Source organism: Ambystoma mexicanum, chromosome 1p (genome assembly GCF_040938575.1).
Source record: "Ambystoma mexicanum isolate Mex_15411 chromosome 1p, UKY_AmexF1_1, whole genome shotgun sequence".
NCBI lineage: Eukaryota > Metazoa > Chordata > Amphibia > Caudata > Ambystomatidae > Ambystoma > Ambystoma mexicanum.
Window position 1 is genome coordinate 596937087 of NC_090921.1, and position 1153433 is coordinate 598090519.

At 46.5% G+C, this 1153433-nt stretch overlaps 1 protein-coding gene across 2 annotated transcripts; it reads left to right on the forward strand.

Moving 5' to 3' along the window:
• Positions 1–90366: 90366 nt before the first annotated feature.
• On the forward strand, positions 90367–960452 carry MLLT1 (MLLT1 super elongation complex subunit). Of its 2 annotated transcripts, none has more exons than XM_069649554.1 (12): positions 90367–90648; positions 248873–249053; positions 339552–339634; positions 483847–483990; positions 573401–573526; positions 648606–649148; positions 723721–723811; positions 820237–820348; positions 861544–861643; positions 927986–928057; positions 956484–956555; positions 956739–960452. In XM_069649554.1, exons 1-12 carry the CDS (start codon positions 90637–90639, stop codon positions 956862–956864), a joined length of 1662 nt encoding a protein of 553 aa, XP_069505655.1. In that variant the 5' UTR covers positions 90367–90636; the 3' UTR covers positions 956865–960452. The 2 variants fall into 2 exon arrangements, with proteins under 2 accessions (XP_069505655.1, XP_069505654.1); XM_069649553.1 differs by having other exon boundaries at positions 648606–649147; positions 723711–723811.
• The last annotated feature ends 192981 nt before the right edge of the window (positions 960453–1153433 follow it).

Genomic DNA, 1153433 nt, shown 5'->3' on the forward strand with positions numbered 1-1153433 from the left:
GCTTTTTCTCCCCCTCTCCCCTGCTAAATTCCTGGCTGAAACTGCACTGGCTACCTGGCCACCCTTTGTGACCTTGGGCCCAGGCCCCGCCATTTGCACACCTGCACTGCCTCCCTGGCAACCCTTGCACCTGGGGACTGTATTCTGTATCCCTACAGTCCACCACCAGCACTTATGTCTGCTCTTACCTTGCACTTGCCACCATCCGGCCGTTTTTATCCTAATATTCTACTATCCCATGGTCTGCCTTTTCCCCCTCCTTCCCCCCTCACACTTTTCCCCTTCCCCTTTCCCATGCACTTGCGCGATCTGAATGACACCTGGCCTAGTAAGATCGTTATCTGTCATCCCTCTGTTCCCCCTCCCTTGCCACATTGCGCCTCAAAACACTTGTGTATAGGCGCGTTATAAATATCATATCATATCATATGTTGTTTGAGAACCATTCGCGTAGGACCCGTGGTTGGGATGCTTTGTAGTATTTAGCTAAGTTAGGCAGCCCTAGTCCCCCCTTCAGCGCTATTCTAGGGTGTTTGTTTTGCCATACGAAGTGTGATACCAGTTTGTTGAGTTCCTTGAAAAAGGATTGCAGAACATTAACGTGAAGAGCCAGAAAGTGGTATAGCAGTTTAGGAAGCATAGTCATTTTTATTGTAGCTATCCTCCCAAGCCATGATATACGCATGGGGGTCCATCTAGTTAGGTCTGCTTTAACTTTGGAGAGCAGTTCCAGGTAGGTTGCCCTATATAAACCTGAGATAGATTCCGTCAGATTCACTCCCAGATAAGCAGTTTGCCCTTAGCCATTTTGAACAAGGAGAAAGTTGGCAGAGAACCCTCTTGGCGATTGGTAACACCCAGGCCCAGCAGCTCGGACTTAGCCATGTTAATATTTAATCCTGGGGCCTTCTCCATCTTGTAAAGTTCATTAAGTAGTGCCGGAATATAAGTTTCGGGGTCAGGCATAGACAACATCATATCATCGGTGAAGGCCGCTATCGTATGTTCCTCCTCTCCGAACCATATCCCCTTAATGGTTGGATTATGCCTAATAGATGTTAGGAGTGGCTCTAGATAGACAGCGTATTATGTTATTGGCCTTAACCATATTTCTAAAGATAGGGCGCATCCCCATTTGCTCCATTGTCGCGAAGAGGAAGGGCCATTCGACCCGATCAAAGGCCTTCTCAGTGTCAAGTGAAATCAATACAGCCGGAACTCTACTGTGTTCCACCATCTTTATCAGGTGGGCCAGCATCCTGGTGTTATCCCATGTTTGCCTTCCCTTTATAAACCCAGCTTGATCTGTTCCCACTAGATCTGGCAGATGGGGTGACACTCTTGCCGCCAGGATCCCTGTATAGATTTGTAGATCTAGGTTTAGAAGTTCTATGAGGCGATAGGACTGGCAAATCATCGGGTCTTTATTCGGTTTGCTAAGTAACACCGCCTTTGCTTCCGTCATTGACTAGGTCACTGAGCCCTTCTGGCTCATTGAGTTAAAGAGGCGGGCCAACCTTGGGTTCAGTTGTTTATGGAATTTTTGTTAAGAGCAAGCTGGAAGCCCGTCTGACCCGGCGTTTTGTGTTTCGGCAGGCCTTTGATTACACCTTCCACCTCTTCCCTAGTGATTTCTTCTTCTAATCTTTCCCTATCCGCGTTCGCCATCTTACGCAGTTGGGATTTCCCTAGATATTGCTGTATTGCTTGCTGGCCCGGATTATCGGACTTATATAATAACCCATAGAATTTTTCAAAGGAGCTTATTATCGTTTCCGTAGCTGTAGTTATTGACCAATATGATTGTTTCATAGCCGTTATAGTACGTCTTGCTTCGGCCCATCTCAGCTGTCTCGCTAAGAGTCTATTTGCCCTGTTTGCGTTTATATAGTAGTGCTGTCTCGTGTTTAGTAGGGACCTTTCTGCCCTGCGTGATTCTAATTGACCCCTGAGTTCCTTCATTTTTTTTTTATAAGTAGCTTTACACTTTTTCCTACTTAAGGTCAGCATGGTCGCCTTTAGTTGGGCTTCTAATTCGATTTCCATAGCTGTTCTTTGTTTCTGCCTTTGGGCTTGGAGGGCTATGATCTCCCCCCTCATTACAGCTTTAAATGCCTCGCAGATCCCTTCTTGTGCCGTTTCTTGGTTATCGTTGTCTTGCGAAATACCCATTTATCTTATCTCCCAAGCGTTCCACCACCACCTCATCTTTCGGAATCTCCCGGGGAAATGACCAGGTCCACAGCCCTCTAAGTGGTTCCCATCCTTTTATAGTAACTATCAGCGGTGCATGATCAGAAAGTGATATGGATCTCAACTTTACCTCTCCTACCTCTCCCTGGAGGGCTACGGACACCCATACATAATCAATCCTAGAAAGGGTCGGGTATACATACGAGAAACAAGTGAATCCATCTTCTCCCGCTTTCTTCTCTCGCCAAACATCTTTGAGGGCTATGTTGTGAAAAGCTTCTTTTAACAGTTTGGATGGAGGGCTTCTTCCATGGCTACTCCCTGAGCTCCCGTCCTTAATGAGATCCCATGCCAAGTTGAAGTCACCAGAGAGGATAACTTCCCCTATTGTGAACTTTTCAAAATTCCAGGACCACTTCACAAAGAAACCTTTCTTGCCCTGTATTCGGTGCGTATAGTGTTCCTAGCGTCAACTTCTTGAGACCCAATTGCACCTGTTGAAATAGGAACGTCCCCTGTTTGTCTGCTAATGTTGGTAGTACCCTCACCTAGAGTGAGCTTCTAAGGCCTATCAAGACCCCTGACGTTTTCCCCTGTGAGTTTGCCTGATAGAGCTGTGTGAAGTGTTGAAGTCGGGGAATAGCTGTCAGATTTCTTAATGTGGGTCTCCTGGAGCATTATTATGTCTGTTTGTCAGCGGGTCAACTGCCCCTCCACTTTCTTACGTTTAATAGGGGAGTTTAATCCCATTATGTTATGTGATATAATTGCGAGAGACATTTTTATGGTTACTGGTTTTCCCCTTCTTCCCACCCTTTTTCCGAAGCTACCGGTAATTTCTCCTTTTCCTCCCATCCAGGCACTTTCCCCTCTCCCCAACTTCCCCAAATCCCAACACCCCCCTCCTTAACCCCCAAGACTTTAACTCCCCCCTCCCCTTCCCCGGTCAGGGCCAGTATTCCCATGAAGTACCCCAGATACTATAATGGGGCCGCGGTCCTTTTAAACCCCGGGGAACTCCTCTGCAGGGGCGAACTACGCCTCCTTTTGGATTCTGTGATAGACTCTGAAATCCTTCCCTCCATTTGGCCCATTACATTTAGGGTTCCCCCGCCCTTTCGACAGCAACTTGTTTTTAGAATTTTTGTACCCCAACATGCCATAGACTTGTCATTTTCCATCCACGGGATGTGCTCCTCCCATCTTGGTTTGCACCTCTGTTGCCCCTCCTTCCTCCAACCCCCAACCATTCCCAAGGTTTGGTGCCCTCGCTAGGAGACAATGACCTGGATACTCGCGAAGAGTGCCTTTCTTCCTTCTCCAAGTTCATTACCGACAGGCCCTCTTCACATGTCGTCACTCTCTGTTGCCTGCGTTTCCACGAGAAGAGAAGCCCAAATGGGAATATCCATTTGAAAGGAATATTTTTAGCATTTAGGACCTTGGTCACCGGGTTCATAACTTTCCTTTATGGAGAGTGGATAGTCCCACGTCCTGGTAAAGCTGGATTTGACTTCCGTTAATTGATACTCCTGGGTGGGCCATTGCTACGCAGAATATGTCTTCTTTCATTGTGTAAAATGATAGGGCCACTAGGATGTCACTTGGCCTCGCTCCTGGGTTTTGTCTCTTTGGTCCTACTCTATGAACCCGGCCTATTTTCACATCCTCCATTTGCGTCCCTGTCAGCAGGCTTCCAAAGCATTGTTGTACGGTGCCTCTCAGGTCTGCGTCAGGGATCTCCTCGCTCATGCCTTTCACCTGAATATTTGACCTGCAAGAACGGTTCTCCCGGTCTTCTGACTGCAGCTCGAGGTTGTGGTGGCTCTGGCTACCTGTTGCAAATGGTCACTGTTCTACCCTCACTTCTTCCGCCAGGTCCCTTTCAGTAAAGTCCACTCTGGTGCCCAGATCAGTGACTTCCTTCTTGACTTCCTGTAGTGAGCACCGCAGTCGGTCACTCATTTTAGTGACCTGATCTTGGAAGGAACTCATCATTCTGTCTTCCATACTTCTAGGACAGTCCTGTAAATCCTCTTTGTTCAGTGGCATCATGTGTGGTTCACCCTACTTGAGCTCACTTTTCGGCTGATTCCCAGAGCTCGCTGTCAAGGCCTCTTTTGACTGCTGATGCCAACAACATTCCAGCTGGCCCCCTTGTGGGTCAGACGACCCCTTAATATAGCAGGGAAGCTTTTCCTCCTAGCTCCTGGAATCTGGGGGACACTCAGGGGATTCTTTTCAGTTGCACCTTCTTCGCTACTATGCAGAGCTCGGCGTATCTCTTCAGCATTTACCCGCCTCTCTCCTCTGAGCTCCTAACCTATTGAATGGCGGCCACGGTCTGGCAATGCTTCTGGGCCAGGGAGTGAGGAACTGGAGTCGCTGGTTTACCCACTGGTACTCCCACACTGTTCACCAAGACTCTTAGCATAGCGTAAATCCATGGGCCCAACTAGCTATGTTAGTATACCTGCTTCCTTTCTTTTGCAGTCTATCCCTGGGTCACGTATCGTGGCTGGGCTTAATGCATGCTGTGTTCTCCCTAGGGTGCAGTTGAGAGGGCCTCCCCAATGCGGTTCTCTGTCTCCTATTGAAAAGCTGTTCCCTCGAACCCCTATAAGCCATCTTCCTTGTGGTGCCGCCCCACCACAGGGGCTGTGCCGTTACGGTGCTCCTTCGGCGGGTTGCCGGGCTCTTGTTTGTGCCCCGGCTGATTGTCTATGTCTTGTGGCTCACCCCATCTACCCCGAGAGTATGATTGCACCACGAGGAGGGAGAGTCTACACCAGCCTCCTCCATGCATTTTATGCTTCCGAGTGGGGCAGCGGGGGAAGAGCCACAGCAAGAGCCAGGTTCAAGAGGCCCTGTGGGCAGCTTTCGGGGGGGGAGCTAGTACACCCACCCTTATGGTGCTCCTTCAGCGGGTTGCCAGGCTCTTGTTTGTGCCCCTGCTGATTGTGTATGTCTTGTCGCTCACCCGCTCTACCCTGAGGGTGTGATTACACTCTGAGGTGGGAGAGGCTCCACCAGCCTCCTCCGTGCTTTTTGTGCTTCTGAGTGAGGGAGCGGGGGAAGGGTCACAGCAACAGCCTACCTCAAGAGGCCATGCAGACAGCTTTCAGGGGGGGGTGAACCCACCCTACTTCTACCCCCACTCACTGCTTCACTCCACTGGGAGTCTGGCCACCTCCTCGTGTTGTTGGGAGAGCGGTATCCCTCAACGGGCAACTCCTTTTCTTGTTCTGCTCCGGGGCCGGCTGGTCTCAGTGGAGCAACGCCCACCTCCAATGCTCTGATCTGCACACCTTCAGCTGTGCAGCTGCGGCCTTTCCGCCGTTACGGATGACACACTGCAGGACAGAGGGATCGGAATCTACTCCACCATGAGGCTCCTTAGTTACGAGACACGAGGTATCAATTTGCAATGCCCGGTCTGCGTTTGTCCTCTCGCTGCTCGTCAGCTGCTCTGCATTGGAAGTCTCGCGGGGGTGAGGGTTACTTCTTTCTTGACATTCTGAATTCCTGCTTCTGTGGGCCCCGACGGAGGATAGCAAAACACGTCCTCACACGTTGGTGGCCATCTTGGATCGAAACATTGATTTTAAAAAGACTAACCTATGCATTATTTGAAGCAGGCGGAGAACTCATTGCACTAATTGAAGCATTGCAATCATCCCAGGGGTGCTACATCACAATTTATTCAGACTTGGCATACATCACTACAACAACGCATACCGGTCTTCCAAGGTGGAAAAGGAGGGCCTTCAGGAGCGCGCATAGGCCCCCAGTACAACATACCGTGTTATTAGACAAGTTAATATTTGCGCTGTTCCAGCCTTCTGTAGTGGTGGTTGTTAAATGCGCCGCCCATACAAACAAAACAGAAGAAGTTTTTCCTGGGCAACGCAGCTGCAGACACCGCAGACAAAATAGCAGCATATCTCCTAGTGCCAACCGTGGCAGAATATATTGTCACAACGCCCGCTGCTGACCAGCCACCAGTTCCATGCAGTGCCCTGCCCCGAGTGCAGATCATTGAGTTACAAGGAAGGGCCCCCGAAGAAGAAAAACAGCTGTGGGTAAACGGAGGATGCACACAGTCCCCTACTGACTTGTTGTAGAGGCAGGAATGTACAGGAAAAGCAGTGATGCCACATAAATTGTTGATAATAACATTCAATCAGCTCCATCACCCCTCCTGCATCTCCAAACAACACACTGCTGCTGACATACAAGAGGACTGGTTCATTCGAAACACCCAGGAACATTCAACAAGCATGGTTATTAGATGCTCCATGTGTCAGAGCTTCAGTACAGGCGTAACATTGAGAACACTCAGGGGCACTTTGACCCACCCTACTGGACCATAATGCGAGTTGCATATCGACTACGCGGATATGGGTGAGGGGTGCAGCGGGTCCTGGTATCTGATCGTTGTTGTCTACCCCTTCTCATGTTGGGTGGAGCCTGGTCCTTGTGCACATCCGGATGCCAAATGCACGGTCAGATTTCTGCTCCACGAAGTGTTCCCCTGATGGGGCGTGCGCGATGTGTTAAGGACAGATAGTGGCACATACTTTTTCAATTAATTGTTTAAGGAGATTACTGCACTGCTTGGCATTAAACACTGGATGTGTACGATTGATCACCCCCAGGCCAACAGGGTTGTGGAGAGGATCAACAGACTTCTCAAAAGTAAACTGTCTAAGCTTTGCACCACGTTGAAGAAAAACTAGGTGCATTGCTTGCCCTTGGCACTATTTGGTTTGCAAACACAGCCCAGCAAAGACCACCACTTGTCTCCCAATGAGGTGGTAACTGGTTGCCACATTCACACCCCAATATCACCCGTCAGGAGAGCGTCAGATGCACATAGGGCAGCAGCTGTTTTAGGAGACGAATTCAGAGACTACTTAACAACACTAACAAATGCACTCAAATCTATTTCCACACATATTGCACCACCCAACCAGAAGACGTGCCAGGCACCACAACTGACTCCACGACTGATTCCTCACCCACCCAACTGCTGCTGCCAGGAGAATTTGTCTGTGTGCAGTCTTTTGTCCACAGGTGGAATAGCCCCAGATTCAATGGACCTTTCGAGGTAATCTACACCACTCCCCTTGCAGTTAATGTAAAGGTTCTCTGCTATTGGATTCACCTATCAGATGCTCAAAAAGCACCTTCTAACGTTGCACCAGCACTTTAAAAAACTGGTAGTGTGCATCTATCTCATTTACTTTTCCACTACCAGTAGACAATTGAATTATCCCCAACCCCACGAACAGTGCAAGAGCACAGCTGCTACAAACCCTAAATTTACAAAGGGAGGCGATATCTTGCATGCTCTCTCTCTCCATCTCTCTCTGTCTCTCGCCTTGCAGGTTGTCAAGAAGATTTAACAGGCGCTCTGAAATCACTCATTATATGTTAAAAAAGATAATAGTTATAGTATTGTGTCTAGATGTTCGTATCCTTATATGTGTGCAATGCATTATATAGTGCGGGTATATTTGCTACGTCAATGTTTGGTCTAGAAATTTATTTAGGGGCGTCTTTTATATTAATAAAAGAGGGGGGGGGGTTGAGAAGGCCATTTTAATATCACTGTAAAAAATATGCCAAATGTCCACTTGAACAAAACTAAAAACCACTCAAATGAAACTGAATATGGATTGTCCACAAGGCCCATCTTAATGCATCAACAGGTCAACAATTCTGAGCACAGTAAGACCCCACCCCCTCGCACTGGAATGTTAGAATATGTTGCTAGGACCTTCCTATTTCCCAAAGTTCACGCTTCTTTTTATAAAATTACCACTATTGCTATAAATAATAATGCTGATGTTATCAATGGATAAGTAGGTACCCCCAAATGTACACACAGACCAGCACGAAGGGCAGAGTACGATGCCTATCACAGGCTTGGCCTTGACGCCATAGAAGATGCGCGTCACCTAGAAATGTCCAACAGTTGGTATACGGACATGAGCTCGTGGGGAGAAACAAAGTGAATGGAAGGTGTTATGTGTGTTCATTGATACCGCATGCATCAGGGGCACCCAAGGTCCTAGTGCCACACTAGTACATCTTGCCTTGCTCTATCTTGGCTCAGGGGCACTTTACAGCCACACAATGTATGGCTCAAACATGTTGATCCAGAAAGCCTGCAATGCAGCACAAATACGAAAGGTGGCAAATAGATAGAGACCCTACCTGGTTGTACAAGGACTGAAATACACAAATAACAAATGGCAATAAACTACTGTAAGCTTCATGGCAGAGGGTCTAATAGGATACGAAGAAGGGGTTCTAGCAATATTGGAAGCAGTGTGTGCACCATCCTGGACTGAACATATCACAAAGCTAACATGGATTGAGGCAATGGAGAAACCAGTGAAAGTACACAGAGAAGAATCATATGAACTTTGTTTTTACAGTGCTGGAACGGTATCTGAAGGCACCAATGAACATTGCAACAGGACTTTGCTCATTCCTGATCTCAAGAAAGGCATGGCGACAGTGATGGATTACTACTGGGTGTGCAGCCAACAAGCGTACTTGCACCTCCCACCATCATGGAGGTGCTGTTGTTCGCTGGCCACTCTGCACTTAGCCCTATTTGTAATCCCAGAGGTACATTTGCAAGAGGGGGTCAACAGACACTTTTGCCCCTACTTCCTTTCTGACCCCTAAAAAAGAAACCCATTGCCAGCACCAGAGTTCCACACCCTCTCTGGGAAAGAAAAAGCTATAACCCTGCGAAGAAGAAAAATATTGAACTATCTGTCTACGGACTCATCAAGTTTGCTCGAGGAAATACCAGATGAATGCTGTCTCTTCACCAAAGCAGGGACTTTCTTTGCCTTGTTGTTACTGTCTGGTGTGCATGCTGTAGCTATTGCCAAATGGCTGCAAATTGTCTGCTGGGAACTAATACAGCTGGCTAACGACACCGAGCAAGGGTTCAACATCATAAAGGTGGAACTCCATGCTCTGAGGCTGATGACGATGCAGAACCGCTATGTCCTCGATATGCTGACCGCCATGGAGGGAGTTACGTGCAAAACAATCAGGGGCTCATGTTGCACATTCGTGCCTCCCGAAGATGCTGAGGATGGCTCCCTGTCACACATAATCGAAGCTGTGCACAGCCTGGTAGTGCACATGAAGAAAGAATCTGGAATACAAGAGCAGGACTGGTTCAATCTGACTTTTTCTTGGCTCCATCCTGACTGGGGCCCATTGTGAAGATGCTGGTAGCTGCCATTGTCTTTATTTTGGTCATTTTTTGCACATGCCTATGGGACTCCGATATTGTGCCAAAGCCGTGCTCAGTAGCGCAATGATGATGGTCTCAATTGGGGGTCGCCTAAAGCACTTTGCTATACCACAGAACAAGGTACTCCAACAGACCCAAATAAACCCTGCATGGTAGAAATTTACCACCCCTTAAACCCCTTTGGCACTGTAACCACACCCGAGAAGTATACAGAGTGCTGGGTGGATTTAGCAGGGGATGGGGGCTGTATTTATATGACATGTACCCCAGAAGAATATGCTCCAGAGTCTGGAGCAAGTTTCAAGATGTCTGCAGAGCATGAGTTCCTAAGGACGGGTCACCACCATTCCTGGAAGCTGAAAGGTAAGAGAGGGTGCGAAGGGGAGAGGAAAATATATATTGGAATTTAGTTGCCAGTGACACTGCAAGGGGGTTTGTTAATGTAGAATTAACGAAAGGGAGGAATGTTGGGAAGGAGAGAGGGTCTTCACCTTTAAGCAATACCGAACAAGAACTAGATGCTAATAGAGCACATCCAGGGAGCATGGGATGGGGTGCACATATAGGGGCGTGTGCGATCTCCTTAGTGGATGCATTACTAGCTATAAGTTAAGCCAAACACGGCGAACAGTATCTGTGCATTAGTATTAGGCCCCTTGCATGAGCACGAACACCACCTCCACCCCGGCCATGTCTGAGAGATCCACAACCTCCTCTATTGTCCAGAAAGCTACAGGTCCTCGCGCCCTGGGAAGAATGCACCCTGCAAAGTCATGAGAAGGAAGCTAAGTGCCTCTTGGCAGTACCATCCCACAGAGCAGATAGCAAGGCCCTTCTGACCCCAACGATCCCCACATGAGAAATACAGCGTTGCCATACATTCATCCCATGAAACCCACATGCCACAGCACCATCCAAACCCAGAACATCGACCATGAAACTTTTACACCCCTCGATCGATCACTAAGATCAGAAAGCATGGCCATTGCGGCTTCAGGAATGTGTCATGTGATTTGTGCAGCAAGGTGCAGGGTGGCATCAGAATAGCATCCAAATTATAGCTTAAAACTAAGAAAGAGGACCTTGTGGGTTGCTGATCTCTCTAGGAGTGAATGGGTGACTGGTGTGTGAGTTAGTGTGACCCCGGCGCTCCCCCAAGCCCATCCCTGTATCTGCCTGGTGCATTGTTACAATCATAGGAATAACATTGGGTGTCAGAGTAGCTAATGAATTGTTAGGTCAGCTCACTGCAGATGACAAGCCCAGCAGCACCCACTTGAACAGAGATGGACAGATGAAGATGGACCAATGGCCTGGCATCCCATATGGAGCAGGCCCTACATCTATAGGCCTCCGTCAATCAGTATTGTAGATTTGTACTATATGTGATAACGTCATTAATGACGCCGTTTGCGCTTATAATGTACGCACATGCCAACGGACCTCAGATAGTTTCGCGGCAGCAGAGTTCTTTGCTGATGCTTCCTATTTTTGTGTTAATAAACACTTGTTATCCTTGCAAGACTGTCCTGGGCCTTTTTCCCTAGTGGGCTGTATTTTCTCAGGTGTAAGCGTGCAGGGGCGTGCCTTCAGTCTTTCAGATGTTTCTTCTAAGAATGCCATCATGATAGCTGACAGTCGCAGCAGTGAGAGGACATTTGGGTTAATGGGACATAAATAAAGGACTAACACTACCGCTCTACAACCAATGCCACATGCCCAGCCAATGCATCCTAGCACCATGGGCACACAAGTATCCCCTCCATGCTCTAAACACAAAAGCAGGCAGAGATCTGAGTACTTCCAGTCTGCACATATCAACACAACAGCAAAGCTATCTTGCATTTTCCCCCCTCCCCCCACTAACCTTACCCATCTCTCTCTCTTTCAGATCCATGTATCCTACAACTATTGTGTAACTGCACTCTCCATCACTACTTCGGTCCCTTGCCATTATCCGACCAGTTTGTCTTCTGGTCCACTTTCTCTTCCTCTAAGAGCTGTGACAAATCTGGAGGTTTTGTCCCTTTTTCCATGTGGGAACTTACCCCTTTAAGCCTAGGGAAGTGAGCCTGCTAAGCAAAACCCTCCTTAGGGGTTTGGGAAAGCGGGTCTTCACTGAAAGTGACTCCCCACCAAGGGACAGGGACTCCCATTTCCGGTAAGGTACTCCCTACAACTGAGACATTGTTGGCATATATGTGAATACCAGAAATGGATCTGATTGTTAGCTGTGGAACTCCAAATAATGTAGAAAGTGCATTTAAACAGTTGGCACAAGGCAAGGTTGGCCTCTCAATGGGCTTGACAGTTAAACACACCCCTTGCATATCTGGTAACAAGTATGAAAGGACTTTCCCCCTTCAATGAAAGAGGACAAGCGATACGCAGAAGCAAGCCTCCGACGTACAGCCGTCATTGGGTAGCAGAGTAGTGCTACTGCAGAGAATGACCCGGAAGGAGGTTCAGAAGGTGGTCTGCAGAGAAGCCGGGGTAGACGCCAGGGAGAACGAGAAATGTGGCCGCTGAGGCACAGGGCTGTGCTGAGTCAATGAGGCGAAGCGGAGACGGCCCAGAGGGAAGGCGTGACCACGCAGAGGACATGGTGGGCCCAGAGCCCAGGAAACAACCCGAACCCGGTGAGTGAGAGAGAAATAAGTCCCCCGCTCACAATATGCAAACCAGAGAGCGCAACATAGCGGCAAGTGAAGAAAAATTTCTGCTTGCATTCAGGAGAGGATGCCTCAGAGCTGGGGAGAATGCCAGCATCACTGGGTCGAAGTCAAATTGTTGGAGCAGGACCTGCTATGGGGAAAGTGCACAGGGGGCACAGAGACTAGACCGTAAGAACGAGAGAAGGAATGAAGAGAATAGATCCCTAGGAGGGGCAACTAGGTCCAGAGAGGGAGATAGACATAAATAATAAGAGTAGTTACAGGAGCCCTAAAAACGGTATGCTTGGATCCAGCCAAATGGTTCAAAGTTGAAAGAGGGGGGTACAAATCAGGTAAGAAAATGGGAACAAGAAAACCAAGTTGAAATTAGCCAGGAGAGCCCTATAAAATAAAGTAAGGAAACATCCCAAGGGGAACCCAGAATCAAGCAAGACTGGAATCTCGTAGGGAGAGACCCACGTAGTTGGTGGAGGAGGCTTAAGGAAATATCCCTGCATATACGATTCTTGAGAGAATTGATTTTTTCGGGAACTTGAGAGTTTATGTTATATACTTGAGGAAAACTTTTCTTTATTTGGAACTCTGACAAGATGAACACGAACTGATAGTCAGGAGACCTGTATCATATTGAATACAACTGGGAACTTAAACTAGGAGAGATTCCTAGAAATACTGAAGGGCAACCTAAGGGCAAACTGTATTGCCCGCTTTCCCTTTTAAGGTATTTTTCTAAGTGCTTTCCCTTTTAAGGTATTTTTCTAAGTGGTAGGGACAGTTTAATTAGAATTTGGACAGAGGACCCAATTTATTATTTTGATGAGCACCCTTAGTTTTATTTTGTTAGGTAGGGAACTTCAAGTTAAGTGAAAGCCCTGTAGTAAAAGTTTGTCCTCTGATCCGAGTCTTTGTTCTGGTACGCCACAGAGCCGTGAAACTTGTTACTGTCAGCTTTATAAAATACCAGTAAAATAACCACAAAAAAATCCTTCTTAGGTCAAATTGATTGCCGTTAAATTGGGTTGTAAAAACAAGGATTATTACAGCGTGAATCTGGCATGAAGTACTATATAAAGGTCTGAGCTTGATAATTCGTTTGGTATGTTATCTGCATTACTCACTTTTGCCCTCAGAAAAAGCAAAGTCCTGTTTGCTGAAATGTGAACCTGCAACCAGCAAGCTAGGCACACATCTCTGCGTCAGCTGCAGTAACCAACAGAGCTGACGTGTATTGATTATTACAATCTTTAGATTGTTCTTAAATAGGCCCTTTCGAGAAGCAAGTTTAACTAACTCTAACTGAGATATTTTGTTTCTCAGCCACATCGGTTTGAAGCCAGAGTCCTAAATGATTAGATAATAGTTACATGTTTTATTTTTGTGCTTCACGCTGGATGCCCCCAGCATCTAAGCGCTGCAGTAAAATGTGTTAGTATTTCACAATTGATACCGCTTAACTCGCTGAACTATCTTTCCAGTACAAGACCTTTGGGAAACCTGCCTATGTGCCCAAAAGGCCAAGTATCTCCAGTGGCTAGAAATAATACTCTGGTAGGAACTCACTACACTTTTGTAAAAAGTGTGCAGTTTAAAACAAAAATCAAAGGGACTGTACACTTTTTCGTGCGTTTGTTCTTAAAACGTTATAGCTGCTGCATGAGAAACACATTAGGCTTAGGCTTGACTTGTCAGTGGCTTGAAGGCAGCTCGAGATGTGACTGACCCTCTCCCAATAATACCAGCCATTCAGAGACACGCCCTGCGAGCCTCACAGTTGACTGACTCTTCTCAGCCCTACCAGTTTTCCATATGCAGATCAGGAAATATTCTAATCCCCATATGGCTCCCAGCTTCATCTGTGGTTGCGCTGCTGTCCCCTCCAGTCTCTTCTCTGGTCCCTTCTCCTCATCATTCTCCACGCCACTGAACTTGTCACACCAATACACATCAATAACACTTATTACATTTAGCAGTCAGATTGCAGACCATTTTAGGCCCTCCTCCCCTTGACTCCAATGCAGCTCGTCGCCATCATGCCCACACCCCCTGCTGGTTTTCATTCCAAGAGCAAGTTCAAAAGTGCAGTCATGGTCCACCTCTGGGAAAGGGGGAGGCAGGGGCTGTCCCAACAATGGCCCAGTTGCCAAGCAACCAGATAGATAAAGGAGGCATAAAATACATCAACGTCTTCCACGACCTGATGACGTTCCTTCCCGGACCACAAGCACCGTAGTAATGCACACATTCCTCTTCCACTGTTAACTCTACCCAACAGGAGTGGGCAGCTAAATACTCCGTTTCGAATCCTGACCTTGGACTGTGAATATTCAAAGTGTGAAATAAGGTTGGTGGGCTCAGCTTGGTTCTCACTTGGCGAATCATTATGAGTTTTGCTCAGGGATCAAGTCCTAAAAATTAAAGAGGGGGGACTCATTAACAAATGCAATGGGATGTGACGTTGCCAGAAATTAGCATATCAAGGTGAAATATGCACATTTCATTAAACTGGCTTTGCAACCACCCAAATTGCACAGGACGAATGGCATTTACCTTTTCATAAAATCAACACACACAAAACCAAGAGAGAATATTTTCTTCTAATAGTGTTTTTGAAAACGTTAAAAGGTGTGCATGTTTTAAACTCTAAGAACCAATACAAATGTTTTCCCTGGAATTTGAAGTACCGAAATGGGACATTTCACCTTTAGCTGTTTCTTATTTTTCATCAGGTTATATAGTGCTGAAGTGTCCAGTCTACAAACCTGATGACTGTGGTTCGATCCCCACAGTCGGCTTTGATGCATACATTCAAAGAGGACATTCAATGTTTCTCATTTGAGCTGGTGGGGACTGAGTCTGCCCTCTGAGAAAAGTGGGTGGACTTCGTCCCCCCACGTGTACCCTCGACTTCAGCCCTTGTTTTGCTGTACTCCCATAAGGAAAACTGTGGTATGCTGAGGGCTTCACATGTATTCTTATTTCACTGCTGTAAAGGTGGCAAAGACAGACTAACAGCTCAAATATATAAAGCACTCTGAGCCGTCCAGGAATTCGAACATGCTCGGGTCCTTATTACGTATGCAACCTGTTTATTGGACAATTATATTTTCATATCACTGCACCTAAAGACGAGCGCCCTGCTTCTCCCAGCCCCCACCCCTTCTCTTTTCCCTTTTATATTAAAACCAACCCCTATGTGTTCCTACCTATAAACTATCTCCAATAGGGCTAACAAACCAATTGTGTTCGCCTGCTAAAATGGGGATGGGTTCTGACGGCTTTATAGGCAAGCTCGGATTGATCTATAGGGCAGTGACAGAAGATATAACAGAACATACCAGGGCAGGACCGTTTTTTGGTCCAAAGTTAGCCATTTTGATGAATTACTCAACGTTGCAGCCGGTAGTTTTGACCAATGTTGCTGACCTCGTGTGCTTCTTAAGGAACAATTTGAACTATTTATATAGAGAAAATTGAAAACGTATGTGTTTGTTTGTGGCATGGCAAAGTGTTTTTCCTTATACAATTGCCGATTGTTTCACCAAATTGCACCAAATTCTGCACGGTTACCTCTTATGACTCTAAATTTGTTTGTGGGTTAGTGGCTTGGCAAAGCGTTCCTTATACAATTCCACAGTTTCACCAATCTGCACCAAATTTCGTTAGTTACATGTTAGGACCCTCCGGACATTATTGGTGACATAACATTTGGACATCCCACCACTTTCCCCGGATTTCAGCACCTTCGCACATGAGACGATTGCCTGAAATCGGCGAAACATCAATGTGGTCGTAGAAGGACCAGTCCTCAAACCTAGAATGCACGTTTTCTGGGACATTTGCACCGCAATGAACTGCACCATGCCAGGGTGAGGCAACAGGTGGGGAGAGAGTACAGTAGGTCCCAATATGCAACATCACACCAATTCTGCCTCCCCCCAACGTCTGCTTCAGGGTATGTCAGCCAGCCACACACGCCCATTTTCAGTGCAGTTTATTTCAGAGTGCAGAGCACATCAAGCGATAATCAATTCGGAACAGCGATCTACATGATCATTGATTTTCAACAATTGATGAGAGTGTTGTCATGCATGTCCACAGAAACCATTCTGTGGTAATGGTGTTCCCGCCGCATTTAAGGGCTGGCCCTATCACGAGTCTGGCGTGTTTACCCCATTTTAGAGCTGGGGATAAACATGCCAAATAAATGCCAATTTTCAGAGCAATTACCGCCGGCAGTATTACTGCACAGTAATAGCACTGAACATTCCACATTGGGTCCAGATGGGCAATGGAGACTTACAGTTAGTGCCTAACCCGTGATACGGCAGTAATACCGCCGACCAGTGGGTGCTAACACTAATAAAGTTGAGCGGTATTACAGCCCAGATACCGCCCAACTCATGCTGAGGCCCTCCATCTGCATTTGTAGGCAACTTTTCTATTGGCGTCCATGCATGTTTTATGTCCCAGTTGGACCCTGCCTTAGAAGTTGGTTTCTGGAAAAAGTATTGAGACTTTCCTCCTTACCAGGGTTCCAAAAACATTTACCTACCTGGCAGGGTCAGGGCTTACCATGGCTTATGGCCCTGAACCTCCCTATTGATCGGGTCACTAAAAACATAGTTTTCTGTTCAGAGAGATGTAATGCCTTTTGCTGTCCCAGGTCACCAGAGGTGTCTGCTTTTTTGAGAATGCAGGAAACTCCTCCTACTGGATCAATGCCAGTCAAGTTTGCGCCCTAAGTATGCAAACTATCAGGAATTATTGTCGGAGCCAGATAAAATACCCTTACCTCCCAACCATGTCTTTGATTGTGAGACCCATTTACAATCGGACCATCTGCTTCCCAACAGTCAGATCTATTCCTTTACGGCCAAAGAATCTGAAAAATTGAAGACAAATTAGAGGTATTGTTTGCAGCGTGGTTACATTGTTCCCTCAAGCTCCCCGATGGAGGCATCCAAGAAAGAGGGTACCCCTCGACCCTTGTCACAAATGGCCTTAATAACACACCCAAGGACTGTTCAAAGGTTTTTATAAAAATGTCTTGAAAGGGGCTATAAAGGCTATCCCTCTCTCTCATCTAGGCAAAGCAAGTGCCCCCCTAACCAAGGCATCTCTTTTCCCCGGTTTAGTATCTAATGCTTGTTTAACCCCACGTTCTGCCTCCCTATCCGTAAGGGCCTAAAGGCAATTGCCTTATCTATCTAACCTTCCTCTGGGACTTCTCTAGGTGTGATCTACAGTATCCAGGGGTTCTTTCCAAAGGGTTGTGGGGTTGTGCCTTCCAGACAATTAAGCCCCAAACTACCGCCTTCCTTCCACACCCTGATGTTCCTTTTCCTCTATGTCTCAATATATTCCTACTCCCTTGCCTCTACTCTTCCACCTTCCGCCTCCATCAACTTTCTCTGTCTCATCCTATGTCTTGCTCCTCTGTCCCACTGATAATTATCTCAAACTACCTCCACCCTTTGATGGTATTACTTCCTATTCTCTCTTGCTACTTTTCCCTCTCCACTCCACTACTGCGCTTCCCTCTCCACTACTACTCTCACCTTTCCACTCCACCATGTAGGGAAATCTATACCGAAGAGAAGGATACAAAGAAGGAAAAGCGCCCGTTTAAAAAGAACACGTGAGCTGCAACCTGGACGCCGCATCTTAAAAATGGCACATGCAAGGAAAAGGTGCGATGCCAGGAGCCCATCTATAACAAGAGCATAAGTCCAATATTATATGACAATGCACAAAAAGAAATATACCCAGCTAACCGAAAAGTAGATAGCAATCTTTTGTTAAATGGAAAAACAGCCCAAGCTAGGGTGAAATCACAACAGTTTATAGGAAAATGGAAAACCTAATTGGGCATTGCATTGTGTCTATTTGCCTTTATAGGACTAAAAATCAACTTTCTATCAAGAAACATACAGATAAAAAACAGATTGTTAAAAGAGTTTGATTGCCAGGAAAATGTTATAATGGCATTCTGTTTTAGGTGGCAATTAAGACATGGAAAAAGTATTTTAAAGGCTACATTTGTGAATGAAACCCAAACAAGACCTGAACTGCCAAATGGTATTCTTTAACATCCCCCTACAACAACAAAGGAGGTTGGTTTGCCTTCCCGTGAAAGCAGTGTGAATACTAAAGTATTTGTTGGGCTTTGAGGCAGACCATAAAATGTTATAGCTGCTTGGAGTTGATGCTCAGGAAGCCCTGTCCTGCAGAGCAAAATAAATTGTATTCATGTACAACTGCATCCATCTGCCACAGGGTTTGTGGTAAAGTCCTTAAATATGCAAGAAATAGCAGTGTTCCCCTCACAATAAATTAAATCCCCCATCTTTCAGGGGAAAGGAACTTAACACTTTTAGAGACTGGATGTCTAGCACAGGGACAGGCAGATGCTGTAATTACTCAAGGTGCAGGGGAGCTGGGTCAACAAATAGCTGAGCAACGGGTATCAAAGGAATATTGGCATAACAACCAGGCATTCTCACGGTTCGCAAATGCCCAGCCCTAAGTACAGCGGATCTGACAAGTATGGACACCATATGTTCTGTAACCACCCAGAGGAACTGAAGATGCCATTTTTTTTGTTTTTTGTTTTATTGGTTAATTATTACATTTAAACCTTAAACATTACATCAGTATTAATTCCTTCAACAGATGACTTCAAAATTTCAATTGTCCATTCCGACAAGCATCCTTCCTCTTAGCTCTCTGACTTCTGAGTCAATTCTAATGACTCCACTAATTGGAGTGCCACCAATCTGGCTCCCATTTTTTCAACCGGCATTAGCCCTTCCCAGCACTCATCGTCCGTTTTCTGATCAAAGATTCTTCTGTATTTGTCCAAAAAAAACGTTCTGCTTACGATCAAGCTCTTGCAGTTTAGCACCAGGTGTTTTAATGTCTCCAAATCATCATGGTTGTCACAAAAGCGGCAGAAGGCATTTTCCAGTGAAATCTGTTTTCTCAGAAGTTGAACTTCCCTCGTGGGCAAGATGTTCAGTCTGCATCTCAACAAAAGATCACAATAGAAGCGGGATGGAAATTTGGCCAAGTACCCAGATATTTGGTTCAATGCCTTCCATTCCCACAGTGGAGCAAAGCCGATGTTAGACTGGTTCCGCTTCGCTAGTGTCTCAATCCAATCCCTCCTTTGTAAATTCACTTTTACTTTGGTCGGGTTCTCAATCAGCATTTTCGTATCCATTCCATTCGCTACCAAATATTCAGTGCAAGGTAATCCCCAAGATTGTAGAAGTTTGTCCTTTGGAATTCAATTATTGCTTAGTATCTCAAAAGGGATTGCTTGCTGGTATAGGGGTTATGCGCTTCTCAAACAAGCTGATGGTCCTCCACATAATTATAGATCTTAACGATGCCAGACGCAGTTCGTATCTAATCATATACATCGGTAGAGAATTAGGCAGCCTCAGGATCTTTTTCCAGAAATAGGCTTCTAAAGTTTCCCACACCTTCCATGAAAAGATTCAGAATGTGAAATATGGCATAGGGGCAATAATTCTTAACGCAATTTGGCATAAGCAGACCAGACATGTAGCAGACTTGCAGTGGCCGAACGAGGGGACTTTTGAATTAGCACGTATAGACCACTTAGAATCAGTATTGTTACGCGAGAAGGCACGTCCCGCGGCATTTGATGTCGTGAGAGACTGGATGAAGGAAGCTAATCTCTGTTTAAGAAGTAGGGAGAAACATGCACAAAGACATAAATCAAACACAGAGAAAGCGCTAGAACTAGATGAGCTTAAAGTGACATAGGATATCAGAAGACAGGACAGGAGCTTTCAATTAGGCATACAAAAAATCTATCCACAACAAGATTTGCATACATCAGATGAATTGATTAATAAAATTCTGAATGAACGAAGAAATGAACGTCCTCAAGGTAGTACTACTGACCCTATTGTACCTCGACCCATTGCTCCTCCACCTCCGCTACCACCCCCCATTCCTGTTGTTCCGTCTGCACCAGCTCCCCCTGTACACGTGACACAATTCCCTCCATTGCCAACAGAGCGTGAGTTAGCAGTTGCTACAGGGGGCAGTTCTGCAGAGGTGGGGCCGGTGCTGAAAGGAAGCACCAGAGTAACACGTAGTACGGTTAGTAGGGAGAGGAAAGAACAGCTGAAAGAGTGGGCAGAGATGTTTATTGAAGGCAACGATGAGGGATCCTTGCAGAGTTCCATGTATGACTATAAGAAGCTCGGCGAACAACAGGTATTGTTAGCATGCATGGGGAGTATCTTGTAGAGTAATGGAAAAAATTGACTGGTACATTGGCACCGCAGGAGTTGCGAGATTTAAATGTTTTCTCTCGAATGCGGGATGGTGCGTCGGGAATACAAGAACACGTAGGCCGGCTATTTGTGTTCAAAAGTGAGCTTGACCAATTGACTAACGAGATGAGAAGTGGAAAACAACAAGGGGAGTCATATGTCCAGCAGCAATTTTTGCCACTGTTAAAACCTGTTAGTGAAGAGATGAAAATTTGTACGGGAGAGGCGCTTAGATGGATTACAGATATCCGCATTACCCCGATAGAAGTACATGATACGTTTAGTCAGTATACCCTAGAGATGCAGAGAAAGGTATTGCAGGTGATGGCTGAATATTTGCAAGATGAGTGTTTGAAAAAGAATTCTTGTTGTTCCCCTGATTTGATGACAATATACAAAAGAGCATTTTTGTCTGAAACTGGGAAGGCAGCTCTCTCTCTCGATTTAGCTTTATTGCTTGGCAAGCGAACGGATGAGGAAGCACCTAGTTTACAATTGCCCATGAGAGAAGTGCCCCCCACATTTGTTCTGAAAGTAGAGATTGCTCGTACAGATGGAAATGCAGCGCAGGTTATAGAAGCCCATTACACTGCACAGTTCGTGCATGTCCCTTTTTCGAGACAGGAGGTAAACAATATTAAACAAACGTTCACCAATCTTAGAAAGAATCCGGCGGGATTTTACAAGGAAATTGAGTCCGTTTTAAATTCGTCTGTTTTCACAATGAGTGATATTGATCTGTTATTTCCTGTGATTCTCCCTATAGACATATGGAAACAAATTAGAAATGTAGATGACATTAGTATTTTGGGTGATACATGGGAACATTTGATTAAAGATGATGCAGACAGAAAAGCTGGCGAGAAGCCGCCCCCGGTCATGTTAGCCTTACCAGCACGAAATGTACAGAAATTGAAAATTGTAATAACTGAAAAACGCATTATCTGGGATAAATTAACGGCTTGCGTACAGAGTAAAGATGAACCGGCCACTGACTATTTCAATCGATTTGAAGACGTATTTGCAGATTTTAGTGGCCAAGATTTGAGTACTGAACCCGGGAAGAGGCTGTTTGTTGATAAGTATGTACAAGGGTTGTTACCGAAAATTCAAAATTTAATAATGACATTTGAGAGTGCATGGCAGGCAAAATCGCAGAGTGAAGTGCTTGTCATGATGCCTACCCCCGGAGCACCAGGCCAGGCCCAGCACCCCCGGGAGCAGGCATCACGCCCCCGGGTAAAAGCCCAACGGCCCTTTATAGGGGCTCTTTGGACTCTGTCCTGGCGCCGTTGGCGCCAGGCTCATGTTGGACATCAGTCCTGGCGCCAGGCTCATAAGGGGAAGTGTTTGGGGCACTTACCTGAAGCAGACCATGCTGCACACTCACCTAATGCAGACCATGCAGCATGAAGAACCAAGCCAAATGAGGCTTAGGAGGGACTATTTTTCTGAAGGAACTATTTTGTTACTTGGGTGGGGCTGTGGAAGAATACTCACCTGGAACCTCTTCCAAGGCTATTTAAGCCACACCCGGACAGCCACACGTGCTTCGCGTTGTTCTGCATCCCAGCAGCTGAACGCTCACCGTGTCTGCTCCTGCACCTGGACTCCAGCCACGCCCGCCTTGAACCTGGAACACCTGTACGGGAATAAGAGAAGAGAAAGGTGAAAACCAAGAACTATTTCAACCTTCTTACCTGCATCCGGAATCTTCACGCCAGCATTCCTGAAGGAAGACTTCCATTTAAAAGCACTGCATTGCCCGCTGCAGCACCGCGCTTCACTCACCTGTTCCCGAGACGCCGCCCGGCTCCATCGCGGCTCTCAGTGCCGGTCGCCACATCTCTGCACAGCACCTAAGGGAGAGAAGAAGAGACAAAAGGTGAGCAAGGGAACACAAGAGGAAAGCCGAATTGTCAGCCATATTACTTACCGGCTATTCTTGGTGAACCATTCCACATCTCGGGTCGGCGCCACATCTCTGGCAGGTACCGCACCCCGGCCCCTATGGGGAAAGGACAAAAGACATTACTGGGGAATTATAAAGACATTTAGAGGGGTCGCCCTCATCACTAACTCACCTGATTTTACCCCCGGCAATTTAACCCCTCAACGCATAGCCTTTGTTCTGCACCTGAAATAAAGGACAGAAAAAGACAACATAAAAGGAGGCTCACACTTGAACTTTTGCATCTTCATACTTACGGCGTATCGCTCAGTAAAGTCAAGTGGATTTGCCAGCGCCATTCTGAAAACCAGTGAAGTAACTGGACGAACGCGCGCCCCTGCACCAGAAGCAGGATGGAGAGTTCATCCTTCCAAACCATAAGGTGAGCTTAAACCGGGGGTTTTGGAGGAAGTCAGAGAAGGACGAAGGGGAAAAGGGGGGAGCAAGCACATTATTCAGCAGACAGTTAATCCCCTTTCTCATCTGCAGAAGGATATTCCTATGGGCCAGACAAGCAAGATTTGGGGGTCCTGTCCAATCAGTGGTCCGAATTCTGCGCATCACGCTTGAAGAGGCCACAGCAACCCAGACCAGACCAGCGCCTCCGTGGGAGCCAGGTGAGCGTTACAGTGCTACACATGGCCCAATATTATGAGAATAGAGTGAATGCAGAGAAGGAGAAAGAATTAAGGGACAAAGGGAATTTGAAAACAAGGGTATTGATGCAACAAGTAGCAAACAATAATAGAGGTGGCGGGAACGCACAAACAAGAGGGAACTTTTCCAACATGCACGGGGATCCGATTGGACTTAATCAATGTGCATATTGTAGACAAGAAGGTCATTGGCAAGCACAGTGCCCACAGATACAAAATAGGGGTGGGGGTTTCCCGAGAAGACAGAATAGAGGTCGCCAGGGAACACAAGGACAGAATAGAAACATGAGAGCGCCACAAAGCCAAAATAACCAGAATCAGAACCAGAATCAACAGCAGCAGAATAGTACGGGAGATGGAAATTTTTTGATAATCAGGCCAATGCATACTATTCTGGCGACTTTACATCTGATGATGTATTATTTTACTAGGACAGCCCAAGACAGGGGTTGGAACCAGTGTCTATTCCCGTAGACTAGAAAGGGCCCTACGTAGAAATGAAGGTTGGGAATAGGGAGCACACTTTTCTAGTGGACACAGGTGCACAGAAATGTTCAATTGACCATCACCTGGTTCCAGATATACCCCTGTCAGGGCAAAATAATGTTTCATTAGGGTTCGCAGGTACACCAGTAATTAGTCCTGTGTCACAGTCAGTACCCATAACACTAAGAAGGTGTTGCTTTGCCCTTGCCATTCACTGAGTCTTGCCAATTTCTTTTGACCCAAAATTGCAGGGAAAATTTATTGGGCTTACATTTGTTGAAAAAATTGAGTGTGGTCATTTATTGTTCTCCTGATGGTGTGTATTTAACTATATCACCACAAAAAGCTCCAGTATCACAATTTTTGTCCAGACCATTACCGACTGAATTAAGTAGTGTACCAACTTGCATTTGGGCAATTAATGATAATGATGTTGGCTGTTTGAAGAAAGAGCCAGTGAAAATTGTTTTGAAGGAAGGAATTACATTGCCACGCATTCCACAGTATAACATTTCAGTGGAAGGAGAAAAAGCATTGAAATGCATTGTGTCTGATGTGATTAAACGAGATGTGATAAAAGAAATTACTGATAGCACTTGCAATAGTCCAATTCTTCCGGTTTACAAGAAAGGGGGTATTGAAATACCGTATTGTTTCATAATTGATTTGCGCAGATTGAATAAAGTAGTTGATCCCCAATTTCCATTGGTACCAGATGGGACTACCATTTTGACTATGATTCCAGCATCTGCATCATATTTTAGAGTTGTAGATTTGAAGAATGCATTTTTTAGCATTCCGGTACATTTAGACAGCATATATTTATTTGCTTTTACTCTAGGAGGACGTTCATTCACAATCACACGGATTCCACAAGGGTACACTGAAAGCCCAAGTAATTATAGTAGAGCATTGAAGGAACAGCTAGACATGCTAGAGCTACCAATAGGTTGTGTCCTATTGCAATACATTGATGACCTATTAATTGCAGCAGACACAGAAGACATTTGTAAAAAAAAAAGCACAGCTGCATTGCTGACACATTTAGCAGCACATGGACACAAAGCATTGTTAAAAGAATTCCAGTATTGTCAAAAGGGTGGATTGCGAATTTCGCCATGATTGTGAAACCAATGCTGGCATTGACAAAGAAGGTGTTACTTTGCCCTTGTCATGGAGTATGGAATGTCAAGAAGCATTTGATTTGCTCAAAGCTGGATGGTGCTCATAGGGAGAAATAGACCATGCGGTTATTTTTCTTCCGCGCTGGATCCTGTTGTATGCGCTTTGCCGCGCTGTTTGCGAGCTGTTGCTGCGGCTGCCGCGTCAGTAAAACAAACCGAGGGAATGGTTTTGGGTCACGCCTTAACCATAATGGTGCCTCCCGCAGTAGACGTTCTTTTAAATAGAATGCAGACGCAACATCTTACATCAGCCAGGCTGACAAGATATGAAATAGTTCTATTTGCACCGCATATTCAAATTATGAGGTGTTGCGCTTTGAATCCGGCTGAGTTAATGCCCCCTCCCAATGAAAGAACGGGTGAAAAAGAACTCCCCCACGATTGTTTGATGGTTACTGAGCAAGAAACGAAAGGAAGAATTGACCTAACAGATATCACACAGAAAGAGCCAGATGGAGAACTGTTTTGTGACGGTGCTTGTTTTAAATTACCTGATGGTACAACAACTGCTGCATATGCCATCACGACACTAAAGAGTATTGCTGATACCAAAAGAATCCCATACAATTCAGCACAGGCTGCGGAGATAATAGCATTAACAAAAGCATGTGAAATTTCTGAAAACCTAAATGTAAACATATATACAGACAGTCAGTACGCATTTGGGGTGGTACACAATTTTGGTCCACTATGGGCTGAGAGGGGTTTCCTGACATCACATGGAACCAAGATCCAATATTGCACTTTGATAGTAAGATTGTTGTCTGCCCTTGCGCTTCCTAAATGACTAGCAATAATGAAATGCGAAGCGCATAAAAAAATAACATGTAATGTTGAAAAAGGAAACGCATTTGCAGACAAAATTGCAAAACAAACTGCCACCGATTTACATACAAAAATGTGTACAGAGAGATCAAATGAGGTACCCTGCATGGTAGAGAATGGAATTGCAACAGCTAAAGAGATGCAAACAGAAGCAACTGCAGACAAAATAAAAACTTGGTCTGAGGGTACAGCAGAATTAGACATAGAGGGTTGCTGGGTGGACAAAAGAAGTAAGAAATGCCTATGCCAAATGCCTATGTAACAGCTATGGTGATTATGGCCCACAGCCCCACGCACATATGTGCTAGGAAAATGATTCAGCATCTAGACACAGTATGGCAGAATCCACACATTAGAAAAACTGCCGACAGACTAGACCAGAACTGCATGACCTGTTTGCAACATAACATTGGAAAAGGAACAGCTACAGCAGTAGGTAGTTTTGGCCCCCCTCTATGCCATTTGAAGTCATCCATTTTGATTTCATAGAAATGGAAAGGTGTCAGAATCTCAAGTATGTCCTTGAAGTGGTCTGTGCGTTTAGCAATTGGGTGGCGGCCTATCCACTCAAGGATTGCACAGCAATGAGCACAGCAAAAGTGATGCTAAAAGAGTTCTTCTCCCGATTTGGCCTGCCACAAGTCATATGTCAGACAACGGCCTGGATTTTGTTGCCGCCGTAATATTACAGATTTGTGCAGGCCTCAAGATTGACAAGAGATTCCACTCGGCCAGACACCCGATGAGTGCCGGTCCTGTGGAACGCCAGAACAGTATTTTAAAAAATGAAATTAGCAAAATATGTTCAGCGAGTCAGCTGAAGTGGCCTGATGCGCTTCCATTAGCTTTGCTGTGCATGCAAACGTCTGTACAGGCAAGAATTGGTCTCTCCCCATGCAAAATCGTAATGGGGAGACCTGCAAATGTTTGGAGCGCCCCACTGCCTAAACGTTTAAACGAAATTGAATACCTTTTGCTCAGCACTTATTGTAACGTGTTAACTCAGAAAGTGTGTTTGATTCATCAGCAGGTGCAAGAGGCTCTTCCTGTCAAATACACCGGCCTGGGCATTGTCTGCAGCCAGGAGACTGGGTGCTGACGAAGAATTTCAAGCAAAAATCTTCACTTGCAACGAGGTGGAAGGGCCCCTACCAGGTCCTCCTTGCAACACAGACTGAAGTCCGAGTGGGTGGTTGCAAGGCATGGAACCATGCGTCGCACAGGAAAAGAATTCCATTCCCTTTGAAAGAGCTGCCTGATCCGAACGCCGAGAAAGAAACAGCTGCACTCGATCGAAAAGACACGATCGCCAGTTCTCTTCCAGACGTGCTTCCTAAGCCCGAGAACGGGCCTGGGGAAATTAGAACAAGGATCAAAGGGCCAAAGGTGCATCAGCCTTGCCCGACCACTGTTGCATCATCACCCATTGCATCGCAGGCTGACACAAAGCCTGTTACTGGAAATGGAAATGCATTATTCATTGATCACACAGTACCTGGAGCAATAAGGTACTACCTACGTTCTTAAAATCAGAAGTGATCTGACCTGCATGTTTGTTTTGCCTCTATTCCCAACACGGATGAATTGGGAATCGGAGGCCTAGGGAAGTGGAGCGTGGGGGCTGAATCAATCTGCATCAAATTGAAAGCTCCGGAACGCGTCTTCCTCGTGTTACCTTTGAAAAGTGAATGACCAATGTGATCGCCCTGTGGGGACAAGCGGGGTGCATATGGTACCAACACAACTGATTCTTGCTCCAATGCTTTGGAACACTTTGTAGATTCCCAATAAGCTTGCTACTCCTTTATTAAGCAGGCTAATGAGAACTGGCCTAGACGCTTTACTGTTTTTTGGACGATTTGCTGTTTAAACGGGTGCTGCTATGAAGAAAGTATTTGCGACGAACATTGCCAAGATAAGGAATGCAGACAATGCATATACTTACTCCTGTTCCCTCCTGCACCAACACTGATGATATTACAGAAATAGAGACTAAAAGGATACATAGAAGGATTTGCTGTAGGAAATATATGTTGATAATTATAACACTATTTTGCATTCTGATTACACTGTTCCCGATACTATGGTATCTGGAAACTGAGCATCCGTTAAACTCTCTTTTGCCTGCTACCAATATTCCTGCCACAGACAGTCCGGTCCATGTGCTCTCTTATACTCTCCCTCCATTAGAAGAAAGACACAGAAGAGGGTATGATAATAAGACATTGCTTTTGATCATAAATATGACTCACACTATCCTGAATAGAATGAATTGTTGGGTCTGCTCCCATCTACCCCAGCATGGCGAGAAAGGAATGCGTTGGTATGTACAGCCATTGCCCCTTAATACGACATGTTATGCATCATTGAGTGCACTATTTTATGGGAAATGGAATACGAGTGATACGGGTCAATTAGATGGAACAAATATAGATGAGTTCAAAAGAGTGATAATGGAACGGGTGGGTTGTTCCATATTTAACAGGGCAAGGATAATTAAACCGGTGGTAAGACCAGTAGATATACTTTATGGGCCTTATAAATCATCTGTAATCACTTTCCACATGAATCCAGTAGGGAACAAAGACGTTGTGCCCCCCTCCTATACTATTAATTACAGCCCGTGTACTGTCCCATTTTGCATACGAAAGAAGGGTTCTTACTCAGTAGGGACATTCACTAGATGCATGAATATTGCAGTACTTGAGAAAGACGAAGAACCAATATATGTAGGTGATCCCATTTATTTCATATGTGGAGAACAAGCTTATCCCTGGTTGCCTAGAAATTGGGGAGGGGTGTCAGGAATAAGGGCCTGTGGTGCAGGAGGAAGCAGGTACGGCATATCTAAAAACTACAATTCCCAGCAGGCATAGGGAAATGTGTAGTTCCTTGGGCCTGTCAGTACTCAGCTGCCGGCACTTTGCAATTAGGGATTGGGCTCTTAACGGCCGCCCGCCCGTACTCATGTGCTGTTGATTAATGTTGGAGAGCATGGGCGACGGCGGCAGGAGCGAAGCAGGAACGCTGAAGGTGTAAGCGAGTGGCGGGAAGGAATCTCGCCGGTTATGTCGCAAGGCATCTTTTCCTGGGGTGCGGCGGCACACGCTCCTTAATCTGCTCCAGAGCTACAGGTCCGGGTCAGCCGCAGTAGGCTCCCGGACCATCAGTTAAGTGTTTCTATGTATGTTTACTTAGCCGGTTTACGGCATTAACATGGAGTAAATCAAAAGCTTCAAGTATTTATGTCCGGACGTCTGAGGAAAACGTCCGGACCAAAAGTTAAGTGGTGGCACATAAATCCTTGGTTTTTGGGCAAGATAAACCCCAGTCTGGTAGCCGGCACATTGTTTACCTCACGTTCTGAGCACCAGGGAAAATTCAACTCTTCTAATCCGCATTTCCAGTTATTAAGTTTTTTCTATGTGCAGTGTATTATGTTAATCCATGTGTTGTGAGGCATGTGAACGTCTCAATGTTCTCTGTTCATTATCAGTGTATTATGGTTTTAAGTAATTTCCAGTTATTCGCTTTTCCAAATGGAGAAAATCGCCTTTCTATGTGCATTATGTTGTGCTAATCCATGTTTGCTCACGATTTGTGTAGGGTGGCGTGTTATGTGTTAACTAATTACTGAAGATAGAGTCAGGTGAGGTTGCAGGAGTATTAAGCTATCTAGTCAGCAATTGTAGGGGTCTTTTGTCGTTTTATGTCTTGTCTTCCCTTCCTTCCCTTTATTTGTCCATCCCCTTTCCCTAACTCCTTCCTCCCCCCATTGGCTGCCACGTGGCTACCTGTAATTCGAACATCCAGGCGCCCGTGCCAACCACGGTGGGAGGGGTCGATCCATTCGGCTTCTGTGGTTCGGGAGAGGGGATTGAAATCCTCCTCCCTTAAGTTCAGTTTGTGACAGAATCAACAGCCCCCGATTTCGGGATTACTGAACCACCCAGGCCAAATGGATAACCCTCCCTCGTTAGCGGAAGTGCTAAAGGCACTTCAGGATATTCAGGTGGAATTGATACATGTCAAACAGGAATCTAGTACTCTGAAGAATCAAGTACAAGGATTGGTAGCACAAGGGACTCCTTTGGAGGAAGCAGGTTCTTCTACCAGTAGAGCAGGAACAAGAACGCCCACTGTGGTGGTTCAAGCTCCCAGTAGTGTACCATTGGCTGCGCCTGAAAGATTTTCTGGGGATCCAAAAAAATACATGACGTTCTTGACCCAGTGTAGGTTACATTTCCTGTGTAAACCATTGGCCTTTGAGACTATTCAAGCAAGAACTGCCTTTGCGATTTCATATCTAACAGGAGATGCGGCCGCTTGGGCAATGCCATTGGTACAGAAAGATGATCCATTATTGTATAATTGGGATCATTTTCTGACAGAATTTGGTCGATTATTTGACTGAAGGGAAGTGTCATTGGCACAAGACAAGGAGTTATTGGCACTAAAACAGGGTACCAGGGATTTGGTTTCTTATGTGACACACTTCAATAGACTGGTAATTGAAACAGATTGGCCAGAAAATAACAGACAGTTTTATTCTATCAGGGATTGAAAGAAGAATTAAAAGACGCTATGATTGATTTGGCATTAAGGTTGGACCATAGGATGAATGAACGAAAAGGAGATAGGAAAAAAACAGAGGTGGTACCTTTTGTACGATTGGATAGAGGAAGGGTAAACAGAAACCGTGAAGGGGAACCTATGCAGATTGGAGGGGTGAGGGGACCTTTATCGGCTATAGAAAAGGAGCAGAGGAAGGTTAATAATTTGTGTTTGTACTGTGGTCAACCTGGACATTATATTCGTACTTGTCCAAATACCCCCAAGAAGATAGGTGGTGGAGATAAGAGCAAAAGTGAGTCGGGAAAAGGATTGGGCCGGCCTTAGGGGGAACACAGGTGTCAGGCTCAGTGGTTGAAAAGTTCCCCACTTGGGTAGCAAATACTTCACGAAAAGGTAATTCTCATTTGTATATCTTGGTAACTTTATTTTTTGCTTGTACAAAACAAATGGTGTCAGCCATGATAGATTCAGGGGCAACTGGAAATTTTATTGACATTGATTTGGCCAAAAGACTGGGGTTGCCATTGCGAGAAAAGACTCAGGTGAAAGGGGTGCAGTCGTGGATGGGTCGCCTTTAATTTCAGGACCCATTTGTCAACAAACTCAACCCATAGAAATGAGGTGTCAGTCTGGACATGTGGAGGACATTGTACTGGATCTAATTGCAGCTCCCCAATTTGGTCTTATTTTAGGAATTCCTTGCTTGACTCAGCATAATCCAAGAATTGATTGGGTAGCTAGAGAAATATTTTTTGAGAATCCAGAATGTATTGGTCACATTGAGGAGGAGGTGAGTCCTGCATTGTTTTTGGCAGATCAGCCACGGGCAGTGCAAGTGGTGGGGGCTGTGGGGTTACATGTTCCGGCTCAATATCAAGAGTTTGCAAATGTGTTTGACAAAGGAGGAGCGGAACAATTGCCTCCCCATAGACCATATGACTGTGTTATAGAGTTAGAACCCGGGGCTAAACTGCCATGTAGCAGAATCTATGCATTGACAGAAACCGAAAACCAACATCTGAGAGAGTATTTGGATGATATGTTAAAGAAAGGATTCATTCGACATTCCACATCACTAGTGTCATCTCCATTGTTTTTTGTGCCTAAAAAAGAAGGTACGTTGAGGACATGTATTGATTATCGTGCCTTGAACAAAGTGACAGTAAAAAACAGATATCGACTCCCTTTATTTCTGGATTGCTGGATCAAGTGAAAACAGCAGTGGTATACACAAAACTTGATTTACGTGGAGCTTATCATTTGATTCGTGTCAACAAAGGTGATGAGTGGAAAACTGCATTTAGAACTAAGTTTGGACTATTTGAATATGTGGTTATGCCTTTTGGTTTGTGTAATTCTCCTGCAGCATTTCAATTTTTTATGCAGGAGGTTTTGAGTGAGTTTTTGGACATTTTTGTTATTGTATATATTGATGACATTCTAATTTATTCTAATTCACAAGAACAGCATGTGAACCATGTAAGGGCAGTGTTAAAGAAATTGCAAGAACATCAGTTATATGTGAAATTGGAAAAATGTGCCTTTCATGTGAAAAGAGTGGAGTTTTTGGGTTTCATTTTGACCCCGGAAGGGATAATTATGGACAAAAGTAAGGTGCAAGCAGTCCTGGACTGGCCCAAACCCCAGTGTGTCAAAGATATTCAATCTTTTTTGGGGTTCGCCAATTTCTATAGACGATTCATTACTAATTTTTCTCAGATTGTGGCACTGATAACGAGGTTATTAAGAAAAGCAACAAGTTTTTGTTGGGATGTGGGGGCGGAAAAGGCTTTTCAAGAACTAACAATGGCATTTACCAAAGCTCCAGTATTACGACATCCAGATTTGGATAGGATGTTTCAAGTAGAAACTGATGCGTCCAATGTGGCCATAGGAGCAGTATTATCTCAGAAGGATCCAGAAGGGAGTTGGCATCCAGTAGCCTATTATTCACGAAAGCTCACTCAATGTGAACAAAATGAATCCATCACTGATAAAGAATTGTTAGCTATCAGGGCAGCTTTCTTGGAATGGAGACATTATTTACTGGGGGCTAAACATCAGGTGTTGGTAGTGACAGACCATAAAAACCTACAGTACTTTAAGACGGCTCACACATTGAGTCCTAGACAACTACGGTGGTCTCAATTTTTCAACAAATTTGATTTTGTGGTGACTTTCCGCCCGGGGAAAAGAAATGGAAAAGCAGATGCCTTATCACGCCAACAAAACATGGACAACATGGTATCTGAAACTAAATCTATAATTCCGGCAGAGAAGGTGGTAGGGGCCGTAGTCTCTAAGTTGATGAAGCAGGTGAAACAGGCAATGAGGAATCAAAAGAATCAGAGTTGGGGAGTGAATAACCCTTTGGAAACATTTAAAGAGAATCTCCCTTATTATGATGGCAGATTATATTTGCCTACTTTGGAACTCCAAACGTAGGCTATGCATTGGTGCCATAATTCCCCTCTGGCTGGACATTGAGGGAGTCAAAAGACACAGACTTTAGTGGAAAGATACTTTTGGTGGCCCAATTTGAAACAAGAGGTAATCAAGTACGTGCAGGAATGTGAAACATGCGTACGAAGTAAAGCTGATCACACCAAGAAGTCAGGGTTACTTAAACCCTTGCCCACTCCCACCAAAATATGGACACACATATCAATGGACTTTATCACAGACTTGCCACCGGATGATCAGTATGATACGATTTGGGTGGTAGTAGATTACTTATCTAAACAGGCTCACTTTGTGCCTTGTAGAGACATTCCAGGAGCAGGGGAATTGGCAGAATTGTTTTTGCAGCATGTGGTTCGCCTGCACGGACTACCACGTACTATTGTGTCTGATAGGGGACCGCAGTTTACATCAAGGTTTTGGCGCGCTTTCTGTCAGATGTTAGGAATCAATTGTGCCCTGTCTACTAGTTACCATCCCCAGACGGATGGACAAACTGAAAGAGTTAACCAGACGCTGGAGCAATATTTGCGCTGTTATTTACATGAAGGAATGGAGTCATGGGTTCAAGCCTTATGGTTAGCGGAATTCACTTATAATAACGCGGAACATGCTTCCCTGGGAATGGCTTCCAATGAGTGCTTGTATGGGCAGGTACAGGAAATGTTACCAGAACAGCTACCAAATGTTGAGAATTTTCCAACACTCCAAAACAGAAAACAATTGCTTCTAACCATCAGACAGAAGGCGCGAGATCATTTGGAATATGCAAAAACTCAATATAAGTTGTACGCAGACAGAAAGAGAAGGGAGGCTCCGCAGTACAAGGTGGGGGATAAGGTATGGCTATCCACACGCAATTTGCCTCTAATTGGATCTCGAAAATTTGCTCCCAAATTTATTGGACCCTATGAAATAGTAAAAATTGTGTCAGAAGTTGTGTGAAATTGTGTTTGCCTAAATCCCTGAGAATCCACCCGGTATTCCATGTGTGTCTGCTTAAACCTGCAGCGCCTGGAACATGCGTGCAGAGACCTCCAGCTATCCACAAAGAGGGTCATGCGGAATATGAAGTAAAGCAGATCTTGGACTCAAAAAGGAGGAGACAAGTGTTATGGTATTTGATCCGGTGGGCTGGTTATGGACTGGAAGATTGCTCCTGGGAACCTGCTAATGCAGTGCATGCACCTCGTCTGGTAAGAATGTTTCATGCAAAGTACCCGGAAAAGGCAGGTCCTGGGAAGAGCCCTGGAAGGGGAGGTAATGTCAGGAATAAGGGCCTGTGGTGCAGGAGGAAGCAGGTACGGCATATCTAAAAACTACAATTCCCAGCCGGCATGGGGAAATGTGTAGTTCCTTGGGCCTGTCGGTACTCAGCTGCCGGCACTTTGCAATTAGGGATTGGGCTCTTAACGGCCGCCCGCCCGTGCTCATGTGCTGTTGATTAATGTTGGAGAGCATGGGCGGCGGCGGCAGGAGCGAAGCAGGAACGCTGAAGGTGTAAGTGAGTGACGGGAAGGAATCTCGCCGGTTATGTCGCAAGGCATCCTTTCCAGGGGTGCAGCGGCACACGCTCCTTAATCTGCTCCAGAGCTACAGGTCCGGGTCAGCCGCAGTAGGCTCCTGGACCATCAGTTAAGTGTTTCTATGTTTGTTTACTTGGCCGGTTTACGGCATTAACATGGAGTAAATCAAAAGCTTCAAGTATTTATGTCCGGACGTCTGAGGAAAACGTCCGGACCAAAAGTTAAGTGAAGGCACATAAATCCTTGGTTTTTGGGCAAGATAAACGCCAGTCTGGTAGCCGGCACATTGTTTACCTCACGTTCTGAGCACCAGGGAAAATTCAACTCTTCTAATCCGCATTTCCAGTTATTAAGTTTTTTCTATGTGCAGTGTATTATGTTAATCCATGTTTTGTGAACGTCTCAATGTTCTCTGTTCATTATCAGTGTATTATGGTTTTAAGTCATTTCCAGTTATTCGCTTTTCCAAATGGAGAAAAGCGCCTTTCTATGTGCATTATGTTGTGCTAATCCATGTTTGCTCACGATTTGTGTAGGGTGGCGTGTTATGTGTTAACTAATTACTGAAGATAGAGTCAGGTCAGGTTGCAGGAGTATTAAACTATCTAGTCAGGAATTGTAGGGGTCTTTTGTCGTTTTATGTCTTGTTGTCTTCCCTTCCTTCCCTTTATTTGTCCATCCCCTTTCCCTAACTCCTTCTTCCCCCCATTGGCTGCCACGTGGCTAGCTGTAATTCGAACATCCAGGCGCCCGTGCCAACCACGGTGGGAGGGGTCAATCCATTCGGCTTCTGTGGTTCGGGAGAGGGGATTGAAATCCTCCTCCCTTAAGTTCAGTTTGTGACAAGGGACCTTTTACTTAGGGATACTTTTTCCTGGGGTATTCCTTTCCAAAACGTCAAACATATCCAAATTATCCAGATCTAGGCCATGGCGGGATGACACAGGATTAATTGCAGAGGACATAGCAAAATCATTTATCCCATTCTGGGGGCAAGCCATAAACTCTTGGAATATAAGAAAACTGTCCAGGGTATTAGAAAAAACGATAAATGGAACAACCAATATATTATATAACATAACATTAGAAGAAAAGGCAGTTAGATTAATGACACTTCAAAATAGAATGGCTCTTGATATAATCTTGGCCGATCGTGGAGGTGTGTGTAAAATCATGGGGTCAGGGTGCTGTGTATTTGTAAGCGACTCCTCCCCTACGATTTTTGAAGCGATCAAGAATTTGCACATTCTGAGCTCTGACATTCATACCCCGACAGGCGGTTGGGAGCTGAATATAAGTTCATGGTTTTGGGAGCTACTGCGCTCATGGGGATGGAAGCTAATTACAATCTTAGTAACCTTACCTGGAATCCTCATGGCCTGTTGTTGTTGCATACACTGCCTATCAATCTTTTGCTCTGAAATAACAAATGAATGTGCACACATGATAACCAAAAAAAGAACTCCCAGGTTGAATAAGAATATAAACAACGAAATGGAAACAATGAAAGAAAAAATGTAAATTAATATTGAAGATGACGATTACAGTAGTATGTGTAGTTCAGAATTATATACATGGTCAGATGAAGATGAGGTGTATGGATGATACTCTAGGCCTACGGCCAAAAGGAGGGTTTGCAAATCTAGAAAACGACCCTAACCAAACCTACAAGGTATATTCTGTTGGCCGTAAACCAATCGCATCACATAACCAACATCGCAAGCACAGACTCGTCAGTATAACCATAGGGCGTCTATCTTGTGTAACATTCGCCATTTGCGTTTTTCCTTTCTGTTAAAATGCTTTGCAAAACATATTATATTCTGAAAGCTCATACACGGTACGAGGCCGCAGCTTGCATGTTGAAAGAATAGCACAGACAGGAATGCCAAACAATACAGAAATACATTGTTTTCCTCCCTCACTGAGCCCTTGAAAGCAAGCAGAAACAGCATTTAATCAACGGCCCACGTGCCGGCCTGTCTCCCTGCAGCTATAGAAACAGGCAGTTAAAACATGATTTGGACTTTTCTAGCTGTCCTCCTTCGCGGATCTTCCTTAGAACAGGCTGACCCTTAGCTCACAAATAGAAACTGGTAGATAACGTGCTTTGGAATGTGTCTCTCTCGCGAACATAATATCTTAAAAGAACAAGTGCTTTGTGTTCTTAATAAAATGAAATATGTCTGCAACTGTTGCTAACTATAAGAAACTTGCCATAATGTGCCATAATTGTCATAATTGTCAATCATTGAACCCTAGCTCGAGAAGATACATTATGGGCAGTTCTGATGTGCCTTGAAGGCTGTTATTTTGCATATATGTAACTGTTTATATGATGTTCGCTCTCTTGCGTCTCAGGAGGTCTGGGTGACACACGTTGCAAGACGTTAGACCCCAGTCGGCCGAATGAGCATACCTTTTTGAAATAAACCATACTATTTGGGAAATCGAACCTTGTATCTGTCGTATCACTAGTATATGGTTATTGTGCCTTGGTTTCCATATGCGAGGGTCTTCAGGGCCTAGCAATGAGGTCTTTGAGATGGGGATCCTTCCGGAATCTATGAGGGAATCGATAATAATTATCTTATTAAAGGACCATAAGGACCCCTTTGAATGCTCTTCTTATCTGCCTATTTCGTCATTAAATGTTGACGCAAATATTCTGGGGAAGGTGTTAGCCACTAGATTGTTCGGGGTGGCCCTGGGTCTAATTCACTCGGATCAATGTGGGTTTGTAGGGGGGAGTACTACAATGAACCTCCTCCGGTTGCACCACATGATGGATCAGGTCAGGGGTTGACGGGAAGATGGGGTGGTGGCCAATTGATGCCCTGAAGGCTTTTGATTCAGTGGAGTGGGAATGGCTGTTTCAGGTGCTGGAGGCCTATGGGTTCAGGGACAACATATGTAGATGGTTGCGTCTTTTATATAATGAGCCAATGGCCAGAGTGAAAACTAACAGCTGGGTGTCACAGCGATGGACGCTGGGTAGCGGAACGAGGCAAGGGTGTATGGTCTCCCCAATACTGTTTGGGATGGTAGCGCTACCCTTGGAGAGATCTCAGGAAGGTGATGGAGGACGCAGGTATCTTGGTGGGAGGGGTGCGACATGTGGTCTCATTATATGCCGACGATCTGTTGTTATATGTGTGTAACACGGTGGATAATCTTCTAATTCTCCTAGAGGTGCTAAGTAATTTCCGGAAATCGTATCAATGTTGAGTTGGTTTTATTCCCATTGGGGGGCCTTATAGATCGAAACCCGGTGACCCTGCCAGATTAGGGACTCAGATAGGAGGGGGCCTCCTTCCGATATCTGGGCATCCAGATTTTTCACAGTATTGAGGAAACATTTATGCACAATACGGGCAGAGCTTTCTCTGGGATAGGGGATTCTGTCCAATTTTGGAAGGGATTTCCATTGTCATTGATGGGTAGAGTAGCCCTATGTAAAATGGTCACCCTCCTGAGGCTTCTCTACTACTTTACTAATATAAGATACGCAATTAAGAAGATCTTCTTTAAAATGTTGGATGAGAGAGTGGGGAAACTACTGCGCAATTCAGGAAGGAGGAGGGTTTGTATGGCGACGTTGCAGCACCTACGCCAAGACGGGGGATCGAACTTGCCTAACTACGAGCAATACTTTATGGCAGCTCAGCTGCAGGCAGTGCTGCTGTGGACCGACCCTGAGGAGGAGCTATTGAAGGGGATATTGGGAGAACGTCCGACCCATCGAAGGGCAGTGGAGCTATTGTGGGGAGCGGTGGGGGGATGGGGACCACCAATGTTTTCCAGGTGGTCCAGGAGATCTGGAAGAAACTCCTGAGGAGTAAGCAGGTATTGGGGCTTTTTAGCACAGACCTACCATGGAGCGTGGACCAGGGGCTTTGCGCAGCGGTTCGGAGGTGCGGTTCTCAGGATTGATGGATAGTGGGTGTGCTTTGGTGGGGGCTCTATTTGAAGGAGGTTAGGTGCAGCCGTTTGATGAATGGAGGCAGTGGTATGGGATTCACAGGGGGCTATTTCTGCCCTATGGGACAATGGTGGCACATTGGCGAAATTGTGGTTAGACCTCCCAGAAGAGCCAGCAACGGTCCCATTAATACATGTGTTATGTACACCTTACGTCCTGCAAGCGCAGTGATGTAAGGCGCATCCAAATAAAGCACCCGTCCTGCCGGAAGGCAGGTCACTTCCGGGCACGAGACACGACGCGTGTTGTGCCTTTTGTTCGGCTCCTTATCCTGGCCCCATGCAGGCCCTGACTCATTCTCCCTCCTCTGGCGCACCTGCAGGGAGAGACTCAACACTGGTGACGAAGGACGGATGAAGTGAACACCGGCTTCCTAAGCCTTAACTCGGCCCACAAGCCCTCGGCAAGGGCAATTTTTTGGAGATGCGGTGGGGGATCCACCCCCACCCAAAAAAAGAGAAAATTTAAAAAAATGATTTTCTTCTCTTCTCCTACAATGCTCCAACATCCACAGAGCACAGAAAAAGAAAACAGTGGAGGTAGCTGAGATAGTTTTTGGCTCGCCTGCTCCTCAACTTTCAAGCCAGGTGACACAAGAAGTACCACTGCACCACCTTCTACAACGAAGAGCAACTGCTTGGTGCCTCAGTGCCCCATCAACACAAAGGTGACGAAGGTGAGGAGAGACCCTTCGGCCACACACAGCGACCGTGGTAACTCCATCTCCGGACCATCATGGCGACTGGCCTTTCCAAACCCAGGAGTGGTACAAGTCGTTGACGCCCACGGCACCATCCCCTCGACACCATGGTGGGACCACAGCTGCGCTGGGGCCATTCGACCCGTACACCGAAACATCATCAGTGGGGCCCCGCTAGATGCTGTGGATCCAGAAGTTTGAGATGGCGATGGACTGCAAGGACATCACAACGCCCAGGAAGATGAAGTCACACCTTCTGCTCAACGTGGGTGACGAATACCAGGGAAATACCCGGGTATCCTCAAGGGCATCGGATGCTTAAAAGGAAAACTCATAAAGCTCCACATCGACCAGACAGTACATCCCCGGGCAGTACGCCACAGAAGGACCCCATTTCATATGAGGGACCTGTTTGAAAAGGAACTGCGAGAACCCAAAAAGGCCAGAATTGTCGAAGAGGTCACAGGGCCGAGGCCTTGGGTGTCACCCATGGTGGTGACAAAGAAGCCAGGGAAAGTAAGAATCTGCATTGACATGCGCCTACCAAATGCGGCAATCAGGCAATCAAAAGAGAACGGCACAACACCCCTACGCTGGATGAAATCATTACGGACCTTACAGGGTCGAAAGTGTTTTTGAAAATTGACTTATACGCTGGATACCATCAGTTAAAACTACATCGAGACTCAAGATACTACCTTCTCCACGCACCTGGGCCTATGCCGATACAAGAGACTGAGTTTCAGCATCTCCTCAGCAGCAGAGGTTTTCCAGCAGGCCATTCAGGGGGTAATACAGGGCATCCCAGGAGTGCTGAATGTCAGTGATGACATCCTCATCCACGCCAGCGACAGGAAGGAACACATGCGTCGCCTCGAGATTGGTGCTCATCAGGTTAGAGACCGCAGGTTTGACCATCCACCGGGAAAAGTGTGAGCTCCTGAAAGAGGAAATTACATACTTCAGGTACTTGTTCAACAGCGCAGGAGTGTCGTCTGACCCACAAAAAGTTGCGGACATAAAGGAGGCCTCCCCCAACAACACCCACAGAGATACGCAGCTTTTTGGGAATAGCGACATACTGCGGGAGGTTCATCCCCAACCTGGCAATGATGTCCGAGCCACTCGGGGAATTCACCAGCTCGAACACCAAATGGGACTGGAGCCCCGACTGCCAGGAGGCGTTCGAGTGGATCAAAACATCCCTCTCATCCGAGACAACAATGGCATACTATGACCCAACACTAACAACGGAACTGTATGTCGACGCCAGCCCTGTCGGCCTTGGGCCATCCTCGTTCGAGTATCTCGAACAGGGGAAACGAAGCCCATCACTTACGCATCCCGCGCCCTCACACCGACAGAACAACCATACTCATACGTCGAGAAGGAGGCCATAGCAGTGTTGTGGGGATGCTGCCACTTCCACATCTACCTCTACGGACGAAAGTTGAGGGCTTACACAGATCATAAGCATCTCATCCCGATATTCATGGGGTCATCATCACACCTCCCAGTCAGAATAGGGAAGTGGTTACTTCACCTGCAACAATATGAGTTCGAGTTGGCCTAGCAAGTGGGCACAGATAACCCGGTGGACTTCCTATCCAGGCACCTGAGGGCAGCCACCCTAGGTGAAGTAAGTGAGGCAGAGGAGACAGAAGAGCACATATGCCAGATCATCCACACTATGAAACCTAAGGCAGTCAGCATCAATGACATTCTGGAAGCCACCCACATTGACCCCTGTTGCGACCTGATCAAGAACACCATCATATCGGGCGATTGGAAATCGTTCCTCTGCAATGTGCACAACCGCACGCCGGCGGCCAGAGACTTCCTCATGGGTATGTTCCCAGTACGACAGGATCTGTTGGTCACCAGCAAAGGGTTGATCCTGAGAGGAGCCCGCATCGTGATCACCAGCAGTCTGCAGGACAAAATCGTGGCCCGGGCACACGAAGGCCACCAAGGAATGGTCAGGACAAAAGCCAGGATCCGACACCTAGTGTGGTTCCCGCACATTGACACCAAGGTGGAGCAACTCATAGCAGCACCGCCAAACCCTGAACCCATGCAGTCGGCAGATCGTGGGTCATCAAGATGGGACGCGATCAGCATCAATTTTTGCACGGTTTAGGAAGGGATATATCGACTGGTGGCCATCAATGACCATTCAAGAGACCCGGAGGTGGAGATTGTATCCGCGACAGCAGCAGAAATGGTGATACCGGCACTCGAAAAGATGTTTGCCACACATGGCCTGCCACGCCGCATCAAGAGTGACAACAGAGCGTCATTCCACGGTACGGAGCTCCAGAAATACCTGGATGATCTGCACATCAAATACCACCACATCACGCCGAGGTGGCCACAAGCATACAGTGATCTGGAGAGGTTCATGCGGACCATCAACAAGGTGCTACGAATATCCAGGGCCCATTCCAGCCCCTGGAGAGTGCATCTGTACAGACTCCTACGGAACTATCGAGTGACGCCCCACAGCTCCACAGGTCTACCACCGGCAGACCTCATGTACGGGACATTGGTAAATTCGTCAATTCACTCAAGCAGAGGCATAGACACCTATGACAGTGATTGTACCCAATGAAGGAGAGTGGCAGCAAATGAACACATGAGCGTCAGGAGGCATGCAAGGAAGTCGGGACAACATTGTCGGAGATCATGTGTTGGTGGCGGTTCAAGAGGGTGCCCCCGACAAATGTGGACTGATGGGGACAGGCAGCCCCCGGCGGAAGCGGAGCCGCCGCCAGACGGTTCAAGCCATCAAAACGAAGGAGAGGCGACCCCGAGGTATAAGTTTGACGAACTACCCGAAGAACCTGATGAGGCGTCTCCAGATGAAGAAGGTGAGCCTGAAAGGGGAAATGGCCCAGGGATGGCACCTCGGCCGAGGCCTGCCCGTTACGCATTAAGGACAGCACTGAGGGCTCCAGAGAAGTTAAGAGACTCTGGGCCTCATTACAAGTCTGCTGGTCCAGATTTAATGTTGCCGTTAAAACCGTACCAGCAACTTTTACTGGACCGGCTCATTCTGACCTGCGATTCCAGAAACACCACCACCCCGAATCCGCCCCCGCACAGACAATGCACCCGGAAAAAGCGTCAGGGGACACACCGTGTCGACACCCCCATTAGCGGCAACATGAAACACTGTACACATTACGAGTAGCATGGACACAAACACTGCCACCGATGTTGAAGAAACACTGTGAACACTGTGGAGGTACCGCCACCACCGCAGACATGGCGGTAAACAGTGGCAGGTGAGCTGAATCAGGCCACAGGAGCACCAAATGAGCCCAGCTGCACCCAGCAGGCCACTGGGAGCCTACAAAAGGGCCACACCCACAACCAGACACAACCATGCAGGCAGCTGCTGTAGCAGCATTGGGCCTGGGGCTAATGAACCTACAGGCTGCAGCGCACATAGTGGCAGTAATGCAGCAGAGGAGGAGGAGGCGGAGGAGGTGCAGGCAGCAGATAGCAAACCCGACACCCATACCAAATCCCAATGTGCAGCTGGCACAACCCCGCATCAGGGCCTCACCCTGCAACCTGACCCCAGGGCAGATCCACACATTATATTGGCTTGACCGTCCAACAATCATGTCTATCGTCACCATGATTGAGGATGACATCAGCAGCCACATTGAAATTCGGATGGCAATTCCACCCCTGCTGAAGGTGGTCTCTGTGCTGCATTTCCTAGGGACTGGAACATATTAGCACACTGTTGGTGAGCTGCACGGGCTGTCATAACCCTGTTTTTCAAGGACACTCGACCAGGCACTGGATGCCCTGCTGTGCCATGAGTCGGAACACATTGCCCCCCCATGCCCCTCCCCAGGTTTTTGCCACCAAGATGGCCTTCCATGCCATTGCTGGCATTCCAAATTGCATCGGTGCATTAGATTGCACCCATGTAGAGGTCACAGTACCATGTGCAATGGAGTTGGTGTACCGCAATAGGAAACTATACCACTCACTAAATGTACAGATGGTATGTGACGTTGCACTAGTTATAACCCATTGCTGTGCACGTTTCTCAGGGTCGACACATGACTCAATGGTCCTGCGGAATTCCACATTGCCACGGTACATGGAACGCTATGCTGGACAGAGCACATGGCTATTGGGTGAATACAACTGCCAATGCATGACCCCCTGACCTATGCAACGGACAGTCTCTACACACCACACATTGCAACGCTTCACAATACAGATGGCCACAGTGTGCCTGTACAAACCCTGCCAAAGGAGATGCACAACCAAGACATGTCGTAGCACCACAACCAAACACGTAATGAGGGGGTGAGTCCCCCACCCATCCAATGCACCTGTGCCCCCACAATGCACATGATGAGTGCATATCTGACATTGTGCATCAATCCACGTTAACACAGTGCCATTGACAGACTTCTCTGCGTGTGTACATCGCTGCACAATGCCATACTTACCTAACACAAATGAGCATAAGGCCATCATCTAATGCACGGCGAGTCATTGACCACTGTCAAAGCAATATGGAAAACAATGACCCAAGAATGGGATTCACCCACTAGTCACATCAGCGCAATGCCCCATATAAATGAATCCCTAATGGTACGCTTGCTGGGCCACCAACATGGACTCAGCAATGGTGGACATTATGCTATTGCCCTCCCTGACATGGCGTGACAAGGTCACAATTGGTGTGGCAAAAGGGCTGATGGCCCTGGAGAGGTGACGTACTGACATGGCAGTGCTTTCGCATTGCAGCCTCGCCTCCTCCCGCTGCAGTATCGCCTCCTCCAGCTGCAGGCTAGCCTCGTCCAACTGCCTTTCCACCAGCTGTGCAAGGCTGGCCTTCTGCTCCTCCATGCACTGCATGCGTGCACTTAACTCAGCCATTGAGGGTGTTGGTGACCTAATGGGGCTATGCAGGTCTGGGGGGCTAAACTGCAGGTTGTGGAGGGATGAGAGGTCACACATGTCACCCACCTCCTCCTGTCCTGCATCTTCAAACTGCACGACTGGTGCACTGTCGCCCCAGGATGCTGCATCCTGCTCAGTGCAAACTGCCAGATCGATGGATTTGGTGGCCACAGTGGTGATGGGTGCTACTTGTGTGGCAGCTGGCTGTACGGGGTTGGCCATGTGGGTTGGGGCATCCGTGCCAGATCTTGCTGGTGCAGATCTTGCTGGTGCAGGTGGCTGTACAGGGTTGGCCACGTGGGTTGGGGCATCTGTGCCAGATCTTGCTGGTGCAGATCTTGCTGGTGCAGGTGCCTATACAGGGTTGGCCACGTGAGTTGGGGCATCCGTGCCAGATCTTGCTGGTTCAGGTGCCTGTGTCCCAGAGGTGCTGGCATTGGCATCCCAGGCAGGACGGCTGCGTCGGTCATGTGCAGGTGGATGTGGCATTACCTTTTGTGCCGTGTTGCTGTTAGTTGTGTGGTGGAGTTTGATGGGTCCATCATCACATGCATCACAGTGAACGTTGTCTGCCAACTTGCATGTACACACATCCGACAGGTGAAGCAATCAGGGTTGTGTGTCTCAGCCTCTACTCAGTCACGCACTGTGTGCATGTCCAGGGGGCATGTCTCAAATGCGTGTTGCTTGTCGTCTGGGTCATTGGTAGATATATTGGGTCACTCCTGCCCTGGCTGGGTTGGGGGGGGGTTCATTGGTAGTTGCATTGAGTCACTCCTGCCCTGGCTGGGGGAGGGGGGGTTCATTGGTAGATGCATTGGGTCACTCCTGCCCTGGCTGGGGGTGGGGGGTTCATTGGTAGATGCATTGGGTCACTCCTGCCCTGGCTGGGGGGGGCCTGACAACTATAGCTTTGTACTCTGTGCACTTATCAGCATCAGCAAGTGGGCATACTCCAACCTCTGCCTCGCCTACGCCCTGTATCCCCTCGAGGTGCAGGATACTGCTGCACCGCTCCTCCCACGACTGGAGTTTCAATGGGGATGCTGGGCCTCCACCGGTGTCAGTGCTGTGCTGGCGGTGTGCAGCAATAAGATGCTGCACTCGCAGCCGTAGGTCATCCCTCCTTTTGTGTCAGTCCTTTCCGGTATGTATGCTCACCCCAACGGCTGTGCACCTGCGTGCAGCTTCTGCCCAGACCTATTTAAGGCGTTGCTGGGTGCTTCGCCGCTGGTCTGCGCTGAAAAGCATGTCTGCATTCCCTACAATGTGCTCCACAAGCACTGTGAGCTCCACCTCACTGAACCTCTGCTTGCGCTGTCTTGTAGCAGGGATACGGGATGCCATTGTGGTGGTTGGTTTTTCCAACTGAAGGGGGTGATGTGGCCTGTGGTCTGTGAGGATGGCAGTGGGTTGTGGTTTAAATAATGGCCGCCTCTCATTTTCCGGTTTTTGCGATCACGCTGTTTCTGCTTCTGGTAATTCCATGCCCGTGTCAGCGGGTGCGGTCGCAGTATTTCCACTGCTATTATTGGCGTTATGTCCATGTCCGTGGGTGTTTCTGTGCCGGCGGTGACACCGTTTCCGCGTTGTTCTGGTGCGTGCGACCGACAAGCCGTAATCGCTGTTGATTCCACAAGCTTGCGGTCGCGGAAACTGTGTCACCGTCGTCACGGAATCAATGGATTGATTACCGTGGTATCCATTCTTTCAATAGACACCTGAGATAATGGCCCTCATTAGGACCCAGGCGTTAAGGGGTTTACGGCGCCGTAAACGGCGCCGACCCTTAACGCCTGATTCCAAGGTCCCTTTGCGGGATGGTGGTTTTAACGCCTGCTTTTTGCAGGCGTTAAAACCCATGCCGCAAAGGGACCTTGGTGCTAATTACGCCACCGTAATTTACGGTGGCGTAATTAGCGCCTTTCCCCATTCACATTATGCCCTATGGGGCAAGAATGGGAAAGGGTAAAATGGGAAATGGGGATTTACCGTCCCACTCACCTTGGAATGGGGCGGTAAATCCGCCAACCACGATGGCGTAAACATAGTTTACGCCATGGTGGTAAGGGTACGACCCAGGCGGTAACTTACCGCCTGGGTCGTAATGAGGGCCAATGTCTAATTTGACATATGGCCGAAACATGTCGACACATCATCTCTAAAAAGACTACCAATTATATTTGTCTTATGAATTAATTTTCTGTGAATAGTATGGTTCACTGAGTGATGTATACCCCATTTGATTCTGAGTTTTTAGCTTCAAGTGTGCCTACATTAAGGTTTTTCTATGTTTAAAATCTTTGCAAGCACTGCTTTTTTAATTTTGTATGAATATAAATAAGTTTCTCTATTTATCAGTTCACATGTTTTTGAGTTAATTTAGCTGGTTTTGCTATATATCTGACACCGTAGTATGTTATGTTAACGTCAAACATTGTGTGACAACCACTCCAATCTCTTCACTCACAGGTTTGTGTAGAAAGGGGTAATCAATTCTCTGTGTTTTTCTTCACTCACTTCTGTTTGTATACTCCTATTTGAGAATTGATCCCCCGGTAACAGAAAATCAGGGAGTTTACCTTTATATTTTCGATATCATACCTGTGAAACTACATGCAGTGAATGACTCCATATGCGCAGACTGCCCAAGATGTGGGACGGGACAGGCAGGGATCTGGCACATGTTGTGGGAATGTGTGGTGATTAGGGACTACTGGCATGCAGTGGTAGTAAAAATAAATGGGCTACTGGGCTCTAGTTTTGAGTGCAATCCAAGAGTGTGTCTATGGGAACTTTTGCCAGGTGGGAAACGCTACAAAGCATGGAGACGGTTGGCCCGGTGTATGCTAGTACTGGCCAAAAGAAGGGTAGACATAGCGTTGAAAAAAAAACAAGGGCCATGCTTGAGACAGTGGATGGAAGATATCCGTAGATGGGGGCTGGCGAAATGGGAAGTCCGGAAGAGGACCCGGGACCCCGGGTTGGAGGAAGGGGTGGAGGTAGATTGGAGCCAACTGTTAAATGAGCTGTGTTCTTCAGCAGATTTGAAGCTCCCATGAGGGTGGAAAAGGGAGGGTTGGGGGAAAAGGGAGGTATCAGAAGGGAGGAAGGAGGTAGGTACAATAGTAATTTGAGGACACATAGGTCAAGGTGGAGGTAAGGGGACTTGAACCCACATTATCGTGCCTCTGGCGCACTTGCAGGCCCTGGAACCTACAAAACGAGTAGATAGTGGTGTAGATCTGTTTAGGACTGTTGAAAACTTTCACCAAGGAATATTGGGGAAGGGGTCGGGTGGAAAACAGTATACACTTGTCAATGCTATATGAGGTGATTGCCTAAGATATGTTCTATGCTTGTTTGCTTCATGTTATAAAAATATTTTAATAAAAAGAGTTTTAAGGGGGCGCTGTTGGGCAGCCGACAAAATGGCTGCCTAGCCTTTCAGCTCCGTGTGCCGCTGCTGCGAATCTGCCTCCATCTGCGGTTTGCTGTTCTTCCCCGATCTGAGACCTGGCCCCCACCCTGCTGATACCCTGAGCCACCTACCTGTGAAATTTGGCCCGGATTCGGACCTTCTGACTCTGGATTCAGCCGCGGGCTCTGCCCTCCGCGCTGGGCCGCTCTTGGCGCTCGCACTTCCGACCGGCGGGGTGTGTGGCGGCGCCGAGATACCCCTGCTGTTACTGGCGGCTCCGCGGCTCGTTGCCTGACTGGCCCTCTATCTGGACCGCCGCGGCCGGCTGTCCCGGGCTGATGCGAGGGGGCTGTATGTGTAGCCCACGCCGGCCGCGCTGATCCGACGTGGGGGGTCGGCGCCTGCTGCCTGGATCTCCCTGCCCGCTGCCTTGCGCTCTGGCAGTGCCTCTGCCTCGCCTCGCCTCGCTCTACGCCGCGGCCGCTGGGGCGCCGCGGCCCACCTGGAGGATATCACTCGGCAGCCCGGAGGCCTCGCTGGACGTCGCTGGGGCTGGGTCGTCGGCCGCGTGTGACGGCCGCGGGGGCCCTGCGTGGTCTCGCTGGACTCCGCCATCCTGTTCCTGCGCGCAGCCGGGCGGCCGCTCATGAGGTGAGGAGTTGCAATTCCCTGGCCCGACCCGGCTGCAGGCCCCCGTTTCCTCGCTAGGACTGGGCCCCGCGGCCCGGCGTATGCCCACTACACCTCCTGAGACCCACAGGAGCCAACTGCCTGGTCATTCCCAGCTCTGCCCGCCGACAAGATAGCGGCCCTCCACCACGTCCCTGTGACCACGCGGAGCTACTGCACCCACACTCTCAGGCTTCGCGCCACACGATGTCCAGCAGGTCCAGAAACACCAGCAAGACCGGGGCCATGGACAAATTCGCAAAAGCCACCCCGAGGTCTGAATCGCCCCATGCATCATGCGTCCAGGACGAACCACTACCCCCTGCGGAAGGGCCCCCTGCAGACCTGACGATCATGATGGAGTCAATGGCTAGAAATTTTGCAGCCTTTCATGAAAAACTGGACGACATTAATGCGAATGTGGCGTCCCTGAAGGCTAAACTAGATCAACAGGGGGTGCGAATCACCGAAACTGAACACAGGATCAGCTCTAATGAGGACAATATAGTCACACTGCAGAGTACGGTATCTACCCTTGTCGCAGACATGAAGTCGGTAAAGGCCAAATGTGATGACCTCGAATCCAGATCTCGTAGGAATAATATACGCATTATTGGTATCCCGGAAAATGCACTGAAGGGCCGACTTGAACTGGCTGTTGAGATCCTCTTGAAGGAACTTTTAGACAATCCTGATTTGTCCCCCTTCTTCACTGTTGAAAGGGCTCATAGAGCACTGGCCCCGTGCCCCAAGCCTGGGGACTTCCCGAGGCCCATTATTGCGAAAATTCTGAGCTTCAGAGACCGTGACCAGATCCTCCGCCTTGCACGTGAAAAAGGCGAGCTCAGATTGGACTCACAAGTGATTCGAATTTTCCCTGATTTCTCGATCGGAGTTCAGCAGGAGCGTCGCCAATTCATTGGCGTTAAAAAGCTGCTCAGGGAAAGAAGTGTTCCCTATGCCATCCTATTTCCTGCGCGTCTAAAGTTCACATTTAACAATAAACTTTACTTCTTCACCGTGCCCTCGGAAGCAGTGAAATTCATAGAAGCACATATTCCCCCTCTTCCGCCCGCTGACATGATGGGGAATGTCTAGATTTTGCTTATGGCTTGCTCTTGTCGATCGGCCTCTGGTCGGGCGCTTTACACTACACATTAGCCTTTTTCACAACTACTCTGCTGTTACGTTTATGCTTTTCACATGTTCTGGGCTACACTCGCTGCACCTACTTTCTCAAATAAGCTCCTGTAAGTTAATATGCTGAACTACTCATTCTGCCCATGTTGACTTCCAATTATTGCTGAGTGGCATGCTTCTTGGATTCACATGCAGGCTCGACACGGCCACCTATAGTTGCAGCATCCTACATTACCAAACCGCACACACTGCTTGTTTTCTCTCGAATTCCTTTGGTTCCAAGCACGCTGGCACACGGCAATGGCATACCCCACTGCGATTGCACTGTTCTTCATAATTTTGTTTTGGGTTAGCCCCTGTTGGGCTCTTGCACAGATTGGATCATGTTGGGGTCGACCCGACTGTGCACTGGTTGGGAGGGGTTGGGTTCACACTGCTAAACTTGGGTTGGTGGTGAGGGTGGGGGGAGGGAACGGGGTGTTATTTACAAAAGGCACACGAGGTTGCATGAGGCGCGCACTAAAAGACCACGGCTGCAAGATTGATTCCGAATTTTGGAGAACACACTATTGGTGGGTCCGTGATGTCCATTGAGAATATTTGTCATGTAATGGAATATCCATCACCGCAATGTCTACTGTCATAATGTCATGGAATACCCGGGGGTTAAGTAACCATACTAAGGCCCGTAAAATAATGGCCTATGCCAACAGGCATGGGTGTAGAGTAGTGTTCCTACAGGAGACCCACTCCGATGGCCACATCCCTAGATCCATGGCTCCGACCTGGGGGCCAGCAAGATTCTTCACCTCCTATTCCACTCAATCCAGGGGGGTTCTAACTAGGATTCATAAGTCCATTAAGTTTACACTGAACAAAAGTTACATTGACCCTGAGGGACGCTATGTTATACTGCACTGCACTCTAGTTAACAGAGAATATTTACTTGTCAACACCTATTGCCCCAATGTGGACTCTCCTGGATTTTTCGATACTATTGCCTCCATCCTGTTGGGATATGTGGGCATACCGATCCTCTGGGGTGGGGATTTGAATCTTATTCTGGATACGGTCCTGGACAGAACTGGTGCTGCCCCCCGTCCCCTGTCTAGTGCCGCACGCAGACTGCACTCCCACACCAAGAACCTAGACATCTGTGACGCCTGGAGATCGCTACACCCCCAATCTAGGGACTATACTTACTACTCATCAGTGCATGATAGCTCCTCCAGGATAGATCTATTTCTTGTGTCAAGGGGAATCATGGGTGGAGTGGTGGACTCCCAGATCCTACCCCGCACACTGTCTGATCATTCCCCTATTACACTCTCGGTGAGGCTGGGTATGCCTGCCCCGACATTTAGCACCTGGCGTTTCAAATCGGATGCCCTTAGGGACGTGGTGTTTAAGGCTGAAATACTTGCTGATATCCAGTCCTTCTTTGAACACAACAATCTCCGAGATACCTCGGCTGCAGTCAGATGGGACGCCTTCAAAGTGTATATTAGGGGTATGTCGATCTCCCGTGAGGCTGGAGTGCTGAAAACGATCAGAACCGCACTGGGTCGATCTGAAGCCAAACTGAAACAGCTGGAACTGCAGAGTGCCACCAGGGCTGACCCTGTCACGCTTGCCCAAGTCTCCGATGAACTCCGGGTGTTCAACACGCTTGCCGTCAGCGAAATACAATACCTTGGCCGCCCTCAAGCAGCCAGGAAATATGGGGAGGGGGACAGGCCCGGGAGAACGTTGGCGTCACTGATTAAATGGGAATCTGGCCGAAAGCAAATCACCTCCATTAAAGACAGTCTGGGCAATGCTCAATGGGCTGACCAACAAATCCTGGACACATTCACTGATTTCTATAGGTCCCTCTACTCCCAACCCGCTGAACACACTGAACAATATATGCGAGAACTTCTCAACCAGATCCCCACCACAGAGATTTCCTCCACTACTCGGGACGGGTTGGACTCCCCTATTGCACTTGAGGAGATAGTGACAGCCATTTCCGACTTGCCCAAAGGCAAAGCCCCGGGACCTGACGGCCTAACTGCCGCCTTCTACCAAGAACACGTCGCCATAATAGCCCCCAGGCTGCTTGAGGTCTGGAATGAATCGCTCCGATTATCTATCCTCCCTCCCTCCATGCGCGAGGCAGCTATCACTGTGCTGCTCAAGCCCGGTAAACCGGAGGATGAGTGTGGGTCCTACCGACCCCTCTCCCTTATGAATATAGACACGAAGATCTTTGCGAAAATCATTGCGAATCGTTTTTTGCCCATTATGACGTATTTGGTCCATGAAGATCAGGCCGGCTTTGTACCTGGTAGGTCTACCTCCCATAATATTAGGAGACTCTTTAATGTGATGTCCCGCATCGATCAGAATACACAAGCGGTGGCGGTCACACTGGACGCCCAGAAGGCCTTCGACATGGTCTCCTGGAAATACACATGGCTTGTTCTGGAGACTATGGGTATTGGCCCAAACATGATCAGGTTCATTAAATTGCTATACACCTCTCCCGTGGCGAGGGTGAGGACCAATGCGTTGACGTCCGACCTTTTCACACTCTTTAGGGGTACCCGACAGGGTTGCCCCTTTTCCCCAATACTGTTCGCTCTAGCAATTGAACCAATGGCGGACTATGTCCGTGCTCATCATGCCCGCAAGGGGATAAGACTGAAAGACAGCCCCGAGATTATATCTCTATATGCGGATGATGTTTTGCTATACATCCGAGACCCCACGTTACATCTTGACCCAATATTGAGAGATATCACCCGTATTGGCACCCACTCCGGCTTCACCATCAACTATTCAAAATCTGAGATCTTTCCGCTCACTCAATCCACCCAACAATCCACCACTGAATACCCCCTCCGTTGGTCACCGAAGGGTGTTAGATATCTGGGTGTGCAAATATCCTTAACTAAATCCACCCTCCTTGCTGATAATTACGCTGCGGTAGCACAGATAGTCGAGACTAAAGTCCAACGGTGGCGCGCCCTTCCGTTATCCATCGCGGGTCGGCTTTCCCTCATTAAAATGATCCTTCTCCCTAAACTTCTTTACACTTTTGGTAATATACCTGTGTGGCCCGGGAAGGACTACTTTGCTAGACTGCACACAGTTTGTGCACAGTTCCTCTGGCACTCTGGCGCAGTGTGCAAAAAGTGGACGGACATGACACTCCCATATAGATTAGGGGGACTCACGGCTCCGGAGCTATCACTCTACTGGTACGCGGCCCAGGCACAGTTTGCCACTCACTGGTACCCCGGTACCCCAGTGCGTCCCCATGTCAAACTGGAACGGCTGGCGGCGACTGGCACTGACCTAATGTCCATCATACTAAATCGGCAATACACACCCGACTCTCCCATTGACCCACTCAACACGACCCTATTAGCCTGGGCTCGCCTTCTGTTTCAGACACCGGAGGCCTCCCCGTACTACAAATGGCTTCCTGTTTGGGACTTTCCCGGCCTGGAACCTACTCATGATGCGTCATTGGCTCGTCACTGGGGGGAGCTGGGATACCGGGCACTGACGGACTTCTACCCCGATGGCAGGTTTATTGACCCCCAAACTTGGAAATCGGGCCACACAGGGTCCGCCTTGGAGACCCTTCAATACTTTAGATTAAGGGCTGCGTTCCGTACCAAATGGTCCTCATTTCCTGAAGAGCCCCCTGACAACTCGGCCATTGCATACATCGCTAACTCTGGTGGTGCCCGTGGAATAGTCTCAGCACTTTACAAGATCCTTCAGGCCACTACCCCTACACCCACCCTCAAGGCACGAGTTGAATGGGCCGGCGAACTAGGCCTGGAGATATCAGACGGGACCTGGTGGGCTATGTGCCTACACACCCAAAAAGTCTCTCTCAATTTCCGTTTCCGCGCCATGCAGTATAAACTCCTAAATAGACTGTACTACACTCCGCACAGGACCTCGAGATTCGCCCGGGCTGTGGTGCACCCCTGCCCCCGCTGCGGGGCTATAGAGGCTGATCACTTACACATGTTCTGGTCCTGTGACAAATTGCTTAGATTTTGGGAAAGTATTTTAGAAACACTCACGGCCATCACTGACACTGTAATTGACCCCGACCCGCTGGCTGTCCTATTTGGTGCCTGGAAAACAGAAGACACCAGGGGCTCGGCTAGATTCCTTAATATTGGTTGTATGATGGCCAAGAAATGCATTCTTCAGAGCTGGAAAAGTCCCTTCCCCCCGACCCACCAGAAATGGCTTCACATGCTAACTTGGTCGCGCAACTGTGAGGAGGAATTTATATCTATGCTCCCTGCCACCTCTCGCCCCAGAAACATCTGGACGGAGTTCAACTCATACCTGAACCGTCAAGGGGAGGGCACCTCTAGCTCTGTTTCGTCCCCCACTCCTTCAGTGACCATCCTTACTACATGAACCCATACCTACATGATTCCCTTATGTCTGTTGTCTGACGCTATTACCACCAATGTACTATGCTTCATGTATTGCTTCACCTTATACTGTCTAAATTGTGATTGTTGCCTTGATGTGTGTACCATGCTACCTCTGCCGCCAAAAATAAAAGTTTAAAAAAAAAAAAATAAAAAGAGTTTTAAGAAGAAAATAAACTTGCAACGTACCTGTCAGAACCGCAACTGACAGACTGTTGCCAGTTACTGGGACAGTTTGCTGGTCTGTTTTTCGCTGACCCCAGGTCGTGCAGATTGGTGCACCCATGATGTGGACACTGGAGACAGTAAGCCGGTGAAGAGTAGGATTCACTGGATGCCCGATAAGGTCAGGGACACCCTCAAAGAGGAAGTTTCCAAGATGTTGTCCCTAGGAGTGATATAGTCATCCCACAGCCCCTGGGCTAGCCCAGTGGTACTGATCCCTAAAAAGACCAGTGGTCGGAAGACTGAAGTTCGCTTTTGTGTGGACTACAGGGGGCTCAATTCTGTCACGGAGACAGATGCTCACCCTGTTCCTCAGGCAGATGAGTACATTGACAAACTCAGAGCTGCCAAGTACATGATTACTTTTTTACCTCACGGCGGGTTACTGCAAGGTCGGCTTGACGGTTGTATACTAATTGACCTTTTCACAATTGACCTCGGGAGAATTGACCTAATTTAGAAGGTCAATTAGGCATATATGAGGGGGGATACCCCCCACAACCTCCCACCCAATCCAAAACCCCCAGCAACCCCCCACCCAATCCCCTTACATTATTTATAATCCAAAACCAACCCAATACATATATAAAATAACTAAAATAATATAAAGGTCAATTGTGCAGAAGGTCAATTAGGACCACTATAATTAGGTCAATTGTGCAAAAGGTCAATTGTAATAGGTCAATTTGGGTAATACCGGCTTGACAGATGGAGTGGGAGAGAGGTCAGCATTCTCAATCCCAGAAGGACATTATCAGTTCACTGTGATGCCCTTCAGATTGAAGAATGCCCCTGCAACTTTTCAGAGGATGGTTAACCAGGTTTTGTCTGGGCTGGAAAACTTCAGTGTCGCCTATTTAGATGACATTGCTGTTTTCAATCACACCTGGGAGGATCACTTATCCCACCTGAATCAAGTGCTTAAGGCATTGCAGGATGCAGGTCTGACTATCAAGGCCATGAAGTGCCAGATAGTGCACAGTACTGGGTCTTACCTAGGCCACATGGTCGGTGGAGGTAAGAAGCAACCTCTTGAAGTGAAGGTACAGGCTGTGAAGGATTGGGACATCCCCTTTCTAGGTCTCACTGGATACTACTGGTCATTCATCAAGGGGTATGGAATTTGAATTTAGAAAGTGTTCCCAACAACATTGAGGTGACCAAATTGTTTCACTGTGTTGAGTTTCTCATCCAAATAGTGTGCCCAGTTATCATTGAGCGTGCCCTAATAGCCTCACTGTGTTGAATCCTACATCTAGACTGTGTTACAATTGAACTTAGAAAGTGCGCCCAAGATCATTGAGTGTGCCTAAATTGTTTTACTGTGGTGAGTTTCTCATCGAGATAGTGTGCCCAACCTAATAGCGTCACTGTACTGAATCTTGCATCTAGACTGTGTGACAATTTGAATTTAGAAAGTGTTCCCAACAACATTGAGTGTGACAAATAGCGTCACTGCGTTAAAAGTTTGAATTTAGATACCTGTTAGAAACACTTCATTGAGTGTGACCTAATAGCCTCATTGTGTTGAATCCTAAATCTAGACTGTGTTACAATTGAACTTAGTAAGTGCGCCCAAGATCAGTGAGTCTGCCCAATAGCGCCACTGTATTGAACCATGCACCTGTGCACCTACACTGTGTTACAATTTGAATTTAGAAAGTGTTCCCAACAACATTGAGTATGACCTTATTATTTCACTGTAGTGAGCTTCTCATTTAGATAGTGTGCCCAAATTGTTTCACTGTGGCGAGTTTCTCATCCAGATAGTATGCCCAAGTATCATTGAGTGTGCCCTAATAGCCTCACTGTGTTGAATCCTACATCTAGAGTGTGGGCCTCATTATGAGTCAACCGGTATGGAAATAACGGTGGCAGTAAACCCGCTGCCACCCTTGTTTCCATACCGGGTCATCTCGAGTTCTGCAGCGGGAGGTGTCATTCCCGCCAGGTCTGACCTGGCGGGTTTAACACCACCTGCCTGCAGGCGGACGTGGAAACACCGGCACCATCACAAGATGGTGCCGGTGTTTCCACTTCCCCATTCCCATTGAGTCCTATCGGACTGAATGGGAATGGGGATTTACCAAATTCCTGGGTCACCGGGGTCGTAATGCCCCGGTACTACCGGGAATCATGGAGGCGGAATGGTAATGCGAGTCTGGCGGTAACCTGCGGAATTTCAGGCACGGTTACCCCCAGACTCTTAATGAGGCCCAGTGACTGTGTTACCATTTGAATTTAGAAAGTGTTCCCAACAACATTGAGTATGACCTTATTATTTCACTGTGGTGAGCTTCACATCTAGATAGTGTGCCCAAATTGTTTCACTGTGGCGAGTTTCTCATCCAGATAGTGTGCCCAAGTATCATTGAGTGTGCCCTAATAGCCTCACTGTGTTGAATCCTACATCTAGACTGTGTTACAAATTAACTTAGAAAGCGCGGACAAGATCATCGAGTGTGCCCAAATTGTTTCACTGTGGCGAGTTTCTCATCCAGATAGTGTGCCCAGGTATCATTGAGTGTGTCCTAATAGCCTCACTGTCTTGAATCCTACATCTAGACTGTGTTACAATTGAACTTAGAAAGCGCACCCAAGATCATTGAGTGTGCCCTAATAGCGTCACTGTACTGAATCTTGCATCTAGACTGTGTGACAATTTGAATTTAGAAAGTGTTCCCAACAACATTGAGTGTGCCCTATTAGCGTCACTGAGTTAAAGCTTAAGAAAGTGTGACAAATAGCGCCACTGCATTAAACGTTTGAATTTAGAAACTTTCAGAAACACATCATTGAGTGTGCCCTAATAGCTTCACTGTTTGAATCTTGCATCTAGTAGCCCTAATAGCGTCACTGTATTTTATCTTGCATCTAGATTGTGTTAAGAATTTCAATTTAGAAAGTGCACCCAACAACACTGAGTGTACCCTAGTAACACTACTGTGTTATACTCGAATAGCACCACTATGTTGAAACTCGCATTTGGGAGGCGTGCCCAACAACATTAGGTGTAACCTGATTGCACTAAAGTTTACTGTATTGAATTGTGCAGCTATTTATAGGAGTCAAGCGATAACGAGTACACCCCATTAACTTCACTGTACAGTGAACCCACTGTGTCGAACCCCAGCTCTTGATATTAAAACCACGCCACGCCATGAGTCCATCCTGCCCAGCTAGGTCTAGGGTAAGAGCTTCACTCCTCTGGCGCACATCCCTCCCCCCACCTTAATTTCTTCCCCCTCCCATCCTGTCATGCATCAGCCCTGGAAATGTGCTTATCGTTGGAAGTACTACTAAGATGGCCACCCATTTCGTATTACTGGTCTATTGTATTCCAAGATGGCCAACGAAAGCTATACCCAGCAAGCCGTACCAACGAACGGTGCGTTGTATCGTTTTCGTTACGTGCCTGTTGGTCGCTTTCAGCATCCAGCTTTCCAACTTTTGCTATTTGCTTTCAGCGTCCAGCCTTCCAAACTACTGCGGATCGCTCCCGCCTCCCGCCTTCCTACTTTCCTTACCCCGAGTCTAGGTCCCTTTACTTTCTTACCCTTGCGGTGCGCTGAGGTTTTCAGGTAAGGTGGTCGGGATCTTTTCTTCTATTCTTACTTCACAACGCGTGCTACCAGGCGTCTTCCGTGTATGTGTTATTCTTTCCTTGTTTCCTATTTCAGCCGGAATTTTCAGCGTACTCTTCGCTGTTCGTGGTTTTGGCTGATCCCTCGCTCCTGTCCTTTTTTCTACCTCTTCCATTATTTTCCTTTCCACTTACCCGCTTTTATGGTGCAGAATGTCTTTCCTTTGTTCTTTTTCCACCGAGGCTCCGCTCGGAAGTCAACTAGACCACACGATACTAGAGGCTGGATCCTTGCCTCATTGCAGTTCACTGTGAATGAGCGGAGCCAGGAGTATGCGTTCCTCTAACGTCTTCGGAGTGCAGCGGCGGTAGCATCTGCCATCCAACTACAGCAGGACTTGCAGTATTCCACGGATTCCTATGCCAAAGACGAAGGGAATACTGATTGGTTTTTTTTTGCCGGGAGGCTTTTTTCCCCATTTCTAGGGCGTGCTCCTCGTTTATCCCTTAGATCTGTACTAGTCGGATCACGGAGACTACCGAGGGAGCGCGTCCCTACCTTCGACAAAAAAAAAGAGAAGAAGTCTGCTGAAGGGGAAAGAGGCAAGAAGAAGAAGACCGCAGCCAGGGTGGAAGAGATACCGGTGGAGACAGGTGAGGAGGAGTCGGGGGAAGCAGAGACTAGGAGTGACAGTATACGCCCAGAAGAGATAATGGCGTCACCAGAACAAATCCAGGAGATGTGGAATGCCATACAGAGCCTCAGAGTGGATATGCAGTCGCTTCACACCGAAAACCTTCTTCTTCGCCAACAAGCCGCCACCAGGGAAGCTAGTCGGGATGATCTACCACCGATGCCATTCACATTTGGCAAATACGATGGTAATCCTAGGTCAATCAAGGAGTTCCTTGATGCTTGTGCAGTCTATTTTTCCTTTCGGCCTTGAGCCTTTGAATCAGGAAGAGCCCGAGTTGGGTTCCTCATAGCCAACTTGATGGGAAGTGCCCTGGCGTGGGCTACCCCTTTGGTGACCAACCAGGACCCTCTGGTAAATGATTATGCTCTGTTTCTACAGGATTTCAAGAACAGATTCGAACGCTCGGACATACAGTATTCAAAATATGATGCCTTTCTCGATGTCCGACAAGGTAACCAGGATCTGCAGGGTTATATTGCGCAATTCCAAGCACTGACAGTGTCCGTGGGATGGCCCGATACGGCGCAACAAACCATTTGCCGAAGAGGGTTAATTGAGGATTTGAAGGATGATCTGGCCAGAGTAGTTCATCCCAACAACTTCCAAGAACTGGTTACGCTAGTTCTTCAGATCGACTACCGATTACAAGAAATAAGGGCTGAGAAGAGAAGAGGAAGAAGTTCGGTGCCTCGCTATAGCCCACCTCAAGGGAGAAGGGAAAGACCCACACCAGAGGAACCGATGCAAATAGGGTCAGCCAGGGGACCTCTAACAAGGACTGAACTGAGAAGAAGGCAAGAATTAAACCTGTGTATGTACTGCGGTTCGTCCAAAAACACCCTAAGTGATTGTCCAGACATTCCCTCTAAGAGGCAGGGAAACGCCAGACCCCAGGTGTTTGTAAGGGAGACCATGGGGACAACTGCTCAAACCCTTGCAACCTTACCAGACCCACTCATGAAGGAATAGAAGACAATCGTCTGATGGTGTTCCAGATATCCTTTTCTTACCGACTGAAGCAGGACCTCTCGGTACTGGCTATGCTTGACTGCGGAGCAGCAGGCAATTTTATTGATGTTACTTGGGCTAAGGAAAATCAGATCCCATTGAGGGAGAAAGACAGACCAGTACCGGTAGAGGGCATGGATGGCCGCCCTCTCTCATCCAGACCCATTACAATGGAAACGGAACCGATGACGGTAAGGATGGGCCATCATGTTGAGACACTGTGCTTAGACATTATCAGAGCAGCTCATTTTCCATTAATATTAGGTGTTTCATGGTTAAGAAGACACAACCCCAAGATCAACTGGACTAACAACAAGTTAAGTTTCGATTCCGAATACTGCCAAAAACACTGCATGAGTACCAGGGAACTTCCAAGCGAGGTACATTCCATTCTAACCAAGACTCAGCACAACCTCTCCATATCCTCCATACCTGGGCAGTATCAGGCTTATGCAAGAGTGTTTGAAGACATAAACCCTAGACTCCTCCCACCTCACCGCCACGAGGACTGTAGCACAGATCTCAGGGAAGAAACCTCTCTACCATTTGGACAAATGTATCCGTTATCTCTAACTGAAAAGGAAGCGTTGAAAGAGTACCTCACAGCTAACTTGGAGAATGGGCTCATTTGACCATCAAAGTCCTCAGGAGGGGCATCAATGTTTTTTATATCCAAAAAAGACTCCAAGGAACTACGCCCGTGTATAGATTACAGGAGCCTGAACAGCATTACCATCAGAGACAGGTATCACATGCCACTTATCAGCGATATCCTGGAAGCCGTCAGAGATTCCAAGGTGTTCACCAAACTTGATTTCCGTGGTGCATATCATCTGTTAAGGATCAAGAAAGGGGATGAATGGAAGACCGCATTTAGGACACCGCTGGGGTTGTTAGAGTATTGCGTCATGGCATTCGGACTGGTAAACGCCCCAGCGGTGTTTCAGAGATTCGTGGATAAGATCTTCACTGATATGTTGTACATATCAATAGTCGTATATCTTGATGATATACTAATCTTCTCCCCTTCCTTAGAGACACACCGGACACACGTGTGCGAAGTTCTTCGTAGATTAAAGGAAAATCAACTCTTTGCCAAACCAGAGAAATGTCTTTTTGAGACCACGGAGATACCTTATCTAGGATTCATATTGTCAGAGAAAGGAATTCGTATGGATCCTAACAAGATGGTAGCCATAGACAGATGGCCAGAACCCTCTTCAGTCAAGGAGATCCAACGTTTCCTAGAACTGGCGAACTTTTATCACCAGTTTATACCCAATTTTTTAGATCTGGTATTGCCCATCACCGCACGCCTCAAGAAGGGTACAGTATTCCATTGGGGTTCAGCAGCTCAAGAGGTATTCGATACATTAAAAGAACGTTTCACGACAGCCCCGGTTCTGGTTTAGCCGAATCAGGATAAGCCGTTTGTTTTGGAGACCGATGCTTCAGGAGGCGCCCTAGGGGCGGTGTTATTGCAAGAAGGCAGCAATGGAGAAGAATGACCCATCGCCTACTACTCTCGCACCTTGACGGGAAGCGAAAGAAACTACTCAGTACTAGAGAGAGAACTGTTAGCTATTCGAGCAGCCTGTCAAGAGTGGAGACATCTGCTTCAAGGTGCCTCCCATCAGTTTGTCATCCGTACAGATCATAGGAATCTTAAGGTTCTCCAACAGATGGAGTGCAGAAATTCAAGACATGCACGTTGGGCCTATTATTTCTCAAATTTTGATTTTCAGATCACATACATACCGGGTTCCCAAAACAGTGTGGCGGATGCCCTATCTCGGAGCTGGTTGGAGACAGATCTATCAGAAGTTAAGAAGGAGAAGATTCTACTCAAGGACTGTTTCCACACTATTGCGAACATATTCCTTAAGAAGGTGCAAGGTGAACTCGATCATCGTTCTCAGGAAGAAAGACAGTCCTGCCAACTGCAGGAACGCGACGGATTGTGGTTTCACCGTTCAGCGTTATTTGTACCCACAAATTACCTTCGTCGACAGGCCATCAGTTTTTGTCATGATCTCCCATTGGCAGGACACAAGGGGGAGAAGGCAACTTTCGAACTGGTATCTAGGAGTTTCTGGTGGCCATCGATGCGTAGAGACATCACTTCTTATGTGTCAGTCTGTCCAGTCTGTGCAGTCAACAAGACGCCTCGTCATAAACCACTCGGGCTTCTACATCAAGCCAAGACGCCCACAGGTCCCTGGGAGGACCTCTCATTGGACTTTATTGTAGAACTCCCAGTTTCTCAGGAGAGAAGGGTGATTCTAGTGACAATTGATTCTTTCACCAAGTTAGCCCACTTCATAGCCCTCTCAAGGGTTCCTTCGGCTTCGGAGATCACTACGGTCTTCCTCCATGAGATAGTAAGATCACATGGATTACCAAGGTCTATCATTTCCGACAGGGGCACGCAATTCACTTCCAAGTTTTGGGATTCACTATGCTGCCAATTGGGTATACAGAAAGCGCTGTCCTCAGGATATCACCCCCAATCTAACGGACAAACAGAAAGACTGAATTCAAATTTGGAACAATACCTTCGCTGTTTTTGCAACAGGGAACAAGACAACTGGTCTATCTTGTTACCAATGGCAGAGTTCGCCTATAATAACACCTATCACACGGCTATCAATATGAGTCCTTTCATGTGCACCTATGGTTACAACCCCCATCATTTAAGAGCATTATCTTTCAGAAGCCAAACCACGACTCCTGCTTTGGAGAAGATGCTGATGGATCTCAAACGTACACACAAGGAGGCCTTACAAACCTTGGAAGATAGCCGCAAGAAGTATAAGGCCTATGCGGATACTAGACGAAGCCCTGCTCCTCTTTGGAGACCCGGGGATCTAGTTTGGTTGTTCACATGATATCTACCGCGCTGGACTCATATGGGGAAATTTGCAGCAAGGTACATTGGTCCATACTCAATCGTATCTCAGATCGACCCTGTCGCCTTCAAGCTCAGGCTACCTCACACCTTGCGGCGAGTACATCCTGTGTTTCACTCCTCATTAGTCAAGACCCATCAAGAAGACCGGTACAAGAGATCCCGGCGAAGAATAGCGATTACCCCGCCTAAAGAGCCTGAGGAATATGAAGTTGCCAGAATTGTAGATTCCCGTAGAAAAGGAACTCTGCAATATCCAGTCCATTGGAAAGGATACCCTGTAACCGAAAGAACGTGGGAACCAAGATCCCATATGCATGCTCCCCAACTTATACAGCGTTTTCATAGACTGTATCCAGGAAGGCCAGGAGGGTGCAAGTATCGAAGGGGGCATACTGTCAAGCATCAGCCCTGGAAATGTGCTTATCTTTGGAAGTACTACTAAAATGGCCACCCATTTCGTATTACTGGTCTAGTGTATTCCAAGATGGCCGATGAAAGCTATAACCAGCAAGCTGTAGCAACGCACGGTGCGTTGTATCGTTTTCGTTACGTGCCTGTTGGTCGCTTTCAGCATCCGAGCGCTTCAATTCAGGATAGAGACGCAAACTAACCAACCCCTACTAACAATTTCCCTTTCTGCATACACCTCTCAAACTCCAAACCAAACACAACCAAACCTACAGCACAACAAACTGCACAAACTTCACTACACTACAACAACAAAACAAAAACTCACATAGCCTTGCACAACAGTACACGACGACTACCGGTCGCAAACACCCCAGGCCCAGCCAACGGACCCACCGGGCTGAGGCCGCCAACAGCACATCACTGCTCTTGTGCACTTTTCTTGCTTCCTCCCACTAACTCAACCTTCCCTCCTGTTTCAGAGCCGCCAGAGCGCCAAGGGACCACTCTGGCGGTGATAGTGTGCGGTACAAATGTCCTTTAACATTAACATTAACATCCAACTTTCCAAGTTTTGCTATTCGCTTTCAGCGTCCAGCCTTCCAAACTACTGCGGGTCGCTCCCGCGTCCCGCCTTCCTACTTTCTTTACCCCCGAGTCCAGGTCCCTTTACTTTCTTACCCTTGCGGTGCGCTGAGGTTTTCAGGTAAGGTGGTTGGGATCTTTTCTTCTATTCTTACTTCATGACGCGTGCTACCAGGCGTCTTCCGTGTATGTGTTATTCTTTCCTTGTTTCCTATTTCAGCCGGAATTTTCAGCGTACTCTTCGCTGTTCGTAGTTTTGGCTGATCCCTCGCTCCTGTCCTTTTTTCTACCTCTTCCATTATTTTCCTTTCCACTTACCCGCTTTTATGGTGCAGAACGTCTTTCCTTTGTTCTTTTAAACCGATGCTCCGCTCGGAAGTCAACTAGTCCACACGATACTAGAGGCTGGATCCTTGCCTCATTGCAGTTCACTGTGAACGAGCGGAGCCAGGGGTAGGCGTTCCTCTAATGTCTTCGGAGTGCGGCGGCGGTAGCATCTGCCTTTCAACTACAGCAGGACTTGCAGTATTCCACGGATTCCTATCCCAAAGACGAACAGAATACTGATTGGGGTTTTTTTTGCCGGGAGGCTTTTTTCCCCATTTCTAGGGCGTGCTCCTCGTTATCCCTTAGATCTGTACTAGTCGGATCACGGAGACTACCGAGGGAGTGCGTCCCTACCTTCGACAAAAAAAAGAGAAGAAGTCTGCTGAAGGGGAAAGAGGCAAGAAGAAGAAGACCGCAGCCAGGGTGGAAGAGATAACGGAGGAGACAGGTGAGGAGGAGTCGGGGGAAGCGGAGACTAGGCGTGACACATCCCAAACCACCCCATTCTCCATCACGCTCCCACCCCACCCCATATCCCAAACCATCCCACCCTCCACCACGCTCTCACCCCACCCCATATCCCAAACCATCCCACCCTCCACCATGCTCTCACCCCACCCCCTATCCAACTCTCAAGCCAGAGGAGCCCTCCCACCACCTCCTGCCCTTTCCTCCCGTCAACTCCCACTAACATCCCCCACCGATCACATCCCTTCCCCTCCCTAGAAACTGCACGTCTCGCCCTGGCAGGAACAGTGGCCGCATCTCCATCACCCTCCGACCCCCCTACCCTCTCACACACACCAAATGATATTAAAAACCCTGGAAAAAAGAAATCGGGCGTGTCGCCTTCAATCTCCCACTACTCCTTGCCCCTCCTGCCTTGACCCACCCCCTTAATCTCTCACCCTCCACCATCACCACCCTCCCCTCACTTCCAACCCCTCTCCCTTGACTTCTCGCCAACCACACCTAGAACCCCTAACGCCATGCACTTCACCCTTGAATCCACAGCCTCAAATCCGACTGCCCAACTGACCACCCTCACACACCCGTCCATCCCCATTCTGTTATGTTATGTTTATTTGCATTTATATAGCGCCTTATGTACCAATGGTATGATTCTCCCCACATCCACCCTCTCCTCCACCCGCCTTGTTCGAGAGAACGCGCCCTGATCAGCCAAACAATCCAGAGGCCCAGAAGAAGGCACCTTACCTGGAAGCCGAAACGTCCCAGAATCAGGCCCCATCACCAGCCTGCTGGCAGCTAAATCTGGGAAGCTTTTTCCAACATAGACCAAGGATTGGTCATTACTAAACTACTGTGAAACACCCCTCTCTCTTTTTAAAAAGGAATCAATCCTATAGGACAACAACTTTCTTGACTGTTCCTCTGTACTTTGAACGTCCTCCTTTCTAGAACTACTAACAGATGGAAGTTGTTCATCATTATATTATTACGTTGTTTGTTTGTTGCTTCTTTCTTTCTCCATTGCTTTTGAAAAATTGCTGTTACTGAGTTTCACCAATGCACCTCAACAGCCCTATTTTAATTAGTTTTCTCTGATTTGTTTGAACTCAATGGATGGTTCTTTTGACTGTAAAGTAATGTGCTTTCTGTTTGTATATAAATAATTTATGTCACACAATGTTGAGACTAATGCTCAACTTTGATGTAGGTCTTCAGACATATATGCACACTCCCTTTGTCTTTCTTTTTCTTAGCAAAATGATATGTATCACCTTAATTGTCCTAGTATCATTTTACTTTATAACATGTAATTAAATTCATGCACTTTTTGATACCTATGAGTCTATGAATAGGACTGTGATTTATTCCAAACTAGCCTCAGCACTTTATTGCATGTGAGTGCTATAAAAAAAACCTCTCATTTTGGGTCATTGGCGATTCCTTAGAACACCGATCAAGTTATATCAGAAAAATATAACATAAAACATTAAAGGTATGTTCTTATCCAAAACGGGCGGCTACCTCAACCCCTAGTTATACACTGTTGTACACAGCCCAAGATTCTGCCATCAGGGCTCCCCCTTCTGTTAAAATACCTCTTTGATACAGCAACTGCTGGAATAGGGTCTATCTGTTTTTTTTTAGCCCTTGTTCGCTCACTATTTCTAATTATTTGCACAACTCAGCACCCAAGTGTTCCTCTTCCACCTTCTCCCTTTTGCATCCGTCTCTCCCTCTTCCTTCTACCACCACTCAGTGAATATCTCTCTTTGACCATAATGGTGCAAACATTGAGCTTTACAGAAGACCAAACAAATGAAATTATACAAGGAACGTCATTATTCAACATACCGGGAGCATTACAAATGACCACCTCAACAGCTTCCGGAGATGAATTACTAAAACTTTTTAAAAAGTGCTTCCACACTGATGTGCATGGCCATTTACTCAGAGAATACCTGAAAGCAAACCTGGTACCACTGGGTCTTACGATCCGGAACGAACCTGCCCTATTCTTAGAAGATCAAGAATAGATGATCGGATTTAGCCAGATCGCTACCAAATGTAGCAGAGACCTTATGGTCTTAACAATTACTATGGCTCAACGGATACACCTTAAAATCCAAGTAGACCTGGAGAAAGAAGAAAGACAATTCCAAATAACACCGCATTGGATAATGCCAAGGAGAAATCAAAGGAAATCAACAAAATCATGGACCAGTTCATGTCAGACACACTGGAAAAAAAAACATTAAAAATTAGTAATAGACATGAGCATGTTTAAAATAGAAAAAGTCTATCCGTACCTAGCACCTGAATTTAAGGAGAATAAGGAGAAAGAGAGAGCCCAGAACACAGCAGGAGCAGCGAGACAAACAAACGGTGGGTAACCTTCTCAGACACCTCCAGCTCTGACTCCGTCCAACTGGACCCTTTATGTAGCAGAGCTTGTGGTCCTTGCCCTGTGGCCATGACACCAATAGGGTCATAACCATCATCTTGTATTGGGTGATGCTCTGGATCACGATACCTCCACCTTTATCTGCTGTCTCTGGCGACCAGAACCAACAATATGGAATGTATCCACAACAAAGGCCAATTTTCCAACAACATCCGCCTTTTTTAGGATGAGGGGGCCCCAGAAATATGTTTTGGGGCCCCCACCTATGCAAATGTACCCACAATGGCGTCAACCAGGAGGACGCTGCTGCAATTGACGCAGACAATCAACACAGGAGAACTGCCCATTTTCAATCTTTCTGATCACATTCTTACTGTTGAAGAAACAGCAGTACTAGCGAAAGACCTTTCCTACGTTCCAACCAACCCCACAGACTGGTCCACATTAGAAAATAAACTCCAGAATTTCTTTCACACAATCCGACTGAAAGTATATTTTCAAGACATCAACCCCCTTCCAACTGGGGAAGACACAGGTTTCAAACCCAAATCGAATTTCTGTCCTAATGACAATGAAACAAAACCTGCGCTCATCACATTTGAAAAATGTGTGAGACAAGAAATTAGGAACTTACAGAAAAAACAAAAAAACCTGAGACATAACCTTACCAACGGTGAACAGCAGGCACTCAGACAACTATCATCCAATAACAATATTGTGATCAAGACAGCGGATAAAGGTGGAGGTATAGTGATCCAGAGTATCACCCAATACAAGATGATGGTTATGACCCTATTGGTGTCATGGCCACAGGGCAAGGACCACAAGCTCTGCTACATAAAGGGTCCAGTTGGACCAGTCCTAGCGCCTTTGGCACCATTCTCATGAAAAAGTGTGATCTGCACACTCTATTTCTGGTGCACATGCTATTTTCTCCCCAGCAGGGCCTCCACGTGCCTACAGGTCAGGTGTGGCCATAGGAATGCATTGGGCTGCATGTGTAGCATCTTCTGGGAGTGGCAGGGTGGGGTCACAAGTCAGAGCAAAGGGGCGTGGCCGGGACAAGGCTATTTAAGCCTGACCCCACCCGCATGCAAGCGCTTTGCATTAGTCTGCTTGTAGCAGCGGAACGCTCAGCGCCGCCTGAAGCGCATTGTACCTGATTCCAGCAATAACATCGCCTGAAGCGCATCTTACCTGATTCCAGCAATAACCGCCGCATGAAGTGCATTTTACCTGATTCCAGCAGTAACCATCGCCTGAAGCGCATCTTACCTGATTCCAGCAGCAACCGCAATCGGAGCGCATCCATACCTGATTCCAGCAGCAACAGCAGTCGGAGCGCATCCTTACCTGATTCCAGCAGCAATCGCAGTCGGAGCTCATCCTTACCTGATCCTGACTTCCAGCCTCAATTCTGCCAACATCTTCACGGATCCAGGCATTCTTCACCCACCGGCAGGTCTTCGGATAACGGCATCCCAGTCTGACTTCACTGGGCCATACCTGCAAAAGAAAAGGACAAACAAGGTTAGAAAAACCATAAACAGATTACGCTAAGGTTGCGCTAGAACCAAACCTCGCGCTTGACCTAAGGACCAAACGTAGCACCCATTTGGGCATCGTGAACTCTCTTCCTCTCCATTGGGGCTCGCTTCTTGCACCGCAATTCCGCTGGGCCTCATATCACCTATTGGGGAAAAAGGAAAGACATTACAAGAGATACGGACAGTAATCAAGGAAAAAGACATTACAAAAGAATACGGACAATAATCATTAACGAAGAACACTTACCTTTGAAGTGGGTCAGCCACAGCTGGTCTGGGCTGCCACGCACATGGACCAGTGAAGAAACTCGGTCTATCTAAAAGCGCCCCTGCAGTGAGAGCCATCATAATTAAACAGTTGAGACTATATGGGTAGGCGCATGCTCACCACTTTCTGGGAAGAAGGGTTTGAGTGAAACCACAGCCATATCACAGCATTCCCACGGCCTCTCGTATTCTCGCAGGGGCAGTAGCAACAACCAGCGCAGTCCACAACACGGGAGCAGGGGAAGAAGCCTGACCAAGGGGAGTCGGTTTTTGGGAGGGCTGCAACCGTGCCCCAATGTCTCAGCAGAGACCAGGTGAGCGTAACAGAACACAAAGCCTCTCTGAATCTCTGCCTGGGCGTTATGGAAACCTTGGAAACAGACCAATTGGCCCAACTACTGGGCGAACTACGGGCGGAAGTTCATGCCTCCAGACAAGAAACCAATGCCTTAAGAAGGGACCTTATCGTAGCTCGAAAACGAACTGACGACTTGGCAAGACAGATGCTTCAGACCCACAGGGGTCAGGTTCCATTACATGAGCTTGCACAGCGTCCTATGCCGCAGCCATCGCCACCAGTTCAAGTGGTGCTTCCAGGTGCAGTGCCACTGGCCCCGCCCGAGCGCTTTACCGGCGACCCCAATAAGTACGCTATATTCATGAACCAATGTCGTCTCCACTTTCTGGGCCGGCCTGGGGCTTTCCCTAACGATAGTGCAAGAGTCGCTTTTGTTCTTTCATATTTAGGAGGCAGCGCAGCGGACTAGTCAATACCATTAGTCAACCAGGATGATCCTCTACTCCAAAACTTTGGGGAATTCCAATCGGAGATGGAAAAATGGTTTGCTAGACACACCCAAGTACAAGCCCTGGATAACGAACTATTGTCATTCAGGCAGGGAAACCAAGATCTGCTGACTTACATCGCTACTTTTAATTGTCTCATAGCACAGACAAATTGGCCAGAAGAGAAGAGGACCACACTCTTTTATTGGGGATTGCGTGGAGAACTAAAGGATGTTCTAGCCCGAGTGGTCAATCCTCCTGAAGGTTGTGTGGAATACATTAATCTGACGGTGCAGCTTGATCACAGGTTGCAGAATCGGAAAATGGATCGCACTAGGACTGAAGGGAGGTCGGTCTATATGCAACCCCGGGACAACCAAACTAAAACCCACGAACAAACCGAACCTAAGCAGATCGGGGGATTACGGGCTCCTGTCTCCAAGGCTGAGAGAGAAAAGAGAAGGCACACAACTCTGTTTCTACTGCGGAGGAGCAGGGCACTTCCTCCGGGAATGCCCGGTAAAACCCCCTAAGAAGATAGTTGGTACAATGGACAATGGCAACGACGAAAAGGAACAAAGCCCGGAAAACGCCAACGCCCGACAAACGTAGGGGTCCACTTCTGGAGCGAAAAGAATGAATCTGTACAGACCTCACATCTGGTCATCCCGGTACTTTTGGTCAACCACCAACAACCATCAAAGTTACATGCCTTGGAGGCATATAGTGATAGCAGAGCGGTGGGAAATTATATTCATCAAGATCTGGCTGCACGAACAGGCCTTCCTGTCCAGCAAAAACAAAAATCGGAAAACGTCAGAGCAGTTGATGGTTCTCAGTTATCATCCGGCCCAGTGACGCAACATACCGAAAAAGTCATGCTGATGTGTCAGGATGGTCATTGGGAAGACATCTCTTTTGATCTTATTGGAGCTCCCCAGTTCCAGATGATCTTAGGAATGCCTTGGCTGGAAACCCACAACCCTAGGATCGACTGGCGAAAACGAGTGCTGACCTTCCCTCAAGAATGCGCTGACATCTCTTACTACAAAAGGGTGAAGAGTCGGGAACTCAAGACAAAATCTATCCTGGGGCTCTCTGGTTCCCTACCCCCTGAATATTTAGATTACCAGGATGTACTACAGAGGGAGCAAGCAAACACCCTGCCTCCACACAGACTGTACGACTGCCAGATCGATCTGGTGTCTGGAGCACAAATTCCCTGCAGTCGAATTTACACTCTAACAGAGCAAGAAAACCAGCATCTGAAATCTTACCTGGATCAGTACTTAGCTAATGGCTTCATTCGCCCGTCGAAATCCCCTGCTCCTCGGCTCTCTTTTTCACACCAAAGAAAGAGGGCGACTTAAGAACTTGCATAGATTATAGAGCGCTGAACCAAATCACGGTGAAGAACAGATATCCCCCGTCACTCATCCCAGAGCGTTTAGATCAGGTGAAGAATACTCAAATCTACACAAAACTGGACTTACAAGGAGCCTATCACCTTGTGAGAGTTAAAAAGGGAGACGAGTGGAAGACTGCATTCAAACCAAATATGGGCTTTTCGAGTATCAGGTCATGCCTTTTGGATTATTCCCTGGCAGCGTTCCAATTCTTTAGGAACGATGTACTTCATGAATTATTGGACGTTTGCGCCTCGTCTACATAGACGACATTCTTATTTATCCAACGCCCAAGGAGGATCATGTCGGCCATGTAAGAGCAGTTCTGGAAAAGCTTTGACAGAATCAGCTGTTTGCCAAATTAGAAAAGTGTTTCTTCCATGTTACGGAAGTTGCATTTTTTGGTTTCATGCTCACACCACGAAGAGTAGACATGGACACACGCAAGGTGGATGTTATTCTTCAATGGCCATCACCAACATCCACAAAAGGAGTACAGAGTGTGCTCGGATTTGCTAATTTTTATCGTCGGTTTATCCCAAGATTTTCACAAATAGTTCATCCAATTACCTCCTTACTGAGAAAAAATAAGAAATTCTTCTGGTCTCCCGAAGCAGAAAACGCCTTCCAGGAGCTAAAACTTGCTTTCACCACAGCACCAGTTCCTCGACATCCGCGACCAGACCTGCCATATGTGGTCGAAACAGATGCCTCCAACGTAGCCATGGGAGCGGTATTATCGCAAAAGGACCCGGACATGGGGCAATTACATCCCATAGCATTTTGGTCCCGTAAGTTTTCCGCAACAGAATTGAACTATGCAATCACTGACAAGGAACTGCTAGCGATCAAAGGAGCCTTCAAAACACTGAGACCCAATCTTCTGGGAGCAAGACACACGGTCACAGTTCTCACAGATCACCGTAATCTACAATACTTGAAGACTGCCAGCGCCCAATCCTCACGCCAGCTTTGCTGGGCCCTCTTCTTTGCAGAATACAATTTTGTCATTACTTACAGACCAGGAGTGCGCAATGGTAAAGCTGACGCTCTGTCACGCATGGGTGAGGACAAAGAAGCTTTCACCACATCTGAGCCTGTGGCCATCATTCCCGAAGAGCGGATCCAAAACCAACCACCTGTTTGGATGACTTGAAAACCGATCTCTGAACTCGGATGAACCAAACAGCAGAGCAGGAGTGGTTAGCCAGAGGAGACCGATACACCATCGAAAATGATCTACCCTATTTTCAAGGGGGATTATATATTCAGGATAAGAAATTACAAGACCAGATAATAGCAAACTACAATGAATCATTAGTGGAAGGACATCCAGGGATTGTCAAGACTCGAGCTAATATTCAAAAGGGCTATTGGTGGCCAACGTGGAGAAAAGACATTGCCCAATTAATTGCAACCTGTGGTGTCTGCGCGCAACACAAATCTCAGAAGTTAAGTCCTGCAGGGTTGCCACATCCCTTGACTGTACCAACAGCACCATGGCATACGCTGTTGATGGACTTTATCACCGATCTTCCTCCCTGTAACGGGTTCAGCACAATCCTGGTCATTGTAGACTTATTCTCGAAGATGGCCCATTTTATTCCATTGAAGGGACTTCCCACTGCTTCCACCCTTGCCACCGTGTTTTTGGACCAGGTTGTCGAATTACACAGTTTCCCATCAGATTTGATCTCAAAACACAGAGCACAATTCGTCTCAGCACTCTGGAGGAGGTGCTGCAAAATAGCCAAAATTGACCTCCGGTTATCCACGAGTCATCATCCCCAAACCGATGGCCTGACCGAACGAACCAACCAGACCTTGGAGTAATACCTGAGGTGTATGTTACAACAAACTGAGGAATTCTGGAAAAACATCCTCTGGTTAACCGAATTCGCCTACAATAATTTCATCCACACTAGCACCGGACAGACCCCATTCTACACAGTGCATGGTCTGCATCCTCGAACGTCCACTTTTGATTCACTTGATGAATTGGAAATGCCAGCAGTTACCACCTTGCACAAGACTATCACTCAAACCCTTAAAGAAGCAACTGAAAACCTGACCAGAGCCAAAGAACAATAGAAAAGATTTGCAGATCGACACCGAAGAGAGGCTCTGCATTATCAAGTCGGGGATAAGGTTTGGTTGGCGTCCAAGAACATTCCCTTGAAAGGACCATGAGCCTTCAGTCCCAGGTATCTGGGACCTTACCTCATCAAAGCCATCATTAACCCTGCTGCCATGAAATTGGATTTACCGTCTAATATACGGATCCATCCGGTGTTCCATGTTTCTCTCTTGAAACCAATGAAACCAGATACTCGAATTGAAACACCACCCGAGCCCGACATCATAGAAGGAGAACCAGAATACAAAGTCAAAACCATTCTGGATTCCAAGATAGTGCGATCTAAACTGTACTACCTTACAGACTGGAAAGGTTATGGACCTCAAGAACGTACATGGGAACCTAGTGAATTCGTCCATGCCTCACGACTAATCAGACAATTCCATCGTAACCAAGCCAGGATCAGGAGGAAGAGCACCCGTGAGAGGGGCCTTGAGGGGGAGTGCTGTCATGGCCACAGGGCATGGACCACAAGCTTTGCTACATAATGGGTCCAGTTGGACCCGGTCCTGGCACGTTCATGAGAAAGTGTGCTCTGCACACTTTATTTCTGGTGCACGTGCTATTTTCTCCCCAGCAGGGCCTCCACGTGCCTCCAGGTCGGGCGTGGCCATAAGAATGCATTGGGCTGCACGTGCAGCATCTTCTGGGAGTGGCAGGGTGGGGCCACAAGTCAGAGCAAAGGTGCGTGGCCGGGACCAGGCTATTTAAGCCCGACCCCACCCACATGCAAGCGCTTCACGTTAGCCTGCTTGAAGCAGCGTAACGCTTACCGCTGCCTGAAGCGCATCTTACCTGATTCCAGCAATAACCATCGCCTGAAGCGCATCTTACCTGATTCCAGCAATAACCGCTGCCTGAAGCGCATTTTACCTGATTCCAGCAGTAACCATCGCCTGAAGCGCATCTTACCTGATTCCAGCAGCAACCGCAGTCGGAGCACATCCTTACCTGATTCCAGCAGCAACTGCAGTCGGAGCGCATCCTTACCTGATTCCAGCAGCAATGGCAGTCGGAGCTCATCCTTACCTGATCCTGACTTCCAGCCCCAATTTGGCCAGCATCATCATGGATCCAGGCATCCTTCACCCGCCGGCAGGTCTTTGGATAATGCATCCCAGTCTGACTTGGCCGGGCAATCCCTGCAAAAGAAAAGGACAAACAAGGTTAGAAAAACCATAAAGACATTCCGCTAAGGTCGCGCTAGAACCAAACCTTGCGCTTGACCTAAGGAGCAAACTTACCATCTATTGGGGCATCGTAAACTCTCTTCCTCTCCATTAGGGCTCGCTTCTTGCACCGCAATTCCGCTGGGCCTCATATCACCTGTTGGGGAAAAAGGAAAGACATTACAAGAGATACGGACAATAATCAAGGAAAAAGACATTACAAAAGAATACCGACAATAATCATTAACAAAGAACACTTACCTTTGAAGTGGGTCAGCCATAGCCGGTCTTGGCTGCCACGCACGTGGACCAGTGAAGAAACTCGGTCTATCTAAAAGCACCCCTGCAGTGAGAAGCAGGACGGAGAGCTTGCCATCATAATTGAACAGGTGAGACTATATGGGTAGGCGCATGCTCACCACTTTCTCGGAAGAAAGGTTTGAGGAAACCACAGCCATATCGCAGCATTCTCACGGCCTCTCGTATTCTCGCAGGGGCAGTACCAACAACCAGCGCAGTCCACAACACGGGAGCAGGGGAAGAAGCCTGACCAAGGGGAGTCGGTTCCTGGAAGATCTGCAACCGTGCCCCAACATCCCCGCAGAGACCAGGTGAGCGTAACAATTGGATGACAAAAATAATTACAAGAAGCTAAGTCAAGACCCTACTAAGACTATCAAACAGGAAATTGCAGAAAGTACAAGGTATGCGCTGGAACAGAAATGGATTACAGATGGCGAAGAAACATTCTTGAATACCGCTGAAGGAAGAACACCAGCATTTTACGCACTCCCGAAGGTACATAAGGATGCCATAAATCCACCAGGCATACCAATTATCTCGGGTTGTGGCTCGATTTTGGAGCCCCTATGTAAATGTATCGATTTCTTCCTAAAGCCATTATGTCAACTCACACCTACATACTTGAAAGACACAATGTTGACAATTAACATCTACGAAAACCTTCCCTTTGACAACACCCGGGAAACTCTAGTCACAATGGACATTAAGGCACTATACACAAGTATTCCCCAAACAGCGGCTATGGAGTGCATACACAACTATCTCACCCACCACATGGAGCAAAGAAGAGTGCCTATCAACTGCATTATCGAGCTCTTAGAAATAGCTTTGACTAAGAACTTTTTCACCTTCGATGAGACGTTCTATCTCCAAACAAGTGGCACTGCCATGGGGGCAGCCTTCGCCCCAAGTCTTGCTATCATATACATGGCAGAATTTGAAGCCTCATTTGTACTCAACACACACAACACATTCTTAGCCGAAATAAGCCATTGGTACAGATACCTAGATGATATTCTGTTTATCTGGAAAGGCCCACCACTTGAACTGTCTACCTTTCATGCTTGGCTCAACACACAATCGGCAGAAATACAGTTCACCCTGTGCAGTAGCCAATCGTCTATCAACTTCCTGGACTTGACTATCACCATACAGGAGCGAGAGGCTCCTGTGCACCCTATACAGAAAAGAAACTGATATAAACACACTACTTCATTTCAGAAGCAGCCACCCACAGAGTTTAAAGACCAACCTACCGTTTGGCCAATTTTTGCGAGTACGCAGAAATTGTTCGGAAATCCAGCAATACCGACATCATGCAGAACACCTGGAATCTAAACTTATGGCTCGCGGATACCCCAGAAAGCTGCTAAAAAAACACACAGAAAAGAGTACTATGTATACCGAGAGAAACATTACTGCAGCCCAGGACTAGAGGTACTACAAACGACGGCATCACTTGTGTAACCACATTTGTGCCAAACACAAACAAAATTAAGAGCATTATCAAACAATTCTGGCCACTTGTACATCAAAAACTACCCAATGAACCAATAGCGAGAATGGCACTCAAAAGATCGAAAAATCTTAGTGAATGGCTAACACATGCCTGTCTCCCCAAAAAAGACACCAGAACGGGCCTTTGGAAATTGAGAGAAATGACAGACCACCATCCATGTGGCAACTGCTCGGCCTGCAGATACACAAGCAAAATGAAATTGTTTCAGATTCCAGGCAATGATTGGACTGTCCGACAATTCACGAATTGCAAAACACCTAACGTGATCTACGCTATCGAATGCCCATGTGGGCTTCGCTATGTAGGGCAGACTAGCAGACCTGTGCATAAACGCATTGGAGAACATTGTTCGAGAATAAGATGCCGCTCTGTACGGCACCCATGGACACCCATTATCTTGAATTTCAACATACACAAGACCAGATTAAATTGTGGGTCCTAGACAAAATACAAAATACTTCTAACATCAAGAATGCTCTCAACTACAAAGAGGCATGGTGGATCTTTAAGTTGCGCACAATCAAATTTGGCCTGAATGAAGCCTCCCCCTCTGAAAATTACCACCATAATTGAAATGGCATGACTCCACCATGTCGCTGATACAGTGGTACGTCACCCTGAGATGTACTATAGAATATAGAAGCACATATACACAGCTCCATCGACTCACAAAATGTGAGGTTTCCAACATGGCCCTCTCTCCCCCCATACCTGGCTTTCCACTCTGTACGCCATGCAGGTTTCCACATACAGCCAGGCATTCTCTGACACCAGCTGCTTTCCTGGTACCATCTCCAGGACAACACACTAGCCAGTCCCCCCACCCCTATACAGAGTCTAGGAGGGGTCTAGGACATTGATTTTATGTGTGCCCACTTTAGCAGCTTAGGACAGCTTGTGCAGAAATCAATGACTGTTAGGGAGCTGGTCAACCTTAAGTCCCAGGTTATAATACATACCTGATCGGTTAACCATCTCTTGTAGTAATGATATCAGGCATACAATGTTGGTAGACGCACCTTGAGTTACCATGCCTCAATGCCATTTTGCCTTCAAAAGCCAGTTGGCCCCCTTTTTTGCATGACGATCACCGCCCGCATGGCACTCCCCTTCCCTTTTCCCGGTCTTGTCTGCCAATGCCCTCTACAGTTCTGAGTGACCAGGCCTGCAGCAACACTACATTAACAACTGGGAGTTGCCATAACAACAGAATCATGCCACACTATTCCCTTGTGCATGCGCACTACTAGGGCTGCGCACAGACTTGCACAGCCCTATGAGACGTACCTCTAGTGACATCATACTCTGCATACACTGATCGTCTGCGCACGCGTCTCCCGATCCTTCTTGCAACTCTGGGACGGTGCGCGGATCGCTTACAACAAAACATGGTCGCAGCTCACCAAACGCCAAGCTGTTTGTGCTGACTTAGCGCCCCTGATGCTGCAGGTATGCTTTCCATTGCCACCAATACATGCGCCCACCAGGACTCCATTTTGGAATATAATTCACCTCTATTCTATATTAGACTATCTTTTCAGGATTGGATTGAGACCCGCACATTATGCCTACAATATAAGCACTTTTCCAGTCAATTGTATGCGGACAAGAAAATGGGGAGTGTGGAACTTTATCTATCAAAATCCCCGTCTTCCCAAGTTCGCATGGCAATCCTGAGAAAGCGCTTTAATCTTTGGCCTAGTCGTGATGTCCTAGCACAACGTAAACAAATTGCCATGACAGAGAACTTTTGTAGATTTTGCAGTGACTTATCACAAAAAGAAACTCTGGAACATATTATAATTGAATGTGTAGCCTTATGCCCCTTAAGAAATAAGAAATAAGTTATATGTGAAGCACATGACTGCAATTGCAAATGTCCTCCCAAATTTGAGATGGGCGTTTCTGTTAAATTCTATAAACATGAGCATACTTATTGCCTCAGTGAATTTCTTTAATGCCCTTCATTTGCATGATTAATGGACTTTATAAAAAAAATTATGATAAATTGTGTATAATAACAATTTGTTGGAGATCCTCTTATTGCATGAATTGTATAACTACACTTAGAGCACTTCTTTTCTGCTGATTGTTTTACTTTCAAAGTTTGATTTTTACACTCATGTAAATATTGTTGAATTTTCCTAGTTTGTGTATTTAACAGTGTTTAAAATGTTTCTGATAAATTGAAAAAAAAGTTGATTGATTTCAGCTAAAATTTCAATATAAATAAAATATATATTAGACTATCACAGTCTAATCACTTTGTTTTTTCTTTTCTGAACTTCCTACCCCCTTTTCTTTACAACTAATAGGGAGATTTACACGCCCTCCAGCCAATTTCTCTTCAACACTGGGCCACGCTCTGAGAGCACTTACGCCAATCACAGACTAAGCCATCAGAACACACTTGCCAACAACCAGAATAGCGGCCAAACTTGTTAAGCCCTCCGGCCTACCGGCACACAGATACTCTCTCCACTGAGGGTCACGTGGACCTCGGATGAGGTAAGAACTACACCACCTTTAAGCTTAAACTGACCACCTACCGAGCATGAAATACACAGTGCTCATGTTCTTCATTCACAGCTTGCACTGAGGTTCACCTATGCAGAGACTCCCCACGGATACTATCAGAAGCATTGTGAATTAAGAACACCTGCTGCTGCCCTTTATTGGGGAGACTGACAACCCCAACTGCTGCACGTCCTTTCCCCTTCTCCACTCACAGTCCGGATCCAAAAGCACAAGGTCAGAGGAACTAATTTTTTTAAAGACAAACAATTTTCTGTTCTGTCTATGTCCCTTTATTGTTCCTGACCCAACATCTATTATTATATTACTTCTTAGGCAAAACCTACACTAAGTAGACTTTGAGTCATTTTATGTTCACATTGTGTAGGGTGACACAATCCAGAGGCCCAGAAGAAGGCACCTTACCTGGAAGCCGAAATGTCCCTGAATCAGGCCCCATCACCAGCCTACTGGCAGCTAAATCTGGGAAGCTTTTTCCCGACGTAGACCAAGGATTGGTCATTACTAAACTACTGTGAAACACCCCTCTCTCTTTTTAAAAAGGAATCAATCATATAGGACAACAACTTTGTTGACTGTTCCTCTCTACTTTGAACGTCCTGCTTTCTAGACCTACGAACAGTTGTACATCATTATATTATTACGTTGTTTGTTTGTTGCTTCTTTCTTTCTCCATTGCTTTTGAAAAATTGCTTGCTGTTACTGAGTTTCACCAATGCACCTCAACAGCCCTATTTTAATTTATTTTCTCTGATTTGTTTGAACTCAATGGATGGTTCTTTTGACTGTAAAGTAATGTGCTTTCTGTTCGTATGTAAATGATTTATGTCAAACAATTTTGAGACCAATGCTCAACTTTGATGTAGGTCTTCAGACATATGCATACTACCTTTGTCTTTCTTTTTCTTAGCAAAATGATATGTATCACCTTAATTGTCCTAGTATCATTTTACTTTATAACATGTCATTAAATTCATGCACTTTTGGATACCTATGAGACTATGAATAGGACTGTGATTTATTCCAAACTAGCCTCAGCACTTTATTGCATGTGAGTACTATAAAAAACTCATTTTGGGTCATTGGCGACATTAAACATTAAAGATATGTTCTAATCCAAAACTGGTGGCTACCACACCCCCTAGTTATACATTCTCGCCAACCACACCTAGAACCCCTAACCCCATGCACTTCACCCTTGAATCCCCAGCCTCAAATCCGACTGCCCAACTGACCACCCTCATACACCCGTCCATCCCCATCCTCCCCACATCCACCCCCTCCTCCACCCGCCTACTCTTCCCAATCACCTTCGACCGGTCCGCCTCCTTCACCTCCCAGAACCCGCTCACTCCCCACCACCCCCGCCCCTCCTACTCCTGATCCACCCCTGCCTCCCTCCCCATCCACACACCCACTCCACCCTACCACCACCCCTTTAGCCTCCACATCATCCCCTGTTCCGAAGTAAGAGGCATCCTTTTTAATGCCCGCTCTGGAGCAAAAAACAGACATAGCATCTTTGACCTCCTCGCCTCTGAAAATCCTGACCAAGCCTTTATCATGGAAATCTGGTTCTCTGACGACTTTGCCCCTATTGCCCATGAAGCCTTCCCCCCGGACTATTCCCTCATTCCACTCAACCGACGCTCTAGAGGAGGAGGAGGAGGAGGAGTAGCAATCATTTTCAAATCACACTTCTCCGCCTCAATCATTGACTGCCAGACAATCAACCCCTCCTGCGAATCGCTTCTCGTCAAACTATCCCTTCCCCCAACGTTCTCCCACAGCTTCCTAATCATCTACAGACCCCTGGCTATGACAATTCTCAAGCAACCTCTGTCACTCGATAGCCACCATCCAAATAAAGCATCCCACCCTCACTCTTCTAGGGGACTTCAATATCTGGCTTGACATTCCCACTAACCTCATGACCCACTCACTGGTCGAGTGCCTAGATGTGCTAAACCTTCGCCTTCACATGAACGGCCCAACTCACTCTAAAGGACACACCCTTGATGCCATCTTTAGCTCCCACAACCAGATACATCTAAGTTCCCCTGTACCTATCATCTGGTCTGATCACTTCATTGTGCCTTTCACCATTCGCTCGCCCGCCTCAATCCCAATACTTGAACCAGAACCTCTGACTCACCGCAAATGCTGGAAGAAACTAAAGATCTTCCCTGACCTAGCCGAAGCCTTGCTTCAAACTCCTCCCTCAACCATCCCACGTAATGAACCCTTAACCATCGACTCCTTTGACTCTTGGCTCAATATCTCACTAATCCCGCTCACCCCCACTTGCCAATCCTCTGCTCGCCATGGTCCTTATCCCAGATGATTTACACCAGAACTGAAGACTGCAAAACAACTGTATAAATCCCTGGAATGCAAATGGCGGAAAGATAAAAACAACCTGAGTAGATCCACCCTAGATCCACCATCACTTCTACAAAGCCGAAATCCGAAAAGCAAAAAAAGTCCACTACAATTCCCCAATTCTCAACTGTGAAAACCCCAGCAAGGAACTCCACAATATAATTTCCAAATTCACCAAACCAACCTGTACCTCCACCCAATCCACCCCATCTCAGTCACTCTGCGACTCGCTCTCTCTCCACTTCTACACCACTGCTCTCCACAGAACAACCTCTCTTAACAACAAATTGGCCCTCCTGCCCCCGCCACGTAATCCATCCACCCTACCAGTCACCCACCCCGCCTTCCACGACAATAACAACCCAACCCACCTTCGACTCGTTCACACCAATATCAAGAGACGAATTTCTCAACCTTCTCTCTGCTCGGAAAACATCTGGCTCCCCCTTAACCACTGCCCCGCCTCAATCCTCAAAGAAATATTCTCATCCACCTGCGCAGGAGAGTACGCAAGAACCATCCTAAATGACTCCCTCACCTCTGGAATCTTCCCCGATGCCTTCAAAACTGCACATGTCAAGCCTCTTCTAAAATAAACCTTCTCTCGACCCCCTCGACCCCAAAAATTACCGTCCATTCCCAAACACAAGGTTCCTTGCTAAATTCATCGATCGAACCGCATACTCCCAACTAAATGCCTTTGTCGAATCAAAGAACCTCCTAGGCCCTGCACAATCAGGCTTCAGACCACGACACGGAACCGAAACCACTCTGACCTCAATCTGGGACGATCTTAAGATCACCGTGGACTCTGCCGGATGCACTGCACTTATCCTTCTAGACCTCTCTGCCGCCTTTGACATAATCAACCACTCAATCCTCCTTGACCGCCTCCACTCCCTAGGAATCCGTGGAAACGCTCTCAAGTGGATAGCATCCTTTCTCAACAATAGGAAACAAATGACCCTCCTCTCCACCTTTGCTTCCGCCGCCCGACCAGTCAATACCTGAGTTCCACAAGGAGCATGCCAATCAGCCCTCCTGTTCAGCGTCTATATGTCCACCCTCCCGGGAATAATCCACCCGCACAATCTCCTGTGCTATAACTACACCGATGATACCCAAATAATCCTACAACTCCTCACCTCAAACTCCAACTGTCATCCCGACCTTGCAGCCTACCTCCTTGACATTGATCGTTGGATGACTACTAACCACCTCCTCCTAAACCCCACTAAAACCGAAATCATGGTCTGCAGCAACAACAAGCTTCTCCCCCAACCTCTACCATGGACCACATACATGGACAATCCACCCACCACCTCGAACACAGTAAAAACCCTTGGATGCATTCTCAACTCTGACCTAACCCTCTCTCGCCAAATCAACAACATCTAAGTCCTGCCATTACCACCTGAAAATTCTTAGGCGCATTTTTCCATACCTCTCCTTTCCCAACAGACTCGCCGCTGTCCAATCTATTGTAATGTCGAGACTGGACTATGCCAACTCACTCTACCTCGGAGTCCGAGCATACCATCTCATCAAATTACAAAGAGCACAAAATGCTGCAGCCAAAATGCTTCCAGCACTTGGCCCAAGAGACCACACCTCTCCAGCTCTCAGAACTCTCCATTGGCTTCCGGTTGCACGAAGTGCTACTTCCAAAACCTTATGCATCTCCCACTGAGCAGTGTATAAAACCGGCCCTTTATACCTACAGGACAAGCTTAAACCCTACCACCCACCGTGCACTCTAAGATCAAGCTCTGCCCTCCTTTTAGTGATACCTAACACCAACTCAGTCAGGTTAGGAGGATCCTCATTCTCAGCCTTGGCCTCCACTCTATGGAACTCGCTTCCACCCCACATTCGACTCACCGAAGACTACCTGTCTTTCTGCAAATTACTGAAAACGTGGCTCTTCCCATAAGGAATCAAAGCTTAGAGCAAATGGAATGAATAGTCACAATAAACAGAAATCCAAGGTTGTCTGAACAAAGAAAATAAAAGAGCTAAGGGAATCGATGGAACGGATAAAAAGGCGAAAATGGATAGTGTAACTAAAATGGATAGAACGAGTGAAACGGAGAGAGTAAGTGGAACGGAATGGATGGAACAGATAGAGTAGATAGAACGGATCGAGTAGATGAAACAGATGGAGTGGATAGAATGGATAGAGAGGATAGAACGGATAGAGTGGATGGAACAAATAGAGTGGATGGAACGGATGAGGGGATAGAACAGATTAAATGAATTGAGCAGATAGACCGGATAGAACGGATGGAATAGATGGAGCGGATAGAGTGGATGGAACAGATGAAGTGAAATGAACGGATGGAGTAGATTAAATCGATGAAGTGAATGGAACGGATAGAATGGATGGAGTGGATGGAGTGGATGGAACAGATGGAATCGGGTGGAGTGGATGGAGCGGATAGAGTGGATGGCCGGATGGAGTGGATGGAATGGATAGAACTGATGGAATGGATAGAACTGATGGAGTGGATGGAACCGATGGAGCGGAAGGAACGGATGAGTGGATGGAACAGATGGAGTGGATGGAACTGATGGAGTGGATGAAACGGATGGAGTCTACGGAACAAATGGATGGGATGGTGCAGATAGATCGGATGGTGTGGATAGATCGCATGGCGTGGATAGATCGGATGGTGTGGATGGAACAGATGGAGTGGATAGAACCAATGAAGTAGATGGAATGGATAGAGTGGATGGTACAGATTGAACGAATGGAGTAGATGGAACACATGGAAAGGAAGAAACACATGGAAGGATGAAACGGATGGAGTGGATGGAACATATGGAGTGGATGGAAATAATGGAACGCATGGAGCAAATGGAACAGATAGAGTGGATGGAACGGATAGAGTGGACGAAACGGATGAGTGGACAGAACGGATGAGTGGACGGAACGGATAGAATGGATGGAGTGCATGGAACGGATGGAGTGGACGGAACGGATAGAATGGATCGTAAGGATGGAGTAGATAGAACCCATAGAACTGATGGAACGCACGCAAGGACGAAAATGGATGGGTGGATGGGACATATCGAGTGGATGGAACTAATAGAACGTTGGGAACAGATGGAATGGATTGAGTGGATGGAACAGAGAGAGTAGATGGAACAGATAGAGTGGATGAAACAGATAGAGTGTATGGAATAGATGGATTGGATGGTGAGGATGGAACGGATGAGAGGGATGGAACGGATGGTGAGGATGGAACAGATGGAATGGATAGAACGGATGGAGTGAATAGGACCGATGGAGTGGAAAGAACGAATGGAATGCATGGAGTCCATGAATGGATGGAATAGATGGAACGTATGGAACAGATGGAACAAACTGAATGGATGGAACGAATGTAGTGGATAGGACCGATGGAGTGGATGGAACCGATGGCACGCATGGAATCGATGAACGGATGGAATGGATGGAACGTATCAAACGCATGAAGCAGATGGAACAAACTGAATTGGTTGGAACAAACAGAGTGGATTGAACAGATAGAATAATTGGAGCGGATGGAGTGATAGAACAGATGAGTGAGATGGAACAGACAAAACGGATGGAACGGTTGTAATAGATAGAATGGATAAAATAGATGGAACGGATGGAGTGGATGGAACGGATCGAGTGGATGGAACAAATGCGTTGAACGGACGGATCGATGGAATGGATGGAGTGATGGAGTGGATAGAACCGATGGAGTTGATGGAGTAGATGGAGTTGACAAAACGGAAGAAGTGGATGGAAAGGATGAAATGGATGGAACTGACTGAGTGGAGGGAACTGACGGAGTGGATGGAACGGACGGAGCAGATGGATCGGACGGAGCAGATGGATCGGACGGAGCAGATGGATCGGACGGAGCGGATGGAACGGATGGGGTGATGGAACAGATGGGGTGATGGAACGGATGGGGTGATGGAACGGATGGGGTGATGGAATGGACGGTGTAATGGAACAGTTGGAACGGATGGAGTGATGGAACAGATGGAGTGATGGAACGGATGGAATGCATGAAACGGATGGAACGCATGAAACATATGGAACACATGGAACGGATGGAATGCATGGAACGGATGGAACACATGGAACTGATGGAACGCATGGAATCGATGAACGGATGGAATGGGTGGAACGTATCAAACGCATGAAGCAGATGGAAAAAACTGAATTGGGGGCACAAACCGAATGGATTGAACAGATAGAATAATTGGAGCGGATGGAGTGATAGAACAGATGAGTGAGATGGAATGGGAGAAATGGATGGAACGGATATAATAGATAGAATGGATAAAATAGATGGAACGGATGGAGTGGATAGAACGGACGGAGTGGATGGAACAAATGCGTTGATGGAACGGACGGATCGATGGAATGGATGGAGTGATGGAGTGGATAGAACTGATGGAGTTGATGGAGTTGACAAAATGGAAGAAGTGGATGGAAAGGTTGAAATGGATGGAACTGACTGAGTGGATGGAACTGACGGAGTGGATGGAACTGACGAGTACATGGATCGGACGGAGCGGATGGAATGGAACGAACGGAGCAGAGGAACGGATGGGGGGATGGAATGGATGGGGTGTTAGAACGGATGGGGTGATGGAATGGACGGTGTGATGGAACGGATGGAGTGATGGAATGGATGGAGTGATGGAACGGATTGAACGCATGAAACGGATGGAACGCATGGAACGTATGTAACGCGTGGAACGGATGGAATGCATGGAACAGACGGAATGGATGGACCAGACGGAATGGCCGGAGTAGATGGACCAGTTTGAGTGGATGGACCGGACCGAGTGGATGGAACTGATGGAACGGATGGATCAGATGAAACGGATGGAACAGATGAAAGGATGGAGTGGATAGAATGGATGGAGCAAAGGGAATGGATGGAACGGATAGAGTACATGGTACGGAAGGAGTACAAGGAACGGATGGAGTGCATGCAACGGACGGAGTGCATGTTATTGATTGTACGGTTGGCTCAGAGGCCACGTCTCCACACTTGCAGGCGCTTTACTGATAACCACCATATATATCACACTACTACGCTTACTGGCCCCAGAAGGCCCCAGAAGGCCTTGTGGACAATGCAGAGGGTTTTGAACTTAATCCTCGCAGCCACAGGGAGCCAGTGTAGAGATTTCAGTCCTGGAGAGATACGGTCCCTGGGCTTGAGGCCAAGGACAAGTCTCGCAGTCCTGTTCTGGATGAGTTGCAGAGGGCGGAGAGTAGAGGCAGGCAGATTAAGATAGAGGCTGTTACAGTAGTCCAGCTTCGAGAGAACCAGGGCTCTGGAGACCGTGAGCTTCTGGGGGAAGGAGAGGAAGGGAAGAATACCTCTGAGGAGGTGCAGCTGGTAGTGAGACTTCTTAGAGACGTCAGTTATATGAGGAGAGAAGGAGAGTGTGGAGTCGAAGATGACCCCGAGGTTTTTTGCCTTGCAAGTAGGAGCAGGAAGCGGGCCAAGAGAGGCTGGCCAGAGCGCTGCAGGGAAGGAGGAAGTGGGTGTGCCGATGAGTAGAATCTCAGTCTTACTGGCATTAAGGCAGAGGTCATTGGCGGCACACCAGTCCTGGATAGCAGACAGACAGTCGGAGATGAGGGAAGGAGAGGAGGAGGCCGAGGGTAGCCTGAAAATGAGCTGGGTATCATCCGCATAGCACTGAAAGTTGGGGCAGAGAGTGGCGATGCGGTGGGCAAGGAGTGCCAGATACTGGTTGAACAGCCAGGGAGAGAGATTAGATCCCTGGGGGACACCACAGGTAGAGAAGAAGATGTCAGAGAGGAAGAACCCCAGTTGGACCTGGGAGGGTCGGTTGGAAAGGAAAGAGGTCAGCCACGCCAGAACCTGACCAGTGATACCCAGGTTATCATGGAGACGGTTGAGCAGGATGGCATGGTTGACAGTGTCAAAGGCAGAAGAGAGATCGAGCAGAATGAGAACACACAGAGTGTTGGAGTCGAGGTTCGAGAGCAGGTCCTCATGGATGTTCAGGAGAGCAGTTTCCCTGCTTCTGGCAGCTCTGAGGCCAGATTGATGGTCATGAAGACTACCAACAGATTCAGCATGGAGGTTGAGCTGGGAGATGGCCTGTTTCTCCAGGAGCTTGCCCAGGAAGGGGGTGATGGAGATTGGGCGATAGTTAGCTGGGCAGGCGGGGTCGGAAGAGGGTTTCTTAAGAAGAGGATGCACAAGGGAGTGCTTAAGGGGGGATGGGAAGACTCCAGAGGCGAAGGGGTGGTTGCAAAAGTCAGCCAGGGCAGGAGCCAGGGAGTCGATGTGGTCCTTGATAGTTTTGGAGGAGCAGGGGTAAACCTGTTTAGACGAGACTTTCATAGATCGGACTTGTCTGGAAACCTCGTCAGCAGAAAAAAGGGGAAAGGCAGAGAAGGAGGGAGGAGGGGTGGCTGCAGAAGGGCCAGAGGGAGAGCCAGGAAGAGATGGAGGGAGGTGATAGGAGGAGAGTGTGGACAGGATGTCCTGAGTTTTAGAGACGAAGTGAGAGGCCAGTGCAGTGCAGAGGGCCTGGGAGGGGACAGGAGAGGTAGAGACTGCAAACTGGTTTATCTACATCCAGCGATCTATATATTATATCAGATTCCTTCCAAACAACATGCAAGGAAGACACACACACAAACCTGCTTTATCACTGAATATAATCAGCTTATTCTGGTTGTTATTTTTACCTGCAGGGGCAAATTGACAAATGCACTACTGAAGATAAATGGACCTCCCCTGTACTTTATACTTTATAGGTATATGAATAAATTCACAGGTGAAAGATGACACTAAACTATTTGTTTTTATATATTGTCATTATATTATATACAAATACAATTCACAATTATTAGTTCTTACCATAAATACATTGCTGGTAATGACAGTGGGAGTCAGTGGGCTTCCACTAGCTGTCTCTGCCCTAGCTATTTTAACACAATATAGGCAGTATTTGGGGACTGAGACCCAGGAATAAATTAATGTAAATTAATAACTACTGTCCATAAATACATTGCATCATCATCTGGAAAACAAAAGAAAGAGAATACAGAACAAGCAAGCCTTTTAAAACATGAGGTAATTCTCCCACATTCCGAACATGACGAAGTAAAAATGCAGGGGATTTCCTATCCTGTCTACACTGTATTATAATTCAGTCATCCATGCGACCATACACAGTGACCTCACTTATGCTTATCTCCTTACCAAAAGTGTTTCTTTGAAGTTCCCCCACATGACCTTGTTTCACTCGCCTCGCAAAGACAGGCCTAGTCAGCACGAACTGCTCCTGTAATCTTGTGTGTCTGGGAAGTACGGCGAGAAACTCTCAAGCCAGCACTCTGTGACACCCTGAACTTCTGTCTTCACAGCCCAGTCAGCACAAACTAATCTCTCTCTCTACGTTTTGCCATTAACAGAACTCGGAACCTTCCTACTTTGTCTATGTGGTATGTCTGCAGACACTTTCCTCCAATCAGGTTAAAAGCATGTTTTCAAAATCACCCTTCACTTTTATACAATGGGATCCTTGCTCACAGAGCAACTGTTTCAATTTTATTTCCTGCCGCGCATACTTTCTGCTTTATGCAACCCAACACAGAAAGAGAAAAAAAATGCCAGTGTACATTTAAAAACGAATTATAGCAGTGCGACCAAAATATGTATTTTCACCTCATTTTGCACATGAGACTACATTATAATGTTAGGGAGTTAGAATTAGTGTTTAGTAAATGTTAATTAAGTTAGTCAGTTATATGATTAATGTAATCTCATATATAAGGCATCACAGAAAAATTGGTGCACTTTATTCTCTGCAGTTTTATTGGGCTTTTGCTGTGTTATGAATTCTGTACCTTGCATGCCACCAGCAACATATTCACGTTATACTGGCAAAACAAAAAAAATATATGTGTGTGCCATATTACTGCTGGCAACAACAAAAATGCCATCACATTTAGTAAAGCGCTATATATTCTTATAAAGCGCTATACAAATTATTACAGGACCGTCCGCCTTAAAGGGTGACACGAGCCCAGTGAAGAAGCTAGGAGCATTGCATCGACAAGCAGCAACCAGCATCCGCCTTAAAGGACATTTTCAAACCAGTCGAGCCCCTTGAGCTGCAATCGACTGCACCGCTGACTGTTGTCATTTTGCAGTCGCTAACGTTGTTTGAGACGCCTCGACCAGTGCTTCAGACCCACCAACCAGCACTGAGGCGATTCCTGACCCTGACCCACCCTGTAGGCCAGCCTGCAGTCGTCCCTCAAGCCTCGCTCGCCGAACAGCCTGCCGCATGATACCTGGAGCTGTCTCCCATCTTGAACTCAGTTGCAGGAGCTGCAAAGTGGCCTGAAACCGACTCGACCCTGTCAAGCACTCAAAACTTCTACAAGCACAAGGTACATTGTGCTTCTGTCCCCCTGGTCCATCTTCGAAGGCCCTTAGTGACATTGTATGACCCATTGCTCCCTTCGTGTTCAAACCAAGTATCCTTGAACTATTGTGATTAATTACTTTACCGGCTACCATCCTATCAGTATCCAGAGTGCATACCTTTTCCTTCTTTGGAACTGTCTATCCTCTACATTCCTTTGCAGGGTGGGTTGTATTTTGTAGTGCATACATGCCAACATTCTGACCTACCTCAGAGGGAGATTTCACCTAAAAATTGGGAGACAAAACTGTTGCCATAGGATTGCATTGGGCAAAGATTTATTTTAGGTGGGAGAACGCATACATACCAACATTCTGAGGCACCAGGGAGGGAGATTTCACGAGAATTCAGGAGAAATTAATTTCCCTATAGGAATGCATTTGGGATAGAATTATTTTAGGCGGGAGAATGTGAAAAATAGCAATATTTCGTAATATTTTTCATTTCGGAATAGGGAGTCTCCAGCCTAAATCGGGAGGGTTGGCAAGTCTGAGAATGTGAAAAATAGCTGACATGCCAACATTTCAGCACACCTGGGAGGGAGATTTGGTCAGAAATGCTCCCATAGGAATGCATTGGGGCTAGAATTATTTCAGGTATGAGAAGTGAAAAATAGCATTATTTTTCAGTGAGAAAATGTATATTTTGCTGTGCTGCAACTAACAAAGGATCCACGACCTTGCAGAGAAACGCCTGCCGTTCTGCCACGTTACCAAAATTGGACAAGGAGGTTTATAATTTGCTTGCGTTTCCAATCTGTTAGGAGCCCCTCTGGTGTACTAGAGGTGTCTCTGGTGTACTAGAGGTGTGGGGATGAATGATGGTTTAGAAACTGATATTCATCCCTGGACCACTGGTGGTCTGGGAGTTGATTCATCACAAGGACCATCAAATGTGTTTGGGACTGAACTACCCCCCCCCCCCAAAGACATTTTGAGAAATACAGTTTAGTTGTTTCTTTGTTTATTAATTTGATTAATTTGTAAGGCACACCGAAACGGAGGTAACTGGGCACAAAGAATACAAGAATACTTTAAGCTAAGTTACACAATTGTGATTGATTGTTCATGGTTTTTACAGTTACTTAAAAGTAAGAGAAGCATAATAACAGAACTCCCGATCTTGTAGTACAATTAACCCTATGTACACCAATTGAGTATTTCGGAACAGCTCCCTTGACTAGAATATATGTTTAATTGTTCAATCCAAGATGGCTGCCGTATTCCGACATGATCCAATAGGCTGCAGCTAAAGATCGTGCCCCACAAATAGTAAACAGACAAGAGGCGAACGTTCCATTGAAGCCTAAACAACGTCTGTCGCATGTAAGAGGAGCCAAGATCTTACGATGAAAAGATTTCCTAGAATTCCGTTTAAGAAAACATGGCCTCGGAAAGGAACCAAGGCATGACTGTTAGTAAAACAAGCTAAGTATTTCATAATATACACTGGGAATAACGTAGTAGATCAAATAGCCTTAATTTAACAGATAATTAACAGCCTGTTTTTTAATTTAAAAAAAGTCTATGAATGAACTACAATTGTTTTAAAATAATCATTACACTTAATATAATAAATGTTAATACTTCGGTTAATACGAACTCTATAAAGCCAGTAAGGCAGTTCATGGCACGTCCTGCACTCTGCCTGCGTACACTCCAGTAGGACCTTTTCTAGCATTCTCTCATGCTAAGCGCTCAGGTGTTGTGTCCTACGTTTATGTCTGCGGTCCTGAGGCTAATCTTGTGAGAAGGAAGTACCTCCCTGTGCAGTCTGTGATAGGTCTGATTTGAGCCCGGGTCCTTGGCTCCATAGCAGCGGATTGGCCGCGCGCTGGCTGTGGTGGCTGCGTGCTGGGGGTGGGAGCAGAGGCCTAGATTGGGGCAAGAGCCTGGCTTGATTTGTTTTGTCTACCGTTATCGCTCGGACCCCGACGGGCATTGCGTGGCCGACCGACGTGCCCGTTTGGGCAAAGGATGCTGCAACCGGCGCAGCGCTGAAGGGAGCCCGGGGGAGCGGAGCTGAGCAGCCCTGGGAGGAGGAGGGGCTCCAGCAATGGACAATCAGGTGAGGGCTGGAATGGGATGGCATTTGAGGGTGGACTGTAGGCAGGAGTTGAGTGAAGCCTAGAGCGATGGGGCAGTTTTAGGCAAGTTAGTGAATTGTTAAAGAGAAGCTACAGTTATGCACAGCAGGCAGTTTAGATGGCAGATGCAAGACTGGGGGTAGGTGTGTGCTCCCAGGTAAGTATGTGCAGAGGGCGAGTCGTAACAGCGAGTAATGGGGAGGATGAACATTCCGGTGGATTGGAGCAACCATTGATGGTGTCCGAGAGTAAACTTGCAGACAGAGGTTCCAAAAGTCTATGCAGGTGTTACTACTTCAGCAGTATTTCTGTTGCCAACCAAAGACAAGCAGTCTTGTGTGTGTTGTAGGTGGCAAAGCCTCAAATCATATACAATTAGGAATGCTGGGCGGGCGTTAATAGCTGCAGATGTTCACAGGATAGGCAGCCAGCAGCAAACTCCATGCCCACTGAAAAGCTATTAAGCTCCCCTTGTCAGCCAGGTAATAATGTAGTTGAAACTGAAGTAAAAAGGCATCCAGGTGATAACACCGTTGGATACTGCAAGACCTGGCGGAGGTGATGGCCTGAGGGTGCCAGCTAAGGCAGCATGTCATATGTATGCTGTAAAGTGCACATTTAATGTACTGAATTAAATAAGAATTTTGCTTTGTTGTAAGACTGGAGGCTGGTTTCACCTATCCCTGGTGGTGATGTGTATAACGGGGACTCTGGTGTGCTGCTCGCTCTGTGTAAGGGTTGGTTGTGTTTTTTCAGCTCTCAGGAATTGCATAAGAATAGTTATGTTCCACAGCTTACGTTATGAGCAACGGAGGGGTCACCAACCATGATGATAGATTACTTTTGTAATGTGGTCTTGTATATTTTGACTTGCAATTTTGGTGATGTATTGGCACTACTTATATATAGCTTGCTCTAATTATGGAGAAACCAGTATATTTGTGGCAGGTGTTCTGGAAAATCAGTTGTGCACTTGGAAATGTGAATATTGGCTTGTGTCACATCTGGGCAGAAATGTGCATATTGGCCATTTGTGTTGGTCAGCCATCTGTCACATCCAGGTGAACTGTGTTAGTTAGCCATTTGTCATCTCTGGGCAAACTGTTGCTTAGCCATCACTCGGGGTGAACTAATACTCAACCCATCGCATACACCTCTCACATACTGCACTAAATACAACCAGAACACCTAAGTGCAGCAAACTGCACATATTTCATAACACTGTAACAAGACATAGCACACATAACCTGGCACCACATGAAGGCTGCCTCTGAATCTCGCACCAGCCTCAGTGAACGGTCCATCCGAATTGAAGCTGGTGAACAGCACATCACAGCTTTGTTCTTTTCCGCTACCCCCTCTAACTGTACCCTATCCTCTCCTTATTTTTTCACAGAACCGTAAGAGCGCTGAGAGACCACCCAAGTGGCACCTTTGCGCGGTATAAAAACCTTTAACATTAACTCTGCAATCTAGCTATGAGGAATTCTGTTTGCAACTGGGCTAACGAGTGGGGCATTTCAGCTGTGCAACATAGGATACAAGGCAGGGGTCTGCAACCTTTGGCTTGTCAGATGTTTTGAACTACAAATTCATTCAGCACCAGCTAGCATAGTTCATGGTGAGGACTCATGGCAGCTGTAGTCCAAAGAATTTGGTATGTTGCTCACCGCTGGTATAAGGGATTGGTGGTTGGAACCTGGGAAGCGCAATGTGGGTGACATCCACCTATTGTGGAACGGGTAGGATGTCACATCTGGACCAAGACAAAAGGTGTGATGTATGCATTAGTTATGGAATGGGATCTGTTGAAAGTGTTTTAGACTTGTGCTTTTTGGCATTTGTATTTTTGTTTTTATTGATTTTGTCTTTAGGCAAGTGTTTCAAGTAGATATACTGTGCAAAAGGAAGAGATGTGTATAGTATGCATGGGTTAAGGAATTGGTCACATTGAGGGTTTTAGTCGGGCTTTATGGTATGGGCAGTATTGTTTTTATTTTTTTTTCTCTTTAGCTGATCTAGTGTTTCAAGAAGAAATGCTGTACAAAAGTAAGAGGTTTTGGAGAAACTTGCGCTATACAATAGTAAAGTTATGGAACATATGTGAGATATGATCTTGGGGACAAGTAAGACGTTTACATGAATTGAGTAATGTCACTGACATGCAGACCTCCCTAAGGAGATGGGACATTTTTTATTTTTTTTTTGTTTTAGAGGTAAAGCCAAGGAAAGTGGCTAGAGATAAATGCTTCCAGCTTTCGGCTGTTGGTTAGGTAGGTGTCGGCCCTGGGAAGTGGAAGTATCCATTGTGTGAGGACTACAAAGTAAAGGAAGCAGAGAGTGTAGTCTTTAGGGGAGGGGGAAGGCTTTAGGCATGAAGGTGGGCATGCAGGCATACCCTGGGAGTGGTGGTTGTCCGAAGTGAATATTAAGCAAAGACCAATTGCCATTGGGGGTACTCGCAGGGTTTGGTATTAAGATTGGATGAGCAGGAGCTAAAACCAGCTCCTGGCTATCTGGTATCACCCTGTAGGCAGGAGCTACATTAACTTTTTTCCCATTCTGTATGATGAATTACTAGAAGTGTTCTAACTCTTTATTAGCATACTCAAAGTTAATGTCACTGACACATGTTTGTAAGGCAAAAGAAGCAAAAAGTAGCTCTTGGTTTCAAGCTAACCAGGTTCTCCTATGCTAGAAGCGGAAGCTAAATGACTCCCAGCAATTTCGAACCATGTACTCGGCAGGGACGTGGAGTCCAAATATCGGCTTCCTTCTAGGAGCTGGACTTCATGCACAGCACACACCATATGCATGCACACCACAAGAGATTCTCCTTGGTAGAACAGGAATGAGACGGTTTGTAGATACCCATGTGCTGTGAACATTCTTACATGGGGTGTCCAGGGAGCTCTGCATGTGTGTGTGGAAGTAGTCCAGTTTTTCGCCAAGAAGGCTGTTCTTTGTGAAGAGCTTGGACTAACTGTGGCAGGGCAATGCTAAGTAACGAAGGGCGATTAGGTGAAGTGGGTGGCGTGTTCTATATACAGTGGGGGGGGGGGGCTGCCTGGCTCACGCCAAAGAGAATTCAGCAAGGTGGGGGCTAGGAGCAGAAGATCTTTCATTAGAAAGAATAGGAAGTTATCAAGGGGGAGGTAAAGGACTACGTTTCGGGAACATCACGCCAGTACGTTATGCGTGCGCAAAAGGGGGAGACGGAGCAACATATTCATAATGTAGCAATTTGTATTTTTTCAGCTCTAGGGTAGGGCTACATTTTCCAGAGTTCTATTGTAGGAGCAGATCATGGCAGATTCGATTTCCCTAGTGTGGTCACATTACTTATGCTTCTGAGGTTTTATACTGGTGGTAGTAAATATAAAAGAGGAATCGCATTCAAGCCACCCTCGGGGGAATGTGTTTCAAACATTGTTTATTCAGGCTCGGCAACACGATAGATAAAATATGCATTTGGCTAATGCGGGATTCAAGTATTCAGGCAATTGTGTCTTTAGGCACTTAGCGAAAGGAGCAGAGAGGTACGTGCGGAAGCAGTGGGGTTGGAGTCAGCCCCTTTTATAGAAGGGGGCGGGTATTCAAACAATAGACGGGCACTTAATTCTACTGTAGATCTGGGTTTTGAAATTCAAGCAATAGGTGGCAGATGTGCTTTTTCAAAGTCTTCCGAATTTAAACGATGGGTTAAGGCGCTTGCGCGTGCTTAGACAAAAGAAGGTCTTAGTGGTTCGGTGTTCATTTGTGAGAGGTAGATCGGCCACACATGCAAAGGGGATCCGTATTGGGCGAACCCCCTTACGGAGAGGGACTGAACACAATATTGGCGAACGTATTTATACAAAGGGACACACGGGACCGGTATTAAATAGTCGAAGCCAGAGCCATTAAACTAATAGGCACGTATTGGAACAATGGGGGGAGAAGGCATTTAGGCACTGATATTTGAACAGTATAGAGCAGATGCACTGAAACACGGGGGATGGTGTTGGAGCAAGAGATGGCGAAGAAATGTCAACATGAGAACAAGTAGTTAATTACTAGATGGGGTCATTCTGCCTGGGGAATGTGCACACACAATAGCAGGTGGAGGACTTGGTACACACGAACGGGGTTTCGAACAATGGAGAGTGCAGACATGTATGGAATGACATTACTAGGGGGAGAGGGTGTTTAGTACCTGCCTATTTTGGTTCCGCGACAGCTGTACCGCAAAATGTAGCTAGTGGTAATTTATACGGAATACATTTTTTAAAATTATAATTGTTTCGGCTGTTTTGCAATTCTTACGTAAATGCTGCGCTGCCATATGCGAAATAAAGGTTCGGCCTGGAACACAAATCGTTTTGCAGAACATACTTTGGTTTGTGTGCCTGTATGCTTTTCTGCTTAATTCATCTAGGTTTGTCTGTGGAACGTATATTCATTCACTGTTATGTATCATTTTAATAACTTCACTAAATGGTACCACACAAACGTTCATGTTCATAAAACTATCAAGGAAGCGGAATGTGCTTTCATCCTTTATATGATTAATGAAGGCAAGATGCTTACACTCGGGGGAGCCGCGATTATATTTTCACGCGAGGGAGGTGAGTTTTCCACGTTTGCGTGGTGTCTTGGCCCAGAGATTACGAAAACCTAGTGGCTCGCTAGGTACTGCATCGGGTTATATAGTGTGCGTTGGCGGCTTGCACCTAGGTGTGCCATCTGCTCGCAGAAGCATTTCAGGTCATGTTTGCATGCGTTTGTGGAGTGGTATACATGCATACATTCAGGTGTTTTGGTAGGCTCGTTTTTACTGCACAGATGGAGTGACGGGAATTGGCCGTGCACAGTTGGGTGTCATCACACGGATTTCTCAAAACGGCATATGAAGGACTTGCAACGTGTAGTGTTATTGTTCCCATCATTTGTTTATGGGAGTTTTACCGTGCGACGCTGACCTCTTGGAGGTGGGTGTAGTAGGTGAACGATTTTCTGAAGAAAAAATCCCTGGCACTATTCATCAAATGGACAGGAACCTATTTTTACGTTTTAGAGTGAAGGTGGTGTAGATATTTGCAAGTACAGTAAGGCTTTGTTACCATTTCGGAGAATGAAAACCACAGATCTACTCACTGCATCATAGCTGGGGTTTTCCTTACTGTTATCACTTACACTGTGTTTAAAAGAAAGTTGCAGCAACTACTTATTCATTTTTTTAATTTTTTATATACTCCTCAACTAATGATGTGGAAATTACCCAGATGTTAACCTTCTGTTGTCTGAAGATGCTCCTCTGTCGTAATTCACCTAAGTTCAGAATGTTGCAATTTGAAATTTGGCATCCATTGGAACAAATTTATTTCTGCTGCAATTTGGACAGGAACGGTATAATTGGCAGTCTCCTCTCCGTGGCGTACGCTGCCTCATTGTCCCGCTGTCCCCTCTTCTGCACGTTGTCTCTCTCCATTTGTTTTGTTGCCACCCCCCACTCTTTACTCCCCTTCACCTCTGGTCTGCTGGTTGTATTTATCCCTGGGTTGGGGTCCGGTGTTCCCTCCTGCCCTTTTCCCTTTTTCGCCTGTTGCCTCTTTCCGCTTGTCTTGCCACCCCCCACCCCTTTGCTCCCCTTCACCTCTCTCACTGTTTCTGCTGGTGCCTATTAACTGGACTTGGGTCCTGTGCTCCCTTCACCTCTAGACTGGCCTTTCTCCTGTCCTGCGCCCTCTTTAGCTCAACTTGTCCTTTCTGTGGCGATCGCCGTTTCTCCTGCGTCCACTTTTCTCGTTAACATTTTCTTTCTTTAACCTCCTTTTCGTGCTTCTCTCCTTATCTGCCCTTAGTGTTGACTCTGTTCAGTTGTCGCCTGCAACCTCTTAGCCGCACTGCTCCTACCCTTCAGTTCTGCCTTTTTGCTGTTCTTTCACTCTCAATCCTTTCTCCGTGCAGCCTGAGCTGCTTCTTGCTATTACCCTACACTCGCCCCCCCCCTCCTATCCTCAGCTCTCCCTTTACCTTGTTGGGTTCTTCCTACCTCGCCCCTTTTTTTCTTCATCAGCCATTTTGGCCTGTTCTGCTTCTCCTACCTGCACCCTGGAATCCTTGCTCTGTTAACTTACATGCAACCGCTGATTCACTTGCAAACATTTCAATGTTTTGCTTCGATAATCCGCAACCATTGGTGGACTTTGAAAACTTGTGATGTCTTACTGCCTGCATGCCTGATGTAGCCCCTCATTTTATGAGGCAAGGCTTTTCCAGTCTGTAGTGTTTTACCTGTCTCATAATTGCATGTCTGGTCTCCCTGTAAGAGGATTCAATTCAGCACTACAGCCAAGTCAACGCCTAGTCTAGAATACTGAATGAAAACCCTTATTGATATATCTTTATGTCCAGTTCATGCGTTCTGGATGACTACCCCTATATAACACCCCTCTCTTGGAATCCTCCTGACCCCACTGAGCCAAGAAGTAGTTCTGTTTTGCAAGTTAAAAGGTTTATTTGATAATTTAAACAATAGATATAGATATCAGACTTTATGATAAATTAATAATTGAATATCACACTTAATCTGGTATGATAAAGATTAACAACGGAGAATCTGGCACTAGCACACTTCTTGATAATCACTAAGGAGTTGACATGAAATGGATAAGATAGCAACAATGCTTTTATGGTTTCCAATGGATGCAATGTGGAATGAAATGCAGTACAGAAAATAACTTGATAGGATTTCAGCAAAACAATCACTTTCTTGTACAATTCACCACCCCCCTTTTATGCAATGCAAGGAAATGGAAGGAAGCACACAGTTCTCTGAAATGCAATTCAAATGTAATTCAGTTCACCCCAGCAACTTAGACTACAGAAGTTGAAAACACAGGCCCAAATGCTTTTAAATGTGCTGGAAATGAAGAAAAAATATGCTAAAATGCTTTTAATTCCCTCTAGAGGTTCAGGGTGAGTGGTATCTAGTTAATATTAGTCCAGGCTCACACTAGCAATGATGCAGGGATGGTTTTTATGAGGCAAACGAATTTCTTTCAGAGGAAAGCAAAAGCAGCTATCTTTTTGCAAGTGGAGAAATTTGCAAATCGCGGTAAAATTCGCGAATGCGTCTGGCGCGATTACAGAGGAATTACAAGGACTATCACTATCGTTTTGGGGTCCTAGGAAAGCCTAGGATCTCAGCTTCCAGATGAAAGTTACTGCAAGTCTCTAGCACAAACGGTCACGGAGATATGAGCGATTAAATAAAGGTTGTTTTTCAGATTTGAAATTTTAAAGTTCAAAAAGACAAGTGCAGCTTGCAACTAGAAAATGACAAGTGACAGCTTTACAAATGACAGGTGACAGTTAGGAGACAGTTCTACTTAGATTAAACTAGATTGAATTATATGATTTTAACTAGGAGATTGGTTCTGCACAGTTTTCTAGGTACTCGCACTATATTCTTGAGTGAAATGGGCCTCGCCATGGATCTGGTCAGGTTTTAGACGGGACTCTGGTCTCTGCACTTCACAGTGATCTGGGTCTGCTCTCTCTCTGGATTCTGAAGATTGGCCTGGGTCTCTAGTTCTGGATAGATTGAAGTCTCTAGGTTGGCTCTCTGAAGGTTGATGGAGGTAAAGTATGGATTTTCCCGGCAGAGCTTCCAGCTGCAAATGGATTTGAAGGTCCCTATCTGTCCTGTCTCTCTACTTTTATGTGTTTAGAATGTGGGTGTGTTCTTGCATCACTAGACCCTACCTCTCCCTCAGCTTCTAATTGGTCAAACTTCCATTTCTCATTTGATTGGGGAAGGAAGTGTGTGTCAGAGTGCTGTCATTTTATGGCTTGCAGAGAGGACACTCCCCAGTCAAATTGCACACATTCTATATTTGATAACAAAAGACATATTTGCACAGGTAAACATTGGTTTAAAATTACATGCACACATCACATATCACAGGAGGTATCTCCTGTTCAAACTCTGCTCTTCCTGGGAGCTTGCATTCAGAAATGGCAATATTTTGCACTTTTTAACTGGTTTGCAATTCCGGACATTACCCCAAATTTACACACATGTGCGCAAGGAGTATGGACATTAATTGATGAAGTGTCAGATTTTTCACATGCACACATTTTGAGTAATATCCTCTTTTCCGCTAAAACCCCCCTGAACATGCCACCGGTTCTAAAAACCTCTTAAAATGTGGGCAGAAAAATCACAAGAATTATGGTATCATTTATAAAATTTTCACATGTCCGTACTATGAGTTATTCATCTTTTTCTAAAACCATATTCTGGCTATAGAGGTGTGTCTTTTCAGGTCACATGGTACAGAAACCAGTCTTTCCAGTTTCTGCCAAGCTCAGAGACCCTGCCACTCCCAGCTTCTGCCAAGAGGAAGCTCCATTTACGACTCCCGCCAATAAAACATTTGCCTGAGTCAGGACAGGGCTTTGTTCAATTTCCTGCAGAGCCCAGGTAATTCAATCAGGGAAGTGTCATATCCCTTTTGGTGTGAGCAGCAAAAGGGCAGCTAGGCCTGGGAACACAGCTGTGACTCAAGTTTCACTCCTGATGGGGGTAGTTGCCAGGCAGAATTCAGTTCCTTAAGCCAGGTTTCAGATAAAATGTCACTTTTTGTTTCCCAGTTTAAGTCAAGACAATTTTTTTACATATGCAGCTAGAATGCTGATTCTAAGTTTAAAACTATGACATTTAAACAATTTCAACCTATGTGACACTCAGAAGTAGGTCACTCAGTCAATTTAAACACTTAGATTTATTAGTGTCTTTCAGTCCACATTTACTTAAACTGCTGAAATCCACAGCGCAGCCAGTCTTGTTATAAACCTTCAAGTCACTTCAGAATATAACTTTACATTGTATCCACCTCTCAGTAAGTCTTTCTTTGGCCTGTTTTGGGTTCATTTATTCAGTTTTCTACAAAAAGAGTAAAATCTGGTGGTTTTAAAACGCCGGCTTTTGGATAGTGGTGAGTACTGGTACTGCACCCCTTTTTGGGATTTAAGAAAATGAATTCTCCACAGTTATGGGTTTGCTTTTGGCAATCAGCATTGCCATTCCCAATGGTTTCAGACTACTGTGTGGGTAGTCCAATGGTGGTTTTAGGCAGTGTCCTTCTGTGCCCATAACATCGGCAAAAATGAGTGGCAGCCTATTCTTCATGCATTTCCCTGTGCATTTTCTGGGAAGCTCTGGCCATCATGATGTTTTCCATGTCAGTACTGCACAGTTTTGAGGTAGGGCTCGGATGCATGGGTAAATACATCCCACAAGCCCCCCTCTTGCGATGGCCATTCGGTTTCACTGATGGGACTCGCAAGACCTGGGATGTTTCTTCATCTTCTTCCAATAGATGGCACAGTTCAGCATCTTTTCTCCATCCCGTCGGATCGATCGGTTCTCCTCGCCGGTCCTGATGGGAATATTGGGCGGTACCCCGGGCCCCCTTGCGTCATCCTCCCAGTCTCCGGATCATCCTCCTTGGCCCGTCTCCAGGTTTTCTTTCTCCTAGGACGACAAAGGAAGAGCGGCAATACCTATTCATAGACGTTTTTCCACCACTGTTGAGATAGTGGGGCAGCATATGCATTTCATCATAACAAAACATTACATTCTTATTTTGGAAAAAAAAAACAGTATAACTAAGAGACAGTTTCATGCAAATCACAATATTTTAGAGACTAGATGTGGTATGTTTTATGGTTGGAACTGAATTAGTCTGAGACAGTGCCCGCTAGGATTCCAGAGGATTCCTCCAGTTGTTGCAGAGTGTGCCTGGGATGGCAACATTTCAACTGGTTTATGTGGACCCACTTGTCTTCCCCCGCTGCCAAAGGACCTTTGGGGATGTGGATTTTGTAGGCCACAGGAGAGATCTTGTCGATGATCTCAAAGGGTCCCTTCCATGTAGGCAAATATTTGCGCTGCTTGGCCTGGTTCCTTTGGAAGTTGTATAGATAGACCCGGTCTCCCACCTGATATTCCTTCCTGGAAGTTTTCAGGTCATAATGGGTCTTCATGCTATCAGCTGATCTTTCTAGATTCCGCTGAGCATAAGCAAAAGCATGTTGGAGGTGTTTCCTTAAATTCTCTACATACTCATGAGTAGTGGAGGCATTTATTAGTGTCTGCTCTTGGGTCCTGTAGAGCAAATGCTGCGGAAGCACCATCTTGCGCCCAGTCATTAACTCAAATGGTGACATTTTGGTTGCAGATGAAGGGGTAGATCTGATGGCCATTAGGACCAGAGGTAATCGGATATCCCAACTTGGCCCAGAATCTGCCACAAACTTTTTTAAGATGCTCACAATGGTTCGGTTATATCTCTCTACTGCCCCAGAAGAAGCTGGTCTATAAGCAATATGCAGCTTTCTCTTGACCCCCAGTATCTCCCACATCTTTGTCATTACTTCACTGGTGAAGTGGCTACCCCTGTCTGACTCAATCCTTTGAGGTAGACCAAACCGGGAAAAGATGTGGTTAATCATCAAGGCAGCTGCAGTTTCTGCCTTGCAATTTGGGGCTGGGAGACATTCCACCCACTTGGTAAACAAGCATGTCACAGTCAACATGTACTTATTCCCCCTAGCCGAGCGAATCACAGGGCCTACAAAGTCTATTTGTAAATCTGACCATGGCAGTGTCATCCCCCTCTTTTGGAGAGGCGCGCGGTGCGTGAGGGATGATGGCTGAAATTGTGCACACACAAGACACCCCTTCAAGTATTGGTCGAGGTCCTGCCCCATGTGTGGCCAGTATGCAACCTCTCTTAAGATTTCCAATGTTGTGTGAAACCCCCTATGACCGGCAGTGGCCGCATCATGGGCGTGACTTAACATCAGGCTTCGGAATGAGGTAGGAACCACCCACTGATCGTGGCCAGCTTTGGATTTCCTTACCAACAAACCGTCTTGAATCCGGAACATTTTTGGACATTTCATCAACACTCTTAGGTCCTCTTTCCCAATGTAATCGGTATCCGTCAGGGGAAAGTTCTCAGGGTCCTCAAGGTGCTGGTAAAATTTACCAATAATTGGATCCCCCTTCTGAGCGGTAATCAAATCAGCATCAGGGGTCTCCTTACTCCATTGTGCAATTGAAAGGTCGTTGTGAGCATTTGTCTGGGACCTAGTGATAGCAGTGACCTGGATTTCCCCCAACAGGGACTCAATCTCAATTAGATCCCCTTGGATGGCCCCGGTTTTGGCCAGCTGATCAGCTAAGTCATTTCCAGTTTTGTCTGGTCCCTCTACTTTGGAATGACCCTTGATCTTTTTCCAATAGATGGTCATCTCATTCGAGGTGACCAGATCATCAATGTTTTGGATCAACTTCCCATGTTTCAAGGGTTTGTTGTTAGCACATAACATGCCTCTGGTTTTCCAATTAACCAGGTGCTCCACGAACCCGTTCCGTACATAATCTGAATCTGTGATTATGACCAGTTCGTGGAGTTGATGCTGGACAGCAGTGAGGATGGCCTGATGCACAGCCATCAATTCTGCCACCTGACTACTTCGGGGACCAATTTTGTATCCAGCGGAGGGTTCTGGGAACTCATTCACCCATGCATTCCCTACGCCGGCCACCAGTTCTTTCTCCCCGTTGTTGTCAACATGGTAAGAGCATCCATCCACATAGACAGTGGGCATTCCCTCACACTTGTCCTCTTCAAAGACTTTGTGTGGGGAATTAAGGTATGCCTCCGTGTTGTCCTTTATTTTTAGACTCTCGTCCTCGAGACAGTTTTCTCTGGCACAATCATGCAAGTCAGCCAGACCTTGCGCGAGGTGACTCTTCTTGTTTTGGCCATATCTGACCTCCACAGGAAAGCCTTGCATTGACAGAATCCAGGAAGTAATTCGGGAATTACTCACATTTCCGGCCCGGATTCTGTCACTTTGGAGATATTGCAGAGGCTGGTGTGGAGTCTCCACTATGATATGTTCCCCCTGGATAAACGGGCGGTAATTCTTCAATGCCCACACCGTTGCCAGGAGTGCCTTCTCACAATCGTTGAATTTTTCCTCCACAGAGGATAAAGTTTTGCTCGCATAGGAGATTACTTTATTGACCTTGTCATGCTTTTGGTATAATACTGCCGTCAAGCACGTATTAGAGAACCCCGTCTCCAGGAAGAACTCCTTGTTTCTGACAGGGTAAGCTAGGCAAGGCGCTTGTGAGAGGCTTCTTTTGAGTTGTCTTACTGCCTCGGATTGTTCTGGACCCCATTCCCACTTGACCCCCCCCCTTCAGGAGATGAATCAGGGGTCTGGTGATCTCTGCGTAGCCCTCAATGAACTTTCTGCTGTAATTAGTCAGTCCAAGGAGGCTCCTTAGTTCCCGCAGAGTTGTGGGGTCTTTCAGTTTCTGAAGTGCTTCCACTTTCTTTTCCTGGGGACAGAGACCCTGAGGAGTAATCTCATGCCCCAAGAAATTAACACGGGTTCTACACCACTGTGCTTTCTGAAAGGAAAGTTTTGCTCCGGCGGCTCTCAACTGGGTCAGAACATAACGGATCTCCGCTATGTGTTCCTCCACAGATGAACTTTTGATGAGGACATCATCTACATAAGCCAGGTTACCCCTCGCACCCAGGTCGGGCATGGCCTTATGTAGGAAAATGTTGAATTCATTGCCGGAGTTGAGGTATCCGAAGGGAGTCCGGGTCCATGTGTACTGCTGGCCCCAAAGGTAAAAGCCAGTTTGTATTGGTCCTCCCTGCTGACAGGCACGGTCCAGTATCCATTGGTCAGGTCTATTGCAGTGAATACCTGTGACCCCTGAATCTGGGCCAGCCCTTGGTCAATGTAGGGCAGAGGCCATCGGGAAGTATGGACCCGTTTGTTGAGCTCCCTGAGGTCAGCACAGAGTCTCCACTGGCCGTTTGGCTTCAATATTCCCAGCACCGGATTATTGAAGGTGCTGTGGACTGGACGGATTATTCCCCTGGACTCAAGGTCCTTAATTATTTCAGTAAGGGACTCCATTGATGCGAGAGGCAAGCGATATTGCTTCACAAACACAGGAGTCATGCCAGGGTCCGTGGGGATTGTTGTTGTGTGGATGTCAGTGCGACCACAGTCATATGAGTCTACCGCAAAGAGATCTTGGAAATCCAAGAAAACTTGTTTCAACTTTTGCTTTTGTTCCAGAGTCACACAGGCATCAGCTAGGTTGACTCTCTCTTCCACCATCTCCCTGAAGCCTGGAAAGACTTCTGGTTTGGCTATTTCAGCGGCCTCCTCCAGCTGGGTGGAGAAGTCCCTGGTCAGAGTGCTGATTTGGACTGGAGGCTTCAGGTGGGAAAGGCAGCCCTCATGGACCTGGAAAATCACCTCATCCCTCCTGAAGTCACAAGTCACATCTTCCTTACCATAGGGGCAGGAAGTGTACACCAGGAAGTTCCCCCCCATGCCGGGTAAAAATCCTGTCTGGTGTTGTGTTGTCATCACTGTCACTGTCAAAGCAGTCCTTGGGGATTGGCCCTAACAGTTCATTTCCAAGATCAATGGAGAAATGTCGGTCATCAACCGCCATTCCAATAATGGTGCCTGCGGCTAGAGTAATACTCTTTAAGTCGCTGTTATCCACCTCTATTGGAATGGTGTCATGTTCTATGTTGACTAATGGTGTTGGGTTTACCCCTAACCCTTGCTGTTGGAGAGAAGCATTTAGATGTATGTAAGCATCAGGGTTTTTCAACTCTTGTCCCCTTTTAACTTTCACTTCCAGGGAGAATTGTCGGGTCCTTTCTGGGATGGTGACTTCCTCTTTAATCTGAATTTCAACTGCATAAGGTAGCAATTGAGCTGACCTAAATGCTTTTTCTGGATCATCAAAGCCCATGGGATTATCCGCTAATCGGGACCAAGCTTTGAAGTTTATTAGGTCCAAACTAATGGCAAAGCGATTGAGAATGTCACTGCCTAAGTAAAAGGCGGCAGGGACGTCTCGCACGACCCAACAATTGTGGACTATGCTCTTGTTGCCAATGGAGATTTTGAGCATACACCTGCTTGGCAGGAGATGTTTGGAATCAGGTGCTTCCAGGTCCATTTCCCATTTGTCTATCAGTTTGAAGGTGGGAATGGCTGGATCTTTTGGGAGTTGGCGAAACATGGCTTCGCTGATGAAGCTCTTACCGTTGTTCACACACACTCGAGCGAGAACAGAGTCCTTCCCATCATTTAATTGGACAGGGATGAACAACTGCTCTCCAATTTGCTGAATATCAGCCAGGCTCTGAGCTGATTTCACATCTTTCTGGACTATAGGAGTGGGAGTTTCTGATTGTGGATTAGTATAGAATTTCAGAGTGTTTCCTTCCAGCGTGGAATACCACCTTAAACTGGAAGGAAGGTTGATTTTCAGAAATAGAGAGGACCCCCCATCACCAGTCTGTTGTCCTACTGCTATTACTGTCACTTCTGGAATCTGGTTGTTCTGGAAGTGAAATTCTACTTGGTCAGATTTTTGTTCAACCATGTGGCAGGTGCCGTTTAAACTAACATGGTTGACACTCTGTTTTAATTTTATTGGTCGGCTAGTCTGGGTCCAGAGGACCTTGTTTACACAATCTATTAGGGGTGACAACCTTCTCAGGAGGTCATTCCCCAGTAAACAAGGGGTGCCCTCTGGAGTCACAACTATGACCGGGTGTTTCAACTTGTGTTGCCCAATTTTAATGTCCAAGTCTGCTGTCCCCTCGACGGGAATTTCCTTCCCGTCAAAGTTCTGCAGTTGTCCAGGAAGGGAGGTGAGAGGAATTTGGTAATTCTCTCCCCTTCCTGCATTCAGTTCGTCAAAGGCCCTTCTGGACAGAAGGGTAGCTTGAGATCCCGTGTCCACCAGCGCTGAAATTGTACCCTGCCCCTGTACTTGTACCGGGGCATAGTATCTTCCCTCCTTCTCCTCAAGGGGGCACAGATAATGCACATTTTTGGACAACTGGTGGGCTAACTTTCTGGTTTTGGACATCGCTAGCGAAGAGATTTGGGCAGAATTCTGTGGAGAGCCTTGGGAATCTGAAAGAAAAAGTTGGCAACTGGAGATCAGAGCCATTTTGGGTTCCCCTGGCTCCGGTTCTGGGCCGCCCCCCCCCTTTTTGGAGCCAGTCACCAGGATGGGTTTGAACCAGGGGATTTTCTTGCTGTTGGTTCTGGGATGAGATGGTGGGCGGCGGTAGCTCAGTCTCCACATCTCCCCAGTCTGGATTTGCATCCCTAGGGACCCATTTTTCTTTGGGAGGAGTTCCCCCCTCTCTGAAGGAGAAGATCCTTTTCCCAGGATCCTCCGAGGATCCCTCTCCCTCAAATTGGAAGACCTGTACCTCCTCCTCAAACTGAGTCTGTTTGGGTCTTTTGTTTCTCCTACCCCCCCTCTGCTCCTTAGGAGGCAGACTTTCAGGGGCAAGAGATTTTGTTTCCGGTTCCTGGGTTTCGGGGCTGTTTACAAGTGAGGAAGGAAGCTTCCTCCAAGGCTTTACACCCCCCTTCCCCTTGTGCCTCCTCCCTGGGAACCGGTGAGTTATCGGGGTGCTGCCCCCGTCATTGTTCTGGAGCACCAGGTCCAGAGTTGGGTGCGTTCTGCGCCGGCATGCCGATCTGAGGGTTCTGCTGAGCCCTCAGTATGTGACCCAGATCCCGCGCCATGTTTTGAACCTGGCGCTCTAACTGGGAAACCCGCTCAGGCTGATACGGGGCCCTGTTTTCTCCCCTGGGCTGATCCCGGGAAGGGTAGCTGTCCCTCCTCTGGTAATACCCCGGGTTGGGAAGATTTGGGTACCCCTCCACCCTTGGCCTCCCCTCTCCCGGATTCAGTGGTCTGGGCTCAGGGAATTGGGGAAAGAAGGATGGATGGTTTTGGGGCTGAAAGTCGGGTGGATATCTGGGGAAAAAGTTCTGCCCAGGGTTTGGTAAATTTCTGCCCTCCTGTGGGAAGTTTGGAGGGAAGTTCCCTGGGTTAGGTGCTTGGCTGGATCCCCCCCCCCCCTTGGGCTGGAGGAGTCCACACATAACCCAGGATGGGTCGATTTCCCTTGTAACGGGGACTTACATAATCAGGAGAGCGAGGGACCCCATTTGTGGGGCTGCCTCCTTGGCTCCCTGTCTGTGACTGACCCGAGGACCTCCTGGGCCTAGCATTATTAGGTGCAGGTAGGTTTTTAGGCCCCCCCATCTCCAAATCCAAAACGGGGGTGACCTTTACCTCTGCCACCTTGGCAGCAGCAGGGGTGCTGTTGGCTTTGGGGTTTTTCTGGGCATTACTTTTGCTATCTATCGGTTTCTGCACCTCATAGATCCGGGTAGCCTGTTCAAGGACCCAGTCTAAAGATCTTTTCTCGTGAAAATCCCTCACGGGCTGGGTCATTATGTATTTGGGCAAGGCATGAAAAAATGTATTGATGAATTCTCTACTGTCTGTGCGCACCCTTCTGGTGGTCTGCGCAAAAGCACGCTTTAACTCCTGCACAAATTCTTGTGGGGCCTGATCCTCCCCACATTGCAAATTGTAGGCTGCCTTGCGAGCCTCTTGAGGATTTCTGTGAACAGAAAAATGTTTCAAGATGGCCGCCTTATAGGTGGACCATCTTAAATGATTTTGGTCCTCCAGCCCCGCAAAGAAACTGGAGTATTCCAGGGAGAAGGTCCACTTTACATATTGAATACAGCTTTGGCTGTCCTTCAAATGGAAAGTCTCCATCATTTGCTCAAACAGCTCTAAGTGCTCCCAAACAGAATACTTAGCGTTCTTATGGTAAGGCGTGATGACGCTCCTGATTGCCTTAATCTGTTTTAAGGGGTCCTTAAGCAAGGCCCTTTTTGCCTTATTGGCCTTTTTGGTTCGGGTAACCCTTGTCCATTCGTCCTCGGACTCAGAGGCACTGCTCCCAGAGGTTCCCGTCTGTTCTTCCAGGTTTTCCCGGATTCTGCGAGCCTGGGAATGGCTGGCAGAATGTGGGGACCTGGTCTCCTGTGTCCTGCGCAGTTCAGAGGAGTCTTCAGATTCCTCCTTGCTGCCAGGATTTGATGGGTACCCCCTCCACTGACCTAACTGGGCAGAGGTTTTCAGGATGCCCTTAATGGGCCTACTCTCCTGGGGTTCCCCATTGAACTGTACTGTACTTGGGTGCCCATACCCGGATGCCCACCCCTCCATTCCTGAGTGGTACTGGCCTATGAGCCCCATACTTTTGTCTGGATAGTAGTCTGCCATCCCTGTGGCCCGGTGCTCATGTGCGCCAGGGAACATGGGGGTGGCAGAGTCCAGGGACTGAGAGGTATGAGGGCCTCTGGTACTAGGGCTCCTGAGGTTATGCTCCGGAGCTTCCCTTTCCCAGTGAACCTCATCTCTATCCGCCCCTTCTCCCTGTTGCAATGCAAGAGCCCGCATTTGTGCCTTTAGTTCCTCAGTTAAGGCCTTACTGGACTCTATCAGTCTCTCCTGCATCGCTACCTGTTGTTGGAGCCTATCATTGTGTTGACAGAGGGCCTCATTTTCCCTCTGTGCTTCCTGGTTGGTCCTGGAGAACTGGGCCAGTCTTTGCTGCAGGAGGGTTACCTCCTGAGCTGTGTCCCTATTGGCCTGCTCCTTTCTTGCTAGAGCATCCTCCACCCTTCTGGTGTGCTCTACCAAGTTCTGTTTTTTTTTTTGGAGATCACCCAGCCCCTGGAGGGCCAGGTGATTTTCTTCAATTTCCTTTTTTAAGTGGCAGACTTCCTGGCCTAAAGTGTCTCTTTCCTGACTGAGAGCCTGCATCTGTGCTGCCAGGTCATCCCTCTGCCTTTGAATGGCACCAGCTTTCCGGCGCTCTTCATCAAACTCTGCCTGGGTATCCAGGTCTTTCAGAATCAATTTATTGCTTTCTGCCTTTTCCCTATCTAGGTGGCCTTGCAGGGTGACTACCTGCTCAGCACATACCCTGTTGAAGTCCAGTTGTTGCTCCAGCTTTTTCTGGCTTTGCAGTAGGGAGTCCAAACCTTCTTGGTGTTCCTTCTGCAAGGCCAGAAATCTGGTATCCTGTTCTGACTTTTCCTTTTGCAGCACATCCATATCCTCCTTTATTTTAGTGATGTACTGTCTGGTCTCATTTTCTGACTCCTGGCTTCTGTGCAGCCTTTGCTCAGAAGAGTCCAGATCAGATTGGGCCTTCTCTAACGCCATCTGTTGCCTTTTTGCCAGATCATGGCCTTCAGCACATTTATTCTGTATGGCTCCCATATATAAATATAAATATGCCGCTATCCTAACAATCTTGTCGTGTTCATCTTTGGCCTTAGGAGCCATATATAGTTCACTCAGGGCCACATGTAATGGACCCTGATCTCTCCATAAGTCTGACCCTGTTTCAGTGGCCTGTCGCGTGATGGCCTGCAACCAGGCCTCCTGGCCCTGCTCAGCCCATTCACCTCTCACAAATAACTTATGTAAGAAGTGCTCTCTGGCTATTTTCATGTCTACTAAGGTCGTCATTCTAGAGATTGGTCTCTGTCCTGACTTACAGAAGTTTGTATTTTATTTTTGCAGAACAGAACTTTTCTTGGAGTGTCCCTTTTGAGGAATGCTTCACAGCGTAATGCAGCGTGGTGATCCGACTGGATATGTGTATCTGGTCAGCTGGCACGCTGTATTAAGCTGCACAAGTGGTATTCTAACCCAAATGTCCGGCCCGAGCCCCCAATTTGTAAGAGGATTCAATTCAGCACTACAGCCAAGTCAACGCCTAGTCTAGAATACTGAATGAAAACCCTTATTGATACATCTTTATGTCCAGTTCATGCGTTCTGGATGACTACCCCTATATAACACCCCTCTCTTGGAATCCTCCTGACCCCACTGAACCAAGAAGTAGTTCTGTTTTGCAAGTTAAAAGGTTTATTTGATAATTTAAACAATAGATATAGATATCAGACTTTATAATAAATTAATAATTGAATATCACACTTAATCTGGTATGATAAAGATTAACAACGGAGAATCTGGCACTAGCACACTTCTTGATAATCACTAAGGAGTTGACATGAAATGGATAAGATAGCAACAATGCTTTTATGGTTTCCAATGGATGCAATGTGGAATGAAATGCAGTACAGAAAATAACTTGATAGGATTTCAGCAAAACAATGTAATCACTTTCTTGTACAATTCACCACCCCCCTTGTATGCAATGCAAGGAAATGGAAGGAAGCACACAGTTCTCAGAAATGCAATTCAAATGTAATTCAGTTCACCCCAGCAACTTAGACTACAGAAGTTGAAAACACAGGCCCAAATGCTTTTAAATGTGCTGGAAATGAAGAAAAAATATGCTAAAATGCTTTTAATTCCCTCTAGAGGTTCAGGGTGAGTGGTATCTAGTTAATATTAGTCCAGGCTCACACTAGCAATGATGCAGGGATGGTTTTTATGAGGCAAACGAATTTCTTTCAGAGGAAAGCAAAAGCAGCTATCTTTTTGCAAGTGGAGAAATTTGCAAATCGCGGTAAAATTCGCGAATGCGTCTGGCGCGATTACAGAGGAACTACAAGAACTACAAGGACTATCACTATCGTGAAAAGCCTAGGATCTCAGCTTCCAGATGAAAGTTACTGCAAGTCTCTAGCACAAACGGTCACAGAGATATGAGCGATTAAATAAAGGTCGTTTTTCAGATTTGAAATTTTAAAGTTCAAAAAGACAAGTGCAGCTTGCAACTAGAAAATGACAAGTGACAGCTTTACAAATGACAGGTGACAGTTAGGAGACAGTTCTACTTAGATTAAACTAGATTGAATTATATGATTTTAACTAGGAGATTGGTTCTGCACAGTTTTCTAGGTACTCGCACTATATTCTTGAGTGAAATGGGCCTCGCCATGGATCTGGTCAGGTTTTAGACGGGACTCTGGTCTCTGCACTTCACAGTGATCTGGGTCTGCTCTCTCTCTGGATTCTGAAGATTGGCCTGGGTCTCTAGTTCTGGATAGATTGAAGTCTCTAGGTTGGCTCTCTGAAGGTTGATGGAGGTAAAGTATGGATTTTCCCGGCAGAGCTTCCAGCTGCAAATGGATTTGAAGGTCCCTATCTGTCCTGTCTCTCTACTTTTATGTGTTTAGAATGTGGGTGTGTTCTTGCATCACTAGACCCTACCTCTCTCTCAGCTTCTAATTGGTCAAACTTCCATTTCTCATTTGATTGGGGAAGGAAGTGTGTGTCAGCGTGATGTCATTTTATGGCTTGCAGAGAGGACACTCCCCAGTCAAATTGCACACATTCTATATTTGATAACAAAAGACATATTTGCACAGGTAAACATTGGTTTAAAATTACATGCACACATCACATATCACAGGAGGTATCTCCTGTTCAAACTCTGCTCTTCCTGGGAGCTTGCATTCAGAAATGGCAATATTTTGCACTTTTTAACTGGTTTGCAATTCCGGGCATTACCCCAAATTTACACACATGTGCGCAAGGAGTATGGACATTAATTGACGAAGTGTCAGATTTTTCACATGCACACATTTTGAGTAATATCCTCTTTTCCGCTAAAACCCCCCTGAACATGCCACCGGTTCTAAAAACCTCTTAAAATGTGGGCAGAAAAATCACAAGAATTATGGTATCATTTATAAAATTTTCACATGTCCGTACTATGAGTTATTCATCTTTTTCTAAAACCATATTCTGGCTATAGAGGTGTGTCTTTTCAGGTCACATGGTACAGAAACCAGTCTTTCCAGTTTCTGCCAAGCTCAGAGACCCTGCCACTCCCAGCTTCTGCCAAGAGGAAGCTCCATTTACGACTCCCGCCAATAAAACATTTGCCTGAGTCAGGACAGGGCTTTGTTCAATTTCCTGCAGAGCCCAGGTAATTCAATCAGGGAAGTGTCATATCCCTTTTGGTGTGAGCAGCAAAAGGGCAGCTAGGCCTGGGAACACAGCTGTGACTCAAGTTTCACTCCTGATGGGGGTAGTTGCCAGGCAGAATTCAGTTCCTTAAGCCAGGTTTCAGATAAAATGTCACTTTTTGTTTCCCAGTTTAAGTCAAGACAATTTGTTTACATATGCAGCTAGAATGCTGATTCTAAGTTTAAAACTATGACATTTAAACAATTTCAACCTATGTGACACTCAGAAGTAGGTCACTCAGTCAATTTAAACACTTAGATTTATTAGTGTCTTTCAGTCCACATTTACTTAAACTGCTGAAATCCACAGCGCAGCCAGTCTTGTTATAAACCTTCAAGTCACTTCAGAATATAACTTTACATTGTATCCACCTCTCAGTAAGTCTTTCTTTGGCCTGTTTTGGGTTCATTTATTCAGTTTTCTACAAAAAGAGTAAAATCTGGTGGTTTTAAAACGCCGGCTTTTGGATAGTGGTGAGTACTGGTACTGCACCCCTTTTTGGGATTTAAGAAAATTAATTCTCCACAGTTATGGGTTTGCTTTTGGCAATCAGCATTGCCATTCCCAATGGTTTCAGACTACTGTGTGGGTAGTCCAATGGTGGTTTTAGGCAGTGTCCTTCTGTGCCCATAACATCGGCAAAAATGAGTGGCAGCCTATTCTTCATGCATTTCCCTGTGCATTTTCTGGGAAACTCTGGCCATCATGATGTTTTCCATGTCAGTACTGCACAGTTTTGAGGTAGGGCTCGGATGCATGGGTAAATACATCCCACACCCTTAATGCGGTTTACCTACTTTTCCTTCACTTTTAATTATTTAGTATTTATTATTATTTTTTTACCTCACCCTGGCCTCCTGCACTCCCTTCCTCTCCCTTTACCCCCGCCCCTTTCATGTCCCAGCACTTGTACGTTCTAAATTGCCTCACGACCTAGTTAGAGCAGTGTCTGTCTCCCATTTGTTTCTACCCCCTCCATGCACCTCCACCTCTTCGCCCTCCCTGCTCTCACTTCCAATGTTCTAAGATCTTTTTAAGAACTTCTTTGTTTTTATACCTTTCTCCTTCATCCCTACCCCTGTTGTCTTGATGCACCTAGAAACAAAATTGTTGCTGTACAGTGCGCATTACAAATAACCAATAAATAAATTGAAAGCAAAGAATCTTATGTTTTATACCGCGCACATTGCTACCAGCCAGTGGCAGTCTACAGGCGCTCACGCAGTTCTGCGAGAGAGGGGTGTGGGGAGGTTAATGAGGATAGGTTCATAACCAGGAGGAACTGTCGTCTGAGTGTTTTGCATGTGGAAGTTCGTCCTCGTGTGTTGTAACTGTATTGGTAAAATGCCTCGGGTGTGTGGTAGTGTTTGGTGTTGGTGTTAGTGTTGTGTGGGATTGTGGTGGGTTTGGTTGTGCTTACTGGTTAGATCGTGTCCATAAGGGGTCCAGAGTCACAGGTGGCCATGACTGTAAGATTATCTGATATCTTGATCTGTAAATGCGTTATTGAAGGCTTATGAACTATGTGGGTGGTTGACTCTAGGTGTGCCTCGGCATCTAGAAGTTCTAGGGTGTTAACCTAGCATGTATTCTTGGTTTGTTTTATGTGTAGTCGGACTAGCCCAAGGAGTGGTATGGCGTCAGTTCTGTTTGCGGAGCAGGTAGGGGTGGTGGGTTAGCAAGTTGGTTAGTTTGATGGAGCCTCTGGCGTGGCTCTTTGGTTGCCGCTTGACGGTATCTAGCTTAGTTCTTGAGGTTGTAAGATAAAGACCACCACCTGAGCTCCATATTTCAGTCTGCTAAAGCCTTGATCAGCACTTAGTTCTTGGTGAGCTTCACTGCTTGAAACCATTTCTTTATTGGTCTCTCACTTCTGCTTATGCCTCCGGGATAAAGTGCTCAACCTTGCCACCTGGTCCAATGAAATCTTTCAAATCTTGGCGCTGTTATCTTGTCAGATCTGGGGCTTTCTCATTCAGAAAAATAAAGATATACTCATAAGTTTCACAGCCAAACACAAAATCGGACTGGCACACAGGAAACTGGTACTTCTTACTGGAACACATCAACAATACAGGCTTCACATCTGCCTCCATCCCACTAAAAACCCACTCCTTTTCTAACAGGACCAAACGCAGCAAAGCCACCACAAATGGCAGAAGGGCACTATACAAGACCTCTTTGTGTTTGTGAAAGGCAGGCTATTTCCACCTCCCTCGCTCCACCCACCACTTCAGTGATGTGGTCCAAGCTATGTAACTCTTTACAGGTGGCACGAAATGTTGGTGGTGAAACACATTAAAGTCTATGCTCCAGAAATCCACAAATCCAAATTGTACTCCACTAGATTCGCCAAAGCCATATTAACCTTCAGATAAAAATTACTAAGAGTTCAGGAATCAATGGGGCTTGTCATCTAACAAACCTAGCTTCAGAGGAGCTCTGCAAAACCCTAAATTATCACAACTAGCTTCCCACCTGCTTCTCATGATGGTACTCCGGAACTACATTCGGGCTCCTGTTCTCTTTTGCTTCTTTATCCCCAGAGTTATTTCAGACACACATTATGCATAGCTTCTTGATGGGGGCACCCGCCAACCCTTGCCTTCCAGCCATCTTTCTAACCCTTTTGGAATACCCACCTAATGCAAAATCGGTTAGGCCAATAATCCATGCTTCCCCTTATTTTAAAGGATGCCTTCTGTAAACCATTACTGGAAAAAAACAGGGCTAAACCAAATAGCTTCTGTGCCTTTCCAACTGTAAATAAATTGCCAAAGTAGCTGATAAAGCAGCATATGCCCAGATGCTAAAATTTACTGAAGCGTGTAAGCTTCTAGATAAAGAACAAGCCGACCTCCCGCTTGGTCACAGCACAGAAGCTGTACTCTTATCAATATGGGATGACCTTCAATCAATTGCGGAACAAGACACTCCAGATGCCCTGAACCTCCTGGACTTACCAACAGCATTTTACTGAGTCTACCACAACATTTTAAAGAAGCGCTTATACAATCACGGGTCAAGGGTAGTGCTCTGTTTCCTTCTTTACCAACCAATGCACAACAATCAAACCATGCCACTCTTTTTCTTTAAAAGATGTTTCCTGCCAAGGGAGCTCTTTATTTCCCTTTTTTAAACTCTACTTTCCCCTCTCCTGACCTTCTTAAGGAAGCTCAATTAGTTGGTCCATAACTCTGCAGATCACACCCAGTTTATCTTAAATAATTGCAATAAGTAATTTCCTTCATTTAACATCTAAGACTGCATCCACAAAATATATACGAATATGAAAGGCACAAAATCACATACTATCAAACCCAGAATAAACGCAAATGCTCTAGACTTAAAAACCTTTTATTTTTTTCCTTGTATAAACAATTCAAACCCTATGCTCTATATGTGCCATTTACAGAATTTTTGAGGGTCTTGTTTTAAAAGCTTTATATGGCTGTGTTTGATTTAAACTCAACTCTGAACGTAAATTATCCATGACATGATTCAATCTCCTCTTCTCTTGACTCTCTTGGATGGTTTTCTTTTCACTCAAATTCAACTTCCTCTGTTAGTATTCAAATCTCTTTATGGTCTTGCCCCTGATTACCTTGCTTCTCTTCTCTCATTCTTTTCTCCTCCTCGGCCTCTCTGCTCTGCCGGACTCTTCCTACTTACTGTTCCATCTTGCTTTCGATCTTTCCAACTGCTTGCTCCTCTCACTGGAATCTCCTTCCTCTATCTCTCTGTTCTATAACCTCCTATTCTGTTTCGCTCCTCCTTTTTATAAAAAAAAAGTCACTTCCATCAGTCACTTCTCTGATTGTTACTGGCTGATCTTGAACACAATTTCCTATGCTGATTTTATTGTACTGCTGATTGTTCTTTGTGAAGCGCTTTGGTAAAAAGCGCTATATAAAATATAAATAACAGACCATAAATTGTACTTCCCTGAAAATCCAGACAATTTATGTAAATTATGCTTAGTTATATTGTCCCTAATATTGCATCTCGCTGATATTTTTTACCCAACCCATGAATTCATTTTATAGGTTCCACTAGTGACATCACTAATCTCATATCGCATGCCACAATTCCCGTCAAGAAAACACCGTTCTCAAAACTTAAATTTATATTAGTCTTGGTCCAAACAGATGTAGCGTTATTTCGTAACGAGGAAATCAACACCGTTATAGGCAAAAGAACAATTTGTTAGCAAATCGAAATTTTACTTGCCTTACTTGCTACATGAATCGCTCTGTTTTACACACACACATATAGCAAAAAGTACCCATTATTCGAAAGGGGTTCTGTCGACAGACCTGATAAGACTCACCAATTATTGAAAATCAATGATTATGTAAGTCGCTGTTCAGGATTCGCTTATCGCTTAATCTGAAGTAACTGCACTGTGAATGGGTGTGTGTGTGTCTGGGTGGCATACCCCGGAGCAGACTGGGGTGGGACGGAGGCGAGAGTTGGTGTGTTGCTACATACTGGGATCTTCTGTGCGCTCCCCCCCCCCCCCACCCCCTGTCGCCTCACCCTGGCGTGGTGCAGTTCATTGCAGTGCAAATATCTCGGAAACAATGCGTCCTAGGGCCTTGAAAAACGTGTTTTTGAGGTCCCATAGGCACTGCAAGTTTTGTTCCTCGTGTGGAGACGGGTCCTTCTATGACAACATTGATGTTTTGACGATTTCAGGGAACCGTCTCATGTGTGAATCTGCTGAAATCCGAGAAAAGGGGTGAGTTGTCCAAATGTCATGTATCCAGTAATGTCCAGAGGGTACAAACGGGTAACTGCAACATTTGGTGCAGATTAGTGAAAGGGTGTGGAATTGTAAAAGGAACAAGGCTTTGCCAAGCCACAAACAAATGTTGACTTTTATTAATATAGATTCTGAAAAGTATTAAGCATCCTTTATACACTCTTGGTTCCTTCTATCTTAAGTAAACCAATATACATCAATGATGGCATTGCTGCTTATCGGCCAGTGTGTTCACATTTATCTACAACCATTGCAAAATTGTTCAAAAACACGTGACTTTCTCCAGTATCAAAACAAGTATGGTAACAGAGAAACAGTACTTGCAAAAGTGACATTTACATGCACATATTCACTTCATTTTGTTCCCATATTTGAGTGTGGGGTTGTGAATGAATAACCTGTGTGAAACTTGTGATATAATTGTAGTGTGACGAATCGCAGGATTCTGTCACTTCTCCCCAAAGGGGAGCCTTTCCTTGTGAGGCTAGGGAGGCGAGACTTTCTACACAGCACCCTCCCTAAGGGTGCAAGCAGGATCTCATAGGGAGTGACCCGGGCCCCCTCACTCCCCACATATTTGAATTTCCTATTGAACTGAACTTGGGGAAACCCCCATATAACAGAAGAAGGGAGTTTTTTCTCCTGTGCCTTTTAGGTTCTTATAATGGTGGTAGGGTCAGAGTAGACTAGTTTTGGACAGTGGACGGAAAGACCTGCACCGACGACTGACTAGCACCGTAGTTGTGTTTTTATAATTTTTTTTGTTAACATTTTTGTTCTTTTTTGGTGGGTAAGGGAACACCCATAGATAAGGAAGAGTTAGGCATTTGCACCTTTTTGGTAAACAAAAACTGCAACAAAATGGGACATGAGACTGTTCTTCTGATCCGCCACAGTAGGCAAACACAAACTCCATCTGACACTTGGTTTTCCCTGAACACACGTTTTCAGTCCTCTCAGAATATGTAAATATAACTTTCACTAAACATGTGTGGGCAGCATTCATAATCGACAGCTATTTCCCTGGAGATATATCCCCTATTAAAGGGGGACCATGTTAGCACCTTTGCTCTTTCACATTACACATAGGCCTTCCTGTGCATTTCAGGATAAGGGATCGCGTATACTTGGCATGATTTTTTTTGTTGTTGGTGAATAGAACAAACTCACTGAGCTACTTTCCCCCTGCACAAGCATCTTTTTACTGACTAAGCTCCCACTGGCTGCAATTTTAAATGCTACTCCGTCAAACAATAGTTTTTCATGACAATACGGTTCACATGATTCTATGCTGGCATGATGTACGGATTCTATTGTATTTTGGTATATTTCTGCAGTTGCAGAAAATGCTGTCAGTTTTAAGCTGCGCCACCCAATACAAAAGTGCATTGGTCTTTAAGAAAATTACGTCTTGCATTCAATTTTAAAAGACACTATTCTCGTACACTCCCTTGTGTGCCTGTTAAAACTAGTATTTCCCCTTGTGCTCCCTGCAGCTCTTATTCCCGGGATTTACATTGGACAGCACTATAGGACTATCTGGACTTGTATACAAATCACACATTCCACAATGTAGCCATAGCTGTAAATTCACCTCCAGTTCTGAGCCACCCACCATAAATGTCTTGGTGTTGTGAAAACATGGGCAAACGCTCCAACCACAAGGCTGTCGGGACTATACTACACTGATGATCCTTATCTGGGTGAAACCAGGTATGTAGTTGTCCTGACAGCTTTGCAAAATGTCAGTCTTGGGTTGATTTAAGCTGTGTATAAAATAGCACTGCCTTCATAGACGAAGACTATTTCCCGGAGAAAAATATTTGCATTTGAAATTTTCAAACCCACAATGCCTTGCTGTTGTGGCTCAGAACTGGAGGCAAACTTCCAGTGATGGCTACTAGGTGGTGTTGTGGAATGTGTGACTTGTCTCAAATGAACTTATATATAATACATACACGCGCTTGGGTATGTATGCACTCGGCTGATGAATTTTTCAGTGTTGGGTTGGCCAAATGGCAAGGTGCACCCACTTCAACGGCTAACATTTCAACAAACCGAATGGGCACGGTTCTACACGGTCACCTTCCACTATTGCAAACATTCGGATGTTACTTCTTTCCACCCCAGCTTCTTTTCATGCAGGGAATGACGGTTCTACTGCCATTGAGCAGTTAATTACCGGCTCAACGTGTGTCCCTAAAGAGCGAAACTAAGTAGAACGAATGCCTCCTCACGAGCTGAAACAAAGTAGGTGCTGTAATTATGCTACTACGCAATCTTATGCCATCACAGGGACTCTGGAATGGGACATGGTTGACAATTACGCGTCTACAAAGACGCATCATAGAGGCCCGTGCCATCGATGGAACTTGGATGCTTTCCTTCTACCATGCATACCGCAGTTTTCTATCTGATACGTTTAGCCTTTTCAATGACCATTAATAAGTCATGGGGACCTACGCCCAATTCCTGGAATCGATCGGTGGTAAATACAATATTTAAGAAGGCGTAAATAAGTGACCCTATGAATTACCAGCCCATATTAACCTTTAAGATATGCTAGAATGGCGTATTTTACTCCACGAACAGCTACTTCTTTAATATTAATCCTCTGTGTTGAAGCTTGTTTATCATCCAAAACTTCTCCCCCCTCATCCAAGATCCATGCAGGAGGAAGGCAGCTGCGTTCTTCCGCTTATCCTACATTTATTCAGCCCGGATACAAGTTGGCACGCTTCCGAGGGACCTCCTTCGATCCTCGGGCTCCCCTACAATGGAATTTACTTCCCGGGCACAGACGCCTGGCCGATGACCTGTCACTCTTCAAGGAGATAAAACCCCACTTTTCAACCTCTTCCCAGACTGAATTTAGTTCCTTCTCCCACTTCGGCTGCCTGCCCTGACTCCTGTTTGTCTTTGTCCGTTTTGTGTGTGCACTGAGGCCCATGGGCGAGTGGCGCTTTATAAAAATTTAAATAAATATAATTCATCGGTCTTATGAAGAGGCTTAGCTTGTTGTTGGTTAACTTTGGAAGTAAATGTGCTAGCTTTAATAACATTTTAAATAATTATGTAGAGAACTCGATGCAAAATTAAAGACATTGCATGACCCCGTTGAAAGTATAATTAACAGACAACATTTTTCCTATTTTATTATCATTATACACTAGTCATATTTTTATATGGGCTGCAAAATATAATTATGCATAAATTACTGTTTGTCCGAAGTCGGTAGGCTCTTCCATGATCGAGATATATTAAAATGCAACATGTGCAATGTCTCTTCAGCTCGAAGTAAAAATGCTGATTGCAGCCTGCAGGCGTCACTGGGGCTGCACCACACATGAATAACATGATATAAATACATTTCCACGCCAGTTTCAATTTCCTTTGCTGCTGTCCCATGAATTTTGGAGGGGCCTGAAATTGATGGATGTCGGCTCCCATTGTACTTCTATACTATATAGCAACTGGCAATATTTATCGGGCCTAGCTTTTAAAACTAGTTTGAACATAATCACTCAATCACTCAAATAAATTATCATTTCTAATGATTGTGGCTAGTTGCTCCCAGCTGAAATAAGGACTTGCACAGGCAGATCTCATTTTTAAGAAATGGAGGCAGTTTGTCTGTAGGCTGCATATAGCCAAGGCATAAAATAAGCGGTGTCGTAAAGCAATTTGCTATGCAATTCTGTATATTTGTTAATTAAATTGACACTTGTGTAGCAAAGATAGCTATTTGTTACACTGTTCAATGAAAGCACAGCTCACCATGCATTCCTCTCTTGCCTTCAGGCCTCTCTCCACCCTTTATTCCTCTGTTCACTGCAGTAATCATCATCTCCTCCACTCTTAAGTGCCAAAGGTCTGTGTGGGAGTGAGGGTCAAGCATTTGCTTGCTTCAAATAATTGCAAGCAAGAAATAATCGGGGTGACACTTTTATTAAGCTAAATGTATCCTGTATGGCAAGGATCAGTATTCGTTAATTTTATCTTTTTAAGACAGCCATGCAATTCTGTTCTTTACATAGTGCATACTTAGTGTTCCTACTGTAGAACACTGCAGTGTCTCCATGCTTTACAGCAAAGTTTAGGTTCGTGTATCTAAATCTCAGAGCCAACTAGATTTCATTTTATTGGGGAAGATGCATCATATTGACGAGGAACACTTGTACATGATTACACGGCCAATAGTTTGATGGCAAACCATGTTCTGTGACCTAATGGTTGCATACATCTGCAACTGGTGTTCAATGCATGAGCTGAACCCATTCTATCTTATCGCCATGCTTTATACCAGCTACCAGAAAGTGAGATGGCCGCAAACTACACATTTCTACCTAGTTTGTCCTCTTCTCTACCTGCTACGCCATCCACACTGCTTAGTCTCTTACTTTTCTTTCTCTTACATAATGATTACCCAAGACTAAAAAAGATATGTATGAAAAGCAGTGATCAATAACTCCATCCAGTCTGTACATCTGCTGCATACCATCCTCCCTAGTGGGCCTCTAGAGTTCACCTTTCTCTATGATTATGATTGCTTTGTATAATGGCACCAAAAAGTTGGCCAAACTGTTTTCATAGCCTTTTCATCGTATCCATTTTTGTCCATTAATGCAGCTGCAGCTATCCTTTCACAGTAGTAGCTCATCCAGGGCATGCAAGTGTACTCGCCCCCTCACATACGCGAGTATATTTTATGAATGGCGAGTACCATTTGCAGGGGACGTTTGAAACTTTTATTTAATGTGTAATTTGCAGTAAATGTCAAAAGTTTCACTGTGCATGGCTGTCCTTTGGGTGGCAGCAGCGTACCAAACATAATGTGGGTTTTTGGTGAGGTACACCATTTTACAGAAAGCGCATTTACATTTGTCACCTGTTGCCAAGGGTAGAGTGCATTTATCTTGGGTCGAGCGAGTTAAGTAAGTTACTAGTCCTGCAGGTTTAGGGGAATTGTAAAGAATTAGCAAGGCCTGACTCTTTTTCACTAATGTTTTACTTCAGCAGTACACAAAAATGCTGTATTGCTGCTTGTGGTAGGTCTTGGTACAAACAACGTCTAGTGACCTTAACCCTATGAATATAGCAAGCAAACCCATTTGGTTAGCAATGGTATCAAGACATTTTTATTTAGCAAGCTCTGCCAATCAATTTTTGAAAACAAATTAATGCCTTGCAGTGATTTATAACTTGCAAATGCACCCTTTTTATCACGGCAGCGAGTAAGAGACAAAAGCCAAGAAGAAGCATCGTTTTTTTTTGCAAATGGCACTGCACTCTCGCTTTATAGAAACAGTTTCTGTTCTCGGTTTGTTCCAGAGGGGTGGCACTCTGTTCCACAACTCCCCACACCCATATGTTACTATTGATTTAACCTCAAAATAATGTTTTGCATAATCATTATTTGCACTCGCACCTGGCCATTGACTGGCGTTGGTTGGCTTTAGGTGGGTAGGAGGTGGTGTGCTGGCAGGTGATATATGTAGTATTCTTCTTTTTTTGTTGTCGATGGCTAGCCACTTTTACCCCTATCAATGGTATCCCAAACATGGTTATCCCTTCATTTTAACCTGCACCTAGAGCCACGCTCGCTCATGCAATTATCACTAATGGACCTATGGAAATTAGACTTCACAACATTGGAGCTACTGAAATAGGGTGACTAAAATTCCATGTTCAATCTCCTTCCTTCATCTGGTTCTAGACCGACCTTTCCACCCTCTTGCAATCCTACCCAAGGTTTAGATGGCTACCATGCATACATTCCATGCACAATGGATTTCAGGCAGGCAATCACTCATAGAGCCTCATTTAGTAGGATACATAATTCCATTACCTCTACTTCCACGGCTTACCCAATGTTTACACCATGCACACTTAAAACACCCAAATCTTGGCACTGACGCATCTAGTCAGCTGGTTCGGCAAAACACTTCTTAGTACAGGGATTGTTTCTTATCAACTTTATAATTGAAAGTCTCCAAACTACAAAGTCCATTTGAGCACATCTCTAGCCCATCGTGCAACTAAGCAATGCATATTTTGAAGTCTATGCAACCCCATGCTTCGTTACTGTTGTCCAATTCAGGGTGCGAAATTAAGGGGAGCTTTTTCGCTCCTGCTTATAGTCTTGAAGTGCCTGGTTAGCTTGATGCCAACCGCTTCCAGGAGCTAATTTGGGCAACCCATGCCAACGGATATGTTACATTTAACTTTGCATTTTGAACAATCTACAAACGAGCATTAGTACTTGTCTCTGCGGCATTGAAAGCATAAGGGGTTATTCGGAATGGACAAAATATTAAGTTAGATTTGTCCAACCCTTCTCGTTCCCCTTGGTAGCTCATGCTCACTGGTTGATGGCATGAACCCAGGAACTGCTTTTAGCTCCCGCTTATCCAATCTTAATTTCGATCCAGGCACTTTAACACTGGTTAAACCATCTACAGATGCATTTGTGTGCACTCCTGCTGTTCTACAAGTAAGCACAGATTAAAGACTTGCATCCATGCTACCAGAACCCTTACTTACCATCATTCCCACTAAATGTGATTGCGTCATTTAACTGTGCTGCACCCATGATGCTGGCGCGCCTTTCACCCCAGATCGAATGCTGGTAATCCCTCCATTACACTTAAAAATCCTAACTCAGCCTTGGTATCCTTCTCTTGCAGTTGGTAGACGGCTGTTAGGAGTGTGCAGGAAGATATCTAGTAAGACCGTAATGGTGGCCTGTCCATTGTGCCTAGCGAATACTACGATCCTATGGTAGCAGCCTAGTAGATATACCAGGTCAGCCAGTCTATTGCGCTAAGAAGACTTAAGGATAGCCCGCCCGTTCCTCCCATGGTGCTTGAAGAGTTTATGGGGGTAGGTCAAAGATGCGCTCCATTTAGTGCTTTTGGTACGTATAAATGCACCATTTGGTAGACATCTGCAGGCACAGCTATCCATCCACTCACGGTAGAATGCAGCTATGACCAATTCCTGAACCCTCTCAGCACCCAGCCACTTGCTTTATCTTAATGGGTTGATTCTACCGGGGCATGGCCAGCCCTGCCTATCCTCATCGTGGCCAAATGCACACACTCATTCTAATCCTCATTTGTAATCTCCAACACTCTGGATTTAGGTCCACCAAGGGCGTTCACACTACAAAAGTGCTTTGAGACTATTAAATGCAGTACAATACAGCTAATCCCCTCTCTCGCTTACTTTTTATCACTAGTTCTATTTCTATCCTTTCACACACCCCCCTCCCTCTTCACTCCCCCCACCGGCCCCCCCCTATTCTTCTCACTAACAGACTATGGTCCAGAGCTTCCCTTGCAGGGTCACAACATGTTGCCGCCTAGACACAACATGTGGGAAAATCAGGGCACTGTCAAACCATAAGATGTTACAGTGAGGTTGCATGGTGGAGGGTACACCATTATTAAGCTAGGAATCCATGCAGACTGTCGAGGTAATACAGTGACTTTGGCTGTGGTGTTAGACTATGGGCTGACACTGTAGATGGTACTATGAGTAACTAAACTGTTTGTAGGTTCGGGTCCTGGCACTTTGTCTTGCTCGTCTGTAATAGGGTAGAAGGTAAGCCCGCTCCTGTCATTATGCATACTTCAGAATCCTTTAATTCTCGGATGCTTACTGGTGTAATTCTTTGGAAGAGAATGTAAATCTTGCTGAGCGTGTTTTTACGTGAAGCTCAAACTAAGCAACTCGATGTCTGTCGTTTTTTGTTTTTTTTTTAGCATGGGAAATACTATGCTGCATAATAGAATAGGGAAGTAACCTGGTCTCGACTTATTTTTATGAAGGGGTGGTAATTCAGGTTGATAAGTGAAACTGAAGACAGTGACGCACACCTTATTCTACAATGGGTAATGATGATTCAGACAGTCTCTATATTGTGTATAAAGGTGCACGGGTGAAAAAGAGGCTCTGGCACAAAAGTCAAACTAATCACAAAACATAAAGTGGCCTCAACTGGCGAGCACTCCCGTCCCCTGTCTCCCCTGCAGCTGGTAATACCCGTCAGGATTTGTTACATTAATAATCGATTGTATATGACAAATTCAATCATCTGTAGGATGAGATATTTCCAGCATAGACATTCATTCAGTTGGATTTTTTTTGTTGTTGATGCAATAGCACTCATCATTAAACTCATCACATTGAATGACACTTTGTTTTGTGATTAGTTTGGCGACTCTTTCTCCCTTGGACCTTAAATTAGTAGAGGCTGTTTGAATCATCATTACCTATTGTAGAATAAGGTATTTTCAGTTTTACTTTATTCTTGTTAGCCACACCTTCGCGGAGTGGCACTCTCAATGGTACGCACCCTATACATTAAATCCCATTGACATCCAACCATGTCATTTTCAAAAATCAATCTACTCGCAACTAAACTTGCCACAACATTAGCCTTCAGCGAAGCGTCAGTTTCTAGATTTAATCAAAGATACAGAAAGAACAACCCCCAATATAAAGAGCCCCGATTATATCATTAATAATCTGGAAAGATTAATCCGGAGAGAAATCTCCCAAAAGCTCCATGCTTCTACCTTTGCCCAGTGCTATAAAGCAAAACGGATACCGAAGGGACTCTGAATATATTCGTCCAGCCCTATGCAAAGTGACCAGTGACTTGGTCAATTGCTCTCGAATACTATCACCAGAACCAACCTTTTCAACCAAATAGACACCCCAACCAACCAAGACTGACATGGTTGACGGCTCCAAGGGGCAGGAGTGGCACGAACCAACCTACCCCACAACGGTTTTGGAACCTGCAAGTCTAAGCTTCCAGAGGGCCTCCCCAAGCCCAGGAGGGTTAGGTTCTCAGTGATTGGATGGGTAAGGATTTTAAAGGAAACTGGAAAGAGGTGTAGAGAGAATGAATGGGCAGGTAGGGGGATTTGGGAAAGGGCTATGCAGTGCATACTTCAGCATAAATCCTTACACACACACACACACACACACACACACACACACACACACACACTCTCCCCCATATTGAGCACACATTGAACATAACGTAATGATGCATTCATGAAACAAATCACATGACAGTAGAACGCTTGGCTCTGGATTCTGCTGCTTGGTGTCCCTTGTTGCTCCTGCAGCTCCCAGACTTGGGTTGTCTTGTGGTAGCAGAATAGCGCTGCAAAAAAGCACCACGATTTGTGCCCAAGAAAACAATCGCTGAACATGGCTTCATATATGACTACTTGATGAGTAGTCAAAAGTATTCGAGCGCGCGCGTGCTGCTGGGAAATACAGTCCTATAGTCTGCAAAAGAAGGCCGAAAAGTCTATGAAATGACTTTCATGTTGCCTGATTGCCCAGTCTGCTTCTTCCACCATTACAAGACCGTCTGCCTTAACCCCTTCCTGACCCTGATGATGAAATCCCAGAAACACTGGTGCAGAGACACAACAGGAAACAGCAGCCCCACACCACCTACCATTCCAACTACGGAGAACAGATGTGAATCACTTATTGACCACACTGCCAACATGGGGGGGGAAAAACGACATCTTCATGTGCGCTTTTATTTTTTCATGTATTTTTGTTTTGGGACAGAAATCAAGGAGAGGACATTAAAAAACTAAGGGGAAAGAAATTAGTTGTAACCTGAAATGCAGCTACTCCATTTGGGGCTATCCTTCGTACCATCATACAATACCTCTTTTTGAAGAACACATCAATATACCTAATTTCACAAGGAAGATGAGACTGAAGGTTTTCTTCGATTCAGCACCTCCCATCGAGGAAAGATCAAGAGCATTTGATTATTTTGAAATGAAATCCAAAAGTACATTTAACCGCAGTATTTAAAATTCAGCTCTTGATCTATTTGAAAATTCCATGATCTGAAGACCATAAAATACTGCGACATAACACAACATAAGGAGACCTCAACACAGGGTACTCCCACAACTAGCCAATGATGCATCCATAAAGATCAAACCAGCCGATATGGATGGTGCAATTGTAATCCTGGATAGTGACTTTTATAACCAAAGCTGTGCATCACTCCTGAATGTCGGACACCTACCGGCTGCTAGCTCATGACCTCACAAATACTATTCAACCAATCATAGAAAAAGTATTCCTTGATGCTCTGGAAGAGGAATGGATAATGGAAACAATTGGGTATTCTATGGACTCCTTAAGATCTACAAAAAATGTTAGAATACTGTCCCCGAGACCAATGGTAGCTGTCACTGACAGCATCTTTGACAAATTGCTTCAACCTCTAGTTCATAAGACCACAACGTATTTAAGAGACACCACCCATTATCTTATGACATTGGAACAAGTCACATTCAGTCAAGATTGGACATTATTCACCTTAGATGTGCAGAGTTTGTAAACATCCATTCCACACAGCAATGGCTTGGTTGCCTTTGAATGGGCTCTTGTACGTGATTTTTCCATCTGATAAAATCATTCTGTACAGTAATTATTTGTACGCTTAAAAAAAAATCCAAATATTGGGCACTTCAATGGGGTCATAAATGGCACCAGCGTAGACTCATTTATTTATGTATGTATTCGAGACGCAACACATACTAGAACACCAAGTCGGGAAGACCATATTGAGTATGTGGAAAAGATAACATTGATGATCGCTTTGGCACCTGGAAGGGTCCCAAAGATTAATTTGAAACATTCTTCAAGTATCTTAATGAACAACATCCACAAATTCAATTTACGTTGAAAATTGGAACACCAAGCATTCACTTCTTAGACGTCCTTATAACCCCAAGTGGGAATAAATTTGCAACCTCTGTTTACCAGAAACCTACTGATGTGAACAACACATTACACTTCAGATGTTCAGGATGTCAACTTGCATAATGTAATTTACAGTTGAGTCAGTATATGAGAATGCAAAGAATTATCTTCCAAGATCAAATGTACTACATAGCCACAGAAAATGTGTCAGATTTAGGCCACTGATGATAGCTTATAATGGAGGTAGCAACCTTGGAGATCGCTTGAACACCAAAAAAACAGACCAGGACAAACATTCATGGGAAAACCAAAATATGGCACTTATCCATGCTTAAACTTTAGCCATAGTAATAACATCCAAAAAGGCGACCAAGTAAGATATCCAAAGACTGGACAAAATATGTATCTCAAACAGTTTGCCACCTGTGACTCTAAATTTCTGATATATGGCCTAATTTGTCCTTTTGGTATATGCTATGTATGCCACAACCCAGAAAAAAAATAAAGAATAACAGAGCACAAATCTAACATCAGAACGGGAAACTGGAAATCTCTAGTAACCAGGCATTTTACAGAAAAACGCTCTATAGCACAGCTTAGATATGTGGTATTGGAGACTGTAAGAGCCCCACCAAGAGGTGGTGACATGAATACCCTGCTAGTCGAAAGAGAAATGTTCAGGATTCACAGACTGGACTCCATGGCACCCATAGGACTCCATGAAGGATTCTCTTTAACATTGTTCCTTTGAGTTTGCAACATAAAACTTCATAGTACTGATACATCTCTGATGTTTTCCATAGTTTTTACAGTGCTTTCCAGTGTCATGTGCTCCATGATACCGATACAATGAATATGCTCCTATTGTGTATGGGAATTTTGTTCATTCACTTTTTATTACTATACATATGAACATGTATGTGTACATTTTATTTGTGGTTTGCATCCACTTGCATATTATATATTGTAACCTACATGGCAGATATACTTGGAAAGAGCTAATCCATCACCCATCTTTAGGGATCTCATAGAACAAGTCCTTTTGTCCTCGGAGTCAAATATTAGGAATTCTAATTACATGACATGTTCTAGCAACCAACATTCCCTGTATTTTATAAAGGGCCATTAGGTAAAGTGAGCTATCCAGTACCACCATAGTAGGTGTGCCACCATGTGCAGAGGAACTCCGATGCTTTATCTAGAACAGGAATCGTCTAGTACATTCATACTACGAGTGCTACCTTAGGCTGATGAACTCGCACACTACAATGAAACAAGCACTCATCGTGCTCCTTTCGAATAAACACCAATTTACACTCTGGAGTGCATTTTTAGAGAGGCTGTTTAGATATTCAACACAGTATTTTCATGTTTATACTTACATACTTGACTTGTATATTTAAACCTACAATTGATCTGTCTTTGCACAGATTCAGGCAGCTGTTTCGCATACACAAACGCGAAACCCGTGTTTGTTGACTTATGACGTCAGTGTGCCCGTTTGAATGCACTGGATGTCATATGTATGAGCTACTATTGTGGAAGGCTGAGACTTTTTTCCATTTCCTATACCCAACGCAAGTGTTCTTTACTGGTAAGCTTTCCACACATAATTGCCACAGGTTGAAGTATTTTTCCTCGATCTTCTTGCATGACACAGAATCCTAATCACCGTTCTTTACCACCACATCACGTTGGCTGTCACGCGGCACCTCGCGTAGCAGAGACCTTAAACCTCATCTACTCAGCATTTGTTTTGGTATCGGATACGTTTTGACCTTCTATATTCACATCTGAGCCTTATCTAATAAACAGTGCACAGGGGACTTGCCATGATGCGACCTTCCATCCATATCTCATAGATTTTTTTCGGGAACTAGGCATTTCAAGATTCTGACCGCAGTGACGTAAGAATGTCACTTATTGCAACACTCAAGCATCCTTTGTATGCGTTCTTAGGACAAATGAGGTAGGCTTACTGCTTGTTCCCGTTATCTTGAGTGTATATATTTATAGAAGGCAGACAACTATTTGAATCAGGCAGAGAATGGTAAGACATTTACACTATCTGATTTGACAGACCCTGTTGTACTTGCTACAAGAAGCCAGAACCATACTCAGAAAATAGACCAAATCTCACCGCGCTCTCCAATCTTTGGACGTACTCCTCCAGAGAGCCTCCCAAGGTAATATATTCCATTCACAAAATGGCTGGTTGCCTTATGCTAGACAGATACTTGACTAGGAAACAAACATACTGAATTACTATGCACTGACACTAGTCTTTAATTTCCTTTGTAGATGTAATTGTACACTGAATAAATCATTAAAGTTGAATTGCTTTTTCCCCTGATGAAGGGATAGTCGTTCCCGAAACACATCGAGCTCTTTTTAATATATGTACTTTGTATTTTTTATGGAATTGTTTCATAAAATAGCACTGTGTGCAAATATTTTTGCTTAAATTCATCACATTCAGTTGACTGACTGAATCCCTGTACTGGAAATCTCATCCTACAGATGATTGAATTTTTCATATCATGAAATGTTAATGTCATGAAATCGTGAATGTTAGCAAGGGCCACATTTAGCTAGAATTGTGAACATTAGCCTGCGTCGCATCCAGACAGAATTGTGAATGTTAGCAAGGGCCACATTTAGTTAGAATTGCAAACAGTAGCCCGCGTCACACCCACCCTGCCGGACTCTCAATTCTAGTTGTATCCTCCACCTTTGTCTGTTGTATGGTGAAACGCAGTGTGTTCTGGGGCCTGGGCTTCCGTCACACTTTGCAGAACTCGCAAATCTAGGTATAGCTTCCGTCTCGGTCTGTCGTATGATGGAACGCAGTATATTGTGAAGCCTAGGCCTCCCTCCCACTGTGCAGAACTCTCAAGCTGGGTGTGGCCTCATCTCTGTATACTGTATGGTTAAATGCAGGCCTCTGCGACTTTGTAGGACACTCCAATCTAGGTGTGGCCTACATCTCGGCCAATTGTGTGATGGAAATGTGGTGAACAGAGACCTAGGCCCCTCCCCACCATACGGCATGCACAATCTCTGCATTTAGCCATACTGCAAAGGTTACCTGCAAGACATAAACCCCCCTAACCAAAAAAACCTCACATTTCTGCATACTCTCACAACCACCTCTCGCACAGCAAGCCGCACGCACTTAACCACACCAACAAACGAACAACACATAAGCCGCACCAACAGCACACAAGGACTGACATCGATCCAAAGCTCAGAGCTCAGCACACGGTGTATACCGAACTGATGCTGCCAACAGTACACCACATCCCTCACTATCCTACTCCCTCTTCTCCTCACTAACCCACCCCACCTTCTCATTTGCAGATCCGCCTGGGAACCCATTCCGTTGCGCAGTACAAATACCTTTTAACATTAACATATACAATGGATTATTAACTTAACAAATCCTTACTGGTATTACCAGCTGAGAGCGTATGCAGGGGACGGGAGTGTCCACCAATTGAGGACACTTTTTTGTTTTGTAATTAATTCAGGGTGTCCGGCCCTTCATCGCGGCGACTCAATGGAACTCTCTTCCACCGAACGTAAGGCACATTGAATCACGCACAGCCTTTAGGAAAGCCATCAAAACATTGTTTTGTATAAAGAGGCATCTTAGATTGCTTGTCTCCACCTTGCCTCTGTTATTACCTACCCTTGCACTGTAACATCGCTGATATGCTTTGAGTTTTGATTTTGCAACATTAATTTGCCATGTACCTGTTCATAGTCATGATGCCAAGGTTTTGCTCTCTGTAACCCATGACCTTTGTACCTGTAACTAAGGCTCTTATTCCAACAGCGCCTCGATGCCCTTGGGCTGTAGGGCGCTTTACAAATGATAAAATAAAGATCAAATGTTAAGTATCGTCCTTTGAAATCAATTGTATATGAAGTGGCTCTAATTAATGAAGCCAATATGTCAAAAATGGTTGGTGGTCGATGGTTAAAGAAACTTAATTGAAGACTAATTCCCACACCAGGGTATACTTTCACTGAAGGTTGCATTATAGAAATGAACTTCCTCTATAAATGCAATCTTTTTTTTTTTTTTTTAGGGCACTATTCATCCTTTGAAGAAATTATTAAATTGGATATTGTTTACATCTGATGGACGAAATGGTGCGTGTATTTTATTGTGATATCTAATGTGTGCTACGTGTTTTATCTATTTGTCAATTGGTGTGTTAGAATGCATACACTTCTCAAACTCTAACCAAACACAACCACAAGCCTAAAATGCAACAATGCGCACAAACTTCACACTACAACAACAAAACAAATCGCAAAAGCACACAACGACTTCCGACCGTGAAACACCCCAAGCCCAGCCAATGGACCCACCGGGCTGAGGCTGCCACCAGCACATCACTGCTCTCTTGCACTTTTCCAGCTTATCCCCACTAACTCACCCCCCCTTTCCCTTTTTCAGAGCGCCAGGGGACCACTCTGGTGGTGATAGTGCGCAGTATAAATATCCTTTAACATTAACTATAACTTCACATGTGTGAGTGTTTTTTTGGTCCTATGCATTGAAGTTCATTTTGCTTACCTACAGCTCACATGCTCCAGCCTGGCTGCTCTGCAGTTCGATATTTTAAAATGTACTAGTTTCGACGACAAGCCAACAGCCTCTTCCTCTGGGCAGAGAAGTAGTAGCATAGTTCTAAAAAAGCCAAAAAACATCACTAAGCCCAATACTTCTCTCGCTAAATGCTTCAAACCATGACATGGTAATAGGATAGATGGATCCATGATAAAGGAGTATTCAACCTCGACATCTTATGGCTGGGTATACTACAATATTGATATGTAGGGCATTAATAGAAGTAATTGTGCAAAGTACTAGTGCCATAATTTTCAGTCACTTCCATTACCTTATTGTTCTTTCCTCGTTATAAATAATTTTTAGTCAGTCTGGGGCGAAAAAAGGTAACAAATGCTACTATAGTATACACTTTGAAACTACGTGCTAACCTAACAACGTTTGTACAGGCAGATGGTTGTCCTACCCTCGCCATTACAGAAGATCAGAACATCTAAAACGCCATGTTCAAATCATTACGGTGCAAGTAAAGGTAACTGCACAAAGTCTCATAATTGACATGGACTGGCCCAGTTCGCTGTGATCGTAACAAAAAAATGAATTGACAAACATTTTTAACAAACCCTAAATACTGAAAGAATATATATTTTTTAAAAAGTACAAAATTGGGGGGGGGGGCAGTTTCCCTAGGTTTGTAACCCTGACCCCCCCTCCTCACGCGTTTTAATGCAGTTTTTATTTCCTATTCATGAGTATCACTGACTACCAACTGGTTCACGTACGATGAACGACTAGAGTTCTGACCGCCTGGTCCCATTGTGGCGATACATGCACGTGACCAATGCAAGTATCGAAATGCACGTGCTCTCTCTCCCATAGGTAAATTACATAGTTCCACCATTTGTGCCTCTCGTACTTCGTAATGCGATAGAAGAAGCAAAATTAGCTGGTGCATACATATCCCGTATAGTTTCAAGCACATCACTAAACCTGAAAGGTCCACGCCAAATCAAAATGATACTGCCCAAGCTAGTTGCTTGTTCAGCCCTTCAGTATGTGCCCGTAAACCATAAATCAAAATTTACTCACGTAGGGATCGTTTTTGATCAATTGAGCATCCTCTTGTATCAAGTGATGCGTTTGTGAGAACATACCATATTATATTGTCCCGATTGTGTTAAAATTGGGATGCAAGTTCAGCTGATTATCAGGTTCGAATCTTTGATCTATGTTCATGAATTCTTAAAGGATAGTTCCGGGACTTTTTTTTTATTGTCCCTACGGTTCGGCCATGTGTTTTTAAGCATAAATCGGTAGATCGTATAAAACTTTCCTATGGACCTTACCCGACTTTTCGTCCATTAACGCACTCGAAATCAGCTGCCATTTTGTGATAATCCTATCACTTTCCGCATCGCCCTGGCTGACCTGCTTTTGCGGCACTAAATCAAATCCCCCGCCCCTGAAACAGACTTTATCAAAACATTCATATTCCCCGCCTCTCTCCGTGACGTGACTGTGCTGCGTAGGCAAACGCGCCCAGGCGTCTTCTACGCGACTCCACACAGAACCCAGAAACCAACACAGATCAGCTCACAACACAGCGCGCCACAATTCGGAATATGAAACTGTACTTTCAAATCAAACCGCAAGATTGTAAATTTGGTGAAGTACATTTATTTGACATCAAATGTTTAGAGAATATTCAGCGATTTGAATTTTTATTTGCTCTCGATCCAAAATAGTTCGTCTTGAGGCACGCGATGTTCCTTTGCTGTACACAGGGTCTTTGATCATCTCACAATACAGCGGCACAATTCGAAATATGAAACTGTGGTTTAAAAGCAAACGGCAAGATTGTACATTTGGCAAAGTACATTTATTGGACATCAAATGTTTATAGAATATTCAGAGATTTGCATTTTTATTTGCTCTCGATCCAAAATAGTTCGTCTTGAGGCAAGCGATGTTCGTGTGCAGTACACAGGGTGTTGGTTTACGATAAAATAAGCTCTTCGGTCGCACTGATAATCGCATGGCTGTTCCAACAACGAGGCACTAGGCCACCACAACGGTCTGTATGTTGCATCTGGCCGTTAGTACCGCGTAAGGGCATACTTGTACTTGGCGATCGTCCCATAAAATAGTCAGGGCGGTAACGTTGTACATGCTGAGAAGCAACTGGCGGCTATAAAAGCCATCCGCCGGTGTCTGGTATTGGTGACACGGACAGTAAAGCAGGATGTACCTGTTTTAAAAACATAAAAAATGAAATTAGTCTCACCATCAGATCTTTATTAAAATTATTCATTTTATATATTAGGTCGGGAAATTGTTTCATAGCTAGGACAGTGCAACTGGGTATTATACGTCATTTCCAGTAACCCACCCCCTCTCCTCCGCCTTTTTCAGAGCCGCCTGAGCGCCAGTGGACCACTTCGTCACTGATATGATATAATATGGCATTTGCAACGCACCTATACACAAGTGTTTCAAGGCGTGGTGAGGCAGGGAGGGGGGGGGACAAGGAGAAGACAGACAACGACCCTACTAGGCCAGGTGTAATTCAGATTGCGCAAGTGCAGGGGTAGGGGGAAGGTAAAAGGGGAAGGGGAGGGGGGAAGTGGAGTACAAGGTAAGTAGCATAAAATAATAAATACATAGGGCCAGCTGGTGGCGAGTGCAAGGTAAGTGCAGAACAAGTGCTGGGAAGGGGGGGGCTGTAGGATACTGAGACAATCCCCCAGTGCAGGGGTTGACAGGGAGGCAGTGCAGGTGGAGAGTGGAAAGGCCCAGGACCGAGGTCGCAGACAGTGGACCAGTTGTAGCAGGGGAGAGGGAGAGAGAAAGCAGAAGCAAAGAGGAAGGTTTTGAGGTGCTTCCGTAAAAGGAGATGGTTCTCCTCAAGATAGTGCGCGGTACAAAACAATATGCCACATAGATAGAACGAACAAGTACACCTTAACCCGTCTTTAAAGCTACTGTATAGTAATTAAATTGCAGTATAAACTCATCTAAAGAGTTACTTACATTATATTTGCAATTTCCATTGTATCTGTGTGTCGGGCAGCCACGAAATAACACTCCTTCTATGCCGACGTGATTTCTTCTAATGAACGAACGAACATTAAATGGCTTTCGTTTCGGAAATTATATTCATTATCTTTCACGTTACTGCACCACACCCCCAAAAAGAAGTCTTTCGGGATGGTCCCGGCCTGTCAAGGTCAAATAACAATAGACACACAACAACCTTATAGAGACGTGGAGCCTATTTAACGACGTGATGACCAGGCCCCTCACACAACAATGGAGGACAATCCTACAACAAGAGATCACTTCACGTCACTGGTTACCCCTTCGGGTGCCCCCCAGGCCAGAATTACCTAGTACTTGTAACAAATAGGTACTAAGTCAACACATCATTTATATATCACAATTTTATTTAGATAAACATCACATATTTTTATCACAATTTATAAAACACATTTTCTAAAAATACAAAAATTCCTAAAAAACCTAATACAAAAATGTCTCATAAAAACCATTACCATACATAAAACAGCCTGTGTTGTGCTTAACCCCGTGACATCCTACCTATACAAAGCTGAATCCTGTATAGTATTTTGAAGGAGAACACTCTGTCTCTAGACACACAATGGTCGGTAGCTTACTGGTTCCTGATTATTAAAGGAGACCACTCATCACATCTAACATTGATTCAATATAATTCTACCCCAACAAGTGCTACCCGGGGGTGAAGTCAAACTAAATTTCTATTATTTATACTATATCATCACAAAATCACAATACTATAATTGCCCAACATGTTTCGTTCAACAATACTGTTCAACACAATGTTAAAGAATCAGGGGGACCATCTGTACCCTTCAACCATCTCACTTCTTTTTTAGTTGGTTCGATCCTGCCCAACTCATCACTCTAAAAGATGTTCACAAGCTATAACTGACGCTACAATATCTGATTCTTGACCGTATTGTGCTTTCACAAAGTCACTCGACAACGGTTACTTAAGGGGAGAGCCCCAACAATTATGCCGGACTACTCAATTCCTGATGTCTGTACGGAACAGCTCTCCTTAGAAACTGATTCCTATGTGCACGAAACCAGCTCTCTTAATGCCGCATATGGGATCAAACTTCCGCAAAGCACCAATAACGCTCCACTCATGTCGTCCTGTGTTACGCCACAAGAAGAGTCGTTCTCTGTAGCCTGTATCAATCCTGTCGTTGTCCCGCTTCAATGTAGCATCATAACAATAGAACCTTATACTGAGTCGTGGGCCATTCCGGCACCCGAGCAAAAAATCAAAGCAGCTGACCTTCACTTTGAACGAGCACACATTCCTAGTTAGCTACATTCAGTGTAAGGCCATCTCACAGGAATTGAAATTTACACTGCATCTTTGCATTTTGTCTGCGTGCTTTGCAGCCCCAGAAAACCATAAATACGGAGACATTCTATATTTTTTGAAAAATTATTTATATTACTGTTTGGTTTAATTCAATGCGCAAATGAACAAGGGTGGAGAGACACATTGCATGTACGCTGAGCAATCACTTTTATTTACACAATACATAGCATTCAATGGGCCTGCGACATGAGCAGACTCGAGAGCAAAGTCACAGGTGACACCCGGGTAGTTCGCACTACTGCACGGTGAAGGGAGGGGCAAGGGTGGAGAGACACATTGCATGTACGCTGAGCAATCACTTTTATTTACACAATACATAGCATTCAATGGGCCTGCGACATGAGCAGACTCGAGAGAACAGACAATCAAATTACAATCATTTAAACCGCGATGTGTATTTCTCAATGAGCTCTGCTTTAGGTGGACATGGAACAGAGGCAATGTTGGGTGGCAATGCAGTTGTCCCCTGCACAGGTTCGTTCACAACTCCATGTATGTGCCTATCTATGACATCGACAATAAGTCTCTCAATAAACTCATATTGCATATCCTCAAACACTGGTTTGATCACCCATTGTTTACTTCTTTTAGTGAAGGCCTTATTGTAGCGAAGCGTCCCTAAAGTTCCGGTCGTCCTACTTTGTTGACGGCCAACATTATGGTTATGTGCCAAGACCGCTAGAAGAGTCCGATTTATCATGCCCTCCATGCCAAAATGCAATCGTTTTGGCCTGTACTTTAGGCACATATTGTGGAACACCTCCAAATCTCCTGTGTGGCAGAATTCCGTGAGTCCCCTCAAATCTTTTGTTATAGTTTTATCAAATACAATCTTTTCAATGGCTTTGTGAGTGGCTGATGAAGGAATCAACCACTTCTTCTTCCGTGCCTCCTCTGTGGACAAAAGGCCATGTTCACAATTGTGGAAATGTTGGTTCGTGTTCCAACGGTGAACGTTAGTACAGTGTAACATTACTGACCGCCATTTTTCCAGTAGAATTTCCAACGACCCTCCACATGTTTTTGAGCTCCACCAAAGATGGTTGCTGATTGACTTGGACCACTGTGTAATATCTTTCGTATCTTTTTTTTTACCTGCAGCCGACATTTTTTTTATTGATTGATTTTGCAAGATGCCATACGTCAAATTGGTGATTTATATTTTTGTACTCTTCTCTCATTGTCTTGGCAATTGAAACGTGTCTGTCCGTGGCTATCAGGTCGATCACCATTCCCCGCGATTGTAGTTCTTGCAATGATGCTACAAAGCCAACTTTCTCCATGGCCACTGAGGATGTACTTTGTGACACCTGCACGACCACCGAACTCACAATTTTCTTACTTTCCATGTCCTGAAAGTGGTAGGTGCAGTACTTGGCTGAAAATCCTGGGCTGTCGCACTGTCCATCACCGGCTAGCCTGAACCGTTTGCCCGCGAATGTACTTTCAATAGACATTTTTTCCATTCTCCAAGCTTCGCTAATGGCTGGAAATAGATAATCAGTTTGGTATTTGTAGAACTGAGTTTTCGCAATGAAATGGATTCCCACAAACTGAAAGAAATACTGTAACTTTTTAAAACTTGAACCACTAAAAAGTGCGGCCGCTGCACAAAGTAGATTGCCTGCTGGCAGTTGCCCCAGCACGGGTTGTGCAGACCATGAGAACGGATGATATTGTGTACAGGTGGCATGTATTTTTAGGTTAGTGCCTCGAATTGCACGAGTCACATTAATCAATGGCTCCCCACATACTTCCCCACCAACCAAATGCCCACATTTCAGCATAATAATAATATCAATCAAACAACTATCGAATACAATGAATTTGGCCTCTTTCCTTATATTGTCACTCTGCATTCCAGCTGGTTCGGCCTGTAACGTTGAGGACATGTCACTCACATGAAAGGTAGAATCTCTGATATCATCTTCCGCTATGTTCAGTGATATTGATGGTGTTTCATTGTCGTCCATTACATTCTCTTCCATTGAAACATCTGTTCCTTCACCGGCGATGGGAGAAAAAAACAATTTCTTCAACTTTCTCGCGGTCTTAGTTTTTGCGGGTGTGGATTCTGTGAATTTATCTCCGACTGCATCCGAACTACCAGGAGGACATTCACTATCAATGATTTGTGGTGGTATAGCTCCGTTGTCAATCACTTCATATTCTTCCCATTGGCACGATGCATCTCCAGTCTCAAGTCCCTGCCAAAAGGTTTGACAAGCAACATCTCTCGTTCGCTTCACTGTCTGTTTACATCTAGTTTGTACACCCACTCGCAACTAGAGGACAGATTGGAAAAGGGATGTTCAGTTTAAACACAACTTACAGTATTGAACTATTAACAGTGAAAAACAACATAATATATTGACCGGGACACTAACCTTCTTTTGCTTTCTTTTCTTTGAAACTTTCTTGCCTCGAACTTCAACATCTGGACGCTGTTGCTCAGACTCGTGTGTGCATGTCTCCACTTGCTCTTGCGCTGCAACGACTATATTTTCACGATTAGCACATCCATCACTCACTGACGCTCCATCGACTCCCTGAAACATAGAACTTTCATTAGTATGTATAATAATATTGAAAACACAAAATGTACTTGGGGACCAATACCCACGTATATCTCATTAGCAATACACGAATCAACGCATTGTGTAGAACATTCTAACGAAGATTATTCAGGCATTGTTGATCTAGTTAGATGGAACTGTCGAGATCCATACCTCGGGCTCCGCATAGACTTCCATTGATGATATTATTGAAGATGACGCTTCAGCAACTCCCTGAAACACAGTAATTACATTAGTATGGAAAGAACATAAACTTTGTGCAGGCGTCAACGGTTCATCTGAATAGACATGCACAAATGATCAGTTGTCAAAAATAAATAATGGACCTTTAAATATGATTCGATTTGCTCGATCGTTGGAAGTGTCACCACCCAGAGATCTGCATCGACTACTAGGGGTGATGTTCTTGTAGAAGAAGCTCCGTCATCTCCCTGAAACATAGTACTTGCGATAATAAAGAAGGAAGTATAGCGGATGTAATCACGTCATATGATCTCGCTTGATCGAACTGTCAGTATCCATACCTCGAAATGCATAAGAACATCAAGGGACGATGTAACTGCGGTGCACACTTCTGCTAGCTGTTGCGCCGACCCGTAACTGCATGCCCCCCCTTCTTCTTGGACTAATGCTCCATCGACTCCCTGAAACATAGGACTTTAATTAGTAATGAACACAATATTGAAAAAAGAAGACACATAGGAGGGCGACGACAGAAGGACATATCAATGGCTAAAAACGAAAGAAACATTGTGTTTAACAATCACGCTACAAGAGTGCAAGCTCTGATGATCTCCATCGATGTACCTGTCCGGAAACGTACCTCGAGCATCTGAGTGACATCAACGGTTGTCGTCAATGCGTTGGACTCCTCAGCATCTCCCTGAAAGACAGTACTTGCATTATTTTGGATAACAATAATTATAACTGAAAACAGAGACTAGAGGACGAGTACTAGGGTGTACCATTAGGTAAAATAATTACACGATAAATTAAAACTATTGATTTCCATGCCTAAAACAAGTCAGTGGCAGAATAGCTAAGTAAGATTACCCGATAGGCGCTTGAAGTGGCTGATGACTGCAAAAACGACACGGATGGAGAATCTTCTGCCTTCATATTGAGTGGATACATAAATGTGGAAATTATTGTTAGCTAATGCTACACACTACCGCAAGGCCGAGAGCTAGATCCGTAAACTTGACTCACCAGTGGAGGGATGTGGACGAATAGAGTGGGAATAGCGGTTGGGAGCAATTTTCGCCTCGCTCGCGGTGTGTTCTTCTTTATTAGCAATGATGTGGAGTACATGTCTGAGCTAAAGTGCCTGCTGCAGATGCGGTATCGATCACCCCTCTTGTCCGCAAAGACTTCTTGGACTCTACTTTCAAGCTCAGACGGTGGATACCCGCAATATCTAACCCATTCTCTTATCTGATCTATTGTCTTAGGGAAAACATGCATTATAGTACCTTCAGATTTATTATGGGTCTTAGAAGGGCAACCGCCAATGGAACAGGCAGGCATTGTGGAAAGTTCTGAAAAGTAAAGATCAACAATTCTCAATGAATACCAATGTGTTAAAAAATTAAATGACACATTAGAGGTCGAATGCAAGGTTGGTTTAGGTTCTTGGAACTATACACGTTATTAACACGCGGATAAGTATTTGAATAAATTAAAAAAAATAGAAAAATAATTTGACTAAAGTCAGAACATGTGACTAGTTCCTTGCATGTACTGTCTTGAACGATAAGAAAACATGGATGCAATTTGATGACTACTAGCAAATAGATATACATTTAAAAATTGGACGCAAAATGATTATGGTACATGGCCTTACCTTGACGAACAAACAGTTAGATGCAGGGATCAGAGTAGTTTCTTGTCGTAGAACAGGGAGCAGTTCACAGGTTGCAAACTGGCGAGTTTGCTCGAAGTGGTCACGGAAGTTCACAGAGACGAAGAGCAGATAACCAGCACCTTCACGGGTTGACTAGCAAAGCGCAAAGAAGTTCTCATTCGAAATCTGAAGTGGGTTACAAAGAATTCGAAACAGGGGTGTGTTTGTGAATGAATGACGTGTATATGTCGTGGCATTATGTGGATTGCAGGGGGGTGTCCAGCGTGAGGGGGGATGCTTGGCAGGAGACACGGGGTCTGGAGGTAGACATGGGAACAACAACCCATGCTCTATAGACCACTTTGAAGTGTACATGGTCTTTGGCACCTCTTGGCCTTTATCGCTCCCTGACAGCTCCACTTGCCAGCGCAAGTACCCCGGTGCGAACTGCCTTTGATAGGGCGGGGGGGGGTGGATTGGGGCGGCGGTCGTGCAGACAAGACACAGGAAGACTTGTGAATGGAGACACACTTATGTGGATTGCAGGGGGGCGTCCAGCGTGAGGGGGGATGCTTGGCAGGAGACACGGGGTCTGGAGGTAGACATGGGAACAACCCATGCTCTATAGACCACTTTGAAGTGTACATGGTCTTTGGCACCTCTTGGCCTTTATCGCTCCCTGACAGGTTTGGGGCGGTGGTCGTGCAGACAAGACTCGTTTGCAGCAGGGCCTCATCAAGGAGAGGCCATCTAACTGCATGTAAGAGGCAGGCTGCAGGATCTAGTACATGGAAGGCAGGGGGGTGAGTTTATAAATACCTCACCCTCCCAGGAGAATATATGGCTGCAGTTCACCCTGGAGACCCTGGATGCCTAGGCAGTTAGTCGCAGGCTGGCCTGTGGTGGCAAGGCGGCACGGGCCAGAGGGGGTCATCTCTGTACCCGGTGTCCAAAAGGATGATTTATTATGATCAACCATATGGATTATCGACCTATAACCATGTTTTGTATCAATAAAATCCAACGGCCTTCCTTTTATTGCCAACGCTTGAACAAAGTGGTGTGGTAAGTATTTTTGGGAGAGGAGGCAAGGCCGGGAGGCTTGATGCCAACCCGCAAAATAACATATGTATGTCTGCTGCATATGGGTTCAACGGTTATGTGGATTGAAGGTGGGCGGCCAGCGTGAGGGAGGATGCTGGCCGGAGACATGTGGTGTGACAAGACAAGGCACAGGAAGACTATTCAATGGAGACACACTAGATTGATTTAAAAAATCAAAACAACCATTTTTAAAATATATGCTGGGTTTTATTTTAGATCTTAATTTCAATTGAACATAAATAATAAACATTACACATTGTGAAGTTCCGGTTGCAGCACATACAGGGAAAATCCGCGGTATTGTCCACTGTCGCTGGGGAAATGTTGTCTAATGGCAAGTACCGCACAGGCAGGTATTACTCTCCGAACGCGGTGTCCGAGCCTCCCGTGAAGCCACCAAGTGAAGCAACGATAGGCCACCAGCCTGTACCACCTGTGAAAATGAAAGATGCAAACTGTATTAAAATGACAAAACTTTCTCATCACTGTCGATTCAGGTAAAAAATGTCATTCTGCTTTGAAAAAAATTCTATCTAGAAAATGCACAATATGGAACCAATTTACATGCATTCGAATGATATGTATATGTAATTTTTTATGTGGGAGACGACCATGACATAGTAGTGGCATCACTGACATCACAACCAGAGTATACTTACTCGTTACTCGGATTACGCGGACGAACAGTGCCGCGAAGTTCGTGCATAAGCACCATCATCATCCTCAACACGGTCCGTGAGAGGCAGGCTTCCCTGAACTCTGGCAGCTCGGTGATGCATTGCGGACTTGGATCGCCTTCCGAAATGTAGGCCAAGCACCCGGAATTTTCACGGCAGCAGCAGTTCTCCTCCTCAGTTGGCATTAGCTCGCACCGATTGCACGTGCACCAGGTGGAGACGCCGTCCATGCGACATGGTCCAGGCTCTTCATCCGTTGACTGGTCCTCCCAACTGCCGTCCGAATCCCCATCGTTTTCGCGTGCTTGCCTTTCCAGTAGTTCCTCCTCGGTGTACTCGGGCTCGTACATATACGGCATTATTGTAGCCATTGTGTGGTAAAGAAAGTAAAATAATTTACAGAGATGGTACAGGTGTTCACAAGGCCTAGAAGCAGCGAAGGTAGCTGACCAGAGCACAGAAACGAGTCACAGAATACTCAAAGTAACACAGAGAGAGGAATGGAATCGAAAATCTGCTGCTGCGTGTTGTGAAACGGTGTGCTTATACTTATTGAGGAAAGAGGCGTCCTGCCATTTCCATGGCGACACTCCATTAGCTGAGGCGCAGCGATTGTTGACACGAGACGTGCTTTGGCGTTGGGAAATGGGCGGTGCGCGTCTGCTGATGTCAGGCTCAGGGGCGGGGGATTTGATTTAGTGCCGCAAAAGCAGGTCAGCCAGGGCGATGCGGAAAGTGATAGGATTATCACAAAATGGCAGCTGATTTCGAGTGCGTTAATGGACGAAAAGTCGGGTAAGGTCCATAGGAAAGTTTTATACGATCTACCGATTTATGCTTAAAAACACATGGCCGAACCGTAGGGACAATAAAAAAAAAAGTCCCGGAACTATCCTTTAAGGGCACTTGTCCCCCTCCCCCTTTTTTTTTTTTAACACCATTGTAGCACTTGTTACAGCATACAATTATAATTCTGTGATTTAAAAGTTTGTGTGGCCTTCATGTGCTGCCTGACGTTTGCAAAATTACATTTTTCATTGACAATTGGCATACTGAACAATTGCTGCACGCATTGACCTAAAATGGGGGTCCAGACCTAATTGGCTGTGTATATCCTGCTTCTTTACATATTTGCGTAAAGTACGTACTAAAGATTGGCAGGGATTAATTCCCATTTTAATGGCAATTGGCACTCTGGCGGGGTGAGCCAGCAAATCCATCCCGCCTGATGGGACGGATCCCCTCGCCTCTAGATTACCACCCACACCCTCTGCGCGTCTGGTTGAACGAAGGAAATGTGTGGAGTTTTTCTTATTTTTTTTATTTTATTATTATTAATTTTTTATAGCACCCGGGTTACTGTTTTGGTAGCCCAGGGTGCTAATGGCCTTAAACCCTGGTTCCAAGTGCTTGAACAGGGGGGGTTGAGGGGGTGGGACGGCCCAGAGCCCTTGTTGATGGCTATTGCTTCGCTCGGGCCATTAACTTGGGCTGCCAGGCCGTTAACCACTGTTTCAGCCCTTGGGACGGTGGCTTAGCGCTGCAATGTTTTTTGTAACTGCACTGTTCATGTTTGCAAAATGTGGCAATTGCACAAAACTAAATCGCGTATCAAATTACTATTAGGATAAAAAGTTGTGGCGAGCACTAGTTTGTCAACTTTAGCATGTTTTTATGCTGTAACCTATTCTCTCGTTCATAAAAGAGCCCTCTTCAGGGACCATTTAAGGAGATTACAATAATCTGTGTTAAATCTGCCTGGAAAGAAACCGTTATTGGAGTTGTAGAATTTCTTTGAGCACTCAAACTATTTTTGTACGTAGAATGACGTGGTGTTGGCTGTCCATAATGCATTATTGTATTCCTGACTCTAGGTTTTCGATATAATGTAACCTGAAGTTGGCCCATAATCATGGTAAAGAAATACGATTTCTTTTTGGTAAAAGTAGTATTAGCAGTAAATCTAAAGTTCTCATCTAAATGTATTGAGCCACACAAGCAATAATAACTGTGACCAATCATTTTGCCATCTACTTGTCATCTGTATATCGACAATACATGTTTAATGCCAAAAATATTATTTTTCCAAATGTATGTAGATTCAAACGTGTACAGGGAAGAAAATAGACAGCACAGTAATTGCTAGAGTACGTATAGTCTTCAGAATATACATTCTCCACTTGCAGGTGATCATTTTACTCTTGGAAAATAAGAAATGCTATACGTTGCATGTGGAGACTTGGAGATGAGTGACTTTACACCTGGCTAGTAGCTTGCAACTTGCCATTTTTATCCATGAAGGGGAGGAATAGGAACATTCACTGGAAAGTAGATGTAACTATTGCAGATCTAGGGAAAACTTTAGCTGTTAAGCTCTATTATGAACATGACGTCTGTTGTTCAGGCACCTTTCTTCCTTGGTGGGAGTTCCTCCTTACTCTCCTACCATTCTCAACTACTCCTCTGCAAATGGTACCCAAAGTTTCTTATTAACCTTTGGATCATGAAAGTTATTGCTGTGGGCAGGCTTGGGACTCTGGGCCCTCCACACTGGGCAGAGGCAGCTTGCTGTCACCTAATCTGTCTTGCTCTCAGTCTGCGTGGCTCGCAAAATCTAGTAGCCCACTAGCATTGGCCAGTCGTTTTTTATGAAGGGTCGAGCACTATTTGCATGATACGCAACCTTGCTGGCGAGTATCTACATGTTAAACGCGTTTTTCATTTACTGCGAACACACTTTGTTTGCAGTAAATGGCAAAAACAAGTTTGTGCATGCTTGAAAGCATAGCAACAAATAGGATGTGTGCTTATGACGACATGCACCATTTTGCAAAAAGCAGTGGTAACATTTTATCACCAGTCACCTTGGGTCAAGTGCATTTCTCTTAGGTCGCTTATGTAAACTACGGAACTCTTTCCATAGCAGTTTATGTTGACTTCAGGGCACAACTACTCTAGTGTAATCTACTTGTAGAGCTACAAAATCAACCTTGATTATTGTTTTTGCAAGCTTAAAAAGGTTTCCACAGCAATGGTCCTACTAGACTCCCCCTGGACCTTCTGGTCTGCCATAGACTGCTTGTAAACTACATTGGAACTGCTGGAGAAAAAAAAACTTGGCAGCCTCTGGTTTCATTTTATCCATGTAGCTTTACAAAGGTCCCTGGATGGGTGGAAAGGAGAGGTGAGGAACACCATTTCTGAAGCGTTTTTCCCGTCATATTGGACTGAACAAGTAGAAGTAATTGGTGGGCACTATTTCTGAAAGGTATCACTTAGGGTGACCATGTTTATGCTCCTAACATTGGCCTTCCTTTCGACCCATTGATATCCATCAGTTGTGGAAACATAGCCTGATTTACAGGAAGAAGGCCGCAGTGAACTGCTTATTTCTAGTGCTTGTGTAAATAGGTGATGGTCGGACAAATTGAAACCCAAATACTGCAATAGTAAGTGTAGCATTCTGGCAGATGGTATGAAATGAAGCTTTAGGAACTGCAGTAAAAGGGCAAACTTATTGGCAATGCCAATGGCTCTGGTTTAACAAATGCAAATAAGCCTTTTTTGTTTGTCCTTGCATGGCTTAAATAATTCTTACCCACAACATTTACAAATCCAGACCCACATACTTTGCTGATGGCTGTTCTAGTGTGATCAATCAACTGCCGTGCTGAAGCAAAATGTGCCTTCTGCTTTCAAGATATAACAACTTGCATCAATGACATGGATCTTCTCTAAAAAAAATTAAAAAAATGCAAGTGATGAATAAGAATTTGTTTGAATTATCCTCCTAAGTTTCCTGGACAAGGTGTTTTTTCTTGAAGACCATGGTCTTTAAAAAATAAAAAAAACATGCCTTTTGTAATTTGTATGTTACCTTCGTGGGTGGGGAAGGGTCCCTTTCATAGATTTCACTCAAATGATGGGGGAGAGTTTGAACGCCGCCCTTTCACACTATTCTGATTTTAATGAATTAATCTTGTGTCCAAGGACTGTTTCTCAAAATAACACAACGGATGCGTGCCAGTTCATAGCAGTGTAACACTTTATGGCCAGTCGCCGTGGGCAGAAACAATGTCTCATAACAAATGTAGGAATTCTCAGTGCATATCCCTATAACCGTTTTGGGTTCACAGGGTAACTGTCCCTAGTACTTTGTTAGTTTATTATAGCATGCAGTCCAGAAACGGTGAGTTTGTGGACAGTCCCAGAGAATGTGGAAAAAAGTGCTGTCCTCCACCCACATCTTAGTCGAAATCTAAAGGAGATTGTAACTTCTCTGGGTTAAAAACAGGACTTCATCCATTCTTCCGGTTCAATGAGTCCCACCTATCTGGTTTTAAGATTGGATAACCAATGTCGCAAAAAGAGGATAACACTTCATATAGTGTAGAGGTGACTTTGGTTGTTATACGCTGCGGTAGAACATTCCTTTCTAGCGTGGCGCACTGTGGGATCTCTGGGAGGTCTGTTATTTGTGCGTGCAGTGCACCTGCCACTTTGTTTATGGTGATATTGTTCAGTAATGGGTAATCGGTGTGTTCGCTGTAGCTCTGCGAATGGTGCAATACTCCCCTCTTTGACCACATCATTGAGTGTCGGGGATATTGGTGTCAATCCATACTGCAAATACTTGCAGATTATTCACTTTCGGAAACTGTGTTCTCCCAAAGCTGTTGTGCGAGTGTCCACCTATTGCCTCAGCCAATATGTTTTTTGAACTTTCTTCCAGATCTGCCTCGTTGGGTCATTAGTGGGAAGGAAGCCTGCCCCGACCACCGATATGACGCGTATTGGATTAACTCATTCCACTCACATAGTTTCAACCCTGATGTGAGGCAGACGGGCGTGCGGGGGGGTGGGGGGGGGGATGTCCTCATGGGGCCAATCGTTTGCTGCCAGTTTACTCACCCAGTAATAGCATAAAGATGTGGCAGCCTGATTCCACCCTCCCAAACCAGACGGTGTAGTGTGGTATAGGCAATCTGTAGTTGTGTACCACCCCACAATAGTTCCTGAATATCTGTATAAATCATATTTAAGTCCCATCTGTGGGGGGGGGGTGGGGGGCATTTTGCAGAATATGAAGTACCTGCAACGTCGGCATATTAAAAAAGGCAGCCTGCCTCAACAAGGTTAGTGGAAGAGATTTCCAATGCTTGACATACCTCAGAAAGCATTCTTTGATGGGTTAAAGATTGCGAGAGTCGAACCCTGTGTGCTCTAAGCCTTTGTGCATGCCCAGATATTGAAAACCCTCTTCCTGTGCTTGAAATGGGTCGTCTGAAGGGATCACCTTGTCACACCATAAATTGTGAAAAGTATAGATTTATTCCAATTTACCCATAGCCCGCTAAATGTTTCATAGTCCCTTATCTAGCATAAGTGAGCCGTTGTATATCAGCAGGTGGAAGTATAACGAGACCTTGTCTTCTCATCCCGATGGCCAATGGAAACCAGCCCAAGTTGGATCCATTTGCAGTTGCGAGAGGGAACAATAGGGGGCCAGTGGAACGTGCCTAGAGGTCTTCCCATTTACCTGGATATTACCCACTGTTGACTCATAAAGTAAGTGGACCCAGTTGGTGAAGTTATTTCCGAATCCCATTTTGTCCATGATTTCCCAAATGCTATTCCACGATAGTCGATTTGCTTTTTCAAAATCAACTGAGAGAAATGCCAGCAGCTACCGCATGGCAGGGACTCGTTTAATTGCTAAATACATCCACCGGATATTCATGGGGGGTGTGTTCATATGGCATATCAAGGTGACTTAAAGAGGAGATAACCAGTAATGAGCAGTTTGTGAGCACCTTAGTAAGTATCTTGGCCTACCCATTAATTAGTGAGGTTGGTTGATAAGACGCACAGAGCACAGGATCTTTTTGGGAGGTTGGGGGGAGACCACTAAACTAGCTCTGCAGAGTTCCGGGGCAGAACGCCCACGTCTCTACTTTGTTAGTGCGTGGTACAAATGTCCCTTAACATTATCACCACCGAAGTGGTCCCCTGGCGCTCTGGCGGCTCTGAAAAAGGGGAGGAGAGGGGGTGGGTTAGTGGGAATAAGCTGGAAACTTGCAAGAGAGCAGTGATGTGCTGTTGGCAGCCTCAGCCCGGTGGGTCAGTTGGCTGGGCTTGGGGTGTTTTACAGTCCGTAGTCGTCGTGTGCTGTTGTGCAAGTCTGTGTGGTTTGTTTTGTTGTTGCATTGTTGTGAAGTTTGTTTTGATTGCTGCGTTTTAGGCTTGTGGTTGTGTTGGTTAGAGTTTGAGAGGTATATGCAGAGGGATGGAATTGTTAGTTGGTTGGTTAGTTGGCATTGCTGTCCATTGCAATTATGGGATTCCATCTAGGTGCGGTACATGCTGACAAATTCTAAGTGTGGTGCATGTTAAGAATAACATTTCTATCTAGATGCGGTGCAAGCTAATGTTAAGAATCCTGAGTGTGGCACATGCTAACAATCACATTTCTTTCTAGATGTGACGCGAGCTAAAGTTTAGTTCCCTACATGTGTGGCACTAGCATATGCATCACAAGGCAATATTTACAATCCATTTACAGTGGTCACGTCTTCCTAAGTATGTATTATTGAAGTCTATGTCAGTCTATGCTATGGAAGGTAAGGTAGAGTGACAGGGGCTGGCGATGTTGACGGTAAGCCCATCTCAGGAATCGAGATCGGTATACACTAACCCCGAGAGCCCTTCACCCGTGATACGCTGGCACCCAGGGAAAGGTTCTCTCAAGGCATGAGCACAACTGGCCACCCTCCATATGCGAGGACTCTCAGTCAGATCCATATAAGTGTGGTACATACTAACGTTAACAATCCTGTCTAGATGCGGAGCAGACTAAAGTCAAGAATTCCATCTAGGTGTGGTATATGCTTACATTGGCAAGTAGTTGCGTTAGTATGTAATGCAGGCAACATGTACAGTTCCGTCAGCCTTGAGTAGATTTAGGCTGGTGGTCATAAATCTCTGTAAGTATGCATGATGTGAGGCTATGGCAATCCACAAAATTGAGAGGTAAGATAGAGTGGCAGGGGCTTTGGAGTAGAGTAATTGCTCTACACCCCACCCATGCCACACTTAGTTTTTGTTAATGTCTGTTGACTTCTGGCTTTATTGGTTTCCCCTGCTGACACCTGCAGACACATCTTGAGGCCGTCCTTTGCCTCGGGGTCCTTTGCCGCAGGGCTGCCGGGCAGAGGGCTACCCTTGGATGTCCTTGATGTGGGGTATGGGGATCAATCTGGATGGAGTGGGCGTGTTGGGAGGTGGGCAGAGGCAAACCAGGAAGCGGTAGGCTGGGGGAGAGGGACCACGCGCTGAGTGCGCGATGGTGCTTTTAAGCGCCTTTGCAATATTAAATTGCATGTTTTGGGGAGGTGGGGGTCAGGAGACTCCTTACCTCTGGCCTGGGCTCACTGCAAAATCTGTAGTGAACTTTCTAAGGTTTTCCTTCATATCACCTTTCCCCGTTAAAGTCACTTACTAGATCTATAATTTGGGGGGAGGTCTTTGGTGGCTCACTCATTTCCATCTATGTACCTTCCTGATGCCAACTCATTATCCCTAATTCACTGAGAGCCTCAAAGCAAGGGATTTCGGGGGTCGGTCTGCGTATGACCAACTACATTAATGGGTTGACTAGGTCTGTGCTCTTTTTCTTGCACACCTCTACGGGAAGCCGTTTGGGCCAAAACATTTTTTTCCTGGAGTGAAGTTGGGTAGTAGTAGCACCAGAGATTTCCTCCTCCGTAACATTGGCCTCCATTTCTAAATATGTGTGATCTGACAAGTGGGTTAGAGCAAGGTAGGAGTATGGTGGTGTCTTGTGGCTTAGGGGAGCTGCTCAGGTTCCGATACAGCTCTTCATAATCAGCTAAAGCCTCTGCTATAACTGCGTTCTTGTGGATGCAGTTCTCTCCAAATGGTCACTGAGGCCCAGTGCTGTCGAGAAGGCTAATAGTTTTGTGGGTATGTCGGTATTTCTACCCCGTGAATGTGTACATTCCATGGTTACGGCCATCACGCCATTTAAGTCCCAACCCCTCTGATCCATAGGTCTGACTGATATTTCCAAAGCATGTTTTGTTTGTCATCTAGTAGTTTAATCGATCATGGTGGAGGGGCGTAAAGTGACAATGTGCTGATGGTGGCGCTCCCATAATTCGCCAACCAATAGGCCAAATCTATCCATTTGGACATTTTTGCCCTGACTGCAATATAAGGAGGGGACTTTCCTTTCAGGCCCCCATAGAGAAGCCGGAGTGTAGTGAGGTCCTGTAGTTTGATCTGTGAAAGAGTGTACATTGTGACTCACCATGTGTGCTTCTGTAAGAAGGGCTATGTCAGGGGATTATCTGTTGAGAAACTGCGTTACCAGTCGTCTCTTAATACTGGAGCCCAGACATTTACATTCCATGTAAGGACCTTTAGGAGTCTGGTGTTGGAATACAATCTGAGTATGTATTCCGAGAGTCGATGTCGGACTGTTAGTGGTTCCCAGGGGGACAACGCAGGCCTTGTTTTGTATTCTGGTGAATGCGATGTCCTAATCGAAACATGATAGTGGTATATACTAGTGACATTGATGTACAAATCAAAACATAAAAAAAACCTTAACTTCCCAAACATCCCCCACCCAATACTCCGTCCCAACCTGATGTAACTGTCGCCTGAACAGTCAATCTAAATAGTTACTATTAACAGTATTTGGGGGGTGGTATTTTGACAGGGAGCCAAAAAGCCATCCTCTGCCCCCGACCCTGGAGCTTAGCCATAGTATGAGAAGAGTAAACCAAACAATGTCGTGTCCCATGGTGAAATGGGTATGGAGCTTCCATCAAAATATAGGTCCATCAGCCATAGTCCAAGGATGCTAGGACCCTCTCCTCTGCACTGCTAAGAGCTGGCGCTCATGGCTTCACTGGTTGTGCAGTCTTCCTCTGTTGCAGTGGCAGCAGAGTGTTGCCCGGTGCCCCACAGAGTTTGTGTCTGTTTAATGTATGTTTCAAACAAGTGTCAGGCTTCACGCGGGTCCACGAAGTGGTGGGAGACTCACTTATGATAAATCTTAACTTCAGCCGAGAAGAGCAGTGCATATTTAATACCTTGGGTCTGTAGCCTTTTCTTGATCGAGTCGAAGGACTGTGTAGCACGCTGTAGTTCTCGTATAGTCTGGGGGGGCAATTTTGGAGGCAATTTAAGTGATTGGACTGCTCGCACAATCCATCTGGAGTAATGCATCACAGTCTCGGTAGTTGAATAGTTTTGCGATCACTGTGTGTGGTGTTGCACCTGGCACTGACCGGCCGAGCAGGTATTCGATGTGCCCTGATAGAAAAGGTTTTGGAGAGTTTCTTTGGGGCCGCTAGGTCTGTAGACCATTGTTCGAGAGAGCTACATACTGGGACCTTCCACTTTCTACGGGAGCCCCAGAATGTGAATATTATTGCACCGGGACCAGCCTTCGCTTTAATCCACTCGACTTTCCATTACCTTGAGTTGTTGTGACAGTCGTCATTTCGACATTCCAGCGTCTTGATGGCATCTTCTGAATTTGATGTGCACTGTTTGACCTCACCTGCTCATGAGGATAGTTTATAAAAATCATGACGTAACAAAGACATTTCAGATTTTGGGCCATCAAGCTTCCCTTCCATGGATGTCCTAGACCCCGCAATGGTGCTCATTGTGGCTTTAAGAGAAAGGGAATCCCCTAATTCTTCATTACTTAACTGGATGTGGGCACCCCGGCAAGAAGAGCCGCTTAACAGTGGCTGGCGTATCCTGCAATGTGGGCGATCTCAAGTGGCAGCCCATGAGTCTTTTGTTGGGGGAATGCGCCAGCCCCCAATCCCGGGCAGTGCACAGGGAACAGCCTTTGTCTCAGTAAAATGGTAGCTGCAGTTGTCAGCCAAGTGATGTGTAGAGAGGGAAAGCTGCCTGGGTTGTCACTGAGAATACTTCTGGCAGGAGGACCACAGGGCTAGCCCCCCTGCCCCCTCGCTGATCTGCAGGGGCCGCCTTGTCTCCTAATACTCCGGCTCACTCGTATTGGTGTCTGGTGGCCAGGAGACGTATCGCAGGTTCACTGCGCCGCGGTTCACACAGGCATTCCCGTCCCACTTCTTTCGGGGTCGGAGAGCTCCAGCCAGGTTGATCAGCGTAAACACAACTGACCTTGATGGGGAAAGCGCGGCCTCTCTGTCGTCCGATGTTCCACAGGGTCCCCTGGACACCAGATGCGGCATACCAGGCGGACCCCTTGCCAATGTTTCTGTGCCATTGCATCGCTCAGACAATAGTGTAGGCGTATTGGGATGTAACGGCATGCCGAACACTGCACCTTAATATGGTGCCTGTTCACCATAGCGCCCAAAAGCACTTTTCCGTTTCCAAGCTTCTCCAGCACCGTTGATCATCGGGACGGAAGCAGGATATTCAGTGGTCATTCCGCCACACGCAGAGTCTCGGGAATTTACCAGGCTAAATCCTGAAGGAATGTGTGGTCTCGACGGCGAGCCGGTGGGGCACACGTCTACATGCTCCAGTAGTTGCCACCCAACCCACACCACGGCGTGTGTGCATTTTAGTCAATACGAAGGAAGAGGTGGCTGGATTATTGCAATTCTTTATTTTGATGCTGAAGCGGGTTACGTTCATCGGTTGCAGAGACTGCAAAACCTTGCAGTTCGTGTTGCCGCTGTAAGGAAGGCATGGTATCAAAAAGTGAAGACATACAAGTGATCACAGTTCAAGGGTGTTTATTGACCTTCAATAGGTTAGTAAACCGCCTATCTAAACCTAAATCTAAAGATGGGAGTAAGCTACGACCATCAAATAACGCAGTCCTAATGGAGTCTGTCAAAATTAAAGGAGCTATACTAATAAACCGATTGCCAATCCTTACTTCCAAATACAAAATGGTGTGGGATAACAAAGCATGCAAAAGAAAGTGTTCAAGAAATATGTCAGGATAGTTGAGCAGTTACCTTCCCCTGCCCACATTTTCAGCACCGGGCAAGGTGGCACATGCAAGCCGCACGCACACTTGCGCGCACACACACACACACTTACACACACACTTACACACACACACACACTTACACACACACTTACACACACTTTCTCTCTCTCTCCTCTCTCTCACACTCACACACACGCACACGCACGCACACACGCACACACGCACGCACGCGGGCCTTCCACCAAAGTCTCTCTCGCAATGACTGTCACTTATTGCAGACGGCCTGATTTAGCAAGCAAAACACAAGTTCCTTTTGCTTTGTCAGGGTTTGTCTTTCACAAATTCATGACTGGTCTCCCTCCTTCAGGTTCAGACCACAGGTCCCCCCTTGTCCGGGCTCGGACCCCTTTTCTACAATGTTCACAATTGGGTCTCCCTTGTGTGGGCTCGAACCATGGCTTCCACTTGTTTGGGCTCAGATCCCCTTTTTGATACCAGAATCGAAGACATTCCAATGTGCAATGGGTTTTGCTTAATCAGTCGTAGGACCATTTTGATTTACTTCACACAGTTTACACTTCATCGATCTTCTCCTTTCGTTTCCTTTTGTCAGAATACCGTACAGACACCTTTGGGGAACATTCACAGTGCTGGACAACTGTCAATGGTACCGTATCTTTTCTAATGTTAAAATATGCACCAGCAATTTAGCTTCACTTGCGTCTTTCATCACACGTGTTTACAATGTTCGTTCCAGCACTCATCGCTTGCAACCTTGTCTTCAACACAGAACGGTCTGGCATCAGTCTCACCAACTCACCGGCTGTATTCTGTCTCTTCTTCATTCTTGGAACCAAGGATAATACCACAGCGTCTGCTGCTCCTCCCCACCTTGGTCAGTTACGCGGGAGGACCCTCAGTATCTGCGACATACAATGCAGGATTCGTCAGCTTTGTTTCCTGGTTTTATGTTTTCTGCCTTGAAGTTTCTTGGAAAGTAACTGCTTCCTGTCAAAAAGGTCAAGGGTGTTGCCCCTCTCACCAAACCTCTCGTGCCTGGCCATCTTTCTACCCTTGTTCAGCTGCCAACTCAAAACTGCAGTACTTTTGTGTTTTGCCTCGCTCAGTGTGCTCTCATGCCCCACCTTTTATCCGTGTGGGGAAGTGTATTAGAAGTCGTGTTTGAGTGATTGTTGATAATTGCCTGACCATATTATTGGGGAAATGTCATGTGCACACCTTGGATGCAAGTGTTTTCTCCCAGAGCGGGCTGTCCGTGTCTAATTGTTTGTGCAGAAAAAGGGGACGGAGGTTGAGTTTCTGGATATCCCATCTGGTAGGATGGGATAGAGGTGTTACATGGAAGAGGACACCACGTCTCACCATCCGGTGTCCTACTCATCGAAGACCCCTCACCTGGGTGATCCTCCCGCACTGGTCCACCCCCACAGTCTGGTTCCAAATGCAAAGCCTGTGCCCTGGCCACCTGAGGGAGAGATCCGCGGGGACTAGCGGTTGAGACACTTTGTTTTCTCACACCACCAACACCTCACTCCATGGGCTACCGATCCAGAAGCGGATCTCCTTTAAATCCCTCTGTATTGTTCATTGGGCCTTATAATGGCATGCAGGCAAAATTTCTGGAGGAGACCTTTCAGCCATATCGACCTGGCGGTGCGCCTTCGGTCATGTGATGCCGGGCTTCTTGTCATCCCTCAGTTTCAATGACTTTGGATGGGTGGTCGCTCGTTCTCAGTAGCAGCGGCCAAACTGGAATGCTCTGCCTCTGTCACTCCGGCCCGCAGTGGACCACTTTAGCTTTCGCCGACTCATAAAATCTCTTTGAATGGATTGTCCTCCCACCGATTACTTATCTTTAATATTTTCTAATATCCAACTTGCTGTCTCTGAATTTTTTTTCTCCAGTAGATGGTGCTGTGCATCGATACCTGGCTGAGTTCCTTCAGAGGCCTCCGCCTTGACGTCAACGTCATCACAGGTATAAGTAACTTGCGCCCGTTATGTTTTGTTTTTCCACGCTTCACAGCTTCGGTAACGTAATGATTGGTTGTGTGTGATTATTCGATTTTCATGAGAAAGTTCTTAGTTTCCGATGAGATGGCTTCCTCATCGGCTCCGTCGACTAAAAAAGTGCTGCAACTGCTGTGCTAAAGTGTCCATGATGGTCCCGCACTGGAACTACCTGTGGTGTCAAGGGGCTGAACATCCGTGTTCGGAATGTGATGAATGCATGCCGATGATGGCCACGGCCTTGAGGGAGCGCAGAGGGAAGTTGAGAGAAGTAGGCCTCAAATCTATTACCGCTTCTAAACGTAAATCATCTGACGAGTCAAGGCCTCTGTCTCCTCATCATAAAAAGCCTAAACGCTCCCGTTCGCAAAGTGGGTCACATCATTTCTAGTCTTCGAGGCATGGCAAAAAGAGGCACCATAGATCGCCGTCCACTTCCTCATCTAGTTCACCGGAAAGGGTTGTTTGTCCCTCAAAACACAGTACCCGGGCTCAATGGGAGGAATTCAGAGTATGATAGTGGACAAGAACGCGGCGTTGTACCCCTCAAACACCTAGAGGTGATACCCCAGACAGAACACATGGGAAGCACAGAACCCGTGAGTCCTCGAACCCGGCCGTGGGAGCGATCTAATCCTTTGAGTCGAGAGAGAGCCTCCATGAAATGCAAAAGATCGTCATCCTCTACACCGAAAGAAACACATCCTGCAAGACCAAAAGGCTTGTCGATGCCCTCGGCGCCAAAATTGAGGGAGAAGCCATTGACGCCACGAGCGTCGACCTCCTCGACGCTGTATATCCCAATTCCTCCGACACTGTCGTCAAGGACCTCAACGTTAATGTAACCATCAGCGGCTTCTGAGAAACCTTCCATGGACCATTTTGTCGAAGCCATCGATGTCAACATCGATTTCAACACTGTCATCTCCCATTATGACATCTATAACGCCTTCATCTTCTTTTGAGAAGATTTATACACCACAACCTCGCTCAGACTATTTTAAAACTCTTTCTTCAATCTATGAAGATGCTGAAGAGTCATCTGAGAAGGAAAGACAATTTGGTCTCGAATATGGGACACCTACTGTACCAGAGGAACTCTTATCGAAGAGTCCCGTATATAGAACCTGCAGGACTCTCTGCATGAGGCAAGTGGTATTGCCTTGCCCCCTCCACCCCCCACACCCCCTAAATCGAATTTGGTAAGGCCGATGCTATTTCAGAAAGCTTTGCAGAGGAGGTTAACTTCCAACTGGGAAACACCTGAGGTTGTCCCAGCAGTGAATAAGAGGCTAACAGCCAAATACAGAGCTGCAACTTCTGACCCTCTATATCTTTAGAAACATCCAACACCAGAAAGCCTAGTAGTACAGGCAGCTACCTCTTCCGGCAAACAAAATGCCTATCCCACAATTCCACAAGATGGGATGAAAAAAAAAATACGATGCCATGGCCAAGAAGGTTTTCTCAGCTGGTAGTATGGCGTTAAAATATGCTAATACCACGTGCACGCTGATTTACCCACACCCTTTGGGACTGTGTTTTGATGGCGGCTGACCACATCCCCGAAGGGGAGGAGCAAGACAGTTTCTTGAAAATTGTCAAGGATGGGAAGGACGCTATGTGCAAATCCCTCCAGACTGGTCTCGACTCTTGACAGAGCCTTGGCGGCTAGTACGGTAATCGCAGATTTGCTTGTTTGCTGAAGTCAGGATTTGCCCCAGACGTTCAGTCCAGGCTTCTCAACATGCCCTTTGATGGCACACATCTATTTGGGAATAAGGCTGATGAGAGCTTGGAGAAGCTGCAAACGTCGAAGGCGGTGGTCAAATCCTTTGGCGCTGAAGAAGGCAACTCTAAACCGCTCCACAGGTTCGCCCTGGAGGGGTAGGTCCATTCGCTATTCAGCATTCATAAAAGGAAGAGGACAGCCAGCTCAGAGGTCCAAGACCATTGCCCCGTGGTGGACTGGGTAGAGGTACTAAGACTGCAACAGCAGGGGCTGCCTTACCTTCAGCCACTGCGCCAGCTGCTCCAAAACCTCTGAGGTCTTCGTCACAAGACTGCAGTAGGAGGCCGGTTGTCACAGCATCTGACAGAATGGCAGGCTAGTACGTCAGATGCTTGGGCGTTGGAAACAGTTGCCCAGGGTTACTGCCTACCTTTCCTGCAAAAACCTGTCATCCACCGTGGAACAACTCTTTGAGGGTTCCAGATCCGCTCCTTGTGCAGGAAATTTTAACCCTGCTGTAGAAACGTGCTATAGAACCTGTACCTGTAACGGAGAGGAACAGGGTTGGTACTCCCCTTATTTTCTAATTACAAAGGAGGACGGAGGATTGAGACCCATCTTGGACTTGAGAGACTTGAAGTTCCTCAGGAAGGACAATTTCAAGATGGTAACCCTTTCTCAGATCCTCCAGGCCCTCCAGCTTCAGGATTGGATGGTATCATTGGACCTCCAGGATGCTTACTTTCATGTGCTGATCCATCACAAGCACAGACAGTACCTGTGGTTCGCCGTTGGCAACTCTCACTAAGAGTTTCGGGTTCTGCCATTTGGGCTAACCTCAGCCCTGAGGGTTTTCACCAACCTAATGGCGGTTTGTGGCAGCAAGTCTCTGGAGGGGGAGGGGGAGATTCACATCTACCCCTATTTGGACGATTGGCTGATCAGGGCCAGTTCCCCAGAACAAGCCCTAGATCATCTCAGCTATACATGCCACTCCCTCCACAGGCTGGGCTTCTCCCTCAACTTCAAGAAGTCCCACATGATACCATCACAAAGACTCCAATTCACTTCATTAGTCCTGGATGCATCCTTGGGGGTGGGGGAGGGGAGCTTCGCCACCAGAGGTGTGCTCAAGACATTCTGCAGATGGTGACAAAATTCCAGAATGCCCAGCATCTTCCGGCTTTCGACTTTATATTGTTGCTTGGTCTCATGGCATCCTAAATTTTTCTGGTGCCAGAGGCTTGCCTGAGAATGAGATCTCTCCAGTGGGCTCTCAGAACGCAGTGGTCACAGTTCTCAGAAAGGATGTCGGATATTCTACTAATTCCAAACAGAGTCTCACTGGATCTAAAGTGGTGGGCTTGTCGGGAGAACATCTTGAAAGGAGAATCGTTTTGGCAACCATGGCTGGAGGTAACCGTAGTGACGGACGCCTCACTGTGGGGGGGCTGTATCAACAATTTGACCATCAGCGGTCGTTGGTTTCCATCAGAGTCCCAACTACACATCAACCTTTAAGAGCTGAGGGTAATCGGACTAGCGCTAAAGGCCTTTCTGCCCTCTGTACCGGAAAATAACATCCTGATGATGACGGACGACACAGTGGCCATGTACTACCTCAACAAGCAAGGTGTAGGGTTACTGCAGCTCTGGTTCTGGGCAATACAAGAAGGAATCTCTCTATCAGCAGTTCACCTAGCCGGAGAGAAGAAAACAACGGCAGACGCTCTAAGCAGGCAGAACGCAGTCTCCCACAAGTGGGAACTAGCTCAGGAAGTCCTTCAAGAGATCTTCACCCTGTGGCAACCCCTCAAGTGGATCTGTTCAGGACCGGTGCCAACCTGAAGTGTGAGCTGTTCTGCTCAAGGTAATTTCCCCCGAAAGGAGCTCTACGAGATGCGTTTGTGGTGGACTGGGAGTTTCCACTTATCTATGCGTTTCCACCAGTCCCCGTCATTCCTCACTTAATAAGGAGTTTGAGGAAATTAATGATCCTAATTGCCCCGGATTGGGCCAGGTCGATGTTGTACCCAGGCCTTTTGGACATGTCCATTTGCCCTCTGATTTGTTTTAACAAAGAGAGGACCTCTCGAGAGGAGGATCAGGTTCTCCATCTGGATAGCAGGACTCTCAGCCTTCACACATGGTTTCTGAGAGACTGAGATACAAGGATTGGGACCTCCCGGACGATGTAATGGAGATTTTGCTTGCGGTCAGAAGTCCAGCAACAATATCTTTATGCCGCTGCCTTTGGAATAAGTTCTGCAGCTGGTGTAGAGATAAGAATGTTGGCCATTTCTCGATGGTGTTATCTTTCCTTTTGCACTTGGCAAATCTGGGACTCTAGATTGGTACGATCAAAGGTGATCTAGCAGCGCTTCCATCTTCAAGCGCACTGTAGAGGAAGTCTTCTATTTTAAGATTTCTCTATTAATGAAATTCTTAAAAGGATTAACTGTTTATCCTCCGACTCCCCTTCCTGTCCCACAGTGGGATCTCAATTTGGTTTTAAACTTCGAAATGGTTGCTCCTTTTGAGCCTCTTCATTCTTGCCTGTTAAGACTTCTTAACTTGAAGACAGTTTTCTTGGTGGCTACAACATCTGCCTGAAGGGTGATATGAGCTACAGGCTTTATCCTGCAAGCCTCCTCATACTGTTTTTTGATGAAGGCAGAGTGGTATTGAAAGTGACCCCTAACTTTCTCCCTAAGGTCATTTCTGAATTTCACATCACTCAGAAAATAACCTTACCATCCTTTTAGCCTCTGCCACATTCGGGGAAAGGGGAAGAAAGGCTTCAGACTCGACCCTAGACATGCACTAAGTTTTGATATTACCAGATCAGCAAAACTGAGACCGAATGATCAGTTTGTGGGCTTTACAGGGCATAAACTGGGTCTAGCCATCACCAAACAAACCATCTCTAGATGGATTATTTTAACAGTTTCAGAATGCTACAAACTGCTGGTAAAGACCCCCCAGATCATCTAAGGGCTCACTCGACCAGTGGTATTGCAACTTCGTCTGCTTTGCAGAGGGAAGTTCCAATAAAGGATATTTGTGCAGCTGCCACATGGTCATCTGCACACCTTTACAAAATACTACAGTCAGGATTCCTCCACTAACCAATAGTTTTTTTTTTTTTGGAAAGGCGGTACTGCACTCTGTGCATTCTTGATCACTTTAATTGTACTCCCTCCTCCGAATAATGTAACTGCTTTGGGAGTGTATCGGAGATAAGGAATACATGGGAGGACACAATCCATTCGAAGAAATAGTTACTTAACCATGGTAACGTTCTTTCCACTGGATGTTTCTCCCACATATTCCTTATCTCCCCTCCCATCATACCCCGCAGAAAAACTTCCCTTGTGGTTAGTGTGTGCTCTCTCAAGGGCAGTAACCGTCTAACTCAAAACAGAACTGAGCAACCGGCGCTGCGCTAGCTACTTATACCTGTGATGATGTCAAGACTGGGGCCTACGAGGGACATCGACTCGACCAGGTGTCGACACACAGCGCCCTCTACTGAAAAATGTTTCCAGGGCAGCAAGCTGGATATTAAAAAATATCAAAGATAAGGAATACGTGGGAGGACCACCCAGTTGAAAGAACGTTACCATGGATAGTAACTTGTTCTTCTGTCCCAGGCCCCTCCGTCACTGGTGTTTCCCATGGCACCATGACGACTCTGGCGAATGCCGCTTCATTAAAGTTGTTAAAAGTCCCTGCTTGCTACCCATGTCGACCTGGCATGTGATTGGGTCCTGTGAGTCTGGAGAGTATGCGAGTACAGGAGACTCGTGTCCAGCTAGATCGAATTTTAGTCATGGGGAATGGCTGCATTTATTTGGGAGAGGTGGTGTTCTATGTGGCTTAAACTAGTGTATGATAGCAGATGCTTGAAGGTGGGTGGCAGTATCTTCGGTCATCTTCCATAAGCCTGGAGTGTGATATGTCCCTGTGTCCTGGATGGCTTCTTGGTTTTGTAGATAAGCTGAATTTAGAAGGGGGGTGCGGGAGGGGTGCAGATTCAAAGCACTGCTCAATTCTACAGTAGTCCTACTCAAAATGCAGCTGAATTTTAAAATGCAGCTATGATCACAATGTAGCTAGATTTAGAAGAGGTCAAGTTCAAAGAGCGGTTAAGTTCTATACAGCGGCTATACTAAAAATGCAGCTAAATTCTACACATAAGCTACACTCAAAGGGAAGCTGAACATCAAATGTAGCTAAATATAACACTGGTTCTACTAAAAAGCTGCTGATTTTAACAGAGGCTGTATTAAAAAATGCAGCTAAATGTAACACATTGGCTAGACTCGTGCAGATACATTCAGCTCTGTGGCTATACTCAAGAATGCAGCTAAATTTAACAGTGGCAAAATTCAAAATGCTGCAAGATTTAACATTGTAGCTATGCTCGAAAGGCAGCTGAATTTTACAGACAATACTCAAAGGTCAGCTAGATTTAAAAGGGTAGGATTTCTAATTGGGGCTAAATTCTATGATATGGCATTCATAACGGGCCTATACACAAGTGCTTCAAGGCGTGAAAAGTATAGTCTACACAGTGACTATACTCAAAAAGACAGCTAACAACACAGTGGCTAGATTCAAAATGCTGGTAAATTTAACACAGTGGCTATACTCGAAGCTAAAATCACACTGACTACTAAAAAATGCAGCTAAAATTAACAGTGGATATTCGAAAAAATGCAGTCAAATTTAACACACTGGCTAAACTCACAAGGCAGCTGAATGTATCACAGTGGCTGTACTAAATAAAATGCAGCTTTATTTAACACTGTGGCTAGGTACGAAGCAGCTGAATTTAATCCAGTGACGATTCTAAACGCTGCTAGATTCTACACAGTGGCTATTCTCAAAAAAGGCAACTAACATCAACACTGTGGTTATATTAAAAATGCCACTAAATTGAACACTGGCTATACTCAAGGCAGCTGTATTTAACACAGTGGCAAACTGATAAGTGAAGCTAAATTCAACATGGTGGCTATGCTCCAAGTGCAGCGGAGTATAACGGACTCTACACAAAAAGCAGCTGGTGTCGGAACAGTGGCAAAATAAAGTGCAGCAAGAGTGAAAACCGTAGTGAAATTAGATCAGGTAAATATAAGCCAGTGTCATGAAATTACCAAAACCGCACTGGCTGTGCAATCAAGTAGTCATTTTTTTACTTGAAGTATGTTCAGGCAGCTTTACAGGCCTGGCTGCGGTGCCTAGGTTGAACAGGCGAAGGAGGTACACTTGCCTTGGCCGGCTGCCTGTGCAAGGATGCCCTAGGAGCGGTAGGTAAGAAATGAGTGGGAGGAGAGTGGAAAAGAGCAAACTAAGGACTAGACCACAAAAGCAGTACCCTCCAGAAGCAATTAAGGTAAACAAAACTGATTGGAAATCACACTAAAAACACACCATCCCTCCACAAGGACACCAAAAAGGCTGTAAACTCTTTACCAGGTGCTTTCTGTACAGGATGGCTATCCAAGGAAATGGGCGGGATTAACTTGCACTGAGCAGGTTTCCACCCAAGCCACACACCTGTCGATCATCTACAGCCAGGCCATTCGATACCAACGCATATGCTCCAACAGGAAGACAAAAAGGTCCTTCAGCCAGACAAACTGGCAGAGAATTTGATTGTACCTTGAAAATACCCAGACAACCTGCTGCAATACAGACTGCAAAGATACAGAATGAATACCTTGTTGGTTGTCGCCTACCATCCAGTACTGACGCAACTGAATAGGAGGGTTGTTCAGGACCTAAAACCAATATTTAGCAGGGATGATGAGTTGAGGGACGTCTTGAAATAAAATCCCCTTGTTGCATACAAGCCACCGTGAAATCTAGCAGTCTCTTACAACGAGTACATTTCCACCGGGTCAAGAACAAAGACCTGCAACGTACCCATGCGAAGTCGGAAGAAGCTAAACCTGCCGTTACAGATGGATGGATCTGTCATAAACGGTTGTAGATCAAAGGATCGACACCAAAGGACCGAAAACCAAAGGATCGAATTATTATTTTTTTTTTTACATTTTTCTGGGGGTTGGGGGTCCCCCAACCCCTGTTTTTGTGGTAAAAACCACTTTTTTCACTAAACGAACACCCCAAAAAAATATATAATAAAATAAAAAATTCGATCCTTTGGCTTTCGATCCATTGACCAGACACCGTCATAAACCAGTAGAACCAAACAATACAGATGCAAGGGAGATGAAACTGCATTGGATGAGGTATATAACGTTGGATGATCAGCAACCAGTGTACACAAGGTAAGTATGTAGGCGAGAACTGCAAGGTGCTGTGTGAAATTATGAAACTACATACACACCATCTCAAATCACAAAAACAAATGCCACTGCGTACACACTTCAAACAGGGTGGGTGCACATTGTAGGATCGTTCTGTTATGGTTTTATGAGGTGAACTCTCGAATACCACACAGACAGGGACATAAAAGCTCAAGTAGCTTAACCTAAAACAATGGTCCGAACAGAGACATTGGGTTTATGAAACACTATGGCCAACTTTGAGCCCAGGGTTCAGCAATGAAATCATATCAACAAAGTCGGAAGACAACCCTCCAATACCATCTTTCACCAACAGCTATTGGACACTACTGTTCAGGAACTCTAATGGGTACAGGGCACAGGACACCGACGATGGAAATCTCATGCATCTAAAATCAAATGGGTGGCACTCATTAATATATGCAGAGATACCCATTTCTGTGCAGTGCAGTGTGCGCGGTTAACTGATGTTGCATTTGCCATACTGTATGCAAGCCAGAAAACGATTGTGACGCTTTGAGGCAACGTTGGAGACGGCACCAATTAAATCTTGACCACATATTTGCAGTGCCACATTGTAAAGCCAAGAACCCTTAGCATCTGCTTCTCAAATCACTACAATGGCCTGACAATACATAAACCCTGCAGACTCTAAATTAAATGTTGACCCTGTTGTCTAGTTATGTGTTTTTTACATCGCTCACTTCAATAAACTTTACACGGGCCCGTTTTAAGACTACACGGGCCTTGCTTAACACAGGGTAACAAAATAGCTGGGAGCCAAATTTGGCTCCACATGCCAACTGGTGCCATGCAAATATATCCATATAACATTCAGGCAGTACTTTTAGGAATGTGTATAAATGAGCATTAGGATACATAAAGACATTTAAAGCACAATGGGCAATATATAATTGATAGTTCTAGTTTGCATCTCATGTGGAAATTTAATTTACGGCTAGCTATATAGTAGCACCTGGTTCCCTGGGGTAGCTCCTGCTTGAAGGCGGATATCCAGGAGCTGCATTTAGCTTGTGCTAATGAAATCCTTATTTCGAATCCTGTTAACAATTAATTACATGTGAAAAGTTTTGTTTGCCCCAACTAACTGCAGGAATGAAACCCTAGCAGCTGCACTGGAATCACTGCCCTGACACTACATATGGGCTGCAACACACATTTTTAGACTGAAGCAAAATCAATATTGACCCTGGTTTTAAATTATTTTTTTATTCTGTGCTTTTATTTATGTTTGGATTCATAGCAGCACACCAAACACTCTAGCATCAGGGCGCTAGTTACAGAAAGTGTGGAGACCATCTTCAAAGTGCAAGATTACATTTACATGTTACAACATGAAGGTGGTTCTAGAAAAGCATAATCTGGCAGAGCCATGCCACATAGTACGGGGTGCTACATCAGGTATGCAGAGGCAAAATTGGGTGTGTGCACATACTGGGAAAGCCACGCATCGTGGCACGGGGTGCTACATCAGGTATGCAAACGGGCATGATGGGTAATAGCAATGAGTGTCCGCAGTCTCCCTTCTACATCAGGTCATCTAGATATTCTAGATGAAACATCAGTTACAGAAGAATCTCATGGCAGGCCAGCCTAGGTCATGTGGGGCTGCTCCTGGGGTGGCAAGTGCTGCTGCCACACGGGTAAGTATCATTGGTGAAGTACAGTGAATGTTGATAGGGTAGCATGGTGGGCATGATGTAGGCAAGAATAAAATTACAGGATACATTAGTACATGATGGTGGGAGAGAGGACAACTCGGCGAAGGCATATGAGGCAAGGACATTAGCCATAACACTGCGCGTTCTTCACTCGGCACAGTATGAGTGGGAGAGACCCAGTGAGCGTAAGGGAGCAAAGGAGTATAGAGTCATCTTTTACATTTGCGGTGCCGATTAGGAGGCACGTTTGAAGGATGCATAAACCGGGCAAGCAAATAAACGTGATTAAAAGTATGCAAGCATAAGTGGGAAGGTTATTTCAGTAGAGTCCCGGAGCACCGCAACACGGGGCTGGGGACAGCCGTTGGGCAATGGAGACAAGGTTGAACAAAGTTCAGCGGCACAGTATGTAGTGTGCATTCAACGTATATAATGAATAGTAGTAGGCATGTCGGAAGGGTGCATAGTAAGGCAAAGGAGTATGCAAGTGTGTTAACATGTTAGAAAGGTTATTTAAACATAATCCAGAAAAGCCAGCTGGGGGTAACGTCAGATGAGGGGCAGATCTAATATTTAAGGTTGGTGGTAGGCAATGGGAGCTTTAACTTTCGTAGGCCGAATTAGACAAAGCATTACAGCGGCTACTGCGATCGATTCTCATGAAGGTCCAGGGACAAAAGACAGAGCTTCGGGCCAGCCAGGTCTGGACAGGAGATGTAGTACACCCCGGCCTTAAGTCTGCTTTTGAAGGCCAACTTCCAGGGGCAGGCTTATTTGGTTCTGCAGACATCCAATCACGTCTGGTTGGAGGCAGGAGAGCAGCCAGAGGCTCTTCTGTAGTAGACAAGAGATATAGCGGCCATCTTTAAAGGGCACGCATACTAAAACATTCACTTCAATATGCCTTTTAAAGATAACACCAGGTATAGGCCCTAACTTAAGTTGCATGCGAAAGCATCTTTTTTTGTTTTTTTAAACAGTTATGTGAACCCTGCTTCTGGGCTTTTGTGGTCTTTTAGAGAAGACCGTAATTCCCAACCCACATTCCATACATACTGTTACTTCACCCACAGACAACTTAACACACAAGGCACAGCATCTATCGACATACCACGATATACATCCCTACGCATTATGGAAATATTAACTAACCGCCTGCCATTGTACCCCTTCCTGAGCAATGTAACCGCTTCCACGTGCCCCTCTCTCAAGGGGATTACGGTGGCCAGGTAATCAAACCAATCTGCCTCCAAGCCTTGGTCCGCCACGAACTAATTCTCATGACAGCCCCTACCACCCGAACTGCATCAATAAGGCAGCTGGCTCCTGCACTCTCCCATAACAAAATCTCACAAGATTGATTAGGCGCTGCACTATAAATAAAAGCAACTCACAATCAGATGTTGTGATAGAACTACAGCCCTGCTGCACTTGGATAAATTGTGGTGTCATGCAATGCGCTGCCCTTTAAGAAATTGTGTGCCAGGACTATGTCTCGTGCCTGAAGGGCAGGTGGGTTTCTCATGTATTGCACCTGAATCGAACTGACGTGAGGGATGGCCGGGTATCGCACTTTGTTGAACTGTTTGGGTTGGTCATCCATGGTACTTGTAGCAATTGTGGAGGTTTAGCGTGTACACACTATTTGTGAAGATCCACCATGTTCTCCACCTGGAAGAGATTGGAAGTATAACCCATGCTCTAGTCGCTATCCGTTTGTCGCAGCCTCAAGAATTTACGGACGACACTACCTGATAAAATGGGTGCATCTGCAACAAATCTCCATCCGAGTTTCTAGGTACATATAAACGCACCACTGTGGTGGACACCGGCTGCAGGCAAGGCTACCCACACACATTATAATACAAAAACGACTACGACAAATTTGGTCGTGCTGGTCACATAATTATTTGGCCTGTTTTATGCCTCAACTCCTCTACCCTCAGTTTTCAGCGAAGAACTATGACCATTTCGGGCCAAATGGACACATAACTAGTCTGTGGGACTTCGAAAGCTAATGCTTTGTTCCGGTATACACGGATTATAGCTAATCCTAAACAACTAATGAAAAAATAAATAATTTCAAAATATCTCATTTTGCAAAAAAACAAAAAAATAGGGTTGTGAAAGTGAATAGTAGTTTTGGCAGTGGGCGAAAAGTATTATTTTTAAAAAGGGGGTCGTTGAGGAATGGGGGGGCAAAAATAATGCAGAAATGAATTCATTATTTTGTATTATTATTATTTAGTTATAATTACATGTAACCCTTTGTTCCATGCATAGTGTTAAGGATTTCAATCGGGTGTCACACACCGGACCAGGACCTCAGCCTTAGATGTAGCGCGCAATTAGAATGCTTTCTTTTTTTAACGAATTCAAATTGAGCCGATATCCGATTTTCCCCCCCTCCTCCCCCTCCACCCACAACCCCGCTTTTTTTTTTTACAAATACCCCATGTCACAATGGACCATGAACCAGGCTGGTGGGCGGTAACACAATATTTATTTTAATTTCAAAGAAAATCACACCATTTTTTTTATATGGGGCAGCAATCACCAATGGGGTGATAATTACAATGAAAACCATTGAAATACACATGGGTAACTTTCTACAAGCACATGTCCAAAGCACAGATGAATAGGTGCACTTTTTGAATTAATATAAATAGCACCCAAGTTAAGGTTTCCCCCTGCAATGTTCCCTCAAACCACAATGAATCTAATTCTGAGTGGATAGAAGGAAGCAGCAGGTAGTCGGGGATATGAGGCAGCAAACAGAATCAAAATCCTTCCCTCACAAATTAAGAGGCAAAAACGGATTTTAAACCCTTTGCAATGGCCTAAAATGACACTCCAATTTTAACAAATAATTGTATTAAATGATATACACGTTTTATCACAGTCTCAGAGCCATCATATCACTAGCAACTATAAGGCAAGATATCACACAAGGCATACAGTTCACAAAGCAGGTTGAAATGTAAAACACAGTGCAGTCAATCGCACATGGAAAAGTTGCATTTTTTTAATTTTTAATTTTGCAGTTTTTTTATAACTGTTTATTTGAGTTTAAACAACAAAACATCATAAACATAGGCATTCATCAGAAAAGAAAATATGGCAGTATTGACAATGGCGGTAAACAAAGACCTAGGGGTGTCTTGCGTACCCCTGAGAGTCAGAAAACAGGTTATAGTTCTGGCAACGTGACATGTCCCCTGGTGAGTAGAAGAAAGAGAAAGGGGGGGAAGAAGGGGAGCGAGTGGCGTGGGGGCGAGTGGGGTGGGCTAGGGGAGGGGAGGGAATCTCTCGGTATACGTCTAGCCATTTTCCCTATATCTTCACAAATTTTCGGGGGCAGCCCTGCGCGTTGTAGATGCGGCGTTCCATGGATGCGCACCTGCTTAGTTCATTGATCCAGTGGTTCAAGCATAGTCTGGCGAGCCCCAGGTTGCAGCGGTCAGTCGTTTTCCTGCACCCATTGCCACCGCTAGGAATGATTTTTCATGTTTGGTGAGGTCGACTTCCCCCCAGATTCCCAAGAGTATCATTTTGGGATCCTTTGGAATTGGTGCTCCCTAGTATGTTGGACACTATATTGATGCATTCCTCCCAAAAGGTTTGTAGCACCTTGCAGTCCCATATCATGTGAAAAAAAGGTACCCGTCTCTCGTTTGCATCGGAGACTTGTCGCATCTCTGGTCCCCCCTGCCCGCCCGCAATCTGGCAAGGGCTGTGCGAGGGTAGTAGGAGCGGTGCAGTATTGAGTTTTATCAGTCTGAAGTTTGGCTTTGATACCTATCTCTCGAGGGAACATCAGTGCGTCCACCCAGTCTTCCAGTTCTAGGTCGCCTAGATCCCTTTCCCACCTCTCCTTCAGCTTAGTGAGTTCTTTAGTTCCGAAAGAGTTAAGGGCTTGGTAAAGCATAGATGTGACTTTGGACGTGCTACGTTGCGGAAGCGTGTTGGTCTCTAGAGGGGAGCAGGGGGTATGGTGGATATGTCTGGGAACTGGGTGTGTATGGCGTGAGCCAGTTGTGTGTCGGAACCGATCCATCAGTGTCAGACCAAATCTGCCGTGAAGAGTATTGAATTCTAGCATGTGTCCCTCTTGGATCACGTGTGCAAGTGTGGTTATCCCTCGCTTTTCCCAGTTTTCGAAACCGCCCATTCTCTGTATTTCTGGGAGGGGTATGTTATACCATATGGGTTGGGCTAGTGTTGGTTTTGCTCCCCAGCCAATATGTTTATGCGCTTCCCTCCAGGCATGGTGGATTTGGAGTTACATTCTTGGCATTTTCGAAGTTCGGTCACTGGTGGCGTATAGGGCTTGAAGGGGTGTTAAGGGGAGCACAGCTTCGGTTTTAATGCAGATGTGGTAATGTGGTGTCGGCATGTAGCCATTCGTTTACCACCCCCGTCAGTGTTGCTAAATAGTATGTGCATATACACGGTAATCAGGTAATCAATGCCTCCCTCCCATACAGAGAGTTGGAGTGTAGTAAGAGCGATTCTGGGTTGTTTCCCGTCCCAGAGCAGCGTACGTTGGCCCCTGTCTATGCATGTAAAGGTTTCGCGGGGATGGGGATTGGAGCATTTTGTAGAACATAAAGGAGTCTGGGGAGTGTCATCTTTTTAAACGGAGCTGCCCTGCCCATTAGTGATAGGGGGGGCGTTTGCCAGTGGGAAATATCTTTGATAAATCTGTCTAGTAAAGGTTGCAGGTTAAGATGGAGGTATCCGTCTAGGGTCGGGCCGATGCGTATGCCTAGGTATGTGAATTCTCAAATGGAAATGTGGTAGGGGCAAGTCTCGGGGATTGCCGTGTCGCCACCCTGGATCAGGAAGTAGATGGTTTTTTGCTTGTTCACCTTTAGGCTGGCAACATTTTGGTATTCCTTGAGGGTGTGGGACACTGTCGGGCATGAGGTGAGAGGGTTGCTAAGGTATATGAGGAGATCGTTTGCATAGAGCGAGAGCCGATCTTCTCCTCTTCCTGGCCAGGTGAATCCGGACCAGTTTTTATCCGATCGAAGTTTCATTGCTAGTGGCTCAATGGCTAGAAGGAATAGGAGGGGAGAAAAGGGGCAGCCCTGTCTGATCCCGTTGCCCAGTGAAAACAGTTTGGAAGTCCTGCCATTTACCCTTACGGTTGCCTCTGGGGATGCGTATAGGAGTCTAACCCAGGAGATAAAGGCTCGCCCAAAGTTCATCCGGGCCATGATGTCCCATAAGGCCTCCCACCCGACTGAGTCGAATGCTTTCTCAAAATCGACCGCCAGGAGGGCCAGCGGGCATGGTATCTCCGGGACCCTGTCAAGGGCAAGTTGCACTCTACGTAGGTTCATGCAGGTGGACTTATTGGGCATAAATCCGCATTGATCTGGATGAGCAAGGGACTCCATTACCGTGAGCAGTCTATTTGCCAGTACCTTGGCTAGGACTTTGGCCTCCCCATTGATCAGCGAGATGGGGCGGTAGGAGGCGCAGTCTTCCGGAGGCTTCCCGGCTTTGGATATGACCACTATGCACGCTCTTCTGAGGTCTAGGGGGAGTGCGCCTTGTTCTTTACGTCGAAGAAACATGCGGTGCATGTGTCCAGGTAGCGCAGTGCCAAAGTATTTCCAGGTCTCCACTGGGAAACCATTGGGGCACAGGGTCTTTCGGGTTTGGAGCTGTGCCATCGCCTCTTACACTTCATTTTCAGTGATATCCGCATCTAGGAGGTCTGCTTGTTGTGCTGAGGCTCGGTATCTCGATCTGGTCAAGAAATTTAGAGGGAGCGGATGTGGGGTTCCCTACGGGTGGGGTGTAGAGTTTTTCATAAAAGGTGCCGACTGCTTCCGCTATGTCAGAATCTGTGTTAGTAGTTCCCCCTCAGGCGATCGGATAGTCTGCACGTGCCCTTTTGTTTGTTCGCGTCTTTCCAGCCAGGCTAGTGCTTTATTTGCTATGGCCCCTTTCTCGTAGATTTGGCTTCGAACAAGTCGGTGGGCTGTTTGTGCATTATCCAGGGCTATGTTGCTAAGGGCTTCTTGAGCTGTTATCAGGGCCTCCTTTGTGGTTTGGGTTCCTTGCGCGAGGAATTGTTCCTCCCATTCAGATATTCGTTTTTAGGCATCCACGATCTTTTGGGTGTGTCGTTTGCGATGTGACACCGCCGAGATGGCTTCTCCACGGAGGACTGTTTCATACGTTTCTCATATCGAGATTGGACATTCTACTGAGCCTTCATTTATTTCAAAGTATTCTGTGGTCTTTTTTTTCTAGTTCTTCAGCAATTTCGGGAAGCCTCGGGTGGTAAGTGTTCAGGTGCCAGTTGATGTCTGAGCGATGGCGAGCAGTCTTCATAGTTATAAGGAGCGGGGAGTGATCCAAGATTCCTCTTGCCGGAAACTCAGAAGATTTGAGCCTGTGGGACATGTTGCGGGGGATGAAGGTATAGTCAATTCTCAAATGTTTTGTGTGCACTGGAGAAGAATGAGAATCTGGCATCGGTGTCATGTAGTGATCGCCAAGTGTCGGACATTCCCAGTGTCTCGGCAAAAGTGTATAGAGCGGTCAGGGCGTGTCGGGTACCAGCTCTTCTGTGATATCTATCCGCGGTGACCCCCATCACTTCGTTGATGTCCCCCCTATCCTCCTCAGAGGGCCCATAGGTCTGCCTCTTCTAAGAGTATGTTCTGTAGTTCACCAAGGAGTTCCTTCGTGAGTGTGGGGGAGCGAATACCGCAATTAGGCCCCATCGTACTCCCCAGATGTCGGCGAGTAGCACTACAAATCGGCCACTGGGGTCGGTCCGTACTTTCTTGACCTGCAGGGGTACCTGTTTGTGGATGAGTATCATCGTACCCCTGGCTCCTTTCGTGAACCCCGCTTGGTATGTATGTGGGTAGTTGGACCTTCTGAAGAAGCCGTTGCCGGTTCCAATCAAGTGGGTTTCCGTGAGGAGGGCTATATCTGGTGAGTATCGATTAAGGTATTGGAGCACCAGCCGACGTTTTATGGAGGAGCCAAGGCCGTTGACGTTCTAGGTCAATAGGGACAGTTTATCGGTGCTTGTCCTGGATGCGTGGGTCTCGTTTTGAGGCATCTAATAGCATCTCTCGTCTTGGTAGTCTTAGTCCGTGTGTTGCGAGTTCTCGGTTTTTGTGTAGTGTTTCCCGTATCGGGCACAAAGTTGCCATTGGGTATGCGGTATATGCCTGGAGTAGTCAATTGTATCTCTCAAGGGGATGTCTGAAGGTTGCCCTGTAGCTTTTTGACTGGAAGCTGGGTGTTGTGGGGGTCTCGGACCCAACGGGTGGTGTGTTTGTGTTTCCTGTGTCGGAAGGTCTGTATATCCTGCCATCTTGTTCTGTGGTTCTGGTTGCCAACGCCCGTAGTACTCCGCCCCCCACTCCCTGAACTCCCCCCACCACCCCCCCAAACTGGAAGCACCTGTCGCCCAAACATTGAACTCAAACTATAAAACTTCTTCGGAAGTCGTTGGTGTTACGAAGTATTCACTTCGTCTGTTTGTGAGACTTACTGTCTTTCCTCGGCAGCCGTAGAGTCTTTGTCCTCCGGAGTCGTAAGCCGCGTTTCACTGTCTGTATCTCTGCCGTATGCCCTCATCCTTTCTCCGCACCCTTCTCGCCTTCCCGTGGGTCTAGGTGAGTTTTGGTCCGGCGTGTCGAGATGAAGTGGTGCGTGATCCGCCCTAGTTTTTGAGACCGGGTCCCCATTGGGGAGCGTTGCTGTCCCGGTTCATTCAGGACTTGTCTCCAGCCAATCCCAGGCTCAGTTTGCAGTTTTAAATGTCAAAACGGTTTTTCAGAAAAACGAGTGAAATACTCTGAATTGGAATGCGGTTGGGCTGGGGAATAGATGCACATCAGAGACAATATAGAAGTGAAAGGATGGCTATAGCTGAAGAACTGGATGAGATTTTCAAGGTGAAAGGAGGTTCTGTTTTTGGTAAAATGAAGCAATTAAGAAAAGAAAATCGGTTTTAAAAAGGAAAGGCCAGTTTCACTTACACTAGATTTAATGGCTAGAAAAAGGAACGCCACACGTGAATATAAGTTACGCTGCAGTTGTTACCCTTCATGCAGCCTCTTTTCTTTTAGGGAAAATTAATTTAATCAAAATATTGCTGAGGAGTTACAAGATGGGGTGAATGAAAGAATGGCGCTAACGCTAGGAAACGCGGACAAGATGCACAGAGAATTCTGACAGTAGGACAAATTACCAAGGCATGGATAGGGTTGCTTAGAGAGTGAAACAAAGACGCAAGGATCAGGATGGGGTGGGCTATGTGTTTCTATGGGATTGGGGTAAATACTCAGTCCACACTTGAGTTTTTGATATTGGGACAGTCAACCGTGTCTGGGTCACTGCATAGCTCTGGTCACCAGGTAGCTGCGGACTCTCCTAGCAGAACAGTGGGTCCTGTCTGGTCGCTGGATAGCAGTACAGCTGGATGGCAGAGGTACAGCGGGCATGCAGCTAGCGGGAAACAGGTGGTCTGGTCACAGGATGCTCCCCAAAAGGGTACCACAGCATTTCCTCTAGTTGGTGAGCTTTTTAGTGGGATTTTCTGGATAAAGGCCTTGCTGGGATAGGGTCAGCTATGCTTTGGCATTGTAGTGGAATCTGGGTTCTGGCAAGATGAATGTAGAATATCAGGAAAGCAGGCGCTGGAAATTCAGGAGAGAGTGTGTCTAGAGTTATGTCGGCCACACTTATTTATAATGCATGGTGACATCATAGAATTTATGGTGATCAGGCTTAGCTGGGCATGCCTCTAAACAACTGGATTGGTCAGGGGTGATTGTTACCGCCTTGCTGTCAGCTGGTTGCATTCTTAAGGACATGACTTCAGCTTTATGGTGTGGGTCTACTATGTCCCGAACCTCCCACAGGTAATTTTGCCACAACCCAGTTTTGACATAAATGGCACATTTTTACAGTTGTGGCATTTGAACAAATTACATAGGCAGCTTACATATTTTACGCACAGCATGTCAGTCCAATTCTCACGGTTGTAGGACTTTGTTTCACCTGTCTAACAGTTTTTCGGGATTTTCAGTGATAAATATTCGACCTAAAATCCTATAACTTTATACATGTGTAGAGACTATCATAAGGCATTTAAGTATTGTATTTCACAGTGGCATAATGTTCACTTTTCTCAACATGTCCAATTATCTTCCCTTTCTGTTCCTCATATGGCAGTGAAGGCTATCGGGTCTTGTTTGAAAACCCTAAAAATTACATTTAAATGTAACTTTTTACATTCCTGCAAAGTCCTGTTGCAAAGATAAGTCTCAAAAGTTTATTAATAAAATAGCCTTTTGAAACAAATGGTCTGCCTTTGTCCTCCAAATATGGTCCTGTACTTCCAGGCTACTCTTTGAGTTGGCTTTGAAGCTCCCAGTAGAAGTTGCGGGGACGTGTGATTTGCTTTTTCACATGTCTGTGTCCCAGAATCCTATTGTATGAGGCCTCCGCCCAGACAAAAGTCTAATGAGCCTAGGCTGTTGAGTGCTTTTGGTCCATTCAAAGTTTTCCAAGGTAGCAATTGGCACGTGTCCTTGAATCTATTGTTGCTGCTTCCTTTGGGGGGTGGGTTATGCCACTCCTTTGGTCAGCCAAATGTCCCTTGAGGCATGACAGAAACCTGTTTGGGCTGATTTCCAAGTACAGCCAAAAACATGTATTTCTTTAGTTTATTTTGTTTTGAATCAGAAGCAATCCTGTTGAATAAAACACCCCATTTGTTTCCCACACAAAATCCCTTTACATTTGCTAGGCCAGGACAAGTTTTTATTCAACATTGTACTTTTAAAACAGGCTTTTTTTTTTTTTTTTTTTTGGTTTGCGAAAGCTCATTTTGACACTTGGTGACTGCTGCTGGGATTTCTCTTGCTCTTCCATCTGACTTCCCAGTATTGTTCTGCAGCCATAATCAGTTTCTTTTATACAGCCATTTGTTTAAAATACAGATCCACTGAAATTGACATGGGCCCAGAGTGCCAGGGCCTTTGAAGCATTGATTTCTGACATTTTGTAGCCCAAAAAGTAAAGTGTTTTCCTGTGTAGCTGAAAGTAAAGCTTCTTTTGATTTCTCAGATTTGGCTGACACAGCCTGTCATTCCGGGGTAATGTTCTATTTTGCTGGAGCACAATCTGGATATGGGTGGGGGCATGTCAGGGTCTCGCTGATAAAAGTAGTGTGATGATGAACAGATGAAAATGGCATTGGGGCAGCAACCTTTTCAATGTAAAATATTCACTTTTCTATGGGATCTTTTTGTAAGCAGCAGAGCAGCGCTGTTTTTTTCCAATTTGCTTCTTTAGGTGCACACAAGAACACACACTAGCACCTTTCTCAGTGTGCTCCCATTTCCAACTCGCCCAATAGGTGGTTGGCAAGATGGTGCAGCCATCATTTTGCAGCTGCAAAACGCAGTTTTGAAGTGGGGCAATGGTGCTCCAAGGAGCCAGCGCAGCCATTTTGTTGACTGCAGAAGCGCAGCTTGATTATGGACGGGAATTCTCATGAGTGGGTCAGTGTAGCCCACAATAGTACCTTCTCTTAGTCTAATAAATGGCATCACAACCTGCATCTTCTGATGCCACAATTTTAGAATCATAGGATCAGTGTTCCCGAACAGTTTAAAAAAATCGCATTTTTATGCATTTCACTGTGTAAATTATGTAGGGAATTTAATTTGTTCGAGCTATGTCTGGAAGGTGCAGTTGCAAACTTTAGTTGCAACACTTTGCTCAACTAAAAAATCTATGTTCTAAGGCAATAACAAGCGCAAACTCTCAGTAAGGGGGACTTGTGCTTGATTACTGCCGGCAGAGCATTGAGTTAAAGAAACAGATAACACTGTTTATAGATGCAAAATGGATTCTTCCAAGTTCTTTAAAAGCCGGACTTAAGAACATATTTGCTTTTCATTTCACATAGGAACTTTTTTTAATGTGAATATAATTGTTTTCATGGGCAATATTTTAAAACATTGTGAGCAACTTCTTGACTGCATATAAAGCACCAATAAGATTGACCCAATGCCGTTGAGCACCCAAAGACGAGACTAAGGTACTCTGACGAGGCACTAGCACCCGCGTCCACCTTTGGGACCATAGTGACTTTTAAGCCCTCGCCCCTACCCTACATTTTTTTTTCTCAGAACATTGACATTGTTGCCCAATTTTATGGCCTGAACACCCATATCATCTGACTTAAGTGCACTTTCACTAAAGTCTGCATTCTATTTTTACAACTGTGTTTTTCCTGTTTTCTAGTTGCTTGGTTGCATTTTCAGTTTGGGCTATTAAGTGTAAATTGTGCCGCCTATAAGCTGAAACTATTGCATTGGAGTACAGAAACTGAGATGTGGTATATGAGGGGCTACACAAAGCTTGTAGGTGTTCTTTAGTTATTTGCCCCCCCCCACCCTCTTTACTGCCCATGGCTGTGCTAATACCATGGGCATTCACACCCAGCCCCTGCCCCATACACCTCCTCGTGGGAACTCTTTGCGCTCCCTTTAGTAAAACCTTACCATCAAACTTTGCCCTCTAAGTGCTTGCCAGTGCCTTTGCAAAGCAGTCTTCTCAGATGTAATGACTTAATTGCAGTTGTTGTAAACCCGCTGCTGCTGTAATGATGTCTTGACCAGGTGTGGCTTCAGATACTCTAATTTATAAGCACAATGTGTGTCCCTCACTGAAGTCCTGTTAAAAAACAGCATTGGCAAAGTTGACACTTTTGACTTGTGTACAAGTATTAGGCATCTGCTGGGCATTGCTATCAGATGCCGAGGTACTGCACCATTTTGCTCCTGCTACCATCAATGGCCAATTAATACTACATCAGGGCCTGGCAAATTCCTTTCCCATGCCTATACAGAAGCCCAAACTGTTGGCATTGCCAATGCTTGTTCTATTTTTATAGAATCTTTATAGGACATTCTTCTATTTTGGAACCATTGTATATATGTTTGGGTTGCAACTGTTATCAACTCTCATCTCTCCTGAAGATCTAGCATGCCTTCAACCCACGTTACCAAATGAGTTATACCTTTCTGACTGGACATGTTATATCTTTGTTTGGGAACACTTTGGATGTAGTAGTAGTAGTAGTAGTAGTGTAGGGCTGAGTAGGAGGTTTAGCACTACCCCGTGTATCCCTGCAAATCAGTAGTTATTTCGTCAGAGAATAAATAAACAAGACCGTTGTTTTTCGTGCCTAGAAGTCGAATATTGCAATATGTTCTCGCAAGCCTTCCTTGGCAGTTTATATGGAGAAGAACGACTGGTGAGCTTCATTTTTACTTTAACATTGTATTGAACTAGCAAAGATTATTCCTCCTGTGGATTTTGTCAGCGAAGAGCTGGATATGCAAAGTGATTGTATCGACTGGGGGCTGGTGTACTGATTGCAGGTTTGGGTTTGCCGAGTCCCCGTGCTTCTCCTCAATTGCCAGTCTTGCCGCAGAGACTTGTTTATCACTTCAGACTAGGAGATTGGCTGTTTTGGCATCTGTGCGTTCAGTGCGGATTTCGTTTTTGCCTACTGTTAATACATGCCATGCATTATCTTTCATTTGGTGCATAGGCCGCATGGGTCACTTCATGGGTGAACACAGACGCCTTTCCGAGAGATGTAACATTTGAAAAGGAGTTTACTGCCACTATTACGAAGGTGCAAATACAGATGTTTAGAAAGAATTCCCACCAGGGGGAATTGTAGGAAATCTCCGAGCTTACACCTTCTTTAAAGGCATTCGCTCCCGAGTGGTTCGGCATTGCAGCAGGTGGTGTTTACATACTGTTCGAATGCCAGATGGGATTATTTGTACTGGATTAAAAATAGTGCCTTTGTATGGCAATTTTGTCTGGCTCGCATCACTATTGTCACTTCAGAACAGGAGGATTTGTGTGCCGAGACGGCGTCTGAGCTCCGTTTGCCCACATGGTATGTGTATGTTCCTGTGTTTTGTGTTGCCTACTTGTGACATATTGTTGTATATGATGTTAGGCAAGATGTCCTGGTTACCTTGCAGGGAAAATATTCTGACCCTTCTATTTGAAAGGATCTCACTCGTTTCTGCTGTGGTTATTACATGTGTATTTTTATTTGCATTGCAACATAGTTTAGACAAATTGTCTATTTAGGTGTAGGTCAGCCGACACGTGTTTCTACCCCTAAGGGTCTTTATCAGGGCAATTGAGTGATAGTCTTGGGGCATAGTTACCTGTGGTTCATAAAAGCCATTGGCTGAGAAGAATTCCAATTTGCCTTAGGATTTGTTAGGCTGATGCCTGTATCCGATCGCTTCGTCCGTATGTTCCTGTGTTTTGTATTGCCTACTTGTGACATAGTGTTGTATATGATGTTAGGCAAGATGTCCTGGTTACCTTGCAGGGAACATATTCTGACCCTTCCATTTGAAAGGATCTCACTCGTTTCTGCTGTGGTTATTACATGTGTATTTTTATTTGCATTGCAACATAGTTTAGACAAATTGTCTATTTAGGTGTAGGTCAGCCGACACGTGTTTCTACCCCTAAGGGTCTTTATCAGGGCAATTGAGTGATGGTCTTGGGGCATAGTTACCTGTGGTTCATAAAAGCCATTGGCTGAGAAGAATTCCAATTTGCCTTAGGATTTGTTAGGCTGATGCCTGTATCCGATCGCTTCGTCCGTATGTTCCTGTGTTTTGTGTTGCCTGCTTGTGACATATTGTTTTATATGATGCACTGAGATCGGTTGGTTTGTCAGCTGTGATTTTTATTTTGTTCTGATGACACCAAGACACCTTGTGGTTAATGCTCCGTGTCTTTATTTGAAATTGTCTAGTTGGATTTTATTTTCATCTCCGCCCCCTCTTCAGCGAAGTCTGGGGATTGAAGTCGATTTCTAGTAACTCCGGGAGAGAAGTTTTGGGAGGGTAAGGTGAATGCTAGAGGAAAGTGAACTTAAGTTGTGAGTATCTTGGAGGATGTCTGTCTTTTATTTTTATTTTATTTTTCTTTCGGTTTAGTTGGTTGGAACAATTTATTTTTATCCCATGCCTGCTGACATGGTGAGTACCTGAACTTGGTGTTTGCTTGTATTTTAGTTTAATGATTGTTGTCAGTACAGCTGCACCAAAAGCTTTTGGGAAGAGGGTGGGTTAACTCTCCACATCGTGGCTGGAGTGGACCTTCTGAGGGGGACGGGAGTAAACCTAGTTGTGAGGGGGGGAGGTGGGTGTGTTCTCTGCCAAGAAATGATTTTGGGAGCTAGTTTCAGGTTAGCAGCAAATAATGCAATGTAAAAGCACTTGAAACCATTAACGCTGCCTGGAAAGATGATTGGGTTGAAGAACAAAATGAACGTTTCTATTGTTACTTGTCAACATGGTGATGCTGTGCCTGTGATGTGGTATGTTATTGGCTTTGTTCGCTACTAGTTATTTGTGCATGTCAAGCTTCATTACACCATAATACTATTCAAGCTGGTGTGTTGCTACTGTTTGCAGATGCCTTAAGGTAGGCCCTGTGCAACTGCTACAAATTGTGCGCCCTGTAGTTGTGCCATGGCAATGGTGTAGTGTTACATGACCTAACGTAACCTGGCCTAACCTCACACAATCTAGCATAGCAAGACCTGAAGGATGGAGAAAGAATAGTTTGCATGGTTATGAACAAATGAATGTTAATTGATTCCCAAAAAAAGGTTGTCTTTGGTGGGAGATCTGCTGAGCAAAATATTATAAGAACCACCACCTCAGTCAACCCATCTTGACACACAACTCCAGCATAGAAGCACAGGTTAGCATTGTAGAACATATACCACCTGAATACCCCTGTCTGCAATAAATGTCCCTAAACCCACCACAGAAGCATTAACACAACTCTCCACCCACTCCTTAATCACCACCCTACCAGACCAGACAACCGCACAAATCTAATTTTTCTGTCTGGAGCGCGCAGCAATCGTTGCTCCTGACAACTCGAATATTGAAAACCTACAACCCCGTGGAGAGCCCTATCTTGTCCGATGTGCATGCGAAGCTGAAATAAATCAACCTTGCCCTGCTCACTCTGCTCCTACCCTTCCTCCAGAAGATCAAGAAGTACAAAGAAACCATGAAAATGCATACGTTGTTCTGTACAGCACTTGGTATCCTAATGTAACAAGGCATTGCAAATACTTTCGTTCATTTCCTGTGCGACTGAACTCTGGCTGGCACAACCCAAGTGTGTGAATCTGTTCTAAGGCCTCCAACATTTGCAGTTAAGACAGTGAGATTAAAGTGTTGGCGCAGGAGCATACAATTTGGTCAGGTACTGAAGTATGTTCAACCCACCTCTGTGCTTGAGGCACTTGACCACATGCCTTCTGGGCTAGAGTTAGTGAAAATATTTGTTTTGGGTTTCAAGAACTAGGATAATACGGTTTTAGATTTGCAATATACACATCACCTTAAGCAACCTGACAAAATGGAAAGCCTTACATAAACGTTAATCCAAAAGAGGATCATTGTAGTTTTACCACAGAGCCTTTCAACCTTTTCAAATGAAAGGGGCCTCTGGGCGGCCCCAAGCAACTGCGCCTTTGTTTCAAGTCGGAAGTCTTAAAATACGGCAATAGATTACTTTCTATATTTTCGTTCTGTGACTTTAAATGTGTGCTTTGCATCGCTCGCGTTACAAGCTTCATTACCTGAAGGGCTCCAGCCAATTAAGTTTTTAATGTGAGCGCAGCCAAGCGCATATTTAAAGCAAAGAAATACACCCGAGCGTTCATAGCCTCTGTTTATCATGAGACGGCCAGCCAGCAGGGAGCTGAAACACTAAATGCCCAACTCAACCACCCCACTGACACCCCCCACCCCCCTCCCTCACTTCTTCAGCCGGGTCTGTGGATATAAACTCTGCTTTAAAAAAAAGAGCTTTACTTTGTGACTCATTCTTCCCCTGGCCATCCTTGACTCAATTGGGTGTTAGGGCTTCCAACTACTTCACAAGCTTTGTAGTGAGACTCTTCAGCTGAAGCTTTTATGTTAAACGCCACCATAACACTGCCTTCACGTCTGAAACGAGACACTTGGAAGCGGATTTGAAGATGAGTGGTCGGTCACCTGCCCAACCGAACCCTCGAAAACATTGTTCTGCCATGCAAGTGCTGACATTCTACTTACTCAATGAACCGCGGTCTTCATGTCGTTTTTGTGTGCATATAGTTTTATCTTCTTCACTCCAAGGTTTGTGTTGTTTCTTTACGCATATACTAGCTATGAACCACTGCGATTGTCTTGAAATCAGCCACAGATTTAGGGACTTTCAATGTAAACTGACATGGTTTCATAAGAAAAGTGCTTCTGCGAACTACCAACTGTGTTGCTGATGCAATTGCCAGACCTTAGCTAACAGCGCAGTTCTTGACACCTTTTATCAGCTGTGCTGGACCTGCTCTGTAGGCGAGCAAGGTCTTGCCAGCAAAAGCCAGTATTTCCGGGGGCGTGGGCGTGCGGGGGAACTCGCATTGGCCAATTGGTCGTTACGCGCCTGGTTGTGGTCTACTTGAATTATTTTTTGAGACATTTAAAGGCTCCGTGGTGTTCAAGAACTGCGTAGATATTTGATAATTTTGTAGAATGCATATCCCAAAATGCTTTTGACTTTTTTGGCAGTTACATGCGACTGCCGAAAGCTATTCCTTAAATGGGACCAATGTATACATTGATGAGAAGTTGCTGTTTTTATCGTGATTTGTTATGGCATTAACTGGAAAAATCTATTCAAATGTAGTTTGATTCTTCATTGTGCGTTTTCCCATTTACGTTTGTTAAACTGCTATGGGGTATTGAAGGAAATGCTTCCTATTGTGAGCTTTTGCACACAGCATTTGGGTGTATAGCAACCATTCTTCTCCTAGCACGTGAACGAACATCTTATGGCTAATGCATATTAAGAATAGCATAGTCTTATTTGAATTTCTACTTGGATTTGATTAAATTGCTCTCATCAAGCTTTCTTCATATACCAGCTGATGTCCACCCCCCATGTTTGTGCCAATTATCTTTAATGGTGATAGAAATAACCACGTCTCAAACTTACCTTTAAACTGCTGCCTTGTGTCGCATAAGCTTCTAGTTCACATTCAGCTGTGAGGGCTTTGTTTTTCCTAATTCCGTGGAAGCACTAGCCTAAGAAAACGAGCCTAGTTTAGTCAATGTTTAATAACATTGGCGGACCTGAGAGCCCTTTGTCCGACCCTCCTCGGTCCCATAATGTCTCCCAAATGTCTTGATTATGCGTCACTGGTCAGAAGGAAGTGGCCTGCATGCAAAGAACTGACATTCCTACCAAGGCGAGTACCTTTTATGCTTGTAACATGAGATTTTTCAATTTCACTTAACGAAATCAGAAACTGCATATCGGGCATCTGCAAAACCCAGTTTCTGATATGCCTAGGCAACTGCATTCTCAAACACGGACCTGAGGAGGGAAGACGTATAGAGAAAAGTTTGCTTCAGACGCCACCAGTAATGCGAGTCAAGTTTGACTCTGCCCAGATGCAAATTCGGGCATTTTGGATAGTTATGTAAAGACTGGAAGAATGAGACGTGCATCAGGCCTTCTTTTCTGGTATTTAACATTGGAGTGATTCAATGTTCGTTGCAGTTTGATTTTTAAAATCGGGTACTTGGATTCACACGATCCAGTCTGATCCGACTCCAGAATTTTTCGCTGTCACCCATCCAAGGACAGACCCTCAATCCAGGTTTGTGCCTCAATGAACCAACCGCCACCTTTGGCAGTCCCAGTAGCATGCCGCACAACAAGCAAAAAAACTGCTTTGAGAAAAGGATAGTCTGCCGAGTATGAGTTGAGATCTAGTTGAGCAGCCTGGACTGTCAAAGTGCACTGGTGGGGACTGCGGGGTATAAGGGATAAAGCAGGCGACTGTGGCTGATGCACCGCTTACCCTGGACGTGGGCCTAGAAGAGACATGTAATAAATGGAGAAGAGGCTGTAACAACCACCAGACTGCCAGTATCTATAAAAGCACAAAGGCACATGTGAAGCAAATTGGTGACCAATTTGGTACTGTTTTTGTGACCATAATCAACTTCAGGGCGATCAGTGGTCCAGGGGTGAATATCTGTTTCTAAACCATCAATCAGCCCCACACCCCTAATACGGTGGTTGGTCATTTTTTCGAAAAAGTGTCAGGAAAAAAATTAGAATTCCGTTTTTTAAAAAATGGGTAAAACAAAAATAAAATAAAGGGGTTGGGGGAAACCCCCATTTCGAAAAAAATGCATTAAAAAAAATTTGACTTTTTTTTTCTTCGACTTTTTTTCTCGAAAAAATGACTTTCGACATTATGACTATAAACCTTCTAATACACCAGAAGGGATCCAAACAGATTGGAATAACCATCAAATTATAAACCTTGCCCCCACCACTATCCCAGAGCTCCAGCCCATCCTGCTCCCACCACAGTTCCTGAGCTCCCCCCACCCCATTCCGACACGGTCCGAGGGCCAGTGGCATCTGGTGAATTTTTTTTAAGTGGAGGGGCATAAATATTTCCCATAAAAATGCCATAGTGACCGAGCGCAGGAAGGGAGCCTGAACCAATCGAGGGAGCTTCGGGGGGGTGGGGGGGGGGGTGGGGGGGGGGGTTTCCCCCGTGAATTTTGTTTCAAATAATTGGTTGAAATGTTGCATTTTAGAGCATAGTTTAAAAAAAAATGGGTAAAAAGCCAAAGAGTTTGCCATTGGCGCTGGGGGGAGGGGGGGGGTTGGCGGGGCAAGAGGGAAAGAATGGTATTTTTGACTGGACTTCTCTCATAGATATCCAGTAAAATAAATACCATCCCTGTCCCATGGGCTCCACAGCACCTCAGAAGGAGAGCTGATTTTGGCAGGTGGGTAGGGGGATTATGCAACAACACTCCCCCCCCCCCCCCCCCACTGTACCCCCAATCCCCAAAATCAGCTCAACGGTCCAAAACGAATGCACACAGGTTAGCCAGCCCAGGAGCACTCCCTCAGCTGGAAAAAGTAGCTGAGGGAGTGCTCAGTGTTTCACTGGGCTGGCTCCTCCATAATAGGTGAGGGGGGCCACTGGGTGGATGCCCCCTCGGTCATTATGGTTGAGCCGCTAGGCTCGGACTGGCCTATAGGGCAAGAGGACAATGCCCACACTAAAAATGCAAGTGTAGGCCAGTCCAAAATGGGCCACTTTTTTGGCCAATGTGGGCCAGTTTGATGAGTGACTTCACTATGCAGCAAGTAGTTTTGACCGTTGTTGCTAAATAAATATTATTTAAATATCACCATTTGCTTACATTTTAACACAAAACACCCCCTTGGGTACTATTCAAACGGTCTGTGGCTAAAGGAATGAATATCCATTTGCATGCAACTTAGGGCCACTTTTTTATTGGTGTCCGAGTCAGTTTTATGGTCCAGTCCGACCATGTGAGCCACCCCTGGCCATTTCCCCCCCAGCCTTTAAATAAAAAATAAATAAAAAAAATTATATATTTTTTGTGATCTTGCGCCCCTTCCCCCCCACCAGTTCACAGTTTGAAGAAGACCTCTGCTGTAAAGGAATGCTGCAGAGGACAGTTTGAAAGAAGTAAAAGGGATGCACTCTGGATACTGACAGGAGGGGAGTTGGTATGGTTAACACAATAGCGTGCCGTCACCACACCCTACTCCCAGTATAGTCCCTGGGCTCCCCCAAATGGCTTGTTATGGTTTCTTGGCTTGAGCACAAAGGGAGAAAGGACCAGGGGGGCACAACCACAATGTACCTTGTGCTGTAGATGTTCTTGGTGCTTGACAGGGTCGAGTTGGCTTAAGTGTGCGTTGCAGGTTTCTGTGACGGAGTTTGAGACGGGAGTCAGCTGCGGGTATAAAGCGACAAGGCAGTTTGGCGAGCAAAGCTGGACTAAAGGCTGCATGCTGGCCTAAACGGTGGGTCTGGGGGTCAGGAATCGTGGTCTCAGTGCTGAGCTTATGTTCCAAAACACGGGTCGAGGCATTGCCAATGTCAAGCCGTCCCTTAAAGACAATGGTCCGCGTTGCCGTCTGTTGCAGCTCGAGGAACTCAACTGTCTTTTTTAAGGTGGATGTCAGTAGATGCTCGTCGAGGCACTTCTCCCAGCTTCTTCAATGGGCTTGTTCCGTCCTTTAAGGTGGATGGCCCACAGCTATGCAGTTTGTTGCAGGCTGCTACCTTGTCCTCGTCACTTGTCCTTCAGCAACCTACTACTGCAGAGCTTAGCAGGACACTGTGATGTCTGGGTACCAGTTCTGGAGCGGTTGAAGGGTCCTCTGAGTTCTGGATCTCGCTCTGTTCCCTGGGAGATGTTTAGGGGAGGGTTCTTGCTTTCTTCTTGGGATGCCATGGCCTCCCTTCACTGGTGGAAGATGTAAGGCAGACTATCTTTTAAAGCCAAGTATGGAACAGTGATTGGTGTAGGCTGAGCCTACATTAATGAACCAATCCTGGGGTCCCTACCAAAAATCTCCTGTATGTATGAGGTCATAACTTGAGTGATTTGCAACAGGAAAGGTAAGGGGCTGAAAAATAGGCACAAGGTGTGCCCCAGAACAATGTCAGAAACCTTCTCTCAGCAGAAAGATCTCTGGCCACACTCCCTTGTGACACTAAGTCCCACCCATCTTCCTGTGTGTTGCTCAAGAGTCTCTCTGGTTAATGGTCTTTTAAAGTGGTCCCTGTTAAAGCAACAGGTCTCTTTTGAGCAGGGTGGATCCATGGATCCTTTGTTAGTTAATCAGGCTGACCATGGCAGGGGGAAGCTGGTACAGTGTACACCTGGCTGTCACTTTCCAACTAAATGACAGGGCGGACTGTGCCTGTAGGCTGTCCACCCAGAGTGCACAGGTCTATGCGCTTGTCGTGGTGTGAACATGGGAAAATGTTTGGATTAACCCCACACATTTCCCTGCGGTTGGTCATCCCATTTAATTAAATGTTTCAAAAAGCCCCGTTGGGGAGAATTCTCAAAAATGTGTTAATTCCCTCCACCTTAGAGACCCCCAGCAACTTTGCTGGATTTTGAGGACTTGATTTTTTTTTACCTGGGGAGAGTGCGACCCTTTTTTTCCCCCACACACGTGTATTTTAATGTGATTTTATACACTTTTCTTTTTTTTGTTTTTTTTTTCTTGTGGAGTCTAACCAACTCCATTGGAATCATCTTTTACAACTGTCACAAAGCACCTTCAGTGCAGTGCCACAAGGAAGTCTTCCAGATTTCCCAAGGTTTAAATACCTTCTCTGGGTTCAACTGTTTCCCAGAGCAGTGGAATGAAATTGACTTCACCTAGTACTGTAAAATTCTAGAACCGGCACACCCTATCTTACAATAGAGTGCTGGAGAGGTTACTTGGTATCCCCAGTGTTTAGTTACTCATGTAGCATTTATGTTACCCTTTCCTCTCAGAATGGCTGGTGGCAGTGGTTTTGTAATGAACTACTATGATTTACCCCGACCGCAAAATGTTTGCAGCTCTGGTAACGTTAAATTGCGGTGCCATGTTTTTCAAAATGTCGCCGAGCCTCCTTTGTTAAAATGGTCTCCGGTCTTCTTTTTTCGCCATTTCTTTGTGGAAAGGTCATTCTCTAGTTTTTCTCTGCACACCAAACCAGGTTTGGTCTTTGTTCATTTGCCTTTGGCGGGCTTCAGAAGTGAAAACTGTCTGGCTCCAGAGTGTCTGGGGTAGGCAGGAAGTGAGGGAGGTGCCCGAAACTCCCTGTGCTTAGTCTCCTAGGAGACCCAAATGCACTCTGGTGAGTGGCTGGCTGGCTGACTGGCAAGGACAGCCACCCTGCTGAGCGAGCGACGGCTACGCTGGAATGACTTGGAGAGAACTGATTAAAAGGCGAGTCGTTTGGCTTGGAAGGCAGTCGACCACTGGACGAAGGAACCAAAGAAGAGCCTGAAGAGGACGCCTGCTGCAACTCCTTGACTATTGGTTTGCCCGGTGAAGCCCTGCTGCAGTGACTACTTGCCAAGTTCGCATCAACAGAGAAGCCCTGCAAGGACGACTTCTCCCTTTGAGTTGGTGGGACCAATCAACTCCGAAGTAAGCCACCTGGACACCCATCTCTGAGCTGGTTGAATAGCCTCAGAGTTGCTGCAGGAAACCGTAGAGCCAGGGCGAGGGACACCAGAATGTGCGTTGCTTTTAAACTGGCCTAAAGCTTTTGGAAGATCCTCCGGACACCCGCGGAGCAGGACTGACCAAGCCTGACCCCCCCCTCAGTCGAATGCAGGACCTCGGATGTGAGGAAAGTCAACCTTGAAAGCCAGGAACTGCGCTTATTGCCATTTGCTGTACCACAAGGAGCTGAAAAGCGAAACAGCCACTGAAAGTAAAGTTTGCCGGTTGCCAGTTTTGAAAGTGCCAGTGCAGTACAGGAATCCCCCGAAGTCCTCCCTCTTGACCCCACGACTGAGGCCCAGGAACAGTAAGACTTGCAGAGCTGCACAGGAACAGAAGTCTTCAGCTGCATCTTTTCTTCTTTACCAAGGTACTGTAAAACCAGTCTAAGAACTTACCTCTTAATGTAGAAGTGCTTGTAACTTCCACAACTCACAAGCCTCATCAGCTTGTAGCCCTACAATTGATTCTCATTTTCTTCAAAGACTCCTAAGAACTTGTGTAAATACTTTTCCATTACTTACCAGAGGTGCTTTATCCTATCCAAGACTTTTGCCCTTTGACTTTGACTTAGCAATTATAAGTCATTCAATTCAAATAGGCTATCTGAAAGTATTTGTCCTGCTTATGAATATTTGTAATTTCTTGTGTTCTAATAACCTTTACCTTTTACCAACGTTTTAAGAGTGTTCAGAATGCCAGCAGTAAGATATTATGTCCCCAGCACCCTTGTTACTGAGGTCACCTGTGGGTGCAGGTTGTGTCTGTGGGCCATCCCAAAAGGGTCTTGTCTGATTCAGAAACTGAGTGTACAGTATTGAAGTATATTTGTGTGATACTATTCTATTGCTCCCCTCTGAAGAAGGCTTTATAACTGACTGATAAATTATTCATTGTTTATGCAAGAAACCTTGGATGTAAGAGTTTATTTGAATACATGTAACTGTGAATCTTTGTAACTCCACTACAGCTCACAATGACCCCTATTGAGATAAGCCTGGCTGCTCAAGACGCTACCAAAACTGTGTAGTACAAGCTTATACCAAAGGTTGGGTTGCCTATACCTGTAGTCATAGTTGCTTGTAGAGTTCCCAGAGGGTACTGCATTCATAATTTGCCGAACAAGCCCAGATGAGTGCACATCCACCATGCGGGTGGTCAAATTGTTCTTGTTTCAAACATATTCTTCTGCTTTGTAATGACCCTCTTATCCCAACACTCTTTTAGAGACCCTACACCACACTTAAAAATTCAGTGTAAAGGAGGTCACAACTAAACCTACATTTCTTAATGCTTTATAAAAACCAAGTTCTAAATGATCCCACTACACAACAGTAACAACCGCATCAAAGTGGTTTGCAGCAAACTTATTCCCCATCCTATTGCTGCTCCTAGAAGTCACTAATAAGCATTGTCCATTACTCTGGATTCGGGACGAGAATGAGTGTACTAGAAATCTCCTATTGGCGCCCAATCTGGTTCAGCTAATCATGGGCAAGTGATCACCGCCGGATATCAAACACACGGATGGGTCCCGGTGGGACCTATTCCTGGGACTAGGTAACCTTCCTTTCTCAGCAAGGAAAAACCACCGAACAAGATCAAGTAAGACATTAGGGCATCAGCAGAGTGCTGCAAGAACTGATTTACAGGAAATGCTCAATTGCCACAGTCCACAAAGGAATGCAAAACCTCAAAGATGAACTTTGGGAAAGGCAAGTGGAGATTATGCCCTATTCCAAACTAGAGATTTTGTCGTCTGCTTCAGATGGTCTATTTGGGCAAGATTTGAGGGCCTAGCGAACTTGTAAATCAAACATTGGCAAAGCCAACGGTTTGGCTTTTATGTTGGTATGGATTATGCATTTACCAGGTACTACCATATTGGTATTACCTGACCATAAAATGGCAACGGCTGGAAAATGTTGAGTACCCGGCATATCATGGCAGTGTCTGGCAAATGTATATCTAATATCTGTACGCAAGCAAAAACTGTTGCCTTTGCTTAACAGTACTTCAGTTCAATGAACAGTTTCAAGCATACACATACGGTTCATAAGTTAAGTGGATGAAAGGCACATTTGTTTTGGACCTTTTATTATGCCAGTAGCTTGTTTATATTTGCAGTTAAGCCATTATCTATCTATCAGGAGATCCCTTTTTAAGTATCAGACACTGTACAGTACAAAGTTGTTACTGCTTTATACAGTTGGTTCAGAGATTCTAGGAGGATGCATTTTGGGATGGGAGGGAGGTAGTGGGTGGTAATGTCCATGGGGATTTATTAGCATAGCCATGGGCAGTGAATGGGTAGGGTAGGTAAATAAACACTCGCAAGATGTCCCCCTTCTCACATCCCATCTCCCACCTATCTGTGCTCCAATGCAGTAGCTGCTGTGTGTGTGTGTGTGTGTGTGTGTGTGTGTGTGTGTGTGTGTGTGTGTGTGTGTGTGTGTGTGTGTGTGTGTGTGTGTAAAACGCTGTTAAAGGGATGTTATGGTTACAAGTAAAACCGAAAAACCTCAAATTCGCGAGTTATGGTAAGCTAAGCAACCATAACTCGTCCCACCTCCGTGCACTGGTAAGACCCAGGACATCACTTGTGAAATTAATTTTGATGAAAAGTACCTACAAGGGGTTGTTTATAATGTTGGTAACAAGAGGGCGGGGGTGATCGGGAGACCTATCGTGAACTACTTAATTGATGAACGAATGTACTCCTCTAAACCACATTGTATTTGAGGGTTGTTATTACAGGAACTTAATCGTGTATAAACATAGGCAATGGCTGCAGCATGCATCATAGAAGTACAATAATGAATGCTACCTTATGCGAGTTGATTAATGTTAAACATGTAATAACTAGCTAACAATTCAAGACTTACTACACTTTTGGTAGTACAAACAATACATATGAAGAACCACAATGCATACAAATCAAAGGCACATGCAGGGAAACTTAAAAAAGGAAGAAACAGCATCATCAGAAAATGTTGATAACTTTAGTTTCTTCATGTATACCAATGAAATGTGTGAGCCCTGCTTATTTCCCCATGTATGTGCACCATCAGCTGAGACTAAACCTATGGACCGTACTTTTAAGAACATAGGACAAGGTTAACGTCTAGATACAAAACCACCTGCCCTAGATATGTCGGTGAACAAAAACAAGTGGCCCAGATATGTGATATCAGTGATGCCTGGGTATTAGTCTTAGCAGTGCAGGGTGGTGGCCGCGAGTTATGGTAAGCTAAGCAACCATAACTCCCAAATTTCTGAGGTTTTTCGGTTTTACTTGTAACCATAATGTCCCTTTAACAAAGCTTATTTTCACTGTATTTCATGGGTTTTTACCAGTGCATGCCATTTTCCTACAACTTAGTAATATCATATTTACCCTAATATAGTAACACTTCTGTCCAATTTACAATGTTTCACCTTGAAACTCTGCCATTTCCCACCTTCTAGCATCATTTTTAACTCTTCTATACACTTTTTGCACTTTTCTCCACTGTTTTTGCATCTGTCGATGTCTGCAAACGTCTCATCAGACCTTCCGGACAGTGCCACGTGACCATGCACTGGCACACAGCATGACGACGTGTCTGCGAAGGCGTCCGCACTTCGGAATCTGGTCCATGCTTGGAAGCCTGTTTGGAATTGCATTTTTCGGCTGATCTAGGAAGTTTCAAGCTCAAAATGTACCCTTGCACAGCCCCTACACCTATACTTAATCATTATCCATTAACAATCTAGTGCAAAACACATTTGGAAGAATATTAGTAAAACTGCTATTTCTCTTAAAAATGGCATCAGATATTGCCCTCCCTCCCCTAGAGCCGCCACCACCACCAGATGGAGGACCTACACAACAGAAAAAGTGCAGTAATTCAAAAGACAATGAAGAGGACCAAGAAGATGAGGTAGAGGACGTGCCTACCCTTAGCACCCAGAGAGAATCATGGGTGTGGCAGTTCTTTACCAAAGGCTTAAGATACCAAAGTGAAATGCATAAAGCGGGAACCCGGGGTGCTAAAAAATAGATTTATCTTCCTACAGTAGGAATGAAGGATGTTCCTTCCTACTGTCGGAAGGACAATCCTTTTCCAAGATGGTCACCATGGAAAGAGAAAGCGGGGCTCCGTACAGAGCCCCTCCTCCATTTCTATGGCAGCCTGCAGAACCCTATGACCATATTACCACGAGCACATTTGTTTTCCCTTTCAAACCTATCCTACTTTCAAATAACATTACCACACAGCCGGTCCCAGGTGGACATGGCCACTTTAACACCATTTTACGTCCCTTGCGGTCATGGCCATTAGCCAGGTTGTCCGCATCATGACCTTATGCCATGACCCAGACAATCTGGCTATTGCCCACGGCCACAGGCTATACCTCAGTACCAAAGGTATGACTATTTTTTTTGTACCTACATAATGACACTTGTCCAAAAAAAAAACATGGGCACATTTACAAAACCATGCTTTAATGTCTTTGCCAATGCTCCTCATGAGTTTGCTCGAAATCCGCACATGTTTTATTTTTTCAAGAGTCAATTTATGTACATACACTAGTCTTATAACTTGACATAATCCATTCAGTCTTTACACAAACATTGAAGGTTGGGTCTATAATCTTTCAACTTTTGTCCACATTCGTCAAATAGCAACAAAGTTATAACCCATCTAAAAATGTTGACACCCCCTCCCTTCTAATTTCGCCCCCCTCTTGAGAAAATCCCACCAAACTTTAGAAAACTATTTATATCTAGATCCAAAATCGTTTTGCCAAATGTTGTGCAGATTCGTCAAATGACACCACATTTATGCCTTTACAATATTTTGGGACCACCCTCTAATTTTGCCCATTCTTGACAGAATCCCACAAACTTTGCAAAACCATTCAGGATTAGGTCTAGAATAAAATTGCAAAATTACATGCAGTTTCATTGAATGGCGCTAAATTTATAAGCCATCCAAAAACTGCTTTTCCCCAACCCTGTAATGCAGCAATAGGTACAGATGTACTAGGACATCTGAAGTGTCCGCGGACACCACAGGACCTGCCCCAGGACATCTGGAGTGTTCGTGGACTGTCGGGGGTGACATCCTCATCCCCCCCCCCACATCCCCAGAGATTGTTTGAGTTTGAAAAGTGCAATGTCGCTTTTTTTTTAATGTTTTCACTGCGCTGTTCACGGACCCCAAAAGTCAGCAAATCCAACATGGCGGGTGTTTCGTGGGAACCTGCGCATTTCACGTTTTCTCACCGCCCAATCAACGGCTGCGTCCAGATGTCCGCGGACCACGCAAAAGTCTGCAAATGCATTTTTCTGGGTCAATCAGAGGCGAGTCCGCGGACCGGACATAGATCTCATTATTTTTTTGCCTTACGTTTTGGTCATCTTAAAAAAAAAAAAAACGACTGGGCGGATTTACACCAAATTAGCAAAAGCACGATTCCGGGACCAAGCTGCCGCAAATTTGGTGAAAATCCATCCAGCGGTTTGGGCTGTAGGCGTGAGTTTTTTTTTTTTTGTTTTTTTTTTTTTTGTTTTTCTCCCATTATGTCTATGGGGACAATTTTGGGATCCCGCCTATAATTTTGCCCCCCTTTGACCAAACTTTGCAAAACAATTCAGAGTGGGAATACTTTTTTTCGCAAAGTTTGGTGAGCATTCGTCCAGGGGGAGGGAAGTTATAAGCCGCCAAAAAAGTGCTCTTCCTATGGGTTTTAGCAATGCAACCATAACTACATGCCCGCTACCGCAGGTGTATGTATGTATGTATGTATGTATGTATGTATGTATGTATGTGTATTTTATTGTAAAAAAAGTTGTTAAAGGGACATTATGGTTCAGTTGCCCTAAGAAAAACCTAGCACATTCAGTGCACAAACTTTGGCAAAGGGGCGTTATACTTAGTTTGCAGTAACCACAACCTATCCATGTTATGGGTACACGAAAAACCCCAGAAATTCGCCAGTTATGGTAAGCTAAGCAACCATAACTCGCGCCACTACTGTGCTCTGCTAAGACTAACACCATGACTCCAAAGATTACATCACAAATGTCATTGATGACATCACATCTCTGGCTCCCTCTTTTTTTGTTCACCGACATACCTAGGTGTTTTTCTTCACTGCCAGTCAGGAAGTAAAACATTCAAAAGGTACTAAATTTGCTGACTTTACCCTTCACATATGTTCTTACACTACATTCCTTATGGTTTAGTCACATATGATACATGTATGTAGGGGACAAAGCAAGAGTGAAACACAGCAATCCCTTCTCTGCATGAAGATAAGCAGTTAGGTTATGAAACTTTCTGGTGATGCTGCTTTTTTTAACTTTACTTTCCCTATATATGCTCATATTTGTATGGGTTGTGGTCTGCTTGTTTTCTTATGTTTTCTGTGTAGTGGTATAGTAGTAAGTGAGGCATTGTTAGCCACTTATTACATGTTTCACAGTACGCAAAACTCTGAAATGAAAGCATTCATAATTTTACCATCAAACATGGCAAGATTTTGAATATTGCACCTCAATAGTGCATGCTGCAGAGAATGCCAACGTTTCTACAGGAGTAGGGTCATCTACTGGAAAGAACTCTGATAGTTTTCAGACAACATTATGACAATCTCTTGTGGAGGCGTTTCATGAACACTAAATGCACATGTGATGTCATGACATTTGTGATGTCATCTTTGATGTCATGGGTGTTAGTCTTAGCAGAGCACAATAGTGGTGCGAGTTATGGTTGCTTAGCTTACCATAACTGGCAAATTTCTTGGGTTTTTTGGTTTTACGTGTACCCATAATATGGATAGGTTGTTGTTTCTGTAAGTATAACATTATTTTACCAAAGTGTTTGCACTGAATGTGCTAGGTTTTTCTTAGGGCAACTGAACCATGTCTTAACAACTTTTTTTCACTGAATTTCATAGGTTTTTACCAGGATACCCTTAGTTTGTATAGATGTACCTTACAGTATACCAAATGGATGTCTGCATGCCAATGGGCACAGTAACCGCGGACACTGTATGTTTGCGGATAGGGGCTAGCATTCAAACTGCTGAAAGGCAGGAGTTCTCTTACATAGTGGTACCATTCAGCAAAGAGAAGGAACATTTACAAAGAGCACCATGTGTGTGCATTGCAAGGAAAAGAGTAGGTCTGCAAACTCTGTACCTGTGAAACAAACCGAGCAAACGCATAGAGTATACACCATAATGGAATGCACCAATAGGTGAAGTAACGTCTGCGTCCAACAAAATTACTGCTTTACATGGAAACGAAAAAGGAAATGGCAGAGTAAGGACTGTAAAGTATTGCGAGCAGAACGTCACTACAACGAGGCAAGTACACTGAAGTTTCTCCTATAATTGCACAGCTTCTGCAGTGTTTTTTGTACACAGCAATGCGAAGCACCCTAGAATGGCTGGAAGGGAATTTCCCTCTTAACGAAATGAGTAACGATAGTAACTCCATTGGTACGCAGCACAGTGTAAAAACTAAGACAGTTAATATGTATTGCTTCATATACACCTAACAGTTATTTTTATCTTTAACAAGACATACTGCAAATGAAAGTAATGCATCAGAAGCAGCACCTCTTCCACAACAGCATATGGCCACGGGAAATTAAGGAAACGCTGCAAAATGCAACCTAGACGTCAAAATGGAACAATTGCTAAACAATATAGCCGCCGTAAAAGATAATGTACAAGGACATATTATTGGAAACATGAAATACCATTGGCCCACCTTCACGTGTACCCCTTCTCCATTTCCCAGCCCACCATCCCTGTGAGCAGAGAGGTTACAATGCGACCTCAATCCTTGACTCCCTTCATGACAAATTTGTTCAAATCCCAAATTCCCCTGTGTGTGTATTTATTATTTGCATTTTTAAAGCGCTCACACAGCCCGGGGGCATCGAGGCGCTGTTACAGGAATTTGTTTCTTAGTTGCTATTTATAACACGCTTAATACCCAGAGGTTTCGGACCCGGGGATCGAACCTGTGCTGCTAAATGTGGTCTTGTTTCCAAGGTGAGTATGTTGCCGATGAGCTATCCTCACGGGATTATCCATTTGTGCTACCCCTTCCCTTTCCTAATAGTTTCGATGTTTCTTAGAAATTAAGGGCCTGATTCATGGAATGTTTTCCTATGGGATTGCGCCATTATAAAACACTTCCATGAATCTGGCCCTAAACGTGTACATGTAAAGTGTTGGTGAGTGTGTGAGTGGCTTTTCCTTTTGTGTTAAAATTGCATGGCGAGACTGTGGTGCACATTACTGTCCAAGAGGGCTGCCGTTAAGCAAAATTGAGGTTTTCTAGGGAGACTGCACCTGCCTGGCGTATGTGCAATCACAATGCAGGTATCCGTAGGACTGAAGTACTGGTCGCATTTCCGTATCTTCAAATGCACTTTTAAATGGTTGTGGGAGTGCACCTCTGTCCATTCCACTGCTATGCGCGTGCGTATATCATCCTCTGTGTCCTGGTAACACTGCCCCTGTCGCCAACCCTACCGATTCATGTGGTAGGCTACGGCTTTCTAGCAGTCCTACCGCCTACGGATTTTGGTGTCCAAATCTACCGATTTATGGCTGCAGCAGGCCTGGCTGCCTGATGCCCGATGTGAGCAAGGAACAGCATCCTCCAGTGTACGGTGGGCATGTTAAATGTCCCATTCATTTGATGTGCTGCTTGCCCTTGAATGACCCGTGAAACAGACACTGAGCAAGTGTGGCAGTCTCTAGTCAGTCTGGAAAATGGCATCCCTGTTGCTGGTTGGATACTCCCAGACAACTAAATAAACATCAGACTCTTCGGATCACAAAGTATCAGTGGTTGTTTCAAAGGTACTGGTGCCGCGTGGGGCTGCCTGATGAATAATCTTCTTGCTCCACGTAATGAAGCTGCTTTTCTCCTTGTTGAAAGCATTCTTATATTTCAGAATGTACTCCTCTCCGTGAATGCTGGTGCTGCGTCTAATGCCGTGCCATCAAGTGACCATACTTTGCCTTCGATCCACATATTGCTATATTTGAAGACTTGCAATTACCAGATTTTTGGCGTGCCTGATGTCCTAAATTTTGCTGCAGTTCAATATCTGCGAGAACCTGTTGCCTGCGTTCAGCGACTCAGACATATGGCAGCACCACTGCACAACTTCTTTGTGCTTAGTGCATCAGACGTTGGATATATACATTCAATTTAGTATTGTACTGTTAATAGTGAGCTTGTTTCGGTCGCTTTGTTGACAGGCAAGAAGGAGGCAACACAGGTTATTGGGGGAAAGTTAAACTAATGGGCATTCATTCCCAATACGTGTCCAAATCCCTGCCCACGCTTTGTAATAGCTATTGTAATGACCTTCTACCAATAATATATCCACTGTTATAATGTTGGATTTTTGACGAAGTTTACATTCACGGTTGAATTTGTGAAGTAGCAAGTTATGTTTTGGGACAGATTGGTTTACATGACAGAGCGGTCTAAAATGCATTTGAGGGCGTCATCAACCCTCTGGGGAAGACTATCTTTGAAAGTCCTACATCAGCGATCCACCAAGAAGGAAGTCCCAACAGGGCTCCCAAACACCATGCACTGAACTCCCAGTGGAGAGGCCCAAGGCATCGACAGCTCCTGGATCCAAGGGGAGGGGGGGATAGGGGGTGGGGGGGAGAGGGTTGTCTTAGTTTCGTTCATTTGTTTATGTAAAGTTAAATGCAAATAAAAACTTATTGAAAAAGAAAATGCAGTTGAAAAGTAGATTTTGTTTCAGACCTGGAAAGCGATAGAATGCTAGTACCACATAAACAAATTTTTAAACAAGTCACAGTATTGTTCTTTCAACTCCTGTTACTTTTTAATTGGAACTTGGAGGCCGATTCATTCACATTTTGCATGGTTCAAAGTGAGTTTGCACTGCTTAAAAGTAACTTTGTACTGCTGACACATACCCTGATTCATGGAACTGTGCAGTGTTTTTTTTGCATTGTAAGGTCAGTGCAAAGTCATTTAGTACTGCAAAAAGAACCATGTGCACTGACTTTGAACTGTGCAAATATTCAATGAATTGGGCCCTTTCTGTCTTGTGGTGTTTCTTCAGTGTCACTCTCTCTATTTTGAAGCTTTCTCTGACACGTTTCCCCTGCTCTCCTTTTCACTAGCTCAGCAGGTAAGGGTTTGTACATGAGGTGGACATGACAGTGCACATGTGTTTTTTTCCCTTTAAAGAAAACCTAGACAAGAAAAGTAAAATGCCAACGACAAACCAGAAAAGCACACGTTTCTATTTGGTTTTCAACAATTTTCTAATGCAATGGCTCCCAGCTGCAGTGCACAGTAACCAAGATTCCGTCTTTTAAACCAACTTCTTAAAATTGTTTCATATAGAATACAATAGTGTAGAAGTCTGCAAACTTTGGCACTCCAAATGTTCGGGTGTACAGCACCCATATGCCCTAGCTATCGCTGTCGCTGCAGAGTGATATTGGGATTCCTTTGTTTATTGATTTGTATGACGCACGAAACCCTAGGGTATCTGGGCGCAATTTACAGGACATTACATGTGTACTTTCAGCATGAGGTTACAATAATAGCAAGAAATACAAAACAGTTTCAATGGTTATATACATAAAATGACAGCAGGTGTACAAAATATTACAGGAGTTATACATTAAGGTGCAGAGGAAGAGGATCGTACAATGTGGTACAGGAATTGTCCAACATTTAGGGTGTCAGTGGTCCTTGGCTATGAGCCAGTTTAAGGGGTTGTGCCTAAAGTTAGGGTAGTATTGGTCTATCATCAAGGACGGAGGGAGGGCGTTCCAGTACTGCACTGCCTTAACAGGGAAGCTATAGCCCCAACCTCCCTTGGCCCCCCCCCCTGGTCCCCCCTCGGTCCCCCCTCCCCCTGTCCCCCCACCCCTGTCCACCCACCCCTGTCCACCCCCATCCCCTCACACCAGCTTTTTTTAGTTTAAATCTAGCAACAACCAGACAGAAGGAGTTGGCTATCATGGTCGGCGTGTTGTGGCTTTTTGGATAATTCTCTCCGAGGTACAGTGGGGCGGCTTTGTTGAGACATTTATGGGTAAGAGACAACATGATTTTGTCATTGATGGATAGCCATTTGTTCTGTCGTCTTATTCTGAGAGCATTATTCTGGAGGATTTGGATTCTATTGACGATGTGCTTGCTTGCGCCCAAGTACAAGGCATTTCAAAGTCCATAAGAGCTCTGGTTAGGTTATTGCCGCTGTCCTTGGAGAGAAGGTTTGCAGGCTATGATCAGCTTACAAGTATATGCTGTGGTCGACGCCTTGGCATTGAGCGATTTGTCTAATGTGAGAGTAGAGCCTAGTTAGAAGCCTAAGGTCTTTACCTCTTTTACCACTTTGATAAGATTTCCATCGATATTGAATGAAGTGTATTTGGAAGGGAGTTTGTTCAGGTTGCCTGCAGTGCCGCGTATAAGGAGCTCAGTTTTATCCTCATTCAGGCAGAGACCGTGGGCAGTCCTCCATGGCTGGATGATTAGATACATTTCATTTACAAGGACTGTGTACTTGTCATAGTCCCTGGTAAGCGGTATGAGAATCTAGGTGTCATCAGCATAATTTAGTGTAGGTGACACCCAGATGGTCCAGATCCTCGAACAGTGGCTTCGTAAATATGTTGTACATGGTTGGTGAGAGGCAGAAACCCTGCGGCACACCACATGTAATTGGGATCGGGTCTGCAGCCGCTGATGGTGAGAATACTGTCATGGTCTTGTTCAGAAAGGATTGGATCCATGCTATAGCGTCCTGGGAAAAGAGGGCGGCTGAGTCAAGGTGTTTACATAGCACTTGTGGTCATTGAGCATTGGGCACAAGTCAACCATTAGCAAAGGGCACAACACAAATCTAATGCAGATTCAAATATTGGCATTGGGTGTGACACAAGCAGGAACAAGAGCAAAAACAGATGTTAGCATAAGGTAATCTCAGCAATTGGCATTGGGTACAACAGATCAAATGGAGATGTTAGCGTTGGGCGGATTTAGTTATTGGAAGTGGACGCACCACAAGTCAGATGCATATATTCGCAAAGGGCATGCCACAGGTCAAAATCATACATGAGCATTAGGCGAATCAACGATTGGGTAAGTGTACAGCACAAATCAAATGCAGATACGGATGTTAGCGTTGGGGAGAATAAGTGCATTGGGCACAGCACAGGCCGGGCACAACACGAATCAAATGCAGACTCAAGTATTGGTAAATGGGCACGCCACAAGCAAGATCAAGGGCAAAACCAGATATTAGCATGGGGCAGAATCGGCAGTTAGCAGTAGGCACAACACCAATCAATGTAGATGCAGATATCTTGGGGTAGGTCAGAGACATATATTCGCGTTAGGCAAGAACTAGATGAAATGCAAGTGCATATAATTTGTAGCATATTGTACGTAAATCAGTATAATGCCTGTATATGGAATACACCGTATATGTTAGGACATAGAATATGGTCGAGAGAACTAAGATGGCACTAATCCTGAACGCACATATAAACCGTAGTGATCTGTGTAATCAATTATATGGTGATAAGGACTACACAGTATATGTTGGACAACAGAGCATCGGCAGCTAGTGATTAGTCAGATTCACTTATAGGTAATTGCAAACAATGATTGAGCATTTGAACACTACAGACATGCATAGGTTTATCATAGGATACGCAGAACGCTAAAGGTTCCCTTTGCCATGTGCACAATGTCGGACAAAGTAGGAGGCGTACTCCATAGATGAGCATATCGGCAAATACAAGGGTCACAGCTGTCTTGTCTCGTGGTAATGTCAGTTGAATGTATTACCTTAATCTCCTCTGTGGGCTAGGCGGTAGTCGCTTAGTCACGGATTGGGAGACTGCCGATTGATGTAGCAGATGACTGATATTGTAGAGTCCTCGCCTCAGTAGGCTCTCACCTCCTAGTACGATTGTTGGCGGTGATGGGGAAGTGGAACAGGTCTGGCAGGGGCGCTGCACACTCAGTCCGAAGTGTTATGATGGTGGCCACGGCACGGACTCCCACAGACTGGCGAGTGGCCTTAAGTACGAGGCCTTTAGTGATCCAGGCCAGCTATTGCCATCTGGTAATACTGGAACAACCAAGTAGAGCGCAGGGGCCAATCGAAGACTGCAATTAGAGGCGTTGCTAGGCAATGGATAAACAATCCAATGCGGCGGCCATCTTATCTGCAGTAACTCGGCAGAAATGGCAAAATGGAGGATAAGCAGCTCGCTGGAAGTTGCTGCTGCGATGAGCGTCTGGATAATGGTGAATGAAAGGAGGATTCTGATAAAGCGATCAGTGCTTCCACTACGCACTCCAGCCTTGCTCTGTCATCTGTCGAAGTTGGCCTCTTGGTGTGCCGTGGGGGAGGCTGGTGTCGGTAGGGACAGGCTCCAGCCCTCCTCCCTGGATGAGGACGAAGAAAACTTTTTTTGCAAAGAATTTGTAGTCCAAAACATCTGGAGATGCTAAAGTTGAAGACTGCCATAGCAGCTCCGGCCACAAACCTCCTATGCATCTGAGCTGCCTGTCTGAGCTCTTCCATGCATACTGTTTGTTCACAGCTCCGAGCCAATGCTTTGTCTCACTACAACATCAGGGCCTTTCCACTCTTTCAGTCGAAAGGACCCCTGAGCCCGAGTAGGGTGGGGGGCAGCAACTGTCACATGTTTTCAGCCAGCAGTCTCCTAACACAGCAATATATGTTTCTCTTACTTTCGTTGTGGGGCTTTAAATGTGTGCTTTGCAGTGCTCGTTTTACAAGCTGCATTTACTGGAGCCTTTGCGGCTTTCACTTCACTTTGGGGATACAGAAGTATCACCTCATTGCCTTTTCGCACTGCCATACGTTCAAAACAAATATTTGGCAATTCATGTGTCAAAAGTACTGACGACATCGGGGACTTTCCACTCTTTTAGTGGAAAGTGGCCATGAGGCACAGGTAGGCCCTCAGCAACTAACTCATGTTGCAAGTCGGCAGTCTAACAAAACAATACATTTCTCTCCATATTACTTTTGTTCTGAGGCTTTAAACGTGCGCTTTGCAGTGCTCCCTTTACAATCTACATTTGCCTGTGTGGCCGCCACTTAACTTGGGGTATACAGATTTATCACCCAATTGTATGTTTGAAAAGAAAAATGTCTTGAGGACAAAGCTGGTCACGGTGCTCACACATTTGGTACATTTCTTTCTCATGTTGGGTTAGAGGACAGGCAGTCCTTTCCTGCAATCTCTTCAAGGCCATAAGGCAAGTTAAGGCATTTCCTCTGATGTTGTAAATTCAATGTTCTCGTGACCTAATTTCCTGGGATCTTATCATAATGTGAATAACTATTCTTTTTTTTTTACGTTAAGATTCCTACACATTTATGGTCACAAAATGTTGGCATGTATGTGAGCACCATGGTAGGAAAAAGTTGTAACTTACTTTCAGTAGGTGAAGGCATCCACCCACATCCTATGGACAACTGTGCACATGAACATTGCACTTGCTGTAGCCTACAAACACCCAGCTTGTGCGAAAATGAGCACCGCACATGTCACACCTTAAATGATTCGGGGGAGGCCAACCCCATTCGTAGCACACCTATGCACAAGTGCACAAAGTATTCTGCCCAATACGTGCCCTATAGACAGCCGTCCCATTTGAGAGCATTCGCAACATCACTGACTGCATTCACACTGCGCATGGGCCCTTATTTCCCAGACACGATCCAGCCCCTCGCACATCGGAAAAGTACTGTTCTGCAATGTACGGAGTGCTATTGTGAAAGTACACGCTTACAAACATCCCACAGTGTGCCACTGCACATGTATTTGTTTGAACGATTTAGGTCTCTTTTGTGGTTGCAAGGCCTCCGCAGCATCCCTGCAAAAGGCAACACCACAGAGCTGCTATGCAATCTGTTTTTGGCTTTTCAGAGCAGATTAGCGGGCGACCATGCCTTGAGCTGGAATTTCTTTCGGAGCAATTCTGCCTGGACAAGGGAGCAGGCGTGCTGATGTAGATAGGGATCCAGAGGAGAACAAGGATGAAGTTGAGCAAATCCCCAATGTCTGCAGCCAATGTGACTGCTGGGTGTGGAAACTGTTTACCAGCATAGGAGACGTGCCAGAATGCAGTGCTAACTCAGGCGCAGAAAATCGGCTTGTACAGCTACGGCACCACCTCCATACGATGACACCTCAAATTCAAACACAAAGTAGCAGTGTGCAGGGTACTGCCCTTCCAACAATGCAGTAGGGTACCTTCCTCTACAGCATTCTCCTTATCTGCTCCTGCCAACACCAGGGACACTGTAGGGCAGCTGATCCCTAAAGCATCCTTGCAGACCATATGCTGCAAAGCAGACCCTGTTAAAGGTCATTGTATTGTGCATGTACTGCGACACAGTACTCTGCAGGGGGTGAAAAACTTCGAAGTGCTTGTGAAGGTTCGGTCCGTGAGCATGACAATGACTGCCGCCTACTTAAATGAGGGCAACCCAACATCTTCCTCTCTCTGCACTTGCCCTATCTTATCCTTGTGGGTGGTGCCCCTTCTGTACCCTCCCTTCCCTTCTGTGTCGTGTTACAAGACCAAGAAAGATATAAAACAGACAAAGGAAAAAAGTTTAAAAAAAGGCTCCTTTCAGAGATCAAAAATGAAATTGCCAATGAAAGGATGCAGACCGCTGCGCAGCTTATACGTTCCACAGATTGCGAGGTAAATAATGGGAGGCGTGGCTCTGTGAAAAACATTGCAGTCGGTTTGGGTAGAAAGGGCTAGCTGTAAAAAGAGGCTTTTTTTCGTGTTTGCGTTTCGAAGGGTTGAAGTGCACAACACCTACTGGAAAAATGCTTGTGAAGATGAATGCCATTTGTGGGAAAAATGTTTGTGCTATTACACATTTCCATTGTGGAAGTAGGACATGACCACATGTCAGAAAAACGCACAAATAGCCTTACTGACAATGTTATGTGCTAAACTTTTCCCTCCACAATGAAGAATAATGATGTCTGGATGATCGCGCATCACCAAAGTGGCACAAAGTGGAACCAAAATCAGCCACTTCATTGCACGTACTCCATACCAGTGCTCATCCACATGATAGAATCCAAAATAAGCAGCCACTGCACATTGTTTTGCATTCACTTTCAACCAATGTATCTAGCACTCCCCCAAATTCCATACACTCTGCCTCCTGAAACATATAGCCATAATCATACGCTTCTGCATTCCTCTACAAATACACCTTCTACCACAGTCTCTGCGTACACACCACACTCGGACCTTATTGGCCTCCACAGTACCATTTCCATGCCTGGCATCCTCAAAAGCTCCGGATGTGGCACGTGCGATCCTGCAAATATCGCAATATCCACAGACACATTGTGCTGTGTATGGGAGTGGGTGAACACATTTCAACCACGGTAGCGGATTTCGTCTTTAGTGGTGGCTCTGAAAAGAGCCTTTGTTTACAAGCACCAACAAAAAAACCAACTTTTTTTTGGTTATTATAGGGGTTTGTATTTTCTTCTCCTCACATTCTTACAATAACCTCTTAAACACATCCTGTAGATGGTGAAACAAAATATCATTTCCAAAATGCCATTTGCATCAAAGATTCACTTTGATGAAGATTGATCATTGTTAAAGAAGAAAATCCCAGCTGCGCACAAAAAATCACACATGCTTCTGTTAAGACACCTGCCGACCTCTGATAGTCCCATACTCTTCTCGGTGGCATGGATGAGAAAAGCACCTTGGCAGCGGGAAAAAGCTGCTTCACTGCTTTCATCAACCTCTTTAATTGATTAAACAAACATGAACAAGCCACGTAACCCAAATGCAGGGTGTCAATAGCGCACCACGACAACATCAACAGTTGCGAAAGTGGCCACTTCTCTGCAAAGTGCTAGCACAACGCCAAAACTGCACACATCGGCACTGCACCACAAAGCCTCCACTCCATCCAAATCAAAATTGCCATCAGTCTCTTTCCAGGGCATACCTGTTCAAATCTAGCACAAAGGCATCCCCCACGATCAACACTGTGCGTCGCTCCATGTCTGCCAGTTTCACTACACCGAGTAATAAAAAAATGTATTACTGCCCCTTTCTCTAAAGCACACCTCGGCACCTGATTGGATAATCCCCACAGTCCCGTTCCCATAGCCAGCATGCTTAGAAGGGCAGGATGTGGCACGTACGCTTCCCCAAGTACCGTGAGGGTTGCGGCCCAGTAAAGCGGGAGCAGTCCTTCCATTTCCACTATCTTTTTTCCAGCACTCCCTCATTGGATACTGTTAAATAGTCGCACACATCCACATCCAAGACCTCTGCATGTAACACTAGCAGTTCTGTACAACACTCCATATGTACCGATAAACATTCAGAGTGCAAGTTTTGTGTCATCCCAGTAGAAAGTTCTGCGACTCTATCCAATATTTCTGCATCCAGATTCATCCACATCTGCACCCATCACCACAAAGCAGTTATAAATATTGTGTCTACAGTATTTTTACAACCTGAGGCACTTATAACAGAGTTATCTGCCACTGAACCTCAATGTTCTCAAAAAGCATAGTGTCATTTCTCCCATCGCTTGCCATCAACTGCCACTTCATTGGTATGTGCTTTGAAAGTTTTCATTTACCGATAACAGCCATTGCAATATCCAAATAGGAACTCTTATTTCTTTCCGACAATGGTACACATTCTTTTCTGCATTAACGCATCTCTTACGGAATTCGTAAAATGGTCGCTGAAAACCAGCACTGAATGTATCCTACCAACCTAAACCAAGTACATACATTGCATGCATAAAAACAGGGTGCCCTGCCACTTATGTTGCACACTTCACAGAATGTAACATTAGTTAGGCAAAATAAATGTGTGTGCATTGACAACCATACCAAGCGTACATAAATCCAAGACGTGTAATAATTGCTGTAATCATGTAGGAAGCATATAGGTGCAGAAAAGTTAATGGAATTTCACACACAAACACATTGTCCTTTCCAAGCTGTACACCTTTCCCAACCTTTTTCTCACCCTTCCACAACTAGGACAATCCATTTGCAAAGTAAATAGCCCTACTACAATGCACACACTTGCTAAACGATCGTATATAGTCCCGACATAAATGAGAGAGATGTCTAAAAAGTGATTGCTACCAAAGGTGATGAAAAAGCAAACCTATTTCAAGAACAAAAAATGGAAAATGGAAGTGTGGAACTTACTCAAAAAGCTAATGTACGACACTGCTGGCAGTCAAGTACAGCTTGTATGTAGAGCAGGAAAACCCGTACTGTAAAAAATAAATAAAAGTAAGACAACACGTAGTGTGGAGAGAAAGTGGAGCCCAAATGGGGTAGTGTATGGAGCTAGTACTTACAGAAGAAACAGATATCCTTGTAGTGGTTGGTGCCGGGGAGACTCCTACCGCTGTTATGAGTGAGAGCAATGGGGATCTAGTTTTTATACTCGCGATGACGTCATCCGTGCATGCGCGTGATGACGTCACCTCGCGGCCACAGTCACCGATTGGTTTAAAAGATGTATGTTGACGTCTGTGACGTCATTTGCGCATGTGCGAAATGTCGACATCGCAGGTGTTTACTAAATTAATGTGGTTTACGCTATTCGCCATGTATGTTTTCCAGCCTAGATACCAAGGCTGAGTACCTCTCCCCTGCACCTCAAAGTTTTTTGATACCTTTGAACAAATTACTTAGAATTACCTCTCATATTTAATACAATACAAATGAAAATAGGTGTGCATGGTGATTCTTTCCTTGCTTAACTTCAAAATTCAACCCATAGGAAGCCTACTGTCGACAACCAACAAAGCAAGTGCAATGGTGTCGTGGAGGTGCACCTCTTTCTAAGACAGTGCAGTGTTCTTGTATATTAAGGTACACAATAGCATGAACCCACTGGTATTTGCTTCATGATTATTAAGTGTACCTCAGCAGTTGCTCACTGTGTTATCGTGTCGCTGGCATGATTGTAGCTCCCAAATAGCAATATAGCGTTCCCACCAAACACTAACACACCATTACACAATCCCACACCTCTCTCTGTATTCCTACCCTCATATTCATCCACAGATCCACACATATACATCACAAAATGTGCAGACCTACAGGTTTCTTTTTTTCTCCTATCAAAAAGGGAACTCAGTAGAAAACCACACAAAAATAGTCCAGCTGTACCTAAAAGCATAGAAAGTAGCCATGCACCCCTAGCAGATTGTGTATATAAAGTTGAAAGAGAACCGCTAATACAGGCACAAAGGAAAACGAAAGCACCTACCAATAAGGAGAATGTAATGCTTCTATCAAAATGTAAAATGAAAATAAAGGTACTGAAAAGAGTGCAACTGTCACTACTGGTAATGGAGTATGTGCACCATAAGGAAGCATTCCAAAAGTATTTTTTACAAAAAATGTTCCACCACAGAGTCCTTCAGACCCGTATAAGTAGAGAGGTGAAATTGCGCTCAATCCTTAAACCTTACTGCACAAAAGTAATCCTGGAAACTGTTGTAGACAGTGCAATGCTCTTAAAACAAAAATCTTTCAATTAAATGTAATGATAATGAAGGCACTAACAATTACTCTGTAAACTACCACCACCAGTTGGAAGCAAATGCAATATCAGCATAGATACCTTCACATCAATACAGGTCAGTGGAGGCACACCACCAGCACAGAGGCATACTTCAATGAGAAATCATACAAACAAGAGCAAAGAAAGGAAATTGCCATGCATAGCACTGTACTAGGGTATGAAAAGTACACAGGGTATGAAAAGTACAAAATGGCACAATGGAAGAAGAAACACTGCTTTCAGAAATATCCCGAGCAAAGTTAGATGCCACTGTCTATGGTACCGAACCAATGTGGTGCAGCTTCAAGTCACCTTGCACATCAATTTGTAACGGTCGCCACAACTCTATAAAGTCGTTGCAGCTGTTCCTCAAGCGCCATGTAAAAGTCAGCAACAACGGAAAAAGTTAAATACTACAAACTGTGACTCCTGTTCAGTGCGCAAATACACGAGAATAAGGACATTCGTTAGCCTCCATTCCTGGACCTGCTTGCAAAAGCACCTTCCACCATGTCCAAATGTTAGCAACACACCTTTGTACTATAAGAAATTTTGTTTACAAAGTGTAGTAAGCAAATAGTACTTGCACACAAAATTACCCGGTCCATTCAAATTTTCCTACACAAGTGGTGTAAATTAGTATGCAAATGTAGCAAGCAATGGTGTATTGCAAATGGCACACATTGTTTAAAACATTTTTTTAAACGACTCACATCAGTTATGTTTACAAATAGGGCTGCACAGAAATGCTGCACACAATCTTAGAAACAATTACATGGACTCAGAAATAAGGCAGGAATTGAACTATTGTGCTTGAAAATGCATGTTAAATAGACGAGTAAATCCACAGGAGGTGGTAATGAACTTACTGCAGGTATTGAAAATCAGAAACCTACCCATGAATGAAATCTTTGCGATTTCCTACTTGTGGAAGCATACATGCACTCTGCAATCATGTAATTCAGCAAGAAGTCCCCAACAAACGCTTTCTCTGTATGTATAACTAACTGTGATTCCATTTCAACAGGTGGTACAAATTGCAAACCATAGCATATTGTGTAGGCCTTCCAATTCCGATAATCGTTCGACTTTACATATACAATCGCATAGGCAATACATAATATGAATGCTTTCAACGTACAATGTAGCTGAGGGGGGGTGGGAGGAGAGTAACTGCAACCTTACTACCTTCACACATGGACGGGTGTCATTTGGCGTTCACACCAATAGCCGTAATGTACCATACAGGCGACACAACCAGGGCAGGTCACTATGCTTTGTACATTAGAAAGCACGTACAATCTTGGAAGAAGTTGTAAAGGAATTTGTTTCCTTTCATGAAGGAGAGGCCCAAAAATGTCCTTCCACAAAGGCACTAAAGTGCGTAAAATGGCCCTGACACCCACGTATGTGCAGCCATTGCACACAGTCTGTGAACATACAGGAAGATTCGTAACTCACTGTATTGATAAATAGTAGATAGTGGCCGTAAATGTATATGTAAATATTGTTTGCTGTACATTCATTGCACCATGTATAAAATACCAACATGTCTCCATGTATGTAAAAGGAAGTTCTACATAACTGGAGTACTTGGCATTGGAAATGCACAATGAAATGGTAACGCGTTGCCGCCTGATTTTGTTTTTGTAGCTGCATGGTGGCCGGAAATGGAAACCCGTCCTACCTCTCTATCAACAGGGGAGAAGTCCATTGTAAAATAGGCTTCAGTGGTACGCATGAATTGCGCCAAATGTAGCGGTTCTATACAACTGAAAAACAAAATCCATGTATCAGTGTTGGCATGCATGGCTGCATAACGTTGTGGTGGGTGTGGCCTACGCATACCGTCTTCGGTGCATGGGCTACGGCCTTTGGCCATGCACCCAAGAGCCTAGGCCGTGGCCACTCCCACCGCAATGTTATGCAGCCATGCATGCAAACATGTGGCCATGTACCAGAACCCACAAATGTAATACAGCCACCAGCACTCGTACCCAACCACCGCACCATAATGCAGCCTTGCATGCAAACATGTAGGTAGTTGGGGAAACTCCACAAACATAACACAGCTTCCGGCACCTCTACCCACTTTCACTCGCTTAGTATTTTTGTACTGCCAACCAAACCACAAAATCTGCACAACATTGCCCTTCCTCCCAGTAGTCTATTAAGTACATAGAACCAATACATCAAAGTAAAGTACAGTAATCAATATTCTGATGTTTGTTAATCTGCTTAGAATCACATGCTGTGCATAGTCCGACATCCAGTGGTCACTGCGGAGTATTGCATTTTGTTTTTCGTAGTCGAAAAGGGGACGTCGACAAGGCGTGTCTGTAACACTATCCCTATAGTGGCGTGCAGTGTACCCACAACCCCTCACGCGTCGAGGTCCCTCAGATTGTTTTTTTCCGCCCAGTTATTGGTCGCTTTTATGCGGAGCTCCTAGAGAGACATTGCGAAATCCTTTCCTCGACCCTTGGTCGTTTATTATTATTAACTATCACATAGATCCCTCCCTCGACGTAGCTGCCAAGCTGTTCTAAGATCTTCGACGGAGGGACAAGCGGAGGAGATCCTTCGGCGCTGCCGAACATGTGGCCTGGCCTCGCCGGCCTAACACAGTAGGGAGGGTGGGGTTGTTGGTCATTTCTTTGTTTAACACTCTGAGAATGCCTTTCTCTTTCCCCACCCTCTCTTTCGAGGTCGTAATCACATTTCATGCCCTCAGCTATGGAGAGGACGCCCTTTAGGTTTTGCCCGTGTTGCAAAGGCATGTTTACCTGGAAGGACCAGCATAAACGGTGTAACCGTTGCTTGCCCCTCGATCACAAAGAGGATGGCTGTGCGGCCTGTAAGTTATTTAAACCCAAAACTTTAAAGGACCGCAGGGTCAAAAGGTGGGCAGCCTATGCGATGTCTAGGTCTGACTCCTCGCCAGCTGCCGCCGCCGAATGTGATGAGGACAGAGATTACACGGCCTCCGCAACGGAGGTTGTAGACCTCTCGAAGGAGCGTTCCCGCTCCTCGTCGTCCGTCCCCGGCCCCGACAAGCCCGGCTCACGCCCCGCTTATGGGGATGAACACCCCGGCGACAAGGACGAACACAGAAAAACACATAAGCACATACCCCACGGCACGCATTCGTCGAAGACTAAGGCAGCCATAGCGTCAACGGAGGCGTCGGGTCCACCGGCATCTTCCGCCGACCGTAAGGGTCGCAAGCCCTCCCCGCCACCGTTTCCGCAACTGGGTTTTCTGTAAATAAGGGCGCTAACCCCAAATCCTCAGGCGGCGTGCCTCGCAACAGTGCGCACGTTGCCAGTAAGGACTCGGCACTGCCTAGTGCGACGGCGAGCAATCCCTCGACGGAGAAGCTGATTGCCAAAAGCCTCGCGCATATAGCTTCTAAAGGCGGCCAGAGACGGACGGCGGGTGACACGTCGAAAACCGCTCACAAGGCCAAAGAAACGCTGAGGACGCTGGAGGGTAGGCTGGGACAGCTCCCACCGTCGACAGAAGACCCTAGCCAGCGAGAAGGTTTCTTCGACGCTATGGGACAGAACTAAGCAACTACAGGGAGAGGAAACTCCCTTTTCACTCCCAGAAAGCTCTGGCCTACCTTACTAGACTGTAGAGAGGTTCCAGTCATGAACAAGCTAGACAGGTTCATGGCCATCCCAGAAAATAGGACACCCAAGAGGCCAAGGGAGGTACTCCAGGAGGGGCCATGGGCTAAATACCCGAAGCTCTTTAACCCCCTACAGGAAGACATGAACTCTTACGACCTCACTGAAGAGGACTCACTTCCAGGAAGAGGATGAGTTTGTGAATAATGAAGACCAACAAGAGGGAGAAGGTTTTCATGATGACACTAACATAGGCGAGGAGGACTACGAGGAGGACCCAGGTGAAGGTAGCTCACAGACCTGGCAGTCGCCATCAGGGTCTACAGACCCTGACATTATAGACATTTCTTCTCCTCAGACCACACCGGTCAGGAACCCATCTCCAGTAGACGATCAGCTCACCTTCAATGCGCTACTGAGGAAGACAGAAGCGCATTTTGAAGTTGAAACTGGGGAGGTCACCCCAGATACTGATTTCGTCGAAAGGATTATTAAAGAAAAACCTCCCACTAGTCAAACTATTCCTATCCTCGCCTCGGTTAAGAGACGACTCACCCCATCGCTGTCCACCCCCGCGCTGGTAAGAGGGGTCAATCCAAGAATCGAGAAATTGTTCTCACCCTCTGTCAGACCCATTATATATCAGGGGTCACTCCGTCCCGGATTCCTTAGTGGTGACTAACGCAAGCAAGAGGGCTGGGGTTCCACTGTCAACCAGCGAGGCACCCCCAGATAAAGAAGGGAAAAAGCTTTATGCCTTGGGCAAAAGAATTTCCGCCTCGGCAGCGTTTTCAATTAGGATTGCCAATAATGATACATTGTTGGCAAGCTATGCTGATGCTCAATGGGGAAAGCTTAAGCAGGACATCGAAGAAGCCCCTGAACCTCTAAGAACTCGCTTATTGGCTACAGTTACAGAAGGAGCTCTGGTCAACCAAAGCATCATTAAGAACACTCTTGATGCGGCAGAAACTGCTGGCCGTTCTTTGGTGCAGGGAATTCTGCTGAAGCGTCACGTCTGGCTTCGCAATTCCGGTTTCAAGGCAGAAACGCAGGCGTCCCTCATTAATAAGCCAATAGAAGAGTCCAATCTCTTTGGAAGGGCAGTGGACGACGCACTGGAAAATGTGAAGACAGAATTCAACACCATAAAGACATTAGACCAAATCTCAAAATCTCCAAACAGGCGGGGATTTGGTAACGAGCGCTTTTTTCGTGGCCAACTCCAACAGCAGCAGCAACAGCATTACACTGCGGGCAACTGGCCCTCTAATCAGGGTACCAGTAACCAGTATAACCAAAGAGGACAACGGCGTGGCAAAGGCAGAGGCCGGGGCTCCAGCTCCAGAGGCACCCCGGCAAGTAACACCAAATGACCCGAAGGTTCGGATCCCCTCCCATGCGTCTCCGGTTGGCAGCCGGATAACATTGTTCCAATCAGCATGGGAGGGAATAACATCAGACCGGTGGGTATTGTCAACCGTAGCCCACGGGTACTGTATAGATTTCAATCGGTTCCCCACCTACAGACCTCCAAGGGGACGACGCCTGACACCAGAGCACCTCGTCATCCTCCTGCAAGAAGTAGAACAGCTGCTACAGAAAGGAGCAATAGAGGTCGTGCCCCTATCTCAGGTAATGGAAGGTATTTATTCAGTGTACTTCCTTGTACCCAAAAAGGACCTAACCATGCACCCTGTACTAGATCTGCGCCCAGCGAACAAATTTGTAAAGCCACAGAAATTTTGTATGGTAACATTACAGGAGGCAATTCCCCTGCTATCTCAGGGGGACTACATGACAACACTAGACATGAAAGATGCATACTTTCATATTTTGTTGCCAGCGCACAGAAAATACCTCAGGTTCATGATCGAGGGCAAACACTACCAGTTCAGAGTGCTACCCTTCGGCATAGCGTTTGCACCGAGGGTATTCACAAAGGTACTGGCAGTGGCAGCGGCCCACCTGCGCAGGTTGTCCATACCGGTATACCCTTACCTCGACGATTGGCTCATAACAGCGGAGTCCTACGAGACATGCTTCTCAAACACCCAGAAGACAGTAGACCTTTTGTTCCAACTGGGCTTCTCCATCAACGAGAAGAAATCCAGCCTAGACCCCAGCCAAATCAAACAATTCCTAGGGGCTCTAATTCGAACAAAGGACGGCCTCGTCTTCCCCCTCCAACGAGAGGGTCCAAAATATGCTGTTTCAGATCCCTCAATATGTGGCCGGTCGAGAGGTGACGGTACGCAAAGCAATACGCTTGCTAGGAATGATGGCGTCCTGTATTTATTTGGTACCTCACGCGCGCCTGGGCATGCGCCCAATGCAAGAGTGGCTCAACAGCCAGTGGTGTCAGGCCAGCGGACAATGGGACGATCTAGTGGTGGTCTCGCAGGCCTTGGTTCTCTCGCTACGGTGGTGGTCGAAGGAAAACCTGGTAATAGGGAAACCATTCGCCACCCCCGCAGTGGAAGCCACTCTAACCACAGACGCATCCCTCACAGGATGGGGGGGCTCACCTATCCCATCAGACTGCTCACGGAGTTTGGACTCAGAGCGTAGCTTCCAAGCACATAAACTTATTAGAGCTACTTGCGGTGTTCAAGGCACTAAAAGACTTCCAGACACACCTACAAGGGAAGACAGTGATGGTCCTCACGGACAGGAGCAAAGCCATGTACTACTTCAACAAGCAAGGGGGCACTCCCTCTCCAGGACTGTCCAAGCTGTCCCAGAACATCTGGAAGTGGGCTCTCAGACACATGTTCCTATTGTCACAACCTGTACCAGGGGAACTCAATCTGCTAGCAGACGAACTCAGCAGAGACTTCCCTCTGCCCTCAGAGTACGAATGGCGGTTAAACGAAGACATCGTCTTCGACTTCTTCACACAATGGGGCTTCTCAGAAATAGATCTGTTCGCAACTCTGGAGAACTCGCAATGCCTAGATTACGCCTCCAGATACCCACAGAACCCCTCCAAGGGGAACGGTCTCTGGATACCATGGTAAGGGAAATTTGTTTACACTTTTCCTCCGACTGCTCTGCTGAACAAGATAGTGCACAAGATGAACCAGTCACCATGATACTGATAGCCCCGATGTGGGCCCGCCAACCATGGTTTGCGCATTTGATGGAGATGTCCCTGTCCCCAACAGTGAAACTGCCCTGCCGTACAACTTGTTGTCACAGGACAAGGGCAAGACACTACACCCATGCCCACAGAACATGAACTTAGCAGCCTGGCTCCTGAGGTCATAGAATTTGGCCATTTACAACTCCCTCAGAGGTGCATGGACATTCTCAGAGAAGCTAGACAACCCAACACTCGTCACTGCTATTCCAGCAAGTGGAAGGGATTTGTCATCTGGTGTAGAGGTAAGAGCATCAACCCAGTCCACTGCTCTCCCACACAAATTGTCCTTTACCTGACCCATTTACTGGACTCGGGTCTAGTGTTCAATTCTATTAAAGTCCATCTAGCGGCACTTTCTGCATACACCACCTCTCAACTTAAGGTGTCATGGTGGAAAGTCCCAGTTATCAAAGCCTTCATGGAGGGGGTAAAGAGAATACACCCTCCGATGGCAAACCCAGCTCCCGGCTGGGACCTTAATGTGGTACTTACCAGGCTCATGGGCTCACCCTTTGAACCCATGCACAAGGCAACTCTTAAGGACCTCACTCTTAAGACTGCTTTCCTAATAGTATCACCTTTCTATTCTAGACCCCTTCGTAACAGTTCACAAAGATAAGGTGATTCTACGCACACACCCAAGGTTTGCACCGAAATTCATATCAAAATTCCATGTCAACCAGTCAATAGAACTACCCATGTTCTTTCAAAACCCTTCCAATTTGGGAGAAAAGAGCCTGCATACACTCGATGTGCGCAGAGCTGTCATGTTTTATATGGAAAGAACTAGGCCACTGAGAAAGACTAATCAGTTCTTTGTCTCGGTGGCAGCAGGAAGAGAAGGAGGTGCAGTCTCAAGCCCACTATATCTAGATAGATTGTTCAATGCATCACACTCTATTACACTCTTGCTAAGAGAGAACTACCCTTCAAGCCAAGAGCACACTCTACTCGAGGCACTGGGGCATCCATAGCATTCATTGCAAACGTTCCCCTGGAGTCCATTTGCAAAGCGGCAACCTGGAGTTCTGTACACACATTTACAAAACACTACTGTCTAGATGCTCACTCTAGATCTGATTCCCAGGTGGGGCAAGCAGTATTAAGACATCTTTTCTCTACTGTTCCTTCTCACAACCCACCTCCAACTCCGGGTACTGCTCGCTAGTCTATGCACAGCATGTGATTCTAAGCAGATTAACAAACATCAGAAGACAATGCATTACTTACCGTAAAAGCATTTCTGATGGTTGTATCTGCTTAGATTCACATGCGCCCACCCTTCCTCCCCGCTCGGATGGAAGGAACATAGACATCTTTCTACATCTCGCTCTCTTTTCTGTACTCACTCACGTATAGAAGGCTCCCTCAGGGCAGAAAAAATACAAACCGAGGGACCTCGACGCGTTAGGGGTTGTGGGTACACTGCACGTCACTATAGGGATAGTGTTACAGACACGCCTTGTCGCCGTCCCCTTTTCGACTACGAAAAACAAAATGCAATACTCCGCAGTGACCACTGGATGTCGGACTATGCACAGCATGTGAATCTAAGCAGATACAACCATCAGAAATGCTTTTACGGTAAGTAATGCATTGTCATCTGTGCAATGGCCACAACCCAACCACATAAAACATCCACTGGAACCCTAGGCACTTTCTACACACAGTATTCCAACACATCACCCAGTGAACACATTGTAGGACTGTTGACTCCATCTCCAGGCATGGACCAAAAACTGTAAGATGGAACAATCACCACACCCATTCAACCAACAATATGTACAATGCTGACAAACTACACCCACAAGGCAACAATGTGAAACCTACTTACAACTAGTGCACAAGGAAGTTGTACGTAACTAGTGTACTTTGCATCGGAAATGCACAAGGACATGTCCAGCCGTACATCGAAGGCACTAGTGGCTTACCACTCACAAGCCTAGCGCACCCTATGCAAAAATGCTCATGTCATGTGCAATCCACTCCCCACTTGCAATTGAGCCTGGCCGGCACTCGCCACAAAAAACAAGTTGCCTCAGGATGTATCGTGCTGTAACGAAGGCTACCTGCAGTCACCATACAAGCTAGTTTCCTGAGGAGGTAGCCGCAAATGCACAGATACACTCCCCCACCCTTTCCATCCCCTCTTCCCAGCAACATATGCCGGAACACATGTTTTCCAGCCCCTTTCAGCGCCACACTATCCTCGGCTACATCATGGCAGCGTTACTTAAACTTATGACGCTCATCACTCTTCCCTCCAGCCAACCATGCTTCCATCCAGCCAACCACCGGGCGCACCCTATGTCCGCCGATGCCACACTCCAGCCCAATCAGAATTTTGACCGTGGAGCGAACAGGGAAATGGTACTGCGGAGCAGAGCCAGATAGCAAATATTTTTAGATGTACATTTTATCTGCTTTTTAAAAAAGTATAGGACTGATAATCGCAAAATTTACAAAAGCACGCTTTCAGGACCAAGCCGCCGCTCCTGGCGCAAATTTCATGAAAATCCGTCCAACGGTTTGGCCTGTACGCGTGCGAGTTTTTGTCCATTTAAACTTTGGAAAAGTGTTTGGAACCCCACCTGTAATTTTGGCCTCCCCCCCCCCCACCCCCCCCTGGACGAAACCTCACCAAAATTCCCCAAAAAATTCAGAGCAGCCCATATACTTTTTCTGCAAAGTGAGGATTCGTCCACGGGGAGCAAAGTTATAAGCTGCCGAAAAAGTGCTATTCCTATGAGTTGAACAACCATAACTACACGGCCGCTACCGCAGGCTGTGTAAAATATATATATATCAGTGAAAAAACATTGTTAAAGGGACGTTATGGTTCAGTTGCCCTAAAAAAAAATGCATATCAATTCCATAAAAATGTTTTTGAAGGGACATTGCAATTACTCGGTAGTAATACCAACCTATCCATATTATGGTTACATGTAAAACCCCAGAAAAACGCTATTTTTGGTAAGCGAAGCAACCATAATTGTGCCACCACTGTATTGTGCAGATATACCACAAAGGCATCACCAAAATGCATTTCTCTGTGTCAGCCTGCCTCACTACACAGAGGAATGGAAAATAGTATTACTGCCCCTTCCTGTGAAACACACCCTCATTACCTGATTGGATAATTCCCAGAGTCCCATTTCCATTGGCCAGCATGGTGAGAAGTGCAGACTGTGGCTTGTGCGCTTCCTCAAGTACCGTGAGGACCACGCCCCAGTAAAGTAGGAGCAGTCGTTCTTCCCTTTCCACAATTTTCTTTGTCCAGCACTACCTCATTGGGTACTGTTAAATAGTCACACACGCCTCCACCAATCACAGGCAAGACCTCTGCACCCAACACTATCATTTCTATACAGCACTCCATATGTACTGTTAAACATTCAGAGTGCAAGTCTCTGGTGATTCGCAAGCACCTCCAGTAGAAAGTTCTGTGAAACTATCCAAGACTTCTGCATCCAGATTCATCCACATCGCCAGGAGTGGGGGAATAAATTTCAACCAGGGTAGGCGATTTAGTCTGTAGTGGTGGCTCTGAAAAGAGCCGTTTTTATTTTTTATTCTTCGTATATTTTTTGTTTTTTACGTGCTTGCGCTGAACCTTTTGTTTTTGCTCTTTATTTCAGTTGGTTTCCTTTTCCTCCTTACATTTTTACAGGATTCTCTTCAACGCTATTAGCACAGTGTAAAACACAGCATTGCCAATGGCGGTCAAAGAAATGCCATTTGCATGGAACCAGTGCACATTTCGCTCATTAATGATTTCCTAGTCGGTGGAGAACATCCCAGCAGTGCACATAAAGTGACACATGCTTCTGTTTATAAGACACCTTCCGACCTCTGGCTGGGGACAAATTACACCAGCATCGTCCTATGCTCCTCTTTGTGGTATGCTTGAGAACCACCTTGGCAGTGGGAAAAATCTGCATCACTGCTTTCATCAACTTCTTTAGGTGACGGAGCAAACGGCCACATAACATGTACCCAAATGTTCACCTCCATAATGCCCACGACAACATCAACAGTACTGGCAGAGGCCACACATCTTCAAAGGTCAACCATACCACCGAAACGGCACTCCTAGAGAGTGCCTGAGAAAGCCTCTCCTTCCAACTCAAAATTAACAGCAATGCCTCTTTGCCCAGCATACCTGTGCAGATCTTGCACAAAGGTATCGCCCATGATCAGCACTCAGTCTCTCCATCTCTGCCAACCTCATACAGAGTATTTGGGAAAGAATAGTACTGCTCCTTCCTGTGAAGCACACCCTGACACCTGATTGGATAATCCCCACAGTTCCATTTCCATGCCCACCATGCTGAGGACAGAATGTGGCACGTGCGCTTTCCCAGCTACAGCGAGGGCCACGCCCTAGTAAAGCAGAGACAGTCTGTATTCCCTTTCCAGTATTGTTTTTGCAGCACTCCCTGATTCGGTACTATCAAATAGTCACACAGGCATGCAGCAATCCCATCCAAGATCTCTGCATCGAACACTATCATTTCTGTACAGAACTCCATATGTACCATTACACACTCAGAGTACACGTCTCGTGCGATTTGAAAGCACTTTCAGTTAAAAGTTCTCCAAAAGTATCCATGCTATCTGCATCAAGATTCACCCAGAGCGGCACCCATCACCACCAAGTAGTGGTAGCAATATTTGTTTTCCTCCCAGCACTCCAGTAAGTGCAAAGAACCAATTCTTCAAAGTGCAGTAGTCCATAATCTGTGCAATGCGCACACTACCCAAGCACATAAAATATCCAGTTCAACCCTATCCACTTTTCTACATACAGTATTTCAACACAGCACTCAGTGGACACACTGCAGGAGTGTTCACGCCATAAGCTCCAGCCATGGCTAAAAACTGTAGGATGTGCTAACAATCACCACACCCATGGAACCAACAATGTATGCAATGCTCACAAACCACACACAGAATGCAACAATGTCAAGCCTACTTGCAAGCAGGCCACATAGTTGTCGATGCAAGGGCTCCAGCCATGCATCCAAGAAGCTAGGGCCTCGCCACAAACACACCCTAGTACACCCCATGTTTAAATGTGCACGTCATGTGCAATGCACCCCCCACCTGCATTTGAACCTGCCAACTTTCACCCTGGCCACATATTTACATGACGTTGCGTTGGGTGTGGTGAACGGTATGTGGGTGGCTGTGTACATTGTCCATATTTTAAATGTGTGGTGCTGAGGACTTCCTTTCATGGCGCAATATCTTAAAGCACTTCCTACAGCAGGGGTCTTATAAGGGGCAAACCATAGCAAATGCGTGCAGTGACCTACACCGTGTGGTAATGTATGCATATCACCTCCCTTCGGGTGTTCTACGAAGTCTAAAATGTCCTCCACCACCCTCGGAGAGATGCATACTTAAAACCACATGGCTGCATTATGTTGTGGTGGCTAGGGTGAAGGCCTAAGCTCTTGGGTGCATGCCCTATGGCCTTTTGCCAGGCACTCAACAGTGTAGGCCTTGCTCACACCCAGCACAACATGACAGAGCCATGCAGGCGAGCATGTGGCCAGGTACCACAAACTTAACCTAGTCGGCAACACTTCTACCCAAACCATAATACAGCGATGCATGCACACATTTGTTACCAGAATCATTGTATTACTGCCAACCCAACCACAACATCTTCACAACAGTGGCCCTGCTCCCAGCACTCTAAGTGCACAAAACCAATACTTCATGGACAGTACACAAGCCGATTAAAATATGCAGTTCAACCCTATCCACACAGTACTTCAACACTGGACACACTGCAGAACGGTTCACTCCATCAGGTTCAGCCATGGACTACACACTGTAGGATGTGCTAACAATCCCCACACCCATGGAACCAACAGTGTATGCAATGCTGACAAAACACACACAAGGCAACAATGTGAAACCTATTTGCAACCAGGCGACATAGTTGTTGGTGCAAGGCCTCCACCCATGCATCGAAGGGGCTACAGCCTTACCACACACAAACCATAGTACACTGTATGTTAAAATGTTCATGTAATGTGCAATGCACTCCCCTTCTGCCATTGATCTGCCATCAGTCACCACAGAAAGAGGTTGCTGCACCAGCTATCATGCCATAGCGCAGGCTGCCTGCATTCACCACACAAGGTAGTCTCCTGTGGAGGTACCCGCGAATTGGCGCAATACGCACGGATACTGCAGGCACACCACTGTCGTCTTCCACCTAATGAGATATAGCAGATGAACCACTTGTCATTCCCCCACCCTTCCCATCCCTTCTTCCCACCACCACATGGCGTAAAGTATGTTTTCCAGGCCCTTCCAGCGCTTCACTGGCCTCCGATAGACCATGGCAGCGTTTCCCAAAATTGTGATGCACAGCACGCTTCCCTCCAGCCAACCACCGGCCGCGTCCAATGTTCGCAGACATCATGGCGTACTACAAGCCAGTGAGACTTGTCCGCAGAGCGAACAGGGAAATGGGTCCGTGAAGCGGAGCCAGATATCACTAATTTTTTGAGTCAAACATTTCAGTTCTTTGCAACTAAAGTACTGGTCAGATTTCCACCAAACACAGAAGCACGCTTTTGGAACCAATCCCCGGCTCCTGCCGCAAATTTGGTTAAAATCCCTCCAGCTGTTTGGCCTGTAGGCATGTACAGTTTTTGCCTATTCAATCTATGGAAAAAAAGAATATTTCGGGACCCTATAATTTTGACCTCCCCCTCGCAAAACCTCCCAACTTAACTAAAAATAATTCAGAGCGGGCCATATACTTTTTTGTAAAGTTTGGTAAGGATTGTTCCAGGGGGAGCAAAGTTATACGCTGGCCAAAAAGTGGTCCTCCTATGCAACGTTAAGACATTTACTTCTGTCTTGCACCAGAACCGCGTTTTTGCGGGATGCCTACTTGCTGCCTCTGATGCACGATGTATCCCTCCGAGAGGAAAACACATGGTGGTGCCGTCTGATCGCAGGAGATAGAACCAAGTGGTCAACAGCGGCAGTAAAGATTTTAGAAGCAGCATTGAGTTTAAACCAGAACTTGTAAATTAACCGAGTGTTATTGTTATTGTTATTTTGCATTTATATAGCGCCTTATATACCATTGGTATGGTCTGAAGGCGCTGGTAGGTTGAACGCCCTTGGGGAACCGAAGTTCAGATCAGTAGAGGGAGTAGAGAGTCAAAGGTGCGTGTGGGCACCATGTATGTGTGCAGCTTGTGCGGTATTCGTGTAATAGCTGCTTCTTAGCGGTAGGTGTGGTGGTTGAGGGGTTAGGGGTATGTGTTCGTTCTGGCAGGATTAATCCAGACCGGATGTGGCTGCGTTAGGCCTGAGGAGAACGCCTGGCTGGGGGTGTGTAACCAGCAGTGTTTACATAGAGTGATGTGGAGTATGAGACGGAATGTTGGTATGAGAACAGTTATACCGAATGGTGTCATAGTATCTCTGTGTTCTAGTTGAGTGGTGGTGTAAAGGAGAGAGTAAGCATATGGTGGGTTATATGGTCATTCAAGTGTTTTCTAAAATGTTCTAAGGAGGCTATTGGGAACACTTCTAAATTCAACTTTCACTATGAGGCTATTGGGCACACTTCTATAGTCAGTTTTCACAAAAGGCTATTGGGGACACTTCTAGGTTCAACTTTCCACAGAGGCTATTGGGCACATTTCTAAATTCTACTTACACAGAGAAGCTATTGGGGACACTTCTAAAATCGACTTTTCACAGCGGCTATTGAGGACACTTCTAAATTCAACTTTCACAGAGGCTATTGGGCACACTTCCAAATTCAACTTTCACAGAGACTATTGGGGACACTTCTAAATTCTACTTTCACAGGGGGTATTGGGCACACTTCTAAATTCAACTTTCTCAGAGAGGCTATTGGGCGCACTTCTAAATTCTACTTTTCACAGACGCTATTGGGCACACTTCTGTGCATTTTGTTTCCTGTAAATTTGGACACTATGTGTTTTTCGAACATCATGCTTTCTGGTTTTGCTTTATCTTTTCTTTTTCTTCTGCTTCTTCTTTTTCTTTTATACTGATATTATTCATTTTGTGAAATGTGTTCCATTACGAAACGTCTTGTAAAAATCAAATTGTTTTTGATTGCAAACAAGTAAATAAAATAAAAAATTAAAAAAATATATTTCTTTGCACCTATTTATTCATATACACTAAAAGATAAATGTTTACTACTTCCAATCAGGCAGTTATAACAGTAGTTTCTTCCTGTGATACTACGTGCACTACTGGTCCAAACATATCCATATAGCTGTGTGAGCGAAAGCAGAGGCACAAGGTCCTGCGTGTCTGTCTCCTATTTTTTGTTGAGAGTATTTTTACTCGCTATTTTATTTTTTGGGAGTATTTCACTATTTTTAGTGAGTAAAAGTAGATGATACATCACTTATTTGTAGGGTTGGGTACTGCCTTCTCAATCCCCATAGTAAAACTGTTGCACTCCATCCAAAAGAAATCCGGACAACAGAAGACCCTCTGTCATTTTGGAAATAGTTAAACACCTGGCTATTCAACACACAAGGCTAGAGACTCTGTACAGCCCTAAAACAAACATCTGACTACAACAGACTGCCACAAAGCTGTCACGTCTGCACAAATTACTTATATAAGACAATTCCGAAAACAAATGCCCCCTTTTGTACAACACTATACGTACAGACACCTTCCTCAACGAATGTCACCTCAAAATTAACACAAGGACCTAAACACTGTGTAAGCAACAACACCACAAACCATCGAAAACAAAGGAACATCATCAAACAGTGCTAGCTTCCCCAGACTTTTTCTTCCTCCTGTACATCCAGAATTCCAACACTGATTGAAGGTCAACAAGAAACTAACGCAGCAACAAAACCTAGTCTGGTAGATCTGTCCAAAAGATCGAACAGACAAAAAACAAATCTTCACTCTGTACGCTAGACTAGCCGGTACAAGATATGGCTAAAACAAATCCTCGGCCCATCACAACGTGATCAAAACTCTATACCTTTCCACTCGACTATTAAAACCCACACACAAATGCTGAACAACCCCCCTTCCCCGCCCTCAGTTCTCCCATCTGGAAACAGACCCCAGTGGAAACACCACAAACCACCCAGAGAACTCTCCCACACATCCACCAGTCCTTTACTTCTAACCACTCCCTCCTCCCTTTTTTTTCTTTCAGATCCCACCAGAGTCCCTGGAGACCATGAAATAGTGATGCGATATAACATTTAGCCCAATAGGAATTGGGAATTCCAAATCCGATGTGACTGCTATTCTTTAACAGACCCATACAATCAAATTCTGTTAACTTTTCATGACGGGAATAAAGGGGACAATTATTTTTTTTTTGTGTCCATGTTCCCAATATAACTTTAACACACTAGTGTTGGAAGAACAATACAAGGTGCCATTTATGAAGTAGCCGGTTTAGATCTTCACTGACAGTGGCTAACTGGGGATTCCCAGCCATATAGTGCCTGGAATCCTATAACTCTCAATTGCTACCTTTTTCTAAATTGATGACCCATAAAATAAATGGCAATTTAGGGGAACATGTATAGCCTATTTCAGTTTGGATCATATTCGCGTAAAAACATTTCTGAAAATGTCCACTGGATGGCATCACTTAATTTTCACTATAACAAAGGCATCCATCCGAGGGACATTTTGGGATAAATCCTTAGAGGGCAGAGATTGGATTAAATAAGATTGGATTGAAATACAAAGACTAATTCTATTAAGCAGAAAACAATACGCCACTACTTTTACATTTTTATTTTTTTATATCGCGCACCTAATACTGTACCTGAGTTTGCTTTCTAAGCACGGATCCCGGATTCGAACCTCTGTTGCTCTGCGTGGTCTTGCTTCCAAGACCAGTGCTTTGGCCTTGTGCTATCCTCCCGCAAACCACACATTTCATTAATACAAAAAACCCACTTCTAGACAAGGCAGAGCATTGAAAAGGGGACTTGACATGGAGAAACTATCATAGTTTACTTCTGGCAAAGATGTGGGTTAGCTGTAAATCACCCGTGATGTGACGTTATTAGGTGTCTAGTGTGGAAAGGCTGGGAGGTTAGGGGCCTCCTGATCATTATTATGGGATTACATCAGTCACTAAGGTCAGGTCATGTCTCGATAATGTAAAATGATCAAGCATGTCTGCTTGATGGCCTGCTTTTCCTTCTTTACAACAGTTTGCGTAAGCATGCTGTGCAGCGGCGGGAGAGATCTTTCCCAAAGACCGCTGCCACTTTTAACATTTAGACTGGGGCCTACCCTGTGCCTACCTTACCACCACCACCCAGCCCCAATCTATGCATCGGCATTGGTCGCCTCCCAGTACATGTAATTTTTTTTTCACTCTGCCTTTTTGGTTAGAGTCCAAGCTTTTTATGATCTGTTTTGTATTTTTTGTAGTAACTTTATTTTTTTTTAAGGGGCGTATTATATTGAATATTGCCTCAGTCTTCACACATGCCATGATATCAATTTGTGTATAGGATGCAGTAAGCAGTTCTTAGCAGCTAACCTTTACTGAGCCTGTCAACTTGGGTACATTCATCCCATAAGCACTTATACATTTTGTCTGTGGAATTAAGCTGAGGTCCTTGAAAATGTGTTTAACCATCCTATACTACAGGCCACATAGGATTTTGTGGAAGGACTGATTGCTATGCATCATAGCGATGAGCGAATTTGAACTGGGTGCAGTAGATCTGCCCTACATATCTGTATTGTGAGCCGTTTTTTCAAGGAACGTCCCCTGCCCCTTTTCCGCAGCATACTCCATTCATACGTATCCCAGGGTAGCTCTCGGAGGAAAAGTGTGTAGTCCGGCTTGGTCTGTGGTACTGGATGGTCTTTTCACCCGTGATCGGGTACAGAGTGTACAAACATGCTTTGTACGATCAGAGTAGGAAAAGACACTAGAGTTTAAAAATCTCCAAAAAAGGTTGTCTTGTCTTCCCATGGGGTGTCGGCACCGGCGACCAGTATCAGACCTATTTATCTCCTGTACAAAGCAGCTCATGGACAACTAATGACCTAGTGTGCCTGAGAAGACCTGCATAACTTGGTTGCGTTCAGACCTATTGGACATATTGGTCAATCAACTTTCCAATTGGTGGAAAACCCTTTTTTCTCGCCCTGGACGAATGTGGTTCTTCAGTCATGTAAGACTGGGATAGTAACTTTCAAATCCTGTTACTTCTCTCTACAACAGGTTCTCAACTGTGCCCTCTTGTTAAAACATTTAAATCCAGGCAATCTGCAGAAAATAGTCAGTCTTCCTTTTCTTCTGGAAGATTTGAAAAGAGGAAAATGGTGCACTTACTACAGCTAGGGTGAAACCACAATCTACTTGCCTTGATAGAGGGCGAACACTGCTCCTATTGGCATGCCTTCCCTGTGGAAGGAAGAGTTTACCCCCAAGTTTGCAATATTTCAAAATATTGCGAGGGAGGGTCTTGCCTTAAAGATTCCATGAACCCCTCATCCCCAATGATGTTTCAATAGTCTTCTCCAGAGCTGTTGCGAGAGTTGCTAGTCTTCTGTTAAGTGCATTAGTTTGTTTGAGAAAAATTAAGGTGGATTGGGGGGGGGAAGGGGACATTCTCCTTCTACATGCGCTCTATTTAATCAGCCTCATATCTGGGCGACTCTAATAAAACATTTTATGAGGTCTTTTGATCTAAACTAGCTTTTTGTAACTTTTGCATGACCACACTTTCTATAAATCTGAGGCCCTTCAACTGGAAGATTGGATAACATCAGTGGATCCCTGGGACCCTTTTTCCCATATTTAGGTTTAAAGCAAACTAGCCAGTAGATGTTTGTTGGACCCAAAAGGGTACAGAGGGTGCTAAAGCCCCAAGAGTAGTGTCAGCTTATCTTTCACAAAATTCACATTTACCCTTTACTTGAATGTCTGGTTAATAAAAATCTCGCCATGCAAAAATATTGCCGAAAAATGGCAGTTTTTTGTGGCGACTTTATTGCATGACATGCGGGGGACACCCCCGCAACCCCCAAACTTTTTTTTTTACATTTTTTTTTTGCCCCTGTCCCCATATATATGGTCACCCAAATAATATCGTCACAACATTTTCCCAGCGATATTATTTACGGCGACCATATATATGGCGATATTATTACCTGATACCTAAACGCTCCTACTCCAGAAGAGAAGTGGTGTAGTATTTAATTGGTTTGTGAAAGTCTCCACACCTCTGCGTATCTCATCAACCTGTTCATATATTATTTGTAAGACTTTTGGCATGACTGAGAATGTTTAGTCCTTTAGAGGATTGCATGTTTTGAATTGAACAGTGGCATTTTTGAACCAGGAGACACATCTGGCAGTTTCCTGAACTTGTGTGGTTCATGGCTTCTTCTTGCATTCCGATTGCACTCTGGCTAAGCCTTATTTTGTTGACTTACTGGAAATCAGTTCAAGGCATAAATTGGGTTTCAAAAATTGATTCGCAGGATTTGCTAATTAAAATTGCCTTGATTAGCAATCAAGCCCATTTGATTAGCAATGTTGTATTCATATTTTAATGTCAGCTGATTTGTACCCAGCTCATAAAATGAGCAACAATGCAGCAGTTTTGTATACCACAGAACTAGGACATTAATGGAAGGAGTCGGACCTTGCAAATTCTTTAAAATGCCACTAGACCTGCACTCGACCCATGGCAACAAATGACAAATTAAAATGTTCTGTTTTGTAAAATGGTGCATGTCACCACAAACCACCTTGGCACACTGCTGCCAGCCATGCACAGTGAAACATTTTTATTTGACATTTAATGCAAACATCCCCTGAAAATGGTACTTGCCCTTCATATAACCTACTAAACAATGCAAGTGGGCGAAAAGACTTTGCAAGACCTGGTTTAGTGTCTATAAAATGTAAAGGGTTAGCTGCACCAATGGACACGCATGATAAAAAGGAACTGAAAACAGTTTGGCAAGCTCTCCCGCAGATGCTAATATATACAAATCATAATCCTAGTGCAAATCGTGCTGAGGGCTAACTACAGTGTATGGCAGTGCAGTAGATCTACAGACTGGATGGCACTAGTGATCATTACTTTGTGTAAACATCTAGTTAGTTATGTGCATTCATTATGAAAGAGGAAGCAGGAAAGAAAGTAAGGATCTATGCAGAGTGGATGACGTAGCGGGCAGAGAACTGGGCAAACTAGGTGGAATATTGTAGTTTGCAGGTCATCTCACTTTCAGGATAGCTCGTAAAAAGCAACAGGGCGATGAGATGGAATGCAAGAAGTATGGGGTCAGCTCATGGGTTTAGCACCAGTTGCACATATGAGTGCAACCAGCAGGTTACAGTAATGGCTTTGCCATCAAAAGCATTTGGCTGAGTGATCATGTACATTGTCAAGTGTTCACTCGTTGATATGATCTTCCCCTAACAAAGTGAAGTATTAGTTGACACTGAGATTTAGATACGCTAACTTATCCTGTAAAGCATGGCGACAATGCAGTGTTTTACAGTAGCAATAATGTAATTATACATAATGTAACAACTTGCATTTTTAAGAATGGAATCACTTGACTATCTTTAAAAATAAAGTTAACGCATGCATGTCCTTGCCAGACAGGATATAGTTTGTTTAATAAAAGTATTGTCTGATTACTTCGGGTTTGCAATTATTTGAAAAAGAAATTGTTCCAAGCACTCCCAAACATGCTTTTTGGCACTTAAGAGTGGAGTATTACTGCTTCACACTCTCTCCATTAACCCATTTGGGCTTTCAGAGAAAAGGGGCTGAGAGTCCTGAAGCAAAGACGAATGCAGAGCGAGAATCGCTTCATTGAACCAGGTCACTTTAAATGGCTATCTTTTCTACACCGGACCCTATTTAATTAGCAAACCTACATAATTGCATAGGAAATTGCTATGCAACACTGCTTATGTTATGCCTTGCAGTTAATGGTAATCTATCTACCTTAGAAATTATACACTTTTTGAAATGGATGGTGGTCACAGCAGGAGGTGCTCCCAGGAGCTCTCCTTTCCATCCTTTGATTCAAATCTGGTTTACTACTGACCCATCCCAGTTCGAATTGTGGGCTGGTGGTGTAGCCTCTTGGGGACCTCGGCACATGATTCAATAGATCAATTGGAGTAAAAGGCAATCTCCCTGTATCGCAAATCTTTCCATCCTTCTCTTGGGAAATGCTGATCACGTTTTCAATGTTAAAACTCCAATGTTTTATTTAAACAAGTGGGGTGGAGGGGACAAAAACACTACCTTTCTACAAAATGTAGGATTGGGTTCTTCGGGGGCACCTATTTAGGAGTAGCAAATGTGAAAGTGGAAGCCTCATTCTTTCCCCACGTGAATGGGAAATGAACCGAAATAAGATTGGTCTAGGTTTCTTTTTTTTAAACGGTGTGGCGTTTCCACGAAATGTAGTGGCTTGCGACAGAACAGTTGGTGTCAGGACTGCATTTCATATCGGAATGGTGACCGTCTCTAGTCGGCGCTCCATCTGAACTATATAAAAGTTCCATTGACGTCCCTCCTTTTCCTATGCGTTGGACCTTGCTGTGATTTTCAGAGATGTAAAAATTGCAGAATGATCCTTCTTTCCCTTCGGACTCTGGCAGAACTGGTTGGTCCTAACTAATCGACCCAACCACACATTTGAACTCCGTTGAGTGCTCAGGATGTCCTCGTCCAGCAACTGGTGAGATACCGCCCCTTGCTGAGCTTGAGCGACTGTTTCATGAGAAATTAGGTTATACACATCTTATTTCAGGGGAAACTATCTCCTTTTGTTTTTGAAGCCAGAAAAGCCTCTCATTAGCAAGGAACACAATATGATATTGCTAGGAATCCAAGAACTTTCCTCGGATGTCCTTGCTTTCATCTCTTTACTGTTTGGCTAGTAAAGGTATTCTTGTTCTGCTTTACACTATATCTATAGATATATAGATATATTTCAGATGAGTGTTTAAAAAAAGAAATTAAGCAATGAAAAGACACTTCAATTGTCTACTTCATTTATAACCTTGCTTTAAAATGACCCAGTCCCTTAAGTCTTACTGTTCCATCTGCTTTTATGCATAATCTATTTCCTCTTTCAACTTCTTTTCATGGAAGACTGCTTTCCTGGGGGTGTTCACTTCAGCCAGGAAAATAGATCGAAGAATATTCGGTTACCAAAACGATAGAAAGTGACCACAACCTTCTGGCGATAGCATGGAAATTGCCATGTCCTACATTTAACAACTATAACAACTTGATTGAGGTGAACAACCAACAAACCCGCTTACGCCTCACTGCCGTGAACATAGACAGCTTCACAGAGAAATACAAAACGGGAATCCAGCCACAAGAACAAAAGACATAATCCCCGGACTACCTGCCCTTCCTCTTACAATACAGGATGAACACGAAAAAAGAAAATCGAAAGGCTCCTCAAAATATCCACGTACATGACAAATCAGTCGCGGAAAGAAAAAAAGCACTGAGAAAAATGAAAAGACAAATCTTAAAAGCCAGCTCGCCGACGGTGTGGAACACATGGCTACAGGAAAATAGAAAATATAAATCGTGGCTGCTAGGTCATAGACATGAAATGTTCCAAAAAGATGCAGAGGATATGCTCCGGTCACTGAGCACTGAAAAATAACAGCGACTTTTGGGCACTTATCAAAAGAAATAGAAAAGAAGATGGAAAACCAAATCGCAAACTCAGTAAGCGAAAACGAATGGGTAAACTTCTTTGAAGTCTTGTTTAGGGCTCCACCATTTCACAAGTCGCTACCGGTAAGAGGAGCCGAAACACCATGGATCAACATCTCCTCGAAAGACGACCTACAAAATGTCAGAATGAAACTCAAATTCACAAGCCCCTGGACCAGACGGGCAAAGCAATATAGATCTTAAACAGAACACTGAAGAATGGATTAACTTTATCAGTATCATCTTTGACCAGTGCAGACAGACAAGATCCCTCCCTGCATCTTGGTCTAAAGCAGTGGTGGTACAGATTTTCAAATGAGGAAACAGAGAAGACTCGAGTAATTACCGTCCCATCGCCCTGCTGGACATAATAGGCAAAATCTTTGCAACTCTCCTCCTGGCACCCTTTCAAAATTGGGCAAGAACGTAATCGGCCAACGACCCATTCCAAACGGGCTTTCTAAAGAAAGGGAGCACAACAGTCAGCATCCTAATCTTAAACCTTATTAAATCAAAGGTTAAGCAAGGCGCCCCCACGGTCTTCTCGGCATTTGTAGACCTGTCACAGGCCTTCGATAGAGTGGGCAGGCAAATTGTGTGGAACAAACTGGAACAATGGAAGTGCCCGAGGGAAGTGCTTGATCCCGTGATGGCCCTACACACAAACACAATGTTAAGAGTACGTCTAAACAAACAAGGTCTCTTATCGAGAGATACCTTCAGAGCGGGGACTGAAGCAAGGCTGCCCTGTTTATCGCTTTCTTGGGAGATCTCAAAGAAACAGAAGCTTCAGGCAGCGCCTTCCCACCCAAGCTGGGAAATGTAAATATATCGCGCCTACTGTACGCCGATGATCTGATACTCTTAGATCAAACCCAAATCGGCTTACAACGCCAACTTACCAACCTGGCTCAATATATGGATCTAAACAACCTAAAAATAAACAAATTGAAAACAAAAATAGTGACCATGGGAAAAAGCACTATGAAGACCAAGACAGGCTACAAGTGGGCTCTGGACAAAGTCGAAATCGAAGTAGCTCCAAGCTTTAAATATCTAGGAGTGTTCATCGACCACTCGCCGAAAGAATCAGCAATACAAAAATCACTACGGGAAAAACGAAAAACCTTGCAGCCCAAATGAAAACTATTGACAGAAAATATGGCAAGTTCTCACTGGTACCAGCGATAGAGTACTACAAAGGGAAGGTAGTCCCAACCCTTACCTATGGAATGGGCGCAACCCTGACTATGCCAAACGAAATCTGGCAGAAATTGGAGGGTTACATATGGAAAACAGTACTAGGACTACCAAATGCCACCTCAGTGGAGATCATCAGAGAGCTCGGTCTACTCTCCCTGGAAGCGACAGTGCGGCAATGCGCAATGCAACTGTTGAGGAACACCCTCCTATCTGACAGCCTGCCAATCTACAAAATCATTGCTACCGAAATAGCAAATCGACACCTAACTGGCCTAAACCGGTGGGCAGATAAGCTCATAGAGAAGCTTACTGAGATTGCATGCACTGAAGATGATCTAAAAGATAACCCAGTAAGAGTAAAATCCAAAAAGCCCAAGCAAATAAACTAACCAAGCATCTCCTTCCAAATTTCAAGACTGAAAGAGCCTATGGCATATTGCATCAAATTTCCAAATAAACGAAGGAAATTTTATGAGCGCTCTCCTAAACCTCCGTCCAACACGTGAAATTCAGGCAATCAGGCTACAAGCGATCACCAAAGAATGTAGACTATGTGCCCAGCCAAATAAACCGGAAACAATAAAACATCTCCTGCTACAATGCCCAGAGTTGAGGGAGATAAGAGCCACATACCTGAATAGCCTGTACATAGATCTTCAGGGAATGACAGATGAAGAAGAAATCACATGGTGGAATAGGTTGATGTCTGGGCAGAAAACAAAATGGACAATAGCCACAGTAAAAACAACTTTGAAAAGATCGCTCTACAGACGGCCACTGTGATAAACAGTCCAGTCGGCGAGGCCGGATGAAAGTCCGCTATGTGAACTAAACGCCTGTCCTTGGACTATGCACGCCAGCTTCGGCTCGACTAGTCACTGCCTCGGTCCCGTCTGCCATGAACCTTCCGCCTCATCTTAGTTTTCCTCTTCTTTTTTTGTTCTTTTTCGTTCTTCTTCCTCGTATCTTTCTCCATTGTGTGGCTCTTTTAACACGACCAGCAACATTCTTGTAAAAATTGCAAATGCAATTATATACATAGTAAATAGAAATAAAAAAATAGATCTATGAACTCTATCATCTGAAGGTCCTTCCTTCTATTATTTTTCACATGGATGGTTCCAGAAGAGTTCCATTTTATATCCCAAAGGTAATTGGTGGAGTTAGATCTTAACAGAGCATTTATTTTCGTCTTAAGGCCTAAATCTCACTTTTCAGTAGCCCATACTTAAAAGCCAATATGTTAAGGCAGTCAAAAACTTTAGAACATTAGTTTTCCATTCCTGACCATGAGACGGGCTTACCAAAATGTATTTTGAAGAAGCAAAAACAAAGCCTTAGACTGTCGTCCTCGGAGAGAGGGGGGGGGAGGGGATTATGGGCTGAGAATACAGTTGTCATGTGGGAATACTATTTAGGCTACGTCAATCGAATCGCACCCAACGCCTCCCTACTTTGACCTCTGATACAGGAACAGATTTGATCACTAACGACAATTCATTACATTAAGAATGGCTGTGGACATAGACCATAACATACTGGAATGTACATGGGAAGTCTGCTTTAACCTGGCAGATGAGCAGAACGAAAACTGTCATGGCGCAAATAGAAATTACAAACGCCAAAAATTAAATTCTACAAATCACTTTAAAAATGTGAATTTGATACCACAAAACAATCATCCAATGCCAGATGATGTGGATCGAGGAAGATTAAAACGACACATTCCCAATCAGACATGCCTACCGGGAAATAACCTGGAAAAGACTGCTTACTAATAGAATTCTATAAGATCCTCAACAGCACGAACACTGCATTGCAAGATCCTTAAATACGGAAGTATTAAATGAGCGCACAGCCAATCCTTGATCACTATTCTCTGTTTGCTCGGATCGTCTGCTTTGCTTTGCCAACTGGTAAAAGCAGATGTTGAAAGCTTGTGCCCTTATTTCCTTGGGCCATCCTTCACTTGCGCACTCCCCTCTCTCCCGCATGAAATTCAGTCGTAAGTGAAACTCAAATACCTAGCTTTCCTGCATCCACAAATGCAGTCGTCTTGCATGCCCCTCTGAAACGGAGCCCCACTTTTTTACAACTCCATTAACTGCAATTAACTAGCACTTATGCTAACATTATCCATTCCATTCGGGAGACACTAGTCCAGTTCTGATTTTAACTTTGCATTCAGGGACTAGTTGCCTTGGATTTCACAATTCTACATCCAGGACTATTAGTTGTAGAATGCAAAAGTAAAACCATGACTGGACTTGTTTCCCCGAATGGAATGGATAGTTCTGGAATGTAGGAGAGGCTCGGCCCAGAGCATTTACATGGTGTCTATTTGTAGTTCGGTAACCTTTTGTGGGCTAAAGGTTTAACCTTCAAATAACATCTATAGCACCCCGGGATGCTAATGCCAATAAAGCCCAAACGAACAGGCCTTAATCCCCAACAATGCAGCCAGGCTTGAATCTAAGGTGATTGAAGAATACAGCCAGTTTATTATTCTGAGTACTTGTGTAAACTAGCCTTCACTTTATTCCATGTCCTTGCGGAATGCAGCCACTCAACTAATTACTTCCATGTGGGCTTAGAATGTAGCCATTGCATTGAGTTAGCCATCATATTCATCCTGGGTCACTGTTTAGAATGTAGACCATGCTTTTAACATCAGAATCATAGGAAAACTAGCCAAAGGCACGTCCGCAGACCCTCACACACCTGCCATCACACATCACTTGAAGAAACTTCGCAAAACACCTATGCCATAGGAATGCAGACACCATTCACGAAAGAAATTCAATAAGTGACTGCACACATTTCTCTACCGCTCTTGCATACCCCTCTAGATCACTATCACCACCCGTCCACATGCCAGCTCGACAGGAGTGGCTTGCAGGGACTTGGCCACCCCTCATCTAGTTTCCAATATGCACACACGCATACTAGCACCCTTCAAATTTCTTGCCATACCACTGGTGGTGGTTGTCAGTTTAAAGCTCTCATCTTCCCTTTGACTTTGTACCTCCCTAAATGTGAGTTTGTAAAAGCACATCTCTTAGTTTCAGTATTCTTTGGGCTGGATTGTTGAGCGAGATGGAATGTGTTCTAGAATGCAAGTGTTGTGTGCAATGGGCTGCCTTATGTTGTTGCCTATGGTGATAAGGCAACATTTAATGCACGCCTATTTGCAGAATGAGCCAGCTAGTAAATTAATCATGTAGTACTACTGTAATTCTAGTCCTTCGTCTCCCTTCAGCCATACTCCGACATGTGTCTATAAACTTGCACCAGCACCCGCTAAGCATGTCCTCAGTCCTCTTCTGTTGCCTTGGCCATACCTGACTGATGCCTAATTTTGCTGAGAAGGTAAGCAGGCAAATGGAGAAAGGGGGACTATGGATAGGCATACAGTAGTCACTACGGTGAGTAATGTTTACTTACTCCTTCTAGTCCGCCTTTCTACCTACTTGTGACCAATTTTACAGCATACACGCACTGAGAGGGCTGTAGACCTAACATAGGCTAACATTCTGCAAAATTGCTTGGCTGACCCAGCTTCACGCGGGGAACTGAATCCAAGAGGAACTGATGCCGGAGAAGGCAATTCCCAAGTGGCGACCCTGCAGTGACCACACGTAAGGATGTCCTCAGAAGGCTACTGAGGTTGGCTTGACCTAAATTGTAAGCACCTCAGGAGGATCCAATCCTTTGCACTTGTAACCTTCCCTGATGGATGTAACTACCCACTGAGTGATCGTAGACCTAGTCGCCAATTCACTTGCCCCTGTATGGAAGAAAGTCTGAGGACCTGAACTCGTGGCTCCTTTCTAGATAAAAAGCTCAGAGCTCGACAGATGTCCAGCTTGTACAGCCCCTCCCCCCTCCTCCCTGTAAGAGGACTGATTCGGGGCGGGTGGGGCATGGAAGGGGAATCATGATTTATTTGAAAATCTGACATTGCCTTTGGCAAAAAGAGGGGCGTGTGCAAAGCACCACCTTGTCTTTGTGGAAAGTAGTAAAAGGCCCTGCAGCGAATGGAGCCTGCAGCCTCCTGACCCTGCGTGCCGAGGTGATTGCCACTGGAAAGGCATTTTCTCAAGGCACCTGGCAGATATCTACTGTGGCCATGGACTCAAATGGTTTGTGCTAGAGCAGTGACCATGACATTGGGGTCCTAGCTAGGATGCACATTCTTAACTGGTGCAAACAGGCCCTACAGTACCTTGATATGCTGCTTTACCACATTGGAGAGTGAGAAGGCCTGTTCTTGTAAGCTGCCATTGGCAAGAGGTAGGCATGACAGGATTCCATGAAAATCCCTGAAGAAGTGAATTCGGAAATGAATGACAGAACGGAGTTCAAGCTGCACAAAAAGGAATTTAATTTGCATGTCGAGATACAAGTGGCAGAACTGTCCATTTTCTCTTATACTTAACCCTTGTTGAAGGGTGTCCTGCTGCTATGACTTTCAGATTTGCTTTACACCTCCCCAAACCCCCCACCCCGGGTGACCAAACGTCACATTTTGAGTAACAAGGCTGGCCCCTGAAGTGATAGATGGGAGAGGTGCCAGATCAAAACCCTATGGCCCTTGCAATACAAGGTCTGGCTTCCAGACCTTGTATTCCTCACCTTGCAGGAATGGGCTAGCCGCCTGTGGTCTCGGAACCAGACTGGCTAGGGCGGCACCACCAGGAATTTCCTGAGCACTCTGCGAATGAGTTTGTGTGGCCATGGACCAGATCTACCCGCTGAGGCAACCTGGTCTCGCCCTGCTTGTTCAGGTAGAACATTAGTTGTATTGTCCATTAGTACTTGAACGCATGAACCCCTAATGATGAGGAGGAAAGCCCTCGGGGCATTGAAGATAGCCTGTAGTTGGAGCATGTTGATATGGAGCCGCTTATTACTCTTTATTTCACAAGTTGTGCACTTGTAAGTTGCCCAGGTTCACTTCCCTACCCAACAGCGACAAGCCTGTACTGATTGTGCAGTAGTGAAGAGGGTCCACAAACCCCACTGCTCTCAATAGGTTGGAGCAGTTGGTCTCCCACCTCTAAATGGAACTAAAAAAGAAGGGATCTGCACAAATTCACACAGAGGCAGGAGATCAGAATGCATCATTCTGGACCACCCTCTTGAGACTGGCATGAGGCACAGACAGAACGGTTGAAGGCAGGAACCTCTGAAACCACTAGGTTGTGAACTCTGTTGATTAGGACATGTATGTATTTATGATCGCGTATTAGACACTCCTCTAGAAAAGACCTTGGCCAGGTGAGTGTCCCAAGCAAGGCCAATAAATTCCAACCCCTGAGCAGTATCAATGGCTACTTCTCTGGGTTCACCCAAAGTGGAAGAGCAGGTCAAATAGAACTCTGCCAATGGCAGAGGGGAGTGTGGTCGGACTAGCCAGTTGTCAAGGTAGGGATAAAAGTGGCACCAGTCTGAGCAAGTTTGCCACTGATGACATTTTGTAAAGCCAGGCAGGGGCGTCCCATTGAGCTCAAATGGAAGCCTTCTTTATTGCAACTGCTCCTTCCCCAGTGAGAGAGAACATTGGATCTGTGCCAGTTTTCATCTTGAACTGTTCCATGGGTAGGGAAGTGTGGCAGGAAGACGATTCTCATTTGGTGCGCAGACCCGCCAGGCTGTTTTTTTAGCAATGGGAAGAGGCTGGAAAAATAGCCTGTCCCTCTGGGAGTGTGGAACCTCCTTGCCTGGATGTCCAGCAGTAAATGAACCTCGGAAGCAGAAGCGTTCTCACGGGTTCTCAGCTGTAGCAGTGGATGCCTGGAGGTGGAAACTGAAGGAAGGGGATGGAGCTACCCTGACCTTGCAATGGACCGATCTGAAGGGTCTAAGGACACGGCCCTCCATTCCTCCAGGTGGAATGGAATCCTCCCTCCGGGGATTAATGAGGGTGACCAAATTAGTAATTGCTTGGGCTTTGGATTTGAAGAGGTGGTGGGGAGAGGGCTTTGGAAGTTGCCCTTTGGTGCAGTGCATTGCTGTTTCTGTCTCTGAAAGCGGTAGCAGACGACTTGTCTTGTAGCAGAGTGAAGAGGACTTTAGGACCGGTTTAGCCCAAAAAAATTGTAACGTAGTCATTTTAGTGCTGGTTTTCTTTTTTTTTCTTAAACATTTTTTTTTTAAGCTCCTTGTCGGTTTAATAGTGAGAGGTCCTAGCCCTCAAAAGAGAGGTACATGATTTTGTCCAGAACCTCTGAGACAAACCTTGTGGCCCGCAAGTAGTCCTACATCCTCCTGTTAACTCTTACAGCCAGCGCTGAGTCTGATATACCCACGTGGTCGGCTGCAGTCTGCAAATGTTTCTGAGCAAACCCGCCTTTTCTCTGCAAGTCTTGCATGAAAGTCTTCTTGCTTATCTGCTGGCAAAGAACTGTACAAATTGGTAAGCTCCTGCCACAATATCTAGTTTTTAGCCACCTGGAGGGCCCAACTATTGGCCTGCTGGAATGGCAATGCAGTGTTGTACTGCGACTTGCGACCTCGACTGGACGTATTCTGCCCCCATCACTGAGACTGAAGGTGGAAGTCTCCTTTTAGCTACTGATCCAGAATGAAGTTGTAGCCAAATCTTGAAAGCCTCTGCATGATGTCCTTGGGCAAGTGAATGCCTGCTTGTGAAGAAAGGACACTTGCCATTACTCCTGTCCCAATTTCATTGCCTGCTCATTAAAAGCGCTTGCCAATAAAGTAAATTCCTGCTCCTGTGTATAACCCTTACCTGATACATCTGCAGGCTCAGAAGAGTGAAGAGCTTGAACCCAAGGGGTCTGCCCTATAGCACCTGACATGGGTACCAATGGTGGAGGGTCCGTAGGGCCAGAGGGGAGACGCTTGTTCCTGGTGTGGCCTTATATTTGCAAGAACGAGTCACTGGGACTTTGTCTGAAAAGATAATGTCCTTTAAAGTAGGCTCATGAGGATCTGGACTGGAATTTTGCACACAGAAAACTGTCCTCTGTAGGAGCCTGCAGTGAATGGGCAGGGTGCGGTGGGCCCAAGATGACTGGCACACCAAACCCAAGCATGTCTCCTCTGCACCTACCTCCCCATTGCCCTCTGACACCCATGTGTCCGAGTTCTTCAGTGAGGATTGCAAGGTGCCACCATAGGAAGGGGAACTGCATGGGGCTGACCATTGAACCCTCAGAGCAAAATGTTGGAATGCCTGATTCAATGTTGTTGAAGTGCTTGTGGGTCCAGGAGCTTCCTACTTCACAGGCATTTCATATGTGGTAGTTGCCATTTCAGGACCATTGGCGCCCTCCGTCATCTTAGGAGTGTTTTTGGCATGCATTGCCCTATGAGCCTTGTGGGGAGCCTCACATTTGGTAGTCCTCCGATGTGACACCCTTGGAGCCGGTGAATCTAGCACGTCTAGCGTCTGTCCTGGAAATGGCCCCGGACTGGGGAATCCTCTGGATTCCCCAGACTGAGCCCCTGAACGAGAAACCTCAGGGGAACCTCCAGTAGCTGACCGCTGATATAAAACCCCTGCAGGGAAATGAGACCCAGCAGCCGGGGCACCATAAAGTGGGGAGAGAGAAGAATCACTTGGCCCATAATGCTTCTTCACAATCCAGGAAGTCATGACAGTGATGCAGAGGTCGTCACGAGGCAGGGAGCCTCTGCCACCCATAAGCATGGTGGGTTCCCACTATAGCTCGGTCTTTGCTCATTCCCGGTCACCCCAAACTGTTTCTCTCGTGCTGTGGCCATACTTTGTTGGCTAGCAGCCCATTCTGCTTCTTGAGCTGCTCAGATTTCCTTGCTCTGGTTCCTACATCTTGGACCTTCCTCATTGCGGATTTGACTATTGGTCAGCGGGTTGTCAGCCTGGCTACATGGTCAGCTTTTTTTCTTTATCTGGGTAAATGCCCATCTAGGGTTCAAGGCCCTGAGCACTGGAACCTACCTCCCACCCACTGCTCAACGACTGACTCCATGAGTACATGTACCCCAGTCCTGAGATACTTTACATAATGCTTTTCAGGAGTCGCCTGGGTCCTGGAGTAGTGGGGTTTGTCAGGCTCATGTCTGCTTCTGAATTCTGTTCTGTTTCTTTCCTTCTCTGGTTTTCTGGGTCTCGAACCTGCGACTGGGGTTTTTCAAGGACTCTCCTCTGGTATCTCTTGGGGTTGTTGCTCCTTTGTCAACACCTGTGGAGTAGAAAAAGTACTTGCTTACTATTATCATACTGACTGGCTTTATTCTAGAACTGTGGCTCAGCCTATGGGCTTTGTTCTGTTGATTACTAAGGGATCTTTTGCAAACTTTAAAACCTGCATTGTGGAGTGCTCTGAGTGCTGTCACGCTGGAGAACTGGCTACATTTGCTACTGCATGATGGTGTATTTGAACTGTGAAACATATTTTCAAGGGAAGCGCTAATAGTATTGTAAACCCTGTTCAGCCACTCCTCTCCTCCCCCCCACCTCAGCTTCTGCTATAAATCCAGGAAGCGCAAGCATTTTCGCACATTGCGGAGTGCTCTGCTGAGTGCTGTTTTGCGGTTTGACTGGTGAGTGTTACACCCACGTTTCATCTGTATCCCCCTGTTCTTGTTTACAAACTCTCATTACTGTATGACATTAACTTTTATACTGTGTGTTTTCATGTCTGGCGCACATTCTTTAACATCAGCCATGCCCCACCACTAAGGAGATTGGTAAACTCCTGAATCAACCAAAACGCACCCCTCCACGGACTGCACAAATTCCAACTCTTACCTGAGCTAGTGGCTCTTCCCAACTCCGCTCGCTGTCACTAACTGCTGACATTCGAGGATTCTGCACCACTGATTCTACTATTAAAGTAACTAATAAGCCTGCGGCTTGCATTTCCAACCTTAAAGCAGCAGCATAAAATCCTATTGAGCACCCCGTGCTAATTCACCATTAATTGGCTTGTCCACTCCACCCGACTCCATAATAGCTGTAGGCTTCAGCATGGCTGTTGCGAACTTGACTCAAACTTCCGCTTTATCTTGCCAACAAGTAATGCAATCCCAACCCCTGCACAATCAAAATGTAATGAGCAATGACTCTTGCATCCAAACTGTAGCCCTAGCCCAAGTGCGGAAATGCCAGTTGAAACCATCCATTTCTATGGAACATGAAATTAATGCAAGCAACTAGACTAGACAAGACTTGGACATTGCCTCAACTGCCCGCCATCCTCCCACTGATTTAACTGATGACGTCTTCTCTTAACACACGGCTGTCTCTGTTCAGCCTCCTCTTTCTTCCCCTTCTAATCCTTGTCCCAATCTCCCATCATGTTTGTTAACTCTACCCATAATTCGCCTGTCCTTTCACTCTCCTTTGCCAATCCCACACTGTGCAGGCCAATTTTCACATCAGCCTATCTTCCCCTCAAGCTTCCACCACACCATTAATAGAATTGACACTTGGCGCCATGAACACAGCCCTTTTGTCACTAACTAAGCTGTTTGAAAGCTTAGATGTTAAAGTCAATACACATACCTCCTTAATGCTGCAGCTTCTGGGACGTGCGGCACATATACCTCCCGCTATCCTTCCTGGGGGTAGCCTGACAAGGACTTGTCTCCTGAATGCAACCTTATTGCGATGCGGGTCGAAACAGGGGGCACAACCTCGGAGGCAACATCAATCTCTCTGCTAATCACGATTGACTCGGTCATCGTAGTCCCTGACACTTTACCCCATGCCGAGACTCCAACTCCAGGCTAAGCCAACATTTACTATTTTTGCTAAATCAAATAAAGCTGTGAAGCCTCACAACACCTTGAAAAAAACGGAAAACATGAAACCTCCTACAAGTACAGCTTGAACAGGCTCCCGGCACTTTATTCACTCCCTAACCTTGCAATGCAAACGGCCCCAATTAGCTAAGACTGCCATCACCCAAAAATATGCAACGTTAGCACCGGTAAAAAGAGACTCACAAAAGAAACTGGTCAATCCTGTGTGTGTCTGCTCCAGCTTCGAATGACAACTTACAATATAAGCCTCTTGATGATCTATTGCAAGAAGTAGAACTACTTGACACAAAGTCTCCGGAGCCCATGTTGTGCTCGCGTTCAGCGCTGCCCTGTGTGTCATTAGACACGTTCTCCGAACCTTTCCACTCTTGAATAATGAATTTCTGATGCTGGAGCAAAGGCTTGATGAAATCGCCAAATCAGTTATTTGCAGCTTTGCTGCGAATACAGACTGGCCATACTAAACCAGCATTGAGCACTTGCAGCTTGTAAAATTCTGACCAGAAGTATGCCTTGCCAGATCATTTAAGACCTTTGATGCTGTTTACTGAGTCCGTACTGCGGTCCCAGTCCTCTTTAACAGCCAATGCTACTTCCACCCGGTCACAGAGGACATTGCAGGAACTAGCACATAATCATAAAGAAGCCCAACATGCAACCACATCCCATCATCACTTAATTCTTCAGTGTAGAGGTGGCGCTTTCTCTACTTATGATTTAAACAGAACCAGTATATTGAACATCTTCAGTGCTGTTCAAATACTAGAGGATCTCGGCTCTTTTGGTATAGCGCAGGTAGAATTCCTAACAATGACGATTTGTCAGTTGCAGGACTCTGGATTCAATCGAGCATAGTGCTAAACACTATATGGCAAGCTTGAGCTCATCTATTCCAACTAGGCTTTATTCTTACTCCGGAACAATCACTGACTAAACTCAGGATGCCTGGATTACCAAGCGATGGTCTTCATGAACAATGATGACTTGCCTTCTCTACCTTTTGTAGGAGCTTTAGAGACTCTTTGGCAATTAGAAATTGCAACCAAATCAAGCTTTTCCCCACAACCATGTCACTTAAGCCATAATTAACAACTCCAGATTCGTGACCCTCATATTTGCAAGAAGGAACAACAGGGGTTTCAAACACCTTTTTAACCACCATTTCTAATCTGTTGAATGCCTACGATATCATTGCCTTTCAGGAAATCTGGTTAACTGAGACCTGTATTTGGGACAACTATGCTATCGGGCGATTTCCTGCCAAGGGTTCAGCTAGAGGAACACCCATGGCTGGTCTATTGATTGCGGTGAAAACTGCTTTAGGCCTTCAGCTAGAACCATGAGCATCTCTGAATATGTTTACTCAATTAATAAAAATCAAGACGCCATCTGAAGTGTTAGCCCTTACTAACTTATATTGGAACCATTCTAGCATAGATGCTGATATATTTCTACAAGACCTAGAGTATATATTAGACCTGATCACCAATGAACCTTCAATAAAACATGTCCTCTTAGCTGCTGATCTCAGCAAACACTCTTTGACCAAAAACATCCTTCAAAAGGCATCTCTTGTGCAGCGCTGGTCCTCGTTAATGGAGGCGAGACAATGAATTATGCTCAATGGAGCAATACAGGGTGACATTCCCCCACCCCCAGAACACATGGAAAAGAGATCACCAGACAGCAATCATTGACTACATCTACACAGATTGGGATATGTTTGCAATTATTGACCATTTTCAAGTCAGCCCTAAAAAAAATACTGATCATGAACTTTTGTCATTGACCTGGATCCTTCATCCTCCTCAATCGCATTTCTATAGATCTACCCTTGCACTCTTGGGTGGCAGAAACTGATTCAGATGGTCCTCAGATTCACTGAGTCACTTAAACACACTTCTACTGAACCAACAAGGTACATTAAATCCAGAATCTATACACTGTGATGGTCTTTATGTAGCTGCTTTGCAAATATTGAAACTACAACCGTCCGCTTTCTTCAAAGTGATTCATAGACACAAACATGTATATGGCCGCGAGTTACATGAGCGAAAAATTGCATTTCGCCTGTGCAAAATAAATCTTGCTAGCCTGCCCCTAGTAACCATACTCTCAAGGCTGAGACAAGTGAAAACAATATACAAACTGGATCAAATAGCATAATGCTCGAATTATGCAGAAGTATGTTGAACAGATGCTACAAGCATTAGCTTCCAAAATTTCAGCTTTATTTTTGGGCCTACTAAATTGGGCGAATCGTATCGCCCAAGTTACGATGCAAATCAATGCAGTGCCAGAAGTCTGGGAGCGCTACTACCGTATCTTGCAGGCCTCAGCCCCACACGGTCTACAAACTCTAGTCCAAACATCCTCAAATGACACTACCATTGCTTTCAGTTTAGAAGGCATTAGCTACTATATCTCAAAACTAAGACCCTGGGCCAAACGGGCTCACTAATGCCAGGTTGAAATTGCATCCCGATGCCTGGGCAACAATTCTCTTTAGCATTATCACCCGTAATGTGAGACCACAACAAATTCCACCCTCCTTGCATAAATCAATCATTGTTCCGGTCTTAAAACTAAATGATCGTCAAGTACCAGATCACTATTGCCTTATTGTATTAGCTGCACCGGAAAAACCTGTTGCACGATTAATCCTAAGATTTTAATCATCGGATGTTCTCCCATCATTTACATGAAACTTTTCAGATGGTTTTTGTTCCGGGGTTAGGCACAGCGGTTGACTTATTAACCAACAATGCAATAAAAATGCATGAACAGGCGAAGGAGTCCGTTTACATGGCCTTGATTGATTTCAAGACCTCCTTTGACTCTTTCTCTAGAGATTTATTAAGGATCAAACTGTCCAATGCAGCTTGTCCGGCTCATATCCAGGCTCTGGTTATTTAACTACTCCGATACAACAACCCAAATTCGTCTAACTTTAGATGGTAGACTCTCGGTCCCTATTCCTAATTTTAGAGGCCTCAAACAAGGCTGTATCTTAGCCTGCGCCTTATTTAACTTTTTTTATATCTGATATGAGACACCATTTTTACAAAGTCATTTCTGATTCTCTGAAGTTTGGTCAGTGAGTTGTGACTTGGCTACTGTACGCATATGATTTAGTCCTCCTATCTAGTCCCCAAAGGGCTTGCAAAATCTTCTTACTGCATTGGAAAATTATGCCGTTTTGAACCAACTCACAACTAACCTAGAAAAAAACAGAAATCGTGATTTGTGCACCTAATTAATAAATGCTTATATCTGGTGCCTTTATGATACTCGCTTTGACGTGGTCCATGAATATCGCTGTCTAGGTATAAATAACGGTATCCGGTCATTCGATCGAATCATAAACCATAGAATTTTTTTCCATCGAAAATACCATTCCATAGAATGGCCATTTCGTTGAACAAAAAATTCGATGGTTCCATGGACATGTAATGGTAAGTATTAGGGGTTGGGGTTAGGGTTTAAGGGTTAAAATGGGGTTAGGGTTAGCGTTGGGGCCAGGGTTAGGGGGGGTAGGCGTGGGTGCTGGAGGGCATGGGGAGAACCCCCCCAATATAGAAGAAAATTAAAAAGTTACAAGCGGCTGACTAGTGCTGAAATTTCAGCACTGGACGGCGCCATGTAACGCTTTAAAGTAACACACAAATGCTTGAAAATGTTGCTTTTCACATGTAAAAGTGCATTTCCATTGAAACCAGTCCATGTATATTGTCGATGGACTGGTTTCGATGGAATTGCACTTTTATATGTAAAATATAGGATTTCGAGGGTTTGTATTCGATACTTTAGTAATTCGACCCTTTGTTTTCAAGGCTATCACTATAAACCATAAATAACCACTTCTCTGACTACCTTACTTTCTTAAGCTGAGGAGAAAAGTACAAGCCTGTGTCATTCACTCGAAGTATGGTAAATACTCAGTTGAACCATTACTTAAGTTCTATAATCGGAAGGTAGTACCCATAATTATTTATGGTGCTGAAACTAGAGCCTGGAGGACTGAACTATTCTAGTTGCGATCGGAGGGTTTGTCTTGGAAACTGGTCTTGTCTCTCCCCATGAGTAAACCAGTGTGAACTGGGCCTACTCTCACTTGGAGACAACAGCTTACTGATGTCATGGCAGCGGCTGACGTTTCAATTGCCCTCCTATTGACCAATCCAACACAGGCTAAACTGAAACTATGGTGCTACGACTGGATCCTCACTCAACAACAATGTAGGACTCCTCAACAATTTGAACTTGGATAATTCAATCTTAAAAGTCTGCACACACCGGAATCTTATCTTGTGAAGTTCCATGTCCACTGTATAGAAATGTATTCTTACGGTTTCGACTAAACCTATTGGCTACGAAGGATGCTCTAGTCAACCGAAGAGCAATTCCCAGAACCGACATCCATGCAGATTTTGCCAGATTCCAGAGGAAAAAGAAACCTTACTGCATCTGCTTGCATTTTGTGCGTTGTTGTCGGAGAGTAGAATTTTATTTTTTTTGATTTGCAATCATTCTTTCAAGACTATTTTAACCTTCCCTGTGAGTCATTACGGTACAGAATCTTCAATAGTCAACGCACATGTGTTAGAATTACAACTATGAAATTTGTATCACCTTTAGACCTGGGCTAAGTTATCTTAACTTATCTTGCTTGCATCTTCACTCTTCTGGCAAGAATTTAATGAGGAGACTTAGCCTGAACGTATGTATTAAGCACATTTTATTGTCAAACATGTCCCAAGTTTTATTAAACGTTTTGATGACAAACTTTTTATATATTCTTATCCAAGTAATCATATGAATTCTATTTAGATTCACTTCTTTCTTTATTAATGATGATCTTAATTCAATCTTTTGTATATCGAAAGGTTGATTTTCCTTTAACCATAACAATAAAATAAGAAATACCTTTCAAAAGGGACAAAAAGGGCTACTTCCCTGAACTTGTACATTTTCCGTGGATCCCTGGAGTCTTGCACCAAAGACTAGAATGTTAGTTCTCACTTCCAATTTGTAACAGAATACATGTATTAAATTGTTCACTGCTCCCTGCCATACAAATGTCCCAGGGTACTTAGTCTCACTACACTCCTAGAAATGGATAGATCCAATTTAACTCAGTTCGACAATGTAGGCCTGGTAATGCTATATTCTTATTTGTGGTGACCATTTGGGGCATGGCTTAAAAGTGTTAACCCTTTAACTCCCTCCAGATAATCAGTCTGTGGTTTACCGGTGTGTAACATGTTTCTATTGTATACCTGAGGTTGCAATGAGTATTTGTATTCTTAATATATTTGCAATGTGGATTCTGAACAGAACTCTGAAGAGAGTTGCCTGTGTTTTTCTCCCCAAAGGACGGATTGAGTAGCACTGGTTTTTCCATATGGTTCCTTTTTGTCAGTGCATACATCACACATTCAAAGTGCAAGGTTGCAATGACCAAAAATGATACTGAAATTTACAACTGCCATTGCAAATCACAAACATTGCAATCTCTTGCAAGTTAGTTTATGCAGAAAGTGAATTGTAAACCTTCCTAGCAGCCCACACAGAAATGTATAAATGGTTTATGTGGGCTCATGCAGGACAACAAGGCGAGTACATCTGAGGATAGTGACGCCTTCTCCATACCATTTCTAAAAAGGGGACTCCTCCCTATGCCAAACATGAGGCGGATGGGATTGGAGCAGGTGTAGTCTCAAGTAGGAAAGTATGACGTAAATGCATCTACCAAAAGTCACTTGGCTTTTGGGCAGCCACTCAATTCCACCAAATCTCAGTCCACGTCTTTTTATGTATCCCACTTACCACCACACTAGAGGTTGAAATGTTATATGGCTTTTTCTATGTCTCAACCCTCCATCCAACACCACCAGTAAATGCAATGCTCTTATAAATATCTGCACTTTCTCACAGGTTTCCTGTTGGGATAGACTAGCAAATAATGTTTGAGAAAGGCCCGAATACGGACATTCTCTCAAACAATATGGGGACATGTCAACTGCTTCCTGTCCTGTAACTCTGCGTTTGGGGGGCTCGGGGGATGGTGGGTTCAAAAATTTAAGTTGCAAGCTACTAGCCTGTCATTAAAAAGTCACTTGCCACCTCAATGCTATACATATACACAACACACAATTCCGTACTTCCCAAGAGTCAAATTTGCACCCTGATGTAAGTGGGCCATCCACGGTCCTTATTGACATAAGAGGCAGCCCATCAGTTGGGAAGTGTTTGGATTTCCAAACACCCTCTCCTCTTGCCAATGTCACCAACCGAGCATAGCTGGCATAGTCCCATACAAAGTCCTCACACCTTTCTCTATAGTGCCCCTGGTAGACCGACCCACAGTGATTCCCCAACATGACATTCCCCAGAGGTCTCTTGAGCAGGGGGCATGTCCTTCCGCTGGACATATAATTAACTACCTCAGCCCTAGGAACTAAACTGTGCTCCACTTTCGTAGTCTCCGTTGCATTGCACAAACATATGCATCTTTGTCTTTTATTTCATTTAATGATTTCAGACCTTGCTGTAGCCTTTAAAAGTAGTGTTTTTATTTTTTTTGCGTCCGCAGCCGATCATCTGTTCTGTTCAGCTGGAATATTTGCACAAAGCCAAAGTTTGGCACACCCCTAGTACCAATCCACCAGCCTTCAACCTTTAAGTGAAGCCTGACATCTCTGCCATAGCTACTGTTGGCACAATGGAGGAAAATCTGGAAAAATAAAATCGATCCTAAGTGTACAGCGGCCAAGCAATAGCAAAAGGTGGGTGGGGGGGTTAGGAGGGGGCATTCCAGACTTTTGAAGGTAGGCATTGTTAGTTTTACTTGCTTCACTAACTCTTTTGGGGGGCACATGTTACCATTGCAGGGAACCCTGCCCCTTTGCAAGTTTCCTTAGTTTTTTTTACTGTAGCACGTCGCCTTCCCGTGAAGTACTGCCTGGGTGCCATCTGTTTCTTCTTTATTTTTTATTTCTTTTACTTTTTTGATAAGTCTGGGATAGGCTGGTAGCAGCACATCTATTTTAAGCACCATATACCGAAAAGGGCTGTACCATGCTTTTCGCACAGTTATTTTGTCCGTCTTGTCCTTCTTCCTGACTTTTGGGTCAGGAAATGTCATGCATATTAAGCCCTTTACTGTACTTCTGGCTTGAGTTTTCTAGCTGAAGTGGAGGAGGGTGCATCCTCACAGGATGTGAACTGTCTTATCCAATTCCACATTCCAGTCACTGGATGTCTGTTGCTGGGTAGATGTGGGTCAAGGGGCTGTCCATGATTCAACTGCCCTGGCCAGTTTGAATGGTGCAGATCCTTGCGATTGGTGATCTAGAGTAGCCCCCAGCTCAAAAGCATGATCAATGTATTACTGGCTGCAGCTGTGTCACCCTTTGCCCCCTTAAATATATACTGGAGATGAGACAGTGAAAAAGAGGAACAGCCTGCTGAAGACTCAAACACAATGAACTTGAAGTCTACGAGCATTGCCTCCAGCCACATGCAAGTGAAGCAGCCCTACCTCTCTGCAATGATCCATAGAAGGCCCTTCATGGTGCTTTTACCCTTGGGTTGGTGGGACCAATAGTCCAGGCCACTTCTTAACCCTGCCCCAGGGCTTGTTCTGAAATTCTATCTAAACTGCTAGCAATAAAGTTGGCTTCATCCTTTGGTTGGAACACTGTACTCTTTGGATCAATTGTTTCACAGCCCTCACCAGATGGCTGCAGATTAAGCTCACAAAAGCTCCCTAACAACCATATATTTGTATCCCTGTTTTGTATATGCAGCTCATGCTGCTGGTGGTGGAGGCTGTACACTCTACCATTCTGACTGCATGGGGGGGGGCGTACTATTTATGCACAAGGGAAATGTCTTTCTAGACATTTGTCTAGTGTTTGCTGTACCTACTCACTAGGCAAGGGGGCTGGGTTTCATTTAAGGCAATAGTATGCGTCTCTGTGGGATGCTGAGGTTTTGGGAAGGTGTATTTTCCTACTTCCCGACTGGGGAGGGTTTGGTAATGCCTCATAAGGGCACCCTGATCTAACACTTCCTCTGAATAGTAGGTAGGCAGGGCAGCATCAGAAGACTGTCCGAATATCGCACTATGAAAGGAACATGATGAAGGACTGTTGTGCATTACATGTTTACTACTGCCAGGTCACTAGGTCTTAGCAAGTGGAGTTCTATGGTACACAGAGCTTCGCTGGTTGCATCATAAAAGGTCCCGTACATGTGAGCGTTGTGGCATTCTTCTCCTGTAGGTGATTTTTGTTATGATCTTGAAAGGGTATTTTTAGCTAGGTGGTTCTCCTCATCCTAGTGAATATTTGGTCTACTTTGTTGGGCAGCAGGTCCCCCATCAGCCTGGTAAATTATGTTCCCTTTTTCTCACAGTGCACGGTACAAGTGAAGCTGGAGCTGGGACACCGAGCCCAGTTACGGAAGAAAGTTACCACTGAGGGGTTTACCCATGATTGGATGGTATTTGTACGCGGTCCAGAGCAATGTGATATCCAGCACTTTGTGGAGAAGGTAGTCTTTCGGCTGCATGAGAGTTTCCCGAAACCCAAACGAGGCAAGTACTGAACATATTTATTGCTGTAATTCAGGATTTAACTTTGTGTTGCCTGGGAAGGGGGGGGGGGATAGCTGTCATTTTGTTTGTAATAAGATCTTTTTATTGAAAATTTTATACAAGATAACATTTGCATAGTAATGTCAAAAAACAATGGTGATTATTGGAGTATAGCAATAAGTAGGGTACGAACGGAAATAAGGATCCTAACTCCAACAAAAATATTCTCCTGCCGTATAGTCACTGACGAATACCACAACTCATGCCAATTTGTGTCTGTGTATATAATATTGGGAGTGGGTGGGGTGCATGTCCTCCTGGGAGTCTCCCATGATATCACAGATTTCAATAGTCGAACCTAATTAACCCTGATGGCATGAGCAATATTTAGTAGGTCTAGAGTTCTTAGAGGTTTGGTGCTGCTGTAGTCTATGTTGAATGATTTTGCATATTCTAAGAAGCAGTTCAATTTTCTGAAGGAAAAAAAAAACTGGCTAATCTTATTGTTTATGGTACATCTTTTTCACAAATCAGGAGGGTCCACATTCTAACCACCCACCCAGCTAGGCTCAAGTGAGAGTTGGGCCTTGGTAGCTAGGTTGAGTACCGAATTGAACCCAAACGTGGAAACCTCTGTTGAATTGAGGTATCCTTTTGTAGATTTGAAAACCCTTTGACTTGGATTTTGAACTTTTTGTTTGATTTCTTCTTTTTGGCAGTTGATGTGGTGACCCATGCTAGAAACCGTGCCCTTGGGACACACATTTGACTTTGAAGAGTCTTTGCAGGAGAGGGGTGAGCTATGAGGCATTGACGTCATCTAGTGTGTAAAAAAAATAAAATTATTAAAAAAATATATATATATAAAAATTTAAAAAAAATCTTTGTTTTTTTATCAGTTGGACAGGTTAGTACGGAGGGCTGTATCGAGTTGTTTCACATCCTGGTGAGCACCTTAGTTTTAGTTGGTAGGAAGGGAAACTCCCTTTTAGCAGGAGGGCTAGTGAGGCATTTTATTTTAAATAAAAGTTCACTGTTGAACCGTGTCCATTTGTCTGAGTCTTGCTTCTGGTTTGCCAAAAGGCTTAAAGGTCCGTCACTACGGGCTAACCAGGGCATTCATCTAAGAGATCTGCTTGTGACTAGCTCTTGTAGATGTCAGTATTTGTTTGAGTTGGGATCTGTCCAACCTCTAAAGACCCTCTGCTCAGAAGCTGGATTGTATCTCAAAATGTTCGATACAGTTAGGCCCCAATTTTCTTGTGTATAGGATTGAGGTTGCGATTCTGTGTCAGCGATATTTGCTGTATGAATACCAACATGTTCTGTCTCAGCTTCCCTAGGGTAGTACCTGATAGAAATATAGCAATCTAGGTTAGAATGTTCATTTTGATGGCAGCAGTTCTTCCAAACCAAGATATGGCCTGTAGATATTGTTAATGGGCTGAGAGGGGCAACATGTTTTTCTTGGAAGCCAGTCAGTTCAAAGCGCCACTGGTTCGAGTCCTGATCCTGCGCTTAGACTAGTCTCTGGTGTTAAGTGCATTATAAAAGATTGATTAATGCCAACATTGTTTGTAGCAGATCGGGGAAGTTGGCCTCAAACAAGGCAGAGGGGTGATTTGCATACCCATGATTTTAATACTATGTGTGGCCGATTAGAAAGGAATGAGGTCCTTCACCTGCACTGCCATCTGCAAGGATGTGCAGATTGAGGACCTTGCACATGCATAGATTAATTTTAATTCCGGAGACGACCTTGGAATTCTTAAGTAAACGAAACACTGGAGGGAGGATGGATCGGCTTAGTGTTAGATTTCCTAATTTGCCCTAATGCTAGAAGTTCCACTGCTATGGCAAACAGCAAGGGAAGAGGGTGCAGCCTTGTTTGGCACCCTTTGACATGGAAAACCTTTTGAGATGTAATGGTTCATTGAGGCCTTTGCTGTAAGAGAGTAGTACAAGGAGGAGATGAAATTCTCCAGCATGGGGTCTGACATGGATTCACATGCTCATGAATATTAGTCATCCGGCCGGGAAGCCTGGGTAAAGGAAAAAACAGTTTAACTTTTTGTTTCAAAACTGTCTTTCTCCTATATTGTCTTTCTCCTATAAAGCAATCGCTGAGCTCTGGGTCATACTGCCCCCAGCCAATGACTGCCCTCTCCCTAAGCCCCTCTGGCAGCCATCTTCACATTTTTACTGCACGTCCAAGTGTTGGGAGTCCTCGCTTTGTGTGCTTTTTGCCAGGAAAATCCTATTTTTGATCGATAGTTCGTGTTCTTAATCGTTTCGTCATCCGACTAACGGGGATCCATTTTCAGCATCTTTCATTGCCCCTCAAGGGTGGAATTGTCAAGTGTTTCTTCTTCAAAGTTTTCAGAAGGCCATCAGGCCTACACCACATGCCGGATCATGTCGGAGATGGACAGGGGGGGTGTGGGGTGGGGGAGCTGTCCCTCTTCAAGCTCTGCAACAGCTGCAGTTTGCATAAAGTTTTCGTGGAGCACAAGCATTTCCAGTGCCTTTTTATTATCTTCACCCGACGCACAGGGAGGAAGACTGCAAGATCTGCCGTGGCTTTACCAAGCGCACGATGAAGGATCGGCACAGCAGGCTGGCGGCATGGCTCAAATCCCAGGCCCCTGCCCCATGTGTTTCAAAGGGGCATGTCTCATCCGGATCCAGCCAGAGCTGGTTTTAAGTCCTTTTGTGGGCGCTCAATCCATGAGGGGGTGAGGGGAATATGCAAGACGAGGCCAAGCACAGAGTCTGCTTTCGTCGGTCGCCACGCAAGCGGATCCCGCGACGACCGGGGTGCGTTCGTCTCCAGCGGCCTCAGTCTCCAGCCATTGCTCCAGTAATTTGTTGAAGAGAAAGTCAGCTACGCTGGGGAAGCTACGGGAGAAACCGGAGATGGCCAAGCAACAGGTAAAGGTGGCCGACCTGCCTGTGAAGGCCTAGGTGATACATGCTAAATCTTCTGCCTCTATTGAGCTGGTGGCGGCAGCCCTTTCGAAGGCGAAAGGGACTGACCTGGCCCAGGGTACCCCTATGGCAGCCAAGGTTGCTCTTCTTCCCAGGTGGGAGGCTTTGGTCAAGCCAGTGGAAAAGACCTCGGAAAAGAGGATACTGTCCCATTAGCCCAGAGCCGACCCCCTCAGGAACCAAGAGGGGAGGGACGGGGAGGGTGAGTGGAAGAACTCCAAGGCACGGCTATTTCTTCTTCCGATGTAGAGAACGAGGGTTCCATCCATACCATCCCGGGAGACGTTGGGATGACGGGAACGTGGAGGAGGTACCCGCCGGAGGCGGCAATGACTACATCTGCTGGGACGACGACGTAGGTGCTACTCCCCAGGCACCTCCCAGAGATCTGTCACATGATATTCTTTCAACCCGCCACACACTGGTGTTGGAGATTCAGAAGAGGATGCCTACGGCACCGCCACCCGCTCCACCGGGGCCACCACCGCCGAAGAACAGGCACCCTACGCCACTGCTTCAACCGCCGGTATCCCCCTACCCCCCTTAGAGATACAGGGACGGACACGGTGACGACTGACACAGTTGACGACGGCAGCATCTCTCCGCCGGCAAGGGCTTCTCCCCTGGACAAAGTGGGTTCCTTCCACTCGATCGCCCGCACTTCGGAACTCTTCCAGCTCACACCGGAGGAGACAAAGGAGGGCTTCCTGTATCAAAGCCGGGAGGCGAAAAGGAAGACAATTTTGGCAGTGCCTCTCCTGGACGATGTCTGGGAAGAGGGGCTGGCACTGCTGAAGAAGGGGACTGGCTTGAAAAATACCAGGTGTTGGAGTCTGCATCCAAGAGTTTGCGGTCACAGCCATCACTGGACTCTGGTCTCGGCTGCTGCATGGAAGTGGTCGTCCAGCCAGTCTTCAGCCTCCATTCCCCCGTACAGCAGCCAACGCTTTAGCTATCCTGGCCAGGTATGAAAGGGAGCTTTGGTACACAATGGCTCTGATCCTGGATTTCCTCGAGGACAGGCGGGTCGAGGCGATGGAGATCCTTAAGGAATCGAAGGGGGCGTCGGACCATGCCATTACCATGACCCTGAACATTGCGGACACAGGATTCCGCCAGATGGGGAAACGGGGTTTTCCTCCATCGTTGTGGCTGTCTGAAGGCCACCAACTTTAGGCAGGAGGTCCAGACTAGGGTCTTGGACATGCCGTTCGACTCAGACAATCTCTTTGGAAAAGCCCTCAAAAAATCTATTCGGGAAATCAAGACAGACAGACTGCCTGTGCCCTGGGCATGCTACAGCAATACCATCCTTCCGTTCGTTCCTCAGGAGGGAAGTCTGCAGACCTTCAAAGGGTTTTGGCGGCGTATCGTCCTTACCATCAGCCATCCGGTACCGCGACCCAGGAAGCCTACAGGGGTCGCTCCAAGGCCTTTAGAGGTTCCGTCGTCATCAAGGCTCCTGAGGCAGCGTGCCAGCCTCCAAGCAGGCCTGAACCGGCAAACCTGCACCCCACTGGCTGGCCCTTCGTCAGCGTGTGGGTAAAATTCTCCACTGATCGATGGGTGCTGGATGCTCTCGCCCACACACACTTTGGCGTTTCAGCGAAGTGTCCGCCGATGCCTCCGGTAGCCCAGCAGGAACAACGCATCCCTCAGCTGTTGTGGAGGTTCGGGCCATGTTAAAAAAATGTTTTTTTTAAAAAAAAATGGCCGCTAGACCAGGTTTCGAATCGACTCCGGGGCTCCAGAGTTTACTCCAAGATACATTTCTGGTAAGAAAGTGGATCGGGGGCTGGAGATCCATTCTCGATTTTAAGACGACTCAAGAAGTACAGCAAGTCCCAAAAATTCAGGATGGTCACTTTGCAGCATGTGCTAGGCCAACTGGTGGAGGGAGACTTCCTATTGTCGTTGGATCTAGAGGACACGTACTTCCACATCCCCATTCACAAAAACCATTGCAAGTTCTTGTGCTTCGTCGTACAAGGGAAGCACGACCAGTTCAAGGTTCTCCCCTTCTGGCTGAAGTCGTTGCAGTCTCTACAAAGTGCCTGGCTCCAGTGGCGGCCCATCTGTGCCTACAGGGGATACATGTGTACCTTTACTTCAATGACTGGCTCATCCGGGCAAGGGACGTCGCTGTCGATCACACGAAGAGGACCATCTGGCTGCTGACGGATCTGGGGTTCTTGGTGAACTATGCAAAGTCCTGCTTCACTCCATCGCATGACGCGCTATTCCTGGGGGCCAGGCTCAACAGGGTGTCCTGCCTGGTGGCCCCCTCGGAGGAGAGGATAGGGGCCATTTTATGCAAGGTGCAGCAGCTGTTGGCACTGGCGATCGCCACGTGAGGACCATCAAGTTGCTGCTCGGCATGATGTTGTTGTGTATCTACCTGATCAGGCTTTGCAGGTTGCGGATGCAACCATTCCAGGAATGCCTGGACTCCTGTTGGATCCAGGTGTCCGGAAGCTTGAAAGACAGGATTGTTCTTGACTAGGTCAGTCGAGCAATAAGGTGGTGGGGGTGTGCGTACACCAACATTGCGGGGGCACAGACTCCCAGAGCCCCTGTACCAGGAGATGGTCACAGACACTTCCCAGGAGGACTGGGGAGCCCACATTGGACATCTACACGCCAGAGGCCTGTGGCTGCCGGAGGAGAAGGAGCTACACATCAATGTCCTGGAGCTTCAGGCAGTATTTTGGGCCCTGGAGTAACTTCTTCCGTCTCTCAAGGGCAAGGTGGTGATTGTCTTCACGGACAATACCACCACAATGTTTTACATCAGGAAGCACGGAAGCACCAGGTCACCAGCACTCGGGAAGTGCTGGAGCTGTGGCACTGGGCCATTGCCCAGTGGATGTTTCTCGTTCCTTTTCACCTTGTGTGAGTAAAAAACACTGCTGCCGACTCTCTCAGCAGGGAGCTGCGCTCTTGCCATGAGTGTGAGCTTCGACAGGATCAAGTGGACAGCCTCTTCCTTAGGTGGGGCAGACCCAGATCGATTTATTTGTGACAGCGACCACCACCAAGTGCCAGAGGTTTGCCAGCAGGGTCCCCCAGCCGGGGAGCATTGGGGGGGGGGTGCATTCTCCTTCCCGTGGGAAGACTTGATCCTGTACGCGTTCCCTCCATTGCCTCTCTACTACGAGTCATCAGTCAACTCAGATGGTCTTGGTGCAGGATGATCTTTGTCGCACCTGCGTGGCTGAGGCAGATCTGGTACCCGGACCTTCTCGGCATGTCAGCGGCCCCTCGACCCAGGATAGCTGAACCTGAAGGCCTGACTCCTGCAGCATTAGTGTTCGGTGGGTACGAGCTGCAGGTGGACTGCAGGGAGGTCCTTGCCAGGGCATCATCGACTTAGTGCTACGGGCACAAATGGAAGCATTTTGCGATTTGGTGCAAGTCGCAGGACTTTAACCCTCTTAGGGTCACGGCCCCCAAGTCATTACATACTTGTTGTCGTTAGCTAAGTCGGGGCTGGCTCACTCCTCCATCAAAGTGCATCTTGCGGCTCTCTAGCTATACTAGCTCTCCGGGACGGTCTTCTCTTTGGTCACATCATCTAGTGAAGGAGTTGCTTAAAGGATCGTTCCGATCGTTCTCGCCGGTGAAGGCGCCTGCCCTGGCATGGGATCTCAACGTGGTGCTGACTAGGCTCATGCGGGTGGTGGGGTGGGAACCCTTGGAGCCCATGCATAAGCTCCTCTCAAGTTCCTTTCTTGGAAGACAGCTTTCCTCGTGGCCATCACCTCTGCCAGGAGTTTGGGTGAGATCCAGGCCCTGTCTTGTAAGCGGCGCTACTTGACTTTCCACGAGACAAGGGTGTTGATGTGGACGCACCCCACCTTCACACCCAAGGTTCTGTCCGAATTTTGTCTCCACCAGCCCTTGGTGTTGCCGGTATTTTTTCCGACTACTTCGTTGCCGGCTGAAAGGACTTTGCACTTTCTGGATGTAGCTCGAGCGTTGAAGTTTTATGTGGCCAGCACAAAGAGTTTCCGGAAGACTTCTCAGCTTTTTGTGAACTTTGGTCCTTTGAACCATGGGAAGGCCTTGTCCAAGGATTCCATCACCAGGTGGCTCTCTGGCTGCATCACTCATTGTCACTGGTTGGCTAACCGACCGCTGCCTGGCCGTCCGAGCTCATTCTACCAGAGTGATCGCTGCTACAACAGCCTTCCTGTCTAGTGAGCCGCTGCTTGACATCTGCAGGGCTGCTACGTGGAGGTCTACACACACCTTTTTGAAATTCTACTGCGTCGACAGGGATTCCAGGGAGGAGTCAAGAGTCTGCCAAGCAGTGCTACGAACCTGTTCGCTAGAAGTTGAGCCTGGTGAGTAGGTAAGCGGAATTGCTTCTGTTGAGCCTTGCTACCGCCTGTGGTTGTGTATGTATGTATTGCTATGTATTCTTTATTCATGAGCATGTGAATCCATGCCAGACCCCATGCTGGAGAAGGAACAAGTAACTTACCTGTAACTGTTGTTCTCCAGCATGGTTCTGGCAGGGATCCACATGCAAATCCTCCCTCCTGCCCCTCTGCGGCAGCTCTTGGTCATACTGCCACTTTACGTGCTACCAAATCTGAAAATGGCTGCCAGAGGAGGGGCTTAGGGAGAGGATAGTCATTGGCTGGGGCAGCATGACCCAGAGCTCAGTGATTAGTTTATAAACTATCTTACTCCTATAAACCAAAGTGAAGCTGTTTTTCTTTTACTGAGGATTCCCGACCGGTCGACGGAATATTCATGAGCGTGTGAATCCGTGCCAGACCCATGCTGGAGAGCAAAAGTTACAGGTAACTAACTTGTCCCTTATCACCCAAATTGATTCTAAGAGCCAAGTGTAGGAAGGACCACTTGACATGATCTGAGGCCTTCTCTGTATCTGAGCTAGGATCATTGACTGCTCCCTGATCTTGTGTGCAGTATCTATTAGACTAAGTATCTTTTGAACACTGTCTGGGGCTTGCCTCCCGGCTACGAAGCCGGATTGTTCCACCCTGATGAGGTCCGGTAGCAGTCTCGGGAGGATAGCTCAGGGGCAACATGCTCCCTTGGAAGCAAGACGACACGGAGCAACACAGGTTCGATCCCTGCGTCTGCTCTTAGAAACCTCTGGGTATTAAGCACGTTATAAATAACCTATCATATCACTTGTTAAAGGTGGTTAGCCAATATATTAGCGTACATTTTTGTGTCCATGTTAAGGGCTGCTATCGGGCAGTCGGACTAGCAGTTTTTAGGGTCTTTCCTCACCTTATGAATCAGGCAGAGTTTTGCCTCACCTATGGCGCATGCAGACTTACCCTGGTGCCACATCTGACGGGCCCGGTGTCCTAATTTCCTGGGTGCGACCCTGAGTGGCTCCAACTTTTAGTTTCCGTGTCAAGAGCCTGCCTGCTTTATTCCCATGTTCGTAATATCGCTTATTTGTTTTCAACATAGAGAGCTCCACCCTCGACCGATTAATGATATGAATATATTCCTGTATGGTTTGAGCGCACAGAAGATTTTGAGTGTCTGAGGAACGTTCTCCCTTCTCATGCTCCCCGAGAGTGAGTAGTTTTCCATGTCAGACTTTGTTCATTCTTGCTCTTTTTGCTCTCACTATGCCCTCAAATGCTTTAAAGGTGTCCCACCTAATTTCCTCATCAGTGGCTCCCAGTTTTGTTTTTCCAAAATAATTTTTCATGTCCAAACTATTTTCCTTGACCAGTGCTGTCTCAAATGAGGCTAAGATTAATTTTCAAACTTTTGGGTCTAGGTTTCTGTGATGCTCGGGGCATGGTCCGAACACATAATACTCCCTATTGTCACATGGGTCATATAAGTTAGTAGATCAGCGCTCGCCAGTAAATAATCGGAGAGCAGGTTCTGTGAATGTGTGAAAAGGTGCATTATCTTCTGGGATCTGCATGCCGCCAGGGGTGTGTCAAATTTGCCTCTAAAATTAGGTTTTTAAGGTCTAGTGCGAGTTGGGCTACTCCCTAGTAGGTACCCTCTGAGATATCTAGAAAGCTAGTTTTAAATCTCTTGCCAGAATTAAGTGATCACTGGGAAAGGCAAATCATTCCCTCAGGATGGCACATCAGATTTAATTCTGGCCTGTGCTTGGGCCATAAACAGATGCAAAGCAAAGGTCTTCCGGACCCCGTTCAACATTCATGTCCAGAAGATCTCTCCCGTCTATATCTGCCTTACTTTCCATGCTAAATTAGACATTGCGTCCAAACAGGGACCCTCTGCTGCTTTTCCTCCTTTTAGCTGTTGAAAATAATTGAAGGGGGACGTACTTGGAATGAAGCATGAAGATATCCTACCTCGGACGTTCTCTGCTGGAGGCATGCAACATCTACCTGATTGCCTCTCCGCTCTGATAACAATTGGATTCACTTTTGGTGTGACCTCGGACCCATTGCATTATAGGAAAGTATCTTAAATGATTAGGCTGGATGGTGTTTGTGCTTTGCACAGTCTTTATTTGTAGGCTCAGCTATGCAAGCTTTATAAAGCTATTCGAGTATTCGATAGTGACTGAGTACAAGGTATCAAATGAAGAACCGCAAACTAGTGTCCATGAAATCTGAAATAGAGTTCCAAATCTAGGGTATGTTACTATTCGGCAATTGGCTCTAGAGTCACAGCATGAGACGGATGGGGCGAAATTCCTCCACTGGGTTGTTATATCAGTGTAAGTCGGACTGACGAAATCGAAGGCAGGCCAAAATGGGTGCTGGCCGTGTGGGAGACCCCTGTTGGAGCCACAGTTTTGGATCAAGGAGTCAACCAACCTGGTGCATTGTGCATGCAGACTGAGGCGGTCCTCCCTCCCTCCCTCCCTCCCTCCGGCAAGACAGGCTGCACTGAAAAGTGGGAACACAATGGAGGCACAAAAGTCTTTGTAGAAACCAGGAACAGATTTATTACAGGTAGGGGAGTGAACTCTTTCCCAGCAGGATAAATTAGACACACTGGACTAGCTAGGCACACCCACTAGCATGGAACTTGGGGCCTGGGGGAGTACCCTTTGATGCACTGGAGGTGGGAGAAAGGGATGCCAAGGGATGGTGGGGGGAGGAAGAGAGGCAGGCGCACAGAGGCCGAGAGAGATTTGAACAGGGAGACTCTCACAGGGAGAGGGACAGGGGCACTGGGAGAGGGACAGGGGCACTGGGAGAGGGACAGGGGCACTGGGAGACAGGCACAGATACAAGGAGGGGCGGGGGCAGGCACAGAGACACAGGGAGAGACCAGGGGGAGGCAGACCGGTCAGGAGCCCCCTGCTGGTGGGAATATAGAGCAGGTTGAGGAGGAAAGGAGGGGAAGGATGTTAAGGTGGAAGACCAGGGGTACCTGTGGAAAGGGCCTCCTGAGCTCTGCTGCACCCCCCGTCGGCACACAGCTGCCAGCAACCAAGAGAAGAGGCCTGTTCCCCCCCCCCCCCCGCCACAGCTGTTATATTAGGCTGTCGCTGCCACCCTGGAACACATGTGGTTGCCAGGGATACATTTTTGTGTGGTGTCCAGGGAAGGGGAGACCAGGTTGGTTTGTTGGCAGGGACAAGTTTGCTGGGAGAGGAAATGGGTACATAGTTTCAGGCAATTACAAGGTGGAGGACAAGTGTACTTCTAGAACCCAACAATTCAAGTAGCAATACCAGTCAGTCCACTGCGCTTGCAATCAGTTAGAAAAGGTAACACAGGCTGCAGGTAACAGGCAGAGATGGGTACATTGCCTGTCTACACCACAGACGTGACAAATATTGACCAGAATTCCAGTCACACAACGCCAATAGTTAGATTTTGGAATGCTTGAGTTGCTGCAGTGTTAAACACGTGCAGCCTGACACGTGTTTCGAGCGTAACCGTGCTCTTCTTCTGAGGTTGATAGAATGTAGATACAATTAGAAAAACCAAATTATGTATTACAAAAGCCACAGACAAAAAAATGGGAAGGGCAGGCAGAGAAGTCAAATAAATTCAACCTTGTCCATAACATTCAATTGTGAAGGATCAAAATATGATCATATTGCCAAAATACAAAGACAAACCAAAATGAATAAACACTGTTGTAACCGTCACGATGTACATTCAAAATACATAAAGACCATAAAAAAACACAAAGATTTCAGGACTGTGTGTGTGTGTGTGTGCCCCCCCCTGAGGGGAGAATAATGGCAGGACTGGGGAAGGAAGGAGGTTCCCAGAAAAGGTATGAGGTCAGGCGCTATCTTGGTGGTTTGCAGAGGGCAGGATAATTGCAGGTTATGGAGAAGCGGCATTTCAGAGCCCCCTACCCTTGATGTGCACAAGTGGAACTCGTTTTGCAGGGTTCAGAGGGGCCTCATGCTAAGACAAAGGGGAGATAGAAATTATAGGTTGGGCTGAGTGGGAGGACCCTTCAAGCTGCGGCTGAGCAACAGGTAGAACTGGTTCTTGGAGGGATTGTGGCTTGGAGCCACAACCCCCCCACACAGTGCAGGGGGACAGAGGAAAATGCATTGGGCAAAAATAAGTTACCCAATACTTTGGATAATGAAGTTGTGAAATACATTGAACACAGTGTTCAAATGAAGTCGTGCACTACATTGCAAATGAAAAGGGACATATAAACTCCCATGTTCACAGGGCCATGGCCCACCTATTGTTACTCAGGATGTTGCCCCCTGCCCCACACCCTCCTTGAGGATGCATAGATTGTGTGAGTCTAGACCCCTCCCCATCCCGGGGTTGTGCGCTCAGGTGGCAGGTACCGTCTGCTAAGGTGTGGAGGGCTGACCCAGTCTCTTCTGGTCTTGAGGGCAGCTCCAGGCCAATGATTTTAGCACTCTCCTCGGGTCTGCATCGTAGTGATCTTTCCTCCCAGTTGAGTAAGAGACCAAACAAGAAGGTCTGTTTGTACTTTATTTTCACACTGTAGCCTATCCGTTATTGGTGTGTAAGGATTGTGATGTCTTGAAAATTAGAAGTGTCGTTCTCATTTGTGGTAGAAGCATGACATTTCATAATTCTGTCCCGCGGCTGTGCTTTGGAACCTTTGCGCAGGGGGCCCCACTCTGTGTACCCCTTCTAGTATAGTGCCACCTTTTGCTATTTCCGGGAATGTATAATTGAACATTTGAAGAACCCACTTTCTGCAGTGTGAGCCCTCTGCTGATCCTCTGATCCATAGTGTCGGCAAGCTCGCCTTTGGAAATTAATGGTCCTCCTTGAGGTATTGTACCGAAGTTTCAGCTTCCCTATCCTTTAGTTAATTTGCTTCATGTCTCTCAAGAGATTCCTATAGTGTTTTCCAAACACAGCTGGGAACTTGCCACACCATCACTCATAACAACTAGACGGACCGGAATGAAAAAGAAAGAATATGCCTACCCATAGGAAAACCGGATACATGTAACCAGAATTATAAGGACTAAGACATTAACCCACTTACCCAAAGCTCAAGTTTCTGCATACTTAACTTGCACAAAAATCCACACAACCATCGTCTCGCTCAGCAAACCGCATGCACTTCACCACACTGCAACAAATAACGAACAACACATAAATCGCACCAACAGCCCACAAGATCTTGCATCGATCCAATATTCACACCCAAGCTCCGTGCATGGTGAAAACCGAACTGAAGTTGCCAACAGCACACCACTTTCCTTACTTTCCTATTCCCTCTTAAACCCTACTAACTCGCCCCTTCATGTTTGCAGATTTCCTTGAGCGCCTGGGGACCAATTCCGTTGGTGATGGTGCGCAGTACAAATACCTTTTATCATTAACATGTGCCTAGGTGACCCCATCGAACTACCAAAATAAACTGTGGCGTCCCACAGGGCTCCTGTGTCTCCCCCACCATGTACATCATCTTCACCAAGCCTCTGTTTGACAAGTTGGATAGACGGGGTATCATCTACACTAACTATGCAGATGACACCCAGATCCTCATACCCCTTTCGGGCAACTTTGTGGCCAACTCAGCCTTGGTGAACAAGATTTACACCATCATTCAGGCATGAATGGCATCACATGGCCTCTGCCTGAATGAAGATAAAACGGAGATACTAATACTAGGTTCTGAAGCCAACATCAAAAAACTAAGCCCAAACTACACATCCTTCAACATTGATAACCACCCTATCGAGGTGATGCCTGTGGCTAAAACATTAGGATTCTATCTGGACTCCTCTCTCAATCTCAAAAGGCAAGTCCACTCCCTTTCCTCTTCTACAACCTATACCTGCAAACTAATCCGAGCATCTAAACCGTACCTCTCTAGTGCCAGCCGTATCACCCTAGCCAATGCTCTTATGTCGATTAGATTACTGCAATGCCCTGTACTCAGGAGCTAACAAATATATCACAAACAAAATTCAAAGATTGCAGAACAACGCACTAAGAGCAGCGTTGGACGTTCCCTATAGAGAGCACATTACCAAATTCAAAAGAGGTCAACTGGCTGAAAATAACAGAATCCTCCTCAAAACATCTTCTTACTTCCAAATGTTTGAACAACCTAGCACCCCCTTACTTAGCGGAAATAATCGCTAGGAAAACTACTACCTGCCCTACGAGAGCTGCCAATACATTCATGCTAGAGATACCCAGGTTCAAACGATCAACTGCTAGGAACCAGCTTCCCGGTTAAAGCTGCGCAATGTTGGAATAAGCTACCACTTGACCTCAGACTAGAACAACCTTACCCTAAATTTAGACACAAGGTACTTAAATGGCTGCGCACCAACGACACATAACCTGATTCACCCTACTCCTACCGGCTCACCTGATCCTTGTACCTGCTGAGTCATACTGTACTATAGGCGAGTATGTATATACTATTCTATAGGTCTGTCTCTTTGGCCAAGTTTACGCTCTATATTATATGTACTTATGCACTTGTTGTACTTACCGTATGCACCTTTTTTTGCATTGTAACCAAGCTATAAGACTTCTTGTACTACTGCGCCCGGCTACCCAAGGGTTTGGCGTGCAATACCAAATAAACAAACTAGTGGCATTTTGCATTTCTAGTTTGACTGTGCCCGCTCCTCTTAATGAGCGAAAATTGTCTCTGTGAGCATATTAGCCTGCGCACTAGCTGTTCCGCAGTCTCCAAGGGTCCTGTGGATTTGGATTCCCCTGTTCCATTTTTCTCATCTGCTGGTTATTTGGGTCCAGAAGGTGTTTAAGGTCTTGTTCCTGTGGGTAGATCTTCAAGAGGACATTTGCTTCTAATTCGGGCTCCCTGTTCTGATCATCTTGTGCCTTATTGCAGTGTAGGCTTAGTGAAGGGGGTCCACTTCAGTATCTCGTTGGGCTAGGGCTAGTTCTATGACCCTGCACCCACCTTAGCTGTGGAGCGATAGTGGAGTTTATGCAAATAAGTGTCTGCCACATCAATTCCCTGGGCTTGGGGCAGGACGCAAGGTGACTTGGCGGCCCCCAGTGTTGCACGTGGCCTTCCAGTGGGATGGAATCTGGGCCCCGGCACAAGTAGCAAGAGAGACAGTCCAGATCACCATGCGTCTGACTCCAGTGAATTACACCACAGGTCCTTCTGTGGTGTGTATCAGAATCTGCAGGCGGCTAGCCTGGGAGAAGCCCAGCCACACCCTCCCTGCAGGCCACATTGTTGTCCCCCCTTTCGTTCTGCCTCGTTGATCTGCTGCCTCTGGTTCAGCAGTGGGCTACACCTCATGTGGAGCAGAGTACCCTCTTTGGTGTAACGTGTGGTGCTGCAGGAGCCATTTCTATGTCTGGCGACATCACCAATTAGCCCCGCAGCACCCACCAGGGCCTGTCGAAGAGCGTTTCTGATGAAACCTCCCCCTAAGCCCCCCATGCATCTCTGCTCGCCGCCCGAGTGGATGTCCTGAGACATCACTCTAGCACCAGCAGCTGGCCCCACCTACCGATGCCAATGCTTCAGCTGGAAGAGTGGATCTAGTGTTATATTGGGGGGCCCTGATGACACAATCGTGTGGCAAGCTTCAGGCTCCTGTTTCTTCTCTCTGGATGTGTGGACCATGTTTCCGTACAGGGGAAGGGTGAGGTCATGTTTTCCCAAGGGCAGCCGGAGAAAAGCTAGAAGGTGACCATTCTGGATGCAGTTGACCATGTCACCCCTCACCCCAATGTCATTTTTTTTAAATATATCTGATGAACCAACTTGTTTCTTAATCTCTCGCTACCATGTTTAATAAGTTGTGATGTGGTCTTGTAAAATTCCATTTTAGTGGCCTGCAGGTAAAAGTATGCGTTTGTGGCCGGGAAGGAGTGGCAGAGGTGAAACCTGAGGTATTGAGGTGTGGAAGCCAAAAGTATCTAAATGCAGAATTTGTTTTGGTCTATGGGCATACTGAAAAATCTTAAGCAAGGCACAAAAGGTGCACTTGCTACTAACCATTGGCTAGTGATAAATGACTATTTTGCGGGTATGAAATGGTGTGCTCTGTGCATGTGTTGAATTGAGGCATGGCGTTAATTTCTATGGCTGGCTAGTAGCTTGCAACCTGAACGTTTTCTCCTGTTTCTTGGGTCTGTTTATCTAGATGTGGTAGCCCAAGAACTAAGTTGCAGCACTGCAAAACTAGGCCACTCACTAATGTGGAGATTTGTGTTAATTGAAGCTAAATAAGTAAGACTTGTCATAGTTTCATACATTAATGATGTGATTATTGGTAGGCATGAGATTTCTGCATACAGGGAATTTTGTTTGCAGTCACTTAAGAACGAATTTTCTTTTTTGCAACTTCTGCTCCATAGTTTTCTATGGAACCCCCATTGTTTTTGATCCTGGCCTGACATTTTGAAGGGACTTAGTCTTCAGCTTCACTTCCCTTTTGCTGACCTTTTTGGGGAAACTGGTCAGTCTTTCAGACTATCAGCACTGGGAAACTGTTTCCCTTTTGAATTCGTGTACTTTTAACATTGCACACAGCGTCTTGCAATACAGTGCCGGGCGATATGTTTGCATCTCCCTATCTTTTTACACTGATTTTAGGCACATTTAAAAGTAACGAAAAATCCTCAAACAGGTGGCAGTAGTTACATTTTAAATATTTTTGCATTGTTTTTGGTGTGCATATTCATGTTTACATCATATGCCCACTAAAAGTGAATGCTCTAAAATGGCCATGCCATAAGATTTTTGCTTGTTCTTTGGCCATATTGTAGTTCGGCCTTCTTCCTGCCTTCTCAGGCCAAGAAAGTCATAAGGTCATGCACTTGCCCGGCAAAGATGTGGCTTTCATGGGATACTGAGCCTTTGTGTGTCTTTGGTACAAATCCTTGGCACCATAAATTCTGCTTCTGAGGTGGTTGTGAAACCAGATGTTTTCACCTATTGGACCACTACTGGCTGTTTGAATGGTGCAGATCCTTACCATTGGTGGGCTTGGACTTGCTGCCAGCTCGAATTCTGAATAAAAGGAGGACCTCTGCAGCTATTCAGATCTACGTTGGAGCCAAGAATCCCTCTAAGAAGAGCAGCCTGCTGAAGATACCCGAAGACGACTCCTGTAATGGCTCAGCATCCCTTCCTGTGTCCAGCCCGGTGAAGCCCTGCTCCTCTTCCTGGTCTTCGAAGACCCTGAGCGGTGTGCCAACCTTTGCACTAGTGGTGTGCCAACCTTTGCACTAGTGGGACCAACTCGTGGATCCAACCCTTCAGAGCCTTCGGTAGTGTATCTGGACTGCCATGCTTTCTCGTGGGCTACCTTGCCTGTACCGTGGCTGTTCCGAATTTAAGTTTGGCACTTTGAATGTCGCTAGCTTGTGCCACAAGTCTCCTTCTCGCTCAATTCCTGCTTCCCACCCTCAAGGCAACCTGTCCTGAGCAGCTGCTGCGACAGCTTTTGGAAGGACGCCAGTAGGAGTCGCCTGCAAACTGATCATTCCTGAACCTTTCCTTCCTCCATCTGGCGAACTATCCAATGGAGGCCTGCTTCGTTATATCCTGCATTTCTTCACTGATGGGGGTTGCAATTGGTGTTTCCGCTCACCCCGGAAGAATCCCTGAACCTGCGAACAAATGCCAGAAGAACAAGCCCTCAGTGACCCCCAGGCGATCCACAAATACATCTGAGAAAATCGGAGTTGCAGGGGGTGAGCATCTGTGTGCCTGTCTTCTCTCCCCCTTTCCTCCTGTCCTCCATAGAATGACATTGGGAACACGTCCCTGTTGCTCCTGTCTCCGCTCACTTTTGGCTGTTTGAACCTGGGTCTGGTATCCTGCCCGAGGGGTATCCCTGGGTCTGAAAGAGGACAATACTTTTCTGTTATTTGGTAAATTGTTGAATAACTTTGAAATAGTTTGAAGCTAATCAAAACTACAAGCCCGTTGCACCCTTTCTAAAGAGCACTCGTACTGGTGAGAAACATTGGTTGGACTCAGTGACTTTTAGGCACAGGTCCCCATTAATCTTGGGGTTTGGCCTTCTCAGTGCTCCAAATAAGATTTGGAGTGGGAGTTTTATTCCCTATTTTTTAAATTTGGGAGTAAAATGACTTTTTGAAGAGTACAAATGTAGTTCGATTTCCCAATGAGTATTTTTTTTATGTGGGGGAGGGGGGGTGTTTTAACTGGAAAATGGAATTTCTTTGGGTAATAATTTCTTTGCACCTAGTTATTCATGCACATTAAAAGCTACAGCTTTACTTCTGATCAGGCGGTTGTAACAGTTTCTTCCAGTGGTACTACATGCATTACTGATCCAAACATCACCATGGAGCTGTGTGGGTGAAAGCGGGGGCACAAGGTGTGTTTCCTATTTTTTGTTGGGAGTGTTTTTACTCCCTATTTTTTTTTTGAGTATTTGCCTTTTTTTAGGGAGTGCAAGTGGCTGTTACACTATCTGTTGGGCTGGGCTATCTCAAGTTAAGATATTATTCTTTTGGTGACCCATAATTTTACTGATTCTAACTTACCTGCTTTGCTTGATTAAGTCATCTGATGTTATTTAAGTGAACCCGTGTTGATTGTAAATATTTGTATTATAGTGTTATGTGACACCAGCTGTTAGATTCATTTTTCAGTGTATTCATAAGGCCTACATTAAAGAACTATTTTTTTTATAACTGTCTACATTGAATTCTTGTGGGCTATAATGTGGACTCATTGGGGGTCCCTGATACAACTTGCTATAATGTGGACCCATTGGGGGTCCCTGATACAACTTGCACTCTCCCGAGACTAAGCATTGCAGGGTTTGAAATTGAGGGGAGCTATTTAGCTCTTGCTTCTAGCATAGTAGAGCCTGGTTAGTTTGAAACCTACAGCTACCATTGGCTCCTGGGGTCAACTGGTGTCTTACAAACATGTAAATGGGGCATTAACTTTGAGTATTTGAGAATGTTAATAAAGAATTAGAACACATTTAAACATGGTTTATACAAAATGAACACAAAGTTACAGGGGCATCTCTGGTAGCTCCTGGTTCCCTTGGGGGGGCGTGGGGAGGAAGGCAGGGAGCGGGGGGGAGGTCGTGCCTACAGGTTGATGTCCGACACCCAGCAGCTGGTTTAAGCTCCTGCTCATCGACTCTCAATTTTGAACCCTGCATGGACTGTTAGTCCACGTACCTTGATTGGGTTTTGGTTAACCCCTCGCAGCTCCCTATTCATCATAACTAGGGTGGCTCCCTAAAATGTGTCGATCAAGCCAGATTTTTAAAATCCACCTTAACACAGTCGAAGGTGTTCCACTTTTAGAGGGGAGTCTAGCATGGGGGAGAAGAGTTGATTACACATAGTAGGGGTACAACTAGGAGAGATTGATCAATGCATTGTTCTATCATAGTTGTGCGCAGCCTGACCCAAGTAAATCTGTTATCTAATAGTTCTTTATGTTGTCGGTTTTCAGTGCGTTTGACTATAGAGGGGGACGCTTCCTCCTGTTGGAATTGCTTTGAGTGGTAATCTTTGCTTCATGTTTTTGTACTGGTCTCATACTGGTATTAGTTGAATAGCGACGTTAATAGCGGTTTCTGAAGGACAGTTGGTCCTCTTCTGTGCAAAGGTGTTGGACAGTTTGGTTAGGGGGGTAAAAAGAAGATCCGATTTGACCTGTATGGTCAAAGCTTGGGACAGTTACGAAGGCATTATTGCTGTATTTGAGTATGTTCTATGATTTGTTGGTTTTGGGTGAATTTCCTTACAATGGATTCTGTGCCACAGCCTTACAAAGCGCGGTAGGATGTGGATTCTCCGTTTGATCAGGAGCCAGTGGTCTGATTGAAGATCTGTGTTAATGTTTGTTTCCTTTAAGTCTCAGAGGTAGGCCGACTGCTGCATTTTGAAATGTGTCTAGCTTGTTGAGTAGGAATATTTCTGAGCACAAGGTGGAAAGCTTCCTGACATAACCTAGAGTTGAGGGTATTAGTGTGATCATGAGTGTGAGGTTTGGGGGCGTGGGTCTTTTGATTATCCTGTTGGGTTGCTAACATTTCTGAGTTACTAATGATGACTCCTTCACTCCTTTCTTCTCTTGCTACTCCTTTCGCTCTCTGGCATCCTCCTCTGCCCACCTTCGGACCCTCTACCATCTCCACAGGGAGTTCTCAAGCCTGTACCCCTCCATGGAAGTCTTTCAAATGTGGCAACCTGCTCCACGTCGCTACTCTCAACTCTCGTTCTGCTGTCAAACACTCATCTGACATGTCGCCTCCTCAAAGAACTCGACCTAGATGTCCTTGCGCTCACCGAGACATGGATCCTGGCCAGTTCTGGCCTGACGCGCTCTTCCCCGAGGGCTGCAAAATCCTCTCAAAACCAACAGTCCTGGAGGTGGAGAAGCCCCGATCTTTCCAGAGTTGGCCAGGCCTCTCTCATCCCTATGCAGGCCTACTCCTCCTTTTGAACGTCTGGTCTGCAGGTGCTCTGTCTCTCCTGGACTCTCTAACTGTGGCCACCATTTTCAGGCTGCCTGGCCAGGTCGCCCTCTTCCTCTGAATAGGCTAACCTCTCATCTTCCATCCTTTACTCTACCTCTCAACTTCTCCTGATTGGAGACATCAACATCCATCTGGATGCTTCCAATCCCTCCTTGGGGCTCTTCCGCAATCTCGCTCCCCCCCCCCATATTGCCCCTACTTCCTCGCCACACTTGAACCCCCCCCCCCCAACACGCCTCTCTCCTCCACCACCCTCCCACTCTCCTCTGGAGAGTGCAGGGCATATGGCACATCCTCTAACAAACTGGCCTGTTGCCTGCTCCAAAGGCAATACAGATGATCTGAACTATCCAAGAAGAGAGCCTACAGCCACGCCCGCGTCTCAGCGGCCTCTAACAATAAGGCCGAAATCTTCAAAATCTGCAAGGAGCTTGCCAATACTGCTGCAGTCTCCCCCTCTCCTGTTCCCTCTGCATGGCCCTGGCCTCTCACTTCTCTATTAAACCCAGGACATCCTGTTCACTCCCCTCCTCTTTCCTCTCCCTCTCCTGGCCCTCTTCTGGCTGCCTCTCCCTCTACCTCTCCTTTCTCCTCTCTTTCTGTGATCACTCCTGATGACATTTCTAGACAATTCCGATCTTTGAAAGTGGGGAAACCCTTGGAAAAGCTGGCCATCTGCCAGCTTACCCTTCACACTGAATCTGTTGGTTGTATCCATGACCATCAGTCTGGCTTCAGAGCAGCCAGAAGCACAAACTGCTCTCCTGAACACCTCTGAAGACCTGCTCACTAATCTTCACACTAGCCTTCGTTCTTTCCTCATCCTCTATGTTCCATCTGCTTTCGATGCGGTCAACCATGGCATCCTGATCAATAGTCTCTGTGAGAACCTGGGCATCACTGAACAGGCCCTCGCCTGGTTGACTTCCTTCCTCCTGGACCGTCACTCTCGGGTCCTACTGGGGTCCTTTCTCTCCACCACCTCTCTCTCCACATGTGATGGTCCCCAGGGCTCCAACCTCTCTTCCTGGCTTTTCAACCTCTATGTGGCCCCCTTGGACAACCTCATCGCCACGAACTTTCACTGTTATGTGGATGACACTCGGCTCTTTCAGGCTCCCCTCTCTCCTCTCGCTCATTCCTAACTGTCTATCCGTGATTCAGGACTGATGCGCCTGCAACAATCTCTGCCTCAATGCCAGCAAGACCGAGATCCTCCTCATTGATACCCCTGCTCCTGTTTTCTCTCTCTCTCTCACTCTGGCCCCTCTCTGCTACTTCCTGTGAGGCAAAAAACCTTGGTCATCTTAGACTCCATGCTCGCCTTCTCCCCTCACATCACGGACCTCAAAGTCCCACTATCAGCTAGACCTCCTCTGAGGTATTCTTCCTTTGCTCACTTTCCCCCAGAAGCTCAACGTCTCCAGAGCCCTGGTTCTTTTGAGGCTAGACTACTGCAACCGCCTTGATCTCAACCTGCCTGCCTCTATTCTATACCTATGCCTCAAGCCCAGGTATCGTATCTCTCCAGCCCTGAAGTCTCTCCACTGGCATCCAGTGGCTGCAAGGATCCAGTTCAAGACCCTCTGCAATGTCCACAAGGCTGACTGGGGCCTTGGCCCGCATTACATCCAACTCTCTCTTCTAAATATCTTCCTTCTGGAGCCCTTCGCTCAGCTACTGCTAGCTCTGACGGTCAAACTCTTCTCTAGACAGAGAGTTGAATGTAGATCTCTCTCCTCTGTAGGGGCCTCCCTCTGGAATGGCCTCCCTGCCCCTCTCAAACTCGAGCAGGACCACCTCCGGTTTGGGAAGCAGCTCAAGTCCTTCCTTTTCGCTTCTGCTATCTTGCTTTCCCTTGTTGACCACCTGTCTGCTGCGCGGGCTGGTCTCCTGGCTACCTACTATACTCACCGGGCACCCGGCTTCTGCCATGATTTGCATGCACCTGCACGTCCTCTGCAATTGGGGGCTGTATCTGTAACCCTTCAGCCTCACCCTCCTGTTTGCACTTCGTGTAGCTGGCTTCCCTGGCTCAGAGCAATTGCTGTCAGGGCTGCACTTCCTTTTCTTCCTCTCCCTTGCACTCCCTCTCCCCCCTCTTGCACTTGCACCATCTGAATGACACAAGGCCTATTGTTTGTTTTTTCGTCTTCCCTATGCCTCCCTACCTTGTCTTGTTGTGCCTAGAAACACTTTTGTACAGGCAGATTTTATTTATAATGCGCCTATACACCAGTGTTTCAAGGCACAACAGGGCAAGGGGGAACAAGACCACGATCTTAATAGGCCCAGTGACATTGAGATCACGCAAGTGCAGGGGAGAGGAAAGGGGAGAAGTGCCAGGGGAAGGGGAGGAGGAGCAAGTGCAAGACATAGGATCAAATATTGCAAAACAAGAAATGCGGGCAGGTGGCAGTGCAGGGGTTAAATGCAGAAAAACAGGTGATAAGTGCAAGTAAGGGAGGTTGTAGGGTTGCAGATACAGCCCCAGGGGGGCAGTGCAGGTGTGCAACTGGGAGGGCAGGAACTTGTGCCTCTGCTACAGAGGGTAGCCAGGTAACCAGTGCAGTATCAGACAGGAGATCAGCAAGGTAGCGGAAGAGAGAAGGCAGAAGCAAAGAGGAAAGTGTTGAGCTGCTTCCAGAACTGGAGATGTTTCTGCTCAAGTTTAAGAGATGCAGGGAGGCTGTTGCAGAGGGAGGCGCGAGCCAAAGAGGGAGATCTGCCCCAACTCGTCGCCGGAAAACCGACTGACCCTCAAGGAGTTGGGAGGAGCGAAGGGCTCTAGTCGGACGATATCAGAAGAATAATCTGGAGATATTTTGGTCCCAGGCCCCAGTAGGTCTTGTGGACAATGTGGAGGGTGATCCTTGCCGCCACTGGGAGCCAATGGAGAGATGTCAGTGCTGGAGAGATAAGATCCCTGCGCTTGAGGCTAAGGACAGGTCTCACAATCCTGTTCTGGATGAGTTACAGAGGACGGAGAGTAGAGGCAGGCAGATTTAAAAGGAGACCGTTAGTTATCAACCCTGGAGAGTACCAGAGCTCTAGATTCAGTGATCTTCTGAGGGAAGGAGAGGAAAGGAAGAATACCTCCTGAAGAAAGTGCAGTTGGCAGGTCGACCTCTTGGGAGACATCAGAAATATGAGGCGAGAGGGAGGAGTCAAGGATAATCCGAGGTGCTTAGCCTCTGAGGTGGGAGCAGGAGGAGGGTCAAGGGAGGCCAGCCAGAGAGTGACAGGAAAGAGGGGTGCGGGTGAATGTTTGATGCAGAGCAGGTTAGGAGGAGTGATTTGCAGTCTGGAGTGTGGTAGGTGGGTGGGGATTTTTAACATTGATTGTCTTTATGAACAAGTACATTTCCTCCTCCTCTTGGCTGCTCTGTTGGCAAATTTGAATGGTACCCTCTGGGATGACTTTTGTGCCGAACCGCTAAACATTCCTCTTTTAGCCAGGTTTTTGTGATGAATGTTAGGTCTGTAATTACCTTCAGAGTAGGTCATAGATGTCAGAGGAATGTTTGGAAAAGGCACGAGCTTTGGTGAGGAAGCATCTTTATCCAACGTTTCCTTTGAGCATCCTTTCTATTGAGAAATTGCTTAGGTTGTTCCCGTCTAAGGGTGGGGAGTTCAGAGGACTCTGGAAAGGCTGAGCAGGTTCCTCTTTGTGTCTGGTTGGCTGTCTTGGTTCCAGTGAAGATTAGTTGGTAGGGCACTGTTTAATGATGAAGCGTTGTAATCTGTGTTGATGCCTGGATGGGTGTTTAGCAGTGGGAATCTTGTGCTCTTGGGTGAGGATAGTTGGTCAGTGCTTCTACAAAACGATGATTTGCGCTGAGGCAAGGTTACCAGTGTAGGAAGACGTTTTGCAAGGTTTCTGGAGGTGAAAAAGGCATGATGTCTTTGGGCTGGGGGTGCTGGGGGATTTGGGGGGATAATTTGGATTGCTATCGTTTCTCGTTTATTGATTTGGTTTAATGGCCTCTCAAGACATCTCATTAGCTTTCATATCTATCTTCTGCCCAAAACCTGATGGCTTTCCGTCCATTGGGCATAATGTAATCTGACTGTTGGGCAGGCGGCTATGCATATGCGCAGCAAGGTCAACATTATTGGCAGAAGATCGCTATATAAGACTGCTTACATTAAATGTGTGTTCTGTAAAGCAAATGTGTACGATGCTGGGGTCAGGAGCGGTTTACCTTTTGGTGGCTGTGTTCATGAGGTTCTATGTCCCTTTATTGCACATTTTTCAAAGTAATTTTTTACAAAACAATTACTTTGATAAAATCAGTGTCGGCAAATTAATGTTATGCCGTTCACAGTGGTTGACGGTGGGGTGGTAAATGATCTAGTTTCCCCAACCCCCACCCAACAAGGGTTTGCCCATCCTGGGGGGACACCAAGGGGGCTGGCCCACAGGCACAGGGCCAGCCCCACCTGATACCCCCAAGCGTTCCACTATATGTGGAGTGTAATGTTTTTTTTCTTTCCTAGGGGGAAAATCGGTGCAAAACTGCATTCTCCCCCAAAAAGAAGGCAAAACGCTATACCATCTGGTTGGCATTGTCTGGGGTTGGGGCCAGATTGGCCTGCATCTCCTGCCCCCGCCCGCTCATCCCCTCCCCAAGATCATGTTCCTGGTGGCCTTGCTGCTTCCCTGGAGTGGCAACGTGGTGTAATTCTGCCTCCTCCCTGGGAAGCAGAGCAAATCTGCCCCTCCCTGCGGGGGGCTGGCCCACAGGCATAGGGCCAGTGTTATGTATTGATGTAGGGCTCTGACATAACATACACAGACGAGCTGTGACCCATGACGTTTTATCCAGGAAGGCTATATTGTACATATTTACGTTTGTACAGGATCCAGTTTATGTAGTCATAGTGGACATCACCGGTACATAGACGGGTAGAAACCCAGACAGAGAGGCACCGGCTATCCTGCACACCCAGCTCAGGTCCCCAACTGACATTCATGGAACACTCACTCACAGACCCACTCAACATTCTCCTGAGCTGCCTTTCATGCATACATCAACATTCCAAAAGCATGCACTCCTGGCCAGTGACAATACAAGACCTACATCACAACATCTCCTTTCCAAAACAATCACGCATCACATCTCCCTTCCATGCAATGGCACTCCCAACATTCCAAGACCACAGCCAACACCCTTTCTTCTGAATCTGCCACACCCAGAAACAGTCTGCCACACTCTGGCACTAACACCCAAAGGTAACCAACAATACCCCAATCGCACATCCAGGGTGTGGAAAAAGAAAGGGGTGGGGGGGCCGTGAATTGTTTCACACCGGACCCGGATGCAACACACAGCGATGAAGCGGAGCCAAGCGCAGCATAGCCGCATGAGTCCATAAATTAGCATGCTGGGAGAGTGGTGTTGCCCATGCCACTGCCAACAAACGGAGAAGGGGCAATTCGTCCACCAACTTCCACTCTAACATTCACGACACAAACATCTACAATCTGCTCCCACTTATCACCCGTATCAAACATCCCACCAGAATATCAACCAAAATTTTCCTAACCAATCTTTCAATCGAAATTTCATCTCTGTGCATACCTATCACTACATCACCACAACCGATACTCTAACACCTCCCAATCAAAACCTATACTTGGACTCGATCATACCGGAGGGATGGTGGAACCAGGCAGCATAACACATGCATGCAACCTCACAACAGGTGGGCATGTAACATCCATACTCGCCCGCGCCACGTACATCCATATTAATCAACCGCATGCATACACCAAACATACCACACGCTCTGCCATAATCACAACATAAAACAAATTCAATAAATGCAGTGCTCCAGGTAGCACTAAATAACCAACTATAAACAACTCCTTTCCCTTTTTCTATTCTTTTTTTTGTTTTAACAACGTGAGAAACTAAATGGGGAAAACATGGCCAACATTTATACAATGTAATTAAACATTCCAATATGTGTACACTCTTTAATAACTCTATACCAGCTGGGTGCTCTAACAACTTTTCATTTAACTCATATGGCTGCTTCACTCCTAAAGTCCGTATTTCGAATGGATTGTGTCCTCCAACGTATTCCACTTCTTTGACATGTAATGGCCACAGCTGTGCTACTTCGGAAATGTGTTGGCAGACGGCGTCCTGCGTCGGGTCGATGTCCCTCGAAGGCCTCCGTCGAGGGCAACGTCACTGGATGTTATAAATAGGATGCACAGCGCCCGTAACCTCAGTTCTGTTTTTCCGCAAACGTGTTTGCTTCGAGAACTCTGCGCACCTTGTGTATTCTTCATGAATATGTCTGTTTCCTCTACCCCTCCGACTCCGCGGTCTGGCTTTAAGACTTCCTGGGACTGTAAATCTAAGATGTCGATTACGGACCTGCACCGCATTTGTTTGGTGTCTGGGTGAGTCTCATGACACCGACTACTGTTCGAAATGCCAGTCGCTGACTGCTAAGGCCTTGCGGCAGCGTAAGGGAAAGTTGCAGGTAGGTCGGGGTACTAAAGCCAGTAAGTCCCGTAAATCTGCGAAAGGGATGTCCACCGACGATTCGAGAGGTGTCTCCTCGTTGGAAGGAGTCCCAGGGATCTCGATCCCGGAGTGGGTCCTACCACTCGTCCTCTTCTACGCACTCCCGGAAGCAGCGTCACTGGTCCCCTTCCTCGTTGGATGATGGTGCTGCAAGGAAAGTGGCTTCTCCCACCAAGTCCTCGACTCCGGAGGAATGGGAGGCCTTCAAGGAGCAGATGCTGGCGATTTTTCAATCCCAGGGCACAGTTCTGTTCACGCTCTAGGAAGAAGCTGGTAGGGAATGGTCTCGGTCCGATGCTCGTGCGCCTTCCAGCTCGGGTCCTCGGCGCAATACTCATCGGGAACCGTCGCAGTGCCGTTCGGACAAGGTTCAGGTTGATCGCCAGAGACGTGCTAGATCCAGGTCTCGGTCTTCGTCCCCCGAGAAATCTGGTAAGGGCTTGAGGTTGGCGCTGACTTAGTTGGCGCTGTGTCTGTCAGATACAGATGTCGAAGCTTTGCCTTCACACCAGCCCTCAGTGCCATTGTCAACGACTAAGCAGTCAGCGCCCTCAACGCCTTCAGGGCCTTTTGGCCGAAATCTGCCGATGGAGGTCCCTGGTACTTCCTCCAAGGAAGGCTAATTCCAAGTCTGTGAAGCCTGTTAAGGAATCCAGACCCACGTCTGTCCCTAGGCAGGAGTTCTTCCTTCCTCCTGGATGATATCTGAGGATGAGGAGAGGTCGGATTTGGAATTTGACCCTGTTGAGCCTGATGTGGCTCATGTTTTTTCTGGGGACAGTCGGTTGAAAGAGTTGCGTCAATCACTCCATGATGCCAGTGGCTTGGACACATCTCCTGAGGTGGAGTTTGGCAGGCCTGAGCCTGGGGCTCATGCTGAGTCCTCTTATAGTAGACTGATGGCTAGGGTTACTGAGTATTTTGGTTGGTCTAGCCTACGGATGCATTTATTCAGGATGACTTGATTGATTTGGATCATGGTCCGTCCACTGACCCAGTGTTGCCTTTTCATTTGACTTTGCAAAAAAGGGTGGCAGCTGCTTTGCAGACCCCGGAGTCTCTTCCGGCGGTTAACAAGTTAACTAAAACATACCACCCTTCCAGTAGCGACCCCAGCTACCTATCCACTCACCCCACTCCCGAGGGTTTGGTGGTTTAGGCGGCTATGGCCACCTCGAGGCAGGCAGCATACCCTACCATCCCTCCTGATGTGGACGACAAGCGCTTCGATGGTTGGGCACGCAAGGTGTTTTCTGCTGGGAGTATGGCGCTAAAGTCGGCCAACTCCACTTGTGCCTTGGCAAGATTTTCACACACTCTGTGGAATTGTCTCTCTGGCGGCTGAGAACATTCCCGAGGGGGGAAGAAAGGGAGGGGTTACTTGCGCACGTGCAGGATGGCAAGGATGTCATGTGTGAATCCCTTCAGTCTGGGTTGGACACGGCCGACTGTTAGCCGGTCCATGGCTGCGAGCACCGCTATACGCAGGTTTGCGTGGTTGCGGAAGTCGGGGTTTAGCTCCAGATGTACAGAGCAGTCTTCTGAATATGCCCTTTGATGCTTTCATTTGTTTGGCAGCAAGGCTGACGAGAGCTTTGAGAGGTGGCAGACCTCCGAAGCTGCTGCTGAATCTTTGAGTGCAGCAGTGTGTCAACCTCTGCCTTTTCGTGCTACGGGACAACAGTGGAGGGGAAGTTCCTTTCTTTACTACTCCTCCTCTTTTGGTAGGACAAGAGGAGCCGGCAATAAAAGGGGTCAACTAAGTGCCTGTGGTGGTCGGGGGCGGGGGGAATAGAGGTGCCAAAGCCGCTGAAGCCGCAGCCTCTTTGCCTTCAGGCGCTGCCACAGCGGCTCCAAAACAACTGAGGCCATGTTCCATTGTTCGCTGGTTGGGGGCAGACTGTCTCAGCATCTCGAAGAATGGCGAGCTATTACTTCGGATGCGTGGGTTCTTGAGACAATGGCCCACGGCTACTGCCTGCCCTTCCTAAAGCAGCCTCACGACAATCCACCAGGGAGTCTCTTTGAAGCTTCCGGATCCGCTCCTTGTGCAGGAAATCTTAACCCTGCTGGAGAAAAGCGCTATAGAACTTGTGCCTGTAGCGGAGAGGAACCAGGGATGGTATTCCCTATATTTTTTGATTCCAAAGAAAGACTGTGGACTGAGACCCATCTTGGACTTGCGTTGGTTGAACAAGTTCCTCCGGAAGGACAAGTTCAAGGTGGTTGCTCTTTCTCGGGTCCTTCAGGCCCTTCAACGTCAAGATTGGTTGGTGTCTCTGGACCTACAGGATGCTTACTTTCATGTGCCGATTCATCCAAAGCACAGAAAGTACCGGAGGTTTGCGGCTGGCAGCTCACACTTTCAGTTTTGGGTCCTGCTATTCGGATTGACTTCCGCCCGAGGGTCTTTACCAACCTAATGGTGGTGGTGGCAGCGTATCTCAGGCGGGGGGGGATTCAAGTCTACCCCTACCTGGACGACTGGCTGATCTGAGCACGTTCTCCCAAGCAAGCTCGATCTCTCACCTGCCGTTCCCTCCACAAGCTGGGCTTCTCCCTCAACTTCAAGAAGTCGCATCGGACACCTCAACGGCTCCAGTACAACAGGGCTGTGTTTGGACAGGTGTTTGGACAGGTGCTTGGGGAAGTGTTCGCCTCCCAAGGTGAGGGCTCATCACATTGTACAGATGGTGGACAAATTTCAACATGTCCAGAGTCTTCCGGCTTTCGTATTCTTAAGGTTGCACGGCCTCATGGCATGCTGCATTTTTCTGGTGCCAGAGGCCAGACTGCGCATGAGATCCTTGTAATCGGTCCCCAAGTTTTCAGGCAAGATGTCGTATCCTGTTCCGGTTCCACTCTCGGTCTCGCGGGATCTTGTGTGGTGGGCCAGCGAAGGGAATCTGATGAAGGTGGAGCCATTTTGGCAACCTTGGCCGGAGGTGAAGCTGGTGACGACGCACAGGATGGGAAGCTCATGCCGACGATCTGACCGCCGGCGGTCATTGGTCTCCGGAGTCCAAACTCCACATCAACCTGTTGGAGCTGAGAGCTATCAGGCTGGCCATGAAGGCTTTTCTGCCGTCTGTGCAAAAAAAAGGGTGGTGGGTAGGGTCACTCCCGTTGTGCAGAGAGGCAATGAAGCTCTGGTTCTGGACAATCCAGCAAGGAATTTCACTATCGGCGATTCATCTGGTCGGAGAGGAGAATGCTGTGAATATTTACTGTCGCCAGGCTGGGAAACCTCAGTAACTTTAATATAGCAGTTTTCGTATGGAAATCTTCGACACCGATTGTCCTATCGATGTCTTTATGGGTGCTTTAGGCTGCACCAGTAGGATGTACAGTTCTTTACTTTACTCTATGCTTGTTACGCGCCGAAAGCCCGCAGGCATCAGGGCGCGGTGGAGCGCGAAGATGACCACTTACATTTAGTATTTCTCAAGTAGTTGGCTGGGGGAATGACTACGCTGGGGTGAAAATAGCCAAGGTTACCCTCAATTATTGGAAAAGTCTGGTTTTCAATGCTTTTCTAAAACTGGCGTAGTTTTCTTGTTGTCTTAGATGTGCAGGGAGCTCATTCCAGTGTTTGGTTGCCTTGAAGGGGAAGGACTTGCCCCTTCCCAATGCTCGCTTGGCTACTGGGATGTTTAAGAGGCCAGTATCTGCCGATCTTAAGCCTCTTCGGGGGACATACCAAGAGAAATGCTTCTTCAAATAGGCTGGCGCCTTTCCGAATAGGCGTCTGTGGACAATCGTCAGTGCTTTAAACTTGACTCTGTCCTCTATTCTAAGCCAATGTAGTTCCTTCCTGCTATCTGATATGTGGTCCCTTTATTTTTTCTTTTTAATGATGCACACTGCATCGTTTTGCATAACTTGGCATTTAGCTAACTCCTTTTTTGAGGATCCTAATAACAGTGCATTTCCATAGTCCAGGCGTGATAACAGGATAGCTCTGGCTACCGAGGCTGCATTGATCTCGTTAATGTATGGTCTAATAGCTCTCAGGAGACGCAGGTAGTACAAGTTGTTTTTATATAGGTAACGAACCTGTGCTCCTGATCCTAATGAGGCTTCAACCATCATACCCAAGGTTTTTACCTTGGGTACCACTGGTATGACAGCGTCTTTGATACAGAATGTCTTATATTGGGGCTCCAACTTGGACCTGGCCTGATTGGATCCGAATATCATTAATTCCGTCTTTGTGTTTAAGCACATCCAGTGCCTCTGCATCTAGTTGTCAATGATATTATATATTTTCTCGATCATGGCACTGTCCACTGCATGGTCTCCAGTTAACCCAAAAATTAGCTGCGTATCGTCAGTGTAATTGGTGAAGATCACGCCAATGTTTTCTAACAGCGAGCATAGACTTCTTATGTAAAGGTTAAAAAGGAGAGGGGACAGATTAGCACCTTGGGGATGTAACGCTCACCTGACTCCCACGGAGGCGTTGGCCTGGTTCGCGCTGCTGTGACCTCTTCTAAGGTGATGCGCAGGGTTCGGAAGACGGACTGGACCGGGCCCCCAAATCTGGCTTGTCTGGCTCGCAGAAGTATCCTTCTGTAGGCGAAAATAGGGGATTAACTGTCTGTGGGGTAATGCAATCGGCCTCCCACTTTCCCCTCTCACCCTCCTCGAAACCTTTCTGTGATTCCCCGTAGCATCTCACCTTAGGGTCTGGAAGGACGAGCTCTCCATCCGGCTTCTGATGCAGGGGCACGTTGGTATGCAGTTACTTCACTGGATTTTCGGATTGGTGAGAACCAAACTTGCTTGGCTTCCAGGTAAGTTTTTTGATAAGAGGTTCCCCTTGTGTCCATGCATTAATGTACTAATGCTAGTGTCTTTTTCCCCATAGGGGCCGGGGTACGGAATGCCGGGGAACAGGCACCGAGATGAGAGGTGAAATCCTTGTAGAAATCAGTTAAGTCTTTAATGAGCGTTTTTTGGTAATGTCTTTTCATTCGCTCATTAACGCTGATGTGTTTTTTTTTTTTTTTTTCCCCCTTAGGGGCCGGGGTCCGGAAATGCCAGGATGCGGCGCGGACCCGAAATGAAGAGGGAACGAATCAACAGGTAAGTTTTAACATGGGGGTTTAGCTTTCCTTATTCCCTTCTCTCTCTCACCTTTTGTTCTTGTCTTTTTCTCCCTACGCGCTGGGGCGTGACTGCGAATCCGGATGATCGCTGCTGAACATGGAGGCGCCCTGTAAAGGTGAGTGGAATGCGGCGCTGCAGCGATCGACGCGATGAGCTTTTAAATAAGTCTTCCTTTTCAGGATTGTCGGCGAGATGTCTCCGGAATGCGGATTTTGCAGGTAAGGACTTTTCCTTCTTCTGTTCTATTCTTCTCTTCCTTTGCAGGTGATCCAGGATGCTGGCAGGCGTGGCAGAAGTCAGGATGCAGGAGCAGACACGGTGAGCGTCCAGCTGCTAGATGCAGAACAACGCGAAGCACGTGTGGTTGTTCGGGTGGGGTTTAAATAGCCTTGGAAGAAGTTCCAGGTATGTATCCTTCCCCGACCACGCCCGGATGGTAAATTAGTCCCACTAAAGTAGTTCCTTTCAGGCCTCAAGGAGGCCGGGATCCTGCAGCATGGTCTGCATCAGGTAAGTGCACCCAAGCACTCCCATAATGAGCCTGGCGCCTATGGCGCCAGGACTGATGTCTCTTATGAGCCTGGCGCCATAGGCGCCAGGACACTGTCCAAAGGGCCCCTATATTGGATTGCTGGGTCCTTCCTTGGGGACTGGATGTCCGCTTTCGGGGGCGCAGGGCTTGAACCGGCTCCCCGGGAGCGGGCATCATGACAGGGGAACTCCAAATAAAATCGGGGTTGCTTCGGAGAAATTTTCGCCCCAATGTATTCTTCCCATCCTGTCTTTCAAGAAAGAGGCCAACCAGGCCTGTGCTTTTGTTGAGCACCCTACAAGTTTATCCAGTGCTGATTGTAGCAGTTGATGGTCTACTAAGTCGAAGGCAGCGCTGAGGTCCAGCAGCATAAGTAACCCCGTCTTAGCTTTCTCTGTCAGTTCTAACATGTGCGTCTGTAGGTCTAGCATGGCAGATTCAGTGCTGTGCGCCGGTCTGAAGCCAGATTGTTGGTCATGTAACACGTCTGCCGATTCCACATGTTTCTGCAGCTGATTAGTGGCAATTTTATCAAGAATTTTTAGGATAAAATTGGAGTTTGTGATCAGACGGAGGTTATTGGGGTCCTTAGGATCCAAGCCTGCCTTTTTAACAAGCGGCATGTGGCAGGAAGGGCTTCGCACGATGCACCATCCTTTCAAGGAACATGCAGTCAAGGGCTGCACGATGCACCATCTTTTCAAGGTGTATGCAGTCAAGGGCTGATTGCAGAAAGTTGAAGGTGTCTGAGTCCACGCCGAAGTGCCTCACGTCGCAGCCCATGCTGTAGTCGGTGGTGTCGGCAGCTGCCAGTAGGGAGGTGTGTAGCCAGCATAAGTGTTCGACGACTCTCGGACGTAAACTGGATGCTTTTGCCAAGAAGGTGCTGACGGTGGGGCGACGACTGTGAAGGCGGCCAACTCGTTGGCCATTATGGCACGCTACGACAGGGAAATGTGGCACAGGTTGGCGCTGCTTCTGGGCCATCTGCCGGAGCAGCAGCGTAAGGAGGTGATGCTTCTGGTTCGTGAGGGGGATGAAACCTCCAATCGTAGCATCAATATTGCAATGGACCTGGCGGAGTACGGGTTTCAACAGTTAAATAATGGGGTCGTCCTCCGGCGACAAGCATAGTTGCGCTGTACCGATTTCTGACCTGGAGTGTAGCATAAAGTAGTGGACATGCCCTGCGAGGGGGAGCAGCTGTTTGGAGAGAGAATGGACAAGGCTCTAAAGAATACGAAGCAGGATTCGGATACAGCGAGGTCCCTGGCAACGCTGTTGGGTAAGCTGTCGTTGCAGCCCTTTTGCTCATTTCGGGAAGCCTCTGGGAACGCCAGGTTTGCGGGATCGTGCGACAAAGGCTACAGTCGCTCCGGCTATTCCTCTCAGGGGTTTTGTCGATTTTACCAGTCAGCTCAGCGAACCAAGGACTATCAAAGTCAGCGGACGAGGTTCTGCTTCCTCTAATGGAGGCCGCCAGCTCAAGCCTCAACAATGACAGCCACAAGGACAGTCGACCTGGAGGGAGAGTGGCGCAACATGTCGACAAGTGGCGTTTGATTACGACAGACCGATGGGTGCTGGATGCAGTACAATACGGCCACTCGTTAAGAGTTCTGGTGTCTACCACTCCCTATTCCACCAGTGAAGTTCCACAGCCGCATCTGCAGGTCTTGCGGCAGGAGGGTCGCCTGATGCTGGAGAAAGGGGCTATAGAAAAGGTCCCGAAGTCGGAAAGAGGACAAGGAACCTACTCCCCGTTTTTCGGCATCAAAAAACCGAACGGAAAGTGGCGCCCCATTCTGGACCTGAGGCCGCTAAACAAACATGTAAAACGCCAAAGGTTCAGGATGCTAACGTGGCATGAGGTTATCCGGCGGTGCAGCCCGGTGAGTTCCTGGCATCCTTCGCTCTAGAAGATGTTTATTTCCATATCCCGATGCACCCCAAACATTGCCAGTTTCTACGGTTTGTGGTCGGCAACGAGAATTACGAGTTTCGGATCCTCCCCTTTGGCCTCAAGTCAGCTCCCAGGATATTCACCAAGTGCCTGGTTTCGGAGGCGGCTTACCTTTGTGGGGAAGGTGACCGTGTTTATCTGTACCTAGATGACTGGTTGGTCAGGGGGGCAACTTGTCAGCGGGCGTCAGTCTCTCCAGGTGGCTATGATCCTATTGCAGCGTCTTGGCTTTACGGTCAACTTTGCCAAATCTTGTCTGACACCCTCCAGGGACTTGATTTTTCTGGGGGCTCATTTTCATACGCATCTCAATCTGGTGAAGCCATCTGTGGAAAGGATAGAGAAGCTGTTGTCCATGGCAGGTTCCTTGGTGCCGGGAAAGTCGCTCACGGTCCGGGTATGCATGTCTCTCCTAGGCTCGAGGGCATCTTGCAACTCTCATTCCGAATTGTCGGCTTTTCATGCGGCCGGTTCAGGAGTTTCTCTCTCCAAGATGGTCACAGGTTCTCGGTTCCTGGTCCGACAAGATTCTCATCTCCCAGGCGCTGGCAGACACCCTGCAATGGCAGACTTGCTCCGGCAACATATTACGGGGTATGCCCCCTGGTGGAGCCAGACTTTCAGTATACAATCGTAACAGACCTTTCCAAGGTGGGTTTGGGAGCTCACCTCGACAAGTTTCAGATCCAAGGCCTATGGTTCCTCAAGGAGGCTTTGTTGCACACAACGTTCTGGATTTGAGGGCTGTACACTGGGCACCAAAGAGTTCTTCTCTTTTTTTTTTCTTTTTTTTTTTTTTTCTTTTGTTTGCCCCTCATTCAGGGCTCAGTGCTCCAGGTTCTGACGGACAACACCACAACTATGTTTCATCTCTGCAAACACCGGGTCACATATTCACAGCCCCTATCCAAGGAGGCTCAGGCGGTCGGGCACTGGGCCATAGCTCACAAGATTCAACTGATGGCTTACTATTTGCAAGTGGTTCAGAATGCCAGGTGGATTCTCTCAGCAGAGACTCATTTCAGATGCACAAATGGCGACTGAAAGACGGCTAGGTGGCGAGGATATTCAGGAAATGGCGGACTTATTCGCCAGCCCAGAAAACAGGCAGTGCAGTCGCTTCGTCAGCAGGGTGGCTCATCCGGACTCAAGGGGGGGACACATTCTCATTCCTGTGTACGGTCCTGTACGCGTTCTGTTTCCTCTGATCCGGAAAATGATCCAGGTGGTGCACAAGGTTCCGTGCAAGGTGACCTGGCAGCCTGTTCTGGCCCTGACGGACCTGGTTCTCGGACCTTCACCTAGCAGTGGACGACCCTCTTCATCTGGGGTCAGAGCCAGATCTTCTGTCACAGAACGAAGGAAAGGCGTGGCATCACAACCCCAGCTCCCTCAGCCTTGCAGCGTGGCTCATGACAACTCCGAATTTGGACACCTAAACATTCAACAGGACTGTCGCTGCATCTTGGGGGCCGCAAGGGCGCCGTCTACCAACGTGCCTTACTGCTGAAAGTGGAAAAGGTTATGCGTCTGGGGCGCGTGGCAGCTGAACGTGCAGCCATTGCAGGTTTCACCTCCACAAATCCTGTCTTATCGTCTGCTGTTGGAGAAAGGGGGGGGGGGCGTCTGGCGTTGTCCTCGATCAAGGTCCACTTGGCTGCCATCTCCAGGTTCACGAGGCAGTGCAACTACACTGCTATTCAGTGACAGGCTGATTAAATATTTCCTCAAAGGCCTTTTCAGGACGTACCACCCGACCCCCCAAGGGTCGGTCCCCCCCCGGGTCTCCCCGCAAGAAGTTTTCTCTGATCTGGCTTCTCAACTTGGTACTCTCATCCCTCATGAAACCACCATTTTAATCCATGTCCACGACAGCGGTGAAGTTTCTCATGTGGAAGATGGCTTTTCTGGTGGCCATCACGTCTACCAGGAGGGTTTCTGAACTTCAGGCTCTGGTTATCGACCCAACGTACTTGCGTTTCAAGCTTCTCCTATCTATGAATCCTCACTTTATTCTGAAGATTCCATCGGAGTTTCATAAGAACGCTACGTTAGCCTTGCCCACCTTTTTTCCAAAGGCGTCCACTCCAGCAGAGAAAGTGCTACATTCCCTGGATGTGAAGAGGGCATTGATGTTTTACCTGGACAGGACTCAGTCCTTCAGAACGTCGAGACAGCCATTTGTGGCTTTTGGCCCCTCAAACAAGGGGAAGCCTATTTCGAAGCAGGGCCTTTCCCTTGGGTATCGGCTACGATTTCCAAATACCACGACAAGGCCGGCAAGCCATTGCAGTCGACTCCCAGGGCCCTTTCTAGGACGTCCACGGCATCGTCGGCAGCGCTGTGGGCCGGCATACCGCTCAGTGACGTTTGCCAAGCAGCAACATGGGCGGTGCCACACACCTTTTCCAGACACTCTGGGTCGTCAACATGCGGAGGATGTGCAGCTCAACACCTGTTCCAATAAGGCAAGCCCTGCAGCTTCCGGGGTTTGGTTTTGCTGAGGTTCAGTCTTTGTAACTGAAAATGTATGCTCGTCTATTGCTGGCTCATAATTGCCTGGGGCATGGGTCTTGTTCCATCCATGAAAGATACCAATGCTGGAGAAATGGAGTTACAGGTAAAAAACTACTCCCTTCATCCCACCCCCCCACCCCAATACCAAATCAATTCTTATTTGATTGTTGGACTTCTCTTATTTCACCCTGTGATTACTTAATTTTTCATATTTAGTAATGCCTGTCTCCCCTGCACGCTTCTGAAATGCATGTTTATTATTCCACATCACTTGAGTGTTGCTGGAAATGTCATTTGGATTGTTGCATGTTGGACCACACCGAAAATGTAAAACCTGTGGCCTGAAAAGTTGTTCAATGATTCATAAGAATGTCACCTTTTACACTATAACTCAAAGCTCATTACTCTTTTTTTTTTCCCCACATGGAATTGTTACTACTTTTCTTGCTGAATATATCGTATCAAGATTTCAATAATAGTCTGGCCTCTCTGGTTCTCATATATGTTAGTCTGCGAAAAAAGTTTATCCTTTTTCAACTAAGGCTAGAAGTGATGGTGCTTGCTAGCTGCTAATTCATATTGTGACATTATCGCAGAGCCTTCAGATATCTGTTTCTCTACTCCCTCACCCAAAGGAGATTCACCCTCTTCATTTCCTGCAGTCTTGTTCCGGGCTTGGTTAATCACCAAAGTTTGAAAAATGTATTTTGAAATGTGTTTATATGAAGGACTTTGCCAAATTGGTTTACCCTTGTCAACGTGTATGTTCTGGTTTTCTCTGGGCCTGCTCCTATCTTTTTGTTTAACATGAAAATCCCTTTTGTATATCGCATTATACCTGGACCTTGGTGACATACTGCCAATTTCCCACCGAATCCAAAGGATTCTGACCCCAAAGGTTGTGAAGTATAACGTTTTGGACTTGATCAGAGATGCTGCATTCTCTGCCACCATTTTCAGGGCAGACTAAAGGGACACTATGACCCGTGATGGTCCTGAAGCTTTCCCTGGAGGTCCCCCTGTTACTGCTAGACTACTTTCAATGTTAATTTGGTAAAACAATGTAGTTAAAAATTGAGCACTCGGGGCTCAAAATGTGCACTCTCCGCTAGCCATTGGGTTGTGATAATTCTTTCGAGTATGAAATGGTGTGCTGTCTGTGGAGATTTGAGATGGGAAGTGACTTTTTATGCCTGGCTAGTAGCTTGCAACTAGAAATGTGTACCATTGCAGCCAGTGTAGTTGGTGATGGATAGGCCACCTAGCGGTCTAGCATGTTTGATTAGTCTTGGGACTGGATTTCTATGCTCTGGCCTGTTGGACAGATGTATAGGAGACCAACCTAGTTTAGTGATGCAACTCTGGGAGCTGTAGCCAAACCAGTTCAAGGTAGCTGGACGAGTGCTCAAGGCTGAGTCTCAGGACGGGTGAGCCTAGTAAGGGGCCATCAATGAGTACATAGAGTGAAAAGTCAAGGACAACACTTCTTTATTTATGGTCATATAACACCATGGAAAAATTACTACTAGCATGTAATATCAGACAAACAAAATAAATGATGCATATATACAATCACTGCAGATGGGGAAAAGCATAACAAACCCCTGCAGGGTCCCTCTTGCCACCAGTCAGGATGCAGGAAAGTAGTTTTGGATGGCGGCTACTGATGCACAGTGACGCAGGGGGGGACACTTGCCGCGGTCAGACTTTGTCTAGCATCTTGGGTCCCCTTGATGCTGGAACCGCGAAATATGGCAGAAACGATCTCCAAAGTTCCGGCACTCAATGTGTAACAGTGAGATCTGCAGCATGGTAGCCCAAACTCTGAGCTGGGCAGCCACTGGGTGATCCAGGGACACTTCCCAGGGCTTTTCTTCGCAGGACTCTTAACTGACATCGAGAATGGATGTGCCCTCCACTCCAAGGGTCAAAGCGCCTTTGCAGGCCTTCTGGAGATCACCATCAAGACTGGGCTATTCCAGGACCTCAGCAAAAGTTGGTTGCCTGGCCTTCTTACAATGGGTCTACGGTCTCCTTGCACGTCTTGCAGCTGGACAGGATACTTGGCTCTTTCAGGTTTCTTCCAGGATCTCTCTGGAGCAGGTGCAGAAGTCCTATTATCTAAATGTCAGGTAAGAGCCAAAACTCCCACTAGCCAATCAAATATTTGTCCCACACACACACACACACCACAGCAGTGGTCCAGTCAAAACCACTTGTAGCACAGCTAATGCATACCATTCAGACACACATGACCCTGCAGTAGCCCGCAAAACGACTCTGATTTCCTGGGCACCCTGAAGTCCATATAAGTCGGGAAGAAGGGTTAGTGACATGGTGGCCAAGGGACCAACGAAAAACCTTGTGGCACAGCTATGTTTGGACACAAGCCACAGTAGGTAGCCAAACGCGGTACACATGGTAAGGCTAAACCAAAATACACAAATCGCAAAAAGTAACTGCTGCCACCAGCTTGTCTCTTGGGCAAACCTAAATAACCAAAAATCCTCTGTGAATGTTAGTCTAGGGCAAAACAAAAAGTGTACCCCTTGTACTGCATTATAAGATGCATTATACAATGAAAAGTTGCATGAAAGTGGCAACAATGCTATGGGATACAATGTTTCCCAGTACTGACAACCTGAAGGACATGTTAGTTTCTCCATGATAAATGAGCAAAAGCCAGTGTAGTGAAGCGGACTATCAGTTTGTGTCCATCTTGTCAGAGTTCCAAATAAAGAAAAGGTTTTCCTCTGGCATATAGCATAAACTTGCAATTTTCAAAAAAGTAAATACTCAGTGATAGTATATGAAGGGATAGTTCCTTAAACCCCCCTCTGCCAGCTACGCAGCTCTCTTCCCCACAAGATTCCAGTCTTTCTTGATTCTGGTTTCCCCTTTTTTCCAACCGTTATTACTTCGAAAACACTTAGATTTATATAGGGAGTGTGGGTAAAGCGGTGGGGTGGGACTTGGGGTAGGGGTACTACTTTATGGGACGTGGCTGTGAGAGGACTCACATTTTTTAATACATTTTCTAAGTGATTTTCCGAAGTAAATTACTTCAAATTAATTAATGTTGGCAAAATGACGTGAAATCTTTGGTATTCCTTACTTGCTTTTATAGGACCCTGTGGGATCCCTTGGTTCTCTTGTTCCCAGTTTCTCGTTTGATTCGTAGGGGTATGCGTGTCACCTCCTAGCATATCTTTCTCTTGGTTTGTGTGGCTTTGAACCGTTTGGCTGTTTCCAAACATTGGGGTTTTTAGGACATTATTTATGTCCATCTCCCTTTGGACCTGGTTGCCCCTCATAGGGATCTAGACTCTTCGTTCCTTCTCCTGGTTTCAGTCTGCTCTCTGTGCCTCCCTCTACTGTGAGCAACCCATGTAACTTCTCAGAAACAGATGCTGCTCCAGCAAGGTGACTTCAACCCAGTGACGCTGGTGTTCTCCCCAGCTCTTGGGCGTCCTCTACTGAATGCAAGTCGGAGTGTTTCTTCGCTCAAAACTGTTGCTCTCTATGGTTTCACATAGTGTGAATGGGGAACTTGTTCCTCTCTCGCTTGCTGGGTTTGGCATGGTTTCCTGGACTCCAGGCCCACCACGTCCTCTACGCTTTCCCTCTGGGCCGACTTTGCCGACTCCACACAGCCCTGTGCCTCGTCAGCCATGTTTCTCATTCTCTGCCTTCTCTGGATCTCCCTCCGGACCTCCTTCCAGATCATTCTCTGCACCACAGCCGGCTCGGTCTCCCAATGACCAATTCCTCCATTCAAGGGGGAAACGTCCTTCTCAAGCATGGGGTCTGGATTCACATGCTCATGAATATTCCCTGTCGGGCTTGGAATCCTCGACAAAAGAAAACTGTTTCACTTTCGATTTACAAACTGCCTTTCTCCTATAAACCAATCACTGAGCTCTGGGTAATACTGCCCAGCCAATGACTGACCGCTCCCTAAGCCCCTTCTCTGGCAGCCATCTTCAGATTTTTACCACACGTTCAAGTGTTGGGAGTCCTTGTGTTTCGCTCTTAGAGCATTCTGCGTTTTTCATACTTTTTTGTCTAGGAAAACCCTATTTTTGTTCAATCGAGCCTGTGTGCTCCATCGTCTTCATCCGATTGATTAACAGGGATTTGTTTTTCGGCATCGTTCATCGCCCCTCAAGGGCAAAATCGTCAAGTGTTTTCTTCGTGGAAGTTTCCAGAAGGCCTTCAGGCCTACACCGTACCCGACCATGTCTGAGAAGATCAGGGCTTCCATCTTCAAGCTCTGTACCAGCTGCAGTTTGCGGAATGTTTTCACGGACTACAAGTATTCCCAGTGCCTGTAGTGTCTTCTCCTGAGGCACAAGGAAGAAGATTGAGAGGTCTGCCGTGCCTTCCCCAAGCGCACACTGAAGCATCAGCACGTCCGACTGGCGACGTGGCTCAAGGCAAGGGCCTCTACCCCGTGTGGTCCACAGGGGCATGCCTCATCCGGATCCAGCCAGAGCGGGCTTTTAAGTCCTTTGAGGGCACTCCATCTGTGGGGGCCCAAGACGAAGCCAAGCACAGCGAGTCGGCTTCCATCGGGGTCACCTCACAAGCGGGTCCCGCAACGTTCAGGTTGCGTTCATAGTCGCGAACAGCCTCAATCTCCAGCCATCGCTCCAGCTCTTCGTCAAAGAGAAAGTCAGTTACCCCGGTGAAGCTGCGAGAGAAGCCGGAGAAGGCGAGGCAGGAAAAAGGTGCCTAACCTTCCAGTTAAGACCCAGGTGATCCAGGCCAAATAGTCCTCTTCAATCGAGCTTGTTGCTGCCGTCCTCTCGAAGGGCTGAACCAGTCCAGGGGAACCCGGTGGCTGTCGGGGTGGCTTTTCCTCCCAAATGGGAGGCTTCGGCCAAACCAGTGGAGAAGACTCTGGAAAAGAGGATGCCAGATCTCAGCCTGAAGCCAACCCCTCAGGACCCAAAGAAGGGGCCGGGGGGTGGAAGAGCTCCAGGGCACGGATATTTCTTCATCCAACAAGGAAGAGTTTCCTTCCACACCATCCTGGCGGAGGGTGGTGACTGACGACGTCGGCAGGGACGACCTAGGTGCTGGGCCCAGCGACCCTAGGCACCTCCCAGAGATCTGTCGCATGATATTCTCTTGACCCTCGACACACTGGTGTCAGAGATTCAGAAGAGAATGCCAACAGCACCACTAGCGACGCCACCAGCGATGACAGCAGGGCCACCACCACCACCGCAGAAAAGGAGACGACACCCTACGCCTCCACTCCAACTGTCATTGCTCCCCCCCCCCCCTTAGGGACACAGAGACGGACACCGCAGAATCTTTCCGCCACCAAGGGCTTCCCTGCCAGATGAATTGGGATCCTTCCACTCCATGATTGCCTGTGTCAAACCCTTCCAGCTCACTCCAGAAGAGGAGGAGGGTTTCCTGTATCAGCGCTGGGAGGCGAAAAGGAAAACCATTCTGTTGGTACTGCTCCTGGACAACGTCTGTGATGAGGGGCTGGCACTGCTGAAGAACCCCGCCTCAACCCTGGCGAAGGACCGGCTAGAAAAGAAATACTGGGTGCCATAATCTGCACCCAAATGTCTGGTCGCAACCATCACTAGACTCGCTGTAGGCTGCGACTAGGAAGAAGTCATCCAACCCTTTGTCAACCTCTGTCCCCGGACAGCACGCAGAAGAAATCGGACGCTGTGGGATGGAAGGTCATTTACTTGGCAGTGACGACGGTCAAAGCAGCCAACGCCTTTGCGATCTTGGCCAGGTATGACCGGGATCTATGGTACAAGATGGCTCTTTTTCTGGATTTCCTCCCAGAGGATAAGCTGGTAGAGGCAATGGAGATCCTTCAGGAAGGCGAGGTGGCGTGTGACCACACCATCACAGGTGGCCCTGGACATTGTGGACACAGGGTTCCGCCAGATGGGAAACAGAGTTTGCCTCCGTCGTTGTGGCTGGCTCAAGGCCACCAACTTCGGACAATGGGTCCAAACGAGGGTCCTGGACATGCCGTTTGATAGACAATGGTTGCAGCCAAGGCCGTTGATGAATCTCTTCAGACCAAGACGGCCTGTCCACTGGGCACGCTGCAACTGCACTGTCCGTCCTTTCGTCCCTCAGTAGGGAAGTTGGGTAGGTCTTTGAGTTTCGGCGGTGGATCATCCTCTTACCGTAAAGACTCCCGTTCCATGATGCAGGAAGTCTACACGCGTCGTTCCAAGGCCTTCGGAGGTGGCCGCTGTCGTCAAGGCCCCCAGGGCAGAGCGCCGGCGTCCAAGCAGGACTGAACCAGCCAGGACGTCTGGCCCCTGGGCCCAGTGGGACGCAGGCTGTCGAACTTCGTCAACGTGTGGGAAAACATCTCCACCGATATATGGGTGCTGGACGTTCTCGCCCACGGACACACTTGGAGTTTCAGCGAGCTGCTGCTGGAGGCTCAGGCCATGTTAAAAAAAAAAAAAAAGGGCGATAGAGGTGGTTCTGGAGTTTGCTCAAGATACTTTCTAGTCCAAAAGAAGACCAGGGCTTGGGGCCCATTCTCGATCTGACTACTCAACAAGTCCATCAAGTCCCAGAAATTCAGGATGGTCCTGTTGCAGCACATGATCGGCCAACTGGAGGAAGAAGACTATTTTGCCATTGAATCTGGAGGTCGTGTACTTCCACATCCCCATTCATGTAAAACATTGCAAGTTCCTGCGCTTCATCATGCAAGGGAAGTACTTACCAGTTCAAGGCTCTCCCCTTCGGACTGAAGTCGCCGCCCAGAGTCTTTACGAAGTGCCTGGCTCCGCTGGCGTACCCACTTGCGACTACAGGTAATTAATGTTTACCCATACCTCGATGACTGGCCCATCCAGGCCAAGTCAAAGTACATCACTGTCAATCACACAGAGGACCATCCGGCTTCTGACGGATCTGGGGTTCTCTGTGAACTATGCAAAATCCTGCTCGACTCCATCTCGGAACCGCTGCTCCTGGGGTCCAGGTTCAACACGGTATCCTGCCTGGCGGCTCTGTCGGAGGAGAGGCTAGCGGCCATTCTGGGCAAGGTGCAACAGCTGTTATCACTGAAGATCGCCACGGTGAGGACCATCAAGTCGCTGTCGTCGTCGTGTATCTACCCGATAGGGCTCTGCAGGTTGCGGATGCAAACGCTCCAGGAATTCCTGGGCTCCTGTTGGATCAAGGTGTCTGGAAGCTTCAAAGACAGGATCGTGCTCGACGAGGCGTTCCATCGAGCGATAAGGTGGTGTGGCGTGTGCTCCAACATCGCCAGGGGCACAGATTTGTACCAGGAGACTGTTGCGACAGAAACGTCCCTGGAAGGGTGGGGAGCACACACCAGACGTCTTCACGCCAGAGGCCTGTGGCTGTCGGAGAAGGTGCTACAACATCAATGTCCTGGAACTACGGGCTGTGTTTTGGGCCCTCGAGTAATTTCTTCCCTCCCTCCAGGGCAAAGTGGTGAGGGTCTTCATGGACAATACCACCACCATTTTTTACATCCGGAAGCAGGGGGGGGGGGAACCAGATCCCTGGTGCTCTCCAGAGAGGTGCAGGAGTTGTGGCACTGGGCTGTCGCCCAGGGGATGTTCCTCATTCCTTTCCACCTGGTGGGAGTCAAAAACAGTTGCCGACTCCCTCGGCAGGGAGCGGCGCTCTTGCCACGAGTGGGGGCATCAGCAGGATCAAGTGGACAACCTCTTCCTTAGGTGGGGCAGTCCCGAGATCGATCAGTTTGCGACGGCGACGAACACCAAGTGTCGGAGGTTCGCCAGCACGTTTCCCCAGGCGGGGTAGAATGGGGGACTAATTTGCCTTCCCTTGGGAAGGCCTTTTCCTGTCTGTGCTCCCGCTGCTGCTGCTGCTACAGTCATCAGTCAACTCAGCCGTTGCAGGATGATCCTCGTCATGCCAGGGTGGCCGAGGCAGCTACCAGTGCTCGCAGATCATCGCCACAGGGAAGGAGGTGCAATCCTGCACCACGACCCAGGATCACTGAACCTGAAGGCCTGGCTCCTGCAGCATTAGAGTTTGGTTACGAGCTGCCTGCGGACTGCAGGGAGTTTCTCTCCAAGGCCAGGGCGTTGTCGACTTTGAAGTGCCACAGACACAAATGGAAGCGTTTTGCGACTTGGTGCCGGTCTCAGAAGATTAACCCTCTGAGGGTCACTGCTCCCCAGGGCCTTCCGTACTTGTTGTCATTGGCTAAATCAGGACTGGCGCAGGCCTCCATGAAGATGACTCTGGTGGCTATCTCCTGCTACACCAGGTCTCCGGGACGGTCTTCTTTGGTTGAACCGTCTAGCGAAGGAGTTAATCACCGGTGGGAACGAATGGAACAGTCCTTTTGAAGGTGCCTTCCCCGGCATGGGAACTGGACGTGGTGCTGACTAAGCTCATGGCGGTGGGGGGAGGGGGAAGCCCCATTTGAGCTGATGCATCAAGCTCTGCTCAAGTTCCTGTCTTGGAAGACTGCTTTCCTTGTTGACATCACCTCTGCCCAGGAGAGTAGGTGAGATCCAGGCCCTGTTCTGCGAGCGGCTTTACATGATTTTCTACAAAACGAGGGTGGTGCTGCCGACAGACCCCTCCTTCATGCCAAGGTTCCATCGGAATTTTTATCTCAACAAGCCCTTGGTGTTACCTGTTTTTTTTCCAACGCCTTAGTCGTGGGCTGAAACGACTTTGCACTCGCTGGTTGTGGTTAGAACGCTGAGGTTTTATGTGGCCAGCACGAGTTTCCGGAAGACTTCTCAGCTTTTTGTGAACTTTGGTCCTGTGAACCATGGGAAGGCCTTGTCCAAGGCTTCCATGTCCATGTGCATCACTCATTGTCACCGGTTGGCAAACCGACTGCTGCCTGGCCCTCTGAGAGCCCATTCTTCCAGAGCGATTGCTGCTACGACGCGTTCCTATCTGGTGTGTCCCTGCTGGACATCTGCAGGGCTGCTTCGTGGACACCTACGCACACCTTCATGAGATTCTACTAAGTTGACAGGGATTCCAGGGAGGAGTCCTGAGTCCTTCGAGCAGTGCTATGCAACAGGTTTGCTTGAAGGTGAGCCTGGTGAGGAGGTAAGAGTAATTGCTTCTGTTGAGCCTTGCCACCTCACGTGGTTGTGTATGAATGTCCTGCTATGTGAATCCATGCCAGACCCTATGCTGTAGAAGGAACACGTTGCTTACATGTAACTATTGTTCTCCAGCATGGGTCTGGCATCGATTCACATGCAAACCCTCCCTCCTGCTTGGTAATACTGACACTTTACATGCTACCAAATCTGAAGATGGCTGCCAGAGTAGGGGTTTAGGGAGAGGGCAGTCATAATTGCAAGCGTTAGCATTGCCACGTTCCAAAGGGGGTGGAAGTGGTAACCTGAATGAGCAACTGAATAAGATGATGAATGCCGAGCAGCCCCAAAACTTTGAGGGTGTAAACCCGGGCTTAGGATGCCGCCCTCCTCTAGATTGGGAATGCTGTCTGGACTAGATTGCAAGGGACGCACAAACGCCTGCCCGCCCCGCATACAATCAGGGAGTCACGTAGGCGGCCGGTGCCCAACTAGGGCAAGGTTATGCATGTGAACAGATGCCATATGCTAAAGGGATAGTGAGTGTCGTACAGACCCTGATCTGGACGTAGACAGACGCCCACACACCCCATCAGATTAGAAACACAGAAATTTAGCGCCTCACTTCAAGACAGCAATGCAAATTTACCAACCCACTAACAACTTCACCCTCTGCATACACCTATCAAATTCTAACCAGACAGAACCACAAACCTACAACACAACAATCCGCACAAACTTCACTACACTGCAACAACAAAACAAAGCACACGTAGACCCGCGCAACAGCACACAACGTCTTCTGACAGTTTAACATCCCAAGCCCAGCCAACGGAATTCCGGGCTGAGGCCGCCAACAGCAAATCGCTGCTCTCTTGCACTTCTCCAGCTCATCCCCACTAACTCCCCACCCCGCTCCCCTTTTTTTCAGAGCCGCCAGGGCACCACTCCGGTGGTGATAGTGCGCGGTACAAATATCCTTTAACATTTGGCTGGGGCAGTATGACCCAGAGTTCAGTGATTGTTTTTTAGGATAAAGACAGTTTATAAATGAAAGTGAAAATGTTTTTTTTTTTTACCGAGGATTCCTGGCCTGACGGGGGGTTTGGGGGGAATATTCATGAGCATGTGAATCCATGTCAGACCCATGCTGGAGAACAGTTTCAGGTAAGTAACTTGTTCCTTATTCTTGCTACCAAATGCCAAAGGGGTTCGTTTATCTGTCAAGCCCATTGAGAGGCCAGCATTGCCTTGAGCCAACTGTTCAAAAGCACTTTCTACATTTTATTTGCTGTCCCAGAGCTGAAGGTCAGGTCCACTCCCAGGGAGGTCCCGCCTTCCCAAGCTCCTAGTGAAGATTTTGCTTAGCTGGCTCACCTTCCTAGCCTCGAAGGTGGTCTCCCCCACAAGAAAGAAGGGACAAAACCTCCGGATTCATCAGTTGCCATTCCAGTACTGTCAGATGTGGGGAACTTTAGGGTCAAATGGAAATCCTTCCCTGCTGAAGCTATTCCACTTCCATATTTATAATCTATATTATGGTGAAGACGAGGCATCTGATCTCTAAACTATCATTTAATTCAACATTCTATTAGACCTCCATCTGCCCCACATTTGAAATGGGAAGCAGACCTTTTGAAAAGCTTACCAGCCAAACAATGGAGTACATACGTAGGTTAACTAAGGAAGTATCTATGAATTTGTAACACCGAGCGTGACCGGTCCCCTCTCAACAGGGAGTAGGATGATTATTTGCCAAAGCCAGTCCTGCCCCAGACCTGAGGTGTGGCGTTTGAGAGTGCCCCAGTCTATAATTTCTACTTGTGCTTGGCCACAGATGTCCAGTATCACTTGTTCACTTGTTGTCACTGCAGACTTGTAGTGACCTGTTCGGGGAAGTGTTTTTTCATTTTCCTTTTTGGGATTTTTCTTTTTTTAGGACTACATACCCCAAAAGTCTATGGCTCAGGAGGGAACCGCAGGGCCAGTGTGGTGTGCGTTGCTGGGCACACAAAGATTTTGGATGTTTGTTACATGCCACCATTGCTGAACTCTGGACCTGTGCTTGAGAAGGGAGTGAGGCTTCAATAGCTTTTTAAAACCACACGCCTTTACAACACTACACTAGGAGAGAAGCAAGGTAGAAATTGCCTGGGGAACCAGGTCCAATGTGAGGGAGAGGAGGAGCATAACAGGGTACACTGTGTACAAGGCAGTGTGGGTTGTTCGGATGAGGTCGGAGGAGGCGGTGATGCTAGGAGGAAGAACAGTTCAGTATAGTGTGGCTGAGGAATGCAAAGAACATGTGGTATTGCTTGGTGAGAGAAAGTGGTACTTGGTGGTGAGAATGCATCGATGGCAATGAAGAGACTGAGATGAAGTATAAGAGTAGGGGATGTATATGGGTGAGTGAACCAGGTGACCGAGAGTGAAAGAAGAGTGACTGTAGGACAAGTTGAGGCAGAGGGGAGTAGCAGCAGGGAAAGCAGAGAGCAGGTAGAGAGCGCAGGGCAGTCGTTGGACGTAGGGTGCATGAAGGGTAAAAAGGAGAAAAAATCACAGGGAATGGTAAAGGGGCAAGGCAAAGTGAGACCAGGGTAATTAAATGGCACCCCTTTTTAAGAGCTCTTGGTTTTTGTGGGACCCTAGCTAGGATACAGCTAGAACTTGCCAGAGGGAGCCAGATTGAGAAGGTTATCTAACACGTAGCTAGCCAGGTCATAAGACAGTAGGGATTATGGCTCTCTGGTAACCATTTTGGGATTTAGGGGTGCCTGGGAGATTGGACCACATTTAGTGGGACTTGCTGCAAACATTACAATAAACACCCTTGCACCGTCTTTGAGAGTGTGTACTTGAGGCAATCTGTGACATGAGTCCTTAAAGGCAAGCTCTTGAACCAGCTAGATAATACTGCTGCCAGGGTCAAGTCCTTCATTCCATATTGTGAGTGCAGAAGACAGAGATGCAATGCACCAGACACAGATTTAGGTGGGCTATGGTCCCGTCGCGTGCTGTACTTACTAGTATTTGGGAGAGTATTTGGAGGAAGCTCTCTGAAATCTCTAGTGCTCAACTGAAGGGGTCCTTTTTATGGTGTAGGTTTAGTTTCCTAGGCAAGTTATTAATTGTAAGCACAGGTTTATTAACTTGGAATTGTTCTCGCCAAGATACTCCTTTTTCAATTGTGGAAGCAGCATGTTGCTTGGAGCATGACTGTATGGTTGAAGGACTTTGCACTGGTTAATAAAGATGAAGAGACCTATTCCACATTAATACTGGTGACTTGCCACACTAGGGACATTTGGGAGGAATATAGAAACTATTTAATGTATGAAGAAAGTGTGTTATGGTTCATCTTGGTCATATGCCATATGATCTTTCCCATAGCCTAGTATTTTCATTGTGTTCGACTATTTATTCAATCACTTTGTAAAAAAAAGACGTTTAAAAAAAAAAGTACTTGCATGATCATAAAATGTTAAATTCCTAATAATGTTAAGTCTCTGGGACCATATGTAACAATGCAATGCTATCATTCTGTGAAGGCAAGCAGTCTAGACACCAGTTCCTGAAATCAGTTCGAACCCAAAGACCTCCAGAAGGATCAGTAGATTTGCCTGAAGGAATAGTTGAGTTTCGCTCACTAGTCCGAAGGACGGGGGAGTGCAGAGATGAGAGGTGACACCAGCAGGGACTGTCTTTTCAGTTCTGAAAGTACTAGCCCTTCACAGCAGCCAGCCACGCACAAGAGAACACACCACCAAAGGTGAGTAAGGGGGTCCCCAAAAAAGGATCCCAGAGAAGAAAGGAAGACTGAGTAATTTCAGTGATGGAGTCTGAAGAGTGGAGCCCTTCAAGCAGCAGGGATGGCCGTAATGGAGTCTGATGGCAAGATCAACCGTAGACCCTGAAGAACTGGCCTAGAGAGTCCAGCTGAGGAAGGTGTATGCCTTGAAATGCAGGCGAAGAAGAGTTGCCTTAGTGATTGTAGAACGGTGGCCCAGCAAAGGTGACCCTAGACAAGATGTCACGGAAAGGACAGCAGGACACTCAATTTGCAATTTCCGCAGCTAGGAGCACTGTACCAGGATATCAAACGATATTTAGAGGATGTAGTACTTCACATTCAGAAGTCAAACGGGGCAGGCAAATCATACATTAAAACAAAGCTCTCTAAGTCGATACCTGGTATTTATTGATACTCGTATACTGTTCTAAAAACCTGTATAACACAAGTTCTAACACCCTTTCTTCAGTACAAGTGCTACTATTCTGTGAATGCCACAGATAGTGTACAAAAAAGTTGACATAGTCACAGGCTTTACAACTCTAGCCCTTTTGTTGATGCAACCTTTGTCAGGACAGAAGCTCAACGCCAAATATGCCTTGCTTCAACAGTGGATGGGGTGAGAACCACCATCTCCAGTATGAAACTCATGGAGTAAGTACAACCGGTTTGGGCGTTGTCCCATGCAAACTCAACCAATTGACAGAAACTTTAAACTGCGAGCTACCAAGTCTACCAACAGCTTGTGTAGCCTGGAATTGCCTGCATCAAATATTCTCCAGTGCCCAATTGGTGTACTGGTATCTCGACTCAGAGGGACAGGCGCGTCGTCCTCATCGGCTTCCTTTTTCAGGTTTTGGTGTATCGAAAATAAGTCATTCTCCACGGCCCTCGCCGTCGGTGTGCGTCACAATACGTATAAAATGATGTTGTATGCGCGGTACCATCGAGACTTGCGGGTCTATCTGTTTGTTAGACCCGCAGGCGTCACCGTATGCATGGAATGTATGAATGCGTATGCTGTGGGGTAAATGATTGTGAGATTGTCTTTATATACATTAAAATGGATTTTTTAATTTTGTGATTAAATATTTATTTAAATTTGATGAAAAATAAAATGATCTTAATGAATTAGTTGAAGAATACTGTCCTCATTGGTCTATTGTTCCACATCTTTAACTGTATCTTTATCTGGAGGACCATAGATTATTTCCAGGCACCCTTTATATTTTTGATTCCAGGCACCACAAGACAAAATGTAGGGAGGGGGAATCAAAGGAGGAAAGTAAAAAAAAAAAAAAAAAAAAAACTTTATATTGGCCATGTGACAATCCTACTGTGCTGCACGACAAGGTGGTAAGTGCAGAGGGGGCTGGTGGGGTGGGGGGCGTTTCGGGGAGGTTGTGTAGAGGGAGAAGTGCAAGAGTGGGGTGCCCAAAGGGAGGGGTTGGGCAAGTGCTGGTGGTGCCAGGCTGGAAAGTGCCTGGGGAAAGAGGGGGGAGGGAGGATGAGGCAGTGGACCAGGTTTAGGGCTAGTCCAGGGAAGGGGCCAGAGGACAAGTGCTGGCGAAGGATGTTGGGGGACATGTAGGAGGGTGGTCTGGTCTCTGAGTCGGGACCAGGCCTCAGTTGCAGCAGCAGAGGAAACATTAGCACGGGAGGCAGAGGGAAGGAAGAGGAGAAAAGGAACATTTTGAGAAGTTTCCTGAACTCAAGTCTGAGGGGGGGGTCAGACTGGGAGGCCTTTCCAGAGTGAGAAACCAGCTGATGAAAGGTACCTACCTCCTACTCTGGAGAAACGTTTGTCCTGCAGAGAGGAGGAAAAGGCCCAGGGCATCATGGAGACGGTTTGAGGATGGAGTGATTGACTGTCAAAGGCGAAAGCAAGGATCAGAACAGAGTGAGTGTTTGAGTCCAGGTTAGAGAACAGGCCATCATGGGTGTTCAGGAGAGCAGTTTCCATGCCTCTGGATGCCCTGACACCAGACTGGTGGCCATGTAGGAAGCCAGCCATTTCCGTGTGGATGGTCAGTTGGGGGATGCCCAGCTTCTCTGAGTTTGCCCAAGAAAGGAGTGATAGAGATGGCACAATAGTTAGCTGGGCAAGAAGGGTCCTCAGACCAGCCTTTTTAAGAGAGGGTGCACAAGCGAGTGCTTATGGGGTTGTGGAAAGGAGCCAGTAGCAAAGGCGTGATTAGAGCTAAGCCAAGGCTGGGGCAAGAGAAGCAATGTTGTCCTTGATGGTTTTGGAGGAGCAGGGGAGCACCTGTTTAGAGGACTTTCATAGAGCAGACAACTCTAGAGAACTGGTCTGGTGCAATGGGAGAGAAGGAGGAGAGTATGGGGAGGTAGAGGAGGGCCAAGCGAGGCTAGAGAATAGGGTGGGGTGGTGGCATTTGACTGAGGGGACAGGATGTCCAGAGTTTTGGAAAAGTGGGTGACCACTGAAGTGCAGAGGGCCTGGGAGGGAGGAGGCGAGTGCAGTAGGATTGGCAAGTTCCTCGCAAATTTAAAAATGTTCAGCAGTGTTATTGGTAGCTTCAGAGATGCCGGCTTGGACATGAGCCATCTTCTTGGAGCAGATGCTGAGACTGTATTGCCTTTGGAGTAGGCGGCAGGCCAGTTTGAAAGAGGATGAGCCAGATGTCTGCTGTTTCCTCTCTACAGCTTTGCAATTGCGTTTCAACGCTGCCAAGTCGGAGTCATGCCAAAAGTTGCATTTGGAAGCATACTTCATGCGGATCCTCATGTACAGTGGCAAGGATGTCCAGGGTGTTTGAGATGGAGAGATAGAGAGATGGATATTAGCTAGGACAGAGTCGGAAGGAGAGTCAGAAAAAGGGGGGGTGAATGGAGAGGCAAGTACATTGACTGACGCATGCTACATCAGTAGAGTGATGGAGGAGGAGGCTGGCAGTGCGGGCAAAGGCATCAGTGGACAGGGGAGGTCAAGATTGGAAGACCAGGAGAGAGGGGTAGTACGAGAGTTGGAGCCAGAGTGAAGGATAGTGAGGGAAAGAGGTGCAGCGGTCGCGAAAGAGTACAGTGGCTACATTACAGTAGACACATCAGGAGAGTCGAGGTGGATGTTAAAACCCCTGAGGAAGATGAGTTTGGGGGAGGAGGCAAGAAGAGAAGACCGGTCTGTCCATTCTGAGAGGAAGTGGAAGGTCGGTCCAGGGGAGGGCGGGCCTGTAGATGGTAGCCAGAGTAAGAGAAGGTAGGTGAGACAGCCTGCAGACAAGGCTTTCAAAGGATGAGTAGGTTTGAGTGGGGATGATGGAGGCAGGAACCAACTCGGGAAAGATCAAAGCCACTCTGCCACCAGGCGGGGAGGACCTTAGACTTGACAGGATCTCGTACCCCTTAGGGAGAAGAGTGTCAAAAGTAGTGACTGAGCTGCCCTTGAACCACTTCTCAGTGACGGCATGGACGTGCAGGTCACTGTCTTTGAGGAGACAGATGTCAGATGAGTGTTTGAAAGCAGAGCGAGAATTGAGGTTAGCTAAGTGAAGCTGGTTGCCCCCTTTAAATGATTTGCGAGGGGGGGGGGATGTGCAGGGGTGGGCTGCCACCACTGGGGGTGAGAGGGCGGCTTGACGAGAGATGGGAGGCACCTGCCAAGAAGGAGGTTGGGTTGAAAGCCTTGGGCCATGATAGTACCATTGTGATTGACATTAAGGGTGCACTGGAGAATGCAAAGTGAGGCAAGAGCACTTCCCATCTGGTGCCACCAGTAATGAGTGAAAAAGAAAGTGGAGAGGACAAACCATATGGGGAGGCCCCAAGTCAGAAGAAGGAACAGCAAAGATAATGTCAGTGATAGTTTGTCTGAAGGAAGCATTGATGTAGGTGTCTGCAATGGGCAGACCAGGGTTGGAACTCGGAAGTGCCTTTTTACATTTCTTTCTTCCAGACTTCGTGAGAGAAGGAAGGATAGGTGATTGAGTAGCAGTTAGAATAGATGGGGGGGGGGGGGGAGATGGAGTACACAATGGGGCAGAGACAAAAAAGGAGGGCGAATCGGAGGATAGCAGTGGAGTGGTGAGCACTATGCACAATAGAATCTCACCAGGCGGCCAAGCAAACAAAATGATGAGCACCCTAGAAATGCCCAAGAATCAGAAAATAATTGACAAGTTGTAAAGCACACCTAAATTCGAATTTTCCAGAAAGCACTGAAAAGTACTTGTGGAAAGAACTGGTATGAAGCTTTCTTGAGAAGGGGGTGAAGCCCCGGGTGGCTGCTCTGTAGAACCCTGATTGCTTGATGAGACACGTGAAGCAAGGGAGACGGGAAGTACCGGCTCCCTTCTGTCTTCAGAGGCCTCTCCCATACTCTTTACCAGACTGCGGCTTCTCCCAGTCTCCACCAACCGGACTTTCCACAGGAGCTGAGGTTTGTCAGCACTCATGGATTGCGGTAAGTGATTAAAATCCCTTACCCCAGGCCACATCGAACTGCTCCCATTTATTTTATTGTTTAAAGCGTGAACCTAGTTCGAGATCAGCTGAGCGCTGTAGTGTGTGGGTAGCTAGCATTTGGGCTGGCATCTTTTAACAGCGCGCAGTACTATGAGGTCTGTGCGTCGGAATGTGTGTCTATTGCACAAAGTCCTTGGTCAGGTGGTGTTGAAAGAGCCATGTTTTGAGAGATTGCGAAATTGAATAATTGTGGGGGCATTCCGAGACGACACTGGGATAGAGTTCCACAGGGTGGGTGCACGACAAGAGCAGGATTGTTTTCAGGTCCTCTTTGCGGCGAGTTGTGATTCAAGCCAGTTGGTCGATTTTTCTACGTGAGCAGCAAGTGCCACCAGAAATGTGCAGCTTGGCCGCCAGGAACGGTAGTGTGCTACTCGCGACTGCTTTGTAGATGTTGCAGTCTGGAACAGTATCCTGGCTTTGAGTGGAATCCAGTGTAGTTTGCGTAGGATCGGTGGGGGGGTAATAAGGTCACATTTCTGTGCTCCTGTAATAAAACGTGCTGCAGTATAGTGGACTGCTTTTAGTGGAGCCAAGTGAGCAGGAACCTTGTCGGGAGAGCATTTCCCCGCAATCGATGTGCAAGACCTCAAGGCCCGGCACTACGGTATGGAAGTCCTGTGGTGGGATGAAGGGTGTTTGATTTCTCAAAGAGTAGAGATTCTGAGCTAGGCTATTTGGGGCTTCTTGGCTATGTGTTTCTGGAATGACAGATTACTGTCAATGGTGAAGCCTAAAGTTGTGAGGCAGAATGTGAGGGCATTAAGGTTTAGTCATTTGAACTCACTGCTGGTTCCATGGTACGAATTGGAGAGAGCGGGGAAGATGTCTTTTAATTTCCTCGCTCCCGACCTATGGAACTGCTTGCCACCCCATTAGCGGTCAGAGTTCATTGGATGTGTTTAAGAGGGCACTTAAAACCTTCTTTTTTACTTGGCCATTGGTTTGTGGTCCGATCACTTATGTTTAACATACCCTCTTTTGGGTCAATTTGTTTTTGTTTTACATGCCTCTTTTATTGAATTTTTTGTGGTTCTTAACATGTTTTTGTTCTGGCTAAGGAATTAGTGAAGAATGTAAGTCTCCTCCCAGGTGACCAGGAAAAGAGACTTTCTGATCCTTGACCTTGGGGTAGTGGTCTGCTGAAGGATCACCTAGTAGGGGAAAAGTCCCAGGGGAATGAGCCGGCATGGTATGTGTCCTCCTCCTAGGGAGAATAACTGCACAATGTATGTAAGGGCTTGTTGTAAGAACCATTTTATTTTTTCCACAAGAGCCGTCTGTAAATAAGGGTGTAAACAATTATGAACTCCTATACCTTGTGAGGAATAGAACTCCTTACAAAAATCACGAAACTTGGAAAGCTAAAGACCTCTGACTCCCAAAGGTACAGTGAAAGAAAGTCTATGTTTAATAGCTTAAAGTAATTGCCTGTTAATTGTCAATCAAGGTTGTTGACTAATTCTTATGAAAAGCCTTTAAAAAGATAGGCAGGAACAAAGGTGTTTAAAAATGCAAATCAAGCTCAGAAAACTTTGTCATTAGGGACGTCAAGTCCCAGAATTCCTTAGGTACTGGGGTGAGGAAGAGGGTTGAGGTGTAATGTGGGAGTAGTCCAATTATTTATCCCACTAACCTACGCCAGACAGAGGCTGGGAGGCTTAAAAAGCCCCCTCAGGTGCAGGAGAAGAGCAGTAGGAGCAGCAACGTGACTCGTGCAAGCAGCCCGTACCGAAGCTGGAGAGAGGAGATGCGGTATCCCTGTGCGGCAGATTGCAGCTGCTGGTCCTGAGAGGTTCTGTGCCTCCAGGTGTTGGACGGGCAGAAGTTGCACAAAAGGAAGCGTGCAGAAAAGAAACTTGCCCTTTGGAGACCTGTGTTGCCAAGATTGTGCAGCAGGATGCAAAGGCTGTTCAACCTATGGATGTCTTTTCCACGGACGACGAGCAGGAGTCGGTGCATACGGTCCCCAAGGACGATGACTGCGGCGAAGGGCCTAGTTTTCCTCCTTACCTGCTCAGCCTAGGGACATTTCCTTGGACATTCTATCGACTCTCCACACCTAGTTGACTGAGATCCAGACGAGGATGCCTTCGGCGCCCAGACTACCCCAGGCTCTTGATCAGCTGCCACCAAAAAGAGGAAGCAACATCTGATGCCCCCGTATCAACCTCCTCCACCACATTGGCCCCAGCAGACCTGGAGACAGGTACTGGGATGGATATGGACACAAGTACGGACGAGTATGAAGACTTTGTCCCAGCAGACAATCTCCACATTTGGATGCTCTTCATAGATTCCCCACTGGACGAGGTGGGATCTTTCGACTCCATGATCTCCAGGGCCTCTGAGCAATTCCAGCTAGTTCCAGAGGAAACCAAGAAGGGCTTCTTGTATCAAAGGCAAGATGCCAAAAGGGAGACTATCATGGCAGTGCCTTTTCTGGACGATATTTGGGAAGAGAGCCTGTCCCACAAGAAGAACCCTTGCACGGCTCCAGCCAAGCGGGATACGCTGGAGAAGTATAGAGTGCCGGACTCCGCATCCAAGTGCCCGAGGTCGCAAACATCAGTGGACTCTGTGTCTGCGGCCGTGAGAAAATGGTCAGCTAACCTGCCTCATCGTAGTCGGCCCCTCCGGACAGCGAGGGAAAAGGGATGGACCCCATGGGGAAGAAAGTGATCAAGACTGCACCGTTCACAATCAAAGCGGCCAATGCCTCGGCAATCCTAACCAGGTATGGCGGGGAATTGTGGTACAAGCTATGACCGATCCTGGAATTCCTCCCAGACAAGAAGATGGAAGCCCTCGCCCCAGCGGAGTGACATCGGACCATGCCATCACGGTGGCAGTGGGCTTTGCCGACACGGGTTTCCGGCAAATGGGGAACAGTGTCTGCCTTCGTAGGCAGGGATGGATGAAGGCCACTAAATTCTGTCCGGAGGGCAAAGCAATGGTGGTGAGCATGCCCTTCGATGGCGAAAATCTGATTGGGAAGGCGGTCGGCGAGTCTCTCCAGGCGATCAAAACGGACACCGTGCGTTCCCTTGGCACGCTCAGCAGTACCACTCGTCTTTTGGCTCCTCTAGGGGAAAATTGAGCAGGTCATCGAAGGGTTTCTCCATGTCCTACAGACAGCCTTCCTGCTCCAGCGCAAGGAGCCTACTGGGACCGCTCCTAGGCCTACGGTAGTGGTCTGTGTCGTCAGCAGGGCAAGACGCTGGTGCCCAAGCAAGTTTGAACTGGCCAAGACATCGGGCCCCCACCTGTGCACCCCTGCTGACTAGGTCCATCAGCAAGTGGTGAAAGATCACCACTGACAGATGGGTGCTGAACCCGCTCTTGCAGGGGCACACCTTGGAGTTGCATCGCAGGTGTCCTCGTTTTCCGCTGGTTCCTCGTCAGGAGCATCCCCCAGCTAGCGGAAGAGGTGCAAGCCTTGCTACGGAAAGGGGCGAAAGTTAGTTTCCCAGCTGCTCTGGGGTATCAGAGTCTATTCCAGATACGTAGAGAAGACCAGGGGTTGGAGACCCATCCTGGATTTGCGACGTCTGAACAAGAACCTAAAATCCCCCAAATTCTGGATAGTCGCATTGCTGCACGTGCTCGGCCAGCTGGCAAAGGCGCATTTCTGGATTACGGCTATTTCCACGTCCCCATTCACCGAAAACATCGGTAATGTCTGTTTCGTGGTGCTGCAGTACCAGTTCAAGGCCCTACTGTTCCGCTTAAAGTCTGCCCCAAGATTGTTCACAAAATGGCTGGCGCTGGTGACGGCCCATCTACGTCTACAGGGCATACATGTATACCCTGTACCTTGACGATTGGCTGATATCCGCCTGTTCGCGGGAGCTGGCTGGCGAGCACACAACGGCGACCATAAGGCTGCCAACGTATCTGGGATTCTGTCAACTATGCAAAGGCCTGCTAAACACCATCGCAGAACACGCTGTTCCTCCGCGCCAGACTCCACAAGGTGGCTTGCCTGGCATTGCCCTTGGAGGAGAGGGTAGCAGCCATTCAAGGAAATGTGCAGTGCATGTTGTCCGTGAAGACGGCTATGGTGCGAGCCATCAAGTTGTTACTGGGGCATGATGATATCCTGCATCTACCTCATCCTTCTCTGCAGGTTGCAGATGCGACCCCTTCAGGAATTCTTGGATTGCCTTTGGATACAGGTGTCAGGAAGTTTCAGGGACAAGATCCCTCTCTGTCTGCGCCCACATCGCCCAAGGCACAGGATTTCAACACCCCCATACCAGGAGACGGTCACCACGGAATCCTCTGGCTGCTGGAGGAGAAGGATCTGCACATCCACATCCTGGAGTTACGGGCAGTGTTCTGGGCCCTAAAGTTGTTTATACTGTCTGTGGCGAGGATCTTCATGGACCACACAATCACCATGTTCTACATCATGAAGCAAGGGGGCACTCTATCCCTGGTGAAAGTGCAGAATTTGTGGCACTGGGTGGCCGGATAGGGGAAGATCCTAGTGTCTCTCCACCTGGCGGGAGTCAAGAACACAATCTCGGATGCTCTCAGCAGGGAACAGAGCTGCTGCCATGAGTGGGAACTTTGTCAGGATCAGGTGGAGCCTAGGGGACGCGTTCTCCTTCCCCTGGGAAGGGTGGTTTCTGTACTACGTGTCATCAACACATTAGATGGTGTTGATGCAGGATGATTCTCATTGCCCGGGGTGGCCGAGCCAGATTTGGTATGCAGATTTTCTCATCCTGTCAGCGTCGCCCCCATTCAAGGAGGCGCAATACTGCCTCACGACCCAGAATCGCAGAACTTGAAGGCTTAGCTTCAGCAGCCTTCGAGTTTGGAGGTTGAGTTGCCAGCAGATTGTAGGTCCGTCCTCGCCAAGGCCAGGGCATCGTCGACTTTGAAATGCTACAACCATAAGTGGAAGCGTTTTGCTACGTGGTGCCAGTCGCAGAAGATTACTCCACAGATCCTTCAGTACTTGCCATCCTTGGCAAAATCTGGACTGGCTCACGCTTCCATCAAAGTACACCTGGCGGCCATCTCACGCTACACCAGATCCCCATGGAAATCCTCTCTGGTCCCACAGACTCAACAAGGACTTCCTCCAAAGGACTTTTCTGATCATTCCCGCCGGTGAAGGCTCCTGCCCCGGCGTGGAAGCTCAATGTGGTTCTGACAAGTCTCATGGGGTAGGAGGGGACCTTCCAGCCTATGTATCGATTCCCCACTCTTTCTCTCGTGGAAAAGGGCTTTCCTTGTGGACATCACTTCTGACAGATGTGTGGGTGAGATCCAGGCCCTATTCTGCAAGTCACTGTATTGGACTTTCCACGATCAAGGGTGGTACTGCATACACACCCCATTCATGCCAAAGGTTCCTTCGGAATTCCACCTCAACTAGCCTTTGGTGTTGCCAGTTTTCCTCCCAAAGCCTTTGTTTCCGGCGGAAAGGGCCTCCACTCACTGGATGTTGCTCGTGCCCTTTAGTTCTTCATGGCTCGCAAAAAGAGGTTTCCGAAGAATTCTCAGTTATTTGTGAACTTTAGTCCTGTAAGCCATGGAAAGTCCAAGGCTTCCAACTCGAGGTCGGTCTCTGGCTGCATCATGCACTGTCATCTGTTGGCTGACTGAGAGCTGCCAGGCCGTCTGAGCGCCCACTCCACCAGAGCGATCAATGCGACAACTGCTTTTTTTCTGGTGTGCCCCTGCTGGACATCTGCAGGGCTGCTCTGTGGAGGTAGGCCTCAGGTGCTTTGGCGCCGGCGTGTTGGGGGCAAGCCAGTTAGTGCCGGTATATTAAGGCCCTTTCGCTGCCTCTCCCATTGTTGCTATTTTTGTTTTTGATGCCTGGCACTGCTCTGCACTTTAGCCTGATCTTATAGGCGCAGCCTTTTATGTATTTTAGGAATCCGTGTTGATCGATTCTATTTTAATTTGTCTAGCCTACCTGTCTTAACTGTGTATGCTGCTCCTCCTGTTCTAAACGCATTTTCTTGCCCGCAATACCATGCAAAACGCTTAACTGCTTGTTTGCATTAGGACAAGTCCCGTCTGCACTGTATTTATACACGCATTTTCATAGTGCTCAGGCGCATTAGTGCTGGCGCGTTGGGGGCAAGCCGGTTAGTGCTGGTTTGTGTCGAAGTGTCATTGACTATGTTCCTCTACAGATCGTCGGGTACAAGCTCCTGTCCATTCTTAAAATCATGCAGGCGCTTGCAGAGATTGTACATCCCAACCCCTCTGAGACCATTGTTAATCCACAGCACAACAGTCATGCGTTTCTCCCTGCTTAATACCCGCTCATTACTAAAGCATGGGGTCGAAATACATGATGATCTCACCAAGACACCTTGTGACAACCTGGCCAATACCGAATCCTGGCTCACGCACACGACTCCTATAGCTGCTACCTTTGCCATTCCTCTTGAAATTTGCATCTTTAGAGCGGACCGCCCTGATCGTAGGGGTAGAGGGGTTGCCATTATCGCCAAAAAGCATTTGGATATTCATGTTAATACACACTCCTCCCTTGAAGGTTGTGAAGGTTTGGCAGCTAAAATAAAGCTTCATGCTAATAGTTCCCTCACTATTGTGGTAATTTATCGGCCACCATTTGTTACCCACCTTTTGAAGAGCAATTTATTAATCTACTTAACAACATCACTAAAGTAAGTACTCCTGTTATTGTCCTTGGAGATTTTAATCTTTGGGCCAAAGATCCCCACGATAAATGGGCAGCATCGATGCTCTCAGCACTGAATACCATTGGCTTCACTCAGAAGCTGCTTGCTCCAACCCACGTAGATGTACATACAATAGACTGGGTGGTGTTTCGCCACCTAGCTACGATGAACATCACCACTGAGCTTTGTCCATGGTCAGATCACTTTTTAGTGCATGGTTCATTTTCACTGGCAGCCTATCCCCTGTCCTCTGAGTTTCACCCAAAACACTCAGTCATTGCCAGGAACTTAAAAAGGTCACCCCTTCGATTTTAGCCCCACAGCTCTTGGCAAAATAAGCTCCAGTTGACACTTTTGTCAGTGCTGATGATCTCGCTAACCATATCACTGACACTATTAATGACGTTATAGATGTCTTAGCACCTTGAGAAAGGAAACTTACTAAGAATAAAGCTAATAAGTGACTGGTTTGAGGACTCCATCACCGTTCTTCATTGTGCCAAGCGAAGAGCAGAGAGCCTGTCTGCTAGGCCTTTATAAAGACCCAGTAAAAACCCTGAAACTAGCTATTAATGCAGCTAAATCACAAAGCTACAATGACAGGATCCCTTCGGCACAATCGAATTCACAAGCGCTTTTCTCGATCTTCAGAGTTTGAGGGTAACTTACCTAATGCCACAACATTACTCAAGGACTCTACCGGGTGTCAATCCATCCATGACGAGTTTAATAACAAAATCCCTGTTCACCAACACTCTATTGCTGCTCAGCAAAAGAAAAGTATGGAGAAGAGTATCTATTCCCCCTGCCCCTCTGATCCCGCTGCTTCTCTCCTCCATCGTAAGACGTCCCATGATAATTCAGTTTCAGCCATGTACAGAGGCCCAGATTTGTAAAATCATAGCTGGCATGACAATTTGGGAACTTGGCATCAGGACAAAGACTCAAAACTGTCTCCTGACTACAATTGTTTTCTTATAGCAGGAAACAAAATCAGTTTCCAAGAAGGTGAAAACATTGGGTTTTGTGCTGGACGCAGAGCTGTCCATGAAACCCCATGTTGCCTCTGTTCGGGCCTCTTGTGGGTATGTGACCAAATTATTGAACTAAATTTGCCCATACATCTCAATAAAAAATAGATCCCTTCTAGATACGGCCTTGATTAACTCACGCCTTGATTATTGTAACAGCTTGCTGGTAGGGACAACAAAGGGGACTCGTCGGGCAATGCAAGTTGTTCAAGACGGGGTAGTCCGAGCTGTTTATGGTCTCACCAGGAGGGAACATGTCACAAATGCCAGACAGTCTTCACTGGCTCCCTATCAAACATGTCGCGCACAAGTTACTCTCCTTGAAGTGCTGTCATAGTGAAGGCCCGCAATACCTGACCAACTGCCTAACCACCCTTCCACCTGGTCGCTGTATGCACTCCTATAACCCCTAAAATCTACCCAACCCAGGTATCTTGGCTGCTCCACATTTGATGTTCACGTTCGATTGTATTGGCACAAACTCCTCCGTGAACTAGGCAGGCCAACTCCATGAGTTCAAGAAGTATCTAAAAACTCACCTTTTTTTGTTTATGACATGGTTTATTACAAACCTTTCAAAAGAGAAGAAAACCAATCAACTGTATCCATCAAAATTATTATCCAATCAGAAACACATACATCCAAGGAGAAAAGATCGGGAAGAAAAAAAGTAAAAATAAAAACACAGGCAAAAAAAACCCTCAATTTCCTTACATCATTGAAACATTTTCCATAAATTTCAAGACGGCAAACCTCATTGACATGTTTTCCCATATTAACAGCATAGTCCACCATTCTTCCGTTAATGTTTTAAATTGGGCCCCAGAATCAGAAAGCTGATTCATTCTGAAAGTGGTTAACTCGGGACATTCTACGATGTTTTTTCGATTCTCCCTTGGACCTTACAGTACCTACATGTCAGCATTGTCGGCATTAGTTTGCTTCCTATAATTCAATACCTCCTTAGTTGGCAGGATGTTTAGCCTTAATATCATGAAGTCCACATACTTGGGGATGGGGAATTTCACGAGGTAAGGTGGGGCTTGATTAGCCGGCCTCTTGTCCCCCTCAATCTGCAAGGCAATTTTGTATGTAAATTATTTCGCTTGGGTCCTAATCCAATGTACCTTCATAACCTGTTTTTTTAATCTCTCAGGATTAGTCACCCGCGTATCCCCAGTGACGTCAAGATTATTCAGTTCTTCCCTGCATTCTTGTTTCCAAGCGTCACAGGTGGGCTCCCTGCCCATTTGATCTCCATTCTTTAGAATTTCGCAAGGCCAAAACCTATCTGGTTCGGTACATTTCCGATCTAGTTTCAGAGGTTTCCATAAAATGGTCTACTCGATGGATTGTAACCCCAGTTCATATCTAATGAACGCGATCTGGAGACAGTTCGGAAGTCTACTTTTCTCCAGAAGAAGCCTTCCATTCTCTCCCAGAATCTCGCAGAAAGGGAAATCACTACCTCATCTCTGTATGTGAGAATGGGAATCGCATTCTGCTTATGGAAGGTTAGCGTTGGTGCCAATGAAAACCTCCCATAGCGCTTGTGAAAAATATGTACTTGTGAGGCCAGACGCTTACATTTAAGAGTTGTTACTTCTGCCCATTGCTTTTCGATTCTACTTGAGTTAATGACGACTCCCAAATATTTTATTAATTTTACCCACTCCAGCTTTTCGGCTCTCCCACCCCATCAACTTAGGTCTTTGCTGTCCTTGCCTGCTCAACAATGTCATTATCTTAGTTTTTTGGACATTTATCTTGAGTCCATTTTCCTCCAGGAATAGCATTATATGGTTCAGACGACGGCGCAAGCCACTGTTTGGTCAATGAGCAAAAGATTGTTTGCATACATTATCCATGGGATCTCTTGTGCGTAAATCTTTGGAAATGCCTTGATCCCTTCCTGAGAGTCTTTCAGATCGGATAAATAGAGGTTAAATAGGGTGGGAGCCAACAGGCATCCCTGCGTCAGACCTCTTGAAGATGGAATTTTCTCTGACAGGGCGCCCTCACTTGATAATCACACGTGGATTGTGGTATTAGAGTATAAGGCCCCACGGCCTCCAGAAGGTCACTAGGGCAATCCCAAGAGATATGTCTGTCCCATAGTCGTTCTCTGGAGACACTGTCAAAGGCCTTTTCTAGCTCTATGAATGCAAGGCACAATTATGTTTTGCCCTTAGTTTAAGAATGTTTAACTGGAAGAGATTCAAATTGGTGTCCATTGCCTTAATAAACCCTGCTTGCGCCTCATGAATATGCCCTGTTGTTTTTGCCCACTCATTTAGGTGGCACAGCAAAATTGATGCAAAGATTTTCCCTAGCGAATCCAGAAGGTCAATCGGGGGATATTTGTTAGGATCGCTTCTATCGCCCTTTTTGAAAATCTGGACTATCAAAGCCTCTGCCATGAGGATGGGATTTCCCCCGTCATCAAGATGCGGTTAAAGAGAATACAGCATAAATCCACTCATTCTTCTGGGTTTTGCCGAATAATATTGTGACCATCTTGTCCAGCCGCTCATGAAACATTTAGTTTTTAATCCAAATCACTGTCATCCTGGTCAAATTGATAGCCCACTTTCTAGGTACCAGTGAGTTTTTCCTTGCTTGCCTTCTCTACCTCAGAAAACAGAGGGGAAATGTGCACCCACTTTGCCTCTTTTACCATTGGCACCATAGTTGCCGCCTGGTAAGCATTGTTTTTATTGAGGAGTGCCCATAAGTCCCTTGTATTTCTGTTGGCAAGTACTTTCAATAGAGCTTCCGCATCCCCTGTTGTCACGATGCCCTAGTTGAAAGGGGACAATTGTTATATTTTTGTCGCCATTTTATTTATAAGAGGAAGTCTGTCGGCCGGCCGACTCCAGATGTTTTAATTTCCTTAGGTGTGCGCTATAGACTCTCTTCATCTCCTTTACTTTATCGTAACAATACATTTTGTGTACTGGATATCTAGGATCCTTATTTGGTTGGGAGCAGAACCCCATTAGCAGGCCACCATACTCCAGGCTTGAATGTTGTGTTTTCTCCTTGTCTATATCGACCCACAATTTCCGCTACTACTCTAGGAGAATTCTTAAGCGGGTCCCTGCATAATTTATCTCCACCTGTTAGCTCATTTTATTCTTGGATCGAAAAGGCCTATCCAGCCAAGCCAAGGTTTGGAGGTGATGATCACTATTTGGTAGCAGTGTTCTCTTTAGTGAGGTATTAGATGTAAATACATTCCCTGAATCAAGAAGTAATCATGCCCCTCCTCCTGGTCCCCTCTCCTCCATGTAGGTATAGCCGTAGTATCCCCCTCTATTTGACCATTCATCATATAGATGTTTCTCTCGTGTAATTCTGTATCCCAGATTTTAGCCTTCTAGTTGGTGTCCAATGTCAACGGCAGTCCCTCTTTATCAGGACACTTGATATTAAGGTCCCAACATATCAAAATGTTAGGATTATTTATATCCAGGAATACCTCATCTACCAGCAAAATCACACATTTTACAAGTAGCTTGTCCCCAATTCTAGTGGGGTTCCAGTATACATTGATCACCACATAGAAGCTTGCACTCGCATGCTCTGCCATATTTCTTTTTACGATTGTCATTTGCACATTAAGGATGGGTTTACCAAACCTTGTCCCAGTTTAATCAAGGGTAAGAGTCCCGCTGAAGGTCTCCCCGCCTTCCCCTTCATGGCATAATTGCTATAGACCTCATATCCGTCACATATTGGATCCGTAGTAAGACTTGTCTCCTGGAAACAAAGGATATTACATTGCCTTAGTATGGATATGTCTTGGTTAAAAAGGTGCATGAAACCTCTAGTGTTCCAGGAGCCAATCCTAAAGCAATGCTGATATTATTCTTTTGGCTGTTACTTGATGTGTGCAGAAGCTAGAGATCCAGCAAGCTATGACCAATCATGAATTGGATCGAGGAATGTCACACTTTTACCCTCTGCTATGATCTTCCTCAGGCTAACACACCGTTGCTTAAAAGTGATTTTAAGGATTGGTATTTTGGCGACCTTAGTGTGTAACACTTATGATTTCCTTTTAGGGGTTGCTAGTTTAAGCGTAAGGGGCCCCGGAATGCCCTGGATCAGGACTCCACCTGTTTAACCTTGACCCAGGCTAGGCCGCCCTTCTCACAGATCTGATCAGATTAGACCAGTTTCCTCTGCTTCCCCCTCTTCATAGCAATCTGTTCTGTATGTCTGGTTTTGTCTTTTTTGCGCTTAGAGGCCCATGGGCGAGTAGTGCTTTATAAAAATTGCAAATAAAGGTCTACGCACACCTTGAAGTTCTACTGCGTCGATGGGGATTCCAGGGAGGAGTCCAGAGTCGGCCAAGCAGTGCTACGCGACCTGTTCCAGAGGTAAGTTAATTGCGTCTGTTGATCCTTGCCACCTCCCGTGGTTGTTTTATGTTGTACTGCTGTGTATTTGTTATTCATGAGCAAGAGCATGTGAATCCATGACGGTCCCCATGCTGGAGAAGGTTTGAGTTACCTGTAACTATTGTTCTCCAGCATGGGTCTGCCATGGAGTCACATGCAAACCCTCCCTCTGGCCCCTCTGTGGCTCTTCATGGTCATACAGCCCCTTTACGTGCTTACCAAATCTGAAGATTGCTGCCATAGGCAGGGCTTAGGGAGAGGGCTGTCATTGGGTGGGGGCAGTATGACCCAGAAGACAGTGATTGGTTTAGAGGAGAAATACAGTTTTAAAGTGAGTTTTTTTCTTTTACCGAGGATTCCCAGCCTGACTGGGAATATTCATGAGCATGTGAATCCATGCCAGACCCATGCTGGAGAACAATAGTTACATGTAAGTAACTTACACCTTCCTGAGAAGCCGTCTCGGGTGGCTGGCGTGCACCAGAGGGCCTCAGATTTCTGGTGGCTGGCATGCATCAGGAGATCTCTGAAGCAAGGGAAGCTCCAAATACAGGTGACTCGGGTGAAGGCGAAGTGAAGGAAGCAGTTTGCAGAGAAGCAAGAATTCACCAAAGCAAGAGGTCCTGAGAGCTGGCGAGGGAAATGGAGGCGCTTAGCTTACCTGAAGTTCACATTCTCCCTCGCAGGCATCGGGCGAGCGCTTGCGTAGGAGTGACAGAAGGTCAGAACTCAAATTTGAATACCGAAATATTGAGCAGACGTGGTATTCGTGTAGAGGTGAAAGTGTTTCCCAAGGTGAATTCAACACTCTAATGAAAAGCTACATTTTGTAACCAAGGTGAATGATTCTAATGCTAAAGGTGCGAGTATGTGGAAAACCCAGCAAAATGCTAAAGGTGCAAGTCTGTGGAAAACCCAGCAAACCAAGGGTGCATTATTGTTGAAAGTTGAGACCTACAAGTATTGCCCAAGTCTAGAGGGACTGAAACTTGGGTAAGAGCAATTCAGTCAACATTCCCAACAGCAGAAGGGGTGGAGGGGTGCTAATGAAGTTCCACACAGGGAGAATGATCACTGATACTTTGCCCAACATTTACTGTAAGCTGGTAGAAGCTCACATTGCCAAAAACTGGGGAGAAGCAGAACAATGCTTATCCTTGGCATTCATTGGATTCTGGTGTGGTGGGAAAACGAGAGTGGCAAAAAGGCTGCCCTTTTTTAACACTGTAATATTTTGGGAACCTCTTGTCAGTTGAGCTAAACCAAAGGTACTGTTTTGAAAGGTTGTTTGGGCAGGGTAGAATACCCGCATGACAAACCTTTGGAGAAGTGAGCCTGGCATGGAAATAAACCCAGTGGAAGTTGGTGAAGTGCAATGGATTGGTTCTGACAGACCATTTGTGGTGTATAGTCCTGAAAGAAAAGCTGAGTAAAGCGGTTGCTGAGAGACTATATTTCTTTGCAATTTATTTGTTGTGGTAAAAATCATCTCGAACAGGACAATTATTGCTGCTTTTTAGGAACTAAACTTGTTCGAGGAGGGAAAAGCCTTATACTTTTGTGTTGGAACTTTACGTTGACAAGTTGAAGTGACATATGACTGTGGTGGAACTTTCATTGAAATCCAGAATGTCCTTGTTCTTTACTTGAACTTTTAAATCTGTGGAATGGGAATTTGCCCAGGTAGTGAAGAGAGACTGTGGTTGCATTGTGAATTCAATTATCTGTTATTTTGAACTGTAATGTATTTCCTTATTCATTTTGTTATATGTATAAGTGTGAGGAACAGGCATAGTGTTTTAGTTTGTTAGGCAGGGAAATCCTTGTCTAGGTAGGGATACTTTGGCGTTCATCCAACCTTTAATAAGAAGTCATTTTTTGACAACTTTACGTGGTCCGCCTCGCATTTCTGACAACTCACAGTACATAGTCCTTGTATTTTGGTGTTTCTGCGATGTTGCTGTGCCTCGTCTTTTATGTTACCGCCTGTATGCTGACGGTCGTAAGGCGCTTTACAGATGTATCAATGTAAATGCGTGTTAGCATCAACCTTGCACTATTCTCACTAGTGTTGCGCCTTTTTGGTATGTTTTCCAATTAGTATTGGACTCTACAAGACTTATCCCTTAGTTTTAGGGCCCCAACCTCTAATATAGGTCTGTACTACCCAAGGTTGGCCGAGCAGCCAGGCTTATCTTGGGAGGAGGAATATGAGCTGTAAATCAGTACAAAGAAATCAGAACATACATAGTTCCAAAGTTCTATAAATAATTCTGATTTATTTTCTATATACATAAGGCAATTAGAAGCTAAAGGAAGTTTTTCAAATAGCAACATCAAACATAAGTTTAGAATAGGAAGAGGAATAAAGCAGGTTAGTCAATTGTTATATACTTTTCTTATCCACACACAGTGACTTCAGGTCAGTAAAAGTACTTATTTTTAATTAACTCCATTATTCAAGTTTAGGTGAGTTCCAGAATGTAAAGAGTAACAATCACAGGTAAGCAATACCAGTAGCAACTCTTATAAGGTTTAGGCAGTTGGTTCCCTAACTAGGAGTTCTTCAGTTCAGGTTTCAGAGGGAAACGAGCATTACCCAAGTCAAGAAGTTCAGAGGATTTACTGTTAGGACACCAGCAATGCCCAAGTCAATAGGAATGCGATAGTTGTGATGCAAATCATCTTAGCGTAAGTAACAAGTTAGTTGGTGTTTGTAAAAGTTTAGGGGCTTAGGAGAAGCCTTGCTGGAGGGACACAGGCTGTTAGGCCTGGGGGGGACTGAAAGTGGGTGAACAGCCAAACAGTAGAAACAGTGCTAATAAAGAAAAGTTTGTGTGAGGGGAAGGAAGTAGAGCGAGAGTTCCGAAAGATGTTCTTTATAAGTCAGTGAAGCTAGGCGGCTTTGGTTTTCCCGACATAAAGCGCTATCACTCTGCATTTACGCTGCGCGCGTTGCATCATTGGTTGATGTCTGATCGCAGTACTTATGCAGGTTGGATTAAAATAGAGGAATCGGTTTCTCCGGTCCCACCGGATGTTCTTTTCTTCATGGATAAGAGACTGTCTGTTGGTACCACTCCGCCTTTTGTAAAGCACTTTGTGAAGGAATGGCGTAAAAGTAATGAGAGTCGTGAGGAGAAATACTTATTGTGTGCAGATTCTAGTTTATGGAGAAACCAGGCTGTGAAACAGAATAACCGTGTCTTGTCATGGGTCTCGTGACAGAGAGCTGGTATATGGAAGATTGGACAGGTTTATGATGGTCAGAATATGGTTGATTTTGAGTTTCTGCGCTTTAAGTATAAGGTGAAAGCGTCTGAAATTTTTCAATATAATGTTCTGCGGGACCTTTTTGTTGTACTATTCTTGCTGTTGAATGCTACAACGCCTACAACTTTTGTTCTCTCAAAGACTGTGCCCTTGTCTGCATCTACTCTGTATGAATTGATTGCACCCTCTGCATCTAAGTTACCATCGCAGTGTGGTAGAGGGAATTGGGATTCAGATTTAGGTTGCACATTGTTGGATATTGATTGGAGCCACATATGTGCAGGTCACGATAATTACAAAGTGGATTTAGATTTGAGATATACACAACAGAGAATTAATCATTATTTATATTGGTCCCCATGGAAGATGAGAATGAGTAAATTGAGTAATGTGGACTGTTGTTGGAACTGTAATAGGGAGGTGGGCACTGCACTCCACATGTTGTGGTTATGTGGTAAAATACAATTATTCTGGGATGGTGTTTTCCAGAGGATGGAGTTGGTTCTGGATCTCTCTATACCCAGAGATCCACTTGTTGCTGTTAGGTTTACGGCCTTCAAATATTGGTTTAACTACAAGTAAACTGTTTTGGATATACAGAGCTCTTTTGCTACCCAAGAAGCAGATTTTGAAATTTTTGAAAAGTGATACCTCTCCTAACATTGATGACTGGCTGCAGAGTTTGCCCCTTTTGTCCAAGAAAAATATCCTTTAAAGCAAAAGATCAGCTTGATAAATATGAGAGGATATGGGGTGCATTTAATGATCTCTACGCTTAAAATATTTGATCGTGTTCTAGGTTTATTATTTTGCTTTGTTTTTTCATTTTATTTCTTTCCTTTACCTTCTGTCACCTTACTCCCTGTATTCAGTTCCCCTCTGTTACTACTTAAAGATTTATTTAGGAAATTATGGGTGAATAAGTATCACCTTGTGCATTTGAGATATTGTATTATCTTCTATTGCTTCTGTAAAGTTCTAAATGTATAAATAAAGTTTAGAAAAAAAGAAAAGGAGCGACACAAACGGCTTCAGGTAAGTTTACCAAGAGCCTTGCAGTACCTTGAGCGTTAAGAAGCTGATGCACTGCTGCAAAACCCGGTCTCCAAGTTCTTTGTTGTGATGGCGGAAGAGGATGGACTCCTGCAGCAGTAGTCGAGAGAGGGACTCTCCAGCAAAGAATTCTTCTTACTCATACATCGCTTTGTGGTTTTGGTGCCTTTTGCTCAGCACCAGTAGCTCACGATCACTGCTGGTTGGATCCTTCTTTGTTTCTCGGTCTTGCCCTCTGGTGAGGGGACACTGAGGAGAGGATTTGTGCTTCTGGATGTCCACATGGATGCCTCCAAAGTTCAGTGAGATTTGTCAACGGCAAGGCAATAGGTCACAGGATGTTGGGACAGCTCAAATGAAATGGCTTGAGGCTGGTTATGCCCACCAGCCCAGAGGAGGAAGTCGTTGTCGGTGGAGCTTTCATGTCAATTCAAAATCATGGTCACGGCAGCTGCAGTACTTCAGCGGTGCTTCTGCGGTTACTGGAGGTGCAGGCGTCTCTGGTCTTCTTTTTTGGAGCTTCCAGTCCAATGGTCGACTTGGCCTTCTGTCCCAAAAGCCTCTCCTTTTATGCAGGAACCCATCCAGTCCTTTGACCTGTCAATCACCTGGGGTTGGCTGTCCTCGAAGGACAGCTAGCCTTTCTAGTTCAAACTGATTTCAGCCGGGCATACCCGAAGACAAAGGACCTGGAAGTTTCAGGCTCCTCCCACACTTCCTGCCTCAGCGGACACACTGGAGCCTTGGCGGGCTTCACAAAGGGATCCCGCCAAAGGCAAAACTCAAAGAAGGAATACACAAATGAAAAATGGCGATAAAAGACTGGGGACATTTTGGGAAAATGGTAACCGATGGCTGCTGTACTGTAGCTACAGAAACAACCTGCGAGTAACACAAAACATGGTAAAACGGGATCCACTGCCACCAGTCATTTAGGTTTGTCTGTTACTGTAACTATAAAAGTTACAGGAGCAGTGGAAAATGAGTTACAATGTTGCCCCGACACACTCCACATAAGACGGTGTGTGCTGATCCCACAAAAAGAAAGGTATCCTTAAGAACTGACGTTCTAAGGAAAAAGTAATAAAGAATAGGAGGGAAAGCCCAAGGGATTTACCAGCAACACTGCACATAGCATGTTGTCTGCTGCAACAATTTATTACAGATGCCTGTAGTGAAATACATGAAGGAAAGCATGATTCCATTAAAAGCAAAAATAGAGTGGTAAACAGGCCTACTCACTCAGGACAGTGAAGGAAGACCAAGAATCCTAGAAGTCCTGCAAAAGTGCTTGGGTGTCAAGGGGGTTCAGATTGGGGGGCATTGGCACGAGAAAGGAAAATTATCCCTAACCGCGCCCCCTCTGCCTAACAGAGTTATCTCCCGGCAGGGTTTATGCTGATTCAGTGGAACCCTCATTAGACACTGTATGGGTTTTTGTCGGCGATCCAGCCAGGAGTCTGGTGTTTCTGCGGCCCCACTAGTGTGGTTTGCGCAAGTGTCTCCACAGCCCCGGATGCCGGTGAAGATTTTGCGACCATCTTGCTTGGGTACTCGAGCTCCCCCCCCTACTCAGTTTTTGTAGCAGCTTGAGTCAGAATTCGCAGCTGCAATTGTGTATCAGTTTTCAAAGGTGTTCGAAGTGGGCATTGGCTATTCCGGTGAACCGCCTACCTTCCAGCTACTGGAACCCTCATCTCTCATGATGGATCCCTTCCAATTTTAGTCGGGAGCAACCCTGACTGACCAGTGAATGTATGACCTCTGGGATGTCGATGATCAACCATCTTCCTTTGTTTTGGGAGTTCAAAGCAATTTACCACCACCACCCCATTAATTTCTTTCAGGCATTTCTGCTTTCTCTTAAGGGGGACCAACGTGCTCCTGTTCAAATAACATGACCTGTTTTTTATCAAGCTGGTAGTTACAAAATCTTTCCAGTGATGTTTCCATCATGATAAATCTCTTGGCATGGTTCTAAAATGGAATGTAGGAAACATGAGCAAGCTTGGTTGCTCTACCATGAATGAGAACTAAAACGGGGACCAGTTCAAAGTAAGCTATTTAAAAGTAATCGGTCATATTTGGTTTTAACCACAAGTAGAACAGCAGTCCATCTGCTAAGACTGAAAAAGCAATGTGGCATATTCAAATGGATTGTCCTCCGACGTATTCCTCATCTTATGATAATTATCTCGCTAGCACCAACTGCTAAGGACTTTTTTTTTTTTCTGACAGGGTTCGCTGTGCCGTTCTCGTCAATGTCCCTCGATGGCCTCCGTTCGACTGTCTACGTCATCAATATATGTTGCGCACCTAGCACCCGTTGGCGTCAGTTCCGTTTTTCTGAGCTAACGCTTTGAGAGATTTACTGCACGCTTCGGTTCCTCTGTGAAATCGAGTTCGAAAATGTGTTTTTCTGCACCATCAGCGCCAAAGTCGGGCTTCAAAAAATGCCAAGACTGTGGATCAAAGAGGTCTTTCACCAACCCCCCCACCGTACGTCTGTGGTGTCTTGATTTCCGGGCGCCGTACTGCAACTATGGCTCTTGTCAGGGGATGACCAAAAAGGCTCTCCGGGAGCGTAAAGGTAAATTGGCGGTGGGGAGGTTGCCTTCAAAGAGTTAAGACAGACTTTTTTTACATCGAAGAATCCCTACACTCAAAGCAGTCTCGATCAAAGTCGATCACACTAAATAGGATGCATTTCATAGTGAGATAATTAAAATCTTCGTGAATGCAGCCTCAAACCCCTCCTCCCTCCCCCCCTTTCAAGGACAAGCAGAAACCCCATGCCCTTGTCAATCTGCAAAAAGACAATAGGGAAAAACCGAGCCTTATGCCGGTTCTGCATCTAGAAACCATTGAGGGCTTCGAATCAGGAACCCAGCCCATCGAAGGTATGGTCGAAGAAGCACAAGAAGTCGACAAAGTCGATGCCTTCGCTGACTCTGGCAACGGAGCCTTCGACCCCGGTATCGAAGTAGACGCTGACTAAAGCAATCCCGATTTTGAAGTCCTTGTCTACAATTACTTTGAAATTGTCAGAGCCAGTGGTGGTACAGGAACAGGTTTTCAAATGTTTGCCTAAAAAAGACTAAGGGCCTCATTACGACCCTGGCGTTACGGAGTGAACGGCGCCGTAAAAGGTGCCAGCGCCGTTCACTCCGTACCATCGCATTACAAGTTCTCCTCGCGGGACACGGTAAGCACGCCTGGGAAAACCAGGTGTGCTTACCGGGTCCTGCGAGGGGAAGAGGGAGCAGACAACGGGCCATCTCGTAATGGCCCGTTGTTTGCTCCCTCTCCCATTCCCATTCAGCCCTATGGGGGCTGAAATTGGAATGGGGAAGGACCGTGTCCGGGTCCTCGGAGGGAGGAATTACTGGGCCTTCCAAACTCGGAATGGCCCGGTAAGTCCTCATTCCGGGGACCCGGACCCCGACGCGACTTCGGCGGCAGCCATGCCGCCAATAGCGCCATGGTTACCGCTGAACTTGTAATGAGGGCCGAAGTCTTTATCAGCCATCTTTGAGGAAGGTCAACCTTCTGATAACACACCACCTTTTGGGCTACAATTCAGCACCCCTAATGCATCAGCAGAGCTAATTTCTGATGAGTCAAGATTAAGGCACTTATAGGAAAGCCTTCGGTCAGCCTACCTCTCCCGACTTAGTTTGGCAAACCAGATCCAACTGAACATGCTGACTCCTCATATAGAAAACCAATGGGTAAGGTTATAGTTTTTAGGCTGGAGCAGGCCTACTCTCTTTTGAACAAGGTAACATGACAAGACATCTTGGACCAGGGTCCTCGGAAAGATCCAATTTTGCCTTTTCACACTGCATTACAGAAAAGGGTCTCTGCAAATTGGGGGGACACCAGAAATTGCAGCTGCAGTAGATAAAAATGGTGCCATAAAATAGATCAAACCGTGACCCAGAGTATCTGAATAAACATCCAACACCAGAAAGTTTGGTTGTTCAGGCTGCTATATCTACCAAGCAGTCGGCATACCCTGCCATCCCTCCTGTTGGGGATAAGGGTGGATGCCTGGGCGAGAGGATTTTATGGATGGCTGTATGGCATTAAAATAAACAAATGTGACATGGCAGCTGACCACAACCCGGAAGGAGAGGAAAGAGACAGCTTCCTGGCAATCCTCAAGGATGGTAAGAATGTCTCCAGTCAGGTCTGGATACTGCAGACCGCATCAGCAGATCCATGGCAGCTAGCATAGGGTTACACAGATTTGCGTTGTTGAGGATGTCCGGGTTTGCACCCGATGTGCAAGCTAGACTACTCAACATGCTCTTTGATGGCTCAAGCCTGTTTGGGTGCAAGGCGGATGAGTTTAGAAAAGCTGGAGCCCAAAGGAGGCAGCTAAATCCCTTAGCGCTGCCATTGGACAACCTCAACACCCCTACTCTGGCTCATCTTCCTGAAGGTGCAAGTCCTTTCGATTCTACTCATTTAGAAGAGGAAGAGGACACACCGGTCAGAGAAGATTCCCTCTAGGTGGACGAGGAGCTAAGCCAACCCAAGCAGCGGCAGCTTTACCAACAGCCGCTGATTCAGCTGCCTTAAAAACCACTCTGAGACCTTGACTCACAAGACCCCGGTGGGAGGCAGACTTACTCAGCATCTGAACAAATGGTGAGGCATTACTTCAGATGCTTGGGCACTGGAAACTGTGGCCCAAGGTTACTGCCTTCCTTTCCAAAAAAGGTCTTCTGATCATCCACCGGGGAACAAGTCTTTCAAAATTCCAGATCTGCTCCTTGTCCAGGTCATTTTGACCCTGTTAGAGAAAGGTGCAATAGAACATGTACATGAAAGTACCAAGGGTTGGTATTCCCCATACTTTCTGATCCCCAAAAAAGGACAGAGGTTTGAGACCCATCTTGGACTTAAGAAACTTGAACAAGTTGCTCAGGAAGGACAAGTTCAAGATGGTTACCCTTTCCCAAATCCTTCAGGCTCTCCAACTCAACACTGGATGGTATCATTGGACCTTCAGGATGCTTACTTTCATGTGCCTTTACATCTGGAGCACAGAGTACCAGAGGTTCGCAGTTGGCTTTCTCATCAGTTTCAAGTTCTGCCATTCGGGCTGAACTTCGGCACAAGGGTTTTCACCAAGTTGATGGCGTTGGTGGCAGCGAGTATCAGGAGTGGGGGGGTCACGTCTACCCCCACCTGGATGATTGGCTGATCAGTGCTCATTCACCCGAACAAACCCAGGAACATCTCAGCGTAACCTGCCACTCACTCCACAAACTGGGCTTCTCCCTTGATTACAAGAAGTCTCACATGATACCATCTGAAAGACTCCAATACATTGGAGCAGACCTGGATGCTTCTTCTGGGAAAGCCTCGTCACCCGAAGTGAGAGCTCAACACATTCTGCAGATGGTTACCAAATTCTAGAGTGCCCAGCATCTTCAGGCCTTCGATTTTCATTTTTTAATTTTTTTTTAGGTTGATTGGTCTCATGGCATCCTGCATTTTCCTGGTGCCAGAGGCTCGCCTGAGAATTGGATCCCTCTAATGGGCTCTCAGGACTCAATGGTCCCAGTTTTCAGGCAGAATGTCAGACCACCTGAAAGTTCAGAGCAGAGTCTCTAAGGACCTTCTGTGGTGGGCTTGCAAGAATCTTTTTGGCAGCCATGGCCGGAGGCAACGGTAGTGACGGATGCCTCACTCATGGGGTGGGGAGCCCACACCAATGATCCGACAGTCAGCGTTTGTTGGTCTCCATTGTAGTCCAAACTACACATCAACCTTTTGGAGATGAGGGCATTCAGACTTGCCCTGAAGGCCTTTCTGCCCTCCTGTACAGGGAAAGAATGTCCTGATAATGACTGGCAACACAGTGGCCATGTACTACCTCAACAAGAGAGGGGGTGTAGGGTTACTACCACTCTGCAGTGAGGCAATGCAGCTCTGGGTTTGGGCATTTCAAGAAGGAATCTCCCTGTGAGCAGTTCACCTAGCCACGGAGAACACAGGGGCGGACACTCGGAGCAGACAGAGCAGTTTCCCACGAGTGAGAACCAGCTCAGGAAGTCCTTCAAGAGATCTTCACCCTTTGGCGAACCCCTCAAGTGGATCTGTTTGCAACCAGTGTCAACTGGAAGTGCAAACTGTTTTGCTCCAGGGAATTTCCTCCAAGAGGAGCTCTAGGGTATGTGTTCATGGTGGACTGGTAATTTCCACACCTGTACACGTTTCCTCCAGTCCCTGTCATTCCTCATGTGATCAGGAGGTTGAGAAAGTTTGGGAAATCCGTGATCCTAATTGCTCTGGATTGGGCCAGGAGGTCCTCTTAGCCGGACCTTCTGGACATGTCCATCTGCCCTCCAATGCGTCTTCCACGGAGAGGATCTTCTCTCGCAAGAGGAAGACAGAGTTCTCCATCCAGAGGTCAAGACACTCAGCCTTCACGCATGGTTTCTGAAAGGTTGAGATACAAGGATTCGGACCTCCCGCATGACGTAATGGAGATTTTGCATTCAAACAGAAGGCCAGCAACACAATCTTTGTACCGCTGTTGGAACAAGTTCAGCAGCTGGCGCAGAGATAAGAATGTGGACCCCTTTCTATGTGACATACCTATGGTGCTTTCCATTTTGTTGCATTTGGCAAATCTGGGCCTCCAGATTTGAAATATTAAAGGTTACCTGGCGACGCAATCTATTTTAAAGTGCTCTTCAGAGGAGGATTCCTATTTTAAGATCCCTCTGATTGTTCAATTCCTAAAAGGGCTTACTAATGTATTTCCACCAGTTCCATTCAATGTCCCTGTATGGGATCTAAAGATGTTTGACATGCATTTGTCAGCCTTTACCCTCATGCCCATTAAGACTTTTGACATTTAAAAACTGTTTTGCTTATTGCTATAACGTCAGCCTGCAGGGTAAGCAAGTTGCAGGCCCTTTCCTGTAAACCTCCTCGTACAGCTTTCCGTAAAGACAAGGTTATTCTTAAAGTGATACCCTCTTTCTTGCTGAAGGCAGTGCCCAACTACCACTTGTGGCAAAAAATTACTTCACCAACTTTCTATCCACCACCCCATCTGGGAAAGGAGGAGGAAAGATTACATAAACTGGACCCAAAAAGGTCTCTGTTTTTACAGATCCAGAATGGCAAAATTTCACCAAAATTACCTATCATTCACTGGCTATACCGGCCCCAATTTGGGTCTAGCTGTTACTAAGCAAACCATATCCATATGGATCTTCCTGGTTATTGGTGAATGCTACAGATTAGCGGTTAAGGACCCGCCGTAAGGCCTAAGCGCACATTCCACAAGGGGCATTGCAACGTCTGCTGTTCAAAGAGGTGTCCTAATCGAAGACATTTGTTCAGCGACCACTTGGTTGTCTATTCATACTTTTGTGAGGCATTACTGCCTGGATTCGTCCTTTCGTCCTCCTGCCTGGGAGGACAATTTGCAAAAGCAATCCTTCATTCCGTCCATTATTAGAACAAAATGTAATTGGTAGTCCCCCACCAAATGATTACTACTTTGTGAGTCTATCATAGGATGAGGAATACGTGGGAGGACACAATCCATTTGAATAACAAGTTACTTACCCCGTGGTAACCTTCTTTCGGTTGGATGTTCCTCCCACGTATTCCTCATCGCCCCTCCCAGCCTACCCCACCGTACAATTTACGTGTTCTTACACTTTACGTTTTCTGTGAGCCTACAGTCTTTAGTATGCTGCATAATTCCTCTTCATGAGGTTGGTAAAAACAGAACTGAAGTCAACGGGCGCCGCTTGTGCTATTTACACTGATGTCGACAGTCGAACGGAGGCCCTCTAGGAACATCAACTCAACGAGAACGGCACACACCGCCCCCTGTCGAAAAAGAGCGTTCTGTGTTCCGTGGCGGCAGTGGGGCGACTCCACAGCTGTTGGGACCAATATAAACTCAGAGACCTCCTCACTCTTGCAGCTGTGCTTTTTTCGCCTACAATTGTAAAGTAAGTGACTATTCGTTTGCATCATACCGCTCACCTTCAGATTGAGTATTGTCGTCTTAAGTAGGAGTTCAAAGCGGAGCCTAGTGGGACAAAAGCAGTTATTGTTAACTGTCACTTCTAACCAGTTTCTGTGGAAACCAATTATACCGGGGCAAAGTACCCCCCAAAGCCCGAAATTACAAGTTAAGGAAGCAAAAATGAATGGATAAAGCGCATTCCGATGCAGGGGGCGGGCTGTTCAACTGAAGAGATTCCTGAAATTGCGCAGCAAAATATATCCCCCGATTTACCCAACATGCCTTCGCTTAAAACAAAATAAATCTCCATGTTCTTCACCAAAAAACAGGAAGCTAATCAGCATCTGAAAAATACAGAGACTGAACATACTAGTGCACAAGTTCTGCATGAGGAGCAGAATTGTGCAGGCGTATCCAAGAGGAAGTGATGACACAGGGGTAAATCCTCTGCTCGAAGGATTGCATCCCAAGAGTAATATGGAGCCCATGAATTTACCTGTGGATGTGAGATGAGACAAAAGAGAGGCAGAGCTCATAACAATTGAATCTCAGGAGGTGGGTGCTCCCGCCAATGCTGTAGATGACTGTTTTATTTTCCCCTCAATTATCCTTCTCGTAAGGAAAGGCACTTAAAGAGTCAGTTATTACGCACAGTCAAAGCTTCTAATAATTGACTAGTTCTGCCAATTTGCTTAGCTACCCAACCTTTAAATTCCACAATTGTTTCCACTACGGATGTTCGTCCCAGTCAAAAAAAGCCAGAAGAAAGGCAGTCGAAAAAACGCCTTCATCAAAGTGTGGGAACTCTAACCAGCTGGCTTCTAAAAGACTAACAATTGTCAAGCCATTTTGTTAAAGAAGCTCCTACTAGCGCCACAGATGAATGCAGAGCCTGGCTGTCATTAGCAATATATCACCTGGCCAAATAAATCTGCCTACTAATGTGCAATTGCAGGATATGGCGCAGGAGAGAACGGCTGAGCAAGCGAACCTCCCCCCCCCCCCCCTTCGTTTCCCTATTCTGTACTAGACTGCTGGGTAGTAACCATCACCCAGGCGTCGCTTGAAGTCAACAGGAAAATCATAAATAGTTCTGTTTTGCTGAAGCTATTTGTTAAGGTCCCTTCGCTTTGTATTCTTAATGCACACGATACTGACTTTGTACAACCTTTGGGCTTGAAGTACGATGACAGGACAAAAATCAATTGTTCTTTGCCATCTACTGCATCATTGTTATGGGCCCAGTTTGATTGGAATTTCTTAGGTACAAGTTGGATGTTCCCTCTGGTGTTAAGGGTATTCATAAAGTTTGTGTTCTAAAGTGGTTAAGCAGTCGCCTGGGTTGCCATCGAAAGAATGTGGGGGTTCCAAGCTTTGACAATATTCAAGGTTGAAATTGGCTAAAGAGTGCTATACCAGGTGCTCTTACCCCACGATTGAACTTAATTTTGTGGAACACGCAAGGCCAGTCCCATTTTGCATCTGGTAGTGGCTCCTTGGACCTCCTTGTAAATTCTAGTATTTTCCTAGTACAGGAAACATAGTTATGAAACCCTTTCCACATTGATGGCATTACGATACATCAGGCCCCTGCGAAAAAAGGGACCAATAGGATGCCCCTTTGGTGGGCTGTTAATAGGGGGGAGTCAGACGAGAGTCATGCCGTTGGATGTAGAGGGGAATGTCTTGGCTGTTGAAGTAGGGTTGGTTTGGGAGGGCATCCTGAAAAGAAAGTTAATTGTGTGTATATACAACCCGCCAGGTGTGGATAAAACGGAGTAAATGTTTGATTATAGATGAGCTAATTGTGTCTTGGGTGGACGATCCAGATTCCGATGTTCTTTTGGGAGGCGACCTGTATGCAAGATGCGGTCATGCCCCCTCTGTCAAATTTCCCCCACATACTTATTAAGAATAACTTGTCATTAAAAAACTGTCAATGGCCGTGAGTGGCTTCATTTCGTAAGAGTGGGAACTTACGCCCTTGAATGGTCACCTACCGAATATTATTACTGGCATGTCGACTTGGACTATGGTTGCGAAACGAGGAACATTGGACTATATTTGTTAGAATAGTCCATTTTTATTTTTAGTGTGCTACCTCCTTTTAAGTGTTATTTCAACAGTGACCACTCTCTTCTGAAAATCTATCTAGAAGGAATAGGGTGGGGAGGCCGGGATAGGGGCCCAGGGGACCTTGAAGTAAATCGGGGAGGAAACGGTTTCTGCTGGAATGCAGGCAGTATAAGGAAGGCATGCAATGAGCTTGTTGATATAATTGATACAAATTACCTGTACTGCTGAGGATAGCGAAACATGGATTTTGGAGACGAATAGGGTGGGCTTGTTAAAGGGAATGGTAGGATCTTTGTTTGAGAGTAAAAGGGCACTACAATTTCATAATAGAGGTCCAATTGGGCAAGCTTAAGTTACGCAGAGATTTGTAGTACTTAAACCTGCAGCCAAATTCTGATCACTGTGCCCCAGCTAATATTAAGAAAGCTAGGAATGCTCATCGTAACTGGCAGAAAAAGCGTACAGCAGATGGCTTAACAATTAAATGTCAACAGCTACTTAGTGCAATACTGAGTCGAAACCCAAGAACAATATGGTGTACCCTTTCATTGGCTAAGGATCCCAAGGATGGGGGAAAAAATAAATCCAATTCCTGAACAAACATGGCAGGAATTTATTGAAGCTAAAATGCATAGCCTGGGGTACCCTGGGAGAAATATGGTGGGTAGCAAGTACTTGTGGCCGGTGCACTTTAACGAGGAGAGTAACTGACATCATAGCAAAGGCAAAAAAACTTGACCCCAGGACCGAATGGTTTGGCGATGGCTGTCCTAAAGGCTGATCCAGAAAAATTGGCAGTTTTGCTATGCACTCTGTTTGTAAAAGTATGTCAGACGGGGGCTGATAACCCAATCCTGGACTTGGTCTACTACCTGAGAATTATCAGTTTATCATTGCTCGATCTACGGGAAAGGTGTTTGCCACCTGTGTCCTCAGACATTTGCAATCATGGATAGATGAAAATAAACTTACACCCATTACAAATGGGTTTCCGAGCAGGGGCCAGTACAAGTCTTAATATTAGAATTCTGGATAGGCCGATCTCTGATGTAAAGAGAAAACCGAGACCACTATATTTTGCCTATGTGGACGTAAAGTCAGCATTTGGCTTGGTAAACCGAGACCTACTGTGGGCAGAAATTGCTAAATTGGCTGCCCCCCTTAACTACTACAGGTAGTGCCCTTCATAATAATAATACTTCTGCCAAGATACGGCTAGGAAATGGGAGCTTCCTATCTGGTGAAATCAGTATGAATGGAGGGGTTAAAGAAGGCTGTACTATGGCTCCACTTCTCTTTAATGTATACTGTGCATACTGGTTACCTGGCCAGCCGTTGAACTTTCGGGACCAAGCTCCTGCCTGACCGGTTGTCCTTGCACTGCCTCTGGGCCTCCCAACCACTTAAGGGACTGTATCTGCAACCCTACAGTCCCGACTCTCTGCACTTATGACCCCCCTCCTGGCTGTACTTACTAGTTACTTTGCACTCTCCCCTCCCCCACTGGCAGTTCTTCCTCTCCCTCGCACTTGCGCGATCTGAATGAGGCATGGCTTAGTAAGATCGTTGTTTTGTCCTCCCTTGTCTTGGCGCGCCTACAAAAACCTGTACAGGCGAGTTATAAATTACCTATCATACATCATACCTCGCTGATTTAATTCATAGACTAGAGGTTGTTGCTAATTGGACACCTAGGATAAATTTGGAAAGGATTATAGCAATATTGTATGCAGATTATCGTATATTATTCTATCATACACTTGCTGGTATCAAAGGTTTACTTGGTGAACTGGATAACCATGCCAAAGAAAATGAATTGTTAAATGTTAAAGACGCTCTGGCGGATATGCAAACAAGAAGGCGGGATGGGTTAGCTTGGTCTAGAGGGAATAGGATAGTGAGAGGAGTGGTGCTCTGTTGGCAGTTTCATCTCGATATACACCATGCGCTGAGCTTTGGTGCGAGTGTCAGGGCGATGTCAGACGTCATGTGCTGTTGGTGCAGCTTGTGTTGCGGTGAAGTGCTTGCGGTGCGAGAGGTGGTTGTGAGTTTTTTTTGTGTGATTTAAGTATGCAGAAAGTTTGAGCTTTTTGGTTAGTGGGTTATGTTTTGCAGCTGAACTTCACAGTATGGCTGAATGCCTAGATTTTGGGAATCCTGCGTGGGGCTGCAACAGCTAGATTTGAGAGTCCTGCACAGTGGAGCGAGAGGCCCACGCCTAACAGAACTGAGGTTTTAGCGCGGCACACTCCCTGTTGTATTCTAATGGACTATGTACAGTGTTGTATTATAACGAACTATGTACAGTGTAGTTGGAGTGTCTATTCTCCTCCTTGGGGTGTCGGAGCAGGAGTTGTGTCCTCTTCCCCTACTATACTACCCCGTATTCATCATAAAACTGATCCTCAAGGTTTCAGAGGTAACATAGTCCTGCAGATAACGAGAAAGAATAACAATGTAAGGAGGTATGATAATGACATTAGGATAATTGTATTATTGTATTTCCGACAAAATCCTGCGACTGAACAAGAGAACATTGGCAATAACTCCAGCATGAGGAAACAAGTGCATGCTGGGAAGTTTGGAAGTGAAGCACAAAGAGTAAAGTGAACTGCATCTTGGGCCTTTCAGTCCCACGAAAAGCCTGTACATTATAAAAAGAAGTGGCAACTGAGGTTACGGGTGCAGACCAGTGCTTGCAATCAGATCATTTGTGCTGGGCAGGGAGTGCTTTGTGGTTGCCTTTGCGGTATGCATTCATTTTTGCAGCGTGTGGATTTTTAGCAAGTCGGAGCCCATCGCCAGACAGCCGAGGTCAGGAGTGGCCAGCTTCTCACCAGTCTCATGATGACTTGGGCAGATGGGAGTAGTATGGCAAGGCATCTGGAGGGTGCCAGCTTTCACAACTTGTATTCGATGAAGAAACACCTTCAGTAAAAATGTTGATCGGGCCATAAATGCCAGAACATATATTCCATCAAAGCATTTGCGCCTCCCCCTCTCCGATGACGACCTCTCTGCCCCCCGGAGCAGGTGGAGGGCAGCCCCACAGTTTGAATACAATTGTTCTGGGCTCTGTGAGGACAAGAGAGTGAATGATCTTTTCGGGAAGCTTGGTGCGCGTGATTGGTGGTATCCTCATTGTCGGGTGCCATTATGGCGAGCAGGGGCCCCGTCGGTATCCTCGACGATGTCGTCGTCACCCGCGTCGGGGTCCATTCCGACGGGCTGGCCTTGTTCCACGCCTAGGCCGTGGCTTAAGACCTCGATCAGCTCCTCTTCTGAGGTTGAGGCCGAATCTACGACGACGCCCTGCCCCCCCTTCTTCCCCACGGAGGGTTTCACGGGGGTCCTATCGATGGGCACAAAAGAAGACTCCCTCCGAGGAGGCAGGGAGATTCTGGGCCCTGATGTCGCCACCACTGGCGCAGCCTCCACAGGCTGAGCCAGGGCCGCCGCGACCGTTTCGATAGAGGGCTTGGTCGGATGGATCAAGGCCTTCACCACCTTAGGTGCGCTCACCGCCTTATCCTTGAGGGAGGGGGCACTGCCACGCTCCTCCTCTGCCTTAGAGCTCGACCGGGGCCTCTCCAGGAGCTTCGCCGGGTGCTCGGCCTTCCTCTTACCCGACCCAGAGCGTTGGCTCGTGGTTGATGGTGCCGGGGAGGGTGCGCCCTGCCTGGCGCCCGTAGAGCCCGACCGTTCGGCGCTCCCGGTGCCAGCGGACTCGCGGTGCTTGGCCTTATGTTGGGCCCCCGTCGCCGGGGCGCCCTCAAAGGTCTTAGAAGACCGCTCGGGTTTCTTCTTCTTCTCGCCAGACGGGCTCTTACCCTCCAGCCAGTTGGCGAGACGTTGATGACGGTCCTTCATGGTCCGTTCCGACATGTTGCCGCAAAACGCACAATCCTTCTCCACGTGCGTTTTGTCCTCATGAAGGCAGTAAAGGCAGAAAGAGTGTTCGTCTTCCTTAAAGACGTTCTGCAGCTGGCATCCAAGGCAGACCCTGAACAGCTTTCCGGGCGTCGAGCTTCCCTTCTCCTGGGCCATCTCCGAGACCGGGCCTGAGAAGCTTCTGGAGTCCTCCGAAGTGTAGCTCGACGAAATCTTCACCCTTGAGGGGCACAGACGAATCCGACACGGGTCCCCGTTGATCGGATGTAGGATCGGTGGAGCTTGAGGCTCTTTTGACCGAAAGAATTGAAGTTTTTTGTGAAAAAAGCGCGAAAAAAAGCACTAACGCTCGAGAGCAATAGCACGAGGATCCCAACACATGAACGTGCGGTAAAAATCTGAAGATGGCTGCCAGAGGCGGTGCTTAGGTAGAGGGCAGTCATTGGCTGTGGTCAGTATGACGCAGAGACCAGTGATTGGTTATTACTACGAAAGACAGATCAGAAACAAAACTGATACTGGTTTTTTCTTTACCGAGGATTCCCAGCCTGACGACGGGGAATATTCATGAGCATATGAATCCATGCCAGACCCATGCTGGAGAACAACAGTTACAGGTAAGTAACTTGTTCCTCCTGAATCCAGTCTTCAGCAACACCTATAAAGACAAGAAACAGGTTAGCATTACGGTCTTCGGTGACAGCTCTTCACTTACCTGGTCCATCGGCTGTCAACAACGCCTCGCGCTGCATTCCGGCATCTGAAAGATAAAGGCTTACCTACTCTTCGTGCGCTCCGGAGGCCTTCGGCGCTGCATCCCGCATCTGAAAGGCAAAACAAGGTGCGTTTAAAGACATTGGGGAACTTTAATACTCACGTGCCATTACTCCTTTCCACATCTAACCCAGTGGGTATTCCGGCACCCTGCAGCCGCCCTGAACTTGTACCTGCAAAATAAAAAGACAGTTTGAGCGCATCGTGAAGCAGGCAACAAGCGCTTACTTACGTGCTTCCAGGCGCTTCTATTCATCACACGGGCTCCATCTTCAACTCACTTCAGCCCGCCATCCGCCATCGCCGGAACCCTGCAAAACAAGAGACATCATTACTAAAGACTTTAAAGACATTAGAATTACTCGAAAATTACCGTTCGTGCAGTAAACGACGGACAGCAGTCCTCTGAAGTCAAGAGGCCTGCTCCCCTTATCCAGTGAAGAAACTGGTTACAGCACCCTGCCTCGAGGCAGATCGAGAGCACGGCGTTCACTTACCTAAGGTGAGAGCGTTAACCTTTGGGGTTCTACAGGAGAAGAGAAAGTGGAGAAGAGGGAGACATTCAATAACCCAGTTCATTAATCCCACATTTTCTATCTGCAGACATCTTACCCTTCGAGCCAGACATACAGTGCACAGAGGTCCAGCCCACAGAGCCAGCCGTGTGTTACACATCACCTTTGAAGATATGGTATACGCCCAGTCAAGACCGGCGCCTCTACGGGAATCAGGTGAGCGTTACAGTTGGTCAGACAAAAAGTTAGATGTTGGTTTAGGGAAGGACAAACCTTCAAAGTCGAAAGTTTCACAAACTTTCATCGCGGCCGAACTGAGTTCTGAACCGCACTTGCATAGTACCTTTAAAATGAAGTAGAGCTGCAGCTGAGGCAGTTGTTCCTGGCATTTCCTGCAGATCTCGTTGTTCCTGAGCTTGTCGTGGGGACAAGGACGACGTCTGGAGGTTCCTGCACTACCCAGGGAAGAGGCCACAAGCTTGTCAAAACGTCGGTTTAAGTTTGAGTGCCTTAAAGACCACGATCTGGTATCCTTCCCACTGGCTATACAGTTTCAACAGCACTCTGAAGAAAATTCGACCAATATGGGGACGGTGTCCAGGCGGTTTACGAGTTGGTTGTTCCCACCAAACTCAAGGAAAGAAGTTAACCTTGAAGTGCTTCTGTCAATGGAGTTTCAGGCAATTCGGATCTGCAGCAGGGCTTCACTGTTGGACCAGGAGTTGCAGCAGTAGTATTCCTTCAGCTCATCTTCGGTTCTTTCGTTCCAGTGGTCGACTCTGCTTTCCAAGTCCCAGAGGCCTGCTTTTAAACAGTTTTTTTCCTCCATTCATTCCATCCTGGCTGTCACTCACACAGCAGGATGGCTGTCCTTGCCGGACAGCCAGCCGGCCAATCGTGCCAGAGTGCATTGATGTCTCCTAGGAGACTAAGCACAGGGAGTTTCGGGCACCTCCCCTCACATCCTGTCCACCCCAGACACTCAGGTGCCAGGTGAGGGCTTCACCACTGAAGCCCGCCAAAGGCCAACGAACAAAGGGACCAAACCTGGTTTGGCGCGCAGAGTTAAACACAAGGACCTTTTCTAATTGAAACAACGAAAAAAGTCTGAAAAAGACCGCAGTCTGTTTTTACAGATAGGTCTTGGGCGCCATATTTGAAAACATGGCTGACTCGATTTTTAGCTATCTGTGTTCGCGGTCGGGAAAAATCATGGTAGTTTGTTAAAAACCACTGCCACCAGCCATTTCAAGTACAAAAGGATAAAATGTGACTGTTACATGAGTGTTTAGACTCGGGGGTGGGGTGGGGGGCGGGACGCTAGGCAACCCCTCCAGCGCTCTATAGGAAGATGGTGTGTGCTGGGTCTGTAAATTTAAAGACTAGTAAAGTCAATTTAATTTTACATGCTCTGGGAGACAGTAGTAGGTCCCAGAGAAGGTATTTAAACCTTGGGGAGTCTGAAAGACACCCCTGTGCCACTGCACTGAAGGTGCTGTGTGACACGAAAAAGATGATGCCTATGGAGTTGTCTTAAAACTCAATATCCAAAGAACACAAAAGTCACACATATCAAAATGCATGAAAGAGTGGGGAAAAAAGGCTCACACTCTTTCCAGGTAAAAATTTAAATCCTAGAAATCCAGCAAAGTTGCTGTAGGTCTCAAAACGTAAGGGAAATTGGCACATTCTTGAGAATTCTTCTCAACAGTCCTTGCCTTCAACCCGGCCCCTTTCAGCCCTTTCTCATGTGCTCACAAGCCCTTTCCCTAGAGTATCCCTGCTTTGTCCTCTTCTACCAATCATCTTGTTTGGAATCGGACCATCCGCACGTGGGAGTGAGCGCTTGCCTGGGCTCCCTGACCTAAAATAAAAAAATGAAACTGAATGAACCCCTGAAAATGTGTGGGCCATTCCGCACACATTTACCTTGCTCACTGCACAACATGCATAGCCACGTGCAGTCTGGGAGGACACAGTCCACAGACGCCAATCTCTCCTACCTCCCCCTCACCCCCCCACCACCCGCCACGCTCGGCTGCAATGCGACAGCCACGCCAAAGCATCTCAAGAAAGGGGAAGGCACCCCCTCCTCCAGCCATGGGCAGCCCAATCAAAATATCAAAAGCCCTACCAATCTGCCTCCCCACTATCTAGTTCGGCTGGCGGCAGTGCACACCAGTAAGAAACAATCGAGGCAAGCCTGCGAAAGGGGCCCGGTCGCAGGACACAACAGAAGGCAGGGCCAACACCCATCCGGTTGCAATGTGTCAACCCGAAGCCAGCCCCCGCCCCCCTGCACGACGGACAGCGAATGGCCCAACCGGGCCCATCACCGACTGCAGGCAACGCCTGCAGAGCCGATTTAACACCCCCACACCGCCCCAAGAGTGGAGAAGCATGATCTAATGGAGACAGGAAGTCCACCCCATCACAAAACCCAAGGGAGACCTGCACTCCGAAAAAGAGCCACAGAGTGCCCAGTCAACCAGGCAGACACCCCGATCCACAACATACAGGATGATGGGCGGGACCCACCCAGGAGCATACCCGGTCACCCATTACCCCCCCCCCCACCACAGAGAACCCTAGCTTTGACCCCATGCACAGCACAAGATTGTTGGTGGGACCCAGGACCGACCCACCAAGGCAGGCCTTACCCCACACCAATCACCCCAAAAGAGGGATGAACCCCCACACCCCCAGCCAACAGCCCATCCAATGACTTCAAAAGGAGTAAGGAGGACTCATCTGGACCCCCGCCGAAGATCCAGTCTATCCCACATCTTATGCCAGTGAAGGAAGGCCAGGACCCCCAAGAGGGAAGCAAGATAACCCCCCCCCCCCCCCAACATCCCACAGGGAACAGAGGGAGACACCGGACCCAGAGGACCCGTCCAGCAGCTCCAGACCAGGCACCCAGCCAGCACACCGTGCGCCCCGCCAGCAAGCCCCCCAGGCGGGAAGCACCAGAGAGCGTCTGAACAAAGGAAAAGGCCACCGCCCGCAAACACCCCTTCAGCCCTGGGCCATCCACCCTGAAAGGACGCCACAAGCCCCAAGAAGATGCTAGAGGGGAGCGCCGCGCAGGAATCGACCAGTATCCATCTTTCAAGGACATCTTTGAGGAAGCAGAACCCTCAAACCACGACCAGCTGCACCGCTGACCGCGCCACGCTGCAGTCACCCAAAAAAGCAACGTTATGCTGGTTTCCACTAAGAAAATTAATAGGCTAACTATGGAAACACCTTTGGGACACATCCAATATACTGTCATACAAATACCTCAGACTTGAGTCGATGCTCTCCGCTAGCTATGACAATTTAATAAAATCGAAGATCCGGAAAGCGAGGCTGTTAACATTCTTGGTAAGCAGATTTGCAAGAAAACATGCTAGCTTCACCATGAGCGGGATTCTACTGCTATATAAACAGTGGCTCTGTCCCTCCTTACTGTATTGTTTGGAAGCTCTGGAGATGGCCAACCTGGACTGGCTTAACCGTATTGAAGGGTACTTTTGGCGCAGTGTTATGTTTACTGCAGTCAACCACGATGGTTTATCTGCTTTTAGAGTTGGGTCTCTTGTCAATGAAAGCAATGATGTTAAGACGAAGGGGAGAGTTGTTTTTGCGAATTCAAGCTATCGGCAAGAACAACTTGTTGGCCCGTATGGTCTTACAAAGTCCTGTTGGGACCTGGAAAGGTGATGGTTAGCTTCAGCAGATGATATATTGCTTTGTGAATTGGTTCCCTGACTTCAACTGTAGGACACCATTTGTGGTCCTGAAGAGATTTGCGAAAAAGTTGGCCCGTTGGGATTGGATTCATAATTATTTGGCTTCACTTCATGGTTATGCTGCAGACTCAACGGTAATACACAGGTTTGAGACGCCAACCTCCAGAAGTTCACAGGTTTAGGCTACTGATTTGTACCAACCATGTGCCAGTGCTTGCTAATACAGGTGCACGTCTGAAGCTGCAAGCAGACCGTAGGTATTGTCGAATTTGTTGGATTCCTGAGAATAAAGAAACTGTTAGACATATCTTTATGGAATGTCAAAGGTTGGGCCCATTTTATATTATGTCTGGCATCTGGTCCATAGGTATTTAGCAATTTTAGATCACGAATTTTGGACATACTGTCTTAACACCTATTCCGCTTCTCTAGACATTGCCATGTATTAAATATGGCTTTATATTAAGAAGTATGTTTGAAAGGAAAATTCTTATAGATTTTATAGATTTCAAAATGCTGAAAAAATTCTAATCTTCTCTTAGAGTTTTGACTCTTTTAGGACTTGTGCATATGGTTTATTAAGTAAATAAGGAATTGATTGAAATGACGGATGAATTACAAAGTATGTGTAATGTTGGTTAATTTTACATGTAAAGTTCTATTGAACTAAATGTGATGAATACAAAGGAGGACAATGGATCAATTTGCAGAATCATTGTCATTTTGGAATGTTTTCTTTTTATCTGTCCCTCAGGTATCAAATATCCTTGAAGGCTAACATGCTGATCGTTTTAGGAGAGTTTTGAGGGCTGGATAGGCTTATTGTGCCTAACTTCACACTGAATCGAGGCATCTTGTTACAACATCTAGTAGACAGCCAGAGGGTTAGTTGTATGGTGTGGCCATGAGTAGTTGGGTTTAACATTATTCATAATATCTGAAAGCAGGGTGCCTTTTGGAGAGTTTGTATTGTGATGGGTACATTAATTAAGTTGACAGGATTCTTAAAGCTAAGAGCAACTGACTGGTAATTACCCTCCTCTGGTCTTTTGCTGCCCAAAAGCATTTCTTTCTATTGATAATTCTTACATCACCCTGCATTATTCTAGACATTGCAATAACTGCTTTCTGCTTTTCTTTTGCAGTGTGTAAAGAGCCGCCCTACAAAGTGGAGGAGTCCGGGTACGCCGGCTTCATTATGCCCATTGAGGTCTACTTTAAGAACAAGGTAAAATTTCACTTATTTCACAGACTGATTTTATTAGCTTGCTTACAAGGGTCTCCTTTGTTTTGTAGCCCCAAGCCCCTACTAGATCTAGGAACCCTTTTACCACGTCCATGTGATCAATGGGTGAAATTATTTTCGAAAGGTAGCAATGTGTTGGACCTGGATTAGTCGCAGTATGCGTAGCTCACTGGAGTAGGTTTCTTTTGCTGTATTTGTTTTCGGTCATAGCCCCTTTTCACACATCCACATTTTATTGTCTTGGTATTGCTGCATGAATATTTATTGGAACAGAATAAAGTACAGAATGCACACTTGTGCGTCCTAGGTAAATCATCCACTGTTTCATTAAAGGGAGTGGATGCTTTAATTGTATCCGATTCAATTGCTATCTGTTGGTGACAGATAATGGCTGCAGCAGAAACTGGACCAATTGCTTTCTGTTCCCTTCTGGTTCTTTGTGCTTTATCTCTTGCCTGCATAACCTGGTTGGGCCATTCCTCATCACCAGGCAGCACAGACTTTGTACTCTAGATTTATAGCATTCATTTGTCACCCTTTGTTACATTTTTCCCTCATACCATTGCCGGTTGGATCACTGCCTTTGCTGGTGCGAACGGACTGCTGGTGGCGTGAAGGAAGCTGAGCAATGAACAGGAATTACCATGAGGTGGTTTTCTGGTGCCTTGCTCCCCCTCCTTCCTAAACTGGTTGGGAACCAGGTTAACCAGGTTGCAGGCTCTGGTTGGGCAGACTGCGTATGCTGATCAGGTTCAAGCAAATTGGTTTTGTGGATCTTGGCCGTGGGATGGCTCTTTCTGCATGTATAATTTTGATGCTTCATCCAGAAAGTACAAGGGAGTCCCAAATTGCTGTCCTCCCAATTTCTGAGACTGTGAAAGGCCACCAATGCTGCCTTGTCTCCAATACATGTGTCTTTGAGGCACAGGAATACCTTGCAGCTGGTAGAAAGAAGAGATGTAGGAGACAAGTTGTGTAGTTATGGTTGCCTTGGGTCGATTTGCACAAGGTAAGCCGGCAAGCTTGATAAGAAAAGCTGACAAGTCGTGCAACTCGCTATTGGGCAAATTAGGACCTTTGTACTAACGAGGCCTTCCCATGGAAATAAAATGTCTGCCACAAACAAATCTTCTGTGATCTGCTAAATATCAGTCAGATGTGCTCGTACATCAATTTGTGGTTTATGAAGGACTAGCGTACCTAGGTGCATTCGAAACTCAATTCCAGACGTGCTCATACCATGCACGACTATTCCATACCAAAATGCACATGCAATTCAAATCTGGCGCGCTTTCATTGCTACCTGCCAAGTTTGACAAATATCAATGCAATATGTGAGTGTATTTCAAATCTAGACTCACTACTCCCGTGCCTTGTGAGTGACTATTGAACCCTAGAGTTCGCTGTACCCACAATTCAAATTTAGAATTTTCACTGCAGTCCGTGTCTCCTGATTTCTCATACCTAGATGACTTTGTACCATAATTACAAACTCGCTCCTACTGTGCTTGACCATTGTATCTCATCGGTAGAAATGTTTTGTGTACTAAATGTGGACGTGCCCTCGCCGACATCTATTAGATGCGCCTGTACTGTAATTCAAAACGCATTTTATAGTGCTCTGCTTCTGCCTACTGATTTCCACCGATGGACATGTTTGTAATTTAATATTAGACTTGCCTTTTCTGCAATTTATGCCTCACATCTGAATCTCTCATTTTGATATCTTTGTGCTGGAATTCCAACGCACGTGCACCGTGCCCCATGCCTGACCACCAAATTCCATAGCTATATGTATCGAACTGCAAAGTACGCGATCGCACCTTTCTACCTTTTTACCACAGTATCCCACAGTATGACGCATTTGTAAAATCAAATCCAGGCATGCTCTCATTGTAAATCTGTGTCTCTTGACTGAACCTATATCTAGATGGGTTTGTGACTCCAAATTAGACGCGCTCTCTCCAAGCTCCCCATCCAAATATTGAAAAACTCAGGCAAACCAGCCCATGGTGACACTTGCCCCACCAATGGTACACTGTTGTTAGCTAGGCTTACTACAAACGCTACTAGCAACCTCAAGTATTACCATCCTCCAGCAAATGGATATCAGTGAGCCACTCAACTAGGGCTTATATAGATCACCATGACACATTCAGGAGGACCATACATTTTCCTCCCAACCTAACCTGCAAACCAAAAACCACTCCTTTTGCAAATGGCGCTGGCGCTCCCTGAATAACGAGATCTCTCCTTCCCAAGACACAGCCCTTCACAGCCCTATAGACCCACACACCACTCCTATGACCACCTTTGACCAGAAAACTTCAGACTTCAAAGAGCACCAAAACGAACCCCTAAACCGCAGGACACACACAATTCCATGTTCCCTCGAACTCTGGAAACAAACGCCTAGCCTCCCGCCATATCCCAACTACAAAATACACTGTGGCTAAGCAAAAACTAGGAAAACCCATATCCAACCTGCAGGATAGTGGACAAACACCACAGTTCTCCAACATCGAGGGCACCCTAATCAATGCTAGATCCCTCGACATAGCTGGCCTCATCACCACCCATGACGAGACTTCCTAGCAATAAACGAAACCTGACTCCACGCAGCAGCTTGGCCTACCCTTTCCATGGCCATCCCTGAAGGTTATATTATCCTTAGGAAAGATAGAATAGGAGTAGCAGCGCTCATTGCGAAAAACCACCTCTAGTTGAGAGCAATCGCCAACCATACCTTCCCATCAGGGGAACTAATCTCATTCAAAATCTCAACCTCTACTACATCCACTCTCACTATTCACCTTACCTAACGACTGACTAGTCCCCTGACTACCTTTGAGGAAGGCCTAGCATCCCTCCTCACCGCCAACACCTTACTCCTGTCAAAAACGATCATGGGACACTTCATTCTTGGACTAAACAACCCATCTGACTCCCAGGCTACCGCTATCGCCAATACCATTGACGCTCGAGGCTTTACCTTCCGAATCATGGGCCCTACACACAATAAAGGACAGTCACTGGTTAGCAGACATGAACTGTTTTACCAACATTTTAGCTAACACAACTTGCCCATGGTCAGACCACAACATCATTCAATTTGATATTGGTTTTGCAACCAAGCCTAGACTCCCACCTCAACTCACATCAGCGGCTCCTTCAAGAAACCACAGGAACATCACCCCTGACAACATGCCCCCCTACTCCCCCAATACCTCGAAGTACTACCTACCCAACCCTGGTAACACTCTACAACCAAACCTTACAAGAAGCCACCAACAAAGTGCCCCCCTTAGCTAATCGCAGAGCTAAACCTATCGCCCATACCAACTCCTGGTTCACTGCCAGCCTAAAATACCTTTGAAATGCTAAAGGAACAGCGGAGAGCACCTGGAGAAAAAAATTCTTCCACCGTAAACAGATGTCTAACTCCCTAGCTACTGAATACAAGACAGCCACTATCCACTGAAAGGGCAACACCAGAATTGAGAATGCTATTTCAGCCAACAAATAACTCTTTACCATACTAAGGGAGCTCAAATCTCCAGCCCCCACCCACAGACCACTGCATCAAGGATCTCTCCTGGTGCACCAACATCCAAAATGCCCTATCTGACAAAGTAGTGCCACTCAACATACAAAATCCAAGCCAAATCATCCAGGCTTGCCCCAGCAAACCCACCACTGCCCCTCCCCCCCTACCCCAACCCCCTCCCCTGGCCTCCCACAACAACCCCACTCCCAGATTTGAATTCGCTCCGATCACCGCTTCTGAAACAGCAAAAATGATCAAGGGATTAAAATCATCCAGATGCTAAGGCGACATTTGCCCAGCAACTCTCATCAAAGATTGCGCTGAGAAGCTGGCCACTTTTATCACCACTCTGATTAAAAACTCCTTCACCACCAGTAACGTACCTGAAGGAAGCCTGGGTGCTTCCCTAGCTAAAAAAAATATACCCTAGACCCAAACATCTCGACCTATTACCGCCCAATAACTAGGGTGCCATTTCTTCTGAAAATCCTAGACCGAGTTGCATACCTACAAATCCCAAAATATCACGAAAACCGTAACCTCCTAGGTCTCCGCCAATCAGGCTTCCGCCCAGGTCGTGGGGCAGGAACTGCCCTATTGGACCTTTTTAAAATCCAAATGGATCAAAGATAAAGGTGAACTGGCAATTCTCCTCCTCCCAGATCTCTCCGCTGGATTTGACCTAGTCAATCACAATATCCTATGCCATCATCTAGCACATGCATCCCACTTCTCAACTAAGCAGAAAATAGTTGGGTTGCTGTCAGGCGGCGCTCTGACCCTAAATTACTACAATGAATAATTTATTTTCGAAGTACTATACTATCCCAAACAATTTCCAAAGTGTTTCTTCAGTATGCTAACATTCGGGGAAACCTATCCTAAATCTATTGTCAGCACACTTAAGAAGAACCACTTAGGAGCCAGATTTTCTGGCATTGGGACCTTGTTCACGCATTTGTGAAACAATTGGAGCATTTGCTACTAATAATGACGAGGAGAAACAAATGGGAGCCAGCAAATCTGGTACTATTGGACATAAGAGACACCGGCACTTATTGCAAGGATTTTCAAGATTCAGCAAATGAAACACAGATCACGCAAATGCATCTGAGGTCTTTTCTGAAGAAGCTGCCTTGAGAACGACTGCATAGGTCGAAACACGCGTAGGCTGTTTCAGATCTTTGAAATTAAAGCATACTGAAGAAACACTTTGGAAATTGTTTTGGATATTATAGTACAACTTACTCACTGTAGTAACTTAGGGTCAGAGCGCCGCTTGACAGCAGTCCCATTTTTTTCTGTATTGTACATTTTGGGAGTTTTAGGGGTAGCTCCTTTTTGCTGTCACTGCTGCAAGTGACCAACCACATACTTTTGTAAAACTGCGTGCTCATCCTTGGTTACACCCCAACATTTACTTCCTCTCTTTGACCCCCCCCCCCATGGACAAATTGGGGGGGTCACATACACCTACTATGCTGACAATACCCGAATACTCTTACCAGTCTCTGGAAAACTTGACACCAAACTTCTGGGCAAAATCTACCTCACCATCTAAGCCTGGATGGCACTACATGAGCTCTGTTTGAATGATGAAAAAACAAAATTACGCCTCATCGGCAACCTTCCTAAACTAAATTCCTTACCGATGGCAGCATCATTAGAGTGGCCAGGGAGGTAAAATCTGGACTCGTCACTCTCTCTATATAAGTCAATGGGTTTATAGTGACTTTTTTCGAATGTCACATTTTTGAATGCCTTTTTCTCAACACAAATATGCCGGGGGATGGGGGGTTAATTCTGATGTTTTTTATTTTATTTTTTTATTTGGGGAGGTTTCACCCCAACCCGTTTTTTTTAATCACACTTTTTATTTTTACTAACTAAACCGAAAAAAAACATAAAATAAAAAATAACATTTGGAATTTTTTTTTCGGCAAATTTTGTTTTCGACAAAATGGCATTATACCAAGTCAATGCCATTGCCTCAGTAGCAGCATACACTGCCAAACTGATTAAAGCTAGCAGACCATTCCTAACAGACAACTGCATCACCCTAGCTAGAGCACTAAATCTACTACTGCAACTCCCTCTTTGCAAGCTCAAACACCCGAAACATCAGCAAGCTGCAAATCCAAAATAACGCAATCAGTGCCACCCTCAACATTCCCAAAAAAGATCCCATTTCCTCTGGCAGGCGCAACCATCACTGGCTCCAGGTACGCGACCATATCAAATTTAAAGTCCTCCCGCTAATGCATAAATGCCTGTGCAGAAGTGCCCGAGCTTACCTTGCCATCCAAATCACAAAAAAACAGACGAACAGACTCACCAGATCTACTTACTCCCACCTCCTCACTATCCCTAGATTCAAACTGAAAAAAGCAGGAGGCTGCAGCTTAACAATGATCGTGGCGAAACTCTGGAACTCTATGCCATTAGCCCTCAGAGCAGATGTTCCGTTCTGCACTTTTCCGAAAAGTCGTAACCTTGCTATTCACCCAATACGACTAATACACCCCTTAACCTGACCATGTCTAACTTGGTACGCAGGAAAAATGTATTTGGAACAATGTACCTGTTCCATGACTAAGTGAAAAACGTACTACTATGACAACCTATAATTGTAAAACCACAGTTATGTAAGCCTGTGGTACAACTCTAACCTATTACCACAACAAACCAACTTGCAACCCTTTTCGTAAGTTAAGCGCCCAGATGCCCCTGGGCGTGGTGCGCTATATAATTGTACAAATAAATATTGTGTGCTATGAAAGACTGCTTCATTTGTGGAAACGCAGGAGGAGGTGGTTTAACCAGAGTATTTTTCAAAGATCAATTAATGTGTTTTGTGGCAACAACCCTATTTCTGTTATCCCCCTTCCCATTCTTCTCATCTCCACAGTGGTGAAGGAGGTGACCAATCTACCACGCTGGTACAACATGTGAGGTGGTTCCTACGAAATGCCTCCTGACCTGTTGGATAGGTGGCAAGAACATGAGCAATGGATGATGATTGGATGTCTTATAGGGGTGTCCAACAATCTTGAAGACATAACATACAGAGTGTTGCATAACAATTCTGTAGGTTTGCTAAATAAATTGACATTTGTGTAGCAACGTTGGCTATTTTGTTATCCTGTTAAATAAAACGACTGCTCACCCTGAATTTCTCTCGGGCTCTCAATGCTCTCGCCACCCTCTTCTCTGTTCACTGCAAGTTCAAAGGGGCTAATAGAGAGTGCAATAATCATCTTCTTCACTCTTAAGTGCTAATAAACGCATGTGTGGGAATTCTAGGTAAGATTTGTAATTCTTTTTCAAAAAATTGAAAACCAGAAGTAATCTTTGATACTTTTATTAAGCTAACTATATCCTATTTCGCAAAGATATATTCTCTTTGGCAAAGACCAGTATGTGTAACTTTTATTAAAAAGTAATGCAATTCCATTCCTAACATTTTAAGTTGTTGCATAATGCAGAAAGAGTATTACTTCTGTAATACACTGCATTGTCTCCATGGTCAACAGTAAAGTTTAGGTTAGTGTATCTAAATCTAGGTTACCTAGATCTTTTTATTGGGGAAGATGCATCACATTGAGTGAACACTTTTGAAAATGTACATGATGCACACGGTCAACTGCTTTTAATGGCTGATCTAGTTCTGTGACCTGCTGGTTGCATTTATCTGTGTAACTCGTGCTCGACGCCCAGGTGGTTTTGTACCAGTTACCTTTAAAGTGAGATGGCAGCAAACGACAATATTCCACCATGACCAGTTCTCTGCCTGCTACGCCATCTAATCTGCTTCGTCTTACTTTCTTCCCTATTACATAATGCATACACAGTGTGCTGCTGTGTGTTCCGTGGATCCGTGGTTCCGAGTGAGATATACAGAACTGCTAAAACTCAAAAAATTGCTAAACATTGCTGCTGTAGCCCACGAGCAGCAAGAGGAAAGACACGGAAGAGTGTCTAAACAACGTGTGACCAGCAACTAGTGGCCCCGCCCACCAGGAAGTGGAGCTTCAAAATCGTCCCCAGCCGCCCTTGAGCCCACGCGGGTAGAGGGCGCCGTTGTTCGGCTGTTCGGTTGGACCTGGGCTGGTGCTGGCTGGAGCTGGCTCCTGCACATAATCGAAATTATCACCTGCCGACAGTTCAGTAAAGCAGCAATTCAGGTGAGGCTCCTCCACATAATTATTTAAATCCACAAAGTACACTGATCATACAGATCTTCACTTACAACACCGGCCGCGCGGGGACTGTGGGAGAAATCATTTGACCTGCCTGGCCTGATAACAACGTCCGTACTAACCCGTGCGTATTAACTGAGAGGGATCTAACACGGAGCAGAATTGAAAGGAAAAGAACAGACCAACCCCAACCTCCGAAAACTGTATGGCCTTGTACTACATTTATCTTGTTTCCACTGCACTTGGACTCCGCTGCGCCCGCTTTACAATAATCGAGTGGCCCAGCGGGTGGTCCTCAATTACCAATCATGGCGGACTAGCACACCGTCAAACGCAACACTGCGCCACATATGCCCCTTACTCTATTATGAAACGACGCCATTCTCCCCCCCAGGCGAAATGCCTATTTCAGAGACATTATGGGCTGATTCAGCCCCTGCAATGGATAAAGAATAAAATTTGGCTGACAAAAAAACACAGTACAGCTAACGACTCTGCAGGGAAGACCACAAAGGTCTTAAACACAGAGTTTGACAAAGACCACAACTTAATCCCACCAGTCTCAATCACCGGAGACCCAAAAAAACATAGATCAGCTTCGTACCTCAACAACTAGCCCCAGTAATACGCAAACACCAGAAATGGTTGCATATGAAATGCGGAATTCCTTGGACACACTGGGGACAATGATACCCTACGAAGCAGGAGACCTAGATCGTCGAAAAAGATCAATCTCTAATGTATCGAATAGGGAAGAACACGACAAAATGGGGCTTCCAAGCACCTCATTAACCAATATTCCACAAAAGGCAGGTTATAACAAGCAAAAGGCAACTATAAATGACAAAACCATCTATGATAAAAATCAAGACACCAATGATAAGGAAATGCGAGAAGCCACGACACATTTCAACAAACCAAATCTAACACTTGACATGGCCACGTGCCCTACAAAACGCCACATAGCTAAAGGCTGCGTCCAATCTCTTGAAAACACACAAATGGGCAACAAACAAATGCAACAACAATCTGCCAGCAGAGGAAGGACCAAATTGCAACCGATTACCTACATCGGAAGGGAGAAAAACACCTGGAAACACCAAAAACTGTCATTTGTACAGGGCGGGGGCCCCTCAAGTGCCTTTTTTGGACAGAAAGCGACCCTAAGTAACAAGGAAGCGAAAAACCTGCTCGAGCCCCATGATAAACTAAGAGAAGGGAGACGGAACATGGAGATCTCAGATGCACTACTACTGGAGAACTCCTTGACGATGGAAGAACCCACTCTAAAAATAGATGTAACAACACAAACAATTGACCCGGGGACCCCAGTGAGAGAGACCCAGCACCAAGTCGCAAATAAACCAATCAACCAAAGCACAGTAAAAGGCTGGTAGGGAACCTACGGACGTGGCACCATCTTCACCGCTAAGATCCTTGGACAAATCCTCAATAGACAACGAAGGCTGTGCCAATGTGGCCGTGGACCCAATATCGCCCCAAAAAGACAACTTCTTAATGATTTCAACACTGATAGCAATTTTAGCACCCTTCATGAAGCTACATGAGGATGCCACGGACACTTTAAAAGACCATACAACGCTATTGGCAATGGTCCACTCAAAGGTGATCTTCATAGAAGGCTTCATTACGACCTAACAAACTAACATGAATAACGAGTTACGTATCTCTCAAATACTACAGTCCACACTTGAACCTATAGTGAAGGAAAAGAGAAACGGGTGGAAGTGATCGAGAATAGAAGAACTAGGGAGTTATGACAACCCTCCAGATGCATACCCAGGGACAGCAGGGGAGTGCGCTGTAGATATGATCACGACAACCCAACCACCTAAAGACAAGAGGTCTCTGAGGGTAGGTTTGGGTATTTTAACTGAAGGCCACTACCACGTGCCACCAACAAATCCCACGCCTAATGCACCATCTAAAGAACTCAGCCAGACACTAGGGATACCAACGAAAATGCCTGCGACCAGAAGCACTTCTAATTTAATAGACAACACCCAAGTACTATCAATCGAAGAAGAATCCCTCAAACAACTCTCCATTAAACAAAGAGAGTGGGACAGAGGCTGGCCCGGAAGTTAACAGTCAACCAAATTCACCAGCAAATGGCAGTCAAACACCGAGAGATAACAATCTAGTCCATGGCCGAGACCAACTAGAAAATGAGAAACGCACAACACACTCACGATTGAGAGCGGATCATGAGACGAACAAATCTCTAGACCTACCAGAACCTAAGGTGTGCAAAATATTCCTGAAGAAACAAAGGCCGATCGAGAACAAACTGGTTCCAAGAAAATTGAACATGAGGACCACATAACAAGAAAGAAGGCACTGTAGTACAACGCAGACCGAGAAAAAAATAAAAAAATCAGATGCCTCAGAACGACAAACGAACAAAAGCAAATCCTTTATTAGAAACTTAACAGCACCCAAAGAAACCGTAGCAACACAAGCTAGCAAATTGGCAGACCAAGAAAGAAAAAAATCCAACCACCGCAAGAAATTATTAGCGAGCAGGAAGGAGTGGCAGAGAAAGACCAATCAGACACAGACCTGATGAATCTCTCTACATACTCAAACCCAGAAGAAGATAAATCGACACTAGAAGAGGAAATTGTCGGAGACGAATCGGCCGACAACGAAACCGACCAAGTGGAAATTGATGAATCATGTACTGAAGACCCCACACCTGCACAATCACTAAGGAAAACAAAGGCACCCACTCCCAATTTAAAAAAGCAAAAAACGATTGAGCCCAAACCAAAAAGAGGGAGAAACCACAGCTTAACACCACCCAGTAAGGAGAACAAGGTAAACTTAACATCACAACCCAAGCAAGACAGAGAAGATGGTCCTTGCAAACAGCAAGGCACCTTCAGTTTCACCGAAAGGAAACCGAGGAAGAGGCCTTGCTTTTGAGAGAACCTTACACCTCAGCAACGGTCTGATACTGAATCAGGCCAACGTGATGCGTTTATTGCTTCGTATTCTGCTCTGCACTTAAGTCAAACGATCCGACTTTGAATTTCCTGACAGATATACGGACAGGGTCTAAGTTCACGTTGCTTCCGACATTGTCTACCAATTACTCTTGGAGGAAGTAACAACTCTGCGAGCAATGGGATTTGACTTATGCGAATAAACTCAATCGGCTAATATGGAAATGGGGGGAAAAAGCCTGCAGACCAGAAAACCAAAACCAAATTCCAAGAGGCATACGACAACCACAAGAAATCAGTCTTTCAGCACAACCACAAGGGGGGAGCAGACGAAGATCAAGCAAAATGGAAATGGTTGGCTAATCTAGCGGCGGAAAGAATGCAAGAGAAATAACTCCTACAAGAACCTGACGAAAAAGAGTGGTCAGTGATAACCTGGAACACAAGAGGATTCACTCATCTGCTAAAACAAAACAAAGTGGGAAACAGACCTGAAATAATGTGTTTGCAAGAAACATGGATAAAACACTCAGTATTGATAGAAGATTATCAAGTCCTTATCAATCCTGCAGTAAAAGGCACCAAAAGAAGACCTATGGCAGGGTTAATTACATAATTACAGCTATCAAAAATGATCTCAACTGGACCATACTGACTTGCGTGAAACCCTCCCTATATCTTGATGGTGGTGATACAAACGCCAATAACACCAGAGGTCAAAAGCCCTCAAATCCTAATTCTAATCAACATCTTCTGGCCGCCGGGCAAAGGTAAGGAAAGCTCCCTCCCGGCAAACATGGCTGACCTCAATTGCACATGCATAGACAAAAGAAACAACAAACGTATAAGGGACGAAACCTATTAATCAATTACAGAAATCAACAAAGGCCAGCAATCACAATCCGGTGAGGCTAACTTGCTCGGATTTTACATCTAAAAGTATAACCCTCCGAGCTTACTACGTGCATGACATTGCAATCAATCAGGGAAGAAACAGGTTAAAAATTCAAAGCTCAAAAATGCCAGTCCTATACAGTGACCTATTGAACACAATAACTGAATTACATCAGCAAACACCCCATGTAACAATCGATTAGACCCCACTACTGAAGATATTTGAAACTTTTCAAAAAGCCGGTTCTAACAAACCAGTAATGTCTCACAGACATGTCTACGATAGAACAATCATACTGAAAAAAAGAGCTACGAAAAAATCTTAGACAACTCAGGAAAAAAAAAACAACAGCTGCAAATGAGGAGTGACGTAAAATCAAACAAAAATATCACAACTGGTTGTCAAGACACAAAAAAAGAAGCTTAAACCAAGACTTCCAACGAATGCTAGCAACGATGGCAAACAAACACGGCTGGTATATGGAGGCTGATAAACGAGACCCACTCCTCAGCACGCCCTATTGAGTAACCCAATCTCAGGAGACCAATGGCAAACCTATTACACCTAGTTGCAGGACAAAGCACCGAACCCCGTGAATTGCCAGCGAGGCGTGGAAACCAAGGGCCCTTAGACATCAGCAATGATACCATCGAAATTCTTATCAGAAAATTCAAAAAAACTCCAGAGGCACTGGCCCGGACGGGCTGACGAACGAAGCCCTAAAAAGCGACCCAGAACAGTGGTCAAAATATTTGCATGAACTATTCAAATACATCCTGCTCTCAGGAAGTGTCCCAAAATCCTGGAAAGAGAGCGTAGTGGTCTCAATCTTCAAGAAAGGTTTGATAACCATCCCAGAAAATCTATAGGCCTATAACCTTATTAGACGTGGCAGGCAAGATCTTTGCCTCTATACTGCTAAAAGCCCTAACATGGAGTGAAACCAACGGCCATAGAGATCAATGGCAATCTGGCTTTGTAAAAAGGAGAGGACCAACAATCTATTTAAAACGCGAACGGTGAGAAATAGCGACCTACGATTCTATGTGACGTTTATAGACCTATCCAAGGCTTTTGACACAGTCAAAAGGGCAGATCTCTGGAAAAAAAACTAGACTGGAATTGGCCCGAAGTGGTCCTAGAAAACATCAAGGACATCCACGAAAACACCATGATTAAAGTAAGATTAAACAAACCGGGTTTGTTGTCGGAGAATATAGCCACGAACATCGGTTTAAAACAAGTATGCACGTTAGCACCGGAACTATATACCGGAACTATATAACCTGTTCATATCCGACATCGATGAAGCATTCACAGAAATAAGATTCTTCCCTCCTAAGATAGCAAGAATTACAGTCTGAAGACTAATATAAGCAGACGATATAGTTCTGATTGACCAGACACCCATAGGCCAACAACATCAATTGACTGCTCTCCAGAGAGATGTGGATAGCAACAACATGAGAATTAACCCGAACAAATCGAGAATTTTGCAACTGGGTAAATCTGAGAGAACGAAAGAAAACAAAAAATTCAGCTGGATGTTAAAAAACAGTAACAGAAATTACATCAGTGACCTACCCGGGAGTCTGCACTAACAATGATAGAAACAAAGTTTCACGAATGCTAGATCTGAGAAACAAAACGAAAAACCTAGCAAATCAAGCAGAAATCCTCAAAACACGATTTTGCAGGTTCTCAATTGCTCCACTGGTGGAATTCTATAGAGCCAAGCTAGTGGCAATTCTGACGTATGGAGCAGAAACCTCGTTCCTATTACCGGCCAAAACATGGCCCCTTTTGGAAGGAATCTTTTGGAGAACGGCACTCCAACTACCTAAAAGCTATCTCATCCAAATAATTTGCAAAGAACTGACACGAACATCGTCAAAAGCAATTGCAGACTCGAAGGTCATCTCCTTTTACCGTAAATGTCGAGAAAAACCATCACCGGGAGGGCGGAAAGTGCTGAGAAAGGCCCTCAAAGAAAACCTTGATTCTTTCAGAATGGGAAAAAATATGCAGGGCAATTCTACCAAACTTGAACGAAACGGAGGAATCGTTATTGAACAATCCAGACCTGGTAAAGAAAAAGATGTTCACATATGACTGGCTAGAGACCCAGGAGGAAATTGTGAAATACCATGGATACGATTTCTGGGCAGCCACCTACAATGAACAGACTGTCAAAATACCTGACCCTTTTCCCGAACTGGTTTCTGAGGAATACTTACCTACGATTTTGTTTAAATCTCCTGCCATGTAGAGACAATCCGTACCGGAGAAGAGATATGAACGAACCAAAGTACTGTCGTCTTTGTAAAAACTTTAACACAATTGAATCAATGAAACATTTAACCTTTTGAATGGCCGGACCTCCCAAACGAAAGTCACCTATACTTGGGTGAAATCTGGAAAGAATACCAACTGAGAGAGACACACTTGGTGGAACATACTTCTTCAAGGGGTGAAAACAAGAATCAATTTAGCAGTGACAACATTTATACTGGTACTAATCAAGAAACTTTAAACCTCTACTGCGAAAGACACAACGATTCTTGGAGTCCTAAAAAGGAAGCACAAGCCTGACATCCAGTAGTTCTATCGGGTTTGTTTTAGAAACGTCACAAAGGACTATAAACGACAACTATTACACCAAAGTTGGCATTGTGACCGATTTTATTACCTTATTCAACGTACTTTACTTCTCGTTTCTTTTACTTCAATGTTCAACTGTTCTTGCTCATCTTCCACGTCTGTTACCTTTTTCTTTGTATTTTGCTTTTCTTTTCTTTCCCTACTTGATTTCTTTGAAACTGTACAGATATGAGATGTAGACTAGAAGAAAATAGCCAAAGGTTTTCAAATTTTGTAAACCAAAGTGCTAATAAAATAGAAAAAAAAATAATGCATACACACGGCTAACAAGAAGTTTACGCAAAAGAATGATTAATAGTTCTATCCAGACTGTACATCGATAGATCTACTGCAAAACCACACACTGTAGTTGGCCTCCAGTGCTCACTTGGCTATGATTATGATTGCATTATATTTCAACACCTGCGGGAGAGAGCTGGCCAAACTGTTCTATTCATGCAGCTAACCTTTTACAGACACTCGGAGCTCGCAAAGTCCACTTACCCACTCGCATAGTCCAGTACATTTTGGGAAGGGTGAGTCCCATCTGCAGGGGATGTTTGAAACTTTTATGTAACATTTACTTTTTTTTGCAGTAAATGTCAAATACATTTCACTGTGCATAGCTGGCTGCTGGTTTGCAGCACTGTGCCAAACAAAGTGGCTTTGTGGTGACATTCACTATTTTACAGAAAACGATGGTGACTTCTTACCATTGTGTTGAACGTTATATTAGTGCCACATAGTGCCATTATCCTGTTTATTTTTCTCTTTTTGTATCTACATGTACGTGCTTGTCTATACGACTGGGTATATATTTACTTTATCTCCCTGTTATTTTGCATTGATGGGTGACATTGAATAATTTTCTTAATGGATTTGATTTTGGCCTACACAAACTGTAATGCTAAAATGGTTTCTCTGACTGTATGAAGTAGGACTCGGCCCTGATGGAGGCATACTCCGAAATGCATTGGCTAATGGGCTCTTTCTGATGAGGCAACAGCTGGCCTCACATGTTTTATTAAAACTCATGTCTGTTATGCAAGAGGATCCTGTAATTGATTAATAGGTTTCCAATTGAGAGCATATCAGATGTAATGAAGTTCTCCTAGAACCATTATTTTCTCTGAACACTCTCCGACCTACAAGCAGCTCCTTATGGAGAGCAGACTGAGAGCGACTGGCTGACTGTGTGGTTTCCACTCAGTTTTCGCATACTATAGACGTTTGGATCCTGGTGTCCCTGGATGGAACACATGTTATCCAACTAACATTGTTACTACAAATGAAGAATACAAACTTGATAAGTTAATCAGTGGTGCCCACCTTTTCCCTTCCTCCTATATTAGTACAACATTGCTAATGAAATTAGTTTTTTGCTAATCAAAAACATTTTGATTACTAAACTCTGCATAATCCATTTTTGACAACTAATTTATGCTTTCCATTGTATATGGGGGCAAGGTCTGGCACACATGTTGCATGCAGAGTCCTTTCTTAAAGGTTTAAAACAATTAATCTTTTCGAAATGCTTCCTGGCCTGCTTGGTGGTGCAGTCATATGCCAACCAGGTTGGGAACTCGACCGTGCAGGACAACGGAACATCATCCTTTGTATATTGCAACATTAATTTATGATAAATCACTGAATACATCATAGGCCTAACTAAGCATCTTTCTTGGCTGCTGAGGCAATCCTTTAATTGATATATAAATTGGGTGGTCTGTCAGAGCCAAAGATCACTTTACTTGCGCAAATACCATCTATCCATTTGCCTAATTAGACCTTTGAGACCTTGCATATTCCAAAACGTGCCACAGACAGACATTTAAAAATGACCATGCCTTATATGTTAATGCCAAATGAGGTTTGTGTTCCACCTATTAATTGCCTCCACTTAACCTCATGCAAATATAAAATGACAGCTGTGATGAATCGAGGGAATTGTTCATCTCATTGGGGAGCCCCTTCCTGTGATGCTAGGGAGCCAAGCCCTACTCTGCATTATGCTCTCTATGGTTGGAGGCAAGTGGGACCTCACCGGTAGATGGTCCTGTTCCCATGAGGAACTCCCTCAAGCTGGACATACCATGGCCTACATGGGATCTTTGAAACCCAAGAAAATTTGACCTATGCAGACTTGGATGAAGAATCTCCTAAGGGATAACATTACCTTAAAAGAAAAGGTAGTTTCACTTTAAATCAAGACGTCCTCTTTACTAGGACAAATACGTTAAAGGACATGCATCCAAAGAGGGATGAGAGGTACGTAGGAGAAGAGATGATCACCGACGCGCCCCAAGCCTCAACACCAAACGAGAACCATGGAACCTGCATGTTTCTAACTCTCAAGCAGACACTATTTGAGGTGACAAAGTTGTGGTGGACCTGAGAGCACTACAGGGCAGAAAGCCAAAGCCGCATGAAGGTGGTGGCGAGACCAGAGTCTGTTGGTCTGACAGACGTCACCACGACTGCCAACAGCAGAGGATCGCAGGGTGTCTGATTGCAGCCAGGTACAGCAATGCCACAAGAAGTATAGAATGAGGATGCGATCGCTGGGGAGAAGACTGTGAGAAACCCTGAATCAGAAACCCTCAGACAACATTCCCTGTAAGGACAGAAGGTAACCAGGAGGTCAATGGGAATTGATATTGTGAACAGTTAACTCGTCACAGTAGAAGACCTCAAACAAAGTTAGCTTTAAACCCAAATGGATACAGAGATTGTGAAACAGGAGAAAATCATTATAATATACAGATAACTCGACACAGGAGAAGATATGAAAATAAGTTGGCTTTGAACCCAAATGACTATAACGATTGAGAATCGAGAGTTCTAAAACAGTTGACTCAACAGTAGAAGGAATTAAACAGAGTTAACTTGGAAAAGAAATAGATATGAAGGTGGCAAACTAAGAGACAAGGCAGAGGAAAACTTGGCAACAAGAAAGAACCCGTGTGAGAAAATACTCTATGAAGAAGGAGAAAACGGGTTGCTAAAAAGAAAAAAAGGCTATGACCCTGCAAGTATAAATCTGAGACAAAATCCAGTGAGTCAAGAAAGGTGGAATGATATTCCTTTAAAAGGATCCAAGCAGGCCTATTATCAACATCATTAACCAGCTAAGAAAGCACCAAAGTGGATTCAAGGTGAAGGGCAAAACGTGCAAGAACCCAATTGGGGAATTGAAGGAATTAATCCAGGAGGTCACAAGAGACTATTTGCGGATTGTGCATTAAAGACTGGTACTAGCAGTACCCTAGTCTTTCTCCTCATTTAAGCTAGTTTTCTCTGTGGTACAGTCAGGGTAGTTTGGGCAGCAGACTTATTTTGAACATTCACAACTGACAAACGAGCACCTTGGGCAGGAGTTGCCCATAGTCGGAGGGAAAGTTTTTTTTATTATTATTATTATTATTTATTTTTATTATTTTAAACAAACAAAACCAACAAACACTACAACTTTTCGGGACGTACATAATCAATATCAAACCGTCACATTATACAGTGTTATTCTCCGTCCTCTCCCCACCCACCCCATAAACTTGAGCCGGCTCATCCGTGTCATCTACAGGAGCGTTTTCAAGAATCGCAGTGCTTGTAGACTCGTCTGAGTCTTCTGTTTCATAGTTAACCTGGTGGGGGTTTACCATAGAGGTCACTAATTGTTGCCAGGCTATCGGGGGGCTCACTTCCTCCTCAACCCCCCCTGGTAACGGCTTCAAACCATACTACTGATTCTGCTTCCGCCCATCTCAGGAGGTCCGCCCACCATGGCTCCACCCTGGTGGACCGCAGTGGGCCGCCTTCCAGACCATTGCAATCCTACGCTTGGCCAGGATGTAAGCCAGGTCCTTCATCTTGCTTATGTGCTTTAGATTGCGTGGCCTGGGAAAAATCCCGAGCATGCATGCCCAAGCCGACCCCACATCCAGCACCACTCCCGCACCAGCCATCTTAGCCTTTATTTCGTTCCAGAATCTGTGCACCTCGGGACAGGCCCAGAACATGTGTAGCAACCCTGCTTCCACCTCCCCACACCTGGAGCATTTCTGTGTGGCCGAGCCTCCAAACCTGGCTATTTTCCCGGGGGTCAGATGAGCCCTATGGGTGACATACAACTGGTTCTGTTGGAGTCTCGCATTTCGGGACACCTTTTTATGGTACCTTTTGAGCTCTCTCCCATTGCCCCTCTGTCATGGGTCCTCCTACCTCCTCCTCCCAGTCCTGCCTCAGTTGTAGCAGCTCCTTCCCAGCCTTTGCTCTCAGGAGCTCGTCTACCCTGGATATTTTGTGCCCGCCCTCTGTGACATCGTACATCGTTTCGAGGGCGGCATCAGGTTCTTCCGCCAACACCGTCTCAGGCCACCGCTCCCTCACCCGTTTCGTGAGTCTGGTGTAAGTTATATATTGGCCTCTATGCACCCATGTCTCCTCCTGCAAACTCTGGAATTCCAATACCTCCCCTTCCTGACATATATTCCCGAGGGTGGCCAAGCCCATCGGTTCCCAGTATCTATGGACTAGCTCAAGCAATTGGGAGTCGTTTCCACACAGCGCCACCAGCGGTACCTGCTGGGAGAGCGGATCCGGATCACCCACCGTTCTCCACGTCCTGCGCCAGACCTCCCAACCCAGCTCCAATAGTCTCCCTCTTCCCACCAGTTTACTCTTTTGTAGCCACACCATCTCTCTCAAAGTATGGAGCCAAGTCGCCCTGCAAAAGTCTAGCTTCTGCCGAGTACTCTGACGACAACCACCTGGACACAAACAATAGCTGCCCCGCCAGATAATAAAGCTCAAAGTTCGGCAAGTTTATGCCCCCCCTGTCACACAAGTTCTGTAGTTTCCACAGGGATACTCTGTTCCTGGAGTTGGCCCATATGAAGCTCTTGCACATACCTTGAAGTCTCTTGAAAAAGCTTCTGGGAATCAAATACGGGACATTTACAAAAAAATTTAAGAGTCTGGGCAAAACCACCATTTTGAGCAGAGCTGCTCTCCCCATCATAGATGGGGGTAACCTAGACCAGAACACCATACTATTCTTAACTCCCTCGATCGCTTTCTCTGCGTTATGTTCGTGCTCTGTTTCTATCTTGTGATAAATATTTACTCCCAGATACCTAAATGTCTCAGGTTGTCAGGGTATTTTCAGGATAGGCAGCCTCTCCAACGGGACACTCTTATACCTTCCCAAGGGGAACAAACTAGACTTCCCGGGGTTCACTGATATGCCCAAGAGGGTGGCATAACGATCCATCACATATTGCAGGTTTTCCTCCGGGTAGTGCAAATAGAGGAGCATGTCATCTGCATACAGCGATATCAGGTGCATGCCACTTATCGTACGAATCCCCACCTCCCCGTATTGTTGTCGCAGGCATATTGCCAGCGGCTCTAGTGTCAGTATGTATAACATGGGTGACCAGGGACATCCCTGTCTGGTCCCTCTGAGTTGCCATTTGTCTGAAATTGTGGATCCCATTTTAACTCTCGCTACCGGGGTGCTATATAACATCTGAACCCACCTGGTGTATCCAGGTCCCATTCCGTATCCTTTCAGGGTCGCTTTCAACCATGGCTCCGCACAGAGTCAAAGGCTTTAACCGCGTCTAGCGGCACGATGGCCAACTCGCCCGTGTCCTCCCTGGTGTAATCCATGATATGGTGCAGCCTCCTATGGTTGTATGTGATATTCCTACCAGGGACATAGCCTGTCTGATCTGGGTGTATCAATTTACCAATCACCCTCTTTAGCCTATTGGCTAGCACTGCCGTGAGTATTTTACTGTCCTGATTGAGCATGGACAAGGGTCTATAGGACCCTCACTCAATGGCCGGCTTGCCTGGTTTCAGAAGTGGGATGATCACTGCCTCGCGGAGGGACGGTGGCAGTCCCCCTCCCCCCCGCCGTAGGCTTCATTAAACATGTCAAGCAACAGCTGGAGTAGCTCCTGCTTATGTCTTGTAAAACTCTCTAGGCAACCCATCTGACCCAGGTGCTTTACATGTGGGCAGATGTTGGATCACCATTTCCAGTTCGTCCGAGGTAACGGGGGCATCCAGATCCGCACTTTCTAAGTCATCCAGGGTGGGCAGCCCTATATCCTCTATTGTTCCCAGTATGTCTTGGTTCGTATCCTCCCCTGTGTCCTCATATAGTTGTCTATAATACTTGAACTCCTCATTTACTCCCTCCTGGGTGTTACGGGTTCGGCCTTCCGCATCCCTGATCTCTCTAATCACTGAGCGGGGGGTCTCGCTCTTGTACAGCCAGGCCAGCAATCTACCCGGCTTATCCCCCCTGCATGTAGCCTCTCTGTGTATTTCTTGTAATTTAATTTGCATAATCTATCCCAGAGTCCACTGCAGATTAACTGTAAGTCTTTTATCTTGGCACTGTTCTCCCGGGTAGTCTCCTCATTTTGCATAAGACCCTCCAGCTCTCTTTCTGATTCCTGAAGTTCCCGTTCAATGCCCCCTTGGAGCACTTTAGATTTTGATATGGCGACCCCCCCCGCACCACCACCTAAACGCCACCCATACTGTACCCACAGAGCGTACACTGCCCGTGTTAGTTTCAAAATATTCCTCGATTGCCTCCCTCGGGTCCTCTTGAAACCCTGCATCTTGTAACGCCTCAGTTCTGAGTCTCCATGTCGGGATGCGCGCCCTGGGGGGGTTGATATCGCCACTCTACGACCAAAGGCGAGTGATCGGATAATACCCTTATATTCCGCTCCCATCATTTCTCCCAATATCTCGGCAGCTGCAAACACATAGTCTAGCCTCGTGTGCAAATCATGTGGTGCTGCGTAGTGCGAGTATTGTCTTTCCAATGGATGCAGTTTCCTCCACACATCCACTAGGCCTAGGTCTTCCAACATTGTCCCCAGCGCTTTAGCCGCTGGCACTGGCTTCCCTCATTTGTCATCTGTCCTGTCTATTCTGGGATTCAGGGTACAATTAAAGTCCCCTCCCTACACTATCGCGCCACCCACCAGGTGGCTAATCTTACTGTATAGGGACCTAAAGTAAGCCGCCGTATCATGGTTAGGGGCGTACAAATTGGTGATGTGCACCTCTGTTCTCCAGGAGTCTCGTTACCACCAGCATTCTGCCCTCTGGGTCTATTGACGAAATGAGCACCTCGAACGGCACGTGCGGTGCCACCCATGTGACCACCCCTCTTGCATATGTCGAATACGTGGCCCCCATGACACTACCCCTTCGATTTCTCCTTCATGAGGTGGGTCTCTTGTAGCAAGGCTATATCAATAAGCATCCTTTTTAGATACAGCATCACTTTGTTGCATTTTAATTAACCATGGCAGAGGTTCAAGTTGGTCCAAGCAACCTCCTAACATGCCAAATTGAACAAGGGTACAGGGAAGACTATCTTCCTTGTATCCTCAGAGGAAATTAAAGACTGTACACGTGAGATCAGGAACATTAGAATTGTGCCCAAATCCAAACTACCCTGGGGTTGTTTGGCCTGCACCCCATTTTTGGAAATGCTGCTCTCCAAAAGGGACATGCAGCCTTTGTTAAGCTGGTACAGGCCTTCTTGCTCAAACTAGAGCAGGCTGTCCAAAAGATCTCGAACCAGGAAAACTAATGGAGGCAGAGCAACGTTCGCATTTCAGGGATACTAGGGGGAGCAGAGAAGGATGAGCTGGTCAATTCCCTCCCAAAAAAATGCTACCTTCCTAAGATTATTCACCTACCTTGGTTGAAAAGCCTGTAAATTGAGAGGGTGCACTGCACCTCTGCTTCCTGGGGAAGGGTGGCAAGATGGTCAAATCTCGGTGCTTCCTAGTTAAATATGTGGTCATCAGAAAATTGAGAGAGCTCAAATGTTTACTTAAAAGAAACCAGACTTTAATGACTCTATGCAAAATCATTCCGTTTTTGATTATCCATGCCTGGTTACATCGCATCTTTCTAAAGTTCTGGAATATATTAGCAATATTATGCCAATTACAGTAGAAACCAATGTTGCCCAAGGGGGGAGCAGTTGGGCTAGAGAGGGCTGAACTGTAGCTGCTTCGAACAGTCTCCCTTGTACGTTTAGACTCTGTGTAAAGGTAATCCTCTAGGTTTATGCTTTGTTGGATTACATAAGGCCACTGTTGGCTTTATGCTCGTTGGTTATAATTTTACTTGTTTTTTTGGGGAGTACAGATTACTTTTTGTGGCCTAGTGCAGGTGAGGTAGGTTCAGTTGGGGGAAGCATTTACTTTTGAGAAAGCAGTTTGTTTTAACCTTTTCTCTTTCCATATTTCACATGGTGAATCTCTGACACTGATGCTGCCTCTAATTGAAGGAGCATTACTGTATCCCCTCTGGTTTTTCCCTCTGTTTTGTCTGGGGTTGTTTGCCTGGTTGCGATGGCAGAAATGTCTGCGGAAACGCATGTCCCTAATCAGCATCTCTAAGAACTTTTTCTTTAGTCGTGTGTTTTGGTGTGTGGGGAGTCCATCAACCAAGTTTACTTTGCAGCCTTCTACTTCGCCTGTCAACTTTATTTTGTTTTGTGTGTGCATATATGGTAGTGGTCTCCACTACGGGGCTGGCTGTCACTACTCTGAATTCAGAAAGTAAGCGGTTATTGCTTCTGGGGTGCACGGGAACAATATTTTTACTCAACGAGGGCTCGGTATAGAAAAATGTCAAATAAAATATTCAGTCTTTTGTTATATGGGACGCTCTTAAGGGGAATCTACAGGGGAAAATCATAAGTTACTATTCGAACATAAAGAAGGCAAAGCAGTGCCCACTTCTTTGCCTTCTTCCCGTTAGAAAAATGGCCTATAGTGAGCCCTTCTGACAGTTCAGCTGGGCTACCTGCAAGCCTGGCCAGGTGAACATTTGATAACACTTAAGGCCAGATCACCCTATTAGGGAGACCTGGACAGGCAATCTGAGGCAAGTATATTACAAATGACTGAACCGGCAAAGGGTGGATCACCTACTAAATAAATACGTTTAAAAAGCTGCCATGTTGAAGAACTGTGAATTTGGGCATAATGCGTACTGCCTCCAGGGATTATCAGTGACTTGTGAATACAAAATTATTGCATGCAGACTTGGAGTTCTCATCTGAAGTCAGTCTCCCTAAACCAAGGACGTCATGTCACCAAAATGCCAGGGAAGTGACATCACACAACCCTGGACCTCTGACATCACAGGAAGTGAAGCAATTTGCCCGGCCCCAACTGACACCACAGGAAGTGATGGCACATGACCTTTCACGCCATGACAAAACGGGAAGTGGCATAAATTAGCGTTGTTCCTCCGTACACTAAGAAAAATATGGTTACTATAAGCCTGCGGGCGTGTTGTGCATCCTGTGAAGGAAGCTTCAAGCCTCTGCCTGATCCTGCTCTTTGCTCTAATCAGGCCACACCCCCTTGGACTTAAAAGCACCCAGCGCCTCCCTCAGGGGGAGAAGAGTGCAGGGGTGTTTTGCATCATGCTGGGTATTATGCAGTTGAGGGAAATTTCATTGGGGGTGAAGGCTGCTACTGGTTCCGAGGTTGTATAATGGCCCAATGCGACCCCCGAAGAGCTCCTTCTGATGTAGGTAATCTTTTTCTGGTGTCTATGCACTTAGAATCATTGGGCTGGGGACTGGATGGAAAAGCCTGGAGCAGGCTGTTGGGATTGGGAGCTAGGACACCAGGTGAGGGCAATCTGGGTGAATAGCAGATTACTGCATCAACAAACTGCCCTGTGCCTAACTGTAATTATCGACTGCTGCACTAACTCTCCCTTAGTAAGCAGGGTTGGGCAGGTGGCAGATCGAATTTAAATGGAGCAAGCAACAAGTCTGATAGTTGTTATGCAATCCCCTCCATGAACCCTATGACATATGTGCCATGCCAGTAAGGCCCCCCGTAGTGTGTCTGCCCATCTCACAAAGAAGAATCATGATGGTTAAAAGTAAAAATCCACCAGCAGACACATGGCCTCCTACATGCGACAAAGAGGTTAAGCTAGTGAACACGGTCTTTAGGTGAGGCTTTTACACTAATCAGCAAAATAAATACCTTTTTGGGATCTTTTGGTCCCCCGATTAGCATGGATCCATGAAGGGGGCGGGGGGCATGCTGTCCACGGTTCTGCTGCCAATAATAAGCCTGAAAACATTGCACGCTCATTGGAGGAAGACTCTGGAACTGTGCCACGACCAATGCCACAACCAAGGACCTCAGATTCATCCCAAAAGTTGTTTGTAGGGGAGGGGTCTCGGCCAAGACTGCGGCATCTCCATCCCTTGTTTTACATCTTTGGCAGTCACTCCCTCGCCTGGTCACTTGCAGTTGGAGCACAATAGTAATCCACTCCTGATTCCCATCGGTGCCCGTAGTAGGAGGGGAAATTCAATGCAACTTGATGCCTACCCCTGCTGATATCCCGGCTCCACTGGGCTTATTTTTTGCTTTCAGTGGTCATCTAACAGGCCACCGGATGGCCAAAGTAACTGACAAGATGGGTGAAAAAGTCAAGTGGGTCTGTGAAACCAAGTGTATGGGCTCCATTACCGGAGGGGAACTTTCCGCCCCTCCTGTTAGACCAGGGTCCTCTGGCCTCCAGCTCTGTAAAAGTGTCAAATTGTACTCCATCCCAGGTAGTTGTGGAAGGTGCTGTGCACAGTACCTGCGAAAAAAAGTACTGTGCTGGCCGAAATACTGTCCCTTAAAAATGTAGTGCGATCCTTGACCGAATTCTTTGGTAAGAGTCTTAAGAAGGAGTGCACGATCGAACAGGAGGATGCAACTGCGACCTTAGACCTGCAAGCAAAGTCCAATCTACACTGTCCTGACATGAGCCCCAACTATACAAGTGACACCCAGGCAGGCAGTGGTTCCGATCATTGGGCCTGAAGCAAACACTTGCCCACTGTCTTTACTAGTGGGAGCTGAGCCACTGTTTAAAGTACCTCCAGTTGAACTTGTTCACAGCAGGTCCATCAATCAGCCTATCCCCACAGACGCATGTAAATCCCTCTGACACCGATCTAGCCATAGGTCTTAGGCTTAATATGTCAACCAGTAAAAAGAGCACCTTTATGGCTAACAGAGGAGGAGGGGCATTTTTATCTCCACAAAGTCGCAAACCTGGCGCACAATTGCTATGAGCCTAGTTAAGTACTTCTCCACGAGTGCATCCACTGGATAAGGGTGGTGAGGGGCTGTTTATTCATTACATGGGAGCAAATCCTGTGTTGCACCAGGATTCATTGCCATGGAAGTAACGCATTTGACTCAGAATTGACCTCCGAGACTCGGGCCTTGTGGTGAGCCTACAGAACTTTAATAGGAGATGTCAGGCACGGCCAAATTGAACAGGTCATATACAAACATGACTCAAAGAACTGTGCTTTCGGGCGCGAACCTTGTTACTTTGGCAAACTGGCCGCTAGGGGACACACTCTAGCATAGATCGTCAATGTTTAGGGTCCATTAAGTGTTCTGCCAACACCATGCTCTACAGTAGGCCATTCCATCGCCTGAACCCAGCCATCGATATGCCTTATCGATGCTTTACTTAGATTGTGGCCTTCCCAGTGCTGTTTGCTATTTTTTGCATAGACCTTTTTATGGCTTTACGCCAAACATGGTTACGATATCACTGTAATATGATATACGTTGTATATAAGAATGGATCACCATATGTGGCGTTAATCAGTGTGTAAAGGCCCATAATACCAAATCACTGTGAATGTAAGCATTTGCACTTAATTTGCCTGCAGTTACGGTCCTCACGAGTTTCTGGTCAAGGCAATACAAGCTGCTCCTGCTTGGTGTGCTATGACCGTCCTGCTCCCAGTCCTCTGCCACAGGATGCAGAAACCTGGCATAGAAGAAAATGGCAATGCGTGGTCAGGGTGCACATTTACACTTAAACTAATGCAGCATGCACCTAACGCAAAAAGAGGCAGAGCAGCATGCAGCAAAAGTGACAGCAAAGCTTGACTATCTGTAATTTCCTTGAATTTGGTAGGGAATTCTGTGAAAACTGTCAAGAAAATATTAAGGTCCAGTTTGTAGAGGCAATATAATGACCAAAAAAAAAAAACCTAATTGTAGGTGCCTTTGTGGAGGGATTCGTGTTTATTGCAATCGGTTTCTGCCTAGCTTGTTGGTTTCTGTGGGGTTTATTTTGTTTTTGTTGACTCCCACCCCGTTTTCTGAGCTGGTATGCAGCTTCGGCGGTGTAGTCCTTTGTTTGTTTCTGTATTTTTTTGTTTATCTTCATCATCCTACCCCTTGAAATCGGCTGAAACCGTAGGGTGTCTCTTTGCCCATTGATTCTCAATGGTCCGTGCCACACCTGTGCTGGAACAGTTGTATTTTAGAGGCCCTTTCGAGGGCAACCCCTGTAGCCCCTTCAGCTAAGGGCCCAAGGCAAAGGACATCGCCTGAAGAAGCAGCTCCAGGCCAGTGGGTCTTGCAGGATCACCACGCAGATTACACTGCCTTCCGCCTGCACTGCCCTCATCCTCCTCGATCTATCTGCTGCTTTTGACACCATTGATCACGTAATACTCATGGAACGGCTCTACACATTGGGCATCAGAGACCCCGCTCTAAAATGGATCTTGTCATTCCTGTCTAATCTATCGCAAATCATGCTCTTGCCACCTATCCCCTCCGCCGCAACCTTGTTCCGAAAGGAGTCCCACAGGGAGCCTCCCCGTCGCCCCTTCTCTTCAATCTCGACCTTGGCCCACTGCCGGCTCTCATACGCTCTCATAACTTTGCATGCTAGAACTATGCAGATGACACCCAGATAATTGTCACGATCCCCAAGGCACCAGCCTCCCCTCGACCTCTCCTCCTGCCTCTCGGCACTCGACAACTGGATGACGGCTAACCACCTTGTCCTCAACGCAGGAAAAACTGCAATCATAATATGTGGCAAAATTGCTCTTATTCCCCAACCAATACCCTTGCCACACTCCCTAGGAGCCCCACCTGCAGCTTTCACTTCTGGAAGAAATCTTGGATGCACACTGGACTCAGACCTATCACTTTCCCAACAGATGAACTTCTTGTCCAGAACTTGCCACTTCTAGTTGCGCATCCTAAGGAGCACTCTTCCCTTATCTCTCCTACCCGCACAGAGTATCTGCAATACTTGCCATCCTTCTCTCCCACCTAGACTATGCCAACTCCCTCTATCTAGGGCCCCCAGCACATCAGCTCAGGAAATTCCCAGGGATCCAAAACTCCTCGCCGTCTTACCCAGAGAACAGATCACTGCCGCCCTCCGAGTACTACATTGGCTCCCTATCAGCCGATGTGCGACTGTTAAAGCCACGTGCATCGCACACCGTGCCCCCCTAATATTGGAACAGAGTTCCACACACCAGTCATACACAAATTACGGACATTTCTACAAGCCATTTAGGACCTGGTAAGGCCTAATTCAATGCCCCATTCAGGAACATGGTCGCGCTCCACTATGCGACTGCCGTAATCACAGCAGCCCCACCAAGGGATACCAGCATCCCACTAAATACACAACATCCATATACAGACTTTAAATTGCTATGTCACCAAGTAAATGGACGTATAAACAAACCCACTGCTATCACACACTCTGCCTCTTTAGCACCCTCCACATGGATAGCGGCTTAGTGTAGCACAGCCAGCCCGCCTAACTGCGTATCTTGGTCCCAAGCTCACACGCATTTAAAGCCTTAAGACAACCCCTTTACGTTGAACCTGGCATTAGGATAGCCTGTCCTACGTGCTTTGCTCATTACACCTAGAAGACCCATTATTTTAGCCAGTCTACTGTGCTTATATGTATGAGGATTGCCGGTGAATTGCAATTAAAGATAAGCTAGTAGCACCGATATCGCACCTAGAAGACAGTAGGGCAACCAGTCTATCATGCTTGGAAGATGATGCTAGCCTGTTCATGACACTTAGAAGACCTATTATTATGGCAACCAAATGCACACACACGTTCTAAGCATGTTCTGATAATGTTCCCATACTCTAGACTTCTGTTCCCAAGGGCGTTACCACCACAAGCGTGTTGATACCAAATTAATGGAAAAAGGTGCTTTATACATGACTGCTATTACTACTATCTTGTATGCATTAATGAGAGGAAACGAGAATTTGAACTGCTTCTTCTGTTCATACATAAAGAAGTTTATTTGTGTTAAATGTGTCCATGAGTAGGCACCCAACTCACAGGGAAAAGTCAATCGGGCATGCAGGCTGAATCGGCAGTACACACGTGCCCTGTTCAGCTGTGTTCCTGTCTGCCATTGTATCTGCTGGTTTAGGGGCTCTACCCTCATTTCCTCCATATCCCTTGCCTTTGTTGTGACTTTCTTTGCTGTCATGTCTGTATGTGCTTGGGCTGAATGTCAGTATGGCACCTTTTACGTTTGATTACTGTTAATCCTGGAATCATGTTGGTGTGCTCTTAAACGTACTGTCTCCCTCCCCAGCGCATCTCTGGTAGTCCTAGTCTTTATTTTATTTTCATTCCTTTCTTCCCACTGCTGTGCCATGCTGCTGAGTCCTGCCGAGCGCTAATGGCTCATTTCGCGTGCCATAGCACCTAGTAATAACTGTCCTTAGCCCTTGAGTTAAAATGTTAATCGTAGTGATCTTTACATTCTCAAAGTGCAAATGTAACATGAGGAACCAATCCTTCAGTCCGGGCTAGACTGCCTAGCACGCCTATGGAGAAGGGAACGGACAAACTGATTCTATGCACGTGAAATACAACATGAATTCCTGGTTAGCGTCAGGCCTTAAAATTTGCATGAGGCATTTGTGAGTGATAATTGGTACTTGGTGATTAAGAAATGTGTCAATGTGGAGCTGTGAGAAGGCGAGTCACTTTTATATGCCTGGCTGGTAAGTCTCAACTTGGAATGTTTGCCCCTTGTGAGCGTCCTTAATGCATTGGACTTCCTTGAAGAGCTCCCTTGTAGCTCTGGGTTAGGTGTGATCGCCACTATATGCAGAGTGTTGTATAGTTTGGCCTGAAGGGCAACACTCCGTGCTGGCCCGGCCTGTATTGCGTTTGTAAGTTTTGTGAGAGGTCCGAGTACCCTTAATAACCTATCAAGTGGTCTGCTTTTCCTGCACATGTAGGCTGGGATTGGGCGTTGTGGGGTGCATTTCTAGATCATTGTGCCTTATTCGAGACAAGATTTGCTTGAGGAGTAAGCAGTGGTGGCATTCTTCTGAATCTTTATGCATTTTATTTTTATTTAATGCACTGTAACCAGGGTATTTAGATTGCAATGCAGAAATGATGTAATTAAGTTGCTTTGTGGACTCAAAACATGGCAATTCACTTGTGCCCCATTACGGCAAGGAGGTGCTACAGCCATGTTCACATGGAGAAATACTGTGGTCCATTTTGACAGTAAAGAAGTTGAGCTCTGAGCATATTCAAGTTCCCCTGAGGCTAAAGTGTAAAGTAACTGAGGCACAAAGTCTTGCCAGGCAAAATTGATTTCTATGAGCCATTACCACTTTAATTCCACACTTTGTTACTAAACATGTTTCTCCCCCATTCCCTCGGAGAAAAAGGTAATTTGTACTCTGCATCACCTCATTACAATAGTCCTTTCACATTTCCTTACTAACCAGAGATGGTGTTTTTTTTTTTCATCCCCGTTTGTCGCAGGAAGCCTTTGCATTATGGATGCAATTGGAGCTCTGAGAATCGCTATTGATTAGGTTGGCAGGGTTTAAGGCTTTGCTCCTTCAGGAATTGATGGGGCTAACCTATTTGTCCTTCCTCATTGGATTCTAAGTTTCCATTTTCAATGTTATCCCTACTTATACAGGGCTTGCAAAATCTACTAGATCAATAGCATTGGCAGGTAGTTTTTATGAAGGGCGAGTACCATTTGTATAATACTTGAATTCACTTCGAGCATGGGAATGTTGGACACTTATTTTTCATTTACTGCAAACCCACTTTGTTTGCAATAAATGGCAAATGCAAGTTTCACTGTGCAGGCTGGACAGCATTGCACCAAATATGAAGTGTGCTTATGGCGGCATGCACATTTTTACAAAAAGGACTGGTAAATATATTGTCACCAGTCACCTTGGGGCAAGTGCACCCTTAGGTCGAGTATGTTGACTAAGGAACTCGCCTTGCAGGTTTACTGGTATTAAGAATTTGCACGGCCTGTTATAAAGGGATCAGCGTGGGCATTTGCAGACCACTCTGGATGGTGTGATTTATATCCCCAGGTTGACAGATTGTTGCCTCCTGAGCCTGCTGTGAGGTTAACTGAAAGATGGAGGATACCCAAAATGGAAGTAGGGTGCATCTGCGAGTGAAGGGAAGCTGTGCTGGTTTGATTATTTAGCATGTGTGCCTTCTTAACTTAACTGACAAAGAAGCTCGGTACTAGGGAACCTAAAATGGGAGCATGAAAAGGTGATAAAGGGAGGATTTGATATATGTTTGGGTATTTATAAATTGCTTAATACCCAGAGGTTTCTAAGCGCAGACCCGGTGATCGAACCTGTGTTGGTCCATGTCGTCCTGCTTGCAAAGCAAGCACGTTGCCCCTAAACTATCCTCCCGAGACTTAAGCACGGACCAAACCTGATCAAATTTCAGAGAATCGAGCATATAGGAGAGGGAGGTATGGCTGATGTGTGTTGGGTATATACTTGGGCTGCTTCAGAGCCCTGTGGAGAAACTGGAAGGAGTGGGGGAAGCAGGAATTGGATAGCGACCGGTGGTCTGCAGACTGCTGATGGGAAATCTACTCTGCTTTATATTTTCAAAAGTTGATATGGCATCACAAATGCTGGAACTCTTAATACTAATCTTTAAGGCAACTCAAATTCTTCTTTCTGAATGACTCTTCACTGTCCTCCTATTTCCTTGATCTTCCCACTTCTCTCCTGATGGTGGAGAAGTAGCCCTGCAGTTTGAATACTTCTGGTATAGCAGGGAAGCAATACTGTCGACGATAGGTTACAGATTGGTCGACTTGCTAATTATTACATATAAAGGCATAGAATTGTCGCTCAAGGTGACAGTTTGAACAGTACAGGAGAACAGTAATACGAAAGTACAGTAATACAAAAGTACATGGTGATATGATTTGTGGTGCATATGTTTCAGTGGAGGAGAGTTGTGATTTACCTGAGGCCTATTAGTGTTTCTTGTCAAAGAGCCAGCTTTTCACTTTAGCTCTGAAAAACCAGAAGGAAGGCTCAGCTCTGATTGTGAGGGGGAGAGAATTCCAGCTTTTGAAGGCCAAAACTGGGAAGCTAGCTCCTCCTGCCATTTTTTGTTTGAACCTCAGGATTTGGGGGCAGTGAGAGTAGAAAGATCTGGTGGGTCTGGCAGGTTCCATGTAATGTCGCCACAAAAATCTCGCCATGCAAAAATATCGCCGAAAAATGGCCGTTTTTTGTAGTGACATTATTGCATGGAGCATGCAGGGGACACCCCCGCAACCCCCAAACTTTTTTTGTCTTTTTTTTTTTCAATGGTTTTTTTTTTTGCCCCTGTTTCCATATATATGGTCACCCATATAATATTGCTGCTACCTTTTCCCGGCGATATTAAACACGGCGACCATATATATGGGGATAATATTACCTGATACCGTCTGGCAGGATGGTTTTTAGAGAATTTGTCAGCCAAATATTTAGGGGCGGTGTTTGACACACTTATCAGTGATAACTAGAGTGCGGAGTGACATCCTGTCGTGCACAGTGAGCCAGTGGGCGTCCCATCTAATGGTGAGATATGGTTGGACCGGGTTATGTTTAACGCTGATCCCAGGGCATTATTCTGTAGGACCTGCAGTCTGTTGAGGTTATGCTCTGAGGAGCCTAGGAAGAGAGTATTGCAGTAGTCCAGCTTTGATAAGACTAATGCCCTGGCTAACATGATGCAACTGTTGGGGGACCAGTATGGTTTGCAGGCATTAATCAATTTATTGGTATCGGCTGTTGTAGAGGCAGTGGCATTTACTTGTTAAGTGAGAGTGCGGAGTCCAGATAGACGCCTAAGGTTTTGACCTCCTTGGCAACTTTGATGGTGTGCCCGTCAATGTTGATGGTCGTGTACCGTGTGTCGAGTTTTAGATGTGCTTGCGAACCAGTTATCAAAAGCTCAGTCTTCTCATTCAGACATAAGCTGTGTGCAGCCATCCATGCCTGGATTTCAAGCTAGATTTAGTTTATCAATTTGGATTTATTTTCATGACATCCAGTCAGCGTAATGAGAACTTGGGCGTTGTCTGGGTAATTCGTATGTGACACCTATGTTGTCAAGACGATCAAAGAGGAGCTTTGAGTACATCTTGTAGAATGTCGGAGAGACGCACAAACCCTGTGGTACTCCGCAGTGGATGGGGACTGGATCAGCTGACGCTGAAGGTGCAAAGTCCTGGTTTGAGAGAAATGATTGTATCCGTTAAGAAGCGTTTGTGGGAAAGGCAGCAGCTGTGGTCAGATGTTCTGTAAGGATTTGTTGATCGACAAGATCAAATGCTGCATATAGGTCCAGTAGCAAAAGGATGGCCAAGTAGCCGTTATCTTTGGCTTCATCCATTTGGATTTTTAACTCCAAGAGGGCCATTTCTATACCGTGTCTCGGTCGGACGCCAGATTGGCGGAGACCTAGTAGGTTGTTATCCTCCAGATGTTTTTGAATTTTTAGGAGAAAAGGGGCGGTTGTAATGGGCCTATAATTGGTCGGTATGTTAGGGTCCAAGTTCTTTATTTTTTATTATTTTTTTATTTTTTTAAGGACTGTAATGACCGAGCCGGTATTGAAAGAGGAGTTCATCACAGCAGCAATGAAGGGGGCCAAGTCTTTGGCGCCTTCCTTAATGACTGGGGCAGGTCAGATATCATCCTAGGCCTAAAACCATCAAGGTGCCAGGTACATATTTTCCACTTCCTTCCGCGTGACTGAGGAGAAGAACGAAGGAGGGCTGGATGGGGGGGGGGGGGGTCATCCAATGGGGTGTTAAAGTTGGAGCTATTGGCCAGGCTTTTTTTTTTCTTCTCTATTTTAGTTTGTAACATTGTTATTTTGTCAGCACCTTTTTTATTTTCGCACACCAATCTGCATCCTTGACGCATGCTTCTGTTGGTGGAGCTGGGGTCTCCAATTTCCTCAAAATGCTGGAGAGCTCCTTGGTGCCAGATTTTGCATTTAGTATTCTGTTATTGTATGTCTCGTGAGGATGGCCGATTTGTATTTGGAAGCAGCTGAGGCGAACACGGCCTTGTTAGGAGTGGTGGGCGATTTTTCTCCACGTGACTTCGGTAGCTCTTTTGGCATTGCGGAGGGTTTTTAGTTCAGTAGTGAATTTATTAAGCTGGGCTGCAGACTTAGCTTTATATTGTTTGTTTGATGGGGTGATGTTATTTAAGGCCAGTTCTAGGGTGCCATTGTATAGGTCAACCAGTTTATCTGAGTCTAGGTTGTTGTAGTTGGTGGGTCTAAGATAGCGTGGAGCAAGGGTCGTAGGTTCTGTAGTGTTATATTCCGGTTGTTCCTGGAAAGAATTTGTGGGACAATGGTGGAGCTGGGATTGGGGCACCCACTCTCCTGAATGGAGAAGGAGATTCAGTGATGGTCTGACCATGCAATTGGCTCATTCTGGAGTATTGTGGGTGTGCAGTTAAAATCAGCCAACCAATCCAGTGTTCTGCCCTTGTTGTGTGTGGGCCTCTGTATTTGTATTTTGTATTTTATTTATTTGTATAGCGCACTAGGCCTGAGGGCAACCAGGTGCATATCTTAAGGCACAAAGGTACAAAAAGTGGCATTGATACAGATAGAGGCAAAACATTTTAAATTCTCAAGCAGAAAAGTGGCAGTAGTACGGGAGTAGTGGAGCAGGTGGCTTAGGCTGGTAGTAGGTGGGGTGTAGAGGATAGCCAGAGCTTGGCTTTGTGTTTGAAAAGCGTGGCGGATGGGAGGGTTCTGATGGACAATGGCATGGAATTCCAGAGTTTGGACGCGAGGACTCGGAAGCTGAGACCTCCGGCAGTCTGTAGGTTGTATTTAGGAATAGTAAGCGATTGTGCTTGGGCAGATCTTAGAGTCCGTGAGGGAATGTACTGAGAGAAGCGGGAGGTTAAGTAGATAGGGGCCTGGTTGTTCACACATTTATGAGTAAGAGTCAGTGATTTAGCGAAATTCTTTGGGCAACAGAGAGCCAATGTAAGCTCTTCCTAGTTTCAGAGATGTGCGCTGATCTAGGAATATTGAGGGCTGCTCTGATAGCATTGTTTTGGGAGATCTGCAGTTTGTTGAGGTTGCGTTGGTTGGTGCCTTGATAAAGTGCGTTGCAGTAATCAAGTTTCCCTGGATGCGATGTTTGAAACCCAGCTGGGAAATGGTTTTCCACAGAGGTAGCGTTGGTGGTGTTAGGGTCGTGGAGGCCCAGGATGAGGTCACCCATCAAGATAATTTGCAAGCCTGGTTTGGTATTTTGAGTTAGTAGGTCCGTTATGTCTTCCTCGAAGGAAGAGATGGGACCCGCGGGTCGGTAAATTAGATGTAGCAGTATCGTTCGGGTAGCTGAGAGAGGGAGTTTAGCTGACAGTTCTGCTGAGGGGAGGGAGACCTGGGAAGTGGCTCGAAGACCAATGTGGGTTTTGGCAATGAAAGCCACTCCCCCCTCCTTTGCCGGTGTCTGTCTGGTCTGATGATGGTGTAGCCCTCAGGGAGAGCTAGCGAGAGGGCTGGACCTGTTGCCTGGTGCAGCCAGGTTTCGGTGATGGCGAAGAAGTCTAGGTGGTTACTTGAAATGAGATCAGTGATATTGAGTGCATGCACAACTAGTGACCGTGCATTGAGGGCTCCTTTGATGGCAGGAGTGTTTAAGTGAGGAGCTTCCTTACGCTGGGGTGTAGGTAATGGTAGGCTGGTGTTATCGTTAGGTGGAGTAGTCTCTGCAGGTACTGAAGCGGGCAATGTGGTGATGATTTTGAGTGAGGACGGCCGACCAGTAGGCCTGGTGAGGGGCATACTGATAGGGAAGCGGGTCCTCAGTCTCTCATTTCTAGAAATTACAGGATAAGGTATCAGTGGAGTGGGTAGTGAAGTGTTGGATCCATTCCGCAGGGCTGGGTGCCAGTATTTTAGTTCTGCTGTGCAATAGTGATGGCTTTGTGAGAAGTGGGACGAGAGGGGTTAGGAAGTTGGTGGGATCGATGGTATGGAATAGCGGCAGAATTTTGGCCATGGTGAGAGTGACTCTGCGTAGGGTGGCCATGTGGGCAAAATAGACTATCCTAGATTAGGTACAGAGTGTATGCTGGAGTGGTAATACAGAGTGCAATAAAGTGGGTACAGGGAGCAGCAAGCTGGATTCAAATAACTTCTGCAAGGTTCATACCACCTGTACAGGATAGGCTAAGAGCACATGTAGGGCAGGTTAATATCAGACTAAATATCACTGTTGGCTAAATGACACAATATGCTCAAGACTACTGAATATCACAGTGGGCTAAGCATTACAGTATGGATCACGAAATATCACATTGGGCTAGATGTAGAGCTCAAGGACACAGAATCACAGTGGGCTAAGCATTACATTATGGAGCACTGAATATCACATTAGGCTGGATGTCACAGTAGGCCAAGTAATAGTCGGTAAATGCGATGAGTCGGGAATATCGAAGTAAGTTCAGGATCACAATAAGCTACGAGTTACGGTAAACATGTATGGTGGGTCACAATGTGGCTTTGGGCCGCAAAATAGGGTAAAGCGGCGGGTGTGTAGAGCTCACAGAGTGTTAATTGACATCCTATGTCGAAGTCAGGCATAGCTGTGGTTGGACTGCCTCAGGGTTCTTGCGACCAACGAAACAGGTAGCCTGATACAATAGTCAGTGGTGCTGTGCAGTATGGTGGCAGGGAGTTGCACGGATAGTGTGCGAACTGCGTGTACGATGCCGGGGTACTAGAGTTTTCGTCCCGGTGGACTCTGCGCTAGTCGGGAGGGTAGAGGACTGTGAATTGGTGTGGGAGGCAAGTGCATTGGAGATTAGTAGGCCAGGTGCGGCATTAAGGGCAAGTATAGGATCGTGGTGAGAGGACGAGTGAGCTCACCTGGGCAGATTAGGCCCGTAGCTCACCGTGGCGAACAGGGCCACACAGGGCCTTTTTCTTGGCTGCCTTCTGTAAAGTCATACATTTATTTTAAGATGAATGGTTTGATCCTTTGCAAAGCATTAAATGGGTTCGAGACCATCACTGCCAAGCACAAGTAAGTAATGAAGATCTCCTTTACCATCACCCTACCATGCCTGCCACTTCCTTTCAGTGACATTAATTTGCAAGAGTTACATGAAAAATCATTTTCAAGTCTGCTTTCGTTCAACTGGTCGATAAACGGCTTAAGTACTAAGACAGATTTGCAGACCACTTCAGTGGGTCCAGCATCATGGACATCTCCTCATGGCCACCGAGAGTATCTGCCCTGTTGGCATTAGTGTTGCGCATATACAATGCAGCACTACAGCTTAGTACCAGCCCTCCGTAATACATGTTTAGAATTTGGTGCATAGAGGTCTAAATAGACAAAAAGGCGGAGTTGTGTCGGAGGCGGCCTTGATGCAACGCTAACCAATACGCGCTGCATTCAGAGGTGCGGCTTGACATGGCTGAAAGGCTGGATGCACGTATGCACGCCGTAGAGTCCTTTCCTTGACCCTTTCTTCCATCACGGTGTGTCGGCTTGAGCAGCTCGTGAGCCAGCACCAGAATACCAGCGTGCAAGGGAGATCGAGGAAGATCCCTGCAGCCGCCGGGTGCGAGAACCAGGTCCCTGCTGGGGGTGTGGGGCACATACACAGCATTTTTGAGGCGGTGGTGTCCTGAAGAGCGGCTCAATAAACAGAGCCCAGGTAGAAGGATCCCCTGTGACTTGGCGTCCCCATCTCACACTCTGGCAAGTAAGGAACAGGAAAAGTGGGAGGTTAAGATATATACCCTAAGAGAGATTAAAGGGCCCGCCAGTGGCCTCCCGGGTTTTGTTCCTTGGGTTGGTGATCTGAGTGGCAACAGGTGCGGAAATAGCCGGTTTCTCCCCCCTCCTCCCGTCTTACCCTGTGTATTTCTTTCTAAACATACCTCCCTGGCCCCCCCCCTCTCCCTACCAAGCTCTTTCTCCGCCCACCCCCAATATCAAGTGATTAGAGGTGGTCACGGAAGCGGTCAGCATGACTAGGAGGGGGCATCAGGTTTGAGACTATACATCTGTGGAACTAGCAGGTATTATAAAAACATTAGGAGACTACGGGCTTGTGCCTTTGATCCTGACGTGGAACAATAACGGTGTGTAGTAAAGTGAGCACTGCCGATAGAATCCTGCAAATCGAGATTTGTTTGGGAAATCAGATCGTCAGGGGTACTTTTAGCGGTCCCCCCAATCAGGAAAGGACCAGAATCACTCCGTATACAATTTAAGGAAAACCAAGTCAAGGGCAATCACCTGGGGCCTTGCTAACAAGAAGGTTGAAATGGAAAAATCAAAATCTGAAATAAAAGCAAAGAAAACTTAGGTCAATCAAGGTGCGATCACTAAATTTTTTCCTCGTCGGGAAATAAATTCCACCACGATTGAAGAAGACATAACTGTTCAACGTGAAAACGCCTTATTGAGTGTGTCAAACTTTGAAGACATTGATAACTCACTATTAAACCTAGGTTTAAATATTCAAAGAAGCATGACGCTGCAAACTGAAGCAAGGCTGAGTAACAGTGGAATAAAGGCAGACAGTCGACCACACCTCCAGGGACATTTACGGCAGGAGGAGGTTTGGATAGATTATCTATCTCACCAAACCTAGCAATAGTCTCAATGGAAGACGACCCCGACGTCAAAATAGAGCGTTTAGATAAATCATACACAGGGGCAGCCGAGATTGCTGAGATCCAGTCATCAGTAGCTTCGCTACAATTTGCGCTCAAGATCTTGCTTAAAATGTCGGGGGCGAATCCTGGCCAACACGGACGTTCTAATTATGGAAAATAAGGGGAGATTGATATCTGCAGAAGACGCAGAAGCAAACATCTCTGAATCTATCCATATAGTAAGTGAAACCGAAGAGCAACAAAATTTGGAGATCAATCAGGAGGTGAGCTGTCCTGATCCAAAAACAGAAGAGGCTAGCAAGAAAAGCAAGCAAGGGCAAAAGAGCCAGCGCCATACTACCAACAACGTCCAAGCACAGTGCGACGGGAATGCCCACCAAGAAGAGTAGGAAAAGATTAGCGAGAGCTAAGAAAAGGAAGGCAGCCAGCGATGGCTATCTCACCAGCTGCCTGCTACCTGAACAAGCCGCTGAACACGAACTGGAAGAGGAAGCAGTGATCGTGGAGGTGGAAGAGGTGTGCAACAGTGTTGCCACTGACATGGCTATGGCATTAAGTCAACCTATAGTGCTGGAAGACTCGGCAACTAAAGCAGCGGCCACCACGGTCAATAAAAGCGAGACGAAAGGCAGCCGTATATGTCTGATCAAGAATCTATATCAGATTAAGGACAATAAATGGATATCACGCTCTGAACTTTTGACAAGACTTTACTCTGTTCCACAACTGCAGGTGCTAAAATCAGATGACTTTCAATTTGTGGAACCCCTGAAAGGCCCTAATCCTAATGTCTCTGCGTTACACTGTAAGTTTTTAGCTACTGCTGAACTATTAAGAAGCTGTAAAGGGGAATTAAAAACAGTGGACGTTGAAGTGTATGCCGACCTAAATGAAATAGATCTAAGTTGCCCGGAGGAAGAGGTAGCTATTCCCCTGGAAACAGTAGTCTGTCAAAATATATCTAAGGACAAGAAGATGGATGCATCTGATGTCCAACAAGTACTGAAATGGTATGTCGATGCTCTTCTTGAGATTCTATTGAAACAATGAGATCTATCTATTCTATCTTGGAATTGTCGGGGCTTCTCGCACCTACTCTCATCGGAGGGCTCCACGAAATTGCTTGACAAATGCAGCTGTTTCTGTTTACAGGAGACATGGGCCATAGACCCCCTAATTTTAGACGGTTACATGTTGTACCACTCGTCTGCCAAAAGAGGTGGCAAAGGCAGGCCTTTTGGTGGATTGGCTATAGGCGTGACCAATACTTTGGGCTTGAGGCAGATTGACTGCAATCTTGAAAGCAATATGCTTGCAGTCTAAGTGATCCTCGATGTTAAGGACTCCATGGGCTCATTCCTGCTGGTGAGCCTTTATAATCCACCTGGGACAATGTTAAATGAACAATTGCAAGACTCGCGGGAGTGTAAAATGTTGAATCCTAAACTGAAAGAAAAGGGAATTATGGTTCACAGCAAAAAGGTCCTTGAGCGCGGTGCATGGGAATACCTGTTCGAATCTTGGGATATGGTAATGCTTAACGGCAGAACTATCAGTGACCATCCTGGGCAACATACATGGTCAAATGGTACCTCTTGTAGTACGCTGGATTATGTATTTGTATGCCCTAGGTTCCAAGAGCAGATTGAAGACATGAGTTATTCCCAACAAATGGAGTGACCATGCAGTTCTAAAATGTGCAATGGGTATTCCCAGAAAACAGTCTCAATCCAGTAACGTAGGTATGGTAAAAACCAATAAAGCGGGTACCAGGATTTCCTGGTCGGACAAAAATATATTACTCGCTGCTGAAGCTCTGCGGACAGTAGAATCCAAGTTGCCCAATTTTAATGTGATGTCCATCAACTCCATAGAGGATTGGATCTATGCTTTTGTAGGTAAACATGCAGTAGCACCTATGGAGTTGATGTTGGGCCGTGATGGGAAAAAATTGCCATTTGATAAAACGATCAGAGACATGAAACGTAACTACAGAGCTGAGCTACGAAAGGCCAAGAAAATTATGGCCCATGGAGAAGCATATTTCCAAAAAATCAGGGAGATCAAAAATAGGTACACGTCGGCCATTAAGGCAAAAAAAAGGTGGACACGGTACTTTCCTGGCAAAGATTGGTTAAGACCATATGCGAAGGAAAGACCTCGTAATATTTGGTCCCTCTTGGCCGAGGCACTGGGTGTGCAGAGGGGGGCTTTGGTCAACCCCATTGAAGCTAGAGTGTGGGTAAAATTCCTGGAAAATAGAAACACAGAGGACGAGGAAGTAACAATATTGGGTAGTCCCCCATTAGAGGACCCATTTCTCATATCACATGAGCTCATTCTGAATAAAATTAAAGGGACAAAATCCTCACGATCACCGGGACCCAACGGACTGGCCAATATTGTTATGGAATTGTACCCTGAGTTCTGGCCGAGTTTGTTGGGCATACTATTTGAGAAAGTTCTAAAATCATGTAAAATACCCTGCTCTTGGCAAACGGCAATATTAATCCCCGTGTTCAAAAAGGGAAACGGACTCGATCCAAGCAACTATAGGTTGATTTCAATGCTAGACATCGCAGGAAAGATATTTGCCTCATTTCTGCTCAATGAGTTAGTCATGGGCTGAGGGCTCAGGGGTACTGTCTAAATTTCAAATTGGGTTTAGACAGGGCTATTCTACCTCTCATAATATCATGGTAATGGACATTCTACGAACCAGAGCACTAAGAGGAGGGGCGGCTTCCCTTTACGCCCTGTATATAGATTTCGAGGGGATTGGGTCCTCCGACGTATTCCATATCTATGACAGGTAATGTCCACAGCTGTGCTGCTTCGGAAAATCTTTGGCGTCTGCGTCCTGCGTCGATGCGCTGTCCCCGAGGACCTCCTCCGACGGCCGACGTCACCCGATGTGATAAGTAGGACGCACGACGCCCATAGCCTCAGTTCCGTTTTTTTCCGCGAACGTGTTCGCTTCGTGAATCTCGGTACGCCTCGACTCGTTGGAGTTTGCGGTTTTCAATTCTCGGTTCGTTGAACCTGTTCGGTTTGTTGTGAAGACCTGTTCGTGGCGATGTCTTTCTCATCTTCAACCCCGCGTCCGGGCTTCAAGAACTGCGGGGACTGTGGGTCCAAGATGTCGGTCACGGACTTGCACGACGCCTGCCTCTGGTGCCTCGGGGAGGCCCACGATACGGACGACTGTCAGCTGCTAGTCGCTCATGGCAAAGGCCTTGCGGGAACGCAAGAAGCTGCTGTCGGTAGGCCGGGTGTCTAAGCCCCGGAAGTCGAGGTCTGCGGGGCTTTCGACGGATGACTCGAGGGGTGACTCTCTGCGTCATCGCCGGAAGTCCAGTGGGTCTCCTTCCAGGAGTCGGTCTCGCCACTCCTCCGCCTCTAAGAGGCATTCCCGGTAGCGCCAGCATAGGTCGCCTTCCCCGCCCGTCTCCCTCCATGCAAGCGACACCGGAGGAATGGGCTTCCTTCGGGAAGCAGATGCTAGCGATTCTTGAATCGCAAGGCACCGGTCCGTCTGCGCCTCCGAGTGGGGTCGGTCGGCACCGGTTGAGAGACACCGCCCGTACGCCTTCAGGCTCGGGTGGTCGGCACGGCTCGCGGGAGAGGTCCCGCTCGGACAAGGGTAGCAGTTCTCGCCCGTGCCAGGTCCCGGTCCTCGACGCGCTCGAGACCGCGTGATCCTGTGCCGTCTTCGAAGAAGACGTCGACGCCTGTGGCGGCGAGGTCGTCAACGATTTCTCTTGAGGCTCCGCCTCCGATGGGGTCGTCGGCGCCTAGGTTGTCGAGAGACACGCTCGGATCTCCGGCTTCGAGGGCTGTGTCGATGCTGCCGGCGCTGCAGCTGACGGCGACGCCTTTTCTGCCGGCGCCGACTCGTTCGGCGCCCTCGACGCCTTTCGAGGCGGTGGTGTCAGAGGGGCCCCGTGGCACGGGGTTTGCCCCTAGAAAGGCTATGGATAAGGTCAGGCACTGCTTTGGTCCGCAGAGGTCTTCCTCTCCCCGCCTGGAGTACATTTCAGAGGGTGATGAAGGCTCTGATGGGGGCTTGGTTCCGTTTCCAGATGAACTTATCTCGGGCCATAGCCAGTTTGATGATCTGCGGCAGTCGCTGCATGATGCCAGTGGACTGGACTCCTCTCCGGAGGTGGAGTTTTGTAGGCCGGAGCCTGGCACTCATGCCGATTCTTCATATCGGCGCCTTGTCTCGGGTCACCGAGTACTTGGGTTGGTCAGCTCCCCCAGGGGAGTTCGTTCAGGATGATCTCACGGACATCCTTGATCTCGGCCACCCCACTGACCCGGTTTTGCCTTTTCATATGTCGCTGCAGAGAAGGGTGGCGGCAGCTTGGACTGCTCCGGAGAGTCTCCCGGCATTGGGCAAGTCTTTGTCGCGAAAATACCGTCCAGCCAGTAGCGACCCCTGCTACTTGTCTAGGCACCCCACTCCGGAGAGTTTGGTGGTGCAGGCGGCTATGACCCCGGCAAAGCAGGTGTCGTATCCTATCATCCCTCCGGATAGGGACGACAAACGTTTTGACGGCTGGGCGAAGAAAGTGTTTTCTTCAGGGGATATGGCGCTTCAGGCGGCCAACTCCATATGTGCCTTGTCTCGTTTCACACACACTCTGTGGAACTGTGTTGCATTAGCGGCTGAACATATTCCCGAAGGGGACGAACGGGATGGTTTCCTTGCTATGGTTCAGGATGGCAAGGATGCTGTGTGAGGCCGTTCAGTCGGATTTGGACTTGACAGATTGTGTCAGCCGTTTCATGGTGGCGAGCACCGTAATGCGCAGGTTCGCGTGGTTGTGGAAGTCTGGGTTCGCTCCTGTTGTGCAGTCCCGGCTCCTCAACATGCCCTTTGACGGTGAACACCTTTTTGGCAGCAAGGCTGACGAGAGCCTTGAGAGGTTGCAGACCTCCAAAGCTGCAGCGAAGTCGTTGGTTGCTGCAGTTCGCCAACCTCCGCCTTTTCGTCCTAGGGGACAGCAATGGAAGGGAGGTTCCTTTCGCTATTCCTCGTCCTTCAGTAAAGCGAGGGGAGCTAGCAGTCAGAGGCCATCGTAAGAGTGCCAGAGGTGGAAACAAAGGTACTCGAGGTGCCAAGGCCGCTCGGCAGTTGCCTCTTTACCCTCAGGCAACGCCGCAGCCGCTACCACTCAGTCATGAGGCCAGGTCCCATGGTTCGCCGGTTGGGGGGGGGAGGCTGGCGCAGCATCTTGTAGAGTGGCAAGCCATTACTTCGGATGTGTGGGTTCTGGAGATCATAACCCACGGCTACTGGCTTCCTTTTCGGCAGAGGCCTCACGACAATCCACCAGGGAACCTCTCTTTGAAGTGTCCGGATCCGTCCCTTGCGCAGGAAATTCAAGCCCTGCTGGAGAAAGGCGCCATAGAACTGGTGCCTGTAGCGGAGATGAACAAGGGATGGTATTCCCCTTATTTTTTGATTTCAAAGAAAGACGGGGGAATGAGACCCATGATGGACTTACGCGGTTTGAACAAACTCCTCAGGAAGGACAAGTTCAAGATGGTTACTCTTTCTCAAGTCCTCCAGGCCCTTCAACTTCAGGACTGGTTGGTGTCTCTCGACCTCAAGGATGCTTACTTCCATGTGCCGATCCATCCCAAGCACATGAAGTACCTGAGGTTCGCGGTTGGCGACTCGCACTTTCAGTTTCGGGTCCTGCCGTTCGGATTGACCTCCGCCCCGAGGGTTTTCACCAAGCTCATGATGGTGGTGGCAGCACATCTCAGGAAAGGGGGGGATTCACGTCTACCCGTACCTGGACGATTGGTTGATCAGGGGGAGCTCTCCCGAGCAAGTCCTGGATCATCTGTCCGTCACCTGCCACTCCCTTCACAGGCTGGGCTTCTCCCTCAATTTAAAGAAGTCCCATTTGACACCAACGCAGCGGCTCTAGTACATCGGAGCAGTGCTCGACACGTCCCTGGGGCAGTGTTTTCCTCCCCAGGTGAGGGCTCTTCACATTCAGCAGATGGTGCATAAGTTTCAGTTTGCCCAGGATCTCCCAGCGTCCGAGTTCTTGAGACTGCTCGGCCTCATGGCATCCTGCATTCTTCTGGTGCCAGAGGCTCGTCTGCGGATGAGATCTTTGCAGTGGGCGCTCAAGCTTCAGTGGTCTCAGTCCTCCGGCAGGCTGTCGGACCCTGTTCAGGTGCCGCCCTCGGTGGCCCGGGACCTTCTGTGGTGGGCTGTCGAGGGCAATCTGATGAAGGGGGCCCCATTTTGGCTGCCCTGGCCGGAGGTGACGATCGTGACGGACGCACCCCTCACAGGATGGGGAGCTCATGCCAACGTGTTGACAGTCAGCGGTCGTTGGTCTCCGTCGGAATCCAGACTCCATATCAATCTGTTAGAGCTGAGGGCCGTCAGGCTAGCCCTGAAGACTTTTCTGCCGACTGTGCGCGGAAAGAGTGTCCTGATTCTAACGGACAACACGGTGGCCATACACTACCTCAACAAAAAGGGGGGGGGGGGCAGGGCACTTCCGCTGTGCAGGGAGGTGATGCAGCTCGAATTCTGGGCCATCCAGCAGGAAGTGTCGATCTCGGCTGTTCATCTGGCCGGAGACGACAACGAGACGGCGGACGCTCTGAGCAGGCAGAGCAGGCAGAGCTTGATCTCTCACGAGTGGGAGCTGGCTCAGGAGATTCTCCTGGAGATCTTCGCCCTTTGGGGGACCCCTCAAGTGGATCTCTTCGCCTCCAGTGTCAACCGGAAGTGCGAAAGGTTTTGCTCGCGGGAATTTCCTCCAAAAGGAGCCTTAGGAGACGCGTTCGTGGTGGAGTGGTCATTCCCACTGCTGTACGCGTTTCCTCCAGTCCCCGTCATCCCGCAAGTGCTGCGGAGGTTACGGAGGTTCGGTTCCCGGATGATCCTCATTCCTCCGGCGTGGGCCCGGAGGACGTGGTACCCGGACCTTCTAGACTTGTCCATATGCCCTCCACGTCGTCTTCCCTACCGAGATGATCTGCTCTCACGGGAGGGGGGGGTCAGGTTCTCCATCCATAGGTCAGATCCCTCAATCTTCACGCTTGGCTTCTGAAAGGTTGAGGTATAAGGATTGGGACCTCCCTGAAGACGTGATGGAAGTGTTGCTCTCGGCCAGGCAGCTGGCAACAAAGTCTCTGTACCGTTGCCGTTGGAGAAAGTTCTGCAACTGGTGCAGAGTTCAGAATGTGGATCCTTTTGAATGTGACATTCCCATGGTTCTGTTTTTTTGCTTTCTTTGGCCCACAGGGGCTTGCAAGTGGGGACCATTAAAGGTTACCTGGCGGCGCTGTCCATATTTAAGCACGCATCTGAAGAGTGTTCCTATTTTAAGATTCCTTTAATTTTGCAGTTTATGAAAGGGCTCACTAATGTGTTCCCTCTGTCACCTTTTTTGGTGCCAGGTTGGGATTGGAACCATGTTCTTAAGTTTCTTATGGGTGCTCCGTTTGAGCCTTTACATTCTTGCCCTTTGAGGCGGTTGACTCTGAAAACAGCGTCTTTGGTTGCGGTTACTTCCGCTCGCAGAGTGAGTGAGTTGCAGGCACTTTCAGTTAAGCCACCCTTCACTGTTTCAGAAGGACAGGGTTGTCCTTAGAGTTTGTCCTCCTTTTCTTCCGAAGGTGGTTTCGGAATTTCATTTGAGCCAGAAGGTTGTTCTTCCGGCGTTCTATCCTCCTCCACATCCTGGTAAGGAAGAGGAGAGGCTCCATAGGCTTGATCCTAGGAGAGCGTTGAGCTTTTATATTTCGCGCACGTCCCGGGTCAGAGTGGACAATCAACTTTTCATTGGTTACGCTGGAAAGCGTTTGGGACAAGCTGTGACGAAACAGACTTTGTCTCGTTGGATTATTTTAGCGATCTCTGAGTGTTACCGCTTGGCGGGTAAGGACCCTCCGGCTGGCTTGCGGGCCCATTCTACCAGGGGAGTGGCTGCTTCTACTGCCCTGCAGAGGGGAGTTCCTATTCGTCACATCTGTGATGCAGCCACCTGGGCTTCAGTACATACTTTTGTACGTCACTACTCCCTCGATTCCATCAGAGGGCAAGATCTGGCCTTTGGCAAGGCAGTTATCTCTTCCGCAATTTGATTGGGCATGCTAAATTTGTATTCTAAATTCTTTCCCACCTCCTTGCTTGGTACTGCTTTGGGAGTCTGTCATAGATATGGAATACGTCAGAGGACCCAATCCCCTCAAAGAACAAGTTACTTTCTTACCTGGTAACGTTCTTTCGATGGGATGGTCCGACGACGTATTCCATATCGCTCCCTCCCTGCCTTCCCCGCTGCAGAATTTCTTTTGCGATTGCAGCTTGCGTTCCGCAAGGCCTTGTGTGTCTGACTGGCAGAAAACTGGTGGCACACGTTCTGTGAAAAAACTATCACTGAGGCTATGGGCGTCGTGAGTCCTACTTATCACATCGGGTGACGTCGGCCGTCGGAGGAGGTCATCGGGGACGGCTCATCGACTCATACGCCAAAGATTTTCCCAAGCAGCACAGCTGTGGACATTACCTGTCATAGATATGGAATACGTCGTCGGACCATCCCATCGAAACAACGTTCCCAGGTAAGAAAGAAACTTGTTCTTCTCTGCGGCATTTGGTTCCATACCTAGAAGCCGTCTGTGGAGAAAATTAAAACTAATGGGATGTCCGGAAGGTTTAATATATTACCTAAGACTTTTACACCTAAATAACTCGGTCAAATTGAAGTTAGATCAGGAAGGTCACACTACTGACAGCGTTGCCCAAAATAGGGGAGTTAACAAGGTTGCGTAACAACACCTCTTATTTATAATCTGTATGTCAATGACATTCCGATGCAATAACTGCTGCTAGCAACTGTCCTCCTAAAATCGGTAAAGCCAGTTGTCCAGTATTAGCGTACGCAGACGACTTGGTGATATTTGATTATACCATCAGTGGGATGCGTAGATCGGCGGTTGCATTGTGGGAGTATGCAGAGGAGAATGGCCTTAGTACCAACCTAGAAAAAACAAAGATCATGAGATGCACTAAAAAGAAGGTATCTCGTGTGCATCTTACAGCAGGTTTAGTGAACATCTCCTACGTCCCCCAGTACCGTTATTTGGGCATAGACTTTGAAGTCTCCGGAGATTATGTGGCCTGTAAACAATCACGCTGCATTGAAGTGGCTCAATTGACTGCCTTGTTCTATAGGTTTACTGTTAAACAGGGCGGCTTTACTTTGTGGGGTACTCGCCAACTCTGTCCAAGCTTTTGCCCTGGCCGTAATTTATGGACTGGAAGCCCTTCTTGAGTCTGATCTAAAGTGGTTACAGGTGATAGAAGGTAAATTCTGGCATTATATTCTTGGCTTACCTCCCTGTGTTCCTATGGCCATTATTAGATTAGAACTTGGCCGGACTTCTTTAAAGGCCTTAGTATTGAAGAAGCGGCCTTCGTTAGATCTAAGAATGACCCGTGACGCAAGCAATGGATTACTAACAGCGGTCCATCAGGTATGCTCTATAACTATTGATCAGATGATCAATCTGTTTCGTGAAATAGGTTGGCAATCCAGAGATGGCTGCTACTCAGAGGAAGTAAATAGAGCGCTGAGCAAACGTATAGACCTCTGGGACTGGTTAGAGAATTTTGAACATCTTAAGAGTCTGAGAAGTTATCAATTTGTGCAATACAGATTGTTTGAGTTTAGGAAACTCCAGAGATATCTGAACATCTGCCCATCAGCCAGACTCAGACGGTTTATCCTATTGCTCAGATTGGAGCAACTACCCACAATCATGATCACGGGGAGAAAAGACAAGATTGCTGTTGAGCTGCGAATATGTTGCCTATGTAAAATTGAAGAGCAGCTGGAGACGGCAAAGCATCTGTTGACCGAATGCCCTGAGATGGCGAGTACATTTTTCCCCCTCCTTGGCAGCTATGTTCATGAAACCACGTATGCCCTGTTCTGGCACCATTGTTTGAATTCTAACAGTATACGCTTGTTGACAGCACTATATACCATCTGGCTGAGAGTTGAAGTTAGATTGGATATAACTCTTTAGGTGATTACTCCAATTTTGTATAAGGCAACTATTAAGTTGATTGTATGAAATGTATGTGTATAGATTTGACATGTTCTGTTCTTTTTTGCTTTTCCTTATTTCGTAGGATATGCATTCTCTGTATTTGTATCTAAATTTATACTTGTATTATGTATTAACTTTATATGTTATTTTAAAATTTGTGCAAAGTTTATAATCTAAGCTATAACAATAAATATTATTATTAAATGGACAAACGGCAATGACCATTCTTTTCCAAAGGATTTGTACCATGAAATATTGCTCTATAGGTCCAAACCATGAATGCTTTTGTCGAACATCCATGTTTCCAGTATTTCTTGCTGCCCTGGGTCCGGCAAAATCTTTAAAAGCAAAGTCTGCTGTGTCGTGCCAGCACGGATCGTTGTGATTAAGTGAAGTGTTACAGCTCCCTTTGCTCCCTTCTCTCACCTTAACGGCCAAACAGCGTGGATTCTAATGTTTTAGCGGTTCTACGAGTACTTGCTGTGATATTGGCAGACGTTTTGAGTGTCAAGCCCATATAATTGTAATTTTAAATACTAGGGTAAATGCAGCAGAAACCAGGTATCATTTCTTGGCTGCCAATCTGCACTTCAAGCAGCAACTCCTCTAAGGGTGCTTTCAAAATCCATAGTCCCAGAGTAGGCACCCATCTGTTCAGTGCCTGCCAGCCGCGATTTTGCTGACAGATGAGGAATTAAGCCTGGTACATTTCATTTATCCCCTCTTTCTCTGTACACTGCCTGCTGCTGTTAGGGCAAACTACTGTATTAGCAGAGTAAGCATTATCTCCCGGGCTAGCCGTGGTGGGAGACCAGTATGTTTTGCTGGGGCAGTCGTGCACTATTCAGTGACCGATCCATCCACTTGGTAGCACAGCCAACAGCCAACAGCCACGGAGCAAGAAGGGACGTGCATACAGGTAAACGTGTTGTGCACTTTTGGTCTCCAGCAAGTGTTCCTAATGGCAGTTCAGTCGGCCAACTGTGCACTTTATAAATGGTGTATCTCCCGTGTTTATGGCAATACACATTTGTGCCTGTGTATGGGGATCCTGCCAGATCTGTCGTATTCATAGACTTAGTTTTCTCGCTGGTTGTTTATCTATTTTTGTAGAGCAGTATATCCATCATTTAAAAAAGTGCGAATAAGATTATAATTCCCCGGGTTTCTGTTGCGTTAACTCTTGACTCTGCTCCAGATCGCTTGATTTTGCGTTTTGAAACGTGCTGTGGTAACTGCACAATTTAGGATATTGAAGAGCACGGTTAATGGGTTTGAATGATGGCTGATAAACTGATAACCACTAGCAATTAGGTAGTTGAAGTCTGCAGGAATGTATCGGGATGCACTACATAAACTGTTGTTAAAATGTTGCAGATCCCACTTTAGGTTTAAATATTGTCTTTTGTTAGAAATGATGCCACGAACGTTCACTGTGATCCTTTCAGTGACCACCCCAGGGGATGGTAGCTAGAAAAATGCATTTATTGCATCATAACTACGTTATGCTTAATTAAGAATTGCAATTTAGCTGCTAAGCCTATAGAATTCCAGTGGCGAGGGTCCATATTGTACCCCCGTTATTGAAAATCATTTCTACCAAAATTAGTTATTTCATATACATCTTGCCATTGGGATACTGATGGAGTTTACGTCAGATTTTGGATAGTGGCATTGTTTTTTGCTTTGGGCTAATTGAAATAAATATGAAATTAACAGCATGATGACATTTCGGCTGTTAAATGGATTTGTAATTTGAAACTCTTTTGGCACCCCTTAGTACGTTTGAAAAACGTACCGTTTTTCCTTTTTACCACGGAAAATTGTTCTAGGTTGGAGGGGACTGCACTGTTAAATCGCCACTGCTTTCCTCAGGGGAGGGAGGCAGGGAGGGAGAGACACACTAAATACAAAGCTACACAATGAAACCCATACCCGTTTGAATGGTTACTGGAATTCTGATTCTTAAATGGTCCTTTCAAACTGTTAGATTCGTATTTTTGCTGCTGATGCAGTGCTTCGCTGCTTTGTTACCCACCTCTTTTGGGCCGACGAAACATTGCAAATGTCAGGAGCTGGGAGAACACAGGAGGGTTCAGTAAATTACTTTCAACCCCTGCTAATGAACGGGTCTTCCAGAGTAATCTGCCATGTCGGAGGCTGTACTCCATTTTACTCTGCAGGCCTGCAAATAGCTGCTCACCTGTAATGACTGTCCTCTGCGGTCTTCACGTAGTACATTGAAAAGCCTGGTGTACTTCACGTTTGAATGATAAGGTAGAGAATATTACACCACTCTTTTAAATAACGTTAACTTGGCTTTATCGTTCAGAGTTTTTGAAAATTATGCTATATCTACAGTTTTTATGTTGTGAATCTGTCCAAAGTTTTTGCCACCGGTTCAAGCTCCATTACATGCATAACAAATTTAGAAAAATTGGGGAGAAAAGTCCACAATAGGTACTTGATCTTTCGGTGCCTGCCCTTGTAATGAGTTTGATCGTAGAATTAGAAGTTGCCCAGTTGGTTCGTATTGCACGCACCATTTCAAAGTCCTAAATTCTTATTACCCTAAATCCCTGCTGCCTTCAACAGTTACCTTCCCATTTCATCTCCTTACTCTCTCCAACATTGGTAACTGATTCTGCCAGTGACTGAATTAGCTTTTATCTATTTGACCTATGCTTTTCCACCTTATGAAATACTGTCATTTCGGCTCCCACCCACCTCCCAGTGGGTGTTGCTCAAAGGACTGTTTAGGCTGCCTTTTTTTCTCCGATGCTTCTGTTCTTGACCGGTTTCCCTGATTACCCATTTGCTGACTGAACGCTTGTGTTGGGAGTCCTCTTGTTGCTCTCCAAACTATTTTCATATTTCACGTACATTTTGAGCGATTTCTGTCTCAACGTTTGACCAGAGGTCGACTACCGACAGCGAGGATCCGCTATCAACGAAGATCCTACTACATCGCTGATCTTTCCAGAGTTTCAAGAAGGCCCGGGCTTGGGCCTGCATTGCGCCTCTTCGCCATAACCCGAAGAAAAGAGATTTCTCTTCGAACTGTGTGCAAAGTTTGGATTGAGGAATGTGTATGTCGAACATCGACAACATAAGCGCCTGAATTGCCGGCATCCTGGACCATGATGAGGGATGCAAGGTCTGCTGGGTATTTTTTGAAAAAGACGAAGAAAGACTGCTACGGCATGCTGGCGACTTGGTTGAAGTCAGGTGAAGCCCCTGACTCTGTTTCAGGGCAGGGCCATGCTTCACCCAGAAATAAACTCCCTCAGAAAAGAGGTTGATGCCCTATGATGATGCCCCACTCCCAGGGGTCCAAAAGAATGCCATGCTGCAGGTCGTTGCTCCCACTGTGTTTGCGGCTGTTGCTGTTCCCAGCGCAGGAAGGACAAGGTCGCTGTCACCAACTACTTCTACCGCAAGCCTTCCATTGAGGGGTGCTGACTCATATCAAACTCTGCTTACCGTCAGTGAATCGATCATCGAAGGAGAGATCAAAAGATGGCCCCTCTCTACCCCCGTCGGCGACGCCATCATCATCATCATCTCAGCCGGCCAGAACAACTTGGTCACAGCGCCAACGGCCATGTCAACGAAGGCTCCAACCATCCCGTTGACTGTCTCTTTGGCTACCTCGTCGGCGGTCATCACTTCTTAATCGAAGGGGGGGCTGGCCACACAGTGGTGTCCACGGTCACAACAGCTACTCCTAGTGTCACTACCACCAAGACGTGAGGCAGCTACTGTGATGCTTTTGAAGGACCCTGGAATGGGGACAGCTCCCCTGGCCACTCCGGCCCAAAGGTCTCTGGAGAGGGTAAGGGATAAGGCTCCTGCAGACCCTAAGGATACATGCCCGCAGCTGCCCCAGAGAAGTTGGTGCAGCTTTATACCAGCTGGGTGAGGATGATCTGCCCGAAGACTATTTAGACCACGAAGGGTTAATGGACCTGTCTCAGTGGGGGGGTCCCCATGGAGGGAGTCTGGTTCACTGCTTCGCTGAAGACTCATCAGTCTTGAACCTCCACAACTCGTTCCTTTCAAGCCTCAACCGATGGATATGTCCTTGGACATACTGCGAACGCTGCACGCGCTGGTCTTGGAAATCCAGCAGAGACTGCCTCCTACACCGGGCCCGGCAATGTCTTGGAGCCCTAATGAAGACAAAGAGCACTGCTCCTCCATAGCGGGATCAACTCTAGCAAATACAGGATCCCAGCCTTCACCCGACTGTGGTCTCAGTCGCAGCCAGAAAACCATCGGCGAACCGCTATCTTCATCCATGGCACCCCCAGACGAGGAGGGGAAGAAGCTGGACGCGATGGGATGGTGAGGGGGGCGGATCAAATACACTGCTGCCAGTACCATTAAAGCCGCTAACGCCCTGGCCATTTTGTCCCGCTATGACCAGCAACTATGGTATAAACTGGGCCCTATTCTGGACTTCTTACCCGACAATAAGAAAGTGGAAGCTCTGGCACTGTTCCAGGCAGGGGAAGTGACCTCAAACCACACCATTACAGTGGCCATAGACCTTGCAGACACACGTTTCCGGCAAATGGGCTACAGAGTGTCTCTTCGGCAGCAGCGATGACTCAAAGCCACCATCTTCAGACCGGACGTTCAATCCTAAGTCTTGGACATGCTATTTGATAGTGAGAACCTTTTTGGCAAGACTGTCAACGAGTCCCTGCTAGTGATCAAGACTGACGCAGACTGCACGTTCACTGGGTAGCCTGCAGCAACATAGGTCGTCCTTTTGTTCCTCGAGCGGAAAAGTCTGGCGGGTCCTCCAAGGGAATCTAACACTGCTTAGCGACAGCCTTACCGCTCCACGACGTAAGAGGTCTACAGAGGTCGTTCACAAGCATGTGGTAGCAGAGGACAGCGTCGGCACTGCCTGCAGGGCAGGGCCCCAAACACACAGGCCTGAACCGGCCGTGGACTCTGGCCTCCCCTTGTGCACACCAGTGGGAGGCCGGCTGGCCAGGTTCGTCAGCACATGGAAGACCATCACCACCTACAGATGAATGGTGGATGCTCTGACAGGGGCACACCTTGGAGTTCCAACGCAGGTGTCCTCTTATTACCCCCTGTGGCTCGAAAAGAACAGCACGTGGCGTAGCTGCTGCAGGAGGTCCACGCCATGTTAAAGAAGGGGGCGATGGAGCCCGTCCCTGAGGGCCTCTGGGGCTCTGGAGTGTAATCCAGATACTTTCTGGTCCGAAAGAAGACAGGAAGGTGGAGGCTGTTTCCTGGACCGGAGAAGCCTCAAGTACTGGAAGTCCCAGAAGTTCATGATGGCCACATCGCAGCACGTGCTCGGCCAGCTGGAACAAGCCCACTTTCTGGCGTTGCTGGATCTGGAGGACGCCTACATCCACATCCACCGGAAACACTGCAAATTCATGCGGTTTGTGCTACAGGGACAACACCATCAGTTTGAGGTGCTCCCCTTCAGCCTGAAGTCAGCCCCAATGGTCTTTACAAAGTGTCTGGCTCCGGTGGCGGCGCACCTTCATCTCAACGCCTACTCTTATTTAGACTATTGGCTCGTCTGATCCCGCTCCCATGTGTTGGCGAGTGAACAGATCTTGGATTTCCCATAAATTATCCAAAGTCCTCATTGGAGCCATCGCAGAATGCTCTTTCTGGAGGCCCAACTCAACACAGCGTGTCAGGCATCGCCCTCGGAAGAGGGGGTGGTAGCCATCCTGGGGAAGGTACAGCGCCCATCGGTGGCACGGTCGGCTACAGTGCAAGCTCTTCCTTTATGCCTTCCCTCCGTTCCCACTTCTGCTATGAGGGATCAACATACTCAGTGTCACCTCAGGATGATATTTGTTGCTCCGACATGGCCGAGACAAATACACCACCCTTCAGGCGCCTGCTGCTTCCTGAACGTCTCGCTAGAGAAGGGGTAGCCGTTCTACATCACGACCCAACATCACTGAACCTTGGGGCCTGGCTCCTGCCGCCCTAGAATTTGGACATTGTTCTTTGCCAACGGACTGCAAGGACATCCTCGCCAGAGCCTCTTCCACAGTAAAGTGCTACAGCCATAAATGGAAGCTATTCTCCGGATGGTGCAGGATGCAGAGGATCACTCCCCTTCGTGTCATGGCCCTGCAGCTCTTGCCATGCCTGCTTTCTTTGGCTAAGGCTGGACTGGTTCACACCTCTATGAAGCTGACTTGGCCGCCATATCCCGTTACACCAGGACACCGGGTAGGCCATCCCTGTAGTCTCACCGGCTCATCAAGGAGTTCATCATGGGCCTCTTCAGAACTTTTACATCGGCTCCGGCTCCAGCTTGGGAACTCAATGTGGTATTGACTATACTCCTACGTCCCGTCTCCTTTCCTCCATACTTATGGGACATCTCTCCGTCCTGTGGGACGGGACCGGAGCACTTTGTAAAAAGCATCCAAAACAAATTTTTTTCTAAAATGTGTCCTTCCTCTATCTTGCGTGGGGCCCAGCACGCGGCCGTAACCCCGCCCACCTTGTCTCCACCGCACACATCGCCCATCAGTCCTTTACTCTGCTTGTTCGGGACTGGACGCACTTGCATCCTCGGAAGATTGTCTTCCCTTTTTTCCTCTGGCTCTCGCTAGCGATCGTGTACTAGTCTGTCTGTCGTTCAAACTAGACTTTCCATATTGTTCATCGTGCCACCGTCGCTTCGCGAGGGTGGATCACCATCCTCTTGGTTTAGAGTGTTTGGGTCCGGATCACCGTTGGGACTCTTGTTTTTACTGCGACTCCCTTTCGGTCCGGGCACTTCAACGTCGGTTGGAGCGGTGGGAGGTGTTGTTCGACAAACTCCTCCCTTACATTTTCAGGCGTTCATTGATGAGAAGAAAAAACGCCCGGTAAGTTCTTTACTTTTCAGAGCACCCTGGCCTGCCGGCCCGCAGTTTCCTCTCGGGCCGGGAGGAGCGTTGATAGCTCTGTCACCGGGGTTCGCCCCGAGGTGCCTGTTGGGCCTAATAATTGTACCAGAATTTTCTCCGAGGGTCTCCGTAAGGGGCCTGTGGATACCGGAGCACGCTCCGAGGCCCCTCCTGTGGGGGCTGTTTGTAGACCCAGTTCTACTGAATCGTGGGATACCAGAGCTCGCTCTGAGGCGTCTGTCGGCTTCCCTCAAAAATAAGACCGGGGTGCGCCCGTGGCCCTGGTGGGCTTGCTGTCACCATACTGATGTTCGAGGCCCGCGCGGATAAGGCTGTCACCGGACGTGGGTCCGAGGTCCCTCTTTCAGAGGCTAAAGCTACCAACATTTCTGAGAGGCCTGACAGCCTTAACGGTGACGGCTGTTTCTCACTGTTCCCACTCTTGCGGCGACACCAGATCTGTTGAGGGGGCAAAGAAGGAAAGTTCTTCTTTTACCGGCAGTGCTGAGGTCCTTCCCGGGAAGGCTAATTTGGCGGTTGGTATGTCGCAGGAACATTCCAGGCCTCATAGTAGTGGCTCTGCCGAGGTTCCTTATGTTAAGGCTAAAGTTAAGACCCCTGATCCATCGACGGGGACCCCTGCCTCACTTCCTCACGTGCCGCAGTTCCCCTCAGGCGATGACAAAATGGCGCCTGTTCCCGCCACGACCGCAGCGGCAATTTTGGGTGCGACCCCCTACAACTACGCCATCGGCCTCTGGTGTAGGGCTTGGTTCCTTGGGTGAACATAGTCCCTTGTGCACATCCTTATCGGCCAGTTTACGATTGGAACACCCGGATGCCTCTTCCGCACAATGTTTCGTTGCCTGCAGGGTCGTCCCTTTGATTTGTGTGGATACGTCGGTGGAGGGGCCAGTGTGGCACCCTTCCCCGTTACGTCCATGGATTTGTCAACCTCATGAGAGGCCTCCTCAGGTTCCAAAACAGTCCCCAGAGGATGCCTTCTTTGGTAAATTTCAAACGCTCGTGCGTACCGATCCCATGAGGGAGAATTTCAAAGGGCTTTTTAGGGAGATATGTCGGCCTGCGCCTCCGGCTCCACCCGTTCCTCCGGTGGTTCCGCCGGCACCTCCCTTGCCTACGGTGCCTTCCCAGACTCTTCCGCCTTTGCCCCCATTGTCCCCTGTGGACAAGGCAGCGCCTGACACGGCTCAGCAGGATCCTGACCTGTCGGATGACGCGCAAGGCGATCAGGACAACAAGGTCCTGCCCCGCTCTATTAGAGCTTTTCATGACCGGGTACTGGACATGAGCTTCTTGGATGTTCCAGTGCCCGAGGCACTCGCTCTGCAGGAGGGCGTGCTTTCTGGGGTGTTCACCCTTTCAACCTTTGGAGCGTACCGGCCTGTTCTTGCAGAAGGACGTTCTGGCCGAGGTCTGCAGGGTCTGGGAAAAGCCACACTCTGGACCTTTTGTCAATAAGAAAATTGACGCGAGATGCAGGCTGCATTCTTCAGAAGAGGTAGCCCTGGCTTTTGCCCGCCCCCCTCCTCCACAGAGGTGGCTGCGGCCATTTTGCAGTCTAGGCCTGCAGCCTCCTTTTCCACAACTGCTACTCAGGTTCTGGGAAAGGAGGACAAGCTCCTCGACTCCCTCGGGAGGAAAATCTTCACCAACTTGGCCTTGCAGCTCCGGCATGCCAATGCTGAACTGTTAGCACGGGCTAATATGCGGATGTTGAAAGGTCTGTCAGAGTTTGAGGAGTTCATCCCGGTCGAGAAGTTGGAGGACTTTAAGTGGGGTTTATCTGACGCCAGGGTCTTGGGCCAGGATCTCCTGGAGGCTGCGGCTCATCACATAGACACCTGGGCTCGGGGCCTTATGCTGGGGGCTGATACCTCACGGCACTAAATTCTAAAAAGTGCAGGACAAGGTGTTGGACCTTCCGTTCGATGGTAAGGAGCTCTTTCAGAGACGAAGGATAGCACTCAGACAGCTAAGTCTTTGTCGGTCCTTGTCAAGACCCCTTTCAAAACAGACCGTTGTCCCAAAGCCGTCCCTCCTTTGGCATTAGGGGCTTCCTGTCATGATCTCTGCTTCCAAAAGGTCAGGGTTTTCCCAACTCCCTTGGAAGCAGATCCATAACCCAGGTTCCGAGGGCCAACCAGTCCCAATTGGGACCTTTTGGACCCAGTCCTGGCGCCAGTGGCACCAGGCTCATAAATATGCCCAGTCCCAGCGCTGGAAGCTCCGGGCTCATAATGCTTGGGTGGACTTACCTGCAGCAGACCATGCTGCTTACTTGCCTGCCAGTTGAGCCTCTGATCCTCTTCTGTTTGGAACTACTTTTCCTGTTGGGTGGGGCAGGAGCCACTCCCTAGGTTCAGAACACTGGAACTCTTCTGGAAAGCAGGAACTCTTTTCTCACCTAGGCGTGGCTGTGGAAGGAGACACCTAAGCACTACAGGAGGCTATTTAAACCACACCCGATGGATGAATCTTGCTTTGCGTTATTCTGCATCCTCTGCAGCAGAACGCTCATCGTGTCTTCTGCATCTGATCCTGGGCCTAAGGAAAAAGGCTTACCATCCTGAATCCAGTCTTCAGCAACACCTATAAAGACAAGAAAGAACAGGTTAGCATTACGGTCTTCAGTGACAGCGCTTCACTTACCTGGTCCATCGGCTGTCACCAACGCCTCGCGCTGCATTCCGGCATCTGAAAGACAAAGGCTTACCTACTCTTCGTGCGCTCTGGAGGTCTTCGCACTGCATCCCGCATCTGAAAGACAAAACAAGGTGCGTTTAAAGACATTGGGGAACTTTAATACTCACGTGCCATTACTCCTTTCCACATCTAACCCAGTGGGTATTCCGGCACCCTGCAGCCGCTCCGAACTTGTACCTGCAAAATAAAAAGAGCGCATCGTGAAACAGGCAACAAGCGCTTACTTACGTGCTTCCAGGCGCTTCTATTCATCACACGGGCTCCATCTTCAACTCACTTCAGCCCGTCATCCGCCATCGCCGGAACCCTGCCAAAACAAGAGACATCATTACTAAAGACTTTTAAAGACACTAGAATTACTTGAAACTTACCGTTCGTGCAGTAAACGACGGACAGCAGTCCTCTGAAGTCAAGAGGCCTGCTCCCCTTATCCAGTGAAGAAACTGGTTACAGCACCCTGCCCCGAGGCAGATGGAGAGCACGGCGTTCACTTACCTAAGGTGAGAGCGTTAACCTTTGGGGTTCTACAGGAGAAGAGAAAGGGAAGAAGAGAGACATTCAATAACCCAGTTCATTAATCCCATATTTTCTATCTGCAGACATCTTACCCTTCGAGTCAGACATACAGTGCACAGAGGTCTAGCCCAAAGAGCCAGCCGTGTGTTACACATCACCTTTGAAGATACGGTATACGCCCAGTCAAGACCGGCGCCTCTACGGGAATCAGGTGAGCGTTACACTTCCTCGACCGGAAATCTCAGAGTGGATACCCCTTTGGGGAATAACCGCCGTAGGCAACAGACTCAGTTTTTCTCCCGCTCCTCAGCCTCCTCCTCAGGTTCAGGTGGCAACACCACCGAAAAACCTGCTAAATGAGGGTTCTCCGCGCTCGCACGAGACCCCGGTGGGAGGACGCATTGCGTCTCATTGGGAGGCGTGGCAGATCATCACCGAAGACAGATGGGTCTTGTCAGTCGCTCAGGCGGGCTTCCGCTTACCCCTAGCCCCTACCCCACCCTTCAACCCTCCTTTTAAGCTGTCATGCTCGCCCTCCCTCAAAGCCGAGATTCAGAAGCTTCTGGACCTCAGAGCTGTGGAACCCCGTTCCCCGAGGGGAACGAGGGGAGGGCTTCTACTTCCGGCTGTTTACGGTGCCCAAACCCAACCAGGCTGGGCTGCACACCATCCTAGACCTTTCCCAGTTCAAGCTTTTCCTACCCCAAGAGAAATTCAAGATGATCACGCACAGCCAGATATGGACCTCCTTGCAGATGGGTGATTGGCTCAGCGTGGTGGATCTTCAGGATGCGTACATGCATATTCTGATTTGGAATCCACACAGGAGCTATCTCTGTTTTACTTTGGGAGAGGAGCACTTCCAGTTTCGAGTGCTTCCCTTTGGCCTCAGCTCAGCGCTGCGTGTCTTCACGAAGATGATGTTGGTGATTGCGGCCTATCTTAGTCTGCAGGGTATCCATGTGTATCCGTATTTGGACGACTGGCTCTTACGCAGCTCTTGTCCGTTGGAAGCAGCGGGCAATCTTCAGTCTCTCCTTCAGCTGCTGTTCCATCTTGGGCTGTCGGTGAACTGGCGGAAATCTTCCATGACGGTCTCGCAGGACTTGATTTTCCTGGGTGTTCGCTGGAACACGATCGACTGCAGAGTGTACCTGACTGGGGACAGGATGGCGGATCTGTTAGCCACGTGTCAGATGTTTGCCTAGTCGGAGGCGTCCAGAGGCTTCTGGGCCTCATGGCCTCGTGCGTGTTGGCTCTTCCTCTTGCTCGTCTCAAGATGAGACGAACCCAAATGGCTCTTCGGAGTTCTTGGCATCAGGCTGTGGACCCAGATTCCAAGCTGATAATGATTCCAGCTTCCATGAGAGTGGACCTGGAATGGTGGTCATCTCTGAGCAACCTGTCGGTGGGCTTCAGGACCCAGCCCCTACAGTGACTATCACGACGGACTCCTCCCTCCTGGGGTGGGGTGCGACGTTGGATCTTCTTCAGGTCTCGGATCTCTGGTCGCCTCAGGACAAGCTCCTGCACATAAATCATTTAGAGCTTCTGGCGATCTTCCTTGCGCTCAGGGCGTTCAGACCGATCATAGCCAACAAGGTGGTCCGCATACGTACGGACAATGTCGTATCGATGTATTAAATCAACAAGCAAGGGGGAACCAAGTCTCCCCCTCCCCCCAAATCCCCCCCCGTGGACCAGTCCATCCAGATTTGGGAGTGGGCCGTGCTTCATGGTGTTTGGCTACTTGCAGTGCACATCCGGGGCCAGCTGAATGTCACAGCGGATCCCCTCAGCTGACGGACAGTGGTCAGCTACGAGTGGGAGTTGAAGGCGGAGGTCCTCTCATGGATTTTCTTGTGTTGGGGCACACCGGAGGTGGACTTCTTCGCTACGGCGGTAAACAAGAAGCTTCCTCAGTATGCCTCCTGAGGGGGGCTGGGAGCCTCCTCTCTGGGGGATGCTCTCAAGATTCCATGGCAGAACATGAGAGCTTACGCCTCCCCCCCCCCCACCCCCCCCCCCCCCTCTGCCTCTAGTCCATCGAGCAATTTGGAAACTGAAGAACTCTGTGAACTGTTCCCTTCTACTCATAGCCCCGTGGTGGCCGGCCAGGTTTTGGTTCTCAGAACTTCAGCACCTGTCGATGTGTCTGCCGATCAGGTTACCAGTGACCCCCGATCTTCTTCATCAGGGGGAACAGCAGATGTGGCACCCCTCCCCACAATTGCTCCGCTTGGTGGCATGCTGCCTGAGTTCAAGTCTTTAGAACATCTTAACTTGTCGGCGGATAACATGCGTATTATCCAGGCGGCCAGGAAACCCTCGACTAGATCCCAATACAGAAGTAAATGGTTCAGGTTCTGTCATTGGTGTTTGGAAAAGCAGTTGGACCCAAGGGAGGCTACGATTGACATGGTGCTGTCCTTCGTATCCTTCTATCAGATTCGGGTGTTCACATTCTGTCATGCATCTTTCTACGGACAAATGTTCTTACTCTGTGTAATCCAGTGGTTAAGAGGCATTTGGCAGGCTTGACACGCCTCTACCCTCCAGTTCGTAGTCCGCACCCGCCGTGGGATCTAAATGTAATCCTGACGGCCTTGTACCTTAAGCCTTTCGAACCTATAGCCACGGTGGACCTAAAGTACCGTGTCCTTTTTGGTCGCTGTTACGTCAGCAAGGCGGGTGAGTGAGCTCCAGACTTTGTCGGTGGAGCATCCCTTCTTGGTCTTTCACAGGGAGGAAAGGGGACTATGGACTAGGAGTAAGGTGGTCACTACAGTGAGTAACCTGGTTAAACTCATGGGGGCACCCTTCGAACCAATGTATCAGGTTCCCCTAGAGTTCCTTTTTTGGAAGACTGCTTTTCTCGTGGCGATCACCTCGGCCAGGTGGGTTGGGGAGATCCAGGCCCTGTGCTGCAAACAGCCGTACTTCTCCTTCCACGCTACAAGGGTTGTACTACGTACACACCCCACCTTTATGCTGAAGTGCCTTCTGAGTTCCACTTTAATGAGCCTTTGGGGTTGCCTGCCTTCTTCCTGAATCCGTCATCACCAGCAGAGAGGGCGTTGCATTTGTTGGACATTGCTCGTGCCTTGAACTTTTACGTGGCACACAGTTTTCGGAAGACTTCTCAGTTGTTCGTCAATTTTGGACCTGTGAATTATGGGATGGCTTTGTTGCTTCCCTCTCAAGGTGGCTCTCCAGCTGCATCTGCCCGCCTGGCAACCCCCGCACTTGGGGACTGGTCTCTGTATCCCTACAATCCCACCACAAGCACTTGACACCTGATGCCTGCACTTACCCTTGCCACCTGCTGGCCGTACTTTACTGTTGTTTATTTTATTATTTTATTAGGCGTGTTATAAATGCCATATCATATATCATCATGCACAGCCATCAGTTGGCTAACCGGCCTCTTCCAGGCTGGCTGAGAGCCCACTGCACCAGAACCATCGCCGCAAAGACAGTGTTTCTCTCTGGTGTGACCCTGATCGACATCTGCAGAGTTGCTACATGGAGGTCCACGAAGTTCTGCTGCATCAACAGGGATTCCAGGGAGAAGTCCCGGGTCGGCCAAGCGGTGCTACACAAGCTGTTCACCTGAGGGGGGAGTCTGGTCCAAGGGCAAGTATTTATTGCTTCTGTTGAGCCTTGCCACCTCCTGTGGTTGTGTATATGTACTGCACTGTAATCGTTAGTCATGAGCATGTGAATCCATGCCAGACCGCATGGTGGAGAAGGTTTAAGTTACTTACCTGTAACTCTTGTTCTCCAGCATGGGTCTGGCTAGGATTCCCATGCAAACCCTCCCTCCTTCCCCTCTGTGGCTCTTCTTGGTTCATACTGCCACCTTACATGCTTGCCAAATCTGAAGATGGCCACCAGTGGTGGAGCTTAGGGAGAGGACTGTCATTGGATGCGGGAAGTATGACCCAGAGGACAGTGATTTATTTAGAGGAGAATGGTTTTAAAGCTTTAATGAAATTGTTTTTTATTTTACCGGGCATTCCCAGCTTAGCCACTGTGAAAATTCATGAGCATGTGAATCCATGCCAGACATATGCTGGAGAACAAGAGTTACAGGTAAGCAACTTGAACCATCTCTCAACACAACCTCCTTACTTACCTATCCTGTTATCCGTCTACCCCTCACCCCCAAGGGTTCATTCCCTCCACTGCCACAGTGGCCGTGTTAAACTCCTCAATATTTGCAAAATTTCGTCCACACCTCCTTTACCACTATAATAAAACCTTGATTTTTCACTCTTGATACTTATAAGTCTAGATTACTGCTGTAGCCTACTCGTTCTCCTTCTTCCCCCCCCCCGTCCCCCTACTCTTTTCTTCACCCTGCACTCCTCTGGTAAACCATTTCTGATCAAACAGCACAACCTCTTCCTCAATATATACAAAATATGAATAAATACTTGGTCCTGCCCAGTGGGAAGTGATTTGGGAATCTCATTTCTCATGAGCCTCTTACCATGATTCGAAATGAATGTTGGTCACTAACAAGATAGAGGAAGATCCATCTGTGAAGAGTGAAGATTTGTTTTTTCAATCAGATATTTATTGAATTTTACAACTTGCCATAAAGCAGAACATCTCAGACCTCCCCCCCCCCCCCCTTTCCGGAAGGGACCCTGTAGATGTCTTTAGTCTCCTGGCTCGTGTCCTTGGTACAGTTGAACACGTCAAGGATGCTGACTCTGTGTGGGCACCATTGTCTCATATAATAACTCTGCAGGTAAGTGAGGGCTGTTCCCCAATCTGTCCTGAACCTGTGTTCCCCTTGGATATTATGTGATCCGGGGGTAGAGAGTGGGTTCAAGATATTGAACACTACTGTGCTGAGCTCGGTTAGGTTTTACTGTTTTCAGTTGTTCTCTGCAAGTTCACAGGTTGGAAGAGGTTAACCCAAAGCCTCTTTTGGGAAATAAATTGCAGAAAACCCTGGTTACCATGCAACTAGAGGTTATATGTTGACCGTTATGAATAAAAGGATCTCATGCAGGTTGCTGTGTCTTATTGTGTGCGTCCCACAGCATACCTGAATGAGGACGGCAGCAGCTTTACACCTTTACAAACACCTACCGCAATCGTACTAGCAGTGCTCCATATAAGATTTTGAGGTGGGAGTATTTTATTCTCCATTTTTAAACTTTGTGAGTAACTGTGATTTTTAAGAGTAAAAATAACTTTTCTCCTTCGCAAGAGTAAAATGTATGCGACATCCAGCCAACGTGTGTAGAATCTGTATGGAAATCATTACCAAGCGGTAGCTTTCTGCATTGTGACAGAATACTCCTTTCATTATTTCTGGCCATTTGATCTCTCCTGTATATATTTAAATGTTGAAATCACAGAAACCTAGCCAATTATATAGTAAAGCATACACACATTTGCATTGTGTGTTTTGAGATTCATTAAATATCCAAAGGCAATTCTGCTATCGAAAGTCCTAATTTCCTGGAGCTATGACTACCTAATGGTATGGCAATGTTATGATACAACAGTGCAGAGAGGCAAGGACTCCATGCTAAATTTTATATCTATTCTCGTGGTCAAATGGTTATAGCTCTTTTGGCAAAGCGCTGTACATAGAACATATTTATCACAATTACCACCAAACCAAAGTCTGTACTCCTTTATCGACCTCGAAAGGATGAAAGGCTGAGTTGGACTTGCCGGGATTCGAACCCACAACCCACAGATCACGCAGAGATTGCAGCAACGAGTGCTCAACCGGCTAATCTATCTTATTGGCTAACATCCTTCAGAGGTTGGTTAACTGAGTATCGACTGAGGTATAATGATCACAGTACCTGGATGTATGATGGACCATTCATGAAGCGCTACATAAAGTTAAATACCTATCTGGATTATCACAGGGACAGGTTTTGCTGAGTTTCTATTTCAATTACCAATGTAACTTTCATTTGTTTGTTTTTGAACAGAGCTTGCACTTTCTTGGAAGTCAGGTTTTGGATGTTTCATTTGTAGTCTTGAAGATTTGAGAGGCTAGAACAACTGTGATCAGTTTAATGACAATTACCCTTGAGCAAAGACTCTGCTGCCATTGACCATTTATAGTAATGTACCCCATTGACTGCAAGGTTCAATGGATGTAAACTAGACTGTGCATAGTCCTCATTTTACACACTTTTTTTTATAATTAGACTGTAAATTAAATTAGAAGTGTAAAAATGATCTGCCTCTTCATGATTATGCACACAGCATCGGAACTCTGAAAAATAACAATTGTGCAATACTGGTTTGCTTTCACTGGAAAAAAAGCATAACTTGTTTAAAAAAAATTAATAATAATAATTCTCAATTGCAACTTAGTTTTCCATCTTATTAATTATACAATCCTAACATTCTAGGAAAACATGCACAATGCTTCCGAAGCTGAATGGAAAGAAACCATTCCTTTTATCACATTGTGCAGTTTGTATTTCTCTGAAGCCTTTCAAAGAAAAGATTGTTTCAGAGGTGGCTTGCAATTACATCCATGTAGATAAAAATCACAAGAAGCTTTCTGGTTTCTGTCAAGTAACCTGACTTTTGCACTGCCCTCTGCTCTAAACCTGTGTGCAAATGTACCCAGGAAAATAATAAAGCTGTCGTATTTTCATGTGTAAAAAGGCCTAGTACTCGCCTTATCTGGAGCCCTGCCTACTAGAACCTTCTGCCATCCTTGACTTTTCTGGGGCAACTTCCCTTAGATGTGCTTAGCTACACTTGCCTTGAGAAAGACCCTCTGGGGTCGAAATGCCTCAGCTGATCTCTTTTTAGACCATGTGTCTACACTATGGATAATCGAAGCACACAATAAGACACAGCAACCTGTGTGAGATCCTTTTATTCATAAGGGTGAACATGTAACCTCTACTTGCAAGGTAACCCGGATTTTCAGCAATTATGTGATCCGTTCCATTGCTAAGGACCATACTCTCTGCATCCATTCATAAATTGTCAGTGGGGATTTCAGTTTCCATTTCTGGGCTAATGCTAGCCATGCCGCTATTAAGAGTCCCATGAAATTACGCTTCTGAGACTTCGTAATACACTTCGCTCCGGGGTCCCAGAGGCAGCACAAGCACACCTCCTCCCCCAGCCCTTCCGTTTCTGCGTATATCTCCTTCAGCTGTGTCTTTCCTCCCCAGACCTGTTGGATTACCAGACAGTCCCACCATATATGCCTCCAGTCTCCCCCCCGCACTTGTTTGATGTTCTTGGGTACATTGCGTGGAGTCTTTCTTGGGTGTTATGCCATTGGCGTAAGATCTTAGTCCACATCTCCCTGGTCCAAATAGCTCTAGTGAGCTTAGGAGTTTCCCCCATATATGTTCCCAATGTTCCTTTGTGAGTGTGACCTTGAGGGTTTTTTCCCACCTCTTCATATATAGACATGTGACCTCTTCGGTTTGCGTAATCAGAAACTTGTAGGTGACAGACTAATGTTTTTGTGCCCGTGTGTGTCGTGGTCTGTCTTGAACGGGGTTAGTTCCCTTGCTGCGGCATCTTATCTGCGGGGACTGCAGCCAATGGTGTAGCTGTTTGTATTTGTATCTTATCTTTTGTTGTCCGGCCCAGCAGAGCCTCACATTCTTGGAAAGATCTGATGTCTTGCGCTTGGTACATGTCCCTTACCTTTGTGCACACCGCCTCTTCCCAATGCCCGTACGCCTTTTTCCATCCCGGGGGGGGAACTCTGGGTTGCCAAACATTGCCAAGAAGGGGGCCGGGTCTTTAGTTGGTGTTTCCTACTTTGTGGCTTTGTCCCAGACGTCTAACGTCGCTTTCATAACCCCAGGTTTGGGTCTGTGCTGTTTCCCTTTCCAAAGGAGGTCGCCTAGGTGCAAGGTCCAGATTTTGTGAGAGGTCCCAGGGATCCATTCTTTCAGTACCCGTAATTGGGGGGCCTCATAGTATTTGCGGAAGTGTGGGAGGGCACAGCCTCCTTTGTATCGGCGCTGTGAGGACTGCTTTTGCCACTATTACTTTTATTACTTTGGTTAGGGCTTTGAAGTAGGATGAAGGTATTCTAATTGGGATTGCCTGAAATAAGTAGAGGACAGTGGGAAGGATGGTCATTATTACCGCTGCTATCCGGCCCCACCATGAGACAGACATGGGATTCCAGCGCTCTACATCCCTCTTAATCTTCTGTTGGGGGTACTTCACCCCTTTGTCACCTTCAGCTGGAGCGCTGAGGCCTGTTGTATGACTGCTCCCCTATTTCCTGCTAATATAAGTATTTCTGTCTATTGATCTTGAGTCCCGACAGTGCCCTGTATGCTTCTATCTCATGTAGGAGGCGCGGCAGTGACCTTTCCGGGTCTTGAAGTGCCACTAACATGTCATCTGCATATGCCGCCACCTTATGCAAATAGCCTGCTATGTCTATGCCCTTTAGGCCCGAGGTGTCCCTAATCAGTGCCATGAGGTTCCAGAAAAATTGCATATAGGAGCGGGCACAGGGGACACCCCTGCTTTGTTCCTCTCCACACGTTAACGTTCCCTGTGATTTACCCTTTTACTGCTATGCATATACTGGGGGAGACATAATTGGCCTGTATCATATTGATGAAAGATTCCCCCATTGCCATCTTTTCCAGAATGCGGAACAGGAGAGACCATTCGACTCGGTCAAAGGCCTTCTCTGCATCGATGGCAAGTAGGATGGCTGGAGTGTGGGTAATCCCTATTTTTTCTACTAGGTGGATTATTCTCCTTATATTATCGTGTCTCTTGGGAACAAATCCTGACTGATCTTGGCGTATTAGTTTCGGGAGGACCAGTGATAGTCTATTGGCCTATATTTTCGTGTATAGCTTGGCGTCAATATTTATCACTGCAATCGAGCGATATGAGCCGGGGCTGTTCAGGGTTTTTCCTTGGTTTGTGGAAGACCAATACTTTTGCCTCGTTCATTGACTGGGTTATGTTCCCCTTTTCCTTAAAGGAGTTGAACAGTTCCGCTAGTATTGGGGTTAAGATATCTGAGTATGTTTTATAGAATAGTGCTGGGTAACCGTCCGGCCTGGGGGCTTTGTTCTTGGGGAGTTCCCAAATTGCTTTCCTAACCTCTTCTGTAATAGCCCCGTCTAGGAATTGCTTTTCATCTGTTGAGATGGTCGGGAGGGAAATGGTGTTTAGGTATGTTTCTTGGTCCTGCCCGTTGGGACGCTCTGAGGAGTATAGATTCGGGTAGAATTCTTTGAATGTTTCCCCTATGTCTTCTGACCTGGTCAGAGTTTGCCCTTTGCTGTCTACCAACCCTTTAATTGTTTGCCTTCTTTGTTTTGCTTTCAGCTGACTTGCCAGGAGTTAGTCTGCTCTGTTCGCCTTAACATAATACCTATGCTTCAGTTGTTAGATGTCTCTCCGTTCTTTTGGAGTGGATGGTTTCTAGCTGGCCCTGGACATGTCTCAGTGCTTTCTTCAATTTGGACGATGGGTTCTGTGCGATCTCCCTTTGTATTTCTGTCAGCTTCCCTTCCAGCTTTGATTCCCATTGACGGTTCTGCTTGTGCCTGGTTGCTTTGAGTGCTATGAGTTGCCCCCTTGTTACTGCCTTAAAGGCTTCCCAGTGGGTCTCCCTTGACATCGCCGTGTGGTTATTTTGGGAGAAATATTTTTTTATGTTTTTCCTAGCCATAATCCCCAGGACCGGGTCCTGGATGATCTCCGCTGGGAGCTTCCATCTACAGAGGCCAGTCCATTTTTGGGAGAGGGAGTGTTTGACCCATAACGGGGCATGATCAGAGAAAGATCGCCCCAGTTTCTGCATGTTGCATTTTCCCCAGGAGCCCGGTTGAGGCCCATATATAATCTATTTGGGACATTGAGTTGTGGATATATGGAAAGTGCATTTCCCTGTTGCCCATTTGTGCCCCTCCAGACGGTGTCTCAATTTTCACGCACAGGATTTTTGATGGTGATCCCTGTCCCTGTGGTCCGGCGCCTGACCCGTCTGTTTGGGTCCCATGCGAGTTTGAGATCCCCTCCCATTATCTCGCTTGTGGCGAATCTTTCGAGTTTATCTAGGGTGTCCCTGAGGAACCCATCCTGACCCGTATTTGGGCTGTAAATAGCCGCCAGTGTCAGGGGCTATCCATCTATTACGCGCGTTTGCAAACCAATCTCTCCTGCGTTTATCTGTGAGTGTATTTTGTATTCGAAGGTTCAATGTTTGATGAAAGGCTAGCAAAACCCCTACTCTTTTCTCTTGCTCGTTTACCTGAATTATTTGGTTGTATCCTTTCAGGCGAAGTTTCCCTTTGTCCTGTTCTTTTATGTGGGTTTCTTGGAGCATTATGACATCGTATTTCCCCTTATGGAGGAAGTGTTCTAGCTCTTTCCTTTTTACCGGTGTGTTCAGCCCTCTAACATTGTATGTTAACACCCCCTCATTTTGTAGATTGTAAGGTCTCTCCTGTAGCCTCATATCCCCGTTCTGCCTGTTGGTGCTCCCTTTCGGATTATTCCCCCCCTCCTCCAATCTTGCAACCCCCAACTTGCAAATTCCCCATCCACCCAAAACTGCCCTGAGGAGGGCTCTGGAACCTATGGTTGCTTGGGCGTACAGCCCTCCGCACCAGACCCTGTGATCACTCGGGGAGAAATTTGTGGGGACTCCTAAACCCCATGTGGATTCCATCTGGTAGCACTAGGAGATCCCTCCCCCCTGCCATCACCTGTTATTTGTATTATCGCTCCTCGCCCCCGTTTCGGGAATCATTTGGTGTTTCTTTCTCCGGCCGGCTTCTACGTAACTTCGCTTGGTTGACCTACTGGTTGTTTAGAGGACTGAAGCTTTTTTTGGCCTGGTTGCCAGGCTTTCCTATGGATAGTCTTCCATTCCCAGGGATTTTTCTTCGGATTAGGGTTTTCAACCCGAATGCCTTCATCTCCCTCTTGATCCTGAATGTTTGTTATCTGAAGGCCCTCTTCACATGTGTTTATCCTTCGCTGTTTCCCTTCCCCGTGAATAGGAGCCCAAAGGGAAATGTCCATTTGTACCTGATCTGCTGTTCCGGTAGTTATTTAATTACCGGGCCCATCTCTCTCCTTTTTTATAGCGTTGACTGCGCTAGGTATTGAAATAGCTGTATTTCCACCCCATTCATTCTTATGTGGTCCATTGTCTTTGCTCTACGGAGGATCTGCTCTTTCTGGGTGTATGAGCTTAGTGCAATTAGGATGTCCTGGTTGCGTGCTCCTGGTTCCCCTGTTCGTCGCGGGCCCTCCCTGTGTATACAGTCAATTTTGAGGTCTGCTTCTTCTTCGGCGCAGAGGATGTCTTTGAAAACTTGTTGGACTGCTTCCTTGAGGTCTTTATCCTCTACCGATTCTACCATGTTCTTGATTCAATGTTCGATCGGCTGGAGCAGTTTTCTAAGACCTTGCACTGAAATTCCAGATTGTAGGTCAGTTGGGCCAGGCGTTCGTGTACTTCTCCATGTTGTTGGGCTTCTTCTTCCAGGTTTTGTACGATTCTCCCCAGTGTGTCCGTCCTCTCCCCAATGTCCGCCATTGTTTGTTTCATCTCTACTTTCATGGTATCGAATTGGGCCTGAACCGAGGTCATGAATTGGGGCTGGAACTCCTTAAACCAGGATTGCTTGTTCTCCTTAGTGGCCATCCCCGTTTGTGTCGTGTCCTTGACTGCTTTGAGACTTTGGTCGTGTTGGCCCTTTCCTTTTCGGCTGAGTGACGGTGTCCGTCCCCCAAAGTTTGTCCAAGTTTGTCTTTGCGTCTGGGTCTTCGCCTGGGCTTGTGAGTGTTTCCCCCTTGATTTTGACATGTGCCGCTTTCCGGCTTGGGTCTCCTTTCTGGTGTGTGCTCAGGCTGATTCTCTGACTGAGTTGTCGGTTGGGGTGGTGGTTCCTTTCCTTGAGTGGCTCTAGGCCCGACCATGGAAAGTGCTTCCCATTCCGTGCCTGTGAGATCCGTGCTCTTTACAGCATGCTGTGCTGAGGGCCCCCTTTGTCTTGCGCCCCTAATGTGTATAGCTTCCTTTGCTTGTCCCCGCTCTGTTGTGTTATGCGGGTTAGCCCATGGGCTTGCGTCGCCTTATTTTGGCTCTGCCCCCAAGAGATCCTTCAGGCTGTATGCTGTGCCAGTGTGCTTCCAGTTTATTTATTTATTTATTTATTTATGTATGTATGTATGTATGTATGTATGTATGTATATGTATTTTTTGGGCGGCTCCACTGGTGGCTTAGTTTTTTTTTTTTTTTATTTTTCTTTTTTTTTATTTGTAACATCTAGTTTTTTTTTTTACAAACTTTTATTAAAATTCATACCAGTTCATGAGTCCCATTTTATCTTTACAATTACATTCTATGCTTTCAGTTTAGGACCTTATCTAGAAAATGTATCACTGAGCAGGTTAAATGTACCGAACTTCCACTCAGTATCCGGATCCACAGATCTTCCATCGAGTCATTTGCAGGCTTGAATTCACTCAAGTGGATGGATCTCAGCCCATTTAAGGCCACACATTCAATTGTTAGGTGTTTTATTGTCTCTACGTGGATTTCACCATGCCGACAAGCTTCATCGGTAGCTGGCTTTATTTTTCTCAGCACCAACATTTGGTTTGTTTTCAGTAGGTTCAATCTAAGTCTGAGAAATCGATCTCTATGATATCGTGAGGGAAATTGGCATTGCTATTTCGGCATATTGTCCACTTTATTCTTTGTCGGACCCAGGTCTAAAGCTGTCGGCATCTTTGCGTACCTATCCAAGTTGTCTATCCATAGCCACTCTTTCAATTTAATTCTCTCAATTTGTGGGCAATTCAACAATGTATCCATTGAGATATTTGCATCTAACATGATGGCTTTCACTTTATCTGACCATCTCAAAAGCAAGCCTGTATGTTGGTGTTTTCCCTCTGATCTTAGTATTTTAAAGGCTGGTTCACAATGTATTATCTCCATCTTGCGTAGCAATGCTAAGGATTTCCAGAGTACTGTTCCATAGAGACTTTCCAGTGCCAGTTCGTGGCGTATGATCGTCATTGAGAGATATTTAGGCAGTCTCAGAACTTGCCGCCAGAATAAGCTTTCCAATTTGGTCCAGATCTTATGGTCCAAATTCCAGCCGGCTTCTGCTCCAAAAGTTATTGTAGGCACTACTTTTTGAAGGTAGAACATACGGAGCGGTATTGCCGAAAACTTTCCATACAAGATGTGTAGTCTCGCTCCTTGTAGGGAGAGCATTCTGGTCCGATTGAACAGGTCTCGGACCCAGCTCCACTCCCGTATTGAGATGTTCGTCAATATTCCAAGATAGCGAATTTCTTTGACTTCTTCAATGACTTTGTCAATTCGCCATTTAAAGTTCTTATTTTGAGCGTTCCGATCACTGCCAAACTTCATGATTTTGGTTTTGTTCACATTGATTGATCGTTTTCAATCATATAAGTTTCCAGTTTCGACAGCAGCCGTTGTAGGCCTATCCGAGTTTTATCAAACAGTACTATGTCGTCAGCATAGATTACGTAACTTATGATGTCTGTTGATTTTCGGAGGAAAACAATTCACATTTGCTAGGGCCATGGGAATGTCAGCAATATAAAGCTTAAACGGAGTGGCAGCAAGTGGACAGCCCTGTTTCACTCCTCTGGTAGTAATGATTGATTTAGACAGGTCTCCACTTGCATTTAATCTTACTTTATATGAAGTGTTGGAGTGCAATGCCTTAATTATTGACAGCAACGAGTTTGGACAGTTTCTTTTTTCTAACTTCACCCATAGCTTATTTCGACTTATTGAATCGAAAGCCTGTTGCAAATCGATAAAGGCCATGAATAACTGGGCCTTATTGTTCAGTGCTTCAAGCTTCAATAGGTTCACCCAAGGTTAAGTTTTTCTCTATACCCACGCCCTTTGTAAATCCTGTTTGTCTGATATCTGGTATATCTATTTCCTTTGCCCATGAGGTTAACTTTTTTTGCAAAAATGTCGCCAGCACTTTGCCGATAGTATCTAGGAGGGCAATCGGGCGGTAGTTGGCAGGATCGTCCCGACTGCCCTTCTTGTATATTGGTACTATTATTGCTTCAGTCCATGATCTCGGCATCTGCTTTCTGTCTGCTATCGCCACAAATAGCGTTCTGATGAAAGTTGACCACGCATATCTATGTTCTTTTAACTGTGTATTGCTGATCCCATCCGGTCCAGCAGCTCTCGATGTCTTTAGTTTGTCTATAGCCAGAAGAATATCTTCTTTGGACTCAATTATGTTCCAGGCTATATCAGTGGTACCACTTTCAGCGCGCTGTATCATCTCCATTCCTGTAAAGACCTTTTGATAGTGCGTCACCCAGTCGTTTTCCGTCACTCCATTTATCATTAGGGCGTCCTGGTTTGCTGTTCCTTTATTCAGGATTCCCCAGATTTCTCTTGAGGTGTTTTTTTTTATCAGTGCCAACATTTCTTCACCTCGTTCTTGGTCTCTCAAATAGGAAAAGGATTTCAGCCAATTCCGATATTGTTGGTTTCTCTGTTCTAAGACGCTCGTAGCATTCATTCCATACTCTTCTTTTTTTCAGTTTGATCAGGTCTTTCCTTAGCTGCTTTTTTTGGTTTTTCACAATGAAACTCCATTTATGCCTGTGCTCATTAAGATTTTGAAACCATGTTTTTCAAAGAGAAATTGTCAAACTAGGGAGCAGCGGTATATAGTCAAATGACTCCACATTGTCATGGTATGTTTCCTGGATTTCATTTGATATTTTAATGATTTGACGGTCATTTATACGTAGACGGTTTCTCCCATGATTTACTTCTAGTACTTGACTATTATTGCCAGATTGCTTTTTGCACATTAGCTTGCAGGACATTACTAGTATATAGTGGTCTCTGTTTGTGGTTGATGTAATTTGTAAATTATTGATTGTTACAAAGACATTTCTCGATGTCCAGAAATAATCTAAGGTTTTTTTATAGCCCATGTTTTCCCAGGTGAAATTTGGTGGTATGTCGCCTTTCACATGGCCGTTTACCATCATACAATCACGGGCTTCCAGATTTCCACGCCATTGCGATCTTCTTGCATTACCTTGGCATCCGACAATCGATTTGTCTTCTACAAGCTTCTTGTGTTCATCAAACCATGATATGTTCAAATCTCCACACAAAATATTTGCAATGTCCAAGCAAGACCTCTGATATCAATTATTTTCATTACAGCAGCTATGAATGCATCAGCAGAGATTTTTAGTGGATTCCAGTACACGTTCAACAATAAAAGATGTTTTTTATTATTGTGAGCGTTCGTGGTCTGCAGTAATGTTCCTTGGACACAACTGTTGGGGTTGATTTTTTTCAATTATTTCCCAGTTAGTGCCTGATTTTATCATGGTGAGTAGTCCCGAAAATGGCCGTCCCTTGTTGTTTTTTATGGCTGGATTTAGCAGTATCTCATAGCCATCTTTAACCGGGGGCTCACGCATCCAGGTTTCTTGGAGACAAATTGCAAAATTGTCGGTTAGCTCAACCGGAAAGTCATTATATAAATGACTAAAGCCTCTTGTGTTCCACGAAATCACTGTCACAGGCGCATCATTTACATCTTTCGTGAGCTACTTCGTTGACTTGACTCCAGCGCTCCCGTTCTTTAAGTTTAACAGTGGTGCAGTATTAAACTGTCTCCGTAGGTCTTCACGTCGCTGATCCATGGATACTTTTACGCTTTTGGGATCTGGTGTCTCGATTGTGCTTTGTGTACTTGTTGGATCATAAGACGAGATCTCAAACCCCAAACATAGAAGATCTTGTTTCGTGGTTAATAACATATTACGTACCGCTTGGGAATTAATGTGCAGTAATACAACATCCACTCGATCTTCCGATAAGTATTCAACAATGCTGATGTCATCGGACGTTATGGTCCGCCGCACTGGTACTGCATGCAGTAGGCGCATAGTGTTAGCACGATTCAGATTGACATCTAGTTCATTTCTAAATATATTTTCAATCATTATTTTTTGAGACGCAACCTTAAAGGCACTGCGAGGGGCTTCATGTGATTTCGAAGGAGAATGTCGTCTCTGCGTTGTTGTGTGTTTTGGATTCAATACAGATCGACAGTTATTTGATGGCTTGGAACTAGAATCTGTCTTTTTTTCCATTCGAATTGAGTTTTATAGGAGGCTCTTTCTTTCGCCCATAACTCTCCATTTTTATTTTTGTGGCAACTTGTCTTAATTAAGTGATGTTTCTCTTGTTGTATTCGGCTTAAAGAGTTAGAGCTACTTGTGGACGTATTCCCACCGTCCACCACAGATCCTCCAGAACAATCTTCAGCTTCGCCATCAGAATATATGGACATGTTACATAACACTTCCATTAGAACCGCAGAGGAAGATGAACTCGCATCGGATTCAATTCTCCTCCGCTTTTTTGGATTTGCAATCACTTTATTTGCAGGTGCTGCGTTTTTCTCTTCGTGTCTATCTTTGTTAATTGTGTCCGGTTTGCCAAGTATTTTATTTTCATGTAGCTCAGATTTTACAGGTTTGGTCAGGTTTCTTATAAATTGCTTTATATTACTTCTATGTTTTGTAGAAGTCTGCATGTTCTTTTTTTTCCAGCTATTTCTTGGCGTTGCCATTTTTCTGTGAGATTAGTTTTTCTTTACTTGCCGTGATCTCAAGATTTTTAGCCGGACCACTGAATATGCCATATGATACCTTTGCAGAAGAACACGAAGGAATCTCCAAACGCACCTCCGGTGTCGTATTTGCCTCGCAGGCCTGGTTGCTGGATTCAACCATCACGTCTTTGGTACCTATTACAGATAGTTGTTTTACGCTGGCCGTGGTTTTGTTTGGTTCGTTGTTAGTTCCATTCGACGTTGACGTAGCTGTTACACTTTTTCCTGTTAGGTCAATAAGAACGTGTAATTTAAGCTCATTGGCTGCTGTATTTTCGTCATTTGAGTTTCCTGCTACTGCTGTGTCCACTTCTATTTTGCATTGAATCCCTACATCTGTGCCACCATGGGTGATGTTTGCAATAGAAGCTTGTTTCTCCAGTGGTTGAGATTACATTTGTTTTGTGTTGCCAGATATTCCATCTAGAAGCAATTTAATTCCTTTATGTTCTAACAACTTCTGCTCAAAGTGTCTGCTTGTATGTTCGGCAGATTGAATATTTTCAGCTTCTTGTCTTAATTGAAAAGCCACAAATTGCGTTTCAATTTTATTGATTTTGTCATCCAGTTGCTTCATTATAGCTCCATTATTTTGTGAAGATTCATTTAAGCTTTCATGCAGCTTTATAAATGGTATCAAGGCTAGTGAAGTGGCAGCCAAAACATTGTGAATCTGTATGGCAGCAGCAACTGACAAGTTCGATTTTAAGTCAGGGTCTTTACTTTGCGGGCTGCCGCTATTCTCCTTACTTGGTGAACTCAGGTCGCTCCTGTTATTCGCTGGGGATGGATTTCGGCCGTTGCTGCATATGCTTATCTGACACTTGATCGCTCTGACTTTTCGATTTGGAGCTGGGATTATCCTTAGAGCAAAGGTTCTTTCCTTTACTTTTAAAGCACTCCATTTTTACATTCGCCAGGTTTAAGCCCAGATTAGCAGTGTCGTTTTCCAGCTCGATAGATTTTTGGTTCGAGCCTGTCGCTTTGCCACTGGTAGTGCGCTCGTGTTCGCCTTCTTTATTATGTCCCATGGCTAATTCCATAGTAGTGATATCACTTGAGGTGCCTAAAGAAAAGCTTTGTTAATCTCTCCTTCATTACCTCAGTCGGCTAGGAGTCTCTTGGTCAGACGTGCTTCTCTCGCTGCCAAGTCGATCTCCTTCAAAGGTAAATCATTGCGGGAACCCTGTTGTATTCCATTGATTAAGTTCCCTATTTCAGCTCGTGAAGAATTGTCACCACTGTTTAATCCGGTTGAGGCATTGTTTTTACTGCTATTGCTATTACATGCAAGTGTTAACTTCATGTTTTGGTTGATGTTCTTAGGACCAATTGCAGTTTTCTGTATTGGGGTACTTTCCTTTACGTAAGTTCACATGCTGTTTAGCAGACACTGGGAAAGTAAATTTCAGCAAGATTTGATCTAATGCTATATTCGGCACCTCAAGCGCAAGTAATTCATTATCAGTCACATCAAAAGGAGATTGGAATGCTTCAGCATTTATTTCGATCACTTCTGCAGCATCGTGCTCAGTCGTTTACCCCATTGTTCAGCCTAGCACTTGGCAAAATGCTGCCCCATGTATTCATAACATTTGTATTATGCAGGTTCGTGGGATCCATACGATGTTCACCAACGACATTGTGCTTGCTAACCATTCCATTTTGCAAGGCTACAGTACGCGCGCTGACTGCCTGTGCAATTTCGCGGTTCGTATATAGTTGTTGTGGTATGGAAAGTACTTCATCAAGGTTCTCCATGGGTTTTACCTCAGTGTCTGCCACCGAAGCCTGAGCAGGGGCTGGGGCGTTTAGTGAATTATCCGAGGTCGTCTCGAACACTGCAGACACCGGCTCGAGCTCTGCTTGAGTCCGAGTTTCTAGAGTGCTCGGTGCTGCTTTTGTTCAACTCCGAGACATCCCCTCTCGCACATCCAAAACTGTGTCCATAGTGCAATGGACCTTACGAGGAGCAGAAGTAACAGCGGGTGCCAGTCCGCTCCCACTTCTTTCTTCGCCCCCTTCATTTGTATCGTCAGAATGACGCGGCCATAGTACACTCCCACTTTCGTTTCCACTTTCCACATCACTCCCCGCGACACTATCTACATGTAAGTCCATATCTGCAGTGGTACCGGGGAGGGGTACTATTGAATTCTGGGCTTGTTTTAGCTTAAGCCGCGTCAATGGCCCATTGTCACCCATGAGTGCCTCTTACCTCTTGATTTCAGGCAGGCGCCGCTGCTTTCCGCCGGCCGCTGCGGACTGCTGCAGACTGGACTCTGCGCACGGACTCCGCGCTTTGCTGGTCTTTTTAAGGCCAGTTGTGCTTTTTTAAAGGCACATAGAATGCTCAAAATCACTGGAAACAACGTTCGTGCACCGTAGCTGCAGCTCCTCTCTCCTTCACACACTGCTGCAGACTGGACTCTGCGTACAGACTCAGTGTTAGTGGAGTGTAGGGGAAAGGTCCCTGTTCATGTTCCGATTCCTCAATCCACTTATTCTGGGGTCCCCACCGTGATTCGCCCCTTCTCCAAGGCCGATGGGGAGGCTACGGGGCTCTGCGTAGAGTTGGTGGCTACAGGGACCTTGCACTGTCCGGAGTAGACGGTCCGTGGGGTTAGGGGGAGGGTCTGTGGTATAAGGGCTCGCCTTACCTGATGTGGGTTGCCGTCTCCCTGACGGTTGTCTGTGGCTTCACTTGTCTGTGGGACGCTGGTGGTTTTCCTCCTGCTTCTGCCGACGAGCAATGGGGAAGGGCCACTCCCGCTCCGGGCTTCCATCTGTGCCTGCGGGTGTCGTCGTCCTCTGCTGCAAACATTCTGACCGGTTTGGAACCGCTTTGTTAGCCCTCCGCCGGTTCTCTCCTTACTGCAGGGTGCGTGGGTGCAGCCTTCTCCACAATTGCATCCTGGTGACCCCTTCAGCTGGTTGACGGATCAGCTCCGGTACGTCCGGGCAGAGGTGCCACACCTACCGTCTCTACGGCTTTTCTTTGTGCTGGTTGAGTGATTCGACTCCCCCGCTGCGTTTAGTACCCTGGGGTGGTGTATCACGGGGTGAGCGGATCTGTGCTTGTTCTGGGAGTGTCTTGCAGTGTTGTCTTCCCCTTGGTTGTTTTTTGCGGTGGTTTTGCCGGCTTTCTCGTGCGGAGGTACTCTGCTCCTCCTTCACTGCTGCTCCGAATTGCTGGTGTTCCGCTGGGGTGATATCTGCAGTGCGGGAGTGCTCCCTCGGAGGCGAGCTGTTTTCTCGTTTTAATTGCCTGCTGGGGGGGTGCACTTTAGGGGCTCTAATCCGCTTTTAAGCCAATCTTCTTTTTGGTGCGGTCCAGGGGGAGAGACGGAGCAACGCTCGCACACGTCTTCCACTCGCGGCCGCCATCTTGGAATCCAGTGAAGATTTTTACAGGACATCCTGCAATGTGTCTTTGTGCTCTTCAAAGTCGAACAACTGTGGGTTGAATTTAACTGACTTGTGGTTCAGAAGCTATGGCAATGTTCCACGAATGTGAACCTTTATCAGTTTTTACATGGTGAAGTTTAAGCAAGCATGATTGGACCTGGTCATTGTACCTGTGCACACTCATTGTCCTTTAAGCAATCTATGAATATTGATCAACTTTATAAAAGGGGAACTTGTACCATATCTCAGTCAAATGGAAGCTGTTGCAATATCTTGTTGAACAACAAACCAATCCTGTGATCCCATTAATAGCTTTCAACCCAAAACAAACCAGGCACCTGCCAATTCCTTTTTTTACCCACTTAAAACCTCCCTCTCAACTGCCATTTTCCCAGCTTGCTACATTATAGCCAGTTACACCCATACTGACAACCTACAGTTGACTCCAGTCCTACCCATGCTGAAAACAAATCTTCAGCTGACCCAAACAAACTCCTTCTATAGACCGGTCTTGCTGTAACACATCACCCAAAAATCCTTGCGTTGTCTTCAACCACATATTCAACTATTTCAAGCTACATACATTGCAATCGCATCCCATTCAAATTCTGATCCACACCCTAAACCGGACCTGCGCTCACCCATGTCTTTAGCTTCCTAACCAAAGCCCACCATCTCACCCATCCTCCCACTTGATCACTCTGCTTCCTTCAACAATGGGTCCAGCCCTCCCGTTTCCAAGCAAATTCCTCTCTTGACTGAGTGCTTTCCGATTTCCCTGACTACCTGACTACTTCTTAGTCTTAACGCTTACTCCTTCAGCCCCCCCCCCTCTCCTCCCCAAGTGGTTGTCTCATAAGGATTAGTCCTGGTCCACCACTCGCCATCTGCACCCACTATATATAAACTAATTTCTTCTGTTGGCTTCTACTCTCAACGCTTCAATGAGGAAACCTAGATCACTCCCCCCCCCCCACACCATAGCCAACTGGCTCATCGACATCCTCCACTTCTGGCGGATGTTGCCCTATGATTAGCTCTTCCATGACAGAAGTCCTCTTTCTCCTAGCCTCCAATGCTAACCCTCCTCTGCCTTCTCCCATCTCCTTCCCCTGACCTCTGGTGTTTAGTAAACTGAACTACTGCTCGACAGCACTTCTTGATCTTCACATTTTTTTTTCATCCTCTCAGCAGAGTTCTGAACTTTGGCACACCCCCCATCTTCTACCTACCTAGATACTCAACCTACCATCACCACCCTGGATGACTCACCATGGCAAATTGCACTTTAAATTCCTCTTTCTTGTTTTTAAATGCATCTGTACTCTTGCCCTAACCCAATACGTTGCTTTAATTTTTATAACACGCTAGATCACCCAAAGGTCTCAAGGCGCACAAGAAGGACACAACAAGACGGATATCCACAAAGCAGGAGGCTAATAAACCATCTCTAATCTACACCTCGATTGGAAAAGGAATGTCTTTATTGCCTTCATGAAAGAAGTCGGGCTGGAAATTGCTCTAAACGACAAGCTTGCTGACTGGATCTCTCTTTTCTCCCTCTTGAATACTCTGCTGCACACTCCTTAATCTATCACCGTCTTGGATTCCTATTAATGGCTGGCCCCTCTACAATAGAACGGTCCCCTGTGTCATCAAAGGCATTCCATTAGTGGAAAAGTTGCAGACCTGGCTCAAGCTCCACCACAAGACCTGACCACATTGATTCTCAACTGACCAGCTAGCACGCCCATTCTGACCGAAGTCTCACAGGTGTCAACACATGTTAATTCGTACTTCTGTCAATATTGTCATTCTAGTAGTCTTGTCGCCTAGCCCCCTGGTCTATGGTCCTCTAGTTTGCTCCTTCATCGCCATCCTTCATCTAGTTAATCAATTTTACCTAATATTGTAAAGGTACCATACCCCGGGATTGCCAGCCCTTTTTGTAATGTGTACTAATTATGGAGTTTTTAGTTACAGCTCCTTGTCTTAATAAATGCAGATGCGTATTAAAAGAAGTCTTCTGTACTCATCCACTGTGTAAACTGGCATGTAGAAGAGCCTGCAAACTGCTTATGTTATGTTACTTGGCATTTATATAGCAATATATATATATATATATATATATATATATATATATTTCTGAGGCTTGTGGAATCTGCTTAGATCACATGCTGTGCATAGGCCGACATCTAGTGGAAGCTGCGGAGTATTAGTTTGTTTTTCGAAACTCTAAAATGGGCGTCGACACAGGGCGTGCCAGTAATACTATCCCTAGTGTGACGTCCACTGTACCCAAGATCCCTCACGCGTCTAGGATCCTCATATTGTTTTTTTCCGCCATACTGGTCGGAAGCATTTTGCGGAGTCCCCTGGCCTTAGCCTTACTTTTGCTAAAATATTAATTTATTTACATCCTTCCCCATCCCAACGTCTAACTTCGACACTCGACGCCGGCTGGAGAAGAAATCGACTGTCGGCTGCTGCACGACGGATTTGGGCCTCGGAAGGCCTCTGGCCTCGGCCCTGCAAGTAGGGAGTTGTACATACTCTACACTCTTGGTATATAGGTACACCTTATACATTTCCTACATTTAATAGCCCGCTGCCTCAAGGTGCGTATGGAGGGTACCCCTTTTCAATTCTGCCCCAAGTGCAATCGCAAATACCCTTGGGTCGACAGGCACGCCACGTGCAATCTCTGCTTGCCGAGGGACCACCCCGAAGCGAACTGCAGAGCGTGTAGTAGGTTTAAACCTAAGACACTTAAGGACCGTTCGACGAAGCGTTGGGCCCACAACGCCAGGCAGGCGGCCATGGCAGCGGAGGGCGCCTTCAGCGACGGCAGCGAAGCCGTACTTTCGGACGGCAGTGGCATTATGGCGTCGAAAGACAGCTGAGCGCAAGTCCCCGACCTCGGAAGGTCGTCCGGCAGGGCGGCTATGGGGGAAGACCCCCGGCAACACAAGCGCTTCACACACCACACACACCACACACACTAAACACACGAAGTCCAACTGAGATTCGACGACGTCGAGTTCCCGGAAAGAGGCACAAACAGAACGGTCCGATTCGGTGTCCTCTGGGCGTTCTCGATCGAGATCACCGCATGACTCCAGGCAATCATCCACTCTTGCCAAGAGTGCCTCGCTCCCTAGGCTAACAGAAGTTCGATCGTCGGAGGACGAAGACGACTTCCACCCCCAGGCCGCGCTCCAGGAGTCGGAGCCCGCAGTTAAAATCAGCGAGGTCCCACGCTCGAAGGACAGGGACTCTACCCCCGATGCCCGGCGTCGAAAACCTCCGGAGCCACAAAAGGACAGGGAAAACACTTTTCCACTCACGGGGAGGGGGGAAAATGGCAGAAGAAGCAGCCTTGCACTCTTCCACACCTGTAAAACACGCCACTCCCCCTAAACAGACAGACAAGACCAGGTCTGCTGATATGTCTAAAACCAGCAAATCTACTCAAGATACATCTCCGAGACTTGTTGAGAGAGTCATTCCCAGTTCCAAAAAGTGGTCGAGTGAAGACAGATAGGGTCATGTCAAGGATGTCTTCTTTGGCTGACTTTTACGATAAAAATCCAGACCATTTCCTTTCGTATGATCCACAAGGGGCGACACCCTCAGGCTCTAACGATCTTATCCCCCCGAGTAAGAAGCCCTGGTTTGAGACACCGATGAGGTCTATAGACCCCTTCGAGGTACAACCATACTCAAGACCATACTCGCTGTATCAGGGAGAAGCTTCCTTTGGTGAGGACCAAGAATTTAGCATGGTAGAAGAGCAAACCGGGACGGGCTACTATGGGGATGATGAGGACCAAGAAGAGGAAGAGGAAGACCCTGAAACCTACAGAGTAGATTCCCCGGTAGAAAACGAAGCCCCGGTTACCGACTCCCCTGTCGATAACCAACCCCTCCTAAACGAGGTTCTCGCACGTGCAGCAGAACATTTCCATATTGACACCCACGGTGTCCAGGAGGAGAGGGACTTCGCCGAGGAGTTGGTGGGAGAAAGGAGGCCTGTTGCCCAGACCATCCCTATCCTTAAGTCCATTCAGCGAAGAATAGACCCGTCCCTGGTGAACCCGAACCTCACCAGAGCAGTCAATCCCAGGGTTGAAAAACTTTTCAGGGCAGCCCAGTCTGACCCTCTCTATATAAGAGGACATCTGAAGCCAGACTCCCTAGTTGTCACTAACACTCGTAAAAGAGCTGGAACACCCTTGTCATCGTCCGAAGCTCCTCCAGACAAGGAGAGCAAAAAACTATATGGTTTCGGCAGGAAAGTAGCCTCAATGTCCGCCTGTCAGGCAAGGATTGCAAACTCCACCACCCTGTTGGCCAGCTACAACTGCCATCAGTGGGAAGAAGTCGCAGCACTTATAGCCTCTGCTCCGGAACCTTTAAAGGGCCAGTTAGCTCGGATTTCCGCTGAGGGTAGAGCCATGTCTGGTTGCATTTTGAAAGCAACCTTTGACGCCGCCGACAACAGGCAGATTCATAGCAGAAGGCACTGTTATCAAGAGACATGCGTGGTTACGGCAGTCTGGTTTTAAGGCAGAAACCCAGGCATCATTGTTGGACAAACCGGTGGAAGCCGATCTGTTTGGTAAGGCGGTCGAGGACGCACTGAAGAATGCCAAGGACGAATACGAGACACTCAAGTCCCTTGGCCAGTTAACCAATAAACCCCCTAACCAGAGAGGGAATAGTAATTTTCATCGCCCACGCGGCCAAAATTCCCAGAGAGGATCGAACTATTCCCAGGGGCAGGGTACACAGTGGAACAACAGCCAACAGTCTACCCAGGGTTACGGCAGGGGTAATAGGAGAGGTCGTGGTAAAGGCAGAGGCAGCCCCAGCAAAGGAAGCGGCACGCCTCCACCAAAGCAGTGACGCTCAGTTCAGGGTCCCTTCTCACGCAACCCCAGTAGGGGGACGCATTTCCAACTTCACCCAGGCTTGGGAAGGGATCGCATCAGACAGATGGGTGCTGTCAACTGTATCCACAGGTTACTATATAGAATAGGGGTGTCACAGTATTAGTTTTATGACGGTACGATAACCTTCTTGCCAAATGACGGTATATCATGGTTATCGCGGTATAGCAGGTGGAGTTAACTAATCTTAACAAATATTTTCTAAAAGGTCATAAATTGACAGATTTATCATCTCAAACAAAACCATGCACCCAGGGCCAGAATTGGGCTTTTCAACATACTTTCCACTGAAATGACTTGCTTCCACCAAACACAAACACACGTGTGGAGAGGGGGAGGCGGCCCTGCTATAACTGGCAAAGCAAACTAAATAGCTTTTCTTAAGTGGTCATTTAGACTTTTTGTTCCCCTACTGGCTACTGGTGAAGATGAACATGTTGCCATCTTGATAACCTGCATGCCACAGATCAATGGAGGCTGATGGTAGTATACGCTTGTGTACACACACACACGCGCACGCGCATACGCACTCTCTTTACGTTACAGCCTTTAGTTTACTTGCGGGCCAAAAGGTTTTCAGAAATCACAGACATGTTACCCTTTGGTATGGCAGCAGGGAATACCGACAAATGTGACTTATTATATGTAAATTCAATGATAGAACCAGGGAAATCCCCCATTGCCATATGTTTAGAGAACATTATCCATTATAAATCCCAAAGCCGCCACCCCAAAGTAAACCCTTTTCCTTCTTGGCACTGTATCTATTCTTCCTATTGCTAACATATTGATTTTGTGTCAGGCACGTGTGGTTTATGGAATGGCATTAAAAACTGCTCCAACTGAAACTACTTGGCAGACGGCAGATCCAACAGTGTAAGACCAAGTCTGCGCAGCACTTGCTTACTGCAGCCTTTACAAATCAGATTGAAAAGCACACTTAACGTTATGAACGGTATAACGGTATAAACAATGTGACGGTTATTATTGTTCAATTAAGTGGTGCACGGTATATTTAACGGTATACCGTTATACCGTTACATCCCTAATATAGAACTGCTGCAGCGTCCCCGGAACCATCCTCCACGACAAAAAGTACACTCTTTAGAACATCAGAAGATTCTCCTCGAGGAGATCGCCATTCTGCTAGAAAAGGACGCGATAGAACTCGTCCCGGGACACCAGGTAAACAAGGGTATTTATTCATCTTACTTCCTTGTGCCAAAGAAAGATTTGACAATGCGCCCAGTATTGGACTTACGGCCTGCCAACAAGTATGTCAAGCCCCAAAAGTTTCATATGACTACGGTATCAACGAGAAAGTCAAGCCTGGTGCCAAGCACCTCCAAACAGTTCCTAGGAGCAATCCTAGATAGTCAAGAGGGGTTGACCTTTCCTTCAGAGGAAAGAATTCGGAATATACTACTGCAAATTCCGCATTATCAGTCTGGTCGCCAAATAACGGTACGCAAAGCAATGCGTTTACTGGGCATGATGGCGTCATGTATTTACCTGGTCCCCCGCCTGCGCATGCGTCCCATGCAGGAATGGTTGGCGAAACAGTGGTCTCGGGCAAGTGGTCAGTGGGACGATCTAGTGGTCGTTTCGCCAACACTAGTACAAAGCCTTCACTGGTGGACAAGAGAATCTCGCACAGGGGAAACCCTTTTACGATCCCGAAGTACAGGCAGTAGTCACTACCGATGCATGTCTGACGGGGTGGGGAGCTCACCATCTCCACCACACAGCTCAGCGTCTCTGGTCTCCCTCAGTGGCCAAGAACCACATCAACCTGCTAGAGCTTCTGGCAGTATTCAGAGCGCTTCAAGCGTTCGAGCCCCACCTACTAAGCCTGTCAGTGCAAATCCGGACGGACAGCACAACAGCCATGTTCTACCTGAACAAGCAAGGAGGGACTCGTTCGCCAAATCTGTCCAAGCTTACCCAGAAAATCTGGAGATGGGCACTCAGGCGGAACATCTTCCTGTCATCACAACATGTTCCAGGGGAGCTCAATTCCCTAGCAGATGCTCTGAGCAGGGACTCCCTCCCAGAGGAACACGAATGGGTTCTACACAGAGAGGTCGTAGAAGATATCTTCTCTCAGTGGGGTTTCCCCACTATAGACTTATTCGCCATAAGCGAAAACAGACAATGCCCAGGATTTGCATCCAGGTTCCCCCAACAGGGAACGCCCTGTGGATGAACTGGTCAGGGATGTTTGCGTACGCTTTTCCACCAACTCCTCATCAGGAAAGTGGTGAACAAGATGAACAGAGAGTCGATGACGCTCGTCCTAGTTGCTCCCATGTGGGCAAGACAACCGTGGTTCCCACACCTACGCAGGATGGCGGTGTGCGAGCCCATCAAACTTCCAGCCTGGTACAACCTACTGTCCCAGCACCAAGGTCAAACAGTGCACCAGCAACCCAACTCAATGAACCTGGCAGCATGGCTCCTGAGGTCATAGAGTTTGGACATCTCAATTTACCTCAGAGGTGTATGGACACCCTAAAGTAATCTAGGAAACCAAACACAAGGCACTGTTACTTTGACAAGTGGAAGAGGTTCGTTATCTGGTGCCAGAGTAGACAAATCAACCCTGTTGATTGCACTCCTTCTACTATTGTTACATACATGCTCCACCTGCTGGATGCAGGATTGGTTTTTAACTCACTGAAAGTACACCTGGCAGCCCTGTCGGCATACACTACTTCCCATAGCAAGGTCTTGTGGTGGAAAGTACCAGTAGTTAAAGCCTTCATGGAAGGAGTAAAGAGACTTCACCCTCCTATTTCAAACCCACCACCAGGGTGGGACCTTAATGTGGTGCTAGCCAAGCTCATGGGACCCCCTTTCGAGCCCATGCATAAAAGCAGTCTCAAACACCTGACTTATAAAACGGCCTTCTTAGTAGCTATTAGTTCTATAAGAAGGGTCAGTGAAATTCAGGCTCTGTCAGTGCAGGATCCCTTCTTTACTGTCCATAAAGACAAACTGGTTTTACGCACACACCCTAGGTTCTCACCTAAGTTTATATCAAAATTCCATGTAAACCAGTCCATCGGGCTTCCGGCTTTCTTCCGGGACTCTCAAAGCTCGGCTGAGGTGAAACTACACACCCTAGATGTGCGTAGGGCGGTCCTCTACTATGTAAATAAAACCAGACCGCTAAGAAAAACAGATCAACTGTTTGTCTCTGTAGCTACAGGTAGAGAGGGGGGGGTCGCGTCTCTAAAGGTGCCATCTCAAAGTGGATTATTAACTGTATCCAGCTGTGTTACTCACTCTCTGAAAGAACTCTGCCTTTCACGCCAAGAGCCCACTCTACTAGAGACATTGGGGCCACTCTGGCTTTCATTGCAAATGTACCCCTTGACACCATTTGCAAAGCAGCTACTTGGAGCTCTATTCACACTTTTACTCAGCATTACTGCATTGACACCCATTCCAAGGCAGATACACAAGTGGGACAAGCGGTTCTAAGACACTTATTTGCTCATGACCCTTCTCACATCCCACCTCCTTCAGGTACTGCTCGCTAATCAATGCACAGCATGTGATCTAAGCAGATTCCACAAGCCTCAGAAGGGATACATTACTCACCGTAATCGTATTTCTGATGCTTGTATCTGCTTAGATTCACAGGCCTTACCTTTCTATCTATCTGCTTGGATTATCTGTACTCACGCTACTCCTCATGCTATCTCATGTCAGAAAAAATACAATCTGAGGATCCTACAGTGGACGTCACACAGTGGACGTCACACTAGGGATATTACTACTGGCACGCCCTGTGTCAACGCCCATTTTCGAGTTTCGAAAAACAAACTGTAATACTCCGCAGCTTCCACTAGATGTCGGCCTATGCACAGCATGTGAATCTAAGCAGATACAAGCATCAGAAATATGATTACGGTGAGTAAAGTATCATATATATAATCTCACTTGTATGACCTCAAAGCGCTCGTAGGTTAAACGCCCTCGGGAACCGTAGTTCTGGTCATTAGAGAGAGATTGTATTGTAGGGTGCGTGGGTGCACCAGATGATGTAATTGCTGGGTGGTAGCTGAATCCTAGCGTTAGGTGTGGTGCTGGAGATATAATTTGGATGTGTGCAGTCTGGTGGGTGGATACCCAGACTAGGCTTTGGCTGTGTTAGGCCTGAAGGACGTGTATGTGAGCGAGTAGGCCAGAATGGGCTCGGGTAGCTGCGTTTTATTAGGTTGATAAGGTTTTCATGGGGTAGTATTTGTATGTGAACAGCTAGACCGAATTAATCAGGGGTATAGCTGTGTTCAAGTTGAATGTAAGCATAGTGATGTGATATGATTATCTTTAAAGGGCCCGAGAGCAGGCATGTGAACAGGATGGCAGGAAACAGCGACACACGGACACAGAGACAGGGGGCTGGGCTTACAGCGACGGGGGAGGGGGGAATGCAGATATATAGCAACAGCATGGGGAACAGGAAGGCAGGGTACACAGTGATACACATGCTAACAATTGCATTCATATTTCTATCCAGATGCGATTCAGGCCAACATTCACAACTCCACCCAAGTGTGGGAAATGCCAACATTTGCACTTCATCCAGAAGCGACTCAGGCTAACGTTCACAATCCTGTCGGGGTCCGGCGCTGACTAATGTTCACAGTTCTGAGTACTCCATTAATTCCATCCATTTGATCCACTCTATCCATTTGATCCACTCCATTTGATCCACTCTATCCATCATTTGATCCACTCTATCCAATTCCATCCATTCTGTCTTTTCCATCTGCTCTAACCATCTCATCCACTCCACCCACTCCATTGACTTCATTTATTCCATCTATTTCCCCATTCCATCCATTCAATCAACTCCACTCTGTCCACTCTGTCCACTCTGTCCACTCTGTCCACTCTGTCCACTCTGTCCACTCTGTCCACTCTGTCCACTCTGTCCACTCTGTCCACTCTGTCCACTCTGTCCACTCTGTCCACTCCGTCCATTCCCTTCATTCCATCTATCAGTTCGATCCATTCGCCACTCAATCCACTCTGTCTACTCCATCCATCCGTCGATCGATCCCATATCCATATATTCCGTCCATTCCATCCACCCCATCCTTTTCATTCATCTGTTCAATCCATTCCATCTGTTTCATCCGTACATTCCATCATCTCTATCCGTTCCATCCATTGATTAGGTTCCATCCGTTCCATTAATTCCATCTATCCCCTTTATCCAACCGTAACCGTTCTCCTCATCCATCCATTAAATTCCACAGACGACATCCAATTCCATCTATAAATTCCATATACACATATTCAGACTATTCCATCCATTGCATTCATTCCATCTAATGTATCCGTTCCATCCAATCTATCCACTCAATCCACTCGGTCTACTCCATCCGTTCCATCCGTCGATTGATTCCATATACTCCGTCCATTCCATCCACCCCATCCGTTTCACTCATCTGTTCAATCCATTCCATCTACTCCATCTGTTTCATCCGTACATTCTATCCACTCCATCTGTTCCGTCTGCTCAGTCTGTTACATACATTTCATCCGTTCCATCCATCCATTTTATCCAACCGTAACCATTCTCATTATCCATCCATCCATTCAATTCCACACACATCATCCAATTCCATATACACATATTCTGACCATTCCATCTATTGCATTAGTCAGTTCTCTTTACATACATTCCAATCATTCCACATGCATCTACGCCATCCATTCCATCCACTTGCGCCACATGCACTACATTCATGTCATCCACCCCTTCCGTCGATCTTTACCCCTTGGGTCCAACCATTCCATCCAGCATCCATTCCATCGATCCATTCCATCGATCCCCTCCCTCCATCCATCCATCCGTCCAGTCCTCTCCATCCATTCCATTTATTCATCCACCGTTCCACTCGTCAGATCCATCCACTCCATTCATTAGTTCTATTAGTTTCATCTTTTCTCTCTAGTTCATCTTTTATATCCACTCTATATACATATCTTCCATTTATTCCACATGCATCTGTGCCATACAATCGATACCTCCATTTCATGCGCGTCGATGTGTTCCATTCATTCCGTCTTCTCCATCCACTCCATCTGCTTCATCCGTCACTCCATACATGCATCCACTCCATCCACCCATTTCGTCAATCCATTCCCTTCATCCACTCCATCCTATCCTGTCGGTAGGATCCATGGTCATTGAACCCCTGGTAGTGTCTCATTGTGTATTTAGTCATTGGGTTGTTGGAGTTCAGATACATTTTAGGTTGGTGTTATGGAAAGAGCCATGTATTTAGTAATTTGTGGAATGTCAGTTTTAGGTGTGTCGGATGTGAGGTGGAAACGAGTTCCACAGAGTAGAGGCCAGTGCTGAGAAAGCGGATCCTCCGATCCTGACGGAGCTGGTGGTTGGGATTACTAAAAGGAGGGCAGAGGTATCTTAGGGTATGGGGTGGGAGGTAAGGTTTTAGCTTATCTTGCAGGTATTTAGGGCCGGTTTTGTGCACTGTACAGTGAGTGATGCTCAGGGACTTGAAAGTGGCCCTTCGTCCACCTGGGAGCCAGTGGAGGTTTCTGAGAGCTGAGAGGTGTGGTCTCTTGTACCCAGGGCTAGTGGCATTTTAACAGTAGAGTGTTTCACTCTTTGGAGTTTATTAAGGTGGTATGCAGGGACTTCTAGGTAAAGGGAGTTGACATAGTCCAGTTTCGACATTACAATAGACATAACAGCAGCAACTCTGTTTGGGAAGGAGAGATGGGGGGAAAAATGTGCCTGAGAATTTTGAGATGGTAGTGACAAGATTTAGATACATTGTTGATCTATCGGGACAGGGTTAGTCCAGAGTCCATAATGCATCCAATGTTTTTTACTGTGACGGTGGGACTGGGCGGTTGGCCCATGGAAGGGGGAGGGCAAGGGGGTGGACTAGGTAGAAGCCCAGTGTTGCTGCATACCATGATTTCAGTTTTAGGTGGGTTTTAGGTGGGTTTAAGAGGAGGTTTATAGTCATCCAACGGTCTGTCTAGGAGGCAGTCTGACTTGTGGCGTTTAAGGATGATTTGGGTATCGTCGGTGTCGTTTTTTCTCCATAAAGGAGAAAAAATCAAGTCTGGTGCCCAGCACCTCCAAGCTGTTCTAAATACTAAAGAGGGGTTGGCTTTTCCTTCAGAGGAAAGAATTCGTAATATACTACTGCAAATTCCGCAATATCAAACCGGTCGCCAGATAACTACGCAAAGCAATGCGTTTTCTGGGCATGATGGCGTCATGTATTTACCTGGTCCCCCACGCGCGCCTGCGCATGCGTCCCATGCAAGAATGGTTGGCGAAACTGTGGTCTCAGGCAGGTGATCAGTGGGACGATCTAGTGGTCGTTTCGCCAACACTTGTACAAAGCCTCCACTGGTGGACAAGAGACAATCTATCCAAGGGGAAACCCTTTTACGATCCCGAGATACAGGCGGTAGTCACGAGGGACGCATGCCTGACAGGATGGGGAGCTCACCATCTCCACCACACAGCTCCGGGTCTCTGGTCTCACACAGTGGCCAAGAATCACATCAACCTGCTAGAGCTTCTGGCAGTTTTCAGAGCACTTCAAGCGTTAGAGCCCCACCTACTGAACCTGTCGGTGCAGATCCGGACGGACAGCACGACAGCCATGTTCTACCTGAACAAGCAAGGAGGGACTCGTTCGACAAATCTGTCCAGACTTGCCCAGAAAATTTGGATATGGGCACTCAGACGGAACATCTTTCTGTCATCTCAACATGTTCCAGGGGATCTCAATTCTCTAGCGGATGCTTTGAGCAGAGATCCCCTTCCGGAGGAACACGAATGGTGTCTACACAGAGAAATCGTAGAAGATCTCTTCTCTGTGGGGTTTCCCCACTATAGACCTATTCGCCACAAGCGAAAACAGACAGTGCCCAGGATTCACATCCAGGTTTCCCCAACCAGACTCCCTGGGGAACGCCCTGTGGATGAACTGGTCAGGGATGTTTGCGTACGCTTTTCCACCAACTCCTCTCATCAGGAAGGTGGTGAACAAGATGAACAGAGTCGATGACGCTCATCCTAGTTGCTGTCATGTGGGCGAGACAACCGTGGTTTCCGCACCTACGCAGACTTTCGGTGTGCGATCCCATCAAACTCCCGGGCTGGTACAATCTTTTGTCCCAGCACCAAGGTCAGAAGGTGCATCCTCTACCCAACTCCATGAACCTAGCAGCATGGCTCCTGAAGTCATAGTTTGGACATCTCAATTTACCACAGAGGTATATGGACATCCTAAAAGAATCGAGGAAACCGAACACGAGGCATTGCTACTTCGACAAATGGAAGGAGATTCGATATCTGGTGCCAGAATAAACAAATCAACCCAGTTGATTGCACTCCTTCCACAATCGTAACATACATGCTCCACCTGATGGACGCAGGGTTGGTTTTCAACTCACTAAAGGTACACCTGGCAGCACTGTCAGCGTACACCACCTCACATAGCAAAAGGTGTCGTGGTGGAAGGTACCCGTGGTTAAAGCCTTCATGGAGGGAGTAAAGAGACTTCATCCCCCTATATCTAACCCACCACCAGGATGGGACCTGAACGTGGTGCTATCTAAACTCATGGGCCCCCCATTCGAGCCCATGCATAAAACAAGTCTCAAACACCTGACCTATAAGACTGCCTTCTTAGTAGCCATTACATCCATAAGAAGGGTCAGTGAAATTCAGGCTCTGTCAGTGCTAGATCCTTTCTTTACTATTCATAAGGATAAGCTGGTTTTACGGACACACCCTAGGTTCTCACCTAAGTTTATTTCTAAATTCCATGTAAACCAGTCCATCGAGCTTCCGGCTTTCTTCCAAAACCCACAAAGCTCGGCTGAGGTTAAACTACACACCCTAGATGTGCGTAGGGCGGTCCTTTACTACGTAAACAAGACCAGGCCGCTTAGGAAAACAGATCAACTGTTTGTCTCCGTAGCCACAGGCAAAGAGGGAGATCGCATCTCTAAGAGTGCCATCTTCAAGTGGATTGTCAACTGTATCCAGTTGTGTTACTCTCTTTCTGACAAGACTTTGCCTTTTACACCCAGAGCCCACTCGACTATAGGCATTGGGACCACTCTGGCTTTCATTGCAAATGTTCCCCTTGACACCATTTGCAAAGCAGCTACTTGGAGATCTATGCACACTTTTACTCAGCACTACTGCATTGACACCCATTCCAAGACAGATACTCAAGTGGGACAAGCGGTTCTAAGACATTTATTTGCTCATGATCCTTCTCAAATCCCACCTCCTAACACTGCTCGCTAATCTATGCACAGCATGTGATCTAAGCAGATTCCACAAGCCTCAGAAGGGATACATTACTCACCGTAATCGTATTTCTGATGCTTGTATCTGCTTAGATTCACACGCGACCCACCCTTCCTCCCCTCTGAGAGAAGGCGCATGGATGCTTGTAGTCTTATCTTATCTATCTTCTAGCTGCTTGGATCATCTGTACTCGCGCTACTCCTCATGCTACCTCATGTCAGAAAAAATACAATCTGAGGATCCTCGACGCGTGAGGGATCATGGGTACAGTGGACGTCACACTAGGGATAGTATTACTGGCACGCCCTGTGTCGACGCCCATTTTCGAGTTTCGAAAAACAAACTGTAATACTCCGCAGCTTCCACTAGATGTCGGCCTATGCACAGCATGTGAATCTAAGCAGTTACAAGCATCAGAAATAAGATTACGGTGAGTAATGTATCCCATGTTTAAATAGGGAGTCCTCAAGAGATGCTTGCGATTTGGTGGATAGGGGGTTTTCCTGGTACACACTTGAGCACATCGCAGTGAATATTAAAGGTTGACATATCACTAGTAACAAGGTCAGAGGGGTGAGATTAGGTAATTGTCCTTAACCCCTGCCAAATATGAGGCAAACTTAATTTTGAGTTCCATGTGGCAAGTCCAGCAAGTGGGAGTTTAGTCAAATAATCATCCAAAGTAGAACTGACCAGTGAACCTATAACCACATGGTGCCATGGGGGATGATCCTTTGCAGTTGCTGAAGTTTAAGATGAGCTGATGTGGTACCCAAATTAACCTGTAAGGTATTTATCTGATTCCCACAGGATGCCCAACTTCTTTACCTGCGATAGAATGAGCCCAAACAGTATAGGAGGGAATGGTTTCTGGGTGTTTGTGTTGAGCTTAAGACTGCTTTGTCCCAACCAGTGTCATATCTTCGAAGCCTCAAACTGGAAAGGTTGTCTTGTTGGTCAGGTAAATCTGCATATCTCAAGAGTGAAATGTGAGGTCCTGGTTCCTGAGTGTTAGGGAGAATTCTCTGTTCAGGCTGAATTTCCTAACCTAGTGAGTCCCCCAGCAGCTTTGCTGGATTTTTGGGGTTTATTTTTTTCTCCTGCCAAGAGTGAGACTCTTTTACCCTCACTCTTGGGCATGATTTGAGTGTGTTTCTTTGACTCTAGATGTGTTTAATGGGCTATGGGGTCTTTTACTCCATAGGGCTTCATGTGTTTTTGTGATGTGTGTTACACCGCACCCTCAGTGCAGTAACACACTGGTTTCATAGTGACCCCCCAAGATAGACTCCATACCCTGGGACTGACTACTGTCTCCCAGGGCATGTAAGGTCACCATTGACTTTACTAGTCTCAAATTCTGAACAGAACCAGTACAAACCATCATATTGTGGACATACTGGCCGGGGAATTCAATTGCCCCAGGGTCTGTTAGTCGAGGGGGCACGTCTCCGTCCCCCCTGATCGAGTTTTGGCTGGTGGCAGTGGATACTACTTTTTATATTCGACCGCGAATATATCTCTGTGGGATTCCCATTGTTCGAGGCTACCAACTTTAATTATTTAATTCTTATAGCCTCGAACATACCGCCGGTTTATTTAATATTAATTCTCCGGTTGGTATTTTTTGCCAGAACTCGATTGTAAAATGGTGTTTTTGTTCGCTTCTGTAACTCCAACCCAAGGTGAGCCCTTTGTTGCACTTTTTTGGCGGGCTTCTCCACAGAAGCCCTCCAAAGTGGTGCCACTCTGTCTGGGGTACTTAGGAGGGGTGGAGGTGGATTTAGGCACCCTGGACTGAAATGCGTAGGCAACTCAAGTCGCACTCCGTCCTGATTGGCCCAAGTGGTGAGCCGGCTGGCTCACCACTTAGCATGTTTGAGTGACAGCTAGGCTGAGTGAATAGGGGTTTTCTGCATAAAAGCAGGGCTTTGAGGACTGGAACTTTAGAAGTCGCCACAGGACCTAAGAATCAGACGAGGGAGAAGCTGAGCCGACCCGCTATGACGACACCACCAGTGGAGCCCTGCAGAACCGTCTCACCACTTTTCCCAACGACGGAGATCTCCAGCCCGGAGAGTCTTCTTCCTTCGACTGGTGGGGATAACCAGTCTGCTTCCTTTTTCGCTTCCTGGAGCATCTCGTGGCCGCCTTGCCTGTGCCAAGCACCCCGGCAACCGGGATACCACGTTTTACCACTACCGCGAATCAAAGGGTAGTACCTTTAACCGGAAAACTCTTCCCTTGCAGTGCAACAACCTTCATCTTTCCTCCACGTCGAGATCTTCTCTTCCTCTGGACGAAGCCGCGAATTGCACCGCTGCCAGGAACAACTGCCGCCGCTGGAGGATCCTTTCCACATAAGGTACCGTGTTCCGCCTGACTTCCCTTGCAACCGACTGGGGGGTAGATTTAGCCCCCGGCTTTCGACCCTGGGTTAGCCTGGGACACCCTGGCTAAACTTTTCTGAGCCTAACTAAAACCTTTCTGAACTCCCTGCAAGACTTTTTAAGCCTGTTGTCATTGTGTGATCTTGGGTGCATTTGTGCCCTGCTCTCCAAGAGTGGGCCCGGCCTATGGACTTTGGCTCACAAGGAACTTTTGACTTTCCTGCCTTGCTTAAGAGTTCCTAAGTATTAGTGTGGTGTACTTACCTACATTCTGCCTTTCCCCCCCCCTTTTCCGTTAACTTATTGGAGTGCCATCTATAGTTAAGCACTCGCCTATGTCTGGAAATAAGTGGTGTTAACTAAGACTTGTCTGATAAGGAATAAGGGATGTCTATATATAATAATAGTAACTGTGTTTAGAGTGATTTACTATAATAGTGCTGGAGTGTTTCAATAAGTGTGTTTTTAAATAAATAATTATATACCTTGATACCAAAGCTCTGGTCAGTGTTTGCTTGTGCTATTGTGTGTGAGTGCCTATTGTGTATACTTTACATACTGCCTAACTCTTCTTGAGGGAAGTCTGACTGCTCAGCCACAGCTACCAGGTAAATCTGGGTGGTGCAGACTGCTACCAAGTGGGTTTACTGCCAACACCTGTAGTCCTAAATCTTTTGCAGTGGTCCCCAAGGGAACTGCACAGGTTTCTGCCTAACACTGAGTGGGACTAGAAGCGGACAAAGTTAAATGTTAGGAGGTGTGAGTCCATGTGAATAACGCATTCCACCTGAACAGGGCTTAAGAAAAAGCAAGTTCGAATGGATCGTGTCCTCCCACTGCCCCCCACTCACCAAACATTACTCTCACACAGACTTGCACGAAAACAAAACCCTTAACTGGGCCACAGCAACTTCCCTCTTCTGGCTCGACGTGCCTGTCAGACCCTGCGCGCACCCATTGTGTGTCGCAGGGGCTGACAGTTCGGTTTGGAAAGATTGCGCCGAGCAGTCTCCAAGTGGTCTTTCTTAATCGGTCTTTCTTAATCGGTCTTTGAAGAAAACAGTTTATAAAAATGGTAACATTACTACCTAATGGTATTTTTAAATGTTAATTTATATAGTGGGTTTGGCAAAGCACTGTACATATTTATCTCAATTATCACCAAACCGAAGTCGGTACTCCTTTATCGTCCTCGAAGGATAAAAGGCTGAGTTGGCCTTGCCAGGATTCAAACCTGCAACCTACAAATCACAGCAACGAGTGCTCAACCGGCTGACTATCTTATTGACGAACATCCTTCAGAGGTCGGTAAACTGAGTATCGACTGAGGTATAATAATCCCAGTGCTTAGATGTTGGACAAACCATCTATAAAGTGCTACATAAAGATAGACCGATCTGGATTATCACAGCGGCATGTTTTGCTGCATTTCTATTTCAATTAGAAATGTAAATTTCATTTGTTTGTTTTTTGAACAGCGCTTGTACTTCCTGGAGAGGCAGGTTTTGGATGTTTTAATTGTAGTCTTGAAGATTTTAGAGGTTAGAACATCTGTGATTGTTGTAATGACAATCACTCGCCCTTGAGCAAAGACTGCTGGCACTGACAATTTATAGTCATGTAAACTAGACTGTGTGCATATTCATTTTACACTTTTTATAATAGTGTAAGTTAAATTAGAAGTGTAAAAATGATCTGCCTCTGCATGATTATGCACACAAACTCTGAAAAATACATTTGTGAAATACTGATTTGCTTTCACTGGAAAAAATGATAATTTGTTACTAATGATTAATCCTCAATTGCAACTTGATTTTACATGTTTTTAATTATGCAATCCTAAATGCCAGGAAAACAAATAGGCAGAGTGCTTCTGTTTGCTCCATGAGCATCTACACACAATACAGCAGAAGCTGAATGGAAATAAAACCATTCCTTTTATCAGTGTGCAATTTCTTTTTTTGAAAGTCTTCAGAGAAATGCAATCTGTTTCAGAGGCTTTTCTCCATGGCTTGAATTACATCCATGTAGATAAAAAATCAAACTAAGCGTTCTGGTTTCTGTCAAGTAACCAGACTTTTGCACTGTCCTCTGCTGGAGCCCCATCACCCCTGAAGCCGCTGGAGCGGTCCTGCTGAGGTGCCTACTCCGTAAGAAGCCTTGGCTCTTGCGAGTCCCACGCTGCAACTTTCGAATAGTCCATGGCATTCGCGCGTAGAATAACCTATTTGCACCAGAATTGTGCTGCCATAGCACCTTGGTGCTTGTAGTCCACGTGAAGCGCCCTGACTCTGTGGTTTATAATGCCTGCTCCCTTCCCCTAACCTCCTCCCGCTTCTGTGTTTCCTCGGCCCCTCTCCTGCCAGCCCGGATTGGTTGTGTGACTGAAAACACTGGCTCGGATTGGCCCCTCCACCGATACAGCTGGCCCCACAGCTCCCACCTCCTAGCCCCACCCACCATCTCTGATTGGATCACCAGATGACCATTAGCGGGCCTTCCAGGGCTTCCCTCTGCCCGGCAGCCCCTGCGGCTAAGGATCCCTAGGCAAAGGGCGGCTCCAACAGAGGCGGCTCCAGACGGTGTCTGCGGGTGTCAGCGGGGGAAGCCGGTGTCCAGCTGTCAACTGCTAGGACCAGCATGGTAGGAGTGGCCTGGGCGGAGAGTGGAGCAATTACTCTACGCCAGAAGCCTAACCGCTTAGCAAACCTATGTAAAACCCTGATTATTTTCCACTGCCTCCCTCCCACACTGCCAAATCTACTTGTGTTCAGGATTGTACCCGATTGTTCAATTAACCATCAAATCTAGCTGTGTTTAGGATCGTACCCTGTTCTGTTAGGCATAGGCCCCTCTCCCTCCTCTATCTCCTATAGTTACCAAGGGGGTCCCGAAACCTAAGGACGTGAACTACCACAAGAGACCTCTGAAACAGCACCCCCCCCGCCCGCCAATTAAGCACCAAGCACAACCTGCCATTATAGATCACCCACTCCGGTGAAACCAGCCCTAACCGCCTGCCTATCAGTATTCACCTCAACAGAGTCCTAATCCACGCGACAGATAAACGCCCACATCCCTAAACCTCTGACAGTCCACCCATAGGATACACACCTGACCCTTCGACAGGAATGACAGACTGAACATGACAGCATCCAAGCCTATCAAGCCTAATGAAACATCAATATTGTGCTTGCACAATACAACACAGAAGACCACCTACCCTGCTACCTCTGCACCGTCTACCAAAATGCCCCGGGCCAGAAAGGGACGCAGAGAAAGGGAGCAAGATCGTGCAAACATGGCCACGGACACACAAATCCAACAGCACCCAGAAGAAGCAACCTCAAACTCGGCTAACACCCCGATCAACATGATCACCATCTGAACAAACCATCTAAGAGAAAAATCCTTATCTCACACCCTACCTCGCGGCAACCATGGAGCGTCGATACCTCAACAACACTGAAATATCGACACATACAAAGATACCCCTATTACACCCGGAAAAAAGAAGGGAACACCAAACCAGAGAGGGGGATGATTATGATATGGCATTTATAACGCGCCTATACACAAGTGTTTCAAAGTGCAAAGAGGCAAGGGAGGGGGAACAAAGGGAGGACAGACAGCGATCCTACTAGGCCAGGTGTCATTCAGATCGCGCAAGTGAAGGGGAAGGGACAGTGCAGTACATGGGAGTAGATAATAACAAATACAAGTAACGGCCAGCGGGTGGTAAGTGTAAGGGTAAGTGCAGACATCAGGTGTCAAGTGCTGGTAGGGAGACTGTAGGGATACAGAAACAGTCCGCAAGTGTGGGGGTTGCCAGGTGGGCAGTGCAGGTATGTGTGACTGGCGGAAGGAGGGACCAGGGCCTGCGTTGAGCGGGTGTCCAGGTAATCAGTGCAGTTCCAGTTACAGCCAGGAGGTCAGCAGGGGAGAGGAGGAGAGAAAACTGAAGCAAAGAAGTTTTGAGGTGCCTCTGGAACCAGAGATGGTTCTCCTCCAGTTTAAGGGAGGCTGGGAGGCTGTTCCAGAGGGCGGCTCCAGCTGAAGAAAGAGATCTACCACCAACTCTTTGCTTGGGGAAGCACTGACCCTGAGGGAGTTGGAGGCGGATGAGCGAGGAGCTCGAGAAGGTAGATATTTAGGAAAATAGTTGAAGGTATTGAGGCCCCGTGCCCCAGAAGGCCCTGTGGACAGTGCATAGGGTTTTGAACTTAATCCTCGCAGTTACTGGGAGCCAGTGCATAGATTTCAGTCCTGGGGAGATACGATCCCTGGGCTTGAGGCCAAAGACGTGTCTCGCAGTCCTGTTCTGGATTAGTTGCAAAGGGTGGAGAGTAGAGGCGGGCAGATTTAGAAAGAGGCTGTTGCAATCATCCAGCCTGGAGAGAACCAGAGCTCTGGAGACAGTGAGCTTCTTGGGGAAGGAGAGGAAAGGAAGAATACCTCCTGAGCAGGCGCAGCTGGTAGTGACTTCTTAGAGACGCCAGAGATGTGAGGAGAGGAGGCGAGTGTGAAGTCGAAGATGACCCCAAGGTTTTTAGCCATGCAGGTGGGAGCAGGAAGAGGGCCAAGAGAGGCCAGCTGAGAGCGACCGGAAAGCAGGGAGCCTGTATGTCGATGAGCAGACTGTCTTACTGGCATTAAGGCAGAGGTCCTTGGCGGCACACCACTCCTGGATAGCAGACAGTCAGAGATGAGGGACGGAGAAGAGGTGGCCGAAGGTAGCCTGAAAATGAGCGGATTGTCATCCGCATAGCACTGAAAGTTGGGGCAGAGAGCGGCAATGTGGTGGGCAAGGAGTGCCAGATATTAGTTGAACAGCCAGGGAGAGAGTTTAGACCCCTGGGGGACACCACAGGTAGAGATAAAGATAGCAGAGAGGAAGGACCCAAGTTGCGCTTGGGAGGGCTGGTCAGAGGAAAAGTCAGCCACGCTAGGGCCTGACCGGTGATACCCAGGTTATCACAGCGACAACTGAGCAGGATGGCATGGTTGACGGTGTCAAAGGCAGAAGAGCGATCAAGCAAGATGCAGAAACGGGGGGTGTTGTAGTCCAGGTTGGAGAGCAGGTCTTCACGGTTGTTCAGGAGAGGAGTTCCGTGCTTCTGGCAGCTCTGAAGCCAGACTGATGGTCATGAAGACAACCAACCGATTCAGTGTGGAGATTAAGCTGGGCGATGGCCAATTTCTCCAACATGGGGTCTGGCATGGATTCACATGCTCATGAATATTCTGTCGTCAGGCTGGGAATCCTCGGTAAAGAAGAAATCGGTTTCGTTTCTTAACTGTCTTTCTACTACTAGCCAATCACTGGTCTCTGGGTCATGCTGCCCCCAGCCAGTGACTGCCCTCTACCCAAGCCCCTCCTCTGACACCCATTTTTCCCGCACGTTCAAGTGTTGGGAGTCCTCGTGCTATAGCTCTCGAGCTTTTACTGCGTTTTGTTTTCTCCTTATTTTTCGGTTAATTCGAGCCTCAAGCTCCACTGATTCTTCTTCCGATCAACCGGGACCCGTTTCAGAATTTTTGTACGCCACCTCAAGGGCGAATTTTCATAGAGTTTTTCTTCTTGGAGGATTCTGGAAGATCTTTGAGGCCTACCCCGCGTGGACATGGCCCAGGACAAAGGAGACACGACGCCTACTGGATCCAAGCTGTCAAGGAACTGCCCTGGATGTGGATTGCAGAATGTCTTTAAGGAGGATGAGCACTCCCGGTGCCTCTACTGTCTTCACGCTGACAAGTCACACATGGAGGAGGACTGGCGTTCTGCAAGAACATGTTCGTCTGTACCATGAAGGACCGTCGTAAACAACTCGCTGACTGGGTGGAGGCGAAGAGCCCAGCAACAAATGGGAAGAAGTCCGAGCGATCTTCTAAGACCTTTGAGGGCGCTCCGGTGACGGGGGCACAACAAACGGCAAAGCATCGCAAGTCCGCGGGCAACAGGAGCGCCGTTGGTTCGGGCTCCTTGGCTGCCAGGCAGGGTGCGATGCCCCCAACGCCATCAACCACGAGCCAACCCTCTGGCTTGGGGGAAAAGGAAGTCCGAGAACCTGGATAAGCTTCGGGAGAATCCCCGGTCTATCCCGACGGAGAACGACAAGGGGGGGGGGCAAGGCGGTGACCATCCCCCTAAGGTCAAGACCCCAGACGCGGCCAAGACCGTGAAGGCCCTGATTCACTCGGCGAAGGCCTCAATTGAAGGAGTCGCGGCTGCCCTGGCGAAGCCTGTGGAGGCTTCCCCAGTGGAATCGGCTTCTGTGCCACCCCAGAGGGAATCAGCTTTTCAACCTATCGAAAAGACCCCCGTAAAACCCCAGGACAGGAAAGAGGAGGGGCACGGTAGCCATAAACGACACAGATTCCACCTCAGAAGATGAGCTGGCTGGCGTCAAAAAGATCCTGGACAAGAAGTTCGAGGAAGTCTGGTCCTTCCGGAGGGATCCCGACGAGGCAGACATAGAGAGCAACGGTGGAGCCGATGAGGAGCCGCGGGCCGTGGAGGAGACAGAGGATCCGACGCCCCAGTCGTCGCTCCAGTCACAACCGATGCCTATGCCACAGGACAACACAGGAGCGATCTTGATGGCTATCCAGACCCTGTGTACGCAGATGAGGACGAGGTTGCCCCTATCCCCAGCGGACGGTCCAGCGGTGTCGGGACCGTCGGGGAGCCCACTGAACAAGCTGAGGCGAATCCATCCTCCCCCCTCCTTTCCAGCCTTCCCCCTCAAGAGAGGGATGAGACGGGAACAGAGACTGTGACGATGGGGACTGACAACGACGATGGGGGTGACGACGGGACAGATCTCCCATCACCCCCTGCCCGAGCCTCCCCTCCTGACGAAATTGGCTCCTTTCACGCCATGATCGCCAGGGCATCAGAGCTTTTCCAGCTTTATTCCCGAAGAGCAGAAGGAGGGTTTCCTCTAACGACGGGAGGCCAAGAGGAAGAGTCCTCTCAGTCCCGTTACTAGACATCTGGGACGAGGGACTATTGCTGCTCAAGAACCCGTCCACGGCTCCTGCGAAGTGGGACCGGTATGAGAAATAGTACCGGGTCCCAGATTCCGCCCCGATGTGCCTCAGAGCTCAGCCATCCCTGGATTGAGTGGTGTCCCCTGCGGCCAAGAAGCAATTGGCCCGGGCGACGGCATCAACTTCCACTTCCCCACCGGACAGCGAGGGGAAGAAGCTGGACGCCATGGGACGACGAGTCATCTCGGCGCTGGCGACGACCATCAAGGCGGCCAACACCCTCGCAATCGCTACGACAGGGAGCTGTGGTTTAAGATCGCTCCCCTCCTGGATTTCCTGCCAGACAAGAGGGCGGAGGCCCTTGAAATCCTATAGGAAGGCGAGGTGGTGTCGGACTACGGCATCATGGTGGCCACGGACATCGCCAACACCGGTTTTTGCCAGATGGGAAACAGTGTTTGCCTCCGCCGGCACGGGTGGCTCAAGGCCACAGACTTCTGTCAGGATGTTCAGACCAGGGTACTGGACATGCCCTTCGATGGGAACAACCTGTTTGGCAAGGGTGTAGACTAGTCACTGCAGGCCATCAAGGCGGACACCGAGACGTCCCGGGCCTTGGTTTCTGTCCATCGACGGCTGTCCTTTCAGACCCCCAGAGGCAGGTCTCAAGATGCCTCCAAAGGATTTGGTGGCGGTTCCGCGTCATACCGCCAATCGGGCCGCTCGTCATCGCAGGAGGCCTACAGAGGCCGCAACAAGGCCAGAGGACACCCTTGGCAAGGCCTCGGCGAAGCAAGATTGAACCGGCCGTTGCGTCTGGCCCCCACCCAAGCACCCTGGTGGGAGGCCAGCTGGCGAATTTCGTCAGCATGTGGGAGTCCATCTCCACCAACCGTTGGGTGCTGGATGCTCTGGCCAACAGGCACACTCTGGAATTCCAAAGAAAATGTCCCCGTCTACCACCCGTGGCCAGGAAGGAAAACCATGTGCCACAGCTACTTCTGGAGGTACGAGCAATGCTAAAAAAGGGCGCGATAGATCTCGTCCCGAAGAGGCTCCGGAGTATACTCACGGTACTTCCTCATCCGAAAGAAGACCGGCGGTTGGCAACCCATCCTGGACCTTCACCGCCTCGACAAATATATCAAGTCCCAGAAGTTCCGGATGGTCACCCTTCAGCACGTGCCGGGATAGCTGGAGGAGGGCGACTTCTGTTATCGCTGGACTTGGAGGATGCCTACTTCCACATCCCTATACACAAAGGACACCGAGGTTCCTACGATTCGTAGTCCAAGGGTGACACCAACAGTTCAAGAGCTCTACCCTTCGGTTTGAAGCAGAGTGTCTTCACCAAGTGCCTGGCACCGTTGGCGGCACGGCTGCGCCTGCCGAGGATCCACGTATACCCCTACCTGGACGATTGGCTCATCCGAACAAAGTCAAGAGAACTTGCCGTCGGTCACACAGTGAAGACCGCCCGACTACTCACGGATCTGGGATTCTCCATCAACTTCGCGAAATCCCACTTAATACCATTGCAAGATGCCCTGTTCCTCGGAGCCAGACACGACACAGTGGCGCGATTGGCTTCACAGTCGGAGGAAATGACGAAGGCCATCCTGAGAAAGGTACAACAGCTGTTGACCATGGTCAGGGCCAGGGTGAGGTCCATCAAGTCCCTACTCGGCATGATTTAATCGTGCATCTACCTCGTACGCCTATGCAGGTAGCAGATGTGACCACTGCAGGAGGTCGACGGCCGTTGGATGCAAGCAGCGGGCAGTTTCGAAGACCAGATCTCCCTCAACGAGACGTTCCGCCAAGCGATCCGGTGCTAGGGCAACAGCGCACATCTAGCGGTGGGTATGGACTTCCAGACCCCGGCACATCAGGAAACCGTGACAGACGCCTCCCTTGAAGGACGAGGAGCGCACACTGGAGATGTCCACGCAAGAGACCTTTGGCTCCCGGAGGAGAGGTCACTACACATCAACATCCTGGAGGTCCGAGCCGTGTTCTGGGCCCTCGGGTTGTTCCTCCCATCCCTCAAGGGCAAGGTGGTGAAGGTCTTCACCAACAACACCACCACGATGTTCTACATCCGGAAGCAAAGGGGCACCAGATCCCCCAGCCCTATCCAAGGAAGCGCAGGATGTGTGGCACTGGGCTGTTGCCCAGGGGATGTTCATGGTACCCTTCCACCTGGCAGGAGTAAAGAACACTGTCACCGACTCACTCAGCAGGGAGCTGCGCTTGTGCCACGAGTGGGAACTCCAGCAGGATCAAGTGGATCTGCTATTCAGACGATGGGGCAATCCCCAGATAGATTGACCGCGACGAACACCAAGTGCCGGAGGTTCGCCAGTAGGTTTCCCCAGCCGGGGAGCATGGGCGATGCATTCTCCTTCCCCTGGGACGGCCCAGTCCTGTATGCGTTCCCGCTGTTGCTTCTGCGACTCTGGTCTGGTGCCGCGCAGAGAAGATTAACGCTCGACGATTACGGCCCCTCAAGTGCTGCCGTACTTGCTGTCGCTGGCCAAGGCGGGGTTGGCACATGCCTCCAAGATCCATCTGGCGGATATTTGCCGCTACTCCGGGACGGTCGTCACTGTGGTCTCACCGCCTGGTGAAGGAGTTCATGAAAGGACTGTTCCGCTCGGTCCCGGCCCCGGAGTGAGAGCTGAAAGTGGTGCTGACCTGGCTCATGGGCCCACCATTCGAGCCTCTGCATTCGGCACTGTTGAAGTTCCTATCGTGGAAAACAGCGTTTCTTGTGGCCATCACCTCCGCACGACGAGTGGGAGAGATCAGGCCCTCTCCTGTAAACCTCCATATCTGACATTCCACGAGACAAGGGTAGTGCTGAGGACACACCCCTGCTTCATGCCCAAGGTGCCATCGGACTTCCACCTAAACGAGCCCTTGGTGTTACCTATTTTCGTCCCGTCGCCTTCGTCGCCAGCCGAGAGGACTTTGCACTCGCTGGATGTGGCTAGAGCGCTGAAGTTCTACGTGGAACGCACAAAGTTTTCGGAAGACATCATAGCTGTTTGTGAACTTTGGACCTGTGAACCAAGGGAAGGACCTCTCGTAGGCTTCCATTTTGTGATGGCTCTCCGGCTGCATTATGCACTGTCACCGGTTGGCAAACCGACCGTTGCCTGGCCGCCCGAGAGCCCATTCGACCAGAGCGATCGCTGCTACTATGGCGTTCCTGTCTGGTGTGCCCCTGCTGGGCATCTGCAGGGCAGCTATGTGGAGGTCGACACACACCAGAGAGGTGTCCAGAGTCGGCCAGGCAGTACTGCGTAACCTGTTCGCTTGAAGGTGAGCCTGGTGAGGAGGTAAGCGATGCTTAATGTTTTGCCTTGCCACCTCCCGTGGTTGTGCATGTGTGTACTGCTATGTATTCTTGTATTCATGAGCATGTGAATCCATGCCAGACCCCATGCTGGAGAAGGAACAAGATACTTACCTGTAACTGTTGTTCTCCAGCATGGGTCTGGCATGGATTCACATGCCAACCCTCCCTCCAACCCCTCTGCGGCTCTACTCTTGGTCCTACTGCCACTTTACTTGCTACCAAATCTGAAGATGGCTGCCAGAGGAGTGGCTTGGGTAGAGGGCAGTCATTGGCTGTGGGCAGTATGACCCAGAGACCAATGATTGGTTAGTAGACAGTTCAGAAATGAAACTGATTTTTTTCTTTACCGAGGATTCCCACCCTGACGACAGGGAATATTCATGAGCATGTGAATCCATGCCAGACCCATGCTGGAGAACAACAGTTACAGATAAGTAACTTGTTCCTTCTCCAGGAGTTTGCCCAGGAAGGGAGTGATGGAGATAAAGCGATAGCCAGGCTGCAGGGATCAGCAGAAAGTTTCATAAGAGGGTGCACAGGGGAGTGCTTCAGGGGGGATGGGAAGACTCCAATGGCGAAGGAGTGGTTGCAGAAGTCAGCCAGGGCAGGAGCCAGGGAGTCGATGTGGTCTTTGATGGTTTTGGAGGAACAGGGATGAACCTGTTTTTACAAGACTTTCATAGATCGGACTTGTCTAGAAACCTTGTCTGCAGAGAACAGGGAAAAGGCAGAGGGGGAGGGAGGAGTGGAGGCTGCAGAAGGACCTGAGGAAGAGGGGGGGGGAGTGGGGGTAGGAGAGAGGAGGAGGAGGAGGGGGGGTAGGAGAGAGGAGGAGGAGGAGGAGGGGGGGTAGGAGAGAGGAGGAGGAGGAGGAGGAGGAGGGGGGGTAGGAGAGAGGAGGAGGAGGAGGAGGAGGAGGAGGAGGGGGGGTAGGAGAGAAGAGGAGGAAGAGGAGGAGGAGGAGGGGGGGTAGGAGAGAGGAGGAGGGGGGTAGGAGAGAGGAGGAGGAGGAGGGGGGGTAGGAGAGGAGGAGGAGGAGGGGGGTAGGAGAGAGGAGGAGGAGGGGGGTAGGAGAGGAGGAGGAGGGGGGTAGGAGAGAGGAGGAGGAGGGGGGTAGGAGGAGGAGGGGGGGTAGGAGAGAGGAGGGGGAGGGGGGGTAGGAGAGAGGAGGGGGAGGGGGGGTAGGAGAGAGGAGGGGGAGGGGGGGTAGGAGAGGAGGAGGAGGGGGGCTAGGAGGAGGAGGAGGGGGGGTAGGAGAGAAGAGGAGGAGGGGGGGTAGGAGAGAAGAGGAGGAGGGGGAGGGGGGTAGGAGAGAGGAGGAGGAGGGGGGGTAGGAGAGAGGAGGAGGAGGAGGAGGGGGGTAGGAGAGAGGAGGAGGAGGAGGGGGGTAGGAGAGAGGAGGAAGAGGAGGAGGAGGGGGGTAGGAGAGAGGAGGAGGAGGAGGAGGGGGGGTAGGGGAGAGGAGGAGGAGGGGGGGTAGGAGAGAGGAGGAGGGGGGTAGGAGAGAGGAGGGGGGGTAGGAGAGAGGAGGAGGAGGAGGGGGGGGTAGGAGAGAGGAGGAGGAAGGGTGGGTAGGAGGAGGGGGGTAGGAGAGAGGAGGAGGAGGTGGGGGGTAGGAGAGAGGAGGAGGCGGGGGGTAGGAGAGAGGAGGAGGCGGGGGGTAGGAGAGAGGAGGAGGCGGGGGGTAGGAGAGAGGAGGAGGCGGGGGTAGGAGAGAGGAGGAGGAGGGGGGGTAGGAGAGAGGAGGAGGAGGGGGGTAGGGGGAGGGAGAAGGAAGGAGGAGGGGGGGTAGGAGAGAGGAGGAGGAGGGGGGGTAGGAGAGAGGAGGAGGAGGGGGGGTAGGGGGAGGGAGAGAGGAGGGAGGAGGGGGGGTAGGGGGAGGGGGAAGGAGGGAGGAGGGGGGGTAGGGGAGAGGAGGAGGGGAGGTAGGAGAGAGGAGGAGGGGAGGTAGGAGAGAGGAGGAGGGGGAGAGGAGGAGGGGGATAGGGGAGGAGGGAGGAGGGAGGAGGAGGGGGATAGGGGGGAGGGGAGAGGAGGAGGAGGAGGGGGGGATAGGGGAGAGGAGGGGTAGACTGCATCAGGATTCGCCAGTTCCTTGCAGATTTTATAGAGTTCAGCCGAGTTCTTGGATGCCGCTGAGACGCGGGCTTGGATGCGGGTTCTCTTCTTGGTGAGGACAGGGAGCCGGTTTTGCCTTTGGAGCAGGCGGCAGGCCAGTTTCAGACAGTTTGTCAGAGTATGTACATGAAGCGCGCCATTTCCTCCCGGCCACCCTGCACTTGCGTTTAAGGATGACCCCCTTACCCCTTATATCACAAGAACAGAGGGTCCCCATCGACGCCTTCAACACACTAGACAAGACGACAAAGCCTTGGTGACCAACAATCCTATCATTAACCTAACAGACCGATTCAATGAAGGTATTGCTGATCTTCAACCAATCGTCATAACTAGTAAAGCGCCACAACTGAACAGCCATGGTATCAACCGAGTGGACTGCTTCAATGAAGAAGTAGCTGTTGCCGTTCTTCATCCAAACAGCAATACAGAAACACCACAACGGCACAACCACAATCCAGAACAAGGAATATCCAATAAACAAAACCACACCAAGAAAATCCACTAATTTAATAAACGCGAGTACAATGTCCAAGCACTACACCGAAATGTACGACCTTTCCGACGGGGCATCGACATCCTATTTGTAACTGAAACGTGACTAGATGACAACTACAAGATCACCCTCAACTGCCTGCCTGAAAACTTCAAATGCATCCAAGCAAATAGGAAAACTAAAAGATGGGAGCTGGCAGTCCTCCATGAGGAGCACCTGAGACCCACTAAACATCGATAAATGTGAATCCTTAATACTACTCCTATCAGTAAACCCCAAAACAAACCTGAAATTCATACTGATATACAGATTACAAACCTATGATTCCAACTTCGTAGACTTCTTCACGGAAGTAATCACCATCCTAGCTGTCAAGCACAATCATCTGATCATCCTCGGAGACTTCAACATCTGGTTCGATGAAGAGACCTCAACCACACAAATATATTTAACCACCCAACTAGCAGCAATGAATCTACATCAACTAGTGAAAGGAGCTACACACTCGGCATGGCATACACTTGATGCAATCTTCGCCAATAAAGACCTCATTACCACGGCACCACCAATTCAAATACTCTGGAGCCACCACCTCATCATCCCATTAATAATCACAATGGCCTTTCCAATCAACAAGTAACAAGACAAACCACCGATCATCATGAAAAGAAACTGGAGAACCATCAAAAACCTAACCGGACTGCTGGAACTCAGCCAACCAAAAGCAACAATTATGGAAGAAGCTGACCTGGAAAAAAAGTAGCATTACTCCACACGTGGATCACAACAACCCTAAATGACATTGCCAAAGAAAAACCTTTCACCCACTCATGTAAAAAAAAATGGCAAAATGGTTCACCCCACTACGGAGCACCATGAAAATAAAAAACTGAAAACTAGAATCAAAATGGAGGATCGACAACGATTCACACAAACTGAAATTTCTGCAACAGATACGCTCTTACAAAAAAGAAATACAAAAAGCAAAGAGGAAACAATACGATAACCGATTTTTCAAGGCACCAAACACCCAAAAAGAACTCTTCAAAATCATAAATGAAATTAAAAAAACCACTAGGGTGCAACAACACACCAACCCCATTGAGTAAACTATGCAACGATCTAGGCGACCACTTCAAAAATAAAATCATCAACATCCAACAAACAATACAAAGCAGACCACGCAACCACACCACAGAACCGACCTATCCTCACAAGGAACACCCAAACAAACTACGAAGCTTTCCTGAAATATCAGTGGAGACTTTCGTCAAACTAGTAAAGCAACAATTCATACTCTCCTGAAGACCCCTGCCCCCTGGACATATCCAAATCTATCCTCAAACAAGGACCTCCCATGGAATACCATAGGAATGTCCTCAACCTTTTCAATCTCAACAGGAAAAGTACCACAGGCCTTCAAATCGGCATACATCAGGCCGCTACTTGAAGACACAGCAGGAAATGTAGAGGACTTTTTCCAACTGCAGACCCATCTCCAATATCCTGTACATAGCCAAACTGCTAGAAACTTGCATCTACTAAACAACCCAAGAATGTATAGAAGAGCACTGCCTACTAGACCAGGCACAAGTTGGCTTCAGACCAATGAGAGGAACGGAATCCGCTCTCCTCTCAATATGGGACGACCTAAAAGCAAACGCAGACTCGGACAACAGTACCGCCTTGATACTTCTAGACCTCTCCGCAGCATTCGACAGTCCACCAAGACATCCTCGTAGCGAGATTAGAAGGGCTGGGAATAACAGACACAGCTCCACTATGGATCAAATCCTTCCTAACAGAACGGAAACCGTATGGATGAAACCTTTTAAGTCCAACCCAAGAGATTCCACATGCGGAGTAACCCAAGGATCATCTTTCTCCCCGCTTTTATTCATCATCTACCTAGATCTATTAATCAAAATCATTAGAAGACAGGGCCTCACATGCTACAACTATGCCGACGACACTCAAATCTTCAAAATACAAGACACCAGAGAAGGAAACACAACACTAGAGAACTGCCTTTTATGATATATTCAATTGGATGAACCTAAACCACCTCAAATTACTTCAATTACTTCTGCCTGCGCCCTGATACCTTTTGGGTCTGGCGCGCATAATCAATATCAAACAAACAACTAGGCTCTCTTGCGCTTGTCCCTCTCATCCCCACTAACCTTCCCAACCCCTTTCCTTTTCAGGTCCACCTGAGCGCCTGGAGACCATGAAAAATGGCAGCGGTGCTGCGCTGTACACGTCCCCAATAACATAACGTATCTAGTAAAGTTGAGGCATTTGCAGCTGTTCTATTAATCAAGGCCGAAACTGTCAACTTTGGCAGTGCCTGCCTTGTGTGTAGAGAGGCTCTTTAGGATTAAAGCCCGATTTGCTCCATTTTCTTTTTCAATGTTTGAAAAGTTGATTGGCAGAAAATGGAGGACGTCGAGATTAGTTATGGGATGGAATGGTAAACTATTTTATAATTAATTGGTGCAGAAGGAACCATAGCCATATTCAAAGGGAATTTTATTTACCTCAATATGTGAAGATTTATACCAAAATGTCCGCCATCTTAATTTGTCGTTTCTCGGAATTACACCCACACCACAGCATTTTTTCACTCCCATGCGCGCTCAATGCAGTGTGCCGTGCGCTGATAAGCTGTCAGCTTCTGCACACACTGGGTGGTGCAGGGTGTTGCAAAATTCCAGTAAGTATTCATTCTGCCTGGTGTAGACCTGGCCCTCTGACCTAGCTCGAATCCCTGCTTGGTATCGGTTTGTAAGGTGAGATACCATTCTGGAGCTGACAGCATAACGCGACTTGGGTACGTTTCCAGACATTACTAACTTGCAATTTAAGAATGTTAAATTATTACATTGACGGAAGATGAAGCTGATGTTTGGGACAGTGCCACGAACATTGTTCTTGATCCATGCTTTATAACCACGGTCCTTGCCGTGCACACACCGCTTTAAGCATTGTCCCTAGCCTGCAAAGGGGGCCTGACCCTGGGTGCCATGGCGAATGCTGCTGTTCACACCTCTCAGCCCAGAGAAGCCAAGGTAGATGAGACTACTCTCCTCGTTAGCGGATTTGACACCCGTTTTGTCTAGCCTTTTAGCTTTGTGTGTTAAGAGAAACCGCGACGTTTCAGTTCTTCGTAGTAGCAAATGAATTCATGCAGTTATTTTCTGAATCAATTGTTATGCGTTGGAGTATCTGCTTGATTTTTCTGCATCGTTTGCGGTTCTCCCTACAGATAATACGTTTTGAGTAGTAACATTATAGTTTAAGCCAGTAATTAAAGCCCTTCATTCACCAAATACTACCGTGACATCGAACCATCTAGTAGTCGTTTGGGGGCACACGCGAAGCTGCAAAGAAGTTCGCTTTCTGACGTTTTCAGAGCAGAGAATTGTCCGAGGATGGTCTTACTTTTAAAACAAACACTATGTACTTTTTACATCCTTTTCTTTACATTCAGTATATTTTTGGTGTGATTGGGGCATTTCAGTTACGGTTTAATTTCGTCTAGATGAAAGAAAAGAGGATTGATGTGACCATGTTGTCTGTATGCATGCACGAGTCAAACGGCACTAATACTGTACTCCCTGTTCCAGTTAAGATATGGAAGTGGGAGTATTTTACTCCCTATATTTGTCGGGAGTAACATTCTTTTTTTAGGGAGTAAAAATGTAAGTCCAAATTCCCAAGGCGAGTATTTTATAAGTGAGTAAACATGTTTTAACTGAAATGTTTCTGTAATATTTATTTGCACCTAATTATTGAAGCACAATAAGATGCACGTTTACTTCTTCGAATTGGGCAGTTCAAATGGTTTATTCCTGTGATACTACGTGCACTACTGGTCCAAACATATCTATGTAGCTGTTGGGGTGAAAGCAGGGGTGCAAAATTCTACATGCCTTTTTTCCTATTTTTTTTTATTGGGAGTATGTTTACTCCCCATTTTAATATTTTTGTGAGTATTTGCCAATTTTTAGGGAGTAAAAGTGGCCGATACACCTATTATCTCTCTAGTGCTGGCTGTACTAAAGGACTTGACTATTTATTTAAACCAGGAAACGTTAAACCTTGAAATGTCTTTGTGGGAGCATTGAACATTCTACAAGTAATTTGTGTACAAGCACACTGACGCGGTCTGACTAAGCTTAATGATATCCATTATTATCTCACTACTTCAGGCTTTAGTACTGTCGGGTATACAATGTGCAAGCTTGTAAAAGATAAACTGGGATAGTTGTATAAGGAGCTGGAGAGTACTCCATGCATGGAGAAATGTGTGTAGAATTACATAACTGTGCGAAATAGGAGTAACACCATTCCAAGATGGCAGACGGTTGACAGAAAGCAGGCATAGAAGCTGCCAGGTGTGTGTGTGGGTGCAGAGTGTTTAAGGACAGTAGTACCGGCAGCAGGATCCTTCGAAATGTCAATGAGAAGATCCTACAGGTTATGCTGTGTCTAGCACACTCTTGGTTAGAGGGAAAGGTTAACGAGCGGGGACCTAGCAAAGATGCATACTGCCTACTGTCTTCTATTTCAGCTCCTCTTCTGTATCCTTTTGCTGTTCTTGCACCACAGTTCAATATTGGTGCTTATGGCCTCCTGGGACATGGTTGCCTTTCCTTCCCTTCCATGTACTTTGGCTCCTCCTCAGGTTCTGCACGTCTGTTCCTCGTGCTCAGCGACACCAGCTATTTCTCTGGGGTTTGTCCACACTCCTGATGTGTCCCAAATGGAGCGTTCCTCACCCAACCCAAAGGCACGGTCTAGCTTGGCATCTGCTACGCGGTCCGCATGTACTCATTGTTTTTTACTTCCAAACTTTGAGTAATGGTTCTCATTTTTTTAGCCTCTGAACTGGTAACTACAGTGATCTCTTCGGTGCAGGGTGCAGCCTACCCGTCTGTTTTTTTTTCACATTTGACTAGACCAACTAAGGTTAAGCCTCCTTTAGCCCCCATACTGGGCAAGGCTTTGAGTAATTCAGTTGAATATGTGGGAACAAATGGTTATTCCGTCTCATGACTTGTAGGTGTTAAGAAACAGTGACTTAGTGAGCCATTGTTTGCTCTCCTTATTTCCCTGACTAGCTGTTTCACCTTTCTAAATCGTGAAGGGAAGGGGACGGTTTGATGCCATAAGATCCTAATTGGGGGTAGAACCTGACTGGTTCGAACATATGGACCGTACTATGTCCTTGTTGCAATCCATTTTCTTTTGGTTAAGGACACTCACTGCCTTGCATTTGTAGAGCAGGAGAGTGTTAGAATGGGGATCTAGAAAAGTGATCGATTGAGATCTATGTAACTGGCAGTCATAGTTTTGAATTCTTGCACAACCACCTCAGTCCTTCATTCTGAGGTTGATATAATGAGTACTATTGATGGCTAAGGGCTAATACTGCATCTTGTAACACTTAAAAGTAAGAGTAATCATGCATGACGCAGTCCATAAAAATAAATGTGATTTTGTGTATGCCAACACTGTGTAGCAGAACAAGTTTCTTTGAACATATTGATAGGTCTCGTGGTTTTAATTTCTAAACTTCAGCAAATTCTAGTTCCCGTTCTCTAAACTTTCAGCTCCTAGAGTCTCAAATTCTGCTGTAAACTCAAACCTTTTTGTTGGCACTAGTGTTTTCACAATAATGTGGTACTTCATAGAAGCATTGTGCAATAGTTGCTCAGAGGAACTTAATTTTGGTTCAGGAATGCAGCTATGTACTGATTCTGCAAAAATGTGGGTGCCCATCCACTCGGAAAAAGCACAACCAAAAAACCATCCTGTGGGATGGCTCCCATTCAGGAGGGTCTAGAGCTACTTTTTTTTGCCAATGGTGTACTGATTCTTACGTTTCTTTTCACAGGTGTTCTGCCCGGTTTAGTTTCCCATGGGTCACTTATCATGGAGGGGCGCCTATAGTTCTTGAGTATGCGAACACTGGTGCAAACTCCGCAGGCCAACCTCAAGCTGGGACTTGCTCTGATGTATTGTTGGCGAAGACTGCCCAAATGGTGAAGGTGTCTCGGGACTGCACTGAAAAGTTCAGAGTTTCAACCGGACTAAATCTGGAAGTCTTTCCAGGCCCTCAAAGTAACTCTTTGGTCTGTCTGTAACGCACTGGGAGCTAGCAGGGCCTACAAGTACAGCATTAAACGGTCCAGTGTCCATTTGATCCCACAAGAGTCTTCACAGAACCACCGTACTATCTTTTTTTTTTTTTTAATGTATTTTATTGAAGGTTTTTGAACATTCATACAACATTCCAACTGTTTCCCCCCACCTTCCCTCTCCCTTTGCCGGGTCGATCGTCGATCTGTTCGTCTCTTGCCACTCTGTACATCACCTTTCCAGTAATATGTTCTTTGCCGTGTCCATGTTGTGCTCCTGCGCTTCCCGCTCTCCCACCCCCTCAGACCGATCTCAGGTCACACGTTCTTCCCACTTTCCCCAGATTTTTGTGGCCTTTGCTGGGCATCCCCGTGCTGTGTAAATTCTGAGTTCTTTCGCCATGCAGATGTCAATTTCGTTGGACCACTGAGTCGCTGCCGGGCACTCCGGGGCTCCCTATTTCTGTGCAATCTCACGTTTTACGTTTTATCAGGCCCATTGCTGTGTAGAGAAGAATGCCCTCCCATTTGTTCGAGATGTTCTCATCTGGGACCCCCAGTAACATTATTGCGGGTCGCAATTATATCGTGTGACCCAGAGCTCTTGCCAAAATTTTTAAGCATTGTGTCCAGAAGGTCTTGATTTTAGGGCAGGCCCAGAGGCGATGGATGAAGGTGCCCTCTTCCCCCCGGCATTTCAAACAGTTTGGATCCATTGCCCTTCCCCAACCAAAAAGGGCCACTCAGGGGTAGTATACCCTGTGAAGTATCTTTAGCTGTATCAGTCTTATTCTGGAGCCTAGAGATTTCACGTGGGTGCATGAGAACCTGGATCCAGTCCTCCGGCTCAATGTCCCCGACATCCCGTTCCCATCTGGCTTTGAGGCTGGTCAGCTCTGGAGTGGCGAATGCATTAATGGCTTTATATAGAGTGGTAGTTACCTTGGTGGGGATGTGTTGTGGAAGTAAGTTGCGTTCCAGGGGCGTGTAATCTAGGGCGTCAGCAAGTGCTTGCCTGTGGCCACTGAGTGCATGTGATAATTGTCTGTGGTGATAGTGTTCTGCTGCCGAAATACCATATTCCTGCTGGAGCATTTCAAATGAAAGAATAGAGCCCTCGGTTAAGATATTTCCTATCGTGGTTACTCCGGCCCTCACCCATCGGGTCCAGGCTGGGCAGCTGCCACACTTCCGTCCGCATGTAGTTATTCCATAGTAGTTGTGCCATGGTAATCGTGTTCCCCCAGCCTATGTGCTTGTGTGCCTGCCTCCAGACGATCGTGATGTGAGAGGACATTGTCTGTGCGGGGGGTCTGGATAGGCATTGATACATTGTTGCAAGTGGTGGAGTGTCTTGCCTGAAGGGTAGTTCTGCTCTAATGTGTGGTAGGTCGCGGTCCCCATGGAGGTCATCGACTATGTTTAGTTGACTGGCCCAGTAGTAGGACTTCAGGTGTGGGACTCCAATGCCCCCTCCCAGATCGATCGTTGCAACGTGGTCAGCGCAATTCGAGGTTGCCCCCCTTATATCAATTCCCTGAGGAGGCGTTCCACCCGGACACATTCCGAGTTTAGTATGGCCAGTGGGGAGTTCTGCAGTACATAACTATCTTCTCTTTGAGGCGCACCAGTCATGCCAGACTGCAAAGCTTACACATGTGCGTGAAATCTGCAGAAAAGAGGGACAAATTAGACCCTAGAGTCAGAAGAAAGTTACAGAACCTTCAGCCCTAATGAGCCAAGCTCGGTCTGCCTAACTTGGGGGGGGGGGGGGGGAGAAGGGCAGCAGTGGAGTCCTTTTATCCAACCATTGGTAATTAGTAAGGCAGTGCACCTACTGGCGCTGAACAGTCCTTACGCCAGATGTCCTCAAGGAAGATCCTTGACGGCAGCTTTGTTTTTTCTTCACCTCACAAATTTGGAGCACTTATTTGGCACTATCCAGTTCAGGCTCGTTGTTCCACTTGCACCATACTCCGGTTATCTGATCCACAGAAATCCTCAGCTATCCATGCAGGCACTTCTGGTGCATCTCATACCTTTTAACCATACCATATTGCCACAGTGTTCTCCATTGCACTATTTATTAACTTCTGCAACTTTGACGTTTCCAACTATTAGCTGTTTCTTTAAAGAAACTTATGAAAATTCTACATCACTCCACTTTTCCTGCCGTGTACCACCAGCGGATGAGCAATCCCCTCCGAAGGTGATGGCAGCGGGAAAGAGTTATATAAGAGTTCTTCAACATCCCCATGCCAGAAACATCACTTTTTGAGTCTGGTATTCTAGCAGAAGTGCCTATGCGTAAAGCTTAAAAACAGTAATTCACTTGTAACCAGCTAAAAAACGAAGACGGACCGAATTAAGTCCATCTCCTGAAATCATTAGCTCCCAAAAAAGATGCCACAAAAAAACTAAACATGGATTCACACAATTCCAACCAAAAAATGGGACAACTCAGAAATAAAATAGCAGATAAACATCTGAGTCTTCATCTGATGAGTCAACGGACTAGTCAATAGCAGAAAGGGCATACCCAAAAATAAGATCTATATCTGTAAAAGCAAGACATGAGAGCAAGCAAACGAGAGAGATAATGGCAACTGTTTGCTATGAACTAAGACCAAACATAGCTTCGGCAATATCAATAGCAGAAGTTCCATTTACAAAAATCTACAAACAATTAAACGAAAACTAGAAGGACCAGAACACATTGATAGCATTAATGAACACCAAAATGATGAGCTTGGAGTCAGAACTAAACGAAATGAAAATGCGATCACATATGGATTTACAAAAACTCTCTGCTAAAGATCACCTAAAAAACAACATAGATGAGAAGCAATTGCTGGCAGAGGTGGCCTGAGAAGCCCTTCTGATTCTAAAAGGAGTACACAACAAGAGAAGTAAGAGATTCGATTTGCATTCAAAGTCCAGTAAAGGAAAGAGTAAATGCAACCACAGCATTATTGCAGAAACGTCAAACAAAAGTTGATAACTTGACAAATACTGATCAAATTACACTAGAACAAAACAACGCTGATGAAGAAAACAGCTGTTCTACAAAGTCGATTAACAATGTGATTAATGAAAATGACTCAACAAAAGAGTCAAACGGTACTACGAACAATCAAAAGACCAAAAATGATCCATGTCAACCTCAGGGAACCGAGCTAAAAGAGCCATCAAAACCTGCCAACGCTCCAGGGCAAACTCTGAATCCAGAAACTGAGAAAATGGCAGGGAAAAGGTAATGAGCAGGGTCATGAAGCCGTCCAACAGCAGGAAAGTGAAATTCATAAAAAAAACATTGATACATATGCAAATTTTGATAAACAAAAAAACGACACAAGGAAAAATCGAGGACCAAATGCAAAAAAAAGTTAATGCAAGAGAAAAACAAAGAACATTCCAGCAACTAAACACAAGAACTCTAATAGCTCAAGGAAATTTCTGAGGAACCTGAAGTGGCAATGTAATTGTGCATACAACATCACACAACAAAAAGATAACGACACAAAAGAATTGCATGAGCTACCTAAAAAGAATGGGGAGCAAGATAAATTGAACATGATGGCGACAGAAAAAAGTGGATTAGGATGATGGAATAAAGGAGATATTGATAAACCTCTCCACATACAAAACTGATGATGCAAACGACTGGGAAGATGACGACCCGGAAAGGATAAAGATGACCATCAGCAGTGACTGAGATTCCGAGCAAGAGCCACCAAAACAAGTAGCAATGCCAGCGAAAACAGAACATCAATCTAAAAGGACATGTGTAATAATTGCCTCCCAAGAACCAAACGAGTCAGCAAATGGAGGACGATCTCCCCACAAAAGGGATACCGATTTCAGACAATTTAAGAAAAAAAGAGGCGATTACTATAAATGAACGAGAGAGAAGTGCTCTCCGGTCAAATCAAAACAACCGATTCTAGCAGAAACATCTGACTCAAAGAAGATAATTATGACCCACTTGCAAAGTCGGAACAAGAGGCACCGGTTGAGTCACCATGAAAAAGATGTGTGAAAAAATGGAAAGAAAAACTATGTTGACAAAACGTAGTATCCAATTACTGTATATTACTAGAAAGAATTGACAAAGGGAATGATGGTCTAACACTCAACAGAAATAATGTAATTCACCTATTTCAACACATCCCTGCTCTAAGAGTAACTCAAGATACATCAAAACTGTCGAATTTCCTAGAGTGTCTCAACTAGACAGAGTGAAACTTCACATTTACTCAAAACACACAAAGGAAAACATTCTAGATGGATGGGATGACCTAAACCACTAGGGATTCGACGTGTCTGAAGTGAGTTCAGATAAAAACATTGAAACTCCAAGATACACTCCCCTACAAAGATCTACAGAAATAGCACCAATGCCAAAACAAGACGAAACTCCTAAAACTCAACAGCAGACATTGAAAAGGAAATGGAACTTAACTTCAGAAGTGAAAACACAGAATGATTTGATAGGAGAGGACAAACTGTGTTCAATCACACAAATGAAAAAAATAAAAACAATACCAGGTGGCAAGGAAGCGGAAACAAACATCCAGAGTATGGAAATAGTGGAGGATAAACAAACCAGCAATTGGAGTTGGATTGCGGGCGTCCTAAACATGAGCAAAACAAGTTAATGTCCAACATTAATGGGTTACAAACCCATACAAATTGGATGTTGGAATACAAGAGGACACACCCATCTATTTCAAAACCCGGCGAAAGAACTTAAGGATGTAGATATACGAAGTATGCAAGAAACATGGCTGACGTGCCTGCCGTGTGTTACAAACTACGAAGTGGCATTCATTCCGGCAATAAAAATGCCCAAGGTACGGCCGGTATCCGGGCTAATTATTCTAGTCCAAAAGAAGAGCGGCCTCCAAATAACAAAAACCTGTAACCCAACTCCATATATGCAAACAGCAGTAATTGAAACAACTGAGAATGTGAATAAAAACAAAGGTTGAATACCGTGAACATATATTGGCAACACAAAGCCACATGAACCAGGAGTTTTCTTCATGGACTGTGTGAAATAATTGATAAAATAATAATCAATGAAAAAAAATCCTAATATAATAATTAGTGGCGATTTAAACTTGGAACTCCTAGAAGTACAAAATTAAACCAGAAGGAAAAACTCCTTGAGGTAACATCAAGACACAATGGCTTGACGAGATAAGTGCGTGTGAATTGGTAATGCTGAACGGCAATACACAGGGGGACATCCCAGCAAAAGCAACGTGGACACGTAACACCCAACAACCGGTGGTAGACTATTTCTTTTGTCAACGAAGGACTTGCTAAAAAAACATACCTGGGCGTCGTAGAAATGAATCGGGGCGACATAACGTAATAAAAAATGGTTATCAAACTTAAACCAACATTAGATAAAGAAATGTGGGTATGTAAGTTTGAAGTGGAACCAGATCAAACTGTGACTTAACAACAACAAAATAAATAAACTAACCTCTGAGCTGAGGAAGAATGAATCAGCCAACGCACATGAACAGGTGGACCAGAGACGACATTTCACCAAAATGCCAGGGGTAGTGAAAGTGAGATCACATGACCTTTGACGACATCACAGGAAGTTGTCATTTGACCCCCCTCGCCTCGCCTCCCCTCACCTCAGCACCCCTCCCCCCACCTCAGTCACATCATGAGAAGCAATGGAACACAACCTTTCACCCCTTGACAAAACAGGAAGGGACATCACATATTGTTCCTAAGTACACTACAAGAAATATGGTTGCGATATCACTGTTACATACATTTCATAGAAGAATGGATCACCATATGTATCGTTAATATCTGTGTGTATAGGACCATATTACCAAATTACTGTGAATGCAAGCAGATGTTCAAGGCCTAATGATATGTTATTCTATAGCACTTACGCTTAAGCGCTTATACATACAATATCACCCAACCTGTGTTGGTTCTCATTTATTGACCTCAGATGGGTGAAAGGCTGAGTTGAGGTGTTTACGAACAGGCTAAATCAGTGACTCACCACCTGAGGTGTGCCTGGAAATAAACCTTTGAGTCTGGCAATTATTGGATAGAATTCCAGAAAGACAATGTGTTATTCCTATTCTTTATTGTCACTGCTCAAAGTGATACCCTTGTGGATCCCCGTTTTTCTTTTTGAAGCCTGAACGAGAAAGTCAGCCACTCCAACAATAAAGAGCCACATGACACTAGCCACAGCCCAGGAGCTTACATAAAAAAAGTAAAACAAAAAAAACGTTTTTAAAAAAAAAACTTTTTTTTTCTAGGGGTAGCAAGGGAGACTACAGGGGTAGCAATGGAGACCTCGGGGGTCACAACTGCGACTCCTGGCGACCCCCAAATGACATCCCTATGCTAGAACGATACAAGGAATTAAGACATACCAAGAAACGGGAAACATAAAAACACGCATAGCTTTGATATCCAAGTACTACGTAAAAAAAAATAACTTCGACAGAACATCAGAAAGCTCAAGAGTATGCCGCCGATGGAAATGATCAAATGCAGAAAAAAATGCAGATGCAATATAAGAACTGGATCAAAAGTCATAAAGCGATAATGGAGCAAAGAGGTCATGCTAAAAAGCTGACGGGGCAATAACTCACAACTTTTGGTCGCTGATGAACAAAACAGAAGCTACACAGGGAGCTTTATGTTGCAACATGGTAACTGAAACCCAGTGGAAAGATCATTACATGAATTTGTTTAGAAGTAAAAACGTAAGAACACAACCAAAACAAGAAACCTTAAACTCCAGGAACATCGAAATAACAAGAGAGGGCATTCGTGAGACCATAAAACGTATTAACTCCTTAATAGCCCCAGGCCCCAATGGGTTGGCAAGCATTGTTAAAACAAAACCCGTAAGAATGGATTGAGTTTTGCGACATCTTGTTTCAAGCCATCTTGAATGGAAAAAAACATACATACCTCATGGAAAAGCCCAATAATAGCACCTATTTTCAAAAAAGGTATAGGGTCTATACCAAACTACAGAGCAATTGCGCTTTTGGATGTAGTCGTAATTTTTTTTGCATCCCAACTCCAACAAAGGCTAACGGCCTGGATCAACACGTCGGGCTCTTTTGACATCAGGCAAACCGGCTTCGTAAAGGGAGTTGGCTGCGGGTTGAATCTTTTGATGCTAAATGTATTAAAAATGGTAGCTATAAAGAAAAAGACGGAGATCTACTTAGCATGATGTAGTCGATTGGGACGCTTATGGCAAAAACTGACAGCGGAAATGCCCAACGGGTCTACTACAGGCGATAAAAGAACTGTACTCCAATACCGAGGTCAAAAAAACGCCTAGATCAACATGGAATAATGTCTGCATCCATCAAAACCGAGAGGAGTCCTGTAGGGATGCCCTTTAGAAGCTATTCTGTTTAACTTTTTCATTGCAGACATTGGTGACGCACTGACACGAGACCTATTCTTTTCCCCAAAAAATACATGGAAATGAGCTGCATTGGATGCTATATGCAGACAACCTCGTACTGCTCGATCAAACACCAATTGGCTTGCAGAGAAAAAAAACAGCATTGCAAAATTACATCACAAGGAATGGGCTCAAAATAAACACTAACAAAACTGAAATACTAGAATTTAAAGAACCTACAAGGATGTAGAAAACAGCGGAAACAAAAATGTGTGGAAACTGGGACAAGAACGCCTAAGAATTGTTACTCAAACGAAATACCTTGGAACGCTAGTGAACTCGAACATCAATGATGATCCTTTGACAAGGCTGAAAAAACATTCCAAGGACACGTAATAAACATTCTCATTAAGCCCGATCATTGACTTTTACAGTTCAAAAGTTGTGCCAGCATTGATACATGGTGCAGAAGCTACATTGGGTTGTCCACACGCAATTGGGAGTCGTGTGAAAACCTTTTATGGCAAAAAATCTTAAAACTTCCAAATGGTACATCAACAGCATGCATCAGATATGAGTTGAATCTGATATCAATAAATGCAAGAGTCATATGGAGTACACTAGGCCTCTACAGGAAAGTGATGGAGCCTATAACTTGCTCCAGTTTAAGATACTGAACCCTGGACCAATAGACAAAAAAAAACACTATTAGGAGAATGGTGAAAAAGCGTGCAAGGATATTCTTGAAGAGCTTAACACCAACAAAGAAACGCTACTTAAAAATCCGAATGCAGTAAAACGTAAACTCTAGAGACTAGACTGGATAAGAACTTCTATGATTCTGTCTTTTCTTAGAAGTATGATCCTTGTACCACCGGAAGCCAGGGCATATAATAAGTTACCAAAATACCTCAAATTCCCTTTGAAGCAAAGAAGGCACCAGTTTTTAAAGTTCAGACTAAACTTATTCGAGACAAACGAGATTGAAATACGAAGAAGGAGGAAACAAATAACAGAGGAGAGGTGTCGACTGTGCGAAAAAGAAATCGAAAATCTGAAGTACTTGGTAATATATTGCCCCGGACTACAAACGGAAAGAACTAAATATTTTGGGATCGAGAAAAGACCAACTTGGAATGGTGAAGATTGGTGGCGTGCGATTTTTGAAGGACGAAACAAGCAGCTGATATTCGCTCTTGTATTTTCTGGAATAGATGGCTAAAGAGTTGAAAAATGATTAATACGAGAGATGAAAAATAAGTCAATTGAAACTGAGGAAGGAATTTGTGAATACATCAAAGAAATTGTAATATTTTAAAAGTTTGTAATAAACTAATAAAATAATAATAAAAAAGGCATTCACTCCGAAGCTGCTCTTTTCTCCTACGGTACTGTGCTGGCGTGGGTAATGCTTACCTTGAGTCCTGTGTGCATCCTGTGAGGCTGAGGGGGTTATTAATGTGGTTGGGAGTTTGCCCATACCACTTGCCCATGCTGGAACACATCTATGGAGTTTTCACGGAAGTCCCTGAGCACCATCTCTGAAGCCAATACCTGTTTAAGGAGATATCCCCTGGAACTTTGACTTTCCTGCAACTGATCCCCGTCTCAACCTGCCTACAGCTGGCACCTAGACCCCTAGGTCCCACTTCTGCCTCTGAGCGAACTCCTGCAATAGACTAGGGAAGGACTGCATAAGAAAAGTGTTCTGCCATGAATGTATAACAAGAGTAAAAGCACTTACTTGCTAAAGAAGTTAGTGTGGTAACTATCTGTGTGAAAGAAGTTACAAAGTGTCATTACGTTTGTTTACCTTTTAGTTGCCTTAACCTAGAATGGTGTTTTCCCCCCTTCTAAAAAGTAACAGTATTGCTACTGTTTTATTATTCTTAACTGGAGTGTAAAAGCTTACCAATAGGGTTTACCTGCCTTGAATAACTTTGTGCCATTCTTAAGTGTATCATAGAGTTTTGCTTTCCCTGGTCTGCTTTATACCAATATAAAACCGTCAGGAAGTTAATACTTGTGTTATGAGTTGGTTGTGGCCCCTCTTAAAAGTATATGGTTCTTTACTTACCTTGAATAGCTGCTGCTCTTCTAAACTTCTAACACTGGGTTGTCGTTCCCTGAAACTGCTTAGAGCATTCCTAGAATAATCATACGGTCCATTACTTGTCTTGAAATACGTTGTCTTTCAGCGTAATATGGTTTTGCTTTCCCCAATTCGCTTAGTGCATTCTAAAATAGTTGAGTGTTCATACTTATTCAGTAGCTTAATTCCCCTCCAGAAAATGAGCTACTTTATTAGCTGTGAACTGTGTTCTTAAAAGTAATACTAGTGGTGTAACTGTACCCATTTAGAAGAGAAGAAAGTTACACAGGTTGCAAGGTATATTTGTAACTGGGTCGGTTTATTCAGTGATTTCTGTAACTGCATGGCTGGGTATGTCTACTACCCCTGAAATTGTGATTGTATTCTAAAAGTATATCTAACTGGTTTTATTCCCCAAGAATAGTATATTAATATCCGTAATGTCTAATCTTAGGTGTGACTCACCTTGACTTGCTTCATACTCCTCTAAATAAGTTGGGTATTTTGTTGGTTTTTAGAATAAAGATTTTCCATAATAACTTTCTAGAAAGTCTTAATTCTATTAAAGACACAGAGGCGAGCATTATGCTTCCCTTTCTTTATGTATTTAAAGAAAGCGCTCAGCAGCAAGATATTTTCTCATATACAGCAAATATAAACATAAATTTAACAGTGAAATGACAAAATATGGCTTATAAGTCCTGTAGACAACATAAAACTAAATTTCCCAGAGGCCTGAGGAAAAGTCCAGTTTAGGGTCAGCAAACATGTGACCAGCATCCACCAACGAGGCATCAAGTCCCCACATAAACAGTCTTGAATATGATGCACTTCCTCTTTTGAAGCTGCAAACTTGGCCGATAGAAGATTCGGAACTGTAGTCAACTCGTAGTAGTAAGTAAAGAAGGAGCCTTGGATTAGGCGGATTTGTCGGTAGGCGCTGTCAAGAGAGAGATAACTGGAGTTAGGTCATGTATATTACAACCCTAGTTCCCATAAAGGGGAGGGAGAGAAATACGTTGTTTTATTTCAAAGAAAACAGTCATGCATTTGAAATCGTATAACAATTATCAACGCAGATAAATGGTCATTAGATGTGGTGCAAATCCGATTTCTCGCCGGGTGGGATAATGCTCGCCTCTGTGTCTTTAATAGAATTAAGTTAAATTACGGCGCATGGCGGGGTCCTGATGTACCCAGGTGGGCACAAGTGTAAATATCAAAAATAATCAGGATGAGAGATCCTATAAGCGGGTGTGTGGTTCTGAACATATACATTTATTTCAAACAACACAAAAAATTCTTGGTGATTTTGAAATTACTTTACAACACACTCGATAAGCACGAGAGTCATAGACAACGGACAAGAGTGATTCTAATCTGTGATAATACAAGGTAAGTATCCACCTCTGTGATGAGGCAGAAACACTACACATAAGAGCACAATCACGAATGATGGTAGGAAAAACCTATGGTTGAACAAAGTGCACCCGGGACGGAGCGTAGTCCAGGGCGTGGTTAACACAGGGTGTACACAACATTTTCTACATAACATAGACGAAAGGAGGGTTTAACAGTTGTGTCACAGGGGATAGACACGGGTGTGTTTCGGCCAATTCGGGCTTGATTGGAGCCTGTCTGTTTGTTGGCCTTCGTCAGGATGAACACCAGTAGCGGTGTTGTCTGTCGTATCTGTGGGTGAGATAAGGGCTGTAAGGATCTCGCGAAGTTGTTGAATTAGTAATGGCAATTAATAAAGCTTACTGGTGCCATACTGATACATCCCATGGTGTATCAATGTACAGCTTACCTGCTGCATTAGCAGTGGGGTTCTGTATGCGGTCCTCAATTGAGGCTGGACTGCAGGTGCATAAAGCACTTAGAATGGGCCATGGTTTCCTGAGGGCTGGAGTAATCTCTGGGTCCCGCGTGCCGGAGGTGGGCCCATTGGGGTCCCATATCTAAGAGAGACAGGTAAGGACCATAAGGTGTAAAGGCGGTCCGATACATAGGTGAGCTCTATTGGTACTTGTTCCAGTTGTCTAATGGAAGAAACCCATGGGGGTCAGTATGTCCATTGGACGAGCGGACTTGTTCGTGCGTGCTCGTGCTAGTCAATGGTGGTGAAAAAATGGCAGGTATCAATACTCAGCACGGTCCGTTTGTGACACCGGTGGCTCCCAAGGCTGTAAGTGTCTGTGGATCAGAGAGACCAGTGTGGGTGCCCATGGTGTCAGGGAGTAGACGCCCACCCCATTGCCTGATGTGGTCCAAGTCTGGTCCGTGCGTTGAGGTCGTAAGGAGAGGCGCCCAGTGACGTGGTGTCTACATGCATTGTAGTGCAGTTGGCAGGGCAATGCTAATGCTGTGCAAGGTCTATTAACAAGGTCGACTTCGGTGGTGGTGCCTGGCCGATGGTATTAGGATATTGGGATCTAGTGCATACTCTAGAGCCCAGTAGGAGTGCGTTTTTGTGGCCAATCATGCCACTAGGTGTGCCTCAGCAAAATGCCTGCAGGACATGGGTTCTGCAAAGTGATTCTGCAAAATGACACATTAATGGCATCTACGAGTGAGCATTTGGGTGCCCAGAACAAGTGCTGTCATTTATGCAAGAGAGTAGTGCAAGCCAGCATACGATGTTGCATTATCGTGCTTGCACCCCCGTATAAGTATTAATGCCGAGCGTCGCACACTCATGATTGCTAATGGGGCATGGCGCCAAAGGGGTGCTGCGGTTGAGGGGCATCGCGGTGAGGCGGTCTACGGGATGTAAACAGAGTGCCTCATATATGGTTGTCCGCTGTGTGATGGTGCCTGGAGGTTAAATTAAACGGGCATCTTGTGCGACTAAACGCGTCAGCGAGCCGCGTGGTGCATGAGGATCATAGGCGCAGAACATGCTGCTCAAAAGGGAAACGTTCGTGTGGCAGTCAACAGGGGAAAAACTTACCGCTAAAAAAGGCTGGTGCAAGCGTCACCGCAGGGTCCTCAGCAGAAAGTGGTTGCTGTGAACTGAGGCCGTGCTTCCTGGTGTGAAGTACAACCATTGGGTCTCGCTGGGCCAATGAGTGCGCGTGGTTGATTGTGGAGGCAAGTGGCTCAGCCAATTACCACGGACTAACGCGGTAGTCCAATCACGTACCAACCAGCTGATTGTGGGAAGGCAGGGACTCCAGTTATGCCAAAGGCCTAATGGGAAATGTAGCCCAGTGTGTGCATAACCCTCCATTGGGTCAAGTGTTTGTAAGTGGGGCTACCTAGAATGGCTGCTGTTGTGTGGAATGTACAGCCCAGATGGAATTGGTCTGAGAGCGTGCAAGCACAATACAGTAAAAGAGCACAATAAAAGATGTGATTCGCGAGTGCGATTTTTGGCCACAAATGCCAATAGGTGTGCCACAGGTTAATGTCTGCAGAACATGGCTCTGTAACGTGACTCGGCACCGTGACATATTGAAGGCATATGTAAGTTGGCCTATGTGTGGCCAGCCAACCCGTGCAGAACAAAATGCATACATGTATCAACAGATCAAAGGCGTTAGCATGGGCGCAACTTTTGCACCGGACCTGGCCAACCTCTACATGGCCCAGTATGAGGACGACAACATCTACCACAACAACAACAACCCTTACAAGGCTCACATCAAGACCTGGCGTTGGTACATCGACAACAACGTCCTGATCTGGGAGGGCAGCAAGGAGCTACTACTGGATTTTCACAGCTGGCGTAACGCACAAAATATCCACATCAAGTTCACCATAGAGTGGGATTTCCAAGCCATCAACTTTCTTGACCTACATATCTACCGCTCCGGAGATCATCTGAAAACCGAACTTTTCAGAAAACCAACCGACAAACAGCTTACTGCATTTTTCCAGCTACCATCCCCAAGGGTTGAAATACAATCTCCCCCATGGACAATTCCTCCGTATTCGCAGGAATTGTACGGACAAAGATAAATTCGAACTGCATGCGAAACAACTCCAGACACGGCTTGGACAGAGAGGCTACCCCAAAAAATCCATCAGGATGGCCAAGAAAAGAGCGGCAAACACCGACCGCGCCATCTGTCTCACCACGAAAGAAAAAGATCCAATCGACAGAACAGTCTGTGTAACCACATACAACCCAGCGAGCAACCTGATCAAAACCACAATTAACAAACACTGGCACCTGATCAAAAATGAGGGTAGCCTAACTAAGAAACCTTTTTTTGCCTTCAGAAAAAACAAAAACCTCAGACACTCTGGTCCATACCTTCCAGGAACCCACAAAGACACCAGCGACTCTGTGGGACCTCCCACCTGTAGTGGGACACTTTAGCTGCGGCCGCTGTGTTGCATGTCGATACACCACCAACAGCAAAACCTTTACTCAAGGATTTCACCTGGAATATGAACAATCATACCAATTGTGAGAGCAAATGTGTCATCTACACCATCAAGTGCCCATGCAACCTGGTATACATCTGCAAAACCATCCGACCCGTGAAACAAAGGATAAATGAACACAGATTCTGCATCAAAAATGAAGTACAAGATAAACCTTTGGTGGAACACTACAGCAAGAAAGGACACACGCATGAACAATTGACTTGGACTGTTCTACAACAACTGCAGCCACAACGACGCAGAGGCGACATCAATTTGGCCCTAACAAAATTAGAACAAAAATGGGTCCACAACTCGATTCAGTCCGCAACGGTCTCAACATCACCGTGGAGTGGAAACACTTCTGGGAATAACCAACCATCCGCATACTAATAGACGCTATCCACCACTACCAGGGGACAACAGCTCTCCCCATGTCTCTACACAGACAAACGTGCATTGTTTCTACCAAGCATACACACAAGAGCAACCATCACCAGCTTGGACCCCAACTGGGCCATCGTCACTGTGGTGGTACTGCTGTTATCCTCCGAGGCCGATGCATTCTCCTCAGAAGTAACTCCACACTCATGCACTTGGGAGCCACATGTCTGTGATAGACACATCACCTGCTCCTCTGACATTCGTCCGGGCTTTAAGCACAATAATTATAGCATATCTGCTTGTTCGCACATTACTCTCTTGTAAAAATGTATGCATTTTGTTCTGCACGGGTTGGCTGGCCACACATAGGCCAACTTACATATGCCTTCAATATGTCACAGTGCCGAGTCACGTTACAGAGCCATGTCCTGCAGACATTAACCTGTGGCACACCTATTTGCATGTTTGGCCAAAAATCGCACTTGTGAATCACATCTTTTATTGTGCTCTTTTACTGTATTGTGCTTGCACGCTCTCAGACCAATTCTATCTGGGCTGTACATTCCACACAACAGCCATTCTAGATAGCCCCACTTACAAACACTTGTCCCAATGGAGGGTTATGCACTCACTGGATTACATTTCCCATTAGGCACTTGGCATAACTGGAGTCCCTGCCTTCCCACAATCAGCTGGTTGGTATGTGATTGGACTACCGCGTTATTCCGTGGTAATTGGCTGAGCTACTTGCCTCCACAATCAACCACGCGCACTCATTGGTCCAGCGAGACCCAATGGTTGTACTTCACACCAGCAGCACGGCCTCAGTTCACAGCGACCACTTTCTGCTGAGGACCCCGCGGTGACGCTTGCACCAGCCTTTTTTCGCGGTAAGTTTTTTTTACCTGTTGACTGCCACACAAACGTTTCACCTTTTGAGCAGCATGTTCTGCGCCTATGATCCTCATGCACCACGCGGCTCGCCGCCGCGTTTAGTCGCACAAGATGTCCATTTAATTTAACCTCCAGGCACCATCACACAGCAGACAACCATATATGAGGCACTTGGTTTACATCCCGTAGACCGCCTCACCGCGATGCCCCTCAACCGCGGCACCCCTTTGGCGCCATGCCCCATTAGCAATCATGAGTGTGCAAAGCTCGGCAGTAATATTTATACGGGGGTGCAAGCACGATAATGCAACATCGTATGCTGGCTCGCACTACTCTCTTGCAAAAATGACAGCACTCGTTCTGCACAGGTCGTTTTGGGCACCCAAATGCTCACTCGTAGATGCCATTAATGTGTAATTTCTCAGAATCACTTTGCAGAACCCATGTCCTGCAGGCATTTTGCTGAGGCACGCCTAGTGGCATGATTGGCCACAAAAACGCACTCCTACTGGGCTCTAGAGTTTGCACTAGATCCCAATATACTAATACCATCGGCCAGGCACCACCACCGAAGTCAACCGTGTTAATAGACCTCGCACAGCATTAGCATTGCACTGCCAACTGCACTACAATGCATGTAGCCACCACGTCACTGGGCGCCTCTCCTTACGACCTCACCGCACGGACCAGACTTGGACCACATCAGGCAATGGGGTGGGCGTCTACTCCCTGACACCATGGGCACCCACACTGGTCCCTCTGATCCACAGGCACTTATAGCCTTGGGAGCCACCGGTGTCACATAAACACACTGTGCTGAGTATTGATACCTGCCATTTTTTCGCCACCATTGACGAGCACGCACTAACAAGTCCGCTCGTCCAATGGACATACTGACCCCTGCGGGTTTCCTCCATTAGACAACTGGAACAAGCACCAATAGAGCTCACCTATTTATCGGACCGCCTTTACACCTTCTGGTCCTTACCTGTCTCTCTTAGATTTTGGACCCCAATGGGCTCACCCCCGGGACGCGGGACCCAGAGACTACTCTGGCCCTCAGGAAACCACGGCCCATTTTAAGTGCTTTACGCACCTGCAGTCCAGTAACCAATTGAGGACCGTATACAGCACCCCACTGCTAATGCAGCAGCAGGTAAACTGTACATTGATACACCATGGGATGTATCATTATGGCACCAGTAAGCCTTATTAAGTAATTGCCTTTACTAATTCAACAACTTCCCGAGATCCTTACAGCCCTTATCTCACCCACAGATACGACGGACAGCACTGCTACTGGTGTTCATCCTGACGAAGGCCAACAAACAGACAGGCTCCAATCAATCCCGAATTGGCCAAAACACACCCATGTCGATCCCCTGTGACACACCTGTTAAACCCCCCTTTCGTGTGTGTTATGTAGAAAATGTTGTGTACACCCTGTGTTAACCACGCCCTGGACTAATCTCCGTCCTGGGTGCACTTTGTTCAACCATAGGTTTTTCCTTCCATCATTTGTGATTGTGCTCTTAAGTGTAGTGTTTTGCCTCATCATTACAGAGGTGGATACTTACCTTGTATTATCACTGAATAGAATCACTCGTCCATTGTCTGACTCTCGTGCTTATCGAGAGTGTTGTAAAGTAATTGCAAAATCACCAAGAATTTTTTGTGTTTGAAATAAATGTATATGTTCAGAACCACACAACCGCTTATAGGATCTCTCATCCTGATTATTTTTTGATATTTAATAGAATTAAGACTTTCTAGTAAGTTATTATGGAAAATCTTTATTCTATGTCAAGACCGCAGTTCCCATTATGCTAGTTTAAAGCTTACTTACCACAATAGATGCCGGCTGTTCTATCGGTTTCAGATAGAATTGCTTGAATACCGATTCACTTGCCCAATCTGCCATCCTCATGATATCTTCCAGCCGGATCCCGACTTGAAAGGCGTTAGAAGCCATGGCTCCTCTCACGGAGTGGGCTCCGAAGTGCAAGGTATCTATTCCTGCCTGGGTTAAAGTCCACCACACCCAGCGCGCTAGGGTCAGAGGGGGAAACTGCTTTATGAGGTTTACGTAAGGCTATTAACAACTGCCCATCTGGGGATGTTCTGAGGGGAGCCGTGACATCCTCATAAGCCTTGAGGCATCTGACTAAGCAAAGCTTGGGCTCATCTCTAAAGGCAGGGTAGGAAATCGCTCTGTAGTTGCACTTCGTCGTTCTATGTATGTAGAATATTATGCTGTCGGGGGAGAAGGTTCTGCCCGCCAGATCGAGGACTCTGACATCAGAAACTCTCCTACAGGAGACAAGGCAGAGGAGTGTAGTGAGCTTACTGGATATGGCCGTGCAAGATAACTCCTTATTATCTGGCCAAGATAGGAAAAGGTTCAACACTTTGTTGACGTCCCAAAGTTTACCGTAACGAGACGGAGACGGAGACGGAGACGGAGGCGGAGCAGTAAGCCTGATACCCTTCAGTAGCCTGCAGACTAAATGGTGTTCACCAGCTGGAATTCCTTTTATGGGGTCGTGGCCTGCTGAAATAGCAGAGCGATATGCGTTAATCGTTCTGTAGGCCAGACCCTTTTCTACTAAGGATGCTAGAAAATTGAGAATTTCCTCTACAGGTGCCGAAACTGGATGTAAGCCTTTGTCCTGACACCAGCTTCTCCAGGCGTTCCATGAGTTAGAGTATCTTTTGAAAGTGGCCGGGGCCCAACTATCTTCGATGAGGCTGACTGCCATGTGAGACATGCCTGGAACTCTCCACCTAGACCTGAAATCCTCCAGGCTGCTAGGACCAGAGACCCTTGGAGGAGGAGAGGGTGATGCTGTGCTGCAGGATTCAGTAGGAGATCTGGAAATTGTGGTAGAAGAACTGGATACCAGATCTGAGGGGTCCAGACAGGGGCTATAAGAACCAACACTGTTCCTGACGGGCCTTCGCCAGGGTCCGCGTTATGTTGAAGGTGGGGGGGAGGCGTAATGCACCCCTTCGGTCCAATGTTGGAGAAAAGCATCCGTCGCGGTTGCTGCTGGATCTGGATTCCATCTGAAAAACACTGGTAGCTGAGTGTTCAGGCGTGAGGCAAATAGATCTTTGGACATGGGACCCCAAATCTGAAGTCGAAGAAGACTTCTCTGTCGAGCCTCCAGTCGCTGTAATCGACTGCATTCCGGGAATACCAATCCGCCACTACATTCGTCAGGCCTGGTAGATATTCTGCTGTGACTGAAATTGAGTGCTCTAGGCAGTAATGCCAAAAGTCTTTGGCTAGTTCCGCTAGAGGCCGAGATTTGGTGCCACCCAGATAATTGATGTATCTCACCGCTGAAATGTTGTCCATCTTCAGTAAGATGCAACAGCTCATACGCTCCAGTAAAGGAGCGTACCGCGAAGGAACCCGCTAGGAGTTCCAGGCAGTTTATATGCATACCGAGTTCCTGGGGTGACCATGTCCTTCCTGTGGCTACTGGACCGCATCTCGCTCCCCAGCCGGAACGACTGGCGTCTGACTCTATCACTATGTCTGGAGCGGATCCAAAGATCGCCCGGCCGTTCCAGGCCTCCATGTTTATGAGCCACCAGTTGAGCTCCGTTCTCGCCTCTAGTGATAGTCAGCCGTTGCGAGTAAGAAAGACTGTGTCTTAGATGCTGTCCCTTCAACCTCTGTAACTCCCGATAGTGTAGGGGTCCTGGAAAAATAGCTTGGATAGAGGAGGAGAGAAGACCTATCACTCTCGCTAGGTCTCGAAGAGATATATCGTCCCTCTGCAGGAGTCTGTGGATCTCCGTTTTGTAGAGTGAATCTTAGACACCGGAAGGCGGAGTTGAGACGTTTCGGTGTCGATGACGAATCCTAAAAACTCTAGGTTTTTAGATGCATGGAGGAAAGATTTCTCCCAATGTATAAGGAATACGAGACTGTGTAGCAGATCTATGGCCCACTTGGTCTGCTGCTCTACCAGAGCTTGAGATTGCGCCATGAAGATATCGTCTAAATATATTATCAGTCTGACACCTTATTCTCTCAAATGTGCCACTGCTGGCCTCAGGAGCTTGGAGAAAGCCCACAGAGCTGAAGGAAGACCGAATGGAAGGCTTGTGAATTCCCAGTCTGTGTCCCCAGGAACATCTCGGGTAGCTTGCGTGGTCCTGATGTATGGGCACCGCGAGGTACGCATCTGTCAGGTCCAGCCGCATGAGCCAGTCGTTGGGTCTCAGAAGGTCCCTGAGCATGTGAATACCCTCCATCTTGAAGTGACGGTAAACTATAAAATCGTTGAGGGCCCTCAGGTTTATCACTGGATGTACTTTCTGTTTCCTGCGTACCAGAAATATGGGGCTGAAGAAACCACCTAAACTCGTGCAGGGGCGAATCGCCTGCTTCAATGCTAAACTGTGAATTTCCTTGTCTAGTTCTACCTCGTCCTGCTTGGACATTGTGATTGGAATGGGTCGGCCTGCCTGAAAAGGTTGTGTGAAGAATTCTAGGCGCATGCCGCGAACTGTGTCTCTGACCCCAGCGTCCCCTGATGAGGAATCCCATGCACGCGCAAAAAGAGCCAGACTCCCTCCTATAGGCGTTAATGGCGTGGGCGCTGCAATAGGTAGACTGACCTGTGGTCTGTTGCTGTGCAGGGTATCGAGCGGCTCTCCTCCAACCGCGACCTCTTCCTCGCCTTCTCGATGGGAAGAAGGTGTTTGAGCGATCCTGCCAGGCTTGATGGTCCCTGGATTGCTGAGGTCTTTGGTCAAAGAAGTATCGGCCGGAGAAGACTCTTTTGATGGAGGATTGTGTCTTGTCTAGCACAGTAAATGTGCCCACAAATGTAGCCATCTCCTTGACGAAGGAGTCGCCGAAGAGCAGACCCTGGGCAGCGGGGTCCGGACTCGGTGTCTGCCAACTAGGATAGCTTGGCGTCTATTTTGTGAAGGATACCCTTGCGGCGCTCGGCTGAAATGGCACAGCTGTCGTTGCCCAGCAGACAGATGGCTCGTTGAGCCCATCCCGATAGAATCACTGGATCAATAGGATCCCTGTGGCTATGGCTGCTTCAGCCAGGTCCATCATTTTTGCTAATGGACCTGAGACGTCCAACACCCTGTCCTGGCAGGATTTCCAGGCATGATCTATGCCCTTTCTTGGATCCTTAGCATTCTTTCCCAGGAAAGTGATCATTTTGGAGTCTAACTCCAGTGTCAGGGCGACTTTGTCCGGGATTACCGGGTGTGGACACTCTGCTTTAAGTCTTGCTTGGACTTCTTTATCTAATGGCTTACGCAGCCTGTCTTTGATGTATTCCAATGTTTTTGGAGACGGCCCCCAGTCGGAAGATCTGGGATGCACTAGATCCTCTGGGGAAAACATCCCCTTAGAGGAAGAATGCTCCTTAGCTGACTTCTTAGGGACGGGGGATGCCACAATCCCTGAGGTAGAGCGTTGCGACCCTATTGTTTGCGTGTCCTCGTTGGACGAAACGGGAGACACACTGTTATCATCATAACCTTCTTTATCATAGCCCTGTTGGTATCCCTCCGGGCTCGAGGGTCTGGTACCCCTGTTTCTTCCTCGGGGCAAGAGGGTCCATCAGCGGAAGGGTTTTCCTTCCTTTCCAAAAAAGGCCTTTTTCAGTCTTGAGAAGGCGTCTGAAAGGGCAGCTGTGGTTGGTTCTTGCTGGCTCGGGGGGGATCGTAGAGTCTTTACTCAGGTGAGCCGGGATACATCCCCCATCCGAAAGGTGCTTCCTTTTCTGAGTTCTTTTTCTTGGTAGGGAGTTCTCCTCCACATTGTCCAGGCGCTGCTGGATAGGTAGGAGCATGTCTGAAATTGCTCTCTTGATGCTAGTCTCCACGGTGGAACCTAGCACCTTTTCTAAGCTGCTTGCCATCGCCACTTCATCAATTTCATACGGATTTTCCTCATATTCAGGCCAATCCTGGTCCTCTTGAGTGAAGTACTGAGCTGCCATGTTGTAAATTGCACCTTTCTTACTCCCTGATCTTTTTTCTTATAAAATATATATACTTCTCAGTGTATATATAAATATTCATATATATATATATATTTCTGAGGCTTGTGGAATCTGCTTAGATCACATGCTGTGCATAGGCCGACATCTAGTGGAAGCTGCGGAGTATTACAGTTTGTTTTTCGAAAGTCGAAAATGGGCGTCGACACAGGCGTGCCAGTAATACTATCCCTAGTGTGACGTCCACTGTACCCAAGATCCCTCACGCGTGTAGGATCCTCAGATTGTTTTTTTCCGCCATACTGGTCGGAAGCATCTTGCGGAGTTCCCTGGCCTTAGCCATACTTTTGCTGTTATTATAATTTTAATTCTTATTCATTCCCTTCCCCACCCCAACGTCGACCCTCAACCTCGACGACGGCTGGAGAAGTCATCGACCGTCGACTGCTGCACGACGGATCTGGGCCTCGGTAGGCCGCTGGCCTCGGCCCGGGCCTAGTAGGCCGCTGGCCTCGGCCCTTACAAGTAGGGAGAGTGGGGGGTGGTACATACTCTTCACTCTTGATATATAGTTACATTTATATATATATTCCTACACTTAGCAGCCCGCTGCCTAAGGTGCGTATGGAGGGTACCCCTTTTCAATTCTGCCCCAAGTGCAATCGCAAATACCCTTGGGTCGACAGGCACGCCACGTGCAATCTCTGCTTGCCGAGGGATCACCCCGAAGCGAACTGCAGAGCGTGTAGTAGGTTTAAACCTAAAACACTTAAGGACCGTTCGACAAAGCGTTGGGCCCACCACGCCAGGCAGGAGGCCATGGCAGCGGAGGGCGCCTTCAGCGATGGCAGCGACGCCGTACTTTCGGACGGCGAGGGCATTACGGCGTCGAAAGACAGCCGACGAGCGCAGGTCCCCGACCTCGGAAGGTCGTCCGGCAAGGCGGCTATGGGGAAGACCCCCGGCGACGCAAGCGCTACACACCTAACACACACTAAACACACTAAGACCAACCGGACCTCGACGACGTCGACTTCCCGGAAAGAGGCACAAAAAGAACGGTCCGACTCGGTGTCCTCTGGGCGCTCTCGATCGAGATCGCCTCACGACGCAAGGCAATCATCCACTCTTGCCAAGAGTGCCTCGCTACACACACTAACGGAAGTTCGATCGTCGGGAGACGAAGACGACTTCCACCCCCAGGCCGCGCTCCAAGATACCGAGACCGCGGTTAACATCAGTGAGGCCCCACGCCCGAAGCACACAGATACCTTTCCAGACCCTCGACGCCAGGCGTCGAAAGTCTCTGGGGCCCCCAAGGGACAGGGAAAACATTTTTCCACGCACGGAGAAGGGGGGAAACAGCGGAAAGCACAGCCTTCCACCCCTGTAAAGCCTAAGCAGACAAGCAAACACAAGTCTACCCTTGAAAATAAATCACCTGCTAAAGTAATACCCTGTTCCAGGGAATGGTCCAGTGAAGACATAGACAGGGTTATGTCTAGGATGTCTTCCTTGGCTGATTTTTATGATAAGAACCCAGAACACTTTCTTTCATATAACCCTCAAGGGGCCACACCCTCAGGCTCCTCCGATCCTATCCCGCTAAGTAAAAAGCCCCGGGTCGAAAGACCTGAACCCTTCAAGGTTCAGCCTTACTCCACTCCATATTCTACTCCACTCCCCAGTTATCAGGGACAAGTTTTCCCTGAAGAGGACCAGGAGTTTGCAATTATGGAAGAACAAACCGGGACAGATTACTATGCAGAGGATGAGGACCTGGAGGAGGGAGAAGATGAGCAGGAAATTTACAGAGTAGATTCCCCAGTACAAAGCGAAGCCCCAGTTACTGACTCTCCAGTTGATAACCAGCCCCTCCTTAACGAGGTTCTCGCTCGAGCAGCGGAACACTTCCACATCGACACCCACGGTGTACAGGAGGAAAGGGACTTCGCGGAGGAGTTTGTAGGAGAGAGAAGACCGGTCGCTCAGACCATCCCTATCCTCAAATCCATCCAACGAAGAATAGATCCTTCCCTGGTGAATCCTAACCTCACCAGAGCTGTCAACCCCAGAATTGAAAAGATTTTCCGGGCAGCCCAGTCTGACCCTCTGTATATAAAGGGACATCTTAAACCAGATTCCCTAGTGGTGACCAACACTAGAAAGAGGGCTGGCACGCCCTTATCTTCATCAGAAGCTCCTCCCGACAAGGAGAGCAAAAAACTTTACGGGTTTGGCAGAAAGGTAGCCTCAACGTCCGCCTACCAAGCAAGGATTGCGAATTCCACCACCCTGTTGGCTAGTTACAATTGCCATCAATGGGAAGAAGTCGCGGCGCTCATTGCCTCTGCTCCAGAACCGTTAAAGGGCCAGCTGGCTCGGATCTCGGCAGAGGGGAGAGCCGTGTCTGGTTGCATTTTAAAAGCAACTTTCGACGCCGCTGACAACGCAGGGAGATTGATAGCAGAAGGTACTGTTATCAAGAGACATGCGTGGTTACGGCAGTCGGGATTCAAGACAGAAACCCAGGCTTCTTTAATAGACAAGCCAGTGGAACCCGACCTATTGTTTGGGAAAGCGGTCGAAGACGCACTTAAAAATGCCAAAGATGAATATGAGACTCTCAAATCCCTTGGCCAGCTTACCAACAAACCCCCTAACCAGAGGGGGAACAATAATTTTCGTCGCCCACGCGGCCAAAATTCACAAAGAGGCAACTATGCCCAGGGACAAGGTACACAATGGAATAACAACCAGCAGTCTACCCAGAGTTACGGCAGGGGTAACAAGAGAGGTCGTGGAAGAGGCAGAGGCAGCCCCAACAAGGGCGGTGGCACGCCTCCACCAAAACAGTGACGCTCAGTTCAGGGTCCCTTGCCACGCAACCCCAGTAGGGGGACGCATTTCCACCTTCACCCAGGCTTGGGAAGGGATCACCTCAGACAGATGGGTGCTGTCAACAGTATCCGCAGGATATTGTATAGAACTACTGCAGCGTCCCCGGAATCATCCTCCACGACAAAGAGTGCACTCCCTAGAGCATCAAAGGATCCTTCTCGAGGAGATCGCCATTCTGCTAGAAAAGGACGCGATAGAACTCGTCCCAGGACACCAGGTAAACAAGGGTATCTATTCAACTTACTTCCTTGTGCCAAAGAAAGATTTGACAATGCGCCCAGTATTGGACTTACGGCCTGCCAACAAATATGTCAAGCCCCAAAAATTCCGTATGACCACGCTACAAGAGGTAATCCCCCTCCTAAAAAAGGGGGATTACATGGCAACCTTGGATATGAAAGATGCTTATTTTCATATTTCCATGCTCCCAGCGCACAAAAAGTACTTGCGCTTCAAGGTGGACAGTCGCCACTACCAATTCAAGGTACTGCCCTTCGGGATAGCTTCAGCACCAAGGGTATTCACCAAGGTACTGGCGGTAGCGGCTGCACACCTACGCAGGGAAGCAATCCCGGTGTACCCTTATCTGGACGACTGGCTCATAACGGGGGAAACCCCAGGAATTTGCAGGTCAAACATTCAGAGGACTATCGACCTCCTCCACGAATTAGGCTTCTCCATCAACGAGAAAAAGTCAAGTCTGGTGCCAAGCACCTCAAAACAGTTTCTAGGAGCTATCCTAGATACTCAGAAAGGATTGACCTTCCCTTCGGAAGAGAGAATTCGGAATATACTTCTGCAAATTCCGCATTATCAGTCAGGTCAACAGATAACAGTACGCAAAGCTATGCGGTTACTGGGCATGATGGCGTCATGCATTTACCTGGTCCCCCACGCGCGTCTGCGCATGCGTCCCATGCAGGAATGGTTGGCGAAACAGTGGTCTCAGGCAAGTGGTCATTGGGACGATCTAGTGGTCGTTTCGCCAACACTCGTACAGAGCCTACACTGGTGGACAAGAGAGAATCTCGCAAAGGGGAAACCCTTTTACGATCCCGAAGTACAAGCCGTGGTGACTACAGATGCATGCCTGACTGGGTGGGGAGCTCACCATCTCCACCACACAGCTCAGGGTCTCTGGTCTCACTCAGTAGCCAAGAACCACATCAATCTGCTAGAGCTTCTGGCAGTATTCCGAGCGCTAAAGGCGTTCGAGCCCCATCTACTGAACTTGTCGGTGCAGATCAGGACGGACAGCACGACAGCCATGTTCTATCTGAACAAGCAAGGGGGGACTCGTTCGCCAAATCTGTCCAAGCTTGCCCAGAAAATATGGATATGGGCACTCAGACGGAACATCTTCCTGTCATCGCAACATGTTCCAGGGGAGCTCAATTCCCTAGCGGATGCTCTAAGCAGAAACTCCCTCCCAGAAGAACACGAATGGGTCCTTCACAGAGACGTAGTAGAAGATCTCTTCTCTCAGTGGGGTTTCCCCACTATAGACCTATTCGCCACAAGCGAAAACAAACAATGCCCAGGATTTGCATCCAGGTTCCCCCAGCCGGACTCCCAAGGGAATGCCCTGTGGATGAACTGGTCAGGGATGTTTGCGTACGCTTTTCCACCAACTCCTCTCATCAGGAAGGTGGTGTACAAGATGAACAAGGAATCTATGACGCTCATCCTAGTTGCTCCCATGTGGGCGAGACAACCATGGTTTCCACACCTACGCAGGATGGCGGTGTGCGAACCCATCAGACTCCCAGCCTGGTACAACCTACTGTCCCAGCAACAGGGTCAAACAGTGCATCAGGAACCCAACTCTATGAACCTAGCAGCATGGCTCCTGAAGTCATAGAGTTTGGACATCTCAAATTACCACAGAGGTGTATGGACATTCTAAAGGAGTCCAGGAAACCAAATACAAGGCACTGTTACTTTGATAAGTGGAAAAGATTCGTTATCTGGTGCCAGAATAAACAAATCAACCCGGTTGATTGCACTCCTTCCAACGTTGTGACATACATGCTCCACCTGCTGGATGCAGGGTTGGTTTTTAACTCGCTGAAAGTACACCTGGCAGCCCTCTCGGCTTACACCACATCCCATAACAAGGTCTCGTGGTGGAAAGTACCAGTGGTTAAAGCCTTCATGGAAGGAGTAAAGAGACTTCACCCTCCTATTTCGAACCCACCGCCAGGATGGGACCTCAACGTGGTGCTAGCTAAGCTCATGGGACCCCCATTCGAACCCATGCATAAAAGTAGTCTCAAACACCTGACTTATAAAACGGCCTTCTTAGTAGCCATTACCTCCATAAGAAGGGTCAGTGAAATTCAGGCTCTGTCAGTGCAGGATCCTTTCTTTACTATCCACAAGGACAAACTGGTTTTACGCACACACCCTAGATTCTCACCTAAATTCATATCCAAGTTCCATGTAAACCAGTCCATCGAGCTTCCGGCTTTCTTCCAGAACCCGCAAAGCTCGGCTGAGGTGAAACTACACACCCTAGATGTGCGTAGGGCGGTCCTATACTATGTAAATAAAACCAGACCGCTAAGGAAAACAGATCAACTGTTTGTCTCCGTAGCTACAGGCAGAGAGGGGGATCGCGTCTCTAAGGGCGCTATCTCGAAGTGGATTATCAACTGTATACAGCTGTGTTACTCTCTTTCTGACAAGACTCTGCCTTTTACGCCAAGGGCCCACTCTACTAGAGGCATTGGTGCCACTCTGGCTTTCATTGCAAATGTTCCCCTCGACACCATTTGCAAAGCGGCTACTTGGAGCTCTATTCACACTTTTACTCAGCATTACTGCATTGACACTCATTCCAAGACAGATACACAAGTGGGACAAGCGGTTCTAAGACACCTGTTTGCTCATGACCCTTCTCACATCCCACCTCCTTCTTCTGGTACTGCTCGCTAATCTATGCACAGCATGTGATCTAAGCAGATTCCACAAGCCTCAGAAGGGATACATTACTCACCGTAATCGTATTTCTGATGCTTGTATCTGCTTAGATTCACATGCGACCCACCCTTCCTCCCCTCCGAGAGAAGGCGCATGATTGCTTGTAGTCTTACCTTTTCTGTCTATCTGCTTGGATTATCTGTACTCACGCTACTCCTCATGCTTCCTCATGTCAGAAAAAATACAATCTGAGGATCCTACACGCGTGAGGGATCTTGGGTACAGTGGACGTCACACTAGGGATAGTATTACTGGCACGCCTGTGTCGACGCCCATTTTCGACTTTCGAAAAACAAACTGTAATACTCCGCAGCTTCCACTAGATGTCGGCCTATGCACAGCATGTGAATCTAAGCAGATACAAGCATCAGAAATACGATTACGGTGAGTAATGTATCCCATATATATATATATATATATATATATATATATATATATATATATTTTTTTTTTTTTTTTTTTTGTTATATTTTATGTGGTCACAGACCGCCTTCTCTCAAGCCCACACAGTATGGGGATTCTCTATATATAGCCCTGTGAGAATGGGCTTTGTCAGCTTGAACTGTCCCCAATTCTCTTCTTCCTTTTTTTATTTTTTTTTAAAAAAATATGTGCTTCCCGTGAAGCAGATCCCTGAAAACAAGCAAGTGAGGATGAAACAGCTTCTGGCGCCCACGATCGTAAATTCGTTATGAAAACTTAACGAAAATACGATCGATAGCGCCAGAAAACTGAAGAAGGCACCTGCAGAAGCAGGCATGCCCTCTGGTGACCGCGGGCAGGACTGCGGTCACACGAAGGTTGGAGCTGCTGCTTCCCCGGCCTGTTTATCACAGTGCGGGTCGGGGAAACGGGCGGAGAGAGCGGGCTAGGGCTCGCGAAGGCGGGTCCTCGCTGGTGTAACAAACGCGGCTTATTAAAGCCGACAAAGCAAATTCTACTGCCGCGCCGTGCTCTCCGACGCCAGCAGGAAGTAGCTGGCGTCGTAGGGAACAGGTCCTTCAGCTGACGACGCGTAGTGCGTCGATAAGGCAAATCAACTCTTTCAGGGCAAGTTAGATACGACGCGTGGCGAACTTTAGGTATTAAAAATCCCTATGTAAATAATCATGCAACTACATGCAGGAAATACAGATTGACAATCAATAAAACAGGTTGAATATGATGTACTTCTCTCTTGCTGTGAGCAGCAAAGAAAGAGGAAGTGCATCATATTCAAGACTGTTTATGTGGGGTCTTGATGCCTCGTTGGTGGATACTGGTCACATGTTTGCTGACCCTAAACTGGATTTTCCTCAGGCCTCTGGGAAATGTAGTTTTATGTTGTCTACAGGACTTATAAGCCATATTTTGTCATTTCACTGTTAAATTTATGTTTATATTTTCTGTATATGAGAAAATATCTTGCTGCTGAGCGCTTTCTTTAAATATATAAATAAAGAAAGGGAAGCATAATGGGAGCCTCCGGTCTTGACATAGAATTGGGTTTATATATGATGTTACAGTACTTACTTGCCCAAGAATTATCTTAGTCTACTTTTATTTAAATAAAACCTTTATGTTTACATTACATGATGTTTCATTGGACCATATGTATGTCTTGTACCAAGCAACAGCCCTCTCTCCCTTTTAAGATAAGTTTGGCTGCTCTTTCCATGCTACCGCATTCTCGGGTGGTACAGCCTCGTACTAAGAGTGGAGCCTATGTACTGCCTCAGATGTATGGTTTTATGAAGCCCTTAGATGAACTTCAGAAAAACTGTCCTAATAAGTTTCCAAACCAACATTCAATGCAATGCCTAACCTGAAAAAACATGGCCCGTATGTTGGCCTTGGGTCCTGAACTCTACCTCTTCCCAGTCAATCTACAGTTGGTAAAGGCCATTGACCTGCAGTTGCTGAGCAGGAAGAGATTGTGTGTCCTTTGCATACATTAATACACAGTGCATGGCTTTGCACACCCTTTGTGAGGTGGATTACAGGGGTTCACTTAACGGTACAAGATATATTGGCATATTTGGAGTTTTTAAAACCACCTTTGCACAAAACAGTAATCCTGTATAAGTTAGTCACATATGCTTTTTAAACTGTCTTGTATGTGTACTTGGCATCTAGATAGTTTAGAATTGGAAGTATTTGACTTTTTTATTTTTTTGAAGGTAGTACATTTTCTATAGGGCTGGGGGGGGGGTAATCAAACCTAGTAATTAATGCAAATGAAAGCATGCATAATTTTTAACTTAAAAATCCTGATCCATTTAGCCAGGAATAGATCTCCTGCCTGTGTATGGCTCTGTACTAATTATCCGAACATATCCGTGAGCTAAGAGGGTCCAAGCACAGGGGGATCAAGGTGCATCTTCACCGTTCCTTTGTGGGGTGGGAGATATTTTAATTCCCAATTTTATTTTGTTGGGAAGTACAAGTCCTACAGATAACTTTTTTGTTTGAATTTCTTTTTCTTTTCTTTTTTTTTTTTTTTTTTTTTTTTTTTGCAAGCCTCTTTAAACTCCCTATTAACAGGCAACGTGTACTTACGTGGCTATATATATGTACACCAAACAAAAGATGTTTTTGGTCTGAGATTAGAATGGAGTGTATATTTCTACCTTTCAGAACTCAGAACAGCTTGTGACTTGCAATGAAAGCTATTACTTTGACATGATTGGCTAGGTCTCAACATTCCTTTATGGAGGCCTTTAGTAGTCTTCTACAGAAAGACGAAAATCCATCTAACCTTTGCCTGTAGATAACCAACTAGATAAATTGTTAGCTCGTTCAAGAGATGCAATACTTACAGAGGCTAAAACAATTTTTTTTACTGTCTCTCATTGCTGCCACGTTCTTTGGATAATTTTCCCCAATTCTCTTTATAGGAGGAGCCTAAGAAAGTTTGCTTTACCTACGACCTTTTCCTTAACTTGGAAGGAAACCCACCAGTCAATCACCTTCGCTGTGAGAAGCTGACATTCAATAACCCAACCAAGGAATTCAGACGGAAACTCCTGAAGGCTGGAGGGGTGAGTTACCAGCAAGTTTTCTAGATTTTTGTAACCATGGCTGTTATTTACTATACTGGTCTAACAATGTTTATTTCCAGGGCACTGCCTCCAGCCATGGTTGGGAGTATGCCAGGACAGGTTGGCGTAATCTGAAATGTTGGTCGTTTAGGGGTAAATGTGTATTTTTATTTTAACATGCCGACTTTCTCATTCACACCCACACCTCTAACAAAATCACACCTCCAACAAAATCAATGAAACCCACTTTTAATGATGGTGGGTTGTCCAGCAAATATTGTCATGTCGCCACCAAGACAGTTTGATCGGTTTCGGTATTAGAAATGTGTGTGCCAGTTAATGCCTAAAAGGTTAGGTTTTTAGTTTGCGCCCGAATGTGTTTCATAATCAGTTGAAGGTCTGCTGTCAGGGAATTCCAGAGAGCCGGTATCTGGACTGAAAAAAACATGGGCATCTGTATGGCGAAATGGAGGGTGGGAGGGCAGGCAGAGCAGTCTTCGCAGCCCTACAGATAAGGGGCTATATCTGCCATTTTTACTACCTAAATAATTTGCAAATACTACCCACACATATAAATGGGGAGTAAAAATACTCCCAACAAATAGGAAAACGACATGTAGAATCTTGGGACCTTGCTTTCACCAGCACAGCTCTGTGGCTATGTTTGGACCATAAGTGCACGTAGTACCACAGGAAGAAGTTGGTATTTTAGCTGCCTGCGTGTAAGAAGTAAGCATCTATCTTTTAATGTACATGAATAACTAGGTACAAAGAAATGTTAGAAAAGATTTCTGATTTTCAGTTGCAACAGATTTTTACTCGCTTATAAAATACTTTGATTGGGAATTAGACTTACATTTTTATTCCCTGATAAAAATCATTTTACTCCCAACTTTAAAAAATAGGGAGTAAACTACTCCCACTTCCAAATCTTATCTGGAGCACGGAGTCTTGGGAAAGAGCAAGTGTCTAGTCTGTAAGTATGGTCTAAATTTGCTAATGGGGGATGGTGGCCAGGAGCCAGGAAGAGATAAATGCTACCTGTATGCATTTTGTGATTGGAAAAAGCCCCACCTCAACACACACCTGCAGTAGTATGTCCAGAAATAACCAAAAGGTGGGTATGAGGGATCCTAGGGGCTCGAGTCCTGGCTTGTAACTCTTAAGCAGACGCTGGCAAAATCCTGGTCTCAGCCATTCAAGTCAGTCGGAGACGCACACAGGTTTAGAACACGGTAACTGGGGCATGGAAAAACTTTAAGTGTAAGGAATCATTGTTTAATATTGAGGAAAAACTACCATTAGAAGTTCTTTCTGGAAGGGGTATGGCCTGAATTAGTAAAGACTAGGGCATAATCGGGGTTATTGGATGGTAATGTAACAATCCACTGCACGTCCGCAAGGTCAACCCATCATAAGGGGCCAAGCAAGTAATGTGTTTTTAAAATATTCGTGGTTGATTGCAAACCACACTAATGTATATTGGGCTGTAAAATTAGTTTAAAAAATCTTTGGTGGTTTTCACAAGGATCTTTGAGAAAAATAAACATGCCAAATGAATAATTGAGCCAAATGGTTACTTTTGAAAGGGCATTGTGCTAGTAAAATTGGTTACCAAAAAAAAATCAACGGACTTCAAATACTGTTACTTGGTGGTTCTTCATCCTGGGTATGCATCTTCATTGAGTTCATAAACACAGAATATCTGAGCCCTTGTGTGGAATCCCGAAACAGTTTTTATCATTAGAGGCGCACAAATTAAATATATAAACATACATAGTCTGCCATTTGTTTTGGACAGTTTGTGTTTCATAAAAAGAAAAGTGGTGGATTAAAATAGCATTTCCGAGCACCTTTCCGTAGGTACTAAAGAGGACTGACAATGGAATTGCAACCTTAACTAAACCTACAAAGAAAACACTGAACTTTGAATGTCTGAGTGCTGTCTCCCATTATGCAAATTGAAGTCTGCTCTTTGATCTAGTCTATGTAAGAGAATCCAGTAATATCTTCTCCTGCAGTTAGCAGTTTTCCAGTGTTTTGAGAGTTTAGTAAGAATTTCAATTTCGTTAGAAGATTTTTAATCTTTTTCTACCTCTCGAGTGCAGTTTCCTGAAAGTAGGATGTTTTCAGCATTTTCTCCTTTCGGCTAAAGGTCTCATTGATCAGCTGCCCACTATTGTCTTCATTTGAAGTGTTTTGCAAGTGGGGGGAAAAAGTGATGAGTCAAGGCCTTTTTTTAATCAAGTCTGCCATACAGCCACAGTACCAAATTTGTTCCAAGATGTCCCACAAGTGTCTTAGGCTGAACAGGAGGATGGGATCAACCTATTGAAAGAATAAGGCTCCTTTATTCTCCACGCCCCCCTGCTGAAAAACCTATGAAAGGGGGCTCCCAGGGCTTCTGGGTTATCTGAGGTTTGTCCTGATGGCCCTTGTGGTCTCCCAGGGCATCACCACTGTCACAGCAGTTAATGGCTTGCTTTCAACTATCACAGCATCTAGGGCTTCACCAGTGGCTTGCTCCCCTCTGAGGGATGTTGAGCCCTTCAGTGCCAAGCTGGCCAGTCATTCTCTCAACACAGATCTTGAGAACTTGTCTTGTGAAACGGCTGGATAACCCATCAAACCTTAAAAACCTAGTAAACCAGAGTCTATTAGTAAAAAGGCCAAGTCTCCTTCCAGGGACCCCATACACTCAATGGACACTTCACCTCTTACAGCTCCATCCAGCTCATACTGGTCAGACTAATCGACGGCTTCTGTGGCATCTCCTACCGGCTTGTTGAATACGGATTGTTAGGTAAGAATGAGTTCAGTCCAACTGGTGTGGGATTGTACAACACTTATCTCTTGGTATTGGGTAACCAACCTTTTAATATTGGCCTGTAGTATGCAAGTTGGTAGTGTGACTGATCAGCCAAGCTTATCTTAAGAGGGGTAATGTGAGCTTTAGAGCTGTACAATGAAATCAGTTGATACAGGTATCCAAGTAAACACTTACACACTTAGTTATATAATAAATATTTATACACAAAGCTATTTAATTTATTCTTTAAAAACCAGTAACATTAATCCCAAGTTAGGATTCAATTCAAAAGGTGAACAATAATGCAGGTGAGTAATTCATTCATGTTACATTTTCCAGCACCAATGGTGGCATCGTTTGAAGCGAGTTCAACACTTATTTTTGTATCACCTTTGCAGTATTGAGTTATAAAGGAGGGAAAGGTTAGGGTTAGCTCGGAACAGACTGTTATTCTATAAAACAGTTAATTAGCCCAATGGGATGCAGGCATCAATTTTTCCCAGCAATAAGTGTTCAACAATTACAACCTGTAAGGGAACAAGCACCGCCAAAGCCAATAGTTTCCGAAGGGGGCCTTTAGGGAGCCAGGACAGCCAGAGTCAATTGGCAAAGTCAGAAAACGTCTTTAAATAGACAGTTCAAATAAAAAAAATCACAACAACTCAAGAGAAGTCACCTTGAAGAAGCACAAGCTGAAAGGCCTGTGCAAGTGAATTGAAGTCACCTCGAGATAGGGTAAAATAGCACTCCCCAAGGTAAGAAGCACCACAAATGGCAAACGGATAATGTACCTCAAGTCCCACAGTACCTTTGAATTTAAGTTGTTCCGGCTAGATGCCTTCTGGTTGCAGTGCAGGACCCCAGCAGAACTGTAAGAAACGACTGGCAAGTGTGAACTCATGCATCAATCCCCACTAGCCATCTACCGCCCAATCCCTAAAAGGAATAATAACTGGAAACTCTTTTTTTTTTTTGGCACCCTTGAAATATATACTTGTGGACTTCCATAATTGAAGTAGGGTGAAAACTGAGCAATCTAATAATATCCCTTTGGATAGGAGAGTAATTTAACCTCAGTGATACTCAGTGAATTTGTATATCTAATGGAAAGTTTTTCCCTTTTTCTTTTTTTCTTCTTTCTAAATTTGCAGTTTTTCCTTATTTCTGCCTTATTTGTTTTCAATCATCATTGTGATTTATGTTTCAGGATTTATTCAGATGTTTGCTTTTTTGTGATGTGTTACATACTTGAAATTGAGCCCACTTTAAAAAGAACATTGCCAAATATTTTTTGCAAAATATCATTGAGGCTCATGTACAAAAGATTGTTTTATGTTTTATATTGAACAGTGAAAAACATTTTTGAAGTCTCTGGTTAGAGCTTATGTCCAGTCAAGTGACAAAATTGAAGGATATGACTTTTGACAATGGCATGATGTACATGTAAGATGTTACTTTTGAACAGATAGATATAATCAGGACACCATCTGGAACTACGGATAAGTCCACTCAAAGCAGTGATCCTTTGGTCTGAAACAATTTTTTTGCAAAAGCTTTTTGCTTTTTTCGCTCAGAGAAAATGAGGTGTGCAAAGGTAATAGATATACCGTATCACCGACAGATTACAACCTGTGGGGACATACTTTGTTAGGTTTCTGGTTGGAGTGCAGCAGACCCTTGTTCCTGGTCCTTGGTTCTGTCGACTAAATGGAGGATGTCTGGCGGGCTCCTGCGGCAGCACTTGTGAGAGGGACTCTGCAGCAATGGATTCCTCAGGAATCTGCAGCTCTTTGTGGTTTTGTCACCTTTTTGTTTTTTCTTCTGTGCCAAAGAACAAACCGCTCCGGTTAGAAGTTCCTTGATCCTTCGGTCCTGGACTCTAGTGAGGGGGCTCTGGACATGGATTTCCTGCTTCTGTAGGGTCCTCTGGATGCTCTCAAAGTTTTGGCTGGATTTGCACTTCGAAAGACAATGCACTCACAGATGGTTCACGTGCCCTTGGTATTGGGATTCTGCAGCCTTGGAAAGTCACAGCAAGTCTGGGATTGTGTCAAACTAGTTTGTCTTGAGGCTAGTTGGTCCCACCAGCCTAAGGGAGGAAGTCGTCCTGTACGGGTCTTCACAGTTGATTCGAAAACAGGGCCAGCATAGCTGCAGGGCTTCACCACGCACTTCGCGGTCCAGGAGAGTGCTGCTGGCGTCTCTTCTCGTCTTTTTCGGATGTTGTTCTCCAGTGGTAGACTCTACATCTAGTCCCAAAAACCTAGCTTTTTATGCAAGTTTCCATTCGCAGCCCTAGGCTGTCAATCACATAGCAGGGTGCCTGTCCTTCAGGACAGCCAGCCGGTCTATTAGAACTGGTTTCACTCAGGGACACCTATAGACAAAGGACAGGGATGTTTCGGGTCCCCTATCACTTCCTGTCTTTCCAGACACACTGGAGCCTGGGCGGGCTTCAGGGTTGAAGCCCACCAAAGGCAAAACACACAAAGGACTCAAACTAGATTCAAACAGAGTAAAATCCTAGAAGGAACTGACCATAAATGGCCAAAAAAGAAGAATTAGGGATGGGTTGGGGGAGGGAGAACAGGGCCTTTTTGGGAAAATTATCACCCTTGGGTGCTTTTACTGCAGCTCAGGTATCCGCCTGCAGATACACGGCACAAGATAGCAAAAAAGAAACTGCCACCAGCCATTCAAGTGAGTTACTGTGACAAAATGTTACATGAGAAATGGGTTAAAGGAGGTACTATGTAACCCCCAGCACACCACATAGGGTGGTGTGCTGGACTCGCAAAGGAAAAGGTAAGTAAGACAGGGTGTCATCTTAAATATTCTTGGGAACAGAAGTTCACTCAAGAAAATGTAGTTAAACATTAAGAAAAGTCCAAGGGACTTCTCAGTGGCACTGCACAAAGGTGCTGTGTGTCACAATGCAAAATGAAGATGCCTATGGAGTTTACCAGACTCCATGAAACGGTGAGAAACGCAGAAAATCCTAGTCCGAAAAACACGAGTGAGAAAAAAGTCCCACTCACTCGGATTTCAAATTAAAAAGCCCTGAGTCCAGCAAAAGAGCTTGGGATCTCTAAAGTTAAAAGGAATTGGCACAGAAATGAACATTCTTCCCAACACTCATGTCAACCTGAAGTGCTCTGAAGTTCAAAAGAGAGCTGCATTGAAGTTTTATGTTTCAGCCTCTCAGTGTATAGTAGGTGGTTCCATGCTCTGGCAAAAAACGGTTTCCTGTGACTGAACAACTGGATGACCCTGGCACAATAAAAGGGCTACCACATTGTCTACTTCCTCAGAGGAACGCCAGGACATGATGCAGGTGGAGAGCAGCAATCGCCACATGAAGAAAATGGCTGAAGATGACAAAGAAGCTGGTCCTGCAAAGCCCTTCTTTGTGCTGGAGAGCTGCAACTGTACGGGGAGGCTACTTGTTTTGCAAGTCGAGGATCTGCACAATCCCAAGACTGAACTCAGGATGACTGATGCAGCTACGTAGCCAAGGCGGAAGCTGATCATCCCAAACGGTAGTTCTAGGATACTTCTGAAGTCATCCAAGGGCAGGACCCTCAAGCTGGGATCGCGACTGGTAGTTCCCACCTACCCAGGAGTTGAAGCACAGATTAAGGCGGACTGGTGATGGCAAAGGAGCCAGGCTTCTGCAGGATTTGTTAAGAAGAAAATGTTGGTTGGCTGCAACAAAACTTTCTGGGTCTTCAGCACAAAGCTTTCCTTTGTAGCAGTCTTGTTTCTTACAATGATCTCCTGAATGGCTGTATGAGCCCCCCTTTTGTCCAGAGTTCGAGCTGGAGTCTGTTGCAAATCGACTAGAGGTAAGGATCTGCACCATTTGAACTGGCAGAGCTTGTCCCATCACAGCCTCTGCCCACCACATCTGCTCTGCAACAGACACACTTTGGCACGGATGTCGACTGGGACCAGATAGTCCCCGCCCCCTCGTCCGAACATGCACACACGGTGCCACTTTATTGGGGGAAGCTCAAGCTTTCCCTGGGAAAGGGTTTAACATATTTGGCAGCTCCAGCCTGGGAAAGGGCAGAAAGAAGTCAAAAATACAGGATGGCACAAAGATGGGCGGAAATCGACACAGTAGAAAAAGATTGGCTGCCACCAACCCGTTGCCAGCAACCCGTTAGGACACATTCTGTAAGTAACCACAAAGTTATGAATAGCCAAGTTATAGGAACACTATCCCCACCGGTCCTCACCGTAGGGTGGCTAGTGCAGTGTAAAATGAAAATAAGAATTCCACAATCGAGAACAGAGTTATCCTTCACTGATGGCCATAAGGACTGATCAGTGTCCCCAAAACAGATGAGTTTATTAAGGCAAGTGATCAAAACCGGCTCAAAACCAACGATTGAGAGGCGGGTCCATAGATGTCAGTGGAGAGAAGGCAGAACAGTTGTATAGTACAAACCACATTGTCAACCAGTGGTACAGGATCAGCTAATCAAACACATGTTTGAATAGTTTAGAATAGCTTTTATAGATGTTTATTTGGATAGCTGTGACCAACTGTAGGTTGTAGGCAGTCCAACTAGAAAGTGTCTGGACGTGTCGGCACTGTGTTTTAAGGGATTAACTATGGCAACACTGATCTACCCATCGATTCCCTAACCGTCTCAATTCTAGGGTTGTACCGCCCTCCTTGCTCCTTAGCAATCAGTGTTTGGAATGCAGTGCTCTGCTTGCTGCTTGGGTCTCCTAGCAGCAAGTATTTCTTCCTTTTTACTTGGTTTTTGTCACGCTATGATATTCTCATGCTCCAGCTGCTGGTTGCCATCCTGGGCCAATTGATTCTCAATACACAGTAGCCTGATCTTCTCACCCTCCTGGGCATGTGGTGGAGCTTCTTTTTGGTTTGCTTCCACGACTTGGTCAAAACCTGCTGTAGCCACTAATATAAGAGGCAAAAGCGTCTGGGCTTTCTTGGTAAGAGCCTGTGCGGTCATTGTTTCCTTCTTTGCTCCTGCACTCCAGCTCATCCTTCTCTCCCTGGCCCAACTACTTCAGAGCTCTAAGCTCATCTTTCAAACTCTTGAATAGTTTGATCATTCAATAAAGGTTTTGATGGCTAGTTGCTTGATCTCTCCTTAGGTGTTTGGTTATACCCACTTTCTTTTTCTCTTGCTCTTACTTTCCCGTTTCTATTGATAATTGACCGCTTCAGCTGATCAAGGTTTCTGTCGGTGCAACTTAGAACAAATCTGGTGCAGCAGTACCTTTCCCTATATTTTGAAGTCAGTTAGAAGAGGAGGGTTGACCTTGTGGCTTTGCAGAGCCAGGTACGGCAGCTCCATGATGACTCCAGTTATTGTGTTGGTTCCTGAACTCTGTGCAAAAAAGAAATGCTGAATGGAACATTACCTTGATGACACCAGCTGCGGTCTAGGAATGATGCTGTTTGGTTGTGTAATGGATCATGGAGAATGGCACATCCGCATAAGCAGGTGGAAAAATGGCAACCTTTCTGGATCTGGTGACTGTTCATGCTGTACCCTAGCACCCACGTGTCTACGTGGGATGTCATGAAGCAAGGACCTGGGTAGAAGGGAGCTGCTAGGGTAAACCCATCATTCGCTTCATTATGCACATGACATAAAATAAGCAGTGCCGCATAGCAATTTGATATATAATTCTGTAGTTTTGATAATTTGACACTTGTGAGAAACAGAATAAACACCCACTTACACCATGCTCGTCAAGACATAGCCGGAAGGACAACGCACCATCACACACAAACTACAACTAAATAGCCCTAAGGAAGTCAACCCACGGAAACCAAAGAACTAACTGAAAGATAGTCATGATAGCAGGAAACTGACGACGGAATACACAGGCTTTACAAGACGGACACACTAGGATGCCTGATCAACAGCATTCTGACCCTGAACCATTCAAACCTTCAACTGACCAGCATGACATCAGATAACAAGGGAATAGATGGTACCAACCCAGTTCCCACCCGAAGAAATGATTCCGACACACCTTCCACCCCATACAAGACTCACTAGGATACAACTGGATAGGCGCAGCACCACCACAGCGAGACGGCCCATAAGGGACCAGCAACAACCCCACCCACAGGGATACAGCTGAAACAGAACCAGAAGTACCTGAACCAAGATACAGACCCCACTAACCCAACCCTCAATTTTCTGCATACTCGACCCACACAAAAACTCACACAACCACCTCTCCCAGCAATCCACATGCCCTTTACCAGACTGCATCAACAGACAGCACCTACAGCACACAAGGCCTTACCCTGTCCGATACTTGCACCAAAGCCCAGCACTCGGTGTATACCGAGCTGAAGCTGCCAACAGCACACCACCTCTCCCACTCTCCTCCTCTCCTCCTCCCGACTAACCCTACCCTCCCTCCTCCTCTTTACAGATCTGCCAGAGCGCCTGGGGTCCAATTCCGTTGATGACGGTGCACTATATAAGTACCTTTAACATAACAGAACTTGTATAGGAGAGCTGGCTTGTTTGTTGTTGTAGAACAGTCACACGTTTTACATTTACAACAACCAGTCGACAAGGGAAAATGAAATGGAAGAAAAGAAAATCATTCTACATCACAAAACCATAAAATGGCATTCCAGAAATGCATGAAATAAGAAAGCGTATATACAGACCAAACTAGTTGGACTAAAGTTCCTCAATTCCGAGATAAGCTCCCTTAGCTCCGTCACATGGTACATTTAAGGGGTCATTTACTGACAAATATCTATCCCAAAGCTCCTTGCAGCAGATGGCATTAATGTTCCTATTCTCATAAGCCAACCTTTCTGCGCAGGTAGCTAAGGCTTTCACATACCGTTATCAAGGGTTTGGCATTTTCCAATGTTTCCTTGCCACAGAATCTACAGACACACCAGTCCAGGTATTCTCAAACGAGAGCCAGTAACTTTCCACCAGTTAACCAGATTAAATTTCACTTTTAGATGAGACCAGGGAAGTTTATGATTAGGAAGAGATAATATATGACGGTGTAGATGTGCGCTGAGACAAATGAGGGACATCTTCCCTACTAAGAGACTTATAGTCTAAGTCAACCAATATTTGCTCTTGGCTTACACCTGGAAAAGAATTTGTAATGTACTTTTTGTGAAGATGACCTATGTTAGCAAGAATGTCCCTCAACCTGGGAGTCCGAGAGGAATACATTCGGCATTACACAACCTTTCATAAAAGTGGGCAAGGACTCGTAACCATTAATGATCGTGGCAGGAGTGTGGAGACGGGTGCAGTCAGACATTTTTGAAGATCGTCTGGTGTTCGAGATACAGCAAGTTACTCAAGTGTACACAAATTAAGTTCAGTCAACAAGCATTCCCCCAGTGCTCCAGATAAGATTTTGAGGTAGACGTATTTTACTCCCTATTTTTAAACCTTCGGAGTAAATGTGATTTTAAGAGTAAAATTGACTTCTTCTTTACAAGAGAGTAAAATGCATGTGACATCCAGCCGACATGTGGAAAAACTGTATGGAAATCATTACGATGCAGCAGCTTTCTGCATTGTGACAGAATACACCTATCATTATTTCTCTACGGTCTGGCCATTTGATCTCCCCTATATATATATTTAAATGTTGAAAACGCAAAAACCTAGCCAATTACATAGTGAAGCGAGCATGATTTGTATTGTGTTTTGAGGTTCGATAGCAGAGTTGTCTTTTGATGCAAGTCCTCGTTTCCTGGCGCTATTACTACTGAATGGTATGTCAATGTTATAGTACAATAGTGCAGAGAGGCAAGGACTCCATGCTAAATTCTAGATCTAATCTAGTGATCAATTGGTTATTTTTATTGTGCTTTTGGCAAAGCGCTGTACATAGAACATATTGATCACAATCATCATCAAACCGAAGTTGGTACTCCTTCATCAAACTTTAAAGGATGAAAGGCTGAGTTGGCCTTGCCGGGATTTGAACCTGCAGCCTACGGCTCACGCACAGATCGCAGCAACGAGTGCTCAACTGGGTGAGCTATCTTATTGGCTAACATCCTTCAGAGGTTGGTTAACTGAGCATCGACTGAGTTATAATAATCACATTGCCTAGATTTTGGACGAACCATGTATGAAGCGCTACACAAAGTTAAATACCTATCTGGATTATCACAAGGACAGGTTTCGCTGAGTTTCTATTTCATTACAAATGTAACTGCATTTGTTCATTTTTGAACAGCATGTGTACTTCCTGGAGAGTCAGGTTTTGGATGTTTTAATTGTAGTCTTGAAGATTTGAGAGGCTAGAACACCTGTGATTGGTGTAATGACACTCATACCTTGAGCAAAGACTCTGCTGCCACTGACAATTTTTATATTCATGTACCCCATTGACTGCAAGGTTGAATGGATGTAAATTAGACCGTGCATAGTCATCATTTTCCTCACTGTTTTTATAATTGGAGTGTAAATACAATTTTAAGTGTGAACATTATTGCCTCTGCATGATTATGCACACAGCAGAGGAACTCTGATACCATTGCGCAATACTGGTTTGCTTTCACTGGGGAAAGAAAGAATAATTTGTTACAAATTATTAATTCTCAATTGCAGATTAGTTTTGCAACTTAGTTTTCCATCTCATTAATATTACAATCCTAAAATGCTAGGAAAATAAATATGCACAGTGCTTCTGTTTGCTCCATGAGCAGTAACACAGCAGAAGCTGAATGAAAATAAACCATTCCTTTTATCACACTGTGCCTTTTTTTAAAAAAATTTTTAAAGGCTTCTGAGAAATACATTCTGTTCAGAGGTGTTTATCCATGACATGCAATTACAGCCATGTAGATAAAAATGAAAAGAAACCTTCTGGTTTCTGTCAAGTAACCAGACCTTTGCACTGCCCTCTGCTCTAAACGTGTGTAAATGTACACAGGAAAATTAATAAATCCGTCGTATTTTAAAAGCTTTTCATGCATAAAAAAGCATGGTACGCACCTTATCTGGAGCTCTAAGTGGTAGCCTAAAAAGTATTTTACGCGTTCTGCATTCGAGTAGGCCGAACCTGCGGCCAAACAAAAGGCCCACATTTCTGCCCCATAAGTGAACATTGGACTACATTTACTTTCTAGACTTCCAATATCGAGAGGAGAGAAAAGCTGCCATGTTTACAGAAAAAGGCTCTTAGAGCGCCAACCTGCTTCAAGATAGCAAGTTTAACTGTGTTGAATTGCATCATCCAGTTGAGGTATTGGTAAATCTGCAAATCTAAATACTTGAAGCATGAAACAGTTCAAACCATCTTGCAGTTCAGCAATCGTGTGCTGGCGATTTTAAATTGCCCCGTTCAGTGAAATCACAGCTCGCCCTGCATTCCTCTCTTGCCCTCAGGGTTCTCCTACCCTTCTTTTCACTGTAAGTACAAAGGGGCAATGGAGAGAGTCCAGCAGTATTCAAGTGCCAAAAGCTTGTGTGGGAGCCAACCAGTTATTTCTAGTTCAAATAATTGCAAAGCAGAAAGATGATCCTTTTATTAATCTAACTATAATCTGTTTGATAGAGAAGGAAACGTTTTCACTTTTTTTTAAAAAAAAGTCCTGCAATTTAATTTCTAAAATGAAAGTTGTTACATAATGAATTACTTTTCGAGGGGATTGTGTCCTCCGACGTATTCCATATCTATGACCGTAATCACCACAGCTGTGCTGCTTCTGAAAATCTTTCGGCGTCGTTGACGTCGATATGCTGTCCTCGAGGGCTTCTGTTAAGCCGAAATCACCGGATGTTACAAGTAGGATGCACGACTCCCGTAGCCTAAGTTTCGTTTTTTCTGTGAACGTGTTCGCTTCGGAGATCTCGGCACACCTCGGTTCTTCGGAGTTGTTCTCTGTTTGTTTGTGAAGTTTCTTGCGATGTCTTCTTCGACCCCACAATCGGGATTCAAGAAGTGTCGGAACTGCGGTTCCAAGATGTCGCTGACGGGCCCGCACAACGCCTGCCTCTGGTGCCTCGGCGAGGACCATGCCACGGACAATTGTGACGAGTGCCAGTCGTGAGCATCGAAGGCATTGCGGGAGCGTAAGAAGAAGCTTTCTGTCGGTAAGGTGTCCAAGCCCCGGAAGTCGAAATCCACTAGGCTTTCGACTGACTATTCGAGGGGCAACTCTCTGCATCGTCAGCATAAGTCCAGGGGGTCTCGGTCCCGGAGTGGGTCCCGCCATTCCTCTGCCTCTTTGAGGCACTCATGGAAGCGCTGTCATCGGTTGCCTTCCTCGTCCGAGGACTCAGCCCGTCGGCGGGTTGCTTGTCCCAACAAGCATTCCACTCCTGCGGACTGGGATTCGTTTCCGTCAGGGGATGTTGCTGATTTTTCAGTCGCAGGGTTCCGTTCCGTCTGCGCCGTCGAAAGACGCCGGCATGGAATGTGCTAGAGACATCGTTTGCACGCCTTCTGGTCATCGTCGCGATCACCAGGCGCCTTCGAAGTCCCGGTCGGACAAGGTGGATTGCTCTACACATGCCCGCTCCAGGTCCCGGTCCTCGACGCCCTCGGCCGTCGGAGCCTGTGAGGTCTTCGAAGAAGGCATCGACGCCTCCGGCGCAATGTCCGTTGAGGGACTCTCTCGAGGCTCCGCCTCCGAGGAAGTCATCGGCGCCGAGGCCGTCTAAGGACACGCTCAGGGCTCCGCCTTCGAGGCCTGTGTCGAAGCCGTCAACGCCGATTCTGTCGACGCCTTCAATGCCTTTTGAGGAGGCTTTATCGGAGGTGCCCAGGAGACTGGTGGAAACTCAGAGAAAGGCCCTGCAGAAGTCAGTTGGCCTGTTTTTGTGCCTTTTTCTGTGCCCTCATCCAGGAATTTGTTCCAGCCTCTGGATTACATCTCTGAGGTGGATGAAGGATCCGAGGAAGGTACGGATCCTGCTGAGGTTCCTGATGACCTGTTATCTGATCATCGCCAGCTTGAAGACCTGAGTCAGTTTCTGCACGACGCCAGTGGTCTGGATACCTTCCTGGAGGTTGAGTTTGGCAGGTCTGAGCCTGGCACACACGCTGAGTCCTCGTACCGGCGCCTTATGTCGAGGATGACGGAATACTTGGGGTGGTCGGCACCACCTGTGGATTTTCTGCAGGATGACGACGGATAACCTTGACCAAGGTCCACCAACTGACCCGGTACTGCCTTTCCATATGGCGTTGCAAAGAAGGGTGGCAGCGGCTTGGACTGCTCCGGAGAGTCTCCCGGCAGGGAGCAAGTCTTTGTCAAAGAAATACCGTCCAGCCAGTAGCGACCCCAGTACTCGACGACGCCCCCCACTCTGGAGAGTCTGGTGGTGCAGGCGGATTCAGCCCCGGCAAAACAGGCGTCGTACCCTACCATCCCTCCTGATAGGGACGACAAACGTTTTGAGGGCTGGGCGAAGATAGTGTTTTCTTCAGGGGGTATGGCTTTACAGGCAGCCAACTCTGTGTGCGCCTTAGCACGTTTCACTCGTACTCTGTGGAATTGTCTCTTTGGGGGCTGAACACATTCCCGAAGGGGAGGAACGGGATGGCTTTCATGCTGTAATTCAGGATGGCAAGGATGCAATGTGTGAATCCGTTCAGTCGGGATCTGGACATGGCAGATTGCGTCAGCCGGTCCATGGCGGCGAGCACCGTGATGCGCAGATTTGCGTGGTTGCGGAAGTCGAGGTTTGCTCCTGATGTACAAGCACGGCTCCTCAACATGCCCTTTGGTGGTGAACATCTTTTTGGCAGCAAGGCTGACGAGAACCTTGAGAGGTTGCAGACCTCCAAAGCTGCAGCAAAGTCGTTGAGCGCTGCAGTTCGCCAGCAATGGGGGGGAGGTTCCTTTCGATATTACTCCTCTTTTGGTAGATCGAGGGGAGCTGCAAGTCAAAGGGGCAACCGTAGGAGTACCAGAGGTGGAAAACAAGGTACTTTAGGTGCCAAGGCCGCTCAGGCAGCTGCCTCTTTACCCTCAGGCAATGCTGCTTCAGCTCTGTCATGAGGCCATGTCCCATGGTTCGCCGGTTAGGGGAAGGCTGGCGCAGCATCTTGTAGAATGGCGTGCCATTACTTCAGATGTGTGGGTTCTGGCGATCATAGCCCACGGCTACGGTCTTCCTTTCCGGCAGAGGCCTCACGACAATCCACCAGGGAATCTCTCTTTAAAGAGTCCGGATCCGCGCCTTGTGCAGGAAATTCAATCCCTGCTGGAGAAAGGCGCCATAGAACTGGTGCCTGTAGCGGAGAGGAACAAGGGATGGTATTCCCCTTATTTTTTGATTTCGAAGAAAGACGGGGGATTGAGATCCATCATGGACTTGCGTGGTTTGAACAAGCTCCTCAGGAAGGACAAGTTCAAGATGGTTACTCTTAAGTCCTCCAGGCCCTTTGACTTCAGGACTGGTTGGTGTCTCTCGACCTCAAGGACACTTACTTTCATGTGCCGATCCATCCCAAGTACAAGAAGTACCTGAGGTTCGCGGTTGGCGACTCACACTTTCAGTTTCGGGTCCTGCTGTTCGGATTGACCTCCGCCCCGAGGGTTTTCACCAAGCTCATGGTGGTGGTGGCAGCGTATCTCAGGAAAGGGGGGGATTCACGTCTACACCTACCTGGCCGATTGGTTGATCAGGGCGCGCTCTTCTGAGCAAGTCCGAGATCTGTCCGTCACCTGCCACTCCCTTGACGAACTGGGCTTCTCCCTCAACTTAAATAAGTCCCACTTGACGCCAACTCAGCGGCTCCAGTACATCGGAGCAGTGTTCAACACATCCCTGGGGCAATGTTTCCCTCCCCAGGTGAGCGCTCCTCCCATTCAGCAGATGGTGCACAAGTTTCAACATGTCCAGAGTCTCCCAGTGTTAAAGTTCTTGAGGTTGCTCGGCCTTGTGGCATCCTGCATTCTTCTGGTGCCGGAGGCCAGGTTGCGGATGAGATATCTGCAATGGGCTCTCAAGATGCAGTGGTCAGTCCTCCGGCAGGATGTCGGACCCCATTCAGGTGCCGTCCTCGGTCACCCAGGACCTTCTGTGGTGGGCCGTCTAATGCAATCTGATGAGGGGGGGCTCCATTTTGGCTACCCTGGCCAGAGGTGATGATCGTGATGGACGCATCCCTCATGGGATGGGGAGCTCATGCCAGAGGTGATGATCGTGATGGACGCATCCCTCATGGGATGGGGAGCTCATGCCAACGAGTTGAGTCAGTGGTCGTTGGTCTCAGTCAGAGTCCAGACTCCATATCAATCTGTTGGAGCTTAGGGCCATCAGGCTAGCCCTGAAGTCTTTCTGCCGACTGTGCGAGGAAAGAATGTCCTGATTCTGACGGACAACACATTAGCCATGCACTACCTCAACAAAAAGGTGGGGGCAGGGTCACTTCCTCTGTGCAGGGCGGCGATGCAGCTCTGGTTCTGGGCCATGCAGCTGGAAATTTCGATCTCGGCAGTTCATCTGGCCGGAGACGAAAACTAGACGGCAGACGCTCTGAGCAGGCAGAGCGCGATCTCTCACGAGTTGGAGCTGGCTCGGGAGATTCTCCTGGAGATCTTTGCCCTTTGGGGGACCCCTCAAGTGGATCTCTTCGGCTCCAGTGTCAACCGGAAGTGCGAAAGGTTCTGCTCGCGGAGATTTCCTCCATGAGGAGCCTTAGGAGACGCGTTCGTGGTGGAGTGGTCCTTCCCACTGCTGAACGCGTTTCCTCCAGTCCCCGTCATCCTGCAAGTGCTGCAGAGGTTCGGTTCCCGGATGATCCTCATTGCTCCGGCATGGGCGGAGAACGTGGTACCCAGACCTTTTCGACTTGTCCATCTGCCCTCCACGTCGTCTTCCCTACCGAGACAATCTGCTCTCACGGGAGAGGGGGCGGGGTGAGGGTTAGGTTCTCCATCCAGAGGTCAGATCCATCAACCTTCACGCTTGGCTTCTGAAAGGTTGAGCTATCAGGATTTTCCTGAAGACGTGATGGAGGTGTTGCTTTCGGCCAGACGGCCTGCAACAAAGTCCCTGTACGGTTGCCGTTGGTGAAAGTTCTGCGACTGGTGCAGGGTTAAGAATATGGATCCTTTTGCATGTGACATTCCTGTGGTTCTGTCTTTTTTGCTTTCGTTAGCCCACAAGGACCTGCAAGTGGGTACCATTAAAGGTTACCTGGCGGCGCTGTCCATATTTAAGCGCTCGTCTGAGTGTAGTGTTCTTATTTCAAAATTCCTTTAATTTCTCAGTTTCTGAAAGGGCTCACTAATGTGTTTCCACTGCTTTCCAGGTGCCCGGTTGGAATTTGAATCTTGTTCTAAAATTCCTAATGGGTGCTCCATTTGACCCTTTACATTCTTGTCCTTTGAGACTGTTAACCCTTAAAACTGTGTTTTTAGTTGAGTTTACTTCTGTTCGCAGAGTGAGTGAGTTGCAGGCACTTTCTGTTAAGCCACCCTTCACTGTGTTTCATAAGGACAGGGTTGTCCTTAGAGTTCGTCCTTCTTTTCTTCCGAAAGTTGTATCGCAATTTCATTTAAACCAGAAGGTCATTCTTCCGGCATTTTATCCTCCTCCGCATCCTGGTAAGGAAGAGGAGAGGCTCCATAGGTTGGATCCTAGGAGAGCTTTAAGTTTCTACACTTCATGCATGTCCTGGGTCAGAGTGGACGATCGGCTCTTTATAGGTTACGCTGGAAGTGTTTGGGACAAGCTGTTACTAAGCAGACTGTCTAGATGGATTATCCTGGCAATTTCTGAATGTTACCGCTTGGCGGGTAAGGACCCTCCGGTAGGCTTACAGGCCCATTCTACTAGGGGTATGGCTGCCTCTTCTGCCCTCCAGAAGGGTGTTCCTATTCGTAACATCTGTGAAGCAGCTACTTGGGCTTCGGTCCATACTTTTGTAAGACACTACTCCCTAGATTCTTTCCATTGGCAGGATCTGGCCTTTGGCAAGACGCTCCTTTACTCTGCAATTTGATTGGGCATTCTAAATTTCTATATTCTAAATTCTTTTCCCTCCTCCATATGTTGGTACTGCTTTGGGAGTCTGTCATAGATATGGATTGCGTCGGAGGACACAATCCCCTCGAAGAACAAGTTACTTTATTACCTGGTAACGTTCTTTCGATGGGATGGTCCGACGACTTATTCCATATCGCTCCCTCCCTCCCTACCTGCCCTGCTGCAGAATTTCTTATGCGATTGCAGCTTACGTTTCCGCAAGGCTTTCTGTGGTCATATTGGCAGAAGATTGGTGCCACATGTTCTGAGGAAAAACTACAACTGAGGCTACGGGCGTCCTGCGTCCTACTTAGACCGTCCGGTGACGTCAGCTGGACGGAGGCCCTCAAGGACAGCGTATCGACTTCATCGACGCAGACGCCGAAAGATTTTCTGAAGCAGCACAGCTGTGGTGATTACTGTCATAGATATGGAATACGTCGTCGGACCATCACATCGAAAGAACGTTACCAGGTAAGAGAGTAACTTGTTCTACTCTTGCGTCCTGTCCCCCCTACTCCATACTGCATGGGCATACCTCGCTCGGGACGGGAGATGGAACCTTTTACACCAGAAAAAACCTTCTTCCCCTTTAAATTTAGAGGCGTAGTCCTGAGAGCATTGGCTCCCTTGACTCCGCCCACCTGTGCCACTCCTCTTTTCCGCATCGACAGATACGAACCGCTTTCACCAGCGCTCCTGGGTTGTAATTCCACATGCTCTTCCCTGGAGAAGTGCTTTCCTTTTGTTTTCTATCAGATACCGGTCTTCTGGTGCGATGCTCCTCCCTGGCACAGTTCGACATCAGCAGGCTCCAGCAAGTGTTCAGCCTGTAAGGGACTCTTCCCTACGTTTGACCCCCACGCTCTTCGCCTCTGCTGCCTTGGTCCTCACCATGGCTGGGAGTCCTGTACCGCGTGCAACGCACTTACACTGCGCTCTGAAGAATAGGTTAACCCTGGGGGTGGGGTGGGCTGAGAGCTCTTCGGAAGTTTGCCTCCAGAGGATTCAAAGGAATTTGTCAAGACAAGTCCAGACCCAAGGTAGGGGCACTGTTTTCATCCGCACCTAGAGCGGGAAGGACCTTTCAAGTTTGTTTGTGTACCAGTGCAGGTACTGAGGCTACTACAGCTACCAGCCAAGGGGTCGCAGGATCCTACCGGACACTGCGCTGAGGGGCTGCAAGGCTCTATTAATGGGTCTAACCCGAGGGGCTATGCCCTAGTACCGGACAGATGTCCTAGGGGAGGGCACCGGTACCCACAACGTACCCCACAGAGGCAACTCCTCCCCCAGAAAGCGTAGGAGCAGGAGGGACCGTTCAGGTTCCTGGTACCAGGTGTTGGGAAGAAGCCTAGTGCTTTCCTTCATTTCCAAACATTCGAAGTACTTTATAATTAGGCAAGACTTATGTTAATTGTTTTTTGGGCAAGATTCTGTTACTATTTCTAGGCACTACAAAAGACCAAGGGGTGGGGGGCATTAATAGAATGCAGTTATTTAAATATAAGGTGCATTAGCTAAATAAATTTGTTAAATGTTAACAAGATGTTAAAGCTTATGCAGTTCTTAGCACATGGCTCAAATACTCCTCCTCCCTTCCCGGAAAGAATGCAACCTGTACTAAAAATGGACTATAAGCCATTTGCGTGGGGCCCGGCAAGCTCTAGCAGAAAGCACAAGGTAACTCAGCAGCTGTTTCTGTCCATTACAAGCAAATGGAGACTAAAGATTCATGGCACAACAGAATACTATGGGAAAACAGGTTTTTTTTGTACAAATTACTGGATCAAATCAAATATAATTTTATTGAGTGAAGTGGTGAGAGAATGGTGGGAAGGTGTGTTTATCTATGAATGTTTAACCTAGCAAATGATGCGAAGAGCTTAAACGTATTCCTGCAGAGGCAGCAGTATGTTACATAGGTTTGTCTAAATGTAAAACTGGCCATGCAACACTGGAGACTACAGTATCCCTTGTAAGGCAAGAAGAACAGTTTTTGATGAGCTCTGCCGGTATCCAGTAACCAAGTCAAGAGAATTTAAGCCCCAGGCCCAGCACCAGTCTTCGGGTCCTGGGAGCCAACCACGGACAACAGAATGCTGGTCGGAAATGGCAGAGTCCTCTCCCATTCCCCCCAATCCTCGTGACCTGTAAAGATAAAAATTAGTTATCTCTTGCAAGATAGACTCATGGCCTTAATTCCCTAGAGGGGTGCATTTAATCTGGTGTGAGCGTGATCAGGGGTACCCCAAGATATTGAAGGGGTGCCCCTGTGAGTTGGGGTTCACTTTCACATGGCAGGGTACCAAGGCTGCTTGCTACAGCTACCAGCCATAAGGCAGAGGGGGTCGCGAGATCCTACCAGGGACTGCACAGAGGATCTGCAAGGTTCAATTACTGGGTCTACACCCTTGTACCGGAAAGATGTCTGAGGGGGGGGCTCCTGTACACACCACCCACCCCGCAAAGTTGCCTCTGTCTAGGAGGCAGAAGCACGGGAGGGACCTTCCAGGTTCTTGTACCTGTGCACGTACCAAGGCTGCTTCTACAGCTACGGCAGCCAGGCCAAAGGGTCGCCAGATCCTACCAGTGACTGAGCGAAGGGGATGCAAGGTTCTATTACAAGGGTTAGGCCCGGAGGGCTATGCCCTAGTACCAGACGGACGTCTGAGGGGGCTCCTGTACACAGCGCTGCCGGCGGCATCGCAGAGGGCATTCCACCTACCGGACCCTGACCTGAGGTGCAGGGTAGGCCTCAGTGTCCACCTATAGGAGTCTTGGAAGAGGCGGGGCCCAACCCAGCAAGCGCCACGACACAGGCACGCGGCATGCAGCCTGACAAAATGGCTGCCTGACCAGATAAAATGGTGGCTCTTCACTATGTACGTGGCCCACGACATGCCCTTCATCGTCGCAGGGCTGATGCACCCTGCAGACAGGCAGAGTGGGTTCAGGCCGCAGCACCCTGAAGGGCCCGTGGCCATGCCTGCGCCTCGCAACGCTCCACTGGCCTGTGAAGACGGGTTTTCGTGAAAAGCCATGACCCTCGGGGGACTTACTGCCTCCGGTTCTGTCGCTAGCACCCACGGCCACTCTGCCCTTGGTTTCAGCACCTCCGGCTCCTGTGCAGCCCCAGCTGCACATGCCAGTACCCACATCACCAGCTCCATGCCTCCAACAGTCTTGGCTTCCCCACAGCCTCCTTTTCAGCACCCGGCTCGGGTCAGCAGGTCATAGCTTGAACTCCATTCGGCGCAAAACATAATGGAGTCCGCCATGCCGCACATTGACGCTACTGGCAGGAGGACTGCCTGGCTACGGGTGACCAAATTCAACCCGGACCCCCAACAACCCACTCTGGACCATTCTACAATGGATTTGATAAGAGGAGGAACAGTCCCCAGACTGCTGAATCCTTATCCATCCTTGCTAAAGCCACCCCTAAGGCATATAGCCAGACGCACACCGATGCTGGCAAACTCCCTGCAGTGTCCTTGGGCTACTGATCCCTCCTTTGCCTCTCTTCCCCTCCGCTCCCACAGATTGGGACAATAACTCTGTGGGCAGAAATTTGCTCGCACGTAGAGAGGCAGGCAGTGGAAGAAGTCCCAGCCTCCCAGCGGGGGTCTGGGCTCCTATTCACGGATTTTCACCATACAATGTTTACCCCAGCGCTTATTGCAGCGAAAGTGTGCACGGGAGACTTGATGTGCTCCCTGGATCTGAAGGATGCTTACCTTCACGTACCGATCTGCAGCCCCATCAGTCCTTTCATAGGGTCAGGATAATGGGCCTCCATTTCCTGTGCAAGTTTCTACCCTTTGGCCTCAATCCGGCCCTCAGGGTCTGTACAGGGCGGATGAACGTGTGGCGGCCCTACTTGGGGCCCAGGGTCACCACACCTATCCATAACTAGACTGGCTCATTGGGCAAGGCTTCCGGAGGCAGTCCTCCACACCGCCTCCGCTTTATGCTTCGACTACACGAGTTGGGATTTTCCATCAATCTCAAGAAGTCACAGCTGGAGCCCAGGCAGACTAGATCACAGCCATCAGAGGCCCATGGGGCATTTTCTCGGCAGAACAGTGACCTTGGCATGGTGGTACCAATGCCTAAATTGCAGTTACACTTCGCAGCCTCGTGGAGTCAGGAGAGGGGTTCCCGGGCGGAGTCGGGCAGTATTCCACTGCATCTCCGTCACAACCTAGTCTGGTGACACACAGGCAGCAACTCACGGATAGGCAGGCCCTTTCGTCAGCCAGCTCCGCAGGTTACTATCCCCATGCAGGATGGAAAGCTACCTTGGACAGCCACAGTATCCATGGTGAGGCTTCTGTCAGGAGCAGATGGCCTTCACCAACTTGCTCGAGTTGATGTCCATCTGGCTTGCCCTCAAAGCCCATCTAGAGGCAATCGGAACCTACCGGAACTCGGGTGAGGACGTTTTTTCTCATCTAACAATCCGGTTGTTCAGACATTTGACAGGCCTCTCCAGGCTCGACCCACCCACCAAGAAGTCACACCTCGTGTGGGACCTCCACATTGTGTTGGGCGCCTTGGTGCATAAACCCTTTGGGTCAATGGCGTCTGCAGACATCAGGCTAGTCACCATTAAGAGATCCCTCTTGGTGGGTCTTACATCTGCATGCTGTCAGTGACATCCAAGTTATGATGGCACCCGAGGCATACACTCTTTCACAGGGACAGGGTGGTCCTGAGAACGCATCCCGCGTACTTAACTGAGGTAGTCTCTGCGTTCAATCTAAATGAGGAGATAGTAGTCCCTACTGTGTTCGCTGACCCCAAGGACCATGCTCGGAGGTTTCTGCACTGTCTTCATGCTAGACGAGCACCAAAGTTCGATCTGGACAGGACCAAGAGTTTCAGCAAGTCTGAGGCTCTATCACCCCCAGAGAGTCAGAGCCTGGATATCAGGCTTCCAAGTCCTCAGTAGCAAGCTGGATGGTGGCCTCCTTAAGGAGGCCTAGGAGGGGCAACTCAACCCAAACCGAACTGCTTCCGGCAGACATGCATAACTCACGCATTCAGAGCCAAGGCTACAGCAATAGTTTTCCAGAGACATGTACCATGGCAGGACATCAGCAGGGCGGCCACTTATGCCACTCCCTTGGCTTTTTGCAAGCACTATTGTTGGGATGGCAGCTCTAGGTCAGAGGTGGCGTTCTGGCAGGCAGTATTAAGGAACTTGGTTTCTTAAGGAGGGTCACCTCTCCACCCTGGGGCTAAATTTAGTTGTAATCGCCCATGCAGTATGGAGGAAAGGGGACGGGACATAAGAGTAATTACAAGTTACTCACCGTAGTGACTAACGTACTCTCAGTCCATAGTCCCCTTTCCTCCATACATCCCACCATCCTCCCCCCTAATAAAACTGGTGTCACTTAAGCAATTGTAATATTGTTGACACCTCAAGGGGGACTGAGGAGTGGTGCCAGTGGGTAGAGTCAGGGGAGCCAATGCTCCCAGGGCTGTGCCCCCGCGTGTGCCTCTAAATTTAAAGGGGAGAAGGGTTTTTCTGGTGAAAAAGGTTCTGTCTCCCGTCCCTAGCGTGGGACTCCCATGCCGTATGGAGGAAAGGGGACTATGGACTAAGAGTTTTAGTCACTACGGTGAGTAACTTGTAATTACTTCTACTGTATAAAATACAGCATTGTCTCCATTTATTTCAGTAAAGGCTAGGTTGCTGTATTCAAATATCAGTGTCAACTATATTTCATAGGGTAAGGGACATCATATTGATGCGTAAACACTTTTGACAATGTACATGATCACATGGCTAAAATCATTTGGTGGAAAACCTAGGAATTTGAGCCGTTTGCATACATCTGTACAACAGGTGGTCAACCCATGAGGTGTTCCTCCCAAACGCCTTCACATTCTTTTTCATCACCCAGTTGCTTTATGCCTGCTACTCTGAAAGTGAGATGTCCACAAACTACAATATTCCATCTATTCTGCAGTTCTGACTGCAACGCCATCCTCTTTGCTTAGTCTTTATTTCCTCTTGCATAATGGAATACACAGATAACTAAATGCACTGTAGTTGATCTCCAGAGGTCACCATGCCCTGCAATTTATATATATATATATATATATATATATATATATATATATAATGCAATTATGATTGCATTATATATTAAAAAAGGAAAAGGGCGGCTCCTGCACTGGCAGCTCTGAGACGTGACTCCGGGTGTCCGCAAAGGAAGCCAACAGACACCAACAAAACTGTGTGTGGCATGGGTGGGGTGTAGAGCCATTATTCTACACCAGAAAGCCCTCGCCACTCTACCTTACCTTCCATAATGTAGACTGCCATAGACTTACATCATGCATACTTGGAGAGATTTGTGACCACCAATCCAAATCCACTCTTGGACGAACCGTAAAGGTTGCATTCCATCACACATTAACATACTAGCCACACCTATAGAGAATGATCAAGATTAGCCTGCATCACTTTTAGACAGCTGTAACAATGTTAGCATGGGCCACACTTAGATGTCATCCTAACTTTAGCTTCCGTCACTTCTAGATAGAAATGTGAATGTTGGCATGTGCCACACTTAGATGTCATCCTTAACTTTAGCCCTTCTCGCATCTAGATAGAATATGAATGTTAGCAGCTGCCACACTTAGATGTCATCCTTAATTCTAGCTTCCGTCACTTCTAGACGAAGTTGTGAATGTTAGCATGTGCTACACTTGAACGAAACTGTGAGGGATGACAAATTCCACACCTGGATGGAATAGCGAATTATAGCGGGCATCACACCTTGACACAATTGCAAGGACAGCAATGCCAACTAAATAATGTACTAACAACTTCAGCTGTCCGCATACTCCTCTCAAACTCTAACAAACACAACCACAAGCCTAAATACAGCAATCCGCACAAACTTTACTACATTGCAACAACAAAACAAACCACACATAGACTTGCACAACAGCACACGACGACTACAGACCGTAAAACACCCCACACCCAGCCAACGGACCCACCGAGCTGAGGCTGCCAACAGCACATCACTGCTCTCTTGCACTTTTCCAGCTTATTCCAACTAACTACCCCCCCTTTCTCTCTTTTCAGAGCCCCAGGGGACCACTCCGGTGGCGATAGTGTGCAGAACAAATATCCTTTAACATTATCATTAGAACCTGGGGAGAGAGCTGACCAATCGGGAGGCCCAGAACACAAGCCAAACCTGCAAGTAGCCTCCCGCCTTTCACGCCAGCCGCCTGCGCCACTGCCCAGCCTTCAGCTTGTCCTTGGAGGTAGTGGCACAGCTGTAGTCGCTATTGGAGGGCCTCAGCTGACCAGAGTCCCCCAGTCAGCTCCCCTGCCCACTCACCTGGGTACCCCTTGGCCCGCTTTTATTTTCAATTGTTCACGTGTGAAATTTGTTTCTAAGGTAAGCATGAATTGTGCAAAGCCTGGTTCCCTTGAAAACCAACAAAAAAAGATCAGCACCTCACATAGCTGCTCAAATTGCTAATAGTGAAAAATACTGCTTTTGTTGGTGTGCAGGGCTGGAATTATTTGCTTTGGGTCGACCTGGAACGAGTTTGAGGGCTGTAACCAGCCATCTCCTCCCCCAAAGTGGTTTTTAATGCTATATCGGAAACAGTTGATATCAATAACGTGCAAGAGCCATCTTGTCTACCTGAAGTTTACAATTATCCTGCCTGCTGCAACACCGTACTATGTACTTCAAAGGTACCAACAAATGCAGTATTTTTGCCCATTTTATGGGTTGGGTACAAATCATCTCTGATGACAAAAAATATTAGTTCAACATTTCTCCCGGGAGGATAGCTCAACGGCAGCGTGCGCGTCTTGGAAGCAAGACGACACGAAGCAACAACAGGTTCGATCCCCGGGTCCGCGCTTAGAAACCTCTGGGTGTTTAAGCGCGTTATAAATACGTAACTAAGACAAAAAAAAAAAAACACAATTACACAACTAAGAAAAACAAACAATTCCTGTAACAGCGCCTCGATGCCTGTGGGCTGTGTGAGCGCTTTATAAATGTTAAATAAATTAAATGAAATTAAATTTCTAATCAAATACGTCGGCTAATCAATACATATTTAATTAGCGAGCTCTGCTTATCAATTTTTTAAAACAAATGTATACCTTCCTTCCATGCATTCTTTGTTCTCTCAGCACCTCCATTTCCTCAATGGGAATTTGTCAATCTAAGGAATGGTTAATGGAAAAACAAAATTTTGAGGCGGTTGTACATGTCTTCAAGTTACATAGCATCATACTCTAATGCTTTGTTTGGATATTTCCCATAAACCAGACACAATTCACAAAATAAGATCTCCTTATTTCAGAAAGCAATAACTAATTGTAATACATTAATGATCGACCAGCTAGCAAGGGGTACAAAAAGGAAGCTTATCAGCCTTAAGTGTGGTTCATAATGGCTATAATGCCAGTTAGCACAGTTGCTCTTGCACAAGATGAGGCAGAAGGCTTTTCCCTGAGGAAGAACAACATTTGCAAGATGAAGTTGAAAGCCTATGGGATGACCGTGTCGTGGACTTTGGCGCAGACGCAGAACCACCACTATCGCCCACTGATGACCAGAGGAGATATCCTGCCATTGTTGGGACAGCAAATATATCTAATCTGAAGTTGCTGGAAGAGGACCAATGATCTAAAAATACTGCCATAAACCGATCTTGTAATGGAACAGGTGAAAAACAATTTGGACACACCATGATGCATCTTTCCACATCAAGGAAGAACACGTTTACGGTTTAAAAGATGCAGAACTCTTCACTACAGGACCCAATCATGATCCAGGTAATCCTACAGTGGACTATAGCACACCTCAGGGTCACCAACTGGCAGAGTGCAAATAAATGTATTCTCTTGGCAGTGAAAGATCCACTCTTGTTGCATGAAATGTAAGGTTTACAGGTTCAGCAACTCCGCTGGTAAAATAAGCCCTCTCTAAATGGGATGAAGTGGAATCCTTTCTCAAAAAGCAGCTCACATGACCAGTTACGTAACGGCCAAATTGAATGTATTACAATCAGACCAATTAAGTTAAAAAAATATTCCGTCACAGGATGCTTGTTTTTTTTTAACCCATAAATTCAAGCAAGTATTAACATATTATTTGGGTTTGCATGACCGGCCGATGGGATTGGAATTATCAGAGAAGAATGACATTGTTAAATTCGTCTCGGACTTCAGTGAGCCAACTGCACCTTCGTCTTTGTCAGCAAATCCTCTGACTGTACCAAGTGCATTGATCCAGTGGTAGAAACAGACAAGGCAAACAACCATAAAGCGTGCACCCTTTCAGCGACTGCTTCATGACTGTGTCCTCCAATAGTTCCCTAGAAGAGGGACGAATAACCTTTTTTCTGATGCTTGTTAATCTGCTTAGAATCGCATGCTGTGCATATAGTCCGACATCTAGTGGTAACCGCTGTTGGGATACATTTATCCACCCAGCAGAACTCCCCTACATAACCAAACTGCATTTTTTCAGCAGTACCAGCAGAATGGCTGCGGTGGCTCTGTTGAGCACCATTGCATTGCACCAAAACACTGTTTTGCAGTCACCGAAATAATGGCTGCGCTGTCTTTGCTAAGCACATATGGGGTGAGATGGAACACTTAACACCCCGAGAAAGGTTGCCAGTGTTTTCCTTATGTGCGCCAAAGAAAATAATTGAAAAGCAGCGCTGGTATGCTGCTAGCTCAACATTTCCTATTGAAAAGAAATATTTTGCATTTAAAATGACTGTGCCCTGATGCTCTTTTCCACCGTTTCAACAGTACAAAGTTCTGTTCCAGTGAGACCCAGCTATGTCCATCCATATTCAGGTTGTGCTCCAACATAAGGGGGGCATTTCTCACTGAATGACCGGCTGTGTCAGGCAAGATCTGTGAAATAACAAAGAACTTCACTCTAAGCCATATGGAAAAACACTTGACTTTTTGTAACAAACTATCACAGCTAAACTCTTCACAATAAGCCTTATCTCTGTGCTTATGTCGGTTTCAGTGGACCCTTGCCTCGAACAGATTTCTGTGTATGAGAAATTGACTAGGGCTACAAATAATGTTTAGAATCTAGATGTTAAGAGAAAACCGCATTGTGAAGTGACAGCAAAGGAAAATTAACCACCTGAAAAATTGTGCTTTTTACAAACAAAGCAATGTCTGTTTAAAAGTAAATTGTTGAATTAAGGCCCTGTCCTTGCATAGAAAGGTGAGGGGGGTTTGTTTTAAAACGTATACCACCAAGAAGCAGCTATCATGCAACAACCACAGCAGCTGCACACACATCCGGTGCGCCCACGCACCATACAACACTCTCTCTACTGAGGTCATACAAATGATACATAAGGCGCTATATAAATGCCAAGTAACATAACATATGTAGGATATTTAATTCCAACAGTTTTGCTTTCTGGTTCAGGAAAGAAAAGAAATGTGCTGAAGACACAACAGGTTTTTCCTGGCCTGGCTTCAAAGGACCTGGATCTGCCTCCCTTCAAGTGGACCAGCCCCTGCGGCATATGAGTAGGCAAGGGTGGTGGATCTCGTACCCTCGTTGGACTCTGTGGCAGTGCTCCAGCCTTGTAAGGCAACTCCAGAGCACCATTGGATTCAGGCTGGCTAAGGCCTGACATTTAGCTGGGGGTTGGGACGTATGCCCTTATTTGGAAGACAATGATGGCCCATTTGGGGCAAAAGATTGTTCTGAATTAAAAAACGTTAAGACTTTTATTTCTGCAACCGGAAAACGCAGTAATACGACAGTTTAAATGTAATTTTGGTGACATTAAAACAAGACATTGTAGCTTCCCCTAACATGTGGGGGACGTAAACGGCAGAAAAATGTAAATCATGGGAAAAGTATACATGGTATAACTTTTAAATTTAATGCAAACATGCTTTGTGATAAGAGGTACACATCTAAAATTGTAGAATTTTAGTTGAAGTGGTTCCCACTAGAAATGGCGAAATATTAGAACAGCGAAACGATATCGTACAAATGTGGGAATGGGAATGACATGTTCAGTGTAAAATCTGGAATCTGCCTATGTGATTTTCTAAAGTGCCATAACTGTAAAAATGTGCAATTTGTCATTCCTGATTTTGGCTAAAAACTGTTGGAGGGTCATGGGCCTTGTAAGCACACCCCATAAAACAGATGTCATATTCCTGAAGGCCAACCGGCTGACAGGAAGGCGGTAACATTAACCCCTGACCAATCCAGTTGTTGAAGGCATGTCAAGCCAAAGGTCTGCCCCATAGTAAATCCTGTGACGTCACCTGCCTTCTAAAAGGTGGAAGCTCATAGAGACAAAGGACACTCTCTTGTGAATTTTCCAGCTCCTGCGTATCCAGATATTCCATATTCATCCTGCAAGATTCCAGATTCCACTGCCAGGCCAGAGCATAGCTGGACCCTATCGAGGCAGGAACATTGATCCAGAAAACCCCCACTAAAAATCCCAACAACTCGGGGAGAAGGGGGAATGGTGACTGAATCCTCATTGGGATTATCCAGTACTACCTGCTTGCCCTGCTACCCGCTCTAACCAGCTGAGGTGCCGCTGTTCTGTGACCAGACCTTTGCCCAGCTGTTTTCTTCTAGGAGAGCATGCCGCTGTGACCAGTGACTAGATATTGCCTCACTGTCCAGAAACTCGGTCCGCTGTCCAATATACCCCATTAAAGTGCTTTTTGTGAGTATTTCTGTTCCCCAACAATCACAAACTGCATCATTTGCCCTGTTACCTTGTATTGGGTCCAATCCCATAGAAATCCCCTAACTGCCTTAGTAGAAATCCTTAAAATTTTCAGAATTCTCTATGTATCCTGTTCATTGATTTCCAAGTGGTAGTGCCATTCATCCACTAATTTCTGTCCTGGTGTAAGTCATTAGTATTATTTTGATTAAATACATTAATTCTCCCTAAAAGAGGCACACAGCATGAAGGGGTTAAAACTGCAGCTTAACCTTTCTATTCACAGGTGGTTTCTCTTTTCTAGCCACTAAAATATAGTTTAAGTGAAATATGTCCTTTCCAAACAGATTTTCTGTCATCTGCTGTTATTTTTAAAACCGAATTTCCTTTCCCATTGAGAATCTCATCCCGTCAGTAATTGAGTCACTCTTTCACTTTCATATTATCCCTGTGATGTGCATCTGTCATTCAGCATAAAAAACACATTTTCGATTTTGTCTATTCAACCCGTTTTTCAAACCGTTTTGACATTTAAACCTGTGTAAATTAGAAAATGCAATTTCTACGCGTGTGATTTGACGGCACTGTGTTTTCACTTCCAAGCCTTATTTTCTGAACTGTATGCCCGTTGTTGGTACATTGCCTTGTAGTTTGCTAGTGTTCTTACATCCCAGATACTGCTATAACTCATCTATACCTCCTTCATTCAACTGCACACGTAAAACAAATCTTTACTAATTCTGAGTGCTATTTTGTTTAATTGCAAAGGGTTTTGCCTCTCATTTCGTGGGGGAAGGTCAGATTTTAATTCTGTCTAGTATACCGGACTCCTTGCTACCCACACACAATTCGGTTAATAGGTGTTTGAGGGAGCATTGCAAGGGGAAATTGTTACGCTAACCTGGCTCCCACAGGGGCGTCGATCTGAACTGGACAGCTGCAGTCTCCACCAATGTGACGCGTAGTGCCAAGATGACAGACTGGACTGGCCCACCTAGCTTCGTTTGCTTGGCCCGTAGGAGTATTCTTCTGAAAATGGAGAAAGGGAATTAACCACCCGTGGAGTTGAGTGTTAACCCCCACCCCCGCTGTTCTCCCCACTGATCACCTTTAATGTCCCCTCTTGTAGTCTTATAGTCTCACCTGATGGTTTTGAAAGATGAGCTCTCCATCCTGAATTGAGCGCAGGGGTGCGTAGATAACCAGTTGCTTTACTGGTTCGAAGGAATTGGTGAGTTCCAGAACAATATTGACTCTGAGATTTCCGGCGAGACGCCGTAAGTATGTAGTTCGTAAGTTCGTAAGAGTTCAAATGTCTGACTTTCACTCTTGTCCGATTCCTTGCAGGTTGCAGCTTGACCCTAGCGAAGAGTTCCTCGTGGCAACCGGTAACATTCGGGTAAGGATTTGTATTGTCCAACACAGTTCGATAAAATTTCAGTATCTCCCTTATTCATGTGCTGAGAGAAATTATGAAGTCTCGGGGGAATAATGCCTCCGGCGGTAAAATTAGGTAAGTCTATTGTGGTGAGAAGGATTCCCCTTGTTTGTCACTTGTTTCACCTTGCTGTCCTTTTGTTCCCCTTAGGGGCCGGAGTGCGGCGAAGATACGGTGGAGGCTGCGCCGACCCGTGAAGAGGAATAGTACCCCTGGCGGTAAAATCAGTTAAGTCTATGGGGGTGTAACTAATATTGCCTCTGTTTATTCCCTTGGCTCATCTTGCTGTTCTAGTTTTCCCCTTAGGTGCCGGAGTGTGGCGGGAACATGCAGAAGGATGCAGTGGATTGTGAAGATGCTGCGAAGGCCTGTGAATTCAGCGCGGCGCTGCAGAAGGCGAGGCGACGCGCATAAAATAACTTTTCTTCCAGCTCGAAGGCGCGGTGGATCGGGGTTTCAGGTAAGGATCAAAAGGTATTGCTCTTGTTCTAACCTTTTCTCCTTTCTCCCTCTTTCTAGGAGCTCCAGACTCGAGGCGGGCGTGGCAGAAGAATGGATGCAGACTTGCAGGCATGGTGAGCGTTACGCTGCTGGATGTAGAATAACACGAAGCGTGTGCTGCTCTTCGGGCGTGGTTTAAATAGCCTCCAAAGTAGTCCCAGGTAAGTATTCCTCCTCGACCCCACCCGAGTAAAAAATAGTCCCTAGGTAAAGTAGTCCCTTCCAAGCCTCTTTTGGCTTGGAGCTCTTGCATCATGGTCTGCATCAGGTAAGTTTGCAGGATGGTCTGCATCAGGTAAATTTTAATCTGAGCCTGGCGTCTATGGCGCCTGGACTGACTCTCCATATGAGCCTGGCGCCATAGACGCCAGGACTGCATCCAAATAGCCCCTAGCAGGGGTTGTTGGGCTTGCTTGGAATAACTTGATGCCTGCTTCCGGGGTTGCTGGATTGATCTGGATCCCCGGGGGGAGGCATCATGACAGAAATATTAACTTGGGTACCATCTCCATCTGAATTCTAAGAAAATAAAGAAAGTGTTTTAATTGTGCGCTGCATCCTAGGCCAGTGGGAAGAGTCCTGGGCTGGTGTGACGCCCGATTAGAATCCTTAACACCGCAGAGTATTGCATCTTGTCTTTCGAGGATCTAAAGGGGACGTCAGCATAGACGTGTCTGTAACACTATCCCTAACATGATGTGTAGTGTACCCAGAAAGCCTCTCACGTCGAGGTCCCTTAGATTTTTTTTTCCGCCCAGCTAGCTGGTCGCTTTATGCGGAGCTCTACCTAAATTGCAAATTTGTTAAAATCCCGACCTTTGGTCATTTATACAACATTCATCCCCTCTTCGATTACTGAACCGCTGCTGAAGACAGAACAGACTTCGATGGCTGGCGTTCCGGTCGACCCTGTCGACGGGCCTTCTGGCCGGCCTACACAGTAGAGAGAGTGAGGTCTGGGGGATTCTTTTCTTTTAAGAATGTCTTTCCTTCTCCCCTCGCTTTGCCCCTTTGGTATGGTCATTGGTTTTGTTTACCTGCGCTATGGACAGGACTCCCTTTAAATTTTGCCTTTCCTATAAGGGAGAATTTCCCTGGAAAGACGAGCACCCTCTGTGCAATAAGTGTCTCCTCCTCAATTACGCTGAGGCGTCCTGTCGCCACTGTAAACTGCTACGTCCTTAAACCATAAAGGAGCGTTGTCTAAAGCGGTGGGTGTCCTATGTGATATTTCAGGCCGAGGGTAGCTCTACTTCCGCCACACCCGCCGAAAGGATGTGGCCTATAGCGACAACCATGGCTCTGATATGGACGCCATTGACCTTAGAACGGAGCAGACTCGCTCCAACACTTCCGGCCGTGATATGCACGCTACAAGTCCTGCTATGGGGATCTTACACCACGGCGACGAGGAAACACCCACATCACATGGGACCAAATACACAACCCCCGGTACCGCCGCAACCTCTCAGTCGAAGCGGTCCAAGGCACCAACGGTGCGTCTGGTTCCTCGACCACACCCGTCGATTCGCAGTATCTGCAGCCCTCCCCACAACTGAGTCAGCGGGCACTTTGTAACTAAGGGCCCCAGCACCAAATCCCTGAAAGCTGTCAACGCGTCTTCCAAGAGCGTGCCAACGTTTAAAGCTCTGGTTGTGCCGAAAGTTTCGATGCAGCTGCCTTCCCAGCCTAAACACCTTCCTGTAACGAGTATCAGCGAGAGACACGCAAAGATTGTCTCAGAGGCTGGTAAACCTAAAGATACGTCGAAAGACTTCTGAACGCCCGAAAGAGCAACAGGGCTTTAAAGAGTCCGCAGCCTTTGTCTAAGACTCTGCAAAAATCTTGACGTTCTAGGCTACAAGATCCTCTAGAGGAGTCTTTTCCCCCTTTAGACACCTCTGGGTCATCTAAATGGACTAGGGAGACATTTGAGGATTGTATGAACAGGCTAGATAAATGTGTAGTTTTTTCAGAGGTTCACTCCAAAAAGGCCTCCTGAAGACATCCCTTATGATGTACCCACAATAACTAAATAACAAAGGACCTCAGACCCTCGCCATGAGGAGTTCTTTGACCTTTCAGACCCTGAAGAGGTTCCTCTTGACCCTTATGCACAGGGGGATGATCTTTTCGATGATCCTCATGATCACAACCCAGATTGGTGAGAACCCAGCTTGGCTATTCCCTTACCCCGGAACCGGATGCCATTGGCCTTGACTCTCCATCGTCTCCACATCAGGCGGGTTCAAACCCGACAGTCAAGTGTCATTGATTAACAAACCTGTGGAAGATTCCAATCTGTTAGGAAAGACGGTGGACGAGGCGCTAGAGACCGCCAGAATGAACATGAGATCCTCAAATCCTTGAACCAGATTACTCAGATCTTTTCAACAAAGAGGGGCAAGTTCTCGCCAGTCCTTTCACGGGCAATCCTATCAACGTTTCCCACATAATCAGTATGGCCCAGGGGACAATTGGACCTCGGGACAATGTTCTAACACCCCCAGTACTTACCCACCCAGAGGACATGTCGGGGAAAGGGAAGGGGTCGTAATGCCACCGCTAGAGGCTCCCCGGCCTGTGGTCAAAAATGACTCTCTAGTCCGAGTCTCCTCCCATGCCTTTCCGGTTAACATCATTCCTGCATGCATGGGAGATCAACACATCGGACCAGTGGGTGCTCAAGACAGTCACCCACAGGTACTGTATAGAGTTCAGCCGGCCACCACGGTACAGACCTCCAAGATCCAGGCGCCTAAAGCTGGAACACCTTAAGATCCTGCTACAAGAGGTCAAAATCCTGCAGGAAAAGGGTGCTATCAAAGTCGTCCCCGTTCTACAGGTAAACAAGGGTATTTATTCATTGTACTTCCTTGTACCCAAACAGGATCTAACCATGCGCCCTGTTCTAGACTTGCGCCCAGCGAACAAGTTTGTCAAACCCCAAACGTTTCGTATGGTGACGCTGCAAGAAGTAAATCCTCTTCTCATGACGGGGGGATTACATGGCAACATTGGACATGAAAGATGCATATTTTCATATTTCAATGTTGCCGGCACACAAAGTACCTAAGGTTCATGATGGAGGGCAAGCACCATCAGTTCAAGGTCCTTCCCTTTGGCATTGCCCTAGCCCCAAGGATATTTTCAAAGGTAGTGGCAGCAGCGCACCTGCGCAGTTTATCCATACCTCGACGACTGGTTCATAACGGGGGACTCCAACTAAACATGCCTAGCAAAGACTTCAATGTCAGTCGACCTTTTATTCAGTCTGGGCTGCTCCATAAATGAGAAGAAATCCATACTCGACCCCAGCCAAGTCAAGCAGTTTCTAGGGTTCTTATTCGGTCTCGTCTTCCCCTTAAACAAGAGGGTTCAAAACATGCTGTTTCAGATCCCTCAGTATGTAGCCGGTCGCGAGTTGACGGTACGCAAGGCCATGCAACTGTTGGGTATGATGGCGTCCTGCATTTACTTGGTTCCTCACGCGCTTTTGCGCATGTGCCCCATGCAAGAGTGGCTGAACAGCCACTAGTGTCAGTCCAGCGAACGATGGGACGATCTAGTGGTTGTCTCAGTAGCCCTCATTCTCTCTCAAGTCGTGGTCGAGTCAAACACCTTGAAGGGGAAAACCTTCTCCACCCCCGCAGTAGAAGCCACTCTCACGATGGACGCATCCCTCACAGGGTTGGGACTCGCCTTCAACAGACAGCGCATTGGGTTTGGCCCCCACCGGTAGCTTCCAACCACATAAACCTGTTAGAGCTGCCAGCGGTGTTAAAAGCACTGTAAGCCTTTCAGACGCAGCTAGAGGGAAAGACAGTACTGGTCCTCACGGACAGCACCACAGTCATGTACTACCTGAACAAGCAGGGGGTCACTCCTTCTCCAGGGCTGTCCAAACTATCTAAGAACATTTGGAATTGGGCTATCAAACACAAGATTGTCTCAACACGTTCCAGGTGAACTCAATCTTCTGGCAGACGTGCTCAGCTGAGGCTTCCCACTGCCCTTAGAGTGCGAATGGCGACTACACGAAGACCTCGTCTCCATTTTCGCAGAATGGGGTTTCCCAGAGATCGACATGTTCGCAAATCTGGAGAACTCACAATGCCCAGATTACGCCTCCAGGTAACCTCAGAACCAATCCAAGGGAAACGGTCTCTGGATTACATGGTCAGGGAGATTTGTTTACGCTTTCCCACCCTCTCCACCCCCTGACTCCCCTACTTAACAAGATTGTGCACAAGCTGCACCAGGACCAGTTACCATGATTTTTGTGGCCCCATTACGTGCACGCCAACCATGGTTCTCCCATCTGATGGAAATGTCTCCTTCTTCCGATGAAACTGCCTTGCCCTTCCAACATGTTTTCTCAGGACAGGGGGGGGAACTCTCCATCCATGCCCGCAAACTCAATTTAGCGGCCTGGCTCCTGAAATCGTAGAGTTTGGACATCTCCAGCTTCCTCAGATGCATGCATAAACTCAAAGAAGCAAGGAAACCTAACACAAGACATTGCTACTCCAATAAATGGAAATGCTTTGTCATTTGGTGTAATACCAAGGGCATCAATCCCATTGTGAAGGGGCCCCTGAGGGACCCCTTAGGGACCCTCGGATGTGGAAACAAGGCACAATCACCACACACGAACTGATAGGCCAGACACGAGGTTGTATTCCCAAAATCTAGGGTTTATTGCAAAACAAATAGTCCCAGTTGGCCAAATGGTACCACGCCCCGCGACGTGTCTAACAGACCTCGGGGGACGCAAGAGCGAAAATTATACCTCAGTTACATATATACAAAATGAGCATCTAACAATCGGTAATGACACATTCGATGCCGCCCCTAATTCATTCCCTTTGAATTGGAGGCGATGATTGACCATGGTGACGAATATGACACCTAGACCACCTTATTTATTAACAGCTTACAATCTCAAATTTACAGACACCATTCTTTATTTGAGAGAACACAGCGCTTCTGTTTTCATGGGCAAGCTGTGCGTAGGGGACTGCCACATTCCAGGCCTCACTATCTCCTGGTTTCGATTCACGCTCTAGAGGTCCGCTTGCTCTCTGGGGCCTCACAGTGCTCACAGAGAGGGGGGCCGTGAAGAACAACATGATTCAAACCTTTTTAATATTAGTTTTGTACATTGCTATTCTTTTTAGGAGACTCGCTGGCATCCGTGTACTGATTAAAATGCCTTGCTCCCTGCCTTCAAGGATATGTGAGGGAGGGGACCGGGCATTTCTGTCTGGCTCTTCAGCGTAATGTTTCAACATGTTTTTAGTAACCTTGGACCATTGAAGCAAAATAATATCTACAGCAAAGCAGTTTTACATGAGGCAGAGTGGCAATGTTAGAGAGAGCAGAGAAAAAACAAAATGGCGATTCTGGTCATCTTAAAATGGCCGCACTGTAGTTGAGCTAATAGCTACGTAATGACTAATGAGCATTTATTCGTAACACTTTAAATGAGGCGATTTGGTCTTCGGCCAACCAATTATCCTGTATTACCTTCCGTCCGAGGAGTGTCCAGTTTTTCTAGACTGACAAACCATCCTCTTGGCCTTATGCCAAACGGCTTATCCATACATTGCATCTTCTTTCGACCAAGTGTTTAGATTAGATTCTGAATTCTAGATTCTAGTGTTCGATTTAGATTCTGACTCATACACTCGTCTCATCCTTTTTATCAATGTCAATCGCCATGAATTCTTTAATCGTTTTGGATTCATTACTGTTGTGAGTGTTTGATTTAGTAATGTTTTTTCGTTCTACCATTTGTACACATTCCTCACTAATTTCAGTGCATACAATGGGGAGACAATGTATGCAACAACATGTCATGAATATTCCTAGATTTGCTATTAAGATTGCAAATAGCTTCCATCGCCAGGACCGCAACACTTACCAGAACCAGGAGCTTATGTTCAATTCCCAACCTCCTTCAGGGGGGTGAAGATCAGAGCTTAATGCATGCATTTTTCTTATAGCTTTAAAAATCGTGGGGGAGGAGTCACTTACAAATACGCAACACGCTGATCCCACAATTTTGCAAACACCGCCGCGATCAACTAAGATTATATCAAGGGCCATCCTATTTTGTAGTGACATCAATCTAATTCCTTTTTCCTCAAGAGTCATGTTATATAATGTCGGTTGTTCCATTTATTGTTTCTTCTAATATTCTGGACAGTCGTCTATTATAAGAGTTTATTGCTTGGCCCCAAAATGTTATAAATGATTTTGTCATATCTCCTACAATCAACCCGTCTACAATATTCGGCGAGGTCGTGACCTGGTCAATTTGGTTATGTCTGATGTTTCTAAAAGAAACACCCCAGGAAACAGCCTAAATAACAAGTGCCTCCCCAGTTTCTAGGTAACCAAGGATATGCTTTTTCTCCACATATAAAGTACACAGCATCTCCCACATATATTGGTTCCACTTCTTTATCAACGAATGCTATATTTTTGCATCTAGTGAATGTCCCCACCTGAAAAGAGCCCTTTTTTTGTAAACAAAAGGGGATAGAGCGTGGATTATAATTCACTGTATAGGAAGGGGGCTCCGCATCCTTGTTCCCTTCTGGGTTCATATGAAACTTAATCATGGATGATTTATAGGGCACAGACCATCTATCCTGTGGCATTATTGCTGGTGTAATTGTGTTTTATGGAATATGGAGCAACCCACCGGTTTCATGATCACTTCCTCAAATTCATTCATGTTTGTTTTGTCTAGTTAACCCGTTTCACTTTCGTTCCATTTCCCATAATATAAGGCACTCAGAGAGGCATAGCATGCAGAGGTCAATGGCAGGGGCTGTACATACCATCCTATTCCTTTACCCCCATGCTGGGGCAAGTGGGCACAAACACAACAGTTGTTTTTTCTTAGTATTGAGTGTCATGTTCATAATCCATAGCAATGTGGTGTTCCCATACCCTTCTCTGTCTTTCTTCCATTGGGGACAAGGTATAGGAAATCGCATGAACTGGGCTTTCCGTTGTGGAAATGTTCACAATAGGTAAGAGTACCTCTAAAGGGTGCATTTCTTCCAGGTACCATAATACTGATAGTCAATATTGGGGCTAGTATACTCATTATACACATTATTATTGTTAGACCCAGCATACAATTCTTCCGACCATGTCCTTTTTTCACCTTTCTTTGTACTGCATTTAACTCATTATCAGCATTGGTGCAGGAGGGGACGTTTGCTGGTTCCGGCATCTTCTCTCGTCCTTCTGCCGTGCACATCGTGAATATCTCCCGTCGATGCGCTTCATGCAATGTTAGAGAGTTCAATAAATGTCTACAGTCTTTCCATGCCAGTTCTTATCAGCCTGGATTGCTTAGTCGCTTGGCAAAACCTCTGTGCATTTGCACATTGCTCTAGAGTTTCATAGCAGCTGCCTTTGTACCATGTGCGCCCCGCTTGTCCGCTCGGGTTCCGGACACATGGATTTAGCACTGAGGAGTTGCGTTTGTTGAGCTGTCTGGCTTGCACAACTCTCACGCCACTCTCCTCTAGGCCTCCGGTTCCTATTTCATCTGAGAATAGGAAACAGAAGCAATAAAATCACAAAAAGATGAAGATGAAGATGTGATCACTCCTTTTTTCTGCTCCGCAGGTTATACCGATTTGCTCCCGGTATTGTGTGTTCGACAAATAGTGCGGGTGCACTTCCAGTTTCAAGCTTGGAGTTAGCCTGGGGCACAATGGCAGATGATGGGTACCCAGGCGACGATGCAGGCTGTGGCGCAACGGAAGATGGTGGGCGACACAGCGGTATGCGCTTGATGTCAGTCAGCAGTGATGCAGAATCTGCTGGACAACGTTGGGGCACTCTTTGCCCCTTCCTCCTTTATGGCAATCTCATCAGGCTTTGTTTCAGGATCAGGCAGTTTCTGTGGCAAAGAACTGGCAATTGTATTTTTCGTTTCTGGAACCGCTGTCTTTTTGGTCGTTTTCTCCATCAGTGAAAGTGTCAAGTGGTGGTGGAACTTTCTTGGCGTGCGTGGCATGTATCCACGCCTTACGACCATCCACTCGTATTGCCGTCTGCGTAGTCAGGAGGATTGGGGAGGGCCCACGCCACCTGGGTGCTAGCAATGTTTTCCTTTCGAAATGTCTCACTAGCACCCAGTTTCCTGGCTCCAATGCATGTCCTGGGCCAGTGTATCTGATAGGCAGCGCCTCCCGCACCTGCTGATGAATCAAACAGTTTTTGCATTAACAGCCTACAATAAATGCTGAGTACAAGATATTCCACTTAGCTAAGCCTTTTCGGCTGAGGTGGACACCAAACATTCACCGGTCTCCCCATTATTTCGTACGGGGAGAGCCCAGTTTCCGCTTGTACAGATGTTCGCAAACACAGTAACGCTATTGGTAATGCATCTACCCAACTTAGCTTGCTACCTGCACAGATCTTGCTAATCTTGGACTTCAAGATTCCGTTGTGGCGCTCAATAAGACCGGGCGACATTGGATGTCTCGAACAATGGAATTGCTTATCAATCTGTAAACCTGCGCAAATCTGCAGTATTACTGCACCTCCAAAATGCAGACCATTGTCCGACCATATGACACTGGGCAGACCAAAGCGAGAGAAATGCTCCATCAGCATTACTTTCGCTGTGCTCATGGAAGTGCAGTCTTTCGATGGATACGCTTCCACCCACTTGCTGAACGCACATATGACCACCAGAAAGTACTTCAAGTTTTGGATTCTCTCCATTTCTATGAAATCAAAATGGATCACCTCAAATGGCATAGAGGGAGGGCCAAAACTGCATGTTGGAGTCACTGTTCCCTTCCCCACATTATGTTGTAGGCATGTGATACAATTCTGTACCAACCTCTCGGCATTCTTTTTTATGAGTGGATTTTCCCAGACTACGGCTGGATGTTGCACTATTTTCTGTGCACAAATATGGGTGGGACTGTGAGCCATTGTAACCATTGCATTTACATAGGCATTTTCCAACATCCAATTCCCGCTCCTCTTGTCCACCCAACAACCCTCCAAATCCAGTTCTGCAGAGCCCTCAGCCCACCCTTGTATTTCATCGACCGTGGCTTCCGCCTGCATCTCTTTGACAGTGACAATTCCATTCTCTATCATACAGGGTACTTCCTCCGATTGTACTGTTAACATTCTTGTGTTCAAATCAGTGGCAGTTTTTCGCAATTCTGTCTGCAAATGCGTTTCCCTCTCCCACCTTGCTTGTCACCTTTTTATGTGCTTCACACTTTCCTATTGCCAAGTGCTTTGGACACGTAAGTGCAGAAAGCAATCGTACAATCAAAGGGCCATGTTGAATTCTAGCCCCATGTGATGTTAGGAAACCCACAGTCGGGCAAAATTATGAACCACGCCAAAGGCGTACTGGCTATCAGTATGCCTTTCACGCTTAGATTTTCAGAAATTTCACAAGCTCTCGTTAAGGCAAGCATTTCCGCGGCTTGGGCGGGGTTGTAAGGAATTCTTTTATTCTCTACAATGCTTTTTAACGTGGTGATGGCATATGCGGCAGTTGATGTGCCGTCAGGTAATTTAAAGCAGGAACCGTCACAAAACAGTTCTCCATCTGGTTCTTTTAGTGTAATATCACTTAAATCAATTCTCCCTTTTGTTTCTTTCTCAGTAACCATTAAACAATCATAGGGGGGGTGATGCATTTCCACCAATGTCTTCCTCTGGCATTGACATCAATTCTGCTGGATTCAAAGCGCTACACCTCATAATTTGAATGTGGGGTGCGAACAACACTATTTCATATCTAGTTAATCTAGCAGAGGTGAGGTTTTGCGTTCTATTGAGTAGAACGTCTATGGCATGTGGCACCATCAAAATTAAAGTGTGCCCCAATACCATCCCTTTTGTTTGTTTCACTGATGCAGCAGCCGCTGCAACAGCTCGCAAACATCGTGGTAGTGCGCGCGCTACAGGGTACAGTCCTGGCGTCTATGGCGCCAGGCTCATATGGTGCATTGCTTCCCTCCTCCAGTCCCTAAGGATGTCAAGTGCCGCAGGGCGTGCTTTCTTACTTCTTAAAAACCTTTCCAGGTTATCGATCTGATCCATCTCAAAGCTACCATTTCTTGGCCACTGAAGCTCTTCCTGCTTTCTGCTTTGCTTATGCCAAATTTCACAAAACATTATTGCTCCCATACCATTCTTCACATACCTATCAGCCAGCGTTCCCCCCCCCCCCCCGGAGGCGCGACCTGGCCAGTTTCCAAAGATTGTTCGCCGCAGCGGAAAAACCCTGCTAAGGTGGACAATACCCCAGGCATATTTTAACCTTACCCTTGGCTAATCAAACTTACTCTGGGTGTTTGATTTTGCAAAATCAACTCTCAACCAATATCAGGATCACTTACGAATCAGGACACGACTCACCTGATTAGTCAATTTGTCTTTTCAAGACACAATTCGTCCATATACTGACGCAACCAATGACGACGTGTCTGCGTATCTCGCCTCCTTGTTCGCTGGCCGGGGACGTCGAACAGGGATCAGCTGTGTGCAGATCTGCAGCAAGGAATCTCATTTACGCAGGGTGCCCTGAACACCTCTTGATCCCGGCTCGATCGCTCCCGTCCTCGCCGTTCTTACCGTCTTCTTTATTTTGCAACGTACACGATGGAACAAGTGGGGGAGGATCCCTATTCGGGCGCCATCTTGAAGGGTCCCCTGAGGGACCCTCGGATGTGGAAACAAGGCACAATCACCACACACAAACTAATACGCCAGACACAAGGTTGTATTCCCAAAATCTAGGGTTTATTGCAAAACAAATAGTCCGAGTTGGCCAAATGGTCCCGCACCCCGCGATGTCTAACAGACCTCGGGGGACGCAAGAGGGCGAAAATTATACCTCAGTTACATATATACAAAATGAGCATCTTACAATCAGTAATGACACTTTCGGTGCCGCCCCTAATTCATTCCCTTTGAATTGGAGGCGATGATTGACCATGGTGACGAATATGACACCTAGACCACCTTATTTAGTAACAGCTTGCAATCTCAAATTTACAGACGCCATTCTTTATTTGAGAGAACACAACGCTTCTGTTTTCATGGGCAAGCTGTGCATAGGGGACTGGCACATTCCAGGCCTCACTATCTCCAGGTTTCGATTCACGCTCTAGAGGTCCGCTTGCTCTCTGGGGCCCTCACAGTGCTCACAGAGAGGGGGGCTGTGAAGAACATGATTCAAACCTTTTTAATATTAGTTTTGTACATTGGAGACTCGCTGGCATCCGTGTACTGATTAAAATGCCTTGCTCCCTGCCTTCAAGGATATGTGAGGGAGGGAACCGGGCATTTCTGTCTGGCTCTTCAGCGTAATGTTTCAACATGTTTTTAGTAACCTTGGACCATTGAAGCAAAATAATATCTACAGCAAAGCAGTTTTACATGAGGCAAAGTGGCAATGTTAGAGAGAGCAGAGAGAAAACAAAATGGCGATTCTGGTCATCTTAAAATGGCCGCACTCTAGTTGAGCTAATAGCTACGTAATCACTAATGAGCATTTATTCGTAACACTTTAAATGAGGCGATTGGTCTTTGGCCAACCAATTATCATGTATTACCTTCCGTCCAAGGGGTGTCCAGTTTTTCTAGACTGACAATTGAATGCTCCCCTACACATATTGTTATACCGGACTCATCTGCTGGACTCAGGTCTTGTATTCAATTCCCTGAAGGTTCACTTAGCTGCACTTTCAGCCTACACTATTTCCCAGCAGAAACTGTCCTGGTGGAAGATCCCAGTAATTAAAACTTTTATGGAAGGGGTTAAGAGAATGTATCCCCCCATTTCCAACCCAGCTCCCGGATGGGACCTAAATGTGGTGTTAACCAGACTTCTGGGGTCTCCCTTTGAACCTATGCACAAAGCAAGCCTAAAAGCACTCCCTTACAAGACAGCCTCCCTAGTGGCAGTCACTTCCATACAAAGAATTGGTGAACTACAGGACCTTTCTATTCTAGACCCTTTTGTCACAATTCAGAGATGGTAGTTCTGCGCACTCAACCAAGGTTTGCGCCTAAATTCATTTCAAAGTTCCATTTGAACCAGTCTATAGAACTGCCTACATTTTTCCAGATCCCTACCAACGTGGCAGAAGCCTACACACACTAGATGTGCGCAGGGCAGTCATGTACTATCTGGAAAACTAAAACACTAAGGAAAAGCCAGTTTTTCGTGCAGCTAGTAGCGAGGGAGACCCTGTCACTAAATCAACCATCTCTAAATGGATTGTCAACTGCATCACACTCTGCTACACTCTTGCCAAGAGAGAACTGCCATTCAAGCCTAGAGCACACTACTCTGGGCACGGGGGCTTCCATGGCATTCTTTGCAAATGTCCCTCAAGTCCATTTGTAAAGCGGCAACCTGGAGTTATGTTCATACCTTTACAAAACACTATTGCCTAGACAATCACTCTAGGTCTGATTCTCGGGTAGGACAAGCAGTACTAAGACATCTTTTCACTACTGTTCCTTCTCACATCCCACCGCCAACTCCGGGTACTGCTTGCTAGTTTGTGCACATCATGTGATTCTAAGCAGATTAACAAGCATCAGAAGACATGCATTACTTACCGTAATAGCATTTCTGATGATTGTATCTGCTTAGATTCACATGGGCCCACCTTCTCTTTTTGTACTCGCTCACGATGGTTATAAGGCTCCCTTACAGCAGAAAAAATACAATCAGAGGGACCTTGACGCGTGAGAATTTCTGGGTAGACTACACTTCTCATTAGGGATAGTGTTACAGACACGTCTATGCCGACGTCCCCTTTCAATCCTCGGAAGACAAGATGCAATGCTCTGCGGTTACCGATAGATGTCGGACTATATGCACAGCATGTGACTCTAAGCAGATACCGTAATAGCATTTCTAATGTTAAGTAATGCATGTCATGTCCACACCTGGGAGGAAATTGCCACAGACAAGTGTCTTCAACACATGGTACACCATTTTAAATTGTATTTTAATTTAAAAAAAAAAACATGCCCTATTTCATCAATACCAAACCTCTTCCTCTAGTATATGCAGCGATCAAAACCCTCTTGGAAGGAGTCAGAGAGGAGGTACCAGTAAGGGAAAATATTCTTGGTACTGATTTCGCATACTTCAGTGTTCCCAAATCAAGGAATACATTTGTTTTGAAAAATTGATTAGCAGAGTTTGCTAATTAGCATACTAAACTATTTGACTATTTCACCAAATGTTATTTGTGCCCAAGACCTGTGCAACAATACAGGATTTTTGTGTACCTTTTGAAATAAGATATTAGTGAGGTGAGTGTCTGTAAAATCTAAAGTTTGTCTGCATGAATGGACAGAAAGGAATTGATCTAATAAAAGGCTGTTTGCAGTGCAAGGCTCTGGGCAGCTGTGTTCAGATGTTGCACAGGGCAGTGACCCATACAGTATACTGCATGCCTGCCCCATCATTTGTTGTGCAAGGAGAAGTTCAGAGGTTTCAGTACTCAAAAAGTTCACAATATTAAAGGGGTCGTAGCTGGAGACTAAGTACGTACTATGGTGTTGCAGCCTGCAGTGTAATTGTCAACTTCAGGGGGACAAGATGGTCTTCGATATCACCTGTTGTCAATATAGCATTAAATACCACTTTCACAGGAGTGCATGCGCAGTAACGGTTCTAAAGCTTGAGCCAGGTAGGCACAAGTGCAGCATTCCACCCCTGCGCACCCATGAAAGCAGACATTCTTCCTCTTAGCACTTTAAGCTGCCGTTTGGGGAGCCAATCCCTTTTCCGTTTGTTTTTAAGGAATCACACATTGTCCGCGATGGGTAATACCCATTTCCAAGACTTGGAGGTGCACAGGTGGGGAGTAGGCAGAGGGGCTGTCTGGGGGGGCTTGGGTAGGGTCGGGGATGTCAAGCTGATGCATCCCAGTGGAGATGGCTTGGGGGGACTGCCTCTGTTGACAAGGTGAAGACTGAGCAGAGGCGCAATGGGATAGCATCAAATGCAGGCTGCTACTTGTGGATTGCTCCTGATGGGCCACCTCCCTCCCGCAGGTGTGCACATATAATATAATTGCATCAATGTAGCATAGCAAGCTCTGGAGACTAACTACAGTGTGTGGTAATGCAGTAGGTCTCTAGATGTACGGAACTCTATGGAACTATTGAGATCTACTGTGCATAAACATCTAGTGAGCAGAGTTTGGTATCCGCTCAGAGGTTGAGAACCAGTTGCACAGATGAATGCAACCAGCAGGTGTCAGAACTAGGTTTTCCATCGAAAGCATTTGGTCGTGTGATCATGTATATTTTCCAAAGTGCTCACTCATCAATATGATGCCCTTCACCTACAAAATGAAATTTACTTACCATGAGAATTAGAACTTTACTGAAAAACATGGAGACAATGCAATGTTTTGCATCATAAATACTGTGATTATTCATTATGTAACTTATATTTTGAGAAATGGAATTGCTGGACTGTCTTTTAAAAACAATATATAGTTAACAAGAACTGGTTGTTGCCAAACCGAATATAGTTGCTTTAATAAAAGTATCATCCCAATTTAATACTCATTTGCAATTCATTGACAAAGACCTTTGTTTGGCTAGCCCTGCCTCACCGAAATGTCATGTTTAAGAGTTGAAGAGATGATTATGGCTGTACTCTTTCCCCATTATCCACTTTGATCTTGTAGTGAACAGAGAAAACAGGGTAGGGAGAGCCCAGAGGGCAAGGAAGGAATGCAGGGTGTGCTGTGTTTTCAATGAAAAGGGTAATGTAAATCTGCAGCTGTTCTACACGAGTCAATTTAATTGGCAAACCTACAGAATTAAATAGCAAATTGCTGTGCAACACTGCTTATTTTATGCCCTGCAAAAATAAAATTGAAAGTTGATGTGAAATAATTTGCGCACAGCCTACAATTCTGACAATGCAATCTTGATAGGTATGGTGATCAACAAAGTACATGTTCAAAGTTAATTCCAAGTTATGCATGTTGGTTTAATCTTGGGTTTAGCTGACACGTGTTTCGACACAGGGGTTGTTCTCAAGGCTTTTATTAAGTACTAGCCGTATCCTGATGCGGTGTAATCTCACCTTATCTGGGTGGCTCTTCAAAGAGTCTCTTGGTAATGTTCATGTGCGGATAGTTATCCGGAAATCTGCAGTCGTCCCTGGGTTAGCAACACCAGTACTTAACGTCTTGTACGACCCCCGTGTCGAATCCCGTGTCGGCCAAACCTAAGAATAAACCAACATGCATAAGTTGGAATGAACTTTGAACATTTACTTTTGATCACTGAACATATCAAGATTGCATTATTAGAATTGTTGGCTCTGCGTGAATTACTTAACATCAAATTTCAACTCAATATTTAGGTTTGGTTGGGGTTTTACCACCCAGTGGAAGTAATGCTGCCAGCCTACTAGCAGATTTTAGGGCTTAAGCGCAACCATCCTATGGTGATACCCTTTTCTATGGTTTACTGCAAAAAAAGATGAATGGATACACATTCTAAATTTTGAGACATATGAACTGATTTGTCCTAAGCCAGTCTATGGCAACCGGTCCACAATAGACCTAAAGATGCTTATCTTCATACTTCCTTTCTTTGTTAGATATATTTAAAGTTTCGTTCTATATCTATTAACAGCCAAAATCCAACAGACTAACATCATTGTGACATGTTAGTTACCTAGACTCTTCCAAAATAATCCCCCTTCCATCCTGGAGGCTCTTGGTTTACATTCTAGACAAGCCTATGGGCACATACATTCACTATTGGGGGTAGACAAGTTAAGATTGAATGAGGGGATAGGGTGCAGATGAGGACCACATGCAATAACCGGTTGAGCGAGACATTAGTTATCGAATCAATACGTCACACACATACTTTATTAAACTGACCCCAAATTGGCACATTAGTCCACAAATATGTTTTTCTCAAAGGACAATACTTTTTTCACTAATAGTTATCGTTCAGTGAATCCATTCATCGCATCATTTTTTCGCAGGGTTTCCATTTCTTTAGGATTCTCTTTTTCGACATTATCAACACTTGTTTATCCAGTTCCTAATCTCATAAGGGAGATGCAAGTCTGGTGGCAAAAGATCTACCTTGCAAAGTAATGGTGTACATGACATTACATAGTTTACAAGTGCAATCTGTTGAACATCATCCCAGTATTGATCTTATTGGACTTCCAAAACATCTACAGGTTTGTGCCGTTATCATATCCAGCCAAGGTCAGGCTGCAGGATTTTGCTTTTCTACATTCTTTATGGTGTTAGTCTGGTGTCTTGGCAGTCAGAACAGCCAGCGATAGATTGGTGCTGAGAGATTGTATAGCTCTGGGGGCCCATATGTTCTTTTTTCAGTAGTGCGAGAATAGATGTGAACGTGGTTCAGATCACAAAGTATTTGGGAAATTCAGAGGCTTTTAACTTGCATTTGAAATGCAGGAAGTCAAAGGCTTTAAGTGAGTCTCTTTCCAGAACATGTTTAAGCTTCCAGGTGCCAATTGAACTATTGAATTTCCTGTTATAATTGCAGGGTTTCTACATGAGCATAATTCCCTGGGCAATGAGGTATTTCTCGCTCGGTGCATTGTTTGCATTTTTGCATTCAGTAAGGGTATGTCGTATAGGTGGCACAGCCGTGCTGCTCTGTAGGTTCTTGTCCATAGTCTGTATGCATTCTAATGAAATGGGTACCCAGATTCTTTTTAAATGGTCACCTATGTGAGTGTGGTTATTGAATTTGTGTTAATCCAGTGATGTAACCACTCAGTGAAAATGCAGCATGAGATTTGTGTACATCGGGGAAAGCTAAACCCTTGTACAAAGCAATGGTAATGTAAAACTCTTGTCTCACTTAAGACCTTTTATCTCGCAGGCAAACGCCGAGACCATCGCAAGATCCATAGTTGGGGCGAAGATAGATTACTGTGGCAGCCTCCTGGCTGGATTGGGAAAAACCGACTCTAACAGACTTCAAGTAGTCCAGAACGGAGCTGTTTGGGTCGTCATGGGCCTGGCACGGCGAGACCATGTTTCAGTTGCCCGCCGTTCCTTACACTGGCTGCCGATCGAAGCCCGCGTTAAATTCGGAATTTTCACGATTGTCTTTAAATGCAGACTTGGCATAATGCCCAAATACCTGCTAGATCAAATCCAAGACCAATCGAACTCCAGGGTCCTTAGGTCCAGCAACCAGAATTTGTTCTCTTCCACGTTGCAAACTTAAGAAGGTGGAGAATGCGGCCTTTTTATATTGCAGCTCCCAAACTCTGGAACTTGCTTCCCCCCATGCTCCGTCAGCAATCTTCAGGCACTTCTATTAAGAAGACCCTCAAGACTCATCTCTTCTACTAATCCATCATTCTCTCACTTATCTATGCTGACCGGATGCTATTACATCCTGATGTACTGATCTCCTTTTCCCTTTTGCTCCATCTTTGCTTGCTTCTGTGTATGTTTTTTTTGTCATGTCTCGCGCCCTCGCGCCCCCACGCCCCATGGTCCACGGCTGCGCGTTATAAATTGAATAAAGTAAAGTAAGATTGAAGTTGGCATGCAGGGCATAGCTTTGAAACCTCTGTTCTCTCCCCCCACTTGAAGTCCTCGATGGGCATTGTAAATTCCTTAAAATCCTGCTAGACCTGCAACTCGATCTTAGTTTACCTACTTGACCTAAAATGAGTGCACTCGACCAATGGTGGCAGATGACAAAAATGTTTCCCACACTGTCAAATGGTGCTTGTCAATATAAGTCCACTGTTTGGTGTAATTTATTTATATTTTACATTTATACAGCGCGCCTAGCCCATAGGCATCTGGGCGCTAGCATGGTACTTTTCAATAAACTTAAGCATATGGTTGCAGGTTGTGATTTTTCATAGTTAACACAATAGATGTAGGTTTACAGTTTGTACATGGCATTCATTACACAAATTATAACAATTTTACCTTTGTGTTGTTAGTGGTCTATCTTGCGGTAGGTGCATGGGTACGTTAGGTAATTGCAGAAGGTCACCTCGAAAGAGGAGAGTTTTTAGCTTTTTTCTAAATGACCAGAATGATGTGGTCATTTCTCAGGTGGTGTGGGAGGGCATTCCATAGTTTAGGTGATACTACTGAGAAGCTAGAACCTCCTGCTTTCGGTCTCTTGAATCTAGGTATGGTAAGCATGTTAGTGAATGCGGTACGGGTTGGTCTAGTGTTGCTAGCTTTACAGATGAGGTCGCGGAGGTATTTGGGTGCCTTCTTCGCTATACATTTGTGAGTCATTGTGAGGATTTTGAAGTTAATTCTGTCCTGGATGGGAAGCCAATGAAGGTTTCTTCTAGTAGCAGAGATGTGGTTGTGTCTTGTAATGCTGCGCCCAGGAAGCCTTCCGCGCACAGTGAAACATATTTGACATTTACTGCAAACTGTTTGTAGGAAATGGCAAAAAAAAGTTTCTAAATCCCAGAATTTAATTGTATGTGTAAGTAAAGCTAGTCCATGCAAATGGTACTTGTACTTCATAAAATTGTATAACGAATGCGAGTGTCTAGCAGCTTTTGCAAGGCCTTATTAAAGGTTTTCTATTTCCTTTAGCAGCTTGTTGGGGTGAGGCAGTCGGGGACTGATAATTGTATAAAAGCAGTTTGATAGTAGGCTCATTTTGATCGTTCTGATCTTGCCCTGTAAGGTGAGGTTTCATTTTAACCATCTCCTGCAGTCAAAGCAATTTCTCGGTTGTATTCATAAATTATACTCTACATGGGAAGGAGATTCCAAAGTTCTTAAATCCATGTGATCCTTGTGTATCAAGTTGGTGATTAATTGGCACAGCCAAGCAACTAAAAGCTTTGCCGGGGTCTTAACAGCTACATTCAGTCAGTAAAACTTTATTCGGCAGGTTTGCCTTTAGCACACATGCAAATACATTGTTATAAGGTACTTTCATTACATGCAAAGGTTAAATAACAGTTTGTAGTGGATCTAAATATAAAAAGATAAAACCCAGAAGAAGGTAATCAAATGACCTCAAGCAACATTCTACGAAGCCAAGCACGGTAAATACATTTGGCTACAAAATATACATTGTTCGTCACAGCCGTAGATTTGCAGAAGTTAATGGCTTCTTGCATGGTTTTAACAGATGCTTTTCTAAACAGTGGCAACAGGTATATCTTCCTCAAGTCACAATAGCACACACAATAAAGCAAGAAATGATAAAACAGATTCAGTCTGTAGATCAGACTTTGGACATGTTTCAGTATTGCTGTGCATCTGTTAGGGAGAATTCTCTGTTTAGGCTGAATTTCCCTCCCTAGTGAGTCCCCCAGCAGCTTTGCTGGATTTCTGGGGTTTATTTTTTTCTCCTGCCAAGAGTGAGACTCTTTTTACCCTCACTCTTGGACATGTTGAACTGTGTTATCTTGGACAAACCTTGTGTTGAATGGGCTATGGGGTCTTTTACTCCATAGGGCCTCATGTATTTTTGTGATGTGGGTTACACAGCACCCTCTGTGCCGTGACCCAGGGGTGTCCTAGGGACTCCCCAACATAGACTCCATACCCTGGGACTGACTACTGTCTCCCAGGGCATGTAAAGTCACCAAAGACTTTGCTAGTCTTGAATCCTGAACAGAACCAGTACAAACCATCATATTGTGGACGTACTGGCTGGGGCAATTCGATTGCCCCAGGGTCTGTTAGTCGAGGGGGCACGTCTCCGTCCCCCCTGATCGAGTTTTGGCTGGTGGCAGTGGAAACTACGTTTTATATTCGACCGCGAATATTTTCCTATGGGATTTCCCATTGTTTTAGGCTAACACATTTAATTATTTATTTACGGTAGCCTTAAACATACCACCGGTTTATATATTTATTTTTATAACTCCGGTTGGGACTTTTTGCCAAAACTTGATTCTAAAATGGCGTTGGTGTTCGCCTCTGTAACTCTGACCCAAAGTGGAGCCCTTTGTTCCACTTTTGGCGGGCTTCTCCACAGAAGCCCTCCAAAGTGGTGCCACTCTGTCTGGGGTACTTAGGAGGGGTGGAGGGGGATTTAGGCACCCTGGACTGAGTTACCTTGGTAACTCAAGTCGCACTCCGTCCTGATTGGCCCAAGTGGTGAGCCGCCCGGCTCACCACTTAGCATGTTTGAGTGACAGCTAGGCTGGGTGAATGGGGGTTTGCTGCATAAAAGCAGGGCTTTGGGGACTGGAACTTCAGAAGTCGCCACAGGACCAAGAATCCGACGAGGGAAGAGCTGAGCCGACCTGCTTCGACGACACCACCCGGTGGAGCCCTGCTGAACCGTCTCACCACTTTTCCCGACGACCGAGGAGAACTCCTAACAGAGTGGCTCCTTCCCTTGACTGGTGGGGACAACCAGTTTTCGCCTTCTTTTCGCTTCTCGAGGTATCTCGTGGCCGCCTTGCCAGTGCCAAGCACCCCGGCAACCGGAACCCCACCACTTTTACTCCAAACCACGAAAGTCGGTACAACCCTTCAACCGGAGGACTCCGCGGCTGGTTTCTTCCCGGGCAGTGCAACGACCCTCTTCTTCTGCTCTTCAGCGAGAACTTCTTCTCCCCTGACCGACGTCGAGCCCTGCTGCCACTGCCTGGAACAACTGCCACCGCTGGAGGATCCTTTCCGCTTAAGGTACCGTGTTCCGCCTGGCTTCCCTTGCTACCGACTGTACGGGGTAGATTTAGCCCCCGGCTTTCGAACCTGGGAGTGCCTGGGACACCCTGGCTAAACTTTCTAAGCCACTCTACACTCTTTCTAACTCTTTGCAAGACTTTTGAATCCCTAATAACAGTGTGATCTTGGGCACATTTTCGCTCCGGCTACTCTAAGAGTGGGCCCTGCCTAGTGACTTTTGCTCACCTGTGCTTCTTTGAGCCTATTGCAAGTGTTCTGGATCTTAGAGTGGTGTGTTTAACCCATTTCTGTTTCTTTTTACCCCTTTCCTTAACCTACTAGAATGTCATCTAACGTTAAGCGCTCACCTCTGTTTTAATTATGTGGTGTTAACTTAGAGTTGTCTAGATAGGAGTAAGGGTTGAAACTGCTTTCATCATAACTGTGTTTGAAGTATTTTTACCATACTTTGCTAGAGTGTTTTCAACTTATGTGTATTTTATAAATAAATAACTATATACTATTGAAACCAAGCTCTGGTCAGTGTTTGCTTGTGCTATTGTGTCTGAGGACATATTGTGTATACTTTGCATACTGCCTAACTCTTCTTGAGGGAAGTCTGACTGCTCAGCCACAGCTACCAGGTAAATCTGGGTGGTACAGACTGCCACCAAGTGGGTTTACTGCTATACCTGTAGTCTTAAATCTTTTGCAGTGTTCCCCAAGGGAACTGCACAGGTTTCTGCCTAACACTGGTGTACAGCGGTGGGATTTGTATTGAGTATACATTTTATTGTGCTTTAGATACCTTAGTGCAACTAACCACAAAGCTTAGCACTGTAAAAGTAATCCTCTAACATGTCAGTTATAGAAAGCTATAGTCAAGAGTCCCTTGCAGCCAAAACTGCTGATTGTTTAAGAGTGCTCTGTAAACATAAGGATCTCCTGACTAAGGGCAAGAAAATGGAGCTGATTGAAAGATTGTTGGCTAACCAAAGTCTGGGTGATGGTTCAGAGGAACCTACCACTCCAGCAACTGTAGATGACAGTATTGAAGTTAACATGGAGCAAAATGTTGATGATTCTGAGGTAGAGTCAGAAGAGGAGGGTGAGGCTGTTGTAACTGTCCCCCCTAGGCCTCTGCCTGCTCTACCTGCTGTGCCTACTGGACCTTTACCAGGTCCCACATTTAGTCCTCAGTACTTTGAACTGGAGAAAATGAAGCTAGAATTGGAGTATAAGAAACTTAATGCTCAAACTGACAAAGAACTAAGGCTAAGGGAAATGGAGCTCAAGTATGACTTAGAAATGAAGAAATTATCTGTTGAGAACGTTTCTCTCTCTGGCTCCTCTAGAAGTTCCAGTCCTAAAAGACCCCGGATGCCTAAAGAATTGGTTGGTATGTATGAGCCTAAGTTGGATGTGTTGGATTGGTTGTCTCTGTTTGAATATAATCATGGGCTCCAGAACATCACAGGAAATGACTTACTCACCTGGTTGTTCTCTAGGCTCCCCCCTGTTGCAACTGATGTGGTAATGGAGATGGGGGAGGAGGATAGGAAGGACTATGAATGTGTGAAACTAGCTTTGATAGCTAGGTTTGGGAAGACCCCTTCCCAGTATCTTAAGAGGCTTAGGAACCTCAAAAAGCATGATGGTACCCCTTGGGCTACCTGGGTGAGTGAATGTTTGAAAAACTTAGAGGGATGGATTAAGGGTTACAAGGTGAACACTTATGAAGGTATGAAGAATTTGTTTATGTTGGAGACTATTTATGATGCCTGCTCTCCTGAGCTCAGACAACACTTGGCTGATTCCAGGGAATTGGATTCCCGGAAACTAGCTAAGGCTGCTGACTTGTGGGTTGCCAACAGGGCCACTCACAAGGATTCTGGGGTAACTCAGAAGAAGGATGGGGAGAAACAGTCTAAAAAGGACTCCAAAGAGAATTCTAATACTACAAATTCCAAAGAGGGCCCCAAACAAAACTATAAGGGTAAGCCACAAGGGAAACCAAATCAGGCTAGTGTACCTTCTGGTCCCAGACCAGAAGGAGGTCAGAACAAGCCTCCATTCCAGCGAGCCTTTGGCTCATGCTTTGTTTGTAAGGCTACTGACCATGTGAAAGGAGATCCCAGATGTAAGGGTAAACCTTCAGGGGTCCAGCTTGCCTCCTTAGCCTTCGCTCCAGAAGAGGAAGTACATATGGCAAGTGGAAACTTTCTATTACTAGCTGATGAACCCACTGGAGTCTCAGCTAGTGTTTCTTTAGTCTCTCTGGGGTTGTGGGAACAACAGAATTTAGATGTCTATAACTCTATCCCAGATAATACTAAAGAGTATTATAAGGACAGTGTCCAGGTGAATGGTCAGGAGACTCCTGCCATTAGGGACACTGGAGCCAGCATAACTGTGGTGGATGAATCATTTTTCAAGGCAGAGGATGTTGCTAAGGCACCCAAATGCCTCACCAAGTTAGCTGGTGGGCCTGTGCAGATGTGTCCCCAGTTACCAGTTCTCATCCAATGTAATGATATGGCTGTAAAAATACCTGTCAGTGTACAATGTGAAGTGCCAGGTAGGGTTCTGTTGGGTAATGACCTCAACGCTCTTGGAGTTGTATCTCATACCCCCAGACCTCCTAGCAAAAGGTTCCAGGAACTCACAAAACCTGCAAGGGAGAAAACCCTGAGAGGGTTATCTCAGGAGATGATGACAGAAATCACTCCTCTACCACTGGAGCAACTTACTGCAGTAACTACCAGATCAGGAGCAAAGGGGCAACCCAAGACTCCTAGGAAAAAGCCAGCAGCAAGCACTCCAGTGCTTCCAACAAGGACTTCCCCTAGGTTGTCCGAAGTTACACCTGTAACTCCACCTCCAGCTGAGGCTGAGAGGGAGGTACAACCCTGTGTGGTTGAGCTAGACTCTGAGGAAGAGCTAGAAGGAGGCCCCAACCTTATTGGAGATTTGGACCCTGAGGACCATCCTGAGCTGCAGTCTTTACTGGCAGAAGGTGGGCCTAGCAGGGCAGCTTTTCGTAAGGGGCAAAGAGAATGTCCAACTCTGGAAGGTCTCCGCCACCAGGCAGCTTCTCAAGCTGATGGGCAAGAGCCTGGGAAGTATAGGTTGCACTGGGAAGATGGCCTCTTCTACAGTGAACCCACTGAGTCTGAACCTGGAGACTACAAACGCCTTGTAGTCCCACAAGAGAACAGACAACAGTTCTTACAACTAGCCCATGAGATACCTTTGGCTGGTCACTTGAGTTTCAAGAAGACCAAGGAAAGGCTCTCACTCTACTTTTATTGGCCAAAGATGGGGGCTGAAGTAGATAGATATTGTAAGAGCTGCCATACCTGCCAGACTTCTGGTAAGGTTGGTTCCAAGAATGTGGCACCTTTAGTGCCTCTCCCAGTTGTGGGAGTCCCATTTGAGAGGGTAGGGATTGACATTGTTGGTCCCCTTGATCCTCCAACCTCCTCAGGCAACAGGTTTATCCTTGTTGTAGTAGACCATGCTACTAGGTACCCTGAGGCAATTCCTATGAGGACTGTTACAGCTCCGGCTGTGGCTAAGGCCCTCCTTGGTATTTTTACCAGGGTTGGGTTTCCTAAGGAGGTAATCTCTGACAGGGGGTCAAACTTTATGTCCCACTACATGAAGGCCATGTGGAAAACCTGTGGAGTTACCTACAAGTTCTCAACCGCCTACCACCCTCAGACAAACGGGTTGGTTGAAAGGTTTAACAGAACCATGAAGAGCATGATAGGTGCTTTGGAAGAACCCCTTAAGAAAAAGTGGGACCTTCTACTGCCATGCCTTCTCTTTGCTTATAGGGAAGTCCCTCAGGAGGGAGTAGGTTATTCTCCCTTTGAGCTTCTCTATGGCCATCCAGTCAGAGGTCCATTGGCCCTGATTAAGGAGGGGTTGGAAGGTGCTCCTCCCCTCAAGCCAGTCAGAGTGACTGACTATGTGATAGGTCTCCGGAGGAGAATGTCACACATGATGGCAGAAGCAAGTGACAACTTGAAAGCTGGTCAAGCCCTGGTCAAACATTGGCACGACCAGAAGGCTAACATGGTTGAGTTTACTCAAGACCAGCTAGTTCTAGTTATGCTCCCAACAAGGCAGAGGGCCTTGCAAGACAAATGGATGGGACCCTTCAAGGTTGTGGGAAAACTTGGAGAGGTCAACTATCTGGTGGATCTGGGCAGACCCAGGGAAGCTCCTAGAGTCTTCCACACCAACCGACTAAAAGCATACATCTCCAGACCTGATGTAGGAGCCTTGCTTCTAGCTTCGGCTGCAGAGGAGGAAGAGAGTGAATCTCTCCCTGATCTCCTCAGAGGTGTACCTTTAGATGAGAAAGTTGAAGGAGTCAATCTCTCTTCAGACCTGACACCTGAGCAACAAGAGGAGTGCAAATCTATGTTAAATCAGTTTGCCTCCCTGTTCTCACTATCACCAGGCTTGACCCCTTGGGGCCAGCATGAGATACTCACTGGTGACTGTCTGCCAGTCAAAAGCAGAGGATACAGAATGTCAGAACATATCAGAGCCCACATCAAAGGAGAGGTCAAGAAGATGCTTGATCTCGGGGTAATAGAGCCCTCTACTAGTCCATGGTCTAGCCCAGTTGTGTTAGTACCAAAGGCAGGATCCAAAGACTTGAGATTCTGTGTAGACTATAGAGCTCTAAATGCAGTCACCAAGACTGATGCCCACCCTTTGCCCAGGACAGATGAGTTGGTGGATAAACTTGGTGCAGCCAAGTACCTCAGCACATTTGACCTGACGTCAGGCTATTGGCAAATAGCCCTGACAGACCATGCCAAGGAGAAAACTGCATTTTCAACCCCAGTTGGCTTGTACCAGTTTAAGGTCATGCCTTTTGGACTAAAAAATGCACCTGCCACATTCCAAAGGATGGTGAACCAGGTTCTGGCTGGGATGGAAGATTTCTGCATGGCATACTTGGATGACATTGCAGTCTTCAGCCACTCCTGGGAAGAACATGTGAACCACCTAGGACATGTGTTGCAGGCTCTGGAACAGGCCCATTTGACAATCAAAGCCAGTAAGTGCCAGATTGGTCAAAGTAAAGTGGTCTACCTTGGACATGAGGTAGGAGGTGGAGAAATAAGGCCTTTGCCCAGCAAGATTGAAGCTGTGCAAAATTGGACAACACCAACTACTCAAACCCAAGTGAGAGCTTTTCTAGGCCTCACTGGATATTACAGGAATTTCATTGAGAACTATGGGACCATAGCTTCTCCACTGAATGTAATCTCCTCTCCCAAATTCCCTAAAAAGGTAAAATGGAATGAGGAGTGCAATCAGGCCTTTGAAAAACTGAAGAGAGCTCTTTGCCAAGCTCCAGTATTGAGAGCTCCTGACTACCACCAACCTTTCATTGTACAAACTGATGCTTCCAATGTAGGTATAGGTGCAGTTCTAAGCCAACTGGATGAGAAGGGTAGGGAGCACCCCATTTGCTTCATCAGTAGGAAACTGAAGGATCCTGAGACAAGGTGGGCAACTATCGAAAGAGAATGCTTTGCTATTGTATGGGCACTGAAGAAGTTTAGGCCATACTTGTATGGTTCTACTTTTGTTATTCAGACTGACCACCAACCCTTGAGATGGTTAATGCAAATGAAAGGGGAAAATCCAAAACTATTGAGATGGTCAATCTGCCTGCAAGGGTTTGATTTCACCATTGAGCACAGGTCAGGGTGTCACCATCAAAATGCTGATGGACTCTCTAGGATGTATATCATCGACTAGAGGTATGAGGTTCATCCGGGAGTGGATTAAATCCTCCTGTCCCTTAGTCTGGGGGGGGCGAGTGTTAGGGAGAATTCTCTGTTTAGGCTGAATTTCCCTCCCTAGTGAGTCCCCCAGCAGCTTTGCTGGATTTCTGGGGTTTATTTTTTTCTCCTGCCAAGAGTGAGACTCTTTTTACCCTCACTCTTGGACATGTTGAACTGTGTTATCTTGGACAAACCTTGTGTTGAATGGGCTATGGGGTCTTTTACTCCATAGGGCCTCATGTATTTTTGTGATGTGGGTTACACAGCACCCTCTGTGCCGTGACCCAGGGGTGTCCTAGGGACTCCCCAACATAGACTCCATACCCTGGGACTGACTACTGTCTCCCAGGGCATGTAAAGTCACCAAAGACTTTGCTAGTCTTGAATCCTGAACAGAACCAGTACAAACCATCATATTGTGGACGTACTGGCTGGGGCAATTCGATTGCCCCAGGGTCTGTTAGTCGAGGGGGCACGTCTCCGTCCCCCCTGATCGAGTTTTGGCTGGTGGCAGTGGAAACTACGTTTTATATTCGACCGCGAATATTTTCCTATGGGATTTCCCATTGTTTTAGGCTAACACATTTAATTATTTATTTACGGTAGCCTTAAACATACCACCGGTTTATATATTTATTTTTATAACTCCGGTTGGGACTTTTTGCCAAAACTTGATTCTAAAATGGCGTTGGTGTTCGCCTCTGTAACTCTGACCCAAAGTGGAGCCCTTTGTTCCACTTTTGGCGGGCTTCTCCACAGAAGCCCTCCAAAGTGGTGCCACTCTGTCTGGGGTACTTAGGAGGGGTGGAGGGGGATTTAGGCACCCTGGACTGAGTTACCTTGGTAACTCAAGTCGCACTCCGTCCTGATTGGCCCAAGTGGTGAGCCGCCCGGCTCACCACTTAGCATGTTTGAGTGACAGCTGGGCTGGGTGAATGGGGGTTTGCTGCATAAAAGCAGGGCTTTGGGGACTGGAACTTCAGAAGTCGCCACAGGACCAAGAATCCGACGAGGGAAGAGCTGAGCCGACCTGCTTCGACGACACCACCCGGTGGAGCCCTGCTGAACCGTCTCACCACTTTTCCCGACGACCGAGGAGAACTCCTAACAGAGTGGCTCCTTCCCTTGACTGGTGGGGACAACCAGTTTTCGCCTTCTTTTCGCTTCTCGAGGTATCTCGTGGCCGCCTTGCCAGTGCCAAGCACCCCGGCAACCGGAACCCCACCACTTTTACCCCAAACCACGAAAGTCGGTACAACCCTTCAACCGGAGGACTCCGCGGCTGGTTTCTTCCCGGGCAGTGCAACGACCCTCTTCTTCTGCTCTTCAGCGAGAACTTCTTCTCCCCTGACCGACGTCGAGCCCTGCTGCCACTGCCTGGAACAACTGCCACCGCTGGAGGATCCTTTCCGCTTAAGGTACCGTGTTCCGCCTGGCTTCCCTTGCTACCGACTGTACGGGGTAGATTTAGCCCCCGGCTTTCGAACCTGGGAGTGCCTGGGACACCCTGGCTAAACTTTCTAAGCCACTCTACACTCTTTCTAACTCTTTGCAAGACTTTTGAATCCCTAATAACAGTGTGATCTTGGGCACATTTTCGCTCCGGCTACTCTAAGAGTGGGCCCTGCCTAGTGACTTTTGCTCACCTGTGCTTCTTTGAGCCTATTGCAAGTGTTCTGGATCTTAGAGTGGTGTGTTTAACCCATTTCTGTTTCTTTTTACCCCTTTCCTTAACCTACTAGAATGTCATCTAACGTTAAGCGCTCACCTCTGTTTTAATTATGTGGTGTTAACTTAGAGTTGTCTAGATAGGAGTAAGGGTTGAAACTGCTTTCATCATAACTGTGTTTGAAGTATTTTTACCATACTTTGCTAGAGTGTTTTCAACTTATGTGTATTTTATAAATAAATAACTATATACTATTGAAACCAAGCTCTGGTCAGTGTTTGCTTGTGCTATTGTGTCTGAGGACATATTGTGTATACTTTGCATACTGCCTAACTCTTCTTGAGGGAAGTCTGACTGCTCAGCCACAGCTACCAGGTAAATCTGGGTGGTACAGACTGCCACCAAGTGGGTTTACTGCTATACCTGTAGTCTTAAATCTTTTGCAGTGTTCCCCAAGGGAACTGCACAGGTTTCTGCCTAACAGCATCCATCCACAAGTAAAGGTTGCAACCTGCAGTGTGCAAGATCTAAACTCCAAAAATAGAGGACAGTCGCGTGAAAGTGATATCAGATCCACATATCTCTCTTCACACAAGACTAGTTTCGTAGAGGGATAGGCCAGCCCTACTTTCAGGTTCAGGCATGAAATAATGAGGCTTTCTTGGATCTTGCATTTACCGAACTGCATAGTATCACCTTTGGCTCCACAATGCAGGTTGTGCAGATTATACCATGATTCTTCCATGCCTGCCAGTTTGAATTGTTCCCTGACGTGGGCCAAACATCGGATTGAACGTCCACTAGGGTGATTCAACAAATTACATATGCTGTTTTATACTTTTCTTGACCCCCAAAGTCTGACCCAATAGACAACCGGTTTCCATGCAAGCTGTTATGTAATGGGGTCGAGCCCACATTCCATTGAGGGGCACTTGTGAAGCTGTACGGCTGTCTAAGCTTTTCAGAAATGTATTCTCTGCTACTCTCGAATTCAGGAAGTTAGTGTGGCCCCATAGAGTACTGCTGGTGCAGTCTGGATTGAATAGATAGATATTGCGGGTGGCACAGCTCGCTCTCAGTGGGAGACGAATGTCTTAAGGCCACCACTATTTCTTTCAAGGATAGACTGGCCTGCTGGACTGGGCTGCCCATAAACCTGGGCTCCACCTCACTACCACTGTGTAGTTGGAATAGAGCTTGGTGTTCAGGGATAGCAGTTCAGCTGGAACCCCACGCCTCAGGAGAGCCTGCCATAGCTACGCCCTGGGTACCCTGTCGAAGGCCGTCTGCAGGTCTATAAACACAGTGTAGATCTGCATACTTTTAAATGCAGTAAATTTCTGAATGATGGTGGACAGACTGAAAACACTGACCTACTGTATTTGGCCCTTGTTTGAATCCGGCCTATAGTTGGGAGATCAACCCATTAGTTGTCACCCACTCCTGCAGATGTTGTAAAACCACCCTGCCAAATAGTTTTCGCAAGTCGTCAAACAATGAGATGGGCCTATAACTGCCTGGGTTTTGTCCCCTCCCCACCCCTCTTTTTGTATATGGGTAGTATCTCTGCTCGACGCCATGATTCTGGGATGCCAATGCAGCTAACCACTGCTTGAAATAGCCTTGCTAGGATTGGTGACCAAATTTCGGGCTAGTCCTTCAGAATATCGACCAGGATTTTTTCAGGGCCTTCCTCCCCTTGGAATTTGCAAAGACCTTTTGACTGCTGCCGTGGAAATAGTAGGCGGCCTGGTGCAGTCAGTCAACAACTGTCCTACCTCGGCTGATCCCTCTGAAACCGGACCTTCCAGGGGAACCTCTTCATGGTATAATCCACGGGAATTGGAAAACCATTCTGCTTCAGTGATCATGCCTATTATAGTTGCACTCCTTGCGGTCTTCTACAAGCGCCCAGAAGCTCTTGCTGTCCTTATTAAGGGCAGCTTCGCTAAGCGCTTCCCATTCAGTTATGAAGAATTCAGTTTTCCTGGACTTCACTGCATTTTTGTAGGCACTCCTTTTAGTTTGCAGGACCTCCTTGTTTACCTTTCCTCTCATTTCAAGGTATAGCATGAGATAATTTCTGCCCGGCTGCAGAAGTTGTCAAACCACACAGGTTTCTGTCCCTTTCTCTGTTTAGGAAAAGTTGCTGGACTAGAGAACCAGGGACCAAGCTCCTACGTCAAATGGTTGTTTTCTTCCAATACTAATTTTACCCCCCTACTATGATCACATAAGTGTTCAATGAAGGGGATGATTGAGTGGTAAATAGTGTTTGTCCTTCTGTCAGAATGTTGTCCCATTTAGCAGCCCTTCTGCTGTTTCAGTTCTCTATTGGCACCAAGACCACTGTAAGGAAGGCATGGTATCAAAGTAAGACAGAGACAAGTGATCACAGCTAAAGGGTGTTTATTGAACTTTATCAGGGGTGTGAAAACCGCCTTTCTAAACCTAAATCTAAGATAGGAGCAAGCTACGATCATCAAATAATCCCTTCCCCATGTTTTTAGCACGGCACAAGGCAGGTCACTTGAGCACAGCACACTCATGGGCTTCTTCGGCATGAGGTCACAGTTCCTTTTACCAGCATCAGGGCCTTCTGTGCCCAAGTCTTTCAAAGTATCTTGCTTCAGATGGCGTGATGCACCAAAAGAACAAAGAAAAGTTCCATTTGGGCTATTTACTTGTCTCCCGGGTACCCCCTCAACCGGGTTCAGATCCTTCTTTTCAATTAGCCTCTCTAAGTCGGGTTCGGACCAACTTTAATTCGCAGGCATCCCTCAGTTGGGTTCACATTTGCCACAACAATATCTTCACGGGTGAGTTTTACTGTTCACCCTGAATCCTCCTCTTCCAGGCTCAGATCAATTTTACTTCGTAGGCAATCAAAGACTTTACAATGTGCACAGGATTCATCTTAACCCGCTGCAGGACCACTTTAATATCACTGTTCAATATTTACATGCTCTTTACCAAAAGACTTTCTAGTGGGTCGTCAATAGGAGTCAATGGCCAAGGGATTCGTATGGGTAATCCTCATTGTTCCCGGTTTGTTCTTCCTCGTCTGTTGTGTCAGTAGGGTAGCAAGGGTGAGGATTAAGGGAGTTGTAGTGGTTTGTATAATGGGGCGGAAAATGAGCTTGACATGGTTCCCAATAGAATGAACCTTTCGTATAATGATTCTTAGGATTTTGACTTGGAGTGGGGGACTTCGTATGGATAGGTGTCGGAGCGGTTCTGCATCGAGAAGGACATGGTTGGGTTGAGGTAGAATGACAAACTCCTGCAAAAGCTGATGGGATAGCGGGTGAGGGCATTGGAAGTGGGGAGGGGGAATACCATGTCTCACCTAATGGTGTTCTCCCCAATGTCCCCAGATGTCCTCCACCCAGGAGATCCTCCCTTGCTTGTCCTCCCTAGGGTTCGAATCCAACAGCAATGGTCTGCCCCTTGCCACTTGGGTGTTGAATACCTGGGGTTTCATAGGGAGAAGAGCCCTAGGTTTCTCGCACCACACTACCAGTAACCGGCTTACCCTGGCAACTTAGTTTTATTACAGTGTTACTCTCACGTCTGGTCCCCTTTCCCCCATACAAGGGACGGGAGACGGAACCGTTTTCACCAGGAAAAAACCTTCTCCCTTAAATTTTGAGGCGTGCGGGAGCGTGGCCCAGGGAGCATGCGCTGCCCTGACTCCGCCCTCTGGTGCCACACCTCAGTCCCTTTTTCCGCGTCAACGGGAATGGGCCGAATTCACCAGCGCTCCTGGGTTGGCTTCAGCCATGTAATTCCATGCGCGGATACTTTTTCTTTGTCTTTTGTCTTTTCTATCATTCAGGTACCCGGTCCTCAGGCGTCACGCTCCTCCCCGGCGCATGCCGACTTCTACAGGGTTCAGCAGGTGTCCATCCTGCAACAGGCTCTTCCCATCTTCAGACCCCCATGCCCTCTGCATATGTTGCCTTGGCCCAGACCACGGTTAGCAATCATGTTCGGCGTGTGACTCGCTGTCCATGAAGGTACTGAAGTACAGACTAGCCAGGTGGAGGGAGCTCTTCCAGAAGTCACCTCCAGAGGATCTCAAGAACTTTGAAGCATCGTCCCAGGACCAAGATAGGGCCGATATTATCCCGCGCACCCCTCAAGCAAGGGCGACTCCTTCCCAGGGACTCTCCCGCGCAGGACGGACCGGCTAAGTCCTTCCACCGGCACGTGCACCGAGGCTGCTACAGCTACCGGCCCTCGGCTTGAGGGGTCCTCGGATCCTCCCGGACACAGTGTCGAGGGACCGGAAGGTTCTTGTACCAGGCTTACACCCTAGGGGATTTGTCCTTTTACCGGTGCAATGGCCGAAGGTCTCCGCCCTAACACCGGCAATACGTCCGAGGGGCTACGCCCTAATACCGGCAGTAACATCCGAGGGGGCGCCTATTAGCTCAACTGACCCCCGGGTCGAGGGTGTCACACCTACCAGGCTGAGACCAGAGGAGCAGCGTAGGCCCAGTGATCTACACGTGAGAGTCTTGGATGAGGCCAGACCCAGCGGGCTGGGCATCACGTGGCAGGCAGCTCAACAAAATGGCCATTGTGCCAAACGGGAATACCCGGCCAACGCCATTCCACAAATTTGGCAAAGAACGAGTGTCAAGGTGGGACTGGTCACAACCAAGTATGTGGCCTACAGTCTACCCTTCATATGCGCAGGGCAACTTTCCCATGCGTCCATATCGACTGGATACGCAGCGGCTCCAGCAATCCCCCGCTACCCTGTCGGTACCCCCTACCACCTCTTCGGCCTGTGAGGGGGTGCTCTTTAACAAATTCCTCAGCCTCATGAGGTCTCCGCAGATGGCGGGCTATCATCAAGGGCGCAGTCGGGGAAGTCCTCCTCGCCATGCTAACAGCACCACAGATGCCTCCATTGGGCTCCCTGACCACAGTGCAGCCACCTCCTCCAGCTCCACAACCAACTCTGCAACCTCCGGCTCCATCTACCCCTCCTCCTCCTCCTCCACAAGATCCTCCGCATCAGCAGGACGAGGAGGTGGATCCGGGCACGCCATCCTCAGCTAGGGCCTTCCATGAACATCTTGCTGGCCTGGCCTCCCTCAGCCCGAGGTCGAACAACCGGCAGTGGGGGGTTCTGGCTGAAGTCCCTGCAAGACGCCCCTCTGCCAACATGGGAATGCCACTGCAAACCGATGTAGTCTCCCTGGCTAAGAAGGGTTGGCTCAAGCCCCACTCAGTCCAGCTGGTCAACCAACGCCTGGACGACAAGTACAGGCAGATGGAGGGGAACAAACTCTTGCTCTCTACCCACTCACTTTATTCCAAGCCTCAGTCATCCTCGGCCTCCTCCTCTGCGGCGCTGCTAGGCAAGGAGAAGATCTTGTAGGCTTACGACAAGAAGATCTACGCCGTCTCCCTACACCTGCGTCAGGCCAACGCAGATGCCATGCTGGCTGCCAACCAACGGTTATGGTGGGAAATTGCGGACCTCCTCCTGGAACTCCCCTCCCAAAGCCAGTCATGCTTTAAGGCGGAGCTAGCAGAGGCCAAGCTCGTGGCGCACAACCTTATGGAACCCACAGTAGCGCATATCGATACATCGGGCCGTGCCATTTGCATTACCACAGACATGAGGTGCATAGCCTGGCTCCGGGCGACGAGTTCAACCCCGGACTTCCAGGAGCGCATCCTAGATCTACTGTTCGAGGGGAGTGGGGGGGACCTCTTCCACTCCTCTACGGAGGAGGAGCTGGACAAAAAACAGCTCACAAAGGGCAAAGTCCTTGTCCATTCTTACAAAGACTACGCCCAAATCTTACACCCAATCTCAGCAGCGCTCAGAGAAGGGTTGTACATATGGATGGTTCTGTGGCTTCCAGGATTGCAGATCCAGGCAGCCGTACCGCTCGCCGTCTCAGAGCCAGCGCAAACAACTAAAAGGGGTCAGGGTGGGGGGTGTTGGGCAGAGTAAGGGCTTTTTCCAGTCCCCCGCCTCAGCCTCCGAGGGAAAGAAGGCATGACACGCCCCTTCAGGTCCACGTGTCTCTGGTGGGGGGGCAGGCTTGCTCTCCATGCACATTTCTGGCAACATAATTTCGGAATCCCTGGATCCTCTCCGTAGGGCCTCCACGTCTACCCTTACCTCGACGGCTGACTCATCAGGGCTACATCTCCGGAGGCGGCTCACCACTCGTCCCATGTCCTTATGAACACACTGCACGACCTGGGCTTCTTGCTCAACATCAAGAAGTCCCAGCTGCTCCCTTTTGCAGATTCTGACATTCCTGGGACTCATTCGGGACTCGTGCTCCGAGAGTGTTTTCCCGTCAGAAGACAAGATCTCGGCCATCAAGAGGGCCTCTGTCCACTTCCTCAGCAGAGAAGTGACCTCAGCATGGTTGTACCAATATCTCCTCGGTCTACTAGCGGTGGTTCTGTTAGCCGTGCCGCGCACGAGACTAAGGATGAGAAGGATTCAGCTGCACTTCGCGGCCTCATGGAATCAGGAGTGGGGCTCACAATCTGAGATGATCAACATTCCTCCATCTTTCCACCCTGACCCAACTTGGTGGTCCATGGACTGCAACTTGTGGACGGGCAAGCCCTTTCGGCCACCCCCTCCGCAGGCCACTATCACCACAGACTCCTCGCTCGAGGGCTGGGGTGGCACCCTGGACAATCTCTCTGTCCACGGCACCTGGACGCGACAGGAGCAGGAATACCACATCAATTGGTTGGAGCTGAAGGCCATCTGGCTAGCGCTCGGAGCATTCCTCCCACTTCGTGGACAATTACGAGTGGCAGCTAAACAACCTTGTTACTCAGGAGATCTTCAACAGGTGGGGTCATCCCCACATGGATCTCTTTGCCACCTGGCACAACAAGAAGTGTCCCCAGTTCATATCCTGGCAAGGGCAGGGCCCTGGCTTGCTTGGCGACGCATTTCACCTACAGTGGACCGGCATGAAAGCTTACGCCTTTCCGCCCACTCCTGACAGAGTAATTTGCCAGATCAAGTAGTCGCTCCAACTCACATCATTCTGATAGCTCCATGCTGACCGGCCAGGCCATGGTTTTCGGAGCTCCTCAGCCTCTTGGAGGTGCCACCTATACACCTTCTGACGGGCCCAGCACATCTTCTAGCACCGCAGGGGGGCAGAATTATCCACCCGGCGCCAGGGAAACTAGCCCTAACAGCGTGGTACCTAAGCAGGTAACGCTTCGGCACCTTAGCCTCTCACAGGCCAATCTGGAGATCATTCAGGGCACCAGGAACAAAGCCACCAGGGCCCAGTACAAGAGCAAATGGACCAGGTTCTGCCACTGGGCAGACTCTAAGGGAATTGACCCCTTGGCCTGCAATTTGGACTACGTGCTCTCCTTTTTGGCGCACCTCGCTTATTCTGGAGTACAGGTCGACACCTGCCGTATATACCTTGCAGCCATTGGGGCTTACAGGAACTCGGAGGAAGGCATGTTTTCCTCCTCCAACCCTATTGTCAAACATCTGACAGGTCTCACTAGGCTCTACCTGCCTGTGAAGAAACCGCACCCTGTGTGGGACCTTAATATAGTCTTGGGGGCCCTGGCACACAAACCATTTGAGCCAATGGCGTCTGTGGACATTAGGCTGGTCACCATCAAGACGGCCTCACTAGTTGGTCTTACCTCGGCTCCCAGAGTCAGCGAGATTCAGTCGCTGGTTGCCTCTGAACCATATACCACCTTTCACAAGGACAAGGTAGTCATGCAGACGCACCTGGCATTTCTGCACAAGGTTCCGTTGGCATTTCTGTCAGGTTCTCACATTCTGTACCTCACATTGGCAAAATTCCTAGGAGAATAGAGTGTTGCAAATACTATTTCAGGAAAGTTGGAAAGGGAAGGTGGTTTAAATAGTAAATGGATTCTATTTAGAGAGTAGAACAATTCCTGTAGTTAGTTCTATTTCATTGTTATATTTTTTTTTCCCTTAACTAACTTTCATTTAGAAAGATGAAAATTCCCCAAGCCAAGATGGTGGAACACTTTACCAGCAGTGATTGGTGTAGTTTATAGCAGGCAGCATTGTGATTTCATTTAGAATGTTACCAATAACTATCAACTGCCTTTCATTAAAGTTTTCACCAGAATAGGTCATATTTTAGTTCTCTCCAGTGATTAAAGTTATAGTTTCCACTACACTATAGTAGAGTACTTATCTTTTAGTATAAATATATATCAGGATTTAAGTAGTAGTTCCAGTTATAGTGAGTGAAGATCTACAGAAGATAGAAGATTCCAAGAAACTTTGGTTGGCTGAGTGGCAGATTTTTCAAGTCAAGACGAAGCAAAGTTTTCAGTGTTGTTTCTTTAAATTCCAAAGAACTCTTTATTTTTGTCATGAGAACTATATCTGAACATTTGGATCAGTTTATTGTATATATTTTTTATCTTTAAGATCCAGCTTAGCTCTTTTACTCGAGAAAATGTGGATTGTTCAATTAATGTGAGCGTTTTTGTTTTCGCTAGTTTTTGTGTTAACATATATAGTAACAATACTAACCTTTTAATTACGAGCGCGAGACTGTTATTGCGCGCGTATTGTTTATTTTTTGACTGCGCGCTTAGAGAAAAGGACCCTATTGCGTCGCTTGAGCGTCGTGGCCATTTTGGATTTGCGTCGAGCGTCGTGGCCATTTTGGATTTGCGTCGAGCGTCGTGGCCATTTTGGATTTGCGTCGAGCGTCGCGGCCATTTTGAATTTGCGTCGAGCGTCGCAGCCATTTTGGAATTGCGTCGTACGTCGCGGCCATTTTGGGATTTTCTTCGTGCTTGCGTCGCGGCTATCTTTTGGATTGCTGAACTTTGTGAATCTTCGTTACGCTTCGCACATGTGAATTGAAAAACTTTACAGAATTTTTATAATTGAATGATTATTCCACAAACTAAATTCCTGAAGACTTCATGGTTAAATTAATCTTCAGCAAAACCCACACCAGGTATTTTATATTAAACATTTTCTATATGAGGAAGTTGTTAACAGAAAAGATAAGATAGTAATATTTTGGGTATTTATTTCCAGGACAATATTAGTAAGCAAGGAATAAGAATTCAGTGAAGAAACTAAGTTTATAAGAAGTTCTTCCTTGGAAATACATTTAAAGTTTGGTCAAGAAAAGACAATTACAGAAGTCTCCTGTTTATGAGAAAAAGACAGAAGAAAGTAGCCTATTAGCTATATAAGCATAGGCTTCAGGTATGAGAACAGAGCTATAAGTTGTTTAGAATAGATATTGAGATTAGCATAATATTTAAAAAGATTGCCTTTTTATTTTTAGGTTCTCTATTGCTTAATACCAGAGACATTCCTGTGAAGACAAACAGAAGTGCCAGAAGCAAGAGTTCCTGTGTTTGTTTGTTTATCCATTCCCCTTTGCCCTTGGGTTTGCCTGGCCAATAGTTTTACGTAATAGGATTGTTGAGCAGGCAGGCTTTGGGGGCTAGGTGGGCCAGCTTCACTCCTGCAGGATTCAACTCTTCAGATCTTTGACAATTTCACTTGAACAAGGAAATTGCCCTTCCTTTGTTCTTTCCCGATCCCAAGGACGAAGCACAGAGTGCTGGACTGCCTGGATGTTAGGCCGGCTCTAAAATCTACTTGGACAGGACCAAGGGCTTCCGCAAGTCGGATGCCCTTTTTGTCACGCTCGGCGGCTTGAGGCCAGGCTATCTGGCCTCTAACGGGCCTCTAAGGCTTCCATATCCCGTTGAATGGTCTCTGCCATCAAAGAAGCATGTGAGGGTCATCACAGGCCGCTTCCAGCCAACATGCACACCCACGCAGTCAGGGCAAAGGCAATGGCCATCGCATTCCAGCGCCATGTCCCTTGGTAAGTCATAAACAGGGAGGCCACTTTGGCCACTCCCTCTGCTTTCTGCAAGCATTACTGTTTGGATGCCGGCTCTACATCTGATGCGGCTTTCGGACAGGCAGTTCTCGGGAACCTATTTGCTTAAGGAGGTCTCCTCTCCACCCTGAGGCTACATTCAGTTGTAATCGCCCATGCAGTATGGAGGAAAGGGGACGGAATGTTAGAGTAATTTTAAGTTACTCACCGTAGTGACTAACATACTCTTAGTCCCCTTTACTCCATACGTCCACCAACCTCCCCCTCTAATACTGGTGTCATTAGGCAGTGTTAAATCGATTGTCGACTCGTCAATGGTGACTGAGGTGTGGCACCGGAGGGCATAGTCAGGGCAGCGCATGCTCCCTGGGCTGCATCCCCGCGCTCCTTTAAATTGAAATGTCAAAGGTATTTATACCACGCACCGTCACCAACAGAGTTGGTCCCCAGGCGCTCTGGTGGATCTGTAAATGAGAAGGTGGGATGGGTTAGTAAGGTGAAGAGGGAGTAGAATAGTGAGAAGAGTGGTGTTGTGCTGGCAGCTTCAACTCGGTATACACCGGGTGCTGAGCTTTGGTGCGAGTATCGGATCGATGTCCTTGTGTCCTGTTGGTGCAGCTTATGTGTTGCGGTGTGAAGTGCGTGCGGGTTGTGCGAGAGACAGGTGAGTTGTTTGAGTGAGATAAGTATGCAGAGATGTAGAGTTTTTTTTTTTTTTTGGTTAGTGGGTTATGACATTTAGCATGCTAACATTCACCAATCGGTCCAAGTGCGGCACCTGCCATCCCCCACAATACCACCCAGAGGCGACTCTGGCCAGTGTCAATAATTCCATCCAAGTGTGGGAAATGTTAGGGGTATTGGTACCTCGCCCCGTCACTAACGGAGTGAGAGTGGTGGTGGTGGTGGTGGTGGTCTGTTGGCAGCTTCATCTCGGTATACACCATGTGACGAGCTTTGGTGCGAGTGTCAGAGCGATGTCAGTCCTCGTCTGCTGTAGGGGTAGTTTGTGTTGCAGTGTTTTGAGGTGCATGCTGCTTGTGGTGCAAGAGGTGGTTGTGTGATTTTAAGTGAGTGAAGTATGCAGACGTTTGAGCTTTTGGTTAGTGGGTTATATGTTGGCATCTAATCTTTGCAGTATGGCTAGTTGCCTAGGTTTCGGGAATCTTGCATGGTGCGAAAACAGCTAGATTTGGGTCCTGTACAATGGGAAAGGCCCATGCCCAACAGACCAATTGAGTATAGTACCACACACAGCTGGATTTGAGAGACAGTTTGAATGATTCAGTAGCCTCTTAAAGCCCTGCTGGAATTGTCGTCCTGCACCCCAGCCCCACACGCAGGAAGGGGAAGAAGGAAGATTTTTTTCTGGTGAAAATGGTTACATCTCCCGTTCCTTGGAAGGGACGCCCATGCAGTATGGAGGAAAAGGGACTCGGGACTAAGAGTACGTTAGTCACTACAGTGAGTAACTTATGTTTTCCTCAAGGCCCCTTGAAAGTCGCGGTTCTTTTCTGAAAAGGTAAAGGGTAGTTCCCTCCTTGCAGCCCTCTCTGGTTTTGCTGCCTTTCTCCTTGGTTTAAACTGCCATCTCGGAATTGCTGCTTCCTCATGTGTTTTGCCTTGCTCAGAGTGCACTTTCGTGTTCCACCTTTTATCAGTGTGGGGAAGTGTGATGGAAGTCAGGAGTTTGTAATTGTCAGTAATTGCCTGACTCTGCCTGACCCTTGTGGTGTCCCACTTACACTCCCTGATGACCCCTCATCCAGGTGTGCAATCCCCCCCCCCCGCACTGGTCCACCCCCAGGAACTAGATCCAATAGTGATGGCTGTGTCCTGGCCACCTAGATGACAGATCCCCGGGGTCTTGCGGGTAAGACACCTTCAGGTGTCTCATAGATGGCAAACGATTCTCATCTTCACCATTAATCAAAGTTCATGTCCATTTGACGACGTTGTAGATGGGGGTTCCAGTCACTTGTTAACTCAGATCTCCTAGTTATGATAGTACTTCTTAAACTTCGAGTCCAAACTAACCTCAAAGGGTATAAACTGATCTTTAATTGTCTAACCTGCATTTTCTCTAAGTTCTCTATGCCTCTTCACTAAACCAAGATTGTAGTTCTTCGTCCTTTCCTTGGACTTTTTAAATCATTGGCGGATGATTTCAGCCTTTTCCACCATTTGTTTTGCAATCTGATTCCTAATCTTTAGTTAGATGGCAGTCCCACTGTTTTTAAAAAAGTCAACATTGCTGTTTATTAAAATCATGTCCAGTTCCAACATTCGTTTCCATCACATGCTATTCTTGCTTGAATTAATCTTACACTACACATCATAGGGGGTGTTTCATAACCTCCTGGCTGCATAGAAAAAGTGTATGATCACCAACTTCAGAAAGCAGAATATTCTGGAGCTGTTGCTCTCCATATCTTGGTCTAGTATGAATATGTAATCCATAGAGATGCTATTTTCTCTTTAGTTTGTGTATAATTATCTGGCCTATCTCTAATGACTCGACCATTTAACATTCGCCTGTGGAGATTGGAGTATTCATCAAAACGGAACCCTTCCTTTTAATTGACTTTGTAAGGAAATGGGGCCTTGTACATTGGATTTAACAAAAAAACAAAAAGAAAATAGCTGTCTGCCAAATCTTGCTTTGCAAGTAGCATTAAAATCTCACATAATTTTATGATCTTAAAATGTCCTCCAAAATAGAGTGGTTCATAAAGTGTTTTATATAACGGCAAAATGTAGAGTTTTAGTAGTGTAGATGTTGATTATCAAGGTGCACACTATTTCAGCATGGAAGGATTGCAGTTAAACCTCCCAGCATGTAAGCAGATCTTTTTAATTATGACCGGGCTCACAGATTTCATTGCTAGCTCCTTGATGCATTGAAAGCCTTAAACTTAGAACAATTTAGTGGCCCATACCTTTTGTAATGTAATATCATGTCACAGTATTGTCATGTGAATTAACATAATGTGTGTGCGCGCCTGCAATTTCAAAAGAGGATGGACAGTTCAGAGACGCTTATCAGTTTGAAATTATCCTACTTTCTTGGTCTTTGTAACCTGTACCAGTACAGTTTGCTCAACTTTGGATGTTTCAGTAAACATTAGATGGTCATGGTCTTATTCTGGACCATCTTTTTCGATTCTGGGTCCTGTTGGGACAGCCAATAAAGTTATCTTGGGCAAGTGTGTATGATTCAAATGACCTTTTATGTTTAACCGCGTTCTGACCACACCATCACAATGTTTAAATCATTATTTATTTTGACATTTGTATAGCGAACCTAGCCCTGAGGTAACCGAGCGGTAGATTACATAAGAACAATTGTTACAGTAGTTTCATATTGCAGTTGGTTGCAAGCTGTACGGTTGTGGCAAAATTGATGCAGTAGGAACATTGCAAACATTGCGGTCTTATATACCGTTGGTAACAGATGATAAAAGGTAGGTTGCTATTACATAGTTGTGATGAAGTTAGAAGGTTGTCGTTCTAAGAATCTTGCGGAAAGAGCCAGGTCTTAAAGCCTTTGCGGAAGGACCAGAGGGAGGGGTCTGATATAAGCAATAGTGTGTTCCATTGTTTGCTCGCAATCGCAGGGAAGATACAACCTACTGCTTTTTAGCACCTGTATCTTGGGATGGTTAGGCGGTGAGTGTAGGACAAGCAGGTCGGTCTGTTAGTTTGGGCCTTAGAGATTTTTCTGGCTAGATAGATGGAGGTACTGTACTATAGGCATTTGTGGGTGAGAGATGGTTTTGAAAGTGATGCGTTCCCGGACATTTTATTCAGATTTCCCCATTAACATGATAAATACAGTAAACACATTACACAGTAAAATACAATTTAAATATCAATAAAATATAATTTAATCCATCTACAACAGCATCCTTTATGGTAATGTTAAAGAATATTTGTACCGCGCACTATCACCACTAGAGTGGTCCTCTGGCGGATCTGAAAGGGGGTGAAGGGTTAGTGGGAATGAGCAGGAAAAGTGCAAGAGAGCAGTGATGTGTTGTTGGCAGCTTCAGTTCGGTTAACACCATTCTGAGCTTGGAGGTGCTTTCCAGTCGGTAGCCGTCGTGTGCTGTTGTGCAAAGCTACGTGTAGTTTGTTTTGTTGTTGCGGTGTAGTTAAGTTTGTGCGGTTTGTTGTACTTTAGGGTTGTGGTTGTCTGGTTAGAGTTTAAGAGGTGTATGCAGAGGGGTAAAATTATTAGTGGGTTGGTTATTCATCTCATCTATAAGTGATACGGGCTAAATTTCCACGTTCTGTCTAGAGGTGGCGAGTGAATATCTGCATTTCGATCTAGATCTGGCACTGGCTAACATTCAGTCTTGTCTATATGTGATGCACGCCAATATTCACAATTATATCCAAATGTGGCACTGGCCCACCATCACAATCCTGTCTAGATGCGAAGCAAGCTAGCATTCAAAATTCTATCTAAATGTGGCATTGGTAATATTCCCCATGCAGTCTAGATTTGGCAATGGCTAATATTTGCTAGTCTATCTAAATGTGGCACTGGCGGACATTCACGATCCTGTCTAGATGTGACGCTGGCTAATATTCACAATTCTATCCAGTGTGGCACTTGCCAACTTTCACTCTCTTATCTAGATGCAACATAGGCTAGGGTTCACTATTGTAACTAAATGTGGCCATTGTTATCATTCCCCATTCTCTATACATGCAACGCAGGCTAATGTTCACAATTCTATCTGAATGTGGCACGTGCTAATATTTACATTTCTAAGTGTGGGACTTACTAACATTCACAATCCTAGCTAGATGTTCACAATTCTATCTAAATGTGGCACAGAGGTGGGAAAGTCTGCTTTCAGAATGGTTGAAGCTTTTTATGATGAGCAATGTCATGTTTAATGATTAATTCTGTTTTAATGCTCTTTTGTAGGATGCATTAAGTGGTCTTGTTTGTGTGTAAAAGGTTTACATTGTAAACCATATCTCCATAATTAAAATGTATTTCTGAGGCTTGTGTAATCTGCTTAGATCACGTTATGCATAGGCTGACATCTAGTGGAAGCTACAGAGTATTACAGTTGTTTTCGAAACTCGAAAATGGACATCGAAACGGGGCGAGCCATTAATACTATGCCTACTAGTGTGACGTCCCCTGTACCCATGATCCCTCAAGCGTGTAGGTCCCTCAGATTGTATATTTCCGCCATCGTGAGCAGTCACATATAAGCGGAGTGCATTTTCAGCTTACATCACTGAAATTATTTTAATCTAGAAATGTTTTATTTAGGCTACATGTGGTATTGACTGCAAATTTACTAAACCTCTTTTGCATCTCAATATGGAAAAATCACACCTACTGGTGACTTGTTAGCATTTATATTGATCGGTTTCTAAATGCAAGACTTTGGGCAAGAATCCTAGAAATAGCATTGTGTTTTCATGTGTAATGCGCTATACGCTACTCCAAGGTGTGTTCGTAACTTACTACTGGACGCAGTGCTCACAAAGAACCACCTCGAAGGCATTAGACTCCAACCAAAAACACACTTGGGGTTCGATTCATGGAACACTTGCCCGGCTCAAAGTGAATCCGCACTGCCAACACAAACCCTGACCCATGGAACCGTGTAAAGTGTATTCTTACTGGGCAAAGTCATTTTGTACTACATGACTATGCGCTGGCTTTGCTTGGACTTTGCACTGCAAAAAAACACCCCACACGGCTCCACGAATCAGGGCCTGCACAGACGGTGCAAAGCCACCCCTCAACAGTGCAGTGACCCCGAACCGGGCAAACATTCCATGAATCGGGTTCCTAGATCTGAAAATGTGGGCTGCTTTGCGCATATTTTATGCACAAACCAGATACACAATTGTGTGTAACTTACTCGTTTTACAAATGTAAAACAAATTAAAAAATGCTTGCACTATTGAATTAATTTCTTTTGATTCTAAATAAGTCTACCACTACTATCGCTTCCTACGCACACATTTTAACTGAAATTGCTGCTCTTTTTCGCACCTGTTGCTCATTTTGAACCTCGATCACTGGGGTATAATTTGGACACACCGAAAAGTGGGGCAAATGCCTTTGCCAATTTTCGAGAAGACCCATGTTCGGTGTTCAGCGGCACCTCCACCCTTGCTCCCTTTGGCATGCCCAGTATTGCAACTCTACAATATCCATATTTATACTACACAGTTGTACATAGCATAGGTGATGTTATGTCACTCTGTTTTTGTACTTCACCAAATCAGCACCGCAGTAGTTTAAGCCAAAATGGACACAGAACCTCATAAAGTGAGCTTAAGTCTTTTTGTGAATTAGTTGCAACTTTTCCATTTGTAAGTTATTCCTTTTTCTACAAGTAAGACACATTCTCCTGGAAGAACATTTGATAATTGGGCCCAATTTGATTTTCTTTGATGAGGCTGCCACTTTACTTCAGGGAATTGACAGAATCCTGCCACTTACTTTAAAGGCATGATTTTAGTTTAAAATAAAATGAACAATGTAAATGGACATTAAGGGAAGTTGACAGTCGTAATTCTTACTTACTCTTCACTTTCCAGGAGTAAGCAACTTCTTTGTGAGTCATATAGTCTCTCTCCTAGAGTAAGAGGATTAAGTCAAGTTACTCCTGGAGACTTCACTGTGGATCAGTTAGTCTCTCTCCTGGAGTAAGAGGATTGTCAAGTTACTCCTAGAGACTTTTTAGTCTCTGTCCTGGAATAATTAAGGTGTGCGTCAGAATTACCATCAGTAACTTCCTTATTAATCAGCCTCTTGGGCATTCTAGGGGTTGTCAGATGAGAGCTTGCCAAATGGAGGAGAAATTCCAGAAATGTTTGTGGATGCGTTTTTTTTCAAAGTAAGTTTATGAACCTTGCCCATTTTGTAAGTCAGAGGTGGCAACTAGAGTGTTAGTTTTACTAAAATAGTTTATTTCTTTAAAATTCCAAGGGTCAGGAAGCAGTACAATTCCCGCTCCCCATCTGGGCATGTTGGTCACCTCGCTTGTCTCCCTCCTCCCAGGAAACAGTGACTTTGGTTCTTTACTGTCATATGAAATACGACAAAAACCTAAAAAAATGGGTTGAATGTCACCTTCACACTTTGCCTCATAAACCAATTCTAGAATTTACTATGCAGTTCCTCTTCTTTAAAGACTGACCTAGGTAAGTTCATTGGAACGTAAAGAAATTGTGAATTAATACAGTTGAAAATTAAAACCATTGCATCCTTACAGGATCTATTTGATCCGAGAAAATGAGGTCTCAGCCGTCTCATCCGTCTCATCCTCTCCGTTTCGTTTAATAAAATGGGTGTAAAAAAATAAAGTGCACTAGATCTTCATCCGCCCCCATGTCACAGTTCCATTTAGTTTGGGACATTAACCAGGTAGTTATTTTCGCCAGTGGGAGCAGGTTTAGCCAGGGTTTGAGTAGGAGTCTTCGTCCCTCCAGGGAATCTAAATCTGATATTGGACCGGGGGGGAGGGGCATAGGATCCTCTTATGATATGAGAAAGTATTTATAACGCGCCTGTACACAAGTGTTTCTAGGCTGCACAAGACAAGGGAGGGGAGACTGGGAGATGAGCCAAACAATCCTAGGCCTTGTGGCATTGGGATCGTGGCAGTGCGGCAACCAGAAGTGCAAGGGGAGCGGGAAGGGTGCAGGGGAAAGGTAGGGGGGGGGGGGAGTGCAACCAAAGCTGTGCGGCTCTGGTTTAGTGCAATGGAGGCAGGGGGGCTGTACAGGGTTTCAGTAACAGACCCTAAGTGCATGGTACACCAGGAGGCAGTGCCAGGAAGACTGGTTATCGGGGAGTCTGTTACCAAGTGAGACTCTGAAGGTACCAAGTCGCGCCTTGAAACACTTGTGTATAGGCGCGTTACAAATACCATATCATATCATATCATATACCAAGCAACCAGTCCGTTCCACAGACAGGTAAGTTGGCAAGAAAGTGAGAGATGGAGAAGACGGGGGAGAAAAGGAAGGTCTTGAGCCGCTTCCGGAACTTCACGTGGCCGGCTCAAGTTTGAGAGGAGCAGGGATGCTGTTCCAGAGGGAGGCACCTGCAGAGGAGAGGGATCTACCCTCCCCTCCCACCCCCCAACTCTCTGCTTGGAGAAGCGTCCGACTCTGAGTTGGAGGTAGCTGAGAGAAGGGCTCTAGAAGGAAGGTATTTCTATACTGTACATAGGCTGCAACAATGTCAAAAAGCAAAGTCCAGGGTCTGCCATTTGTAAAACAAAAAAAAAGTAGGATTGTGTAAAGTATACTTTTTATCCCAACAAATGCAACACTTCTAAGACCGCTTTATGACACTTTGGTGTATTGTCATTTGGAAAAACATGTTGGTCAGATTTTGTATTTTTGACATATCGAGATATCTTGGTTCCCTTCCCATTATTTCAAATTTTGTTAGGTGTAGGATTCTTCTAGGCAGTTATCATATTGTTTGTGTAGCTTATAGATATCTGGGTTTGTGTTGACCTCCCCGGGATCGGGCACCACTAACCTATCCTGTTTGGAATCCTTGCCCCCTTGACTCTCTACGCGATCCCAAGTCAAAATATTTATTACATAATTACAGGTTTTACAAGGTGTTAACTGATGCATGTATCACCTTGCCCTGATTTACTAGGAGCATCTTTAGGATGGAGGCTTTCTGGCTTAAATCACCGGTATTACGAGCATCACAGTGACGTTCCCCTAAACTCCTTGATACTGATGATCGACCAATATCAGAGTTCCACACCCATGCTGCCATTTGAATTGGGGTATGCTTATCTGAGTTCCTGGTTAAGCCTACATCGTTCACTAGCTTCTAGCATGTTAATCAGTTATCCAAGTACCAGTGGTACAAAGTGCAAAAGTCACCCTGGTTTTGGGAGACCCTCTCTTCACTCCCTTCCATTGAAATCTGAATCATGTTTATTAAGAGTGGAGATGTTAATATGATGGTTTGTTAAATGAATGGCCACCATCCGTGATGTAATAGCCTCCCTGTGAAAGTTGAATTTAGAAGTGCATTTAGAAGTTGAATTTAGAAGTGTACCCAATAGCCTCTCTGTGAAAAGTGCATTCAGAAATGTGCCCAATAGCATCTCTGTAAAAAGTGCATTTAGAAGTGTGCCCAATAGCCTCTCTATGTGGAGGGGCTGAGTGCGTGGAGGGGCTGAATGCATAGTGCGTGTGAGGACATAAAACGGACGAGTGCGTAGAGCGGGTGAGTGAGAAAAACAGATGAATGCATGGTGCGTGATGTACATAGTATGGTTTGGAATGCAGAGAACGTTTGAAAGAGCATATAACCCATCATATCTCACCATCATGCTTACTCTCTTCTTTACACCACCACTCAACTAGAACACAGAGATACTATGACACCATTCGGTATAACTGTTCTCATACCAACATCCGCCGCTCACTGCACATCATTCTAAGTAAACACTGCTGGTTACAACCCCTCCTCCCCCAGCCAGGCGTTCTCCTCGGGCATAACGCAGCCACATTCGGTCTGGATAAATCCTGCCAGAACGAACACATACTACTGATCTCTCAACCACCACACCTACCACTAAAAAGCAGCTATTACACGAATACCGCACCAGCTGCACACATACCCGGTGCCCACATGCAACATGACTCTCTACTGACCTGAACTTCGGTTCCCAAGGGCGTACCAGCGCCTTCAGACCATACCAATGGTATATAAGGCGCTATATAAATGCAAAATAACAATAACAATATATACTCAGTTCTTTTATTAAATGTATCGGATCACCCCATAAGGCAGAATGTTTTTTTGTTATTCAAACATTTTGAATGAGCCTATAAAAGCACACTGCTGGTATCCTCACAGGCTCCTTTGTGTATGCAAAACCAAAATAGGAAAGCAGTGACTAATACCATGTAGTATGGCAATGTTACCTTTTAAATTGGAAAATCATTTAGTCAATGCATACAATCTAGTTATACATATAAACACTTGAAGACAGCCTAAAACATAAATGCCATACTACTAAACCTCAAAACAACACTACACTATTTTATTTTTGAATTTTTATTTGTTTAGGAAGTTTACTTCATAAGTAGACAACATACAACACCTATGTGCCGTATTATTCTCGCATCACAAATTGGCCCCCTTTTAAGAATGTTCTGGTTGGCTCAGCCAATCGGGAGCAAGGATTCTGAGAAAATTCCAGGCACGATTACCCAGTATTTGCTTGGAATTATCTCCCTGGCTCAGCCAGACGTAAACCTCCTGGGTGCACTCCCCATTATCCCATCCTTCAGGATGACATATGTGTCCACTGCACCTCCCTCGGCAGCCCTACCCACTTTCTCCAGCATGGTGTCTGGCATGGATTCACATGCTCATGAATATTCCCCGTCAGGCTGGGAATCCTCGGTAAAGACAAAATCAGTTTGTTTAGTTTCTGAACTGTCTTTCTCCTAATAACCAATCACTGGTCTCTGGGTCATACTGCCCCCAGCCAATGACTGCCCTCTACCTAAGCCCCTCCTCTGGCAGCCATCCTCAGATTTTTACCGCACGTTCAAGTGTTGGGAGTCCTTGTGCTACAGCTCTTGAGCTTTAACTGCGTTTTGTGATTTTTTTTTTTCTTTTTTTTCAAAGAGTTTAATCTCATTTTTCCGAGCCTCAAGCTCCACTGTTTCTACTCCGATCAAATGGGACCCGTTCTGGAATTTTCTACACTCCTCGTGTGAAGTTTTCGTCAAGTTTCGCTTCTTGGAGGATTCCAGAAGATCTTTGAGGCCTACCCCGCGTGGACATGGCCCAGGACAAAGGAAACGCAACACCCGGATCCAAGCTGTTCAGGAGCTGCCCTGGATGCGGTTTGCAGAATGTCTGCAAGGAGGACGAGCATTCCAGATGCCTCTACTGCCTTCACGAAGACAAACGCACGTGGAGAAGGACTGTGCGTTTTGCAAGAACATGTCGCAGCGGACTATGAGGGATCGGCATATCTTCCTCACCAACTGGCTGGAAGGGAAGAGCCCAGCGGTAGGTGAGAAGAAGTCCGAGCGGTCTTCTAAGTCCTTTGAGGGTGCTCTGGCGACGGGCGCCCAACGAAAAGCAAAGCACTGCGAGTCCGCGGGCACTGGGAGCATCGATCGGTCGAGCTTCTTGGCTGCCAGGCAGGGCGCACTCTCACCGATGCCATCAACCACGATCCGGGGAATCCGGCTCGGGGAAGAGGAAATCTGAGACTAAGGGTAAGCTTAGGGAGTCGTGGCGGCCCTGGTGAAGCCTGTGGAGCCTACCCCAGTGGTGGTGACCTCGGGGCCCAGAGTTTCCCTACCATCGCAGAGGGAATCCTCTTTTAAACCCATCAATAAGACCCCAGTGGAAAAAGAAGGGGGGGCGGTGGCCATCACGAACACAGATACAGCCTCTGAGGAGGAGCTGGCTGTAGTCGTGAAGATCTTGAACAGAAAGTTTGAAGAGGTCCGGTCCCACGGGAGGGATCCCGACGAGGCGGATGAAGAGAGCGACGCTGGGGCCGACGAGGGGCCTGTGGAGGAGGAGGATTCCACGCCCCAGCCGTCGCGTCCGTCGCAGCCGACACCTGGGCCGCAGGACAACTCGGGAGCAATCTTGATTGCGATCCAGGCCTTGTGTACGGAGATAAGGACAAGGTTGCCCTTACCTCCAACGGGCGATCCAGCGGAGCCTGGACAGTTGGGAAGTCCTCCAAGCAAGTGGAGGAGAACTCATCCCCCCCTGCCCTTCCTGCCTTTGCAACCTTCATTTCCTTCCCCTGACCCGAGGGAGGACACGGGAACAGAACAGACGGCCACGACGGGGACGGATGACGGTGGTGACGGGATGGGCCTTCCATCACCACCTCCTCGGGCCTCCCCGCCCGATGAAATTGGCTCCTTCCACGCCATGATCGCCAGGGCATCCAAGCTCTTCCAGCTCTGCCCCGAAGAACAGAAGAAGGAAGATTTCCTCTATCAACGGCATGAGGCCAAGAGGAAGACAGTCCTCTCGGTCCCATTACTTGACGACATCTGGGACGAGGGGCTTTCGCTCCTGTGAACCCGTCTACGACTCCTGCCAAGAGAGACTGGTACGAGAAGAAGTACTGAGTCCTGGATTCCGCCCCCATGTGCCTTAGGGTGCAGCCGACCCCGGGTTCGGTCATCACGGCGGCGGCCAAGAAGAAAGCGGCAGGGGTGACTGCTTCAACTTCGACCTCCCCGCCGAACGGCAAGGGGAAGAAACTGGACGCCATGGGACGACGGGTCATCTCGTCGTCGGCGGCGGCGGTGACGACTATCAAAGCGGCCAACGCCCTTGCGATTGTGGCCCGCTACGTCAGGGAGCTGTGTTTTAAGATCGCTCCTCTGCTGGGCTGCCTCCCGGACAACAAGAGGGCTGAGGCCCTGGAGATCTTGCAGGTGGCCATAACGGTGGCCACGGACATTGCTGACACCAGTTTCTGCCAGATGGGCAACGGTGTGTGCCTTCGCCGGAGTGGTTGGCTTAAGGCAACCGATTTCCGCCAGGACGTGAAAACCAGAGTTTTGGACATGCCTTTCGACGGGAACAACCTGTTTGGCAAGACAGTGGACGAATCGCTGCAGGCCATCACGGCGACACAGAGGTGGCCCAGGCCTTGGGAGTTTTGCAGCAACCTACAGGAGGCCTACAGAGGACGCGGCCGTAGCGTCGGGCCCCCACCTGAGCACCCCGGTGGGAGGCCGGCTGTCGAATTTCGTCAGTGTGTGGGAGTCTATCTCCACCGACCGATTTGTGCTGGATGCCCTGGCCCGCAGACACTCTTGTTCCTAAAGAAGTGCCCCCGCATTCCACCCGTGGCCAGGAAGGAAAACAACGTCCCTCAACTGCTGCTGGAAGTAAGGGCGATGCTGAAGAAAGGGGCCATCGAGCTCGTCCCAAAGAGGCTCTGGGGCTCCGGAATTTACTCTCAATACTTCCTCGTAAGAAAGAAAACTGGCGGGTGGCGACCCATTCTGGACCTTTGTCGTTTAAACAAGTACATCAAGTCCCAGAAGTTCCGGATGGTCACCCTCCAGCACGTGTTGGGGCAGCTGGAGGAAGGAGACTTCCTATCATAGCTGGACTTAGAGGATGCATACTTCCACATCCCCATTCTAAAAGGACACCGAAAGTTTCTCAGATTCGTGGTCCAAGGGCAGCACTACCAGTTCGGATTGAAGTCGGCGCCCAGGGTATTCACCAAGTGCCTAGCACCGGAGGCGGCGCGGCTGCGCCTGCAGGGGATCCACGTCTACCCCTATCTGGACTGGCTCATCCGAGCAAGGACAAGGGAACTCGCCGTCGAGCACACAGCGAAGACCGTCCAACTGCTCAGGAATCTGGGATTCTCCATCTTTGCGAAATCCCACCTGGTTCTGTCACAGGCCGCCCAGTTTGTGGGGAGCTAGGCTCGACACAGTGGCACAAGTGGCCTCTCCGTCGGAAGAAAGGACAAAGGCCATTCTGGGCAATGTGCAGCGGCTGTCGACCATGGATGTGGCCAAGGTGAGGTCCATCAATTCCCTTCTCGGCATGATGTCCTCGTGCATCTACCTTGTGAGCCTGTGCAGGCTACGGGTGCGTCCACTACAAGAGTACGACGCCCGTTGGATGCAAGCGGCGGGCAGCTTCGAAGACAGGATCTCGCTCAACGAAACCTTCCGCCAAGCGATGCGCGCGGGTGCCCCACCACCGGATCTGGCGGCGGGTATGGACTTCCAGACCCCGGCACATCAGGAGTCTGTCACGACGGACGCCTCCCTGGAGTAATGGGGAGCACACACCGGAGATCTCCACGCAAGAGGCCTGCCGGAGGAGAGGTCACTCCACATCAACGTACTGGAGCTCTGGGCCGTGTTCTGGGCCCTCAGGTCGTTCCTTCCGTCCATCAAGGGCAAGGTGGTGAGGATTTTCAACGACAACACCACCACGATGTTCTACATCCGGAAGCAGGGAGATACCAGATCCCGAGCCCTATCAAATGAGGCGCAGGATCTGTGGCACTGGGCTGTCGCCCAGGGGAAGTTTCTGGTGCCCTTCCACCGGGCAGGAATAAAGAACACCATCGCCGACTCACAGCAGGGAGCTGCGCTCGTGCCACGAGTGGGAACTGCGGCAGGATCAAGTGGATCTGCTATTCCAATGATGGGGCACTACCCAGATCGATCTATTCGCGACGGCGACAAACCATAAATGTTGGAGGTTCGCCAGCAGGTTTCCCCAGCCGGGGAGCTTGGGTGATGCCTTCTCATTCCCCTGGGATAGCCTGTTCCTGTATGCGTTCCCACCGTTGCCGTTGTTGCTGCGACTCATCAATCATCTCAGACGGTCCTGGTGCAGGATGATCCTCGTCGCACCGGCGTGGCAGAGACAGATCTGGTTCCCGGACCTTCTGGACATGTTGGCGTCCCCCGCAGTCAAACTGCTGACAGACGCGGATCATCCTCCACCACGACCAGGGGTCGCTGAGCTTGCAGGCCTGGCTCCTGCAGCACTAGAGTCTGGAGGGTACGATATCCCGGCGGACTGCAAGGAGGTGCTTGCAAAGGCCAGGGCGTCCTGGACTCTGAAGTGCTATGGACATAAGTGGAAGAGGTTCCGAAGATTAACCCTCTGCGGATTACGGCCCCCCCAGGTGCTGCCATACCTATAGTCGCTGGCCAAGGCGTGGCTGGCGCACGCCTCCATCAAGATGCACCTAGCGGCGATCTCCCGCTACACCAGAACTCGGGGACGATCATCTCTGTGATCCCATCGCCTAGTGAAGGCTCCAGCCCCGGCGTGGGAACTCAACGTGGTGCTGAGCAGACTCATGGGGCCGCCATTCGAGCCTCTGCATTCAGCGCCGTTGAGGTTCGTCGTGGAAGACGGCGTTTCTTGTGGCCATCTCCTCCGCACGATGAGTGGGAAAGATCCAGGCCCTCTCCTGTAAACCTCCATACCTGACTTTCCACAAGACGAGGGTGGTGCTGAGGACGCACCCCTCCTTCATGGCCAAGGTGCCGTCCGGCTTCCATCTCAACGAGCCCTTGGTGTTACCTGTGTTCTTCCCGTCGCCTTCGTCGCCGGCCGAGAGGACTTTGCACTTGCTGGATGTAGATAGAGCGCTGAAGTTCTACGTGGACCGCACGAAGAGTTTTCGGAAGACACCACAGCTGTTTGTGAACTTTGGACCTGTAAACCAAGGGAAGGCCCTCTCGAAGGCTTCCATTTCCAGATGGCTCTCCGGCTGCATCATGCACTGTCACCAGTTGGTAAAGCGACCGTTGCCCAGCCGTCCGAGAGCCCATTCGACCAGAGCTATCGCTGCTACCACGGCGTTATTGTCTGGTGTGCCCCTGCTGGACCTCTGTAGGGCTGCTACGTGGAGGTCGACGCACACCTTCACGAGATTCTACTGCGTCGACCGGGATTCCAGGGAGGAGTCCAGAGTCGCAGTGCTGCGCAACCTGTTCGCCTGAAGGTGGGCCTAGTGAAGGGGTAAGAGATGCTTAATGTTGAGTTGATGTAATTGCTCAATGTTGAGCCTTGCCCCCTCCCGTGGTTGTGCATGTGTGTACTGCTATTTATTCTTGTATTCATGAGCATGTGAATCCATGCCAGACCCCATGCTGGAGAAGGAACAAGTTACTTACCTGTAACTGTTGCTCCCTCCCTCTTGCCCCTCTACAGCTCTTCACTTTGTGCTACTGCCACTTTACGTGCTACCAAATCTGAGGATGGCTTCCAGAGGAGGGGCTTAGGTAGAGGGCAGTCATTGGCTGGGGGGCAGTATGACCCAGACCCAGTGATTGCTTATTAGGAGAAAGACCGTTCAGAAACGAAACTGAAACTGATTTTTTCTTTACCAAGGATTCCCAGCCTGACGACGGGGGAATATTCATGAGCATGTGAATCTATGCCAGACCCATGCTGGAGAACAACAGTTACAGGTAAGTAACTTGTTCCTTGTCCTCCAGGGCAGTCTCCTCTCTGTGTGCAGTGGCCCACCTCATGCTGTAGCACGCCAACACAGCAGCCCTGGCAACTCAGAAGTTTGCATGCCGTGGTTGGCCCCATTGTAACCCTTGTTTTTTTGTTGTTTGTCTCTCGGCACGGGGGCTAAAGCCTTAGCAAAAGCCTGACTTATCGTCCCAAGTGATTATTGTTGTTACTAAATTAAATAAATGTCAAATAGGGTACACAATGCCTTTGTGGTCTCCACTGGCCAGTTACTTTATAACCTTGTTTTTATTAAGTTATAAATTACCAAGGTGTTGGCCACCAGTTTTATCTCTTACATGATCAGAAGGAAGGAGGATCACCTGGGCGAAGGTTCTTTGGGGAGTGGAAGTGGAACACTGAGGGTTGAGACTCGGTATCCGCTTCCCTGTAATACCTTTTCCCCATCCTACCCGTTAGGATATTTAGAAGCTCTACATCAACCCCCCACCCCCTCTTCCCCACGCCAACACTTTCCTATACTGTAACAGACAATGGACTAACACCAGAGCCATTTACCTAACATGTCCCAACACACGGGTCAGGCAGAGTCAGGCAATTGGCAATAACCACACACACCTGCCTGACAGCCGTTTACCTTCTCGACAGGGATAAAAGGCGGAGCACGAAAGTGCACTTTGAGCACAGCTGAATGCACGAGGAGACAGCTACACCAAACCGGCAGGTCAAATGAAGAAGAAAGACGGTGATATCCAGAAGGACGAAGGGAGAATTGCCCTTGCCCTTTTCAACTCAGACCTGCAAAGCCTCCAAAAGGGAAAGCATAAGACCGGGAGTTACAGCTGGTGTGCAGAGCAGCAGATGTCAATGGTACATAGGACCTCCCGCTTTGATAACGCTGGCAGAGAGACAAGCTGGCTACTGTGGTGCTATGCTTGACTCCAGAGAACAAAGAAGCCAACTGGTTCAGCACAGCCGTTGAGTCGGAGGTAGCTGATGGTAAACCGAACTGTGTTGAGCCCAAGGTTGCAAGTGGCAAAAATTGTTGAACGCAAGGATTCCGAAAGAGAAAGGACTTGTGTATGTATTTGAACTTTAAAGAAAGCCCAATTGAGGTCCAGATGCAGAGGGGTCCGGCGCCACGTGGGCACTCATTCGAAAGACTTTGACCGGGACCTGTTCTTTGAAACTACAAGAAAGAGAAGCCCTAGGAAAGGGTGTCGTAAGGCGTCAGTGATCCTACAAGGGTTACGTCAAATCCCTTGTAGCTAGGGGAAGGGAACCCCGCCTTCCAATGAAGTTGTGAACTGTGAAATATGGCTAGTGTGAACCTGATGGAGAGATGCCGAAAGAAAGCTATGAAGAGGAAAACCTTGCTTTCTGATGAAAATGAGCAATGCATGAATGTGTTAGAAATATAGGACTGTGTTAAAGAAAGGCCATGGTGAACCCTACAGAGAGGCCCAAACTGCGAGAAGGATCCGAACCCAACTGAGGTAGATCCTGTGGCCGAAGGCGCAAGTTAACAGAACTTTTGGTTTGTCATTGTGAAACGCCACAGGCCTTCTGGGCCGAGAGATTTTTGCAAGAAGGAGACTTAGCCTCCTGAAAGTTTTGATATTACCGAACTGAACCTCCTGCTGACGAGGCCAAGGATTGTGCTGTGATCGAGAATCCCGCCTTGTCCCGTGCTTCAAACGTGGGTAAGAGACACAGCCATACCATTCTGAATTAACATTTGGTGAGCACTTCTTTTGCTGGTGAACATTATCCCACAGTATTTTGTAACTTAGTTGTAAGGATTGGCAATCGTTTTTTTAATATAGGCCCTTTTTGTTTGACAAGACGCCACTAGGACTGCCTTATTATTATTTGATGGTTGTTGCTTGTTCCATCTTAATTTAGCTTTACATTAGGTTTATCACCCATTATTAAGTTCAATAAAAACCCTTGAACTGTGATCAATTGTGGCTCTTTCCTGTTGCCACCACGAGTTCCTTGAAAGCCTGAGAAACTGTTAGCCTACTGTTACAAGGTATGAACATTGTGATTAACAGTTTGGAAAGCGGTCAAGATTATGGTAGCCTGAGAAACCAGAGTGTGCAACTACCCCATGAAAGGGGGATTGAGAAAGAGCTGAACATTTTGAGAAAGAAACAGAAGGTGCCTAACTCTGACGAGGTGGGCATCCGCTTTGTGTGAAACAACTTTGGTAAAAGAAAATAACCTGTATAAGGATCACAGGACTTTGGTAAAAGACGATGGCCTCAAAGGAGGAAGTATTCCCTTTTTTCACAAAAAATCTTGGAGGAATGGAGCCGTTTACAAGAGACCGTTCTGTTTGTTAACAGGAGAAAGTTGAACTCTAACTTGATACAAAGACTGGGAAGCATATCCTGTGGTGAAAAAAATAACTTTGAAACCCAAGAACACACCAAATACAAATTGAGCCAGGATGTTGCCTTGCTGAGGCCATTGTTCAAAGCCTTCCATTTCCTTTTAGTAAAAGAATTTTCTGAAGAGGTAGGCCCAATAAATTGGATAGGATTTGGACGGAAGAACTTTATTTTGGACTTTAAAGCACACCTATGGCTTTTTTCTTAGATAGGGTGCTTCCCTCATAGGTATTTGGATTCTTTTATATCAATACAAATGTTGAGAATGATCTCTAATTGTCTGAGCCCTTCTGGTTCACCACAGCCCACATTAAAGAAAATGCTGTTCCAGGCACAGCAAGGACGTGGTTTATTCAACTTGTATGTTTTGTCATTCCAGTTTTAAACACTTCGTATTCGAAGTGTACTGTAGTAGTACATGGACATGCAGTGCGATAATTATTAGTGCAATGTTAACCTACTGTCAGACCTACATCTGTTGCAATACTAGTTGTTTGTGGGCACATAGTAAAAGACCCAAGGGGAAAATCATCCACTTCCTTTGGTAATCCCCGCTGTTGCAGTAAAGTCAATAGTCTTGCTTTTATAGTTGGATTTTTTTCACACTGGTTCACATTGCTTTATCTGCTGTTCGGGCACCTTGAGAAGGTATTTTAAGGCTTCCCTCAGTGTTCTTACCCCTAGAATTGTAAAACAATCTGCTGCTTCCTAAGCTAAATCCACGCTCAATAAATACCCTAATAATTTGTTTGTAGCTCCCATTACCATTTATTTAGAATATCCCAATTCAGTGTAATAATGGTCTTTATCCTATATTAGAGAAAGTAGATGTTTCTGTAATGCAGCAAGCATGCCAAAGTGGGGACTAGTTGAACGATGCATTTTGTTGTTCGCCCCACTTCTAGATCTCTAGCTGGGCTGATCATGTGAGCAATCATCTGCCAATAAACTGTGTTGCTGATCAGTTTTATGCCAATATTATGGGGATAAGCATGGCCAGTGCAAAGGCATTTGGGAATGTTGAGAGACCAGGAAGGGGCCAGGGACTCACCTCAGAAGTGGCAAGCGCACCAGGAGGGCATAGTAGGGATTTAAGCCCTCACAGTCCCAATCATTTGTTACCTCTCCCAATGGTGAAATGAGCGGTTAATACTCTTTGCCACCAAGAGTAATTTTGCTGCCTTCTGTGACCGGATTCAAGTAAATGTTAGCTGCACTTTGTCTGAACAGCCATTGAGGGGAAAGGTTATTGGATTGTGCAGAGTGTCCACGCCGTAGTGTGATTTGTTATTCTGTTCTTGGGCTCTTCAAATCCACTGTTTAGCATTTTAAACTTTCTTCCTACTACATTAAGTGTACCAAAATAAGTTTTATTTCATTGTCTGCCCTATTAGACATTGTCAATTTGCCACAGCTCTGTGAGTTGATTTTCTGTTCTCTTGAATAAGGTGATGGTAATGCCAGAAGGAGCTGAAACCGTATCGAGGCCGAGCCCGGATTATCCCATGTTACCCACAATCCCACTCTCTGCATTCTCGGATCCGAAAAAGACCAAGCCATCTCATGGATCAAAGGTCAGTCAAATACACCCTCGCATGGGTACATTTACATAAATCAAGACGCATAACATATAGTTGTTGACTCCAAAGTGAACTGAATAGTTTCATATGTACACCACTGCTTGCCCTTCAACAGTAATCTGGGTCCTTGACTGCTGGTTGAGAGTGGACAATCAACTTGGGTTTTTCCTCATCCACTGCCTTTGAGGGGCAACCTAGTTATACCTTATTCTATGACTCCTACTTTTTTCTTGCCCACAATCAGCTTTAAGATGACTCTTAGGCAAGATTGTGTGCAGTACCCTTTGAGAGACTACAGCAACCTTGACCTCCTGGCAATAGGGACCCGACCTTTGGTAGAAGTCTGTACTGCACAGGTTGGTAGTGTGGCTGAGCAGCCAGGCTTATCTCAAGAGGGGTCAATGTGAGCAGTAGGGTTTTAACAGTTTCACAGTGACAGTTATTCAAATAAACACTTACACTCAAGGTTTCCTGTTTAAACAATTATTAATTTAACAGTCAGTTCAATAAGCCTTCTTCAGAAGGGAGCAAAACCTGTAACAATTATAATGCACTTCAAAACACTGTTGCTCTAAATCAGATGATACCCATTGGGGATGGCATACACACGTCTTACACTTTCTGGTGACTTAAATATCTAGGACACTATGGACATTGATTTATCACTGGTACATTTGGAGCAATACTGAGTTTGGTGTGCAAAAGATTAGATAGAGGAATAAAACGAAGTTTAACAAATAATTCATAAACTGGTAAGCACTTTTTTAAACCCTCCAATGCAAAGTAAATTAACCCTTTTTTGGAGGAAAGGCAAATGCACAAAGTCAGAGGTAAGAAGAGTCTCTCAGGGAGCCAGGACAGTCAATTATTCATTGATCAAAGTCTATGGGAGCTGAAGATCTTCTTTGCAGGTAAGTAAGTCTTGCACAATGTTTTTAGGAAGGTTTGTAGAAATAATCACAGAAGGGCCACAAGCTGCGAGGCTTGTGAAAAGCATAGCTGCAAGCAACTCTGCAAAAGCAACCAAAACAAGTCTCAACTGAGAACACGCAAGTCCACACCACAAGAGGCAAGTCCCCTTAGTGGTACAATACCTTTGGTTTGAAGAAATGGTTCCAGCTGGTTTCTGTTCCTGTACAGTTCTGCAGATCTTGTTCCTGGGCCTCAGTCGTGGGGACAAGAGGGAGGACGTCTGGGGATTCCTGCACTGCAATGGGTAGGTCAGCGGCAGCAATGGGCATACTTCAATTTAGCCTCACTTCGCGGTTTCAGTTCTTTGCATCTATAGCAAATGGCAACACTGCTGTTCTCGGATACCACTTAAGAATTTCCTCGCATCCTGGGTCCAGTTCTCTGAGGTGGCTCAGGCTTGGTCAGTCCTGCTTCAGGGAATTCCGGACGATCTTCCTGGTGCTCGGGTCCAACTTAAAAGCGATGCACTAGGTCTGGTGTTCCTCTCACTGGCACTTCAGTTCCAGCAGTGGAAGTACAGCCAGCTCCGAGAGGCAGTCCAGAAGAGGTCACTTTGTGGTTGATTGGTCCCACCGACCCAAGGGGAGACGTCGTCCTTGCAGGGCTTCTGTAGTCGAGGCGAATTCAGAGCTTCAGCACAGCAGCAGGGCTTCACTGGGCAAACCAACGGCGCAAGAGTTGCAGCAGGCATCTCTTCCAAGATCATCTTCGGATTCCTTTCTCCAGTCCTTTCTCCAGTGGTCGACTCTGCCTTCTAAGCCAAAAAGCATTGCCTTTTTATGCAGGTTTCTGCCCTTCAATCCAGTCTAGCTGTCAATCACCCAGCAGGGTGACTGTCCTCCAAGGAAAGCCAACCGGCCAATCACCTTTTGGTGCATTCCTGTAACCAAGGGGATTAAGCACAGGGAGTTTCGTGCACTTCCTCCCCTGCCAGACATGCTATATCCTCAGGTGGGCTTCACTTGTGAATCCCACCAAAGAACAAACAAACAAAGGGACCAAACCTGGTTTGGCGCGCAGAGTAATTCTCAAGAAGGACCTTTCCAACAAGAAATGGCGAACGCAGGTTGCGGTAAAAACACACAATGGTAGTAAACAGTAAACCACTACCACCAGCCATTAATTATAGAATGGGTAACATAAAAATGTTGCATGAGAAACTAGACAAAGGGGATATCAAGTAACCCCTCCAGCACCTTATTGTAAGATAGTATGTACTGGATCTCGAAAGTTATAAAATGGAAGTAAAGTCCATTTCACTTCACTGCTCTTGGCAACAGTAGTTTTACCAAGAGAAGGTATTAAAACCTTTGGGAAATCTAAGACTTCCCTGTGCCACTGCACTGAAGGTGCTGTGTGTCTCAATGCAAAGATGATGCCTATGGAGTGTGTCAGACTCCAAAGTCTAAAGAATCAGAGTCCAAATCACAGAAGAATACATGAGTGGGGAAAACGGTCTGGCTCTCTCCAGGTTAGAAATTAAATGTCCTAAAGTCCAGCAAAAGAACTGGGGGCCTCTAAGGTAGAAGGGAATTAGCACATTTCTGAGAATTCTCCCTAACTAACATCTGTAAGCGGTCCGAAGCATGAAATGGACATAAAGGTGGCATATTGATTGCTACACACTTTTATTGAAAGTAAAGAGCGGTTGGGGAAACTCCTAGCTTGCCCTAAAGCTAAGGGGAGGGGGGGGGGGATCCCTACCTAAACCAAAATTACTATCTGTCAGGATGTCCAAATCAAAATGTCTCCATCGTCTGTTAGGAGAGTTTTCCTAAAGTCCACTTCAGGTAAGTATTTCTAAAACTATCCCTAGGCATGCAGATCCCAAATCTTAGAAGTCTGTACTACCCAAAGGATCTTGGTAGAATGGCAGAGCAGCCAGGCTTGTCATAGGAGGAAGAGGCGAGCTGTACACTGAACCCTGTAAATACAATAGTCCAAGGAAACACTTGCACAGTAAATGATTTCTTAAAAATGTGTATGTATTCTTATTACACACAGTAATTCTTAATACTTTTAGGAGGTTATCACTCCAATAGTAGTTGCTCGCGGTTACAATTATTTTACCCTAATGACAGTTCTACCATATCATCGGTACTACTGCGCTCTCGTGTTAGTTTACAAATAAACGATAATGGTCTTTAGTTAGCAAAACAACATCAGATTAAGTCTTGTGGAAGGAAAAAGGCTGATTATTCACACAGCAGCAAATCTTAACTTTTTCGAGAGACTTTTCAGGGGGACTTCTAATGTTTTCAAAGTCCAATCCCTAACTATACAAAGTCAGTGTGGGAGTGGAGCAAAATTCTTACGAAGTAGCAGAATAAGCAAAGTTCCTCAGTATACTTTCAGTCACTAGATAAAAGATGCTCAGCAGTATAACACAAGTTAGGGGGAAGCTGCAAAGGACGCCAGCTGACCAGCCTGGACCGAAGGCAAGGGTGGACACCCAAGTACCAAGTCACAGGTAAGTTCTACCTTTAGGCTCACAGTACTTTAGGTTAGAAGAAGCGAATAGCTGGATTCCTCCTGTGCAGCAGCGAAGGACTCGAACTACTGATGCCTCGGTCTGGTGACGAAAGAAAGGACTATGAATGGTATGTCGCAGCAGCAGTCTCGAGAAAGGACCCTTGGCTCGGATTTCTTTGGTCTCGTTGGCCGGTCTACGGTTTGGTGCCTTTTTATCCGCTCCAACAAAAAACGGCTATCGCCTGGTTGATCTTCTATTCTGAAATCCTGCACTCTGGTGAGGGGACTTAGATGAGTGGGATCGTGCCTCTGTAGGTCCCACTGGGGCTCACCAAAGTTCTGGACGGATTCGGCCCTGTCAAGCCGTTGCACCTCAAATGTGTTGGAGGTCTCTTGGTATTCGCAGTCTGCAGCTCTGGAGAGTCACAGCACCTGGGTAGATTTGTAGTTCATCTTGAGGCTAGTGGATCCCACCAGCCAAAGGGAAGGATTCCTCTTCAGAGCTCCTGTTGATAAGAAAACGTTGTTAGGACAGCAGTGGTTGCTTCACGATTTGCATGCGTCTGTGGTGGCCTTCAGCTGGTCCAGTGGTCGACTTTTCTCCTACCTCAGAAACCTCTTTATTTGGTTTTTCCACTCCCCTGCAAACTCTCAATATTTTACAGAAAGGGGCGTGTGGCTGTCCAATCAGGACACCCAGCCCCCCAGTAGGAACTGGTTCCATTCAGGCATTCTGGCAGACAATAGGGCAGGTGGTGTATTAAACTCCTCCCCACTTCCTGCCTTCAGACACACTGGAGCCTAAATGGGCGACCAAAGGCAAAACACATATTGAGACCTCCCCCTCCCGGAATGATAGAAAAGCTAACAACCACAGTGGTGATAATGGCAAAAAAGAAAGGAGCCAGCATGTTAGAACATAGGTGACCCTATTGTGCATAACCGAGACTGAATACAGTGTGCAGTAGAAAATGTTGGTAGAACACTGCCACCAGCCAGAACTATAGGTTTGTGTGTGACTTAAGTCACAGGAGCAGAGAGAAGGGGGATACTAGGTATTCCCTTAGCACTCCACATAAGGTGATGTGTGCTAATCTCTCATAGTATAAAGTTTTAGGAAAGACAGAACGTCTCCCTCTATCCTGGAGAACTGTAGTTCTCAAGGATAGTGAAAGAATCTCAAAGGAGAATACTGGCAACACTCCACATAGGGTGCTGCAAAAGTTACACAGATGCCTTTAAAGAGATATGGAGGAAAGCAGGCTCCATTGAAAAGGTATAACAGGGAATAGAGTTCCAAAAGTCAGAGCAAATGAGAAAGAATGAGGGAGGAAAAAGGCTCCCCTCTTTAAGGATAGAAAGAAAAAAAAATCCAGAAGTATGTGCTGGGGTCGCGCTATGAGAGGGGATGAAGCATAAAAATGATAATTCTCCAGCATGGGGTCTGGCATGGATGCACATGCTCATGAATATTCCCTGTCCGGCTGGGAATTCTGGGTTAAAGAAAAAACATGTTCACTTATAAACTGTCTTTCTCCTTTAAACCAATCACTGTCCATGGTCATACTGCCGCCCCCACCCCCATCCAATGACAGTCATCTCTCTAATCTGTTATGATGCCTACCCCCAGGCATCTGGACCAAGCCCATCAGCCTCGGGAGCAGGCATCAAGACATTTATTAAAACCTCAGCAGCCCCGGCTAGGGGCTATCTGGGTTCAGTCCTGGCGCCTTAGGCGCCAGGCTCATAGTAGAAATCAGTCCTCAGGCTCATAGTCATTACTTACCTCAGGCAGACTATGCTGCAAATGACTCCAATCCAATGTGAAGCCTGGAAGGGACTATTTTACTACAGGGACTATTTTTTTACTCTGGTGTGGTTCTAGGGACTTCTTACCTGGGACTACTTTTGAAGCTATTTAAACCGTGCCCGACCAGCAACACACGCTTCGCGTTAATCTGCATCCAGCAGCGTAACGCTCACCGTGCCTGAAAGTTAGCATCCAGACCTCTGCCACGCCCGTCCTGAATCAGGAGCTCCTAGAGAAGAAGGAAAGCAGAAGGCAAGGTTAGAAAATGAACTTTATTCCAGTTTCTCACCTGATTCCGTAACCATCACGTCTCAGCACCTGGAAAGGACATTCTTTCTACACGCGTTGCATCGCCAGCTGCAGCGCCGCGCCATACTCACCAGTCCTCACAGCACCTTACGATTCGGCGCTGCCTCCATCATTTCTTTGCCGAGCTCCTGCATCTGGGAACAAAAAGAAATAACCAGGTGAGCCGAGAGAGCCAACAAATACAATCTCTCTTACCACCATAGACTTACCTGATTTACCACCGGAGGCATTATTATTTAACTCTCCACTTCTTCAAACACCGCATCTGAAAACGGAGCGAAAACAACACGTTAAATACATGCATTATTTACCGGACAGCATCGGGTAATACAGACTCTTACCTGAATGTCATCTACCGCCACAAGACCATCTTTTCTCGAACTCCACTGCAAGATAAGAAAGGAATGGGACAAGAGTGAACATCGGACATATTGAACTCTATGAACTCTATACTTGCTGGTCTTCGCCAAGAACCTCAGAGTCAACTCTTGTCCGGAACTCCCCCAACACCTTCCAACCAGTGAAGCAACTGGTATCTACGCGCCCCTGCAATCCACGTAGGATAGAGAGCTCATCACTCAAGAATATAAGGTGAGAGTACTGGTGTAACGATCACCTGATTCCCGCAGAGGCGCCAGTCTTGACTGGGTGAATGCCGTATCTTCAAAGGTGATGTGTAACACACGGTTGGCTCTTTGGGCTGGACCTCTGTGCACTGTATGTCTGACTCGAAGAGTAAGATGTCTGCAGATAGAAAATATGGGATTAATGAACTGGGGTTATTGGGTGCCTTTCTCCTCTTCCCTTTCTCTTCTCCTGTAGAACCCCAAAGGTTAACACCCTCACCTTAGGTAAGTGAACGCCGAGCTCTCCATCTGCCTCGGGGCAGGGTGCCGTAACCAGTTTCTTCACTGGATAAGGGTGCAGGCCTCTTGACCTCAGAGGACTGCTGTCCGTTGTTAACTGCACGAACGGTAAGTTCTGGGCACTTCAAATGTCTTGAGTCTTTTGTAATGATATCTCTTGTTTTGCAGGGTTCCGGCGATGGCGGATGGCGGGCTGATGAGAGTTGAGGATCGAACCCGCGTGAGGAATAGAAGCGCCTGGAAGCACGTAAGTAAGCGCTTGTAGCCTGCTTCACGATGCGCACTAACTGTCCCTTTTATCTTGCAGGTACAAGTTCGGAGCTTTAGAGAAGCTGAAGGGTGCTGGAATACCCACTGGATTCGGCGTGGGGAGGAGTAATGGCACGTGAGTAATAAAGTTGCCCAATGTCTTTAAACGCACCTTCTTTTGTCTTTCAGATGCGGGATGCAGCGCCGAAGGCCTCCGGAGCGTGCGAAGAGCTGGTAAGCTTTTGTCTTTCAGATGCCGGAATGCAGTGCGAAGACCTCCGGAGCATGCGAAGAGTAGGTAAGCCTTTGTCTTTCAGATGCCGGAATGCAGCGCGAGGCGTTGGTGACAGCCGATGGACCAGGTAAGAGATGCGCTGCCACTGAAGACCGTAGTGCTAACCTGTTCTTTCTTTGTCTTTACAGGTGCTGCTGAAGACTGGATTCCAGGATGGTAAGCCTTTGTTCCCTTAGGCCCAGGATCAGAAGCAGAAGACACGATGAGCGTTCTGCTGCAGAGAATGCAGAATAACGCAAAGCAAGATTCATCCATCGGGTGTGGTTTAAATAGCCTCCTGTAGTGCTTCGGTGTCTCCTTCCACAGCCACGCCTAAGAAAAGAGTTCCTGCTTTCCAGAAGAGTTCCAGTGTTCTGAACCTAGGGAGTGGCTCCTGCCCCACCCAACAGGAAAAGTAGTCCCAAACAGAAGAGGATCAGGGGTTCAACTGGCAGGTAAGTAAGCAGCATGGTCTGCTGCAGATAAGTCCACCCAAGCATTATGAGCCCGGCGCTTCCAGCGCTGGGACTGGGCATCTTTATGAGCCTGGTGCCACTGGCGCCAGGACAGGGTCCAAAAGGTCCCAATTGGGACTGGCTGGCACTCGGAACCGGGGTTATGGGTCTGCTTCCAAGGGAGTCGGGCAAGTCCTGATCTTTTGGAAGCAGAGATCATGACAACTGGAAGGAGTTTTCGGAGGTGATTAGTGGGGAGAGCAGGGAGGTGCCATCACTAGAATCACGGGTGGCTAAATTCCTCTCTCCACTTGAAGGAGAATTCTTCTACCGGTCAAGCACATGAGATTAGGAGGGCCAGTCCAGTCTGTCATCTCTGGACTACGCATCACGTTGGAGACCTCAGCAGTCTGGGTCCGGCCGACGCCCCTGTGGGAGCCAGGTGAGCGCAACACTAATCCTCTCCTTTGGTAGCCATCTTCAGATTTCTACCGCACGCTTCAGTGTTGGGAGCCCTCGCGTTTGCTCTGCGAGCTACTCCTAAGTTTGTATCTGTTTTCGATGTTAAAAGGTTCTATTTTTGTTCTGAAAGAGCCTTTGTGCTCTTCTCGCCGACAGCAGGGATCCATTGTCGGTGAAGTTCAGCGACCCTCAAGGACGAATATCATCAAAGATTCCAGAAGGCCATCGGGCCTACTTCGCGCCCTTTGACCATGATGATGGAAGATCTCTCCAAGTCCTGCACCAAATGCGGGCTACGGAATGTGTTTGTTGAAAACAAGCACCTGTAATGACTCTACTGCCTGCAATCTGACCACAAGGAAGTGGAGTGCGAGATATGCCTCGGTTTCTCCAAGAAAACGACCAAGGATAGGCACAGTAGACTAGCGACGTGGCTGAATGCCAAGGCCTCTGCCCCTTGCTCCGAGCAAGGTAATGCCTCATCCAGGATTGCCCCGTCCGATGAATGGTCTTAGTCCTTTGAGGACGTCTCATCCGCGGGGGCCCAAGACAAGACCAAGAACCGCCTCGATGCCTGCGGGCTGTGTGAGCGCTTTATAAATGTAAAAAATAAAATAAAACCGCAAGTCCACCGGATCGCAGTGGGCGCGGGTCCCAAGGTGGACAGGGCGCCATCAACATGACCCTCAGCCTCCATTGCCAGCTGGCAATTGAGCTCCTCGAAAAGGAAATCGTCCAACCTGGACTAAACTGCGGGAGAAGCCAGAGATGCCTCGACTGAGGAGAAGGCTGAACTGCCCACGAAGGCCCAATCGGCACAGAATAAGACTTAGTCAACAATAGAGTTGGTGGCGGCTGCTCTCATGACTGCTAAGGAGGCTTACTCTGTGAAGGTAGCCCCCGCAGCGCAAAAGGTATTCCTGCCCTGAGGTGCAAAACTGCCGCAATGACTTTTGCAAAGTCTGCTGGCACGCCGGAAAAGGGAAAACCGTCTCAGAACCCAGTTCCAGCCCCTCTGGGTGGAAAGGGAGGGGGAGTAGGCCTGGATCCACCCTCCCAGGCCGTGGCCCAAGCCATGGAGGTCTCGTCCATGAAGGAGGACCTGGAGTCCTTAAGCATGGTCGAAGAGGACGGCAACAAAGGCGCAGGGCCTAGTGTTCTGATAAAGCCAGCTCAGCCGAGGGATGTGTCTCTGGACATTGTCTACCCTCCACACCTTGTTGTCGGAGATCCGGAAGAGGATGCCTCAGGGCTCGGTTCCAGTGGTCCCCTTGGCCCCTGATCAGCCACCAGCAAAGAAGTATCATCCGATGCCCCTATTTCACCCTCCACCTCTGCGTCGGGCCCCTTCTCCCCGAGGGGACCCAGACATGGGTACTGGAACGGATACGGCCACAACAAAGACGGACAAGGATATTCTCACTGCGGGCAGCGGGTCTCTGCAGCCTAGGACGTCCCCACCGGATGAGGTGTGATCGTTCCATTCCATGATCGTCAGAGCCTCATCTATTCCAGATTGTGCCCGAAGAAACCAGGAAGGAGAGTTTCATGTACAACAGACGCAAAAGGCCAAGAGGAAGACGATCATGGCAGTGCCCCTTCTGGACGACGTGTGGGAGGAGAGCCTGGCCCTCATGAATAACCCAAACGGGATCAGCTGGAGAAGTACTGGGTGCCGAAATCCGCATCCAAGTGCCTGAGGTCTCAACCATTGCCGGATTTGGTGGTATTGGAGGCCTTGAGGAAACGGACGGCTAAACCTGTCCTTGTCATCTTCGGGCCCTCGGGACAGCGAGGGAAAGAAGATGGACGCCATAGGAAGGAAGGTGATTTACACCACAGTGTCCACCATCAAGGAGGCCAAGGCACTGGTGATCCTAGCCAGGTATGACAGGGAGCTGTTACAAGCTGGGCAAGATTTTGGAGTTCTTCCCCGATGATAAAAAGGAGGCAATCGCTCTCTTCCAGGAAGGGGAGGTAGCGTCGGATCACGCCATCACAACGGCGTTGGACGCTGCCGACACGGGATGCCGGCAGATGCCGAACGGTATCTGCCTTCATCGCCAAGGCTGGATGAAGGCCACAAATTTCCACCAGGAGGTCCAAGCGAAGGTACGGGACGTGCTCAGAGATGACCTGTTTGGAAAGTCGTCAAGTCCCTGCAGACAATCAAGGCGGATATGGCCTATTCCCTGTGCACCCTCCAGCAGCACCGCTCTTCCTTTCAATCCTCCATGTCGAGCTTGTCTTCTAAAGGTTTCTCCTCATCGTACCGTCAGCTTTCCAGATCCACAACTCAGGAAGCCTACCAAGGCTGTTCACAAGCCTATGGTGGCAGAGGACCGCGTCGCCAGCACTGAAGCAAGCATGAACCGACCAGGACCTCGGGGGGGGGGGGGGGGGGTGGGCGCCCCAACCCATGCACCCCGGTGGGAGTCCAGCTGGGGAAGTTAGTCAGAGTGGGAAAAGATCACTACCAACAGATTGGTGCTGGATGCTCTCACTCAGTGACATACACTGGAGTTTCAGCGCAGGTGTCCGCGGATCCCTCAGGTGGCACGTCAGGAGCAGCACATGCCTCAGCACCTGGAGGAGCTGGCGGAGGTACGGTCTGTACTGCGAAAAGGGGTGATTGCGCTAGTTACCCAGTGACCCCAGGGCTCCCGCAGGTTCCACCAGCCGAGAAGCCTGGGGGGCCGCTTTCTCCTTTCTGTGGGAAGGACTGTTCCTGTATGCATCACCGCCCCGTTCCCTCTCCTGCTACGTGTCATCAGTGCACTCGGTGTCCATGCAAGATGATACTCATCACCCCGGAGTGACCAAGGCAGATTTGGTACCTGGACCTGCTCAGTCTTTCGGCGTCGCCCGTGGTCAAGCTGCCGGTAGTTCCGGATCTTCTCATCTGGGAAGGAGGCGCGCAATCCATCACGACCCAGGATCGCTGAACCACAGGGCTTGGCTTCTGCAGCCCTAGAGTTTGGATACCAATTGCCTCTGGGCTGCAGAGAGGTCCTAGCAAAGGCCAGGGCGTGACTTTGAAGTGCTATGGTCACAATTGGAAGCCTGGCACACGCTTCTATCAAGGTGCATCTGACGGCCATCTCCCGCTACACCAGGTCTCCATGAAGATGTTCTGTGGTCTCATCTACCCCCACCGGTGTGGGAACTCAACATGGTTCTGAAGAGGTTTATGGCGGGCCCTTTCGAGCCTATGCATCAGGTCCTGCTCAAGTTCCTCTCGTGGAAAACGGCTTTCCTTGTGGCCATCATCTCTGCCAGGAGGGTGGGTGAGATCCAGGCCCTACCCTGCAAGCAACCATACCCAACTGTCCTGCGAACCATGGGAAGGCCTTGTCCAAGGCTTCCATCTCAAGGTGGCTCTCTGGCTGCATCATGCATTGTCATCGGTTGGTGAACTGACTGCTGCCCGGCTGTCCGAGAGCACTCTCCACCAGAGCGATCGATTCGACGACAGTGGCGTTCCTGTCTGGTGTACCCCTGCTAAACATCTGCAGGGCTGCTACGTGGAGATCCACGAACACATTCACAAAGGTCTACTGCATCGACAGGGATTCCAGGGAGGAGTCCAGAGTCGACCAACTTCTATTCTTCCTCGTCTCAGTAATTTCTATGGAATGCAGGGGCGACAATTCATGACCACATTAGGGAAAAAATAGTTGTAGGAAGGCGGGCCTAGAGTCAGATGATGGTGGGGATACTGCTTCCTTCCCCGGGTGGTATGAAAAGGGTTCCTACACCTTTCAAAGTGACGACGCCTTGCGCTTTTCAGACATCTCACATTGTAACTCAAACCGAATGTGCGGTTGAAGGATTGATTCGTTGAACCAAAATACATTTCATTGCCATTATGGAGAGTACACACAACTCTGGTCAAGTAGTTGTTGAGTTTTTAGATTCGTAATACAGTACTTATTTATCATTTTTTGGGGGGTAAAAAACTAAGAATGGTGACCACTCTCATCTGGCTGAAAAGTTGAATTGGTACACAGAGGAATTTGTGGCCAAAAGTCTTTCTGGCCATCTCAAAATGACTTTTGATGCTAGGATTTACATAACGTTTTATTTCAAATCTATCCTCTGGGAGAGAGTTGAACTGTAGAATGATAAGTATTCTCACAAAAAGATAATTTGTGTTCTCCATTACCCCGTCCTATTGCAATTTTGAGTGGATTGAACTGCTTCAAAGTTGTCTAACCTTTCAATCTCAGCTTTGCTAAGATAATGCGAAGATGTTCAAGTGATGTTACAAATTAAAGGGTTCATAGTGACTGTTTCAACAGTCACATTTTCGAATGACAAAAGTTCCGATACAAGTGTCAAAAAAAAGTTTCAAATTTTTTTTTTTTTTTTTTTTATGGGGGTTGGGGGTCCCCCCAAACCCCTGTTTTATTTTTTTTTTATTCTTTTGGAAACACTTTTTTTTAAAATCCTTTAACATTAAAAAAATACATTCAACACTTTATTTTTTTACTTTTGTTTCGAAAATGTTGTTTCGGAACTTTGCCTGGACACCTAATTAAAGTATGTAATCAATGTATGGTTAAAAATGAACATTGAAGACTGCCCTGGGTAAAATTGTGCAGTTCTACTTGCAAAATAACTTTGAGCAAAGAAAATAAAGGCATGGCCTTTAAGCGATTGTACCAATAACCTTAAATGTTTTTTAGGAAGTCTAGTTTTTCCTTGTCCATATGGGCCATACTTGCTCCTGCATTACTACTCTACATTACTTTAAAAGATGTCTGTTTAGTACCAGGTAACAGCAACTTTTCATCAACCACATGTTTTTTTTGTAGTACCATGTGTTAGTTTTATTTAAATGTAGCAAATAGTTCTACTGCCTTTTTAGACTATTATTTTTTTAAATCTGTACTGTGTTCAACAGCCTTTCCCCTTTATGCATATGTTTGGGATGCCCTCCTGGAACGGGTGCGAACTGGAGCATTTGAAGTAAAAAATATAATGATAAAATGTTGGGGCATATGTGGAAGACATGCCAGTGTGGTGTACACCTTCCTCTTTACCAGCTGCCAGTACTTTTCTTCATCTTGACAGGACTGAAGAGCTCTTCGCATACTGCACACCTCAGTTTACGTTTTATATTTTAGAATTTTAGAGTTGTCTTCAGGGTTCCCTCCTTTCTCAGAGCACCAGAAAATCTGAGCTGTTTAGGCCTAGCCTAAAGGAAATGCTGCAAAGGCCCAGTGATGCAGCATCTAATAACTTGGTGCATTTTGACTGCAGTCTTCAAGTCTCTGCGCCTTCGCAAAACATTCAAGCCCACGTCATATGAAAGATGGGAGATTGTAAAGCGTCTTCCAGAACTGTATATTTGTAACTCAATTGTGCCACAACACCACAGTGCAGCTATTGTGGCCCTTCACTGCTGCATTCAGAGCCGCAAGCCCACATGCTTTCAAGTACATTTTGACCCGTCCACTCCCTCCAATTCAGATATCTGTATTTTTAGTTCGAACCTCTGGCACACTCCTGATTTGCGACCCTAATGCTGAAATATCCTCTAGAAACATTAACAGAGGAATGTCATGTTTTACTCTGTCCTCCCCTCCCCCAACCTACAGAAGACTATAAGCCAGAGTGCATTGTTCTTCAGGGACTACTCTATTTCTGCTACTCCAAACTTATTAATTATATTGTACCATCAACAGCAGTCTGGTGGCACCGGAAAGATCACCTTCTAAAACAAACACTATTTCTACCCATGCATCCACTCCCTACACCACTGGCTAAACCATAAGGTGCCCCTTTTTAAAAAAAAGTTTTAACAAATGAATTGCGACTTCAGCTATCTCTGGTTACTTTACAGGCTTTTTGGCTCGACAACCACATCTATCTCCCACAGTACCTGTCAAGCAAACAAATTATCTTTAGCGTCTGTGCCTGCCTCGCCTCTCTGCATCCTTAGGCATTTGCATTACCTACTGTGCCACTTGAACCTGTAAGCTGACATCAGTGCTCCAATACCTACAGGAGCGACACCTTGTCCTCCTTTTAAAGATCAGTTTCTTCCCCAGTCATGGATTCTGATGCTGAAGAATGGCTGCCTTCAGCAAAGGCCTTGCATGAACGTATCGTTGGAGTCATTAAAGGTCACACACAGACGCCAGCTTCTCCTGGTTCTGCGTGCAACACTTGTGTACAGGCGTTAGGAATGACTTGTCATATCAACAGATCAGCACAACCTTCACTTTACTATTCTTGGGAACTGTAGTTAACACAAGAAAAGATAGTTGAACCATACGAGAAATCAAAAGGATTTCTCTTTGACACTGCACTGAAGGTGCTATTTGTCACCATACAAAAAGTAGATGCCTATGGAGTTTGTCAGACTGCAAAAACAGTAAAACACATAGTCCATATCGGGTCAAAATACACAAGAGAGTGAGAAAAAGGTCTCCCTCAAAGGTTAAAATGAAAAAGTCCTAAAGTCCAGCAAACGAGCTGGGGGGGATTCTGAGGTTGAAGGGAATTAGCACAGAAATGAGAATTCTCCCTAACAGATGTGAACAGCAGACCCGGTGAGGAGGGAATGCCAGGAAACCGATTAAGTGTTGCAGCAAATGCACCCTGGTCAAGGGTCAGCAGGCACAGTTTGTGGTGGCGCAAAAGCAGGCTTCAGAAAGGCCCCTATTCATGCACAAGTAGTGATGTTTGGTCCCAAGTCAAGGCTCTGCAGAGGCTCGACCTTGAAAAAGCAGCTGTAGCATCATAGAGGCCTTGACGGTGGATGGGGCAGCCCACAGGATGAAGTCAAGCTTCTGGTGCAAGATTGGTTGATCCCACTAGTCCAGGAGAAGGGCACGGTCAAGGGTCTTCTCTGGTTGCAGGAATTAAAACAGAGCTTCACGGTTAAATAGATTTTTCAATGTTGGTTGTCCATAGCAGTGATCTGCTGGGTCTTCACTGCAGGCTCCTCCTTTAAATTATTGGCTCCAAGAGGACCTTCAGAACAGCGTCAGGGTTCTTACAAAAAAATGAGGCTGGGGGTTGCTGCAGCCCACAAATGGCAAGAATCTGCACCATTCAAACAGTAAGGGCTATCCAATAGTGAACAGCCACCTAACTGAAGCAGCCCAGCAAGAGACATCCTCTGGATGACATGGTGATTGTGACTAGCCAGTCCAGATTCCAATTTCCACGAATTCACACACACAAAGCAATTTTCACTGGAGTCTATGCACAACTTGCAGAAGTGTATGTCGTCGAATGGATGTTTCCTGCCTTGGGAAGTAGGAAGACTGCCAAAAAGCAAGATGGCCGAAGGATGGCAGTGGAAGCCATTTTGAGTATATGGTTGTCAAATCAGCATTATGTGGTCAAAATAAATGGTGCACTGTAGTACTTTGCAGCAATTAGTAAAACATGTTTCACTTCCACCAATCCATCCTAGGCACATCAAAAAGGCATATCATGGTGCCAGACAAGAGAAAATGACTACAAAGTACTCCTGCCACATCCCCCCCTTTAAGGTAATGTCTGCTACTGTAAAACACAAACATACAATTGGTTCACAGTCCCCTTAAACTGGTATACCAGTGCCCTCAAAATAATTAGTTGAACAAGTATTTGAAGCAAAAAGGCTTTACCTCGAGAGTCAGCCACAGTTCAGACTTAGACAAAAAACTGGCTGTTCTATTGATATCATTGGAAGGAAAGTTACCAAAAACGTAAACAGACTATCCTTGATAGGTTGGCCGCCAAAATAGAGTGCTGCAGTGTACTCTGAGAATCTGAATGTGTGTTTCCATCCCCCAAGAGTGTTATAAGAATGCATACCATCGTCCTGTCCCTTTTCCTTCATACTGCATGGGCGTCCCTTCTAGGGACAGGAGACGGAACCTTTTTCACCAAAAAAAAGTCTTCCCCTTTAAATATAGAGGGGTGCGACCCTGGGAGCATGTGCTACCCCAGCCCCGCCCACCGGCGCTACTCCTCAATCCCCATAGACACGTCGACAATATTACCATAGCCTAATGACACCAGTTTTATTAGGGTGGAGGATGGTGGGACGTATGGAGGAGTTAGTCAATACGGTGAGTAACTTATTACTCTTACGGTCTGTGCCCTTTCCTCCATACTGCATGGGCGATTACAACTGAATGTAGCCCCAGGGTGGAGAGTGTCATGATCCCAGCAAAGGAGCACCGGTCCCATTCAGAAATACCAGGGAAGCAAGGAACTTCATATCAGTCAGTGGGTCAACATTGGCTCCAAGCTTGGCACAAAAGGCATTTGTCTCATTCATAGCATTGCACCCATAGGCTCACATAGCGCTTGCATTGGTTTTTCCTACACTCAACATGGCTGCCGCCTAGTCCATTGTAAATTCACAGCACATACTACACCTATTGCAGAGGAAGCTACTTAAGCCCTGCCTCCGCTGGAGCGCTCGCTTTGCGTCTTCTCCGCTGACAGCGGGTAACGCTACCAGCGATCTCCTGACAGAACCTGTCAAAGGAAAAAAGAAGTTGAGAGATTAGTTTCCACAGAAAATCTACAGAATTCCATAGTTTACTGAAAAGACTTACCGAAATGAAGTATTTCCGAAGTGTTTCTTCAGTCAGCTGTTTATTTCGTAGTCTCAGCATCTTCTGTTAGAAGTTCCGTCGCAGCCACAGCATCTTCCTCACAGCAGTCTTTGTTCGCGGTCGCAGTGCCTTCATTCTGAAGTTTTCCTCAACAGTCTCTGCATCGCCTGAAGGTACTTCATCTACAGTTTTCCGAAAACCTGTAAAACAAAAGGTATTTTCGTTAATGAAAGAACTTTGTGAATAAGAAAAGTTTTACATATGTTGCTTACCTGAAGTCCCAGCAAGTTATTCTTCACTTAGTTATTACAATGCTTGTCTCGGAATGCTGCAATTACTCAGTTGAGACGAACTCGCGTTTATTTAACGTTTCCTCAAACCGAGTACAGTCACAGCCATAGCGCAGCATCTAACCTTTTCTGAGAACCAAGAACCTGCAAAATAAAAAAGGAAAATTTAGAAAGAGATCTCTCCAACGTAGTGACTGCTCAGAATCTGAAGAACTATATATATTTTTCCACTAAAACCACTCAAGGTAACTCTAAAAAGAGGCAAGGACATTATTCTGACAAGAATCTTTGAACACTGCAGCCTCTCAAGTTAAAAGTTTCAAGCCAACACGTCCCTTTAGAATACAGGAAGGAGAGCTCCACAAAACAAGCACAGGTGAGGAGGGAGGGATTTATTAAAGGCACACTGCAATAGTTTTTTCCCGCCAATAGAAATTACAGTAGTTCTGTTATTATAGTTTTCACAGAATAAGAGCCCAGATAATAGATCCTCTAGCTGAGAAGGTATTATGTTCCAGCAGAGTCCGAGGTAAATATTACAGGGGTGACCCTTCTTAAGAAAACAAGTTCCTTAATACTGCCTGCCCAAATGCTGCGTCTGACCTGGAGCCGGCATCCAAACAGTAGTGCTTGCAAAAGGCGGAGGGAGTCGGCCACGTGGCCACCCTGCTGACGACCTGCCACGGGATGTGTCTCTGGAATGCGACCACAGTGGCTTTGGCCCTGATAGCGTGGGCATGCACGTTTGCCGGAAGTGACTTGTGTTGCCCCTCATAGGCCTCCTTAATGGCTGCAACCATCCATCTTGCTATGGAGGCCTTGGAATCCTGATACCTTGGCCTTGACCCACTGAAGGTGATAAATAGAGCCTCAGATTTGTGAAAGCGCTTGGTTCTGTCCAGATAGAATCTTAGCACTCGGCTAACATCTAAACAGTGCAGGACCCTCTGGGCATCATCCTTTGGGTCTGCAAAGAAAGTGGGGAGTACTATCTCTTCATTTAGGGGAAAACACTGACTACTTTGGGTAAGAACGTGGGATGCGTTCTGAAGACCACATTGTCCCTGTGAAAGGTAGTGTATGGCTCGGAAGCCACCAGAGTTTGGATCTCGCCGACATGACGTATAGACGTAAGACCCCACCAAAAGTCTTCATGGTGACCAGCCTGATGTCCGCGGACGCCATTGGCTCAAAGGGTTTATGCGGCAAGGCGCTAACACTATGTTGAGCTCCCACACTGGGTGTGGCTTCTTGATGGGCAAGTAGAGCCTAGTGAGGCCTGTCGGATGTCTTAACGTTCGGTTTGGTGGACGAGAAAACATCCTCCTCTGAGTTCCGGTAGGCTCTGATGGCCTCCAGATAGGTGCGGCATATGTCCATCTGCACTCCAGAGTGTGCGAGGTGTGCTGAGAATTAAAGCACATCGTCCAGTGCGCAAATGTGAGGGTCGACTTCCTTAGGTTCAGCCCAGTGGCAAAACCTAGCCCACTTGCTTTTGTACTGGCTTCTAGTAGCATGGCTCCTAGCCCCCTGAATGATGTAGAGGTTAGCCTGTGTTAGAAAAGATTGTATGCAGTACCTTTTGGGTGCACTACAACAACCCTGACCACCTGGCAATAGAAACCCAACCTTTGGTATAAGTCTGCACTACACAGGTTGGTAGCATGTGGAGCAGCAAGGCTTATCTCAAGAGCGGTCAATGTGAGCTGTAGGGGAGTTACACAGAGATTCAGTGACAAGTATTCAAATAAACTTACACACAAGGTTTCTTGATAAAACAATTATTAATTTATCAGTCAGTTTCAATAAGCCTTCAGAAGGGAGCAATATAAAACACCACAGAGTTGTACTTCAAAAATACACACTCTTAATTATCTAAATCAGCAAATAGCCATTTGGGATGACACACAGGCACTACCTGCACCCTCAGGTGACTTCAATAGCTAGGGTGCTGTTGACAATATATCACTGTTGCATTTACAATATTCTTATGAGTAGTGTTAATGAGAAGAGCGTTCAGAATTAGACAAGTAGATGAGATGAGCTGGGCTCTGTGGAAGGAGCATCGGAGGCTGGTCCGACAGGCTGAGTAGCTCAGAGAACCATGGCCTCACCGGCCACCACGGAACTATCAAAATGATGCAGAGGTGCTGGGACTCTTATCTTGCAGATCACCCTGTGTACCAGTGGAGCGGGAGGAAAGGCATAGGCGTTCATGCCGTTCCACTGTATCTGTAGTGCATCACCCAGAGAGCCTAGACCCTGACCCTGCTGGGATGCGAACTGGGGGCACTTCCTGTTGAACCAGGTGGCAAAGAGTTTCACCTGAGGATGACACCATCTGTTGAAGATGTCCTGAAGGACCTGATTGTTCAATTGCCATTCGTAACAGTCTACCCCCAGCCCACCTCCAGGTTTGACTCCCCCGGGAGGTTGATCGCTGTCAGGTGAATGTCATTCGCCAGGGCCCGTTGTTGATGTTGACCGCCAGGGTGCATAGAGGTGGGGACCTGGTGCTACCCTGCTTGTTGAGCTATTACATGCTCGTGGAATTGTCTGTCTGAATGAGGATCGTCTTGCCACTGAACAGAAGCAAGGCCTTGAGAGCCAACCAGATGGCCTTCATCTCTAGCCAATTTACATTGGCTTCCTGGTCCTGAAGGGACCAAACTCTGGACGCTGTCCAGCCTTTCAAGGACAAATCCGTGGTGATGGTAACCTGCACTGCTGGCTGTCGGAAGGGCCTGCCTATCCTCTGGTTGCAGTCTGTGCTCCACCAGACCAGACTAGGTCCTGGTGTAGGAAGGGAGGAATGCTGACGAGTTCTGCATGTGATCCCCACTCCTGATTCCATGAGGCTCCGAAGTGCAACTGTAATCTCCTCATTTTGAGTCCATTGTAAGGTGCTGCCAGAGGACATGCCGCCATAATACCCAAAAGGTGCTGGTGCCACCATGCTGAGGTCACTTCTGCTGAGAAAATGATTCGTGGCCCTCTTGATGGCTGCGATCTTGTCCTCCGAGGGTAAAACACTCTCGGATGTTGTATCCCAGATAAGGCCCAGGAACGTTCAACTCTGCGTCGGTTCCAGTCGGTACAAGTCATGTAGCGTGTTCATGAGGGCGGAGGAGGTATGATGGACCGCCTCCGGGGGATCTCATTGGGGGGTAACCATCTTGAACAAGGCGGGAGGGAAAGGTTCAGGGTGGAAAGGTCCATCACAACTCTCAGGCCAGGCTGGTGGTTCTTGTGTATGGCGGAAATCTTGTAGTCGAAGCCCATGCCCCACTGGAAGGCTGGGACTTCATCCACTGTCTGGCTCTCTACGAGCCATCGAATTTCTTCCAACCTAGGGAAGGAGTCTCCTTTGTGGGGTGCGATGGAAAAAGAGTGGGCCTGCCCTGGGCCTTGACCTGTGCTTGACTAAGTTCAAGTCCTCGGGAGGCGACTTCTCAAAGTGCTCCCTCCACCTTGCTAACCTGTTCTTCAAAGCTCGCTGTGTAAGCGCGTCACACTCAGTGCAGCCCTCCCAGCCATGGATGGGGCCAAGGCAGCGGAGGCAGAGGGCGTGGGGGGTCAGACGTGGGGAAGAGCCCCTTGCAGGCTGAAGACCTGCTGAATCCCAAGGACGTCGACATGCTCAGGGGAGGAGCATGGCGCCAGAGGACAGAGTACCCTTTCAAAGATTTGAAGAAAAAGACAAACAGTATATGGGGAAGAGCGCGTGGAATTACAAGGCCGAAGCCAAACCCAGGCATCATGAGGTTGGTGCATACCAGCTTCCCAGAGACTCCTGGGCCTGGGAATGATCTTTAAAATATTTCTTTGTTCCCCCGGCATGCTTCTTGCAGCACCGCGCCCCTAAAGTGTTCCTCTCCCCTTCCGCGTCCACCTCCCACTGATAGCCCCCTTCTCCTGATGGGCTGCTTCTATCCGGCCCTGCTGGCCTAGTCGCAGCACATGACCCGATCACCTCGTTTGCCTAGGCATCATGAGGTGAGTGCATACCAGCTTCCCAGACCCTCCTGGGCTTGGGAACGAGCTTTAAAATATTTGTGTGCCCTGGCGTGCTTCTTGCAGTACCAAGCCCCTGGTGTGCTCCCCTCCCGCATCTGCCTCCCGTTTGCCTCTCATGATAGGCTGCTTTCATCCGGCCCTGCTGGCCTAGTCGCTGCACACACTCCTGATTGGGCAGTCTGCTGCTCTTAACCGATCTTCCATGGGCAGCCCTCCCCCCGAGCAGCCCCTGCGGCTAAGGGCCCCGAGGCAAAGGGCGGCGCCTACAATGGCGACTCCAAACTGTGTAGGCAGGTGTCAGCAGGGGAACTCGGTGAAGCCAGCGATCAGCCCTAAACCAGCATCAACCACCAATGTAAGTGTGGCATAAGTGGGGAGTAGAGCAATTACTCTACTCCAGAAAACCCAGAGACACTGCATTACCCTACATCGGAACTGTGATTACTAGCGTGTGCCACATTTAGATACAAATTGTGAATGTTAGCCCCTAATGTCTAATGACTTATAATTGTGAACACTATCCTTCGTCGCCCCTAGATGGGACTGTGAATTTTAGCAAGTCCCACACTCAAAACTGTGAATATCGGTATGTGCCGCATTGGGTCAGATTTGTGAACTGACAGCATCGCATCCACTCTGCAGGACCCTCATATCTAGGTGTAGCCTCCATCTTTTTCTACTATGTGTTTAGTCTTGTATTCAAATTGCATTGTCTGGTGTAGGCCTTTCTCCGACTATGCAGGATTCTCAAATCTAGCGTCTTGTACTCGTATTTCATTTTCAGGTATAGCCCTTTCCCCCCACTATGCAGAACTCTCAAATCTAGCTGCCTCTAGTCTTGTACTCAAACTGCACTGTTAGGTGTAGGCCTCTCTCCCACTAAACAGGACTCTCAAAGCTAGCTGCGTTTAGTCTTGTACTCAAATTGCATTGTCAGGTGTAGACCTTTATCCCATTATGCAGGACTCTCAAATCTAGCCGTGTTAAAACCTATACTCAAATTGCACTGTTGGGTATAGGCTTCTCTCCCACTATACAGGACTCTCGAATCTGGGTGTAGCCTCCATCTCTGCTAGGTATATGCGGATACCTCCTACATTATGAAAGTTAGGCCCACTGGTATAAGCCTCTCTATTCTAGAACTGGACATATATTTCCCCAAGCAAGCTCACAGCCTACGGTACGTATATCTCACACCATTAGCGTGGACACAGGCCGCAGGCACGGCCAAGCATCCATGCACAATAGAATACGACGAAGCACATCCAGCATAGTGCACCCATAGCTGTCCAGACTGAAACACCCGACGTACCTCAACACCTCTGCCACTAGCATACAGCGAACACCAGCCAAAAGGAATCTGGTATAGCTGGCATCACATAGACTCTCTCAACAATGGCAATCTATCGCTAACCATCAACAGCACCGGCCCATGTGTCTGACCTCTCTTGGGCTGGTTAAGTCGAGCCTTGCCAGCCACCCAAGTCCTAGAACGGCAACATGCACCCACGCATCCCCTAAGCTAAACCCCCTAGAATTTTCCATCTACATTGACTACGGTCACCAAGGGCATTCAATCAAGGAAAAAGCGCATTGAGGCCACACAAGTGGGGAAAGAACGCTATACAAATAACTAAATACAATACTACAGTGAGTAACCTATCATTTTGTCAATCGCTGAAATTCGTTATGAAGCAGTTGGAAGACGTTACCCAAAGAAGATTAAGCCATTCCTGAAGGATCTGCTCCGGCTCTGAAATCAAAAAGCATAGTAGTGCTGGTATCTGTGCAATCCAGAATTCTTTCTACATAACCATAGGGCGCCTCATCTGTGCTCACTTCCTCTGACCCAGCAGGCAAAGATGGGTTTCCTACCAACTGATATGGTAGCATCTGTGGACCCTGCATTGCTCTCACCTCGGGCCTAGAATCTTTTGCAAAGGTATGAGAGTAGGTTGAATCTGCAACCCATGATTGAACAAGACACTGACTTTTATCTCTTGCACCACTGCCTGCACCATTTTTACTAGACTACAATCCCAACTATCAAGACATCGGCTTCATACGCTACCATCCGGTTCATTGCTCAGCACTGCCAACACTGTTCTTGACAGTCGCTCATCGGCTGCATGTCCTACACTGATGTTGCTGAATCGCAACTCAAAGCGCTCTTCCCTAGAACAGCAATGCTCTCTGCCTCCATTTGGCCCACAAAGAAACCTTGCCCCATAGAAAAGTATTGAACACCCAGTCGGAACTTTTTCCCTTCCTTTAATCATGTTGGATTACCTTGTGATTTGCCTCCGTTCTAAACTCCATCTACAGGCTTGCATTTGGACTAAAATAACAGATGCTTAAACGACTTCTGTGCAATTCACTGTCCTAAAACTCTATTCATAAAAAGGCATCTCCCTGTAAAACACAGCACTTTTCCTTCTAGAAATATCCATTTAAATATATTTCACTAATTAATTTGATTGGCAGTACCTTATGGTATGCCCTACTACACCTTTTTTACAACCCTCCTAACTTTACTGTAAGCTAAGGCTGCTCCACCACATTTGCCTCTGGTTAGAGTCGAGCATTTAAGTAGAAGCCATGCAGTTTGTGTTGATCTTCTGAACCTTCCACACAGAGATCAGGAAAACACTTCTAATATGTAAGTAACTAGCTAGAGCAGGACAGGAGAAGGGCAAGAGCGAGGAATCTTGCCACAGCATAAAATGCATCAAACTATTTAGGTGAGAAATTCTTGTTCCCAATACATTCTCAAATATGAGATGGGGTAGTTCTCAGTGGAGGAGATGCGGCATGCTGATTAATGAAAGTGTATGAATGCGTGTAAACCCCTGCCTAATGGCAGTTACAACAACTATGCCTTTCACGCGTTTCAAATGTTTAATCTTTTCATGCCTTTATATTTATGCCCTGTATCATATTGTGTATTTTAGTCAATAGAGTGCATACCAATATGATTCAACATTCTTTTTATTAAAAAAAATAAGACGTGTTATTTATCAGAAGGTCAGCGTTCTAGTCAAAACCTAACTTGACTTTTAAATATGGGTGCTGAAGTCCTGGCCGCCATCAATACCATTCATCTCTGAAGTACTGTAAAGATTTTAGAATCAGCCTTGTGGACAAATTGTGAGAGGCCAACCTGTTCTGATGATCCGGGAAAAACGCCAGTATCTAGCCAAACTCTTTCTGGGTAGTGTCGCAGAATGGCAAGGCTTAGACTTAGGAGAGTGGTGGAGAGTTGAATTAAACACACACACAGAACACACTTAATACATTTTGGGCAGAATGTTTAAAATAGTTATTTAGATAGATCTCATCCAGTAATAACATTATGTAAATAACTGTCATGATGCCTACCCCCGGGGACCCAGACCAAGTCCAGCAACCCCGGAAGCAGGCATCAAGTTATTCCAAGCAAGCCCAACAACCCCTGCTAGGGGCTATTTGGGTGCAGTCCTGGCGTCTATGGCGCCAGGCTCATATGGAGAGTCAGTCCTGGCGCCATAGGCGCCAGGCTCATAGATTAAAACTTACCTGATGCAGACCATACTGCAAGAGCTCCAAGCCAAAAGAGGCTTGGAAGGGACTGCTTTACCTAGGGACTATTTTTTACTCGGGTGGGGCTGGGGAGGAATACTTACCTGGGATAACTTTGGAGGCTATTTAAACCACGCCCGAAGAGCAGCACACGCTTCGCATTATTCTGCATCCAGCAGCGTAACGCTCACCGTGCCTGCAAGTCTGCATCCAGTCTTCTGCCACGCCCGCCTCGAGTCTGGAGCCCCTAGAAAAAGGGAGAAAGAAGGAGAAAAGGTTAGAACAAGAGCAATACCTTTGATCCTTACCTGAATTCCCGATCCATCGCGCCTTCGAGCTGGAAGAAAGAAGTCATTTTATGCGCGTCGCCTCGCCTGCTGCAGCGCCGCGCTGAACTCACCGGCCTTCGCAGCATCTTCATATTCCACCGCATCCTTCTGCATGTTCCCGCCGCACTCCGGCACCTAAGGGGAAGACAAGAACAGCAAGGTGAGCCAAGGGAATACACAGAGGCAATATTAGTTACCCCCCATAGACTTACCTGATTTTACCACCGGGGGTACTATTCCTCTTCACGGGTCGGCGCAGCTTCCACTGTATCCTCGCCGATTCCCGGCCCCTAAGGGGAAACAAAAGGACAGCAAGGTGAAACAAAGGAACAAACAAGGGGAAATCTCCTCACCACAATGGACTTAGCTGATTTTACCGCTGTAGGCATTATTCCCCGAGACTTCATACTTTCTCTCAGCGTCTGAATAAGGGAGAAAGCAACAGGTTACATATTGACATTATTTTATCGAACTGTGTTGGATAATACAAATCCTTACCTGAATATTAACGGTTGCCACGAGGAACTCTTCGGTAGGGTCAAGCTGCAACCTGCAAGGAATCGGACAAGAGTGAAAGTCAGACATTTGAACTCTTACGAACTACATACTTGCGGCGTCTTGCCGGGAATCTCAGGATTGTTCTGGAACTCACCAATTCCTTCGAGCCAGTGAAGCAACTGGTTATCTACGCGCCCCTACGCTCAATGCAGGATGGAGAGCTCATCTTTCCAAACCATCATGTGAGACTATAAGAGGGGACATCAAAGGTGATCAGTGGGGAGAACAGCGGGAGTGGGGGGGGGGGGGTTAACGCACAACTCCACGGGTGGTTAATTCCCTTTCTCCATTTGCAGAAGAATATTCCTACGGGCCAAGCAAACGAAGCTAGGTGGGCCAGTCCAGTCCGTCATCTCAGCACTACGCGTCACATTGGTGGAGTTCGCAGCTGTCCAGTTCAGATCGACGCCCCTGTGGGAGCCAGGTGAGCGTAACAATAACACATTAAAACATTCACTTCCAATTTATATACATTCACCTTGGAGGAGGAACACTTTATTAAACAGTTTGCAATGTAGTAAAGCCAATGAATAAAGAAATAGAACTGGTTAAGTGACCAAGACTTTGAGAGCTAATCGGGTGAGAAGAAAGGTTCTAACCTTTTTAAAAAGTGTTTCCTATCTAGAAAAGGATGAGGCTAGTGCCCTTACAGTCACAGGTCCCAATAAGTATTTTCAGGACGCTAGGAGTTTTTTAGGAAGTTGAACAAGTGTTGGTTTGAGTCAAAAAGCAGTTGTAAGTATTTCAATGTTCAGTAAAAACAGGAAAGAATCTAGCCACCTTAGGGGAGACCCAGGCTCGGAGTGCCAGGCCAGAACACCACCATTCAATTCTAGGCAAGAGATCAGGCTAGGACTTTTCACCCATACAATCCTTTGGAGATCCGAAGATGGGGCTAGAGGGTCGTCTATACAAGCGGGAGGACGTCGGGGGGAGGGGGTGGCACTCCTGCACGGGATCATTGAAGAAAGCAAACAAAATGGAGTCCCTTCAGTTCCAGTAGCTGTAGATTCAAGAGCACAGACTGGTGTCCCTCTCCCTGGTTAATCCTAACCAGCCTTGAGAAATGGCGTCCAGGTGTCTTATGAGTTGATTGGTCCCACCAAGTCAAAGGAAGAAGCTGTCCTTGAAGGAGCTTCTGTCGAATGGAGTTTGGCAATTCGGACCTGCAGCAGGGCTTCACCAGGCAAACCAATGGTCCAGGAGTTACAGCAGCTGTCCTCTTCCAGCTAGCCTTCGGTTCTTTCGTTCCAGTGGTCGACTTTGCCTTCCAGTCCACAGTTCTCTCCCTTTCATTCCAGCCTAGCTGTCACTCACCCAGCAGGGTGGCTGTCCTTACCGGACAGTCAGCCAATCACGCCAGAGTGCATTTGGGTCTCCTAGGAGATGAAGCACAGGGAGTTTCTGGCACATCCCTCACTTCCTGCCCACCCCAGCCACTCAGACGTTAAGGGCGTACTTCAGTCCTGAAGCCTGTCAAAGGCACACGAACAAAGGGACCAAGCCTGGTTTGGCGCGCAGAGACAAACACTAGAAGGACCTTTCCAAAAAGAAATGGCGAAAAAAGACCGGACCCCGTTTAACCAAAGGGGCTTAAGGTGCCATCTTGAAAAACATGGCTCCCATGATTTTTAGCTACTGGTGTTCGCGGTCGGGAAAAATCATGGTAGTTTGTTGTAAAACCACTGCCACCAGCCTTTTCAATAGGATTGGGTAGCATTTGACTGAGTTTAGACACAGGGGATACTATGTAACCCGTCCAGCACTCCATTGTAAGATGGTGTGTGCTGGAACTAGGAATTTGGACAAGACTATTAAAGTCAATTTCACTTTACATTCTCTGGGAAACAGTAGTTGATCCCAGAGAAGGTATTTAAACCTTGGGGAAGTCTAAATGACATCCCTGTGTGACTGCACTGAGGGTGCTGTGTAACACACATGAAGAGATGCTGATGGAGTTATCTAAAACTCCATAATCAAAGAACACGAGTGAAAAACATACATCAAAATACGAGAGTGGGGGAAAAAAAAGGCTCATTCTATCCAGGTAAAAAAATCAAGTCCTCAAAATCCAGCAAAGTTGCTGGGGTCTCTAAGGTGAAGGGAAGTAGCAAATTTATGAGAATTCTCCCTAACACACAGGTAGCGGCCATCAGTTTTTAGAGCGATGCCAGAGCGAGATGGAGGATACACAAATCGTTTTCTCACAGCTGTCCCCCAGCTCCGTAGGGCCAACATCGGGTTGTGCTGTGTAGACTCCCCCTGGTGTCCAAAAGGCACAAGACCCAAAGGCTAAAAGGTTAAATAGACCAAGAACAAACGAAACACTTGTCCAACCGCTCAGTTACCACACCAAAAATGCATGCTGTTTCGGCACCTACTGTACCAAAAACACACTCCGTTTCTAAGATGCTGATGGAACAGGGCTGGGGGAGGAGCAGGGGGTGCACTCAAACCCAGGGCCACATTGGAGCACTTGACAGCACCTAAAACGCATGATACCCGAACAAAACTCCAAGACATATCGACGTCTAAATGGCAGGAAACCAGTTTCCATACATTCAGAGGTTAAGGGAACAACGGCCATCGAAAGGAAAGGCACATCTGCTATACAGCACAAGGGTAGTATTGTTTCTTCCAAGTCCTATTTAGAAGACTAAGACGACTTGCTCATAGATCTAAATCAATCTCAACATAAGAGGATCAATTTCCCTATGGGAAAGATGGAATCCTTAATGTAATTTTGAATTAAAAAAGGAAAAGGGGGTTTGTTTGTGGCCTAAACTATAGCCCAAAGACATGCAATAGCACCAGCTCATGCAGAGCAGGCACACTAGAAGGAAGAACTAGTCGACGAGGACATGAGATGGAGGAAATTGCGGAGGATGAAGAGAAAATGGAAATGGACCCAGAGGACTCTACTCTTCCATCCGCAGACCTAGCTGAATCTTCTACCTAATACTCTACCACAGAGGGGGCCAGGTTTTGTATGCAGATCTCGTAAGGAGAGCGGCTATAAGATTCTTTTTATTTGAAATATGTTTATTAACATTTTGCAATAAGTGACAAACTCAACGCTCAACTCAACCCGCACTCACAACTGGAGCTGTGACTTTCCAAGGCTGCAGAATCCCAATGCCCGGGGACCCCTGACCATCGAGTGCATTGTCTTCGGAAGTGTGAAGCCGGCCAACTTTGTAGGCATCCAAAGGACCCTACAGAAGCAGAAAATCTTCATCAGGAGTCCAGGACAAAGGAACCTCTAACCAGAGCTGTTGGTTCTTCTTTGGCGCTGAGAAAAAAGGCACCGAAACCACAAAAGGCTGCTGAATCAAGGAGAATCCATTGCTGCAGAGCCCCCCCCCCCCCTCTCGAGTGCTGCTGCAAACACCCATCAGACATCCTCCCTTTCGTCACCAGGACTAAGGACCGGGAATAAGGGTCTGCTACACTGCAACAGGACGTCATCCAGCTGGAACAAATTCTTCAGTTCACAGGTACTGTGGGGTTTGGGGGTCATCTACCTTTTGCCAATTGTTGTGCTTCCTATCTTGGCGAGTACTATTTTACCCTCTTTTGAGTTGACCTCAACTCACTTGCACTGGCCCTCCAGCTCGAGCTTCTTCAAGTTGGCTATTCTTGATCTTCTGTGATTTTCTGCTTGAACTGATTTTTTTTAAAAAACATTTTCTAAGAAGAGAGCATCAGCACTTTGAGCAAACCACCCCATTGTCTTTAGCTCCCCTCCTCCCCCGTCTGAACCTATTGGCTTTGGCAGTGCTTGTTTCCTTACAGGTTTTAATTGTTGGACACTATTATTGCAGTGTTTAAGTATTTCGATCAGGCAATACACCCTGGTCTCAGCCTAGTATGCAGCGCACAGCTGAAATGCTTATTTTATTATGTCTATAGGTTCAATATTATGAGTGATATACCACTTATATCACACCCCTCTCAAAATATCCCAGGTCGCAATGAACCGGGAATCAAGCTGGTTGGTAAAGGTAATATTTATATATTTAAAATTCAAATCAAACATATTTTTGAATAGGGAGCAGCAATCCCCATTATGGTGACAATAACAGATAATAAGGTATGTAAGGCAGTTAAATTCACTTTTAGCAACACAGAAGGAAAACACCAGAGAAAAGAACAAAAGAACACTGTTGGCTTGTTTGAAAAGATAGCACTTACGTTAGGCTTCCCCCCTGCAATATTCCTCAACCCACAAATAAGCAATTCTAAACCAATGTAGGGAAGCCGCAGATATTCAGGAATATAGAACAGTGAACAGAATTTGAATACAACCTTCCCTCCCCAAACATGAGAAAAACGGGTTTGAAATCTTTCACTTTTAAAATGACATTCGAAAATGGCTATGTAAAACAATGAATGTGTGCAAAAGTTCTTAAATCAGTATAAATTTCTATGGGAGCAACATTGAAAAGATGCTAACAATCATGAGCTATATTTTGAGCAAAAGTAAACATTTTAAATCCAAATGGAATTGAAAATAATTTAAAATAAAAATCACACGTGTAATTTGGATTCCCGCCTAAAATTAACCAAACTGTTTTTAAGAAAAACGGGTGAGTGTGGTTTTTAGGTTGGGATGTAGCTATGGGTCGTGGGTATAATCGAGTTGAAATGAAGTCTCTAGCTATTAAACTGAATGGGTTATGTAATGTTGAATGAGAGGCGTTTTTGGAAAATAAAGGCACGAAAAAGAAAACAGAAATCAATTTTTACAAGGATAGTTATACTTCACACTACGGCATTCAGGCTAGGTTACCAGATTGAAACGCAATAAGCTCTGCAGGACCAACCCCAGCACCTCCATGCCTGCCCTGGCAGACACAGTCCGATTACCCGAAGGAAGATTTAGGCTTTAGGATTTCACAAGACAAATTATTTCAAGAAGTTGGCACTAGCGCATGGAATCAAATGCAGGGTTTCAAGAATGGTTTTGACAATGTTACAAGTTCTTAAGATATGGATAGGATGGTTTAGAGATTGTGGATGGAACAAAGCAAGGCAAGTCATGCTATGATTTTCTGTGCTTCCTATGAATACTTACAGCCCACTTTAATTTAGGATTTTGGACCGTCCAGGGTTCTGGTCATCACACGGATCGGGTCTAACCAAGGACAGCGGGGTACATTGGGACGGGATAGGGTCAGCTGGGCGGTTCTGCTTACCTGGAGGGCACAGGACTGGCCCTTCTGGTTTACTGGAGACTGGAGATCAGTGGGGTGGCGAGTTTGCAGCAGGCAAGCATTTAGTAGCAGCAAGCCAGACTGGATCAAAATGCTTCCCTCGGGTTTTTGGGATTTGTTTAGAATGTGAGGCCTAGCTGAAAAGGAGTTAAGCAATGCATAGGCCTTGGTTTTGCAATGAACATCAGGAATCGGGATCAATGATGAAGAAATCGGTAACCAGATGCCACACAGAAAATCAGGAAGCAGTCAGGGATCGGGTGTGTCTGTGTGCTGTCAGGTTCCCTTATTTATCATGCCAAATGACATCACTAAAGTATATGGCAGGGGCAGTCTTACTGTCCACACCCATAATGCTAGGATTGGGCGAGAGCACAGTCTCTGCCTTACTTTTCGCTGATTGGATCACAGAAAGGGATGTCATGTTTATGGTGTTACTTTTAGAATGTCTAGAAACCTCCCCTAGCTATTGGGAGCAAAATCTAACTTTCCCACAAATACATATTTGTACAGTTATCACCTCCTGTGAAAATCAGATGCACAGGTTACATATTTTGTGGGTCACATTTCAATCCAAACCTCAAGTCTGTGGGACTTGGTTTTGCCTTTCTACTACATTTTGGCAATTTTAACCATGAAAGATTTGGCCTAAAATTTCCCATCTTTGTACATAGATGCACATTTACCCCTGGGATATGTGTACAAAATGTTAAATTCGCAACATTAATACATTCTGCACAATCAGTCATTATTTATAACTTCTGTTCCTTATGCAGAAATAAGCTCTACCAAGTTTTCAAATGAATAGCATTAAATAATATTTAGAATTATGTACTTTCATATTTTTCCCCATTCTTGTTGCAAAGTTAAATGTCTTGAAAGTTCAGTTCTCAAGGCTAGTAACTTGCATAGCAGGTTTTTTTTATATAGTTTACCAACTCAGCCTGGGTTTTAGCTTTAATTTTCACATATTAAATCTTGACTGTAAACCTATAGAATTAAGTTCATAGGTGTATTTCTAACAATAGCAAATCCTTTTACATTTTTAAATAATCAAGCCTTTACACAATAATATCCTTTAAAATAGGCTATTTTGCTCTTCATTCAGGAAAAAGTACATTTAACTTATTTCTTTAAATTCGGTTTTCCTCTGCAGCAAATACACACTTTTGGCAGCTCTAGTCCTTTCCTTCAGTGCTGGAGTTGTGTGCAGCATGGGTACATGTATCGTGCATCTGTTTAGAGTCTTTCTCCGGACAGCTGATTCTTGATACTTTTTGCAAAGACATAGCTGTGTTTCCCATGTAAAATGAAAACAGTCCCTGTGTTGCTTTTCCAAAGATACTTTTGATAGGAGCTGTCATTCAAATGAGGCCTGGTTCGTCTGAGACTCAAGACTGATTCTGGGCATTCCAGGGCCTTTTTGATCATAGTGGTTCAGGAGGAATTTATGAATTTAGCGCCAAACAGCACTTTGAAGGTTGAAAAGATGATATTTTAAAGAGGCATTTTGAGTTTCAGCACAATGATGCTGCCTTTCACTTTGCTCCATGTAAAATGTTGCAGAGCACACTGGCATATTCCTGCAGTGAGTACTCTGTTCCACCACACCTAAAATGTGTGCAGCCATTTTCTGGTTATTACAAAACGCAGTTTCAAGATCTTGGCGCGCACAGGGGTCAGCGCAGCCATTCTGTGCTGTTTCATGCAACAACATGATGTAGTAAGCATAGCTGAGTGGGTCAAAATATCCCACAGCTGGGATAAGACTGCTCACATCCTTCTGGGAGAATAGGTTTTTCAAAGTACAAAGTATGTTCTGATCTGACTAACTTTTCCCTCCTTTTAACTCAATATTGCAAAGGTGATCACAAATGTGCTATTACTGACCTCTGTTGAAACCACCGCTGAGGATCTTGACTCGGCGGGGAAATTGCTTTGCCGTCGAAAGAGGGCTGCAGGCGTTTGGACGCACATGAAAAAGTAAAGACTAAACACACAACCCACGGTCCTTCATCGACTAAGTCGAAGAAGGACCCAGCGCCAACGGAGACATCGAACCTACCGGCAGCCACCACCGACCGTAAGGGTCGCCAGCCCTCGCTGCATGCGCGACTAGCGACTGGGCCATCCGCAACTAAGGTCGCCTTCACCAAAATGTCCGACGAGATGCCTTGTAAGAGCGACCGCTGGCGAAAAGGTTCCGGCAATGCCAAAAACCGTTCAAGACCAGCCCTCGACAGACCGACTAGTCGTCGAAAGCTTAGCTTGTATAGTCTCTACTGACGCTCGCAGACGGATGACGAAAGAGTCGCCGAAACCCGCTCACAAGGCCAGGGAGATGCCGAAATCGACGGAAGGTACGCCAGAACATCCCCCCCAAGGACCCCCCCAGTCGAGGGGAAGACCTAATGTCAGATCCCCAGTGTCTGGCCCACGAGAAGGTTTCTCAGAAGGCGTAGGGGGTATATCCTCCACGCCATGGGACAGATCTCGACGCCTAGAGGCGGAGGAGAACACCTTACCCCCACTAGACCGTTCAGGGGTACCCCAATGGACTATGGAAAGATTTCAACTGTGTATGTCCACCCCTGAACACGTTACACCCAAGAGGGCAAGAGGGATACTTCATGAAGACCCGAGGGCCAAATATCCAAGACGCTTTGACCCACTTCAAGAGGATATTGATACATATGACCTCACTGAAGAGGACCCACATTTTCACAAGATTGAAGACTTCATAAACACAGAGGATCTACAAGACCCTGTAGAGGGCTTCGAAGAAGACCCAGACATAGGTGGATCACAGCCCTGGCAGTCTCCAGGGGTATCAACAGACCCTGATGCTATAGATCTGTCCTCTCCTCAGACCACACCGCTCAGAAACCCTTCACCAGTGGATGGTCAGCCCACTTTCAATGCACTGCTACGTAAAGCAGCAGCACATTTTGAAATTGACACAGGGGAAGTTTCTCCAGAAGTAGACTTTGTGGAGAAAATAATGGAGAAACCACCTACTAAGTCAGGCCGTTCCCCTTCTTGCCTCAGTCAAGAGACGCCTTATTCCGTCTTTATCCACACCTGCATTGGTTAGAGGGGTCAACCCAAGAATTGAGAAGCTTTTTAGCCTCTCACCGTCAGATCCCTTATATATAAGGGGTCACTCCATACCTGATTCCTTGGTAGTAACCACCACAAGGAAGAGGGTGGGGGTTCCGCTGTCTACTAGCGAAGCACCCCCAGAAAAGGAGGGAAAGAAGCTTTATGCCTTGGGAAAATAATTAAATCCTCAGCAGTTTCCTGCACGCGAATTGCCAATAACAATACTTTGCTGGCAAGCTATGCTGATGCCCAATGGGGAAAGTTGCGTGAAGGCCTGGAAGAAGCTCCTGAGACATTACGAACCTGTTTGTTAGCCATTGTGACCGAAGGTACTCGGGTCAACCAGAGCATTGTTAAAAACACGCTAGATGCTGCGGAGACGGCTGGCCGGACATTAGCCCAGGGGGTACTTCTTAAGCATCATGTTTGGCTCAGGAACTCAGGTTTTAAGCCAGAAACCCAGGTGTCCCTCATCAACAAACCAATTGAGGACTCAAACCTCTTTGGTAAGGCGGTGGACGACGCACTGGAGACAGCTAAGAAGGAATTTGATACCCTAAAAACTATGGACCAGATCACAAGACCTCCTAATAAGCGAGGTTACGGCAACAGGTGCTTTTTTCATGGCCAACGACAAAAGCAACAGCAGCAAGACTCCTCAGCAGGCAACTGGTCCTCCACTCAAGGAACCAGTGGGCAATATGCTCAGAAGGGACAAAGTTGTGGCAAGGGAAGAGGTCGGGCCCCGCTCACAGAGGCTCCCCGGCTACCAACACCAAATGACCCGAAGGTATGGGTCCCCTCCCATGTATCTCCGGTCGGGGCGGGTTAACATAATTTCTAAAGGCATGGGAGGGAATTGCCACAAACCGCTGGGTACGGTCAACTATAGCCCGCGGTTACTGCAGCGAATTCAGTCTGTCCCCTACATTCAGAACCCCAAGGGGAAGACGCCTATCACCGGAGCACCTCGCCATCCTTCTTCAAGAAGTCGAACTACTACTAGAAAAAGGAGCAATAGAGGTTGTGCCTCTATCACAGGTAAAGGAGGGTATTTATTCAGTGTACTTCCTTGTATGGTATGATATGGCATTTATAACGCGCCGACACACAAGTGTTTGTACCCAAAAAGGATTTAACCATCCGCCCTGTACTAGATATTCGCCCAGCGAACAAATTCGTAAAGCCTCCGACATTTCGTATGGTGACTTTGCAGGAAATAATTCCCCTGCTCACACAGGGGGTTTACATGGCAACACTGGACATGAAAGATGCATACTTTCATATTTCAATGTTGCCAGCGCACAGAAAATACCTCAGGTTCATGATAAAAGGCAAACACTATCAGTTCAAAGTGCTACCCTTCGGCATAGCTTCAGCGCCAAGGGTATTCAGAAAGGTACTGGCAGTGGCAGCGGCCCACCTGCGCAGGTTGTCCATCCCGGTCTACCCTTACCTCGACGACTGGCTCGTAACAGGGGATTCTTACGAAACATGCTTCTCAAATACCCAAAAGACTGTAGACCTTTTGTTCAGCCTGGGCGTCTCCATCAACGAGAAGAAATCCAGTCTAGACCCCAGCCAGGTCAAGCAATTCCTAGGGGCTCTAATTCGAACAAAGGATGGCCTCGTCTTCCCCTCTAACGAGGGGGTCCAAAATATGCTGTTTCAGATCCCTCAATATGTAAGCGGTCGGGAGGTGAAGGTACGCAAAGACATGCAGTTGCTAGGAATGATGGCGTCATGCATTTATTTGGTAACTAACTCACGCGCGCATGCGAACAATACAAGAGTGGCTCAACAGTCTGTGGTGTCAGGCCATCAGACTGCACACGGAGTTTGGACTCCGAGTGTGGCGTCCAAACACATGAACTTGCTGGAACTACTGGCAGTCTTCAAAGCAGTGAAGGCTTTCCAGACACACCTACAAGGGAAGACAGTGCTGGTCCTCACAGACAGCACCACAGCCATGTACTACCTGAACAAGCAAGGGGGCATTCACTCTCCAGGACTGTCCAAGCTGTCCCAGAACATCTGGAAGTGGGCTCTCAAACACATATTCCTGTTATCTCAAAATGTACCAGGGGAACTCAATCTTATGGCAGACGAACTCAGCAGAGATTTCCCTCTGCCCGCAGAGTATGAATGGTGATTGCAAGGAGACATCGTCTCCAACGTCTTTGCGGAATGGGGCTTCCCAGAGATAGATCTTTTCGCAACCCTGGAGAACATCCAATGCCAAGATTACACCTCCAGGTACCCCCAGAACTGCTCTAAGGGGAACGGTCTATGGATAACATGGTCAGGGAAATTTGTCTACCCTTTTCCCCCAACTGCCCTTCTCAACCCAACAAGATAGTGCACAAGATGCACCAGGAACCAGTTACCATGATACTGGTGGCCCCCATTTGGGCCCAGCAACCATGGTTCGCTCACCTGATGGAGATGTCACTGTCTTCTCCGGTGAAACTACCCTGTCTGTACAACATGCTGTCACAGGACAGGGGCACCCATGCCCACAGACCCTGAATTTAGCAGCCTGGCTCCTGGGGTCATAGAATTTGGACATTTGCAGCTCCCACAGAGATGCATGGACATTCTCAGAGAGGCAAGGAAACCGAACACTCGTTACTGCTACTCTAGCAAGTGGAAACGGTTTGTCATCTGGTGTAGGGCTAAAAGCATCAACCCCATTGACTGCTCTCCCACTTAAATTGTTTTATACTTGACTCACTTGTTGGACTCCGGATTAGTCTTTAATTCTATTAAAGTTCACTTAGCTGCACTATCCGCATACACTACGTCTCAACATAAGGTGTCATGGTGGAAAGTTCCAGTTATTAAAGCCTTCATGGAGGGAGTGAAAAGAATTCACCCTCCTATATCTAACCCGGCTCCCGGATGGGACCTCAATGTTGTACTAACCAGGCTAATGGGCTCCCCCTTCGAACCCATGCATAAATCCACCCTTAAGGATCTCTCCCTTAAGACTGCTTTTTTGATAGCGATCACCTCCATTCAGAGAGCGAGTGAACTACAAGCGCTCTCTATACTAGATCCCTTTGAAACCGTTCACAAAGATATGGTGGTTCTACGCGCGCACCCTAAGTTTGCACCAAAGTTCATTTCTAAAATCCATGTCAACCAGTCTATAGAACTACCAACGTTCTTTCAAAACCCGTCAAACTTAGGAGAGAAAAGCCTACACACACTTGATGTGCGCAGAACGGTCATGTTTTATATGGAAAGAACTAGACCACTGAGAAAGACTAATCAGTTCTTTGTCTCGGTGGCGGCAGGAAGAGAAGGAGATGCCGTTTCCAAATCCACTATATCTAGATGGATTGTCCAATGCATCACTCTGTTACACTCTTGCTAAGAGAGAGCTGCCCTTCAAGCCGAGAGCACATTCTACTCGAGGCACTGGAGCATCCATAGCATTCATTGCTTATGTTCCCCTTGAGTCCATTTGCAAAGCAGCAACCTGGAGTACTGTACACACCTTTACCAAACACTATTGTCTAAATGCCCATTCTAGATCTGATTTCCAGGTGGGACAAGCAGTATTAAGACATCTTTTCTCGACTATTCCTTCTCACAACCCACCTCCAACTCCGGGTACTGCTCGCTAGTCTATGCACAGCTTGTGACGTCAGAAGACGTTGTTGTTCTTTTGCATTTATATAGCGCCTTATATACCATTGGTATCATCTGAAGGCGCTGGTAGGTTGAACGCCCTTGGGAACCGAAGTTCAGATCAGTAGAGGGTAGAGAGAGTTAAAGGTGTGTGTGAGCACCGAGTATGTGTGCAGCTCGTGCGGGATCCATGTAATAGCTGCTTCTTAGCGGTAGGTGTGGTGGTTGAGAGATCAGGAGTATGTGTTCGTTCTGGCAGGATTTATCCAGACCGGATGTGGCTGCGTTGGGCCTGAGGAGAACGCCTGGCTGGGGGGGTGTGTAACCAGCAGTGTTTACTGTCTTTGAATGATGTGGAGTGAGCGTTAGATGTTGGTATGAGAACAGTTATACCGAATGGTGTCATAGTATCTCTGTGTTCTAGTTGAGTGTAAGCATGGTGGTGGGATATGTGCTCTTTCAAATGTCTACGCGCTCACTCCCTCTACGCGCTCACCCCCTCTACTCACTCATGTGCTCCCAGCACTCATCTTTAAGCACTCGCGTTTTTCACGCATTCTGCAGCAATATCAAGTTCTATATATTCATCTCTTCACTCATCCGTTCTATACACTCATCCGTTCTATACACTCATCCGTTTTATACAATTATCCACTCCTCAACTCTGTCCACTCGGCCGCTCTGTTCTGTCCACTCGGCCGCTCTGTTCTGTCCACTCGGCCGCTCTGTTCTGTCCACTCGGCCGCTCTGTTCTGTCCTCTCGGCCGCTCTGTTCTGTCCTCTCGGCCGCTCTGTTCTGTCCTCTCGGCCGCTCTGTTCTGTCCACTCGGCCGCTCTGTTCTGTCCACTCGGCCGCTCGGTCCATATTCACCGGCTCTACATACTCCTCCGCTCCACACATTTATTCGGTTTACGCTCATCCGTTCTGGACATTCCTCTGTTTTATGTACTCTTGCGTTCTACACGCTTCTCTGTATTTGGGCACTCATCCGCGCTACACGGTCGGCCGTTCTACACAACCAGCCGCTCTACACACTCATCCACTCAACATGTTCATCCATTCCATACACTCATCCGATCTACATATTCACTCGATTTCCATACTCATTCGAACTATATAGGTATTTGTTCTTCCACTCATGCATTCTTCAACTCGGCGCATTCATTTGTTCCACCTGTTTTATCCATTCTAACTAATTTCGTTCATTCCGCATGCATTCTGTCCACTTCTGGAGTTTAAATCTCTTTACTGTTTCCGTATGATTTACTCTTATTAGCCATTTCATTGCTTTGATCTACTTCATTTGTTTAATTCAGTTTGTCCTTCAAGTTTGTTAGGGGTTATTAGCTGTCAGTTTCTCACATCAGGTGGTTTGATGGATTGGAGTCATTGTTGGTTTGTTTGGGTTAGTTTGGTACGGGTTGGTTTTAGGGGAAGAGCCAGGTTTTCAGCAGTTTGCAGAAAGATGTTGAATCCACAGTTAGGCGGATGTGGGGTGGGAGTGAGTTCCATAGCGTGGGGGCCAAAGCTGAGAATGATGATCCGCCTAACCTGCTTGAGTTTGTCTTCGGTATGACTAGGAGGCCGGCTGAGCTTGATCTTGGGGTGCGTGGGGGGTGGTAGGGTTTTAGCTTGTCTTGAAGATATTGAGGTCCGGTTTTGTGCAGAGCTCGATGGGAGATGCACAAGGTTTTGAAAGACACCCGTCATACTACTGGAAGCCAGTGCAGCGTCTTGGGGGCTGGGGAGATGTGGTCTCTTGGGGCGAGCGCAAGTAACAATTTGGCTGCAGCGTTTTGTGCCCTTTGGAGTTTATTCAGTTGGTACGCATGGATTCCGAGGTATAGGGGGTTTCCGTAGTCCAGTCTTGATATAACGATTGATTGGACCGCAGAGTGTCTGTTGGGAAAGGAGAAATATGGAAAGATGCGCCTAAGGGTTTTAAGGTGGTAGTGGCAGGACTTTGAGACTTGGCGCGAGAGTGTTAGTTCGGAGTCAAGGGTGCATCCAAGATTTTTCACTGAGTTGGATGGCGGTCGGTGAGCTGCCCGTGGCGGATGGCCAGGGTAGTGGGTGCGGAAGAAGTTCGGAGTTGCCACATACCATGATTTCCGTTTTGGAGGGGTTTAACAGGAGGTGGCTTTGGGTCATCCAGAGTTCTATGTCAACGAGGCAGGAGGCCAGGTCGGGAGTTGGGTTTTGAGTTCAGGAGTTTTAGAATTAGTTGAGTGTCGTCGGCGTAGTTGTAGCACAGGATGTTGTGCAAACGAATTATTGGTGGGAGGGTGATCAAGTAGAGATTGAACAGGAGGGCAGATAGGAATGCTCCTTGTGGGACTCCCGTGTCGACTGGTCGGGCTTGGGAGGTATAGGTGAAGAGTATTGTGATATTGGCCTAAAGGATTCGAACGATGGTTGCGTAGTGGTCGCAGCTGGTGAGCTGGCCGGTATGGGGGGAGAATTGCTTGGTAGATGTAAGAGCCAATTTGGTGGCTAGAGTATTTGTTCTTTCGAGAGCCGTGGTGTAAAAGTGGAGGGAGAGTGAGTCGCACAGTGATTGTGAGGGAGTTGGAACAGTCGTGTTGCAAGCCAGATTGGTGAATTCGGAGAGGATTTTGTGGAGTTCCTTGCTTGGGTTTTTGCAGTTTAGGTTTCGGGAGTTGTAGCAAGCTTTTTTTTCTTTCCGGATTTCGGCCTTGTACTGGTAGGTGTCTGGCCAAGAGGGCCCTGCTCTCCTGGGTTTTGTCCTTCTGCTATTTGCGTTCTAGGTATTTATATAGTTGTTTAGTGATCTTCAACTCAGGAGTGAACCATCTAGGGAAGAGGCCATGGCGGATTGATGGTTTGCAAGAGGGTGTGAGCCGCATCAGAGATGCGTTGAGCCATGAGTCAAAGGCGTCAGTTGATTGTTGAGTTGGCAGGTGGCGATTGTAGGAGTGCGTCGGCTAGGTCTGGGACGATTATTAGTTTTTTCCAGCATTTGCGTAGATTCAGAGGTTCAGATTCGAGTACGGGAAGGGGGTCGGGTGAGTGAATGGCGAACGAAAGAATGAAATGATCGGACCAGAGGATAGGGGTGGGGGGCTTTAAGTGAATCGGGGTGTTGGAGCTAAAGATGGCATCAAGAGTGTGTCCTTTATAGTGAGTCGGGCCGTTTATGTGGGGTTGGAGGTTAATTGCGTCCAAACTGTCAACCAGAGAGTGAGTCATAGGGTTGGTGGGGATGTCGGACCATATGTTGAAGTCTCTAAGAAGGGTGAGGTTGTGATGGTTTAGTTGAAGGGTGGCAATTGAGTCGCAGAGGCTGTTTGCGAATTGTCTATTGTAGCCACGGAGAGGCTATTGGGCACACTTCTAGATTCGCAGAGAGGCAATTGGGCACACTTCTAAATGCAACTTTTACAGAGAGGCTATTGGCACACATCTAAATTCAACAGAGAGGCTATTGGGAACAATTCTAGATGCAACTTTCACAGAGAGGCTATTGGGCACACTTCTAAAAGCAATTTTCACATGTATAGAATGGAGTTTCCAAATGCAAATATACTACAGATATAATGAATTTACACTGGTGATGCTTTGTTAGATGAGTGGTAGGGTAGTATGGAGTGAAGTAATTGCTTCAGTCCACTCCCTTGCCACACGTATTATTGGTTTCTTGCTTTTCCTGCGGATACCTGCAGATACGTCCCGGCGCCGTCTCTATAGGAGCCGTCCTTTGCCTCGGGTCCTTCGCCTCGGGTCCTTAGCCGCAGGGGCTGCCGGGCAGAGGGCTGCCCAGGGGGGGATTAGCAATGAAAGGGGGACCCTCTAGACGGGACCAATCAAGGCGGGGGTGGGCGAGGCGGGAGGCAGGAAAACACGGAAGAGGGAGCGGGGAGGGAACGGGTGGCGACCAAGGCTCAGAGGGGCCTGAAACAGCAATGGAAGGCCCAGAATGGGCTTTGGGCAGCTGAAAAGGGCACACACACACACACACACACACACACACACACACACACACCCACCGGGCTTCCTTGCAGTAAATGGGGCCTGGTGAGGTTGCATTACTTACCATAAAAGCATTTCTGATGGTTGTATCTGCTTAGATACACATGCGCTCACCCTTCCTCCCCTGCTCGGATGGAAGGAACATAGACGTCTTATTACTTTCTCTTTTCTGTACTCACTCACGTGATATAAGGCTCCCTCATGGCAGAATAAATACAAACAGAGGGACTTCGACACGTGAGGGATTTTGGGTACACTACACGCCACTATAGGGATAGTATTACAGACACGCCTATGTCGACGTTCACTTTTCGACTACGAAAAGCAAAATGCAGTACTCCGCAGTGACCACTGGATGTCGGACTATGCACAGCATGTAACTCTACGCAGATGCAACCATCGGAAATGCTTTTATGGTAAGTAATGCACGTCATATTTTATAACTTTCTAGACCCAGCACACACTATCTTACAATAGGGTGCTGGAGGGGTTACTTAGTATCCCCTTTGTCTACTTTCTCATGTAACATTTTTGTTACCCTTTCTACAATTAATGGCTGGTGGCAGTGGTTTACTTTTTACTACCATTGTGAGTTTTTACAGCGGGCTGCGTTCGCAGCTGCAGTAAAGCACCCATGGGTGCCCATTTCGTCAAAATGGCCCCGGTCTTCTTTTTTTGCCATTTCTTGTTGGAAAGGTCCTTCTTGAGATTTACTCTGTGCGCCAAACCAGGATTGGTCCCTTTGTTTTTGTCTTTGGTTGGATTCACGAGTGAAGCCCACCTGTGGCTCCTGTATGTCTGGCAGGGGTAAGGAAATCAGGGAGATGCCCGAAACTCCCTGTGCTTAATCCCCTTGGTTACAGGAATGCACCCAAACGTGATGGCCCGCTGGCTGTCCGGCAAGGACAAGCCACCCTGCTTTGTGATTGACAGCTAGGCTGGTATGAATGGGAGAAACCTGCATAAAAGGTGAGACTTTTTGGCTTTGAAGGCAGAGTCAACCACTGGACGAAGGAATCCGAAGAAGAGATGCCTGCTGCAATTCCTGGACTGTTGGATTGCCCGGTGAAGCCCTGCTGCTGTGCTGAAGCTCCGAATACGCACAACTACGGAAGCCCTGCAAGGGCGACTTCTCCCTTTGAGTTTGTGGGACCAATTTACTCCAAAGTAAGCCCGTCTGGAACTCCTCTCAAAGCTGGTTGCATTTCCACTGCAGTTGCTGCTGGAACCGAAGAGCCAGGGAGAGGAACACCAGATTGTGTGCGTTGCTTTAAGTCTGACCCGAGCGCTAGGAAGATCCTCCAGACTTTCCTGATGCAGGACCGACCAACCCTGAGCCACCTCAACAGAGTGCTGGACTCCAGAAGCAAGGAAAGTCTGAAGTGTTATCCGAGAACTGCAGTGTTGCTATTTGCTGTCGGACGCAATGAGCTGAAACACTGAAGGACAGCTGAATTGAAGTTTGCCCATTGCTGCTGCCGACTGTCCAATTGCAGAGGAGTCCCCAGACGTCCTCCCTCTTGTTCCCACGACTGAGGCTCAGGAACCGGATCTACAGAGCTGTACAGGACCAGAAACCAGCTGGAACTATTTCTTCTAACCAGAGGTACTGTAAAGGCTAAGAACTTACCTCTTGTTGTGTAGCCTTGCTTGCTCTCAGTTGAGACCTGTCTTGGTTACCTTGCAGAGTTGCTAAAGCTTTGCCCCTCACAAGCCTCTCAGCTAGTGACCCCTCAAGTGTTCTATTTTCTACAAACATTGCGCAAGACATTTTACCTATCTGCAAAGAAAACCTCTAGCTCCCCTTGACATTGTGCAATTAACATTGGCTGTCCTGACTCCCTGACAGACTAGACTCCTCTTTACCTGTGACATTGTGCTTTGGCCTTTCCCACAGGAAAGGATTCATTTACTCTGCCTTGGAATGTTTTAAAAGTACTTATCTGTTTATGAATTATTTGTTAACCTTTGTTTTATTCCTCTATTCTATCCTTTACTCCAAACTCAGTATTGCTTTAAACGCACCAGTGATAAATCAATGTGCAGTGTCCTAGCTATTTAAGTCACCTCAGGGTGTAGGAATTGTCTGTGTGCCATCCCCAATGGGTGTTTTGAAGTGTATTTTAATTGTTACCTATATATTGCTTCCTTCTGAAGAAGGCTGACTGAAATAAATTAATCATTGTTTTATCAGGAAACCTTGAGTATAAGTGTTTATTTGAATAACTGTACTGTGAAACTGTGTCACATTACTGCCCACATTGACCCTCTTGAGATAAACCTGGCTGCTCAGCTACACTAACAACCTGTATAGTTAAGACTTATACCAAAGGTCTGGTCCCTATTGCCAGGAGGCCAAGGTTATTGTAGTGCACCCAAAGGGTACTGCATACAATCTTGCCTAACAGGATACGAGAGCTGTCCATTAATACACAGACGCTGGGTAAGTGCTTGATAGTTGGCCTCTACACACTGGAGAAACCGCTCCTCAAACCCCATGCGTGCCATGGTAGGTAAGAAAAAAGGATCGAACGCCTTTTCGGCATCCAGTGCAAGCAGTACCACTGGAATCCCCCATTTCGTGACCTTCTCCACCAGGTGCATTATCAAATGTCTGACTGGTCCTTATACATCCTGACTGATCTGGGTGAATAAGGACTGGCTGCCGGCCGTCAAGTCTAGTTGCCAAGATCTTAGTATAGATCTTGGCGTCAGTATTTATCAGAGCTATTGGTCGGTATGAGCTACAGTTAGTCAGATCCTTTCCTGGCTTCTGGACTACCACTAATTTAGCTTGATCCATGAACTCTGTGATGCCCCCAACCACCTCAAAGGAATTATATAATTGCATTAAGTGCCGGTGAGAGTAGATCGATATTTTTTGTAAAAGGCAGCCGTTAAGCAATCTGGGCCTGGGCCTTATTTGGGGTCTGGCATCTATTGACATGCTCATGAATATTCCCTATCTTCAGGCTGGGAATCCTCGGTAAAAGAAGAAATCCGTTTGTTTCATTTCTGAACTGTCTTTCTCCTATAAACCAATCACTGAGCTCTGGGTCATACTACCCCCAGCCAATAATTGTCCCCTACCGAAACCCCTCCTCTGGCAGCCATCTTCAGTTTTTTACTGCACGTTCAAGTGTTGGGAGTCGTTGTGCTTAGCGCTCGAGCGTTTACTGGGTTTTTTTGCTTTTTGGAAGAGTTTTATACAATCTTTCGGTCAGTCGAGCCTCACACTCCATCGATCATCCTTCGATTAACAAGGACCTCAAGGGCGGATTTCAGCGAGTTTGTTCGTGGAAGCTTCCACAAGACTCTTCAAGGCCTACAACGCGTGGATGTCGTCGGCCGAGAAGGAGTCCCCTTCCCTTTTCGAACTTTTCTCCGACTGCGTTTTGCAGAACATTTACATGGACAACAAACTTTTCCAGTGCCTGTACTGCCTGTACCCAACGCATAAGAAGGAAGACTGTATTGTTCAACAATATTCCGAAAGGTGAATATACAAGAGCGAGAAGGAATGGTAAGAATGAGACGGCATTTGCAGCGAAGTGTGAACTACTCAGAGAGCGCTTCACGCAAAGAGGTTACCGGCAAGAGCCCTTAACAGCCATCAAGCAAGCTGAACACACATCAAGGAAGAATTTACTCAAGCCAAAAGATTGGATCAAGAGCATTGACAACAAATTGATATGTCACGCAATATCAACAAGAGAGCCATAAAATCCAGAAGATTCTAGCCAAACACTGGCACCTACTCCAAATCGATGAGGACTTAGGAACATGGTTAACGGACAAACCACTGATGGCTTACACCAGAGCACCAACATTAAAGACAATATTGAGCCCATCATATATGAAACCGGAGGAACCAAGAAGGGATAACTGACTATCGGCAGCAAAACCAAAAGGTTTTTTCAAATGTGGCACATGCTCTGTGCAGTTTTGCTTAGGACAACAAAACATTAATCTTTCGAGACAACCTCAAACATAATTTGTGAATTGCAAAACCAAGTATGTTATATATGTAATATGTGTATGCAAACTCGTGTATATAGGCCGTACCATCAGGGAACTGCGAATAAGGATATGTGAACATCTAGGATCACTGAAGTCACAGGATGCCAAATTCGTCCTGGCACAACACGGGCAGGGACACCACCAACTGGAGGGAAAGGAGTACGTCAGATTTGTGGGTCTGGAAATCATCAGGACAGAGCCCAGAGGAGGGGACCGTGAACTAAGACTACGCCAAAGGGAGGCTAAACTCATTTGTAAATATAGAAATGTACTGCTTGGCCTAAACACAGAAAATGAACTAAATGGGTTTCTTTGATAAGTTATTAATACTGTGGACTGAGTCGATGGTCACTAAGATGACTACAGTGATTTGAAAGTTTTTAACTAGAATGAGGGATGTTCTTTAACCTATATATTAACATCCTTGAGAACACCATAAGCCTTCTCTGGCTGGTTATACCAGTGGAGAGGACATGTCATATGTGCCCCCATTACCAATGTAAACCTTTCTTCAGGGGCCACCTAACGAGCAGCGATCACTAGAGATGTTGACCCACCATCTAATGTGGCCACAGACATAAATAACTGACCCATTCAATTACGGAGAGTTCGGTTTCACCATGGGCCTATGGAACACCTTTCTTTGTGGGACTAATGGAACACCCAAACACCCGTTTGGTGACGCAAATCATGTTCACAATTTTATTGCAAATATTTTGAAACAAGGAACCGGAGGAGCCGTGTTTGAAACTAAGGAGTATTCCCAACAGAACACACTCCGCCCCCCCCACCCTCTCCACCTTTTCTAATACCATAAGGGGCTTTGCCAAAACTGTAACTTCCTTGCACCAATGGGCCCCAAATACTACCCAATGCAATGAGGGGAGCAATCGAGCTGCGTCATTGGCTCATCCCAAACAGCTGGCCAGGGACCAATAGGAACGCTTTTTGGCTGGGACCAATGGATTGGCAGCTTACACTTTAATGGTGCATTCTTGCAGTCTCGCAATGTCGCTTACTGAAGCAGATCACCGCGAGACCAGACTACTACACGGACAATTACCCAAGAATAAGAGGTAAGACTGCCAACAATTCTGGGCCCCACATGTTTATTTAAAAGCGCTATTTTGGTCACAACTAGTGATCCTCCTTAGGATAGAGACCTAACCTAATGGAAGTTTGTGTCCATTACAACCCCTTCTGTCCTTCCACTTTTTAAAAAGTCATGTTGCACTCACGACAACATGCACTTGGAAATGGGCACTAATATAGGCACTTTGTCATTTATGCAAAGCTAAGGATTACAGCGCTTACAGGCAAGCGAAAAATTGAAAACCACACTCTTTAAAACCAAGTGTGTTGTTTTTTGTAACCTACGTAAAGCTGAACCAACACAGCACTTATGCCATAATCACTGGGGCTACATTCAACTATTTGGGCAAGATAATGGGGCTACTTCTACAGTATAGAGGCGCACACAACAATTTAAATATTTACTGAAACTGACACGTACTAACGGGAGTGGGCAACACACTTGCCTCAGCACAGGACCAATTAATCTAACGCGCAAAAAACGCCATGAAGGAACTTCCGCACATTGTTAATATTGATTGCTGGTTACATAGTATTCACTGCACATGAGCAATAGGTTAACGCACCATGGAACCCCATTAACGCGATGGAGGACTCTCCTACTGTATGTACTGAGCACTGGATATGTAGTTATCACTTTATTATGTTGGCACGCTACTAATCTAGCTAACTAACCCACCAGTACAGCCAACACTGATCGGTGGCATGACCAGGCCTTGTGACCCCTTTCTCTTAAATCTGGTAAATTGCACCTAATGGAGGCACTAAGAAACCCAAGCCAACCTTGGAATTATTAGCATTAGGACCAAGATGGAATTCATTGCTAACTCAATCTCTTTCCACATAGGTGTCACCCTCTACCATTGCTGAGCATAAGAATTTCAATTCCAACCATCCGGGAACACGCTAAACATACATTTGGTGAACTTTACTCAACCAACCTCATAAGCTTACGCAAATCTTAATTAGACCAACAAACAAGGCAACTAAAGAGCAATTTCTCTTTTTCTCTCTCATTTTACCTCTCCAAACTAATCAAATATTTTTCCCCATTGTATTTTGCTAATAATACAATGAAACAATAACAGTTGTTTAATATGTCTATAACTGACTGACAATGGTAAAATGCTATGGCAATTTAACCCATGTGACCAATTAACATACACACAAATGCATTGCTAATATGTGAATGTCACACCTGACAAATGTCATAGGACTATTAACGTTGTTTATGAACTTGTCAACTATGGTCTCACTGTCAAATACTGGCAACCAACTATGGGCTTTAATGTAATAATTATGAATGCTCCTCTTTCACCACTCACCATGCACACTGTCCCTCATGTCACTAATATGCAGCCTTGAGAAAGACCTCAAAGGTTGAAACACGTGTCGGCACTAATGGAATAAAAGTATATCACATATGAAGTTTTAGCAAAGAATATGTTGGTCACAACCAGTGTGTGAATTACTGAAGGAAAAATAAATCGACAAATGTTGCAAACACCTAATGTGTGTGGAAATTGATACTCATTGGATACTAAGGAACCACTGTCCAGCGCCTAATTTCAAGTTTTTGGATCTCAGTAACCCAGAGCAACCCTTGCAAACATTGGGACCTTAGGAGCTTGGTCCCTCTGAGATCCACCTGATAGGCGACAGGCAACGTAAAGAAGATGGCAACGCACAAACTAGCGCAAGACCCACAGTTCTAACAAGCTCTCAAACCACTTTAACCTGCATGCCAAGGCCTCCGCACCGGGTGGTTCCCAGGAGCATGCCTGTCCCAGATCCGGGAAAGCTGAGCGGGCTTCTAAGTCCTTTGAGGGCGCCCCTCCAACGGGGGTGGAACAAAAGGCCAAGCACTGCAAGTCCGCTACTGTCGGGAGCTCCATTGCGGCGGGCTCCTCGGCGGCCAGTGCTCGTTCAACATCCCCAGCTGCATCGGTCTCCAGTCAACGCTCTATCGTCGTCCAAGAGGAAGTCTGCTCGCCTGGGCAAGCTGAATGTGGCCCCGGAGACAACCAAGGAGAAGGCCAAACCGGGTACGGCGTCCGGACTGCCCTCGGCGGAGAAGGCCAAAGGGGACCAGGCCTCTGAACTGTCACCTAAGGAGAAGGCCAAACAGGACACGGTGTCTGGGGTGACCACGAAGGCCAAGCGGGACAAGGGGCCTGGCCTGACCGTGAAAGCCCAAGTGCACCAGACTAAGGCGGCTCCTTCCATCAAGGTGGCGGTAGCGTCCCTTTTCGAAGGCCGCGGGGGTGGACCCACAGGGTGCCCTTCCGAATGCCAGAGTGCCCCTCCCTCCCAGGATGGAGACTACGTTCCAGCCCTTTGAGAAGACCCCAGAGAAGATGCCAGTTATCTCCCAGAGACCATCCCCTCTGGACACGAAGAAAGGGGGGGGGCCTTTAAGTACTCCATGGCACGGATATCTCCTCTGCTGAGTATGAGGAACTAGTCTACCTCCATACCATCCAGGAAGAGGGTGGCGACGAGCGAACGCCGGTCCCGCCCTACGACGAAGGCACCGACGAGTGTGACAAAGGTGATGAAGACGGTGGTGATACAGTCGAGGCAGGTGACGGAGGGCCTTAGAACGACGAGGGCCCTGAACCTGATCCTACGCCCTAGCTGCCTGTCTCTGCACCACAGCTGCCACCCAGAGATCTTTCAATAGACATTCTCTCCACCCTTCATACACTTGTATCTGAGATATAGAAGAGGATGCCGCCGCCCGCTCCGGTGCCTACTACCCCGTTGACGATGTGGGAATCGCCATCCAAGAAGAGGCACCCGTCGCCTCCTTTTCTGCCACCCCCGACGACGGGCACGGACGAAGACTACGGCGGGATAGGGGACCTCCCCATCGCCTCTGCCCAGATCCTCTACGCCGGACAAGATGGGATCGTTCCACACATTGATCTCCAGAGCATCTGAGTTCTTCCAGCTCGCGCCGGAGAAGGAAGGCTTCTTATACCAGCGCCACAAGGCGAAGATTAAGACATCCTTTCAGTGCCGCTCTTGGATGACATTTGGGATGAGGGACTGGTGCTCATGAGGAGCCCTTCTGCGGCCCCAGCGAAGAGGGACCGTTTAGAGACTAGGTACAGAGTGCCGGACTCCGCTCGCAAGTGCTTGTGAGCCCAGCCGTCGCCGGGGTCTGTTTCTGCAGCGGCTAAGAAGTCTGTCGTCGGGCTCGACGTTTTCAGCAGTGTCCACCCCTCCTGATCATAAGGGGAAGAAGTTGGACGCGATGGGAAGGCGAGTTATCTACTCTGCAGCGACGACCATCAAGGCTGCCAACGCCCTCCCTATCCCTAGCGTGCTACGACCGTAGCTGTGGTTAAAGCTTGCGCCTCTGCTGGACTGCCTCCCCGATGATAAGAGGTTGGAGCCGTTGGAGATTCTACATGAGGGCGAGGTGTCATCGGACCATGCCATCACAGTGGCCATGGACATCGGATGCAGGTTTCTGCCAGATGGGCAATGGTGTTTGCCTTTGCTGCAGCGGCTGGCTCACAGCCACCAACTTTCGTCAGGAGGTCCTGACAAGGGTTTTGGACATGCCCTTTGACTGAGACCATCTTTTCTGCAAGGCTGTGGAAGAGTCTCTACAGACCATCAGGGCAGACACAGAGACTGCATATGCCCTGGGCACGCAACAGCAGCGACAGCTGTCCTTTCGGTCCTCAGGAGGCAAGTCTCCCCAATCTTCGAAAAGTTACGGCAGGGGCTCCTCTTCTTACCGCAAACCCTCCCGTTCCTCGGCCCAAGAGGCCAACAGAGTCCACTCCAAGGCCTTTGTAGGAGGATGCTGTTGTCGCCAGCGACCCCCAAAATTGGCCCGTTGACCTCAAGCAAGAATGAACCGGTTGGGACGTCGGGCCCCCACCCGTGCACCCGGTGGGAGGCCGGCAGGCAAACTTCGTCAGTGTGTGGAAGACCAACTCCACTGACTGTAGGGTGCTGGACGCTCTCCCCCACGGACACACTTTACAATTCCAATGGAAGTGTCCCCACATACCACTAGTGACCCAGCAGGAAAACCACATCCCTCAGCTGCTGCTGGAGGATCGGGCCATGCTAAAGAAAGGGACAATAGAGCTAGTTCCAAGGCGACTCCAGGGCTCCGGAGTGTATTCCAGGTACTTCCTTGTGCGAAAGAAGACCCGGGGGCTGGAAGCCCATTCTCAACCTGCGACGACTGAACAAATACATAAAGTCCCAGAAGTTCTGAATGGTCACTCTTGATCTGGAGGATGCGTACTTCCACATCCCCATTCACAAAGGACACTGCAAGTTTCTGCGCTTTGTCGTTCAGGGGAAGCATTACCCATTCAAGGCCCTTACCTTTGGGCTGAAGTCGGCGCCCAGAGTCTTCACCAAGTGCCTGGCGCCGGTGGTGGCTCATCTACTACTACAGAGATCCACGTTTACCCGTACTTGGACTGGCTCATCCGGGCCAGCTCAAGGAAAATAGCTGTCGACCATCCGCCTACTGATGGATCTGGGTTTCTCAGAGAATTCTGCAAAGTCCTGCTTGACTCCGTCGCAGTATGCTCTGTTCCTGGGATCCCGGCTCAACACTGTCATGTCTGGCGTCACCGTCGGAGGAGAGAGTAGGGGCCATCCTGGGCAAAGTGCAACGGCTGCTAGCTCTGAATATCGCCACAGTAAGGGTCATCAAATCTCTGCTCGGCATGATGTCATGCAGTATCTCATCCGACTCTGCAGGTTACGGATGCACCCACTGCAGGAGTTCCTCGATGCCCATTGGATCCAGGTGTCCGGAAGCTTCCAGGATGGTATCGTGCTCGATGAGGGGTTCCGTTGGGCGGTAAGGTAGTGGGGCGTGCGCCTGCATCTGACCGGAGGCATGGATTTCCAGACCCCACTGCATCAGGAGACTGTTATGACGGATGCTTCCCTGGATGGATGGGGAGCCCAAACCAGAGGTTTTCACGCAACAGGCCTGTGGCTGCCAGAGGACAAGAACTGGAGCTATGGGCAGTGTTTTGAACCCTCAAATTGTTGCTGCCGTCCCTCATGGTCAAGTTGGTGCGGGTTTTCGCAGACAATACCACTACAATGTTCTCGTGTCCATCACCTCTGCATGGCGAGGGGGTGAGATCCAGGCCCTCTCCTATAAACAACCTTATTTGAGTTTCCACAATACGAGGGTGGTGCTGCAGAAGCACCCCTCTTTCATGCCCAAGGTGCAGTCGGACTTCAATCTAAATGAGCCCTTGGTGTTGTTTTTTCCAGCCCCTCCGTCGCCAGCTGAAAGGACTTTGCACTCGCTGGATGTGGCTAGAGCACTGAAATTTTGTGGCCCGCACGAAGAGTTTCTGCAAATCTTCTCAGCTCTTTGTGAACTTTGGTCCTGTGAACCATGGGAAGGCCCCGTCTAAGGCTTCCATTTCCAGATGGCTCTCCGGCTGTATCATCCACTGTCACCAGTTGGTAAACCGACTGCTGCCTGGCCGTCCTAGAGCCCATTCCACCAGGCTGATTGCTGCTACAACGGCATTCCTGTCTGGTGTGCCCCTGCTGGGCATCTGCAGGGCTGCTACGTGGAGGTTAACTTATAACTTCACGAAATTCTACTGCGTCCACAGGGATTCCAGGGAGGAGTCCAGAGTCTGTAAGAGATGCTTATGTTGAGCCTTGCCACCTCCCGTGGTTGTGTATGTGTGTACTGCTATGTAATCTTTATTCATGAGCATGTGAATCCATGCCAGACCACATGCTGGAGAAGGAACTAGTTAGTTACCTGTAACTGTTGTTCTCCAGCATGGGTCTGGCATGGATTCACATGCGAACCCTCCTGCCTGCCCCTCTGCTGCTTTTCATTTGGTCCTGCTGCCACTTTACGTGCTACCAAATCTGAAGATTGCTGTTGGAGGAGGGGCTTGGGTAGAGGGCAGTCATTGGCTGGCGGCAGTATGACCCAGAGCTCAGTGATTGGTTGTTAGGAGAAAGACAGTTCAGAAATTAAACTGATTTTTTTCTTTTACCAAGGATTCCCAGCCTGACGGGGAATGTTCATGAGCCTGACCTTTCTGGGCCTCATCTGGGACACAAGCTCCGAGATAGTTTTCCCCTTGGAGGACAAGATCACGACCATCAAGAGGCCCCCTACTCACTTCCTCATCCGAGAAGTGACCTCGGCCTAGTGGTACCAACACTTATTAAGCATCATTGCAGCAGTCCTACTTGCTGTACCCTACACAGGACTCAAAATGAGGAGATTGCAGCTGCACTTCGCAGCCTCATGGAATCCGCTGCGGGGCTCCCAAGCGGAGCTGGTCAGCATTCCGCCCTCTCACCACCTGGACCTCACATGGTGGTCCAGGGACTGCAACCTGTGGACAGGCAAGCCCTTCCGGCAGCCGGCCCTGCTGGTCTCCATTACTATGGATTCCTCCCTGGAAGGCTGGGTCGTCACTTTGGACAACCAGTGTCCATAGAGTCTGGACCCAGCAGGAGTCTCGTATCAACTGGCTGGAGCTTTGTGCTAGCTCTCAAAGCTTTCCTTCCGCTCATTGTGGGCAAGGTCGTCCTCATTGACAAGTCCACCTGCATGTATTATGTCAACAACCAAGGTTGTACCAGGTCCCCTCCACTGAGTATCGTAGCGGTCAGCATGTGGGACTAGGCCCTGGAGAAAAACCTCTACCTGAGGGCCATCCACCTTCCGGAGGGGTCCAACCTGGAAGCGGACAGACTTGGCAGACTGGGAGCGGACAGTTACGAGTGGCAATTGAACGATCAGGTGCTGCTGGAGATCTTCAGCAGATGGAGGCATTCCCAGGTGGATCTTTTTGTCTGCTGGGACAACAAGAAGTGCCAGCAGTTTGCGTCCTGGCAGGGGCAGGGCCCCGGCTCCCTGGCCGATGCCTTCCAGATTCAGCGGAGCGGCATTGCAGTGTATGCCTTCCTTTCTACACCCCTGATTCACAGGGTGATGTGCAAGATAAAGGGATTGTCAACTCGGCATCATTCTGATAGCTCTGTGGTTCTCTGTGCTTCTCATCCTCTCGGACAGGCCTTCCATTCACCTGCTGCTGGGCTCAGCTCATTTCCTGGCGCAACAGGGGGGGCAGTGTCATCCACCCTGCCCCACAGAAGTTAGCCCTTGCAGCGTGTTTCCTGAGCAGGTCACGCTGAAACACCTGGGTCTGTCACAGGCCAACCTAGAAATCATTCAGGGCGCTACGAGCAAGGCTACTAGGAGCCAGTACAAGAGTAAATGGTCTAGGTTCCGTCACTGGGCTGACTCTAAGGAGATCGACCCCCTAACCCCCTTACGTGCACATTGGATGACGTACTCTCCTTCTCTGCACACCTTGCTCACTCAGGTGTGCAGGTGGATACATGCTGCACCTATTTGACAGCTATAAGGGCCTACAGAAATTCGGAGGAGGAGGTCTTTTCCTATTCCTACCCGGTGGACAAGCAACATTTGGCAGGCCTTGCCAGGCTCTTCCCTCCCATCAAGAAACCACACCCCGTTTGGGACCTCAATCTAGTGTTGGCTGCCTTGGCGCACAAACCATTTGAGCCAATGGCGTCCACCGACATCATACTCGTCACCATTAAAACAGCTCTCTTGGTGGGCCTCTGCTCGCAGAGTCAGCGAGATCCGGGCACTAGTGGCTTCAGAACCCTATACTACTTTTCACAAGGATAAGGTGGTCCTGATAATACACCCTGCGTTCCTACCTAAGGTAGCCTCCGCTTTCCATCTGAACAAGGATTAATAGTCCTACCTACGTTTTTTGCCAACCCTAAGGATGATGCTCAGAGGGTCTTGCACTATCTGGATGTCAGACGCGCTCTGTTATCTGGACAGGACTAAGAGCTTCTCCAAGTTGGGCGCTCCCTCCCTTTCGGGGAGGGTCAAGGCCCGGTTATCAGCCATCCAAGGCCTCTAGCAAGGTTGATGGTTTTGGCCATCAAGGAGGCCTATGAGGAGCAGCACAATCTGCTTCCAGGTAACATGCATGCCCACACTGTCAGAGCCAAGACCACGGCCATCGCATTAGAGGGGAAGGTGCCGTGGCAGGTCATCAGCAGGGCTGCCACCTGGGCCACCCCTTCGTCTTTCTGTAAGCACTACTGATTGGACGCTGGCTCTAGGTCAGACGCGGCTTTTGGACAGTTCGTTTTAAGGAACCTGTTTTTTTAAGGAGGGTCTCCTCTCCACCCTGGGGCTACATTCAGTTGTAATCGCCCATGCAGTATTGAGGTAAGAGTATGCGACGTAAGAGTAATTAATAGTTACTCACCATAGTGACTAACATACTTGGTCCCCTTTCCTCCATAAATCTCACTATCCACCCCCCTAATAATACTGGTGTCGTTAGGCAATGTTAAACATTGTTGACGCGTCAATGTGGACTGAGTGGCGCTGGTGGGTGGTCAGGGGAAGCACATGCTCCCAGGGCCGCGAGGGACGCCTATGCAGTATGGACGAAAGGGGACTTGTTGGTCACTACAGTGAGTATGAATTTGTCCTCTCCCCTTACCGCCCCCCAGGGGCCGCCTCATTGCTCCTCACTGCTCCTTTCTACAGATGGGGGTTGACACTGCCCCCCACACCTCTTCCCCGCCATCTCCCCCACTGTGCTAGTGCACGGCCTGGGTCCTTTGCCACCAACACTAATGGAGGCCGCTGCGCCCTGTGAGCATTCGTTTGCAAGGAGATCCCTTTCCACGCTGCTCTGCATCTCAGGCTGCTGTTGGGGTCTGTGACATCAGCGGCTCACCTGCTGCCCCTCCACTCTGGAGCCGGCCCCCACCTCCTTGGAACCCTGCAGGGGTCTCCACACACAGGCTGATCCCTCCTCCTCAATGACTGCAGTGAGGCCTGCCTCGTTGAAGGGCCGCCCTTGCTAGCCTAGCTTCTCCCCACTCCTTCCCGCACCGCCGCACAGAGCTATCGCCTGATTGCAATAGATGGGGATGCTCTTCTAAGAGTACCTGCACTCCCTGTGCACTTATCCGCCTCGGCGGGCAGGACGATCATGCTAGTTTCTTTGCTGTTGTTGCGGGTCGGGGACAAGTCGTGATCAACACATCCCTCGGAGAGCAGCCACCTTGGAGCGCAACTACAAGATTTAATATACAAACAGTGGGATCTGATTTTGAGGATGTCCTCACAGAAAGGAAGTTCCGTCTTCCAATCCATTGCAATGCTTAAGATTGTGCTTAAGACTCCTTCTATCCTTTGTAACCCGGTAGAAACAAAACCGGTTAACCCAAGGATTGAAAAGAAACACAGGCCAGCACTTAGCGATCTCTTATATATAAGGAGCCAGCAGAGGGTAGACTCATTGGTAGCAACTGCAAGAAAGAGGGGGCAGAGCACCCCATCAACCAGGAAGTACCCCCTAAAAGGAAAGTAAAAATAAATACACTTTCGGAAGGAGGATTCTCTCTTTCATATCCCATGTGGTTAGAATTGCCAATGCTACTGCACTCATGGCAGGATGTACCAGGGACAAATGAGACCAGATCAAACAGCTCACCAATCACATTGCTGAGCCCACCAAATCAGCATTGCATAAAATCATAGCTGAGTGGAACAAATGTAACCAATGTGGTAATAAAAAATATGCTAGACGCAGAAACGGCAGGAAGAATGATTGCAGGCTCTAGCATAATAAGGGGTTTCAGACCTGAAACTCCAGCAAATCTAACTGACAAACCCGTCTGAGAACTGCCTGTTTGGATCATCCATAGATGAGGCATTAGAGAAAGCTAAAAAAAAAAGAATGCGACACTCTAAAAACCATAAACCAAATATTGGGGGCAAAAGGGGATATTTCGGAGGCAGTCAGCCCTATCTAGCCCAGCCAAACACCAGGCCGTTCAAACATGCAACAATGCACTTCTAGTTCGCAATGCACTTACACCCAGGGAACTAGTGGGGTATTTGGCCATGCAACATCCCTGCACAGGACAAGCACATGGTAGAGGGCAAGCCTCAAGAGGACTCAGCCCCCACCACAAAATGACTGCCCAGTAGTGGTCCCTTCCCATGCAACTGCAGTGGGAAGTTGCATAGCATCTTCTTCCCACACATGGGAGGGGATAACTTCAGACAAGTGGATAGCAAGCACAGTGTAGGAGGGGTTAATGCATGAAGCTTCTAACAAAATCCTGCGATCAACAATCAAGGTCAAGAACAATACCCCAAGAAAATGTAAACTTCGTACAAGAGGAAATCAAGGCACTCATCCTAAAGGGAGCAATCGATGTGCCAAGTAAACATAGGAATATACAATTTATTTTCTAGTACCCAAAAACGACAAAACTGAGACCATTACTAGATCTAAAATCCGCAAACAAGAATGTAAAATAAAATTCATTATGACACCCTACAGTAGGTCATATCCCTTGTGAAAAAGAGAAATGTTCATGACATTAGATCTGAAAGATGCATATTTTCATATTTCATTGTTCCGAGGTCATCGAAAGTACCTCTGGCTCAAAATACTAAACGGCCATTACCAATTCACGTTTCTTCCTTTTTGGCATTTCATTGGCACTTTGTGTATTCACAAAGTTGCTAGCAGTTGGACAGCTGCGCCACAAGGCAATCCCAGTGTACCCCTACCTAGACAATTGGCGATTATTATTATAATTGTTTTTTTAGAACTCACTTAATCCCGAAGAGGTTTCTAACCGCGGACCCTGGATTCAAACCTCTGTTGCTCTGTCCCATCTTGCTTACAAGACGAATTGCCACTGAGCTATACTACCCATGTCAGGTTAATAACAAGGGACACTCAACAAACCGTAAACCTACCTCACAACCTAGGCTTCTCAATCAATGAGAAAGTCAAGTCTCAATCCAAGCAGAGTAAAGGTGTTTTAAAAGCAGCCCTAAATCTGAAATGGTTACAGCATACCCAACACCAGAAAGAGTGCAGGTCTAATCACTCATTCCTTTAGTCAAAGCGGGTCAAATGCTAAAATTCAGGAAAGTTATGAGGATCCTCGGTTTAATGGCGTCCTGCATATTCATAATATTGCATACAAATCTCGATGCGGATAATACAGCAGTGAACAACTGTGCAATGGTGGCAAAAAACAGGCCAATGGGACGATAAACTGGTAATCTCAAACAGTTAACCGAAGTCGACTTTGGTGGATCAGTAACACATTTTTTTAATTACAAGTTTATACAGAAATGATATCATAGCAACAGACAAACTACAGAAGGAAAAGTATATAAACAAAAACTTAAAAGAAATCATTAAACACATTCCAGATCTTCTCATATAAAGGCAACTTACATTTCAATTTGAAAATCAACTTTTCTGTTCTAGACAGGCAGTGCATTTCCTGGACCCATTCCTCAAACGAAGGCGGGATCTGACCTTTCCATCCTCGAAGAATTAATCGCTTAGCCACAATGAAAGCCCTAAAAATCCATTTTTTAAGGGCGGAATTGACTTCAGCCAACCCCAAATCATCACCTAGAATTACAGACCTAAAATCTAGGATAGACCCTCCACCCGAAATCCTGTCACACACATCACTGACCTGATTCCAGAAATCTCTGACTCGCACACAGCTCCATAGTATGTGCTCCAACGACCCGACTTCCTGAACACAACCCCAACAATTAGCACTGTCGATCATGCCACTTTTATGCAGTGTTTCAGGAGACCAATACACTCGATTCAGGATCTTAATCTGTCGAGCCCTCTCACTCAGATTCAACGAACACAAGGAGACATTACCACACACATTCTGCCAGACACCGACATCCATCTCAGACCCAATTCTCTCCAAACTCTCCGGAAATTGTCATTACTTTGATAATGTGACACGATTAGCTTGTATAGCCTACTTCCTTACCACTAGAATCGGCTAGAAAAATATTCACCTCCAGAGACTCTGACCAGTCCACCTCACCCACAGAATTTTTCAGGCGTCTATAAGCAGAGTCCGATAAACCTCCAAAATTCCATCTCTCCCTCAACTCAGCCGCAGTCAACCACCGATCATCAGTTCCCAAATCAGAGATCTGCTTAATACCCATCATGAACCATTCAGGCCAAAAAAACGTCCTGGAATTGTCCCTATTCATAGGATTCAGCCATATAGATGCGTACCTGCATTTAAATGCGGCACAACCTAGCAATGACAAGACTCGATCCATGAGGAGCACAAAAATGACGTCGCCAACAAACCACCCCCAGAAATCTTTGTATTGGTGGACAAGGCTTTGGGGCCCAGCGGCCCATAGGTACTCGACTCTGCTACCGCCCAGCTGTTCAATTCACCACTCAAAAACGGAACAAAAGAATGTGCAGAAAACGCTGAATGATAGGCCCTAAAATTCGGAACCCCTAAACCACCTAAATGGACAGCTGCAACTTCCAAAGACTAAGTCTTGGTGGTTTTCTGTCCCATAAAAATTCTTGAACTAGACGGTCTATATCTCTCCAATAACACATTTAATTTTCAACGGAAGCATGCTAGATACAAAGTTAATTCTGGGTGCCAGAGTCATTTTCAGGGCATTGACTTTACCCCACTACGAAAGATTTAACAGCGACCATCTTTCCAAATTCAATTTACAATCCTGCACAACCACACATGTTCTCATCAACCATAAGGGAGACGGGATATGTTAGCCATACCCCCAAATAGCGCAAGCGCACATCACACCAAGTAAACTCCAGCCCCGTAACCAGAGTCTTATCACACCTGTTGGAAAGGGGCAACACTTCTGATTTCAAGCGGTTAATCTTATATCCTGAACAATCATGATAATCGGACAAAATCCTCATCAGACAGGGCAGGAAAACTTCCAAATTCTGTACACCAACAAAAGATCATCCGCATAAAGCCATGCCTTTTGCACCACACCCCAACACTTAACACTTTGCAAATCTGGTTCATTTTTGATGCAAATGGCTAGCGGCTCAATCACTAAAATGAACAGCAGAGGAGAAAAAGGACAACCTTGGCGCGTACCCCGCATCAAACTGAAAGGCTCCGAAACCACCCCGTTAGACTTAACGTCAGCCGTTGGACTGGTATACAGAAGAGTAACCTAAGAAATAAAATCTTCACCCAGATTCATCCTCCACAAAACCGAATACAAGTAATCCCAACTAACCCTGTCGAAAGCTTTCTCCGCATCAAGGGAAAGGACAGCGGCTTCATAGTCCATTCTATCCGCAACCTCCATGGTAAGTATCAATCTCGCCGATTTTTCATGAATCCAGATTGTTCCTCATCAATTAAAGCAGGCAGCAACTTTACAAGACGCATAGCAAGGATCTTGGCAAGAATCTTATCAGTATTGATAAGGCTAATTGGACGATAACTTTCAGGAAGATTACAATCTTTTCCCTTTTTCAAAAAGACAGAGATGGATGCATGTCTTGTACTTTTAGGCAATATCCCATCCAACCTGCTAGAAACAAACCTATCTCTCAAGAGCTCTAAGGTCGAGTTTGGGAGGATCCTATAGAACTCACAAGGGAGGCCGCCCGGGCCCGGGGATTTACCCACATTCAGCTCCGAGATTGCACCTTTGATCTCATCAATCGACACCAGACCACCAAGTAGACCACATTCTGCATCCTGAATCTTAGGCAAAGTTAAGTCGCCAAAGAAGTCCTCACCCTTACCAGTAATACCAGCCTCGTTGGTATACAATTTCTGGTAAAAGTCACGAAAAATGTAGTTAATTTTCTTAGGATCAAATGTGATTCTACCCTCTGTGTCAATCATAGAGGCAATTGCCGACTCCAACCTCTTTATCTTTAACGTGTATGCCAACCATCTGTCACAACGCTCACCCTTTTCAAAATAAGTACACAGAGTAGAACAAACTACGCTCAGCCCTTAGCGACAGTCATCCATTTCTTTTTAAAGTTTTTTCAAAGTCGCCAATTTCACTGAGTCAGTCGGATCGAGCATCAAATCCCTAGAAATCTCACCAATATGTAATTCAAGATCCTGCCTTTTCCTCTCCTCCTTTTTCCTTTTACCACTAGACTGCCCCAAACAGACACCATGCAAACAACATTTAAAGGCTTCCCACGTGTTCGCCACACTGACCTCATCTGAGCGGTTCTCCGTAACAAAATGGTTTGCTTCCAAAACAATTAGTTCCACTATATCGTCATCCATTAATATACAGGTGTTCAGTTTCCATGAGAAAGTCCTCCTATCACACCGAAATGTAAGTCTCAAATGCATTACAACCGGGGCAACTGTATTGACGCTTGTCAAGGTTCTCCAGACGCCACGGATCTTTCAAATTGTGTTCCTCCAAGAGCGATCTAAGTGCCCGTTGATGATCACAACGTGGCACCTGCCTTACCTGACTTCTGTCCAGTATAGGATCAACCACAGTATTAAAGTCCCCCCCTCCCCCCCAGTAGAATATTGGAGTTATTCAAGTATAAAAGGGTCTATGCAACCATTCTAAAAAAGGAGCCATCGTCCACTGTAGTTGCATACACATTTAGAGTGTTAACAATTCCCCCTGAATCTCAACCAACAAGGCGATCAACCTACCATCCTCATCCGCACACTCTTTTAAAACCTTAATAGGTAGTTTCTTCTGAAACAAAAATGGCCACGCCCCTTGACCTTGATGAAAAGGAAGAGCCATAAACTGAACCAACCCACTCCTTTTCTAACTTAAAAATGTCATCCGCCAAAATGAGTCTCCTGTAAGAAACAGATGTCAGCATGCATGTCCTGTAACATTTGAAACACTTTCTTTTTCTTTAGAAAATTATTGACCCCATTCACATTCCAAGAAACAATAGAGATCATTGACCGCCCCACCATTCCGTGAAGTCATCATTACACCAGGAAGATCAAAAGCATGAAAAGCAGAAACAGATCAACAAAACACAGAAAAATGACACGCATACAAATATGAACAAAAAACAAAGAGTAAAAAACAAAGAACAGATAAGACAAAGTCTATTCAGCCCAAAAAACAAATGAAACAACATTCAGAACCATCCCCAGGACCCTCCCAAGGCACAATAGAAAAACAATCAATTATGCATCAAAGTTACCCATTCCAAAAAAATAAACAAGAAAAAGTGCATAAGTAAAACCCAAGACCAATAAAGACCCACAAAAGCCTGCAACCCCCAATAAAACCATGAGAACGTTCAGCAGATAACTAGGCATCAAACTAAAACAACAAAGCTGCAGTATGTCATAACTGAACTGTTATGCAACCATCACATTACCTAAATACCTAAAGAAAGTATAAGGTGAGCCTCAGTTCCGCAACCAAAAATAGACCACCTCCCAAAGCAGAGTTGAAAACCTGTGAAAAGAATAAAATGAATGTAGTGTAAATCCACGTTCATGAGGGACAAAGATGTGTGTATAAATTCCCGGCACCTTCCAGCCAAAAAGGACAAATCCAATAATATCCAAATGCAGCAAATGCAGAATGTGTGTCGGTCCAGATCCAGTTATTCAGTTATTTGCTCCGGCCAGTGAAACAGTCAGACAAGGCTGAGCTGGGGATCCAAATCTAAATAACCAATATGAGTATTTCCACATCTATTGCCAATAAGTACTCAGCAAAACACTCAAGGCCTCTGAAGCTGACATCGCCTCCAATGTGCACTTTAATATAAGTCAGCATTAGGTGAGGGCCCCACATGCAGCAATCGCCAGCATGCTAAAATCATCCAGTGCTCAGCCCCACAGTATGTCCCCTGCCGTCAGTTGCAACCCCCAGCCGGCCCCCTCAAACCCCCCCCCCAGCCGTAGGACATACCTCACAGCGTCGGCGCACCGACCAGGGGCACATTGGAGATGGCTCCATTCCACGAACCAAGCAGGGCACAAGCCGACCGCTTCCACCACCGTAAAAACTGCTGCAACATAAAACAAATATGTAGATTGGGTTGTACACACACCTTTAGCGCCGTAGTGCCACGTACGTAGAGTGGGCGCTGACGGGGGTGCAGACATGTAGAAAGGCATAAAGAGACAGCCGGAGACACAGGCGGCCAGCAACTCCATATGCGGGCTCCATCGGAGGCACGTCCGGCCCGCACCCATCCCGGGAACGAAACTGCCGGAGAGATCAGCTGACGGGGGCGTCGTGCGTGCGTCGCGCATCACAGCAGAATGGGCCCCTCCTCCAATCAAGTCAGAGGCATCACGGAGTGCAGACAGAGGCCGTGAATAAGAATCTTCAGTAAGTCACAAAGCACAATATAACTTAACGAAAGGCTCATAGCAAGATGAAGTTCCAGAGCATTTTTTAAAAATGCAGCAACATTAACTGCCATTCGAGGGGATTGGGTCCTCCGACGTATTCCATATCTGACAGGTAATGTGCACAGCTGTGCTGCTTTGGAAAATCTTTGGCGTCTGTGTCATGCGTTGATGACGTTGATGCGCCGTCCCCGAGGACGACCTCTGACGGCCGACGTCACCCGATGTGATAAGTAGGACGCACGACGCCCATAGCCTCAGTTCTGTTTTTTCCGCGAACATGTTCGCTTCGTGAATCTCAGTACGCCTCGACTCGTTGGAGTTTGCGGTTTTCAATTCTCGGTTCGTTGAACCTGTTCGGTTTGGTGTGAAGACACCTGGCGATGTCTTTCTCATCTTCAACCCCGCGTCCGGGCTTCAAGAGCTGCGGGGACTGTGGGTCCAAGATGTCGGTCACAGACTCGCACGACGCCTGCCTCTGGTGCCTCGGGGAGGCCCACGATACGGACGACTGTGTCGACTGCCAGTCGCTCACGGCAAAGGCCTTGTGGGAACGCAAGAAGAAGCTGTCGGTAGGCCGGGTGTCTAAGCCCCGGAAGTCGAGGTCTGCTGGGCTTTCGACAGATGACTCGAGGGGTGACTCTCCGCGTCATCAGCGGAAGTCCAGTGGGTCTCCTTCCAGGAGTTGGTCTCGCCACTCCTCCGCCTCTTCGAGGCATTCCCGGAAGCGCCAGCATAGGTCGCCTTTCCCGTCCTCTTCCGAGGTCTCCGCCAGTCGGCGGGTCGCTTATCCCTCCATGCAAGCGACACCGGAGGAATGGGCTTCCTTCGGGAAGCAGATGCTAGCGATTCTTGAATCGCAGGGCACCGGTCCGTCCGCGCCTCCGAGTGGGGTCGGTCGGCACCAGTCGAGAGACACCGCTCGTACGCCTTCGGGCTCGAGTGGTCAGGAGAGGTCCCGCTCGGACAAGGGTAGTCGTTCTCGCCATGCCCGTGCCGACGCGCTCGAGACCGTGTGATCCTGTGCCGTCTTCAAAGAAGACGTCGACGCCTGTGGCGCTGAGGTCGTCGACGATTTCTCTCGAGGCTCCGCCTCCGAGGGGGTCGTTCACGCCGTCGGCACCTAGGTTGTCGAGAGACATACTCGGAGCTCCGGCTTCGAGGACTGTGTCGATGCCTTTCGAGGCGGTGGTGTCGGAGGGGCCCCGTGGCACGGGGTTTGCCCCTTGAAAGGCTCTGGCTAAGGCCAGGCACTGCTTTGGTCCCCAGAGGTCTTCCTCTCCCCGCCTGGAGTACATTTCAGTGGGTGATAAAGGCTCTGATGGCGGCTTGGTTCCGGTTACGGTTCCAGATGACCTTATCTCAGGCCATAGCCAGTATGATGATCTGCGGCTTTCGCTGCATGATGCCAGTGGACTGGACACCTCTCCAGAGGTGGAGTTTTGTAGGCCGGAGCCTGGCACTCATGCTGATTCTTCATATCGGCGCCTTATGTCTCGGTTCACTGGGGAGTTCGTACAGGATGATCTCACCGACATCCTTGATCTCGGTCCCCCCACTGACCCGGTTTTGCCTTTTCATATGGCTCTGCAGAGAAGGGTGGCGGCGGCTTGGACTGCTCCGGAGAGTCTGCCGGCAGTGGGCAAGTCTGTCGCGAAAATACCATCCAGCCAGTAGCGACCCCTGCTACTTGTCTAGGCACCCCCACTCCAGAGAGTTTGGTGGTGCAGGCGGCTACAGCCCCGGCAAAGCAGGCGTCGTATCCTACCATCCCTCCGGATAGGGACGACCAACGTTTTGACGGCTGGGCGAAGAAAGTGTTTTCTTCCGGGGGTATGGCGCTTCAGGCGGCCAACTCTATATGTGCCTTGTCTCGTTTCACACACACTCTGTGGAACTGTGTTGCATTAGCGGCTGAACATGTTCCCGAAGGGGAGGAACGGGATGGTTTCCTTGCTCAGGATGGTAAGGATGCCATGTGTGAGGCCGTTCAGTCGGGTTTGGACTTGGCGGATTGTGTCAGCCGGTCCATGGCGGCGAGCACCCTAATGCGCAGGTTTGCGTGGTTGCGGAAGTCTGGTTTCACTCCTGATGTGCAGTCCCGGCTCCTCAACATGCCCTTTGACTGTGAACACCTTTTTGGCAGCAAGGCTGACTAGAGCCTTGAGAGGTTGCAGACCTCCAAAGCTGCAGGGAAGTCGTTGGGCGCTGCAGTTCGCCAACCTCTGCCTTTTCGTCCTAGGGGACAGCAATGGAGGGGAGGTTCCTTTCGCGATTACTCTTCCTTCAGTAAAGCGAGGGGAGCTAGCAGTCAGAGGCCATCGTAAGAGTGCCAGAGGTGGAAACAAAGGTACTCGAGGTGCCAAGGCCGCTCGGGCAGTTGCCTCTTTACCCTCAGGCAACGCCGCAGCCGCTTCCACTCAGTCATGAGGCCAGGTCCCATGGTTCGCCGGTTGGGGGAAGGCTGGCGCAGCATCTTGTAGAGTGGCAAGCCATTACTTCGGATGTGTGGGTTCTGGAGATCATAACCCACGGCTACTGTCTTCCTTTTCGGCAGAGGCCACACGACAATCCACCAGCGAACCTCTTTGAAGTGTCCGGATCCGCTCCTTGCGCCGAAATTCAAGCCCTGCTGGAGAAAGGCGCCATAGAACTGGTGCCTGTAGCGGAGAGGAACAAGGGATGGTATTCCCCTTATTTTTTGATTTCAAAGAGAGACGGGGGATTGAGACCCATCATGGACTTGCGCGGGTTGAACAAACTCCTCAGGAAGGACAAGTTCAAGATGGTGACTCTTTCTCAAGTTCTCCAGGCCCTTCGACTTCAGGACTGGTTGGTGTCTCTCGACCTCAAGGATGCTTACTTCCATGTGCCGATCCATCCCAAGCACAAGAAGTACCCGAGGTTCGCGGTTGGCGACTCGCACTTTCAGTTTCGGGTCCTGCCGTTCGGATTGACCTCCGCCCCGAGGGTTTTCACCAAGCTCACGGTGGTGGTGGCAGCGTATCTCAGGAAAGGGGGGATTCACGTCTACCCCTACCTGGACGATTGGTTGATCAGGGGGAGCTCTCCCGAGCAAGTCCTGGATCATCTGTCCGTCACCTGCCACTTCCTTCACAGGCTGGGCTTCTCCCTCAATTTAAAGAAGTCCCATTTGACACCAACGCAGCGGCTCCAGTACATCGGAGCAGTGCTCGACACATCCATGGGGCAGTGTTTTCCTCCTCAGGTGAGGGCTCTTCACATTCAGCAGATGGTGCACAAGTTTCAGTTTGCCCAGGATCTCCCAGCGTCCGAGTTCTTGAGACTGCTCGGCCTCATGGCATCCTGCATGCTTCTGGTGCCAGAGGCTCGTCTGCGGATGACATCTTTGCAGTGGGCACTCAAGCTCCAGTGGTCTCAGTCCTCCGGCAGGCTGTTGGACCCTGTTCAGGTGCTGCCCTCGGTGGCCCGGGACCTTCTGTGGTGGGCCGTCGAGGGCAATCTGATGAAGGGGGCCCCATTTTGGCTGCCCTGGCCGGAGGTGACGATCGTGACGGACGCATCCCTCACGGGATGGGGAGCTCATGCCAACGAGTTGACAGTCAGCGGTCGTTGGTCTCCGTCGGAGTTCAGACTCCATATCAATCTGTTGGAGCTGAGGGCCGTCAGGCTAGCCCTGAAGGCTTTTCTGCCGACTGTGCGTGGAAAGAGTGTCCTGATTCTAATGGACAACACGGTGGCCATGCACTACCTTAACAAAAGGGGGGGGGGGGCAGGGTCACTTCCACTGTGCAGGGAGGCTATGCAGCTCGAATTCTGGGCCATCCAGCAGGAAGTTTTGATCTCGGCTGTTCATCTGGCCGGGGACGACAACGAGACGGCGGACGCTCTGTGCAGGCAGAGCTCGATCTCTCACAAGTGGGAGCTGGCTCAGGAGATTCTCCTGGAGATCTTCGCCCTTTGGGGGACCCCTCAAGTGGATCTCTTTGCCTCCAGTGTCAACCGGAAGTGCGAAAGGTTTTGCTCGCGGGAATTTCCTCCAAAAGGAGCCTTAGGGGACGTGTTCGTGGTGGAGTGGTCATTCCCACTGCTGTACGCGTTTCCTCCAGTCCCCGTCAACCCGCAAGTGCTGCAGAGGTTACGGAGGTTCGGTTCCCGGATGATCCTCATTGCTCCGGCGTGGGCCCGGAGGACGTGGTACCCGGACCTTCTAGACTTGTCCATCTGCCCTCCACCTCGTCTTCCCTACCGAGGCAATCTGCTCTCACGGGAGGGGGGGGGTCAGGTTCTCCATCCAGAGGTCAGATCCCTCATTATTCATGCTTGGCTTCTGAAAGGTTGAGGTATAAGGATTGGGACCTCCCTGAAGACGTGATGGAGGTGTTGCTCTCGGCCATGCGGCCGGCAACAAAGTCTCTGTACCGTTGCCGTTGGAGAAAGTTCTGCGACTGGTGCAGAGTTCAGAATGTGGATCCTTTTGAATGTGACATTCCCATGGTTGTCTTTTTTGCTTTCTTTGGCCCACAGGGGCTTGCAAGTGGGGACCATTAAAGGTTACCTGGCGGCGCTTTTCATATTTAAGCGCTCGTCTGAAGAGTGTTCCTATTTTAAAATTCCTATAATTTCGCAGTTTTTGAAAGGGCTCACTAATGTGTTCCCTCCGTCACCTATTCTGGTGCCAGGTTGGGATTTGAACCATGTTCTTAAGTTTCTTATGGGTGCTCCGTTTGAGCCTTTACATTCTTGCCCTTTGAGGCTGTTAACTCTGAAAACTGTGTTTTTGGTTGAGGTTACTTCCGCTCGCATAGTGAGTTACAGGCACTTTCAGTTAAGCCACCCTTCACTGTGTTTCATAAGGACAGGGTTGTCCTTAGAGTTCGTCCTTCTTTTCTTCCGAAGGTGGTTTTGGAATTTCATTTGAGCCAAAAGGTTGTTCTTCCGGCCTTCTATCCTCCTCCACAGCCTGGTAAGGAAGAGGAGAGGCTCCATAGGCTTGATCCTAGGAGAGCGTTGAGCTTTTATATTTCGCGCATGTCCCGGGTCAGAGTGGACGATCAACTTTTCATTGGTTATGCTGGAAAGCGTTTGGGACAAGCTGTGACAAAACAGACTGTCTCGTTGGATTATTTTAGCCATCTCTGAGTGTTACCGCTTGGCGGGTAAGGACCCTACGGCTGGCTTGCGGGCCCATTCTACCAGGGGAGTGGCTGCGTCTACTGCCCTGCAGAGGGGAGTTCCTATTCGTCACATCTGTGATGCAGCCACCATGGCTTCAGTACATACTTTTGTAGGTCACTACTCCCTCGATTCCATCAGAGGGCAAGATCTGGCCTTTGGCAAGGCAGTTCTCTATTTCGCAATTTGATTGGGCATGCTAAATTTGTATACTAAATTCTTTCCCACCTCCTTCCTTGGTACTGCTTTGGGAGTCTGTCATAGATATGGAATACGTCGGAGGACCCAATCCCCTCAAAGAACAAGTTACTTTCTTACCTGGTAACGTTCTTTCGATGGGATGGTCCGACGACGTATTCCATATTGCTCCTTCACTACCTTCCCCGCTGCAGAATTTCTTTTGCGATTGCAGCTTGCGTTCCGCAAGGCCTTGTGTGTCTGACTGGCAGAAAACTGGTGGCACACATTCTGGGAAAAAACTATAACTGAGGCTATGGGCGTCGTGCGTCCTACTTATCACATCGGGTGACGTCGGCCGTCGGAGGAGGTCCTCGGGGACGGCGCATGGACGTCATCGACGCAGACTCCAAAGATTTTCCGAAGCAGCACAGCTGTGGACATTACCTGTCATAGATATGGAATACGTCGTCGGACCATCCCATCGAAAGAACGTTACCAGGTAAGAAAGTAACTTGTTCTTCTCAATCGGCGCCTTTTTAAATATGTCTAAACATACAGCAAATATTGTCCAAAAAGATGAAAAAGATATAAAAAACCCAAGAGCCATGGAGGGGGATGGGTGGACAGGGGGAGGCACAAGCTAATCCAAGGTCATTCATTGGTAAGAGAAGGCACAAGAAGACCCCTCTTATGTTTCCAACCAATCGAGTGCTTGCGCAGGATCTGATGAGCTCTTATCACCATCAGGAAATACAATAGTAAGGACATTATTTCTGCTGAGAAAGGCCCTTTGAGCAAGCTGTCTAGCCAAGTCTTTAGCACCCCGAAATGATCTTCTCAGGAGCAAGATTTCCTTAGGATAGTCTGGGTAAATAAAAACAGATTTACCTTTGAAAGAGGCATTCCCAACCAGTCTGGCAGCTTTCATCAAGCGTTCTTTTGACCTTAGATTAAAAAAGGAAACCAAAACATGCCTCGCTTTGTCCCCCAGGTGTTTACCAATCCTAAAAATATTACCAATGTCTTACATCTTGATTGTAGTACAATGAAAACTTTCCTTAAAAAAATACCAAGGAAGGCAAGTCCTCATCACCAACAGAATCCTCAACTCCAACCAATCTGATGTTCCTTGCCCTGATCCTTAACTCCAAATCCAAGCGTTGTTCTTTTTCTTTCTTCAAGTCGGACCTCAGATTATTGTAAGCCTGGAAGCTGCCAGCAATCTCAGAGCTCATAGTCAAAGAAGATTTTTCCTATTCCGTGACCCTGCCATCCAGTTGTCCGGTTTGCAAATTAAACTCAGCCACAGTCCTCTTAATATCACTAACATCCTGGGACACCTGAAAAATGATTTTGTAAACATGCAGGCAGGGCGCAACTTCCCCGGCACGTTCAACCACGAGCCAGCACTCTGGTTTGGGGAAGAGGAAGTCCGAGAACCCGGGTAAGCTGCTGGAGCGGCCCCGGTCGATCTCGAAGGGGGAGCGAGGCGCTGACCCTCCCCCCAAGGCGAAGTCCCAGGACGCACTTAAGGTGGTGAGGGCTTTGATCCAGCCGGTAAAAACCTCTATCGACATGGTCGCTGCGACCCTGGCAAAGCCGGCTGAGACTCCGCCAGTGGAAACGGCCTCTGGGCCCAGAGTATCCCTGCCACCACGGAGGGAATCCTCTTTCCAGCACATCGTTAAGACCCCTGTGAAGTCCCCAGCGGAAAAAGAGGGGGGGTGGGCGGTGGCCATTACAGACTCAGAATCAGACTCTGAGGAGGAGCTGGTGGAAACCGAGAAGGGCCTCAACGAGAGGTTCGAGAAGGTTCGATCCCAGGGGACGGTCCCCGCTGACGTGATTCGAAGATAGCGACGAAGAGGGCCCAGTGGAGCAGCCACCCCTTCCGTCGCAGCCATTACCCGAGCCCCAGGATAGCTCAGCGGCCATTTTGTTGGTGATCCAATCCTTATGTACCAAGATAAGGACGAGATTACCACGGACCCCGACGGAGGATCCAGAACCAGGCCCGTCAGGAAACCCTCCGAACAAGCGGAGGAGAGTCCACCCCTCTCCGCCCTTCGTGCCCGCGAGGCCTGTGGACCCCTCATCCCCCTCGCCGTACCCTAGAGAGGATACGGCGACGGGGACGGACGACGACAGCGGCAATGACGCAGCAGACATCCTGTCATCCCCCCCCCTCGGGCTTCTCCAGCTGACGAAATTGGCTCCTTTCACGCCATGATAACCAGGGCATCCGAGCTCTTCCAGCTCTGCCCTGAAGAACAAAAAAAGGAGGGGTTTCTTTACCAACGACGAGAGGCCAAGAGGAAGACTGTCCTCGCGGTGCCTTTGCTCGACGACATCTGGGACGAGGGGCTTGCTGTCCTCAAGAACCCTTCCACGACACCCGCCAAGAGGGACCGGTACGAGAAGTACCGAGTCCCCGATGCCGCCCCCTTGTGCCTCAGGGCCCAGCCCACGCCGGACTGTCTCGGCACCGGCTAAGAAGAAAGCAGCGGGTGCGGCCGCTTCCACTTCCCCACCGGACAGCGAGGGCAAGAAGTTGGACTCCATGGGACGAGTCATCTCGTCGGTGGCGACGATGATTAAGGCGGCCAATGCCTTAGCGATCGTGGCCCGCTACGACAGGGAGCTCTGGTTCAAGATAGCTCCCCTGCTAGACTTCCTACCTGACAACAAGAGGGCGGAGGCCCTACAAATTCTGCAGGAAGGCGAGGTTGTGTCGGATCACACCATAACCGTGGCAACGGACATTGCTGATACCGGATTTCGCCAATTGGGCAACGGAAATTGCTGATACCGGATTTCGCCAATTGGGCAACTGAGTTTGCCTCCGACGACGAGGATGGATCAAGGCGACAGACTTTCGCCAGGACATCCAGACCAGAGTGTTGGATATGCCGTTCGACGGCAACAACCTTTTTGGTAAGGCGGTGGACGAGTCTCTCCAGGCCATCCAGACCGACTCAGAGACAGCCCGGGCCCTAGGGAGTACTTCAACAACGACGGCCCTTTCGGAGCTCTGGAGGCAGACAGGATGCCTCCAAAGGATCCAGCGGTGGCTCTTCCACTTAACGCCAGGTGGCCTGCTCCTCTGCTCAGGAGGCCTGTTCCTCTGCTCAGGAGGCTTAGAGGTCGCGGCAAGCAAGGGGGGATCCCGCCGTCGTCGCCAGGGAGGCCAAGGCAGCAAGGCCGCCTCCAAGCAAGACTGACCCGGCCATGTCGTCGGGCCCCCACGAAGCACCCCGGTGGGAGGCCAGCTGACGAAGTTCTTCAGCGTGTGGGAGTCCATCTCCACTGACCGTTGGGTGCTGGACACCCTGGCCAACGGGCACTCGTTGGAATTCCAAAAGAAGTGCCCTCGCATTCCTCCCGTGGCCAGGAAGGTGAATCACGTCCCTCAACTGCTGTTGGAGGTAAGGGCGATGCTCAAGAAAGGTGCCATCGAGCTCATCCCCAGGAGGCCCCGGGGCTCGAATTGTACTCAAGGTACTTCCTCGTCAGAAAGAAGACAGGCGGTTGGCGCCCCATCCTGGACCTGCGTCAGTTAAACAAATACATCAGGGCGCAGACAGCTGTAGGAGGGCGACTTCCTATCGTCGTTGGACCTGGAGGATGCTTACTTCCACATCCCCATTCTAAAAGGGCACAGGAAGTTTCTCAGGTTCATGGTTCAGGGACTCCACTACCAATTCAGAGCTCTACCCTTCGGATTAAAGTCGGCACCCAGGGTATTCACCAAGTGCCTGGCACCAGTGGCGGTGCGGCTGCGCCTGCAGGGGATCCACGTCTTTCTCTACCTGGACGACTGGCTAATCCGGGCAAGGACAAGAGAACTCGCCGGCGAACACACAGCGAGGACCGTCCGGCTGCTCACAGAACTGGGGTTCGCCATCAACTACCCCAAATCCCACCTGGTTCCGTCGCAAGTAGCACTGTTTCTGGGAGCGAAGCTCGATCCAGTGGGGCAATTGGCCTCCCCGTCAGAGGAGAGGACGAAGACCATCCTGGGCAAGGTGCAGCGCCTGCTAGCCACGGACGTGGCCGTGAGGTCCATCAAGTCCCTCCTCGGGATGATGTCCTCATGCATCTATCTGGTACCCCTTTGCAGACTTCGGATGCGTCCGCTACAGGAGTTCCTCGATGCCCGCTGGTTTCAGGTGACGGACTGCTTCGAGGACAGGATCCCTCTCGACGAGGAGTTCCGTCGAGCGATCCTATGGTGGGGTACCCGTGCTCACCTCGCTACATGCACGGACTTTCAAACTCCGGCGTTTCAGGAGACGGTGACGACGGATGCCTCTCTGGAGGGTTGGGGGGCCCACACCGGAGATCTCCACGCAAGAGGCCTTTGGCTCCCGGAGGAGAGGTCTCTCCACATCAACATTCTGGAGCTCCGAGCAGTGTTCTGGGCGCTCAAGTCGTTCCTTCCGTCCCTCAAGGACAAAGTGGTGAGGATCTTCACCGACAACACCACCACAATGTTCTACATACAGAAGCATGGGGGCACCAGATCCCCAGCCCTATCCAAGGAGGCCCAGGATCTGTGGCACTGGGCCGTCGCCCAGGGGATGTTTCTGGTCCTCTTCCACTTGGCAGGAATAAAAAACACCATCGCTGACTCACTCAGCAGGGAGCTGCGCTCGTGCCACGAGTGGGAACTACGCCAGGATCAAGTGGATCACTCTTCCAATGATGGGGCAAACCCCAGATCGACCTGTTCGCGACGGCGACGAACTCCAAGTGCCAGAGGTTTGCCAGCAGGTTCCCACAGCCGAGGAGCATGGGCGATGCTTTCTCGTTCCCCTGGGACGGCCTGTTTCTATACGCGTTCCCTCCGTTGCCGTTGCTGCTCCGCCTCATCAACCAGCTCAGAAGTCCAGGTGCAGAATGATCCTCGTCGCACCGGCATGGCCGAGGCAGATCTGGTTCCCGGACCTTCTGGACTTGTCAACGTCCCCACCAGTCAAGCTGCCGGCGGACGCGGATCTGCTCTCCAGAGAAGGAGGCGCCATTCTCCTTGACGACCCATAGTCGCTGAACTTGCAGGCCTGGCTCCTGCAGCACTAGAGTTTGGAGGGTACGATATCCCGGCTGACTGCAGAGAGGTTCTTGCAAAAGCCAGGGAGTCCTCAACTCTTAAGTGTTACGGTCATAAGTGGAAGAGGTTCTCTGTCTGGTGCCGTGCACAGATTAACCCTCTGCGGATTACGCCCCCTCAAGTATTGCCGTACCTACTGTCGCTGGCCAAAGCTGGTCTGGCTCACGCCTCCATCAAAATACATCTGGCTGCCATCTCCCGATACACCAGGACTACGGGACGGGCGTCCTTGTGGTCTCATCGCCTGGTGAAGGAATTTATGAAGGGACTATTCCGATCGTTCCCGCCGGTGAAGGCTCCTGCCCCGGCATGGGAGCTTAATGTGGTGCTGACCAGGCTCATGAGGGGCCCCATTCGAGCCTATGCATTCAGCGCCTTTGAAGTTCATGTCATGGAAGACAGCGTTCCTTGTGGCCATCACCTCCGCACGACGAGTGGGAGATATCCAGGCCCTATCTTGCAAGCCCCCATACTTGACTTTTCATGACACGAGGGTGGTGCTGAGGACGCACTCCTCCTTCATGCCCAAGGTGCCGTCGGACTTCCACCTCAACAAGCCCTTGGTGTTACCAGTTTTCTTCCCGTCGCCTTCGACGCCGGCCGAGAGGACTTTGCACTCGCTGGATGTAGCTAGAGTGCTGAAGTTCTACGTGGACCGCATAAAGAGTTTTCGGAAGACGTCACAACTGTTTGTGAACTTTGGGTCTGTGAATCAAGGGAAGGCTCTCTCGAAGACTTCCATTTCCAGATGGCTCTCTGGCTAAATCATGCACTGTCACTGGTTGGCAAACCGACCGCTGCCCGGCCGTCCGAGAGCCCATTTGACCAGAGCGATCACTGCTACCACAGCGTTCCTGTCTGGTGTGCTCCTGCTGTACATCTGCAGGGCTGCTACGTGGAGGTCGACGCACACCTTCACAAGATTCTACTGCGTCGATCGGGACTCCAGGGTCGAGTCCAGGGTCAGCCAAGCAGTGCTGCGCAACCTATTCGCCTAAGGTGAGCCTGGTGAGGAGGTAAGAATTGCTTAATGTTGAGTTTTGGATGTAATGCTTAATGTTGAGCCTTTGCCACCTCCCGTGGTTGTGCATGTGTTTACTGCTATGTATTCTTTTATTCATGAACATGTGAATCCATGCCAGACCCCATGCTGGAGAAGGAACAAGTTACTTACCTGTAACTGTTGTGCTCCAGCATGGGTCTGGCATGGATTCACATGTGTACCCTCCCACCTACCAGTCTGCGGCTCTTCACTTGGTCATACTGCCACTTTGCGTGCTACCAAATCTGAGGATGGCTGCCAGAAGCGGGGCTTAGGGTGAGGGCAGTCATTGGCTGGGGGCAGTATGACCCAGCGATCAGTGATTGGTTACTACTAAGAAAGACAGATCAGAAACAAAACTGATACTGATTTTTCCTTTACCGAGGATTCCCAGCCTGACGACAGGGAATATTCATGAGCATGTGAATCCATGCCAGACCCATGCTGGAGAACAGTTACAGGTAAGTAACTTGTTCCTTCTGATGATTGCATCTGCTTAGATTCACATGCGCCCACCCTTCCTCCCCTTGTGTAGTAGAACGAACATAGACCTCTTACACCTTCTCTCTTCTGTACTCTCACATGGACGTTAAGGCTCCCTCACTGCAGAAAAAACACAACCAGAGGGATCTAGATGCATGAGGGATTTTGGGTACACTACACGTCACGTTAGGGATAGTGTTAGTCACGGCCATGTCGACGTCCCCTTTCGATCTTCGAAAGAAAAATGCATTAGTCTGCAATTTCCACTAGATGTTGTACTATATGCATAGCATGTGAATCTAAGCAGATACATTCATCAGAAATGCTGTTACGGTGACTGCCATGTTTCCATTTAAGGCCAGATTACCAAGAAAATTGGTTTTTAAAACCTCATTTTTATTTTTAAAATAAACCATAAGATACCAAAGTTTTTGGCCCCAAAACCTGTGGTACACTTGGTTTTCTTTTCTAATGCTTTGAAATGTAGGCTATTCATGTGAGGTGACTAGATTTTCAGTGTTTTGGAACAAACTCCCAAAGACTAGTATGTTAATAATCTTGTGGATTGTGTATATGCTAACATTTTTTCTATGTTACATTATATTTAGGATGTAAAGCCAGACAGTGGAAAGGTATCGAAACCCCATAAAGTAACAAAGGAACACAGGGAGAGGCCACGGAAAGACTCAGAGAGCAAAAGCTTCTCCAAAGACAGTGAGCGGGAACAAAGCAAGCCTTCTAAAGATTTGTCTCGGAAACCTGTTGAACATAAACCTCCCAAAGAGGAAAAGGCCCCTTCCAAAACTGCATTCAAGGAACCAAAACTTGCCTTGAAAGAGACCAAGCTAGAGAGCCTCTCTCCAAAGGGAGGCCTGCCTACACCACAGGAGTCAAAGTCTTCCAGCAAAAGGCCACCCAATGTTGAATCGCCAAAGTCTAGCGCCAAAAAACTGAAAAAGAGCAGCTCCAAAGGAGTGAAGACATTTTCTGCTACCTCCCCCCGCACCGCTTCATCCTCCTACCCAGAGAAGAAGCCCCCAAAGGAGAAAGTGATTGCCAAACCAGAGAAGATCAAACCGGAGGCAGAGATTGAGCTCAAGAAACCTGTGGATGAGTCTAACTCTGAGGACGAGGCCTCTTCCAAATCTGAGGTGAGTTTCATGAGGTCTAGCGATCGGTTTTTTATTATGTGTATAAAAATAGACTTGCTGCTACTTATCTGAGTGAATTTTTTCAATGTGATCCATATGTTGTCCTATCCAGTCCTCTTGTGTTTTCTGCAACAGGTATTCAAACTTGGTGTTCTAAGTTGGCAGTGCTCCATTTCATTGGGGCCATATTGACTGAAACTGGTCCAGCTTTAAACTGACTCCCTCAGAAAATAGTTTCAAACAAATGTTTTTTTAAACTTGTGCAAAATATGAATTTCTCCCCAAAATTGTTTTCTTTTACACAATGCTTCTCCTGCATTGCAGCTTTCATGGATTCACATACTCGTGAATATTCCACATAGTCAGGCTGGGAATACTCAGTAATATTAAAGCAGTCTAGCTTTAAAGTTTAAAAGGCTTGACATATAGCCTATTGCTGTCACTTTGGGGGTCATACTGGTCCAGCCAATGGCGTAAATCCTCCATAGCTCCACCCCTGGTGGCCATCTTCAGATGTTTACCTCCCGTTTAGGTGCTGGCAGTCTGTCTTTTCGCTCCTCAAAATGTTTTTTTAATCTGTCACAGTTGTGACTGCCAGTGGTGGGAATCGGTTGCTGGTGAAGATCTGAACCTCCAGCGATCTTCTGAACATTAATCTTCAGAGAGGCACTTGTCTCGATTTTCAGGCCCCCTCCACGCAGGCATGGCAGACGCCAGTAAGAATAGCCTCTTCATGCCCTGCTTTAGAACATTTTTGTGAACTTCGACACGCGAAATGCATCTATTGCCTGCACCCGCATGATGGGGACGGCTACGCCATTTGCCAACCCTTCGCACGCAGACTAGGATCGCCATAGAAGGTTGGTGGCTTGGCTGGAAGAGGGTTCATGGGCTTCTGACTCTGCCTCAGTCCAGAGTCATGCCTCTGCCACGGTTGGCAGACGCATAGATCGGACTCCTTCTACAAAGAGGTTGAGATCCCATGATGACACTTCCTGGGGGAAGAAACCGGAAAGGGGACATAAGTCTGACCCCCTCAGCGACATCGGCAGCGGCCCGATCTCCAGTCCTATCTGCGACTGCATTGTCTAAAATCACGAGTACCTTGACTGCTAAACACTCAACCCACTCTTCAGAGACGAGAGTTCAGTCAACGACCACGACTACCCCATCGGCGAGCCAGATGAAAATCTACCACCCCGTCGACTGCTTTGTCCATGACCGCTTTGACTAAGAAGGCACCCAGGATTGCTCTACCTCCAAGGCCAACATCAAGCACCATTGTCTACTGCACCACCATCGACTTCACAAGTACCAGTGCTCGGTTCCTTCCCTAGAAGCGCAAGTGTGCACAAGGAGATGCCCCCACCTCTCTTCCCTACCACGGCAAACTAAAGTCAAATCTGGTGCAAGCAAAACAACCTGCCCAGTTGATGCAAGAGAGCGTGTTCTCAGGCGACAGAGCCTCTGGAGGCTTCATTCTCGTCGCATGAGGAAATGGAGAAGAACCATACCCAATTCTGCTGGCACCTTGCCCACCAGTGGCTGTTCCACCAGTTCCTGTGGAACAGCAGTGGCATCCAGAGACCTGTCTGTGGACATTCTATTTACTATAATAGCTTTGCTCACTGAATTGCAGCAGCGCCTTCCTCCTCCAGTCCCGCAAGGTGCACAAGGTGGCCGAAGTAGGCCAAGTGGGAGTCCACCGCCCCCCTTCCCCCTCCCAGGCCTTTGCGTGAAGCAGTGGCTCCACCACCACAACCTCAAAGACCAATTCCTCAGTTTGCTACCCCCACTTAGACAGATACTGGCTCGAATACAGATGCATCTCCAGACACACATACTACTGAAAAGTATAACATGCTCGTACTGGCTGATGGTGAGCCGCCAGACATGCCTTCCAGAGATTTGTCTCCGGACATGCTCTGCTCGTACAAGCTCTGAGGCTTTTTGACCTTGTTCCGGAGGAACAACGAAAGGAGGGGTTCCTTTTTCAGAGGCAGCAGGCCGCCAGAAAATCTGTAGTTGCCGACATCTGGGAGGATGGGCTGGTGATTGATTATGAAGAATCTTTCCACCTCCAAAGAAAGACCGACTGGAAAAAGAGTATAAAGTTACGAATTCCGCTCTAAAATGTCTTCCCATTCAGCCAGGCCCCCAACTCCATGGTATCCGCTACCGCAAGAAAGCGGTCGCCAACTTGTCTTCTCCTTGCATGGTGCCCCCCGAACAAGGAAGGCAAGCGACAAGACATTTTTTGGAAAGTAGGTACTTAACAAGTCTGCGACCACCATTAAGGCAACCAATTCCTTGGGCGTTCTCTCCAGGTATGACGGGCTTATGGTACGAGATGGGCCCCATCTTTGACTTCCTGCCTGATAATAAACGGGATGAGTCTCTTGCTTTGCTGCACAAGGGGGAAGCAGTCCAAGAGCATGCCATCACTGTGGCCCTAGACATTACTGACACAGGCTTCTGCCAGTCCTAAGGTTCGAGGTTATGGAAATGCCTTTTGATGGGGTGGACCTCTTTGGGGGGGGGGGGGGAGAAGGTCGACGAGACACTATTAGCCATCAAGATGACACCGCTTTGTCCCTTGGTAGCCTGCAGCAGAGAAGACCGTCCTTTCAGTCCTGGAAGGGCAGATTCGCACTGAATGCCAGATATCATCGGCCTACCTATCGTCGCCCATCCCGCACCATTTCGCAGGAGGCATACGGAGGAATGTTGCAGGTGTATAGGGGAATGCCGAGGCAACAGTTCTTCCACCCGCATGCAAATCCCAAAAAAAGGCTGACCACTGTCTGGTCTCACGCACCACTTCAGCACCCCACTGGGCGGCCAGCTATTGCAGTTTGTTGAGCAATGGCGGAACATCACCATCGACAAATGGGTGCTCAACATCGTCCAGCACGGTCCCACGCTTGAATTTCTAGACCAATGCCCCTCCATTCCTCCACTACGAAGGCAGGAACATCATCTGCCACTCCTCCTAAAAGAGGTCCAGTACCTGCTGCAAAAAGGGGCCATAGAAACAGTTTCATCACACCTATGGGGATCCGGACTGTACTCCGGATACTTTCTGGTGAGGAAAGACTGGTGGGTCGAGACCCATCCTGGACCTCTGGGAACTCGGGTTTCTAAAATCGCTTAAGTTCTGCATGGTCCTGCATCAGCATGTGCTGGAACAAGGGACTTCCTCTCCTCCTTGGACTTGGAGGACACATACTTCCACATACCCATCCATCGGAAGCACAGGTGTTTCCTTTGCTTTGTAGTGCAGGGATGAAGCACTACCAATTAAAATCCCTGCTGTTCCGGCTGAAGTCTCCTCCCAGGGTATTCACCAAGTGCCTAGCACCAGTAGTTGCCTATCTGGGCCGCACAGCTGTCTAAATGTACCCTTACATGGACGACTGACTAATCGGCACCCAGTCTCTCCCACTAGCCCTCCAACACACTGATCAAACCATCCAATGCCTGACTTTGCTGGGATTCTCGTTAAATGTTCCACAGTAATGCATGTCACCATCTCGGAACGCACTGTTCTTGGGCTCACACCTCAACACGCTGCAGTGCCTAGCTACCTTCTCGGAGGAGAGAGAGGATCAAGGCCATACTTGACAAAATTCAGCAGCAGTCATCCCTCCGACAATGGTTCACTCAATCAAGTCATTACTCTGGATGATGTCCTCATGCATCCCTTTAGTACCTCCAGATGCCAGGTGGAAACCGGTGTCAGGCTCCTGGAATGACACAAGCGCACTCAATACAGCGCTTCGCTAGACTCTGCATTGGTGAACTCATCGACAGCACCTTGCGCAAAGCACCCTCTTTCGCCCAATGGCACATCAGGTCATGGTATCAACTGATGCCGCTTCGGAAGATCTGGGGGGCACACACTGGAAGGTTCCAAGCCAGAAGATTCTGGCAGCCAGAAGAGCAGCTAATTCATATCGATGTGTTAGGGCTGCGAGCTGTATTCTGTGTTCTCGAGTCCTTCCAATCCCAGCTCCAAGGCAAGGTGGTTTGCATTTTAACAGACCCCACCACCACAATGTTCTACATCAGGAGTAAGGGAGGGACCTTCTCTCCCGTTCTGACCAACAAGGCACTGGCACTGGGCGCTATCCCAGGACATGTTCCTCATTCCCTTTCACCTAGCATGGATCCACAATACTATCACAGATTACCTTGTTAATGTTAAAGGACATTTGTACCGCGCACTATCACCACCGGAGTGGTCCCCTGGCGCTCTGGCGGCTCTGAAAGAGGGAGGGAGAGGTGGGTAAGAGGGCGGAGGCTGGAAAAGTGCAAGATTGCAGTGATGTGCTGTTGGCAGCCCGGTGGTTCCGTCGGCTGGGCCTGGGGTGTATGCGGCACTAGTCGTATGCTGATGTGCGAGTCTGTGTGTTTTTGTTTTGTTGTTGCAGTGTAATGAAGTTTGTGCGGTTTGTTGTGCTGGAGGTTTGTGGTTGTGTTTGGAGTTTGAGAGGTGTATGCAGAGAAGGAAATTGTTAGTGGTATTGGCTCGTTGGTATCTCTACCCTAGATTGACCAGTGCCGCAGAAGGTACGTGACCGTTTGCATTCGAGGCCCCTTGAGCATTTAGCTGTCCCCTCCATCAGCTCCCTCAGTAACTTTGCATGCTCCTCGCCCCCACCCACATGACCAGCGCACCTGCTAGTGTTCATACTTCAGATTGTGTGGTGATTGGTGGTATCTCGTCCGTTCCACAGCCCTGTGGTACCTAGCTGTAGCTGTACAGGCGTTGGGGGGTGGTAGGGATTGGCTGGGGTTGTTGCCTCCGTCTCCCTGGGTCTCGCAGGTGGACCCCTGTGTTCAGCGTCAGCCATACTAGTGCTCAGAGTACTTCTGTCGGTTCTAGGGGCTTGTAAATGTCCTTTCCTGTTGAGTCATGTGTGTTACTGTTTCGGTTTTTAGTCTCTGGTGTTGAAGAGCCAGGTTTTTAGTAATTTTCTGAATTTAAGGTGATCTTTGGTGTTCCTTATTACTTTTGGGATGTTGTTCCAGGCTTTCGCGGCTAAGTGGTAGAAGGCGGTGCCTCCGAGTTTTTTCTTGATGTAAGGTTTTAGTTCCAGTCGGGTTTCGTTGGTTGATCTGAGCGGTCTCTTTGGCTTGTAGATTATTTTCTTTTGTAGGAATTCTGCTCCTTGTCCGCAGATTTCCCTGTGCGTTATGCACATTGTTTTGAAGGTGATAGTGTTTTACTGGGAGCCAGTATAGTGTTTTTAGGGCCGGGGTGATGTGGTCTCTTCTGGATAGTTTGAGGAGTAGTCTGGCTGCTGTGTTTTAGATCCGTTGTAGGTTCTTCAGTAGGTATACCGAGGTAGAGGCTGTTTGCATAGTCGATACTTGACATGATGAGGCCGACGATAGTGAGTGTTTTGTGTGTGAAGGAGAGGAAAGGTAGTATTTTTCTTGCCGTGTGGAGGAGGAAGAAGCATTTCTTGACTGTTGGGTTTATTTGCGGTTCTAAGGTTAGGGTGTTGTCCATCAGGACTCCCAGATTTTTTACTACCTTAGATGGTGATGGTGCAGATCCCATTTCCGTTGGCCACGGGATGGCGGTTTCCTTCTCTTGGTCTTTGGATATGATCATGATTTCTGTTTTTCCTGGGTTGATTTTCAGGTTGTTGCCATTCATCCAGTTGAAGACTTCTTTTAGACAGTCGGTTAAGTTTCAATGATCGGCTTGGGTGTCTTCGATCTTGTAGATGATTTGAGTGTCGTCTGCGTAGTTGTAGCATTTGATGTTGTTTCTTGAAGATTCTGCTAACTGGGGTTTGGTAGATGTTGAAGTACAGTGGTGATAGTGAGGATCCTTGTGGTACTCCACAGTCGTTGACTCGTGGGGTGGCTTTGAAGGGTTTGATCCAAACGGTTTCAGTTCTGTCTGCTAGGAATGATTTAGTCCAGGGTAGCGCTGTGTCTGTTATGCCTATGTCTTCTAGTCTTTTGGTTAGGGTGTCATGGCTAACTGTGTCGAAGGCTTGCCAAGAGGTGGAGCAGAATAAGGGCGTATGTTGTGTTGGAGTCTACGTTTGTTTTTAGGTCATCCCAGATGGATAGTAATGCTGTTTCTGTACCTCTTGTGGGTCTGAAGCCGACTTGAGCTGAGTCTAGCAGGTGGTGTTCTTCAACGTATTCTTGGGTTAGTTTGTATACGTAGGTTTCGAGGAGTTTGGCCGGGTAGGGGATGTTGGAGATTGGTCTGTAGTTGGAGAGATCTACGTCCCCGCTTGTGTTTTTCAGAAGTGGTTTGATGTAAGCCGATTTGAAGATCCTTGGTACGGTTCCTGTTGCTAGTGATAGATTTAGAAGGTTTCTGAAGTATTCTGCTGGCGTTCCTTGTGTGAGGATTGATTTGTAGATGTCCGGGGGACAGGGATCCATCGGTGAGCCTGCTTTCTTGCTGTGTTTTACCAGCACTGCGAATGCCTCTGCTGATATTTCAGGAAAGTTATTGAGTTTGTGCTGCGGTTCTGAGTTAGGTTTGTTTGGTTGTATGTCGCTGCTGGTTGGCCTCTGTTGGATGGTTTGTCGGATGTCATTGATTTTTTTTTTTAAGTGGTCTGAAAGGTTGTTGCATAGTTTTTCCGAGGGGTTTGGGGTGTTGTCACAGCCTGGTGGATTTCTCATTTCTTTAATGATGCGGAACATTTCTTTTTGTGAGTTGGTGGCATTTGTGATTCTGTCATCATAATGCCTTATCTTTGCCTTTTGAATTTCCTTCTTGTATGTGCAAATTTGCTTCTGGAACAGTGTTTTTTTGTCTGGGTTGTAATCTTTCCTCCATTACATTTCCATCTTTTTGTTTTCTTTTTTCATGGTGCTTAGTAGTGGGGTAAACTATTTTGCCATTGCTCTCTTTTTTGATGGTGTGACTGGTTTTTCTGGGGCCATCTTGTCAATTGTATCTGCAATCCATTTGTGTATTATCTCAACTTTCCCGTCTAGGTCAGCTAGGTCTAGTTCTGTTGCTGAGGGCTTGGTTAACTCCAGTTGTTCGAATATGTTGCCTTTTTTGACATCTTTCCAATGTCTTTTGGTGGTGGTTGTGAGTTTAGGAGGTTGGATGCAGACTTGAGTAGGCAGAGTGATTACGAATGGGATGATGAGATGGTCGCTCCACAGTATTTGTATTGGGGGTGTCGTGGTGATGAGTTTTTCCTCGGCGAAAATTGCGTCCAGGGTGTGTCCTGCCGAGTGAGTTGCCCCTTTTACTAGTTGTCATAGTTTCATGGTGGCGAGTTGTTCAATCAGTGAGTTTTGGGAGTTGGCATGCCTGTCTTCGAACCAGATGTTTTAAGTCCCCCAGTATGATTAGGTGTTCGTGGTTGATGGCTATGTTGGTTATGACTTCTATGAAGTTGTCGACGAAGGATACATCATAAATTGGGGGTCTGTACACCAGGATGAATGTGATGTTGGTTTTTGGGCTAGCTGTTAGGTGTATGACCATGGACTTGCAGTTGAGGATGTTGAGTAGTTCATCTGTTCTTATTTTTAGCTGTTCTTTAAATGCTATTGCGATGCCGCCTCCTTTTTTGTTTTTCCTGTTTATTTGAAGGCATTTAAAGTTTGCTGGAAGGCAGCTTTGGAGTGTGATTTTGTAGTTGTCGTCCAGCCAAGTTTCTGTGATGAAGAGGAGGTCAATGCCATTGTCGTCGAGTAGGTCGAAGATCTCTGTAGAGTGTTTTGACATGGATCTTGCATTTATTAGATTGCAGTGGAGTTTAGAGGTGTAGTTTGGTTTGGCTTTTTTTGTTAGGGTCGTTTTCTGATCTTGTTCAGGAGCAGGCTTCAGGTTGTCGGCGTCCTCGAATAGTTCTTCCAGGTTTAGTCTAGGGGTTTTGTTTTCATCTGGTTCGTCTTCCAGGGGTTGTGGTTGTGGGTTGGGGGTTCTTCTTGCTTTGGTGATATAAGGTGTTATTGCTTCAGTTGTGTGCTTGTTGTATCTGGTGGGGTTCGTCCTTCGTGATTTTGTTAGGTTGTTTAATGTAGTTGGTTTTGGCTTTGCGTTGGTTCGATCTGGTGAGCAGGTCTCAGCGAGGTATGGAGTTAGGTAGAGGGATTTGTCTCTTTCAGTGTTGATCCGATTTTTGAACCTGTCTGTGGGGGTGTGTTCTGTTGTTGCGGTTCTTAGATGCAGTTTCGGAATGTTTGTTCTTTCTTCTCTTCTTTCCCTCTGGATGGGTCGTTTGCGCGGCATTGTACGATTCCGAGTTGTTTGGTGTGGATGTTGTCCGCTACCGGTTTTAGTCTTTGTGGGTCCTATTTTCAGCTGATAGTGTTGAATATTTGTTTAGTTGTTGTCTCGGTCGGGGTATAAGGGTGGAGTTAAGGGTTGTATAGATATATAATTGGGTTTTAACTGTGGCTCTCTTTAGTCTCCGTCTCCCTGAGCGTGGTTCACTGTGGTGAGCTAGCCATGTATGTTTAGGGGGGGGCACGCGCTGGCCCTGGAATGACTTTGAGGGGCGCAGCTAGGGCTTACTTCCCTGATGTAGTCAGGGCATCGAAGCCCTGCTAGACTTGAGAGACATGTCTATTATTGCAGTCTGAGTATGATACAATGTAATATGGAGACGGAACCCTACTACACGAGAGACCTGTATAGTGGGAGAGAGGCCCACCAATGCAATCTGCGCGTCACACCATGCAATGGCGAACCCCAGCTGAACTTGATAGACCCGTGCAGTGGGAGAAAGGCCTATCAATCCGGTTTGGAGAACAGACAATGCAATTTGGGCACAGCGGCCCTGCTAAGTTTGAGACACCTGTATAAAGGGAGAGAAGCCTATCAATGCAGTTTGGAGAACAGACAGTGCAATTTTGGCACGGCGGCCCTGCTATCAATGCAGTTTGGAGGATAGGCAATGCAATTTGGGCACGGCGGCCCTGCTAAGTTTGAGACACCTGTATAGAGGGAGAGAAGCCTATCAATGCAGTTTGGAGAACAGACAATGCAATTTGGGCACGGCGGCCCTGCTAAGTTTGAGACACCTGTATAGAGGGAGAGAAGCCTATCAATACAGTTTGGAGAACAGACAATGCAATTTGGGCACGGCGGCCCTGCTATCAATGCCTTTTGGGGCGACGAGGGGTGATCACATTGGTAGATGTTGGTTTAGCCCAATGGCCATGTTTCTAGGGTAGAGCTGTACCTCTCCCGACCCAGCCCCCCTACCTTACTGGTCCTTGTAGTTGCTGGTTGACGGCTGGCCACTGGCTTGGCTTCCCCTGCGGACACCTGCTGACACTTCCTGGAGTCGCCTCTGTTTGAGTCGCCCTTGGCCTTGGGGGCCCTTAGCCGCAGGGCTGCACGGCTCGAGGGCTGCCCTGGGAGGACCGGTGATGAAGTGTGGATGCACCAATGGGAGGGAGGGCTGGGGAACCAGGAAGGGGTGCGGGGAGGGAGGGGATGCAAGGGCCTGCTCCCGGGCACGGGCCCACAGGTTACAGGGCGAAAACCAAACACCAGGTGGGTGTTCCTACAGGGCACACACTCGCCGCGCTCCGAGGGTCTGCAAAGGAGCCGGTGGGGGCCTCGCGAGTCGGTAGACTCAGCGTGGAAGCTGGATGCACGAATGGGAAGGAGGGAGGGCGGGTTGGGAGGCAGGCGGGCTGGAGAACCAGGAAGGGGTGCGGGGAGGGAGGGGATGCAAGGGCCTGCATAGCAGGGAACTGCGATCCTGCCACAAATCGGAACTCCATCAGGATCAAGTTTGTCTTTTCTCAAGGTGAGGTCGCCCACAGAATGACTTTTTCACCACAGCAGCCAAGTGCGACCGGTTTGCGAGCAAGTACCTGCAAGGGAGGAGTATTGGGGGGGGGGGTACGTTTCTGTGCCCTGGAAGTTCCTACACCCATTCCCTCCAATCCCTCTTCTACTAATACTCGGTACACTCAAACAGAGCTGATGCAAGATGATCCTAATTGTTCCGGTGTGCTTCTGTGAGCACCTTGCATCAAACTTACTTCTTCTCCGGTCCTGCTCTCCAGAGAAGGAGGGTCTCTTCTGCACCACAACCCAGTATCCCTGAAGTTGACAGCTTGGCTTCCGCAGCCCTTCAATTTGGACACATCACATTTCCTTTAGACTGCAGAAAAATTCTGGCAAAGGCTAGTGCTCCATCCACTCTCTCCTGCTAAAAATCACAAGTGGAAGCGTTTTACTATATGGTGTCATTCACAAGGGCAGACCCTCATCGAATTAAAGCGGATGAAATAATGCCCTGTATTCTATTGTTGGCAAAGTCAGGGCTGGCACATGGATTCATAAAGGTCCATTCGCAGCTATCTCTCGCATAGCAGGTAAGCCTTCCCTATGGTCTCATAGGCTGATTAAGGAGTTCCTCAACGGTCTGTTACAGACTTTCCCTCCAGTAAAAGCACCAGCTCCAGAGTGGGAACTCAATGTGGTACTTGCAAAGCTCATGGGCCCATCTATTGAGCCTCTACATCGTGCCCCTCCTAAAGTTCCTCTCGTGGAATACTGTTTATTCTGGTGGCTATTTCATCTGCCAGATGTGTTGGGGGCTCTCTCCTGCAGGCTTCAGTATTTGACTTTCCATCAATCCAGGGTAGTGCTGCACACTTATCCCTCATTTATGCCAAAGGTTCCATCAACTTTTCACCTGAACGAACTGCTGATCCTACCTGTGTTGTTTGGCTCTCCCACATTTATGTCTGAGAGGGCAATGCATTCACTGGACATTGCCTGTGCGTTAAAGTTTTATATCGCACGCACAAAAGACCTTCCCAAAACTTCACCATTTTTTTTACGTTTAGAGCTGTTGAACAAGGGAGGTCCCTATAAAAGGCTTCCATTTCCAGGTGGCTATCTTGCTGCATCTCCTACTGTCATCGACTGCCGAACAGACTATTACCAGGCAGACCAAATGAGCATTCCACCAGAGCTGGGGCTTCTACTGCGCTCCTGTCTGGTGTTCCCCCTGCACAACATCTGCAGGGCTGTTACATAGTCGTCTGCCCACACCTTCATGAAGTTCTACTGCATTGACAAGGATTCCAGGGTGGAGCAACCAGTTTGCTTGAGGCAAATGCTCCAGAGGTGACTTTCCATTGTTTCTGTTGAGACCTGTACCGCCTCCCATTAGGGGTTGTGTATGTAAAGCTATATAATCGTATTCAAGAGCATTTCAATACATGAAATATCCAATGTTGGAGAGCGAACAAGTTACTGGATGACAATCAACCACCTCTTCCTCGACCCAGGCAAAATGGAAATCCTATTATGCCGCAGATTCACTCTCCTTCCCCAAACTCTGCCCTGGCCACACTTCCTAGGACCCACCCCTGCAACATCCACTTCTGTAATACAATCTTGGATACATGCTGGACTCGATTCTTTCACTCTCCAACCACATAAACTCTGTGTCCTGAACCTGCTTCTTCCACCTATGCATCCTCAGGTGAATCTCCCTGTACATCACTAACCTACACCGAATACTTCCCATCATCCTCTCCCCCATAGACTATGCAAACTTCCTTTACTTGGGCACTCTTGCATACCAACTCCAGAAACTCTAAAGAATCCACTTCCTTGGTCTCTCAACAAGAGAACACATCACTGGCGTAACAGAAGCCCCTGCAGCCCTGCGTGCGGTGGGCCGCGTTTGTCCCAAGCGCCGGTGCAATTCAAGGAAACCTAAAGCGCAAGCTCTGCGCTGTCTTAAAAAAAAATTGAAATGCTTTTCATTTTCTTTTTCAAACGTGGAGCTCGCACCGTTCATTCGCTTACCAGTGTCGGCAAGCATGTTCTTTTTGTTGTGAGGCAACCTTGAGCCAGCCCATGCGCTGGTCGACTGGAGCAGAGCATGCCGGATGTTGACAGCGTTATTCCATGCCCTGGACCCAGACCCGAGACTGGAGGCAACGTTTCTGCAGTTGAAGGGCCAAGGACTGATACGTTTAAAAACATGTTGTGCTCGAAGTGGGTGGTAGCAGTTGTGAGCGGTACTCTACTTTTAATTAAGGTTTACTACACCTACTATACTTTTATTTTAAAAAGAAACAATTCCGGAATGGTTTCGAAGTTGAACATGCACTTTCAGTGCACCGCACTGAACGTTCCCTTAAACAGTGCATGTGTTTGGGGGTGGGGGAGCGTTGTATTGTGTGTGGGAGGTGGTGTGGCAATGGGGTTTGTGGGGACCAGGTGTAGGCCATATATGGGAACATAGTTCCACTACTTCGTTTCGTACACTTCGACCACTGCATGCTTGCATTGTCTGTGTTTGAATGTCATATGTTTCAGGTTGTGTGTGTGTGTGTGTGTGTGTGTGTGTGTGTGTGTGTGCGTGCGCACTATTTGGAATGTGTGGTGGCACGGTGACACCATTGAGCTCTAACCCCCTGCATCCTTCCAGAAATTCTGTGACATTGCTAAAAGGCCTCTGACCCTCAGCTGTCGTGAGTAGGACACAATGCAGACTATGAACATCATTCTTGTCTGCATTTCAACACTGCAGTGCAGGCAGCATTTATGATCGGTTTTGTATAAATTCTGAACATTGTACAGAGTGGGCTGCTTACATGTATGTGGTCCTCTCTATGAAATTTCAGGGCACAATCAAAATGTACCCATGTGAGATTTTGGCCACTTGGGATAGCTGGTATTTTAAAGTACGTTTTTAGTGAGGCATAATCCTGGGGGTGTGGGGGAGAGGGGGGATCTGAGGGGAGGAACGAGGGTAGCCTCTACTGAGACTTTTTCCACCTACCAGTGCACCCAAACACTGCCCGCCTGGCTCTGCCTGTTTCAACTGCCTGGAAGCACTGCGCAGACTTGGGTTTAAGTAAGTTTGCAAATACAGTGAGGCATAGACCTCTGGAAAGGAGGTTTATCTACCACACAGCTTTCTGAAATATGTTTGTATTGTATTCAATGTGCAGTTGGTGCCATTGCCATGCCTGCAATCTGGGACCAGCACTGCTTTGCAGATGACAGTGTGAGAACTTCACACTGCGCCAGGGCTGTTTCCATATTTTAACACCCAAGCCTCCAGATTTTCTCTTTGTGCCTGTGCAAGCTAATTGAGAGGGGCATTGGCATAAGCAAGGTGAGTAGGAAGCCAGGGACACAATGTTTGTAGCGTGGGTGCAGCCTGGTGAGATGAGAATTTGGAAGCATCTTTAACATGTTTTAAGCCTCCTTCCTTCCTCCCCCATATGGGTTGCACATCTGATGTATAGCCCCAACTTGCTGGTAGCAGGTGTACTTACAGGGGCGATCATGAAGAGGAGTCTGGAACATTGGGGGGTGGGGGGTTTATGTGTAGGGAAGGTGTGTGTGTGTGTTTGACAGCAGCAGGGGGATGCACGGACAACATGAACGTGCTTAACAGCGGCATGCTATATTTTGTAAACACCACCACAAACGTTTTTTACTGGCAATACATGCCTATGTTTGAAAGCAGGCAGAATGCAAAAGTGTTATTCAAGGTAATTCTAGATACTCCTACGTCCCGTCCCCTTTCCTCCATACTTATGGGACATCTCTCCGTCCTGTGGGACGGGACCGGAGCACTTTTGTAAAAAGCATCCACATTTTTTTCAAACATTTGTCCCTCCTCTCTTTCCTGCGCGGGGCCCGGCACGCGGCCGTAACCCCGCCCACCTTGGCTCCGCCCCGCGCATCGCCCATCAGTCCTTTTCTCCGCACAATCGGGGCCGGGCGCACTTGCATCCTCGGAAGATTTTCTTCCCTTTTTTCCCCTCTCTGGCTCTCGCTAGCCTTCGTTTACTAGTCTGTCTTTTAAACTAGATTTTCCAGACTGTTCAGAGTGTCACCGTCACTTCACGAGGGCGGATCCCCATCCTCTTTGTTTAGAATGTTTGGGTCCGGAACACTGTTGGGACTCCTGTTTTTACTGCGACTCCCTTTCGGTCCGGGCACTTCAACGTCGGTGGGAGGAGGTGTTTGGACAGACTCCTCCTTCTCATTTTCAGGCGTTCATCGATGAGAAGAAAAAACGCCTGGTAAGTTCTTTAATTTTCAAAGCACCCCGGCTGGGGGATACCTTCCTGGGTTCCTCTTTAGCCGGGAGGGGCGTTGATCGCTCTGTTACCGGGGTTCGCCCTGAGGTGCCTGTCGGGCCTAATAATTCTACCAGAGTTTTCTCCGAGGGTCTCTGTAAGGGGCCTGTGATCACCGGAGTACACTCAGAGGCCCCTCCTGTGGGGGCTGTATGTAGACCCAGTTCTACTGAGTCGTGGGGTACCGGAGCTTGCTCTGAGGCTGCTCTTTCGGCTTCCCTCAAAAACAAAACCGGGGTACGCCCCGAGGTCTTGGCTGGGCTTGAGGTTACCGAACGTATGTTCAAGGTCCCTCGTACAGAGGCTAAGGCTACCAACAGTTCTGAGGGACCGGGCAAGGCCCTGTCGGTGACAACGCACCGTTCCAGCTCTTGTGGTGACACCAGATCTGTTGAGGGGGCAAAGAAGAAAGTTTCTTCTTTTACCGGCAGTGGCGAGGCTCTTCCTTCGAAGGCTCAGTTGGCGGTTGGTATGTCGCAGAAACATTCCAGGCCTCATAGTACCGACTCTGCCGAGGTTCCTTACGTTAAGGCTAAAATTAAGACCCCTGATCCATCGACGGGGACCCCTTCCTCACGTTCCGCAGTTCCCCTCAGATGAGGACAAAATGGCGCCCGTTCCCGTCACGACCACGGCGACCATTTTAGGTACTACCCCTACAACTACGCCATCGGCCCCTGGTGTAGGGTTCGGTCCTTTGGATGAACCTAAGGTCCCTTGTGCGCATCCTTACTGGCTGGTTTAGGATTGGAACGCCCGGATGCCTCTTCTGCAGAATGTTTCGTTGCCCGCGGGGGCGCTCTCTTGATTTATGTGGATACATCGGCGGAGGGGCCGGTGTGGCACCCTTCCCCGTTGCGTCCCTGGATTTGTCCACCTCATGAGAGACCTCCTCAGGTTCCGAAACAATCTCCTGAGGACGCCTTTTTCGGTAAATTTCAAGTGCTTATGCGCACCGACTCCATGAGGGAATATTTCAAGGGGCTTTTCAAGGAGATATGTCCACCCGCGCCTCTGGCTCCACCCGTCCCGTCAGTGGTTCCGCCGGTGCCTCCCTTGCCCCTGGTGCCTCCCCCTGCACTTCCGGCTGTGCCAACATTGTCCCCAGTGGACAAGGCAGTTCCTGACTTGGCTCAGCAGGAGCCGGACCTGTCAGATGACCCTCAAGGCGATCAGGACACCGAGGACCTGCCCCGCTCTACCAGAGCTTTCCATGACCGGGTACTGGACATGATGAGCTTCTTAGATGTTCCGGTGCTTGAGGCACCTGCTCAGCAGGAGGGCGTGCTTTCTGGGGCGTTCACCTTGTCTCCTTTGGAGCGTACCGGCCTGTTCTTGCAGAAGGACGTTCTGGCCGAGGTCCGAAGAGTTTGGGAAAAGCCACACTCGAGACTTTTTGTAAATAAAAAGATTGACGCGAAATACAGGCTACATTCCTCGGAAGAAGTGGCCTTGTCGTCTTGTCCACCTCCCTCCTCCACAGTGGTGGCTGCGGCCACGTTGCAATCCAGACCTGCAGCTTCCTCCTCCGCGACGGCGACTCAGGTCTTGGGAAAGGAGGACAAGCTCCTGGACTCCCTAGGGAGGAACATCTTTGCCAATTCGGCCTTGCAGCTCAGGCAGGCCAATGCAGAATTGATTTTGGCGGGAGCTAACATGCGGATGTGGAGAGGTCTGTCGGAGTTTGAGGAGCACATTCCGGTCGAGATGCTGGAGGATTTCAGAGGAGGCCTTTCCGATGCCAGGGTCTTGGCCCAGGATCTCCTGGAGGCTGCAGCTAATCACATAGACACCTCGGCTCGGGATCTGATGCTAGGGGTTGATACCTCGCGGCAAGCATGGCTGCATGCCACTAAGTTCTCGAAGGAGGTGCAAGACAAGGTTCTGGACCTTCAATTTGATGGTAAGGAGCTTTTTCACTCTTCTACTGATGTAGAGCTCACCAAAACCAAAGACAGCACTCAGACGGCCAAATCATTGTCTGTTCTGGTAAACCTCCCTTCAAGACTCAAAGGCCGTTGTCACAAGGTCGACCTTCCTCGACCGCAAAAATCGCAGAGTGGATACTCCTGCGGGGAATAACCGCCGTAGACAACAGCGTATGCGGTATTTCTCCCGCTCCTCAGCCTCCTCATCAAGTTCAGGTGGCACCGCCACGATAAACCTGCCAAATGAGGGTTTTCCGCGCTCGCACGAGACCCCGGTGGGAGGGCGCATTGCGTCTCATTGGGAGGCGTGGCAGACCATTACAGAAGACAGATGGGTCTCGTCAGTCGCTCGAGCGGGCTTCTGCTCACCTTTACCCCCTACCCCATCCCTCAACCCTCCTTTTCAGCTGTCGGGCTCGCCCTCCTTCAAGGCCGAGGTTCAGAAACTTCTGCTCCTCAGAGCTGTGGAACCCGTTCCCCTTGGGGAACGAGGGGAGGGCTTCTACTCCCGGCTGTTTACGGTGCCCAAACCCAACCAGGCTCGCCTGCGCACCATCCTAGACCTTTCCCAGTTCAATCTTTCCCTACCCCAAGAGAAATTCAAGATGGAATGGCGTGGTGGATCTTCAGGATGCGTACATGCATATCCTGATTTGGAACCCACACAGAAGATGCCTGTTTCTCTTTGGGAGAGGAGCACTTCCAGTTTCGGGTGCTTCCTTTTGGCCTCAGTTCGGGGCCGCGTGTCTTCACAAAGATGATGTCGGTGATCGCGGCCCATCTTCGTCTCCAGGGTATCCATGTGTATCCCTATTTGGATGACTGGCTCCTACGCAGCCCTTGCCCGTTGACAGAAGCGGGCAACCTCCAGTCTCCCCTTCAGCTCCTGTTCCATCTTAGGCTGTCGGTGAACTGGCGGAAATCCTCCATGACAGTCTCACAGGACCTGACTTTCCTGGGTTTTCGTTGGAGCACGATAGACTGCCGAGTGGATCTGACCGGGGACAGAATGGCAGATCTGTTGGCCACGTGTCAGATGTTTACACAGTCGGAGAGCATGTCGGCCTGGTGGTCCCAGAGGCTTCTGGGCCTCATGGCCTCGTGTGTGTTGGCTCTTCCTCTTGCTCGTCTCAAAATGAGACGGACCCAGATGGCTCTTCGGAGTTCCTGGCGTCAGGCTCTGGACCCGGATTCCAAACGGATAATGATTCCGGATTCCATGAGAGTGGACCTGGACTGGTGGTCTTCTCTCAGCAACCTGTCAGTGGGTGTCGGGTTCCAGGACCCAAGCCCCATGGTGACGATCACGACAGACGACTCCCTTTTCGGGTGGGGTGAGACGTTAGATCTTCTTCAGGTCTCGGACCTCTGGTCACCTCAGGACAAGCTCCTGCACATAAATCAATTGGAGCTTCTGGCGATTTTTCTGGCGCTCAAGGCGTTCAGACCTCTCATTATCAACAAGGTGGTCCGCATAAGAATGGACAATGCGGTGTCATTGTACTATATAAACAAGCAAGGGGGAACGAAGTCTCCCCCTCTCGTGGATCTGTCCATCCAGATTTGGGAGCGGGCCTTGCTTCATGGGGTCTGGCTGCTTGCAGTGCATATCCCGGGCCGGCTGAATGTCACTGCAGATGCCCTCAGCCGTCACAGTGGTCAGCTACGAGTGGGAGTTGAAGACGGAGATCCTATCATTGATTTTCTCGCGTTGGGGCACACCGGAGGTGGACCTCTTCGCCACAATGGTAAACAAGAAGCTTCCTCCGTACGCCTCCAGAAGGCGGCTGGGAGCCTCCTCTCTGGGGGACGCACTCGAGATACCATAGCACAACATGAGAGCTTACGCCTTCCCGCCTCTTCCTCTGGTTTATCGAGCAATTTGGAAGTTGAAGAGTTCTGTCAACTGTTCTCTTCTACTGATAGCTCTGTGGTGGCCGGCAAGGTTTTGGTTCTCAGAACTTCAACACCTTTCGGTGTGTCCACCGATCAGGTTACCAGTAACTCCCGATCTTCTTCACCAAGGGGAACAGCAGATGTGGCACCCCTCCCCACAATCTCTCGGTTTGGCGGCATGGTGCCTGAGTTCACGGCTCTAGAGCCTTTGGGTTTGTCTGCGGATAACATGGGCATTATCCAGGCAGCCAGGAAACCCTCGACCAGATCCCAATACAAGAGTAAATGGCTCAGGTTCTGTCATTGGTGTTTGGAGAAAGAATTGGACCCAAGGGTGGCGACGATTGACACGGTGCTGTCCTGTGTCTCCTCCCTAGCAGAGTCAGGGGTTCATGTCTTGTCCTGCAGGACTTATCTCTCGGCGATTTCCGCCTACCTCTCTACAGACCGGTGTTCTTATTGATTAACTAACCCGGTGGTGAAGAGACATTTTGCTGGTTTGAAACAACTCTACCCTCCGGTTCGTAGTCTGCACCCGCCTTGGGACCTAAATGTAGTCCTGACGGCGCTGAGCCATAAACCTTTTGAGCCAATGGCTACGGTTGACCTCAAGTTCGTGTCCTGGAAAGTTTCCTTTCTGGTAGCCGTTACGTCAGCGAGGAGAATGAGTGAGCTCCAGGCATTGTCGGTGGAGCATCCTTACTTGGTCTTTCACAAGGACAAGGTAGCCCTTCGGACGAACCCAGCTTTCCTACCAAAGGTAGTGACTGAATTCCATCTGAATCAGTCAATTTCCCTTCCGGTCTTTTTTCCGAACCCTGCCTCAGAGGCGGAAAGGGTTCTACACTGCCTGGATGTCCGAAGAGCTCTTAAGTTCTACCTGTACAGGACTGCCGAGCTTCGGAGTTCTTCCCAACTGTTTGTGACCTTCGGTAAACCCCAGAGCAGGCCGGCGTCTAAGGCATCCATTTCCAGATGGATTGCTGCCTGTATCACAGAATCTTTCACTGTCCAAAAGCTGAAACCTCTTAAGGGTATCCATGCACATCAGGTGCGAGCCAAGGCAGCTGCGTTTGCTTTTCAGAAGTATGTTCCCTGGGAGTCCATTGCTAGAGTGGTTACTTGGGCCTCCCCATCTGCTTTCTGTAAACATTACTGCCTCGATATGAGCTCTAGGGCTGACGCTCAGTTCGGCCAGGCTGTGCTGAAGAACCTGTTTCAGTAAGGGGTATTTCCATACACCCATAATTCCTGTAAGGAGTGCTTGGGAATCTCCCATAAGTATGGAGGAAAGGGGACGGGAAGTAGGAGTATTACCAGGTTACTCACTGTAGTGACCACCTTACTCCTAGTCCATAGTCCCCTTTCCTCCATACGCCCGCTCGCCGTCCCCTCTAATAAGGTTCCTCTGTTATTGCTAATGGGTCTTGGACCCTGCGATCGAAATGACTGATGGGCGATGCGCGGGGCGGAGCCAAGGTGGGCGGGGTTACGGCCGCGTGCCGGGCCCCGCGCAGGAAAGAGAGGAGGGACACATTTTTGAAAAAAATGTGGATGCTTTTTACAAAAGTGCTCCGGTCCATTCTCCCAGGACGGAGAGATGTCACATAATTACGGAGGAAATGGGACTATGGACTAGAAGTAAGGTGGTCACTACGGTGAGTAACCTGGTAATTATCAGAAATGCCTGTCTTAGAAGACCTTCCTACTACTCTTCATTAGCAAACCGTGTCTGCTTCCAAGACTGTGTGAGAAAAACAGCAAAGCCACCTTCTAAAGATTAGCTTATCCCATGATGTCCACTACCCTGACATACGGAAAGTGGGTTTGCTTTTATTTGGATATTAAATGTTTCTAACATCGTGCATTAAATTACAGCTAGAAATGCATCATGAACTGGCAACTGACAAACGCAACCGTGCACATCTTAATCATGGCAGTACCATGCTGGCAGGTACCTTCAAAATGTGCATTTCATCTTTTAAACCCGTAATGTTTTTGGCCAATGCTACTTTCCCAATCTGCATTAAATTGTGCAATTGGTTGCTAATTTAACACTCATTTCCCAAAGTATTCCTTTGGGACAACGGAAATGGAGCACTATACAAGTAAATCTGCCCTCCCCTTGCAGAGTCTTCTACCACTTAACGCGTTAGTCCCCCACCCCGGTATGTGTGTTTGTGTGCAAGCGTACAGTGGGCCGGCTGAAGTTGTCATGGATCATTGGGGCCAGTGCTTTCAGTGGGATATGAAATCGAGCAGGGCCCTGCGAAGGGGTTGTGACAAATTTGTGCTGAGCTTGGTAAATGAGGGGAGAGGGAACTTCGGCATGGCCACAAGGAGCCCCCATGCATATTCAACTGGCTATTGAATCGTAAATGGGTGTTGCACACAATCAAAAGGTATTTTGGGAACACAAGAATAAGCACAGCACTTTAAATAGCATATATCCATGACATGTATTCAAACCTGCAACTCTCTTCTGAGCTTATAACGCACACTGGCCTTTCTGCTTATTTTATCTTTAACAACATCCCTAATAGTAAAATTACTACAAATCTGGAGTGATATATAAATATTTGGACACACGACCTTTCGGAGTGAAGTGCTTCTAGGCATGGATTTCTGTCACAGCCTGTTTGTCAGCGCCTAACTCGAATCGCCTGTCCCCATGCTCGGGTGCTGGGTGCCTTTTCACAGGAGAGCTAGGGGCTGGGGGAGCCCCGGCTAATGGGTGGCTTTTGGAGACTGCTGGGCTGTGTCCTGCCTAGACCCGGCCTAATTTAAGCCCTCGTGTGGGCCCCATTTCAACATGAGGTTTCGGGGTACGTGAACATTTGCCTAGATTGGGGAAAAGCAGTCTAAGGCACCAGTGGCATGCATACATTGTAACAGATACAGCCAGGGGCCAGTGGTTGATAGCCGCAGATTATCACAGCACAGGAAGCCAGCGGAGAGCTGAAACACCAAATGTCCACTCAAAGCTATTAACCAGTCTGTCATCAAGGGGCTAATGTAGAAGAAGCCAAAGTAAAAAGGCACCCACGTGATAAGAGTGTTGCTGGATACCACAGATGTCAGTGGCGGGTCACGTCCCTGAATGGCTGCAGCAAATGCAGCTTGTAACCTGTACACTCAAGGTGCACATTTAATGTGCCCAATGAAAGAAAAATCTTGTAGTTTCATAGGACTTTTGTCTGCCAACATACGGGCAGCGGCTTGGCACCCATTTCAAATGGAAGGGTTGAAGGCCCCTAAACTGCGTACTCGTGCAGGCAGGGCCGGCAGCTGATGCATGCTCTAAATAATAACACAAAAGGAAAGTGCATCTGTAATACTGACACAACGCCTTTATTTACTCAGTTTCTGTGTAGCATTTTAATTTGGGTAATAAATATAGGGAACAGATTTAGCATTTTTTAATGTTATCCCAGAGCACCAATTTTACCAATTTTACAATTTTACCGCCTACATTCCTAGTGCTGCCTTACTACGTTCAGTCTCTCACTAATTCATGGGAGATGGTAATGCTCCTCCAATTCAAATTATTCAGCTGCTACCACTGACCTAAAATTGTTTACAAAGCCAGTTACTGCTCCGGATACACCAACCCTCTTGGCACCAAAAAGCTGCCTGTAACATTAGCATGTGCATCATAATTATACTGGTTCGCACACGGTGCAGGCTGGTACCTTTTGGGCACCAGAGAACTGACGCTGCCACCTACTTGTTGTTGCACTAGGTGAAACATGTAATATAGAAAACGTACATCTTTCATCTTGTGCACTGCTCAGCTCCTCCAGTTGGTAGCATGGTTATCTGTGCTTTGCCCCTGCCTTGTGGCCCAGGTCTTCCTGAAGAGTCTGGCTCAGCCTGTGCTCCCTTGAGAGGTTTTGGGGGGGGGGGGAGGGGCGGCCCCCCACCCCCTGCCCGGCAGGGGGTTCCCCACATTCATTGTTGCACCACTTCTGGGTTTATGATTTCGATATGTAGGCAGGTCTGGTGCCATGTCTGAAGGAGATGTCTTGGCTTATTTCTTAATGTCCTGCCACAGATGCGCAGATTGCTCAGTCCCAAATTAGACACATTACAGCACAATGAGAAATGGCAGTTGCACTATGTCTGCTCTGCCTTTGAACAGTGGTTTCACTGCATGATGCTGTATTTCCCAGTTTTGATGTGGTCTCAAATGAAAAGGCCAGCACCTGTGAAAAACATGCAAGGCAAGACTGAAGCTGGGCAAAAAGTCCTGCTTTTAATCAGTGGTAGAAGTGTACCTAGCAAAGTAGAGCAACTGTGACCTTAGAGGAGGACTGGGTAGGTAGGAGCATAGTGCAACATGTGACAAGATATTGCGATCAGGCAGGTTGATGGCCAAGTGGGTGGAACAGGCGAAAGAAGGTGGTGCCCCAGTATTATATTTTTCTTTTTCTTTCTTCATCGGGCACATTTAGTGGAATCATTTATATATTGCCTAGACTCGCTGAAAGTATCTCCATGAGAACATTTACCTAACATCTATCTGAACAGATGCCACTTCAGCAGGGGCATATAAATAGAAATAGCTTGCGTTGTCATTAAGAGATTTTGGTAATTTACTCAACCCTGTGTCCCAAGAATGAAAGTCTTAGCACCTCTGGTCCGACGGAGCTTTTGGGATGAATAGTCTGATCTTCCATAGGGCAAAGTTTCCACAGGAGAGGAAAAGGAAACCCTACCACAACCAGTGATTTAGATGAGCATGGTAAGGATAGCGGGTGAACCATGCCCTCCACAACACTGGACCTGAATTCCTGCAGGATAAACTTGCACGCGATTAACCCACCTGGAACCTTAGATCTGGTTTGGCTCTTCTCCTCCCCATCTGCCATTACAACTCCAACAGATTGGGTGGATCTTCGTTCTCTAACCCAGCCTCACTTGCATACCTCAGCCTCTCTCATATCTAAATGCCAACAAGTCACGTGTGCACACTCTTACAGGCGGAAGCCGGCTGTTGCGGAGGCTCACCCTGCACAATCAACCCACAGCCCACTCAGTGTACACAAACACACATCAGCCCACCTGTCATCCTTTGCTCTGACTGGTGTGTTCAGACTAATTGTATACAGCTCTTGACAGTTTGATGGTAGCCAGTATTTTACCAAAGAAATGTATTGGGATAGCCACCCATGGCACGAAATATACACTGTTCCCATCAATTACACCCCGCCTTGGCTGCACACCTAGAGGACCCATACTGGTAGCTCATCCCCTGTAAAAGATTTAAGGGGATTGCTGATAAAGCGCTCAGAATGTTCTTGAAACTGGAATCACAAGTTCAAGGACGACAACCAGTCGATTACAATTGCAAGATGTATTAGGCCAGCATGTCCAGTTCCAATCTAGAAATAACACAGCCTTTACATATGATCCAAGCACCAACCTCTTCTAAGAGCATTGCACAAGAACTGTGAAGACTAGCACATGTAAGGCTCTGAAGAGATTGTAATGGTTAGCACATGTATTTCATTTAGAAGATATGTTAAGGTTAGACAGATTGAAGTGTGGGCAATGTGCTGCACTTGAATAGATCTGGGAGTGGACACTTTGAGCAGCACCTTGGATTGTTCATCTGTCTATTGCGCGCAAAGGTGTATGATGGTGACCTATCCGTTGCAATGAGAAGATCTGTAAATTAGCCATTGTAACACATAATGATATATGTAGGTATCCTTGATATTCCGCTAGATTATGCCTCATGAGAGCCTATAATGGAACTTGGAAGATCTAGAGTAAGACTATAAGGGTAGCCTGTCTATTGTCCTAGAAATTCCTATGACCCTAGATCTTCAGGCAGCCCGCCTGCCACGCCTAGAAGACTGTATAATATATCCGGTCTGTTTGCGCTTAGAGGACTTTGAGGGAAGCCGGTCTATAGTGTCTAGAAGAACATTTGAGAGTAGCTTGTCTTTTTCACACAGACTATCGAATCACACCGTGAGATCAACGATAAGTTCCATCTGAGCTTAATGTACGTATAAACGCACCACTTCTGTGGACATCTGCTGCAGGCACGGCTATCCATCCACACGCTTTAGAATGCAGCTATGACTACAGCAAATTCAGTCTAGCTGGACATGTAACGGCTTCGCTCCTTACACTAGACAGGTCTCCACACCTATGCCATGAGAATACTGCAACAACTACCGCAATTTGCGGTCTAGTTGGTCACATATCTAGTCTCTTGCACTAGCACTCTGTTGTGACCACCCTCAGCAACCATCCACATACCTGATCTCTTGGGTTGCTTACTGGAGCCTAGCCAGCCCACCTAATTCCTAATCGTGGCCAAATGCACAATCTCTAAGCCTTTTCTGAGCATTTTCTCATACCTGGACTTCAGTCCCTGAGGGCTTTCCTACCACAAAACGCATTGAGGCCATACAAATGGGAAAAGGTGCTGTATAAATGACAACTGCTATTACTACATGTAACTCTTGTTCTCCAGCATTGGTATCTCTCATGGATTCAGATGAGACCCTCCCGTCTACCCCTCTATGGCTCTTCATTGGTTCCTACTACCACGTTACGTGCGCTTACAAATGGCCACCAGGTGTGGAGCTAAGGAGGACTAATGCCATTGGCTGGGGTAGTATGACCCAAAGTGGCAGCAATAGGCTATATGAGTGACAAGCAGTTCTTTAGCTTGAAAGAGGGACTGCGTTAATATTAGAGGATTCCCAGTCTGACAGGGAATATTCGCGAGCATGTGAATCCACGATAGATGCCAATGCTGGAGAACAAGAGTTACAGGTTAGTACCTTGTGCCATGTTCATGTTGAACATTTATTCATGCGTTTCACGCAAGTGAATAGTCTCAATTGGTACTAATTAGAATTTAGATGAGTCTATATTTTACCATTTTTAAGAATTAACACATTTTACTTGTTGGCCACTGATCCAAATAAATACTCATTTTCTTATACACTTTTTGTGTGCCTACATGTGTTTTATGTATCCACATCTGCTGCAATCAACAGGACATGGTTTTATTATTGGCTTCACAGTTCCCTCCCCTTCTGATAGCCCTATGGATGGCCACTGATGAGACTGATTTGCGCTCTGTTATGAAGAATTGTCAGTTCTTTGTGAATTCCCTTCAAACTTAGAGACCCCCAGCTCTTCTGCTAAACTTTAGGACTTTTTTTTTCCAATCAATCTTTTTATTTGATTTTGTCAATAAACAAGAGCATAAATTAGATCATCGAAAGACTAATGCAGAGATGAAACAAAACAAACCAAATACATAAGAGTGGGGACGGAGGGGACAGTGGGAGCAATGGGTCAGTCCGGGAGGGGATGCTCTAGGTCATGGGGGATTCTGTTTTGGACGGTTGATGTCCGCAGAAGGTCCGGGCCAGTCAGCGGCTGGGGCTGATGTGTTTCGGGATGTGTACATTGATCACCAATGCTCCTGTCTCGGTGACACCAGCCTGGGGTGTGTTCAAAAGGGGTCTCTGGCCAGGCTTCGGGCTTCACTAATCATATTTGGTCAGCCAGCGGAGGGACTGGTTTCCTCGCCATTCCTGGGAACTGCTCCGCATAGTCCAAAAAGGGGGCCCAGGTGTCGAAGAACTTACTCCCATTTCCCAGGCGGTCAGGAGTTATTGTTTCCGCCACTGCAATGTCCCCACATTTAGCCCACCACAAACTAACTGCAGGACCCTCTGGATGTTTCCACAGTCTCGCTATAGAAATCTTTGCTGCTGTGAGAAGTTGGGTGCATAGGTTTGCCGGTCAACAGAAATTGGCAGTCTCCTGTGCTGCCAAGTAGGATTATCCCTGGGTCCCACGGAATCGTTATGCCGGTGATCTGCTTGATGAGTTCCAGGATCTCTTGCCAGAACCTCGTGGACATCTGGCATGCCCATAGCAAGTGGAACAATGTGCCAGTGTCTGCACAGCCTCGCCAACACAGCAGAGAGATCGCTGGGTTGCTCTAACTTTAGGACTTTTCATTTTAACCCTGCAGTGAGTGAGACCTTTTTCCTCACTCATGTGTTTGACCTAATTTGGATTTGGTGTTTTAACTGGTTTTTAGTCTGACAAACTCCATAGGCATCTACTTTTTGTATGGTTACACACTGCACCTTCAGTGCAGTGTCAGAGAAATTCTTTTAGATTTCTCATAAGGTTTAACTACCTTTTCTTGTATGAACTACCGTTCCCAAGAGTAGTAAAGGAAAATTGAGGTCCAGCACACACCATCTTATGTGGAGTGCCGGGGGGAGGACGGGGTTACCTAGTAGCCCCTAATCCTACATTCTCATGTAATATTTTTGTTACCCTCACTACTTAAATTAGCTGGTGGCAGTGGTTAATTGTTCTTACCATTGTGCTTTTCTAACGCAAGCTGAACCCACAGCTGCGGTACAGCACCAATGGGTGACCATTTTGTCAAAATTTCCCCAGACTTCTTTTTTCGACATTTGCTGTTTGTGCTGTCTTTCATGGGTTTTACTCCATGCAGCGTTGGGGGGAATTCTCAAAAATGTGCTAATTCCCTTTACCTTAGAGACCCCCAGCAACTTTGCTGGATTTTGAGGACTTGATTTTTTTACCTGGGGAGAATGTTACCCTTTTTCCCCCCCCACTCTCGCATGTATTTTGATGTGTTTTACTCTTGTGTTTGATTATGGATTTTTAGACAACTCCATAGGCATCATCGTTTCATGTGTCACACAGCACCCTCATTGCAGAGGCACCGGGAAGCCTTTCAAGCTTTCCCAAGGTTTAAATACCTTCTCTGGGATAAACTACTGTTTCCCAGAGAAAGTAAAGTGAAATTGACTTTACTAGTCTTTTCAAATTCCTAGACCCAGCACACCCTATCTTACTATAGAGTGCTGGAGGGGTTACCTAGTATCCCCTGTGTCTAGAAACTCATGTAGCAGTCAAATGCTATCCTTTCCTCTCGAAATGGCTGGTGGCAGTGGTTTTACAACAAACTACCATGATTTTTCCAGACCGCGAACACAGGTAGCATTAAATTGTTGGAGTCATATTTTTTCAAGATGGGGTCTGAGCCCCCTCTGTAAAAACAGGTTCCGATCAACTGTTTTCTCCATTTCTTTTTGGAAAGGTCCTTCTAGTGTTTGTCTCTGCGCGCCAAACCAGGTTTGGTACCTTTGTTTGCCTTTGGCGGGCTTCTGTACTGAAGCCCCCTTCTGGCGCCTGAGTGTCTCGGGTGGACAGGATGTGAGGGAGGTGCCCAAAACTCCCTGTGCTCAGTCTCCTAGGAGACCTGAATGCACGCTGGTGTGATTGGCTGGCTGACTGTCCGGCAAGGACAGCCACCCTGCTGGGTGAATGACAGCTAGGCTGGAATGAATGGGAGAAAACTGCTTAAAAGCAGGTCTCTGGGACTTGGAAGGCAGAGTCGACCACTGGAATGAAAGAACCGAAGACAAGCTGAAGGAAGACTGCTGCAACTCCTGGATCGTTGGTTTGTCCGGTGAAGCCCTGCTGCAGGTCTGAATTGCCTGAAACTCCCTCGACCGAGAAGCCCCTTCAAGGACGACGACTTCCATTGAGCTTGTGGGAACAACCAACTTGCAAGCCTCCTGGAAACCATCTCCATACTGGTCGAATTTTCTTCAGAGAGCTGTTGAATACCGGATAGCCAATGAGAAGGATACCAGTTTGTGGACTTTAAGGCACTGACACCTTATACCAACGTTTTGCCAAGCTTGTGGATCCGTCCCCGTGCAGTGCAGGAACCTCCCGACGTCCTCCCTCTTGTCCCCACGACTGAGGCTCAGGAACAGCGAGATCTGCAGGAACGGCTAGGAACAACTGCCTCAGCTATAGATTTTCTTCGTTCAAAAGGTACTGTGCAAATGCGGTAGATAAATCTTCTTTGCCGTGGTGAAAGTTTGTCAACCTTTCCCAACTTTGGAGTATTGTTCGCTCCTAATCCGACATATAACTCTTTTTCGTGCAAACTGCTTCTAAGAACATTGGCAAAGACTTAACTGTTTACTATCAGAACTGTGCTATCTTATCCAAGACACTGACCCATTGACTTTGGCCCAGGCCTATTGAATTGAACTGCCTCTTGTAGTGAACTGAAACTATTTCCCCTGCCTATGAAAGTAATTGTGTTCGATTCTTATAACCTTTGTCTTTTTACCCCTTTTGAAAGTTACTGAAGTGCCATTTTGCTCCCACTTCAGGGGAGCCTAACTTGTTCAGAAACGTATTGGTTTGGTACTGTAGTGTATTATAGTGCGATATTGAGCTGCTTATTACTAGTGGAATGTTTTCTAACTGTGTAAATAAATTAATATTGTTTTACCAAGAAAACTTGAGTAAGTGTTTGTCTGAACCACTGTGATTGCAAGTCCTATGTGTAACACCTTGTACTGCTCACATCCCTCTTCAGATGAGCCTGGCTGCTCAACCCTGCTACCACAAAACTGTGTAGTACAGACTTATACCAAAGGTGAGATTCTGCTTACACCTGTATTCTTAATTGTGTGTAGTGTTCCCAAAGGTACTGCATGTAATTCTGCCTAACGGTGTAGTCTCACACAGTGTGACTGCACCAATTAACGAACACTGGTGGCAGGCGGTGGGATTGGCGTAGAGTGGTTACATTGATTATTTGTTGTACTTGTGCCCACCTAAACCAGCCACAAGGCTAAGCTCTACCAAAAGGTTAAGCAATTGTAACATGCCAAAAATGGATAACTTTATTGAGTCAGCCCTGACTTGCCTCACAGTAGAACTGAAAAATGTGTAAAATTAGGGGTCTAACTCTGAAAGGAAATAAAATGTGAATTGATTGTAAGGTTGTTAAATCGCCAAAGGTTGGTTAGTAGTTTATCACCTACTAAACAAAATAATGTGGAGGATAATGATGAGGATTCTAGTTTAGAGTGAAACTTGAATCTGCAAGAGGAGTCGGACTAGGGAGAGGAGTCTCCAGAAGGCAGCCACCCTCTTCCACATCCTGCCCCTGTACCTCAGCCACTTCCCATTGTGACCTCAAAAGGTCCAACTCTAAACCCAGAATATGTTTCATTTAGAGAATAAGAGTAGAGTTGGAATTCAAGAAACTAGATGGTGTACTTTTTGTGCAAGTGCTTTGTACAATTGCTGTTGGCTGTCAGCTGGACGCTGGGTGCGTGTGAGAGAGTACTTCTACGTTTATTGGATGTGCCTTATGGTGTTCATTCGATAATCACCGCGTATTGTTTTGTTGGCGACCCGTAGAGGCGAAATCTTGTGTTTGCGTTTGTTAATATCTGTGTATACCGAGGCTGTACACCCTTACTTCTGACATGCCTCCCGCTAAAGAAATTACCTGTGTTTCTGATTCTGTGATTACCCCGAAGAGTACAACAAGTACTATCAATCTGTGACGCAACAGTAATGCACAATCTCTTATAACTGCGGACATTCAAAAGTTTTGTGCTTCCGAAAATAGACCCAACGAGGCTCTGATTGGCCCGATGTCGGTTTCTACTGTGCCGATTGACGATCAGCAGGCAGTAGTTCGAATCACACGAGTCGATCTAACAAACACACCGACCGACTCGTTGGAGCAAGTGGGCGCATTGCTAATCTCGCTCTTCCATCAAGACTTCTTGGTAACGCTGCCACTGAAGTGTATTTCGGCCCAAATTCACTCATTACTTGTTGCCCCATTACTTGCAAATAATCCTACTTCACCCCTTTCCGTGGCCAATGTAGCTACATCCGGTGACTACGTGATTGTGAAAACCCTGATCAATGTAGCTTTAGGAACGCACAAGAATACGCATGCCGATCCTTTTCAAGACCTTAATAAAGCGCCCATGGTAAGATCTTTCTCAATCTCCAACCATGTTCCCTCCCCTCAGCGCATAATTCTTCAATGCTATCAATATCATACACACAACCAACTCCCAGACAGAAGATATCCTCTCCTTCTGGCATAGCCAATATTGCAGCAATGGATTACAAAGTGGGTATTGATATAGCCTTAAGAGTGATGAACACTGCCTTGTTCTCGCTCACAAAATTATACGAGACCTAGGATATTAAACTTAATATGCAACATACCTTACGGTTGCAATTGACGGATGGAAAGCAGCGGGCTAGCACCTCTACTCACCATGACGTAGATACCCATTCAAAGACCGGGTAGACACAACATCTGATACTCGGATATTAAAAAATATACCAATACCTAGCACCTCTATTCATTCCATAGTAATATCAAATACTCCACCAGCAGAAATTGTACAAATAACAAATTCTTCAACCTCCATACAATTAACATCTCTGAACCAGTATGTCACCAAGATGGACCTTGTCTGAAAAAGAAAGAGGAAATGGAAAACGTTTACAAATACCCTTGGATAATCAACCGGACACAACCATAATTACAATTGAAGGTGAAACTGCCCAAGATGGTACAGCAGTATTACCGCCCGTCAAATCAAATTATGATCTGTTTAAAAATACGAAGTTGTCTGCTTCAATCAGTGTTGTTAAGAAAACCAAAAATATGAAAAAGACAGCCCTAGACAAATGCTCCAGTTCCTTTCACTTTATCCACAATCTGACCCTACCCAAGACCACGACAAGGCCAGCTAGATTAGCAATCGCTAAGAAATAATGTAAAGTGGCCCAACAAAAAAACATAGAGCCTTAGGCAAAAGTCGCAGGACCAAGCCCCAACATATGAACTTTTAGATATGCTAGTACAATTAAGTGAACAGCAAATTAATGATCAATCCTTTCCCTCGATCATAGAAAAAACGACAACCACTTTAAGATATGACATATCTACATTGTCTGCGAATTTTACAGCTAATCCTGTACTCAAACAGTATGACAAGAAAATAGAATCCACAGATGGAGATGTTTCTGGCCATAATAGCTTCATGACACTTAAAGATAGGAGAGAACAAATGGCTAAATCTTCTTTTCCCAACATTATCAGTCACAATTTAAGAATAATAATTACTAGAGGTGATCAAACATTCGTCCACATGTGATGCTGGCTACTACGGCTAACAAAGAAATCCCCACAGACCTTATCTGTAAACAACAACCTATCACAACGAGCGTTGTTACAAGAGCTCTTGTATGTTTCAACTAATCTTACAATGCAGCAGTCACCCCTTTACAGTGTATGATTTAAACAGGACCTGTGTTGTGAATATATTAGGAGACCTACTTGCCTTAGAAGATCTAGGCTCTATTGACATTGATCAAATTCAATTTTTACACGATCATGACCTCTGTGGTTAAATTGTGGATGAGATCAAGCTTAGTGAGAAATGAGATATGGCAAGCTCGAGCAGAGCTATATAACTTGGGCTTCCTTGTGATCAATCAATCCTCCTTTGATCATCATGTACCCAATCTTGAGAAACAATATATATATCCAATCAAGACATCCATCAAAATAACACCTCGATAACTCCAAGATATGGACAAGAAGGATCTAAAATAGATTGTGTTAGAAGAACAATTCAGAATTTGCATTAACAATCCACCCAACCTTACTCCTGCTCTCTGGCGTCCTAGAATACTAGAGGTCATATACATCTCTAATACAAAACTGAATCCTCTAGTGGAATATGATATAATAGCCTTACAGGAGATCTGGCTTACTAAACCCCCCCCCCCATTTGGGAACAGCATATAATATTCTTAATTCCATCTAAGATACTAAGATACCAGTCAGAGGATGTCCAATGGCAGGCCTAATGGTCGCTGTAAAAACAGCAACCAATGTGACATTAGAACAGTGGGCTTCCCCAAACAGTTTTCTGCAACTGGTAAAAATGTAAACCGCTGGCCAATCTGTTGCCTTGATAAATGCATATTGGAATCATGCAGGGATTCAGGATGATGATGATTTCATCAAAGATCTAGAATCCCTGCTAGATCTGATAACTGAACATCCCTCCATCGATTATACCATATTGGTAGGTGATTTCACTATCACATGAATTAAACTCTCCAAAACCCCTCGCCCTATGTTGGAATGCACTCATAAAAGAACAACAACTTTTTGTTAAATGGGTGCATTCGAGGGGACATTCCTCTGGCTCATACTTGGCACGGACGGCCGTTGGGTGGCATGTATAGATTACATATATACAGATGGAAACCTTTTGAATTGCATATTCCATTTTCGTCAAACCCCAAAGTGCCAGTGGCCACTACCTACTCTGTCACATGCAACTGGATAAACTCCCAAAAAGTTCTGCTACCATCAGCAGCCCGTGATATGATGCTGTCAGATGGTAGGAACAGATTTCGATGGGCAGCTAACTCGCTTGATTGATATTAGTGAGATTGTCAAATATCCACCAGTCCTATAATAACTCGGATCCGAAATTGTATGTACCAGCCATGCACATTTTTAAAATCAAAATGCATCAGACCTCTTAAATCATTATGAATAAGTTACATAACTATGATCCTGAACTAGGTAGTAGAAAGGCTGCATATCGAGCTGAAAAAAAGAGTTTATCCTTACCTCTTCATTTCATAGCAGCAAGACTAAGGACCCTTAACTGCCAATTTAAAAATTGGTTAAAAGCAACAAGAGCCTTAACATATCAACGAGATGCCGAAAAGATGTTGGAATCAATAGCTTCTAAAAACTGAGCCCGAATATGGGGGCTGCTGAATATAGCAAACAGCTCTTCGCAACTATCTCTAAAGTAAATGCAGTCCCCGAGGAGATGTGGTTGAAACTTTATAAGACCTTATATGCAACCGCTGCTCCGATATCGGGCAAAGCTGTTGACCTATCTTGTAGTAATCATCTCACACTGCAATTTGACATTGATATATTCTATCACAAAATTAAGCTCATCCAGGGCCTTTGCCCCGATGGCCTCTCCAACCAGATAAAGCACATCCGGAAGCATGGGCAAGAATATTAATGGTGACATCTATTCAGACTGTGAGAACTCAGCAACTACCCCCTTTGTGGAGAAAATCTATTGTGCTCCCTATCTACAAAAAGGATGACCACAGCGACCCAGGAAATTATAGGCTGATCACCTTACTCTATATCCCTGCAAAGTTATTTGCCAGACTGATTCTGAGAGAATTCAATCGGTGGATAGTAAAAACCGAGCTGTATGACCCGAATCACAGGGTTTGTGCTCGGCCTCAGAACAGCTATCAATCTTCACACTATACAGGCCATAAAACTCCAAGAGTATCAAAAAAGCAGCCTTTTTATATATGTCTATTGATTTTCAGGCGGCTTTCAACTCTGTTTCTAGAGAATTACTAATAGAAACATTATCTAGAGCAGCCTGCCCAGCCCATCTGGTATATTGGATCAATTAATTACATTCACACACTACCATACAAATACGTCTCTTCCTAGATGGTAACTGTTTGGAACCCATTACAACTTCTACGGGTCTTAAACAGGGGTGTCTTCTACTGTCCACACTTCAACTTTTTCATCACAGATATGCAACATCAGTTCATGGAGATCACCTCTGACTCACCCAAGCTGGGGGAGTTAGCGATCCCCAGGTTGTTTTATGCCGACGACATAGTGTTGGCTAAAACTCCCAGGGAGTGCTCCTCTCTCAGCTGGGTGAATATGTTAACAGCTCCCTCAAGGTTAACCAGTCCAAATGTAAGATCATAATCGTTGATTATACGAACAGTAGGAGAAAGACAATAGCTACATGGATGCTTCAAGGAACTCAGTGGCAGGTGGTCCAGGAATATAAATATCTGGGTCTCACTATTAGTAATCACCCCTCCGATAAACCATACTACCTTCATTTGCAGTATAAACTGAAAACTGGCAAATCACAAGGCCTGTATAATACAGGCCAGATATGGTAAATTCTCATTATCACCAGTTATCGCTTTTTAAACTAAGTCAACCCTATTCTTATGGTGCAGAAACGAGAGCCTGGCAAACAGAGGCATACTGGCAAAGGATGGAGGGTCTCTTTTGGAAATCAGTTCTATCTCTACCCTAATCCACTTCTATGTCCACCATTCGGCATGAATTAGGAACAGTTTCTCTTCATACAGTATATAAATGGAAGCTTTTCTCACCATATAGAAAATATCTGCTGTCTGCCAAAATTAACTGTCTTTTATAAATACTCTCTCAAGCTACGCAATGACGATTAATCATTTAAGGATGCAGTCTCGGCGTACAAAAATTCAAGAATATCTTGAAGCCGTGGGGATCTCAGATTTCCTACTAACCACCAACTCGTGTAGAGCCAAAAAAAACTATGGCTCAGATTTGATTAAAACGAGTGAACATTGCACTAAACTCCACCTATTTGACGAACATGCATTCTTGACCAGACCGAACAATATATGATCAGGTTCCCTGACCCGATAACAAGAAGGCAGTTTATGAGATTTAGAATTAACCTGTGTTATATCTATGATGTGCTCTATACACGCAAAAAAATCTCTGTGCAAAATAATGTTTGTAGATTGTCTAAATGAATCTCAATGCGAGACCATTAAACATCTAATGTCCGAATGTCCAACGTTATGTGAACTCGGGACAAAATACTTTCATAATTTGTTCTTGGACCATTGCATAACAACCCCATAAATCTTGTCGAGCTTATTTGATTCCCATAGAATTTCAATCAATATAGCCAGTTAAATGTATGCAATCGTTAAATCTATCAGAAGAAGCTCCATGGAACAACAAGATAAAAAAATGTAGACTTATGCATTATCTATAAACTAGAATGATGGTTACCATCAAACTATGAGCTGTGGAAAGATGTTATATTTTGATTTCTGTTCTGCAATTGAGATAAGCTAAGAGGTAAAGCATAAAATGAGGTGTGGAAATTTGCAAAAAAAAGTCAAATCAAACATCACAAAATATAGATATGTGAATTTACAATTGTAAATCTTTCTCCAGCATGGGGTCCGGCATGGATTCACATGCTCATGAATATTGCCCGTCGTCAATCCTCGGTAAAAGCAGAAAACGGTTTGAGTTTCTAAACGCTTTCTCCTATAAACCAATCACCGAGCTCTGGGTCATACTGCCCCCAGCCAATGACTGCCCTCTACCTAAGCCCCTCCTCTGGCAGTCATCTTCAGATTGTTCCTGCACGTTCAAATGTTGGGAGTCCTCGTGCTTTGCTCTTCAAGTGTTTTGCTGCGTTTTTCACTTTTTGAGAGTTAATCGAGCCACTGTGCTCCCCTATCATCTTTCCGACTAACAGGGGATCCGTTTCTTCTGCTTTTTCAGCGCCCCACAAGGGCCGTTTTCGCAGAGTGTTCTTCTTGGAGGCTTCCAGAAGATTGTTCAGGCCTACACTGCGTGGATCATATCGGACGAGAAGACGACGCTTCCCTCTTCAAGCTTTGCTCCGACTGCAGTTTGCAGAATGTGTACCTGGACGACAAGCATTCCCAGTGCCTGTACTGCTTGCACCCGATGCAGGAGGAGGATTGGGAGTTTTGCAGAGGCTAAAGCGCACATTGAAGGATCGACACCAAGGGCTGGAAGTGTGGCTGCAGTCCAAGGCCTCTACCCCGGGTTGCCACCCAGGGGCATGCAGCTCCCGGATCCGGCAAACCTTTGCGGGCTTCTTAGTCCTTTGAGGGCGCCCCACCCGTGGGGGCCCAACACAAGGCCAAGCACTGCGAGTCTGCTTCGGTCGGGGTTGCTGCTGCTGCTGCGGGTCCCGCAACGGTCAGGTCTTGATTGTCCTCTCCATCAGCATAGGTCTCCAGCCACCACTCTGGATCGTCGTCCAAGAGGAAGTCAACTACCCCAGGGAAGTTGACGGAGAATCTGGAGTAGGCCAGGTAGGGTAGGGTAGGGTGTGGTGTCCGACCCACCTGTGACAGAGAAGGCCAAGGTAGACAAGGGGGTCAGACAAGGCCCTGAAGGAGAAAGGCCAAGCAGGACAAGGTGTCCGACACGGTCAGGAAGGAAAAGCCAAAACGGACAATGGAACCAGCCTCGCTGTGAAGGCCCAAGTGCCCCAAGCAAAACTGTCCTACCTCGAGGTGGTGGTGACTTCGCTTTCGAAGGCCATAGGGGCGGACCCGCAGGGTAACCAGACAGCCAGGGTGTCTCTTCCTCCCAGGAGGGAGGCTTCGAGCAAGCCAACTGAGAAAACCCTGGACAATAGGATCCCGGACCTCAGACGGACCCCTCTGGACCCGAGGAGTGGGAGTGGAGGTGGTGGGGCGTTGATGGCCTCAAAGGTACAGACATTTCTTAGGCTGGTGAGGATGAGATCATTTCCGTCCACACCGTCCAGGAGGGCGATGACGAGGGAAACGCCAGAGACTCACCCTGCGACTGGGGTAAAGACAACGACGGGGTTACCATCGATGGAGGCGACGAAGAGGAGCTCCAGGATGATTAGGTCCTGGACCCTAGCATGCTTATACCCCAGATAACACTGAGACCTTTCACTGGACATCCTCTCGACACTACACATGCTGGTGTCTGAGATACAAAGGAGCATGCCGGCGACGCCTCCACCAGCTCCAACCCGCCACCCCCCACCCACCCCGGAGACTAACACGGCAACATCGGGCATGGATGACGACAGCAGGATGGGGGACCTCCCTCCGCCCAGAGCCTCATCGCCGTTTGAGGTAGGATCGTTCCATGCGATCATTGCCCGAGCATCAGAACTTTTCCAGCTCATGCCGGAAGAAAATAAGGAAGGCTTCTTATATCGGCGCCGGGAGGCGAAGAGGAAGACCATCCTTTCGGTCCCACTCCTGGACGATGTGCCTGACTCTGCACCCAGGTGCTTACAGTCTCGGCCTTTACCGGACTCTGTGGTCTCGGCGGCCGCCAGGAAGAAGTCATCTAGCTTGGCTTCCTCCTCTTCCTCCACCCCTCCAGACAACGAGGGAAAGAAGTTGGATTTGATGGGTAGGAAGGTTATCTATTCTGCAGCAACGACTGGCAAGGCTGCCAACGCCCTTGTGATCGTGGCCAGGTACGACCGGGAGTTGTGGTTTAAGCTGGGTTCGCTGCTGGACTTCCTCCCCAATGACACGTGGGTTGAGGCTTTGGAGATCCCTCAAGAAGGCGAGATGGCGTCGGACCACACCATCACAGTGGCCTTGGACCCGGGAAGCCAACAGGGGTCGCACCAAAGGCCTTGCCCACGGACAAACCTTGGAATTCCAATGAAGGTGTCCGCGAATACCAGGGGTGGCCCGGCAGGAAAACCATGTCCCTCAACTGCTGCTGGCGGTTTGGGCCATGTTACTTAAGGGGGTGTGGGGTTGGGTGTAGAACTGGTTCCACAGCAACTCCGGTTTATCCTCAAGGTACTTCCTCGTAAGAAAGAAGACCGGGGGCTGGAGGCCCATTCTCAACCTACGAAGACTCAACAAATACAAGTCCCAGAAGCTCCGGATTGGTCACGCTGCAGCACGTGCACGGCCAGTTGGAGGAGGAAGACTTTCTGTCGTCGTCGTATCTGGAGGATGCGTACTTCTACGTCCCCATACATAAAGGACACCGCAGGTTTCTGCTATTCATCGTTCAGGGTAAGCATTATCAGCTCAAGGCCCTACCATTCGGGTTGAAGTTGGCGCCCAAAGTCTTCACCAAGTGCTTGGCGCCGGTGGCGGCCCATCTGTGACTGCAAGGGATCCATGTTTACCCCTACCTGGACGACTGGCTCATCCGGTCCAAGTCAAGGAACACCGCAGTTGAACACAGTGGACCATCCGTCTTCTGATGGATCTGGGGTTCTTGGTGAAATATGCAAAGTCCTGCTTAACTCCATTGCAGGACGCTCTGTTCCTGGGATCCAAGCTCAACACAGTCATGCCTGGCGTCACCGTTGGAGGAGAGGATATCGGCCATCTTGGGCACTGAAGATAGCCACGGTGAGAACCATCCAGTCTCTGCTCAGCATGATGTTATGCATTTACCTTATTCGGCTCTGCGGGTTACGGATGCAGCCTCTACAGGAGTTCCTGGACGCCCGTTGGGTTCAGGTGTCCGGAAGCTTCCAGGACAGAATCGCACTCAAGGAGTTCCGACGAGCGTACAGATGGTGGGGTGTTTGCTCCAATATTGCTGGTGGCACGGATTGCCAGATTCCGCCCCACCTCCCGACGTACCAGGAGACTGTCACGACTGATGCGTCTCTGGAAGGATGGGGAGCCCACACTAGCCGCCTTCACACCAGAGGCCTGTGGCTGCAGGGAGAGAAGACTCTACACATAAAAGTACTGGAACTACAGGCAGTGTTTTGGGCCCTCAAGTCATTTCTGCCGTCCCTCAAGGGGAAGGTGGTGAGGGTCTTCACGTACAATACCACAACAAACCACCACGTTTTACATCTGGAAGCAGGGGAGCACCAGATCCCCGGCACTCTCAGGGAGACGCAGACCTTGTGGCACTGGGCCGTCGCCCAGGGGATTTTCCTCATTCCATTCCACCTGGCAGGAGTAAAGAACACTTCCGCCGACTCCCTCAGCATGGAGCTACGGTCTTGCCACAAGTGGGAGCTTTGGCAGGAGCAAGTGGACAACCTGTTCAACAGATGGGGCAATGCATAGATCGATCTGTTTGCGACAGCGACGAACACCAAGTGCTGGAGGTTGCCAGCAGGTTTCCCCACCCGGGGAGCATGGGGGACGCATTCTCATTCCCCTGGAACGGCCTGTTTCTGTATGCGTTCCCTCCTTTGCTGTTGCTTCTTCGAGTCATCAATCAAGTCAGATGGTGCCGTTGCAGGATGATTCTCATCGCGCCAGCGTGACCGAGGCAGATACCTTCTCAGCATGTCAGCACCCCCTCAGTGAAGCTGCCAGTTGTCGTGGATCTTCTAGCCTGGGAAGGAGGCGCAATTCTGCACCATGACCCAGGATCACTGAACCTTAAGGTCTGGCTCCTGCAGCGTTAGATTTCAGGGGGTTAAGATCTTCCAGCGGACTGCAAGGAGGTTCTCGCCAAGGTCGGGGCGTTGTCTACTTTCAAATGCTACAGACTGAAATGGAAGAGGTTCGCAATTTGGTGCTGTTCCCAGAAGATCGATCCTCTGAGGGTCACGGTCCCTCACGTACTTCCATATTTGCTGTTGGCTTAATCGAGGCTGGCTCACGCCTCCATCAAGGTTCATCTGGCGGCTATCTCCCGCTAGACCAGATGCCAAGCACGACCCTCCCACAGGAATTCATCAAGGGACTGTTCCGCTCGTTCCCACTTGTGAAGGCTCCGGCCCTGGTGTGGGAGCTCAATGTGGTACTTACTAGGCTCATGGTAGCCCCGTTCCATCTTATGCATTCTGTTCCACTCCAGTTCTCGTGGCCATCACCTCTGCACAACGACTGGGTGAGATACAGGCCCCTATCCTGTAAGCCACCTTATTTGGGTTTTCACAATACAAGGGTGGTGCTGCGGATGCACCCCTCCTTAATGCCCAAAGTGCAGTCGGACTTTCATCTAAACAAGCCCTTGATGTTACCTGTGTTTTTTTTCTGACACCTTAATCGCCGGCGGAAAGAACTTTGCACTCGCTGGGTGTGGCTAAAGCGCTGAAGTTTTATGTGGCCTGCACGAGGAGTTTCCGGAAAACTTGTCAACTTTTTATGAACTTTGGTCCTGTGAACCATGGGAAGGCCCTATCCAGGTGGCTCTCCGGCTGTATCACACGGTCAACGTTTGGCAAACCGACAGTTGCTTGGCCATCCGAGAGCCAATTCTACCAGAGCGATCGCTGCTACTACGACGTTCTTGTCTGATGTGCCCCTGCTGGATATCTGCAGGCCTGCTACATGGAGGTCGACGCACACCTTCACGAGATTCTACTGTGTCAAAAGGGATTCTAGGGAGGAGTCCAGAGTCATCCAAGCAGTGCTGCGCAACCTGTTCGTTTGAAGGTGAGCCTGGTGAGGATGTAAGGGATTGCTTCTGTTGAGCCTTACCCCTCCTGTGGTTGTGCATGTGTGTACTGCTATGTATTCTTTATTCATGAGCATGTGAATCCATGCCAGACCCCATGCTGGAGAAGGAACAAGTTACTTACCTGTAACTGTTGTTCTCTGCAGCTCTGCTCTTGGGCCTACTGCCACTTTACGTGCTACAAAATGTGAAGATGGCTATTTTAGGACGGGCTTGGGTAGAGGAAAGTCATTGGCTGGGGGCAGTATAACCCACAGCTCAGTGATTGGTTTATTGGAGAAAGACAGTTTGGAAACAAAACTGAAACAGTCTTTTCTATTACCAAGGATTGACGACGGGCTATATTCATGAGCATGTGAATCCATGCCAGACCCCATGCTGGAGAACAGTTACAGGTAAGTAACTTGTTCCATACCAAAAGGTGGGTTACCTAATACCAAGCAGATAAGTGTTGTGTAGTCTTGCACAGTGTGACTGCATCAATTCCTACCTAACGGGACGCGGGGGGGGCAGAGGGCCTGGTAACAAATATATCTCCTGCTACAAGCCCAAAAATACCAAACAACAATGCAGTTACAAAAACCACTCTGGCCCTAGGGTAGATATGCCATCAAATATGGTGGAAAACAATGCTTTATGAAAGCCTAAAAACAAAAATCAAACGCGCCCCCCACCACCACCCCCAATCGAGGGCAAAGTGGTTTGCGTAGTTTCATGAGGAACCTGTGGCGGAGTGAGCCTTGCTCCTACAATTGAGGAGGCCCCGAGTGATAACCCTAAAAATTCAAAAACCAAAAGGCAGTCCTGCAATGAACTTTCAAGTCCTTCAAGAAGGGAAACAAATCTAAAAAGCGGGTGAAGAACCCATTGGAAGATCAGAAGGGGCCAATAGATACATTAGTAAAGCCCGTACCGAATCTAGTTGGAGCTCTGGATCAAACTATTATGGAAGTATACTCTGATATGGAGAGTGTGGGCGAACCAGCGGACCCAAGCTTGGCGTGTATGGGGGAATTTTCGCCAACCTTTGCAAAGGTAAATGTTTTGATCTAGATAGAGAGGCAAATGCTGGAAAACCCTGAGGACGATCTTGATTTTCAAAAGAGGGCCTATAAACCACCAATATCATAATAGTGAGGTTTAGGGCCAAAATTACCATTACAAAGAAGCCCTGGAATAGTGATTCAGTTAACATGAGGTTCTGCCCACTAAATTAAAGGGTGCTGAAGTGCAGCACGAGGATGCTGGACGGCCATGCTTTCCTTGATGCACTCTTGTGCAAAAACGATTAGGTGAACAAAGAGACCTACGGCACCGATCTTTCCTCACCAAAACTGAGTGAGGTGCACAAGGCGACTTTAAACAGGGGAGAATCTCCTACTAAAGGGTCTGATGTTCTCAAACTAACTCCATGTGGGGATTCAGCTCTAGCAGCAAAGTGTGCACGACCAGCAGAACGACAGAATTATCCAGACAAGGGAAACCCATCTCACAACGGAGCCAAACAACCTATGGAAGATACAAGCCTGCAGACATGTTCTGGGCAAAATCAAAAATTAAATTACCCAGAAAATAAAATTAAATACAAAAATAAAGAAGAAAGGAGTAGTACAATTGTGTTGGAAGAGCATAGATTGACTTTAAATGAGGTGTTTCGTAAAAGGGATTCACTCCCGCCGAATCACCCCCAAATCCTGGCACTATTCCGGGAGATGCCAAGTTTGAGACAGATATCTTCTGCAGATATAGCATTGGTGGAATTTCCAGTGAAAGGCAGACTGATCCTGGCCAAACTTAATTTCTCCTCTCGAGTGATTAGTGCCCTGATCTCATCGGAGTCCTTTTTAGCTTTGGGGTGTGATGTGGTGCAGTTCCTAACAGACCCAAAGTTAGTACCGAGCGAGAGTTCAACGCTTCAGCTTCAGTCTTCCTGAGTCCCCTTGTCCTTCCAAGAACAAATGGCTCTAAACCCTTTGTCACTCAAGTGCAAGCTAAGCGCAGAATTGTTGAGACAAATTTATCAAAATATCCAACTAACTATGATTGGACCACGGTCCTCTCAGCACTGCATATAGGCGACAATTATCAAATCCATAGTAGATCGATGGCCATCTGCCTGGCATCATGGAACTGCAGTGGTTACACATTTCTAGAGACAGATTTTGCTTCAATGCCCAAATGTGACCCTTTATGTCTGCAGGAGAAATGGTTAACGGTATGCTCATCGATCGATGGTTATGTGGTCTTAGCAATGGATGCAATCATCCCTTTGAGGAGTCTTTTGTGTGTCGTGAAATATGGTCTGTGTTTAATAATGTCGAATATTGAGACAAACTGGAGAGACATCCAAATAGTAAAGGTTGAGAGTGAGCAGGGATCATCGCAAACACTTTGTAACCTATACTACAACCTTAAATTTGTTGAGATTGAAATATTTATAGAAGCATTTTCTGCTCTTGTGGCAAACATTTTAGAGAGAGGGTGCAGAAATAGTAGTATTGGGTGACTTTAACAGTGAATGTCTAGACTCTGAATGGTATAGTAAAAGAAATGGTTGTGGGGCTTCTTTGAGGGGGTGGGGGAAGGGCACATTGGGAAAATCAGAAATGCAAGCCTGGGATTTACTGTTAATGGAAATTTGAAGGAGGAACCTGCCTGGATTTACTTGGTCAACCAGTGTCTCGAGATCCAATTTGGAGTATATATTTTTGTCATCTTAAGAGTGACTCCACTTAAATCTAGTGATCATCATATGCTTATTTTGACAACTAAATAAACCCTAAATATCTCACAAGGCATAATCCCTCGGGTGATGGTGGAAGCAAACCAGAGTAATCACGCATTGCTTTGGAAAAAAGCCCTATCGCATTGATTAATCGATTGGATTTTCCATATGGCACATTCAACATCTACATGTACCTACTAATCAAACTCATCAAAAAACACGGCCTCACATGCTACAACTACGCCGACGATACTCAAATAATCGTCAACATACAAGACACCCGAGAAGAAAACACCACACTAGAGAATTGCCTTTGTGACATATTCAACTGGATGAACCTCAACCATCTCAAAATCAACCCAGGCAAAACAGAGATAATGATTGTTTCAAAAAAGGCAGGAGACCTCAACTACATCCCCTGGCCAAGAGCTCAGCACCACACCAGAACCATCATCAACTGTAAAAAACCTAGGGGTCCTGATGGATAACAACCTCACTCTGGAGCCACAAGTAAACTTGGTAATCAAGAAATGTTTCTTCCTCCTGCGAGCAGCAAAAAGGATCCTACCGTTCCTGTCATTCAGCCAACAAAACACTTACCATCATCGCTCTGATCATGTCCAGGGTAGACTATGCCAATAGCCTATACCTGGGCATACCCGAACAACTTCTAAAAAAAACTGCAGCGCATACAAAATGCAGCAGCCAGACTCCTCCTCAAGCTAACAGGAGGGAACACATCACACCCGCGCTAAAAATACTACACTGGCAACCAATGAAACAACGAATAAAGTTCAAGGCCATGTGCATCACGCACAGAGCAATACACAAACAAGGTGCAGAATTCCTAAGCGACAAACTACGCCTTCACCAACCGACAAGAACACTAAGATCAAGCACCGACATACGCCTGGAACCAAAACCCTACAACAGAAAAAAACTTGGAGGATCATCGTTCTCTCACCAGGCACCCAAAACCTGGAATGACCTACCTAAGAATATACGGAATACAACAAACCGCCTAGCATTCAGGAAACTCCTCGAATCATGGCTCTTCAAAACGTAACCACAACGGAGACGCACTAGAATGCCCAGACATTAAAACAATGACGAAAATAACTCCAACCTCGACCGGTCTCAAATCGGACAAACACTCAAAACAAAGAACCAACCATTCGACATAGCATAAGACATCATGGAAAATAGCCACAAAGGAAGGCTGCAGAGACTGACCACATACCTAGACCCAGACGAAAGCCCCAAGTGACACTCCCACTCGTACGTACCGGACAAACATATCCAGACCGGCAGACGCATCTAGATAGACGTTGGCCAGCGTCGCACCTGGATAGGATCGATTGAAGGATAACATGCCCGCGCCTAGAAAAAACGTGAATGCTAACATGTGCCACATCTAGAGTTTTGAACACCAGCCTGCGTGGCGCTCAGATGGAGTTGTGAATGTTAGCATGCCCACACCTGGATGGGTCGTTAGACACTAGCCTGCGCCGCATCTGGATGGGGGTTTGAGGGTTGGCATGACCACACCTGGATGGAGTCCTAAACATTGGCCTGCGCCGCGTCTAGATGGGAATGTGAGGGCCGACAGGTGCCACACTGACAGAACTATAAATGTTAGCATGGTAAAGGTCAGGTAACCCACTAACCAATATAAGCTCAAACTCTGCATACTTATCTCACTCAAAAAACTCACACAACCATCTCTCACACAACAAGCCGCACGCACTTCACAACACTGCAACAACACATAAACCGGAACAGCACACGCAGACTGACTCCGATCCGATACCCGCACCAAAGCTCAGCACCCGGTGTATACGGAGTTGAAGCTGCCAACAGAACACCACTCCTCTCACTATCCTACTCCCTTCTTCACCTTACTAACCCATCCCACCTTTATCGTTTACAGATCCGCCTGGGGACCAATTCCGTTGGTGACGGTGCGCGGTACAAATACCTTTAACATTTAACAAATGCAGAGGGAGATCTTCTAAACCATGCCATTTACGACAAGGCGATGAAATTGGCCTTGGGGAATTTATACAAGCCAAGTGAGAAAGGAGGTGGGTCTGGTAAAAAGAAGCTAAATTATAGAACCTCCTTGGTATCTTTACCAGGGTAGGTTTTCCTAAGGAGGTCATATCTGACAGGGGGTCACATTTTATGTCCCACTACATGCATACCATGTGGAAAAACTGTGGAGTGACCTACAATTTCTCAACAGCCTAGCATGCCCAAACCAATGGGTTGGTTGAGAGTTTTAACAGGACTATGAAAAGCATGATAGGTGCTTTGGCAGAACCCCTTAGAAGAAAGTGGAACCTTCTACTGCCATGCCTTCTCTTTGCTTATAGGGAGGTCCCTTAAGCAGTGGTTGGGTACAGCTCCTTTGAACTACTCTATGGTCATCCGGTCAGAGGTCCATTGGCCCTGATGAAGAAGGGGTTAGAGAGTGTTCCTTTCCTACAGCCAGTGAGAGTCACTGACTATGTGCTAGGCCTCAGGAAGAAGATGGCACTCATGATGACAGAAGCTTCAGATAACCTGAAAGCAGGTCAGGCCCTGGTGAAGCATTGGCATGACCAGAAGACCAACATGGTGGAGTTTACTCCAGACCAGCTTGTCTTGGTTGTGGTACCTACAAGGCAGAGGGCCTTACTGGACAAATGGATTGGACCTTTCAAGGTTGTGGCTAAACCTGGATAGGTCAATTATTTAGTGTACTTGGGGTAATCCCAAGGAGGCCCCTAGGGTCTATCACACTAAAGGTCTGAAGGCTTATGGTTCCAGACCAGAGCTACGAGCTTTGCTTCTAGTCTCTGATCAATAGGAGGAGAGTGAGCCTCTCCCTGATCTCCTTAGGGGACAACCCTCAGATGAGACAATTGGAGGAGTAAAACTCTCTTCAGATCTGACTCTGTAACAGGAGGAGTGCAAGGCTCTGCTAAATCAGTTTGCCTCCCTGTTCTCACTGACACCAGGCTTGACCCCGTGGGGCCAGCATGATATTCTCGCTGGTGATCGTCTACCTGTCAAAATCAAGCGTTATAGAATGTCAGACCATGTACTGAAATTAGTCCATTGTGTTACTATCACAGTTGGATACTAAGTTAAGGATAATCTCACAATTACTGTTATTCTTGGGCCTCCTTAGAGTATTGAATATGCCAACTTTATCTGACCTTATCTTGAACCCCTCTTGCGCAAGAATACTATACACCTAGTAATGTCAACAAACATACCATTACCAAATGACATGCAACCATCTGCATTCCTCAAATCTTGCATCAACACACATCATGCTCCTCAAAGGCTCCCGCCTTCTTTTCCTCTAAAAGATAATCCAACCTCAACAGTTAAGATTGTGCCCTTTGCCAGAAAACTTGACCCTCACTGCACCTTTGTTCACCCTGCCTTCGGACATAAAACACCTAGTCAGCCACGAAGAAACTACACAACACTACTGTGCCCCATTACATTGAGAAACTTTAGACTTTGCTCCAGACTTCTCCAAAAACACAGATGAAAAACAAACTTCAATAACACAATTACCAGAAGTAAAAACATGGGCACCTCTGAATCTACTGAAATTGACAACTGTATCAAAACACAACCAGCCTTACCCAGTAACACCACTAACACTTTAAAAGTAGCGCTCATCAATGCTTGATCAATTGAGGCACACGCGTTGGACATACTGGACATTATATCCATCAATGACTTCGATAGCATCGCTATCACTGAAACCTGGTTGAACCTATCCTCCGGTCTCTCACTAGCTTTAGCCCTCCCAGAGAACTACTCCATCTTACGTTTAGACAGAATGTCAGCTAAAGGAGGACGAGTTGCATTTATCTACAAAACTGTATTAGAGTTGAGAATGACTAATAATCAGCACCTACCATCGACTGACTTACTCAGTTAAACTAGCTACATCTGCCACATCTACCGTTACCATGCATTTGATCTACTGACCTCCTGGGAATACTACTACCTTTGAAGTGGACATCTCACATCTACTTTTGTCCAATACTAAATGTAAGTCACATATCATAATCTTAGGTAACTTTAACCTTGGTCTTGATGACCCTAAAGATGCTAAAGCATCTACCCTTAAGGACACCATTTCTGAGTTGGGGTTTACACATCGTATCACCAGCCCAACCCACAACAAAGACTGTACGCTTGATTGTTTAGCAGACTTTAATTGTAATATCGAGGTGCTGGCTAATACACCACTTGCATGGACAGACCACCGCATGGACAGAATCACCTTCACCATAGACATAGCTACACCACAATGTACACCTAGCTAAGCATCTATGACGAGATGTAAACGTAATCTCACATTCGAAAGCCTGCTACCGCTATTACGTCCTATTACGCACCCTAATACTTCATCTGACACATCGGATCTAGTGAATCTCTACAATGACACCATCCTTAACGCTATTAATAAAATAGCTCCATCCAAACTACAGAAGTCGAAAGCTTGTGCCCATATCAGCAAATGGTATACATCACAACTAAAGACTCTTAGGAAAGATAAACGCTCAGCTGAAACCACCTGGAAAAAGTCCCCTTCAAAACAAAATAAAGACCTATTCATTGCAGCATCATATAACTATAAAATAGCCATTGTCCAGGCAAAAAAAGATGACTATAATGACCGAATAGCTAAGGCTAACTCCTGTACTAAGGAACTGTTCAATATACTGAAAGAGTTGGAATCACCTGCACCTATACCAGACTCCTGTACTAAGGACACCTTATGGTGCGCTAATATTCAGAATGCCTTACAAGACAAATCACTCTGCTACTTAACAAAATATCTATTAAGAGAAATCTTATTGAAAATGCCACTCCACAAGACACGTCATCCACCTCTAACTTTTATCTCCCACAATTTAGCTTCAAACCTTTATCCACCAAAGAAGTAGAGAATATAATAACTAAACTCAAACCGTCCAACTGCAAGGGAGACATCTGCCCAGCTAGGCTCATAAAGGAGGCGGCCACTGCACTTGCCCCCTTTATCACTGCATTCATTAATGCTTCATTTGACACCAGCTCTGTTCCCACAAACCTGAAAGATGCTTGGGTACTCCCTCTACTGAAGAAACCCACTTTGGACCCCAACAATCCGTCTAATTATAGACCTATTACTACAGTACCGTTCCTGCTGAAAATACTAGATAGCGCAGCATAAATACAGATCCAGCAGTATCTCGAAACCAATAACCTTCTAGGACTAAAAGACAGTCAGGTTTCAGACCAAGACACGGGACTGAAACTGCACTCATTGATTTAAAGACACAAATCCAGACACTAAAAGACAACGGAAAATCCTCTCTCCTTTTACTACTTGACTTGTGTGCGGCATTTGATTTAGTGAACCACGAAATCCTCTGCAAACATTTGTTTTGTCAACGGCTGCACACTTCTCCGACCAAGCAAATTCATGGATTAAATACTTCATCTCTAACCGATCCATGAGGATCTTTGCACCAAACGTGTCAGCCCCCCCACACATCAGTCTCCTGCGGTGTCCCACAGGGATCTTGTGTGTCACCCACGCTCTAAGGTTTTCACCAAGCCTTTGCTTGATATACTTGATCATCTGGGTGTCACATATACGAACTATGCGGATGACACCCAGATACTCATTCCCATCACAGGTGACTACGCTATAGATAGCAAAAAATTGAATGACATATATAGTACCATACAAACTTGGATGGCGAACCACGGTTTGTCTAAACAACGATAAAACCAAACTACTTTTACTAGGTTCTATAGCCAAACTTAACAAACTAGGAACCTCCTTCAAAGGTTTCAATATCGACAGTAATATTGAAGTAGCAGGCAATGTGAAAACTCTCGGTATTTATATTGCCTCCACTTTATCTCTTACGAGACACGCTAACGCCCTAGCATCTACAACATCATACATCTGCAAACTTATCACAGCCTACCGCCCATACCTCTCCACCACAAACTGTATCAAAGTAGCAGGAGCACTAGTATTATCTAAGCTTGACTATTGTAATGCTGTCTACTTGGGTACATCAGCACAGATCATCAATAAAATGCAAGTTTTCCAAAATAATGCAGTTAGATCAGCTTGCAATATAACTAGAAGACCGCATATCACAACAGCCAGACATAATTTAAAAGGCTGAATATTAAGCAAAGGATCGATCTCAAATCACTCACTATCACACAAGTACCTTTATAATCAGGCACCCCTATACCTCTGTGTTAGGGAGAATTCGCTGTAAAGGCTAATTTCCCAAACCTAGTGAGTCCCCCAGCAGCTTTGCTGGATTTTTGGGGTTTATTTCTTTCTCCTGCTAAGAGTGAGACTCTCTTACTCCCACTCTTAGACATGATTTGAGGTGTTCCTTTGTCTTTCCATGTGTTTTATGGGCTATTGGGTCTTTTACTCCATAGGGTCTCATCTGTTTTTGATGTGGGTTAAACAGCACCCTCTGTGCCGTAACCCAGGGGTGTCGTAGCGACCCCCAAACATAGACTCCATACCCTGGGACTGACTACCGTCTCCCAGGGCATGTAAAGTCCCAAATTATGAACAGAAACCAGTACAAACCATCATATTGTGGACGTACTGGTCGGGGCAATTCGATTGCCCCGGGGTCTGTTGTTCGAGGGGGCACGTCTCCGTCCCCCCTGATCGAGTTTTGGCTGGTGGTAGTGGATACTACTTTTTATATTCGACCGCAAATATATCTCTATGGGATTTTCCCATTGTTCGAGGCTACCAACTTTAATTATTTAATTCCTGTAGCCTCGAACATACCGCCGGTTTATTTATTTAATATTAATTCACCGGTTGGTATTTTTTGCCAGAACTCGAGTCTAAAATGGCGTTTGTGTTCTCTTCTGTGACTCCAACCCAAGTCGAGCCCTTTGTTCCACTTTTTGCCCGGCTCCTCCACAGAAGCCTGCAAAAGTGGTGCCACTCTGTCTGGGTGCCACAGGGGGTGTGGGAGGGGGTTTAGGCACCCCGGACTGAGTTGCCTTGGCAACTCAAGTCGCACTCTTGTGTGATTGGCCCAAGTGGTGAGCCGGCCGGCTCACGACTTAGCATGTTTGATTGACAGCTAGGCTGAATGAATGGGGGTTTGCTGCATAAAAGCAGGGCTTTGGGGACTGGAACTTCAGAAGTCGCCACAGGACCTAAGAATCCGAGGAGGGAGAAGCTGAGCCGACCTGCAACGACAACACCACCGTCTCACCACTTTTTCCCCGACAGAGGAGATCTTCAGTCCGGAGAGTCTTCTTCCTTTGACTGGTGGGGATAACCAGTTTTGCCTTCTTTTCACCTTCCTGAAGCATCTAGTGGCCGCCTTGCCCGTGCCAAGCACACCGGCAACCGGAATACCACGGTTTACCACTACCGCAAATAGAAGGGTAGTACCTTTTAACTGAAGAACTCCGCGGCAGGTTTCTTCCCTGGCAGTGCAACGACCTTCATCTTTCCTCCACGGCGAGACCTCCTCTTCCTCTGGACGAAACACCGACTTGCACCCGCTGCCAGGAAAAACTGCCCCCGCTGGAGCTTCCTTCCCACTTAAAGTACTGTGTCTCGCCTGGCTTCCCTTGTGACAGATCGTTCGGGGTGACAGTAAAGCCTCGACTTTCTAACCTGGGCTGGCCTGGGACAACCTAGCTAACTTTTCCTGACTTTAATTTCATTCTTTGTGTGCGAACTATCTACAAGACTCTTTGGGCATAACCCCACTGTGTGAACCTGGACCCCCTTCTGCTTGCTCTCCAAGAGTGGGCCTTGCAATTGACTTCCTTGCTCTCCAGTAGAACTCTGCCTATCCTGCCTTACTATGGTTCTTTTAAAAGTATTGAAATTTGTGTGCTTCCATAACTCTGCCTTTTTCCCCTCCCTTTTAGAGTGCCATATTATGTTAAGCGCTCACCTCTGTCTGAAAATAAGTGGTGTTTCTCATTAAGACTTGTCTAATAAGTAATTAGGGTTGTGTGTGTATATATATATATATATATATATATATATATATATATATATATATATATTTCTGAGGCTTGTGGAATCTGCTTAGATCACATGCTGTGCATAGGCCGACATCTAGTGGAAGCTGCGGGGTATTAGTTTGTTTTGCGAAACTCGAAAATGGGCGTCGACACAGGCCGTGCCAGTAATACTATCCCTAGTGTGACGTCCACTGTACCCAAGATCCCTCACGCGTCTAGGATCCTCAGATTGTTTTTTTCCGCCATACTGTTCGGAAGCATTTTGCGGAGTCCCCTGGCCTTATCCATACTTATGCTAAAAATTTTAAAATAATAATCTATTGACATCCTTCCCCACCCCAACATCGAACTTCGACACTCAACGCCGGCTGGAGAAGAAATCGACCGTCGGCTGCTGCACGACGGATTTGGGCCTCGGAAGGCCGCTGGCCTCGGCCCGGGCCTTGGAAGGCCTATGGCCTCGGCCCTGCAAGTAGGGAGAGTGGGGGGTGGTACATACTCTACAGTCTTGGTATATAGGTACACCTTATAAATTTCCTACACTTAACAGCCCGCTGCCTCAAGGTGCGTATGGAGGGTACCCCTTTTCAATTCTGCCCCAAGTGCAATCGCAAATACCCTTGGGTCGACAGGCACGCCACGTGCAATCTCTGCTTGCCGAGGGACTACCCCGAAGCGAACTGCAGAGCGTGTAGTAGGTTTAAACCTAAGACACTTAAGGACCGTTCGAAGCGTTGGGCCCACTACGCCAGGCAGGCGGCCATGGCAGCGGAGGGCACCTTCAGCGACGGCAGCGACGCCGTACTTTCGGACGGCGAGGGCATTACGGCGTTGAAAGACAGCCGAGCGCAGGTCCCCGACCTCGGAAGGTCGTCCGGCAGGGCGGCTATGGGGAAGACCCCCGGCGACACAAGCGCTTCACATACTACACACACTAAGTCCAACCGAGACTCGACGACGTCGAGTTCTCGGAAAGAGGCACAAACAGAACGGTCCGATTCGGTGTCCTCTGGGCGCTCTCGATCAAAATCGCCGCATGACTCCAGGCAATCATCCACTCTTGCCAAGAGTGCCTCGCTCACTAGGCTAACAGAAGTTCGATCGTCGGGAGACGAAGACGACTTCCACCCCCAGGCCGCGCTCCAGGAGTCGGAGCCCGCAATTAAAGCCAGCGAGGCCCCACGCTCGAAGGACAGGGACACCACCCTCGATGCCAGGCGTCGAAAACCTCCGGAGCCACTAAAGGACAGGGAAAACATTTTTCCCCGCACTGGGAGGGAGGAAAACAGCAGAAGAAACAACCTTTGCACGCTTCCACACCTGTAAAACACACCTCTCCCCCTAAACAGACAGACAAAGCCAGGTCTGCTGATATGTCTAACACCAGCAAAGCTACTCAGGTTAAATCCCATAGACTTGCTGAGAGAGTCATTCCCAGTTCCAAGAAATGGTCCAGTGAAGACATAGATAGGGTCATGTCAAGAATGTCGTCTTTGGCTGGTTTTTATGATAAAAATCCTGAACATTTCCTCTCGTATGATCCACAAGGGGCGACTCCCTCAGGCTCTACTGATCCTATTCCCCCCCCCCGCCCCCCCCCGAGTAAAAAGCCTAGGTTTGAAACTCCGATGAGGTCCGAACCCTTCGAGGTTCAACCATACGCAAGACCATACTCACTGTATCAAGGAGAGGCTTCCTTTGGTGAGGACCAAGAATTTGGTATGGTAGAGGAGCAAACCGGGACTGGCTACTATGGAGATGAGGACCAGGAAGAAGAGGAGGACCCGGAAACATACAGAGTAGATTCCCCGGTAGAGAACGAAGCCCTGTTTACCGACTCCCCGGTCGATAACCAACCCCTCCTAAACGAGGTTCTCGCACGTGCAGCAGAACATTTCCACATTGACACCCACGGTGTCCAGGAGGAGAGGGACTTTGCAGAAGAGTTAGTGGGAGAAAGGAGGCCTGTTGCCAGACCATCCCTATCCTTAAGTCCATTCAGCGGAGAATAGATCCGTCCCTGGTGAACCCGAACCTCACCAGAGCAGTCAATCCCAGGGTTGAAAAACTTTTCAGGGCGGCCCAGTCTGACCCTCTCTATATAAGAGGACATCTGAAGCCAGACTCCCTAGTTGTCACCAACACTCGTAAGAGGGCTGAAACACCCTTGTCATCGTCCGAAGCTCCTCCTGACAAGGAGAGCAAAAAACTATCAACGTCCGCCTATCAAGCAAGGATTGCAAACTCCACCACCCTGTTGGCCAGCTACAACTGCCATCGGTGGGAAGAAGTCGCGGCACTCATAGCCTCTGCTCCTGAACCTTTAAAGGGCCAGTTAGCTCGGATTTCCGCAGAGGGTAGAGCCGTGTCTGGTTGTATTTTGAAAGCAAACTTCGACGCCGCGGACAACGCAGGCAGATTGATAGCAGAAGGTACTGTTATCAAGAGACATGCGTGGTTACGGCAGTCTGGTTTTAAGGCAGAAATCCAGGCTTCATTATTGGACAAACCGGTGGAAACCGATCTGTTGTTCGGTAAGGCGGTCGAAGACGCACTGAAGAATGCCAAGGATGAATACGAAACTCTCGTCCCTTGGCCAATTAACCAATAAACCCATTACCCGGAGAGGGACTAGTAATTTTCGTCACCTACGCGGCCAATATTCCCAGAGAGGATCTACCTATTCCCAGGGGCAGGGTACACAGTGGAACAGTAACCAACAGTCTACCCAGGGTTACGGCAGGGGTAATAAGAGAGGTCGTGGTAGAGGCAGAGGCAGCCCCAACAAGGGAGGCGGCACGCCTCCACCAAAGCAGTGACGCTCAGTTCAGGGTCCATTCTCACGCAACCCCAGTAGGGGGACGCATTTCCAACTTCACCCAGGCTTGGGAAGGGATCACATCAGACAGATGGGTGCTGTCAACAGTATCCACAGTATATTGTATAGAACTACTGCAGCGTCCCTGGAACCATCCTCCACGACAGAGTACATTCTTTAGAACATCAGAAGATTCTCCTCGAGGAGATCGCCATTCTGCTAGAAAAGGACGCGATAGAACTCGTCCCGGGACACCAGGTAAACAAGGGTATTTATTCAACTTACTTCCTTGTGCCAAAGAAAGATTTGACAATGCGCCCAGTATTGGACTTACGGCCTGCCAAGAAGTATGTCAAGCCCCAAAAATTTTATATGACCACGCTACAAGAGGTAATCCCCCTCCTAAAAAAGGGGGATTACATGGCTACCTTGGATATGAAAGATGCTTATTTTCATATTTCCATGTTCCCAGCGCACAAAGTATTTGCGCTTCAAGGTGGACAGTCGACACTACCAATTCAAGGTACTGCCCTTCGGGATAGCTTCGGCACCAAGGGTATTCACCAAGGTACTGGCGGTGGTGGCTGCACACCTACGCAGGGAGGCAATACCAGTGTACCCTTATCTGGACGACTGGCTCATAACTGGGGAAACCCCAGGAATTTGCAGGACAAACATTCAAAGGACTATCGACCTCCTTCACGAGTTAGGCTTCTCAATCATCGAGAAAAAGTCAAGCCTGGTGCCAAGCACCTCAAAACAATTCCTAGGAGCAATCCTAGATACCCAAGAGGGGTTGACCTTTCCTTCAGAAGAAAGAATTCGGAATATACTACTGCAAATTCCGCATTATCAGTCAGGTCAACAAATAACGGTACGCAAAGCAGTGCGTCTACTGGGCATGATGGCGTCATGTATTTACCTGGTCTCCCACGCGCGCCTGCGCATGCGTCCCATGCAGGAATGGTTGGCGAAACAGTGGTCTCGGGCAAGTGGTCAGTGGGACGATCTAGTGGTCGTTTCACCAACACTGGTACAAAGCCTTCACTGGTGGACAAGAGAGAATCTCGCACAGGGGAAACCCTTTTACGATCCCGAGGTACAGGCAATAGTCACTACAGATGCATGCCTGACGGGGTGGGGAGCTCACCATCTCCACCACACAGCTCATGGTCTCTGGTCTCACTCAGTGGCCAAGAACCACATCAACCTGCTAGAGCTTCTGGCAGTATTCAGAGCGCTTCAGGCGTTCGAGCCCCACCTACTAAACCTGTCAGTGCAAATACACACGGACAGCACAACAGCCATGTTCTACCTGAACAAGCAAGGAGGGACTCGCTCGCCAAATCTGTCCAAGCTTGCCCAGAAAATCTGGATATGGGCACTCAGACGGAACATCTTCCTGTCATCACAACATGTTCCAGGGGAGCTCAATTCCCTAGCGGATGCTCTGAGCAGAGGAACACGAATGGGTTCTACACAGAGAGGTCGTAGAAAATATCGTCTCTCAGTGGGGTTTCCCCACTATAGACTTATTCGCCACAAGCGAAAACAGACCATGCCCAGGATTTGCATCCAGGTTCCCCCAACCAGACTCCCAGGGGAACGCCCTGTGGATGAACTGGTCAGGGATGTTTGCGTACGCTTTTCCACCAACTCCTCATCGGGAAAGTGGTGAACACGATGAACAGAGTCGATGACGCTCGTACTAGTTGCTCCCATGTGGGCAAGACAACCGTGGTTTCCACACCTACGCAGGATGGCGGTGTGCAAGCCCATCAAACTTCCAGCCTGGTACAACCTACTGTCCCAACACCAAGGTCAAACAGTGCACCAGCAACCCAACTCAATGAACCTGGCAGCATGGCTCCTGAGGTCATAGAGTTTGGACATCTCAATTTGCCACAGAGGTGTATGGACATCTTAAAGGAATCTAGGAAACCCAACACAAGGCACTGTTACTTTGACAAGTGGAAGAGGTTCTTTATCTGGTGCCAGAGTAGATCAATCAACCGGGTTGATTGCACTCCTTCCACTATTGTTACATACATGCTCCACCTGCTGGATGCAGGATTGGTTTTTAACTCACTGAAAGTACACCTGGCAGCCCTGTCAGCTTCCACCACTTCCCATAGCAAAGTTTTGTGGTGGAAAGTACCAGTAGTTAAAGCCTTCATGGAAGGAGTAAAGAGACTTCACCCTCCTATTTCAAACCCACCACCAGGGTGGGACCTTAATGTGGTGCTAGCCAAGCTCATGGGCCCCCCTTTCGAACCCATGCATAAAAGCAGTCTCAAACACCTGACTTATAAAACGGCCTTCTTAGTAGCTATTACTTCTATAAGAAGGGGCCGTGAAATTCAGGCTCTGTCAGTGCAGGGTCCCTTCTTTACTGTCCATAAAGACAAACTGGTTTTACGCACACACCCTAGGTTCTCACCTAAGTTTATATCTAAATTCCATGTAAACCAGTCAATTGAGCTTCCGGCTTTCTTCCAGGACCCACAAAGCTCGGCTGAGGTGAAACTACACACCCTAGATGTGCGTAGGGTGGTCCTCTACTATGTAAATAAAACCAGACCGCTAAGAAAAACAGATCAACTGTTTGTCTCCGTAGCTACAGGCAGAGAGGGAGATCGCGTCTCTAAAGGTGCCATCTCGAAGTGGATTATTAACTGTATCCAGCTGTGTTACTCACAATCTGAAAGAACTCTGCCTTTCACGCCAAGAGCCCACTCTACTAGAGGCATTGGGGCCACTCTGGCTTTCATTGCAAATGTACCCCTTGACACCACTTGCAAAGCAGCTACTTGGAGCTCTATTCACACTTTTATTCAGCATTACTGCATTGACACCCATTCCAAGGCAGATACACAAGTGGGACAAGCGGTTCTAAGACACTTATTTGCTCATGACCCTTCTCACATCCCACCTCCTTCTTCAGGTACTGCTCGCTAATCTATGCACAGCATGTGATCTAAGCAGATTCCACAAGCCTCAGAAGGGATACATTACTCACCGTAATCGTATTTCTGATGCTTGTATCTGCTTAGATTCACATGCAACCCACCCTTCCTCCCCTCTGAGAGAAGGCGCATGATTGCTTGTAGTCTTACCTTTCTGTCTATCTGCTTGGATTATCAGTACTCACGCTACTCCTCATGCTACCTCGTGGCAGAAAAAATACAATCTGAGGATCCTAGACGCGTGAGGGATCTTGGGTACAGTGGACGTCACACTAGGGATAGTATTACTGGCACGCCCTGTGTCGACGCCCATTTTCGAGTTTCGAAAAACAAACTGTAATACTCTGCAGCTTCTACTAGATGTCGGCCTATGCACAGCATGTGAGTAGGCCGGTGAGTAATGTATCCCATATAATAGTGACTATGTGCTGAATTTACTTACCTCTTTGTGCTAGTGTAATCTACAAGTGTCTTTAAATAATTATATACTTTTACACCAAAGCTCTGGTCAGTGTTTGCTTGTGCTACTGTGTCTCTGTACCTATTGTGTATACTCTATATACTGCCTAACTCTTCTTGAGGGAAGTCTGACTGCTCAGCCACAGCTACCAAGTGAATCTGTGTGGTACAGACTGCTACCAAGTGGGTTTACTGCCAAACACCTGTAGTCTTAAATCTTTTGCAGTGGTCCCTAAGGGAACTGCATAGGTGTCTGCCTAACACTCTCACACCTTGGTACGCCACACATCAATACGTCCCAGCAGATCTGCCCAATCACACTGCATCAACATACCTCGCTATAAGCAACAACGGGCTGGCGGTGTCCGCTTTCCAGTCATTGCTGCCAAAAAATGGAACACACTTCCTATTTACATTAGAGCTGAACCGTCCTTCATGGTCTTCCGTAACAAGCTAAAAACCTGGTTACAGGATCAAGAACACAACTGACCATCCTATAATCCTAGCAATGTTACTCCACTCCTATTACGGTATAAATTGTATAATCTGTTTATCTTCATGTTACTGTATATAAATATCTGTCTATTGTAAAATATGTATATTGTATACATTGTAAGAACACCGCTCAGTTGCCTCAGGGCTGGAGGCGCTATACAAATAAACAAAATACAAATACGATCTCACTTAAATGAAGAGATCAAGAAGATGCTTGATCTTGGGGTAATAGAGCCATCTACAAGTCCATATGCTAATCCAGTCGTACTAGTGCCAAAAGCAGGAACCAAGGAATTTAGATTCTGTGTGGACTATTGAGCTCTTAACGCAATCACCACGCCTGATGTCCATCCTTTACCCAGGACAGATGAGCTGGTGGACAAACTTTGTTCAGCCAAGTTGCTCAGTTCATTTAACCAGAACGCAGACTATTGGCAATTAGCTTTGACAGACCATGCAAAGGAGAAAACTGCATTTTCTACCCCAGGAGGCCTCTACCAGTTTAAGGTTATGCCTTCTGGACTCAAAAATGCACCTGCTACATTCCAGAGGATGGTGAATCAAGTTCTGAATGGGATGGAGGACTTCTGCATGGCATACTTGGATGATTGTTTATTTGTATAGCACCTATACACAATGTGTTTCCAAGCGCTTCAAGGCGGGAGGGAACATGGGAGAATAAAGTTACATTCTTACAGGTCCTTGAAACTAATCAGAATGTTAGAATAACTATCATATCATAACCGATAGTACAAGTGCATGGAACAATAATAGGGAGGAGAGGAAGGAAAAAAATAAGGCAATACTAACAGTAACCTTAACATGCCTGATGGCAATTGTTGCAGTGCAAGAGTGACAAGGGGAGGAGATGACATGTGGGGAAGGGGAGAGAAGGGGAGAGGAACAAAACAAGTCACTATCTTAAAGGGTCAACGACTGATCAAGGTAGTGCTGGGGGGTAGTGGGAGGAGAAGACAAGGAGGGAAAGAGGGGACAGACAACCTTTTATCAAAAGTCCTGGGACAAATGATCAGAGTAAGTGCTAAGATAATTGAAAGGTGAAGGGGGTGAGCGGGAGGGCAAAGATGGCTGACTGACTCGGTGGGCCTGGGGGGGCACACAGAAGGACACAGGGGGCCAGTGGGGCCCATCAGGAGGACGCAGGGGGCCAGTGGGGCCCCACAGGAGGACAAAGGGGCCAGTGGGGGCACACTGAAGGACACTGGGGCACACTGAAGGACACGGGGGGCCAGTGGGGCCACACGGAAGGACACGGGAGGCCAGTGGGGCCACGTAGAAGGACATGGGGGGGCCAGTGGGGCCACGTAGAAGGACAGGGGGGGCAGTGGGGCCACATAGAAGGACACGGGGGCCAGTGAGGCCACGCAGGTGGACACGGGGGCCAGCGGGTGCACACAGGACAGAGGGGCCAGTGGGTACACACCGAAGGACACAGGGTCACACCGAAGGACACGGGGGCCAGTGGGGACATACAGAAGGACACAAGGATGACATTGCATTATTCAGCCTCACTTGGGAAGAGCATCTTCTCCACCTAGGTTATCTTGTGCAGGCTCTTGAACAGGCCCATCTGACCAGAACGGCTAGTAAATGTCAAATTGGTCAGAGTAAAATGGTGTACCTTGGACATGAGGTAGGTGGAGGTGAAATAAGGCCATTGCCTAGCAAAGTACAAGCTGTACAAGACTGGGCCACCCCTACTACCTAGACCCAAGTGAGATCCTTTCTAAGTCTTACTGGGTACTGTAGGAACTTCTTGGGGAATTCGGGAGAGATCATCACATTCTCTATGAAGTTCAGGTGGAATGAGTGCACTAAGGCTTTTGAAGGACTAAAGAAAGCCATTTGTCAAGCTCCAGTTTTGAGAGCTCCGGACTACAACCAATCCTTCATTGTACAGACAGATGCTTCTAACACAGGGATAGGTGCAGTTTTGAGTCAACTGGATGAGAAAGGCAGGGAACACCCTATCTGCTTCACCAGTTGGAAACTGAAGGTCCGTGAGACAAGGTGGGCAACTATAGAACGTGAGTGTTTTAACATTGTGTGGTCTCTGAAGAAGTTTAGACCGTACTTGTTAAGGTGGTCAATCAGTCTCCAAGGGTTTGATTTCACCATAGAACACAGGTCAGGGTGTAATCGTCAAAATGCCGATGGCCTCTTCAGAAAGTATGACCGACTGGATTAGGAGATTCATCTGTAAAAGATTAAATCCTCCTGTCCCTTAGTCTGGTGGTGGGTGGGGGGTCGAGTGTTAAGGAGAATTCTCATTTTTGTGCGAATTCCCTTGAACCTTAGAGCCCCCCAGCTCTTTTGCTGGTCTTTAGGACTTTTTAATTTGAACTTTGAAGAGAGTGTGCCCTTTTTCTCACTCATGTATTTTTTTATCTGATTTGGATTGTGTTTCCTTTGTTATTGGAGTTGGACAAACTCCATATGCATCTATCCTTTGTATGGTGATACACAGCACCTTCAGTGCAGTGTCACAGAGAAATCCTTTACCTTTCTCATAAGTTTTAAATACCTTTTCTTGTGTGAACTACTATTCCCAAGACTTTAGATCACTGGGGGGTTACTTAGTAGCCCCCATTCCAACTTACTCATGTACACATTTTTATGTTGCCCTCATTAAGTTAAATGGCTGGTGGCAGTGGTTTAAATGTCCTACCATTGTGCTTTTCGACCGCAGGATGAATCCTCAGCGGCAGTATACCACCCATTGGTGACCATTGTGTAAAAATGTCCTGGTCTTCATTTTTCGCCATTTCTTGTTTGTGAAGTCTTTCTTGAGTTTTAATCTGCGTGCCAAACCAGGTTTGAGCCCTTAGTTCGTTTTAGTCTTCAGTGTGTCTGGAAGGGCAGGAAGTGAGGGAGGTGCCCGAAACTCCCCTCTCCTTTGTCTACTTGGTAACCTGAATGCACCCAGTCCTGATTGGCTGGCTGTCCTTGCGGGACAGCCACCCTGCTGTGAGTGAAGGCTAAGCTGTGCATGAATGGGAGAAATCTGCTTAAAATGCAAGGCTTCTTGGATTGAAGACAGTCGACCTCTGGGCAGAACACCCTGACGAAGAAACCATGAACTAAGCTTGCTGCATCCTCCTGGACCGTTGAACTGTCTGGTGATGCCCTGCTGCTGTGCTGAGCTGAAACTCCTGTTTAGGCTTGGTGTGCTTACCTCACTGCCTGTAGCTGTGCTTTTCTCACTTGGAAATTACCTTCTTTTCGAGTTGATTCCAACTCCCGTCTCAGCGTTTACAGCTGGTGACCCTGCAGTGATTTTTTCTGAACCTCTAACTTTGTGCAAGTCTTTGATCCAAGAAGGTCATCCGATCCATAGACGGTGTCCCAAATGACTGGCTGTCCTGGCTCCCTGAAGACTCTTCTAGTCCATTGACTTTGATACTGTTTGACCCTCATAGGTGGTGACTTGGTGTATACGGGTATTGTTGGGAAAGGCTCATCTACACTTAATTGGATGATTTAGTTGTCCTCACATTTGTTGAGAAACAATTCTAACCTTTTTATTTCCCTTAATTTTTCCTTTCTACAACCTCAGAATCTGCAACGTTTACTGGTGTGATATATAAATGCCATTACTGTCCTTGTGATTGATGTCCCCTCAGGGTGTAGGAATTGTGTAAGAAGCATATCCAAAGATTATCCACCAACATGTTTTGATTCCAAAAAGTAATTTTAAAGTATTTACATTGTTACAACAAATTGCCTTTTTAAAGAATGTTTATTTAAAAAAATGTATGTAAATTAAATAAATAACTATTTATAACTGAAACCTTGAGTGTAAGTGTTACTTACCAAAGGTGGGTTACCCAATACAAAGCGGATACGTGTTGTATAGTCTCACACAGTGAGACTACACTGATTCTTACCTAACAATGGGGCAACAGATGTTACCCTCCATGGGGGAGGATTGTCCATATAATCTGCCCATCTGCTCCTAGGAAGGTGGACTTTACAGTGTTTTTACTGGGGGAGGGTGGTGGGTGTATTTTCTTAATTATGTATGAGTGTGCGACTGTGTGGAAGGATGCTGGCTGCTTTGCATAAAAAGAAAGTGCGTTGCTAGGTGTGGATCACTCAATCTGCACCCAGCAAGGCCACTAGACCAGCAGGGGTGCCTTTTCTGAGGGCACGCTTAGTATAAAAAGTGGCCCTCTCCCCTCTGTTTTTGTTGAGCTGACCACAGATAACTTTTTTTGTTTGCTTCATTTATAGATGTGGCAGTATGGTTGCAGCTGAATCTTTCGCTGTTTTATATGGGTAGTACAAAATGTGCTCCTTTCCTTATTATATATTATAAAGGGGGTGAGGGGGATTATCAGTGGGCTGGGCAGGAACGGGTGATGCAGAGGTAATTGTAGAATGATGTGCATGCCCTGAATAGAGGATGCTGGCTGCTTAGCATAAAAATCAAACTGCATTTTGGGAACATAAGAATGACCACCACTTCTTCAAACATGTCTGTGCTAGTAATGCAGACCTACTTTTTTTTTCCTGAATGTTCGGCAAGAATTGATGTAGTAACCCTGTGGGACACTACACAAACCCTTGTCCTCTTGGTATTAGGTAACCACCCATTCGTAGTGTGAATGAGTAGCCAGACTTACCACAAGAGGGGTAAATGTGAGCTGTAGCAATGAAATCCACCAATACAAGTAGCCAAATAACACTTACTCAAGGTTTTTAAAAACACTTTTTTTTACAATTATTTTTAAATAACCATTCTTTAAAAAGGGCAGGTGTGCAACAACCAAAATACACTTCAAAAAGTAGGTACACTAGAGGCTTCGGACACTTCCTACACCCCGAGATGACTTCACTAACTAGTACAGTAATAGCATTTATATATCACTTTTGCACTGGATAAATTCCGAGGTTGGTTGAAAGGAAAGATTAAAAGGAAGGAAAAAGGTTGAACAGGTTCTCAGAGTATGTAAACACTTTAAATCTCCCAATGAAGTCTAGATAAAATCCTTTCCCAGCAATATTAGTTAAAAAACCAATGTGTCACCTATGAGGGTCAGTAATAATCAAAGTCAATGGAATAGAAGAGTCTGCAGGGAGCTAGGAGAACCAAAATCAATTGGAGCAAAGTCTATGGGGCCGAGGCACTTAGATAGTAAAAGTCTTGCACAAGTTAGGGAGTTTATTTAAAGAAAAATCACTGTAGGGTCACAAGCTGTTACAATTGTGAAAGTTAGAGCTACATCAACTCTACAAAGCAGCCACTGCAAGTCTCAACTGAGAAGAGCAGAACTACAGACAAAGAGGTAAGTACCCCAAAGTCAGAACAGTACCTCTGGTTAGAAGATGATCCAGCTGGCATCTGTCTGGTTGCAGTGATTCAGATCCTGTGTTCATGGGCCTCAGTCATGGGGACAAGAGGGAGGACGTCTGGAGGACTGCTGAACAGCAATTCAAAGCTCGGCGGCAGCTACGGGCGTTCCTTGGATCAGGGGCACTTTGCGGTTCCAGCGCTCGGTAAACAGCACCACTGTGATTCTCGGACACCGGTTGGGCTTCCTTCACTCCTTGAGTCCAGCACTGTGGTGTGGTGACTCGAGATTGGGTCGTCCTGCTTCGGGAGGGTCCACAGGAGACTCCTGGAGCTTTTGGCAGTCTTACAGACGTTGCACTCTACTACGGATTTTCTGACCCCTGGCACTCGGTTCCAGCAGCAGCAAAGGAGTACAGCCAGTTGGGGAATGTCTTCCAGCAAAGGGTTAGTTTGTCCAACTAACCCCATGGGAGAGGTTGTCCTCTCCATACAAGGCATACATTAGATTAAAAAAATCTGCAGAGTTTGCCAATTTAAAGTATTTTGATTAGCAAACAGACCCATTTGATTAGCAATTGTGTACTAACAATGTTAATGTCACCAGAAGTTATTTGTACCCAAGATATGAACTGAGCAACAATGCAGCAGTTTTGCGTACCACTGAAATTAGACATTTAGAGGTTTCAGGCCTTGCAGTTTCTTTAAACTTCAGCTAGACTGCAGGTCGGGTAAATTAGTTTACCTATTCAACCTAAGAGGAGTGCACTCGACCCATAACAACGAACAACAAAATAAAAGTGCAGTTTCTGAAAATGGTGCATGTCACTACATACCCACTTTACGTTTGTCACACTGCTGCCACCCAGAGGCCAGCCATGCACAGTGAAACATTTGACATTTTCTGCAAAGTAAATGTTAAGTAAAACTTTCAAACCTCTCTTGCAAATGCTACTCGCTCTTCATAAAATCTACTCGACTACGAGGGTGGGTGAAAACACTTTGCGAGCCATACATGGGTGTCTGTAAAATGTAAAAGGTTAGCTGCATGAATGGACACAAATATATATGATAAAAAGGCTCTGAAAACAGTTTGGCCAGTTGTCTCCTGCAGGTTGTAATATATAATACAATCATAATCACAAAGTAAAGCGAGCTCTGGAGGCTAACAACAGTGTTTGGTATTGCAGTAGATCTGTAGATGTACAGACTGGATGGAACTATTGATCACTACTTCGCGTGAGCATCTAGTTTGCTTTGTGTTGATTATGTAAGAGGAAAGGAAGACTAAGCAGAGTAGATTGCGTAGCAGGCAGAGAACTGGGCAAACCGGGTGGAATATTGTAGTTTGTGATCATCTCACTTTCAGTGTGCCCGGTATAAAGCAACAAGGTGATAATATAGAATGTCAATGAGTATAGGTTTGTTCATAGGTTGAGCACCAGTTGCAAGATGTATGCAACCTGCAGGTTACAGTACTGGGTTTGCCATCAAATGAATTTGATCATGTTCATTTTCAAAAGAGTTAACTCGTCAATATGATGCATCTTCCCCAAAAACACGAATATAGCTGACACAGCTCTTCAGAAGAAGAGTGGTCCAGCTGGATTATGTCTTGCTACAGCGGTGCAGACCTTTGTTCCTGAGCCTAAGTTATGGGGACAAGAGGGAGGACGGTTGGAGGGTTCCTGCGGCGGTACTTGGGAGGCCGTCGGCAGCTACAGGCTCTTTTCAGTTCAGCAGCACTTTGTTGTTTCAGCGCTTAGCAAACAGCACCGATGCAGATCACGTATACTGGTTGGACTTAATTAACTCCGATCTGGAGGGTCTTTAGGAGGCGCCTGGAGCTTCTGGCCAAATGAGTTACAGCTGCAGACTACGGACATTCGACCCCTGGCACTGGGCTTCCGAAGCAACGGAGAGGCACAGCAAGTCAGGGATAGTGGTCCAGTGGATTTCGTCTCGGGGTTAGTTGGTCCCATGAACCCAAGGGGAGAAGTCGTTCCATCCGGAGCTTCTCCGTCGAAGTGAAAAAAGGAGTTCAGCACAGCAGCAGGACTTCACCAGGCAATTAAAAGGTCCAGGAGGTTGCAGCAAGCTTCGTTCATGGTTTCTTAGTCTGGTGTTTCTCCCAGTAGTCGACTCTGCCTGTAGTCCCAAAACTCTAGACTTTTAAGGAGGTTTCTCCCATTCATGCACAGCATAGGCTGTCAATCACAAAGCCAGCCAGCCAGTCATGACTAGTTGCATTCAAGCATTCCTAGAGACAAAGGACAGGGGAGTTTCTGGACCCTCACCTCACCTCACATCCTGTCCTTCCAGACACACTGGAGCCAGGGGCGTGCTTCAGAGCTGAAGCCTGCCAAAGGCAAGACAAAGGGCTCAAATCTCTCAACGCACAGCATAAAACCCAAGAAAGACCTCCCAAACAGAAAATTACAAAAAAAGAAGACTGGGGCCCTTTTGACAAAATGGCCACCCATGTGTGCTGTATTGCAGCTGAGGGTTCAGCCTGCGGTAGAAAAGCACAATGGTAGGAAAAAGTAAACAACTGCCACCAGCCATTTAAAGTAGGGCGGGGAACCGAAAAATGTTACTTGAGAGAGTAGGATAAGGGGCTACTAGGTAACCCCCCCATCACTTCAAATAAGATGGTGTGTGCTGGACCTACAAAGAGAAAAGGTAAGTAAAGTAGATTTCTCTTTACTATTCGTGGGTACTATAGTTCACACATGAAAAGGTATTTCAAGTTTAAGAGAAATCTAAATGATGTCTCTGACACTGCACTGAAGGTGCTGGGTGTCACCATACAAAAAGAAAATGCCTATGGAGTTTGTCAGACTCCAAAAACAAAAGATTTTAGAGGCTATAACACCTGTCATTGGTGTAATGAACAAGGACTCTGCTGCCACTGACCATTTATGGTAATGTACCCCATTGACTGCAATGTTGAATGGATGTAAACTAGACAGTGGATACTAATTTTACAAACTGTTTTTATAATTCGTGTAGTATAGTATAGTTAACTTATACATGTAAATATGATCTGCCTATGCATTATTATGCACACATCAGTGGAACTCTGAAAAATACAATTGTGCAATACTGGTTTGCTCTCACTGGGGAGGGGAGGGGGGAGCCAAATTTATTACAAAAGATTCTCAATTGCAACTTTGTTATCCATCTTGTTAATTACGCAGTCCTGAAATCCTGGGAAAATATGCACAGTGCTATTTTCTCAATGAGCATCTACACACAACACGGCAGAAACTGAATAGAAATAAACCATTCCTTTTATCAGTGTGCAGTTTCTTTTTTTGAAAGACTTCAGGGAAATTCAGTTTCAGAGGCTTTTCTCCATGGCTTGCAATTGCATCCATGTAGATAAAAACCAAAAGAAGCGTTCTGGTTTCTGTCAAGTAACCTGACTTTTGCACTGCCCTAAACTTGTGCGTAATTGTACACATGAAAATAGTAAAGCTGTCGTACTTAAAAGATTTTCATGAGTAAAAGGGTCTGGTACGAACCTTATATGAATGCCTGTGTATGTAAGGTTATTTTATTCACCTGTGAATTGGGCCCCCCTCTTCCCAAATGTAATGCTGTTTGCTTCGCCTAACTATTTCTTTCAGTATATAATTGTATATGTTTGCCAACTGGGTCTTGCTTACCCTAACTTTCTGTATAGCCTGTTTAGAATAAGTCTGCCTTGGGGTTTACCTACCTGGAATAGCTGTGTGCCTTTCTGAATAAGTGTACTGTGGGTTTAGCTGAACTTGGTCTGCCTGCTGCAATCCTAAAATAGTGTAGAGTTCTTGCTTACCTTAGTCTGTGTTACATTGATCTGAAAAGCAACTGTAATAGTTTTACAACATTAGGTTTTACCTCACCTGGTATAACTGAGGGTTATCCTAAATGTACTTATAGGTTTATACTGTAAACATATTTGCCCAACAGGGTTGGTTTACAAAGTGATTCCTTAACTGAGTCTCACTGCTTGACCGACGGTGTCTACTCTCCTTGAATTACTGTAGTTATTCAAAAAGTATACATTACTTGATTTTACTCCCCAAGAACAGCTGATTGCATTCTGAATGTGTTACAGGTTTGACTCCCTTTGTACTGCTGATTCTATTTGTTAGCTAAGAATTTATGCAATAACACTGTGAGATTACCAAACCCATATCTGCTTGGTATTAGGTAATCCACCTTTTGTAGGTCTGTACTACACAAGTTGGTAGTGTGACTCAGCAGCCAGGCCTATCTCAAGAGGGGTAAATGTGAGCTGTAGAGCTCTACAAATGAAATCTGTACATAAAAGTATCCAAGTAACACTTACACTCAAGGTTTCTGTTATAGTTAATTATTGAACATCAATTTTTAAATAAGCATTCTTAAAGGCAATTCGTGTAACAATAATTTAAAATTACTTTTCAGAATCAAAACAAGTTGGTGGATGATCTTTGCATATGTTTCTTACACAATTCCTACTCACTGAGGTGACTTCAATCAAAAGGACAGTCATCGCATTTATATATCACACTAGTTAAACTTTGCAGATTCTGAGGTTGCAGAAAGGAAAGGTTTAGGGAAGGAAAAAGGTTAAACAGTTTCTCAGTATATGTGAGGACAACTAAATCTTCCAATGAAATCTAGATAAGCCTTTCCCAGCCGTGACAGTATACACTAAGCTACCAACCATGAGGGACAAACCGTATCAAAGTCAATGGACTACAGTAATGCAACAGATCCATATACTAAGTCTTGCACAATGTTAGAGAGTTTGTAGAAAATCGCTTGTAGGGACACAAGCTGTGAGAAGAGAGTTGAGATCAACTCTACAATGTAAGCCAATGCAATTCCCAACTGAGAAGAGCACATTAAAACAATCCAATAGGCTAAGTACCCCAAGCCTAAACAGTACCTCTGGTTTGAAGAAGAGTGGTCCAGCTGGATTGTGTCTTGCTACAGCAGTGCAGATCCTTGTTCCTGAACCTCAGTCGTGGGGACAAGGGGGTGGATGTCCGGAGGGCTCCTGCAGCGGTACTTGCAAGGTCGGCGGCAGCTACGGGCTCTTTTCGATTAGCAGCATTCTGCAGTTTCAGCACCTGGCAAACAGCACAGTGGCGGATCTTGGATACTGGTTGGACTCTTTGCTCCCTCAGTCCTGCACTCTGTTGAGGGGACTCTTGAACTGGAGTTCCTGCTTCGGCATGGTCCTTAGGAGTCTCCTGGAGCTTCTAGCTGGATTAGTTCAGCGGCAGACGTTGCACTCTACTATGGACACACAACCCCTGGCATCGGGTTGTTACAGCAACGAAGAAGCACAGCCAGTCGGGGATGGTGATCCAGTGGAGTTTGTCTCTGGGTTAGTTGGTCCCACTAACCCAAGGGGAGAAGTTGTTCCATCCAGAGCTCGTCTGTCGAGGTGAAAAAAGGTGAGCGGACTTCACTGAGCAATTCAAAGGTCCAGGAGGTTGCAGCAAGCATCCTTCACGCTTTCTTGGTCTGGTTTATCGCAGTGATCGACTCTGCCTCTAGTCCCAAAAACCTCGCCTTTTTAAGCAGCTTTCTTCCATTCATGCACAGGGTAGACTGTGAATCCCACAGCAGGGTGGCTGTCCTGAATGGACAGTCAGTCAGCCAATCAGGACTAGTTGCATTCAGGCATTCCTAGAGACAAAGGAGAGGGCGTTTTGGGACCCTCCCTTATATCCTGTCCTTCCAGACACACTGGAGCCAGGGGAGGGCTTCAGCGCTGAAGCCCGCCAAAGGCAAGACAAAGGGCTCAAATCTGTCTCAACGCAGATAGTAAAACCCAAGAAAGACCTCACAAAAGAAAATGGTGTAAAAAGACGACAGGAGGGCCATTTTGACAAAATGGTCACCCATGGGTGCTGTACTGCAGCTGAGGGTTCAGCCTGTGGTAGAAAAGCACAATGGTAGCAAAAGTAAAACTGCCACCAGCCATTTAAAGTAGTGAGGGTAACCTAAAAATGTTACATGAGAGAGTAGGATAAGGGACTACCAGGTAGCCCCATCACTCCAAATAAGATGGTGTGTACTGGACCTACAAAGAGAAAAGGTAAGTAAAGTCAATTTCACTTTACTATTCTTGGGAACTGTAGTTCACACAAGAAAAGGTATTTAAACCTTATGGGAAATCTAAAGGATTTCTCTGGGACACTGCACTGAAGGTGCTGTGCGTCACCATACAAAAAGCAGATGCCTATGGAGTTAGACTCCACAAACAGTAAAAACACAGAAATCCAAATTGGGTAAAAACACGAGAGTGAGAAAAAGGTCTCCTGGGTTAAAATCGAAGTCCAGCAAAAGAGCTGGGGGCACTCTGAGGTTGAAGGGAATTGGCACAGAAATGAGTATTCTCCCCAAAGCTATTCTTAATAAGGTTTTACTTTGGGTTGTATCCCTGAAGTATTGAGTTGGTATTTATAATTCTTTATATATAATGTGACAGTGCTTATTTACCTGAGATTCATCTTGTCCTACTTGAATTTAAATAAACGATTTATTTTTACAATACATAGTGCTTCTTTGGACCATATGTACGCTACAATTTCTTTGTACCAAGCTACAGCCCTTTCTCCCTTTTACGATAAACCTTCTACGCTACCAAATACATAGGTGGTACAGCCTTATACTAAGTGGAGTTTTGTAATGTCTCAATTGTATGGTTTTACTAAGCCCTTAGTTGGCCTTCAAGAAAACTGTCCTAACAATTCCAGCCGAAGAACAAACTTGCACTGTTACTGCCTACAATGGCAGGGCAGGGCATGACCTCAGAAACCACAAGCACACACGAAATTGCGATAGGAGGAGCCCACGATTTTAGCAAAGCTGTGGTACTTCTGTGCATTAGAGGCTGAATTAACAGTAACAGATTAAAAGTCATAAAGGTAAAACCACTTCCACCAGGCATTCATTTAAACGCTCAATTATAACAAAATGTTACCAGATAAGTAAGAAAGGGCATATATTGTATCCCCCAGCACTCCACATATGTTGGGGTGTACTGGCTATACTTATACAAAATGTAAAGGGGATGAAAATCCCTCTTTACTACTTGGTAACAGTAGTTCACCCAAGTATATGAAAGAGAAATTAACAGGGGTCCAAAAGGGCAACCCAGCCTAAGCCCAAAAGTTATAGGAAACTATAACTCCAGTACACTATGGAGACATAAAAAGGTCACCCTTGAAAAGATTTCCCTTCACCTAGGGACAAAGTAAAATAGTTACCTAGTCCAAGCAAAAGGTTCTGGGGTTCACACAGATCAGGAAGGTTTATCATAAATATGAAAATCTTACCTACCCTCCTGGGCAAGTCAAATGGAATTAGGGCTATAGAGATGCAAAAATAACCCTCCTTTAGACTCAACCTGCTAGTGGACCCCAATAGATAAAATATTAGCATTCAAAGAAAATGAGGCCACCATTTTAAGAGCAAAGGGAAATTGATTAATTCAGTCATAATGGTGAATTTTGGAGACTATGGTCAAATAGACACGTCACTTCATATCGTGGCATCTTGAAGGGTATGTTCCTGCTTAAATGGTTTGTGTATTTTAGCACAGGGTCATGGTGACGACACCGACAACAAGGTAAACCTTCTTTCTACCTTGTTCTCATTTGAGGAACTGACACCAGTAGTGAATGAAGAATATGTATCTGAACCGGCTTACAAGCCCACAGGACACATTTGTGTCACTGTAGCACTGCACTCAAGGTGGCTTGATCTTCTACGTTGTGAAAATGAAGGCGAGCAACAAAGGGAGATATATTCCCTGCACTGGAAGCCATAGGTGCTCGCCAGTATACCCCAAACAAAATGAATGAAGCGGGTGAGTAAGGCAAAAAGGCCTTACCCTAAGTCAACATGGATCCAGAGAAAAAACAAAAATGCTTAGGGACTCCTTTGAAGTGAATGGAGGAAGGTTTGATGAAGAAAGATCTTCCTAAGAATGGCCACCTTAGTCATTGCTGCAGAAAGGTCCTTCTTTGTTGTGAATTCTCAAGTCCAGCTCCTGTTGGTGTCCCGCACTGAGTCTGCAAGTATTAGGCAAGATAGTATGCAGTACCCTTTGGGTGCACTACAACAACCCTGACCTCCTGGCAATAGGAACTCAACCTTTGGTATAAGTCTGTACTACACAGGTTGGTAGCGTGTTCAGCAGCCAGGCATATCTCAAGGTGGGTCAATGTGAGCTGTAGGGGTGTTGCAGAGATTCACACTGACACGTATTCAAATAAACTCTTACATACAAGATTTCTTGATTAGTAAATAAATTAATAATTGTTTAGTCAGTTTGAGTAAGTCTTCAGAAGGGGCAATATAATAGCAACACCCAAATACACTTCAAAATACACACTGTTAGTTTCTCTAAATCTGCAAGTACCCATTTGGGATGGCACACAGACACTTCCTACACCCTCAGGTGACTTAAATAGCTAGGACACTGTGGACATTAATATATCACTGTTACATGTAGAACAATACTTAGGAGTTTGTCAAAGAAAAAGGTTATCAGGATAAAACAAGAGATCTCACAAATATTCTGAAATGGGTAAGTACTTTTGGTAACCCCCCAATGCAAAGTTAGTTAACACCTTCCTGGAAGGAAGACACAACACAATGTCAGAGGGAAGAAGAGTCATTCAGGGAGCCAGGCCAGGCCAGGCCAAAGTCAATTGGGCAAAGGTCTAGGTGAGCTGAAGCAATTCTTGCAGGTAAGTAAGTCTTACACAATGTTGTAGATGTCTTTGTAGAAAAGAAGAAATCAAAGCAGGGCCACAAGCTGATTAGGCTTGTGAGGTAAAGAAGCTGATGGCTACTCTACAGAAGCAACCACGACAAGTCTCCACTGAGAACAAGCTAGGTTACACTACAAGAGGTATGTTCTTAGACTTTACAGTACCTTTGGTTAGGAGTTAAACGGTTCCAGCTGGCTTCTGTTCCTGTGCAGCTCTGCAGATCCTGTGTTCCTGGGCTTCAGTTGTGGGGCGAAGAGGCAGGACGTCTGGAGGACTCCTGCACTACAACGGGACGGTCAGCGTCTGAAAAGGACCCACTTCTATTCAGTGGCACTGCGCAGTTTCAGCTCCTCGCGTCTCAGCAAATAGCATCACCGCGTACTCTTGGCTGTTGAGGTGGGCTTTCCTTGCATCTGGGATCCAGCACTCTGAGGTGGCTCAGGCTCGTTCAGTCCTGCTTCCTGGGAGTCGGGAGGATCTTTGTGGGACTTTTGGCCAACTTAAAAGCTATGCACAAAAACTGGTGTTCTAAAAATGGTGGCTCTACCATTAACAGCAGCAACTGCAGTGGAAATTGAACCAGCTTCGAGAGGATGTCTAGGTGGCTTACTTTGGAGTTGATTGGTCCCACCAACTGAAGGGGAGAAGTCCTTGCAGGGCTTCTCTAGGCAAATTCGTAGCTTCAGCACAGCAACAGGGCTTCGCCGGGCAAACCAACGGTCCAGGAGTTGCAGCAGGCGTCTCTTCCAAGTTCTTCTTCGGATTCCTTCGTCCAGTGGTCGACTCTGCCTTCCAAGCCAAAAAGCTTCGCCTTTTATGCAGGTTTCTCCCATTCATTCCAGCCTAGATGTCAGTCACCCAGCATGGTGGATGTCCTTGCCGGACAGCCATTCAGCCTATCACCTAGGAGTGCATTCCTGTCACCTAGGAGACTACGCACAATGAGTTCCGGGCACCTCCCTCGCTTCCTGCCCCTGCCAGACACCCTGGAGCCAGAGGCGGGCTATTCTTGTGAATCCCACCAAAGAGAAAACGAACAAAGGGACCAAACCTGGTTTGGCGTGCAGAATAAATCTTAAGAAGGACATTTCCACAAAGAAACGACGAAAAAAGACCAGGGCCATTTTGACAAAAATGGCACCTTTTGGGTGCTTTACTACAGCTGTGAACGCAGCATGCAGTAAAAGCACACCAGGGTAGTTAAAAGTAAACCACTGTCACAGCCACTCATCGAGGAAAGGGTAAAATATAAATGTTACATGACAAGCTAGGCAAAGGGGATACTAAGTAACCCTTCCAGCACCTTATTGTAAGATAGTGTGTCCTGGGTCTAGCAAGTCAAAAGTGTAAGTAAAGTCAATTTCACTTCACTGCTCTTGGAAACAGTAGTTTATCCAAGAGAAGGTATTTAAACCATTTGGGAAATCTGAAAGACTTCCCTGTGCCACTGCACTGAAGGTGCAGTGTGACACAATGTAAAAGATGCCTATGGAGTTTGTCAGACTCCGCAACCAAAAGAGAGTTCAAATCACATTAAGAAATACATGAGAGAGTGGGGGAAAAGGGTCTCACCCTCTCCAGGTTAAAAATTAAGTCCTAAAATCCAGCAAAATTGCAGGGGTCTCGAAGGTAGAGAGGAATTGGCACATTTTTGAGAATTCTCCCTAACAGCAAGTATGACTGGACCAGACTACTCTCGAACCAGCCCTGAAATGTACTTTTGCAGCTGCGACCCCTGGGCCTCCAATGTAGTAACCACTGGTGAGAGAACCTGTTCCAAAGCTTAGACTTACCTAAAGTAGTTTTGCTGCTTTGCAATTGTTTGAGTGGCCTCTTTTGAGGGAACTCCTCGTCCTGCACCACATACATTCCAATGGGAAGTAAAGTGCTCTTCCTCTGACACCCTCACTTCATATTTGGTTGTGGAAATGGAGTATAGGAATCACGAGTGGGGTCCTCCAAACACTCTCAAGATATCGGGCTGGCCTCTTATTCCTTAAAGAACCCAGTACCAACTTACAGAGCATGACACTATAACCACGCTTGTCTATTGCATTAGAGAGGAATATTGTTGTTTTTAAACTCCCATCACCAACTCCCTTAAAGGGAATTTCGTTGCTTTTTACTTTGCTTGAACTCTTGCTGTTGGGCTTATGAATTCGGACTTTTGCTGCTTTGCCTTGGGTCATTGTAGGCATGTGTTACTGATTTGTACACGAGTTCCTATTTTTTTTTTCTCCCGGCCTTCCCCACAGTTTGTTTTGTAACAATCTTTACTACTCCTTGGTAATTGGTGTCCGTGCTGTCCGTTTTTGACACCAAGCTTTGTGCATAGGTGCATAGCTGTCTTGTTCTGACAATCTTTTACTTGATGACCCTTGTTAATGATTGATAGCTTCTACCCCTATTGGCACGCTCTTCCCCTTAGTTACCCTTACTTCTCACTTATGTTTATCAATCAGAGTTTGGTCTGTCTTAGTGCAGCAGGAGTGCAGTTTTCAACTTATCACTTATACTTTTACTTACTCCCTCGTACTCCTACTTTTTTGTATCCCGTTTCAAACCTATTACTAAAGGAAAATGAATTCTTACGGTACTCGCATCCACATACCATGCTAATGCCATATTTGATTCTTGTCATAGAACTCCACATAGAGCTACACATGTTCTGCGTCCTGGCACATTGACATCTCCACTAGTTTTGTTGCTTTGCCAACGGCACTTGGTCTGATCATTGCAATGTCGTTCATTACCTGATCTTGTATGCGGGACCCTTTTCTGGGTAAGGCCATATACATCGTTTTTGACCTCAAATTAAATATACAGCCGTGGCCAGCCTCCTTCAAGTGCAAGACGTACAGGGCTAAAGGCATCCTTCAAGTGACTTGTAGGCTTAATTTGCAGCTTGTTTGACAAACAGTGATTTTCCTGGTAAAATGTCTTAGAAATTATTAGCCTTTTGGTAAGAATGCTATGCTTATCCTACTAAGTCAAAACCTTTCCATCAAAAGTCAAATATACTTTTTGTCCTGAACTGATTTTCAGCATCTTGCTTCACAATCGTGTGTAAGTTTCTTTTCTTCCTGTTTTTGAATGCTGATGAGATTACATTTTCCTTTTAAACTCTTTTTGGTTTTGTTGGCGGGGAAGTCAGTCCGGTCCAGTCCTTCCAACTCCAGTTCCAGTTCAGACTCCAGTTCAGATTCAGATTTTGAGCCATCATCCCACAGCCACAGCCAAGGTAGGTTTTCAAATGGTATTGTTTGCATCCGGAGCATAGCTGATGCATTGACAGAGCTTTGTATGGAGAAGTTTGTTTAAACATTTCTTTTTTGCCATGTCATTGGTTTGTTCCTTTAGTCTCAAGTCGCACAACAGAAGTGGGTGTTTTTATTCATGCCACTCAATCTCATTAGTATGTTATTATTTATTGATGAGAAAATGTAATACAATCTATCACCATTTATTTTCCATGCCGAGTTTGTGATGAGCAGTTAGGAGTGACAGGAAAGAAAAAAACATAAGCACCGTTGCTACATTGGCTAGTAATCCTCACAATCTCAGGCATTCTTAAACAGTCCTCCTCCAGAGTGCAGATGTGTGGTGCAGAGTTATGGGTTCTTAGTTGCCACCTGCCTGGAAACAAACAAGTGGAATTACAGGTGGTTTCATTTAAATTGACGCATTTAGTTCTTTGACAGACATTGTGCACAAGCATCGTTTATTCATTTACAGTTTTTGAAGCACCAAATTGGAGAGCCTACTCATCGGCACACCTTCACCATCCTTTCCCCTCTCTGTGGCCGGCTTCCCTTGGCCGTCGTCCTACCCCTACCTGCGAGGCCAAGAACCTCAGGTTCATCTTTGACTCAACACTTTCCTTCTCCGCCCACATCTCACATCCTCAGAGGTACTCTGCCTTTCCTCTCCTTCCCCCAGAAGCTCATGGTCTCCCAAGCTCTGGTTCTCTCTAGGTTGGACTATTGTAACAGCCTCTTTCTAAATCTACCTGCCTCTACTCTCCGCCCTCTGCAACTAATCCAGAAAAGGACTGGGAGACTTGTCTTTGACCTCAAGCCCTGAGATTGTATCTCTCCAGCTCTGAAATCTCTCCATTGGCTCCCAGTGGATGCAAGGATTAAATTCAAAACCCTCTGCATTGTACACAAGGCTTTCTGGGGCCTGGGTCCAAAATACCTTCAGCTGTCCCTCCGCAAATACATCCCCTCTCGAGATCTTCGCTCCTCTACCTCTAACTCCTTCAGGGTCAGTCGTTTTTCAAAGAAACGAGCTGGGGGTAGATCTCTGTCCTCGGTTGGGGCCTCCCTCTGGAACAGCCTCCCCGGAAGCACCTCAAGACCTTCCCCTTTGCTTCTGCCTTCGCTCCTCCTGTCCCCTGCTGATCTGTTCTCTCTTGGCACTATGCACCTGGCCACCCTATGTCCTTTGGGCCCAGGGACCTGCTCACCCTGCCACCCTCCCACACAGCCTCCAGGCCACCCCTTGCACTGGAGTCTGTATCTTTACCGATACAGTCCCCCCACCCCCTTTATTCTTCCTGCACTTATCAGACCTACCCTCTCTGCTGCCTTAAACCCAGCACTTGCCAATTTCTGGCTGCACTACCACGGTTTGTTGCCTTTATTATTTATTTATTATCTGTTTCTCCTTTACTCCGCACTCTCCACTTCTACCCCCTTCCATGCACTTTTCTCCTTCCCCTCTCCCAACCACTTGTGCGTTCTCAATGTCACTGGGCCTAGTAGATAGTTGTTTTGTTCTCCCCTGTTCCTCTCCCCTCCCTTGCCTTGTCGTGCTCTGAAACACTTGTGTAAGGCCGCAATAGAAATAAAATATCAATACAATCTGCTTTGTAGTACGGGGAAAGCAAAAATTAGTTTAAGTGGAAAAACATCTTTGCTAATCGCAATGCCTACACACATTTCTAGATCAACTACAGAAATAGGCTGCTATAGATGGGAGCAACATAATGAAGACACATCGGGTATATGACAATGCATCTTTTGTTTTTTGTGGTTATTTTTCCTCCCCCCTCATTAACGTGTGTGCTTGTGTGAATGTGAGCAGGTGTCTGTATGCCTATGACTTTGAATTGTTGCCAATGTGATCTCATATTGGTGTTGGGGAGAATTTTCAGTTTCTGTGCAAATTCCCTTTAACCTTGGAGACCCCCAGCACTTTGCTGGATTCAGGACTTTTTTTATTTTTACCTCCTGGGTGAGTGGCCCTTTTACCACTCACTCTTTCTGTTTCACAGACTAGTATATTTAATTCGTACTGTTTAATGGAGTAATGGAGTCTGGTAAACCCCAGAGGCATCTGCCTTTTGCATTGACACACAGCACCTTTTGTGCAGTGCCACTGAGAAGTCCCTATGACTTCTCGTAATGTTCAAATACATTTTCTTGTGTGAACTACAGTTCCCAAGAGTAGTGAACTTTTATCTTGCTTTCCTGTTGTGTGGGTCCAGCACACACCACCTTTTGTGGAGTGCCGGGTAGGCGGGGGGTTTGCGGGGGGGGGTATGATACATAGTAACTCCTTATCCCACTTCTCATGTAACATTTTGTTACCAGGACTAACTTGAATGGCTGGTGGCAGTGGTTTCTTTTTACTACCTTTTTGTGCAGGGTACTAGCAGGCCGATTTCTCAGCTGTTGTACAGCACCCATGGGTGACAACTTTTCCACAATGGCCCTGGTCGTCTTTTTTCGCCATTTCTTGTTTCAGTTTGTGGCTTTTACTCTGTTTAAACTATGGTTGAGTCCTTTGTGTACCTTGAAGCTCGCCCAGGCTCAGAGTGTCTCAAAAGTCACGATGTGAAGGAGGGTCCCGAAACATTTGTCCTTTGTAGGTGTGCCTGACTGAAACCAGTTCTGACTGGCCAGCTGGCTGTCCTTGAGGACAGCCACCCCGCAGTTGATTGAAAGCCCTAGGGCTGTGAATGAAAGGGATTTTGCATAAAAGGCGTGGGCTTTGGTACTACAGTCGACCACTGGAACAAGATGTTAGGACCGTTTTTCTGAAGTCCAACTAAGGGCTTAGTAAAACCATTCAACTGAGGCAGTACAAGACTCTACTCTTAGTATAAGGCTGTACCACCTGAGTACATGATAGCGCACACAGAGCAGCCAGGCTTATTTTAGGAGGGAAAGAGGGCTGTAGAATCAGTACACTTGAAATTGTAATACAAATGGTCCAAAGAAACACTTTGTACTGTAAAAATAAAGGATTATTTAAATACAGGTAGGCCCAGATAAATCCAGGTGTAAGTAAGCACTAACACATTATATGAAATCACAATATAAACATACAACACTATACTTGAATGTACACAGACCAAAGTATAAACTTTATTTGGAACCCCTGACAGTAGTTCTAGGGAAGTCAAACCTTTGTCATACACATTCAGTATAGGTCACACCTATTCTTGAGGAGTAAAAACCAATGGTTACTTTCACAATGACATTCAGTAATTCAAGGGCAGTAGACCCTACCAGTTACACACGGACTCTCAGCACAAATCACTTAATCAGTCAACATGACAATATACTTTTTGTGAATCGTGGAACACTTATTCTAGGTACAGTAACAACCTATAACTACTTTTGTGATAAGTTATACTAGGTGAGTAAAACCTAAGGATGTACTATTCAGTTAAAGGTGCTTTTGAAATCAGGGAACCCCAGATTGAGGTAAGCAGTAACTCTTAACTTATTTTTGGAATGGCACACAGCAAACTGAAGGTAAGTGACAGCCATATACTTTTTTATATCTCACAAGCAGTCCAAGTTAGACCTTTCCCAGCTATAAGGGTAACTGAGGTATGACCTATCAGGGACAGTTGGAACCACAGACTCTAGGTTAGATAGCATAGGGAACATAAAACCTAATGTTACACCTTACTGAATGACCTAGTTATTCTAGGTAGGCAACAACCTAATACAGACTTATTCTGGACAGGCTAACGGCAAGTCAGGGGAAGCAAGACCCAGTTGGGGGACACTCGTACAATTATCCTGCATGATTCATCTGGTGAAAGCAACACTTTACTTTTGTGAAGAGGCACAACCTAATCACAGGAGAGTAAAATATCTTCACATGTACTTTCTATTAGAATGGCAAAACAGTTTCTAAGGAAAGAAAATAAGTTAACCATACTTTTAAGAATAGTGCATCATACATCCAAGGTAAGTAAGAACTTTTGTAACTGTTCGCTCTTAGAATTACAGTTACCAACCAACTCTTACAATTAACTTTTAAACACGCATTTTCTTTTCTAGGCAAAAGGCCCAATCCCTTCAAAGTCTTTCCCTTATTCTTGGAGCATGAGTGTTCTCAGTAGCAGAAGGTAGGTCACTGGGACTAGTGTCCAACAGGCAGTGTCAGAATAGGTTCTTTAGTAGCAAAAGTCAGAGTTCCTTAGGGAAACTGGGCAAACAGGTGAGTACTTTACTTCCGAGTTAGAAGAGGTTCCAGGGGCTTCTAGCAGTGGGACTAGGTGCTCTGGATGAGAGGCCTCTCCATCACAGAAGACACACCACGGCTACATAGATCCTAACAGGCTTAAGGTAAGTACATACCCAACCCAACACAGTACTTCAGTATTGAAGAAGACTTTGCAGCAGGAGGACTTCAGGATCTGCAGCCAAATACCCGGTCAGTGGATTCCCTGTCGTGGTGACTGAAAACTAGACCTCAGAAGGAACTTTGCAGCAGGGATCGATGAAGAAGGCTCTAGGCAAGGTGTCCCTCGCGGCTGAATGCGGTTCTGTGGATTTGGCACCTTTTCAAAGAGCACAGAAGAAGACGGAAAGGCGGTTGAATTTACGTCGTTACAAAGGTCCAGCACTCTGAGGGGACTTTTCGGACTCTATTCGTGTCTCTGGAGATCCCCCAGGATGCCCAAGAAGTTTCAGCGAGATTTGGAATTCGGAAGACTGTGCACCGCACAGTGGCTCGGGGTCCCAGGGTATTGGGGTATTGCAGCAACGCAAGGTTGCAACAATGCGTGGGATTGCTCCAAATGCAGGTGGTCTCGAGTCTAGTGGGTCTCGCCAGACTCTAGGACATCGTTTTCGGAGTCCCTGGGTCAATTGGAAGGAAGGGCTACAGCAGGCTCCGGTTACACAGGTTTTCCGATCGCTGGAAATAGTTTTAGCTGCTTTTTCTTCATCCTGTTTGGTTTTGGTGCCAGTGATCGTCTTCTCTTCAGCTTCCAGGTTTGCAGTATTTATCGGGAACTACAGCACAACCTCTGCATTCTCTCCCTGCATTTTACAAGAAGGGGCGGTCTGGTTTTTCAATCAGGACAGCCAGCCCCCACTGGGATTTGTCCCCATTCAAGCAAGGCATAAGGCAAAAGGCTGGAGAGTTTTGGACTCCTCCCTCACTTCCTGCCCTCACAGACCGACTGTAGCCTGGGCGGGGAATCCAGGGGACTCCCGCCGAAGATAAAAATCGCACAAAGGAATTTCTCGCCCTGGATGTCGGGGGAAGAAACAAGAAAAGACAAACACTAAAATGGCTAACAAAGTAAACAGGGCCCATTATGGTAAAACAAGCACCCTAAAGTGCATGTACTACAGCTGTGAACACAGCCCGCGTTAAAGGTGCTCCAAATTAATACAAGGTATCACTGCCAGCAACCATTGAAGGTAAGCTTGTCCCTGTAACATAATTTAGTGTTGATTGATATTTAATTTCTATTGCGCTCGTACACAAGTGTTTCAGAGCGCGACGAGGCAAGGGAGGGGAACAGGGGAGAACAAAACAGCGATCTTACTAGGCACAGTGACATTGAGAACGCGTAAGTGCATGGGGGAAGGGAAAAGTGCATGGAAGGGGGGAGAGGTGGAAAGTGCGAAGCAGAGGAGAAACAGATAAATAACAATACATAAATGATAAAGGCAACAAACAGTGGTAATGCAGCCAGCAATTTGCAAGTGCTAGGTTTAAGGCAGCAGACAGGGTAGGTCTGATAAGTGCAGGAAGAAAAAGGGGGGGGCTGTATGGGTACAGATACAGACCCCAGTGCAAGGGGTGGCCCGGAGGCAGTGCGGGGGGGTGGCAGGATGTACAGGTACCTGGGCCCAAAAGACAGAGGGAGGCCAGGTGCACGGTGCCAAGAGAGAACAGATCAGCAGGGGAGAGGGGGAGCGAAGGCAGAAGAAGAGTCTTGAGGTGCTTCCGGAACCAGGGATGATTCTCCTCGTTTGAGTGGCAGGGAGCCTGTTCCAGAGGGAGGCCCCAGCCGAAGACAGAGATCTACCCCCAGCTTGTTTCTTAGAAAACCGGCTGACCCTGAGTGAGTTGGAGCCAGTGGAGAGATTTCAGAGCTGGAGAGATGCGATCCCAGGGCTTGAGGCCAAGGACAAGTCTCGCAGTCCTGTTCTGGATTAGTTGCAGAGGGCAGAGAGTAGAGGCAGGTAGATTTAGAAAGAGGCTGTTAAAATAGTCCAAGCTAGAGAGAACCAGAGCATGAGATAACATGAGCTTCTGGGGGAAGGAGAGGAAAGGCAGAGTACCTCTGAGGAGGTGCAGTCGGAAATTTGACTTTTTAGAGACCTCAGATGTGGGCAGAGAAGGAAAGGGTGGAGTCAAAGATGACCCCGAGGTACTTAGCCTCGCAGGTGGGGGTAGGAGGAGGGCCAAGGAAGGCTGGCCAGAGAGTGAGGGGGAAAGGATGGTGAAGGTGTGCCGATGAGGAGGATCTCCGTCTTGCTGGCATTCAGACAAAGATCATTGGCGGCACACCATTCTTGAATGGCAGTTAGGCAATCGGAGATGAGAGAGGGAGAGGAGGTGGCAGAGGGCAGCTTGAAAATGAGTTGAGTGTTGTTAGCGTAGCACTGGAAATCTGAGCAGAAAATGGCAATGCAGTGGGCGAGAGTTGCCAGGTATTGGTTGAAAAGCCAGGGCGAGAGGTTAGACCCCTGGGGAACACCACAGGTAGAGAGGAAGATAGATGAAAGGAAGGACCCAAGTTGGACCTGGGAGGGTCGATCTGAGAGGAAAGAGGTCAGCCAGGCCAGAGCCTGATCAGTGATACCCAGGTTTTCATGGAGGCGGTTGAGCAGGATGGTATGGTTGACCGTGTCGAAGGCAGAAGAGAGATCGAGGAGGATGAATACAGATGGAATGTTAGAGTCAAGGTTGGTGAGCAGATCTTCACGGATGTTTAGGAGAGCAGTTTCCATGCTTCTGGCAGCTCTGAAGCCAGACTGGTGGTCATGGAGACAGCCAACGGATTTGGAATGAAGGTTAAACTGAGAGATGGCCAACTTTTCCAGGAGTTTGCCAAGAAAGGGAGTAATGGAAATTGGGCGATAGTTAGCTGGACAAGAAGGATCAGCTGTAGATTTCTTGAGAAGAGGATGCACAAAGGAGTGCTTCAGAGGGTAGGGGAAGGATCCAGGGGCAAAGGAGTAGTTGCAAAAATCTGCAAGGGTCAGAGTGAGGGTGTCAATGTGGTCCTTGATGGTTTTAGAGGAACAGGGATGAACCTGATTTGAAGAGGCTTTCATAGATCGGACTTGTTTAGCAACCTCGTCAGGGGTGAAAAGAGGAAAGGACGAGAAGGATGGTGGCAGGGTGGCTAAAGGAGGGTCAGCAAGCACAGATGGAGAGGGAAGAGGAGGAGGAGGAGTGTGGGTGGAGAGGGTGGACAGGATGTCCTGGGTTTTTGAAATGAAGTGAGAGGCCAAGGGCATTGCAAAGAGCCTGGGAGGCAACAGGAGGGGTAGAGACTGCAGCAGGGTTGGCCAGCTCCTTGCAGATTTTAGAGTTCGGCCGAGTTGTTAGATGCCGCAGAGCCACGTGCTTGAATGTGGACTCTTCTTGGTGAGGGACAGAGAGTCGGTATTGCCTTTGTAGCAGGCAACAGGCCAGTTTGTCAGAGGATGAACAGGAAGTCCTCATTTCCTCTTAGCTGCCCTACACTTACGTTTAAGTGTAGCTAGGTCAGAGTCATACCAGGAATTGCACTTGGCTTTGGACTTCAAACGGATCCTCATGACGGGGGCAAGAGCATCAAGAGTATCAGAAATTGAAGAGTAGAGCAGAGACAGGGCTGTATCAGGATGAGAGACAGCCAAAGGTGGAGGGGTGGGGGGAGAAAGTGGCGGCAAAAGCTGACACACGCTTCATGGGCCGGATGTCCGAGAAGGTAGGTGGCAGTGTTGGCGTAGGCTTGGGGGGAGGGGAGAGAGAGAGGGAGAGATGAGATGAGAGGAGTGATCGCTCCAGCAGAGAGGAGTGGTCAGAGGGATGGAGAGGGGAGGTCAGAGGAGATCAAGACATCGAGTGTGTGCCCTGCAGAGTGAGTCGAGCCAGAGGGGAGGATGGAGAGGGATTGGGAGTCGCAGAAGTCACGGAAGAGTACAGAGGAGGAGCAAGGGGAGTCTAAATGTATATTGAGGTCACCGAGGAGGAGGAGTTGAGTGGTAGAGGCCAGGAGGGAGGAGGAGAGGTCTGCCCACTCAGAGTAATGAGGTGATTTGACCAGGAGGCCGGTATATGGAAACCACAATAAGACAATGGGTAGGCGAGAGAGAAAGCCTACAGACAAGGCATTCAAAAGAGAAGTAGGTCTGAGTGGGAATGATAGAGGCAGGAATCCACTCAGGAAAGATCAGGGCTACCCCCCCCCCCCCCACCGGACCGGGAGGATCTGGGTGCTGAGAGGATCAGGGAGGAGAGTGTCAAAGGTCGTGACTGAGCTGGCCGTGAACCATGTCTCAGTAAGACCAAGGACATCAAGGTCTAGTTCAAGGAGGTGGCAGATGTCAGAGGAGTGTTTTACGGCAGAGCGAGAGTTGAGAGTGGCAATATGAAGGAGGTTGCCAGCCTTAAAGACCTTCCGGGGAGGGGTACAGATCAGAGGTACGCCCTGTGGAGGAGAAAGAGCCCTCGGAGGGGCAGAGGAGGAGGAAAGCGAGGGCAAGGTAGCCAAGGGGGGAGAGGAGGGGACAGCAGGAGATGAAAGGAAATTGATGAGGCGAGGGAAGCGCCTATCAAAGAGGAGGTTGGCCTGAGGGCCTTGGACCATGACAGTGCCATTTAGGTAGACATTAATGATGACTTTAGAGGAGTCGAAGGAAGCCATGAGAACTTCCCAGCGAGTGCCACCATTAATGGGAGAGGAGGAGATAGGGCAGAGCACAGAGACCAAATAAGGAGTCCATAGATCTGGCGAAGGAACGACAAAGAGGATGTCGGTAAGGGTCTGTCTGGCGAAAGCATTGGAGTAGGTGTCGGCGATAGGAAGACCAGGATTAGAGGCCAATATATCCTTTTTGAACCTCTTCCTACCAGACTTAGTGAGAAGGGAAGGATAGTCAATGGAGAAGCAGTTGGAGAAGATGGGAGAAACAGAGCGCCATTGGGGTGGAAGTAAGGAGAGGATGGAGATACTGGGGGGGGGGGGGGCGCTAAGGCAGGTAGGTGTGAGACAAGAGTGGTGAGGTCACTGGGCTGGCAAGTTACAGAGAAGAATCCGTATACAAGCAAAATACAGAGAATTTCGCAATGGGCAGCAAGTTTTGACTTTTTAGTACAAAGCAAAAACAGCAAGATTTGACTTTTTCAATCTTGGAATCGGATGTTAGCAAAGGGTTTTAGGAAGCACTGCGCAGCAGGATGACAACATGGGAGCAACAAGCAGAAAGAACAGTGATAGTCAAAGGCAGTAGAAGTGAGTCCATAAGGAACTAACCCATAGTTCTGGAGGTGGCAAAGTCAAGGCAGTCCGGATTTTTTAGAGGAGTGAGGTGGCAGCATCATTGTGGTTAAGGTGCAGGGAGGACCCCAATTAGCATTCCGGAAGCAGACAGAGAGCAGACAGGGGCCTTGGAAGTGGGCCTTTGCTGAGAGGGCCGACTGAAGACTACCGGTCCCTGATTGGATGGAAGAAAACACTCAGCAACCAATGTGAGTGCAGCACAGGGAGAGGTGATTCAGCACAGCCTGCCTACACAACAAAGAAAACCACGGCGGCCATCTCGGAAGGGCCAAAAACAGTCAAATAAGCGGCAAAAGTAGTGCTTTGAAAATAGTAACGCACCTCCAGGTATTAAAAAGCTCAAAAAATGGCTGCACGATGAAAATGCCAAATGAAACGGTCCTTTCCAACAATATTATGCAACTTTCCTTTTTCTTTTTTTTTTCAAATTTCGATTTTTCAGGTTCAGTAATTCCCCAGGAGGTGCAGTAATGCACAGAAAGTGCACCTACCTAATGGAATGGTCAGCAGCCAGGCACAAACTCCACATGTGCAGGAGAACAACAGATGGCCAGGAGGGTGGAAATAGGACCTCACTCCCAGTGAGAAGCAGATGAAAGAAAAAAAAAGGTGTTACTGAGAAAGGGGATAAATTGCATCTCTACAGCACTCTACATAAAGTGGGGTGTGCTGGTTTTCACCTAACAAAATGTAGAAGGGATAAAAATAGCCTTTCTACCCTTGGGAACTCTAGTTCGCACAAGGTTAGCCACAGAAAGTAAAAGGGGAGCTCAAAGGGCAACCCTGTAACATTAAAATGTATATACCCAAAAAGGTGTCAAAAGGAATACAATTATGGAGTACTAGAAATGACACCCATAAAAAGAGTAAAAGGATCTGAGAATGTGGAAAAAGGTATGCACTCACTGAGGTATAGGGAAAAATAATTCACCAGTCCGCAAAAAGTTCTGGGGTTATCACAAGTGAGGTAGATTTAACACAAAAGTTAAAATCTTACCTCACAGGATGACGCACCATATCATCCCACCCGACCACCTCCACCGTCAAAAACCTCAACTGCACACTGGACTCAGACCCAACTGTCTCACCACATCAACAATGCAGCCAGATCCTTAGGCTCCTGAAGCGTATCTTCCCTTGACTATGCAAACTCCCTCTACCTGGGTTCACCGGCCTACCAGTTAAACTCCAAAGACTCAGCTGCCAGACTGCTACTTGCATTGGGACTAAGGGATCACATCTCACCTGCTCTGCGCACCAAACACTGGCTCCAAATTGGACGCAAGGCCACCTTCAAATTTCTATGTATTACCCACTGAGCAGTGCACAAAGCAGGCCCCAAATTCCTAGAAGAAATGATACGCCTTACCACCCAACTCGCACTGCCCTCCTTCTAGTGGTCCCCACCTCCAATTCGGCCAGGATCGGAGGGTCTGCTTACTCATCCCTGGTGCCAACTTTTTGGAACTCCCTGCCTCCCCGCATTAGACAGCAAAGACTACATAGCTTTCCGCAAGGCACTCAAAACCTGGCGCTGTACCTAATAGCACAAGGGGGTTTCGAGCGGTATGGAAAAAGCTTCTCGGGAGGATCCATGTTGCTGGGTTGAATAGTGGAGATCTTTTTGCCATGGAGTGTGGATCTGAAGCTACGGCAGGTTATTGGGAGTGTAGGGATTGTGTGGTTAAAGGAGAAGTAATGTTGGGAGACTTGTTTGCAGGAGAAAGATTGATGCTTTGTGCGGAATGGAGCGTACGATTATGGGATTTCGAAGGGACACTTAACATACCGGGCAGTGACTAAAGGGCTAGCAGCAATATGGGGGGAGATACCAGAGGAGCTGAGCGGGAGTCCGTTGATGCAGGTGATGCTTGATCATCAGGGTGCAGGTGGGGCCAGAATCTCCTGTATTTACCTGGCAGTGAGGCACGAGATCCCATCTGAAGGATATGGAGGTAAAGAGCAAGTGGTAAAGGGAGGGGGGCAGTCGGATATCTGAGAGGGTATGGACACAGATTTGGGAGCAAGTTCGAAAGGTCTCGAGAAACGCTTGGTTTTACCTTAAGTTCAACATACTGCATAGAGTTTGTGACCCCGACCAAGCTTCATGCTGTGAAGGACACCCTCAGTCAGGACTCCTGCATTGTGGGATGGGGCCGGCAAGGCACTTGTACATGATCTGGTGATGCACGTCGATTGCACACTATTGGGGTGCAGTTATGTCTAAGATTAACGAGTTGATGGGCTCCAGTTTTAATGTGACCTGAGAGTATGTTTATGGGATATGATGCCAGGGGGGGGGGGACGTCGGAAAACAAGAAATAAGTTGGCACAGTTTCTTTTGATTCTTGCCAAATGGCGGATAGCAATTGTCTGGAAGAAACCTCTGGGACCATCTGTAGTGCATTGGATGGCAGATGTCCGTAGGTGGGAGATGGCAGAGGTAATAGCGCTACCGCCGCATTTAAGGGTTACCGCCAGACTCGTGATGAGGCCCAATATCTACCCCCCTACCTGAAGCCTTTCACCCAGACTTTAAACCCGAATCGTAGTGGCACCCCTGTACTTGACTCATCTGCTGGAATTCCGTACACTCTGAGGCCTAGAGTCCTCTTTCGCCAATAAGCGGGACCGACTGCGCTAGACTTGTTTACATAAGCATCTATAACACTTATGTGCTTGATCAAGGCTATGCAATTATGCACTATCCAATCAGTCCAACAGGGCACATGTGTGCCAATCCTACGCCTCTGGAACTCCAAGAGAAAAACTAGACATCGGGGGAGCCGTCTAGCAGCTATTTTGCTAATCACACCAGTGAATGTATTTAGCAGAACTACCTACCAGTAATATAGCTAGCAGAACTACCAACCCAAACACTGTGCACTTGATCATTGCCCTGCAAATATGCACTAAACTATCAGTCCAGGAAATGCCCTTGCTTGCTAATCCTACACATCTGGGAATCCCTGAGGAGAACTATATAGCAAAGCACTTATTCTTTGCTAATCCCAATGATCTAGGAATGTTCTTGTAGAACTACCAATCGTGGAAGCCATTTAGCAGAACTACTGACCAAACGTCGCTGGCACCTATACAGTAACATCGTGAGCTTTGGGACAGATCTCCCTGTCACCACCCGTCAGTCTAAGCCAAAACAATCTGACCCAAAAAGACACAGCGAAGACCTTAGCCTAGCAGCCCAAAACCAAAGGAGATGCCATCCCCTCAACCCCCAGGACAGGCACTGGAAAGCATGAACAAGCATGAACAAGGTCCCACTGGAAACCCACACTCCACTATGCTAACTCTTTCCTCTGCACCAACAAACAATGGAATGCAGCTACACCCCTGGATTAATTTGCCCCTTCTGAACACCTACTTACACGTTCACCTCAACAGTCTTTAGAATGTAGCTATACCCCCTCGAAATCGACCTTGCTGCACACAATCCCATTCTCAAACACCAACACCGCCAGAATGCAGATACCCAAATCATTGGTCTTGCTGCACGCATTCTACTGATCTCGCACAACCACTGCATCGCACTTAACAGTATTGTGCAGCCACGCATCACCTATTGCACACTGGGTGCACACATACCAAGTGTACCCAAGTTGGTTTTATTCTCTCTCCACTGACCTGGGCTGCGGTTCCTGAGAGCGTTCAACTCAGTAGTTTGGAATCATACCAATACTAAAAGGTGCTATACAAATGTCCAATCACATAATACACTACTTTTTTGTGGCATTATTGCACTATTTTGTAACACACAGTAATTATTTTTCATCGCCTCTAGGCCAAAAAATACTCTACATTTACAATGTAGAGGACCTCAGATTGGAACTACTATGTTTCAAATAGAATCCTTTGTTAGGTAAGATTTTCATAGCAATGATAAATCTTCCTGACCTGTGTCAACCCCAGAATGTTTAGCTTTTACTGGTGCATGATTTTTCCTTATACCTCGGAGTGGGAACCTTTTCCCCCACTCGCAGCCTCTTTTCCTCTTCTTATGGGTGTAATTTTTAAGAGACTCCATAGTGTCTTTTAAAAGTTATCCTCTTTGACAACCTTTTGGCAAAAGGTGCCTATTGTTGCCTGGTTGCCCGAGGGGCTCCCCTTTTGACTTTCTCTGGCTAACCTTGTGAGAACTACAGTTCCCAAGGGTAGAAAGGATCTTTGGATCCCCTTTACATTTTATTAGGTGAGACCAGCACCCCTCACCTTATGTGGAGTGCTGTGGAGATACGGAGTATCCTCTTTCGAATTGATTGTGTCCTCCCACATATTCCTCATCTTTGATATTCAGTATCCAGCTTCAGCTGCTTTTGAAAAATAAATTTGGCGCAGTGCGTTGATACTGTCGACTCCATGTCCCTCAAGATCCTCCGTCTTGAGGATGTCATTGAAGAGATATATATATTTCTGAGGCTTGTGGAATCTGCTTAGTTCACATGCTGTGTATAGGCCGACATCTAGTGGAAGCTGCGGAGTATTAGTTTGTTTTTCGAAACTCGAAAATGGGCGTCGCCGGAGGGCGTGCCAGTAATACTATCCCTAGTGTGCCGTCCACTGTACCCATGATCCCTCACGCGTGTAGGACCCTCAGATTGTTTTTTTCCGCCATACTGGTTGGAAGCATTCCGCGGCGTTCCCTGGCTTTAGCCGTAATTTTGCTAAAAATTATAATATTTCCCCGTTTCTTCCATACCCACATCGAGTCATCGAAGTTCGAAGCTCGATGCCGCCCTGAGAAGAAAACTACCTTTGAGACCTGCACGACGGACTCTGGGCCTCAGAAGGCCTCTGGCCTCGGCCCAGGCCTTGGAAGGCCTCTGGCCTTGGCCCTGTACAAGTAGGGAGAGTGGGGGGGTGGTACATACTCTTCACTCACTTATATTTATATGTATATATATATTTCTGATGTTTGTTAATCTGCTTAGAATCACATGCTGTGCATCGGTCCGACATCCAGTGGTCACTGCGGAGTATTGCATTTTGTTTTTCGTAGTCGAAAAGGGGACGTCGACAAGGCGTGTCTGTAACACTATCCCTATAGTGACGTGCGTTGTACCCACAATCCCTCACGCGTCGAGGTCCCTCAGATTGTTTTTTTCCGCCCAGCTTATGGTCGCCTTACGCGGAGCTCCTAGAGAGACATTGTTAAACAATTACTATGGACCTCGGTCCTTAATATATACTTATTGTTAAAGATCCCTCCCCTCGACGTTAGCTGTGAAGCCGTTTCTCCGCCGAGCAAGTTTTCGACGGAGGAGAAGAGACGGAGGAGATCCTTCGGCGCTGCCGAACACGTGGCCAGGCCTCGCCGGCCAACATACAGTAGGGAGAGTGGGGGTTTGGAACTTTTACCTTCTCGTCGAGAATGTCTTTCTTTCTCCCCTATCTTTCCCTTGGGGTTGTTATCACCAGTTTTTATTGCCTCAGCTATGGAGAGGACACCTTTTAAGTTTTGCCCACGCTGTAGGGGCAAATACACTTGGAAGGACAAACACAAGCTCTGTAATCGTTGCTTGCCCCTCGATCATAAAGAGGACAGCTGCGCGGCCTGTAAGCTCTTGAAACCAAGAACTCTTAAAGAACGGAAAGTTTAGAGGTGGGCGGACTACGCGATGTCGAAGTCAGTTTCCTCACCCGCCGCCGCTGTTACAGAAAGTGACGAGGAGGGTGATAACTCGACGTCCGTTACGGAAGTCATTAACCCCCAGAAGGAGCGCTCGCGCTCCTCGACGTCCGTCCCCGGCCCCGACGGGCTCGGCTCACGCCCTGCTTATGGGGATGAACACCCCGGCGACAAGGACGCACACAGACCCCATAGGCCTAAGCACACAACCCACGGCTCTTCTTCGTCCAGGACGAAGGATCCACCAGCGCCGAAGGGGACGCAGGGCACTCCGGCGTCGACCTCAGACCGCAAGGGTCTCAAGCCCCACCCGCAAACGCAGCCGCGACCAGCGATTGGGCTTTTATCTAATACGGGCGCTACCCCAAAAACATCCGACGTAACGCTCCATAGAGCGGCCGTCGAAAAACAACGCGCAACGCCGACTCCAGAACCCTCGACTGACGAACTCGTCGTCGAGAGTCTGGTGAGAATTGTTTCCGAGGACAAACGCAAGCGGACGACGAAACAGACGTCGAATACCGCACCCAAGGATATAGAAACGCCGAAAAAGCACAAGAGTAGCCACGAACTGCCCCATCCATCTAAAGGCACTTCTGAACTACCGGAGGGCTTTTCTGAGGGCGACGGAAACCTTTTGTCGACGTTGTGGGAGCGTTCGAAGCGTTTTGAAGCCGAAAACACTGATTTCCCCCCTCTAGACTATTCAGGGGTTCCCCATGAGACCCTGGAAAGACTCCATTCTTATATGGAAAAGATGGAGAGGTTTTTGGGTAGCCAAAACCCACCCACACCCAAAAGACCAAGAGAATGGACCCAGGATGACCCTAGGGTCAAGATTCCTAGGCTGTTTACCCCTTCTACAGATGCATATGACCTCACTGAAGAGGAGCAATACCTCCAGGAAGATGAGGAGTGTTTAGGTGGAGAGGAAGAACTTGAGGAGGAGAGGTTTGAGGAAGACCCTTACACTAGCGCAGGAGCTTTTGAAGAAGATACAGCTACCTCACAGCCCTGGCACTCCCCATCAGTGCAGCCTTGGCAATCCCCATCAGTGCACCCAGACCCTGATGTCTTTCATCCTTCTCCTCCCAAGGACTCACCTATTGGGAACACCTCCCCCATAGATGACCAGCCTTCACTTAATGCACTATTACGCAAGGCAGCAGCGCATTTTGAAATAGACACAGGGGAGACCCTTCCGGACATAGACTTTGTAGAAAAGGTTATTAAAGAAAAAGCCCCCGTCAGCCAGTCCATTCCGCTCCTGGCTTCTATAAAGAGAAGAATAACTCCTTCCCTTTCCAATCCGGCCTTAGTCAGAGGGGTCAACCCTCGGATAGAAAAGCTCTTCAGCCCTTCCTCTTCTGACCCTTTGTACATCAGGGGACATTCTATCCCGGACTCTCTGGTAGTGACTAACACAAGAAAGAGAGCGGGGGTACCACTATCTACTAGTGAGGCACCACCTGACAAAGAGGGCAAGAAGCTCTATGCACTTGGGAAGAGAATCACGACATCCGCCGCCTTCTCAACCAGGATCTCGAATAACAATTCCCTACTAGCTAGCTACGCAGATGCACAGTGGAGCAAGCTGCACAGCGAAGCAGAGGACGCACCAGAACCCCTGCGCTCACGCCTGTTGGCTACTATATCAGAGGGAACTCTTGTAAACCAGGGCATCGTAAAGAACTCCTTAGATGCCGCAGAGACAGCTGGCCACTCCCTGGTTCAGGGAATACTTCTCAAACGCCATGTCTGGCTGCGCAATTCGGGATTTAAGCCAGAAACCCAGGCTTCCCTAATAAATAAGCCCATAGAGCAAACACATCTGTTTGGGAAAGCAGTTGATGAGGCCCTAGAACATGCGAAGAAGGAGTTTGATACCATCAAGACTCTTGACCAATTTTCTAGGCCACCTAACAGAGGCAGCTATGGCAATAGACGCTCCTTTCGTGGCCAACGCCAGCAGCAAAGCCAACAACAATTTTACTCTGCTACCAACTGGCCCTCTAACCAAAGCACCCAGTTCAGTCAAAGAGGCCAACGTCGTGGCAAAGGAAGAGGGCGCGGCTCCAGTCCAAAAGGCCCCACGCCCAATACTAACAAATGACCCAAAGATTCGGGTCCCCTCCCATGCATCACCGGTCGGGGCCGGCTAACATCGTTCCTTTCAGCATGGGAGGGAATAACGTCAGACCGCTGGGTATTATCCACCATAGCCCACGGATACTGCATCGAATTCAACGGTTCCCCGAAATACAGACCCCCACGGAACCGACGCATGACACCGGAACACCTCACTATTCTTCTTCAAGAAGTAGAAGAGCTACTGAAAAAAGAAGCTATAGAGGCTGTCCCCCTATCTCAGGTAACAGAAGGTATTTATTCAGTGTACTTCCTTGTACCCAAAAAGGACTTAACCATGTGCCCTGTATTAGATGTGCGCCCAGCGAACAACTTTGTCAAACCCCAAAAGTTTCGTATGGTGACCTTGCAGGAAGTAATCCCACTGTTATCACAGGGGGATTACATGACAACACTAGACATGAAAGATGCATACTTTCATATTTTAATGTTGCCAGCGCACAGAAAATACCTCAGGTTCAAGATGGAGAACAAACACTATCAGTTCAGAGTACTACCCTTCGGGATAGCATCTGCACCAAGGGTATTTACAAAAGTAGTGGCAGCGGCCCACCTGCGCGGATTATCCATCCCGGTTTACCCGTACCTCGACGACTGGCTCATAACAGGGGATTCTTACGAAACATGCTTCTCCAATACCAAAGGACCGTAGACCTTTTGTCCCAACTGGGCTTCTCCATCAACGAAAAGAAGTCCAGCTTAGACCCCAGCCAAATCAAACAATTCCTAGGGGCTCTAATTCGAACAAAGGACGGCCTCGTCTTCCCCTCCAACGAGAGGGTCCAAAACATGCTGTTTCAGATCCCCCAATATGTGGCAGGTCGAGAGGTGACGGTACGCAAAGCAATGCGCTTGCTAGGGATGATGGCGTCATGTATTTATTTGGTACCTCACGCGCGCCTGCGCATGCGCCCAATGCAAGAGTGGCTCTACAGCCAGTGGTGTCAGGCCAGCGGACAATGGGACGATCTGGTGGTAGTCTCGCAGGCCTTGGTTCTCTCGCTACGGTGGTGGACAAAGGAAAACCTATTATTAGGGAAAACTTTTGCCACACCCGCAGTGGAAGCCACTCTAACCACAGACGCATCCCTTACAGGATGGGGGGGGCTCACCTATCCCATCAGACTGCTCACGGAGTGTGGCCTCCGAGCTTAGCATCCAAGCATATAAACCTGCTGGAACTATTAGCAGTGTTCAAAGCACTGAAAGCCTTTCAGGAACACTTACAAGGAAAGACAGTGATGGTCCTCAAAGACAGCACCACAGCCATGCACTATCTCAACAAGCAAGGGGGCACTCACTCTCCAGGACTGTCCAAGCTGTCCCAGAATATATGGAAGTGGGCTCTCAAACGCAACATGTTCCTACTGTCACAACATGTACCAGGGGAACTCAATCTGCTAGCAGACAAACTCAGCAGAGACTTCCCCCTACCCAAAGAGTACGAATGGCAATTACACGAAAACATCGTCTTAGACGTCTTCACGCAATGGGGTTTCCCGGAAATAGACCTGTTCGCAACCCTGGAGAACTCACAATGCCAAAGTTACGCCTCCAGGTACCCCCAGAACCAGTCCAAGGGGAACGGTCTATTGATTCAATGGTCAGGGAAATTTGTTTACGCCTTTCCCCCGACTCCCCTCCTCAACAAAGTGGTGCACAAGATGCACCAAGAGCAGGTTACCATGATACTAGTAGCCCCAATGTGGGCCCGGCAGCCATGGTTCGCTCACTTGATGGAGATGTCCCTATCTCCCCCAATGAAACTTCCCTGCCCGTACAACATGCTGTCACAAGACAAGGGCAGGACACTGCATCCATGCCCTCAGACCATGAATTTAGCAGCCTGGCTCCTGAGATCATAGAATTTGGACATTTACATCTCCCTCAGAGATGTATGGACATCCTCAGGGAAGCCAGAAAACCTAATACTCGCCACTGCTATTCTAGCAAGTGGAAAAGATTTGTCATCTGGTGTAGAAGTAAGAACATCAACCCGGTTGACTGCTCTGCCACTAACATTATTCTGTACTTGACCCATTTACTGGATTCAGGTCTAGTGTTTAATTCCATTAAAGTCCACCTAGCGGCACTTTCTGCATACACCACTTCCTAACTTAAAGTGTCGTGGTGGAAGATACCAGTTATCAAGGCCTTTATGGAAGGGGTAAAAAGAATACACCCCCCGATAGCTAACCCAGCTCCCGGATGGGACTTAAACGTGGTACTTTCTAGACTCATGGGCACTCCTTTCGAACCCATGCACAAGGCAACTCTTAAATACCTCACTCTTAAGACTGCTTTCCTAATAGCTATCACCTCCATTAGGAGAGTAGGTGAACTACAGGCTCTTTCTGTACTAGACCCCTTCGTATCAGTTCACAAGGATAAGGTGGTTCTTCGCACACACCCAAGGTTTGCACCAAAATTCATCTCAAAATTTCATGTAAACCAATCTATAGAACTACCAACGTTCTTTCAAAACCCTTCCAGCTTTGGAGAAAAAAGTCTGCATACACTAGATGTACGCAGAGCTGTCATGTTCTACATGGAAAGAACCAGATCACTGAGAAAGACTAATCAGTTCTTTGTCTCGGTGGCAGCAGGAAGAGAAGGAGATGCAGTCTCTAAGTCCACTATATCTAGATGGATTGTACAATGCATCACTCTGTTTCACTCTTGCTAAGAGAGAACTACCCTTCAAGCCAAGAGCACATTCCACTCGAGGCACTGGGGCTTCCATAGCATTCATTGCAAATGTTCCCCTTGAGTCCATCTGCAAAGCGGCTACCTGGAGTTCTGTGCACACCTTTACAAAACACTACTGTCTAGATGCACACTCGAGATCTGACTCCCAGGTGGGACAGGCAGTATTAAGACATCTTTTCTCTACTGTTCCTTCTCATAACCCACCGCCAACTCCGGGTACTGCTCGCTAGTCTATGCACAGCATGTGATTCTAAGAAGATTAACAAACATCAGAAGACAATACATTACTTACCGTAAAAGCATTTCTGATGGTTGTATCTGCTTAGATTCACATGCGCCCGCCCTTCCTCCCCGCTCGGATGGAAGGAACATAGACATCCTCTACTATATTTCTCTCTTTTCTGTACTCACTCACGTCTAGAAGGCTCCCTCAGGGCAGAAAAATACAAACAGAGGGACCTCGACGCGTGAGGGATTGTGGGTACAACGCACGTCACTATAGGGATAGTGTTACAGACCCGCCTTGTCGACGTCCCCTTTTCGACTACGAAAAACAAAATGCAATACTCCGCAGTGACCACTGGATGTCAGACCTATGCACAGCATGTGAATCTAAGCAGATTCAACCATCAGAAATGCATTTACGGTAAGTAATGCATTGTCATATATTCCTAAACACTAGCCCGCTGCCACAGGGTGCGTATGGGGGTATCCCTTTCCAATTTTGCCCCAAGTGCAACCGCAAGTACCCTTGGGTTGACGGACACGCCACATGTAGCCTCTGCTTGCCGAGGGACCACCCCGGGGCGAACTGCAGAGCGTGTAGCCGGTTCAAGGCTAAGACTCTAAAGGACCGTTCGACCAAACGTTGGGCCCACCACGCCAGGCAACGAGAGGCCATGGAAGCGGAGGGCGCCTTCAGTGATGGCAGCGACGCCGTACTATCGGACGGCTAGGGCAACATGGCGTCGAAAGTCCCCGACCTCGGAAGGTTGTCTGACAGGGCAGCTATGGGGAGGACACCCGGCGACATGAGCGCTACCCACACCACTTCCACTAAACACTCGAAATCCAACCGAGACTCGACGAGCGTGTCGAGTTCTCGGAAAGAGGCACAAAGGGAACGGTCCACCGAATCGGTGTCCTCTGGGCGTTCTCGATCAAGATCGCCGCATGACAACAGGCAACCATCCACTGTTGCCAAGTGTGCCTCACTCACCAAAGTAATGGAGGTTCGATCGTCGGAGGACGAAGCCGACCTCCATCCACAGGCCGCACTCCAGGAGTCGGCGTCAGCAGACCGCGCAACGGCTGCTCCCGGGTCCTGACGTCCTCTCTAAGGAATGGGACACTACCCCCGAATCTCGACGCCAGACATCGAAAAGCTCTGAGAGGGTGAAGGGAAGCACTCTTCCACTCACGGCGAGGAGGGAAAACAGCAGAAGAGACCACCTCAGCCTTCTTCTGTACCACAGGTACATAAGGACAGTTCCAAGTCCTCTGTTAAACAGCTAACCAAGACCCCTGCACAAGCCCATAGGTCCAGAAAGGATATAACAGGGAAACCCTCCCAGGAAAGGGTAATCGCCAGTTCTAAAGAATGGTCCAGTGAGGATATAGACAGTTATGTCTAGAATGTCATCCCTAGCAGACTTCTATGCCAAGAATCCAGATCACGTCCTCTCCTATACCCCTGATGGGGCTACTCCCACAGGGTCTAGGGACCCGCAACCCCCTGGTAAGAAACCTCGCGTTGAGACACCAACGCAAAGTCGGTCTTCTGACCCTTTCTACGTACAGCCATACTCTCAGTATGAGGATCCACTACAAGATGAGGATCCAGAATTGGCAACGTTGGATGACCAAACTGGGGTGGACTACTATGGGGATGACGAGGACCAAGAGTAGGATGAAGATGACCCAGAAGTCTACAGAGTAGACTCCCCAGTAGGCAAGGAACCGCCGGTTACCGACTCTCCAGTCGACAACCAACCTCTCCTAAATGAGGTTTTGTCTAGAGCGGCAGAACACTTCCGCATAGATACTCAGGGAGCACAGGAGGAGAGGGACTTTGCCGAGGAACTAGTGGGAGAAAAGAGACCCATTGCCCAGGCCATCCCTATTCTCAAGTCTATACAAAGGAGAATCGATCCTTCCCTTCTCAATTCAAACCTCACCAGGGCAGTAAACCCCAGGATCGAAAAGTTGTTCAGGGCAGCCCAGTCAGACCCACTGTACATAAGGGGGCATCTGAAACCTGACTCCCTGGTAGTGACTAATACCCGAAAGAGGGTGGGAACGCCCCTATCATCGTCTGAGGCTCCCCCCGACAAGGAGAGCAAAAAGATCTACGGGTTGGGAAGGAAGGTAGCCTCCACTTCCGCCTACCAGGCAAGGATTGCCAACTCCAGCACTCTGCTGGCAAGTTACAACTGCCACCAGTGGGAACAAGTGGCTGCACTCATCGACTCCGCACCGGAACCTTTAAAAAGCCAGTTGGCACCCTTTGATGCCGCGGATAACGCCGGCAGGCTGATGGCAGAGAGCACTGTTATTAAAATACCTGCTTGGTTAAGACAGTCAGGGTTTGGACACAAGCATCCTTAATAGACAAGCTGGTGGAGCCTGATCTACTGTTTGGCAAGGCGGTAGAGGACGCATAAAAAAAATGCCAAAGATGAATACGAGACTCTGAAATCCCTGGGACAGTTGACCAACAAGCCCCCTAATCAAAGAGGGAATGGCACTTTTCGTCGCCCACACGGCCAAAATTCACAAAGAGGCTCCAACTATTCTCAGGGGCAGGGTACACCATGAGGTAACAACCAGGAGTCAACCCAGAGTTACAACAGGGGAAACAAGAGTGGTCCTGGTAAGGGTAGAGGCAGCCCCCAGCAGAGGCGGCACGCCTCCCGCAAAAAAGTGATGCCGAGATCAGGGTCCCTTCCCACGCATCTCCAGTAGGACGCATTATCAACTTCACCCAAGTTTGGGAAGGGATCATATCAGACAGATGGGTGCTGTCCGCAGGATACTGCATAGAACTGCTCGAGCGTCCCCGAAACCACCCCCCACGACAAAAAGTACATTCCTTGGACCACCAGAAGATCCTCCTCGAGGAGATCGTCAATCTTCTAGAAAAGGACACGATAGAACTCATCCCGGGCAAACAGGTAAACAAGGGTATTTATTCAACTTACTTCCTTGTGCCAAAAAAAAGTCTAACAATGCGCCCAGTCTTAGACTTGCGCCCTGCAAACAAGTATGTCCAGCCCCAAAAGTTTCGCATGTCTACTCTCCAAGAGGTAATCCCCCCCCTCCTAAAAATAAAAGGGGGGGGGCTTACATGGCAACATTGGACATGAGTTGCCTATTTCCATATTTCCATGTTCCCAGCGGACAGAAGATTCTTGCGCTTCAAGGTGGGCGGTCAGCACTACCAGTTCAAGGTGTGTTGCCCTTCGGTATAGCCTCGGCTCCAAGGGTATTCACCAAGGTTCTGGCGGTGGTGGTGGCGGCACACCTACGCAGGGAGGCAATCCCAGTGTACCCTTACCTGGACGACTGGCACAGCAATTTGCAGTTTAAACATTCAAAGAACGATCGACCTCCTTCGAATTGGTTTCTCCATAAACGAGAAGAAATCAAGCCTGTTCCCAAGCACCTCCAAACAGTTCCTAGGAGCTGTACTAAACACTCAAGAGGGGTTGGCCTTTCCATCAGAGGAAAGAATTCGGAATATGCTACTGCAGATTCCTCAATATCAGTCAGGTCGCCAGATAACTGTGTGCAAAGCGATGCGTTTGCTAGGCATGATGGCGTCATGTATTTACCTGGTCCCACACGCGCGCCTGCGTCCCATGCAAGAATGGTTGGCGAAACGGTGGTCTCAGGCAAGTGGTCAGTGGGACGATCTAGTGGTCGTTTCACCAAGTCTTCACTGATGGACAAGAGTACCTGTCAAAGGGGAAACCCTTTTACGATCCAGAAGTACAGGCTGTAGTCACTACAGATGCATCCATGTCAGGGTGGGGAGCACACCTCCTTCACCACACAGCTCAGGGTCTCTGGTCTCACACAGAAGCCAAGAATCATATCAACCTGCTAGAGCTTCTGGCACCATTCAGAGCGCATCGAGCGTTCAAGCCCCACCTGTTAAACCTGTCAGTGCAGATCTTAACAGACAGCACAACAGCGATGTTCCACACAAACAAGCAAGGAGGGACTCGTTCGCCAAATCTGTCCAAGCTTGCCCAACAAATTTGAATATGGGCACTCAGACGGAACATTTACCTGTCATCTCAACATGTTCCAGGGGATCTCAGTTCTCTAGCAGACGCCTTGAGCAGAGATCCTCTCCCAAGAGAACATGAGTGGTCTCTACACAGAGAAGTCGTAGAAGACCTCTTCTCACAGTGGGATTTCCCCACTGTAGACCTATTCGCCACAAGCGAAAACAGACCATGCCCAGACTTCGCATCCAGGTTTCCCCAGCCAGGCTCCAAGGGGAACGCCCTGTGGACGAACAGGTCAGGGATGTTTGCTTACGCTTTTCCACCAACTCTTCTGATGAGGAAGGTGGTCAACAAAGATGCACAGGTAATCGATGATGCTCATTCTAGTTGCTCCCATGTGGGCGAGAAAACCATGGTTCCCACACCTGCGCAGGCTAACAACGTGCGAACCAATCAGACTCCCGTGCTGGCACAACCTACTATCCCAGCACCAAGGTCAAACAGTGCATCCTCAACCCAGCTCAATGAACTTGGCAGCATGGCTCCTGAAGTCCTAGAGTTTGGACACCTGAATTTACCACAGAGGTGCATGGACATCCTAAAGGAATCTAAGAAGCCCAACAGTAGGCACTGTTATTTTGACAAATGGAAAAGATTTATGATCTGGTGCCAGAATAAGCAAATCAACCCGGTTGATTGCACTCCTTCCACTATTGTCACCTACATGCCCCACTTGCTGGACGCAGGGTTGGTATTTAATTCACTAAAGGTACACCTGGCAGCTCTGTCAGCATACACCACCTCCCATACCAAGCTATCGTGGTGGAAAGTACCAGTGGTTAAAGCCTTCATGAAAGGGGTAAAGAGACTCCACCCTCCAATTTCTAACCCACCACCAGGATGGGACCTTAATGTGGTGCTGGCTATACTGATGGGCCCCCCATTCGAGCCCCTGCATAAAAGCAGTCTCAAACACCTGACATATAAAACTGCCTTCTTAGTAGCCATTACATCGATAAGAAGGGTCAGTGAAATTCAGGCTCTGTCAGTGTAGGATCCTTTCTTTACTGTTCATAAAGATGAACTGAATTTAGGAACACACCCCAGGTTTTCACCTAAGTTCATTTCTAAATTCCACGTTAACCAGTCCATTCAGCTTCCGTCTTTATTCCAAGAACCCCAAAGCTCTGCTGAGGTGAAACTACACACCCTAGATGTGCGTAGGGCGGTCCTATATTATGTAGACAAGACCAGGCTGCTAAGGAAAACAGACCAACGGTTTGTCTCTGTAGCTACAGGCAAAGAGGGAGATTGCATCTCTAAAGGTGCCATCTCGAAGTGGATTATACATTGTATCCAGCTGTTACTCCCTTTCTGAAAAAAACTCTGCCTTTCACGCCAAGAGCCCACTCTACAAGAGGCATTGGGGCCACTCTGGCTTTCATTGCAAATGTACCCCTTGACACCATTTGCAAAGCAGCTACCTGGAGCTCTATTCACACTTTTACTCAGCACTAGTGCATTGACAGTCATTCCAAGACAGATACTCAAGTCGAACAAGCGATTCTTGGGCATTTATTTGCTCATGACCCTTCTCACATCCCACCTCCTATCAATCTATGCACAGCATGTGATCTAAGCAGATTCCACAAGCCTCAGAAGGGATACATTACTCACCGTAATCGTATTTCTGATGCTTGTATCTGCTTAGATTCACATGCAACCCACCCTTCCTCCCCTCTGAGAGAAGGCGCATGGATGCTTGTAGTCTTATCTTTCTATCTGCTTGGATAATCTGTACTCGCGCTAATCCTCATGCTACCTCATGTCAGAAAAAATACAATCTGAGGGTCCTAGACGCGTGAGGGATCATGAGTACAGAGGACGTCGCACTAGGGATAGTATTACTGGTACGCCCAGTGTCGACGCCCATTTTCGAGTTTCGAAAAACAAACTGTAATACTCCACAGCTTCCACTAGATGTCGGCCTATGCACAGCATGTGAATCTAAGCAGATGCAAGCATCAGAAATACGATTACGGTGAGTAATGTATCATATATATATTTCTGATGTTTGTTAATCTGCTTAGAATCACATGCTGTGCATAGGTCCGACATCCAGTGGTCACTGCGGAGTATTGCATTTTGTTTTTCGTAGTCGAAAAGGGACGTCGACCGGGCGTGTCTGAAATACTATCCCTATAGAGACGTGTGTTGTACCCACAATCCCTCACGCGTCGAGGTCCCTCAGATTGTTTTTTTCCGCCCAGCTACCTTTACGCGGAGCTCCTCGAGAGACATTGCAGATTCCATCTCCTCGACCTTTGGTCGTTTTTTCCTGTTTAAAGATTTAATATATCGATCCCTCCCTCGACGCAGTTGTGAAGCTGTCTCCGCCGAGCAAGATCTTCGACGGAGGGGACGAGCGGAGGAGATCCTTCGGCGTTGCCGAACACGTGGCCTGGCCTCGCAGGCCAAATACAGTAGGGAGAGTGGGGTCGTGGGACATCTCTGATTCTTTTTCTGAGAATGCCTTTCCTTTTCCCCTTCCTTTCCCTTGGGGTAGTTATCACGGTTTATTGCCCCGGCTATGGAGAGGACACCCTTTAGGTTTTGCCCACTTTGTAAGGGCAAGTTTACTTGGAAGGACAAGCATTCACGGTGTAACCGCTGCTTGCCCCTCGATCACGTAGAGGAGGGTTGCTCGGCTTGTCGGCTTCTAAAGCCAAAGACTCTAAAAGACCGTAGGGTCAAGAGGTGGGCGGCCTACGCTATGTCGAAGGCCGGGTCTTCACCCGCCGCTGCTACCACCGACAGTGACGAGGAACGTGATAACACGACCTCCGCTACGGAAGTCGTACACCCCTCTAAAGAGCGCTCGGGCTCTTCGTCGTCTGTCCCCGGCCCCGACGGGCTCCTCGGCTCACGCCCTGCTTATGGGGATGAACACCCCGGCGACACTGACGCACACGATACAACACATAAACACACAACCCATTGCTCTTCTTCGTCGAAGACGAAGAAAGCATCAGCGCCCAAGGAGACGCAGGTTACACCGGCGGCCTCCTCGGACCGTTCGGGTTCGAAGCCCCTCTCGCAGCCGCGACCAGCGACTGGGCTTTCGGCAAATAAGGGCGCCACCCCCAAACCATCGGCCGGCGCGCACCAGCAGAGAGCGCACGCCGCCGTAGAACGTTCGACACCCGTAACGTCGAAACCACAGCCCTCCGCTGACAAACGAGTCACAGAGAGCTTGGCGAGGATCGTTGTAGCCGACGCCCAGAAGCGTACGCCGAAAGACACGCCGAGCGCTACGCAAAGGTCGAAAGACACGCCGAAAAAGCCTGAAGAAAAACAGGGACTACCCCCTTCAGTCGGGGGGACCCCCAGCACACCGGAAGGCTTTTCAGAGGGCGACGGGACACTTTCCTCGACGTTGTGGGAGAGGTCGAGCCGTTTTCAGCAAGATAACACTAATTTTCCCCGCTAGACCGCTGGGTACCCCATGAAACCATGGAAAGGCTCCATCTCTGCATGGAGAGAATGGAGAGGTTTATGAACACCCAGAACCCTCCCACTCCCAAGAGTACAAGAGAAGGGCCTCAGGAGGACCCCAGGGCCAAATACCCGAGGCAGGACACAGCCTTAGACTTCCATAATGTGTATGACCTCACTGGTGAGGAACAATACTTAGAAGAGGATGATGATTTTGTGGACAATGAAGGACAGAACCAAGAGGAAGGTCTGGAAGACAGCCCAGACATGGTAGGAGAAGGCTTCGGAGAAAATCCAGAAGGACCTTCTCATCCCTGGCAATCCCCATCAGGATATTCGGACACTAATGTCCTGAACCTAAATCCTCTGGACAATTCACCTGTTAGAAACACGTCTCCCATTGACGATCAGCCCACATTCAATGCCCTGTTGGGCAGAGCAGCAGCACATTTCGAACTGGACACTGGGGAGATCTCTCCGGAAATAGACTTTGTGGAAAGAGTAATTAAGGAGAAACCCCCAGTCAGCCAGACCATTCCCCTCCTCGCTTCAGTGAAGAGAAGAATCATCCCTTCGCTATCCACACCCGCACTAATCAGAGGAGTTAATCCAAGGATTGAAAAACTTTTCACTCCTTCACCCTCAGACCCGCTGTACATCAGGGGACATTCCATTCCGGATTCCCTTGTAGTAACTAATGCAAGGAAGAGGGCAGGGGTGCCGCTGTCCACCAGTGAGGCACCACCTGACAAGGAGGGCAAGAGGTTATATGCCCTTGCTAAAAGAGTCACATCCTCGGCTGCCTTTTCGGCAAGAATTGCGAACAACAATTCTTTGCTAGCTAGCTACGCGGACGCGCAGTGGGCCAAACTGCGCAAGGACGCCAAAGAAGCGCCAGAACCACTACGTACACGCCTGCTTTCACTATTGGCGAAGGAACCCAGGTCAACCAGAGTATTGTAAAGAACTCTCTGGATGCTGCTGAGACAGCGGGACGTTCCCTGGTTCAGGGAATACTCCTAAAACGCCATGTATGGCTGCGCAACTCAGGGTTCAAACCGGAGACACAGGCGTCTTTAATAAATAAACCTGTTGAAGACTCAAACCTCTTCGGGAAGGCGGTGGATGAGGCTCTGGAAATGGCAAAACTCTTGACCAGATCTCTAAGCCCACTACCAGACGCGGCTATGGCAACACATGCTTTTTTCGTGGCCAACGCCAAAAGCAGAATCAGCAGCAACAGTACCCTGCCACCAGTTACCAGACCAATAGTGGGCAGTACAGCCAAAGAGGACAGCGCAGTGGCAAAGGGAGAGGGCGGGGGTCCACCCCCAGAGGCTCCCAAGCCCCCAACAACACCAAGTGACGCGAAGATTTGCGTCCCCTCCCATGCAACACCGTTCGGGGGCCGGATAACATCCTTTCTTCCAGCATGGGAGGGAATAACGTCAGACCGCTGGGTAATTTCCACCGTAGCCCACGGATACTGCATCGAATTCAACAGTTCCCCAACATACAGACCCCCGAGGGGACGACGCATGACACCGGAACACCTTGCCATCCTTCTCCAAGAAGTACAACTACTGCTGGAAAAAGGAGCCATAGAGGTCGTGCCTCTATCTCAGGTAACGGAAGGTATTTATTCAGTGTACTTCCTTGTGCCCAAAAAGGATCTAACCATGCGCCCTGTATTAGATCTGCGCCCAGCGAACAGGTTTATCAAACCCCAGAAGTTTCGTATGGTGACCTTACAGGAAGTGATCCCACTGCTATCACAGGGAGATTACATGACAACATTGGACATGAAAGATGCATACTTTCATATTTTAATGTTGCCAGCGCACAGAAAATACCTCAGGTTTATGATAGAGGGCAAACACTATCAGTTCAGAGTGCTACCCTTCGGCATAGCATCAGCACCAAGGGTATTCACGAAGGTACTGGCAGTGGCAGCGGCCCACCTGCGCAGGTTGTCCATCCCAGGTTACCCTTACCTCGACGACTGGCTCATAACCGGGGATTCTTACGAAACATGCTTCTCCAATACCCAAAAGACTGTAGACCTTTTGTTCCAGTTGGGCTTCTCCATCAACGAAAAGAAGTCCAGCCTAGACCCCAGCCAAATCAAACAATTCCTTGGGGCTCTAATTCAAACAAAGGACGGCCTCGTCTTCCCCTCCAACGAGAGGGTCCAAAACATGCTGTTTCAGATCCCTCAATATGTGGCCAGTCGAGAGGTGACGGTACGCAAAGCAATGCGCTTGCTAGGCATGATGGCGTTGTGTATTTATTTGGTACCTCACGCGCGCCTGCGCCCTATGCAAGAGTGGCTCAACAGCCAGTGGTGTCAGGCCAGCGGATTATGGGACGATCCAGTGGTGGTCTCGCAGGCCTTGGTTCTCTCGCTACGATGGTGGACAAAGGAAAACCTGGAAAAAGGGAAACCCTTTGCCACACCCGCGGCGGAAGCCACTCTAACCACAGACGCATCCCTAACAGGATGGGGGGCTCACCTATCCCATCAGACTGCTCACGGAGTGTGGACTCCGAACGTAGCATCCAAACACATAAATCTACTGGAGCTACTAGCTGTGTTCAAGGCGCTAAAAGCCTTCCAGGAACACCTACAAGGCAAAACTGTGTTGGTCCTTACAGACAGCACCACAGCCATGTACTAAATCAACAAGCAGGGGGGCACCCACTCTCCAGGACTGTCCAAACTGGCCCAAAATATATGGAAGAGGGCTCTCAAACAAAACATGTTCCTACTGTCAGAACATGTACCAGGGGAACTCAATCTGCTGGCAGAAAAACTCAGCAGAGATTTCCCCCTGCCCGAAGAGTACGAATGGCGACTGCACGAAGAAATCGTCTTCGACGTCGTCACACAATGGGGATTCCCAGAAATAGACTTATTCGCAACCCTGGAGAACTCACAATGACCAGGTTACACCCCCAGGTATCCCCAGAACCAATCCAAGGGGAACGGTCTGTTGATGCAATGGTCAGGGAAATTTGTTTACGCTTTTCCCCCCGACTCCCCTTCTCAACAAGGTGGTGCACAAGATGCACCAGGAACAAGTAACCATGATACTGGTGGCCCCAATGTGGGCCCGACAGCCATGGTTCGCTCACTTGATGGAGATGTCTCTATCTCCCCCAGTGAAACTCCCCTGCCCGTACATCATGCTGTCACAAAACAAGGGCAGGACTCTGCATCCATGCCCCCAGAACATGAATTTAGCAGCTTGGCTCCTGAGATCATAGAATTCGGACATCTACTGCTCCCGCAGAGATGTATGGACATTCTCAGGGAAGCCAGAAAACCTAACACTCGCCACTGCTACTCTAGCAAGTGGAGGAGATTTGTCATCTGGTGCAGAGGGGAAGGCAGCAACCCAATTGACTGCTCTCCCAAACATATTGTTCTATACCTGACCCACTTGTTGGATTCAGGTCTAGTGTTCAATTCCATTAAAGTCCACCTGGCGGCACTTTCTGCATACACCACTTCCCAACTCAAGGTGTCGTGGTGGAAGATCCCTGTTATAAAGGCCTTCATGGAGGGAATAAAGAGAATACACCCCCCGATAGCTGACCCAGCTCCCGGATGGGACCTTAACGTGGTACTTACCAGACTCGTGGGCTCACCTTTCGAACCCATTCACAAAGCATCTCTTAAAGACCTCACTCTTAAGACTGGTTTTTTAATAGCTATCACCTCCATCAGGAGGGTAAGTGAACTACAGGCTCTTTCTGTTCTAGACCCCTTCGTTACAGTTCACAGAGATAAGGTGGTTCTACGCACGCACCCAAGGTTTGCTCCGAAGTTCATATCGAAATTCCACGTAAACCAGTCTATAGACCTGCCAACGTTCTTTCAAAATCCTTCCAACTTGGGAGAAAAAACTCTGCACACACTAGATGTGCGCAGAGCGGTCATGTTCTACATGGAAAGAACCAGACCACTGAGGAAGACTAATCAGTTCTTCGTCTCGGTGGCAGCAGGAAGAGAAGGAGATGCAGTTTCAAAGTCCACTATTTCTAGATGGATTGTTCAATGCATCACTCTCTGCTATACTCTTGCTAAGAGAGAACTGCCCTTTAAGCCTAGAGCACACTCTACTCGAGGCACGGGGGCGTCCATAGCATTCATTGCAAATGTTCCCCTTGAGTCCATCTGCAAAGCGGCTACCTGGAGTTCTGTGCACACCTTTACAAAACACTACTGTCTAGATGCACACTCGAGATCTGACTCCCAGGTGGGTCAGGCAGTACTAAGACATCTTTTCTCTACTGTTCCTTCTCATAACCCACCGCCAACTCTGGGTACTGCTCGCTAGTCTATGCACAGCATGTGATTCTAAGCAGATTAACAAGCATCAGAAGACAATGCGTTACTTACCGTAAAAGCATTTCTGATGATTGTATCTGCTTAGATTCACATGCGCCCACCCTTCCTCCCCGCTCGGATGGAAGGAACCTAGACTTCCTTTTATATCTCTCTTTTCTGTACTCACTCACGTCTAGAAGGCTCCCTCAGGGCAGAAAAATACAAACAGAGGGACCTCGACGCGTGAGGGATTGTGGGTACAACACACGTCACTATAGGGATAGTATTTCAGACACGCCCGGTCGACGTCCCTTTTCGACTACGAAAAACAAAATGCAATACTCCGCAGTGACCACTGGATGTCGGACCTATGCACAGCATGTGAATCTAAGCAGATACAATCATCAGAAATGCTTTTACGGTAAGTAATGCATTGTCATATATTTATATATATCTGAATATAACTGAAGCCAACGGGCGCTGCGTGTATGTATGTATGTATATATATATATATATATATATATATATATATATATATATATATATATATATATATATATATTCATGCAGCGCCCGTTGGCTTCAGTTCAGTTTTTCCAAGTAAGCTTATGCATCGGGAACTATCAAAAGTTTAATTCGTGAAAGATACAAAAATGTCTGCATCTTCGACATACTACCCCGAAGAACAGGGTTTAAAAAGTGTCAAGACTGCGGTTCCAAGATGTCGATAACCGAACCGCATCGAGTATGCATGTGGTGTCTCAGTGTGGAGCACAAGACCTCTGCCTGCTTGAAATTCCAATCTATGACCGGAAAAGCTCTGAAGTAGTGTAAGGGGAAATTGGCGGTAGGTAGAAACCCCAAGAAATCTCCATAGACTACTCTGACGAAGAAACCTTTGTCAGACAATGCGAGAGGGGGCTCACCTTGGAAAAGAAGGTGAAAAGGTTCAGTCGAGGAGTGGCTCCACCACTCCTTGTTGTCTAGGAAGTCGAAGAAGCACCATAGGTTTCCCACTTAGACTTCTTCGTCTGATTCCTCTCCTGCGAGAGCTATATCCTTTCCCACAAAGCCCTCCACTCCTGCCGTATAGGAAGCATTCAGGTTAGAAATGCTGAACATTTTTGAAAAACAAAAACCCTCGACAAGCCATGCTTCTTACAAGCCTTCTAAAGCCGGTAAGGAAAGGGTTCGAACCAAATACTGCGCACACTCAAGCCCGGGGCGAAGGCCAGATCCACATTGAGAGCCGTCGAGATCTCGACACAATGAGAAATCGAAGGTTTTTCGAGCCGCAAGTCCTCAAAGAATAAGTTGAGGTCGTTGACACCAGCTGTGCCCTCGACACCAGCTGTCCCATTGACACCTGTGCTTTCGAAGTCCTAAACAATTTCATTGAAGACATCGACTCCTCGAGCGCCGGGTTCAAATTGTTTTAAACCTTAGATGTCCTTACCAGAAAAAACATACACTACTTTACCTAGAAAGGATTACTTTAAGTCACTAACCTCTATTTATGGGGACAATGAGCCATCGGATAACGATGCACCGTTTGGGTTACAGTATGGTACACAAATGTCCCTGGTAGCTTTAGAATCCAGCTTTCAGAGGAATCCAGGCTAAAAGACCGTTATGAACATTTACAAACAGCCAGTGGATTGGACACTTGACCAGAGTTGTAATTTGGCAAACCTGAATCTGATGAACATGCAGATGCTTCATATAGGCAGTTGATGTCTAAGGTTGTAGATTACTTGGGATGGAGTAGGCCTACCCTCCCCATCGAGCAGGATGATCTAACTTGTGCGCAAAAGGATCCCATTTTAACATTGCACTTAAAAAAAGGGTTTCTGCCATTTGGGAGACGCTGCAGTCAAGTCCGGCAGTAAACAAGAACTTGATAAGAAAATACAACCCATCTAGTAGTGACCCCAACTACTTAGTAAAACACCCCACCCCAGAAAGTCTGGTGGTGCAAGCAGCTACTGCAACCTCAAAACAGGCAGTTTATCCAACCATCCACACCGGATAGGGATGACAAACGGATGGATGTACAGGAAGGAAAGTATTTTCTGCAGGGAGCATGGCTCTTAAGTCGGCCAACTCCACACGTGCCTTAGAAAAGTTTTCATTCACTCTATGGAGCTGTATTTCTATGGCAGCTAAGCATATTCCCGAAGGGGAGGAAAGACGTTTTCTTAGCTATTGTTGGAGACCGCAAAGAAGCCATATGCTAGTCTCTTCAGTCTGGTCTGGATTCTGCTGACCACATCAGCAGAGCCATGGCGGCAAGCACCGTAATTCGCAGATTTGTGTGGTTAAGGAAGTCTGGATTTGCACTGTATGTGCAATCAAGAATCCTTCACATGCCTATTGACGGGTCTCGCCTTTTTGGCAACAAGGCTGACGAAAGCCTTGAGAAGCTGCAGACCTCGAAGGTGGCAGCCAAATCTTTAGGTGCTGCCATTGTGCCGCCTCAGCCCTTTCGCCCCAGTGGCCCTTCCTAGAGGGGTAGATTTTCGCTACTACACCTCACTTAGAAGAGCGAGAGGAAAGGCTGGCCAAAGAGACCAAAGAAGATTCACTCGTGGTGGACGAAGGAGAGTTGCAAAGCCCGCTCAAGCAGGGGCATCTTTACCAATGGCCACTACTTCAGCCGCCTCAAAGCCTCTGAGTTCTTGAGTTACGAAACCCAGTTGGAGGCAGGCTGTCTCAGCATCTGAAAGAATAGCGAGACAAACCATAGCCTGAGGTCACTTCCTTCCCTTCATTCAGAGACCTCAGAATCATCCACCGGGGAACCATTCTTTGAATGTTCCAGATCCGCTTCTTGTGCAGGAAATGTTGACCCTGCTAGAGAGGTGCTATAGAGATGGTACCTGTATCGGAGAGGAACACAGTATGGTACTCTCCATATTTTGTAATACTTGAGGAGGACAGAGCACTGAGACCCATCTTGGACTTGAGATACTTGAACAAGTTCCTCAGGAAGGACAAGTTCAAGATGGTCACACTTTCTCAGATCCTTCAGGCCCTCCAACTCCATGATTGGATGGGGTCATTGGATCTTCATGATGCTTATTTTTATGTGCCAATCAATTCGAAGCAAAGGAAACAGCTGAGGTTCATCGTTTCCAGGTCTGCCTTTCTCGCTGACCTACGCCCCATGGGTTTTCACCAAACTGATGGCAGTGGTGGCAGCGAGTCTCAGGAGAGGGGATATTCACGTCTACCCCTACCTGGAAGAATGGCTGATCTGGGCACGTTCTCCCAAACAAGTCCTGGATCATCTCAACATCACCTGCCACTCTTCACAGACTGGGCTTTTCCCTCAATTGCAATAAGTCCCATATGAAACCATCTCAAAAGCTCAAAATTCATCGGGCTGTACTGGATACATAGTTGGGAAAGAGCTTGCCATCCGAGGTGAGGGCTCAAGACATTCTGCAGATAGTCTGAGTTTCAGAGTGCTGAGCATCTCCTGTCCTTCGACTTTCTGATGCTGCTTGGCCTCATACATCCTGCATTTTTCTGATTCCAGAGGCTCGCCTGAGAATGAGATCCCTTCCATGGGCTCTCAGGATTCCATAGTCTTGGTTCTCGAGGTAACATGTCAGACCTACTTCAGGTTCCAAGCAGGGACGCACAGTATCTTCTGTGGAGGACAATATTCTGAAGGAGAACCTTTTTTGGCAAACCATGGCCGGAGATAACAGTTGTGACGGATGGCCGCACGCCAGCGATCCGACAATCAGCAGTCGTTGGTCTCCATCGGATTCCAAGTTACACATCAATCGTTTGGAGCTGAAGGCAATCAGACTTGCACTGAAGGCCTTGTTGCCCTCTGTAAGGGGGAAGAATGTCCTGATAATGACGGACAACACAGTGGCCATGTACGAGAGGTGGCGTAGGGCCCCGACCACTGTTCAGACTGGCAATGCAGCTCTGGTTCTGGGCAATACAGCAAGCAATCTCCCTGTCGGCAGTTCACCTAGCCAGGGAAGAGAACACGGCGGCGGACGTGCTGAGCAGGCAGAGCAGTTTCCCACGAGTGGTAACTAGCTCAGGGAAGTCCTTCAAGAGATCTTCACCCTTTGGGGAACCCTTCAAGTGGATCTGTTCGCGACCAATGTCCACCAGAAGTGTGAACTGTACTGCTACAGGGAATTTTCTCCAAGAGGAGCTCTCGGGTGCGTTTTTGGTGGCCTGGGAGTTTCCACTCCTGAACGAGTTTCCTCCAGTCCCTATCATTCCTTACGTGGTCATGTGGTTGAGAAAGTTCAGGAAGCACATGATCCTAATTGCCCCAAATTGGGCCAGGAGGACGTGGTACCCGAACCTTCTGGAAATGTTTATCTTCCCTCCAATACATCTTCCATAAAGAGAGGACCTTCTCTCGCGAGTGGATGGTTGGGGTTCTCCATCCAGAGGTCAAGACCCTCAGCCTTCACGCATGGTTTCTGTGCGGCTGAGCTACAAGTATTGGGACCTCCCGGGTGACATAATGGAGATTTTGCTTTCGGCCAGAAGGCCAGCAACAAAGTCTTTGTTCCGCTGCCGTTGGAACAAATTCTACAGCTGGTGCAGGGACAAGAATGTAGACCCTTTACTATGCAAGACACCAGAGGTGTTATCCTTTCTACTGTACCTTGCTAATCTGTGGCTCCAGCTTCGAATAATTAAAGGATATTTGGCAGCACTATCCATCTTTAAGCGCTCATCTGAAGGAACTTCATATTTTTAGATCTCTGGTGATTCCATTTCTGAAGGGACTCACGAATCTGTTCCCTCCATCTCCTTTTCAGGTGCCCATTTGGTACCTTAATTTGGCGTTAAAATGTCTATTGTGTGCACCATTTGAACCTCTACATTCATGTCCATTAAGGTGACAAACGTTAAAGACCATTTTGTAAGTAGCACTATGTTGAGGAGAATTCTCAGAAATGTGCCAATTCCCTCTACCTCAACTTTGCTGGATTTTGAGGACTTGAGACCCTTTTTCCCCACTCTCTCGTGTGTTTTTATGTGATTTTGAACACGGTTTCTTTTGGTTGTGGAGCCTGACAAACTCCATAGGGATCATCTTTTACATTGTGACACACATCACCTTGCAGTGACACAGGGAAGTCTCTTAGATTTCCCCAAGGTTTAAATACCTTCTCTCAGATAAACTACTCTTTTTCCAGAGCAGTAAAGTGAAATTGACTTTACTTACATTTCAGCACACACTATCTTACACTCCCCACCCCACCCCCCACTGCCCTAGATGCCACACAGATGACTCGGGCTCCCTCCACATAGTTTGGGCTTGTCCCAGAATTTCTGGTTATTGGACAGGGGTTTGCACCACAGTACCCGCGCTGCTTCACTGCACCAACGACCTAAATCCTATAACCTGCTTGTTTCATGAGCGCTTACCACTTTGTGGAGCCTACCGCAAACTTGCCAGTCTTTGTATGATTCTTGCTGTGTGCCGTATTGTGTTGCTATGGCTGAGACCTGTCGGCCCCACAACCGAACAATTACTCCGGAATGTCACCTGGGCATCTGATATCGAGGGGCGCTGGATCTCCCTGCTACCAACCTGCTGCACGCCTCCGGATGTCTGGCCCCCTTTCTGAGCTTACCTCCAAACTAACGCTGAGGGAGTGAGATGCAGACCCCCTGGACATCCTTGATCCCCGATGAACTTGGAAAATAGAATGTGCTGGGTATGGCCTCACTATTCATCGCGAAGTGTAACGAGACTGCAATGCACTGTATATAATTGGGAAATGTGGTCACTGTCAAACTCGCACTACCTCTTGTAAGGCTATTAATGCGATTGCCCTTGTTACCTTGTCAAGCCGTTAATAAATAAAGTTTTAACAAAGAATTGGTGCAGTCACACTGTATGACTCTTATCTGCTTGGTATTGGGTAACCCACCTTTTGGTATAGTCTGTACTACACAAGTTGGTAGTGTGACCTGAGCGGCCAGGCCTGTCGCACGAGGGGTAAATGTGAGCTGTAGAATTGTACCAATTAAATTTGTAAATACAAGTAACACTTACACTCAAGGTTTCAGTTATTAATAGTTAATTTAACATCCATTTTTAAATAAGATTTCTTTAAAAAGGCAATTCATGTAAGGCATATTACATTACAGTCAAGGATTGCTGTTCGACAGTGTCGGAAGCGGCTGCTGGTTTTTGCTGTTCCAACCTAGAGTGCAGCACGGCTTGACACGTGTGAGTTTGTGGGTCCTTTCATCTCATTCTCCAATGTGCATTTCGCTTCCTGTTTGACTACTGCATGCCGGCTGCGTGTGCCGTGTAAATTACGCGAAAAGGCAGACGGAGAGCGGCAGTTCGAAGGAGATGCCCTGCAGCCCGACACTTCTTTTGGCAAGCAGGGAGAGTGGGGGGGCATTGTACAACCGATGAGTCGCGTTTAGTCAGCAGTGCAAGATATGAGGTCGAATTCTGGCTGGTAATACAGCGAGTGCAGACCGCACCCCGTGCAGCCCTGGGTGTCGGTAGACCCGGCTCTGCAGAAACGTGCGTCACTCTTCAAAAAAATAAATAAATAAATAAAAATTAAACAAAAAGACAATGCGAGATATCCTGGAGATCACAACCGTCTGAAATAAACAAGACTAATCTCAGTACCATCACTGCCTTATACAAAAATGAAATACTCCTAGCCAAACGGGAAACTTATAACGCTAGAATTTCCTAAGCCAACTCAAGTATGAAGGAACTCCGTCATCCTCAAAGAGTTGGAAGCTCCCATCCCAGTGCCAGACAACTGTACAAGGGATAAACTTTGGTGCTCGAACAGACAGCAAGCACTAGCTAACAGTTACGACTCTTCAAGCAAAAATTGCCAAGAAAAAAGCCTCATTAACGAGCACAACGCCCATTAGAAATACTCCAGAGCCATCTAATAATACTGTTAAACCTATCTGCTTTAAGTTTTCTAAAGTTACCATAATTGAAACTGAAAAGATTATATTGTCACTCAAACCTTCTAATTGTCAGGGTGACCAATGCCCTGATCAACTTATTAAGGATGCAGCCAGAGACCTGGCCCCCTTCATCACAAAACCTATCAACGCTTCATTTGCGTCCAATACCGTCCCATCTAACCTCAAGGACTCATGGGTGCTCCCATTACTGAAAAAACACTCTAGACCCGTTGATACCCACTAACTACCGACCTATTACTACTGTGCCATTTCTCCTGAAAATCACAGATAAAATGGCCTACTCACAAATTCAAAAACACTTGGAATCCAACTCCTTATTAGGAGCAAGGCAATCGGGCTTTCGGCCTCAGCATGGGACCGAAACAGCGTTAATTGACCTGAAGGCCGAGATTGCTGAACTTAGGGATAAAGGGCAATCGGCCCTCCTTCTCCGGCTGCTTTTGACCTGGTCGATCACCGGGTCCTATGCAGTCACCTGGATTCGGCAGCATACTTAACAGAAGCCGTAGTGTGGATACAATCCTTTCTAAGTAATCAGACTATGAGTCTTCTCACCCACAGCAGTGGCTGACCCTATCCCCATCACCTGCGGAGTGCCCCAGGGATCTTGTTTCACCTACCCTATACAACAATTCACCAAGCCCCTTTTCGATGATCTGGATCATCTGGGTATCACCTACACCAATTATGCAGATGATACTCAGAGCCTCCTACCTCTTACTGCTGATTATGACAAGGATTTGGCCTTGGTGAATAGGGTATATCTCATTCAGGCATGGATGGCCACCCATGGGCTGTGCCTGAATGATAAGACCGAGATCATCATCCTCGGTACGACATCGACCCTAAAAAGAGTCCCAAATATTCTGCCTTTAACATAGACCATAATATTACGGTGGCTAAGGAGGTAAAAACCCTGGGATTTTACCAGGACTATACTCTCTCCTTCAACAAACAGGTTAAAGCCTTGGCCTCGTCCACGGCATATACCTGCAAACTGATTAGAGCAGGCAAAGCCTTCCTGTCTAATACTAGTTGTATCACCCTTGCCAGAGCACTTATCTTATCAAAGCTTCAATATTGTAACGCCTTGGTACAGAGGGGCTAACAAATTAAGAAAATCCAACTCTTGCAAAACAATGCTCTTGGAGCTGCACTAGGAATTGCTAGGAGAGAACACATCTCTGAGACGAGAAGAGCTAACAATTTGCTTTCCACACATGATAAAATTAAACTAAAAGTTGCCTCCCTCACACACAAATGCTTGAACAATCAGGCACCCCGTTCCCTGTCAAATAGAATGAATAAGAAACCTGCGACAAGAACAACTAGACTATCTAATACGAATTGCCTCTTGGTTCCTAGATTCAAGTTTTCTAGAGTTGGAGGCAGCAGCTCCCAGGTCATGCAGCCCAATTGTGGAACTCGCTACCCTCCCCACTAAGAGTAGATCACTCTTATAATAACTTCCGTCAGAGCATAATAAATTGGCTCAAAGATGTTGTTTGCTAGGTCGGCCCATGACACCCTAGACCAGTGGTCTTCAAACTTTTTTGGCCAACGCTATGAACTTTTGCGTGCCGTCACCGCACCCTACTCCCAGTACAGACCCTGGCCTCGCCTCACCCTACTCCCACCCCTATCCCAGTGCTGCCACCCATCCTGCTCCCACCACAGTCCCATAACAAAAGCATACACTCATCCATACAGATTTAAATAAAAAATAAATCGCCATAAACGTACTTTCTACAGGGGCCTGCGCGTGGTTGCTAAAATGCCCCGCTCCAGGTTGCTCTGCCCGTATGTGCGAGGATGCGCAGGAGCAGCCCCTCACACATACATACATGCAGTGCCCCAGCCAACAATTCCAATGAGCTATGCAAGGCTGGCGAAGCAAAACATCCCCAGCGTTGCATGGTTCAGTGATCATGTGCGGCTGGGGAAATGAACTGTCAAAGGCAAACAGTGTTTCCCTTTGACAGTTCAGTCAGCCCAGGAGCACTCCCTCAGCTGGAAATTGCAGCTGAAGGAGTGCTCAGTGTTTCACTGGGCTGGCTCCTCGGCTCCTCCATAATGGTTGAGGTGGCCAGTTGGTGGACGCCCACTCACCCATTATGGATGAGGCGGCATGCTTGGACTGGCCTATAGGGCAAAAGGGCGATGACGTACCAAAAATGCTAGTGTAGGCCAGTCAAAATTGGACACTTTTTTGGCCAATGTGGGCCAGTTTGAGGAGTTACTTCACTATGCAGCTAATGGATTTGACCATTGTTGCCAAATAAATATTCTTTAAATATCACCATTTGTTTACATTTGAACAAAAAACAACCCCTTGGGTACTATTCAAACAGTCTGTGACTAAATATCCATTTGCAACTGCTGGCCATTTTTTCATTGGTGCCTAAGACCGTTTTATGCTCCAGTCTGACCATGTAAGCTGCCCCTTCCCATTTCCTCCAAACTAAAAAAAAAAACATTTGTTTTTTTTAAATTTCAAGCTTGCCTCTGGCCCCCCCCTGGGATGCGGCTGCGCCACCCTGGGGGGGGCGCGCCCCACAGTTTGAAGACCTCTGCCCTAGACTAATGGCCCACCTTCCTGTAAATATTCTAGTTACTGGTCATATTACTGACTGTCCCCCCTGGCCTCCGGTGCCTGATCTCTAGTGCCTGACCTTAGCCCATAGCCCGATTCACACGTATGTATATATCCTGTAAGTATATAATGTGCCTGTGTGTATATAAATTGCATTATGTATTTGTATTTTCTTCTGTGTAACTAAGCTGTGAGTGATCTTATGCAATGTGCCCTAATACCTACGGGTCTAGTGCGAAATACAAGTAATAAAACAAACTAAACAAACTCTTCCTGTAAACGACACAAGGTGCATAATATATTAATATAGCCTTAGGTCCCTGGCCCCTGGTGTTGGTTCTGCAGTGTCTAGCTCGCCACCCTTTTTTCCCCTCTGTCTAGAGATAGGTTTGGGTGCTTGCTGAGCTGCAGACCAGTAACTTTGTTGCTTAGAGTGCCCTTCTCTCATATAACATAGCTAGCAGTGTGCTAAGGAGACTGAGAGGTCACTTGGGAGAGGCCGGTCAGACGCCAGCAGTGTTTAAGAACTGGGAACTTTGATAAACGTATGAACCCATGTGTTGTGTATGTGCATGAGTTATCTCCCTTGGAAACACTGATAAATAGGGTTGCTGTTTTGAACCATTGGCAGTCTAGGCCTGCTATCTTTTACATCTTTTATAGTTTGATTGACGGGTGTGTAGCTTTAGGCTGTGCCGCTAATGACGAATATGAAATCCACAAAATTGTCAAAACCGCACCGATATGATTTATGCAGTTTTGGAACTAAAGCAACTAGCTCAAGAGGTTCGTCTAAATCGGTGTCCACCAAACGTCTTACAAAAATTAGAAAAGGGGGAAAAATAGCTTGAGTAGTGCTAGCACTCTTATTCACAAAAAAGTGCCTCGACCCTCAATCCTAGATCTTTTTTACGGAATACAACCTCCAGTGCGGCAGGCATAAGAAATGCACCAAGCTCGCAACAATTAGAAGTGCCATCGTCCATCGACAATATCCCAGTTCAACTGCCCTACAACACTCCTTTACAATTGACAACGGAAGATCTCTGAACATGCGTTTAGATTTTAGGAGAAAGTCGCTGGGGCTGGATGATGAGGTTTTCAACAATCTAATTGGGACCGTTTTGTCTGAAAGCCCTAATCTCAAGGCACTTAATTCTACCTCAGAGCTCTAGAGGTTCGGTTTCCTTTAGGGATGGCCTTTCAGAGATAAACAGTGTAGTGCAGATCTCTGCATTAGCCCCATAAGTGCTTTGATACAAGTGATCGTAGCGAAACTGGAGGCACTATTCGCAATGTTCTCTAAACTCGCTGCTGATCAACAAGAGGTGAAAGGCATTGCTAAACTGGTAGATGTCATTCTAGTAAATAGTGCCAAAGTAAGTGGTGCGCCGGAGCCTAGTAAGGATAAACAGAGTACACTGGCTATATCCATCGATGATGAGGAAGACAATTATTCAGGGGACATTACATCTAGCAGAGGCTTGCCTGCGGCACTAGCTACTGTGTCCCATCAGGAAGCTGCCATCAGTGGTTTCCTACATCCTCAAAGTGACTTATTGTCAATTGCAGCAGGGACAGAAGAGGATGCTATGATTGTCCTCTGCAACGAGATCTCAATGATGAGAAGCCCCAAAACCAGCTAAGAGCAAGACTAAGCCTCACTCTCGATGTCTTAAGTGAGTAGCTTTTCCTACAAAGCCCCCTGGCAATAAGAGCATTCAGATAAGAGGCCAGAAGGACTCAGCTTCTCTAGTTCACTATGTTGTAACTAAAGAGGGTGGAACCACCCAACAAGTGGAATTGAGAGGCCCTCTGGACAAATGGCTTGGCACAAAATGGAAAGACTCAGATATGGCTTTGGAGAGTAACGAGGCCCCTAGTCAAGCGAGACTGGTACACTGCTGTCCAGACAATAGTAATTGTCCGAAGAGCCAAATGGATATTGTAGCAGTACATCAGTCAGACTTGCCCTATCAATGATGAAAGAAAAGTACGGCCTAGTAATACTTATCCCTGCACTTATTTTGATCCCAATTCTTATGCTGTCTTGAATAATTTTGTAAAAATCGAGGAATTATTTCCAAGGAATGATAGTCCATTCCTCAATCGTTATCTGTTGGATATGTGGAAGAGAGTCCCTTGGCTTCTGGCAATTGGGAACTCCGATTTACTGCAAGTGGAACTGCTGAAATGGCACAGCACCACAAATTGGGCCTTGATTGAGCTATCCTCCCCTGCTATTACCTCACTACTATGTACTCCACTAACGGTGTGCGAGAAGTGGGCAGACGCAGGGGGGCACAGTGATGCCCTCCCGATTGCCACTGGGAAGTGGGGAACACGAGTTTGAGGGGATTCGAAACAAGACTCTAACAACACCTTCACAAGTGGAGAAGATACGACTGCTGAGCTAGAACACTTGAGGATTAAAGTTTTATGGGTTTGGAGGATAGAGGAGCGATCGTTAAGTCGCCACATTCTTTTCCTTCAAGAGACTTGGCTGTGTGACCTGCTAATTGTCGATAGTTTCAGGGTGTTCCAGCAAATAGCTATGAAAGTCCCCATGGGGAGACCCTCTGGTGGCTTAGCATTATTGATAAAAAAAAAAAACACTGAGTTGCTGGATTTTGAAGTCCTTGCCGATCAAAGCTACAAAACCATTATATTAAAAAAAGACAGTCACAAGGGGGCACGGATGGGGTGGTGTTTATGGGGGTTTAGCGGCTAGGGTAGAAGTTAAGACTCAACCAATAGCAACCTATTCTATTAGTAAATGTGTATTGTAATCTGCTAAAAGTAGATGGGGACTTCTGTGAAAAATGTGGGTCTATTTGTGAGACCTTTCTGCGTGTGCATGAAGGTTGTAATATAGCTGGTGATTTTAATGTGGACTGCATGACTGATTTGGGCACTGTGGCAGATTATGGTTGCACTAAGGGCAAATCTCCTGAAGTAGGGAAGGCATGGAGGGATTGGCCAACTTGGAACTCTAAGCGGTTCTCTGCATACTTGGATTATATGGCTATATGAGGAGTAGCCATAGGAAACTTGTAACGGTATTTAAGGTTTATACCCAGAGGATATGTAATCAGTACATGAGTGGATTCACAGCAAACTCTGCTGGGAATAGAATAAATATGTAGGCAACCTGAACGTTTTTAATGGAGTGTATCTGTCCCTTGATAATTTAACAGAATGTGAAAGAGCAGCCTACTTGTCCCATGTTCCTTAAAGCTTTCCTTGGTAAGTGTAAGAGGGTGAGTAGTAGCACCAATTATGGCGTCTTTAGAAGTAGGCAGCCCTTTGCCAAGGTAATGCAGCAAAAAAAGAAATTGTTGAGAAAAGATCTGAAATTTGCAAAGAGGTGAGGCTGCTAATCTTCATCTAGACAGTAATAAACGCCTCAAGCAACACTTTAAACACTGGCTAAGATGCTATAAAACACAAATGGCACAAAGTGGGCTGGCTGATGCTCAAAATATTAACTATAAAAGATTTGAATTTTTCGGATCTGATAAACTTGTTAAAAAAGACGCACAGTTGCCTATAGTGTAACCCGATTGTTGAATGTGAATGGATCAGTCACTTCAAAGAAATATATAAGCAATTGGAGACTGAAATAAAGAGGGTTAGGAATGATCATGAGTGGGTTCTTTCTTTGACAATGGATGAGATTGAGAACATGATTAAGACATCCTCCAATTCCAGAGCAGCAGGACCTAATGGCCTATCAAATGCGCTCTTCAAACTTGCCTTGGAGATGTGGGCTATTATCCTATTTAAATCTATCTTATTGAATAGGAAGTTATCACCTTCATGGCTTTCTGCAACTATCCTACTGATTTATAAGAGGTGCGATAGATCAAGTGGTCTTAATTATCGTCCTATCTCTCTCATTGATAGTGATTGCAAGATATTTGCAGGGCTGGCAATGGAGTAACTTTGCTGAAAATGTTGGGTGGGGGGACAGGGGTGTGGTGGAGGAGAGAGCGGGTGGTGGCTTTTGGGGATTGTTTCGGACAAATTGTTCAATAAAATTTAGTTGAATGATAGATTTGACTGAATTCGGTCACCACCATTAGTTCGAAGTCGAAGATACCGAACATGAAGAGCTGGGGTTGCAGCGGTGTTCCCCCGCTTCTTCAGAACTGGTGGCAGGGGACCCAACAAAAAAAAGAAAAAGGGACCCTTCAGCGTCGGATCCGACCCATGTTGGATGGATGGATCTGACGCTGCAGGGTACAGGAGTGGCGGCGCATGGAGAAAAGGTAAGTAGGGGGTGTTTATGGGTGTACTGGCGGTTTGGGGGGGCATGGGTTTGTTGTTTTGTACCAAGGTAAAAACATATTCGCAGTGAAAAGGACTACGGTCAATTCCGCTGTGATTTTGTACCTTGGTCAAACAACCTAAATCCCTGAGGGATAACACTAGACTACTACACCACAAGAGTCCATTGTTGAGGCTCTGCTATAACTTTCATAAGACTGGTGGCCTATCTTTAAAATTCAATTGGGGCCCCACACATCTCCAGCCGGTCTGCCATGCACCCAGTGACACAACATAACATTCACAATCTTAATTCCAATAGAACATAGACGATGCATTATTTATCATTCATTCAGACAAAACTTTACACATCCGTATGCTTGCATACACGCTCACAAAAATGCACCCAGCACCTCCATTGACATACTGTTTGCGCACATATTTATATTTACATATACAATAACACATGGAAACTGTGGCGCAACGTCCATTGAGCAGACCAGACTTTATCACCCCCTGATCCATGAAATTTTGGTCTAAGTTGACTTGACCTAGCTGAACTATAAAGCCATGGCCGAAAGAACAGATTCAATGGAATGTCACAAATTCCCTTAATCTTTCCTTTCATTCAAAGGCAGAAGCCATCGGTTAATGCAGTGCAGTGTGTGAACAAGTATACTTGGTATACATTTTTAAATGCCATATATCTCCAAACTTATGTGTATGTGCTGATAGAATTTTTCTACAAGATTCAGACTGATTAAAATTAAGCTATGTTTTCCTGTGTTCAAATGGCTCCAAGAAGTGGAGTACCAAGTGGGAGAGGGGGTGGGGGGGTGGCAAGCTGCCCCCTGTGGCTCTTTTAAGAGCCAGACTGGGAAATTTTTAATTGGGACAACTCTCCCATTCATCACATCAAAGAGGGTCCCCAATTGCAAAGGTGTCCCGCTGGCAGGACAATGTGTGCTGAGCAATTCCTGCTCAGCATGCTCATTGTCCTGGCAGCAGGACACCTCACCGTTCCGAATGGTAGAGGTGTCCGAATGCCAGGACAATGTCCCAAGGAGGTCTGGGCAGCAGAGGGTCCTCGCATTGCTCTGTATCAACAGAGCATTAAAATATGAGTGATTAGGCACTGATGGGAGGGAGGAAGGGTACTATTAGCAGGGACTTTTGTCCCTTTAGAAATATGAATGGGAGGGAGTGATCAGAAGTAAGAAGGGTGCATAATGTTGCATGCTTTATGAAATAATGACTATGGCTTTAAAACCCAAGGGGGATTTTTTAGGCTCACATTAATCTACATGATGCTATTGTGACTTTGCATGCAAAATGGGGAGAATAAAACTAAAGCCATACTCCCATTGCTCAACGTATTTCTATGACAACGTATATAGTGTATGGTTAGTTTACTATGAAAGGCTAGTTTATTATGTAATGTGGTTTGCTTCCAAGGCTTTGCTATAAATAATTATTTAAGCACATGAAATGTAAAGCAAAACCTTAATAAATACCTGTATCAACTAAACCTGGAAAGATGTGCGCAGTCACTTAAATTGTCCACATCCCAGTTTCACCATTTAACCAAGTGTGTGATCCTGAGCAAATCATATAATCACTTTGCGCCTTATCTGCAGCTCTGCAAGTGTCTCTGATTCACTGCAAAGCTTACGTTAATGTATCATTGTATTATAATGGAAAAACCTAATAACTATAGAGTTGCTCCACATATAATAAAAGTGCACCACAAAGTTATTTGTCACTTGGTTCATTTATGACAACTTATTCTAAAGTCACTTTAAAATGGTTGCTCGATTTTAGCTATAGTGAAGGCCAATACAAACAGGTCTCATGATCGGAGGAAGTACGTTCTCATTTCCTGTATAACATTAAATAAGCAGCCCGAAAGCCTTAGGCCGAAAAATTAGCCTGAAGAAGTCCCTGAGTCGGGACGGAAGGCGTGGCGGGAGTACAACGGCTATGGAGCCCAGCAACATTTCTGCAAATATTTTTAATGTTTTTTTAATGATAAAATAAAAGTTGCATTTTCACACTGTTGTGGGATTGAGTTCTTCTGTCTCAGGCTGTATGGTGGTTTTGTGTTTGGCATTTAAACACTGTCCACAGAAATACAGCCTTGTTTGATCTATATATATTCCACGGCCCACAGTAGTGGCTGTGTGGTTATGGTTAAGTTGCTAAACCATAGGAAGACCACGTTTTGGGTGGCTTGTAACTTTGCTCCACATGGACCAATCCTTAACAAACTTTGCAAAAAAAAGTATATGCCCTTTAGTTATGGGGGGGGAGGCAAATGATTTTTTTTTTTCATCGACTGAATGGACAAAAACTTTGCGCACGCCTATGGGCCAAACGGCTGGACAGAGTTTAACCAAATTTGCGGCAGGAGCGGGGGCTTGGTTCCGAAAGCGTGCTTTTATGTGTTTGGTATCCGACCAGTTCTTTTGTTGCAAAGAACTGAAATGTACGTCTAAAAAAATTTGTGATATCTGGCTCCACTCCGCTGACCCATTTCCCTGTTCGCTCTGCAAACAAGTGTCTCATTGGCTTGCAGTACACCGTGATGTCGGCAAACATTGGACGCGGCCGGTGATTGGCTGGAGGCGAAGCGTGCTGTGCGTCAAGATTTTTGGGAAACGCTGCCATGGTGTATCGGAGGACAGTGCACCACCGGAAGAGCCTGGAAAACATACTTTACGCCATGTGGTGATGGGAAGAAGGGATGGAAAGGGTGGGGGAGTGACAAGTGGTTCATCTGATATCTCATTAGGTGGAAGAAGACGGTGGTGTGCCTGCAGTATCTGTGCGTATTGCGCCAAATCGCAGGTACCTCCACAGGCGACTTACCTTGTGTGGTGAATGCAGGCAGCCTGAGTTACGGCACGATAGCTGGTGAGGCGACCCCTTTCCGTGGTGACTGATGGCAGATCAGTGGCAGAAGGGGAGTGCATTGTACATGACATGAACATTTTAACATACAGTGTACTATGATGTGTGGCGTGTGCTAAGACCGTAGCCCCTTGGATGCATGGGTGGAGGCCTTGCACCGACACCTATGTACCCTGGTTGCAAGTAGGTTTCACATTGTTGCCTTGTGTGTGTGGTGTTTGTCAACATTGCATACACTGTTGATTCCATGGGTGTGGGGATTGTTAGCACATCCTACAGTGTGTAGTCCATGGCTGGACCTGATTGAGCAAACAGTTCTGCAGTGTGTCCAGTGGGTACAGTGTTGAAGTACTGTGTGTATAGAAGTGGATAGGGTTGAACTGCATATTTTATCGGCTTGGGTACTGTTTATTGCGCGGAGTGCTGACTACTGTACTGTACCATGAAGTATTGCTTTTTTGCACTTACTAGAGTGCTGGTAGCAGGGCCACTGTTGTAGAGATTGTGTGATTGGGTTGACAGTAATACAATGCTATGTGAATAGAAGTGGGTAGGGGTGCCGACACTAGGGTATGTTTGTGGATTCTGGTAACTGTTACATGTGTGCATGCATTGCTGTATTATGGTGCGGGGGTTGGGTAGAAGTGTTGCTGCCTAGGTTACGTTTGTGGATTGTGGTACCTAGCCACATGTTCGCCTGCATGGCTCTGTTATGTTGTGCTTGGTGTGGGCAAGGCTTACACTGTTGGGTGCATGGCAAAAGGCCATATGCCATGCACCCAAGAGCCTAGGCCTTCACCATAGCCACCACAACATAATGAGGCCATGTAGTTTTAACCCTGCATCTCTGAGGGTGGTGACCTTTAAAGAATGGTTGTGGAGGACATCTTAGACGTGGTAGAACACCCGAAGTGAGGTGATAGGTGTACATTACCCTATGGTGTAGGTTATTGCATGTGTTGCACATTAGGGAGCCATATGTGACAGTTTGCTATGGTTTGCCTTTTTATAACACCCTTCCTATGTTAAGTTTGTGGATTGTGGTACGTGGCCGCATGTTCGCATTCGTGGTTCTGTTATGTTGTGGTGGGTGTGGGCAAGGCCTACACACTTGGGTGCATGGCCAAAGGCCGTAGACCATGCACCCAAGAGCCTAGTCATTGACGATAGCCACCACAACATAATACGGCAATGCAGGTTTAACTCTGCATCTCTCCGACGGTGGTGCCCTTTGAAGAATGGTTGTGGAGGACATTTTAGACTTGGTAAAACACCCGAAGTGAGGTGATATGCGTACATTACCATATGGTGTAGGTCATTGCACGTGTTGCACATTAGGGAGCCCATGTGAGCATTTGCGTTTGCTATGGTTTGCCCCTTATAAGACCCTTGCTATAGGAAGTGCTTTAAGATATTGTGCCATGAAAGGAAGTCCTCAGCATCACACATCTAAAATATGGACAATGTACACAGCCACCCGCATACTGTTCACCACACCCAACGCAATGTCATGCAGCCATGCATGCAAACATGTGGCCAGGGTGAAAGTTGGCAGGCTCAATTTCAGATGGGGAGTGCATTGCACATGAGCATTTAAACATAGGGTGTACTACGGTGTGTTGTGTGTGGTGAGGCCCTAGCGTCTTGGATACATGGCTGGAGCCCTTGCACTGACAACTATGTGGCCTGCTTGCAAGTAGGTTTGACATTGTTGCGTTCTGTGTGTGGTGAGTGAGCATTGCATACATTGTTGGTTCCATGGCTATGGTGATTGTTAGCACCTGCTACAGTTTTTAGTCCATGGCTGGAGCGAGGTTGGCAGAGATGGAGAGACTGAGTGCTGATCATGGGTGATACCTTTGTGCAAGATCTGCACAGGTATGCTGTGCAAATAGGAATTGTTGTTAATTTTGAGTTGGAAGGAGCGGAGGCTTTCTGGGGAGTACCGTTTCGGCAGTATGGTTGACCTTTGCAGATGTGTGGATCTGTCGGTACTGTTGATGTTGTCGTCATGCATCATGGAGCTGAACATTTGGGGTACATGTCGTGTGGACGTTTGCTCTGTCACCTAAAGAAGTTGATGAAAGCAGTGATGCAGATTTTTCCCACTGCCAAGGTGGTTTTCTCAAGCATACCACCAAGAGGAGCATGAGACCATGCCAGTGTAATTTGTCCCCAGCCAGAGTTTGACTGTCTTTTATAAACGGACGCATGTGTCACTATATGTGCACTGCTGGGATGTTCTCCACCAACTGTCATCATTGAGTGAAATTTGCACTGGTTCCATGTAAATGGCATTTTTCTTTGACCACCATTGCCAATGCTGTGTTTTACACTGTGCAAGAAGCGTTGAAGAGAATCCTGTAAACATTTAAGGATGAAAATAAAACTGAGACAAAGAGCGAAAAGAAACGGGGTTCTGTGCAAGCCCGTAAAAGAAAAAATGTAAGAAAAAAAAGTTTATTTTCAGAACCACCTCTACAGACGAAATCCCCTATCCTGGTTGAAATGTATTCCAACATTACTGGCGATGTGGATGAATCTGGATGCAGAAGTCTTGGATGGTTTCACAGAACTTTCTACTGGATGTGCTTGTGAATCACCCGCGACTTGCACTCTGAATGTTTAATGGTACATTTCGAGTGCTGTATAGAAATTATAGTGTTGGGTGCAGAGGTCTTGCCTGTTGTTGGTGGATGCGTGTGTGTGTGTGACTATTTAACAGTACCCAATGAGGTAGTGCTGGACTAAAAATAGTGGAAAGGGAAGGACTGCTTCTGCTTTACTGGGCGCGGTACGTGGGGAAAAACATGTGCCATAGTCTGTGCTTCTCACCATGCTCGCCAATGGAAATGGGACTGTGGGGGTTATCCATTCGGGTACGGAGGATGTGGTTCGCAGGAAGGGGCGGTAATACTATTTTTCATTACTCTGCGTAGTGAGGCAGGCTGACATGGAGAAACGCATTGTGATGATTTTGAGTGATGCCTTTGTGGTAAATCTGTACAAGTATGCCCAGGAAAGACACTTTGGTGGCGATTTCGGTTTGGAAGGAGTGGACGCATTATGGTGCGCTGTCCATGTCTGCAGTTTCGGCGTTATGCTTGAACTTTGCAGACAAGTGGCCAGTTTCGCTACAGTTGACGTTCTCATCGTACTTTATGGCGGCATGCATTTGGGTTACATGGCTTGTTCACGTTTGTTCCATCAACTGATGAGGTTGATGAATACATTGAAGAGGCTTTTTCCCACTGCCCAGGTGGATTTCTCAGCCGTACCACCAAGAAGAGTATGGGACTATCCTAATGTATGTTGTTCCCAGCCAGAGGCTGGAAGGGGTGTTCTCAACAGAAGCAAGTGTGATTTTATTCATTTATTTTTTGGCCACTCGTGGGATGTTATTCTGCAACTATGACATCATTAATTCTCGAAATGCAGAGTTTTTCCATGCAAATGGCATTTCTTTGTCCAGTATTACTGATGCTCTTTTATTTGCCCATCTACAGGAGGCGTTGAAAAGTTTACTGTAAGAATGTGAGGAGAAAAAAATAGAAAACCCTATAAAAACCGAAAATAAAGGGGTGTCTCTAGAAGCATCTAAAAAAAGGCTCTTTTCAGAGCCACCGCTAACAACGAAATCCCCTACCCTGGTTGCAATTTATGGCAGGCATGGAAATGGGACTGTGGAGGCTAAGGGATTGCGCAATATCATTTCTGGGTGTGGTATCTACGCAGAGAAATGTTGTACAGAACTGATAGTCACACACGCATCCACCAATCACATTAAAGAGCTCTCCATGGTGGGGTGGCAATTGATACTCACAGTCCAGAATCCAAAAACAAAAAAGTGGACAGTCAGCGTTCTGGTCACTGCACACATCTGGTCTAACAAAAGACATGCGGACATAATCAGCGGGACAGGATCAGCTGGGCAGGGACTGGTTTCCGGGTAGCACTTCTGGACTGGCAATTCTGGTCACTGGATAATATAGGGCATCAGGTTAGCAGGATGGCAGCAGCATGCAGTAAGTGGCAGCAAGCCAAACTGGATCAGGATGCCAAAAGTACCACCGGTTTCTCCTGGTTAAGGAGCGATTAGTGTGTTTTTTTTTTTATATTGTAGGCCTTGCTGGGAATGGGATCAGCACTGCTTGGGGTTTTGCAATGGGCCCTGGAGTAGGATCAGCAATGCTTGGCCTTGTAGTTGGAGTCTTGATCAGGAACGCAGTGCAGGAGATCAGGAAGAGTGTGTCTCTAGGGTCTTGTCAGGGACCCTTATTCATAGTGCAAAATGACATCATCAAGTATATGACTGGGGCAGGCTTAACTAAACACACCCCTAACAAAGGGATTGTACAAGGGTGCTAGTCTCCGCCTCGCTCTCAACTGGTTAAATTTCCAAGGGATTGATGTCAGGTTTATGAGGTGAGTTTTACAATGTCAAGAAACTCCCACATTTACTTTATTGAAAATCTGATTTTGCCAAAAACATCAATTTCTACAATTGCAATCTCTTGGCAAATTATACACACAGATCGGTCCAATCCTCAAGTCTGTGCGACCTTGTTTCGCCCTTCTGATACATTTTGGTAATTTTAAACATGAAAAGTTTGGCCTAAAATTCCACAATTTTATACACTAATGTGAATTGTCTCCAGGGATGTATATACAAAATGTTATGTTTGCAACATTAATACTTTCCTTGGAATCTCATATTTTGTAACTTCTGTTCCCCATGTGGCAAGGAGTTCTACCAAGTTTTAAAAGAAAGCCCATCAAATTATATTTGCAACTGCAAACTTTTTACATGTTTACTAATTCTTGCTGCATAGATAAAAAAAAGTTTTTAAAGTTTCTTTATAAAATAGTCTTTGGCACCAAAAGGCAGTCCCTTTTGTTGGGTCATTTTTTTTATAACTTCAACTGCTGCCAACTGTCATTTCCTGCAAGGCAAAGTGGGGGTTTCTCATCTTAATTGAAGGTTTTATTGCCCCTTACACTTGACAAGTTGGTGTAGCAGGACTTCTATTGTCCCAGCCTGGAGCACAGACGAATGTCTGACGAGCGTGTAAACTTTCTTTGTCCTGGCCCATTCAAAGTGTTTCAAGCTGGCAATTTTCACTTGCGTGTCCTGGGTTTATGGTGTCCCCCCCTTCCTTGGGGGAAGTTTCATGGCTGGCAACTGGAATGACTGGTTTTTCTGAGAGCAAATCCAGCCCGAGTGTTTTAAACTCTTTAATTTCTTATTTTGGGTCCTGAATTAAACAAACCTGTGAAAGAAGATAGCCTATGTGTGTATTATCACTACTAACACAATCCCTTTACATTGCTAAGTAAGCAGGCTTTTATTCACAATTTATTTTTAAACAGGCCAATTTTTTTTTTCAGTCAGCATGTGTTAAAACTGCTCGCATTTCTTTCTTTACATTCGGTTTGGCAGCTCCCTCAGATTGCCCACACTGTCTTTGCGGCTGTAGTCATTTCCTTGAATGCAGGAGCTTTATCTAATGTATAAATACATGGCTCAGAGAGTTAGTCTCTTTGAACTGCTGAGTCTGGATACATTTCTAAAGAAATAAACGCGTGTTCCTGTGCGAATGAAAGTGAAGGTGCTTATTGATTTCTCTGAGTTGGTTTGACTGGGCCTGTCACTCAGGAATTATGCCTGGTTTTGGTGAAGCACCGTGAAATCTCCTGGGCATGGCGGGGCCTTTTAAATCAGTGGTTTCAGAATGAACGGATGGAATTCGCATCAAAACAGCATTTTTAAAGGGTGGAAATGTTTCATTTTGAAGGCTATTTTTGGCTTTTGCACCAAAGCAATGCTGCTTTTTCACTTGATTCCATTTATGTTTCAGAACACACTGGCATACTTTTTCAGGTTGTCCCCTTGGTTCATGTTGCCTGAAGTGTGCTAGGCAGGATGGTGCAGCCATTTTTTTTTTTTTTTGGTGCCAAAATGCAATTTTTAGGTCCTGGTGCACACAGGAGCCAGCGCAGCCAGGTTGCTCTTTCTTGCGCAACTGCAGACTGGTGATGTGGGGCAATGCCTTCAGGTGGGGTCAATATATCCCACAATGCTGCTCATGGGAATGGGACAGTGGAGATTATTGGTACTGAGGGTGTGGTTCACAGGAAGGGGTGTTAACATTTTTTCTCCATTACTGTGCGTTGTGACCCGGGCTGACATGGTTGCCATTACTTGCCATTACTTGCAGAGGTAATGTTGCATAGCAGACATTTTTCCAAAATCAATTACAGCTCAAAGCTATGTGGGCTGCTACTCTGTTCTGAAAATCTACAAACAGAATGCGGCGCAGTTCTGGGTTGTGACCTTTTGTAGGGCTGCTGCAGAGACCTTGCAACCGGCAAAGAGGCCTACATCGTTGAACCAAATACATACATGTGCACTGGCACATTGGAGGGTGGTTGTAAGTGTGCCATTTCCCATTAACACTCCGTAGATTGCAGAACATTGTACTTTTCCAGTGTCCGAGGGCCCGGATCCTGTACGTGACGTAAGGGCCCACGCGCAGCTTGGGTGCGGTCGTAGGGTGATGTCGTGAATGTCCTCAATTGGAACGGCTGTCTGCAGGATGCGCATTTGGCGGAATACTTTGTGCGCATGTGCATAGGTGTCCAATACCCACCGTTGAGATTTCTGGACTGATTAACAGTGCGACACACGTGCGCCGACCATTTTGGGACACAATGGGTTTTTGTAGGGTATAGCAGGTGGGATGTTTGTGTACAGCTACCTGTAGGACATGGGTGGGCGCCTCAAACTACTTAGTTTGTCACAAGTTTCTTTGCATATGCTGGACAGGGGCGGTTACCAGGAGACAGAGGAAGAGATACACTTGTGCGTACTTGTGCAACGGACAAACGTCCGCTCCCACAACTAGTTATTGGTGGTTCACAAGATGCAGACATGCGGTTCGTACTGGCGTAGTACGGATGTCTCAATTGCGATTGCGGATAGGCCAGGCAGGTGCAGTGTCCATAGGTCACCTTCCTTTTGCTTAATTCCCTTCATTTCCACCAGTACTGTGCGCCACTAAGTCATAAGGGGATTTTTAAAACAAAGGAAAAGCCACATAAACACTCAGGAACAATATACATATCAACCTTCATTTGCACACATTCATAAATGCTATTATGAACGGGTAGGGGTAGCAGTAGTGGATCAATATTGGAGGGGGGATTGGGGATTTGTACACGTTGGTCGTAAGGGGAGTAAGGGATTTGAGGTATCATCGGAACGTCTTTGATCACTCAGATTTTGAGGGGATGGTGGGCTATGAAATGGGGAAGGGATACACGTGCAGGTCGGGCAGTGGTATTTTATTTTGTCCATAATATGTCCTTGTATGTAATATTTGAAGGCAGCAAAAGTGTTCACCAATTCTTCCATTTTGGCTTCCAGGCTATCCAGTTTGCTATTTACAGAGTTTTTCCTTTCCTGTGTCCGTATGTTGTTGTGGAAGGGGTGGCGCTTGTGCTGCATTGCTTTCCTTTCCAGTATGTTCTCTTAAAGAAAAGAAAATCTGTTAGGTGTATATGAAGCAATAGACATTAAATATTTCATATTTCAGACTGTGGTGCGTACCAATGGGGTTACTATCGTAAGTGATTTAGTCATGAGGGAAATTCTTTTCCAGCCGCTTTAAGGTGCTTGCTATTGCTGCATACAAAAAGAAACTTTATGCTGATCTACCTTTTGTATGCTGCACCACCTACGCATTTATCAGACAAAGTTGCTTACTACGTTGTAGTGACTTTCTGGTCTTGGTACTTTCCAGTCCTTACTGTGGCCGTTCGTTCTTTGTTCCTATGTAAAGCAGCAGTGCGGTAAGATTGTCGAAGGCAGACGTCACTTCTCTTATTGGTGCATTACGTTATGGTGCACTCCCAATGCCTTTGTTCTGTTTCTTTCACAAGTACAGTTCCAGACCTACTTTATTTTCCCTTGCAATTCACATACATGGTGCGGTTTGTACATGTTCCTTGTTTGCTGAATGGTACCACTATGTACTACCTATGCCTTTCTAAGCAGGTTGGATGCCACCCGATGTCCGCAACCAGACGCATACTCCGTGACTGCTGTGCGCATTAACATGGGTTAATGCGTGGGTTCTTTATGTTGTACGGTACATGTTTACAAACTAAGGGAGGAGGTGTATAACCTTGCCTCACCAATTCAGCAGGATTCGCCAGTGGACAATCAGCCTCTCCATAATAACATGTTAATCAAGGCAGCTAAACACTTTGGTATACAAACTCAAACTCTGCTAGACAAGTACTTCGTAGAAGATATATTGGGGGACAAAAAGGCCACCACCCAATTCACCCCTATTCTACAATCTGTCCAAAGAAGGATTCAACCTTCCCGGGAGACACCAAACTAGACACAGTCAACCTGCGGGTTAAAAAACGTTTCCGCCCAGCGCCATCTGACCCACACTACATCGGGGGCCAGCTCAAGTCAGATTTACTCGTGGTTACCACAACCCGTAAAAGGGCAGGGACACCCACCGTTAGCCTCTTCAGAGGCACCCCCAGATAAGGAAAGCAAAAACCTCTACACAATGGGGAGAAAGGTAGCGACTTCGGCAGCTTTCCAACCAAGGATCGGCAATAATTTGTTGCTGTTGGCAAGTTATAATTGCCACAAATGGGATGAGATAACTACCCTGATGGCATCTGCTCCCGATCCTCTAAAGTCACAACTAGCCCTGGTAGCAGCGGCCTGCAAGGCAACATCCAGCTGCATTCTTAAGAAAAATCTAGATGCCGCAGAAAATGCGGGCATAATTATTGCCAAAGGGATCATAATCAAGCGCCACTCGTGGCTACGCCAATCTGGCTTTAAATTTGAGACCCACGCTACACTACTTAATATGCCGGTGGAACCTACATTCTTATTCAGCAAAGATGTAGAAGACGCATTAAAGTCCGCTATGGAAGAATGAAACCCTAAAATCTCTAGGCCAGCTGATGAGCAAACCACTAGGCCAGAGGGGCAGAAGCAGTTTTCGTCGGTTTCGTGGCCAAAACTGAGACGCTCCGGTTATGGACAGGGTCAGGGCTCTTCCTGGAATAACAACCAGGGACAAGCCTCACAGGGATACCCAAGAGGCCAGCGCCGATCTCGTGGCCGGGGGAGGTCCTCCACATCTAGAGGTGGAGGTACACCACCTAAGCAATGACAGCCCACTACAGGTGCCATCCCATGCCTCTCCAGTAGGAGGGCGCATCTCACACTTCACCCACGCATGGGAGGGAATCACCACGGACAATTGGGTGTTATCGACAGTAACGGGAGGATATATTTTATTTATATCGTGCTCATACACAAGTGTTTCAGAGCGTGACCAAGCAAAGGGAGCGGAAAAAGGGAGAACAAAAACAACGCTCTTACTAGGCCCAGTGACATTAAGAACGCGCAAGTGCATGGAAAACGGAAAAGGGGAGAAGTGGAAAGTGCGGAACAAAGGAGAGAACCGAATAAATAAGTGCAATAAATAAAATAAATACAGGCAGTGAAAAGTGGTAGTGCAGCCAGTGAGTGGCAAGTGCATGATTAGTCAGCTACGGTATATCTGATAAGTGCAGAAGAAAAATGGGGGACTGTATGGGTGCTGATACAGATCCTAGTGCAAGTGGTGGCTCGGAGGCAATGCAGGAGGGTGAGCAGGTATCGGGGAGGAGGAGGAGTCGGGGGAGCAGGAGAGGGGGAAGGAGAGAGACGCATTGGAAAGAAGAGTATGTTTGAGTGGGTTCATCCTCAAACCATTCCCCGCATCAAAGATCAATGAGAGAAGAACAACTCATCCTTCTCAAAGATGTTGGCATGCTGCTACGCAAGGACGCCATAGAGATCGTACCAGCGAACAAGGTAAGGGAGGCAATCCCAGTGTACCCCTACCTGGACGACTGGCTGATCACAAGGGAATCGCACCATCTTTGCAAGCAAAAAACGCAAAGAACCATAAACCTTCTCTTCAATTGGGCTTTTCAATAAACAAGAAAAAGTCAAGCCTTGTGCAAAACGCAACAAAACCGTTCCTAAGAGCTGTCTTAAACACAGAAGCAGGGTTAGTCTTTCGATCTATGGAAAGGGTTCAAAACCTGCTACGGCAAATACCACTGTATCAAGCCGTTATTAGGGAGAATTCTCAGAAATGTGCCAATTCCCTCCACCTTAGAGACCCCCAGCAACTTTGCTGGATTTTGAGGACTTGATTTTTTAAAAATATATTTTTCTTGTTTATAGTTGAATCATTCAACTTTTACAATATAATTATTAATATAAAAATAATTTCACAGTATTCGTCATTACTTACATATTTAAAAATAATAATTGAAAATTAAAACACAAGTGTAAAACAAATGTAAACACAGGTGAACACTTCCTTGAGGATCCAGTTAGGCTAGACATTTGTTTCCCATTATTGTTTCTCATTATTGTACAGTTCAATCTACATTCAAATTCGAATTAAATCAAAAGATCACATCAAAGGTCACTTTACCTTTACAAAATTAACTGACGTGACTGGTCAATAGTCGATGTGGCATACTGTCACACATTGATTGTGTTCTGTGTTTCTTCTCTTTCATTAGGACCCAAAATTAACACCTATTCACATGTTTTACAGTTTTAAAGCCTTCAAAAAGTTAAGTGGCTTTTCTTATTCCTACTAATTGAGCAGAGACAATAATTTTCCATCGCGAATCCTGATTTACTCCCGCAAGAAAATGATACTTATTTGCAAAATCTATTTTCCTCAGGGGGACCAGATTTGAACATTCAATAATTGGATGATACAGGGTTTCCTTCTCATCTTTTAGTTGACAGGACCGACAGATGATATGACTCCTTGATTAAACGACCGTCAGCTAAAACTTCCCTCGTTGGCCATAAGTTAAATTGCAACCGCATTATTGCAGATCTAATGGCCAAAGATGGACTTTTTACTAATTAAGATGTAATTGTTTTAAATGTTTTATGAGTCATACAATTACCATCAACATGTTTGTAATTTAAACAAAGGTCTCTTGTCTGAATCCAATTGGTGTTAAAAATGTTTAACTTGGCTTTCATCGGATTCTTGACAAGAAGATCAATTGTAATGTTTGCAGTTACTAAGGTGTTATAAATACTTTGCAGCCACCTTTTGGGAAATACATGATTGGATGATAATAAGATTTTAATGTCTTCAAAAGAGTGGATGGATCATTACATATAAGACACTTTCGAGGGGTTTGGGTCCTCCGACGTATTCCATATCTGACAGTAATCACCACAGCTGTGCTGCTTACTGTCATAGATATGGAATACGTTGTCGGACCATCCCATGACACCATTGATCTGACAAAGATTTTGTTTATCATGTTCAGCATCATTTAGTAATGACCATATTTCCGCAGTACTTTTATTTTCCATAGTCTGCAACATGCGTTCACTATCTGCTTGGAACAATAACGCTGCTGTTCCTCGGATCCAATTTTTAAATTTGGCCTTTGCTCTTTTAATAGCTGGAAACTGGTCTTTGGTCGGGGGGTAATCGAGTTGCTCTTATTTCTCGTCTCAATTCAGTTTTACGAAGTTTCACTACTGGGTCAAATTGGTGTTCATGGCAAAATGCATTTTGATCGTTTTTCCTAAATACAGTTCTGTATTTGTTTATAACGGTAACATCATAAGAACTACTCCTCTTTGCTTGTATTTCCAAATCATGTTCCAACATGTGTAAGTTCTTCTCCGACCATATGAATCGAGTCTTTGCATTGTGGACAATTACATTCTGCTTCATTTTGTTAGAAATGTTAGTAGGCTGTTGTAATTCCCATGGCCATGTCATGGTGAGCAAGTGATGGTCACTGTTTACTTGGTGCACAATCTTGAACTCGTTGACTAGATTAAATAAATTGTCATCCATATATATATATATATATATATATATATATATATATATATATATATATATATATATATATATATATATATATATATATATATATATATATATATATATATATATATAGTCAATGATATTGCCTGTGAGTCCACAATGCCATGTATTCTGCGGGGCTACATCTCGTGGAAGTGCTCCAGTTCCTGTCAGCCATAAATGTGACCCACCTCTCAACCTGGTTAGATCTTAAATGTTTCTGGTCAGAGATACAATTTAAATTAATGTCACCTACAAGTATAGTAGCCGAGACATATTTTGGCGCCAATAATAAATCCAGAAGTTGTGTTAGTTCACCATAAAATGCATTATCTGTGATGCCTGCTGGATTTCTGCACACATTGATTAGTGCAAAGACCGAATTTTGTAATTTGATCTTTACCATTAGTAATTGCAGGCATTTCCATACTGATCTTGAACTGCCTCCAGTTGTTTAACTTTTTCACTGTGTATTTTATTTTTCTGTGTGCTTTTTTTTCCTGGTCTTGGCTTCCGTACTTTTACAGTTTGTTTCGGCTTGTGCATTTTTTTTCCAGAAAAATATATCAAAGTGTACACTATTTGTTGGAATTTGTGTTGCATCCACTGTGTTCTCTTGTGGGCCTAGGTCAATGCTAATCCAAGAGTTGCTTTTGCGCGACTAATGTCCCTCGCAGGGATCTATTGCAACCCCTTTCAACTCCAGCAGCAACAATCACTTGTTTAATGAATGGAACTGCTGGCGAGGGGACCCCCAAAGTTCGATTGCGGGTAGCTGCTGTATTAAGAGTTGAATTGTTAAGACAATGCTTCTCATTGTGTGACATACACTTGTGTTTTGCTTGTTTGTCTTCTGCAATCCACTCTACAAAATGTTGAATTGACTCCAATTGTTGCGTGATCTTGGTCTCTACTGTTTCAAATAACTTAAAGAGACTTGTGATTGTCATGTTCGCTGCCGCCAAGGTGATTTCTAGATTAGATGGTGGTTCAGGTGACCTAGTTGGTAGAGGCTTCACTCGGGGGACTATATTTCGACGTGGAGTCGGGTGCACATAAGCTATGGCTGAAGCCCCTGAAGATATGGTGCTATTCACATTGGTTGTAGAGGTAGTTAATGCCTCAGAAATATTAGAAAGGTCATAATTACCGGCATGTATAGCTATGTCCGGTATAACATAGCTAGTATCCGGGCTTTCATCCACCGCCCCATGAATGGGCATATCTGCCGGAGGTAAACTGGGAGGATCCCAGGTTGTGCCTAATGTGTCGTCCGAGACGACTAGTCCCTTGTTGGCAATTCATTCTGCATGATGCACTTTGGGAAGTGGCAAACAATTTTTTGAACACTCATTAGTATGTTGCATTTTATGCGCAGAATTCGCATCACTATCTAATACTGGCTGGAAAGTATCTGGGAAGAAATTTTGAAAATCCGATGTTGGGGTGTTTGATGAGCGTGTTACTGGTGTAAGAGTAATGGCCTTACGGGAGATTCGCGTAGCACAGCCTCCCTTTACTACCCCCCCTTTTACCCCCCCGCATAATCTGCGGTAAGAATAAATCAGCTGGCATGTCTGTTTTAAGGGACTACAGACGCTGCAACATAATATCAAACGTTTTGGTAGTTGCAATGCGTTATTGTGTAAGACAAAACCGTGACTTGTTAACACAATGAAATGACAGAAAATGAATATGTAACTAGTGCGTTACCATGGATCTTTGTAAATCCGAGGACGGACTGGAAAAAATAAAGGGCACACGACGCTGTGGCAAAGTGGTCCTTTCCCGTTCTTACATTGGTGCGCATGCGCGTTCCAAATTCATCAAAAACGCTGAAATTTAAAGTCCATCACCTTTCCAAAAGGCTGTGTTTGTGTTTGAATGCAGGGTAAAACGCTCAGGGAGGACTGGAAGAATCTTCTGTGGCAAAGTGGTCCTTTCCGGTCCTTGTCTCGGTGCGTGCCTTGATTTTCTTTTTTTTTTAACCTGGAGAGAGTGAAACCCTTGCCCCACTCTCTCATGTATTTCACTGTGAATTTTACCTCCGTTTCTTTTGGTTGTGGAGTCTGACAAACTCAATAGGCATCATCTTTTTACATTGTGTCACACAGCACCTTCAGTGCAGTGACACAGGCAAGTCTTCCAGATTTCCCAAAGGTTTAACTACCTTCTCTGGGATAAACTACTGTTTTCCCAGAGCAGTAAAGTGAAATTGACTTTCCTTACCATTGTAACTTGCTAGACCAGCACACACTATCTTACAATAGAGTGCTGGAGGGGTTACTTAGTATCCCCTTTGTCTAGCTTCTCATGTAACATTTTTGTTACCCTTTTCTCATTGACTGGGTGGCGGCAGTGGTTTTATTTACCATGGTTTGCATTTACCGCGGGCTGTGTTCACAGCTGCTGTAAAGCAACCGTGGGAGCCATCTTTGTCAAAATGGCACCTGGTCTTCTTTTTTCTCCGTTTCTTTATGGAAAGGTCCTTCTAGAGATTTTCTCTGCGCGCCAAACCAGGTTTGGTCTCTTTGTTCATTTCGCCTTTGACGGGATTCAGGAGTGAAGCCCGCCTCTGGTTCCAGAGTGTCTGGGGTAGGCAGGAAGTGAGGGAGGTACCCGAAACTCCCTGTGCTTAGTCTCCTAGGAAACCCAAATGCACTCTGTGGTGATTGGCCGACTAACTGTCTGGCAAGGACAGCCACCCTGCCGGGCGACTGACAGGCTGGAATGAATGGGAGAGAACTGAATGAAAGGCGAGTCCTTTGGCTTGGAAGGCAGAGTCGACCACTGGACGAAGGAACCGAAGAAGAGCTTGAAGGGGACACCTGCTGCAACTCCTGGACCGTTGGTTTGCCCAGTGAAGCCCTGCTGCAGTGCCGAAATGCCAAGTTCGCATGGACAGAAAAGCCCCTGCAAGGACTTCTCCTCCCTTTGAGTAGGTGGGACCAATCAACTCCAAAATAAGCCACCTGGAAGTTCATCTCGGAGCTGGTTGAATTTCTACAGAGTTGCTGCTGGAAACAGTATAGCTAAGGAGAGGAACGCCAGATTGTGTGCTTTGCTTTTATGCTGGCCTAGAGCTTTTGGAAGAACCTCTGGACTCCCAGGAAGCAGGACTGACCAAGCCTGAGCCCCCTCAACAGAGTGCGGGACCCAGTAGCAAGGAAAGTCCATCTCAACAGCAAGGAACCGCAATGGTGCTATCTGCAGTAGACCCGAGGAGCTGAACACTGAACAGCCACTGAAAGTGAAGATTGCCGGTTGCAGGTTTTGACCGTCCCAGTGCATTGTAGGAGTCCCCCGACGTCCTCCCTCTTGTCCCCACGACTGAGGCCTAGGAACAGTGAGATCTGCAGAGCTGCACAGGACAGAAGTCACCAGCTGCATCTTTCCTTCATTTCTCAGGTACTGTTAAACAAATCTAAAAACGTACCTCTTACTGTAGAATTGCTTGAAACTTCTACAACTCACAGGTCTAATCAGCTTGTGGCCTTACATTTGATTCTTCTTTTCATCAAAGACTCCTAAGAACTTGTGCAAAGACTTTTCCATTTACTTACCAGAAGTGCTTCATCCTATACAAGTCTTTTGCCCATTGCCTTTGGCTTAGCCTATTGAATTGTATGACTCTTCTTGGGGGATCCAAAAGTATTTGCCTGCTTAAGAATGTGTGGTCTCTTGTTCTAATAACCTTTGCCTTTTACCAATTTCTAACTAAATGCCAACAGTAAAATATTAATGTCCCCCGCACCCTAGTTATTGAGATCACCTGTTGGTGTAGGTTGTGTCTGTGGGCCATCCCAAAAGGGTATTTCACTGATTTAGTAAGTAAGTGTACAGTATTGAAGTGTATTTGTGTTACTATTCTATTGCTCCCTTCTAAAGAAGACTTTATAACTGACTGATAAATTAATAATTGTTTATGCAACAAACCTTGAGTGTAAGAGTTTATTTGAATACCTTGAACTGTGATTCTTTGTGTACCTCCACTACAGCTCACATTCACCCCTCTTGAGATGAGCCTGGCTGCTCAACACGCTACCAAAACTGTGTAGTACAAGCTTATACTTGTAGTCCTAGTTGTGTGTAGTGGTCCCAGAGGGTACTGCATACAAACTTTGCCTAACAGCCGGTCGCCAGATAAGCATACGCAAAGCAATGTGACTACTAGGCATGATAGTGTTGTGCATTTACCTGACCTCACGCACGTCTGCGCCCCATGCTTGCCGAAACAATGGTCTCAGGCACGCGGTCATTGGGGCAATCTAGTTGTCGTTTCGCCAACACTAGTACAAAATCTACGCTGGTGGACAAAGGAGAACAGTTTAAAGGGAAAACCCTTCCACAACCCAGAAGTGCAAGCAGTCGTTGCAACCGACGCATCACTCTCCGGGTGGGGAGCACACTACCTTCAGCACACGGTCTGTGGACTCGCATCACTGCACAGGACCACATCAACCTGCTGGAACTCCTAGCCGTATTCAAAGCGCTTCAAGCATTCCAAGCACAGCTAACAAACCAGTCCGTTCAAATCCTAACAGACAGCACCACTGCAATTTTCTATGTCACCAAGCAGGGGGGGCATACACTCTCCAAATCTGTCTAAGCTGGCACAGAAAATATGGAGATGGGCACTTGGGGGATGTTACTATCCTCCCAAAACGTTCCATGCATACTCAACACTGTAGCAGACTCTCTGAGCAGAGATCCCCCTATCAGAGGAACACGGGTAGCAACTAAACCCAAGTGTCATAGACCACATCTTCTCACTGAGGGGTTACCCCACGCTAAACTTATTCACTACAAGAGTAAACAAGCAATGCCCAGACTTCGCGTCCAGGTTCTCCCAACCAGACTCCAAGGGGGGGAACACACTATGGATGAGCTGGTCGGGGATATTTGCTTACGCTTTCCCTCTCCCCCTACACCCCGATTCCTTTAATGAGCAGAGTAGTGAACAAGATTCAGAGAACAGATTATGCTCATCCTAGTTGCTCCCAAGTGGGCCAGGCAGCCATGGTATCCACATCTGCGCAAACTGGCGATGTGCAATTCCATCAAACTCCCGTGCCAAACCAGTCTATTCACCCAACACAGGGGAATAACAGTGCACCCTCAACTACACTCAATGAACTTGGCAGCATGGCTACTGAGGTCATTGAGTTCGGACATCTTAATCTACAACAGCGGTGTATGGATCTCCTCAAGCAGGCACGGAAACCAAACACCAGACAATGTTATTTCGACAAGTGGAGGAGATTTGTAATTTGGTGCCAGTCTAGACAAACCCCATAGAATGTACTCCTTCCCACATTCTAAATTATATGCTCCATTTGCTGGACTCGGGGTTAGTATTCAACTCTATAAAGGTCGACCTGGCGGCCTTATCGGCTTACACCACCTTCCAGAAAAGTATCGTGGTGGAAAGTGCTGGTCATCAAGGCATTCATGGAGGGAGTTAAGAGACTCCACCCTCCAATTTCTAACCCACCGCCAGGCTGGGATCTCAATGTAGTACTCGCAAAGCTCATAGGGGGCCCCCATTCGAGCCTATGCATAAGTCAAGTCTTAAACACCTGTCTTACAAGACCACCTTCTTAGTGGCTATTACTTCCATAAGAAGGGTTAGTGAATTGCAAGCATTGTCCATGCAGGTCCCTTTCTTTGTCATACACAATGACAAACTGGTTTTACATACACATCCTAGGTTCTCTCCTAAAAACCTTTGCAAAATCCACGTGAACCAATCCATTGAGCTACCGGCTTTCTTCCAGAACTCAACCAGCTCAGCTGAGGTAAAACTCCAAACACTAGATGTAAGGAGGGCGGTCCTTTACTACGTAAACAAGACCAGGCCGCTTAGAAAAACAGACCAACTGTTTCTCACCATAGCACCAGGCAGAGAAGGAGACTGCATTTCCAAAAATGCCGCCTCCAGATTGATAGTCAGATGCATACGACTGTGCTATTCATTAGACAAGACGCTGCCTTTCACGCCAAGAGCTCACTCCACAAGGAGCACAGGAGCTACTCTGTCTTCTATCGCAAGTGTCCCCTTAGACCGCATTTGCAAAGCAGCTACATGGAGCTCAGTGCAGACTTTCACTTAGCACTACTGCATTGACACTCATTCCAAAGCATATACACAGGTGGGACAAGCGGTTCTAAAACATCTATTTGTCGCTGAACCTTCTCAAGACCCAGCACCTTCTCCTAACACTGCTCGCTAATTTATGCATAGCATGTGAACTAAGCAGATTCCATAAGACTCAGAAGGGATACATTACTCACCGTAATCGTATTTTTGATGCTTGTATCTGCTTAGATTCACATGCGCCCACCCTTCCTCCCCTGAGAGAAGGTGCATAGATGTTATGAGTTTCTCTGATATTTATCTGCTTGGATACCCCTGTACTCATGCTACACTTCATGCACCTCATGTTAGAAACAAAACAATCTGAGGGACCTCGACGCGTGAAGGACCATGGGTACAGTGGACGTCACACTAGGAATAGTATTACTGGCACGCCCTGTCGACGTCCCTTTTCAAATTTCAAAAACTGTAATACTCTGCAGCTTCCACTAGATGACCTATGCACAGCATTTGCATCTAAGCATCAGAAATACGATTACGGTGAGTAATGTATCCCATATATGTATATATTAAAGAAATTCATGTAACAATGTAAATATACTTTTAAATTACTTTTCAGAATCGGAACAAGTTGGTGAATGTTTGGATATGCTTCATACGCAATTCCTACACCCTGAGGTGACTTCAATTACAAGGAGTGTAATGGCATTTATATATCACACTAGTAATCCTTTGCAGATTCTGAGGTTTCAGAAACGAAAGGTTTAAGGAAGTTAAAAGGTTACAGGTTCTCAGTAAATGTGAGGGCACTTAAATCTTCCAATGAAATCTAGACAAGTCTTTCCCAGCAGTAACAGTCTAAAACAAGTTACAACCTATGAGGGATGAACAATATCAGTCAATGGGCTAGAAGAGTCAGGGAGCCAGGACAGCCAAAGTCATTTTGAAACAGTCTATGGAGCTGGGGTATTTCTTAGAATCAAAGTCTTGCACAATGTTAGAGTTTAAGAAAAATCACTTGTAGGGTCACAAACTGTTGCCTGTGAAAAGAGTTGGAATCAACTCTAAGGGTAAGCCACTGCAATTTTCAACTGAGAAAAGCACAGGTAAAAGACAATGAGTTAAGTATCCCAAGTCTAAACAGTAGCTCTGGGTTGAAGAAGAGTATTCCAGCTGGATTCTGTCTTGTTTCAGCGGTGCAGACCCTGTGTTCCTGAGCATCAGTCTTTGGGACAAGAGGGTAGATGTCTGGAGGGCTCCTGCGGGCGGTACTTGGGAGGTCATCTGCAGCTATGGGCGCTTTGCGGTTCAGCGACACTTTGCGGTTTCAGTACTTGGTAAACAGCACAGTTGCGGATCTTGGATACCGGTTGGGTTTCCTTCATTCCTTGGCTCCTGCACTCTGGTGAGGGGACTCAGGATCTGGTCGTGCTGCTTCTGGAGGATTCTTAGGAGCTTCTAGCCAGATTTCAGACGTTGCACTCAACTACGTATTTCTCAACCCCTAGCACACGGTTCTTGCAGCAGCAAAGAAGTAAAGTCAGTCGGGGAAGATTGTCCAGTGGAGTTCATCTTGGGGTTAGTTGGTCCCACTAACCCATGGGAAGAAGTCGGCCCTTCCGGAGCTACTCTTGTTGATCAGAAAAAGGAGTTTTCGCACAGCAGTAGGGCTTCACCGAGCAATTCAAAGGTTCAGAAGGATGCAGCAAGCTTCGTTCACGGTTTCTTCGGGTGTTCCTCCGAGTGGTCTACTTTGCCTCTAGTCCCAAAAACCTATTTTAAGCAGGTTTCTCCCATTCATGCACAGCCTAGGCTGTCACTCAAACAGCAGTGTGGCTGTCATACAAGGACAGCCAGCCAACCAATCAGGACTTGGTGCATTCAGGCATTCCTAGAGACAAAGGACAGGCCAGTTTCGCGGACCTCCCTATTTTCCTGCCCTTCCAGACACAATGCAGCCAGAGGCGGGTTTCAGGACTGAAGCCCACCAAAGGCAAAATGAACAAAGGGCTCAAACCTGACTTGGCACGCAGAGTAAAACCCAAGAAAGACCTCACAACTAGAAATTGTCGAAAAAAGAAGACTGAGGCCATTTTGATAAAATGGTCACCCATGGGTTCTATACCGCAGCTGAGGATTCAGTCTGCGTAGAAAAGCACAATGGTAGGAAAATTGAACCACTGCCACCAGCCATTTACAGTAGTGAGGGTAACATACAAAATGTTACATCAGTAGGCAGGTTAAGGGGCTATTAGGTAACTTCCAGGGCACTCCACGTAAGATGGTGTGGGCTGGACCTACAAAGAGAAAAGGTAAGTAAAGTCAATTTCACTTTACTCTTCTTGGGAACAGTACTTCACACAAGAAAAGGTATTTAAACCTTATGAGAAATATAAAGGATTTCTGTTACACTGCACTGAAGGTGCTGCGTCACCATACAAAAAGTCGATGCCTAAAGTCCAGCAAAAGAGCTGGGGGTCTCTAAGGTTGAAGGGGAATTGGCACAGAAATTAAACTTCTCACTAACAATAAGGTCCTTGTCGTTAGTGCTGTGTGCTCGGTAATGGCTGTTTCTGGTCTACGCTTGCAAATGTCTTTCTGAGGTTTTGGGACTCATTTGTCTGGTTATGGCAGGACTCTAGTCCAATGGTTTAAGCTGTCTCAGTATTTTTGTACTGCTTCTGGACCTGTGTAGCCGGCCTTGTAACATGAGTTTTCTGTGGTTGTTCGGCCTTTACTTAGCAGGGTATTTGAGTTTAGGGTATTCAGGACTCGCAACATGTCCACGCTCCCTTACATGGTCGAGGATTTTGCATGCATATATGGTACCTTTTGTATGGTACTCATCCTTGCTGGGGATACAGGTATCTTTAAAACCTTTATTTGCCATTTGATTCAAACAAACTTTGCTTGCATCAATTAATTGGCAGATACGTTTTACTGTACGTGGTTTGTGTCACGTTGGCAGCATTGTGCCAAAAATGAAGTAGTTTCTGTGAAATGGTGCATATCATTATACGCACACTTCAACATGTTTTGTCAGCAGTAAAAATAGGGCAAGTGCATTTCTGTTGGGTAGAGTAAGAAAACTAAACAACTCGACCTGCAGGTCTAGTGGTATTACTAAGAACTGTGGCCTTTCTGTTGTCCGGTGGTGCCTGATCTGTGTGGCTAGCCCAAGCACACATGTTGATATAGGTTAATCTGCTTCTGTACAATGGGGCTACATTTTGGTTCACATCTTGGACCCTGTTTTGGTATTGGTAATAACATTGTTGGCATTTGCCTGACCACAGGCATGTACCAGTTTAACCTCTGCAGTTGGCTTTGTTGGTTGTTAGGGTGGTGCCCAGTCTCCCTGGGACCTCTTGTGCATCATTGCCTGGCTGGCCAACTACCTTGAATGGGCGGGATATTTTTGTTTGTTCCCCAATGGGGCAAGGTGGAGTTGGGGGCACTGGTTGAGCCTGCCAGCTGTTGGTTTCCCCATCTCCGTGTGGTTGTACATGTTGGATGGGTGTGTTATGAAAGAGGGGGAGCGTCATTGAGAAGAGCTCCTGGTTTGTTTCTCACTGGTCCTCCATCCATGAATGGAGAATGTTGGTAACTGCAGCTTAATGGCAGCCTGGGGAAGGGTGGCTGTTGGGGAGAATTTTCAGTAATATGCCAATTCCCTCTACCTTAGAGACCGCCAGCAACTTTGCTGGATTTTGAGGACTTGATTTTTTTAACCTGGAGAAAGTGAGGCCCATTTTCCCACTCTCTCGCGTGTTCTAATGTGATTTTTGTACTCTCTTTTGGTTGTGGAGTCTGACAAACTCCTTAGGCATAATCTTTTACATTGTGTCACACTTCAGGTGCAGTGACACAGGGAAGTCTCTTAGATTTCCCCAAGGTTTAAATACATTCTTTGGGATAAACTACCCAGAGCAGTAAAGTGAAATTGACTTTACTTACATTTGTAACTTTCTAGACCCAGCACACACTATCTTACAATAGGGTGCTGGAGGGGTTACCTAGTAGTACCCTTTTGTCTAGCTTCTCATGTAACATTTTGTATGTTACCTTTTCCTCATTGAATGGCTGGTGGCAGTGGTTTCGTTTTTACTACCGTGGTGTGCATTTACCGCAGGCTGCGTTAGCAGCTGCAGTAAAGCACCCAAGGGTGACATATTTGGCAAAATGGCCCCGGTCTAATTTTTTTCGCCATTTCTTTGTGGAAAGGTCGTTCTTGAGGTTTGGTCCCTTTGTTCGTTTTGCCTTTGGCGGGATTCACGAGTGAAGCCCGCCTCTGGCTCCAGGGTGTCTGAGGTAGGCAGGAATTGAGGGAGGTGCCCGAAACTCCCTGTGCTTAGTCTCCTAGGAGACTCAAATGCACTTTGTGATGATTGGCTGGCTGACTGTCCGGCAAGGACAGCCACCCTGCTGGGTGAGTGACAGCTGGGCTGGAATGAAAGGGAGAGAACTGTATAAAAGGCGAGTCTTTTGGCTTGGAAGGCAGAGTCGACCACTGGACAAAGGAACCGAAGAAGAACTTGAAGAGGACTCCTGCTGCAACTCCTGGACCGTTAGTTTGCCTGGTGAAGCCCTGCTGCAGTGCCGAAACGCCAAGTTCGCATTGACAGAGAATCCCCTGCAAGTGCAACTTCTCCCCTTGAGTTGGTGGGACCAATCGACTCCAAACTAAGCCACCTGGACATCCATCACAGAGCTGGTTGAATTTCCACAGAGTTGCTGCTGGAAACCGTAGAGCCAGTGACGGGAACACCAGTTTGTATGCTTTGCTTTTAAGTTGGCCAAGAGCTCCAGGAAGATCCTCCAGACTCCAAGGAAGCAGGACTGACCGAGCCTGAGCCCCCTCAACAGAGTGCGGGACCCCAGAAGCAAGGAAAGTCCATCTCGACAGCCAGGAACCGCAGTGTTGCTATGTGCGGTAGACACAAGTAGCTGAAACACTGAACAGTCACTGAAGTGAAGTTTGCCGGTTGCAAGTTTTGACCGTCCTAGTGCAGTGCAGGAGTTCCCCGACGTCCTCCCTCTTGTCCCTGTTAGGCAGAAACCTGTGCAGTTCCCTTAGGGAACACTGCAAAAGATTTAAGACTACAGGTGTTGGCTGTAAACCCACTTGGTAGCAGTCTGTACCACCCAGATTTACCTGGTAGCTGTGGCTGAGCAGTCAGACTTCCCTCAAGAAGAGTTAGGCAGTATGCAAAGTATACTCAATAGGCACTCAGATACAATAATACAAGCACACTGACCAGAGCTTTGGTATCAAAGTATATAATTATTTATTAAAAAAACACACAGTTGAAACACTCCAGCACTCTTATTGTAAAATATTCTAAACACAGTTACTATTATGATATATACACCCCTTTTTCCCTATTAGATAAATCACAGTAAAACACCACTTATTTTCATACAGAGGTGAGCGCTTAACTAGATTGCACTCTACTAAGTTTATGAGAAAGGGGGGGAGAAGACAGAAGATGAAGAGGTACACAACTCTATGAGCCAGGAACACTGTTAGCAAGGCAGAGAGCAAAAAGTCACTGTTGAGCCAAAGTCCAAAGGCTGGGCCCACTCTTAGAGGGAGCAGAGCACAAATACGCCCAGGATCACACAGTTACACTAGGCTTAGACAGTCTTGCAGAGGGTTCAAGAAGAGTTTAGAGAGGCTTAGAAAAGTTTAGCCAAGGTGTCCCAGGCTAACCCAGGTTCGAAAGCCGGGGGCTAAATCTACCCCGTACAGTCGGTAGCAAGGGAAGCCAGGCGGGACACGGTACCTTAAGTGGGAAGGATCCTCCAGCGGTGGCAGTTATTCCTGGTAGTGGGTGCAAGTTGCGTCATCGTCCAGGGGAAGATAAGATCTCGACTTGGAGGAAAGATGAAGGTCGTTGCACTACCAGGGAAGAAACCAGCCACAGAGTTTTCCGGTTAAAGGTGGTACCTTGGTTTCGCGGTCGTGGTAAAATGTGGTATCCTGGTTTCCGGGGTGCTTGGCACGGGCAAGGCGGCCACGAGGTACGTCGGGAAAGCGAAAAGACGGTGAAACTGGTTATCCCCACCAGTCAAAGGAAGAAGACTCTCCGGCGGAAGATCTCCTCTGTCGTTGGGAAAAGTGGTGAGGCGGTCCAGCAGGGCTCCACCGGTGGTGGTGTCGTGGCAGGTCGGCTCAGCTTCTCCCTCGTCGGATTCTTCGGTCCTGTGGCGACTTCTGAAGTTCCAGTCCCCAAAGCCCTGCTTTTATGCAGCAAACCCCCATTCACTCATCCTAGCTGTCACTCAAACATGCTAAGTGGTGAGCCGACCGGCTCACCACTTGGGCCAATCAGGATGGAGTGCGACTTGAGTTGCCTAGGCAACTCAGTACAGGGTGCCGAAATTCCCCTCCACCCCTCCTAAGTACCCCAGACAGAGTGGCAACACTTTGGAGGGCTTCTGTGGAGAAGCCCGCCAAAAAGTGGAACAAAGGGCTCGACTTGGGTTGGAGTCACAGAAGAGAACACAAACGCCATTTTAGAATCAAGTTTTGGCAAAAAATACCAACCGGAGAATTAATATTAATTAAATAAACCGGCGGTATGTTCGAGGCTACCGTAAATAATTAAATAAAGATAGCCTAAAACAATGGGAAATCCCATAGGAAAATATTCGCGGTTGAATATAAAAAGTAGTATCCACTGCCACCAGCCAAAACTCGATCAGGGGGGACGGAGACGTGCCCCCTCGACTAACAGACCCTGGAGCAATCGAATTGCCCCAGCCAGTACGTCCACAATATGATGGTTTGTACTGGTTCTGTTCAGGATTTAAGACTAGTAAAGTCAATGGTGACTTTACATGCCCTGGGAGACAGTAGTCAGTCCCAGGGTATGGAGTCTATACTGGGGGGGTCACTAAGACACCCCTGTGTCACTGCACTGAGGGTGCTGTGTAACACACATCACAAAAACACATGAAACCCTATGGGGTAAAAGACCACATAGCCCATTAAACACTTCTAGATTCAAAGAAACACACTCAAATCATGTCCAAGAGTGAGGGTAAAAGAGTCTCACTCTTGGCAGGAGAAAAGAAATAAACCCCAAAAATCCAGCAAAGCTGCTGGGGGACTCACTAGGTTAGGAAATTCAGCCTAAACGGAGAATTCTCCCTAACAGTCCCCACGACTGAGGCCCATGAACGGTGAGATCTGCAGAACTGCTCAAGAACAGGAGTCATCTGCTGCATCTTTTCTTCAAGAGAACTTACCTCTTGCTGTAGAGTTGCTTGCATCTTCTACTACTCAAGTCTGACAGCTTGTGGCCCTACATTGATTCATCTTTTTCTTCAAAGACTTTTGAAACATTGTGCAAATACTTTTCTACTTACCTTCAAAGAATTCATCCCATATAGACACTTGCCTATTGACTTTGGCATAGCCTGTTTTAACTGAATTACTCTTATTGGGGTATCTGAAAGTATTTGCCTGCTTAAGAAATATTTGTGGTAACTTGTTTGCTCTAAATCTTTTCCTTTTTACTTGCTCTTCAAATAATTCTGAATACCAACAGTAATACAGTAATGTCAACAGCACCCTAGCAATTGAAGTCACCTGTGGGTGTAGGTCTCTGCTGTATGCCATCGCACATGGGTATTTACGGATTCTGAACTAAGATTGTGTAATTTTGAAGTCTATTTGTGTGGTGTTTTACAGTGCTCCATTCTGAAGAAGGCTTACATTAACTGACTGGTAAATAAATTAATAATAGTTTTATCGGGAAACCCTGTGTGTGTTTGCTTGGATACTTCTCACTGTGAACCTCTGTGTAACTCCCCTACAGCTCACATTGACCCCTCTTGAGATGAGCCTGGCTACTCGTCCACACTACCAACCTGTGTAGTACAGACTTGTACCAAAGGTTGGGTACCATGCCAGGAAGTCAGGGTTGTTGTAGTGCACCCTATGGGTACTGCATACAATCTTGCCTAACAGTGGCTACATTTTATGTATTTGTTTCATTCTGAGTGAGTGAAATTGGAGTTTAGCTAGGCGTACCTGATGGATACGTGGGTGTCTTCAGTGTAACATGTAAAGAAAAAAGTAACTATTTCTATCTTATTTTCTTCTGCTTAACTCCTTTGCACGTCTTAAAGAACCGTCTTTACATGTCCATCTCCATAATCCCAGATTTGGGATGATTTGTAGTCCCTCAAAAGTATGTAGGAACGGGTAAGGGGTGTAGGAGTTACCATGTTGACTACTGTACTCCTAGTTCATAGTCCCTCCCTGCCTTTCAAGTTTAATAATATCCTGTCATATACATGCTTCTAAAAGAATTGCCGATGGGGGCCGGGAGCATGTGTGAGGGAGGTACAGCAGGAGCACACGGGCAGCTGCTAAAACCTTTTCCATTAGATATGCTGCTTTGCCTCATGCTCCGTTCCGTTATCAGGGACGTCCTCCCATAAGCATGGATGTACAGCAGTAAAGAATGGTTCATACTTTTTTTGGCGATCTTATTCAGTTTGGAAGTACCTGGCTACTTTGAGGATCAGTTTGTGGCGAGAGCACTTCAGGTATGTGCCCCAAGTGGAGCCTCGGGTGCGTGTGGTTTGGGAAGCGGCGGGAGAGTGATGTGTAGATGTTGTCTTCTGATGTTTCATTTCTCTTGGGAGAGGGGTGATTAATTGCTATGTTTAGGTGGCTCAGTTTCTGTGTGTTAATGTAGAGTAGTTGATGTAGATGTCGACAGACCTTTGGAGTGCGACAGTCTCAACGTCTACATACCAACTCGGGTGGGGTAATTGTAAGAAGCCCCGAGACCGCTTGGAATGCACTGGTATTCGTAGCAGCGGACCATAAGCACTTTAGCACTAAAAAACGGGTTTATTCCCGTCTCATTTGGGTGGCTTGTGGGAATGTAAACGAAGCCCTTTTGTGCATGCATTCACAGAGAAATGTCACCTTGAAATCCTTTGCAACATGTGTATTGGTGTTTGAGGTTTATGCCTTAAAATGCCCGTTTGGATTTGCTGAGACGTACTGTAAAAGAATTACCAGACCTAAATTTGACATTTTAAGAAATGGCAAATCGTGGGTTGCACAACATTGCATGCTCAAGAATTTACCATTTAAGATTCTGTATGTTAGACGTTTTACCCAAACATCCTCAGATGATAGTGCTATCTTTATTTCAACGTGAATGTTTTGGATGGTACCACTTTCCACCCTTTCTTAAAGGGTGAATGACAGAAGTATTTATGCATTACATAATCAGTTGGAAGCATAATAAAAACATCATTTAATTTGTGTAACTATAAGGACTTAAACGGTCAACTGCTACAAGTTAAGCAAATTGATGGAGCTAGACAGCGGAAAGCACTACTAAATCTGGTTGCCTTTGAATGTGATTAGTAATGAGACAATGACCCGGCACTATTGATTACTTGTTAAACTGATAAAATGTTGAATCTGAAAAGGTCTAAAATCATTAGAACAGTGTATCATGATACAAACTGTATGAACATTTAGATGGTTTCCTTGAGCGAGTGAAAGAGTACACCAAATGCAAATCATGCATACACTTGGGGAATAGCTCTAATAGTTATGCTTCCGACAGCGGCAGGGGCAAGGCACTTAGTGATCTACAAATATTTAACTACCAATGTCTGTCTTTTTATTGTTGCAAGGTGTAGCTTTTCCTGCTAGAAAGACAGGAGAAGGTTTACAGACCACAACATTGTGGAGAATGATTGTTGTTATGACACAAATTTCACATTAACCTTGTTTCAAATGAGTATTCTGAAGTAATAATCGCCCTTCTAAAAACATATTCACAACACATGCATCTTGAATGATCTGATAAATTGGAGGTTAAGGATTCCAAAATTACTCTCTGGCACAGGACTTGTACAACTCTGGTGGGATTGGGCTTACGGGGCCTGTGTACACTAAGTGCGCAGTGACCGCCATGGGGGGCTGTCCTGGAGTCGGCAGGGCACCACCTCACCCATTTACAGCTACTTGTATTACAAAAAGTGTGGCCGGTTAGGGGGTTGCCTTTTTGGAATAAGGTGACCGAACTAGATCCACAAACTACTGTGATGAATTGGATGCAATTATCCCAGAAACCCTGCTATGTAACCCTTCTCATGTGGCCTGGGAAAGGCAGCCTCCTTCTGACCCTTGGGGTGGTAGTCTGCCGGAAGATCACATGAGAGGGGAACCGGGTCAGGAAAACTGGGATAACCACTTTAATAACCTCTCTAAAGAGCCATCGATCTTAATGGCCTATTGCGGAATTGAAACCTTTGAAAAAGAGAGTAATCAGAACATTGGGGTCTTCAAAGTTCCACAATGCCCTGAGTACTGGGACTCCGAGGTCCAGAACTGCAGAATGGTTCTAATGACCTACACCTGAGCAGGACTTTTGAATATATAAAGTCTCCTATTGGCCATTAGAAGAACAAGGAGGTGGAGTGGCAGGCAGCAGTGGCAGGACAGTAAAGGTATCGGAGCAGCCGCTGACTAAAGCGGGTGCCGGTGCAGAGAGGATCTTTGATCTTACAAATCACCATTGCAGAGGAAGCGCAGCGGGAATTGCTGTTAGAGAAAGCTTTCCCCGTGGAGGGAGAGACTCTTCTCTGTGCATGTCTTGCTTCGGTGACCAACGAGCACCAAAGCATTTTTGGAGCAACAGCGATTTCCTGGGATGTGTGAGCCGCGTGAAGTTGACTGAAGTAGTCTGTCATATGGGCAGCAGCAGAAGAAGCAGAGTTGGATGCAGTAGTGGATCGAGTGGACATGTAGAAGGAATCTGATGAGTTTACTGTTGCCTCAAACTCTGAGCGCTCCGTAAACGACCGCTTTCTGGGTTCCCTTTTTTGAATATCGAACTAATGAAAGATAATCAGATGTGCGTTATAACAATGTTGACAAAGAGCAAGAAAAGGAAGGTTACCATTACCCAAGCATAGAATATTGCCAAATACAAAAGAGTAACATTGAAACAAAACTGAAACGCACATTGCCACAGCCAAAAAAAGGCAATATTGAAACAAGCTAATCAAAACTATTGGAGACGGACTGTCGACTCCAAGGCCCGCATGGTGGCCCTCTGGGAATCCATTCATTTATCCTCCCTCGGCAAGTGAGGAGCAGCTGATCAGAGCGGCGGAGCCCATCGAAGAGCACTGATGGCCCAAGATGTACAGCCATACATGGGTAAGGTCCCCCTTTTAAAATGGGCCTTGCATTTCTCCTTGAGCTTACTTTGCTTAATTACCCCTGCATCTGCCACCTTAATTTTCTAAAATGCTTAGCTACTTTGTGGATGCTCATGTGCTGTATCCACGTGTCTTTGCCCGTATAGATGCCGGCTGCATTGTTAGATTAGTCCTGCTAACATGGCCGCCCTTTTCGGACCACAGTCCCTCAGCTGATGTGCCTGGCCTGCTCCCGCCCCCATTGACTAGCCCTGCCTACATTTGCGAATTGGATTGGCCAGGAGGCGGGAGCCAGTCCATCGACTCGAAGGCCTGCATCGAGGGTCCTGTCCGTACCGGAACGCGTCACTACCTTCACTCGGCTGTTGGAGTTAATATTTCATTCGTGACGTTTGCCGGCCAACCACCTTGAGTGCCATTTGTTGACACTAATGGCCCCCAGGTCCTAGACTCCATCCTGAGACCCACCAACACGACAACTCAGGAAGGCTCCCATGTTTGACTGTCACCATCATGCTCCCTCTTCCAATCTATGCCTGTCTAAACTGTGTTAACTATTCATATATTGTGCAGCCCACTAATTCGCTTATGCTTTGCCTTTCCGTTACCCTGATAATCATCATCTCGTGGAAATCTCTTGACTATCCTACCTCCTTACCTTTCAATACTGCACTCCCCAACCCATGCCCTACCCACCTGCAAGAGCATACTTTGATGTAGCTCCTCATACCATGAGGCGAGTGTGATGCTCGAAATGCGATGGAGGGACATGGCCTCCAATAGTCCTTGTTCTGTGTTATTTCCTGCCCAGGAGTCCATGTGGGACTCCTGGCAGTGCAGCTCTTCCTCTTTTTGGTTTGGTGTACAGACCCTTGGGATACCCTTATGGCACCCATGGGTGGGGGTACAACCCTGTACCACTAGTGTATGTTTTTTGGGCACCTGTTTGTGGCCCACAGAGCAGGATATGGGCTGGTGGCAACTCCATGCTGAATTTGACAGGTGGTCTGAGTATCCTCCATTTTGGGATACCCAGGCCCTGCCATTGGAATCAGTTAATTCCTGATGGGAGACTAGATGGCCCCTGTGGCCTCTTGCTTTCTATTGCCTTTTACCTTGTTTTCCCGAAAGCCCTGAGTCTGTCCCTTCCCCCTGACTGGCTGTTGGGTGGATGTTCCATATATGGTATTGTGGGGGAAGTCCAGGCCAGACTGGCTGAAGCCTTCCTAGTGACTGTATGTTGTGGGTATGCCCTTGGGGTGGGACCTAGGTGAATGGAGTGTGTGACCAATATGCACTTCTTATTATGGGTGACTGGTTTATGGTATGTGACACAAAAGACTGAGACAGCCCTGCCCGAAACAGGTATGAATGCAATGTGGAGTGCTGAATGGCTGGGTACTTGTCCCAATACACATTCCTTGTTGTGAGTGTCTGGAGGGAGGAGCATGGCCTGAATGCGCTATGAGCCTGATTGGCTGCCTGCATGAATGCCCTTCTGAGTGATGGGTTGCCTGAGTGTGACCCAGCATAATGAATGAGACAAAAGGGACCATTCACTGATTTAAATCGTTCAGAAGCTGAAGTTGATGCTTTACCTTGAAGCCCACTGGAAGAATTATTATTATTGCTGCTGCTGTCCTTCACCAATCTGAAAGCTGCTGTGCCTTACAAGAACTGATCCAAGAGAGGACCTGGCTAAGAGAACTCGCTACGAGGGACCATCTAACCTTTGCCGACGCGCCCTGGAAGTCAGTCTTCGAAAGATGCCGACCGGAGACTAGGACCGCCGCGGAATCATGAAGCGAAGTGCCTGGACATTGAAGTCTATTACCGTCGATGTCTATCATCGTCGACCGGAGCTGCAACGCTCCATTGATTAAGTAGACTTTGAACGAAGGACTCGCTCATCACCGACAACATTGTGTTTCCTGCCACCTGAAGACCACAAAGATGCCGACGACTCGACGCCCTTGCTGGGCCAAAGTTCTTCAGTAAATCTTTGCAGCAACAAACTATCATCGTCGACATGCACTGCACGCCTCCTCTTCGCAGGACTTTCACGACCGATGGTCGACGAGCAACGCCAGGATCGAAGCTGCTGCACCGATGTTGTTAATCGTTTCTTCATGGGGTCGCGACGATCTGTGACTCCTGCCTTAAAGGGGGTTGCTCAAGAAGGATACATCGACGAGCCGATGTCTAACTCTGCTATTCCAGGTACTTTGGGGCGCTATAACTTTTATAGAAGGAGATAAGACTCTGTTTGACAATATATGGACTGGGCTTGTGGTATATCTTATTTACAGGTTGCCCAGGTGGGGGGAATCCTCACACAGAACTGGGCCTATTGGTAGGGACCAGTATTCTGCTTGTTTAACCAACCTGCTTTCCTCCTATGTCTATTGTTGCTTCACTTTATTGACTGATTTGTATGACATTTGAACTGAGTACAGTTGATGCATTTTAATGGAATCAAAAAGTAATTGTGGTACCACATAGAAACTGTATATGTTTACCATTATAGAATTGTTGGAGCGCAAAGTGTTATTGTGTACATAACGTGAACCTTATTTATATAAAGACTGTTTTCACTAACAGTGTGTGGACAGTCCTTTGTGGGTGCTTGGGGACTACACTGTACTTAGGAACCAGCCTGCATCACCTTCTGAGAGCTTGAGAGCTTAGGTTAAGCCTTGATTGCTCGTTCACAATGCCAAATAGAGAATCTTGGTTGGGGTACTCTGTGCCTCTACTCTGCCATATAGAGAGCAGGAGTACAGATACCCCCCTCCAGTCTTTACAGCAAGGTTTCCCAATTTATGCACCGTAACTTATGTTGCTTGTTACCCACTTGCAACTGTATACTTTGATGTAGCTCCCCGCACCATGCTTCCCAATTTATGCACCCTAACATATGTCGTTATCTCTCTGCAAGATATTGCCTCTATGAGCCAATCGGGCAACCATGCAATGACTGTAACATGTAACCACTATAAGTAACCAACCATCGTAAGTTAAAAGCGCCTAGATGCCTCTGGGCTTTGTGCGCTATACAAATTATAAAATAAATTGCCAAGGGAGGGGAATACTGACGTTTGCTAATTGTAACCATAATTTCAAGATTAACGAAGAGGCAGTCGTTTAGGAAGAAATCAACAAGTTTGCCTAAGCCAATAAGAAGCCAGTGTAACAGTAATTGTCATCAGTTTGATGTAAAAGTGGGAATACAGAGTGGCAGGAGAGAATCCCTCCAGATAGTGTCAAAGAGAAGAGCGAATAAGCTGCATTACCTGACGCAAATAGAACAATGGAGTAAACGGCACCAATGTGTCATGTTTTCTCAGAAGTTGTGAATTTTGATGTTGAAAGTCCGAAGACTGGCTAAAAGCTTTTGAAGTAACACCCAATACTTGTAGAGTTGGGAGCTTTTTGTCCTGGCAGGAGAGAGAGTACCAGGATATGGATCTTGTAGTGGTAGCCATGGCAGGTGAGTGGACCAGGAATGGATCTGTGAAGTTCTATATTGTGGCTGAAGGTTATGTGAAAAAGAATAAGTGGCAAGACCACTCCAGTGTTGTGTGAATTGTTGTGAAATCATCCTGACAGACCTTTATTTGTTGTTGGCGAAGAATTGTGAAAGGTATAGTTTCTTTCTTAAGAAACGTGGAAGACTTTTTGGAAGCAAGAGCAAGAGAAACTTTTCACTTAAAACTTGGTTACACGAAGGAACTTTATTATTTGAACATTTACTTGAAATTCCTGTTTGAATCTGGGAAGGGGGAACCAACAAAAAGGTTAGTTATTCAGTTCAAGTTGAATATAACAGTTATTTCTGTTGCATTTGATATTGCCATTAATTACCTTTTATGAGTTTGGTGTATGCATTAGTGTGAGGGACAGATTCCTTTTTAGAGTGTTTCTTTTAGTTATTTTGATAGGCAAGGAAATCCTCTTTAGGTTTGGGGATAGTGAGGCGTTCGTTGCACCCTTTTAAGTTAATAAAATGTCTACTTGTGAAATAACTACGTTTTTCCACCTCACATTTCTGACGCCTCACTCTACATAATCACAGGTTTTGGCTGTGTGGACCCATTTTGATTCACTGGCCAATGTCAATCCTAAAATGGTTAACAATTATACTTTCTAGGAAGATCTAGATGCTTCAATCATGTCTCATTGCACTCTGCTTCATTTAGCACATGGAAAAATGTCGCACAGAGATTTGCATCTTCTGTTTGCATTTTGTATACCTTTCCCGCTACCCCCACCAATGTGTCAAATGGAAGTCATTTGTGATTTACCTGTCCACACAGGTTTTGGCTGTGTGGACCCATTTTGATTCACTGGCCAATGTCAATCCTAAAATGGTTAACAATTATACTTTCTAGGAAGATCTAGATGCTTCAATCATGTCTCATTGCACTCTGCTTCATTTACCACATGGAAAAATGTCGCACAGAGATTTGCATCTTCTGTTTGCATTTTGTATACCTTTCCCGCTACCCCCACCAATGTGTCAAATGGAAGTCATTTGTGATTTACCTGTGCCCCCTAACATGAGTTGGATGTTGCATTTTCAGGCTCTCTGTCCGATTCCCCATATGAATACTGTTTGAGGAAAATCATATTTTGTATTACCTTTCCTCCTGGTTTATTATGGGAATTTCAGACTTCTAATTAAACATTTAAGGTGCCATTACTCCGCAGTACACTTTATTGAATGTATTTTGGACCCCTATAATGTAATCTTGAAGTTGTGTGTGCTTTTTGCTATTTATAGTAATCCTTTTGCTATTCTTCACTTATTGTGGCCATACCATGCATACAAGGCATTGCCTGGCATGGGATGCTATTATTGTGGCCTTTGAGTACTGCTAGGCATATGATAGCAGCCCCTGTGCATCTAAGGATGTACTTTACGTATGGTATTAGTTCAGTTGGCACTCCATTTGTCTGGTCATTATGCACTGTGGCAGATCTGAAAGATATGAGGACTGGCTTTGCTTAGTGGAGGAAGAGAAAATTGGGCAGATAACTTTGTTGTGTGCAGTGTGGTAGCATCTTGTTTTATGTTATTTGGCATTTATATAGTGCTCTATATATCATTGGTATGACCTCAAAGCGCTGGTAGGTTGAAAGCCCTCGGGGACCGTAGTCCAGGTCTGTTGAGAGAGTAAGGTGTTGTAGGGTGCTTGGGTGCACCAGTTGTGTGTTCAACTGGTGTAATTGACTGATGGTAGCTGCATCCTAGCATTTAGGTGTGGTGTTATTGATATCAGTTGAAATGTGTGCAGTCTGGCGGGTGGGCACCCAAGACTGGGTTTTGGCTGCGTTTTGGCCTGTAGGACGCTTGTGTGCAGCTAGGCCGGTTTGTCATGGGATAAATCGGTGTTTTACTAGAATGAGGGGTTTATGGGGTAATGTTTGTATGTGAGCAGCTAGGCTGAAATTGATCGAGGGGTATAGCTGTACTCTAAATGAGTGGTGTAGAGAGTAAGCATAGTGATATGGGGGTGAGGGTTTGGGTTGTTATGATCTAAAACCTAGGTTACTAATTTACAGAACTATCTCATGCGGCCCTTTCTAGTTGTGAGTCGAGCGAGTGAAAGCAATTCTAATTGTGTAGCGCATGCAAGTGAGTCTCATAGTGCTGTCTCGGGAGTACTTCAAGATGTGAGTTAAAGTTGCTTTCTAGAAGTGAATCAATCCAACAAGAACAATTCCTAAGCGTGTTAATAAATGAAAGTATCATCACAGTGTGCATTCTCTAGATTTGAATCAATTTAACAAGACCAATGTAACAAGTTACAAGGTGTGTGGCGCAGACTAATAAATACATAGTACTATCACTGTGGGCCCTTTCTAGGTTTGGTTCAATGAGTTTCTAAGTGTTGGAGCAATGCACATTTCAAATTCTAACTTCGATGCAGACTAAACTCAGTTTTATCACAGTGGGCACTTTCTAGGTTTGTCATGTGGGTTGATGTGAGCCAGTATTCACAGTTCTATCTAAATGTGGCAACGGCTCACATTTACAATCTTGCCTAGATGTGATGCAGGTTAATATTCACAGAACTGTTTAAGTACGGCAGTGGCGAGTGTACATAATTATATCTAAATGTGGCATTGGCTAACATTGATACTACTACGGACTAGAAGCGGTGCAAGCTAGCATTTACAGTTTTTTTTGTCTGGAGGACACATTCTAACTAAATGTGATCATTGCTTTCATTTACAATTCTGTCTAGATGCAACGCAGGCTAATGTTCACATTTCCATCTTAAATTTTGCCATTGCTATCATTCACAGTTTGGTCTGGATGCCATGCCGGATAATGGTGATGGTAGATTTGTGAGTCCTATATGGTGGGAGAAAGGCCTAGGTTTCATAATGCAGCCGGCTACAGAATATAATACAGTAGGTGTAGTTCATGGCACACCCAGATGCTTAGAAATACCTATACCTGAGAGCAAGTTTCAATGGGCGATTGTTCCGAAAGAGAGTGAAGCAGGTAACATTTGCCTAGCAAGCCGCATAGCCGCGGTGAAGATGAATCTGGTCCCCAGGCTGTTATACCACTGTACGGCCCTCCCTGTGCAAAGTCCAGATAAAGAGCTTCTTTCCCTGCAGATAAATATCCAAAAATGTATCCGGGGGCGTAGGTGGAACAGGGGTATGGGGGGGAGTTAGTGGGGAAAGACCCAAAATAGCAAAGAAAATCCTGTTCGGGGAGGAAGTTGGGGCCTGGGCGCTATGATGTATATAGGTATGCAGTAGTGGGGCAGCTCTCACATGCGTTTGCTTGGGTTCTCGCGTCAGATATTCCTCTATGGAGGCACATAGAAGAGGCCTGGAGCCCGGTTCTATTGTATTTCCTGCACCTTCTGCCTATTAAAATCCAGGGCAAGGAGGGGCCCCCTAGCGGCTACTAGAAACAGTGCAAAAATGGAAGACAGCAGCTTGCAGGTGGGGTTGTACTTCCTCTCTGGGCCCACTCACTCCATTGTGGAACAATCCGGATTTCACCCCCGGACTCTCCCCACGTGGGTTTGCTGCATGGCAAGCTGGAGGGTTTTGTAACTTATCGGATTTCCTGGAGGCGGGTTGTCCCTTATCCTTTGAAAGGTGCAAAGAGAAATTTGGGGTCCCAGAGTTGGAGAGATTTAATTATACCCAACTCTGGCACTGGACTTCGAATAGGACGGTGAAGGAAAGGGGGGGCGAGAGCCCTCACAGCTGAAGCTCAATCTCACATCACCGAAATCAAGGGGGAAGGTGTCCACACTCTATAAGCTCTTAGATGGAACTGACCTTTCTAAGAAGGAAAGATGCATACTGGAATAGGAGAGGGATCTTGGACGTGAGATAGATTACGTAGAATGGGGAAAGATTTGGTCCACGCTGCATAAAAGCATCCAATGCGTCACGAACAAGGAAGGCGGTTACAAGATCTGCTATAGGTATTATGCAACACCGGCTCAACTTAATGAAGTCAATGCAGACATTTCCCCGAATTGCTGGAGAGGCTGTACAGAAAAGGGTACCCTGTTTCATCTTCTCTGGTCTTGTCCTAGAGTGGAGAAGTACTGGAGGGAAGTTGTGGGTCGCATCAAAGAAATCAGGCGCCTATCTATTCCATGGGATCCAGGGGTTATTCTCCTGGGTGATACGGGGGGAGGGATATTTCCGATCTCTGGCCATATGGCACGCTTGTGCACACACCTTCTCCTAGCCGCAAAAATTGCATTGGCACGACTATGGAAAAGTGCAGAGGGTCCTGTGAGCTCACTATGGTGGTTTAAATGCTGGGAAGTGGTGGCGGCCGACAAAATTGCAGCAATGTGCTCCGGGAACTTGTCCCCCTTCACAAACACGTGGGCTCCGTTTATGGACTTCGCTGTAAAATATCCAGCTCTTACCCAAAGGCCCCCACTCACACGCTGGCTGCAGGACTGAGGGGTACTGTTCTGCTATCATAGCTCACGGTGCATATGGTCCTTCGGGCTCGGCGCACCTGCCGGTCCCATTTTGGAGGTGAAATGGAAATGTGCTTTCTGATTGTATTTGCTAATGTCTACGATGCAGTGGTTGTTATCATATGTGAAATGCTTAATAAAAAGTATTGTTGAAAAAACATTTGCCTAGCAAGCTATGCTGTGAGGTAAGGTAATGTAGAGTGGCAGGGCTTTCTGGAGTAGAGTAATTGCTCTACTCGCCATCCATGCCACACTTTTGTGGATTCTGTTGGTTGACGGCTGGCCACTGGCTTCCCCCTGCTGACACCAGACACACCTTGGAGCCGCCAATGTTGAAGCCCCCCTTTGCCTCGGGGCAATTAGCTGCAGCGGTTGGCGGTCAGAGGACTGCCCTGAGAAGGTCGGTTAAGACCCGTCGACTCCCCAATCGGGGGAGGTGGGCGGGCTGGGAGACGGGACTGAGACAAACAAGGAAGAGAGAAAGCACTCTGGGAAGGGGACGCAGGGCTTGAGCGACAAAATTGGACAATACCTGCACAGAGAGGCCCAGGAGGGTCCTATGGCCAGAAGGAGTCAGATGGAGTCTCCTTGCTACGCCAAGCTAAAGGAGCGTGCAAGGGGTACTGGGCCGGGAAGCATGCAAATAATTGTGTGTGGGAAAGGCGGAATAAAACAAACAGAATAAACAGTGATATCAATGATTTTAATCAATGAAGCAAGAGCGGACTTAATAGAAGTCAATCTGTACAGTTCCCCAAGGTGTGGCATAGGTTAATATTTACAGTGTTTAGGATAGTCCATAATGTGGTAGGGCTTCCTGGGTAGAGTGATTGCTCTACCCCTCCCCCTAGCTACTCCTACCTTAATAGTCGTCACTTGTTGATGGCTGGCCACTGGCTTCCCCTGCTGGCACCTGCATACACGATATGATATGGAGCCGCTTCTGTAGGAGACGCCCTTTGCCTTGAGGCCCTTCGCCACAGGGGCTTCCGGACAGAGGGCTGCCCTGGCAAGGTGGGTTAAAAGCCCCTAAGCAGCCAATCGGGGCTGGGAGGCGGGAGGGAAGCAAGATGAGGAAATGTATGCCAGGAAAGGAGTCGTATGCGGTGCACAGGGTGACTGGGGGCTGCAAAATGTACAAATCAGAGGCCAGGAGGGTCTCCGCGCAAAGCGGCTCACCTGAATTCAAAGCAAAAAAGAAAAAACTCAATCACTTTAGTGGGTCAGAGATGCCTTTTTATGTTCGGGCCAGGAAGGGGCTGAGATGGCTTGGTCCCACTCCACATCCGTGGTGCCTGAAAGTCGGATGGTGGGACATGTGTGAAACCCACAGTGGTCTCAGATTGGACCACTGCTGGCTGTTCATATGGTGCAGATCCTTAACATTGGTGGGCTTGGACTTGCTTCTTTGCAGAAGTCGTCCTCTTTTCCAAGATTGTGCAGTCATTTCTTCACACCAGCTTTGGGGCCAAGTATCCTTTGTATAAAAGCAGCCGAGTGAAGATCCGTGGATAACTCCTGAAGATGCCCAGCATCCCTTTCTGCGTTTGGCCCGGTCAAGCCCTGCAGGACTACCTGATCTGCGAAGGCCCGGAGAAGTTATTCAACCCCTGGACTAGTGGCACCAACCAGTCGCAACACTGAGGATCCAGCAATCCCTGAGCCTTTGGAAGTGTCCCAGGGCCACCCGGTGGACTGGCCAGCTCTCTAATGGGATACCTCTCTAGAACCATTACGCTTCCGCATTCCATTGCCAGAACCTCGGTGGTTGCCAGCTTGTGGTGTAAGTCGCCTTTGTTGGGTAAGATTTTCATAGTAATGGTAAATCTTCCTGACCAGTGTCGACCCGAGAACCTTTTTCTTTACTGGCGGACTATTTTCCTTATACTTCATGGAGTGGGAACTTTTTTTCCCCACTCGCAGAATCTTTTACTCTTTATGGGTATCATTTTTTTAGACTCTCCATAGTGTCTTGTCAAAGTTATCCTCTTTGACAACTTTTTGGCAATACATGCCTGTTGTTGCTGGGTTGCTTTAGTGGCTCCCCTTTAACTTTATCTGGCTAATCTTGTGTGAACTACAGTTCCCAAGGGTAGAAAGGATCTTTGGATCCCTTTTACATTTTATTTGGTGAAACCAGCACACCCCACCTTATGTGGAGTGCTGGGGAGATGTATCCCTGTTAAAGGGACAAGCTTGGCTTTAATGGCTGGTGGCAGTGATAACTTGTACTAATTTGGTGCACCTTTACCACGGGCTGTGTTCACAGCTGCAGTAAAGGCACCCAAGGGTGCTCATTCTACCAAAATAGCCCGTCTTCTTTTTTTGCCGTTAAAGTGTTTGTTCTTCCTTCCCCCGACATCCAGGGTAGAAATTCCTGTGTGATTTATTTATTTTCGGTGGGAGTCCCCTGGCTCCAGTCAGTCTAGGCAGGAAGCGAGGGAGGAGTCCAAAACCCCACAGCCCTTTGTCTTCCTGTGTGAGAAATCGAGAATTGTCCCTTTTCCCAAGTGGGATCTCCCTCCCACCCTCCCCCTGTGAGGCTAGGGAGGTGACCCAGTTTTGCAACACCCTCCTTTGAGAGTCAAGGCAAGTGATCCTTCTTCACGAGAGACTACCGCCTACGGGACACAGACTCCGTTCCCATGAACTCACTAAAGATGTGCATACTAGCCTACATGGCATGCTCTACGATATAGAAACCTTTAAATTCAAAGACTCGGATGAAGAAACAAGTAATGCCATTATTTTATGGAAATAAATCATTAAATCCAAATGCCCAATTGTTAGGCAAGAATTGGAGTAGTAACCCTGTGGGAGACTACACCACCCTTGCCCTCTTGGTATTAGGTAACCCACTTATTGGAGTAGGTCTGTACTACACAAGTTGGTAGTGACTGAGCAGCCAGACTTATCGCAAGAGGGGTAAATGTGAGCTGTAGCATCAAAATCCACAAATACAAGTATCCAAATAACACTTACACTCAAGGTTTTCTAGTAAAATAATTATTTAACAGTCCGTTTTAATAAGCATTCTTTAAAAAGGGCAATGTGCAACAATACAAATACACTTCAAAATACGTTCTCAGAACCAAGACAAGCAAATAGACACTAGATGCTTCGTACACACTTCCTACACCCTGAGGTGACTTCACTAACTAGGACAATAATGGCACTTATAGATCACTTTTGTACTTGGTAAAATTCTATGGTTGGTAAAAAGGAAAGGTTAAGGAAGGAAAAAGGTTAACAGGTTCTTAGAGCATGTGAGCACTTATAAAATCTCCCAATGAGGTCTAGATAAAACCTTTCCCAGCAATATTAGTTCAAAAGCAATGTATCACATACAAGGGACAATTAGAATCAAATGCACTAGAGTCTGCAGGGAGCCAGGACAACCAAAGTCAATTGGAGCAAAGTCTATGGAGCTGAGACACTTCTTAGATAGCAGAAAGTCTTGCACAAAGTTAAATCACTGTTGGGCCACAAGCTGTTAGGCTTGTGAAAGTTAGAGCTGAGATCAACTCTAGAAACACAGCTACTGGAAATCTCAACTGAGAAAAGCAAGCTACAGACAGAGGTAAGTACCCCTTAGAACAGTGCCTTGGGTTCGAAGACGAGATCCAGCTGCCTTATGTCTAGTTGCAGTGTTGCAGATCCTGTGTTCCTGGGCCTCAGTCGTGGGGACAAGAGGAAGGATGTCTGGAGGACTCCCACACAGCAGTTCGGAGGCCGGCGGCAGTTACAGGCTCTTTTCAATTCAGCAGCACTTTGTGGTTTGAACCACACCACCGTGGGTCTTGGACACCAGTTGAGCTTCCTTCACTCCTTGAGTCCAGCATTCTGGTAAGGTGACTCAAACTTGGGTTTTCCTGCTTCAGGAGGATCCTCTGGAGACTCCTGGAGCTTTGGCCGGTTTACAGACATTGCACAAGACTACAGATTTCTCGACCCATGGAACTCGGTTCCAGCAGCAGCAAAGAAGTACATCCAGTTGGGGAACATCCTTTCCAGAGCTTCTCTAGTTGATCAAAAAGAGGAGTTTCAGCACAGCAGCAGGGCTTCACTGGGCAGTTTACTGGACAGTTCAACGGACCAGGAGGATGCAGCAAGTTTCTCCAAGATTCCTTCATCGGATGTTTCGTCCAGTGGTTGACAGTCTTCAGTCCAAGAAGTCTTGCCTTTTATGCAGGTTTCTCCCATTCATGCACAGCCTAGCTGTCACTCACACAGCAGGATGGCTGTCAAGCAAGGACAGCCAGCCAATCAGGACTGGGTGCATTCCGGTAACCAAGGAGACTTGGGACAGGGAGTTTCGGGCACCTCCCTCACTTCCTGCCCTGCTAGACACACTGGAGCCAGAGGTGGGTTTCAGTACTGAAGCCCATCAAAGGCAAAACAAAGGGCTTAAACCTGGTTTGGCATGCAGAGTAAAACCCAAGAAAGAACTCACAGAAAAGAAATGTAAAAAAAAGACGACCGGGGCCATTTTGACAAAATGGTCACCTGTGGCTGCCATACTGCAGCTGAGAATTCAGCCGGCGGTAGAGAAGCACAATGGCAGGAAAATGAAACTACTGTCACTAGCCGTTTAAAGTAGGGTGGGTTACATGAGTCAGTAGAAAAAGGGGCTACTAAGTAACCCCCAGCATTCCACATAAGATGGGGTGTTTGGAATCTGCAGAGAGAAAAGGTAAGCAAAGTTAATTTCACTTTACTATTCTTGGGAAAAGGAGTTCTCATAAGAAAATTTATTTAAACCTTCAGAGAAAGCGAAAGGATTTCTGTGGCGCTGCACTGAAGTTGCTGTTTGTCACCATACAAAAGTAGATGCCTAATGAGTTTATCAGACTCCAAAAACAAAGGAAATACATAATCCAAATCAGATCAAAATACATGAGAGAGTGAGAAAAAGGGCGCTCTCTCTCCACGGTGAAAATTAAAACTCCTAAAGTCCAGCAAAAGAGCTGGGGGTCTCTAATATTGAAGGGAATTAGGAAAGAAATGAGAATTCTCCCTAGCACCATTTCCACTGGGACGAGTATGTTGATTAACGTACACTCGAGAAACCAAACGGAGAGAAACAAAACCGAAGAGACAGAGGAACACATACGCAGGCCAAGGAAGGCCCCACGCTGCATAACACCTGGAGAGGACGAGAGCTAAACTCACTTGATATCGGAGCGGGACGACAGAGCTACATCTAGCCTAATTGGCCAAGAGCACAGAGATGGTGGTGAGACCACGAAGGAATATCCATGGTGGACAGCTGGTCCACAAACCATTGCTGATACCACTGCCAATATAGAGCCAAAGGGTGTCCGGTCATGTAAGGGAACACTGTGACGCCATGAGGAAATGCGTCACTGAGAAGCAAAATGCCAACAGAGATAAGAAAGCAGTGGTCCATGATCAGAGGGAAGGTCCCCAAGGAAGACTGCTCCTGAAGACGATCTCCTTCAAAAGCAAAGTTAAATGGGAGAAAGGGAAGCACACGAGGCCCTAAGGGAACCATTGTACTGCACAAGTTACTTGTGTCAGTAGAAGCAATGACACAAAGTTAAAATTGTAGCAGATGAATTTGAAATGTTATGATACAAGAGCAAGAAAAACTTGAATCCTGAGAGTAAGGAATAGTGAGTAGCCAAACCCTGGGTAAAGGGGGGAAATCATAATACCGCACAAGTAACTCTTCTCGGTAGAAGTAATGACAGTTCACATTCAAGTAAATGAACTTGAAAACCTGCGATACAAGAGAGTTCTTGCAAACTTAGACCCTGAGAGTACGGAACAGTTGATATCACCCTGGGAAGAGGGGAAAGTAATTCGATATTCTATACAAGAGGATAATACTGAAGAGAGAATGTTATGGAACAGGCTAGAGGAACTAGACAAGTGAGCCAAAATAGGCTGAACTGTAATTACCAAAAAGAGAAAATCCTATGAGAGCAACAATACCTTCCAAGAATGTGCCGAGACCCACAACCAGACATATCGATTTCACAAAAGATCCCCAAAAGGGATTACTAAAGAGGAGGGAAAATTCAATTTCCCATTTGAAGAACTAAACTGATGTATGAAGTCAAGCAAGACTATTTGAGGATTATATACTAAAAAGAATCCTATAGACTGGTACTAGCTGTACCCTCAGGAGAAGGGAGTCATTCTCCTGATCCAAGTCAGTTTTTGTGGTGAGGTCAATTAGGGTAGTTTTGCACAGCAGACTAATTTCTTTGGACATTCATGACTGACGGACAAGCACCTTAGTAACACAGGTAGGATTACTGTGAAATTATCCCCCAAAAAATACCTACTGAGAAATGACTGCATTTCTTTCCGATTTCTTTTTTAAATAATGCGGGAGGGAGGAGACCCCACTCCCTCCCACCCCCCCTCCCCCCCTCCCCCGCTTCCCCCTACCTTAACCTATCCCCATACCCCACTCCATTTATTTTTAATAAAAATGTAAAAAAATGCCTAACAATTTCTACCAAAGAAATTCAGTCATTTCTCATTAGTTTATTTTTTTTATTCGTTCTTTGCTGCAGATACCACACAGGTAGGGACCACACAAAGGCATAGGGGAAGTTAGGCCTTATGGTGTTACTTTAATAAAATATCAGGATGTTGAAAGAGCCTGTGCGCTTCCTCTGACTAGTCACACTGGGTACCGTTTGTGCATCTGTTTCTAGGTGGAACATGTCGAGAGCTCTTAAATTGTGTCCAGAGGGGGGAGCCTTGTATGTCCGGGAGCTCCAACTTTGAATGAAGGTGTTGGGATAGGTTCTGTGAAATTCCAGTTTCACCATATGGTATGTCCAGTTTCCACGACATACCATAAGACATTATGAGAGAGAGCCACAAAAGGAGGACACTAAAGACTGAACACCTAATCAGACGATGATGAAAGGACTTGGACAACTCATCCTCAGCTTCCCGGCCTGTACCACACCCAAGGCTCCGGCAGACATATCCACATAGATAGTAGGGTAAGAGGAGACCACAACTCCAACATCCAAGGAGAATAGACACCCCAACCTCACTATACTTGGTCCATTAGAATTCAACACTATACAGAGACCTATTGCACAAAAACCTATATTTCTGTCAGGTGTGGGCCTCTCTCCCTATGCAGGACTCTCAAATCTAGCTGTGTTTTATGATTGCACTGAACTATTAGATTGTTTCTCAAATCCAGTGAAGTATGGTATTATACTCAATTGCACTGGTGGGCTTGTGCCTCTCTCGCACTATACGGCAGTCTCAAGTCTAGCTGTTTTCTCTCCATGCAAGATTCCTGAAATCTAGGCATTCAGCCACACTGAAGATGAGCTGCAAAACATATAACCCACTAACCAAAAAGCTAACATTTTCTGCATACTTGATTCACACAAAAAACGAACACAACCACCTCTCGCAACTCAAGCCGCATTCACTTCACCACACCACAACAACACATAAACCGCACCAACAACACACGAGGACTGACATCGTTCCGATACTCGCACCAAAGCTCACTGCGTGGTGTATACCGAGATGAAGCTGCCAACAGACCACCATTCCTCTCACTTTCCTTCTCCCTCTTCACCCTACTAACCCATCCCGCATTCTCGCTTGCAGATCTTCCAGAGCGCCTGGGGACCAACTTCGTTGGTGACGATGCACGTTACAAATACCTTTTACATTTAACAATACTGAAAGCGGCATGCACTACAATATTGTTGTCTGAGTTCGAATTTGAGATTTGATTAGCAGGTACTAAACTCAGCTCCTGGGTGTCTGCATCACCATGTAAGCAGGAGCTACCGCAGGGGAACCAGGAGCTACCAGAGATGCTTTACATGTTAGTCTATTTTGTATGAACCATTGTGTTCAAATGTGTATTAGATGTGTTTTTAATTCTTTATTAACATTCTCAAATACACAAAGTTAATGTCACATTGATTTGACATCTATCGGCCTACAAAGAGCTTTAAGTGCAGTTGAAGCACTTATAGGTAAGCTGGACCTGTCAGACATCGTGAAATCCAAAGTTGTGATGCTAAAGGGAGGAAACAAAAAATGAAGAGTTGCCCCCTGGAAACTGAAGGGTTGTAGCCTTGAGGTTGTGAATAAGTTTAAGTACATAGGGACCATCGTCTATGATAACTGGGTGGTCCCGACTTGTTGATCGACCTCGAGGCTCAATTCATGGGTGCAACGGCACAGCTCAGAAAATTTGACATTGAATTTGGAAGATATTAGTTCCTTCCTGTGCTAAAGTTGTATAAACAATAAATTTGCTTCAAAATGAATATATGGTGCACAGACTAGGTACATACAAATTGACTGGTCAAAACCCAAGGCAATTATTTGGACACCGGTTTTCTGCTTACCGCAATCGGTTCCGCTAGTGGGAATCTTATATTAACTGCGGCAGCTTCCCATTCAGACTATGATTGATTGGGGAAGCTTCAGTTATTTGCAAGTATACTGGCCCCTCCAGCTGCCTCAATTTATGAGAGACTGAATGTTTTGTGGTTAAAAGGCTTGTGCAAGGTCTTATTGGTCTGGGAGACAGAGTGCCTGAAGTTAATGCAAACAATAGGTTATTCTACAGAAGATTTAAGAGCTACAACTTATTTGGTTAGACAAAGGTTGTCCAGACATGTGTGGATTACACGTTTTGAAAATTTAATGCAATACCAGTGCTTTTGTGACCACTTTGACTGGTCAATCAAGAGTTATAATAATGTTGCGCCATATTTGAAGAAGCACCCATCAAGATTTAGATCCCCAATTTTAAGATTTAAACTAATCCTTTTACTTAAGAAGTACTGGGCAGACAAAAAGTCCAAAAAGCCCAGTGACCTTGTCGGCACTGTGATAGGGGGATAGAAATTTTAAACATTTATGTGTACAATGTCCCAATTTGTGTATACTGAGGAACCAAATTAGATCTATGAATTTTATAGGATCTATGTGATCACTGAACCACCCGTAGCTGCGATGGCCAAAATGCTGACGCCAGTTATTGCGCGGCGCAGTGATCATATGGATCACTGTGCCCCTTTCCCCATGGCCTGCATTACCCTTCCCAACCCCCCACTCCACTTACCTTTAGGGCAGCACACGCAGAAGTGTGCTGCCCGTACTCTGCTATCCCTGCAGTGTCAACTACTCCCACTAATATGGGTTGGAGCTGATGCTGCAGGGTTCTTTTCTTTTTTATTTTCTTGCTTGTCTCCCGCTTTCCGAACTGGTAAGCGGGGGACACCCCCGCAACCCCTGACCCCCATTACTGCGCCCAAGAAGAGCAGGCGACGCCCCTGCAACCCCCGCTCTGCTTGGACGCAGTAAATGTCACCCTCGTTTTGTGCGCCTCCAAAGTCGCAGTGACTGCCGGGGCGCACAAATGAGGGTGACATTTTTGTACAATACTATTTGATATAAACAGAACAGGACATGTGGCGGAGGATGCTAAATTCGAAAGAAATCTCCCTATCAATTAATTTCTTACATTTTTTTAAAAGCAAGTTCCTTGGAATTTTAATGGTATTTTGTAATGTATGTGAATTTATGTGAATGTGAGTAATTTTTATGTGCTTTGAAGATTTTTAAACTTGGTTAAATTGTAGGAAAATTTACGGGAAACATAAGGTAATGAAATGAAACTGTCAAATGTCCTTTTAAAGTTTACTAGGGATTTGTAAAATGGTTTTTCTTTTGTAAAATTGTTTTTATGTATGTTTTCGTGTGAAAAGTACAGATTTGTACTGTAATGCACAATCAATAAAAAATTCAATAAAATAAATGTCACATTTACATGTTTTGAAGGCACCAGTTGACCCCTGGGAGCCAAAAGTAGCTCCTGGTAGCTGTTAGTTTCAAACTAACCAGGCTCTACTATCCTAGAATCAGGAGCTAAATAGTTCCCAGCTCCCCTCAATTTCGAACCCTGTTTTTGTTTTCTTACATTAGAGGGATGATTTAAGCTGGAGCAGGATTTTAATGTGTAGGTTTTGTGATGGGAGGTATAATATTTTTATGGCTTAGACACACTGGTGTGCTTTGCATAACGGGTTAATCCTTGCCTCGTAATTTAAAAAGCTTTTGCTTTGTTTCATTTCATATTTCAAATATTTGCCTGCCTTAAGCAAACCAAATCCCTTTTGCTTAGTTATCGCCTAAGTTGTTCTTAAAATCCTTTCTTCATTCTGTCACAAGAATCCCAGTTCAGTAATTTGACTGGCTGGTGGTTTTCCTTTTTTCTTCTATGAAACACAAATCACAAATGTAAGTGTTCATTATAAAGTTTGTGTGTGAAATAAATAAAGCAAAAGATCTTGATGCCTTTATTTTCTTTCTCCCAAAATAGGACCTCTTCGATCGATGGTTGAGCGTCTGCAGTCCCAGGAGTCTGAGGACGACGATTCCTCCTCTGGTGAAGAAACTGTTGTAAAAGCCAATCCTATCACCAGAGAATCCAGGTGAGAAGCCTTGTATAATGATGCTCTTGGTTTGTTACTGGTTTATTTACTGCATGTGCTGCACTAGTTGCTAATTATGCTTTTCATGGTCAACATAAAGTCCTTCTTACTCAACCCTTTTCCTCCATACGTGTGCCCATGCCACGGGGATTGGACTGGAGCTTTTTCGAATTAAAGTGTTTCAAATTTGAGCCAAAGCAGTTTGAGTATGGCCTTCACTCAAACGTTTTCCACGTACGCGCAACACCAATTCTTCTGCACAGACATGGGGGGCGGGAGTGGTCACTTTATTTTCTTTATTTTTAATCCTTCCTTTTTAAGCTATCTGCTAGGGCGAATTTTCATTTCTGTGCCAATTCCCTTTAACCTTGGAGACACCGATCTCTTTTGCTGGACTCAGGGCTTTTTAATTTTTACTTCGGAGTTGGCCTTTTTTCCTCACACTCTCACGTGTTTTTTCTGACTAGGAATTCTGTTTCTTACGTTTGGTAAACTCCATAGGCATCTGCATTTTGCATTGTGGCACACAGCACCTTTTGGACTTTTCTTAATGTTTAACTACATTTTCTTGGGTTAACTACTGTTCCCAAGAATAGTAAGATGACCCCCATGTCTTACCTTTCTCTTTGTGGTACCAGCACACCACCCTATGTGGAGTGCTGTGGGGGTTACTTAGCAATTCCCTCTCCCACTTCTTATGTAACATTTTTTGTTACACTAACTTACTTTAAATGGCTGGTGGCAGTGGTTTAATTTTACTACCAGTGTGCATTTCTACTGCAGTACAGCACCCATGGTTTGATGAGGCTCTAGGCTCTTAAAGTGGGAAGCCCTCGTGAGAGTCTCCAAAAGTTGGAGTCCCCTCTGTTCGAGACCTGGTTCAAGGCACTAGAAACCCCACACGGTTATAACCAACAGGAAGCCCTAAAGGGCCCTCTGTGTTGGCACCAGTAGAAAGCCCGATAGGTCCCTCTGTTAAGTCCACTGTGCAAGCTTGGCGAGCTGTTGTGCCCTGTTAGTATAGCAGTTAACTGTTGAAGGACTGCTTGGATCCCTCCCAGTTGAGAGATTTTCTGGGAAGGAGTTCCCATGCCTTTTTGCTATGGAAAAAGGGCTGCTTACCAGTTGCCCTTTTGACTTGAACTGCTGCAGTTAATCCAAAGGAGGTGCTATGCAAATCCCTTCCCACCTCATGAGGTCCTTTACCCTATATATATGTACTCTTCTAATGAGTGTGTTTTTTAGTGCAACAATCTAATGTCCTCGTTTGTGTTATCTATTGGGACTAATTGTACCTATCCAATCATCTCCACTCCCAATATGGCTCCGACATGGCTACCCGTAGTTTGGTCTAGCTTCTACTTGAAACCCAATATTAGACCAAGCATAGATAGTTTCACATCCCTCACCAAATATCTCCCCAACTATGATCTCACAAGTTTCAAGCGAGGCCAGGTTTTTGAGCACTTCCATCACCTCATGCACTTTTCATATGACAAACAACGTTAAGCACACATTATGCCGGTTTTACCACTGGCTATTACACTTCTTTTTCCTCAAAGGTGCCGGCTTTAGGGATCCCTTCAGCACATGGCTCCTTCTGAGACACTGGCATTGCAAATGGGGCCAGCACTAGCTCAGATTAAGGGGCCATCACCTGAGCATCTGGCTCAAGAACCGCCTCTGGTGGGGGATGGTCCCTTAACTGTTCTTCTGGTGGGAAACGCACCCACACCAGATGCCTTCTTCCTGATGAGTGCCTCTGTGATTTAGATGGAGCCTTCCGTAGGTGGTTATCTTTCTTCTTAAGCAGTCCTTTCATGATTGGATAGGTGGTGTGGTGGAGTTTATAGGCCTTGAGGTTCAGGATAATGCATTGGTAGAAAAGAGGCAGCCAAGGTTTGAGGCTACACCACGAATAAGACTGAAATCCGGTGTACGAACAGCTGACCTCTGGAGAAATTGTCAGGGCTCCCTCAGCCATTCTTTTCTGTGGTCACATCTGCTTTTTTTTTTCCACACTAGCAGCAGATTATTTTGCACTTCCTCTTCTGCACCACTGGGTAACAAAGAAAACTGTTCGCTTGGGGAAGAAGGCTTATGTCAAAGCAGTATTGCACTTTTGGCAGGCAAATGCTAACGCCATACTAGTGGCACCAAATCGACGCAGGTGGAAGAACATATCATACTTCTAGTGGGATTCGGCCTTCTTCCCCAGACCCCTCACCTGCCAGAGTGCCGAAGAGAAGTCTGCTCAGGCCTCACTAGCACCTGTCTGATTTCACAGGATTTGTTAAAGGCATCCAAACACCAGGGCGGCCAGATACCATGTGCTTGGCTGTGGGTGTGCTGTTCTGCCTTGCACCTGGTAACCCAAGTTCACCTGGGATGTTCAGGATTAAGATTGGTGTTCTTATTACACTCCCGAAGTTGGTGGAGGCTCTGGGAATACGCAATTTATCTACCTTTCAATTTCTGCTGATTAAGGGCATTTTGACGAGAGCAGAGTGGAAGGATAAGCTCAAGAGAGGCCTTACCCCCCTTTGAAATGTTATTGAACTCTAGAATGGAAATGAAGGGTCTGATATCCGCCATCTACAAGGAATTGATAGGAGCAGGGAAAGGGACCACTGAGCCACTAAAAGGTAGATGGGAGAAAGATCTTGGCAAACACATTGAGCCAGGTATGTGGAGGAGAATATGCAAAGCTGCCTCCCAAAAATCGATATTGAGCCAATATGAACTGCACGCTATCAAATTATTGCATCCGTGGCAGTATGATCCTAATAGGCTCTCTAAGATGTTCCAGTCAACTAGCCCAGGATGTTGGTGTGAATGTGGTGGGATTGCGGATTTACTGGCATATGTGGTGGGGGTGTCCCCGGATTAGGGTGTATTGGGACGAGGTCCTGGGTTGGATAAAAGACCTCGACAGTGTCCACAGAATTGCGGACCCTTATCTCATTTTGTTTGGTTTTGAGAAATGCGAGGATGAATGGAGAAGGATCAAAGGCCTGGTCCCACAGTTATTCTTAGCTGCACGTACCCTGTTGGTGATGAAGTGGAAATCCAAGATGGTGCAGAGCAAGAGTGAATGGGTCAATGTTGCCTCAAATATATGCGTTATGGAAAAAATAACTGTCTCTACATGGGGGATCTACGCAATGTGATGTGCTATGGATGGATTTTGTGGACAAATACATGCCGGGAGTACTAAACTAATGAGTGGAAGTGGTGACGTGGGAATATCCCGCCTTTTGGGCTGAACTAGGCTGACCTGTATGATGTTGTATAAAATGAAACTGGAAAGACTACAAAGGATTGTAAAAAGAGATTTCTCTATTAAGGGAGTCCCATGAGGTTCGAACTGTGACTATTTCAGGGCTAATGTACACATGACTGAAGATTGCTCCATCCTGGGGGGGAAGGGGGAGTGGTGGGTGGGAGATGGGAAAAGTCTTTTTTGAAGATCTACAGTTCGAAGTTGTTAGAATATAAGGGATTCGCGTTTTGGTGACAATTGGAAATATCTCCAACTCTGTTTTGTGCTTTCTTGTTTGCACTTTTTGTGACTTGTATGTATAAAAACTTAATAAAATGGAATAAAATAAAATTGGTGGTCTTCAATTTGAAGGTGCAAAGCTATTTCATAGCAGCACGAACAAGAAGCTAACTAGAGTCTGCCTAGAAGCAGTTTGTCATCTTTGGGTCCCCAGCAGGATGGAAGATCTATGTCCTCTGGTGTGTACCACAGCTTCTTAAAGCAAAGTAGACCGACTAACCGCTCCATAGTATAACTAAGAAATGACCTCTCCCAGGGGGTGTTACGTAAGAATGTGTAGGGTCGAACTGATGTGGGATTTAACAAAACGTATCTATTGTTGTTGGGTGTTAGGGAGAATTCTCATTTCTACGCTAATTCCCTACAACTTTAGATACCCTCGGATCTTGTGCTGGACTTTAGGACTTTTAAATTTTAACCCTTGAGTGAGTGAACCATTTTTATCGCTCTCATGTGTTTTGACCTGGTTTGGATTATGCGTTTCCTTTGTTTTGGGAGTCTGACAAACTCCATATGTATCTACTTTTTGTATGGTGACACATAGCACCCTCAGTGCAGTGCCACAGAGAAATCCTTTAGATTTCTCATAGTTTAAATACCTTTTCTTGTGTGAAATACTGTTCCCAAGAATAGTAACGTGAAATTGACTTTACTTAACTTTTCTCTTTGTAGGTCCAGTACACGCCAATCTAATGTTTAGTGCTGGGGCGGTTAATTGTAGCCCCTTACTCATGTAAAAAAATGGTATGTTAACCTCACTACTTTAAATGGCTAGTGGAAGTGGTTTAATTTTCCTATCATTTTGCTTTTCTACCGCAGGCTGAATCCTCAGCTGCAGTATAGCACCCATAGGTGACCATTTTGTCAAAAAGGGCCCGGTCTTTTTTTTGCCATTTTTCAGTTGAGGTCTTTCTTGGGTTTTACTCTGTGCACCAAGCCAGGTTTGAGCCCTTTGTTAGTTTTGCCTTTGGCGGGCTTCAGTACTGAAACCCGCCTCTGGCTCCAGTTTTTCTGAAAAGGCAGGAAGGGAGGGAGGTTCCTGAAACTCCCCTGTCCTTTGTTTTTAGGAATGCCTGAATGCACCCAGTCCTGATTGGCTGTCTTTTCAGGACAAGCCACCCTGCTGTTTGAGTGACAGGTGTACATGAATGGGAGAAACCTGCTTAAAAGGCAAGGATTTTGGGACTGAAGACAGTCAAACACTGGGAAGAACAACCTGATGAACAAATTGTAAACAAAGCTTGCTGCATGCTCCTGGACCTTTTTGAATTGCCCGGTGAAGCCCTGCTGCTGTGCTGAAACTCCTTTTGCAATTCAACAGAGAAGTTGTGGAAGGGATGACTTCTCCCCTTGGGTTAGTGGGACCAACTAACCCCAAGACAAACTACACTGGACCATCTTCCCCGACTGGCTGCACTACTTCGCTGCTGCAAGAACCGGGGGCCTGGGGTAGAGTAATCTGCAGTTGAGTGCAAGGTCTGTGATCCAACAGTCTCTACCTAGGACCCTCCAGAAGCAGGACGACCAGAGCTTGAGTCCTCTCACCAGAGTGCAGGATTCAAGGAGTGAAGGAAGCCCAACCGGTATCCAAGAACTGCGGCAGTGCTATTTACCGAGCGCTGAAACCATGAGGTGCAGCTAATCCAAAAAAAACCTGTAGCTGCTGCCGATCTCCGAATTGCTGCCGCAGGAGTCCCCAGACGTCCTCCCTCTTGTCCCCACGAATAAGGCCCTGGAACCCAGGATCTGCATCGCTGCAACCAGACGGAAGCCAGCTGGAACACTCTTCTAACCAAAGGTACTGTCCTGACTTGTGGTACTTACCTCCGTGTCTTTAGCTTGCTCTTCTCAGTTGAGACTTGCAGTAGCTACCTTGCTAGAGTTGATTTCAGCTATACCCTTCACAAGTGTAACAGACTGTGACCCTAGAGGGATTTTTCTTCAACAAACTCTCTAACTTTGTGCAAGACTTTATCTAAGAAGTGACTTGGCTCCATGGACTGTGCTCCAATTGACTTTGGCGGTCCATTTTACTTTGATACTGTCCCTCATAGGTGATACCTTGGTTTCAAACTAATATTGCTGGGAAAGGTTTTTATCTAGACTTCATTGGAAGATTTAAAGTGCTCACATACTCCGAGAACCTGTTCAACCTTTTTTGTCTTTCCTTAACCGTTCCTTTCTGCAAACTTCAGAATCTACTTAAGTGTACCAGTGATATATGAATGCCATTACTGTCCTAGTTAGTGAAGTTACCTCAGGGTGTAGGAAGTGTGTAACGAGCATCTCTAATGAACTAGCTTTGTGTTGATTCTGGAAAAGTATATTTGATTGTTACATATTCATATTGCCTTTAATGAATGCTTATTTAAAAACTACGGTTAAATAAATTATTTATAACAACCTTGAGTATAAGTGTTACTTGGATAGTTGTATTGGTGGATTTCATTGCTACAGCTCACATTTACCCCTCTTGAGATAAACATGGCTGCTCAGTCACACTTCCAACTTATGAAGTACAGGCCTATTCCAAAAGGTGCGTTACCTAATATCAAGAGGACAAGTGTTGTGTAGTCTCCCACAGGGTTACTAAATTCTTGCCTGTTAGGACAGTTTTTCTTGAGTCCAACTAAGGGCTTAGTAAAAACATTCAACTGAGGCAGTACAAGACTCCACTCTTAGTATAAGGCTGTACCACCCGATTTCATGGTGGCGAAGACTGAGCAGCCAGGCTTATCTTAGGAGGGAGAGAGGGCTGTAGAATCAGTGCAAATTAAATTGTAATGCAAATGGTCCAAAGAAACACTATCTATTGTAATAATAATGTATTTAAATACAAGTAGGCCCAGATAAATCTAGGGGGGTAAGTAAGTACTAACACAATATATCAAATCACATTATAAAAACAAAACACTATACTGTACACAGACCAAAGTATAAACCTTATTTGGAACAACGAACAGTATACCCTACCAGTTATACACTGACTCTTAGTACAAATCACTTAATCAGTCAACTGGAAAATCTACTTTTGGTGAATAGTGGAACACTTATTCCAGATGCAGTAGAAACCTATAACTAGTTTTGTGATAGCACAGTTCTACTATGTGAGTAAAACCTAAGGATGTAATATTCAATTACAGTTGCTTTTGAAATCAGGGAACCCCAGATTTGAGGTAAGCAGTAACCCGTTTAACTTATTTTTGGATGGCACACAGCTAACACAAGGTAAGTAAAACCCACATACTTGTTTAACCTCACATGAAGGGGAAAGTAAAACCCAATGTCACACTTTAATGAATGACACAAAGCTATTCTAGGTAGGCAACAACTTAATGCAGACTTATTCTGGACAGGCTAGGAGCAAGTCAGCGGAAGCAAGACCCAGTTAGGGGACACTCCTACAATTACCCAGCAGGAATAATCTGGTGAAACCAACACTTTACTTTTGGGAAGAGGCACAACCTAATCACAGGAGAGTAAAATACCTTCACATCTACTTTCTATTAGACTGGCAAAACAGTTGCTAAGGAAGAAAAGATGTTAACCATACTTTAAAGAATAGTGCATCACACATCCAAGATAAGTAAGAACTTTTGTAACTGTTCACGCTTAGAATTAGTTACGGACCAACTCTTTACAAGTAAGTAACTTTTAAACACTTATTTTCTTTTCTAGGCAAAAAGAAAGTCTTTACCTTATTCTTGGAGCATGAGTGTTCTCAGTGGCAGAAGGGGGGGTCACTAGTACTAATGTCCAACAGGCAGTGTCAGGATAGGTTCTTTAGTAGCAAAATTCGGAGTTCCTTAGGAAAACAGGAACTAACAGGTGAGTACTTTAGCATTCGAAGAAGGTCCAGGGGCTTTGCAGAAACCACCCTAGCAGGATTTTAGCAGTGGGACTGGGTGCGCCGGATGAGAGGCCTCCCCTCACAGAAGACAACCCACAGCTACACAGAAATCCTAACGGGCTTAAGTTAAGTACATACCCAAGCCAGCACAGTACCTGAGCATTGAAGATTTTGCAGCAGGAGGACTTTGGGGTCTGCATCCAAAATACCCAGTCAGTAGATTGCTTGTCGTGGTGACTAAAAACAAGACCTCAGAAGGAACTTTTGCAGCAGGGATCGATGAAGGCTCTAGGCAAGGTTTCCCTCGCTGCTGAATGCGGTTCTGTGTATTTGGCGCCTTCTCAAGGAGCACAGAAGAAGACAGAGTTGCAGTTGAATTCTCGTCGTTACAAAGGTCCCACACCCTGAGGGGACTTTTTGAACTCGATTCGTGTCTCTGGAGATCCACCAAGATGCCCACGAAGTTTCCGCGAGATTCTGAATTCGGAAGACTGTGCTGCACAGTGGCCTAAGGTCCCAGGGTATTGCAGCAAGGCATGGGATGTGTCAAAATGCAAGTCTCGAGTCTAGTGGGTCTCACCGGGCTCAGGGCATGCTTTTCGGAGTCCCCAGCTCAATTGGAAGGAAGGGCTACAGCAGGCTCCAGTTACACAGCAGGCTCTCCAGTCGCTGGAAATCGTTTCAGGCGCTTTTCCTTCATCCTCTTTGGTTTTGGTTCCAGTGGTCGACTTTTATTCAGCTTCCAGGTTCGCAGTATTTATCAGGAACTACAACGCAACCCCTGCATTCTCTCCCTGCTTTTTACAAGAAGGGGCAGTCTGCTTGTCCAATCAGGACAGCCAGCCCCCCACCGGGATTTGTCCCCATTCAGGCAAGGCGTAAAACAAAGGACTGTGGAGGTTTGGACTCTTGCCTCGCTTCCTGCCTTCACAGACAGACTGGAGCCAGGGCGGGGAGTCCAGCATACTCCTGCCGAAGATAAAAATCACACAAAGGAATTTCCCACACTGTATGTCAGGGGAAGGAACAAGAAACTGTTAGGCAGACACCTGTGCAGTTCCCTCTGGGACCACTGCAAAAGATTTAAGACTACAGGTGTTTGGCAGTAAACCCACTTGGTAGCAGTCTATACCACACAGATTCACTTGGTAGCTGTGGCTGAGCAGTCAGACTTCCCTCAAGAAGAGTTAGGCAGTATACAGAGTATTCACATTAGGTCAAAAGAACACAGTAGAACAAGCAAACACCGACCAGAGCTTGGTGTAAAAGAGATATAATTATTTATTTAAAACCACATCTAATAAAAGACACAGGCACTAATATTAAGCAGTTCAAAAACACGGTCACTAAAAGATATACACTCCCTTAAAAGAATATTAGACAAGTCTTAAGTAAAGCCCCAATTATTTTCAGACAGCGGTGAGCGCTTAACGCAGATGGCACTCTAATAATTCGGTTTAAAAGGGAGAGAAAGGCGGAGCATAAATTGAAACAGATCCCAAGACTTTCAAAAGAACACAGCAAGAGAGGAAGGCAGAGTCAAACCGTCAAGTTAGAGTTCAGAAAGCCGGATCCACTTTAAGAGGATCAGAACGAAATGTGTCCAAGGTCACACGGTTGAAAAGTGCACAAAAGTCTCTAAAAGGTTCAGAAAGAGTTGGACCAAAAGAAAGGGACCAGTTAGTTGGTCAAGGTGGCCAGCCCAGTCCAGAAGGTTAAGGAATTATTATTACCTTGTAGCAATCTTTAGAAAGGGATGCCTGGCGGACATGGTATCTTAAAGTGGTGAGAATACTCCAGCGGGCGCAGTTGTTCCTGGCAGCGGATGCAAGTCAGTGCTTCGTCCGGGGGAAGGGAGGATCTCGTCGGGGAGGAAGACAGGAGTCCGTTGCACTGCCAGGGAAGAAACCAGCCGCGGAGTTCTCAGTTAAAAGGAGCGGTCCTTTTATTTGCGGTCCAGTGGTAAGTGGCTATCCGCTTGCCGGGGTGCTTGGCACGGGCAATTCGACCACAAGACGTCCTGGGATGCGAGGAAAAGAAGGTAAATTGGTTGTGCCCACCAGTCGGGGGAAGAAGACTCTCCAGCCGGGAGATCTTCTCTGTCGTCGGGAAGTGGTGTCGGTTCCGCAGGGCTCCACCGGTGGTGTCGTCGTAGCAGGTCAGCTCAGCTTCTCCCTCGTCGGATTCTCAGGTCCCGTGGCGACTTCTGAAGTTCCAGTGCCAAAAGCCCTGCTTTTATGCAGCACACCCCTATTCACTCAGCCTAGCTGTCAATCAAACATGCGAAGTGGTGAGCCGGCCGGCTCGAATTTCTGGATCAACCACCATTCCTTGCTCCCGTTCCACGCAAGGTGCATCTTTTGAAGCAGGTCATGTCGGAGATTCGCAAACTGCTCCAAAAAGCAGTTCCAGACCATCAAATGGGAAGAGGCTTCTACTGTTTTTGGGAGAAAAAGAAAACTGGTCAGTGGAGACCGATTCTGGATTTGAGAGCTCTCAACAAATGTATCAAACAAATCAAATTCAAGATGACTTCCCTTCAGAACGTCCTCCCATGACTAAACCAACACGACTTCCTGGCCACCCTGGACTTGGAAGATGCCTACTTCCACATCCCTGTTCATCCTGCTCACAGACGGTTCCTCCGGTTCGCAATAGTGGAGACACATGTTCAATTCTGTGTCCTCCCATTCGGACTGGAGTCAGCACCAGGAGTGTTTACCAAGTGCCTGGCACCGGTGGCGGCAAAGCTCAGAACGTGAACAGAGGTTTTCCCGTATCTGGACGACTAATAAGGACATGCTCATTCAAACTTGCGAGCACGGCAGTTAGGCTTCTCAATAAATGAGGCAAAATCCTGCCCCATGCCCAGCAAGACAGTGCTCTTTCTGGGAGCAGAACTTAACACCAACATACCCAGAGTAAGACCATCAGCAGACAGAATATCAGCGTTAATCCATCTGACCTCATGGTTCCAAGACAAAGTGAAAGCCACGGTATGCTCTTTCAAATCCTTTCTAGTCAAGATGTCCTCATGTATATTCCTCATACCAAATTGCAGATTTCACATGAGACCAGTTCAAGAGAACCTGGACCGCCAATGGAAACAAGCATTCGGGTCATGGGAGGATACCATACAATTACCGCCAACCTTTCACAAGGCCTTTTCGATGGTGGGGCACATCTCAAAACCTGTTGCAGGGTATGCCTTTCTAAGCTCCGACATCAACACTTCTCCTCAGGACGGATGCATCACTATCGGGCTGGGGGGCACACCTGGCAGAGCTGCAAACAAATGGCATGGTCCGCCCAAGAGCCCCAACTACATATCAATGTTCTGGAGCTCGGGGCCATACGGTGGGCGCTGAAGTCCTTCCTTCCTTCCGGTGCTAGCAGGGCAGGTGGTAACCATCCAGACAGAAATGAACTCCATGCATTACACAAAAAAGGGGGCACGAGGTCAGATATTTCAAGAAGCACAAAACCTGTGGGCCTGGGCTTTAGTTCACAAGGTTCAGATCAAGGCAGAACACCTGCCGGGAGTGGACAATGTCTTGGCAGACAAGTTAAGCAGAGACTACACAGCATTCCACGAATGGGAGCTAGACGAAGCAGAGGTGCAGCGGATATTTCGCAAATGGGGACGGCTGCAGATCAACCTTTTTGCCACCAAGGCCAACAGGAAATGCCACAGGTTTGCCTCCAGATATCCAGAACACCTCTTGATAGGGGACGCCTTCTCAGTGGACTGGACAGGGGAATTCCTTTATGCCTTTCCCCCGATCCCTCTCATGCCGAGAGTACTTCGCAGACTGAAAGACCAGGCCTGTTCAATGATCCTAATAGCATCGGATTGGGCTCTTCAAGTTTGTTACCCAACCCTGACACACCTGTCTTGATGGCCCCCAATTTGCGTCAATGTTCATGGGAGCCTATTAACGCAACAGAATCGCAAGATTCTCCACCACGACCCAGCGAGCCTGTCGCTCCGGGCATAGTTCCTGAGCAGCAAAAATTAACTTGAATCTTCCTGCATAATGCTGGGATATAATCAAGGCATCTCGAGCCCCCTCCACACGGATCACTTGCATTCAAAAATTGACTTGTTTCACCAAGTGGTGCGAAACATCATCAGTGAATCCACTCGCTGCATCGATCGAACAAGTACTGCCTTACCTGTTGCATCTGGCCAAAGCAGGGCTCTCCCTATCATCCATCAAGGTACATCTATCTGCCATATCGGCATATACGACACATCCAGGTCAACAATCTTTGCTCACCAAACCGGCTATCAAGATATTTCTGAAAGAATTGATGCATACCTACCCACCAACGCAGATGCCAGTTCCTTCATGGAGCCTGAACACAGTCCTGGCTGCGCTCATGGAACCACCGTATGAACCGATTCATAGATGTGACATAACATTGTTATCCTGGAAAGCGGCTTTCTTAGTAGCCATCACGTCAGCCAGAAGGATTAGTGAGTTGCAAGCCCTCTCGTCAGAACCTCCACTCAATTTGTTCCTTAAAGACTGCGTCATCCTAAGAACGCAGCCTAAATTCCTACCCAAGGTACTTTCAGAAATGACTCTTACGGTGCGCATTGTGCTTCCAACCTTCTTCATGAATCGCACATCTAATGCAGAGAGATCTTTACATTCGCTCGATGTGGCAAGAGTTCTACATTTTACATACTAAGAACGAAGGAGTACCCCTCCTCGACTAGACTTCATCACATTTGCTGGCCGCACAAAAGGGCAACATATTTCTAAGCAGAGATTGGCGCGTTGGGTGTACCAATGTATCAGTCACCAGGCTAAGTGCGATCCACTCGCCAGACCTCCTTCAGCTCACTTCACCAGAGGGAGAGCAGTTTCGGTTACGTTTCACGCAGGTGTATCATTAAAGGACATCTGCAGAGCCGCCTTCTGGAGCACTCTGCATACTTTCGCCAAACATTACTGCCTGGCAGAATATACCAGCAAAGAATCAGCAGTGGGCCAAGCGGTTCTTCGCCATCTCTTTGCGTAAGGTAGGAGCAGCCTTCTCTTCCCGCCTTCCCTGGTAATATAACCTATTAGTTGCTGTGTAATAAGGCAAACAAAAGGATCTGCAGAATATACATAATGTTATTGGCATGTTTTTAACTACTTGGTATTCTCTTCAAGCATCTGAATCTATGAAAGATCCAATGCTGGAGAAGTCTTAGTACTTACCTGTAACTGTATTTCTCCAGCATTATCTTTCATAGATTCACATGTGCCCACCCGCCTCCCCTGAGAGGCTGCTCCCACGCCCAGTAGTCATCGCTCAAGTAGTCTTCTACGGCTCAAAATCTGAAGATGGCTGCTTGATGCAGAGCTTAAACCCTGCCACCTCATTGGTTAGGGCCATAAAGGACCAAAGTGAATGGAGGGACTAGACAATTGAATGGCTCATAGGCCATAATAGGAAATCTACATTAATTCCCTATGGAAATAATGTATACATATTTAATTTTGTAATTATTATTTAAATCACTGAGGATTCCCAGTCTGATGGGGAATATTCAAGCATGTGAATCTGTGAAAGATACCAATGCTGGAGAATTAGTGTTACAGGTAAGTAACTAAGACTTATAACAGAAACCTTGAGTAAGTGTTACTTGTATTTACGAATTTCATTTGTACAGCTTGACAGCTCATATTTACCCCTCTTGAGATGGGCCTGGCTGCTCAGCCACACTACCAACTTGTGTAGTACAGACCTATACCAAAAGGTGGGTTACCTAATTCCAAGCAGATAAGTGTTGTGTAGTCTCAGTATGACTGCATCAATTCTTACCTAATACCTGGGGACACTGAAAACGACCCAGACCCTGGTGAAATCCACTACACTCAAAACAACCTGCATTTTGAGCCTTCCCAGGTCGTGCTGCAACTGTGCAGGGCTGCAATACCCCAATACCGCGATGCACGGTTTTCCAAATTTAGCTGTAACCTGGATGGCATCCTCCTAGATCTCCAGAGACAGAGTGCTGGACCAGATTAGAGACAAGATTCCGACAGGCGATATTCAGTTTGACTTTTGCTATTTCTATGATTGTCCCGACCGGTCTGTTGGACACTAGAGACCTAGTGACCCAGGCCCCCATCTACCACTGAGAACACTCCTGCTCCAAAAATAAAGAAAACCTTCTAAAGCTGGGTCTTTGGCCTAGAAAAGATGGCAAGTGTTTAAAAGTTTACTTACTTGTGAAAGAGTTGGTTGGTAGATGTCACACTGAGTGAGCAGTTACAAAAGGTCTTACTTACCTTGAATGTGTTTTGCCATTCTGAAAAGTATATATAAGGTTATTTTACTCACCTGTGAATTGATTGTGCTCTTCCCAAAAGTAATGCTGTTGGCTTCACTTTACTAATTCTTTTAGAATATAAATGTAAAAAGTATACCAACTGGGTCTTGCTTCCCCTGACCTGCTGTTTAGCCTGTTTAGAATAAGTCTGCCTTAGGTTTTACCTGCCTTGAATAGCCGTGTGCCATTCTTAAAAAATACCCTGTCGGTATAGCTGACCTTGGTCTGGATGGTGCAATCCTAAATTAGTGTAGAAAGGTATTGCTTACCTTAGTCTGTGTTCCACTGATCTGAAAAGCAACTGTTATTGTAAGTTACACCACAAGGCCTTACTCACCTGATAGAACTCTGTTTTTTCTTGAGGGTGGTTATACTGTTCCATGAATTCGCGTTCCACTATTCAGAAAGGTATCCTGGTAACAGGGTTGGTTTACTAAGTGATTCCTTAACTGAGTGTCACTGCATGACTGACAGGGGGGTCTATAACCCTTGACATACTGTAAAGTGATCTAAAAGTAACTGATGGTTTTACTCCCCATGAAAAGGTGTACTATACTAAATGTGTTTGAAAAGGTCTGACTGCATAGAAATACTGTTAGTTTTCTGAACAGGGCCTGTGCTTTGTTCTGTGTATTTTAAAGCATTGTGTTGTGTTTTTATAATGTGTTTTGACTATGTCAAAGTACTTACCCCCAAGACTTAACTTGGCCTAATTGTATTTATAATACAAAAATAAAGGTGTAATACTTCTGGTTGTGGCTCTGTTGAATACTTGGTATACTACAAGTTCTTTGTACCTTCCTAGAGCCATCTCTCCCTCCTAAGAATGCCTGGCTGCTCTGTCTACACTACCAAATAATTGGGTGGTACGGCCTTATATTAAGAGTGGAGTTTTGTACTGTCTCAGTTGTGTGACTGTGGCATTTTTTTAGGGTCCTTCAACAAACCCTGATTTTTTGGGGGTATTTTTAGATCTGTGTATCATCTGATCATAGGAGATGGATTGCACTACCGTTTCCGTCATTGGTGTTTAATATGACATTTGTTACTGTTATTAGGCATTTATATAGCGCTCTGTATATCATTGGTATGATCTCAAAGCGCTTGTGGGTTGAACGCCCTTGGGGACCCTAGTCCGGGTCAGTCGAGATGGTAGGGTAGTATAGGGTGCTTAGGTGCACTCAATATGTGTGCAGTTATTTTGATTTGGCTGATGGTAGCTACATCCTGACATTAGGTTTGATGATGATGATGAGCGATCAGTCGAAGGTGTGCAGTCAGGTGATTGGTCTCCAAGACTGCACTTCGTGGATATAGCTGGGTTCTAACAGGGTGTTGAGGTGTTCGTGGAATATTTTTGTATGTGTGCAGCTAGGCTGAAATTGATCGGAGGGGTATAGTTGAGCTCTGTCTGTTGGTAGAGAGTAAGCATAACAGTAGGAGAGGAGTATCTGGAGCTAATTTCCTCTTATGTACCCACCTTTCCTGGATTACATTCTGGATCTGGGCGTGCTGGCAGTGGTTGTCCTCGTGCTTCGCAGTAGTGGCACTCGGAGGTAGACTCACAGGTAGGTCTGGGGTAAGTTATGGTTTTATTAGGTTAGAGGGTCATTATTCTTAGGCTCAGCACTGTGACTCAGGAGCCCATTTGCGGGTTCATTGGTTGTGGTTTATGGTGGGATGCAGGGTATGTCCAGGCAGGATACTTGGTTATAGAACAGGAGATATCTTGCACCAACCTTTTCACACTGACAGTGATGCTAACGGTCAGGCTCAACACTTGTCAGCCAGCTGTAATATTTGTCGTGCAGCTAAATTAATTTCCAGGAATTTTGGTGGGCTTTAGCGGCACTAGGTGGTCCTAATCATGGTTATCGAGAATAGTTAAGTTTTTAGTGCTTTGCAGAAGGCCATGTTGTCTTGGGTGTGTCGAATGTGCAAGGAATCACGAGTAAGAGGGCAGTGCTTGACCTGAGGGTGCGCAATGGGTGGTACGGTGGAATCTTCTCTTGAAGGTATGCTGGGCCGGTTGTGTGCACTGCTCGGTGGGGTAATGCTTAGGATTTTGAAAGTGGCCCTCAGTCCAACAGGGAGACAGTGGCAGGTGCAGAGCACGGGAGAGATGTGATCCCTGTGTCCCAGAGCAAGAAGGAGTCTGGCGGCAATGTTTTGGGCTCTTTGGAGTTTAACTTGGTATGCCAGGTATAAGGAGTTGGCATAGTCCAGTCTCGACATCACAATGGACATAATAGCAGCAAGTCTGTTCGGGGAGGTGAGGTAAGGGAAGATGCGTCTCAGGAGCTTGAGGTGGTAGTGACAGGATTTTTATACATTATTGATCTGATGAGTGTGTTAAGCCGGAGTCCATAGTGCAGCCAAGGTTTTTGACTATATTGGAGGCAGAAGGGGGGGTGCCAAGGGAGGGGGCGCCAAGGGAGTGGTTGCAGGAGGAAGGCAGTGTTTCCGCACATCATGATATCATTTTTATTTGGGTTCAGAAGGAGGTGGTTTCTTGTCATCCATCGGTCAATATCTCTGAGGCATGCTTGGGACGTGGGTTAGAGCTTGTTTTGGGAATTCTCAGGATAATTTGGCTATCGTCAGCGTAGTTGTAGCAGGTGAGGTTGTGCTCACAGATGATCCTTGGTAGAGTGGTCAGATAGAGGTTGAAAAGGAGAGCAGAGAGGCAGGCGCCTTGGGGTACTCCAGTGTTCAAGGTGCGAGCGGTTGAGACAAAAGGGGAGAGGAAGGTGATTGGTTTCCTGTTGAGGAAGGAGGCAATCCATTTGAGTGTCGAGCCTTCTATTCCTAGGGAGTAGAGTCGGTCAAGGAGGGTAGAATGGTTAACACTGTCAAAGGCTACGGACAGATCAAGTTTAGCCAGGATTCGGGTGTTGAGATCGAACTGTAATTCTTAGGGTCAAGGGGGGGTGAAGAGATGCCTTTTTAGAAGCGGTTTGACGTGCGCTATTTTAAATGCCTCAGGAAAGATGCCAGTGATAAGGGAGTCATTTAGTATGGACCTTGCTTGTTCTCCTGCACAAGTCGAGAATATTCCTTTCAGAAGAGGTGGGACAAGGGTCTTGGGGGGGATCCGGTGGGTCTGCTGTTGAATAGTAGATCAAGGGACTCTTCTCTGGATATGGGTTGAAAGAGTCGAAAGATGGCATTGCAGTAATTGTGGCAATGGAATCAGGAGGGGCAGGTGTGGGGCATGGGTGGAAAGATTGGTGTTAAGGGTTGCCATCTTGTCTAGTGAAGTGTTGTAGAAATGCAGCTAGGGGGGAGTCTGTGTTTGCATAGGTGTGGTCTGGGCAGTAGTGCAGGTGGGTTTCACAAATTCGAAAATTATCCAGTGGAGCTGATTTGTTAATTGTAATGAGCTTTTTTGGCCTTTCTGATCTTGGATTTGTAATTGCGGTGGTGGTGTGCAAACTTCGATCTACTGAGTGGTTTGAGATTTTCGCCATTTGCACTCCAGAGTTGTTTTTGACTTTTGAAGGTGGGGCGTGAACCATTTGGAGGACGATCCTTTGCGATAGGCTATGGGGCGTGAGGGGGTGTTGGAAGTAGTAGTGCTTCTTTAGGCATGGAGTCAAAGGATTCAATGGTTATGGGGTCTGTCTGAGTTCGGCAGTGTTGTGAGGCTGTGTAGCAGGGCTTCAACTAGGTCAGGGAGTACCTTGACTTTTTTCCAGCATTTGTGATCATGAGTGAGGGTAGGGAGAACCATGGGTGGAGGGGGTGGTGTGTGGACAGAGAAAGGGATGGCGGGGTGGTCTGACAAGATGAGCGGTTTGGGACTGGATACAGAGACAAGGTCATAAGTGCTGAAGATTGCGTCAAGGGTGTGACCACCAGAGTGGGTTGGACCTGTGGTATGTTGGAAAATGTTGAATGCCTCAAGACTCTTGACCAGGGTTTGGGTCATGGGTTGTTGGGCACCTCGAACCAGATTTTGAAGTGCCTCAGTAATGTGAGTGTTGGATGGTTTACTTGAATGGTAGCTAGTGAGTCACAGTGATTGTTGGCAAAGTGTCTGTCATATCCAGGGGGTCTGTGTATGAGTAGGAAGCTGTGAGTGTTGATGGTAGAGAGAGAAGGGATTCACAGTTAGCATTGCATGTCTGGGTTTCGGTGAGTGAGATGAGGTTTGTAGAGGATCGCTACTCTGCCACCTCTGGAAGGTCTGTTGTGGGGGATTAGCGAGGAGCCGTGGGGGGAAAGCCTTGTGCGCGACCGGTGCAAAGTAGTCTGAGAACCAAGATTCAGTGACAGAAATGAGGTCAGGATTGTCAGAGGATAGGAGGTCGAAGATGCTGTGTCTGTTTCTCACCACGGTTTTGAGTTGTGGTGGGTTTTTTTACTTTCGTGGCTGGGTGCAGAGGCGTCTTTAGGGGGGTAAGGGGGTTGTAGCCCCGGATAGAAACTCGGGGGCTACAACCAAAAGGCCAGCTAGCCCAAAGTCCCGTAAATCCAGACATTAGCGTAGCCCCGGATCTTTTCCAGACCTAGCAACACCCCTGGCAGGGAGGACTCGGTTGATATGAGAGGCTAGGGCTAAGGAGTCAATTGATGCAATGGAAGGTGTAGTCGGATCGTCTCGGTGGCTGAGATAGTGCGAGGGGTGGTGGTGGGGTTTGGTGATTTAAGTGCTCTTTGAGGGGGTGTGAGAGGGTTTGGTCGATGTGGAGCGGGAAGAGAAAGTGGGTGGTGGTGGGAAGGATCAGGGGAGGGAGGGCGGTGAGTGGTGCGCCTGTCAATCCAGTTGTTGATTGGGGTTCAAGTCTGGAGGGTGCTATGGGTTTAGGTGTACTGGGTGAGAGGTCGAGTTCAAGTAGGTGGAGACCGGGAGAGACAGGAGGGGAGGGCCTGATGGCAGTGCTAGAAAAGGATGTGAGGTTGGACCGTTGTGGTGAGGTATGGAGAGTCAAGGGTGCGGGCCGGTCACCCTTTCTGTGTTTTGTGCGTTTGGCTGCAAGAGGGGTGTGAAAGAGGTTAGGAGGGTCTGAATGGAAAGGGAATGAAGCAATGTATTTAGAAAGGGCAAGAAGTGCTACTTTGAGAGAAGGGAAAGTGTTTGAAGGGTAGGTCTGGGGATGGGGGTCAACCAGGAGCTGGGGGTGGGAGCGAGGGGTGTGAGGGTGGTAGGGCGTGAGGGTTTCACAGGTAAAGAGGGCGAGTTGACGAGCTGTGCAGGGTTGGGGGGGTGCAATTTTCTTTGTGGGTCTGTGCTGTCAAGGATAGGCTGGGTTTTCGAAGGAGTGGTGTTGGTGGAGAGGTGTGGGACTGATGTGGGGGGATGGATGGTGTGTGTGTGTGTGGTGGAGGGTTGAAGATGTTTGTGTGACGTTGGGCTTAACAGGAGTGGGATAGTGTTGGTACAGTGGTCAAAAGGGTAATGGTCTGGGTGGGGAGTTCTGAGGATAGGGGGGTTAGTCTGGGGAGTTGTGGGGGCGGGGAGTTCCTGCTGGACCACACTGATGCCATGGTAGTGGGCTCATGTTTGGAGCCAGAGAGCTCCTCTCGCTGGGTCGTTCTCAATAGATGTCTGGGGGGCAGAGGGAGGACGAGAAGGGGGCTTTGGGCTGGAATATGTGAGATGAGGGTAGGAGACGGTTGGTGTTGGGTGTGCCAGAGCGCACCTCTGATCTTGGAGTTTGAGGGGGGAATGGTGATTGGGAGGCGGCGAGTCGGGGGTCAGGAGGTAAGGGTGTTCTGGTGCAGGAGTCAGAGTTGGCGATCTGATCTGGCATCCAGGGGGGTTTGTGAATGAAGGTGCTAGTACGGAGGACATGAGCCGGGTCGGTACATTATGGTTTGGCGGGTGGCTTTGATGCAGAAGGGCCAGGGAGAGGCAGTCTTGGGTGTCGTGATTTCTCCATCGGGAGGGGGTGGGGGGGAGTCTGTCATGGTTGAGTGATTGGGTAGTTCTGCACATGAGCGATGTGGGGGTCAGGGAGTAGCTGTGCGTATAGAGTGCTACGAAGGGAAGGTATTTGGTTTGATGCACCTAAGACTAAGATAGCCGGAATCCAGTGAGCGATAATGCAATAGCCGCAGCTAGATTTAGGCCAGAGGGAAAAAGGGCATACCACAGGGCCACAACAGTGAATGCAATGACTGAAAATGTAATATCAGTAAATGCAGTGACGATAAATGTAGTAACACTAAATGCAATAGTAGCACCTAGATTTGGGACACCTGGATAGAGGGAGAAAGGGCCCAACACGAAGGCACAACAGTAAATGCAATGACAGAAAATGAATTAACAGTAAATGTGATGACGATAAAGGTAATGGCACTAAATGCAATAGTAGCATTGGACACTTGGATTGAGGGAGAAGGGTTTATCAAGGGGGCACAACAGTAAATGCAAAAGCAGCGTCTAGATTTGACACACCTGGATAGAGGGAGAAATGTTCCAACACGGGGTCACAACAAAAAATGCAATGACAGTAAATGCAATAATAGTAAATAAAACATCAGCACCTAGATTTGTGAGGCCTGGATAGAGGGAGAAAGGGCCTAACCGAAGGGCACAAAAGTAAATCTAATGACAGAAAATGCTATAACACCCAATGCAGTAGTAGCACCTAGAATTGGGACACCTGGATAGAGGGGGTCTAACATGGAGACACAGCAGTAGATGCAATATCAGTAATAACAGTAACACGAAAGGCAGGCATTAATCAGAACATCCAAGTTTGAAGTTCCTGAGGTGTGCTAACGGGTGTGATCGGACCAGTTCTGATAAGCAGCTGTCTGTCGCAATCAGGTTATCTCGGACAATCAGGCTAGATGTGAAAGATTTCTATCTGGCACATTTAGGTTCTCTGGCACAGTCATTCTAAATTTGAGGAGTTGCTATGTGGACGATGTGGCTGGGGGCACAATCTACTGAAAGCAATGTATGACCTAGGGCAATCAGAGTACAATATATTGCTGGTTTGGATAGTCTATCTTGGAGCTAATATATGGCTAATGGATAAAGGTTATCAAGAGTCAAATATGGCTATTGGGCACAAACTACATAGAGGCAGTGTTCGGCTACGGGCCGTATCTGAGACGAGACTCTACTGTTGAGGTTAGAATGATTTTCGATGGGATTGGACACTTTACAGACGAGCAGTAATAGGTGATCCCTTAGTGTTTGAGTCCCCTACTTTGTTGGTTGATGCTGTTGACGGCTGCAGGCACCACTGGCTAATACGGCCAAACACGGTCTGGAACTGTCTCTTCGGGAGCTGTTGTCTTTTACCTCGTGTCCTTCACCACGGGGGCTGCAAGGGCTTCCCTGGATGTGTGCACTAAGTGGGTTTTGGCCAATTGGGGGAGCGGGGCGGGTGGAGGGAGGTAGAACAAGGAAATGGCTCGCTGGACTAGGTCGGGGAAGGGGAGCTCGATCGGTGGGGGAATCAAATTAACAAAATGAATGCCAGCAGGGCCCAGGGGAGGACTGTGCTTTTTGGAGGCCCAATCTTAACTGCAGCACCGATAAAAGGTGGCCTAGGGACTGTCTACAATAGATCATGGGCTTTGGTAGCCACCAACCCCCCCGCGCCACCTCCCTCACAGTGCTGGACATTGTGTTCCCCTGTTTAATGCATCTAAATACTACAACTGTTATTTGCACATGTATACAACTTTTCTTTAGACTGTAGCAGGAATACTGTGCTACGTGGTACCCTTGGATCCTGACTGGTAATCGTTACTTATTGTAATATTGTCACGGCCATCTTTTTCTTAACTCTCCTCTGGAAGTCTGCATGTATTGTCTGCCATCGGGTATAGGGCTTCCATTTTAGGATAAAGAGTGAGTTGGGCCTTTGCTGGCCATTTTCGGTTTTTTACTCTATGCTCTTCTAGGTGTTGTGTGTACCATGAGCACTTATTTTCCAATTCTAAATATTTAGGGACACACCTGTTGTGTATAGAATTGGTGCAGTCACACTGTGAGACTACACAAGACTCATCTGCTTGGTATTAGGTAACCCACCTTTTGATATAGGTCTGTACTACACAGGTTAGTAGTGTAACTGAGCAGCCAGGCCTATAACAAGAGAGGTAAATGTTAGCTGTTGAACTGTACAAATGTAATCCGTCACTACAAGTAACACTACTGGTCGCCTTTACGCGGAGCTCCTCGAGAGACATTGCAAATTTCATCTCCTCGACCTTTGGTCGTTTCTCATTAATATTAAACACATAATCCCTCCCTCGACGCAGTTGTGAAGCTGTTCTCCGCCGAGCAAGATCTTCGACGGAGGGTACGAGCGGAGGAAATCCTTCGGCGTTGCCGAACACGTGGCCTGGCCTCGCAGGCCTTATACAGTAGGGATAGTGGGGTCGTGGGACATCTCTGGTTCTTTCTGAGAATGCCTTTCCTTTTCCCCTTCCTTTCCCTTGGGGTGGTTATCACGATTTATTGCCTCGGCTATGGAGAGGACACCCTTTAGATTTTGCCCGCTTTGCAAAGGCAAATTTACTTGGAAGGACAAGCACTCACGGTGTAACCGCTGCTTGCCCCTCGATCACAAGGAGGAAGGTTGCGCGGCTTGTCGGCTTCTTAAGCCTAAAACTCTAAAAGACCGTAGGGTTAAAAGGTGGGCGGCCTACGCGATGTCGAAGGCCGAAGGTTCACCCGCCGCTGCTACCACCGACAGTGACGAGGAACGCGATAACACGACCTCCGCTACGGAAGTCGAAAACCACTCTAAAGAGCGCTCGCGCGCTTTGTCGTCTGTCCCCGGCCCCGACGGGCTCGGCTCACGCCCTGCTTATGGGGATGAACACCCTGGCGACATTGACGCACACAAAAACTCACTTAAGCACACAACCCACGGCTCTTCTTCGTCAAAGACGAAGAGAGCATCAGCGCCCAAGGAGACGCAGGTTCCACCGGCGGCCTCCTCGGACCGTTCGGGTTCAAAGCCCCTCTCGCAACCGCTGCCGCGACCAGCGACTGGGCTTTTGGCAAATAAGGGCGCCGCCCCCAAACCATCGGCCGGCGCGCATCAACAAAAGGCGCATGCCGCCGTAGAGCGATCGACACCCGTAGCGTCAAACGCAGGCCTCCGCTGACAAACGAGTCGCCGACAAACGAGTCGCCGAGAGCTTGGCGAGGATCGCTGTAGCCGACGGCCAGAAGCGTACGCCGAAGGACACGTCGGGAGCTACGCAGAAGTCGAAAGACACGCCGAAAAAGCCCTTCAGTCGGGGGGTCACCCAGCACACCTGAAGGCTTTTCGGAGGGCGACGGGACACTTTCCTCGACGCTTTGGGAGAGGTCGAGCCGTTTTCAGCTAGATGACTCTATTTTTCCCCCGCCAAACCGCTCAGGAGTACCCCATGAAACCATGGAAAGACTCAACCTCTGTATGGAGAGGATGGAAAAGTTTATTAATACCCAGACCTCTCTAACTCCCAAGAGAACTAGAGAAGGGCCTCGGGAGGACCCCAAGGCCAAAAATCCGAGGCTAGTCAATCCCTAGCAGGACACAGCCTCAGACTTCCATGATGTGTACGACCTCACTGGGGAGGAACAATACTTGGAGGAGGAGGCAGAGGATTTTATAGACGATGAAGAGGTACAGTACCAGGAGGAAGGTCTGGAAGACAGGCCAGACATTATAGGAGAAGGCTTCGGAGTAAACCCAGAAGGAAGGACCTTCATACCCCTGGCAATCCCCATCAGTATATTCCGACACTGATGTCCTAAACCTAAATCCTCCGGACAATTCACCGGTTAGGAACACGTCTCCAATTGACGATCAGCCCACTTTCAATGCCCTGTTGCGAAGAGCAGCAGCACATTTCGAACTGGACACTGGGGAGCTCTCTCCAGAATTAGACTTTGTGGAAAGAGTAATTAAAGAGAAACCCCCGGTCAGCCAGACCATTCCCCTCCTCGCTTCAGTGAAGAGAAGAATCATCCCTTCGCTGTCCACTCCCGCATTGATCAGAGGGGTCAATCCAAGAATTGAAAAACTTTTCACTCCTTCACCCTCAGACCCGCTCTACATTAGGGGACATTCCATTACGGATTCCCTGGTAGTATCTAATACTAGAAAGAGGGCAGGGGTACCACTTTCCACCAGTGAGGCACCCCCTGACAAGGAGGGCAAGAGGCTATATGCCCTTGCTAAAAGAGTAACTTCCTCGGCTGCCTTCTCAGCAAGAATTGCGAACAACAACTCTTTGCTTGCTAGCTATGCAGACGCGCAGTGGGCCAAGCTGCGCAAGGACGCCGAGGAAGCACCGGAGCCAATACGTACACTGCTGCTTTCAACTAATGGCGAAGGAACCCAGGTGAACCAGAGCATTGTAAAGAACTCTCTGGACGCGGCAGAAACAGCGGGACGTTCCCTGGTGCAGGGAATACTCCTAAAACGCCATGTATGGCTGCGCAACTCAGGGTTTAAACCGGAGACACAGGCGTCTTTAATAAATAAACCTGTGGAAGACTCTAACCTCTTCGGAAAAGCGGTGGATGAAGCTCTAGAGATGGCTAAAAAAGAGTTCGATACTATCAAGACTCTTGACCAAATCTCTAAGCCCATTACCAGACGCGGCTATGGCAACTAACGCTTTTTTCGTGGCCAACGCCAACAACAACAATAAAGTCAACAACAACAGTACCCTGCCACCAATTACCAGTCCAATAGTGGGCAGTACAGCCAAAGAGGCCAGCGCCGGGGTAAAGGGAGAGGTCGGGGGTCCACCCCCAGAGGCTCCCAAGCCCCCAACAACTCCAAGTGACGCGAAGATTCGCGTCCCCTCCCATGCAACACCGGTCGGGGGCCGGATAACATCCTTTCTTCCTGCATGGGAGGGTATAACGTCAGACCGTTGGGTACTTTCCACCGTAGCCCACGCATACTGTATCAAATTCAACAGTTCCCCATCCTACAGACCCCCGAGGGGACGTCGCATGACACCGGAACATCTTGCCATCCTTCTCCAAGAAGTACAACTACTGCTGGAAAAAGGAGCCATAGAGGTCGTGCCTCTATCTCAGGTAACGGAAGGTATTTATTCAGTGTACTTCCTTGTACCCAAAAAGGATCTAACCATGCGCCCTGTATTAGATCTGCGCCCAACGAACACGTTTATCAAACCCCAAAAGTTTTGTATGGTAACCTTACAGGAAGTGATCCCACTGCTTTCACAGGGAGATTACATGACAACATTGGACCTGAAAGATGCATACTTTCATATTTTAATGTTGCCAGCGCACAGAAAATACCTCAGGTTCATGATAGAAGGCAAACACTACCAGTTCAGAGTGCTACCCTTCGGCATAGCATCAGCACCAAGGGTATTCACGAAGGTGCTGGCAGTGGCAGCGGCCCACCTGCGCAGGTTGCCCATCCCAGTTTACCCTTACCTCGACGACTGGCTCATAACAGGGGATTCTTACGAAACATGCTTCTCCAATACCCAAAAGACGGTAGACCTTGTGTTCCAGTTGGGCTTCTCCATCAACGAAAAGAAGTCCAGTTTAGACCCCAGTCAAATCAAGCAATTCCTAGGGGCTCTAATTCAAACAAGGGACGGCCTCGTCTTCTCCTCCAAAGAGAGGGTCCAAAACCTGCTGTTTCAGATCCCTCAATATGTGACCGGTCGAGAGGTGACGGTACGCAAAGCAATGCGCTTGCTAGGAATGATGGCGTTGTGTATTTATTTGGTACCTCGCGCGCGCCTGCGCATGCGCCCAATGCAAGAGTGGCTCAACAGCCAGTGGTGTCAGGCCAGCGGACTATGGGAAGATCTAGTGGTGGTCTCGCAAGCCTTGGTGCTCTCGCTGCGGTGGTGGACAAAGGAAAACATGGGAAAAGGGAAACCCTTTGCCACACCCGCAGCAGAAGCCACTCTAACCACAGACGCATCCCTCACAGGATGGGGGGCACACCTATCCCATCAGACTGCTCACGGAGAGTGGACTCCGAACGTAGCATCCAAACACATAAATCTACTGGAGCTACTAGCTGTGTTCAAGTCGCTAAAAGCCTTCCAGGAACACCTACAAGGCAAGACAGTAATGGTCCTTACAGACAGCACCACAGCCATGTACTACATCAACAAGCAGGGGGGCACCCACTCTCCAGGCCTGTCCAAACTGGCCCAGAATATATGGAAGTGGGCTCTCAAACAAAACATTTTCCTACTGTCACTACATGTACCCGGGGAACTCAATCTGCTGGCAGACAGACTCAGCAGAGATTTCCCCCTGCCCGAAGAGTACGAATGGCGCCTGCACGAAGACATCGTCTTCGACGTCTTCACACAATGGGGATTCCCAGAAATAGACCTGTTCGCAACCCTGGAGAACTCACAATGCCTAAGTTACGCCTCCAGGTACCCCCAGAACCAATCCAAGGGGAACGGTCTGTCGATGCAATGGTCAGGGAAATTTGTTTACGCTTTACCCCGACTCCCCTTCTCAACAGGGTGGTGCACAAGATGCACCAGGAACAAGTGACCATGATACTAGTGGCCCCAATGTGGGCCCGACAGCCATGGTTCGCTCACTTGATGGAGATGTCTCTATCTCCCCCAGTGAGACTCCCCTGCCCGTACAACATGCTGTCTCAGAACAAGGGCAGGACTCTGCATCCATGCCCCCAGAACATGAACTTAGCAGCTTGGCTCCTGAAATCATAGAGTTCGGACATCTACAACTCCCGCAAAGATGCATGGACATCCTCAGGGAAGCCAGAAAACCTAACACTCGCCACTGCTATTCTAGCAAGTGGAAGAGATTTGTCATCTGGTGCAGGAGTAAAAGCATCAACCCTATTGACTGCTCTCCCACACATGTTGTTCTATACCTGACCCACCTATTGGATTCAGGTCTAGTGTTTAACTCCATTAAAGTCCACCTAGCGGCACTTTCTGCATACACCACTTCCCAACTCAGGGTGTCGTGGTGGAGGATCCCTGTTATAAAGGCCTTCATGGAGGGAGTAAAGAGAATACACCCCCCGATAGCTGACCCAGCTCCCGGATGGGACCTTAATGTGGTACTTACCAGACTCATGGGCTCACCATTCGAACCCATGCATAAAGCATCTCTTAAACACCTCACTCTTAAGACTGCTTTTTTAATAGCTATCACCTCCATCAGGAGAATAAGTGAACTTCAGGCTCTTTCTATTCTAGACCCCTTCGTTACAGTTCACAGAGATAAGGTGGTTCTACGCACTCACCCTAGGTTTGCTCCGAAATTTATTTCTAAATTCCACGTAAACCAATCTATAGAACTACCAACGTTCTTTCAAAATCCTTCCAATTTGGGAGAAAGGACTCTGCACACACTAGATGTACGCAGAGCGGTCATGTTCTACATGGAAAGAACCAGACCACTGAGGAAGACAAATCAGTTCTTCGTCTCGGTGGCAGCAGGAAGAGAAGGGGATGCAGTTTCAAAGTCCACTATTTCTAGATGGATTGTTCAATGCATCACTCTCTGCTATACTCTTGCTAAGAGAGAACTGCCCTTTAGGCCAAGAGCACACTCTACTCTAGGCACGGGGGCATCCATAGCATTCATTGCAAATGTTCCCCTTGAGTCCATCTGCAAAGCGGCTACCTGGAGTTCTGTGCACACCTTTACAAAACACTACTGTCTAGATGCACACTCTAGATCTGACTTCCAGGTGGGACAGGTAGTATTACACCTTTTCTCTACTGTTCCTTCTCATAACCCACCGCCAACTCCGGGTACTGCTCGCTAGTCTATGCACAGCATGTGATTCTAAGCAGATTAACAAACATCAGAAGACAATGCATTACTTACCGTAAAAGCATTTCTGATGGTTGTATCTGCTTAGATTCACATGCGCCCACCCTTCCTCCCCGCTCGGATGGAAGGAACATAGACTTCCTTTATATCTCTCTTTTCTGTACTCACTCACGTCTAGAAGGCTCCCTCAGGGCAGAAAAATGCAAACAGAGGGACCTCGACGCGTGAGGGATTGTGGGTACAACGCACGTCACTATAGGGATAGTATTTCAGACACGCCTTGTCGACGTCCCTTTTCGACTACGAAAAACAAAATGCAATACTCCGCAGTGACCACTGGATGTCGGACTTATGCACAGCATGTGAATCTAAGCGGATACAACCATCAGAAATGCTTTTACGGTAAGTAATGCATTGTCATTTATTTAACATCAGTTTTAAATAAGCATTCCTTAAAAAGGCAATTCTTTTAACGGTTCATGTAAACTTTGGAAATACTTTACAGAATAATAAAGCTGGCGAATACTGATTGGATATGCACAATACGTTTTCCTACACCCTGAAATGACTTCAATTACAAGGATAGTATTTGCATTTATATATCACACCAATATACTTTGTAGACTCTGGGTTGCAGAAAGGAAAGGTTAAGGAATATAAAAAGGTTAGAACAGTTTCTTAAAAAGGTGAGGACAACTGAATCCTCCAATGTAGTCTAGGCAAGCCTTTCCCAGCAGTAACAGTATTCAACAAACTACAACCTATAGAGGGACAAGCAGTGCCAAAGTCAATGGATTTAGAAGAGTGCCTTTAGGGAGTCAGAACAGCCAGTCATTTGGACAAAATGTATAGTTCTGATGCACTTCTTGGATGAAATACTTTCTTATAGATTGTTCAGAGGAAATCACTGAGAACGGCACAAGCTGTTAGGCCTGTGCAAATGGGAGTTGAAAACAACTCAGATAAGCAAGTGCAAATCTCAAGTGAGACAGCACGACTTAAGTCAAGAAGGTAAGTACCAATCCCATACAGTACCTTTTGGTTAGAAGAAAAGTGGTCCAGCTGGATGTTGTCTTGCTACAGCTATGCAGACCCTGGTTTCTGAGCCTCAGTTGTGGGGACAAGAGGGAGGATGTCTGGAGGGCTTCTTTGGCAGTACTCAGGGCGGTCGTCTGCAACTGCGGTCATCAGCAACTACGGGCTCTTTGATTCGGCTGCACTTCGCGGTTTCAGCGCAAACGGCACTGATGCAGACCAAATCTCTTGTTGCACTTTACTTGATTGCTCGATCTTGGACTCTGGTAAAGGGACTCTGGATTGGGATTTCCTGCTTCTGGAGTGTCCTTAGGAGGCTCCTGGAGCTTTTGGCCAGATTAGTTCTGTGGCAGACATTGCACTCTGTTATGGACACTCGACACCTGGCATTGGGCTTCTGCAGCAACGGAGAGGCACAGCAAGTCAGGGATTGCGCCAAAGTGGAGTTAGTCTCTGGCTTAGTTGGTCCCACTAACCCAAGGGAAGAAGTCCCTTCCGGAGCTTCTGTCGATTTGAAAAAGATCAGCACAGCAGCAGGGCTTCACCAGTACTTCGAGTTCCAGGAGGTTGCAGTGGGCTTCTCTTCACGACTTCTGCTTCGGATGGTTCTTTCAGTGGTCGACTCTGACTCTAGTCCCAAAACCCTCACCTTTTTAAGCAAGTTTTCCCATTCATGCACATCCTAGTCTGTCAATCACACAGCAGGGTGGCTGTCCTTTTCGGGACAGCCAGCTGCCCATTCAGGGCTGGTTTCATTTAGGCACACCTAGAGACCAAGGACAGAGGAGTTTCGGGACCCTCCCTCACATACACTGGAGCCAGGGGCAGATTTCAGGGCTGAAGCCTGCCAAAGGCAAAACACACAAAGGGCTCAAATCTGTCTCGACGCACAGAGTAAAAGCCAAGAAAGACCTCACAAACAGAAAATGCCAAAAAAAGACGACTGGCAATTTGGGTGCTGTACTGCAGCTAAGAGTTCAACCTGCTGTTGAAGGCAAAATGGTAGTAAATATTAGACCACTACCACCAGCTATTTAAAAGTAGTGAGGGGAAACAGAAAATGTTTCATGAGAAAGTAGGGCAAGAGGCTACTAAGTAATCCCCCCAGCACTCCGCATAAGATGGTGTGTGCTGGACCTACAAAGAGACACGTTAACTACATTTCATCTTACAATTAGTTCACCCAAGAAAAGGTATTTAAAAGAAATCCAAAGTATTTCTTAGTGAAAGTGCTGTGTGTCACCATGCAAAAAGCAGATGCCTGTGGATTTTGTCAGACTCCAAAAACTGTGAAAACATACGTGAGCGTGTCCCACACATTCAGGAGTTAAAAATTAAATAAATCCAGCAAAAGAGCAGCAGGTCTTTAAGGTTGAAGGGAATTAGCACAGAAATGAAAATTCTCCCCAACACCTTATAAACTGTACATTTTGCAGTTTACCAATATAGGGTTTTCTTTTGTGTCTATGTATTATTTTGATCTGTCTAATGGGACTAATTGTACTTCCCAGCCAGCCTTCCTTCCTCCTGAAGTTAAGCTGGATTGCTCTGGTATGCATACTATTGGAGAATCTGGTCTTTCCTTTTTGGTGACACACAATTCTACCATTAATGTTAGGTTATGCTATTTGGCATTTATATAGAGCTCTATATATCATTGGTATTACCTCAAAGCGCTTGTGGATTGAACGCCCTCGGGGACCGTAGTCCAGGTCAGTGGAGAGAGTATGGTGTTATAGGGTGCTTGGGTGCACTCAATATGTGAGAAGCTGATGCAATTGCTTGGTGGTAGCTGCATCCTAACGTTAGGTGTGGTGGTATTGAGAGATAAGTTGAATGTGTGCAGTCTGGTGGTTGGTCATCGAGAATGCATTCAGGCGGCATTCGGCCTGTGAAGGATGCTTATATGTGCAGCTAGGCCGATTTTCTGTGGGTTATAGCTGCGTTGTAGCAGGTTGTTGAGGTGTTCATGGAGTATTGTTTGTATGTGAGCAGCTAGGTCGAAATTGATCAAGGGGGGTAGCTGCTCTCTATTGTGTGTTGATGTAGAGTAGAGAGTGAGCATAGTGATAGGAAAGGTGAGTGTCTGGAGTGGATGTTTTATTCTTGCGAGCCCACTGTTCAGGATTACATTCACTCGTTTCGCGATAGCTGGACTGTGACGGAGAATTCTCAGAAATGTTCTAATTCCCTCCACCTTAGAGACCCCCAGTAGCTTTGCTGGATTTTGAGGACTTGGTGAGATCATTTTTCCCACTCATGTATTTTAATGTGATTTTGAACACTTTCTTTTGGTTGTGTAGTCTGACAAACTCCATAGGCATCATCTTTTACATAGTGTCACACTGCAGGTTGTGCTGACACAGGGAAGTTTTCAGATTTCCCAAAGGGTTACATATGTTCTCTGGGATAAACTGTTTCCCAGAGCAGTAAAGTGAAATTGACTTTAATTACCATTGTAACTTTCTAGACTCTGCACACACTATCTTGCAATAGGGTGGTGGAGGGGTTACGTAGTATGCCCTTTCTCTAGCTTCTCATGTAACATGTTTGTTACCCTTTTCGCACTGAATGGCTGGTGGCAGTGGTTTCGTTTTAACTACCATGGTGTGCATTTACTGCGGGCTGCGTTTGCTGCTGCAGTAAAGTGCCCAAGGGTGCCATTATTGTCGAAATGGCCCCGGTCTCCTTTTTTCGCCATTTGTTTGTGGAAAGGTCCTTCTTGAGATTTACTCTGCGCGCTAAACCAAATTTGGTCTGTTCATTTTGCCTTTGGCGGGATCCACAAGTGATGCCCTCCTCTGGCTCCAGGGTGTCTGGGGTAGGCAGGAAGTGAGGGAGGTGCCCGAAACTCCCTGTGCTTAATCTCCTTGGAGACCCAAATGCACTCTGTAGTGATTGGCCGGCTGACTGTCTGGCAAGGACAGTGACCCTGCTGGGTGACTGACAGCTAGGCTGGAATTAATGGGAGAGAAATGAATAAAAGGCAAGTCTTTTGACTTGGAAAGCAGAGTCAACCACTGGACGAAGGAACCGAAGAACAACTTGAAGAGGACGCCTGCTGCAACTCTTGGACCGTTGGTTTGCCCTGTAAAGCCCTGCTGCAGTGCTGAAACACCAAGTTCGCATCGACAGAGTAGCCCCTGCAAGGACGACTTCTCCCCTTGAGTTGGTGGGACCAATCCACTCCCTCTCTCACTTTACATGCTACCAAACGTTTAATCTCCTCCCTCATCTCTTCTCGCCTTTTCTATTGTTCTTCTCTCCTTCGGTCTCCCCGCATCCCATCTTGCCCCCCTCAAATCCCTCTACCACTCTGCCATCCGTACCCTCTGTCTTCTCTCTCCCCACGACTCCAACTCACTTTCTTACCTAGGCTGGCTTCCTTTTCACTCCAAACTTAAATTTCACTTCCTTTGCCTTGTCTTTAAATCTCTTAATGACCTTGCCCCTCCTTTCCTCTCCTCGCATTCTACACCCCCCCCTCACTCCCTTTGTTCTGCCGATCGCTTCTTACTCTGTTCCCCCACCCACTTGTGCCTCTTCTCGTTTCCGCTCCTTTCAGCTCCTTGACCCCTACACCGGAACTTCCTACCTTTTTCTATCCGCTCCATCCCCACCTATTCCTCCTTCCGATCCTCCTTGAAATCGCTCATTCATTCCCTTCCTTGACACCCTTGCCCCTTCTTAGCTTTCTCTCTACTTCTAGTACCCTATTCTTTGTTCTCTTTATATTTCCCCTTCTCTCCTAAAATCTCCTTTCTTCCTACTACTCACTTTACTCCCTCCCTCTTTTTTCTTTCCCCACCCCCTCCTATCCTCGTATGCACATTTTTCTACATACTGTTTTTTCTGGTTTGATTCATGTATACTGTTGTTGCTTCTACTGTTCCATGTTTGATGTATTTTATTCAACTGTAAAGCGCTTTGGATTAAAGCGATTATATAAAAACAAATATAAAAGGTTCTTTACTGATTTAGAAACTAAGAGTGTACAGTATTGAAGTGTATTTGTGTGTTACTATTATATTGCTCCCTTCTGAAGAAGGCTTATTCTAACTGACTGATAAATAATTGTTTATGCAGGAAACCTTGAGTGTAAGGGTTTATTTGAATACTTGTAACTGTGAACCTCTGTGTAACTCCACTACAGCTCACAATGACCCCTATTGAGATAAACCTGGCTGCTCAACACGCTACCAAAACTAAACTGTGTAGTACAAACTTGTAGCAAAGGTTGTGTTTTCTATACCTGTAGTCAAAGTTGTGTGCAGTGTTCCCAGAGGGTACTTCATACAGACTTTGCCTAACATGGACTGAGAGGGAGATGGCGCAGGAGGCAGCTGGCGCAGGAGGCAGCTGGGCAAGAGTAGTGGAAGCGACTAGTCATTGGTTATATAATTTAGCGCCTGCAGGACGCTAAGGTTGTCATCTATGGTGACCGTTTCTTGATTCTGTCTTGGTGACTTGTTAGTCGCTTTCACTGATGTCATGGCTCGGTATCTTGTCCGCGGGCGATAATTACTTTCAACGTAATGTCATTGAAGTTGAGGGCCATGGTGTTGTAGGGTTTCAGCGGCCCTTGATGACCTTGATCAGGTTTACGCAAAGAGAAGGTTTTTAGAGCTTTGCGGAAGGCCATATAGTCTTGGGTATGTCGAATGTGTGGGGCGGCGTGAGTTCCACAGAGTTGGAGCAAAGATTGAGAAGGCTGATCCTCCAATCCTGGCTGAATTCGAGGTTGGAATCACTAGTAAGGCGAGTGCTTGATCTTAGGGTTTGTGATGGGAGGTAGGGTTTAATCTTCTCTTCTAGGTTGGTTGGGCCGGTCTTGTGCACTGCTCGGTGGGTAATGAATAGGGTTTTGAAGTTGGCCCTTAGTCCAACAGGGAGCCAGTGGAGGGTATGGAGACGGGCGAGATGTGGTCTGTCCCAGGGTGAGGAGTTTGGCGGCAGCGTTTTGGGTTCTTTGGCATTTAAGTTGGTATGTCGGTGCTCCCAGGTATAAGGAGTTGGCATAGTCCAGTCTCGACATAACCGCTGCAAGTCTTTTGGGATAGGTGAGGGAAGGGAAAATGCATCTAAGAAGTTTGAGGTGGGAGCAACAGGATTTTGATACATTATTGATCTGACGGGAGAGGGTTAGGTCGGAGTTCATAGTGCAGCCAAGGTTTTTGACTATTTTGGGGAGGGGTCATCTCAGGGGGGGGCATGGGAGTGGTTGCGGGAGAAGGGTAGTATTGCCGCATACCATGATTTCAGGTTTATCTGGGTTCAGAAGGAGGTGGTTTCTTGTCATCCATCGGTCAATATCACTGAGGCAAGCTTCAAGGTTGGGACGTGGGTTGGTGCTTGTTTTGGGAATTCTGTGGGTTCATTTGGTAACAGCGGCATAGTTGTAAAAGGCGACGTAGTGCACGCGGATGATTCCTGGTAGAGTGGTCATATAGGGGTTGAAAAGCAGAGCAGAGAGGCAGGCGCCTTGGGGTACTCCAGGGTTCACAGCGTGAGCAGTTAAGACAAAAGGGGAGAGGAAAGTGACGCGTTTCCTGTTGCTGAGGAAGGAGGCAATCCATTTGAGTGCCGAGCCATGGATTTCTTGGGAGGGAAGGCTGTCGAGGAGAATAGAATAGTTAAGGGTGCCAAAGGCTGCTGACAGATCCAGGAGAATCAGCACTGCGAACCCTCAGTCTGTCGGGACCTTGAGATCATCCTATATCGAGATGTTCCATGGCGCGGCCTGAAACCTGATTGCGTGGGGTCGCGTGGTTTGTAGGATTCTACTAAGCGGTTGAGCTGGGAGTATGCAGCCCGTCAGTGAGTTTCGCAAGAAATCTGGTTTTGGAGATAGGCCTGTAATTCTTAGGGTCAAGGGGGTCGAGGGATGCCTTTTTTAGAAGGGGTGTGACATGTGCCATTTTAAAGGCCTCTGGGAAGGTGCCAGAGGTGAGGGAGTCGTTTAGTATGGACCTTGCTTGTTCTCCTGTGCAAGTAGAGGAGACTATTTATTTCAGAAGAGAGGTGGGACAGGGGTCTATAGGGGATCCGGAGGGGTCTGCTGCCGGATAGTAGATCTAGGAACTCGTTTCTCGAGATGGGTTGGAAAGAGTCAAAGGCTGGCATTGCGGTTGTCTGAGCGGCGGGGTCGGGAGGGGTTGGTGTGAGGCAGGGATTGAGGCTGCAGAGTTTGGTGTGAAGGGTTGCCGTCCTGTCGAGTGCAGTGTTGCAGAAATGTAGCGAGAGGGAATCGCAGAGCATTTGCGTCGGGGTGGTATGGGCAGAGGTGCAACTAGGTTTCACAAACTCGAAGATGATCGTGTGGAGTTCTTTGCTGCTGCCACAGTTCAGAATCTGTGTATTGTAATTGGCCTTTTTGGATCTCAGTTTTGTGATTATGGTGGTCGTGAGCGAACATAGATCTGCTAAGAGCGGTTTTAGATACTTGCCATTTGCGCTCAAGAGAGTTGTTTTGACTTTTGAAAGTCTTCAGGTGGGGCGTGAACCTTTTTGGGGGATGGTCCATTTCTTGAGGCTGCAGGGCGTGGGAGGAATTAGTGATTTTTTTAAGCCAGGAGTCGAAGGATCCAATGGTTAGGGTCTACCAAAGGTCAGTGACGTTGGGGGACAGTAGCAGGGCTTTGGCTAAGTCGCAGAGTACTTTCACTTTGTTCCAGCATTCGTGATCAGAGGTGAGGGCATGGTGAGTCGTTTGAGGGGCCGGTGTGTGGAAAGAAAAAGGGATGGTAGAGCGGTCTATCCAGACAAGGGGTTTGGGACCGGATATAGAGATGAGGTCATAGGTGCTAAAAATCGCATAAAGGGTGTACCCTCCTGAGTGAGTTGGACCTGTTATGTCGGGAGAGAACTGCCTCAAGCCTGTCGACCAGAGATTGGGTTATGGGGTTGTTGGCATATCGAACCAGTTATTGAAATCTCCCAGTAGTGTGAGAGGTGGGTGATTACCTGAATGGTAGCTATTGAGTCACAGTAATTGTTGGCAAAAAGTCTGTTGTATCCAGGGGGTCTGTATATGAGTAGGAAGCTATGAGTGAATGTTGATGGAAGCGAGTTTTACTAGAAGATATTCTCAGGTAGTGTTGCATGTCTGGGTTTCGACGCGTGAGATGGAGGAATGAGGTTTAAAGAGGATTGCCACTCTCTGCCACCTCTGGAAGGTCTGTTGTAAGCGATAAGCAAGCAGCCGGGGAGGAGGGTTGGGGGGCCTTGTGCGCAACTGGGCAAAATCATCCGAGAACCACGTTTTGGTGATAAAAATGAGGTAAGGATTGGCAGAGGATAGGAGGTCAAAGATGCTGTCGGTTTCTCGCCACGGAGCGGGTGTTGAAAAGGAGGTATGGGACTTAATGAGGGTAGGTGATTTTGATGACTCACATCAAAGGCAGTGCTCGGTGGACATGGGTGCCCAGTGAGATGGGAAGTGTTGTAGGCTCAGTCTGGGTGGTTGAGACTGACTCAGGAGCATGTTGGGGATCTGGATGCCTGTACTCTTCCAGGGTCAGGTGAGTGGGTTAGGTTGCTGGGGAGCAGGAAGAGGAGGCGGGGCGATGGTAGGTATGCGAGTGACGTGATGGAAAGGATCGGGGGGAGTGGTGCACGTGTGGTGAGGGGTTGTTTGAGGTTCGGGTTTGGATGGCACTAGGGGTTTAGGTGTAGTGGGTGAGAAGTCGAGAACATGGGGGTGGTAGGGGTGCGAAAGGATGGGAGGTTGAACCGATGGAGGCGAGGTGAAGTATGGAGAGTCAAGGTAGAGGGCCGGCCACCCTTTCTGTGTTGTGTGGGTTTCGCTGCCAGAGGGGTGCGGGAGAGGGTATATATGATATGGCATTTATAATGCGCCTATACACAAGTGTTTTAAGGCGCGAGGAGGGTCCGAGCGAGAAGCAGGTGAAGCAACTGTTTTAGAAAGAGCGAGATGTGCTACTTTCAGGGAAGGGAAAGGGTATGCAGGGGGAAGGTCTGTGGGCGGGGGTCGAGAAGGAGCAGAGCGGGTACAGGGCGGTGTGGGAGGTAAGGGTGAGAGGCTATCATTGGTGCGGATTGGTGGGGACCAGGCATTGCGGAGTTTGAGGGGTGCGGTTGTCCACAAGGGATTGTGCTGTCAAGGGGACGCAGTGTTTTTGAGAGAGAGGTGTTGGGGGGTGAGGAAGAGTGAGACTGAGGTAAGGGGAGTGCATGGGGAGCATGTCTGTAGTGGGGTGACTATGTTGGAGTGACACAGAGCATACACGAGTGGCTGTGTTAGTGCTGGTGTTGGAGGGGGATTGGCGGTGGCGGGGAGGGTTGCGGTGGGGGGATGTTAGTCTGGGGAAGGAGTTTGTGAGTGAGTGCAGAGAAGCTGTGGTAGTGTCGGGGGGGGACACGTGATGTTTTGAACACCAGAGAACTCCTCTGGCTTGTGAGCTTGAGATTGTGCGTGTTGTATGGTCGGGGAATAGGGGGTCGTTGTCAGTAGATGACTGGGGGGGGTCGAGGAGGAAGATTTGGTTGGTTGAGGTGTGTAGGATGAAGGTTTGAGGCATGAGGCAGTTGGTGTGCAAGAGCGCTCCTCTGATCTTGGAGAGGTGGAAAGAAGATTGGGGACGGGTGAGGGGGATCAGAGTGTATCGTCGTTCGGGGTCGACTGTGGCAGCCAGATGTGGGATAAAGGGAGGGTTCATGACGTTAGGTGCTAGAGTGGAGGTTATGCGCCAGGATGGGGGAGTTATGGGGGATGAGTATGGTGCAGAAGGATTGGTGATGAGGGGTCAGAGAGGCAGTCTTTGTTGATGTGGTGTCTCCATCCGGGAGGGGAGGTCATTCACGGATGTGGGATCGAGTAGTCTAGTAGCTGAACGGTGTTGGGGGGGAGGGGGGGTGTCAGAGTGGCTGCTCATCCAGAGGGAAGGGACGAAGATATCTGTCGGGAGGTACCAAGAATAAGAGGCAACAGAAAATGCAGTAGATGTAATAGCAGAGCCAATAATTGGGACACCTAGATAGAGGGAAAGGGCCTAACAAGGGGGATAACAGTAAATCCTATAACAGTAAATGCAAAAGCAGTAGACTTAATTTCATTGCCTAACAGTAAATCCTATAACAGTAGATGTAAAAGTAGTCGATGTAATTTCAGTGGCTAGATTTGGGACACCTGGATAGAGGGGAAGGGGCTTAACACGGGATACCACAGTTAATCCTATAACAGTAAATGCAAAAGCAGTAGATTTAATATCAGCGCCTAACAGTAAATGCAGTAACAGTCGATGTAATATCAGTGGCTAGATTTGGGACGCCTGGATAGAGGGGAAAAGGGCCTTACACGGGAGACAACAGTAAATGCAATAACAGTAACACCAATAGCAGCGTGATAGCCGTGCCTAGATTTGGGATTCCTGGGTAGAAGGGGGAAGGTCCTAATGCCTGGGGGCGGTACTAAGTATAATGGCAGCAGTAACGGGAACACAAAAGGCAAAAGAGCGAATTACGTAGGTAGTTTTTGGCTAGTCAAATCTAGTAGATGAAGGATTCGGACAGGAGGGTTTCAATGAGTTTCGCCGAGTTTGTACACTTCACAGGAGAGCAGCGGGTGTAGGTCTCCTACATGGTCGGTCGCTGCTGGTTGACGGCTGCAGGCACCACAGGCTAACATGGGCCAATGCGGTCTGGAGATGCCTCTTAAGGAGCTGGTATCCTTGATCTCTGGTCCTTCACCACGGAGCCTGCACTGGCAGGGGCTGCCCTGGGCTTGGGTTTCTGATGACCATTCAAGCGAGGGGGTGGGTTGGGAGGTGGCTGAAGGGAGAGAAACAGGGAAGTAGAGTGGGGAAGGGGGTCAAGGAGAGGAGAGCGCAATCTGGGGGTGGGGGAAATGAAAAATGAACCAAATCAACCAGGCTCAGTGGATTCAGACACTCGCCATTAAAACGCCATAAAAAGTGGAGTGCAGGCAGGGAGGCCAAGGCAGTAGGCCCGGCAACTGCTGTGGACCGGAACAATTGGGCGAGGGGTCGGCTTAGGAGGCAGGTGAAGCTACAAACTTATCTGCTTGGTATTAGGTAACTCGCCTCTTGGTATAGGTCTGTACTATACAAGTTGGTAGTGTGACTGAGCAGCCTCTCGAGGGGTAAATGTGAGCTGTAGAGCTGTACAAATGAAATCCGTGAATACAAGTAGCCAAGTAACACTTACACTCGAGGTTTCAATTATAAATAATGCATTTAACATCCATTTTTAAATAAGCGTTCTTTAAAAAGGCATTTCATGCAACAAGGTGAATATACTTTTAAAGTACTTTTCAGACTCAAAACAAGTTAGTGGATTATCTTTGGATATGCTTCTTATACAATTGCTACACCCTGAGGTGACTTCAATCACAAGGACAGTAATGTCACATTAGTTATACTGTGCAGATTCTGAGGTTGCAGAAAGGAAAGGAAAGGTTCAGGGAAGGAAAAAGGTTAAACAGTTTCCCAGTATATATGAGGACAAAAACATCTTCCAATGTAATCTGGATAAGCCTTTCCCAGCAGTACCAGTTTACACTAAGCTACCACCTATGAGGGACAACTAGTATCAAAGTCAATGGACTAGAAGTCAGTTGAAGCACAGTCTAGGGATCTGAGGCACTTCTTAAATCAAAGTCTTGCACAAAGTAATAGAGTTTGTAGAAAAATCACTTGTAGGGTCACAAGCTGTGAAGCCTGTGAAAAGAGTTGGAATCCACTCTAAAAGTTAAGCCACTGCAATGCCCAACGGAGAAAAGCACAGCTATAAGACAATGAGGTAAGTACCCCAAGCCTAAACAGTACTTCTGGTTTGAAGAAGCGTGGTCCAGCTGGATTCTGTCTTGCTAAAGTGGTGCAGACCCTGTGTTCCTGAGCCTCAGTCGTGGGGACAAGAGGGAGGACTCGTGTGGCGGTACTTGGGAGGTCGTCGGTAGCTATGGGCTCTTTTCGGTTAAGCAGCACTTAGTGGTCTTGGCGCTTAGCAAACAGCACTGCTGCGGATTTCGGATACCGGTCGGGCTTCCTTCACACCTTGGGTCCTCCGGATTTGGTTGTCCTGCTTCTGGAGGCTCCTTAGACTCCAGGAGCTTCTAGTCGAAAACACGACCTCTGGCAATGGGCTTCCGAAGCAACCGAGAGGTGATGGTCCAGTGAAGTTCATCTCGGGGTTACTTGGTCCCACTAACCCAAGGGTGAAGTTGTTCCGTCTGGAGCTTCTCTGTCGAGGTGAAAAAGGAGTTCAGCACAGCAGCAAGGCTTCACCCGGCAATTCAAAGGTCCAGGAGGATGCAGCCAGCTTTGTTCACTGTTTCTTTGTCGCGTGTTTCTCGCAGTGGTCGAGACTGCCCCTTGTCCCAAAACCCTCGCATATTAAGCAGAGTTCTACCGTGCATGTACAGCCTAGGCTGTCGATTACACATCAGGGTGGCTATCCTGAAAAGACAGCCAGCCAGCCAATCAACACTAGTTGCAGTCAGGCATTCCTAGAGACAAAGGACAGGGGAGTTTCCTGAACCTCTCTCACATTCTGCCCTTCCAGTCACAAGGGCTCAAGCCCGCCAAAGGCAAGACATGGGGCTCAAATCTGTCTCAACACACAGAGTAAAACCCAAGAAAGACCTCACGAACGGAAAATGGCGAAAAATGAAGACGGGGGCCATTTTGAAGAAATGGTCATCCATGGTTGCTGTACTGCAGCTTCTGAGGGTTCAGCCTGCGGTAGAAAAGCACAATGGTAGGTAAAGTAAACCACTGCCATTTAAAGTAGTGAAGGTAACATTCACATGTTACATGATAATGTAGGATAAGAGGCTACTAGGTATCCCCCCTCTTCCCCCCCCCAGCACTCCACCTAAAATGGTGTGTGCTGGAGCTACAAAGGGAAAAGGTAAGTCAATTCAATTTCACTTTACTATTCTTGTAAACAGTAGTTTACCCAAGAAAGGTATTTAAACCTTAGGAGAAATCTAATCGGATTTCACAGTGACACTGCACTGAAGTTGCTGTGTGTCACTATACAAAAAGCTGATGCCTATGGAGTTTGTCAGACTGCAAAAACAGTGAAAACACAGAAATCCAAATCAGGTAAAAACACATGAGAGGGTGACAAAAAGTTCTCGCTCAATCCAGGGTTAAAATTAAAAAGTCCTAAAGCCCAGCAAAAGAGCTGGGGGTTTCTAAGGTTGAAGGGAGTTGACACATAAATAAGAATTCTCCCTACCAGTTTGGAAGGCTATATTTGGGAATGTTTGGTTGAAAAACACTATATAGGCCTGTATGATCTTTCGTTGGCAAAAAAAAGGGTTAAGTGTGTGGTGACTAATTGCATTAGCCCCTCACCCGCCCCCCTCCGCCACCCATGGCGTACACTTGCTCTCACTGTAGGGTCTTAAACTTGATTTTTTAAAGGAGTTTTATGAAGTAAGATTACTGTTGAGCTTTCTTTCAAGTTGTACAAATGCATTTATTAACAAATGCTTCAAGGACACGCTGTCCATGTCTGTGGCAATGAAGTAGTAAAAACATGCAACACACTTTCCTTAATACTGGAGCAATTGAATACACATTACTAGAACAATGTTTCTGGGTTTTGTTTGTCACAAGAGGCTTTATTTTCTTGTAGTGACATATTCTACTGTAGTGAAACATATTTCATTCCTTTCCAGACCAAGTCTAAGTGACAGTGACAGCGACACAAGTGAAGACTCCAGCCACCCTGGTCGGGAGCCACCAGCCCCCCAGAAAATGCCCCCTGTGAACAATAAGGTATGGAACTCCATGTACAGCTTTCTTCTTTCTAACCACTGTTTTAGTTAACATCTACATTTCAACTGAAAGAAATGCACAAATCTTTTCTCCCAATTCAGAATTTGTTCTCATCTCTGATAAACGATCACCAGCTCACCCAGCCATCCAATCTGCTACACTGTGCAAAATATCACCATTTAGATACACCAGTAGGTCTGTTTGAAACAAGGCCAACACCAGTGTTTTTAGTGCTAGTCGGCATAATGAACGAACTTTGAAAAATGCCTTTTATTGCAACTAGTCATGGAGGGGTGTACTTGTTTGTCTTTCAAATTATTTAGGAAATAATCTGCAATGCGAGTTAGATTTTGATTATCGTTGCCTGATCACAGCCACACAGTTCCGAAGTCTAGGTACATTTTCATCCCCTTTAACTTGCATTAAGAAGTGCTTCAATAAATATCTAGGTGTAAACTAGTTTAACAATGTTGAGTTCATTCTTGTACTAATTAAGAATATAGTAGATCCTCCATATGTCCGTAGATCTATTTCCGCCTCCCTTCAGCCCACCAATTGTCTTGGGACTTCATACCCGTTTAGGGAATGGTCTAAAGTGCTTGCTATAGTACCAAAGGGAACCCTGAGAGGTTTGCATAGCGTTGATCTGGTACTCTTCGCCCACCTGCAGCCTAAGGGGCTGCTGGGGGAGCTTTATCGTGTTTATGCTTCATTCCCTCTCCCAGTGAGAGACCCATCACTTTTTGGTGGCCTTCTGGACTTTTTTCTATAAATCTTGAATGAGTGATGCCTTTTCCCACTCATTCATTCTTATGGGCTCGGTCTTTTGGAACTCTGTTCTGTGTTTTACTTTGTCTATGGAATCTACTTTCCTCCATATCTGTTTTAAGGCATTGCATCTGTGTTTTACTTTTGAAGCACACAGCTCCTTATGGACAGTGTTGCTGGGAAACTTTTGGGTTCTCCTTTGAGATTATTTCTATATCCTAAAGTGAGAGATTGTCACACACCACCGTATGTGGAGTGCCAGGGGGATACTTAATATCCCCCTTCTCTCTGCTACTCCTGTGACCTTTTAGTCACATAGACAACCTTCTAGTTATGGCTGGTGGCAGTGGAAGTGTTCTACCAACTATTGTTATTTTCTACCGCAGGCTTGTTCGTAGCCCGGTTGTGCACAATCGCGTCACCCAAATAACTAAATTGGTGTCTCCTTTCCTTTTTCACCATTTATCGCGTGGTTGTTGTTGTTGTTCAGCCCATCTACCTTATTGGAAGGGGGGTGGGTCTGTGTGAGTTTTTTGCCTTTGGCAGGAACCTTTGAGTGCCCCCGCCTAGACTCCAGTGTGTCTGGACCGGCAGGAAGTGGGGGAGGAGTTTTTCACTCCCATGCTCTTTGTCTGCCAGAGTGCCTGAATGGAAATAGCTCCTACTGGGCATCTGGCTGTCCTGATCCGAAAAGTCGCTCCAGAGCGTTGGAGTGCACATTGAGGTGTCCAGGGTCTCTTACCTCTGACCCAAGCTGCTGCTTTTGTCCCTTTAGTGAGTCCTTTAACAGGGTGTCCAACGTTGGTTGTATCTACTTGCTTCTTAGAGACTAGAGAATATCCACAGGAGTTTTCGTACTGCTGTTTACCAAGACTTTGAGCCCTCTCCAAACTGCCTTTAGCTAGGATTGTGTTTTGGACTTAAAAAGCCTTGCTGTACAACGAAACTGCCTCTAGAACCTTCAGCCCTGCTAGTATTACACTATTCAACTATGTTCCTTCCTAAGTCGTTAAGAACTACCCAACCCCAACTCTATTCAGCCTTCCTCATTTCTCCCACAAACACTGCTTCTTAAAAGCTGTAAGACTCCCTCCTCCAATAACTCCATCAAAGTACACCCCAACCCTGCCCTAAACGTACCTGCATACCCAACCAAACATAGACATGACAACAACGGCGCAGGAACCACAGTCCTCGCCACTGGTCAGAGAAACGAAAGACAGAGATAGGACAAAAAATTATCCTTAAAACCAAAACCATAGGTCAGCCTCCCATTCTGACGACCAAATCCACACCAGCACCTGTACAACTAACCTAACTGACGCAATTACTACTACCCAGTTGAATCGGACTAAGAAAAATTATTTAACAAGGCCTACAACTAAACCCTCCCAAACCATAATTAAAATGAAACTCAACAGGGACAAAAACTGCAACATACCTGTACACATTAAGGGAGCCCTTACCAACGTCTGATCTAGTCCAGCACATGCCCTGAACATATCTGACCTCATCACCACCAATGACTTGGACTTTATAGCCATAACTGAAACCTGGCTGCAGCAGGCCCATCTCTGGCCCTTTCCTAACCTGATGGCTACTCGATCATTAGAAAGGATACAACCACTGCGAAAGGAGGCAGCATTGCTTTAATCTCCAAAATTAACCTCAACATCAGAGAAATACCTAATGTTCCTTTCCTGTCTGGAGAACTTCTGTCCACCAGAATTACCTTCTCTGACACTGCCTCACTAACATTACATCTTATCTACAGGCCTCCAGGCCCTACCTCCTCCTTTGACGAGGACATGGGTGCCCTACTGGCCACAGACATAAAACCTACATCCAAAGTCCTTATCCTCGGAGACTTAAACCTAGGACTTAACGGCTCTGACACCCAAGCCACAACCTTAGCCAATACTATTCAAACACAAGGCTTCGCTTTGCGCTCCTCAGGCCCAACTCACGTGAAAGCTTGCACAATTCACTGGCTCGCGAACCATAATTGCATCACACATATATCCAACAACAATCCTTGCCCTGGTCTGACCATAACATTATACTATTCTCGCTCAGCACCAATACACATGCTCGCACATCTACACCCATTGTACCAGCAACCCAAACTCGCAACCATCGCAACATCACACCGGACAACGTGCTTCCACTACTCTTGCTTCTCGCCACACATACCTAGAATACTGCTGATCCCTCCTCCTTGGTAGCCATGTATAACCAAACTATGGAGGCAGCTATAGACATAGTGGCACCTATGGGCAAATGCAAAGCTAAATCTAAATCACATATCACCGTTGGTTCACCCCAGAACTCGATTTACGAAACAAAAAAAGGAACGTAGAAAGTAATTGAAGGTTTACCCTTCCATCTGGGATCCCATTTCACATGGTTGATTGACCCACAAGCATCCCATTTTTCAAATGTTTTTACAAATGGGTGCTTCTGCTAACCTCCCTCTGGTTTGGCACCAGAGGTTTCACTAGACTGACCTGGTTTCCCATGGTATTTACCCTTGTTATGTTTGTGGACCTCTTTTGGATGGGAGGTTTTAGAATTCTCTGTCATCTTTCTTGTGCTGCTTCCCCTCATTTTTGTGAGTGGCACCAGAATCCTTGAGTGGCCCTGTTGGCAACCCACAAGTCAGCAGCTTTTTCTAGCTTCTTGGGATCAATCTCTTTTGAGTCAGCCAGGTGTTGTCTTGGCTCAGGAGAGTAGGCATCAAAAATAGACTCAAACAAAAATAGATTTCTCATTCCTTCAAAGAAGTTCACTCTGTAACCCTTAACCCAACTATCTAAGTTTTTAAGAAATTCACACACCCAGTTAGCCCAAGGGGTATCAGCAGTCTTTTCTAGGGTCCTAAACCACTTAAGGTACTGGGAAGGCGTTTTCCCAAATCTAGCTATCAAAGCTAGCTTCACATTTTCATGCTCCAATCTTTCAAGTTCCCCACCTCCATTACAGCATCAGTTGCGACCTGGGAGAGCCTAGACAAAAGCCAAGGAATTAACTGATTCCCTGTGAAACCCTGAATCCCATAGTTGTATTCAAAAGCACCCAACCAATCCAAAATATCAAGCTTTGCATCATACATACTCAATGCTTCTTTAGGCATGTGAGGTCTCTTTGGACTGGAAGACCTAGAGGACTCTGGGATAGAAACATTGTCATGAGACAATTTCTTCATTTCAAGAGCATGTTGCATTTTTCCATGTCCCTTAGTTTGATGTCCTGATGTTTGGTTTAAGCTTGGATTTGTAACCTTTTGAATTCTAACTCAAGTCTCATTTTCTCAAGAGACACACATTCTGGGCTCAGTGATGGACTTTGTGGGGTCCCTGTGGATACAGGTTGAGGCAAAAGGGCCTGCTCTTCAACAATATTAGAGTTAGACTCTAATTAGAATTATCATCCATTATCATTTTCCACATTCCCTGGGTTAGTAGTTGTGACAGGCCTACTACCCAAACTTTGATTATTCAACAGTCTTGCAATTCATTTTTCTTTCCTTTAACAGGGAGATTCCTGATTTTACACATTTCTTTGAATTGCTCTACTGTTAAAACGATCAGGGCTTCCTGCCTGAAGTTATCCATATCTGGCATGTTATAATTGCTTTTCTAGTGGAGCTTAGCCTTGTGAAGGGTTTTAGTTGAACAAAAGCAAAGTAAATTCTTAGTGTAACAACTCTACAATGGATCTTCACTGCCTGCCACCAGTGTTAGGCAAGATTGTATGCAGTACCCTTTGGGTGCACTACAATAACCCTGACCTCCTGGAAATAGGAACTCAACCTTTGGTATAAGTCTGTACTACACAGGTTGGTAGGATTGAGCAGCCAGGCTTATTTCAAGAGGGGTCAATATGAGCTGTAGAGAAGTTAGAGTTTCACAGTGACAAGTATTCAAATAAACACTCACACTCAAGGTTTCTTGAATAAACAATTAATTTATCAGTCAGTTAGAGTAAGCCTTCTTCAGAAGGGAGCAATATAAATGTAACACACATATACACTCCAAAACTACACACTCTTAGTTTCGAAATCAGTAAAGACCCTTTTGGGATGGCCCACAGTCGCAACCTACACCCTCAAGTGACTTCAATAGCTAAGGTCCTGGGGACATTAATATCTTACTGTTGCATTTAGAACATTCTTAGGAATTGGTCAAAGGAAAAGGTTATTGGAACAAACAAGAGATCACAAATATTCTTAGGCAGGCAACTACTTTCGGATTCCCTAAGCAGAGTCATTCAGGGTAATAGGTTAAGCCAAAGTCAATGGGCAAAAGTCTTATATGAGCTGAAGCACTTCTCGTAGATAAGTAAGAAAGGTCTTTGCACAATGTTTTAGAAGTCTTTGAAGAAAAGAAGAATCAATGTAGGGCCACAAGCTGTTTAGGCTTGTGAGTAGTAGAAGATGCAACTCTACAATAAGAGGTAAGTTCGCTTAGACTGTACAGTACCTTTGGATTGAAGAAAAAGTGCAGCAGATGACTACGGTTCCTGTGCAGCTCTGCAGATCTCACTGTTCCTTGGCCTCAGTCGTGGGGACAAGAGGAAGGACTTCTGGGGACTCCTGCACTGCAATGGGACGGTCACCACTCGCAACCGGCAATCTTCAAACAAGTGGCATTTCGATGTTTCAGCTCCTCGCGACACCGCAAATAGCAACACTGCGGTTCCTGGCTGTCGAGCTGGACTTTCCTTGCTTCTGGGGGTCCTCATTCTGTTGAGGGCGCTCAGGCTCAGTCAGTCCTGCTTCCTGGGAGTCCGGAGGATCTTCCTGGAGCTCTTGGCCAGCTTAAAAGCAATGCACAGAGTCTAGTGTTACTCTCCCTGGCTATTCGGTTTTCAGCAGCAACTCTGTGGAAATTCAACCAGCTCCGTGAAAATGTCCAGGTAGCTTACTTTGGAGTTCTTTGGTCCGAGCAACTCAAAGGGAGAAGTCGTCGTTGCAGGTGCTTCTGTCTACAAGAATTTGGAGTTTCAGCACAGCAGCAGGGCTTCACCGGGCAAACCAACGGTCTGGGAGTTGCAGCAGGTCTCCTCTTCAAGTTCTTCGCTTCCTTCGTCCAGTGGTAGACTCTGCCTTCCAAACAAAAGCCTTGCCTTTTATTCAGTTCTCTTCCATTAATTCTAGCCTAGCTGTCAGTCGCCCAGCAGGGTGGCTGTCCTTGCCGGACAGTCAGCCGGCCAATCATCACAGAGTGCCTTTGTGTCTCCTCAGAGACTAAGCACAGGGAGTTTTGGGTGCCTCCCTCACTTCTTGCCCCCGCCAAACACCCTGGAGCCAGCGGTGGGCTTCACTCATGAATCTCACCAAAGGCAGAGTGAACAAAGGGACCAAACCTGATTTGGTGCGCAGAGTAAATCTCAAGAAGGACCTATCCACAAAGAAATGGTGAAAAAAGAAGACCGGGCCATTTTGACAAAAATGGCACCCTTGGGTGCTTTACTGCAGCTGCGAAAGCAGCCCGCGGTAAATGCACACCACAGTAGTTAAAAGTAAACCACTGCCACCAGCCATTCATTGAGGAAAGGGTAACACAAACATTTTACATCAGAAGCTAGACAAGGGGGATTCTAAGTAACCCTCCAGCACCTCATTGTAAGATAGTGTGTGCTGGGTCTAGAAAGTTACAAATGGAAGTAAAGTCAATTTCACTTTACTGCTCTGGGAAACAGTAGTTTATCCCAGAGAAGGTATTTAAACCTTGGGGAAATCTGGAAGACTTCCCTTTGCCACTGCACTGAAGGTGCTATGTGACACAATGTAAAAGATGATGCCTATGGATTTTGCCAGGCTCCATAACCAAAAGAGAGAGAGTTCAAACATCACATTATAATACATGAGAGAGTGGGGAAAAAAGGGTCTCGCTCAAGTCCTCAAAATACAGCAAGGTTGCTGGTGGTCTCCTAGGTGGAGGGAATTGGCACATTTCTGAGAATTCTCCCTAACACCTGCATATAGAGAATGCCAACTCTAGCTCCAAAGAGCTTTTCTCAGTTTTGAGAGAATTAGAATCACCCTCACAGCCCCAGACCTCTGCACCAAAGACCAAGTCTGGTGTGAAAATGCACAAAAGGCCCTGATGGACAAAATCTCATCCCCCCAACTCAAAATCAATAATAATAAAAAAAAATGAAACTTAACTCCCCCGCCCAACCTACGATGGAACTTAACTCCCCCAAACCATTCCCTAAGTTACAGTTCTCACCCATTACCTTAGAGGAGACTACAAAAATCATAAAAGGCCTGAAACCATCACATTGCCAAGGCGACATCTGTCCTGCTATGCTAATCAAAGATTGTGCTGACAACTTGGCAGCATTCATCACTTCACTTATAAACAAACTATTAGTCACTAATAAAGTACCAGACAACTTAAAGGAAGCCTGGGTTTTGCCCTTACTGAAAACACCTTCCTTAGGCCCTAATGTACCAACTTATTACAGACCTATTACGACCATGCCGGCTAAAAATACTAGACAGGGTCGCATATGTACAAATCCAAAACTACCTAGAAACACACCTGCTGGGCCTTTGCCAGTTAGGCTTCTGTCCAGGGCATGCCACGGAAACGGCCCTGGTAGACCTAAAAACCCAAATGGATCAGTTAAGAAACCGAGGCGCCCTAGCCATCCTTCTCCTCTTGGACCTCTTGGCGGCATTCGATCTTGTAAATCACAAAATCTTATGCTGTCACCTAGCGAGCAACACCCACTTTTCCGATGACGCCATAGCTTGGGTCAAATCGTTCCTCTCAAACAGCTGAGAGCTTTCTCATCCACGGCACGGCTCGCCCTACCCCGGTCACATGTGACGTGCCTCAGGAATCATACAGTATAGGTATTGGGTAATAAAATTGTGGCAAAAATTTAGCCGGTAAAAATAATTGCTGCAAAAATGCTGTGTTTTGACCTGGTAAAGGTATACCCCATTATACCATTTATGAGGAGTGGGGGGGCCCCCCCGCTCCCTTTAAATGACATAATGGGTACAGGGGTTGCGGGGGTGTCCCCCGCATCCTTCACATGATTGTGGCGGCAAAACCACAGCATTTTTACCACTATATTTTGTATACAGAGCTATTTTTGACGCAATGTTAAGATATGGGACCACAATGTAGAACGCATTCACGAAAACTCTTTGATAAACTAGACAGTTTGGGTGTCACATATACAAATTATGCTGACACCCAAATACTAATTCCTGTCACAGGGCACTAAGACACTGACTCCGAGGCCCTAAATGCAATTTACCACACCCTCCAAGCCTGGATGGCCCAAAACAAGTTTAGGCTTAATGACGATAAGACTGAGATCCTGATCTTAGGCACCCCAGCGAAACTCAGACACTAGGAGTCTACCCTGACTCTTCACTTACCCTCTCTCGGCAGGTTAACGTCATCACCTCAGCATCTTCTCATACTGCCGAACTCATCACTGCCTGCAGACCATATCTTACTGTGGAGAACCGCAATAACTTTGGCAAGAGCACTAATCCTCTCCAGGATAGAGTATTGTAACGCTATCTTCGCAGGCTCCTCCTCCGAAAACATTAAGACTCAAGATAGTTCAGAAAAACGCTATCAGAGCGGCACTCAATATCCCGGTTACCAGTCAGACCACATTAAATTCAAAGTACTTGCGCTTTCTCACAAATGCCTATCTAACATTGCTCCCTACTACCTGTCACCCTGATCTCTAAAACCCAACAAGCCAGACCCACCAAATCAGCCTACCTACGGCAATTGACCAGACAGAGATATAAAAGACAAAAAGCTGGTGGCTCCAGCTTTCCCGTCATGCCGGCTAACTACTGGAATTCCATGCCCACGGAACTAAGGATGGACCCCTCACTGCGGTCTTTTCGCAAGAAATTTAAAACCTGGCTTTTCACACAGGATCTCAAGCACCATCCTCCCTACCCATAGGAGTCAGTGGTTCGCCCCTCTGATTGGTCACTTGCTATCCTGCACCTATGTGTCATCTGATCTTGGCCTCTATTCATTCTGCACAAACACCTTACCCCACTTGTAACTGTAGTGTATCATTGTACTGTACAACTATGTAATTGACTAGTAAAACTAAGTATCACTTGTAACCATATTCTTAAGTTTAAGCGCCCAGATGCCTGAGGGTTAGGAGCACTATACAAATGTAATAAATACATTATCTTATGTGGTTTTGCAGAGAAAATTTACTTACTGGATTTCTTCCAAGTTTCGCAGGTGCGCGTTATTACAGATAGTATGATATAACTGTCATTACTCGTAAAAGCTGTAACAATTGTTAACGCAAGCAACTACAAACTAAGTAGTGGCTAAAGTATTCCTACGTTTTTTGGTTTAATGTATGGAGTATTTAAAAGTGATTCTTGTGTTTGTATGATCTATATTTTAAATGTACTTTTATTGTGTATGTGTTTCTTTGATGTGTATTACTAACTAGGTGCAGTGTACTTGCCTACAGCTCACATTTTCCTCTTATGGAACCTTGGCAGAGTGGTAGAGCAGTCAAGCTCATGATGAGTAGTACAGGCTAATACTAAGTCGGTGGAATCTACAAACCATTGGGATAGTTTTGTAGAGTCAACCCAACAGTGCACTTTGGGAAAACTCCCCTAACGGGGGCTGTCTAATATACAATTTGTGAACCTACTGTGGTAGGTCAAGAGGAGTCGTCGCCCAAGTGGTGGGCTTTCAGCAGTACAATTTTATTTAAATAACCAGGCCTATATATATCTGTTCTAAGGCTTTTCCATACCTAGCACAAAACTAATGCAGGGTGCTTGTCAATCGTGTAGTCCAAAAACAATAGTCTCTCCTCTGTGCAAAACGAATCTGTCCTGACCCTACCACTAAACTAAACCAAAAAGGGGAACAGGAGAATGACGCCCTTCTCCTGACAGCCTTGCTCAGCCTTAGTAGGCTTTCTTAAAATAGCTTTTCGCGATTTCTTACACCAGTTATTTTAGTACTTCCAGGGAATTTTTCCACCTCCAGGGTTGTCCCCTTTTCTTCCTGTACAAATCCAGTGAGGGTTCTGACCCTTGCCCTTCTTGGAAACTTTCAGTGTCTTTCTCACTCCATGTATTGAGGCTTGCTCTTCCTCTAGCATGAGGTCTTGCATGGATTCAGATGCTCATGAAAATTCCCTCAGTTCTTGGTAAAAAAGAAAGCAGTTTAGCTTTAAACTTAAAACTGCTTGTCTCCTCTATAGGCTATCGGTGTCTTTTTGGTAATACTGCCCCCAGCCAATGACCCTCGTCCTCCTAAGCTCCACCTCTGGTGGCATCTTCAGATTTTACCACACATTTCTAGTGTCGGGGGCCCTTGTGCTTAGCTCTTTGAAAATAGTCAAGTTTTTTTGCAGTTTTTTCACATTTTTTCAGAAGATCTCTTCCATCTATTCTTCGTCTAACGTCACACAGTGACTACTGGCAGTGGGACCCATTGTCGGCGAAGATCTTCGAGCCATCGTTGGATCATCAACCCGTCTTGACGTTGGCTTATGCTACAAAGAGTCTCTTCAGGACCTAAGAGCGCTGTGGCCTGAAGAACATTTTTGTCGAGGACTGGCACCTGAAGTGCCTCTTTCTTCACCCAGACAATGACACGAACGGATGCAACATTTGCCAATCCTTCTCGTCGAAGACCAAACTGGATAGCCAGCGGAGGTTGGTGACATGGATCGAGGAGGGGGAAGGCCTTCGGGTGCAGTCATACCTCATCCATGACCGGCAGGGCCTCTGAGCGTACTTCCTCTGGTAAGAAGAGGATGAGGTACTTTGAGGATGCTTCCTCTGTGAATATCCAAAAGAAGGTGAAATCCAACGCTCCATCGGCACCCTTGTCAATGGCCTACAAAGATGCGGGACCAAGTTCTGGAAAGGTTCAGTCCCTGCAACCGACCCAGTTGACGGTTAGTGTGCCAGCTGGTGCATTGCCTCAATCAGCAAGGAAGTTGCTGACACTGTCCAAGCATAAGAGTGGATCTTCGAAGGTCCCGTCACCAGCCCCGCCGTTGTCGACTGTCAGCGACGTGAGCCCTGTCACCCCTTTGAGGAAAACGAGTTCCTTCAGTGACAGGGTGTTGACTGCCTCGCCCAGGGTCTTGCTGCCTCCTAGACCTCCGTCGTCGGTCCCGACCACAATCCCGTAGACAGCTGCACCTACCTCTATGCTGCATGCTCCTGTCTTTCTCTCTTTCCTGAGAGAGACTGATCGGGTGCAAGAGTTGCATCCAGCTCTAGTTTCTGCTCGGGCCTACCAAGGCTGTCCCTCTGGCTCCTTTGGATTCCCCCAGGAGATCAATACATATCTGCACCAGTTCTGAGGAGGATCTGTCTGAAGATTTTTACTCAAGAGCAGGAAGGGGACCAAGGACCCCTGCCTCATGATGGATCACCGTCCCATGAGCCTTACCAGTGGTTTTGCCCTCCAACGGACTTCAGCCCGGCTCCACCACATGCACCAGCTCCTACATTTGGACCACAGGACATGTCCCTGGACATTTTAACCACCTTACTTCTGTTTGTGGCAGAGATTCAGCAATGGCTGCCTGCTGCTCCTGTGCGTGGTCCAGCCAGAAGTACTCTAAGGCCTCCTCGGTGTCAGCTGACACAGCCCCGTAGGGCACCCATTACCCCTAAACCAGTTCTAGGGGCCCTGCCCCCTGTAGTGGAGTCAGTTCAAAGAGATGCTGGCACAGACGACACAACGGGCGCTCAGGTGGATGAGTAGGACTATGTTCCCTCAGATGGGTAACTTCTGGATATCAACGAGCCTGCCAAGGCTTCACCCCAGGACAAGATTGGATTCTTCCACTCCATCTCGAAGGTGGCCAAGCTCTTCAATCTGGTGCCAGAGGAGATGGAAGGCTTCCTTTTTCAAAGGAGAGAGTCTGCAGAGAAGACTATAGTTCCGGTCCCGTTGCTGGACGTTTTTTGGGAAGATGGCTTGTGTTGGGGAGAATTTTCAGTTCCTGTGCGAATTCCCTTTATTCTTAGAGCCCAGCCCCAGCCCTTTGCTGCACTTCTCATGTAACTTACTAACTTGAATGGCTGGTGGCAGTGATTTCTTTTTACTACCTTTTTTGTACAATGCATCTGCAGTCTGGATTTTTCAGCTGCAGTACAGCACCCATGGGTGACCATTTTTCCAAAATGGCCCCTGTCTTGTTTTTTCGCCAGCCCGAAACTTCACTGGCCTTTGTAGGCATGCCTTGCCGAAACCAGATCCAACTGGGCGGGTTGCTGTCCTAGAGGACCACCACCGGCCCCACCCCACTGTGTGATGGACAGGTTAGTGCGGTGAATGAGGATTTTACATATAAGGCAAGTGTTTTGGGACTGGAGGCAGAGTCGACGAGTGAAAAATCAAATCCGACTCAGAGAGAAGCCAACAGCACCTTCCAGGACTGCAAAAGCACAGGAGAAGCCTTGCAGATGTGCTGACCCAGTTTTCCCATCGACAGGGAAGCTCCACCAAGGATGACTTTCTCCCTTAGGCTGGTGCGACCAACTAACCTCATCACATGCTTAGTTCTGGGCCAACCCCTGTGTCACTCTGACCTTCCTGGGCTGCAATTTCCTACACAAGGTACATGGACCACCGACAAGTGCAACGTCTTCCGAAGGACGAATCCGGCTGAAACTTCCCAGGCATCCATGCGAGTTTACAGATGCAAGAAATCTTCGTCCAGAGGCACCTCACCAGAGTTCAGGACTGAGGAAATTCCAACTGGGGATATTTGTTCCTCTTTGGGACTGAGACAAAGGCATCAAAACTACAAAGTGGGATGCTTAAATGAGTGGAATCCATTGCTGCAGAGTCCCTCTCGAGAATGCTGCTGCAGAAGCACGCCAGGCGTCTTTCCTTTCGTCACCACGAACAAGGTCCAGGAACAAGGGTGTGCTTCGCTACATCAAGAAGTCCACTGGAACATCTGCTTCAATTTGAAGGTACTGTAGGGTTTCAGCTTTAACCACCTTTAGCCAAATCTAGTGCATCCTAGCTTGGGGGAGTGCTCCTTTTTATCCTCTTTGCTTCTGCCTACACACCCACCCAACCCCTCCCCTGCTGAACTGTTCTCTCTGCACTGTGCAACTGGCCTACCCTGTTACCCTGGACCCAGGTACCTGCTCACCCTGCGACCCTCCCGCATTGCATCCATGCCACCCATTGCACTAGGGTCTGTATCTGTACATATTCAGTCCCCCGCCGCTCTTTTCCCTTCCTGCACTTATCAGACATAGCCTGTCTGCTGCCTTAAACCCAGCGCTTGGCACTTGCTTGCTGCACTACTACGGTTTGTTGCCTTTATTATTTATTTTATTTATCATATTTATCGGTTTTCTCCTTTGCTCTGCACTTGTCCCCCTCCCATGCACGTTTCCCCCTCTCCCATGCACTTGCACATTCCCAATGGCACTGTGCCTAGTAACATGGTTGTTTTTGTTCTCTCCTGTTCCCCCTCCCTTACCTAGCTCTGAAACACTTGTGTACGAGCGCAATATACATAAAATATCTATCATTTTTGAATTACTGCAATTCAGTTGTGCAGGCATAACAGCTTGGGCACCTCCAGTAGGCTCTCTTGAGCGCCTGAATTTTTCTTCAATGAAGTGACTATTCAACTAACTTTTTCTAAGAAGAATGCATCAGAACTAGAACTGTTAAATTGACTTTGGCTGTCCTGGCTCCCTAAAGGCATCCCTTCTGAACCCTACTGGCTTTGGCAGTGCTTGTTCCATATAAAGGTTTTAATTTGTTTACACGCTTATTACTGGTCGGAATACTTCCTACATCATGCTAAGTAAGAATTGGTGTAGTCACTCTGGGTGAGACTAAACAACTTATCTGCTTGGTATTGGGTAACCCACCTTACTCTTACGTCCCGTCCCTTTTCTGCCATACTGTATGGGCCTCCCTCGCGAGGGACGGGAGACGGAACCTTTTTTCACCAGAAAAAATCTTCGTCCACTTTAAATTTAGAGGCGCACGGGGGCGCAGCCCTTGGAGCATGCTTTCGCCTGAATCTGCCCACTGGTGCCACTCCCCAGTCCCCTTTTCTGCGTCAACTGGAACGGGCCAAATTCACCAGCACTCCTGGGTTTGGCTTTGGCCATTCAAGACCACGCGCTCTTCCCCGGATATTCTATCTGTCTTTTTCTTTTCAATAGGTACTTGGCCCTCCAACTCCACACTGCTCCCCGGCGCATGTCGACTTCAGCGGGCTTCAGCAGGTGTCCAGCCTGCAAGGGGCTCTTCCCTACATCCGACCCCCATGACCTTTGCCTCCGCTGCCTTGCCCCCGACCACAGCTGGGAAGGTTGTTCCGCATGCGACGCTTTGACCCCACGGGCACTGAACAGGCTATGTGGAGGGAGCTCTTCCAGAAGTCACTTCTGGAGGACCTAAGGGACTTCGTCAGACATCGCTTGAGGCCGAAGGAAAGGCCTCTATTCACCATTGCACCCCGTAAAGGCGACTCCTTCACAAGGAAGCACCCGACCGGGAGGAACCTGTTGGGTTTTAGTACCAGCACATATACCGATGCTAGTCCAGCTACCTGCCTCATGTCCGAGGGTCTGGGGATCCTTCCGGTGTCAGGGCTGAGGGACCGCAAGGTTCTTTTACCGGGTTACTCCCAATGGGCAACGCCCCTAGTACCGGCATAATATCTGAGGGGGCGCCTTCACGCAGCACTACCGGCAGCTCTGCCGAGGGCAATGCGCCTTCCAGGTCGCAGTCTGAGGTGCGGGCTAGGCCTTTTCTTCCAACACCAAGCGTCGTAGGCTGGGGCTGGTTCCAGTAAGCCAGGAACCATGACATCAGCATGTGGCACGCAGCTCGAAAAAATGGCTGCCGCACCAGACAGGATGGGCGCTCATCCGATACCCCCTCTTACAGAGCGGGTGGAGGAATGAGTCACAAGGTGGGGCTGGTGTCAGCCAGGTGCAAGGCCACATTTTATCCATCAGTAGCGCAGGGCAGGTTCCCCCCTGCACCCAAGGCAGAGTGTGCCCTGGCCCCAGCTGCCCTTGGCCACTCAGTCAATATCACCTGCCACCTCTGCAGCCTCCAAAGACAGGTTCCTCGAAAGGTTCCTATGGCTGATGCAGACTCCCCAGATGGGGGCCATCCTCTGGGATGCCATCAGGGACATGCTCCCTCAGGTCACCCCCACCGGCACCCATAGTCATTCCTCCAATGGCTCTGGTGCCACAGGCCCCATCGCAGACGCTGCTACCCCAGCTGGCTCCTCTGATTCCGGCTTCCCTACCTCCCACAGTACAGGCGGTTCCACACCAGCCTCCCCAGCAGCCACCGGCTCCGGTCTCCACTCCGCAGCCCACGGCACCCAGCACTCCTCTACCAGCTCGGGGCCCCCTCCCCCTCAAGCCTGGTGGACACGGACAAGGAGGAGGACCCTGACACGCCATCTTCAGCCAGGGCCTTCCACGAACACCTTGCATGTTTGGCAGAGTATTTGGGCCTTCCTCAGCCCAAGGTAGAGCAGCCCGTGGAGGGGGATCTTAGCGGAAGTCCTCACCCTAAGACCCCCTATCAAAACGAGGATCCCAACGCAGAAAGACATAGTTGCCCTTGCCAAGAAAGGTTAGCTCAAGCTGCACTCGGCCCAGCCTGTTAATCGGCACCTCAATGCCAAGTACAGGCAGATGGAGGGAGACGCACTCTTGCTTTCATCTCATCCTCAACGGCACCCTTCGGTGATAGCTGCGGCGTCACTCTAATCCAAGCCTCAGTCGTCCTCGGCTACCTCGTCCTCAACGCTGCTAGGCAAGGAGAAGATCTTGGAGGCGTACAGGAAGAAGCTGTACTCCACTGCCTCCTTGCACCTGCGGCAGGCCAACGCAGCTGCCATGTCAGCAGCCGCTAACAAAAGGCTCTGCTGGGAAATTGCGGACTTCCTCCCAGAACTTCCAGCACAGAGCCAATCGTGCTTCAAGGTGGGACTAGGAGAATTCAGGCTGGCAGCGCAGGACATTATGGAGTCTGCTGTATTCCACATCGATACCTCTTCCCGGGCCATCTGCATTGCCACGGACATGAGGACGACGGCCTGGCTCCGGGCTACTAAGTTTTATCCCGATGTCCAGGGACGCATATTGGACCTTCCCTTCAAGGGCAGTGACCTCTTCCACTCCACCACAGATGAGGAATTTGATAAAAAGAACAACTCGCAAACCGCAAAGTTTTTTATCTATTCTTACAAAGGCCACGCCCAAGGCCTACACCCAGTTTCAGCAACGCTCCAATAAGGGGCGGGCGTTTGGTGGGTTCCGAGGCTTCCAAGAACAGAGGTACAGACAACCTGACGGTTTTCCGAGTCCGCATCGGAGGAAACAACAAAAATGGGGGGGTGCAAGGCTTTTTCCAATCCCCCCTCCTCCGCAACAGCCTCAGATGGAAAAAAGGCATGACCCGCCCCTTCGGGTCAACGTGTCTCCGGTGGAGGGCAGGCTTGCCTTTCACGTGCAATGTTGATGCCAGAATTTTTTGGACCCCTGGATCCTCTCCGTAGTCTCCACCGGTGCCTACCTCTCCTGCCTCCTCCCCACCTCTCCCACAAATTAGGACAGCAACTCTGCTGGCGAAGATCCGGTCGCTAGTCGAAAATTCAAGATGGTTACGCCTGCTCTTATTGCGGCTGGACAGGTGAGACTGGATGTGCTCTCTGAATCTGAAGGAAGCTTACCTACACATCCCTATTTGGTAGCTGCATCGTTCCTTACTGCGCTTCAGGATCATGGGCTTCCATTTCCAATACAAGGTGCTACCCTTCGGACTCAACTCGGTTCCCAGGGTATTTACCAGGCGGATGAATACAGTGGCAGCCCTCCTCAGGGCCTAGGGCCACCACGTCTACCCATACCTGGATGACTGGCTCGTCTGGGCCACCTCTCCGGAAGCGTTTCAGCATACTGCCTCTGCACTGATGAACACACTCCACGACCTGGAGTTCACTATCAATCTCAAGTCTCGGCTGCAGCCCATGCAGAGCCTGACCTCCTTGGGCCTTATCTGGGACACACGCTCTGTGAGAGTCTTTTCCTCGGAGGACAAGATTGCGTCCATCAAGAGAGCTACAGCTCACTTCCTGTCCAGGCCTGTGACCTCTGCCTGGTGGTACCAGCACCTGGCAGCAGTCCTTTTGGCCGTGCCCCACACAAGACTCTGGATGCGTAGATTACAACTGCACTTCGCAGCCTCATGGAGTCAGGAGAAGGGATCCCAAGAGGAGCCAGTCAACGTTCGTCCCTTTCTCCTCTCGGACCTCCACTGGTGGTCTGTGGACTTCAACCTGAAGTTTGAAGTTTAGTTTATTTGTAAAGCGCAGCCAGGCCCATGGGCAACCGGGCGCATAATCTTGGATACAAGTTGCAGCAACAATATACATAGAGTACCAATTTACAAAATTACAAGTTATACACAGAAAACACAACTTTACAGTTTATGGAATAAATGCAGCAAGGCGTATATACACAGCTGAGTTATATTACAGAGAGGAAGCGAGGCTCGTGAGGAACCTTATGCGTTCTGAGTGAGCAACCAGGCTTTGACTTTGTTCTTGAACGTTCGGAACGAGGGTTCAGTTCTGATAGAGGTAGGCATTGTGTTCCACAGTTTGGAAGCTACGACAGGGAACCTCGCACCACCTGCTCTTAGGAGTTTGAATCTAGGCATGGTTAGACTGTGCTTTTGGGCTGATCTGATAGGCCGGGAGGAGGTGTGGAGTGATAGACACGAGGAGAGATAAGGTGGGGCATTGTTGTTCAGGCATTTGTGAGTCAAGACTAGTGTTTTCAAGGCAATTCTGTGTTTTACCGGGAGCCAACGTAAATCAGATCTGGTGGTGGAGATATGGGACCGTCTGGGGATGTTGAGCGCTGCTCTTATGGCATTGTTTTGGATAGTTTGCAGTTTGAGGTTGGACTGACTGGTCCCTAGGTAGAGGGCCCTACAGTAGTCGATTTTGGACATGACGAGTGTTCTGGCCAAGGTAGTGCAGTTATAAGGGTTCATAAAGGGTCTGCAGGCGGTAATAAGTTTACATGTGTAAGCCGATGCCGACCTAACTGCGTTTGTTTGTTCAAGGAGAGGGTGGAGTCCAGCTAAACACCTAAAGTTTTGGTATCATTAGAGACCTTGATGACGTTACTGTCAATGATGAAGGACTTGTAGGTTTGGTCTAATTTGTTGAGGCGATAAAATGATCCTAGAAGTAAGAGCTCTGTCTTATCGTCATTAAGGCAGAGTTCGTGCTGCGCCATCCAGACCTGAATGACCTGGTAAACATCGTTCAGGGATTTGGTATCGGCTGTGTAATCACCAGTGATGGGAATGAGTATCTGGGTGTCATCCGCGTAGTTGGTATAGGAGACACCCAGATAGTTGAGCACAACAGAGGCTTGGTGAATACATTGTACAGTGTGGGCGATACGCAAGAGCCTTGAGGGACGCCACAGTGAATGGGCGAGGGGTCTGCCGATGCTGAGGGTGAGAAGACTCGCATAGATCTGTTGCTCAGGAAGGAGTGGATCCAGGCGTTAACAGGTTCAGAGAAGTAGGCCACAGATTTAAGATGTTGGCAAATTATTTGGTGATTGACCAGATCGAATGCCGCGTCGAGGAGGAGGAGTAGCGCTAACTTCCCGTTGTCCTTTAGTGCCTCCATCTGAGTTTCAGGTCAGTCAGTGCTGTTTCGGTGCCGTGTTTAGGGCGGAAGCCTGATTGCCTTAGCCCCAGAAGTTTGTTCGACACAAGGTAGTCTTGGATCTGCAGGTAAGCTGCACAATCAAGAATCTTAAGCAGGAATGGGACAGCTGACCCCTCAGGTCACTGTTACTATGGACTCTTCCCCAGAGGGCTCGGGAGCCACCCTGGACAACCACAGCGTCCATGGAGTCTGGACTCGGCAGGAGTCCCACATCAATTGGCTAGAATTGAAGGCCATATGGTAGGCTCTCAAGGCTTTTTTCCCTCTTATCGAGGGCAAGACAGTTCTTATCCAGGCAGACAACTCCACCAGCATGTATGTCAACAAGCAGGGGAGCACCAGATCCCCTCTGCTGTGCAACCTAGCAGTTGGCATGTGGGAATGGGCTCTGGAGAACATTTACCTCAGGTCTGTCCACCTCCCGGGGAAGTCCACCCTGGAAGTGGACAGGCTCGGCAGACAATTACGAGTGACAGTTGAGCAACTTGGTACTGAAGGAGATCTTCCTCAGGTGGGGGCATCCCCAGGTGGATCTTTTTGCCTCCTGGGACAACAGGAAATGCCAACAGTTTGCCTCCTGGCAGGGGCAGGGCTTCGGCTCCCTGGGTGAAGTATTCCAGATCCAATGGAACGACATGATGGTATATGCATTCCCGCCAACACCTAGTCCATAGGGTGATCTGCAGGATAAAGGAATACCGGCACCTAAGCATAATTTTGATGGCTCCCTGGTGGCAGGCCAGACTCTGGTTCTCCGAGCTTTTCAGCCTATGGGACAGACCACCCATTCATCTACTGCTGGGCCCAGCTCCTCTCGTGGTCCAGCAGGGGGGCAGGGTACTCCACCCTGCTCCTCACAAACTAGCTCTCCCAGTGAGGTTCCTGAGCAGGTCACACTGAAACACTTAAGCCTATCTCAGTAAATGGTCTAGATTCTGTCATTGGGCCGACTCTAGGGAGATCGACCCTCTTAAGTGCACCTTGGACGACGTGCTCTCCTTTTCAGCACACCTCGCCCACTCCGGTGTGCAGGTGGATACATGCCGCACCTATCTGGCAGCCATAGGGGCCTACAGGAATCGGCGGAAGGCATCTTCTCCTCCTCCAACCAGGTGGTCAAGCGACATCTGGCTGGCCTCCACAGGCTTTACCCGCCTATAAAGAAGTAACACCCAGTGTGGGACCTTAGCGTTGTGTTGGCGCACAAACCTTTTGAGTCTGTGGCGTCCACGGACATCAGGCTGTTCACCATAAAGGCAGCTCTGCTTGTGGGCCTCACCTCAGCTCGCAGAGTCGACGAGATCCAGGGTCTGGTGGCATCAGAAATCTACACCACTTTGCTCAGGGACAAGGGCGTCCTGAGGACGCACCCTGCATTCCTACCCAAGGTGACCACCTCCTTCCATCTCAACGAGCAAATGGTCTTACCCACTTTCTTCGCCGACCCCAAGGGTGAGCCTCAGAGCGTCTTGCACCGTCTGTATGTCAGACGCGTGCTAAAATGCTACCTGAACAAAACTAAGGACTTCCGCAAGTCGGATGCTCTGTTTCTTTCGGTGGGTCAAGGCACGGTTATCAGGCCTCTAAGGCCTCCATATCAAGGAGGATGGTCGCGGCCATCAAGGAGGCCTATGAGGTGTAGCACAAACAAGTACCAGTTAACTTGCATGTCCATGCGGTCAGAGCCAAGGCCACAGCCATCTCGTTCCGACGGCCTGTGCCGTGGTAGGTCATCAGGGTGGTGTAAAAACAACTGTTTGGATGTCTAGGTCAGACGCGGCATTCGGGCAGGTGGTTTTAAGAAACCTGTCTTTCTTAAGGAGGGGGTCCTCTCCACCCTGGGGATACATTCAGTTGTAATCGCCCAAAGGGGACGGGACGTAAGAGTAATTAATAGTTACTCACCGTAGTGACTAACATACTCTTAGTCCATAGTACCCTTTCCTCCATACATCCCACCATCCTCCCTCCACCCCCACCCTCAAATAATACTGATGTCATTAGGCAATGCTGATCATTGTCGACGTGTCAATGGGGACTGAGGAGTGGCACCGGTGGGCGGAGTCAAGCGAGCGCATGCTCCCAGGGCCGAGCCCCCACGCGCCTCTAAATTTAAAGGGGAAGATTTTTTGTGGTGAAAAAAGGTTGTCTCCAGTCCCTCGCGAGAGACGCCCATACAGTATGGAGGAAAGGGGACTATGGACTAAGTACGTTAGTCACTACAGTGAGTAACTATTCATTTCTGGTATAGGTCTGTTCTACACAAGTTGGTAGTTTGACTGAGCAGCCAGGCCTAACTCAATAGGAGTAAATGTTATGTAAGTTTTTCATAGAACTAGTAAATCCTCCTGACCTGGGTCAACCCCAGAAAGTTTTACTGTACTAGTGGGATATTTTTCCTTAATACCTCTGAGTGGGAACCTTTTCCACACTCACAGAATGTTTTACTCTTTTTATGGGTGTCCGTTTTTAGACTCTCCATAGTGTATTTTTAAGGTTATCCTCTAATAATGTTTTGGTAATAAGTGTCTGTTGTTACTGGGTTGCCCTAGGGGCTCCCCTTTTAAGCTTTCTCTGGCTAACAGGGAGAGAACTGCAGTTCCCAAGGGTAGAAAGGATCTTTGGATCCCATTTTGTTAGGTGAAACCAGCACACACCCTACCTTATGTGGAGTGCTGAGTAGATGCAATGTATCCCCTTTCACACTAAAACTGTCACAATTTGGTACAGGGACAAGCTTATGGCTGGTGGCAGTGATGCCTTGTATTAATTTGGTGCACCTTTACCACATGCTGGGTTCACAGCTGCAGTAAAGGCACCCCAATGGTGCTCATTTTACCAAAATGGCCCGGTCTTCTTTTTTCGCCATTTTAGTGTTTCTTGTCCTTTCTTGTTCCTTCCCCTGACATCCATGGTGGGAAAGTACTTTGTGTTTTTTATCTTCGGCGGGAGTCCCCTTGACTCGCCACCCAGGCTCAGTCTGTCTTTGAAGGCAGGAAGCGAGGGAGGAGTCCAAAACTCCACTGCCCTTTGTCTTCCTCCTTGCCTGAAAGGGGACAAATCCCAGTGTGGGGCTGGCTGTCCTGATTGCACCACAATACCGCCCCTTGTTGTAAAATGCAGGGAGAGAATGCAGAGGTTGTGCTGTAGTTCCTGTTCAATACTGCAAACCTGGAAGTTTGTAGTGTCTGAGTGTCTCCGGATTACCTGGCTACAATATGACACCAAACACTAGTATTTATAAATATGAAGACTCTTTGTCACAGGGTTAAGTTATGGGAATAGGGAGCTAGTATAAATGCATCCATCTCAGTTGCTCTCCCATCCTGTCCGTCCCTAATTGCCACTACTGGAACCTTATCACACCACAAGATTCCAGCCCAGGGAAACATTCCTACACTGGCATTGATACACAACTGCAAGTCCATACCACACATCCCCCTTCGTTATTAAAAGAACACATCTTTATCAAAGCATACCCCTCACTAGCCTAAACCAACTCGCCATCCACGATGCCAACATCTCATTACATTTGCCATCCACCATGCTAACAACATCTCACCCTGCACACTTATCTCCCAAGGAACATATAAAGGTAAGAGAAGGCAAGAAAAGTGACAAACACAAAGAACGCATGAAAACGCACGCAACTGCCAAAGAAGCAGAACGCAAAAAGGACAGACAGGGTTGATAACTCCCTAATGAAAGTGGTGAACAAAGAAAAATACATGCATGTTTTCACTTTTGTGCAATCCATAAATACACGTGTAAACTCATTCAATCTCAATCATCCCGTCGATACTATTCACTGGGAAATACATTATCTGGGTCCTCATAAACATCTGGGCCCAGATGCAGAATGGGTGCACCCTGCCTTTTCACACTTCAGGCATATTACAAAACATGTATACATTACATTGGGCTTAATCCAATAAACACCAAATGCTCGCCCATAAATCCATTTGGATGCCCATACACCATAACATTTAACTTGGCCTCATATCATAACTCAATAAATCCTCTCATTTGATTGGCCTCAATTTATGTACATTTTGCGTATTCCATAATTTCACTTTTCATAAAATAACTCTAAGCACTCTCTCACTTCATACCTCTGGACCTAATATCATATACACTTTTGAGAATGCGCAATTTCATTCCATTAAATAACTTTAATATATAATACTCAAAATACCTATATCACTTTTGCACTCCCCACGTAATGCCATCTCATTTACGTGCGACCAATTCACCTCTGCTACTTTTTAAAATGCATTACTTCCTATTAATATATTGTGCCACATTTAAGAAATACATTTTCTCCTATACATATTGTGTCATACTATAAGAAGCGTCCACCTGTAAACAAACAGGTTATTTGTTGTTACATAAATTCATCCCTACAGTTCCATCTGTAAAGTAAATGGTACTATGTTCCCAAATAATATCCACTAAAGAAAATGCCTTTCCTCCTGCTTAGATATATTATATATGCCTCAAAATGTACAAATTTCATATGTATCAACATGTGCAGCAAAAAAAAAATTGTCCATCTGCAAAGAAACGTGTTCGATGACACTTTTAGACTAAACATGTTTGCTGACAAGCATTCATTCCTTCCCCACTTAAATGGCACCTGCCCAGCCAGGCGCAGAGAAATAAGTGCCACCAGGTTGACCTTAAACCTGCTTAATCAGTACACAATCACACAAATGCTCTGCACATTCTCTTCCCCACATGACCTTCAATGCCACCTGACCGACGCTGCATCATAAACATCAAACCTCACAATTGCTGGCATTCCGTCATTACACTTATCAGCCGCTTCAGAGTTTTCAGGTACTTGCCCTTAAACAACGGTAATCTATATAATGACCACAGTAAATCTAAAACATCAGTTAGTGAGAACAAAGTTCACATTGCTGTAGTACCCCACTTCACATACACGAGTCCTCGGCGCCCGTAACAGTTTTTTTTTTAACAATATGTAATAGGCTGTTGCATCGGCCCACTCCGGGTAAAGTAAATTAAACAATACCTCGTCGTCGGGAAACATCTTTTCCTTCCGTCTTCGAATCCAATGGCCACATCCACACACGGTCCACAGGGCTCCGCATGAGTTCGTTTCCGCAACAAAATGAGACACTTGAATGAACACAGCGATTTCCTCAGTCTCGTGTAAATGAACACAGCGTTGGGGCACGTTACTACAGCCTTTTCTCTGATGTGTTTTCTTTTTCTTTACTGTGGATTCGGAGGAACGCAGCAGCTACTTTGCAACCTTAGGAGCACACGTTCTTTTCGTTCCACGCTTCACCATTCTCCCCAGCAGCAGCATATAACTCATAATGGGAGACCCTCCAGAGCATACGGAGCTCCGGTAAGCCAACCGTATTAACAGTGACAGCACTTAAAAGCTGCAACATTGCAGCCTATTTCCAGCGACTTTATTTCACTCCAAAACACCAGGATTAAACGCTGCGCATTATTTCTCCTCTCATCATCGTTCCATATGACAGTATCTTTTGAGAGGCTACACTTTGTCCCACTATTGGCGGCGCACTCAAGACAGCCGCCTGCCCTGCATGCCAACAAGACACAGTACCTTAAAGTTCAGAAATTTCACTAAAACTGCGCTTTCTTCTGGCTCTAGTTTCTTACTATTATGAGTAGTACTTTGCCTCACAATTGGCAGCACCCTGAGGCAACTTTCCACATCCACCAGCGCTTCCCAGCATTTCACAGTACCTTAATGTTGCCTCCGCATGTACATCAGGCTCTGTACCTTCTGGCTTCCTGCTTTCATAATTTAGACAGCCTCCTGACACATCTCTTCCTCCTTTTGGCTGCTTTTCCTCCTTTTTGGCTCCTTTCCCACTGGATCAAACACTTCCACCAAGAGTTTGGCAAAGAAATCCTTTTCGCCACTTGTAGTGTCTGGTGTCATATTGTAGCCAGGTAATCAGGAGACACTCAGACACTAGTGTATATAAATATGAAGACTCTTTAATTGTTACAGGGTTAAGTTATAGAAATGGGAATAGGGAGCTAGTATAAATGCATCCATTTCAGTTGCTCTCCCATCCTGTCCGTCCCTAATTGCCACTACTGGAACCTTATCGCACCACAAGATTCCAGCCCAGTGACACATTCCTACACTTGCATTGATACACTAATGCAAGTGCATACCACAAAGCTGAAGACAAGTCGACCAATGGAACCGAAACCAAAGAGGATGATGAAGGAAAAGCTGCTGAAACTGTTTCCAGCTACCCGAGAGCCTGCTGTGTAACCGGAGCCTCCTGCTGTAGCCCTTCCTTCCAATCGACCGGGGGACTCCGAAAACAACGTCCTTGACCCAGAGCCTGGTGAGACCCACTAGACACAAGTAGACCTACATTTTGAGCCATCCCGCGCGTTGCTGCGACCTTGCGGGGCTGCAATACCCTGGAACCTCGAGCCATTGTGCGGTACACGGTCTTCCGAATCTCGCTGGAACTTCGTGGGCACCCTGGTATATCTCCAGAGACACAAATCGAGTCCGAAAAGACCCTCAACAGAGTGCTGGACCTTTGTAATGAACTCAACCGCAATTTTCTTTGTCTTCTTCAGTGCTCCTTGAAAAGACGCCAAATCCACAGAGCCGCATTCGGCCACAAGGAAAACCTTGCTTAGAGCCTTCTCCATTGAGCCCTGCTGCAAAGTCCCTTCCAAGCTCCTGTTTTCAGTCACCATGACAAGGAATCCACTGACCGGGTTTTTGGCTGCAGATCCTGAAGTCGTCCTGCTGCAAAATCTTCTTCAATGCTGGGGTACTCTTGGCTTGGGTATGTACTCCCCTTAAGTTTCTTAGGATTCCTGTGTAGTTGTGGGGTGTTTTCTGTGATTGGGTGGCCTCTCGTCCAGTGCACCCAGTCCCACTGCTAGAATCATGCTAGGGTGTCTTCTGTGAAGCCCTTGGACCCTCTTCTAACTCTAGAAGTAAAGTACCTGCTCACTATAAACACTCGCTCTCACACATAAATGCGTGAACAGCCAGGCCCCCACCTATCTGGCAAACAGTTTCGTTCATCACTCCTCTACACGCCCACAGAGATCTGCCCAAACTCGGTCTCCTTGTTCCTAGATACAATCTTCAAAAAGCTGGCGGGGTGAGTTTCCCTGTCCTCGCAGCCAAATTATGGAACTCAACCCAACCCTATCAGAAACGAACCATCTTTCCACTCTTTCAAAAACAAAGCCAAGACTTGGCTGACATCCCAAGATGTCTAAACCGGCACACTCTACACCCATTCTGTATTTACACTGCTGATCTTAAATGCCCCTCTTGGCCTGTATTACTGCCTCCCCCTATGTACAGTCCTCTATGCTCCTGCTTTTTGTTTATTCTATAATGCTTAGCTTTCACTCATGTTTTAGGTAAATATGTGCAATTGTATGCTAAATGTCATTATGTAACTAACTGAAAATGTGCGCCCAGATACCCTTGGGCCAGGCGCGCACTACAAATAAACAAAATACCATCAAAAGGTTTGGTTAGCATCCAAAAACATCCCCCTGAAAGGACCACGGGCGTTCTGTCCCAGATATCTGGGACCCTATACTATCAAGGCTGTGATCAACCCTGCGACCATGAAATTAGAATTATTTGCCCACATGCGGATCCACCCAGTGTTTCATGTCCCTCCTAAAACCATTGAGACCAGGTATGCAGATCGATACTCCACTTGATCCCGAAATAGTTGGAAAACCAGAATACAAAGTTAAAAGAATCCTAGACTGTAAGATGGTCCGGTCCAAGTTAAACTACCATATAGACTGGAAAGGTTATGGACGCCAAGATCAGAGCTGGGAACCCAGCGAGCATGTCCGCCCTCCACGATTAATCAGGCAGTTCCACCTCAATAACCCCACTAAACCAGGGCCAGGGGGGAAACCACCCATTAGAGGGGCCTTGAGGGTAGAGTGCTGTCATGGTCACAGGCCCCAGAACACAAAAACCACACCACTTAGGGATGGGGCAATGGGTCACTTGACTCACTTATGTCCCTTTGGGACCCCTAAACACAGGGGCCCTGGCTGGACTCCAGGCTCAGAGATGTGAGCAGGAACACTTTATTTCAGTGCAGGAGTGCTTTTTATTTTCCAAGAACCTTCCAGGAGCTGATACATCCTCAGGTTCTGACTCATCGGGTGTGGCTCCCTAGGCCTGGTCTTCATGTGCTGACTCATCGGGTGTGGCAGGCAGGCTGAACATGGTGGGCGTGGCTTCAGAAGCTCAGCTATATAAGCTGCTCCATCCTTAAGGCCGGTGCTTCGTGTTACTGTGCACTCGCGTGCAACGTGACACTCGCCGCCGCTTGGACCAGTTTACTTATTTTTACCAGGCGTTCTCCTGCATACTCGCCTCCAAGAAACCAGTGCTTCATCTGCAGACTCATCTCCTGACATCCAGTGATCTTGATCCCGACGCCGCAGCACTGTGCTCCGCATCCACGAACTCTGACCCTGTGAAGAAGAAGAAAGACCAGGTTAGAACATCCGCCCTAGGGCTGTGCCGCATTTGAACCTTGCGCAACCCCTAGTTAACAATTTACCAGATACTGTACTGCTGCATCTTCGTTCCTCGTTCCCTCCCGCTGCCGTCTCGAGCTCCCCAGCTTCTGCCGGGCCTGCAACATCCACCTGCAAGGGAAGAAAGCAAAAGAGCAAACATCAAAAGTGGAACGGACAGCAATACAAGACAACAAACTTTACAATACAACTGTCATGACCCTTGCCCCTGTCCCTCACTGGCAAGGCAGCCTTCCAGTTAGGGCCAGGTCAATGGCCTTAAAACCTCATCCAAGACTCTCTTGGAGTCAGTCCATAACCATCATGAAGACCAACATTAGAATGGGACTATTTACTTGGGACTATTTAACTTGGAGGAGGGGCGGGGGGGGGGGAGGTTCAGCCAACATGGAGGCACACACATAGCTCAGTTACAAGGAACTGAGATATGCGGTCTAGTGTTTTGGGTGTGGCAGGCTTGGGACTACTTTACCTGGACTACTTTGGGTGTGGCAGGCCTGGGACTATTTTACCTGGACTACTTAACCTGAGACTATTTAAACCGCACCCAAACAGCAGAACATGCTTTGCGTTATTCTGCTGTGGGCAGCGTAATGCTCATCGTGTCCAGTTCTTTGATGCCAGTTTACCTGAAACCAAGGACCTGCAGAGAGAGAAAGAACACTACGGAGCTTACCTGGAACAGTATCCTGTCTTCAATCCATCGCTGACTTCAGTTCCACTCACCTGAAGGTACAAACTCCATCCGGCACCGCATGCATCCTGGAATACCATAACCTGGAAAGAGGAGAAAGAAAGACGGCATTAGCAAGCGTTTACTCACATTTCCTCCCAAATGAAGAAAGCCACACAATTCTTACCTGGGTAGTCATCTCCTGGTCAGTATCATTGCTGAAACATTATGGCGCTCGGCGAGGAACATCGCAACCTGCAAGGAGAGAAAAGACACCGGTTAGCAATATAAAAGGCGAAACAGCGCTGCGCATCGAGCATCACTCACCGGACAGCATTGTGCACACCGCGCTTTCACCTACCGGCCCATGCTAATCTTCAAACTGCATGACAGCACCAAAATACCTTTCCATACCTAAAAGGAAAGAAGCAAGACATTATTATTCGAACTGAGAGGAACATAAGAGCTGCATATAACCAAATGCTGGGACATTGTTGCAGCTGAGAAATTTGCGGCCATTAGACTAGGCAATAGGCCCAAATTTGAACGCATCTGGGCCCCCTGCCTAGCCTTTGTGCAGCAATTCCCTGGTTTGGCGAGACAGCCCCCGACGCTGCGCTGGATGGAAGCCCAGGACTGAAAAGGATGACACAGAATAGAAGGTTGAGATGTGGGAAGACCCCCAGACACCTCCAAATCACTCAAAATTAAACTGACCAGAGACACTAACCTCGCAGAGCCTCTATAGAAGGAACCCATCCCACAGCCAGCTACAAAGTAATTCCGAAACCTGGACGCTTCGCCAACGCTGAAAAAAGCAGTCTTCTACCTATAACTTCCAAACAACTCCTCCTTCCCCCCCACCCCCTAATTGTTATTTTGGACTTTAATCTCGATGAAATCTCATGATTTATGTTAGCTCGGTTATGTTCTGTGATGTTTTCTTTTGTTGCTTTCTCTTCTCTTAAACGTTATAACAAGTAAAAAACGATAACGCTCAGCTGGTATAGCGTGTTATGCCAAAACAATAAAAACAATGTTGGGGGGGGGGGGGGAACTTCATATAAAGACTGTAAAGCAGCAAACCTACGGAGTCACAGCAGGCCTGGATTCCCACAGGGGGGGCTTGCACCAGTGAAGTAACTTGGTCGCTGCCCGCCCCCCACATCTACGCACCCCTGCCACAAGGAGCAGGACGGAGGATCCACCTTTTACAATATTAAGGTGAGGAGAAGGCCTAAGGGGGAGGAAGGAGTTGAGGCCAAGGGAGGTTGGAAACATAAAGACAATCTGGTATTGAATCCAGCTCTCCTATATTGCAGACCATTCTTTAACCAGAGGCCTTACCAAGGGACCGGGAGAGGGTTCGAGAGTGCAAATCATCCAACCAGGGCTGGGTGGCGTCCCCGTGTATACCAGGTGAGCGTAAAAACAAAAACAGACGAGGAAAGACAAAGGCAAACAGGAACATTTATCTGAAGTATAGTGGCTTAGTCGCAGAAGGACTTGACTACCATGTGCAAGGGACCAGTGAAGGGACTCTGTCCAGATCATACAAGCGCCCCTGCCAGAAGCAGCAGGACGGAGTGCTCTCCAAAACTAATCAACAGGTGAGCTTTCCAGGGACAGCACATCTCACAGGTACCACGGTTTGGGAGAAGGGGTCTAGAAGGGGATCAGGCGCACAAGCTGGCATATTCGCGACCCCTTATCTCCACGCAGGAGCAGTCCCGAGCTGCATCACCTATTACCACCAGTCGCCACATAAGCGCAGAGGGCGAAGTCGGACCCGAGCGACTTCACCCCCGGGAGGGCTGCAACCGTGCCACAGTACCTCCGCAGAGACCAGATGAGCGTAAAAGGAGGGAGCGAAGAGGTAGGCACCAGGCCCCAAATAACGAGAGGAACGTTATCTCGCTCGTGGGTTAGAGGAAAGCACCCGCGAATCTAGATCAGCGCAGAGCAGGAGGTCACCATAGCAACCTCATAACCATTACACGACGAAGCAACAGGTACAGCAAACCATCCTGCTACAAGGGTACAAAGTGAAATTAACAGAGTCAGGAACATCAGTTTAAAGAGGATTCCCTCACATAAACGTTTGATGTATTTGAAACTAAACTAAAATAAAGTAAATCCTTTCAGTTATAGACTGGAAGTGACAACCCGAACATTCTGAAGTGACGGAACAAATATAGGAGATTTGGAAATAGTACAAACATGGCAGCTGAAAGTATCGCACTGCCTCCACCCTTTTTGGCTGAACTAGGCATGCCTGCAATCAGGTGGGACAGGTGGAAAAAAACTTTTTGACACCTATTTGTTAGCAATAGGAGGTGATAAATTTGCAGCTAGCAACCGTTTGAATGTTTTGTGGCAGCCCTGAGAACATTAAGTCATACATGTGATTTTGGAGTTTTGACCAACTCATTGATAAGGGATCAATTAGTGTGTTGTACTAACAGTACTAAAGTGCAAGAAAGCTAGGAATGTGAACTACATTAAATGCAAAAGGAGAGGACACTTGTATGTCGCGAGTCATCTTCAATTGAACAAATTCAAATGGGAGGAAGATGATCGGAGCAAGAAGAAAGCCCAATTCATCAGTTAATGATTCAAACAAGCATGCTCTTTAAGTTGATGACTTATCAGGAAGAGAAAGGGGACCCACTGATGTATTTGTAATAAATGGAAAGGCGGTGACTATAAAAGTGGGCAGCTGCTCTCCTTGGACAATAATGTCTCAAGAGACGTATGAAGAATGCGTAGATGTAAAGGTTGAGGATTTATTGAAACATGACATAGAGCCATATGCCTATGGTAACGTAAAGATTGATCTCTTGGGTAAATTCTCGGCAGCCATCAAGTATAAAGGGAGGAGCTGTGTTGCGGATATATACGTGACTACAGAAGGTTCATTGCTGTTGGGCTGGAATGAACAGAGAAATCTAGGCATTCAAATTCAAGCAAATGCACCAATTCCAATCACCATAGCAGAAGTGTTTGACAAGTGGGGAAAAAGTTTCCAGAAGTTTTCACAGAAGATTTAGGTAAATTGAAGGGTTTCGAACACTGTATCAAACTAACAGAGAATTCTGTGTCAAAAGTACACACAGTGAGAACAGTCACACAACAACAGAGGAGTAAACTGAAGGCAGAATTGGAGATGCTGCTCCAAAGAGGGATAATTGAAAAGATCGAAAGCTCGGAGTAGTTATCTCCGGTAGTAATTGTGGCGAAAGCAAATGGTAACATTAGACTCTGTGTGGATCTAAGACATCTTATTAACATTTGGGTGGAGGGTCATCCACTACCTGTCATTTCGGAAGCATTATCAACCCTGAGCAATGCAAAATTGTTTTCAGTTATAGATCTATCTTTGGCAAATCATTAGGTGCCACTGTCAGATGAGTGTCAACATCTGACAGCCTTTGTGACATAGGAAGGAACATTTAAGTACTGTCAAATGTCTTTTGGATTAGCCTCAGTGGCTGCAGTGTTTCAAAGGGTGATGGAGAAAGTTCTAGAAGGGCTGCCAAACATAATTCTATTTCAAGATGACATTTTGATTTATGCTGAGTCAGCAGAAAGGCATGAGGAACTGTTAAAAGTAGTTCTGACTAAATTGAAGGATGCAGGTTTAACAGTGCAAAGAAGAAAATGCAAGATTGCGGTGCATAGTGTGGAGTATTTGGGTCATACTGTGTCGGAAAATGGCATCAGCCCAAAACTGAGTTTCGTGGAAGCCATCGATAATGCACCAAATCCTGTTGATATGGATCAATTGAGGTCATTTTTGGGTTCAGCCGAATACTATCACAAATTTGTGAAAGACTTGGCCGATTATTTCCACGCCTTTAAGGTCCTTGCTCAAGAAAGGAATTACATTTGAGTGGTCAAGACTGTGAGGTGCAATTTGCAAAATAAGAGGACATTGTGAAAGCACCTTCAATTGAAAAATCTTCATCGGGGGAGATGTGTCTTGACTGTAGATGCAAGCATTTTGGGGTTGGGAGCTACGCTTACACAGTATAACAACAAGAAGAAGGAAGAAAGAGTAACGGCATTTGCACCGAGAACACTGAAGGGTTCTGAGAAAAATTACTGTCATTGAAAGGGAGGCTTAGGCAGTGTACTGGGCAATATGTCATTCCAAGTTTTTCTTGTGGGGCAGGAAGTTTATGGTCGGGTCTGACCACAAGCCATTGGCTCAGATGTTTGAGTGTGGTAACTGGGCAGCTGGTTCACCAAGGATTAGCCGATGGTATCTAGGCCTACAAGGATATGATTTCAAAATGTGCTACTTACCAGGAAAGTGCAATGTTGTGGCAGATTACCTATCCAGGATGCCAGTAGTTGGGGGAGAGGAGGAGGTGTACAGTGAAGAAAAAGAAAGAAACGTTGTTGCAGAAGTGAATTTAGGAGAGATGTGAGAATTTGGACGAGGATATGAACATTATCAGAGAATGGGCAGTATCAGGTTGGCCAAGCAAAGAGGTACTAGAGAAGAGTTTTAAGGTTTGGTGGGAAATCAAGGATGAGTTGAGTGCCATTGATGGAATACTTAGAAGAGGTTTATGCATTGTACCTCCAGAGAGGATTAGAGATCAATTAGTGGAGATAGCCCATCGGGGACATCTAGGAGAGAGTGCTACAAGAGGAAGTTAAGACATAGTTTTCGGTGGCCGGACAAAGTAGCAGGGATTAATGTCAAATCGTGAACTGTTGTTTGACCAGAACAAAATTGTACATGAGCCACCCCCCCCCCCCACCCCCCCTCCCTTATTCCCAATTTTGTTCCGGATCAACCCTGGAAGAAAGTGGCGATTGACATAATGGGCACAATTATGGGATTGGGTGAGGGGGTAGAAGAACCCTCTCTCAAATCAATTCTTCAAGAATGCCACTAACTCCCTTGCCGTCAACTCTTTCACTTCACTTCACCCATTTAGTGTGGTAATCTACTAACACAAAAAATGTTTGTGGAACTACCTCACTACACCTCATTCAGTGACTAGGATATCACCGTTTGTGTCATTTAAAGGGAGGGAACCCGGTACCAAATTGGGCCCAGGATGGTTAGGGTTAGCAAGTTCTGTGGTGATGGACAGGAAAGGCATAATGGATTATATGTAAACGTCAAGTAGTGTCCAAAGAAACATTTGACAGGTAAAAGAATGACCGATCTTAATTGCAGTGTAGCAGAATGGGTCCTTATACAAAATCCAAGATTCACACAAATGTACAGAGTAAATTAATTGGTCCCAAGTGGATTTCTGCAGTGAGGAATGGGAGTGGTGATTATGGAAGGAGGGGAGGTGTGGTCAATTTCAGATTGGCTAAATATGAGAATGGTTGCAGTGCTGTATCAAGAGATACTGAGAGTGGGGATGCTGATCTATCATCTGAAAGATTGAGACAAGAACCAAAATGGATGCAGGATTTTGTAGGAGTAGCAGTGGGGGAAATGTGCCTTAGGCAATTAACAATTTGTTCTTGTGTTACATTTGTTAAGGAAAATTTCAGGATGTTGGATTTCATTAATCATTTTAAATTTCTACTTGGTGTGATATTGTTCACGGTTGGTTTCATCAATATTGTTTTCCATAGATTGTGTGTTGAGTTGTTAATTGTTGTAAAGGGGGGGGGATGTGTTTTGTAATGTCTCCTGAGCCTTACATTCTTAGAACTTGGACGGCGCGGGAGAGTGATCCGGGGACGGCTGGGTCGAGGTGCTGCAGCTCCAGCTGGTTCCTGCAGGCCCGTTTTAATAAACTAATCTTACCCCAAATTTCTTGTCACCTCCTTCACAGTTCTACCGTATTATAGTTTATACTGCGCAGTCACGTAAGACAAAGGAAATATGGTAATCACATTTAGTTAGCAAAACCACATAACATATACTCTTTCTGGAAGGAAAACAGTTGGTTAGATAAATACTAGCAGAGCCTAAGGTTATGGAGCCAGTTCAGGGGCTCAAAGTCTTGTAAAGCAGCAGAATACGAAAGGTTCCTGTGGATACTTTCTAGTCTCTAAGATGCCTGGATATAAAACCAACATTGGAGACCCCGTTAAAGGACTCTCTAAGGGACACAAGGAGCAGCTTGGGTCGGAGGCAAGAGGGGGATGGGAGGGTACCCTGGATACCTCTATGTGCACTCCAATGCTTTGGAGCGACTTCACGGATCAAGGTGAGCAATACCTTTTTTCCCCACAGTACCTTAGGCATGAAGAAATGTTTGTGGCTGGATTCTCTCGATGTGGCAGCGCTGGACCCAATCTTTGGATTCCTTGGTCTGATGATGAAAGGCAGGACAATGGATGGGATCTCTCAGCAGCAGTCTCGAGACAGGACCTCTGGTGACTCTTCTTCAGCACCAACAAAGGACGCAATTCACCCGGCCAATCCTCTTTGATTCCTGGACTCCAGCACTCTGCTGAGGGGACTCTGAGTCGGATTGTGTCTCTGAAGATCCACTTGGAGCTCATCAAAGACTTGGACAGATTCAGCCTTTCTAAGACGATGCACTTAAATTGGGTTGGAGGTCTGCTGTATCAGGGTTCCGCAGCTCTGGAGAGGCACAGCACCGCAGGAGATGGCTCAGATTGGAGTTTGTCTAGGGACTGGTTGTTCCCACCAGTCAAAGGGAAGGAGTAGTCCTCTTCAGAGATCCTGTCGCACAGAAAACTGGTTCAGGACAGCAGTGGTCGCTTCACAGTATTGCAAAGGGTCTGCTGGCTTCTCTGGGCGTCTTCAGTTATTTCAGTTTCCAATGGTTGACTTGCCTTCCACCTCAGGAACCTCACCATGTATACAGTTTCAGCACACACTCCTCTGCAATCTCACAGCAGTTTACAGAAAGGGGTGGGTGGCTGTCCAAACAGGACAGCCAGACCCCCAGCGCAGGTCCATCCAGGCACTCAGGCAGACAAAGGGCAGGGGAATGAATAACTCTAAACCCTCCACCCCCACTTCCTGCCTGCCCAGACACACTAGAGCCTAGGCAGAGACATGTGCGGGTTCCCGCCAACGGCAAAGCACCCACACAGACCTCCCCCTCTAAGAATGGTAGAAGAAGGGATCACAAAGAGTAATCGCGCTAAAAATTGTGAAAAAAGAAAGGAGCCACCAAGTTGGAACTTGAGTAGCCCTATTGTGCACAACCGGGAATACAGTCTGCTGTAAAAAAAAAATTAAAATAATAGTTGGTAGAACACTTCCACTACTAGAGAGTTGTCTATGTGACTAAAGACTGGGGATACTAAGTATCCCCTTGGCACTCCAAATAAGGTGGTGTGTGCCCGCTTTAAGGGAGATACAAAGTATCTCTCTATCCTTAAAAACAGTAGAAAGTAAGGATAAGTAAAGAATCTCAAAGGCAAACCCAAAGGGTTCCCCGCAACGCTGCCCATACAGAGCTGTAAAAGTAAAATACAGATGCCTTAAAAGAGATATGGAGGAAAGTAGATGCCATAGGACAGGTAAAAGACAGAACAGAGTTCCAAAAGACAGAGCCCATAAGATTAAATGAGTGGGAAAAGGCTCCACTCATTAAGGATATAAGGAAAAAGGTGCAGAAGTCCAGCAAAACGTGCTGGGTGGTCTCACTAGGTGGGGGATGAAACATACAAACTATCAATCTCTCCAACAGGGACACCCCAAAACAAACAGAGGAACATAGAGCACAATTAGTAGGATAGACGGAGAAGAAAGATAGGAGGGAGCAGCAAGAGCATGGACATATTTCAAAACCAGAAAGGCCTACAAGAACAGAGGAGCAGTGGTTAAGTAAAATAAATGTTTTAGTGGCTGTTAAAGTAAGCAAAGAACAGATTTTACTAATGTTAGTTTGAAACCTGAACAAGTAAGGCAAGAAGCGATCTGGGAAGAAGACCATGGAACCAGGATTGAGCAGATGAACATGTTGATGTTAGGACAATTTGTCTGTAGTCCATCTAAGGGCTTAGTAAAACCATACAACGTAGACAGTACAAAATTCCACTCTCAGTAGAACGCTGTACCACCTGAGTATTTGGTAGCGTAGACCGAGCAGCCAGGCTTTTCTTAGGCAGTCGAGAGGGCTGTTGCTTGGTACAAAGAAATTGTAGCATACATATAGTCCAAAGAAACACAAACACTATATATTGTGCAAATGAATGGTTTATTTAAATACAAGTAGGCCAAAAGGCATCTTGGGTAAATAGGTACTATCAATATATATATATTTATATTTCTGAGGCTTGTGGAATCTGCTTAGATCACATGCTGTGCATAGGCCGACATCTAGTGGAAGCTGCGGAGTATTACAGTTTGTTTTTCGAAAATCGAAAAAGGGCGTCGACACAGGGCGTGCCAGTAATACTATCCCTAGTGTGACGTCCACTGTACCCATGATCCCTCACGCGTCTAGGATCCCCAGATTGTTTTTTTCCGCCATTCTGGTCGGAAGCACTTCATCGGAGTTCCCTGGCTTTGCCATATTTACACTTAAAACTAATTCTAATTTGCCCCGTTTTGTCACCCTTACGTCGACCAGCATCTCGACGCCGAACCGGGGAGGAGATCAACGTCGAAACCCGACGGATTGGGCCTTGAGGCTTCCGCCTCGGCTCGGGCCTGGGCCGCTGGCCTCGGCCCTTCAAGTAGGGAGAGTGGGGGGTGGTACACTTCCACACTCGGTTATAGACACCTTCTTACCTACATACACTTGCCCGCTGCCCACAGGCGCGTATGCAGGGTATGCCCTTTCAGTTTTGCCCCAAGTGTAATAAGAAATACCCTTGGGTAGATAAGCACGCTACGTGCAACCTTTGCCTGCCCAGAGACCACCCCGAGGCGGGTTGCAGGGCCTGTAGCAGGTTTAAGACCAAAACTCTTAAGGACCGCTCCACCAAGTGTTGGGCCCACCACGCCAAGCTAGCAGCTATGGAGGCGGAGGGTACCTTCAGCGACGGCAGCGACGCCGGACTTTCGGACGGCGAGGGCACCAAGGCGTCGAAAGACAGCCTAACGCACGTCCCCGGCCTCGGAAGGTCGTCCGTCCCGGCGACTATGGGGAAGTCCCCCGGCGACAGGAGCGTTACACATACACACGCTAAACACAAAAAAGCCACCCGAGATTCGACGTCGTCGAAACCTCGGAAAGAGGCACAGAAGGAGCGGTCCGAAAGGACGTCCTCTGGGCGGTCCCGGTCGAGGTCGCCGCACGACGTCAGGCAAGCCTCCACACTTGCACATAGTGCCTCGCCCATTAACATCACGGAAGATCACTCGTCCGGAGACGAACACGGCTTCCATCCCCAGCCTGCACCCCAGGGAAAGGGTACATCACTTGGGAGTGAGGAGAAGCCTAGTTCGAAACACAGGGATTCCACCTCCGATCCTCGACGCCAGGCGTCGAAAGATAAGGGAAAGGGTAAACACACTTCCACCCACGGGGAAGGGGGTAAGCAACAAAGGAAACAACCCTTGCAATCCCCCACAACAATAGAACTGACTTCCCCGTCCAAGTCTTCTCAGGGACAGTCCATAGAGAGTTCCAGCAGGGTCACCCCAAGCTCAAAACTCTGGTCATGCGAGGACATTGACAGAGTAATGTCAAGGATGTCCTCCTTAGCAAATTTCTTAGAAAGACACCCTGACCAACTACTAGCTTTAAACCCTCAGGAATCTTCTCCCTCAGGTTCAAGGGACCCTATCTCTTCAAATAAAAGGCCCCGGGTCGAGACACCATTAAAGGCTTCAGACCCCTTCGAGGTCCAACCCTATTCTTGCCTTTTCCCTACAGGCCAAGGAGACTCTTCCCTTATAGAGGGCCAGGATTTTGAGACACCAGAAGATCTCGCAGTGTCAGATTATTACGGGGAGGACGAAGACGAGGATGAGCCAGAAAATAGCCCAGATATTTTCAGAATGGACTCACCAGTCGAAAGGGAAGCCCCAGTGTCTGATTCCCCAATAGATAATCAGCCCCTCCTGAATGAACTGCTCTCTCGGGCAGCTAACCACTTCCACATAGACACACAAGGTGTCCAAGAAGAGAGGGACTTCGCGGAGGAACTAATAGGGGAAAGGAAGACAGTAGCCCAGACCATTCCCATCCTGAAATCTATTCAACGCAGAATAGCACCATCCCTTGTCAACCCAAACCTGACAAGACCTGTAAACCCGAGAGTAGAGAAGCTGTTTAAAGCAGCCCAGTCGGACCCTCTATATATTAGAGGCCAACTTAAGCCAGACTCTCTAGTCGTAACTAACACCCGCAAGAGAGCTGGAACCCCATTATCTTCCTCGGAGGCTCCCCCCGACAAGGAAAGTAAGAAACTCTATGGTTTTGGTAGAAAAGTAGCTTCCACGGCAGCCTACCAAACCAGAATCGCGAATTCCACCACACTGTTGGCCAGCTACAACTGCCATCAGTGGGAAGAAGTGGCAGCACTAATAGATTCCGCTCCCGAACCCCTTAAGAGCCAGCTATCTCGCATTTGTGCAGAGGGAAGAAACGTCTCAGGCTGCATTTTAAAAGCAACTTTAGACGCCGCAGACAATGCGGGTAGAATTATAGCAGAGGGGACTGTCATCAAAAGACATGCTTGGTTGAGGCAGTCGGGATTCAGAGCAGAAACACAAGCTGCACTCTTAGACAAACCAGTGGAAAGTGATCTCCTGTTTGGAAAGGCAGTCGAGGACGCACTAAAAAACGCTAAGGAGGAATTCGACACCCTCAAATCCCTTGGCCAGTTAACTACAAAACCACCTAACCAAAGAGGGAACGGCAATTTTCGTCGCCCCCGCAGCCAAAATTCCAATAGAGGAAATAGCTATTCCCACACCCAGGGTACACAGTGGAACACCAACTCACAACAGTCTACCCAGGGGTATGGTAGGGCTAGTAGAAGAGGACGTGGTAGAGGCAGAGGCAGCCCCAGTAAAGGAGGCGGCACGCCTCCACCAAAGCAGTGACGCTCATTTCAGGGTCCCTTCCCATGCAACCCCAGTAGGGGGACGAATATCCAGCTTCACCCAGGCATGGGAAGGGATAACATCCGACAGATGGGTGCTGTCGACGGTATCCAAGGGGTACTGTATAGAACTACTGCAACGTCCCCGAAACCACCCTCCAAGACAAAAAGTCCACTCTTTAGAACATCAAAAGATCCTCCTCGAGGAAATCTACAATCTGCTCCTAAAGGACGCGATAGAACTCGTCCCAGGACACCAGGTAAACAAGGGTATCTATTCAACTTACTTCCTTGTGCCAAAGAAAGATTTAACAATGCGCCCAGTATTGGATTTACGGCCTGCCAACAAATATGTCAAGCCCCAAAAATTCCGTATGACCACGCTACAAGAGGTAATCCCACTCCTAAAAAAGGGGGATTACATGGCAACCTTGGATATGAAAGATGCCTATTTTCATATTTCCATGCTCCCGGCGCACAGAAAATACTTGCGCTTCAAGGTGGACAGTCGCCACTACCAATTCAAGGTACTGCCCTTCGGGATAGCTTCAGCACCAAGGGTATTCACCAAGGTACTGGCGGTGGCAGCTGCACACCTACGCAGGGAGGCAATCCCAGTGTACCCTTATCTAGACGACTGGCTCATAACGGGGGAAACCCCAGGAATCTGCAGATCAAACATTCAGAGGACTATCGACCTCCTCCACGAATTAGGCTTCTCTATCAACGAGAAGAAGTCAAGTCTGGTGCCAAGCACCTCAAAACAGTTTCTAGGAGCTATCCTAGATACTCAGAGAGAATTGACCTTCCCTTCGGAAGAAAGAATTCGGAATATACTTCTGCAAATTCCGCATTATCAGTCAGGTCAACAGATAACAGTACGCAAAGCTATGCGGTTACTGGGCATGATGGCGTCATGCATTTACCTGGTCCCCCACGCGCGTCTGCGCATGCGTCCCATGCAGGAATGGTTGGCGAAACAGTGGTCTCAGGCAAGTGGTCAGTGGGACGATCTAGTGGTCGTTTCGCCAACACTCGTACAGAGCCTACACTGGTGGACAAGAGAGAATCTCGCAAAGGGGAAACCCTTTTACGATCCCGAAGTACAGGCAGTGGTTACTACAGATGCATGCCTGACTGGGTGGGGAGCTCACCATCTCCACCACACAGCTCAGGGTCTCTGGTCTCACTCAGTAGCCAAGAACCACATCAATCTGTTAGAGCTTCTGGCAGTATTCCGAGCGCTGCAGGCGTTCGAGCCCCATCTACTGAACTTATCGGTGCAGATCAGGACGGACAGCACGACAGCCATGTTCTATCTGAACAAGCAAGGAGGGACTTGTTCGCCAAATCTGTCCAAGCTTGCCCAGAAAATATGGATATGGGCACTCAGACGGAACATCTTCCTGTCATCGCAACATGTTCCAGGGGAGCTCAATTCCCTAGCGGATGCTCTAAGCAGAGACCCCCTCCCAGAAGAACACGAATGGGTCCTTCACAGAGACGTAGTAGAAGATCTCTTCTCTCAGTGGGGTTTCCCCACTATAAACCTATTCGCCACAAGCGAAAACAAACAATGCCCAGGATTTGCATCCAGGTTCCCCCAAACGGACTCCCAGGGGAATGCCCTGTGGATGAACTGGTCAGGGATGTTTGCGTACGCTTTTCCACCAACTCCTCTCATCAGGAAGGTGGTGTACAAGATGAACAAGGAATCAATGACGCTCATCCTAGTTGCTCCCATGTGGGCGAGACAACCATGGTTTCCACACCTACGCAGGATGGCGGTGTGCGAGCCCATCAGACTCCCAGCCTGGTACAACCTTCTGTCCCAGCAACAAGGTCAAACACTGCATCAGGAACCCAACTCTATGAACCTAGCAGCATGGCTCCTGAAGTCATAGAGTTTGGACATCTCAAACTACCACAGAGGTGTATGGACATTCTAAAAGAGTCCAGGAAACCAAATACAAGACACTGTTACTTTGACAAGTGGAAAAGATTCGTTATCTGGTGCCAGAATAAACAAATCAACCCGGTTGATTAAACTCCTTCCAACGTTGTAACATACATGCTCCACCTGCTGGATGCAGGGTTGGTTTTTAACTCTCTGAAAGTACACCTAGCAGCCCTCTCGGCTTACACCACATCCCATAACAGGGTCTCGTGGTGGAAAGTACCAGTGGTTAAAGCCTTCATGGAAGGAGTAAAGAGACTTCACCCTCCTATTTCGAACCCACCGCCAGGATGGGACCTCAACGTGGTGCTAGCTAAGCTCATGGGGCCCCCCTTCGAACCCATGCATAAAAGTAGCCTCAAACACCTGACTTATAAAACGGCCTTCTTAGTAGCCATTACCTCCATAAGAAGGGTCAGTGAAATTCAGGCTCTGTCAGTGCAAGATCCTTTCTTTACTATCCACAAGGACAAACTGGTTTTACGCACACACCCTAGGTTCTCACCAAAATTCATATCCAAGTTCCATGTAAACCAGTCCATCGAGCTTCCGGCTTTCTTCCCAAACCCACAAAGCTCGGCTGAGGTGAAACTACACACCCTAGATGTGCGTAGGGCGGTCTTATACTATGTAAATAAAACCAGACCGCTAAGGAAAACAGATCAACTGTTTGTCTCCGTAGCTACAGGCAGAGAAGGGGATCGCGTCTCTAAGGGCGCTATCTCTAAGTGGATTATCAACTGTATACAGCTGTGTTACTCTCTTTCTAAAAAGACTCTGCCGTTTACACCAAGGGCCCACTCTACTAGAGGCATTGGGGCCACTCTGGCTTTCATTGCAAATGTTCCCCTCGACACCATTTGCAAAGCAGCTACTTGGAGCTCTATTCACACTTTTACTCAGCATTACTGCATTGACACTCATTCCAAGACAGATACACAAGTGGGACAAGCGGTTCTAAGACACCTGTTTGCTCATGACCCTTCTCACATCCCACCTCCTTCTTCTGGTACTGCTCGCTAATCTATGCACAGCATGTGATCTAAGCAGATTCCACAAGCCTCAGAAGGGATACATTACTCACCGTAATCGTATTTCTGATGCTTGTATCTGCTTAGATTCACATGCGACCCACCCTTCCTCCCCTCCGAGAGAAGGCGCATGGTTGCTTGTAGTCTTACCTTTCTGTCTATCTGCTTGGACTATCTGTACTCACGCTACTCCTCATGCTACCTCATGTCAGGAAAAACACAATCTGGGGATCCTAGACGCGTGAGGGATCATAGGTAGAGTGGACGTCACACTAGGGATAGTATTACTGGCACGCCCTGTGTCGACGCCCTTTTTCGATTTTCGAAAAACGAACTGTAATACTCCGCAGCTTCCACTAGATGTCAGCCTATGCACAGCATGTGAATCTAAGCAGATACAAGCATCAGAAATACGATTACGGTGAGTAATGTATCCCATATATATATATATATCTAAAAACCAGCTCAATACTTAAGGTATACAACCCAAAGTATAACCTTATTAAGAATACAATAAGTAGTCAAAGTAAGTCAAACCTATTGCACATTCAGAATGCAATCAGCTATTCTTGGGGAGTAAAACCAGGTTATATATACTTTTTGAATACAGTCAGTATTTCAAGCGTAGTAGACCCTGCAGGTCATGCTGCGACACTCAGTTATGAAATCACATAACAAACCAACTCGGTTACAAGTATTCTTTATAACCTTACTTTTTAGAACTCAGTTCAGAGTTAGTGAAACAACTCAAACATTCTGAAGCGGCCTTAAGCTACTTGTGTATTAACTCACACCGATTATTTTAGAATGCACTAATTAAATCAGGACAGTACACTTTTTAGAAAGATGGTAGTATGTCAAGGTAAGTAAAGGACCATGTGAATATTTTGAAAATGCTTAAGCCGATTCAGAGAAGGCACAACCCAGTGTTTGAAGTATACTTTTCTGAATAGTGGAACACAAATTCATGGAACAGTAGGACCCTATAATGATGCCTGAATGATGACAAGACTGAGATCATTATCCTGGACACGACCACAACCCTAAAAACATTTAGCCCAAAATACTCTGCCTTCAGTATTGACAACAATACTATTGCTATCGCTAAGGAGGTGAAAACATTGGGTTTGTATCTGGACTCGACCCTATCCTTCAACAAGCAGGTCAATGCCATGGCCTCGGCCACAGCATATACCTGTAAACTAATTAGAGCAGGTAAACCCTTCTTGTATAAAGATGGCTGTATTACCCTTGCAGGGCGCTTATTTTATCAAAGCTTGATTACTGCAGCGCACTGTACATAGGGGCTAATAAACCATTAAGAAAATCCAATTCCTTCAGAATAATGCCCTTGGAGCAGCATTGGGAATTACTAGGAGAGAACATATCTCCGAGACTAGAAGATCCAATAACTGGCTTTCAACACATGACAAAATCAAGCTAAAAGTCGCTTCACTGCATACAAATGCCTGACAGATTTACCATGAAATCCTCGACAAGAACTACTGGACTATCTAATACTAACCGCCTCTTGGTCCCTAGATTTAAGTTATCTAGAGTCGGGGGTAGTAGCTTCCAGGTCAAAGCAGCCCAATTGTGGAACTCTCTACCCACCCCACTGAGGGCAGATCAATTGTACCCTAACTTCCGTATAATATTAAAGTATAATAAGATGGTTCAAAGCCTGACATCTAGCGCTGCTCCTAACACGGAGTACTAACTAGCTCTGCCTTTATGCTAATATTTGTAGTTATTAATTATATTATTGACTGTCATCTGCATACATCCTCTGTATATGTCCTCTTTTAGGACCATGCCATGTCTATGCTTCCATTTGATTTCTCCATGCTTGTACATTTTCTCTGCTCTGTATCTTTCATATGTTTTGTATTACAGTGATGAGTAACTAAGCTGTACATTATTTTATGTGATGCGCCCTGATACCCTCGGGTCTGGTGCGCAATACAAATAATAAAAAACTATAACTACATTTAGGATAATCTTTAGTTCTCCAGCATTGAATCTTTCATAGATTCAGATGCTTGAATATTCCCCGTCGTCAGACTGGGAATCCTCGGTGATAAAATAATTATGAAATTGCTATGTAGCAATGTGTGCATATTAAAACAATGTACATACATAGCCCATTATGGCCTATGAGCCATTCTATTGTGTAGTCCCTCCACCTGACTTTGGTCCTTTATGGCCCCAACCAATAAGGTGGCAGGGCTTAAGCTCCGCCCCCGGCAGCCATCTTCGGATTTTTCACCGCAGTCTTCAATTTTTTTTTTTTTTTAAACTTTGGTTTTAATTAGCATTTTGTGATACAAGGATCAGAGAAAAGAATTGTACAGTAACCCAACCCCCCCTTCAAGACCCCGCCCATCCACCCCCCCCATGTCCAATTCAAACATTAAAGCAGTAAAGAGATCAAACTATCTTGTCATTTCCTTGGTCTTTGAAGCAATGCGACGTGTGACCGACTCAATAGCTGGCTTGGGGCCGACGTTGCCCTGGGTCGTGGGGACCCCCACTAGGTGTTGTCCTTCTCAGTGCCGATCACGCCCCGGCCATCCAGGGGCACGATCCTGGATCTAATAGACGTTCCATCCCCATGTCTGCTGGACCCCATACCAGTCAGCGAGGAATGAGCACGAGTCATTGTTCACCAAGGCAGTCAATTTGTCCATCAAGAACATGTTCTTGAGTTTTTTCATCCAATCTTCCTTCGGTGTTTTCGGGCTCTTCCACTTCTGGGCCAGGGCCACTCTGCCCGCTCTCAACATAGTTCCCCACATCCTTGGGTACCGGTACAGTTCTGCTTCCTCCGGGGGGAGGCCCAGCAGCATGGTCAGCGGGTTAAGGGGAAAGAGGGACCTCCGTTACCTCCATAATCCAATCTCTCACTGCTTCCCAGTAGGACTGCACTTTCGGGCATAGCCACCACATGTGTCCTCTGGTCCCTACCTGGCCACAGCCCCTCGGGCATTCTGGAGACACCCCTGTGAACATTTTCAAGAGTTTTGCCGGATCTCTGTGCCACCCCTGCAGGATTTTAAAGTTGTGTTCCATGTCCGAGGTGAAAAGATTGCCATGAAACGATATCCTGAAAATACGAGCCCAGGCATCCTCAGATATCTCCTCCCCCGCCAGACCATTCCAAAACCCACGGAAGCCTCTCCTAGTCTATGGTTATGGGTGTTTAGGACAGCGTACATACAGGAAACTGCGCCCTTTCTCAAGGGTTGCTGAGTCCAGGAGTTTCTCGAAGGGAGTTAGTTGTCTGCGCAGGTTTGGGCCCCATATGGGGTCGTTGAGGATGCCCTTAAGACGGAGGTAGTCAAAAATGGAGAGAGTTTCGCCTCCAAGCCCATCGCTGAGGTCCTCATAACTCAAAAATTCTCCCTCCCTGAACAGCTGGCCCGCCCATTCCAGGCCCGCATCAGACCAACGCTGGGATTGTCTAAACGCTCTGCTGCCCAGTTTCAGGGGCGGTCCCCACAAGGAGGTCATGGGGGACGGCCAAGAGGAAAGATGAGCTGTCCGGGGGCACTCCCTCCAGATATCCCAGAGAACCCCCAGGGTTGGGTGGGCCAGTACCTGTTTCGGAATTGACCTGCGAGGGGCCCACAGGAGGTCCCGGACTTTAAGGGGGGTGGACGTCCATGTCCTCCAGGTATGGCCAATATGTCTGCAAGCCTTCCTTCATATGTTCCAGGAGCACCCGCAGTTGTGCTGCGTGGTAATAGTTAGAAATCTGGGAGACCAAATCCCCCCTCCTCCATCGGGAGCGTCAGGGTGGCCCTCCCGACCCTCGGGGCCCTCCCCTGCCAAATAAAATCTCGGACACCCTTGTGTAAGTCCATGAACGTTTGGGCTGGTACCCGGGTAGGGAGGGCTGTAAAGAGGTACAAAAGCCGGGGCAGAATATTCATTTTGATTGCCGTCATCCAACCGTACCATGAGAGGATCATCCTTCCCCATCTCCTCGGGTCAGAATTGATCGCAGCCAATATGGGGTCGTAGCTGGAAGTTCTCAGTACTGATAAGTCCCTAGTGAGGAGGACGCCCAGGTATTTTATGGTGTTTTTGCCCACAGTTATCCCATGAAACCTGGTCAGGGGGTCCAGCATCTGGTCTGCCTGGCGCATTGGAAGGAGAACGGATTTAGTTGTGTTTATTTTCAAGCCTGAGAAACGCCCAAAGGAGGTGACCAGGGACAGGAGTGGAGGGATCGAAGAGCCCGGTTCCACCAGGTATGCCAGGATGTCGTCGGCAAACGGGGAGAGCTTGAATTCCACCTCTCGCCTTCTAATCCCCCTGATGTCTGGGTGGGGATCTAACCGCTATGGCCAAAGCCTCCATCGTGAGGACATATAGCAGGGGGGAGAGAGGGCAGCCCTGTCTAGTCCCTGGGGTAAGAGGAAAGGGCTCCGACAACAATCGGTTCACCTGAACCCTTGCGGTAGGAGCTCTATAGAGGGCGGCCACCCAGCTCAGGATATGCGTCCCAAATCCCCTTCGCTGGAGGAGGAGGGTCATGTATCTCCACTCGACTCTATCGAATGCTTTTTCCGAATCCAGGGACAGGATGCATGCATCAAGATTTGAGGTTTCGGCAAAATGTACCAGGTCAATTGTTTTGCGGATATTGTCTGAGCCTTGTCTGCCCCTAATGAAACCCACCTGGTCCCTGTGGACTAGCTTCTGCATTATCCCCTCCATCCGCCTGCCCACCACCTTGGCCAGGATCTTGACATAGATGTTGAGCAATGATATGGGCCGGTAGGACGAACATTCCCTCGGGTCCTTACCTTCCTTGGGAAGGACCACTATAATGGCTCCCATCATGGAGTCGGGGAGAGTACCCCCCCTCCAAAACCGAGTTGAAGACTTTCGCCAGGTAGGAAGGCAGGGAGGAGCGAAACCTCTTATAGAAATAAACCGAAAAGCCGTCTTCCCCCGGGGAGGTCCCCACCTTCATCCCGCTGATCGCCTTCTCCACCTCCTCCTCGGTCACCCGGCCCTCCAGCCCCTCTGCCAGCTCTCGGGGAAGGGACGGTATCTGTATAGTGTCGAGAAACTCCATGATCTGGGCATCGCCACCGTCATATTAAGATGCGTATAATGACTCGTAGTATTGGCGAAAAGCTTCACTTATATGGGGAGGATCATAGCCTAGTGTTCCCCTGTTGCCCCTCACCTCTCTCACCGTCCTGCTTCTCTGGACCTCCCTCAATTTCCAGGTCAGGATCCTATCCGCTTTGTCCCCCTTCTCGTAGTATTTCTGTTTGACCATTTGGAGGCTCCTCTCCGTTTTGTGGAGGAGCAGGTCTTTTCATTGGAGCCTGTAGTCCTCCAGTGTGGCCACGCGGTCACGCTACAGGGTCTGTACCGGGGAACCCCCTGGTTGGAGGCTCGCTATTTTTTCCCTCAAAGACCTCTCCTGGGTCTCCCTTTCCCTCTTCTGTCGAGAGCCTATTTTAATGAGTACTCCTCTTAGGGTCGCCTTGAAGGCATCCAAGAGGGTGTGCGTGCCCACCTACCCGTTGTCGTTAAGCTCAAAGAACTCTGAGATGGCGTCCAGTACGGCCTGGGCATGAACCTCATCTCTAAGTATGGCATTGTTACATCTCCAACATCCCCTCCGTCCTCTACACCAGTCCCCTGCCAGGGTGACACTGACCAAGTCGTGGTCCGACCAGGGAACGGGATCTATCCTGTAACCCGCTACGTGTGGGCGGAGGACCTCGTCCACGAGAATATAGTCTATCCTGGAGAAGGCTTTGTGAGTGGAGGAATAGTATGTAAAAGAGGGAGTTCCTGTTCGTGGGGTGGGCATCGTGTCTACCAGGCCCAGGCCCTCATTCACCTTCTGAAAGCCGCGTGACATGGCGTCTCCTGCGGGCCTGGGATTTAGAGCGCCCACCCGCTGTCTATCTCTGGATGGGTCGAGGACCATATTAAAATCACCTCCCACCACCAATGGACCCTGGACAAAAGTTTTCAGCCTTTCCCCCACTCCCTCCCAGAATTGGGCCTGACCCTCGTTTGGAGCGTTTACTACTGCCAAGGTTATGGGTGAGCCCTGTAGGGAACCTCGTACAAAGAGGTAGCCTCCTTCGGGGTCCCTGAGAATGGAGTTTTTCTCGAATCCCAACCCCTTAGCGATCAGGATTGCAACCCCTCTTTTCTTACCTTTGTGGGATGCATAGAATATCTCCTCGATACCACCCCCCCGCAGCCTGGGCTCCCTCCCCCTCGCCCAGTGCGTTTCCTGCACGAAGAGTAGGTCCAGCTTTGCCCCCCTAAACTCTCTGCTAATTAGGGATCTCTTCATGGGGGTGTTCAGGCCCCGTACATTCAGGGTTCCCACCCCTAGGGCCGGTCGGTCATCAGCCATAGTCACTGCCACCTTCCCCCTTGGTCACCGATGTCGCATGGTCGCTCCCTCCCTGCTTTCTGAATTTCTTTGTTTGGACATTTTTGAAAACTTTCCCCAACTTATCCCCCAACTCGTTCCCCACCCTAAACCCCCAACTTGTGTACGAACCCCCACCCACCTCCCTGGCGTCCAGCCATGTAGTTCCTCCATTCCTGGATTGTCGGCTGGACCACCAGCCTGTTCCCTACGGCCAGGCGTCGGTAGCAAAGCACGCTAACGTGAGCCCTCCCCCACCCCCTATTATGACCCCCCCTCGAACACCCCAGCTCGATCACTGCTTGAGGGGGACCTGTAATTGTCTTCCCCTCCCAGTTGTCAGGGCCCGATCTATAGATGGGCCGAGCTGACCCCTCTGCCCCGTGGGCGACCTTCCCCTGGGTCCCGGGTGATGCTTCTCTCAACACCCATGGTTGTGTCCCGCCCGATGACCCTTTATACTTGCAGATCGATGGGGTGCGGCGAGCGAAGTGTCCTTAGAGTCCTCCTGTTGACTAGTCCCGACGATCCTCGTAGGGTCGCTGTTGTCACCCCTCCGATTCGACATGATCTTCCTCCATTGGTGTCGGTGGAGTGTTCAATTTCTTGAACTTTCTAGAGCCGGTTTTCCTTCTTCTGGAGTTAGGCTGGCCGGGGGTGCCCCTGCTGAGCGCTTCCGGGCCTACTGGCCCCCTCCGGGGGGCGGGATCGCCCACATAGTCCTGAATAGCCCCCTTGATGTCCTCTTCCGTTACCAGCGTTGTGCGTTGGCCTGAATATTCGAAAGACAGGGAGAAGGGGTATCCCCATCTATACCGAACTCCCTTCTCCTTCAGTTGTCAGGGGGCGGCACATCCTTCGTTTAGCCAGGGTGTAGGCTGAGAGATCTTGAAAAATGGAGATTTGGGCGCCGTTGTAAGTTATCACCCCCGCCTTCCTCGCAGCCTCCTGAACTTTGGCTTTTTCGGTGTAATAGTGGAAACGGGCCAGAACCGATCTGGGGCTCCCCGTCCTCCCCCGGCCCTGTGCACGCGGTCGAACGCGAGTTCTCTTGTCATTTCTTCCGCAAACAGGAGGGTGATAATGTCTCTCACCACTCGGGTCAACTCTCTCTCCGTCTCGCCTTCCGTTTCCGGGATCCCAAAGAACCTTAGATTGTTCCGTCTCTCCCTATTTTCATAGTCGTCCATTATCCTGGCTCTCTCCTCGTCCCTCTTTTCCAGAGCCGCAAGCCGTGTGCCGAATTGAACCTCCTGAGATGTAGAGGACGATTGATAGTTTTCCACTTGTAGGATGTCCTCGATTTTGTCCACTCTCTGGTCCAACTTCTCGAACTTCCTGGCGATATCGGATCTCATTTCTCTGATCTCCTTGCGGGTTGGCCTGTGGGTTCAGGATGGGCCATGGTTCCGGAGAGGGTAGGAACCTCGGTAGTGTTCTCTGTTTCTTGAAAGCGGAACGTTTGTAGGGTCTTCCTCCAGCTCATGTGGTCCTGCTGATCCCCTGCTGCAGGGTCTGTCGCGGTCTCGGGTGCCCTTGGGGGAGTACCGCCCCGGGGCCAAACAGTTATCCGTTTCGCCAGTGGAATTTGCAGACGGTGGTTTATCCCATGTGGGGGGTGGAACAGCCCACCAGGCGGGCACTCGCCCCGCCAGCCAAGGACGGGGGCCTCTCACCTGGGTCGCGAGCAGCCAGCGGGTTCGGGGCGGGCCGTGGGACCGATAAACTTGGACGCCGGAGGCGTTTTCCAATCCGCGAGAGCGTTGTGGTCGTAGGGTCTTCCGCCAGTCTGAGGGTGTACTGACCCCCAGCTGTGTGGTCCGTTGCGGCCTAGTGGCCCTTGCGGGTGTGCTGTACTGTCCCGGGGTCGTACCGTTGTGTGTTGCTCAGGTGGGGCTTGCAGGCGTGGGCTTTAACCCCTGTGGGGGATGGGGTAGCCCCCCAGGCGGGCACACGCCCCGCCAACTGCGGACGGGGGCCTCTCACCCGGGTTGCCGAAGCACTGTCTCCTCCCGGGGTAGTTCCCCCAGGGTTCTTTGTCGCCTGGCGGGTTCACTCCTCGGGGGCCTCCTCCTGCTGAACCCAAGGCCGTGGGGGTCCTCGCCATCGGCTCTCTGGCTGGGGGCCGCTGTTGTGGCTCCGGGTGAGACCCAGGCTGGGGCAGCTCTCCCCGTTCCACCCCGTTGGGTCCCTGGAACAAGCTTGGATGTGGGGCCTCTCCGAGGGGGGTGGTGATGTCAGACGCCTCAGTCTTTGCGCGGGGGGGGCAGATCCACCGCTCCCCCGAGGCGGAGCGTAACCGGGGGCCTCTCCTGGGCCCCCTCTGAAGAGGCCTGGCCACCGGCGTTGTCTCCTCGGGTCTGCGCCGCCGCGCCGTGGGCCCGGCGCAAAGTCAAAAGATGTCAGTTTCCTCCGTCCGAGGGCGGGCGGGGGAGCCGCCACTGGTCCCCCGCCCGGGGAACGCAACCTCCTCGCCACACGCCTTCCACCGCCGGGGTCAGGGGGGCCTGGATCGTCTCCCCGACCTTCTTGCTGCGTAGGGCTCCTCCACTTCCCGCGCCGTCGAGAACGGCGTCGGGCCAGTCGCGCACCGCCGCTCCCAGAACTCCGGTTCCGCTCGGAGTTGGAGGTCCGTTCTTTAGAGCGGGGGCGTTGCGGGGGGTATCACCAGCTCGTGCCACCCAGAGTGTTCGCTCAGGGGGTGGAGGGGTCTTAATCCCCTGAATAGGCCTTGCCTCGGCGGAAACACCGCAATCCGGCAGCCATTGCCTGTGCGCCCCCTGGTGGCCTCGCAGTCTTCAATTCTACTTTTTTGTGTGGAATATATTTTTCAAATATATTCTACTTCGTTCCCCTAAGGGGCTTTGTTCTCAGATAATTTTTGGGACAAATAACTTGTTTTTGGCCCAAAATCGTCATGTAAACCTTCTCTTCAGAATGGCGGCTCTCAGGCTGTCAAGAAGCCTTCCCTGTTCAGGGATTGCACGAGGTGCAAGAAGTTAGTTTACATGAAGGACCCCCATGAACATTGCATTTACTGCTTGTATCCGAATGACATTAAGAAATGCGACATTTGCAAGTCCTTTTCCAACACGACCCTTCAGCACAGAAGACTTCTTTTACATCTGGAAGCCAGGGATCAATCTTCGGACGAAGAGTCTGTCAGAACAGCTACTGTCCACTCCAGCATTCCATCTGAGAGGCAAACTTCGAAGAGAAGGGCCTCTTCAGTGGAAAGGAGTTCCTCTCCCATTGCCAAAAGTAAGAGGAAGCTGGAGTTAAAACCTTTTCTACCTCCACTGGACTTCACGAGCCAGAATAAGTCTCATTTAGCAGCAAAATCTACATCCAAAGTAAAGGAGGAGTTTGCAAAAAACCAGGGGCGAGGGGGCATTCGTCGACGGGGAAACAGTCCTCGAGCGATGGGAAGGATAAAGGCCCGTCGTCGGCCAGACCGTCGACGAAACCCTAATCAACAACGATTACACATAAGACATTGTCTACGGCAAAGTTCTTGTCATCGGATTTATCGTCCACTAAAGAGTCGTCGACGAAGGAAACACACCATTCGTCCACTAGGCACTCGTCCACGGAGCACTCGTGACGGGGGAGCGACCATCCAAAACACATTCGTCGAGGAAGCTACCGTCGGCGGGACGCTCATCGACGAAGGTACCGTTGACCACAACACCGTCAACAACACAGCAAGTTCCTGTATCTACGGAGGAATTGGAGCCTGACACACGCCAGGGTGACACCTGTCATTGAGGACAGTTTCCTTGAAGCTGCAGAAGTGATTCTTCAGGAGGAGTTTTCAGATGCAGAAGTGGTGGAAGAACAACCTTGTCCTTCTCCTAAGCAAGTGTCTCCCTTGGGAGCATTCTGCGGAAGAGGCTGCCTATCCGCATGGCCCGATACTGATGTTGTCCATACAGAGGATCATGGATGAGTTCTACAGGCGTCAAAGGGAGCAGAGTAGGCCGGCTGCTTCGAGAGAACCAGAGGCTCGTCGGAGAGACACGTCTCCAATTCCAGGTACATCAAGAAGTTCACCTCACAGAAGTAGACCTCAAAAGAGAGCACGATCACCTGAGCCTGCTCGAAGATCAAGGAGCAGGACTCAGTGCTTCGCCGACAAGGGTCCCATCACCAGCATCATCGCATAGACATCAATCTCCGGCTAGGGATCCAACAATGGTGCCGTCCTCCGTTTCAGTCTCGGATTGGCAGGAGGATCCTTTTAGAGAATTCTCTGATCCAGAAGAAGGCGAGATTACACAGGAGCCTGACGCAGCTAGTGAGTGGGATGAATACATCGTCGAGAAGCCCATGAAGAAATATTCCCCAGACGAACCGCCGGATGATCTGGTTTCTTTCCACACCATAATAATCAAGGCTGCAGAATTTTTCAAGATTCAAGTTACATCAGAGGAAAAGAAATCAGTGCTTTATGAGCACAGGGACAAACGCAGGAGGACGGTGACCCCAATCCCTCTCCTCGACACCATCTGGGAGTCCGGATCCAAGATCTTGTCTACGCCCTTATCTTCTCCGGCTCTGGTGTCCAGACCAGAGAAGAAATATAAAGCACCAGAGTCTTCACCGCTTTGTCTGAGAGGTCATACAAAACCGGACTCGGTCATCACAGTTGTAGCTAGGAAGAAGCTTGCCAATCCCGCTTAGCCGCTGTCAGCACCACCGGTCAAGGACAGACGTAAGTTAGAAGCCATGGGTAGGAAGGTATCGGCTTCTGCGTTGCTTACCATCAGAGCGGCAAAGCGCTGGCCATGACTGCGAGATTTGACAGCAAGCTTTGGCACCGTATGTCCAAGTTGGCTAAGCAGTTACCACCAGAGCTCCAGGAAGAGGCTAAATCGATAATCGCCGATGGTGAAGCAACCTCCGATCATATGATCGACGCAGCAGTTGATGTGGCCGAATCAGGTTTCAGGCAGATGGCCCACAGCACAGTACTCAGGAGACAGGCCTGGTTGATAAAAGCATGTTCCGCCGCAAGTGTTCGCTTAGCAGTTTTAAGGACTATTAACCTCCTAAAAGAGTTAGGTTTCTCCATAAACAACGCAAAGTCCTGCCCCGTTCCCAGCAAGACAGTTCGATACCAGCATTCCCAGGGTGAGACCATCGGTAGAAAGAGTAGCAGCGATTCTGCGCTCAACCACGTGCTTCCTGGAGAGGGAGACCACATCTGTACGCTCTTACAAATCCCTTCTGGGCATGATGTCCTCGTGCATATTCCTCATACCAAATTGCAGGCTTCACATGAGACCGGTTCAGGAGGCCCTGGACCGCCAATGGAAACAAGGTCTCGGATGTTGTGAGGACGTCGTCCAGATTCTATCGATGTTACACAAGGCTCTTCGATGGTGGAATGTTCCGTGGAATCTTCTACAAGGGATGTCGTTTCAAGCACCGACATCGACCCTTCTGCTGAGGACGGACGCGTCATCAGGTTGGGGCGCTCACTTTGCGGACCTCCAAACCAAGGGCACTTGGTCGGCACAAGAGTCCCAACTCCACATCAATGTTTTAGAGCGCAGGGCCATAAAGTGGGCGCTGAAGGCTTTCCTTCCTGTAGTAGCTGGACAGGTACTTATAGTCCAGACAGACAACACAACCTCCATGCACTACACATACAAGCAAGGAAGCACGAGGTCCGAGACCCTGTCACAAGAAGCCCAACAGCTATGGGCATGGGCCTTGCACCACGAAGTGCAGATCAAGGCAGAGCATCTTCCAGGAGTGGTCAATGTCCTAGCGGGCAAACTAAGCAGAGAATGCACGTCGTCTCACAAGTGGGAGCTGGACGAAAAGGAAACCCAACAGGTTTTTGCCTTATGGGGCCATCCGCAGATCAACCTTTTTGCCACCAAAGACAACAAGAAGTGATGAAGGTTTGCCTCGAGGTACCCGGAGTATCAATCAGTGGGAGACACTTTCTCAGTGCCTTGGACGGCAAAGTTCCTCTATGCTTTCCCCCCCTTCCCCTCATTGCAAGGGTACTATGCAGACTGAAGGAACAGAATTGTTCAATGATCCTAATTGCGCCAGATTGGGCGCAACAAGTCTGGTACTCGACTCTGAAGCATCTATCCCGGCGGCCCCCGATTCGCCTCAAGGCGCATCAATATCTTTTGACGCAACAGAACCACAAGGTCCTCCACCATGACCCAAGGAGCCTATCTCTCAAGGCATGGTTCCTGAGCAGTGTAAACTGATTAATCTTAAACTACCATCAGAATGTTGGGATATCAGGGCCGCAAGAGCCCCGTCGACACGAGTCATCTACACCAGGAAGTGGACTCGATTTTTGCAAGTGGTGCGAGAGATCTGCCCTCGATCCTCTCACTGTTTCGGTTGACCAAGTACTACCCTACTTATTGTGCCTAGCTAAGACAGGGCTTTCATTTTCCTCCATCAAGGTCCATCTATCAACCATAGCGGTGTACACAACAACTCCGGAGATGCAATCCTTGCTCTCTTTGCCTGCGGTTAGTCTTTCTGAAAGGGCTGATGCGTACTTATCCTCCTACGCCAGTCCCGAACTGGAGCCTGAACACCGTCTTGAGAGCCCTCATGGAACCTCCCTTTGAACCCATACACAGATGCGACGTGAAGTTCTTGTTTTGGAAAGCAGCCTTTTTGATAGCCATCACATCAGCCAGAAGGATCAGTGAGTTGCAAGCTTTGTCGTCTGAACCTCTGTTTACTTTGCTCCAGAAAGACCACGTCATCTTAAGACCACATCCTAAGTTGCTTCCTAAAGTGCTGTCGGAAATTACACTCACTGAGCGCATTGTCTTACCAACTTTTTTACAGAACCACGCCTCTGAAGCAGAAAGAACATTACATTCTCTGAACGTTGCAAGAGTGTTGAAGTTTTACTTGCAGAGAACGAAGGAGTTCCGCTCCTCAAACCGACTGTTCATTGCTTTCTCTGGCCGTACCAAGGGCCAGCATATCTCTAAACAAAGTCTGGCATGCTGGGTTTTGTCCTGCATCACCCACTGCCATCAAATGAAAGGCGACCCTCTATCTAGACCGCAATCAGCGCACTCCACCAGAGGGAGGGCGGCGTCAACAGCATTCCACGCAGGAGTTGCCTTGAAGGACATATGCAGAGCCGCCATGTGGAGCACTCTGCACACGTTCGCGAAACACTACTGCCTAGCTGAAGATGCCAACAAAGAAACTGCAGTTGGACAGGCAGTGCTCCGCCATCTCTATGCATAAGGTAGGACCAGCCTCCTTTTCCCACCTTACCCGGAGTATGTAACCGTTGTTGCTGCATGGTAAAGGTTTGATCAGAAATGTTTTTTCTGTATTTATGCATATGTGTATATGATGGCATATTTTAACTGCTTGGTATTCTATTCAAGCATCTGAATCTATGAAAGATGCAATGCTGGAGAAGTCTTAGTTACTTACCTGTAACTATTTCTCCAGCATTGGTATCTTTCATAGATTCACATGCGCCCACCCGCCTCCCCTGAAAGGCTGCTCCTATGCTCAGCATCCATCATACTGTAGTCGCTACGGTTCAAAATCTGAAGATGGCTGCCGGGGGCGGAGCTTAAGCCCTGCCACCTCATTGGTTGGGGCCATAAAGGACCAAAGTGAGGTGGAGGGGACTACACAATAGAATGGCTCATAGGCCATAATGGGCTATGTACATGCATTGCTAAGTAGCAATGTGTGTATATTATAAAAATATATATAATTATTTTCATCACTGAGGATTCCCAGTCTGATGAGGAATATTCAAGCATCTGAATCTATGAAAGATACCAAAGCTGGAGAAATTTAGTTACAGGTAAGTAACTAAGACTTGTACTAGGTGAGTAAGGCCTAATGTAATAAACTATTACTTTTCAGATCGGTGGAACACAGACTAAGGTAAGCAATAACTCTCTAACTTATTTTGGGATGGCAGAGGCAGACAAAGGTTAGTAAAACCCACAATACAAGTTTTAAGAATTGCACACTGCTATTCAAGGTAAGTAAAATCTAAAGCAGACTTATTCTAAACAGGCTACACAGCATGTTGGGGAAAGCAAGACCCAGTTGGGGAACTTATACATTCATTTTCTAATAGAAATAGTAAAGTGAAGCCAACAGCATTACTTTTGGGAAGTGGGGGAACCAATTCACAGGTGTTAGAGAGAATTCTCAAAAATGTGCTAATTCCCACTACCTTAGAGACCCCCAGCAACTTTGCTGGATTTTGAGGACTTGATTATTTTTTTTTCCTGGAGTGTGTGAGCCTTTTTCCCACTCTCTCGTGTATTTTGATGTGAGTTTATACACTGTGTTGCTTTGTTATGGAGTCTAACCAACTCCATAGGCAGCATCAATTGTCACACAGCACCTTCAGTGCAGTGCCACAGGGAAGTCTTTCAGATTTCCCAAGGTTTAAATACCTTCTCTGGGATCAGCTACTGTTTCCAAGAACAGTGGAGTGAAATTGACTTCACTTAGTCCTGTAAATTTCTAGACCTAGCACACCCTATCTTACAATAGAGTGCTGGAGGGGTTACTTAGTATCCCCTATGTCTAGTTACTCATGTAACAGTCAAATGTTAGCCTTTCCTCTCATTATGGCTGGTGGCAGTGGTTTTACAATTAACTACCATGATTTACCCCGACTGCAAACTGTTCGCAGCTCCGGTAACTTTAAAACGTGGGAGCCATGTTTTTCAAGGTGGTGCCTGAGCCTCCTTTGTTAAAACGGTTGCCGATCTTCTTTTTTGCCATTTCTTTGTGGAAAGATCCTTCTCGGGTTTTTCTCTGCGTGCCAAACCAGGTTTGGTCTTTGTTCATTCACCTTTGGCGGGCTTCAGGAGTGAAACCCGCCTCTGGCTCCAAAGTGTCTGGGGTAGGCAGGAAGTGAGGGAGGTGCCCGGAACTCCCTGTGCTTAGTCGCCTAGGAGAACCTAATGCACTGTGTGACGATTGGCTGACAGTCCGACAAGGACAGCCACCGTGCTGGGTAAGAGGCAGCTAGGCTAGAATGGATGGGAGAGAACCGAAAAAAAGGCAAGTCTCTTGGTTTGGAAGGCAGAGTCTACCACTGGACGAAGTAACCGAAGAAGAGCTTGAAGAGGACGGCTGCTGCAACTCCTGGACTGTTGGTTTGCCCGGTGAAGCCCTGCTGCAGGTCCGAATCGCCAAGTTCGCATCAACAGAGAAGCCCTGCAAGGACGACTTCTCCCTTTGAGTTGGTGGGACCAATCAACTCCCAAGTAAGCCACCTGGACACCCAGCTCGGAGCTGTTTGAATTTCCTCAGAGTCGCTGCAGGAAACCGTAGAGCCAGGGAGTGGGACACCAGATTGTGTGTGTTGCTTGTAAGCTTGCCTAAAGCTTTTGGAAGATCCTCCGGACTCCCACGAAGCAGGACTAACCAAGCCTGACACTCCTCATTAATTCTTTCATGAAGACTGGAGACAGGACATTGTAAGGGATTTTGCAACAGAGATCAACAGGTAAAACTCCCGGCAAAAGCTTCTTTGTGGCTGGATGCGGTTCTGTGGTTTTGGTGCCAGTTTCAGTAGCCAGGCGTCGACTGAATATCAACAGTCTGATTGAGGGGACTTCAAGGGGTGAAATCATGTCTCTGGAGAGCCCGGTGGATGCCACCAAAGTTTCAGACAGATTTGGACTTAGGAAGACCATGCACTGCACAATGGCTCAAGGTCCTAGTGTTTTGGGGTATTGCAGCCTGCAAGGTAGCAACACAACGTGGGATGGCTCAAAATGCAGGTCTTCTTGACTCTAGTGGATCTCACCAGGCACTGGGTTGGTGTAGTTTTCGGGAACCCCCAGGTTGATGGGAAGGAAGCGTTACAGCAGGCTCCGGTTACACAGCCGGCTCTCCCGTCGCTGGAAATCGATACAACTGTCATTTCTTCATCTTCCTCTTCAGTTTCAGTTCCAGTGCTCGCATTGTTAGCAGCTTCCAGGTTCTGAGTAGTTATCAGGAACTACAGCACAACTTCTGCTTTCTCTCTCTGCATTTTACATAAAGGGGCAGTCTAGCTGTCCAATCAGGACAGCCAGCCACCCACTGGGAGTTGGTTCCTTTCAGGCATGGTGGAAGACAAAGGGCTGCAGAGGTTTAGACAAAGACACAACTTCAACTGAGGTCGTTCCCACCTAGAATGGCTGGTGAAGAGCTCAAACAACAAGCACACAAGAAATGGCAAAAAAGAGCCTACAATTTTTAGCAAAATTGTGCCACTTCTGTGCATTACTGAGGCTGAATTTGCTGTAAGTTATGAAAACGAAAGTCATAAAAGTTACACTGCCACCAGCCATTCAAGGAAACTTCAGATGTAAAAAAAATGTTACCAGGTAGTAAGAAAGGGGATACATTGTATCCCCCCAGCACTCCACGTAAGAGGGGGTGTGCTGGCTCACTTATACCAAATGTAAAGGGGATATAAATCCCTCTTTACTACTTGGGAACATTTGTTCACCCAAGTATATGAAAAGGAAATTAACATGGGAGGCAAAAGGGGCAACTCAGCCTAAGCCCAAACGTTGTAGGAAACTATAACTTCAACCATACACTATGGAGAGACATAAAAAGAGTAAAAGATTAGGTGAGAGGGGAAATAACTTCCCCTTCACCTTGGGACAAGGTAAAATAGTTACCAAGTGCAAGCAAAAGGTTCTCGGGTTGACACAGGCCAGGAAAATTTACCATAAATATGAAAATCTTACCTGACAGTTAGGTAGAAAATAGGAAAACGCAGAGAACAGTTGTTAAAGAAAAGAGCTGGGAAACAAGAATGTTAGCAGTATGTTAGGCAAGATTGTATGGAGTAACCCTGTGGGAGACTACACCAGCCTTGTTCTCTTGGCAATAGGTAACCCAACCTTTGGTATAGGCCTTTACTATGCAAGTTGGTACAGTGACTGAGCAGCCAGGCTTATCTCATGAGGGACCAATGTGAGTTGTAGGTTTGTAACATAGATTCACAGTGACAGGTGTTCAAATAACACTTATCTCAAGGTTTCTTGCTAAAAAATTATTTATTAATTTAACAGTCGGTTTTAAAATAAGCCTTCTTTAGAAGGGAGCAATATGCAACACTTGAAATACACTTCAAAATACACTCATTCAGTTCAGTAAGTAGATACCCTTTTGGGATGAGGTGACTTCAATAGTTAGGACACTGTGGACATTAATATATCACTTTTCACACTTAAATGGTAATACTAAAGTTGTGTCAAAAAGGAAAGAGGTTAGGGAAGGAAACAATACTCAACAAGTTTCTCAAACAGGTAAGCACTTTTTGAATCCTCCATTGCAATATAGATTAACCCTTTCCCAGCTATACAAGTAAACTATGTAAGACTTTTTGGAGGGACAGCTAAACACAAACAGATGGTAAGAGTCTTCGGGGAACCAGGACTGCTGATGTCACTTGAGCTGGGAGGCTTGTGAGAAGCAAAGATGCAAGCAACTCTGCAAAGGGCCGCCAATGCAAGTATCCAGTGAGAGCAAGCAAGCTACACACAAGAGGTAGGTACCCCTTAGTTCACAGTACCTCTGAAGATAAGGTTCCAGCTGGCTTCTGTTCCTGTTGTAGTCCTGCAGATCCTTTTGTTCCTGGGCTTCAGTCATGGGAACACGAGGGAGGACGTCTGGAGACTCCTGCACCACGATTTGAAGGTTGGTGGCAGCAATGGGTGAAATTCAGATCCGCAGCACTTTGCGGTTTCAGCTACTCGCAAATAGCACCACCACGGTTCTTGGACACCTTGTGGACTTTACTTCTGGGGTCCTGCACCCTATTGAGGTCGCTCAGGCTTGGTTAGTCCTGCTTCGAGGGAGTCCGGATGATCTTCCTGGAGCTAGGTTCCGGCTTAAAGGCGATGCGCTCGATTCTGGTGGTCTTGTCCCCAGGCGTTCGGTTCCTGCAGCAGCAATGAAGTACTGGGTAACTGAAGGGACAGCTCGTTTAAGTGAGAGGACTTTAAGAGCTAGTAACTTTGTATTGCTGTAGAAATAACTGTTTCTGGCTTTCAATCAAAGTAGAAGAGCAAAAACAATATATTGGATGCACATACCTTTTTTTATTATTTAGCTAGTGTTTAAATTGCAGATATTTCCCAATACAAAGCATGAAAAATAGAAAGTCTTTACAGAGACTGTGTATGCAAGGAGTTAAATATAAGTGGCAGGACGCCACCGTTGTTTCCAAAGTTACTAGCTCTTAAAGTCCTCCCACTTAACCGAGCAGTCCCTTCAGTTACCCAGTATTAAGATTTAGCACTAGCTATAATAGGGACCCTAAGAATAGCGTCTGAGTCAAATGTGTTGAAGACTCAAACTCACGGATGCAAAGACCGAAGCTTGCTCTTAACCATGTAGCTGACTGTGGTCACCACACATTGCTTCATAAATCTAAGGATGGAACAGACACTTAGCTTGACTACCCAGTGCCCTTTTAAATTTAAATGAAGGACACCTGAATGACAATCTTTGAATATGACTGTCACTGTACTTAATATTGTTTTGCCTTTCATTGTACTGATTGCAAAAAACCTGTTTTGCAGAAAAGGTTCATTGAAACTGTTTACACTGTCCAGCAAATGATTTGCATGTTTGTATATATTTGTACTTGTTTTGTTTACTTGGTTCTGTACTAAATATGTCGTTTTTTTATTACTCACAAAGTATGAACACAACATGAATGCAGAACTCTTTCTGATTTCCCGCCCAAAAAAACTTTCTTATTCTAAAAAAAGGAAAGTGTTGGGAAATATCTGCAATTTAAACACTAGCTAAATATTAAAAAGCTATGTGCACTCAATATATTGTTTTTGCTCTTCTACTTTGATTGAAAGCCAGAAACAGTTCTTTCTATAGCAATACAAAGCATGAAAAATAGAAAGTCTACAGAGAATGTGTATGTTAAATGTACGTAGCAGGATGCCACCGTTCGCAGCCATGAAGTACAGCCAGCTCCGAGAGGATTTCCAGATGAGTTTGTCTTGGGGTCGATTAGTCCCACCAACCCAAGGGGAGAAGTCATCCTTTGCAGAGCTTTTCTAGTCGAGACGAATTCGGAGCTTCAGCCATGCAGCAGGGCTTAACTGGGAAAACCAACGGTCCAGGAGTTGCAGCAAGCATCTCTTCCAAGTTCTTCTTCGGATTCCTTTGTCCAGTGGTCGACTCTACCTTCCAAGTAAAAGACCACGCCTTTTATGCAGGTTCCTCCCATTCATTCGCAGCCTAGCTGTCCATCACGCAACAGCGTGGGTGTCCTCTGAGGCCAATCACCTTTGGGTGCATTTCTGTAACCATGGAGACTAAGCACAGGGAGTTTCGGGCACCTCCCTCACTTCCTGACCTGCCAGACACGCTGGAGCCCGAACGGACTTCACCAGTGAATCCCGCCAAAGACAAAACGAACAAAGGGACCAAACCTGGTTTGGCTCGCAGAGTAAATCTCATGAAGGACCTTTCCAACAAGAAATGGCGGAAAAAAACGGGCCATTTTGACAAAATGGGCACCGATGGGTGCCATACTGCAGCTGAGGATTCAGTCTGCGGTAAAAAAGCACAATGGTAGGAAAAAGTAAACCACTGCCACCAGCCATTAATTTTAGAAAGGGTAACTAAAAAATGTTACATGAGAAGGTAGACAAAGGGGACCATGAGCAACTCCTCCAGCGCTCTGTAAGATTGTGTGTGATGGGTCTACAAAGAGAAAAAGTTAAGTGAAGTCAATTTCACTTTGCTACTCTTGGAAATAGTAGTTCATCCAAGAGAAGGTATTTAAACCTTAGTGGAAATCCAAAGGATTTCTGTGTGACACTGCACTGAGGGTGCTGTGTATCACAATGTAAAAAGATGTCTATGGAGTTTGTCAGACTCCAAACCAAAAGAAACACAGGGTTCAAATCAAATAATGCATGAGATTGGGGTAAAAGTGCTCACTCTCTCAGGATAAAAATTAAAAGTCCTAAAGTGTCCAGCAAAAGAGCTGGGGGTCTCTAAGGTAGAAGGGAATTAACACAGAATTGATAATCTTCCCTAACACAGTATTAATATGAAGTGGATAAGCATCCAGGTCTTCTCAGTAGAGACTGTCGGAACAAAATGGTAGAGTTGACCAGGAAAAAAAATATCTGAGCAGCAGTCTGCACAAAACGAACAGTGAAAACAAAATGAATGGATAATGGAGAGGAACGGTATTGTGAGAAACCAGAAGGCGTCTCACCCACTAGTCTCCAGGTATCTGTCATCTAGGTGGCAAGGACATGGCCATCGCTTTTGGATCCAGTTCCTGGGGGTGGACCAGTGCAGGAGGATAACCTGGGTGAGGAGTCTTCGGGGAATGGGACACTGGATGGTGAGATGCAGTATCTCCTTCATTAGAACACCTTTAACCCATCCAAGTAGGATATTTACAAACCCCAAGACCCTCCAAAACCCTTCCCCTTTACAACACAAACACTTCCTCACGGACAGCCTGCTATGAGAGAAAACCTACGAACAGCCGAGCCGTATACCTGACTTGTCCCAATACAATGGTCAGGCAATTGCTGACCATCACACACACCTGACTTCCATTCAGCTTCCCCACACAGGTAAAAGGTGGAGCATTAGAGCACACTCTGAGCGAGGCAAAGGGGATTGCAAGGAGGAAAGTTCCCTTGACCTTTTTGACAAGGAACCGTTGCTTTCATGAGCTCTTGAGATTGAAAAGCCTAAGACCAGGAAAACAGGCTGAAGAATCTTGCATTGTGTGTCGGATACCTGGGGCACTCACGCGTCAATAATCAAGGCGAGGAGAATTACCAGCGCCATGGTACTGTCCTTGACTCCCAGAACAACGCAGCATCAGTGAAATCAACACAATCAGGGAGTTGGGGAGACCGATAAAAGACTGGTCTGTGTTGAAACCAAGGTTGCAAGTGGCAACATTGAAACGTACATTGTTTGAAATATGTGCGATAAAAGATGCAAGTAAAGTTGGACTGCTAAAGAGCGATTGAACTTTGAAAAGATATGATACCTTTGACAGAGTGGTCCGGCACCACGTGTGTGCTCAATCGAAAGTCTCTAAGGTATCCAGCTGAAAAGTGAGAGAGTTGTGGAGCATTGTGAATCGAAGTGGTCCTGCAACAGGTCAAGCAAAATCCTGTGCACAATCGAGTGGGTCTGAGCTCGGTGGAGGGGGACCTGGGTGAACAGAAAGTCACCCGACAATTTGTTAGTGTGAAATCCTAAGAAGAAATCAAGCTCTTTGAATGGCAGAGAGACTTTGGCGGAGAAGGCCATGATGTTGATGTTTTGAACTGCACCCTCGTGTGCCGCCTTGTCCCTTGCTGAAAATGTGGGGAAGGGAAGGCAACGTCTTGAATATCCTGACATCATTTCTTGAACACTTTTCTTCTGCATAACATTTTTTTCCCACACTATTTGTATTTAGAAGTAAGGAATGCCAATAGGTTTATTGTTATAGGCCCTTTTATTTTGACAAGACACCACTATGACTGCATTATCATTATTTGATGGTTGTAGTTTGCGCCCATCTTTAGATTTAGGTTTATATACGTGTTTTTCAAACCCAAATTGAAGTTCAGTAAACGCCCTTAAACTGTGATCACTTGTCTGTCTTACTGTTTGATACCATTCCTCTTAACAGTACATAAACAGAAAGATAAGCTGCCAAGGACCAACTTTTGAAACTCAAACAAGGCGTCCTCAACCCATGCAACAGGAAGTGTGATTAGAAAAATAAAAAAGCCAGGACAAAACCTTTCTTTACTTCCACGTTAATCGAAACCTTCTGAACACAGGAACTCCTTCACCCAGGACCTCCGCGAAACTCTGCTCCTTCAAACGACTAGCAGAAGCTAAATTGAGTGTGTCAACCACCAGAGCCAGGAGGCTTGAGTACACCTATGCGGCCAGATGCTACAAATCGGCCATCCTACAGGCAATGGCCACATCGTACAACAAATGTATCACTAATTCTAAATATTACACCAGGGAGATCTTCACTATCCTTGGGGAGCTTGAAGCACCACGTAACGACCCTCCAGAAGCAGGACGGCTAGAGTTCCCTCACTGAGTGCAGGACTCAAGGAAGCCCAACCTGTATCCAGGATCCGCGGTGGTGCTGTTTAACACACGCTGAACCGGCAAAATGCAGCTGATCAGAAAAGAGCCCGTAGCTGCCGCCGACCTTCAAATTGCTGCTGCAGGAGTCCTCCAGACGTCGTCCCTCTTGTCCCCACTACTGAGGCTCAGGAACCCAGGATCTGCACCACTGCAACAGGACAGAAGCCAGCTTTACCAATCTTCTTCAAACCAAAGGTACTGTTCAGATTTGGAGTATTTACCTTGTGGCCTTTAGCTTTGTTCTTCAGTTGAGACTTGCAGTAGCTAGTTAGTTGATTTCAGCTCTGCTCTCCACAAGTGTAACAGTTTGTGACCCTACAGTGATTTTTATACAAAACACTCTAATTTTGTGCAAGTCTTTAATAAGCTACGAAGTGCCTCAGCTCCTAGACTGTGCTCCAATTGACTTTGGCTGTCCTGGCTCCCTGCAGACTCTTCTAGCACATTGACTTTGATATTTTCTGTCCCTCAGAGGTGATGACCGGTTTTTAGACTGTTCTTGCTGGGAACGCTTTTGTCTAGACTTCATTGGAAGATTTAAGTATACTTGCATGGCCTGAGAACCTGTTTAATCTCTTTCCTTACTTTTTAACCTTTCCTTTCTGCAACCTCAATTTGCAAAGTGTACTATTGATATATATAAATGCCATTACTGCTCTTGTGAATGAAGTCTCCTCCAGGTGTAGGAAGTGTGTAAAAAGCATCTCTAAAGTGTATCCACTTACTATGCTGATTCTGGGAAAGTATTTTAAAGTATATTTGATTGTTACATATCTTGCCCTTTTTAAAGAATGCTTATTTAAAACTGATGTTAAATAAATAATAATGTATAACTGAAACCTTGAGTAGAAGTGTTACTTGGCTACTTAAATTTGTGAATTCCATTGCTACAGCTCACATTTACCCCTCTTAAAATAAACCTGGCTGCTCAGTCACACTACCAACTTCTGTAGTACAGGCCTATACCAAAAGGTGGGTTACCGAATACCAAGAGGACAGGGGTTGTGTAGTCTGTTATTACATCAATTCTTCCTAACACTCGTCTTACAGGTAACTGGTCATGAAAAGTGCCTTGATGCCAGAGAGCTTAGTGCACTATATAAATGTTAAAAAAAAGAACTGATGCAGATATACAAGTTAAGAGAATAGAACAATTCACTGTCTAAAGTGGCAGACAAGTCCTTAAGAACAAGGGAATGTTTGGAGTGACGAGAGGAAGTAAGGAAATGTCTTGCATGCGAGGAGTAGTTTCTATCAAATAAGCATGATAAAACTGTGATTGTAGAGAAGGTAAAAGTGACTTGGATTGCAGATGGGGGATAGAGGAGACACAAGCACACATTCCAGAAGTTGTGAAAGAACAATGGGTTGATGCAGGGAAGAGCAGTCTAGAAAAAGTATTTTAAGAATAGGGAGAATAGTGGTGTGCTTGAATGAAGACTGAAACATACCAGTGCAAAAGTAAGAGAAGTCAGTGAGGATATTTCAAGGAGTATGGAGTATGAGGAAAGACAGACTAGGCAAACAAGTTGGTCAATTGTTTCACAAGTCCTTAGTTGTGTTCACTTTTGGAACTGGATAAATGCTATGTTGTGTTCTTGTGAGAGTTCATTTGAGTGCAAGTAAGACAAGGGCACGTCACTTCAGTCCATGTGAACACAGTACTGCTATCTGGTGGAGTGGACAATGAATGTTGCTTGGGCTGTGAGCTGGAAAGCCTGGCTGACGCTCCGGTCATAGTCAATGTGATTTTTCAATTGTTTGGTAGGAGAATTATGTTAATGTATCAATTTCTGTATGTTTTTCCTGGCCTTCAAGTGCCAAAGGGGGGTGGGGGGGCAGTCATCAGGAATTAATGAAGAGAAAAGCTCAAGTCAATGCTCCATCGACAGTCCTAGTTCGATCCTCCCAAGACGGTTGCAACTGCTGGGAGGTTTGATTTTTATGAAGGTGATGTGGAAATTGATTTTCAGATTTGTGTTGATCTGTCATTGTTTACATGTTTGTTTTCATTCTAAATTAGATAGTTGGGAGGAAGAGCCCCGAACCTTGCAGCAAGCCTGAAAAGATCTTAAAGAAGGGTGCCTATGACAAGGTAACATTCCGGCCAAGGGAAAATATATGGAAGGTCTTTGAGGCCAAACAATTTTAAAGAAGTTAGCAATTTTCATTTGATATTTCATGGGGTGATGATGTTGTTATAGACTTTGCATTGGGGATGTGATTGTAGAAATCCAATGCGATTGTAGAAATCCATGTCACCTGGGAAAAGTCCTTACATTGAATAAATGGGAGGTTTTTGCCTTTTGGAACAGGGCCATCTTAATGCAAATCACAACATTTTTCAGTCATTTGCCTAGTTCTCTAGGCCTATAGGGATGTTATATTTTTGTTCAATAGGTTGTTTTTAATTGCTGTGGAGATTTGGGGGAAACCTTTGGTAAAGTGGGATCCTTAAAGTGAAATAATCTCCCATAATCTGATGGTTTACAGAGGTGAATGCTAGCACAAGACTCTGGAATGCCCATAGCAAATCCTTTGTTTTCTTCATAGATGTGGGGCGTTTTGTGACATCCTTACATTTCTTAGTTACATTTTTCTCTAACAACACTCTGCCTTTGTATTGTTTCCTATGAGAGCTTAATCTTCTCTACTATCGGTGTTGGCTTTCTATTTCTTTCCCATATGTCGTCTGTCAGTACAGTTTAAAGACTGACTTGGCTATCATAGATTGGTTATTTCAGAATGCCACCGCAGTTATTGCGCGTTCTCTTAATCATCCGATGTTAACCAGTAGTGCGTTCCGGAAAATGCTAAAATGTAAAATATAAGAGCATTTTACTGGCTACAGTATCTAGAGTATCTCCATGTGCCCCAACATTTCTTTTTTTTTTTAGTTCTAATTCTCCTGCGCAACATATTCTGCTCCCTCATAGACTAGGAGTAAAGTAGTGACTAAGGTAGGAAATCTGTACTGAATCTTCAAAAATAAGCAAGGATGGTGTTGGGTAAGATTTTCATAGTCCCTTCTTTGCTTTCCTGTCATAGCGGAAGTAGAAGATCACTTTCTATACTTAACTAGAGCAGAGTGCCCTACACCTACACAAGCTGCATTTCCTCTTTGGAGGGAATGTCTGCAGAACCCCAGTCAATTCAACAGTTAAGATTGTTAGGGTCGGAGGCAGTACGGATTCCTTCACAGTACTTTTACCCAAGCATCTGGTCGCTTTTGGCGGATTGGGGCGAGGGGGAAGATCAGAGCACCAGTTCCAAATTTGCACCAATTTAAATCTCCTAAACTTGCATAAATGCATGCAAACATATGAACACATGTCTGCCCATTCTGCTCACTGCATACCACATCCTCGTGATTTTTAGCCATTTGCCCTATCAGACATCTCTTCATCATTTACCTTTTAACATATTTAACCTCAGATCTTTATTTTCATTAACTCATTCATTTAGTTATGGTGCTGCCTGTTAGCCTCCACAGCTGCATCACAGCATCTAGGTAAAACATATTCTGGCAAGGTTGGTACTACACTTGAACTACTTGAACTACTTCTGAGTATACTCTAGTGACGGCCCCAAATCAATCTGCGATGTCCTACGCATTTCACTGAACAATGCAATGTACGAAGAAATAATTAAATTTGTAGGTTTGCTAATTTCAGTAAGGATCAATCGTAATGGCTGGTTAGAAAACAGCCAATCTGATTTGGTCCTTGATAGTTTTTCCAAATGGCTATCTTTGTTTGCCATCTTTTTCAGGATCCTCCATTGCTAGACCTCTCAAAAGGGACCACCTCTCACGCTGGGCCTAGCTGGAGGAGGGCTTCTCGAAGGTCTGTTGCATGTCTCCTCAATGGCAACAATAGGCAATTTTCCATGGGTCTCGTACACCATGACAGCAGGGTAGTTGTCACTCGCTCAGACCTGGTCCTCTGTCTAGTAGTGGCCAGCATACCCACCAGGGTGATTGGGGTAGCAGGCCTCTGGCACGATTACATTACGTGGGTGACCAGTCCTGCATGCCTAGGAAGTTGTAATTCTTATTGCTCCATTATGTTTACTAGTGAGTTTGGTCTCTTTTATGGCAAACCTGAAGTCCTCCAACGGTTAGTCACAGTGTTTGTTTACTTCCTAACCCTTATAAGCAAGCTCCAGTTCCTACCCATGCAGAGAGAATGTCTAGATTGTTGGGCTGGGAGCATGCGTGAGCATGTGTGGCGTAGCTCCATGTGCCCCAACATTTTTTCTTTTTTTAGTTCTAATTCTTCTGCGCAACATATTCTGCTCCCTCATAGACTAAGGCGGGAAATCTGTACTGAATCTTCAAAAATAAGCAAGGATGGTGTTGGGTAAGATTTTAATGACACATCTTCCTGACCTGTGTCAACCCCAGAACATTTTCCTTTACTGGTGGATTATTTTTCCTTTTACTTCAGTGAGTGGGAAACTTTTTCCACACTGTCTTTTACTCTTTTAATGGGTGTCATTTTTTAGACTCTCCATACTGCCTATTGTAGCTTGGTTGCCCTTTGGGATCCCCTTTTAACTTTCTCTGGCTAAACCTTGAGAGAACTACAGTTCCCAAGCATAGAAAGGATCTTTGGACAAAAATGGCCCCTGACTTTTTTTCACACCATTTGTGTGTTCCTTGTCCTTCCCCTGACATCCAAGCCGGGAAATTCTTTTGTGTGATTTTCTTTAAAAAAAAAAAAAAAAATTATTTTAATCTTCGGTGGGAGTTCCCTCGACTCACCGCCCCGTCTCCAGTCTGTGAAAGCAGGAAGTGAGGGAGGAGTCCAAAACTCCACAGCCCTTTGTCTTCCTCCTTGCTTGAATGGGGACAAATCCCAGTGGGAGGCAGGTGGGGTTGGGCGGGGTAGCTGTCCTGATTGGACAACCAGACCGTCCTTTGTTGTAAAATGAAGGGAGCGAATGCATAAGTTGTGCTGTAGTTCTTGTTAAATACTCCAAACCTGGAAGCTGAAGACAAGTCGACCACTGGAACCAAAACCGAAGAGGATGATGAAGGAAAAGCGGCTGAGACAATTTCCAGCGATCGCAGAGCCTGCTGTGTAACCTGAGCCTGCTGTGTAGCGAAAATGAAGTCCCCGGCCCAGAGGCTGGTGTAAGACCCAAAAGACTCGAAGACCTGCATTTTGAACCGTGTTGTGACTTGTGGGACTGCAATACCATGGGACCTTAAGCCATTGGGCCCAAATTGCACTGTGTGTTCTCCAAACTGCATTGACAGCAGGGCCTCTATGCCCAAATTGCATTGTGGGTTCTCCATTTTGCATTGATAGCAAGGCCCCTGTGCCCTAATTGCACTGTGTGTTCTCCAAACTGCATTGATAGGCCTCTCTCTCACTGCACAGGTACCTCAAACCTAGCAGGGCCCCTGTGCCCAAATTGCATTGTGTTCTCTCCAAACTGCATTGATAGACCTCTCTCCCACTACATAGGTGTCTCAAACCTAGGAGGGCCCCTGTGCCCAAATTGCATTGTGTTCTCCAAACTGCATTGACAGCAGGGCCTCTATGCCCAAATTGCATTGTTGGTTCTCCATTTTGCATTGATAGCAAGGCCCCTGTGCCCTAATTGCACTGTGTGTTCTCCAAACTGCATTGATAGGCCTCTCTCCCACTGCATAGGTGCCTCAAACCTAGCAGGGCCCCTGTGCCCAAATTGCATTTTGTGTTCTCCAAACTGCATTGATAGGCCTCTCTCCCACTACATAGGTGTCTCAAACCTAGGAGAGCCCCTGTGCCCAAATTGCATTGTGTGCTCTCCAAACTGCATTGACAGCAGGGACTCTATGCCCAAATTGCATTGTGGGTTCTCCATTTTGCATTGATAGCAAAGCCCCTGTGCCCTAATTGCATTGTGTGTTCTCCAAACAGCATTGATGGGCCTCTCTCCCACTATATAGGTGCCTCAAACTTAGCAGGGCCCCTGTGCCCAAACTGCATTGTGTTCTCCAAATTGCATTGACAGCAGGGCCTCTATGACCAAACTGCATTGTGGGTTCTCCAATTTGCATTGATAGAAAGCCCTCTGTGCCCAAATTGCATTGTTTGTTTGTTTTGTTTGTTTATTTTATTTGTAACGCGCACCATCAGGGCGCAATTTAGACATGGTTACATAAGCATACAATTAAATATATTCAAAGCATTGAACAGTACAAAGTATACAAGGCATACAGCAATATACATATTTACAGAAGGTAGATTGTGTGTTCTCCAAATTGCATTGATAGCAGGGCCTCTGTGCCCAAACTGCATTGTGTGTTCTCCAAATTGCATTGACAGCAGGGCCTCTATGTCCAAATTGCATTGTGGGTTCTCCAATTTGCATTTATAGCAAGGCCTCTGTGCCCCAATTGCATTGTGTTCTCCAAATTGCATTGATAGCAAGGCCTCTGTGCCCAAATTACATTGTGTGTTCTCCAAACTGCATTGATAGGCCTCTCTCCCACTATATAGATGGCTCAAACTTAGCAGGGCCTCTATGCCCAAATTGCATTGTGGGTTCTCCAATTTGCATTGATAGCAAGGCCTCTGTGCCCAAATTGCATTGTGTTCTCCAATCTGCATTGATAGGCCTCTCTCCCACTATATAGGCGCCTAAAACTTAGCAGAACCCCACGTGCCCAAATTGCTTTGTGTGTTCTCCAAACTGCATTGATAGGCCTCTCTCCCACTATACAGGTGCCTAAAACGTACCAGAACCCTGTGCCCAAATTGCATTGTGTTCTCTCCAAATTGCATTGATATCAGGGCCTCTGTGCCCAAACTGCATTGTGTGTTCTCCAAATTGCATTGACAGCAGCCCTCTGTGCCCAAATTGCATTGTCTGATCTGTAAACTGCATTGATGGGCATCTCTCCCACTACATAGGTGTCTCAAACTTAGCAGGGCCTCTGTGCCCAAAATGCATTTTGTGTTCTCCAAACTGCATTGATAGGCCTCTCTCCCACTATACAGGTATCTCAAATCTAGCTCGATCTCAAATTTAGCTAACGCTCAAGTCACCAGTGAATTACGGTAGGGGATCACTCTAACTAGGGCCTCTCGCATCAAAAGGCGAAAGTCCAAACAGCGCCCGTCCAAGCCACCCTCCAACCAACAGATACCCTCCCTAACCCACGCAGCCTGCTCACCACAGTGAACCGCGCCCAGGGAGATGGACAGTAAAGAGACCCACCGATAACACCAGACTTAATAACCTTTACCACCCCCTCCCCTACTAGGACAGTGACTGAACAAGTCACCAACTCCAGCCGTAATACCACCTACAAACGGAGCCCAAACTAATAGCGGACAACCCCTCACCCGCCACTACACCACAAGACTACAAGACAACCAGACCAAAAGCAGGACCAACTAGACGTCACCTAACAAAGACTAAACACCTATCAATCTTGCAATGCCGCGCAAATGACCCATTCCAAGGAAAAGACGAAGAGACGAAAGAACAAACACTCCAGAACAGCATCTTAGAAAAACAACCATAGACTGGAACCCCAAAGACAGGAATACAAACCGAGACAACTCTGAGAGAAGAGAAAAATCCCTCTACCTAACTCCACACCTCGCAAACAACTGGCCACCACAGCAACCCAACATTAGAAGCAGCAACTTCAAACAATCTAACACAACCAAGCAGAAAAAGGATGACCAACACAAACAGCAAACAGACGACCGACACAATAACCCCCTAGATCACCAAAACAAGAGGAACTCCCAACCAACAACCACAACTCCCGGAAGACGAACACGATAAAAACACAAAAAACCCATGACAAAACCTAGAAGAACTCTTCGAAGACGCTGACACCCCGAATCCCACAGTCCAACAAGTGACCGACCAGGAAGGAAACCTCAACACCGAACAGAAGACGACCTCGACAAAGACCAAACCAAACAACACCTCCAAACTGCAATCTAATAAACGCAAGATCCATGTCAAAACACTCAACAGAAATCTTTGACCTACTCGACGACAACGGCATTGACATCCTGTTCTGTTCATGTTCTGTTCATCACAGAAACATGGCTGGATGACAACTACAAAATCACACTCCAAAGCTGCCTTCCGACCGACGTCAAATGCCTACAAATAAACAGGAAAAACAAGAGGAGGCGGCATCGCTATAGCATTCAAAGAACACCTGAAAATAAAAACTGACGAACTACTCAACATCCCCAACTGCGAAACCATGGTAATACACCTAACAGCGAGCCCAAAAACCAACATCACATTCATCCTGGTACACAGACCGCCAACATACGATGCAACATTCGTCGATAACTTCATAGAAGCCATCACCAACTTAGCCATCAACCACGAACACCTAATCATCCTGGGGGACATCAACATCTGGTTTGAAGACAGCCATGCCAACTCCCAAAACTCACTAATTGAACAACTCAGTACCATGAAACTACAACTAGTCAAAGGAGCAACGCACTCGGCAGGACAGACCCTAGACGCAATTTTTGCCAAAGAAAAACTCATGACCACGGCACCGCCAATACAAATACTGTGGAGCGACATCTCATTCGTGATCACTCTGCCTACCCAAGCCTACATCCAACATCCAAAACTCACAACCACCACCAAAAGATACAGGAAACACGTCAAAGAAAGCAACCTATTCGAAACAACTGGAATTAACGAAACCCTCAACTACAGAATTGGAGCTAACGGACCTTGAAGGGAAAGCAGAGATACTGCACAAATGGGTCGTGGATACAATAGACCAGATCGCCCCAGAAAAACCGTTCACCCCATCAAAAAAAAAGCAATGGCAAAATGGTTCACCCCACTATTAAACGACATGAAAAAGGAAAACAAAAAGAGGGAATTGGAATGGAGGAAAGAATACAACCCAAGGGAAAAAAACACTGTCAGAAACAAATCCCCGCTTACAAAAAGGAAATTCAAAAAGCAAAGAGAAGACACTACGATGACAGAATCAACAATGCCACCAACACACAAAAAGAATGTTTAGAATGTTTAGAATCATTGAAGAAATGAGAAACCCACCAGGCTGCAATAACACCCCAACCCCCTCAGAAAAACTCTGCAACGACCTGGCAGACCACTTAAAAAAAAAAAAATCAATGACATCCGAGCAACCGCAACACACAACCCAACGGACCTAGCACGGATCCAAAGCACAAACTCCAAAGCTTCCCTGAAATATCAGCAGAGGCATTCGCAATGCTGGTAAAACAAAGCAAGAAAGCGGGATCACCCATGGACCCCTGTCCCCCAGACATCTACAAATCAATCCTTGCACAAGGATCGCCAGCAGAACACTACAGAAACCTTCTAAATCTTTCACTATCAACAGGGACTGTACCAAAGATCTTCAAATCAGCATACATCAAGCCACTCTTAAAAAAACACAAGTGGTGACGTTGATGACCTTTCCAACTACAGGCCGATCTCTAACATCCCCTACCCAGCAAAACTTCTAGAAACCTCCGTATATAAAGTAACATAAGAACACGTAGAAAAACACCACCTGCTGGACCATGCTCAAATCGGTTTCAGACCAGCGAGAGGAACGGAAACAGCATTACTATCCATCTGGGACGATCTCAAAACTAACGCAGACTCAAACCCTACCTCAGCCCTTATTCTGCTCGACCTCTCCGCAGCCTTTGACACAGTTAACCACGACACCCTGACCAAAAGACTAGAAGACATAGGCATAACGGACACAGCACTACGCTGGACCAAATCATTCCTAGCAGACAGAACAGAAACTGTATGGATAAAACCTTTGAAATCAACCCCACGAGTTAACGACTGTGGAGTTCCACAAGGATCCTCACTATCTCTACTATATTTCAACATCTACCAGACTCCGGTCATCACAATCTTCAAAAAATACAACATTACGTGTTACAATTACGCAGATGACACTCAAATCATCTACAAAATCAAAGACACCGATGCCGACCACTCGACCCTAACCGACTGTCTAAAAGAAGTCTTCAACTGGATGGATGCCAACAAACTGAAAATCAACCCAGGAAAGACAGAAATCATGATCCAAAGACCAAGAGAACGAAACCACCATCCCATGGCCCACGGAAATGGGAAACGCACCAACACCATCGAAGGTAGTAAAACATCTGGGAGTCCTAATGGACAACACCCTAACCCTCGAACCACAAATAAATGCAACAGTGAAGAGATGCTATTTCCTCCTCCACACGGCAAGAAGAATTCTACCTTTCCTCTCCTTCACGCACAAAACACTCACTATCGTCGCCCTAATCATGTCAAAAATGACTACGCAAACAGCTTCTCCCTCGGAATACCAGAATACCTCCTGAAGAAACTGCAACAGATCCAAAATGCAGCAGCAAGACTACTCCTCAAACTATCCAGAAGAGACCACATCACTCCAGCGCTAAAAACACTACACTGGCTCCCAGTAAAACATTGCATCACCTTCAATGTGCATAACGCACAGGGCAATCGGCGGACAAGGAGCAGAATTCCTACAAAAGAAAATAAGTCTACAGGCCAACGAGGCACCTCCTTCTACCACTTAGCCACAAAAATCTGGAACAACATCCCAAAAGAAATGAGAAACACTGAGGATCACCTAAAATTCAGGAAATCACTAAAAACCTGGCTCTTCAACACCACAGACTAAATCGGGAAACCGAAACCCCCCAAAAAAAAAAATCTAAATAAATAATAAAAAAAAGGTTGACTAAACCGGAAAGGAGACGGACATCCCCGACACGAGAGGTTAACTCACACGGCACCTGGACGGGTGACACCGGACAGACGGGAACACAGGTGGCGCGCACGGAGTCTGAGTCGACTACTCCAGGCAATCCCACCAACTCCTCGCCCGCCCTTAGTTACCGCCAGGTACCACAGTGGTATGGAATTGACGAGACATTGGCAATCACCACACTACCTGAGAGGTTGACACTGGCATGTGCACTGGCCACAGGAGTATTAAGGGAGGATAAGGGAGCTCTGAGAGAGAATGTTAGAGGTGGGGGCCAGAAGAGTAAGGAACCTCATATGCCAGTCGGACCCAGATCTGGACAGAGCCGCATCAGGGGAGACCACGCAAACCGAGCGCCTCGACTCGGGATAGAGACGCAAACTAACCAACTCTACAAACAATTTCCCTTTCTGCGTACACCTCTCAAACTCCAAACCAAATACAACCAAACCTACAGCACAACAAACCGCACAAACTTCACTACACTGCAACAACAAAACAAAAACACATAGTCTTGCACAACAGTACACAACGTCTGCCGGCCGCAAACACCCCAGGCCTAGCCAATGGACCCACCGGGCTCTGGCCGCCAACAGCACATCACTGGTCTCTTGCACTTTTCCTGCTTTGTCCCACTAACTCATCCTCCCCTCCTTTTTCAGAACCGCCAGAGCGTCAGGGGACCACTCCGGTGGTTATAGTGCGCGGTACAAATGTCCTTTAACATTAATATTGTGCGGCGCAGAGTTTTGCAACTCGCCGAAACTTTGTGGGCATCCTGCTGGAACTCCAGAGATAGACTATTCAAGTCCCAAAAGACCCCTCACCAGAGTGCTAGACCTTTGTTACGATGAGAATCCGACCAGCGATATTCTGTCTTCTTCTGTGCTCCTGAAAAGGCCCCAAATCCACAAAGCCACATCCAGCCATGAGGAAAACCTTGCCTAGAGCCTTCCCTGTTGCACAATCCCTTACAAGGTCATGTTTTCAGTCACCACGACAAGGAATCCACCAACCAGGGTTTTGGCTGCAGAACCTGAAGTTGTCCTGCTGCAAAATCTTCTGTGCTGGCTTAGGTATTTACTTACCTTAAGTCTCTTGTGATTCCTGTGTAGTTTTGGGGTGTTTTCTGTGATTGGGAGTTCTCTCGTCCAGTGCACCCAGGCCCACTGCTGGAATCCTCCTAGGGTGTCTTCCATGAAGACCCTGGACGCTTAATTAACTCTAAAATGAAATACTCACCTGTTTGAACAGTCTTCCTCTGGAACTCTGACTTTTGCTACTTAAGAACCTATCCTGACACTACCTGTTGGACGCTAGACCCTAGTGACCCGCCTTCTGCCACTGAGAACACTCCTGCTCAAAGGATAAGGGAAATAATTGTTTAAAAGTAACTTACTTGCAAAAGAAGTTGGTTGGTAACACTAGCTCTGAGAGTGAACAGTTACAAAAGTTATTACCTTAGAAATGTTGTGCCATTGTGAAAAAAATATATGTAATCTCTTTCTTTCCTTAGAAACTGTTTTCCCATTCTAACAGAAAGTAGATGTAAGAGTATATTACTCACCTGTGAATTGGTTGTACCTCTTCCCCAAAAGTAATGCTGTGGGTTTCACTTCATTATTCCTGTTAGGATAATTGTATGAGTCTCCCAACTGGGTCTGGCTTCCCCTGACTAGCTGTTAGCCTGTCCAGAATAAGTCTGCATTCGTTTTTACCTACCTAGAATAACGGTGATTCATTCATAAAGAGTAACAGCATCAAGTGCTTGCTCAAGTGCTGCTGTTTGCTGGCCATATATGCCGCTCCAGACTCTCTTATGTCAATCCAACTGCTGCTGCCTCACAGATTGGACATTATCTTGGGTACATTTACTACGGACTGCCTGATATGCACTTTATTAATCTGATCTATCTAGATTTGTAAATCTAACACTAATAGTGTGCATATTTATATTTTTTCAGGTAGCCCCGCCCTCTTTTTACCCAGAAGGCCTTATAACCCCCAGGGCGCGCGCATCTGCGCGCGCATCAAGTGCTTGCTCAAATGCTGCTGTTCGCTGGCTCGCCAGCTCCAGCCTCCAGGTTAATATTAAACTGTCTTCAATCTTTATAATTACCCTATGCTTGTAGCTTGACTAGACGACTCTTAAGTTGGTGACGCTCTACACCGCCGCCATTGTTGGAGCATTGTGCAAATCTAGACGGTAAGCAGCTGCCTGCTGTATCCTGCTACTAAACTTGCATGCTCTGTGCTGTACTTTAATAACATTGTTCTATAAACAATCTTTGCAACAGTATTTACATTTTTATTTTTTTAAATTGGTTAACATTGAACCGTTCGCAGAGACTAGCTTGATTTAAAGCAAGTATGGCGAGCGGGCTTTGCAGCGGTCGCTGTAATGAAGTCACTCCGGCCGCCTTTACTTGTACAAGTATCGATTCACTAATATGTGCCAGCCGAACTTTCTATGTTGAGCCGACACTATCTGACATCCCGGCTGCAGACACCACCCAAAGGGATGCAAATTGTGTTGTGTTTACATCTAATGATGCCCAAATCAATTGTGTTAACTCTGTACTCACTGCTATCTCCTCACAACCGGAACTCCGTAATTAAAAAGATGGGAATAGCGCAGAGAAACAGAGGCTTAGGAAAGATCTTTTAAATTGTATTGCCTCTCCTGTCTCTAACGTTCAGTTTGATACTGCGCTGCGCAAAATGGCAGCACTAGATGAACAGGTACGGCATTCCATAGGAATGCTCACACCGCTCATCTCCATATCGGAGAAAGTGAAAAACCCTAAAACAAAATCACCAATGGATTATATGCAGTATGATGGGGCCAATCAAGATATAGAGGCCGATACAAATAACCAATCTATGCCTACTGAATTGACATATTCTCCAGATTTTACAAATGTATGCTCGAAATTCTTACAACATGAATCTATTGACCATTCTGATTCCCACAAGGTGAGTGATGATAGGTTCCCCCAAACTTTCCCAGTTATAATTAAAATCCTTGACCTATTAGATAAAGGGCACGACTTGTCTCACCTTGAATTGCGAGAAATTAAATCTACTATGTATCACATGTGTTTGAAAATGGTTAAGTTAGAGGGATTTCTAATAGCTGCTGATATTTTAAGAATAAAGAATGATGATTTGACAAATATGCAGCCTACAAAAGCTGTACCCTCTCGGAATAACAAAAGTACGCAATATAATTTAGATTGTTCACAACTATCTGTGGCGACCAAGCATATATCGTCTGAATTAGATTCTATACCTTCTACCTTACTTCCTAACTCGGCAGCCTGCAACTGTAGCATGGAGCTGAAAGAGCTAAAAGCTGCGATTGAAAAGACAAATACATTAATCGCTCAATTTCTTCTGACGCCGGCACAACAAGTCGAATTCCCGGACAGTCCCTCGGTACTCGTAAAAGCCATGGATACCATGAATCAAGATGAGAAAATAGATTCTCCTGCTGATGATAATCCTGGCTTCTTTTCTCGTCGTACTAAAAAGATGCATCTGCGTGCCGCTAAACGACGTAAGGATGCACTTTTAAACGACAAAAAAAAGCCAGATAATCCCCTCTAGTACATTGGAAGTAGTGAGTGATCGTCTGTCTCCTTACAATTCCGGATCAGTAATACAAAATGAGGATGATCATATTGACCTTTGCCAACTAACTAAAGAGAGTCAGGATGCCCTAACCTCATCTCTAAAAATGAATTTTTCCTTACCTTCCTCATCAAAAAATCCCAAAAGTTCAGTATCCAATATATTGGCCCTCACACCAAAGTCGATACCAGTTAAGAATTCATCCTTACAATTTAAGAAGCTCCCATTTCCGAATATCAACGAGCCCCCAAATGGTATTGATTTGAAATCTAATGATGAGGGTTTGTCTTTGAAAACATTGAAATCAAATCTAAACAGTTATTTTCCGGTATGTGGTAGGAGCTGTACCACCACTGTTTGTGTAAAGCCCAGCTTAAATAAACCCAGCTCAACTCCAGGAGTGATTCCACCTAATTGTGAGAAGAAATCTTATAGTGAGGCATGTATGACCAACGTCTCCTCTGCCCTGGCTAAGTCATCCATCTTTCCTGAGAGCCAAGGATCAATTAAAGTTAATGGGGGGGAGCAAAGTCATTACTCTAATAAATGATGGTGACCCCTCCTTAAACGGTATGCCTATGGGACACCGGGTGAATACGATCTATCCTTTATTTGAGGGATCTGAAAATCAACACACATCGGCACATGGTTTGGGGATGAGCAAGGCGTTGCCCGTACTGCCAGCCATCGTTCCTTTTCATTCCAATCGTGCTGATACTTTGGAAACACTTAGGAAAGCAATCCAGGAAGGGAAAATATCTCCTGAAACTGTATTGAATCAGATGCCCTTAAACTCCCTTTCGAACATCGAAACTGCCTTTTCTACCGCACAACCTCATTTGCATCCACCAACCAATCAAAATTATATAATTGGACTTGAGGGAACTGCGAACATATTAGGTAGTTATCGGATAAAACGTCCCTTTTTACTTGCCTTGTTTTCACAAATTCCTCAATTAAGGATTCTAAAATCCAATGATATCTTGAGTCTCACTCGCAAGATCAAATAATTACAGAGCAATATGCTACCTACCATCAGAGTCGATTATGACATGCCTATGGTTGAATCGTGATGAAATCAAAGACCAAGGGGTTACTTTAATGACTTTTGCCGATGAGCTTGCTGCAAATTAATTTCTTGCTTATTCATGCTTGCCAGCTGCTGATATTGCTGGCTTGAAATCCAAACCTGGTATGAAAGATAGCAACTTTGCGGTTCAGGAATTACTGAATTTAGTCGCTAAAAATAAAGGACTTGCATGGCTCGAACCAATGCTAACTACAATTATGAACTTTAAAACACCAGCAGCTACGTCCTAGCCATTGCAAATTAACAAAATTAAGATTCTCTCTTGAAACTCATGTGGTTTCCATAACATAATGCAATGGTTTAACACACTGCCTATGTGCAATCCTCCCACAATTATACTTCAGGAAACCATGAAATTTAGTGCCCTTTTGTTGCCCGGTTATGCTACCTATTTCTCGCCTGCCTCAAAACTAACCCAAGGACGACCGTCGGGTGGTCTTGCTATTGCGGTTAATAACACCTTGAAAGTGCAAACCAAACTGGTGTGGGACTCTACCAATCTTATGTATATTGTTGACTAGGAACAGGGAAAATTGTAGTAATATTCTAATAATTACTTTATACTGGAATCCAGCTAATACTAAAATAGAAGCAATGTTAGATGAAATCGACAAGTGTTTGGAAATGTCTATGAATAATCACTGTCCAATCGAAATAATAATTGGCTGGGATTTTAATGCTGATTGCCGTAAAAGCCAGGTGACTGAAGAACTTAATAATTTAAACTCTCGGACTAGAGGGGCAGTCTGGAAATCGTATTTTCAAGATTGGGATCTGGACATGGCAGAAGCTAGTGATACATGCTCAAAATTCACTTGGAAGCGTGGCGACTACTCTTCAATGATGGGTTATATATTTCTGTCACATAACCTCCTTGCAGTAACTTCCCCTCTACTGATTAGCCCGATAATCCTTGGTGATCACGCTCAACTATCTATCATATTACAATATGAAAGTGCTTTACTTCATTTTGATCCTTCTGTAGTTTTCCCTGAGGTTGATCGCCATCAGATATTCCTTAGATGGAGTACAGGTCTTTGCAAACATTTTGGAAACTATGTCTCAAAAAACAGACAAGATCAAAGGCGATGAAACAAAATCAGCCATGGATATAGCAGCCGAGTGCTCAGTCATAATTAGAAAGGGTTTAGTAGACCTTAGTTTTAAGTACTCCAATAAGAAACATCTATATTCCAATGATCCAAACTGTAAAATTCTCAAACGTGAAAAAAAATAAAGAGCTAAGGCGATTGAGATATAACCAGCAAGATCATGCAACCTATCAATCTCAATGTAAGCAAATTAATCTCATATATAAACAAATATTGAGAAATGCTCGAATATGGAATTATAATAAGATAAATTGTTCACTAATTTGAGCAATTTGTACTCATGATGTTTGGCGTACTGTAAAAAGCTCTGAAAGCCAAGGATTACCGATTATGCCGAATTGTATCTCAGAACAAATATGGTGTGATTATATAGCTTTCAAATATCAGCTTCCAACAAGATTTATGTATGTACCAGAAGTGGCCTTATGTTACAGCGAGATGCGAAGTCTTCACTGGCCAATAGAGGATATCAAATGGGCAATCTCTAAATTGTCATATTCTAAATCAGCAGGACCGGATGGGCTTCTCCTGTGTGTTTATAAGATGGGCCCAGATCTTTGGGCCACAATTTTTAAAACAAAATTTCAATCAATAATTAGATCTGGGATTATTCCATGCTCTCTATTATCCTCGAACATTGTTCCAATTTACAAGAAAGGTGACCCTTCTCTACCTGTGAATTACCGGCCATCTTGTTGATTGACACAGAAGCAAAGATATTTGCGAAGCTTTTGTTGTACAAACTGGAAACCTTTATTGAGAACAATGATCTTTACTCAAAACATCAGACGGGCTTTCGCAAAGCGATGAGCTCCTCACTCAATGCTTTGAAAATGGCACATGTTATCACTGGTGCGAAAACTAAAAAAAGCAAACCCTTTTTATATTGCTCTTGATATGTCGTCAGCATTTGATACTGTAATACGGAATAGCCAATGGACTAAAATGATGAAAATGGAAATTCCGTTAAACCTATTATATTGTTTTATTAAACTCCATACCAATACTTCCTATAAGATAAAGATATCTGCTGACGTGCGAACTACGGAGCCAATAAAGACCTATTTGGGTCTAAAACAGGGTTGCAATTTAGCAGCCACATTTTTCAACCTGCATATAGCTGATTTAGATCAAATTTGGAGTACTAAAAATGTATTTTCTGTGAAACTGGGCACCATACGTTTTCAATGGCTTGCATTTGCTAACATCATCATTATATTTGACCCCACTGCGTTTGGTTTACAAGTAAAATACTGCTTGGATGGAACAATTACATCCTAAGAGTAGGCCAGTACTTCCCCAAATGAAATTGATCTATGCAAAATATTGCAAATTTTCACTGGTGCCTCTTATTTATTTCTACACGCTCAAAGTTGAACTTATTCTATTAAATGCTCTGGATATCTGCTTATGCAATATGAGTACATATTTGGATTGCTTACAGGGTGCTATGTTAAAGTCTGCTATAGGTTTTCCTATGTCCTTACCTAACCCTATAATTAGACTTGAATTAGTGTTAGTTGCATTATCCACGCGTAGGAAATGGAGACAGTTAACTAACTACGCTAAGATATGTTTTCCTCCGTCAAACAGCCTTTACACTGACATGAAAGAAAATCTGAAAATGAGTAATATGCCTTCTATTATTGAGTATCAATCAAATTTGAAGTTGCTATTCATTGAATTGGAACTGACAGTAGATGACGTACAGTTTCGGCCAGGGTACGCAAAGAAAGAATTCTTCGAGCTAAACTGGATCATAACACTTCAGCAGATAGGGAAATATAAAATGTATACGGAATACTCTGCTCACACTAAAAAACGTATTCCCAGATATTCTTATATTGATTTATTTCCCTGCAATCATTTTAGAAGATCTTTCTTGTGGTTTAAGTTTAACTTGTATCATACACGAGAAAGGATCAAACTTTGGAACAAGACAAAAGATGCTATAATCTGTGAAAAATGTCGCTTTCCAGATTGCTCAGAGTCTAAAGAGACATTAAAACATTTGATCCTATATTGTCCGTACTTCAAAGTCAAGCGAACTACTCTATTGATGAAATTTGTAACTTTGGAGTATGAGGACTGTTTGAATGTTCTATGGGTAAGAATGATGCAACTGAACCACAAACCTTTAATATATGCGACTGTGTCACTATGCAAATTCATAGAAAAAGAATTGATATCCTATGAATCTAAGTGATTTTATGTTTCTCACATATATGAATTCATATGACTTTGCTTATATTTATATAACTTTTCCTGTTTTATAAGGATATTGTTATGAAGTTTTTGCTATTTTAAATGTAGAATATTGTATTGAAATTATAAAATTTTGTAAAGGTTCTATTTTTTGTTTTGAACTATTAAAAAAAGAGTAACACTGGGCTTTGCTGTCCTTGTTCTGTTTTAGACGGACACAAACGGTCTTAGGTTTATACCTGCCCCAAGTTGCTGATAGTTTATCATATCATATATAAATTTTCAAGGAGCTATCATATCATTATTTATATAGCACCTCTACACAATGTGTTTCAAAGCGCTTCAAGGCAAGGGAGAGAACAATGGAAAAAGCAATGACATTCTTACAGGCCTTGAACAGTAAGGATGTGAAATTAACTATTGTACTCTGCCTGTAACCCACAGGGCATACATGACCCCCAGAGGATAGCTCGGTTTAAGAATGACAAACATGCCCCAAATTCAGGGAAGAAAACGCAGGGATGACACACATGTTTTGGGCATGTCCAGAAATTGGGGAGTTCTGGGGAGAAGTAGCCCACCGATTACATGAGAAAGGGATCAAGCTAAACGTGGAATCAGTGTGGGCATGCATGGTAGGGTGGTTCCCTAGACCGCGCCAATTTAAACACGTGAGCAAGCTTAAGGACTTGGCATATATACTTGCCAAGTGCAGAATTGCTATGGGGTGGAAGGTATGCAACAGACCGAGAGTAGAAGAGTGACCTCCAGAAGTGGACCGAAGCTGAAACGGCAGCGTGGCATGAAGCTGGAAGTAGGGGAGGGGAGGAGGAAGCGGAAACCCTGACGGCCTGTAAATACTCAGTGGCCACATTGTATGGGTCCACCCAAGACTGCTTAAGCGATCAGGAAACTCTTGAGGGATACGGAAGGGAAGGTTCCCCCGGAGGAAAGAGAAGCAGAATGCGAAGTGGAGTAGGCTCGAGTTGGGGAGAGGGTAAGGGGTAAGCGGTAGATATTTAACGATATGTACATGATGCTAAAGTGTTATAACTACTGCTGGTTTTGTTGAATGTTGATGGTTTGTTGTAAAAACCAATAAAATTGATTAAAAAAAAAATCGTACTCGGCCTGATGACCTTTCAGATAGTGCAAGAGCTAAGACATGGATAAGGAAGGGAGGGGGTGAGTGGGAAGGAAATGGAGACAGATGGGTGACTACCGTACTAGGCCTGACGAAATTTCTGGTGGAGCTGGAGAAAAACAAAAAAAGGTGAGGGAGAGGGGTGCAGAAAGGGAAGGGAGGAACAAAACAAGCGACTATCATACTAGGCCTGACATTTCAGATAGTGCTTGGGGGGGAAGGGGGGGCAAGTAAGGGGTGGGGCGGAGGAGACAAACGAGGGTGGTGATATACTAGGTCCAAGGACAATTCTGACAAAGTGCATAGAAGAAAGTAAGGGGAGGAGATCGGAAAAGGGAGAATGGGAGAGGAGGGGAGAACAGAGTAAGCAGTCAAAAAGAGTGGAGAAGCAAGAGGGGAGAGCAAATACAATTGCAGAAGTCAGTAGTAACACAATGTTGCAAGCCAGGATACAAGATGAAGATGGAAACGGCATGATTCATGGCCACCATGAGTACAAGATGCAAAGGAAGTTCAGCATGAATTGAGAAATGGTGAAACAATGAAATCATTAATTCAAATCCAGCATTGGCCCCAAGTCTGTGATGGTGAAACCAGAATGTATCAAGACAGACTCCTGCAGAAGTAGACTGGAGAGGGGTGGGGGAAGCAGGGTAGAAGAATCAAGCAAAACAGACAACACCTGTGTGCGCGCAGGGGGTGGGGGGGGACAAGGGAACATGTGATGTGTTCCATCCTAAAATAAGTTACAAGAGTTACTGCTTATCCCAATCTGTTTCATTGATCTCAAAAGCACCTGTAATTGAATATTACATCCTTGGGTTTTACTCACCTAGTATAACTGTGTGTCATCACAAAAGTAGTTGTCGTTTTTTTTTTTTTTTTTACTGTACCTAGAATAAGTGTTCCACTATCCACAAAACGTATATTGTCCAGTTGACTTATGTGATTTCTTGCTGAGAATCATGGTACAACTGTTAGGGTCTACTACCTTGGTATTACTGAATGTAATCTGAAAGTAGCCATTGGTTTTGCTCCCCAAGAATAGGTGTATCCTATACTGATTGTGTTGAAAAAGTTTTGACTTCCCTAGAACTACTGTTGGGTGTTCCAAATAAGGTTATGTGCTTTGGTCTGTGTGCCTTCAAGCATTGTGTTTTTATTTTTAATAATGGGTTTGACTTTAACCAGTACTTACCCCAAGACTTGACTTGGCGTTATTGTATTTACCTGGGCATCTCCGATCAGGCCCTGGCTTGGCTGACCACCTTCCTCTCCGATCAACCCTCCCAGGTCCAACTTGGGTCCTTCCTCTCCTCTATCTTTATCTCTACCTGTGGTGTTCCCCAGGGGTCTAACCTCTCTTCCTGGTTGTTCAACCAATACCTGGCATTTCTTGCCCACAGCATTGCCGCTCTCTGCCCCAACTTTCAGTGCTATGCAGATGACACTCAACTCATTTTCAGGCTCCCTTGGCCACCTCTGCTCCTTCTCTCATCTCCGACTGTCTGTCCTCCATCAAGGAGTGGTGTGGCACCAATGATCTCTGCCTTAATGCCAGTAAGACCCAGATTCTCCTCATCGGCACACTTGCTCCCTCCTTTCCTGTCACTCTCTGGCCAGCCTCTCTTGGCCTTCTTCCTGCTCCCACCTGTGAAGCTAAAAACCGCAGGGTCATCTTCGACTCCACCCTTTCCTTCTCTCGTCATTTCTCTGACGTCTTTAAGAAGTCACACTACCAGCTGCACCTCCTCAGAGGTATTCTTCATTTCCTCTCCTTCCCCCAGAAGCTTGCTGTCTCCAGAGCTCGGGTTCTCTCTAGGCTGGACTACTGTAACAGCCTCTTTCGAAATCTGCCTGCCTCTACTCTCCGCCCTCTGCAACTCATCCAAAAGAGGACTGCGAGACTTGTCCTTGGCCTCAAGCCCAGGGATCATATCTCTCCAAGACTGAACTCTGCACTGGCTTCCAGGGACAGCAAGGATTAAGTTCAAAACACACTGCATTGTCCACAAAGCCTTCTGGGGCCTCAATACCTTCAACTCTCTCTTCCTAAATATCTTCCTTCTCGTGCTCTTTGCTCATCCGCCTCCAACTCCCTCAGGGTTAGCCGCTTCTCCAAGCAGCGAGTTGGTGGTAGATCTTTCTTCTGCTGGGGCCTCCCTCTGGAACAGCCTCACTGAAACCTGAGGAGAACCATCTCCAGTTCCGGAAGCATCTCAAGACCTTCCTCTTAACTTCTACTTTCTCTCCCCTGCTGAATCCGATACTGCACTCGTTACCTGGCTACCTTCTGATCTCGGGCCCAGGTCCCCTCCCCGCCAGCTGCACACCGCACTGCCCCCGTGGCAACCCTTGCACTCAGGGGCTGTTTCTGTATCCCTACAGCTTCTACTAGCACTTGACTTCTGATGTCTGCACTTACCTTCTGCACTTGCCTCCAGCTGGCTGTAGTTTTATTTATTATTTATTGTCTTTATTTATTTTTCTGTTATCCCATGAACTGCACTGCCCCCTCCCCCGCACTTTCCTCTTCCTGCTTACCCTGCGCAATCTCAATGTCACCTGGCCTAGTAGGTGCGCTATCGGTCTTCCCTCTGTTTCCCCTCCCTTGCCTCGTCGTGCCTTGAAACACTTGTGTATAGGCGTGTTATAAATGCCGTATCATATATCAAAAATAACCCTTTATTTTTTATAATTACTTCTGGTTGTCAGTGTTTCTATTGATTCATTTGTGTTATAGATTCTTTGTACTGGCCTTCAGCCCTCTCTCCCGCCTAAGATAAGCCTGGCTGTTCTGTTTACGCTACCAATGAACTCAGGTGGTACAGCCTTATAGTAAGAGTGGAGTCTTCTACTGTCTCAGTTGAATGGCGTTGATGAAGTTTGGTAGAACTTCAGAAAAACGGTCCTACTAGATGGAACATAAACAATGTTGTTGCCTTTGTAGGATTTGTTTTCATGTGTCTGCTTGAAACACTACTGGAGAACAAGAAAGTCAGTTAAGCTTCTGATTCTTGATGATTGAAGTCTCTTCCAAGTAACACTCTTGTGTCTTTGTAGCTGGTTATCAGATATGAGATTTCATGCAGTAACTTGCACAAGTCTTCATTTGTCAGATACACATTGATGAGAAATAATGATGTGCCAACCCCGCTTGCCGAAAGTGTCTCCCCTCTGTCTCAGTTTACATTTCCTACTCATTAGGGTACTCCACTCTCTAGACAAAGTAATATAGTCATTGTGGAACGTTCTCCGGAGCTATTGTTTTAGCACTTTGTAAGCATCCTCCTTCAACAAAAGTTTCTTGTAGGATCCGGTTAATTCTAGCTCTTCTTTAATATAATTTATTTTGAATTGACTGTTCCGGCCATCCATAATTAATAAACAGAAATTGTTCCATCCACTAATTCCTTGTTTCACCTAATATTAGGTGAATTGTGGGCCAAGTAGCTTCTTAGGCTTTGTTACCCAGTTTAAGGAGTCCAGTTTGTATCCTTGACTGTAAAGTGACAGAACATTTTTGAAGACTATGAAGAGAAAGACGGTACCTCTACTGTAATGATAGTATAGGCTGTATCCTTCTAAAATGTGTCAAGTTTTCATATTCTATAATAAAACTATCTAAATAGATGATTTAAGTCACCTCCAGTTAGGACTGATTTTCTATACTCTGGCCTGGTGGACAGATGTATACAAGGCCTACCTGGTTTTGTGATGGGGGCAACTCTGGGAGTTGTAGCCAAACCAGTTCAAGGTAGCAAGGCTAAGTATCAGCAGGGGCGAGCGTGATGAGGAGTACACACAGTGAAATACACACAGTGAAAAGTCAAGAAACCCAATTAGACTAACAGTTATAAAAATACTTATGTATGGCCATATAACACTATGGAAAATGACGACTAGCATGTAATATTATCACACAAGACTAAATAACTTATACTCCATCAATGGAGTAGGGCAAATAAAGAAATACATAACAAACCCCTGCAAAGGAAGGTAAGTATTGGTATACACAGAGATGCAACACTAACTTTAAAAGTCCATCCCTAAAATGTATGGGGCCTTGTGCCAAAGGTTCACTGTTAGGGAGAATTTTCACTTCTGTGCTGAATTCCTCCCACCTTGGCGACCGCCAGCTTGTTTGCTGCACTTAGGACTTTTTAATTTTAACTCCTGAGTGAGTGGGACCTCTGTCTCACTCATGTTTTTTTCCCTGATTTGGATTTCATGTTTTCACTGTTTTTGGAGTCTGACCAACTCTATAGGCATCTGCTTTATGTATAGTGACACACAGCACCCTCAGTGCAGTGTCACTGAGAAGTCCCTTGGATTTCTCTTAAGGTTTAAATACCTTTTCATGGTGAACTACTGTTCCCAAGAACAGTATGATGAAATTGATCTTACTTGCCTTTCACTTTGTGAGTCCAGCACACATCTTATGTGGAGTGCTGGGGGATTACCTAGTAGCTCCTTATCCTACTTTCTCATGTAACATTTTTTGTTACTCTCACTATTTTAAATGGCTGGCTGCAGTGGTTTAATGTTTACTACCAGTGTGCTTTTTTACCTCAGGCTCAACCCTCAGTTGCAGTACAGAACCCATGGGTGTCCATTTTGTGAGGTCTTTCTTGGCTTTTACTCTATGGGTTGGGACAGATTTGAGCCCTTTGTGTGTTTTGCCTTTGGCTGGCTTGAACTCTGGAGACGGCCCCTGGCCCAGTGTATCTGGAAGGGCAGGAAGTGAGGGAGGATCCTGAAACTCCCCTGTACTTTGTCTCTAGGTATGCCTGCACAAAACCAATCCTGATTGGCCGGCTGGTTGTCCGGGAAGGACAGCCTCCCTGCTGTCTGACAGCCAAGGCTGTTAATGAATAGGAAACTTGCTTAAAAGGTGAGGGCTTTTGGGACCAGAGGCATTGTAGACCACTGGAAGATCCGAAGAAGAAATCGTGAAAAGGGGCCCGCTACAACCTCCTGGACCCTGAATTGCCTGGGGAAGCCCTGCTGCTGTGTGGACCTCCTTTTCCGGATGGAACGACTTCTTCCCTTGGGTTAGTGGGACAAAACAACCCCGAGACAAACTCCACTTTGACGCAATCCCCGACTTGCTGTGCCTCTCCAGGGCTGCAGAAGCCCAATGCCAGGGGTCGAGTGTCCATAGCCGATTGCAACGTCTGCCGCAGAACGAATCCGGCCAAAAGCTCCAGGAGCCTCCTAAGGACAGTCCAGAAGCAGAAAATCCTGATCCAGAGTTCCCTCACCAGATTCCAGGACCAAGGGAGCCAATAAAGTCCAACCAGAGATATTTGTTCTGCATCGGTGCTGTTTGCGAGGCACTGCTGAATCGAAGAGAAGCCCGTAGCTGCCGAAGTTCTTCCCAAGTACTGCTGCAGGAGCCTTCCAGACGTCCTCTCTCTTGTCCCCACGACTGAGGCTCAGGAACCAGGGTCTGCTTGACTGTAGCGAGAGGGAATCAAGCTGGACCACTTTTCTTCTAATCAGAGGTGCTTTATCTTGGGGGGGGGGGGGGGTACTTACCTTCTTGCCTTATGTCATGCTTTCTCACTTGAGAACTGCACTTGCTTAACGTTTCGAGTTGACTTCAACTCCCCTTGCACAGGCCTAACAGCTTTTGTTCCTTCAGTGGTTTTCTTGAACTAACTTTGTGAAAGACTGTATCCAAGAAGTGCATCAGAACTATAGACCTTGTCCAATTGACTTTGGCTTTCCTGGCTCACTAAAGGCTACCTTCTGAATCCATTGACTTTGGCATTGCTTGTCCCTCATAGGTTGTAATTGGTTATTTATAACGCGCTTAATACCCAGAGGTTTCTAAGCGCAGACCTGGGGATAGAACCTGTGTTGCTGCTCCTCGTCTTGCTTCAAAGGCAAGCGCGTTTCCCGGAGCTATCCGCCCAGCCCAAATTGCTGACACTTTTACTGCTAACCTTTCTGTTTGCCCTTAACACTTCCTTTCTGAAACTCAGACCAGGAGGGATTCATTTAAGTACTGTTACAACTCACCCCTGTACTCCGATTCGTATTAGGACTTGGCAGGTCTTCTGAAGAGGGCGGTGTCCGGTCAAATGGTCGAAAATAAAAGATCGAATGACCATTTGATCGAAAGTCAAATGGTCGGGAAAAAAATGGTTGAATTATTTTATTTATTTATATATTTTTTTAGTTTTGTTTGGTAAAAAAAAATTAATATAGAAAAAGGGGGGTTGGGGGCGGAACCCCCATAAAAAAATAATTAAAAAAAAATCGACCATTTTTTCGACCATTTGACTCTCAATCAAATGGCATTGGATCATTTGGTTTTCGACCAAATGACTGGTAACCACAACGGTCCATGGGTCCCTTTTCCCACCTTCAGCTACGGTTCTTGATGCCCAGGGGTTGTAGGTTCGAGCACTTCTCCAGTTCGCGACAAATGCTGGTGCAAGGTCTTCAAGATGGAGAATGCAGAAGATCTCCATGCAGGGGCCCTCTCAGCACAGGACTGGATACAGGAACGTGGTTTTCGATGAAAGCCACCGATGAACGACGATGCAGAGTAACACACTTGTCGCAGTCTGCCTCCTAGCTCATGTCCTCTTGATTCTGGAACCACGAAATTTGGCTGAGATGAGTCCTGTGGCGCACGCTGTCGAACCCCAAAGTTCCAGGCCTCAATGCGGAACAGTGACGTCTGCAGAACGGTAACCCATACTCTGAGCTGGGCAGCCATTGGGTGATTCTCGGGGCACTTTCGCAGGACTCAGAATGGAGGGAACATTAATTCTCTACATCAGCTCTAAGGGTCGAAGCTCCTTCGCAGGACTTTGGAATATCACCTACAAGACGGGGCTCTTCCAGGACAGCAGCAGAAGTTGGGCGCCAGGCTTTCTTCCAAAGGGTCCACAGTCTCCTTACACATCTTGCAGCTGGACAGGTACTTGGCTCCTTCAGGTTTCTTCCAGGATCTCTCTGGAATGGGTGCAGTGGTCTTTTATCCAAAATGCATGTAAGAGCCGAATCTCCCACTAGCCAATCAAAGATGTATTTATTCATTTAAAATTAGTAAAGCGCGACCTAATGCCCAAAAGGTGTCTAGGCACCAAGGGAGGCAGTACAACAAGAAGTCCAATACAGTAGGAAGTAAAACCAGTTGGCAGATCAGAACAGAAGGGCTTTCAGAGCCCTACGAAAAGAAAAATAGCCCTTGATGGCTTGTAGCGGTGGAGGAAGTGAGTTCCACAGTCTAAGAGCCAAAACCGAGAAAGACCGCCCCCTAGCCAGTCCTGCTGGTACCTTGGTACTTTTAGCAGCAAATGAGCTGCAGTGCGCATCATTCAATCTTTTCTTGAGATATTTTGGACCAATACCATACACATGGTGAGTGACGCAAAGCGTCTTCAACACTGGCCTTTTCCCCACTGGGAGCCAGTGAAGATCCTACAAGAGCTCGGTAGACTGAGTCAGCAAAGGTGCCATTAGCATCAATCTGGCTGAGTTGTGTAAAACCTGCATCCGCTGAATTTGTTATTTTGGTTGACATAGATAAATACCATTACAGCAGTCCAATGGCCCCATTATGGAGGAAGTAACCACCAAAGTAGGGCAAGCAGAAGTGAGCAAGGGAGGGTCAGTCTGAGGGGAGTCCAGCCGAAACACTGTTATCAGCAGAAGTATAGAAGAGGACTCCACATTCAGCATTAAGATTGGCAAGGAGGCAGACATACAGATTGAAAAGAAGGGGGGGAAGAGTGCCCAGCCCTGCAGAACACCACACGTCCGAGCACGAGTGGGCGTGTGGCAGCCCTGAAAAGAATGGTCTGACAATTCCTTAGCCACTAGAAACAGTTCCCTAGAAAAACAAGATACGTAATATTTTTGTTTCCACTACCATCACCTTGTGATAGCAGGACACTGCTTGCTTGTAAGAAGCTTAGTCTTCATCAGCATAGTTAAGGCGCTATTTTCTTGTCAAGTGACAGCAAGCCTGTTTCTGCTCTCAAAGGTCAGATCTAAGCCATGCGGCCGTAGGTTTGGATCTCCCAAAGTGTTTTTTTCAGGGGGGCCAGATTGTTGGCTATCTTTTTGAAAGCACCTTCAGGAGAGAGGCACAGGGGGCCATCACCCTCTCTATAATTATCATTAGCTTGTAATAACCGGCCAGTGAAGACCGACATGTCTACCTTATGCCAGGACCTGCAATCCTCTCAACCCTTTCTCTTCTCACTCTACATTTATCTTTCCTAGCTCCTATCAGCTCCTCCTTTGGTGTTTCACACCATTTCTACGCTCGCTGATGACACCCAGCTCTTCCTCTCCTTCTCTTCCTTCACCTTTGACATCCATCTTAAGCTCTCTTCCTGCCTTTCCGCTATTAAATCCTGGATGTCCTCTCACTTTCTTACCCTAAATACTGACAAAACTGAAGTCCTATTCTTCCCTGCTCCCTCCCCCAACCCCTCCTTCCAGTCTCTTTTCCCCTCCCCATCTATCCCCACACCTGTAATCTGGGCCTTCACATCGACTATAATCCCTCCCTCTCTCACCATCTCTCTCACTGCCCGATCCTGCCGCTTCCACCTCTAGAACATCCGTAAAATCAGACCCTTCCTAACCTTCCATGCTACTAAACTCAATCTTCTCTAGACTTTTTTACTGCTTCACTCTCTCTTCTTTGGTCTCCCCTCACCTAACCCCCCCTTAAATCCATCTACCACTCTGCCATCCGTTCTCTCTGCCTTCTCTCACCTCATGATTCCATCTCTTCTCTCTGCTCTTTAGGTTGGCTCTCCTTTCACTCCCAACTCAAATTCAATTTCCTCTGTCTCGTCTTCAAATCCCTCTATGGTCTTGCTCCACCATACCTTTCCTCCCCCCTCACTTTCTACACTCCTTCTCGCCCACTCAGCTCTGCCGATCTTTTTCTACTCACTCCTCTTCCTACACCCTGTGCCCCATCCCGCTTACGCTCCTTCAAACTTCTTGCTCTTTTCCACTGGAACGGTCTCCCTATCTGCTCTATCTCCTCCTACTCCGCCTTCTGCAATTCTCTAAAATCTTATCTCCTCCAATCACCATCCTAACACCTTTCTGCTGCCGCTCTCAGTTCGGTCCGACACCACATCCTAACACCACCTTGCTGCTTCTCACTATGGTCCTATACCACTCATGTTAAACCATATTGCTCATGTAAATTGTTCCATATACTGTTTTCTGGTACTTAATTCATATGTTATGTAATGCTTGTATATTCTCTGTCCTTATATATAGCACTTTGGCGTAAAGCGCTATATAAAATTTAATAAATACAAATACAAGACTGTAGGTCAAGAGAAACCACCAGACCACAAGTCTGTAGTCTAATAGTAAATGGCACCAAGAAATGGTCATAATGCAACATGGTCAGACAAAATGACCGGAACTGGAGTAAGGCTAACCAAAGATCTGTCCCACACACCCAAACAGTGGTCCAATCACGACTACTGGTTGCCCAGCCTATGCATACCATTCAGACACACTGAAACCAGTTTGTGGATTGGGACCAGACAGTCCCAACCCACTTCCTGGCAGCACACACACACACACACACACACACACACACATATGACCCTGCAGTAGCCCGCAAAAAGCCTCACAGGTCAGGAAGAAGGGCCAGTGACAAGATGAAAAAGAAAAACCTTGTGGCACAGCCATGTTTGTATAGTAGCCACAGTAGGTAGCCAAACGTGGTAAAGGTGATGAGGCTAAAACAAAATACCTTAATAAATAGCAAAAAGTAACTGCTGCCACCAGCTTGTCCCTTAGGCACACCTAAAGTAACCAAAAATCCTCTTAGTGTTAATCTAGAACAAAACAAAGTGTACCCCATTGTACTGCATTGTAAGATGTATTGTACGATCATAAGTTACCAAAAGTGGCAACAAAGACTAGGGGAATCCATGTTTCCCAGTTCTGACATCCTGAAGGGCTTGTCGTTTCCCCCTGACAGATGAGCAAAAGCCAGTGTAGTGAAGCTAAAGGTGTCGCTGCACTGCAAAAGTTTGTGGTCGGACTAAAAAATCCAAGCAAAAAAGTTTGGGAGTCCATGAAAATGGAGGGAAGGTTCTGTGAAGAGAAACTTTCCTTAAGTCCCCCTTGTGTAAGGTTTATGTATGTGAACTTGTGCCCATAAAACTCTCCTGGGGATAGCTAACTGTATGCTCTCTCCTACTAACAGCCAGCCACATCAGGCAAACCTACTGGCTGATGTGAACTGAGGTGGATACGAACTTGCATGTGGATGTGATTGAAAAGCAATTGCTGATGTTTAGTTGCACACCACATTTATTTATTTTTGACATTTGTATCGCGCGCCAAGCCCTGGGGCATTGCTGTCTAATGATTAAGAACCAGGGTACAGTCATACCATTAAGTGCTGCCAGGTTGTCATGAGTTTGGTGCTCCAAATCTCATGCTGTGGCACGTATAGTGGCACCATAAGCCTTAAGGCAATTTCATTTAATCCTCCCTCTGGTTAGTCTGTTTTGCTCAATTATAAATCTTTATTTCCTCTTTTCCTAGGCATACACCGACGAGCTGGTAGACCTTCACAGACGATTGATGGCGCTACGGGAACGCAATGTACTACAGCAGGTATTGACTTACCTTGTGACGAAACAATGTGTGGCAGCCTCATACCGGTTGTCAATCTGTTGAGTAATTAGTTAATAAAACACAATTTGAATTGAATGTTGTAAGCATACGGAAACATTTTCTGGGAAGTTATGCTTGTTTTTGAATTAATATTTGATTCTCCTTTTGCTTGTTTTTTTTCAGATAGTAAATCTGATTGAGGAAACTGGTCATTTTAATGTTACGAATACGACTTTTGACTTTGACCTTTTCTCTTTGGATGAGACGACTGTCCGCAAATTGCAGAGCTACCTGGATGTGGCGACATGACAAGTGGCCCCAGAAATGGACCTAGTTTTCAATTTCAAATCCCTTGTCCAAGTACCAGGAAAGAGACCGGTGGAGCTTGGCCTTCTATAACCTCTCGATTCACCCAAAGCACTGCCTTAGAGAACTGCCATGCTCTGTGAATACACAGCCAACTGCACTTTTCATTGTAGGCATTGAGTAGGCACCCTCGTTGCTCATTCTGTATTTTCCTACCTACGCAGGAAGACTTGGACACAGGCACTGAAGAGGACACCTGAAAGGAGCTGCTCCCCACTACAGAGCGAAATGCGATTTTTGTTTTAGGAAATGGCTATCGTCTTCAGAACACTTACATTTCTCCCCAAGTGTCTGCATAAGAGCATTATCTGTACAGGTCCTCCCAAGAACATTTCTCCCAACCTTAAACGTTTGGTAACTCATTCCCTAGGAACGGAATGAGTGTACGTTCTGTGTAAACCATTGTCCACCCTGTCGAGCTACCAGAGGGCCAGAAATGCAACTAAGGAGAAAAACATGTTCACACTTTGGTCAGCTACTAAGCAGCTGGTTAGGTGCGCGTTTCTTCAATGGGAGTCAAACAGTAATCTTATGGGAGGTGGGAAATATTCCCTTTTGACATGGTTTATGGTCTCCAGCCGCTGTTCGTTCCATGCTTTGTACATAGTGTTATATTCTATTTTAACTTCTCTGTGAGCACGAAGGACTGAAAGAGAACAAATCTGGCTGGATGTCACGTTGCGCAAGGCCCATTTTTCTCATTTCACATACATTGACTTGCCTCACTGTTCAGTCCGCTTTAAAGTCAAATAGGACTACAAACTGTAAGCTGTATATTTTATATATATTATATATATGTATGTATGTACTGTATGTATAAGAAGGTCCTAGTTGGGCTTGAGATTTTAAGGGTGTTTGTTTTTTTTATGTGAAGAGGGGAGGTTCAAGGAAGATTTTTATTTTTACGTTTGATATGCCTCATGGACAGTTTTTTAAAGATAATGAAGGCTACATTGGGGGATATTGGAAGCGTTTTGTAGTGTGACAGACTACCTTCTATCACTTTTGTTATTCAGTGTTTTGAACACCTTTGCCAAACCTGTTAACGGTTTTTGTTTCTTACCAGCCCTACATAGTAATATCAAAAGCAACAATAAACTGTGCTGGGAGGGGTAGGGCAGTGGCGAGGGTCAAATGGCAATGGAGACATGCAAATAATGGTCCTGTTTGGGGAAAATCAACACAACTGTTTTACATAGGCATGCCTAGAAAACCTCAATGGACTGAAGAGGTACTTTTGTCCACTGGTGACAAGTCACTTTGCAAATCAGAATCCTCGTGACGTGCAAGTTGGCTTTGCTGCTTAGTGCACCTATTTGATCTAAGTAGCAGTGAGCACAAGGTATGTATTTGTAGACATCAATTGTTGAGTTGAAGTCCGATCTTGTCTAGGTTACATTGTTTTTACAGAATTACCTGCAAAGGTTCTAGGTCTTTTTTTATTGTTGACCAATGTATTTAAAGAGTGGTTACTAAATTAAACCATTTTATGGTATTGAGCTGCCAATGGACTCTTCACAACATAATTGTTCTTCATTGATTCGTTTTAAAAAAAGATGTTTTTGCACAAGCGTTGCATGTTGATTGCCTTCCTGACTCAGCTATCAAGTTTTCTTTACTTGAGGAAATAGTGGCCTTAAGCATTCTCACATAAATGTTTTCTGGAATAGGGATTTGCCTTCGTTTGTTTTGATTCCGAAATGCAACAAGCATGTGCTCTGATCTGTTGCGAACTGCTACCTGTTACAACTCTAAACATTTGGATGTTGGCTGTATGTGGCATGAAGTAGGCTTGAGACAAACGCATATCGATAATGTATAGCTAAGGCAGTCGCAAGGACTATGACTAAATCAACAGAGCAATTGTTTTCCAAAAATGGTGCATCTCTTGAATGCTCAACTATTAGGGCCAGAGCATGTTTGCCTTTTCATTTAAACCATATCGTGATCGAAGTGCAAGAAAATGCTAGACATTTGGGCTACATTTAAAACGTGTAGGCCAATTGTGTCTTCCATGCAAGTGGTGTAGCCCGTTCATCTTCATCTATATGTGGTTCTCGTGCTTTTAATATTGCTGGTAGTTACTTTTTAAACTTGAGATTTAACAAGTGGCAATCTCAAATGTATAATTTTTGTACTTTCATTCAACCCAAAGACTGCCATTGTATATTTATAAGTGTCCCGTTTCCACCAATACCTGTTAAATATCCAGTGTTTGTTTTAGTGCTATACCGTTGCTCATTAAGCCATCCCACAATACAAAGTTTCATAGGAATACGCTTGGGTAAAAAGATTAACCAATTCCATATTTTCCCTTTTATTTGTTAAAATGTTTATTAATATTAGAAGGATTTTGCAGACAGATGGCATGATTTGGACATAGGAAATACATTTTCTGGCAATGTTTTTAGACATTCACAAAAAAGGTCTCATGCTTTTCATCTGTACGTATTTTAAACTTGAAGAGCAGGATATTGGCTCCCACTTTCGGTTTTCAGAAGCGTGCTAAAACAACTTTTCCAATATATTGTTTCTAGTCACCTGAGGTAAAAAGAAAAGCGGAAAACCGAGATTCTGCTCCACCCGTGATTGGGAGACATTTCAGTTCTTCTCTAGAATATTCGGCTTCATTTCCTCTGTGTTGCAGATCTAGCAATAGGTTTAAGTGCGACAGTAATTTGAAAATGTATGGTTTGCTTGATACTATCTCACTCCAATTGCAAAATTAGGCAGATGACCTGCCAGATGGTTTTTGTTAGACTTTCTGCTACTCGACACATTTGCAAAGTGACGTTTGTCCACCAGCGAGACATTTGAAGTATCCGTGCAATTGTAAATAACGTTTTCCACGTAGGCTTGATTTAACTTTAATGGTCCAAAGCTTCAAATTGTATTTTATTTTTTGTTACAGCAGAATGTCAGTGATGTCTGATATAGTAGCAGCATCTGACCTCCCTTTTCGAACAATTCATCACCAACTAATTCTTACCACCTCTGCAGTGTGCTGTGATGGATGTTGACTGTGGTGTACATTTTTAAAGTACCAAACGTTTTAAATTGGGTTAATATTTTTAAAAGGTATTGGAGGACTAAAGTGTTTATAATAAAAAAGAAAACGTAAAGCTTAACTTAAGCAGACGAACAAAAGGGGAAGATGAGGGGTTCTTTTTTGTCTCATCTTTGTTGCACTGTTGCCTTAGCTGATTTTAGCAAATACTTTGGAATAGATGAGGCTCATACTGCAAACACTAATCCAAACTGTATTTTCTCGGTTAGACGAATACAGGTGTTTTTTTAGCACTCCTTATTTATACCCTACAGGCCTTGCCATTTTTATTGAATTATTTGTTTTTGTTAATTCATTCTTCTTTTGGATTCAGCTTTTTTTATGAAATCAGGCTTTATTTAAATTTGTAAAAAAATATAATTAAAAAAACTTTCTAAGCTCTTGCCAGACAAAGTAGTTCTCGCTTGCACAGTTTGGCAAAATGAGCACAAAGAGGTTGCAAAATAAAATTCCAGTAAAACGAATTTCATTGTCTTCTTTCATTTCTGAACAAAGCTTGCTGACAGAGGGGTAAAATGTTTTTTGCTGCTAAAGAGCTACGGTCCTGAATATATAGTTTAAGGAATATGGTTTAACCTTCAGGAAAAGCCAGATGAACGGAACGGTTACAACTGTATAGAGTGAGAGTGTTGCATATCTCAGATGCCCACTCACCAGCCCTAAGAACATACTAGAATCAAGGAATAGTCTTGAGTTAGAGGTTCAAAAGACACATTTATAACTTTTGTGGGCGAGAGATGCAGTGTCAAAGTTGCTAAAGGCCTAAACGGATCCCAAATTCTGAGCTTCCCATGATGGATTAAATTAATGGGATCCTTCATTGCACCCCGTGAGGCTGCTTTTACTTTGAATCTTCATTTGTTCTGTCCCCCTTCCTCCAGACTCTTGGTATATCTGTATTTTCGGTTCCAGGCTGGATACCATATCGGAGTCTCTCCTTTCTCCTTAAACTCATTAAAATGCTTCTTCCTTTAAATTGTTATTTAGTATGTTTCCCAACTTCCTGATTGGTGTTGGTTCTTTTTTTCTTTCAAAATTTCATGTTCAAGATGCTGGGACTGGGCTGCAGCATTTTCTTGAATGACAAGCATCCCATTTGTCTCTAAAGCCCGGCCCGGCTACGTGTTCTGTGTGCTGCTGTTTGGCGCTGGAGGCGCAGGACTTGGGAAGACCCGGAAGCCAGAGATCGAGTGGCTTCGATCGAATCCACGGATAGAGCACACCATATCCCACATTGCGAATGGAGATAGCGTGAGTAACATCACTACATATTTAAACGAAGGTCAAGATTGGGGGAGTGCCCGTGAAATTAGCAGGAAAAGTTCTCACTCGTAATATATAGGGTGAAGTATACTATTTTGGCATACGTCTATTGGGCAGGTGATAGAAGTAATTGTACCTTTTTCTTGCCATAAGGGAGACTGTCGTGGCGGCGCCCCTTTGATCCCAGGGCAGGTACAAAAGTTCGGGCCACCCGGCCAGAATATTGGAAATACCTACTGTGCAAATGGGGGGTGAAAAGACATTACTGAAAGTGTGGAACCCGATCCTGCTCATTGTTAGCACCACAGAAATCGTTTCATCCACAAATAATTGAAGGGGAAAGCTGTGAGAATAGGTGGCACTCGTTATATTGCGGGGACTTGCATGAGATCCCGCCTATTGGACGATATTCTCCGGTAGAGACTGGAAAATTCAAAGTTGGAAATTCCATCTGTGTCACTCAAAACACAACTATAGTCAAAAGGGAAAGACAAAGACAGAAACTCCATCACTGCTCACAGGAAGAATGAAACTTCATAGTAATCCTATGCAGGATGATAGGAGAGCGCCGGAATGGGAAGAGCCAGTGATAAGGGCTCAAAGTCAGCAAAGTGTTCCAATTTTGCCAGTAAGGGGAGTAGGCATGTCCCTCCCAAATGGCCAAAGGACCCAAGTTTTAATCCATGCAGAGGAATCTTCATCAACCCCGGGTAGGGGAGTCGAGTCAGAATTAGAAACAAACTTAATTCCTCAAAACTGGAAAAAGAAACTAGAATATACAGTCACCACAACAAAAATTCTAAGGAAAATTGATGATCCCTTGAGTAAAAAAAGAAGCAGATGTGTGAATGATGAAGATATGATATTGAATACTCAGAGTAAAGAGCAACCACTGAGGAGAGAAGGAAGGAACTGTACTAGCTCCCCAATAACACTAAGAACAGAGGAAATATCAATAGAAATGGAAAGTCTGAATATGTCAATCATGGATGTGGGTCAGAAAGTAGATCTACTGGCAAGTGAGAGAACAGTGTGAGAAAGTGGCTTATGTAAGGGCGATCTTGTCACCCCCCATTTAAACCAAGAAGGGGGATCTGACCCATGTAAATACTCTATCGCGCTTAGTTGTGTGCTAAACTCCCTTGTATCAGTGTTTGAATTATTGAGAGGAGAAGTGCGATCACAAGCAGGGACACTCTTAGAGTTAACAAAAGAAATAGACACTTTGGATGGATCAGTGGTGGGTTGTAGTAATGCCATTAACTCAATTATAACTCCAAATCTCAAAGATCTACAAATTGAAGTAACCAAACAAGGGTTAGATCTGTCAGCAATACAGCAAGCATTTAAATGTGAAAAAAACAACTCGCAATTATGCAGAGTATTCTTACATAGGTAGAGGAGTTGAGACTAGGGCTAGGATCCAACAGCATAGTAAGGAATGCAGAGGATCAAAATCTACATATAGATGAATCAGTCCTACAAGAATTTAGGAGATTGACAAATGGGGTTGAAGATGAGGAAGGGAAAGGCTCTATGAATTCAGTTGACCTGGCAACAGACCAGGAACAAGTTATAGATGCATCAATTGTACAGGTGGAAGAATCCAATTGCCGCCAATCCATAGGCAGAAGAAGGGAGAGTAAGAGAAGCGCGAAGGAAACGAGGGTTGAAAGAGCGCATCCTCAAAGAGGAACCAGCAAAAAAGCACTAAGCTAAAAAATAAACTCAGAAACCAATGCCTTTTTGAAGACCCTCATCAGGGTTTCAATGGCGACTATGACAGAAGAGGGGGGAGAGCTTACCTACACCACCCCGACTCTGATGGATACTAATGTAATGGGGGGGGAGAGAGTTGACTACGGGAAAGGGTAAACCCACGCAACAAGCAAATGAGCGGTTGTCACTTACCCCCAGAGATAGAACGGGGACAAAAAAAGTGTCCATGGGGTCGCAAACTGAAAACCGAGGAGTGGGAAGTCTAAATTGCAGGGACTCAGCGGATACCAATGGGAATGCTATGGGAAATCAACAGTGTTCAGAAATGGGCTCCCAAGACCAAGTAAATCAACAAATGTCTAGGGGAGGACCAGCAAAAGCCCCAATGTTCCTGAAGAGGAAACAAAATTTGGGAGGGAAAAGCCAACCTCTCAGCTGTACTATGGAGGGAGCTTGGAACAATAGCTGGAAAATAGCCCCAATATATTTGAGTCAAGAACAGAAAAAAGTAGTCACTGAACAAAATGGAGGAATTCGGGCTGGGAGATGGGAAATACAGCATGTTGGAAACAGTACAATGGACAAGGTAAAACCTCAAGAAAAGGGGCACAATGTAGGTGATTTACTGCAGGCATCTCCAGGGTCAGAGGTGGATCTAGGTCAGAGGTCCGAGGATGGTGACCATACAGGGTATAAAAAGGAGTCTGTCCTGTTCCAGAATGCACTGAATTGTTGTATGCATATTCTGCAATCCAACGAATGTCCTTCCAATTCAACTCGGATTGGTGTAACATGCACCGCAGATATTGCTCGAGAGTCTGATTGGTTCTCTCGGTTTGTCCGTCGGTCTGGGGGTGGTGGCTGGTGGATAACCGCACGTCTATTTGTGCTAGTTGGCAACATTTCTTCCAAAAGTGGGAGATAAATTGACTTCCACGGTCTGAGACTAATATGGAAGGGAAGCCATGTAACCGCACTATATTTTCCATAAATTCCTTGGCCAAGGTGGAAGCTGACGGCAATCCTTTTAAAGGGATAAAATGGGCCATTTTGGAGAATAGATCCACTATTACGAGAATCGTGTTGTAACCACCACAAGGAGGCAGGTCAGTTATAAAGTCCATTGACAAGGTGTGCCAAGGTGCTGGTGGAATGTCCAAAGGTTGAAGTAGGCCGGCTGGCCTTTTCTTTTGACTCTTATTTTGGGCACAGATTCCGCAAGACAACACAAATGACTGTCTTTTCTCCAAGAAGGCCACCAGAAGTGGCGTTTGATCTTTTCTTCTGTTTTCGTGATACCGGGGTGTCCTTCCATTAATGATACATGATGACGGGTAATGACAAGTTCCTGCAATTCTTTACTTGGCAGAAATAACCGCTCTTGGAAGTAGGGTAAATCATCCTTAACGGTTTAGTGAGGACCCTTTTGACTCCATTCCAGTAAGGCAGAAGAGTCAAAAAGCTGTTTTACTTGAGCTTGGATGTCCTCAATGGTTTGCAATGAAGTCAAGCCCAGAATTCTTTGTTCCGGTATGATTGGCACAGGTTCTAAACTCGAATTGGGTTCTTCCATGCCTATCCGGGATAAGGCATCTGCCTTACCATTCTTGCAGCCAGGGCGATAGGTAATTACAAAATCAAATTCCGCAAAGAATAAAGCCCATCGGAGTTGTCGCGAAGATTGAGCTTTGGCCGTCTTTAAATACTGCAAATTTCTGTGGTCCGTAATTACGGTGATGGTGCGTCTTGCACCGAGAAGATAGTGACGCCAAGCCTTCAAAGCTGATTTAATAGCCAGTAGTTCTTTGTCGGTAATGGCGTAATTGAGTTCAGGTGGAGAGAATTTTCTGGACCAAAAGGCTACAGGGTGTAGTTGGTTAGTTTCTGGGTCTCTTTGCGACAGGACAGCTCCCATGGCGGAACTGGATGCATTGGTTTCCACGATGTAAGGGAGATCTGGGCGCGGGTGCTTCAATACAGGTGCAGAGGTGAATTTGTTTTTCAGGTCCTGAAAGGCTTGTTCAGCCTCAAGAGTCCATTCAAAGCGTTTGTTTTTCTTTAGGAGAGCTGTGATGGGTTGAACAGTTTGAGAAAATTCCGGGATGAACCTTCGATAGAAATTGGCAAAGCCAAGCATGCTTTGCACTCCCTTCACAGAGCTAGGAGATGGCCATTTGAGAATGGCGTCCACTTTCCGCGAGTCCATTCGGATTCCTTGAGGTGTCAGGATGAATCTGAGAAACTCCACTTCTGTGGTATGAAAAACGCATTTTTAGAGCTTGGCAAATAATTTGTGCTGGCACAATTTCTCAAGAACTGCCCTAACATGGTTTCTGTGATCAGATTCTGAGGAGGAATACACCAGGATGTCGTCAATATAAACGATGACACAAACATCGATAAGTTCCCGTAGAACATAATTCATGAAGTACTGAAAGGCGGCAGGTGCGTTGCACAAACCGAAGGGCATTACTTGATATTCGAAGAGCCCAAATTTGGTGCGGAATGCAGTCTTCCACTTGTCGCCCTCTTTTATATGTACCAGATGGTAAGCTCCTCGGAGATCTAGCTTGGTGTACACACAAGCATCTTTTACTTGGTCGATAAGCTCAGGCATCAGGGGCAAAGGGTAACGATTCTTAATCGTTATCTGATTTAGGGCGCGGTAGTCAATACAGGCCCTAAGGTCTCCTTCCTTTTTAGGTACGAAGAACAAAGCGGAAGAGACTGGTGACTTTGATGGGCGAATTAAACCATTGGCCAGGTATTGATCCAAATACTGGCGCAAATGCAGGTTCCCAGGTTCAGTAAGAGCATAAATCCTACTACAAGGTAGTTGTGCATTGGGTACCAAGTCGATTTGGCAATCGTAAGATCGATGGGGAGGTAAGGTGTTAGCCTGCTCTTTCTGAAAAACGTCTTGGAATTCTTGGTATTCAGATGGTAGCTGTACAGGGGTGGAAGTTACAGAGGCTAGACCCATAGCTGGATTCCTTGCGTAACAGGTTGGTTCACAATCAGGAAAAGTTATTCTTCTTTGCTCGCCAGTCTATTCTCGGATTATGTGTTTCTAACCAAGGGATTCCAAGAAGTACTTGAAATTGTGGGGCCTTGATCACATCAAACACGATTGCTTCCCGATGTCCGTCCTGACCCACCAGAGTGATTTCAACTGTGGAATGCGTTACAGGCCCTGAGGCTATTTCGGTTCCATCAACTGTAGTAATTACATCTTGGGCTACTTTCGGGCGGAGAGGAAGCTTAATCCTGGAAGCCAATTCACGGTCTATGTAATTTCCAATAGCTCCACTGTCTATGTATGCTTTTATAGCATGCAACTGCTGAGGCTGTTTTGGGTTCACAAGCACCATTGGCATGACAAAATGCGAGGTCAAAGAGTTTGTTTTCAAGCTCGGCAAGCGGACCCCTACGCTTGTCGGGCTAGGTCGTTTCCCGAACCAGGTGTCAATAACTCGTTATCAGTGGCTCCAACCACCTTCTTGGGTGGTTTAACTGGACAACTTTGAAGAAAGTGACCGGAAGTTCCGCAATAAAGACAAAGTTGCATTTGTCGCCTTCTCTCTCGTTCCTTCTGCGTTAATGGTCCTTTAACACTGCCAATTTGCATAGGTTCGGAAACGTCAGTACTCTTGGAGTTAACGTGGGTCTTGATAGGTACTCTGGTTTCATACTTGAGCCGATCTGCTTTTCTATTTTGAAGTCTGTGATCAAGTTGAACCACTAAGTCTATGTAGTCTGCGCAGGCCTGGGGTGGGTCTACTATCTGAGCTATAACATCTTTAAGCTCTCCGCGCAGGCCTCGATGAAACAATGTGATCCTTTTATTTTCAGGCCATCCGGTTTCCACAACTAGTCTATTAAAGGTGGCGATATAGGACAAAAGATCCTGATTACCTTGTCGTAAGGATAGCAGTTCGTTGTCAAGGGCCTGTCCCTGCGAGTGTCGAGCGAACAATCTTTCCATGCTGGCCTGGAAGCCCTGGAAATCCCGGAGAATGGGATCATCCTGATTTACCAATGGAATAGACCAATCGGCAGCACAGCCACTGAGGTAAGATAGTACAAAGGCTACTTTGGTCTGGTCGTTGGGGAAGGCCCCGGGCCTGCATAAAAAGTGTAAACGGCATTGGTTCATAAAAACGGCATATTTCTTGGGATCCCCCGCAAAACGATCCGGTGGGGCCAAAGGCATGTGTCCAGGTAGATTGATTTGTACCGGGTTATTCGAACCCATTGTTGTAGAAATATCTCCGGAAACAGGTAAAGGAGTGTGCTCTGCCTGGCCCTGCAATAACCTTTTGGCCAGATCATCAGTTCTTTCCTTGGATAGGATTAGTTCCCTTCTGAGAGCATTAGTCTCCTGGCGGGCTGAATGCACTTCTGCCCGTAATTCCCCTAAAAGATGGGCCAGCTGATCTGTCTCGGAAGTCTCCATAGCGCCCAGGTGGGAAATTGTGGTAAGGCTTCGCATTCTGTAACGCTCACCTGGTTCCCACAGAGGCGCGGCGTCGAAGGCGCAGAACTCTGAAGATGGACAGGAAGGGCCCCTCTATTCTGGCTTCCCTGGCTCGTTGGATACCCTCCTGTGCGTGAAAAGGGAGTATTACCAACTGTGGAACAATGATCAAGCCTCCCACTCCCTTCCAACCCTCCACGATACCCCGTGGAGCCTCATCTTAGGGTTTGGAAGGATGAGCTCTCCATCCTGCTTCTGATGCAGGGGCGCGTTGAAACCCAGTTACTTCACTGGATTGAGGATTGATGGGAGTTCAGGTAAGCTTGACTGTTCAGGTAAGGCGCTGTAAAAGTTCTGTTCAAAAGTTCAAGCTTAATAATAATGTTCGTTGTCTAATTGCAGCAAGCGCTAATGCTTATGTCTTTTTCCCCTTAGGGGCCGGGGTTCGGAATGCCGGAGATATGGCGCCGACCCGAAGTGAAACAGTTCTGGATGAGCGCTCAGGTAATGTCTTTGCATTCACTCATTCAATGTCTTTGTCTTTTTCCCCCATAGGGGCCGGGGTCCGGAGATGCCAGGAAGCGGCAGGACCCGAAATGCAGTGGGAATAATCCAACAGGTAAGACTTAAAAGGAAACTGAGCTTTCCTTATTCCTTTTCTCCCTCTCACCTTTGTTCTTGTCTTTTTTTCCTCTAGGCGCCGGGGCGTAGCTGAATCCGGAAGATCGCTGCTGAAGATGGAAGCGCCTTGCAAAGGTGAGTAAAATGCAGCGCTGCAGCGATCGAAACGAAATGCCTTTAAAATGATGTCTTCCTTTTCAGGGCCGTTGGAGAAATGACTCCGGGATGCAGATTTAGCAGGTAAGGGCTTTTCTTCTCCTATTCTCTTCCTTTCTCCCCTTGCAGGTGTTCCAGGGTGCTGGCAGGCGTGGCTGAAGTCAGGATGCAGGAGCTGACACAGTGAGCGTCCAGCTGCTAGGTGCAGAACAACGCGAAGCATGTGTGGCTGTTCGGGTGGGGTTTAAATAGCCTTGGAAGAAGTTCCTGGTATGTATCCTTCCACCAATCAGGTATGTATCCTTCCCCGACCACACCCGGGTGGTGAAGTAGTCCTACAGGTTAAGTAGTCCCATTCAGGCCTCAAGAGGGCCTGGATGAAGCAGCAAGGTCTGCATCAGGTAAGTGTGCACCCAAGCACTTAAACACATATCCTCTTCTATGAGCCTGGCGCCTAAGGCGCCAGGACTGAGTCCAAAGGGCCCTGACTTGGGCCCGCTGAGACTTCCCGGGGGAAAATGATGTCTGCCTCTGGGGTTGCTGGGCCCGGCCTGGCTCCTTAGAGGTAGGCATCATGACACACATCCCATGCAGCAGGAGGAAACTGTGAGTCATCAATTGTGAAGAGCAACAAGGATCAAGAGGGAGCAAAGGAATCTCAGCTTTTGCAATGCCAATAATTTGGTTCTCCCTAAGCTCAAACAAAAATAGTATCACCACCCCCCCCCCCCCCCCCCCCCTCCAGAGAGATTTTATATTATCGATTTTGAAGAAACTGCCTAGCCTGTACCTTCTCAATTCACAAGACATCGAATTTGTCCGTTTTCCAGACCACGGAAATCCGCTTTTAGCAGAGGTAGGGATATCATCAAAAAAAGGATTTGAGGCAATAATGGGAGAGGCAGCAGAACTAAAGAAACAAGACCTTCTAATCTCTTCCTATTCCATTCTAGTTCGGAGGAAGTCCCCATCAGTAAATCCAAAGTGGACCTGCAAAGCAGGCCTGGAAGAATCACACAAATGGAGTCCAAAATCTTATCGGACAGAGGCAGAAACAGCGGAAAAGCAGCTGCAAGGAAATCCACTATCCCTACTTCCAGAGATTCTATCTGAGGTTTTTTGGAAACTGGGTGTAGGTCAGAAACCTCTTTAACTGCCTGGGTCTGAGGGTGATTTGTTGGAACACGTGGGCCTAAGTACTTTCACTTCCAAGAGCATAAACGAATATTTGTTTAGAAAAGGGGATGTCCTTATGTTACAAGTAACCTGGCTGGTGAATCAAATTCTGGTTGAAGGTTATTCAATTCTTGTCAATCCAGCCTCTCAAAAAGCAAAAGGCAGACCGAAGGATGCTTTTAGCTTTTTAAGATTCTACATTTAAGGAGACAGCCCCGATTGCAAGTATTAATGAAGCAATTCAAGCATGCAAAGCTAACCTCAGTTTAAAGCGAGGTGCCTTGCAGGTGATATTTATTAACTTATATTGGAACCATGCGAGTTCATCATTACGGTTTTTCCTTGACGGCCTGGCAATTTTGTTGTAAAATTTAAGAGTGAAGTTTGGGCAGGCGGTCATAATTCTGGGAGGGGCGATTTGAACGCCCAGTGTACGCAACTTAATAAAAGGGGCAACACAGCAAACCATGCGTAGGATCTCTGACAAAGGTAGGACCTGGGTGGAGTTTCTTAGAGAATGGGGTCTTGAAATGGCAAATGGCCGGGGGATATTCTGTCAAATTTTACCAGATGTCAGGGCAACGTCAATTCCATGCTAGACTACTTTTTTCTATCAGCAGGACTCTTTGAACAAAAGGCCATACTAAATATTGTGCAAGGAGGGGGTAGTGATCACCACCGACTTGAACTGTCATTCCCAGAAGTCTTTCGGGATTCTCAGGGTAGGTATAGTGAACCTATTTGAAGTAGGAAAGGAAGAGTGTGCCTTCTAAAATATAACTTAGAGGGGAAGGAGTTGAAAGATCGTCTTAGGTCTCTCCACAGTGAAAAACAATTTGAGAACTGTAGGCCAGGGAGTTTGATCAAATTTGTGTGGTGTACATGTGCACCATCTTTAAAGGGGGCACGGAGAAAACAGATACATCGGCACTCATTTGATGAAGAAACCATGACTAGGAAGAAATTGCTGAATAAAGAGTTGAGATGTTTGAAAATCTCTTGTTTGAGTGAAGAGCCTAAGAAAAATAAATCTAAATCCTTATTGCAGAACTATAAATCTTGGTCTATAGCTAGAAACATCTGGAGTTTACAACAGGATAGTGAGCACGTGATGGAACAAATAGGGAAAAGAAACTCTGGGGAATTTTGGGCGGTGATGCATCAATAAGAAGGGAAGATGGGCCCAAGACAGTGTAATCTAGTAGCTGACTGGATTCGATACTTAAAGGAAGTATTTGGGAAACCACAAAAAACTGTGACCCAGAAGAAAAGTGAAGTAATCTGGGACCTTTCTTTCAATGAGCAATACATCAGTCATCTAATTGAGAGCAGTTCGACATCCAAAGCAGCAGGCCCTAATGGCCTGACATATCAGGTGTTAAGTGATCCAGCACTATGGGTCAGATTACTCAATTGGTTGTTTAGGGAGATCTTGACGAGACAGGAATTCCCACTTTCCTGGAAGTCAGCTATTATCCCACTGTTCAAGGGGGGGTGACTGGGCATTGGCGACCAACTATCGCCCTCCTGGACATAGAGAGTAAGCTCTTTATGAGGATTTTGATGGGAGAATTGGAAAGTTGGGAAAAGAGAGGGAACATTCTGTCAAAATGCCAAATAGGCTTTAGAAGAGGTTTGTCTACAGCCCTAAATGGTCTAGTAATAAATCTTATGACTGAAAATACCGGAAACAAAGGGGAGCAAGAGCTATTTGGAGCCTGGGGGGACTTCTCCAAAGCCTTTGACCAAGTGGACAGAGGCAGATTCTGGGCAAAACTCAGAGATAAGGGCATACCAGAACGAATTCTGGGTATGCTCATTGAGCTCCACAAGAACACAACGGTCAGAGTCTGCTTGGATGAGGAGCGCCATCTTTCCGAACCAGCGGAGGTAGAGTGGGAAGTTCGCCAGGGTTGTCTGGGAGCACCTTTTTCCATCAATTATTTATCTATCTGACATGGGAGAATATCTGGCCCCAGCAGCATTGGCAAGCCCGGTTCTAAATGGCACCAAAATCCACTGGCTTGCATATGCGGATGATGTTGTGCTAGATAAAACTGCAATAGGGTTCCAACGGCTTTGGAATAAATTACATAGCTACGCAGAGGAAAATGGTTTGGCAATAAATCCGAAGGAATCAAATCCTGGCATTCAGACAAAGGAATCGAAAGATCACATTGTCTCATTGGATGTTGGGAGGTCAGCAAATTCCTAGGGTGGAATTTCTAATCTACCTAGGATATAAAATCTATCCATCACCGGCTGTATGTAAGGTAGAACTTGATGTATAGATGAAAATCAAACGACTATCGGCGAGGATGAAAAGAATTCTGCTAAGATATTGTAGATTTTCCCTCCTCCCTCATCAAATATTATCAGGCCAAATTCACTCCAATAATACTCTATGGGGGTAGAGGCTAAATCCCTTATGTGGAATGAAAATTGGAGCAGATGGGAGGGATAGTTGTGGAAAAATGTCCTTTGCTTACCTGTGTGCTTACCTATTTCAAACATTAGGTTCAAATTAGGTTTAAGATCTTTGAAAGCTCAAGCAAGATGGAAATCGATCTCCCTGTACCGACTTATAATATCATCCCAAGAAGATTCACTATACCAAGACATAAAAATCCACCTAATGGATTGTCAGATAAAGGAATGGATGGTTAAGATGGACATTGACATCGAGACATTGCTGGAGAATCCAGAGAAGGTAAAATGAAATCCGGTCAGTAATGAATCCTAATCCACTGCAGCAAGTGGACAGAAAACAGGGGTACTTAAATATCTGCAAAAATGTCCAGATTGGAGAATTAGGAAAAGGTTTCTGAGACTAAGACTGAATGTAATCTGCGCTGGGGAAATGCTCGCAAAAAGAGGGATGCGAGACTCTGCAACCCAACTATAGAACTAGAGAACTGCAAAAATCAGGCAGACTAGACATTTCTTACTAGACTGTGCAGGAACATTGCAGCCTTGCTGCCTGTGGAAAACTTGGGCTGGAGTCTCCTTTTTATATATCGGAGATGTTCTGGGACATGGTGATATCGGAGAACTCACAAGGACTTACAATAGCGGTGGTCAGAATGCTGCAAAATTGTTACATCCATTTCTGAAAGACGTGCGGGCCTTCTTTGTATATTTCCTATGTACTCTTTTTTTTTTTTTTGTTTTACTAAGTACTGAAAGGGAATGCTTTTAATTTTTGTAAAAGTTTTGTAAACCAAATACAATAATAATTAAAAAGAAATAAACATTTGTCTCTAGTGCCTCAGACCACAGCATCTTTCATCAGGTTGCCCACTTTAAACCTCAAGAACAGGCTCAGCTTTTGGGTCTTTGTTCACAAGACTTGTCTTGTTTTTAGGTACTTTTTAGTTTGTAAGCACAAGGTTACTAAGTAGGTTCTCTAAATTCTTTCTTTACAAATACTTTAACAGTGGTTGTACCTCAGCTGCGGCATACCAGATCTTCACAGAGATCCTTTCAGGTCTTTGTAGTTTCCTCTGAGACCCTGCTTGGATTTCAACCTATAAGATTGTGGTCTACAGAGCTTTGGAGCCCAACAAGGCTTGGTTTCCGACTCTACAATACTATAGCACTAGCACCAGAAGCTGCTGTAACACACACTGGAGTTTACTACAGATGTATGCATAGAAAAGCCAGGAGACGCTACTTGCCTGAGGACTACATACACACTATCTTTAACCATCCATCGCCTCAGGTAAAATCGAATTCCATCTTTTGGCACTATCAAAAATCTGAGCTTGCACTGCAGGACATCTCCAACTCGACAGCAGAGCTAAGCCACCAGCCACATGAGGTACACCTATTGTAATAGGGAGAAAGATGACCCCACTGTCTGGGGCACCTGACAGCAGCGTTTGGCATGATATTAACACCTCAAAATTCCGATCTAGAAGCATTCTGATAGGTAGCTTTCAGACTTTGTTCTAGGCGTGGTCTTCTGTTCTTGTTCCCACCATGACAATAGTCTAGACAGCAGAGATATTTTGTTTCAAGGGATTTTAGTTTTGGTCGCATTTGGTGCATATGAATCTGTTCCGGACAGCTTCCAGTTGAAGACTTAAATGAAGACAAAGGAATGCTTCTTCAGGAGAGACGGCCTCAGGACACAGCAGGGACATGAAGACAAGATCCAATGAAGGTCACCATGGTCCGGCGGCAAAAGGCTATCATACATCAGCGAACACAGGAGCAGCTGAAGGACAGCTTTCCTTGGAGAGAACACTCAAAATGCAGAAGTAGGTGTCTTGTGGCACAAGCTGGGGATCTGCAATGTTCCAAGGCTCTGTTGAGAAAAACAGCTGCAGCAAGGTAGCCCAGGAGAGGACTGGTCAGCCCACTGATTGGTCCAGGGACACTTCCATAATATCAGCAGACATGGATCCTTCAGCTAAGCTGGAGACTGGTTGTTCCTGTCGGTCCAGGGGTCTAAGCATCAACTACGGTCTTGTTGAGATCAGGCAGAACAGCATTGCTTCACTGGGCCAATCACTGGAGTTGATGCTGGTTGGTTACAGGGGTCGTCCTCTTGATATCAGCAGGCTGCTCATCTTCATAGAAGTCTTGACTCCAACAGTGATCAGAACAGTTGCAAGAGCCATCCTTTTATCCAAGATTCAGGCTGCGTAAAGGCCCACCAATGGTAAGGATCTTCAACATTCAAACACCTGGGGTTGTCCAATTCTGGAGAACCACTGGTCAACTCATTAGCCTAGTGACAGACTAGTAACAGACTTTCAGGCACCAGAGGACGAGGATTGGGACAGTCTCAGCCCCTTCCTCTGGCTCACACACAAAAAGCCTCTGATCCCGCAAAAGCAGCAGCTTTCACCTGGAAATGTATTTCCATATAAGGCACTTCCTGTCCAGAGAAGGCAGGAGGAAGTCCAAAGAACAAGCAAATATCTGGGCATGGCCATCTTCGGGTGCTAGGCGCTTTTAGTAGCCATTCACCGTAAATGCAAAAGTGCAAGAGAAAAATAACAAACTGTAATAATCACACAGCTGCCACCAGCTTGTCTTGGGCACATTGTCAAAGTAACCAAAAAACCATTATATACAAAGTATCCTAACTGCACTCTAAGGTGATGTGTGCAATTGTAGAAATAGAAGAATTCATAGAGACCTTGTAAGGACATTCGGTTCCATGTCCTCCTCGACGGACATTTTCCAGTGTCTTTACATGTGCATTTTGCTGAAAAAACTGACATTTTTGTAAAAAATAACTTTTGGGAGTGGGGGTACCCCCTAAAGCCCCAGTTTCCCACTTATTTTCAACGGTTTCCGACCCCTCTGCCCCCCCAACGCTTATCTGCCCTTTCCCACCCCTCCAAAATTCAGATAATTTTTTTCAGCAAAGTGTTTTCGTAAAAACACCAGCCGAAAAAAATTAATGTCAATGAAATGTCATTGTACCGGACATTCTTGGGGACTAGTCAATTTCCCCATAAGAATGAGCAAAACAGGCAAGGGGAAGTAAAGCAGATGGCTTTACTGACCTCCAAAAGCAGGACAGTATTCAGAAACCAGCAAAAAAGAATGGGGTCCCATAGAAATGTATAGAGGGCAAAAGATAAAAAGAAAATCTTTGTCCTTTCTCCTGCTTTTAGCAATCTGACAAGAAAAAGAAAACTCTCAGCTATTGTTAGGAGAGGGTTCAATAGGCACCATTTCTGGGGCCCAGGTACACCCTCCTCATGGGTAACTTTTGATTTCCCCAGGTTCTCCAAGAAGTGCTGTAGCAGCACAGCCAAGGCCCAACAAGATACAGTACACATTTTAATAGACTCAGTAAAGGTTTCTCCACATAAGATATTTGTAGAACAATATTGTTTTTAGATAAGTCAAAGGGGGGGGGGCGCTGTTGCATGCAACGAAGTAGGAGCTCCGGTGCCGAAAGCGCTAGCCTGGCTTTATTGCATATATTCCCGAACTTAAAACACTTGAATCGTGCCTGCACCTCAAGCAGAACAGCTGAGGCGCGCATCAACCAAATATCGCTGCAATTGGGCCATCCCTGAAACCACCATGGGCCGCTGCTGCGGAGAGCTCGGGGCCTTCATTACACCATGCTATCACCCAAGACGAACGCACACAGATGGTGCTCCTTGCCTGACGCGGTAGGTGTATTTCCACCCGGCATTGGCCTCATGTCCTATTAATGGGGCCCCCTAAGACTGTGAAGGCACTGATCCCTGCTGAGGTGCTGTCCCCAATATTAACTGTCTCATGCTGGTAGCCTGAGGGGGTTGGCACTACAAACAATTGCTCTCTACCTGTCGGGCGCGCATTGATCCACTGAGCGGTGTGCCGCGTAAGCTATATCTACTACATCAGCAGCAGTTCCACCCTCCTCTCATTGCCCGCTCAGGACCGTAAAAACCTGCCCGGAGGGACCGCCACAACTACCATCGCAAAGCTTTATTCACTTTTACCCCCAATTATGGCCGGAGCTGCCAAGTTTCTGCCCGCGCTGCGGGCGCCGTCGGTCCCACGCTTCCGGCGGCCTGCTGGATGGAGCACCAAGAGGGGAGCACCGCTATACTCGTGGGCCCCGCTTTGACTACAACTTGCCTGCCGACTCTGAAGGTTGCCAGCGTTCTACACCCACGTGCATTACTGGATAAATGTTAGGTCCCCCCTCCCCCTTCCCCACAGCAGTATCCAGCACTCCACTATACACCTCTGAATCCTGTATACTAAGGAATACCCTGGGTGCGGACTGATGGCACCCCATACACGCTCCTTTGCTCGTTTTGGCGGCGCTCACACTTAGGCTCAAAGTAGATAACCAAGCCGGATCCAGTAAAAAGGACAGCCTAACTGCATTGACCCACTGACAACAGCGGGCTGCCATGGGACCCACGTTTATGGCTGCATACTTGGGACGCAAGTGTCCCTGAAGTGAACAAGCCTACAGCTTCAGTGACAAGGAACCGTGGGGTGGCACTTAGACTCCTTCCTTATTGCGAGTGAGGACACTGAGATCCCCAATGTTCTGCCACCCCCCTGGGGACAGGGAGTTAACACCTCAGGCCCCCATATGCAAGGCCTGTGCGTGCTTCAAGACCAGATAGCGCAGAGTAGCTCACCTCTAGCTGTCACAATGTCACCCTTTGATCTGACAACTACCTGGAAGGCTTCATCTCAATCAACAGTGGTAACCAGTGACCGCCCAGACAGTGAGCAGTGATGCCCCTCGTTGAACTACGATTGACAACTTGGGGTGGACAGGGGCACACTGCTCCGGGGTGCCAAATCGCTTCGAGCCTGATACTTGACGCTCACCAAGGAAACCCTGTGCTGGCCCCCCCCCCGCGCTCTCGACATGGTCGCCTACATCCCAATGCAAGGACTAAAGGGGCCGGGAAAAGAAACGGAGCTCCATCAATGTGTTTGCCAAGACTATGGCTAAAATGGTGGAGGTTGCAGAAGGCACGAGTGACTCATTCGTGGTGGGCACGGTGCAACAGGAACCCAGTGAACTCCAGTGTATGATGGAATTCATGCGAGAGGGATTCACCACACTACAGTCTAAGCTGTACGACATGAGCAGCACAATCTGCTCCATTAAAGCCTGTATGGACAAAACTGACTTTCGTATTATGTTACGCCGCAATAACCTAAGGATCATTGGCAAACCCGATGTCAGATCCTCACTCCTCTTGACAGGCGCAGAGGCAGCACAAACTCCTCCCTCCCCATTGGGTCTTGGCACCTGGGAAACGAAAACCACAGGCCACCGCAACCCTCTGGGGAAAGAGGGTTAGGGTTTGTTCAATGGATGGGTAGAGGGAGTTCAGGATCACCGGAAAGAGGTTTAGGGAATCACAATGGATGGGTAAGGGGGATTAAGGGAAACATGCTCCTCGGCTCCGGTTCTTCTCTTGCTGATGGTTGTTGGTGCTCACACACACTTTCTCACTACCATCCACTCTCACAGAAATTCTCCTTGGAGGCCTTTGTACTGGAGCCTCTAACCAACTTATCCCTAGATCAGTATTCTCTAGGGCTGCCTTGGTTTTCACACTGCCTTTTCCAACAGGAGCTCCGCCCTCATTACTTCATGAAGGCAAACCCTCCCAACATCACTTCTTGTTAGGGTAACTCCCCCCCTATATGCAGATACCTGTTCCCACCTTACCCTGTGCAATAGTAACAACAAATTACCCTGTGCATTAGTAACAACAAACAACAACATGCACAGGAGGTGCTGAGACACTTAGCTCTGTGTTCTGTGGAGTTCTAGGTCCTTCGGCCTTTTCAGGTTGATGGGCGTGATATGTCTCACCAGTCCGTTCAAACAATAAGCTGAAAATAGCCAAAACAAAGTCAGTGCACGTGCGTGCGAAATTGCCGTTCCAAAAGAGCGTTCCCTAACGGGTTAAAGATTAGTTAAGGGTGCGGTTGCTTCACCGCCAAGCTAACTCCAAATTCCGAGTTAGTATCATGCTCTGCATGCAAATGTTTAACTCGGCTTTTCATGCTGCCGACAATGTCTACCGAAGTATTCCTCAGCGCGTAACACGTTTCCCTTTCACGGGATAAATCAGCTGACTATGAACATAAGATGTGTACTTATCTTTACATGTACGCGGGGCCGGGGGTTGAGGCTGGCGGGCGGTGCCCCGCGTAGGCGTGCCTGCAGGAGCTCGAGGCGAACACGTCCTCTCTGGCCGATGGTCAGGATTACGAGCGCTCCTCCCAGGGCGCGGCTCGCGCATGCGCAGTAGCGCGCGTGTGGTCCTTTTCCTCCCAGCAGGCCCGTGAAGCGCATGGCCTGCTGGGCAATGTAGTCTCTCGGCGGTTCTCCTTCCCTGGGCCTTTGTTCTGCAAAATGGAAGAACACGCCTGGACAAGGTGGTTGGACTCCCCAGAGCCCTCTTAACTCCCCCCAAAACCCCCAGAACACTGCCAATTGCCCCAGCCCTGACACCCGAGGACAACATAGAAGGATCAATGGAGGATTATGTGGAGCAAACCTTGTTGACCCTATTGGACAATCCAAAGATGTCGCCGCAATTTGCCATCGAACATGCGCACCGCACCTTGGCCCATAAGCCTAAGCCCGGCGCCCCTTCTCGCCCAATAGTTGCTTGTGGGTTAAATTACCATGACAGGGATGCACTGCTTCGCACCGCAAAGGCCAAGCGTGCATTACTGTTGGTCTCCAACAGGGTCCACCCGTACCTGACTTTTCTGCATCATTGCAGCAAGAGCATAAATAATTTCTGGCAACTAAGAAAAGGCTACGCAATCATAACATAAAGTACGCCATGCTCTACCCTGCCAAACTACGTATCGAACATAATGGTAAGGTGTACTTTTTCATGCTACCTGAGGCCATGCATTTTATGGACGAACACTACACTGGATGACTATAGTGATTGCTAGGCCTCATTGAAGCTCGCTGGCAGATCCTGATTGGCATACTGAATAAATGGCAGCAACACTGCCCTGTCCCCTTAACACATGCTAAAGCCAGACTACCAACCGAGCTGCTAGATAATCGGAGGTTCAATGTTTGTTTGTTCTCACCGTTAAGCCAGCTTCGCTGCACCGGAAGCAGCCGACACACAGCCCCCCCATTCAAAGCTGCAAAAGAAGTTGGGTTGTTTACAATGGGGATGTCCTCTCTCCGATTGGGAGAAGGAGGGAAGTTGGGGTAAAGTTCTTAGTGTTCGACATGTTCTTATGTAACTATAAGAAACCGCAGCACACACACAGATATTCTTATTCACTTGATGTGTAATACGACTCCAGTAAACAGTCACTGTACGGGTAGCTCAGATTGGGGTTGAACCACTGCACCTCGTGAGTTGGAATATACGTTGGTTAGGCAACCGATTAAGATGCGTTGCCTGTAACTATTCTTAGAACGACATAAAATACAGATCCTGTTTCTGCAGGCGATGCATGCACTGTCAGTCCTGTGACTCATTCGCTAAGACCTGGGGCCCGCAACGTTTTTACACCACATACTCGACCCAATGTAGAGGAGGCATAACCCTTGTTCACAAATCCACTCATTATGCACAAATTAAAGCTCAAATAGGCCTGCCGGGACGGCATGTGCTGATGCATGGTAAGATACGTGGGCAGGAGGTACTATTCCTGAATACATACAGTCCCAACATCGATGATCCAGATTTTTATATTGAGATGCTAGATTTACTCAATCAATAGCCTCTGATCCCCATCCTCTGGGGTGGCAACTTTAACACCATTATTGACCAATGCCTGAACAGATACGGCTCCTGCCCCCACCAGCAGACCAAAGCAGCGCCGGTGCTTCACAAAGGTCTCAATTCAGTTAGTCTAGTAGATGCATGGAGGGTTCTGGATCCGGGGACGCAGCAATACTCTTTTTATTCCACAGTCCACGATTCACACTCTCGAATAGACAAGTGGCATATTTCTGACACATTGATTGGCGGTTTGAGCGATGCTGAAATATGACCCTGAACGTTCGCTGATCATTTCCCCGGTAACAATAAGGATATCTTTTGGGGCTGCGCCCAATGGTTGCAGAGAGTGGAAACTCTAGCCGCAATCCCTTTTAGACCCTGTGTTTAAAGCAGAGTTAACTAAGTGTATAGATGAATACTTGGATTTGAATAGGGGCACGGTTGACACACAGGCAACGCTGTGGGAAGCCTTTAAAGTGTATATCCAGGGGGTTGACCTGACATCCGAGGCCAGGATACTTAAGTCTATACGCAGTGACATACAGCACAGCAAGACTCGCCTACACAGTCTAGAGCACACTCTTGACACAAGCCCTGGCAATCAAAGTTTGGGGGAGTTAAAAACTGAATGAGTTTCTGGCAACATGCAGACAGGGAACTAAAGTTCCTATTTTGGTATTTGTATTTGTTTTATTTATAACGTGCAAGCCATTAGGCCCGGAGGCAACAGGGCGCAATTTGTATAAAGTTACAATCTACAAACATTACAGTAATTACAATGCCGCTATGCTTAACAGTAGATATACCCCTAGGGTGTACAGAGAATAGTAACGGAGGTCAGCGGGCCAGAGTATGTAACTCAAGGGCGCAGAGCATGTCTTAGTGCTGGTCAAAATGCCAAGATTTGGTTTTGGCCTTGAATGTATTGAATGAGTCTTCAGCTCTGATTGTAGCGGGGAGGGAGTTCCATAGCTTAGAGGCTAGGACAGGGAAGCTGGTGCCCCCCGATTTTTGAAGTTTAAACCTAGGGATCGATACAGTGGGTCTGGGCAGTTCTTAGAGGTCGGGAGGTCGAGTGGCGAGACAGCCGACTGCAGAGGTAGATGGGGGTCTTGTTAGACAAGCATTTGTGCGTGAGGGCAAGTGTTTTTAGTGAGATTCTCTGCTTGACAGGTAGCCACTTTAGGTTGGTTCTGGATTCTGAAATGTGGTGGTTGCGGGGGATGTTTAGGGCAGCTCGAATGGCATTGTTCTGTGTTGTTTGGAGTTTATTCAGGTTCTCTTGGCTAGTACCTAAGTAAAGAGCACTACAATAATCAATTTTGGCCATAATGAGAGTTCTAGCATGTGTGACACTGTTAGGGGTGGTAAGGAACGGTCTGCAAGCTGCAATAAGTTTACACGTGTATGCAGAGGCAGATCTGACTGCATTTATTTGTCGAGATAAGGATAGGGTGGCGTCAAGGTAAAAACCTAACGTTTTGGTATCTTTCGAGACTCGTATGGTATTACGGTCTATGGTAAATGACTGATAGGACGGCTCTAGTTTGCCCAGGCGTTGTGAGTTGCCCAGGATGAGGAGCTCCGTCTTGTCATTTAGGCATAACTGGTGTTGGGCCATCCAGGCTTGGATGACCAGGTAGACGTCGTTAAGGGCCTTGGTGTCAGCTAGATGATCACCTGTGATGATCATATGGATCAATGAGTATATGGGTGTCATCCGCATAATTGGTGTATGAGACACCCAGATAGTCAAGAACATCAAAGAGTGGTTTTGTGAAAATGTTATAAAGTGTAGGTGACACGCAAGATCCCTGAGGTACGCCGCAGTGAATAGGGGAGGGGTCCGCAGCTGCGGATGGGGCAAAGACCCTCATGGATCTGTTGCTCAAAAAAGATTTGATCAAGGCCGCAGCAGAGGACGAGAAGTTGGCAGCAGAGTGGAGGTGCCTGCATATGATCTGGCGGTTGACCAAATCAAATGCGGCAGAGAGGTCGAGGAGTTGTAGCATTGCTAGTTTACCCTTGTCCTTCAATACTACAATTTGGTTTTTTAGGTCTATTAAAGCAGTTTCCGTCCTGTGTCTGGGACGAAATCCGGATTGTCGTAGACCTAGCAGACTGTTAGATTCCAAGTAATCTTGGATCTGAAGGTATGCTGCGCGGTCTAAAATTTTAAGCAAAAATTGTAAAGTGGTGATAGGTCGGAAGTTAGTAGGTATGCTTGGGTCTAGGGATGGTTTTTTGAGCAGTGGGATCACCCAAGCGTCCGTAAGGTTGTCCGGGACAATACCTGTTTTAAAGGAGGAGTTGATGAAGGCAGTAATGAATGGGGCCAAATCATGTGCAGAGTACTTGATGATGGGTGCTGGGCAAGGATCACCTTGGCAGTTGGATGGTTTAATTCTCAGGATGATATTTTCTACCTCGGTAACGGTGAGCGGTGAGAAGGCAAATGGTTTGGTGTTGGCAGTGTCTAGAGGGAGGGCCCTAGCAGGGGAGAGTGAGCGGTTGTCGAGTAACAGACTGTCCTGCTTGTCTTTAATTTTAGATTGTAGTGTACAGATTTTATTCAGTAAGGCTGCTTGAATGTTAGCATGCCATTTACTATCTTTCGTGCAAGTGTCTGGGGGGGAGACTGGAGTTTCTAGCTCTTTTAGGATTCTGAAGAGTTCCTTTGTGTTCGAATCAGCTTGCAGAATGCGATTGTTAAGAGGCTCTTTTTTTGCAGTGATGATAGCATCTTTGTAGGTGAGTGAGGCAAGAAGGAAACCATCTTTATGCTCATCAGAAGGGTGGCTTTTCCAGTGATTTCCAGCACAGCCTTTAGCTTTGCGGAGCATTCTTAACTGTGGGGTGAACCATGAATTAAGATGGGCTTGTGGTTTGGCCTTTCTAAGTTTGATGGGTGCTATGGAGTCTATGGCCGTGAGCATAGTTCGGTTATAGGTGTCTGCTAGGGAGGTGGGATCAGAGCAGGTGTTGGTGGCCGCATTGAAGGAAGGGAGTAAAAGAGGGAGGAGTTTCTCCTTAGTTATGTCCTTTTTACTTCTAGTAGGGAGTGCTGGGGCTATCAGTGTCGGGACTCGCGGGGTTGCTTCAATATTAAAAGTTATGATATGATGGTCAGACCGTACGCAAGGGGTATTGTCAAGAACCTTGATATTGCAGTTAGAGCCGGCTAACCAGTCAAGGGTCCTGCCTTTGATATGGGTGGGTTCTTGAATGTACACGGTGAGGCCGAGGTCAGTTAGAACATTCTCCAGATCTATTGCTACGGGATCTTTTGGGTCACCAAGACCTAAGTTAAGGTCGCCTAGGATGTATGATTCTGAGTTATTTTTAGTATTGTCAAGGAGGAGAGTGGATATTTCACTGACAAAGGTCGGTGCCGGACCTGGGGGCCTATAGATAAGGTGGAGGGTGGCCGTTTGGTTAGGCGTTAGTGATAGTTTGACTGACAGCGATTCAGCTGATTCGAGTTTGGAGTCGGATACCACTCTTAGGTCAAGAGTTTTAATGGATGAAGGCCACGCCACCGCCTCTGGATTGCGCAGCGGTACGGTCACATCGCGTGATGCCATAGTCAGGCGGTAAAGCCAAGGATAGTGAGGGGCCAGATGCGGCATGTAGCCAAGTTTTGGATATAGCGATGAAGTCCAGGTCAGAGGTGGTGATGAGGTCCGCAATGTCTAATGTGTGTGCTGTGAGAGATCTAGCGTTAAGGGCGCCCTTGAACACAGGCAGTTTAACCCCTGTGGTAGTGGATTTGCATGTAGCGGTAGATGGGGGTGAGCCAGGTGGTGCATGTGAAGTTTGCTTGGTGGAGTTGTTGCGGGAGTGTCGTGCGCGGAATCTAGTGCCTAGTCCCTTGTTTCTAAGAAGGAGGGGGCAGGGTTGGTTTGGTGTGGGTTTCCTGGCGAAATGTTCCAGCCACAAAGCTGGGTCATTAAGGTATTGGTTAATATGGTTACTGGAGTAGTGTAAGGCTCATTATAGGGGTCATAGTCTCAGTCGGCAGTGCCTGGCGGTGTAGGTTCAGGCAGGCTAGACTATTAGGTGGCTGATCAGGTTTAGCCCAAAGGGGGAAGTTTGTTGCAGTGGGTAACTGAGTGACTGGGGCAGCCCGTAGGGCTATAGTGTAGTATAGTAGAAGGAGCACACTGACGTGCATGATGGTAGTACTAGCTACCTGAGTAGGATACCTACTAAATTGTTCACACGGGTCAAGATTGGGACTCATTGGATAGGACTGTGGTATCAGTGACCAAAGCGGCACAATGAATACAAGTGCCTAGATTTTGCTAAATGTCAGCAAATATAAGGTGACCTGAGTGTACAGAGTGTGCAAATGCCTAGCATTGACTAAACAACATCAATCATATAGTGACCAGGGCCGCACAATCAGAAGTCAGCATTTGTCAGGCACAACAGGGAATGCAGTGCAAAATACAGCACAGCTAGATTCAAAGATCAGGCTCATCATGGAATGCAGTGCAAAATACAGCGCAGCTAGAATCAAATATCAGGCACATCATGGAATGCAGTGCAAAATACAGCACAGCTAGAATCAAATATCAGGCACATCATGGAATGCAGTGCAAAATACAGCGCAGCTAGAATCAAATATCGGGCACATCAGGGAATGCAGTGCAAAATACAGCGCAGCTAGATTCAAATATCAGGCACATCAGGGAATGCAGTGCAAAATACAGGGCAGCTAGATTCAAATATCCGGCACATCAGGGAATACAGTGCAAAATACAGCACAACTAGATTCAAATATCAGGCACATCAGGGAATGCAGTGCAAAATACAGCACAGCTAGAAACAAATATTAGGCACATCAAGTAAAACAGTGCAGAATGCACCAGGCAGAAGTTAGGTTGTTAGAACAAAAGGCTAGGCAGTGCAGACTGCAGCCGGGTAGATGCCAGGGTGGATTTATCACAGTGAGCAGCAGAGGCATGGCATAAACAAGGACATCTAGATTCAATTTTAGCAGTGAGAGCCAGACAGGCACTGATTCAGATGCATAAACAAGGGACACCTAGATGAGTTACCAGTGAGGAGTAGGCAAGGTGTGGTTGTCCACCAAGATGCAGGGTACACAGGCAGAGGTACCACTGGGGTTAGGCACTGATGCAAATGCTAAGTGGCATTCAAGTCCAAAACAACGATTAGTGTACATGGCTAGTGCAGGTGAGGTAATGGAGGGAGCTGTTTTGTGTGGAGAGTGCAGTGGAATTGAGTTTAGACAGACATGGATTACTCAGTCACACAGCCTCATGGGGAATGAGTAGGGGGTATGGCCCTGGGCTCTGGCCAGCTCGGGACAGTCGCTGGACAGTTATTGGCCTTGCCCTCGGGGCCTTTCCAGGAAGGGCCGGCTCACGCCTGCCGGCTTCTGATAGGCTTGTGGAGTAGGTGCAGGGGCCAATCAGTTGCAGGCATCACTGTGATGGAGGGGCGGAAAATGGTGGCCAGGGTCTGAAAAACGGGCGCCCATCTTTGAAATGGAAAACACCTTGTGTGTTGCAATGGTGGAGGTGTACTGCAGGCATTTAAATCTGCCAGTACATCTCATGTGCAACACGAGCGCCTTTTCATTAAAATGCTCGTGATTGCAGAGTTATCTTGGCTACCGCGCCTAGTGCGCTAAGAATAGCCATGCATTTCAGATAAAGGCTGCTGGCAGCATACCTTTGTTTTTGGGGTCCCAGCATTCAGAGGCGATCGTTGCCAACTGCTCCTGCAGTGGTTCAGAGCTCCTGCTCCAGGATGCAAGTGACTTGGGAGACTGAAGAGGGCTGATTCACTGAGCTTTTCTCAGAAAGCCAGCTCCCGCCTACCCGCTCCCGATAGGCTCGTGGAGTAGATGGTCCCAATATGGCGAGGAAATATGGTGAGGGTGAGCGGGCAAGCAGGTTACTGGCAAGGGTGGTCAGGCAGTCAAGTGACAGCTAACACATCTCTGCTATACAAGGTGCAACTGGGATGCTGGTCCACACTGCTGAGGGGGGTGAGCCAAGAATTCCATGCATTTTTATACAAAGTTATGTGCGAACACTGACACAGCCATCGCCTCTGAAATAAACAGTTGCCTGGATGGCCTCCTGCTGACGTCCCTATCCGCGAACACCAGGGTGGCTCTAGACTGCCACATCACCCTGGAAGAGATTTCCTGCGCTATCGACTAACTACCAGCTGGCAAGGCCATTGGTCCAGATGGCCTGATGCTGGAATTTTATAAAGTCCCACCTTGTTCCTGAATTGTTAGAGATGTGGTCTGAAACCCTTTCCTTAGGCGTTCTCTTACCCACGTTGCGTGAGGCAGTGATCGCAGTCCTGCTCAAACTTGCGTGAGGCAGTGATCGCAGTCCTGCTCAAACCAGGCTAACCCCCTGAACATTGCGGCTCCTACCGGTCCCGCTCTCATTAATTCTGAGATAAAAAGATTTGCCAAAGTGCTGGTCCTCCGCCTCGCCCTTTACATGACGCATATTGTACACCCTGACCGGTCAGAGTTTGTCCCCACTTGGAACACGGCACTAAACTTAAGGCACCTATTCAATATCTTGGCCCAGATAGACCCTGGGGCGCAGGTGGTGGCCGGGGCCCTGAAAATACCAAAGGCATTTGATTCCGTGTTGTGGCAGTTCATGTGGGCGGTGCTAGAGATACCATTTTGGGCCACTATTTATCTCATGGGCCAAACTACTGTATGCACACCCAGTAGCCAGGGTGAACACCAATGGCACCATATTACCCCTAATCAAAATATGCAGGGGGGCTGGGTGGACCAAGCAGGGTTGTCTGCTTTTGCTGCTGCTGTTAGCCATGATGATGGAACCACTGGCGGATGACATACAGAGTAAAGAAATGCAAGGGGGCGTCAGGCTCACGAGAGAACAGGAAATTATCTCATTATACGCTGACGATGCGTTACTATTCATACAAGATCCTGCCAGACACCTGGCGCCAATCAGGCAAACCGTCCAGATGTTTGGCACTATGTCTAGACTGCGCGTAAACTGCTTTAAATCAGATCTATTCCCACTAACTAATACTACTAATCCCCTGCCGGACCTAATGGGTTTCATTTGGTCACCATCAGAAATAAAATACTTAGGGATAACTAATGAGTCAAAGTCTCCCTATATAAGCGAAATCACAGTGACTGCCTACCTCAGCTGCAGACCAAACATTGCACCTGTGCAAAACTCCCAATTAGCATCTCGGAGCATGTCGCACTGCTAAAAAGGCTGGTTCTCCCTAAACTGCTGTTTTACTTTATTACTGTGGCCTGCAGCTGTGTTTTTCAAAGCACTGGAGAATGCAAAAAACAGCTTTATGTGGCACGTGGGCGTAGAGCGCCTTAAATGGGACAAACTGGCCAGACCATATGATAGGGGCTAAAAGGCCCCCCTTAACTTTGAACGGTAGTGATTGGTAGCGCAACATCGTCACCAAAAATTAGAAAGGCTTGCTGCCGGTGCCTGCAACATGTGCTCACTTGTACTCCCACCATGTCCCAGATTATGAACTGGTATAGATCCGGTGACTGTTACAGCCCTAGCGTGGGATAAGATATGGAAGACATTGCACAACCCCAGACCATATCACAAAAGTATGACACTATGGAATTTTATCCCATCACTCCCCAATATAAGCAAAGTAGACGTGATCCGGTGGGCCAACGACAGGTACGAAGTGATCTGAGATGTTTATAATATGAACTCCTTTATGGAATACCAAGACCTGACCAAACCTCCTCGTATGCAATCGGGGCAGTGGTTACAATACGCTGGGCTCTGTCGCGCACTCAGAGATGCTTGGGAAATGTTCCCGGTGCAGCCGCCTGACAAACCACTCCTTGACACCATAATGTGGGGCACTACTCCCGGGGGGATGGTGGCTAGACTGTATGGAGCACTGCAAGATCTGGGCTGTAAGCCTTTAGATGAGCTCAGGGAGTCCTGGGCAAAAGATCTTGGGGAACACAACTGAAGAGAGATGGGGAATCTATGTGCCTACAAACCAGCGAAGTGTCCTTCAACTCAAAATTCCAGCTGATAAAATGTAAAGTATTGCACCGTTTCCACTACCCCTACCCGCCTCCACTGTATTTCACACACTCACCCGTCCACATGCCCTAGATGCTCTGCAACTCTAGCAAGCTATTTACGTATGCTGTGGAGCTGCCCGATGCTAAATGAGTACTGGAAAGGAGTTTGCGAGACCATGTCAACTATACTGAACTCTGAATTATGCCCTAACCCTTCAGTTTGCTTGTTCCATCAATTTGAACATTTACGTGAAGGTCTCTGCAAGCTTGCAAGTTTATGTATGTTGCTAGCTGTCCAATGTATCCTTTTATTATGGCTTCGCCCAACCAGCCAGACTATTTTGCAATGGCTTAAAGCGGTCATTTGGGCATCAGATATGGAGGAGCGCTGGTTTGTGCTACAGCCTATAAAGATACCTCTGGGTCAGTGCGCTATATAAATATAATAAACTCTCGACCCAAGGATGATGCCCAATTAGGCTGAAACATGTGTATAGGGTTGCTGTGGTACTCTTGTTCAGAGGAGAATTGCCTAGCATGTCGGTGCTGGACTGCCCCTTGGCAGGACAAAGACTGATATGTGGGGATATTTCTTCTCTGTGAAAAGAACAGTGAGCTAAAGACTTGGTTGAGACTCTCCCAGGGGCCATCCACCCAAGAACAAGTCAATGGGCTGTGTTTGTGCTGGTAGAGAGTTTCCCAGACCCCCCACCCCCCTGTTTTGCATGTCCACACACTATGTTGGTGATAAAACAGTTCTTTATATAAATAAGGTCAAGTTAGATACACATACAATAACACACTTTGTGCTCAGGCAATTCTATAATGATAAACGTATAATTTCTATGTGGTACCACAATTACTCTTTGACTCCATTAAAATGCACCAACTTTTGACCGTTTCAAATGGCATACAAATCCATAGCAAAAGGTATCGCCCATAGACTTTTGGAAGGAAAACAATTGGTTAAACAATTGGCAGAATACTAGGCCCCTACCACCAGGCACAGTTCTGTACTAGGATCCCCCACCTGGGCAACCTGTAAATAAGATCATAAACAAGCCCAGTCCATATATTGTTTAGCAGAATTTTATTTCCTTCATAAATGTTCTACTACCCCAATGTACCTGGTTTAGCAGAGTTCGACATTGGGTCATCGACGGATCCTTCTTGAGTGAACTCCCTTTAAGGCAGGAGCCACGGATTGTAGAGATCCCTTGAAGAAACTGGTGAACAAAGGCGTCGAGGCAGCAGCTTCGGTCCGGGCGGTGCTCTTCGACGATCTGTCGTGGACGGCCAGCGAAGAGGAGGCGTGTGGTGCACCTTGACGACGATAGTTTGTTGCCGCAAAGAGTCAATGAAGAACATAGACCCAGCATGGGGCGTCCGGTCATCAACGTTTGACGTCGGCGATCGGGACTCTAGCACAGCTGGCTTTCAGATCTTTGTCGGTGTCTTTGAGGACTTGGGTTGCAGGGAAACCCACCAGCGGATTCTCCTCGGTTAGGCGGCGACCTTGAATTTCTCTGGCAGGACAAAGCGGTAGATGGTGATGAGCAAAGGAGTTCTTGATTCAAAGTGTTCTTAGGCAATGGAGCTTTGCGGCTCTGGTCATCGGAAGCACGGCGTCGAGCTGTCCCGCTTCTGGGCAACGCGGCTTCGACTGGCCTCCAGCAGTTACGGTGATCCTCCGAACCCTGGTCGATGGTGATGGACTTCGATGGCCTCAATGTTCAGGTGCTGCGCTTCGGGATTCAATGGTGGTCTCCGTCTCTGGTCGGGAGCCTTTCGAGGACTGACTTTAAGAGAGCCTTGGCGAAGGTTAGCTGGTGCACGATGGTCCCTCGTAGCTCGGGAAGGTGTCTCCTAGCCAGGTCCTCTCTTGGATCAGTTTCTTGAAGCCACAGCAGCTTTCGGATTGCATTGAAGGGCAATGGCAGTTAACCTTCTTCCGGCTCGGCTTCAAGACCAAGCATCAAGTTTCGACCTCAGCTTCTGAACGATTTGCATCAGTGAGTGGTCCCCAGATATACTGTTTGGTCTCTCATTCACTCTGCTGGGTCACACTCAGGCAACCAATCATTGAGAAGGGCATTCAGGCAGGCAGCCAATCAGGCTCACAGTGCATTCAGGCCATTCTTCTCCATCCAGTCACTCGCAACAAGGAATGTGGATTGGGACAAGCACCCATCCATTCAGCACTCCACACTGCATTCATACCAGTTGCGGGCAGGGCTGTCTCAGTCTTTGTCACATACCAGAAACCAGACACCCATAACATGAAATGCATATTGGTCACACACCCCATTAACCCAGGTCCCACCCCAAGGGTGTACCCACAACATAGTCACTGGGAAGGCTCCAGGCAGTCTGGCCTGGACTTCCCCACAATACCATATATGGAGCTTCCACCCAACAGCCAGTCAGGGGAAAGGGACAGAGTCGGGGCCTGCCAGGACTTTGGCAAAACAAGGTAACAGGCAAAAGTAAGAGGCTACAGGGGCCACCTAGTCTCCTATCAGGAATCAACTGATTCCAATGGCAGGGTCTGGGTATCCCGAAATAGAGGCTACTTGGAGCACCTATCAAATTCAGCATGGAGCTGCCACCAGCCCATACACTGCTCTGTGGGCCACACAGAGGTGCCCAAAAACGTACACTAGGTGTACAGGGTTGTGCCCCCACCCATGGGCGCCATAAGGGTATCCCAAGGGTCTGTTCACCAAACCAACAAGAGGAAGAGCTGCACGGCCAGGAGTTCCACATGGGCGCCTGTGCAGAAAATAACAGAACACACATGATAAAAGCACTACAAGACAAGGACGTGGAAGCCCTGTCCCTCCAATGCATTCCCAGCATCACAATCCGACCCTCTTGCTCCTCAGCTAGTCAAGCCTATTGCCCGTTTAGTGGCTTTTCACCTTACTGAACTCTTTAGCCTGTCCTTTCGACTTCCCTCTCCTACATTCAGTCATCCCTCTCCTAAAAATACAACGGACTGACCTGAACCTACCGGCTAACTTTCACCCTGTATCTCTCCTTACGCACTACTCTCATGCTCGAAAGGGTTGTGTTCCACCGTCTTACAAATTTTAGATATCCACAACCTTCAAGAGCCCCTACAAGCAGGTTTCCGATCTTATCACTCCACGGAAACTGCTCTCATGAATGTGTCCAACTCCATCGCCTCTGCTAAGCACTCCAACCTATCCTCTATTCTAATTCTCCCTGACCTGTCTGCTGTCTTTGACAGTTGATCATGCTGATCTCCTTAATACTCTTCATTTATTTATTTCATTTGTTGATAACCCCCGGAAGTATCACGGTGCTAGTTAAAATTACAATACAGTCCAAACATTTATTACCTAATAGGACAGACATTAGACACGTTTGTTAAACAGTACTGTTTACAATTATCTGCTGAAGATTAGACAAGAGGCCTCTTCTTGAATGCCTAAAGGCAAGGCGTTCCAGAGCGTCGGAGCTATGATGGTGAAACTTGCTCCACCTGCTCTTTTTCTGGTGAATCTCTGTGTTGCTAGGAATGATGATGTAGAGGAGTGTAGGAATCGTGGTTTGGCCTTTTTGGAGATATGCTGGTTAAGGTAAATGGGTACAGTGTTCTGGATGCAATGGTGTGTAATTGAGTATTTTAAAATCGATGCAGGCTTTGATTTTCATACTATATAAAGGTTGACTGAACTTATGTACACTTATGAACTGAATTGACCCTACACAAAGAACAACATTGCTCTAGGTCGAAGTATGAACAATTTGGCTTTTTGCCCAACTATTTTAATGCATAAAACGTCATTTTCCTAAGTCTTTTTTTAGAGCTGCACACAAATCGATAACATAATATCTGTGAACAATACATTGATGTTCTTCCCCGTCAAATTAGCTGGATCTAAGTGCAAATAGACATGTATAATCCCTTACAGAGCCTAGGGATTCTGGTGTACAAATAACACGTGAACATAGTACATAATAGTACAGAATGTACAGTGTTGCCACTACAAAACTGGGGAAAGGAATTGACTACTGTGTTTCGGCCATTCATCAGCTGATCGATAAAGCTGGCAAGTGGTTGGCCTTCATCAGGACGGGTAACAAGTTGAACTGGATGTGTCCTACTGCTCTGTCGAAGAATGACAAGAGATGTGTGGTTCAGTATGTATACTAGTTCAGTGATTCATTATATTAATTTTAGGCTGTATTTAATGCTAATTCATTAAAACAATGAAGGACCCTATTTCTCACGGGAAATGGGTCACTTATTTTACTGTGTTGTAGATTTGCCACGATGTGACCCAAAATGGTCAAAGACTCCTGATTATATCTAGAAGAATATTGCCAAATTGCTGGTGTTTCTTAAATACCTGGATCCCTATGGGTAATAAAAGAACAGTGTTGCTGGTAAAGCTACACTCCCCCATATATGTTCTATGCAGATGCTATATGGAGTGCAAATCGTGGTTAGCATAAGAGTCTTACCCTGTGAGGAAATTGTTCTTTCAGTGGACGTTTGGATTCAAGTTTGCGGTGTAAGTTATTCAGCCGGAGTAGATCCCATTACTGCAGAGGAAAAAGGTGCATTTGTAGTCCTACAGGGATTTACAACAAGATCAGGCATATCTAAATGCGAAAATCTCAGAAAACATGGTTGGCATGCTGACTTTCTAAATAGTTAAAGGGTTCAAAAGTCTTGGTCCCCACTAAACTATCTTGATAGAGCCAACCCTCCTGCCACTGTGTGTAAAAGGGGGAAGGGGGTGTTTTATATCTGTGGTTGATGGTTACCGACACAATTAATTTTCCAAGGCATAATTGTGGCCAGTGAGATGCTCAAATTGCACCCAGTCTCTCAAAACATAATATTCGTTAGGGGTTGATGGTTGGCGGCAGGTTAATTTGCCAAGGCATCATTATTGCTAATTAGATGCTCAAATATTGTCCGCTCCCTCAGATGTATCGATTTAGAGTCCCCGGACCGTTTAATGTGCTTTGATAACTTCCATAGCAACATGTAATAAGTCTGATCATTTAACTTTTTAGAAGCAGATAGCCATGGCTAGTGCGCTAATGCTTCCACCTGGAATGTTCGGTTCGCCGGACCAGCCGACGTGTTGTAAAACCACGCCTCATATGACTAGACAATGGAAGTCTGGTCCTTACCTCAAGATGATTTGACAATCGGTGTGAGTGAATCCCCGGAAGACAGCCTGCACAATCTGTGTGGTGCTGCAGCAGTCTCACTGAGTATTCGGAATGACGTGCAGCGTTGTCATAGCAACGCTTGGATTTATAGCCGGGTCACCATTTTGAAGTCCTGGCGTATCTATGGTGTTCGAATTGTCACGACTCCCTGGATCTACCATCTAGATTTTGATTAAAAAAAGCCTATTTAAGCCCCTGATGGCAGAACCCCGCTCATACTTGAAGTAAATCCTGGTGATGAACCTTTCTCCAATGGACACTTATCAAAGTGGACCTCAGCGCCCTATGATCTATCGCAGAGATATTGTGTGTCGCATGAGTTGCGCAACAGCAGAGAAAGTGTGGTTACTCCACTCCGCTTTATAAAACCAAAAAGACAAAGATAGTTGTGCCCTCTCATTCATGCGCCAACTTAAACAAAGAAAAACTCCACTCAATTGGAATATAGAAATAAACTTCTGTATTGATTAGGGTAAACCTAATCAATACAGAAGTTTATTTCTATCTCAAGTCTTTTCCCACTCATACTTGCATAGATCTGGTTAAAAGTGTGATTGTACAATATACAAGACCGAGTCCTGCCCTAGTCCTGTGTTCACGCTGCGTCATGATCACTTGTTGCCATGGTGTCAGGGCGCTTTCCATTCGTAGCCGTTTCAACATAATATTGCTGGTGCAATGTGTTTAAGTATGGTGCGTTTCTACCAACAAACGTTTTTCATGTGATATACAATTGATCGTTTCAAGTACAGTGAGCAATGTGCACAAGTATTTGTGATGCAGTAATGTGATACTGAATTTTCAACCGATGCATGGTTCACATTTTGAAAAAAAGCTTGATTTTCAGCCAGTGAGCCTCGCATCTCACTTGAGAGATGTGGTCAGATCGTTTCATACCCCAACCTGCCAGAAATGTGTTTGGGATAAGTTGGAGCTTAGTTAGGTTTTTGGTTGAGGTTCTTGCGAGGGTGGTATTATAATAATCCATTTTACTGCCGATGATGGCTCTGGCTAGCGTGAAACAATTGTCGGAGGACAGACATTTTCTGTTAATGTTGATGAGTTTGGTTGAATAAACTGCGGAGGATGCAAGGGCCTTGACATATTTTTGCATGGATAGTACTAAGTCTAGGTAGACTGAGACTTTTAACATGTCTAGAAACTGGAATGATGTTGCCATCAATAGGAAAGGAGGCGAAGACTGGGTCAGATGCTTGAGTTGGTTCAGGGAGCCTACGAGAAGAAGCTCAGTCTTGTTATCATTCAAGCATAGATGGTGATTTGACATCCAGGCCTGGATGATACTATAGGCCTGATTGATATTGGCAGAATCTAGGCAATGTTTTCCGGTGACTTTCAGTAATACATGAGTATAATCGGCAAAGTTTGTATAGGGGATTTCGAGATGGTCAAAAAGGGGCTTAGTATACATGTTGTATAGTGTGGGTGACGGACAGGAGCCTTGTGGGACCCCATATGAGACTGCTGCTTCAGATCCAGCAAAGATCATGGATTACCGCTCACTCTGGAATGAGTTGATCCAGCTGGCGATGTCTTTGGAGAGGTTAAATAAGGAAGTAAGATGGTGACATAGGATATCATAATCGACCAGATCAAATGCCATAATTGGTCAAGTAAGAGGAGGATGGTGAGATCCCCGGCATCATGAATGTTGTCCTGCTAGATCTTAAGGTCAAGGAGGGTGGCCTCCGGACTGTGTCTTGGTCTAAATCCTGATTATCATCAGCCAAGAAGATGATGTACTTCCAGGTGGGTTTGTAGTTGAGTGTAGGCAGTGCGGTCAAGGATTTTCAGGAGGTATGGCAAGTCGTGATGAGGTGGTAGTTGGTGGGGAGGGTGGTATCGAGCAAAGATGTTTTTGAGGAGGAGTGTGACCCAAGCTTCTTTAATAGTTTTCTGGGCCGTGCAAAAGTGACATTGATGAATCTGGCAATTTCTTCAAGGGTCCCCGCACATCTTGATTAGGTGGGCAGGGAAAATGTCGCCTTTGCAGTGTGATGGTTTTAGGTGCTGGATGGTGGTTATAACGTCAGTAGTGGCAGGGGAAAAGGGGTGTGGTGGTTGTAGGCTGATCTACAAAGTGGGGCAGAGACACATACTTAGCCGAGATCAGAGATTTTCTTGGGACAGTTTTGTCTGAGGTTGTGGGTTTTGTTGGTCAGGGCAGACGGGACAAGGAAGCACCAGTCTTTGTTGTTTGGGAAGCAGGCAGGGGTGTGCTGCAGATTCATGCGCCTTAAACATTTTCTAGTGTTAGAGCTGGCTTCACTGATCCTTGTGTTGTAAATGCTGCATTTGGTGGTGATTACAGCATCTTTGTATGCCTTGGCGGTGGAGAGAAGGGCATCTTTGTGTGCTTGGGAGGGGTTTGTGCATTGTTTGAACCAGTTGTGGTTTTCTTTCTGTAAGGTGGTTTTGAGGGGTGCATGTGGTCAAGAGTGTACAGGGGTGTAGCATTATAGGCAGCAAGGATGGTTTCTGGGTCATCACTATCAGGCAATAGTGTCAGGGAGGCGCAGATGGTAAGTTCAAGCATCACCTTAGTGAGTTTGCGTGTGTGTTTCTCTCAGTAATAGGGGGGTGGTTAGTGACTTTGTGGGCGGCAGTAAATTTAAGAGTCAGGGTGAAGAGGATCAAAGAATGGTTTGTCCAGGGTAGAGGGTTGACGGTGGTGACCATAATGGGTGTGTTAAGATTCACGATCCAATCGAGGATCCGGCCTTTAATGTGAGTGGGGGTGGTGATGACTTGTGTGGTTAATCTCTTGAAGCGTGGCACTGAGGTCTGTTGCCTTGGAATCGGTGGCGTCATTGAAGCCTGGGTTGAAATCGCCAAGTAATGTAAGTTTGGTATTCAGTTTAATGAGCGGTGAAAGGAGAAGAGGGATGTCCCTGTCTGGGGAGCTGAAGCTATTGGGTTGGCGGTAGAGGAGTAAGATGTTGATGGTAGTTTGGGGGCATGGCTCAATTTTGATTGGCAGAAGGTTATCGCCTAGCAAGGTTTGGAGGTTCTGATGGGTAGGGAGGATTTGGAAATGATGGTGGCGACTCTGCCTGGATTGGTGGGGTCTGTCTGCTCTGTGAACTGTGTAGCCAGTGGAGATGACGAGAGATGGTGTGGGAACAGCTGCGTCATGCAGCTAAGTTTCGGTGATGGCAAGTAAGTCCAGGTCCTTATCCAGTATGAGGTCATGTATGTCTATGGCATGGGCGCAGAGGGAGCATGCGTTGATGAGTGCACAGGTGAGGCCATCGAGTTTAGGGGACGTGGGGGAGGAGTGGAGAGTATGGGTGGGTGCACCTGGGAGGGTGGTGTCATTCTTTGGTGAATGAGTTGGTAATCGGGTGACCCGGGTGATTCGGGTGCATGACCATTCATTTCTGTCAGTACATGGTCTGTGGTTGTGGGTGTGGGAATGGAGACACCATAATCTAGCTAAGCCAGTGCAAGCTAAGGAGCTTGTGATGCGGTAGGTGGTGAGATGTTCTGTGATGGTGAGCAGGGGTATAGAAGCAGTGGCAGAGGATTTGGTGCGCTTAGGGGTGTGGCTGGGTGGGAATGGTGGGCAGTAGCTATGTCCTTGATGGCAACCAGAGGCAAGGGGTGCTGGGGCAGTAGAGACCTTCATCTTGCCAGGGGGAGAATGTGGCATGGGAAGGGATCTTTATTAGAGAGAATTTTCATTTCTGTGCCAATTCCCTTTAACCTTAGAAACCCCAAGCTCTTTTGCTGGACTCTGGGCTTTTTTTTTTTACTCCTGAGTGAGCAGGGCTTTTTCCCCCCACTCCCTCATGTTTTTCTGACTAGGATTTTTTTTTCTTACTGTCTAATGGAGTCTGGTAAAATCCATAGGCATCTGCTTTTTGTATGTTGACGCACAGCACCTTTAGTGCAGTGCCACTGAGAAGTCCCTTGGACTTCTCTTAATGTTTAAACACATTTTCTTGGGTGAGCTACAGTTCCCAAGAATATTAAGATGACTTTGGTCTTATTTAACCTTTCTTTTGTGGATCCAGCACACACCACCCTATGTTACCTTTTGTTACACTGACTAACTTGAATGGCTGGTGGCAGTGGTTTCCTTTTTTACTACCTTTGTGCCATGTATCTGCAGGCTGATTTCTCAGCTGCAGTACAGCACCCAAGGGATAACCATTTTCCCAAAATGGCCCTCATCTTTTTTTGCTATTTCAGTTAGTTCTTTCTGGGCTTTTACTCTGTTTGAATCGGGTTTGAGTCCTTTGTGCATTTTGCTTTTGGCAGGCTTCAGCGGCTCCAGTGTGTCTGGAAAGGCAGAAGGAGAGGGAGGGTCCCGAAACTTCCCTGTCCTTTGTCTCTAGGTGTGCCTGAGTGAAACAAGTTCTGATTGGCCGGCTACCTGTCCGGAAGGACAGCCACCCTGCTGGGTGATTGACAGCCCTAGAGCTGTGAATGAATGGGAACGTGCTTAAAAGGCAAGATTTTTGGGACCTAGAGGAGAGTCGACCACTGGAGGACAACATCCGACTAAAACGTAAAGAGACGCCAGCAGCACCCTCCTGGACCGTGAAGGTCCCGGTGAAGCCCTGCAACTGTGCTGACCCGGTTTTCGTTTTGACTGTGAAGACCTGTAAGGGACGACTTCCTCCCTTGGGCTGGTGGGCCCAACCAGCCTTGATACAAGCTTCATTTTGGCGCAAACCCTGACTTGCTGTGACTTTCCAAGGCTGCAGAATCCCAATGCATGGTGACCCCTGACCATCAATGAGTGCATTGTCTTCAGAAGTGCGAATCTGGCCAAAATGTTGTGGGCATCCAGAGGACCCTACAGAAGCAGGACATCTTCACCCAGATTCCCCTCACCAGAGTCCAGGACCGAGGGCTCAAGTAACTTCGAACCAGAGCTGTTCGTTCTTCCTTGACACCAAGAAAAAAGGCACCAAAACCACAAAAGGACGCTGAATCCAGGAGAATCCATTGCAGAGTCCCTCTCTCCAGTACTGCCACAGTAGCCTGTCAGACGTCTTCCCTTTCATCACCACGACCGAGGGACGGGAACAAGGGTCTGCTACACTGCAACAGGAAAGTGTCCAGCTGGTATCAATTCTCAGCTACTTTGGGCCTTAGGGTACATCTACCTTTTGCTGTTTGTAGTGCTTCCTAGCTTGGAGTACCATTTTTAACCCCTTTTGAGCAGTCCTCAACTCCACTCACCTGCACGGGCATCCCAGATTGTGCTGCTTCAAGGTGGCTCCTTGAGCTTCTGTGATTTTACTACTGAATTACTGACTATTTTAAAACATTTTCTAAGAAGAGAGCATCAGAACTTTGAACTGGCCCTTTGCCTTTGGCTGTGCTGGCTCCCTAAAGTCCTCCTTCTTGACCTATTGGTTTTGGCAGTGCTTGTCGCCTCACAGGTTTTAATTGTTGAACACTATTATTGCTGGGATAAAAAACTGCCTACATCCTTCTGGGAGAATCCTATCTGTTTTACTACTTACAAAGTATGTTCTAACTTTTCCCTCCTTGAAATTCAATATTGTAATGGTGATCACAAATAAGTGCGAATACTGACCTCCAATGACGTCACTCAGTGTGTTGGAACATGTTTAGCATGAGAAAGGTTTACGCACCTACTTTAGTCTTCTTGTTGAACTAAAACTTTTGATTTAATGTTACTATTTGCTGCTTTTTAAAGATGGTCTAATTATCCTTGTGTGTACATAAATACATATTTATACTATAACTTTGTATGTGTAAGAGTTTACTTGGATACTTGCACTTACGGATTTCATTGTACAGCTCACATTACCCCTCTCAAGATAAACCTTGCTGCTCATTCACTCTACCAAATTGTGTAGTGCAGGCCTATATTAAAAGGTGGGGTTACCAAATGCCAAGAGAAGTCTTGTAAAGTACCACACCAGTTTGACTCTACAAATTCTTAACTAACAGTGTGGCGGTGTGAGGAGCGCAGTAGGGTTTAATAAGAGTTTTTGCCAGTCAGGAGGTGGGCACATGAGTCGCGGGGCTGCTGGTTGGTAGTTAAGCAGCATGTTTGTGGAGGGGAGATAATTGGGTCTTCTAGCAGGCAGTGGGGTGGAGAATGGTCAGGGGGCAAGGTGCTAAGTAGGGGCTCTGGTGGCCAGCATCCTATGAGCTGGCCAGGTGAAGCGCACGTGGCCAGTGTGGTGGTGGCAGGTGTGCAAGTAAATATTTCAGATATTGACAGTATTATGGGGGGAGCGCCGAAAGGCAGAGCGCTCGGTAAGGAGACACAGTGAAATCAGGGTGGGTGGAGCACAAGTGGCCACCAGTGCATTAGTTGCAAGTGAACACGTCAATAATGCAGATGTTGGCAGTGTAGAGAGGGGTGTGCTGAAGGGCAGGGCACTAGGTAAAGGCACATGCAGCAAGATCAAGGTAGGCAGCGCACTGGTAGGTGGTCCATTTATTTTTGCCTGCACTTGCTCCATTCAGGCGAAATACAGGTGGTCAAGGCAGTGGTATCAGGCTTGCTATTGGTCAGTTTGAGCAATATTTGCAGTTGTTCTTTTGCTCACTTCAGCCGGCTGCAGTGTGAAGGCTACGGAACAGAGTTAAAGGAACAAGGGATGGGCACCGTCTTGGCGTGCGATGTAACTATGCAAGCCATTATTTATTACACTAGGTGGGTACATTTCTGGTGGTGCACAGGTGGGCACTGGCGGCGCATATGTGCGTAAAGCATTTTGGGCAACATTAAATATGTTTCTGGTGCCTTAGGTGGATGTGTGCTGGTAGATGGCAGCGAAGCTGGGGATGCTCGCAATAGTGAGGCATATGGACTGGGGACAAATGCCAGGGTAGCAGGTTATTTTAAGAGGTTGATCCCAGCAACATGTTCACAGGTGCAGGCAGTAATGGAGCAGCGTCAGGGAGGGGGTGAACTTAGATAGCAGGCAAGGGGGCATAGTCTTACCTATGTTGGGGTTACAAGTGTACCCTCCGCATAGTGGTGATTAAAGCGTTGCAGTTGTGGTGCTATTTCAGAGACGAGCAGAGTGGTTTTTCCAAGCCCAGACAGGCACCGATAGGAATCGGCCTTGCCTCTGGGCCTTCCTGCATAGGGCCTGCCAGCTCTGGATACCAGGTGGCAATAGGCTGTCTTCCAGCCATTTAGAGTGTGGCTGAAGCAGAACATTCGTCAGGCCGCAAGCAGATGGAGTGTCATTGTGGGAGGCAGCGGCCATCTTTTCCATTGGTGCAGATTACATCATTTTGCTGGCATATTCAGAGAATGTGGCTTTGTTCTCCAGAGTATGAAAGTCGTTCTTGGAGATTTGTTTTTGCATCGTGCAGTTAACACTGCTGGCTTCGTTCACATTTGTGTGAATTTTTCTTCTTGCGATTTGCGATCAATCACTTGCCTGGATTGATTCATATCTTGCACTGCACCAATTCTGTCTCCTGGAGCAACACTGCTTAACTAACCCGCTCTAAGTGTTGCTGTTCCACAAGGCACTGTCTTTGGTCTGCTCCGCTTTACACTATACACCTATACTCTTGGGGCACTAACCTCCTTTGAGTTCTTGTGCTACACCCAAATCTTCTCTTGAACTCTCCTCTGTTCTCTATAAATATTTCCAATGGTCTCTCTGCCCTTTAATATTGGACTTTGCACTTTCTGATACTCTACCAAAACAGAGGTGCTCTTCTTCCATGCCAAAAGCTTGCTCTAATTTCTTCCACTTCCTATCCAGTTCCCACCTTACACCCTCCCCTACTCTTCTTCAGCTAGAAACATCAGTGTCATCTGCAACCTTCTCTACTTCATCTCCAAAACTGGAACAGCAAGCTTGCCTCAACCTAAATATTGAGAAAATCTGGCACCTCCTTCCTTGCAACACATCCAAGCATCTTTTAACAACTCTTGTCCTCTCTAAACTAGACTACTGTGCCAGCGTCCTCTTTGGTCTCCCCAGCTATGCTTTTTGTCCTCTCGACAAGATCATTAACTCCCCAGCTATGCTTTTTGTCCTCTCGACAAGATCATTAACTTCGCTACCAGTACTCTTTGAACCCCCTCACTTCACACCTAGTTCCTCGTACCGTCACATGGCTGACGATGCAAACTGAGCCAGATTTAAATGTCTGCTCCTGGTTCATATATCTGTCCACGGTAAGGCACCACTGTATCTATCCTCTATCCATCTCTACAATCCTTCTCATAATCTCTGCCCCCTCTACTACCCTTCTGGCTCCTCGCCCTCACTGTGCTTCCTTTCGCTCTTTCTCTCTCCTTGCTCCACTTGCATGGAATCCTATTCCCCCAGGCATCCGAGAAACAGATTTGTAGTATAGTTTTTAACAAACCTGTGTATACTACCTCCTTGCCTCAGTTACCCGCTTAACCTACCTCTCATCTGCTTGCTAGCTCAAATGTTTCCCTCGCCTCTAACCTGCCTCCGTCACTCACTTCCTTTGCCTCCACTCTAGCACTTCACCTATCATGGTCACATCCCGAGCACAGCTGGCCATATGACCTACGTGCACTTAAAACCTCCAATGTTGGTTGTCCTTTATGTATGTCCACTTATGTATTGTCCCCAGTGACTGTCCCTTAAACTCACCCCATTGTAAGAAGCGTTTGCTTCCTGTCAAATCAGATTTCTTATCTATTGTATGTTCTTTTGTGATCAAAAGAGCATTGTCACTCATGTATTTATAAATAAATTCCAGAGTCCAGCAGCCTGTACCACTGCAGATGCATTTTGCAGTTCCATGGGGCAATCCAGAGACTCGGTTCTCCAGACACAGCGACCAGCTTCAGTAATGGTGTACCAGTGCCGAGGGGACCAGCAAACCCCAGAAATTGTGGCTGTTGGGGAAATGTTTACACAGCCCTCTCGTGAGGGGTCTGAAATAATCTGTCCTAATGATAAGGCAGGGTAACTACGAAAGATAGTCCACATTGCATTAGCAGACATAACGTAGTATTTGCTACCCAGATGGGAAGGGTGAAGGTTGGTGGCTAGGTACGGTTACTCCCAATAAGTAACCCAAAAGAGAACACTGCACAGGTATACTAGAAAAATGAACACTATTACATATTACTGATTTGAATATTCAGTGACTGTTCAACTATCAATTTAGGACACAGTAAATGGCGTCGATATATAAAAACAGTAAAAGGGCCTTAATAAAGATCAATGGTACTCCGAACGCTAAATGTAAGGACTACACCTGGTGGCAAACAATATGCATTGTAATTTTAAGTAGTGGGGTGAAAAAAGATTCCTAGACCTCAGTAAAGTTCTGAGGCAGAGCTGTTCTACTTTGATGTTGAGTTTAAACTTGTATTCTCTTGACCTCAATGATGGCGAAAAAGAAACAGTGAAGGACGTTGATATGCTGAGCATCATGGGAGCACAAGGAAGGTTGGAGTAGTGTGGCAGCTCTGCCCATGTGGACATCTTATCTCATAAGTAAAAGGAACTTGCAATAGTCTGCACGACCCGCTAAATGGCAGTCCATGCAAAACAGGTGATTTAATAGATACGAGCCTCAAAGACTGGGTGAGTAAGGTCTGCCTTACATAGTACTGATTAGATGCCATTTCATGAACAGACCCAGTATTCCCCACTAATTCTAGTACACAGTAAAACGGAATGCTCGAGAAAATCCTATACATAGGTATAGTTCTTAGGAGTAAAGGGTCTAAACAATGCCCAGAATAACACCAAACATTTACCCGAAATTAGGGTTCTAATACCACACCTATGGCTCAATACACTACGAAAAATACATGTAAACAAAATAATAACAGATACATTAACCAAATACATTTCTATAAAGGTGACTGCAGTGCAGTGGGTAATTGCAATATCCCCTAATGATTCACAGGTAGCAGCTAAACATCCAAAACTAAATTAAATGTTTAAGTTCAAGTAAGTACTCTAGTCACTTTGGGAGGGGTTTACACTTTTTTCCCCACAGGAAATAAAGGGGCAATGTCCCTGGGCAGGCTGCAGTAATGGGCTAAAGCTAGTTAAGTACCTGTCCTACCGCACATGTGCAGCCAACGAAGCAGCAAACTTTGGTGAAGAGACCCTTACTGAAGAGCTCCAGTTCCAGATTAGAAACACGTCCAGCTGGAGGATGGATGCCGAGCAGGATTCTGGCGACAGAGTAAATAGCAATGTTTGGTGGAAGGGGGGCCAGAGAAGGGGGAGGGGCTACACAACTGCTGGTCCCAGGGTATCCTTTTCACTTCCAACTTGGTGCCAGTGACTGCAGATTTATCTCTGAACCAGCAAGGGATCCTGTTAAGTAAAGTTTCTTCTTTTTTTTTTTAAACTTTATTTTTGGTTTGCATTTCACATTACATACACTTCAACTACCCAATAGTACAGGATATACATAACAAAGACAATAGTTTCCTCCTTCCCATTTCAATTTATAAAATAACATTGCATTCTTTAATGATAGGGCTTATTTCAACACAATAGGTGTTTGTTGAAAGAATTTTTACGAGTGGTTCAAGGTATCTGTTTCTCCAGAGCTTGGTGAGCGTTTTCGAGGTAAGATATGAATGGTGACCAAATGTCTTTGGGTCTACATGGCGAGGGAACTAGTCCTATGTATGTTTCTTCACATTCGTTTACGTACGTCAATGCTGTAAGGAATTGTTCTGCACGCAGAGCGTGGTTGCTTTTCCATTTGTGAAGATACATTTCTTAGCCACTATACATGCTATACTGAACAGTCTCCTGGTTTTTTCTGGGAGTTTGCCTATGTCACCGAACAGATATTTTTGGGGGTTGAGTTGTGCATGGATTTGTGTAATATCTTCCAAGATGTTCGCTACTTCCCTCCAGAATCCAATTATCATGGGGCAGGCCCAATACATGTGGTATGAGTCTGCTTGAGGGTTATTAAATTTGGGACAGTTTGTTTATGGACTCATGAAATTTAGACATTTTCACTGGGGTATAGTGAAGCTTATTAAGTATTTTAAACTGTATGAGTCTGAGCCCCGCTTGAGGGAGACTTTCTTTGTAAGGAGACAGTGGGCCTCATTACGACCCAGGCGGTCCGGAAATAACGGTGGCAGTAAACCCGCCGCCACCGTTGTTTCCGGACCGCCTGAGTCCGAGCCCTGCAGGCGGGAGGTGATGTTCCCGCCAGGTCTGACCTGGCGGGTTTAACACCTCCCGCATGCAGGCGGACGAGGAAACACCGGCAGCATTACGAGATGCTGCCGGTGTTTCCATGATCCCCATTTCCATCGAGTCCCATAGGACTCAATGGGAAGGGGGATTTACACCATTCCGCCCGCATGATTCCCGGAAAACCGAGGTTGTAATGCCCCGGTAATTACGGGAATCACGGAGGCGGAATGCTAATACGAGTCCGGCGTTTACCAGGCGGTTTTACCGCCTCGGTTAACGCCGGACTCGTAATGAGGCCCAGTATCTGGTCCATGTCCCTTCCTCTATTGTTATACCCATGTCTTCTTCCCAGGAGGCCTTCGTGTTGTTGGATGATTTCAAGTGGGCTTGGACTATGTTATATAACGTGGAGACGCCTATGTCTGATTGTGCATAAAGTGCCTGGAAACAAGGGTGTTCGGGCGGTTCTGTTGGGAATGATGGCCAGCGTTTCTTGAATGCTGCCTTCATGCGTGTTAGGGAGAATTCTCTGTTTAGGCTGAATTTCCTAACCTAGTGAGTCCCCCAGCAGCTTTGCTGGATTTTTGGGGTTTATTTTTTTCTCCTGCCAAGAGTGAGACTCTTTTAACCTCACTCTTGGGCATGATTTGAGTCTGTTTCTTTGAATCTAGATGTGTTTAATGGGCTATGGGGTCTTTTACTCCATAGGGCTTCATGTGTTTTTGTGATGTGTGTTACACAGCACCCTCAGTGCAGTGACACAGGGGTGTCATAGTGACCCCCCAGTATAGACTCCATACCCTGGGACTGACTACTGTCTCCCAGGTCATGTAAAGTCACCATTGACTTTACTAGTCTTAAATTCTGAACAGAACCAGTACAAACCATCATATTGTGGATGTACTGTTCTGGGGCAATTCGATTGCCCCAGGGTCTGTTAGTCGAGGGGGCACGTCTCCGTCCCCCCTGATCGAGTTTTGGCTGGTGGCAGTGGATACTACTTTTTATATTCAACCGCGAATATTTTCCTATGGGATTTCCCATTGTTTTAGGCTACTATCTTTATTTAATTATTTACAGTAGCCTCGAACATACCGCCGGTTTATTTAATTAATATTAATTCTCCGGTTGGTATTTTTTGCCAAAACATGATTCTAAAATGGCGTTTGTGTTCTCTTCTGTGACTCCAACCCAAGTCGAGCCCTTTGTTCCACTTTTTGGCGGGCTTCTCCACAGAAGCCCTCCAAAGTGGTGCCACTCTGTCTGGGGTACTTAGGAGGGGTGGAGGGGGATTTAGGCACCCTGGACTGAGTTGCCTAGGCAACTCAAGTCGCACTCCGTCCTGATTGGCCCAAGTGGTGAGCCGGCCGGCTCACCACTTAGCATGTTTGAGTGACAGCTAGGCTGAGTGAATGGGGGTTTTCTGCATAAAAGCAGGGCTTTGGGGACTGGAACTTCAGAAGTCGCCACATGACCTAAGAATCCGACGAGGGAGAAGCTGAGCCGACCTGCCACGACAACACCACCGGTGGAGCCCTGCTGGACCGTCTCACCACTTTTCCCAACGACAGAGGAGATCTCTCGCCGGAGAGTCTTGTTCCTTTGACTGGTGGGGATAACCAGTTTCAGCGTCTTTTCGCCTTCCCGACGTACCTCGTGGCCGCCTTGCCTGTGCCAAGCACCCCGCCAACCGGGATACCACGTTTTACCACGACCGCGAAACAAAGGCACCACCTTTAACCGGAAAACTCCACGGCTGGTTTCTTCCCTGGTAGTGCAACGACCTTCATCTTTCCTCCAAGTCGAGATCTTCTCTTCCTCTGGATGACGACGCAACTTGCACCCACTACCAGGAACAACTGCCACCGCTGGAGGATCCTTCCCACTTAAGGTACCGTGTCCCGCCTGGCTTCCCTTCCTGCCGACTGTACGGGGTAGATTTAGCCCCTGGCTTTTGAACCTGGGTTAGCCTGGGACACCCTGGCTAAACTTTCCTAAGCCTCTCCACTCTTTTTGAACCCTCTGCAAGACTTTCAAAGCCTAGTGTAACTGTGTGATCTTGGGCGCGTTTGTGCTCTGCTCTCTCTAAGGGTGGGCCCAGCCTTTGGACTTTGGCTCACCAGTGACTTTTTGCTCTTCTGCCTTGCTAACAGTGTTCCTGAATCCTAGAGTGGTGTACCTTTCCATATTCTGTCTTTTTCCCTCCCTTTCTCACAAACTTATTGGAGTGCCATCTAGTTAAGCGCTCACCTCTGTATGAAAATAAGTGGTGTTTTACTGTGAGTTATATGAAAAGGGGTGTATATATTACAATAGTAACTGTGCTTAGAATATTTTACAACAAGAGTGCTGGAGTGTTTCAAACAGTGTGTTTTTAAATAAATAATTATATACTTTGATACCAAAGCTCTGGTCAGTGTTTGCTTGTATAATTGTGCCTGAGTGCCTATTGTGTATACTTTGCATACTGTCTAACTCTTCTTGAGAGAAGTCTGACTGCTCAGCCACAGCTACCAGGTAAATCTGGGTGGTACAGACTGCTACCAAGTGGGTTTACTGCCAACACCTGTAGTCTTAAATCTTTTGCAGTGTTCCCTAAGGGAACTGCTCAGGTTTCTGCCTAACAATGCGGTGATATTGTAGAGTGACGAGTTGGCCCCGCCCCACTGTGTCTGCGAAGTCTCCCGGGGTGACAAAACTACCATTTGGGAACATGGCCTTCATTGTGATGTCGTAGTTCGGGATCCAGGCTTTCTGTATACCAATGTCGTACGTAGGTGAAATACCCAGGAAATTCCACAGTGGGGCGTGAGAGTCATAGGGAGTTTCAATGTGGAGTCGCCTGCTTATTGCGGCCCATGCTGCAATTGTGCAGGATGCAGGGTCATATTTGCATTCGTCTTTGAGATTTTGCAAAGATTACAGATCTTAAGTCCGTTGGCCGGACCGAGTGACGTTCTATGGGGACATGTGGTGCTTCTACTGTGGGGTTCTGCCAGTATTTGGCGTATTGTGCCTGTGACACTTGATAATACAACTTGAAGTGGGGCGTGGCGAAGCCCCCCATTTTGTAGGGTTCCACCAGTTTTTCCCATTTAAGTCTGTCGGCCCCCCCCGTTCCATATGAAGGTGGTTGCCAAGGACCGTCTGTTTCCAAAGAAAGGCTTGCCTGGCCATATGGGGACGTTATTGAAAATGTATAGGAGCTTGGGAAGGACTACCATTTTGAGTACCTCTATCCGACCAGCAAGTGATATGGGCAGTCTAGTCCAAACTTGGAGTTTAGTATGGATCGTCTGCAATGAGGATTCATAGTTGTCTATATATAGTGACGGTTTGTCCTTGGATACCAGGATCCCCAAATATGTAATGTGATCGGGGGACCATCTCGGACCATGTGTGTGTGAGGGGCAGGTGATGGCCTGTGTGAATGGGACCATTTCAGACTTGGCTGAATTGATTTTATAGCCTGAGTGAGAAGTGAAGTCTTTTATCACTGCCAATATAGGCTCTAGGCTCTTCTCTGGCTTGCGTATATACAATAATGCATCGTACGCATACAGTGAAATACATTGATAGATGCCGGCCAGCTTTATGCCCCGCATTTCTTGTTCTCTTCTACTTGCGGCAACCATTGGCTCAATAGTCAGAGCGAAAACGATGGGGGACAAGGGACAGCCCTGTCTGGTACCTCTATGTAAATTAGGTGGGTAGAGTGAGTACGATTTGTTAGGACCCTAGCTTTGGGAGAGGTGTAGGGCAGTCTGATGCACTGGGTAAAGTATGGGCCAAAGCCAAATTTATTGAGGACCTCGAACATGTATCTCCATGACACGGAATCAAACGCTTTCTCAGCGTCCAATGAAATGGCCACTGCCTGTGCGTCTGGCTTGATCTGTGCCATAATGCTGAACATTCTACGCAAATTTAGGGCCGTGTATCTCGTTGGGATGAAGGCACATTGGTCGGGATGAATTAGAGTGGTCATTTTAGGGAGTAGTCTATTGGCAAGAACTTTAGCGTATATCTTTGCGTCTGTGTTTATAATGGACAGAGGGCGATACAATGAGCGTTCGTGGGCCGGGCGTCTAGGCCTCAGTAGGACTGTTATGACTATCTGTTATTGACTCTGGGAGTGAGCCGGAGCTCAAGGCTTCCTCCCATACGTGAGTTAGTATAGGGGATAGTATTGCAGTATATGTCTTGCAAAGTTCAGAGCTTAGGCCATCTGGGCCTGGGGTTTTACCAGCTGCCAGTGACTTAATCGCATCAGCGATCTCCTCCTTGGTTATTTCTTGTTCAAGGGCAAGGTTGTCCTCAAGTGAAAGTCTAGGGAGTTCGATCTCGCTCAGGTATGCCTTAATGTTTTCCTGTGTTCGTGTATCATGGTTTGCGTATAGGCTAGTGTAGTATTTAGTGAATTCGGCATTCATTTCTTCCTCTGTGTGTGTGGATTCCGGGATGCAGGCAGCTGAGGCAGCAGCTTAAACCAGCAGCTCCTGGCCCTCTCCTTTATATGGATTATTGAAGATATGAACTCCAAAAAGAAAATTGAAACTGCTGACAACCCTGTCCCGAATAAAACCTAATCAGCTGCAGACATGGCAGAAATCCCAAGTCCACAGGACATCTACTATCTACTGATGAAAGTTGCACAAGACTTGGGTAAAGTTGCTCAGGATGTGACTGATGTTAAAGCATCTATGGAAGATTTGTCTATGAAGGTGGCCCAGGTGGACAGCCGTGTTTCAGCTTTGGAAAGCAGCAGTGCCTCTGTCATCGGAGATTTCGGGAAGCTTCAGAGCCTACAAGAATTTGAAAGATGACTTTCATAAAGGGAGAGCTAAGACATTGGAACTGGATTTGAGGATTAGGTGCAGGAACATAAGGATTATTGGATTGGAGGAAGAAGAAAATGAGGACTTGGCCTTAAAAGTGCTGGAGGTTTTGAAGAGTTCAATCAAATATGGACAGATATCACTTATGGACATTGATAATACATTCAGGATTGGCAAGAAAATGGGCCTTCAAGGTAAAGCCAGGCAAGTCTTGATTTCCTTCGTGTGCACCAGGATTAAGGAAGAGGTTTTGAAAGCAGCAAGACATCTTGAAAATATTTACTACAAGAAGAAGCAGATTTTTATTTACCCAGATTACCCAGAGGAGGTTGTGGAGATTAGAAAGACCTTTAAAGAGCCCGAGGACCTGGCAAGGTCTTTGGGGGTGAAAGCCTTTCTCAACAGGGCTAACTGGCTAACTTTGGTGTTTCCTGAGGGGGGGAAAATCACTAAAGATCCTAATGAGGCTCTCAAATGGTTAAAGGCTCGAGAGATGCAGACTGGATTGCTGGAAAATTAATTTTTTCACAGCTGTTATTTTTACTACCTGTTGGTGTATTGGTTTAAACGTAATATATATTTTTTTAATTATTATTATTTTAATTTTTATTTTATTTTTGCCATTGAATAATATTGTGAAGAAATGGCGCCGACTCAATATTTCAGTTAAACGTTTTTTTTTTTTTATTGATGCATTCTCACCGTTCTCAGTGTTCTTGCCGTCATGTTCTGCCCATGTTGTGATATCTGGAGGGGTTAGAAGAGAGGACCATGCATTGACTGCTCGGTCATGTGCTCCAGTCAGCTGACCTGTGGCAGGATCATTGGGGAGTGGAGTTGGTCACGTATCATTGATACGGAGCTGGGAGTTGCGCTCTGTATGGCAGGTGAGATAGTGCCCTGATCTCTGTTCTGCCCCTATTATGAGGGTGCTCGCCACATGTGTAGCCGGCGGGTTGCTTTTTTCCCAACTTCCATGGTGATCGCATTCGAATTGCTCCTCCTCTGCAGCCGTTTCATACTTGCTGTTCCCGGCACCGTTTTCGCATTGCAACAACCCGATTTCATGCTCTTTTGTTTGTCCACTGCTTAATGGGTCAAGAGAGGAACATTGCTAATTTTTCTTTGCTTATTCCCTGACCTCTGCTTTGTGAGAACACCAGAGGGACGCCCAAGGAATTAATCAACTGGCGGCGGGAGACTGCGGGGCTAGTCCCTTTGATCCCGAACGCTTCTATTCTTGTGACACTGCCTGTTTACACTGGTGCCATTACAAGTAATTGCTTTTACGCTTTTATGGTGCATTCAAAGTGCCTCATATAACATTCTGAAGTGAAGCCTGGTCCATCAGCTGATTGACTGCCTCTAAAGAACGCCCATTTTCCTGAGTACAGCTGATGGACTGGAGTGCCTTATTAACAGTAACATATCTGCATAAACAACACTGGCCTCTTCCGTGTAGAACACTTTTGACATCATGACCTTTCTTTTGCAATTGCACTATTGGTTGTTCACTGAAAGCTCTGAGGCACACTGAAACGTATTGGTGACAGTTCAAGCATGGAAGACTGCGAGTTTTTCTCCCTTACAGCAGTGTGCATAGGACGAACACAGAATAGTTAATTATTGAAGGGGCAGCGAGAGGGACAATGAGTGCCAGACGCTACATGCATGGCTATTTGAGTTGGGGCCAGATGGATTGGTTTTCCTGTGAGCCTTTCTGTTTTGGCTTTCTTTGGTAGTGTCAGGCAGGGCGTGTTAGTGGATGTCAGCCCGTCAACTTGCATATATTACATGCATTGTTTTTCAGTCCACTCCCAAAAGTAATATATGTGCTCAGTATGCTTGGAGAACTCATTATTCAAATATAGTTAAATGATACATCATTACCAGCAACGCTTGAATATGAGCTTGTCTCATGTTTTTGACAAGGTTGGATTTTCCTGTGTTTCACGGGATGATCTTATACTGCTGCGATCTTTCATTTCAATGTGAACTCTGCTGAGTGGATTTTGAGTGATGGCATTTTCATTGTGTTTGGAGTGGTTTTTTTGGGTTTAGCCGGCGGACTGGTATCTCTTCCCTTTCAGCAGCTTTCTTCCTCCTGCATGTTTACCAACGCTTGATAGGTTACGAGATGAACAAAAGTGCTCCGAAAAGACATATATTTACTCAGTATGTTGTTAAACCATTTATTGGTATTGTAGCCGCTAACCACTAGACGGGTTGAAATGTTATAATCACCAACTACAACAGCTTGTACATGATTTTACTTGGTGTTTTGGGAATTCTGGTGGGTTTCCATTTTGTACTGGGTTTCCGTGAGTTGGGTCATTTGAATCCTGTTGTTTTTAACAACTTTTCTCCACTCAAGGCAGGATCAGAATGTACAACTATGATGCGGTGGTGAGTCGGGATTTTGTGGGAACTGGAGTGATAGTCGGATGTTGGAGGGTGCTGTTTGGGTGTTTTCATATGTGTAATGGCTAGCTTTTGCTATCTAGTTGTCATGGATGCTTTAGTGGGGCAGTAATACTGCGAAATGTTCAGGAGTGCTAATTATATGTTGAGCAGATTTAGTTTTGTGGAATCATTGCTCATGTCCTGGACTTTTAGTGAATTTTGACACACATTGGCCATTGGCACATGGTTATTGTAGGCCTTGTTTTCTTTTAATGTCTGCGGTAGCGAGACTGGCATCAGGAAATCGGTCATATGGGTTACTCTCGAAGTTGTTTGCTAGCAATTCTCTCTCCGTCAAAATGGAATGTTTTGGAGTGCCTGTGCCCGTCACCTTTAGTTGGATTGGGTCATACTCATGACATTTTGTTGTGTTAATGTTGGAGCTTTAATTATGCAATGTGCTTCCTATTTTATGATGGCATTGACTGATACTTCAAATTGCAAGGTTGGGGTGATGTGGGGGACGCTAGTTGCATTTATGTGACACGTCACTTTGCCTTGATTTCTCAGAGACATCCTCAGTAGTTGATGGACATATTCGATGCATGTTTGGTGTTTTCCTTGTGCATGGTGTTTCATTTTGTTCATGTGGGTAGCTTATGTTGTTTTACATTGTTTGTCTAATTGGGGCTGCGTCAATGTTGATTCAGTCTAGTGATTGATTATTTATTCAATGCTTCATTTATTTTGGGACTCTCAAAATAGTGTCATTTCGTCATTTCTCGGTTGTGGTGAATGGTGATTTAAGGTGGAGGAGGCAGTCTTGAATTAATGCTGAGGTTACTGTGGTGGAAGTGACCAGCTTGCTTCGAGTGTGGGATATGGCCTTGTAGGGAGGCGGTGTGTTTCTGTATGGATCGGATTGTGGTGGTGGAACTGTTGTGGATTTACGTTGAGGTTATTGCTGTGATATTGAGTTGTTGATGTAATTTGATCGAGTTAACTTTAAGGTTGCCCTTTTTAGGTTACAGGGGTTTTATTGGGGAGTTTGTGTTATTTAGGAGAGGAGTCCAGGGTTTTGGACTTCTTGGAATGTGTTTTAGAATTTTTTTCTATAAGCTGTTCTTAGTGTTTTGCATCTGTTTCAGGGGGGGGGTTGGCATTTCCAGGTGGGGTCACAAATAATTTTGAAGGTTGGTTGCAGGGATCACTTTTGCATCGGCCGGGGGTGGATAAGCTGTGTTTGAAAATGGGGGATCAAATGCGAGTTGTCTCGTGGAATGTGAATGGTCTGAACAATATACAGAAAAGACGGAAAGTTTTGGCTTATCTGAATGACTTAAAAGGAGACGTCTATTTTCTCCAGGAGACACACCTTTTGAAAGGTGATTTGGATGCTTTGAGGAAAGGTTGGGTAGGGAGGGCTTATGGTTCATCTTTTGAGTCACGGTCCAGGGGTGTGGTCATTCTTATTAGGAAACAGGCACCGATCAAGGTTGTCAAAGAAATATGTGAAAGGGAAGGTAGAATGGTTGCTATTTTAACTAATATTCAGGGTAAAGAAGTGACTTTTTGTAATGTTTATGCTCGTCGGATGATGGTACCTTTTTCAGAAAGCTGGCTCAAACAATTCAAAACCTGAAGTCCAGTAACATAATCTTAGGGGGGGACTTCAATACAGTTATTGACTCTGCTATGGACAGGAATAGTACCAGGCATTGCAGGAGGGTTGACATGCAATCTCGGGCTTTTCGGGATCTGCTGGAGGAACATAATCTGAAGGACTGTTGGAGGATTGACAATCCTTCAGTGAGAGAATATACTTTTTATTCCGGTGCACATGCTACGTATTCCAGAATTGACATGATTTTGATGGCAGGAGACATGTTGCAAAACTATAAAAGGAGTGATATGGGAAATATTGTGCTGGCTGACCATGCACATGTTTCGTTGGGTTTGAAGTGGAGTTACACTTTGTGTAGATCAAAATCTTGGAGACTAAATACTATATTGTTGGACAATCTAGATGAGATGGACAAAATTGCGACTGAAATTGACTATTTTGTTGAGGAGAATTGTACTGGTGAAGTAGGTTCTGATATGATATGGGAGGCATTCAAGTACACGGTTCGGGGTATGTTTATTAGTCTGGCGAGTGGTTTGAAGAGAAAATGGGACAATACACAGAATGTACTGGAACTGAAGATTAGGGACTTGTCTGGGGTTCTGATGGTGGATCCTACAAGAGTGGACTTGCTTCCCGAGCTAAACAGGTTGAGGGAGCTGATATCTAATAGGGTGGATAAGAGGTATTTCCATCAAAAATGTGCTTATTTTGAACATGGGGAGAAATGTGATCGCTGGTTAGCGTATAGATTGAGGTTGAGGGAATCTGAGCGCTTGATCATGTCTATTACAGACTCTAATGGCCAGGTCACTTTCTCTCCGGAAGGTATAAATGAGGTATTCAGACAGTTTTATGAGGAATTGTATAAGAATGAAACCCATATTGATGCAGAGAATGGAGATTTTTTGGAGGGGGTTCAAGTTCCAGATATTTCAGAGGAGGAGGCTACTTTACTAGAGGGAGATATCACGGTGGAGGAGGCAAAAAAGGCAATTTCGAAATTGAATGTTGGTAGGTCTCCGGGGCCAGATGGACTGCCAGTGGAATTCTATAGGTGGTTACCTAACTCTGCGTTGACGCTATTGACAGACATGTATAAGACCTCAAAGGCTAGGGGTATACTTCCTGACACTACTAGACATGCTACTATTAGTCTTTTTAAAGAAAAACGGGGATGAATCACTGGTGTCCAGTTACAGACCGATTAGTTTGATTATTGTGGACAATAAGATTCTGGCTAAGATTCTAGCTCTGCGAATAGAAAATCTTTTGCCTAAATTGATAGATCGGAATCAGTCTGGTTTTGTTAAAGGTAGGATGACGTCCAGTAACATGCGTACACTGCTTTGTACTATCGCGAAAGCGTCAGAGTTGTCGGAAGACTCGGCTGTTCTATCACTTGATGCAGAGAAGGCGTTCGATAGGGTTGATTGGCAGTTCCTGTTTAAAGTATTGGACAAGATAGGTTTTGGGATTCAGTTCTGTTCATGGATTAAACTGCTGTATACCAGGCCTACAGCTGATGTTAAAACTAATGGTCTGAGATCCAAACCTTTTGAATTGGAACGTGGCACAAGACAAGGATGCCCATTGTCACCTTTGTTATTTGTACTTACTATTGAACCTTTGGCTATAAATTTGAGAAATGAGGAGGGTTTACAGGGCATAAATTGTTGGGGAATGCAGCAAAAAATTTGGTTATACGCAGATGACTTGGAGTCAGTGCCGGTTCTTATGAACATTCTCGCGGCCTTTCACCAGTGCTCTGGATACAAGATCAACTGGGCAAAATCGGAGGTTTTACCATTGGTGCCGCTGTGTGACAAACAATTTATTACCAGATTGGGCTTTAAGTGGTGTGCTGATAAACTACTGTACTTGGGGGTTTGGATTTTGCCCACTGTTACTGATTTTGTGAATGTAAATATGACTATGGTGTGTAATAATTTCAAATTGGATTTGGATAGATCGTGTTTGTTGAACCTTTCCCTTTGGGGGAAGGTGAATGCTTTAAAAATGGTGTTGACTCCTAGAGTAAACTTCGTTCTGAGTATGGTTCCATTAGACATTGGAAAACATTTTTGGCGTGAGTTAGATAGACTTATGCAGGAGTTTCTGTGGGATCGCAAACCTCTGCGTCTGAAAATTAGCAAACTGCAATTGCCTTTGTCCAAGGGTGGGCTAGGGGTCCCTAATTTCAAGGCATACCATCTGGCTTTTATGTCACGGTATATATTAGCTTTTCTCAAATCGGAGCATGACGATTGGGTGTGTGCTGAGTCTAGCCATGTAGGCCCTTTGTCGCCTGGGCCTGTGTTGACCAGTAAGCCACGTCGAGCTGAGATGGTAGGCCCACTGACCAGGAGTTTGCTGAACTCATGGGTGGCATTGTGTGAGTGTTTGGGTTTCAATGCGCTGAAAGATCCGAGTGCTTCCATTTGGCTGAATCCAAGTATTACACATGAGGGAAAAATGTTGTTCTGGCATGAGTGGTACCTGGCTGGGGTGCGGTGGATTGGCGATCTGTTCAATGGCTTGAATTGGATGACGGCTAGGGAGATACAGCTGAAGTTTGACATTCCTACTTTTCGCCTGGCAGATTATCGGAAGATCAGGAGGGCTGTGGGGGCTGTGGATATGGAAAGGAAAATCAATAGACATGCTTGGTTGGGAGCCTGGGGTGAGTGGATGTGGCCTAGTTAGTTATGTTTATAGACTGGTTGTGTCCAATTATCAGGCTAATGATGCTTTAAGATTAGATTGGAATGAGAGAATTGGTGAAGACATTACAGAGGATGACTGGATGTGTATTTGTGAGAATGTGAAGCTGTGTTCTTTGAGTCTTTCAGACAGGTCACGTCAAATAAAGATCTTGAAAAGGACATACTGGACGCCTGAGAGAATGATGAAGAGGGGTATGTGTAACAGTTCTGAATGTTGGGCATGCTTACATGAGGTGGGCACCTTTGAGCATATGTTGTGGGAGTGCTCAAGGGTAAGGGGTCTGTGGTTTGAATTTGACCAGATCTGTGAAAAGATTCTTGGAGTGACGGTTCATATGGATTTTAAGACCATAGTACTGGGTAGTGGGGATTTGTTGGACGACCTGACTACTTCTCAGAAGAAATGGATCTTTCGTGGGGCAATGGTGGGGAAGAAGCTAATTTTGAGACAGTGGAAAACATCTACTCCTGTTACTATTGAGGAATGGATTGCAGAGATGCATTCTCTAGCGGATATGGAGAGAGTGCTGTATCGGAGAGAAAAGAAGGATGCGTTATTTAATAAGATTTGGGGCAAATTTCTTTTATTGTATTAGACCTGTTTATTGATTATAATGTGACTCCTTGAGGGGAGGGGGGTGTTTTCTGATGTATATAGTTTTGTTGGTTTTGATATGGTTAGTGCATGATGTTATATTATTGTACATATATTTCTATGATATGAACTTTTTGAAAATAAAATTTAAAAAAAAAGTCTTCCTCTGTGTGTACGGGTTCTCCCTTCTCTATCATGATGCTAGTGATGGGGGCATGGTTGCGTTGATTTCGTAATATATGTGCCAGGTGATTTCCTGGTCTATTTCCCTTGCCATATCTACGTGCCCGGATTGGAGCGGACATGTATTGTAGTTTTGGGTTGCTAGATCATCGAATCATTGAAGGCGAGCATTAATATCAGCCAATGTATTTTTGTTGTGTGTTATACTATAATCGCTTTCAAGCGTTTTCAGGTATGTTTCAGTTTTGTCCAAGTTAGATCTGACATTCTTAAGGAGACCAGTAGTTTTAGACATTAGATTGCCTCTGACCCACACCTTAAACGTTTCCCATATTGTGGCCCACCGACCCCGTGTTCAGCTGAAAGAATTCTTCCATTTCAATTTGCAGTGATTCAACAACGTTGGGGTCCTTCAGGATGTTTGGAGGCATTCTCCAGCACTGAGTTGGTCGTTTAATGTTCTGGAATGATATCTCGAGTGTAACCGGGGAGTGGTCAGAGAGTGTGCGGGCGAGTATTTCACAGCTCACTACAGAGCTCAGCAGGGGAGAGGATATAAACCAGTAGTCTATCCTGGATTCCGTACTATGCACTGATGAGTAGAAAGTATATTGTCGGTCTGTGGGGTGTGTCCCTCTCCAGGCGTCGGTCAGGGCCAGTTCATGCAAGGCTTGATGTATGGTGTTGGCCGATCTGGTGAGTGTAATTTGTCTACTGGAGGACCTGTCTAGTAGTACATCTAGGATAGTGTTAAAATCTCCACCCCACAGCACCCATGCATCCGTTTTTGAGCCTATTTCGTCAAGGAGGTGAGCGTAAAATTCGGAATCATCTGTGTTCGGACCATAGGAGTTGATCAGTACCAGTTTTTCACCTTCCGCTGTGCCCCATACAACTACGTATCTACCCAACAGATCGATTTTGCTTTTCTCTGGGGCAAACCCTAAAGAGGGATGTAAGGTAAGGACACCTCTGTTCTGTGATGAGTATTCGGTAGAATACCTGGTATTGCCCCATTGTTTCAAGACACTTTCATTAGTCCCCTGTAATGCATGGGTCTCCTGAAGCATTACTATGTGCGGGAGGTGCCTATTAATGTATACCCCCACTTTGCTGGATTTTGCTCTGTTGTTCAAACCTCAGATGTTCCAGGTTAACATTTTGGGTGTCATCCCGTTGGGGGTGCGTGCCCTCTGTGCCATTTCAGCAGGTTACAGTCAAACTTGAGAGGGGAGGGTGTCACCATGTGGGGATCAGCGCATGACTCTGTGATTGCATTTTAACAATAAACACAACTGCTAACTTCTTCTCAAGGTGCCCAACTGGGGCTATCAACGTGAACGACCATGTACCTGGCGAACAAAACAGTCCCAAGTTCCCATTACCCACCCCCGCCCACACCATCTGGCCCAACTTGATGATGAACCCCATTTAAAAACCTGTGGTTTCACTCGTGGAGGGGGACGAGTGCTGCAACACCGTTTCGTAGCAGAGCTCATCTCATCCGGCTTCTTTAATAATTGAAACGGTGTCCCTTTCTGGTATTACAAAAGTGTGCGTCTAGCTGGAGCAGGGAGGCAATTAAGTGCTGTGGTCGATCAGTATGCCTAGGCGAGATCTGTACCGGCTGTTGTAGAAGATTTTAATCGAGTTAATTTCTTCCAGGTGGAAGAGGGATTGCGGACTCCACATAAGCTAATGCAGCTGCCGGGGAATCAAAGAAATGCGCACGTCCGCCATGTTGTATACGTAGCTTTGCTGGAAACAATAGAGCGTATGGCACCTGTTTTACACGTAGCTGACGCTTGATGGATTCATAGGAGCGTCTTTGGGTTTGGACTCCCGCTGAGAAGTCATGATATATGTGAATATTGTCATTGCTGTGTCTCAGAGGGCCCTTTTCTCTCGCCAGTCTCAAAACAGCGTCTCTGTCCCTGTAATTCAAAAGCTTTCTGATGATCGTGCGGGCGGAGCCCCTGGTTTGGGTGGTGGGGAAAGTGTGCGATGTGCCCGTTCGACCAAGAATTGAGGGGAGAAAGAGTCCGCTCCAAGGAGGGTCCTCAAGAGGGTTTCGATTTGGGTTTCCATCGGACCTTTGCAAAAGGATTCTGATAGGCAGACAATGCGTATATTATTCCTTCTCGACCTCGACTCCAAATCATCAAATTTATCAGAGTTTGTTCATTTTGCTTTTCAAGATAATGATGTCATGAGTGTTTTGGTGGGTCGAATCTTCGTTTGCACTTATTCTGTTTTTGGCATCTGTGATTCTGGCGCTCTCTTTGTCTACCCTGGCTTAGAGGGAGCCTATTGTAGAGACAATATCGTCTAGTTTGACATTTATTGCCAGGAACCCGCTTTGGACCGTTGTTAGGAGATGGTCAAACTTGGAGTCTTCTGTAGTTGGAGGGTCAGCAGCTGTCAAGGTTGTCTGTGTGTTTGTGAAGGAATCCATCGGCCCGGTCTTCCTGCTTTTAGCCACGTTCTTTCCAGGCATCGTGTGGGTGACCACTTGGTTATATCGGTTATGGTGAGAGACGTGACTGATCGCCGGAGATGGGGTCCAGCCTGATGTGTGAAGGGGACTGCGCCCACGCCGCCCACCGGGTAGGGTGATTTCAGCAGCAGCAACCATAGATTTCTAGATCTATTGTCCCATCCATCACACCACTCGATGTTTGGGCTGATTTGGGCAACAGAGATGGATGTACCATGGGGTACTTGCCTTTATGATTTGGTCAGCAGTAGTTGTGCGATTCGTCTGTCCCCTCAATGTTTTCTGGAATGGACTGTGTCCTGCCACATGTCCGCGTAATTGCAGTGTTTCAGTCCTTGTAGCGCCCGTTTCTTAGTGCAGCGATGAGGGGTGTAGGGTTATTTGGGCGATAGAGTAGGGTGCGCTGTGAAGTGCGTGTCTCTTTGTGTGGCCCAGCGTAAGGTGTACTTTCCGCCAATTCCACCAGATCCACCTATGATCTCAGGAACGGACTGTGCCCTCCCACGTGGTTATGTATTTGTACAGGTTACGTTGGTGGGAGCTAAAGAGTTCTTCTTGGATTACTCTGGCTTGAGGGAGTGTTACCCTCTGCACTCGCAGTGTGCAGGTATAGGGTGGATCAATTGTGTCCAAGTATAGTTAATTCCGGGGGGCATCCACCATTGAGAGTCTGTTTCGCCCTTGTTGATTAGATGGAGCAGCTAGACTTTGGTGCAAACAAGCCGGGTGGTTTCTTGGGGTTTCTGCCCCAGAGTACAATGAATCTGATTGATCAAAGGGGGGGGTTTGTGTATTCCCCCCTCCGCCTCTACCAAGGAGGGATAATGCAGTGGTTAGTGCCCAAGCCGTGTTGTGCCAAAAGGGTGCTGCCGGCCCTAGGTCCAAGGCAGATTCCGCACGTAAGGTGGGAGTTTGTTCAACGTGTGGAGTGGACAGCCTTTAAATCAGCAGGGTTTTTTCTCCGTGGCCCCCTGCATATGTATCCGGCAGAATCGCACACATTTTTCCTGCGGTGGTTTCTGCCTCACGGCCAGCCCTTGTTAGGAGTTTGCAGGGAAGAAAATCTCTGGGCGCGTTAGTTATAGACTGGGGTTATGTAGCAAGGCCCCCTTGGAGGGTAGTATCAGAGGTTGTACTGTGGCCCTGTATGTGCTTCCGAGTTCCTTTCGACTGTTGTCATGTAGGGGCCCAAGTGGAAATGGTTAGTACGAGGGTTGGAGGGGAATGGGCTCTTCCTCGTCACCCCTCAGTGACAGAATCGGGTACAACGTATCACCCGCAGGTGCCACTTTCCCCGGCGCCGGCCCCTGCAGCCCGTTGGCGCGCGCCGGCACAGGATCGCTGTCTGTTGCCGTGTATGGGGTTCCCCCACCACCTCCGTACCTTTTAATTCACCGGCTCCGGAGTACTGCCAGTTACACCCGGCACGGACTGCTGGACCGACGTTCAGAGTGTATTTCTGAATGCGGCAGGGTCCTGGGCTTCGTGTCGGTGTCTCATTGTTTTTTATCCAGTCTGCCTCCAAATCGGAACAGGGTTTGCTGTGTCTCAGCTGCCACCAGCCAGAGCAGTCGCGCTGATTGTCCGCCTCCACGTGTTGTGGGACGGTGATGGTGTCCTGGGCTCTGGCAGCGCGCAGCGCGCAGTGCGAGGAACACACGGAGGGAATACTCCAGGGGAGAGAGGGAGAGTATCAGGGGAGGGGGAGCAGAGGCGGTTCAGCGCCTCTCACACCATGCAGGGGTATGACTTCAGCAGGCTGGTAAAAGTGTGTTGGCGCTCGGGATGACCTGGGATGTAGACGCTGTATCACTCTCCGTTCGCCACCCGTCAGATCTGCTCTGCCCACGAGAGGGCCCGGGTGTGTTTAAGAGCTGCAGCGCTCACGTTGATTCTTATGGAGTCGAGGAGCGGCTCTGGGCATTTACCGCCAGGCCCCTTCCCGTATTTCAGTAAAGGATGTCCGTTTTCAGTCGTTCTTTCGCCTGCAGCTCTGGGATGATCTCTAGGGACAGCACTGGTAGTTTCACAGTTTCAAGGACTCTGGAAGTAGAGTATTTTTTAACAAGGACTCATGCCGGAGAGGAGCTCGACGCTTAAGCGGACATCTTGGTGCGCAACAGCTGATTTCATAAGTAAAGTGTTTCTTTTAAAAGGGCTGGGAGAAATCTCCCAAGACTGGTGCAATTGATGGAGGAAACTCCGGCTGTCCCGAAATGTAGAGCGGATGGACTCGTGGCGACCCACCACTCATCCACGCCAGGGAAAACTGCCCCACTTTGAGGCGCTTGGTCCAGGAAGATTTCACAAGGAGATATTAGAGCAACCACCCAGAAATTATCCCAAGACAGAACTGCCAGTCCAGCCAGCAAGTCAGACCGGGTGAGGACGAAGAAGATCCAAGGAAGGGCTTCCACAAGCGTTTGATAAAACCTGCTAAAGGGGTTGTGGGCCTTGCTATATGGCCAAACCTGTTCTCAGATGCAGCAGCCAATCTTTGTGGCTGTCCCTCAACAATTCAGGTAATAATCTGAGTTGTTAACCAAGTTTCCCCCTAGATGAGCATTCACTCTGGCGGGTTTAAGCCAGGCCGCAATCTCACACCACGCAGAAACACAAGGCTTTTGACAGTCATCCAATCTGGCTGTCCTTAAAAGACTCCAAATGCACATATCCACCCACTCAGGATATCGGTTATACATGTCTGGGACAGAAAACCAGGGTAAGCCAGTTTAAACCCCTTTAAAGGAAGCAGGACTGAGCTCGGAGTGAGCCCATGTCAGCACAATGCCTGCAATGGATCTTTCATGGATTCACATGCTGTTTGAATATTCCCTATCAGAGGCCTGTGAATCCTCGGTCATTAAAAGTAGTTTACATTTAAATATTAAACTGGTCACTTATGTGCACTTTTAGAGTCACTTTGGGTCCTATTGCCCCATAGCCCCTAGACCCCATTTAGCACCACCCCCAGAGGCCAGCATCAGATTTGTTTACTGTGTGTTCAGTATTGGGAGTCCTCAGAAAGTCTCTTAATCTTTTGATGATTTTATTGATAGTTATTAATTCTTTTGACTTTTCTAAACGTTAAGATATTCTGAGCTTCTAGACCGCTGTCTGTGGTCGGGTTCTGATTTCTCTTTTCCGCCTAGAGGCTATTTCAGCTTCCACAGTTGGGGGACTTGGGGTGTTGGTAGACACTATGGAAAACTCGAAGAACAATAGCCTTTTCAAGGCTTGTTCCACCTGTCATCTCAAAAATGTCTTTTTTGAAGTCTTTCAAACCAAACGGCTGCCTTTTATTTTCTATACCCAGACATCAAGAACTGCTCAATTTGTCACTCCTACAACAAGATGCTCAAGGGCCACCAGAGAAGGTTGGTAGCTTGGTTGGAAGAAGGTGTGTTGGCCTCTGTCCTTAGTTATGCCTCTCAATCAGACTCCCTCTCCCAAGAGGTTGAGGAATCTTCCAGTGTTGAGTGAAAAAGGGACATGACACCCATGCACAAGCAGCAACCATGTGCACAACATTGTCGATGGCCTGGGTGACAGTCTGCCACAACTTCTGCTGGCCTGTCGACGATGACTTCTATCCCGTCGTCCTCCACTCAGTCGGCGGGTCTGAAGGGCGATGTTATAATCTGAGGCCTGTCCCTGTATGTATGCCTTGGTGAGTGGTGATGTCAGTATGTAATGTTAGCGTGGAGTCCTGTCTGAGTGGAATGTTGTGTGATTGGAGTTCCGACCTAGGCAGTTATTCAAGATGTACCCTGGATGGTGGGAGCCAGTGTGATCTCCACAAGATCTCTCTTGATGATACTTGTTGTAACCCTGTGAAATATACTACTGAGCAAGCATGTCATTGAGAAGCCTACATCAGAACATTGGCTCCAAGGATGGTCCCAGATAAGGAGTCATGGAGAAACTAAGCAGAGAAACAGGTACAGCCATCAGAGAATGATAAATGGGCGTGACTGCTGTAGGGGGTAGGGGGAGGGTGAAGTTATGGAACTGATAACTAAAGTGAGGAAGAGGGAGACCCAATGCCTCCACCAGAATGGTCCCACCACCCAGGTAAATGTTAAGTGATGGATGAAGCGTACCTAAAACAGCATAAGGAGAGTTGTGAGGTCCTGCAGTATGGCTGCTATTGCGTTCCAGGCCCCTTAGAAGGATTTGACCGTGTCGGTGGGAGGAAACCCCAGTGAGCAGAGGCAGGATCCACAAGGGTTGTTACAAGTTTGCAGCATGCACCCCAGCGCTGTGTTGTGCTGAAAACTATGTACTGGACTCTGCGGGGTGCCGCAGTATACTTTCTATATGTCTGAATGCATTCTGAGTCAGACCGTGTGGAGATATCGGTTTCACCGTTGCGGCGGTTAGGGCCCGGAGGCTCTTTTCCCCTCTGCACGCCTGTTTCCATCCTGGCGGCTGATTCAAAAGCAGTGCTCTGGTGGCACTCTTTCTTGGAGGAGGAGGAGGAGGACACCTTGTGCTTGGAAGGAAATAGACACTCCTGCAGTAGGACCAATTCGGTTCCACCCCCCCCCCCCATTCCTTTTAACGCAACCTGCATGAGGCCAAAACATGTCTGGGGTTGCTTGTGGTCTTGTGCAGAACGGACGAAGCCTGATTTGCATGGCCTTCCAGCGTTCTGTAATGGCTTGCCAGGAGAAGAACATGGTGTGGAGGGTTGTCCAGAGCGATGACACAGGGTAAGATTAATTCTAAACCTTCCAGACATCAGGTCTTTTTTGCTTTTGCAAACTGCAAGCTCTGCAGGTGGCAAGGGGGTCTTCGCATGGGGTAAGACGTGGAATAGTGCTGCTGAGTGGCAGATTTGCACTTGCTTTGTGACTCTTTTTGCGCAACGTGAGAAGTTTGGGGAGGCACTTCCTGACTGTCAGTGTGCTTCCAAGCACCACACCACTGCTGATCAGACCCAGACATCTGGTGCTTGCAGTCCCTGGCTTTAAACCAAAAGCTTTTGGTTAAAAATAGTACATACATCACCATAAAGATAGTGACTGCTCTGGTCCAAGCATCTGTGCAGGGTGGAAAGTGAAACTTGGGCCACGGGGTTCGTGCAGCTCTGCTTATGCACTCTGGGCACCACTTCCAGTTCTACTGCTGCCACTGGTGCTATCTTGATATCGGTAAAGAGCTGCATGGCGCCCTCAAGTGGCCAAGGAAAGTTTTCGGATTTTGCACCACGCACTAGAGCGGAAGCATGGCAGCCATTGATGGAGGGCATGGATGCCCAGGTGCAGCCTCACAAAATGTCCTTTAGGAAGCTATTGCCTTATGATGTATTTTTTTCCTGGACAATTAGCACCTCTATTTCTCTAGGTCATATGTTTGTATAGCACTCAATATAAAAGTGAAATGGTAACATTGTACTGTAAAATGTTAGTATTAACAAACAATGGGGCAGTTTTCTATAAATTGACAGGGTATTGCCTTTAGAAAGATATTGTTAACACAACAATTTAGGCAAAACGCAACTGTATGAGAGCTACTAGCAGCAACCTGAATACCCAAGGATAGATCCAGGTCATAAAAAAACAATAGCTAAACCCCGGTTTTTGTTAGTTTGGCTTGTATAATTATGGGGTGGACTCAATCTATTCCAAGGAGAATAGAACAAGGTTGTGGTTGAAGACAGAAGGATAGAGCGAAAAAGAGGGTACTACCCCTACCTAAAGTGCGCTCTTGGCTAGGTTGCGGTGTTTCAACGCCTATCTATAAGTGACAGAGTAAGAATGAAATTGCCACTTCTATGGTAAGTAAAACATTCAACCTTGAGAGTCTCAGCCCACTCTCTTCTTAATCAGAAGAGACTAGTAATAAAACCAGGGAGAGGAAAGGAGAGTCAGCCCCTTTTTCCCGAAGTTGTGTCATTTTTATATAATTGAGCACCCTAGGAGCGATGTGACAATCAATGGGCTATTAAAATTGTCAATCCCATTTGATGCCACACGGTCTAGTTTGCAGAGAAAAATTGACTCTCTTCATTTTCCTGGGCTGACTCTCCTTTCCTCTCCCTGGTTTTATTACTAGTCTCTTCTGATTAAGAAGAGAGTGGGCTGAGACTCTCAAGGTTGAATGTTTTACTTACCATAGAAGTGGCAATTTCATTCTTACTCTGTCACTTATAGATAGGCGTTGAAACACCGCAACCTAGCCAAGAGCGCACTTTAGGTAGGGGTAGTACCCTCTTTTTCGCTCTATCCTTCTGTCTTCAACCACAACCTTGTTCTATTCTCCTTGGAATAGATTGAGTCCACCCCATAATTATACAAGCCAAACTAACAAAAACCGGGGTTTAGCTACTGTAAAATGTTAGACCATCTGCTTGCTGGTTTTATGCTGCTTTGGACTCTTTTCTAAGCTGTAACATTGAATGCATGTATAAACCGAATGTGATGCTTTGTGTGTACATTTTTAGGCCTGGATGAAATCAGCCACAATAATTGTATTATATAAATAATCATCCGAAAAAGCCACAAAGCAATCGGGAGGTGCACTCGTTTTCACTGTTCAGTTTTTCTCCTTCCATAAAAGAGACCCTGTGCCCCACTGGGAAGGCAGAAACCAAACATTCTCCATCCCAGTGCCTGCCCACTTCCACCTGCCTTCTCTGAAGGAGTCACTTTTTTTGGCATCCATCCCATTCCCACACCCGCCACCAAAACGGATCTTGGACTGTGGGCTAATGGGTAGGACATGAAAGTTCATGGTTTTATCGGTTGTATACGAATTGATCGTTTTACAACTGCTCGAATGACAATTGACCTTTTCACAATTGACCGAATTGTGAAGGTCAATTGTACCATATATGTGGGGGGACACCCCCCACCCAACGCCAAAACCCATATATATATATATATATATAATCTCTCCATTCGGTCAATTGTGAAAAGGTCAATTGTGACCCTTTAAATTCGGTCAATTGTTCATTCGAACAATTGTAAACGACCAATTTGGGTAATACCGTTTTATCTGCGGTTCACCATCCTCCCTTCTGAGCTCCATTATGAGACCTGTAGTCGGCTGGAAGAAGTCTGTACAGTGAGACAGAGTGACTTCTGAGATAAGTAGCAATGTGTCTCATGATCTGTGTCCATGGTCAGCAGGTTGGGGGTCAGGTCATCAAAAAGGCTTTATCAATAATCTGTCATTCAATGCACCAAAAATAACACACTATTATATGGTTGGCTGCAATTACCAGTGAAATAATATTGATGCAAATATTGGGCACCTATCCCAAGCATGAAATGGTAAGAAAATGCAGTCCTCAATATATCGCCTCAAAGACTCTCTCCCCGTGCTTGCTTCTTGGCAGTGCCATTGAGCCTAGAGGAACCTTGTGCAATAGGTTGGCTTTTGAATCATTTAGGCTGCCTTCTTCTCTATATGAATGCAAACGCTTCGGATTCTTTTCTGTTTCTCTACTGGGAAGCCGCATTATTTGTGCAGATAGAGACTGCAAGCTTGAGATTGCAGCCTTAATGGAAAGTCCATCATATCCTCCATCCCAAAAACCTCTGTCTGTCACTACGAACACACTGCCCTTCACCGACCTGCAGCTGTTGCACCTCCCCAGCCCCCCTTTTTTAGGCAAGAGGTTATGTTAAAGGTACTTGTATAGCGCACCGTCACCAACAGAATTGGTCCCCAGGTGCTCCGGTGGATCTGTAAACAGGAAGGACGGATAGGGTTAGTCGGGAGGACGGGAGAAGGAGAGTGGGAGAAGTGGTGTGCTGTTGGCAGCTTCAGCTCGGTATACACCGAGTGCTGGTCTTTGGTGCTAGTATCGGATCGGGCGAGGCCTCGAGTGCTGTGGGTGATGTTTATGTGTTGTTGATGCAGTGTGGTAAAGTGCGTGTGGATTGCTGGGAGAGAGATGGTTGTGTGGCTTTGTGTGGGTTAAGTATGCAGAGGATTGAGGGTTGGGTTAGTGGGGTCTGTATCCTTATTCAGGTACTTATAGTTCCGTTAGAGTTGTATATCTGTGGGTTGGGTTGTTGCTGGTTCCTCGTGGGCCGAATCGCTTTGTTGGTGCTGCGCTGATCCTGCTGTATCATAGTGAGTATTGTTTCGATTGCTAGGTGCGTCGGAACCTTATCTTCGGGTGTGGGACTGGGTAGGTAATATCTATTCTCAGGTTATGTAGTGTGTCACTGGTCGGTCGAGGCTTTTGAACGGTTCAGGGTCGGAGTGGTGTTGATGTGGCGTCCTAGTGCATCCGTCTTGGTGAGCTTGTGTATTCAGTTGTTCGTTTCCTTCTGTCCTGACTGTCTTTTCGTTGGTTCTTTGGTTTCCATGGGGTGAACATCCTTGGGGCTATTGTTTAGTTGTTGTTTTTTGTGTGGTGGGGCATTGTGCTTCCTGCTGTGTATTGGTGGACAGTGTGTAGTGATGAAACATTCTGTTTCTCAACCACTGGATTGGGGCTCGTGATGCAGTGCTTCCTTTGCCTCGCTATATTTTGTCCTTAGCGCTATTGGGGATGGTTATAATTTAAGGTCATGGTCCTCTTGATGATTCGTCCTAGTGTTTCTGGCTTTGTCTTGCTATGTTTACGGCCTTTGGCGCAGTTTGTCTCTTAGGAACTCAGCGTCTTCATTGTGTACTGCTCTGTGCGTAATGCACATTGTTTTGAATTTTATTTGTTGTTTTATTGGTAGCCAATGTAGTGTTATCAGCGCTGGTGCAGTGTGTTCTCTTCGGGGTAGTTTCAGGAGTAGTCTGGCTGCTGCGTTTTGAATGCGTTGTAGTTTTTTTAAGAGTCGTTCAGGCATGCCTAGGTATAGGCTATTGGCATAGTCTAATTTGGAAATGACGAGGGCGATGATGATGGTGGTTGTTTTGTTGGCGAACGATAGGAACGGTAAGATCCTCTTTGCCGCTCGCAGGGGGAAGAAGCGTTTCTTGACGAAAGCGTTTACTTGTGGGTCTAGCGTGAGATTATTGTCCATCTAGACACCCATGTTTTTTTTACAATCGGTGAGGGTGCTGGGGTTGCCCTGAGTTCCCTTGGCCAAGGGATGAATTTGTTTTCTCCTCCATTTTTTGTGACAATCATTATTTCAGTTTTGCCTGGGTTGATTTTGAGGGAGTTGGAGTTCATCCAGAAGAATACATTGCGGTGGAAGTTTTCTAGCGTTGAGTTTATTTCCGGGTTGTCTTGTATTTTGAAGATTATTTGTGTATCGTCAGCGTAGTTGTAGCAGGTGAGGCCATGGCTTTTGATGATTCTGATAAGTAGATAAAGGTAGATGTTGAATAGTAGCAGGGAGAAGGATGATCCTTCTGGTACTCCACAGGTGGAATCTCTCGGGCTGCATTCGAAGGGTTTCATCCATACGGTTTCTGTTCTGTTTGTTAGGAAAGATTTGATCCATAGTAGGGCGGTGTCTGTTATTCCAAGTCCTTCTAATCTCATTATGAGGGTGTCATGGTTGACTGTGTCGAACGCTGCCGATAGGTCTAGGAGTATCAAGGCAGTGCTGTTGTCCGAGTCTGCGTTGATTTTTAGATCGTCCCATATTGAGAGTAGAGCTGATTCTGTTCCTCTCAGTGGTCTGAAGCCAACTTGTACCTGGTCTAGTAGGCCGTGCTCTTCTATAAACTCTTGGGTTGTTTTATATACGTACATTTCGAGCAGCTTGGCTGTATACGGGATGTTGGAGATGGGTTTGTAGTTGGAGAGGTCCTCTACATTTCCCCCTGTATCTTTCATTAGTGGCCTGATGTATGCAGTTTTGCAGGCTTGTGGCACTTTCCCAGTTGCGATGGAATGGTTGAGGATGTTCCTGTGAAATTCCATGGGCGTTCCTTGTTTAAGAATCGATTTGTATATGTCTGGTGGGCAGGGGTCATCGGGGGACCCTGAGCGATTGCTTTCATTCACCAGGGGTGAACATGTTTTGTGGAATCTACACTTCACCTGCCATGTATTCTGCTCCTCTTTTCATCGTGAAGAATCCCTAGGCCTCGTGCTGCATCACAGCCTGGTGAGTTGTGGCTGGTGGTGGGCGAAAGTGGGGATTTCATTTTAGACTGTGCCAGAAGAGTTTGGTGTTTGTGGGAGACAGCAGGGTAGACCTCTGAGGGAGATGAGGAGGGATTCTGGCACCTGCCCCGATCAATGCCTGACGACAAACGCCTTAACCTGCCTCAACGGTCCCTGCCCTACATGTGCAAAAGTCCCAGCAGGCCATTGAGCAAAGAACCTGAGCATGGTCGCGTGAGGTCGAGCCATCTCTCAGCCCGCTAACCAACATACTAAGGAAGGTGAAATGGGTGACAATGGTCCTCAACTTTTAAGCTGCCCTTCCACTGAACCTTAACTTCTTACATCTCATTAGCATTACTAGGATGTGGTAATGTCTGAGTTTCCAGGACACACATTTCCCTCTTCTGCCAACTCGCAGATGCTGGTTTCATAGATACAATGTATGTATTAGAGAGGGGCAGATAGACTGACAAAGAGAAAGAGAGAGGTGTCAATGGGAATGTTAGGCAAGAATATATGCAGTACTCTGTGGGAGACGGCACCAGCCTTGTCCTCTTGGCAATAGTTGACCCAACCTTTTGTATAAACATGTACTACACAAGTTGGTTCATTAGTGCACAATGAAGGAGCGCAGTGCAATTGAGAAGTGTGAGCTGGAGGAGGAGATGGTTCTCCAGTTGAATTCCAGTGCTCCTTCCTTGGGTAGGAATGCTATGCACTAATTTTAGGATGAAATTATGGTGGTGAAAGAATTTTACTAATTTATATCTTGGATTGTTGTCAATGTCAAGTGAAGTATCCTTTTTGTGCCTTATTTTTGAATATGGCTATTGTATAAAGGTTACATTCTAACCCTAAATACAATTTAAAAAGATAAAAAAAATGGAGAGCAGTGCAGTTGAGAAGTGTGCGCTTGAGGAGAATATGGTTCTCCAGTGGAAATCTGGTGCCCTTTGCTTGGATAGGAATGTTTTGCAGGCTGTTTTGAGGTTCAGGAACAAGGCTATGTTTTTGACTTCCACAGAATGGGTGGTCCAGTGGTGGAGTGCAAGGGGGTGAAGGAGCAGACACGGGTGGCAGCGCATGGGGTTGGGATAAAATCAGATTGACTTGAGCTTGAACTCACAGAGCATGAGGCGGATAATAAAGGGGGATAGGGTTGCCCAATTAAGGGTAGGTGGGGGTATAAAAAGAACAAACTCAAAAACAAGCAGGGGGAATTTGAAGAGGGAACTGTGTTACATAGAGAGGAGTGAGCCTGCATTGAGTTGGTGAACAGATGTGGGAGAAGAGCATTGGAGGCTGCAAATAGTGCGAGGGAGAGAAAAGAGTAGAGGGGAAAGAGGCCAGAGCTGTCGTCAAGACCGCTGAGGACCAGAGAGAAGAGCAAGGTTTTAATACTATGGTATGTCGGGTTAAGATGAATCTGGCCAAAAGTGAGAAGGTTTAACCTGGCAGTGAAAGTATTGAATTACTGGAGCTTGGGTTTGCTGTCAAAGAAGGCACAACAGTTGCAGGTCTTTCTTAAAGGGGTGAGGGGATCAAGGGTAAAGGCAAGGAGGGAGGGATGTGGGTTTGGGTGTTAATAGCTTGGAGCTACATGACTTCCAGCTTTGAATAACATGGAATGAGGCACATGAGTGCCATCCAGAGATGGCTGGTTGGTAGACAGTTCGGTATAGGGAAGGACAGGTCAGGGGTGAAGGAATAGAAGAAGAACACGTTTAGATGGTATGAGAAGCCACAGCAAGAGATTAGTTTTCCAAGGAGGGGTAGAGCCTGAAGAGGAGTAGACTGTTAACAGACCCTTGAGTAACAGCCACAAGGTGGGAAGTCAGAGGGGAGATGCCAATGATCAAAGAAATAGAAAGCTGCCACACAGCTTGGCGGGGTCAAATCCAGTTTAGGGCTATGTTGAGGGTGCCCATTTTAGAAATAGTACGCAGAAGAGAGGGATGGTGGACAATGTACAAGTCCAGCAAAGAGGATGAGACAAGAGAGTGTGCAGTGATGGGCAGAGATGAGGAAGTCTGAGGTGCACGAGAGTGCCATTTCTGTAGAGTGCCTGCTGCATAAGAGGCTGTTTCGTCTCCAGGAAGGAAGTGATGCAACTGAACATTTCATGCTCAAGGCTTTTCGATTTGGAAATGAGGAAAGAGACAGTTGGATGGTTAGCAAGGTTATTAAAGTCATCAGAGTGATTTCTGAGGATGGGTAGGACAGTAGTTTTCTTGTAGCAGGTAGGGAAGATCTCAGACCCAAAAGAGGTTGAAGAGAGTGGAGCAGTTCAGAATTGTTAGCATTTTGTTGCTCTGTGGGGTGCAGAAGTACACAAGAGCACACAATGGAATGGCAACATGTATTGTTTTGATTTCCATCATACCAAACTTGCCAAGCCTAACCTCTACTTGAGAGATGGTCATAATGCTCACCTGGGTCTGTGGCAGGTTTTGTGGCAGAGAATGGTGCTATGCCTAGTGCAAGGCTATAAAGAGAGATTGATCTCTGTACTCAGTGCAAGAGAAACAACTACTAATGGGTCATCACATACATGGCCAGAAAGGGCAAACAATACTCTGTTTGATGACTACATGACGGTAAAAATGAATTTCATTTGGAACCATATGTTTCATTAGCAGTAAAGCTTTCACTGCAATGCGATCACTGTATACAAAACTGCGTCTGTGTATAAACCCGTCGCAAATTTCACAGAGAATTGGAAAAATAACACCAGCACAGTATGCCTACTGTGCCAACATTCCACCGAAGACATGAAGCATTTTCTATTTTTGTGCCCAGCGTTGGGAATACCAATAAGACCCTTGCTAATGTCTGTAATCAAGAAATATACTGTCAACCATTGAAGATGCATATGAGCTGTTTAAAGACACTGCAAACACAGATGCAGTAATAGCTGCAGCCTTTATCTTGGGGCAGCGTAGAAAACCTATGTAATATGTAATAACCAATACTTTAGTCTCCATGCATAAATCATCCTAAGGGAAAATGTTTCTTTCTTATATTTGAGAGTTTCTAATCATTTTTATATGATGAGAGTTATGATGATCCTTCAGATGACGTCACTTCTCCTTAGTGGGGAGCCCCGTTCCATAAGGCTAGGGAAGTGAGGCCGCTAACCGATAGTCCCACTAGTGGTGGTAACATGCAGGAGGATCTCATGGGGAGGGACTTTCCTCCTGGGGAAGAGGATGTGCATGTGGGAAACAGCCCCTTTATCTCCCAACCTCACAAGGCTAAAAACAACACCGAACCCTTCCTTACCTAGGGCAAAGTCTGAGACTATGTGTTACTTTAATGTGTCAGACAGTCTCACTATGATAGGTAGTGGGACAAAGTAGAACCCAAGAACGCTATCATCAAGTGTGAAGAGTGTTCGACCAGATGTTGTCAATTAAACTGATGCTACGCTGGGGCAGTTTCAGCTACTTAATGTAAACACTAAAGAATGACATAGAGAGCAACAGCCAGAAGAAGTCGGCGAGCTAGGAGGCAGCCCAAAAGCCCATGAGTTGGAAACAGGGTGTGCAAATACTGTATCGAAGCAGCAGTGTGGAGTGACGAGAATTAACCGAGGGATGCTAGGAAAGCGTCTCATCCATTGGCTGGGAGTCGACAACCCCTTAGTTGAGTCAGTGTGGTGGTGGCGTGACCTGTGGTTGTGGGACCGCATGGTCAAGAACTACACTGAGACCGACAACACTAGCCTGCTGCAAAGCCATGTAGGCGATTGCATGGGAAGTATAAGGAAATCTGGTAGCTGCGCAACCTGTACTGGGAGGACCGTCTGGTCCGAAACATGCACTCAGGTCGCCAACAGTAACAGGCCGCAAAGATAAGTGGGCCGAAGAAGAGCAGAAGAAGAAAGAGAAAGAATGAACCCGTGACCCCCTGTAGTAAATCCGGGCGGGGCGCTGGGAAAAGTTGAGAAGGCGAAACCAGAAGACAAGAGAGAAGTAGATCATTTTGTGAGGCAACACCCTGGTCAGTTCAATAAGACACTGATGTTGGAGAGTCAAGAAGGACTCTGGGAGGCTCTTCCTCATCCCACTGGGGGCAGTTTGAAGAAGATTGGTAAAATGTTGAAAAGTCCAGGAGAGCGCAGAGAGTCTCTTGCTCGTCCCGATGGGGGCAAGTTGAAAGACAGTGTTCAAGTAGAGATAATACAAAATCTGCGGAGAGAACTTAAAGAATGGATGAAGAAGCTAAAATTGAAGTAACTCAAGAATACATTGAAGGGTCAAGGAGAGCTTGGGGAGTCTCTCCCTCGTCCCGCTGGTGGCAGGTTGAAAGACAGGGTTCAAGGTAAGAAAAGCCTGCTAAAAACTGGTTGTAAACTAGAAGGGAGCCATTCTCCTAGCCAAGTGATATTTGTGGAACTTTGTGAAACCCGAAAATGTCAGAGACATCTAACCAGGAGTAGGGAGCCATTCTCCTGGGTTGGGATTCAAACTCTTCTATTAGCTCAGTGATTTATGTTGAAGTGATGGGAGGGGAAAAAAGGAACCAACAAAACCCGCTAAGCAGAGACCAATAGCCTTTGGAAATTGTCTTTGGCAGCATCGAGGCGCCCCCTCAAAGCAGCATTGTCTCAACACTGGATCACCCAATGAGTTCCCTCTCCAGACCTTTGGATTTGCGATATGGTCTCAGTGCTCTCCCCTTTCTCTCCCTCTCCAGTAATGGTGGCACCAGTTGGGAAGTACTCTCAGCCCAACCTCTTCCTCCTTGATAGGCATCTTCCATCTCTCATCAACCACCTCCCCTCTCCTGGCACTCCTCCTTCTGCCACCCCTTTATCCCCTCTGCCACCACCAACAGGTGACCCCATTCCTGTACCCCTCCTCGGAAGACCTTCAAAAATGACAACCAGCTCCACTTAGCTACCCTAAACCCTTGCTTTGCAGTGAAATACTCCTTGAATATCTGTCACCTCCTTGAAGACCTCCACCTCGACATCCGAGCTCTAACCGAGATATGCTTCACAGCCAGCTCCATCCCACGATTTTACAATATCCTCTGCACTATCCTCCGCAAGGGCTACAAGATCCTCTCTAAGCCCAGCCCTAACCGGTCCAGGGAGAGGCCCTGATCTTCCCATAATTGGTCCCTGCTACTATCATACAAACTCAGTCCTACTCCTCCTTCGAATACCTCAGCTGTAGGCTTGGTGTCTCTTCTATCCTCTCGCTGACTCTGGCCACCATCTACAGGCCCCCTGGCCCGGTCTCCCTTTTCCTCTGAGTCATTTGACCTCACCTCTTCTCTCCTGGCCTCCACCTCCAAGCTTCTCCTCCTTGGAACTTCAGTTTTCACCTTGACTCCCCTGATGCAGCCTCTGGACTGTTCCCCAATCTCTGTGACTCTCTTTCCTTCTCCATTCTTCCCTATGGTCCGACATACTCAGCCAGACATACCTTGGATGCTCTCATCTCAGCAGACATCCCCATCTCCAACCCTCTCACTACTCCTCTCTCCTGGTCTGATCATGCTCTCCTGTCCTCTCACCTGGACCTCCTGGGTCCCCCGGCTAAGCCCCCGCTCGCTCTGCCAGTCTCCTCTTCCGTCATTCAAACTATGAAGTGAGTGTCAGTTGCTGCTTTTGCTGCCACCTTCATTCCCCCTCCTACTCCTGCCACCGACTCTCACTCTGACACAGTCCTTACTAACCTTCAACTCTCCATTTCCAGCAATCTTGACATCCTTGCCCCTGTCATGAGGATCCGCATGAAGCCTCCCTCCAAGCACAACTTCTGGGGGTGATGACTCTGACCTGGCCTCTCTGAAACGCAAGTGCAGAGCTTCTGAGTGGAAGTGGCAGGCCTCGAGCATATACTCTGACAAACTGGCCTGCCGCCTGCTCCAAAGGAAATACAGACTTTCCACCTGCTCGAAGAAGAGGGCCTATATCCAAGCCCGCATCTCTGAGGCCACTAGCAACACAGCTGAACTTTTCAAAATCTGCAAGGAACTTGCCAATCCTACTGCTGTCTCCATTTCTTCTTTGCCTTCCATGGCCCTCTGCACTGCACTGGCCTCTCACTTCATTACTAAAACTCAGGACATCCTGTCTTCACTCTTCTCTACACCACTCCCTTTTCCCCTCACCCGCTCTCAGGCCTCCCTTGGCCCCTCTCTTCACTCCCTTCCTACTCTCCTCTTTCTCTCCCATATTACCTGATGAGGTCTCTAAATAACTCAGCTCTATGAAAGTCTCATCCAAACAGGTGCTCCCCGCTCCTCCAGAACTATGAAGGACAACATTGTCTCTCTTGCTCCAGCCTTGGCTGATTTCTGCAGTCACTCGTTTGCCACTGGATCTTTCCTGTTACTACCCAAGCACTCCCTTATGCACCCTCTCCTTAAAAAGCCTTCTGCTGACCCCTCCTGTCTGGCTAACTACCACCCTATCTCCATTACCTCCTTCCGGGGCAAACTCTTGGAGAAGCTGGCTATCTCCCAGCTTATCCAACAGACTGAATCTGTTGGTTGTCTTCACGACTATCGGTCTGGCTTCAGAGCTGCCAGAGGCACGGAAACTGCTCTCCTGAACACCTGTGATGACTTCCTCTCTAATCTCAATTTCAACTCTCCTTCATTCTCATCCTTCTTGACCTTTCTCTGCCTTTGATGCAGTCAATAATGCCACCCTTCTAAATCGGCTCTGTTATACCCTTGGCATCATGGATCTATCTCTGGACTGGTTGACCTCCTTCCTTTCTGACCAACCTTCCCAGGTTCAACTGGTCCCTTTTCTCTTCTCCATCTCACTCTCAACCTGTGGTGTCTCTCAGGGCTCTATCCTCTTGCCTTGGCTTTTCAACATCTACCTTGCCCCTCTTATCCACTTGATCTCCGCCTTCTCGCCAAACTTCCAGTGTTATGCAGATGACATACAACTCTCCTTCAAGTTTCCCTCCTCCTCTCTCATTCCTGACTGTCTTGCTGCTATTCAGGTATGGTGCACTGCTAACGATCTCTGCCCTAATGCCAGTAAGACTGAGATCCTTTTTATTGGGACCCCAGCTCCCTCCTTCTCTCCTCTACCCTGGTCGCCCTGCATGGGCCCTAAAAGTTCTCCACTGGCACCCGGTTGCTGCTAGGATCCAGTTTAAGACCCTCTGCATCATCCACAGGCTCTCTGAGGCCTGGGACCCCGCTGCATCCAACTCTCTCTCCCTAAATACCTCCATGCTAGAGCCCTTCGGTCTTCTAGCTCCAACTCTCTGCAGATCAGATGCTTTTCCAAGCAGAGAGTGGGTGGCAGATTTCTCTCCTCCGCAGGTGCCTCCCTCTGAAATGGCATCCCTGTCCCTCTCAGACTTGAGCCGGATCAACTTAAGTTCCAGAAGCTTCTCAAGACCATCCTTTTCTCTTCCTCCTTCCCTCTCCTGCTAATCTCCCCATGCCTCTTGACTGGCTGCCTGTTTCCTTAAGATTCTTACAGGGCCAAAAAACAAAAGAAAGACACTGGGGACACTTTTAACGGCCCTGAGATTCATCCCCGGTTACCAGCTTGCGAAATGCTTCTAGACCAAAGAATCTCGTTGCCTTCATGTTGTCATCCCTATAGATGGACAAGAACACTTTCCCTCAGTCCTCTACCAAATATGGGACTGTAACTTCACACAGACTGGATTTAAATGATTAAACAATTTTATTAATTCAATAGATAAAAACAGATTCAAAACAATTAAAAAATGATAAAGCACAAAATATCTTCCATCATAAAAAAAAGTTTTTTCTTTCTGCCTCATAAAGTGCCAAAATACATTTAAAATAGTTAACAAAACACTCATACACTTTTTAACTTAAACAGAGTTAGACCCCGTGCAACATTAAGCACATCCGTCGGATACGAAAATAGAGAACTCCTAACTTCCAGGTTGCTCTCTTAATACTTATAATCTACTTATTGGACACATCCTTGTGTTAACAACCACAAGGTTCTAATCAAATAAATAATTCATTAGAACGTGCTGTTATACTCCTAAAACACCCAGCATGTTTCGTTCTTTTTCCAACAAAAGTATTTGCTGCTTGCACATTCAACGGGTAAATAGGTACGTCTTAGATAGACTGCTATCTGTCAACATAACACACTTATTAGAGTCGGCCGTATCACTTGAGCTTTATACCTAGCACCATTAGACATCCAACTATGCTTGACAAAACATGCACCCGAACAAAATAACAGTAAACATGCTGGTCCTTTCGTTTTAGCTTACCTCCCACTCAACTGTGCATAAACCGTACCACTGTTGATCAGCTCATACCCCCAAATGAACAAGTCATTAGTGGTGGAAGTCGACCCCCTATGGCAAAATGCTTAGCGTTGGACTAGCTAGACCCAATTCAACCACTGTTTTCACAAGTATAGAATCTCCATAGTTCTCACTCATCTAAACATGGTCAAACAAATGTGTCCAGTATGGGGCAAATACACTTACCCTAAATTTGGAATTGTCTGTTATAACGAGTTTGGCTGGGACTGTCAACTGGCCTTCATTCAGCGTCGCCGTACCCCGCATACACTAGTGGGCAGCCTTACTGTTGCTGCGCACGCCGAGCGGGGTGTTTTCTTCCATTCAGTACCTAAAACGTGAAGCGAGATAAATAGAAACCATTTACTCTCCTTCTTAATGCCTGTTAAACCATGGGCCAACGAACCGAGAAAGAGTTCCGCAAAGGAAAAAGCTGATGGAACGCCAGCGAGGAACTTACTGAATAACATGTGCGATTCTTTCCTCGCTTGCAAATGCGTCGTGGTCACGTGTCACAAATCACCTGATTACCAGTGGCGTAAAAACACAATAGTACTTTTAAAGGCGACCCGCTCTACAGCTGATCGCACTTACGTGCACCGTAATCTTACAGGTGCCCTGTCAGGCAAAAGTGCTAAACCCACGTGTCACGCCTATCGTAATTGGTTCAGCTGGCATGCATACTGTAAAGTACTTGTAAACACTTACTCGTTTTAGCTTTTATTATATTATTAGTTTGTAACACACTGATCTTCACATTTAGCTAATTCTAAAACTAGGGCTAGGGTTAACACTCACAGATCCTTGAAGTTGGATAACATATTGGCTTACCTTAGCTACTGGAGGGTTATGAAACGAAAAGATACTCGACCCGTAGGCCAGGCAATTGGTCACACTAAATTGTGCCAATCGACAAACTCATTCAGCCCTGTAACTGCTGAATTACATAGGAAAATCATCCATTGCTCCTTACCAAGTAATCTTCTAGTTACCGATTCTCCGTTATTAGATGGTGAAATGTGCAACAGCACTGTCCACTTAAATTCAACTATTCCATGATCCATCATCATAAAGTGGTTCACCAATGGAGCCGTAGACAACCTGTTCTAAATGCAGCTCCTATGTTCTGAGATCCTAACTTTAATCTTACGTTTTGGCATGCCTATAAAACCTTGTTGCACGTACATTAAATTGCATCAATAACATTACTGGTGTTACAATTTGTAAAAGCCATTTGAGACCATGGTTTTTACAATCCCGATTTAACTTGTGTGGTTCTGCTAGTTAGATTACAGTTAACACAGTGCCCGCAAGGCGCATGTCCTGACAACTTTGGGAGGCCCCACATTTCAACCACGCTCCTCTGTTGTTGAATACCTCTTGAAATATCATTCTTCGTGAGGAGATCTTTCAAATTAGGCCCTCTCTTGAAAGCGCATAATGGTGGTTTAAGGGGACATTCACCACACATCAGGATATGCCAATTCTTCCTAATGATCTTAGTAACTTGATTTGCTAAGGGAGTAAATGTACTGACAAAAACGATCCCTTTCTTGTCTTCTGTTTTATCATGATTTTCCAAGAGTGCCTCACGGTTGTTATTCGTGGACCTTTTAAGCACTTGTTGTACTATTTTTTTCGGGTGTTGTCTACAATCCAATTTGGAACTTAATGTCTTTATTTCAGACAAAAAGATCTCTTTCGTCGAACTATTACGTTTAAGCCGTAAAAATTGGCCAAAGAGGAGATTCTCCCTCGTATGGCGTGGATGGCAGCTAGCTATCAAAAACCCAAAGGGAGTTGCGGTTGGTCGGTTTGTGAAATGGTTTCACTTGAAGAATGTTCCGACTAGTATCGACCCAAATTGTAACATCAATTGTTTGACATTCGAAACTCTCTACAAACAGATTAGCTGCTGAGGGTGCCACAGACGAACCATAGCTGTCCCGTGGATTTGATGGTATAGTTGGCCATTAAAACCAAAATAATTTTCGGTTAATGCCATCTCTGCGCACCACAAAATGAAACTATTGGGTGTCGTGCCCTACGTCCTCTTAGTAAGTAATATTAAAAAAAATATATAACCTGAAGGGTTTCTTGCTGAGGTATGCACGTATAGAATGACACAATGTCAAGACTGACCAGCAGTTTCTTAGTTGGGTCAAACTGTATATCTTCAACCATGTTAATGACCTTGGTGGTATCTTGCACAAAAGAGCACATAGTACATACATATGGTTTCAGATACCTGTCTGCAAATTTAGACAGCGGTTCAAGTAATGCCCCTGTACCCGAAACAATCAGGTGACCCAGTGGATTCACCAACGATTTATGAATTTTGGGGAGGATGTAAAACTTAGGCACTGTTGGATTCTGTACTACTAAATAATCACTTTCTTGTTGACATATCCACCACTTTAACAAAGCCTTTTCGACTTTCTTTGAAATCAGAATAGATAGTCTATTAGCCGGGTCTTCTGTAATAGGTTTGTAAAACGCTCTATCCTCCAATTGGCTGTTACATTCTGCTATGTAAGATTGTCGATTCAACATTACAATAGCCCCACCTTTATCCGCTTTTCGTAAGATCACATCAGGATTAGTAGCTAGACTCTTCACTGCTGCCTTCTCAGAATTACTCAAATTCTGGAATGGGCGTTTCTGAGCTTGTATTTCTAACAGTTGTAAATCGGGCCAAATCCTCTTAGTAAATACTACAGCTTCTGGAGTATAGCTACTAACCGGAGGGTTAAATGTGGATTTATTTCTATACCCACTCTCATTATTCTGATTATCATAATCATTATGGTGAAAAAATTGCTGTAAATGTATTTTACGCAGCAATTGCTCAATCTAGACATGAGTTCTAAACTTGTCATACTTGACAGATGGAACGAAGCCAAAGCCCCTATTTATTAAAGCCACTTCTTCCATGCTTGGATAGTAAGTAGACAAATTAACTAGTAGGGTCTGTTGCTGCGGAGCAGCCTCGGATCCTCGTCCCAATTGTCTGGTGTTTGACGCTGCTCTAAAAAACCTTGTTGCTGTTGGGGTAGGACTCCACCTGCGTTGCCCTGATTATCCAAATAAAAATTCCTCCTATTTCGTGTGTTCCTCCCATTCCTCCTTTGATTTCTGCCTTGATTTCTCGATCTTTTGTGACTTCTCTGATTTGAAAAACTGTTGTTGCTCGAGCCACCAGAGCTGAATGAAGTGTTACCGAAGCTCACTTGCCGGGCTTGTTTCTGTCACCTTTGTTGGTTACCCGCAAAGGGGTCATACCCCTCTTTTGTGTACCGAAATGCATTTTCATGCAAGAATTGTAATAAGTCCTTCTTCAACCTCGTTATCCGGTCTTGGGTGCAGAATTCTTTAAAATCAGTAATCTCCTTTACGATCTCCTCCGACCGGTTTTTCTAGGTTTTGAGTGGAACTAGTTTTTTTATTTCCTCTTCCATTTTATCTAGGTCGCCAGATATTTTTATAGTAATTTCCCCGGCTGTATCAATAATAAGTATTGTCCAGTCACAGCCGCACTTGTTCGCTATATAACTCCATTGAATAATGAAGTCCTTATTATCCAGGAACAAGTGTGGCTCATTACTGACCACTAGGCCTTGTGGGAGGGTCCCTGATCGCAAATATTCAATCATAATTGAACCGTGCAGCTCGGTACGTATCAATCTTTTTTTGTGCTGCAACAGTTCATCCCAGTTACTGAGATTAGCCACCAATGAACTTCACCCTCATCCGAGAAGAGTGTTGACTGAGCTAGTAATTCTAAGACGTACTTGTACACAAAAGAGGAGATGCACTTAATAGTGTGTTAATTCATTTAAACAACTTGCCCAAGCTCAAGAATACGACTGACTCACCTATGTGTAGACGACAGATCATGCGCCTACCTTCAAGGTCTCGCGAGAATTACTCGCTCTAACAACCAAAAAACAAAAGAAAGACACTGTGAACACTGTTAACGGCCCCGAGATTCATCCCCAGTTACCAGCTTGTGAAACGCTTCTAGACCAAAGAATCTCGTTGCCTTCATGTTGTCATCCCTACAGATGGACAAGAGCATTTCCCCTCAGTCCTCTACCAAATATGGGACTGTAACTTCACACAGACTGGATTTAAATGATTAAACAATTTTATCAATTCAATAGATACAAACAGATTCAAAACAATTTAAAAATATAAAGCACAGAATATCTTCCATCATAAAAATGTTTTTTCTTTCTGTCTCATAAAGTGCAACAATACATTTAAAACAGTTAACAATACACTCATACACTTTTTAACTTAAACAGAGTTAAACCCTGTGCAACATTAAGCACATCTGTCGGATACGAAAATAGAGAACTCCTAATTTCCAGGTTGCCCTTTTAATACTTATAATCTACTTATTGGGCAAATCCTTGTGTTAACAACCACAAGGTTCTAATCAAATAAATAATTCATTAGAACATGCTGTTATAATATACAACGCCTAAAACACCCAACATGTTTCGTTCTTTTTCCAATGATGTAAGAAATGTAAGAACTTCTTCAGGGGAACTCGACAAACAGGTCTTAACACTTTTACACACTCTTCACATTAGTGTTCTTCTCAATCCCTATGGGAAACAACTTGAAAAAACAGCCATCAATTACGCTGTCAACTACTTATATAACCAAAACAAGAAGGAGCATAAGTCTCCTACTGCTGGCTCACCTTGAAAGTATTTGCTGCTTGCACATTCAACGGTTAAATAGGCACATCTTCAAAGTAGACTGCGATCTGTCATCATAACACACTTATTAGAGTCGGCCGTATCATTTGATCTTTATACTTTGCACCATTAGACATCCAACTATGCTTGACAAAACATGCACCCGAACAAAAAAAACAGTAAACATGCTGGTCCTTTCGTTTTAGCTTAACCCCCACTCAACTGTACATAAACCGCACCACTGTTGATCGGCTCATACACCCAAATGAACAAGTCATTAGTGGTGGAAGTCGAGCCCCTATGGCAAAATGCTTAGCGTTGGACTGGCTAGACCCAATGCAACAACTGTTTTCCCAAATATAGAATCTCCATAGTTCTCACTCATCTAAACATGGTCAAATAAATGTGTCCAGTATGGGGCAAATACACTTATCCTAAATTTGGAATTGTCCGTTATAACACGATTCTTACAGGGCACCAGGCCCCATGCACTTAGCCTCCCCTAATCCCCCACCCCCAACCTGCACTTGCCCTCCAGGCTCCCTTCCCCTCACTAGCCTGGCTGGGCCTGCTCCTCCTGAGCCCTTCCAGCCCTGTCCCTCGCACTTAGCATGTGGACCTTTCTCCCCTGCACTCTCTGCGTTCGCCTGGCTTTGTGCACCTGGTCTCCCCTGGCACTCGCTTAACCTATGGACCCTTCCACCCTGACCAGCACACACCCCTCCATTTCCCCCGCACTTCTTGTTACTGCACTTGCACGATCCGAATGTCACAAGGCCTAGTAGGACAATTTTTTGTTTTCTTCTTTCTTTTTTTCACCCCCCCCCCATCCTTGTCTTGTTGTGGCTTGAAACACCTTGTGGATAGGTGCATTATAAATATCCAATTTTAAATAATTTGGGGCTTCATCTACAAATCGAGCCCTATTGTTAAGTGCCCTATTGTTAATGAAAAGCAAATTTGACTTTTCACTGTAGTTCTGACTATGTATACATTGTATTTGCTATGAATTATGAGCCATTTTTGAATGGTTTTTTTTTATATCTGGTGTTGCTTTGATGGATTTTTATACGAGGAAAGTGTTTTAAAAAAAAACAAACAACTGCCTCTGAACACCTAACAGGTTCAGTTTTGGACAGCAATATTGTTATAGGACTACTTCTAGAATATCTAGAAACCAATTCGTATTACTTTTGTGTTAATGAGAAACATTTGTATCATTGACAACTCAGGTCCACAGCTTTATCACTAAAACAACAATCTTATAAACTTGCAATAGAGTGCCTCTTTATACTCTTATACAAACACACAAAGAATGCTCTGGCTCTTTTATTTCTCATTCATCTTTATTCTGTTGTAGAGATAGTATACAAGGATTAAACATGTTAAAGGCAAATAATAGGCAGTCACCATTATTACCAATAATGTATTTAAATATAGCCCCAGCATCCTACTTATCGCCTCTTCACTTCAAAGACTCAAAAGCCTATAATCATTAGCAATGTGATTAGCCACCAAATAAATGGAAGAGTAAACCTTAAATATGTAGGGGGTCATTACAAGGTTGGCGGTAGGGGTTTTAACGGGGCCAGTAGAGCTGCCGGCCCCGTTAAACCCCTACCGCCGCATTACGAGGTTTGCTCCAGGAACCAGACGCCCTTAGCGGGTCCCGCGAGCAGGCCAGGGTGCTAACAACAGGCCTGTTACTAACGGGCCCGTTGTTAGCACCCTTCCCATGCCCATTGAATCCTATGGGGGCTCGAATGGGAATGGGGAGGTAACAGGTCCGGGTTCCTTAAATGAGGAATTACCAGGTCCTCCAAGGTTGGAATGGCCCAGTATTTACTCATTTAAGGAACCCGGACCCGGTAATAGCCGCATGGCTACCTCCAACCTTGTAATGACCCAATAGTCTCAATAGTGCTGACAGCACTGGCAAACCAGTAGAGTTATACCTACAACTGTAAAACAATCCAATGGAATGGGCTAAAAACTCTTAAATGCCCACACCTGCTAAGGACAAGTACCTAAAAACAATTGAAAACCTTGATGAGGTCCTTAATCTCTAGAAACATTGGAATATAAATTCCTTCTATACTCACAAGAGGAAGCTATGCTAAGAGCAGACTGAAGAATGCACAAATAAACCTAATTAGGGGTAAAACCCTGTAACTTGTTACCAGAGTAAAGAGATTCCAGGAGCACCAGCGTTACTTATCCTTTGTTCATCTACCATTTCCACAATTCAACCTGTAGGCCACAACATCAGGAGTGCCTGAGGCTGATCACTGATCATGGCACTGAATTGCTGCAGAGAAGACAGTGATGCACAAGCAGAAGGGGAAATTATCGACGTAGACATGGCAACAATCGATCACAATGACATGAGGGAATACTGGGTGATGAGCCATCACAGCTATCCTCATTCATTGATTCCTACAAAATGGGATTGCAATAAAAGCCATCTTCCCACAAAGCAGAATGTACGTGGAACTGTTCCTGACATTGTACTTGGAACTACTCCATTGTTAAGAACAAGGTCGCTTGGCCATTCTGATTGTCTTTGAAGTTTGCGACGGGGCAATTATCTGGATCATCTCAGTGACCTCAAAAGTGAGTTATACTCACCACCAACTTGAAAACATGTCGTTTGTTCATCTTCCTGTCAATGGATTCCGGACTCAGACACTCCTACATTAATTCCAGAGCAGAGACATTCCTGCATATTTTCTTTTGTCCCTGATAGAAGACGTCTATGCTGAATTACTAGACAGCAGTTGTTGTCTTTGTTCTCTTTTCTTTCTCTACTCTAAATTGCACACATTCAAAGCACACCATACCTTTCCTTAGCGTGTTTCACCATTCATGGGAGTGTCACGTATTTTATGTGAGCATTGACTTGATGGGCCTCCTTACAGGTCGGGCGGTCCGGAATTAACAGTGGCGGTAAACCCGCCAGGTCTGACCTGGCGGGTTGAACACCTCCCGCCTGCAGGCGGACGTGGAAACACCAGTACCATCACGAGATGGTACTGGTGTTTCCACTTCCCCATTCCCATTGAGTCCTATGGGACTCAATGGGAATGGAGATTTACACCATTCCGCCTCTGGGATTCCCTGGACATCAGGGTCGTAATGCCCTGGTATTTCCGGGAGTCACGGGGGCGGAATGGTAATAACGAGTCCGGCAGTAACCAGGCGGTTTTACAAGCTAAAGCAAGCTATTTGACTGAACCTATGTAACAACTTTCTACTGGTTTTAACATGTTGCACCCATAAATACACACACGTGCCACTATTGAAAAGCTCTCTATAGTTAAACATACATTTATTTGACACAGTTAAATATACCAAAGGTATGTTTATGGTTATTTATTTGTATAGCGCTCCTGACCCAGGGGTATATGGGTGCTTAAACATCTGGTTACAGGCAGAGGTAAGGAACATTAGTACAGTTGTACAGCATATGTATAGTTGGCAAGAAAGCAGTCATTACAGATATTGTAGCAAGCGGACATAGTAAAGGATACAATCATACAATGGGCATACATACATAGTTGGTTATTTATTGAGTAACCAAGTGATAACCTTAGTTCTTAATGGTTGGAAGGTGGGGGTGCATTTGATAACCAGTGGAATGGTGTTCCACAGTTGTGAGGCAAGAACTGGGAAGCTGGATCCACCAGCTCTTTTAAGGGAATATTTGGGCACCGTCAGTTGTAATGTATTAGAGGATCTAGTGGTTCTAGTATTCTGTCTAAATGTGAATTTATTTGTTAGATAAGGCAGGGCTAGGTGGATGAGAGCTTTGTAGGTGAGGCAGATGGTTTTTAGGTCTATTTTTTGTTGGCTGGAGAGCCATTTGCATGAAATTCTTGTGGCCGAGATATGTTCTCTTCTGGGAATATTTAGGGCGGCACGGAGTGCATTGTTTTGTAGAACTTGCAATTTATTGATTACTGTTTTGTTGGCACCTGCATAAAGGCTGTTACAGTAATCCAATTTGGATTGTATAAGTGCTCTGGCTAAAGTGAGGCAGTTGTTGGGGGAGATCAGAGGTCTGCAGGCCCTAATTAATTTGCCAGTGTAAGCAGTGGCTGAGACGGTCATATTAATTTATTTGGCGAGGTTGGTATTCGTGTCTAGGTAGAAGCCAAGGGTTTTTACACTTTTGGCTATGGGAATAGTGTTCCCGTCAATGGTGAAGCTGGTGTAGTTGGGGCTGAGTTTCCGGATGGTATTAGGTGAGCCGACAATGAGCAGTTTGGTCTTGTCATCATTCAGGCAGAGGGCGTGTGTGGCCATCCATGCCTGAATGATGGAGAAGACTTCACTGATCCGGTTGGCGTCCGAGTTGTAATTGGGTGTCATCTGCATAATTAGTGTAGGTGACACCCAGATAATCCAGCTTGTCAAATAGGGGCTTTGTAAATATATTATACAAAGTGGGTGAGACACAAGATCCTTGTGGGACACCGCAAGTAATGGGGATAGAGTTGGCCACTGCTAGGGATGAGAAGACCCGCATGGCCCTATTGTCCAGGAAGGATTGGATCCATGTGACTGCAGAGTGGGAAAAATTGTGCTGCCGATGACAAGTGGTTGCATAAAATGTTGTGGTCAACCAGGTCAAAGGCAGCGAGCGGATAGGTCGAGGAGAAGAAGGATGGCAGCCCTACCTTTATCTTTGAGTTTGTTTATCTGGCATTTGAGATCAACAAGGGCCGTTTCTGTCCCATGTTGAGGACGAAAGCCAGATTGGCGAGATCCTAGTAATCGGTTAGTCTCAAGGTAATCCTGAATTTGTAAATAGGCCACTCTGTCAAGAATTTTTAGTAAGAATGGGACAGTGGTGATGGGTCTATAGTTCGTGGGTATATCTGGGTCAAGAGTTTGTTTTTTTAGCAGTGGTAGGACCCAGGATTGTTTCAGATTACTTGGGACCGTATTATTGGAGAATGAGAGGTTTATTAATTTGGTAATGAAGGGGGAGAGATCCCTAGCTGCATCTTTTATGATCTGTGCGGGGAAACTGTCCCCCTTACAGTTCGAAGGTTTCAAAGATGCTATCATTTTTTGTACTTCAGGTATGGTTACTTTTTTGAAAGTGAAGCCTGAGCTAATGGCGGTAGGTGAAGGAAGGGTGGAGCTGGAGGTAGGACCATGAGTGAGTTGCTGTCGTTTGTTTTCAATTTTAGGTTGGAGCCCTGAGATTTTGTTAGCAAGGGCGTTCTGAATCTTTGTGCACCATGGTTTATCCTTAGTGCATGTGTCTGTGGGAGGAATGGGGTTTTCTAACTCCTTTAGGATGTTAAAGAGCTCCTTTGTGCTAGAGCCTGCCTGAGAGATCCTGGAATTAAGAGATTATTTCTTAGCGCGTCGGAGAAGTTTGAGCTCCGGGGTGTACCATGTATTCAGGTGCGCTTTTGGTTTCCCTTTGCGCATTTTTAGTGGGGCAATGATGTCGATAGCTTTTGCCATGGACTCATTATAGACGTTGACCAGCAGGTTAAAGTCAGTTGTGGTTGGTAGTGCGTTCAGAATAGGGGTCACCAGGGGTATTAAGGCTGCCGCTGTGATGTTGCTCTTTTTCCTAGTTGGGCAAGCCGGTGCAATAACAGGCCTTTTATGCGCTAGGTTGCTAATATTAACGTCGAATAGGAGGAGGTGGTGATCCGTCCAGATGAGCTGAACAGGGTCGTTCAGGGTGGTGTTGCAATCAAGGGCGGTTACCCAGTCAAGGATTCTGCCCTTCGAATGGGTGGGTTTGGAGCAGCGTTGTAGGAGGCCATGCTCCTCCAATGCCGTGGCCAGGGAAATGGCTGGGGTGTCAAGAGGGTCATTAAACCCAAGATTGAAGTCTCCAAGTATAATCATTTGTGCTGAAGGTTTGGAACTTTCGGCTACTAGTGAGGTGATATCTTCCTCAAAAGAGCCAGGTGGGCCCGGGGGTCTGTAAATTAGATGCATCGTGATAGTGCTCTTAGGGGAGGTTTGTAATTTAACTGTGAGATGCTCACATGATTTGAAAGGAGGAGAGGAGGCTAGTCTAATATCAAGTGAGGACTTAAAGCTGATAGCTACACAACCTCCTCGAGCGTTCGGTCTGTCTGCTCTGAGGATGGTGTAGTTATCGGGGATAGCTAGGGTAAGAGATGGTCCCTCAGCATCATGCAGCCACGTTTCGGTCACAGTGAGGAAGTCCAGGTTATTAGTCGGAATGATGTCGGCGACTTCTATGGAGTGGGCGACTAATGATCTAACATTAAGAAGAGCTCCTTTTAGAGTAGGAGGTGTGGAGTTGATGGCTGTTACAGTGTGATCGTTATTCTTGTCGGATAGTTTATCTGGGCGTTTGCTAGTTCTGTGGTGGGTTCTGGCACCAAGTCTGTTGTTACGATTGGTAGGGATGAGGGTAGTAGTGGGAGAGACAGTAAGGAGGGGCTGTGGTCGGGGGTAAGGCACGGTGCTATCATGACGGTAGGGTTCCGTTTGGAGCAATCTGGGTTCTTATAGGCTAGGACATCAGAGAGGTGCGCGTGGCCATAGGTGTGATAGGCGAAATGTGGGACTGGGAGGAAGGCTGGTGTGGTAGGCAGGAATGGTGTGGGGCAGATGATAGGGTGATGTCTTGGGCAGGCAGGTCTTGCTAGACCATTATTGTAGGCTATGTAGCTTTTACCAGTGCAAGGTATATTGCTTTGCACGACACAAAAGGGGAACAAGATCGCGGTGAGGCAAAGTAGCATAATAAGGATGCTAGGGCCGAGGCACCGTGCAGAGGATTGGCGGATAAGGGACAGCGGTGACATATGGTAGTGCCTAATATCAACAGGGTCAGACGGTAGGCTAGTATCAGGTTGTGGCTAAGTGTCAGGCAAGCAAGGGAGCTGGTGAGTGAGGCACAGGTATATATAAAGGGATCACTATACCCACAAAATGTCTGTGATGTCGAAGCTAGGCACAGATCAGGCAAGGTATAGTCTCTAAGCTAGGTACATAGGCAAAGTATAGTAGGTTGGCTATGCACATATCAGGCACAAGTATATATAATGTGATCATCATATCCACAAAGGTTGGGAGTGTTCAAACGAGGCATATGTCAGGCACGACAACTTGGTCTGAAAGCGACCATAAGGTACAACACAGAGTAGTTTAGGCCCTATGCTGAGGGAGTAAGGTAGGCAGGACCGTTGTTATAGTTAAGTGGAGAGCTAACGGCAACCTAGACGTGTGCAGGTTTAGGTTGTGGTCATAAGACTACTAAGCGGGTACATGTATAAAACAGGCAACAATGGCAAGGTCAAATGCAGTTTAAGCAAATATTGGGGATGGCAGGTATGGTATAAGAGTTATGCGTACTACAAAGCGAAATTACGTGTGCTCCAAGGGCACCATATAAGTGTGCATACTTGTATGGATTAGATGATGAGCGCGGCTGGTCTGCCTTGCCTGCGAGTCAGTTCAGAGTTACAGCAAAATGCTAGGATTAAGTGTGTATACACAAATGCAAGCTTCATATGAGAACAGATGTTCTAGAGCAGGCGAATTTGAATGCAGGTTCGCAAGATCAGGGAAAAACTCGGCAGTGAGGAGACATTTTGCTCACGGGATATAACGGTCAATGGGTAGCGGTGCTGAGGTGCATTGCGAGTTGCTTACTAGTGATGTGGTGTGGGCCGCGAAGGTGCCGGTCTCACGTGCAAGTCCTTATTGTTCTGGGAAATTGGCTTCCTGTATGGGCAAGATAGTGGGCGATACGGACTTAGCGCACAACCAGTGCGCGAACAGGCGCAGAACAGGGCCTTTTGTTGCCGGGCCTTCTCGTGTAAGGACCGGCTTCCGCCTGCCGGCGGATGTCGCTGTAGTCAAAGGAGGCCCGTTGCTTAGCAACGGAAAGCAGCCTCGATGTGGGGCTGTGTTGTGCCAGCCATCTTTGGATCAGGCTGATTTCTGAACAGCTGATCTGGTGCCGTATTTGCGCACATAAGAGCTTTAAATACGCATGCAGGCACGGAGAGTGCTCACCAGTACTGCTGGGAGGCGCATCCACTCAGGGTGTCTTTATAGGTGTAGCTGGAGACTGCTCATGTCTTCTCCGGATTCCAGGGATCAGCTGTGATGAGCTGCTCCTGCAGCACGGTTCGCTGCGTGGGTGGCGAGTGATGAAGTGTTGCTGGAAAGGGCTCCTGCCCTCTCCCGGATCAAGGGGCAATGAGTCCCACAAATCAGCTTCCTCCCTTTAAGCTACAAGGTTGTTCTTAGTATCCACCTGGCACGTACACAAACAACCTATTTAACATAAATTTGGGTGAGAACACATGGTTTTTAGAAAAATATACATATTTTAATGTTTATAAATTTATAAAACACAATAGACAAAAAAATCTTAAAAGAATGGTTAATGGTTCACAAAACTAAATCATTTGTCTCAAACATCATTTCATTTTGGTGTGTATGTATCAGGGCACATGTTGCCATTTTATCAATAAATTAATGAAATATGGCAACAGTTAATCATGTCTCTTTCATGAGACTCCCTTTTGAGGGAGAATTGATGTGTCAACACTTAACATGTCTTTCTAGAACCCATATACATTTTTGAAATACAGTCAAATTAATGTCTCTTTGCATTTCCCATTGGTTCTGCCTTCAGGACACTCTTTATTTTCATCACGTAGTGACATTTAACGTGTTGCATACTAGGAACAAATTACATAATACGTTCCAAATAATCTAAAAATTAAAACAAACATAAAACCTTGTTAGTACCATGTGTAACTTAGTGTATTGTGTCAGAACATGTGGATATACAGAGAACATATCCTGCCATTTCTTTGGAGCTTCAGGCCCATGCTAAGCACCGGATGATTTGGACTGCTAAAGTTTCATTGCTCAGCAGTATTGCCAATCAAAGTGTTCATAGTTGCAAGTAGCTTTGTCTGTATTTTGTTTTTAAAAAAAAACAGACTATTCACGGAATCAAAACTAAACCGTACAAATGTGCTGAAATGTGTTTACAATTCCTAGTTGTCACATGCAAGACATTAAATATATATATATATATATATCAGACCTTGTTTGTTCCCCAGTACCTTGCGCTTTGAACATTAGTTTTAGTCTTGATATCCTTGTTTGTGGTGCTTTGTGTACTTTTTATTATTATTTAGGGTTATTTAGGGTGATTGGTGGTCATTTTTCAAAGTGCAAGGTACCCGGGTACAAACAAGTTATAATGCTGACAAGAGGTGTGGCCAACACCTCCCCAGCCTGTGACCTAGCAGCCCACTAGCCTAAAACGCACCCAAAAAGCAGTTAGTGGAGTCCAAGTAGATTCAACAACCCTTGTGCCCAAGCACTCCTACACTGTATATATACACCTTGCTAGACTGTTTATTCATTTGGAAATGTGCTCAATTTTAATGGTCAAATATACATTTTCACACACAAAGGTGGCTGCATTGTTCTCAATCCACATCAAATAATTCAAGGTTTTATTTAAATGTAACTTTAAAGTTCCATAAATCGGAAGGATTCATCTCCTTCTTTATGACCTTCAATTATACGTTCAAAATGAGCTATATGTATTTTACGAAGTGTGAAATATAGGGCACCTGGTTAATTCCCTGATTCATATTCATATGCACAAACATTTATCAGGGACATGTATTCAGATAGACCAAGTACTCACAACTACACTTGTCAGACCATCTAGTACTTATAAGACCCCTGATGGCTGGCTTTGGTAAGAAGGACCAGCTATTGCAATACCTTTAACAGAGCAGAGTAAATCTGCTTTCCGTGGCAAAGGTTTGGCACTTTAGCATTTTTTCCAAATTCTAATGTGTCTCATAAGGTTTCCCCACCTGCGTTCAAAGTTGACAATGAGAGAGACAGTCACAATGTTGATGTGAAGAGCAGCAACAGAGGCAGTGTCTTGGGGGGTGGGGGGATTGGGGGTGATCCATGTCTCAGTGGTCCTCATAACAGAGATATGGTGGGGAGTGGAATGTACATTGCGGAGGAAACATGTTTTGTTGAGGAATGATTGAACAATCCACAGCCTAAGCGTAACACTAAATAAAGGCAGTTAAGGGGAGTTCCCGAGGAGTGTCACAGAGGGTAGTTATGGTTCGTGTAGTACAAATACACAGTAAATAAAATAGAGTGGGCACAGTATCTTTTGTGGGAGGAATGAAGTAGGAGGCATGGGTGGGAGGACAAGGAGGTGGTGGGCAGAAGCATTAGGGGAGAGCATGGAGGGTCCATAAGAAGGGTAGAGGGAGAGCAGTAAGTAATAGAGCAGGGCTATGGAGGCGCATTGTAGCTACATCTCAGTGCGTAAAGTCCTTAAAAGAATAGCAACTGGAAAATCTAATTTAAGGCTGGTAGCGGAGGAGACAAATAAGTAGTACAATGGGCGCACAGATTCATCTTTGAAACCCTCTTCAAGACAGACTGGTCTGGAAAATGTTTCCAACAGCAACGACTAGATGATGCTGTGGCTGACTCCATCACAGCTCCTTAGCACTCGTTTGTGCCGATAAATACATGCAGGGACACCCAAATTGCTGCCTAACGGATATCCAGCACGGGAACTCCTGTCTGAAGGTGTAGAAGTGTCTGCTTGAGTGCACCCTCAGGAAGCTCCTTCTGGGCCACTTCATAGCAGGTCTTGATGCAGAGGACAATCTACCAAAAGATCATCTGTTTGGAGATTGTATTTGTCTTTCTGCATCCGGCAAAGCCACAAAGTGCTTATCAATGCTAAATGTGTTTGTTCTTGAACACAACATTTCGAGCACCATCTAAGGTACAATCCGTGAAATATCTCCTCTGTTTTGAAAAGGAGAGAGGAGAAAAATACTGGGAGGTGAATCTTCTGCTGGACGTGAGACTTTGACGGTACTTTCAGTAGAAAATATGGCTTTCTACAAGTGGATGTAAGAGTGACCAGAAAAGCTAGCTTAAATCCATAAAGATGCAAAGGGCATGCACGTGAAGGCTCAAACAAAACCGCCCTCAAGAAAGTTAGGCCCAAATTAAGGTCCCTCAATGGAAGAACAAGAGTAAAGGTATGCCCTGTGATCTAGTAGCATTTTAAAAAAGAAAAGAGCTGCTTGGTAACTCTTGCAAGTCCCCACATTGAGTCCTTGCTGGTCATCAAATCATCAGTATCCCTATGGGAGCACCAAACTGTGTCAGTGACAAGCATAGATGAACTTGGACAGGCATCTAGCAGAGAGCATCAGAGCAAGAACCACCTCAGAGATATCTCTAGTACCAGACATGTAGGTTCAGTGTCCTGTCATTGGGTGAAGTATTCCACCATATGCCTGAGTCAAAATTGGGTGAAATTCCTCTTCAAACATTCCAGAGCAATCAAGATCATTGTACTTCTGCTCTGCTTCAATTTTCTCAGCACCAGAGGAATCCGCAGAAACTGAGGCTGTCATGAACAGTCTCGCCTGTGTCCATTCTGGACTTCGTGGTTCCTGACCCATAGAGGACTGAATGCCGTGATCCTCCCAACATGGCCGCTTGAGACGGAACGCAGCTTGCCAGTCTTTGCGCGCCACGCTCAACGTTCTACTAAACAGACATGCCCAGCGGCTCTGCGCGTCTCAACGCTACCGCTCGCTGTAGTTGGACATGGGTTGCCGGAGTTCGCTCGGGGCTTTCTTCCGAATCCTGTTTCCCGGTTCCTTGAATCCTTCTCCTTTCCTTTCCTTTCCTCAAACTTACCTTCAAGCTTCTTCTTGGATCTTCGCCTGCACTCGGGTCACAGCGTTCCGTGCCTCCGAGCTCAGACATTGTTCTTTCCTGGTTCCCGTCCTGGACATCTGAACGTCTCCTGGAGTTGGATTGCTATCCTCACGCTGGAACCTGAAGACCAGCACACGGGTTTATACAAATCCCGGACTGTGCAAAAGAAATCATCAAAGAAGGTCGCAAGCAAACAGGAAAAACAGGTGAGAAGGGGAGAGACTTGTGACAGATTGAGACGCCTAAAAAAACGATACGGATACAGAGATGGAAGCCGCGGTTCAGGACCTCATGCGAGGTATGCAGGAAATAACCACAGAAGTCCAGAACTTTAACGCAGAGAATGCTGCTTTAAAGCAGTTAGTCTTGTCTTGTGCCTCTGCAACTAGGGAAAGTGTGTTATTGGGAGGAGTAGTGTAAAAATATAATGGCTCTTCAAAGAACCTTTGTGCCTTCCTTGATTCATGTTTGGTGCACTTCACCTTCAAGCCCTACTACTTTTCCACCCCAAGAGCAAAGGTGGGGTTTATGATCTCACACCTCACTGGTAACGCCTTGACCTGGGCAACCCACCTAGTCAATTCGGGTGACGCCCTCCTGGATGATTATGATGGGTTTGTGGAAGCCCTAAAAGCCATGTTTGATCGTCCAGATCTGTAACGCTCACCTGACTCCCACGGAGGCACTGGCCTGGTTCGCGCTGCTGTGATCTCTTCTAAGGTGATGCGCAGGGTTCGGAAAACGGACTGGACCGGGCCCCCAAATCTGGCTTGTCTGGCTCGCAGAAGTATCCTTCTGTAGGCGAAAATAGGGGATTAACTGTCTGCGGGGTAATGCAATCGGCCTCCCACTTTCCCCTCTCACCCTCCTCGAAACCCTTCTGTGATTCCTCGTAGCGCCTCACCTTAGGGTCTGGAATGACGAGCTCTCCATCCTGCTTCTGATGCAGGGGCGTGTTGGTATCCATTTACTTCACTGGATTTTCGGATTGGTGAGAACCAAACTTGCTTGTCTTCCAGGTACGTTTTTTGATAAGAGGTTCCCCTTGTGTCCATGCATTAATGTACTAATGCTAGTGTCTTTTTCCCCATAGGGGCCGGGGTACGGAATGCCGGGGGACAGGCACCGACCCGAGATTAGAGGTGAAATCCTTGTAGAAATCAGGTAAGTCTTTAATGAGCGTTTTTTGGTAATGTCTTTTCATTCGCTCATTAACGCTGATGTCTCTTTTTCCCCTTAGGTGCCAGGGTCCGGAAAAGCCAGTGTGCGGCGCGGGCCCGAAATGAAGAGGGAATGAATCAACAGGTAAGTCTTAACATGGAGATTTAGCTTTCCTTATTCCCTTCTCTCTCTCACCTTTTGTTCTGGTCTTTTTCTCCCTAGGGCTGGGGCGTGACTGCGAATCCGGATGATCGCTGCTGAACATGGAGGCGCCCTGTAAAGGTGAGTGGAATGCGGCGCTGCAGCGATCGACGCAATGAGCTTTTAAATAAAAGTCTTCCTTTTCAGGATTGTCGGCGAGATGTCTCCGGGATGCGGATTTAGCAGGTAAGGACTTTTCCTTCTTCTGTTCTCTTCTTCTCTTCCTTTGCAGGTGATCCAGGATGCTGGCAGGCGTGGCAGAAGTCAGGATGCAGGAGCAGACACGGTGAGCGTCCAGCTGCTAGATGCAGAACAACGCGAAGCACGTGTGGCTGTTCGGGTGGGGTTTAAATAGCTTTGGAAGAAGTTCCAGGTATGTATCCTTCCTCCAATCAGGTATGTATCCTTCCCCGACCACGCCCGGATGGTAAATTAGTCCCACAGGTAAAGTAGTTCCTTTCAGGCCTCAAGGAGGCTGGGATCCTGCAGCATGGTCTGCATCAGGTAAGTGCACCCAAGCACTCCCATAATGAGCCTGGTGCCTATGGCGCCAGGACTGATGTCTTTTATTTATGGGGCCAGGACACTGTCCAAAGGGCCCCTATATGGGGTTGCTGGGTCCTTCCTTGGGGACTGGATGTCCGCTTTCGGGGACGCAGGGCTTGAACCGGCTCCCCGGGAGCGGGCATCATGACAAGAGCAGATTTACAGCGCTCAAGAACAACTACTTGAATTTCAACAAGGATCCCAGGATATGATTACCTATGTGACCCGCTTTAAACAACTTGTGAAAGAGGCTGATTGGTCCCAAGAAGCCAGCTTCACCCTCTTTCGAAGAGGCCTGAATGAAGGAATAAAGGACGAGTTAGCCAGGGTAGCTCGCTCAAGCTCCTTCCAGGCCCTCATGGACCTTTCCCTACAAATCGACTTCCGAATCCAGAAGAAAAAGAAGTCTAAGTCAACATTCCAAAAGGCTGTCACAGACCATCCATACAGACCAGAGCCCGCAGCTTCTCTAACCTCGGATACAGAACCCATGCAATTGGGGGCCTTCCGTGGACCCATTAACCAACAAGAAAGGCTGAGCCGGATTCACACTGGGCTGTGCATGTACTGCGCCTCCAATAAACACCTTGTGAGAGAGTGCCCTATCGCTCCTCCACGGCGTTCGGGAAACGCCAGCTCCCGATCCTAGATGGGGCACAGTTTCGGGAGAAGGTGTCTGCTCCACATCAATTCCTTCCTTGAACTCTCCTGGACAAAATAATCTTGTGATTCTACAGGCATTCCTATCGCCTTGCAAGAAAGAATCTTACCCCATCGTGGTATTAGTGGATTTCGGAGCCATGGGCATATTCATAGATCATGATTGGGTCACTATTCACAACATTCCACATAAAACACGAGAGACTATGCAACCTGTTGGAGCTATTGATGGGAGACCCCTGTCTTCAGGACCCATAACCCTTCAAACCAAAGAGATTCTTCTTTCTGTAAATCACCACCAAGAGAGGATTAAATTTGATATTATAAGATCTGCCCACTATCCAATGGTTCTAGGCATGCCCTGGTTACAGAAGCATAACCCCTACATCAATTGGGCAGTAGGCTCTTTGTTTCTTGGTTCAGAACATTGTATGTCTCACTGTTTGTCCCTAGACACCTTACCAAGGTCCTCTGAAGACTCTCAAGAAACTCAGCAAATTCCAGTCACCTTCTCTAACATCATTCGGATTCCCAGGGCCTACCAGGCTTACACAGATGTATTCTCAACAGCCACTGTTCAAGCTCTACCACCCCACAGACCTGAGGATTGTGCCATCGAAACTGAACATTCAGCCGTAATTCCTTTCGGAAGAATGTTTATTTTGTCAGTACCTGAAAAAAGGGCCCTCTGGGAATACCTGGATACCAACTTGGAAAATGGAACTATTCGACCATCCAAGTCCCCGGGCGGGCGCTTCCCTTTCCTTCGTTCCCAAGAAGGATTCCAAGGAGCTTAGGCCATGTCTGGATTACTGTGGCCTTAAAATCAAACAGAGAGAGATTAAGGGACAACAACCACAAGCATACCCTTAAATTGAAGGGATTAACCATTAAAAAATTCAAACACAAGGCTTGTGGTTTGAGAATGCTACCTTGTCTAAGTGGAATCCATTCTTATACTATTTTCATTAATAGTACTACAAAGAACATTTGCATGACAACAGGGTTATCAAAAAATATACATATTTTATTTATCAATACAAAATGTTTAATTCAAAAGGTTAAAACTTACAATGTTGAAGTATGTGTGGTTTTCTACCACTAAGTTTTTAAAAAAAAAATGAAAACTCATTTATTATTGTCTCTGCGTGTATTGACCCCCTTAAAGCGGTAAGTATATTGGTTAAAATACTCAGCCGTTAAAGTGTCTTGTGCTGTGCTACCAATCGCACTCGGCCATACCTCATCACTCACAAATCACTCAAACTCATTCCATTCATTCAACCTTCATTCAGTTTCAAAATTTCATTCCACAATCATAAAAAAATGCCGGACATGTTTCTTTCCGTTCAAGGTGTCTCGTGTTAAATACCCGGAAATTCTTCAGGGGCTTGTATACCGGGTTAGTTAAGCATGCAGAGTATTACAATAAAATTCAACATTACAACAAAACAAAGCAAAAAATACAATCAAGAAAGAATCCTTTGTAATGTTCTTGTCGGAGTTGCAGTGTTATTCTGGCTCCATGGGGTATTATTCCCCTTATTGGTCAATCGACCCAGAAGGTAATCTCCACCATAAATCCAGCAGAGGGCGACTTGGTCGTGAAGGCAAAGTCTTTACGCTGTGTCTCCTTCAAGCAAAACGTCCTAGGAACTGTCTCTCGTCATATAAGAGGAAAAGTCCCTTGTTGATTGGTGTTCTTTTATCTTAGGTGCTGTTAACTTGGCGTCGCTTTCTGTTAACTTGGGCTATCTTTCCCATGTGATCATATGGATTTGTATTAAAACCCTCACGGGGAAACCCTGGAACGATTCTTAGTATTGGCTCCTTTCTCTTCTCGTGAGGACGAAGGAACCGTGACTATCACAAGAGCAAAGATCGACTTTCTTCTGGTACTATCATTCCCCAGACATTTTTTCAAGTTAATCACGCCGACCGAAGGGATCTCGTTCTTATTGGGATCTGAGTTCCGCTTCTCTCCGAGCCAAGACTCCTCTGAAACACTCCTACGCCAATCACTTCCGGGGCAACCTTGGGCCTTAACCAAAGCACTCTCAAGGACCGTTACTCATTGCCTCTCATCGCGGACATCCTGGAAGCAGTCAGAGGTGCAGTCATCTTCACAAAACTAGATCTCAGGGGTGCCTACCATCTTATTAGTATAAAAGAAGGTGACAAATGGAAAACAGCCTTTAGAACACCCTTTGGCCATTTTGAATATTTGGTCATGCCCTTTGGACTTGCTAATGCCCCAGCAATCTTCCAACGTTTTATGGATCGCGTGTTTTCTGATATGCTGTTCCTCTTCGTCATTGTATATCTAGACGACATACTGATCTACTCCAAGGACCATTTGAAACACAAAGAGCACGTAAGGGCAGTTTTACACCGTCTACATGAACCTAAGCTCCTGGCCAAACCCGAGAAGTGTCTTTTCCATGTATCTACTGTTCACTATCTCAAATTCGTTCTTAGCCCAAAGGGGATTGGAATGGACTCTTCCAAGGTTGACTCCATTCTATCTTGGCCTGTTCCAACCAATGTAAAGCAAATTCAATCCTTCCTGGGGCTTGCTAATTTCTACAGGAAATTTATAGCATTTTCTGATATTGTGCACCCTATTGTTGCATTATTAAAGAAAGACACCCCCTTTCAGTGGACCTCAGCCCAAGATTCGGAGTTCACACAATCTCCCATCCCAGCTCAACCCGACATTGATCGACATTTCCTTGTTGAAACTGATGCCTCCAACTACGCCATTGGGGCAGTCCTGAAACAGGAACTTGGCGACAAGTTAGAACACCCCATCGCCTATCTCTCCCCCACCTTGACTCCCAGTGAAACTCATTATTCCGTCCTGGAGAAGGAATTGTTAGCTATTCGTCAAGCCTTCACTGATTGGCGTCATCTCCTTCTGGGAGCCAAACACCCAGTACAAGTCCGCACGGACCATCGGAATCTTCAAGTCCTACAATCCCTAGAATGTAGAAATAGTCGCCAAGCCCGTTGGGCCTTCTTTTTTGCCCAATACCAATTTCAAGTCCATCATTTCCCTGGAACACATAACATTATAGCCGATGCCTTATCCAGACGTCCTGATTACAAACCCCTTGAGGATTGGACCTTTACTAAGATGTTTCCCAACACAATATTTGTTTCTCAAGCAATTAATCTCCTGGAGGATATTCGAATCCAAACTCAGTCCTCTGACCCTTCGAAGGAGTTTAAGAGAAACAATCGATGGAATCGCAAAACAAAAGACGGATATCTATTCAAGGATAATCGGTTGGTCATCCCTACTCCTGGACTGAGACAAAAGATCACAAGCCTATGTCATGATACTTTCCATTCAGGACACCGTGGCATCACCAACACCCTCCATCTAATACAAAGACAGTTTTGGTGGCCAAGGATGAAGGATGATATCAAAATCCATGTCCAGACTTATGCAGTCTGCAATCAGAACAAACATGACAATAAAAGACCAGCAGGTCTCCTGCTCCAACCAGCACTACCAACAAGACCCTGGGAAATCATTGCCACAGATTTTATCGTGGACTACCTTCTTCCAGGGGCTACACAACTATAATGGTTACCATTGATTTGTTCACACATATGGCTCATTTTACGTCTCTATACAAACTACCATCCTCATCTGAATTTGCTTGGACTTTCCTGGAACACATATTCCGGCTTCATGGGCTACCTTCCAAAATCATTTCTGACCGAGGAACCCGAGTTTTGATCCAAGTTCTGGAAACAGCTATGTCGAATACTTGGAATCCTACGTGCATTGTCTTCGGGTTATCATCCACAGACCAACGGAGCTACCGAACGAGTAAACCAAACCCTGGAACAATATCTCAGTTGCTTTGCCACCAAAGTCCAGGATGATTGGTCACTCTTAATACCTGTGGACAAATTTGCATACAACAATTCGGATCATTCTGCTATCAAGACCAGTCCCTTCTTCTGTAGTCAAGGATTTCATCCTTCAGTCCTACCGTCCATTCTTCCACATCCTACCCCGGTTCCAGCAGTTGATGCCTGGATTGAAACACTAATCGACTAATCAATGTGCACAAAGAAGCAAAGGAACACCTAGAAAAGGCCCGACGAGACGTTAAACATTATGCTGACTCCAAAAGAAGGTCATTAGGCGATAGGGTCTGGTTATCCTCGAAACTCCTTCCTCATCACCTACGACCAAACAAATTGGCTCCCAGGTATTACGGGCCCTTTTCTATAAAAGAAATCATCAATCCAGTGGCCTTTCGACTCCAACTACCAGAGTCATGGAAAAGGATTCATCCAGTCTTCCACACTTCTCTGTTAAAACCATATGTTCAGCCCTCTCGAACTGCTCCAAGATCTACCCCAGTGATTGTCAATGACCAACTCGAATACGAGGTCTCCAGAATTTGTGACTCTAGGTACCGACGTGGTCAACTACAGTATTTGGTCGAGCGGAAAGGGTATCCTCCCAGTGAGCGCACCTGTGAACCCGTGTCAAACATGAATGCCCCAAGGCTGATTCGAAAATACCATCTCATCCATTTAGGCAAACCCGGAGGAGCTGGGCTTCAGAGGAGGCATACTGTCATCAGCATCAGAGGAATCAGCAGAAACTGAGGCTGTCATGAACCGTCGTGTGCATCCATTCTGGACTTTGTGGTCCCTGACCCATAGAAGACTGAATGCCGTGATCCTCCCAACATTGCTGCTTGATACGGAACGCAGCTTGCCAGTCTTTGCGCTCCACGCTCAACGTTCTACTAAATAGACATGCCCCCGCGGCTCTGCACGTCTCAACGCTACCGTTCGCTGTAGTTGGACGTGTGTTGCCGGAGTTCGCTCAGGGCTTTCTTCCGAATCCTGTTTCCTGGGTCCTTGAATCCTTCTTCTTTCCTTTGCTCGAACTTACCTTCAAGCTTCTTCCTGGATCTTTGCCTGCACTCGGGTCACGGCGTTCCGTGCCTCCGAGCTCGGACATTGTTCTTTCCTGGACATCTGAACGTCTCCTGGAGTTGGATTGCTATCCTCACGCTGGAACCCGAAGACCAGCACACGGGTTTATACAAATCCCGGACTGTGCGAAAGAAATCATCAAAGAAGGTCGCAAGCAAACAGGAAAAACAGGTGAGAAGGAGAGAGACTTGTGACAGAGGCAATGATTACACCAGGGCATCTTCAAAGTGAATTCTCTGGAGAAAGATTCACTTCTGGGGGCACTCTGCGGAATGCTGAAGGTATTGGGCTTCCTGTTCTTGCTGGAAGTGAACAGGCAGATCTGAGGTAGCTTAAAAAAAAAAAAAAAGAAATGGGATGAAACAAACTTCTTCGTGACTGCCACTCGAATTTCTAAATGATGTCATGGGTAGTAGGATGAGTAGTGCAGCGTGATGGCTAAGGTATGTTTCCTTTAGTAATCATAATCAGTGCATGTGTGGGCTTTTGTTTTCTTGTGCTGGAACCACAATGTTTATAAATATTTGTACTGTATACTTGTGTGGGTAATCTTTGACTTGGTGTCTTTTGTGTGTGTGTGATCTTTACTTTACATCGGTCTCCACTTCCCTGAAGAGTGAATCCTTGCTGCCCAGACAAGGATCTTTTAATTTAAAGTGAGGACAAAAGAGTAGTTTGACAGGTATTAAGGCTTTAAAAATATAAAGCACTCATTTAGAAGTCTTATTATTGCCTAAGAGGTCCAGCCTAATTGCCCTGAACCTAGCTTCACCAAAAGAATCAGAGTACATAGTTGCACTTACTTAACGGACTATAGGAGTTTGATGAATAGACTCTCGTGGGATTCAGGTGAGACAGAGCCCATCAGAGTGCAGTCATTGTGAAATAACAGCTATGTTGGTACTTATATATTCCTGTAATGAACAAAAGGGCAGCCACCTATTTGGAGAGTCACAGTGACCCCAGACCAGATTCCTACATCCAAGTTCGACCACCAAAGGCAAAGCACTCGGTGGCTGCAGGTCATTATGCCACATGGAGATCTACGCGATCCTCAGGAGCAATCAAAAAATGGTATCAAAAAAAGGCCCAGATGCCCCCAAAAGGAAGACTAGTGACTTCAGGTAAGTAGGAACCCTACTCACTGGGATGTCTGAAGTGAAGAAAACCCAGGGGTTTAGGGTGCTGAGGTGAGTTTTGCTCTCAAGATTGGGTACAGCTGGCAACACTTCCTGTCTCCACTTGAAGATGGACATTGAATACGTTACTTACCTATAACTCCTGTTCTCCAGCATTGGTATTTTTAATAGATTCACATGCTGTTTGAATATTACCAGTTGACAGGCTGGGAATCCTTAGTAACATTAAAGCAGTTTACCTTTACATTTTAAAACTGCTGGTCAATTTAGTGCTCTACTAGAGTCATTTTGGGTCATATCGCCCCACAGCCAATAGACAGGCCTCCCTTAGCTCCACACCTGGAGGCCATCTTCAGATTTGGCATAGCACACGTACAGTGGCAATATGAGCCAAGAAGAGCCAAGTGGGGTAGGAGGGAGGGACGCATGTCAGTCTATGAAACATACCAATGCTGGAGAACAGGAGTTTCAGGTAAGTAACTTATTCCTTCTCCAGCATTGGGTCTTTCATAGATTCACATGCTGTTTGAATAAGATTATAAAGCAATACATACATTAAAAAAACACAAGGGCAGAGGTAAAGCTCAACTGAAGGAAACAACTCACTTCAGAAAACACTCACCTCACCCAAACAGGTTGCATAGCATTGTCTGGCCGGCCTGGGACTCCTCCCTGGAATCCCTATCTGTTAGGCAGAATCATATGCAGTACACTTTGGGAACACCACACACAATTAGGACTACACGTTTAAGTACAAATTCACCTTTGGTAGAAGCCTGTACTACACAGTAAAGTGGTAGCGATGGCTGAGCAGCCAGACTCATCTCAAGAGTAAAGTGAGCAGTATCAGAAGTTACACAAAGGACTATGGTTCAAGCAAACACTGATTCAAGGTTTCTGAGTAAAAGAATATATATTTATTTACACAATCAATTATAAAACAGTTCACTAATATAAAGCAGCAGAAAATCACAATCTTAATATACTATACACCACCCAATCAATGCTGGACAAGTTAAGCTCAAAATGAAGTGTGAGCAAAATGGCACTCCAGTAATTTAAAAAGGGAGGGAAAGACAAGATTATTCAAAATCAAGCAGCACCAACAAGTAATAGGCAGGGCAATCTAGAAAAGGCTTACTACAACTAGGATTCAAATCAATAGGCCTTTGTAGAAGATCACATAGTTCAGAGTAGTTCGCGGTTAAGTCTTCTCAAGAGTTCGAAACGAAGTTGGTCGGAAGAAAAGTTATTTAAAAGAGTAGAGAAGGACAAGCCCTCGGATTAGCGAAAGATTTAAAACACTTTCACTGCAGTCAGACGGAACGAACAACCCAGATTTGAACATTACCTTAGTAGAAGAAGAATGCTGTAGCTGAGGCAGATGTTCCTGGCAGATCCTGCAGGCTCACGGTTCGTGAAGTGACTGTCGGACTGACAAGAAGGAGGAAGACTGGAGGGTCCTGCACTGCCCAGGGAAGAAACCAGCAGCAGAGCAAAGCGACAAATAAAAGGTGCGCTCCTTAAAACCCAAACAGGGTCCGGTCCTCCTGGCTATCCAGTTCAGTGCAGCGATGCACAGCAAATACGACCAGGAGAGGGAGGCCTTGCTTGGTGCTTGGCAAACTGGTTGGTCCCACCAGCTCAAGGGGAGAAGATTCCTTGCAGATCCTCCCAGTCATTGAAGTTTCAGGTGATTCGGACACGCAGCAGGGCTTCACCGGGAGGTTCAGTAGTTGCAGTGGTCTTCTTCCTTCAGCTTCTCTTCGGTTCTCTAAATCCAGTGGCGACTCTGCCTTCCAAGTCCCAGACACCTGCTTTTAAGCAGTTTTCCCCCATTCACACAGCCTGGCTGTCAATCACACAGCAGGGTGGCTGTCCTGGCAGGACAGTCACCTAGCCAATCAAACAAGAGTGCGACGTGGGTCTCCAAGGAGGCCCTGTGCAGGGGGTCTAAACCCCTCCCTCACATCCTGTCCACCCAGACACTCAGGCGCCTAAGAAGGGCTCCTGTGCAGAAGCCCGCCAAAGGACGGCGAACAAAGGAACCAAACATTGTTTGGCGTGCAGAGTAAAAAACACGAGAAAGACCTTTACAAAAAGAACCGGCGAATAAACCCAACCGGAACCAAATGAAAATAAAAGGGGTCCAGCGGATTAAAGTTCGAGGCTACCACCATAACCTCTAACAGTACCAAGGCTATTTTCATAGTCCGCGGTAGGAAAAAAAATGGTAGATAGGTTGTACTGGGTCTGTGATTTTAAAAAGACTAGTAAAGTCAATGGCAACTTTACATGTTCTGAGAGACAGTAGTCAGTCCCAGAAAATGGAGTTTAAAGTGGGAAGTCTAAAAAGTCAACCTTGTGTCACTGAACTAAAGGTGCTGTGTGACACACAGTAAAAAGATGATGCCTATGGAGTAGGTGAGACTCCACAGTCTATGAACACAAACATGTAAAATACACAGAAAAACACATGTAAGAGTGGGAAAAAGGGCTCACATTCTTACCAGGTGAAACAAATAAATCCTAGAAATCCAGCAAAGCTGCCGAGGGACTCAGTAAGTAAGGGAAATGAGCCATTCTGGTGAATTCTCCCTAACACTATTGTTGCAGTAAAATCTTGTGAAGGTATGGACAGACCTCCAAGTGGCTGCCCAACAAATATTCATCAGGGGAACACTGGATAGGAAAGCCTTTGTAGCAGCCACAGCTCTCTTTGAGTGTCCCCTGGGCCTACCATGAAGGGGCCTTTTAGCCAGCCGTTGACAGTGCACAGTACACGCTGACAACCATATTTCGATAGAAGATTTTGAAGGGGAGCTACCCTTGCTGGAAGGAGCAGAAGACACAAACAATTGGGATGACTTGTGGAAGACCTTTGTGCGAGCCACTGTGAAGGCATCATGAAGCAAGACACAGATAAGAGATGCAAGGTTCAAATAAGAAACCTTTATTTACTTAAATGTGAGGTGTAAGGCCCAACTTGCCCTCTGCTAAGGTGGGATTTCCCTACCTAAAGAGACTAAGGATAGTCAGAGTCAGAAAGTTCAACTTAAAAGTCTGTCTGTGTCCAAAACTTATACTTGCCCTCACAACTAAAGCTAAACAATGTGGAGGGATGTCAGCAACAAAAGAAATAGTGTTCCAAATAAAGTTCTGACCTTCTTCCAGCCGTTGGCTTACTTTCCAGCTCCCCTTCACCAAGTTCAAAGCCGTTCCAAAAAGGTCTTGGGGTTCTCTTCCCCAAGTTCAAAGCAGTTTCCAAAAAGACCTTGGAGTTCCCTTCCCCAAGAAGACAACACCGTTCCAAAAAGCCCCCAGGGTTCCCTTCCCTAAGGTGACAACACAGTTCACAAAGTCTCAAGGTTTCCCTTCGCCAAGACATCAGCCCTTCCAGCTTGTAATCTCACAATCAGCTCAAGTCTCTTAATTCTCACAACCAGTTCCAGGTTGACTTCATAATCCTTCAGGCTCTTCAATAGTTTATACAGATTGCTATCTGTCGCATTCAATTCATCAAACTAATTCACATGTGGAGATTCTTTACTTTCCTTGTCTTTTCCAGACATGTTTTATTTGGTCTTGGTGCTGTTGTCGGACCACACAGTCCACCCATCACAGGCCAGGCAACCGATAACCCTAGGTTTTCTTTCCCACCAAAGTTTCTTTCTCACTGTACCTGTGCTTTGGTTTACATGCACTTTGGGTTCTCCTTGACAGTCTCTTTGCTTTGCCACTGTGTGTTCTCATTCCATGGTACTCACTCTCTTCCACCACCTTGCTTTCACAAGAGTCTCCTTAACCGGCTCTTGGCTTTGCCCCAGTGTGTCCATCCACACAACTAACTCTGTGGTGCTCACTCTCTTTCACCACCTTGCTTTCACAATCGTCATAAGTGCCCCTCACTTGCTTTTCACTTTATTCATAAAGATTCATCCTTTGTCTTTAAGTGTTCATTACGTGTGTTTCACACATGCTTTCATTTCATTTGCAGGCTTATCAAAGCTTTCCTTTAGTTCGGTATTCAATAATGCTTGCTTTATATTCAAGTTCCTTTACTTATAGTTCAACGTTTGCTCGATGCTCAAAAATCAATGGCACACATATTTCAGTTCACCCGGCATTACCATATGCCCAGTTGTAGCCCCAGGAGAACCCTGGTACGAGTCTTCCCTTCAATTCACTCACTGGTCCTCGGCTGCTACTCTCTTCTTTCTCCTGCCATTGTTCGGCTCAGTGCACACTTCCCTGGAGCTCTGTGAACAGCACTCGCCTTTTGTGAACCTCGCTGTTTGTTGCCGGCAGCACCACTCTTCACACGCAGATATTACCGGTGGCCTGCAGCACTTGGGAGTCTTCTGATCCCCACAGCTCCGGCTGTGGGCACACTGCAGAGGACACTCTCGTGGCCTGCTCGGGGCTCAGCATCATGGTCTCTCCTCTGCAGTAGCTGGCGTCATGGCCTCCAGGCAGGACTCTCCTTGGCAGCCCCCTCCTGGACAGGAATTCTCCCCTCTCAGACCCCTCCAAGCCCAGCTTCTCCCCTGCTGGTTTCCCCTTCCTTGCTGGCGTCTCCACTTTTTATACACCTGTGACCTGTTAACAGATCGCAGGTGTGTTTTACCACAATTACTTATGTTCTCTGGACATGCCTGACCATCGCAATAGTTTCCAGGCCTCTTCCTCATCTCAGCACCAGAGTGGTGTAACTTAATGTTAGTGTGTACAACTCCTAGTCGCCTCTTCCTCGTCCAAGTACTAGAGTGGTGTGACTGAGGGGAACTATGCACAAATCTCTGTTGTTTTTTTTAATTATTTTGGCCTGATTTTTCTCTGAAACAAAATGAAGGGGTTGATATGTGTTTACCCTCCCTGATGAGGCATTTTCCTCCTACTTAACCTCTTCCGAGTGTCAATACATTGATGGCATTTTCCAGGGTCATCTTGAAAGGAAGAAAAGTGAAAGGATGACAAGAAGTCACTTTTGAAGTCGCTCTAATGCTGGGGAAATACTTTGATACAGCGTTCAACACAGCGTTCACCTTGTGGAACATTGGACCATTTGGATTGCTTGCTTCCCTCCGCCCCTTTTCCCCACAAAGCCTTGAAAAAGGGCAGCGCACTTCTGCGCACGCGCTTCAAGAAGTTGCTTGTGAAGTCGCTGTTACGCTGGGAAATACTTCAATACAGCGTTCACCTTGTGGAACATTAGACCATTTGGATTGCTTGCTTCACCTTCGGTATGCAGTTGGCTTCTCAGCAGTCTGCTGAACCTTTATTAGTAATTTAGCACTTTCAGTGATAAATATACATTCTTAATATAATTATTCTCCAACTTTTTTAGATTGGCTCTGTCCCTTTTACCCACAAAGCCTTGAAAAAGGGGCGGTCGTGCGCCTCTGCATGCACGCTTCAAGAAGTCGCTTGAGAAGACGCTGTTACGCTGTTAAACTGGTTCAGCTGACCATCTGGCAGCGTAACGCAACACGACTTCCTTCTTGTTAACGATATGTCTATCACTGAAACTGCAGCTTCCTGCCCGCTGTTTTTACTGGGTCGGTGTGCTTTTGATCCACGGATTCTGGGTACAGGCATATGCTATTCCCTGAAGACTGGAATGCCTTCCCGGGTAGTTGTGACCCATGCTTCGGTAATGCTAAAAGGCTCTCCTCAGAAAACATCGCCGACAATCGGCATTAAAAGAAAGATCAGTGTCTACCCCATTACCGTTCCCGAGAAAAGAACTGTGACCAGAGACATTTGTGAGTTTTGTACGCTACGTGGGCCTAATGACTTTACATCCAATACGCTATGCAATAACAATGTGCTTACTAATCAAACTACAATTTCTCTGTGTCCAATTTGACAGTATCTGATAATCAAATCATGACCGCTATGTCTGATGTGCCAAGTGACATGCATGTGGTGGATTTAATCTCACAGGAAAACATCAAACTGGGGCAAATGGCTGTTTCTTTAAGTTCTAGCCCTTCTGATATCACAAGTGATTGTGTGCATTCCAATAAAAAAGATTCAACGCCTGTTGGCGCAAGTTTCATAACTGATGGAATCACTGAGGTTCCCTTGAACAGCAATGCCATTCTTAAGCCTCTGGTAGAACACCTTTCCCCTATCGGGGAGCATGTGTATGATGTTGAGATTAGCCTATATCAATCGCCAAGTCTGTTTGACCGTCCTGATGATGCATCAGTCGATGTTCAGGGTTGTTTGCGCGGCCCACGACACGGAAGGTTCAAGCTCCTCGCTCTTCTTATAACTCTCCCTTGACACTTGATGTCCCTCATAAATGTAATCCGTTGTTGGAAATCACTTTGAACGCCATGAACACGACTATAATATTGCAAGTTAAACTGTTTGAAACACTTGATGTAAAACTAACCCAACAGTCAAAAAAGATAGATGACATTAGAATTTGGATGAATGGTTGGGATGAAAAGAATGGTGTTAAGTCTGTACATGACAGTCCTGTAGTCATTTATGATGACACTAATTTTGAACCTGAGCCGGTTTTATTGTGTTCGAGGCCCCTCTCTGAAATAAATCACCCTACAGAAGCGAGTGCTCTCCCGACGTTAGATAAGATCATTCGTCCTATGGAACCACCAAAGAAAACACTTGCTTCTTATAATGAGAAATTCCCAGAGTTAGTGGGTGATTTAGGTGCTAAATCTGTACCTGTATATAATTTGTTTGATACACAAGCAGAAAACACAAAAAAGATCATAAATGATATAGAAACGTCCAAAATAATTTAAAAAAAACAAGAACCAAGAATACTTGGCTTCCAATAGTAGATGTAACGTTAAACAATTTGTACAACTTTTAAAACCCATAAAGACTTCAGGCTTTAATGTTAGTGATTTGGTTCTGAATAAATACAAACATCTAGCCAAACACAAACATGAAGGTCGTTGTAGGAAAGGGAGTATGCACAAAGATTACCCTCCACTTAATGACTTAATAATAATGATTGAGGCCTCCTCAAACGCTCAGGTGACGCAGTCTATCACGCAGCAGCCTCACATTGTACCCAACACTGGACCCGTGTTGAAGGAAGCTCCATGCTCCAGTGATGGCGAACCTTCTATAAGCAAACCCAAACTAAAAACCACAATCTCTCAAAGTACTTGCGCTGATTCTAGTAAATCTGTTCACTCTAACAACATTTTGATGATCATATAGCTGCTCTACCAGCTCTACTGCAAGAGACACGATCAGAGGCCATGCTACTTGCATCTGTAGAATGCCGAAGTAGCATTGAAAAAACATCGCAGTTGTCTCAGCAAGTTATTGATAGAGCCACAGCAACTGCCATAAGCACTCAAAGTGCTGACACTGATACTAATACACTCAGTCACACTGATAACATTCTCATGGACATCAGGGCAGAAATTCACAGAGCTATGGAAGATTATTTGCAAACAAAAAACAAAACCGCTCTATTTTCTTTTTCTTTCTTCTTCTTTCTTTTCCTCATTTATTTCTTATCTTTTTTAAATGACCTTGGTACTGATTTGATCTGATATGTTATTGTGCTTGTTAATATGTATCAGATGCTTTTAGGTTTCTTGTCGATATCATCTATTCAATTGTTGTTATATTTGTGTTTATTTATTTGAAAATAAAACTTTGAATTCCCATAAATAAATAAATAAATAACTACAATCAAAAAACAAAACAACTGGTACCTATTTCCAATCACAATGTCATCACACCAGGTAAAAGGTTAGAAACACGATTTGAGCCAAGTCAACCCATTTGCTCACTGCGACACTTGCCTAATGTCAAGATGTTGCCGCACTCGAAAAATCAGGTGCCAACTCAAAAAATATCAAGACATATGCTGGCTGCAAGCAACTATTACTGATTAATTTTGAAATGCCGTGCTGCGCCCTTCCCCTCTTATGATTTGTCTTATGGTTTGTGTAGAGCGAGTGTACTGGCCAACTGTGATGAAGGCCCCGTCTTAATGACATTACCTCCAGTGACATCACTCCGGTTGAGTTTTTAAATGATGATAATCTCTCAGTAGTAAGATTGTGGCTAACTTCAAACCTGGTGCGTAACGTTTTGTGGTAGGGAAGAATGGAGCTCTTTGCACTGGTTTTTATTTTGGCCATTGACCTCACTAAATATGTGAATGATGAAAATCTATGTGCCGATGGAGAATCCATCAAGGAGGCCCCAGTGAGAGAGTCCAAAATATATAATGATAGTTACAAATTTCAGCCTGATAACTTACCTGAAAGGCAACTTCAAAATGGCTCTTATGGTCGATCAAGCTCTCACAAGAAGCGTGGCTTACCACAATTGCTGTATGGGATGGATATGATATCCTGCTCCTACCCGCAATTAAGGGAGCAAGAGGTAGACCAGCTTTGGGGCTGGTGGTGGCTATGAAATGTGGGGTAGGACTTCAAATCCACCCTTGGGTTGAACCTAATTCATTTTTGCAAATGGTCAAAATAGTATATGCCACGGGTGTAATTGCAGTAATTAATGTTTATCGCAATCCAGCAGGGTTGGCAGATGTGAAATTCTTTTATGACCTTGAGGGGTTGTTGAATATCATTGCGCAAGCTCCTGAGGTGGCAAATATCTTTGTTGTTGGTGATTTGAATCTGCATTGTTTGACTAAAGCTGCTGGGGAGAAAAACAGATCTTGTGTTAAGTGGGAGAGAATTATGGAAAATCGTAACTCGTTTTTGCTTCATGGTTCAATCAAGAGTGATACACCAGCACAAAATAGCAGGCAGAGAGGCTCTTGTAAGTCCATTATTGATTACATCTATGTAGATGCAAACACTTTTAACTTGTTGACCAAATTTGAGGTATTACATCAGACCAATAGCGAGCACGAGATGCTTACTGCTCACTGGCAAAGTGATGCAGTGGCGCCTGGGCCCGGTAGTGCTAGGTAAATACCCTCCTTAACGGTTAACAACATAAGAACTAGATTCCGATGGAATGAATCACTCTTAAAAAGTCTGGACAAGGATATCTTGAAAGCCGGCATAGGTGCGGGTTGGTCAGGGGAACCGTATACCTCTTCTCTGCTTATTTACAAGCTGTGTTCTTGCACTAATACACACACTTATTATGCACCAAGACATGTGTTTGACCAAGAAGTGCAACAGCGTTTAGCCAGCTTTCTTAGAGAGAAGAAACAAGCTTTGATGTTGCCGGTTAGTAAGATATAAAGTCATACAATCCTTAAAAAATAAATATAGAAACTGGATCAGGGCGCACAAATCCTGGCTATACCAATGTGATGGAGAAGCCATGTTATTAGCAGTTGGCTCTAAAAATATTGCCGAGATTTGGACTCTTCTTAATGTCGCTAATCACTCAAGACAGCAACCAGTTCAAATTAATGGGGTTTTGGAGGCTGATTGGATCTCATACTATACAGCCTTATATGCTAGTACCGGTTTAGAGGAGTTTAAGATATCAAACATTGAACAGGGTGCAGATCACATGCAGATATTAGAAGAAGATGTGTTGTATTTTATACCTAAATCCAGTAGCTCAAGGGCCCCTGGACCCAATGGGCTGAACAATTAAATGTTCAAACAGCACCCGCATTTATGGGCTAGAATTATGTATAATATTTTTACCCAGGTCCTTACAACCAACACTATTCCAGATTCTTGACGAAGTTCTGTGATAGTGCCCATTTTTAAAAAGGGCGATCGGACCTGCCTGTCCAACTATAGGCCGATTGCCCTTTTGGATGCCTCAGGGAAGATTTTTGCACACTTCATTCTCAGGGATTTCAACAAATGGGTACTTGACCACTCCAAGTGCGATCCATGCCGGACTGGGTTTATTGCGGGTTTGGGGACCTCAGTCAATTTACTAGCAATCACATCGATTATTGAACATCATCAATCCATTAAACAACCCCTGTATCTCGTATTTGTTGATCTGCTGGCAGCGTTTGATTCCGTATCACGTAAACTGCTGCTGGAAAAATTGGCTCGGGAGAACTGTCCATCTTATATTATTGCACTTATTAATGCATTGCATAATAACACGAGCATTCAAATTAGACTAAACTTGGCAGGCCTTTTATCGACCTCTATTAAGACCTACAGAGGGTTGCGGCAAGGTTGCATTCTTGCCTCTGCCTTATTCAGCTTTTTTATAGCTGGCACCTGCAAGGCCTTCGTTGGGATAACATCTGGCGCCCCACAATTTGCCTCTAAAAGCACTCCAGCATTACTTTATGCTGATGATTTGGTGCGAATTTTCAAAACCCCTGTGGGCCTACAAAATCTTTTAGAAGCCCTGTCTGTTTATGTTAACAAAAGCTTACTGACAATCAACTTGGACAAAACTAAAGTGTTGTTATGCAACTCAAATAAAAGAACTAATACCAAAAACATCAAATGGGTTGTACAAAAGAAGCCACTTGAATGGGTTAAACAATATACATACTTGGGGGTTATGATTTCTGGTGCTAAAAATAAAGCACAATTGATAAACTGGAGATCAAAACTAGATATGACAATTTCCCAATCCATCATCATTCAGGGCAAGTATGGGAAATGTTCTATAACCCCAGCCTTAACATACTATCAGCATAAAGTAACCCCCATTATGCTGTATGGCTCTGAAACCTTACCAATTTTGTCAGAAAATATTTGGGGAAAATTTGAGGCTAGATTTTGGAGACGCATCCTTGGTCTTCCAAACTGTGTTCTAGTTGCTTGGATCCAAACAAAATTGGGTTTGACATCCCTGTATACGCGGTATTTGTGGCAACTAAGAACCTTGTGCAGGAAACGTCTTTTATCCAGCAACTCAGACATCCTTATAGGCTTGCGTGCACAATATATCCTTTTGTCAAAAGATGAATTTGCTAGAAGGTGGCGTGAGGAAGTAATTAATGCCTTGGCCAATGCGGATGTGTCAATTGATGTTTTGATACAAAATCCCGCTCATGTTAAAACTAAGTTATTTCAATGGGATTGGTCAAGGATTAGAGACAAATGACTTTCATACCGTGACTTTGATGGCAATGTTTTCCTGCATAAGAAATACAGTGCACCAGAATCTTACATAACCAAATCTCCATCTCCAGGTCACAGATCAGACTTTTTGAGATTGAGATTTAATTTATGGCCAACTCAGGAAGTGTTGTCCAGACGTAAGATCATTCCTGCACAAGAGAACCTTTGTCGTTACTGCAAAATTGAAACGCAGAATGAGACCCTGCGTCATTTGTTAGTGGAACGTAGAGCCTTATGTGAGGCACGCTCCTTTTATTTAAAACCAGCAGTGAAAGAGTACAGAGCTATGACTTCTGAGAACTTGTGGCTTATGATTATGTGTGGATTGTCCACTCCTCTTAGAATTGGTGCCATCTGTTTTTTCAATTTTTTATTGAAGATTTCAAGTTGTATGCAGATTAACTGAATTGACTGTGATGTTTAATAATTGTGGGTTTTTTCTTTTTCTTTTTTTTCTTTTTTTTCTTTTCTTTTTTAAGAAAATTATGTGACAAGGTGTGATTATGTATGAATTTTATACTGTTCACGTTTTAGTTTTAAGAAATTATTGTAAAGTTGATTCATTTCAGCTCAATCAATAAAAAAAAAGGATGACAATATTCCACAAAGGCTGTTGGGACTAAAGGCTCACCATGAAATGGAAATGGGGATATCGTGTCTCACCCAAGGACATCCACCTTCCATTCCCCAAGTCTCCTCTACCCAGGGGATCCTCCCTCACATATCCACCCCCAGGGTCAGGATCCAAAAGCAATGGCCCTTCCCTGACCACCTGAGCAGAGGATATCAGGGAGAAGGAACTGAGGATGCCCCTAGGTTCCTCACACCACATAGAACCTTAGGGCCTGAGACACATCCAGAGACTGCAGGGAGCTTTTAGCAGGAGACGCACGAGATCCAAAGAACACAGGCAAAACCAGTGGCTCATTAAGGTTAAATGAAGATGGGACATTTGGCATGAAAGAGGGGTTCGTGCAAAGGACCACCTTGGATTGATAAAGGGTCAAGTAGGGAGGGATACAGGAAAAAGCCTGGATTTCTCCTATTCACCTGGCAGAAGTGATGGCCACCAGAAAGGTGATCTTCCAGGACACAAACCTCAAAGAGGGCTTGTGTAGAGGCTTGAAGAGAGGACCCATTAGTTTGGAGAGTACCATACTCAACTCCCTGCTGGAGCATGGCCTCGGACAGGAGAAAAGGAGAAAAACAGTCCATTAAGGAATTCCTTGACCAGTCTGAGAGACCACAGGGAAGGTGTACCTGGGGAACGCATATAGCGTTAAATGGCTGCAAGATGCACATTGATGGAAGAATGTGCCAACCCAGATTTGACCAAAGACAGGAAGTACGGCAAGACTTCCCGGGGCTTGTACATGAAATGCTTCAAGATGTTGATCAGTATATCAGATGGCCAATAGCTTCCACTTGCTCTTGTAACATGACTTTGTAGATGGTGCACAGGCCATGGCTAGGACATGCTGGAAATCTAGAGGCAGAGGTACATTCCCAAACTGTAGTAATGCAGGAGCTCGACCGTCAAGTTGAGGGTGGCTGGGTCGTGGTGTAAAATAGACTCACTGGCTCTGAAGAGGAGGCAGCCTGATGCAACGGGCTGGCGAAGGTTCTAGGAGATCAGAGTACCAGCTTTGCCACGGCCAGGCCAGAGCCACCATGGAATATCCTACATTGTTGCTATTTGAGCACACTGAGCATTGGAGGAAAGGCGTAGAACAACATTCCCTCCCATGGGAATAAAAAGAAGCGTCCCCGTTTATATACCTTGGACTTCTTGTTCTTTGTGTTCACAAAGAGATCAACATCTGGAATTCTTCACCTGGCGAAGATGCAGAGAATCCGGTCATGCAGAAGTTCCCACTCGTGGCAGGAACAGAGTTCCATGCTGAGGGAATACGCCTCTGTGTTGTGTTTCCCGGTAGGTGAGAGGGGATAAGGAACATTTTGTGAGTCAGTATCCACAACCACATCTCCTGAGTCTCTGTCAACAGAACAGGTGAGCGGGTGCCAGCCTGTTTGCGGATATAAAACATACTGGTTGGGTTGTCGGTGAAGATCCGAACCACCCGGCACTGCAATTGAGGCCTGACAGAGTTTTGTGCCCATAACATGGCCCTAGCTCTAGGACATTGATGGTAAACGTCTTCTCATCAGGTGACCTGAGGCCTCTGGCACAAAAACAACATGTGTGAGCTCCCCAGCACACCAGTGAGATGTCCGTGGTGACTGTGATTTGTTGGTCTAAGAGGTGAGAAAGCACTCCTTGATTGAGATGGAGACAAAGGCTCCACCAATGTAGAGTATTGCGAAAGGGATGCGTCAATGAATCTTGTCTTCCCAGGATCCCGATATTTGTTGTCAACAGGCATCCAGAAATTCTTTTTTTATTTTTTAAATATTTTAAATCCCTTTATTTATCTTTTAAACACATGGCAACACCAACACTATAACATTTTCATAACATCAGAGGTTCAAATTGAAAAAATACTATATGTACAGTACTAAAATTCAGTTCAATTATAACATAAAAAGTAGTTACAACATATATCCAAACCTACTATACAAATCCCCCATCCTATTGTAGCTATCTACCACATATGACAAGACCAGACAAGACATCACAAACACGCACAAACAACAACAAATAATAGTATATCTTAATAAACATCTTTCCTGTCAGGTCACAGTTATCTTTCGCTCAATAAAACCTACACTAACCATACATCTCATCAAATGATCCCCGAATCTCAGAGTAACACTCACACTTTTGTTTCTTAAACATTACTTTCTCATAATCGGATAGTATTCTCAAATCCAACAGCCATCCTTCCACTTTTGGTTTCTCCCTCGATTTCCATACTCTTCGGATTTGCATTGCCGCCACCATAGGTATTCTGTTAATTCATTCAGCATGCTCCCAAACCACCAGACCTCTCTCCTTATTTGACAAGAGAATCACCGAACAAGGCGTTCTCTGTAGTGTATCCTGCAACATTAAGTCCAATCTATCCAGGACATCATTCCAGAAGTCAATCTCCCTTGAACACACCCATAACATGTGCAATAAGATGACCCTGCTGCAACCACAGCCCCAGCACTTGTCATCGTCCGACATGACCAAACCAAACATCCTCAATGGAGTCCAGTACAGTCAGCACAGAATTATTTACTGCACATATCGTAGGCCCAAATTCATCTTCGATTGCGTACCAACTCTTGTCAAGATATCCCACTCCTTTACTGTTATTCCTTTACCCAATTCCCTAACCCAAGTCTGACGCAGTTTCTACCAAGCACTCACATAAGATCCATGTATCGGAATCAGTTTCAGGTATGTCAATACCATACACGGAGAGGACTGAATTAAATTACAAGACTGTTGGTCTCTCTTTCATGGGGTCATCCAGAAATTCTTGAAGCATTCTCATCTAGAGTCTGTAGTGTGGATACAAGGTGACGCAAGTGGACATCATTCCTAGCAGGGATTTTAGAGTGCAGACTGCAGCAACTGGAGGACTTTTGCTAGAATGGACTTCACTTTGTCTAGTGCGTTTTGACGGGACCCTAAGAAACGAGTGTTCTGAGACGTCACTAGGATTCTCTGTGAACTATGCAGAGGATTGTTGCCTCTGTTTGTTCAACTGCCAGTGGTAGTGATGCAGCCCTCACCAACCAGTCATCTAGGTAAGTATAGACGTGAATCCCTGAACAACATAGGTGGGCTGTGACTGGTGCGAGACACCTGATGTACATCTTGGTGCTGACTTTAGGCCGAAGGGCAAAGCTTTAAACTGGAATTGTTATCATGCTACTGTGAAGCATAGGAAGCATCTGTGTCACCAAAGGATTAGAATATGGAGATATGCATTGTCCAGCTCTAGTCAGGAGAGGAAGTCCCCTTTTTGCAGCAGGCTCATTATGTGCTGGATCATCGCCATGTGGAAGGTCTGGAACCTGAGGAACTTGTTGAGTCTGCATATGTAGATTATGGGCCTCCAACCTCCTGATTTCTTTCTTGACCAGAAAGGATCTGGAGTATACTCCTGTGCTTTGCAGATGAACTGGCGCAGGCTCTTTCGCTCCTTTGGCAAGGAGGGACTGCATCTCGCACAGGATCAACAGTAATTGTTTTTTGGCCTCTGAGACTGGAGGACTGGAGTGGGGGTGACCAATGAACTCCACAGTGTGGCTGTGCCAAATTAGGAACAACACCCATTTGTCTGCAGTGATGGAATTTCACCGCGTGATGAAGTTAGATGGCCGCCTTCCCACTGGGGTGTGGAATGGGTGGGCTAGACCCGGGCCTGGTCATGCCTGTTTTGGAACCTGGCTTCTGATGGAAGAACCGCAGCGACGCTGATTTCCCTGATAGGCCTGGGATTTTTCTTTGTAGCTCTCCTGGGTGGTGCTGGAATGAGATGTCTGGGATTGATAGGATGATCTTTAGTTCCATGAGGTCCTGGGAAAGCGGGATTTGTTGGAGTGAAAATAAAAAGTTACTCACCGTAGTGACTGAAGTACTCCAGGTCCATAGTCCCCTTTCCTCCATACTGTATGGGCATCATAGTACAGGGACGGAACCATTTTACATCCCAAAAATGCAATTTCTCCTTTAAATTTAGAGCACCTGGAAGCACGGCCTTGGGCATAACCATGCATCGCTAGCCCCACCCATCTGCGCCTTACCTCAGACCCCTGTGTAGCATTGTGCACAAGACTGTTTAGTCTGTTGGTTTTAGTTAGGGGAATGGACCGCGGGTCATATGGAGGAAAGGGGACTATGGAATAGGAGTACTTCAGTCGCTATAGTGAGTATTACTCATACGTCCCATCCAATTTCCTCCACACTATATGGACGGTTCCAACGCACCATGTATTAGGAAGGAGGACCAGTTTATTATTAAATATTGGCGAACAGGATTTTTAGTACTGCCTGTCCAAAAAAAGGTGCAGAAAAGGTGCAGCTGACCTTGCACTAGTGTCAAGTCAGTAATGTTTACAGAAGGCTAAAGGCAAAGCCCAAGTGGTACCCTTAATAATGACATCCCACAGTACTTTGTAAGCTACTGCTGTGGTCTTAACCCTGACAGCATATGCATGCATTCCTGTCAGTGGTTGCTTATCTTGTAGTTTGTATGACTCTGAAATAGCCACTACCATTCATCTGGCTATGGAAACTTTGGAAGCTTTCGACCCTGGTGAAGTTCCTTCAAATGTGATGAACTTTGTAAGGTCTTTGATCCGGTCCAAATAGAATGGTAATGCTCTGCGAAAATCAAGACAATGGGTCTCATCACAAGTTGAGCAGTATCCCGGCGGTAAATCAGCCGGAATACTGCCCAACGCAAATAGAGTTACCTCAACTTGGTCCGGCTCTATTAGCACAGGATTCCGAGTTGCGGTAAGGCTGGAAGTCCCCCAAGGGGACGAGGCCAGCAGCCATGGTGTGAGACGGCTTCTTGGTGAGCTCTTGCCTGATCTGACACTATCTGTTGAGAAAAATAGACTCGCCACTCCCATTCAACTTGAAATTAAAAGGAATCGTATCCAAAATCTGGCAGAGTAAACTCCTCGCTTGTGAGACTGATTGCTCCAGCAGATTTCGTATGTGACTAGACGGAAATCAAAATTGTGGCTGCGACTGCGCTGCAGTCATCCGAGACAGGAATAGCCGAGGGCAAAGAGAAACACCTGTGATAACAAGCGTATTCTGGAAAGTGCAAGCCCAGCCACAACCAAGTAAGCAGAGGTAAGCCAACAGTGCCCATACAACAGCACACCACAAGAACTTTCGGCGCAGAGTCCGGCCGTAGCGCACACACACAGGGTCATACAACTATTTCCCCGGTCCCCACACATCAGCGCACAGAGGCGCACAGGATCTCCCAGCAGGCCACCCACACATGCGCCGCCCAAGTACAGAAAGTTCCAATAACGCAAAGTTTGCGAACCCACAGAAGACATTCATAATGGCAGAAAATCAGTAAATCTCGCAAACTGGTCAAGGCTCGATCCATAGACATATCCTGGTTCCCCCTCACAGTTGAAAAAAAGCAAGCCACAGAGTAAGAGCTTAGGCACTCCGGATTAACATCAAGGAGGGGTAGGCCCAGCAAACAAACCTAAGGAAAAACACTCTCTGGTCACTGGGCTACCCGCAGGACACTGGGAACCGCCATTAGTGCCTGGGGGATTGAATAGAAAAGCAGCCCATTGGTAAGCCCACGCACCAGGAGACCCCTCCCTACATCGTCCCAACCAATATGTGAGGAATATAAGTGAAGCCATTGCAGAAGCCAAGTGACATGCAAAGCTACACGTCAGACACAGCCCACCTCTTGATAGCAACACTATTGGAATACTTTAGCTCTACACATAACATCACAGCATACAAGCAAGCTGAATGTGTCCTAAGGCAGCCAAACCAAAGGGCGATCAAAGAACAATAGACAGTTAAGCTAAAACACAGTTGCAAGTACCCACTGACATTATGGTGGCAAGATAAAGCAAAGGAGATGGGAGAGACGAACAACCAAATCCTGTTGGCTATTGCAAAATTAAAAGCTTCATTGGGCTCAAAGATAGATGCCGTCATAGTTGATGTGGGTCTGCTACATCAGGATGTCCGGAAATTATCCGAAAGGACCAGGAACTTGGAAAAGCAACTGAAGGACAACATTGCAATGACCCAGGTAAATCATAAACAGGGCCACATTTTGCAGCAAAAGGTCGGTCTACTGGAAAGCAAGGCAGAGATTGCTGAAGGGAGAACCCCTAGATATAAAGTCCGTAATGTCAGCCTACCAGAAGGAAGAGAAGGAACAGACCCCACATCTTACGTGGAGAATATGTTTTTGCAAGACATTGGACCTGGAAGCATGATCGAAAGGGCACATAGGGCCCTCACCAGAAAACCTCTGCCAGGAGTCCCTCCAAGACCTACAATAGCAAAAGTCCTCAATATATAGCAAAAGTCCTCAGGACATGGAGAAGATATTATCCTACTCAAGGCAAGGTGGCACGATACGAAGAGCAGCAGCAAACCTGGCGGTGTACCTGGACTCTACCTTCCAAGTCCAAAAAACAGAACACACTTCTCATCGGCTAAAGCCAGGCTTTGGAATGCCGGCCTGAAATACACATTGATGTATCCAGCTCGACTAAAAGTTCTCTACAAAAACTGCACCTTATTCTTCGACCTTCCAGAAGAAGCACAAGTTTGGATGGACAGAGAAAGGATTAGCCCTCCCACAGACAGCAATACCACACCAGCTAAACAAAGAGACACCTCTGCAGCTATGTCAGGCACGACCTAGAGGCTGGGATATCGCTCACTACACTTTGACAGAATTGAACAAGCTAGCTGGGCGCCTGCTGGGTACGAAGGGAAAAACGGGTCACCAGCTGGGCGGACCGTCCCTCAAGATTGCAGTCATCATCTAGTCTGCTTCTTACGGCAGGACCCACGTCAAGAACTTAATCATTGTTCCCGAAAGAGAAGACCCATCCCACGGCTGCTACCAACCCGCCAGCAGAGTTTTTCTTCTTTGGACACTAGTTTTTGCGTCCATTCACTGAGCACTTGCCTCAGCACCAGACCTGTACGCAGACGAGAGAAGCAGACGCGCCTGAGCATGGGTAGCAATGCATGGTGACTGTTGTTAGTTGGGGAAGTTAAAGAGAAACTTGTCACTGAAAGAGTCACTGAATCACAAACCAATCCAATAATGTTAGACTATTTTATAAGGAGTAGTGATGCAGGGATGTCAATTGGATCTGGATACGAGTCCCAAGCACAGCGAATAGATAATAATGTCTAGCAACATAAAATTACTCACCTGGAACGTCAGGGGCTTGACAAAATTACGTGAAGAGAAATAGAGTCTACACTTATCTCCGTAGACATAAAATTGACATTGCCCTACTACAGGAGATCCACCTCACAATGGGTAAACAAGCTCTAATTGCCAGAAAATGGGGTGGATGTGTTATAGGCTCCCCATACTCAGCATATGCTCACGGGGTACTGATTTGGTACAGTGACCTTTAAGGTGACCCAGTTTAAAACGGATAATGAAGGCAGAATGGTACTTATATAAGGGCTCCTAGAAAATGTAGACACTTGCCTAATAAATACGTATATAGCACAGTGGCTTTCTTCCAGACGCTTTACCCAAGACTTGGTCCATACAGAAAAGGCAACATCATATGGGGAGGAGACTGTAATTGTATTATGAACCCACATGTGGACAGGTCAGACACAACATTTCTGAAGCCCTCCCCACTGGCCATGTCCCTGAAAACGCTCCTGACGTTATTCGACCAGGTAGATATTTGGAGAACGCTTCACCCACACTCCAGACATTATTTGCACACCTCGACACCACAAGTTGTCCACATTAGGCTTGATTACTTCTTTGTGGGTAATGATCTAATGGATGAACTAACAGCGGAATACAAAAGTACGGTCCTATCAGACCATACCCCCCTGTTATTGAAGTGGCAATACATACCCTCTAAACCCCCAATTCCAACATGGAAACTTAGGAGTGAAGCCCTACAAGAAACCTTGTTTCGAGAACATATTAAAGACAGTATTACAGAATATTTCTTACAAAACACTGGCAGTGTCTCCAGCGCAAGCACTCTATGGGAAGGTTTAAAAGTAGTCATCAGAGGCTCTGCAATAGCCAAGTCAGGGAGCATCCAAGCCACGATTTGCTGGGAACTTACCTCCATGGAAGAGGCACTAAAAAAACTAACACAATCACATACAGACCAACAAGATGACCAGGCAAATGAAACAGCTCTGCGTCAACAAGGCTTGAGTTGCTGGGAAAAACTGGGCATGTATAATTATTCCAAATACATAGAGAGACAGCACACGGAAGGGGACAAATCAGGCCGACTGCTAGCCTGGCTATATAAAAGGAAAGAACGTGTACCCATTTATTCAATACACACACAACAGGGCACCATATGCAATACCCAAGAGGGGATAAACATGTTTTTTTCAGGAATTTGACCGTAGTTTATATCAGGAAAACCCCACTACCATGCATGTAAACATAGAAGTGTTGTGCGAGAGAAATCTCACTAGGCTTGAAGAAGCGGCAATCAACAACTTAGATGCCCCTATCATGGCGGATTAATTATTGACACGATAAGTTAATTGCCTACCGGGAAAACCCTGGGCTCAGATGGCCTGCATAGCAAATTTTATAAAGAATTTGCTGTGGCACTGGCCCCACGCTGCCTGAACACTCTGACCGAAGCGTACGACTCTAGCCTCCTTCCACTCAGCTTATGGGAATCAATAATTATACCCCTCCTTAAACCCAACAAGCCGCCATTGGAGTGCAGCTCATACAGACCCCTGCCCATGCTTAACCAAGACAGCAAAATCCTGACTGCTACGCTAGCTAATAGACTGAACACAGTAATACATACACTGGTGCATACCGACCAAACGGGATATGTGGCAGGCAGAAATATGTCCTGGAATCTAAGGCGCTTACATCATGTTATGTATAGCACCGCTTCCTGGGATACACCTTGCGCGATAGCGGCACTCGACGCAATAAAAGCATTTGATTCCATTGAATGGGACTGACTATACGCTACATTACGCAGGTTCGAATTCGGCCCGAATTATATACGATGGGTGAGATTAATATATACCGACCCAATAGCAAGAGTTAAGACGGGCAAATATTTCTCAAAGTCCTGGGTGCGGGAGAAGGGCACTTGATAAGTCTGCCCATTATCCCTGCTGCTGTATATTTTAGCTATGGAGCCAGTGGCCGCATATTTAAGAACGGAATAAATAGAAGCAGGCATACCCATTCATGGAACACACCATTTAATATCCATGTATGCCGACAATACACTTATATATCTGCAAAACCCGGAAGACAACTTAGAACTTATAATCGAAGCTCTATTGCATTTCTCCCAGCTTTTAGGCATTACAATTAGTATAGAGAAGTCATCTCTGTTTCCATTAGCCAGTCTAGCCGAAACGCTACATGACAAACTCCCAGTTCTTGCTCTACAATGGAGCACTCCTACGTTCAGATACCTAGGAGTCAGAGAAGCATTGTAGAAAATGGTTGCCCTCCATAGGCTTCTACATTATTTTGTAAACATCCCCCTTAACATACCTAATACATTCTTCAAAACCATAGACTCCTTGTGCAGGGAATACCTGTGGAAGAATGTCAGATGCAGGATAGCGTGAGCCTCACTGCAAAGACCATATGAGGAGGGTGGCATCAGAGTACCCTACTTTGAACTATATTACATTGCAGGGCAACTACAGTTTGTGGTGGGATGGTTGGCTGATGGACCCACCTTAGACACTGAGCTACTTCAACCCACAGTGCCACGCTACATTCTGAAAGAATTACTATGAAACAAACTGCCCCAGACCAATTAACAACACTACTTGGTAACATTGGGAATCCAATTATGGGACAGAGCACTTGCACTAATAAGACTGACAGATCAGTTTTCTGTACAGATCCCCTTAGTCTCAATGGTCCCAGCAACATCCTAAGCACAACTGGGAATTTGCACACATTAGGACCCAAAAGGCATCGCCACAGTAGGAGACTTTATCCAAGATGCCTCCTTCATAACCTTTCGAGAGTTAGTAGCTGATACTGGTCTCCACCAAGGCCAATATCTGCTGCACCGCACATAAATGCGATTGTGTGCAGGTGGTCAATGTACAAGGAGATAATGGAAACACACTCTGTAATCTACACCCTGTACGACATTGCTGAGAGTGGACACGCAATATATAAGTTATATGAATTTCTCTTAACTAAGGCGGACCCCCAACAGACATAACGATAAAGACTAAATGGGAGGAAGACCTTGGCGCTCCGCTCTAAAATACACACTGGTAAGAGATATTGAGATATCACAAGAAAGTGTCCCGAAATGCAAGATTGCAACTCATCCAACTGTTTGTAACACATAGAGCATACTTAACTCGCCTTGGGACACCGAGATTCCCTGGGGCTGCTCGGCAATAATACCCTAGATGTGCCGCCTCAGAGGCCGGCACATTACATATGTTTTCGTCATGCCCCACCATACAAGTTTACTGGGAATGGGTTGAGAAAAAATAAATAGAGGGGGCCTTAACATATATCCATTGTCTCCTTCAGCTTGCTTGCTCGGATGCTTCCCACGCCCCAAACTTGCACGTTATGTATCCAAGATGAAAGGCTTAGTGTTTATACTAGCCAAACGCAGTATAGCAATGACATGGAAGTCCCAGAGAGGCTCCAATATAGAAGACTGGCACGATCTTAAAAAATGGTCACTAGCCAAAACAGCAGCTTGGAGGCGAGCGATACACTGGAGCCTCTCTGACACTAGCAACGACATAACCGCATGGGGCACACTGACACAGACATTGTTTGCACCAGCGGATGCACAAACGGCGACAGCGAACATATCCCCACAGCATAGCTCTCAACCATTTGTCTCGCAAAGACGGGTGAAATCACCCGATTTTGTTTTTGGCGGGTGAGACGCCCATTGGAGTGAATGGGCGTGCAGGAGGCTGGGCGGGTGATTCAGCCCTTTGCAAGGCGGGTGACACCCGCCAAAAGCGGGTGAGTTGAGAGCTATGCCCACAGACACCACAAGCAATTCAATCCTTGGAAACTACCACACACATAGACCAAATGATAATAACACAGGCAACACGTTGGGGATGGAATTTGGGAGGGAGAGTTAGTTCCGGGATAAATGTACTTAGATTAGGAACTTCATAATGCCAGTACTGAAACTGTTTATTAATATGTACATGATTATACACTGCATTGTAAGTATATGCGTACAAAAACCAATAAAACCTGTTTAAAAACAGGCTGTAAATCCCCATAGGACTCTATGGGGCATGTTGGGCGCCATTACCACGGGCACTAATAGCACTGCAGTAATAGTGACGCAAATGGGTGGAAAGTGGCAGAATTTACCTCCAGCTTTAAGCTGGAGGTAAATCTTCTACTTTCCGCCCAAACTTGGGATTGGAGGGAGCAGTAATGCAGCAGTAGAAGCATTACCGCCACATTTTCTACCGTTCCGCCCAACCCGTGATGAGACCCAATGTAATACTTTGTCTGCCTCAGATCTGGGGTTTGGAAAAAAAGTAGGAAGTACTGTTTCCTGCTGGAAGGCCGAGACTACCGTAGGCAAAAAAAAATGGGTGAGTTCTTAGGACCACCTTGTCTTTATGGAACACTATGCACAGCGCCTATGCGGCTAACGCCTGGATTTCGCTAACTCTGCTGTCAGATGTTAAAGCCACTAAAATTGTTGTTTTCCATGTCACTAGTTTAATGCCTGTGGATGCCTTTGGCTCAAAAGATTTATGTGCAAGCGCAGCCGGAGTTATATTCAGGTCCCACACTGAATGAGGGCGAGAGAGAGGGCATTAGTCCCTGTACATTTTTCTTGACCACAGGGTTGGCTGACAGAAAAAGTAGTTTATCCAAATGTCTATATGCGCCAATAGCTGCTTAAATAGGTGCTACAAGTGTCCACATGCACCCATGACTGGGTAAGATGTGCCGAGAAAGATAGAATAGCATCCAGAGAGCAAATCAATGGCTCGATACTATTAACCTTTGTACTAGGCCCCGGTTGATTCTTTTCAAGCTTTTTGAATGATCTGCAAATTCTGCTCCAAATGTCCTAGGTACTTCAGAGTTAACTATGAGGCAGGGGTGTTGCTAGGTTTGTAAAAGATCCGGGGCTACAACCAAAAGAACCAGGGCTTTAGCCCCTCAGCCACCCTCTACAGATGCCTATGCGATGAGGGCTAGTTTGTCCGGGGCGCAGTGAATCACAGATCCTCCCTGTTGGGTTAACACGTGAAGTTGCTTTGTCTGCAATTGAATGGGCCTTTGCTGAGCCAGGTGTAGGAGATCTGAGTACCACAATCTGGGGGTTCATTGTGGGGCTATTAATATCATTCAGCAGGCCACTGATTGCCTGAACCTGTGAGTGCCCTTCTGTAGTCAGGGTGTTGTGGGAAATGCATAACATCTCAGGCCGTCCCAGGGTATTTGGAATGCTTCCCGCAGAGATCTCATGCACATATCTGTCCAAGAGGCATAGAGAGTGCATTTGGTGTTCTCCTTTGTGGCAAAAAAGTCCACATTTGGATGTCCCTAATAAGTGAAAACCTTGTTGAGAACTATCTGGTTCAGTTCCCATTCGTCTGAGGTGGCTCTCAACCTGCTGAGCCTATCCGCTTCCATATTCTCCTCCCCTGGAAGGTGTACGGCTATGTGTTGAATTACTAAACTCAATGCTCAAAGCATGTCCCCACTTCTACTTTGCATAGAGATGGAGACCTCCGTCCCCCTTGATTGTTGACGTAGTACATCGCTGTGGAACTGTCTGTTGTAATGAGGACAATCTTGGTCCTTATCATACGCTGGAAGGATTTCAGTGCTAGAGCAATAGCTCTAGATAGTTTATGTGGAGATACTTGTTCGATTGATGCCATTTACCGTGAATGGTGAGCGCCCCCAAGGTGGCACCCCACCCTTCCATGGAAGACTCTGTAGCAATCATCACTGCATGAGGGACTTGGCAAAAGGAAAGACTGCTCATAACGCTTAACTCTTTTTTTTTTTAATACAACAATTTTTATTGTTTTTTACGCATAAAGAAAACATACGTCTCGCACAGCGAGATAAAGGTTATGTCCCTTCCCCACCCACCAACAAATGCATTCCACGTACCCATTACAATGAAGCTACTTAGCACTGTCAATTGCCTTTGTTATGCCAGTAGTATGTGATTTCCAATCTCTGTGCATGTCCTTGGATGTCAGTTCAATTCCTGACGGGGGCTACCTCTCAGTGTGCGTCCTCCCACTTTTGCCAAATTTTTGGGCCTTTCTCAGGACAGCCCCTGGCCGTGTAGACTCTCTTCTCCATTGCAATACAAATGTTCACATCCGTGGTCCATTGCTCATAGCTTGTTGCCGTTTCAGAGCCCCAGAGTTGCGCTATATTTCTCTTGATTAACGCAGTGGTTGTGAATAAGAGCAGTTTTTCGTAGCGTGACAGTTCGACCTCATCATCTATCCCCAGCAGTAACAGTTTTGCATTTCTATGGATCGTTCTACCCAGTACTCTTGAGAGATCATCGCAGCACTGCTGCCAGTATTGTTGGATTATGGTACAGTCCCATAGTATGTGATAGTATGAGCCCTCTTCTCGTTTGCATCTCAGGCAGGCTGAAGAGATCTTACCCCATTTGAATAGTGCCACATTCGGGTAGTATATCCTATGCAGTACTTTAAGTTGGATCAATCTTAGCCTGCAGGAGATCGCTGTTTCTCTGGGGAACATCAGGGCAGTTACCCATTCCTCTGGGAGTATGTCACCCACGTCCCCCTCCCACTTGGCTTTCAGGCTCGATAGCTCCCCGGTGGCAAAGGATGTTATGGCACTGTACATTGTGGATGTGACTTTGTTTTTAATCATATCCGGGAATAGGTTACGTTCTAAAGGGGTGTAATCAGGCATGTCAATCATCTCAGGGAGATGGGTCTGTAGTGTATGTTTGAGTTGTGTGTAGCGATACTGCTCATTTATCGTCAGAGCGAAGGTAGTGATTAGGTCCGCAAATGGTATTTTTTCGTTCCCTTTCACTATGTCGCCAATTTTAGTGATGCCCGATTGGGTCCGAGAGTGCCATTTTGGAAGTTTATTCACTTCCGGGAGTAGTTTGTTATTCCACAACGGTTGAGCTGGGGTCAGATTTTTGTCCCAGCCTAAGTATTTGTGGGTGTCTGTCCATGTTAGGGATATGTGTGACAGCATGGATGGGGCAGCAGATCGGTCTTTTTTCCGATAGAGGTATCTTAATACGGATCTTTCATTTCGGTTAGGATCTTGTTCTCTGTTGTGTGGCAATGTTATGTCCGCATGGAGTCTGTCGTTCACTATTGCCATCTGACTAGCCCAGTAATAGGTTTGCAATCGGGGCAGTCCAATTCCGCCTTCCCATACAGATCTTTGTAGTGTGGTTAATGCTAAGCGAGGGTGACCTCCCTTCCATAGCAGTTTTCTGAGCGTCTGATCTATTTTATGGAATTCGTTGGGCGCTATAGGTAGTGGCGCGTTTTGGAGTATATAGAGGAAGCGGGGGAGTGCCAACATCTTAAAGAGTGCGGCTCTGCCTAGTAGTGTTAGTGGTAGGGACATCCAGTGCCGGACGTCTTCTTTAAATCTCGTCATGGGTATAGGTTATTAGGCACATAGTCTGTTAGGTTGTTCGTAATTTGGATGCCTAGGTATCTGAATTTCTCCTTTTCTACACAGTATGGACACTCATCTGGCACCGCGCTGTCTATTTGTTTCAGTGGGAATAGTATGGATTTAGTCCAGTTGACGCGAAGGCCGCTAAACGCACCGTATTTTATTAATAATCGCGTCACTATGGGGCAGGATTTGCGTGGGTCTTTCAGATATACTAACAAGTCGTCTGCATATAGGGATACTCTGTCCTCCCAGTCGTCTGACCATCTGAAGCCGCTCCATGTTTGTGTAGATCTTAATAGAATTGCTAGTGGCTCAATTGCTATTGCAAAGATTAGGGAGGACAGGGGGCAACCCTGTCTCGTGCCCTTGCCTAGTTGAAAGGGATTGGAGACATGTCCATTTACCTTTGTGACTGCTTCGGGGCGGTTGTAAAGCAGTTTGACCCAACCCATGAAGTACGGTCCTATGCCCATACGTTGCATAATAGCCCATATTGCCTCCCAGTAGACCGAGTCGAACGCCTTCTCGAAGTCTATGGCGAGTAAAGCCAGGGGGTCCTGTATCCCAGGTAGCTTCTCCAGTGCTGTGTGTAGCCTATATATGTTTTGTCTAGTGGATCTCTGTGGCATGGATCCACACTGGACGGGATGTATTAGTGTGTGTATGACTTGTTGGAGGCGGTTGGCTAGTACCTTTGCCAATATTTTGGCCTCGCAGTTTATGAGAGAAATGGGCCTGTAGGAGCTACATTTATCGGGTGGCTTATCTGCTTTGGGCAGGACTATAATTGTGGCTTTCCTTAGGTCAGGAGGGAGACAGCCCTGTGAGTGTGAGTGTTGTAGTAAACTAAGTAAGTGTGGGGAGATTACATTTGCTCCTATTTTTTTCCATGTTTCGATGGGGAAGCCGTTCGGGCCTGGGGTTTTGCCCGATTGGAGTTCTGACATGGCTTGGGTTAGTTCTTCCTCAGTGATTACCTGTTCTAGTAGAGTAGACTGCTCTGTGTTTAGGGTGGGGAGAGTAATCTCCTCCAGGATGTCCATTACGGGTGGTGAGGTTGGTGCTTTGTATAGCTCAGTTAAGTATTTTGCAAAACCCTCCGCTATGTCTACGTCTGTCACTAATAGTTCTGATTCTTCTGTTGTCAGTTGCCTGACCTGGCTGAAGCCCAGGTCTCTACGTTCCAGCCATGCCAGCATTTTCCCGGCTTTATCCCCTGTTTCGTATATCTTTGCGCGCATCGCAGTATGTGCCTGTTTTGCATTTTCTAGGGCTATGTGTTGAAGTTGTGTCTGCGCTAATTGTAGTGCGCGATGCGTTTCCGAATTGTCATGGGTTAGGTGATCGGTCTCTGCTTTTTGCACTTTCGCTTCGGCATGGCGTATTGCTTCTGATTGTTTTTTTTTATGGGCCGTGGTCTAGGCTATTATTTCCCCTCTGAGTACTGTCTTGCATGCCTCCCATAATGTTACCGGGTTATCCACTGAGTCAGTATTTATCTCAAAATATTCTTCAGTGGTCTTTTGAACATGTTCAACTAGCTCTGGGAAGACTAGGTAGTAGCTGTTCAAACGCCAGCTGGGTGGGGGGATCGACCTGCTGGTGTTAAGGGTTATTACAAGTGGGGAATGATCTGATATACCTCTGGGGAGAAATTGTGCCTCACGTGCTTCGTGCATGTTATTTAGTGGCAGTAGAAGATAGTCCAGCCTAGACAGCGAGGCGTGTGCACCAGAGTGGTATGAGTATTCCCTTGTGGCAGGGTGCAGCATTCTCCATACGTCTTGCAGCCCCAATGCGCTAGTGAATGTGGCAAGTTTTGTACGTGTGTTCGGGTTTCTGGATCTTCTATGCGTTCTATCAAGGTCCACGTTCATTACCTCATTAAAGTCTCCCCCAATCAACGTAAGGTCTGCAAGATTATTCATAATTAGAGGCGTAATGTCATTAGTCAGGGGGGTCAGTAGGTTAGGAGGTGCATACACCACCAGCATGGTCACAGAGCGTTCACCAATTGTACCTGTCGTGAGTACAAATCTCCCTCCCGTGTCTTGCGTAATGGATGCGGGCACAAAGGGGAGTCTTTTGTGTACTAGGATCAGTACCCCTCGTGACCCCATGGTAAAACCAGCGTGGAATGCTAGTCTGTAGTTGGTGCATCTAAAGATACCGGCTAGATGTGTCTCCGTCAGGAATGCCACATCCGGGGAGTGTCTATTCAGTGTTTGCAGTACTAGACGCCTTTTGATACAATTGCCGAGCCCATTTACATTCCATGTCATCACTCGGATTGTCCTGTTTTTGTTCACGTTAGTGACTCCCGCCATTTGACACGTGTATGGATGACAACTGTGTGCGTCGGGCCCTCGATAGTATTGAGGTATTTCATGCTATAATAATATCTGCCAAGGTTAAGGGCAGGCTGGTTTCCTGTCAGGACATGTGTTTCCAATTGTGTTGTGTGAACTGCTGGCAAGAGTGGAGTGACAATTGGTGTGCTAGGGATGGTGTGCTTTTTAACATTATAGATGGTGTGGTGTCCTGGAACATAACTAACATGAAACAAATTCCCGCCCCCCCTCCCTATACTCCTTCCCAACATGAAGTATCTGTCGCCCTAACTCTACTGGCGCCAAACAACTATATCGCCAGATTAACTTATTGTGAACTGTTTACACCTTCCTCTCGACTTACTGTTCTTTGGCAAGTCTGGTGTTCCGAGTCTCAAGTCTTGAGTTGAGGGCGTTGCTTTGGCTGATACAATGAGTACTCCCGTGCCTCGCGGGCCGCATGCCTAATTTATATCAGTGTGGCATGATAGTCCATTAAATGGGCCGCAACGGAGTAGTATTTCTTGTTAGTGTCACTGTTTCAGCCCATTTCCTCTTGTTGTGGTGGTTCCTGCATCGGAGGTTGTGGAGCTGGGCGCCTTCTGTCTGGTGGCTCACGCCGGTTCCTGTTTCTGCTTCTGTTGCTTGCAAGTCTCCAGTCGCCTTCAATGTGTTTCTCTGCCCAGTTCCTCGCTTCTTTTGGGTCAGTGAAGTGTACTGTTGTCCCGCCGTGGTAGATCTTGAGCTGGGCCGGAAAGAGCAAGCCGTATTTCACGTGTAGGGTCTGGAGTTGTCTTTTGAGCTGATCAAAAGATTGCCTGGCTCACTGAACCTCCCTTGTGTAGTCAGGGAAGAATGTTACCTTGGATCCATTGAAGGTCAGTGTGCCTTTGGCCCGTGCCGTCTGGAGTAACGCATCTCTATCTCTATAATTCAACAGTTTTGCAACTATGGTGCGTGGAGGTGCACCAGATATCGGTCTTCCAGTGGGCACACAGTGCGCTTGTTCGATTGAAAAGAACTTCGAGAATGTCTGGGGTTCAAACATGTCGGTTATCCATTGTTCAAGGAACAGTTCCATGGAAGGGCCTTCCGTTTTTTCCGGTACGCCCAGGATGCGAACGTTATTTCGTCTTGATCGGCCTTCACTGTCCTCTGCCTTCTCCTCCAGTGTTTTCAGACGTGCCACTACCCCAGCCATCCTTTGTTCCATAGTGCGCAGCCCATCTTCAGTCCCAGAGATCCGCTGTTCCGCTTCTCCTGTGCGGGAGGACAGTTTCTGAAGATCATGGCGGAGGAGCGAAACGTCTGTGCTGATGCTATCCATCTTTTGTTCCATGGAGGTTCTGGAGTTTGTTATCGCAGCCATGATATCCTTCAGGGATATATTATGCTCTGTTTCTAACATGGTGTCTGATTGTTCGTGGTCCAATTGTGCGCTCGCCGCGGCTGTGGTGAATTGGTCCATTTTGCTTTGACTTGTCAATTTTCTTGTTTTATCTTTCCCCATAGCAGCTGGCATGGTCTGTAACGTTAATCGGTGGGCAGATTCCGCCTATTTATCCGAGGCGGGTTGCGATAACGCTTAACTCTTGTTTCCACCACATCAGGTCTTGACGCAGAAATCATGGGGTCTTGCTGGTATAGATCACTTTCAGGGGAAGTGTCTGTAGAGGAGGTGCCAAGCTCGATTCACACTCCAACGGCCCATTTTGAAGTACCAGGAACGGTCACGCTGAAATATGTGACGTATGATGAGCAAATAAACCAGCAGAGAGCCGCAGTTGGGCTCTCTCCAGTACCTATCAGAAGAACAGCACCTGTTGAAGTACCGACACCTAAGAAAACCTGGACAGTAAGGTACCCATTGAGAAAACCATATCGACAAATGAGACAGAATGAAGATTTTCAGAATGCAATCCCTGAAGAAGCTAAAAAGATACTAAAGGAAAACGAATGGTGATGTCACAAGAACCTGGACTGACTCACATATAGAAGATATAACGACCTGCGAATGATGAAAAGAGACAAAACACCATGGATAAGTGATATCCTGAGCCTAAAGTGAAATAGTCAATGTCAAAGATGTCAGAAATTATGCCACATGCACGATGAAGATATTCAGTTAGTTTAAACTTGTACATATTCAAGGAACCGCAAGAAGCACAGAAATCGTGAGGCTTGCTTATGCTTAGTAGTAAGATAGATTGCGGCAAGTGCCACCTATAAATATCTCCCTCAAAAGGAGCACTTAATAAAAGTATACTTCCACTATGCACAAGAGCAGAATCAACCAAGGGTTGCTAAAGGTCTCAAGAGGAGAGTTTTGCAGCAAACAAATCGAAAATTGAAGACAGAGAGAAACTCAGACGAAGGCAAATTGTGCCAAGAAGCCAAGGTCGTATCAGCTGAAATAGACCAACAGTGGATACAATTTATGAAAAGAAGAACAGAGTATCCTGTTCAGAAAGGTCAAGATAAGCCACAGATGGCAGATGGCTGGCAGAATTAAATCATATGCACAAATTGTATGAAGAATCACGTGACCAGATGAGCGAGAAGGGATGAAACTTTTACACCTACGCATGGACTTGTGCCATGCACAGATGTCTTAACTTTTCCAGACCAAGAAGCAGTCTCGAGGCCAACCACAAAGAAATAATTGACACATGACCACTGAGGTGATAAGTGATTGTAGCAATAATTGGAGGGAAGCTGGGGGTGCAGACGAACTCCCTGCACCTGGCTGGCTATTCTGCACGTTGCTAAGCAAGTGGAAAAGTATTAGTGGGGTTGTTGCCAACCCAATCATAGTGGACCACGTAATCTAGGGTCCTATAGTTAGTAGGACCAATGAGACGTTGTACTTTTAGTGACGTTTACAGTAACCATTTTGACGGAAGGGCTTAGATGCCCCACATGACATTGTCTATCCAATTCACACTCCCCGTTACCATATACAGATATAGCACCTATAATAAAGTTACCTTCCTAGAACCAATAGAACCAATAGAGTTGCATGCCAAAGTTTTTGAGAGTTACACGTCAGTGATGACGGGTTTTTAGTATAAATGTTGTGTTTTTTTCTGAAATTAATTGGAGTTGAAGCGAGAAGGAAGATCAAGCGATTGCTGATATTCATGAACTCCCTGTTTTTGTACTTGTCATTAAACTGACTTCCTTTGCCAAACTATCGAGTTGTCATTATTGATTTGATGCGAGAGTATTAATCTGCATCCCCATCCATCTCAAGGGTACTGATGCTCATCTTAAAGTGCTGTTGGAAAACTCCTAGCTCTATGTGCTGGCTGAGGTCCTACTGCACACTTGGTAGCAGAGATAGATGGTTATCGATTATCGATTAGATAAGACACCCATTGGCCGTCGACATAAGTAACTCTAGGTCCTCGGCAATATCACAAGTCCTTTGCCATCCGGCTAAGTAGACAGAGAGGCTCCCCATAGATAGTGTATAGTCTAAGTGAAAACCCTGCAGTTTGAGGTCTGAAGGAACCTGTGCTTTCCCCCACAAACCCCTTCCCACTTCTACGAGCAGCTGATCAAGCGAACAGCAAGGAGAGGCGGTAACGAAGGGGGTGGTCCCGAGCATCCAGAGAGGAAAAAAATGCGAACGGTGAGTGAAAAAAGACTAAATACTTTGGTAAAAAGTTGCATGCCTTAGAACAAGTAAGGGAAGGTAACGGAGGGAGGTGGGACAAAAATAACATCAGAGTAAGAGTATAATGTGTATATATATGGGGAAAGAAATATTGACTCAAGGGTACCCGAGCAATAGAGAAAGATACCGGGAGGATACCCGAGCTAAAGAGAGATACCGGGACATGTGAAATGGGCAAATAATCAGACCACCGCCAATATGTTGGACGTGTGGGATGACAGGGCATCTAGCACGCACATGCAAAAGTCAAGGCATGGTGCAAAATGACCAAGGAACAAAAGTAGGGATGGTGAATCCACCTTTATTTTTGCAGCAGGGTGGAAATGGAGTTGCACAAAATCACATGGTGCAGCAGCAAGCGCGGGAGCACAGCAAAGCTTGCAACCTCAGAATATGACACATTTTCTGCAAGGACTGTCTCAACAGTCACCAATGCAACTGTCACAGATAACAAGTACAGGACAGGTGCTGAATCCTGGAATGAGAAATAACACTGGTGATGGAGGAAGTCCATTCACTCAGCATGGGACAAAGTTATATATGGATTAGCTCACTGGGAAACCTGATGTGTTCTATCCTATCAGTGACAGCAAACCCTCACGAGGCACCAAAGGTGGATGTCGTTATAGGGGATAAAGAATATTCCTTCTTAGTTGACACAGGTGCAACACGCTTGTGTATACATGAAGGCAAGTTTTCCTTGTCCGGCGATGCCATTAATACTCAGGGCTTCACAGGAGCAACAAGTCGTGTTCCTTTTATAAACAAACTTCCAGTTTCTATAAGAGAATGTGGCATGAACATGCCACTACTGTTTTCATGGCAGACCCCAGTAAATATATTGGGACGAGACCTAATGATGAATTTAAACATGACAATCTCCTTCACGGAGAAGGGCATAGTATGTTCAACTCCAGGAATGCATTATTTGAATGTATGCGAAATGATTAGAGCATACGCAGGACAAACGGCTATGAGAGCTGTTCCATTGGAACCAGAAATATTCACGTATGGAGTGCGAATACTAATGGCAGGGCTACCAGGCCTTGCAGACAAAACCATGAGAACCCTCGATGAGTTTCTATTCAGGCCAAGAATACCTATGCATGAGGAAAAGGGACAAGTGTTTCATTAATACAGGATTTAAGGCCAATGAATGGTATTGTAGAGGCTGAGTTCCCTCTAGTCCCTAACCCGTCCACAATTCTATGTAATATACCCATTGAGGCAAAATATTTCATGGTGATTGACTTGAAAAATGCATTTTTCTCAATCCCATTGCACCAAGACTCACAGGATTTGATGTCATTCACGTTCAGGCAAATGCGTCTGAAAAGCACAAGATTACCTCAGGGGTACTGTGAGTCTCCTTCGATTTTCAACAGAGTCCTACAGATGGACTTAAGCAATATCGCATTAAGAAGTATTGTCTTGCAATATGTGGACGACATCTTAATTTGCAGAGCAACAGAGGAAACGTGCAGACCCGATTGTATTCAGCTATTGACTATATTGGCTGAGAAGGGATGTACAGTTGACAAAGAGAAGTTACAATATTGTCAGCAAAAAGTGCTTTACATAGGCCAGCTAATCTCACATGAGAGGAAAAGGGTTACCCCTGAAAGGGCTGAGGCCATATTAAACACAGCCAAGCCACACACGATAAAACAGATGCAGAGTGTTCTAGGATTATGCAATTATGTCAGGGCATGAGTCTTTGACTACAGCTCTTATACCAAGCCCTTGTTACAAGCCCTAAAGAAAGCACAGGTGACGAAAGAAAAACATTGAATGGACCGAAACAATGGAAGAATGGTTTGTTGAACTCAAAAAGGCTATTTGCACAGTACCAGTTGTAGGAATTATGCAAAGGAATTCTACTTGTTTTCACACACGAATGGCAGTGTTATGACAGCAGTACTCACACAGAGGACCATGTTGGTGTACAAGCCTCTAGCATACTACAGTGGGAATTTGGACCCAGTGATGAGAGGTCACTTTCTGTGCAAACAAAGTTTAGCTGCCGTATCGTTCGCCATAGAGAAGGCTACAACCATTGTGATGGGATGCTCAATGACGTTGTTCATCGAGCACGCATTATTTGCCATTCTAGAGAAACCGAAAGGCACATTAACATCTCAGAGAGCTTCTGCTTATGAAGTGATCATATCAAATCCATCGATTAAGATAATTTGATGTAAGATAGTAAACCCAGCTATGTTTATAGCAGTGCCAGTCACTGACGGAGAGCCAATCCATGACTGCGTGAATTATGAAGAATTCTATGATGAAATTCCCAGAGTGAAGGAAAATGCATTGGCAGAAGGAAAAATTGTCTTTGTTGACGGTTCTTCGAGAATCGATCAAAATGACGGGCAAAGATATAAAGGCACCGCTGTGATGAAGCACACGGCAAATGGAGAATTCCGAGTACTCATTAGTGCATAATTACTATCACATTATTCAGCGGAAGCTGCAGAATTATTGGCGTTGATACTCGCGATTGCGAATCATGCAGACCAGGAAGTGACGGTGTACAGTGACTCTGCCTATGTGACATCGACAGTGCACGCAGGCCTAGCACGCTGGAAAAGGAGGGGCTACCTCCGAGCGGACGGCACGCCAGTGCAGCACGCAACCTTATTGGATAGGCTCATTAAGGCACTACAGCTCCCAGTCGGCATAGTGGTCATAAAATGCGCGCCTACACGAAAGGGACAGATTTTATCTCACGAGAAAATCAAGCAGCAGACACGGAAGCCAAACGTGTGGCGACCAAGGACAAAATAATAATGAATGTGGAAATAACTGATGTGCATGAGAGAATGATTGTTGCACGAAGTGAACCTGAAGATTATAGTAACATGGGGCAAACCCAGTTAATGGAACTCCAAGGGGAGGCACCACAGGAGGAGAAAAATCTTGAAGCAGCGAGGGTGTTCTTTAAACCCCTCTGAGAGCTTGTGGCGACAAGACAGCACTGGTAAACCGGTGATGCCTATAGCCCTATTGAAAATAGAATTGGAATAGTTGCATTATCCAGCTCACATGACAAAATAGAATCTAGCAGCGACGATTGCTGAAGACTGGTTTATACCGAACTTAGCAGAGCACGTTGCATTTTTTATGGTGAACTGTATAATCTGCCAACAGTTCACGGCTGGGCATACACTACGAGTAATTAGAGGAGCCATCCCAAGGCCCAATGGACCTTTTCAGCACTTGCATGTCGATTATGTCGATATGATTCAAGTATGTAACGGGTACAGGTATCTAATTGTTGTGGTGTGTCCATTCTCTAGATGGATAGAAGCAGGTCCATGTACACACCCAGACTCTACCTGTGCTGCCACATTTCTGGTGAGAGGTATTTCCCAGATGGGGAGTATGTGAGGTCATGAGGTTAGAATATGGTCCTCACTTTGTTAATGCAGTATTCAAACAGATTAGCTTGCTGCTTGGTATAAAGCACAAGTGTTCTTAGGCGTATCATCCCCAAGGTAATGGAATATGCAAGAAACTCAACGGCTTTTTAAAGGAAAGGATAGCCAAGTTGAAGCTTACTCTAAAGAAGGGATGGCTGCACTGTCTTCCACTGGCACTGTATGCGCTCAGAAACCAGCCTGGTTCTGGCCACCATCTTACGCTGCATGAAATAGCGACAGGCAGAAGGATGCACACTCCATTGACACCCCAAGATAGAGCTAGATGTGATGCTCAGCCGACAGGGGAAGTTTTTGGATCAGAAATGCAAAATTACTTGAATTGCATGACATCTTGTCTTACTGTAATTTCAGGACAGCTGCAGTGATGACAAAAAGGGTGCGGGCAGCACAGAACACAGAAGGAGATAACACAACAGACCCAATTCAAAGTTTACATCTACCACAACTGTTCCCTGGGTACACGGTCCTGGTGAGAAACCACACGAGAGAAAAAAGAGGGACGAGCCAAGGTTCAACGGACCATTCAGAGTGGAGGACATCACTCCCTCTGCAGTCAAGCTACAAGGAAGAAGAGCTTGGATCATCCTGGGTGATATCAAGCCATACAATGGAGAAGGCCCCCTGCCCGCACCCCAATGCGTAGAGACTACAGACGACGGAGAAGAACCACAGCACATGCAGTCGAGATCCATGACGAGGAAGAAGGCCACATGACCAGCAAAGCAAAGGCAAAGAACTTTTGTGCAAAGCTGTGGCTTAATTTGGCCATTTCCTCTGAGCAAAAAAAGGGGATAAGGACATAAAAACGGACACTCTGTGCATCCAAGTTGCAGGGTGAAGAAGAAAATTGCACGTATAAGCCACAACGTAGGTTATTGTCTTTGAACTTTGGACTGAGGAACACTGAAGCCTTGATGAGAAAGGACATGCCCAATTTTGATCGAGGATATATAAGTTGGAAGAGAATACAGTATCCAGACTCTTTTCATACATCACTAAAGGCGTTTTAATCTTCAAGACCCTGAAAACAACAAAACAATAAGTAGGCTGCTCATTGTGATTACTGAGCAGTTTCTTTTGCTTCAGGAATACAGCGAGGACAAAACAAAGCAGAAGAAACAGCGTATAGGCTTGTCAGCGTGCTATTCTTTCGCTTAATTGAAGACTGTCCAGTTCTTGTTGGGAGACACACTGACGTCTTGACGTTTCTTCGAGATCCAGCAAACAGAACGTTTGAGTGTAATCCTGAACGCAATCATAATTCAGGTTGCTCTTCAAGCTCATCGAAATCACAGAGGCTGCTCATCGTGATTGCCGAGCAGTTCCTTATACAGGGAAAACAAGACAAATGTCCCTGTCACCAGAAGATAGCAGACTAGCAAGCAATGTGTTTTTCTGCCTGATTGACGGCTTTCCAGAACTTGTGGGGAGGCCTGCCGGTATTGACGTCCTCACTTTCATCAGAGACCCAGCAAACTCTACACAGATGAGCATGCTCCTGCATGGTATTGTAATGCAGGTTGAAATTTCTAATCATCATCAGAATTTCCGGAGAAGACTGTAAGACTTTCCGCCGAGGGACAGGTCGAGAAAATGTTGCCAGAAACCCTCACTCTTGGTTATGCTGACAAGGACACGACATGTCTTCTGGATTGAGACAGATAAGAGGCATTGAGTGGGAGCTTGTTTATTTTGAACACGCAAACCAGAGACTTGCTGAACTTATTACCCTATTTTGACATTTTTATATACAGAACAGAGAACTGTGTCCAGAGACAAGAGACAATCTATTTTTCAGGCAAGGAAGGACAATCGTTCCAGTACCTGCAACCTACGAGCAGAGACAGCAGAATCCAGAGATAATAGTGCTTAGAATGTATTAAAAGTTAGTTTTCTTTCCTTAAATGATCGAGATGGGCAACCAAAGTAGTAATGTTGTCATCCCTTAGGGGGAGAGACACTCACATTGTCCTGGAACTAAGTGTTGTAGGTTAACATATAGAAGAATCATGTACCTATGCATTGTATTCATCATTGTTTTACTGTCACTGACGATTCAAACTGCATTTTGTATTGGTGCACAAAGTGTTCTGATTCCAGTGCACCCACCTAATGATGTACGCATGAAACCCACAAAGGCACCCAGAACTTTTATAGTCATTCCAGTCCCTAGAAGGTCTGACAGAGGAGGGAGTGAACTTGAAATGGATGTGATTATCAATGACACACACATGTGGTAACAAGCACATTAAAAGCCAGAGTCAGGGTTGGCAGAGTAAGCATGAGAAAAGGTTAATGAAAGACATATGCACCAGGTTTAGTGTCAATAAGTGCAGAATCACAATCCAAAGAATGGGAGAAGGTTGGGCAACCAACGATGAGAAGTTCCACCACAAGTGAAGTGAAAAGACAAATGGAGAAAGCTGAACTTTTGAAGAGACAAAAGACCTTAGAGAATAAGCTAACGAAGACAACACCTGCAAGCACACCTGATCCTGCAAGGCATGAGATCATGGCAGTGCCCAGAGAGAAGACAAGAGCAGAAATCATAAGAGACCTTTTCATGTCTGGTTGGTATCTAGAAAGGATGAAGCAAATTGCGCAAACTCTTACAAAAATAAGTCAACATAAGGAAACACCCAGATTACTGATGGAGATACCTAAAAATCCTCCAGTAAGAAAAAGCTACATGGATGCTATTAAAGATGTGATGATAGCAAACTACAGGAAAACCTTGAGAATCAAGAGAAGCACACAAGAAGATAATAACGAACTAAATGACTACCTGGACAGCACCGCACACTTGGGAAATAACATCTAGTACCAACACGTGAAAGAAGTTGGAAGACAAAATTCTGAGGAAGAATGCTTTGTTTGTGCACTCCTACCTTACAGCATGGGGAAGTCAAAGATCTTTGTAGCTATTGAAATAGATGTGCAGACAGCGCACTGTTTATCACACATATCAATGTGAAAGAGCAGAGGCCAGTTCATGGGAAGTGATACTTCATTGAAATGGGCAACTGAAGCAACGGATCCAAATAAAGACGTTTATGCCCAGGACATAAAGACAAGAAGCAATGGAAAACCAAAGAACATTGTGATCAGATATGAGAAGCCAGGAGTTAAAGGAGCAGAGATCAGAAGAGAGAGAGAAGCAAACCAAAAATTGAACGTTAAAGGAAAAACTCCAGAAGACGCTCGGAGTTGGGAGAACAGAGGCCAAATGCAAATCTGGGGAACAGTCCTTTCACCAGACGGATGGGATGAAGGAGTAGTGATCTGCAGAGCATGGATGGTTATCGGTTGTTACCAGCCTACCATTGCCATAGTACGAATTGGATGCAAGCCATTATGGCCAAGACTTGCAAAGCTACTGACATGGGTCGACGACAGAGGAGGACCCTTACAGATAGTGCCATTGGAGAGTCCAAAATTCTGCTTCAGGAATAATGGCACAAGAAAAATGGGAAAAAATCAGAACTGTGGGCAAGTTTTTGATGCTCCAGGAATGGTACATGGTACTGCAGTGATTATGGCTTATATCAGGCTGCCAAAGAACTGGGGAGGTATATGCACACTGGTGAATGTCCATGTTCCAGCATTGGTAATTCTGAAAAGTGATCTGAATATTGACAGTTTTCTGAAAGCAGATGCTCACCTGAGGGAAAAAGAGATCTGTGGAACTAATGAGTCGAATGAAGAGAGAGAATTACTTTTCTGCCAAAGCAGAAGAAGCTTTTCATGCAATCCCATATGAACACAGGCTGTTCAGCTGGCCCTCATCAGTGTTCACGACAATCCTGATGCCAAGAGTTCCGGTTGGAGCAAATACTAAATGGTTGCAGATAACCAGATGGGAGTTACTGCAGACCATCAACACGACCATAAATGGATTCAATGCAATCAAGGAAGAGTTAAGAGCAATTCGCCTAATGACTCTCCAGGACAGATATGTCCTTGACATGATGACAGCTATGGATGGAGGTGTTTGTGCAAAGATCGGAGAATCATGTTGCACATTTATACCATCTCACAATGACGAAAATGGAACCTTAACAGAGGCCATAGGTATGCTGACGAAACTACAGAATCACATGATTGATGAAACTGACGAAGTGGATGACGACAGTTGGTTTGGATCACTATTCTCATGGGTTCCACAATGGATGGCAGATGCATTCAAATTCCTAGGAGCCCTGATAGTGATGATATTGCTCGGATTCTGTGTTATCAAGATAATAATCTCTCAGTGCAAGAAAACTATGGAAAAGGCCATAGGGATGATCATGATTGATGTCGAACCAGGATGGAAACCCAAGGACCTGACTGATGAAGAAATAAGACACTTTGTGAAAGCCAGCATTTATGCACCAGAAGGAACAAATTTTCGATATCCAAGGAAACATAGAAATTACGTGGGAAAATTGATCTATTGTAGTCCAAGTGGACAATGTCAACTAATGACTTGGAACAAAGATGAGCACATGAGAACAGCAGGAAGCTTGAAGAAAGTCATAAAGATATGGAGCCCAAGGATATATTTCTTCAAACCTCTATGTGTGAATCCAGAGGATGAAGTAAACGAGGATCCAAAGGATGAAATAAAGGTGGATACCAAGGAAGAAGTGAAAGTGGTCGATGAGGGTAGAGGAGGTGCCAAGCTCGATTCACACTCCAACTGCGCTTTTCGAAGTACCAGGGACGGTCACGCCGAAATATGTGACGTATAATGAGCAAATAAACCAGCAGAGAGCTGCAGTTGGGCTCTATCCAGTACCTATCAGAAGAACAGCACCTGTTGAAGTACCGACACCTAAGAAAACCTGGACAGTAAGGTACCCATTGAGAAAACCATGTGGACAAATGAGACAGAATGAAGATTGTCGGAATGTAATCCCTGAAGAAGCTAAAAAGATACTAAAGGAAGAAGAATGGTGATGTCACAAGAACCTGAACTGACTCCTATATAGAAGATATAACGACCAGAGAATGATGAAATCAGACAAAACACCATGGATACCTGATATCCTGAGACTAAAGTGAAATAATGTCACGCTCACCTGGTCCCCATGGGGGCGTTGCACGAAGATGAGCGATGAATGTCTGCACGTGCGTCGTACGAAGCTGAGTGATGAATGCCTGCACGTGTCTTCTCTGTCTCACTACTTCTTCGCAGGGGAGCATTTGCCTAGAATGTTGAAACAAGATGTTAACCAGCCGTGAGGGGCGGGCTAGGCTCCCACCTCCCGTAACCTCCTAGTGCCCCTCTCTGCTTATGCCTCACCTTAGGTGTTTTAATGGCGGATTCTCCATCCTGCAACTGAATGCAGGGGGGCGGTAATGTTCCAGCTTCTTTTCTGGATCTAGTTGCGTCACTGATCCTGCGGGCTGTAGCAGAGTTCTGAATAACTGTGACTCTGTAGGTAAGTCTCTATGCCAATAGACTCTTGGTATAGTTTGCTTAAATGTTCTTAGTTGCCAAAGTTCTCACTATTGTTCTTATTCCTTTACAGGTGCGGTTTAGGAGGGTGCCAGATGAAGGATTGCCATCTCCCCACGACGCTGAGCAGAATTCCTGCAGGTGAGTTTTAGCGTGAGAGCGCAGCGTCAAAATGTACAAAAATGGTTCTTTTCATTTGCGCAACTAACCTGCTGTTCTTTCTTTCCTGTTCTGCAGGTGCGGTGTAGCTTTGGAGCGGCGATCGCGTGAACCGCTTCGATGGAATGCAGGAAGAGCGCAGCCTCTGGGTGAGTATTGGCTCTCTATGCGTGTATTTCCTTTCTGCAGATGCAGCAATCCTGAAAGCGGCAGAGGGAAAGGCCTTTCGGATGGACTGCTTCTCAGGTAAGGACTCCACCATTGTTCTTGTTCTCTCTTCCTTTCCTTTCTCCACAGGTGCTTATGGTTCTTGGTTCCCAAGGCAGGCGTGGCTGAAGACCAGGTAACTGGAGCTGAGCAGACACGGTGAGCGTTACGCTGCAGGAGTGCAGAATAACTCGAAGCGTGTTCTGTCCTTAGGGTGTGGTTTATATAGCCTTGCACAAGTAGTCACAGGTAAAGTAGTCCCTCCAGCCACACCCTGCACAAGTAGTCCCAGGTAAAGTAGTCCTTCCAGCCACACCTGAAGCTAGACTGTATGGCTTAGTTCTTTCAGGCTGGGCTATGTGTTTTTCCATGCTCCCTGCAACAGGTTGAAATAATATGAGTCTGGTGCGTCAACGGCGCCAGGACTGACTCCAGGAAGTCCTAAGGCAACCTTTTGGGGCCTTAAAGGTCCCCATGGGTGCCAGCAACTGGGGTAGGCTGGTCTGCTCCTGATGTCTGGGGGCATGCACCATGACAAATAATCGATGTCAAAGATGTCAGAAATTATGCCACATGCACGATGAAGATATTCAGTTAGTTTAAACGTGCACATATGCAAGGAACCGCAAGAAGCACAGAAATCGTGAGGCTTGCTTATGCTTAGTAGTAAGATAAATTGCGGCAAGCGCCACCTACATATATCTACCTCAAAAGGAGCCAACCCAATCATAGTGGACCAAGTGATCTAGGGTCCTATAGTTAGTAGGACCAACGAGACATCGTACTTTTTGTGACGTTTATAGTAGCCATTTTGAAGGAAGGGCTTAGATGCCCCACCTGACAGTGTTTATCCAATCCCCACTCCCTGTTTCCATATACAGATATAGCACCTATATTAAAGTTACCTAGTTTTTGAGAGTTACATATCAGTGATGATGAGATTTTAGTATAAATTATGTGTTTTTTTCTGAAATTAATTGGAGTTGAAGCGAGAAGGAAGATTGAGCGATTGCTGATATTCATGAACTCCCTGTTTCCTGTGTTTTTGTACTTGTCATTATACAAACTCCCTTTGCCAAACTATCGAGTTGTCATTATTGATTTGATGCGAGAGTATTAATCTGCATCCCCATCCATCTCAAGGGTGCTGCTGCTCATCTTAAAGTGCTGTTGGGAAACTTACTCCTTGGAGATCTGCAGCCAAATCCTCTATCATGGCTTCCTCCGAGTATAGGTTCTCCAGGAGAATTTGTTAGCCCAATGGGTACTAGCCCAAAAGGTATTTCATGCCCCTGATCGTCGATAATTCTCTCAATGGAGGACATAAAGTCTCTCCTTGACCTCAGAGCATAACGTAGCACCAAAGGGTCTCTAAGCTTCGACGCCGATTGGCCTCCCGAGTAAGGCACTGGGTTGGCTTTGAAAAGCGTTAATATGGATATGGCCGACGACGATGATGAGGGGGTTGTCAGAGGTTTCTCAGGCATCCTTCCTGGGTCTTTCAGTAAACCTGACAAACTATTACTAGAGTCCCAGCTGGTTTTAATTCATGTGGTGGGCTCCGACCATTATTTCACCTTCATACCCCAGGAGAGGAAGATTAGGCAGCTTTTTCGAACGTCTATAGCATTTTATGCCTAAATTGTTCCAGGATTTAGATGGGAACTTTACCTGCCTTTCCGGTGAGGATTCAGATGATGAGCATCTCCTTCTTCTCTTCATTTTCTTTAAAGATGAACAATATGAGTGATGGAAATCACCCCGGGAGTGCAATCTCTTATGTTTTCTCAACTTTCTCTTTTTCTTCGAAAGTCGTTCGTCGAACCAACCTCACGGCCTTTGGCATCATGGATTGACATGCGATGCAGTCAGCCGTTTTATGATCGACGCCAAGACGTCACAAGCATAACCTGTGAGGATCAGTGATTGACATTTTAACGTTGCAATCTTCACAATGCTTAATGCCTGAAGGCTTCGGTGTCGACACTTTAAAGAAATTGAGGAGTATTTCAGAATGACATACTCTTTTGAGGTGTGAAGTGTTTGGTTCATTGCATGCTGAGCATGCAGAAAAAAGGAACTGAGTACACAGGATGCAGTGTCAGCCATTTATATCGACGTCAAGTCTGGTCCAGATGAGGGTTGAGGCGCTCTCAATGCCGAAGCCACATGGCATCCCCTAGTGGTGAAAAATGTCCAACATTTTGCTGCTGCCACGAATACATCTAAGATCAGGAATCTATGTGAAGCCACAATTAGAAGTGAATGTTTAAGTGCGTTACCTGTGATTTTTCATTGATAAGAGTTTGTTAAAGGCGTAAATAAATACCTGGATTTTTTGTACATTCTGTCTAACTTGTATTATTAAGAGTGGTCTGTGTGCTGAACTGAACCCTTGTCCACTCTCATGCCCTCCTACGTCTAAGCCTTGCTGCTCATCCACACTACCCAGATAGTTTGGTTTGGTTAGACAGAGCTTTTCCCTGTTCATCAGACTAGGGTGGCCTCTCAGAATCTGCCCATGTGGCTGATTCTAAAAATCCATTTTAACAGGGATCAACTGTGTTTCTTGTTAGTTTAGGGATGTTGGTCCGTCCAGGACTTGGCGGGAATGGATGGTAATCTTTCAAGCTCTCTGGCTCTTTGAGGTGCATTAGTTGAATTTACTAGTTCACACAAGCAACCAGGTACCAAGTCACATGTGAACCATAAGAGGGTCCAAGGTCAGAGCTCTAGCGGATCTGGTTTAGAATGTGCAACTTTAAATAGAGCTTCGACTTCTATCCCTATCTGCCACTTATATTCAGTGAATGGAGAACTATCTCGCAGACTCCCTAAGCAGATTTTCCTTAGTTAGAGGAACTTTCATTTTTTTATAGGGAGGTGTTTGCTCAAATCTGGCTCGTTCTGATTTGGCCCTGAGTAGACATGTTTGCCATAAATCAGTAGTTGGCTCACAATGTATATTTCAGGGACCATCAAGCTTGAAGGGTAGATGCAATGACAGCATAGTGAATGGAAGGCCTGTCTTTCCACCAATCCTATATATGTTTTGGGTCAAAGATTAGGAAAACTGGGCCACTAGGGATTATAATTGCACCCAGCCGGCCCAGGATGTCATGGCTTTCTCTCCTCCTATTCATCTTACTATCTCAGCAAGGACCAATTCCCCAAAGGCTGCCTTTACTCAGATGGCCTGTCCACTCAGTGCGACCATAAGCTGGTTGTACTTCCTGCAATGAAAACTGAAAGGGCATATTCTGCTTCTGTCTTGCAAGCCATTTTTTGCCATTTTTTGCCCCTTTGGGCACCTCCTCCTTCGCCACTCTGGATCCCTCATAACGTTTTCCCTCTTTCTCTTTGCCCATCCCTTCATTTTTCATATCTTTGAGCTCCAACTCCTCACTCTGAACAGCAGGAGGTTGAAAGCAAAAGTGACCAATCACCACAACTTCCACTGCCGTCCTAACTCCCATCTCACACAGGCAATGCTTAATTTGTGTGGTCTTTGCCAGGTCTTAGCCCCGGCACTTATTGTCTCAGACTCAGTTAAATTATGATGTGGTATTTTTACAACTTAATATTTTTAGCTGTCACTCAGTTTAGTGACACCGCAAGCAAATGCATGGACCATGCCAGGCTGTGGTGCTGGGTACCCTGTTTCAAGAATAACAATGAGCCGCAAGGTGATAGCACTGTGTGCTTGTGCTAGTCATGTCAGCACACTGATCTAGTAAGCCTACATTACATTGGCTCTGCTCTGCTACTGTAATAACTGGCAGAACTGCCACCGTCGTGTGTGGTGTGGGAAGCAACCAGGCAGCCACAGTAAAAGGTACAGCTCACTATAGTTCAGCAGGCAAGCCGGCACCACACATTTATGTGTGCCAGTGTCAATATGATTCTGGTTTTGATGTACCTTTGGTACTTGGCAAGCACATGCAGGGCCTTATTAGGGTTGGCATTTTGATATTTCTTCTGCTACACAACCAGCATGGAGCATACCAAAAAGCAGGTCAGTAACAGGCTGTCAACTCGACAAGTCTTAAACACTAACTGGCACTTGTCTATCATCAGATGTAAATCTCGTCTTACCCACAATAGCAGTCACCAGTACCACTAGTTAGACATATGGGCACCCACCACATAGAGGACAACAGGACAGTCGCCAGCCAACAGCACTATCAGAGGGCCAATTCAAGGGAAATGGCCACTGCCAATTCAGAATTCCTGTGTGGAGTGCCGATCTGACGTGCTTGACGAACAAACGCACCGGTTCTGTACGATTTTTGTCTGTATTTGTCCATCACATTATTATAGGAAGAAAGCACTTCTGCTCAATTTTCTGGTCAAAATATTCCACACACCTCATATATAATCAGAGAAAATTGATAACGAGGAAGACGTGTTGCAGTTATGGCATTTCAAGACTGTCATGTTTTTTTAATTGGCCTTTGTGAATCGCACATATGACATGGGTATCGCACAACTATGATATCACTATTTCATCCTCACTTTCTCCATTCCTCTCTTGTTATTAAGACCGGAAAATCTATCTCCACCAAACTCCTCCAATTATCCATCTTTCACAATGTTACCTCTACCTCCCTCTAATCTTACCACCACCTCCTTTAATCCGCCTAGTCTTATCGCTCGTACACTCTACCACACTCACTGCCTCTGCTTCACTATCCAGCACCTCTTTGTTCCTGCTCCAAACTCCATCCTTCCTCCACTTCAGCAGACCATAAACTGGCCTGCACGGTTTGGCTTTTTATAGCGCTCCACCATTGGGCTGCCTGTCAGGCTGATGTTTTCCACCTCAGACCTCTGGGGAGGCCTTGTCCATGACTGGTTGGGGCCACCTTCTTCCTGGGACTCCCCACGGAATGGGTTTAACGAAACAGAGATAAGAAGAGGTGGGACAGTCCCTTCGGATATCACTGGGCTGTTCTGCCTCTCTTTATGAGTTTAACAAGTAACTGCCTCCCTATATTGCAACTTGTGCTGGTTTCCTTCTCATCTTAATCCCCCCAAATGTGTTGTGGGGCCAGGGCTTTGTTTGATACTTTGGCGAGAGGCTGTAATATTGTTTTTCTTCTTTTTTTATGAGAACAAAAGAGGGTGCACTTTCTACCCTCTTGTGGGATAGGGGGTACCATATTCTGTCTTCCCTGGGGTTTGAAAAACACCTCTGAGGTTTCAGCCACTCACACTCCTCCTCCCAGTTCTTCTGTCCATGCAACGGTGAGTGGGCTTTCCTGGTTTGGGTTTTCCTTTAGCAAACCAAGGTGATTATGGGAGATGTAGGCTTCTTCCTTCTCTATGGGAAAACCTTCTATGACCTGAGTTGTGGAAGTACTGCCTGGTGTTATATTAGCTTTCTGGAACATGCCTGGGTGTTCCCTGTGATGTTCTCCCTCAGATATCCCGAGTTGATTACCTAGGTCCAGTCCATGTTTGGACTTTGACCAAATGGGAAATGCTTGGTGTTATAATATTCTTTGCTATTATTTCCCATAGTGGCCTTTCTAATTGGGGATGGGGTTCTATCACTTGTATTTTGTATCAATATTTAATGTAGTTTGCAATCTATATTGCAATGGCTGATTTGGCTACCTCCTAGCCTTTAGTAGCAGATCCACATGTCAAGCCCTTGCACCTCTAAACATTAAGGGTGTATAAAAATTGAACAGCCATGGACGATGGCGGTTAGAAAAATACAGGTAAGTATACCTCCTCATTTAGATGATAATCTGACACAATTTCACCTTGCCCAGTTGGAATTTGAAATAGGGGCCCGACACCAAGAAAGTCTGGATTTAACTAACCCTGCATGCTCATGTTATCACAATAAAGAAATACCTTTTTTCAACTCTGCACAGTGCATTGGTTCCACAAGAACTCACCATTAATCTTGAATGGACAGCATTCTGTTCCCAAACAGGACTGGAGGCTTTACCAGGGGGAATTTAGAGAGTAATGCTGTTAGGCGATCTTTAATCAGTGGGTAAGAAACATTTGTTTTTCATCTATTTTTGTGTACCTCGAGACTGCAGCCTACTAGATGAATGCTGTAAACCTGACTACAAGAATCAGAAGATCTTGGACCGGTCTTTCATCATTCTTGTGACCATGGATAGGTCTCATTGGTATCTGGGGCACAACCATTAACTGGTTTATTGCCAATGATTGTAATCCATTACAGTTAGACCCCCATGTACTTTGTTCTGACTACATGGTTTATAGCTCTATGAGTTGTTCACATGATAAGCTTCATGTATGCATCAATTGACTGTATTGAAATGTTCAATTCACGTCTGTTTGCAATAGGATTTGTTTGTATTCTTTCTATCTGTATTCATTGTTTCACAATGTACTCACCAATGTAACTGTTTATGATTTTTTGTTTGTAGAAATCATGTTTTAACATATAGGAATAAGATTAATTCTTCAAAAATGTCATTAAAAAAAGCAAAAATAAATAGCGGCTACAGATTGAACTGCTCATTGAGAAAAATGCATGTGGAATGTTATATATGTGTGTTAGTGGGGCTTAACTAATTCACTTATTACTCCCCTGATGTCAACCTGGTCACTCCAGGACCCTGTTAGGGTTCATTTTTTGAGTCAAATCAATTGTAAGCCATTTAAAAAAAATGGAAATAATACATACTAAGATCTAAAGTAGGTCATAACTGTTTCAGTGGAGAGACTGCACCCTACTGTTTTCTACCTTGATTCAGAAGACCTGGAAGACTTCTTGGGGAAGCTGGATGAATATTCGGAGCACTACAACATATGGAGAATTTTTTCCATTGTTCTAAAGTATTCAATATAAGTTGCAGAGGTTCTTGAAAGAGCGAAAATCTCCATACAGCATTGAGAAAGTTCCCTATCTCTATATTGTAGGATCTCAGGAGCCAGGCTAGTGGACGAGCTGGGGGAGTTACCCACTCCTCTAGCTCCAGCAGGCCTGGTGCTTTATTTAAAAATAAAAGGCGCACAGGAGTGTGTGGCATTGTGCGCTGGTGACCAGGTTGCTAGGCAACCAGGCTGAGATCCACCAGAGAGTGTCCCATTCATCCAAGTCCTTCCGGGAGCACTGGCTGCCAGCGGATCTGTTACCACTGCCACCTTGTCCAACTTAGCAGAAGGCGACACTGACCCCAAAGGAAAGTTTTCCTGTGAAAAAAAGTGTTTGTACTGAATGTGTGGGGGGGTGTGTGTTTGAATTTAATACATGCAGTGTGTTTGTGCATGTTTTGAGAGCATGTGTGTGTGTGTTTGTGAAAGAGTCTTGAGTTTGTGTAAATGTATCTGCGGCACAAACTGTGCCAGTAATGGTCACTGTGTGTATGTGAATGCTGGATAAGAAGTGAGGACTCGACTTCATAAAAGTAATTTACTGTGACCATTACTGAGGTTGTTGCCGCAGTATCATGAAAGGGATTTATAGTAAAAATGCTGGCATAGATTATGGCCACAGCTTCATGAATGTGATTTACAGTGATCATACTGGCATAGGTTGTAGCAGCAGCTTCGTCAAGTGATTACAATGACCACAAGTGTTTTACTTGTACATTATGTCAAATGGTGTTTGCTGCTTTATATGTACATGGCGGTGCGCAGGTAGGGTAGTAGTGTTGGTGGTAGTGCTGTGTATGTGGATAGGTGAAGTTGGTCACATGGTCGAATGGATGGTGCAATTATGTAGCAGTGATAGTGCTGAAGGTGTACACTGTTGGGTGCATGGCTCAAGGCTGTAGGCCATGAATTGAAGACGCTAGGACTGTAGGACACACACAGCACTAATGCATTTCGGAATGTGCAGTAGTTACAAGTTGGTGAATGGATAGTGACAATATGTACAAGTGAGACTGTTGAAGGCGTAGACTGTTGGGGGCATAGGCCTGTAGGCTACATTGACCCACTGAACAGAATTTCTCCAAAACCAAGCTGCGCTTCAACAGAAACAGCGAAATGGTTGCGCTGGTTGCAGTGAGCACCATGGCCATGGCCTCAAAACTGCATTGTGCAGCAACAAAAAGATGCCTGCACCATCTTGCCAAGCACATATTGGGCAGGATGGAACAAGGGGACACACTTAGGGAGCTTACCAGTGTGTTCTTACATATAGATAAGAAACGGAGTGAAAAAGCAGCGCTGTTTTGCTGTCAGACCAAAGTCCCCATTAAAAAGGAAACACTGTGATGCTATTTCCAGTTGTTCTTCCTTAAACCACTGTGATTAATAAGGCCCTGCCATGCCCAGTATATCTCATATATCTCATTGTGCTTCAGCAAAACCAAGCATGACCCCTGAATGACAGGCTCTGTTAATCCAAATCTGAAGAAAAAAAGCCCAATAAACTTCACTTTCTGCCGTGCACAGGAAACGCTTTACCTTTCTGCCGTTCACGGGAAAGGCTTTATTCTGTGCTACAAATTGTGAAAGGAATGAACCCTGCAAAGGAAATCATAGGTCTGTGCACATGTCAATTACAATGCTTCTGTGTTTCAAACAAAACTCTTGCCTACAGGAGAAAATAACTATGGCTGCAGAACAGTATGGGAAGCTTATGGAAATGAAAAACCGAATTTAAAAAGAAATGCCAGCTTTTCACCACACATGTAAAAATGTGCTTTGCAGACAGAGGAGAAAAATGCCTGTTTTAAAATGTACAGCTGTTGAATGAAAGCGTGCCCTTATCTAGCAATGTGAAGGGGATTGTGATGTGAAAATACAATAAAGGAAATGGTTCTATTTAACAGATTTTCTTACAATTCAGAGCCAAAATAAATACAATTAATTCAAACTTCAGTGGCTGCTGGGGGGATGTTGGCTAAAAAAAAATAGGTTTCTGCTGAGAGGATGACAGAAACAAAAGGGCCTCTCAGTAGATACAAACACCTCTGTGATAATTACTAGGTTGGACAGAATCGAGTTTAGGCTGAACCCACTGACAATGGAATTTCCAGGACAAGGATATGTGAAAAGAAAGTCACACATCTTTGTGATTTCTACAGGAGGCTTCAGAGGAGATCTCCATGACGGCCCTGCCATTGAGGGGGGTAGCTTGAAAGCTATTCCCAAATACGGGGGACAAAGGACTGCCATTTGTTTCCAAAGACTGTTTATGAATAAAAATATAAAGACTTTTATCTCTGCAGCAAGACTTTATAAAAATGTAAAATTTTGCAGTTTAAAGTGATTTTGTGGTTTATAATTTGAGACATTGTAGAATTCACTGACCCCATGGGAATAGAAATGGCAAAGAATCAGGGATTACAAGGAAAGTATCAATGATGCCAATGCAAATTTTCATATTTCCATCCCTCATGACGATCCACACATATGTATAAAGTTATGGAATTTTAGGCCGAAAATTTCACACTGATAAGCGCGTAAAACTGGAAGAAGGGTGAAACAATGTCTCACAAACTGGAGTATTGGATTGCTATGTGCTGCATAAAATATGTAACCTCTTTATGTAATTTGTTTAGATGTTTCCAATGTATAAGTGTGCCATGTAGGGCAAAAAAGTAATTGTGGAAGGTTTTGAGCATTGTAAAACTCACATCATAAATCTGACATCATTCTCTTGAAATCCAACGAGCTGAGAGTGAGGTGGGAACTAGCACCTCTGACCATTCCAATAGTTTAGAGGGGTGCTTAGCTAAACCTGCCCAGCCATATACTTTGATGATGTCACTATGCATTATAAAGAGTCCCTGACAAGACTCCAGACACAGACACTCTTCCTGAAGTTCCTGTGCTGCATTCCTGATCTGCTCCATCCAGATTCCAGGCCCCACTACAAGGCCAAAGCATTGCTGACCCTACTCCAGAGCCCACTACAAAACCCAAGCATTGCTGATCCTATTCTGAAAACCCACTAATCTCCCATTTAAAAGGTGAAATCTGTGGTATTCTTTTGGGAAGCATCCTGAATCAGACTGGTTTGCTGCCCACTAACTGCTGCCCACTAACTGCTGCCCACTTACTGCATCCAGCGGTACGTGTGCCATTCAGTGTCCGGAATTGCCATTCCGCTGTCCTTGCCATCCGGTGACCAGAACGGCCCAGCTGTTTTCTTTTGCCAGGCGCGCACCGTGTGGTGACCAGAACCTGTTGACTGTCCAAAAATCCCAAAACTAAAAGTGGACTGTGAGTATAACCCCTACCCCATAGAAACCCATAACCTATCTTGTCTTGCCTTTGTCCTTATCCCACTCTCTAAGTCATCCTATCCATATCCTGATAACTTGTTAAAAACTGTTAGAAAAATCTGTGCACCCTGCCCGTGACTTTCTAAAGTGCTAGCGCCATTTATTTTTCTTCAATTTTGTCTTATGTAAACCTAAACCATTAGTCCTATTTCGAGTGATCGGACTGGTTTCTGCCAGGGTTGGGCGCTGGGGTGACATGGATGAATTTGCGAATCACCCTTGGATCTTACTGTGTCCATCTTTGGTGGTCTAGTCTGAATATTCTAGTTTAGAGTAAAACTATTCTTGTCACAACTGATTTCCTTTCCTATTTCGCGGCTTCATTTTGCTCAAAGCGCACCTTTTTATATCTTGCATAACTCATCCAGTTTCATAGCTAGAGACCTATTTTCAACTCTAGAGTGTCCCTGTGATATATATCTCTCCCCAACCAAAAGAGTATTTCAGCCATTTTTATTAAAAACCGCTTGGGTAATTGAAAGCGGGAATTGAAAAGAAATGCAACTTTTACACGTGTCATTTGGCTGCAATCTGTTCTAAATTTTCCACTCATTTTGAATTGTATGCCTTTTGATGATCCATTGCTTTGTGACTGCCAGTGATAGAACTTCATGCTATTGTGAGGTATATTATAATTTAACCACACATTAATTCATTATTTGCCATTTCCGATTGCTATTTTAGGCCTTTGTTGAGGGTTTAAAGTCTGTTTTTGCCTCTTATTCTGTGAGGGAAGGTCGGATTTTTATTGTCTTCTGCCTCTTATTCCTGATTACCTGCTGCTTCTTTATATACACTCCAATTCGATTATTTGTGAGTTGAGGGAACATTGCAGGGGGAAACCTTAACTTGGGTGCTTTCTTTCCTGAATCAAAAAGTGCTCCTATTCCATTGTGCTGTATAGATGTTCTAGGGGGAGGTTAACCAAGTGCATTGCTCACAATTCCATTGTAATTATCACCCACTTGGTGATTGATGCCCCATATTAAAAATTGTATGATTTCTTTTGAATTTTAAAATAAATAAATAAATATTGCATTTCACCAACCAGCCTGGTTTATAGTCCATTGTGACCCAGGGTATTTGAAAAAGGGGGTGTGATTCGAGTTGTGTACCATCTCAAATTGAATCTGCATAAAATAAGGAGAAAATCATCTCAGTTGTGCGCTACATACTAGGCCGAGACCAAAGTGTTTGTCGCTTGATTGAAATCCTCAACAGGCCATGTACTGAAGAGCGCAGACCTTTAGGATAGTGACATCACTAGTGCTTTTTGCAATGTGCAGTACGTAGATGGTGGTGAACTGTTAAAAAAGGGTGTGCAGAACATTTTAAACACAGTAGTTACAAGCTGGTGAATGGATGGTGCCATTACGTGGAAGTGAGACTGTTGAGGGGGTAGACTGTTGGGTGCATGGCCTTAGGCCTAAGACCATGCACTCAAGGGGCTAGAACTGTACGACAGATACGGTACTAATACATTTTGCAATGTGAAGTACGTAGAGGATGGTGACCTGTAAAAAAAGGGTGTGCAGCACATTTGAAACACAATAAGGCAGAGCAAATGAGCTGCCATGGCTGCATGTTTGGTTTTGGTGCTGAGGATCCTCTTACAAAATGGAAAAGAATGTGATGTGTAGACCGTAGAGCATGCAGTGAAGAGCGTAGGCCTTTACCATATCTAGTGCAGTAAAGCAAGTGTGGGTGTACATGTGGTGCAGGGTGGTGCTTGCGTAGTGCGGTGTGTGCACATTTATTGCAGTAGGCTAGTGTTTCGAACTGAATGTGGCAATGTTGGCAGTGGCACTACAGTTTGGGAATGGAAGTGAGGATGCCCATAGTATGTGAATGAAAGTGCACAGGGGTGTAGGACAGAGTATTTTCTTTGTAAATTATAGTAAGTGGTGCAAATTGTAGCTGCATAGGTGCATGGCGGTCCGCAGGTTGGGTAGTAGTGCTGGTGATACTGCTGTGTATGTGGATAGGCGAAGTGGATGAAATGGATGATGGTATTACGTAGCAGTGACAGTTTTGAAGGTATAGACTGTTGGGTGCATGGCTGATGGGCGTAGGCAATGCACTGAAGAGGCTAGGACTTTGGAACACACACGGTAGTAAGGTATTTTAGAGGCTGCAACAGGCAGAGGGTTGTGACCTGTAAGGAATGGGTGTGGAGCAGATTTCATATGCAATACAGCAGGAGAAGTGAGCTGCCATGACTGCTTGTGTGGTTCTGCTGGTGAGGACACTGTTACAACATGGTAAACTTTTTGATGTGTACTTGGAGATGGTGCTGTGAAAAGTCATGCAGTGTAGGCAGTGGGTACTGGGTTTGCATACTGTCACTATGGAGTTGTGGTGCCTGTGTTGAAGGGGTAGCCTATTGGGTGTATGGCCTAAGGTGGTGGATTGTAGGCCATGGATTGAAGAGCGTTGGACCTTGGGAAATCCACGCCCCTAATGCAATGTTGACTGTGCATTTGGTAGACAGTGATGACCTATAAAGAATGGTTGTGCAGTACGTTGCAGATGACATAAAGCAGTAGAAATGAGCTGGCAGGAATGTATGTTTGGTTCCGCAGGTAAGGTGGATGGTAGAATATGGTGCAGTTTTGGATGTGTAATTGGAGATGGTGCAATGAAAAGTAATGCAGTGTGCCCACTTGGTGCAGTGTGTGTATACTGGCAGTATGGCACAGGGTAATGTTGAAGTGCAGCTTATTTGGGTTCTTTACTATGATGTGTGCAGAATTGTCGAGGTAGGGCCAATGTTGTCACAATGTTGTGGTTAGGTTGGTAGTGAAACACTACTTTGTTAACGGTAGTGGGTAGAGGTGAGAGAGGCTATGGTATGTTTGTGGATCGCAGTAATTACAGCCTGTTTCCGTCAATGGGTGCTTTATGGAGTGAGGTAGTTGGGTTGAAGTGCTGCTATGTATGTTACATTTGTGTACTATGTTAGCTGCTTGCATGGTCTTATGCATGCATTCATAGTGTAGTAGTGGGTGTGTGCCAGGGTGCTGTGTTGTGTGTATGGAGAAGGGTGTGCTGGGTGCGCTGGCAGATTGTTGTGGATGGTGAAATAGGGCAGCGTGTAGGGAAAGTTTATGGTGGAGGGGCTTTGGAAGTAAAGGGAACGTGTTCTCATAGTGTTAAAGGGGACATATGGTGTTATGTACAGAAATGGTAGTGTACTGTGCAGAGTTTCAGTATGTGGATGGTGTAGGCGTTTTTGAAAATTGGATAATTGTGAATAGGCGCCAGTAAGGGACTTTTGGAGAAATCGAGTGCAAAGGGAAGAAGTATTGTGTGCCTGCTTTACTGGGGCGTGGCCTTAGCTGTAGCTGGGAAAGCGCACGTGCCACATCATGGCTTTTTTTGGTAAAATCGAGTGCAAATGGAAGAGGTATTGTGTGTGCTTTACTGGGGTGTGGCCCTAGCTGTAGCTGGGAAAGTGCACATGCGACATCATGCCTTTATGAGCATGGAGCCTTAGCAACTGGAATTGTGAGGATTATCCAATGAGGATTGGAGGGTGTGGTTTGACTGAAGGGGCGGTGACTTATTTACCGAAAGGTAGATGTACTGAGGTTGGCGGACTTTGAGAGACGGCGCATGCTCATAGTTGGTGATAGCTTTGTGCACAATCTGCATAGTTATGCCATGGAAAGAGGCTTTGATACTGACTTTCAGTTGGAAGGAGTGCAGGCTTTTTAGGCCACAGTTTATGAGTGGGGTTTCAGCTGCATGGATATGCTTTGCAAATATGTGGCCTCTGTTGGTACTGTGGATGTGGTGGTCGTGCATTTTGGATGACTACATTTGGGGCCAATGTCATGTTTGTTTTTGCTTGTTTATTTAAAGAGGTTGATGACAGCTGTGATGCAGATCTTTCCTACAGCAAAGGTGATTTTCACAGCAATCACACCGAGACAAAAATGGGAGGATGCCAGTGTCAGTTGTCCACAGTTAGTGGTTGAGCGACTTTGGATAAATAGAAGCATGTGCGACTTTAAGTCCAGTGTTGGAATGTTCTGCACAGACTATGACAGCATTAATAACCAGCAAGAGTTCCAGTGGTTCCAGGGAAATGGCATTTTTTGGACTTCCATTGGCAATGCTGGTGTGTTTGCCACTGTGCACGAAGTTTTGCAGAGAATCCTGTAGAAATGTTACATAACGGTTCGTCTTCAGTGGGGAACAAATGTAACGAGGAGAAGCAAACAAACTGAGTAAAAGACAGAAAAAGACGTACTGTGGACATAGTGATAGTGCATTATGGAGCATTGCTCTTGGGTTCAATAGTTGTGCAAGTGTGTACCGTAACTGAAAAAGATAATGAAAGAAGTGAGGCGCATTTTTCCCACTGCAAAGGTGCTTTTCTCCAGTATATCACCAAGTCCAGTATATAACTATTCCAATTAATGTTGTCGGCAGCCAGAGGTGGGAAGGCGTCTTCTCAACAGCAGTATATGCAACTTTTTGCGTGCTGCTGGGTTGTACTCCTGTACGAATTAAAACATTGGTAATCGATATGTCCACTTTCTCAGTAGAAGTGGCATTTCATTGTCGCACAGTGACAATGACATTTGAATTTCTAATCTACAGGCTGCAGTGATGACACTATTGTAAGAATGTGAGGCAAAGAGCAACAAATAAGAACCATTATGAAAGGCCGCAGAAGGAGTTGTTACTGTGGAAGCATTTAAAAAAAAAAACAAGACGTCTTTCTTTAAAAGCCACCAGTACAAAGGACATCCCCTAGCTTGGTTGACATTTATTCCCCTAATCTCGCGCGTGCACACCTGCAAAAAATCGCAGACATTGCCACAGTTGCAGGGTTGTAAGTGTAACATATGCTGATTTTGCAAATGTACATATTCTGTTTCAGATTGTGTAGGACGGAGAATGCACAATAATCTTTCTGAGTGTGCAATGCATGCCCAGAATGTGCTATACCATATATTTGTTAACCTTACTGTAGAGGGTGATCTTATGGCTGTGTGCTCTACGAGGCACAGCATATGCCCTGTGGGTGAATGGCACATACATTACTTGGCAGTCAATGAAAAAATGTGTCCGATGGGAGTTCTGTGCAGTGTATCATGTGGGTTTGTATATGTATGGAGCACCTACACTGAAGTGATTGCTTTCAGTTTGTTTGTGTGAGACATTGGTGACGCTCGTTCTAGACGACATTATTGTTGTTGATTGTGTAGGGAGAAATCCACACCATGTAACACAATATATAGTGCAATGTGTGCTGAGGGAGGTAGTAGGGCAGGCAATGATTCTGTTTCCGATCTCCTGCATAATTTTGTTTCCCAATATGCAGCCACCCATTTAGGGATGTTATTTTTAATTTGGTGCCGAAAGGGACACAGCGTAGTATATTGTGCAGAAGTGTATTTGTGTCTTTTACAATTGTCCTACTATACAAATGGGATTCTATCTTTTCACAGAACAAGCATTTTTCCTCCACAAATAGCAGTCTTCTTTTTCCTAATACTGCATGTTCCTTTTGTGCCCCCCTGTACACTCACTGCTTTGGTGCCCTTTTTGGAAGTGCAGGAACAATGTTTGTGTTTGCTGTTGTGCACTTGCGCCCTTCAAAACGCACTGCAACACGCACAACCATTTCTTTCATTAGGTACATATGTCTACCTATTTCAACTGCTGTGTTTTCCACACTCGCACCATTCCTTCCATTTAGCTAACAACTGTGTGAAGGGTCTACGATGCGCGTCGCACTTACTCCCTTCATTGCCACTTGCTTTGTGACGATTTAAAAGGAGCATTCTGTGATAATCACGTACATACCCCATTCCTAAAGGAACGTTACGGTACAGGTGTGCTATTACAAACATAGCGTCATTTCTAAATACAGTATGCTACAGGAAACGTATCTTTACAGTGCCCTACTAAAAACCTATGAAATTCACTAACAAAAAACGCACGTTGTTAATTGGACGTTATGGTTAACTTGCACCACTACAAAACCTATGAAATTCAATGGAAAAATGTTGCTACAGGGATGTTATGGTTACAAGTAAAACCTAAAAACGCCAGACATTTGCAAGTTGTGGGACGCTACTCAACCATAACTCGCGCTTCCACTGTGCACTGCAACGACTAACACCCATGACATCAAAGATGACATCACACATATCATTGATGACATCACTGATAACATCACATGTATATGCAGTTGTCATGAAAAGCCTCCAGAAGGGATTGTCTTTGTTATGTTGCCATAAAACTATCAGAGATCATGGGGAAAACTATCATTACATAAGTAGGTAATTACAGAAGGCATTGATATGAACTGTATTGCATTACACATTTATTTCCATTACAAGACCGAACTCATGTACAAACGTAAGCAGTGTGTTCAGTATGCATAATACAGATGCAATATCCACATTTTTCCCATGTTGCATAGTGACGTGATGCATGCTTTGCTTTTAGACTTTTGTGGACTGTTAAACATGTGATAAGTAGCTACCAATCCCTCTATTAGTAAATAAATATACTACTGCACACAAAAGTGAAAGACAGCACAACGCATACCAATAGCAGTATATTGAAAGAAAGTAAAGTAAGCAAAAACGTAGCAGAACTACCACAAAGTGTTCATAACCTAACTGATTACTTTAATGCACAAAACTAAGTGCTGCATTTCAGGCTTCCTTCTTCCCGTACATATATGTAGCATAGGATGTCGCTGAACCCTAAGAAAAGCAGTGTAAGAACATATGAGAATGGTAAGGTGTACAAATGTAGTACCTTCTCACTTTGCAATTCCTCACTGCTAGTCAAGAAAATCACCTAGTGTACATATCTCACTAAACTAAAAAAGAGGGTGTCAGACTTGTGACGTCATCAGTGAAGTCATCAATGACATTTTTCATGTCATCTTTGATGTCATGGGTGTTAGTCCTGGCAGTGCACAGTGGTAGTGCGATTTATGGTTGCGTGGCATACCATAACTTGCAAATTTCTGGGGTTTTTAGGTTTTACCTGTAACCATAATGCCCCTATAGCAACGTTTTTGCTTTGAATTTCATAGGTTTTGTAGCTGTGCAACTTAACCATAACGTCCCGTTAACAAGGTTTTTTGTTAGTGAATATATAGATACATACATAGATAGAATGGGTATTCCCCACTTTCGACAAATTCTTTTTTGTTGCTTTTTTACCACAAAAATATAGATGGTAGGTACATAGAGAGGGGATTTGCGGAGTAAAAGGAGCTTGCGGCTCCCCACCTCTGCCCGTTTTTTGTGATTAAAAAAGCAGTAAAACCAGCAACAAAAAAATGCAAGGAATGTTCCTGGAGCCATAGATTTTGGCCGCAGCATCACGAAAGTGGTTTACACTATTACTGGCATAGCTAGATTGTAGCTATTGCCTATTCATTGTCTGTCTGCAGTACTCCTTTTCTCTTAAAATGAAAGACATATGTTGTGGACACAGGTATCTTGTAAAATGCTACTGCATGCTGTTGTTGACATGGCATTTACTGGATTTTTCTTATTTTACCATAGAGAATCTTTGTAAGTTGTATGACCATTGCAACACATTGGTTGAAAACATTTCCCAGCGGCGCCACCCCTTCTGCCACCATAGTTAGGGCCGGCACGTTACACTTGTGCTATGTGGGAGATGCCTCTCCAGTGAAAATATTCTTGTGGCACTGTATACCTTCATCGTATACAATGCCAGTGCCACATCAGGAGCCCCCAGCACGCTAACCTCGGTCACGCGTGTTAACTGGGAGATGCCACTAAATATATTCACCTGCCACCACTGAACTTGTTTACAATGCCAGTGCCTCATTGTTCCTTCCTAGCATACATAGATACATACGATTGGGTATTACACACATTTGCCGAATGGCATTTTCACCAATTTCTTTTGACACATTTTCTGCAGTTTTTTTAAACCACAAAAATATAGATGATAATCTTGATTAATGTATATGGAGGCAGGGAGTGGGGTAGAGAAGAAGGGTTCTGCAGCTCCCCTCGCCCCCTGTTTTTTTCTGTTATTAATAAAAGTGGTAAAATCAGCACACAAAAAATCCTGCAACATTTCCATTCGGCAAAAGAAATGGAACAAATGTTCATAGATCCATAGATTTTGGCCTCTGCTTCATGAACGTGATTTACACTATTACTGGCATAGCTAGTCTGTGGCTGCAGCTTCTTGAAAATGACTTAAAATGAAAGGCATATAACACGCTACCCATTCACCTTCCATGCCATGAGTCTATCTCTCCCACGCCCCTCCTCCAACCCTGTTCTGTCACTCACGGTACCTATGTTTTGCCTACATACCCATAAACCCTAATTCTTCCTCTCATTGTAACACTGCCCAGATCACTCACTACCTTGCAGAACTCAGAGCCCATGTCTTGGCAACCTCAGGAGGGCCTCCCTCATGTCAGGCACAGCTCACCCTGTAGTCGACTCTACTAGCCTAATGTCCACACAGCGCAGGAACGAAACGTCTGCATACATGAACCCTTTCAAATACTTTTATGCTAGCTCCATTGGTCGCTAGCACGGACAACAACCGGGCACCTAACCTTGCTCCTTATGCGTTTTCCTATGCCTCCCAGATCCTTGCCTCATCCAACCCTACAGCTCCTGCTCAGGATGCAATAAGCGCCCCCATGCCTACTAGCACATGGCCTGTGATTAGCCACCAATCCACCACCCACCTGAGTCAATCAAATCACATTGCTTCTCCTTGCGCAATAGACTGGCCAGCTCCACCCTGAATACCTCCAACTTTCCAAATGTGCACAGCTTGATCAAGAACGCCTAATAGCACATTTCAACTTCCCCCCTCATCACACACCAACCCCAATCCTGCTTGGACCTACTCCCAACAGGCACCTAAATGCCCTAATACTCATACTCCCACCCAGATTCCCCCTCATTCCAGCAAGTCCCTACCCAACCCATCCACTACCCCTCTAAAGGGTGCCCTTATGAATGTCAGATCGATTCCAGCCCACTCCCTTGAGATTTTTGACCTCATTACATCTAATGACCTTGACCTTTTAGCCATTACTGAAACATGACTAAACGCTGCTTTACGCCCAGCCATATCTATCTCCATACCTCCCTATTACACCATCCTGCGCTTAGACAGGTCTGACGCAAGAGGTGGGGGAGTTGCCCTTATAAAAAGAGACTCCCTCACTATCAGAGAAATCACCAACTCAAACCTCTCTTCAGGAGAACTACTGACCACCAAGCTAAGCCTCTCACATATATTCTCAATAAGCTTACATCTGGCTTACCGCCCACCAGGTCCGATGCTCGCATTTGAAGACGATTTCCTGCACCTCCTCTCGTTGAACGTCAAACCCACTCCTAAGACCTTGCTCCTTGGTGACCTTAATTTAGGATGATATTGATTCTGACGCTTTATTTGACCACAATATCATCTTGTTTACCGTACCAGTGGCTAACGCCCCAACAACTACGGCTCTGCCATCTACATTTACCCAGAGCTTGAGCAACATAACTAAAACCTGCACCCTGCCTGTGCTGAATGAACTATCTCACTCACAGCCGTTCGCTAGTGACCCTGCCCGCCTGGTAGCCTTATACAAGAGACCATTACACAGGCAGTCAACACTGTAGCACCTCTCACCTAACAAAAAGCTAAACCCGTGTCGCATCTCAATACCTGGTTCACTGATGACCTTTATTTTCTCTGCCCGAAAAAACACGAGACTGAAACTAAATGGAGGATCCACGCCTTTGAGGCTAACAAAGCCAGTTTCGCCTCTTTAGCAACCGGGTACAAAAAGGCTATAATTCAAGCAAAAAGTACCACTTACAAGAATATTTAATGCAAAATCATGCTCCTGGGAGCTCTTTGCGATTCTGTGTGAGCTCAAAACTCCTGCCCCCTCCGCCCCCCACTACCAATTGCACCAAGGACAGTATTTGGTGTTCTAATAGCCAAAATGCCCTTTTAGACAAAATTGACACACTTCAGAAGAAAATATTAATTTAATAAAACACCTTGTGCAGTGACACTTCAGGCACTAAGTCACCGTCCACTGTGCCTCCAACCTCTGGCCAAAACCCATTTATTTTCGAACGATCAAAGGTGTCAACCCCTCACGCTGCCAACGGGACGTGTGCTCAGCCAGTGTCATCGAAGATTGTGCTGATGCTCTTGCACCCTTCATTACCACCCTTATCAAAGCCCCATTCTCCACCTGCACAGTGCCCACCAGCTCAAAGCATGCTGTGTCCTCCCCTCTTGGAAAAACCTACACTCAACCCAGCTGTGCCCACCAACTACTGCCCCATTACCACAAGTCTTGGACAGGGCGGCCTACCTACAGATCCAACCTTATCTTGAATCCAACAATATCCTAGGTCTGCATGAATCCGTCCAGGCTATGGCACTGAATCCACATTGCTGGACTTAAAAAAAACAGCCGGATGCGATTAAAGACTCTGGCAAGTCAGCCCTCCTCCTTCTGATTGACTTGTCGGCAGCCTTCGACCTCGCTGACCACCAAATCTTGGGTCATCACCTAGACTCAGCTGCTCACTTCGTTCCTGAAGCTATCGCCTGGATCTCCTCTTTCCTGGACAACAGATCCATGAGAGTTTTCTCAAACACGGACTTGGCCCTTCCTGACCCGGTAACCTGTCGCATCCCACAAGGCTCCTGCATCTCCCCTAACCTTTTTCAACATCTTTACCAAACACGTATTCAACCTCTTACATGACATGGGCATATCCTACACCAACTATGCTGATGGCACAAAAATCCTCCTCCCTCTCTCTGGAAACTACACCACTGAGCAATGTTCCTTCTAATAATTTTTCCCTAAGTGCGGAAATGCTTAGCTTTCGTGCGCAACTTATTTTCCATGTGCGCAACTAAATTACGAGGTAAGCTACTTTGTGAGCATGCGTAGTTGGTGAGTTCCCATCTCCAAAGAATTTGTAACAGAATTTCTCCTTCCCAACCACTGCAATTCTTTACGAGTCAGTGTAATAGGTACATATTCAATAACCTTTTCCAAACATATAGGCTTAAAAGAACAAATATTTTGGTATAAGGAGAGCTCATCAACCAGTCCAAGAATTCAAGATCTGCCATAGTTCCTTACCAAAATTACTCCTGCGCAGAGAAAAAAAGTGTATGCACAAAAAAGCTCTTTACGGTCGGGATAAACAATATATTTAGCTGTGGCTATTCATTTGTCAACACTGCTTAGAGACCATGCAGAAAGTGTGTAAAACCTTTTGAATAAAATACTTGTGTTTATTACAAAAAGCAAATATCACTTATCACTGATGTGACGGTCAAAAAATTCAGACAGGGTAACATTTTTGCAAATGAAATAATGGCAACTAAAAGGAATGTGTCAGAAAACGTGCAAATAGGAGTTCATGTGCCACTTTAATGAAGTAATTCAAGGGCCAGGAGAACATGCCTCAAAATGTGTGTAAGGACGATAATTACATTTGAATAACTGCACCACAGAATGATGATCTGAATTCCTGGGTCTCTGCTTGCTATCCATATTATGTGGTCCTGTGAGCTGTGACATTTGCTCAAAACCTGCCTTGCAGCTAAGACGCACAATCCATTGTTATTCCCTAAAAACAGGAAAATGTGCTCAACAAAAACGGGAAACCATGAACATATAGGAACCTCACCCGTGATTCTACCCACAAAGTTCCACTGATATTTGTTTTTGAATCGGTGACCTGCAGAGCAGTGGCATGGGGCCGTAGTATTTGAGTTTCGAATTGTGAGGGGAAAGAACATATTTTAAAAAACATAAAATATCCCTTCTGGCAAAGCTAATTACATTCTTCCTGAAAAATCATTTGATTCGGAGTAGGGAGTAACATCATATCAGAGACCTCCTTGTAACCCTGACATAGGAAGTGATATGGAAGGATACATAATACAGGTTACGGTTTTGCCCACTCTTTCTCACCACAGCCTAGACACAATTCCACTAGTCTTACTGAGGTTTTGTCTGAAGTACCATTGAAGAAAATCACATATATTTGCCTTTTTAGTCAATAGCAGCAATGTTCATAGTTACAACAGATTGAGTACTTTCTTCTTTAACTAGCGACCTCTCTTATGAAATTCGCTATTATCAGTTGGACAAGATACATGGGGATGCTAAAGGCAATAAACACAAACACATTATCAAATTGAAAAGCCCTCAGCAGCTGAGCAGAGAAAAAAACCGAAGGTACAGTTTCCTAGACAGTTCCTAGAGTATCCTATTCTTCAGAAAACAAACACATTCCCTTCACTGTACTGCCCTGCCAAAATGTCTGATTTGGTTTTTGAACATTGCTGATTTGTTTTTCACCCCAAAGGATTGTTCTCCTGTGCCCTTCCATCTGTACCCCACCCCGGCTCATCTGCTAGCCTCCAATACCAGTTGATAGGGCTCTGTAAACCGTGAGAGATTGTATCAGTAAAACACTAACTGGGATATTTTCATACCCACAATACTATGCAATGCAAAACATATTTGAAACCTCACCATTATATTATGTGCAGTTTAAGAAAATGCCATGAATCTGTAAGTGTACAATTACTATGAAGTGTATACAAGATTGTTTGCAACATATCGCACTTAAATTGTTGGGTAGGATTATAAAAATGCTCAGTGAAACATTTTTTGCATAGCTGCGAGTTATCATATAATTTAAGGTCCATCACCCATGCCCCATGGAACTTTAAAAACCTGGAAAGGTGGCAGATTGTGTGGAAAGCATTCTAGTAATCTGTATATCGTTGCCCTAATAATATTTATACAAATAATGGCAGGCATAGTCCATACCCATTATCCCTTGCAGGCCAGGTAAATGATATTGCAAGCTCTCCACTTATAAAGTAGACATGAAATTTGCCTACAAAATCCTTAGAGGGCAAATTAATATTTGAGTTTTAGAATGCATTAACTTGCAAGGGGGGGCGCTAGTGTGGCACATGTACAAAGAATAGGAATCATGGGATGAGGTTACACATTCAAGTAGCCTGGTTACTTGCACTCAGTATCTGATATTTGAGCTGATAGTTGGGCTACATAGTCTGGGTGACGCTTTTGCTAAGGTGCCATGAGTAACAAAGTCTTGTGCTTAAGCATCATTCATATTAGAAACATAAAACAAGTGGATGTATGTGCAAGTCTTTTGTAGAGCTGAGGTAGGCAGAGTCATGGTTGTCTGGTAATATATCTGAATGAGGCCTGGGGCAGAAGTTCGAGTCATAAGGTATAAGTGTGGTAGAGTAAAGTATAGGAGTCATGGGTAGGAAGGGGAAGTACAATTTTTTTTAGTGCTTGCAGACCTCTCATTCTGCTCATGCAGTAACTTTTTCATATTAGTTTTTAAGCTATTGTGGATGTATTCTACTTTCAGGATTTGGGGGCTTTTAAGATCAAGCTTGCATAGGGCACTGTAAAAAAGCTAGACCAGAACATCAATACTAGTTCATATAATTTAGCGTCATTTTGAGAGAAAGCAAATATTAGATACCTGCTGTGCCTTGTGCATTATTATATCTTTTTGAATAGGTGGGAATTGTCTGTGTGCGCTGCTCAAATTCATATGAGCGGCACCCAGAAGGAAGTTGGGCAAGCGCACATGCGCACAGCTTAGAGGGAACATTGCCACTGAGGCTAACATCTTGCAATCAGTCTACCAGACCATCCAGCCATGTATGGCTACACATCTCCTATGCCTTAATAATGATAAGACCGAAATCCATCTGGTCGGCTCACAAACCTTACTCAACAAACTCGACCCTGCCTACAGCTAATTTACCATCAATGGCAACACCATCCCTGTTTCTAAGAATGTCAAAACTTTGGGCGTCTATCTAGATGCTATAGATGCTACTCTGTCCTTATCCTGACAGGTCAACATGATTGCATCCTCCACAGCTCACACCACCAAGCTAATCCATGCCTGCTGACCTTTCTTGTCCATAGACAGCTGCCTCATCGGTTCCATACTGGATTATTGTAATGTCTTATTTGTGGGCACGTCCACTCACAACATCAACAAACTCCAGATTATTCAGATCAATGCACTCAGAGCCACTCTAAACATCCTGAGGCATAAGCCCATATTAGCAGCCAGAAGAAATGCTCATTGGCTACCTATTTGTGACCGTATTACCTTCAAAACACAAGCCATCACCTTTGAATGCCTTTCGAACACTGCCCCAGCTTCCTTTCACAAAAACTCAAAAAGGTACAAGTTTCCCTGTCATTGCAGCCAATAACTGGAACTCTCTACCCCTGGCCTTACGATCAGAACAATCCTATTGGGCTTTTCGAAGACCCTGCTCTCCTCCCAGGGCTTGACCCTCGTCTGGATCCACTTACCATTGACTTGAACCTAGCATGTACTCTATTCCACTGACTGTATGATTTACCTGTAACCAGCGCCTTGAGGGCTCTGGGTTTAGTGCGCTTTATAAATGCATAAATAAATAAAAATAAATATGTTGTGGACACAGGTATCATATAACATTCTCCTGTGCACTGTTGGAGAAAAGGCATTCACTGGATTTTTCTTATGTTACCATAGAGAACCATTGTTAGTTGAATGATCATTACAACAAATAATTTTCTTTTAGAAATGCTCATGGAGGCCATCACTTCTGCGCCCAGAGTTAGGGCTCCCTTGCTACACTTGGTCGTTTGCGCTCTGTGGGAACTGTTAATACCTCTCCACTAAAAATGTGCACTTGCCACCACTGACCTTGATCGTTTACAATGCCAGTGCCACACCAGGAGCCACCTGCCCTAGCATCAAAAGCTGACTCCATCAATGGCCAGTCTGTGGGAGGCTGGGTCATGTGATGGAGAATCTTCCCTGTCTCATAGTGAGGAGTTTGCGCTCCAAAGACCTGATCAATAAATGAGAGCACCAGAGCGGATGACCCCATGTTGGAGCAATGAGAATCATTGTATATTTGTCTCACTTGAGTTTCTGAACAACTCACAACACCATTGGATGTGGGGTGGGGAGGCAGGCGCCCATTACATTTTTGAGCGTCTCGCCATCAAACCCCTCTGAGGGCATTGTGTGGTGAACGTCTGACAATGGGCATTGGATGTTGTTGCAAACAAGTACATTTCTAAGGGCACCAGTCGTGGGGAGCAGGAAGGAGCTCAGCACTGTCACGCTACTATTGGCATTGCTCGCCGCCACGGCTGTCTACTATAATCCCAAGTCAACACCCTTGCAGCGAAGCCCACGCTGCCAAGGGTGTCGGTAGTTTGGGCTGAACGCTGACCCTTTGGCTCCATTGTTTCCACAAACAATTTGATCCTGCAATCCAGAAAAAGGGTACTGTTCAGTTACACCCTTTTTGTCTATTTCTTGTATTCTCTGCCATTTTTGAGGCAATCCATCAACTGAATCAGTGTCCATATGGTTATTCCGGCCTAAACGATGCCCTATGGCCAGTAAAAGGATGTGGCAAAGTGACTGTTAACTGCCACCATGTGGTTTCCTTACAGGGCTTTAACATTGTGAGGGTGCGATAATTCTGAACAATCGTGCCCCTTTATTTATTAAGTGGCCTTTACTTTGGTTTACAGTACCTCATGCTACTCCCTGTCTCTCTAGAGCTGATTTAAGGGGAGGGAGACAGACTGGGGGCCCTCCAAGCTAGTCAGGCATTACTTCAACAGTTCCTGGTGTTACTTAGGGGCTATCAAGCTATTATGCATGTTATTTATTATGTTATGTTATAGGTTCTTATACCGCGCACTGTTGCCACCTGTATGGTTGCTTGGTGCTCTGGTGGATCTGTAATGCAAGGAGGGGGCGGGTAGGTTAGTAGGATTGAGCGGGACAAAGAGCAAGAGAGCTGTGATGTGTTGTTGGCAGCTTCAGTTCGGATACACTGGTCACTGAGCGTAGGTGTGTTTTTTGGTTGGTGGCCAACATGTGGTGTCGCTATGTGGTGTTGGGCGAGATTATGCCTGGTTTGTTTAGTTGTTGCGAAGTACTGTAGAGGTATGGTTATGTTTAGTTCGCGGTTTGAGAGGTGTATGCAGAAGGGTGAGTTTTTTGTATGGTTTGTTAGGGGCAGCACAATTCCTATGCAGGATGTGAAAGATTACGATCTCACACAACTAGGCAAAAAACAAAATATCACGATCTCATACATTTGGGCTAGTTGTGAAAAGAGATTACTACACACTATTAGGCTAAATGCAGAATTTGACTACCTCAGAGTTTGGGAGAATGGGTTGAACGTGGGATATGGCTGACTAATAGGTGGGCTAAATGGGCGATGACTGACCAAGATAATTGGGCTAAATGTGAGATATGGCTCCAGTGCTCCAATAACTGCCATTTGAACAGCCTAGACAGACAAGAATTGCACCATATCTTTATCTTTATGATTTAACTGCACTTGCACTTTTCTAACTAAGTGTTACTATACCTGGCTCTTAGGCTAAACTGGTAAGTCCCAACATGTCTAAAAGAAAGACAACCATCTCTGTTTCAACCGACTGGAAGAGTACAAAAAATGGCCACATTGATGGCAACAATAGAGGATGCAAACCTGTTCATTAATGAAATAAAGGTCCTTCTAGATGATATGGATAATGACGAAATAGATAAACACACTTTACCCTTGACTAATAAAAAAAAGGATGCAAACAAATTTCTACCTCTAAACATTCTACCTCATGTGGTCATCCCAACAAATTAGATAAAGATATGTTTATTGATACACAGACTACTCTACCATTTAAACCAATACAAATTACAAAACCTGTCAATCAAGCAGAAACCCCTAAGTTATGTGAGATCCCTCGCCCATTAATACAAGAGGGTGGTAAATGTTATGCTGTAGCGGCTGACTGTCATGGGTCAAATGGAAACGGTTCCCTGCCCTTTTTAATGCCCCAACCAGATCAACCACTGGTTGATGATGTGGCCCAAATACAGCTATAAATTAGGGTGATTAGCTCCATAGCTCAGGAACAGCTAACTGGGGGAGAAGAACAAGTTACTTACCCATGGTAACGTTCTTTCGACTGGATGTTCCTCCCATGTATTCGTTATCTTTGATATTCAAGTCTGCTTGCACCTTGCTACAGAAGTTCTTTTCCATAGGGTTAAGTGTCTTCGAGTCTTGGTCCTCAATGGCCTCTGTAGCGTCCCTCATGACGTCGACGTTGGTATATGAAGCACGCGCGCTGACCGTTACCTCAGTTCTGAGTTTTTTCCCTCCTTTAACTTGCATGCTGTGTCATAGGAGGAGACAATTTTGACATTGCGAGAAAGGAAGATGTAATACACTGAAATTCTAGGCAGGCAAAAGGGGATGGATGGGTGGGCAATGAAGAATACGTGGGAGGTACATCCAGTCAAACGAACATTACCATGGGTAAGTAACTTTTTCTTCGATTGGATTGTGTCCTCCCACGTATTCCTCATCTTTGATAGACTCCCCAAGCAGTTTGAGTTAGCCAATGAGTCTTATTTGTTAATATTATGGAGGACTGCCTTGCCAAATGTGGCTTCCTCTCCTGAAAAAGAAACTACACAGTAAAATGTACTGAACGTATGCAGGGATGACCAAGTTGCCGCTCTATAAATGTCTCCCCCCGGCACACCTCTTTCCAGAGCTGTAGAAGCAGCCATCCCTCTAGTGGGATGCGCCCTCAAAAATACGGGCAAATCTTTGTCTGTTAAAGAGTAACACTCTGTTATGCACATTACAATCCATCTAGAGATTGTTTGTTTAGTGACTGCCATTCCTAATCTTTGGCCAGCATAACCAATGAAAAGCTGATGATCTTGGCGAATACTTTCAGTTCTTGTAATGTAGTAGCTTAGAGACCTTTTCGCGTCTAGATGATGTAGTCTTTTCTCCTCTTTGGATGGTAAAAAGATGGTAGCACAATATGTTGTGCTAAATGAAACTCTGACACAACTTTCGGAAGGAAAACTGACCTAACTCTTAAAATTACTTTATCCTTGAAAAAGGACATAAAATGTTATTTGTAAGATAAGGCCTGTAGCTCACTTACCCTACGGGCAGACGTGACAGCTACTAGAGAGGCTGTTTTCATAGTGAGCATCCTCAAAGTACACCAAGGGCTCAAATGGAGCTCTGATAAAACGTATTAATCCAAGATTTAAATCCCATGACGGCACAATGAAGGGAGTGGGTGGAAACAAATTAGTTAAGCCCTTCAGAAATTGTACTGCAATCAGCCCTTTGAAGTATGACCCTTCATCTGGAGATCTTTTGAAGATTCATAGTGCTGCTAAGTAGCACTTCACCGTGGCCACTTGCAACCCAGAATGGGTTAGATGGAGCAAGAAAAACAGAACATGGGGAAGTTTACACGTGAAAGGATCTAGTTTATTTTCTCTGCACGAGCTGCAAAACTTATTCCAACAGTAGTGGTACAGGGATTTAGTTGCCGTTCTCCTTGCCGAAACAAACACTTACGTCTTCCGGAAGGTCCCAATCTTTATATCTTACTCATTCAGACACCAGGTGTGAAGATTGAGAGTCCTGATCTCTGGATGAAGAATGCAACCTCCATTTTGCGAGCGAGAGTAGGTCCTCTCTTTGGGGTAGATGAATTGGAGGGCAGATGGCCATTTCTAGAAGATCCGGGTACCACGTTCTGCTGGCCCAATCCAGAGCAATTAGGATCATGGTTTTCCCGAACTTCCTCAACCTCCTGAAGACATGAGGAATAACAGGAACTCCCAGTCCACTATGAACGCGTCCCCTAGAGCTCCTCTTTGGGGAAATTTCCTGGAGCAGAACATCTCGCACATCCGGTTGACACTGTTCGCAAAAAGATCTACTTGAGGGGTTCCCCAAAGGGCCAAGGTCTCCAGAAGCACTTCCTGAGTTAGTTCCCACTCATGGGAGATTGTGCTCTGCCTGCTCAGAGCGTCTGCTGCCATGTTCTTTTCGACCAGCTAGATAAACTGCCAGAAGAGTGATTCCTTCTCTCAGTGCCCAGAACCAGAGCTGCAATGCCTCTGTGCACATGGGCATTGACCCCACACTCCCTCTCTTGTTAAGGTAGAGTTAAGGTAGTGCATGGCCACTGTGTTGTTCGTTATTATCAGGACATTCTTCCCCCATATTGAGGACAGGAATGCCATCCGCACTAGTCTGATTGCCCTAAACTCCAAAGACAGACTTCTGGCATTAGAAAAATGCAGGATGCCATGAGGCTGAGCAGCCTTAGGAAGTTGTAGGCCGGAAGACGTTGGACACTCTGGAATTTTTGGACCATCTGCAAGAGATGTTGAGCCCTTAAATCAGGTGGCGAAGCCTTTCCCAAAGCTGAATCCAGGATTGCTTGAATGAATTGAAGCTTCACTGAAGGTGTCAAGTGGGACTTCTTGAAGTTCAGGGAGAATCCCAGCTCATGGAGGAAGTGGCAGACATGACTAAGATGATTCTGAGACTGTTCCAGAGAAACAGCCCTGATGAACCAGTTGTGTAGGTACGGTAGATGTGAATCCTTTCCCTCCTTAGACTTGCTACCACCACTGCCATAAGCTTGGTGAAGACCCTCGAGGCTGAGGTGAGCCTGAATGGCAGAACCCGAAACTGATAATGAGAACCGCCATCTGCGTACCTCAGGTACGTTCTATGCTTCTGATGTATTGGCACTTGAAAGTGAGTGTCCTGAAGGTCCAGTGACACCATCCAATCCTGGAGTTGAAGGGCCTGAAGGATCTGCGAAAGAGTTACCATCTTGACCTCGTCCTTCCTGAGGAACTTGTTCAAGTATCTCAAGTCCAAGATGGCTCACACACCTCTGTCCTTCTTGGTTATCGGGGAAGTAGGGCGAGTACCAACCCTTGTTTCTCTCCACTGCAGGTTCCAATTCTATTGCATCTTTCTCCAACAGGATGAGAATCTCCTGTAGGAGGAGCGGATCTGGAATCGAGCTTGTTCTGGATTATGGAGGGCAATCGGGAGGACTCATTAGAAATGGAAGACAGTAACCGTCTGCTACGGTTTGTAGCACCCATGCGCCCGAAGTTAAGCTTCACCAACTCCGGAGATGATATGACAGTCTGCATCCAACCACACACTTGTGGGTGAGGGAGTCATTCAGCTGTACGACCTGCAGCTGAGGGTAACTCTGCGGGTGTTGAACGGGGAGTTCTTCCTCCTTTACCTCCATGAGGGGTTCTTCTTTGGCCCCCTTGTGAGAATTGACCTCCTCCCCTAGAGATGGAGGAATAGAATTGCAAAGGACGGTCTCTCCAAGATTGTCTGATTGCCGACCCCCAATGATTTAGCTGCAGCTTGAGGCGCTTGCAGTTTTTCCAGTCTATCAACCGGCTCACCAAACAGGGAAGTCCCGTCAAATGGTATGTCAAGTAAACGTGCCTGGACGTCTGCAGAAAATCCTGATTTTATTTTAGCCAAGACATGCGCCTAAGCAATGTACTGGCAGCCATCGACCTGCTTACTGAATCAACTGTATCCAGGCTGGACTACAAAGACTGTCTCATGGCATCTTTTCCATTTTGTAATAGGTTTAAGAAACCTTCTCTTTCTTCTCCCTCCGGAATGTGTTCTGCTGCAAGAGCAGCTACACCCCAAAGGGTGTGAGTGTACTTTGCTAAGGCACTGGTAGCATTAGCGGATTTTAATGATGCATGCTCCCAGCACTAAATACTCACTTTCCCAAAGAGTCAATTCTTCTATTCTCCTTATCTGCCGGAGTAGAAGGGTAAGCTGCAGCTTTTGAAGAAACAATTGCTGCTTGAACAACCAGGCTCTCTGAAGCAGTTCTGTATTTCTTTGTTAACAGCATTACGTTAACAGTGCTGAGGAAGAGATACCTCATCCTTTTTAGCACTTCATATTGGTGGGGGCGGATCGCCCCCCCTTGTTGCAGCTCCCACCCCTTACCCCCAGGCATTGAAGGAGAAGACTTCCCCTTCTGTGCCTGGGGTTTGGGGGGTGGCTGTGAGGATGTCAGCGCACGCTATGTGCGCCGACATCATTAGGAAATTATATTTGCATGCTTTCAGCATGCACATATAGCAGACACAGTTTTCTGCCCTATCTGCATAGGGAAGGGCTTGTTGGAAAGGGGTGACTCTCTCCTTTCCAACGAGCCCTCCCACAAGCAGATTGCCGGTCGAGGATTGTTCGATCCTCGACCAACAATCCCTCTGGACCACAAGGGAATTGACATTGGGGGTGGGGCCTTCCCCACCAGGCCAAACAGCTCCTCAACCCACCAAACAAAAACCAAAAACACAATGGCCCTCATTACGACCCTGGCGGAAAGTAACTGACATGACCGCCATAGCGTAAATAGCGTTTCTGCCATTGCACGATGGAGCAAAGTGCGGCCAATTCCGACCCATCGGGCACGAGCACCACGCCATGGCGGAAGTGCAAAGTCCGCGATGGCGGAAATGACCCCAAAACGGCCCATTCCGCCGTCGTATGGCGCCCTAGGTGCAATTCCGCCACCCATTTTAGCGGTCACCGTAATGAGCGGTCAGCGCAAATTACGGTCACCGTAAATATACGGAAACGGAAGTAAAAACATGGGGCCGGAACGGGAAACAGGACGCCGTACACCTATAAAATCAGAATCCCAACACAACCATAAAAAACCGACCCTGAGACACATCCCAACCCGTTAGCCACCCCATAATAAAAAAGAAAAATGGGAAAAGTTGCTAAAAAAAGCGTGCGATCGCAAGCGGCAGGTCCACTTCTCTCATGAGGAACTCACCGTGCTCACAGAGACCCTCCAGGAGAACGCTGCCGTCGTCTTCTCGATGCAAATGACCAGGACGGCACTTGCGAACAAGAGGGACATATGGGCCCTGGTGGCACAGCGGGTAAGTGCGGTGGGGACCGCACCCCGCAACCCACAGCAATGCAGGAAGTGATGGGACGACTTGCGGATACGCGTCCGGAGCATACTTTCAGCCAACCGCAACATTGCCACAGCTACCGGGGGAGGATCTGATTCACCCATCAAGTTGACCCCCTGGGAAGAAATCCGTGCCTCCACCATTGGAATGGAGAGCATTGAGGGAGTCGGAGGGATGGAGAAAGGAGTGCAGACATCCGAAGAATCAGGTAGGTGGGCCAAATTAAACAACGCTAAATCCACAAAGTCCAATCATGTGAAGCACCATGTGTCCCCATAGTGCAATAGAAACACATGTCCAGGAGAACGTCCACATACATTGCCATGATAGCGCCCTGTAAAAGTCAGATTAAATACATAAATAAGTAAAAATCCTAAAAACACCCTCTGCATGTGCAGCATGCACACCCTAACTGCAGGCTGCAAAATAACTGCACCCTCAAGCCACACGAAAATGAGACCTCCCCCAAGGCCCTGACCCAAATCACCCTCAGGTACCACCCCAATGCATGTGATACATTGCCATTCCAATTACAACAGACCCATAAATAACGCTTGCCCTCCTTTACTCCACCACAGGGTCCGAATCAAACGACGAGCTTCAGGACACCCCTACCAGCACACCTGCAAAGAGGGCCAAGACCAACGGCCAAAGACCCTCCACCTCAGCTGCACGGATCAAGACACGTCAGCAGCACGAATCGAGTGGCAGCACACTGGAGGGGACATCAACAGGCACCCCAGCAGCCAGCATGTCCACAACAGCAGCACCACAGGTCCCCCCAATGGATGCCACAGAAGGCACTGCTTCTGGTGGCAGCAGCACCATAGGTGACACTGCTTTCATGCCAGCATGCTCCGACACAGAAAACGGTGCTGTAGATGTAGGATCCATCCATGACCTGTCCCAATCCCCCTGTATGTTTCATCCCGTACACCATGAGGACACCACGCAGGGGCACCCACAAGACGACGACTGGCCAACCCCCACAAGGCCTGTGGCAAGGCAACATGAGGTGATCAGCCCCTCTGTGACACCACCGCAAATGGGCATGGCCCAGCAGAGGCAACAGTCCCTCGAGCAGATGATAGTGCAACAGCAGCAACTGGCCACGCTCCTCAAGGAGCATGCTGATGAATGTGGGGGTTCTAAGGCAGCCATTGAAACATCTACTGAGACACTTAGGGCAGAAATGGAGCGAAGTACAGAGACACTAAGGGCACAAATTGAGGGAAGCACCGAGAGCCTGAGGGGACAAATGGAGAGAAGCACCGAGAGCCTGAGGGGGGAACTGCATGCGACGTCCAAAGATGTATGTGGTGAACTTGCCGCTGTGCGCCGTGTGCTCACTGAGCTCTCACAAACCCTTAGGGACATGCATGGACGTGAGCAGGCAGAGACATCATCCGTTGCAAGTTCCGTCCAGGGCAGCCCCCAGCGCAGATCTGGGAGGAACCTGCGCTCCACAGGCAGGGGTGCCCCTGATACCCAGAGAGGGAGCTTGCAATAGCGTCTGACCAATGACAATGAGCATCTCTGGACACTGGTGTTCTGGGGGGAGGTAGGAGGGTGGAGGGGGTGTGTAGGGTTCTTCCGGGTGGCGGGTCGATTGGGTGTGTAATACCATTTCACATTTGCAATACATATATACACATTAATCCAATGAGATGTGTGGACATTGATCTTTGTGTACGAGGCCTTTCTTGGCGTACAGGCCACATTGTGCATGTTCCCGACACACACAGTGCCACAAGTCCCGTGTCCATGTAACAGCCACCAGGCGTGAGTACTAGAAGCATGCATCTATGATATTCTGACGAATCTCACGGGCCTCCTGTGCCTCGCGGACTCCTTGAGGTGCTGCCACATCCCCACCCTCATCATGACCATCTTCAGGTGCTTGCAGTTCTGCGTCAGGGGGCATGGCCACATTTCTACGTACGCACATGTTGTGTAGCATTACACATGCCATGACCATCTTTGCAACCTTCTCATGGCGGTACAGGAGTGCCCCGCCAGACCTGCTGAGGCAGTGGAAACGAGCCTTCAGTAGGCCGAATGCCTGTTATATGACTACACGGGTACGTGAGTGGGCATGGTTGTAGTCCTCCTCATGCTGGTTCTGTGGGTTCCGGATTGGTGTAAGGAGCCATCTCTTCAGTGGATACCCGGCATCACCTGTATGTGGACAAAGAAGGATGTTTGTGGAATAACATTGCTACGTACGCATCCCCCCCCTTCCTGCCACGTCATTGACGCATCACCTACCCCACATTCACATGCATTAAATGAGACTCACCGAGTAGCCAGGATCGGTGCCCTGCATGTCGCTCCATGTAGCGTGGTACTGTAGAGTTCCTCAAGACCATAGAGTCATGGGTTGATCCTGGAAATCGGGCACAACAATGTGTAAAGATCCTGTTGGAGTCACACACCATTTGTACATTGATAGAATGATATTGTTTCCGGTTGCGGTACTGGACCTCCATGGCATGTGGGACAACCAATTCCACATGGGTGCAGTCGATGGCACCAATGCAACCCGGTATGCCGCCAAGTGCATGGAATCCCACTTTTGCGTTTGTGAGCTCCTGCTCCGAGCGTGGTAAACAGATGTAGTCGTCTGCGTGCTTCAGGAGGGCATCAAGCACTTGGAATAGTGTCCGTGACAATAGTGGCTGTGAAATGCCATGCAACTGTCCGACTGTGTGCTGGTAGGTGCCTGTGGCCAGGAAGTGGAGTACAGACACCACCTTCAGTAGGGGTGGGATGGCGGTTGGGCTATCTATCATGCTGACAAGGTCAGCGTGTGTCATGTCGACAATGGCGGTTATGGTGTCCCGGTCCAAACGGTAGAGGGTGTGGATCTGCTCAGCAGTGAGGTTGAACGGATTGGCACGGAGGCGTGGGATTGCGGGCTGCCTGCGTGGTGGTAGTGGCTGTGCTGGTGGGCCTTGCTGCCCCTGCCTTGCTCTCCTCCTCCTCCTCCTCCTGCGTCTCCTCTGTGCGGCCGGTTGTTGCAGTCGTTGGTGTTCGTCTTCTTCTTGAAGTTGGAGTACTTGCAGTGCTATCAGGTCCCCCAGGCCCAACATCGCTAGTCCTGTCGGTAGCATTTGGGAGTGGGTGTGGTTGTGGGAGGGGTTTGGGTATGCAATTTATGTGTTTTCAGGCTGTATAGCCTCCACCTGTGGTGATTCATTTCACCTGTGCCAGCTGCAATTACTTTTGGGCGAGCACGTCCCGCACACAACGCTGCTATTTGACGCATGGCATCTTGCAATTACAATCATGTATGTGATCCCGATGGCAGTGAAATATTGGTTAATATGTTGATTCTGCTATAGTCCCATTGTTTCACATACTATTTTTGCAGTCGCGGACAAACTTGTGAAGGGTCAGTGGAATGTAGTACTCGATCAACGGTGGACCCTCATGCAGCACTGTACCGACGTTCACCGACGGGCGGGGAGTCCCATTAGTGATTGAAGCCAGTTGCCATTTTCACACACAGCCGCACTACATAGATGTATTTGTGAATCCAAGCGTTCACAGATGCCTTTTCGACGTGATGTTGCAAATGAGGAATTCGAAGGACAGCGCTTTTGCTTTTCAACTAGCGGCGAGGAGACGCCCACAGGTCTGACTGGAAATGTAACGTTCTATTGTTGAATGTCCTTGGGACAGGGCCCATGACGAGAATGCAATGATTGATGTGAATTGAATGGGATGCGCAATAGCGTAGTGGACGATGAGGCAGGACGTCCCCAAATACATGTTACTTCACTACACTAGTGAACCGGGCAGGAGCACAGTGGATTTTGCAGACTGCATTACGCACAGACTCAATGGAAATTTCAAATGTAATGTGAGTAAATATTCAGGCGTTTCTATTCCGGGATGAGGGAATGATGAATGGATGCATGGACAGATGATTTAATTGAGAGTTTGTCATGTGCATGGCTTTTTGATATCTATCCCCTTCCCCTGCGCTATGTGATGCAAAGCTGCCATAGTGGGTCCATCATCTGTCTGCCCTTGTTGAACCCTCCCTGTCTCGACGCGCCTTCAAACACTTGTGTCTGTGCACGTTACTAATCACATCTAATGGATTCTGTTTTGACAGACGCATGCACACATACACTCGTTAGTAATAGTGTATTGAGCTCGATTCATGTCGTTATGATTCGCAAGTGATTTTTTGGTGACATTAATCCTTTTGAGTGTGCTAGCATGCATATGGTTGTATATTTAGTGTGTTGAATGAACTGAGTAATTCATATGAAGTTCGGATGCCCATGCTATTATTTTTTTCTTTTGGGTGACAGGTATCTCCTCCCCTTTTGCCGCTGGCATCTGTACGCCACTCCTGCAGATGGCTTTTTCACTCGACACCTGCAGCTTCGAGTTAATCAGTGGAGCACCATTACGATCTTATGGGACGATCGCCAATGGGCCACATGCCCTTACGCAGTACTAGTGGCTAGGAGCAACATCTGTACCTTTCAGCTGGACTAGTGCCTACTTCATGGGACTGCCCTGCGGTTCTAGGCGCTTCCGTGTTGCCTTTTTGGTCGTAAATGTAGGCCCTGTGTACCATGAAGGAACAGGGCGTCACACAAGTAGAAGCTGGTCATTCATTGCGGATGCAGCCCACAGTGATGGAAATCATTTGGGAGTTAGTTTGCGAATAGCTGTATGGGCTTGGTGATTTGGATGTGCATTAAAATTATGTTCAGATATTGACCATGTGGCCTTATTCTTTACTAGTGATGTTGCATATTCCGATTTGTGGCGCGATGTATTGTGAGATGATCTGCATTGGGTTCCGGCTTCTGAGTGGAGTTGTGTGGTACTGTACTGGTCGCGTTTGCCTACGAGGAGTTGTGCAATGTGGGCAGGGAGTGGAGTACAGGCACTCAGTAGGGCCATGTACGGTTGGTTCGCGATGCCGTAATTCTCACCATGGCGGAAAGGTACTTTCCGCCATGCTTGATGGCGTTGAGTACATGTCCGCTAGGGTCAGAATTCGCGTACCGTTGCGCCATGGCGGAAATTACGGTTTTGCAAGGCGCGCGTGGGCGTGCTTGTTGCAGTTAGCGTTGGCGTTCACTACGGTGTCGCTAATGGCATCGTACTTTACGGTGACGGTTCATGATTGCAACGAGCGGTATTCGATGGCGGTATTTCATTTCCGCCTTCGTTTTTGGAATTCCGCCAGGGTCGTAATGAGGGCCAATGCCTTCTTTGGAGGCAGATGGAAGTCAAAAATGCACACTTGGGGACTGGCCCTGTGCCTGTGGGCCAGCCCTCCCAGAAATAATAAAAATGTCTTTAATGTGATTTAGTTTACAAAATAAACTTTACACATAACAACATATAAAAATACATGCAAAGAAATGTATAAAATAAAACTATGCTAATATAACAATAAAAATACAATTATTCCAGAACAGAACAAAACTTAATAACTTTGTTTTCCATCTCACAATTTGAATAACATATTTCATATTTTCCATCAAACTGCTTATCAATGCTTAAAATCCAGCTGCTCCTCCGGATCCTTATACCAACTATGGATATATAGATCACCCCTTTTCCTTTTAGCTGATATCATCATATGTTTGGCAGGAGCTAGAACTGACCAGCCAAGTGATATTTCAAATACCTCTTACTGGCCTAAGCTTATATTGGGGATGTCCCTAGCCCTTATAGTGACATACCCAGTTTTGCTTCTACCTTCAACCAGATGTTATAAAGGGCAATTAGCAAACGCATGCTCTCAGTGTTTGTGCAATGTATCCAAAAGGAACTCTCCCCAATCATATCCCAATTGTGCACATATTTGCCAACATTATATTTAATTACATCAGCCATAGCGTGGCATTCGGTCAGCACATGTTTGGCCGTCTCAGGGATTTCAAGAGTATTGCAGAGACGACAAAAATGCTGTTCCATCATGGTTTTATCCATCACCCCTGTGGTTGTCTTAATGGGGAGCTGTTCCAGCCTTAATAGAAGAATACATCTTCTAAGTCTCTTGGAAGGACATAGGTTCAGGTATTTCTGCGGGTTCTTAAATGTATAGAGCCTAAACTGTACAAATTGGTACTTTTTTAACCTACAGAGATAGTCGAACTTCTCCAACCAATCCCATAGGTCTACCCGTCTCCCTAATGCATTCTGAAAGCACCCCTCTCGTTGTGTCCAACATATATCTTTTCAAATGTTTTCCATATGTCTATTCAACAAGCAGGTGGAATTTCTTTACTGATCTTAATGGACTGCAGCAAGTAATGCATTTTCTGATCCAAAGGTCATTTTTGGATATAACCCAGCCCTCTTCTTCAGAACTAGTGCCTTTAGGGAAATCAGTCCTAGCTCAAGCCCTATAAAGGCCATAGGAATGCAGGCCGGGAGACCTAACATCCTCCACCAAAATTTCCCCTCGATAACCTGGAGCCAATTCAGGTCAATTTGACCCAGTGCATCAAGGCCATATGTCATCATGGGGGACAACACTTGGATATACAATTGACGGGTTCCCCGCACTGTATAGTCTCCCTGCTTTATGGTAAAGCTATTGAACAATGCAGTAATTTGTGCTGCTTTAATAGCGCGTCTTCGCTTACATATGGCGAAGTCGCCGCTAGGTTCGAAGTTGATTCCAAGATATCTGTAAAGCGGAACATACAGGATTTCAACATTGCCAACAAATAGCTTAACGCGTTCGGTTTTTTTGCTTGCATATCTTATGACTTGAGTTTTCTCTAAATTAATAGTAAGGCCGTTTCTTTCGGAGTACTCCCAAAGTGCAAGGGCAGATCTACGTAACCCGCTGATGGTATGGTCAAATATGACCAGGTCATCTGCGTAGGCTAAGACCAAAAAGGAAGCTTTGCCGATACTCGGAGGGCAATGGTTAGCTATGGTTATTGCAGCAGGTATGTCGTGGACATATAAGTTATACACAAGGGGGGGCGGTGACGCACCCCTGTTTGACCTCTCTGTTCTGCGGGACCTCTTCGGTCATATGGCCTTCCTGATCTAACTTCAATCTCACTGTGGTATTGTGATGCAACAACCTAAGATAATAAAGAAGGTCATCGGGACAACCCATCATCTTTAGCTTCAACCACAATTTACCTCTTTGGATGGAATCAAATGCAGCCTTAAAATCGATGTATAATGCGTACAGGGGAGGCTGCCCACTCTTCTGCGCACTAGTTCGCATAATGGCCATGACCAAGAGATTGAGGGTGGTGGAATAGCCTTTTCTAAATCCGCTTTGAAACTTACAGAGGATGTTTGACTGATCCACCCATATCTGGAGTTTTTTTAGTATTAAAGAGGCAAATATCTTTCCTGTTGTGTCTAACATTGAGAGTAGCCTGTAATTATTAGGATCGAAGCGATTTCCCTTTTTTAAATACCGGGATTAAGATCGCCGTCTGCCAAGAATACAGCACTTTGCCTTCAGTTAAGATCTTCTTGAAGAGGACGGTTAGCAATGTAGCCCAAAATTCGGCTGGCACTTGATGACTATATTAGCCAGCCCATTGGGTCCAGGAGCTCTAGAAGATTTCAACAATTTAATCTCAGCCAAAAGCATAGCATATGATATGTCAATAGAGGTTTCGGATGGAGCATTCCCCACCAATATTGTTTCCTCCAAATAAGTGGTTGCGTTGCGATGCTCGAGAAACCTTACCCATTCAGCCTTACCAATAGAGTTCACTTACTGTCCTATCGTAGTCCCCCTAGGAGGAGTGACCAGATGTTATGGGCCTTTCTGGAGCAGATGGTCTAGACTAGCCTTTGCCAAGATTTAGTTTGCTCAGTACTTCTCTTGGCCTTGATCATCGCTCGATATATATTCTTAATTCTCCTGATAGTCGTCAGATAAGACCCAAATGACATGCTTGATTTCTTGGCATGCCGAAGCTCTGCCATCACGTCTCTCTTTGCATCTCGAATCTGTTTATCACATGGAGGTTGTTTTCTCTGACCACAGATCATGGCTCTTACTGGGGTAACCGCATGTTTACCAGCCAACGCGAGAATCCAGTTTTCTATTGCGTTTATTGACATCGAATGGAATTCCAAGAAATCAGAGTAATTATACACAGTCAAAGCTTCCTTAGCTAGCTACACATTCGTATCCGACCACCAAATTCTTTTACCCGCATGGTTCGCATTTATGTTTCCCATGCCGCCGGGTTCCTTGCTACCATCAGAAATAGCCAATGTGCACGCTAGGGTAGCATGGTCGCACCATTCATTAAACGCGACAACCATGTCTTCAACGAGCAACAACATTTTCGGACAGACAAACATGTAGTCAAGCGTGCTAACCATTGCTCCGTTTCTCCATGTGTGTCTGCCCAGATGGTCGCTGTCCGTTCTACCATTAATCATTTCAAACTCCCAGTTTTCAAAGAATTGTGACCATCCTAGTCCCTCAGTGTCGTTCTTTCTGTGAGCCATAACACATTTGGATTTTAATTTCCGGTTATTTGTTCTCTCATCCACCCCCCTGACATGTGGCAATTAAAATTGCCAGCACACACTGCAACTTTCTCTTGAAATGTCCACCAGTTTGCCAATAGTTCATGCAGGGTATCCTGTATAGGCTCTCTCAGTACCGCCCCAGGGGGATTATAGAGGCTCACTAATAAACGTTTTTCCAGGCTCCCCTTGCATGCATACTCTATTTCAACTGCTATCATATTATCTTCCTGTGCCACATCAATTCGCCTAGAACTTAAAGCATTTATTACCCCTATCAAGAGACCCCCGTATGGTCGTCTCTTTCTCCTCTCTTGGCAAAGGCCTGATGCACCTTAAACCCATCTAGAATCAAATGGTCCATAGCCAATGTCTCTTGTAAACAGATACAGCTATATGAGGCTATTTGGTCCATAGATCCCTCAGGTGATGATAAATAGGCAAAGCCTTGGCAGTTCCATGACAGGATGGAGAGATCTCATTGCTTTGATATAACCATGGGCAGTGAGTCTGCCAACTACTTTAAAACCTGCTGTGCATCCGTTAACTCCACCTTCTTATCAGTAGGTAAACAAGGACAAGATGTATTAGTAGCTGGTGATATAGCTTCCACCTCCAAGCAATTAGGATCTTCTTGGTTCAATTCAGCATCGATCTCAACATCAACTGCCATCATTTTGTCTTTATAAGACCTTAGCATTTGCGCTGTAGACAGGAATTTACAATGCAGTGCTGAAACCTTCAGGATAGGTCCCCTCAATGGTTCCACAAATTGGAAATCTTCAGATTGTAGTACTCGTAATTGAGGGACTGAAGGCATTCTTGTCAGGAATTCGGATCGCGAGAGCCATTTGAGGTCACCGCTTTGGTACAGGTTTTTGTTCAAACAAATGCGATTTACCCAGACGTCTCCCTCATCATCGCCTAGAGATGTTGGCGCAATTACTGGGACTTTCGGCCCCTCATGAGCTCCCGGGGCCTTGGGCACACTTAGGGGAATAAGATCTTCATCTATCAGAGACTCATTGTCCGAGGCCTCCAGGTCCACAGCCGGCTCCAGAATTTTCTCCTGCTCAGGTATGAGCCGACTAGTCAATCGCCTCTCTCCCAAGGCATTCCTTTTTTTTGCTCTGGCCGCTCTCTTTTTTGCTTTTTTATAACGAGAGGGAGCTTCCCCAGATTCTGTTAAGTGTCTTTTACTCAGTCTCTTACTCATGGCCGCTCTCCTAGCCATTCTTTGCTGCTTGCGTGAGAATAGTACCTCAGAGTTCTCTGTATACTCAGGTTCCTGGCCTGAGTCCTGCAGATTATGCATCTCATCCGCAATCTGAATAGCTTGCGACAAGTTACATTCCATATCATCATCAGCTTTACTTCTTTGTGCCTTTTCTGTTGCCAATAAATTTGTATTCGCCAGAATACGCCCAGAAATTTGAAGCAATATTTTAAGTGCAAACTGTAAAGATGCCATTGATGATTGAATCTCTGCAATTTCCGAAGCCCCAGGGTAGGCACCACCAGATCTCTCCACTTCAGTGTCAAGAGTTGTATCTATGTCTAAATTAGTGGAGGCAGATAATCTGCCCATACCCCCGCAGAACTAAATGGTTCAATTGGTTCTTTTAACTGACTCCCAGTCTGCGGGATACTTGTAGTCCCCAAAGTGGCTGGTATTTGTGGTGTCATGCCCCTCTGGATACTCAAAGATAGTTCCAGTAGGGAATTGTCAATATCTTCAAAATTCATCGAATTCACCAGGCTAGGAGGGTTCCATATATAGGTGCCCATATATATGATCACCCATATAATATCTCCACAACCTTTTCCCGGCGATATTATTTACGGCGACCATATATATGGGGATAATATTACCTGATACCGTTAGGAGTTGTATCCTCAGTGGCAATAATTTCCTCCATGACTGTGGAGTTAATTTCCACTTGGGGATTCAGGGGAAAAAGCTTGTGATCACACCTTGATCTGGAGGGACACTCCTCTTACTTTTCTTTTTTGTATTTATATTCACACCTTTAGGATCCTCTTCAGAGAGTTCTTTGGCTTGTTCTTTCTTTCTTCTTAGATTATATTTAGGTTGAGTGGTCCTTTTTGTTGATGGCATTTTATATCTCTGGACTCAAAGTTTCAAGAAAGATTGTCTTTCAATGATTTCAATCCTGATGCAACTCAGTCTGCAAGTTTATACAGAGCACAGCCAAGATTCTATTAGCCACCGAAAATGGAGTCCCTTTGTGAGGTATTTACCGGCACACAAACTGGCTCAAAGGCACCCTAGTCCACAGCAGTACTTCCCTCACCACTCTTGGCCCACCGCTAACCCAATGGGGATAGTGAGCACAGCCAAAGTTACCGAGTGGAGGCACGTTCAGGATTTAAATAGGAACTGGTTATGCTCACCTGGTCTCTGCGGAGACATTGGGGCATGGTTGCAGCCCTCCCAGGAGTTAGATCACCCCAGTCAGGTCTTTCCCTCTGTGGATAAACTGTGTTCGGCGGCAATTGGTGACACTGCTTCTGCATGGATATGAGAAAATGTGAGTGCGCTGATCGGTGACTATTGTACCCTTCTAACCAAGGTGCGATTTCTGTGGGCATGTACCGGCCCATAGGGCTCACCTGTTAATTATTGATGGTAAGCTCTCCGTTCTGCTACTTCTGGCAGGGGCGCTTGTCGATGGGCCTTAGTTCCTTCACTGGTCCCCGGTAAGTAATAGTCCAGTCCAACTGCGACTATGCTTCTCCTGGTTGGTAGTAAGTGTCTCTCGATGTCTCTTGTCTCTTTCCCTTTCTGCTTTCTCTTTGCCCCTTCTCATTTTCTGTCTTTGTATTATTGCTCTCAATATTGTTAATTCCTGATTAACTTTTTATCTTCTGTTTTCTTCCCAATAGATGGAAATGCGGCCCAAAAGCAGCTGTGGGGGCGCGGAACGCGGACGGAAGGAAGATGGATGAAACCGCAATGTCCAACAACAGGTGAGTGAGGGTTTAAGGCAAAGCGCGAGGTTCGGTGGTAGCGCAACCTTAAACTGAATGTCTTTTAAGTGTCTAACCTTGCCTTTCGTTTTTACTTGCAGGTGCTGCTGTCGCGGATGAAGCGCGTCCTGCTGCGGTGCCAAGATGAAGATTTAACCGTCCCGGAAGATTTGAAGATGAGCTGCGGTGCCAAGATGAAGATGTCAGCGTTCCGGAAGGCTTGAAGATGAACTGCGGTGCCAAGAAGAAGATGTCAGCGTTCCGGAAGATTTGAAGAAGAATGTCAGGATCAACGAAGACATGCACAGGTGAAAGAAGATTCCCCAGGTGGTAAGTATGAAGGCAGGAAGCAGGATTTCCAAAGGTAAGTCTAATCCCAGGCGGCGGTGAGCATTACGCTGCATGGAAGTGCAGAATAAGGTGAAGCGCCTGCCTCGGGGATCGGAGCAGTTTATATGGCTGCGATCCTCTAGGCCTGGCTTACCTGCCACACCATGCCACTCCTAGAGAGTCAGCACGTGCAAGGCAACCCAATAGCAGCAGCAGCCACACCCAAGAGTATACGTGGGGCTGCTTTAGTGATGGAAGTTCCCATGTTAAATGGATTTTGCACCCAAAATGACGTGCTATGACCATAATAAAAGCATTCTTGTCCCAAATAAATGTTCTTGCTTACTGTTATTGATGAGCCTGGTGCCAAAGGCACCAGGACTGTGTCCATCCGGGCCCCCTGTGTATGTGGCCCTTTAATGTTTGTGTTCTTGGCCCGATCACCATGACAGAACTGAGTCTACAGCTCACAACTCTGAGGATCAATGATCTCAAATAGAGGATGCGCCACAGAACCCTTCTTTTCCCAGCATTGAATCCACAAATCACAAATCAGGACCACTGTCACACCGCCCTTATCTTATCCTCTACCACGGAGCATCCAATGAATGCACTCATTTCGTAGGGTGTTACTCGTAGGGTGTCACAAGGCCTCTACCCCTTAGCCCCTTAACACTTACTCTAACTTACGAGCTTGAGCTGCGGTGTATCCTTGAGTTCAATATCATGCTTCGGCGAGCAGGATCAAAGGGCAACTCTCCCTTGAGTCTCCTGCTGACGTCCGCTGTAAATATTCTCCAAAAACACTCAGACCTTGTCCAAATACCTCAGCAGCGCACCTCCCCCATAAAAAGCAACAGGGTTCCGGCCGAGAAGCAAATCACTGTCTCGCCAGGAGAAGTCTCAGCCCAGCGTCTATCAGGCGGGACAAAGTCAATCTGCGCAATCCGTCTCCTGAATGGCTCACCTCTGTACTAGAGAGACCCCCGACCGGCCCATAGAGTCAGAGTTTGCTGTGTAGTACTTTAAGACAAGATAGCAGCACTTTGAGGTGGATGGGGGTGTAGGATGTCTTACTCCAACACCAGTCAGTAAGGACAACTCAATGGTTTGGCAAAGCGGAGTCCGTTTAATGACAAGTACAAAAAACAGGGAAACACGGAAATCAACAGTGATGCGATAGCCCGTCTCGCTTCAACTCTCAAAAACTTCATACAAACATTAACATTTATACCCAAAACTTGTCATCATTGACGTGTAACACTCAAAAGTTATCATGCAATTCTATCGGTTGGAAAAGGTAACTTAAATATAGGTGCTATATCTGTATATGGTAACGGAGTGTTAGCATTGGATAAACATTATCAGGTGGGCATCTAAGCCCTTCCTTCAAAAATTACTATGGTGGACGTCACTAAATGTACGACGTCTCATTGGTTCTACTATCTATAGGACCCGAAGAATATTTGGTCCATCGTGATTGGGTTGGCTTCAACCCCATGCATAAATCTCCACTTTAATTAACAGCACGCAGAATGGTCAACCAGGTGAAGGAAGCCCCAAGATTCACCTGGCCTCTCTTCCATCAATCAGTACTTTAGTGGCTTTGTATCAATTAGTTGGCTGTGGTCGGCCTCGAAGCTGTAGCCTCTTGTCAGAAAAAGTTATGGTATCTTCTGTTTGGGAGACAGCCAGGCGTAGGTGTGAAATTGTGCCTCTTCTTGCTCGGCTGGTCACGTGCTGGCACACCGTGAATCGGCTTAGTTTTCCTTCTATTTGCGCATTTAATTCTTATTCGGCTCGCCACCTGCCTGGGCCTCCTTATTTCGGCCTTCCGGGAGCAGGCTGTTCTGTTCTTAAGTTTCGATTCCACGAAGCTACTGTTCACCTCCCTCTCTTGGTCTGACCTCAACTTTCCAGGCATGAGCTGCTCTTGCTGAGTTTCGATTCAGCTGTCTCTTCTCGTTTCAGTTGGAATACGAATCCTGTCCTGTTTGACCCCTAGTAACCTGAGTTAATTCTGCTTTTGTGTAAAGTGGACTCGCACTTATATAGTGTGCTTCGTTGAGGTAGATATATATATAGGTGGCACTTGCCGCTCTATTTTTCTACTAAGCATAGCAACCTGCACTGTTTTCTTAGCTTCTTGAGGTTACAAGCATATGTACAGGCGTTAGCTGGTTGAATATCATATTTGGGACCTCCTATACACTCCCCCCTCTGGTCGGTTCATCGACCACTTCTGCTTCCTCTTTTGGATTCATCTTACTTGGTTCTTCTGTATCCATTTCTTCTTCATCTTCTGGGTTTGTACATGATGGTTTGAAGGAGTGTCTCTTTGGAGTCCATATTTGTATCACTCCTTTCAGGCTTCCTGCTGTTTTTACATGTTCGTCTTTGTTCCATGTCATTAGCTGACATTGTCCATTTGGGCTACAATAGATCCATTTCCCTTCATAATTTCTGCGTTTCCTGGGATACAGAAACTTCGTACCTTCTGGTGCATGTTCGCTGACCTTCACAAAGTCTCTTATTTCATCATCAGTTAGATCTCTGGGCTTCCATCCTGGTTTGACATCAATCATGATCTTCATCCCTATGGCTTTCTTCACAGTTTTCTGGCATTGTGAGATTATTATCTTGATAACACAAAACCCTAGTAATATCATTACTAGCAGGGCTCCTAGGAATTTGAATGCATCTGCCATCCATTGCAGAACCCATGAAAACAGTGATCCAAACCAGCTGCCATCATCAACTTCGTCGGTTTCATTGATCATCTGGTTCTGTAGGTTTGTCAGCATACCTATGGCCTCTGTTAAAGTTCCATTTTCTTCGTCATGAGAAGGTATAACTGTGCAACATGATTCTCCAATTTTTGTACAAACTCCTCCATCCATAGCTCTGATCATGTCAAGTACATATCTGTTCTGGAGAGTTATCAGTCGGATGGCTCTTAACTCTTCCTTGATCGCATTGAATCCTTTTATTGTTGAGTTGATGGTTTGCAGTAACTCCCATCTGGTTATCTGCAACCATTTAGTATTTGCTCCAACTTAGAATCTTGAAATGAGGATTGTCACGAACACTGATGAGGTGAGGCTGTACAGCCTGTGTTCATATGGGATTGCATGAAATGCTTCTTCTGATTTGGCAGAGAAATAATTTTCTCACTTCACTCGAGTTGTCAGTTACACAGATCTCCTCTTCCTCAGGTGAGCATCTGCTTTCAGGAAACAATCAATATTCAGGTTACCTTTCAGGATCACTAGCGCTGGAACGTGGACATTCACTATTGTGCATATGCCTCCCCAGTTTTTCGGCAATCTGATGTATGCTTTGGATCCTCATGCCCAATAATGATCCATAATTACTGCAGCTCCATGAGTCATTCCTGGAGCCTCAAAAATTCGTCCGCAGTTCTGATTCTCTCCCATCCTTCTTGTGCCATTGTTCCTGAAGCACAATTCCGGGCTTTCTAGTGGTACTATCTGCAAGGGTCCTCCTCTGTCTTCGACCCATGTTAGTAATTTTGTAAGCTTTGGCCATTGTGCTTTACACAGTCTCTGTGAGTTCTCTATTGCTTCCTTGCAGTCTCTAAGGACCATCCATGCTTGGCAGATCACTACTCCTTCTTCACATCCGTTTGGTGAAAGCACTGTTCCCCAAATCTGCATTTGGCCTCTGTTTTTCCAAATTTGAGCCTCTTCTGGAGTTTTTCCTTGGACGTTCAGTCTCGGGTTTACTTCCCATCTTATTCCTGCTCCTTTTACTTCAGGTTTCTCGTACATGATCACGTGATTCCTAGTATGGGCTCTATTTCTCGTCTTAATGTCCTGAACATAGTCATCTTCATCGGGATAATCTGTTTCTGTTGCCCATATCAATGAGGCATCACTTTCCATGAAGTGGCCTCTGGTGTTGCACATTGCTATGTGTGAGAGACAGTGTGCTGTCAGAACATCGATTTCTACAGCCACGAAGATCTTGGATTTCCCCATGGTGTACGGTAGAAGTGCACAAACGAAGCACTCTCCTTCTGAATTTCGTCTTCCAACTTCTTTCATGTGCTGGTTCCATGTGGTTGTTCCCTAGATGTGCTGTGCTGTTCAGGTAATCGTTTAGTTCATTATTATCTTCATGTATGCTTCTCTTGATTCTTAATGTTTTCCTGTAGTTTGCTATAACTACATCCCTGAATGCCTCTCTATGGCTTTTTCTTGCTGGTGGGTTCTCAGGTATCCTGGTCAATGGTGCAGGCTTCCTCGTCTGCTCCATTTGAGTGGACAAGCTCTTTCCGGGTCCTCATGCATCTTTTCTCAGCTGCGTGCAAGTGCCCATGCCAACCAGCCTGACACTGGTCCGGTATATGGCTGTATTGTAGGTCTGGTTATGTACGGGAACAGAAAGTTTACTAACATTTGTGTCCTTGCAGAGAGTTTTTCAGAGGCCGCTTCCGCTCTCTTAAGGGCTTCTGCTATGACTGCTTCTGTTAGTCTCTCTTTTAATTCTTCTTGTTTTCTCCCACTATCTCCTGTGAAGGAGTTTTCAGTAGGCAGTCTCATCTTCTCTGCTGCTTTCGTTTGAGGTTCTGTGGTCATTGACATTCGGCCTGGTTTGTGTGCATTTAGTGTGTGTGTGCGTGTAATTGTCAGTACTTTTTCTTCATTCTTCTCATGCCGACCCTGTCTCCGGCTTTCCTGTTCATCTGTTACCATGAATGTGTGTATATCACTATTAATCACGTTCATTTCCTCTGCCATCAGATTTTCTATGGTCTGGGTTTCATGCGTGTATCATCAGGTGGATGCACTGAAATTGGAACGCTCCGTGCACCAATAAAAAATGCAGTTCTGATCGTTAATTACAGTAAAATAATGATAAATACAATGCATAAGTACATTATGGTTCGATATGTGAGGCTACAACATTTTCTTCCAGAGAAGCGGGGGTGCCTCTCTGCTTGTGGGAGGACCAGGTTACTGCTCTGGGCCCACTTCCCGATCATTCGCCAAATGTCAATGTTATTGTTACCCCACTCAATATCGTTCTTCGAGCTCTGTATCAAAAGTGTCAGGTACTTCACAAGTGTCCCCCCTCTTGCGAGTGACGATTGTCTCTTAATGCAGGATACAGTTCCTTTTCTAAACTATGGGAAAAATAGATTAAAATAATACTTTGATGGGTCGCCTTTACTGTGCATGTTCAAAGTACATAAGTTCCCAGTCCACTCCTCGAATCTGCTTCAGTCCTGAGGACAGGTTGGACACTGGTCAATATGAAGAAATAGGGAAACATGACAACAAGTATAACAAATAAGGTTCTTGACTCTGCTCCCTTGATCGGTCACTCGGCGGAAAGTCTCCTCAGATAATCTCTCTGATGGTTGGAAAGTTCCACTTGGAGAATGATTCCATGTAGGAGCATTCCC

Excerpts from the sequence above, each read along its gene's own strand:
- MLLT1 (XM_069649553.1), top strand. Across the intron at positions 723,812-820,236 it reads ATCCCACAGCCACAGCCAAG|GACCTCTTCGATCGATGGTT; the intron begins GTAGGTTTTCAA and ends CTCCCAAAATAG. Across the intron at positions 861,644-927,985 it reads TGCCCCCTGTGAACAATAAG|ATAGTTGGGAGGAAGAGCCC; the intron begins GTATGGAACTCC and ends ATTCTAAATTAG.